This window comes from Heptranchias perlo, chromosome 38 (assembly GCF_035084215.1).
Source record: "Heptranchias perlo isolate sHepPer1 chromosome 38, sHepPer1.hap1, whole genome shotgun sequence".
In the NCBI taxonomy this organism is placed as follows: Eukaryota; Metazoa; Chordata; class Chondrichthyes; order Hexanchiformes; family Hexanchidae; genus Heptranchias; species Heptranchias perlo.
The window spans coordinates 14,772,233-15,925,665 of record NC_090362.1 but is presented as its reverse complement, the minus strand read 5'-3'; the positions used below and the strand labels follow the sequence as shown (position 1 = coordinate 15,925,665).

Sequence of the window (1,153,433 nt, the reverse complement as noted above, 5' to 3'; positions counted from 1 at the left end):
AATAAGTAGCAGAATGTCTATTTTTCTCTAATTACAAGCCCATCAACAAAGTTGCATCAGAAGTTGCCCATTTCAAAGCCATATACTCTTGTGATTTCGCTCGCAGGTTGTTAATTGTTGGAGAAAAGAGTCATTCTCCTGGTTCATTATTAGATTCTGGCCCACTTGGACTCAGCTTTTATTTTTCCTCCAATTTACAAATTCTACAGAATTAATGCCTAAAAAGAGAAGGAAAGCATTTCATTATAAATGATTATCATCTGTACGTTAGTGACTGATCAAGCAGGTAACTTGAACCGCAGGCGCCTGCCATCTTTTTGTTTTGTGAATTTTATGCTGATTGAGGAGGGATGTTGGTGAAGAGGAATGGGATGTTCAATTTCAGGAAAGCCAGGGTTACCATTAAACACTTTGAAGTTAGGTATGAAGCATTTAGATGTAGAGAGTTCACTCTACTCTCCCCAAACAATGTGCCTCAGCTTCAACCTCAAAAGAGCACCACTTGTTTCACCAGCAGACATTTTCCATTAAGGGTGATTTTGTGTTGTGAACTTAATTCTAGTCACAAATGGATTGAGATTTTCTGAACTCATTTTAAGTTGGAACTTTGCAGCCAGCAGACACAAGAGACTTGCGTCCCCTCAGCCTGGGTTGGATTTTAACCCTAGTCTAATCCACTGCAGTAGCTTCTTTGCACAGTATTTCTTTAGAAATGCCTTTTCCTGCTAGCCTTTTCTTGGAACACAAAGCGAAGTGTGAGCATTTTCTCCTTGTAAAACTGCTGTTCTTCTCCATGCATTAAGGAACGAGCGTTAATTTTATTCTGTTTCTTCAAAAACGCATGCGTTTGGCCCCCTGGAGACAGTCCGACCGAGCTTTCATGATCCGTGTTTTACTTTTATCCCTCCCCCTTTCTAGTGTTGATGTCCGGAACATGTACGGCTTTGTTGGCTTGTCATTGAGTGGAAAATCGATCCAGGCGGCGTCCATTCTCCTGGACGAGGACGTAGAGACGCCCAAAAGCGCAGAAGCGGCGATGCAGCGTCTCAAAGCGGCCAACATTCCCGAGAGCAACACGTTGGGCTTCATGTTTGCCTGCATCGGGCGGGGTCAAAACTACTACTCCAGGAAGGAGAACGTGGAAGCCGATGCCTTCAGGAAACAGTTTCCTGCCGTTCCGTTATTTGGGTTTTTTGGTAACGGAGAAATCGGCTGTGATCGCATCGTGACGGAAAGCTTCTCGCTGAGGGAGTGCTGTAATTCTTCAGATTACGATGAATTACTTCATGGTTATACTACAGTGATGGCACTTATTCACCTGGGGCCAGTTAAATAATAACAAGACCCTTCGTTAGGCTCACCGGGGTATTAACGATTGGGCCGATACCATATTAGGATACGCGCAAGTTGTGGATCAGTCTTCATCTGTTTGAAAATATTTGCACAAAGTGCTGCAAATTGTTTGCACAGAGCAAGAACATTAACAGCGTAGGCCCATAAAATGGTTGAGTTTAGTAATCTGCTCATACAACCCTCTGTTAAAATGTCAAGAGTTTTTAGCTTTTAGGTGCTGTCAATTCAATCGATTCTGTGGATTTTGAGTTTTGATTTTAATTTTTATTACATTTTGAATGTAGAAGTAATCATGGATAAATACCTGGTATTTCTTGTGATTTTTTTTTTAAATTTAAAAAAAATTGTGATCTTGTAATTTAACCCAGAATATTCTGCAGGATTTAAACAGCTGTGATGGTTAACACCTGGAAAGGGCTTCTTGATAATGCTAACTAGGTGCCCTTCACTCCCCCACTATCCCAATAAAATCCTCTGGCTGAGACTCTGTTATTGTCATTAAGGGTTCAGTAAAGAGTAATAGCGGTGAAAGTTTTGTCCTGTGTCCACTTGAATTCTGGAAAACACCCAGCAGTGCAATTACAGATTTAACCCTTTTTTGGGATGTGTCCAGAGAGAGTATTTTGAGCTGTGTGAGAAATACTGATGGTTAGAGCTGTCACTGGTGGTGAAGCAAGCAATTTGAGGTGACAAATTTAAGCAGCATCACACAAAACATATTGGCTCAAGTGTGATTTTTTTTTTTGCCACACATTAAACAAGGCCTGGCAGTGAGGGTGGACTCTGTGGGAAGTGGCAGATTGTGAGCAGGAGGATGGATAACTGCAGCAGAGCCTGTAATGTATAAACAGGCAAGTCGTGTAACCTGAAGTAAATAACCTGGACCAAAGGGATTTATCTATTTTCAACCTTAAGTACCTGATTTTCAATGAAAAGTACAAATATCTGCCAGCCTTACATGTTACGTAGGTGTGTTAGTGCTCGGGTTACTAACCCGCCAGGATTGCCTTGCGGCCCCCAGAAATTGAAAACTCTTTTACGCTGCTGTGAGCAAACCTGGGAGAAAATTCATAGGGACATTTAAAAAAAAAAATTTGTTCTTTTCATTTTCTTTGAACACTTTTGTTTGTTAGTTATAGAAATAGTGGAAATGGGGGATAAAAGAGGCTCTTTGACTATGCAGGGCCGTTGGAGGTGGGAGGTCTTGTGGAAGCCTCCAGGAATACATCCAACCAGAGTTGGCATCCCTGGTTTGTCCTGTCGTTCCTTACAATTGCTGATCTGAGACTGTAGCCCTTGTGTGAGTGGGATGTGGTGCGATGGGATAGCTGCAGCTCTTGGAGCAGGTGTGTCCTGTTTGTTGTTAGATCAGAGATCATTATCTGAATTGGAAACACTTTTGTTACTATAATTAAAATTGCTAATTACACTCATTAACTTTCTTTTTATAATAGAGGAAGGTTTTAAAATAAATGCATGCAATTAGACCACATTATCACTGCCTTTTTCTCTGTTTAAAATTGCACACCGATGTCAACACAGGGTGACTACTGCCTGACAATAAGACTATAAAATCAGATTCATTGGTTGAATTATCTTGTATTACTGATCAGCCCTATGATTTGCAACTGGGATTGGGAACAAAATACCCAGAAGGCCAGTCTAGATAGTTCTAACAGGCTGTTGATTCAAAGTGGGAAATGGAGTGTGATTTTATTCTGTAAATTTTGTAACGGAGCTGATTTACCAATGGAGGAATCTTGGATTAAGAGTGCCCCTTCCTAAGATTTCCCCCCCCCCCCACGGTGATTCAGCGAGCTTATTCATTGAGCGTCTGAGCCATACAGACTGGCGTGGTCTCAGGTTTCATCGCTGATCTAAGCCGAGAGTCGACTGTATCGTAGAGGGTAGCCCGGTTATTTTAAACTAGCCGACCTCTCGTACTGTTGCACATGGGGAAGTCAAGACCAAGTGTAGTCTTCAGGTGAAGAGGGATAATTGCTAAAATAAGTAAAAAGCCAGCACTTACGTGGCAGTGAATGTCAGCAGGCTCTTTTACCATGAGGGGCATTACAGTCTAGCCTGATTCTGTCCAATTCCAGCAGGTATCACTGACCAGTTTGCAGGAAGCAGGAACCCTGGCTAAGTCTTTCCTCTTTAACCCAGGAGCGCTGAGGTCAACTAGTAGTGCCTCAAAGTGACCCCCGGGGCTGAGCTCAATTAAGTCTACACAGATTGGGGATCGAATCTGGAAGCTTCCTCGCTCATAAAGCGCGTTGGGATGTCCTGAGGCCGTGAAATGCGCTGTATAAAAGCAAGTCTTTTTAGATAGTGGGGGTAATTTTGTGAGGCGCTACTCCTGATGTGAAGCCTCGCTAGCAGCAAGTGTGGTAATAGAGATAAGGTCACAACACTGTAATCTTGATGTTTCTGACCCATGCTCACCGCTAGTAAGGCTTTGCACCAGGAGAGGAGCGTCACTGAATTACCCCCCTCCCCGACCTGTGTCATTACACCTGGAGTACGACAAGTGAACACAATTAGAAGCTTTACTGAGTACAAATATGCACGCATCAGAAGTCACTCGATTGCAATAGCTTTTATTACATTTGTGCAAGAAATACCAGTGAAAATAACAAGAAATATACAAAGCACTTTCACTCACTCAATTTCCTTTTATTTTCTCCTGTTGAAAAGTGAAATAAGTAGAATATACATGGCCCTTATAGTGTGATGACAAGATTGGCAATAAGCTAATTGTCCTCCTGGGGAGTCATATATCAGATTGTACTGCTGACCAGGGGGGTGTCTGTGTTATGTATTTGAACTGTCCCAAGTCCAGGAGTTGGTATAGTACCTGCTTCACAATAATTCCAGCTGCAAACGTTCTGAGTTTAAGAAGTTTCATCTCTGGTAAAACAACTTGAGTTTCTTAACCGAGATGGAATGGCTGATGTGCGTAGAGGGATATGGATGGAAGCCCAGAGACAGTTGGAACATGAAGATCCCTACTACTAACGGTCTGGGAAAGGAGGTCATAGGAACAAATAGGTCAATGATCTTGTGTTGTTTCTGCCTGACACTTGTATCGTCAAACCTTTCCACTCATTCATTTGAAGTGAGGCTCGCTCACACTGCAGTTTAAGAACGTCACCTATTTCGACGTATGTCGCTTAAAACAAGCCTGCCTCGAGTGTGTTTAAATGGGTCTGCAGTCCATCTCCCGCTTTTTGCTGATGAATCTGACTCCTAACATTTCCCTGATGTTGACAGCTCTGTGTGTCGTCACTGTGCGGTACAGGCTGCTGTTCTGCTGATTACTTCTCTTCTGTCTCCGTTTTCTGAAAGTGCAAGAAACTGAATAATTCATGGGCCAAAAACTTGTCTCCTGCACTCTACTGCAAGCTGTGCAATAGAGCAATTTTGCGAAGAGTAATTTATATGTCTTGTGTGTTTGGGGGGGGGTGGGGCAATCACTTGAGCTCATCCAAAACGCTGCTGCTCGTATCCTAACTCGCATCAAGTCCTGTTCACCCATCACCCCTGCGTTCGCTGACGCTCAATAACTTTAACATTCTCATCCTTTTCAAATCCCTCCATAGCCTCACCCCTCCCTATCTCTGTAACCTCTTCCAGCCCTACAATCCTCCGAAATCTCTGTAGTCCTCTAATTCTGGATTTTTGCGCATCCCTGATTTCCATCGCCCCACCATTGGCGCCCGTACCTAGGCTCTGAGCTGTGGAATTCCCTCCCTAAACCTCTCCGCGCCTCTACCTCTCGCTCCTTCTTTAAGACGCTCCTTAAAACCTGTCTCTTTGATCAAGATCCTGTCCTAATATCTCCTTATGTGGCTCAGGTATCAAATTTTGTCTGATAATGCCCGTGTGAAGCGCCGTGGGACGTTTTACTATGTTAAAGGTGCTATATAAATGCAAGTTGTTGGTCTTCATACTCGAAAGAGCACTGTTCTTGTACTTCTGTGAGCTGGTAACAGAGTGTGGGTGTGGCTTTTAAAGAGATTGCAGGGAGGAGAAAGTGATCACTGCTAGCAACTGTCCAGATGCTAGGAGAGGACATGATTTAGTTTGCCTATGATGCCTCCTCCCCACCATGGCCAAACACCCTGCTGACACTGTCAGTTGTGGCCCAGTGCTAGCCCTCTCGCCTTTGAGTTAGAAGGTTGTGGGCTCAGGTCCCAGTCCAGAGAACTGAGCACAAAATCTAGGCTGACACTGTCAGAGGTGCCATCTTTCAGATAAGACGTTAAACCGAGGCCCCGTCTGCCCTCTCGGGTGGACATTAAAGATCCCATGGCACTATTTCGAAGAAGAGCAGGGGAGTTCTGGTGTCCTGGCCAACATTTGTCCCTCACCCAACACCTAAAACAGGTGTCATCTAGTCATTTATTTAATTGCTGCTTGCGGGAACTTGCTGTGAGCATATTGGCTGCCGCGTTTCCTACATTACAACAGTGACTACACTTCAAAAAAAAAAGCATTTCATCGGCTGTAAAGCGCTTTGGGACATCATGAGATCGTGAAAGGCGCTGTATAAATGCAAGTCTATTTTTTTCTGTCCAGTCTGTCTCACAAACATATGGAGAGGTACCAGAGGACTGGCGGCGTCTTTAGGATCAACCCCAGCCTATGTTCTCACCATCAGAAGAGATTGGGGGAGGGGGGAGCAGGTCCTTTTGCCTTGTCTTAGGACACAAGATGGAAAAATGTCATTAGGACTCTATATGAGCAGAGGACAACCAAGTTCCCCCCCTTCTCCCTCGCACCCCGCCCCCCCAAACCCAGCTTGGCTGGTGCATTCCTATGGACAAATCAAATCGATTGCAATTACTCAGGGCGTACTTACTTGCAGTAGACGTAGGTTGCGCCCATGATTACAAGTAACGCAAAGAGCAGGGTCACCACGATAATGATCAGCGGTGGACTTACAGTCCTATCTGGCTGCTGGCTCAGGAGCAGGAACTCCTCACATCGGCTTCCTTTGAAGCTGTCATTACACCTACAGAAGATATCAATCTGAATTAGGCCATACAACAGGAGGACTGGGTTGGGGCAAGCTGGCATGTTTCCAATGAGGAAAAAATGTTTGATTTCTGGGGACCAGAATCAGTGACACGTTCTTGACCAGCGTAGGCAGCAGATCTGTTTGTTGTGCCAGCAAGCATACTTTTGGTTGCTACCGTTCAACAAGGACGTGCCTGATTTGGTGAGGATGCAGAGAAGAGCAACAAGAAACATCTCAAAGGTAAAGCAGATTTGTTTTGGACAAAGGCTGGAGAAGGTGAAGCTCTGTACTCTGGAAGGAAGATGGTTAAAGGGGGGAATCTTCACATAAACTGCTGAAAGGTTTATTACTTCAAGGTAAGTCAGGCCAAAAGTCAGAGACATAGGGGGTAATTTTGACTTTGGGTGATAGTGTAAAACGGGTGATTTTGATTCAGCTGCCCGTTGTACATCACCATTGACTTCAATAGAAATGAAAATCAAGAGAGGTGTACAACGGGTGGCTGGTCTGATTTTGCCCAAAGTCAAAATGACCCCCATGCATTGAAGTTGGTGAAAACAGATCTCAGAAAAAAATTTACTGAAAGGGTGATAAATGTTTGGATTCATCTACGTAGCGGAGTCAAATACTTTGGAGGAATTCAAAATGTCATTGAACGCTAGGCTAGGTGAGTTGGAGTACTGGAGGGACAAGACTTGATGGACTGAACATCCTCTCTCAGTGAGATTTCCAATAGGGTTAGATGAAGAGGGGTGGGAGGAGGCTTGTGTAGAGTATAAATGCCGGCATAGACCAGTTGGGCTGAATGGCCTGTTCCTGTGCTGTACATTCTATGTAAATGCCTATTAGTGCTGTTAATTATGTGCTGTGAACATGGATACTTTAGCAACTGAGCTGAGACGACTGATTTGATTCCTGTCCCTTTCAATCAGCAGGAGTAGGCTCTAATCCTGTCGATTGGAGCTGGGTTTGAACCCTGGTCCCAATTCCCCAAGAGGAGACCCCGATGCAGCACCTTTGAATCTACATGGAGCCACGCATCAACTGTATGTGCGTGACTCGGTGGGGCCGACCGTGATTCATTTCACGCTGAGGACTGCATTTGACTTACCAGCAGAATGGACTGGATGATGTTAGAATGTAGCAGGTGCCTCCGTTCAGACAGTAGGAACTGTACATAATTGGGCAGAGCTCCCCGTGTGCTAACAAATTAAAAGACAAAACCCAAAGGTAGGGATTAGCATACAAAATCTTTTTAAGAACAAACTATATAATGAGGCAGATATTTTACCTTTTACACCGGTATTGTATTTGCTATTCCACAAAGGCTGGAGTAGTTTACCACTTGTACACTGCACCAGTACTGAGCACTGATGAAGTTGATCTTATGCATGGTGCACATTTAATTCAATTACTGAGAAACTGGTGTCCATGGTCCTCGAGTTTACACTACGAAATCCAGTTTTCTTATCCGGAGGCAGAAACAGACCCACGAAAATGATTCAGCCACAGGGGATGAGGATACTGGATTTAAGCAGTGCCGACACCAGGGACTGGACAGCAGTCTCCTGGAGTGCAATCCAAACAAGTGCCAACCTTTATAAATCACTGGATAGGCCTCAGCTGGAGTATTGCGTCCAATTCTGAGTACCGCACTTTAGGAAGGATGTCAAGGCCTTGGAGAGGGTGCAGAGGAGATTTACTAGAATGTTATCAGGGATGAGGGACTTCAGTTATGTGGAGAGACCGGAGAAGTGGGGATTGTTCTCCTTAGAGCAGAGAATTTTAAGGGGAGATTTAATAGAGGTGTTCAAAATTATGAAGGGTTTTAATATTGTAAATAAGGAGAAACTGTTTCCACTGTCAGGAGGGTCGGTAACGAGAGGGCACAGCTTTAAGGTAATTGGCAAAAGTACCACGGGGGGGGATGAGGAGAATTTTTTTTACGCGAGTTGTTGTGATCTGGAATGCACTGCCTGGTGGAAGCAGATTCAATAGAATCTTTCAAAAGGGAATTGGATATATACTAGAAAATGAAACATTTGCAAGGCTATAGGGAAAGAGCAGGGGAGTTGGACTAATTGAATAGCTCTTTCAAAGAGCTGGCACAGGCACGATGGGCCGAATAGCCTCCTTCTGTGCTGTATGATTCTAGGTTGGGTACCATGAAAGTCACCTTCCCTTCCCAATGAGAATGTAATTGCACAACATGTAGAAACATTCCCAATTTATTTTTACTGGCGAATTGGCCGTGGCTTTGCCCGCGGTCCGTTGACGAATAGAACCTTTTTCATACACAAGATGGCAACGAAGACGGGAGCAAGACTTCAGAAACTTGCTCCGCAGTGCAACTTTATGGCTGCAGCCTGCAATTACACTGTGACAGTTGACGTGGCAAAGCTGAATGGGGAATCTTCACAAAGCATGACCAAAAATTGCGACAGGCTGACGCAGCTGTGCAGTACCGAGGGCGTGCTGCATCGTCAGAGGTGCCATCCTTCGGATAAGGCCAGCAGTTGAGGATACTCTCTTGGCACTATTTGAAGAGCAAGGAGTTCTCCCTGCATCCTGGCTGACATTCTTCCCTCAATGAACAACTCCATAAGTATATTAACTGGTCATTCATCTCACTGCAGGGCAAAACTGATCAAGTCAGTTGCTTTGACAATTAGATTGAATCTGGTTGATAAGTGTCAATATTCAGTATTCTGTATAATGATGCTATACAGAACACTGAATGTTGACATGTGCTGTATGCAAAATGTCTGATGCATTTGCCTTCATAACAAGTCACTACACTTCAAAGTTTGTGGTTTGTCAAGTGCTTTGAGATGATTCTGAGACATGGCAAGGATAAGATGCTATATAATGCAAGACTTGGTATGAGGGAAAAGTTCCTTTCAATAACACAACTACAACTTGCATTTATATAGCAGGTTTCACAACCTCAGGATGTCCCAAAGTGCTTTACAGTACTTTTGAAGTGCAGTCCCTGTTGTAATGTGGGAAATGGAGGAGAGAGAGATGGAGAGGTTTCAGGGAGGGAATTTCAGAGCTTAGGGTCTAAACGGCAGAAGGCACGGCTGCAAATGGTGGGGGCGAAGGAAGGGGGCTTGGTCAAGAGGCCCGGATTGGAGGAACGCAGAGTTCTCAGAGGGTTGTAGGTCTGGAAGAGGTTCCAGAGATAGGGAGGGATGAGGCTATGGAGAGATTTGAACACGAGGATGAGAATTTTAAAATGCAGACCGGGCGCCAAAGTAGGTCAGCGAGCACAAGGGTGATGGGTTAATGGGACTTAGTGTGAGTTAGGATACGGGCAATAGAGTTTTGGATGAGCTTAAATGTATGGAGGGTGGAAGATGGGAGGCCAGCCAGGGGAATATTGGAATAGCTGAGTCTTTCATCAATCATGCTCAAACGATCCCATCATGAACTCTACCTCATCCACCTCTTAACTCCTTGATTCCCCAAAGATGGATTGGACTCAGTCTTTAAGATTTGTTACAAGTAATGGATGTTTGTACTTACCTGCCATTGGAGACTGCTTGCTAAACTGATCTCATTTGTGGCGGAGGTGGTTCATTAGATTGACAAAGAGGCCAGTTGGGAAATTCCAGAAATGGTTACTGTGATGGGGGTTCTTATCTTTGGATGACACCGAACTAGTTGATAAAATGTCAGTTATGTAGAATATCGGATGTTGACACTTATCAACCAGATTCAATCTAGTTGTCAAAGCAACTGATGTGATCAGTTTCATATAAATATTACGCCATCGGCAGCAATAAAATCACACTCAGAATTTCCGAGCTTCATTGAGGATAGTACAGGAGTTTGGGAATTCCTGGCTAGAATGCGTTTAAACTATGCAAAAGTAGGAATAGGCTGGATATTAGGCAGCTCTTCTTTCCCCAGAGATTAGTGAGCCTCTGGAATGCTTTGCTGGCTGGTGTGGTCGGTGCCGACTCTCTGCCTTCAAGAGGGAGCCGGATCAGTTCTTGACTGGGGCAGAGATCACATCATATAGAAGGTAAGTGGATTAACAGATAACATACACGTGGTCAATCTGATCTCCTGGACTGGTTTCGATTGCCTGAGGGGCTTGAAGAGGAATTTTCCAGTGGTTTTTTTCCCTTTATTGGCTCTGGGTTTTCCTCCTCTCCCAGGAGATTAGATGGCTGCGAGGGGAGCGGGGGTGGGGTTTGCAGGAGAGTGTGCAGCAAGTATCTAGTCACGATGCTCTGGCCATCATGATGTGGGGCAGGCTTGATGAAGCAGCTGCTCTTTATCTGCCCATCATTTTCCTATGTTCGAAATTAAATAAGACCAAAAAAAAGAATATGCAAGGATGGGGGTAGGTAGACAGTCTCCTGGTGAAAGAATTTGCACAATCTCAGTACTTCACCTTGTCATTAAATTGTTAGGCCCATTCAGGATTGCTGACGTAAGAAGTGGAAATATCACACTGATGCAATAGGGAGTGTGGTATCCAACCACATTATAGATGAACCGTGAGTGCTTGATGCTGACACTGGGTGTGAAGAACAGAAAAAATGTTCCATTGCCTGGCATTGACGTGCTTCACCTTATGGACTCATTATGTGTCAAAACCAGAAATTGTGGGAGGACCTTAAAGGGAATAGAAAATCCCAATTTTTAGCTATAAAAGAAAAACTTGCATTTATATAGCACTGTTTCACACCTTCAGAGACAATGCAGCCAATTTGCGCACAGCAAGATCCCACAAACAGCAAACGAGATGAATTACCAGTTAATCGATTTTCGGTGGTGTTGGTCAAAGGAGGAATGTTGGCCAGGACACCGGGAGAACTCCCTGCTCTTCTTCAAGAAGTGCCACAGGATCTTTTACATCCACAGACAAGGTCTCAGTTTCACATGTCATCTGAAATACGGCACCTCTGGCAGTGCAGCACTCCCTCAGTACTGCAGTGAAGTATCAGCCTAGATTATGCGCTCAAATCCTAGAGTTGGGCTTGAGCCCACGTCCTTTTGACTCTTGTGCTACCAACTGAGCCAAGCTGACACCATCTATGTCTTTACTTAGATTATCTAGTTCTTACATGTCAGCCTAACATATATTACCAGTTCCTTTAGGGTGACATTTACTGTCTAGTTTTATGTAACCAATAGGTAAACGTGTTCATGTTTTTTGTAGGAGGAAGGAGAGGGAGTCAGAACTTATAACTACAGACAATCATAAATCAAAAGATGAAGAAATAAAGATCTGCATTTATATCACACCTTTCTCAACCTTAGGACATCCCAAAGTGCTTTACAGTTAATTAAGTATTTTTGAAGTGTAGTCACTGTTGTAATGTAGGAAACGCAACAGCCAATTTGTGCACAGCAAGGTCCCACAAGCAGCATTGAGATAAATGACTAGATAATCTATTTCTTAGCAATGTTGGTTGAGGGATAAATATTGGCCAGGACACTGGGGAGAACTCTCCTGCTCTTCTTCGAAATACTGCCGTGGGATCTTTTACATCCACCTGAGAGGGCAGGCGGGGCCTCAGTTTAATGTCTCAACTGAAAGGCAGGAAGAGGTGTTAGAAATCAAAGATTCAACATGCCAGCCAGTATTGAAGTCTCTGTACAGAAGTAACAGGGAGCACTGACTTACTTCTCTCCCTGCCCCACTGTATCCCTGTGGCAATGTGTGAGCATTGCTTGAGGACAGGAGTAGGGATGGGGGAGGATGGGCTGTGATTCACCACATTGAGTGGGGTAGGCTGCCAACACTCACCGCTTAGGCTTGCATACAATGACTGGTCGCTCGGGCGAGCTATCAGAGGAGCTTCTGCCCTGTGAATCCATGACCCAGTGAGGGGTCAGCACCTTGACGGAAGGTGAGGGGGGGGGTGGAAGGAATTGTTTAAAAAAAAGACGAATCTGTTGCTTGACTCTAAGTCAGACTCATCCTTATAAACAATATCTTCCGATAATATGGCCAAAGTTATGAATTCCTATGGAGTTGGAATTCCCTTGCGTTTCCCGGGGAGCGATGCACAGGCTCATCCCACTAATAACTTCCCATTTGCATTCCTTACCTGGCGCCACCATGTCACTTTGATACTGCTGATCTGTGATACTCTTCCTACAAAACAAATAAGAGATCGTTTTAGAAGATGCTGGAAGGAATGGCTAATCCGGTTTCAATCGGCATTGCTGCCGTTTTGTCAAACCACAGCAGTGAAAGCAGTCCGCATCGGAGAGGGAGAAGACAAGAGCTATGTTCTGGGTGGCAGGAAGAGTCTCCATCATCATGCATACTTTCAGCATTTTCTGTTTATTGTTTCATTACCATAGCAGTTGACAATATTAGAATCAGTAAATGGAACCTATTAAGGACAGAACACCAACAACTTGCATTTATATAGTGCCTTTAACATAGCAAAATATCCCAAGGTGCTTCACGTGAGCGTTATCGAACAAAAATTTGACACTGAGCCACGTAAGGAGATGTTAGGTCAGGTTGGTCAAAGAGGTAGGTTTGAAGGAGCATCTTAATGGAGGAGCGAGAGGTAGAGATGCGGAGAGAGTTAGGGAGGGGATTCCAGAGCTTAGGGCCTCGGCAGCTGAAGGCACGGCTGCCAATGGTGGAGCGATGAAAATCGGGGATGCTCAAGAGGCCAGAATTGGAGGAGCGCAGAGATCTCGGAGGGTTGTAGGGCTGGAAGAGGTTACAGAGATATGGAAGGGTGAGGCCAAGGAGGGACATGTCCCCTTGAGACTCCAGAACCAAGGCAGGTGTCTGACCGCTATTATTGAATGGTGCCTGACCGCTGTTATTAATTCGTGCTTTTTCCCTGGGCACATGAGATATTATGGAGTCCATGTGGATGGCTATATTGGATCAGTCCTATGATCTCAGCATTCTCTTGTGGACACATCTCTGACCTGGAGTATTTGTGCTCTTAAAAAAAAAATTTGGGCTGCAAACGGAAAAGGAATGACGATTAAGCAATGCCCTTTATCAAAAGAGACCAGCCCATGAGAACCTTAAGGCAGCACTTCCTCCTCTTCCAATTTCCTTCCCTTCCTGCGAGGAATACACTTGACCTCTGTTGAGTCCCTCTACTATGAATCATAGCCAAGACCAGGAGCTCACCATCCCATAACACGGCTCCCTTTCTCTCTCAACAGTTCTCCCCTTCTCTCATCTCCTGAAGTCATTGACTCCTTCCATGCACACCCTTAACCTAGTGATGAGCCGTGAGGGTGAGTGTCAGCGGCCTATTCGATGAAGCAGGTTGTCCCACCTGAGCCTGATCCTGTCCCCACCAACATCCATGCATACTCGTTGTAGCAAAGGCCATAAAAGTCTGTACAGAGTGGGAGTTCTGGCTGACTGTGGGTGAGCGAGTCACTGGACAAACCATTGAGAAGCCCCCCCACCCATGACACTGCATGTGCTCCAATGACATTTGTGGTTCAATTCCTCAATAAAAAAGAGCAGATTTTTTCCCAACAGTTTACAACAGGTGGAGCAGAGGAAGACGATGATGAGCCAAAAGGGATTTCTGAAACATCGGCACAGGAAGATGTTCCATTCAATTTAAGTGCAATTCCCCCGAAGTTTACTTGGTGACTAGACTTCTACAAGTGTATTAGACTTTATTAAAAGTATTAGCCATTTTTGTTCCTTTTTCCATTTCTCTCCTATCACCGGAGTACGGTTCCAGTCCCAAGTCCTTTTTCTCCTATGTGAGCTTAGTGTTGCCAGCAAATTAATGAAAAGTAGGGATAATCATCGCTAAACCCTGTTCTCTTCCCAACACTTTCCAGCCGGAGTCACTGGATAACAATCAAGAGCAAGATCCCCGGCTGATTTTTCCCTCCCTAGCCTGTGACACAGGTCAAATGCAGCAAATCAAATCCTGCCCTGGCTGAGAGCATTGAGATTGAGAATTGAACTGGAGACCCCCTGGACTGTGTGGCTCGGGACTACATTGAATGAAGCCTTTCCCCATTAGACTATTGGGGGAGCTCCACACAGACTGTAGATAGCGGTCACCTTTCTCACTACTCCTGTCACAAATAGTGTAAGCACCTCACAAGCATCAGCTATCACAAGGAGATCAGTTTGCCCATTTCACAGTGACAGAAATAAAGAAAAAATTTGCATTTATATAGCGCCTTTCAAGACCTCAGGGCGTCCTTTTACTCCCAATGGAGTACTTATTGAAGTTTAGTCACTGTTGTAATGTAGGAAACAGAGCAGTCAATTTGCACACAGCAAGGTCCCACAAACATCAATGTGATAAAGGCCAGATAATCTGTTTTTAGAGATGTTGGTTGAGGGATAAATATTGGCCAGGGCACGGGGGAGATCTCCACTGCTCTTCTTCGAAATAGTGCTGTGGGGTCTTTTACATCCACCTGAGAGGGCAGATGGGGCCTCGGTTTAACATCTCATCCAAAAAACAGCATCTCCGACAGTGCTGAGCTACCTCAGTATTACACTGGGGTGTCAGCCTAGATTTTGTGCTCAAGTCTGTGGAGTGGGACTTGAGGCGAGAGTGCTAGCCACTGAGCCACGGCTGACACCTAACTTAGCTCAGATTGAGAATTCAATCGGAGACCTCCTGGGCTATATGGCTTAGGGCTGCACTGAATGGAGCCTCTCCCCACTAGACAATTGGGGGAGCTCCATATAGCGGTCCCCTTTCTCACCACTCCTGTCACAGGTAGGGTAGGCACTTTACAACCCACAGCTGCCACATGGAGATCATTTCACTGTGACAGAAATTGGGGCAGACACCATTGTGTAAGTTGCACCTTCGAAAGTTCGACCAAACGTAAAATACAACAAAAAGGCAAACGTTCTGTACTCACTTTTAATGCAGTCCGCAGTCAGTGATTGCGCCTCTGCAGATTCTTTGACATCAGCTCACGATATAATCAGTTCTTGGTTGTGTCATTACTGCTTGGGAGGTGTGTGTGAAACCTGAGTTCAGTTTCCCCCCAAGGGGATTATTTGCTGAAAGAAATCTTCCACACCTTCAGTCAAAGAATGCAGGAAAGAGCTGGGCACCAAACCACACATGGGGTTTCTCAGTCACGGAGCCAGGTATAACCCAACAGCAAGATCTAGAAAACGACAACTTGGATAATTTTGTTTCGTTGACTTTGTTAGCTCTAAAAGTTACAGCTTGTTCTAGAAAGACCTGGTCTTCCTTGTTTTCAGTAATACTTCCTTGTTCCTACATTCTTTAGCTTGGCTGATGGCCAGATCAGATCACTCAAATCTTTTTTCTTTTCGACTGTTTTTTTTTTGAGGGGGGGTTTGGGAGGGCAAGGGTGAATTTGAGAAATTTTAATAGCAAACACAAAGGACGGGCGGCGTTGAAATGTGAAGAGAACTTTCCCACGGGAGACTTTTACCCGAGGCAGTTGTGCTTTGGAAACCACCTTTACAACATCGTACATGGACCTTTCATTAAGAAATGCAAACATGTAACTAGTTAGTACATGTAACAGCAGCCTGCGTTCGGTAGGTTTGTGCGGTGACCACAGTTAAACTTGTTTCCCCCCCCACAAAGTTACAGCATAAGATTTATAAGTAACAGGAAAAGGCCTTTAGGCCCGGAAAATGCACCTCCTTCCCATAGATCGCAACCCCCAACTTCCAACTTCTCACTGTGTTCCTCAATCCTTTCTTCTTTCTCCGGAAACGTTCCTAATTGTCTTTCGAACCCATTTACTGGAGGGGGTAATTTTAACCCCCAAGAACGTGTGGGATGGGAGGTTTAAAATAACAGCTTTTTGGAGCGGGGCTGCATCCCAGCTCCAACGTGCCCACTTCTGGGATCAACCCAGGCAGGTTTGTATGGGTGTGTTCAACAGACATCAGGAAGTTCCTCCCCCACTTAAAGCCGGCGGGCGGATACTTAAAGGGGCAATGTACCTCATTGAAATACTTGTAGTACTTAATTCCTTGTGTAATGGAAAACTTAAATGAATTTAACCATACTTGTTTGGGTTTCCCATTGCTTCCGATTCACATCAGGTAAAAACAGGCGGGAGGGGTCGGATCCACAAGGCAAGTACCTTTATTGCACAACTTGTGGGCCCAGAGGAGCAGGAGTGCTTCATCCAGGCCCAACAAGCTCACCTGGCCTACAGGACCCCCGCGATCGGCCGACAGCCCCCTCCCCCCACCGCTGTTGGACCCCCCCACCCCCATGGTGGCCCCCCCAACCTACCTCTGACTCTTCACCCAACCTCCAACGACCTCCGATCTCCAAGTCCCAGCATCACCTCCTGACCCACAATATTCCACCCTCACAATACTCCACCCTCACAATACTCCACTCTCATAATACTCAACCCTCACAATACTCCACTCTCATAATACTCCACCCTCACAATACTCCACTCACATAATACTCCACCCTCACAATACACCACCCTCACAATACTCCACCTTCACAATATTCCACCCCACATGCTTTTACCCAAGGCTGGCTAAAGCCAATTAGCATTCTTGATTATCTGGTCACTTATCTCATTGCTGTTTGTGGGACCTTGCTGTGCGCAAATTGGCTGCCGCGTTTCCTACATTACAACAGTGACTACACTTCAAAAGTACTTTGTTGGTTATAAAGTGCTATGAGATGTTCTGAGGTTGTGAAAGGCGCTATAAAAATGCAAGTCATTTATTTTCTTATGGCTCCCTCCATGGCTCACTTGGCGAAGTCAGCTGGTGAGACATACGGATTACAGGGCTCTGGGTTACACCAGATTCTATCCAGTGAAACTCCACTGGACGTGAATGTGTGCACGATAGGACCGGACTGCGCTATGATCCCACCTCCTCTCCCAATGGTCAAATACTCTGCTGTCACTCCCTGTCTGGGCGGACACACAAAGAACAGTCACTTGCCTGAGGTACTGAATGGTGCCCAATGCCTGTGCCACGGGATACCAGCTGCTTCACGGGAGAAGGGGGAGAAAATTGGCCAGATGTTAAGGGGCAGGGCCCAAAGATGCAGTTGAACACTTTTGCACTCACCTGAACTCCTCTCTATGACCACCTGTCAAAATGCAAATTGCCTTTCCTCTTCCCCAGCTGCTTTCAAAAGCCTGCCGAAGAGTATTTATCTCTGGGCCTTGGTCCTTAACTCCATGCTACCCATCCTTTCCCCTCCCACTCAGTGACCATTTCAATCTCCAATCCCTAAAGCACTCTAGCACTTCTCACCAACATGAGGAGCGCTACAGAAATGCAAGTTGTTACTGTTGGAGATTATCTCATTTTCATTCTATTGATTTCCCTTCCCAGTTGAAGCCGCTGTTTCAGCTCTCCCCTTCTGCAGGGAGCTGTTCTGCTGAGATCAGCTGTATGTCAATGAGGAGCTCTGCAGGGAGTCCCACGGGTCGGCATCCTTTTCACCCTGACTGTTGGTCAGGCGGCAGCCAAACTGGGACAGATTCGATACCGAGCGAGAATTTGTCGCGTAACCAGCCAGTGCTGAAATTTCCTGGGGCCGGGACAACTCCTGGTAAAAGACCAAGAATTGAAAGGGAAAGTGAGAAAACAAACAGAAATCAGTGGCTGCCTGCACTGGGCAGGTGAAGGGAGAGATGAACGTGCGAGTTATCATAAAGTTTGGGGGGGGTTGGGTGGTGAATTAGGGCATCGTCAAACTTTGAAAGCAAAAAAAAAATTCAATCCATGGCTATTAACCCCATCGGAGCTGCTCTTTGAGTTGGTATTTCTCATCCTTCTTTTCAAATCCCCTCCCTCGCCCCTCCCTATCTCTGTAACCTCCTCCAGCCCTACAACCCTCCGAGATCTCTGCGCTGCTCCAATTCTGACCTCTTGCGCATCCCTGATTTTCATCGCTCCATCATTGGCGGCCGTGCCTTCAGCTGCCCAGGACCTAAGCTCTGGAATTCCCTCCCTAAACCTCTCTACCTCTGTCTCCTCCTTTAAGACGCTCCTTAAAACCTACCTCTTTGACCAAGCTTTTGGTCCTAACATCTTCTTATGTGGCTCAGTGTCAATTTTTGTTTGATAATCGCTCCTGTGAAGTGCCTTGGGACGCTTTACTATGTTAAAGGCGCTATATAAATGCCTGTTGTTGTGTTTAGTATATTTGATCCAGGGCCTTGGTCTGTTATTCTCCCCTCTGCATTTCAGCCAGTCGTTAAAGGGCCTTTTAATTCAGACTCGGGGAAAACCTGGTGTCCGCGAGGCAGCTCCCGATATTTTTGCTGCTAAATCCCTTTTCCATAGCGGCAGACTTCTGCCTCTGGTCTACCGAAACCAGATTTACCAGAATAAATGAGAGAAGCCAGGTGCCCAGAATCCGAATGAAAAGACCACTGTATGTTTGGATGTTGACTAGGGATAGGATTCAATGATACCATCGACAGTCAAATGATAAGAGCTAGTTCCTGTAAGAATGTTGGGCCCCACTGTGCAATGCAGAGACCCAGAGTGCAGATATAAAATATCCCCCCCTCAAGCTTCATTTCATGGAACAGCCAACTTTAGCCAATGGCGTATTTTTGTGGGTCACAATGCCGTTGGTTCCCTGGATACCCCACTGCTTGTATTGGAGGACCAGGAGCCTGAGTGGGTTGCACACCTCCAATGTAAAAGTGCCGTCATTTGAAGTTACCCAGAAACAGCAAGGAAAAGAAAGACTTGCATTTATATAGCGCCTGTCACAACATCCCAAAGTCACTGTTGTAATGTAGGAAACACGGCAGCCAATTTGCACACAGCAAGGTCCCACAAACAGCATTGAGATAACGACCAGATAATCTGTTTTAGCAATCTTGGTTGAGGGATAAATATCCGCCAAGACTCCCCCGCTCTTCTTCAAAATAGTGCCACGGGATTTTTTACAAGAGGGCAGACGGGGGGGCCTCAGTTTAGCATCTCATCCGAAAGTCGGCACCTCCAACAGTGCAGCACCCTCTCAGTTCTGCACTGGAGCGGTAGCCTAGGTTTTGTGCTCAATTCTCTGAAGTGGGACTTCAGAGGCAAGAGTGCTACCCACTAAACCACAACTCACACCTAAGGAACTGATTCTGGAGCGGGAATTCTCTATTTAACAGCCCATTTTTACTGCCTCTTCCTGTTAGGCCAAATTTGCCTAATTGACACTATGGAAGACACCGCCTCTTACTGTCGGACAGTTCCACGTACGTCCTCTAGTACCTCGCCCCAGTTGTTCATTTTTCATGTGACTGTGAGCAATTGTAGGCTATTTAACCAAGGGTGGCATCACTCAATCCTTTCCTAAGCCAATGGACGCACTTTCAGCCATAGGTCATTGTATAACCATCAGGAGCAGAAACCCTGGTTGAGTTTACCCCTCTCTAACACAGGGACACCAAGGTCAATTGCATTACGTTGAATTACTTAGAATTTACAGCACAGAAACAGGGCAATCAGCCCAATTGGTCTGTGCTGGTGTTTACGCTATTCACCTCAACTACTCCTTGTGGTAGCGAGTTCCATATTCTAACCACTCTCTGGGTAAAGAAGTTTCCCTTGAATATAATCCTCAATTGTAGCGCCCCCCTAATCCAACCAAAGCTGCGAGCAGCTAATTCAGTATCGACAAGTCACCAGATCTGGGAGCTTCCAGCTCTGACTGGCTCAGCAGTCCACTGGGCATTGCATTTACACACTGAGCCATCAAGGGGAACCTCAGTCTGTTTCTTTCCTTCTGAAATTCCAGATCGAGATGGTCTCTTTATTTAATGCAGTATTATAATAAGCTTGGGCTTGCTGAATCACCATTTGACACACTACCTGTAATCTGCTAAACTGATGTTTAAAATCTGGCAGCAATCATCTGTTGACATGAGCTTTGGAGAAATTATGTTCTGCTTCAGTGAAACATGGAGCAGGATAGATGTATAAATGATTTGGATCATAGCTTGAGACAGAATGCACAGCCAACCACTGAATTACCTGATTTAGAGCTGATCGAGCTCGGCCTTATATCGACTCCCAGAAGAATCATTTTGCGGAATGGACTCCCCCCTCCAGCCCCCTCCCCGCCCCCCCAAATAAGGAGAAACTGTTTCCACTGGCAGGTGGGTCGGTAACCAGAGGACACAGATTTAAGATAATTGGCAAAAGAGCCAGAGGGGAGACGAGGAGACATTTTTTTTACGCAGCGAGTTGTTACGATCTGGAATGCACCGCCTGAAAGGGCGGTGGAAGCAGATTCACTAGTAACTTTCAAAAGGAAATTGGATAAATACTTGAAAAGGGAAAAAAATTGCAGGTCTATGGGGAAAGGGCAGGGGAGTGGGACTAATTAGATAGCTCGTTCAAAGAGCCGGCACAGGTGCCATGGGCCGAATGGCCTCCTTCTGTGCTGTAAGATTCTATGATTCTATAAGTATACTGTTATGGTTCGCAGAACAAATGTGTAACTAGTGTCGGATGTTAGAGAATCTTTCAATCTGATGCCCTTGGAATGGATGTTTAAAGCATAATTTTTCAAACTGGGGTCCGGGGACCCTAAGAGGTCCATGAGGGAATCCCATGGGATTGGCAAGGTCCTCAGATTCCTGTTTCTTGGACCTGGGTTGAACCCCAAACAGAATATCTCAGGAATTCCCCATTCTAAATTTGTTGTGGGTCCAATGAAGCCAATTGTCCCATTAGTTCCTTACAATCGGAAGCAATCAGGAGGAATACAGGCAGTGATGTAATTTACAGCCCACTCGTGGATGCATGGAGCTCTAATGCTCAACTCTCCTCCCCTGCCTATAATGGTGTGAGCAACCCAGTATAACTCAGTAAGTCAGTACTGCCTGTTTGCAGCAATACACAGAGCGTGTACTGTACTCGAACACAATTAAATGGGAGTGTTACAGTTCAGGCTTAATCCCAACGCTTTTAACCATAAATCAAAACTTCTTCCTTATGTGTGCCATGAATGGGACAATGTGCTGCTTGACAAACATTATCATAGAATCATAGATTCATAGAAAGTTACGGCACAGAAGGAGGCTGTTTGGCCCATTGTGTCTGTGCAGGCCAAAAAAGTGCTATCCAGCTTAATCCCACTTTCCAGCACAGTCCGTAGCCCTGTAGGTTACGGCACTTCAAGTGCACATCCAAGTACTTTTTAAATGTTAGTGTTTATTGCTGTATAAGACACTGGAGACCATGTGGGATGCCCACTATACATTCCTCTGCTCTCCAAAAGCCAGTAAATATCATAATGTCAGACAGATGTATTCAGGCTAAAATTAACAGTCAGATTTACTTACAAGTAAGACAATTACAAAGAAACAGAAATACACTGCAACATACTGATTTTACAAATACTTGGAAAACAGTAACGATAGAACCAATCCACAAGAATTTAAAATATCTTTTCAGAATATATTTCTTACACGGTATTATAAACAGTAATGCTTTTGGAGGTAATGGTCTTTTGTAGATCTCTCGATATCACGTTTGTACGAGTGACTCAATTTTAGTCAGCCCACAGAGTCAAATACCAGAAACTGAACACTGAACATGAACATTGAACTATGAGTGATTAACTATGGATGTATTTTTACACCAAAAGAAGCCACTTATGTCATAGATGTTAATCTTGAGATATTAATAACGTTGCTTCCTGTCCAGATACCCTAAATAGGTCAATCATTAAAGATAATGAATTGGATACTTCTCTCAGTCTGGAAACTCAACATTTCCAACAAAAAAAAATGTCCCAGTCAATAAACAGACTTAACCTAATTAGCATCTGAGCAGAGACAGTCACTAAATAAGTGAGCAACTCTCACCGGAACTGTGGGTATCTCTGGACGGTTTTATGTATTGGCCTCCTCCCTTCCCACTCACAGAAACAAAGAACTTGCCCCCACCCAACCCACCCACCCAGCTACATGTACTTGAAGCCAATCTTCAGGTCACAATGTACCTGGACTAGCTAAAATCAGGGAGAGAGGGAATTGGTGCAGGATGGAAATTCTGCTTCTGTTACAAGGAGGACCACTGGTAAGTATCTGTTTTTATTCTTTTCTCCTTCAAAAATAACTGTTTTAAAAAGTGCTCAGACATACAATATTTATTGTGTAAATCATGCAATTTTTCACCAGAGCCTTCTGTAACTAATTTTAGTCACCCAGACAGATCCTTCAAAAGAGTTATAGCCTCAATAAAACAGTGCCACCACATAAAGTATTTTTTGTAATAACTTTTATTCAATAACCGTGAGTTCTCCTTTCTCGTCACACAATCTTTATGGGCAGACGTTACCTTGGTGCCTGCTACACTGTGTGACTTAATGGCACAATATGCCTCAACACTATAGCTAAACAATGCACTGTTGGTAATGAAAAATTAAAAAAAACATTTTCTACTGAGTGTCCTCTTTAATGGATGAAGATTTTTGTTGCGGTTCATGTTTACAATAGAATCTTGCTAGAACACTGTATTGGTATCCGACAAATGGGAGTCATAAGCTCGTTGTGTTATTTCTTTCCCCAATTTTCCAGTTTCCTCCTCTCCTCCGCTGAAGACTCATCGCCAGGTTACAATTTCATGGATACTGGCAGTTCTTCAGCAATCCCTTCCCCACCCACCCACCCATTCTTCATAACATGGCGGTGCAGGGCCTCATAACCATCTGCGAACCTGGTCCTCATTTGATGAACGCTCATACACACTTTCCAACAGGAACTACTAGACAGTGATCAAGGATTAGGAACCTTGGCTAAATATTTATCCCCTAATTAACACTTAAAACAGATTATCTGGTCATTATCACATTGCTGTTTGTGGGTCCTTGCTGTGTGCAAATTGGTTTCCTACTAGGCTCAACTATTCCAATGCTCTCTTGGCCAGAGGTCCACCTTGCACCCTCCGTAAACTTGAGCTCATCCAAAACTCTGCTGCCCATATCCTAACTCTCACCAAGTCCCGTTCACCCATCACCCCTGTGCTCACTGACCTACATCGGCTCCCGGTCTGGCAACGCCTTGATATTAAAATTATCATCCTTGTTTACAAATCCCTCTATGGCCTCCCCTCTCCCTTTCTCTGCAACCTCCTCCAGCCCTACAACCCTCCGAGATCTCTGCGCTCCTCCAATTCTGGCCTTTTCAGCAGCACCGATTTCCATCCCTTCACCATTGGCGGCCGTGCCTTCAGCTGCCTGGGCCCTAAGCTCTGAAATTTCCTCCCTGAACCTCTCCACCTCTCTCTCCTCCTTTAAGACGCTCCTTAAAACCTACCTCATTGACGAAGTTTTTGGTCACCTGTCCTAATAGCTCCTTATGTGGCTCGGTGTCAAAATTTGTTTGATAATCGCTCCTGTGAAGCGCCTCGGGACATTTTACTAAGTTAAAGGCGCTATATAAATGCAAGTCTTTCTCTCTATTTTTGTTGTAGTTACAGTGAGAATATCAGCGAACTATTCTTATTACCAGTTGAATCCATTAATTACAGATATTATTGAATTTTGTTGCTTATTGTTAATTCTTATTAGTTGCCATGAATATTGCATTTCTTGGAAACTAATGACTTTTAATTTTAAAATATTGATTCATGAGATTTGTCTTGTCAACTCTATTCAACAAAATGTGTGCTGTAAGTTGCATTGAAAATATCAATAAGATTATGTGACTAGGGACATATTTTAATTCAGGGCATTTTTATTATAATGGAGTGCTATGGGCTGCAAATGCGCAGTTGTTTTGAAAATTAATGACTATGTAGGGCTGACAGCAGAAACCCATTTTAGGCCTGAACACTTGACAGCCCTTTGCTAAATAGAATTTGGTTTTGACTCTTTAGTTCTGGACAATCGGCTGCCCCAGGCTTAGTAATATAATGGGTGATACCCAAACCTACTGACTTCGTAACATATTGGGTAATGCCTTTACCTACGAGGGTCTTGACAGGGTAGATGCTCAGAGGTTGTGCCCCTGGTTGGAAAGTCTAGAACTAGGGGGCATAGTCTCAGGATAAGGGGTCGGCCATTTAAGACTGAGATGAGGAGGAATTTCTTCACTCAGAGAGTTGTGAATCTTTGGAATTCTCTACCCCAGAGGGCTGTGGATGCTGAGTCATTGAGTATATTCAAGGCTGAGATAGATAGATTTTTGGACTCTAGGGGAATCAAGGGATAATCAGCCATGATCTTATTGACTGGTGGAGCAAGCTCGAGGGGTCGTATGGCCTAAGCCTACTCCTGTTTCTTATGTTTTTTCTTATGTTCTACTAGGCTATTGGAGAAACCAACAAACTACTGAAGAGCCTGAGCTTATCTGATAGAAAATTCTTCCCTCACCTCAGATCTCTGCATCTTTCCATCTAACCTTTATCGACTCTCTTTATGCCAGTATGGTCAAAGCTCCTCTGAACAGTGAGGCACTGGAGGGTTAGCAGTGCACATGGAACTGTACCCCAGTAAGAACCAGTACCCTCAACAAGGGAGGAGAGAAAATTGGACATAAAAAATAACAGGGGGAAGAACATCCACTCTCTACCATGCTAATAGAATGGAAAGCCCATGGTTATCTCAAAATCAGTTCTTGGAAAGGAGTGGCATGTCTGTTTGTTTTATGTAACACTGTGGCCTTAAATTAGATATGCTGAACAATATGGGAGGTACCACTGCTTAAAAAATGGTTTCCCTTCTCTAAGTGTCCACCCCTTGCTATGTGGTGGCTGACAGGATAATAGCTTCTATGAAAAGATGAGCTAGATGGGCTGAAGGGCCACCCTTATCTGTACTTACCACCGTCCTAAGCAGTTGGCTCACTGCCAGTCTTTAACTGCCTGCAAGGTGAGGGTGACTCACTCTCTGATTTTTTTTTTCTTTCCCTCTCTCTCACTTCCGTTTGAGACCTCCCGTGGGAAACCGCAAGACTAACCCTGCAGCTCTGTAGTAAAGCAGAGCGTCTGGAGTTTACGTGCAGTTAAAATTAATTGAGCTGTACAGCAAAAAAATGAAAGAACAAGGAAAACTTCGATTTTGCTCGTTTCAAAAAAAAAACACTCTCTGTAGAAAAGTAAAATGGATTACTGCCTCATTTAAACAAAATTCAATAAACTCTTATTCCCAAATTAATTTATTACCCAAAGTTTTGTTAATGAGGTAGAAATAAAGGCCTATGGCATCTCCAAGTAGCAAACTAGGAAATATGTTCAGCTTTTGGCTGATTGTCAATCACTTTAATCCAAAATAGAAATGTTAAAAAATGGCATGAAACAACAACTTGCATCTCTAAAAAGCTCTTCATGTACTCAATGAGTTTCAAAACACTTTATATTGAGGAGAAAACAGTGAACGCTGAACAGGAGGTAAAATGGAGAGAGTTAGGATGGGGAGAGGGCTGGAATGAGAAGGGGCCTGGGATGGGGAGATGGATGGGATAGGGAGAGGGCTGGGATGGAGAGAGGGCTGGGAATGGCAGAGGGTTGGGATGGGGAGAGGGCTGGGATTGGGGGAAGACTGGGATAGGGAGAGGGTTGGGATGGGGAGAAGACTGGGATAGGGAGAGTGTTGGGATGGGGAGAGAGCTGGGATAGGGAGAGGACTGGAATAGGGAGAGGGTTGGGATAGGGAGAGATCTGGGATGGGGAGAGGGCTGGGATAGGGAGAGGACTGGGATAGGGAGAGGGTTGGGGTAGGGAGAGGGCTGAGATGAGGATAGGGAGAAGACTGGGCTAAGGAGAGGGACTGGGATGGGAGAAGGCTGGGATAGGGAGAGGGCTGAGATAGGGAGAGGGCTGGGATAGTGTGAAGGCTGGGATTGGGAGAGGGTTGGGATTGGTAGAAGACTGGGATAAGGAGAGTACTGGGATGGGTAGAAGACTGGGATAAGGAGAGGACTGGGATGGGGAGGAGTCTGGAATGGGGAGATGGTTGGGATGGAAAAAGGGTTGGGATAGGGAGAAGACTGGGATAGGGAGAGGGTTGGGACTGGTAGAAGACTGGGATAAGGAGAGTACTGGGATGGGAGAGGGCTGGGATAGGGAGAGGGCTGAGATGGGGGAGACGGTTGGGATGGGGAGAGGTTTGGGATAGGGTGAGGGCTGGGATAGGGAGGGGGTTGGGATGGGGAGAGGCCTGGAATGGGGAGAAGGCTTAGATGGGGGAGGGTTGGGTTGGGGAGAGGGCTGAAGGCATGGTCCAGCTGAAGGGCTTTGAGAAGAGAGAGAGGCAGTTGACATAAGCGGAGGGAACTAAAGAAGGGGTTCCAGAGGAGAAGTGGCAAAAAAGTCCAGAAGGCCCCAAGTTCAACAACAACAACTTACATTTATATAGCACCTTTAACGTAGTAAAACGTCCCAAGGCACTTCACAGGCGCGTTATCAAACAAAATTTAATGCCAAGACACATAAAGAAATATTAGGACAGGTGATCAAAAAAAAGAGGTAGGTTTTAAGAAGCGTCATAAAGGAAGAGAGAGAGTTAGAGAAGCAGAGAGGTTTAGAGAGGGAATTCCAGAGCTTAGAGCCTAGGCAGCTGAAGACACGACCACCAATGATGAAACGATGAAAATCGGGGATGCGCAATGTTAATTGTATCCATATGATTTAAATCAATTAGTATTAATTGTATTCAGGTGGTGAGTATCAATCCGGGACTCTTGTGTCCATTTATAAGAGGGTGTTGATCTCTGTGAATAAAGGCTTGGAAGCAACTGAAGACCAGGTTCTAATATTCTATTCTTCACCACCTGGTATTTAAAAAGATATTTTATGACTCCACAAAAATATATTCCTGTTAGGAGGAAAGACTCCACAAAAAGGGTGAACCAACCATGGCTAACTAAGGAAGTAAAGGATGGTATCAGGTTAAAAGAAAAAGCATACAACATGGCAAAGATTACTGGTAAGCCCGAAGATTGGGAAAACTTTAAAAACCAGCAAAGGATGACTAAAAGAAAATAAAGAGGGAGAAAATAAATTACGAGAGTAAACAAGAAATATAAAAACTGACAGTAAAAGCTTCTACAAGTATATAAAAAGGAAGAGGGTAGCTAAAGTAAACATTGGTCCTTTAGAGGATGAGACTGGGGAAATAATAATGGAAAACAAGGAAATGGCAGAGGAATTGAACAGATATTTTGTATCTGTCTTCACAGTAGAAGACACTAATAATATACCAATAATAGTAGAAAATCAAGGGGCAAAGGGGAAGGAGGAACTAAAAACAATCACTGTCACTAGAGAAAAAGTACTAGGTAAACTAATGAAGGCTAACAAGTCCCCTGGACCTGATGGCTTGCATTCGAGGGTCTTAAAAGAAGTGGCTACAGAGATAGTGGATGCATTGGTTGTAATCTTTCAGAATTCACTAGATTCTGGAAAGGTCCCAGCGGATTGGAAAACCGCAAATGTAACACCCCTATTCAAGAAGGGAGTGAGACAGAAAGCAGGTGACTATAGACCAGTTAGCCTAACATCTGACATTGGGAAAATGCTAGAATCCATTATTAAGGAAGTAGTAGCAGGACATTTGGAGACTCATAATACAATCAAGGAGAGTCAACATGGTTTTATGAAGGGGAAATTGTGTCTGACAAATTTATTAGAGTTCTTTGAGGAAGTAACGGGCAGGGTGGATAAAGGGGAACCAATGGATGCAGTATATTTGGATTTCTAAGGTGCCACATAAAGGATTACTGCACAAGATAAGAGCTCATGGTGTTGGGGGTAATATACTGACTTGGATAGAGGATTGGCTAACTAACAGAAAACAAAGAGTCGGGATAAAAGGGTCATTTTCAAAATGGCAATCTGTAACTAGTGGGGTGCCACAGGGCTCAGTGCTGGGGCCTCAACTATTTACAATATATATCAATGACTTGGATGAAGGAACAGAGTGTCTTGTGGCCAAATTTGCTGATGATACAAAGATAGGTGGAAAAGCAAGTTGCGATGAGGACACAAAGTGTCTGCGAAGGGATATTGACAGGTTAAGCGAATGGGCAAAAATTTGGCAGATGGAATATAATGTGGGAAAATGTGAAGTTACCCACTTTGGGAGGAAGAATAAAAAAGCAAAATATTATTTGAATGGAGAAATACTACAAAATGCCGTGGTACAGAGGGATCTGGGTGTCCTCGTACATGAAACACAAAAAGTCAACATACAGGTGCAGCAGGTAATCCGGAAGGCAAACGGAATATTGGCCTTTATTTCTAGGGGATGGAGTATAAAAGCAGGGAAGTCATGCTACAACTGTACCGGGTGCTGGTGAGACCACACCTGGAGTACTGCATACAGTTCTGGTGCCCTTATTTAAGGAAGGACGTACTTGCACTGGAGGCAGTTCAGAGAAGGTTCACTAGGTTGATTCCGGGTATGGAAGGGTTGTCATATGAGGAAAGATTGAACAGTTTGGGTCTATACTCATTGGAGTTTAGAAGAATGAGAGGAGACCTTATTAAAATATACAAGATTCTGAGGGGACTCGACAGGGTAGATGCTGAGAGGATGTTACCCCTCATGGGGATATCTAAAACTAGGGGGCATAGTCTCAGAATAAGGGGTCGCCCGTTTAAGACGGAAATGAGGAGGAATTTCTTCTCCCAGAGAGTCGTGAATCTTTGGAATTCTTTACCCCAAAAAGCTATGGAGGCTGAGTTATTGAATACGTTCAAGGCTGAGTTAGACAAATTTTTGATCAGCAAGGGAGTCAAAGGATATGGGGAAAAGGCGGGAAAGTGGAGTTGAAGTAAAAATCAGATCAGCCATGATCTCATTGAATGGCGGAGCAGGCTCGAGGGGCCGAATGGCCTACTCCTGCTTCTATCTCTAATGGTCTTATGGTCTTATGGCTATCCAGTTTATAACCCACAAGAGGCTAGAATCGGAGAAGCGCAGAGATCTCGGAGGGTTGTAGGGCTGGAGGAGGTTACAGAGGTAGGGAGGGGCGAGGCCATGGAGGGATTTGAACACAAGGATGAGAATTTTAAAATCGAGGCATTGCCGGACCAGGAGCCAATGTAGGTCAGCGAGCACAGGGGTGATGGGTGTATTGAGTTAGCTAATCTCAGCTAGGGGCAGCAATTGGGTGCCTACATCTTAGCTTTAGTGCCCTGGGCTACAGAGGGGAGAATTCGGCCAAGGTTCTGAACAGTCTCCGGCGACCCCTACAGGAAGGTGCGCATGTGTGAATGTCAAATGAGGAAGGGACCTGGCTCAGCTTTGATATCCTCCATGCTTGACTAGCCTGTTGACATTCACTCTCTTGGCTCAGACATGATTAGCCACTTGGATGAGGTACTGGAAGGCTCCTGGTGCCTGTGTGTCCCAGCAACAGTTAGTGCCTTTAAGGAGAGGAGGGGAGAAAATGGCAATATGAGCAAGTGTCTGTGTGCAAAACGAACTGGAGTTTTTGCCAATTCATAGACATGGCCTGTCTCTGTAGCCTTCAGTCTCCCTCAATCTATATAAAGAAGCCATGATGTGGAGATGCCGGTGATGGACTGGGTTGGACAAATGTAAGGAATCTTACAACACCAGGTTATAGTCCAACAAATTTATTTTAAAATCACAAGCTTTCGGAGATTATCTCCTTCGTCAGACCCATCTGACGAAGGAGATAATCTCCGAAAGCTTGTGATTTTAAAATAAATTTGTTGGACTATAACCTGGTGTTGTAAGATTCCTTACATATATAAAGAAGCTTCTCAGTCCATATAGAAGCTTATCTTTGCAGGCCTAAACATGCTCTCTGCCTATAACAAGCGAGAGTGGCACCACTTCATAGCCAGACGTTCTCTGTGGTAAGAAGTTGGAATAACACCAACCATAGAGAAGCCTGTTTCTGTAGGCCCAGTTACACATTCTCTGGAGTACTGCCAGTCCACAATGGCCTGTCCCTGCAGGTCTCAGTCACATTCTCTCTATAATAAGCTACAGTAGCAGCGATCCATAATCTCTAGAGTCCTGGTAACTCAATAATTCTGTTTAAACAAGCTGGAATCAGTCTATAGAGAATCCTGCCTCTTATGGTTCCCAGTCGCATTCTGCCTCTGTAATGATCCAGATCAGTATCCGCCGTCCATAAAAAAAAGTCTGTCTACGGTGCCTGTGTCTTTCCTCCCCCTGACTGTATAGGGGAGCTGGCATGCTGCCAGGCCACAGCGTGGCTAGTCTCTGTACGTCAGTCACACTTGCTTTCCATATAATAAGGAAACAGAGGTAACACCAATCCCACACAGAGGCAAGTCTGTACCCATGGGCACACATTCTGGGGTTGATCTCAACTTTGTGCGACAGTGTATAATGGGGGGTAGCGAGTCGGCAGCCTGTTTTACAGCTCTCCCCATTTTCATTTCCAATGGAATTGCTTTCACCCGTTTCCCACGATCGCACAAAGTCAAAGATCTTCCCCTCTCTCTTTCCCAAATGGCATTTAACCGTGCTTCCCAACTCTGGCTTCCTACAAGTGACTTCAGTTAGGCTCTTCCATGACTTGCTTAGGATGCAAATTGAACCTTCCCTATCTTGCCTGTCATCAGGAGCCCCGTATCCAGTAGGCATTGTCATTAACCCCATCGTTGCCAGTACAATGTCACATCAATTTTTGCTGTTACATAGAATTGCATAGCATTTACAGTGCAGAAACAGGCCATTTGGCCCAACCGGTCTATGATAAGCTGGAGTTTTAACAGCGCAATAAGTCTTAATGACTTCCAAACAACTAAAAATTAACTTTTTAAAAAGTGGAGTCTCATTACTCCTTATTTTAATAGTTTTTGGTCACTAAAAAAAAATGTTTTAAATTAAAAAATTTTATTAAATTCAATTATTTCTTACCGTCTCTTTCTTTCGCTGTCTATAACTTTTTACATTGATTTTATTGTTGTGCCTTTCACTTCCTGGTTTCCAAGCCTCCAGAAAGAGTTGACGCAGCGGGTCAAAAATGTTGCGATCTGATTGGTCGAGGGGACAGATCGCTCCTCCCGCTTCTCCCAGGGTCCTAGCTTCACTTGAACTGACGCTGGGATCTTCTCCGCTTCCTATTCGAGGAAGTGCCTGAAGAAAAGACAGCTGTAAGTTAGTGGGTTAGTATAAATCTATGGAGCGGCGAGCAGTGCTGGTTCACTGCTCCGAGCAATTTCTGCCCCAGTTATGTAATTTCCTTGCAACATCTCCCCTTGATTTGCGCAACCTATTTGTTTGCCAAAGCCTATAATCTTGATTCACAAATTTCTGCTGTAATTTTCTATATGCAAATAACTTGCTTAATTGAATAGGTGATTTGCATAAATGGCTAATTTGCATACAAATATGCTCTCGGCCAGATTCTGATTCGCTGTTTTGTGCGTGACTTTTGTGCTCATCAAGGTGATGGGTGTCAATGCTGGGACATGCAACATTTCTATTTTAGGCACCCAGTGTCAGTATCAGGCACGCCAAGGTCAAATAGAGCATTGTGGAGTTAAGGTCCCTCCACTCCTTCAACACTGCAACCCAAAAGAGTTAGAAGGAAATAACTTGCATTTATATAGCGCCTTTCATGACATCCCAAATCACTTTTCAGCTAATTAAGTGTTGTAATATAGGAAACGCAGCAGCCAATATCGCACACAGTGAAGTCCCACAAACAACAACCATATCATCTGTTTTTTAGTCATCTTGGTTGAGGGTTAGGGTTAGGGTTTGGCCAGGACACCAGCGGAGAACTCCCCTGCTCTTCTTGGAAATAGTGCCATGGGATCCTTTACGTCCACCTGTAAAGGGCAGACGGGGCCTTAGTTCAGCATCTCATCTGAATGACGGCAGCACACCTTCAGTACGGCACTGGAGCGTCTGCTGAGATTTTGTGCTCAAGTCTCCGGAGTGGGACTTGAACCCACAACCTTCTGACCTAGAAGCGAGAGTGCTACCCACTGAACCACAGCTGACATCTACCAAGTACACCCTGTTTCCACTTGCCACACCAGCCATCTTGTCTGTTGTCTGGGTGAGATTGCCAGTTTAGTGTTGCATTTTGTGTTGTAAGCCCATGTCCAGTAGGAACTGGTTGAAGCTCCTCAAACTCAGTTCACTTGGGACTCCTGACTACATACTTGCTCACAATTTGTTCTCCGGTTTCACTGCCAATAATAGAAATTCCCAATAGTTCAACAGTCTGCAGATTAGAATACATTGTCCTGTGAGAAGAAGAAAAAAATGACAAAATGATAAAATGTTCATTGCTTCAGAACTTAGTTTCCATTATATTCTTCAGGAATAGCCACTTAAATAAGAGATGAACTCCCCTGATGGTCTAGTAGATAAACACACCACATACAGCACTAAGCCATACAGATCAGGACGGTTTTGTTTGATACCAGTGTAAGATAAGTTAGCACTGGAATTAGCTTCAGTGGCCCCTGGCTAAAATGCAGGAAAGGTCATTGAATGTTGCAGCATGGAAACAGGCCACTAAACCCATCAAGTCCCTGCCGCAGTTTTTTTCTACACGAACCACCTCGTCTAATCCCTCATTCCTGCCCATGCCTTTTGATATTCCACTTTTTTGAGCAACTATCCAATTCCCTTTTCAAAGCATTCATGGAATCTGCTTTAGCAATGGTTTGTGGCAGAGAATTCCACATTCTAACCAACCCCTTTGTAAAGAATCTTTCCTTACATATTTTTGCCTCTGTCACATCACCCTCTACCCCTAGCCCCACCAAGCCAAACTGCCCCCAAGGTCTCCCCCCCCCCCCCCACCCCTGCCCTAGCCCTGAAACTGCATTGTTTTCTAATTTCTCTTCCATCTCCCCATATGCCCTCTTCGAACTCATCTTGTCCATGAGACCCACCTCCTGTTCTCAACCCCGTTCCCACCAAAATGCTGAACACCCAACTTCCCTTCCTGGCCCCCCATGCTAGCTGACATTTTAAATGATTCCCTCTCCTCTGGTGCTGTCCGTCTCACTTTCAAAACTACCATCACCAGCCACCTGCACAGAAAACCTACTCTCTACCGCCGTCCCATCCCCAACCTCCTTTTCCACTCTAAAGTCCGTTGTCGCCTCCCTTCCCTTCATCTTCCCCGCAACTCCATGTTTGAATCTCTCCAATCAGGTTTCCGCCCCTGCCACAGCACTGGAAGGGTCCAAATCGAAGTCACAAGTGACATCCTCTCGGACCATGGTACCCTATCCCTCTCCATCCTTCTCGACGTCTCTGCGGCCTTTGACACAGTTGAACACACCATTCTCCTCTAATGCCCCTTCTCCACTGTCCAGCTGAGTGGGACTTCTCTCACTTGGTTTCACTCTTATCTATCCAACTGTAGCCAGAGCATCTCCAGCATTGACCTCTTCCCATCCCTGCACAGTTAACTGTGGAGGTAAGGATCTATCCTTGGCCCTGTTCTCGTCCTCATCTGCACGCTGCCCCTCGGTGACATAATTCGAAGACGCGACGTCAGGTTCCACACGTACGCAGACAACAACCAGCTCTATATTTCCACCACCTCTGTCGATCCCTCCATTGTCTCTGTGTTGTCAGACTGCTCGTCCAACATCCACTCCTGGATGAGCCGCAATTTCCTCCAGTTAGACACTGAGAAGACCAAAGTCATCATCTTGAGTCCCCACCACAAACTCCGTATACCTGCCAATGATTCCATCCCCCTCCCCGGCCACTGTCTCAGGTTGACCCAGACTGTTCGCAACCTTGGCGTCCTATTTGACCCCAAGCTGAGTTTCTGACCCCATATCACCTCCATCAAAAAGATCACCTACTTCCACCTCCATAATATCACCCATCTCCGCCGATGCCTTAACCCATCTGCTGCTGAAACCCTCAATCGTGCTTTGTTACCTCCAGACTCGACTATTCCAATGCTGTCTTGGCCAGCCTCCCATCTCCCACCCTCCATACACTTCAGCTCATCCAAAACTCTGCTGCCCATCACCTATTCTACACCAGGTCCCACTCACTCATCACCCCTGTGCTCGCTGACCTACATTGGCTCCCGGTCCCCGAATGCCTAAATTCTCATCATTGAATCTCAATTCCCTCCATGGCCTCTCCCCTCCCTATCTCTGTAACATTGTCCAGCCCTACATCCCACCAAGAACTCTGCGTTCCTCCAACTTTGGCCTTTTGTATATCCTCTCAGGGGGATGCAAAAGATCCCATGGCACTATTTGAAGAAGAGCAGGGGAGTTCTCCTAGTGTCCTGGCCAACAATTTATCCCTCAACCAACACCTAAAGAACAGATGATCTGGTCACTTATTTCATTGCTGTTTGTGGGGACCTTGCTGCGTGCAAATTGGCTGCCGCGTTTCCTACATTACGACAGTGACTACACATCAAAAAAGTACTTCACTGGCTGAAAAGCGCTTTGGGATGTCCTGAGGCCGTGAAAGGTGCTATATGAGCCAAGGTCTTTCTTTTTAAAGTACAGTGTAAGTTTAATTGACATCAGTATCATTTTAAGACTTTTTAAAAACCTTTTAAAAAAAGATCTTAGTGAGATTGTGGTGTTGCTGTGCAGCATCTGGTGCGCCGCCTGATACCTTTCGATGGGTTGCTCGTGGTATTTCATAAATTGGGTGTGAAAATGTTCAGCAACACGGAACCATCTGTAGTGATAATGTACATAGAGGTAAGACTCCAGTGAACAGGGAGACGGCTAATAGGGTCATTAACTGAAGACACCAATTAATAAGTGTTTTGTAAATTGAAAGAACATAGGAACAGGGGTAGGCCATTCAGCCCCTCGAGCCTGTTCCGCCATTCAATGAGATCATGGCTGATCTATATCCTAACTGCATCACCCGCCTCGGCTCCATATCCCTTGGCTAGCAAAAATCTATCGATCTCAGATTTAAAATTAACAATCGAGCTAGCATCTGCTGTTTTTTTTTGTGGGAGAGAGTTCCACACTTCTACCACCCTTTGTGTGAAGAAGTGTTTCCTGACTTCTCTCCTGAATGGCCTGGCTCTGATTTTAAGGTTATATCCCCATGTGCTAGACTCCCCCACCAGCGGAAAAAGTTTCTCTCTATCTACCCTATCAATTCCTTTCAAAATCCTAAAAACCTCAATCAAATCACCCCTTAACCTTCGATAGTCCAGAGAATACAAGCCTAGTTTATGTAATCTCTCATAATCTAAACCCTTGGAGCCCTGGTAATATTTTGGTGAATCTGCACTACAGTCCTTCCAAGGCCAATATATCCTTTCTATGGTGCTATATATCTATCTAAGAACCTAGAGTTTTCAGAAAGCAGTGTCTTCACAAGTCGGACAATTAAACTATAAGCCACGCAGTGGGGAAAGGTTATAAATAAAACAAGATAAGCATAATCAAAGTAATATTGTTGTTTAATATAAAAGCAAAATACTGCGGATGCTGGAAATCTGAAATAAAACAGAAAATGCTGGAAACACTCAGCAGGTCAGGCAGCATCTGTGGAGAGAGAAACAGAGTTACCGTTTCAGGTCGATGACCTTTCATCAGAACTTGAGATTGTTGTATAATATGTTGTGTATAGAATTTCTAAGAATCAGCAAAGGGTTAAATCTTGAGGACGGGTTGCATAAACTTGGTTTGTATTCCCTTGTGTTTAGAAGGTTAAGGGGTGATCAATTCGAGGTCTTTAAAATGAAGAGATTCGATAGGGTAGATACAGAGAAATTATTTCCTGTCATGGGGGATTCAAAGACAAGGGGGCATAATCTTAAAATTGGAGCTAGGCCATTAGGGAGTGAAATGAGGGAGCACTTTTTCACACAAAGGGTGGTGGAAATCTGGAACTCATTCCGCCAAAAGGCTGTGGATTCTGGATCAGTTGAAATTTTCATCGATAGATTTTTCTTAGGTAAGGGTATCAGGGAATATGGAGCAAAGGCGGGTAAATGGAGTTGAAGTGCAGATCAGCCATTACCTAATTGAATGACAGACAGGCTCGAGGGGCTGAATGGCCTACTCCTATTACTATGTTCCTATTCAAGCTACTGTTTCTCCCTGCTCCTCTCCTGAAGATGTCGGCGTAGAAATGTGATCAAGCTGCGCCCATTTTACAGAGTTCAATGTGGCGGGCGGCGTGCATGTGTTCGTCCCGCGCCAGAAGTGCGTCACCTGCCATTTTGGATCAGGCACATGCCAGAAATATTGAAAATGCTCATATTAATGTAGGACCCTTTTGTGAAATTGGCCTACCCCACTTGACGCATGATAAACTCGCTCAGCAAATCATGACACTAACAGTGTGTAGGCTGAGATCGAAGTAAGAAGGGAAGAAGAGGATAAGGTCTGAAGAAAATCTCTGTGTTGCTCTTTGGCCAGGGAACATTGAGATATATTAACGCAAGGTGGCACGGATGTGCAGAGCTTCACTCACCAGCATCCGAACGTCCCATCAGTTCTCTCTGTTGACAGTAAAATGATTAAAATTGCATTTCAATAGATGCTAAGAACCATTGGGATTTTTTTTTTTAAGTTAGTTTTCCACTGGCAGCAGTTGTATTGCAGCGGGTGTGGAGCCGAAGGGGTTTGAAATCACTTCTTGGAAGTGTCTCGCACCTCTTGACCATATACCATTTGGATGACTTCACACCTGAACAGCACAACTTCTATTCGTTTGTCCTTTGATATCAAAGAAGGCAGCCAGAATATCATCTCATTTTCTACAGTGAGTTCTTCGATGACTGACGAGACCAATTTTTTCTTGGAATGAGACCCACTGATTGAACAGTGGATCCTGGATACACCAGGTTGTAGATCTTGATATTACAGGCGAGACTTCTTCAGCTGGCATTTACATTCAGCATCAACAATGTGATGGGCCTTATGGTAGGAGGTGGATGGTTTTTTCACCTTGCTTTTCTTATCTTGTATTGATGTGACACTGCAATCACTTTGTACAGATGTAAACTGTATAAGTTTACTGCAGAGCAAGCTTGAGGGGCCGTATGGCCTACTCCTGCTCCTATTTCTTATGTTCTTATGTTCTTATAAGTGAGATTGCTTATAGAACAGTTTCGCCTATGTTATGTAGCTAGGGTAATAATTGTCTCCACTGTGGCCTCCTGTTTGGTAGAGCCCATCATTATCATGGAATGAGAAAGAACTTGCATTTATATAGCACTTTATCACATCCTCAGAAGGTGCTTTACAACGAAAAAGATTGCTTTTGAAGTGCAGTCACCATTGTTATGTAGGCAAATGCAGCGGCCAGTCTGAGCAGAGCAAGATCCTGCAAACAGCAAATAAATACGGCCACATAATTTGCTTTTGGTGGTGTTGGTTGAGGGAGATATATTGGCCAGGACACTGAAAGAACTCCGTCCAATAGTGCCTTGGAATCTTTCATAACCATCATAAAGAATATGTCGTGGTTAGTGATGAGCTATATAGCATATCCATGTAGGTTATATATGTTTATCATATATGCCAATAGTATCCTGGACCTAAGTAAGCATATACATGTACTCTTGTGTAATCTATATTGGCAAATATCAAAATTTAAAGTCCCATAGTGGAAGTGGATGATACCTTTGTCCCCAACACCCCTGGTGACCCGAGTCTGATTCCAGTGAGTTTGATCAAAGCATTTTCTTCTGAATTTCTAGAAACATCAGAGGAACAGGGTCCGGTTACAGTCCCCCTTCTTGTACAGTCTGATGGGTCTATCAAGGAACCTATTAAATTCAACTGGGACACCAGTGCACAGACTAGCTATTGACACACACCAGATGAACTACAGTAGGTAGTGACTGACAACAGACGAAATCCCTGCAATTTGCACCCATGGTCCAATATTTTGTGTATTTGCACCACTAAATGCAGGAAAATGAATGCAACGTTAATTGAATAGGATAAGATAGTATAATCATATTTATAGATAAACACAGCGAGGACAACGGAAGATAGTTTCTCCCTTTTAAAAAAAATCACATGTGGGCTGGACGGAATCTGCGGCTATTCTTCCAGTAGCCAAACCTTTGCCACAGCCTCGGGGCAGAATAAACACATACAAAAGCAGAGCGTCCTTAATAAAGGATTTTTTTTTTACAAAAAGAGTCTGAATAACATTATTGCCTCTATTTTAAGATCTTCCCCATGTTTCTGGACACATTTCTATAACGCGGAGTCCACTTCTGTCGCTGACGAATTCAGCACCCTGGGCAGCTCCAGTCCCAGTGTGATCGAACAGTGTCTTTCCCCATCACAAGGAAACCTCTCGCCTCATTTGGCTTTAAAGAGGAGGGGGGGGGGGGGGGGGTGGAGAGAGAGGAAGGAGGCTCAGGTTGTTTTTGTGCATCATTGTTGATTATTATTGTGTGTGTGTGTGTGTGTGTTTTTTTGTACCGTTGTTTGTTCTGTGGATGAATGTGTGTGTGTGTGCGTTTGTAAACGTTAAAACAAGTCCTGGTTCTGTTTGGGTCTGGGATGGGTTCATCATCTCAACACTCCGGTGGTGATGACGCTAGCGTTTTTATTCCACTCCTTGTTCCGGAGCAAGAGCGGCAGTAGCCGGGGTGTAAGGCAAATCTGCTAAAGGAGAGAGACAGAGAGAGCCTCCTCCGCCGACCGTGCGAGACCAGCTCACCTACGAGAAGCTCCCACCGTCAATCTCATCAACCCAGACATAGGAGCCACGCTCGCTGGGTTTCCAGGATGTGACTTGCAGAAGGTAAACGGTGCAATTTCTAACCATCTCGAACCTTTACACACAAAAATAAATAAATAACTGGCTTCCATCCCTTCCTCTGTAGAGCAAATGCATTGCTTGTAAAATGCAGTGTTCTAAATATATATACATTATATAATGCCTTACTTCTGAGTTGGTGTAAATAGCCCCGAGGAAGGGATTTCAGAGGTCTGGGGAAAGCCTTGTTTGTATTTTCACACTGGAATGTTTCAGTTAATTGTTTTGTTCATGATTTACGTTTAGAACCAATGCATTATGTCTGTGTGTGTGTGTGTGTGTGTATTTTACCTACCTAAGACTATAGGTCAAATCATCGAGGCCTTGTAACTTAAAACACCCAGACAGATAATACAGATTTGAAGGGATCAGCAGTATGGAAAGTGACCACAGAACGGTGTAGTGTTAGGCGCTGTTACCAGCCAGCAGTAACCGGGATCCATGAAACATCTTAAAGCTACATTGGCGGAGATAGATTAGAGACCAGCCTCCGATCTTGGGATCTCAATGCCACGTCCTCGGGGGAATAGTGCAATCTTTAAATATGCATTCATAAATATTCAGGGGAACCCGTGAGAGAAAACAGTTTCTGTTCTGCCCATATATTTATTATTTGAAAATCAGGGTTAAAGCTTTAATTCGTTTGATGGCTACACTGTTTTAACTTAAGCTTTAGTGAATGAGGCCTAACATGCCAATTTAGAAAGGCAATATAACATCAATTTGATGATAATCCTACACTCGATCACAGGTTAAGATGGTTAGGAGTAATCTAATCTTTTCCGAAATGTCACTAACCATGCTCTCCCTGTAGTAGCATTGAATGGGGACTGTATAGGTGTGAGGACAAGTGTGAAAAGCGGACAGGGGATTACTTGAATTGGTTTATTTTACAGGATGGGACCTGGTACATGATGACCCCTGGTTAACTGGCGGAATAGTACATGATATGTAGGGCACATGGGAAACGAAACATTCGTTATCTTATTAAAGTTCTCATTAGTGTACCACAGTAATACCAAACCAAACCATTCTAAACAGTGAAACCTACGAGATGAGATTCAAATGCGGGTAAAGACCGATGTTATTTAACATAAACTTTTAGTCTGTTATATATACTAGGTCACATTCTTTCTCCCACCCCCCTCCTTTAGCTCCCTTTCTCCGTCCTCTCTTCCCCCTTTTCGTTCTCTACCTTTCGCCTTCTCCTTGGCTAACGCTCCATTTCCCACAGTTTCACCTCTGAATATAATTAGCAAGATTAAAGGCAAAGCAATGTAATTTATTCCACATTCGAAAGTCCTATGATAAACAATATTAATTAATTAATGGAAATGGCAAGTGATATAATGACTGGTGCATCAGCAGGCGTGATACCTGTGGATGATGGATGGTTGTGTCTGGAAAGAATTCACTGTTCCCCGGATACTTTCTGTTGGTGTAGTTTATTTTTAACTAACATTTCCCAAGTTTACACACACAGCTATACAATTATGAAGACAATGTACATTTTGTCCATTCCCTCACTTCCTTTGCTCCACGATTGGCGGCCGTGCCTTCAGCCGTCTTGGCCCTAAGGTAGTCATTAGTAAATCCAATAAGAAATTTCTTTACCCAGAGAGTGGTGAGAATGTGGAACTCGCTACCACAAGGAATTTATGAGGGAATAGCATAGATGCATTTAAGGGGAAGCTAGAGAAGTACATGAGGGAGAAAGGAACAGAAGGATATGCTGATAGGGTGAGATGAAGTAGGGTGGGAGGTGGCTAGTGTGGAGCATTAGCACTGGCATAGATCAGTTGGGCCGAATGGCCTGTTTCAGTGCTGTAAATTCTATGCGAGCTCTGGAATTCCCTCCTTAAAACTCTCTGCCTTGCACCTCTCAAGACACTGCTTAAAACCTACCTTTTTGACCGAGCGTTTGGTCCCCTGTCCTAATGTCTCCTTCTTTGGCTTGGTGTCAGTTTTTGTCTGATAATGCTCCTGTGAAGCGTGTTGGGACATTTTACTGTGTTAAAGGCACTATATAAATGCATTATATATTAATGTCTTATCCTAAAGACGGCACCTCTGACAGTGCAGTACTCTCTCTGTGCTGCACTGATGTGTTACCTTGGATTAGGGGCTCAAGTCTCCAGAATGGGATTTAAACCCACAACCTTCTGACTCAGAGGCAGGAGTGCTGCCCACTGAGCCACAGCTGACACCTTAGTAGAAACTGCAAGGACAATGCTTTACATGTAATAAATTTGCAACCAATAATTTAAGTGTTGCTCGTGAGATTCCACTAAAGACCGAGTGCCTGTAGATTAAACTCAAAATCTCAACATCTGGATGCTTTCTATCCTGTCTGAAAGCCCGCAGATCATGTAACTTAGAGTTTCTAAGCGTGATATTGTACATAAGTCTTAGACCGTGACCTATACGATGCAAGGCATAGCTAGCGGATCTGAGTTATACTGCCGGCTTCACCTTGTTCTCTGCCCGGCAACAAAGGAAACCTCTGTCAGATTTGCTTGGTGAGATGTTGAATTTTAACATCAGAAGAAAGCAGACAAGAGATTGGGATCTATTCTAGCATCAGAAAGTGAAGTGAACTTGGCTTTGCACCCACTACACAAGCCCAAGTGGTGTGAGATGGTCTTTTGGAGCTGGACTCATTCCTCTTGACTTTAGTGTGCTCAGGAGTTAGATCAACAAGCCACTTTCACAGGCACTGAAATCTTTTCTCCTCAACGCAGTATTGGGTGGTATAATCAGGCAGTGAACAAACCGTTGTAATTCTCTGTCGCTGATGAGTTATTCTCTGGTAACCTTCCTTTGTGGATGTTATGTAGTTTTCCTACTGTACTGATCTGAGCTGTCACTACACCTGTAACTGCCAAGGCCACTGATTGGTTTTTCTCATGGAAAAATGGATGGAATTATAGCAGGCAATTCGCAAAATGCCTATTAAAATCCCAGATAATCCCATGAAACAGAACCAGTAAATTTTCTTAATCTGTCACGATAAACTAGAGGTCTTAATTAGTGAAAAACAGATTACCTGGTTATTATCACATTGCTGTTTGTGGGATCTTGCTGTGCGCATTATTGGTTGCCGTGTTTCCTACATCACAACAGCGACTAGACTTCAAAATTACTTCATTGTCTGTAAAGCGCTTTGGGTCATCCTGAGGTCGCGATATAAATGCAAGGCTTTTTTTCTTTCTTTAATTATGTCATCCCAAAACACCAGTAAAAATCTTTCAATCCCGTATCACAAAAATGGAATTTTCCTTGTTTAATGATTAGAAACCAATGCCTTGGACCCTCTCCTGTTTGGTATGTGTTGCGATTAGTGATGAGGGATTTTTTTTTTGGATTTAGAGTTGTTCTAGAAATGTAGTGCAGCTGTCAGATAATAATTTAATGCAGTCAATTATCATTTTTGATTTCACTACACATCAGGGGGTAGTGAAATTATCATCACCGTGCAATAAATAAAATACATTTCGTGGATAGGTTTAAACTGCATCTCGTAAAGAGCTGCACAGTGAATGCCAAGTCCCAAACGGTTTTTTTAACTTACAGTTTTACTAAGTTAATTTAGGGTAAATTTTCCGACTGCACACTTCAAGTGTGGAGCCTTGTCGGCCGGGAGCTCGATAAGCACATGAGGGAGAAAGGAATAGAAGGCTATGCTGATAGGGTTAGATGAAGGGGGGTGGGAGGAGGCTCGTGTGGAGCAGAAATGCCGGCATAGACCAGTTGGGCCGAATGGCCTGTTTCTGTGCTATAGGCTTCATGTAATGTTGGAAAATTGTGTGTCGCAGCCCAGTCCAGAGGATGGAAAATCACAGGCAGCGCTTGTGAAGTTTCCCGAGACGCCACGCAATTGGAAACTGTATCCTTTTGTTCCCTCTTTAGGCTCCTCCCCTCAGCCCACATTATGTACCTTTCCCTCAGAAAATGGGCAGGCCAACTGTTTCTGAGACTCTCTCTCTCACAGTTAACACTTCTGTAGTTGGAGGTGGAGGGAATCTGACGACCATGCACCACCTCCATGCGTGTACATTGTTGCAACCATCTCTCTTATCCCAAAGGCAGAATCGTAGAACCATAGGTCTAGATTTTCTTCCTGTCCAGCCTTACAGCCCTCCAAGATCTCTGCGCTCCTCCAATTCTGGCCTCTTGTGTATCCCTGATTTTCATCACCCCACCATCGGCGGCCGTGCCTTCAGCTGCTCTGGAATTCTCTCCGTAAACCTCTCCGCCTCTCTCCCTCTCCCTCCTCCTTGAAGTTGCTCCTTAAAAATCTACCTCTTTGACCAGACTTTTGGTCACCTGTCCTAATATCTCTTTATGTGGCTCGGTGTTAAATTTTGTCTGAAAACGCTCCTGTAAAGCACTTGGGATGTTTTTACTACGTTAAAGACACTGTATATATGCAAGTAGTTGTTGTTGTTATTGTTCTTTCTCTCTCTCTCTTGCCTTATGTACCCTCTTCTGCACGGGGCTGGAAGGAGCTACAACTCCACCTTCCAACAGTGCAGCCCCTCAGAACTGTCACGGCAGCAATGCAATTATTTGGAGCGACTTAAAGGAGGAGACATGTAGAGAGGTGGAGAAGTTTAGGGAGGTACTCGCCTGGTTCCATTCTTATCTATCCAGTTGTAGCCAGAAAATCACCTGCAATGGCTTCCCTTCCCGCTCCCACATCGTTACTTCTGAGTCCCCCAAGAATCTATCCTTGGCCCCCTCCTATTTCTCATCTATATGCTGCCCCTCGGCAACATCATCCGAAAACACGTCAGATTCCACATGTATGCTGACGACACACAGCTCTACCTCACAGCCACCTTCCTCGACCCCTCCACTATCTCTCATTTGTCACATTGCTTGTCCTACATCCAGTACTGGATGAGCAAATATTTCCTCCAACTAAATATTGGGAAGACCAAAGGCATTGTCTTTGGTCCCGCTGCAAACTCCATTCCCTAGCCACCGACTCCTTCCCTCTCCCTGGCCACTCTCTGAGGCTGAACCAGACCGTTCACAACCTTGGCGTCCTATTTGACCCTGAGATGAGCTTCCGACCACATATCCGCTCCATCACCAAGACCGCCTATTTCAAACTCCATAACAACGCCTCTCTCCGCCCTGCCTCCGCTCATCTGCTGCTGAAACCTTCAACTATGCCTTTGTTACTTCCAGATTGGACGATTCCAGTGGTCTCCTGGCTGGCCTCCCACCTTCCACCCTCTATAAACTTGAGCTCATCCAAAGCTCTGCTGCCCATATCCCAACTCGCACCAAGTCCCGTTCTCCCATCACCCCTGTGCTTGCTGATCTACATCGGCTCCCGGTCCGGGAATTCCTTGATTTTAAAATTCTCATCCTTGTTTTCAAATCTCTCCACGGCCTCACCCCTCCCTATCTCTGTACCCTCCTCCAGCCATTCAACCCTCCGAGATCTCTGCGCCCCTCCAATTCTTGCCTCTTGCGCTTCCCCGATTTTAATCACTCCTCCATTGGCGGCCGTGCCTTCAGCTGCCTAGGCCCTAAGCTCTGGAATTCCCTCCCTAAACCTCTCCGCCTCTCTACCTCTCCTCCTTTAAGACACTCCTTAAAATCTACTATTTTGACCAAGCTTTTGGTCATCTGTCCTAATACCTCCTTATGTGGCTCGGTGTCAAATTCTGTTTGATAATCGATCCTGTGAAGCGCCTTGGGACATTTTACTACTTTAAAGGCAGTATATAAATGCAAGTTGTTGTTGTTGTTGAATTCCAGAGCTTAGGGTCGAGGCAGCTGAAGGCACGGCCGCCAACGGTGGAATGATTAAAATCGGGGATGCGCAAGAGGCAAGAATTGGAGGAACGCAGAGATCTCAGAGAGTTGTAGGGCTGGAGGAGGTTACAGAGATAGGGAGGGGTGAGGCCATGGAGGGATTTGAAAACAAGGATGAAAAACTAAATGCTGTTGTGTCGCATGACCTGGACCACAGTCATTGTGTATTATTAAACACACTCTGCTCTGTGTCCTGAATTTGCTTGGAAGGAGTGGAAGACCCAAGCATAAAAATCCTGCGGACCCTTTTGAGAAGGTAGACGTGCAATGTGATTGCTTAAATTTTTGAGGTGGGTGCAACATAAATAACGTTAAAATAACAAATTAAGGAATTTCAAGCAACTTGTTAAGGATACAGTCTCAGCATAAAGAGGGCATCAAGTGATCAGGACTCCTTTCAAAGAGAATGCCTCCATTAAAACCCCCTTTAAACTTGTAGTGTCACCCTTAGCACTCCTGTTAAAGAGGGGATCTCCCTATTAAGTCCCCTTTTAAATAGGGAGTCTCACCATCAGGACCCCTTTTAAAGAAAGAGTCCCACTATCAGGAGATTTTTAAAGAGAGCATAGTTTGAATAGGATGCCGTTGAAGGATGGAATCCCCATCAGGACCCCCTTTAAAAGCGAGTTTCACCATAAGAACCCTTAACGTCTCCCTCAGGACCCCTGTTAAAGAGGCAGCCACTCTATCAGGACCCTTTTAAAGTGGGAGTCTCATTACTGAGACTCCTTTTAAATCATGAGTAATGGTTCATGTAACGTTATATACAGTTTTGAGAAGTAGGTTGATAGGGGGATGAGTAATCATCGCTGATGCGATGCTCTCTTATGCCATTGTTATTTTTGATGGATATTCCGGTTAATATTACAAACACTCCTTAGAGATTACTAAGTCTAGATTTTTCTGACCTTTAGGACCTATCCTTTTTTCCCTGTTGTATTGACTTCAGTAGCCTCCAAGATAGGCTGCTGCAGTGACCTTCAGAGAAATACCTTTTCATTAAGATTCTCCCTTCAGGGGCAGTCTGTTGGTAGCAGCGTGTATGGGTGATATGCCACAAAGCGAGTTAGATTGCGGGCTGGGCCTGTCCTTCCCACCGTACTCCCTGTAATCAATCCCAAATCCGTCCTTTATACAATTATTCAGGATTTTTCTACAGCCGGTGCACAGGGGAACTCTGCACAGTGGGTTCTACACCCAGAGTGAGCAATCGGGGATAGGCTGGGAGCAGGGGAGATCTCCTATAGGAAGGGAGAGAGTAAAAAGAAAGAAAGACGTGCATTTATATAGCACCTCTCACAACCTCAGGGCTTTATAGCCAATGAAGTACTGTTGAAGTGTAATCATTATTGTAAAGTAGGACATGCAGCAACCAGTTTGCGCATAGCAAGATCCCACAAACAGCAATGTGATAATGACCTGATATTTTGTTTTTGATGGTGTTGGTTGAAGGATAAATATTGGTCATGGGATCTTTTACGACCACCTGAGAGGGCAGACGGGGCCCTGGTTTAACGTCTCATCCGAAAGTCAGCACCTCCGACAGTGCAGCACTCCCTCAGTACTGCACTGGAGTGTCAGCCTAGATTTTGTGCTCAAGTCCCTGGACTGGTGGGTAAGCTCGTGGCTGGTCTGAGCAGAGGCCCTAAAGCCAATCATTCACCTGTCCTCTCAGCCAGGCAATGACGCACAGGGTGAAGAGGAAAACATTATTTTTAAACTTGGGAGGGCAGGTTTAATAAATAAATGCTGGTTGCATCAGCATTCTGTTGACACTTGTTTGGTACAGTACATTCCTTTCAAGACTCCACTGGCTAACTGGAGACTAATGCGGGAATTGCACTTGGACTCCCTGTTTCTTTAATTTGTCTGACTGAAGCCAGTCTTGTACCCCTGTCCTCACCACTCGAGCTGAGATCAGCTAACTCAGCACAGAGCGGGAATAAAACCTGACTCAGTACTACACTCAATGATGCCTTTACCCATTAAACCATTGGGAGAGCATGTTGCTTTCTTAATAATAATTAATATATATATAAAGAATGCAAGAGTCATTATATATATATAATATATATTAGAAAAGTATCTGTTTATAACTAATAATAGGACTACCATATTAATAGTTTATTAATATGATCAGTTTATCATTAATAATGCTGTCCGTATACAGTAAAAAGAAAGACTTGCATTTCTATCATGACTGGATCCACAGGATCTTTTGCGTCCCCCTGAGAGGGCAGACCGGGCCTTGGTTTAACATCTCATCCAAAAGACAGCACCCCCGACAGTGCAGCAGTCCCTCAGTACTGTATTGTCCCAAAGTGCTTTACAGCCAATGAAGTACTTTTGAAATGTAGTTGCTGTTGCAATGTAGGGAAGGTATAGTATATTAGTTTATAGTATATTAATACGGTAGTGTAGTAGTCATTATATATTAATAGGATGAATACAATTAAATATCTATTATTAATACAGTCAGTACATTATATTAATAGGTTCAATACAGATGAAAAGTAATACTATCAGTACTGGTAAGTTCAGTGCCTAACGTGGAACTGAGCCATACAGACCAGGAAGGCACAAGGATTGATCCCCAATTTGTGCTAAAATTAGGGGTGTTAGAATTGGCCTCAGCATCTTTGGCCTAGTGAAGGGATTAAATGGCCAGGTTGCTTGTGCAGTGAATTCCTGTGCGTCCTGAGTGGCCGACCCACCCATTGTTCAGCTGGCTGCGGGAAGTCGCTGCCTTGGCTTACACATGGAACAATGATCGTTTGAGCAAGGTACCGGGGGTGCTGGCAGAGCCCGTGGAACCATACTCCAGGAAGAGTCAGCACCTTCAGGAGAGAAGGGGGGAAAACAAATAGGACGAATAGAGCCATGATTAATATTGATTCCGAGATGGCCCTTTTCCTGGAGAGCTGCTCATCAATTCTCAAAGCGGTTTCATCAAGTTAAATTAGGCTGCATGCACTCAGTGCCCTTGTGCCAGCTTGTCAATAAATAGTGCTCGACTTTATTTCTGTTAATTTTGTGAATCCTGGTCATGACTTTAATTTCATTCTTTTAATGGACTTTAATGACATTGAATCTCAGTAAAATAAAAGCCTGGAAACTACTGTTAGAAGGAGAAGGATCACCTTGCATTTATATAACGACTTTCACCTCCTCAGGATGTCCCAAAGTCCTTCACAACCAATGAATTACTTTTGAAGTGTTGTCACCGTTTTAATGTTGGCGAACGTGGCAGCTGATTTGCGCACAGCAAGATCCCACAATCAGATAATGACTCGTTAATTGGTTTTGATGGTGTTGGTTGAGGGATAAATGTTAAAAGAAAAAAGATTCACACTCTCAGGACGTCCCAAAGCGCTTTACAGCCAATGAAGTATTTTTGAAGTGTAGTCACTGTTGTAATGTAGGAAACGTAGCAGCCAATATGCACATAGCAAGATCCCACAAACAGCAATGAAATAAATGACCAGATAATCTGTTTTAGTGATGTTGTTCGAAGGATAAATATTGGCCAGGACACTGGGGAGAACTCTCCTGCTCTTCTTCAAAGAACGCCACAGGATCTTTTGCGTCCCCCTGAGAGGGCAGACTTGGTTTAACATCTCATCCAAAAGACAGCACCCCCGACAGTGCAGCACTCCCTCAGTACTGTATTGAAGTGCCAGTCTTGATTATGTGCTCATGTCTCTGGAGTGGGGTTTGAACCCGCAACCTTCTGACTCTGAGGCTAGAGTGCTACTCACTGTTGGTCAGGGCACCAGGAGAACTCCCACACTCTTCTTCAAGTAATGCCATGAGATCTTTGACACCAACCTGAAAGGGCAGACGGGGCCTCGGTTTAACATCTCATCCGAAAGACAGCACATCGGACAATTCAGCTCTTCCTCAGTACTACACTGAATTATGGATTATGTGCTCTAGTCCTGGAGTGGGGCTTAAAACTATAGCCTTCTGACACAGAGGAGAGAGTGCGACCAACTGAGCCAAGCTGACACTTGGTAATATTAACAGATGAATGCTTAACACAATTGTATGACGATCTTATATCTGCTATCTTAGTGGCGGTGTTAACCTGTTTAAAGTAAACAGGTTAACACCTGTTACCTTAAAGTAAACAGGTTAAATCCTGAGTTAAAATAGTGAACAGAGGAAATTCATCTTACATTGTTTGTAACATGACACATTGAGTGTTTGGTCGTTAATGTTACAGCAATAATTTCTAAGTTAAAATGTTTATTGGGCTGGATATTAAGATAAAATTGAAATGTATTGTTTTTGATTTCTATTTTTAATAACTTAACGTTAGCGCCGGGGAACTGAATGTTGTCCATTTCGGAACCCTGTATCAGCATTATTTTGTTTTAGCGAGATTTAATTTCAGTACTGCTGATGCTCCCAGATCTGGTATAGCACAGTATGAGGCCGAATTAAATCCCTCTGCTCTGCCACAACTCTACTGTACCAGTGTGACATTTTTTTTATTTCCTACACCAGCCATCCTGTGGCCTCCCTGAATGAGACTGCCAGTTTAGTGGCAAATTAGGAGCAGTTTTCTGCTGTAAACCCTATGTCCACAAGGAACTGGATTAAGAAAGCCCAAACTCATTTCGCATAGGACTTTCATAGCCCGCAGACAGAGAAGACTTTCATCCTATAAATCTAAGCTGGATTTGAACCCTGGTCCCAGAGATGAAAAGCTTGAAATGTATTTTAAATAGGCCACAAATTACGGAAAAATAATGAAAGGGGGAGCATGCAGGAAGCCTTGTACTGAACCTTAAATATTCTGCAGTGGTCTCTTTAGGCCTGACATAGAAGATGCTTGATAAAGGGATATCATTTTGTGAATTATTATATTGATAACATACTAAAACCTTAATTATGCAACACCATTAGAAGAACTATCACCTCTAGAACTGGAGCCAGCCTTTCCTCAGTGGCTGCATTCCCGCCAGTGAGTCAGAAGGTGTGGGGTTTGAACCCTCATTCCAGACAGTCCCAGCGAGCGGAGACCGGGGCTCCAGACAGTCCCGGCGAGCGGAGACCGGGGCTCCAGACAGTCCCGGTGAGCAGAGACCGGGGTCCCAGACAGTCCCGGCGAGCGGAGACCGGGGTCCCAGACAGTCCCGGCGAGCGGAGACCGGGGCTCCAGACAGTCCCGGTGAGCGGAGACCGGGGCTCCAGACAGTCCCGGCGAGCGGAGACCGGTGCTCCAGACAGTCCCGGCGAGCGGAGACCGGGGTCCCAGACAGTCCCGGCGAGCGGAGACCGGTGCTCCAGACAGTCCCGGCGAGCGGAGACCGGGGCTCCAGACAGTCCCGGCGAGCAGAGACCGGGGCCCCAGACAGTCCCGGCGAGCGGAGACCGGGGCTCCAGACAGTCCCGGCGAGCGGAGACCGGGGCTTCAGACAGTCCCGGCGAGTGGAGACCGGGGCTCCAGACGGTCCCGGCGAGCGGAGACTGGGGCTCCAGACGGTCCCGGCGAGTGGAGACCAGAGTTCCAGAAAGTCCCGGTGAGCGAAGACCGGAGCTCCAGAAGGTCCCGGCGAGCGGAGACCGGAGCTCCAGACAGTCCCGGTGAGCAGAGACCGAAGCTGCAGCTCTCAATTCTGGGTTGACATCCAGCGGGACACCATCATATGGGGTGTAGGAGCCTGTAAAACCCTCCGGCCGTATGGGACGAATCACCCTATCGGCTGGTACAAAGATGGTTATGGCCATGGAAGGAACCTTCATGTCATGGCCCGTCAGACTGTTAATCTGCGAATCCTTCCACCATACGTCACACTGTTCTCCAAAGGAAAGAATGTGAAGATGCTAAAATAACAACAAGCTCTTAAACCTGGGCTTGAAACTGAAAAGACAAAATGCAATTTCAACTTGTGGATATGGGCATTAATGTCCAATAATTAGAACTGAAAAGCAACTTCCCCTCCCATTCCATAGTTATTCTTGTCCAAAGCACACCCCACGCCACCCCACTAATTCTGTACTTATTGACGTGAAAGTTGGCAGTCTCAAACAGGTAACATCAATGGTTAGCGTGGGAAAGGGAAATGTCACTCTTAAGGAAGGTTATGGGTTCAATTCCCATTACAGACTTGTTCATATAATCTAGGCTGACAGCCCAGCGAGTACCGAAGGAGCGCTGCACTCTCGGAGGTGATGAGATGATCAACTCGATGTCTACTGGTTCAGGTGAACATAAGATCTAATGGCAGTATTCGAATAAGAGCAGGGAAGTTCTCCCAGTGCCCTGGCCAACATTCTTCCCTTAAAAAACATGACAAAAAAGCAGATTATCTGGTCATTTATCTCATTTCTGTTTGTGGGAACCTGTTGTGCACAAATTGACTGCCATGTTGCCTACATTACGATTGTGACTGCACTTTTTTACTTTCTTTCTTCTAAAGGGTAACTTGAGGTTGGTGTTAAGGAACTGCCTGCTATTGTAACAGTATAGAGAGAGCTTTACTCTAAATCTAATCTGTGCTTAGAACTGACCTGGGAGTGCTTGCTACTGACTCTAGTGAGCTTAATATCCTCTGTGTGCTATTTTTAGTTCACTGATTAATGCATTCACAGAAATTCCTGTCAGTGCTATTTTAACGCAGATGTGAATCGATTTAAAATAAACGGCTTAGTGACTCTGTGAAAATACACATTAATTGTTGTGCTAAAAATAGCTCACAGAGGAAATTAAACCTACAGGTGTCAAATGTGGCAATATGCTCCATTCTCCAGCACTGCCATGCCTCAGCAGGAGAAGCACAAAATCCACCCGGATAAGTTGGGGAGTGGGAGGGGAACTACTCATGAATTTTTCAGTGGCAAATGTGTGCTTGGATTCCAGTTTTTCTTGGTTTAAAAGCGGGTGTTGGCAGCTGAGATCAGACTCTGCAATCACAGGGTTTCCTCACTGCCGCCCCTGATCAATGCTCTGGGCCCAATGTAATCCACACCAGATTCTTAACGTGGGGTTCAGGGATTCTCTGGGATCCCGTCAGACTGCTGTATAGGTAATCAACCTGGTTTCACGGCGGAATCCGGGGTTTCCGTGGATCTGCAATGGCATCGGTTTTTAGAACCTTACATAGAATGTACAGCACAGAAACAGGCCATTCGGCCCAACTGGTCTATGCTCCACACGAGCCTCCTCCCACCCTACTTCTTCCAACCCGATCAGCATCTCCTTCTATTCCTTTCTCCTTCATGTGATTATCTAGCTTTCACTGAAATGCATCGATGCCAGGCGCCTCAATTACCCCATGTGGTGGTGAGTTCCACATTCTCAACACTCTCTGGGTAAAGAAGTTTGTCCTGAATTCCCTATTGGATTTATTAGTGACTATCTTATATTTACGGCCCCCCCCCCCCCACACAAGTGGAAACATCTTCTCCACGTCTACCTTATCGAACCTTTTCATAATCTTAAAGACCTCTTATCAGGTCAAAGATGGGCTTTGCCCGACTTATGGCAAGCAGCTGATGAAAGAAACCCACTCATTTGCCTTGTTGTTGTGCAAAAGCACGAGAAACACACTGGGATCCAGACTCTCTCGCCTGCTGTAGGAGGAAGTGATAACTTCGGGGGAACTTAATGGAGGGAAATCAAAATCAGTAACTGCGGCAGTATTAGCAATGGGGTTGCACCCGTCCGATTCTGGACTGCATGGGCCAGTTTTCAGTGGGCTGTCTGAAAAATTTCTCAAGTGTAAAGCAGGGGTCTGGCTACAAACCTATCAGTTTCAATCAATTCTGGTTTACCAAATCATCTAGATCCAACTCAAGCCTGAAACTGATTTTCTTTTCTTTGTATTTTTTTTGTGTAGAAACACATTTATTGTTGTACAAACGTGGACCTGATGATTGTGGAATTATCACTTTTAATTTGTATTTTACTGCTATCCATTATGTTTCAAAAATGGGTTTGGAATCTGTCTCTCTTTTTTTGTTCTAAAATTACCTCCGAACTACCACGTAGGTAGATCGGAGTTTCTCACAGGACCTCTGGGTACCTTCGACAGCACCTCCCAAACCCGCGACCTCCACCACCTAGAAGGACAAGGGCAGCAGGTGCATGGAAACACCATCACCTCCAAGTTCCCCTTCAAGTCACACACCAGCCCGACTAGGACATATATCGTTGTTCCTTCATTGTTGCTGGGTTAAAATCCTGGAACTCCCGACCTAACAGGACGGCAGCGGTTCAACAAGAAGGCTCACCACCACCTTCTCAAGGTGCAACCAAGGATGGGCAAAAAATGCCAGCCTTGCCAGTGGCACCCACATCCCGAGAATGAATATAAAAAAACCTCTGGAGTCTGGAGCACATTTAGTTGCTAAGATGGAGTTATATTTAATCTGACCTGTCCCTTTAACACCACTGTTCAGATACCTGTGCATCCTGAGGTGAATTAGAGGCTAAATGTTGAGGGAAGTTTCTGTAGGTTGGCAGCTACTGGTAAACCCAGTAACTGTCCTTTGAGGAGAGGCCAGGCGACCAAGATCAGAAAGAAAAGCAACAGCAGATGTTTGACCTCTTAATTTATACATTTCCTTTTGAGATTACTTTTGTATTTGTAACAAAGCTAGTCACAAGACTTTCTTTCCCTCTCTCTCTCTCTCTCTCTATATATATATATATATATATATAATCTCATAGACTTAAACTCAGTGGTCATCTATCTTGTCATTAACTGGACAGTGACCAGTTTGGGAAGGGAGGGGGTGGATTGGCTGGTACTTTGCTACATTTTAAAGACTGCTCTGCACATGCTCAGGTAGGCCAGTCTGTGGCTCCGCCCACCATCTGGTAAAATGAGACAAGCCTTGTTGGGGTTGCAGTGTCAGCGATAGGGTTGCCAACCCTGGTTGGTCGTATTCCTGGAGGTTTCATCACATGTCCTCCCACCTCCAACCACCCCGCCCAGTCAAACAGCCTTTCCCCCCCCACCCCAACTCCAATATTTTTTTATAACTAATAAACAAAAGTGTTCAAAGAGAATGGAAAAAATACACAATTTCTTGACTGCCCCAATGATTTTTTTTCTCCCGGGTTTCTTGCAACAGTGTCCAGCGGATTAATCTTTAATTCCTGTAGAGTCCAGGGCAATCCTGGAGGATTGACACCCCTAGTCAGCAACAGTATCGCCAGTGCACCTGGCTCTGTAATCCTCTGGGACCTGCGCGCTGTTTATTTTGCTGTGACAGCTCAGTAAATGGAGAGCGTAAAGCAGGGCCATGTGTCATAGCTGGTGACAGGAAGGTGACTCTGTGCGTGATGGGTGGGAAAGAGGAGACAAGTTTGTTCTCCAGAACGAATTACTTTTCACTATCTTGCTGGGTTCAGAGGTTTATGGCTTTTGGAAGACAACCTTTATCTCTGATAAAACTTGCAATTTCTGTCTTTAAAAAAAAAATCTGACCACTTGAATCAAACATGGCTCATGTTTAAAAAGTTGCATGTGGTGTAGAACTCTGATATTGTATCAAAAATTAAGTTAAAAATGATGTGAAATCACACAATATATGACACATTGCCATTTGAAAAATGCACAGATCTATATTACACAGAAAGTAGAAGCTCTGGAGTTTAACAGAATCATTGTTAATTGATTATGTGCTGAAGAACTGATTTATTTATTTTTAATTTCCCATCTGTTGCTGGGGTTAAATTCCTGTGGGAAACCTAGGTGAAGATTGTGGGTTCACAGTGCAGGACATGAACAAGATTGGGTTGGGTTTTAAAAGCCAGTAGATTGTATTTTTTTATCATTCTTCGGGATGTGGGCATCACTGGCAAGGCCGGCATTTATTGCCCATCCCTAGTTGTCCCTTGAGAAGGTGGCGGTGAGCTGCCTTCTTGAACAGCTGCAGTCCGTGTGTTGAAGGTACTCCCACAGTACTGTTAGCTCGGGAGTTCCAAGATTTTGACCCAGCGACGGCAAAGGAACGGCCACATATGTCCAAGTCGGGATGGTGTGTGACTTGGAGGGGAACTTGGAGGTGATGGTGTTCCCATGCACCTGCTGCCCTTGTCCTTCTAGGTCAGTTGTTTTAACCTTGGCCTGCTGCATATCTTGAGAGATTGGTTGTGAGGTCGAGGGCATCAGGGCTGGCAGTCAATCATATGGGAAGAATGACCCAATTGGGTGTGGTAGAATAAATTTACCTAGTAATCTTGCCCATGTTAAAATAAATTTGCCCATGACTAAGAGTGACATAGAATTATTATGCAAAAGTGTTACAGGAAGTGTCTGACACCAAACACTAACTAGAATATATTATAAATGTTGCATCTGCACGCGATTACTTCCTGTTGTCATGTTTTTGTCTCACTTTTGTGTCAATATTTTTTCCATTACAGATTCTTATGTCCACATTTATAATGCAAAAGTCCTGTGTAAACTTGTCACGCTGTATTTGCACCATCCCGCCAGTGGTTGCACTGTTGCACCTCAGCTTTGTGTCTGCCTCTACCCCAATGCTCCAATCGACCATACTTTCTACTCCCCAAATTGCCATCAGTTTAATAATTAACTGTAAATGATAATGTAAAATCAAAGCATTGTATAAAAATAAGGACAAAATGTATGACTGAATTACATCTCTGTGCCTTTATCTGATTATGCCCTCTGCCCCTCTAACCCTGCTTCACCTGAACACTGCCCCTGAGGTATTGGTGTTGAACCACTGCAGTCCTTGTGGTGATGGTGTTCCCACAATGGAGCCTCGTCTCTTTACAGCCTGGTCTTGACTCCCTGTGGGTAATTTTAACTTTGGGTGATATTGAATTGATTGCCCGTTATACACCTTCCCCGATTTGCCCTGCCACTGCCTTCAGTAGAATCGGGCGTGGTGTATACCGGCGGCTACTTCGACAGCGCCCATTGTACATTATCGTCCACAGTTAAAATTATCCCCACACCCCTACGTGCAATGCCATAGGACATTGACCAGTATGTAAGACTTTTAATATATCATAGATATATGGTAATCTTTCACACTTAAACAAAAGTTTAATACTACACAAACTGTCCTACTGATAGCCCAGAGAATTTAATAACATTTCACACTAATGTGCACAGGTTGTTCTATTCTTTTATAACAGGCAGTGGCATAAAATCCACTATCACCAGATTATGTGAGTCATTCGTGGGGACCTTATATTCCTCTATTTCTGTACTGTGTTATCTGTCATTGCCAATATAAAATTGCTCCCACAACCTCCACTTTATGTTACATTATAAATGATACTACAAAGGATTATAGATTTAATTGTTGAGGGTAACACTGAGCTGCTAAACGCACAGGACATGATGGTCTCAACTTCAACCCCTCGTCCGTGCTGAGTTAGCTCACCACCACCTTCTCAAGGGCAATTAGGGATGGGCAATAAATGCTGGCCTCGCCAGCGACGCCCACATCCCATGAACGAATTAAAAAAATGTAGTGATACTGACATTACCATTAGCGACAGAGTTAGGAAGGCGAAACACCGGCCGAGGTTCCTGCTCCTTATCACTGCCCAGCACTCCTGCTGAGAAGTGCACATGTCTAGACATCTGTCAAGGAGTGGTTGGGTTTTGACCTTCCCCCCATGGGGGAATAGCCTGCCGCCACTCACAGCCTAGTCTCGCGTGTGAAGAATGTGGCGGCACTGGCTGCCGTGGGACCAACGGTGGGGGAATGAGTGCAGAAATCGGAGCGTCCTTCAAAGGAATCTCAGAGCTGACAGGCAGCTCAAGCTTTGACAACTGCCTTGTGTCACCCTTCAGTCTGAGTGCCGTCCCCTGAGTAGCATTCTCAGACTGCTGTGCTGAAGTGTGATTGCTAACGAGCAATAATTACATCACATCACCGCAACCTGGTCCCATCCTCTTCGGAACAAATTGCAAGAGTAAATGAAGTGCCGTGGAGTCCTCTTCACGGATATTAGAATGCAGCCCGTGTAAGGGAGGGATGCAACCGTCAGAGCGTACGTTCCAATTACACTCATTAAAGCGTTATTAAAGATGGGTAATTATCTCTGAACAGTTTTAATCACACTAGGGTCAGTTACAGTAAAGCCTGGTGCACTGGTTAACTTCAGACTGTCTTCCAGCAAAGAATTCCAACAGTTAGCACTTTCTTGTTTATTCCCATTGGCTTTGAAATTACGGTATGCGACAACAGTGTAAAACACTTAGTGCGTTTAGCCTGATATCCCTTTAAAGTACGGGTACAGTGGTGTTGAGTTCAAATCCCGCTATGGGAAGTTCTGAAACTGAATTGAACAAATCTGGTCATCTGCGGGCATGCACTAGGGGAAAAAAAAGTGCCTCGCAAGACACACTCAACGTGTTCTCCTGAGAATAGCTGATGATAAGTGAGAATCTCACCGTTATAAAAACACTTCAGTCTATCGCGGGCTCAGTGGGTAAATGTACCGCCCAGTGCGATACTGAGCCACCAAGACCCAACTTCAATCCCGGTGTCCTGGCCAATATTTATCCCTCGACCCACAAAATCAGATGATCTGGTTATTCCTCTCATTGCTGCTTGTGGGACCTTGCTGTGCGCAATTTGGCTGGCGTTTTTATCTAATTGGCAACAGTGACCACAATTCAAAAGTACTTAATTTGGCTCTGAAGCACTTTGGGAACTTCTTTCTTTTGCTGGGAGAAAGTCTCAAAATATAAAGACTAAGAATCAATTCCTAAATAGCAAAAAGAGTAGTTTTCAACAAATTTAAACAAATATCCCTTACTTTAAGATTTTTTAAAAATTAAATGTTCCAAAATGCTGGAAACTGCACCAAATTTTGTTGGGAGGAGTGCATGCTCTCAGACACCCATAAATGTTATATCTTGCTTTGGGCTTTCTTGTGCTTCATTTCATCTTGAGATAAGTGAGGAAATGTCAGTATTAGTTTCGCTGCATCACCAGTTATCAGCCGAGCTCCCACTGCAGTTGCAGGTTTATTATTCCTTTCCACACGTCATAGCCTCTTTTGAAGTTGTTGGCCAATTTTCCTAGTCTACTTTGGCCTGTATGTGGAAGAGGGTATTTCGGGACATATTTGGTGTCCTAGGAGGAGCGACAATGGGAGAGATCAGAGAAGCAACGACCACAGTAATATCGGTAAAATAAAGTCAAAGGCGACTACCACAGAGAGAAGGAGGGGGTGTGTGAGGAGATTGGGGAAGGACCCGCCTACCAGATGACAGGCTTTCTTCTTGTACCCTGGTTGGAGTTGAAGCTAGTTTGTCAAAGCAATGGACTGCATCGCAGACAGAATGAAAGGTGCTAACGATGTGACTGCCAAGCATATTTGCTTGCACTCAGTTGCCAAGCCGTATATTTATTTTTTGTTGTCGAACCCCATGAGATTTCTGCTTGACTGGTCAGTATTTTCAGCCTCCAACCTCACTGCATAATCCCACACAGCGTGTGATTTCCTGCAGTAGGCGTTCACATTGAGTCTGTGGGTTATTTTTAACCTGATTCTCCCCCCCAACCCCAACCTTGATCTCCTTTGTTTCTCTTTCCGTGGCCCTCATCCTGAAGGTTCCAAGCCTCAGTTTCAGAGATAGCCAAAGCAGATGGATATCTCCTTTGATGTGGGTGCCAAGAGGGCCCAGTCAATAGAATGCGTGCTCCTTATGCCAGTATTTCCTCTCCTGAAATAGAAGCTTACATTGCAAGGAGGCAAAGTTCCTCGGCTAAGAAGCAACATTGATATTTGGCAGACGGAGTTTCTGTGTTTCAAAGGATTGGAATGGGTGGGAGTGTATTCTCAATCTGACTTCTCTTTGAGGTGGGGGTAAGTTTGCCCACCTTGGTGTTGCCTCCTTTGATGCAGGGGGGTGACATCTAAATGTGATTTACCCGGCATTGATATGGCTCTTTCCTATCCATCACTTGTAGTGCTGACTGACTGATACCAGAAACTGCGACTTCCTGTGGCTTGCTTGAGATGCCAACACTTGTATTTGAGGGGTTCGTGATGCAACTTGTGTCCAACACAGGAGACCTGGAAGACCAACTAATACACATGCCTGCTGGTTGCCAGTATCCTCTGATGCTGGTACCTGAAGTCCTGATTGCCTGCACATCGCTTTTTTTTTTGCAAGATCCAGTGCCTGGGGACACCTGGTTAGTGTAATGGTTATGGTACTGGACTAGCAAATTAGAGGTCATGAGCACTCAATAAATCTGGTACTCTGTGGACTGGTACCAGAAAAAAAAGACAACGAAAGCTGTCGGATTGTTGTGGCTCAGTGGGTAGCACTCTTGTCTCTGGAATCAGAAGGTTGTGGGTTCAAGCCCCACTCCAGAGACTTGAGCACTATAAGCTGGGTTGACACTTCAGTGCAGTGCTGAGGGAGTGCTGCATTGTCAGCACTATTTGACAACAAGCAGGTGAGTTATCTGGTGTTCTGGCCAACAATTCTCCCTCAAGTGGCACCACTAAAACAGATTATGTGGACATTTATCTCATTGTCGCTAGTGGGACCTTACTGTGTGCAAATTGGCTGCTGCATTCCATATATTACAATCCATGATCGGTTGTGAAAGGTGCTATATTGTAATTTTTTTTCTCCCACCTTTTGCATCCTCGGGACATCCCGAAGTGCTACACAACCACTCAATTACTTTTGAAGTGTTTTAACTGCATTGTCGGAAGTGGTCTCCTCTGAATGAGATGTTAAACTGAAGGCCTGTCCTCTGGTTGGGGTTAGGGTTGCCAACTCTGGTGGAACTGGATAAGTACTTGAAACGAAAAAATGTGCAAGGCCATGGGGATAGGGCGGGGCAGTGGGACTAGCTGGATTGCTCATGCATAGAGCCGGCACAGACTCGACGGGCTGAATGGCCTCCTTCCGTGTTGTGACCTTTCTATGATTCTATGACATATTCCTGGAGGTTTCATCACATGACCTCCTGCCTCCAACCGCCCCGCCCCTACATTCCTGCCATTGGTCACCCAACATATCCATCTTCACGGAGCACCGCCTTCCCACGGCCAATTGGATAGCGAATAGACTCTTCATTACCCGATTGGATGATTCTTGACTTGTCAGTCAAACAGCCTTTTTTCCCATTTCCGACATGTTTATAACTAATGAAGGAAGACATTTTTTTTAGACACTGTTTTTTAATGCCGCTACGATCGTTTCTCCTGATTTTGCTCGCAGCAGTGTCCTGGAGATTAACCTTTAATTCCTGGAGACTCCAGGGCAATCCTGGAGGGTTGGTAACCCTAGTTGAGGCGCATCTTAAAAATCCCTTGGGGCATTTTTGCGCACAACCAGATCCACCAAACAGCACTGAGCTGAATTAAGTAGTTCACCTGATTTTGGTGGTGGTGGTGAAAGGGGGAATGTTGGCTCGGGCCCCCGGTGTCCTAGCCAGTATTCCCCCTTTCACCAACACCATCAAAATCAGGTGAACTACTTAATTCAGCTCAGGGCCGTTTGGTGGATCTTGTTGTGCACAAAAATGGCTGTTGCATTGACTGCAACAGTCACTATGGTTCAAAATAATTCATTGTACATGCAGGAGTTTGAGATGATTCTGAGAGGTGTGATAAAGTGCTGTCTAAATGCAAGCCCTTTTTCCTCCAAGGTGGATGGTTTGAAGGGAGCAAAGGAATAAAAAAAACTTAGAAAAAGTATGAAAAATAAATGTAAAACAAGTCGAATAGATTATATTAGAAAAGGAGTAAAACTAAATCTAAAATAGACAATAGGACAGAGATAGAATGGGGAAAAAAGTGAAAAAGGAACAGCAGAACGAACATGAACGAAATGTTTAACTTTTAAATGTTTTATTTAAAATTGTTTAATGTAATAGTTTATGGTGAATATTACAATCATAAAGCTATTCCTTGTGTATGAGTAGACTAATCATTGTAATAATACCAATAGAGGTCTTTAAAATTATGAAGGGGTTCAATAGGGTAGACGTGGAGGAGATGTTTCCACTTGTGGGGGGGCGTCCCAAACTTGGGGCCATAAATATAAAATAGTCACTAATAAATCCAATAAGGAATTCAGGAGAAACTTCTTTGCCCAGAGAGTGGTAACAATGTGGAGCTCACTACCACAAGGAGTCGTTGAGGCAAATAGCATCGATGCATTTAAGGGGAAGCGAGATAAGTACATGAGGGAGAAAGGAATAGGTTGATGGGGTTTGATGAAGCAAGGTGGGAGGAGGCTAGTGTGGAGCATAAACACCAACATGGATCTGTTGGGCCGAATGGCCTGTTTCTGTGCTGTACATTCTATGTAATTCTATGAAATATGTAATATTAGTGCTTGTTTCAAAGACACAGTGAGTGAGCTGAAAACAAGCAAAACTGGTTGGCCTAAGAAGAGTGTAAGAGTTAATTGAAATTGCCTCCAAACTATTTGCTTCTGCTGGGTCTGTTGGGAATGGATTCTGCCCGGCCAGTGTTCCCGTCGAACACTTACGAATGTCACTTCTGGTGCAAGCTGCCCAATATCCGCACTCAACGACACAGGCTAATTCTGGGGAAAGAACAGCTTTGTCACATGGTGCACCTTCTGTCTCAGTAACAGTCAGCAGGCGATCCAGGTCCCATGGGAATAGCCAGGAACATCAGGTTACATTAAGAACTTAAAAGGGAGGGGCCTTTCTATCCTGATAATACACTTGGAAATTTTAGAAAGTCAGACTGATGGTCACCTAGCTCTGAAAAACATTCTCTTGCTGCATTTATGCTGGCTATCACCATATAGAAACTATCAACAACAACAACTTGCATTTATATAGCGCCTTTCCTGACCTCAGGACGTGTCAAAGCACATTACAGCCAATTAAGTATTTTTGAAGTGTAGTCAAATGTTGTAATGTAGGAAGCACAACAGCCAATTTGCACACAGCAAGATCCCACAAACAGCAGTGTGTGTTGGTTGAGGGATAAGTATTGGCCAGGACTCCAGGGAGAACTCCCCTGCTCTTCCATTGAAATGGTGCCATGGGATCTCTTACATCCACCTGAGAGGACAGATGGGGCCTCGATTTAACGTTTCATCCACAAGACGGCACCTCCGACAGTGCAGCACTCCCTCAGTACTGGCACTGGAGTGTTAGTCTAGAATTTGTGCTTAAGTCTCTGGAGTGGAATTGAACCCATGACCTTCTGAGTCTAAGGCAAGAGAGTTACCTACTGAGCCACAGCGGATGAGATCTGCTCAGAGATAGTTTTTTTTTGATTGGTTCCTAGATAGTGTTTTCCTTATATCTACTTTTTAGTGAAGCCCATAAAATATAAAAGATTAAATTGATTTGTTTCATTCCTTCTTTACGAAATACTTCTGTCACACTAATTAATGTCACTAAATGTTCTGCTGAAATAAATTGTTTAAATTCAAGATTTTAAATCATAACTTCCCTACATTCTTTCCAGAGATTGTTAATCATTTTAATTTTGCTGATTGAGTTCTCTCCCAAACACATCTCAATAAATGAATTGCAGCAGCTATAACCATTAAGAATATACTAAGACTACATAAATAAAAATTTCAAAAGTCCAAAGTTTCATTTGGCACTCATGTTTGTATTTATTAAATAAACGGGGTGAATTTCCTTGCAGTTTTTAGTGGTGTACGAATGGTGCAGGAAATTTTTGTAGGCAGGAAAATCAGGTGAAAGCAATCTCTGGCTAATTAGGATTAGGAGAAGAGTTAGGAGAGGTGGTGGGAAGCCCGGTCAAAGAGATGGGCTTTGAGGAGGCTTTTGATGTTGGGTGGAAATGCAATGAAGCAGAAGGGTTTAGCGAATGAGTTCCAGAGAACAGGGGGCGGAACAGCGGGAAGCTGTGCTGGTGGTGGTCCAGGGAGGGGTGGGGATGTACAATAGGCTAGAATCAGAGGAGCAGAGGGTGCAAAATGGCATGTGGTGGGACCAAGACCTTGAAGAGATGTGTAAATGTGGGCAAGGGTTTTGAAGTATAGTGCGATTAAACTAGGACCTCATGGAGAGAAAAACTATGGTACAGACTTGATGGGCCAAATGGCCTGTTACTGTACTGCAACATTATATAATTGTGTATTCAGCTCCAGGCTGCATACAGACCTGAACGATCCCGTGCGAGGTAAAAATCTGACACTTTTTTTTAAAAAAGGATCATTTTATGATTTCCTTCCTCCAATCCCAGCCTGTTAATTCAATCCATTATTGCACTCACAAAACGCAGAGCGAAAACGTATGTTTAAAGCTCTTCTGATCGGCAGTGCTCTGTGGGAGAGGTTTGTCTATTGATTATTTTAAACTGTAGACACATCATTTAATAAGAATCGCTAACTGCCATAAAGAAATTTAGATTACGCGAATTAATGGCCAATATGTGTGTCGGACAGTTCTGGATAGTCCGATGGGATTAACCATCAGGATACTTGGCTTGCAGTAATGAGCATTAATAAAAATTGAAATTGGGTTCAACAAGATCATTCTTTCTCAGGACCTGGGAGTCGCTGGCAAGACTGGCATTTATTGACCCTCCCTAGTTGCTCTGAGAAGGTGGGGATACAACTGAATGACTTCCTAGGCCACTTCAGAGTCAAGTTAGGTTCAAGAGTCAACCACATTGGTATAGGACTGGAGTCACATATGGGGTAAGGATAGCAGCTTTGCTTCCCTAAAGGACATTAGTGAACCAATTGGGTTTTTATGACTATCTGACAACTTCATAGTCACTTTTACTGGTACAAGATTTTTTTTTTTAACTGAATTCAAACTTCTCTGTTGGGATTTGAACTCACGTTCTACTGGTTATTAGTCCTGCCTCAATGGAATACTAGTCTAGTAATATAACGAGGACGCCACCATAACCCACATGAACAGCAATGACTTGCCGTGACAGTGCTGTCATATATAGCATAGGATGAAGGCAATTGAAGGCTCTGTCGCCAATGGTGGAAGGAAGGTTGGGGGGGGGTGGGTGCGCAGTAGGGTCAGAGTTGGAGGAGCTGAAGGTGATGAGCTGGGTTGCAAGGCTGGAGGAGATTACAGAGATAGGCTGGATTTGAATCCCCAAGATCCCTAAAGGTTTGCGGTATTTTACAAGTTATTTTATAAATTGTTTCCAAATGAGATGTGATGCCTTCCATGGTGGAATATCCACTTGACATTCTCTGCCTGGGCTCGAACACAGAGGATGGCTTTTGGTGCATGGTGCTAGAGGGTAATCATGTCCCAGGAGGAAGGAAGCGCCTCTAGGGAAGAAAGTCGGAAAAATGCAAAGAAAACCATTGCCAAGCAAGTCGGCCATTGCAGTCAGACTTTAGATGGTTTTATCTTCTGGTCGCTAGCCTATTTCTGAAGTTCTTTGCGCCGCACCAACACAGCTCTTAGCAAGTAACAGCTATTCACAGTTAATGAGAGCCACTAACGTTTATTGTCCTCGTGGGACTGAGAATTGATATATCATGCATGATGTCACCTGTCGAGCGTATGGGTACTAAATAATCAGAGAGGGGAGTTGGGAATAGATAGGTCATATGTAAAGGACAAGACTGCAGAGCGGGTGGAAGTGAATGGAACCCTCCTCCTGCGTGTCCTTGCAAGTCAATGTGCGTTCATTTAACCCCCCAGCTCAGCACAACAAGCTTCACTGGCATTCTTTTCTGCCCCCCCCCCCTTAAGCGATGTTCTCATTTGCTTGAGTACAGGCTTCCAGTAACCCCCTCAACTGGCCATTGTTCATATCTCAACCTCAGTTGGCTACTCAACTGCAGAAGCATCGCACAGTTGTCCTCGACCAACTGTGTGCACGCTCTTCCAGGAGCAAGCACCCAGGCTATGAATGATGCTGGGAGATGTCATGTGGGGCCTGGTGGACAACTCCTCTCCCTTCTCTTGATGAAGATTTAACAGTTAAGGTAGAAGAAAGAACCTGCATTTATATAGCGCCTTTTCCGGCCTTAGGACATCCCAAAGCGCTTTACAGTCAATTAAGTGCTTCTGAAGTTTAGTCATTGCTGTAATGTAGGAAACGCAGCAGTCAATTTGCGCACAGCAAGGTCCCACAAACAGCAAAGAGGTAAATGACCAGATTATCTGTTTTTGGTGATGTTGGTTGAGGGATAAATTCTCACTGGGAGAACTCCTCTGCTCTTCTTCGAAAAATGCCGTGGGATCTTTTACGTCCACTTAAGAGGACTGACATGGTCAGGGTTTAATGTCTCATCCAAAAGACGGCACCACTGACAGTGCAGCACTCCCTCTGCACAGCACTGAAATGTCAGCCTGGATTTTATGCTCAGGTCTCTGGAGTGGGACTCAAACCCACAGCCTTCTGATTCAGAGGCTCCCAGTGAACCAAGTCTGACGATTGTTCTATCAGGGAAAGAGGGAGATTCATTCTGCCACCTATTACTTGCGATTTCAGGGTTTTTACTAGTGTTTTGAGGATTGCATTTCCTGATTCCATCAGTTTATAATGAGGCCCCAGTGGTTTGCAGCGATCGAACTAGTCAAATTACGTGACATTACACGGGATTGTTACGGTGATTTAGAGACCACGGGGAAGAAAATTGGATAGGGCCTATTATTGGCTGAGGATAGCATGATCCGCTATTACCCCACACCCAATGGCCCCTGCGCAGGCAGGACGAGAACTTCAACCTGCCTCAGTACTCACCTGCAAACTGTGTTCAAATCCAGGCCTTGCACGTTGATTCCATGCAATTTGCACTTTCCACCAGCAGGGGGAGCTCCACTCTCTTAAAGGCAGGCTGCCTCTTAAAAATCTCTTAAAGGTGGCTGGTACGTGTTATTTGTTGAAAATAACAGCCTGCTGTCCGCACGGAGTTTGAACGGAGTTCAGATGTCGCACATGTAAAACACAGATGCAAGTCCCGTCCCTATGTTTACAAACTGATGAGTTATGTTAAAGCATTGAATAAAGGTTGCGCACCACTAAATCCCATATCCTCCAATCTGCATGCCACACCTCACCAATCTGCCGACCTGAGTTGGTACCAGGCCTGCGAGAGTGCGTGCACCAAGGTTCTCTGCTGATGCACTAGAGGCCTTGGTGCAAGAGGTGGACAGAAGGAGGGACATCCTATATCCGCAGGAGGGGGGGGGGGTGCAAGGGGCCCCCCAGACATTTTCCCAAAAGGCAGTGGGAGGCAGTGGGGGATGAATCAATGCCAGGAGCACAGCATCATGAACATGGATGCAGTGCAGGAAGAAGTTCAATGCTTTGACACGAGTGGTCAAGGTGAGTGAGGTCAACTGTCAAGTGGTGTCTCCTACCAACTACACCACTAGCTGCATCCATTGCTCCAAACACTACACCCCCATCACCCACATACCAACAAACTCTTTCCATCAGTACTCAATTTTTCCAATCAGATGCTTCCTCTCACCCTTACACATTACCACTGTTGCAAGCCACCCACCCACAATTTACAAGCCACATACACTGGCAGCTATTCAACTGTGACAGGAACATCACCCAGACACACGTCCCGCTTTCTTGCAGAAGGTGGCGCATATCAGGAGGCAACAAGTGGCGGAGGTATGTAGCCCCTCGAGCCTGTTCCACCATTCAATGAGATCATGGTGGACCTGTGACCTAACTCCATATACCCGCCTTAGCCCCATATCCCTTAATACCCTTGGTTCATAGAAATCTATCAATCTTAGATTTAGAATTCACAATTGACTTGCATTGACTGCCATTTGCAGAAGAGCATTCCAAACTTCTCCCATCGTTTGCAAGTAGAAGCATTTCCTAACTTCACTCCTGCACGTCCTGGCTCTAAATGTTAGGCTATGTCCCCTAGTCCTTGTATTCAAGTATAGGAGATCTCCAAAAACAGTTACAAATGTCTCGGCAGCCAGAAGCAATAATCCGGCCACTAACCTGTAAATCCTGCATGGTTCCTTTAAATAACGTTGGTGGGGGTCCTCCAGGCACCCTAAGACACGTTCAGATAGTCGTGGTTAAGACTGTGTGTTGAGTTGAGTGTTAAGTGCTAAAATGGTGTCTATCACTTTAAATCAGCGTTGCACACTGATTGCATCCATTTTCTCCTCACTTTACATGCTTCCGGCGTTCGATATTTGCGCATGCTCTAACTCCTATACCAAGATGGCGTCCGGTGCACATCACGTTGGAAACATGCAAGCGCAGCCAAGACGCCATCTTGGCACTTTGGGAGGCCGCGTAGCGCCAGAACAACGGGCGCCACACGGCCCAATTTAGCGCCCCATATTCCACAATTCCATCCATTTTGCCACGAACACTGCAGCTAACTGGCCTTGAGCAGACCCCAGCAACAGTCAAGGCTTGCCCAAGTTGAGAGGGGGAAAAAAAAATCAATATATTGGAAGGTGCCCAAACACTTTGGAAAATACACATAGAAGTAGACATCCGTAACTCATTCCTGCCTGTAGTTAATATACCAGCAAATAATTAAGAATCCAACAAATGGAATCAATAGTTCAGAACAAAACATTACAGTAACAGATCCCTCTGTGAAGTCCGGCAGAGATTTAGAATGCCATCTCAAAAACATGACAATGCAATTTTTGTGATATTGATTTTGTTTTTTAAATTTGGTTTTGTAGCAGGTCGTTCATTCACCAGTGTACTGACAGTAGGCCTTGTCTATCGGACAGAAAGGATGAAGTTTGAGTTCTACATGAATAAGGAGAGTCCTAAATTTAGAATTGTCTCCGCCCCTGCCTCAGCTCATCTGCTGCTGAATCCCTCAGCCATGCTTCTTTTTACCTTCAGACTGGACTATTCCAGTGCCCCCCTGGCCGGCCTCGCCTTTTCCACCCTCCATAAGCTTGAGCTCATCCTAAACTCTGTTGCCCGTATGCTAACTCGCACCAAGTCCCGTTCACCCATCACCCCTGAGCTCGCTGACCTACATTGGCTCCTGGTCCCCAAACGCCTTGATTTTAAAATTCTCATCCTCGTGTTCATATCCCTCCTTGGCCCTCTCCCCTCCCTATCTCTGTGACCTCGTCCAGCCCTACAACCCTCCGAGATCTCTGTGTTCCTCCAATTCTGTCCCCCTGTCCATCCCCGACTTCTTTAGCCCCATCATTAGTGGCCGTGCCTTCAGCTCCCTGGGCCCAAAGCTCTGGAATTCCCTCCCTAAACCTCTCCGCCTCTCTACCTCACTCTCCCCCTTTAAGACCCTCCTTAAAACCTATTTCTGACCAAGCTTTTGGTCACCTGTCCTAATGTCTCCTTTGGCTCGGTGGTTAATTTTTTGTCTAATTACGCTCCTGTGAAGCACCTTGGGGTGTTTTATGATAAAGGTGCTATATAAATGCAAATTATTGTTGTCTGGTGTAAATGGTGACACCAGTATTGGTAAGCAGCTTGTGCTACTGGATGTTTTTTTAAGTATAACTTGGCTGACTTTTGTGCTCATTGAAGTAGGAAATATTTTTTACTGTGAAACGAGTCAAGAATCAAAGCCACCATCAAAGTTCATAAGAGCAGATGAGATAAATCAAGAAGTAGTAATCAGTTGACACCAAGCTCGGGTTTGAAAGGCCTATAGGTTGTACGAGGAAACGAAGGCGGAGGGAGGTGTTGTGAATCACTTTGGGACGTCTTGAGGACGTGAATGGCTAGCTAAAGGCAGGCTCTATCATTCTTTCTCTTCTTTCCCATGCCAAAATCCTAGAATTGTCCTTCCCCTTTCCCTTCCCTCCCCAAACTTCTCTCCTACCTCCTGCTGGGGGTCCACTGCTCCCTCGGGAAAGCTGTTGCCGTTGACAACGGTGGCATGTGTGCCCAGAGCGACACCTCGTCATGGAGTCCAGAGGGTAAAACTCAATTTTGAAAGTGCTGAATTAAACATCCTCTTCGGTTTATCTCTTTCCTAAATGCTTATTTTTCTTGGCCTAAAATACTGTCGATATACAAATCTTACGGCTTCTTTCTGTCATGCCTTGCAATTAAATGGTTGCACATTGAAAAGTCTGGCTTTGCCTTCTTGGCAAATAGAACTGACTCTTAAAGGAGTGCTTCATGCCATTGTGTTAAATTTCAAATTCATTTAAAAATGATTTCACTAGCCCATTCTCAATCTGGTTAGGGGCAGGCCAGGTACAGTGGCAGTCATGCACATGAGCCTATTGTACTGCCCCTGTACCACATGTTGCCCGGAGAAAGTGGGTTGGAGCAGGGCTTAGAAAATGGTGGGTAACAGGAGTGTTTTTGCTTTAAATTGTAACTAAACTATTTGAGAACAATGGATTTTCTTTTTCTTTTTGCTGGAGGAAATTGTTAGCAGGGGAAGAGCAATACTGGTCATTGTATCACAATTGTCACCATCATAGTGAGAGATACAACTCCTTTAACAGTATAGTGCACAAACCCTTTAACAGGAATCAACTGTATACATGTATCGTATACCATATCAATACACATGTACCATATACAGGCACTATATATATGTACCGTATATATGCATCATATATGGACCACATGTGTACTATATATATGCACCACATATGTGTACCATATATATGCACTGTATGTGTGTACCATGTGTGTGTACCATAAATATGCACCATATGTGTGTACCATATACATGCACCATATGTGTATACCATATGTGTGCACCATTTCCAAACAATTTAAAATGAATAATTATTTTCTTTAAACTTTTACATTTTATCCCCCAATTCTCTCTCCTCCTGACCTGAGGGTTTGGCTCCTTGCTGGGGTACAGGAGGATGTACTGCCTCCGCATTGGCCCTGGCTGAGATCACCTAATGCAGCACAGACTAGGGACCTTCCTATTCTGCATGGCTCAGCACCACCATATTGGGGTAGGCCATGGAGTATTGTATATAATTCTTCTGTAGCTCAGTGGGTAGCACTCTCGCCTCTGAAATTGGAAGGTTGTGAGTTTAAGTCCCACTCCAAAGACTTGAGTACATAATCCAGGCTGATACTTTAGTGCAGTACTGAGGGAGTGCTGCACTGTCGGAGGTGCCATCTTTCAGATGAGATGTTGGACTGAGGCCCCGTCAGGTGGCTGTAAAAGATCCCACAGCCACTATTTCGAAGAAGAGCAGGGGAGTTCTCCCCGATGTCCTGGTCAAGACTTTCATTTAACAAGAATAAAGTCTTAACACACTAAATGTATTTTGCTTTCTTTGTTTCTTACTAATAGGAATGAGAAGTCCAGACGATGAGATGAGACTCCGAAAGACCCTGCTGGAGATTTAAGACACTACAGCTGAGGCTGCATCTCTCCACATGGCGAACACTCAGTAAGTGTGACCGATAGTCGTCTCGACCTTGATAAGGTCCTGCTGCACATCTACCTCTAGAATGCTGAATAATTATCAGAAAGTCATTAACTTCTATTAACTTGTGCGCACAACTCTGAAGGAGCCGTTAATAACATTTGGTAATTGCTCAACGATTTCACATTGAGCTGCCTGCACTATTGCATAGGGAGCCACTAACCTGAGCATTTCTGATTGAGCAAGAGATCTATAGGAGATAGATTGATTGATTGATTGAGGGCAATTGGAGTCAGCCAAGCAAAGAGTTGGTACTGACAGCGCTACCCTGATAAGCTCCGAATTGGACTGGTGTGGGTATCCATCAATGCCTATTAGATGCTGAAAAAGGACTTTCAGTTTCGTGCTGGGTGTAATTACTAGCCCACTTATAAAACACTCAGATGTTCAATAATTACACTACGTTAAGGCAGAGGGACTAAACTATAGGTTATAACAGGAAAAACATTGCATTGGAATTTTAGTAACATTAGTGGGCCTCCTATGTTGTTGCTCAGGTGATACACTGTTTATAACAGGAGTGTTAGAGCCCACTTCCAGTCTCTTTTTAAAAGAAATATATATACTTTTTCAAAATATGTTCAGTCGTAATCTGTTGCTGCTTTATAAATCTGGTATTTGAGCTGAGCGGGTGTGAGTGTGACACACACTTTAAGTGTGTGACATTTTCCAGTGTGACACATTCCAGTGTGACGCTTTAAAGTGTGATGGACATCTATTAAATGGCAGAAATTGTGAGACTTCACAGCTGGTGTGACATGAACAATATTGCAGGCTTATCTCTGACCTATGCTTGGAATTCCTGCTCTTATATTCCCTTGTATGTACAGATAAGCGACTACAGAACACTCCAGTTTGAGCTTGCACAAGAGCATGAAGGGGCAGAGCAATGGTAGATAAAATTTAATGTGGACAGTACTGCACATGGGAGGAAAAAAAATGGGCAACATAAGCTGCATTTATATTGCGTTAAGACCCTGTGGCACTGGCTCCCAATGCCTGCGTCTCACGGAAGCTAACTGTAACCTGAAGAATTTGTTGGTAGGAGTCGTTAAGACCACCAGAAGCTGAGAAAACCAGCCTTAGTGAACCCTAGCAAGTTTCAGAAAAAGGCATTTATACAGCACCTTTCAGGAGGTCAGGATGTCCGAAAGTGTTTTACAGCCATTGAAGTACAGTCACTGTAGGAAACATGGCAGCCAAATTTATACACAGCGAGCTCCCACAAACAGCAATGTGATAATGACCAGATCATCTGTTTTAGTGATGTTGGTTGAGAGATAAATGTTGGCTAGGACACCTCCCCTGCTCTTCTTCAAATAAGTGCCATGGGATCTTTTACATCTAGCTGAGAGGGCAGACAGGGCCTCAATTTAAGTCTCACCTCTCACACCCTCAGTACTGCACTGGAGTGTCAGCATAGATTTTATGTCCAAGTCTCTGGAGTGGGGCTTGAACCTACAACCTTCTGATTTGAAGTCAAGCGTGCTACCCACTGAGCCACAACTACTACCTATGTTTGGGTTGTAGCTGGATACATGAGACCTGAGTGTCAGCACAACTCGCACAGATGTTAGATTTAATAAATGACCAGAAATGCAGCCTCTGATTAAAGTTACAATTAACTAGTCATGCTCTCCAAAACCGCTAATAAGTTCGGAGGGGGGGGGGAACAGCTGGTAACTGTGGGATTTCCAAGGATGCAGTTTTCTGAGGAGAAGCCCTGCAGTAGTTAGACGTGTTGAGGACATCACCTACCTTGTAGCAATTCCATCTCAGACATGGATTTCCAGCCCTGTAATAATTGGATACCCTGGGACATTGCTTAGTTTACAGTAAATTTGCACCCTGGAGAGTTTAGCCAGCTGTGCATTAATTGTATACCCCCAGCTGGAGACCCTGTCCGACAGTAATTGTATGTCCTGGAGAGATTGCTTACCTTGGGTGGATTTCCTGGCCTGTAATAGTCTTGTGAACAGACAAGAGCAAGGCCATGGACGTTTGTGCCGTCCAATTAGCTGAGCTGGTAGTGCGTGTTGTCATGTTCCTCGGGCTGCTCAGGCCCCCGTCGCACATCGGAGCAGATGGCCAGATGGAGTCACTGGAGTATGGCGTATGGAGTGGACAGGTGTTGGTGCACTCATCAGGATACCCAGCTCAAGCCTGACGTACACTGCTAATGAGGGCAATGATTAATTTGGTCGAATGTCATTGTGTTCCCTGGCTCTGAGAAAAGTGCTGCACTCAGGAATATGCACATCAGAGTCGTGTTCAAGGCATTTCTGCATTGCAACATTCCTGCATTACAACATTACAACATTCCCGCATTACAACATTTACAACATTCCTGCGGTTACAGCATTCCTGCATTACAACATTCCTGCATTCCTGTATTATATCATTCCTGCATTCCTGCATTACATCATTCCTGCATTACAACAGTGACTACACCTCAAAAGTACTTCATTGGCTGTAAAGCGCTTTGGGATGTCCTGAGGGCATGAAAGGCATGATATAAATGCAAGTCTTTCTTCTTCACTGACTCTTATTAAATTGACCCCTTTGGGTGAATGTGATGGTCGCCTGTGACAGTGACATTGCTCAACGGTTTTGCGCCCAGCACCATTTTGGCACGCGCAACTATGGGGACGAAACTGGACATGGGCAGGGACCCAAAACAGGCGGAGTCACATTTGCCGCCTGTTACACTACACACCTGATACTCGGTTCTAATCAAGTTGATGGAACTGAAGGATTTAACAGGCGGTCGATGCGATTCCACCTGTTTTGTGTTCCCGCTCATGTCCAATTTCATCCCCCTGAGCTCTTGGGGGAGCTCATACCAACAGTACTATCGATGGGTGTGATTAGTTGTGGAGGGGATAGATCATCATCAGGCTAACTACCAGGCATTTCCTAATGACTAGTTCAAAGTGCACTGACAGAGCTCTGATGGTAGGCCACTTACTCTCTTCAGCTGCCTCAGACTCACTGTCCTGGGCTCTCTCCCTAGACCTCTAGGCTTCTCCACCTTGCTGTCCACCATTACAAATCTCCTCAAAACCCATCTGTTCAGCCAAGTTTTCCATCACATCTCACAACCTCTCTCTTCCCAGCTCGGCATCCGTTCCCAATGTGAAGCTCTTCTTGGGCATCTTACGTCCCGTATATAAATTCAAGTTGTTGTTGTTGAAGTTGGGGAAGTCTGGGAATCCATGTGAAAAGGAGAGGAGATGAATGGAAGAGGAAGAGGGTTTTGTAGCGTCACGAAGTCGGATTCAAAATGAATGGATAAATAAAATGCCTCCCAGAATTATTTTCATGCATGTTCCACAATCCCTCACAGGAACAACATTACCTCCGAGTTCCCCTCCAAGTCACACACGATCCCGACTTGGATATACATCGGCCGTTCCTTCATGGTCGCTGGGTCAAAATCCCGTAACTTCCTACCTAACAGCACCTTCACCACAGGTTCTGCAGCGGTTCAAGAAGAAGGCCCACCACCTCCTTCTCAAGGGCAATTAGGGATGGGCAATAAATGCCGGCCTGGCCAGCGATGCTCATATCCCCAGAATGAATTTTTTTAAAAAGGCTCAGAATTTCATAGACAGAACTCCCCGATATTGGAGGTTTCTGAGAATTACTTTGAGCAGAGAATTTCTGGCTCTGTAACTCTATTATTTTCTCTCCTACTTGAAACACACAGTGCAAAATGGCAGCAGCTGGCTCCCAGTATGGACACCTGTCTCCCAGCCAAGCTTCCTCCCAACTGCCAGATTCCTTGATCACATGCTTTTTTTTTCTGCACTAAAGCAATAAAAACCACTGAAAGACCCCACATGATCAATTCACTAGAACCCATGCGACAGATGTCACTCTCTACGCCTCTCCATCCCTATATTTACTCGGGCTAACAAAAACAGTCACTGGAAATAATAGAATCTTAATCTCCAATGGGAACAAACCCAAGAAATGTCACTAACAAGAGCCTTACTTGAACAGAAGAGGCTTCAGACTCTTCCCCAAATCTTTCACTAGAAATTCACACACAAAGTCAGCAATAAATAATAATATTTGCATTTATACAGCGCCTTATCATATCAAAATGTCCCATTCACTTCACCCAATGAATTACTTTTCAAATGCAGTGATTTTTCTTTTGGGCAATTGTGGCAGCCATTTTCCAATAGCGAGCTCCAACAAACAACGATCAATTCATTTGTATTTTTGAAGTTATTGATTAAGGGCGGACTGTTGGCCAGGACACCAGGAGAACTTCTGTCGTTCTTCAAAGAGTGCGATGTGATCTTTAACATCCACCCAAACAGACAGGATCTCAGTTTAACATTGAAGGAAGGTGCCTCCCACAATGCAGCATTCCCTTAGTCCTGCATTAGAGCATAAGCCTAAATTATGTGGGTCATTGTCCGAGTGTGCAACATTATAGGGTGATGATCTATACTGTGCTACATTATAGGGTGCTAGTCTATACTGTGCTACATTATAGGGTGATGATCTATACTGTGCTACATTATAGGGTGCTAGTCTATACTGTGCTACATTATAGAGTGCTGATCTATACTGTGCTACATTATAGAGTGCTGATCTATACTGTGCTACATTATAGGGTGATGATCTATACTGTGCTACATTATAGAGTGCTGATCTATACTGTGCTACATTATAGGGTGATGATCTATACTGTGCTACATTATAGGGTGCTGATCTATACTGTGCTACATTATAGGGTGATGATCTATACTGTGCTACATTATAGGGTGCTAGTCTATACTGTGCTACATTATAGGGTGCTAGTCTATACTGTGCTACATTATAGAGTGCTGATCTATACTGTGCTACATCATAGGGTGCTAGTCTATACTGTGCTACATTATAGAGTGCTGATCTATACTGTGCTACATTATAGGGTGATGATCTATACTGTGCTACATTATAGGGTGCTAGTCTATACTGTGCTACATTATAGGGTGCTAGTCTATACTGTGCTACATTATAGAGTGCTGATCTATACTGTGCTACATTATAGGGTGATGATCTATACTGTGCTACATTATAGAGTGCTGATCTATACTGTGCTACATTATAGGGTGATGATCTATACTGTGCTACATTATAGGGTGCTGATCTATACTGTGCTACATTATAGGGTGCTGATCTATACTGTGCTACATTATAGGGTGCTGATCTATACTGTGCTACATTATAGGGTGCTAGTCTATACTGTGCTACATTATAGGGTGCTAGTCTATACTGTGCTACATTATAGGGTGCTAGTCTATACTGTGCTGCATTATATGGTTCTAATCTATACTGTGCTACATTATAGGGTGCTGATCTATACTGTGCTACATTATAGGGTGCTGATCTATACTGTGCTACATTATAGGGTGCTGATCTATACTGTGCTACATTATAGGGTGCTAGTCTATACTGTGCTACATTATAGGGTGCTAGTCTATACTGTGCTACATTATAGGGTGCTAGTCTATACTGTGCTGCATTATATGGTTCTAATCTATACTGTGCTACATTATAGGGTGCTAGTCTATACTGTGCTACATTATAGGGTGCTGGTCTATACTGTGCTACATTATATAGTGCTAGACTATACTGTGCTACATTATAGAGTGCTAGTCTATACCGTGCTACATTATAGGTGCTAGTCTATACTGTGCTACACGATATGGTTCTAATCTATACTGTTACATTATACAGTGCTAGACTATACTGTGCTACATTATACAGTGCTAGACTATACTGTGCAATGTTGCCAAAAGGAGCAACTGATTGGATTAGTTTATGCCACTTATGTAGAAAATATATTAACGCTATTAAGCTATTGTTCTGATTGGACCCTTTTGGCTCATTATACCCTGAGGCTGTAATCACTTTGCATGTTCATATTAAAGGAAAGTGGGCCATCTGTCAGCACTCACCATAGGCCGAGCAGGAAGCAGACAGAATTGCCTCTCGCTCACTATTTGATCTCCACCATTAAAGGGAGGCAGTACTTTCTCAGGTAGTTTCCTTTACATTCCATAATCATCCATAGTTGAGCAGCAGTACAAGGTGTGCCCTCTGCCATCGTCACACCAAAACTCATACTCAGAACACCACCAGGTCCTGGGCTGACTCTCACTCCAATGTTTTGATGTTGGGGTAGATTTGAACGTTTTACTTTCAAATATAGTCAACTGCGAAACCTGACATAAAATAAAGTTCTGGTTGTGTCGTAGTATTGATCCTTTCTTAGCTGATTTACCACCTTTTTCACCTGAAGGTACCGACTCATGCTGGGGAATAGACCCATGGGTGTCAGCAGTCCCCTGGTACCTCACTCATGGCGCCATTCTTTGCATGTGGATCTTGACAGTGAGTGTAGGTGGGCTAGTCAGGGATTGGGGAAAGAAGTCCAAGGAGAAACCAAGCCTAATTCTGTCCTTGACTGATGTCCACCCCCAAGCACTTACCAGTGGGAAGTCACTGACTGGTCAATTGTAGGAGCCACATACCCAGTGGGAGGTCACTGACTGGTCAATTGTAGGAGCCACATACCCAGTGGGAGGTCACTGACTGGTCAATTGTAGGAGCCACATACCCCTTAAACTGAGACCAGCTAACTCAACACAGACCAGCGACCAATCCTGGTCTGTATGACTCAGGTCCACATTAGGTGGTCCATCAATATAATTGGTGCTCTATTTCACTACAAATCATGTTACAGACATCTAGTGGTATTAATAGGCAACAACACGACCTCACCGGTGACTGCGTTTCCCTGAATTGTTTTGAGCTTTTCTCATCCAGCATTTGTAACTTGTCCAAGGATTTGCAAAGGAACCTTTTGCCTTTCCAATGCAGTCTCCAATAATCTGCAACACGTGCAAATGTTTATTTGCTTCTCTAAGGCATCCCAAAGCCAAAAGAATAAAGCTTAACGTTTCATGAATTTATCAATACACTTTCATTAACATCTGTGTTTGCTTTGAAACAAGCTAAGGGAGAAGAATTTCAATTCCAAAGGCAGATTCCACCTACCTGCCTTCTCACCAAATCCTTCAGTCCTTCCTCTCTGCTGAAAAACATCTAATTGTTTCTTTAACCCATTTGCATTGGCTTGTTTCGGTGTCCTATTTCTTATGTTCTTATAATTTAGATTTGAGGTTAGGATCAGATCAGCCATGATCTTATTGAATGGCGGAGCAGGCTCGAGGGGCCGATTGGCTTACTCCTGCTCCTATTTCTTATGTTCTTATGTCCTTCCTTGGTGATTTATTCCACAATTCTACTAATCAATAGGTTCCCTTCTTATTACTAACTTCTTAATTTTTAACTTGTGTTCCCTGCTATTGGACCCTTTCGCTACTGTGAAAAATTTGCCCTTCTTAATCCCGAAAACTTCAATTCAAAAGAAAGAAAGAACTTGCATTTATATAGCGCCTTACACAACCTCAGAACGTCCGAAAGTGCTTTACAGCCAATGAAGTACTTTTGAAGTAGAGTCACTGTTGTAATGTAGGAAACGTGGCAGCCAATTTGCGCACAGCAAGATCCCACAATCAGCAATGTGACCTGATAGTCTGTTTTGTGGTGATATTGGTTGAGGGATAAATATAAGGGAGAACTCCCCTGCCCTTCTTAAAAATAGGATCTATTATGTCCACCTGAAAGGGCAAACGGGGCTTTGGTTTAACGTCTCATCCAAAAGACAGCACCTGCAACAGTGCAGCACTCCCTCAGTACTGCACTGAAGTGTCCGTCTAGATTCTGTGCTCAAGTCTCTGGAATGGGACTTGAACCCACAACCTTCTGACTCAGAGGCGAGAGTGCTACCCACTGAACCATAGCTGACCTCGTCAATCATCTTGAAGTCTCCTCTTTCCCGAAGAAAACGAGCCCGGCTTCCTTTGTTTTTTTCCTCACGAACTATACCCGATATGAAAGCTTTAAAAAGCAATTGTCTCCGTTATTATTTTAAACTTCCTTCGTGTCATGAATGCAATGCACACGGTAAGTGTTTGCTGGGAGGAAAAGAAAATCATCGTCTACAGCCAAAGCAAGTGACAAGGACCAAGAATTTACATAATTGTGAATATAACGATGAATTAATTATAATAGTTTTTTTTCTTTGTGTGCATTTGTGAAATTTTCCTGTCACAGTGGATGATGTTGTAATTTGTATTTGCTCAAGGAACTATTCTGCATAAATAGGGTTTTAATTCTATTTTATCCGTGGCTAAGTGGGGTGGAACATGTGTCACTCAATCTGAGCACTGGTGGTGAAGGTGAGCTTCAGTTTTCTGGTGGTCTTTGCCAGTATTGAGATACCCAGGTGAAAGGCCAAGTCCCAAGGTGAAAGGCCAAGTCCCAAGGTGCAAGACAACACTGAGGTTGAAAGAGAGTAGACACGATGGCCTAGAAATCCGATCGCGGCCAAAAACGGCCGCATTCATAGGCCAATGAATCAAGAACTGGTGGTGAGGTGTCACCAAATTTGAACTTGAAAAGCCTGTAGGTTGTAGGAAGAGGGAATGATCTTGGGGGGGTGGGGGGGGGAAGAATATGTGAAATGGGGGAGAATTCCCAAGTGACCCCACCCCCACCGTGAATGGATCCATTTCGCGGTATTATTGGCACCCTGGCCCCTCCCCCAAACCCCGACCACATCTATCTGGGAGAATCCCGTGCCCTTTCTGGGGAAACCAGCCCGTGCCCCCCAGGTGAGGTAATCCACAGTATTGAGAACCTGGGAAAGAATAAATTGGAATAAGAGGCAACCAATGCGTCATGATTTCAACACGGTGAGAATGCAGGTAGGAGAGTGTAGGAGGGAAAGGAGGAAAACTCAGAGAGCAGTGACCTCAGTAACGCTGATAGAATAGAGTAACAAGAGATATGAAGCAATGGTTGCCCTCTCTCATGTGAATTCACAGACCCCCCCTGTCCTCTCTAAACCTCTCCCTCCATATAAACCCTCGTACCACCCCCTCGACCGTGCCAACTCCTATGGCCTTGCTAATCCCATGGTCTCAATCACCGACAAAAAACATCCTTGACCACCCACCTCCTCCTCACCCCTTTCAACACCCACTTCCTTCTGTGTCTGTCCCTGGGAGAAAAAAAATCCTCTCCCCTAAATCACTTACCATTGCACTTTCTAGATCCCCACTGCCCATCCTTTGGCCCTCCATTCTGCAGCCATCGATTTGCTTAACCACTCCGTCATAGCCACCTTTGATATACAAGGAACTCGGGGGCTTGCGCGTCATTCGGTCGGGTTCCTCAGTTAGGTAAACATCACATCCAGCAGGTGCCAACATGTACCCACAACCTATTGTGTAGCAGGTCCCATATGAGCCAAACAGATGCTCGTTTGCATTTTTGCAAGAAGCTTTGCTTCCGTTTGACGTTAATGGGAGGCAGAGGTTCATCAGTTTTGGGCGCACACAGAGCGTGATAACACAGATCGGATGCCAAAGACAAGCTCCAGACTCCACAGTCACAGCTTTTCCTCTCACGGCAGGCTTATTATGCACTCCGATAGTGCTCTGCAGTTTATACTTTCCCCAGCTGCTGCAAGTGTTTTAAGACATTTTAATGCTAATCAGCTTTCACACACACAAAAAATAAATTCTAATTTGGTTGGTTTTGCTAGATTAGTCATTCTGGCTATTTACAAGACACCAACATATGTGAGTGTTGAACGATATCACAATATTAATGATACGTGTTAAAGAACAGTCAGTGTATGATGTAAGTTTTCAAATGGGGATCCCAGATGTTAGCGAGTCCAATAGGTGATCCCAGGAGGTCTCCAAGATCTTATTTCTATCCATCTGTCGTAGGTTTCTCTACTTCTTGCCTTATTGACATGTTATTTCTGTTGCTGTACACTAATAAACAAATGTTTCCTGCAGTGAAAGCCTTTTTACCATCATCACTGTCTTTCAGAAGTTAGGATAAAGGGTCGCCCAGAGGCATGTCGGTGTTTGCAGGCAGGGCGCTGGGTGTGCGTCAGGGTGCGCAGGGAGCTCCCCGTGATGTCTCTTAGTAATATTTCAATATTTGCAAGGGATTCCTTCACATAGAAGGGGACGCCCACACAGAAGGGAACCTCCAACACAGACCCCCACATAAAAGAGGACCCCCACATAAAGGGAACCCCCACACAGAGGGGGACCTCCAACACAGACCTCCATACAAAAGGGGATCCCCACACAAGAGGGGACCCTCACACAGTAGAGTCTGTAAACCATTGACGTGTAATATTTCAGTGACAGGGTGGTTAATTCAACAAGTCTTTGGTAGCACTCTGTCAATACTTTGGCACACATTCCGTCAAATAGGGTCAATGGCAGCTACCTACACGCAATGTTGAGGTCTGTCAGAGTATCCTAAAGGGGGTGCTGTTTTAGATTTATCAATGACAGCAATTAATTTTTCTATATACTGTGTCTGCCATGGCTCAGTGGGTGGCACTCTCTCCTCTTGTAGTTGGAAGATTGTGGGTTCAAGTCCCACTCCAGAGTCTTAAGCACAAAATCCAGGCTGACGCTCCCAGTGTAGTACCGAGGGAATGCTGCACTGGCAGATGGTGCCGTCTTTCGGATGAGACGTTAAATTGAATCTGTACCCCACCAAGAGTCGGCACCTTCAGGAGTGAATGTTTGAGGGCAGCTAGGTTTCAAAGGAGAGCAATAGGGATGGGTCTGGGTTTTTTGTCCCATGTAGAGAAGCTAAATGAGCTCAGCCTGCTTTAATTGGAAAAAAGAATGAACTTACATTTATTATGTCCTCAGAACATCTGAAAGCACTTCATATGAAGTGAATTGTCTTTTTCATTGGAGTGTAATCACTGTTGTTATGTAGGCAAATGCAGCAGCTGATTTGTACACAAGATCCAGCAAACGACCAGTGAAATTGGTTGAGGGAGGAATGTTAGTCAAGACACCAGGAGAAGTCCCCACTCTTCTTTGAACAGTGCAGTGGGATCTTTCACCTTCATCCGAGGCCTCAGTTTAACGTCTCATCTGAAAGACAGCACAGCGCTTCCTCTGCACTGCAATGAAGTGTCAGCCTAAATCTCACGCTTAAGTCTCTGGAGTTGGACTCAAACCCACGACCATCTGACTCCGAGGCGAGAGTGCTGCCCACTGAGCCACGGCTGACACCTTATGCCGTCCACTCTAGGCTTCAATTTCTATTTGTTTTATTAATCACCATCTTTCACTGCAAATATCCTTTCAGAGATCGGGCTACACCTGCTGAAAAAGCATTTACCTCGTACTTTAAAAAGAGTGTCCATTTATCATGTAACCAAAGCTAATTTTTATTCATGCCTACATACAGTATGGTCTTGTCTGCAGTGATTGGCATTTACCAAACAGAACACACAGAGAACTCTCCAAATCCCTTTGAACCATTTTTTTGCTACGAGTACACACATGTACCGCACAAAAGGATACATAAGAACGGTGATCTGTTGGGTAGGAAGGACAAAGTGAAAGTGAGGCAGACATAAGTACGCAGTCTGTTTAATTAACAAATATCTACTTGTATATTCCCTTATCGATTGGCTGGTGAGCCACTGCCCAGAGTGGTGCTTTCAGCCTACATCAAGGGAACCTAAATTTAAAATTCAAATACCCGCTCCCTTGAGACAAACCTAAACACAGAACAAAATTCTGTTAAACTGGCTCTCTGGACCATCACTTTTTATTATACTGGCAGATCTCCTGTGGCACTGTTCATGGTAAGATGCACGATATGCTGATTTAGAATGGCAGGAGGGTTATACCACGTGATGCACTATGTGTTATTTTGCTGCCAAGGACGAACCTGTCTCTTTAAAGCCGTTAGCCGTGGCTCGGTGGGAATCGCTCTCGACTCTGAGGCAGAAGATTGTAGGTTCACTGTCCCACTCTAGAGACTTGTGCACAAATTCCAGGCTGACACTCCAGCGCTGCACTGTCGGAGGTGCCGTCTTTCGGATGAGACGTTAAACCGAGGCCCTGTCTGCCCTCTCAGGTGGACATAAAAAATCCCACGGCCACTATTTTGAAGAAAACATGGGTAGTTTTGCCCGGTATCCCTCAACCAACATCACTAATAACAGGTTATCTGGTCATTATCACGTTGCTGTTTGTGGGAGCTTGCTGTGTGCAAATATTCTGTTCCCTACATTGCAACAGTAACAACACTTCAAAAGTAAAGCGCTTTGGGACGTCCTGATGTCGTGAAAGGTGCTATAGAAATGCAAGTCTTTCTTTTAAATCTAATGCTGAGGTCAACTAGAAGTTAATTGTTGTTGGTGTGAGAAGTTAGCAGATTAAAAAGTTCTTGTAAGGATCTGGTTCCAGGTCAGATGAAGCCAGTTTAAAATGAATGTCACTTTTTAAAAAAATATATACTTTTGATGTTTTGAAGGGTGACACCTCAAGTGTGACAAGTGCAAGATAGATATGAGAGCGAGAGAGATTATGGAATTAGGGAAGAGAGTTTGGACAATTAGTATATTCAGGGACAGCAAACCTTTCTCTGCTAAACATTATTACTGTTTGACGGGATATTCCAGTGAATTTCTCGAAACAGTTATTAATTATCTGCAAATTCTTCCCGGCCACCCACCAATTTTCTTCACTATTCTCCTCTCCTTTCCTGAGGGAATTGTCTCTGGCTGGAGTGCAGTACCACAGATACCAGAAGCCCTTTGCGGGCTATTTGACTTCAGGGGGCATCACAGCCAAACACAATCATGTCCTCACTCACATTCCACACGTGCACACTCCATCAGGTGGTCAGGTAGTGATCAGGAGCAATGCAGAATGTTAAAGGGCCCTCAGCACTTACCATAGTCACCATTAAAACGACATTTAATAGACCTATTAAAGTAAATTGATTATTAAGTTGACTTCTATTTCAGCTGTGCAAACATAATAAAGGAAAAAAAGGAAAGACTTGCATTTATATAGCGCCTTTCACAGCCTCAGGACATCCCAAAACGCTTTATATCCACTGAAGTACTTTTGACGTGTAGTCACTGTTGCAATGTAGCAAGCACAATAATACACAATAGGGAAGAGGACCCAGTTTCCTCATTCATAGAATCATATAGCACAGAAGGAGGCCATTCGGCCCATTGCGCCTGTGCCGACTCTTTGAAAGAGCTATCCAATTAGTCCCATTCCTCTGCTCTTTCCCCATGGTCGTGTAATTTTTTCCCCTTTAAGTATCTAATTCTCTTTTGAACGTTACCATTGAATCTGCTTCCACCACCTATTCAGGCAGCGCGTTCCAGATCATTACAACTCGCTGCGTAAAAAAAAATTCTCCGCTGGTTCTTTAGCCAATTACTTTAAATCTGCATCCTCTGGTTATTGACCCTCCTGCCAGTGGAAACAGTTTCTCCTTATTTGCTCTCATCAAAATCCCTCATAATTTTCAACACCTCTATTAAATCTCCTATTAAAATTAAATCTATTAAAATTCCATCTGTGGAACAATCCAAGTGTTCCTCCTGTTCCCTCACTGCGTGTCCTTCATTTCCCATGTTCTGTCTTGCCCCCTTTGAGTGAAATATCCAGGTTAGTGCCAATCAGTGCTGCTTTTGGCTGTCATTGTCTGCTGGGAGCTGGATCATAACTGCTCTGGTTCACTTCACTCACGATCCTTAGCAACCTAAGTGGGAGGCGGGGGGAGTCTACTCATGGCCAGAATGTGCCTGCATTCCCTTGTGGGTGAAGTGCATCTCTGGCTCAAAGCAGCAGCAGCAGACAAACCAGCCAAACAAGACCTTTCACCCTTTTACTGAGAAAAAACAAGTCTTCAGCCTATGCCCACAATCCCAGTCTCTCCCCCACCCCACTTCAAACCTTCCCATTGTCTCTTTTACTGCACACACCACTGATCAAAGGCGTGTGTTGTGTGAGTGGGTACCTCAGAAGGTAGTGCTGAGTTCTTTAATGAACTGGAGGCAGGCTTCCTCGTAATGCAGCAGCTTTCAATCACTAGAGTGTTTGCTTAAAGTGTATTTAGAAGCTATCTGAAAATGACTCTGCCAGTTAAGGCAGGACTCCGTCTACATGCAAAGTAATCCACGTTCTAGGGCATTACAGGATTAGATACGAGCATATTGTTCCCGCTGGTAAGAGTTCCCCAATTTTAGCCAAGGTAGAGTTTTCAAAATTACTTCAGAAAATAAATACATTTATGGAGAATTTTGGTGCTATTCAGGGTGGTCAGTTCTGGGGAATTAAACATTTTTCATACTCAGTCCTCACTTGCTCCTGCAATCTATGGATATCTAAAACCCAAGCTTGGCGCCAACTTGGAACTACTGGATTTGCCTAGTCTTCTCTCTCAATCGTTTCCACCTTGATGTTGTCCTGCAATTTGGGCCTAGGCCCTTCACCAAGGTTTCTCAATAATAGAAAGAAGGAAAGAAAGAACTTGCATTTTTATAATGTTTTTCACGACCTCAGGACATCCCAAATCGCTTCACAGCCAATCAAGTACTCTTGAAGTGTAGTCACTGTTGCTGGCAGCCAATTTGTGCACAGCAAGATCCCACAAACAGCAATGAGTTAATGACAAGATAATCTGTGCTGGTTGAGGGATAAATATTTGCCGGCACACCGGGGTGAACGCCCCTCCTCGTCTTCAAATAGTCCCATGGGATCTTTTACTTCTACCTGAGAGGGCAGACAAGTTTAACGTCTCATCTGAAAAATGGCACCTCCGACAGAGCAGCACTCCCTCAGTACTGCACTGAAGTGTCAGTTTAGTTAATGTACGTTTGATAATCTTATGGTAACCAATGTCAGTATCAAGCAGTCCTCGATCGGGAATAACTTGGCAGAGTAAAACTCTCTTTGCTCAGCCCTAACCATAACCGCAAAAGAACAACCAGCCCTGCACCACATCCACTTCCCACATCAGCCACTACTGTGGCTTTTCAGGAATGAGTGGTTAGAGTTATGATGAAAGGTTCCAAATTTGGGGCATTTTTCACTGCAACAGAGAATGATAAAAGGGGATTTAATTGAGGTTTTCCTGCTTCTGAAAGGTTGGAGAGAGCAAACAGTTGTTTCCACTGGTTGGTGAATTGATAACAAGGGGCGGCTTAGGGTGATCATTATTAGATCAAAGGGGCAAATGAGAAGAAATTCATTCATGCAGAGGGTTATTGGAACATGGAATGCTTTACCACGAATGATTACTGAGGCAAAGACTATCACATCATTTAAAAGAGAATTGGGCAAGAACTTGAACATGAAGAATCTAAAAGGATACAGAGAAAGGGCAGAGAAAATGGAATAAGATTAGACACCCCCAGTTGTGATCTAACACCGGCACAGACCTGATGGACTATATGACATCCTTCTGGGCTGTAATTTCTACAGTTCCGTGAAACTACCGCATTAATCCCAAATCATGGACAGCACTCATCTGTAGATTCATGATCCATAGGATCTGTACTGGGACTGCTACACACATCTCACTTATAGTCCTCAGCAAGAGGAGACTCTCAAACGCTGAGTCTGGACTAGTTTTGAACCCAGGACCCACCAGTCTAACCACCCTATCCGATTAGAGAACAGATCTGTAAGATCAATTTCAAAGTGTTAGAGGAAAAAATTGGTTTTAAGTGGAATTTCATCCTAATGGATATGATTCTATGATTATGCAAAGAAGGGGCCACATAATTCTGACTTTCTGGCTTTAGTTGAAGCTAATGACTGTTACATTCTGTAATATTTACATCATGTGCTTGTGACCTCTAAAGGCAGGATAAGAGTATTGATGAATTACCTTCACTCACTCAGGGATTTCACTTCTTAGAACACTGCAATAATTGATCAACCAATTCCCTTGGGGGGTATTTTAATACAGCTGTTAACCCATTCAAAACAAATGAAAGAAGGAAAGAATTTGCATTTATATAGCGCCTTTCACAACCTCAGGACGTCCCAAAGCACTTTACAGCCAACTAAGTATTTTTTGAAGTGCAGTCACTGTTGTAATGTAGGGAAACACGGCAGCCAATCTGCGCACAGCAAGATCCCACAAACAGCAATAAAATAATGACCAGATTATCTGCTTTAGTGGTGTTGGTTGAGGGATAAATATTGGCTCGGACACTGGGGAGAACTCCCCTGCCTCGTCTTCGAAAGAGTGCCATGGGATCTTTTATGTCCACCTGAGAGGGCAGACTCTGAGTCAGAAGGTTGTGGGTTTATGTACCACTGCAAAGACTTGAACACAAAATCTAGGCTGACACTCCAGTGCGGTATTGAGGCTGCACTCTCGGAGGTTTCATCTTTCGGATGAGATGTTAAACCAAGGCCTCGTTTGCTGTGTGAAAGATCCCACGGCGCTATTTCGAAGGAGAGCAGGGGAGTTCTCCCCTAGTGTCCTGGTCGATATTTATCCCTTAACCAACATCACTTAATCAGATTATCCGGTCTTTATCACATTGCTGCTTGTGGGATCTTGCTGTGCGCAAATTGGCTGCCGTGTTTCCTACATTACAACAGTGACTACACTTCAAAAGTACTTCATTGTCTGTCAAGCACTTTGGGACATCCTGAGGTCGTGAAAGGCACTAAATAAATGCAAGTTCTTTCTTTCTTCCTTCTGAGTGCTTGAACATTTTCTTCGTGTCTCGGTGACCGGAACAGATGTGCACAGTCAGCAGATGTGTTTGCATTTGTAACATCTGCCCTGTGAAGTTGAAACCTACCTTCCCACTGATTCGCATGCTTCAAGCTGCTGAAACCAACAGATCTCGGTGTTCTGATATTGATTCATTCCCCGCAGTGAGACAACAGAGCTGAGAACAGCTCTTCCCAAACCTCCAGACCCCACGAAAACCAGCGAGTAAGAAACATAAGAGTGAACGGGACCGCGTTGCCAGGGTAACCAGAGCTGAGTCTGTGCCCCACGGGGCCATGGTTTGGACATCCTTCCTGTAGTGGCTTTAACCAGCCCCGATAATCTGTCAGTGATTCCTAGCTTTGCTGCTCAGGAGTAAGCAGAAAGAACTTGCATTTATATAGCGCCTTTCGCAACCTCAGAATGTCCCAAAGCGCTTCACAGCCAATTAATTACTTTTTGAAGTGTAGTCATTGTTGTAATGCAGGGAATCGCAGCAACCAATTTGTGCACAGCAAGATCCCACAAAATGTGATAATGACCAGATAACCTGGGGGGGGGTTTTTATAACGATGTGGGTTGGGGAATAAACATTGGCCCAGGACACCCGGGAGAGAACTCCCCTGCTGTTCCTTGAAAAAGAGCTACGTGATCTTTTACATCCACCCGAGAGGTTTAACATCTCTTCCGAAAGCTGGCACCTCCGACAGTGCAGCACTCCCTCAGCGCTGCACTGGGAGCGTCAGCCTTGATCTTTATGCTCAACTTCTCTGGAGCAGGATTCGAACCAACAACCTTCGGGGGCGAGAGCGCTACCCACTGAGCCAGGGCTGACACATTAACATAAGTAAACAAAAGCAGGAGGAAACCATTAAAAAAAAAATGACCTAACAAGCTTAGCTTGTTTTCTCCTTGTCCTGACTGTGATGGTGGAGCTGCTCCCAGGGAGACAGCTTATGGTCGTGCGGGGGAGGGGCTCAAGCGGGAAGCCGCAGCAGCTGCGAGCGTCAGATGGAGGAGGCAGGGAGGGAGTCACAAGTGCCGCGGCTGTCGCCAGTGGCCGTCCTGAAAGGTTGGAGCGAGTGGGCAGGAAACATGATGGAATAATTCTTTCTTTGCCCGGGCGCAGTTAATGCTGCGATTGCCGTTCGTTCTGGGCCAGTGCTGGAACAGGCAGCTGAGAGACTGGCAGCCGTCCCCAGGCTGAGCAGGAGGTGAGGCCTGAGCAGCAAGGGACAGTCGGAGCCGCAGATGGTACGATGTGGCTGTGGGTTCTGAGCATTTGTCGCTATCTTTCAGCACTCCAGGTTGCCTCAGCCAAAAATAAAATGCTCCACCATTCCCAAATTTAAACGTTCAAAATCCCAGCCACCGACTTTCAGACTTTTTGCCCAGTACAAAAAAACAACAGACAAACTTCAGCTGCTCAACAGCAACAACTTGCATTTATATAGCGCCCTTAACGTAGTAAAACGTTCAGAGGAGCGTAATCAGACAAAATTTAACACCGAGCCACATAAGAAGTCATTAGGACAGGTGACCGAAAGCTTGGTCAAAGAGGTAGGTTTTAAGGAGCGTCTTAAAGGAGGAGAGAGAGGCAGAGATGCAGAGGGGTTTAGGGAGAGAATTCCTGAGCTTAGGGCCGAGGCAGCTGAAGGCACGTCCGCCATTGGTGAGGTGAAGGAAATTGGGGTTCACAAGAGGCCAGAATTGGAGGAGCGCAGAGATCTCAGTGGGTTGTGGGGCTGGAGGAGGTTACGGAGATAGGGAGGGAGGGGCGAGGCCATGGAGGGATTTGAACACTAGGATGAGAATTTTAAAATCGAGGTGTTGCCAGACCGGAAGCCAATGTAGGCTTGCAAACACAGGGGTGATGGGTGAACGGGACTTGGTACGAGTTAGGATACGGGCAGCAGAGTTTTGGATGAACTGAGGTTTATGGAGGGTGGAAGATGGGAGGCTGACCAGGAGAGCACTGGAATAGTCAAGTCTAGGCTGAGAAAAGCACAGACAATGGATCTGCAGCTTCACAGGGGAGTCATCGAAGTAGGGTGTAGGGCCCCCCCAAAAGGCTCAGCAGTGATGAGCTGAGGAATACAGGTTTGATACCCGGTCTATACTGAGATTACTGATCTTAGCTGAGGTAGTAATAGAAGTGATAAATTGGCCTTAGTGCCCTTGTGTTAAGGAGGCAAAGATTGATCAGCGTTCTCACAATTACAAATTTCACTCTCACTTACACTATATTTCACTCTCTCAGTTTCATTCTCACTCTTTCTTGCCCTATTTTGCTCTTCTACTCTCACTCTCTCTCTCCCTCACACTCTCCCACTCTTTCTCCCTGCAGCTAGAGCCAAAAGATCTTCTCTCCTTCGCAGATAATGTCCAACTTACCCATTTTCATTATTGCTAAATAGGCCCTGGAGCACATCATTCCGGAGTTCCTGGCAAGCCTCCAGGAGACAGGCTCAGATTGTGTTTGCACAGCAAGAACAAATCAACTACTTGAATAATAATCAGCCAAAGAATTTCTCATTTATATCCCATAATGAGAGAAATTAGGCACACTCAATGTGCCTGGTGAGGATAGCTGATAATAAAGAGAGTCTAGTGGAGAATCTCAGCGTTATGAAAACACTTCAGTGCTCTGCGGTGGGCTCAGTAGGGCCATGATACCGCCCAACGTGTGATACCGAGTCACGACGATCCAGGACTCCAAAGTTCAATCCCCATTCCGAGCAAAGTTAGTTGATCTCAATCAGGATGGTGCTCCAATTGGCCTGACCGAGCTACCATGGGGATAAATTGGAGGGTGTGGTAGTGTGGTGGTTATGTCACTGGGACCCCGTAATCCTAAAGGCCTGGGCTAATAATCCAGATGCAACAGGAGTTCAAATCCCACTGTGGTAGTTTGAGAATTTGAATTCAGTTTTTATTAAAAAAAAATCTGGAAATATAAAGCTGGTATCAGTAAAAGTGATCAAGAAGCTGTCGGATTGTCCTAAAAGCCCAACTGGTCCATTACCCGGCCTGGCCTATACGTGACTCCAGTCTCTTACCAACGTGCTTGACTCTTAGCTGCCCTCCGAAATGCTACAAGAAGACCCACCACCACTTGCTCAGGGCAACTCAGAATGGCCAATAAATGCCGGCCTTGCCAGCAACGCCCACATCCCGAGAATGAACGATAATTTACAAAATCAGTCAGGGTCCGACATTTCAGGACATTTGGTCGGTGAAACGCGCGTGTGGATGTCAGATGAGGACAAGATTTGGCGCGGTTGTTATGCCTGCTGATTCCTTGGCTGTTCAAGCTCACACTTGGAGAATGGGCACTTGGGTGAAATACCAGCGTGCAGAGGACATCTGTGGAACTATACCCCAGGAGGAGAGGAGGGGCACATTTAAAAACAAATATCTCAACCACATTCCTCCCAGAAAAAAATTAAATCTAAGTTGAGCCTATCAGGAGGGGACAAACGTCTTCTGCATCCAGCAAGATAATGTAGTCCTACATAAGTAAAGTTGATGGTCAATAGACATTTCTGTATTCATCCAGTTCTCCTGATACCTGGGTCATGCACAGCTGGGGGCAGTGCCAACGTAAACCTTACCAGGTCCGCGGAGACTCATTTTGTTTCGGGGTCTTCCTCGGGCGCCAACCGTAGCAAAACTGGCGAGTTTACCTTGAATAAAAACAGAAAACGTTTGGAACACTCAGCAGGTCGGGCATCATCTGTGGAGAGAGAAACTGGAGCTAACATTGGGGTCAGTTTTAACCTAATCCGCCCATCGGCAAACTGATGAGACCGGGGACAACGCTGGTTTTACACCCGGCCCGATTTCGCTCTCCGTTGAAGTCAGCGGAGAGTAATATCGGGCGGGGGTGTAAAGCAGGCATTGCACCCGATCCCGAGGGTTTCCTGCCCAGCAGGTTAGGTTAAAATTGCTCCGGAACGTTTCAGGTCGATGACCTTTCATCAGTTGTAAACAATTTTACAACACCAAGTTATAGTCCAGCAATTTTATTTTAAATTCACAAGCTTTCGGAGGCTACCTCCTTCCTCAGGTGAACGATGTGGAGTTCACCTGAGGAAGGAGGTCGCCTCCGAAGGTAACCTCCTTCATCAGAGTTTACTTTGACATTGCCATCGACTGCGCAAGAGTCAGAAATAGCACCTCACAAAACCAAAACATAAGCAGCTAATGGTCTCTCAGGGACGGGGTGGGTGTGATTGGTAAGTTCACTTGCTGAACACCCAGGCTCTTAGTTGTGCTTGTCCCTTTAAAGAGCTTCGGAACTTATTGGTGTGTGTGATTGCAGTGTATATACTACAGGGGATAATCTAATGTGCTGATTAACTAATGATCCATTAACACTTCTGGATCAGTGCTTCAAATGAGGATAACTTGTTCCAGAGGTGTTAATGGTATTTACCTCACAAGTGGAAAGAGACTGTTAGCCTAAAGCACCAGTATTATAGCACCATTCGGCCCACCTAGTCTCTACTGGTGTTTATACTCCACTTGAGCCTCCTCCCATTCTAATTACCTCTTTCCAACCCTGCCCCCCCCCATAGACCTCTATCCCTTCTCCCTCATGTATGCATCAAGCCTCCCCTTTAAATATATCATTGCTCATTGCTTCAACCATCTGAGTTTCACATTCTCACCACTCTCTGTGTAAGGAATATCCTCCTAAATCCTTTATTTGATTTGTTAGTGGCTGTCTTATACTTATGCCCCAAGTGTAGAATTACTTTCTTTCAGTACTTTCCAGAATAAACAGAGAGCTGACTAGAGTCCAGATCAAGGGGGCATAACCTTAAAATTAGAGCTAGGCCGTTCTGGGGTGATGTCAGGAAGCACTTCTTCACACAAAGGGGAGTGGAAATCTGGAACTCTCTCCCCCACAAAGCTGTTGAGGCTGGGGGGGTCAATTGAAAATTTCAAAACTGAGATTGATAGATTTTTGTTCGGCAAGGGTATTAAAGGTTACAGAACCAATGGAATTACGATACAGATTAGCTGTGATCTAATTGAATGGCGGAACAGGCTTGAGGGGCTGAATGGCCTCTTCCTGTTCCTATATTCCTAGAGTGGAACTTAGCGAACTCACACCCTCATATACAGTGCCACCAAGAATTGTCTCTTCAGGTTTCGAGAGAATGACCTCTACACACCGCTCTCCCCTCATTAGATTTGTCGATAGGTGCCTGAGGTCCCTTTTAAGCTTGTTGAGCTCGGCTGTGTAATATAGTGACCCAACTGCAGAAGAGTGAAGCCCCACAGGACCAGCTGCCCCCTCCCATTTAACTTGCATGACCAACGACACTTGATCCAATGGCGGATGCATGGACACGGTTTTGTGGATCTACGATACCATGAGTTCGCTCTAGGTTGGGTCATTTATACCTAGGAGTGCAACTGACAGGAGAAGCTATTAAGCACAGTTGATAAACGACTTGTAATGCGCCTGGTAAAATGGTATCTTACAGGTGGGCAGTAGCCTTGGGCACCCTCCACTTCATTATTAGAGAGATGATACTGAAAAAGAGTGTGTCTAATTTCATGTTTATAATTGAATCTTTTAGATCACGTATCAAACTGAGACCCTATCTGCCTATTTTTTTAATCCATTCTCAGGATGTGGGCATCGCTGGCAAGGCCGGCATTTATTGCCCATCTCTAGTTCATCTTGAGAAGGTGGTGGTGAGCCGCCTTTTTGAACCACTGCAGTCCTTGTGGTGAAGGTCCTCCCACAGTGCTGTTAGGAAGGGAGTTCCAGGATTTTGACCCAGAGGCAATGAAGGAATGACCGATATATTTCCAAGTTGGGATGGTGTGTGACTTGGAGGGGAACGTGGAGGTGGTGTTGTTCCCATGCACCTGCTGCTCATATCCTTCTAGGTGGTAGAGGACGTGGGTTTGGGAGGTGATGTTGAAGAAGCCTTGGCGAGTTGCTGCAGTGCATCCTGTGGATGGTGCACACTGCAGCCACAGTGCGCCGGTGGTGGAGGGAGTGAATGTTTAAGCTGGTGGATGGACTCCCGATCAAGCGGGCTGCTTTGTCCTGGATGGTGTTGAGCTTCTTGAGTGTTGTTGGAGCTGCACTCATCCAGGCAAGTGGAGAGTATTCCATCACACTCCTGACTTGTGCCTTGTAGATGGTGGAAAGGCTTTGGGGAGTCAGGAGGTGAGTCACTCGCCGCAGAATACCCAGCCTCTGACCTGCGCTAATAGCCACAACATTTATGTGGCTGGTCCAGTTAAGTTTCTGATCAATGGCAATCGCCAGGATGTTGATGGTCGGGGATTTGGTGATGGTAATACCATTGAATGTCAGGGGCAGTCAGCCTGGGCTAATCAGGGACAGTCAGCCTGGGCTAATCAGGGACAGTCAGCCTGGGCTAATCAGGGACAGTCAGCCTGGGCTAATCAGGGACAGTCAGCCTGGGCTAATCAGGATCAGTTAGCACAGGCTAAACAGGGACAGTTAACACAGGCTAATCAGTGACAGTTAGCACAGGCTAATCAGGGACAGTTAGCACAGGCTAATCAGTGACAGTTAGCACAGGCTAAACAGGGACAGTTAGCACAGGCTAATCAGTGACAGTTAGCACAGGCTAATCAGTGACAGTTAGCACAGGCTAATCAGTGACAGTTAGCACAGGCTAATCAGTGACAGTTAGCACAGGCTAATCAGTGACAGTTAGCACAGGCTAATCAGTGACAGTTAGCACAGGCTAATCAGTGACAGTTAGCACAGGCTAATCAGTGACAGTTAGCACAGGCTAATCAGTGACAGTTAGCACAGGCTAATCAGGGACAGTCAATCTGGGCTAGTCAGAGGCCAGTTAGCACAGGCTAATCAGTGACAGTTAGCACAGGCTAATCAGTGACAGTTAGCACAGGCTAATCAGGGACAGTTAGCACAGGCGAATCAGGGACAGTTAGCACAGGTTAATCAGGGACAGTTAGCACAGGCTAATCAGGGACCGTTAGCACAGGCTAATCAGGGACAGTCAATCTGGGCTAGTCAGAGGCCACACGGATTTATAAAGGGCAGGTCATGCTTAACCAATTTAATTTTCTGAGCAAATCACAGAGTGTGCAGATAAAGAGACTGCAATGGATAATGTACATATCGATTTTCAGAAGACATTAATAAGATATGACATACATGATTTAAATTTTAACGGCCCAGCAGGGAATTTGAGTCAACCACAGGCGATCAATTCGACTCCTCAGCCCCACAACATTACATTTTTATAATAAAAAATAAAAGGTCCACTTCAGGCCCCCCGAGGCCTGAGCAGCAATTTCACTCCCTCTCCCGAGGTGGATTCACCGGGGGAGGCTGGAATCCCACCAGAAGCAAGCCTAAAAATGTAAATGAGGCCGACCCCACAAGATCAGGCCGTGGACAGGGGTGGCACTTTGGGGCATGAGGGACTCTCCCCTCACCTTGCACCTGGCTTCCGCCAGGTGGGGAAAATCCCCCCCCCCCCCCCCCCCCGCCCCGAGCAAGTGTCAGCCGTGGCTCAGTGATAGCACTCTTTCCCGCCTCTGAGTCTGAATGTTGTGGGTTCAAGCCCCACTCCAGAGACTTGAGCACAAAATCTAGGCTGACACTTCCCAATGCCAGTACTGAGGGAGTGCTGCACTGTCGGACGTGCCGTTTTCGGATGAGAGATTAAACCGAGGCCCCGTCTGCCCTCTCAGGTGGACATAAAAGATCCCTATTGACACTATTTCGAAGAAGAGCAGGGGAGCTCTTCCTGGTGTCCTGGCCAATGTTTATCCCTCAACCAACGTCACTAAAACAGATTATCTGGTCATTATCACATTGCTGTTTGCGGGAGCTTGCTGTGTGCAAATTGGCTGCCGCATTTCCCTACATTACAACAATGACTGCACTTCAAAAGTACTTCATTGGTTGTAAAGCGCTTTGGGACGTCCTGAGGCTGGGAAAGGCACATTATAAATGCAAATTCTTTCTTTTTTCTTCTTTTTTTCCCCTTGGAATCTTGTTCGGCGTGAGGGAGAGGTGCCAGGGAAGGCTCCCCTCCCATCCCCCCCTCCCCCACCAGGTGTGGGAGCTATGTTCAAGACGGGTCTTGTAGAATTAAGAGTTGCAGAAGGGAAAAGAATTACTCGTCGTTGAAGCTTTGTGATCGCAGCGAACTACAGAGCAACCTGCGACTGTCAGCTCCCTGCTGGTGACAGAGGCTCCGACCAGCTGCTGCGTACATCTCGGGCAGAGCCAAACGATTATCTTTATAAATTAAATATTCCACTAAGTGTGGAAACGATGTAAGCAATAATAGACAAGCAGGAGTGTGGTAGGTTGTAATTGATTTCAAGCTGCCTGTCATCAATTATAACCCACTACACCATTACAAGTCTGTTACTGCTATTGAATCACATCATCTAGCTTTGTGCTAGGTGAGTATTCTATGTTTGTGTCACTGCTGCAGACTTCTACATTATTTAAATCACACAGGAGTAGTGATTAGGCCAGCAGACTCTCAAACTTTCTCAGCCAGGCCCAATTAATAAATTCTCATCGCCCTCTTATAAAGAGAGAAAGAACTTGCATTTATATAGCGCCTTTCACGACCTCAGGACGTCCCAAAGCGCTTTACAGCCAATTAAGTATTTTTTGGAATGAAGTCCCTGTTGTGATGTAGGAAAAGCGGCAGCCAATTTGTCCACAGCAAGCTCCCACAAACAGCAATCTGATAACGACCAGAGCATCTTGGTGATGTTGGTTGAGGGATAAATATTGGCCCAGGACACCAGGGAGAACTCCCCGGCTCTTCTTTGAAATAGTGGCCATGGGATCTTTTCCGTCCTCCTGAGAGGGCAGACAGGGGCCTCGGTTTGACGTCTCATCCGAGAAACGGCACCTCCGACAGTGCAGCACTCCCTCAGTACTGCACTGGATTTTGTGCTCAAGTCTCTAGAGCGGGACTTTGAACCCATGACCTCCTGACTCAGAGTCAAGAGTACGACCACTGCTGCTTATGTGAGTCTTTGCAGCAAATCCCTTTCTGTTGCACACATTTCTCTGTAGATAGCACCTTTCCTCTGTGACTTGTAGGTAAGGATTTTATTTCCTGTAACACACAGCAATTCTGGGAGACATGGGAGCACCATCTGTCCTTAGGATAAACAACAACAAAAACGACAAGAGCTTGCATTAATATAGCGCCTTTAATGTAGTAAAATGTTCCACGGCACTTCACAGGAGCGTTATCAGACAAAATTTGACACCAAGCCACATAAGAACATAAGAAACATAAGAAATAGGAGCAGGAGTAGGTCATACGGCCCCTCGAGTCTGCTCCGCCATTCAATAAAATCATGGCTGATCTTCAACCTCAACTCCACTTTCCCGCCCGATCCACATATCCCTTGATTCCCCTAGAGTCCAAAAATCTATTGATCTCAGCCAAGAATATACTCAATGACTCAGCATCCACAGCCCTCTGGGGTAGAGAATTCCAAAGAGTCACAACCTTCCGAGTGAAGAAATTCCTCCTCATCTCAGTCTTAAATGGCCGACCCCATATCCTGAGACTATGCCCCCAGCCAGGGGAAACAGTTTCTCAGCATCTACCCTGTCAAGCCCCTTCAGAATTTTGGATGTTTCAATGAGATCACCTCTCATTCTTCTAAACTCCAGAGAGTATAGGCCCATTCTACTCAAGGAGATATTAGGACAGGTGACCAAAAGCTTGGTGAAAGAGATAGCTTTTAAGGAGCGACTTTAAGGAGGAGAGAGAGGCAGAGAGGTTTAGGGAGGGAATTCCAGAGATTAGGGCCATGGCAGCTGAAGGCACGGCCGCCAATGGTGGAGCGCTGAAAATCGGGGATGCTCAAGAGGCAAGAATTGGAGGGGCGCAGAGATCTCGGAGGGTTGTAGGGCTGGAGGAGGTTACAGAGATAGGGAGGAGCGACACCATGGTGGGATTTGAAAACAAGGATGAGAATTTTAAAATCGAGGCATTGTCGGACCGGGAGCCAATGTGGAATGGCGAGCTTGACATAACCGTGCACGTTTTTGTATTATTGTTGGGACAAAAAGAGAAATGAAAGACGACAGAAACCTTTTCTGAGACGACTGAAAGGTTTGAGAAAGGTTTGCATTACCTAATGCCTGTGTTTTAAATCCTGCCCGGCCTAGCGCAAAGGGGAGCCTCTACCTCCAAAGAGCAGTGCAGGAGTCCCGACGTTGTCACGCGCCGTGTTTACATTTCTCTCTGGTCTCCGGCAGGCTCGGTCGGGAAGGGGGCATGCCGGACCTCGAGGTCATCTCCCAGCAGGTGGAGGACGAGAGCCAGTGCGTCGCTCCCGTGCAGCTGGTCAGTTTCGCATACCGCGACCTACCTCTGGCGGCCCTTGACCTCTCGCTGGCCGGGTCACAGCTGCTCTCCAACATGGACGACGATGACCAGAGAGAGAGGTGAGCGAGTCTTTCCTGCATTTATTCGCCATCGCGACCTGTTTTAGAAATCACGGTGAGAAGAATGCTGATTAATTTAATATCTTTCTGCTGATATCATTGAATGGACTTATTTGCTGGTCTGGGAAGTGGGAGAGGGGGAATGAGAGTTCTGAATTAACGCACAATAACTGAACACGTTTCAGCAGTTAATACATTCCAGCTGTTTGTGTTAGTTCACCGTTTATGTTAGCACCATGATAAATTGCTGGCCTTTTATATGCTGCCAACTATGGTTCAGTTGGTATCACCCTCACCTTGAGTCATAAGCGTGTGGGTTCAAGTCCCACTCCAGAGACTTGAGTAGGTAATCTAGGCTGACACTCTCAGTGCAGTACTGAGGGAGTGCTGCACTGCTGGAGGAGATGTTAAATTGAGGCCCCGTCTGCCCTCTCAGGGTGGATGTAAAAGATCCCACAGCCCTATTTTGAAGAAGAACAGGGGAGTTCTCCCCTGATCAATAGTTATCCCTTAAACAGATTATCTGGTCATTATTTCATTGCTGTTTGTGGGACCTTGCTGTGCGCAAATTGGCTGCCATGTTTCCTACATTACAACACTTCAAAAAGTTCTTCATTGGCTGTGAAGAGCTTTGGGGCATCCTGAGGTTGTGAAAGGTGCTATGTAAATGCTTTTTTCTTTACTCGCCATCAGTCCTTATTTTTTTTATTCATTCGTGGGATGTGGGCGTCGCTGGCGAGGCCGGCATTTATTGCCCATCCCTAATTGCCCTTGAGAAGTTGGCGGTGAGCCGCCTTCTTGAACCGCTGCAGTCCGTGTGGTGAAGGTTCTCCCACAGTGCTGTTAGGAAGGGAGATCCAGGATTTTGACCCAGCGACGATGAAGGAACGACGATATATTTCCAAGTTGGAATGGTGTGTGACATGGAGGGGAACGTGCAGGTGGTGTTATTCCCATGTGCCTGCTGCTCTTGTCCTTCTAGGTGGTAGAGGTCACAGGTTTGGGAGGTGTTGTCGAAGAAGCCTTGGCGAGTTGCTGCAGTGCATCCTGTGGATGGTACACACTGCAGCCACTGTGCGCCGGTGGTGAAGGGAGTGAATGTTCAAGGTGGTGGATAGGGTGCCAATCAAGCGGGCTGCTTTGTCCTGGATGGTGTCGAGCTTCTTGAGTGTTGTTGCAGCTGCACTCATCCAGGCAAGTGGAGAGTATTCCATCACACTCCTGACTTGTGCCTTGTAGATGGTGGAAAGGCTATAGGGAGTCAGGAGGTGAGTCACTCGCCACAGAATACCCAGCCTCTGACCTGCTCTTGTAGCCACAGTATTTATGTGACTGGTCCAGTTTAGTTTCTGGTCAGTGGTGACCCCCAGGATTTTTGATGGTGGGGGATTTGGCGATGGTAATGCCGTTGAATGTCAAGGGGAGGTAATTAGACTCTCACTTGTTGGAGATGGTCATTGCCTGGCACTTGTCTGGCATGAATGTTAATTGCCACTTATCAGCCGAAGCCTGGATGTTGTCCAGATCTTGCTGCATGTGGGCATGGACTGCTTGATTATCTGAGGGGTTGCGAATGGAACTGAACACTGTGCAATCATCAGCAAACATCCCCACTTTTGACCTTATGATGGATGGAAGGTCATTGATGAAGCAGCTGAAGATGGTTGAGCCTAGGACACTGCCCTGAGGAACTCCTGCAGCAATATCCTGGGGCTGAGATGATTGGCCTCCAACACCCACTACCATCTTTCTTTGTGCTCGGTATGTCTCCATCCACTGGAGAGTTTTCCCCCTGATTCCCATGGACTTGAATTTTACTAGGGCTCCTTGGTGCCACACTCAGTCAAATATTGCCATGATGTCAAGGGCAGTCATTCTCACCTCACCTCTGGAATTCAGCTCTTTTGTCCATGTTTGGATCAAGGCTTTAATGAGGTCTGGAGCCGAGTGGTCCTGGCGGAACCCAAACTGAGCATCGATGAGCAGGTTATTCATGAGTAAGTGCCGCTTGATAGCACTGTCGACGACACCTTCCATCACTTTGCTGATGATTGAGAGTAGACTGATGGGGCGGTAATTGTCCTGATTGGATTTGTCCTGCTTTTTGTGGACAGGACATACCTGGGCAATTTTCCACTTTGTCGGTAGATGCCAGTGTTGTAGCTGTACTGGAACAGCTATTTGTTTATTTGTTTTCCTCCTTCCTGTCATGAAGATGCTGACACTCACAGGGGTACGGGTTCCATGGGCACTGACTCTCACTGGGGTACAGGTTCCACGAGCACTGACTCTCACTGGGGTACGGGTTCCATGGACACTGACCCTCACTGGGGTACGAGTTGTACAGGCACTGACTCTCAATGGGGTCGGGGTTCCACAGGCACTGACTCTCACTGGGGTACGGGTTCCACAGGCACTAATTCTCACTGGGGTACGGGTTCCACAGGCACTGATTCTCACTGGGGTACGGGTTCCACAGGCACTGACTCTCACTGGGGTACGGGTTCCACAGGCACTAATTCTCACTGGGGTACGGGTTCCACAGGCACTGATTCTCACTGGGGTACGGGTTCCACAGGCACTGACTCTCACTGGGGTACGGGTTCCACAGGCACTGACTCTCACTGGGGTACGGGTTCCACAGGCACTAATTCTCACTGGGGTACGGGTTCCACAGGCACTGATTCTCACTGGGGTACGGGTTCCACAGGCACTGACTCTCACTGGGGTACGGGTTCCACAGGCACTAATTCTCACTGGGGTACGGGTTCCACAGGCACTGATTCTCACTGGGGTACGGGTTCCACAGGCACTGACTCTCACTGGGGTACGGGTTCCACAGGCACTGATTCTCACTGGGGTAGGGGTTCCATGGGCACTAATTCTCACTGGGGTACGGGTTCCACAGGCACTGATTCTCACTGGGGTACGAGTTCCATAAGCACTGACTCTCACTGGGGTAGGGGTTCCACAGGCACTGACTCTCACTGGGGTACGGGTTCCACAGGCACTGACTCTCACTGGGGTACGGGTTCCATGGGCACCGATTCTCTCTGGGACATGGGTTCCATGGTCACTGAATCTCACTGGGGTATGGCTTTCAGAGACACTGACTCTCACTAGGGTACGGGTTCCAGAGACACTGATTCTCACGGGGTTACGGGTTCCATGGTCACTGACTCTTACTGGGTTACAGATTCCATAAGTTCTGGCAGCACCTCCACTCCCTCGTGCAAATGCCCATTTAAAAAAGAATTGTCCCACCAGATGTGGGCAACGCTGGCAATGCCGGCATTTATTGCCAATCCTTATTGTTCTATAATCCTATGTTAAGTAAGGGTATTAAGGGACCTGGAACCAAAGCAGGTAAATGGAACTGAGGTGCAGATCAGCCATGATCTAATTGATTGGCGGATCAGGCTCAAGGGGCTGAATGGCCTCCTCCTGTTCCTATGTTCTGAGAAGGTGTTGGTGATGGGCCTTCTCCTCTAACCGCTGCCTGTCCTTGTGGCATTCGTGCTCCCATTACGGTGCTGGGAAGGTAAGTCCAGGATTTGGTCCCAGCAACGATGAAGGACAGATGTCGAAGTCAGGATGGTGTGTGAGTTTGAGGTGGTGGTGTTCCCCATGATATTGCTGCTCTTGTCCATCTAGGCGACAGAGATTGCAGAGCCAAGAGATGATGTCCAAGGAAACTTGCTGAGTTGCTGCAGTGCATCCCATAGATAGCACACACTGTAAGTGTAGTGCACTTGTGGTGGAGGGGATGGATACTGAATCCAATTGTGCACGGTGAGCCTAGGAAGTCAGTGCTGTTTGACCATGGTGGGGTATCACAGCTGAACATGATCCCCACCTCATGTTCACACACTTGTATTTTTCCGGCACAGATCACTGGATAGTGATCAGGAGCAGAAACCCTGGCTGATTTTCTTTTATTCCCCCTCCCTTAGGATGATGGACCATTTTGGGGGCCTTAATGGGCGATTCCCATCGAAGATCAGCTAGCTCAGTGCTGAGACCTTTTTTGGTCTGTACGTACCACAATGAGCAGTGCATTTAGCAACTGAGTTCCCGTAGCATCCAGCCATGGCTGATTGTAGTTCTAGGTAATGTAGGACCAGAGAGGATATCAGGTTTATGAGATAAAGATCTCATGAGAAATAGGAAAGACAAAGTACTTGCCTTTATGAACTGCCTTGTCAAGTCTCAGCGATGTCTCCCAGAGTACTTCACACACAATGAATGAAATTGTGGAGTTAGTGATGTTCAAGGCCTGGTAACTCAGCGGGTTGAGTGACGGACACTGTGCCAGAAGGTCTTGGGGTCCAGTCCCAGCAGAGTCTAAGTCCATTCAGCCTTTCATCCCTTCAAGGCGGAGAAAATTAGGGCTGAGGATGTGGGGGGAAAGCAGGAGGCCTCAGGCCCAGGGCAGGCCTAACAGAAGCATCTCATGGAGCCCAACTCCTGGAGTTATGAAGAAAGAAAGGAAGAACTTGCATTTATATAGCATCTTTCACGACCTCAGGTCGTCCCAAAGCGCTTTACAGCCAATTTGAAGTGTAGTCACTGTTGTAATATGGGAAACATGGCACAACAAACGTCAAGTGAACACTCCTTCCATGGCCATACTAGCTGACAGGGGGGTTATTCCTAACCAGCAGGAGGGTTTTTATAGTCTCCCAGAACCCATACAACAAGGGAAGGCCACCCAGACCCATTAAACACAAGTATCCCACTGGACGGCATCCCAGAATTCGGAGCTGGAGCCCCGGTCTCCGCGACTCTCTGGAACGGGGTTCGAACCCTATATCTTCTGACTCAGAGGCGGGAACTCTACCACTAATCCAATGGCTCACTCCACCAGGGCAGAGGTAGAGCACGTAAGTTGATTTATTCGGAGCTTAGGGATGGCTGAGAGAGGAAACTGCACAGGGGCACTGACCCTATAATGTCAATAAAACAGAGTGAGGTAAGGAAAGTTGCAATGAAGAAAGAGGTTAGAGGTCAGCAGTGAAAGACAGATCGCCTATCGAACGGACGAACCAGGTGTGTGAAGGTCGTGTTGGAAGAGACGCCCCACATATGGTGTTGACGTTATCTGTAAGCTGCTCAAGCTGTACTATATTTCAGTCTGGCCAACACCTCCCAGGGTGTTAGACTCAGCTGTGAGAAGAATTGGCACTTTGTTCCCTTACTTTCCGGTACTAGCTGAGGTGGGTGGAACCGACCGTAATTCCTTTTTTTGCTTTTCACTGGCTCTCAGCCCCTGCAGCCGCCTCACTCAGGGGAAACTGTAATAACAAACACACATTTCCTTGTGCAATAGTTACTGTGTTGATGTGTTGCAACTTCCAAATTGAGTTATTGCACCTCTTGAGTTACAGTCTCCAGGCATCTCCTTCCCAAGCCAAAAAGGAAGTCTTGTAAAAGATTCCTGGCACAGCCAACACCCCCCAAAGGAGCTAAGGAAAGATGACGGTGAGATAGATCTTCAAATGGCAGAAAACCGCACTACCCTAAATATGTTTCTCCGTTATGTTTGTAAGCCGACTCTGGAGGTCAGGAGGGTTCGGAGAGCAATTTGTAGCGTTGGAAGAATTTACTAAGTTCTATTATTACAAAGTTGGGAGAGTTTCCCTCTCAGGCTTCACTGAACGGCCTGAGAGAAAACCCTTTCTGATAGAGAGAAACTCTTCCCATTGGCAGAGGGGTCGGGAACCAGAGGACACAGATTTAAGGTGATTGGCAAAAGAACCAAAGGCGACATGAGGAAAATCTTTTTTACGCAGCAAGTGGTTATGATCTGGAACACGCTGCCCGAAAGGGTGGTGGAATCAGATTCAATCATGGCTTTCAAAAGGGAATTGGATAAGTACTTGAAGGGAAAAAATTTGCAGGGCTACGGGGAAAGGGCGGGGGAGTGCGGCTAACTGGGTCGCTCTTACAAAGAGCCAGCACAGGCTCGACGGGTCGAATGTCCTCCTTCTGTGCTGTAACGATTCTATGATATATACATTCAACATCTCACCTGAAACCATGTGATCTGGGAGGGGCGAAAAATCAGATAAAAACCCCGGGCCAATTTAGTGGGGGGGGGGGGGGATTCTGGGAAATTCCTCTCCCACCCCCTTAAGCAATCGAAATTAGTCCAGGAGATCACTTTGGCCCTGATAATTAAAATTAGAGTTAAGCAGGATAATTGTTATTCTTCATACAAGAGGTTCTAAACCAGCCGTTATTCTCCGACTAATTGCAATTTGATTAATTGCAATTTAAATTGTTGTTGAGCAATTACATCTGTGATTAATATTTAAAAAGAAGCCGTGTACATTTGTGATAAATTTTCCCGTCAACAACAAACCCCCATATGAAGTTGGGCTGCCATTTGCTAGTTACATAGAATTACATAGAAGTTAATTAATTAGAAGTTATGCTGCAGCAATAATTAATGAAATCAAATCAATTGATCATAATTGATGTCGGATGTGAGCACAGTAATTTAGTGCAGCTCGTCCCTTTTCCAAACATGTCAAACAGTTAAGCCAAGTGGAAGCTTTTGGAAAAGTAGCTTCAGTGTACAAGGAAAAAGAAAGACCGTGCATTTATATAGCCCCTTTGGTGACCTCAGGACGTCCCAAAGTTCATTCACAGGCAATTAAGTACTGATTTTGAAGTGTAGTCGCTGTTGTAACGCAGGCAAAAGTGGCAGCCATTTTGGTGCACAGCAAGATCCCGCAGGCGGCAATGAAACAAATGACCAGATAATCTGCTTTTAGTGAAATAAAAACAGAAAATGCTGGAAAACACTCAGTAGTTCAGGCAGCAGCTGTGGAGAGAGGAAAACAGAGTTACCGTTTCAGGTCGATGACCTCTCATCGGAGCTGGAAGATGTTAGAGAGGAACAGCTCTTAAAGTAAGTACAGAGCCAGGGAAAAGGGGGGGGTGCAGAGAAAGAACAAAATTGTGATAAGGTGGAGGGCATGAGTGATTAAATGACAAAAGAGATGAAGGTGCAAGACAAAAGGAAGTGATAATGGGACAAGTATCAGAACAAGTGATGTAAATGGTTACTGCAGAATAGCAGAGGAGATGTTGGTTTAGGGATAAATATTGCTGGGACACCAGGGAGAACTCCCCTGCTCTTCTTTGAAATAGTGCCACAGGATCTTTTACATCCACCTGAGAGGGCCGACGGAGCCTCAGTTTAACGTCTCATCTGAAATACGGCCCACTCCGACAGTGCAGCGCTCCTTCAGTACAGCACTGCAGTGTGAGCCTAGGTTTTATGCTCAAGTCTCTGGAGTGGGACTTGAACCCACAACCTTCAGACTCCGAAGCAAGAGTGCTACCCACTGAGCCAAGTCAGACAAAAGATTAAGGAACTTGTTGCACGGGATGGCCTGATAGCTCCCACCTTGGTGTCTCCTAAAGAGACCAATCTACTCTCCTCCACCTGAGATCATGATCAAAAGCAAAATACTGCGGATGCTGGAAATCTGAAATAAAAGCAGAAAACGCTGGAGAAGCTCAGCAAGTGAGGCAGCATCTGTGGAGAAAGAAACAGAGTTAACGTTTCAGGTCGAAGACCTTTCGTCAGAACTGGAAAATGTTAAAAGGGTTAAAGTTTTTGAGCAAGTACAGAGCCAGGGAAAGGGAGGGTGGGAGGAAAGAACAAAAGGGAAGGTCTCTGATAGGGTGAAGGGCAGGAATGATTAAATGACAGAAGGGATGATGGTGCAAGGCAAGGAGGGGGGTAGTGGGACTGGTTAAGAAACAAAAGATTGATCAGGAGTAACTGTAAATGGCAGCAGCAGAACCATTACCAGCACTTGCTGTCCGAAAAAATGGGAGCAGTGTTTATGATCTGAATGTAAACAATCTTACAACACCAAGTTATAGTCCAACAATTTTATTTGAAAATCACAAGCTTTCGGAGGCTTCCTCCTTCGTCAGGTGAATGTCAGGAAATCCTTGAACCTTTCGCATTTATATTCAGAGAACAATACCTGGTGATTACAGATAATCATTCCAACTGCCCGTTGTCAAGGCAATCAAAGTGTTCAGACAGAGAGGTGTTACCTACAGGACCACCGAATATACAAACGGCCAGAACACAAAACAGAGAGAGGGAGAAACATCTGAAAGGAAGAGAAAGACTGAAAATGACCCGTTGAATTAAAAACAGATAACTTTTATTCGCTGGTGGGGTTACGTGTAGCGCGACATGAACCCAAGATCCCGGTTGAGGCCGTCCTCATGGGGGCGGAACTTGGCTATCAATTTCTGCTTGACGATTTTGCGTTGTCGTGTGTCTCGAAGTTATTTATGATCTGAAAAAAAAAGTTATTGAAATCAGTGTTGAGTCCGGAAGGTTGTAAAGTGCCTAAACAAAAGATGAGGTGCTGTTCCTCGAGCTTCTGTTGAGCTTCATTGGAACAGTGTAAGAGGCCGAGGACAGAGAGGTCAGAGTAGGAGTGGGACGGGGAATTAAAGTGGCAAACGACCGGCAGGTCAGGGTCACGCTTGCGAACAGAGCGGAGGTGTTCAGCAAAGCGATCACCCAGTCTGAGTTTGGTCTCCCCAATGTAGAGGAGACCGCATTGTGAGCAGCGGATACAGTATAGTAAATTGAAAAAAGTACATGTAAACCGCTGTTTCACCTGGAAGGAGTGTTTGGGGCCCTGGACGGTGGGAAGGGAGGAGGTGAAGGGGCAGGTGTTGCATCTCCTGCGTTCGCACGGGAAGGTGCCGTGGGGAGGAGAGCGGGTGTTGGGGGTGATGGAAGAGTGGACCAGGGTATCGCAGAAGGAGCAGTCCCTTCAGAATGCTGAAAGGGGAGGGGAAGATGTGTTTGGTGGTGGGATCACGCTGGAGGTGGCAGAAATGGCGGAGGATGATACGTTGAATGTGGAGGCTGGTGGGGTGGAAGGTGAGGACAAGGGGGACCCTATCATGGTTCTAAGAGAGAAGGGAAGGGGTGAGGGCAAAAGTGTGAGAAATAGGACGGACATGGTCGAGGGCCCTGTCAACTACAGTGGAGGGGAAAGATCATGATCATCTGCATTGTATTCTCACAACCCTTATCTCATATGTATTGCATAAAATCACCATCAGTACATTATGTACAACACAATCGGTATATTATATATAGAAAAGTCAGTATATCATAAAACACACAGTATATTATGTATAACAGTATGTAGCAAAGTCATGTATATAACATGGTCAGTACATTATACACAGCACATTCAGTGTATGGTATATAACAGTCATATATATATCATGATCAGTATATGGTATATAGCATTGTCATATATATAAAACGGTGTCAGTATATTATACATAGCACACTCAGTATATGGCATATAGCAGTCTTACATATAATATGGTCAGTATATTAAATATAGCACAGTCTATATATTATGTACAACACGGTCAGTATATTGTATATAATGCAGTCAGTATATTACATACAAAGATACGAAAAGAAGGTAAGAGTGGGCTATCAATACTCATTCCATCTGATAGTGCTCATCACCCTCCCCTATGTGCATCACAGTCAGTCTATATTATGCAGTGTTAGTTACTTATTCTGTCTGTGTATCTGTATACAAAGCTTCCACCTCTGCTGTGAGACTACCTGGGGAAATATTGTCAGAGGTCTGAATATTCATGAAGTTTAGAGCAGTAATTGACTTTTCTTCACAGGTTATTGAGAGGGAGGTAATAATGACCTCTGGGTGGAGCCTATATCACAATTTTGCAGCCTGGCTCCCAAACAATGACAGGCCAGCTTTAAAAATCGATGCTCATGTTTTATTGTCTAGTTGTTACACATTGAACAAAAATGACTTTCACAGAAGCGAAGAGGGAAGATGATTATCTTGAGTCATAATAAAAGAAGCCACGCTCGAAAGGGATAGAATTAAAGGGAGTAGATTGTGTTGAAAGACACAGGGAGGGAGCTTCAGAAGTGCGAGCATCTTGCGAGTGCTGAACACACACACCCACACACACACCCACACACACGCACACACACCCACACACACGCACACACACACACACACACACACACACCCACACACACACACACTCCCCCCCCCCTCTACAGAATACAAAGCTCTCTGCCCGTTTATTCCCTCTCCGGGGACCAGAGGAGGCTGCAGCAATTCCTGCTTGTTTAATTAAAGTGTAGTGTAACCCGTCTCGAAGGGGCAGGCAGAAGAGGCCGAGAGGCATCTTGTTATCTGACAGGTCACACATTCCCGTCCACCGCAGGAGTGACTCGAAGCAGTGGTGAGGTCAGGCACTTCAGCTTAATCCGTCCAATGATTTTTTTTTTTTAGGATTCGATTTAACATCTTGAGAGAGATAAAAAAAAAAATGATTTTGATGGGTGTTTTGCTTGTGTGGTCTCGACTGGCATTTCTGCATTAACTCCAAGGCCACTGATATACTAGGCTCAAGCATCTTTGTTATTGGAATACTGATTGCTTATTTTACTCCTTCCTATTTCTCGCTTCTCTCCTGAAGCCCCTAATTCATATTGGGGTTCAGTTCCAGCATATCCAGGGTTACCAACTCAGGTTGGACGCATTCCAGGAGGTTTCATCACATGACCTCCTGACTCCTACTGCCCCTCCCAGTAAAACAGCCTTCCCCCCCCCCCCCCGCCCCCTCCCCCATCTTCAATATTTTTACAACTAATAAATGGAAGTTATTGAGAAATTAAAATAGTAAAAGAAATTGAAATAAAGTCATAATATTTTTAATGCTCCTATAATTTTTTCCTGGGTTTTGCTCGTGGCAGTGTCCAGGAGATTAATATGCAATCCCTGGAGACTCCAGGGCAATCCCGGAGAGTTGGCAACTCAACCGTATCCAGTATGTATTAAATAAAATACACTCAGTATATTATATATAACGCACTCAGTACGTTGTACATAGCAGTCATATATATAACATGGTCAGTATATTATATACCACAGAGTCAGTGTATTATATATAGCACAGTCAGTATACATGACATGCTTGGTTTATCTCGAGGCCCCGTCTGCCCTCTCAGGTGGACGTAAAAGATCCCATGGCACTATTTTGAAGAAGAGCAGGGGAGTTCTCCCCGGTGTCCTGGGGCCAATATTTATCCCTCAACCAACATCACTAAAAACAGATTATCTGGTCTTTAACACATTACTGCATGTGGGAGCTTGCTGTGTGTAAATTGGCTGCCGCATTTCCTACATTACAACAGGCCCCCTCCCCTATCTGTCCAATCCCCTCCCCCCACCATTCATTCTCCTCTCTCCTCCCCACCCCCCCCCCCCCCTGTCTAGTTTGGGGCTTGTCCAAAGGTGGGAACCCTACACCGCAACACGGCTGCTGAGGTGGCCAAATTATTTGCCTGTCGAGCAATGCCTGATTCCGAGTTATCGGAGGCGAAGCAAAGGTCTAGACGACTCTCAAGGGGGTAAGGATGTTGCTGCTTGTGCTCGCACATTGAGGCCTCCCCACTGTTGCCGCCTCAAACGCAACCGCAAAGCGACCGCGCGTACGCTTGGCCGGCGCGACCCGAGTATCGCGGCCCCTCCAGCTCATTTGCGCGACGGGGGTTGCGTCTCCTCTTCACTCTTGCTCTTGGGTTGCCCTGCGGTGTAAGCGGGATTTTGACAGGATGCCACACACACACACGCTGATGTGACTAATTAGGAATGTTTTACACTCTGTACTAATTGTTGCACGTGTTTTGAAAGAGCGGTTAGCTAATTAAAACCCACAGAAAATCCAATCTGTCATGCCTTTCAAATATTTTCCTTACGGTTGATAATTAATGGAATGGCATTGGAGCATCAGATCTAAACGGAGACGGGACAGTATTAGTTAACTGAACGACCTGCTCGTCTCCACCCCCTTCTTTTTCTTCCAGTTTTCGCCCTCCGCTCTTGTCCTGAAGGGGTTAAATCCTCACTGTTCTGTGGAACTGGTTGCCCTCCAGTGCCTCACCAGGGTGCCCATTCTTCATGTGTGAGCCCAGACAGTAAGGCCCTCATTTTAATCCCCCCCGCCGCTGTCCAGCGGGAATGATGCACGGGAGGGGTTAAAATTTAATAATTCTACCACCCGGCTCCAACCTTCCCGGCTGTTTAAATTTTTACAGCCCCAAATCAGACCATCGACGAGGCGCCTGCAAAAAGGCAGGAGGGGGCCCTAGTTAACATGCGAAGGTCGCGGCTCGATGACATCATCGGCGACGCGAACTAGGATGAACTGAATGTTGGGGAGTCTCGCGGTGTCGGTTGCCCGGCAACAGATCTGAGGCAGGAGGTGCCCACCGCCCAAGGTAAGTATTAAACATCTGGTCATTTTAGAACTCCTTCTGGACCAGGAGGAGCAAGAGTGCTTCCCCTCCCAGGCCGCTCAACGATCCCTTGGGCCTCCCCCCCTCCCCCTCCCCCCCCAATCGATCCCCGATCTCATGCACAGCCCCCCTTCCACTGGTTGCCGGGGGAACTGTTCCCACGGGTCCCCCGGCTGCGGCCTCCTGCCTCTAAATCACCACTCCCGCCAGCCGGCCAGGCGGTCAATCTGGCCGGGGGGTCGGGCAAGAGTCAGCGGAGAGTTATTTAAGTAAGGCCCTGCTGTTAAAATCGTCAGGGCCTCCATGTCCCCAGCCTTGCCTGGGCTCGTCGCCCACTAACGAGCTTCCCCCCGCACATTCCCTGTCAATATCGAGGGCCTAAGTGTCGGGGCCAGGCTGTTGAAGAATGGAGGTGTCACAGCCAAACCTGATCCTCTTTTCCCGGAGCAGGGTCATTGGATTGTGATGAGGAGTGGCCGATTCGCCCCTCTCTCGCCCAGGAGCGAACTACTTCCACACCTGGGCTCAGATCAGCTAACACAGCACGGACCGGACCTTCTTGTACTGACCCATTGAGGGAGCCCTCCATTTCCGGTCCGTCAGTCCATCTTCCCCCCCCCTGCACTGCATGGCCCTCTCCTGCTAACTTTACAATCAACATACCTCCCCCAACAGGGCAGGATCCACTTGGAGTTTGCACAGCGCACGCTCCAAACAGTTCCCACCTAAAATGCCGATCGGGGTCTGAGGAATCCCCGAATTGCCTATCAAAAGGGGCCAACCGCCTGCAACAGGCAGACATTCCGGGCACCAAGCGGTAGGCTCCGGTGTTATTGGGGCGGAAAGGCTACGGAGCCCATTTTGAGGCCGTTACCATCCCCGTTATTACCGGGCCAATCCAGTGAAAACTGACCCCAGTGTTCCAAATACAGCTCCACTGGGAATTGGTGCAGAGTTACAGTCATTGCTTTTGTGCAGCTTCTCTCCACTTCCAACACATTGCAGCTTTATCCATCTTCATTTAGGCCTCTGCTACATAGGAACAGGAGTAGGCCATTCAGCCCCTCAAGCCTGTTCCGCCATTCAGTTATATCATGGCTGTTCTGTATCTTAACTCCATCTACCCGCCTTGGTTCCGTAACCCTTAATGCCTTTTGTCTAAGAAAAATATGCATTTGTTGTGCTGCGATTGGATTCCGGAGCATTGGCGTAGTGTCACCGTGTCTCGGCACTGACTCTGTGCCCCTCTCTGTCCTGCCACCCTAGCTCGAACTGGCTGAAGCCGTGCTGCGGGAGGCGGACGGCAGTCTGGCAGGTGTTCCTACTCAGCGCTGGTCTCAACTGCTTCCTGGTGGCATCTGTGGTCCTGGTCGTCCTCCTCCTGACTCTGGAGCTCCTCATCGATACGAAGTTACTTCAGTGTGAGTACTAAACCCCATTGTGCAAAGTTACTTTTGTGTGAGTACTGACACCATTGGGCTAAGTTACTTCAGTGTGAGTACTAAACCCCATTGAGAAAAGTTACTTCCGTGTGAGTACTAAACCCCACTGTGCAAAGGTACTTCAGTGTGAGTACTAAACCCCATTGTGAAAAGTTACTTCAGTGTGAGTACTAAACCCCATTGAGAAAAGTTACTTCCGTGTGAGTACTAAACCCCACTGTGCAAAGTTACTTTTGTGTGAGTAGACACCATTGGGCTAAGTTACTTCAGTGTGAGTACTAAACCCCATTGAGAAAAGTTACTTCAGTGTGAGTACTAAACCCCATTGTGCAGTTACTTCAGTGTGAGTACTAAACCCCACTGTGCAAAGTTACTTCTGTGTGAGTACTAAACCCCACTGTGCAAAGTTATTTCAGTGTGAGTACTGAACCGACTGTGCAAAGTTACTTCAGTGTGAGTACTAAATCTCACTGTGAAAAGTTACTTCAGTGTGAGTACTAAACCTCACTGTGAAAAGTTACTTCAGTGTGAGTGCTAAACCCCATTGTGAAAAGTTACTTCAGTGTGAGTACTAAACCCAATTGTGCAAAGTTACTTCAGTGTGAGTACTGTACCCCATTGTGCAAATTTACTTCAGTGGGAGTACTAAGCCACAATGTGCAAAGTTACTTCAGTGTGAGTATGGTGTGAGGTCACCCCTCAACCTTCTCTTTTCTAGAGAAAATAGCTCCAGCCTGTCCAGCCTTTCCTAATAGTTACCATCCTTTCTTTTCCCTTGTTGAAGTTACCAGCGCATTCCAGTTTGCCGGGATCATTCACTGGATAAGCCTTGTCATCCTCTCTGTCTTCTTCACGGAGGTAAGTGGCACTGCAAGCCTTCGAGTTATTGGTCGGTTGTTAAAAAGAGATTCTTGTTGCTGTTGATTGCTGTGTTTGGTGCAGCAGTGTTATTTACTAGACGAGTAGCTCTCCTGTGTCACAGCTCGTAGTAGGCCAGAAGATGCACAATGAGAACTGGTCAGGGTTATCAATAATGGTTGGAGATTTCATCAAGTCCATCCTCGTGTTTTACCGTTTTCCACGGCCAACTGGAAGACAAACAAACTCTCCATTAGCCGATTGGATGATACTTGACTGTCTGTCAACTGCCTTTTTTTCCCATCTTCAATATACTGATAATTAATAAATGAAAGTGTTCCAAGAAAATGAAGATAAAAACACTTTATTTTTGATGCCCCTATGATTTTTCTCCTCGCAGCAGTGTCCTGGAGATTAATCTTTAATTCCTTGAGACTTTAGGGCAATCCTGGAGGGTTGGCAACCCCAGGACTGGTGCATTAAGCCATGTAACGCACAATGTATTATTGTGCTGCTAAGTGCCATTGGTTCAAACTGACTTGTCCCTTTAAGGCCTCAAAATTTTTTCCTCGGGTCAACAGCTCTTAAGCAGATCCTAAGGTCAAAATAGGAGTCACTCTATTTTTGTATATTTTTCTAAGCATGGGACAGATATTTGCATATTGACACTTGAACTATGTGGCTGTCCCTTCAATGGTGGAGCAGAGGAGGGGTAGGAAGCGATGGACAGAAGCTCAGACTCGGGGAGAAGGTGGGAGCCAGGACGTTAGGTCTGGAGGTGGGTTTGAGGAGGGCCATAGAGAGGGAGTTGTAAAAGAGGACAAGGAATTTCAATCCAATGCGCAGGGGGGAATTAGGACCCAGTGGGGATTGGCAAAGACTGAGATGAGGGGTGAACAGAACTTGGGGTCTGGGCAATTCGAGAGTGGCAGTGTGGGAGTGTGCAGTGCTTGCAGGATCTGCTTTGTTTTGCCATGGCTCAATGGATAACATTCTCGCCTCTGAGTCGTCCCACTCCAGATAATCAGGCTGACACTCCAGTGCAGTAATGATGGAATGATGCACTGTTAGAAGGTGCTGTCTTTTGGATGAGACATTAAACCAAGCCTGCCCTCTCAGGTGGACAGAAATGACCCCACGGCACTATTTCGGAGAAGGGCAGGGGAGTTATCCCCAGTGTCCTGGTCAATATTTATCCCTCAGCCAACATCACTAAAAACAGATTATCTGCTTGTGGGACCTTGCCGTCTGCAAATCGGCTGCCGCGTTTCCTACATTACAACAGTGACTACGCTTCAAAAACTACTTCATTGGCTGTAAAGCACTTTGGGACGTCCCTGTGGTCTTGAAAGGAGCTATATAAATGCAAGTCTTTTAGGTTTTTACTTGTTCTTGTTCATCCCAACCGGTAGCTTAAACATTCTTCATTTGTTTGATTGCCCATTAAAGTCCTAATCAAGCCCATCAGACCAGCTGGATTTATACCACCCAAGAACTTTGCTTATCCCTCCCAAGAGATACTTCCCAATTCTAAATTACTAGTGGCATCTGCTGGGTGCGTTGGTTTGACTAGTCATCTGTAACAATCTGACATACAAGACTGTGCATCTGATCCTTGCCCAGAATAAATACACATCACCAGCATTTTTCAACGGTAATTTGGTTATAATTCAAGATTAGATCATTCAAAGTGACAGAAAGAAACTTGGAATTAATTGAAAGCTTCTTGCTGGCTGAACAGCGCTGCTCATCTCGAATTCCATTCACTCGTGGTTCTTCCCATTTATTCAAGGACACGGCATCCAGCCACGTGGCACTGGGCTCTTTCATTCCCCTTTAGCACCCTTATCCACCACTCGTTTCCTTCGTGACTCGCCAAGGGGCGAGGGACGTTGATTTTGGAGAGTGGAACAGCTTTCTATTTCAGGTCACAGGTGGCAGCATCAAGCGGTCCTGGGTCAGGGCAGATGCCGACTGACGCCCCCTCTACTCTGCTCCAGTAACGTAACTCAGCCACAACCCCAGCCCTCAGAACAGCATTCCCTACTGCACCACTGCAACACTTTTATCCCCCTATTTCCCGCACCTATGGCATCTCTGAGTGAGAGTGCCAATTTGCGCCAAATTAGGGAGAGTTTTGTGCAGTGGGCCCATGCCAGCTAGGCAGTGGATTGAGATTGTCATTGTCATAGGACTCGTACAGCAATCGGAGAGAGGAGATTCCTGCTCCATCCTGGCCTGGTGATACCATGATCAGAGTGCTGGGAGCCAGGCCATCCCTTTGTGGTGAGCAATTGATTTTGGCTGTACTGTCGTACTCAAATCCCTCCATGGCCTCGCTCGTCCCCATCTCTGTAACGTCCTCCAGCCCTACAACCCTCCGTGAACTCTGCGTTCCTTCAACTCTGGGCTCTTGTGCATCCCCTGCTTCCTTCTCCCCACCATTGGCGGCCGTGCCTTCAGCTGCCTAGGCCCTAAACTCTAGAATTTCTTCCCCAAAAGCTCTGCCTCTCTACCTCTCTCTGCCTTTAAGATGCTCCTTAAAACCTACCTCTATGACCAAGCTTTTGGTGACCTGTCCTAATGACTCCTTCTTTGGCTCGGTGTCAATTTTTGCTGCTGTGAAACCCCTTGGGACGTTTTACTACATTAAAGGCGCTACATAAATGCAAGTTGTTGTTGTTGTTGGTGTTGATGGGAGGCCAAGCGCATGTGGAAAAAAATCTATGGGAGGATCATTGATTGAATGGCTGTCACACACGTCCTGTCACACGCGTCCTGTCACACACGTCCTGTCACACACGTCCTGTCACACGCGTCCTGTCACACACGTCCTGTCACACTCGTCTTGTCACACACGTCCTGTCACACACGTCCTGTCAGACAGTTACAGAGCAATAATGGCAGACGCCTGGGGCTGATCAGATCATCTCTGGAGTGTGGCACGGGGCAATCGAGAGGTTAAATTTGGGCTATGCTACATTAGTAACAAGCACATTAACACATCACTAACATAGCAGAGTGTGATTTCACAGTGAATTTCATGTAAAATCCTTTTGCTATTTTAAAACAAAAGTATTAACCTGTTCGGGTTAATGAATTCAACCCACTAGAAAGTCCAAGAAACAGGGAGAAAAGGAAGAAATGTCCTTACAATAAACAACACGCAATTTCCTGGAGCTATATCCGGCTGAGCAGAGATGTGTACGGTGAATAGGAGACAGCTAAGGTGACTGATTTGTTTTTCTCCCTCTTTCAGGGAAGTAACTTCCCAGATGGCTTGAGCTGAGAGTAGGAGTCACTGTGTGGGAAAATTGCAAGACTCAATGCCAGTCCCAGTGAAGCTTAGTTGGCATATTTTCTGACATGGTTCCTAATGGGCATGAGCCCACCACCCAAAGTTGGAACAAAATTTGGGACAACTTAGCAGCCTCAGCTGGCTGGGAATAGAAATACCATACACTGGGGCAGGAAAATATAGCCCTTTAGGCCACAGTAGAGGGAGTTTTAGTCTGCATCCAGCTCATTCTATACCTGACCTGGAAATGCTTTGGTGTCAACATGAGCTAATCTCCACAGTAACCACCTGACGCATAATGACACCGCTCATCACCATTGGATAGCATTCCATTTCAGGAGAACATTGTTATTGAACATATTGGGGAATGTCAGAACTTTGATACAAGTGCATCAGGGAACTGCTTGATATTGGAGAGTCCCAGCTTGTAATCTGATAGACACACAGCGCATGTATACTTCGGAACTGAATAGTTGAAGTTTCGGTCCTGCTGGAAAGGCTAAATCCTTGTTGTGTTTTCTCTCTCTATCAGACTGCCTTCAGGATCGTGGTTCTTGGCATATGGGACTACATTGAGAACAAAGTAGAGGTGAGCTGTGCGTTTACCTCAGTGCGAGATGTTTCCATTGCCTGGAGATACTTCCCAGAGATAGCTGCGTCCAGGGCGTTGTACTTACTGACCAGATCGAGTCCAGACATTACTCTTGATTCACATTCTTACCCCAGCTTCCCCAGAGGTCAATGTTCACTAGTTACGGTTGTGTCATCTGTGAGGAGGGGAAGAGTTCCCGACATGCTGAGAGGTTGTTTCCCCTGGCTGGAGAGTCTAGAACTAGGAGACATAGTCTCAGGATAAAGGATCGGACATTTAGTACTGAAATGAGGAGGAATTTCTTCACTCAGAGGGTCGTGAATATTTGGAATTCTCTACCCCAGAGGACTGTGAATGCTCAGTCGTTGAGTACATTCAAGGCTGAGATCGATAGATTTTTGGACTCCAAGGGAATCAAGGGATATGGGGATCGGGCGGGAAAGTGGAGTTGAGGTCGAAGATCAGCCATGATCTTATTGAATGGCGGAGCAGGCTCGAGGGGCCGTACGGCCTACTCCTGCTCCTATTTCTTATGAAAGAAGGCTTTTCTGCACCACTCAACAAGACTGCCTCCATTGCCAAGTACAGTGTCAGAGGCAATTTCATACTGTCAATGGCCCAATGCTAAATGCCATCAGAGGCACCAAAGATAGGAACAGGAGGAGGCCATTCAGCCCCTCAAGCCCGTTCCACCATTCAATTAGATCATGGCTAATCTGTACCTCAACTCCATTTACCCGCCTTTGCTCCATATCCCTTGATACCCTTACCTGTTCAAAAACCTTCCACAAGTGTGGGTTTGGCTGGGTGTGCCTCCAATTGGAAGTGCTTGTGGTGACAGAGATGGAACAGCTTTTGCCTTCAAGGGGGAGCTGGACCGGTTCTTGACTGGGATAGAGATGTCATCATATAGAAGGTAAGTGTCTTTACAGGTAACATTTGGTCCATGTGGTCTCCTGGACTGGTTTCAATCGAACTGAAGAGCTCGGAGAGGAATTTTCCAGAATACTTTTTCCCTTATTGGCCCTGGTTTTTTTTTTGGCTTCTCCCAGGAGATTACATGGCTGCGGAGGTGGGGGTGAGGAAGGAGAGGAAGTTTTTAGTCACGATGTTCCGGCCATCATGGTGTGGGGCAGGCTTGATGGACCAGCTGGTCTTTTCCTGCCCGTCAATTTTGTATGTTCGTGTGTTCGTAGCTCTCGCCGGTGGAACCTGTCACTGGGCCAAAGTATCTGGAGTTGAACCGAGATTGAGGGAGGTCTCAGGGCAGATCACTAAAGACGTAGCTGTGACTTTGCGCAAACTGCTCTTAAGCAAGGTTTGCATGGGTGCAACTGCTTTATTGCCTCATTAGTGCAGCTTGAACAGGGCAGATTCGGTAACAACGAAGAACCAGTTCAATCATGGAACCAATTCCATCGGAAAAGGAGCATCAGATACATCGCCATTGGGCCGAGCTGCCAGTTGGGCACTGAGTGTTGGTTCTTCAGTGGTTCCATGTCAAATTTTGTCTGATAACACTCCTGTGAAGCGCCTTGGGACGTTTTACTACATTAAAGGTGCTAAATAAAAGTTGTTGTTAACTTATTTTAATGGAGGCATTAATCCATTTAAAATAAACCTGCGTTAAAATATAGGCAGGGGAATGTCAAACAAGTATTAAATTAATCCATTCATATGACCAACAGTAATTTCTACACTTAGGTTCTGAGTCAATTTAAGTGTAACATAAGAAAAGATGAGTGAATGTTACCAGTAGGGGAACCAAGACAGGCTGGTGGGACTGATCACAGGGAGAACACACCAGGCTGGGGCAGACAGGGGGAAAGTGTGAGAGAGGCACCTTGGAATAAATCAGATCTCTACTGATAGACCTCAAATACAACAGGAGCCTTTCATCGGGCTGGCCTGATTTATCTCTGAATGAGCCATTTTCTTGGTTTGGCGGCAATCGATGAATCACACAGCACAGCAGGCCTTTCGGCCCATCGTGCCTGTGCTGGCCCTTTGATAGAGCTATCCAATTGGTCCCACTCCCCCTGCTCTTTCCCTGTGGCCCTGCAAATTTTTCCTTTTTAAGTAAATGTCCAATTCCCTTTTGAAAGTTTTTATTGAATCTGCTTCCACCATCCAGATCATAACAACTCACCGCGTTAAAAAAAAATTCTCCTCATCTTTCCCCTGGATTTTTTACCAATGCCTTAAATCTGTGTCCTCTGGTCACCGACCCTCCTGCCAGTGGAAACAATTTCTCCCTATCTACTCTATCAAAACCCCTTCATAATTTTGAACACCTCTATTAAGTTTCACCTTCTCTGCTCTAAGGAGAACAATCCCGGCATCTTCAGTTTGAGTTAGAGTCAAACCCTGTCCCTAGTTGTAAATGGACAGCAGGCTAACCCAGTGTGGTGCCTGTTATCAAAATAAGTCAGTAGAAACCATTAATGCTAATCAGCTCCTGCTACAGTAGTAAATTGTATTCAGCACTAAGTCCAGAGTTTCAATTCTTAGTTAAGTGAGGCTCGCTTGCTGGACTCGGCTTGAAGTGGTGCAGGGGGATAATTATACATCGCATGATGTTAAACTGATTGGGTCTGTTCATTCTTCTCTGCCCAAATACGTCTCACCATTAACAACCTAAACATTTTATCTTAATAATGGAAAGAAAAAATGAAAATGTCAGAAATCTTAAAACGAGAAAATGTTGTAAACACATGGCCGGTCAGTCAGAATCTGAAAGGGAAAGCTGACACTTTGTGTGGGAGTTGTAGATTTCTCTGGTTAGGGTCTAGCATTTACTGTTGGTCATTTTAGTGGACGGGTGTTTCCCATGTTCGTTTAACACTCTGTCTTTACGATTTTCTCAATTTTAAAATTCTCATCCTCGTGTTCAAATCCCCCAATGGCCTCGCCCCTTTCTGTAACCTCCTCCAGCCCGACCAACCTTCGAGATCTCTGCGTTCTTTCCGATTCTTGCCCCTTGCGCATCCCCGATTTCCATCGCTCCACCATTGGAGGCCATGCCTTCAGCTGCCTAGACCCTAAGCTCTGGAATTCCCTCCCTAAACCTCTCTCTCTCCTTCTTTTAGATGCTCCTTAAAACCTACCTCTTTGACCAAGCTTTTGGTCACCTGTCCTAATATTTCCTTATGTGGTTCCATGTCAAATTTTGTCTGATAACACTCCTGTGAAGCGCCTTGGGACGTTTTACTACATTAAAGGTGCTAAATAAAAGTTGTTGTTAACTTATTTTAATGGAGGCATTAATCCATTTAAAATAAACCTGCGTTAAAATATAGGCAGGGGAATGTCAAACAAGTATTAAATTAATCCATTCATATGACCAACAGTAATTTCTACACTTAGGTTCTGAGTCAATTTAAGTGTAACATAAGAAAAGATGAGTGAATGTTACCAGTAGGGGAACCAAGACAGGCTGGTGGGACTGATCACAGGGAGAACACACCAGGCTGGGGCAGACAGGGGGAAAGTGTGAGAGAGGCACCTTGGAATAAATCAGATCTCTACTGATAGACCTCAAATACAACAGGAGCCTTTCATCGGGCTGGCCTGATTTATCTCTGAATGAGCCATTTTCTTGGTTTGGCGGCAATCGATGAATCACACAGCACAGCAGGCCTTTCGGCCCATCGTGCCTGTGCTGGCCCTTTGATAGAGCTATCCAATTGGTCCCACTCCCCCTGCTCTTTCCCTGTGGCCCTGCAAATTTTTCCTTTTTAAGTAAATGTCCAATTCCCTTTTGAAAGTTTTTATTGAATCTGCTTCCACCATCCAGATCATAACAACTCACCGCGTTAAAAAAAAATTCTCCTCATCTTTCCCCTGGATTTTTTACCAATGCCTTAAATCTGTGTCCTCTGGTCACCGACCCTCCTGCCAGTGGAAACAATTTCTCCCTATCTACTCTATCAAAACCCCTTCATAATTTTGAACACCTCTATTAAGTTTCACCTTCTCTGCTCTAAGGAGAACAATCCCGGCATCTCCAGTCTCTCCACATAACTGAAATCCCTCATCCCTGATTCCATTCTGGTAAATCTTCTCTGCACCCTAAGGCCTTGATATCCTTCCTAATGTATGGGATCATGTGAGACATTGAGGAACAGCTGGACAATGGAAGGTCATTAAGAGGCATCACAGCTGGGTGCCATCATTGACAGCTGTACGAAGGTGTCTCATTACATTTTAACCCTTAGGTTGCGAGGAGCACAGAAAGACTTGGAGATATTGTCCTGGGCAACCAATGGGCAGGTCACGGATTTCCCCTCGTTCTACGATGCGATTTGAAGTTCCGATTCTACCTTCATTCCTGACCCTCAACCATCTGCCCTGATCTCAGTTCCCCAGTGTATAACACACCCTTGTACGTTATTACGTAGGAACGTTTTAACATTTTCTGGGCCAGTCAGGTCTACATGTTTGTTTGCGGCCATTGACCGTAGCCTGTTACGAGACCAACTTTATTCCAGGACAAGACGGATGAAGGAAAGGCCCAGAGATGTTGAATAAATTGACCTGAAGTTCTATTAAAAAGAAAAAAAAAACTAAAAAGTGATTACAGAAACTGCAGCAAAATGTAACGCTGAGGACCTGAGACTTTGTACATTTTGTGATCGAGGGGAAAATGTCTTCAAAGGGAATATTTTCCCCCCTGGCCCCACTCAGTGGACCCGCCATGTTCCCCAACCATGGTACCACAACCCTCACCCCCAGTTTTTGCTGCCTTCCTGTGTTTAATATCGCAAAGAACTGCCTGGCTGAGATTGGGAGGTGGGACCTTGCTGTCTTCAGCCCAAGTGCGACCATTTTTATGTTGGGAATCCCAGTTCATGCAAACCTGGCTCTTGTTTAATTGTCAATGAACACTGCAGCTTTGGTAACCATTACATGTATGGCTGGTAAATCTAATTTTTTTTTTGATAAACCTACTTGAAGGCCAAGTTTGAAAAGGTAGGATAGAAGCTGAGGTCAACGACAATGTAGTGATTAGGTGAACACCAAGCGTGGGTTTTAAAAAGCCTGTAGATTGTAGGAGGAAAAGGGAAAACTGATGGAAGGTGAGAAATTCCACAACTTAGATATTCCTGGAAAGAATCAGTTAGAGTAGGAAACAGTGTAATGAGTCTTGGTTCCAACACAGTGAGGATGCAGAGGAGGAAGAGTGTGTAAAATTCTACACTGGGAGCCCGGGAGGAAAAAGAGCTGAAAGATTAGAGAAGCAGTGACCACAGTGACATCAACAGAAGTTGGAGGCGAGTATTTAGGTACGTTTTGATTCCGGAGTGGAGACATTTTGCTGTGGACTTCTCTGGGGGCCATTGTCCAACAGATGGGAGCTCCTCGTCAATATAAAGTTTGTAGAAAAGGGGCCGCAAGTTAATAAGCCTGGGAACTCAAAACTTTACGGACTCGGGGGGAGAAAAACAATCTGAGGACACAACACAATCGGCAGAACTGTTTCTTTCCTATATAGTGAACATGGGAAGAAGGAGTAGGCCATTCAGCCCCTCGAGCTTGTTCCGCCATTCAATTAGATCATGGCTGATCTTAACTCCACCTACCCACTTTGGTTCCATATCCCTTAATACCCGTGCCTAACAAAAATCTATCAATCTCAGTTTTGTACTTTTTTTCAATTGACCCCCAGCCTCAACAGCTTTCTGGGAGAGAGAGTTCCAGATTTCCACTGCCCTTTGTGTGAAGAAGTGCTTCCTGACATCACCCCTGAACGGCCTAGCTCTAATTTTAAGGTTATGCCCCCACCTTGTTCAGGACTCCCCCCACCAGAGGAAATAGTTTATCTCCATCTACCCTGTCAACTCCTTTAATCATCTTAAACACTTCAATTAGATCATCCCCTGCTGCGACATTGCTTCTTTTGTCTTCTCGCCTGCTGCAGCTGTTTAATGATGTGGTGATCACCACTGGGATTGTCCGTTGCAGGTGTTTGATGGAGCAGTAATCGTCCTTTCCTTGGCCCCTATGGTGGCTTCGACCGTAGCAAATGGACCTAGCAGCCCCTGGGACGCCATCAGCCTGATCATTACCCTCCGCATCTGGAAGGTCAAACGCATCATTGACGGTGAGTATGAGGCGTTAACATAATGTTGCTGCTTGGCTTTTTTTTCTGTTGCCCGGGGTGGGGGGGGGGTCTCTGCTATTAGCTCTGCCAAAGAGCCAGCACAGCATGATGGGCTGGGTGGCCTCCTTCTGTGCTGTAAGAGTCTATGATTCCATCACAGTCAAAAAAGCAAAGAAAGAACAAACTTGCATTTATATAGCGCCTTTCACGACCTCAGGACGTCCCAAAGCGCTTTACAGCCAATGAAGTACTTTTTGAAGTGTAGTCACTGTTGTAATGTAGGAAACGCGGCAACCAATTTACGCACAGCAAGATCCCACAAACAGCAATGAGATAAATGACCAGATAATCTGGGTTTTTTTTTAAGTGACGTTGGTTGTGGGATAAATATTGGCCAGGACACCGGGGAGAACTCCCCTGTTCTTCTTCGAAATAATGCCATGGGATCTTGTTACGTCCACCTGAGAGGGCAGATGCGGCCTCGGTTTAACGTCTCATCCGAAAGACGGCACCTCCGACAGTGCAGCGCTCCCTCAGTACTGCACTGGAGTGTCAGCCTGGATTATGTGCTCAAGTCTCTGGAGTGGGGCTCGAACCCATGACTCAGAGATGAGAGTGCTACTAACTGAGCCCCCCTTGGTTGAAGTGCCGCAGGGCAGGCAAGAGCCATGGAACTGTGGTTCAGTAAGGGTCAACATTTTGAGTCAACATTTTCAGGAGAGAAGCAGTGGCTAAATTAGCAAATAAAAAAAAAAGCCTTTACCCGGCTCCAGGCAGCAGATGAAAACTTAGCAACGCTTGGTTAACATCCCCTGGATAAAATGCTAATATTAACCCAGTTGCAAAGACAGCCTGTCACTGTTGCACTCTGCAAGTTAAGAACTAGTTCCAGAATTAAACAAATACAGAAAGTGCTGTGACAGCAAAATATATTGGGCAGAAGTGACTGTAATCTCACAGTCCAGTTCCAATCCCAATTAAGTGGCAGCTTTCCAATGACAAATCTCACAGTCGTGTTTTTCTGGACTGGATAATCAATTCATCAATAACGCACACAGTTCTTAATTTTACACTGGACAATGACACTGTTTTAATAGGATTCCTGCACTCAATGTCAGCAGTCTACAAGCAATGCTCAAATGGTTAGCAGTGGACCTTATGTCTAATCACCAGAGGTGCTGTCTTTTGCTGGGTGTGTGGTCCCACTGTGTTGACTGCCACGTGGCAACTCACCCAGGTGGCCTTTAGTCATATGGGAGCCTTGGCAGTGAGTGTTGGCAGGGTGCTCGACCACGGTGGGCATCACGGCCGTGCCCAATTCTGTCCTCACCCAAACATCCACACACACATGTGTTTCCCAGCAGGGCCCATGGGACAGCAGGAACCCTAGCTCTTGTTGGGGTTTTTTTTTTTAACCTCTTCCTAGCCCAGTGGCACTGAGGCCAAACCCCAACAGTCTGTGCAAGCAACTGTGATCCCACACAGCTAATTCAGCACTGCCCTGGGGTCAAAGCTGGGAAAATCGATCAATCTCAGTTTTCAAATTATCAATTGACCCCCCAGCCTCAACACCATTTTGGGGGGGAGAGTTCCAGATTTCCACTACCCTTTGTGTGAAGAAGTGCTTCCTGACATCACCCCTGAACGGCCTAGCTCTATTTTTAAGGTTATGCCCCCTTGTTCTGGACTCCCCCACCAGAGGAAATAGTTTCTCTCTACCTACCCTACTATCCACCTACCCTACTATCGGAAAGACAGCATCGCTGACAGTGCAGCACTCCCTCAGTATTGCAGTGGAATGTCAGCCTTGATTATGTGCTCAAGTCTCCAGATTGGGGTTTGAACCCACAACCTTCTGACTCAGAGGCTGAGACTGACAGGAGGTAAGGGGGGGAGGAGGAACGAGCAAGGGAAACCCCTGGTGCGAGGAATCTCCCCTCTGAGTCAGAAGGGCACGGATCCAAGTCCCACTCTAGGGACTTGAGCACAAACACTAGGCTGATACTCCCAGTGCAGTACTGAGGGAGTGCTGCACTGTCAGAGGCCCCGTCTGCCCTTTCGGGTGGACGTAAGAGATCCCATGGCACTATTCGAAGAACAGCAGGGGAGTTCTCCCCAATATCCTGTCCAATGTTTATCCCTCAACTAACACGTAAAACAGATTATCTGGTTAATTATTTCATTGCTCTTTGTGGGATCTTGCTGTATGCAAATTGGCTGCCGTATTTCCTACATTACAACAGTGACTACACTTCATAAAGTACTTCATTGGCTGTAAAGCGCTTTGGGACATTCAGAGGTTGTGAAAGGCGCTATATAAATGCAAGTTTCTTCCTTATTTTCTCGTTTAAGATGCAGACAGATTGACGGACGGATAAGATCCTCCACCGTGCCTCATTCCAGGATCAAAAATATCGCCTTTAATCCCTTTTGATTGCATTAATGCAGATTATACTGCATTCCCATTGCAGACTGTTTCCCCAAACTGTTCATCAGCGGAATTGGTATTTATGAGCACATGTCTGCTAATCAGCATTTGGACCTGTTCATTAGGAGCAAGTGGAATATCATTAACATTTACTGAATCTAGATTAAGGATTAATCAATGAAGATGACAAATTTAAATTTAATTTTTTTTAAAGAGTAATTTAAAATTGAACAATCAGCCTTTAAAGGAGAAACACTTTGTGTTAAGGGGTCATGTAGGTCCAAATGTTGTAAAGGGAGCCATCTCTTAACTTGTTAAGGGTCCTCAGCTGTCTTGTGTTACTGTACGTAGGAGTAGGAGTAGGCCATTCAGCCCATCGAGCCTGTTCCGCCATCCAATTAGATCAAGGCTGATCTGTATATTGACTCCATTTACCTGCTTCGGCTCCATGTGCCTTAATACCATTCGCTGACAAAAATCGATCAATCTCAGTTTTCAAATTATCAATTGACCCCCCAGCCTCAACACCATTTTGGGGGAGAGAGTTCCAGATTTCCACTCCCCTTTGTGTGAAGAAGTGCTTCCTGACATCACCCCTGAACAGCCTAGCTCTATTTTTAAGGTTATGCCCCCTTGTTCTGGACTCCCCCACCGGAGGAAATAGTTTCTCTCTACCTACCCTACCATCCACCTACCCTACTATCGGAAAGACAGCATCGCTGACAGTGCAGCACTCCCTCAGTATTGCAGTGGAATGTCAGCCTTGATTATGTGCCCAAGTCTCCAGAGTGGGGTTTGAACCCACAACCTTCTGACTCAGAGGCTGAGACTGACGGGGGGTAGGGGGGAGGAGGAGGAATGAGCAAGGGAAACCCCTGGTGCGAGGAATATCCTCCGCCAGCTGTAGCCCTTGGGAATCTTTGTTCAGTGGACTGAATAAATCTGAAGTGATGTTACAGATAGAAACCCACTGGGAATGACATTGCTGTGAATTACATGTTAGTTTGTAGGCTGAATATAGTGACCCCACTATTCCCGGCCAGAATGGAGATGATTGGGTAATTCCCCCATCAATCACGCCTGGAGACCGCACTGCTGTAAGTGACTGGGATTAATTTTACACACATAGTTTGTATTATATAACTATCCTCCACTCAGTGCATTTTGCTGGAGAAATCACCATGCTTTTATCGGGAGGAGTTGCTGTAGTTTCGGTCACAAGTTCTGTTTCCTCTAGTTTGTAGGGACTCTTTTGAAATAGACTCTGTAGACTGTTTGGTGTAGTGCACTGTTTAAACAGACTATAAAATAGCCTGTTTGCTGTGAGTCCTGCCGTAAGTCCCGCCCCGTCTCCAACTCAGTGGCTGACACAGTGGTGTCAACAGACACTCTGCAGACGGTGCCACAGCAGGAGCTGTCCACGGTGCTGAATTGTGTAGTGAAATGTATCAGACAGCTGCTGCAATTGACATTGACATTCGCAGTTGCTGTTCCCAGTAATTGCAAGACGCTCATCATGCCTAAAAATACCGTCTTGGATGCCTCTCCCTCCAGCCCAGCCCCCACCCTCCCACTCCTCAGTGACACACTCTATAAATAGGAGCTGTTATATCAGTGGCCCTTGCTGCAATGAGGACAATGCAAGCAGTAAAGGGACTGAGCACTCTGTGCATTAAGGAGCGCCTCTTTTTTGGGGGATGGGGGAGGGTTGGGGTCAAGGCGAGGCTGAGGCCCCAGTACTTCTATTTTCTTTGCTGCCAATCGAAATTCATCGAAAACCTTCAGAACAAATGGCTCCGTATCATAAGTCAAGAAAGAAAGGGGTCCCCGAGAGTGTTTCAGTATTTACTTGCATTTATATAGCGCCTTTCACGACCTCAGGATGTCCCAAAGTGCTTCACAGCCAATGAAGTACTTTTGAAGTGTAGTCACTGTTGTGATGTAGCAAACGCGGCAACCAATTTGCGCACAGCAAGATCCCACAAACAGCAATGTGGTAAAGACCAGATAATCTGTTAAGTAAATAAATTAAGTTTTTTGAAAAACTGACTTTCAGAGTCCAGTTTCTATTTTAGATATTTCCAAATAGTCCGTTTAAAAACAGACTGGTCCAAAATCGGATGGGAGCGACCAAAATCAGATGGACCCTCCCATCCGATTTTGGACCAGTCTGTTGGGCAATGTTGCTATGGTGAAAATTAAGTTAGGATGTTAAAGGGTAAAGGTAAGAGGTCTCATGATATTGAAGCATTATTAAATTCTGTAGTCGCACCAATAATTCACTCATTTCCGACATTCACAGCCTGCAGTGCTTGTCTCTTAATCCTGCTCTTTTGGTGTTTTATGAGAAGTGTGTTCTACTCCAACTGTGTTTGGTCCGGAGAGTTGGGTCAATGGGACTAATTGCTCCTGCTCAAACCAGTTGTGCTAAAGGGCTGATTCTGCAATGGGACGCTCCCAGTGAGGAGCACCAGGGAGCACTATTTGGGAGATCATTAACTGCTGAGCATGTAAGGGCCGTATGTGCTCGACTCAAGGAGACAATTCCCTGAGTTCTTGTGCTGTGGCTCCCTCCGGTGGCACAACCCACAAATAACAGGTCTGCCACACTTTAGCTGGGCTCAAACCAGCAGTTAAATTGCTTGTGTTTGGTTCTTTTTTTTCAGTTTTATTCTTTCACTCTACATTTGGTGTCGATAATAGGACAATAAGAAAAGTGAACGAGTAAAGGGCCATCAGCCCATCCCTCTTGTCTCTTAACTCTGCCACTATACTGTCCAGCCACGTCCGAAAGTCCATAATGGTTCAAACTCTACTATCCCACCTGACAGATTATTCTGAATATTTACTATGTTTTGAGTAAAGACGTTCTTCCCAATATCTGCTCCAATTTTAATTTATGTCCTCTGGCCCTATAAGGCTGCAAAACCCCTGTACTCCCAGGCATTTATCGTCCATCCCTAGTTGCCCCTTGAGAAGGCGGTGGTGGGCCTTCTTCTTGAACCTCTGCAGTCCGTGTGGTGAATGTGCTGTCAGGTTGGGAATTCCAGGATTTTGAGCCAGCGACGATGACGGAGCGGCTGATATATGTCCAAGTCGGGATGGTGTGTGACTTGGAAGGGAAAGTGCAGGTGGTGGAGCTCCCATGTGCCTGCTGCCCTTGACCTTCTAGTTGGTGGATGGTCTAAAATAATGAGACTCCCGCCAGTGGAAACAGTTTCTCCTTATTTACTCTATCAAAACTCCTCATGATTTTGAGCACCTCTATTAAATCTCCCCTTAACCTTCTCCGCTCTGAGGAGAACAATCCCAGTATACGACAAGTATAAGAGAAAATGGTTGTCCCTGAGCTCCCGCGATCTGTACCGTTCCTCAGTCTGTGATTCAGGTCTGATCAGCCCCTGCCCTGTGCCTTTGACTTTTTCAGCTTACGTCCTGCCAGTTAAGGTGGAGATGGAGATGGTCATCCAACAGTACGAGAGGGCTAAACAGGTTCGTGAGGAACAACTGGAGCGACTCACGCAGATCTGTCAGGAGCAAGCAGTAAGTGAGCCGACAGAAAGACTTGCATTTATATAGCGCCTATCACGACCCCAGGACAGCCCAAAGCGCTTTACAGCCAGAATTACAGTATGAATTACTTTTTTTGAAGTATAATCACTGTTGCAATGTAGGAACCGCAGGCAGTTAACTTGCGCACAGATAGCTTCCACAAACAGCAATAAGATAATGAGCAGATAATCTGTTTTTAGATGTCGGTTGAGGGATAAATATTGGTCAGGACACCAGGGAGAACTCCCCTGCTCTTCTTGTAATAGTTCCATGGAATCTTTTACATCTACCTGAGAGGGCAGACGGGGCCTCGGTTTAACGTCTCATTCGAAAGACGGCACCCCCGACAGTGCAGCACTCCCTCAGTACTGGCACTGGGAGCGTCAGCCTAGATTTTGTGCTCACACCTCTGGAGTGGGACTTGAACCTACAACCTTCTGACTCAGAGGCGTGAGTGCTGCCCACTGAGCCCCGTGGACTGACACCGTACAGTGTAGATTGTAGGAGGAAGCAAAGACCAAGAAAGAGTTTCACAGTCTTGAGGTTCCGGGAAAGGCTGAGATAGAATCAGAGCCTTGAATTAGACGCAGCGGTGTGACAGGGAGCAGGATGGATAATCTATTTAGGGCAGGAATTTGAAGCTCTCTGCCCTGATGTGACAGGATAAGTGAACTGCCAGTAGGCAGTAATGCAAAGTGACAGCATGCTGATAAGCCATCCCATCTGATATCCCATTTGCTATTCAGAAGAAGCTGAGAGCATGTGGGTCCCGTGTCTGTTAAATATGCGGCCTGTCAAAATGCTTCACCACACAAGCCTGATGTACCATAATGCTTCACTTCACATCACTGGACATGACTTGATGTTGTTAGGTTTTTTCTCACATTAATATGTCCCAAATTGTGAAATCCCCCCCAAAAAAATTGGGTTTGCAGATCCTGGGACCTCATCTGGCTCCACACTGGTGTATGTTACTCAAAGGTAGCAACTAAAACTTTCAGAAGATTAAACGGCAGAAAATAATAAATAAATAATTGTGCACCAGTTAGTGTCAGCTTGGTGTAATTGTGCACAAGTTACTGTCAGTCTGGTGTAATTGTTAACCAGTTAGTATCAGTCTGGCATAATCATGGACCTCTTAGTGTCAGCCTGGTATAATAGTGCACCTGTTAGTGTCAGCCTGGTATAGTTGTGCACCTGTTAGTGTCAGCCTGGTATAATTGTGCTCTTGTTAGTGTCAGCCTGGTATAATTGTGCACCCGTTAATGTCAGCCTGGTATAATAGTGCACCTGTTAGTGTCAGCCTGGTATATTTGTGCACCTGTTAGTGTCAGCCTGGTATTTTTGTGCACCTGTTAGTGTCAGCCTGGTATAATTGTGCACCTGTTAGTGTCAGCCTGGTATAATTGTGCACCTGTTAGTGTCAGCTTGGTATAATTGTGCACCCATTAGTGTCAGGCTGATGAAGTAACATTGCTGTTTGTGGGATCTTGCTGTGCACAAATTGGCTGCCGTGTTTCTGACATTACAACAGTGACTACATTTCAAAAGTACTTCATTGGCTCTAAAGCACTTTGGGGAGTCCTTTGGGACCGTTGCAAGGTCCCACAAACAGCAATGTGATAACGACCAGATAATATGTTTTTTTTAAGTAATGTTAGTTGAGGGATAAATATTGACCAGGACACCGGGGAGAATTCCCCTGCTCTTCGTCGAATATAATTCCATGGGATCTTTTACGTCCACCTGGGAGGGCAGTCGGGGGCCTCGGTTTAACATCTCATCCAGAAGACGGCACCTCCTACAGTGCAGCACTCCCTCAGTATTGCACTGGAAGTGTCAGCCTAGATTTTGTGCTCAAATGTCTGGAGTGGGACTTGAGCTCTCCATCACAAGAGGGCTCCTAGCTGTGCCAAGCTGATGCGTTGCCTTCCGTACAGTGAGTGTAATTAGGAAGTGGTCTGGTTACAATAGAAGTGAACAGGAAATAAAATAAGAAAATATGAGAAAAGCACAGAAAGTCAATCAGCATCTGAAAGAGAAAAAAAGGACTCATCAAGGGATTAAGGGGTGATCTGATCGAGGTGTTTAAGATAATTAAAGGATTTGATAGGGTAAATAGGGAGATACTATATCTCCCTCTGGTGGGAGAGTCCAGAACAAATGGGTATAACCTTAAAATTAGAGCTAGGCCTTTCAGGGGTGATGTCAGGAAGCACTTCAACACAAAGGGGAGTGGAAATCTGGAACTCTCTCCCCCCACAAAGCTATTGAGGCTGGGGGTCAATTGAAAATTTCAAAACTGGCATTGATAGATTTTTGTTAGGCAAGGGTATTAAAGGTTATGGAACCAAGGTGGGTAAACGGAGTTAAGATACAGATCAGCCATGATTTAATTGAATGGCGGAACAGACTCGAGGGGCTGAATGGCCTACTCCTGTTCCTATGCTCCTATGCCAAACTCCACTTTCATCTGTTGAACTGCCGAACAATGAGAAACGGAATCCGATTGAATGGATCGGTGCATTGAAGTTCTATTTCTGAATTAACGTAGGAAATATCTCAGGCCCCTTTAAATGTGAGCATCAGGAATGCGTTCAGACGTACATCTGAGAAGGCTGCGTCTTTTAGAATTGACTGGGTTCATTTCAGCCGAATTAACTGCGGGCTCTGTGTTATCAGATCAAAGGAAAGAAACACCCTTGTTTGGTGAAAGGCACAAACTTCGACTTCAAACGTGTTTGACCTGCTAATTGGTCCCTCAGAAAATTTTGCAAAGCAATTAGTGACCCAGCGCGACTATAAAACCACACTTAACTGATGTTACTGCCACAACACGTGAGCTTGCTTCCTCTAGGCCGACAGTCAATTGGAGCACTTGTACAGACACTTAGGGACAAGTCTAACCATCTAGCTCCTTACTGTATCTGTTTTGTTCCGATGAATATACTTGACTGTGTTTACTGTAGAAGCTGCTCTACGGGTAGGACAGAGAGAATTTTACTCTACGTTGAACCTGTGCTCTACCTGACCCGGAAGTCCACAATACTGGGACAAAATTAAGCGTTAGAAAGAACTTGCATTTATATAGCGCCTTTCACAACCTCAGGATGTCCCAGAGCTCTTTCCAGTACCTTTGAGGTGTAGCCACTGTTGTAATATAGCGGAAACACGGCAGCCAATTTGCACACAGCAAGGTCCCACAAACAGCAGTAAGATAATGACCAGATAATCTGTTTTTAGTGATGTTGGTTGAGGGATAAATATTGGCCCAGGGTAGGATAGTGAGAAAAGAGAACAGTTCAAGAAACAGTTAGATGATGTGGTGGGGGAGGGAGCTGGACAGGTCATCTGGATACATGAGCTACGATGGACTAAATGGCCTTCCTCATCCCAATGTGATCTTGTGATTTCAAAGCAAACATTAGATTTAAAAACACATGGAGCCTGAAGCTTATTCTGGATATAATTACATACGTTTTCATATTACAGTCACACTAAGTAACAGGATTGGCTTATTATTGACCAGAAATCTTTAAAATCAGCTTAGGAAGATTGTAAAGTCATAAAAATCCATTATAAAGAAATATAAATCCCACTAGTCTTTTTGACCATGAGTTCTCTCATTTCATACAACAGATAAGCACGGTGCAGTTGCTGCACTACCGCTGCCTAACACCAGAGGGCAATGAGCTCTCACCAGCCGATTAATACCAGACTCCAACCCATGCAGAGCCTCTATCTTTGTGTACAATTTGTGCGCCCTGTTCGATCCCATTACAGTCTAGAATTTGATTTTTGATCAGCCTTGTGTCTGACATACGCAGGAGTCCGTTACTACAGCCCCAATATAAAGTGCACACTCTCTCCCCATGTGACTAAGCCCAGAGGACTGAGGTGCATTTTGCCATTGACTGAGGTTCAGGGACCCCTCCCCCCTCCACATGCGTGCACAGGGGTACTGCTGAAGTTTAACTAACTAAAACCGCACAGAGCACTGGTAAACTACCCACTGCTTGTCCAGCATGGACCACCCTATCAGCTGTGGCCATTAGCTTGCCAGCTCATCTGGAGCCAAGTGGGAACAATGTCCTCCTTGATCAATAACTCTGACAATGTAAATATAAACGGGCCACAGTGGAAAGAACGATACATGGTTAAAATCCCGATACTGATCGCCACTTAAAATTAAACTGTGACAGTGAGACACGGGGCACGGGTTCAAACTAGTAAAAGGGAAGTTTAGGACTAACACTGAAACGTTAGATGTTAAACCGAGGCCCCGTCTGCCCTCTCAGGTGGACGTAAAAGAGCAGGGGAGTTCTCCCCGGTGTCCTGGCCAATATTTATCCCTCAACCAACATCACTAAAACAGATTATCTGGTCATTTATCACATTGCTGTTTGTGGGAGCTTGCTGTGCTGTGACTACACTTCAAAAGTACTTCATTGGCTGTAAAGCGCTTTGGGACGTCCTGAGGTCATGAAAAGCACTATATAAATACGATCCTTTCTTTCTTTCAGTGATAGAGCAAGCGTCACCCGTGGTAATGTGTCTTTGCATCTGTTTCTGATTTGCAGTTCGAGGTCAGGCAGCTGCGAGCCCACCTTGCCCAACAGGACCTGGACCTTGCTGCCGAGAGGGAGGCTGCCATGCAGATGCACCATGTCTGGAACAAGCAGAGCAGCAAGTTCCAAGTGGTCGATGGGTCAGCAACAGGGGCGTCCGACGACGAGAGCCCCGACAGCATCATCAAACCGCGCCAAACACAAAGTAAGGACCCGGCAAAGTCTGTTCAAGTCATTCTTTCCTTTTTTAAAATCCAAACAGTAAGAAACCAAGCACTTTCCAGGACATCATCAAGGCTGAAAGTTGGGGGGCGAGGGGGAAGAGAAGATGAGGTAAATCAGGACAGAGTGATTTATCTTCCACCTGCAATCCTTCGGCTTTTAAAACCCAACTTGGATTTTAGAAACCTGAAGATTGTAGTAGGAATGGAAGACTGAGGATAGTGAATGTTAATCGTATGATTTATATCAATGAGTGTTAATTGTATTCAGGTGGCGGGTATCAATTGGGGACTCTCTCGTATCCTTTTTATAGGAGAGCTTACCTAGGGTGTGGTGTGTGTGTAAGGGGAATCTCTGTGAATAAAGGCTTGGAAGCAACTGAAGACCAGGCTCTAGTGTTCCATCCTTCACCACCTGGTTATACAATTTTAGCAGTGAGGAGTTCCACAATTTTGAAGTTTGAAGTAACCAATTGGAGTAGGAGATGATTCCTGATCTACAGATTACTTGTATTTTACAGAGCTAGTGAACCAAGTTGTTACAAGTTGCAACATTACAGGCCATCTCACCATTGGGAATATTACAGACCATCTCATCAGTGGGAATATTACAAACTATCTCACCATTGGGAATATTACAAACCATCTCACCATTGGGGACATTACAGGCCATCTAACACTGGGAACATTACAGACCATCTCACCATTGGGAATATTACAAACCATCTCACCATTGGGGACATTACAGACCATCTCACCATTGGGAATATTACAGACCATCTCACCATTGGGAATATTACAAACCATCTCACCATTGGGGACATTACAAGCACCACTAGAAATATCACTGATAATCTCACCACTAGGAATATTACAGTCCTTCTTACCACTATAAATATTTCCAATCTTTTTTTTCCATTGGCAACATTACAGCCCATCTCACCACTGTAAATATTACAGTCCAGTGTATACTAGTGTACCTCAAAATCCTGCATCATCTCATTCATTACTGATATTAAAATTAACATTTTTAGAAATGTCCAAAACTTTAATTAGAATGACAATGTGTCACACCAGTAAAGTGTTGAACTGTAATACAAAGGGGTGCTGGGGAGACAATAAACATTCATTTTGAGTGTGTGTAAGCAGAACTTTTACACAACTGATAGCCAAGTGACAAAAGCAAAATACTGCGGATGCTGAAATTAAAAGCAGAAAATGCTGGCAACACTCAGCAGGTCAGGCAGCATCTGTGGAGAGAGAAACAGAGTTAACGTTTCAGGTCCTTTCGTCACCCGGAGTTCTGACGAAAGGTCATCGACCTGAAACGTTAACTCTGTTTCTTTCTCCACGGTTACTGCCTCACTTGCTGAGTATTTCCAGCACTTTCTGTTTTGATAGCCAAGAGATCTGTTTTGCTGTTAAACCTACTAGTGTGTCTTTAAACTCTGTGAGGTTGAACCCAAAAATTGATACCTAGGGCTAGATTTACTGGCGATGGGGTCATCAGACACCAGCAACGTACCTCGGAAGGTCGCAATCCAACTGCCCATTGAATCAATGGATGGAAATTTGTGGGCAATGGACTTGAGAATTTTTCCAATGTACGTTCTATGGCATGAGACACCTTGGAAAACCAACCCTCGGTCCCTTACTGTGTGCCAGACACAGCCACTGTTTCAGCGTCAGGAGCACAGTGTGTAGGCTACACTGTAGGAATTGAACACAGCTGCAGTCATTCATCTGGGCCGATAAAGCTATGTATTCAGGACCTTGGACAGTGAACAACCACCTGCCTCGTGCTGCAGTTACCTTGAATGCCTGGAGTGAGAGCCAGCTTCCTTATGTGTCAAGCTGATGCCAGGCATGCAGTATATCAGTGGCCATTGTTAGATTTGGATTGCGGTTAAACAGTCAACAGAAGATTGGGAGTAAATTACTGCACAGTGCACCATCCAGCAAGTTATATAAATGTAAAGAATCTTACACCAGGTTATAGTCCAACAGTTTTATTTTTTTTTCAAATAAAACTGTTGGACTATAACCTGGTGTTGTAAGATTCTTTACATTTGTCAACCCCAGTCCATCATCAGCATCTCCACATAATGTTATCTAGAGTTATATAAAGTTCTGGTTAGACCCTATTTAGAGGACTGCGTTCAGTCCTGGGCACCAAACTTCAGGAAGGATATATTGCCCTTGGAGGGGGTGCAGCACAGATTCACCAGAATGATTCCGGGGCTAAAAGGGTTAAATTATGAGGAGTAGGTTGCATAGACTGGAGTATAGAAGATTAAGGGGTGATCTAATTGAGGTTTTTAAGATGATTAAAGGATTTGATAGGGTAGATAGAGAGAACCTATTTTCTCTGATGGGCAAGTCCAGAACAAGGGGGCATTACCTTAGAAATAGAGTGAGGCCGTTCAGGGGTGATGTCGGGAAGCACTTCTTCACACAAAGGGGAGTGGAAATCTGGAACTCTCTCCCCCAAAAAGCTGTTGAGGCTGGGGGTCAATTGAAAATGTCAAAACTGCGATTGAGAGATATATGTTAGGCAAGGGTATTAAGGGTTACGGAACCAAGACGGGTAAATGGAGTTAAGATACAGATCAACCATGAACTCACTGGATGGTGGAACAAGCTCGAGGGGCTGAATGGTCTCCTCCTGTTCCTATGTCCCTATTCTGTTTGTGAATGGTGTAAGTGTGTATGTATGGGATTCCTGAGTCCAAGAGTTTCACCTCTCTGAAGCAATATTTTTTGACAGTATAACTCTTTGTTGCCTGCCCGCATTGGCTCAAAAATGGTATCCATTTTGTAACTGTGGAATTGGCTAGTAACAACTGGAATCTGTTGATTAAACTAACTCTGATTAAGTTCCTTTCTCTTCTCTCTTTCATTTGCTTGACCTCAATAGGCTGCTGTTTCTACTGCTGTATCCTAGATTGAGGAGTTTGTATTTTTGTATTTGTAACTCATGAATTGGATAGAGTTCCCGGCAACACAAGGTGAAAATTATGTTGCTTCAACACGCTGTTTCAGATAATTCGTTGCATTGGAGTTCTACTGGGGGAGCATTTTGCTTTGAATGGAGCTCCTCCCTCTCACCAATCGACCCTTTTCTTTCTGACCCACACTGGCTCCCAGTCCCCCAACACCTCATATTTAAGATTCTCGTCCTTGCGTTTAAATCCCTTCATGGCCTCATCCCTCCCTATCTCTGTAACCTCCTTTCTCTCCTTCCCCGAACTCTTCGCTCCTCTGACTCTGGCTTCCTGTATATCCCCCCCCCCCGCCCCCCCCCCCCCGTTTCACCCCACCATTGCAGTCGTGCATCTAGCTTTGGAATTCCCTCCCTAAACACCCCGGTCTCTCCACTTCCCTCTCCTTCTTTAAGACCCTCCCTAAAACACACTTCTTCGACCAAAGTTTTGCTCAGCTCTCCTAATATCTCCTTCTTTGAGTTTGTGTCCATTTTTGTTTGACTATGCCTCTGTGAAATGCCATGAGACTTTTGTTTTACACATTAAAGGCACTATATAAATGCAAATTATTGCTGTTGTTGTACTCAAGATTGCTCTTCACCACTCTTTGTTCCTCTCATTCCCAGGTTTCTTATGAATTTCCCAACAATGCTCAGCCAAGTTCTCAATACCCAGCTCCTTTGTGTAACCTCACACATCCACCCCGCAAACACAGACTGGAATGTGTTTCTCGATCGTTCACCTCATTGTCATGATTCAAGACGTCAACTAAGCTTCTGAATGATTTTGTAGCAAACTCCCCCCCTATGTATTATTCTATTGGGTTTCTTCTTACTGAGAAATCCAAGTGAAGGACCCATTGTGTAGGGCACCAATGTTGAAAAAGAATAGGGGAGAAAATGAGATAAATCAAAGAGGATTGGATAGGTAGTTTTGGGTTCTAAAAACCTGTGGCAGTAAAGATTGAGGGAGGTAGTGTAGTGGTTATATTACTGGACTGGTAATCCAGAGAGTGTTAGTTCATAATCCCACCGTGGCCATTTGAGAATTTGAATTCAGTTTTAAAATTCACCTGGTACCAGTAAAAGTGACCATGAAGCTGTCGGATTGTTGTAAAAACCCAACTGGTTCACTAAAGTCCTTACCCAGTCTGGGCCTATATGTGAGTCCAGTCCCCACACCAACGTGGTTGACTCTTAACGGCCCTCTGAAGTGGCCTAGCAAACCACTCAATTGTATCAAATCCAACCTGCAGTTCAAAAAGGCCTGCTAAGGACGGGCAATAAATGCCAGCCTTGCCAGCGATCCCGAGAATTAATTTTTTTAAAAACGTTTTGTAGGAAATGGTGTATTAAGTCTTGATCTCAGCACATTGTAGATTGCAAATCTGCATCTTAAGAGCAAGGTTTAGAAGAGCAACGATTTACCCCTAAAAGAATAGAAGGTTTTGCCGATAGGGTTAGATGAAGAGAGTGGGAGGAGGCTTGTGTGGAGCAATTATATTGACAATCCAGTCTGTCTAGAGCAGCAGAAGGGATAGTCTTTTTATTCATGACTTCCCATCAATAATGTAGCAGCATAGGATGCACAGCATAATTGATTCAATCTGGCTTTTTGAAACAAATTCTTAGATTCAAAATAATTACCAACAACAGGATGTTTGGTTGACTCTATAAAGGCAAACGCAATGGTTGGAGACCCTGAATAGTGACTTCGCTTGCTGTCCCCATAGAAAGATGTTGCCAGCCTACTGTAGAGAAACCTTTCTTGTTCTGTTTAGTGAGACTGTGCTAGCATTGAGAGTTAGGCAGCATGTAAATTATGAATCATGAATGAGAGGAATATGGAGACTTTTTACATCGCAGATCCAGTGCAGCTCCAGTCTGCCTTGTGTATCCACATCTAGTCCCGAGGAGTTGCCTTAGGCTGCATCAAGGCCTCTCTCCAAAACTCCCAACATTAGCACAGTGCACACCTCTGACTGGAGGCATTTAAAGGGAAACGGAGGCCAGAAAAGCTTTTAAGGGCCTATGAAACCCAGGAAAACAATTATGCTCTCTTTGTATGTCAGGTTAGATTGCCATCTCTAGAGTGCAGCTATTTCAGGTACAGAGAGCTTAGTGGTTTGGGCCTTGTAGTGAGGAGAAAGTGGTCCACAGAAAACATCTGTTTCTTTCACCTGCAGACGGCAAGCTACTGTGAAAAAGGCAAGGTCTGCAGCCACAGACACCCCAGGGACTGGTTGTGAATCCAGCTCACAGGGACTGGCTAGGCTCCTGACATACTACATCAATGTAAGAGTACTTAACTGGGACAGTAATACCCAGAAGGAAGATTGCATCTGAAGTGATTCTCTTTGAAGGGGTCCTTCTCCCCACCGTTACATTGTTGAACGAAAATGTGCTAAGTGGCATTTGTTTTCTTTGAGTTAAGATGAATAAGAAATCATAAATGACTGGTTATATCACCCATGTCTAGGTTAGGGATTTCCCAATTTATCTTCACACCCAAACCCCAAGATAATGATAGCACTTCTGTTTTTTTTTTCCTTCCTGTGATGATTTGGTTTCCTTCCAATTTTATCCCCTCCTCTCCTGAAGGCACTTGCTCTCTCTTGGAGTGCAATGTCAAAGGCACCCGTCCCCTTCCAATACCCTGCCTAGGTGGCCATTCCGAATGTATCGGTGAGTGCTGCCGAGCCCTTCGAATGTGGAGGGGTATCACAATTGAGAAGTATCCTGTCCTCATTTAGTGCTCATGGACTTTCAATAACAACTATAACAATTGGCATTTACATAGTGCCTTTGATGTAGTAAAAGGTCTCAAGGCGCTTCACATGGGACATTCTGAGGTTGTGAAAGGCGCTATATCAATGCAAGCCTTCCTTTCTTTCTTTTAAATTGGCCTAGGGTTTTTTTTATCCTCTCCCAAAAGATTACATGGCTGCTGGTGGATGGGTGGGTGGAATGGATGGGTGGGTGGGTAATTGGGTGGGTGGATTGGATGGGTGGGCGGGTGGGCGGATGGGTGGGTGGATGGGTGGGTGGGTGGGTGAGTGGGTGGGTGGAAGAGTGGGTGGGTGGAAGAGTGGGTGGGTGAGCGGGTGGATGGGTGGGTGGGTGGATGGGTGGGCGAGTGGATTGGATGGGCGAGTGGATTGGATGGGTGGGTGGATGGTGGGTGGATGTGGGTGGATGAGTGGGCGGGTGAGTGGGTGGGTGGGTGAGTGGGTGGGTGGAAGAGTGGGTGGGTGGAAGAGTGGGTGGGTGAGCGGGTGGATGGGTGGGTGGGTGGATGGGTGGGCGAGTGGATTGGATGGGCGAGTGGATTGGATGGGTGGGTGGATGGTGGGTGGATGTGGGTGGATGAGTGGGCGGGTGAGTGGGTGGGCAGGTGAGTGGATGGGTGGGTGGGGAGCATTGAAGGTCATGTTGCTTATTTGCAACAAGAATGAGTAGGAGAGACTCAATGACCTGTTGGTCTATTTCTGTCCATCTGTTGGTCTGTGAGGGGAAGGGGGAAGGCCAGAGAAATGGTGCAGCATCAACAATATTGATGTGAACCAATGATGGGTCAACTATAGGAGCAAGAAAAAAGGCTGACAGAGATGATGGGAAGAGTCAATAAAATAACAATGGGGAAAGGCCCAGGGCAATGGCCAGGTGAATATGGAGTTCCCTAGAATCTTTGCTTGTCTCATGGGTTATTGATAAAGGCAGTGGGGGTAGGGGGAGGAACACACTGTGAGTTTTGCTTTGAATGGAAGTGAGAAGACAGGAAGTCAGTGGTGGATCTGTGAATGCTCAGCAGATAAGTGATAAAGAAGCCAAAACAGCTCTTAGTGTGAACAGGAGATAGCGGGAGGGGCGATGGTACAAGAGCAGGATCCAGTCGGTCACTCGACCTCTCAGCACAGGCCTGGGGACCAGGAGGTCAATTTTAACAGGGAGTCGGACGTACGGGTTACCCGAACGTCCTTACGATTTTGATGTACGGACATCTTTCAATTCTTTTCTGTAGGTTTCCCGCCCGACAGCCAGCCAGATTGACAGGCTGGGAGTCGGACGGGAGAGCAGCCAGGGAGTGGATGCCAACAGGTAAGTCTTAGATTGGGGGGAGGGAGGGGGGGACGGTCACGGGGAGGGGGTCGGCTATCGTGGGGGGTGGTGGGTCATCGGTGGGGGGGTCGGATATCGAGAGCTCAGTCATATGGGGGTTTGGAAATCATGGGTGGGGGTGGAGATCGTGGGGGGGTCACTCATGGGGGTGTAGGACATGGGGGGTCAGAGATCGTGGGGGAGGACGATCGGACATGGGGGGGGGTCGGACATGGGGGGGGCAGAGATCATGGGGGGTGTCAGAGCTCATGGGGGTGTAGGACATGGGGGCGTCAGAGATCGTGGGCAAGGAGGGTCGGACATGGGGGGGGGGGGTGTTGGAGACCGTGTGGGAGGGGAGTTGGTCAGTTGCGTGTGAGGGAAGGTGAGCTTGTTGGGCCTGGAGGAAACACTCCTGCTCCTCCTGGCCCACAAGCAGTGCAATAAATGCACTTACCTGCTGATCCGGCCCTTCCTGCCTCCTCTTATGTGGCGTGAAGCAGAAGGCCCGGGAATCCCGGCCCCCAGGGGTAAAAATAAAAAACCTGTCAAAATGGAAGCCCGCAGCCTTCACTCACCCTTTGACCCGCCTCCGTTAAAACCGGAAGTCAGCGGGTTGGAGGCGGGTTTTACATTCTTACGATTTTTACCTCCCCACCTGCCCCCAGCCGGCCCATTCGTGGGGTTCAAATTTACCCCCAGGAGTCGGTCAAACCCTACTGGGGCAGAGAAAGGTTCATCAGGGCTGTATGGGCAGCCTATGTCCAGGTCCCTGCCCAAAAGGATGTTCAGTAATGGACTGTCTCACCCAGCTAGTTTTTTAAAAATGGACAGAGGCTCTCAGATGTCAGTTTCATTACAGTGCTTATATCTGAGCAGAAAATAACCCTGTCTGTTTTGCTAAAAGGCAGGGAAAGAGGGTGAACTGGTTTCCAATTTGCAAATGTCTCAATTATTCATTGGTGCCTTAAAGAGGAAATCTTGCCTTAAGGACCCTTTTAAAGAGGGAATCTCACTGTCAGGACCCCTTTTAAAGAGCAAATCTCACCACTAGGAATCTCACTGCGTGTCCCTTTAAGAGGAAATCGCAGTCAAGGCCCCTTTTAAAGTGAGAATTCCCTCTTCAGGGGCCCTTTCAAAGAATTAAGAATCATTTTTCATTCTGTGGATTTGTTCTTATATTTTTAATTATGACAGATGTCAGGCTGATAATACAAGTGAGAACCAGGCTGAATATGGGAAGTTCAGAGGGGAAGTGAAAAAGGAAATAAGAGGGGCAAAGAGAGAGTATGAGAATAGACTGGCGGCTAACATAAAAGGGAATCCAAAAGTCTTCTATAGGCATGTAAAAAGTAAACGGGTAGTAAGAGGAGGGGTGGGACTGATCAGGGACCAAAAAGGAGGCAGAGGACATGGCTGAGGTACTAAATGAGTACTTTGCATCTGTCTTTACCAAGGAAGAAGATACTGCCAGGGTCACAGTAAAGGAGGAGGTAGTTGAGATACTGGATGGGCTAAAAATTGATAAAGAGGAGGTACTAGAAAGGCTGGCTGTACTTAAAGTAGATAAGTCACCCGGTCTGGATGGGATGCATCCTAGTTTGCTGAGGGAAGTAAGGGTGGAAGTTGTGGAGGTACTGGCCATAATCTTCCAATCATCCTTAAATACAGGAGTGGTGCCAGAGGACTGGAGAATTGCAAATGTTACACCCTTGTTCAAAAAAGGGTGTAAGGATAAACCCAGCAACTACAGGCCAGTCAGTTTAACCTCGGCGTGGGGAAACTTTTAGAAACAATAATCTGGGACAAAATTAACAGTCACTTGGACAAGTGTGGATTAATTAAGGAAAGGATTTGTTAAAGGCAAATCGTGTTTAACTAACTTGACTGAGTTTTTTTGATTAGGTAACAGAGAGGATTGATGAGGGTAATGTGGTTGATGAGGTATATATGGACTTCCAAAAGGCATTTGATAAAGTGCCACATAATAGGCTTGTCATCAAAGTTGAAGCCCATGGAATAAAAGGGGCAGTGGCAGCATTGGATACGAAATTGGCTAAATAATAGGACACAGAGAGTAAAGATGAACGGTTGTTTTTCAGACTGGAGGGAGGTACACAGTGGTGATCCCCAGGGGTCAGTATTGGGACCTCTGCTTTTCTTGATATATATTAATGACTCGGACTTGGCTGTACAGGGCACAATTTCAAAATTTGCAGATGACACAAAATTTGGAAGGGTAATGAACAGTGAGGAGGATAGTGATAGACTTCAAGAGGACATAGACAGAATGGGCGGACACGTGGCAGATTAAATTTAATGCAGAAAAGTGTGCAGTGATACACTTCGGTAGGAAGAACGAGGCGAGGTAATATAAACTAAAGGGTACAATTCTAAAAGGGGTGCAGGAACAGAGAGATCTGGGGGTATATGTGCACAAATCGTTGAAGGTAGCAGGGCAAGTTGAGAAAGCAGTTAAGAAAGCATGTGGGATCTGGGCTTTATAAATAGAGGCATAGAGTACAAAATCAAGGAGGTTATGATGAACCCCCTTTATAAAACACTGGTTCGGCCATAGCTAGAGTATTGTGTCCAATTCTGGGCACCGCACTTTAGGAAGGATGTGAAGGCCTTAGAGAGGGTGCAGAAGAGATTTACTAGAATGATTCCAGGGGTGAGGGAGTTCAGTTACGTGGATAGACTGGAGAAGCTGGGATTGTTCTCCTTAGAGCAGAGAAGGCTGAGAGGAGATTTGATAGAGGTGTTCAAAATCATGAAGGGTCTAGACAGAGTAGATAGAGAGAAACTGTTCCCATTGGCGGAAGGGTCAAGAACCAGAGGAAATAGATTTATGGTGATTGGCAAAAGAACCAAAAGCGACATGGGAAAAATCTTTTTCACACAGCGAGTGATTATGATCTGGAATGCACTGCCTGAGGGGGTGGTGGAGGCAGACTCAATTGTGGTTTTCAAAAGGGAATTGGACAAGTACTTGAAGGAAAAAAAATTGCAGGGCTACAGGGATAGAGTGGGGGAGTGGGACTAGCTGGATTGCTCTTGCATAGAGCCGGAATGGGCTCGATGGGCTGAATGGCCTCCTGCCGGGCTGTAACCATTCGATGATTCTATAATTCAACATTGAGTGTTTGAGGAACTGGTTTTAGCAACTTACTGAGCACATCTGCAAGGAGGTGGAGCCAAGTTTTAGACCACAGCTGGCCATTAAAGTCACTGGATGTGCCAGCCCTACACTGCATGGTAAATGAGGTTGACCTTGCAGCAGACAGCACAACTCTGCTTCTGGCTGTCTCCTGATTCCGATCCTGTGAAGACAGCTCCCCAACACTCATTGCTAAATAGGTGTTCCGGAGGCAGCAGAAATGGTTGTTGGTATCTTGGCAGGTTGTTCACCCATCACCCCAGTGCTCACTGACCTACATTGGCTCCCGGTCTGGGAACGCCTCAATTTTAAAATTCTCATCCTTGTTTTCAATTCCCTCCATGGCCTCGCCCCTCCCTATCGCTGTAACCTCCTCCAGCCCTACAACCCTTTGAGATCTCTGCGCTCCTCCAATTCTGGCCTCTTGCGCATCCCCGATATTAATCGCTCCACCATTGGTGGCCGTGCCTTCAGCTGCCTCGGCCCTAAACTTTGGAATTCCCTCCCTAAACCTCTCCGCCTCTCTTCTTTAAGACGCTCCGTAAAACCTACCCCTTTGACCAAGCTTTTGGTCACCTCTCCTAATATCTCCTTACGTGGCTCGGTGTCGAATTTTGTTTGATAATCACTCCTGTGAAGCGCCTTGGGATGTTTTATTACATTAAAGGCACTATATAAATGCAAGTTGCTGTTGTTGGCAACTATAGCCGATCAGGATACCCTGGCTGTTGGCCACCTACACAGGCTTTCTTTCATGCCTTGCGACAGAAAGCATGGCATCCTGTGATTGGGGTGGGTTCCAAGAAAGCATCCAACAAAACCGTTGGTCAGGTTGTGACATATCTTGGCGATGCTATAGGGTCTGCTGACCCAGTGTCTCTTGCATCCCCGCCTTTGTTTGTCAAAGTGCAGTCTGGCCGGCTCCATCCCCAGATGTGGGTGTGAAGATTGCAGCAGCTGGGCAGCGTGCACCTCTTGTACCACCTGACCTGCCAGACGTCCCTCTATGGGTCACATCTTTTTGCAAACAGCTCAGGTAGGGGGAAAACCTTTGGTGCCGGTAATGTTGCATGATGGGGACGGGTGGGGAGGGGGAACTCATTGAACCACTGGCACAAAGGCTCTTGAGAACCCCGGTGGCAGTGGAAAAAACAAACAGCAAAATGCGTCAAGCATTGGCTGAAATTTAGCAGAATCCGTGTACTTACCTGTGCCCTTTCAGTCAGCTCCTGTCGCAGCCGATTCCCTAAAAACTCAAGAGGCCCAGTTGGGACCATGAAATTTAAGGTAACCGTTAAATATCGAGGAAAGATGTCTGTTGGTGAGTTCTCAGTCAGGTTATCAGTTCAATGTTGTACAGCAGTGTTGCAGGGAAAATGATCCTGATAATATCGGACAGGAGGTGAAAGCAGTGTTTACCAGAATAGACTCGATGATATGATTTCCAAATTAACAGTTCTGTTAATGGCAGAGCTCCACAATGTGTTTCACCTGTCACATTTTATTTTCCAGAACCAGCCACGAGGGACGATATGAACAATTACATCAGCCAGTACTACAGTGAGCCCAGCAGCGGTGGGTATAATGCATTCCCCAACCACCCCCCCCCCCAGTCTCCTGAATGCACCAGAAACACTGCTTATCTTTGTCTAAATAAGGACACTTCAACCCTCCCCAACTCACAACACCTTGGCTCTGTTGACCAAAAATTGAACGATAGCTCCATATAAAATGAGCACAGTATATTATGTAGATCATAGCAAATGGAAAACATAAGGAAAGCTGAAGTCCGAAGTGAGGAAAGGCCATTTGGCCCATCAAGCCTGAACCATCCAGTGTCCATGACTGATTATTCCATCATGGTCTCCCCACCACCCTAATTTAGAGAACACCAAGTTCCTTGTCCCCTCAAAAATGAATCAAGCAACGCCATTAATATCTCTACAACCCTGAACATATATCGAACCAGCTCGCTTTTAAAGGTGTCAGTTAACCCAAAGCAACTACCTTCACTGGGAGGTGTATAATCGGCTGAGGTGACTGATTTCAAGGCTGTAATCTAATCTCTGGATTTAAATGACAGTTATGGACTTTCTGCTCACAGATTCTGACAATGTCTGAATCCCTTGACTGGATTACTGTTATGTAATCACTTCCAGGTATCTATTATTCTAAATATAAATCATCTGAGTCCCTTGATTAGATCACTTTTTTTTTAATCACCCCCAGCATCCATTATTGTGTTTTTAAATCATTTGAATCCTTTGGTTAGATACTGCATGTAAACCTAGGCTGACACTCCAGTGCAGTACAGAGGGAGTGCTGCACTGTCAGAGGTGCCGTCTTTCGGATGAGACGTTAAACCGAGGCCCCGTCTGCCCCCTCAGGTGGACGTAAAACGTTTCATGGCACTATTTTGAAGAAGAGCAGGGACGTTTCTCTTGGTGTCCTGGCCAATTGACATCTGCTGATTGCTCCCTCAAGCAACAGATGATCTGGTCATTTATCTCATTTATGGGATTTTGCTGTGTGCAAATTGGCTACATTACAACAGTGACTACACTTCAAAAGTACTTCATTGGCTGTAAAGCGCTTTGGGACATCCTGAGGTTGTGAAAGGCGCTATGTAAATGCAAGTCGTTCTTTGTTTTATTGTGCATTCACACTCCACAAGTTTAATGGCCATGTGAAGTCAAAACAGCTTTGTACCATTGCTAAATTTGGAGTGTAAATTGGATCTTCAGGTCTGAGCTGACTGTAAAGCTAAGCAGAGTGGGACTCCCTCCTCCAGGGAGTCCCACTCTGCTTCATTCCAGGGTTAAATTAGGCGTCGACACTGGTTTCAGGCTGCATTTACACTTATAATTGTAGCATTGGTGCGAAGCAAAACTGCCTTGATGTGACACCACAGTAGAAGCATAAACGAACCCTTGGTGATATTTCTGTGGCAATAACTTTGTTTATTTTTTCTTAGAAATGGGAATTCCTGAAGGTGCCTCTCATGTCATCACAACAGCTGCCATTGACGTCCACCTTCCCAGCATGCCTCACAACGCATCATCCGATCTTTTGACAGTGGAGGTGCCGACAAGGATCAAGAGGATTGGAAGTTCTGCAAGTGATACTTCGGGGAGTGCTTCCAGATCTATCGACAGCACCACCACACAAGCCCAGAGCATGAGCAGTCAAACCCTGGGCTCCTCCACAGACTGCAGCACAACCAGGGAGTTGTCCTCCGAAAGCTACCCGCCAGAAAGGTCCGAGAATCAGCAATGTGGCAACGTGGAGCCTGTAGTGCACAAAGACACAAGCGTGGTGGTGCAGGAACTCCTGTCTACGTTGTCGGAGGATACCTGCCTCACTCAGAAAGGACTAGACCCAGTCAACCTCAAACTGCCGAGTCCACCTGGGTCCACCAATGCCAGCCCAGAGCTGGAACACCGAGTTAACATTTATAACAAGAAGAACCAGGACAATCTCCGCGTCTATCAAACAAAGCCGGCCATCCAGATCCAAGGCAACGACATCTCGCTTGAGGAAAAGTACAGGTTCCTGGAGTCTACAGAACCAACAGTAAATAGACTACCAGAGTCCTAGTTCTCATCGGCCTCAGAGCAGCACTCCCTATTCTTCAGGACTTACTCTTCTCGAAAGCCAAGAATCAGCAGTGGAAGTTCTTCTGATCCTGGTGGTCCTGGATCCAACATCGGATAAAATTCAGGAAGTGCGGTTTCTGTGTCTCCCACATCTGGTTGTGGTAGAGGACGTCTTGTCATCAGCACTCTCTCAGATACCGAGTAGAGGCGAAACATTACAGATGGACTCTTAACATTTTTTTGATTTTATTTTATATGTGCGGTTTTCTCTGTGTCTTGAAGTGCTGAACATGACATCGTTGGGAGAACGAGTTGGAAGGAGTTGCACTCAACAGCGTAAGGGAGCTGAATTTAACAGACACAGTGAAAGCGACATGATCACTGACGCACCATAAGTCAATGAATGTACCTCTAGTGAAATTAAATAAACTCTGCTGCATTATTGAGCTCAGAGAGTGGACTAAGCCTGCTTCTGCTGATGGTGATGTTATTGGCACTTAAGCCTAGAAATTGCTGTTTGCGATATTAGTCGACAAACGCTTAACAAGTTTGTGTGACATTCCTTGTCTGCTATTTTAATAAGGCATTAACCCATAACGCCTCCATAAAATAGTTGACATGGGAACCTCACACGAAAGCATTGAGTTTAGTATTGGAAACATTCAATAATCCAGACCCTTACTGTTTAAACTTAAGGTTTTAGATATGCCGTCAGAGAGGTAGAATAAACTGAAGGGATGTTCATGCGAGTTAGAAATTAAAAACTGGAAATGCACATCAGTTAAACAGCATCAGACAGAGAGATGAAAGAAAGAGACAGGGAGAGAAAGAAAAAGACAGGGAGAGAAAGAAAGAGAGAGAGAGATAAACAGAATGAAAAAATAGAGAAAGGAGAGAGAATCATCATTTCTGGTGTGATCCGTTGTCTCGTTCCGATGGCAAACGGACCTTTTGTGCATTTCCAGAATTTTTTGTTTTAATTTTGAGATTTTCAGCAATCCTGGGTTTTTCTTTTCTTATCTTAAAAGCAAATCATAGGTTGGGGTGCCGGGGGGGTGGGGAACGGTAGTGGAGGAAGGATGTGGGGGGGGGCGGTAGAGGAAGGATGTTGGGGGGAGGGTGGTTGAGGAAGGATGTGGGGGGGGTAGAGGAAGGATGTGGGGGGGGGCAGTAGAGGAGGGATGTGGGGGGGGTAGAGGAAGGATGTGGGGGGGGGCAGTAGAGGAAGGATGTGGGGGGGGGCAGTAGAGGAGGGATGTGGGGGGGGTAGAGGAAGGATGTGGGGGGGGGCAGTAGAGGAGGGATGTGGGGGGGGCAGTAGAGGAGGGATGTGGGGGGGGCAGTAGAGGAAGGATGTGGGGGGGGCAGTAGAGGAAGGATGTGGGGGGGGCAGTAGAGGAAGGATGTGGGGGGGGCAGTAGAGGAAGGATGTGGGGGGGGCAGTAGAGGAAGGATGTGGGGGGGGCAGTAGAGGAGGGATGTGGGGGGGGCAGTAGAGGAGGGATGTGGGGGGGGCAGTAGAGGAAGGATGTGGGGGGGGCAGTAGAGGAAGGATGTGGGGGGGGTAGTAGAGGAGGGATGTGGGGGGGGTAGAGGAAGGATGTGGGGGGGGGCAGTAGAGGAGGGATGTGGGGGGGGCAGTAGAGGAGGGATGTGGGGGGGGCAGTAGAGGAAGGATGTGGGGGGGGCAGTAGAGGAAGGATGTGGGGGGGGGTAGTAGAGGAGGGATGTGGGGGGGGTAGAGGAAGGATGTGGGGGGGGGCGGTAGAGGAAGGATGTGGGGGGGGGCGGTAGAGGAAGGATGTGGGGGGGGGCGGTAGAGGAAGGATGTGGGGGGGGGGCAGTAGAGGAAGGATGTGGGGGGGGGGGCAGTAGAGGAAGGATGTGGGGGGGGGGGCAGTAGAGGAAGGATGTGGGGAGGGGGGCAGTAGAGGAAGGATGTGGGGGGGGGGCAGTAGAGGAAGGATGTGGGGGGGGGGGCAGTAGAGGAAGGATGTGGGGGGGGGGCAGTAGAGGAAGGATGTGGGGGGGGGGGCAGTAGAGGAAGGATGTGGGGAGGGGGGCAGTAGAGGAAGGATGTGGGGGGGGGAGGGTAGTAGAGGAAGGATGTGGGGGGGGGCAGTAGAGGAAGGATGTGGGGGGGGGCAGTAGAGGAAGGATGTGGGGGGGGGCAGTAGAGGAAGGATGTGGGGGGGGGGGCAGTAGAGGAAGGATGTGGGGAGGGGGGCAGTAGAGGAAGGATGTGGGGGGGGGGAGGGTAGTAGAGGAAGGATGTGGGGGGGGGGCAGTAGAGGAAGGATGTGGGGGGGGGGAGGGTAGTAGAGGAAGGATGTGGGGGGGGGGAGGGTAGTAGAGGAAGGATGTGGGGGGGGGCGGTAGAGGAAGGATGTGGGGGGGGGAGGGTAGTAGAGGAAGGATGTGGGGGGGGGAGGGTAGTAGAGGAAGGATGTGGGGGGGGGAGGGTAGTAGAGGAAGGATGTGGGGGGGGGCGGTAGAGGAAGGATGTGGGGGGGGGGGGCGGTAGAGGAAGGATGTGGGGGGGGGGTAGTAGAGGAAGGATGTGGGGGGGGGCGGTAGAGGAAGGATGTGGGGGGGGGCGGTAGAGGAAGGATGTGGGGGGGGGCGGTAGAGGAAGGATGTGGGGGGGGGGGTAGTAGAGGAAGGATGTGGGGGGGGGGCGGTAGAGGAAGGATGTGGGGGGGGGGAAGGAAGGATGTGGGGGAGGGGGGGGAGGGGGGGGAGGACCAATTGCAAACGTTCCCTCTTTAAAGTCGATGGGATTCCAGTTCCAATCAGCGTTCAGCAGTCACCAGATCCGGGGCTGCTCTAAAACCAGCAGGGAACAATCTTCAGCATTTAAGAGAAATGGATCTCAGAGGCTTCGAGCTTTCTTCACAAAACTAAGTGAAGCACCTAGTCTTCAGAGTAGTTTTATATTTATTGATTTGATTTGATTTTAATGAAGTTCAACACTGAGTTCACTGGGTCTCTGCAGGTATCTGTGCAAGAATAACATTCCCAGATGTAGCATGTTCTAAGGCTGTCTGTACCACTGTCAAGATAATTCTTGCTGGTTGCCAATAACTACTTGCCATTCAGATACTGGTTTGCAATGATATTAACCCTCTGATCACAATAGTGCCAATATATAATCGCAAAATTAGAATGGACAAATAAATACAATTCAGAGACTTTATAAGAGTCCACGGTTCGAATAGCCCCGCCCTCCTCCCCCCGGCTATTTCCCATAAAAACATGTTTAATTCATTTTTTCTTTGCGTGAGCTCCTTCATTCCACTGACTAGGGATTTACTGCTCATCTGCTTTTGGGTTGGACAGTCCGGTTTTTTTGAGTGGACCGTCCAGAACTTTCTAAAATGCAAACTGGGCATCAAAACCGGGATTTTCCGTTTCTGTCTTTGCCAGCCCGTGATTTCCCACTCCTTCATTTTACTGGGTGTTAAATCCTGGGCTGGTGAATGCAGAAGTAGGTCGCCTTGGCCCAAAAGTCTTTTTATTGAGTTTCTCCCCCCTTCTCCTCCTTATCTTATGATGCAATGGCATTATTAGTTAGTACAGTTGTTATTGAAATCAGCAGCAACACAAAACTCAAACCACAATCACACCCCTTGCCCCTGTACTGCCGCACCAATACTGGTGCTTTTGGGTGTGGCGAATGAAGAATCATCGAATGATATAGCACAGAAGGAGGCCATTCAGCCCATCGTGCCTGTACTGGCTCTTTGGTAGAGCTATCCAATTAGTCCTGCTCTTTCCCCATAGCCCTGCAAATTTTTTCCCTTCAAGTATTTATCTAATTCCCTTTCGAAAGTTATTATTGAATCTGCTTCCACCGCCCTTTCAGGCAGCGCATTCCAGATCAGAACAACTCACTGCGTAAAAAATGTTTTCCTCATGTCGCCTCTGGATCTTTTGCCAATCACCTTAAATCTGTGCCCTCTGGTTCCTGTCCCTTCTGCCACTGGAAACAGTTTCTCCTTATTTACTCTTATCAAAACCGTTCATGATTTTGAACACCTCTATCAAATCTCCTCTTAACCTTCTCTGCTCTCAGGAGAACAACCCCAACTTCTCTAGTCTATCCACATAACTGAAGTCCTTCAACCCTATTCTGGCTTTCAGATTGTCCACTTTTGTTTCATTTGCTCCAACACCATTTGGACACAGGGTCCACTCTCACCACCAAATTAAAATGCTCACTGTCTAGGACAGTAGAACGTAGCATTTTAGGAAACTGAAAATGGGCAGTTAAAAATAAAATCAATTGGAAACGAAAGTGCCTCATTGTTTCATTAATTTGGAAAAAACAAACCAAATACAGAGACTGAAACTTTTATAGTTAATAACATTTTGGGATACAGTATATAAGTAATTTGAGACTTGACATGCTTGGGAGAATAAAGGTAACTTTGGACCTATGGTTCCCAAAGCTCTCCACCACTGGAGTTTCCTTCTGTGTCCTGGGTCTAATTGATAGAAATGTGGAGGAGATAAAGATCCAAATAGTGTGTGGGAGGTGAATGAAGATATTCCCAGTTGACCCTCACACATTGCTGGGTTTCTGGCTGTTTCGAGGTCATTTCAGAGGTTCGATGCCATGAAGCTCAGTAACTCCTTAGCGTTATCAGACATCACTTTTTAGAAAAGAAATTTGAACAATAACAAAAAATACTCTAAAGAATGTTAAAGTGCACTCTACCTCTGCATTCTCCTCCAGCCTCGTGTCCCATCTCACACCTATCATTCTTTCAACACACATCCATTGATTCTCCCCCCGTCCTCCCCTTCCCCATGCTTCACTGTCAGTGTAGGATTCTCTTCCTGAACTTCTTGCTCCCCATCTTCAAAAAAAATCTTCCTCTTCGACCGTGCTTTTGGTCAACCTCTTCTTCAAACGGGTGTTGCACAGTCAGAGGTGCCGTCCTTCGGATGGGACGTTAAACTGAGGTCCCGTTTGCCTTCTCAGATGGATGTAAAAGATCCCACGGAATTACTCGAAGCAGAGCAGGGGAGTTCTCCCCGGTGTCCTAGGGCCAATATTTATCCCTCAGCCAACATCACTAAAACAGCAGATTATGTGGTCATAAGCACATTGCTGTTTGTGGGATCTTGCTGTGCGCAAATTGGCTGCCGTGTTTCCTGCCTTACAACAGTGACTACACTTCAAAAAGTACTTCATTGGCTGTAAAGCGCTTTGGGACTCCTGAAGTTGTGAAAGGCACGATATAAATGCAAGTTCTTTCTTTAAATGCTCTCCTAATTGCTGTTTGGTGTCACTGTTCCTTCCTGCAAAACTCCTCCTGTGAAAAGCTTTATATATATATATAAGTTGGTGTAAAGTGAATCATAATTCTTTGTAACTGATGTTCTGTGAAAAGAGCTCTCTTATACAAAAAAGGTTCTCTTTCAAACGGTGCACACAGCAAGGCTCAACTTGTCGTAACCAGAGAATGTACCTTATAGCAGGGAAACGTTTGGACCTTGTTATGCAACTAATGAAATTTGAATCTTGTTAGTGAGTAAATGCATCTCTCAGTGTGGGACTGAGCCACACGGACCAGGTCAGTTCGATACCCAATCCGTGCTGAGTTAGCTGATCACAGCTGAAATGGCCTCGGTGTACCCGGGCTAGAGAGGGGAAACTGAGCCAGAGTTCTCCATCACTATCCAGTGACTTCTTCTGGAAAGCACACGTATGTGGACGTGGGGTGAGCGCAGGGTTGGACTTGTGCGCGACGCCCTCCAAGGTCGAGCAGCCTGCCGACGCTCACAGGCGGTGGTGGGGGGTCAAACATGATAAATGGCCACTCTTTGAACCATAACTCAGAAGAGACAGGAAATAGGAGAACATTGGGAATATATATATATGTTAAAATGAACTCGAATCTCAAAGATAATAGTTAAACATAATAAAAAGGGGCATCACGTTCGAGAACATTCTAAATCTGGCAGCTCTGCACTTGCATTGAGAAAGCCTGTGAAAAAAAAAATCACACTGTCTCCTTAAACCGAATCTTAATTTAATGGTCAGGAACGGCAAGACCGTTTGAATTACGTTTGCCGTTCGCAGAACGCTGAACTCAATAGTTTTCTGGCGACAACACTGACCAGAAAAGGGGGGTGGTGGGGAGGGGGGAATATCGTGCTTTTAAACACGGGAGCAGGGGGATAATCAAAATGCAAGGACTGTTCCAGCAAGACCCCCCCTGTACTGACCTGCTGCATTGCTCTCTAACTGTCAGAGAAGAACTGTTATCTACGTGATTTAATTTAAGATGCTGAATCTATAGGAGGTTAGAGGGTTAATTATGGGGACAGAGATAGGAATTGATACTTGCGCCCTGCATGTGAACTATATGCAGTACACACAACTCTGCGTTTGTAATATTGCAATGCTTCATTTATAAGGTCTGAATTCTGTAAAAAAAAATAATTTATATTGCAACGAGCAATTGTGGAGAATATTATTAAATCTCTTTTAAATAAAAAAAATACAATCTTTTTAATTGATTTAAGCGATCTTGTCAATTCTCTTTCTGTTCTTACCGGTTTCCACCTCTCCTCTCTTCGGAGGTTCATAGAATCATTGAATGATACAGCACAGAAGGAGGCCATTTGGCCCATCGTGCCTGTGCCGGCTCTTTGAAAGAGCTATCCAATTAGTCCCATTCCCCTGCTCTTTCCTCATAGCCCTGCAAATGTTTCCCCTTCAAATATTTATCCAATACCCTTTTGAAGGTTACTATTGAATCTGCTTCCACCGCCCTATCAGGCAGTGCATTCCAGACCATAACAACTCGCTGCGTAAAAAAATTTCTCCTCATCTCGCCTCTGGTTCTTTTGCCAATTACCTTAAATCTGTGCCCGCTGATTACCGACCCTTCTGCCACTGGAAGTGGTTTCTCATTATTTACTCTATCAAAACCCTTCATGATTTTGAACACCTCTATTAAATCTCCCCTTAACCTGCTCTGCTCTAAGGAGAACAATCCCAGTTTCTCTAGTTTCTCCATGTTACTGAAATCTCGCATCTCTGGGACCATTCTAGTAAATAATCTCTAAACCCTCTCCAAGGCCTTGACATCCTTCCTAAAGTGTGGTGCCCAGAATTGGACACAATTCTCCAGCTGGGGCCTAACCAGTGATTTATAAAGTTTTAGCATAACTTTCTTGCTTTGATTGTGGACATAAAGCTCCAGATGGTCCTCCAGTACCTCACCCAAGTAACCATTCTTCAGGCATGAGCTGGCTAGTGAGCAGCAGACTATTCTACAGTGGGGGGAATCACAACCAAGCCCAATCCTGTTCTCATTTGATGTCCACACTTCCTGGTAGGACTCACTCGCTAGTAATCAAGAGTGGGAATCCTGGCTGATTTTCCACCTGTAGTCATGAGTACTCCACCCAATTGTATCTCCGCCAACTACTGTCCTATCAGCTATCTCAGCAGTGACCAGGAACTGAACGTGGGATCTTCTAAGAACATAAGAACATAAGAAATAGGAGCAGGAGTAGGCCAATCGGCCCCTCGAGCCTGCTCCGCCATTCAATAAGATCATGGCTGATCTGATCCTAACCTCAAATCTAAATTCATGTCCAATTTCCTGCCCGCTCCCCGTAACCCCTAATTCCCTTTACTTCTAGGAAACTGTCTATTTCTGTTTTAAATTTATTTAATGATGTAGCTTCCACAGCTTCCTGGGGCAGCAAATTCCACAGACCCACTACCCTCTGAGTGAAGAAGTTTCTCCTCATCTCAGTTTTGAAAGAGCAGCCTCTTATTCTAAGATTATGCCCCCTAGTTCTAGTTTCACCCATCCTTGGGAACATCCTTACCGCATCCACCCGATCAAGCCCCTTCACAATCTTATATGTTTCAATAAGATCGTCTCTCATTCTTCTGAACTCCAATGAGTAGAGTCCCAATCTACTCAACCTCTCCTCATATGTCCGCCCCCTCATCCCAGTTATTCACCTCTATCAGTTCGTGCTATCACGTATAGTGCTGTAGTTCCTGACTACAACTACCATCTCCAGTTATATAGTGCCTTTAATATGGAAAAACATCCCAAGGCACTTCACAGAGGCATGAGCCAAAGAAGGAGTGATTAAGATGTGTGGCGAAAGCTTGGTCAAAGAGGTGGCTTTTAAAGAGGTTCTCAAATGAGAAGAGGGAGTTGGAGAAGCAGAAGGGTTTAGGGAGGGAATTCCAGAGAGTGGAACCTAGGTGGCTGAAGGCACGGCCATCAATAGTGAAGCAAAGGGAAGGGGATACACAAAACGTTGGAGACAGAGGAACGGAAGAGCTCAGAGAGGGGGGTCGGTTGTAGGGGGGAAGGTTATAGAGATAGGGAGAGGTGAGGAAGTGGAGGGATTTAAACACAAGGATAAGAATACGAACAAAGCTGATATTATCGATCTCAAATAGAGCCAATTAGGCACTTTTTTTTAAAACAGCCAGCTGTGTTGTGTAGTACAGTCAATACCTTTCCTTTATGTAATGCCATATTTATGCTGAGATTGTCCAAAAAACACTTACTGTTTATGGATATAATGGAAGGTCACTCGAGGATACTTCACTTGGAAGATTGACAGCCATCCAAGAGTGTTTGGAAAGGCTTTGCAAGGTTTGAGATTCAAACCCAATAAGAAATGGACAACAACTGAAATCTCCAAATTAATGTTCTATATTATATAAGATGATCTATTCCTTGTTACTCTGCTGCACAAAACTGACGTTAATTGTTCAACAGATCATTTGAAATTGCCCACAAAATAATGGCTGCTTGTGTTTACAGGATGTACAACAAAACATGGTCATAATACGATTGTGTCCAGCTTTGGCGCAGTGGTAGCACTGTTGTCTCTGAGTGAGAAGATCAAGGGTTCAAGCCCCACTCTAGCGACTTAAGCACCTAACCTAGTCTGACACTCCAGTGCAGTGCTGAGGGAGTGCTGCACGAGACATTAAACTGAGGCCCCTTCTGTCCTCTCAAGTCGGCATAAAAGATCCAATGGCACTATTTGAAGATGATAAGGAAAAAAACAAAACTTACAGCAATTTAAGAAATATAATTCATCTCCCCTCTGGGTCTTTTGCCAATTACCTTAAATCTGTGTCCTCTGGTTGCCGACCCTCCTGCCAGTGGAAACAGTTTCTCCCTATTTCCTCTATCAACACCCCTGGGTATTTTTTAAAAATTATAACATGGTTCAGTTTTCCTACCTGCAATGATCACAGCTGCCTAATTTTGTCCTTTAGCTTTGCAACACATGAAGAAAGTTAACATGAGAAAAAATATATAATTTCATAACAGTAAAAGATTTTCATTGAAAAATAATAGAAATAATTTATATTTATTCAGCCCTTTATTACATCCTAAAGCATTTAACGACCACTGGATTATTTTTGAAGTGCAGTCACTGTTGTTATGTATGCAAATGTGGCAGCAAGGTCCTACAAACAGCAAGAGGTGAATAACTGGTTAAGCTGCTTTGGTAGTCTTGGTTGAGGAAGGAATTGTCAACCAGACACCAGAAGTCCCTACTCTTCTTTGAAAAGTGCCATGGACCTTTTACATCCGCCTGAACAGAGAGATCAGGCCTTAGTTTAGCATCTCATCTGAAGGACGGTACCTCTGACAATGCAGCACTCCCTCACTACTGCACGGAAGTGTCAGCCTAAATTGGATTCAAATTCTGGAGTGTGACTTCAACCCACCACCTTTTAATTTGTCTCTCAAGATAGTTTGATCTTAAAACCTAAGGCCAGGTTTAAAGTTAGCTGCAGAACAGCAGGTAGCTAAGCAATCCCACTGAGAAGCAAGACTGTGGAATGAGATAGGGAGGTGTGTTAAAATACCTCATGTAACCAGTACATCAGGGTTTTCCTTATAACGTTTATAGTGATTGCATTGGGCTCAATTAATAGTAAACTAACATTGTAGTAAACCTCAGAAGATACCAAAAGCTCAACAACATCCCACCAGGCCTAATTACATTTCCACCTGTGTCCCAACGTACAGTCGAGCTACATTCCCCATCAGCTCATTACAAAGGACCAACAGTGCATCACTGGTTCATCTGCAACCAAGCCTGGTCAATAACATGAGCAAATCGGCCTTCTAATCCAGTTTCTAGCAGTCGTTATTTCATTGACTAATTCTGGAATTTTATGACAATTGGCGTATAAACAAAGCCATTGAACTCAACGATTAAAGTCTGCTGCAGGCAAAGTAAGCCAATTGCTTTAGAAAATAGTTGATGCAATTCGTCAAAATAGTGTACACACAAGCTGCCACTTCTTTGCCAACAAGTTACATTAACTTTTACCAACTGGTTTTCAGAATTTGAAAGCAAATTCCCTGATATTGACAACTGAAATCTCTGCCTGAGTAACTTAGAATTAGTTACAAAAACTATTGTAAACAATTTTACAACACCAAGTTATAGTCCAACAATTTTATTTTTAATCCCACAAGCTTTCGGGGGCTTTCCCCTTCCTCAGGCGGTGTGGAAGGGGAAAGCCCCCGAAAGCTTGTGGGATTAAAAATAAAATTGTTGGACTATAACTTGGTGTTGTAAAATTGTTTACAATTGTCAACCCCAGTCCATCACCGGCATCTCCACATCATTACAAAAACTAGTCAGCACTCAGCGTCTCTGGGCTATGAAGGCAAGACACAAGTCAAGTTCCTATTCCAATTGCTATCCAGCGACTCCTGCTGGAAAATGTGCTGGTGTAGACTTACGAACATGCCAGTTTCCCCTGGCTGGAGAGTCTAGAACTAGGGGTCACAATCTCAAGATAAGGGGGTGGCTATTTAGGACTGAGACGAGGAAAAATTTCTTCACTCAGAAGGTTGTGAATCTTTGGAGTTCTCTACCCCAGAGGGCTGTGGATGCTCAGTCGTTGAATATAGTCAAGACTGAGATCGACAGATTTTTGGACTCTAAGGGAATCAAGGGATAATGGGGATCAGGTGGGAAAGTGGAGTTGAGGTAGAAGATCAGCCATGATCTTATTGAATGACGGAGCAGGCTCGAGGCGCTGTTTGGCCTACTCCTGCTCCTATTTCTTATGTTCTTATACGAAATTGACGAGCTGGGAAAGATCAGCTGGTCCATCAAGCCTGCCCCACCCGATGATGGCCGGATTATCATGACTAAACACTTCTTCCCACCATCCCTGCAGTCATCTACTGGGAGACGCAAAAAAATCAGAGGAAAAACCCAGGGCCAATAAGGAAAAAAATAGTCTGGAAAACTCTTCAGGCGATCAAAACCAGTGCAGGAGATGGGATGGACTGAGTGTTATCTCTAAAGACACTTACCTTCTATATGATGCGATCTCTGCCCAAGTCAAGAACAAGTCCAGCTCCCTCTTGAAGGCAGAGAGTCATGGCCCACCACACTAGCTGGGAACACATTCCAGAGGCTCACTACTCTCTGGGGAAAGAAGAATTGCCTAATATCCAATCTATTCCTACTCTTACCTTGTTTAAACAATTAAAAGGCAAGGTTAAGCTTGACTGTGATGCCTTCCATGGAAATCTAGTGGATGAACATTCAAAGTCTAGGCTCACACATGAAGAATGACCGCGGTATGGGTGTCTATGGAACTTTATCTCGGCATGAGTTAGCAGAACAGAAGGAGAGAAAACTGGGGAAGGAATTGAATAGAAAGCAACATCAAATCTGACATTGTACAATGGCTTCACAGAGAGAGGAATTGTAAAATACAAAGTAGATTTGAAGAATCCTTTGGGGAAAAGCAAACCAAAGCTTTGTACATATTACTAATGTTACAGTAATTGTGAGTAATAGGTTAGTCAAGCACTGCGAGGAGACATTAACTCACTCTTAGGCTTAAGCACTAAAAACATAAGGTAATAGCGGTGCGATACTTTGTTACAAAATTAATGAAAGGCACTTGGAAAGATTAAAGTTTAATGGTGCCATTCAAAGCATTCAGAAGTGGCTGAAGTAGCTGTTACGTTGTACAATGATATTTTCACACTGGTTGCGTAAAGAGACTAATCGTGATTGCGCCACAGTCTGCAGCACGTGAGCTCAAAGGGGGAACTGCAATCGTCCCACTTAGCAACACGCTCCTCAATGTTATAGAAACAATCGTATCTGTACACTTACTGGTGCCTCTCGGACCTCCTTTTCTATTGCATTTCCTGCTTTAAAGCTGATCAGAGATGGCGGGGGAAGACGACATTTTGTACAGGGTTTACATCATGAAGTTTCATTCCAGTAACATCAAGAACGTTTTATTACATTTTGTTCACGGCAGGAGGTTTGTTATAAGAAGAAAGATTTGCATTTATATAGCACCTTTCATGACCTCAGGACATCCCAAAGCGCTATACAGCTAATGAAGTACTTTCGAAGTGCAGTCACTGTTGTAAGAAACGTGGCAGCTAATTTGAGCACAGCAAGGTCCCACAAACAGCAATGTGATAATGACCAGATAATCTGTTTCAGTGATGTTGGTTGAGGGCTAAATATTGGCCAGAACTCTGGGAACTCCCTAGCTGTTCTTTGAAATAGTGCCATGGGATCTTTTAGGTCCAACTCGGTTTAACGTCTTATCCAAAAGAAAGCAGCTCCGGCAGTGCAGCACTCTCTCAGTAACGCATTGGAGTGTCGGCCTGGATTTTGTGCACAAGTCTCTGGAGTAGAACTTGACCTTTTATATTTTTGTTTTCAGGGTCTTAACTCCTGGACCTAAGATAAATAAGAAGCAAAAAGTAATCCAAAGTGGGACGTCACCAAGGAAGAGGTAAGTGATTGGTTGGTATTTTCCTACTAAATTTGTCTAAGGTTAGAGTTTGTGGATTCTCAGGTCTCTGTTGTGTCGTGGGGGACTGCTGTTCAGCAAGGGCCCTTGAGTATACCTTTTAATTGAAGTGAAATTGGTGGGATTCATTTAATTTGAATTACTTAGTTAAAGGGTAAGTCATGTCAGGACAGCCCAGCCTCGTGTTATGCTCTTCCTGCTCTATGTGGGAAATCAGGGACCCTTCCGGTGTCCCTGACGACCATGTGTGCGGGAAATGTATCCAGCTGCAGCTACTGACAAACCGCATTGCGGCACTGGAGCTGCGGATGGATTCATTATGGAGCATTCGCGATGCTGAAAACGTCGTGGATAGCATGTTTCGTGAGATGGTCACACCGCAGGTAAAGGTAAAGTGGGTGACCTCCAGGCAGAGTAAGAGGAGCAGGCAGGCAGTGCAGGGGTCCCCTGTGGCCGTCCCCCTCTCAAACAAATATACCGCTTTGGATATTGTTGAGGGGGATGACTTATCAGGGGAGGGCAGCAGCAGCCAACTTCCTGGCACCAGAGGTAGCTCTGCTGCACAGGCTGGGAGGAAAAAGAGTGGAAGAGCTATAGTGGTAGGGGATTCTATCGTAAGGGGAACAGACAGGCGTTTCTGTGGCCGTAAACGTGACTCCAGGATGGTTTGTTGCCTCCCTGGTGCCAGGGTCATGGATGTCACTGAGCGGCTTCAGGGCATTCTCAAGGGGGAGGGTGAGCAGGCAGAGGTCATGGTCCACATTGGGACCAACGACATAGGTAGGAAGGGAGATGACGTCCTGCATCAAGAATTTAGGGAGCTAGGTAGCAGATTAAAGAGCAGGACCTCAAAGGTTGTAATCTCTGGATTACTCCCAGTGCCACGGGCTAGTGAGTATAGAAATAGGAGGATAGAACAGATGAATGCGTGGCTAAAGAGTTGGTGCAGGAGGGAGGGTTTCAGTTTCCTGGATCACTGGGCCTGCTTCTGGGGAAGGTGGGACTTGTACAAGTCGGACGGGTTGCATCTGAACCAGAGCGGGACAAATATCCTTGCGGGGAGGTTTGCTAGCACTGTTGGGGGGGGGTTTAAACTAACTTGGCAGGGGGATGGGATACAGAGTGGAGCTACAATAGGGGGTGATGTGCAGCCAAATATTGAGAAAAAAACAAGTCAGCTTGGAAGACAGGGCAAATATGTGAGGCCAAGGCTGGATGGCATCTATTTTAATGCAAGGAGTCTTGCAAATAAGGTGGATGAACTGAAGGTGTTGATAAACACATGGGAGTATGATATTGTTGCTGTCACAGAGACATGGTTGAGGGAGGGGCAAGACTGGCAGCTCAATATTCCGGGGTACAGAATCTTCAGGCGAGACAGAGGGGGAGGTATAAGAGGAGGGGGGGTCGCAATATTAATTAAAGAATCAATTACTGCCATAAGGAGGGATGATATATTAGCAGGTTCCTCAAATGAGGCCATATGGGTGGAGCTTAAAAACAAAAAGGGGGCAAGCACTTTGATGGGAGTGTACTATAGACCCCCAAACAGTCAGGGGGAGATAGAGGAACAGATATGTAGGCAAATCTCAGAAAATTGTGCAAATAATAGGGTAATAATAGTGGGGGATTTCAACTTCCCCAATATTAACTGGGATACTCAGAGTGTAAAATGCTTAGAGGGTACAAAATTCTTAACGTGCATCCAGGAGAGCTTTTTGAGCCAGCATGTAGAAAGTCCCACAAGAGGGGGGGGCGGTACTGGACCTAATTCTAGGGAATGTGGCCGGCCAAGTGGAAGAAGTGCTAGTAGGTGAGCACTTTGGTGACAGTGACCATAATTCAGTGAGATTTAAGGTGGTCATGGAAAAGGACGGGGAGGGGCCGGAAATAAAGGTTCTAAATTGGGGGAAGGCCGATTTTAATAGGATAAGGCAGGATCTGGCCAAAATGGACTGGGATCAGCTGCTTGTAGGAAAATCCGCATCGGAGCAATGGGAGTCTTTCAGAAGGGAGATTGAGACCATACAATGGCAACATGTTCCCGTAAAGGTCAAGGGTGGTTCCAAGAACTCCAGGGAACCTTGGATGTCAGGGGATATACGAGAATGGATTAGGAAAAAAAGGAGGGCTTTTGGCAGATACAAAAGGCTAAGGACGGAGGAAGCCCTAGAGGAGTACAAAAAGTGCAGGGGGATACTTAAAAAGGAAATTAGGAGATCAAGGAGGGGCCATGAAAAAACACTGGCGAGCAAAATAAAGGAAAATCCTAAGATGTTTTATAAGTATATTAAGGGTAAGAGGATGACTAGGGAAAAAATAGGGCCCATTAGGGACAAAAATGGCAATCTGTGTGTGGAGCCGGAAGATGTAGGAGGGGTTCTAAATGAATTTTTTGCATCTGTTTTCACTATGGAGAAGGACGACGTAGACATAGAAATACGACAGGGGGACTGTGATATACTCGAACATATTAACATCGAGCGGGAGGAGGTATTGGCGGTTTTAGCAGGCCTAAAAATGGATAAATCCCCAGGCCCGGACGGAATGTATCCCAGGGTACTGTGTGAGGCAAAGGTGGAGATTGCGGGGGCTCTAACACATATATTCAGAACCTCTCTGGCCACAGGGGATGTGCCAGAGGACTGGAGAACCGCTAATGTAGTACCATTATTCAAGAAGGGGAGTAGGGAAAAACCGGGGAACTACAGGCCAGTGAGCCTAACATCAGTGGTAGGAAAATTATTGGAAAAAATTCTGAAGGACAAAATTAGTCTCCACTTGGAGAAGCAAGGATTAATCAGGGATAGTCAACATGGCTTTGTCAAGGGAAGATCATGTCTGACTAATTTGATTGAATTTTTTGAGGGGGTGACTAGGCGTGTGGATGAGGGTAACGCAGTGGATGTGGTATACATGGATTTCAGTAAGGCCTTCGATAAAGTCCCGCACAGGAGACTGGTCAAGAAGGTACGAGCCCATGGAGTCCAGGGTGCCTTGGCACTTTGGATACAAAACTGGCTTAGTGGCAGAAGGCAGAGGGTGATGGTCGAAGGTTGTTTCTGTGACTGGGAGCCTGTGGCCAGTGGGGTACCACAGGGATCTGTGCTGGGGCCCTTGCTGTTTGTGGTCTACATTAACGACTTGGATATGAATGTAAAAGGTATGATCAGTAAGTTCGCTGATGATACAAAAATTGGTAGGGTGGTAAATAGCGAGGAGGATAGCCTCAGTCTGCAGGACGATATAGATGGGTTGGTCAGATGGGCGGAACAGTGGCAAATGGAATTTAACCCGGAAAAGTGCGAGGTGATGCACTTTGGAGGGACTAACAAGGCAAGGGAATACACAATGAATGGGAAGACCCTAGGCAAGACAGAGGGTCAGAGGGATCTTGGTGTGCAAGTTCACAGATCCCTGAAGGCGGCGGAACAGGTAGATAAGGTGGTAAAGAAGGCATATGGGATACTTGCCTTTATTAGCCGAGGCATAGAATATAAGAGCAAGGAGGTTATGATGGAGCTGTATAAAACACTGGTCAGGCCACAGCTGGAGTACTGTGTGCAGTTCTGGTCGCCGCACTACAGGAAGGATGTGATCGCTTTGGAGAGGGTGCAGAGGAGATTCACCAGGATGTTACCAGGGCTGGAGCGCTTCAGCTATGAAGAGAGACTGGGAAGATTGGGTTTGTTTTCCTTGGAGCAGAGGAGGCTGAGGGGGGACATGATTGAGGTGTACAAAATTATGAGGGGCACAGATAGGATGGATACTAAGGAGCTTTTTCCCTTCGTTGAGGGTTCTATAACAAGGGGGCATAGATTCAAGGTAAAAGGCGGGAGGTTTAGAGGGGATTTGAGAAAGAACTTTTTCACCCAGAGGGTGGTTGGAGTCTGGAACTCACTGCCTGAGAAGGTTGTGGAGGCAGGAACCCTCACAACATTCAAGAAGCATTTGGATGAGCACTTGAAATGCCATAGCATACAAGGCTACGGACCAAATGCTGGTATATGGGATTAGATTAGACTGGGCTTGATGGCCGGCGCGGACACGATGGGCCGAAGGGCCTCTATCCGTGCTGTATAACTCTATGACTCTATGATTCTGACTCAGAGTGCCACCCACTGAGCCATGGCTGACTCCACCCAAATTAACAGCAATAATTTACATCTGTATAGAGACTGCTATGTAGGAGACTATTTCATAGAACTTAATGAGCAAAAAGATGACACCAAGTAGAGATGAGAGAAATTAAGCTGGGCAGGGCCATTTGTAGCTCTCATTGGAACAGAAGTAAGCTATTCAGCCCCACGAGCCTGTTCCGCCATTCAATTAGATCATGGCTGATCTGTATCTGAACTCCATCGACCCACCTTCATTCCATAACCCTTAATACCCTTGCCTAACAAAAACCTATCAATCTCAGTTTTGAAATCTTCAATTGACCCCCAGCCTCAACAGCTTTTTGAGGGAGATAGTTCCAGATTGCCACTCCCCTTTGTGTGAAGAAGTGCTTCCTGACATCACTCCTGAACGGCCTAGCTCTAATTTTAAGGTTATGTCCCCTTGTTCTGGACTCCCCCCACCAGAGGAAAATAATTTCTATCTACCTTATCAACTCCTTTAGATCACCCCTCGATCTTCAGTAGACAAGGGAATACAAGCCTAGTCTGTGCAACCTGTCCTCATAATTTAACCCTTTTTGCCCCAGTATCAATCTTGGGAATCTGCGCTGCACCACCTCCAAGGCCAATATATCCTTCCTGAGGTGCGGTGCCCATAACTGAACGCAGTACTCTAAATGGGGTCTATTATATATTAGAACTCTCCTAAAGATTAACTGATTCAGCATGGGCTGGGATTTTCTGGTCTAAATGGCTGAGTTACCCAGTGCTTTAACTAGTTGAGCCATCAAGGGGACCAAGTACTACTGTTATATTAACACACATATCAATGGTTCACAGGACAGTGCCTTTAATTATACATTTTGTACATAAATCAGCAAACCTGACATGCGAGAACTCTGTAAAAACTAGACCTGTGTTTTTAAAAAAGAAATTAAAATTGCCACATTTACTTTCACCCCGTGGATTTGGCCATTTGAAATGTTTCTTGCTAAGCTTGGATCTCTCTGCATGGAGTGCTATTGTCAACACTAATTCATTTATCTCTGTTCCCATTAATACAAACCTCCCATTTCAAGGAATTCTATAACTTCAGATCTATCAAAATCGGTTTTGCTGCCTAATTGAGTTACTAATTAGGGCAAACAAGGGGAATTGAATATCTGTTGTTAAAATGTTTGAAGCTGCCCCCAAGCACTTTACCCTCAGTGCTGACTGATGTCATGAGCATTATCTTCATTCAGAAAAATGCAATTTGTAATTGAAACCTTTTTCTTGTTTAAAATTCCTACAGCAAGGGTTAGTAGGAAAACGTAATTCTTTCAAAACTGGGTGTGTCCATTGAATTAAAGTGTGAGGAATAATAGAAGAGCAATAGGAGGCAGTAATGGCTTTTGATTTAACCCTTACAGCACCGTGCTGCTACAAAAGGCCTCAACAATCGCACTGATTAGTATTTTTGTCAGTTTTACATCAACTTATTGGAAGTTCAAGGTCTTTTTTTCTTGTAAAATTGCTCTGCTTTCCTCACCCTCTCTTTTACTGAAGGTGTATCAAGACACCATGAGGCCTTGTTCGGCCTATCCTGGCCTCAACTGACCATCACACACCTGCTTCTTGGCAGGGATTAGTGTATAACAATTAAGGAGTGGAGACTGGCTGAGTTTTTCCGTCCCCAGCCCAGGGGCATGAGGTTAACTGCAACAACCTAACCCCTGCCCTAACTGAGATCAATTGACTCAATACAGACTGAGAAAGTCAATATGGGACCTTCTTGCCTGTTTGGCGCAGTAGCATGCTATCTTATCCAATCAAGCCATTAGGAGAGCTCATCTTGTTCATTAATCCTTCTCAGTCTAGTCGTAGGATTGCAAAGAGGAGGATGGGAGACTGGCATTGAGAGATGTATAAACAGGGTGACAGGTGTTACACAAGCAAGGTGACGAGCATTGAACGGCATCTTCACGAGGATAGAGGGATGTGATAACCTTTCCAATGCTCTGTTTCCGCCAAATTCTGGAAAAAGCACCAAAGAGATGAGGAGAATTTTTAAAAAAAAAACGCAGCAAGTTGCTACGATCTGGTATGCACTGCCTGAAAGGTTGGTGGAAGCAGATTCAATAGTAACTTTCAAAAAGCAATTGGATACATAGTTAAGAAGGAAAAAATTGCAGGGCTACGGGGAAAGAGCTGGGGAAGTGGGACTAATTGGATAGCTCTTTCAAAGAGCTGGCACGGGCACGATGGACCGAATGGCCTCCTTCTGTGCTGTAAGATTCTATGATTCTTTGCAATGCTCCTCAGGATATCAGTCTTTTTATATAACTTTTCAGTTTTAATCTATCTGTCCCCCATCATATTACCTGTAAGATTATTTAGGCAACTGGCCAATTGGTTGATGCCAACTAAATTTTTCCAGAGTATTTCTCAGCTGAACTGACACTACTGACTAGTGAAATACCAAACAGAAACAATAAAGGACGTGAAAACACAGAATTCTCTCCAAGCAAAGTGTCTGAGGGACAAAATAAACTCGCTGCTGCTTTTGCAAGTTCAGATGTGCAGCAATGTCGCACCTGACTTCTCAGTTTGATATTTGTGACATCTGCTGGTGCCTGCCCCAGCTCTCATTCTGTTAAACTCACAGGCTGACAAAATATTTCTCTTCAACAAACAAGCAGAAGCAGAAGAATTATAAATGAAAAAGAGAGATTAGATTTCAAATATAATGAGATTTATAAATCAGGTCATTACACTGCATTATTGACAGTGATAGGGAATCATTGTTAGAGTCCAATAGAAACACAAATCACAACATCTGTTCAAATTAACAAACCTCTAGTACAACTCCTGAAATTAGTTTGGATGAAGGAGGCCCTTTTGATTTTATCCTGCTACACCAACCCTACTTTCCCATTGCAACATCACTGTTCCTTATCTTAGTCCAATGCCCTAGCCTCAACCACCCAACCCTGGCAATTCTGTCCAGCTTTCGATCGGCCTGTGTTTAATAAAAAAAACTTCCAGACTTCAGTCCTAAATTTGACCCTCACGATCCTGAATCTCGGCCCTCTTGTGCTTTGGTGCATCGAACTACTTCTTTAGGTTTTCATACCCCTTTACGGTCTCTTTGAGCCGCCACAGGTTAAATTTTCTCCCTCTCCCTAAACAAATGTATGGGACAGACTCCCAAGGAAAAAAGTTGATAGGCGCTATTTTCTTCAAAGAGAAAGGATAAATACATGGAACGTACAACAAGCCATTCGGCCCAACAGGTCCATGTCCAGTGTTTATGCTCCACGCGAGCCTCCTCACACCCTACTTCATCTAATTCCATAGCTTTCCCTTAAATGTAGCTATGCTATTCGCCTCAACTACTCCTTGAGCTAGTGAGTTCTACATTCTAACCAATCTCTGGGTAAAGAAGTTTCTCCTGAATTCCCTGTTGGATTTATTAGTGACCATCTTATATTTATGGTCCCTAGTTCTGGTCTCCCCCACAAGAGGAAACATCACCTTTATGTCTACCCTATCAAACCCTTTCATAATCTTAAAGGCCTCTATCAGGTCACCCCTCAGTCTTTTTACAAGAGAAAAGAACCCTGGCCTGTTCAATCTTTCCTGATAGGTATAACCTTTCAGTTCTGGTATCATCATAATAAATCTTTTTTGCACCTTCTATATCCTTTTTATAATAGGGAGGCCAGAACTGTTCACAGTACTCAAAGTGTGGTCCAGCCAAGATTCTATACAAGTTTAACATAGCTTCCCTGCTTTTCAATTCTACCCCCCTAGAAATGAACCCCAGTGCTTTGTTCGTTTTTTTTTAATGGCCTTATTAACCTGCATCGCTACTTTTGTGATTTGTGTATCTGTACCCTCAGATCCCTCTGCTCCTCTACCCCATATAGATGCTTATTTTCTAAGGAGTATGTGATGTTGGTTGAAGGATAAATATTGGCCAGGACACCGGGGAAGATCTCCCCTGCTGTTATCGAAATAGTGCCATGGGATCTTTTGCGTCCACCTGCGAGGGGGCCTCGGTTTAACGTCTTATCTGACAGACGGCAGCTTCGACAGTGCAGCACTTCCTCAGTACTGCACTGGAGTATTAGCCTAGATTTTGCACTCAAATGACTGGAGTGGGACTTGAGCCCACGACCTTCTGTCTCAGAGGCAAGAGTGCTACCACTGAGCCACGGCTGACACCTGCGGCAGCAGGTCTTCACTTGTGCATAAGCAAAGTATTTTGCCCACTGGGAAAAATTAGAGCACATCTCCCAAGCTGCCCTTGCATACATCCCCCCTAGGCTCTGACTGCCTGCTGGCCCAATCACGAGAGAAACCATATAGAGATGATTGGTGTAAAAGTTGCTAAATTTACAGGGAGCAAGCAGAAGGTGCTGGAGGTCAGCATTTCCCCTCTGATGTCAATAGGACTTACTGTTCAAACAAATTCCATCACATTTGACAACAGTTCAGTAAACAGGTTCCTTCTTTTGCAGAGTAATCCTTGGTCGATGGGTTCCTCAACCCAAACGAGACGATTCGATGGGAGTGACAGGCACAAGCAATGCTAGCATCACAGAGGGAGGGGGCAGGATTCTTGAGGTCAAACGGTTTATCACCAGCATCTGAACTCCACGCGCTGATCACCGACTCCAACTTGCTCCCTGCATTTTCTCCTCTTAAATGATGTACACAACTTTTAATTTTCTACAGAAGGTTTGGTCCATTTTGGGTCCCTTTTTGCGTGTCAGTGGTGCTGTCGGTGCTCCTGATGTGCAAGGACACGGATACAGGAGGATGGTCACACGGTTTATTACAAAATATTCTCCAGTTGATTACCACAAAATTTGTCACTTAGTGTACAAATCGCAATTCAATAAAATGCTTGCAAATAAATTGTTTACCAATCTAACAATTACTCAGCTACATTTTGATACTGTATTTCCTTCCAGAATTCCAGCCCTACCACCTTCCTCTTACAACATCACTGCGTCACACACAATTCCCCAACAGAGATGTGTCTTGGCCCAAGCTTCCTCCATATCCAGGTACGAGTGTACGTGTCTGCAGTCACATCTCTCTCCTCCACTGGAGAGGTGTTTGATAGCCAGTTGCCGTGACCATTCACAGACTGGAGAACTGTGGAGGCCGATCTGTGTCCTTCCACTGCATATTGCGATGCGTTAGAATCTTAAATTAAAAATACCTTTTATGGAGTTTTTTTTTTTTGAGGACTTTTTAAACTGCAATGGGGAAAGAGTTGCTCTAGTTGCCAAGGGTAGTGAAATCATAAATATGCTGAGCAGCAATCAGAGCCAATTGCACCCCCCTCCCCAATATTATTTGGGTAAGAAATGCAGTGGCACATCACAGCTGTGATATGAAGCTAGAGAAAACATTGCCCAGCAATCCCACTGCAAAACGCATCGTAACAATCCTGCTGCTTAGAGTCTCCTCCAAAAAACAGTTAAGATGCTTGGAAACAACCCTTCATACCTGCAAATCTCTCCATGAGTTCGCTAGGAAGGTTGCAAGTGGGATCCAGAAGGAAGAGAGATTTTAGAGAATAGTCATCCGGGGCAACTCACATATACCCAGTCAGCTGTGGAGTAGGGCTGGAAGAGTCCTGGGGGCAGGGAATAAAGTCACCTACCTCCTCTCTAAGCTCAGGTTGTTACATATACAGATAGCATTCAAATTCTGGAACCACAATCCAACAGACAACAAAACAGGTCTTCTAGCGTAATCAATTAGCTGTATCGATAGTTAGAGACAAACAATGGGTGCATCAAAGATAATGTTCAGCGTTGATGTACATATTATCTGTACATAATATTCAAATTGTACAAGTCCAATTAGCAAATCAGCATCAGATTATTGACCAAACTGCAGGACCTTGGCATCATTTCTCCAATAAAGCCGTCATCTCTGGGACTGCCTGCAGAGGGAAACAACAAGTATAGTCAGGACTGAACCCATCGTTTATTAGACAGATTCTACTGGAACCCATTCAATGCATTTTTTAAGTGTTTTTTTTTAATGTGCACCAGTCAATTTTAATTCCTTACGCTACAATTTTTGTTCAAACTTTTACTCTCTTTAAAAAACGAAAATCAGACCGTACACAATAACTTAACTACAGTACAGATAGTGGGAAAAAAAGAACCAGGAAGGGAGATAAGGAAAAATTATTTTACGGAGCAAGTTATGACCTGGAATGCACTGCCTGGAGGAAGCAGATTCAACAGTAACTTTCAAAAGGGAATTGGATATAAACTGGAAAAGGAAAACATTTGCAGGGCTATGGGAAAAGAGCAGGGGAAGTGGGACTAATTAGATAGCTCTTTCAGAGAGCCGGCATAGGAACGATGGGCCGAAAGGCCTCCTTCCGTGTTGTATAATTCTATGATTCTATCCTGATTCAGATATTAGACAGTTCTGTGAAGAATTAATTGGGCTTGTGCTTCATATCTGGCTGTATGAATACATAGGTCCCCCGAAAAGCCAGTGCTGATGATAGAGTTTATCATCTGTAAGTGTAATGTTGTAGTACTCAGATCAAATTTTCCAGAGTTCGTGACAAAAGGTATACATTACTTCAGCCGGGCTGTGTTATAAAAACTTGGAACCAAAGCACATGAAACAGCAAAAATAAAGAAATTTTAAATGTTTGAAAGTTACTTTCATCATTGCCACTGCTGTGCCAGCCCCACATGCCATTTTAACTTAAGTTTCCATAATCATGTAACTTGTGCAATAAAATATGCCCAGAAAAGCCCTAGGTATGCTCCTATTGCTACACAGAAGAAAGGAAAAATGCACTCCACTCTGGGACTGGAGATCATAATTTTGTACATGAGTACAAGATGATGCCTGTGACCTAAAACTTCTATAAAAAAAAGGGGGGGCGGGGAACTCGGGAGGCTTAAAGAAACAACAGAGTACCTGATGCAGGATTTAGAAACCAAGAGCACAGCAAAAAAAATTCAAACTCTGACTGATGGGATGAAAGTCTCCTCTTTCTCTTGGCTGTAAGGCTCCAGTGTGAAATGAGCTTGGACAGTCTCAATCCAATTCACAGTGAGCAGGGGCCAACAATGTAGAACTATTATAGAAACAGAAAATGCTGGCAACACTGAGCAGGTCAGACAGCATCTGCGGAGAGAGAAACAGAGTTAACGTTTCAGGTCAATGACTTTTCATCAGAACACTGACCTGAAACGTTAACTCTGTTTCTCTCTCCGCTCATGCGGCCTGACCTGCTGAGAGTTTCCAGCATATTCTCTTTTTATTTCAGATTTCCAGCAGCCGCAGTACTTTGTTCTTTTATTTAAAAGTAAAACTATTGCTAATTTACACTAAAGTGACACCTTCACTCACGGGAGACCACAGTGCAGCTCGTCTAGAAACTGAAAAATGTCACACTAGCACTGTAGCTGGCACTCTTCAGAGACAGAGTCCGATGAAGCTTAATGTGCATCTAACTATGCTATCTCAGACCTGGGAGTGCATAATGAGAAAATGTTCCATTTCCCAGCAGTAACAATCACCACTTTGAACACAAAATTGATTTATTCTTTTTTTTTATAAAAAAGAATTTTAGTGGAAAGAGCATTCATGTAGTGAAAGCATCGCCTTCCCCACATAGGTATGGTTCCCCTTTAAAGAGATGATGGCTCACACTGGGAGCATGTTCCATTGATTTATGTACGATCCAATTGATTCAATAATTGCTCACTGATCACTTAACCCTGTGTTGCGGTCATAATGGCAGCAAACGGCTTAATTCAGGGTCCAGTTTAATTTTAATAAAAACTCTAAAAATTGATTATTAAAGACAGACGGTTATTTAATGAAAAGGGCAGGTTTGACTATAAAAGACATAAGAACATAAGAAATAGAAGCAGGAGTAGGCCATACGGCCCCTCGAGCCTGCTCCGCCATTCAATAAGATCATGGCTGATCTTCGACCTCAACTCCACTTTCCCGCCTGATCCCTATATCCCTTGATTCCCCTAGAGTCCAAAAATCTATCAATCTCAGTCTTGAACATATTCAACGACTCAGCATCCACAGCCCTCTGGGGTAGAGAATTCCAAAGATTCACAACCCCCGGAGTGAAGAAATTCCTCCTCATCTCAGTCTTAAATGGCCGACCCTTTATACTGAGACTATGCCCCCTAGTTCTAGACTCTCCAGCCAGGAGAAACAACCTCTCATTATGTACCCTGTCAAGATCCCTCAGAATCTTATGTTTCAATGAGATCACCTCTCATTCTTCTAAACTCCAGAAAGTATAGGCCCATTCTACACAATCTCTCCTCATAAGACAACCCTCTCATCCCAGGAATTAATCTAGAGAACCTTTGTTGCATCGTCTCCAAGGCAAGTATATCCTTCCTTAGATAAGGAGACCAAAATTGTACACAGTACTCCAGGTGTAGTCTCACCAAAGTAGTGTACAATTGTAGCAAGACTTCCTTTCTCTTGTACTCCAACCCCCTTGCAATAAAGGCCATTTGCCTTCCTAATTGCTAGCTGTACCTGCATGTTAACTTTTTGTGCTTCTCATACGAGGACACCCAAATCTCTCAACACCAACATTTAATAGTTGCTCACCATTTTAAAAATATTCTGTTTTTCTATTCGTCCTACCAACGTGAATAACCTCACATTTCCCCACATTATACTCCATCTGCCACATTCTTGCCCAATCACTTAACCTGTCTATATCGCTTTGCAGACTCTTTGTGTTCTCCTCACAGCTTACTTTCCTACCTAGCTTTGTATCATCAGCAAACTTGGATACATTAAACTCGGTCCCTTCATCTAAGTCATTAATATAGATTGTAAATAGCTGAGGCCCAAGCACTGATCCTTGCGGCACCTCACTATTTACAGCCTGCCAGCCTGAAAATGACCCCTTTATCCCTACTGTCTGCTTTCTGTCCTTTAACCAATCCTCTATCCATGCTAATACGTTACTCCCAACCCTATGAGCCCTTATCTTGCGTAACAACCTTTTATGTGGCACCTTATTGAATGCCTTTTAAAAATCCAAATATACTACATCCACTGGTTCCCTTTTGTCTATCCTGCTAGTTTCAGCCTTAAAAACCTCTAATAAATTTGTCAAATACGATTTCCCTTTCATAAAACCACACTGAATCTGCCTAATCATATTATTGGCAAAGGCACCACCTTTTAAAAAAAAATTAATTCTTGGGATATGGGCATTGTTGGCATTTATTGCCCATCCCTTAATTGCCCTTGAGAAGGTGGTGGTGGGCCTTCTTCTTGAACCGCTGCAGTCCGTGTGGTGAAGGTGCTCCCACGGTGCTGATAGGTCGGGAGCTCCAAGATTTTGACCCAGCGACGATGAAGGAACAGCGATGTATATCTAACTGATCCACGTGGACCAGAAGTTTTCAGGTTTAATTCCAAGTTTGTGCTGAGTTATCTGATCTCAGTCAGGGCAACAGTGGAGCCACCACACTGACACTATTGGCTTCAGGACTGAGAGAGGGGAAAATCAGTCGCGGTTTCCACTCCTGACTGCTAGCCACTGAGCCCTGCTGAAAAGTGCACACATGTGGATATCGGGTGAGAACAGGATTGGATTTAGATGGGATGCCAACACTCCGTCACAGGAGCAGGGCCATGCCGGAGGGAGAGAAAGGAAGAAAAAACTCAATGCACAAGTGCGCATGTAAACATAGGGTATAAATACCATTCAATTTGTCTCCAAAACTTGCAGTTTCATCTGTTAAACTGACTCTTAAGCAGAAGGCAGACAGTGGACTGATCGTAGATAAGTGAGACACAGCTAAGATCTGAAGTCACGTGACTATGATTACCCATTGTTTATTACAGGGAATTTACTAAAACACTGCTGCCGCCAGTTATGCTTCGGAGAGTTGGTCAATAATTAATGAGCAAAAAAAAGCCAAATGAAAAATAAACCTCAAGCCGTTTCAGGCACAGTAAACAAAGGCCGCATTTATCGAGACGTCATCTACCAGGAATCTGGCAGTCAGTCCAGCTCCCGCCACAGTTATCACTGTTAACTACTGCCGCGTGCTCATCGCAGGTATTTGAAAAAGAAAAAAAAATAAGAATCAGCTAGGCATGTAAATGTTTGTTTAGAAGGTAAAGTAAAACCAGCCTGAAAACTAAATCCAGTCACTTGTGTTAAATATCAGTTACCGCTCCTGATGAAAGGCCCTCTGGTCGTCGCTGTGCTCGAGGATCCCTGCTGAACTCGCCAATGATGAATGCAGCCTCTCAATTATTCAAGAGATCTGCATTTCCATTAGCTGGAAATAATGCCGTCGTACAAAATTTATTAGGGAAATTGTCTACATGTTGTTTCTACCTCCCGTCACTTTGTCCCTGGATTATTAAAAGCCGCATGTTTACTGCCCAGCCAGCAGGCATTAGTTAGAGCAAACTATTAAACTTTGGCAGGCGTTCTTCCAACTTGCCTTTTGGGGATGCTACTGCCCTGTGGCATCTCGCACACAGACACAGAACCCTGTGCATAACAAGAGTGGCAAACAAGAGCAACTTCCCCAAGGGAAACTGTACACGGCTACCTCAATGGCTCAGACGGCTAAGGCAGAGAGTCACTGAGCCATGAAGTTTCTAGGTTCGGTCCCTGGGCTCTTCAGAGCTAGCTCATCTCAACTGTGCAGCGCTAGAGGTGCTACAGGTACCTGGAGTTAGGGAGGAAAAGGAGGGAAAAGAAACAGCTAGATTCTTGGTTATCCAATGAACCCTATTGAAAATGATGCGCATTTGGTTGGGATAAAGAATCAGTTAGCCTGAGTGGTATCATTTTTACTGAGTCTGTCATTTCCTAGTTTATTTAATGTTACGACACCTTACACTTCAATTCTATTCAGGAAAATATGGTTGGCAAATTTTTAATTATATATAACATCATAGGTGAAGTTGTAAAATTTCATTAACTCGACACAAAGGCAAATGAAACCTTTTTTTTTCTTTTCATCATTAATCAAGTGCAAGAGCTCCAAGACATCATACAACGATCATTATGACAATATGCATTACTGCTAAATAACTTACTGGAGAATTAAGCCCCCCTAAATACACATTAAAGACATGAATGCACAGAATATTAGAGCTGCACAAACACACATTTATATACTTGGATAAATACTTGAAAAGGAAAAATTTACAGGGCTATGGGGAAAAAACAGGGGAATGGGGCTAATTGGATAGCTCTTTCAAAGAGCCGGCACAATGGGCTGAAGGGCCTCCATCTGCGTTGTATGATTCTATGATTTAGGCGCAACGTAAGGACGTTCCACTTACTTTTGTTGTTTTTATTCCGTGCAGTGCTACTTTTATGTAAATTGCTTCTCCTGCTTATCCAAAAACAGTTTTTTTTAATAAGATAACCAAAAGGGGGAAACATGTTAACAGAATTACACTGAACAGGTATTTACACCAAAGGGACACTTTTACTTTTTACGCATCATAAAGATACAAAGTAACTTGGCATATTAAGGACACTAATTTGAAATATTAAGGACAGCGAAAATAGAGGAATAGTCCCAGTTTCTTGTGGAAAGAGAATTTCACCCCCAGTAAATCCTTGACACTACATCTATCAGGTTTGCTATTATCTTTCAAACATTCACAATAAATTGGACTCACTTTGAAGAGATCTGCCACCAAGCCGTAGTCCGCTACCTGAAAGATGGGAGCCTCGGGATCTTTGTTAATGGCCACAATTGTCTGCAAGGAAAGCAGCACACCCATTAACGATTTTCCAATCTATCAACAATAAAGCTCGTTCATTCAAAAATATAACTTGTATAAGCGAAGAAAATTTGCATCACTAAAATCAGCCGTTTTAAACAATGCCTCCAATCTCTCAGGGATCCCTCTCCTGTATCTGAAACCAAACATCCTCCAAAGAGGTCGCCATACAAGTTAGTAAATATAAACAAGCTATTCTTCAGAATTCCACGGGCTTGTGCTACTGGTTTTAATGCTCCACTGCCAAAAGTTACATGACTCATCTCCTGAAGCAAGCAACTCGGTCTATCTAGCTGCAGAACAGATGCCAACATTTCTCGGAAGTCGACCAATATCCACATAGTTCATTTGCAGCTGGCGCCTCTAGATTGGGAACGAGGAACTTGAGCACATAATCCAGGCTGACATACCCAGTGCAGTACCGAGGGAGTGCTGCGTTGTCTGAGATGCCGTCTTTTGGATGAGACGTTAGGGCAGAAGGGGCCTCGGAATTTCAGGTGGATGTAAAATATCCCATTGCAATATTTCAAACAGCAGGGGAGTGCTTCCTGGTGTCCTGGCCAATATTTATCCTTCAATCAACACCACTAAAACAGATAACCTGGTCATTTATCTCACTGTTGTTTGTGGGACCTTGCTGTGTGTAAATTGGTTGCTGCGTTTCCTACATTACAACAGTGATTACACTTCAAAAGTACTTCATTGGCTGTAAAGCGCTTTGGGACAGCCTGAGGGTATGAAAGGCGCTATATAAATGCAAGTCCAATGATATTTCCGGGAAGCAAGCACCTAGGGTTTTAAATAGTTTCAAAGCAAATTATAGCAAAAACAAAATCAACCCACAAAGAAATGTTCCTTAGATTTCATTAAAAAGTACCTTACACAAAAAAATATAAATTATAGATTGCAAGGATAAAAGCTTTTCCGGCTGCTTTTAGAACATCTTAGTGCACAAGATTGAGATGTAGCTAATGCACATGGTAGTAAAACTTACTCCAGAGGTAGTCACCATGGTTTCCAGAACTAAAATATACTGGTTGACCTTCTGTGACATTGTACACAGGGATTTAAGACCAAGTGTAGTCTTCAGATGAAGTGGAATTAGAGGGGGTGGAGAATAATTGGACCAGAGTGGGCAGATGTACTTCATTCCTCATTTCCATTATAAATTTTTATGTCCACATTTATATGAAAACTGCCAATGTAAACTTGTCACACTGTTAATTATACCCTCCTGCCGGTGGTGGCGCTACAACACCTCCACTGGCAGGGGGATGTAATTACAATGTGACAAGTCTACCCGGGCAGTACCATTATAAATGTCAACGTAGGAATTTATAACGGGGATAAAGTTTACAGGAAACCCACACAGAAGAAAGAATTTTAACACATGATGGATGAACATTTTAGTCGATAGAACATTTTCATACAGGTTTACGGTGGATAAAATGGTAAACAGCTCAAAAGAATGTGGAAGTGAAGAATAAATTAGGTCATGACTACAACTGGCAATGGGAAATGTTTCAACAGAACTAGAAAGGCAATTGAAATTACTGTGCCACACTCCAAACTGCAATAACCAAAACAGCTTTTTCCATTTGGAAAATTGGCTCCTGTTCTCCTGAATTTTAGAACAACATTTTAGCACTTAACTTGCAGGCTGGAATATTTTGTAGTACAGCTACAGCTGGTCATTGCTTGGAAAGCATCCTTCCAGGACAACTTATGAAATAGTTTTATAAAATTATAATAGATTTGAACTGATAGTAGTTGCGGATTAACCTCAGTAAATAACAAAATGACAACTTCAAAACTTGCTGTTTGAAACATTCTTGCCTTTAACTACCTAACACTTTTTTTTTTGGACTTTCCCCACACGACCAGAATTCAAGCCCAGCACACTATCGCCCGAGTGACTGGCTGCCTCAGCCACTGACTGCCAAGTCTCTGTCAACACTTGCCTCTAGGAGGTATGCAAGGGCAGTTCCAACGTGAGCTTCACTCCGTCCCTGCAACATTCAAGGTAGCTGGGCACCATCAAGGTTGGGAATTCAACGTGTGGGGAAAAACACATGAAAAAGTAAGAACTTGGTTTTATGTTGCGCCTTTCACATCCTCAGGACATCCCCAAGTGCTTTGCAGCCCATGAAGTGCTTCTGAAGTGTAGTCACTGTTGTAAAAAAACGTGGCAGCCAATTTGCACACATGGAAAGGATACATTTCCAACCCCCTCTCCCCCAATGGATAATAGAAAATAGTGGATAATTGACAGCCCCAAATGTGTTCTGTTGCTGCATTAGCCTAGGCTCAGGAACAAAGGTAATAATAAAACAAATAAAAGGAATATTATGTAGTTTGTCACCAGGAGAGATGAAATACAATACAAAAGAAACATTAGTGGCCTGTGCAATGAGGTGATGTCTCGTGCAAGGTTTGTAACGCCAAGATTCCGGCTTATAATTGGGAAGGCGACTTATTGGGAGGTTCCACTGTATCTGGACAAATAATGACCACATCCAGCTAACTGGTATTATGGGAACATTTTCATTTTTGGGGCTGCATGTTATATGCCAGAGCAAATTTCAAATACACACCCAAAAGTGAGAAGCTGGCCTTTAGAAGGGCACATCATTAGAACTCTCTCCTTTGGGACCGATAAAGTACAGGCACATTTTGTGTACTGTCAACTTTCCTTTTTGTCTTAATGCAGAGCTACTTACAAATGGCTATAGACACATCAGTTACAACACAGGTTATGAAACTAATGGCACTGACTAAGGTTTTAAATACGAGTTTTCTTCAAACTGAAGCCATTATTTTACTACCATTTATACAGCACGATTAATAAAAGAAAACAGGTTTAAAATTAAATGGAAGGGGATCAATTCCTTTGCCTATTTGCTAACAAAATGAAATGAAAATGCCATTTTCACCAGCAATTATTTACAGTAGTACAGCTTTCTAATACGTAATGGGGCAGAGCTTCTATGTTCAGGTTATTTATTCTGTGGGACACCCAATCTTAAGAATAACTACTCTAAGAGACAATGGAACCAGTCAAAAACACATATATCATCTGGGAGATATCATGGGAACCAGGTGGTTTGACTTAAGAATGCCTGCACTGAAAGATGGTGGTGTATCTGGTGCTAAAACGAGTCTTAAAAGAAAAAAGCACAAACAAATTTGCATTCATACAGCACCTTTCACAACTTTGGGATGTCTCAAAGTGCTTCACAATCGATTAAGTACTTTGAGGGTAGTCACTGTTGTAATGTAGGAAGATGCAACTGCCAATTTGCACTCAAGGTACAACAAACAGCAATGAGATCAGTGACTAGTTAATCTGTTTCAGTGATGTTGCCGGAGGGATAAATGTTGGTCAGGACACCAGGAGAACTCCCCTGCTCTTCTTTGAATAGTAGGGACCACCTGAGGGGTCAGACGGGGCCTCAGTTTAATGTCTTATCCTATAGGCATCATCACTGACAGTACAGCACTCCCTCAGTACCATACCGAAATGTCAGCCTGGATTATGTGCTCAAGTCTCTGGGGCGGAGTTTGAACCCATGACCTTCTGACTCAGATGAGAATGATACCACTACTGAGCCAAAGGTGACACTTGAGAACACAGTGCTAGGAGTACATGGTTGAGGATTGAAAGTACTTGCTACAACTTTGGGGAAGGGACTGGGAAGAGACTATATTTTCATAAGGTTACTTTTAACTGATTCTTTGCAAAGTAACTGAAGGAGGAGAAAAACTGAAAATGCACAGCCAGTCAACTAACATCTGAAAAGAGGAAAGAAACACTTCGGGCAGGGCCTGGATTCCAATGAAGCGTCTTATCCAAAATGTTAACTCATCTTCCTCTTTCAAATGCAGTCAGAAAGCTGCAAAACACCACTGCACTGTGACAGCCTTATTCTTTCTACCATTCAGCTCCCTTGTTTTGGCAATGTTAAATTCTGGCTCTTTTCACTGAACTAAGCCTGGCCAGTTGCATATAATGGTATTCGCTGCCATGGAAACAGTGGGATTCCTCCACAAATACTGCTGGCTGAAGCCACTTATAAAATCAGATTTACCCAATCCATCTCAAATCCTACAAAATAAAATGGAAAAAATTCTCTATTTTGTCATAAAATGATGAACTGAAACTTTCACAGTCCAAATACACAATGAGGGAAGATTTCCTCTGTGTAACAAAATCATAAACCAGTTCTTCATAAATGGCTTTATGATTTTATTATAGATAGTGCAGAGGAATACTTCCCCCAATATGGTTATTTTTAAATAATGCATCTAGTTTAATTCCTGCAGTTTGTTTCTTTGGTTGCAGAATTTGGTGGAGGCTCAAGTCGATACTATTAATCTCCCAATAAGAATTTTTTGTGCCCCATTGGACCTGCTGGTAGAGATAAGTTTTCATTCCACTACATAATTAACAGAAAGCTGCATCATGTTAATATCTGCATGAAAATTTCTCGACCCGTTAATAGTTTTGCAGAATATTTTAGTTTTAGCTTTTAACCAAGTGCAAGTGCTTAAAAAAAAATACATATTTTAAAAACCTCTACGCTCTCTTCATAACGGGTCAAAGCTGTTTTTTAGTACATTTCCAACTAAGTGCGTTAAAGGGTTCAAGTAAGTAGAAAGCAACTTTCACTGTGTGGAAGATTCGGTGCACCGTTTATATTGTACATTGTTATGTCTGAGCTCATGTGACAGATCTCTAAATTCAATCCATTTTAAATATAAAAACTGGAAGCACTACTTAAATAGCAAGGACATCAGATGTAGAATTCACACAAAATCATTATACGGTAAAGAGATCACGCATTAATAATGCAACAACATTTGGAATGCAAATGTAGTCACACGAAATAGGAGACCGCAAGAAACAGTAAATAAACACACTAATTATGAACTACATTATTAAACAGGAGGGAGGGGGAAAAATATTTAACCCCTGGTCAAAAATTGCTTTGGTTTAAAAAGATTTTGTTGGCTCTCGATACCTCAGTACCACAAGAAGTAAAAACACTTCACCTGCAAAATAATAGATCTGGAACTCGCTCCCCCAAAAGGCTGTTGAGGCTGGGTCAACTGAAATCTTCAAGGCTAAGATCGATAGATTTTTGTTAGGTAAGGGTATCAAGGGATATGAAACAAAGGCGGGGAAATGGAGTTGAAGTACAGATCAGTCATGATCTAATTGAGAGGCTGACTGGCCTATTCTTGTTCCTATGTTACATTACAGTTTTAAGTTTTATCAAATACAAAAACTGTAACTTAGATAGCATTTGATAGCCACCTGCATTCAAACTGCCCTTGCAGATTAGGATTTATCTTATGCAGCAACAGTAGGTGAAGACAAGGGAAGGATTGAGCTTCTGCAGATCACTGTGTTAGTGACTAGTCCTCAGTACGACAGTTTAACAAGACAGAAAATGGATCATAAGGAGAGATAAATATATTTAACCCAATAAATGGTATCAGGATTTTCACAATCCACAAATGCAAACTAGTCCAAAATCAAGGCAATTTCTTAAAAACCACAGCGCAAACGGAGGACTGGAAGTAAAAGGCTGGTCATTAGGCACAACAAAAGCATTTTGTAACAATCATAAAATGATACAGAACAGAAGGAGGCCATTCGGCCCATCCTGCCTATGTCGGCTCCTTGAAACAATTAGCTCCCACTCCCCTGCCCTTTCTCCATAGCCTAGCAAATCTTTCCCCTTCCAATTCTCTTTTGAAAGTTATTATTGAATCGGCTTCCACCACCCTTTCAGGCAGTGCATTCCAGATCATCATAACTTGCTGCACTAAAAAAAATTCTCCCCATCTCGCCTTCATAAGTGAAGACAGTGACTTCATCTGTGAAAACAGATACAAATATTTTGTATCTGTCTTCACAATAGAAGACACAAAATGCATACCAGAAAGAGTGGAGAACCAAGGGGCTAATGAGAGTGAGGAACTTAAAGTAATTAGTATCAGTAGAGAAAAAATACTGGAGAAACTAAAGGGACAAAAAGCTGATAAATCCCCTACATCCTAGGGTTCTAAAAGAGGTGGCTGCAGAGATAGTGGATGCATTGGTTATGATTTTCCAAAATTCCCTCGATTCTAGAACGGTCCCAGCAGATTGGAAAGTAGCAAATATAACCACGCTATTCAAGAAAAGAGAGAGAGAGAAAACAGGGAACTACAGGCCAGTTAGCCTGACATCAGTGGTCGGGAAAATGCTGGAATTCATTATTAAGGAAGTGGTAACAGCGCATTTAGAAAATCATAACATGATTAGACAGAATCAACATGGTTTTATGAAAGGAAAATCATGTCTGACAAATTTATTGGAGTTTTTTGGGGATGTAACTAGCAGGGTAGATAAAGGGGAGCCAGTGGATGTAGTACATTTGGATTTTCAAAAGGCATTCAATAAGGTGCCACATAAAAGGTTGTTACGCAAGATAAGGGCTCACATGGGGTTGGGCTTAATATATTAGCCTGGATAGAGGATTGGTTAACGAACAGAAAAGAGAGAGTAGGGATAAACGGGTCATTTTCAGGTTGGCGGGCTGTAAATAGTGGGGTACCGATGAAGGATCAGAGCTTGGGCCTCAGCTATTTATAATCTATATTAAAGACTTAGCTGAAGGGACCGAGTGTAATGTGTCCAAGTTTGCTGACGATAAAAAGGTAGGTGGGAAAGTAAGCTGTGAGGAGAACACAAAGAGTCTCCAAAGGGATATAGGCAGATTAGGTGAGTGGGCAAGAAGGGGTCGGCCATTTAAGACTGAGATGAGGAAGAATTTCTTCATTCAGAGGGTTGTGAATCTTTGGAATTCTCTACCCCAGAGGGCTGTGGATGCTGAGTCGTTTAATATGTTCAAGGCTGAGATAGATAGATTTTTGGACTCTAGTATTCTCTTAGAATCAAGGGATATGGGGATCGGGCGGGAAAGTGGAGTTGAGGTCGAAGATCAGCCATGATCTTATTGAATGGTGGAGCAGGCACGAGAGGCCGAATGGCCTACACCTGCTCTTATTTCTTATGTTCATAAACAGAATGAAAAATTGCTCTGTGCAAAATTAGCAGCAACAGGTGGACATGAAATTCTGGTTTCTTTTTTAGCCACGGCGAACAAAGAAATTTCATAACAGCACATCAACTTGTTTGTACATAAATGTCGTCAAGTGTAATATCACCTCAGAAGTGAATAAGAACAATTCCAACATGAAATAAAAATAATTAACAACTTGGTTTTCGTTCCTCCCATTTCTGAAAATTTTTGACGAGCTTTGATCATCACTGGGGAAATGGCCGGGATAATATATTGAGCCCCACAGTGCAAGGGAGCTGAATTATTCAGAGTTGAAATAACAGGCCATGCTGCTATATCTGCTTTACACCATTAAAATCAGCAGTTCCTCCCTGCTGGGATCTCAATTAGGTCATCAGTTTAAGCAAAAATGTTCAATAAATAAAATCTTCGGGAAAAAAACAAAGTCTGATTTTAAGGCTAATTTTTAAAGTTATTTTTACTGTTCGATCTGTAGTAAGAGTTTTAAAAAAAAAATACATTCAATCTCAGGATGTGGGTGTGGCTGGCAAGGCTGGCATTTATTGCCCATTCTTAGTTGCCCTTGAGGGCTTTCTTCATGAACTGCTGCAGTCTACATGGTTTGATACAACTGAGTGCCTTGCTAGGCCACTCCATAGGGCAATTAAGAGTCAACCACGTTGGTGTAGGACTGAAGTCACTTAAAGGCCAGACTGGGTAAGGGCGGCAGGTTTCCTTCCCTAAAGGACATTAGTGAACCAGTTGGGTTTTTACAACAATCAGACAGTTTCATGGACACTTTTTACTGATACCAGCTTCTTATTTCCAGATTTTTTTTTTTTAAAAACTGAATTCAAATTCTGAAACTGCCATGATGGGATTTCAACTCTCATTCTCTGGACTTTTTTTAATTTTTTTTAATTTTTTATTCGTTCACGGGATGTGGGCGTCGCTGGCAAGGCCGGCATTTATTGCCCATCCCTAATTGCCCTCGAGAAGGTGGTGGTGAGCCGCCTTCTTGAACCGCTGCAGTCCGTGTGGTGACGGTTCTCCCACAGTGCTGTTAGGAAGGGAGTTCCAGGATTTTGACCAGTAACATAACTGTTACACTGCGGGCCCCTAACCAGTGACAAGACACAGCCCCAAACCAGTGACAAGACACAGCCCCCCTTTTGAACGTGCCAGCCTAGAACGGCTATTAAAAGTGCACAAGTTCTGTTTAAAATACCTTGCTGTCCTTCATTCCTGCCAGGTGCTGTATTGCTCCCGAAATTCCAACAGCAATATAGAGCTCCTAAAAATTTTAAAAATGAAAGAAAATATTTGTTATAGAGTAAAATACAAAGCAAGTGTCAGAGACATCAACTCTTGTTCTTTACATAGAACCACAGAAAAGATACAGCACAGAAGGGGGCCATTCGGCCCATCGTGTCCGCGCCAGCTCGAAGAACAACCAGGTGCCCATTCTAATCCCACCGTCCAGCACCCGGTCCGTAGCCCTGCAGCTTACAGCACTTTAGGTGCAGATCCAGGTACTTTTTAAAGAAGAGTTGAGGGTCCTTGCCTCTACCACCAATTCGGGCAGCGAATTCCATACACCCACCACCCTCTGGATAAAAAAGTTTTCCTCATGTCCCCTCTAATCCTTCTGCCAATCAGCTTAAATCTATGTTCTCTAGTTCTTAAACTCTCCACTAGGGGAAACAGGTACTTCCTGTCTACTCTATCTAGGCCCCTCATAATTTTGTACACCTCAATCAAGTCTCCCCTCAGCCACCTCTGCTCCAAGGAAAACAACCCCAGCCTATCCAATCTCTTTCTATAATCACTATGTATAGGATATAGGTTTTACATCACAGAACAGGTTACCCGGGATCTTTGCACTCTGGCCTCTTCGCATCCTCGATTTCCTTCGCTCCACCATTGGCGGCTGTGCCTTCAGCTGCCTAGGCCCTGAGCTCTGGAATTCCTTCCCTAAACCTCTCCACCTCTCTCTCCTCCTTTAAGACGCTCCTTAAAACCCACCATCTGTCTTAATATCTCCTTATGTGGCTCAGCGTCAAATTTTATCTGATAACGCTCCTGTGAAGTGCCTTGGGATGTTTTACTATGTTAAAGGTGCTATATAAATGCAAACTGTTGTTAAATGATTTCCTATCTTGTCAATCAAATTTGAGTTTCAAACAGTTATTAAAATCCACCAATAATTTCAGTATCTACCCGTCAACTTGCCTTCTCAGTGAAACTGCACAAAGCTAAAAGTACTTTACACAAAATAGAGCAGCTTTCCAATAATGGCAAAAAAAAAATACTGCTTTAAAAAAATTACAAAGTTCAGACTTGCATTGCCTTAGTCAACAGAATGGGATATTTAAATCAGGTGTAGAGGTCTCAGTATTCACATAATGTCTCACCCCTTGGACTTTTAAAGTTAAATGGTTTTGTTTGGAGACCAAGGTAAATGAAAATTTTCTACTGAACGTGCATGAGAATTCTGGCCCAAATATCACAAACATCAACTCTAAAGACATAGAATTTCAGTTAAGAATACAAGATGTAATGCTTATAAATATAGAAAAGAAATGTTAGGGTTTGCTGACTTAACAGGAGCTTTGTTAAACCACATATTAATTCATAGAATTACAGAATCATATAGCACAGAAGGAGGCCATTAGTTCCACCGTGCCTGTGCCGGGAAGAGCTACCAATTAGTCTCACTCCCCCGCTCTTTCCCCATAGCCCTGCAAATTTTTGCTTCTTAAAAAAAAAATCGAGATCCAATTCCCTTCTAAAAGTCACTATTGAATCAGGCAGTGCATTCCAGATCATCATAACTCGATGAGTAAAAACAAATTCTCATCCACAACCCACCCCCACCCTGGCTTTCTTGTTAATTATTTTAAATCTGTGTCCTTTGGTTACTGACTCTCCTGCCAGTGGCAACAGTTTCTCCCTATCTACTCTAGAAAAAACCCTCAGAACAAACATCATTAAGTGCACCACATGGCACTTCTCTGCTGAGGTCATCATATTCCACTGTAAAAAATAAACTTAAAATGAAGCAAACAGCAAGCAAGGCTTATGCTCTGAAATGGACTGTAAAGGATAAAGACAAGTTATTTGAGCAGGCTTTGGAACAATTCAAAGTAGGATCTGGAGTTGATAATGTAATGAAATTAGAATTTTGCATCAATAATGAAATACATAATGCAGAAAATCTTGTTCTAATCAGGTGTATAAAACTTTCTTATTCTGCATTTTCCCCCTTAAAAAAGTGTCCAAAATAATAAATGGAAATAGTCAAAACAATTAGATTATGTTAAGTTCTTTTAAATTAAAAGTAAACATACTGTGGTCTACATAACAAATCTGTCCAATTGGAAACAATGTCGCATTATCTGACAACCAGCTTATAACCATCAGAAAACATGCAGAGATACAAAAAATAAAATCCCATAGTAAACAGGTCTTCTGGCTTGTACAAGTACCCCTAATGTTTCATCTCTCCACTTTGTTTTAGATTCTCTTAGAACTGCTTGCTTGAAGATTCAGTGTTCCGTCTTCATCTATCCCTAGACACCCATCCTAGCTACTCCATTAAGTATCAATGTTCTGTGCTCCTCCAAAAGCTTAAGTGAGTTTATCCATTGAGTATCTGAGTCATTCAGACCAGCATGGTTGCAGATCAAGTCGCTGACTTGTGCCGAGTTGGCGAATCTTATTCTGAGCAGAGGGAGGGGGTGATAAAATTGGCCTCAGCAGTCCAGATTAGGGTGGGAAGGGGAATGGCCAGGGGTCCTGCTCGCTATCCAGCGACTCCTGCCGCAAGCACACGCACATGTGGACACTGGGATCAGGATTGGCCATGAGGCTGAATTCCCTGCCGACATTCTCGTGCATTATAATGGGTAAGGTACTGGAGGGAGCAGGTACCTGTGCAGCTGTGCCCCAGCAAGCGGTCGGTGTTGTCCTACTCCTTTTGTGGCTTGATCTCAAGTTTTATAGACATCATTCGTGTATAAGGGTAAACCAAAGAAACAATCCACTGAGTGTAGTACTAAATCACACAGGCCAGAAGGCTCAGTGTACAATTCCTGGTTTCAGATGGATAGCAGTAGTGCTGTTGCAATTGACTCAATACCCCAGGCAGCATATGGAGAGAAGGGGAGGGGGTGGGAAATAGAAAATACAGCCAGGGTGACGATCACTTTACAATGCCACCGATGAGAAGTACATATGGGTATTGCTTGAGGACAGGACAGGATTGGATTGGTCTGGTCTATGAAACTACTGGGCCCCCACCCCACCCTGCAGTCAAATAGCCTGCTGGCATTCACTGTCTTGGTTCATACATGAAAAGAGCCACCTCGGTGAGACGGCACATGACTGTGGATGAGTGAGTACCTTCAGGGGGTGAAGGGAAAATGGTAGAAATTTAGAGAAAGGGTAAGGAGACCTTTATTATACCTCCATTTCACAGACCTTGCCTTTTCTGTCATTCAGGACATTTCAGTAAATACCCATTTTCAACATACTCAGTTTGAACATAGGAACAGGAGTAGGCCATTTAGCCCCTCAAGCCTGTTCCGCCATTCAATGAGATCATGGCTGATCTGTGACTTAACTCCATATACCCACCTTAACCCTAAATCCCTTAATACCTTTGGTTAGCAAAAATCTATCAATCTCAGATTTAAAATTAACAATTGAGCTAGCACGACTGCCGTTTGCGGAAGAGAGTTCCAAACTTCCACTACCCTTTGCGTGTAGAAGTGTTTCCTAACTTCACTCCTGAAAACCCTGGCTCTAATTTTTAGGCGATGTCCCCTATGTTCCATAAGGATTCTTACATTTGCCATGTGTAGAGTTATTGAGAACTATGAAACACAATCAGAAATGGGTCACTTTAGAAGGCAGATGCAAAGGTCAGCCATCCACACTTGTTTTAATTTGCAACTATCTAATCACAAATACCTTAAATCCCACATGAACTGGACAATTTAAACTTAGCAGATTACATTGCAAACCAGATACTTTATATATTGTTATAGGAAGATCAAATAAGTTTTGTTAATCATTACTTTAGACTTGTGATTTAATTATACGATAGTACAGGAGTGCCTAGGGGGGCCTTACAGCAACTACATGAACACGCAGAGTTGTGAGGGAAGTTACTGCAAGTACGTTTTTATTCAAACTTCAGCTTGATCATATTGTAAACACACAAACTATAGAAGCAAAAAAAGGTCAAACTACCCAGTAGGAAAGCCAGTTAGTAAAGCATGTAACTCAAACTGGAAGACCCCACCATTTCAGCTGCATGACTACTTGCCAATCAAGGCTACCAGTCTATGCTTTGGGAGTTTCCTCACTTGAGCCAGGCTATCAAGTGAAGGCCAATGAAACCAAGGCTATATAGAAATCTGTTAGAGCACTAACCAGTCCTGGGTAGCAGAATGATGCGCAATACTGAAAAGCACTTTTTGGGGGAGGGAGGAGTAGACGGGGAAGGCAAGATGGGGGAACGAGGTGTTCCCAGCACCAGTGTACAGTAAGGCCCCAAAGCCTGTAGTGCTATTTAGCATATTACATTAGCGTATATGCAGAGAATATAATGCATTCGTTGATTCTATGTTGGTTGGCAAAGTAGGTCATAATAGCCATTTAGTTGAAAATGATTATCCCACCAGTGGCATCAGAATTCTCCAAAGGTGTTACCTCAATTTTCTTTTTACTCTATTAGGACAACCTGAGCGCTAAATTGGACCACGCTGCGCCCGTTGTTTCGGCGCTACACAGCCTCTTCAGCGTGACTTGCGCGAGACGCCATCTTGGTATAGGAGTTAGCGCATGTGCAAATACTGAATGCTGGAAGCATGTAGTGAGGAGAAAATGGATACAATCATTGTGCAAAGCTGATTTAAAGTGATAGACACCATTTTAGCACTTAACGCTCAACTCAACGCACAGTCTTAACCACAACCATCCAAACGTGTCTTAGAGTGCCTGGAGGACCCCCACCAGCGTTATTTAAAGGGACCATGTAAGGATATACAGGTTAGTGGCTGGATTATTGCTTCTGACTGCCGAGACATTTGTAACTGTTTCTGGAGGTCTCCTAGACTTGAATATTAGGCCTATTAGGATATAGCCTAACATTTAGAGCACGGACGTGCAGGAGCGAAGTTAGGAAACACTTCTACACGCAAAGGGTGGGAGATGTTTGGAACGCTCATCTGCAAACGGCAGTTGATGCTAACTCAATTGTGAATTCTAAATCTGAGATTGATAGATTTCTGTGAACCGAGGGTATTAAGGGATATGGGGCTAAGGCGGGTATATGGAGTTAGGTCACAGGTCCGCCATAATCTCACTGAATGGCAGAACAGGCTCGAGGGGCTAAATGCTACTGCCACTTACTGCCTCCTGATATGTGCCACCTTCTCCTGCAAGAAAGTAGGACGTGTGTCGGGGTGATGTGCCTGTCATGGTTGAATAGCTGCCGGTGTGTGTGGCCTGTGAGTTGTGGGTGGGCGGCTTGCAACAGTGGTAATGTGTAAGGGTGAAAAGAAGCATCCGATTGGAAGAATTGAGTACTGATGGAAAGAGTTTGTTGGTACTTGGGTGATGGGGGTGTAGTGCGTGGAGCAATGGATGCAGCTAGTGTTGTAGTTGGTAGGAGACGCCACTTGACAGTTGACCTCACTCACCTTGACCACTCGTGTCAAAGCACTGAACTGCTTCCTGCACTGCATCCATGTTCATGATGCTGTGCACCTGGCATTAACTTTGTCCCCCGCTGCCTCCCACTGTCTTTTGGGCACATGTCTGGAGGGCCTCTTGCGCCCGCCCCCGCTGCGGATATAGGATGTCCCTCCGTCTGTCCTCTCCTTTCACCAAGGCCTCTAGTGCACCAGCAAAGAACCTTGGTTCATGCACTCTCGCAGGCCTGGTACAAACTCAGATCGGCAGATTGGTGAGGTCAGGCATGCAGATTGGAGAATGTGGGATTTAGTAGTGCGCAACCTTTATTCAATGTTTTAACATAACTCATCAGTTTGTAAACATAGGGATGGGAGTTCCATCTGTGTTTTGCATGTGCGATGACTGATCTCTGTTCAGACTCCGTGCGGACAGCAGACAGTTACTTTCAGCAAAGAACAGGTACCAGCCACCTTTAAGAGATTTTTAAGGAACAGCCAGCCTTTAAGAGATTGGGGCTCCCCCTGCTGGTGGAAAGTGCAAATTGCATTGAATCCTCCTGACAATGCTGATTCGGAACGCTGCTTGAAGGTACGTCCTCAGGCCGCACGAAAGTCTCATCCAGCCTGCGCAGGGACCATTGGGTGCGGGGTAATAGCAGATTGCGCTACCCGCGCCCAATCACAGGCCCTATCCAATTTTTTTTTCCCCTCCCCATTTCCAAACTTCACCATTGTTGGTTCGGTTATTATGAGAGTTGTAACAAGGCAGATGTTTTACGGTCTGTGTGCTACATGTGCAGGCAAGATTCGAGGCATTTATTTATTACAAGCACATTCCCAGGCAAACACACTATTTTTATATTCCAGAATCACATTGAAAGAAAGCTCAAAGTACCATATGAAGCTTAGTAGCCAGTCCTTTCATGTAAAAAAGGACAAAATGGCAAGGATAAAGAGATTTAAAAAAAAAGAGATGTACTTTAGTCAATCTGTCCAAGCTACTGTTTACATGAAACATGATACATTGAACATATGCTTTGGTAGATAGGGTGGGGTGTGGAAGACATACATGGTGACACATGATAATTAATGTAGACTCAAAGGCTATACACCAGCTACCTCCCTTTATGATGACTTTAAATAAAGATGGTCTTTTAACACGAGAAACATTAAATCGACTTCCTAAAGAGCTCTTTTATGACTATTTACATGGGAGTGCTTCTGTCCCTTACCGTATCATAAAAGAACTGTCACTAAGACAATTGTTGTGATTCACAATTCAAATTTACCTTCCACAAGGGAAGTTTTCCCAAAATTTTACTAAACGATACGGGAGAGGATAGGCCAACTTCTGAATCGGAGAATTAGAGAGCGAAAAAAAAGAAAATTGAGTTAAACGCATCAAAGTATCATAATACTAAGTTGCACTAATAAGCTTTCTATTGTTGTTTGAACAAGTTGTTAGACATATTTATATTCAGTTAGATGAAAGTAGATGGAGAATATTGAGCGCGAGCCACGCCAGATCAGCACTTATCCCTTCTTATTCTTAAGAAGATTTTCTCCAGCTTTGATCAGAGAGGCCATGTAATTACCCTTAAGATGAGCGCTATGGGTGTCTGCTGGAGTGAGAGGCCCCGCACTAGTTTCCTTCTGGCCTCCAGGGAGCAGCACATCAATTGCTCTCAGCTAAATGCACTCGCACATGAATATTTCAGTACGATTTAATGTTTCTGCTCAAATCCCACAGGAGCAGAGCATCAATTTGTGAACAGAGCTCTCGTAGAGTTAAAAGCTCGACCAGATATTGCAGCATCAAAAAGTCTGTCAATCTGGTGGGGATGTTTTTTTAAAACCAGGAGGCAGTGGAGGAGCTAGCCATTCACAGTCCCAGCTGCGTACAAATACACACTCAGAAGTTTGCAGCGGAACAACTCCTGGGCACGACTGAGTAATTTTATTTTTAATAAAAACATAACGCAGACAGCAAAACGATTTGCCAAGCTTGGCCAGTAACCCCAAAGCTACCTGCACTTGCCAGCGATTCCACTTTCTTTATTCAACTGTTCACAGTACCACACACACGCCCTACTGTCCTGTGAATGAAAGACCCAAAAGTGTTGCAAAAACTAACATGGCCCTCCAATGAGCACTTCTTCAGGTGTTAGAACGCAAGCAACTTACTAGTTACTCAGGCTGGAGTAAAAACGTTAACTTAATCAGACATGTTCACACTTTGTGGAGGCATGGCAATACATAAACCAGTGCACTGTGCCACACTCACTTACATTTACAGTCCACCATGCTCTATGTTTTATTAAGCCACACAATGCAGAAAGTTCAATGTGAAACTCCAATTTGCGCACAGCAAGCTCCCACTTGGATCTCAAATACCCAAAAGTACAAAAATGGGACTCATTTTAAAGGCTTGTATTAGTTAGATGAATTGCAATCACTTTATATGACCCTGAGGTATAAATTTCTGATGTTCTACTAATGTATTTATTGTTTAAGTTAACATGTTGGGGTGGGGGGGGGGTGGGAGAAGGGGGAAACTGGCATGTTGAAATCTGTAGTAGTTGTAGAAAGTGCGAATGGATTTTGTTGGCACTTTCTGCTTAAAGACAGCTTGTTCACAGAGTTGTGAGCTCTCAAATATTTGGGAGTGGGATGATGACAGAGGAAATATAGACTTCTGTCTGATGAAGAACCCTTAGCAGGAGTTCTTGGAAATGTTCAAGTCCTGGAGTGGAACTTGAGCCCACAAGCTGTGACACAGATGCAAGAATACTACGAACAGAGTCAAGCTGATACTATTTAACTAGGGCTGGAAAGTATAAGCAATTTCATCCTAATGTAGTGCAAAGGGTTTTGCGGTCTGGAAGTTCAAAAACACATTTTCAGAGAATCAATCACCACGGACAGATCTTAGCAACCATTAAAAAAAAGTTAGCGTTTCAAGTGGGACCCTTCAGCATTTCCGGCATATTCATTTTAGCCAGTGCAGTTCTAAGAATTTGTACATGACCAGAGGTCCCAGATGTAAAGACTGCGTCCTGAGATTCGATTTCTCAAGATTCAAAAGAAAACCTTGCATGCACAGGATGATGTAATTTCAGAGATGCAAGGGAGTGTTTTCTAATGTGCTATTATGCTGTCAGCAGAAGGTAAGTTACCATTGTCTTTATTCCTGTATATGCTTTAATTGTTAAAAAGGACTCTAAACAAGATCTTAAAAAGGTTTACTTTTTCTATAAGAGTCTATAATGATGTTTCTCAAGGTGCTAGGTCAAGCACTGGTCAGTCCGCCTATTCTTAGCAACACATTACATGCTATTCATTCTAAACAGCAATACATCCTATAAGCAGTGGTATCTAATTTAATCTATTGTTATGAAATATTACACAAGTAGTGGTTTAAAGTTGTAAGAATATTAGTGGATTTTATTATATGGGAAGCACTGTAACCATTGCTCAGTTACAGTAAATATAATGTCCATGGCTCCAATTAACAGTATACTGCAACACTTTCTAGAATTGATTCATATGCTATTGCTGCACTATTGCTTTAAAGGGAGTATATACCTTTGGGCACATTCCCATTGTTGGAGCAACATCTTTCACAGTGGTGGTGGCAAGGGACTCAAAGGAGCAAAATACACAAAAAAGTATGTAGTTAAAAAAAAACACCCATGAAAGTAGGTTGCTGAATATTTTTGTGAAGTTTTGCGCTCAAAGACTGGGATGCTAAAACTGCATATCAAGCATTTTGGCTGTGTTATAAAGCTGCTTCATCCAGACTTTCATGAGATTCAGCAAAACGCTAATCAATGAGGCTCAATTCTCAAGCATTAACCAATACACAGCTTGTAAAAAAAAAATTTCAATTGCTCTAGTTATGCCGCCAACTAAATGCAGTGTGAATGCACAAAGGAAAATGTGGTGGTACACTTTAAACAGGTAAACATTGTTCAAATCCATTCTCTTTTTTTAAATATGAGGACAGCAAGGAGGGGAAGGAGAACTTTAAATGCAATGCTGCCTAAATATGTTCCATTCTGATAAGATCAAATCCCACTTCCTACCAATTAGTATCCATGTGCAAGAGCATTTCCAGTCATTGTTATCCATCAGATCAACTGTACAAGATCAAATCCCCTTCTAGATCAATAAACTGATTTCTAACAAGCAGCGGTCTTTTAGGGTTAATCTGAGAGGGAAAGTTAAGCGACCCACCACAGAAAGTGTAGGTAGGGGTTGGAGGATGAGGAAGCCCTCTCACTTTGGAGTCAACTATATTTGTTTAATTAATCTCTTTTCATCCCACCAGGGGGCAAACAGTGAAAATATTCTGATTGATCAATGCAAAGATCGCCTTCCTATGATGAAATCATATATTTGGGAAGCCGCACACTCAACTAATTTGCATTTATTGAAAATAGAATGTTTCTCTTCACATGAACCAACCAGTGTAGATACCAGTGATGGCCAGAACATTAGCCACTAGCCACACGTGGCTAATTGGAAATCCAGATGTGGCTAATTAAATTTCTAATTATTAAATAAATGAGAAATAGACACCGTCGTGTGATCTAAATACTCATATTCGCAAAGCATATGCATGTGAACCGTAGCCTTTTAGTGCGTTTGTTGGTAAAATGGCATGGTGAAGAGCAGAGTTTGCGAGTATTTTTGGTTGTCGTGAGTGTTTTACTTCCTTGGTTACTGAATGTTTGACAATTCAGAAAAGGAAAAGGAAGCATTCACCTACAGTACATGCTCCCACTTCTGATTTGATATTAAGATAGCAGCATCACTGCCGTTTTTACATTGTTCTGGGATACAAGGATGTGATGGCCCCAGCCCTAGGGGAGACCATGGCACACCATTCCGGCTCAACAATGCAGGGGGTGTAACTCTATTGCACATTTAAGGGGAAGCTAAATAAGCACACGAGGGAGAAAGGAATAGAAGAATATGCTGATAGGGTTAGATAAAGTAGGGTGGGAAGAGGCTTGTGTGGAGCATAGACCAGTTGGGCCGAATGGCCCGTTTCTGTGCTGTAAATTCCATGTAATTCTAACTTCAATAGAGTTTAAAAAGTGCTTGGAGGTTAAGATGTTGGACCGTATAGGCACTTTGTAAACTTAAGCAGCACTTATTGAATGGTCTGAGAAAGGAGGAGTCTCTCAATACGTTTCCAGCGGGGCGAGGAAGCCTATGTATCAACTATCCTTCATGATTTTGAACACCTCTAGCAAATCTCCCCTTAACCTTCTCTGCTCTAAGGAGAACAACCCAGTAAAGGACAACTGCTGGGTTTTCCTTTTAAAAAGAGCAGTGTAACAGAAGACATTTTATTAAAATAAACTGGCAACCCATTCTGTGGACTAATTCAACTCATGAACTACAATCGTATGGGGCTTTACCTCACTTTGCTGGTTAAACACGTGGCATGCGTTGGGCTAGGCAAAGGGAAATCAACAGAATCATAGGGAAATTACACATACACAAAAAGTATATCCAGAGAGCAGCATAATTGCACTTATGCTATGCTTTGCGGAGCACTTCTGTGTTTAGAGGCCGTGTCTATTCTCAGGGCACATTATTTATGTGCACTTATGGGTCTCGCTAACCATTGAGAGCTTTAGCTGAGCTGCACAGAACATGTGCAGGTCTCTTTAGTCAAACTTTGTAATGTCCAACATCCTTTAATGGAAGCTTAAATGAAAGATTCAAAAAAAAAGCAGAGGCAGCAGAATGCTAAACAATTAACCCTTTTGAATGCATGCACCATTTTGCGACTAGTAGAAAAGGACCAGAATCTGCATTAAATGTTTCTTTTACACTAAAATGCAAACTGCTGCCATGAGCAACGTTACCAAGTACCAACAGTTATTGCATTAATGAAAATGGTACTAATCACCACAATATTACACATTGATAAACCCCCACCCAACTACATTATTTCCAGCATGGAATTCACTCTTTCACGATGCGTTGAAGTACTTTATATTGTTTGTCGTCAATTTAGAATAAATTTTGTTGTCATATCCCTCCAAAAATCTTCAAATCTAGCGGTCTAGCAAACAAAAATGCAATTATTTTGTTTCTGAACTCATTGCAAAATAAATGCTTCCATATTCTTTCCTGGCTGCCGATCACAACACATCAAGCAGCTGTGTTAAAAAAAAATCACATTATTTGAGCAATAATATTCAAATTCAATTTCTAAATTAAGGTAAATTGATCCTTTATCTCCAGGTTAACTATATACCTCAAATTGACTTGCAACACCCCAGTTCTCTCAATATCTAAGTTCCCTTGGTTTTGTCCATTTTTTAAAAGCCCAATTTTCCCATATTGTGCGCTCAACATCTCTTTTAAATGAACACAAAGAAAATTGAATCAATCAATCTCAATAAATAAAATGCAATAGAGCAAGAATCTGATTGTTCTACTCATTTTAAAAAAAATAGCTAGTATGGGAATCAAGGCTCAAATATTCAGGTTTGTGCACACCATGCTTTTGGGGATTAAATACCTATAATTAAAATTGTGATCAACATTCCAGTCTACAGCACAGAAACAGGCCATTCGGTCCAACAGGTCTATGCTCCACATAAGTCTTCTCCCACCCTACTTAATCTAACCCTATCAGCATATCCTTATATTCCTTTCTCCCTCATGTACTTATCTAGCTTCCCCTTAAATGCATCGATGCTATTCGCCTCAACTACTCTTTGTGGTAGCGAATTCCACATTCTTACTACTCTCTAGGTAAAGAAGTTTCTCCTGAATTGCCTATTGGATTTATTGGTGACTATCTTATCTTTATGGCCTTAGTTTTGGTTGCCTCCACAAGTGGAAACATCTTCTCTACGTCTGCCCTATCAAACCCTTTGATAATGTTAAAGACCTCTATCAGTTCACCCTACAGCCTTCTCTTTTCCAGAGAAGTGAGCTCCAGCCTGTTCAGCCTTTCCTGATAAGTATATCCTCAGTTCTGGTATCATCCTTGTGAATCTTTTTTTGCACTTTCTCCAGTGCCTCGAAATCCCTTTTATAATATGGAGACCAGAACTGTGCACAGTTCTCCAAGTGCGGTCTAATCGAGGTTCTGTACGTGTTTAACATAACATTAGTTTACATGCAGCATATATTTGGCAAACAGCAGGAAAAAAGGAAATCCAAATCTGGAAAAATATATTAGCACAGATATATAGAGCTGCTGCTTCATGTTTACATTTTGACAAGATTAGAAACTGCACAAAAACACCACGAAACAAAGAGGATTTCAAAGGAAGAACCCAGCCTGGTAGCCAATCTGTTAAATTTGAAAGAGTCTTTGATTCAAACTGGAAGCCTCATGACCCTGAATCCTGCATTAATGGAACCTCAGCATCCTAGTCATGCTTGGAGCACACTTGAGTGAAACATTTTACCATCAACCTTTAGGGAATTAAAATCCCAACTCAAAACACCCAAGCGCATATATGCACAATTTGCTTGTGCATTAAACTCTTTCCAGTGTGTACATTTATCATTAAATTAGCAACTGACGGCAGAATCCACACAACTAATTAGCTTTATACCCCCAAGGCAAATGCTTGATTTTGTATACACAGAAATTTGTTTAGCTCATTCCCTTAAATCATTCATGTTTAATTGTGTATGTTGGTTGCAAATAAATTTATAATTTAACATATTGAAGAAACACAAGTTAAAAATCAGTAAATGCTGCACAGCTATTGTAATGTTAATATAGAAAGATGTAAAACAGATACTGGAAAAACCTGGGTGATAGTATTAACTTAGCAATGACTAGGGACGACTAAATTAAGCAATCGTATTTAAGGCACGGTTTAAGTTACTTTTATACTGCCTGCATGGATCCTTGGAGAGCAATGCCCAAACTGAATCCAGGGATCACTGCATAACTGCTGTCACCTGTTTAGTTTACCCAATGTTGTCACTCCTTTCAAGTCCTGCCAGAAGTCAGAGAGCCACAAATCCCAGCGGCAAAAGGGAGGGAATCCACCAGCTTTATATTTAAGCACAAACCTGACAGCAGCTCGAGATCCACAAAGGGGTTGTTTCCTACACAAGTCAAGACTCCAGAGTTTATAGTGCCCTTTGTATCACAGAGTGTCTCTTAATGTGCAAGACTACGGGGAAAAGGGCAGGGGGTGTGGGACTAATTGGATAGCACTTTCAAAGAGCCGGCACAGGCACGATGGGTCGAATGGCCTCCTTCTGTGCTGTAAAACTTTATGATTCTACTTCCTTTGTATCGAATCACCATACCAACAGCTAAAATGGTTTACTGGATGGAGCAACTCTAGCCCAAGTACTGTACTTACCGGTGCTACAATCTTTCCAGTCTGTCCAACTTGCAAATCATTGGGTACAAATCCTGCATCCACTGCAGCTCGAGAAGCACCAACTGCGACAAATGTTAATAAATATTAACTAGGTATTTCATCGTGGACCTTGCAAAAGATTTTAAAACTGAGAACGGATGATTAAAATACATGCAAAATTCATTAGTCTCAAAAAAAATCTTTATAAATGACAAATCGAAGCTTAAAACTGTAGCAGCAACAACAAAACCACAACAACATAATTCAACAAAAACTAGATTTGAACTCAAAGCACACTAAAATTCAAAGTTCATTTTTAAAAAGCTGGCTTATTATTTTAGTGATATTAAATATTCAGGTTTGGTAGCATCCTCTTAAAAGTGTTAACTTTGGGCTCAAAGCATAACATGTATTACAGTATTCCTGTAACTCAGATGACTGAACATCTCAGCAATATTTTTTTAAATATAAACAAAAAAGTCAATTGCCCAATGGTGTCGCACATGGAGGAGTCAAGACGAAGCGTTATTTTCAGGTGAAACAGGATTAGAGAGCGGGTGATAATTGGATCAGAGTGTGCAGATATAATTCAGTCCCAGTTGTCAAGTCATACCTTCTATCCATGTGTATTTCCATTATAAATTCCTACGTCCACATTTATAATTGAAATTGTCCAAATTAGACATGCTGCGGTTATGCCTTCTCACCAGAGGTGGAGCTGCAGGACCTCTATTGGCAGGAGAATGTAATAAAATAGTGACAAATTTACACCAGTGGTTCCCGTTATAAATGTGGAAATAAGAGCGTATAATGGAAAGAATTGACAGACAGTATGCAGGGACACAAGATTTTTAATTCATTTTTAGCTAGATATATTAAATTAGATCATTTCCAAAACCAAAAACTAAGAAAAGGGGCAAGCCTCTTGGTGCAGCAATTTGCACTCCAATATCAGGTACCACCACAGGTCTCAGGCTGTGTTTACTACCAGAGGAAGTTACTCTTGTGCCCCCTTTTTCAGGCAAACTAAGTAGCCATGTTGGTACAGCCCTAGAAGCAGTCAGTGGCTCATCCTCTCAACCCAGGAGTGATGCAAAATACTGCTGCAAGAAGGGGACAATTAGTCTTCATCTAGGTATGACCAATAACTGTGATCAGGAGCACATCATAGAAGGGATTATCGGAGCATCACCCCAATTATATTTATTTCAATCGAGAGAAAAACAAGTGACAAACAAATATGGTACAACTTTGCCCCATAATTTCAAAATGTTCTATTTTGGATCATCAGCAACTACCATGAACAACAAATTACATTCACCTCACAAAATGAGAATGAAAGGACCATCAAACAAAGCACCTACCAGCAGCATGCAATTTATCCGCCAGGTCATACAACAACTTGAAGTTGTCTCCACTCTTCAGTCCACGGCCTAGTAAACATTAAAGCAATAATACTAACTATTTACAGTGAATATAAACAGTCTAAACTAACTGAGAATTGCTATTAGGTTTGCAATGGTGCAAGATGGACTAGCAACCCAGAGAGCATGAATTCAAATCTCACAACGGCAAGATTGAAAAAATTATTTTTGGGCAACACTGGCGAGGTGGCATTTATTGTCCACTCCTAGGTGTCCTGAGAGCATTAAGGATGAACTGCATAGCATGAGGCTGGAGTCATATACAGGCCAAACTGGATAGTGGTGATCATTTCTCTTCCCTGAAGGAGGTTACTGAACCAGTTTGGGGTTTCACATCAATCCAGCAGCTTTCACGGTAATTTTCTTTCTGGTGCTAGCCCATAAATTACTAGATTTATTGAATTCAGTTTCACAACTTTCCATAGTGAACACGTGACCTCTAGATGCTTGTCCAGAACCAGAACCAATAGGCTGAAATTCCCTTACCACTGTGAAACTGAATTCAGGTAATCTGGCAGTTTGTGGGCCAGTACAAACAATAATAATGACCGCGAAAGATATCGGATTGTCATAAAACCCAATTGATTCACCAATACCCTTTAGGGAAGGGAAACTGCCACCCCTGCCTAGTCAGACCTACAGATGACTCTCGTCCCACACTATGTGGTTGACTCTTAATCCCTATGAAGCGGCCTAGTAAGCCACTCAAGTTGTCAAAAGAATTAGAGATGGGCAGTAATTGTGGCCACAACAAATAAAAGAACACACAGTATATCACAACTGATAGAAATGAAAAACACATTTAACCCCAAAGAAATTTTGTGCCAAATTAATTTCAACCCAATTATTCACTGGTTATTTTGCACAGAAATTAATGAATGAAGAGCAGTAACAGTTATAGGTTATATTTAAATGCTCTCTTTTGTTCATATTCATTTCTTTAAATAAAATTGCTTTCCTGATAACACATCTTCATTCTCTGTGATTTGAGCCCGTACAAGAGTTAGTATCAAATCAATGACTCTCATTAGAAGCGGTCAATGCAAGAATTAAGAAACTGAAGTCAGGTAATAGGGGGCAGGGGGGGAAGCAGAAAAATCTACGATGACAGAAAAGACCAGCATCCAAGACAATGGCTTCCCAATTTTCATTGAGGTTTATAGATTGCAAAAGATCACTGTGGATTCGTTACAACTTGTAACACAAAACCAATGTTTGCTCTTGTACCTTTGTGTTACCAGAAACCCTGGACTGCATTTCAAGGTTGTAACTCACACTGACCCATCCTCTATTTGGGTAATAAATACAAATAATAAAGTTTAAAATATTAGGCACTACATCAGCTACTTACCCCCAGATATAACAATTTTGGCACTGGTCAGCTCTGGACGGTCACTTTTAGACAGACTTTGTCCAATCCACTCGGACAGACCAGCTCCAGATGGAGATGAAACTAACCACAAAAAAGAGTGAGACGACAAAGATAACTTTTAGAAAGGAGAGCAGTGGATGCATTATATATATCTTAAGAACTCATCTTTAAAGGAAAACTACTTTGTTGGGAAAAAATCTAGCCAAAGCATACAGAAGACAACTGTGATTTACCCAAAATAAACATTGTGCATTGATACAGTGCCTTTCATGTCCTTAGCACATCCTAAAGCTTTTTACAACCAATTAATTACTTTTGAAGTGTAGTCATTATTGTTGTGTAGGTAAACACAGCAGCCAATTTGCGCACAGCAAAATTCCACAAACAGCAAATGAGATAAATGCCCAGATAATGTGTTTTGTTGGTGTCGGTTGAGGGATTGCTGTTGGTCAGGAGAAATCCCTGGTCTTCTTCGAACAATGGCACGGGATCTTCTGAGTCCTCCTGAACAGGCAGGCATGGCCTCGGTTTAACATCTCCTCCAAAAAACCCAACCTCCAATGATGCAGCACTCCCTCAGTACTGCAGTAAAGTGTCAGCCCGGATTCTGTGCTCAAATCCTGGAGTGGGGTTTGTATCCACGACCTTCTGACTCGTAGGCGAGAGTGGCATCACTGAACCAAGCTGCTACTTAGAAGGGTATAATGGCAGAACAAGTAAATACTGCAATTGTTTTCTCCCAAATGCACTGATTTTCACCATATAAAAAAGGTTACCTGGTCATTCATCTTATTTGCAGTTTGTGAGACCTTGGCAATTGGCTGCTGAGCTTGCCCACATAACAGGTTTTGACAATGCATGTTCTCATTGCATGCATTTCATTTACAAATATCTATACAACTAAGGAATATTGTTGGCCCAGAAATTGCTGCAGCAGTGCATTTCGTGGCGAGCGCCGTGAATTTTTTTTACCTCACACTCCAGATCATATGATTTTTGCGCCGCAAATTGCTGGAAGTGCAAATTGATAAGGGAGAGGTCAACAGGGCATCTGGGACCTCCTGAACGTCGGGTCCAATGGTCTATCTCCTTAACCGATTAAATTTAAGGATAAAGAAACAGAGCGAATGACTGAGAAGGAAATAGGGTGAATTAGAGTCAAATTAGTTACAGAAAGAGAAATAAAGGAGAGGGAAAGAAAAAGTGTGGATTAAGAGAGCGAGAAAAAAGAAACAAAAGTAAAAATTAAAATTTTAAAATTTAAAAAATATCTAGGAACAACTGTACATCGTACCTGCGGGAGTGATACTCCACAGTTTCACTGTTCCCTTTCTGGGCCTCCAAGGTTGAGTGGCACATCAGGACCATAAATCAAGTCATTAACAGCATCCTTACGACACGAATTACCAGCCTTAAATGGCTGCGGCGAGACTGATTCGCATTAACGGCGCAAATCCAACAATTTTGTGATACATACTCACGGCAAGATGGTAATTCTTTCAGTTTTGGCGAGGCTAACGGCAGAGTGGTGCAAATCGAAACTCATGGTGTATTTCTTCTTCGCCACAAATTGCTGAGGGTTTTTTTTTTAACGCAGTAACAATGGCTGGCGTCGTGAACTCACTTATTTGTTCAGCAATTTCTGGACCATTGTTTAAACAAAATAATGGCAACGCTAATAGAAATCTAGAGTAACGCTGGCCAGGAAAACGATTTACTCCAACCTAAAAGGTAGGTTTGTGCCCAGAAAAAGTATGAGTACAGTTTAGAGTTTAGGAGCATTTACCTTCCTCGGAACTTGCATCTCCTCCATTCACAGAAGCAGCTTCGAAAGATGTGCCTCGTACGGAGAACACTTTCACTTCATCACCAGACTTGACAGTGCACAAAGCATTTCCTATGAAAAGCCAAGAATTAAGAATTGAAAAATTAAAAATCGACTGAACAAAAAACAAAATGCTCAGACTTCAAGGTGCCCCCTTTGCCGGCAAAGGCAGGATGGGCCGAATGGCCTACTACTGTGCTGTAATTTTCTATGACTCTATAAGGTGGACTTCTAAAACTCCCATTAACAGCTTTTTAATTACCACTAATCTGAAGCACAACTTTAGGAATGCATCGTTGGAAGAAACGGCTTCTCAATAGGATCGAGTCTACGTTCGAAACCCCGAACAGTACTGGACAATAATCGACTGTACAAGTTAAAAACAGGCCAGTCTAACCCACGAGGAAGTGACACAGATAAACATTTTTCTTTCCACAACCAGGTGACATGACTGCGTAACGCAGTAAGCAAAGCAACAGTGCCGTGCATTGTATCTGTTGGGTTAAAAGAGTAGCCACCTGTATGTATTAGTCACCGCACTTACAAAACTACTCAGAATTGTCCTCACCGTGCAGTGTCTTGGGACGTTTCATTGCATTAAAGACATTGCCGGTGGACGTTGTTGCAGTAAATGAGGTATGAAGCACATCAGCCTACTGTTAACAGCGGAAGTAAGTGCTGATAGCAGCTATCGTGTCCTATACAAGGTATCGCTACAATCAAAGGTAAATAAAAGATTCAGTGTAACAGATGGAAGGAATGCAGCAATATAACCTCAAGCAGATGTTTCTTTGGTTCCATGCCAGATTCCTTTCTATAATACACTCGAACACAATTGGCTCTGGCAGCACTTTTTAAAAAAAGTTATATTTTACATTCAGTAAAAAGGCATATTAACTAATTACAAGTCATTTATACCCTTGAGACATCATGTCAGTGACAGGCTTCACCTTTTTCCTACCTGCATAGATAGTTCTGACAAATGTGTCCGGGGATTTAATTTCAATGATGTCAGAGATGGGGGCAACATCAAGTTTAGCAGCTATTCTAGGTACAAGATTCTGTAAACAAATGAAAAGCTGTAAATTTACTCTTGTGCATTAAGTACAGCAGCCAAAGTTGTTAATTTTTTTTTAAGAAGTCAAACTTATTTTTTTTTTACACACACACACACAAGGACAAGCTTGAAGAAATCTTTAGTACAACTGCTTGCCCTTTTTTGTTGGTTATATTTGGGTCCTCTTTTAGGTTCTTCCATGTCATGCACTATTTCCCAGGTGCCCAGGTGGCAAAACAACCTGTTCCAGGCCTGTGTCAATACCAGTATTTAACAGGCCACTCAGGCATTGGAGGGCAGCAAATCATTAACCGATTCCTCTTTGCATCCCTAGGCAACATGCCTCCCTCAACCAATACCACCGAAAATAGATTTGCTGGAGATGCACCACATTGCTGTTTATGGGATCTTTTTGTGCGCAAAATGGCTGCCACCTCAGCCTTCATAACAGTGTTCAAGTCTTTCTTTCTCTAATTGACAGTGTTAGGTTGCTTCTTACTACTCAGCAGACCTTTAACAAGAAGCTGTTAACAGATTATTTCTACTTTCAATGAGTGCTCTTTGAAATTCTGAAGCAGAATTGTGCTGTTATGTGCATACAATATAAACAAGTGCATCTTTGTTTACATTTACTAAATTCACAAAAGATTGCACTTCATTTTGTTCCTGATGTCCATATATCCTTTGTATTACATAAAAAAATGTAATCTTATCTTACCTCCACTTACTCAGTGTTATATTAGGAATATTATGTTGAAAACCAGGGCATAAAGTAATGTTCAAGTATGAAAGGACAGTTAATTAGAATATTGCTGGGAAACATGGAAAATGGTAGCATGCAGCACAGGGAAAAGAGCAGAACTAATTCAATAAAATATAACTTATGATATATAATGCACTGTAATTCAATTGAGATGCCATTAAGCCATTGAGCTGACAGCTCCAAAACAATATGACGTATTGCAGGAAGTGTTGTAGCAATTCAAGGGGCTCTGTTAAAGAACTAGAGGGTCTAATCAACCATTTACAAAATTAAACTTCTCCTGTATAAGCAAACAGGCATTTTTCTTTTCTTTGGACTCCGATCTGACACATGATGTTGTACCATATAATCTGGTTATTTGGGGATCAAACCTGGTGACCTGTGTGGAATAAACTGTCACTCTATAAAGGATAGCTAGTTTTAATCTCATTGTTCAAAAGAGCAAGTCACGAAGCATGGAACTATGGAGTAATTGGTCCAACATCCGCAGTGGGGAAACAGCTCAAGAGTATTTGATGGCACATTACTAATGTTTGCATAAAGATCATAAGGCATAGTCAATTTGGTTTTAGAACCAACAAATCAAACTAGACAAATCTACTGGATTTTGAGGTTAACTAAATAAACATCATCCAATGCACATTTTAGGTCCAAATACTGGGATGTAACATTATAAAACCAGACTTTCTGGTAAGTATATCAGTTTTTTTAGGCAGCAAGGATGTTTTTTTAAAACTTGGGAAGGAGTATTTTTCTTGGCACAATTAAGAGTAAATCAATGTATTCTCACGCAAAACAAAATCTTGTCCAAAGTATATATTATAATGCTTCGCTGACAAGCTAGTTTGAATTGAAATTCTGAGGAGAATGAAGTGGTTTTAAAAGAACTGCCTGATGTCTCACCCAGAGAGCGGCTAGAAGGTGGAACTTGCTATCACATGGAGTAGTTGAGGCAAATTAACATAGATGCCTTTAAGGAGATGCTAGGTAAGTATATTAGGGAGAAAGGAATAGAAGGTTATGCTGACAGGGCGAGATGAAGTAGGGTAGGAGGAGGCTCATGTGGAACATAAACATGGCACAGACCAGTTGGGCTGAATGACCTGTTTCTGTGCTGTAAATTCTATGCAATGTTTTGCTGCCAGCATTCAACTCACCTTTCCAAAGGCAGAAGCCCCTGCACATATATGTGTAAATTTAAATTGCTTTTGTGTAGCCAGCACCAGTGGCGTCAGCTCCTCTGTGAACGATACAGAAAACGAAACATTAAGGACACAAATGAGCAGACAGAAAACATGCATATTACAAAGAATAAGAAAAAGTGGTGTTCAGAGGGCACTGAAAACCATCCAGTGAAGCAAGAAATGTTCACATAGGCAGAAGTGGAGGCTAGCACATGTTTATACATCTTAAATAGCTTATGAGTCTTCTATTAATTTGGTTTCTATCCTTTTCTTCTAGAGCTTTGCCAAACACCTGCTATCTAATGCTTAGCAAATGATAGGAAATACTTTACTGAAACACGCAGTATGTGTTATCACTAGGTTATCCATTACGTGTTATGACGTCCAATAATAAATTTCAGGCAGGGAATTTTAAACTACGAAAACACATGCTAGTGATGCTGGCACAAATATTCTACAGCATAAGGTGGCAATAAAGCGACAAAAGGTCATCTGACCACTCAAGCCTGCAACTTCTAAAGACCGAGTACAATCTACCTCAACAGTGAAACTCTGACCCAAATGCTTCGATCTCCTGGATAGAATTCTTCATAATTAACCCCGGCTAAAGGTTATAAGCAAAGCTCTAGTATACTTAACCAGCCTCACATTTCCACCACTCAGACCTAGTCGACTACCCTCCTTAGACTATACCCCTCTTATAACCCCAGCAGCAGCACACCACATCGAGAATTAGTCACTTTAGTCTGTACTTAGCTCTAAAACCTTCAAGTCCATTCCCAACCAGACATTTATTGGGCTCTTAAGAGCTATTCTACACAGCAATAACAGCTTTTTCTGCCTTACATGTTAACCATTATGTGTCCGGTGGGGGAGAAATGAGTGGTTAAGAAAAAACACTCTTGTAATCTCTAGTCTTGGGGCCGGTTAATTTTGGACCTGCATGTTCTAGTTGCACACAAACAGCCAGTTGTTTAGATATACATCTGAGTTTTAAAGACTTTTACTGTGCTGCCCCTCAAACCCCATTTTTCCAATAAAAACCATCTCCTTGTAACTTAGAGTCCAATTAAAAAGCAGCACTTTTGAAAAAAAATCCAATTATTCCATTCCCCCCTCAATTATACTCAAACCTATGTTAGCAGCTCATTCCAATGGGAACTAAATTTGATAAATGAAAGCAAAAAAGAGACACAATATACTTACAATGTAACTAATGGTAGATAAGGACCTACTTACAAGCAGCATTTCCAATGCTGTACAAACTCTAGAGCACAGGCTTTCATTGTTACACTATTTCTGCTCCTGGATAGTTCATGTGCTCTAAGACGACTGAACTTTGGGGGTTGACAGAAAGTGTGTTCGGGGTTACCCTCAATGACAAGCCAGTTAGTGATAAGATGACCACGGTCGACATCCTATTACAGCACAAAGCCCAGTGCACAGAGGATGAGATTCCATAACATGAGGTTATGTGCAGACCAATCTAAAGTCTATTGTAGAATATGGGCTGTCCACTGCATGGCAACTGAGGATCTCTTGTAGCACAAAAGTATATAGTGATTCTATTGCAGTATGTGACTCGCCAAATATTACAATCCTATCTTGATCTCAAAGCAGGTTACTGACTTACACTTTTAAAGATCAAACTTAACTGGGAAATATATTTTAGTACAATTTTGAGCCAAGTTTATAGAGATGTTTAGTAGAGTAGTTCAATCATCTGGTATTTCAGAACCTGGCATTAGTTGCTACTTCAGAAGTTAAACCAGTTTCAGAAAAAGTACATTATATATAATTTTACTCAACACAACTGTTTTCTATAAGTCCTACATGTGGCATGTTGAAGTAGTCTAACCATTTAGATTTAGGATTGACACCAAAGAAAAAAAAGTCACAAACTCATCTTATTTTCATTATGGTTCAAGATACTGCAAATGATATATCACCAAATCACAGAGGACATAGTAGGCAGATTTCCTAACAGTTATGCAACTCATTTTTTAATCAAAAGCTAATGTAGTTTCCATGCCCACCTGGTAGAAAACCTTTGAATGTGTCATTCTGGGCCACCAAAATCTTCGTCACACCTTGTACTTTACTGACCTCTTCCACCACCTGAAACCAATAAGCAAACATCAATTTTGAATAGAGAAACAAGGCAAGAACTGGCAAGAGAAGCAGCTAAAGGGAAGATGAGCTGCAAATGATCCCTGGGTCATACTAGGAGCACCACTGTGGTATATAAATACTCTCCGTCTCTTCACCTCTCTCTTAAGCACTTACTTGACCTCGTCCTCACCAATCTACCTGTCGCAAATGCATCTGTCCATGACAGTATTGGTAGGAGTGACCATCGCACAGTCCTCGTGGCGATGAAGTCCCGTCTTCACTCTGAGGATACCATCCAACATGTTGTGTGGCACTACCACCGTGCTAAATGGGATAGATTCAGAACAGATCTAGCAGCTCAAAACTGGGCATCCATGAGGTGCTGTGGGCCATCAGCAGAACTGTATGCCAGCCCAATCTGTAACCTCATGGCCCGGCATATTCCTCACTCTACCATTACCAACAAGCCAGGGGATCAACCTTGGTTCAATGAGGAATGTAGAAGAGCATGCCAGGAGCAGCACCAGGCATACCTAAAAATGAGGTGCCAACCTGGTGAAGCTACAACTCAGGACTACATGCATGCGAAACAGCGGAAGCAACATGCTATACATAGAGCTAAGCGATTCCACAACCAACGGATCAGATCAAAGCTCTGCAGTCCTGCCACATCCAGTCGTGAATGTTGGTGGACAATTAAACAACTAACGGGAGGAGGAGACTCTGTAAACATCCCCAACCTCAATGATGGCAGAGCCCAGCACGTGAGTGCAAAAGACAAGGCTGAAGTGTTTGCAACCATCTTCAGCCAGAAGTGTTGAGTGGATGATCCATTTCGGCCTCCTCCCGATATCCCCACCATCACAGAAGTCAGTCTTCAGCCAATTCGATTCACTCCACGTAATATCAAGAAACGGCAGAGTGCACTGGATACAGCAAAGACTACAGGCCCCAGGCCCCAACAACAGCCCGGCTGTAGTGCTGAAGACTTGTGCTCCAGAACTAGCCGCGCCTCTAGCCAAGCTGTTCCAGTACAGCTACAACACTGGCATCTACCTGACAATGTGGAAAATTGCCCAGGTATGTCCTGTCCACAAAAAGCAGGACAAATCCAATCCGGCCAAATACCGCCCCATCAGTCTACTCTCAATCGTCAGCAAAGTGATGGAAGGTGTCGTCGACAGTGCTATCAAGTGGCACTTACTCACCAATAACCTGCTTACCGATGCTCAGTTTGGGTTCCACCAGGACCACTCAGCTCCAGACCTCATTACAGCCTTGGTCCAAACATGGACAAAAGAGCTGAATTCCAGAGGTGAGGTGAGAGTGACTGCCCTTGACATCAAGGCAGCATTTGACAGAGTGTGGCATCAAGGAGCCCTGGTAAAATTGAAGTCAATGGGAATCAGGGGGAAAACTCTCCAGTGGCTGGAGTCATACCTAGCACAAAGGAAGATGGTAGTGGTTGTTGGTCGCCAATCATCTCAGCCCCGGGACATTGCTGCAGGAGTTCCTCAGGGCCGTGTCCTAGGCCCAACCATCTTCAGCTGCTTCATCAATGACCTTCCCTCCATCATAAGGTCAGAAATGGGGATGTTTGCTGATGATTGCACAGTGTTCAGTTCCATTCGCAACCCCTCAGATAACGAAGCAGTCCGAGCCCGCATGCAGCAAGACCTGGACAACATCCAGGCTTGGACTGATAAGTGGCAAGTAACCTTCGCACCAGACAAGTGCCAGGCAATGACCATCTCCAACAAATGTAAGGAATCTTACAACACCAGGTTATAGTCCAACAAATTTATTTTAAAATCACAAGCTTTCGGAGATTATCTCCTTCTGACGAAGGAGATAATCTCCGAAAGCTTGTGATTTTAAAATAAATTTGTTGGACTATAACCTGGTGTTGTAAGATTCCTTACATTTGTCCACCCCAGTCCATCACCGGCATCTCCACATCATCTCCAACAAGAGAGAGTCTAACCACCTCCCCTTAACATTCAACGGCATTACCATTGCCGAATCCCCCACCATCAACATCCTGGGGGTCACCATTGACCAGAAAGTTAATTGGACTAGCCATATAAATACAGTGGCTACAAGAGCAGGTCAGAGGCTGGGTATTCTGCGGCGAGTGACTCACCTCCTGACTCCACAAAGCCTTTCCACCAATGACAAGGCACAAGTCAGGAGTGTGAGGGAATACTCTCCACTTGCCTGGATGAGTGCAGCTCCAACAACACTCAAGAAGCTCGACAACATCCAGGACAAAGCAGCCCACTTGATTGGCACCCCATCCACCACCCTAAACATTCACTCCCTTCACCACTGGCGCACCGTGGCTGCAGTGTGTACCATCCACAGGATGCACTGCAGCAACTCGCCAAGGCTTCTTCGACAGCATCTCCCAAACCCACGACCTCTATCACCTAGAAGGACAAGGGCAGCAGGCACATGGGAACAAAACCACCTGCACGTTCCCCTCCAAGTCACACCCCGTCCCGACTTGGAAATATATCGCCGTTCCTTCATCGTCGCTGGGTCAAAACCCTGGAACTCCCTGGCTAACAGCACTGTGGGAGAACCTTCACCACACCGACTGCAGCGGATCAAGAAGGCGGCTCACCACCACCTTCTCAAGGGGCAATTAGGGATGGGCAATATATGCTGGCCTCACCAGCGACACCCACATCCCATGAACAAATATTAAAAAAAACCTACAACTTTGACCAAGCTTTTGGTCACCTGTCCTAACATCTTTTTTGGCTCGGTGTCAATTTTTTGGTCTGATTACGCTCCTGTGAAGTGCCTTGGGACGATTTACTCCGTTAACGACGCTGTATAAATGCAAGTTGTTGTTGTTGTCAATAAAGTCCTGGAGGTATGGTGCATGATACAATATTGTGATTTTAAAACTGCAAGTATCTTTGAAACATAAATAAATAACTTCTTACCTTGCCACAATTTGTGCCGGCAACCAAGCAGCATACATCTCCGCCCAGCTGTTTGGCAGCTGTGATGGCATTAAGAGTAATGGGAGTCAGCTTCTCATTATTGTGCTCGGCTAGTACGAGGGTGCTCTGTAATCGTTGCAGATACCAGACCTGCAAAAGAAAAGAAGAATGTCTTATGAACTCTTGACGCTTCTTGTTTCTTTACACTTCTTAGCTTTTTTAAAATTAAAATAAATCATGCAGAGTTAGAAGACAGAAGTGCAGAAGAATTAAATTCATGATATTACTATTACTTTCATATATCTGAGGTTTAATATGATGGAACTTTGCAAAGTGTTGCCACCAGGCTTATTTAATGTATTGGTACCAATACTTGGAGGCAAAAAAAATGGGCAATTAAGTTAATGCAATTTAATGTTGAATGATATTCTCATGTGACTTTTAATTCATCACCTCAACTGTTATATAGCTCAAAATGCTCTCTCCAAACACAACCCAGATTTGAAGAGACAAAATTTATAATCCTACAGCTTTTCACAATGGACACAATGAAACTTCACATACTCATTACTATGTTTAACTGATTTTGAAAGATAAATATTGGCCAGGACTCCTCTGCCCTTCTCCAAATAGTGCCATTGGATCTTTTACGTCCACCTGATAGGGCCTCGGTTTAACGTCTCATCCGAAAGACGAAAAACTCAAGGTCAATACTTGAGCTAACACTAGCTCTCGCTGTTCACATCAAATTTCAGTGTTGTTGAGCCAATAGTTGCTGTCATTGCCAAGACCAAGTCTCAGTGTTGCAGATACACAAGGACATTCAGGCTAAATGATTAATGACAGCAGCATCATTACTGCAGACATGTAAAATAACCTCCAGTTAATTAGTGCAGCATTTTCTGATAATTATATAAATGTATATTCCTTCCCAATTGATACATTGTGTGCAATTATCCCGTAACATGCAATCGCATACGCGTAATATCACTGCAGTTCAAATCACATGATATAATAACATCAGTTCAAGCGATACGATTTCATTCTGGGACTCTGCAGTCCATTACTGTCCCACAATGCCATAAAATAAGTAGTGTTTAAAAGGTAACAAAGGGAGAAGGATAATCTAGAGGTTGAATTCCCCATTTTTAAATAGAAGCGAATAGTCTCAGCATAAATTTATTTGACACTTTTTTTTTTTTAGAAACAGTTGTTATGTCCAGTGCTGGAGACCCTCAAGTAAGAACTCCGACCCTGAAACGGTTATGGAATCTTACAACACAGAAGGCGGCCGTTCAGCCCATCATGCCTCTGCCGGCTCTTTGAAAGAACTTTTCAATTCGTCCCAGTCCCCTGCTCTTTCCCCATGGCCCTGCAATTTTTTTCCTTTTCAATTATTTATCCAATTCCCTTTTTAAAGTTATTATTGAATCTGCTTCCACCACCCTTTCAGGCAGGGCATTCCAGATCATAACAACTCGCTGTGTAAAAAAAATTCTCCTCATCTCCCCTCTGGTTCTTTTGCCAATTACCTTAAATCTGTGTCCTCTGGTTACCAACCCTCCTGCTGGTGGAAACAGTTTCTCCTTATTTACTCTATCAAAACCATTCATAATTTTGAACACCTCTATTAAATCCTTCGCCCCTGCCTCAGCTCATCTGCTTCTGAAACCCTCATCCATGCTTTATTTTAAACCTTCAGACTGGACTATTCTAATGCTTTCTTGGCTGCCCTCCCATCTTCCACTCTCCATAAACTTGAGCTCATCCAAAACTCTGCTGCCTGTATCCTAACTCGCACCAAGTCCTGTTCTCCCATCACCCCTGTGCTCGCTGACCTACATCGGCTCCAGGTCCGGGAACGCCTCGATTTTAAAATTCTCATCCTTGTTTTCAAATCCATCCATGGCCTCGCCCTTCCCAAGCTCTATAACCTCCACCAGCCCTAAAACCCTCGAGATCTCTGCGCTCCTCCAATTCTTGCCTCTTGCGTGTCCCCAATTTTAATGCTCCACCATTGGCGGCCGTGCCTTCAGCTGCCTAGGCCCTAATGGAATTCCCTCCCTAAACCTCTCCACCTCTCTCTCCTCCTTTAAGCTGCTCCTTAAAACCTATCTCTTTGACCAAGCTTTTGGTCACCTGTCCTAATATCTCCTTATGTGGCTTGGTGTCAAATTTTGTTTGATAACACTCCTGTGAAGCGCCTTGGGTCATTTTACGTTAAAAGTACTATATAAATGTAAGTTGTTGTTGTTATAAATCTCCCCTGAAATGTCTCAACCCTGATATCATTCTAGTAAATTTCCTCTCCATCGTCTTGACATCCTTCCTAAAGTGTGGTGCCCAGAATTGAACTCAATACTCCAGCTGAGGCCTAACCAGTGATTTATAAAGGTTTAGCAATAACATAAAGGTCATGTCAAGTACAGTAAGCATCCCAGAGTAACTCCATTGAAAACAAATCTGCCTGATTCTGGGCACCACTCTACAAGCCGGCAAATCCAAATGTCTGTCCTGTAGCTTGGTATCCGTGAGCTCAGGCAGCTCTCGAGCGGTTCTCTGGTCAGCATGAAGTCACAGGCTCTGATGTTTGTAGTGAAGCTGCTTTTCTGGGACACACCCCATAAATACTATCATCTGATGGCTACTGATGTCTATAGAACAATTCCCCAGCCGAATCTGCATCATGAAGAGTGGAGCGAACTTGACCTTGAGCTTCACTCTTGCATTTCATGATGATTTCTGAACTCCTTAATATGTTTTTTTCAAAATATGTTAGGTGACATAACAAAATCCAATCAGCGACAAGAGGCTCAGAAAATTGACTGTTTTTGTTGGAACAGAGATTACGGGGAGATATGAAGACTTGAAGAAATCGTATTGAGTATTAAAAGGCAAATTACTATTACCTATAGGCACAATATTCCTTAGAAAGTATTATTCCAGATGTGGTAATTGATCAAGAACACCATTGAGCATTAATCTATGATTTTTTTTTAAAACTAGTTCTCAGCATTTGTTGCCTTAGCAAGGCCACTTCAGAGGCCCTAAGAGTCAACCAGCGAATGTGGGACATGAGTCACATGTAGGTCAGACCAGGTAGGGTTGGCCAATTCTTTTCTTTGAAGGACATTAGTGAAACCAGTTGAGTTTTTTTGCAACAATCCAGCAGTTTTCAAGATCATGTTTTCTAGTGTTACCTCACAAATCATCGGGTTCCTTCGATCATTTTCACAACTTGCCATGTCAGGACTTTAACTCTCAGCCTCTGGGTTGCCTGTCCAGTGCTATAATCACTGTGCTACTGTACTCATGTTACGCAAACAAAAAATCTATCAAGTCTTACATATTTGCAATGACGCTTATAAAAGTGAAAAGTCATAACCTCTGCACATCTCTCCATGTAATCCAGCTTTATTCATGTCAATAGGTTTGCAATTACGTCATTTGTTTTTCTTCTAACCAGTCCGACCTTGGGAATATTGATAACATTCCTCTCCACTTGTCATCAGACAAGGTTTTTTGATTTGGTCTCAATAATTTTGAATGGGGGTGGGGGAAGAGAAGAGAAAAATCACATAATGCAGTTACCCACTTTTTATTAAGGGTCATAATCCCTATATATATATCACTCACTCACTCACTCTCTATATACCAGCTCCAGCACCATCCTAGATCTTGTAACACTCTCCAAAATAAAAGTTAAGACAACTGAATTTCTTCATAAGTTGACATTATTTGTTTGAACAAAATTCTGGAGTTACCTGTTACAGCTCGAATGTCACCCTCACCCTCCCCCTCCCCCCTATTTAAAGGGGCACTGTCCAGAAAAGTGTTGTGTTATACAATTCAACTGGGAGGGATCCTGGATCACGTGTGCCACGTCCGACTGTACTGCTTCGAAGTGAGCAATGGAGTTGAGGTCCTGCGGCTTGTCTGCAAAATCAGGAGTCAAAAGCCAGGACAGAAGATCCAGGATCTTGTTAGGTAGGCCACCTTGTCACATGCAAGAGACATCAGCGTTCTCACGAGGGCGACTGAGCATATTGGTACCGGCGTACCAAAAAGTATCATGCAGCTCAAAGTGCTCGCTCCAGACAATGCACGTTTAGAAAGACAAATTCTGTAATTGTTTCCTACATGTGGCATGAAAATTTCACTTTGCTCAAACCCCACTGGGAGAAAAATACTCCCGCAGTGAAAACACATGAAATATTCACAAATCCACTGTTGCACTCTTCTGAAATCTATAAAGCATCTTGGTGCAATGTGAATTTAGAAAAACATTTAATACACCAAAAAAAACACAACGATTTAGCTGAAGTTACACTCACGACAACATGAAACACATTGATGCAACAGAGATAAAATCAGGTCCCAATTGGATTCCACATTGCATGAAGGGGTTTCACTGGACTTGGAGGCACATCACGTGCAGCCAGAATTCCGGTGCAATGTGATGCCAGGTTTAAAAAAGATCAGCAATCCATTTACCATCCTGGGCACATGATGAACTCATTGAACCATCTTCAACATTAGGTGTGAGAGAAAGCAGACACTCTCACTCATCCTCTGAAAACACGCACAGAACTCTCACCAACCCTAATAAAACTCTGAAGAAGGATCTCTACCTGAATCAGACTCTTAACTGGCAGCTTGGCTCAGATGGTAGACTCACACCTCAAGAGTTGTACGGTTCGGAGTCCAATCCTCTCTACGGACTTCAACTCATAACCTAGACCGATACTTTAGTAAGGAAGTACTTATTTTCAGAGGTGATACCTTTCTGATCATCTGCCTACTCAGGAGGATGTTAAAGATCCCACTGACCAATATTCCTCCCATAACCATCACCAGCAAAGAAAATATTATACGGTCATTTGTTTGCTGCACGCGGGATCTTGCTGTGCACAAATGGCTGCCACTTTCGCTCAAAACAGTGACTGCAATTCAAAAAAGTTATATGGGTGTAGAGCACTTTGGGAAATCCTGAGGATGTGATGAGGCATAGTCGGAGGTGCCGTCTTTTGGATGAGATGTTAAACCGAGACCCCATCTCAGGTGGACGTAAAAGATCCCATAGCACTATTCAAAGTTACACTCACGGCAACATGAAACACATTGATGCAACAGAGATAAAATCAGGTCCCAATTGGACTCCACATTGCATGAAGGGGTTTCACTGGACTTGGAGGCACATCACGTGCAGCCAGAATTCCGGTGCAATGTGATGCCAGGTTTATGACGCTCGACTCATCGATCGACAGTTCCGACGGGCCACAGCGAAAAATCGCATAGACCTCCTCAGAAGACTAACACGGGACGCAACCAACAGAGTACCCTTCGTCGTCCAGTACTTCCCCGGAGCGGAGAAACTACGCCATGTTCTCCGCAGCCTTCAACATGTCATCGATGACGACGAACACCTCGCTATGGCCATCCCCACACCTCCACAACTCGCCTTTAAACAGCCACCCAACCTCAAACAAACCATCGTTCGCAGCAAATTACCCAGCCTTCAGAACAGCATCCACGACACCACACAACCCTGCCACGGTAACCTCTGCAAGACATGCCAGATCATCGACACAGATACCACCATCACACGAGAGGCCACCACCCACCAGGTGCACGGTTCATACTCCTGTGACTCGGCCAACGTTGTCTACCTCATACGTTGCAGGAAAGGATGCCCCAGAGCATGGTACATTGGCGAGACCATGCAGACGCTGCAACAACGGATGAACGGACACCGCGCAACAATCGCCAGACAGGAGGGTTCCCTCCCAGTCGGGGAACACTTCAGCAGTCAAGGACATTCAGCCACTGAGCTTCGGGTAAGCGTTCTCCAAGGCGGCCTTCGAGACACACGACAACGCAAAATCGTCGAGCAGAAATTGATAGCCAAGTTCCGCACCCATGAGGACGGCCTCAACCAGGATCTTGGGTTCATGTCACGCTACACGTAACCCCACCAGCGAACAAATGTTATCTGTTTTTAATATAACGGGTCATTTGCTGTCTTCCTTCCGGATGTCTCTAGGTCTCTGCCTCTCTCTTTTTTTTGGGGGGGTTTGTATATTCGATGGCCTTGTAGGTGACACCTCTCTGTCTGCTCACTGTGATTGCCTTGGCAACGGGCAGTAATCACCAGGCATTGTTCTGTGATTTATAAATGCGTAGGATTCGAAGATTTCATTTCCACAACATTCACCTGAGGAAGGAGGAAGCCTCCGAAAGCTTGTGAAATTTAAAATAAATTTGTTGGACTATAACTTGGTGTTGTAAAATTGTTTACAATTGTCAACCCCAGTCCATCACCGGCATCTTCACATCACTATTCAAAGAAGAGCAGGGGAGTTCTCCTAGCCTACATTTATCCCTTAATCAGCATCTAAAATGGAACATCTGGTCATTATCGCATTGCTGTTTGTGGGACCTTGCTGTGCGCAAATTGGCTGCCGTGTTTGCCTACATTACAACAGTGACTACCCTTCAAAGGCACTTCATTGGCTGTAAAGCGCTTTGGAGGCGTCCTGAGTATGTGAAAGGCGCTATATAAATATAAATCCTTTCTTTCTATGTGAATGCACGCTTTTTTTCTTTCTCGCTTCAGGTGCTTTTCTGTTTTAATTCACATTTCCAGCAGTTTTAACCTTTGACCTCTGTGGTGTTGCTGGGCACTCCACAGCTGTCAGGTCATAGGGCGCACCCACAGCCGAACTAAACGGCTCAGGCTGGAGGCCCGGCCCCCCCTCCCCTCCCCTCTGATCGTGGCTCCAGAATATTCACCATGCCCGGGGAGGGGGGCACAGTAACCTCGATCGCTGTCACCGCTCGGATTAGCGCTCAACAGTAAACCCCGAGGCCGGGCTGAGGCCTCCTCAGCTTCCAGCCTCGCGCTGCTTTGTCCCCGGCATCTTGCCTGACTCCTCCGCCTCCGCCCCCCCCGGAGTAACCCCAACCACCACCACGGCCCCCCCCCGGTCTCCCCGCTCCCACTCACCGCCGCTGAAGCCCGGCCTCCGCGCTGCGAAAAGATTCGGAACATCTTCCACCGCCAACGACGAAGGCTGCCTCCAACGAACTATCGCGAGGGCTCCGCCCACACCGCGAGAGCGCTCTGATTGGTGCGCGCAGGCCCCGCCTCCCAAACAAAACTTTATTAGCACGCTGTACCTGAACAAAAAGGCAGCAAACTTGCTCACCACTTGATGCTCTCACTGGCATCTGTTCATATTTTGTACAACGTTTTGCACTAATTTGGAACTTTAGAACACTAATTCTAGAATTTCACTGTGACCTATCCTTGGCTACTAGGGTTGAGTTTTTTTTTTGTAAACTGACCTGAGTGGGTCAATAAAGAGATGAATTACAAAAAAAAAGAATGCACTGGGCAATCAACAGGATTGAGATTTATGATCTAAATAGAGTGAGGCGGATTGCAAACCCATTTGAACACAAGGAACAATAAAAAGAAAACCTGAAAGAAATGCTGGAAAAGACAGCAGGTCCAGCACATCTGTTAATGATTTGAGTTCCAATGAAGAGTCCTTACCCAAATTATTGACCTGTGTTTTTTTTTTCTCTTTTCAGATACTGGTCTACCTGTTGTGTCTTCCCATTATTTTCTGTTTTTAAGTGCATTGGGGGAATACTCATTTTGGTTGCTACATGCAATGAAACCGCAAACATATTCTTTTTGAATGCCTTTGTGATGTCAATACACAGCAACCTGAACATTCCTCTCCACCTGCCCCCATCGATTTTAAAAGTAAGATGCATTAAACTAATATATTTAAACCAAAATGAGTGAGCCTAGCCCCAAATAAATGAGTTGACAGATCTGTAACATATACAAACCATCCATATACCACATTCACCTTCATTTGAAAGGTGACCACATTTTTGGACATCATTCCCATTGGATGTCACTGGCATATTTAACATACACTTACCTCATTCCTTAATTTATTGGTACATTTTGTTTCAAACATAGGAAATGAAATGCTTTTGAGGACTTTCATTTCATTTAGTGCCAGTACAGCTGAGAGCGCAAATCACAAGTCGTAACAACAACTTGCATTTATATAGCGCCTTTTACGTAGTAAGTCACCTGCACAAGTTTTTTTTCTGTTCTCCCTCTGCCTCCCCTCCTTGTCCTCACCTGTTGCATTATCATAAACACACCAAACACAACAGAGCAGAGAGTACAGGACATAGACACTCAACTTGCCAGTTTGCACACAAGAAAGATCACATAGCAGTGGAATGATTTGGCCAATAAGGGAAGATTTGAACTTGGAGGCCATCGAACACACAAGGTTTTAATGTAAAGAGTGAAAAGGAGTGATGCATCTCAGAGTTCCAGATATGCTTCGCACCATACATAAGGTCATCTAGACCCCCATGGTTCTGGGGCCCTATAGCAGTCCCTGAATGAATATCTAACTGATACTTCACAAGAAATTTCCACACATTAGAAGTTCTGCACATTTATCCATACATAAACATTAAATATAGGGTTGCCATCTTTTGCAAAGTCCAAAACTGGACAGACCATTACTCGAATTCTGATGCTTGCTTTTCTAATGATGAAAGTTCTTGGCAAACTTTACCAGTCTTAATGACTAATGGCTGTGCAGTATCGGGCATAAACTAATTGGAAAATTGCTTTCAATTTATATTATAGGAGTTTCCAGACAACCCTACTAAAACAACACTGTCTGGTTCAAAGCCACATGGACGTCATCTCTAATTAGGAAAGGTATGATATATATTATTCTACCTTATGATACACATGTCTTCCCTTCCTGCTACAATCTGCAGGCTTTGAAAGCTCTTACTTGCTCCAACCTAATCACAATTTCTTGATTTATTCCATCTGCTCTCATTATTTTCAACTTTGGTGGTGTTCTGCACTATGGCCCTTCACCTGGGTTTTTCATATAAGATTTTTTTTAAATCAAGCCTCGCTCATTTGGTTCTAAAATGTAGCCTGTCCTCGTTCATCTCACTCTGAAAAATAAAACCAGGCTTACCAAATGTCACACAATAGGAGTAGCAATTAATCATTTTGGTTTCAAAATGTGATTTCTTTTGATGTATTTTACTCTTAAAAATAAACAAAGCTCCATATGTTTAAATGGATTTTCAAATCGTGTCGCTGTAGCTGATCGTAAATGTCACTCCTAACATTTCCCTGATGTTGACACCTCTGAAAGAACCCAACTCCATATGTTTAAATGGCTTAAGAATCTCTCTTTCTCTCTCTTTGATCATAAATCTCACTTTCCTGATGTTTGACGGTTCTGCATATATTCACTCAAACCATAGGTAGACCATAGGTATTTGCATTAGGATCCACTGATACCAAGGAGTCTGCAAGGTTATCAGATTCCTGTCAATCTGGAGCTGGGCATATTAAGAGCACAGGATCTGGAGAATTCTGCAATCTGCAATTATGGATTTATTGGAACATCATTTATGTTGCTGTGTAGTAATAAAAAAAATCTTTGCTGCAATAGCACTATGTTTCTTTGGGTAGATGATATTGTCTTTTAGAAGTAAGGAGGGAGTCTTTGTCAATATTTCACCTAGGAGCGTGTTAGTAATTGCGGGGCATACACAGCAGTATACCTAGGAGATTCTGGGGGTATGTGAGTATTTACAGAGTCCATGAGAGTGTATCATAGAATCATAGACTGGTTACAGCATGGAAGGAGACCATTCGGCCCATCAAGTCCATGCCAGCTCTATGCAAGAGCAATCCAGCTAGTCCCACTTCTCTACCTTATCCTCATAGCCCTGCAAATGTTTTTCTTTCAAGTACTTATCAAGTTCCCTTTTGAAGGTCATGATTGAATCTGCCTCCACCACCCCCTCGGGCAGTGCATTCCAGATCCTAACCACTCGCTGTGTAAAAAGGTTTTTCCTCATGTCACCTTTGGTTCTTTTGCCAGTCACCTTAAATCTATGTCCTCTGGTTCTTGACCCTTCTGCCAATGGGAACAGCTTCTCTCTATCTACTCTGTCCAGACCTCTTCATGATTTTGAATACCTCCATCAAATCTCCTCCCAACAGTCTCTGTTCCAAGGAGAACAACCCCAGCTTCTCCAGTCTATCCACGTAACTAAAGTCCCTTATCCCAGTATCAGTGTTTGCAAAGGGTCCAAAAAGAAAAGTGTGAAAATCACTGACCTAGACGATAAACCATCCATTTACTTTTTAAAACTATACATGTTTACAAGATATTATCCTATCCTGCGGCCTCACTTTAACATTTAATTAATCGAATGACAAGTAACAACTTGGTTACATTTAGTCATTGATACATTATAATAGTGCCTGTAGATGAGATTAAAAACAGATACATACTTTTAAACATATCCCTGGCCATAGCAGAAAAACTCTCGTTAAAATTCATAGCACTTTTAATTCTAACTTCAATGTCCCGGTTGACTTTTTTCTGTTGTAAACGGTGATCTACCGCAGGGCTTGGCTCTGGGGCTAAAGCATCTTCTTACCCGCGCTTGTCTCAGGACTCCCGGGGTCCTTTTGTGTTTTACCTCTAAGCAAGTGCAGAAACACCTGATGGGTGCGTTTTGGGAGCGTTTGTCTGTATGTGTTTCGCAATCAGAAATATTACCAGCGATATTTTAACAATAATCAGTTCAAGCAGCCTTTTGTGGTTATGGCGCCCTGAAGATCGGTGCAATATCTTTGTCAGTTTCAACGTGATCTCCGTGGAATTGCGATGATATCACTGACAATTGGAATTGAGGATTGAAACAGGAACAGGGCCAGTCCTTGTGAAATCTACCAACGCCTTGCCTTGTAGGATTATTTCACTCTTATGGTTTTTGACTCTTTTTGGCCTTTTTTTCCCAATTTCAATATTTTGGTTTAGCTTCCACATTAGGCAACGAACTTTGAGTTAAATTGTGACAATAGCACAAGAGCGCAGGGGTCCCAACTGGTGAAAGGAGAATTTAGGACCGAAGCTGGGAAGTTCTGCACAAAAAGAATGATCCATGTTTAGAATAGTTTCCACAGTGGGAATGCTGGAGGAAACGTCGTTTTTCAAAAGTGGATATTGACATCACCGCCTTTTCAGGAACCTCAGCGTTAGGGTTAGATTTGGGGAGAAAGAAACGACTTGGATCAAAGATCGCATAAATGCTATTGTGAACAGAAACGGTAGCTTCCTCCTGGGGTTGAGTTTGAGTTAAACGAAGGACAGACCGTTTTGTGCTACATTAAGGGTAGCTGGAAATGGTTAGGTGTGGTTTAATGTTAGTATTAGATAGTTAGCCGTGGCTCAGTGGGTGGCACTCTGGCCTTTGAGTCAGAAGGTTGCACGTTTAAATCCCACTCCAGAGACTTGAGCCCAAAATCTAGGCTCACACTCCAATGCAGTACTGAGGGAGTGTGGCACTGTTGGAGATGCCGTCTTTCGGATGAGACATTAAACCGAGGCCCGGCCTGCCCTCTCAGGTAGCACTGTGGGAGAACCTTCACCACACAGACTGCAGCGGTTCAAGAAGGCGGCTCACCACCACCTTCTCAAGGGCAATTAGGGATGGGCAATAAATGCCAGCCTCGCCAGCGACGCCCACATCCCATGAACGAATAAAAAAAGATCTGATGGGACTATTTTGAATAAGAGCAGGGGAGTTCTGGTCAATATATATGCTCAACCAACATCACTAAAACAGATTATCCGGTCATTATCGCATTGCTGTTTGTGGGATCTTGCTCTGCGCATTTTGGCTACTGCGTTTCCTATGTTACAACAGTACTTCAAAAGTCCTTCATTGGCTGTAAAGCATTTTGGGACGTCCTGAGGTGGTGAAAGGCGCTATAGAAATGCAAATTCTTTCTTTCATTTGCAAGGGGTCTTGAAGTTCATATTAATGAAACGATAAACCTTGTTCCTTAACACAACCTGCTGCATTGCTCCAAACTCTAGCCCCATCTATAATCCCAAACCACTTTAACATAGAGGGGGAAAATCAAAGTGCACCGTCTATGTTCCTTAAAGAACCCTTGTTCTATTCCCCGGCCGCCTAACACAACTAACGCCCACTTCCCCTTCAGACTTCCCTCTAGTCTACATAATGCCGCTATAGAAGCTCTGCCAACGATTAAAGGCTTCTTTCAGAATCAACACAAATCGATTAATTGTCTGGAGAGAACTAAGTATAGAACTCGAGCATGTGGTGGCGCGAAGGAGTCAGAATCTTAGAACCAGCCCCTGTCCTGGGAGTATATTAAGGTGAACATTAAAACAGAGGAAAAATTTGCAAGACATCGGGCGTGGCAGATACAGAGATATTTCAGAAGAAATACAGAGACAAGATTATCGAATAAAACATCCCATCGCTGAGGCTGAGGTCCAGGAGCTATTAGTCTTGAGACAGAGGCTTCCCCTTGTGTCCCGCACTCACCAGATCCATGTACCGTATAGTAATAATGGTAACGTAATGATAATGAAGGGAGTATTGGGGTGGGGGGACTCCTGGCTTTGTCCTATTGAAGCGGAGGGCTCGAATCCTTATCGCCCAGTCCAGCAAAGGCAGCCGCAATATCATGAACGTCTTTATAGCAGGGAAGAAATACAAAGAGTTAACAGTTAGTTCCATTCTGTGTTTTATCCCAAAATTCGGAATCAAAGAATGTTACAGTGGAGAAGTAGGCCATTCGGCCCATGCCGTTTGTGCCAGCTTTCTGTAAGAGTTACTCACTCCGTCCTGTCCCCCACCCCTTGCCAGTAACTTCTTAATTTTTCTTTTTCAAATATTTATCCACTTCCCGTTTAAAAGCTGCTATGGTTCCTGTCTCCACTATTGTTTCTGATGGGGCTTTTCAAGTCCTAACTCTTCATTGGCTCCTTTTGGCCATGATCGTAAATTTCTGTCCTGGTGTTATGGACCAGTGGGAGTAACATTTTCCCTGATTTATCAAAAGCCGTCAAAATTTTGATCACCTCGATCAGATCTTCCCTCAAGTATAAAAGATTAAGGAGTGATCTAATTGAGTTGTTTGATGATTGAAGGATTTGATAGGGTAGATAGAGAGAAACTATTTCCTCTGGTGGGGGAGTCCAGAACAAGGGGGCATAACCTTAAAATTAGAGCCAGGCCGTTCAGGGGTGATGTCAGGAAGCACTTCTTCACACAAAGGGGAGTGGAAATCTGGAACTCTCCCCCCCCCAAAATGTTGTTGAGGCTGGGGGTCAATTGAAAATTGCAAAACTGAGATTGATCGATTTTTGTCAGGCATGGGTATTAAGGGTTAAGGAACCAAGGTGGGTAAATGGAGTTAAGATACAGATCAGCCGTGGAGCAGGATCGAGGGGCTGAATGGTCTACTCGTGTTCCTATGTTCCTTCCTATCTCCATCAACCCTCTTTGTTCCAATGAGACCATCCCCAACTTCACAAATTCCGATGACTTGACACGTCCTGAAGGGATCCTTAATTCCCCGAGTACTTTCGGAAATCCATTCTGAATAAGAATAGTCCTCAATGAACAACCAATATTGAGAGACTACCAATACAGAGAGCGCCGCCAGGGGAGGTCAGATGTCCGGAACTCTCAGTGTGGGTGAGACAAATGCCGCAAATTTACATAGAAAGATAGAATGAACCCTGCTTTCTGGCATTGCCCTTACAATATCACAAGGAAAAACTTCTTTACTCAAAGAGTGCGCAGAGCTCGACAAATAGAACCATGGAAATCCCAGCCCAGAAGGACCCACTCCCCAGTGAATCTACCTGCTCTAATCCCACTCCCCCGCTCCTCCAGAACATTTAATATTTGTTTTCCTCTTTCTGGGTTTGTCCCAATTTTCTCTTTGATGTGATGATTGACTGAGCCTCACTGTAATCTATTTCTTCCTATAATAAACCCTCACGTGAAAAAAACTTCTAAACTCATATAAAAAGAAAAAGAACTTGCATTTATATAGCGTCTTTCACGATCTCAGGATGTCCCAAAGTGCTTTACAGCCAATGAAGTACCTTTGAAGTGTCGTCACCATTGTAATTAGCCTGCGCGGACACGATGGGCCGAACGGCCCCCTTCTGCGCTGTACCTTTTCTATGGTTCTATGGTAATGTCCTAATATTTACCAATTAGACTAATCAGAACCAAAATATTGGAACAATCCCAAATACAAGTTAGATGCCATAAAGAGGCAGCTAATATGTTAGATTTGTACCGGTCCAGTGACATTTTCTTCCGACTTAAACTGTTCTTATGTGTGGTGAACAATGAACTGGGAGTCCAACTGGGTCACTTTTAGCCGGTCTGTCGAGGGTGAATAATCTTTTATTTAAGAGTTGCTTTCGATTACTTGAAAGTCTCTTGACTATTGGCGATAAGGCTGAAATAGTGTCGTAAATTACAGTCAAGCCCCTTTAAACACAGGAGCTCCCTTGGGTGGAAAAAAAATCGTTACCAGGTTCAGGGAAAAGTGCATTTGATGTCACAATTTGGGGAATTAGAACAGAAATTGCAGCGAGTGAATAAGTCGAGCAAAAGATCATTTAGTCAAAATTGAAGTCGTATAATTATTTTGATTAATTTGAGAATATTTTCCTCCTTAATTTGCCAGTAATTTTAATAGTTTCGCTGCTCGTCATAACAACGGTTTTGCTCTTGTGTGTATAGTAATTTACAGACCTGGAGGGACTCAATCTCATTCAATGCGATTTAACACACTTTACACCGAAATTCTTTGTAAACTGCGCCGCTCGTCTCCCTTTCCTCCAGGACAAGCGATCAGTGTCTTGCTGTAGGTTGAATGCTAAATACATCTCAAAAAATGTGGCTCGGAGTATTAAAACCGAGTGTCATTTCCCATCAAACGCAGACCGACAGAATCACCTACAACCAAAGACAAACATGTACTTTATAACATTTTATAATTCGAATCGTTCGGGCGACAGAAATGGAGTCCATTCTAAAACAGGACTGAGAGGTGTTAAAACAACGATAGATTCATTTATTTGAGATGTACATCTTGGTCCTGGTTCTTGAAACAACTAGTCGGACTTCGATTGCTCCTAAAAACAAGTTTTCAGGCCAGTCTGCTGCTGGGGTTAATGTGAAATTCTTTGTGTTAGTTCATGCTCCTACCTAGTCCTTGGTCACAGTGAATACGTTCATGGCTGCTTTTTATCTGTATATTTGTGTGCGAGTGCCAATTGTTTGTTAGTGTGAATTTGTGGGTGCAAATTGTGTTAGCATGGGTGTGTTTCTCCCTATTTTATTGTGAGTTTATGCGTGCGTGTTATTGTGTGGTTGTACCTGTGTTGTGCGTGTGTTAGTGTAAATTAATGTGACTTCGTGTGAGTTTGTATGTGTAAATTGGGTTTCTGTGAGTGTGTTAGTGTGCGTGTTTTAGTGTGTGTTGCTGTATAGTCGTGCATGTATTAGTGTGAGTTAGTATGCCGTATGTCGGTGTTGCTGTGCGTTTGGCCTTTATTCCCAGTTTGGGGAATTGTTACAATTTCCGTGGACCCCAGTTGAACCCGGCTCTAAAATAAATTCCAAATGTGAAATCTGAAACTATGGAACTTGATACAAATTCGCAGAGAAATTGGAGGGAATCCGCGGCCACTAACGGCCCATTTATTTCACCGTGAGACACAGCTTAAAAATAATCAAATACGCTCACTGGCGCGGCGTCCTTTAGAGAATCAGACCTGTTGATGGATAAATCTCCATATTATTGTGTAAACAAACTAAAATTGCGTCGTTCAATCTCATTTTAATGGATATTATAAAATAGACACAAAACAGCTTACAAGGAAACTCTAGATATCAATTGACGGAAGACATCGCTTCAATAATTAATAACGTGAAATGTATTACCAAAACCCATCCAATATTCATATACACGGAATAAACGTGTCTCGTGGAGAAACGTTCCCGGGGGAAGGGGATTGTGCTTTTATTAATATATCACGAAGCTAAAAAGCGAAGTATCTCGTAACCCATTGGCGAATAACAGAAGTTTTTTTTACTTATTCCGAATAGAAATCTTGTCTCTGAACTTCAGACTCGATTGTCCAATGAAAGTGTTATTTTGTTGAGTGTCTCTGCCCGTTTGGGTTCAGTCCCGAGTATTCCACAAATCAGCCCACTAGGGATTGTCCGGGAGACTGTGATAGTTGCTACTCATCTAATCATTCCCCTTGATTTCCTTGGGTCTTTGTGTTTACTTTGTGCAACGCAGGATATTATAAAACTGCATTTAATTTTTCATACACTGTGCTTTGATAAAACTCGGTTAGCAAACTTGTTTAAAACCGGTCCCATCTTAATTTATAAAGGCTTTCTCTATTACTGGACCTGTTTCTGGCTGGGGCGGAGATCACCTGGTACAAGGGGGTAGTTACTGTACAACATTAATCAGGGCCGGGGGGGGGTCTCCTGGACTAGTTTCCGTTGACTAAAGTGGGGGGGTCGGAGAGGAATTTTCCAGATTTTGTCCCTAATTGGCCCGGGTTTTCATCTGGTTTCACGGGTTTCCCATGGCTCTAGAGTGCGGTGGGGAGTGCACACATTAATATGATGCTCAAGGCATCGTAGCTGTGTGGGGTAGGTTGGATGGACCAAAGGGTCTTTTCCTGTCCCTCACTGTTCGTACATAGACATTTGGAAGACAAATTTGGATCATTATCTATATGAATAAACTGGGGATTCCGATCATGCGTTTTCTGTATTCAGAAACCTCGACGAGGGGGGCCAAAAGAGCTTATGGTTATAGACATATCAGAGCTACTAGACTCATAGCTGTGCCTTTTCAGCGCGGTAGACAGACCGGAGTTATAATGCTGACCGCATGTTGTACTGTTAGCCGTAAAGCAACGTGCCTGATTCGGAGGCCTGCTTCTCAGATGGCAAATCCTAATGCTATGGGAGCGGGAATGGGAGTATCAGCATGCCCCAACATTAAGAACATTATAAAGTAAGTTTATAAAGTTCCAGGAACTCTAACAGATCATCCGGACACCCTAAAGATGCAGCTTGGCGTGGAACTGGAATAAATACCGCACGCTGTGCAAACTCAACCCAGAGTGAAATGGTCTTTAGTGGAGGGAAAAGTCAAATCGAGCTCTGAGCTTGTTTTAGACAAAACTCCCAGTAAACTGCTCCCCGAGATAAAACATGGGTTAATTCAAGAAACGATGTTGGGTGACTGCCAGACTTGGGGGTTTAAAAGCCTGTAGATTGCAACAGGGAGGGAAGTTTGAGAGAAACATATAAGGAAATAACTCGACACTGCCAAAGTTGACCCAAGAAGGATATTCTGTGAGAATGCTTGGTTACATGGTAGGGATATGTTACTCCGACTGTCGTGTGTTAGTGACAGGCGATTCCCGCTTCAAATCAGGAGAAAGGATAGTTTCTAATGTCATCCAGGAAACAGTGACACAGCGAAGTAAGTGACAAGTTGTTCCGTGACATTCGGGTGTCAGAGAAACAGCAGATTTCTCAGTTCACATGTGAATTTCAACACATTTACATGCTCACGGTCACTGTTTGTGTTTGGTTGCAGTTGATCTGACCCTAATTTCTAAAGGCGCTGTAATGTATAGTTCCTGCTGTTTGTCAGATCTGCTTATTGTTCCTTAAAATGTTTGGCAGGTCGCTTTCGCCGTTTATCACTCCTGACAGCTTATATACACGGCCTAATCTTTCTGGACCAGGGTCTAGAGTAACACTGTTAACGCTTCTAGCTCCGCACCTTTCCTATTAATATTTCTGTTGTGCGGTGCCAACTCCACTTAAACACACTCCTGATAAGTCTACTCCCCTCTTCCCATACAGGCAAGATCCCGGACCTTGCTTTAAATTCAATTTCATCCCTTGGGGGGGGGGAGACGAAAAGCTTTTCTGGTCGCTGTGCGTAGTGATATAATTTACTGCGTCGTTACAAATAGCGACCGGAGCAGTTCATCCCTTTCGTTAGTAAATTTATCATTGGGAAATAGCGTGAAATGAAGAAGGAAAATACTGAAACAAACTCCTAAATATCTAGAGAGAAATATTAGTGTAATTAAATGTCTTAGACTAAAAGTGTCAGTTATCATGACATATGCTTCTTTCCTCTATAAGACTCTTGACCCAGAATCAAACAACATTTCAGCACTAAACTAACTGTCTTGTTAGTCCTTCCCCAGCCTACAAATGATCATCTTTAAATGTAGTTTCTCAAAACTTGAATGGCAACTGTCTGCCTGAAAGACTTTATCTCACTTATATCAACAACATCCGCATCTACGCTTCTGAAGACAGATTTGGTTCGTTAGAAATTCGCACGGATCTTACGAGTGTTTACAAGCAATAGCGTAAATACCCACATCCGCTCTGATTTTCCACACGCCGAGAATGGCACTGATTCAGGAAATACCAGCAAATTAGCTTCATTGGGCAAAATAAATTTAAACTAAACAGGAAATTAATTATGACAAGCAAAGCCAATCTGCAACACCTTATTATTTATAAATTATACAGGCAGAAATCAGTCAGAAATCATATGAAATCGTATACCATTCCTTTAAATAGTTGATTATAAAATGCTTTGTTGGAGAGATAGAATTGTTTGTTCTTTTTTTACGCTAGGCGGCGCTCCAGCACGCCTGACCGCAACAGCTTCTCATGTGTTCTGTTCAGATCACTTCAGCAGACCGAAGCTAAAAAAAACTTACTGTGCTATATTTTTAAAATGGTGTTAAGTTACACTGGTTCCTATTAACAAGGTAGACCACGTGTTATAGCATTTTTAACTATAATTAAAAGACTATTGTAAACTTGATTTGGTGTGGCGTTGCAATTGCTTGCTGTCCCTTTTTGTAGGTTCCAAATCCAATCCCATAAAACAGGACGCCCTGCAGAATCTGTTGCATGAAAACTATTGTTTGTATTAAAAATTCAAACCCTATTAAGTCTATTTTTTGGCAAATGAATTCAAACTGCAAGTGCCTTCATTTCAGCTCCACCGCACAAAGCTTTTTGCCTATCTATAGGCGGTAAATATTTTATAAGAATCGTAAGATGAATAGATTTTAATAGCATTTTGGTCCTAATTAGGATCGACTTCATTATAAGTTTCTCAGACGGAGATTAGGTAAAGTAGCAAGCAAAGGGCAGCTTTAGAAAATGTAAAGTCTAAACAACAACAAAAAATAAAAAATATGGACAGTTTTAAGGGCACAAATAAGATAAATGATATAAGAACGATATTCATTTGTCTTCAAGTTTATTTTTGACCGTGTCATTATTAGAAGAGATTTTCCCTTGTAGCAAAGTACCTTAAACCAAATACAGTGTACCTGTGAAGTCCTGAATTAAAATTGTACAGCACATTCTAATCATTCGTTTTGTTGCCCAGAATAATTGCAAACTGGTTAGTGTGTATCCTTGTTTTAAAACAATTTAAAAATAGGCTTTTTTCAGATAGGTAAATTCAGACATTAAAACTGAAAGAACGACAAGAGCTAAGTTTAAGGTATCAAACAAATACAGTCGATAAGAAACTGATGCATATTACAGACAATTTGTATAATTTGATTAAGTGCAAAGCTAAGAGGCTACAACCACTGTTTTAGATTCTTTAAAAATCTTACTTAAATTTTCTTGCTACTCACACAGCTGCCAGATTACCGAAATAATTCCCAGTGAGATTATTGGACAGAGGTGAAACAACCCTTAACTCCAGCCCCTCTTCCACGACGTCATTTTCACCCCACAAAAATGCTGATGTTAATTGTTTTTAATACTAAATCAGTGGTTTATTAGGGGTGGGCCTGTAGTGAGATTGCTGATTGTTATATATTTATAGGAAATGCAGAAGTAAGACTTTTAAAAAATCATAAACGCTGAACAGCTCTGGTCCTAAACGAATCGACCCAATACATCTTTAAGGAAGAATGCAATCGAGTGCATCCTTGTTAATTTAAAAAGGAAATTTCTTTGCATATTTTCTATTTGGACAAGTTTTATTGCCTGTGATTGAATTTATCCTTTATAAATAATTTATCCTTTAAGGCACTCCTCACTTTCTCTCATGCACGTAACACTATTGTGATAGTTTCAATCAAATGTTGCATTTTAAGTATTTTTACTACTATCATTGCTCCTGAGTGAGTGACAAAATGTATTTAAATATAGTCCACACATTGAAGACAATAGTCTCAGGGATTTATATATAAATATCCCAACTGAAGTGACTCACGTGGGTTCGCTTTTTCTTTAGGGAAGCAATCAAATAATAATCACAAAAATGACCATTAGTCCGCTAGTCGCAGTCGCCTAACACAAAACGCTGCAGACAGTCGCAAATAAACCCTTAGCCTTACAGCCCTTTTTGTTTTGGCAAGATTCTTTGCCATGCAATTCTGAATTTCTAAATTTACAAAGATTTTTTCCTGCTGATTTTAATGCAACAGACATCCGCAACATATATAGTTATAAATTACGTGGTCTCTTATTTGCAAGGATCGGAATACTTGCGCGATATTTTAGTAATTGTTGGTTGTAAAAAAAAATGCGTGTAAATTCTCATGCAATAACCCTTGTGGAGGGCAGAATCCGACCGGCTGCAAAAACGGTTACAACCTCTTGTCAATTTCGCTGGGCGAATTGATACTTTTTTCCCCCCCCCACCTCGCTACTTTTTTTTCCCTCGCTACTTTTTTTTTCCCTCCCGTTCCAACCAATCGGCGCGCGCCGCTCGGTCCGGCCCCCTCATTGTGACGTCACGAACCCGGTCCGTCACGTCCTGCGGAGGCTCCGTGCGTCGTGACGCCGAGGCGGGACGTCGGGGGGGGGGGGAGGAGGGAACCACAACGTGCGGGACAGTAGTTAACCCCAAATATTTGTTATCAGACATCCCGACAGCTTGTAGCTGATCTTTCACCGCAGTTTTAACACTTATGGTTGTTGGGATCGGTTTTTTTTTCGTTCTGTATGGTGGATATTATTTTTAACTCACCTTTCCTTGGTGCTATGGGGGATCATTGCAAAAGTAAGTAAATTGCTTGCAAATAACAATATTTTTCCATTTGAGTGTTTATATTCATTAGTTTATCCCACAAATAAAAATATTAATAAGTACTAGCGCGTTCTTGTGCTGGCTGTATGTGTTCATCGCCTTTAGGATGCCCGCTGTTCACATTTTAAACCTCATTGTTTAGATGCAAGTCTAGCGTGAAGCATAAAGTGCAAACGATTTGTTTCCAAGGTAATTTTCAGTGAATGTTTTGTCCTGTCAGAGAAGCACGGAATTGCCATGTGTGTAGGGTGTGGGAGCCAGATCCATGACCAGTACATCCTACGAGTCTCCCCGGATCTCGAGTGGCACGCCGCGTGCCTCAAGTGCGCCGAGTGCAATCAGTACCTGGATGAAACTTGCACTTGTTTTGTGAAAGACGGCAAGACTTACTGCAAAAGGGATTACATTAGGTGAGGAAAATAACAATTTAAAAAAAAAACAAAGTTTGCATGCGTGTTTGCAACAAAAAAACTAACGAGAAATCCAGGATGACATTGCAACAGCGTTAAAAAGACACTTGTGATAGGAAGGTCTTTTTCGGATTTGTTTGTAGCATAGTCCAGCCTTTGAATATGCGAGCGACCGCGCAGTAAGTATCTGAGCTACTCTATATTAATCTCAACTAATTAAATCATTGCCGCTTCACAAATTAGATCAAAACTTTTTTCTCTGGCAAAGATGTATTCGATAACAGTTGAAATGTTTTCCAAAATTTCCTTTAATTTTTTTTTTAACAGCGGTTTAGCTGGCTTGGGTGTAAATCACTTATTTATAATACCTCGAAAAAAACAGGAGACATATATGCTGCGGAGTGTTTCAGTCACAACGAAGCAGAAAAACTAAATGCAATTTCTTTTCTTTCAGATTGTTTGGGACCAAGTGTGCAAAGTGTAATCTGACTTTCAGCAAGAGTGATTTTGTAATGAGGGCCCGAAGCCGCGTCTATCACATTGAGTGTTTCCGCTGTGTGGCGTGTAGCCGGCAGCTCATCCCCGGAGATGAGTTCGCTCTCAGGGACGATGAGCTTTTCTGCCGGGCCGATCACGACGTGGTGGAGAGAGCGTCGGTCGGGGGAGACCCTCTGAGCCCAGTCCCGGCCAGCAGACCTCTCCAGATGGCAGGTAAAAAAAAATGTCAGATGCAGACAGGCAACCCAGTCGCTGCGTGACCTTCAACCCAAATCTAATAAGCACATTTTTCAATTAGCAAATAGGGATATTGGGAGGGGGAAAGTGTATGGGAAGTCACACAATGCTTTAGTCCAAATAAATCCACCTAATGTCGTTCAATCTGCTACAGCTGTATACACTGTTAATGTTAAATATATTCTGGGTTTGAAACAATATGTAATTTAAAACATTTGAAATCTAGCATTTATAAATCGAAACAGTTGTATCGGAGGTTGTAATCTCCCATTCTAATATTTGTATCCATTCCTTAATTTTCACGACACGTTTTTATCAAATATATTTAAAGGAATCTTTTAAATATTGTAGCCACGTGGAAATAGCCGTGTAGAGAGGATTTAATAAAAAATAGGATGCAAAAAAAAGGAAGTATTTTATTCTCTAGACTTAAGGAGCATTTAATAAAAAATGAACAGACCCTGCTCAATCATTTTCAGCAGCAACTGTCCTGTAAATCCGAACAAAAGTAAAATAGAGGCGGAAAATTAACTAAATTCGCAAATCAAATATTCAAACTAAGCATTTTGCAATATCTGGATAATTGTGAGAGATTTATACTCGCGTTTAAAGAAATTTAGAGCTAGCTAAGCTTTAAAAATACCACATATATACTGTATTTATCAGGTGTGAATATAAAGATGTAATTGTGCGGAATTCGCTAAGATTGGGGTTAACAAAGAGATGATTACACCATTCTCCGTAGTTTATACCAATATTAACATATTTCGATGGAGGTTTATATTAATGCTTCTATATTCTCGGTAATTTAATGTATCTCTAAGTATAGATAAGTACCATTATATATGAGTGAGCAAACTGATAATATACAGACATAGACTCGTACACTGTGCAATAACTTCAGTCTGATTTCTTCATGTGCATAAAAAAAGAATCTAGGTCGGTTTGTAAATCGAGATAACAAGGCGTGAAAATGAAATTGTAAAATATATCCTGTGGTTCGGGCATATTTTGAAAGTTGTTTGTCCTTATAACTGAAGTCTAAGATCGCTACCAGCTTTTAAATTGCTGGACAATTTACAGTATCCGAATTAAAACAAATGTAAAACAAAATGTTGTGTAATTAAGATCATCTTTCTCCATATATTGGCAAATCCGAGTGACTCCAATTTCGAGGGGTGTTTTTTTTTGTATGATTTTCTGCGTGTGCCTTACCTCTCTATTTTTTTGGGGGGGGGTTTCATTTGCTGCTTTGCAGCAGAACCTGTCTCGGCCCGGCAGCCGCCTCTGAGGCCTCACGTTCACAAGCAGCAAGAGAAGACAACCCGGGTGCGGACGGTGCTGAACGAGAAGCAACTTCACACGTTACGGACTTGCTACGCAGCCAACCCCAGGCCGGACGCACTGATGAAGGAGCAGCTGGTGGAAATGACCGGCCTTAGCCCCCGGGTCATTCGGGTCTGGTTTCAAAACAAACGCTGTAAGGACAAAAAGAGAACCATGCTCATGAAACAAATTCAACAGCAGCAGCACAGTGACAAAACTGTGAGTAGCGGGGCGCCACGAATTAAATGGCTTTTAAACTGATGAGAATAGGATTTGTGTTTTCAATTTTTAAGTGTTAAACAACATTTACAGAAATTAAACTTCTTTAGAAATTGCAAGATCAGAAGGGGTGGTGATGCACCAATGTAGTTACGGAAGAAATATAATTTTTTTTAGATGATACTGCGTCGGTTTTGTTTCTCTTTATGTCTGACAGCAGCCTGTAAATGGAGCAGTGAAACAGAACAGGGCAGAGTTTAAAGTCCTACTGAATCTGGTGGACCTAAATAGCATTGAATTGAAACAGTCAGTAGAACGATAAGATCTAAACCGTGGAACCTCGCCGCTCTGATTTCAGTTGGTCGTGATTCTGTTGTGGGGAACTATTTTTTAAAAATTAAAATGTTTAAAATTGCTGAAAATGTCCCAGGAAAAGCTTCAAAAATTTGAGATGATTTGGACGGTAGAACCGGAAGTGAGTTCAGACAGTTATTTATACAAAATGTTACATTTCTTAATCTAATAAAACGCTGGGTTCAGTCGGGTTCCTATTTTAAAATGAGCCCACAACAGCAACGTCGTAAGTTGCACTTGTTTATTTAAAGAGAGAAAAAAAAAACAATCTAGACTGGGACACGTCTGGTCCAAGTAAAAAGGCAATGATATGTCCATCACAATAGGCGAACTGTAGACACAGATGTCACACACATTCAAGAGTGATGGGGCCTGGGGGGGGGGGGGTAATGTACAGCAATATGGAAAAAAAAGTTACTTGTGTGAATAGCTCACAGATTTCTTTACTGTTCATGGTTTGCCTACGGTAATCCCAGAGCCCTTACGGCGGAGATTACACCGTCTCGTACAGGCAGAGAGTTGGTTTGGCAATGGGGAGATTCAAGAATTCCTTATCGGGGGTGTTTCGCTTTTTAATGATAAATGAAGAGTGGAAGCAAAGCAACATTCCAGACATCAAAACTTGAACTGAGGAATCTGCTGAAGGAATAGTTAATTGTTAAACGGGATTCGGTTTAGATTTTGCTACAAGTATATTTTACGTCGGTAGTACGTTTTAATTTACTAATTCATATGGACCTTACATCAGAGGATAAAAATAAGTAACAATAATAATACAATAGACAGCGACGATTCGGTTAAGAATCCGGTTTGTCCGGACCCATGGCCAGGAACAGGAAATGTCTCGGCGGGGTCAAAGCCACGGGAATGACATTTTGTTGTAAATATGTGGCAGGGCTGTCTGAGTTCGGAGGGAGGCGAGAAGAAAAAAGCAGTCTGTCTCTCTTGTTCTCTGTCTCTGTCTACCTCTCCCTCTCTCTCTCTCTCTGTGTTCCTACAGTCCATTAAAGGCAGCGGCATGCGTTTAGTGCGGGAGAGACGGTTTTATTAGAAATAAATAGTTTATTTAGACTGGCCACACACACAGGAGGGAAAGAGCTGAGTTTGTTATACTCCCTTAAACGTTATGTAAACACCATTTATTGGCTTCGCTTTCTATCAGTCTGCGGAACCGTTGTCGTGAACTGGCTGATCTAATTTTTCATGAAACTAGAAAAAATGTGTGCCTGTGAACTATATATGTTTAAATTGTGTATTTATAGGGCAGTAATTATATAAGCCTTTGTCTCTGCACCGATAGTCACCTCTATTTCTACAGAGGTAAATGTATATAAAGATATAACGTGTTAATCGAATTCGCTATATGTTTATTTACCAGTTCAATCAATGCTATATTTAGCAGATTATGCCGTGAGGTGTTTATTGCATACTGTTTTTATTTCAGTTTGTTTTACAAGATAAACAAATGCAAGTATGACATAAGTGTCTAAGGAGACGGTTTGTTTAGAAAACACATTACAAGCCTGTAGCTATTTTCAAAGCAACTGATTTGTGGTTTATACTAGGGGGGAAAGTAGACGAAATTGTGGAATTCGATCCCCAAAACAGTGATACAAATCCCTGAATCCCGTGTAATTAAAAAATGGAATTTGACTTAGTCTCTGTAAACCAGTGGCCAGATCAGGGGTGGTTTCCCTGTATTTCAGCCCCGGGTTTGGTGAGACGCTCTAGACTTTCTGTTTACTGCTGGAATTGGGGGTAATGGAGAGTTCACACTTGCTCTTGTCTCTACACAGAGTCTGCAGGGTCTGACGGGCACACCGATGGTGGCGGGCAGCCCGATCCGGCATGATGGCTCCGTCCAGGGGAACACCGTGGAGGTTCAGTCGTACCAGCCGCCCTGGAAAGCGCTCAGTGAGTTCGCACTTCAGAGCGACCTGGATCAGCCCGCCTTCCAGCAACTGGTGAGTGCCCGTGAGGCGGGGGACGGGTGCCACCGAGTGAGGCACCTTTGACAGTAACTAGGGAACTTGGACAACGCTGTATTTTAAGGGTTGCATTCAGTTTTAGGATTGGGAGATTCCATTAGATCAATGGCGGCAACTGTCAAACAACAAATAGGAAAGTTTGATTTGTGCGCTATATGGAGCGAAATCGTAGATTGGTTAAGCTGCAAATACAGTCATCACCGCCCCTAACTGGTGAAGGTAACTGGCTTAGAACGGGAATTTAGTGAAAATAAAGTCTTTAACTTTAGTACACATTTGGGAAATTAACACGCCTGCCTTGAAAAGGAGCAATATTTTAAATATTCAAGGATTAAACGCCCATTAAACGCTCCATGTCTGACGCTTTCTAACAATATGCGCGGACGGAATTAGTTGGTGTCTGATGCTAGACCCGCTTCTGCCGTTAATGATGTTTTATTTCTGAGCTACTCCGCCCTGGGGCTAATTCTGTGTTTGGAAACTTCTTTGGAAACTGGGTCTTGTTCTGATTTGGTTTTGATATCAACATGGAGACGGTTTGGGGGTAAAATTGTCTCGGCATCTGGTGCCCATGAAAACTTAAGACTCTCCCGCAGGATGTAAACAGGCTCGGTGCACATTGACATCCACCGAAATAGTACTCCCCCACCCCACCTGCATGCAATGTTGCCAAACACAAGTTCACAGTCCCCGAGCCCCAAGCATTGCAGAACAGCACAGTTCTGATTTACATAATCATGTCATAGGCTATATATATATGACTAATAGTACACCTCTCAACACGCAGCCCTCTAGAATCACTCAGCAAAAAGGGCCATATCACCAGCAGCACAGATTAGCCGTGCCCGTGTACTCTCTGTACACTCAGGGCACGAAGATGCACACCAGTACTCAACCGCTGCACCGCATTAGACACGACCATTTAGTGGTATTTAGTGGCCTGAATGCATGACAGGATGTCAAGTGCCCATCAACACACAGCATCAGAATGTGCTAGCGAGGTGCTCTATTGCAGTACACTGACATCTACTGCCCAGCAATCCCATCTCCACCCCCCCTCCCCGATTTACCGTGTCCCTTCGTTCCTGTGCCTTATCACAATTCTAACAGTCACCAATCAGAAATTGCCTTTCAGTTAGCCCTGTGCAATAAAACGTTTAGATAAATAAAATTGGATATTTAGGATGTTAATGTACAATACCTACAGTCTGTGCAGTATAGTATATATCTCTGAACAACATATATTCATATAGTCAATATTTGTGTATAATATATATAATTCTGCAATATATATATTTGTATACAGTATATACCCATGTGCACTATATATAAATTCTGCAGTATATAGTTATGTACAGTATATATTGTGTACGGTATATAAAATGTCTATACAGTATATTTGTGTACAGTAATCTAAAATGTCTGCAGTATATATTTGTATACAGTGTGCATGTACGGCATAATTGTGTACAGTATACATTTCCGAATAGCATTTATGATTTCAAACATGCACCAACGAACGGTCTTGCATTTATAAAGCGTTTCTCAAGTCCTCGGGACCTCGCAAAGCTCTTTACAGCCAGTGAAGTTTAGTCGTCCTTGTTTTACCACAGTCAAATTACACACAGCAAGGTCCCACAAATATTAAAAAAAACAGTCAATCTGTTTTTTAGTGGTGTTAGTTATTGGCCAGGACAGGGAGAGAATCCCTCTGCTCTTCTTCAGATCGATCCATGTGAGCACACGGACAAGGCCTCATCCGAAAGTCGGCACCTCCGACAGTGCAGCATTCCCTCAGTTAGTGCCGGTCTAGATAATGTGCTCGCAAGTCCTGGAGTGAGGCTTGAACCCATCACTTTTTGACTCTGAGTAAATACGTTTTTTGTCGCTTCTGAGAGTGATACTTGTTTGGAATAATCTAGCAAAGAAAGGTAGTGGAAAAGGGAATCGGCGTTAATCCAGTTTCATTCAGATTCCGTGTTGGGAGACGTTAGTAATATAGGGATGAGGGATGAGCTTAGATGGAGCTGAATGGTCTTTTCCCATCACTTATATTCCTATAAATTTACACATACATAGCGGATTACTTAATGCATAAGGGAATTTTCTCTACATACTTATTTAATTAGAATATTTCCCACCTGCCTGTACATATTTGTTCCAGTTCTTTGTGCCGATGCGAACTACCAGTTTGGAAGCATAACCGATTATCCAGATCTGCCTATCGATATTAGCTACATACTGTTAAATGGTTACACGCTGCGTTTATTGTGTAGCCTAATGAGTGTTAACTGTATAAGTTGTGAATTTGAAATAATCCAATATAACAAAGGGAAACGGTCTGTTAATAATGAATTTTAACACTGCTCAATATTCCGTGGTCCCCTTGTTAAACCTGTGAACATTCCGGCGTTTTATTGCGGCACATGTTGTGTGATTTACAAGCCACAGGCTACAATTTATAATGGAGGACTCGTCTGGTTTTTTTTTTGGGGGCTCCGCAGGTAACTTTTTCGGAATCGGGATCCCTGCCTAACTCCTCTGGAAGTGACGTGACCTCCCTGTCCTCGCAATTACCGGATACCCCGAACAGCATGGTGCCGAGCCCCGTGGAGACGTGAGGTGCGAGCTTGAGACTCTGCTGTTCCCCAAAGACACGGCCACCGCATGTCCCCCTAAACCCCGCATGATCAGAGCGCAGCTACAAGCAAAAAAAAAACTCTCCTTACTCTCAGTTTTTTTATATATTATATTAAAGAGACTCGCAATGACTGCCAAAAAAAATATGCACATGGATTTTTTAAAAAACTGCCACAACAGAACTTGTCATTGAATCTACGAGTTGTAAATACATTTCCATCGACGCCAAATTAGGTATTCAGGAGACAGAGACACAGAAGGCGAACGCCAGGAGCTAATGTTCAAGCTAGGAGGGAAAATGGTTGTTTTTTTAAATGCACAGGACTTCTAGAAACTTATTCTTCCCGAAGTCAGCTTGAAAATGTCGCATCTCATACAGCGTTGTGATTACGAGCCATTTCTCATCGTCAACTTTCGCCCCTTCACCCCCTCTTTCGAAATGTGTGAGATTCATTTTATATTTTCACTCCACCGACTCGTAAAGAGAAACAATACCGTCCACGTTCTGTTTTCTTTTTGTTGGTTGTTTCAAAAAAAAATCGGCATGATCACTGGAAAATATTACAGTATCGAAGCTTTTTTAAAAAAAATAACACAAGTTGTAAAGTATATATGTACCAATATCGGCGGAGGACAAACTATGTGAACCTCTTAAAGGAACAAAGTAAGTTATTGCTATTTATTGTAAGAGCCGCAGTTGATACTGGGATTAAATATTTGATCTTAATAAAGAAAATAAGTATCAACCCTTCAATGTATCGGTTCTGCTCAGGTTTAGTTACAGTGACTTTTTTGATAATCGGAATAGCACCTCACAGCACACAGATCCTGGTTTTGATGTGGGGAGGGAGTGACAGACCTCGTTAAGATTCGATTTCAAATCGTTCCAAGGCACTTCAAACTTCAAGCTTAAAGTTACAGAAGGGAAGGGGCCGCGGGAGGCGGGGGGGGGGGGGGTCGAAAAGCAAAAACGTGTCAGTTTCAGGTCAGTTTCCATCGCCCCAGCGGCTCTCGTGTAGCTCGTTCTGGGCATCCAGTAATGAACAGCTTTGCTGCAATCCAACGTTATCAACCAGAGGGTACAAGAAATCGACCGGGAATCACACAATTAGATGACAGAGGCCGTGCTATCTGGTGTATGATCCCAACGCGATTGCTAAAAGCTTTAGAATTTTTTTTAAAAACATCAATTGCAATTTCATATTCGGCGACGTTAGAAATGTCAAATATTACTTTTCTGCGGTAAATCTGACGAGCAGCTATTTAAAAAAAAAATCACCGAGCAGTTTTTAAAACCAAGTTTCAGACGTGATAAACACATATAAAGGGATTTGGAAATCCAGCTCAGGGCTGTGATCAGAACCTCATACTGTGCACACAGCTCTCGGGGTACGAACTAACTTCCTAAACTACATAATGTCCATTTATTAATACATAGCGCTGTGGTGCTTTACACCTTATCAATGAACTCTGGCATCAATTACTTAAAAATAACACCCGAAACCCCAGCGATGAAATAACAGGCGCAGATAATAGTGAATGATAATTCTTGTTACGTGGTGTTTAAGTGGAAATTTTTAAGATCCAAATTGTGTACAGATTATATTCTTAAAGGGACAGCGCGAAATGACAGACAACTGACACATCCAAGAGATTGAGAAATGGAACTGTGAATTTCCAGTAAATGTATTTCTGGTGCGTTAGATATAGAGTCATAAATTACCGGGACATGAACATGAGTGACAGCTGGACCGGGTCAATGCGATATTGCAGACTTGGAGCAACACGTGTTATCACCCTTCAGTATCAGTATATGGTAATTAATATATTAAGATTAATGAAGGGGAAGGGGGGGGGGATAAGAGGACCCAAATATCCCGGTGGGGAATATCAATCATATCAATTCACATTCAGCTACCAGGATGAAAGTATGTATTTATAGACACCCGATTGAACAGATGTTTGCTGATATTTAAAAAAAATTATGTATATAATAGAGACGGTGTAAATTCTTCAGATCTTGATGTTGATCCAGATAGGGCATTTGTGAAGGAATGTTCCGCTTAGCTGGATCAGAATGTTCCCAGCGGTGGCAGTGATTGGGAATGGGATATTTGGAATGCTATGCTTGGATGAGAAGTAAGCTGGGGTCAGGTATCCCCTTTACCCAGATCTCACGTTCATTGAAAACAGACCTGTTTATCAGTGAGTGCCTTGGGGGGAAAAACATAGATTTACTTAATTTCCCTCAAAAAAAATGTTGGGTTTGATTTCACTTTCAGCCCCAAGGCCTTGGATAAACAAAACAAGAAACAAGGATTCGATAGCAATTGAGCTATTTTCAGATTCATTAGTTATCTCCTTATATCAACTTGAAACATATAATACGAAACTTTGGATTTAGTTTACAACAGTCCCGGCATTTTACAATATCATTTTCTAGCATTAAACACTCGTTGGTTTGTTTACGCGTTTCCTTCAGATTACGGGCAATTAACTTCAGTCTCGCCAGCCCCTGTAATTAGAATTTGAAGAACTTATGTGTTTTTTTATTATTATTTAGAAAAAAATACGATATATTATATGACGAGCTGTTTATTAAGAGTTAAATGCACAACTAGTTTCTGAAATAACATCCACCTAAAATAGACACAATCACATAACTTCCAAAGTAACTGAGACAGGAGGTACATTGACACTTGAAAAAAAAGTCACAATTAACCCTTTGATAGCTCACACGACAATCGAAATGCTTTGATTTTGGGCTAAATATTTCATGTTTAGAAATTGCCTTTCAAATTTTGTAGAACAACCAAAATAGTTACAAAGAAAAACTGCCTGGTTTATATTTTGAAATCCAAGCCATCTTCTCCCATTTTTGGAACACATCACAGATGGCATCATGTTTGCTGAGAAATTCCGTCACCTACAGATTACAGTTTAAGCACTGCATATGTTGATAATCCTTGTACACTTATTATTGTTTGGAGTTTTTAAATGATTCACACTCCTCAAACATTTGTGAAACAAAAACTGGAGACAATTTGAAACGAGATTGGCGCATTGACTCGTTTATTACACGTTACAGAAAATCAAATGTCACGGAGGAGGGAGGGACTGCTTCATTTAAAATCTTTCGACCTTCAGGAGTTAAAGGATGCCAAAGTGAAATTTAGGTTAACCCCCCATCCCCACTAAAATAACACAGTGGAACTCTAAATGCCGCTGCTTCTATACTGGGACCCGCTTAGAGCTGGACGGATGCTATCACCTGAGTACCTATTAGTAAGTCGAGGTTTTCTCAGCATTAATTATTATGGGTCACCATTATTCCAGATAACGCGGAGAATCTTTCAGAAATCAGACTGGTCAGAATTTACCGACTGGCTCCTTGACTTCGTGTATCAGGCAAAGGGCAAGAGCGAGTCTGAAAAAGGGCTCTTAACATCGCCAGGAAACAAACCTTAGCAGAAAGCAAACATAAAATGTTTGAGGAGATTTGAGGAAGATATTGTGATCTCTTTAATTGTGGCCTCTGGCTACATAAACTGCTCAAACTTGGCAATAACTTCGTATAGAAAATAACATTGTTTGAGAATAGTTTGTAATGTTCTGGGATCCTCCATAACTACCGCCTTTTAACTATTAACTCGCCCCCCCCCCCCCAGATGACACAGTCTGCGTTTAAAGATTTTTAATGAAAAGGAACTTAAAAAAATATATAGATTTGTAATAAAAACGATCGCACATACGCTTGTGGGGTCCGGTAACATTTGCAATAAAATGTAAAACGGAACTCTCCTGCCTCTTCTAGATTGAGCATAGACTTCTTGCGGGCACTGGCCTGTGTTGAGTGGTCGATGGAAGATTGGGAATCAATGCATGGACTCTCTGAGATTTGGGTCTTTGCATAAATCGGTGATGCCCGATATGCAGCAGATTTAAAGTCTCACTGTAACTTTCCGTGTATATAATTTAGCTGAACAGCGAAGGCCTGTTTATATCTTAAATTCAATCTACTACATGCCTTTAACATACTCATGCCCATTTTCAAAAAAAGACTTTTGGCGGTGACGTCTCAAAGTGGTGATGTCGAATTAAACTGATTCAGTCGACACCGCTCATGGATTAGAACATAGTCCCGATGAACCACACACATACACACGATTAATGCGATTCAGAGCAACTGCTAATATGTAGCAGAAGTAACACAGATTGTGATACAATTCTGCTTGAATAATGCTACATTTTTAATTATTGTATATATTGTGATAACTGATATATTGCCTGTTACAAATCTATAAATCGCGAAAAGGCGGCAATCAGAACAAATAACCAGCAGCCCCCCTCATTGAAAAGAATGATTCTTTCCAAACATGCAGAGAAGGTTTATGAGCAATTAAAACTGCGCGGCGTCTCTGGTTCGCTGTGCAAGTTACAAGTAACATAGTGAGGAATATTTAGGGAGATAACGGAGTGCAGGCCGTGTTCACGAAACACCGTTCCTATAAAGACCTACACAGACTTGTGCATCAGAACTTTAAACTCAGATTGTTTTCGCTCTCGTTTGCCTTCAAGCAATTCACGGGAAATAAACTAAAAGCAGTGAAATGTCTGTGTCACTGACATGCGTCCGACCCAAAACACAGTCCTCACCATTATGTTACGATATTGCACCACAGGAAACTTTACAATGCAGAAAATAAGATCTATTTTAAAAATAATATCTTTACGGATAAATTGAAAGACATTTTGTAGACATTTGAATATTAAAACAAATTAACTTCAACTGTCAGTGGGCTGAAAGGGGGGTGGTATTAGTTTAGAATGTGTTTTGTGTCTCTCAGTACTCAGTGTTTTGTACTTCTGATTCCCTCTCTGTATGCCTGTCTGTGTATATATCTTTGTGTCTGTGTACTTGTGAGTCCCTCTGTATGTGTCTCTGTATGTGTGTATCTATGTGTGTGTCTGTCCGTGTGTGTCTCTGTCTCTGCATGTGTGTATCTATCTATGTGTGTGTCTGACACTGTGACTCTGTATGTGTGTATCTACGTGTGTGTCTGTCTGTGTGTATCTATCTACGTGAGTGTCTCTGTCCTTCTGACTTCCCTTTTATTTGCCTGTGTCGCTGTGTACTTGTGAATCCCATTTCGTATATGAATGTGTGCGTGCATCTCTGTACAAATGCGTTGTACAAATTTCTGTACTTGTCCTCAGCAATGGCGTATGTATATATATGTGCGTGTGTTTATGTGTATGTACGTGTGTGTATGTATATATGAGTGTGTGTATGTATGTTTTGTACATACATAGATGTGTCTGTGACTTCCACTTCATTGGTATATATGTATCATGTATGTATGTGTATGCATATATATGTGTGTATGTATATATGTGTATATGTACCTATGTGTATGTATATATGTGTATATGTACCTGTGTATGTGTGTATGTATATATGTGTATGTATTTTGTGTGTGTTTGAGAGAGTCTCTGTACTTGTAACTTCCTCGTCTGCTGAGTTTCACTTGTTAAGTGTAAGTCTAGACAAAGTAGAACAATTGGCGGCTTCTTATCTCTTTCTGGCATCACCTGCAAACGATACATTGAATCAGAACCACAACAAAACACCGTCTGTTAGCAGAGGGTCCCATTCGAGCCAGCCTAGCGTGTCCTGGTTTATTTTGCTTTGAGAGAGAGAGAGAAAGAGCTCCGCAGATCCACTTCTTTTCGGGAAAGGCACACTCTTGATGGTGATGTTGACCGCTGGAGAACTCGAGCAGGCGGTCGCCGCTGGACATGAGCTGACCCGGTCAGCCTGTCAAAGCTTCAGACTGACATCTTAAACTTTAGCAATTTGTTATCCAGGATCGGGCAAAGATGAGAAAATGAGAAAACTGTTAAGGCACCTGAGCCAGTGATGTATCTGTCAGCCTGGAGGACACCGTCTGTTGCACCTTCACGCCTTTCACGGGCTGGGCGTTAAATCCGTAACAAATTAAGAGCTACATTTACCGTGTCTGCAAGCCCTTAATTCCTTCTACAGTGTCTATTTTTTTAAATGCATAAATATATATTTACTGCAATACTATACCCGTGTTGATTGTCAGTTTCTTAAACTCGCCCGAGGTAACTCACCGCTTAGCTGATTTTGAAGATACTAAAGGTGACTTGAAACTGACAAGCACTTCTCTCGATAAGAACTGGTGCCAAACACACAACCCTGTGTTGTATAACTCCCCTCCCTGTTTGATTTAACACCATTCTGCAGAGGTATTGGAATGCTATGGCCTCTCTATATGGATTAAACTCCACACAGCTTAAACAAAAGAAACCTAGACACTTTCTAGCGTTTATTCAAGTCAATCATGCTATACCTTGTGACTTATCTGCTTGGAAGCCTCTCTCCTGTGAATTTAATGGTGCCGGCGTTTTAATGACGATTATCCCAAGCATAGTGAAGAAACAATTCATTTGTAAATGCATTTAATCAAACAACGGAATATTTGAGGCGGATGAATTTTGCGAAGGTGGTGCTGTCTGAATCCTAATGCGTTGTAAATGGAAATAGCTTAACCATCCTGACATGTTTATTTAAATAATTACATAGAATTTACAGAGTAGAAACAAGCCATTCGGCCTCTCCCACCCTACTTCATCTCACCCTAAAAGCATATCCTTCTATTCCTTTCTCCCTCATCTGTTTATCTAGCTTGCCCTCAAATGCATCTATGCTATTTGCCTCAACTACTCAATGTGGTAGCGAGATCCACATTCTGACCATTCTCTGGTTAAAGAAGTTTCTCCTAAATTCCTTATTGGTGTTCCTTAAGAGTATCACATAAATCGTACGGTCCAACACAGCTTCCATCACAACGAATATCCCCAACACACGACGGTCAGTGCGGGTTGCAGGAGTCCCAATATATATTTCTAATGAAACCTTGCAGAACAAGATTACCAAAAAATACCCGACCGGCCGCAATAGGTCGCAAGGAGGGATATCCTATTAGCTGTAGGTTGCCATTCAGTCAGGTTCAAAATATTTGTTTTATACATAATAGAAGCTATGAGTTTGCTCAATTACAATTGTAAATCGTTTTAAAACCATACAAATTGGGAGAGACTGGGTTTTAAGGATATTTGAAAATCAGTACAGACAGCGCGGTTTCTCAGATTAAATATGAAACATTAATTACAGAAAACAGAGTTATGGTCCAATCTCTATAATGTTACTGATCATTTCTTGACACTTTAAACACGGAGCGTAAACACTCCCAGAACCTGAGGTTAATACATGAAATATAATCATGTATGCATGTTCTATCTTTTATATAGACGGTGAAAACCGCATTAAATATGGATTACTTAGAATAATCTCAATGCAAATGAAATATGAACGTGTTAATGGAGTAAAGCAGCAACCTCCGATTGATTGCTGAAACCGTAATCAATTGTTATTTTACTACTTTCTCGTGTTAAAACTCAAGGGCTCAACCCCTTAATATCTTTTCACACGAAATTGTAAAAACAACTCCAGATCCAATATATGTGCGCGTGTGGAATAAATAGAGATAATTGTGTGTTTATATAAATATGACAACAACCACTTGCATTTAAATAGCGCTTTTAAGGTAATAAAATGTCCCAAGGCGCTTCGCAAGAGCGATTATCAGACAAAATTTGACACCAAGCTACATAAGGAGATGTTAGGACAGGTGACCAAAAGCTTGGTCAAAGAGGTAGGTTTTAAGGAGCATCTTAAAGGAGGGTAGAGAGGTAGAGAGGCGGAGAGGTTTAGAGAGGGAATTCCAGACACAATATATGTTTCTATATATGAAATGTAATCTTTTTATAATGTAAGTCTGTATTACCTTATGTTCCTTTGCAGCACACACATATTGCAAGCTCACGCCGATAATAAACACATACACAACATTCTCAAAGCACACATATGTGTAATTTATGGATCTGTATCACATATATAATCCATGTTAGATAGTTACATTTATTCCAAACAAGCACACACGTGATATACACACTCCAATAAGTACAGAGATGTACGGTACAGTATTTACCTCTTCAATATAGTTCACACAGTTTTACACAATTAGCTCGTCCGATGGATTCCAGTTTCAAATGAAATTTAATTATACCGTAAGATAGGGACTATAAAGTCCTGGCGTTTTGATAACATTTCAAACACAGGACTTGAATACTTTAGGTGAAATTATTGCTGAATTCTGGGATCTATAAAACTGTCTGGGGTTTTCTAATATTGGTTTCTAGACGTGGAAATCCCAAACTTCACTGGAGAAAATCAGTACACGTGCTCGTTCTTCTGATTGTTTTTTAAAAATCACGCCATAAAAGCATTGGGGACATTTGAGTCACCGCAACTTATTGTTTCGGAAATAGCCGGAGGGTGGAGTCTATTTTAAAAGGAAAACACTAGATCAAATATAGCGTGGAACCAACTCAAAATGCTTAAAGCGCCCCCCTTTGCTCAGAATAAAGGGAAATCTCCCGAACGAACTGAAGTCAAATTGCGGAGAAATGGGCACATTCCAGCACTTCGAAAACATTCCAGGGTTTTTAGGAAATTACCCTGAATGTGCAGATAACAGGCAGCGCGGGGGTTACCGGTCTTATCGAAGTACAAAGGCCACACCTGTCGCCTATAACGGGACTGCTAGTCAACTTTGTCCGGTCCCTTTGTCGCTGTGTGCCCCGACCAATGGAACATTCATCATCCTTTGATCTGTTACTGTAAATGTAGCCGTGTTTATTACTCTTAGAAACGGTTATTTTCTACCCCGAACTCTTCTCCATTTAACCAATTATATCTTTAAATGTTATAACAATAAACATTTAATAAAGGCGAGGGTTATTTTTGAAGCCATTGATAAACCAAAGACTTCCCCACCCCCAGCACCGGGCGGTACAGTGCAGACAGACCTTGTGTTTGAATTTCGCTCACTGAGCCGCACAGGTTTAAAGGAGACCCGCAGCTAGGAGAAAGAACTTGCAATTATATAGTGCCTTTTACGACCCCAGGACGCCCCAAAGTGCTTTACAGCCAATGAAGTACAGCTGTAATTAAAGTTATAGAATCACGTATAAAACCAGCACTTTGCAAACGGAGAGCCTCGGCTCTGGAGTGAGTTTGTGTAACTTTTCCTTTGATCACATCTTATTGCAATTATTTTATTAACTAGGGCGGTCCCGCCACGATCTTTTAACCATGTATAACCTATATTTTAAAAATCCAGTCGATAATTGAAGACGAGCGATCACATAAACCAACATAATAACAAGGAAGCAACTGATGAACTCCTTAATTGTGAATGAAATAGTAAAGGGCAAGAAAACTCGACGAGGGCCGAAAAGGAAAAGTTACTGAATCTAAATCAGATTCTACCAGGAAAAATGAACAGCACAGGACGACTGAAATTTCATACCACCTTCTCTTTGTGCTCATTTCCCCCTGAATATAAAGTTGAAGAAAATGAATTTTACTACCTCGTTGCAAAAGAAAAGACTTGCATTTATATAGCGCCTTTCACAGCTCAGGACGTCCCAAAGCGCTTTACAGCCAGTGAAGTACTTTAGTAGTGTAGACATTGTTGCAATGTAGGAATCCAGTAGCAGTTTAGTAAACGAATTTTCTTTTAACTTTACTCAGCGCAAAATACTCGCATTTGTAACCCCCCATCCTAAGTGAAATATCAACATCGATTGCTTATTCATGTATTTTCTCTAGTTTTTCACATTCGCCCACCAGTCACTCCGGTATGAATCTACCACAAAACAAAAAGTTGCAACAAACTAACACTTTGCACGTCTGGGAACATTCCCCTTCAGAAACTGTATCACGAGCTCTTTTTACTATTATGTCACTGATCCTTCAGTTTTGTAAATGATAATTATTTGTTTATAATAAATTATTATATCCTGTTATATTCAGCTTCTCAAAACATACGAAAATGCAGCATTGACCGGGCGGTGTAAAATATCAGAACCTCTTACATTCAGTCAGCACTCCGCAACAAAGTTCGAGGAAATTCAATTTTCGCCAGCCATACGTAACGGGGCTCCATTTTACACATAAATACGGTAAAAATTCATCAATACCAGTATAAATTAAAAGGGGAGGGGAGATTTGCGCTCGGTGTGTGTGGCGAATCCCTAGACGCGTTTTTCATTAAGTGGTTTAGGATTTCGTTACGTGTAAGGCGGTGAGGAAAATTCCCTCAGTGCATCTGAAGGAAAAACATCCCCTGCATCTCACCTTCTGCTAAAAGCTCCCACTCTCACAGGCTGTTGATTTTTTATGTCCTTTTCCCGGTTTAATGTTAAAGGGACACTTTGCAAAGCATGCGTGGCAGAATCTCAAGATCCGACAGATCCAATAATTAGAGATAATAATGACCTGATTTAAGCAGAAACGTTTTCCGAAGCAACTTGATCTGAGAATAGACGTCAATATAAAATTGTTAGGGAATTATGATTCAACCAACTGAAGCGGGAATGAACCGTTTTGAATATGCAATGATAAAGTACAATGCACCATTAGATCAGACGGATGGCTGGTCCTAGTTCGGATGCAATATGGACAAGATGCGCCGTGATCATTTTGATTCTGTTATATGTGGAGAGAGAAAGAAAAATTTGCATTTATATAGCGCTTTTCGCGACGTTGGGGTGCCCCCAGCGCTATACAGCCAATGAAGTACATTTATAAGTTGTAGTCACTGTTGTACTGTAGGGATGGAGGAGAGAGCGCTCTTTTCGAATGCGTTTACCATTTCGCTAGAAATAGCGCCAGTGGGAATCTAGCGACACTAAGGCTTCAGACATGAGGATTTGGGGTGTTAATGTACAAACTGTTACTTGGGGATTGTGTGTAGGGCACACTGAAACGTGTCAAGATTTTCCCTGTTTCACATTTCCAGCGAAATGATAAACGCATTGCTCGAAAGGGTTTGTTCTGTCATTCTAGCGAAATTCTACAGGAAATCTCCATGAAAACATTTGCTATGAAGCTACATAAAGCCCCCAGAGGAAGCCTAACCCCCCTCCCCCCGGTGCAGTATTACAGACACACCACTCACAGCCCCCTTTCCAAAGCAGATAACTCAACGTCCAAGAATGGGAACGACCTGTCAGTTCTTCCTATGTTGCCGCTTGTCCCATGCCCCTATCGGATACATTAATGTCACCAAGTTTCACCTCCCCACTTTCAATAAAGTTTTTTTAAAAATTATACATTTTAAAAAGCCAGTCGTCGAGGGATGTCTCATTTGAAACCAACTAAGATCAGAAATGGTCCAATCTTCAATTCGAAGACTCCTGTTGCGTTTCGACCTTTATTTTGTTTTGACGAGGTCTGAAGGTCGGAGTTTATCTGCAATTTACTCCACTCGGAAACAACCAAAAGCGGGTTCGGACAGCCTTGGAACGGATGGGCAGGATTGGATCAGCTTTCTTGCAGTTTATATCAGGTGTCATTTGTATCAAACTAGTGCAGAACTGCAACATAATTTGCAATTAAAGTCTTATTTAACGGAAGTTGCTGGGGCACAAACTGCATATTTTAAATCCTTTTAAATCTGCATATCTTTCACCTGTTTGCGGGACCCGCTGAGAGGTATAAAGTTCCCCATATTTTGAATGGAAAGTTTGATAACTGGAACACTTCAGCCCCACCGAACCCGTACGAGCCCAAAGTAACTACAACCACCGGTTTCATTCATTAATTAAAAACACAACTGAGACACACCAAGGAATCTGAAATAAAAAACAGAAAAATACAAAACAAGTCCGTCAGCATCTGAATTGAAAAAGTAACTCTACTGAAGAATTCCGCCTGCACTACTCTCTGCGTTACATGTTTCTGAGTCAGGATCATGAGCAGAATCTCAGCAGTTGTTTCTGTAAAAGTTCATTTGCTATCTGATCCTATTTTGTATTCATGTTTCTAAATTGCACATAAGCGAGGGTCTCCTCACTCCCCGCAGAGCCAGCCCCGAGATCCTTCTTGCTTTACGGATTCCCTCTGGACCGGAATCCGTCATTTCCTTTTGAGCATCGAGCTCCCCGGATGCCCTGTACATTTGGACTCGCTCTCCCCCTAATAATTCATTTTGTTCCGATTACCCATTGTTGGCAAAGAAGCGTTGACATAAATCTGGATCCGTCGAAACGATCGTTCCAATTGGAAGTGTCCCGCTGACCAACATTAACAGCCTCTCATCAGCATCTTCTGTCGAATTAATACATTTACTCCCTTTCATAAGTTAAAAATACTACTGCACCTAAGATTTAATTATTATTAACGTCTGTTTAAAGGACTTTAATCGTCTTTTAATCGAAATCAGCAATGAATTTTCAAGCCACTCACGTCTTAGATTTACACAATGTCAAAGAACGCGACTTGGTCTCCGCGGGTCACTGCGGCGGGTTACCGGAGCAGGTGCTTAAACTCGTGCTTGGGAACTCAGAGTTTTTACAGTTTTAAGCCTGTCCCTTTTCAGATTCAATGTGAAAGTGGGTCTTTATCATGCAATGTGAATAATGAAACACGACAAATTTAAATGGTGATCCCGCGGACTTTTAAAGAATGGATCCTTTGGAAAGTGGGAACATAATTAATGTTCTTTTGGGACGGATTTTCTATGAGACAAATCTTACTATATCAGAACACATCCCGCTAGGCTCTCGATCTTAACCCGTCTCTTGAAGTCCATCTCCTTCATACAGAACAAAAGCAAATCCCAGGCTGCTCACAAGAATCTCCGCGTATTTAATATTGCCCCGGGTGAAACTGGCAAATTTTCTGGCAGTCTTTCAATTTTAACGTCGCCTTTTCCTCCCCTTGATAATTCTGCAGATGACTTCAGTACACGCGTTCCTCAGAGGGACTGGACTTCCCCAAGACTGTCCTTTGATATTTTTAGGTTGTTTAGACTTGTAGATACATTGACTGTATCAAAACGGTCGATTCCTGTGCACCCCGCGGGACCCTGATATTTGTGTTACAAACACTCGACCAAATAACAGCCTTGAAGAACTCAGCGCGTCTCAAACTATTCAACCGATTTATTTATCTGAAACGGATTGTTTAGTACGGGAGTTACTGTTGTGTTTCTCACAGTGCTTTTAAAGTCAAAACCCAAGTACTTTATATGGGAATGTATACAGCCTATTTGCAAAATGGAAATTTATCAAGTCACTTTCCCTTTTCAGGCAGGATTAGGATTTAAATTAGTGCAGCGGAGATTTTAAAACATTCACTCGGCGCTAGGACCCGGAGGAGGCTAATCTGTTGCAGTGGCCCCTCCTCACGCCTCCGATCAGTTCATCAGTTTCTCATCGTTGGGAACTTTGTCGACAACAGAGGGGTCGAGCGTTCACTGAAATTTATCGGTGTAAAACACTCCAGCTAACCTTGCAGTTCACGCAAGTACTTTAAGGGTTTACCGCAGGGAAGATAGAGCAGCTCAGAGTCAAGGAAGAAAGGTAATAAAATGATAGCTGTGTAAGAGTATCTCGAAGAATGTGAAATCATTAAACAATGACCTCTCCCCAAACACACACACACACACACACCTTTCAGGTTAAGCCAGTGGAGCTTGAAGTCACAATAGTGACGTGCAGATGGTTTGTTCCCTCAATTGCCCATTGGCATTTTCACTGTCTGGTTTAAGGAGTGAACCCTAGGGATCCCTCAATGGCTGGAAACAGAACAGTCACAATCCGACGTGGGCTTTTATTTAACTGCAGGTCTGAACAAAAAAACACTTCCAAAGCTCGGCAAAAGAGGAAGTGAAACTTTTGAAAACGCTAAATCAGAAGTGGTCATACTATTAGTCACAATGCCGTTTAATAAAGAGACCGATTACATTCACTTCCAATTTACACAAATTCTTACATCATGCCAACACGTTTTCAGGAAGAAACTATAAACCAGGAAGGTTGCAATAAAAATGTTGCACATTTACAATAAACCAGAAGAGTTCTTCCATTGCCATTCGGCAGCGATTAAGCCACAAATTTGATCTTTAATTGGAAACCTTTCACATCTCAAACGAATGGAGTGTTTTGCTGTTTGTGGGTTTTTGAGAAACCGCCCATGCCCCACTTATGTAGTTCAGAGCGTCATCTGATCCGCCCTTCACCCGAGGGATTATTTCGTGTAATCATTCCCGCCCAGTTATTTTGTCCCTCTCTTGTTCCCCTTAAACTGCAAACGCTGCATCCCACAGGGTCCTAGACCTTCCTCCTCGCATTCTCATTGTGCTGAAACGTAGAAGCCTTGTACAGACTCCAATTCAAATGCAAGCTCAAACTGTCCAGGGACTCAACATTTTGGAACCCCTTCAGTCTTTCCTCCTGCAACCTTCAGGCTTTAAAACCCCAAGCTTGGCGTCACCTAAACCACCGCTACTCAATTTTTCTTACCTTCTGTTTTCAACCGCGGTGATATCTTGCACGTGGACCCCAGCTCTTCCCATAAACTGATCAGTCACTGGTAATATCGGTCACATCACGGAGAATGTGCACCCTCAGGTGTAACATCCCTCTCTCTTGTTCACGCAGCTTCAACCTATCAACCACCCGAGGCACCTAATGGAAGGATAACAAACCGAGAAAAAAAATCCATGGAACTATTACTGCTGTAAAACGCCACAGTCATCAATTGTAAATTATTTCTTCATAAGTTTGATACAATTGCAGCCTGTTCATTAAGGGGGAGGCAACTTCACAGTTAAGTGCCATCCATCACTGAGAGTTGAGCTCCTAAATCGCAGTTCCCCTCAGGCTTCTAATAAACACTTCGTTGTTTCCCACTTTAAAAAAAGTTGTCCTTATTCACTGTACTTCTCCATTGACAATGCCAAACCACATTTCCGACAGACGGAAGGGAGGATGGGGATTGCTCTGATGTCAGTGTGGAGAAGATTCCCTCCAGCATACCCACTATAGAGCAGGAGTCTCTCTCTGCCAGTCTTGCAGTGAGTTATCCTGCTCTCTTCTGAAGTCTACACCAACATAGTTACACTACAACTAAAAGAAAGATAGGTGCTGGAGTGAGTTACATGGGTAAGCCTCCAAGATCTCTGCGCCCCTCCAATTCTGGCCTCTTGCGCATCCCCGATTTCCTTCGCTCCCCCATTGGCGGCTGTGCCTTCAGGTACCTGGGCCCTAAGCTCTGGAATTCCCTCCCTAAACCTCTCCGCCTCTCTCCTCCTTTAAGACTCTCCTTAAAGCCTACCTCTTTGACCCACCTTTTGGTCACCTATCCCAATATGTCCTTATGTGGCTCTGTGTCAAATGTTATTTGATAACAGCTCCTGTGAAGCGCCCTGGGACGTTTTACTATCTTAAAGGCGCTATATAAATGCAAGTTGTTGTTGCCATGGTCCTTAGCACACTTCTCCACCTGCAACTTCTGCCTCCCTTTCCAGAATTTGCTGACTCACACTGGCAACAGTTCTACAGACACCAGGAGCCTTCCAGCCATTTTCATGTGCGAGCCAAGACGATGTCAGCAGACTATTTGGCTGTGGGGTGCACAATTGTCAAGTCTGATCTTGTCGTCATCTGCCCTTCTCACATGTCTTAAAGCAGGGGCCAGGCGCAGGAACCCTGTCTGATTCCCCTCCAATATGGGAGCACTGAGACCAATTGTAGCACGTGATCAGTGCCCCATCTGAGGTCAGCTAATTCAGTACAGATCAGAAACTGAAGGGGAGTCATTATTTACCGACAGGGCTCAGCTAAACACAAAGCAGCACACTTACCAATGAGCTACTGAGGGGGCTCTGCCTTTCATTTAATTATTCAACATGAACGTCACCTGCCTCACGGATAAGGAGCACACTGGTAAGCAACACTCAACACTCAGAGTCACTGTTCCTTGAAGAACAGACCCTACGTTCATTCTCATCCATTCCACAAAATTTCAGTATACTGGTAAACTACCCAATGCGTTGTCCACGGTATATACAAGATAGTGACCGAGTTGGGAGAGACTTCAAAACGTCACTCCACTGCACCGCCTAATGGCCAAAGACTGCAACATAATCACGGGATTTCCATTCTAAATGTTTACATAGGCAATTTGAATGTTAAATATTGACATAAAGGTGTGACTAAAGCTCATGACAACAGGAAGTGTGTACAGACACAACATTTTTAGTAATATGTAGTTAACACACAATCATAAGATATATCCTGGAGTTATTACAAGGCTTCACTCAAGCAGATCAAAACATCTGAACCCTTATAATCACTCACAGGTATATCTTACACTCTCCATTATTAAACAGAAAAGTTGATTAAACAAAGTAAAAAGACTCACCTATTCGAGAGGTTCATAGGAGATTCACAAACCACTTGAATTATGGTTGAAAACCCTGCATGAATATTACAATTGGATTATAGCCTTGTAACTTCCTCCCACATATCTAAACTCTTCTGTCACATTTGTGTGGTGCTTCCATTAGTAATATTCCATTAAAAAAAATTCCCACCAATTTTCTCCCATCCTCTCCCAGAGGCAGGAAGTTTTGCTGGTTGCAGTTCAACAGACAATGTATCCTCACTCATTGACCCTCCTTCATCATATCTGAGCCTGGTCAGTGGACACCAGTAAGGTATTTGACTGTGTCAGCATTCCAGCCAAGCCTAGGTACTGCCCTCATTCAATATGCACACCTGTGTTTTCCAGCACGGCTCCATAGGTAGTGACTAACTTTCCCTTTCTCTGCCTCAAGGGCAAAAGACCAATTTTATTGTCATGCCCCCCCCCTTCCCGCCACTTTGGCCCAGCCTGAGATCAGCCAATTTAGCACAGACCAGAGATCAAACCAACAAATTGCTTTGTCTGTATGGTTCAGAGTCACCTCATCTAGTGCATGACATCTCTGAGCCGGGGTGAAAAACCTATTGCTCATTAGTGAGCAGCTAGGCACAGAGAGAAACCTAAAGTATTTTTTCTTCCATTTTATGTTTCAAACATGAAGATTTTTTTTCCATTTCGGTGCATTTTAATCTCCTCACTTAACCTGCACACAAAATTCTTGCTCTTCTTTACTCAGTCACTAGCCCTAGTTGACAGCCTCTCCCTTCTGTCTGGTATAGGGTTCAACAATCAAAAATAGCCAGGCTTGTTGGGGGCAAATGGGGTTTTTCACTGTTCCTAAAAATTCTTGGGCTAGATTTTTCTGCCCATTTATAGTTAAAATCTAGCTCAATTTATGTTGTACTATCTTCTGCTTCCTAACTTTGGGGAAATCTGATCTGTGCTTCCTGCTTGCAGTGGCAACGTAGCTGAGATTGGGAACTCTGCCATTGGCAGACTGTAGGAACAAACCCACAGCGGCACATCACCAGGATCCATGGCTTTGTCCCACCAAATACGAGGGGAATCTGATTTCAGTCCCAATAAATACATCAACCTCGTTGGCGCATTTTCTTTCATTGAGAAAACCGGGTGAAGGGCTAAGGCCCAAATGGAGAACACATTTGAGGTTGGAAATAGTAGGACGAAAAAAATGACTTTCTTTCGGGAGAAAGAATTCAGAGTTTGGTACTAACAGTTGTGGATAATTCAGAATACTAAATGTATTACATGATCATTAAAGATCAAGGCCACTGGTTTGTGGAAAATGGATGGAATCATGGAATATAATCCTCCAAATACCAAAAGCACTAGTAAAAATCCTGGAATTCCATGTAACAAGAATGAAATGTGACTTATTCAGTCACTATAAACCAATGGCCCTGGTAATGATCCGAAGAACATTGTATTATGGTGGTTTACAGGACCAAAAACCCAGAGGTCATGAGTTCAAATCCCACCATGTGAAAGCTTCTGGACTGTTAAAACCCAATTGGTTCACAAATGTCCTTCAAGGAAAGGACCTGCCACCCCTACCCAGTCTGACCTACATGTGAATCCAGTTCCACACTATGTGGTTGACAATTATTGCCCTCTGAAGTGGCCTAGCAAGCCACTCAGTTGCAAACCCCACCTCCGCCTACTCAGGGATGGGCAAATAATGTGCATTGCCCAGCGTCTCCCACATCCCAATAAAAAAATACATTAAGATCAGTACGCTTCATCTATGTTTGGGGAATAATGCACATGGAGACAATTAGTCTGAAGTTATCATTCAGAACATATTCAACACTTCATATGGATGAAGATGAAAATAAATAATTTTATTGTGTCGTCAGGGTATTTGAGCCACCAATATACTTCTAATAAATAAAATTAATTGACACATCCCACAAGGGACTGCTGTATCGTCCTAAACAACCAGAACAAAATGGATAATTCTATATGCACATACAATAGAAAGGTTCACATTAAAAAATTGTCAAAAAGTGATTACAATGAAGATCATATGTACAACAGGTACTATATACAATTTGTGCAAATCATATATATAAGAACATTCTAGAACATAATGTCAGTGAATGAGTTACAAGGCTAGTTTTTAAAATCAAAGATTTTTTTTGTGGTGTTTTGAGTCTTTCCCCCTTTTGTTTTATCTTTAGCAATTTGCCTCTTTCTTCAAGAAGAACTTCCGAGCATCCTCCCACATCTCACGGGGGAACCTGTTGGCGAATTCAAGGTGGTCTTGAGCTCCAGGAACTCCCTCTGAAATGAGAGCACAACATTAAATTGTTAAAGCAGGAGTTTATTGCAGTGTCATTTGGGACAACTGTACACAGAACAATTCTGTGATACTCACCCTTCTGTTGAGAAGGCTTATTGTCAGATTGACTCAAACTCTGTGCGAAATCCTAAGTAACAAAAAAAAACAACACACGTGTATTTAGTCATTTGATCCATTTTGTGTTTTTACATTAATCTTTTACTGTTCAGTTTGTTTCTGTCTACTTTTCCCCCTCTGTCTTATTGTCCATTTTTGATACCCCTGACCACACACTTCCTGTGTCCAAGAAATAGCATACTGTTTCAGATCAACATGATATCATGCAGTTACATATTTAGAACAACATGGCGCAATGTAGCAAGCCATTGTTCTAGATCATTGTGGCCAGAAAAGTGTCACATGCTGTCCTTGATTAACATATCACAGGACAGTGTAATGTGCTTTTCTAGATCAATGTATAATTTTGCTATGTAACATGTTGTAATAGTTTAAGGGAATTTAAAATGTAAAGAACATATTTAGAATAAAAATGAGCTGGTGATGCCACTGACATGGGTGCTTATGTCTGATACCAACTTTCATATGCTGGTGTAACCTGCACACTGGTCAGTTGTCCTGGTTTTTTTTTTAAAAGGCAATTCTTGTAGAACCATAAAATCTGAAGGCTGTAATAAATTTAATTTTTTTTCGTATCTGCATTAAAAGCAGAAGGCGGCTGAACGTAAGTCCCCTAGTTTATTCTCACCAATTACTCTCCTTCTACTTATGTTGAAGAAATAACATATGCAGTAAAATGGACAAGTGAATAAAGGTGTCAAAGTCTTTAAATTCTTTTTAACTTTCTTTGTTATTCCTACTGCCATGGCCTCACCTCGGCCCTCATAGGAACACAGGAACAGGAGTAGGCCATTCAGCCCCTCGTGCCAGCTCTGCCATTTGATAAGATCATGGCTGATCTGTGATCTAACTCCATATACCTGCCTTTGGCCCATATCCCTTAATACCTTTGGTTGCCAAAAAGCTATCTATCTCACATTTAAATTTAGCAGTTGAGCTAGTATCAATTGCTGTTTGCGGAAGAGAGTTCCAAACTTCTACCACCCTTTGTGTGTAGAAATGTTTTCTAATCTCGCTCCTGAAAGGTCTGGCTCTAATTTTTAGACTGTGCCCCTTACTCCTAAAATCCCCAACCAGCGGAAATAGTTTCTCTCTATCCACCCTATCTGTTCCCCTTAATATCTTATAAACTTCGATCAGATCACCCCTTAACCTTCGAAACTCTAGAGAATACAACCCCAATTTGTGTAATCTCTCCTCGTAACTTAACCCTTGAAGTCCGGGTATCATTCTAGTAAACCTACGCTGCACTCCCTCCAAGGCCAATATGTCCTTCCGAAGGTGCGGTGCCCAGAACTGCTCTCAGTACTCCAGGTGCGGTCTAACCAGGGTTTTGTATAGCTGCAGCATAACTTCTGCCCCCTTGTACTCTAGTCCTCTAGATTTAAAGGCCAGCATTCCATTTGCCTTCTTGATTATTTTCTGCACCTGTTCATGACACTTCAATGATCTATGAACCTGAACCCCTAAGTCCCTTTGGACATCCACTGTTTTTAACTTTTTACCATTTAGAAAGTACCCTGTTCTATCCTTTTTTGATCCAAAGTGGATGACCTCACATTTGTCTGCATTGAATTCCATTTGCCACAGTTTTGCCCATTCACCTAATCTATCAATATCGCTTTGTAATTTTATGTTTTCATCGACACTGCTTACAATGCCACCAATCTTTGTGTCATCAGCAAACTTAGATATGAGACTTTCTATGCCTTCATCTAAGTCGTTAATAAATATTGTGAACAATTGAAGCCCCAAGACTGATCCCTGCGGGACTCCACTAGTCACATCCTGCCAATGTGAGTACTTACCCATTATCCCTACTCTCTGTCGCCTTTCGCTCAGCCAACTTCCTAACCAAGTCTGTACTTTTCCCTTGATTTCATGGGCTTCTATCTTAGCTAACAGTCTCTTATGTGGGACCCTATCAAATGCCTTCTGGAAGTCCATATAAATAACATCCATTGACATTCCCCTGTCCACTACTTTAGTCACCTCTTCAAAAAATTCAATCAGGTTTGTCAGGTACGACCTACCTTTCACAAATCCATGCTGGGTCTCTCTGATTAACTGAAAATTCTCGAGGTGTTCAGTCACCCTATCCTTAATTATAGACTCCAGCATTTTCCCCACAACAGATGTTAGGCTAACTGGTCTATAATTCCCCGGTTTCCCTCTCTCTCCTTTCTTAAAAAGCGGAGTGACACGTGCAATTTTCCAATCTAAAGGGACAGTTCCTGAATCTAGAGAACTTTGAAAGATTATAGTTAGGGCATCCGCAATGTGCTCACCTACTTCCTTTAAAACCCTGGGATGGAAACCATCTGGTCCTGGGGATTTGTCACTCTTTAGTGCTGTTATTTTCTTCATTACTGTTGCTTTACTTATGCTAATTTTATCGAGTCCCTGACCCCAATTCAATATTAGTTTTCTTGGGATTTCCGGCATGCAATCCTCTTTTTCGACTGTAAATACTGACGCAAAGTAATTGTTCAACATGTCCGCCATTTCCCCATTGTCAATGACAATATCCCCACTTTCAGTTTTTAAGGGGCCAACACTGCTCCTGACCACCCTCTTTTTCCTAATATAACTATAAAAGTTCTTTGTATTGGTTTTGATATCCCTTGCGAGTTTCTTTTCATACTCTCTTTTTGTAGCTCTTATCCAATCTGAACTTTCTTTTTATTTAAATAGAAACAGAAAAGGAACCCAAAAGGCACCACTGGCACACCGTGGCTGCAGTGTGTACCATCCACAGGATGCACTGCAGCAACTCGCCAAGACTTCTTCGATAGCACCTCCCAAACCTGCGACCTTTACCACCTAGAAGGACAAGGGCAGCAGGCACATGGGAACAAAACCACCTGCACGTTCCCCTCCAAGTCACACACCATCCCGACTTGGAAATATATCGCCGTTCCTTCATCGTCACTGGGTCAAAATCCTGGAACTCCCTTCCTAACAGCACTGTGGAAGAACCTTCACCACACGGACTGCAGCGGTTCAAGAAGGCGGCTCATCACCACCTTCTCAAGGGCAATTAGCGTTGGGCAATAAATGCTGGCCTCACCAGCGACGCCCACATCCCATGAACAAATAAAAAAAAAACTTGTAACTGCGAGGGGGTCAGAGAGAAAACTTTTGCAGGATGTAACTCATTAAAGACACTTCTGGAAAACCCTGAATAAGTGGTTACACCAACCTATATTGGGACGTTTTACTATGTTAAAGGCGCTATATAATTGCAAGTTGTTGTTCTTATATGACACATCCAGACTGCAGCAGCATGTACAAGGCCATATTCAGTCCAGACTGAAAGCATTCCTGCAACGTTCTCTTCACTCGACTTTCCACATTTTATCAAGTCCAGAATCGGACAAAGAGGCAGAGATTGGGACAATGGCTGGAGTTCTGAGGTTTGCTTTGCTGCTGGTGAAAATTCATTGAAAAACCTCAGTAACATTGATTACTGCTCCCTCCACATCAAGAGGCTCCGAAGGTTGTTGTCCACTTATTACTAGATTTTTTTTTAAAGCAGGCTTTTAGATGTCTGATTTTCATTTTAGAAATTTCCAGATGTTGGGGACCCCCTACCTCCCCTGACATGGTTCCCCTGCTGCATTATTAAAAACACAGGCCAGTCCGACTGGATGGACTGTGTTCACCCACACTCGTAAAATGGAATTCCATAAGATTGACAGTCAGATTTCAAGTTGCCTCCCAGACATGGAAATTTTCACTTCAGAGACTAGGGCAGTGGTTTGCTCTGCACATTTACGTGAGAAAGGCTTTCCCTCAGTCGGTAAGTTCAACGCTCAGTGTGCAGCTGAGCCATGCAGATTAGGAGAGTCCCAGTTCAGTCTCTGGTCTGTGCTGGGTTAGTTGATCTCAGTAGGAATGGCACTAGAGATACTACAAATGGTTTTAGCGCCCCTGGGGTAGGGGTGGGAAGCGAGGGTGGGGGGGGGGGGGGGGGAGAGCAGTCACTGTTTCTATTCCTGATCGCTATCCAGTGACCATTGTTGGAAAGTGCACGTGTGGATGTCAGGCAAGGACAGGATCAGGTTTGGTTTTAATGGTCTTCATGGTCGATAGCCTGTCAACAATTTCTACTGTCTATGCTCACATGTGCAGAATGGGCACTTGGGCAAGTCACTGTAAGTCAGCCAGTACCAGTGGAACCATAATGCAGCAACCAAAGTGCGCACAATTCAGAAGACAATCGGATGATGGTGGTGGGGTGAGAAAAGAAATGACAGAAGAAACGATCCCTTCCACTCTCATCTTTTTTGTGGGTTTGTGTGCTGCTGACATTATTCACCAGCTGAGGGCAGAGAGGGCACCTGCTCTCAGGACTCTGCCCTTTGTAATCTTGTGCTAATATTAAAGTGTGGCTCAGAGAGCCTCCCCTCCACTCACTGCCGCTCCTCCACCCACTGCCTCCCCTCCACTCACTGCCGCTCCTCCACCCACTGCCTCCCCTCCACTCCATCCACTGGGATCAACAACAATTTGGATAGTGGAGTTTCCAGGCATAAATCTGCATCTACGGTTGTCGCGACAACGCACCAATGTGGTTTTACTGGCTATTTACACCACACATTTTTCGCAAAGAGGCAAAGTGTGTGGCATAAGTTGGTTGTGAGGTTGCCCGCATCTAATTTTGGCAAGCAGTGTGAAGATGCCTTGAGGAAGGAGGCTCAAGTCGCTTTGGCTTTTCACCAGGCTGTGTGTAACTCTCTCAAAAGGAACTTTAATAACTTCATGACCATCACTGACATAAGCAAAGAGCCAGCTGTCCACCTGGCTATTTGGTAACATTAAAATGTAACCAGTAATTTGGACGCTGATGAAAGCCACGCATGTGAAGAACTTTAATTTGCCTGTGCAGAAAGGTATGTGGCGCCAGCAATATAAGTTAGTGATAAGCTGCATGGTGACAATGCCACTAAAAGTATTCTCTGCCAAAGTACTGCCGGACTAGTACAGACAAGAATCATACAAGTTCCAGGGAAAGACGTGCACATCCCGAAAAGCATCTGTGGGAACACCAACTGCAGTGAGAATACTGTCAGGCTACATGTTATGATCAAAACAATGGGCACTGTAATTAAAAAAATTATTTGATTTGAACATTTAGCACTTCTCAGTTTACCTCAAATATTTAAAAAGTTTTGCACTCCCAAATTGTGATAAATGTCAGATGATGAACAGTTCCACCTGTACCCCAGGGGGTAGATAAATCATACACACAATCAATCATAGATTAAAACCTTGATCTTAATCACACTGAACTTCTAGTCTCTGAATTTTAAATCTGTTAAAAGGTGGTTAGGCAAATAAAATGATACTAAACTCAAAATAAAGGATTATACATGACTGGCAGTTTAAAGGGTACGTGCTCCTCTTTCTGCAGGCCATTCATCTCACCCCAAACCTCCACAGCCAAAGGCACCCCTAAGACGACCTCTGAACAAACTGAACCCCGTCTCCATCAAGCTCAGTGCTCGAGGCCAGTCACTCCCTCTCCCGTGTGACCTAAACCTCCTGTCAGGGAAAGACCTTAACCTCAAAAACACCCCTTCCCCACGTGTGAAGAACTACAGAACTGTAGAAGACTCTTGATATATGTAACTATGTGCAGAATCCAGAATAACACAGCACATGAAAACAGATGGATTACATTGTAATGTTTGCTTCGGGGGTTGTAATTTTAGTTAACCTGTGCTTCCCTTACAAGATATCATGGCTGATATGACTAGAACTCACATGATTTATTTTTTAAAACATCATTTTTGAGTGTTCATTCTGCTCATCAGGGTGAAGGAACAATTTTTCACTTTCTAACCAGAGATTCCACATCAAACACAGCGCTGGTTTGATGCAGGTTAAAACTCCTTTAACCACAGCCTCTGGAAAAAAAAGCCTATATATGCCAGTGTGTAGTCACAGGCATGTGGATGTTTAGCATTGTGCTGTGAGATAGAACCACAGATATTAACAGGCTCATTAATGACTATCACAAGATTAACTACCATGACACAGCAGCTCTAGAATAATGCAGTCATAATACTCCAAACAGCACAAGGAATTATTCTGCACTTCTCCCCTCCTCCTCTGCTGGTGTGTAGTTCCGCAGATGCCGGTTACCCAAGTACCTTGCTGAAATGACCATTATTCATTTGTGAGCCTAGACAGCGAGAGTTAGTGGGTTGTCTACCACGAAGAGCATTACAGCCAAACTCGTTCTTGTCCTCATCTGATGTCCACAGGTGTGCACTTTCCAGCAAGGGTCATAGGATAGTGATCAGGAAGTGGAACTGTAACTAACTTTTCGTTCAGTTTGAGGATGTTGAGAGGACAATTGTGGCACCCCTGCTGCAACCCTGGCTGGAATCAGCTAACGTCGCAGCTGCCAGCTCTTTACTGACATCAAAAACGTAACCGGCAATGGGGACGGCACTGAGTGGATCTGTGTATGTGAATGTGAACGTATACGAGCAGAGCTCTGCCTCACCACAGTGCTATGCGGAGCAGACCCAGCTGTGCTCAGCAGTCAACTGAGCACAGCTGGGTCACCCTGCTCTAAAGCAGCCACCAGTCTCCAACCAGTACGTGCAGTATAATTTCACATTTATTTACCTGGATAAAGGTAGCCAGCAGGATGCAGCTCATCTCCTGCTCTAAGATGACCTTGTTCTGTGGGTTGTTGTAACAAGCTGTGATTAGTGTTGGGAACAGGACTTTGATCAAGCGCTGATCACTGAAGTACTGAAAAGGCAGCTGGCACAGCTTCTGAAGGACTGTGGGGTGGCGACCTGACTGCACCGTTACCTAAAAAAACAAAGGAGATATTATCTTCATAAAATAGGTATAAAAACCAGCCAGAGTGTATTATATACAAATCTATAATATGTTAAAAATTGTGCGTTTGTGTACATTTCCTGTCCATAAAGCCTTACATTCTGGTTAGTTTCTGTCACACTTTTGTATCAACATTCCTCATTATAAATTCCTATGTACACATCTATAATGTAAACATGTCACGCTGTAATTACACCCTCCCACCAGTGGTGTTGCTGTAGCACCTCAGTTTTCTCTCTCCCAGCCCCTCAGCCTGTACTGGAGAGAAACTCTAACCAACGCTACTTCTCTGCTTCTCAAATTGCCTTGCTTTTCAACAATAAATAATAACATGAGGTCAAAGTATTATTCAGCTTTAAGTAAATAATGTAAGTCTTTAAAATAGGGAGTTATTAAGTCTGCATGCCCCCTGGTCCAATTATCCCCGACTGCAATTCACCTGAAGACTACACTTGGTCTTCACTGCCTGTGTAGGGTTGCTAACTCTGGTTGAATGCATTCCTGGCGGTTTCATCACATGACCTCCTGCCTCCAACTGCCCCGCCCCCACGCTCTTGCCATTGGTCGCCCAACACATCCATCCTCACGGCGCATCGCCTTCCCAGGCTAATTGGAGAGCGAAATGGCTCCTCATTACCCAATTGGATGATTATTGACTGTCAGTCAAACAGCCTTTTTTCCCATCTCCAATATTTTTATAACTAATAAACGGAAGTGTTCAAAGAAAATGAAAAAAACCCACAATTTTAAAAAATGCTCCTCTGATTTTTCTCTCGGGTTGCTCGCAGCAGTGTCCTGGAGATTAATCTTCAATTCCTGGAGACTTCAGGCTAATCCTGGAGGGTTGGCAACCCTATGCTTGTGTGGAACACCACAGGGGATTAACAACAACAACTTGCATTTATATAGCACCTTTAACGCAGTAAAACGTCCCAAGGCGCTTCACAGGAGCATTATCAAAGAAAATTTGACACCGAGCCACATGAGGAGATATTTGGACAGGTGACCAAACCTCGGTCAAAGAGGTAGGTTTTAAGGAGTGTCTTAAAGGAGAGATAAGAGATGCGGAGAGGATTAGGGAGGGAATTCCAGAGCTTCGGGTCTGGGCAGCTGAGGGCCGACCGCCAATGGTGGAGTGATTAAAATCAGGAATGCGCAAGAGGCCAGAATTGGAGGAGCGCAGCGATCTCGGAGGGTTGTAGGAGGTTACAGAGATAGGGAGGGGCGAGGCCATGGAAGGATTTGAAAACAAGGATAAGAATTTTAAAATTGAGGTGTTGCCGGACCGGGAACCAATGAAGTTCAACGAGCACAGGAGTGATGGGTGAATCGGACTTGGTGCAAGCTAGGATATGGGCAGCAGAGTTTATGGAGGATAGAAGATGGGAGGCCGGCCAGGAGAGAATTGAAATAGTCAAGTCTAGAGGTAACAAAGGCATGGACAAGGATTTCAGCAGCAGATGAGCTAAACTGGTGAAAAGGAAAACAAAGCAAATGCAGGTACAGTAACAGAAAATAAAAACAGAAAATGATGAAAACACGCAGCTGGTTCGTTAGCGCCTGAAGCAGAAAGATGGGTTAATGTTTCAGGCATGAGCTTTCAAATTCTCTTTCGAATGCAATTCGAACATCTGTGCATTTCCAGCAGCTTCTATTTTTATATCAGATTTCCAGTTTTTCTTTTCAGCTCAAGCTTAATTCATGGGCTGTATGACGCCACCCAATCCCTTTGAGCGCGCTGGTGTTATGTGTAAACCTTTTAAAATTTTTGCATTACGAGACTGGACTAACAGAAAATGGCATAAGACAGATTAGTTAAATACACATCCATGAGTAGGTGTGTAATCGTTTTATACTGTTTAGCACTGTGTCAGAGACAACTGAAATGGGATACGAGACAACACAGATGTCAGAGTAGGGGAGAAGTGGTTACTTCCAAGTGACCGCTTCAACCTAGGAAGGTCAGAGGTCATGCATGACATGGCAGAGGAAACAGCTCTGGAATGTCCCATTCTGCATTACAATAACCCTTAAAGAGCCCCGGGCTATGATTGTATTTCTAGTAGTAGTTCCACTAGTAGTTGCAAAATAAGAGTTTAATCGGAAACTTCCAGGTTCGATCCCCTATCCATGTTGAGTTAGGTATCATCAGCTGTGCCAGTAGTTGGGCCATTAGAATTGGCCTCAGTGCCCCTGGGTCGGGGTGGGGTGTGGAAAATCAGTCAGGGTTTCTAATCTTGATTGCTATCCAACAACGTGCTGGAATGTGCACCTGTGTGGATGGTCAGGTGAGAACAAGGTTGGACTCAGCTGCGATGCTCTCCATGGTCAAATATCAGAGGATCACTTATTTTCTAGGCTCATACATAAAGAGTGGCTACTTCGGTGGGGTATTGGAGGGCTGCTAACGCCTCTGGAACCTGTACCCCAACAAGAGGAGGTCCCCCTTCAGGACAGTGGGGAGAACAATGGACAAAAATGAGTACATTAGTTGTGCTGCACCCATAGTTATTCCAGGCTCAGAATTCTTATTGTACTGTATGACTCTCATAAAATCTCTCCAAGGAAATTGGGAGCAGTACTAAGCAAATCAGTCACTAATTGCATCACCAAGTTATAGTCCAGCAATTTTATTTGCTGGACTATAACTTGGTGTTGTAAAATTGTTTACAATTGTCAACCCCAGTCCATCACTGGCATCTCCACATCATGACTAATTGCATCAGCATCATGTGTACTCTGCACAAGAGCACAAATTGTAGATTTCAATGTAAAAAAAAATGTTGAATGCACTTACCATCTATACCAAAATCACAACACATCAGCATGGGGACTGGACTGAGATTTCATGATTTTCAGATATGTGATCCCAATTTCCATATTGGAATGATTTAATTAATTCCCCTAGTTCTCCACAATAATTAGGGTCAGTTGAGTTACTTTTTGTGTCAAGTATGACACTCTGTTTTGCTTTTTCCCCAGCCAGGGAGATAGACGAGCAACTTGCTCCCATTTCTCAGCCAGTGCTACTCGGTAACTGTGCTTGAGAGCAGCTAAGGTGACTGAATCCTATCTGCCCTTCTAGTGTGGGATGCAATAAGCAAACCCTTATAAGTAGGGGTACAAGTTTATTGACCTATAAAAGCAGGACTGCACGTGGAAAAAGCAATAAAATGGGAAAATGGGATTGAGGATTTTGTGTATTGGGGTATTGAATACAAAAGGGGGTGATGATGAATCTGTATAAGACATTGATTAGGTTGCAGTTAGAGTACTGAGTAGTTTGTGCACATTCCATCAATGTACAGTTCCAGGGCCTCAACACAGAACCTGTGGTACTGGTCAGATGGTTTCATGGTAAAGCCTTCAAAACGATCATTCCTCTTGCATTATTTCATCGGCATTTTATGGTTTCTTTCAGAAAAGCAACCTATTTGAACACAAGAAATGTTTCAGCGAGTAAACCCCTCTCTCAACAAAATGTTTACACACATTAAGGTAAAGTGACCCATTTCTGGCTCCTAGGAGGGAATTGTATGCAAAGGGAGGGCATGGCGGAGAGAGGGCTACAACACTGTGGTGCCAATTCTGTGACCCATGCTCTCTACAAGTGTGATTCCCCACTGGTAGGTTGGGATCGGTGAATTTAGCCTAATATTTTTCCTTAAATGGACAGAAACTTGAAATCCAAAACCCACTTTCGATCAACACCCATTGTTATTCATTGCTATTAATTCAACCACTGAGTTAACAGTTCTCAGCTCCTGTTAAGTGACTCGTGTTTTTGCTCAGATATCCATATTTTTTTAAAGAAAGACTTGCATTTATATAACGCCTTTCACAACCTCAGGATGTCCCAAAGCGCTTTACAGCAAATGAAGTACTTTTGAAGTGTAATCACTGTTGTAATGTAGGAAACGCGGCAGCCAACTTGCACACAGCAAGGTCCCACAAACAGCAATGTGATAATGACCAGATAATCTGTTTTTTTTAATAATGCTAGTTGAGGGATAAATATTAATACATGTTGAAGTTACACACTGTCAACGTCTTTTCAATTTTTGTCCTAGAGACAATGACCTATGCTACACTAGAGGAGCTCTCCGGTCCCTCGCCCAAATAGTTGACCTAGTCAGTGAGGCCAAGGTTTTCTGCCTCTGCGTCGCAGCTAGCGATCAGAAGTAGGAACCTTGGCTGATTCTCCCCATCCCTAGCCCAGGGTCACTCAGACCAAACTCCTGCCTCAACCGTCGACCTGACTGAGAAGCAGCTAACTCTGCACAGGCTGGGGATCAAACCTGGGACCTTGCTGTCTGCAGGGCTCAGTACCACAGAAAAGAGCTAAATTGGAACTTTCTAATCCCGACCGTCAACTTACTGCAGAGCACGGTATGTGGCTGGGCTGGTATAAAATCCCATCAAGTGAAAAATAAATGCAACAAAACGTTCACAGTTTATGAAACCTATTACAATCGAAAATATACAAGAAATAATGCAACAAGAATATTTTCATTAGCATTTCATTACAAACTCCTGTTAAGGGAATATATTTAGAGGACAAAAAATATTCACTTAAGATGAACAGGCTATTAGAATTCTCCATTTCCCCCCTCCCCCCAACCTTTTAGCAGCCAAGTTGACTGAGCCTATCGATGCATGAATAGACTTGGTCTCCAAAGGCACAGAGGTACCAATTAACCCCCTCCCCCCCAACCTCGGAATACAGCATCAATTTGCTGCATGAGAGATGCAGGGCACAGCCGTCCCTTGAATCTACGATTTGAAGAGATTTTATAGCAGCACATGTTAAAAAGCAAGCTGCCTGGGAAAGGAGGCGGTGGGAGGGGGAAGGGAAAGGAGGCTTGAAGACACTTAAAAAAAATTCCAGTGATGTCGCCATTCGTTTTTCTTATCACTGCTCTCATCAGCTTAGTCGAGTCCAAGAGTAAGACTGTTTAGACTAATGGGACTTGTCATAAAGCAGGCCAAGTTTACAGAGAGCCTTGTGCACATTAAGAAATGAAGCAATACCACTAATGGAACCTTGCTGTGCCCACATCCTGTTAGCTCCACAGAACCTTTTCAATCAAGTCATTAAATTCAACTAACTGATATTAAAATCAAATCACTCCCAGGTTAGGTTGATTACCAATGAACAATAAGGAAACATAAATTCCCTCAGAACCGTCTTTCTTCAGCCTGGGAGGTAGGCCGGGGGAGGCCTCGAGGAGTTGTAAAACTGCAGCTCGGGATTATAAATTGTGGATTGACAAAACACAAACTTTCCAGGTGCAAGCACTCACCTCGACTAGCACCCAAATTAAAGCCAGAGGTGCTGGATGAAACAGAGAAGCCTGCGACAACATAAATTTCAGGGCTTTACAAGATTTCTTTCAAAGGATTTTTAACAGCTGCTGCAGAATATACGGCCCCACTGACGATGTACTTGAGTTGTAAGAATGCAAGTAAACAAATCCAAGTTTTAGGCACGAGGGTGAGAGACCTGCTGCCAAGGGCTGTAATATATTGCGAGCAGCAATATGTGACACACAACTTATCACTGCACACTGGGCAAGACACTGAAGATCATGCAGTGATTTACTCAGAGAGGAAAAAAAAACCTGCAAATATTGGAAATCTGAATGAAGTAAGTACAGAAAATGACAAGGGAAAGATGAAAAATAAAATCAGGCAGGCGTACTGCTCCCAATCGTTATCCAGTGATTCCTGCTGGAAAATGTGCACGTGTGGATATTGGGTGGGGGCAGGATCAGGTTCTTAGCTGTGATGCCCTCCATGTTCAAATAGCTGGCGAACACTCATTGCCAAGGCTCATACGTGAAAAATTGGCCACTTTGGAGAGATCCCTGGTGAGAGTCCTGTGATACCAGCACGAGTCAGCGACCGTCACATTTGGAGGGGGGAGAAAAAAATACCTGCGGAAAATGCTGGCAATACACAGAGCGGTCAGCATTCGAGAATAAAAAAATAGGTTAACGTTTCAGCAGGGATCCTTCAAAAGATCTGGTTGAAAGGCTCTACCTGAAACACGAGCCAGTCTTCTCTCTTTTAGATACTCAATGACATGCTGTGTATTTCCGGTACTTTCCATTCTTATATCCCGTGGACGTAAACAATTCCACGGCACTATTCGAAGAAGTCCAGGGGAGCTCTCCCTGGTGTCCTGGCCAATATTTATCACTCAACCAACACCATTAAAGCAGATTATCTGGTCATTATCACATTGCTGTTTGTGGGATCTTGCTGTGCAAAAATTGGCTGCCATGTTTCCTACATTACAACAGTGAGTACATTTCAAAAGTACTTCATTGGCTGTAAAGCACCTTGGGACGTCCTGAAGTTGTGAAAGTGCTATATAAATGTAAGTCTTCCTTTTATTCTTTTTATCAGTGTTTTATTCAGTCTCTTATGGAATATACAGAAAGGGGGAGAAAATTGAAAAAAACACAAAGGTGCATAATGGTAGCCCATTAAATGCACAGTATTGCACTGCAGTCCATAAAATATGACACTTTTTCACCAAACTATGAAACATAAGGGTATTTTCAATACTAGGTTTCAGAATGTGCCAGAAAGACATGATAAATGGAATATGACGTAGCTTCAGTGTTGAGCAAACACAATTATTGAAACCTGTCAGCTTGTTCTTGTATAACAGTATGTTCCCATCTGAAGGGATAGTTATTGCTCTTCTGAAAAATGAGCTGGGTACAAATGATACAAACTTAATATGGATTTATCAAATGAAACTAGGCTAACATCATCACTATCAGGAGTCAGCCATCGGTTGGTAGCACTCTCGCCCAAGGTCTGGAATTCCCTCCCTAAGCCTCTCCATCTCTTTACCTCTCTCCTCCTTTAAGACGCTCCTTAAAACCTACCTCTTTGATCAAGCCTTTGGTCACCTATGCCAATATCTCCTTATGTGGTTCGGTGTCAAAATTTTGTTTGATAACCCTCCTGTAAAATGGCTTGGGACGTTTTCCTACGCTAAAGGCGCTATATAAATGCAGGTTGTTGTTGTTGTATGGTACCCGCATACAGCACTTGAGTAATATAAAAGCAGCTTACGGTAACACCAGCCCATAAACCACCAAACTACATGCCTGGGTTCCAGCTGACACAGAATCAAAAGAAATTTCATATGAATGCCTTAAATGTTCATGCACTAATATGGACTCCTGGACGTAAGTTGAATGTGTGAAAAACACCAGGTCTAGAACCCCTCACTTCACTCCACTCCAGTCTACAAAGGTTTGCTCAACATAGCAACTTCTTTTCTCCTTCCAAAAGCACAGACTGAGGGAAATCCTGCAGCATGCGCCATTAAACACAGCTACATTTTCACTGCAAACTTTTGAGTCTGTACGAGTATTTACGTAGAACCACTTAAAACATTGGTGTGAAATTCTTTTTTTCACTAATTTAATGGAGATGTGAAATTAAATGAGTTAATACCTGTTATAATTGCAACTTCACACAAACTCGTGTATTGCATGCGGTTTTGCCCAGGGAAAGTCAGAAGAAAGCAAATTTCCCTGAGCGCATGGGTGATGCTGTGGATATGGATCTACAACCTCTGGAGTTTATGAAGCCCCATCTAATCATAGGATCATGGAAAGGTTACAGCACAGAAGGAGGCCATTCGTGCCCGCTCTCTGCAAGAGCAATCCAGCTAGTCCCACTCCCTGTCCTTTCTTCATTGCCCTGCAAATCTTTTTCTTCCAAGTACTTATCCAATTACCTTTTGAAAGCCACAATTGAATCAGCCTCCACCATCCTTTCAGGCAGCGCATTCCAGATCATAACCACTCGCTGCGTAAAAAAGTTTTTCCTCCTGTCGCCTTTGGTTCTTTTGCCAATCTGGAGGAAGGTTCTTGACCCTTCCGCCAATGGGAACAGTTTCCCTCTATCCACTCTGTCTAGACCCCTCATGATTTTGAATACCTCTATCAAATTTCCTCTCAATCTTCTCTGTTCTAAGGAGAACAACCCCAGCTTCTCCAGTCTATCCACGTAACTGAAATCAAGTTGATGAGTGTAATAAGAGGAATTCAATAGCTGCCTGTGAGGTGGAAACCACTAATAATGTGCTGAATGACTTATGGCAGGAACTGGCAGCTGGTGGGACTGAGAGGGGTAAGAGGGGGAGGGACTGGTGGTACTGGGGGGAGGGGATGGTGGTACTGTGGGGGGGGGGGGGGGGGAAGGGTGGGGGTGGTACTGGGGGGGGGGGGGGGGAAGGGGCTGGTGGTACTTGGTGGGGGGGGGGGGGGGGGAAGGGGCTGGTGGTATGGCCGGGGGGAAGTGGTATGGGCAGAGAAAGGGCAGCGGGCAGATGGGAGGAGGTCGAGCGGTGGGAACACAGTTGGGGACCAGGCACCTGATGGTTTCAGGGTGGCCAAAGGCAGCCCATTCTCCTGGCCCCTAACCCCCATACTGCCCGATCTCAGCCCACAATGTCCCGCTCCCGGGTTCTTGCAATTCCCATCCCAGTGCTCCCTGACCCTGGGAGCGGCCCCAGTGCTCCCCCTCCCAGTGTGCCATGAACCCAGGATCACCTCCAGTCCGTTCAGACCCAAGGACACTCCTCTCCACAATGCTCTGAGATTCCAGGGCCCCTCTCCCATTCATCCCAGACACCAGGGGCTCAATTTTACAATGGTGGCGGGTTGACAGCGGGGTGGGGGTGGGGGTTGTGAAGGTGTGCGTGGCAAACCCGCAAGAACAAAACTTACCGTTTCCAACACGATCACATGTTGATTGGTTTCACCAGGTGTGAATCAGAAGTGGTGGGCAAGCTGCCCAGGGTAAGTTAAAAATCGTTCTAATTACTTCATCTGTCACAGCTAAAGTGCCTTAAATACCTCAATTTGGCTCTTTAACTGTCATCCCGCCAGTTTTAATTGCCGGCGGGACTTCCGCTTTCAGGTCGCCCGCGCACACAGGTGGGTCCCTGGGAAACTCAGAAGTCAGCGGGTTGGAGCTGGCTTCCGAACCCAAACGGGATTTCCGCATCATTTGGAGCCCCCCCCCGCCCCCAAAACTGCCACCTAAAATCACCCCCCAGGTCTCACCACAATGCTTCCAGAAACAGTCAACCTCCCAGAGCTCCCAGGCCCCAAGATCTCCCGAGAAACACCGCAAAATCCTGAGCATCTAATCGGCCTCTCTTCAGTGTGAACTCGCTGGTGTTCCAGTAAGTGGTAGAAGAGTGCAGCTGCAGGAAAGGTGGAATGCAGGTCAGCTTCGGGAGAGCGAACGCTGACTTCAATGTAATTTTATAGGAAGGAGCTGAGGGCGGGGGCAGAGGACAGTTAGCTGAGCTCTTCCTGCCACAGCCAGCAACCTATGACACAGCAGCAGTGGGCCTGGGAGCAGGTTGCCTGCCTCACGTTTGAACTAGGAACATGTGATGTGGGGGTGGTCAGGAGGGGAGGAAAGAAAACGCATCTGTAAATTCTATAGGATTTCTTAGGACAGTTCAAACTTGGAAAAGAAGCCCGCAATTTCCATTAAATACTGAAAGGCAGTGTGTGGTATTTGTTAATATTTAGAGCTGTCAGTTAACCATCTGGCCTTGCCTAGGATCAGAGGCTCCAGTCTGTTAATGCCCAGTCAGTTGACTGACATGTCTAATGGCAAACAAATATAGGAGACCTAGTTTTACTGTAATAGCTTTAATATTGGGCTACTGCTGCTGGCTTCGGATGTGCGAGTCTCGTGGAGCCAGTGGTAACATCAAAATAAAATGACTTTGTTTGCTGCGGACGGTAACCATCTGGGTGGACCTTATTTTCTACTGCTGCTGGTGTTCGGAGATCCATCAACAGCCTTGATCTGGATTGAGCGTATGCCCTTGGTGTGATGTCATGAGCACAGTAGCGGTTGCCAACCCTCCCAGGAATTAAAGATGAATCGCCTGGACACTGCTGCGAGCAGACCCCGGGAGAAAAATCATAGGTGCATTAAAAAAAAAGTTTTAAAAAATTTCCTTTTAACACTTTTATTTATTAGTTGTAAAAATATCGGAGATGGGAAAAAACGGCCGATTGACTGGGCGGCTCGGTAGGAGGTGGGTCGTCGTGTGATTAAAACCTCTAGGAATACATCCAACAAGAGTTGACAACCCTATGTGCACAGGCGCACATTCCCTGGACATGCAATTAGGTTGCTCTCCCTCAACCTGACCTTTGGGAACCACAAAAGGTAAAAGCAGCTCGAAGGTCATTTTGGGACGTGTGTCTGCTCAGAGGAAGCCACTATGGTCATTAAGAAAGCCCCCGAGTGAAGATCTTCAACGAAACTGAACCTCCCAATGGCCTCATCATTACCACAATACTGTTCGTTCACTTTTATTACTGGCAATGTTTTTCTTAGCTGTTCCTCACTCCTCTGGTTACACATTCTGTGCTCACTCATTAAGGTCAAGTGACTGGATGCAGAATATTTCTCCCTGCCAACAATTGTGGGGAAATCACACCACTGCATTTCCTGTGCAAACCCACTGCTGTAACATCATCTCATTTAAACAACTGTCTGTGGCTGATTTTTAATAGAGATCCGTTGGAACATTTGAAGGTCCACTATTGGGTGCCACAGATGCAGAAAGATCGCTCTGGCTCTCAGTTAACTGATTAAAGCATCTGATTGTGACCGAGTGATTTTCAGGATTTTAACGCGGATCCAACCCATTAATCACGTCACTTGTGGCTTCACGAAATAAACGAGGGGGATTTCACCCATAACGCATAGCCGTGGCAACATCTAGGAAGCCCAAATAAGGAAGCACAGTGTGCTCTGATCGGAGGAATGGAAAATTGCTGAGAATCATTTCATTGGATAGAAGGAAGAGCAAGTGATATAACAGCAGATGTTGAGATCCCCTTAATACAAATTGCCATCCATCTGGTTTTGGATCAGAAATTTCTACAATGTAAACCAGATACCAAAAATAAAAACTCCCCTTTCCTGCCGCATAAAGTGGAGGCATTAATTAATGTAGTTTTCTGTGAATTTTCATAATCACCAAACGACAAAACTCCAGCCATGATCCTAACCCCTTCCTACATCCATCTAGTTTACAACTTGGTAAAAAGTCCCATCCTACCATAAAATGATATATAAATGACAGTTCCTTCAGTACAATGAAAAGGCTTTGTATGAGTGTGTAAAAGGCAGCAGCACTTTCCGGCGTGTCACATGTTTATCAAAGTGCAGCCAAAAAAATTACATTAAAGCATTCTCGTTTCATGAGCTGACAGTAAACTAAAATCTCAACCGGTTCACTCTCAAAGTGGGCACAAAAGGGTATTGAAAGTACATCTTGAAAATATGGAAGAAATCCAAAGTGTGTTCCTTGTGGCACACTCCAATCTAAATTATACAGCTGCACAGTTAAAGAGAGGCTCTTTTAATTCCAGCATTTTTAGCAAGTGATAAAGTGCATTTTTTTTTGTGGGTGGGGGTTTGGTGATGGTGGGAAAAGGCAGTCTGATATATTTCTGTCAAACTGCAACAAATCTATAGTTTGGCCTATGGACTTGAGATTTAAACAAAGCATCTCACCGATTTATAATGACGCAAAATAATCAAGTTGGAGATATATGATCAACAGCGAAAATATCAGGCAGTAGCACAGGACTCCCCCATATACAAGCCATTCTCTCGTATATTATATATATATATATATATATATAGGTTGGCCGGGATTTCTTTTGCCTCTTTTGCCTGTCTTCAGGCGGTCCAGGGTGTAAAACTGAGGGAAATTGGGCAGGGAGGCCTTCTGAAGAATTCCCGCCCCTGGAAACGGTCAGACTCATTTCTTCCCACCCCCTTGAGAGAGGGTGGTGCCGGCCACCCTGTTAATGAAGGCAAGTAGTTGGTCTCTACTGGATTTCCCCCTCCGTTTCTGCCTCTGCTCAGCCGATTGGAGGGAATGCCTGGAAGGAAAGGGAATTAAGGTTTCTGTGTTGGTGAGGGGCAGGCAGAATAAACTCGAGGGCAGCTCATGGAACTGCTGGAGGCTCCTGATTCTTCCCACCGCTCCAACTGTTCCTGGTGTGCGGCTGAGCTCATGCACAGCCAGTTTGGTACTGCCCATTTCAGCTGCTGCAGCACCATGCGACTCCCCACCCTGCAGTGGTGGACTCCCAATGCAAGACAGAGATACTGCTGGAAGCCCGCCCTGCATGCTCAATTAACCTCAACCCAGGAAAATGTGACAGGGTCACAGTGGGGCCAATGCCATGGCTTGAAGTCTCGCCCGTTGTCCAGCGAGAACCCTGCCAATGAATAAATTACAGGCTTCGGACTTTACAGACTTGAAAACAGGTATCTGAGAGGGGACTTGAAAGAGATATATAAGATAGTAAATAGTACAGAAAGGGTAAATCCGAACACTACTACCAGTTAAACCATCACTTTAGGACAAGGTGACACAGGTTCAAACTAGTAAAAGGAAAATTTGGGCCTGATGTCAGGAAGTTCTTCACACAAAGAGTGGAATGGGCTTCCAGGTAGGGCAGTTATGGCAAAATACCCTAGTATCATTTAGGTAACAGTTGAATGGTGTGATGAGGGACTGTAGAGTCTTTCTGGATGAATGAGCTAGGATGGGTCAAATGATCTGTATCTAATAAATTATATCAAAGTATCAACAAAGGCGGAAAGGTTCAAAGATGAAATGTGTCTTTTTTTTAATAAATCAGAACAGGAGAGACTTTATTCTGGCCAGAATTTTAAAGATATGTGAAACTGCTATTATAGTTAGAGTAGAGTCTACGTTGTTACCCCTTGCAGCTTGTTATTGGCATGATGGCCTTGCCCTGTTATCACAGTGTCTGTTAATGCTGTAATGAAACAACAGCCTGAAAGATTTAAAGGAAGTGAAATAATTTGAGATTGGGTAGCGGATCTCTATGCCTACACCAAAATATTACATTTTATTTTAGCTTCCTCCCCAATATCTGAAGAACAACCCAATACTACACTTGCCAATCTCAAATTTAAGCTACTTTATCCAGTGTTTCTGAATCTTTATAACTTCAGAACATTGCCCTGCGGTCATGTTATAGGCCTGTGGGTAGATGGCAGCACTTTGGGTTCTGTAGAGGGTTCCTTTAGCCCAGTATTACTCACTAATCTTCTGCTGTTGCAACCAATGTCTTGGTCTAGGCCACTCAACGCACCGCACCACAGAGTGATAGGACACAGGTCTGCAACAAAGATTCCTCACACAATGAGCTTCCGATTTTAATCAATCCACTGTGCACAGTTGTCAAGTGGAGACCATAGGAAGAAATAAAAAACTATGGAACCAACAGACCTATTAAATAGTTATATTATTAACGGGGCCCCTTTTATTTGCTGTACGAAAGCACACATAATCTTACATCCTAATAGCATTCCTTTGCCTTCTTTTCCTGAAGAGTAAGAAATATGGAGAGAGATTAGCTCTGAATCTCAGCTCAAATCAATAGTTCAGCTAGAGTATTTGTGAATCAGGAGGCCCAGAGTGAAGAGTAACCACCCGTGCTGTTTTAAACCAGTCTGGTTTCAAAGATGGTCAGCTAATAATTATAAATGATTGAACAGAAAAATCAGGTTTTCCAATGCTAGATTTAAAAAAGAAATAGTATGCGTGCACAAAATGACCCACTCGCGTAGCACAAATGTTAAGTGGGCCAGCTTTGGACTGAGCAAAAGGAAAGGGGAGGGGGGGGGGGGTCTGTCACCCCACCAGAGGTACACAGAGCAGCAAGTAGCGAAGTACCACTGCTTAAGCCCAACCTGCAGGATCTCTATGACTGTAACTTGTGATTTATTACAACCTCCCCTCTCCTTTTGTAAACTGGCTCAGCAGCTCAACCCTTCAGTTACGGAGTTAGTGAAAGGAGGGAGCCTGTTAGTAGTCAACAGTCTTTTGCAGGTCCTATTTTACTTTTGTACTTATTCTCTACTTTCTCTAAACCTCCCTTACACAACACACTAACATCTTGCCAAGAAACTGGGCAGGCAATCTGTTCCAATTCTTCTGTATAGGCTGCCTATAATGATGCTGGAAGATGTTCTCTCCCCCTCGCTCAGGGCCGGTTGCTTGGCCTTTACATAGTTCCACAACCCCCACCCGAGATTGTAAATTTGCTGTGTAGGCAATTATGGGCACAATCCCATGTCCAAACACTCTGTGAAGCAGTGCCTTGGTACAACACTGCTGTATCTTTCTATGTAGCTTTTACCCACTTTTCTATCGAAAAGCATTTGCAAAAATCCATGTCTAATATATAATAATATTAAATTGATCAGAGAAACTAAAAAGGGTGCAGTTGGAAATTATTCCGTTATTCCTTTGGGAATAATTGGATTTGATTTTTGACAAGTTGTATTATTTTTCAACACTACTGCAGCCTGCAAAAGCTTCTCTCCGCTGCACATACAAAGCAACACATAATTGATGCAAAGTATAAAGCAATACATTAATGCTCAGAATTTCTTTGAAGACAAAGGACAGAAGGGGTTAATGTCAAATCGGAAGGATTTTTCATACTTGCTGGTGGACAGTTCTGCTTTAAAGATGCAAGATCTGCATTATTTCCTCCCGTACATGCATAAACAGAACCCAGGGCAGAGGCACTGAATCAGCAGAATGTGTCACAAATTGGGCCCTTTTCCTGCTCTTAGGTCAATTCCACATTGCTTTATTGTTCCGCCAGTGCTTACATTAGCATTGAGATGCAAAGGCTGTTCCAGGGCTTCTAAATAGTAAGCTTTATGTAACCTTTTGAAACTCGCACGAATATTTCTCCAGCATGTGACTGACAAGATAAAGTCCTTTTAGTGGGGGTGGAGAGCGGAGAGAAAGACTCTACCCAAGTTTGCAAAGAGAACTACATTTATGTATTTACAGGAGCTGTAATATTCTCCAGTAGTAAAATATTCAACATGGCTCAAGGATCAATATGGAGAACTGGGTAAATGCATTGTATGGTGTGGTACAGATATATAGACCAGGATGGTCTCACATTTGATCCTGGATCTGAGCTGAGTTAGATGAGACAACAGGAGGGGGTGGTTACAAATATCCTTCAGCTAGAGAGGGGAAGTAAATTAGCCAGGGTGCGCGCTCCTGATCGCTATGCAGTAACCCCTGGAAAGTGAGCACAAGGATATCGGGAGAGGCCAGGATTGTGTTTAGCTGTGATGCGTTCCGTGGAAAATTAGCCTGCTGACACTTAACTTGCATATGAAGAATGGCTACTAGGGTGACATACCAGAGGGTTCCCAGCACCTGTGGACCACACCCCAGCAGAAGTCAGCTGTTTCATAGAAACATAGAAACCTAGAAAATAGGAGCAGGAATAGGCCATTCGGCCCTTCGAGCCTGCTCCGCCATTCAGTATGATGATGGCTGATCCTCTATCTCAATACCATACTCCCGCTCTCTCCCCATACCCCTTGATGTCTTGTGTCTAGAAATCTATCTAGCTCCTTCTTAAATATATTCAGTGACTTGGCCTCCACAGCCTTCTGTGGTAGAGAATTCCACAGGTTCACCACCCTCTGAGTGAAGAAATTTCTCCTCATCTCAGTCCTAAAAGTCCTACCCCGTATTCTGAAACTGTGACCCTTCGTTTCAAGAGAGGTGGAGGGAAAAATTGGACCCTCGACCCCTAAATATTGGATCATGATATAGTGCAGGCGTCAGTACTTATCAGCACTGAATGCAAAATACGTCATTCTAAAAATTCTATTTCCTCTTTAATTCTGCTACTTTTTAGTACACACAAGCCAGCTGTACAGAAGCATGGTCAGTTTTCAATTAATTTATTTTTACACTTTTAAAGCTTATTATTCCAAACTTTGAAGAAGGTACCTTTTGAAGAAGGCAGTCAGACAATCTAGCTTTGTAACTGGCGGCTTTAGTTCCCTCATAATCTTGCTTGTCTCCCACTTGACGTCCTCTGCTCTTGCCTGTAAAGCACTCCGATGCATTCCCCTACGATTGTGCTTTAAAAATACAAGTTGCTGTAGGCGGCGGACGAGAGTGGTTGGTGGACAGGAGGAGGAGGGAAGTGTAGTCTGATAATTGACTAGTGGAGAGTCAGCGCAGTGCCTCACCTCTATAGCTTCACTGCCCAGGACAGAAATACAGTACCTGGAGAGAATATCAGTGCATTGTGGTACTGTATGGGTCAATTTTGGCAGGGGGGGGGGGGATGGATATCACACCTGTATATCCACCTTTGTTGCTCAATAGATTCAAAGTGAATTTTGTTCAACAAAACAAGTAAAATGGAGGCAAATATTTATTTGCTCTGCATGTTAAAATTTTAAACCAAATGTGAAATAATATAATTGCATTTCCTTTGTACAATAGCTACATTTTATCTGAACTGGATCTGTACAGGTCATTTGGAATGACAGCTTGAGGTGCCGTCCATAAATAAAACTGAAACCTAGTCATTTGGAGCTGCTAGATGGCAAGTTTATTTGTTTTAAAAATCCCACATTTAAAGGACGATAATCCAACTAGATTTACAAAGCTTCAACCTTTTGTCGTGAAATGCATCTTACTTTGCGTGCTGACTTAGAAATGTTCAGTGGTTAATGTGGAAGACATCTGCACTCAATGTTTGTACAAAGTTGATTCATCTCCATGTCTAAAGGTCAGTTAAAATCGAGACTTTCAAACAACATAGATTTATATGTAAAATAAGTGTCTCTCCATCACCTTAATGATGATCTTTTGTATTCTCTCCCCTTCATCCCATTTTCTCTCCATTTTTTTTCTAACATTACTAAACTGTTTATCATTCAGTCTTCAGTTCTACTGACGGGTACACACCTGAAATGCCACAGTCTGTTTTGTGTCTTCACATATGTTGAATAACCTGCTGTGTGTTCCCAACATTTTCTGATTTTATATTATACATTTATATACAGTGCTTTTCATGTAATAAGAGTGTCCCAAGGTGCCATACAGGAGAAACAATGTAAACTGAGTGTGAAGTACGACAGAAGTTAAGAGATGACCAAAACTGTTTATACAGACAGCTGCATATAGTGACATCACAAGTCCCGGTCAGAATGGAGATGATTGTGTAATTCCCCCATCAATTACACCTGAAGACCACACTGCTGTAAATGACTGGAGTTGATTTTACGCACATAATTTGTATATTGTAACAATATACTGCATTTTGCTGGATAAATAATCCTGCTTTTATTGGGAGAATTTGCTGTAGTTTCAATCATGAGTTCTGTTTGCTGTAGTTCATAGAGACTCTTTAAATAGGCTCTGTTTGCTGTAGTTCGTGGAGACTTTGTATAATTAGACTGTTTGCTGTAAGTCCTGCCCCGCCTCTAATTCATTGGAGCAGTGTCAATACTCACTCTGTTAAACAAATTAAAAACACTGAAGAAACAAAGGGTGTATAAGTGGTGAAAGCAGTGTGAGGCTTAAGACAAAGGTGACAAATCAGGAGAGATGGAAAGCCTGGGGACCAAGTGTAAAATGAGAACAGGTTTAAAATTAAAAGAGATGCTGGCAAAGTACAGTGGGTCCACCAGCACCAAAGAGAGAAAAAAAACAGATCAACAGAGAGGGCACAGCCACTGCCCCTCCCTCCAGCCAGCATTGTGTTTAGATTAGGTCAATCAAAAGAGCTATTACATATTGAAGAAATCAAAGAAAACAGAACATGGTGTAATCTAATGTGATTGAAACTGACTGTAAGCAGCATCGCAATTCCTGCCATATTGTTTAGCATTAGATACCCTGCAATTCTGACTTCAAATATGAATTAGAGCAGCCAAAGCCATTTAAATTGCCAAAGTTGTACATTTTTCTGCTCTGCATTGCTTCAGCTTTATATTGGTTGTTTTATGCTGATAAAAGCAAAGTGAAATTATCTATTTCCACCTAAATTTAAAAAAGTGAAATTCTCCAAATTGTTCGGGTCTGTGTCATTGAGCTCGTTTCACTGTTTCTTCTCAGTGGAGGTGCCGACTCTTGCTGGGGTATGGTCCCATGGGTGCCAGCAGCTGTTCAGTATCTTGGCCAAGTGGCCTTCATGTGTAAGCCAATGCTGTGAGCATCAGGAGGCTAATCAACCACGGCGGCACTACAGTTGGGCCTGGCGTACACAGCCCAGCGGGGGTCACCGCAATGAGAGCCCTGGTCAATGTTTCGTCTTGCTAGCTGAAGAGCGTTGGTATCTGTGTCGTCCCAACTGCTTGTCCTTGCTGAGATCAACTAATCTAGACGACGAATTGACCTGTGGCTCATACCCCCACTGGGCAGTGCATTCACCAACAATCAGAGGCGCTATCTTTTCTTTGCATTCTGTTGGTTTATCGTTGCTTAGCTCTGTAATGTCTATGCATGAAACTCATCAGTTTCCAAAATTTGAAAAATGAGGTAGCCACATTATTCTTTAATAAATGGATACAGCAGGGATATGAAAAAATGCTGCTCTTGTTGCCAGCTGAGTTCATGGGCTATGCAACCAGTACCCATGCAACACTTATACAAATTAACAATATGTATTTTTTTTCTTAATGAATATGCAAAGGACACCAATTCCCACCGTGGTCATTCTTACAAACTTAATTCCTGTCTTGAACAAAAGCTGATTCATCTGTCATTCCAGTAATTTAATCATTTCAGCTTCATCCAATTATCCAATATAATATGCAAATGAAATGAACAATTGCTGTTGCATACTAATTGCGTTCATCAGAATAATTAAATCAGAGCAGAGTGGAAAGTGTAACTGAACTATCATAAAACCCAAGCAGATTCTTTAATTAAGGCTACAAAAATTTAATTAGGAACCGTAATCTGCTCTTAAAGTGCTGAAAAACTCCAGCATGATAAGGGACATTACTCTTATTATAAAGTTTTCCCTTCTGAGTCCACACTCAGCATCATGGGACCTCTTGCACTTAGCTAAAAAACGACCAACTGTGGCAGATTGCAGCCAACTGCCAGGTCAGTGGAGCATGCTTACAAGCTAATTATGCAGTGCTCCAAACCTGCTGGCACAATAATCCTTGGGCTACTGTGTGATTTCAGGCTCTGCTACCTTACAACAAACCAGTCACAAGTTGCACGCTCAAGGAGAAATAAAGGAATGCTTTGAGACATATCTTGGGCCCATTTGTTGTGTTACTAGGGGTGTGAATTCCAAGTCATTCAAAAAAATTCAGCAAGTAGAGCGTCACTGAGAAGAAAAAAAGCCTTTTCATCTTACTTACTTATTCATCTTGTGCAGAAATCTGAGTTCCACTGTAAAATATTACTGAACATCTTGATGTGATTATAGAAGTGTAATCAATTCTAGATATAATTTATTCATTAAGTAATTCACTAAGCATCGCCAACGTCCCCTTCGTCTCCAAAGTCCTTGAACATGTTTGTCACTTCCCAAATCCATGCCCACATCACCCACAGCTCCCTGTTTGAATCTCTTGAATTAGGTTTCCACCCCTCCCACAGCATTGAAACCAGTCACAAATGACATTCTCCATGACTGTGACCGTGTTGCATTGTCCCTCTTTGTCCTTTTGGCGGCCTTTGACATGGTCGGTCACACCATCCTCCTCCATGCCTCTCCTCCATTATCCAGCTCGGTGGGATTTCCCTCACTAGGCTTTAATCATGTGTTTACAATCAAAGCATTGTTATCTCTGTCGTCCCTTAAGGACCTATCCTTGACCCCCTCCTCTTCCTCATCTACATACTGTCTCTTGGTGACAACATTCTCAGACATATTGTCAGCTTCCATAAGTATGCTATTGACACCCAGCTCTAACTCTCCACTACCTCTGATGTCAGACTGCTTGTCCAATATCCAAGTCTTGGATGAACCACAGTTTAATCCAGCTAAACACCGAGAAGATCAAAGTCATCGTCTTCAGCCCTAGCCACAAAATCCATATCCTTGACAACGACCCCATCCCTCTCCCCAGCCACTGTGTTAGACTGAACCAGGCTGTCTGCATCCTCAGCATCACATTCGACCCTGAGTTGAGCTTCCAACCACAAAGTCCTCTCCATCGCAAATACTGCTTACTTCCACCTCCAAAACAATGGCCTATGAACTTGCCTTAGCCCAATTATTGCTGAAATGCTCATCCATGCCTTTGTCACGTCCAGATTCGACTATTCCAATGCTCTCCTGGTCAGTCACCTATTCCTCAACCTTCCATAAACTTCAGATCATCCAAAACACTTGCCCGTATTCTATCACGCACCAAGTCCCACTTGCTCATCACCCCTATCACCTCTGACCTACATTGGCTCTTGGTCCCCCAGTGCCTCAAATTTAAAATTCTCATCCTTGCGTTTGAATCCCTTCACGTCCTTGCCCCTCCCCTCTGTAACCTCCTCCACAGCCCTACAATTCCTCCCCCCCCCCACCCTCCGGAAAACTCTCCATTCCTTTGACTCTGGCCTCTTGTACATCTCCCTCCCTTCACCCCACCACTGGCTTCAGCTGCCTAGGCCCTATGGAATTTCCTCGCTAGCTGAAACCTGACAGCAAGATGTCACCTCTAGTGACTTCTGTTGTCATCAAGGACAGTAAAAGTGCCCGACAAAAACCCCAGAGAATATCTAAAGCACACCTGAAACTTGTAACACTGATAAAGATCCTATGCAAGATATAGTTAAAATAAAATATCTTTTCTCATGTACAGAACTTAACTAAAACCACTTTTAACTTTTTAAAAATCTGATACCTTGGTGTCAAATTAATTTACACTACTGGAACAACTGCTTATTGTGGCTTGATAAAAATTAATTCTGGGATGTGGGCATCACTGGCAAGGCTGGCATTTATTGCCCATCCCTAGTTGTCCTTGAGAAGGTGGCAGTGAGCCTTCTTCTTGAACTGCTGCAGTCTGTGTCATGAAGGAGCTCCCGCAATGCTGTTAGGTAGGGAGTTCCAGGATTTTGACCCAGCAAACTGCAGTAACTAAAGAATGCACTGTAATAACGCAGCAAGTTCACTTCAACAGCATCTCCCAGTCTATAGGCTCTACCACCAAGAAGGACAAGAACAGAAAATATCATGGGAACTGCACGTTACATATCATCCTGTCTTGGACATATTTAATTCTTCTTTCATCATCACCGGGTCAAAATCCTAGAATTCCCTATCTAACACCATCATGAGAGCACCATCACCACAGGGACTGCAATGGTTCAAGAGAAGGCCTATTACTTTCTCACGACAGCTAGGGACGGTCAAGAAGTATGGCCTTGCGAGTGTCACCCACACGCCATAAATAAATACAAAAACACAATTGCGACGAGATGCGTTCATGACATTTAACATTCTGGCTGCCAACTGTCAACAAGCAGGCCAGCATCACACATTTACCTTTGCTCTTGGTGGCACTTTGTCTCTGGAGGAAAGGAACAAAATTTGTTTTGCAAGACTGCATGTTCCCTGTCTCCAGAGATATACATCCTGTCTCATTTGCACTACAGTTTTGCCACAAAGGCAGCGTTGTAATATAATTGTTGTATTAGTAGAAAACTCTATTGGGACTGGTGTAATGGTGCTCAACTCACCAATGTTACCTTGGCTTTGTGCTGGATAACTAAAAATAAAGCATTCTACCTGAAGTATTTTGCTAACTTCCCTTGTAGTTTCCAGCAAACAGATGGTTTTCTATTGCATACCATCTTCAAGAATACAGTTACCGCACCAACAAATACACATTTCACAGAGAACTGAGTTAATACAACCCACACAGCCATTACACAGAAATGATTACATTTCAGCACTGAAATGTAAATTACAGCACAACTGTATTCATATCAATACACAAATTCCATATCAATAAACAAGTTGGTGTAGGCAGCTGGTAATAATAGGATATGGATTTAATCTCAAGATTTCCCACATGGCAAACTCCTATTTGGGATGAATTATACGGGTGTGAGGATATTCCTGACTGGACAATCAAAAGGGGAAAATCAATGAAAAAACTCTATCTATTTTCTGGCAAAAGATGTAGTTGGGCAATGCTTGCTGGGGGAAAAAAATGAAACTTAACCAGACGAAGCTGAACAAATTATTCCCTTTTCATTTGAATACATTTTCAGGTTTCCTTCTCTGCTGCCTGTCATCAGACAATCTCCATTGAGCAAGAGCTGAAGGGTTCAGGCAAGGTTGTCCTTCACAGACACGCTGTGATCAGCTAACCTAAAGAAGGGTATTATAACCTATTTCCTGATCTCATTTTCAAAATATATAGGCAAGGTATGGGGGTAAGGGGGACAAAGCTCTACCTATCCACTAAATAAGGCAACATGATTAGCTCCATGGATTAGAAGTTCAACATCTTACTTATCCGACGCCCCTAGGTTTTCCATACCCCATTATAAGTCTAGCATGAGTTCCTGATGACCCGTAAGGGTAAAGTCTATGCCCAGTGTAGTATTTAACCACACATACTAATGGTTGCTAGGTTTATTTCTCTCTCTGTGCACAGTTGGGAGTGCTAAAATTGGTTTCAGTACCCCTGGGCCAGGGAGAGTTCCCATTCCTGATCTCTATGCAGCGATCCCTGCTGGAACGTTTTTGCTTGGATGCTGGGTGAGGACAAGATATGGCTTGACAATGATGCCCTCCATGATAAACCTGCCTGCCAATACTCAATGTTTAGGTTTACACTTGGTCACTTGGGTGAGGTACCAGAAGTTGCCAGCACCTGTGCTCCAGCAAGAATGAATGCCTTCAGAAGGTTGGAGGAGAGTTTGAGAAAGAAAATATTAGCATTCCAACATACTTACTTGGCTCTCCTACCAGTTTTGGATGACTTACTTTAAGGAGGATGTCAAGGCCATGGAGAAGGTCCCAAAGAGATTTACTAAGATGATCCCAGGGAAGAGAGGCTTTAGTTATGAGGAGAAACTAGAGAAAGTGTGGTTCTTTTCATTAGAACAAATAAGGTTAAAAGGAGATCTGATGGAATTGTTCAAATTATGAGGGGTTTTGATAAGGTAAATCAAGAAAAACTATTTCCACAGGTTGGTGAGTTGGTAACTGGAGGGCATGAATTTAAGATCAAAACCAAAAGAAAGGGAGCGATTAAGATAATTTTTTTTTATGCAGAGGGTGGTTAGAAATGTTCGACTAGAAACAGTGGTCATGATGTGGAGATGCCGGTGATGGACTGGGGTTGACAAATGTAAGGAATCTTACAACACCAGGTTATAGTCCAACTGTTTTATTTGAAAATCACAAGCTTTCGGAGGCTTTCTCCTTCGTCAGGTGAGCGAGTGTGGGATTCCATGGAAGGTTACCGCATTTATATTCAGAGAACAATACCTGGTGATTACAGATAATCTTTCCAACTGCCCGTTGTCAAGGCAATCAAAGTGTTCAGACAGAGTGATGTTACCTACAGGACCACCGAATACACAAACGGCCAGAACACAAAACAGAGTGAGAGAGGGAGAGAAACATCCGAAAGGAAGAGAAAGACAGAGAATGACCCGTTGTGCTAAAAACAGATAACTTTTTATCGCTGGTGGGGTTACGTGTAGCGTGACATGAACCCAAGATCCCGATTGAGGCCGTCCTCATGGGTGCGGAACTTGGCTATCAATTTCTGTTCGACGATTTTGCGTTGTTGTGTGTCTCGAAGGCCGCCTCGGAGAACGCTTACCCGAAGATCGGTGGCTGAATGTCCTTGACTGCTGAAGTGTTCCCCGACTGGGAGGGAACCCTCCTGTCTGGCGATTATTGCGCGGTGTCCGTTCATCCGTTGTCGCAGTGTCTGCATGGTCTCGCCAATGTACCATGCTCCGGGGCATCCTTTCCTGCAACGTATGAGGTAGACAACGTTGGCCGAGTCACAGGAGTATGAACCATGTACCTAGTGGGTGGTGTCCTCTCGTGTGATGGTGGTGTCTGTGTCGATGATCTGGCATGTCTTGCAGAGGTTGCCGTGGCAGGGTTGTGTGGTGCCGTGGACGCTGTTCTCCTGAAAGCTGGGTAATTTGCTGCGAACGATGGTCTGTTTGAGGTTGGGTGGCTGTTTGAAGGCGAGTAGTGGAGGTGTGGGGATGGCCTTAGCGAGGTGTTCGTCGTCATCGATGACATGTTGAAGGCTGCGGAGAACATGGCGTAGTTTCTCCGCTCCGGGGAAGTACTGGACGACGAAGGGTACTCTGTTGGTTGCGTCCCGTGTTAGTCTTCTGAGGAGGTCTATGCGATTTTTCGCTGTGGTCCGTCGGAACTGTCGATCGACGAGTCGAGCGTCATATCCCGTTCTTACGAGGGCGTCTTTCAGCGTCTGTAGGTGTCCATCGCGTTCCTCCTCGTCTGAGCAGATCCTGTGTATTCGTGGGGCCTGTCCATAGGGGATGGCCTCTTTGACGTGGTTAGGGTGGGAGCTGGAAAAGTGGAGCATCGTGAGGTTGCCCGTGGGCTTGCAGTAGAGTGAGGTGCTGAGGTGCCCGTCTTTGATGGAGATTCGTGTGTCCAAGAAAGAAACCGATTCTGAGGAGTAGTCCATGGTGAGCTCGATGGTGGGATGGAACTTGTTGATGTTATCATGTAGTCTCTTCAGTGATTCTTCGCCATGGGTCCATAGGAAGAAAATGTCGTCGATGTATCTGGTGTATAGCGTTGGTTGGAGGTTCTGTGCAGTGAAGAAGTCCTGCTCGAACTTGTGCATGAAAATGTTGGCATATTGGGGTGTGAATTTGGTCCCCATGGCTGTTCCGTGTGTTTGGGTAAAGAACTGGTTGTCAAAAGTGAAGACATTGTGATTCAGGATGAAGCGGATGAGTTGTAGGATGGCGTCTGGAGATTGGCTGTTGGTGTTGAGTACTGAGGCTGTTGCAGCGATGCCGTCATCGTGGGGGATACTGGTGTAGAGTGCTGAGACGTCCATCGTGGTGAGAAGTGTTCCTGGTTCAACTGGTCCGTGGGTGCTGAGTTTTTGTAGGAAGTCTGTAATGTCGCGACAGAAGCTGGGGGTTCCCTGTACGATGGGTTTCAGGATGCCCTCGACGTATCCAGAGAGGTTCTCACACAGGGTTCCGTTGCCTGATACGATAGGACGTCCGGGTGTGTTGGCTTTGTGTATCTTTGGGAGGCAGTAGAAGTCTCCCACGCGGGGAGTACGTGGGATGAGAGCGCGTAGGATGCTTTGAAGGTCTGGATCGAAGGTCTTGATCAGTGGTGGCAGCAGAATCCATAATAGTTTTTAAAAGGGAAGTGGATAAATATTTAAAAACAAAAAGAATTAAGAGAGAACAGAGCAGGAGAATGGGACCAAGGGGCTAACTCTTTCAGAAAGCCAGCACAGGTGCGGTGGACTGAATGGCCTCTTTCTATGCTGTAAAATTCTATAATTGTAGGTATTTGAAACAGGGAAATGGGTCTACATAGCTCTACATATCAGTAGAGACTGGTCCACTGGTCAATTACAAGTTTTATTAATTCGCAGCTGGGCTTTTTAGTTAGGGTTGCCACCTCTGGTTGGATGTATTCCTGGAAGTTTCATCACATGACCTCTTGCCTTAAACTGCTCTGCCTCCACACTCCCGCTATTGGTCGCCCTACACATCCATCCTCGTGCACACGGCCTTCTCCCGCCAATTGAAAAGCAAAAGACACTTTGTTACCTGAATGGATCATTCTTGACTGTCAGTCAAGCAGCCTTTTTTTTCCCCCAGTCCAATATTTTTATAACTAATAAATGAAACTGTTTAAACATTTTTTTTTAATATCCCTATGATTTTTCTCCTGGTTGCTTGCAGATGTGTCCAGGAAATTAGTCTTTAATTCCTGAAGACTCCAGGAATATCTTGGAGGATTGGCAACCCTGTGTTTAAGTGCCATTTCCGACCCAATTTGTGCCTCACTTCTGGCACAGCCTGCTGTTTCCTCTGAGCCTGTGCAGCTACAATGTAGTTGGAGGAGAGTGCATGGAGAGGAGCCAGTGTAAAAGTGAGATGATAAAAGAGGGAGAAAAAAAAATCACTCTCGGGACAAGACAGCTTGAAATTAAAGCACTAGTAGCAGAACTCGGAAGTAAAGGTTGGCACGGGTTGAAAGACAAAATACAAAAAAGCTGCTTAAAAAGTAAAAACGTACTTGTTATACTTAATATACACAGGTGTTTGTTGGAAGTGGTTCGCAAGAATGGCACAGCAAGCATCAAATGGCTTTAGAATGGGATCACTGATCCACAGCTCACACACACTTCCATTGGTCTCTTGCAAAAGGTACTGTGGTCGATATCAAACTCTTGTTGCAATACACTGTTTGTTATTGGCATGCTGATGCACCGCTGGATTATTTAACACTTCTGAAGTAACAATGTCATAAAGGGCTCCTTTTATTTTTTAGGCTCTTCTTTGCTGATGCACCTATATTGCTGGAAACCACAGGAAGTTCCTCATTAAACAGCTTAATAGTCTATTTTGATACTGCACTTAGAATGCTCTGAAATATGAACCTGGCTTTTGCTTCAAACATACCCTGAGTTTAAAGTAAGAACAGAAAATGCTAGAAATGCACAGCGAAAGGAGGAGGATTTGATGAAGAAAAGTTTACTTGTCTGTCCATTCGATACAGACTTTTTCAATATTGCTTGAAGATGGACTCTCCTGTTACCTCAGCTGATAAATACACTGCCCAATGGTGCAGGACTCAGCTATACAAACTAAGAAGGTGCCAGACTTGATTTCTGGTCTGTGTTGAGTAAGTGGATCTTAACTGAGAGCTATGATTGACTTTGTACTGGGACTGGGAAAAAAAAGTTAATGTTTGCACTCCTGATCACAACCCAATGACTCTTGTTGGAAAGTACTCAGGTGTGGGCATCAAGTGAGAACAGGATTGGGCTTGTGATGCAATGGAATAGTTTTATAACCTCCTCACCAAAAGATGCCTACTCATGCTGGGTTACAGTTCCATGGGCTCTGGCTGTCCTGCTGTACCCTCACCCAAGTGGTCATTATTCTTCGTGTGGCAGTCTAGGCATTGATAGCTATTTGACCACGGAAGGCACCAGGAGTCATGCCCAATCCTCACCCGATGTTCAAACCTGAACACTATCCAGCAGGGGTCTTTAGATAGCACCCTATCCACCATGGGTCTTTAGATAGCACCCTATCCACCATGGGTCTTTAGATAGCACCCTATCCACCATGGGTCTTTAGATACCACCCTATCCACCATGAGTCTTCAGATAGCACCCTATCCACCATGGGTCTTTAGATAGCACCCCATCTACCAGGGGACTTTCGATAGCACCCTATCTACCAGAGGACTTTAGATAGCACCCTATCTACCAGGGGTCTTTAGATAGCACCCTATCTACTAGGGGTCTTTAGATAGCACCCTATCTACCAGGGGACTTTAGACAGCACCCTATCCACCACGGGTCTTTAGATAGCACCCTATCCAGCAGGGGTCTTTAGATAGCACCCTATCTACCAGAGGACTTTAGATAGCACCCTATCCAGCAGGGGTCTTTAGATAGCACTCTATCTACCATGGGTCTTTAGATAGCACCCTATCCTCCAGGGGTCTTTAGATAGCACCCTATCCCCAACGGGTCTTTAGATAGCACCCTATCCACCAGGGGACTTTAGATAGCACCCTATCCACCAGGGGACTTTAGATAGCACCCTATCCACCAGGGGACTTTAGACTGCATCCTATCCACCACGGGTCTTTAAATAGCACCCTATCCATCAGGGGGTCTTTAGATAGCACCCTATCCACCAGGGGTCTTTAGATAGCACCCTATCTACCAGGGGTCTTTAGATAGCACCCTATCCACCAGGAGACTTTAGATAGCAACCTATCCACCAGGGGTCTTTAGATAGCACTCTATCTACCATGGGACTTTAGATAGCACCCTATCCACCAGGGGACTTTAGACTGCATCCTATCCACCACGGGTCTTTAAATAGCACCCTATCCATCAGGGGGTCTTTAGATACCACCCTATCCACCACAGGTCTTTAGATAGCACCCTATCCACCAGGGGTCTTTAGATAGCACCCTATCTACCAGGGGTCTTTAGATAGCACCCTATCCACCAGGAGACTTTAGATAGCAACCTATCCACCAGGGGTCTTTAGATAGCACCCTATCCACCAGGGGACTTTAGACTGCATCCTATCCACCACGGGTCTTTAAATAGCACCCTATCCATCAGGGGGTCTTTAGATACCACCCTATCCACCACAGGTCTTTAGATAGCACCCTATCCACCAGGGGTCTTTAGATAGCACCCTATCTACCAGGGATCTTTAGATAGCACCCTATCTACCAGAGGACTTTAGATAGCACCCTATCCAGCAGGAGTCTTTAGATAGCACCCTATCTACCAGAGGACTTTAGATAGCACCCTATCCAGCAGGGGTCTTTAGATAGCACCCTATCTACTAGGGGTCTTTAGATAGCACCCTATCTACCAGGGGACTTTAGACAGCACCCTATCCACCACGGGTCTTTAAATAGCACCCTATCCATCAGGGGGTCTTCAGATACCACCCTATCCACCACAGGTCTTTAGATAGCACCCTATCCACCAGGAGACTTTAGATAGCAACCTATCCACCAGGGGTCTTTAGATAGCACCCTATCTACCAGGGGTCTTTAGATAGCACCCTATCTACCAGAGGACTTTAGATAGCACCCTATCCAGCAGGGGTCTTTAGATAGCACCCTATCTACCAGAGGACTTTAGATAGCACCCTATCCAGCAGGGGTCTTTAGATAGCACCCTATCTACCATGGGTCTTTAGATAGCACCCTATCTACTAGGGGACTTTTGATAGCACCCTATCCATCAGGGGTCTTTAGATACCACCCTATCCACCATGGGTCTTTAGATAGCACCCTATCCACCATGGGTCTTTAGATACCACCCTATCCACCATGAGTCTTTAGATAGCACCCTATCCACCATGGGTCTTTAGATACCACCCTATCTACTAGGGGTCTTTCGATAGCACCCTATCCAGCAGGGGTCTTTAGATAGCACCCTATCTACCAGAGCACTTTAGATAGCACCCTATCTACCAGAGCACTTTAGATAGCACCCTATCCAGCAGGGGTCTTTAGATAGCACCCCATCTACCATGGGTCTTTAGATAGCACCCTATCCACAAGGGGACTTTAGACTGCATCCTATCCCCAACGGGTCTTTAGATAGCACCCTATCTACCAGGGGTCTTTAGATAGCACCCTATCCACCGGGGGACTTTAGATAGCACCCTATCTACCAGAGGACTTTAGTTAGCACCCTATCTACCATGGGTATTTAGATAGCACCCTATCTACTAGGGGACTTTCGATAGCACCCTATCCATCAGGGGTCTTTAGATACCACCCTATCCACCACGGGTCTTTAAATAGCACCCTATCCCATCAGGGGGTCTTTAGATACCACCCTATCCACCACGGGTCTTTAGATAGCACCCTATCCACCAGGGGACTTTAGACTGCATCCTATCCCCAACGGGTCTTTAGATAGCACACTATTCACCAGGGGTCTTTAGATAGCACCCTATCCACCAAGGGACTTTAGATAGCACCTTATCCACTAGGGGACTTTAGACTGCATCCTATCCCCAACGGGTCTTTAGATAGCACACTATTCACCAGGGGTCTTTAGATAGCACCCTATCCACCAAGGGACTTTAGATAGCACCTTATCCACTAGGGGACTTTAGACTGCATCCTATCCACCACGGGTCTTTAGATAGCACACTATTCACCAGGGGTCTTTAGATAGCACCCTATCTACCATGAGACTTTAGATAGCACCCTATCCACCAGGGGACTTTAGATAGCACCCTATCCACCATGGGTCTTTAGATAGCCTCCTATCCACCAGGGGACTTCAGATAGCCCCCTATCCACCAGGGGACTTCAGATAGCATCCTATCCACCATGGGTCTTTAGATACCACCCTATCCACCACGGGACTTTAGATAGCACCCTATCCAGCAGGGGTCTTTCGATAACATCCTATCCAGCAGGGGTCTTTAGATAGCACCCTATGCACCACGGGTCTTTAGATAGCACCCTATCCAGCAGGAGTCTTTAGATAGCACCCTATGCACCACGGGTCTTTAGATAGCACCCTATCCAGCAGGAGTCTTTAGATCACACACTTTCCACAGGGTTCGTTGGATAGTGATCAGGAGTGGGAATCCTGGCTAACTTTCTTAGTCCATGACCACTGGGACCAACTGTAGAGCCCTAACTGCTGACCCAGACCAGCTAACTCAACATAGAAGGCCATGGGGGGCATATATCCCATGAAACCGTTGGGATAACTCAGAAGCAAGATTGTATAATTTCTGAAAAGCTTTGGAGCAGATACCTTTAATGTTTCAAAACAAGTAGTGGCTGGTAAATATACATCAGAAAAGAAACCATGCATCTGCCAATGTCTTAATTCATGTTGCAAAAGTAAATCTGTGAAATGAATAGAATTAATCAAACCCGGAAATTTCTGGGCCAACTATACATACTTATTCAACATAAATTAACAGGTTTATAAGACATGGCATAAAGATTGCTAACTTTTAAGTGTAATCTGCCTCATAATGTCCTTTGATCTTTTCTTTTACACTGTTGAAAATTCTCCAGAACAGACATGCTAACCTGGGGCAGGAACACAGTGTGGTCTATTGTCATACGCTAAAATTACAGGACTCCACTTCTCAGTGTTTCCGATAATTCATTATGTTGAAACAGCCCATTGATTAATTAATCCAGTCAGAAACCATGACATATTTAAAAAAAACTGAACATCAAAGAACGCAAGTGTACCGTAAAAGAGGTCACGTCAGACCTGCCTCCCCATCCAAAAAAAAGGTTTGATGAAAACCAAGACAAAGGCAAATGGATAGAACATAATCCATGAAAGGAGGGAGTTGGAAAAGAAAAAAACTTATTGCATCCGTCTCATCTCTCTTGTTTATCTAACCCAAGACAATGGTCATGGAAACTGGACTGTAGCCTAGCTCATGGATTGAGGAGGACATGTGATACTGACAGGTCCAGAAGGGAGGGGAAGAGAGGTGGAAAAAAAGCATTGTATAGTGTTGACATCAACGTACATTTATATAGCGCCTTTAACATAGCAAACACCCGAAGGCTCCTCAAAGCTGAATGAGTCAAACACACAGAACCTGCAGAAGGGAAATTAAGAGGGGGCTGATGGCACTATGGAACATGTCGGTTCAAAGGAGATTTTTGAAAGTGGGGAGAGATGTAGCAAGAGGGAGGGGTTTAGCGAAAGAGTTCCAGAGTGTGGGAGCAAGATGGCTGGAGACTCTGACACTGATGGTAGAACAGGGGATGGACAAATGCAGGTAGACCAGAGTTGGAAGAGCAGAGGGGTAAGCATGTGCAGAAGGCTGGAGGAGGTTGCAGAGTTAGGGAGCGGCGAAGCCACAGAGGGGATTGTAGATGAGGCGTTGAAGTTGATGCACTGAGGTATGGAGACAATAGAAGACAGGGGTGATAAATGAGTGCGCAGAACAGGACTGTGGATGGATATATTAGGTAATTAGGGAAAAAAATAACAGGTTTGCTAATGCTCCTTTGTGATGATGAATTGGGTATCAATCACTCATTGAAAAAGAAAAAGTTGTCCAATGAACTGACAAAACAGGGAAAAAAAGTCCTTGTAATTGTTGATCCCAGAACTCAATCTCAGCTCACTGCATGTGGGGTGAAATTCACCAAGCATAACTTTCTACAGTGGATCATTACTTTGAAGTGAAAAAATTAAAAACACCATCTCCATTTCACCTGTGATTCGTTCTACTTGTTTATTAAAATGGAACTATTAATAAATTATTTGCATTATGATGGTATGGAAAAGGTAAATCCAGGGCATTACATCAAGGTAAGTCTCGACAGCAGGATAAGGTGGCCCAGGTTTATATTGGTAAAAGGAACTGTAGGAAAGAAACAGGGAAAATCCAGGAATTCATTTCTATACAGTCAGCAGGAAAAGTCTGATTGTGATCTGGGAGTTCTGCTATGAAGAATCACATGTTGCAACTTTTTCCTTACCCTTGAACTGGGTGGTGAAGTACTGACACAGCTGATAATTAACAAAGTCTAAAGCAAACAAGATGAAAAGGAAACAAAAAGGCGAGGGGGAAATTAAGGCTGCTATCTGAAAGATCAAGAGAAACATATTACCAATGGAGTTGTAATAGATGTAGAACCTATCCAAGGCAGATCTAAACTATCTGTTAGCCTGGCAAAGCAGCCAGTAAGTGAAGCAATATAAAACCTAAAGTTAAAAAAGCCAAACAAGGGAACAGCTGCGAGTATTTCATATGCTTATGCTTTGCTCCCCACTCCCCTATAATTTTCTTTCTTTCTCTTCTGAAGGTGCGTGTGGGATACATTTACATAGAATTACCTAGAATTTACAACACAGAAGCTATTAGTTGATAGGATATGCTAATCCTATCAGCATATCCTTCAATTCCTTTCTCCCTCATGTACTTATCTAACTTAAATGCATCTATGCTATTCGCCTCAACTACTCTGTGTGGTAGCAAGTTCCACATTCTAACCACTCTCTGGATAAAGAAGTTTCTCCTGAATTCCTTATTGGATTTATTAGTGACAATCTTATATTTATGGCCCCTAGTTTGGATTCCCCCATAAGTAGAAACATCTTCTCTACATCTACCCTATCAAACCTCTTCAAAATTTTAAAGACCTCTATTAGGTCGCACCTCAGTCTTTTTTCTAGAGAAAACAGCCCCAGCCTGCTCAGACTTTTCTGATAGTTTCAACAAGCAACATCTGGTGTCTCACCTAAGGGCCATGTGTGAGCACAGACACTATCACTAGGCTACTTAATTGTGGACGGCAACAAAGTCAAGTCTGATCTCACTCTCACCTGATACTACGCACACTTTCCAGCTGGGGTCATTGGATAGCAAAGAACCCTAGCTCAATATTCCATTTCCTAGCCTAAAGACAGAAGCCAACTGTAGCATCCCAACTAGAGCCCTAGCTGAGATCGGCTAACGTAGCACAGACCAGGCAGGGAACTGGAGACATTTGGGGCTCAATTTTAAAATGAAAGTCCGGGTGCGTTGGGGGCAAAGAAAATCGAGAAATCCGGAGCGGGCAGGATTCCCGGCTCCAACCCGCTGAAGAACGCGCACGACCCACAGTCATCTGGGCGTGCGCGCCGTTCCTGAACCCGGAAGTCCCGCCAGCTTCAACTGCCGGCGGGACGATATTTAAATAAGCAAATGTACCTCATTGAGGTACTTAAGGTAGTTTATCTTTGGCATATTGAATAGTTTAAAAAATTTTGACCGTACCTGGGCGGCTTTCCCACGGCTTCCGATTCACGCCTGGTAAAACCAGGCAGGATGGGCCAGATCAGTCAAAATTAAACTAAATACATTTTTAAAAATTACATTTCCTATTCTAAAAAAATAAACATACCTTACAAACGATGTCACCTGCACCCCCCCGCTCTGATATCCTCCCCGGCCCCCCTTCTGATGTCCGATGTCTTCTGCACACCCCCCCCCCCAGCTTCCGATGTCCGGTGTCATCTGCACACACCCACACCAATGTCCGATGTCTACTGCACGTTCCCCCCGCTTCCGATGTCCAATGTCTTCTCCCCCCCGCTTCTGTTGTCCGATGTCTTCTGCACCCCCCGCTTCCGACATCTTCTGCATCCACCCCCTTCCGATGTCTTCTGCACCCACCCCCTTCCGATGTCTTCTGCACCCACCCCCTTCCGATGTCTTCTGCACCCACCCCCTTCCGATGTCTTCTGCACCCAACCCCTTCCATTATCCGATGTCTTCTCTCCCCCCTTCTGTTTTCCGATGTCTTCTGCACCCCCCCCCCGATGTCTGATGTCTTCTCCCCCCCTCCCGATGTCTTCTCCCCCCCCCCATCCGATCTTTGTCTCCCTTCACCCCCCCACTCTCTCTCTCGCAACGGCCGATGAGGTCTCTCTCTCTCTTTCTCTTTCGCCATCCCGCCGCCCTTTTAAAACTGAGCCCTTGGTCTCTGTAGCACCACCATGTCTCTTCCAACTTTCAATTTTATTTCTATATAACCAACAGGAAGAGTCTCATCCTGGTCTGCTACAGTTAAATGCAGTAGTTGAAAAACACAACTCAATACAACAGAACTGAAATCAATTATCTACAAGCAGAATAAGATGTTGCCATGACAATGGCAATGAAAGAGATGTTCAATGTGGGAACAAGCTGGTAGTTACAAATAGATGCAAATGTGTACAGCTGCACAGTTCAATTATTTTTCCCCCCAAGAAGCGTGCCAAAAAAAACAATTAACAACTATCAAGCAACCAAGAGCAAGAACTCAGTTTTCAAACTAGACATGTTGAAAGTTGACTGAATGTGTCTGCAGGTCATAGTGTGAGGATTAAAGTCAGGTTCTCCGCTGCACCCACCACCTCCACTTCCTTCCTTATTCTGTGTAACTTTCACCTCTACCCTGCAGCTGTCCAATTGATGTCTAACAATTAGGTTAAAATCAAAAACTTATTTGCAGTTATGGTTATAAGTGGACGTCTTCCCCTCCCTCCCTGGGAATTAGTGCTTTTGATATCAATGTATAAATCAGCATGAATCAGGGCCATGGGTCCGAGAGGCCAGCAGGAATCAGGGCTTGGGCTGGGGAGATCAGTGAGAATCAAGACTTCGCGTATGAGACCAGGAGGAATGAGGGCTTTGGGTTTGGGAAAACAGTAGGAATCAGGTTATTGGCAATTTTTGAAGATTTCATTGTTAAAATAGAATAGCTTGGGTCTTATCTGCACATGCCAGAAACATGATCAGGCAATCTAAATGGAAGTAATCAGATGCTAAAACCTCACTAAATATGAGATGGAGGCGCTGAATTAGATGCCAATTTCCATTATCTGTGTTTGGGGTGGGGTGGGGTCTCCTCTATTATAGAGAATAATCAAAGTTCCACTGTAAACAGAAAAGTGTATGATTTTTGGAGTTTAACCTCATGTAGCAGGAATAGTTCTGCCTGTGGAGATTTGACTTTAGTTCTCTTGTGTTAATGTTTCTTCTGCCAAGTACTGGATTTTACTGTAGCACGTGTAGAATTTCTTAAGCTGCCACCGCTTTCATTGAAAGCCATTTCAATACCAGAACTTGGGCATGATCATTAAACCTGAGTTTTCTCTGGCTCCCAATTTCCATATTGTACTGAGGCTCCACTGTATTAATATGTTACTATTCATCCGGTCAGGTGAAGTTAACACTTTATTTTTTGGTATTTTTTTTAACAGGCATTTCTATCAATTTGCTGTTGGTGATACCCCTTATGGTACTCCTGCTGCTGATGGGTGCTCTTAAGTATAAACAACATGAATTCCTTGCTTCTGATGGAGCCCTAGATGTACATTTTCTATCTGAAAACTGCCACCGAAGGCAGAGCAAAACATGGGCCTCCACTCCTTTGGGCCATCAACTACCCACCTCAGGACCGGTGATCTGATACAAAATAAAATGGAGAGAGTAGCACTTATATACCACAAGCTTCCACTTCAATGCCACTCTCCCTAAGCCATAAGAGCAACATAAAATCTCCATTAGAGCTCGACCAGTATAAAAGATGTATTCAAACTCTTTAAGCAGTTTGGCCCTGTTGTGGTCTTCCACCCACCTATATCTCTGTCATACAAAGAATTTATTTAGTGTTCAAGTCTGGCATGAGACAGGGCGAGCACCAGATTTTACACGGGAAGAGTAAAAATGTGGAAAAACATTACATTCTGAAAGGGATACACCATTCTAGTGTCCTTTCGTTTTTAGCCAGAACAGCATAAAGATTTGTGTTAATCATCGATGTCAATGGATGACTTGAACCACTTGAGGGGAAATGGACTAAACACTCAGATTACAAAGCCCACTGACCCATGCAAACTGGGATTGGCATCCAGAGTCAGTCTGCTGGCTTGAATGTTTATGAATGTTCTCATTCATTAGCAGCCAGAAAAATACAAAGCCACTATTGGGCACTTATATAGTACAGGCAACGACATGTTTGTCCTGGGTGGGTTGGAGCTAATTAAAAGTTGCATGTCATTGTTAAAACACTGTCTTTTTTTTTGTAACTTTAATCCGGATTGTGCAAAAGCACAGTGCACAGTGTATGAATGTTTGGTTAACTGAAAAGAAATACCATGAGTCTAGCACAATTTTTCACTCAATCTACATTACATCCAACATAATGCAATATAGTTACCGATGAAGTCGGCCATTCGGTCCATCTTAATTTATCCATCCAGAAAGATCCTAAAGTCCACCTATTTCAGCATCCAATTTTCTTAAAAAGATTCCAGGATTTTCACCTCAGCTCCTGCTCCTGGAAGTCTGTTCCATGAATTGATCACCCATTGTGTGAAGAAGAATTTTCTCACAATGTTCTAAATTTAGCTTTTTACTAGTTTGAACCTATTCTCCTTGTCCTGCTTTTGCAATCTAATTTAAAGTAATATAGTAGATTCATCTAGTCCCTCAAAACCATTTTAAAACAAAAAAATCCTACTAAAATACATCAGGTAGAAACATAAAATATAAAGTAGTTTATATCATAGGCTGTGCCAATCAGCCCATAAAATAACACCCACTGTGAATAAGTTTTCAAGAATTACTTTTGTTCTTTATATGGCTATCAGGACTCCATTAAATTACAATTGTTTCATAGCAAGTAAATGCTTGCCCCCTCAAACAGACCAAGAAAGTACCAGATTTAATTCCCGGTCTGCATTGAACTAGCTGATCTTAGCCACGAGCCACAACTGAAAGTAGCGCCCTGGGCTAGGGGGTTAGGTTAGATGCAGAGTAAAACTCCCTCTATCTTTCAACCTCCTATCGCAGCATTAGAAGCAGTGTAAGTACAGCTTTACGCTGCGTCCCACTTGAGCTGTGTCTTGGAGGCGCTTGATGTTCACATTGAATGCAAACACGGAAATTTTTCTTCTCTATACCTTCTTCCACCTTCATAAGCAAGAAAACCAAATCACACTTTTTTTGTCTTCAAAGTTATGACCCTAACTGGGTCTTTCCGTCCTACACAGCGTTTCTAACCAAGGATCTGCCTGTGACCAAGCCACCTCTCACGGTTTGAACTGGAGCTGAAGAGAGACCAGGATAATCAAATAGATAGGAAGTTCGTTCAGCAGAAGACCTAAATAGTTTTGGTTTTGAATGTTGGCTTGCCTGCAATCTGCCACTATAATTCTCTATATTTAATGAAGCATTCCGTGCACATTTTATAAAATATATAATTTATTTGTTTTTGTCATGGCTTCACTTTTATTTTTAAGTGAATTAATAATTCAATTAAATAAGGAGTCTTACCATCAGTATATATGTTAAAAAAAGACTGAAACAGTTTAAAGGAATTGTGATAAATTTTGACATATGTTTTTCCTGTCAGTTTTTGCTTTTGACTATCTGTGTGTGCTGACAACCTATTGGGAAGAACCAGTTTGGAGAGGTGGTGAGCCCGACAGAGTGTCAGGAGGCTAAATAAATATCGGTGATAATGGGCCCGATGTTAGGAGGGAGGCGGGTTGGCAGCAGGGGGTCGACTGGGCACGTGGGTAACGTGCCCAGTGAATTCGGGGTGCTCCGCACGCGATCGCAGCCTAATTGAAGGCACTTACCATGGCTTCTGGGTTTCCCGTTACAAACCTGCGCAGCAGGCGCACTGCGCACCCGCATCACAGGTTGTCAGCAGGAGGAGCCCTATTTAAAGGGGCAGTCCTCCAATGCTCCTCCTGCAGCAAAGAGACAATTTTGGATCATGGTGCAGGCCAGAGGCAAGGCTGCTCCAAGGTTCTCTGACTCCTCACTCCAGGTGCTGCTCAATGGGGTGAGGAGGAGGAGAGAAATTTTTTCCCCATAGGATGGGAGGAGGTGTCCTCCCTCCACCACCAAGAAGGCCTGGCTGGAGGTGGCAGAGGAGGTCACCAGCAGCGGCAATGTGTCCAGAACCTGGGTCCAGTGCAGGAAGCGATTTAATGACCTAACCAGGTCAGCCAAAGTGAGTATACTTATACATTCTCCCACACTCCGTTTTCCACATCACCTCCACCACCACACAACTCCTTCTGCACTGCCACCACAACGCTCCCGCATCACTCCTCACATCCACTCAACCATCATCCTCACCTTGCCTGCACTTACTCACCGCCCCAGTTCCCATTCGAACATTACCACGCAACCCAATCCTCATACAATCTCATGGTTATGTCTCACACGCACCCACCCATGCATCTCCCTCACGGTCACCCCCACTGACACCAATGCATGCAGCAGGTCACCATGCAAACATCACTCAATCACGCCTCTGTGTTTTGCCTTGATAGGAGAAGAGATGCCAGAATGCCCAGGAGAGGGCAAGGACCGGAGGGGGCCCGCCAACCAGGTGGTCTTAACAGATGCGGAGCAGCAGGCACTCGAAATAAGCCGGACGCTGGAGTGCCTGTCCGTGGCGGACGCCGAGACTGGGAGTGCACAAGCGGCTGGTGACAGAAATCTAACACTCAGCACTCATGATAGATAATGATCTTAGCATCACTTGGCATCTGCAGCACCTTAACATCTGTCCACATGCTTAATATTGCTTTCTGTTTTCTTGCAGAGCCATCTGCGAACGCCGTGACGGCGGAGGGCAATTCCTCAGAGGACCTGCTGGCCTCTGATGGGGCATCGTCACATCTGAGCCAGCCATCCACCAGCGCAGATACACACACCTGGGTGGGTCCCCGTCCTCACTTAGTTGGGCTTGCACATGGTGAGTCACCACGCACACGTGAGCAGGAGCAGACCCTGGTGGCAGGGGCAGCTGTGGAGAGTCCGCGTCGGTGGGAGCACTCTTCTCCAGGCTCTGCTCAGCTGGACCCTGGGGCCCAGCCATGAAAAGGAGAGTCATCGAGGGGCAGCATCACATTGCCGAGGTACTGGAACAGTTGCCACATGCACTCTCCACAATCGCACAGAGGATGGAGGAGTCCAACTCCTGCATGAGTGGAATACTGTCACAGTGACGTGAAGGCATCTCTGAAATAGTGTCGCGGGTAGGTGCGGGAATGTCTGCAATGGAGGAAAGGCTAGCCTCCATCGAGCTTCAAGCACAGCTCAACAATGAGTCCATTCAGGCCCTGACAAAGGCCATTCGGATTCAGGGTGAGCAACATTCTGCCGCCTTAAACAGGCTGACAGATACCTTACAACTGGCCTTCCAAGGCTTCACACAAGTCCTCCAAACTGTCATCCAGCAGGGTGGAAGGAGTGATGTGCGCCTGGGCCAGAGAGGGATGATTGTGAAAGGGGACATGGAAGTGGGACGCCACTCAAAGCGCTCCCACGTCTCACCCATTGCCCCCCTCTCAACCAGTACCTGGAATGCTGCCTCCTCTCCAGGTGGCCGAGTCTGCCCCTGCACAGGTGCAGGTGGAGCAGTCTTTGGAGGGGCCCTCACGGGCACCGAAACCCAGAGGGCATCCGTGCAAAGCATCTCATCGGTCAAGGCATGGACAAGAACAACCTGCCACTACCTCTGCTAAAGCCACAGGGGTAGCACCACGTAGGGGTTCCCGTGAACATAAGGCGAAGGTTTTGTGAGCACAAAGGGGATGCACAAGGGTGTAAGACAAAATGTCATGTTTTTGATTTACTTTTGTTTGTTTTGCAAAAAATCATAAAAAATTGTTATCACCACTACTGCCACGTCTTTGCAAATCCTGTCCGGTTTGTGCAATAATGCCCTTTCCTGAGGATCACCATGAAGACCCATAACTGATGCCACCTATTGTGTCACTGCAGAGTGGGTGTAGGTGTATTTGCAGGGCTCTTTTGTGCAGACGACTGAGAGATGCTGGCGATGTCCCCGGTGGCACACTGGAAGGATGCGGAGGAGAAGTTGTTGAGGGCAGTGGTGACTTTGACAGCAACAGGTAAGAAGATGGTGCTTGGGCCAGCCGGGAGCAGCTCGGCATCAAGGTCGCTGCAGATGTTCACGACTACATGTCGAGTGAATCGGAGCCTCCATGTGCACTGCTGCTCAGAGAGGACCAGGAAGCTGAGCCTCGGTCTGTGGACCCTGTGGCGAGGGTAGTGCCTTCTGCGACGCAACTCTCTCTGTGGTTGCCCTCCCTCCTGCTGTGCAGGTGGATGTGTCACAGCACTGTGTTGTGGAGCTCCACGTGTCAGAGGTGGAAGAGGTGGCCAGCGAGGCTGGTGATGCTGTTCGTCCTCCGAGGAGGTCATGACTGCAGCTACGGCGGCCCCCTATCCGGAAGATGTACATTTGAGGGGGTCCGCAAGGTAGGTAAATGTGTCTGCACACCGGGGTTGAGGTTGCAAGTTGGTGAATTTTAGTGTTAGGAGGAGGGTGGTGGAGGCCAAACTTTGTCCAAAGTGACAGAGTGGCCTCCTGCAATGAGTGAGGGTCTCCCCCCACCTGTCAAATAGACCTTTGTAGCTGCCACAGACTGGTGGCTGCAACACGTCCATTTCAACTGGGAGTGTTTCCCCCAGTACGGGAAACACTCTCAGTTTAGATGAAAATCCCACCCCTCCTAAAATATCTTACAAATCAGGTCTCCTTATGACCTGAAGTATCCAATTAATTGATTTAAGTGGGATTCCGCCGACTTTAATTGCCGGCAGGAGTCCCGCATGCGGGGGCTGCGCGAGCATCTAAGTGCATCATTGGGGAACCTGGAAGTGGGCGGGTTGGAGCCAGGCTCCGCACCCGCCCCGGGAATCCCCAATTTTCGGAGCCCCCCCGCCACGAACGCACCCGCTGGGACATCGGAAAATCAAGCCCAATATAGTCATTGGCTCAGGGCAGTTGTGTTACTGGAGCTCTTGGTACTAATCAAGTTCCGTCATTTGGTCAGGTCGTGATGTCATTCGCCCGTAACTTTTTAACCAAAAAAAAAGAATTGCATTTAAATTACATCAACTAAAAATGACATACAACGAATCACTCTGAAGTACAGTGACTGTAATGTAGGCAAACACATCAGCCATTATGTGTGCAGTAGGAGGCTGCAAACAGCAACAAGATGAATGACCAGCTAATTTGTTTTTGGTGGTCAAAAGCAAAATACTGCAGATGCTGGGAATCTGAAATAAAAACAGAAAATGCTGGAAACTCTCAGTATTTCCAGCAGTTATTGTTTTTGGTGGTAATGGCTGAGAGAGGAATGTTAACGAGGACACCAGGAAGACACTCTGCTCTTCTTCAAATAGTGCCTTTGGATCTTTACCGTCCACCTCAACAGGTAGAGGGGACTTCAGCATAACAACCCAACCAGTACTGCATTGAAGTGTCAGCGTAGATTATGAACTTGAAATCCTGTCATGGGGCTTGAAATGGGATTGGGGGGGGGGAGTGGGGGGGGAGGAGGGAGAAAGATAACCTGAAATCTCTTTAATGGTTTGATTTTAGGAGGGGTACAAACGATAAACACTTTGCCCTTGTGACCATCTCTAAATCATTAATATTTGTGGGTTTGCCTTAATTTTGTGTGAACCGGATATAACCTGGCAACTTAATCTAATGCGGGATCATTATACCTAAAGACCTGATAGGGGAGCTTTTTGATGGCTCACTTTGTAAATGTACTTCTAATGCGGGTCCGGACCAGACAGACAGGAAGCTCCCAGGTCTGATCCCAAGTGTGTGCTGAGTTAGCTGATCTGAGGTGCTACAACTCTCCTCTGAGGGGGTGGAGAGGGGGCCGGGGTTGGGGCGGAGGAAGTCGACCAGGATTCACACTCCTGATCGCTATCAAATGGCTCGCTGTGTTTTATGTGGATTTCGGATGAGATTTAAGATGAGAGCATTTTGGGCTCAGTTGTGACTTCCTCTGTGGTTGAATATCCATTGACACGCAGTATCTTAGGTCATACATGAAGAATAGCCACTTGGGCAAAGTACTGATAGGTAGCCTATGGCAGTGGAACTGTGCCTCAGCAGGGGGTCAACATCTTCAGGAGTGAAGATTTTCTCTTTTTTTCCCTACTTACTTTCAGGATGTGGGTGACACTGGCCGTATTTATTGCCTGGTGGTTGTCGTCTTTCTTAAGCAGGCACTTCAGAGGGCACTAAGAGTCAGTAGCATAGTGTGGAACTGGAATCATGTGTGGAGGCCAGACCAAGTAAGGGTGTGGCAGGTTCCCATCCCTTAAGGACATTAGTGAACCAGTTGGGTTTTGGCGACAATCCATTAGCTACCATGTCACAAAGGAGATTCAGGGGACCAGTGGAGAAAATTGAAGGGAAGATAGAAGCTTGGTACGACTTCACTACAAATCTGCACAAACTCACAAGACATCCTGGTGGCTACTCGGAACATGGTAACCCTGGAGAAGTAATGACCTCCACCTCTGTGATTTATTCCAAAGTTCCTGGGAAGAGTTAAGAATTTCTTTCACCCTCACTTAAAACACTAACAACAAAAAAAAAGGCTTGTGTAAGGAAAGAAAGTGAAAATTATGAATATTTAAATAAGTGTCAGGGGAAATGATACCAAAACAATTACTTCATTGAAGCAAATCAGTAAATAATGCCATGGTAATCTTTCAGAAATGCTTAGACTAAAATTGCAGCTGGTATTTTGTTATCATTTGATTGGAGGAAAGCTGTCCATATTTTTTGCGCTCTTGAATTATTGCTTACCTGATTGTCAGGGTGATTTACGGTAAAATACCCCACGCAGACGATGACCTCATGGAGCAGGTCCTCACAGGTATGATGGTAACAGTACCACAGCAGCGAACTGACAATGTGGCGGAATGCCAGAGAGAGGCCCTCAGCGCCACACACAGCCTATCGGAAAGAAAAGGATGGAGAAAGAGTAAATCAAGCACAGCCCCAAGCTGAATAAAGAAGCTCGTGTCTGTGTTTGCGAGTAGGTTATAAATAGCTCAATCCACACAAATTGCAGATTGACAAGACTAATCTTCCATTGGAATTTGGGGAAACTCCATTGTTATTCACCTATTTGGCTGATTTTTCATTCATCACCATCAGTTTCTTTTCTCCCCCCTCACCTAATTTTCTCTCCCCCCACCGAAGTCACTAACTCTTGCTTGGGACTTAAGACTGGAGGACGACGCTGAAATAGGGTGGGATATGTGGAGGGATTTGTAAATGGGTTATGGGGAGTCAATAAGAGGTAGTACACATTTTGCAGAGTTTCCTGCATTGCCGTTCAATCAGGAACACTGTACCTAATCCCGCAAAACTACTGAATCAATTTAGAAAATCTGGGTGCAGAAATGTAATCCTGAACAGGCCAGATATTATCTGTACAGCCTTCCCCACCTCTGCTACCTCCTCTAGCCCTAAGTGCTAGTATGTACCCTCACATTGGCGCCATCATGTGTGCTTCCCGCCAGATTCGCGGCCAGAGTTAAAATCGGCCCTCAAGTGTCTCCCACTCAATGGGAATGTGATTTAGAAGCTCTGGCAGAATATCCAAAACCCAGCACTGCTGACACAGTTGGCGAACATAGCAGTATATACTAGCACCACTGCCATTGGTCTACATGTCATCCATAATCCAAAGTGCTCAGTGAAGGTTACTACAGAGTGTACCATTTGTATTATACCATGCACACACTACTTTAATTGTAGTGCAAGAGAATTTTCTGTAACTAAGAACAATTGAAATAGAGAGAAATAAATAGATCAAATTTTCCAATTAGGTGATTAAGTGTGATGGGCTGGCAGTCACTGGGTTTTTGGGGTTGTGGCTGGTGCTCATCTTATTATGACTGCAAGCCATCTATCCATTTCATTTTTAAATTACAAAGTTCATTTGTTTAGTATTTTTATATTGCGCCAGTTCCCGAAGTACAGGTCCTGTGCATTTGGAGTCCAGCTGGGACTCACCAAGACTGGAAACTTCTTTGTTGAAAACCTACTAGAACCAAGCCTTCCTGTCAGCCCATCTTAAGTGAGTGCCAGCAGTCTTACATTTGCCTGACAGCAGATTGCATGGGGCCCAAGTTTTGGGAATCCAGTGGAGCTAGTGCAGTTCTCACCCAATATAAAGTGCCTGAAGAAGCATCTTAGAGCACTTAACAAGAAGGAGAAAGCAATAAAGGGAGGGCATTTAGGAGGGCGGACAGGAAACAGACCAAAGGCACAGTCGAAGAAGGGGTTTTATGAGGTTTCTGAAGGCAGGGAGGGAAGTAACAGGCCAGAGTGGTATGGGGGCAGAATTCCAGAGGGCAGGAACGTTGTGGCTGAAAGACTGGGCAACGATGTGGAATGGAGACCGGGGAGAGGGGGAGGGGGGCGGCAGAGTGTGAACAAGCAGCAATCTGGAGTCAGAGATCTGGGGAATCAGAGAAACTGATGGTGCAGGCAGTGATGTATAAAACTGAAGATCGCTCATATAGTTTGCATCAAGGCCTTAGGGGATTTGAGGAGGAGGATAAAATCCTTTTAAATTGAATTCTGGGGCGCAGTGAGCCAGCGGAACTTAGCAAAGATAGGTCTACTGCCATCATACTGGGGCTTCAGAAACCTGGTCAAGGGATAGGCATTTAGTTATGCACCATAAGCCAAGCATTTTATTCATAGGGAATAATGGCCTTATGCCACTATTTTTTGGGTTGACTAATTAAATATATTTTTTAAAAAAGGGTTTTAAGAAATACTGCAATTCATCATGTCTTGGACATCTTAATAATGAAACAACTGTTTTACCAATGTTTAGTGTTAGGGATTGCGTCTCCATTACTCACTCAAAGTATGCTTGGCACTGGCTCCCATTTTAATTGCTGCTGTCCACCCTGTGCTTTGACCCAGTGCCCCAAGTCTAACCCTTAATGATAGCAGGAAGGCAGAGGTCCTGAATGTTTGTGTACAAGAGGACAACTACTTATTGATGACCCCGTGCTTCCTTGGGGCTCCACAGTGCAACGGGAAAATCTGGAGCTTGTTTATTATCCATTGGTATGAGAGAGGGAACACCAGCAGTATTCTCAAATCTCCACAGTAATATTTACAGAAATAGGTGATATTACGAGATATCGGTGTTGTCAATAGGATTTCAGTGAAGCGTAATTAATTTTTTTTTAGTACTTACTTGAATGGGTAAGGATATCAAGGAATATGGAACAAAGGTGAGTATATAGAGTTAAGATACAGATCAGCCATGATTTCACTGAAGGGCAGAACAGGCTCGAGGGGCTGAATGTACTACATGCGCACTTTCCAGCAGGAGTCATTGGATAGCAATCAGCTGCAGGTACACTGGTTGCTTTTCCCCTCCCTGGTCCAGGGGGTGGGGGAGGCCAATTATAGCATCGCAGCCACCAATCCAGTCGAGGTCAGCTATTGTAGCACAGACCAAGGTATGAATCTGGGACATTTCCGATCAGTACAACACTGTACCACAACTAATGGTTTATACACCCAGATTCACCTATCTAATTTTTAAAACTTACCATAACAATTAACTCACTCCATTCTGGATATACACATGGTTTTAATAACGAGGAAATATTACAGCTCCAGAAATAGTCATAGTTTCAGGTTTTTAATTAGCATTTTTCTCAATCTGCATTTCGCAGATAACAAAGCTTATCTCACCTGAAAAGTGGGAAGATCCAAAAATGCAAAACTGTTCAGGAAGCGAAGACTCTGGATCGCAATGTGAATGGTGTTCTGCGGGTAGGTTTCTCCAGGTGTGGAGGTGTTGTGGTCCGGGACTGTACCATGAAGGAGGATGCAGTAAAGCATGTTGAGAACACCCACCAGCTCAGTAGACTGCAGTGCTGTGGTTAGACCCGTGGGGTCCTGCTTTTTGTTCTCAAATATACCGTGTGATCTGCCAAAAGAACATAACAACAGATTAACTGACCAGGATAAAAGTAATGGTGTACCAGGGAGTTAAAATGCACCAGAAATAATGAAGTTTGACTAGTCAAGCAACAATTTATTTCATGTAGGGGGGTCATAGAATCATGCAGCACAGAAATAAGCCATTCAGCCCATCATGCCTGTGCTGGGTCTTTGAAAGAGCTATCCAATTAGTCCCACTCCCCCTGCTCTTTCCCCATAGCCCCGCAAATTTTTCCTTTTTAAGTATGTATCCAATTCCCTTTTGAAAGTTACTATTGAATCTGCTTCCACCGCCCTTTCAGGCATTGAATTCCAGATCATAATAACTCATTGTGTAAAAACAATTCTCCTCATCTCCCCTCTGGTCATGACTGCATCAGTTATATTGGACAGTTTGTGAAGCGGCTTTAGCTTCCTATCAACACAATCTACATGATGTAGTTTAGTTGTGGAGTTATTTGAAGCACACTTAATCAAGAGATGTGATACCACCTCCACCAGATAGTCTCACGCTGCTCTGCCATTACATCTGCTGCAGCATAACTAGAACCTAGTGCAAAGCAAAGATAAAGAAGTTTTTAAAACTTCATTTTGACACTTCTTAATTTTAAACAGGCAGCTAAAGGGATATTAAAATTCAACCAACATTTGGAAGCTGGTGAGCAGAGAAATAACGAGTGTAACTTGGGCATGCCAGCCCCCTGTCATTGTCATAGGCTAAATTACAACAGTTCCATGTCTAAACCATTAACTGTAGTATAATGACGCCATAATGAGGCATTTTGTTACAAGCAGATGTTAGGATGAGGCAGAGGATATCTTTACTGTACCTGGTTGAACATAAAATAACTTAGCTTGAAATAGTGTCTTCAATGTGGCAAAACATGCTAAGGTGTTTCAGATAGTTGGGGGAAGGAAGTGAGAGAGATTCTCATCAAGTATGAGTTTGGAGGACAGTTAGGGGAGGTGACCGAGGTTAGAAGAGGTATGTTTTAAGGAGGCTTTTGAAGCAGGGGAGAGATGAAGCCTGGAGGAGAATTCTAAAGTGCAGAGGCATGTTGCGTGAAGGTTTTGCCACCGATGGAGGAGCAGATGGGGGACACACAGTAAGTCCACGATCGGAGGGTGATTACTGGGACATGGGGCTGGAGGAGGTTGCAGGAGTAGGGTTCAGTGAAGCCACAGAGGGATTTGTGAAGGGAGTATGAGGAAAGAGAGAACAGACAGGCCAGCGTTCCTGCAGTGTGACCCTGTTTCTCAGGCTGTGAGTCACACAGCAACAGATGCAATAAATTGGATCACTACCACAACTGTCAATCCAATTGACCTGGAGACGGGGAGAAATGGTTTCCAAATTTAAAAAAACTGTGCTGGTTCCTAAACAATGAGGGTGTGTTACATTTCCTCTTTCTTTATCTGTTGTCTCCCCATCTCTCCTGAAGGTACTGATGTGTGCTGGTGCCCTGTTTCATCAACACTAGCAGTCCAGTGGTACTTCATCCAACTGACCATCTTTCACGTGTGACGCTAGACAATGAGCATCAACAGCCTATTCTCCTGTGAAGAGTGTTACAGCCAGGCCCAACCTTGTCCTCAGCTGATGTGCACACACATCACGTGTGCACACACCTTAATACAGGAATTACATGACATTACAACGTGGAAACAAGCCATTCGGCCCGAACAGTCCGTATTGGTGTTTATCCTCTGCACGGGCAATAGTCTTAATCCCATGTCCTTTTATTCCCCTTTCCTTCAATTACCAATCCAGTCTACTCCTAAATGTTGACATGGTCTCTGCTTCAATCACTAACTCTGGGAGTGCTTTTCACTGGAGTCACTGGATAGCGACCAGGAGTAGGAACCCTGGGGCACTAAGGCAAACTATAGTGTCTTAACTACTGCCCAACTTGAACATTTCCCCATTAAGACGAAAAACCCTTTAAACCATAGATCAAGTGTACCAAATAAATCAAATCTTCAAGTTTTTTTCAAATGTTGCATTGGCAACTTTTTTTTAATAGCCCTTGTAAACGTACAAGGAGCAAAACCTGCGAACACTGCTCCTTAAGGTAAACAGACCGAATAAGTCAAATTCCCTGCCCCCACCCAACATCACCTATTGTGTCACTCGCAATGTCAGTCGGCACTCAGCTGTTTCCACTGGAGCCACGAAGGATCAGGGGTTAACACTTGATGCCACTCACACAGATTTTGCTTCAGACTAATGGGCCTGAGCTTGTTTGATGAGTTTCAAATGAGGATTTATGTTTGTTTAACACCAGTTTGCTGTAGTAACAGGGTGGGAGTGATGTGGATCCACTGCAGAATCAGCTTTGAAAACAACATCAAATAAAAAGATTTGCATTTCTACAGCGCCTTTCATGACCTCAGGACGTCCTAAAGTGCTTTGCAGCCAATGAAGTACTTTTGAAGTGTAGGCACTGTTGTAATGTAGGAAACGCGACAGCCAATTTGCACACAGCAAGATCCCACAAACAGCAAGGTGATAATGACCAGATAATTTTTTTTTAAAGTGATGTTGGTTGAGGGATAAATATTGGCCAGGACACCAGGGAGAACTCCCCTGCTCTTTGAAATAGTGCCCTGGGATCTTTAACGTTCACCTGAGAGGGCAGATGGGGCCTCGGTTTAATGTCTCATCCGAAAGACAGCACCTCCGACAATGCAGCACTGCCTCAGTACTGCCCTGGAGTGTCAGCCTGGATTTGTGCTCAAGCCTGTCAACACTCACTGTCTAGGCTCACACTTGAAGAATGGCTGCTCAGGTGAGGCACTGGAGTGCTGCTGGTGCCCAGGAACTGTACCCCAGCAAGAATTATACCTTCAGGAAAGGAGGGGAGAAAACTAGAAAGTATGGACCTTCATGCTGAAGACTGGCTACTGAGATAAGGCAGATGAAACTGATGAGCGACCATCACTGGGAATGAAAACAGGCTGATAATTATTAATTTGTTAATATTTCAACATTTCAGTTCTGGGAACATCCAACAGCTGGGTGGGTCATGAATGAAGAAATATAGGTGCACTGAGGGCCACAGAAGAAGGGATGTAGGCCACAAACAGTCCTTGGGTCATATTATGAGGACTACCAAGTTTTAGCAGGGGGATTAATGTGGTAATCGTTGTAAAAAATCAACGATGAGATGAATGGACAAGTGGGAAAGTCAACCTCTTGCAGGATAATGGACTCCTTATGCCTCTAACTGATAATTTTTACTAGATTTCTTTACTTTTATTTCACAAATTCTCTTCTCTTCATTCAACACTCTGCAGCAATCAATGAAGTCTGCAGATTGAAATCTTACCTGCTTGTGACACTCTCAAACACTGCTGTAACCTATAACTCTAACCCTAGTATGCAGAAGCTCAAAAGAAGAGTTAACTATCATTTTCTGCATTGCTCAATAACTGATGAGAAATTTGTGACTTGCTTCTTGGTCCTCGATTACATTCTCTCCAAATTTCTGTGCTCCCATCAGTGGACAGAAGCAAATTCATTTGACCTCAGTCCCAGTTACAATTATAATAATTTAACACATTTTATACTCATATTGATCAGTCAAGTGCAGTCAATTCCTTTTAATTCAAAATTGTTCAATTCAAATTGAATGTTAATTCATTTTTTTCCAAACAAAAATGCCTCCTATGCTGTTTTATTTCAATTGCTCAATTCGAACTACGCAATAATTCAAACAAAAACAACTTCTAATTAATGAAGTTCCAAAATTCCAGAGTTGGTAGATTGTTAAAAGTCTCAGGATGTCTTTGTTTAAGCGCTTCCAGTTCTGCCCCCCAAATGCTCCTTAGCTTTCACACTTTAGGCCCCCTATAATTCCCACAAGTGTTCTCAATTTGTCTGCTTACTCATAAAACCTAGCCTCAGCCCACTGTGCCCTGCAAGGGTTTGGTTCCCCCACCCAGCCCTGACCTCTATCTGCTCTCTACTGGCCCTAGACCCTGGACATCATCTCTCTCTCATCCATAAGTCGCAACAGGTGCTTGCCTCAATGCTTGCTTTTAAACTGTTTGGCACCTTGGAGCAGGCAGGTCAGCAAGGGAGTTGTTGGGACTAAGACCAGGATTGAGATGGATATTGTTTCTCTTTCTAGTCTTCTGCAAACCCTGTTTTTGGAATCTACCTGGATTCATCTTCAGTTATCTCTCCCTCTCCCACATGTTATACAGAAGCTGGCTGGAATCAAAAATTGGTATTTGCGTAACTGGAGTGAAGAGTTGAAATGGCTTAATGGCTGCATTAATGGGATTGAATGCGATGATTGTTGATTGAAAATATCAAATTATTTTCTATTTCTATTTAAAGGAATTGCTACATGAAGAAAGCCCATTTAGTTTGCCTTCTACCAGCCTGGTAGTTGCATGATACAACAATAATGGAATTGTTGACTAAACATGGTAATCAATCTCTATTAATTAGTCTACAACAGGCAAGGAAAATCCCCAGTAGTGGAGAGCTTTGGAAACCATAGGTCCAAAGTCACCTGTTCCTCCCAAGCATGATACACTTACCACATATCATGTCCCAAATTACTCATGTACCATTTCCCAAAATGTTATTTTCGGCGTTCACTTAACGGAAAAATTCACTTAGGTAGAATTGACAATAAATGTTCTCGCTTCTGTTGTGAATATCAAGTGTGTCAACATCCCTGTGGACCTGAAGTCATGCAGTGTGATACTACTGTATCAATACTTAATATGTTCATCTGAAATTCTTCTCTCCATTATTTTAGGGAAGGCACTAACCTGTTTTAAAAAAGTGGTCAGACAAATTTTAGATGGACGCATTAAGTGTTCAGACCAAAGAATCCCATGGCATAATTTCAGGGCCGAACTAGTTTTTTCTATTTTTAGCATTCATCAATTATATTGTGTCAAACCCTTCTCGCTGATCACATCCTAGCTCAAAACAAATCTATCCATTCAAATTCCAGCAAAACAATTCTCCAAGATACAGCCACCATGACAGTTCTTCAACTCGCCCCACCCCATTACCCATAAGGTAACATTTATACAAAACAAACGTATAACAAATTGACAAAAAAAAAAATCACAAACTGAGCTTGTCGACAATAACTTCCCCAACCCTCCACAAAATGCGCAACACACTCCGTCAGACCCCCCTAAACTCCAGGCACTTCCTCCGCCCCCGTACTTCATGGCCAGCTGACTCTCTCTGTTCACAGTTCCCCGAGTCTGTCTCTGATGTGAGACTACAGTTCCCAGGAGCCACTGCATATAACAAGGACAGCACCAATATGTGCATGCGGAGGACTCCATCTCTGATGAATAAATTACAGAATTTATTTATTTATTTCAGTAGTTCTGTGGCCCAGGTAAGGGGAAAGGAAGAGAGGGAGAGGGCGGCAGGGAGGGTGAGAGGCTGTTGGCAAGGAAGGGAAATGGAGTCTGTTGAAAGTACCAAGAAGGACAAGTGGGTTGGGGAGGGGGGGTGGAGAGAAGGGAGACAGGCACAGAATGGAACTATTCAGAGGGGATAGGAAAAGAGAGAAAAGAAAAACCTAGTTGTACCAGGAACAAGAGAGAGAGAGAGGAAGTCCCTATTATATGCGTGGAAAAGAGAGAAGAGGAAGACAGATAAGGTGGGGGGGGGAAGAGAGAGAGAAGGATATAGAAAGAGAGAATAGGAAGAGACAAGAGAAGGGAATAAGAGAAAAAGTATGAAGAGAGAGAGAAAACAGGGGGTGACGATGGGGGAGAGAGAGAGAAGAGGGAGTGGGAGAGATGTAGAAACCCTGTTGAGCTGTGATGCCCTCCATTATCAAATAGCCTACTGACACTTCTGTCCTTGCTCACACATGAAGAATGATCTTGGCTGCCGATTCCAGTTGAACCATATTCTGGTGAGACTCAGTGCCTTCAGTAAAGAATGGAAGAAAACTGGGGTAAAAAGCTTTGCAGTATAGATGCATATATTAAAAAAAGAGAATCCCATGGAATTATTTCGACAGGGAGTAATCTAATCTTGGGGTTCAAACGATGGTTATAATCCACTCAAAATTGGTTTTTATTGTTTACATGGTTTAAACCTGAGATTACATTACATTGCACTGAATTCCAGGTATATTTTATCCTCCATACAAAATCACCAGAGTCTGAGAAATACAGGGGCCTGTCAGTGCGGACTGCACGGTGTGCGGATATACACAGTGTGCTGAGAGTTCGGTAAGTGTGGGAGTTTGGTGAAGTGGGGGAAGGAGGTGCTGCTTTGCCTTGCTTTTCCAAACTTTTCCTGCAGAGCGGTAGTGGACCTGAGAGTAGAAGACTGAGATTGTGGAATAAAAGCAGCAGCAGACCTGCACCAAGAGACAACTACTGTGCGACATCACAGGGACTTAACTCCTGGACCTAAGATAAATAAGAAGCAAAAAGTAATCCAAGTGGGACGTCACCAAGGAAGAGGTAAGTGATTGGCTGGTGAGTATTTTCCTGCTGAATTTGTCTAAGGTTAGAGTTTGTGGATTCTCGGGTCTCTGTTGTGTCGTGGGGGACTGCTGTTCAGCAAGGGCCCTTGAGTATACCTTTTAATTGAAGTGAAATTGGTGGGATTCATTTAATTTGAATTAATTAGTTAAAGGGTAAGTCATGTCAGGACAGCCCAGCCCCGTGTTATGCTCTTCCTGCTCTATGTGGGAAATCAGGGACCCTTCCGGTGTCCCTGACGACCATGAGTGCGGGAAATGTATCCAGCTGCAGCTACTGACAAACCGCATTGCGGCACTGGAGCTGTGGATGGATTCATTATGGAGCATTCGCGATGCTGAGAACGTCGTGGATAGCACGTTTAGTGAGATGGTCACACCGCAGGTAAAGGTTGTACAGGCAGGAAGTAATTGGGTGACCACCAGGCAGAGTAAGAGGAGCAGGCAGGCAGTGCAGGGGTCCCCTGTGGCCGTCCCCCTCTCAAACAAATATACCGCTTTGGATATTGTTGAGGGGGATGACTTATCAGGGGAAGGCAGCAGCAGCCAACTTCCTGGCACCAGGGGTAGCTCTGCTGCACAGGCTGGGAGGAAAAAGAGTGGAAGAGCTATAGTGGTAGGGGATTCTATCGTAAGGGGAACAGACAGGCGTTTCTGTGGCTGTAAACGTGACTCCAGGATGGTTTGTTGCCTCCCTGGTGCCAGGGTCATGGATGTCACTGAGCGGCTACAGGGCATTCTCAAGGGGGAGGGTGAGCAGGCAGAGGTCGTGGTCCACATTGGGACCAACGACATAGGTAGGAAGGGAGATGAGAACCTGCATCAAGAATTTAGGGAGCTAGGTAGCAGATTAAAGAGCAGGACCTCAAAGGTTGTAATCTCTGGATTACTCCCAGTGCCACGGGCTAGTGAGTATAGAAATAGGAGGATAGAACAGATGAATGCGTGGCTGAAGAGTTGGTGCAGGAGGGAGGGTTTCAGTTTCCTGGATCACTGGGCCTGCTTCTGGGGAAGGTGGGACTTGTACAAGTCGGACGGGTTGCACCTGAACCAGAGCGGGACAAATATCCTTGTGGGGAGGTTTGCTAGCACTGTTGGGGGGTGTTTAAACTAACTTGGCAGGGGGATGGGATACAGAGTGGAGCTACAATAGGGGGTGATGTGCAGCCAAATATAGAGAAAAAAACAAGTCAGCTTGGAAGACAGGGCAAATATGTGAGGGCAAGGCTGGATGGCATCTATTTTAATGCAAGGAGTCTTGCGAATAAGGTGGATGAACTGAAGGTGTTGATAAACACATGGGAGTATGATATTGTTGCTATCACAGAGACATGGTTGAGGGAGGGGCAAGACTGGCAGCTCAATATTCCGGGGTACAGAATCTTCAGGCGAGACAGAGGGGGAGATATAAGAGGAGGGGGGGTCGCAATATTAATTAAGGAATCAATTACTGCCATAAGGAGGGATGATATATTATCAGGTTCCTCTAATGAGGCCATATGGGTGGAGCTTAAAAACAAAAAGGGGGCAAGCACTTTGATGGGAGTGTACTATAGGCCCCCAAACAGTCAGGGGGAGATAGAGGAACAGATATGTAGGCAAATCTCAGAAAATTGTGCAAATAATAGGGTAATAATAGTGGGGGATTTCAACTTCCCCAATATTAACTGGGATACTCAGAGTGTAAAATGCTTAGAGGGTACAAAATTCTTAACGTGCATCCAGGAGAGCTTTTTGAGCCAGCATGTAGAAGAGGGGGCGGTACTGGACCTAATTCTAGGGAATGTGGCCGGCCAAGTGGAAGAAGTGCTAGTAGGTGAGCACTTTGGTGACAGTGACCATAATTCGGTGAGATTTAAGGTGGTCATGGAAAAGGACAGGGAGGGGCCTGAAGGCGGCGGAACAGGTAGATAAGGTGGTAAAGAAGGCATATGGGATACTTGCCTTTATTAGCCGAGGCATAGAATATAAGAGCAAGGAGGTTATGATGGAGCTGTATAAAACACTGGTTAGGCCACAGCTGGAGTACTGTGTGCAGTTCTGGTCGCCACACTACAGGAAGGATGTGATCGCTTTGAAGAGGGTGCAGAGGAGATTCACCAGGATGTTACCAGGGCTGGAGCGCTTCAGCTATGAAGAGAGACTGGGAAGATTGGGTTTGTTTTCCTTGGAGCAGAGGAGGCTGAGGGGGGACATGATTGAGGTGTACAAAATTATGAGGGGCACAGATAGGATGGATACTAAGGAGCTTTTTCCCTTCGTTGAGGGTTCTATAACAAGGGGGCATAGATTCAAGGTAAAAGGCGGGAGGTTTAGAGGGGATTTGAGAAAGAACTTTTTCACCCAGAGGGTGGTTGGAGTCTGGAACTCACTACCTGAAAGGGTTGTGGAGGCAGGAACCCTCACAACATTCAAGAAGCATTTGGATGAGCACTTGAAATGCCATAGCATACAAGGCTACGGACCAAATGCTGGAATATGGGATTAGAGTAGACAGGGCTTGATGGCCGGCGCGGACACGATGGGCCGAAGGGCCTCTATCTGTGCTGTATAACTCTATGACTCTATTACTGCCTTGCAATCATTCCAGGTATCCATTTATTCCCTGTATATAAATCATGTGAACCCCTCAATCAGTAATCGCTTCCACATATTCAATATTCTCCATGTAATCTCAGCTACTCAAAACAAACAGAACACCAGTTGATATAAAACATACAATTACAGTAACAATTGCCCCCAGGGATTTCAATCTATATACTGGAATGGATATGTAAGTAGAGGTAAGATAAGCCTTGACTTATCAAGACTTCAGCTTAAGGCAAACTTCACTGGCTGTTGGAATGTGGAATAACAACAATTACTGTATTAACTACCACATTTAAAGAGAAAAAAAGTTACAGAAGAATTTTTTAAAACCTTTTTCCAATTTTCTCCCTCCGTGATAGTTCTGATGCTTGCTTTGATATGCTTTTAAGGACATTGGCCGTCCTTTGCTACCTTGCTCATCTTTTAGTACATCAAATGCCCTTTGGTACTTTGCCTGTGGTCATTTTCTTTTTATGCATGAGCCCAGTCAGCGAGTGTCAGCAAGCTATTTGATCATAAAGGCCACCACAATCACGCCTGATCCTGTCATTGCCCAACGCTCACACAGCAATTTACAGCAGGCATGGCCAGATAACTAATTTCTCCCTCCTAAATCCAGGGGAAATGAGACTAATAGTTGGGTCTCTACTGCTGCCCAGGCTGAGAATAGCTAACTCAGTAAAGTCTGATGATTGAATCAATCCAAGGGTCCTCTGATCTGTTTGGCTCAGTTACACACCAGCTGTACCTGCTGGGCCATCAGAACAGCCAGTTCTGTACTGTTTATCGCAGCTCAAGTTGATGTGTGAGTGACGTGAAGTACGATCCCCAATGTGATAATAGCAGTGTTGGTAAAAGATTGACAAGAAACTAGCTACTTATAATGTCATCTGTGGAAGTCAAGTCATAACTACAAATAAACAAAAAAGGCAATAGCTGTAATATTGCGTGTATTAATAGCTCTCCACCTGCAGTGTGTCGAAAGGGTGGAATTCAGATTAATGCTTGGGGTGGGAGTGTTGCTTTCTGTGGAACCGGAGTCAAAAAATGATTTTGGCTGCTTGGGAGTCTTGTGTGCTGCTGCTATTTTTCCCTGCAGCATTTTTAATATCAAGATGGCCCAATTAAAACAGGACAATCGAGAGACAAATACATATGTGATACTCGTTAAAGAGTGGATAACTGTGAGTAGATATTTATATCTGTAGATAATCTTTATATCTTTTTAAAAAATTTTTAAATGTACATATACTTCAAGGGGGCCTTCTGTCAAGCAACCCATACATCTATTTTATTCAGTGAACAGCGGATGAGAGGCATTGGGGTAGTGTTAGCCAAAGGAATCCACTGAAGAATATTTGCTCCATGATACTGTGAGTAGTGTTCCCAGTTGGGGTTTCACCAACTCACAAAGCTGACTTCAACAGCACCTCCTAGCCCCATGGCTTCCACCACCAAGAAGGACAAGAGTCGCAACATCATGGGAACACCATCAACTCCAAGTTGCACACCATCTTGATATGGACATATATTGCGTTTTTTTTCATTTCCACTGGGTCCATATCCTGGAATCCCCTGCCTAACACTACTGTGGGAGCACCAACACCACAAAGACTGCAGCGATTCTAGAAGGAGGCCCAGTACCACTTCTTGAGGGCAACGAGTGAGCTCTAAATGTGACCATGCCAGTATCATCCACATCTGGGGAACACATTTGAAAGAAGGACAGATTCTATAGCTGGCCTCAGCACCCCTGGGATAGGGAGGGGAAAAGTCAGCTGAGGTTCCTGATGCTGATCATAATCCAATGTTTCAATGTGCTTGTGCGTGTGTGCATGGACTTTAAGTGAGGACAGGATTGGGTTTGGTTGCGATGTCCTTTGTGGTTGAACTGCCTGCCAACTCTCACTGTCTAGGCTTATACATAGAGCATGGCTACTTGGGTGAAGTACCAGACTGTGACCAGTGCCCATGGAATTGTAGTTTCTAATGAGTTACCTCCTTCAGGACAGAAGGGGAGAGGGGGACAAAACTGGCAAATAATTAAAAAAAAGCACTTAAAAAGGCAAATAGCACTAAGCAGAACACGGGATGCACAGCAAGCATTTAAAGCACTAAGCACTCAGTATTGTGACTGCTCGTTTATCTATTACTATCTGTCACTGGGCTTAAAATCTAGAGAGTAAATATTTTTCTACAAATGACTGTTTGGAATGTGATCTTTGTTCTTAGTCCGTCCGTTACTTATAAACATGACAATATCATTGAAAGAAGCCGCTGTGTTGATCATATTTTTACCTACGCAAAGCAACAATTGCAATAGTTGATGCATAATCTTTTGCTATTTCATAATCAACTGTTAGAGTTGTTTTAAACAAAATACTTCAAAATGCCTGAAAATAGCTACAGTTATGCCTCATTTAATCATGGGGCAAACTGACCGATAGGTGACTAAATAACTCACTACTTCATTGAGATAATATGGTCTTGGCTGTTTAATTTCAATGCAGAAATGATGATAATCACAAAAACAAAACATTTCCTATTCTCTCCCAATTGCCTAGTGGATAAAGACACTATCCAATATAGCACAACAGAACTTCTCGGGTTCAATTTCTGGTCTGTGCTGAGTTGGTTGATCTTAATCAGGTCAGATGTAGGAACATGACAATCAGCCTCAGTGATGCTAGGACTAGTGATAAGGAAAAACAAGTGTTTGGCAAAAAATAGTGCAAATCAAGCTTCTTGGAAGTAGCCTTGGCAATGGAGGAGATGTGGGAATTCTATTTGAGGTCAAAATAGTGAGGCAAAAGAGGGCAATAGATGAAGAAGGACTAAGACACTGAAGTGGTAGCTGTGAGTTAGACTTGGACAAGACATAAAGAAATTTTCATCTTGAAGAATTAGAATTTGAAAGCTGCTATGCATTTGGAGAACAGTTCCAGCAATTGTTAAATCACCCAGTCACTTACCGATTGACAATAGCAAAGCAAAGCCGGCACATGCTGTGCAGCAGGGCTGTAACATTTTGCAGAAAGGAGGCAGTCTTAGGTTGCTCATCAACGGGCCCTTGTATGGAGAGGAAACAGCCATGCAGCTTATCGGTGAGTCCAGTATATACCACATAGCTAAGAATAAATAGAAAGAACTACATTAGGGTAGGCCAGAACAGTTAAATGCATATCTAAGTAATATATTAAAAATTTTAAGTCTGTGCACACCCTTGTTATCGTTTTTCATTATAAATTCCCTATGCCCATACTTAGAATGGAAACAGCCTATGTAAATTTGGGAGGGTGTAATTAGAGTGTGACAAGTTTACATAGGTATTTTCCCTTATAAATGTGGACATAGGAATTTATAAGGGAAATATAAAATTAAGGACAGAACATATCACTTTAAAATGGAGACTGAATTACATCCGTGCATCCCAGTCCAATTATTCCCCCATGCTTTAAACCTACTTTACCTGAAGACTATACCTGGTCTTGACTCCCCATGTGTATCACCACAGAAGATCGACTAATTGAATATAATTTTAAGATGTTTTATAAGTATATTAAGGGTAAGAGGATGACTAGGGAAAAAATAGGGCCCATTAGGGACAAAAATGGCAATCTGTGTGTGGAGCCGGCAGATGTAGGAGGGGTTCTAAATGAATTTTTTGCATCTGTTTTCACTATGGAGAAGGACGATGTAGACATAGAAATACGGCAGGGGGACTGTGATATACTCGAACATATTAACATCGAGCGGGAGGAGGTATTGGCGGTTTTAGCAGGCCTAAAAATGGATAAATCCCCAGGCCCGGACGAAATGTATCCCAGGCTACTGTGTGAGGCAAAGGAGGAGATTGCGGGGGCTCTGACACATATATTCAGAACCTCTCTGGCCACAGGGGATGTGCCAGAGGACTGGAGAACCGCTAATGTAATACCATTATTCAAGAAGGGGAGTAGGGAAAAACCAGGGAACTACAGGCCAGTGAGCCTAACATCAGTGGTAGGAAAATTATTGGAAAAAATTCTGAAGGACAAAATTAGTCTCCACTTGGTGAAGCAAGGATTAATCAGGGATAGTCAACGTGGCTTTGTCAAGGGAAGATCATGTCTGACTAATTTGATTGAATTTTTTGAGGGGGTGACTAGGCGTGTGGATGAGGGTAACGCAGTGGATGTGGTATACATGGATTTCAGTAAGGCCTTCGATAAAGTCCCCCACAGGAGACTGGTCAAGAAGGTACTAGCCCATGGAATCCAGGGTGCTGTGGCACTTTGGATACAAAACTGGCTTAGTGGCAGAAGGCAGAGGGTGATGGTCGAAGGTTGTTTTTGTGACTGGAAGCCTGTGGCCAGTGGGGTACCACAGGTATCGGTGCTGGGTCCCTTGCTGTTTGTGGTCTACATTAATGACTTGGATATGAATGTAAAAGGTATGATCAGTAAGTTCGCTGATGATACAAAAATTGGTAGGGTGGTAAATAGCGAGGAGGATAGCCTCAGTCTGCAGGACGATATAGATGGGTTGGTCAGATGGGCGGAACAGTGGCAAATGGAATTTAACCCGGAAAAGTGCGAGGTGATGCACTTTGGAGGGACTAACAAGGCAAGGGAATACACAATGAATGGGAGGACCCTAGGCAAGACAGAGGGTCAGAGGGATCTTGGTGTGCAAGTTCACAGATCCCTGAAGGCGGTGGAACAGGTAGATAAGGTGGTAAAGAAGGCATATGGGATACTTGCCTTTATTAGCCGAGGCATAGAATATAAGAGCAAGGAGGTTATGATGGAGCTGTATAAAACACTGGTTAGGCCACAGCTGGAGTACTGTGTGCAGTTCTGGTCGCCACACTACAGGAAGGATGTGATCGCTTTGGAGAGGGTGCAGAGGAGATTCACCAGGATGTTACCAGGGCTGGAGCGCTTCAGCTATGAAGAGAGACTGGGAAGATTGGGTTTGTTTTCCTTGGAGCAGAGGAGGCTGAGGGGGGACATGATTGAGGTGTACAAAATTATGAGGGGCACAGATAGGATGGATACTAAGGAGCTTTTTCCCTTCGTTGAGGGTACTATAACAAGGGGACATAGATTCAAGGTAAAAGGCGGGAGGTTTAGAGGGGATTTGAGAAAGAACTTTTTCACCCAGAGGGTGGTTGGAGTCTGGAACTCACTGCCTGAAAGGGTTGTGGAGGCAGGAACCCTCACAACATTCAAGAAGCATTTGGATGAGCACTTGAAATGCCATAGCATACAAGGCTACGGACCAAATGCTGGAATATGGGATTAGAGTAGACAGGGCTGATGGCCGGCGCGGACACGATGGGCCGAAGGGCCTCTATCCGTGCTGTATAACTCTATGACTCTATGACTCCTCAAAGTTTAGAAATTGTGGAAAAATGCTATCACAGTACTTGAAAGGTTAGAAATTAATCATTTTATTTTTTGCATTATAATTTCTAAAGTTGACAAACAACTACTAGTCAGCTCATCAAAATCAGTATCATACCTTGTAGAGCTACAGTGGTTGTTCTTAGAAAATTTGTTAGGGAACCAGAAGGTTTTAAGTTTGATTTCTCACCTGTGCCAAGTTAGCTGATGTCAGCTGCAGGAGCAGGTAGGACGTTACAATTCTGGACTAGGAAAGGGGAGAAGAGAAAAGCAGCCATTGTTCAGGCTATGGATGCTATCCAGTGATTTCTTCAGGAAAGTGTGCTGGTAAATGGTGGTAAAGGATTGGGTTTGGCTGTGATGTCCACTGTGGCTAACTAGGTTCACTGCCTTCTCACACTTTAAAGAATGGCCACTTGGGCAAGAGAAAAAGGATAGCTGGAAAAAAAAGCATTCCAGCACAAGTCAGGAAAAAGGGGGAATTGCATCCATGGAACTGTCCCACATTGTGAGTCAGGAAAAAGAGGGAATTGCATCCATGGAACTATCCCACAGTGTAAGTCAGGAAAAAGGGGGAATTGCATCCATGGAACTGTCCCACAGTGTGAGTCAGGAAAAAGGGGGAATTGCATCCATGGAACTGTCCCACAGTGTGAGTCAGGAAAAAGGGGGAAATTGCATCCATGGAACTGTCCCACAGTGTGAGTCAGGAAAAAGGGGGAATTGCATCCATGGAACTGTCCCACAGTGTGAGTCAGGAAAAAGGGGGAATTGCATCCATGGAACTGTCCCACAGTGTGAGTCAGGAAAAAGGGGGAATTGCATCCATGGAACTGTCCCACAGTGAGAGTCAGGAAAAAGGGGGAATTGCATCCATGGAACTGTCCCACAGTGTGAGTCAGGAAAAAGGGGGAATTGCATCCATGGAACTGTCCCACAGTGTGAGTCAGGAAAAAGGGGGAATTGCATCCATGGAACTGTCCCCACTGTATGAGTCAGGAAAAAGGGGGAATTGCATCCATGGAACTGTCCCACATTGAGAGTCAGGAAAAAGGGGGAATTGCACCTGTGGAACTGTTATCTGACATAAATCAATGCTTCTCGTAGAGAAAATTAGATTTTAAAAAACTGCTTCCCCACACCTGACACACACACAGTCAATTCTTGGCCAGAGTATTTGATGAAGAGTTTTGAGACAGAACGTCTATTGCAGTTTGAAGGAGAAATCGAGATGGCCTGTTTATTCAGGATATACGCTCAGCTCCCCTCACCACTTGTAACGCACTGTGAGAATTTGTGGCAGTTCAGCTCCCCTCCCCTCCCACCCCCCAAAAGAGGCTGCAATTGCATGACAAACTTTCAAAGCAAGTAAGCAGAGGGCACTTGGACTGGAGGAACAAAAAAACAGATGAAACTTCAAAGTGTTTAAAATAAGAGAGATATATGTGAACTAATGAAAGGTCTGAGGTCAATGCTTGGCTTTAATTCCATTCCAAACTCAGTCATCGTCACAAAACAGCAGCTAGTTCTTTATCCAACTACCTCTGTCATTTATCTCTCTTATCTCTCATTGTCTCCACCTTCTACTGGTAGTGGCATTTATTTTTAAGAAAGACTTATATTTGTATTTCTCAGAAACAACAGTAATTTGCTGTTATATAGTGCCTTTAATGTAGAAAATATCCCAATGTGCTTTAGGGAGGGGGAAGGGAAGAAAAAGAATACTTCACAAACAATGAAATGCAATGACTTGTTATTTAGGCAAATGCAGCAGCCACTTTGCATACAGCAAGATACCGCAAACAGTAATGTGATGAATGAGGGTGTTGGTTTAAGGAGGAACGGAGGCCTGGACACTAGGATCATAGGATCAGTAGGATCTTTAATATCCACCTGAACCACTGGAATAGGCACTTTGGCTTTGTTATGATATCTCAACAGAGGACAGCAATTCTAAAATGCACCACCTTCCTCACCGCCCCCCTTCTACAGCAGAGTGCAATAGTGTAACATTTTTCAATTTCCGACACTAGCCATCCTGTGGCCTCCCAGAATGAAACTGTCACTTAGTGCACTCGCTCCACTGAGACCCAGTGGAAAAGGTGTCATGAACTGGAGCAATGTGGTGTTGATTCCAGTATAACAGCTGGAGATGACAACGCCCTACAATACCAATGCAAGTCATGGGGAGCATCGAGACTGCTCTACCTACCAGTACGAGTCCAATGTGTAAACATTTTCAACTAATCAAGAAATGATGATTAGATCTGGAATTTTATTGAATATGGCGTGTATACAAAGCCGGAAAAGATAATGGATATCGTTTGCTATCAGCAACATCCAGTGATTATTTTACAGTGTCATTTGTGGACAAACTCAACTGCCTTGCAAATGAAGGTGAAGAAACCATCCTTTGCTTTCACATCTATCGAACTAGCCATTGAAACAGCAAACGGAATTCATAGACTTATCCGTGACAAATGTATTGCTGCATACAACTTAAAGACAAAAAGGGTTAGCGACACCAAATTTTCATTCTTTTAGCTTGTGTTGAGTGGGGAGGAGTTGTGAAAACGTGCCCCTGAGCCAGCAAGGGGAAAATAAATCAGCCAGGGTGCCCGTTGCTGGTTGCCATCCAGTGACCTTCTGCAGGACAGTGTGCATTTGGGGATGTCTACTAAGGAGAGGTTTGAGTTGGCTGAGATGCCCTCCAACTGTTGAATAGCTTGTTGACACTCAATGTCAAGACTCACACTTGAAGAGTCACCATTTAGCCAAAATATCCCAGGGGGTCAGCCTCGGTAGCACAGTGGTAGCACTCTCGCCTCCGAGTCAGAAAGTTATGGGTTCAAGTCCCACTCCAGAGACTTGAACACAGGAGTGCTACACTACTGGAGGTGCCATCTTTCGGATGAGATGTTAAACCAAGGTCCCGTCTGCCCTATCAGGAGGATGTAAAAGATCCCATGGCATTATTTCGCAAAAGAGCAGGGGAGTTCTCCTCGGTGTCCTGGCCAATATTTATCCCTCAACCAACATCACTATAACAGATTATCTGGTCGTTATCAAATAGCTGTTTGTGGGACCCTGCTCTGTTTAAATTGGCTGCTGCATTTCCTACATTACAACAGTGACAACATTTCAAAAATACTTCATTGGCTGTAAAGCGCTTTGGGACAGCCTGAGGTTGTGAAAGGTGCTATATAAATGCAAGTCTTTCTTTTCTTTTGCTAGTGATACCTATGGAACTGTACCCCAGCGATTTCTGAAGTGGGGTGGGGGAGAGGAGGAGGGAGAAAGTTTTTAGTAGAGTGGGACTTGAACTAATGCTGTGTTTCAACAGGCCAAGGAGTTGTTTTTTTTTTCATCCTCTGGGAAAAAACTCACATTAAAAAACAGCTTGGTCAACAAAGGAGGCAATTCGATTTTGAGACAGTTGAAAGAACAGTTTATCTCTCTCCAAGGACAAAAGCTTTTTTTTAAAAGCCAAAAGCCTGGTCATTTAATGCAAAACGTTATCCTGTAATTTGTACCCAAAACACCCAAAAGGAAACCCAATACTTTTCCTAGTAGGTAGCCTTTCCAGACAGACTTGTCATTATACCATTTCTAATTTGTCTATTTGTGACTGAGTCAAACTGCATTCTCTCACCGCCCAAAGCCTACAACAAATCACTTCTAATTGCATCTTCACTCTGTCACAGTTTCTATGGCAGTTCTATGTCCTGCCCATCCGCTGCAATGCCGCAGGTATTAGACAGTTCACCCGACACCTTCACAGTACAGACCCATTAATCAGCAGACCTCCCACCTTTATTCTGCATATTTCTTTCGCATTCATCCAATTATTTTCCACAACTACATTACATGGTAGTTCTTTTCTTGTTGACATCTTCATTTTTTGCTCCAATTTTCATCCCATCTCTTCTGAAAGTGTTGACTCCGGCTGGGGTATTGTTCCACTGCTCTGGCAACTTGTTGGTGCCTCGTTCAAATGGTTATTCTTAATTTGGGGCAATCACAGCCAAGCCTGTCCCTCTCCTGACATCCACAAACATATTGGGCCCGATTTTACCAGGCCTCCGGGTTTCCGGCGGGTTGGGTTTCGGGAGCGTGGTCAACACGCTCGGTGAAATTAGTGGGTTGCCCGCACGATCGTAGCAGGCAACGCACTAATTGGATCCAATTACCTGCTCCTCCGGGCTCCGCGCTGCTGGTCTGCGCGTCGGGCGGGCTGCGCATGCGCAGTACGATCTGTCAGCTGGAGGCTCTCCAGTTAAAGGGGCAGTCCTCCACTGACAGATGCTACAACCAATAGAACACATTACAGCATGGAGCAGCCCAGGGGGAAGGCTGCTCCCAGTTTAATGATGCCTCACCCCAGGTATCATCAGATGGGGTGAGGAGGAGGGGGTGGACAGAGCTCTTCCACCCGGTGGGCGGGAGGAAGCGGCCTGCCTCTGCCACCAAGAAGGCCTGGCTCGAGGTGGCAGAGGATCTCACCTGCACCACCAACATATCGCTCACCTGCATACAGTGCAGGAGGCGCTCCAATGACCGCAGTAGGTCAGCCACAGTGAGAACACGTAGTCTTTCCCCTACACTCCGTCTGCCACAACACTGCCCCCACCCCACATCTCCTTCGGCACCGCCTACACCACTCTGTCACATCACCCCTCATACCCACTCAAACCTCATCCTCATCTTACCTGCACCTACTCACCTCGCGAGTACTCACCCCGCCACTAACACGCAACCCAATCCTCATATAATCTCATGGCTCTATCCCATACTCACCCTCTCGTGCATCTCCCTCACGGCCAGCCTCACTCAACCTGCCACCACCTGTGCTGCAGCCACAGGGCATGCATCACATATGTGCAGTAGGCAGCGTAAGGCAAACGTGTCGTGAGCATGAAGGGGATGCACAAGAGTGTTTGAGGGTTTGTCATGGGTGTTACCTATATTGAATTTCAGAACAACTCACATCACACATTATATTGGCACCACCACTGCTATGTCTCCGCGAATCCTGTCTGTTTTGTGCAATAATGCCCGCTCCTGGGTATCACTATGAGGACCCACCACTGATGCCACCCATTGTGTTACTGCAGAGTAGGTGCAGGTGTATTTGCAGGGCTCTTCCGCGCAGACGACTGAGAGACATCGGCGGTGTACCCGGCTGCACCCTGGAAGGATGCGGAGGAGAAGTTGTGGAGGGCAGTGGTGACTTTGGCAGCGACAGGTAAGCAGATGGTGCTGGGGCCAGCCAGGAGCAGCTCGGCATGAAAGAGGCTGCAGATCTCCATGACTACATGTCGAGTGAATCTGCGCCTCCGTGTGCACTGCTGCTCGGAGAGGTCCGGGGAGCTGCGCCTCGGTCTGTGGACCCTGTGGCGAGGGTAGTGCCCTCTGCGACGCGTCTCTCTCTGCGGTAGCCCTCCCTCCTGCTGTACAGGTGGATGTGTCACAGCACTCTGTTGTGGAGCTCCACGTGTCAGAGGTGGTCGGCGTGGATGGCGAGGCTGGCGATGTTGTGCGCCCTCCGAGGAGGTCATGACTGCAGCTACGGCGGCCCCCATCCGCGATATGTACATCTGAGGGGGTCCGCAAGGTAGGCACATGTCTCCGGACCCCGGGGTGAGTGTGCAGGTTGGTGACTTTGACCGTCAGGAGGGGGGTGGTGGAGGCCACACTTTGTCCCAAGTGACAGAGCGGCCTCCTGCAATGGGTGAGGGTCTCCCCCCCACCCCCCCACCCCTGTCAAATGGACCTTTGCAACTGCCACAGGCTGACGGCTGCAACACGTCCAGTTCAACTAGGACTGTTTCCCCCAGTGTGTGAAACAGTCCCATGTTTCTCCAAAATCACACACAGTCCCTTAATCAGGTCAGTTAATGACCTGAACAAGCGAAATAAATACACTCAAGTGGCATCCCGCTGGCTTTAATTGCCTGCGGGATTCCCACCAGCGGGGGCTACGCACGCACCCCCGCACGTCATCGGGGAACCCGGAAGTGGGCGGGATCGTGGCGCGATCCGGTCACGTGCCTGGATATCGGGATTTTCGGGGCCCCCCCGCTGGAAACGCACACGAAACCCGCTGGTAAAATCGAGCCCATTATTTCCAGTCGTGGTCACAGGATTAGGAATGGGTAACTTGTCTGATTTTTCCTCCCTTTCTAGCCTTGGTTCACCAAGGCCAATGGTACCCACTAACCAGTATTACCCCACCTTCCAAAAGCTGCCCTGATTGAAATTAGCTAAGGGTGCGTTTATACTACAACTTTAGTGTTGCTTGCTAAATAGTGATAGTCTTACTCTGCTTCAGTATGGCAGTGGATCGAGAGGAACTTAAGTGTGGTGTCAAATCGGATTTAAACATGAGCAGGAGGTTTACTGGACCTCCTGGGTACTTTTTAAACATACCTGCAGTTGATTTAAATGTTTAGGCAGCGTGGATGTTGCTGTCATACTCTCTAAACATCTCAATTTTAAATGTTTGAAGTGAAGCTCTCTACATATGCCTGGAGCCAAGCACATGGATGTAAGAACTGGAGTTCCGGCCAAGCAGTGTAAACAGCTCCTGGTCTGACAATTCAACATAATTGAGTGTGCACAGACCAAGTCTTGGTATATTAACCCACTTAATAAAATGCTAATTTATCCAACCAAACATTTTTGCAGAGAGGAATGGGAAATCTCTCTCTGCAGCTCTTTTCCTGATCTGCTCCCAGTTACTTTTCTCCCCCTTATTTTGTCTTTCTTTGTTGCACGGGGAGTATTAGTCACATAGAAAATTGTAGTTAATTGATGCACAACGGCTAGGAACTGCCTTCAGGTTTACCTCTAAGAAAGCTAATTTATTTTCTCCCGACTTTTTTTTTGAAAGACACCAGAAAGCAATCATAAATATTACATTCCACTTTCTCCTGGTTTCAAAAAAAAATTAAATTAAAAATGTTGATGGGGTGGTTTCCCACTTGTGTACTCACCAGCCCATGATTTGCCTATCCTTCATTTTATTGGAGCGGGAATTGGAGATGGGTGAGTTCAGAAGCGGAAAACTCCAGCCCTTATATTGGTGGAGCTGGGGAAGGCGATTATTTGCCAGGAGTAGTGTTATTATCTTTTGCAAGCAAAAAAAACTGGAGGGTGGCAGAATAGGGGGTGTGATTATGACTTGAGGTCTGATGTTTGCTTCTCTCTATTAACACTGATTTGTACCACTAGGATTTACACCAATACTGGTCTTGTTTCGGTCATTTTAATATTTTAAGTTTTCAGTGAGGAAGAGGTCACATCTTTTTGCACAGGCTTCCCTCACATCTGTACTTAAAGAATGTTCCTGTACTGGATCCTGGATAGAGTTGTTGTCACTGTATGTTTCCACTACTGCTGATGAAAATCCATTAAAACATAGAGTCCTAATAATCAACTGCCTCCATATTTAAGGGCAAATTCATCAATTCCACACTCCCAGTAGGCAGTTGTGCTGAATGGGAGCATAGATCGGAGAAAGGGCTACAACACTTCAGCACTGATTCTCTGATCCAGGTTCCTTTCAAGCTTGGCTCCTTACTGGGAGTGTGGCACCAGTGACTTTATCCTTATAAGAAAAACAAATAGAAGAAAAATAGGAGAAATATATTTTTGGTGTCTGATTTATATTTTAGATATTTCTATTTAGCGCACTCAAAAATAGGACTGACCAGTCCGAAACAGTTGAATGGCAATAGGCTACCCACGATTCAGTATGGAAGCACTTTTTAAAAGTAGAAATGTGAGGGAAGCCTTTATCCTCCCCCAACTCAATGAGAACTTGAAATATTCAATTGACTGTTACCAAACAATGCTCGTAATTGTGTAAAACCCAATGGTGCAAATTAACACTAACAGAGAGAGCTTCAACAATGTCTGAATGGGACTGGATTTGTCACTTCAAATATTGTTTCGGGCCTCGGATGTTTCACTCACTTCCTTCCCTCAGGCTACCCAAGTCTGCTTTAGTCATTTCTCACCTTACTATAGAATCAGTTGCTTACACTGCATGAACTCTGACCTCAGCCTTCCTGAATGCTCCTGGCTACGGCTGCCATGCGTTACTTCGAACTACCTGCACAGGATACACTGAACAATATTGAGCAAAGACCACAATGGAGACTTGAGGGGGGGGGGGGATAATTACTGTCCATTTCATTCTTTTGTCCACAATTCAAAGACTATCTCATTCAGCCTGAAATTACCTTCACAGCTCAGGTAAGAAACAAAAGTTAGGAAAGTTTGTGTGGCTTTTTTTGAAAGAAAAAAAAATCCGATTTAAAAATTCATTCTTCAGAAACTTGGGAGAATTAAACGGTCTAGGTGGCTTAAATACATAAATGGGGTCTATCAAAATTGTACATTAAATTGACAGTCTGTATATCAGATACTGTACAGACTGAATCTCTTTGTCTTGTTGAGATATAAATATTAACAATACTTTATATTGATAAGTTGTCATATGATTATATTCCACATTTTTAAAACTGGAGCAGGATGGGATTGCATGATATATGATCAATCACTTTCATTTTTCTATCTGTTTTTTTCCCCCTCCTCTCTAAACTGGGGAATGGGACTAAGTGGAGAGTATTCCTAAGTGTTTAGAGAGCCAGTGCAGCTGTGATGGGCCAAATGGTCTCCTTCTTTGCTTCAAAATTCTGTTATTCTAATGCTTACCTTTCTATTCTCCTAAATATGGCGACACATGGTGCAACACAGTTCAACAGGTACCAGTACCCAAGTGTGAGTGAGGTCCTTTTAGGATCGAAGTGGCTCCAAGATGAAGGATGGAAATAATACAAACTTCTTTGGTAGACTTAGTGATCCAATACCTGAGCCAAGAAGTACTCCAGGGCACTTTTGATGATTGACCAGCCAGCTTGGCTTAGTGATGGGCCCAAGAGAGGTAGACCTGTTTGGCTGGGATTATTCCCTGTTGGCTCCAGATATCCCCACAAGCAAATGCCCTACTGAGTAGGCTGATCCTGCCTGGACATGCAGCAGGAAGCTTACCAGTTGTCTGTACTGGTGAGCGGCACAGTTTTAGTTGGTTGAACTCCAGAAGTACTCTTGCGCACACTTGGAGGTCGCTAAAGCCTGGTCTTAGCCAATCTGCGCTTAAACTCTCTAGACAGATAAGTGGGGTGTGTCTGTGGGGAGTGTGCACTCCACATTGGGCAAAGAGAAATGTTACTTGTAGTTTGATACGAGGACTCTTAATCATAGTGGTGGGACATCTGGTTGATTGAAAAAAAATACATAATGTGGTCAGTCTTTACGCGTGAGCCTGGCAACTGAGTTGTTGATAGGCTATTTGACTAAGTGGGAGAGTTAAAATCATAACCAAGTTTGGACCTATAATCTGATGTCCCCAAATGCACACTTCCAGGAGGCGTCACAGGGATCGGGATTAGGAACCCTGGCTGATTTTTCTTTCCCTAGCCATGAGACACAATTTGTCACATTCTCTCCCTGCTCACTGCCAGCAGTGTTCGGCTGATTTAGTACAGACAAAGGGTCATACCAGAACACAGTGCACTTGTCCACTGAGCTGGCAGCTCAGTGGACAAGTAGGGGAGACTAACCCCCTGCCCCCCCACTTCGAAGTGGAGGAGGGAAAGAAGTAATCAAAATTCAACATCAAAATTCTGTAACAATTTACACTTACACAGTGGAAGAAAAAGGAGGAATGTGGGGGGAGAAGAAAATCAAGACACAGCCAAAGAGATGGTTTTTAGGGGGCTTCTGAAGGCAAGGAGGGAGGTAGCAAAGCAAATTGGTTTTGGTAGAGAATCCCAGAGAGCAAGGATGTAATGACTGAAAGATGACTCATGGTAAATTAGGGAATAAACAGAAGTACTGAATATAAAATTATAAAATACTGTAGAAGGTGCAAAAATGATTTACAAGGATGATACCAGAAGTGAAAGCGTACAACTATCAGGAAAGACTCAACAGGCTGGAGCTTTTTTCTCTAGAAAAGAGGAGGCTGAGGGGTGACCTAATAGAGGTCTTTAAAATTATGAAGGGGTTTGACAGGATAAACATAGAGAAGATGTTTCCACTTGTGGGAAATCCAAAACTAGGGGTCATAAATATAAGATAGTCACTAATAAATCCAAAAAGGAATTCAGGAGAAATTTCTTTACCCAGAGAGTGGTTAGAATGTGGAACTTGCTACCACGTGGAGTAATTGAGGCGAATAGCATGGATGCGTTTACGGGTAAGCCAGATAAGTGCACGAGGGAGAAAGGAATAGAAGGATATGGTGATAGGGTTAGATGAAGTAGGGTGGGAGGAGGCTTGAGTGGAGCATAAACACTGGCATAGACCAGTTGGGCCGAATGGCCTGTTTCTGTGCTGTGCATTCTACGTAAAATATGAAAGCAGTGGAGCGGAGAGTGCAAGCTGGGACTTTACATTGTATGAGATTGGTCAGATAGATAAATAGTGTATAAGATGTTAATTGTATCCATGTGATTTATATCAATTAGTGTTAATGGTATTCAGGTGGTGGGCATCAATTGGGGTCTCTCTTGTATCCATTTATAGGAGGGAGCTTATGTAGGGGGTGCTGGGTGTGTAATGAGGATCTGAGAATAAAGGCTTGGAAGCAACTGAAGACTAGGCTCCAGTATTCTATCCTTCACCACCTGGTTATACAATTTATTACATACACAAAAAGCATACCAAAAATAGTGAGGAACCAGGGGCAAATGAGAGTGAGGAACTTAAAACAATTAATATCAGTAGAGAAAAAGTACTAGATAAACTAATGGGACTAAAAGCCGACAAATCCCGTGGACCTGATGGCCTACATCCTAGGATTCTAAAAGAGGTGGCTGCAGAGATAGTGGATGCATTGTTTATGATCTTCCAAAATCCCCTAGATTCTAGAACGGTCCCAGCGGATTGGAAGGTAGCAAAGGTAACACCGCTATTCAAGAAAGTTTGGAGAGAGAAATCAGGGAACTACAGGCCAGTTAGCCAGACATCAGTTGCCGGGAAAATGCTGGAATCCATTTTTATGGAAGTTGTAACAGGGCACTTAGAAAATCATAATATGATTAGGCAGAGTCAACATGGTTCTATGAACGGGAAATCGTGTTTAACAAATTTATTAGAGTTCTTTGAGGATGTAACTAGCAGGGTAGATAAAGGGGAACCAGTGGATGTAGTTTATTTGGATTTCCAAAAGGCATTCGATAAGGTGCCACATCAAAGGTTGCTGCGCAAAATAAGGGCTCATGGTGTTGTGGGTAATATATTAACATGGATAGAGGATTGGTTAACGGACAGAAAACAGAGAGTAGGGATAAACGGGTCATTTTCAGGTTGGCATGCTGTAACTAGTGGAGTGCGGCAAGGATCAGTGCTGGGGCCTCAGTTATTTACAATCTATATTAATGACTTAGATGAAGGGACAGAGTGTAATGTATCCAAGTTTGCTGACGACACAAAGCTAGGTGGGAATGTAAGCTGTGAGGAGAACACAAAGAGTCTGCAAAGGGATATAGACAGGTTAAGTGAGTGGGCAAGAAGGTGGCAGATGGAGTATGATGTGAGGAAATGTGAGGTTATTCACTTTAGTAGGATGCATAGAAAAGCAGAATATTTTTTAAATGGTGAGAAACTATTAAATGTTGGGTGTTCAGAGGGATCTGGATGTCCTCGTACAAGAAACACAGAAAGTTAGCATGCAGGTACAGCAAGCAATTAGGAAGGCAAATTGTTCAGGGCTTTGGTGAGACCACACCTGGAGTACTGCGTACAGTTTTGGTCTCCTTACCTAAAGAAGGATATACTTGCCTGAGAGGCGGTGCAGCGAAGGTTCACTAGATTGATTCCTGGGATGACAGGGTTGTCCTATGAGGAGAAATTAAGTAGAATCGGCCTATACTGTCTGGAGTTTAGAAGAATGAGAGATGATCTCATTGAAACATATAAGCTTCTGAGGGGGCTTGACAAGGTAGATACTGAGAGGTTGTTTCCTCTGGCTGGCGAGTCGAGAACTAGGGGGCAGACTCAGGATAAGGGGTCGGCCATTTAAGACTGAGACGAGGAGGAATTTCTTCACGCAGAGAGTTGTGAATGTTTGGAATTCTCTACCCCAGAGGGCTGTGGATGCTGAGTCATAGAATATGTTCAAGACTGAGATATAGATTTTTGGACTCAAGGGGATTCAAGGGATATGGGGATCAGGTGGGAAAGTGGAGTTGAGGCCAAAGATCAGACATGATCTTATTGAATGGCAGAGCAGGCTCGAGGGGCCATATGGCCTACTTCTGCTTCTATTTCTTATGTTCTTATGAGATGATAAAACGCTTAAATTTACTACTGTGCTTATTCCACTCCCCCTTCTCTACAACAGCTACTGCCCTCACCTGATGAGATCCTGTATCCTGCTGTTGTAGAGTTCACTCTGTGAAAGGTTATTTTTGGTTTCTTGCCCTGATGTCTTCAGTGTGCCCGCCTGGCTGTTGGCCGTGGGGAGATTGCTGGCTAAGCACCCAAGCACAGTGGCGCAGGTCTGCAGGAGTCCTGTGGTCAGCCCTTCGAACACCTGTTTGTTCACACTTTTTCCAAAGATGGCTTCGTCTTCAGCAGGTACGAAAAGCTACAAAATAAAAAAAAAGTTAGAAAAGAAAGACTTGCATTTATATAGTGCCTTTCACAATCTCAGGACATTCCAAAGTGCTTTACAGACAATGAAGTACTTTTGAAGCGTAGTCACTGTTGTGATGTAGGAAATGCGGCAGCCAATTTATGCACAGCAAGTTCCCACAAATAGCAATGTGATAATGATCAGATAATCTGTTTTAGTGATGTTGGTTCAGGGATAAATATTGGGCAAGACACCCACTCTTGTTCGAAAAACAGCGCTGTGGGATCTTTTACATTCACCTGAGAGGGTAGAAGGGGCTTCAGTTTAACATCTCATCCGAAAGCCAGCACCTCTGACAGTGCAGCACTCCTTCAGTACTGCACTGGAGTATCAACCTGGATTATGGAACGATTTGCTCCAAACCCAACAAGAGCTGCCAGCCGTCAAGCCGCCTTGAAATTTTTTAAAATGTAAAAGCACTTTTACACTTTATTGGAGTTTTGACCCTGATTTGACAGCGTGAACTTGTCTGCCTCTCGCCCTCTCTGACACTTGGGAGCAGTGCTCTGTAGCGCCGCTGGGCTCTGCTGTACAATACAGACGTCCAAAGTGCAAATGCGTGGGACCAGCCCGTGTTTACTGGCCTTTCTGTGTTTCTGTGATTCCTTTACACTGTGGAGTACAGCAGATGGAGAGAGAACTGCTTGTTTGCTGTTGATTCCACCCCTCTAATATAAAAACACTTCAAATCTAATACCAAAAAATCTAAAAGTTTTTAAAAACAGAATTTTATTTTCCTCTTACTTCTGTGTCTTGCAATATGAAGGCACTGAATATCTAGGTTTTCAATGCATTGTCAGAACCAGCAAAGCCAATATTAGAACTGGAACAATAATCCATCCCTACCCTCACCCTCCTTCTGGTTTTGGAGCTGGTAAAAGATGGCAAGACTAAACTCAAAAGTTCCTAGCTTACCAGTCCAATGAAAGCACATCACATTGTGTCAGCTTGGCTCTGTGATAGCACTCTCGCCTGAATCAGTAGGTCGCAGGTTCAAAGCTCCACTCCAGAGATTTGAGTGCATAATCTAGCCTGACTAGGACATGTTGCATTGTCAGAAGTGTTATCTTTTAGATGAGTCATTGTGGATGTACAAGATCTCTGAGCACCATTTGGAGAGGAACAGGGAGTTCTCCCAGTGTCTTGGGCGACATTCATCACTTAGCTAACGCCCAAAATCAGATTCATTGGTCATTTAGCTCATTTGTTGTTTGTAGGACCTTGCTGCGCACAAACTGTTTGCCTATATTAACAAATAATTTATAAAAAATAATTGTTTGTGAAGCACTTTGGGATGCCTTGAGAATGTGAAAGGCTCTCTCTATATGCAAGCTCTTACCTTCTAGTGTGACAAATTTAACAGGAGCATTTACACTGTATTTGCCGTGTAGTGCTGCTGCCAGTGTACACACAGTTTATCTTGCTGCAAGTGCTCAGGAATCTGCTCCACAACATAAATGGGGCAGAATCTAGAACCAGCAGCCAAGAAAAAACAGAACCATCTTTATTTAAAGTAGTTCTGTATATTCTAAAGATGTGGGTGTAAGCATTTACCGCTGAAGGGGCTTTTATATAGCTATGGTGGGACTGTGCCGTCTAGCACATTCGACAGCCCTTCCACAATCTAAACTGCCTGACCTACCCTGTCGTGGATCCCTCTGCCGACACCTTTCCCTGGGCCCCTGGAACCACTGTCGGAACTGCCTGCTCCATAGATCCAACCAACCTGCAGATGAATGGGGGCAGATTTCAAACTTAAAAATGGGAGGGCAATACATGGAAGTCCTTCCAGTGTTACCCCATCCCAGGAGCGAGCCATAATGCAAAAAGGGCCTCTGACCTACCTCTTAACATCAGGCTTTCAAAATCTGATAGTTTAATGGATGAACCTCTGCTGAATAGCAGAGCCAGCCGTAAGATTTTGCAGGGCCTCCTGCAAAGCTGTTTATGGATTCCTCCTTCTAGCCTACCCCTTTACACTCTGCCAAACATATAATTTTTACACGCTGTGTCCTTTATGTTTAAAGCATGTTATTTTTGAGCTTGATTAGTTATTCAGAGGCATCTGTGATTTTTTGCTTACATGTCTTAAATACTGCCTCACTAGAAATGTATGATAATGGGTATTAATATCAAAACCCTCCAAAGTACTTGCCCATAATAAAACTGTGATGAAAATGGCACCAAGTTCTTCCCCTTTCCCTAAACAACCTTCCATGGGGACAGTGCTTCTTCATGCTTTCCTTCAATGTTTCCATTTTGTTGATATGTACTTTAGTTCCATCCCATGACAGCTGCTTTGACATAATGTCCCTTTATTTCTTCTGCAGCTTTTCTGTTTGTCTTCACTAACTATATCATCTTAAAACTTTTTTTCCTCCTTTAACAGCTTCTCTTATTTCTCTTTCAAACATGGAACCTTTTTTGTGTGCTTCTTTTCCCCTGGTATCAATAAAGGCCATCTTGACTTTCCTTAATCTCAGTTAATCTTTATTCAGTCTTGTTTTGATCTTTCTTGATTTCCCTTGCAGTTTTACTACTCTCATTTGCAAGTTCACTTGGCTCTTCTCTAAATGAGCTGCTCTGCCAACATCCTCTGGACAGGGATAGAACTATTAAATCTAATAAAGTGCAGCACAAACAACAGAAAACTATATTGTGCAAGTACCTTGAATTGTAAATTGACACAGTATTGGCCATAGAATCATACAGCACAGAAGGAGGCCATTTGGCCCATCGTGCCTGTTCCGGCTCTTTGAAAGAGCTATCCAATTAGTCCCACTCCCCTGAAAATGTTACCGTTTCAAGTATATACCCAATTCCCTTCTGAAAGTTACTATTGAATCTACTTCCACCACCCTTTCAGACGGTGCATTCTAGATCATAACAACGCGCTGCGTAAAAAAAAATCTCCTCACCTTCCCTCGGGTTTTTTTTTCCAATTATCTAAAATCTGTGTCCTCTGGTTACTGACTCATCCTCCAGTGAAAACAGTTTCTCCCTATCTACTCTATCAAAATCCTTCATAATTTTGAGCACCTCTATTAAATCTCCCATTAACCTTCTTCGCTGTAAGGAGAATAATCCCATCCTTGCAGAAAGGCCACCACCATGAAGCTTAAGGGATCGAACCTATGGGTTCGGTTCATATTTTTTGACAAAACCCTAAAATGCCTATTTAGGCCTAAATTATGTAAAGCAGCTTCTTTAAGTTCATCTACTACTGCCTGAAGTTCATTTGGCATTTCTTTAAGTCTGTTTTTCCGTTCCTTGATTTTAATTAGCTGTCGGCTGCCTATTTCCAGTGCTCACATCTAAAGGTGTTTCTCTTTTCATCCTCCAATATTCTCTCCTCCTCTCCTGAAATCTCTGATCCTGACATGGTGTATTCCAATTCCTTGCCTAGAACAGATCTGTCCGCCATATTCAAAGAATAGTTTTACTTAAGGCCAGATTTCTTTGTTTCTTAGGCTATCATTTGTAATCAATTATCTACATGGCTGGTTGTCTGATTTTGTTAAATCTGAGCACCGATAGACTCGTTGGCCCTGGGGAGCGTCATATCGCAGTCCAATCCTGTCCTCACTAGACGTCCACAAGCACACTTTCCAGCAGCAGCCACTTCATAGTAATCGAGAGCAAGTATCTGAGCTGTGTTCTTTCTATCTCTAGTCCAGGATTATTGAGGCCAACTTTAGAAATATGTACTACTGCCCTGGTTAAGTTATGATGTGGAGATGCCGGTGATGGACTGGGGTGGACAAATGTAAGGAATCTTACAACACCAGGTTATAGTCCAACAAATTTATTTTAAAATCACAAGCTTTCGGAGATTATCTCCTTCGTCAGATGATTGAATGAAAAGGTTCTCAAATCGCATATCTTATACGATGTTGGGACAGCATCACACCAATCAAAAGGTGTCGTTGTTATTCAAACAGGCCAGTCACGGAGAACAGCACGTCCCAGTACACTCGATATACATTGTGTCTTTTACACAGGCAGGCAGAAAGAAACTTAAAATGGCAGAGAGAGAGAGAGAGAGAATTTTAAAAAACATATAAATTTTTTCCCCCTTTTTGCTGGTGGGGTTACGTGTAGCGTGACATGAACCCAAGATCCCGGTTGAGGCCGTCCTCATGGGTGCGGAACTTGGCTATCAACTTCTGCTCGACGATTTTGCGTTGTCGTGTGTCTCGAAGGCCGCCTTGGAGAACGCTTACCCGAAGATCGCAAGTTACCCAGTTTTCAGGAGAACAGCGTCCACGACACCACACAACCCTGCCACGGCAACCTCTGCAAGACATGCCAGATCATCGACACGGATACCACCATCACACGAGAGGACACCACCCACCAGGTACATGGTTCATACTCCTGTGACTCGGCCAACGTTGTTTACCTCATACGTTGCAGGAAAGGATGCCCCGGAGCATGGTACATTGGCGAGACCATGCAGACGCTGCGACAACGGATGAACGGACACCGCGCAACAATCGCCAAACAGGAGGGTTCCCTCCCAGTCGGGGAACACTTTAGCAGTCAAGGACATTCAGCCACCGATCTTCGGGTAAGCGTTCTCCAAGGCGGCCTTCGAGACACACGACAACGCAAAATCGTCGAGCAGAAGTTGATAGCCAAGTTCCGCACCCATGAGGACGGCCTCAACCGGGATCTTGGGTTCATGTCACGCTACACGTAACCCCACCAGCAAAAAGGGGGAAAAAATTTATATGTTTTTTAAAATTCTCTCTCTCTCTCTCTCTGCCATTTTAAGTTTCTTTCTGCCTGCCTGTGTAAAAGACACAATGTATATCGAGTGTACTGGGACGTGCTGTTCTCCGTGACTGGCCTGTTTGAATAACAACGACACCTTTTGATTGGTGTGATGCTGTCCCAACATCGTATAAGATATGCGATTTGAGAACCTTTTCATTCAATCATCTGACGAAGGAGATAATCTCCGAAAGCTTGTGATTTTAAAATAAATTTGTTGGACTATAACCTGGTGTTGTAAGATTCCTTACACTGGTTAAGTTCAGCTAACTTAGCACAGACCAAAGATGAAAGCTAGGACCTTCATCAGTACAGCGCAGCTTCACAATGAGAAGTCCATTTGCCAAATGAGCCATCAGAGGAATATCTGAAGCTGTTTAAAGTTGTTTCTCTGTCCCTATTAACATGTCCTTCTGAACACGGTTTAAGCCCTCCTACCATTAAGGCATTTCCAGTGGGTTCTCTCTAAGCCCCCCCTAATTGTGTGTTAAATATGCTGAAAAAGTTTCAATCCCATATTACTTGTCAGTTCATTTCGATTGAGCGTCTTTCAAATCAGTGGCTAGTTGGCTTTGCAATCGTCAATCATTGACCAAATTACAAATGTGAACCATTTAACAATCCGTTACCATGGCAATATAACCAACAGATAGTATAATGTACATCAAGATTGTCCAGCTGGTTTTCACTGTTCTTTAGACTGGCTCGCAAGACCTATCACTTAAGATGCCTGATTCTTTCTCTCAGACACCTTAACATAATTTCTCCCCATTCCTCTTTTATGACCTTAATAAGGTAGAGACTTGTCTCTTTCGTATACAATGAGAAGCATCTGTTCCAAAAACATGCAGATCCTTTATGTTTGGGATGATAATCCAGCTGCAAGCCCTCCTTTAACATTTTATGATCTGTGCTTCATCTTAATGGTTTCACTCTTTAGCTTAAAGGGGGTGGGGAATAAAAGGTATCTTAAAAAGGAGATGCTAGAATGTAGGGTGAAGTACTTGAATTGCCAAGTACTTATCCCTTATGTACTTGCTAGTAAGACTTGAAAGGAGAAATTTAAAAAAAATGTACAGACTCCAAACAATGCAGAACGCATCAGTTACTTGAGGATCCCACTGCATTAGTGAAACACATATTTGTGAAACACATGTATGTGCTTTAATGAAAGATTGATTTTCACAACTTTATGGGACAACTCAACTGCTGACTGCTTTTGTAAAGACATTAAGTAATGCTACAGGACACATTTGCCCTTAGTGATGCTCCTCTTCAAATATTGACAGAAGGATTACTTAAGAGTTCAATCCTTGCTATTAAATGGAAACAAAAACACAGTTTTCAACATGACTTTTGATGAGTAGAATGTTATTGTATTTTTTTTTACAAAGTACTCTCCAATTATCTATTTGAAAATATATAATTGTAAGATATATAAATAAATCTCTCAACTCTGGCCCTCTACCTTTCATGACACTTTTGTTGTGTGGGCCTACTTTACGGTTCTCCTCTGCCTTTAACGCCTTTGTTCTCACTAAATCTCTTGTCGTCTCCCAGCCCAGGCTATTCCCTCAGTGCAGTCCCCAATTTCGTTCCCTCAAATCAGAGGGCCACAAACCTGAGCACATATTTTAATGATTTGGACGTAAATGTAGGGGGCATGATTAAGGAGTTTGCAGATGACACAAAAATTGGCCGTGTGATTGATAGTGAGGAGGAAAGCTGTAGACCGCAGGAAAATATCAATGAACTGGTCAGATTGGCAGAAAAGAGGCAAATGGAATTCAATCCGGAGAAGTGTGAGGTAATGCATTTGGGGAGGGCAAACAAGGCAAGGGAGTACACAATAAATGGGAGGATACTGAAAAATGTAGAGGAAGTGAGGGACCTTGGATTGTCTGTCCACAGATCCCTTAAGGTAGCAGGACAGGTAGATAAGGTGGTTAAGAAGGCATATGGAATACTTTCCTTTATTAGCCGAGGCAAAGGATATAAGAGCAGGGAGGTTATGCGGGAACTGTATAAAACGCTGGTTAGGCCACAGCTTGAGTACTGTGTACAGTTCTGGTCACCACATTACAGGAACGATGTAATTGCACCAGGGAGGGTACAGAAGAGATTTACGAGGATGTTGCCAGGACTTCAGAATTTTAGCTATGAGGAAAGAGTGGATAGGCTAGGGTTATTCTCTTTGCAACAGAGGAGGCTGAGGGGTGATTTAATTGAGGTGTACAAAATTATGAGGGGCCTAGATAGAGTGGATAGGAAGGACCTATTTCCCTTAGCAGGGAGGTCAATAACCAGGGGACATAGATTTGAAGTAATTGGTAGAAGGATTCGAGGGGAGCTGAGGAAAAATGTTTTCACCCAGAGGGTGGTAGGGGTCTGGAAATCACTGCCTGAAAGGGTGGTAGAGCAGAAATCCCCAACTCATTTAAAAAGTACCTGGATGTGCACCTGAAGTGCCGTGACCTACAAGGCTACAGACCAAGTGCTGGAAAGTGGGATTAGGCCAGTGTGGACACAATGGGCTGAATGGCCTCCTTCTGTGCTGTAAATTTTCTATGATTCTATGATTCACATCTGGCATACACCTTGTCAAGCACATCAAGTTTTACCACGGCTTCGCTCTCATCATTCAAAACCTTGTACTACTCCAGGATCATCGTGGACTGCATCATTTCTCCATCTATTCTGCCATTGCCATTTTTCTTAAAACATAAACATTTTTTATGTCAATTAAGTCCTGTCATATTGTGCGTCCTTGCTGCTAGGTCAGTTCAGTGATATCACAGATCCACGCCCCATTGATTTCAATGGAAGTTGAGACTTTTGCTAGCTTGAGGGCAGACCTAGAGCCATTTCCTCCAGTTAAATACTGGGAAGACCGAAGGTATTATCTTAAACCCACACCTTCGCTATCGATTCCATCACTCTCCCCAGCCACTGTCTCAGTTTGAACCGGATTGTTTGCAACCTTGACATCCTATTCGACCCCACATCTTCTCCAACACACATACTGCCTACTTTCACCTCTGTAACACTGCCCGCCTCCACCCTACCTCAGCCCTTCTGCTGCGGAAACACTCATCCAAACCTCTGTCACCTCGAGACTCAACTGTTCCAATGCTCTCCGGGACAGCCTTTCATCCTCCACATTCTTTAAACTTCAGCTCATCCAGAACTCTGTGCCTGTATTATATCCCACAGCAAATCCTGCTCATTCATCACTGCTGTCCTCGCTGACGTACATTGGCTCTCGGTCTCCCAATACCACCAATTTAAAATTCTCATCATCGTGTTTAAAGCCTTCATGACCTTGCCCTTCCCTATCTCTGTTACCTCCTCCAGCCATGCAATCACCACCAGAACTCTCCATCCCTGGCCTCATGTGATTCCCTGCCTCCCTTTGCTCCACCATTGGCCGAGCCTTTAGTTGTCTAGGCCCTGTGCTCTCTCCCTAAAAGAGAGCATTGCAGCAACTCGCCAAGGCTTCTTCGACAGCACCTCCCAAACCTGCGACCTCTACCACCTAGAAGGACAAGGGCAGCAGGCAAATGGGAACAACACCACCTGCACGTTCCCCTCCAAGTCACACACCATCCCTTCTTGGAAACATATCGCCGTTCCTTCATCGTCACTGGGTCAAAATCCTGGAACTCCCTACCTAACAGCACTGTGGGAGAACCTTCACCACACGGACTGCAGCGGTTCAAGAAGGCGGCTTACCACCACCTTCTCAAGGGCAATTAGGGATGGGCAATAAATGTTGGCCTTGCCAGAGATGCCCACATCCCATGAACGAATTTTTTAAAAAATCCATCTTTCCACATCGCTCTCCTCTTTTAACACCCTCTGTAAAAACCATCTCTTTGACCAAGCTTATGAAGACCCCTCTGAATATCTTCTTTTTTGGCTCAGCATTCATTTTTGTCTGATTACGCCTCTATGAACACCTTGGGATATATTTCTATGTTATAAGGTGTTGTATAAATGAAAGTTGTTGCGTCTGACCACCTGTTGGGCTGGGGAATGCAGTGGGCCTCTGCTGAGGTTAAAAAAGACATATTCCCATAATAAATCTATATTTTGAATATTTCCTTAGACTTTCCTTCCCTTTTAAGTACATTATTACACACTTCTTTGGTTAGGGCCGGACAGCTGTATATTTGGCAGGCAGCCAACTGCCTGAGTTTAAAGGATAGTTTTATTTAAGGCCAGATTTCATTGTCCCTTAGTCTATCATTTGTAACCAGTTAGCCACAATGTTAGTTGGCAAATTTCTTTTAAAGGAAGAATTAAAAAAAGTAAAACAAGAAATTAATTAAATATATGTGGGGAGAAGAAGCTGAGCGCACTCTATTTCTTGGACAGGTGTCAGCATTAATAACAGCTGTAGAATTCCAATGATATTGCTGCTTTCAGAACTAATAGTACTGCAGGTTAGCTGGAGGGAGCTGGGGTCCAAATATCTCCCACCCTTAGGTAACAGCGAAATTGAAGGCTATTAAAAGATGTAGAAAAGCTGTAATTAAAATTAATATAGCCATTCCACAGAATAAAAAGGAATTCATGTTGCTCTAAACATATGATACTATAATAATTAGTATATGAAGAGTCATGAGTTCATCATGACTCAGTCTAAATGTGTCCATCATGCCTTTCTTACTGGTCCCTGAAAAATCTGAGCCAAATCAAAGAAAACATTTTACCACTATCCACTAACTTTACTTGTCTCTCACAAACTTCTTCCGACTCACCATATGCTGCATGCATCAAGGCAGAGCCACTAACATGACACAATATATTACATTTGTCTATGTAACAGTCACTACACTTCAAAGTAGCCCATCGCACTGCTGATACTCAGTGTAAACGCCAGATGAGGAAGTCTCGCTTGATAAATCAAAATTCCTAATCTGGTGTATCTGGGATCCACTGTTCAATCTGCAGACGCTCATTCAGGGAAAAAAAGGTCTCGTCAGTCATCAAAGAAACTCACTGCAAAAAATGAGATGATATTCTGGTTGCCTTCTTCGCTATTGAAGGACGAATGACTACGACACTTCAAAGTAATTAATTTTGAGACAGTTTTCACGATAAGGCGCTATATAAATGTACTGGTAGCAGCTTTCCAGCTTACATTTCCTAATAATGTAGAAGTAATAATGTACAGATGAAAACATTATCACCAACTGCAATTCAGTTTGGATCTTTCAACACAACTGATGTTTACTCTGCTCTTCTGATTTGTTGTTGCTTGTCATGCCTTGGGGAAAGATAGTTTCTTTAAAAATAACTCTAAAGAGACTTCATTTATTACTGCACATTGAAGGTTGTGTACAACATCTACCCAACAATGCTTTAAACACCCTTGATTAGATCTGTCAGGCTTACAAATATCAGTGGAATCCGCCAACACTTGAAAGCAGAGAACATGAATCGAAATACATTATTCACAACCTGTGATCGTGTGTTGATGGGCAAAATTCACTGTGGCAAGCCCTTTTTCCTGTTGGACAGCCAATATTAAGTGAGAAAACTATTTCATTGACTTGTGATACATAAGATATGTTAACATTCCATTCAGACAGCATGTCTGGATACTTTGTTGGACCAATACAATACTTGATCCTAAAGACTATTACCCTCCTCTTAAAATTCACATCGTTAGTTCACAGGTCAGAGCAATACCAAAAATTTTGGGGAGTGAATTTCTGTAGGAGTCTCCTGGTCGTCCGCCGTAACTTTGGTGGAAGAGCTGTGGAAACCTCGGAAAAATGGTGCAAACAGAAATTTACCCCCAGTTGTCAGATGGCCATCCAGCTCAATGGCTTAGCCACCTGGCTATAAACTTTTAACGGACTCATAAATATTGCAATTACATTTGTGAATTGTTCAATTCACACTATCATCAACAAATTAAGGGATCTAATGATCACACACTTTGGCTATATAACTAAAATTTAATTCTAAGTACTGTTAAAGAGAGAGTCTCTATCACCCTACGACACCCTCCAAGGGAATTTGAGTTCTGAGGTCAAATTCGCACTGTCACGGATTTCTGCAATTGATGACTCACTAGCACATTGTTTTTGATACCATGTACTAATAAAGAAACATTTTCTGCAATAATAGCTGATGAAGATTGGCTACTAGATGGTAGGATATATCGGCGGACCCATATTCCAACACAAGTAATTGCTTTCAGGAGAGGAAGTGGCAAAATTGGAGAGGGTGGAAAATGAGGACAAAAATAGGAAAGTTTCATTCACGATAACTCTAAATATTCTCACTGCAACTTTTTAAACCTCAGAGCATGATGTGACTTCAAAGTAAACGGATAATATTGTGTGTGTTCTTTGATTAAGTTCATATGCACCAGCCAGCACCAATAATATTGTTGTCTGCAATCTTTAGTCCTCCGTCTCAGTTTCACCCAAATTGTTTCTTTTATAAAAGGACCAAGTCACAGTGTATTAAAACTGAACTAAAAAGATGCAGAAGAACAAGAATGTCTTCCACTTTTATAGTCCTATAAATAAATTCCTAAGATGCTTTACAAGGCAGTTAGGGGAAGAGAAAAAATCCTTTCATTTATGATTGTGTTTTTGGTGATATGTTGGCCAGGATATTGACATCAGAAAAGGCAAATGTGACTTCAGGTAATGTCACATTTAAAGGAAAGAACTTCCAGCATGTAGGACTGCTTTAGTACTGTACTGGATTGTCAGCCTGGAATACACACTCAAACTGTGGTGTAGGACTTGCATTTGCCGCCTTCTGACCCAGAGTTGAAGAGAGTTTCCAGATGAAACAAGCTGACTTTAATGTCACCTCTCTATTTACAGACCAGTTACAAGGAGATTCTTACGTGGATGGTGATCATTTATAAGCACTGCCTAATTCAACATGTAACTAGGTAAGATATACCAGTGATTGCCCATTTGCAATCCAGGCCCATTAATACATGGAGGCAAATAAGTCAAGAGTGGAATTCAAGGCTGTTTGCTGAGGACTCCAAAGGTTTGCTGAAGTGATTAACCATGGCGTCTGGGAACTGAAGGTATAAATAGCATCAACAAAATAAATTCACTAACTCTCAGAAAAAAGATCATTCCAACTACATTCAAAGAGGTGAATACAAATAAAGCAGGAGCAACTGGTTATATATTCTAGATAAACAAACAAAGAACATTTTTGTTTCTTTGCAATCATTAAACCTTTATATAATTTAAATAAATAATAACAACTTGCATTCATATAATGTAGTAAAACGTCCCAAGGCGCTTTACAGGAGCGTTATCAAATAAAACTTGACACTGAGCCACATAAGGAGATATTAGGACAGGTGACCGAAAGCTTGGTCAAAGAGGTAGGTTTCAAGGAGCACCTTAAAGGAGGAGAGAGGGGTAGAGAGGCGGAGAGATTTAGGGAGGGAATTCCAGAGCTTAGGACCTAGGCAGCTAAAGGCATGGCCGCTAATGGTGGAGCAATGAAAATCAGTGATGCGCAAGAGGCCAGAATTGGAGGAGTGCAGAGATCCTCCAATTGGAGTTGGAGGAGGTTAGAGATAGGGAGGTGCCAGGCCATGGAGGGATTTGAAAACAAGGATGAGAATTTTAAAATAAATTTGGTTGCAGAAGACTGATACAGCACTTCAGGACTCAACTTTCTCCTTAAAACAGCTAACCTGCAAAATGGTTGTCATAGCTGAAGTGTGACAGTCATCTTCAGGAAGAATTTTAATAAAATCTGTATTGTTTGGTGAGGCAAAATGCACTGATAAGTCACTATCAAACTCCTCCTATGGCAGAGTCTTTCAGAGATGCATGTGGGATGACACAGCCTTCTCCCTCATATATCCCAGGGAACCAGGGCCCATGGTTTCTTAAGTATCTCAAAAACAAACATTAAAAGTCTATCCTATCTGAGTTTATGGAATCAATTGTGTAGGACCTACAGACAGTCAGTGGGAAGTATTCAAAGAAGCATTTGGTATGATACAAAACCAGCACCTACCCCTAAAAGATAAATGCTCCACTTGAATAGTTAAGCAACTATGGTCAACAAAGGCGGTAAAAGACAGTATCAAGCTAAATGAAAAGGCTTACACATATGCAAGAAAAAGTGGAAATCCAGCGGATTGGGAGAGCTATAAAAAGCAACCAAGGGCTACAAAGAAAGTAATAAGAGGTGCACAAAGGGAATATGAAAAAAATTGCAAGGGATATCAAAGCTAACAGCAAACATTTTTATAAATATATTAAGAGATAGACAATGGTTAAGGGGAATGTGGGCCCATTAGAGACGGATGTAGGCGAGACAATAATGGATAATAAGAAAATGGCAGACTTGTTAAATGAATACTTTGCATCCGTTTTCACAGTGGAAGAAGAGGACAAAATACCAGTGGTACAAGGGAACCTAAAAATAAGTCACAGGAAGGAACTTAGTGGATTTAATATGAGTAAAAAAAAAATGGTAATGAAGAAAAAATATGGGACATAAGACAAAACTCCAGGACCTGATGGACCTCAGGGTACTAAAAGAAATGTGAGAAAATTGCAGATGCGTTAGTCATAATTTTCCAAAGCTCTCTAGATTCAGGAATTGTGTCTTTGGATTGGAAAATTGCAAAAGTCACTTCTTTATTTAAGAAAGGAGGGAGAGAGAAACCAGTTAACTACATCAATTGTGGGGAAGTTACTGGAATCTATCAGAGTGACTGAGCACTTGGACTCAACTAAGTGAGAGAGCAAAACTATGGTGGATGGAGTTCAATGTGGAGAAGCATGTCATTCACTTTGGATCTGAGAAAGACAAATCGGAATATTTTCTTAATGGTGAGGGACTAGGAGCTGTGGTGAAGCAAAGGGATTTAGGTGCCCATCTACACCAAAAACTCGTGCACAGATACAAAAATAAATCAAAAGGCTATGGAATGTTGGCCTTTATATCATGGGGATTGGAATTCAAAAGTGAGGAAGTGATGCTTCAGTTGCCTTAGTCAGACCCCATCTGGAGTACTGTGTACAGGTTTGGGCACCGAACCTCAGGAAAGATATGTTGGCGTTGGAAGGGGTTCAGCGCAGATTCTACAGAATGTTACAGGGGCTTAAAGGGTTACATTACGAGGAGAGGTTGCATAAACCTGGCTTGTATTTCCTTGAGTTTAGAAGGTTGAAGGGTGAACTAATTGAGATATTTAAAATGATTAAGGGATGCAATAGGGTAGATACAGAGAGACTATTTCCTCCGATGGGGCAATCCAGAACAAGAGGGCATAATCCTAAAATTAGAGCTAGGCTAATTAGGAGTGAAATCAGGAAGCATTTTTTCACACAATGGCTACTGGAATTCTGGAACTCTTTCTCCTCCAAAAGGTTGCAGATGCGGTCCAATTGAAACTTTCAAGCCTGAAATTGAAAGATTTTTGTTGGGTAAGGGTATCAACGGATATGGAACAAAGGCAGATAAATGGAGTTGAGGTACAGATCAGCCATAATCTAATTGAATGGCAGAACAGGCTCGAGGGGCTGAAAGGCCTGCTCCAGTTCCTATGTTTCTATGACCTGTGAAACAAGCTTTGGCTGTCGCAAACCTGTTTGAGTGGTTGCCAGTGAATACCACAAAACTGCTCATACTTTCGTGAAAATTGGTACTAAATTGGCGATCTCACTTGTCCATAAAAATGGTAAGTGAGAGATGGAAATGTCATACTAATGCTCTTCTGAAATTGCAGGTTGACGCACACTGTCAAGACTGTACCTGGTTCATGCTGTACCCGAGTTAGGGGTGCTCAATGCTGACATTGGGTGGCAAAAATGGAAGTGTTCCACTCTCCAGCACAGGCATCTTTCACCTCCATGAACACAAATATTTAAGGTTAAAGCATTTTATCACCTCAAGGATCGACTTCGCCAACTGTCTAATTGGCCTCTGCTTCGACTCATTCAAAATACTGCTGATTGCATTTTCATCCATATATACTTGTGTTCCCATGGCCGTCATCCTCTTCAAGCTCCTTGTGCCCAATTCAAGATTCTCGTTCACTTTCAAATCCCTCCTTAGCCTTGCCTTGTCCTAACTTAGAGATCTGCTTATGACTTGAGACTTGATTTTAGGATGGCCGAGCGGGTGCGTTCGTGGAAGGGGGCTCTGAAAATTTGGGATTCCTGGGGCGGGTCCAGAGCCCGGCTCCAACCGGACCACTTCCGGGTTCCCCAATGACGCGCTTAGATGCGTGTGCAGCCCCCGCATGTGGGACTCCCGCCGGCAATTAAAGTCGGCGGGATCCCAATTAAACCAATTATTTTGATACTTCAGGTCGTTAGCAGACTAAATTTCACCAACTTGCAACCTCAACCCCGGTGTGCAGACACATTTACCTACCTTGTGGACCCCCTCAAACGTACATCTTCTGGATGGGGGCCGCTGTAGCTGCAGTCATGACCTCCTTGGAGGACGAACAGCATCACCAGCCTCGCCGTCTACCTCTGACACGTGGAGCTCCACAACACAGTGCTGTGACACATCCACCTGCACAGCAGGAGGGAGGGCAACCGCAGAGAGATGCGTTGCAGAAGGCACTACCCTCGCCACAGGGTCTACAGACCGAGACTCAGCTTCCTGGACCTATCTGAGGAGCAGTGCATACGGAGGCCCAGAGTCACTCGACATGTAGTCGTGGACATCTGCAGCCTCCTTGATGCCGAGCTGCTCCCGCTGGCCCGAGCACCATCTTCCTACCTGTCTCTGTCAAAGTCACCACTGCCCTCAACAACTTCTCCTCCGGATCCTTCCAGGGTGCCACCGGGGAAATCGCCAGCGTCTCTTAGTCGTCTGCACAAAAGAGCCCTGCAAATACACCTACACCCACTCTGCAGTGACACAATGGGTGGCATCAGGTGTGGGTCTTCATGGTGATCCTCAGGAAAGGGAATTATTGCACAAACCGGACAAGATTTGCAAAGTCGTGGCAGTAGTGGTGATAACAAATTTTAGTGTGCTTTGCAAAACAAACGAAAGCAAATCAAAAACATGACATTCTGTCACACACCCTTGTGCATCGCCTTTGTGCTCACAAAACCTTCGCCGTACGTTTACGGGAACCCCTACGTGGTGCTACTCCTGTGGCTTCAGCAAAGGTGGTGGCAGGTTGCTTTTGTCCATGCCCTGACCGTTGAGATGCTTTGCGCGAACGCCCTCTGGGCCCCTCCAAAGACTGCTCCACCTGCACCTGTGCAGGGGCAGACTCGGCCACCTGGAGAGGAGGCATCATTGCAGGTACTGGTTGAGAGGGGGGCAACAGGTGAGACGTGGGAGCGCTTTGAGTGGCGTCCCCACTTCCATGTCCCCTTTCGCCATCATCCCTCTCCTGGACCTTCTGGCATCTCTTCTCCTATCAAGGCAAAACACAGAGAGGCGTGATTGAGTGATGGTTGCATAGTGACCCGCTGCATGCATTGGTGTGGGCGGGGGTAACCGTGAGGGAGATGCATGGGAGGGTGCGTGTGAGACATAGCCATGAGATTGTATGAGGATCGAGTTGCGTGGTAGTGTTCGAATGGGAACTGGGGCGGTGAGTAAGTGCAGGCAAGGTGTGGATGATGGTTGAGTGGATGTGAGGAGTGATGCGAGAGCATTGTGGTGGCAGTGCAGAAGGAGTTGTGTGGTGGTGGAGGTAATGTGGAAGACGGAGTGTGGGAGAATGCGTAAGTATACTCACTTTGGCTGACCTGGTTAGATCATTAATGTGCTTCCTGCACAGGACCCAGGTTCGGCACACATTGCTGCTGCTGGTGACCTCCTCTCATCAGATGGGAAAAAAATTTCCCTCCTCCTCACCCCATCGAGCAGCACCTGGAGTGAGGAGTCAGAGAACCTTGGAGCAGCCTTGTCTCTGGCCTGCTCCATACTCCAAAATGGTTCTTTGCTGCAGGAGGAGCATTGGAGGGCTGCCCCTTTAAATGGGGCTCCTCCTGTTGACAATCTGTGATACGGGTACGCTGTGCGCCCGCTGCGCAGGTCTGGAACGGGAAACCTGGAAGCACGCGTAAGTACCTTCAATCAGGCTGCAATCGCGTGCAGTGTACCCAGATTTCACTGGGTGCGTTACCCACTGCTCTCTCCATTCATCAATAGTGGTTGCTTGTTCAACCACTAAGCTCCTGTCCTCTTGAATTCTCTGCCCTCTCCATTTTTCACTTTTGCTCTTCTGCTCAGACTGAGTTACCTGAGCTGCAAGGGCAGGTTGCCAGATCTAAGGGGCAGCGCGTGGCTGTAGGACTGCAAGTTAGACTTTCCGATTACATCTGACCTGCGTGTGCTTGATGCTGTCTTGGGTTACTCAAAAACAGAAAGTGTCCTTTTCCTCAACACTGACATTCTTCACAAAAAAGAAAAGATTTCATTCAGGATTTGGCTGTTTCCTAATAGGCAGAGGTTATAACTATCAGGAAAGACCGAACAAGCTGGGGCTCTTTTCTCTAGAAAAGAGAAAGCTAAGGGGTGCCTAATAGAGGTATTTAAAATTATGAAGTGGTTTGATAGGATCAACGTAGAGAAAATGTTTCTGTTGTGGGGGAATCCAAAACTAGAGGTCATAAATATAAGATAGTCACTAATAAATCCAATAAGGAATTCAGAAGAAACTTCTTTACCCAGAGAGTGGTTAGACTGTGGAACTTGCTACCACATGGAGTACTTGAGGCGAATAGCATAGATGCCTTTAAGGGGAAGCCAGATAAGTACATGAGGAAGAAAGGAATATAAGGTTATGCTGATAGGGTGAGATGAAGTAGAGTGGGAGGGAACCCGTGTGGAGCATGGACCAGTTGGGCTGAATGGCCTGTTTCTGTGCTGTAATTTCCTAGGTAATTCTATGTAAAGAATAGCTATTTGGAGCATGATGCTCAGCTATTTGGCATTCGTGCGAGTTCTATCGACGATGAAGTGCTGAAGGATAGCCTCCTCATGTGTAATTAGGCATTAGTATGTGTACTGGTCCCATTCACTGGGGAAAAGTGTTTTGGCTGAACTACCGGCAGGTCCGTAGTTTTCAATCCATTTAATTAAAAGTCTAATGCTTGAAATAGTTCTGGTCAGGATGAGTGATCTTGGTGGTGAACTAAATAAGAAGATTCCAGACTGAGCTGAAATTCCTTCCTTTCTGTATCAGCTAACCATCTTTGAAGTTACCATTCAATTTACTCAGCATGTATCAAAGTGAAAGTACGTTGTTTACTTTTTGGTACCAGCTTTTCTTGTTAATTATTCAATGCATGGACATAGTTTTTCAATTAACTACAGCTCAATCCTGGAAATTACACACAAAGCTTTCAAGTGGAGTTTCTTTTTAATTTAAACTCTCCAAACTAAATACATTCTGATGTTGCTTAAAAGTGATAGCAAATATTATTTCTATATTTTATTTACAGGGTTGTTAGGGCCTAGGACAACTGAATTAAACTCTCTCTCTTCCCCTTCCGATTCCAATTCTCCCAATGTCATCATTATTCACAATATTCAACTAACAGACATAAATTAAAATTAATCCTAATTATCTACAATTGCTTGACTTAAAACATACATTCTTCAAATTTCTCTCCTTCCCCTCAAGCCACTGATCTTGCTGCAGTATGATTCCATGAGTGGCAGCTACCTTCCATATCTTGCCCAAGTAGTCTTTCTCCACATGTGAGCATAGACAAGAAGTATTGGGAGGCTATTCAACTGTATAGAGACCACAACTGAATCCTATTCTGTCCTTATCTCAGGTCCACACACGTACACTTTCTAGGATGGGTCACTGAGCAGCAAATGAGCGCAGGCTACCTGTTTTTTTTCACTCTTCTTAGCCCTCCAAGGTCATCTAGTTGCCCAATTGAGATCAACTAAATGAACCATAGACTGCTGGCACCCATGGAACTGTACCCTAGCATAAGCCAGTGACTTCAGCAAAGGAGTAAATAAATATAATTTTTGAGCTTCTGTTGAACTAATTTCCTGTTTCTGATGCAGTCCACTGGAAAATGTTCAAAGTGCCTTGTGTACAATAAAACAGAGGTATTAATTCCGGTAGAGAGGGAATGGAAAAACTGGGCTTTTCACAGTCAGAGACGAAAAGCTACATCTTCTGTGTCAAACCATCCCACCTCTTACACACAGGGAGAGGAATCACCATGTACAGTAGGTTATAATTATCACAAACATAAAATCCACCTGTCCTGTCTAAAGGTATTAAACAAATGGCAGAGCACATACTTTCTTGCATCAGGAAAAGAAACCCTTTAGTTGGCCGCAGCATTTCATCCCTGCAGTCAAAACCATCACCACCTGGTTTAGCATGTTGGGTATACTGACCAGGAACATGGAATCATTGGTTCAAGTATGTTTCCAGGAATGGAAATCTTACATGGTTGAAATAAACAATAGCACTCCCTCCACCACCGGCGCACTGCGGCTGCAGTGTGTCCTAGCTACAGGATGCACTGCAGCAACTTGCCAAGGCTTCTTTGGCAGTACCTCCCAAACCCACGGCCTCTACCACCAAGAAGGACAAGGGCAGCAGGCGCATGGGAGAACAATCACCTCCAAGTCACACACCTTCCTGACTTGGGCATATATCGCCATTCCTTCATTGTCACTGGGTCAAAAATCCCAGAACTCCCTACCTAACAGCACTGTGGGAGAACCTTCACCACAAGGACTGCAGCGGTTCAAGAAGGCGGCTCACCACCACCTTCTCAAGGGCAACTAGGGATCAGCAATAAATGCTGGCCTTGTTAGCCACGCCCATATGCTAATGAATTTTAAAAAACTTAAAATGCGTCAGCCAGCTCCAACAATGCCCATCGTAGCACTAAGCCATACAGAGCAGAAAATCCCAGGTTCAATTCCCAGTCTTTGCTCCGTTAACTGCTTTCAGCCATGCCAGGAGTAGGGGGTAGTACAACTGGCCTCAGCATTCCTGGGCTAAGGAAGGGAAAATTCAGCTCGGGCTCTTGTTTCTGATCTCTATACAGTGACTTACGCTGAAAGGCTCAGCTGTCAGACTTCCGTGTTTGATCAGCCTACTGACACAATGTCCAGGCTCACTCATAAAAAATGGCCATTTGGGAGGGCTGATGGCACCTTTAAGACTGCACCCCATCAATAAGAAAAGAGAAGACAATCGGGGAAAGAAAATAACAGCAACAAAGTAAACAGACTCTGATGTTTAAAAATGGAGCGAGTTTCGATAATAAAGGAACATTTCAGACCACGTGAAATCAGTCCCAAAGGCGGCAGGTGGAAACAGGTTCTACTGGAGAAAAATAAAATATGCAGAAGTTTGGTGGTCTTATTGTGCAAATGTTTCATTGCATGCTAAGTTAATTTTACTACTCCAAGTGGAAAATAGTGTTTATTTTTCAACTACAATTTTTAAGCTACAAATAATTGAATATTTTGGTCATCACTTATTGCCCATTTATGTAATTTTGACATCTTTGTAAAACAAGCAACCTTATTGAAAAACATGGCGGCAAATTTTTAACAGCACCTGATCCTCGCCCCCAGCTCCTTCAAACAGCGTAAGCAGTGAAAGGTTATTTCCGCCGACTGGTGAATTAGTATCAAGGGACCTAAATTTAGAATTAGTGCTAAAAGTATAAAGGGGGAGGCTAGGATATTTTTAAAAGTAGGTTACTAGGTATTGAATGCTTTACCACAAATTACCTTTGAAGCCAATATAATTATGGCATTTTAGAGGTAATTATATAAACACACAAAGAAGAAAAATATTGGAGAGATAGGGAAATGCGATTAGAGTAGACAGCTCCAAAGTGGAGTTAGCAGGCAAAATGGGCTGAATGGTCTTCTTCTATGCTGAAATTTCTACCATTCTACACTTAATATAATTTTGTCTGCAAGCGAATCTATAATCAAAGCAGTGGAGGTAATTTTAACCTAACCCGCCCGATGGGAAATTGATAGTATCGGACTACCTGCCTGTTTTACAGCCCATCCGATTTTACTTTCCACCGACCTGATCCGTTAGTTTCCAGCTGGGTGGGTTAGATTAAAATTACCCCATGAGATATACAGTATGCATGAATGGCAAAAGTAAGCAAAGTCTGGGCAATGAGTTTGGACAGTCTCAATGCAATACCTGGCAGGCAGGTATACTTACCACAAAAATGCTCTAATTGGCAATCTCTGCCAGAGAGACCACAGGTGTGTAGGAAATGGAAAAAGATCACACTGGTGCAACAAGGAGTCCTCTCCTAATGTTGCACTGAGGCACATCTTTGCGACACAGTAGAGGGAACTTTAGTCTACTTCTAACTGTGCTTTACCTGACCTGGGAGTGCTTAATACAGAGGCTGAGTGTCTGGAGTGTTAGGATCACTCACCTCGATGAGCACAAAATTTACATTTAAAAAAAATGAAGCAGGCACCTCCACGGACCAAGCTCACTAATGCTTATGTAAGTGAAGAGAAACCAATCAAAAGTTTTGAAAACAAATAGTCTCCCTGTCCCCCAATGCATTGAATTCAAAATCCTCATTCTCGTGGATAAATCCCCCTCCCCCCACCCATGAACTTGCCTCTCTCTGCCTCTGCAACCTCTTCCAGCCATATGTATCACCACATGATCTCTGGTCTTCGGACTCCTCCGCTCCATCTTCATTGCAGGGCATTCAGCCATTTTGGCCCTACATTCTGTAACACTCTCCCTAAACCCCATCTGTGTTGCTACTTCTCTCCTCCACTTCAAAAGCCTTAAGACCTACTTCCTTAACCATGCCTTCACTCATCTCTCCTCACTCTTCTTCTCCTGCTGCTGCTCAGTGTCCTTTTATCACCTCTGTGAAGCCCCATGAGGCGTTTTACTATGTTAAAGGTGCTATATAATTACAAGCAGTTCTTAAAGTTATATTGTTTTTAATGAGATACACATTGTACATTTTCAACAGGAGCATAACGTGTGACGAGGTTGGCAGGAAAGTCAAAAGGCATCACGTTATCTGGGACTATGACTTTCAAGTTATTTCTCCCCCCCTCAAATTCAAATACCTGGAACTTTTTTTGAAGACTGGAATAAGTTTGAAATTTTTGCAGAAATAACCGAGATATGTTAATATGAAAATAAAAGTTATGCTCTCGGTAAAGCAGTCGTCATTTTTCCAACTTTCCCGTTCACAGTACACGGGTTAAACCTATACCTTTTAATCAACTTTACAAGCATCCATAAAAGTACATCAATGGCAGGCAGTTGCAGGTACTGACTCCTACCATCAACTGATGCATCAGCAGCTCCATTAAGAAGGTGATCTTGTTACTGAACAGAACATAGAAGCAGTTGTCATAGCAGCCACTGCAGGCAAAGCAGTACGCATTAATCACATTGCACAGGGATCTGGAAAATGACAAATAAAAAGAGAGATGTGAGCTTGTATTTACTTAAACACACTTTTATTTGTCACCCCCCCTCCCCGAATCCAATAATCTTCCCTTCTCTCATGAAGAGGCTTACTTCTACCGGGATGAAGTCCCATGGGCACCTGCTGTCTCTGGCATCTTGCTCAAGGGACCATTCCTGAAGTGTGAATTTAGACAACGGGTGTTGGCGGGACATTTGACTGTGGACGGCATCACACCCAAACCTAATCCCATCCCGATGTCCAGAAATGTATCCATTTCAGTGGGGGTTGCTGGATGGTGATCAAGAGTGGCAATTCTGGCCAATCTTTCTCTTCCTAGCCCAGGAGCATGCAAGTCAATTGTCGTGACACTACAGCCACTCCAGCTGAGATCAGCTAACCAGTGCAGATAACGAATGAAATCCGAGGCCTTCTGGTCTGGATGGCTCAGTTACATGCCTGTCAGGGAACCTCAAAAGTATACTTTCTAAAGACAAACTAAAACATCTGGTAATAGAATTGTCTTCATAAACTCTGTCTCTCCCAGCAATTATAAATTCAACAGTTGTAATCACCTTTTATATATACTTAACAGATCAAGTCATACACTGTGCCATACTATTTTAGTTTAGTACTTTAAAAGAACAGGATTCAGATTGTCTGTAGGCTGTATATTCAAACCCGCACACATTTCTCTAACATTCAAAGGGAGTCAGCCAGCCACTCTGTCAGTGTAGTAACAGCAATGGAAGGAAAAGTAAAGAAAAGGACTTACATTTATATAGCGCCTTTTACGACCTTAGGAGGTCCCAAAGGGCGTTACTGACAATTAAGTACTTTTTGAAGTGTAGTCACTGTTGTAATGTACAGAAACACGGCAGCCAAAATGTGCAGAGGAAGGTCCCACAAATAAAAATGACCAGATAATCTGTTTTTAGCGATGTTGGTTTAGGGATAAATATTGGCCAGGAAACCTGGAGAAGCTCCCCCGATCTTCTTCGAAAAATGCCATGGGATCTTTTACACCCACCCAAGTGGGCAGACGGGGCCTTGGTTTAACGTCTCATCCAAAATACAGCACCGATGGTGCAGCACTCCCTCAGTACTGTACTGGAATGTGAGCCTCGATTATGTGCTCAAGCCTCTGCGGTGGAGCCTGAGCCCACGACCCTCTGACTTAGAGGTGAAAGTGCTGCCCACTGAGCCAAGGCTAATATATAATGAAAGGGTCTCCGTTATGGCCTGAACTCAACTACCTACTTCTTGAAAGATGGAAAAGGACCAGAAAATGAGATTAGTGTCTGAAGTATTGCAGAAACTATGATTGAACAACAATAGTATCATAGTCAGGAATTAAGGTTAATAGCAGTAATCGTTCTATGGTCTCATCTTTCGGATCAAGATGATAGTCCTCAACTCTGTTGTAAAATATCAATACCCATCCCTAATGTATTCAAAAATATAATTTAGCTCCCACCATTGGTGGGTAAAGTCATACAGACCAAGTTTGAGCACCAGGGCATGGTGAGTAAACTGACTTAACCAGGTGGCGGGGGGGGGGGGGGGGGATCTTGAAAAAAAAAATTAGCGACAGTGTCTGCTCCTGATCACTATCCGGTGAGTCTTGCTGGAAAGTACTTATGTGAGGACAGGAACAGACTCAGCTGCGATGCCATTCATGGTTGAATGGCCTGCAGATTGTTTTGGGCAATATTGCTGGATGGGCGGCATTGCATCAGATATCTGTTTTACGCCCGCTCGATATTTAGCTCTACTGCAGTCATTGGGACGGAATATCGGACCGTTCGACACCGGGAGTACAACGGGCGGACCGTTCGACACCGGGAGTACAACGGGCGGACCGTTCGACACCGGGAGTACAACGGGCGGACCGTTCGACACCGGGAGTACAACGGGCGGACCGTTCGACACCGGGAGTACAACGGGCGGACCGTTCGTCACCGGGAGTACAACGGGCGGACCGTTCGACACCGGGAGTACAACGGGCGGACCGTTCGACAGTGCCTATTTAGCCCTACTGTTCAAAACGAATTTCTACGCCTATTTTCTAGGTTCACACAAGGATGAGCACTTTGGAAGATATCAGAGGGCTGGTTGTACTCAGGAATAATATTCCAACAGTAGTTAGTGCCTTCAGAAGGGGAGGCAAGAAAATATATCCGTTTCATTCAGTGGTAGCCCTCTTGCCTCAGAATGTCATGGGTTCAAGCCCTATTCCAGGTCTTGAGCACATAAACTAGGCTGACATTTCAGTGCAGTACTGAGGGAGTGCTGCATTGTCGAAGGTGTTACCTTTCAGATGAAGCGTTAACCTGAGGCTATATCTGCCCAGTCGGGAAAATGTAAACAATCTCACCCCACTATTCAAAAAAGGGCAGAGAGTTCTCTTGGTGTCCTTGTCGACATTTATCCCTCAATCACCATTATCAGGTCATTTATCTAATTTACTTGGTGTGGGATCCTGTTGTCTACAAATTGGCTGCTGTGTTTGCCTACATAATAACAGTGACTACTGTTATAAGTAACGAATTGGCTAAGTGCTTTGGGACATACCAAGGACATGAAAGGCACTATATAAATGCAATTTCATTAACTTGTCCTTTTTTTCTAATGTAAAAAGATACATGCTGTACAGAACTCCTTTCCCTCTCACATTTGTACTCTTGAAAATTCAGGATTCTTCAACAGAAGCAGTAAATAATTTCTATATCAACCCGTTGCTTGGTTTACTATCGATACAGATTAAAATGGTTATATTTTTGGAAGATTCCTGCGCTGGCTTTGTATTAAATAGCAAAGGCTGCATTACTAAATAGGTACCAAAAATTTAGGAATAGACCAGCAGTACACATATGACTTCCAGCTTCGCAATGGTGATAAGATGAATGAAATAGACGAGTGAATACAATGGATGACAGCTATCTCTGACCATTTTGAAGTGGATCTTTTCTGTGAAAACGTCTTGCAATAGGAAGGTAAAACTGTAAATGTCTCAAGATGCAAACAGCTATGATAAATATTTCAACAGGGATTAATAAGCAATGCACAGTGAAGCCCAAATAAAAGCTCTGATATATGCAAATGTGCACCGTGGCCTGATTCCTTTAAAGCAATGCCTATTTAGGCTTCTTGTATACAAGTCCAACCAGATTTTTCATTACTGTATAAAAAGCACTCCAACATTAATGTATTTAGCTATTAAATGGCTCTGTAACTCTTAAGAATGATAGTAATAGTATGTAGTTTGCACTTTACCAGTGGGGTGCAGAGTTGGCTTATTTAAACAAAATTCACACTAATGACTCTCATTCTGTTTAAATAAGTCAGGTTGGCATCAAACTGGCAGAATGCAAACTACGTCACGCAACAGATGGAGCGTTCTATTGGTTACTAATCCCAGGTTATGTATACAGTTAAACTTGGCAAAGATTTTAGAGATCAGTCACCAGCTCTAGAAAACCCACTTCACTAAAGACACTTCTGAATCGTATATTAAGGTGCCCACAAGAGACTGCAGCGCAGACCTCCGAGTGCTGCTCTCCCCTTTTTATTCCACCAGTGTGACATGGTTGATTTTGCACCCGTTAGAGAACCAATGGGAAAGAGATGCTTATTTTCCATGCCCCTGTCAGCCACTCTTGAGACCCTTGTGTTACATTGGAACATATGAACAGGAGTAGGCCATTCAGCCCCTCGAACCTGTTCCACCATTCAATTAGATCATGGCTGATCTATATGCTAATTCCATCTACCCCATGGATCCGTAACCTTTAATACCCTTGCCCAGCATTATTTTCATAATCATCCTAGCATTCAGGTAGACACTTAATTGCATTCCTTATTTTAGTCTTGTGTTTTGTTTTTTAGCCTCTTTATTTACTACAGCCAAATTTATTTCCTGCTGTATCTCATCTCCTTCTGAGACCACCTTCTAAGTTCTGCTGTTTCTCACTTACACTCTGACGCCCATCCCATCCATATTTAGCTTTTGCCCTCTATATTATTAGCTAATCTCCCTGTTACTATCATATTCAGATACAGTCTTTCTGTCCTGTGCCAACTAAGTTTACCACAAAGATAGTACCCCTTATTTATAAAACCAACACCATTTAACCTACCATAACTAGCCAGCCACACAATGCTACTCATAGATTTATTATCGCTGCCAATGACTGGCAATAGCCCATAAATCATAACTTTACAACTTTTATCCTTCAATTTATAGACACTACTCTCACTTTTGAGCATCTCTGACTCTTCCTGCCTCACGTCACATATTTCTGCAAGGACAACTACCACCAGTTCCTCTCCTGCATCCTATCATCTGCTGATAGTGGGAGATGAAGTAAGGGAGAAGGAGGCTCTTATGCAGCATAAACGCCGAAATAGACTAGTTGGGCCAAATGGCCCATTTCTGTGCTGTAGACTTAACATAATACCTTGACTGAATTTTATCAACCCCCCTCTCTCCTTGTCATGAAATGTCTTCAGATAATCACTATGTTAAAGGCGCTATAGAAATGCAAGTTTCTGTTAATAATCCTGTTTAATTTATAGTGACAAGTTTGAGAAATGACACTTTGGACTTCAGCGGTGAACCTTTTGTAAATACAAGAGTACTTTGGGCTTGTATGCAAACGGTGACAGCTGACAGCTGTTGTCACTCTAATAAGATTAATCCAGTAAAAGTCCATTTGCAAACTTTGCAGTTAGTTCATGTAAAGGATTGGAGCAAGAGGGATACTACAATTGGCCTCAGCAGCCTGTACTAGGCAGGAGAAAAGCAGCCAGGATCATCATCCAGTGGTCTCTGCTGTTAAGTATGTCATGATGTGGAGATGCCGGTGATGGACTGGGGTTGACAATTGTAAACAATTTTACAACACCAAGTTATAGTCCAGCAATTTTATTTTAAATTCACAAGCTTTCGGAGGCTACCTCCTTTTTCCATATTGTTCACCTGAGGAAGGAGGTAGCCTCCGAAAGCTTGTGAATTTAAAATAAAATTGCTGGACTATAACTTGGTGTTGTAAAATTGTTTACAATTGTTAAGTATGTGCACATACATGAATATGGGTGAGAATGAGATTGGGCTCGACTGTACTGTCTCCCCACAGGTGGGCGTATATCACTGCTTCTTCATCATGGCTGGGTCAAAATACTGGCAGTCCCCACCTAACACCATTGTGGGAGCATCATCACCACAAGAACTGAAGTGGTTCAAGTGGAGGGCTCAACACCACATTCTTAGGACAACTAGGGATGGGCAATAAATGGACCCACATCATGACAACAAATTTTTAAAGAGTGTCCTGCCAATGCTCACTGCCAAGGCTCACACATAAAATGTGGCTGCTTGGGCGCCCATGGAACCATACCCGAGAAAAGGCTCAGGACCTTCAGAAGAGCAGGGGGGAAAATTGGAGCGCAAAAACTAAAATTGGAGGAAAAACAAATAAGATGTAATTCAATTAGCAAAATGTAGCATTTGGAAGAGTCAGGTTTTCGTCAGCTAATGGAGGCAAGCAGGCGTCTTATTCCTTGGTGGATACAGAGTATAAAGCTAACGTGGAGATGCTGCACGAACAGGATAAAGCACGCCCCAGGTGGTTTTCAGTGTTAAATGGTAGATTAAAGTCAGTAAAACTAAATTTCTTTACTTTAATCTTATTAGAGTAACAACAGCTGTCAGCTGTCACCATTTACACACAAGCTCTAAATGACGAGCCCAAAGTACTCTTGTATTTAAAAAAGGTTCACTGCTGAAGTCCAAAGTGTCATTTTTCAAATTTGTCACTATAAATCAAACAGGATTATTATGGATTTTTTCATTAAAATATTAAAAGAAATAAAGTGGTTTCCTGAAACAGTAACACTATAAGGTTTCTCTCAGTTCATACTTACATTTACATCCTCCACCAAATTCCCTCCCCTCCTTTCCATTGTGCCAGTTTGGCTCAGTAGGTGGTACTTTTGCCTTTAAGTCAAAGTTATGGGCTCAAGGTGGATCAAGGCAGCAAAAACGCATTTAATGTAGGAGTCTTACACCCGACACAGTAGTGACTTTAATTCCATTAGTCTTCCATTAGACGTGGCAGTTTGGCTCAACTGGTATCCCTACCCTCTCAGAGCCAGGAGACTGTAGGCTCAAGCTCCACTTCAGAGCCCACACTTCAGTGCAGTTTTCAGGGAGTGTTACATTGTCAGAGGTATCATCCTTTCCATGGAATGTTAAATTAAACCCATCTGACAGTTCAGGTGGACGTTAAAAATCTCATGGCACTGTTTGAATAAGAGCAGGGAATTTTCCCAAGGTCCTGGCCAATAGTCTTCCCTGGGGCGACACCATCAAAAAAGAAATTAACAGGTCATTCATCTCATTGCTGTTTATGGGAGCCTGTTTTATGCAAAATGGCTGCCTAAATAATAAAAGCACTTCAAAGTAATTCTTTGTATGTGAATTGCTTTGAGGTGTTTCTGAGAAATGATATGCGTTGTATCTATTTTACTTTAGGCTGGAGTCAAATCCAGATCCCGGAGATGCAAGGTCAGTTTGCTGGCCCAGAGCACCTCTAATCACTCTTCTGTTTCCTCTTACAAAGTTTCAAATTTGCATAGCTTATATTGTACAGTGATCACCCTTTGTACTGGCAAGCATAGTTGCACTTCTTGGTGGTATGAGCCCAACTGCTCCCCACTGAAATCACTGAATCAGAACAACTTTTGTCTTGCTTCTGGCATCATTTGCAGATAATACCAAAGTAGAAGGTATAGTTAATTCTTTAGGAGACCAAAGGAAACTGCAAAGGGATGTTGATAAGGATGGGAGAATGGGTTAAAGAGTGACAGATGGAATTAAATATCAGCAAGTGTGAGGTGATGCATTTTCATAAAAAAGTAACAGCAGTAATTATACTCTGAATTGAAGTAGGCTCAGTGCTGTGAAAGAGCAGAGGGACTTGGGGGTACAGGTTCACAGAACATTAAAGGCAGCACTTCAGGTTAATAAGGCTGTAAAAAAAAAATAGAATTCTAGGTTTTATCTCAAGAGGTATATAATCTAAAAGCCAAGAGATAATGACGAAACTATATAAAACCGTAATAAGACCTCAGTTAGGATACTGTATGCATTATTGGGCTACATGCTACAGGAAGGATATTGAGGTTTTAGAGAGGGTACAACACAGATTATCTAGGATGCTGCCTGGCATGAGGAAATACTAACAGGAAGAAAGACTTGAAAAACTGTTTTTTTCCATTAGAACAGCGCAAACTACAGGGCTATATAATAGAAGTGTTTAAAATGATGAAATGATGGACAGGGTAGATAGAAGCCCACTGTTTCCAGTAGTAACTCAGCACAGAATAGAATCATAGAAGTTTACAACATGGAAACAGGCCCTTCGGCCCAACATGTCCATGTTGCCCAGTTTATACCACTAAGCAAGTCCCAATTGCCTGCACTTGGCCCATATCCCTCTATATCTATCTTACCCATGTAACTGTCCAAATGCTTTTTAAAAGACAAAATTGTACCCGCCTCTACTACTGCCTCTGGCAGCTCGGTCCAGACACTCACCACCCTTTGAGTGAAAAAATTGCCCCTCTGGACCCTTTTGTATCTCTCTCCTCTCACCTTAAATCTATGTCCCCTCGTTATAGACTCCCCTACCTTTCAGAAAAGATTTTGACTATCTACCGTATCTATGCCCCTCATTATTTTATAGACTTCTATAAGATCACCCCGAAACCTCCTACTCTCCAGGGAAAAAAGTCTCAGTCTATCCAACCTCTCCCTATAAGTCAAACCATCAAGTCCCGGTAGCATCCTAGTAAATCTTTTCTGCACTCTTTCTAGTTTAATAATATCCTTTCTATAATAGGGTGACCAGAACTGTACACAGTATTCCAAGTGTGGCCTTACTAATGTCTTGTACAACTTCAACAAGACATCCCAACTCCTGTATTCAATGTTCTGACCAATGAAACCAAGCATGCTGAATGCCTTCTTCACCACCCTATCCACCTGTGACTCCACTTTCAAGGAGCTATGAACCTGTACTCCTAGATCTCTTTGTTCTATAACTCTCCCCAACGCCCTACCATTAACGGAGTAGGTCCTGGCCCGATTCGATCTACCAAAATGCATCACCTCACATTTATCTAAATTAAACTCCATCTGCCATTCATCGGCCCGCTGGCCCAATTTACCAAGATCCCGTTGCAATCCCAGATAACCTTCTTCACTGTCCACAATGCCACCAATCTTGGTGTCATCTGCAAACTTACTAACCATGCCTCCTAAATTCTCATCCAAATCATTAATATAAATAACAAATAACAGCGGACCCAGCACCGATCCCTGAGGCACACCGCTGGTCACAGGCCTCCAGTTTGAAAAACAACCCTCTACAACCACCCTCTGTCTCTGTTGTCAATCCAATTTTGTATCCAATTGGCTACCTCACCTTGGATCCCGTGAGATTTAACCTTATGTAACAACCTACCATGCGGTACCTTGTCAAAGGCTTTGCTAAAGTCCATGTAGACCACGTCTACTGCACAGCCCTCATCTATCTTCTTGGTTACCCCTTCAAAAAACTCAATCAAATTCGTGAGACATGATTTTCCTCTCACAAAACCATGCTGACTGTTCCTAATCAGTCCCTGCCTCTCCAAATGCCTGTGGATCCTGTCTCTCAGAATACCCTCTAACAACTTACCCACTACAGATGTCAGGCTCACCGGTCTGTAGTTCCCAGGCTTTTCCCTGCCGCCCTTCTTAAACAAAGGCACAACATTTGCTACCCTCCAATCTTCAGGCACCTCACCTGTAGCTGTCGATGATTCAAATATCTCTGCTAGGGGACCCGCAATTTCCTCCCTAACCTCCCATAATGTCCTGGGATACATTTCATCAGGTCCTGGAGATTTATCTACCTTGATGCGCGTTAAGACTTCCAGCACCTCCCTCTCTGTAATATGTACACTTCTCAAGACATCACTATTTATTTCCCCAAGTTCCCTAACATCCATGCCTTTCTCAACCGTAAATACCGATGTGAAATATTCGTTCAGGATCTCACCCATCTCTTGTGACCTTGTTGATCCTTAAGAGGCCCTACTCTCTCCCTAGTTACTCTTTTGCCCTTTATGTATTTGTAGAAGCTCTTTGGATTCTCCTTTGCCTTATCTGCCAAAGCAATTTCATGTCCCCTTTTTGCCCTCCTGATTTCTCTCTTAACTCTACTCCAGCAATCTCTATACTCTTCAAGGGATCCACTTGATCCCAGCTGTCTATGCATGTCATATGCCTCCTTCTTCTTTTTGACTAGGGCCACAATCTCCCGAGTCATCCAAGGTTCCCTACTTCTACCAGCCTTGCCCTTCACTTTATAAGGAATGTGCTTACCCTGAACCCTGGTTAACACACTTTTGAAAGCCTCCCACTTACCAGACGTCCCTTTGCCTGCCAACAGACTCTCCCAATCAACTTCTGAAAGTTCCTGTCTAATACCATCAAAATTGGCCTTTCCCCAATTTAGAATTTTAACTTTTGGGCCAGACCTATCTTAAAACTAATGGAATTATGATCACTGGTCCCAAAGTGATCCCTCACTAACACTTCTGTCACCTGCCCTTCCTTATTTCCCAAGAGGAGGTCAAGTTTTGCCCCCTCTCTAGTCGGGCCATCCACATACTGAATGAGAAATTCCTCCTGAATACACTCAACAAATTTCTCTCCATCCAAGCCCCTAATGCTATGGCTGTCCCAGTCAATGTTGGGAAAGTTAAAGTCCCCTACTATTACCACCCTATTTTTCTTGCAGCTGTCTGTAATCTCCTTACATATTTGCTCCTCAATTTCCCGTTGACTATTTGGGGGTCTGTAGTTCAATCCTATCAAAGTGATTTCTCCCTTCTTATTTTTCAGTTCTACCCATATAGACTCAGTGGGCGAACCCTCGGATATATCCCCTCTCACTACTGCCGTGATGTTCTCCCTAATCAAGAACGCAACTCCCCCTCCTCTCTTACCTCCTGCTCTATCTTTCCTATAGCATCTGTACCCTGGAACATTGAGCTGCCACTCCTGCCCCTCCCTTAGCAATGTTTCAGTAATAGCTATAACATCCCAGTCCCATGTACCCATCCATGCCCTGAGTTCATCTGCCTTGCCCATCAGACTTGTTGCATTGAAATAAATGCAGTTTAATCTAGACTTCCCTTGGTCTTTGCCCTGCTTTCTCAGACCATCTGTCCGGTCATGTTTTGTACACTCTCCCTTACTACCTTTTGTTTCTGTCACCCACTGACTTCCTGCATCGGTTCCCATCCCCCTGCCACATTAGTTTAAACCCTCCCCAACAGCACTAGCAAACACTCCCCCAAGGACATTGGTTCCAGTCCTGCCCAGATGCAGACCGTCCAATTTGTACTGGTTCCACCTCCCCCAGAACTGGTTCCAATGGCCCAGGAATTTGAATCCCTCCCTCTTGCACCATCTCTCAAGCCACGTATTCATCCTAGCTATCCTGTCATTCCTACTCTGACTAGCCCGTGGCACTGGTAGCAATCCTGAGATTACTACCTTTGAGGTCCTACTTTTTAGTTTAACTCCTAACTCCCTAAATTCAGCTTGTAGGACCTCATCCCGTTTTTTACCTATATCGTTGGTACCTATATGCACCACGACAACTGGCTGTTCACCCTCCCCCTCCAGAATGTCCTGCAGCCGCTCCGAGACATCCCTGACCCTTGCACCAGGGAGGCAACATACCATCCTGGAGTCTCGGTTGCGTCCACAGAAACGCCTGTCTATTCCCCTTACAATCGAGTCCCCTATCACTATATCTCTGCCACTCTTTTTCCTGCCCTCCTGTGCAGCAGAGCCAGCCACAGTGCCATGAACCTGGCCACTGTCACCTTCCCCTGGTGAGCCATCTCCCCCAACAGCATCCAAAACGGTATACCTGTTTGAGAGGGGGATGGCCACAGGGGACCCCTGCACTACCTGCCTGCACCTCTTACTCTGCCTGGTGGTCACCCATTCACTTCCTGCCTGTACACCCTTTACCTGCGGTGTGACCAACTCGCTAAACGTGCTATCCACGAGTTTCTCTGCATCGCGGATACTCCACAGTGAATCCACCCGCAGCTTCAGCTCCGAGATACGATCGGTCAGTAGCTGCAAGTGGACACACTTCCTGCACACATGGTCGGCAGGGACACTGGTAGTGTCCATGACTTCCCACATCTTGCAGGAGGGGCATATCACGGGTGCTTAGTTACCCCTTTTAAATTATGTTGAAATTAGAAAATGTTAACTATACTAGGGACCTAGGTTCACTGAAAAAAAACACTACCTGCTATAAAACCTGCAGACCTTAAGTTTAGTTAATTAGTTAATTAAAAATGTGGTTATGTTACCTGGTTTTATTGTAACTGAGCCCACAGTTCTAAGAAAAAGAAATACTCACTACCAACCGCCCACCTGCTTTACCTGTGACGTCACTCTTTGATTTTTTTTTGATCAGAACCCGGTTGGTCCGCTCTCGCTCTACGCTGTTTAACACCGCGAAATATTAAGGGGTTCGTCCGCAGCTGTCACCATCACTTAAGAGGCTTGTTTCCACATTCCCAGTGTGTCCTCAGCTGACTGTAAACTGGTAAATACTGGTTGTATCCAGAGGGACCAATCCTGTCTATTATTGACCGCTGTGTTTCCTGTCTCTCACCAAACGTACTAGAGCCATTGGGAAAAATGAGTAAGCTCTGTTCAGGTACAGTTACGGCTTCACAGTCAAGAAAGCGAGTTCGTTTGGAATTGCCAATGTCTATATATTTACATACATCACTCACAGTTGCTCCAAAATTTGGAAAAGAGAGTACAGTTGAACAGGTTTGGCACCGCCTCAGTTCCAAGCTAGGATCAAACAAAATCCACAGTTGGCTGCTGTCCTGGAGTTGGACCCAATTACAGGCAACACCTGGAGTATTGTGTGCAGTTTTGGTCTCCTTACCTAAGAAAGGATATACTGGCCATAGGGGGAGTGCAGCGAAGGTTCACCAGGCTGATTCCTGGGATGGCAGGACTGTCGTATGAGGAGAGATTGGGTCGACTCGGCCTGCATTCGCTCGAGTTAAGAAGAATGAGAGGGGATCTCATTGAAACATATAAAATTCTGACAGGGCTGGACAGACTGGATGCAGGGAGGATGTTTTCCCAGGCTGGGGGGGCGGGGTCCAGAACGAGGGGTCACAGTCTCAGGATACGGGTAGGACATTTAGGACTGAGATGAGGAGAAATTTCTTCACTCAGAGGGTGGTGAACCTGTGGAATTCTCTACTACAGAAGGCTGTGGAGGCCAAGTCACTGAACATATTTAAGAAGGAGCTAGATAGATTTCTAGACACAAAAGGCATCAAGCGTTATGGGGAGAGAGCGGGAATATGGTGTTGAGATAGAGGATCAGCCATGATCATATTGAATGGCGGAGAAGGCTCCTATTTTCTATGTTTCTACACATGAAGACCATACCTCACTGAGAGCTAAGTGAACATAGGAATCCCACAGGGCAACATCCATCAGTCTACAGCCATTATTTCTATCAGTGATATTACAGTACTCGGAAAGCACAGTGACATTCATTGCACTTTCAAATTCAGCAATGTTTATAAAACGGTGGTCTTCAAACCTTCCTGTCTTGGGAAGACCCCCTGCAGATATTAAGACACTTCCAGGGACCCCCTGCAAATATTGACATACTGTGATACGCCTGGAAAAAATATAGAACAGAGAATCCTTGAGACAATGTGCTCACATTGCATAGGCAGACAGAAATCTAATGACCTGCAGGCCTTCTGGAATCCCCCTGTGCAACCCAGTTTAAAAATCTATATCCTGAAATGTACTCTGATAAGGTGAAATCGCAATTACATGTCAACATTTTATCTGTTTTTCTTTTTGTTCTAAGGCAAACACAATATAAATAACATGAACTGAATAGGGCTGTGGGGTTGATTGATGTTAAGGTGAGAAGGGATTGATGTTCACAGATACATCCTCCTCAACATTCCTCCCTCAAACAAGACCACCTAGACGCAGAATGTCTGGCCATTTATCTCTTGGTTGTTTGCAGGACTTTGCTGTTATATAATGGCTGCCATGTTTGCTTAAATAACTGCAGTCACTTTACTTCAAGAAAGGAATTCATTGCATGAACCACTAAGAATTTTCAACTCGATAAGGCATTACTTAAAAGTGTTATTTATTATTTTTCCATGTTTTCTTCTTCCTTTAAGCAGTTCTGGTCCAACGGGATGCCGATCCCATTTCTGGAATACGTTACGCACCATTATTCTTGTAGCTACAGTAGACTGATCCCCTTTCGTGAGGCTCTGTCTGGAACTTTGAAGTAAGACTGGCTCCAAGTTAAGTTATTGAAACTTATTTGCAGTAACAACACATAAATCCACGTAACTACAGCAAACAAGAGCATGCAATTTTGACTTTCAGTAAAGACAATGAACTTTGGCCCCTGTTCAAATGGACGTCAAAGATCCCGTGGCACTCGATGAAGAAGAAAAGGGAGTTTTCCTGGTGTCTGGGCCAACGTATGTCCCTCAACCAATACCGCCAGTAAAACATGTTAATCGATCATTCATTTTGTTTGTGCAAAAGTCATCGGCCTGTCCTCTCAATCAAGGAAAAGTTCTGGCGCAGAGACCTAAATCAGTGTTAATGGAAGTATAAAATTACACTGAAAACTTGTACACTGCTCAGCATCAATGTGTGTTACATTATTAAGGCTATCACAACTAGTCCTACTGTTTGGTAAATAGCTCCTTATGCATTAAATGATGTTATTAACTCAAATCTTATATGATTGTCAAAAATCCCTTGCTGTGTCTGCTTTCTTGACTTTGGTGGGCCACCAATGTAATACAAATGAACAAGCATATTGTAAATCTTTTTGTAATAAGGACTTATCCTTTTAAGGTGCAGACACAGGATTATTCTGAGCTGCACCATGCTTCTGGGATTTTAGACGAGAGATGTGGATAATAAACCGTGTAATCTCCTCGTCCTGTTTGCACAGCTTAACCTCGTCAGAGGCTGCAGACGGACTCCCACAGTGCAGAAATGAATCCATGGTCTGCAATGGGTTAACAAGTGTGACCAATGATATTTCATCCAGTCATGAAAGGGGCAACTTTTCTGACAATAGACCTTCAACTTAGCTACTGCCCCCCAAAAGAATTCCCTGATTCCTAGAACATATTAAGAGCTTAGTGCAGGGTCACATCGCTGTCAACACTAACAAGGCTACAAGTTGGAGAAGAAACAGTCTACATCAAGGCCTGTAATATGCTGAAGTAGCATCATGTATGGTAGGTGGAGCTTAAGCACACAAAACGTGTGTACAATTTCTATATAGTGTGCACGCGTAGCAACACCACCAGGATCCTTTTTAAAAATCTGTTGTGGAGAATTGGCAGCCTTTCGTTTGCTTTGTTCTGTACATTTATATTTTGGAATATTTTAGATTTAAGCAGACTATGCTGAAAGATATCAAGGCTCCTGAATTACTGAGCAGGAGAGCATTACGGGTTTGAACCGACACGTATGAGTTCGATCTGAAACACCTAGATTGGCATTCACATTTCTACTGATTGTGATTGTTGGCCAAGAATTGTTTGCAAATTTTGTAATGAATAAATTCTGCTCATTAAGAATATCTTAGTAACCCAATGGGGTAGAAATTGGTATGTGTTGCGCCCATTGTTCGGGTGTAAAATGGCGCAACACTCACCAATTTAGCAGTGGGACAGCCTGCACCCAATCTATGCAAGCATTTGGCCCATGCTAAATTCCTCGGGCCTATGCTTTAGGCGTCCTGAGCAGCTGCCTAAAACAGGCGATAGGCCCCCTTTCCATATCTCCTGTTGAAGGATCTCGCTGCAAAATTTGTTTCCAATGAGCTCCCTCAGGAAGTTTCAGTCCCTGAGGCTGCCAACTAAAGGTTAAGTTTAAAAATTTTTTTTTAAAACTTCACCTGGAGCCCGGAGGACCAGAAGTGCTCCCTCGACTCCACTTACTGTGATTGTCCCCCCCCCACCATAGCCTGCTCCAATGCCCCCCAACTCTGGAACTTACCTGTGGGCCACTGCCGGTGAGGCAAGTGGCCCGACAATCGTGATTCGCAATGCACGAGCTCCCTGAAAATGGGCCCAATCGAAATTCTACCCAGATATGTTTTGGTTAGATACACAGGATTATACTTAGCAAAGGAAAGAATTTCAGTCATAAATACTATTTGTAGTGACACGTTACCCAAGTGAAGATTGAATTTTGATGAAGAAACCGTTTATATGGTCAGACCGATGGTTCATTTCCTGTGGCTTACTTTTCACTTAAGTCTATTTTAACATCCCTAGCACAAGTCCCCAGTGGTGTAGCACGTAAAAAGACTTGCATTTATATAGCGCTAATCACTTCTCTCAGAAACGTCTCACGTAAAATGAATTTTGAAATGGCGTGACTGCTATTATTAGGCAAACACAGCAGCTATTTAGTACAAAGCAAGATCCTACAAACAGCACAGGGATGAATGACTGTTTTAGCGGCGTTGGTTGAGGGAATATTGGCCATGGCACCTAAACTCTCTGCTCTTCAAATACTGCAGTGGGATCTTTGCCATCCACATAAGACTACAATCACTGGTCTTCTGACCATCCCACCTTGACTCCTGAACTGACGTAGCACTCATCCAAGGAATGAAATAAAAATAAGAAAATACTGGAAATACACAAGAAGACCATCAATATCTGAGCGAGAAAAGACAATTTAACATTTCGAGTGGTGACCCCTTATCAGAACCAGAGAACTGATGGATCTCCAACTGAAATATTAATCTATCTTTTCTCTTTTCAGATGCTGATTGACCTGCTCTGAATTTCCAGCACTTGGTTTTTATTTAAGATTTCCAACACTTGCTGTTTTAAAAAAAATCTCATTCAAGGCTGACAGCCTTTCACCCTCGATTCAAGTTTCCAACAATATGTTTTTGCCACGACCTACAGCTGGAGTCTCTGTGATGTTAACCACACAACACTCTTTACCCAGAAGATAGAAGTTCTTCTCACTGGGGGGGGGGGTCATATCACCTTTTGAATAAATAAATCTGTTCTCAAAAACTAAAGAGGAAAAAAAGATTAACTGCTAATAAATCAGGTGCACAATTTAATCTTGTGGTTTAATGAAAAATAAACCACCCACCATCAGCCAGACCTCATGACTCACTCAAGCTTTCAGTCTTGAGTTTCATGGCATGATGTTAGTTTTGGTGAATTACAAGCCCCCTGTTGTGCAGTCAATATTTGTGGTGCTCTTTCCCTCTTCTGTGTATAACAACAACTTGCATTTGTATAGCGCCTTTAACACAGTAAAACGTCCCAAGGTGTTTCACAGGAACTTTATTAAACAAAATCTGGCACCAAGCCACGTAAGGAGATATTAGGACAGATGACCATTGGTTGATTAAAGAGGTAGGTTTTAAGGAGTGTCTTAAAGGAGTAGAGAGTTGGAGAGGTTAAGGGAGGGAATTCCAGAGCTTAGGGCCTAGGCAGCTGAAGGCACGGCTACCGATGGTGGAGCGATTAAAATCGGGGATGCGCAAGAGGCCAGATTTGAAGGAGCACAGAGATCTCAAAGGGTTGTAGGGCTGGAGGAATCTACAGAGATAGGGAGAGGTGAGGCCATGGAAAATTAAACATAACATTAGCTGCTTTTTAAAAAAAAAAGTTTTGTGCAGTTCCAGTGCTGCTGGTTCCTGATGTGCGAGTCTCATAAAGCCGGGGTGATCCCTAAGTAAATTTGCTGGATATGTTAAGGCTGTTAGCTGGGAAGACCTGATAAAAAAAAAACAAAAGGGTCTTCCCAGCTGCTGGCCTTAGCAAATCTCGCAACTTCACTGGCTGAGTGAAACCTGTGCGTAAGGAGCCAGCTGCACTAACAAGGCATGAAGCCAATATAAAAGCAGCTACTGATGCAATATTTCAGGAATTAAGAAGCACACCACTTACGTTGATTAATAAAGTCGCTTTAAGACATTTAGTGAAGTACATAATAGGGAAAAGCAAACTCCAGAAGTACTTCCCCATCTATTAGTATTAAGAGCCATAGGGGAGGCTCTCAGCAGCTGCAACTGCAGCCTGTGGAGTCCAGAAGAGGTTAAGAGAAGTGTGCCAATCATTATTTGCAATTCCCCGTTGCTTTGCAATGCAACAAAAACAGGTACCTAGTCCCATTTTATGCCCGTCAACATTTCAAGGAAGAAATCAAATCAGTTGAGGAAGCGACATCACAGGCACCTCAAACTGCTACTGCTTTTTGGGGGCAGGGAAGGAGAAGTTCAGTGGAGCTCATATTCATCATAAGACTAGAAAAAGGGAGTTTTCTCAGTTATCTTCTGTTTTGCTGAGACCCATAACCCACACGCACTTCTCTAGTGTGGTGTCTGTCCCTAACGGGCCCACATGAGGCCAGTTCTACTGCCTCTGATATCTGCTCTTGTAACGCACTAAGAGTCACATGGGCAGTGGAGGTACTGTCCACTTGCCTCTGATGGCTCATTATCGATGTAAATCATAACAAGAAGAAAACCCAAGAACGTACCAATAAAATGGGAACCCGCCAACAAGTTAGAGATCTTCTGACGTCTACTGTGGTTCCTTTATTTGTACTGCAATTAGAGTTAACTGCACATCTCAGTGCAAAAAGGAGAAAGGACGATATTTATTTCACATGAATAATGGGACTGAAATGAAAGGGGAAAAGTCTCCTTCCAGGAATATGCTAGCACTATACACACCATATGTGAAAAGACAGTAGTTTCAAAGGATCAAACTGATCAGTCTGCACATTTCTCACTGTAAGAATGACCAGTCAAGGTTTGCTAGTTACAACATGAAGGAACAGTTTTGATCCCCTGTTGAAGAATACAGCCCCTGGAAACATGGACCCCTGCCAGCATGCCAAGCTTGTCCTGTTTGATTGCTGACAGAGTGTACTGCAGCTTAAGAGATTTTTTTTCTTTCTTTGTTAATAAACTGAGCTGAAGTCCATATTTTCATAAGTTATTTTGAGACTTCTACCTTATATTCCCCGCCTGCACTTATACACTCTGCCAGTTTTCCATATAGGTCAGTGCTGAAAATGGGGTGGGGGGAAGAATTTTAGTTGTTGAGGGTTTGATCTAGGAAACTGAAAATAGAAACAGAAATAGTTCTGATGAAGGCTTGACACCGAAAACATTAACCTGTCTTTTCTCTTTCATGTGCTGTTGGACCTGCTTTATAATTCCAGCATTTTCTATTTTTATTTCAGATTTTCAGCTTATTTCTTTTATCTAGGTGGAAATGCTTTCAAACTTAAAAAAAGTTTTAAAAAGGCATTTGCAACAAGTTTTAAAAGGACATTTGCAACAAGAGTTTAAATGAGTATTTATTAGCTCTGTACGATAGATTATGGTCATGCACGGATGAAGCATAGGCTGACTAGGAAATTCTTGTCACTCTGACATCTTTTATTCAAGGACAAAGAGTTGCTCTGAGTAAATATAGCTCACATGACTAAGCAAGAAGCCCACTCATTAATCTCCCTCCGTTTACACTATTGCTGTCAAAATGAAAATACAAATTGTTAATTTGACAGCAGCAAAAGTAAACCAGTTAGTTACGCAACCAATTCATGGAATCAGTTACTCAATTATGGAATCAATTCATTTCAAAGCCAGAATGTTGACCAGCACATTTTCTAAAGGGTAGTGGAGGTAAAAATTCTGGAATAAATCCAATAGGGAATTCAGGACAAACTTCTTTACCCAGAGAGTAGTTAGAATGTGCAACTTGCTACCACAAGTAGTTGAGGTGAATAGCATGGATGCATTTAAGGGGGAGCTAGATAAACACACGAGGGAGAAAGGAATAGATGGTTTTGCTGACAGGGTTAGAAAAGGAGGGGTGGGACGAGGCTCGTGTGGAGCATAAACAATGGCATGTTTCTGTGCTGTACATTCTATGTAAAATTACCTGCACCCTCCCAACTCTGTGGCACTTAGCTTCATTACTAGAATGCTTAGTACTATCAGACTGCACCGAGCAGCAATTTTAAATTGAGACACGAGTTTTGTCCACTGTGTACAGGATGAACTCTGAAGAAACACAGTGCACACACTGTGATGTAGGCTGTATGTTTTTAAAAATTTACAATGAAGGAGGGAATAATGCCTCAAGACCTATACATTTACATCTATACAATCCAGCAACATGCTGGTGAGATGAAAAAAAATCAATAGAAGTACCAAACCTGATTTCTCTAATTGAAGGTCTTTTAAGTATTATTTCAGTTTTACTGCTGTAATCTATTACATTTATACTTTTTCCTCATTGTTCATCAAACGATTTTTTCCAGTGCTTTCTTACCTTTCATTTCCCATCCCAAATATTGTGGACCATTCCCTATCCAAATATTACACACCATTCCCTGGTTGAGATACAGTACATTTATCCAGGGGACATGGGCTACGCCGGGTATAAGGAGTTGGGTCACAGGTCAGTCATGATCTCACTGAATGGCAGTGCAGGCTCGAGGGGCTAAATTGCCTACTCCTGTTCCTATGTTCCAGATGCTTTATATTGCACCTTATTGCATATTAGGGTTTTTCACACTGAAATAGCCACTGCCCTCCACCAGGTCATGCCATCCCCTCCCCTAGACATCAATCACTTCAGGTCTCTGTACACAGCAGACGCCAGTCTAATGATGAGAAAGAAAGAACTTGGAAGTACCAAAACTGCTTGGACTTGTTCCCAAAACATGTACACAATCTGTGTCGTGTATTTTACCTAAGATACTGATAGGAAGTGGAATGTGCTGTGGGCACCATGCCACTGAAGAAAATGGGAGAAACTGGACATCTCATTAATTTTTGAAGTAATGGTTAATGAGATTTATGAGTAGCACTTGCATGTTAATTACACATCAAAAACTGCTACCTGCAAATTTTAAATTTTTATAACTCAACATTTGAGAAAAATTCAGAAACATTAGGGCTAAATTTTCCTCTCTGCGAATTCTACCAGAAAGAGTAGATATGAGTAAGTGGTGCAATGTTGGCAGAAAGTGCTAAGGCTATTCGCTTGTGCTTTGCACTGCTCTGAGGACTCCTATCCAGCCAAAAATGGATCAAAGAACATAAGTAAAAACCTATGGGAAACAAGCCAATTTTTGCTTGTTTAGGCCTTGGTAACATCATTAATAAGGAACTTTCATCAGTTGGAAAATCAAATCATAAAGCAAGCATTTTGCTACAGGTCTGATCTGGTATAAATGAACTTATTTTGAAGTGTCACTACAGAAGTGATGACTATGAACTTGTATGGAGGGTGGGAGTGGGGGTTCAAATAAACCTCCTAAATAGAGTTGTAACAATCAGTAATTTCTGTACTGGCTCAATTTCCACCAGTTAAATGGAGGCTGAGCTACAATATTCTACTGTGACGTTACATGCTGGTTTAGTGCTGGATATATTAGCGCTAAAAACTTATAGCATAAAATTTATAAATTTATAAAATCCATTGTTTCATGAAGCCAGACTCCGAAACCTAGTAAATCTGCACTTTATTATTGCAAATTGGTATGAAATATTTGGTTATGACTCCTCAAAGTGTGTGCACAGGATTTGGGAGCTATTTTTACATGTAGGAGAGAGAGAAACTGGAGCCTTGGGTTGGGGGGGGTGGAGGTGAAGGGAGAGAGGGGAAAAAAAAAAATCAGACATGAACAGACGGTGGGCAGGGCTGGGGTCTGGGTTGGGAGTCACTGGGAGGGATGGAGCCTGATCTGGGAAGGAATGGAGAGAAGAAGCAGCATCATGACCTGTTTTGGCATAGATGTCCACAGCGGGTCCGACGGTCTTTCTGCTGCTTTCTGGAGTCACTGTGCTAAATGATACTGGGCATGATCCAGGAGCTGCTAGGATGTGCGTAGGTGAGAGAGAAACTTGTGATGGGATAGGATGGGGGTTAACTTGGCTGCTGCTCAAAGTTTGAACTTACACATATGTCTTATTAGTTTGATGAAACATTTTCTTTACATTATGGATTCATTTATTTCAAACAATCAAATCAGAAACCAACAGGTTTATTCAAGTCAAGCAGAATTTCCCCCTCATTTTCCACCAATGCTTTCTCCTGGTAGGCAAAGCTAATAGGTCTCCAGTTAATGTCAGTTCTAATGATATTCAATATTATCATGATATAGACTGAGAATGTGATTTCAATAGCAGCAGCAAAAAAATAACAGCCAATCATGACCCATCAGTAATAACCTTTTAATGCTTCTTAAGACAAACCACTTAAACCAGATACATTTTGAAAAGTTCATTAATTCAGCTGTGAAGCGCACAATATTTCTGTTAAATGATTCAATAATAATCGAGAAAACCACAATTTACCAGCAAAGCCCTTGCATGTGCTGATGTTCGACCTTTTTGTTTCCCCATAAGCACGGAAATGGACATGGAAAAAAGTGTACTATTAGCCTGTAACAAGGAACCCATCACCACTCGGCTCCAGACCTCATTATAGCCTTGGTCCAAACATGGACAAAAGAGCTGAATTCCAGAGGTGAGGTGAGAGTGACTGCCCTTGACATCAAGGCAACATTTGACCGAGTGTGGCACCAAGGAGCCCTAGTAAAGTTGAAGTCAATGGGAATCAGGGGGAAAACTCTCCAGTGGCTAGAGTCATACCTAGCACAAAGGAAGATGGTAGTGGTTGTTGGTCGCCAATCATCTCAGCCCCAGGACATTGCTGCAGGAGTTCCTCAAGGCAGTGTCCTCGGCCCAACCATCTTCAGCTGCTTCATCAATGACCTTCCCTCCATCATAAGGTCAGAAATGGGGATGTTCGCTGATGATTACACAGTGTTCAGTTCCATTTGCAACCCCTCAGATAATGAAGCAGTCCGAGCCCGCATGCAGCAAGACCTGGACAACAACCAGGCTTGGGCTGATAAGTGGCAAGTAACATTCGCGCCAGACAAGTGCCAGGCAATGACCACCTCCCCTTAACATTCAACGGCATTACCATCGCCGAATCCCCCACCATCAACATCCTGGGGGTCACCATTGACCAGAAACTTAACTGGACCAGCCATATAAATACTGTGGCTACAAGAGCAAGTCAGAGGCTGGGTATTCTGCGGCGAGTGACTCACCTCCTGACTCCACAAAGCCTTTCCACCATCTACAAAGCACAAGTCAGGAGTGTGATGGAATACTCTCCACTTGCCTGGATGAGTGCAGCTCCAACAACACTCAAGAAGCTCGACACCATCCAGGACAAAGCAGCCCGCTTGATTGGCACCCCATCCACCACCCTAAACATTCACTCCCTTCACCACCGGCGCACTGTGGCTGCAGTGTGTACCATCCACAGGATGCACTGCAGCAACTCGCCAAGGCTTCTTCGACAGCACCTCCCAAACCTGCGACCTCTACCACCTAGGACAAGAGCAGCAAGTACATGGGAACAAAGCCACCTGCACGTTCCCCTCCAAGTCACACACCATCCTGACTTGGAAATATATCAGCGTTCCTTCATCGTCGCTGGGTCAAAATCCTGGAACTCCCTTCCTAACAGCACTGTGGGAGAACCTTCACCACACGGACTGCAGCGGTTCAAGAAGGCAGCTCACCACCACCTTCTCAAGGGCAATTAGGGATGGGCAATAAATGCCGGCCTCGCCAGCGATGCCTACATCCCATGAACGAGTAAAAAAAAGTCTTTAAGGATAGTGCATTATAGTGCAGCTTGGCAATTAATTTAGCATCCAGAGTAATGATTTGCTGATCTTTTGCTGATGGAGCTGTGCTCCAATGAACAATGCACTCTCCAAGCAGAAACCTCCCTCTTAAACTTTCATGATAATAGAATGTGATGATTTCAGGCTGGATAGCAACAATTGATTTGCCTGTAACAGAGTTCCCTCTGACACCTGCTGCGCACGCGTCAGCATAAGCCAAACAAAATTCTGTGCACTCTCAATACCAAGTCTGTTTATTGGAGTAGTTTCCCACGTATCTATGGAGAGCATACAGCAAAGTAGATCATGGAACTCCCTTGACAAAATGTAATGTAAGGGCCTGAGGACGTGTAGGGTTTGTTGGCAAATCAGGATTTTCTCAACTGTTCTTGAGTCATTTAACAGAAATATTGGGCACTTCACAGTTGAATTAATAAGCTTTCCAACATTCATCATGATACATTAGCCTGTTAGCTACTAACGAAGCATTAAAGGATTATGGCAGATGGGTCAGGATTGGCTGTTACTTTATCGTGACTGCTAACAAAATCGCAATCTCGGGAAACCCATATTTCAAACAAGCATTTCACCTGTCTTTTGGGAAGAGGAAAAAAGTTGGCAAGATTTAAAAATATATATATATTTAAAGTTTAGTTTTGAGTACTGAAAGGGTTAAGCAGTTCACTGGCTCTTTTCTGCAGAACCTTAGCAAAACAACCAGTTTTGTCTATTTGCCTTCTGATCAGCAGCAGAAACTTTAAAAGGCAGAAAAGAGCTATTCACTTAATCTTTCACCGATGGAGCACAGCAAACCTTTTGAAGTGCAGCGTTGCAATATAAGAAGGAATCCATGCCAGGAATCCAACTTTAGGGAGATTTCGTACCTACTAATTATATAAAACAAACCACTGTATATCAGTCAGTGAAGATAAAGATTTCACCGTATGTTAAACTCTTATGATTAATGACAAACTGCAGCTGGAATGGCAGAGCTCCATGGTTGACTGATACCTCTCTCTCTCACACACAGTTTGCCATACTGTTGGAGCACAGGTCCTGGGGATTGAAGTCTGCTAAGAATGGAATGAGGCATAGAACAGAAGCTAGAAGACAAGGATTTTGTTATATTAGTTTGTATGATCGGAGGCAAATAATTTAAAAAGCACACTGCATACATAGTTTCTACGGAAAATAAAGGGCATGCTCTCTGCAAGGAAATAAGCATTTTTAAGTTGAAGCCTGAAAAGGCTGGTCACTAAACTGAAATAAAGAGGAAAGAATTGAGAGTGCTGGAAGTGTGAAATAAAAATGGAAAATACTGGAAATGCACAGTAACTCTGTTAGCATTTCAAAAGTGAAAGGGCAGGTCTTAACTTATCTTTTCTCCTTTCAGATGCTGATGGACCTACTGTACAGTAGGTTTAATGGAATGAATACACATACAGAACACTGCAAAGTCAGCGACAATAAAGAGCCATTCAGTCCCGTGAAACTGCAGAATTCTAATTCTCCCATCCTAGTTATGTTTTAAACGCATCTACAGTCTGCATCTCTTATCCTGTCTCTCAGATTATTCCAGACATTCACCACCCATGGCTTGAAGAAGTTCTTTCTGATATCTCTTCAAAATGTACTTTTCACACGTTTTTATTTACAAACATGCCCACCTGTAGGTGCTGGAAAATTAAAGTCAGGTTATTTTACTTGACGAAGAAGCAAACCTCACTCTATAAACAGCTCTATGAGTATCCTGGGGTGATCTGCCCACCGATTTTCTTTTACAGCCATTGGGAATTTACTTCTCTAATGACTCAGCCAAGATCAAGAATCCACTGGAGAATGGCGGATAGCTGCCTGAGTCCTATCAAACTGATGGTGCAATACAATGGTAAACTAACTTGAACCTTTTATTTTCAATCCTTTTTGAAAATTATTTGAAGATTTTAATTCTGTGTAAAATGACACTGTAGCAGTAGTAAACAATTTTATAACACCAAGTTATAGTCCAACAAATTTATTTTAAATTCCACAAGCTTTCGGAGGCTTCCTCCTTCCTCAGGTGAACGGTACCGTTCACCTGAGGAAGGAGGAAGCCTCCGAAAGCTTGTGGAATTTAAAATAAATTTGTTGGACTATAACTTGGTGTTATAAAATTGTTTACAATTGTCAACCCCAGTCCATCACCGGCATCTCCACATCACACTGTAGCAGTAGTTAGCTTGATGGTAAATTGGATGGGATAGGGGTAGAGAAGTAGCACAAAGAGATGGACATCAGTTTGGACTGATGCAACTCAACTTAATTGAAGGTAAGTGATGTAAAACCATAGTCTGACACTGGTACAGGATGCTGGCGCTCCAATTTGTTGTACCACAGAACTGCAGGTTTGCACCAACCACTGCTCACATGTCAAGTTCCTAATGACTGTGGTACAAAGTCAAAGGAAGGTGACAAGTGGTACTTGTATATTTCCTATAGGGAAAGGAGCAAAAAAGATATTGAGCTTCTTTCATGCACCTAGCAACCAGATCAAGAGAACTGGGAACATGAAGCTAATTGAACAATGATGCATACAGCAGGACAGTCTATAGAAATCCCTTGTTCCTTAAGAGACTAAGTAGCACAGTATAAGAACATAAGAACATAAGAAATTGGAGCAGGAGTAGGCCAATCGGCCCCTCGAGCCTGCTCCGCCATTCAATAAGATCATGGCTGATCTGATCCCAACCACAAATCTAAAGAACACAAGAAGTCGGAGCAGGACCCGGCCACATAGCCCCTGGGCCCTCTCCGCCACCCACAGGGCATTGACCGATCCGAACTCAGCTTCATGTCCAATTTCCTGCCCGCTCCCCATAACCCCTAATTCCCTTTACTTCTAGGAAACTGTCTATTTCTGTTTTAAATTTATCTAATGATGTAGCTTCCACAGCTTCCTGGGGCAGCAAATTCCACAGACCGACCACCCTCTGAGTGAAGAAGTTTCTCCTCATCTCAGTTTTGAAAGAGCAGCCCCTTATTCTAAGATTATGCCCCCTAGTTCTAGTTTCACCCATCTTTGGGAACATCCTTACTGCATCCACCCGATCAAGACCCTTCACAATCTTATATGTTTCAATAAGATCGCCTCTCATTCTTCTGAACTCCAATGAGTAGAGTCCCAATCTACTCAACCTCTCCTCATATGTCCGCCCCCTCATCCCCGGGATTAACCGAGTGAACCTTCTTTGTACTGCCTCGAGAGCAAGTATGTCTTTTCTTAAGTATGGAGACCAAAACTGTATGCAGTATTCCAGGTGCGGTCTCACCAATACCTTATATAACTGCAGCAATACCTCCTTGTTTTTATATTCTATCCCCCTAGCAATAAAAGCCAACATTCCGTTGGCTTTCTTGATCACCTGCTGCACCTGCATACCAACTTTTTGATTTTCTTGCACTAGGACCCCCAGATCCCTTTGTACTGCAGTACTTTCCAGTCTCTCGCCATTAAGAAAATAACTTGCTCTCTGATTTTTCCTGCCAAAGTGCATAACCTCACATTTTCCAATATTATATTGCATCTGCCAAATCTCCGCCCACTCACCCAGCCTGTCGATATCCCCTTGCAGGTTTTTTATGTCCTCCTCACTCTCTACTTTCCCTCCCATCTTTGTATCATCTGCAAATTTTGATATGTTGCACTCGGTCCCCTCCTCCAAATCGTTAATATAGATTGTAAAGAGTTGGGGACCCAGCACCGACCCCTGTGGAACACCACTGGTTACTGGTTGCCAGTCCGAAAATGAACCATTTATCCCAACTCTCTGCTTCCTGTTCGATAACCAATCCTCCACCCATGCCAGAATATTACCCCCAATCCCGTGATTTTTTATCTTAAGTAATAATCTTTTATGTGGCACCTTGTCGAATGCCTTCTGGAAGTCTAAATACACTACGTCCACTGGTTCCCCTTTATCCACCCTATACGTTATATCCTCGAAGAACTCAAGCAAATTTGTGAGACATGACTTCCCCTTCATAAAGCCATGCTGACTTTGTCCTATTAAATTATGCTTATCTAAATGTTCCGTTACTGTCTCCTTAATAATAGACTCCAAAATTTTACCCACCACAGATGTTAAGCTAACTGGCCTATAATTTCCAGCCTTCTGCCTACTACCCTTTTTAAATAACGGTGTTACATTAGCAGTTTTCCAATCTGCCGGGACCTCTCCTGAGTCCAGGGAATTTTGGAAAACTATCACCAAAGCATCCACAATCCCTACTGCCACTTCCCTCAAGACCCTAGGATGGAAGCCATCAGGTCCAGGGGATTTATCCGCCTTGAGTCCCATTATTTTACTGAGTACCATCTCCTGAGTGATTTTAATCGTATTTAGCTCCTCCCCCCCGAGAGTCCCCTGTTTGTCCAGTGTTGGGATATTCTTAGTGTCCTCTACTGTAAAGACTGAAACAAAATATTTGTTCAGCATTTTTGCCATCTCCATGTTTCCCACCATTAATTTCCCGGTCTCATCCTCTAAGGGACCTATGTTTGCCTTAGCCACCCTTTTTCTTTTTATATAACTATAGAAACTCTTGCTATCTGTTTTTATATTTTTTGCTAATTTCTTTTCATAATCTAACTTCCCTTTCTTAATCAATCCTTTAGTTACTTTTTGCTGTCTTTTGAAGAATTCCCAATCTTCTATCCTCCCACTAAGTTTGGCTACCTTATATGTCCTTGTTTTTAGTCGGATACTATCCTTGATTTCTTTACTTAGCCACGGGTGGCTGTCATTTCTTTTACACCCTTTTTTCCTCAGTGGAATATATTTATTTTGAAAGTTGTAAAATAACTCCCTAAATGAACACCACTGCTCATGTACCGTCTTACCCTTTAATCTATTTTCCCAGTCCACTTTAATCAATTCCGCTCTCATACCATCATAGTCTCCTTTATTCAAGCTCAGTACGCTTGTTTGAGAATCAACCTTCTCACCCTCTAATTGGATATGGAATTCAACCATGTTGTGGTCGCTCGTTCCAAGGGGATCCTTAACTAGGACATTATTAATTAATCCTGACTCATTACACAGGACCAGGTCCAAGGTTGCCTGCCCCCTTGTAGGATCAGTTACATACTGCTCAAGAAATCCATCCCTGATGCACTCAATGAACTCGTCCTCAAGGCTGCTCTGCCCAATTTGATTTGTCCAGTTAATATGATAATTAAAATCCCCCATAATTATGGCTGTTCCCTTATTACATGCCCCGACTATCTCCTGATTAATACTTCTTCCAGCAGAGTTGCAACTATTAGGAGGCCTATATACTACTATTTCACTTTTTCAGAACTGACTGCAGATCAAAGGACTGAAAGCCTCTTCTCCCTATTGCTCACCTAAAGTAGCAGAAGAAAGAACTTGCATTTATATAGTGCTTTATCACGTCCTTAGGATGTTTCAAAATGCTTCACATCCAATGAATTATGTTTTTAAGTGTAGTCGCTGCTATGTAGGAAAACTCAGCAGCCAATTTGCACATAGCAGGTTCCACAGAGAACAAATGAGATGATTGACCAGTTAATCCATTTCTGGTGGTGTTGATCAATGGAAGAATATTGGCTAGGACAATGGAATAACTCCCTGCTCTTCTTTGGATAGTGTGATGGGATCTTTTACTTCCATCTTAAACAGCAGAGTGGGCCTTGGTTTAATAACTCATCCAAAGGATGACGCCCCATCTGCCCGTTTCTTTCCATCTAGAAGAAAATAAGCAATGTAGAACTTCTCATTCTTAAAAGTAAGTAAGTTGTTTTGGAAGAAAATACTAACTTGACTGGAATCCGAGGAGCAATGTTAGGGCTGGAAACAGCATTAACAACATGAAGGATCTGCTCAAGGGCAGTTAGACCTCCACCGACCTGGAATCCGATCTGATCTGCATTGTTCTGCAAGAAAAGAACAGGAAAATCAGTCAGTTACTCCCAATAGTTAGGTACCCAGCTCCATTCACAGGTGAAGCCTCTTCTCTTTCAAATGTGTTTTATTTGACAGTGGTCTACAGGAGAGCTGAGGGTCCTGCTGAAATAAGAAATCAGTTAAGTGACTCAAAAAGAAGAACAAGGCCACCTGACCAGCCATACTGAATTTGCTGACCCCTTGTGTTAGTTTGCAAAAAACAGCATGATTTACCATTTGGAGTTCATAGTCCTTTTGGCTTTATGTGCAAAGACGTGCAGAACACTTTAGGAGAATCCAAACATACATGCATTAAACATGGCCATGAAGTCACCTGTTGCTTAAGGCACAGTGGATGATTATTTTCATCCTCAGACCTGGAAGACTTAATACAGACTTTCCTGCCTGTTGGCGGTAAAGATCCTGCATGAAATAAATTTGGACGAGTCTCAACCTGGTTCCAAATGGGCGCAAGTCTGAAGCAGAAAGATAACGATCATTGAGCACTAATTGGTACTAATTTAGCAGTGAGACCCTCAGAGGCCAGAGGAAAATTTAAATGATGCATCAGTACAGCAAGCAGAGTTAAAGCATATTGATAGGCCAATACGGGAAGATTTCCCTTACAGGTAACCAGTGTGACACATTTGACTCCCGAGTGCCTGATGCGGCATGCTTATCATTGCAAAACATTCTACTACCGAGCCCAATACCTCTGTTCTTCATGAACCCAAAATTTATTGGAAAAAAATAATTGAAATAATCTGTTTTTGAAAGTGACAGTGTTACTGAAGGATAGGAACAGTACCTTAGCCTCAGATCAACACAAAATCCTTTTTGGCATATGGTGTCATTTTTACAAGGTGAAAAGTGTTATGTTCTTTGTTGATTTATAATTTTAGACACTTTCAACCTTGCGGCTGTACAACGAGAGACAAAAACACTTAGCTGTTACCGGGTACAAAGGAAACTCAATATGTAAAAAAATGCTTGGTTTTCAAAGCTTGTGGGAATTTATTACCATCATCTAGAACTCATCAAATAAATTACTTTGATGCTTGCGAATACAGTGTGTGCAGCGTATAGCATTCCACCGAAGCTTGAGAGAGACTATACGCATAGAAGAGTGCAAATGGCATCTTTGGATCTTGGTATCCGAGCGTGAATGACAATACTGGCACCCTTGATGGTCTGGTGAGTAAAGACAGCATCTGGTATAGCACTAAGCCCCTCTGACATAGGGAAGGGAAAAAAAAAATCAGCCAGGGTTCACACTCCTGATTGCTATTCAGAAACTCCTGCTGGAAAGTTTGTGTGGATGTCAAGTGAGGAGAGGATCACAGTTGCCTATGATGCCTTCCATGGACTAATAGCCAGATTGACTCAGAAGTCCCAGAGGGCTGTGGACACCTGTGGAATTAGGCCCAAGCAAGAGTCAAAAGAACAAATGATGTGGAGATGCCGGTGATGGACTGGGGTGGACAAATGTAAGGAATCTTACAACACCAGGTTATAGTCCAACAATTTTATTTTAAAATCACAAGCTTTCGGAGATTATCTCCTTCGTCTCACTCACCTGACGAAGGAGATAATCTCCGAAAGCTTGTGATTTTAAAATAAAAGTGTTGGACTATAACCTGGTGTTGTAAGATTCCTTACAAAAGAACAAAAACTGTAAAACTAACTGATGTTAATTATATATGAGTGCCCTATCCCCCTGTTTTTTCTATATGCTATTTTAGAAAAAAAAGAAGCATTTCCAAAAGTAAGATACTATTGAAACTTAGTTGTATAACTAGTGTCCATTGACAATAACCATTCATACTGGTGGCAATTTGGAATTAAAATGGAGACTCTTCACTCTTACATGTTGCGGGATATATGCTACAGGAGTACACTACAAAAGGTCAGATGTGCTGTCAGCAATTTTATAGCTCATTTATAAAATAGACCTAAAGTGCCTCTTGCAGACTATCATCCTCAAAACAAGTAACCTCCGCAAAGCAACAATAGCAGGGTCTAGCCCTACTCAGCCAGCTGCACTGCCTGGTGCTCCTGGCCTCTTGGGATGGCAAGTCACCAGCTGCCACATGTCTGGGAATATAGGACAGACAATATGTGCACAGCTTTATGACAGGAGTCAGGCAAGACAGGTGTATCAAACGTAGAAATACATAGAAGTTACAAGAAGGAAACAGGCCATTCGGCCCAACTGGTCCAGATCGGCATTTGCCCTCCACACAAGTATACAGTTCTAATCACATTTACCCACCCTGTTCCCATATCCCTTTAATCCTTATTCTTTCATCCATCTATCCAATCTAATCTTGAATGCTGACATAGTTTCTGCCTCAACCACTAACCCTGGAATTGAATTGCATAGCCTCCCAACTCTCTGTGTAAAGAAGTTTCTCCTGTTCTCAGTTGTAAATCTCTTACATTTAATCTTGTATCTGTGGCCCCTCATTCTTGGCCACTCAACTACTGGAAACAGTTTTAAGAAGCTTTTATGTTATAAAAAGGCAGCTGATGACACTCATTCAGTCCTCCCAAGGGCCAATTTCTCTCAGTGCAGAGGCAGCAGAGACCTAGTTTATGGTGGGAATTGCCAAGGGAATCATTGGCTCCATTTCCGGCTGCATCTGATGGAGATTGGCAGAGGGTGGGAGTGGTAAAAAGATGAAAGTGGTGCTGTGATGCTAGTATTGTACGACTCCCCTGGAACGTCAATGATAAAATACCTACATATACAGTTATCACCAGCCCCATTTTTGGACTGGACAGTTTGGTTTTTGAGTGGCCTGTTTGGAAATATGTAAACTTGACACTAAAGTCTGATTTTTAAAAACAAGTCCATTTCCCCCCATTTATCTTGAATTTTCTAACGTGGAAGCATTTGTGATTAAGGTTATTCAGCTTTTCATTGAAGTTTCACCAACAAAGCAAATATACTCACGGCATGAGTCTACCCCCTGCTCCACTCCAGCAGCAAAGCTAAATGTCAAACTCCAAAAAGAACAATTCATACAGCACATAAATCATAACAGGGAACAAAAAGATATATAGCCAAAGAAATTAGAATAAATGAATAGTTTTACTATATTTTCACTAATTTAAAATTAACTTTTGCTAGGCTGTCAAACCCACCTCCTCCAAAATAAAATCACCAAGAGGACAGAATTACATAACTCACTTTATTCTCTACATCTTTTTTGTGTATTTGCATACTTTTCCTTGCATAAACTTGTAACAGTCCTTTTGTGTGATTGTCATGCATCAGTGGGGCTAGTGATTTGCTATTGTTCACCTTGGCACTGCCTTCAGGACTTCTGATGTAAAATTGTGGCACTTGGGCCTCATTACATGCAGTGAGTGTAGAAAGTTCTGGGATTTGTTGCAGATGTCGGATGGCACCAAATCACTTGCCCTATGTCAAGGACATCTAACACATTGACAAACGTTATTTGCACACTCACTTGCTGCCAGCACAAAAACAGAAAGAAGAAAGAGAAAGAACTTTAATTGATAAAGCACCTTATACATCCTCACATCTCAAAATGAATCACTTTTGTTTTTGAAATGTTCACTGTTGTTGTGTAGGCAAACGTGACAACCAATTTGCACACAAACACCAAATGAAATAATTGACCAGTTAAGCTGTTTTGCTGATGTTGGTTGAAGGATAAAAGTTAGCCAGGACACTGGGAGAACTCTTTGAATAGTGTGAGGGATCTTGTACATCCACCCAAGCAGGGCCTTGGTTTAACGTCTCATTCAGAAAACAGCATCTCTGCCAGTGCAGCACTCCCTCAGCATTGCCTAGGTTAGATACTCAAATCCTGGAGTGCGGTTTGAACCCAGCACCTTCTAACTCAGAGGTGAGAGTGTTACCACTGAGCCAAGCCGTCACTCACTGAAATTGAAAATCAATTATACACAGTGACAGGCAGCGGGGAAAAGATTTCAAGGTTGTAATCCCTTCTTGAGATTTAGATAACTGTTAAAATTGGTCAAACGCCACTCCCTGGTTTGCGAGACGTCAGCCAGTGAGAAGTGCACAAGTGGCAACTGGGACAACTCTTCCTCTCTGGAAGAGTCTGGGCCTCTACACACTGCCACTTAACGATCGAACAGATGAAGATATACTGCAGCCACAAGTGTGTATCCTACTACTCTACGGTACACAGAATTTGAACTTTTTCAATGATTGGAATGAGACAAATTCAGAGAAACAAACTTGAAAAATACAGTAGGAGAGCAACTATAATACACAAAATTTTTAAAAAGCCTTGAACTTAAAAAAGATGAACAAATTTGCTGATCAATCAGAAATGTCATTTCATTTTGGTTTAGCAGGTAGACTCATTCCTGATGCTCAACTGCAGTCCAATTCTATTTTTACATCAGTCTCCTTATTGTGTTTGGCATTGTATCTAATCCCAAGAGACAGCAGAGGCCATGGGGGCTGGCAATCCTATCTAGAACCAGATTTCAGTTAGAAAAAGAAAGGTAGGTAAATAATTTTATAAAGATTTCAACAACAAACAAAAGTAGGTGTTAGGGGAATGCGATCAAATCCCTGTAATTACTGAACTTTAAAAAGACTAATGTTAATATTTGAAATATGTAATCTAAGAGACTCAAGTTACACTGCCATCTCCTGATGAGATGAACAGTCTTTGTCAACATTAAACTGTTTAAAAGTTCCCATATTATAGCCAGTTTGAAGCCAAAGCAGCATGAAACTTCCTCCTCAGAACAGGTTACACAACAGAGTTTGAATAAAAAACGCCCTGCATCAACATGAACAGTGCAATATAACTGACTTATTAAATTATACAAGAAAATGGCTTTTGGATGTACAGCATTTTGTTTTGGTTTGTTAGTTATAGCTGTACTCCATGAAAGAGAGTTTACATTTTTTTGCCTACATTCCTGCTTTGAAAACTGAGCTGCTCTTTCATCAGCATTTGAAATTACATAAAGAAACACCACCCTTTCGACCAACCCACCAGTACGACAGTAATAGACTACATTGCACGACAAACAAGTATTTTTTTTGTCGGGAGGGGAGAAGAAATGTGAGTAATTGTTTCTATGAATTGGTTTTGAGGAAATATACGACAGAGAATAATGGATACTGAGGTACAGTTATGTCATAAACCTTGAAATCGCAGCTCAGTCAGTTCTTTCACTGTAATCTGAAACTGAGATGAGATTAATATCTGGAAACCATCCTCATGTCATCTTATAATGCTTGAAAATCACACTTTTTACAATAATTATGCATACTGTAGAGCTAGTGGGAATAGTTTGAATTCCTTTCTAGACAAGGATAAGGATTTTGAACCTAATGTTTTGCAGACGGAAAGCAAGTGTAGGTCAGTGACGACGGAGCCGATGGGGCGAAGGGGCTTAGTGCTAGACAGGGTACGTCTGACAGAGTTTTGGACAAGTCGGAGTTTATGGAAGAGGTGAGGCCAGCAAGGAGTAGTTGAATCTGGAGGAGACAAAGGCGAGGATAAAGGTTTTAGCAGCGGAGGATCTAAGGTAGGGGATGGAGACAGTTTCAGAGGTGAAAGTATGAAATCTGATGATTGACAGGATGTGGAGTTTAAAGCTCACCAAGATTTTTTAAAATTATGTATTCTCAGGATGTGGATGACATTAGCACGGTTGTATTTATTGCCTATCTCTAGTTGTCCTGAGGTGGTGGGCCTTCTTAACCACTGCAGTCCTTGTGGTGATGGTGTTACTACAATGGTGTTAGGGAATTCCAAGATATTGACCCAGCAACGATGAAAGAATGGTAATATATGTCCAAGTCAGGATGGTGTGTATCCATGAGACACTTCTGCTCTTGTCCTTCTTGGTGGTAAAGGGCGTGTAGCAGTGAGGTGCTGTTGAAGTTAGCTTGCAATCAGTCCGGTTCAGCCTGAGAGTCTCAGGAGGGGGATGGAGTCAGTGGTAAGGGAGCAGAGTTTGTGGTGGAGGCCAATGTTGAACTGGAGAAAGCTGTGATTTATCCAGGTCCATGCCATGAAAGAGACACAAAAATATTCAGGTCATCTAGCAATAAATACATGGACATAAAATAATACAGAGCTTCATAAAGATATTAAATTACTATTGAGATGCAGAGAAAAAAGGACAGAAAGAAACAGAAGTGAAGGAGAAGACAGATCAGCAGACATTTTTTTTTGCAGACTTACCAGTGCTAGTATCTATAGCTTGAGGGTTTGAGAGAATGAGAACTCGGTGGACTTCATCTGTAAAGTTTCAATTGGTGGCCCAGTTGGAAAATGGAGAGTCAAGACAGTGACAGATACTGTTGGGGAGGGAGTAGGGGGGAAGGGAGCGAAATTCCCTTAAGGGGAACACATGGGAAAAGAGGGAGGGAGGGAAGAAAGCAGGAGGGATGGAAAGAGCAGGAGAGAGGGATAGAGAGAGAAAAGCACCCTGGAACCAAAGCCCAGCAAGGTGTCAGTTCCTTCAGCAGGATAGAGGATTTGGGGAAAATAATTAATGGAATGTTTAAAAGCAATTGCAAAAAGAAGTGATCATGGCTACAAAAGCTAGTGTTACTCTTATCTATTGGGCTGGTCCATTTTAGGATTAAAAGAAAGATATCCCTCAGTTAAAATGAGAGAATGTTTTCTGAGAAAAAACTTGCATTGAGATAGAGCCTTGCACAGGATGCCTCAAAGCACTTCACAGTCAATAAAGTCACTGTTGTAATATAGGGAAACGTAGCAGCCAATTTGTGCAGAGGAAGGTCCCACAAATTGAGATAAATGATGAGATAATCTATTTTGGCGATGTAGGTTGAGGGATAAATATTGGTTAGGACACCGGGAGAACGCCCCTGCTTTTTTGTGAATAGTGTCAAAGGATGTTTCATGTCCACCTGAGAGGGCAGACAGGACCTCGGTTTAACGTATCATCTGAAAGATGGCACCTCCGACAATGCAACACTCCCTCAGCACTGCACTGGAGTGTCAGCCTCAGTTACTCAGTGTTCAAGTTTCTGGAGTGGGACTTGAATCTTTGACCTACTGAATCATAAGCGAGCCACTGAGCCACGGCTGACAAAAGACCCAATAGAGATGGTGTGGAAAAAGGGACAGAGAGACACACAGTCCCCGTTGAGCCTAAGGTGGGTGGAGAAGGAGGAATGAGAAATCCTGCTTTGTCGGGGCAGGAGGAGGGGTTTAGCAGAAGAGGCAGTTGCTGTCAGGGCTTTTTATTAAAAAAATGAATTTGGCACTTTCTTAAACCTGTTTTCCATATTCAGTTGCTGATTTCTTTTGGAGCAAAAAAATCTAAAAGAAGCAAACACAAAACAAACACAGCTGCCAAGCAGAAAGCCTGTAATAACAAGGTTCTCTCCCCACCCCCCCCACTTCACCCCCGGCCCCCCCTCCACCCTTCCAATGATGTCAACCTACCTGTTATTACTGGTGAGGCAGGATGTGAGATTGTGCTGCAAAACAACTTGAGAACCCCTCCTCCAACACCATCCTGACAGCTGACTAATGGGATTACAGGCTCTGCTTCAATAATGCATCTCAAATACAGGCCAGCAAAAATGACACCCTGTACCCGAATTACATGGACAGGGATTCATATCCAATTATTAACTAAAGTAACTATTACACAATCCAATCAAAGAGAAAACAGCTGTTAATCTTCAGTGGGCCGCTGTGTATTAGTGGCTTGGCAGGCCGGACTGGCTTTGTACTGGCTTCCACTTATGGACTGTAATTATGTCCTTGTGAGCTATTGGGTGGGTATTGCCAGTCCCTCAGACTCAGGCAGCAGATGGGGAACAACCAGTTCAAGGTTCATTAGGACATTTATTAGGATAGGGTTTCATAGTGTACAGCATCTTTGACACACACCTTCACAGTTACTATTTATGGTATCAATTGGCTTGACAGATCAGACTATCTGCACAGTTATGGTAAGATAAAAAAAACTTTATTACTAAAATTGGTGTAATTAAAATCAATTACACTGATGGCTTAGTGTAAGTGCATTATCCAGTAACCGTAACCTGTCCCACACAAAGTCCTGTTCGACTATCACTCCCAATGGGGGGGTCATTTTTACTTTCACCATTTGGGGCAGTTTAACTGCAGTCGCAGAAATAAAGTGCAAATGTTTGGAGTATTTAGCCACTAAGCATGTTGTTATACTACAGATAGAGATCTCAGACCAGTACCGGTAGAACACAATGCGCAGCTGGCAGTGTAACTCAAGTCTTCCGGCTACGGAACGCACTCTACAGGTAGCAGTCTGAGACCGGTACGTGTACTACAACATCTTTAGGGGCTACATTTTCCAAATACTTACGGTTAATACTAAAATTTGTCACAACTCCCATGTGAATCTGGTTTGGTGCTAGCTTATTGGACTGCAGCAACAACACACTTGCTTGAAAAGGAACAGAGTAGGAGGCCTGCAAAATGGAACTCGCGTTGAACTACCAAAAAATCACAGGCATACAAGCCATCTTTATCCTGCTAAATGAGTGGATCATTATAGAAATTCATTGTTTCTAGACTCTTTCAGAATACTGGCCCTTCAGAACTGAAGAAGCTCATACAATTCTGCAAGCACCCACATTCTGCTAGCACCCACATTCTCTTGGAATAAAGAGAACATCATACTTGGCTCCAGACCTCATTACAGCCTTGGTCCAAACATGGACAAAAGAGCTGAATTCCAGAGGTGAGGTGAGAGTGACTGCCCTTGACATCAAGGCAACATTTGACCGAGTGTGGCATCAAGGAGCCCTAGTAAAATTGAAGTCAATGGGAATCAGGGGGAAAACTCTTCAGTGGCTGGAGTCATACCTAGCACAAAGGAAGATGGTAGTGGTTGTTGGAGGCCAATCATCTCAGCCCCAGGACATTGCTGCAGGAGTTCCTCAGGGCAGTGTCCTAGGCCCAACCATCTTCAGCTGCTTCATCAATGACCTTCCCTCCATCATAAGGTCAGAAATGGGGATGTTCGCTGATGACTGCACAGTGTTCAGTTCCATTCGCAACCCCTCAAATAATGAAGCAGTCCGAGCCCGCATGCAGCAAGACCTGGACAACATCAAGGCTTGGGCTCATAAGTGGCAAGTAACATTCGTGCCAGACAAGTGCCAGGCAATGACCATCTCCAACAAGAGAGAGTCTAACCACCTCCCCTTGACATTCAACGGCATTACCATCGCCAAATCCCCCACCATCAACATCCTGGGGGTCACCATTGACCAGAAACTTAACTGGACCAGCCATATAAATACTGTGGCTACGAGAGCAGGTCAGAGGCTGGGCATTCTGCGGCGAGTGACTCACCTCCTGACTCCCCAAAGCCTTTCCACCATCTACAAGGCACAAGTCAGGAGCGTGATGGATGAGTGCAGCTCCAACAACATTCAAGAAGCTCGACACCATCCAAGATAAAGCAGCCCGCTTGATTGGCACCCCATCCACCACCCTAAACATTCACTCCCTTCACCACCGGCGCACTGTGGCTGCAGTGTGCACCATCCACAGGATGCACTGCAGCAACTCGCCAAGGCTTCTTCGACAGCACCTCCCAAACCCGCGACCTCTACCACCTAGAAGGACAAGAGCAGCAGGCACATGGGAACAACACCACCTGCACATTCCCCTCCAAGTCACACACGATCCCGACTTGGAAATATATCGCCGTTCCTTCATTGTCACTGGGTCAAAATCCTGGAACTCCCTTCCTAACAGCACTGTGGGAGAACCGTCACCACACGGACTGCAGCGGTTCAAGAAGGCGGCTCACCACCACTTTCTCGAGGGCAATTAGGGATGGGCAATAAATGCTGGCCTCGCCAGCGACGCCTACATCCCGTGAACGAATAAAAAAAAAATATGCTGGCCTTTATATCTAGAGGACTAGAGTACAAGGGGGCAGAAGTTATGCTGCAGCTATACAAAACCCTGGTTAGACCGCACCTGGAGTACTGTGAGCAGATCTGGGCACCGCACCTTCGGAAGGACATATTGGCCTTGGAGGGAGTGCAGCGTAGGTTTACTAGAATGATACCCGCTCGGACTTCAAGGGTTAAGTTCCGAGGAGAGATTACACAAATTGGGGTTGTATTCTCTAGAGTTTCGAAGGTTAAGGGGTGATCTGATCGAAGTTTATAAGATATTAAGGGGAATAGATAGGGTGGATAGAGAGAAACTATTTCCGCTGGTTGGGGATTTTAGGAGTAGGGGGCACAGTCTAAAAATTAGAGCCAGACCTTTCAGGAGCGAGATTAGAAAACATTTCTACACACAAAGGGTGGTAGAAGTTTGGAACTCTCTTCCGCAAACAGCAATTGATACTAGCTCAATTGCTAAATTTAAATGTGAGATAGATAGCTTTTTGGCAACCAAAGGTATTAAGGGATATGGGCCAAAGGCAGGTATATGGAGTTAGATCACAGATCAGCCATGATCTTATCAAATGGCGGAGCAGGCACGAGGGGCTGAATGGCCTACTCCTGTTCCTATGTTCCTAAAGCATTCTTACACAGTTATGAAAATTGCTACAACTCAACTTTACCACTAAGGTCTCTGTACAACTAAGATTCATTTGCATCATAAGTAATTAAACAAAGCACAAATAAAACAGATTGGGATTCCTTATAGCAAAGTCTTGTGGAAATCCTGATTCAAGTCATGGTGCCTGGTGACCTAGTTATGTGTTTATCACAACTGAGCCATATCTAGGCAAGGTTTACCCCACCCTCCCAAAACAGCAGTTTTAGAACAGCAATGGTCAAAAGAATTGGTCACCAGGTGAACAAACCTGTTAATTTGTGCATGTTCTTCATCACCTAACAGAGAGACAGCGAGACACAGTGAGAGAGAGAGAGAGGACAGAAAAGTCAGGCAGGCAAGAGAAAGGGAGGGGTGGCAGCTCATAGTATAAATAGTCATTCAAGCAGGGTTAACTCAAAATATTTGTATATTGTGCTTCCTCCTCTTTAGTTAACCAATAATCAGGCAAACAAGTCATACTATTGTGAATGTTTTAAAATACAACTTTAAATGTAGCAGAGAAAGGTCTGTGTCTTATGGGGTTTTATACAACACATGTAGCATCTGGACCAATGGTTTATAGTCAATGGGTTATGCTTCTAATCAGCAACCGGAAATTTTTTGGCACATCATTGCACAACTTAAGCCATCAAATCTGTTGAACCATGCATTAAAATGTGATGACAACAAACACACTTGATAAAACTAAGCAAACATCTTTGTCAGTCAACGGTTGATTTTCCTTTTGCTTTGCTCAACATTCCCCGCACCCCCCCACCCCCCAAGGCTTAGACCGCATGATCTGACTGTACTACAGTATCAGTCCAGGTACAACATTTAGTGCATCTCAATCTCCAAATGGAAGCAAATAAAAAGCAAAAAACTTTTGATCCACTTCAGCAATTCAATAAACCTTTTTACACTGTGCGCACCTATGTCAACAGCAGGCAAGCTGAGCATACGTAAGAGTTACACATGTGCCCTAGCTTGGAAGCTACAAATGCAGCTTTAAAGCAAGGGCCTTGCTTTTGGTGATTCCGCCCACAATTAAGGCGAAGTTAGACGTGCAATTTTGCCAGTGTGGTCGAGCTCCCACAACGCCAGGAGGAAGATCGGAGGTGGCCAACATTGTGGAAAACCCACCCATAAAAGTCAGACCCAAATGGAGGATCCGATGCCATATGCCACCATTTAGCTTTGCCACCCACGGCACTTTCAGTTGAAAGGCATCCACTGAAACTCTGGGCTCGATTTTACCACCTGCTATCGGGTGCGTTCTCGGCGGGGGGCCCCGAAAATCTGGAAATCCAGGAGCGGGACTGGATCCCGCCCACTTCCGGGTTCCCCGCTGACGCGCCGGCGTGCGCGCGCAGCCCCCGCTGGTGGGAATCCCGCAGGCAATTAAAGCCAGCGGGATGCCACTTGACAATATTTAGTTAGGTATTTCAGGTCATTAACTGACCTGATTAAGGGACTATGTGGGATTTTTGAACAACATGGGACTGTTTCCCACACTGGGGGAAACACTCCCAGCTCGAATGGACGTGTTGCAGCTGTCAGCCTGTGGCAGCTGCAAAGGTCCATTTGACTGGGGGGGGGGGGCGGGGGGGAGATCCTCACCGATTGCAGGAGGCCACTCTGTCACTTGGGACAAAGTTTGGCCTCCACCACCCTCCTCCTGACGGTCAAAGTCACCAGCCTGCACACTTACCCCGGGGTCCGGAGACATGTACCTACCTTGCGGACCCCCTCAGATGTACATCTTGTGGATGGGGGCCGCCGTAGCTGCAGTCATGACCTCCTCGGAGGGCGATCAGCATCACCAGCCTCGCCATCCACCTCTGACACGTGGAGCTCCACAACAGAGTGCTGTGACACATCCACCTGTACAGCAGGAGGGAGGGCTACCACAGAGAGAGACGCGTCGCAGAGGGCACTACCCTCGCCACAGGTTCCACAGACCAAGGCTCAGCTTCCTGGACCTCTCTGAGCAGCAGTGCACACGGAGGCTCAGAGTCACTCGACATGTAGCCATGGACATCTGCAGCCTCTTTCATGCCGAGCTGCTCCTGGCTGGCCCATGCACCATCTTCCTACCTGTCGCTGTCAAAGTCACCACTGCCCTCCCGAACTTCTCCTCCGCAGCCTTCCAGGGTGCAACCGGGGACATCGCCGGTGTCTCTCAGTCGTCTGCGCAGAAGAGCCCTGCAAATACACCTACACCCACTCTGCAGTGACACAATGGGTGGCACAGTGGTGGGTCCTCATAGTGATACCCAGGAGCGGGCATTATTGCACAAACCGGACAGGATTCGCGAAGACATGGCAGTAGTGGTGCCAATATAATGTGTGATGTGAGTTGTTCTGAAATTTAATAGAAGTAAAAACCATGACAAACCCTCAAACATCCTTGTGCATTTCCTTCATGCTCACAACACGTTTGCCTTACGCTGCCTACTGCACATATGTGATGCATGCCCTGCGGCTGCAGCACAGGTGGTGGCAGGTTGAGTGAGGCTGGCCGTGAGAGAGATGCACGAGAGGGTGAGTATGGGATAGAGTCATGAGATTGTATGAGGATTGGGTTGCGTGGTAGTGGCGGGGTGAGTACTGGCGAGGTGAGTAGGTGCAGGTAAGATGAGGATGGGGTTTGAGTGGGTATGAGGGGTGATGTGACAGAGTAGTGTTGGCGGTGCCGAAGGAGATGTGGGGTGGGGGCAGTGATGTGGCAGACGGAGTGTAGGGGAAAGACTACGTGTACTCACTGTGGCTGACCTACTGAGGTCATTGGACCGCCTCCTGCACTGTGTGCAGGTGGGTGATATGTTGGTGGCGCAGGTGACCCCCTCTGCCACCTCGAGCCAGGCCTTCCTGGTGGCGGAGGCGGGCCGCTTCCTCCCGCCTGCCGGGTGGAAGATCTCTGTCCTCCCCCTCCTCCTCACCCCATGTATTGATACCTGGGGTGAGGCATCATTAAACTGGGAGCAGCCTTCCCCCTGGGCTGCTCCATGCAGTCATCTTTGCTATTGGTTGCAGCATCTGTCAGTGGAGGACTACCCCTTTAAATAGAGCGCCTCCAGCTGACAGAACTTACTGCGCATGTGCAGCCCGCCCGACGCGCAGATCAGCAGCGGGGAACCCGGAGGAGCAGGTAAGTGGATCCAATTAGTGGTTTGCCTGCTACGATCGCGCGGGAAACCCACTAATTTCACCGGGCGCGCTAGCCCATCCGCCGAGAACCCGCAGGCCTGCTAAAATCGGGCCCTCTGTGTCTGAGGGAGTTTGGGAGCCTTCAACAGCATTTACATTGCGGGTTGCCTCAAACAGCATGCTAATAAAGCAACCCTGTTGTATAAAGGTGGCACATATGCACCTTAATACATTTTAAACTGCTTTAAAGTAGGTGGATTGGTATGGGACAGTGCTTTAGTACAACATGCATAATCTCTTTATAAAAAAAAGAGAAAGATTTGGTATGCAATAAACAGACTGCTATAGAAAGTCAAATTATCCATTTATCCATAGCTTTTAAGAACCCTTTCTCAAACATGTCTCCAAAGTGACCGACTACATACTTCTGACACCCATTCGATTCAATGGATCCACGAACCATATAAATCAGAAATTAATGGGCCATTGTTCTGTAGCAATGTTGCATTCTTTACAGTTGTCAAGAGCAAGCAGCCCCAGACACCGACATGTACGCTGATAGAAGAAAATGAGACAAGTCAAGGCAATGCACCATTCAATAAATGGTTAAAAGAGATGGATGCATACCAGATCTGTCAAGTCTCAATTACTTCTGATGACAATGACTGATTATTTTTCTAACCAGAAATAGCAGAGTTGCATTGATTTCAATGGGTTTTCAATGGTGTGCCGTTGACAATCTGGTGCTGGGATTGGAAATCATCCCCACAACGGGACAACAAGCACGGTGAACGTTAGAGGGTATTAAACGATTAACAAGCTCAGCTGTTTTTACTGCTCTAAAGGAGTGGTAAGCACTAGAATAAAGGTGGATTTTAGAACAGGCTTTGGTCTGAGACAAGTTCAGCCAGTTTAGAGTTATCCATAAACCTTCCAGATCAAAGTTAATTGTTATGGCTGTAGTAAGAAGACAGTTTACAACCAATTAGTTAGTTTTGAATCTTCCTCTGACTGCACGCAGGGGGGATTTCTCTCGAATCTGACTGCTGTAGGAGTTAGTCTAATATCTGAATCATTTCAAGTGAGCACAAGATTGACAGTCCAGCCTAAATCATAAACAAGTTTAAATTGCTTAAGGAATTGAAATAAACTGGATTGTTATCTAAAAATTACAGACAGAATCTCTTACCTTGCATTTATCAGTTATTAAGGGAGGGCACAAAAAAGGGAAGACATTGAAAAGTAGGTAACAAGAATTATTATAAACAGAAAAAGGCCACCAGGCCAAACAAGTCTGTCACTTTTTCATTGGGCAAACCCACCTTATCATACACCTCAATGTATTTTCTCTCCAGAAATGCATTTCTTAAAGCCATTTATACTAAGCATATATATTGGCCTTCCCTGGCAACATAATTCTTTTATTCCCTTGGGTGAAGAAAATTCCCTTATTAGAAAGAATTTGCATTTATACAGTGGAATTTCGCAACAGTCAATTTAAGACAGTCACTGTTATGTAGACAAATGCAACAGCCAAAATGCACACAGCAAGGCCCCACAAACAGGAAATAAGACAAATGACCAGTTAATCTATTTTTGATGCTGGCTGAGGGATGAGTGTTGGCCAGGTCACTGGGAGAACTCCCTGCTCAAATGCTAACTTTGTTCAGTTGGTAGTACTCTCGCCTCTCAGTCAGAAGTTTGTGGGTTCAAACCCCACTCTGGGACTTGAGCATGTGGTTTAGGCTGACACTTAAGTGCAGCAATGAGGGAGAGCCGCATTGTGGGGAGTTGATATTGTTCGGATATGATGTTAAATTGAAGCCCAGTTTGTTTGTTCAGGTGAGGGTAAAAGATTCCATGACACTATTCGAAGTGGAGCAGGGAGTTCTCTCCTGGTGTCCTGGCCAACATTCCTCCCTTAACCAACACCACCAAAAACAGATCAACTGGTCATTGGTGTTTGTGGGACCTGCTATACACAAGTTGGATGTTTTCTTTACCTATGTAATAGCAATCACACTTTAACTACACTTTGGGATGTCCTGAGAATGTAAAAGGTACTGTATAAATAAATGCAAGTTCTTTCTTTCTACCAAAAAGTGCCATGGGATCTTTTATGTCCATTTGAACAGCCAGATGGTGCCATGATTTAACATATTATTGAAATATGTCTTGAATAACTCCTAACGTCCTAATTTTTATACATCATAGATGATTATATGTTCATGTTGTAAACTAGTCTCCCTTTTGCCTTCCATTTCCATTGTATTTGTTTGTTCTTTAATAACTATTTCTGCTAGTCTGACTAAGTAATGTTTGGAATGTGACATGCCAAGTACAGCAATATCTTGTGTCAATGTAATCAAACAAGGATGAAACCAACCATCAAGAAAGAACTTGCTACCACATTGAGTAGTTGAGGCAAATAGCATAGATGCATTTAAGGGGAAACTAAATAAGTACATGAGGGAGAAAGGAGCAGAAGGATATGCTGATAGGGTTAGATGAAGTAGGGTGGGAGGAGGCTCATGTGAAGCATAAACACAGGCATTGACCAGTTGGGCCGAATGGCCTATTTTTATGCTGTAAATTCTATGTAGTAGCCTATTTGACAGTCATAATTTAGTTAAATATGATTATTTCCCTTTACAGGCTTTCATGTTATTAAACAATGGGATAGTTTTCTCTTTCCTTCTGTCAGGTTTTCTTGCACCGTTCCATACTCACAACAACCTGCATCGAGGCCTCTGCCAACCCGTAAGCCACTCACTTGCAAGTATGCAAGAATGACCTTGGGTAACTCACTGCAATGTTCCCTCCCTGAGGGAAAGCCCCTATATTTCCTCCCTTGCAAGTCCCATCAGCTCAAGAGTACATTAATAAAAATACTAACTGCAATTTCTCAGCAACAACATTATAACACTTTCCCTTGGATTGCAAAAGCAGGCAGCTAGCAATGCAATACACAGCGCTGCAACAAATCTTTCCAGTTGAATGGTGTCATCCAATTTTCACAAAAGATGAACATAGCACTGTTGCTACTGTTTTTTTTCATAGCAAGTCTTCTTTGTAATAAATTGGATAGCCAGGTGGTGAAGGATAGAATACTAGAGCCTGGTCTTCAGTTGCTTCCAAGCCTTTATTCACAGAGATCCACATTACCCGCTGCGCACACCCTAGATAAGCTCTCATATAAATGGATATGAGAGTTCCCAATTGATACGCACCAACTGAATACAATTAACACTAATTGATATAAATCATATGGATACAATTAACATTCTTATTGGTTCTCCTAATACAGTGTTGTATCAGACAATTTGGATTTCCAACAAAATTAGTGTGGGACCAAACATAAACAAGAACATAGTCAATTAACAAGGTACATTCCTTTGCAAGCTCAGATGAAAATTCCACATTTTTTTGTTACAGATTGTAAATACTGCTTAAAGCCTAACACTTATCAATCTCTCTTAAAATACCATGAATAAATTATGTGCTTAGTTCATTGAAAATTAGTGAATGGAGCACACCCATCATTCATTAATAAGATGTCAAGCATCCCTCGCTGTCTGTATAGATGGGCTTGCCTCCACAAAAATCAACAAATTAAACTTTCTCCAGAGAGAACGTGTGCATCAGCAGGTATGGCTTTAGCATTCCCATCTTCTGAAATAGCGAAACTCAGAAATAATTTTAGTCAAAAATGTTGGATAGAGTCCTGGGAATATCCCATTCCAAGAACCAAATGCAACAGAGCGGATCAACCACCAAAGCATGAAATTCACTGACTGGCAAGAACAAAGTGTGGCAGCTTTCAAAGTAAAGGACTAATGATTACACAAAATCATGCGTTCAAAATGCGTTACAAGAACAGGCTCAGGTTATCAAGGTTGCCATTACTGGACAAACGAGAGGTTTAAGATTCCTGGCAGCTCTCATAAGCCTGGCTAGCACTAGATGTGCTCCCACTGAACTTCCTGTTGAAGGAAGGTAGGAACTATGTGGATCCTTAATGAATTAGGTGATCAATCTTGAGTAAGCAAAAGTAGCAAATAAAATGGATAGCTGGGATGTCAATTCTCAGAGAACTGAAGGAATTATCCTAGCACTGAAAGACAAACCATTACCAACCAGATACTTGGTAGGTAATTGCACCACATGGTGCAGCAGAACAGAAAAGTCCTTACTGTATGCTGTTAGCTCAGCTTAACCAACACAACAATATGAGGGAGCCAATATTAACCAACAGAGCAGTATGGGGGGAGCCATTATTTAACAAACACGGCAGTATAGGGGGAGCCAATCTTAGCCAACGCAGCAGAACAGGCGGGTGGGGGAGGTTGCAAGAATTGGCTTCAGCACCCCTGGCATAAGGTAATAGATTTTTTTTTTAAAAAGCTAGTTCCTGCTGATTGCATCATACGACCCCTGCCGCAAGTGCTCAAGTGTGAATTCTGAGCTAGGGTCGCCAGTGATCAAATCTTCTGCTGACCGTCACTGTCCACACTCTCACATTTAAAAAAAATCGGTGAGCTAGCGTAGGGATAGCGCCACCCACTGAACCATACCACACCTTGAGTGGCAATCCAATTTGGAGGGAGACAAGGGGAGAAAATCTCTCGTCGGAATTTAACTTGATTGATGAGGAATTTTAGCTTCTCAAGCATCCTCAGAACCTATCGACCTGCTGCCTTTGCAGAGCATTAAGAGAGAGCTCAGCTGTGCCAATCATCTAAGTAAAAGTGAAGGTTTTGCAGTAGAAAGAAGATTGCCGCTTGAGCACTCTGGGAGCTGGTAACTAGCTCAATGGGAGTATTTTGTATGTAGTTTATTCCCTTTACATTCCTCCATAACTTACTGAATATAAATGCGAACATTACGGGTTTTCCCGCTAAGTGCAGGGTCAAGTACTGAAGTGAGGTAATACATTTGATATCAGTTATGCCACAATGTTAAATGCTACTTTTGTAAATAATAATCTTATTGCCTCACAGAAATAAAATATTTACACTAGCATTGACATAACCACGTTTTTAGAGCTGTGAATTTAAAATTGCAGAAACAAGATTCAGTGGATTAGCCCTGTTCATGTACCTGAGTAACTAAAGAATGGAGAAGGTTTGGAACAACATAAATTTGCTCTCACCTCACATACCCAACATTGGTGGGACAATTGAAACATACCTACACAATTCCCATTTGCGTAGTCCAATTTAAAAGTGTCATGGTAATTTTGTTATATGTTGGGTTAGTAAGGGCTGTGAGAGAAGAGCTTGCACTAAATCGGAAAGTGATGCCCTCAGGAGTTTTGTTTAATATTGCCAGATATTTTAATCGAGATGAGGCAATTCAACTGACGTCTGTAAGGGCAATTATCACATTTGTCTCTCTTCATCCTCCATTCCTCCACAGGTAGATACCAGGCTGAGTTTTAAAAGAAACCACAAACACCTCAACTTCTAATGGCAAGAAAATAGGAATGCGCAGATTCCGCTCTGAAAGAAAGCGTCCTTGAGCCAATCGAAGGCTCCTATTGCAGTGCACAACATTTCCTGGGGTTTTACCAATTTTTTTGCACCATCCTTCCCGGCTCTCTAAGGAACTGGCTCTGGCTGAACTACGGTGCCACAGTTGCTGGCAGTTTTCCAGTACCTCACTCGCGTGGCTAACTTTCAGTTGCAAGCTAAGTCGATGCGTGTTGGCAGGCAACTTGATCATGGAGAGCGTCACTGCTGTGCCTAAATCTGTTCTCACCCAATGCCTATACGGCTACACTTTCCTTCAATAGTCATTGCATCACAATCGGAAGGGATAAATCTGTCTATTCTCTGTGCCCCCCGCTACCCCCGCATCGGCTCAGGGGTGCTGAGGTCAATTGTAACATCCTAGCTGTTCTCCCAGTTAACCCAGTACAGACTAGGGGGATCAGAGAAATATATTTGCCGATGTTTTGTGAAAATCGAATGCCTCTTTAAATATGCAAATACAAGCTGAATGTGGATATAGTATAGTAAAATCAGGGCAGATATTCTCAAACAATAAACAATAAGGTCTCGCACTGTTCTCTGAATAAACATTACCATTTTTAAATGCTTGGCGCTGTGTGTAAAATCTAACAGTTAGAGCAGAAAACTGTCTCGGTTTCAGCTGCAATTCTTGCCAAGCAAAAATAAAAGGACTTAAAAATAATAAATTATTTCATCTGCGCTATTAGTGACGTTTCCTAGAATGAAATGACAATGCAGCCTAACCATTAAAAGACCAATAAAGACATAAAACTAATCCTCCTTCCACCAATTAGAACCTTGCAGATAGTTTTACAAGTAAATCCACAATGAGTACTTTGTTCAGTGCTGCCCGGGCAAGGCCACTCCCAACTTATTGAACTGTGGCACAATTTTAAAAAAATGCAACTCCCACAAAGGCATCCTAGAAACCCACAGGGACGACATGTAGGACACAGCTTGTTAACTCTCTCACAACTGAGTCTATTACTGCAGTACGTAATAAATTTTAAACATGGCATTTTGTTGAGCTGTGTCACTGGCCACGTGGACCGCGATGGCTTTTTTTTGGCTGTTGTATATTCCTAGGTTTCTAAATTTGCTTTTGAAACAAAAAAATCCCCAGCAATTTTCATTCTCTTTTCATGAAGGTGTTGACTTGTGCTAAAGTTCACTGGTTGATGGTTTTCCCGAGGGGTGGGGGGGGGGGGGTGGTTAAGGGGGTGATTAGCAGGAGGTGGGAGCAAGGGTAGAACTTAAACTTTTTGTGCAGGGATTAGTGCATATTACAATACATCACGGGCTCATTTGAGCAGAAGCAACATTAAGCTCCACAGTAAAGTGGTAATGGGAGACTGCAGATTGTGGAGAGCAAATACCTTAGGCACTCTGAATTTTGAATCCTGGCATAAAACTACATACAAAATTTACTCCGTTCTTTTACTGACAAACTATCAATAAGGAACATTAAAAATTAACTAATATTGCCATTTCTTCAAAACCCATTTTGTGAATCAAAGGGGATTCAAGGGGCATTACATCCCAACTCCATCCAAAGTAATTTTTTTTCCAGTGGAGTACATTTAATGATCACATTCCTGGTTTTCAGAGTCCTGTACTCAAAATTGAAAGTGCTTTAAGATTATTATTTTTTTTTTAAAAAGAAAATTTATTTAAGGCTGCACATCATTAATTCACCAGGCTCCATACATACTAAAAAAAAAGACTTGCATTTATATAGCATCTTTCATGACCTCAGGATGTCCCAAAGCACTTTACAGCCAATGAAGTACTTATAAAGTGTAGTCACTGTTGTAATGCAGAGAAAGATGCAGCAGCAAAAGACTACTCCTTCCTTAGATAAGCATGCATCCCCAGCTCACTAAGTGAAAGCCAAGAGCTATTGCACAGCTGACTAGATATGGTTACAAATAATTTCATGTTACACCTCACTTCTTCAAGTAAAACATCAGACTTGACAGCAGATAGAAACAGACTACTGTGACCAGGGCAGATACCTCATGAAATTGACTTTAGTGATTTCAGGGCTCCCAATTCCTCATGAGTCTTTTACTAAGACATTCCCACGTAGATTGAGCTTAGTTATGATGCCTTCTATGGTTGAAATGCCTGCCAATGCACACGGGCAGGCTCTCTCTCTCTCCCTCTGAGTTTGACTGGGGGAGGAAAAATCTTTTGCATCGCTTTAAAAATAACCACAGCCAAAGAAAGTACTGAAACATTACAATTGTGGGGCTTTGAGATAACAAATCTTTTACTGTCACATAAATACATTATTCATAGTTATTTTATATTATAAATAGAAAGTAAAGAACAAAGATTTAGAACAAAGTACAAATAAAAACGTTAGTAGTTCTCAGGCCCTTCCATTTCTGAAGCCAACTATAAGCTTTAATGAGTGATTTATATATGCTTTAGTGAATTTTTTTTAAAGTGCAACTTGACTGCGATAATCTGGTTGTGAAACTTTTGATTATATTGTGGGGCTCCTAGGTTTTGCTTGGATCATTGTTTGTTTGCATGGGACTCACACAATCAAGTTTGCCATCCAGGGGGAGAAAAATACATATATAAAAATGGCATTCAGCTGGAGGGGGGGTGGGGTTGAAGAGATTACAATTTCTTGGACACAAGAAGACCTGGATAACTTGGGAAGAATTAGACTGCAAGGCTTCCTTAATGATTAGTAGAATGGAATGCAGTATTCCAGGCTATCCATTCTGCCATCTAGTGGTTAGGTATAGACATTACCACTGTTAAGTCAAATGAATATGAAGTGGATACATGTAACAAGACTATGAATTTATTTCCTTTTGATTTGTAAGTTAAGGAAGTGTTAGGAGAACATCTACGCACTTTTTAAATAAAATATAACACTACTAGTGGAATATATTTCCCTGATGGTGCAATTTCTCCTCACCCCACCTTCATATCTTGTATCTTCTCTCTCCAGGTCCTATATCACTCAGCATTGTTACTATTTTAAGGGCATAATTTTTGGGGTGAAAATGTGCTGTGATATGAAATAGCTATTCTAACGAAACTGTTAACCTGTTTATTTTTTTTAAAAAAGGTTAACGACTGTTAAATAGTGGGTAAAGACTTTCCATATGCACACATTAATGTGTCTGTTACTAATATCACACATGCAAAATACTCTTTATAGGTATAAATTCCCTACTCTTTATACGTATAAAGAGTAAACAACCAGCAGTACACTGAGGCAGTAATTAAATCTGGAGCTCTGGTGATGTTCACAGAACAATCAAGGTTTGCTGTGGTGGTTTAGGATGCCATCACAGCAGCTCGATTGAATCAGTGCCTTGTAAACTCACTGTCAGCTGTTTGTTATCTTACATATTACCCCCTGTTTGAACACCAGCCACACACATTCTACACTTCGATTCAGTTTACAAGACCTTCTGTCAACTTGTTGCATTGCAGAATAAATCTTTAATGTTCATAGACTTTGAATGCCCAAGCACTCAGGATAAAAGTAACAAGTGATGAGAGTGTAATTCAGAACTATAAAAAGGTGGAAACTTGAAATACAACAGAAAATCCAAGAACTACGCAGTAGGCCCATCGGCATCTGAAAAAAGAAAACAATCTGACTAAGGTTCTACACCTGAAATATTAGCCTGCTTTTACCTTTACGGGTACTCTCTGTATCTCCAGCACTGTGTTTTTATTTTAGTTTTAATTCAAGCTGCATGTTGCATTCCTCAGCTCTCCCTTCAAACTGTTGCAATCATAATTTCCAATAATCACGCAGAAGCAGTTGGAATTATCTACTGAAGAACTGATTATTTTACCAAAAAAAAGCTTTGTTCATTACTCCCATTAAATATTTTACTTTTGCAAAACAAACACATACATGGTCCAAAAATGGACATTCTGTACCTGTCTTAAATGCTTTAAAATGTTCAAAATGTTCTTTTGAAATATGTTACACTATTGATTTTCCTTCATAAGGTCATCAGGTGTACCTAGTTTCCTTTAACATCTTCAAAGCATATTCTATTTCTGCATCATCCCCTCCTGTGAATCTGTCTGCAAACTGTTTTATTGGACTCTCCCTTAAATACACACTGGCTGGAAGAGCTTGTATTTCTGAGCTTCGCTTACTTTAAAGCTGGTTTTTCAAAGCCACATGTATTAGATATCTCCAAACATCTTTTGACAGGGATGTCAATCAATGGGGTATTTATTCCCCTAAGATAAGAGCATTTTATAAAACACTTACTGAAAGTGCCCCATTAACCGACAGTCACATTGGCATGCTATTGTTGGGAATTTTTGAAGTACATACAAAAATACTGCACACACTTTCAATTGTAAAAGAATGTCAATCTCTAAAAATCAATTGCTTTTTAAAATGTAACAAGAAAAATGCAAGTCAAATGTCACTGGATTCCTCCAGAAAAATTATGCAACCAGGAAGTAAAACTGGTGACATCAATCACTACTGGCCAACAAATTATGCAAAAATGAAAAGCAGGGGGTAATAATAAAGCCACTCATGACACCAAAGATACTGTAAGTGGTCACTGTGGGACCATCCCAAAGGTCAACAAAGTATCACAATGGCGGTGGTGTTTATACTCACCGTCTGTCAGAATTTCTGATCCGAGGTCGACAACCACTTCAGACATGTTTTAAATGTTTTTAAAAATCAATTTGGCTGGAGGTCAGGGGAAAATCTTACGAGACAAATCATCAAACTACTCCAAACTACTTTCCTGAGGCAACATTGGCTTTGTCTACAAATATCTATAATTCAATTTCATAAATATATTGAATTTTTCATTAAAATTTTACTAAGCCACTTATGTCATTCCACATTTATACAAATATACTGATTGCTTTGTGAAGGAGTATTTTGTCATTGTTTTTTTTAAAAGAATCATTTTAACAGTACAATGTTGTTGTTCACACATACCCATTTCCCTGAAGACACTAATGTTGATATCACATGACAGATAAGGTGTGAGGAAGGCCATTCAGTCCATCTAAGTTCATCCATCCACAAAGAGCCTATAGTCACCAACATCATAGTATCTGTTTCTTAAATGATGCTCGGCTTTTTGCCTCCAGTACCCTACTAGAAAGTCCATTAGATTTGTTGGTCACTTTTTGTATGATGACAACCTGTGCCTCCTTGTCCACTAGCATGATTTAGTTTGAAGTAGTGTTCCAGATTTACCTTTACTACTACAAATACCTCTATTAGGTATCTGTTTAAGCACCTCCTTTTGACGCTGAAAGGTTCAAATTTGATTAGTTTAAAGAAAAATGTGTGAAAATTGTTACAATTAGAACTTGATTTAAACAAAAGCTGATATGCTGTGGGACAGGTTAGCTACTCTCAGAATGTGACCCGAGTCCTGCATATTGTTAAATTCAAATCTTCAGCAAGGTGAAAAAGTGTGTCTTCATCTAAGAGATTTAATGTACGTTAAAAATAATAATGAATAAGTTCAAAGACAGAAGCAAAACCAAAAATGGCTGGAAATGTTCTGCAGTATTTGAAAACAGTTCTGATGAAGGACACGTACCCAAAATGTTAATGTTTTTTCTTTCAGATCGGAACGTCCTGGCCAATATTTATCCCTCAACCAACATGGCTATAATAGTTTATCTGGTCATTTATCACATTGCTGTTTGTGTGACATTGCTGTTCGCAAATTGGCTGCCACGTTTCCTACATTACAACAGTGACTACACTTCAAAAGTACTTAATTGGCTGTAAAGCGATTTGGGACATCCCGAGGTCATGAAAGGCGCGATAGAAATGGAATCTTTCTTTTATACTCACAGAGCTGCAGCATTTTCTGTCTTTATTTCAGATTTCCAGGATTCACAGTATTTTTTTAATCTCAAGTTTGGACAGTGAATAGCACAGTGCACTGGTAGCCTATCAAACTGCACCACAGAGTGGTAGAACATAAATTTACATCTGCAGCTCTCCACACAGCAAGTACCCAATTTCAATAAGGCTGAGGGGGATGGGGAGGAGGGAAAGAGACTCCAAGTGAGACACTGAGCACTTCCACGGCTGAGGGGAAAGGAGAAATTGGACCTAGGATACCATCTTTATATCTGCCATTGCAGAAAAAGATCCTCAATTTTCCTACATGTGGTGTAAATTAGTTTAGAGTTAAAACAAAGTTCATTCCAATCTGGTAATTATTTTAATTTATGTTTCCCCTGTATATGGGTAGGAATTAGTTACTGATGTCTGGGGAGAGGGATGTGCTTTGTGTCATTCTTTTTGAAGTTATATATTTGCAGCAATGACTGAAATCAGTGGCACAGTTTGTCTACTAAATCTTCTAGGTTCCCATCAATCACAGAGCCATAACTTGAGAAGGACGGGGGGGGGGGGGGGGGAAGGAGAGTAGGTCATTAGTAAGGGTATACAAAACTCAATCTCCACTGCATAAATATAAATCATTTTAAAACAAATGGTACGAGGTGCACATTTTTTCAGTATCTTCACCTCCTACCCACTCATGAGGAGTTTAATTATGGAAAATATGCAGGGAGGTGGAATATTTTTCGCCTCCTTATTTCTGTCAACTTTCTTCCCTCACTCTCTCCTGAGGGTACTCACTTTATTTGATTCCAATATCCTTGTCCTTGCCTTCAAGTCCTTCCATAGCCTTGCCCTTCCCAACCTCAGTGATCTCCTTCAATCATATGTCCCTGCACACACCTTCTGCTCCTCCAAAACTGGCCTAGTCCTTGTTCCCCATTTGCACCACTCCACAATCAGCTGCTTCTTTGGCCACTCCTGCCCGCTGGAATTCTCAGCACCAGCACCTTTTCTCCCTCTGAGACACTTCTCCTTGATTGTGCTTTTGCCCCATCGTCCCCTTCTTTTTCCCTCAGCTCATTGTTCACTGACTGTAACATGGTTTGACATGTCTCTTTGTGTGTGAGGAACACTATGGAGATTCTGGTCTATCGTTCCTTTTTCCCTAGTTGCCCTCTGGTGCCTAGCCCAAGTGGCCATTCTTGCTGAGTGAGCCCATACAGTGAGTATCAGCAGGCAATTCGGTTGTAGGGTTAGGGTTAGGGTTAGGCAATACAGCTGAGCCCGATCCGGTCTGCATCTTACATCCTAGCAGGAGTAACTGAAAAGCATTTAGGAGTGGGAACCCTGGTGATTTCCCTCTCCCAGTCCTGAGGCCAACAGTAGCACCCCAACTTCTGGTGCACTCAGATACAGATTTTGTTTAATCGTGACCTAAGCCATCATAAAGTTACTTTAATCAATATGATCAAACTTGAATTTGCGAGACATTTTGGTAATCTTCACAAAGGGAATAGCTGTAGTTTGATGTCAATACACAGAATTAGCATTTCTACAGTGCTCCTCACATGAAGAGACATGCCTTATAATATGGCGGATAAAGATTAGACACTAGGCAAACGGTGGAACAAGAAAAGGGCTTGGGTGTGGTGAACGCACGGTCAAAGAGAAGGTTCTTACAAGGCTTTTAGAGGCAGGGAGGAAGGTGGCACAGTGGAGGTGGTGGGCCAGGGTTCCAGAGGGAAAGGGCATAGCGACTAAAGGAGAGGCCACTGATGGTCGAGTGGAGAACAAGGAATAGGCCAGTGCCAGAGGAGAAGTTGCTTGTAGGGAGGTACAGCTGGAAGAGAGCACTGAGAAAGAGAGAGTGAGGCGAGGACGTAGGGCGATTTGAAGGTAAGGATGAGGATGTTTAAGTCAATTAGCAGAGGGACAGGGAGTCAGTGAAGCGCAATGAAAAAAGGGGTGATGGGGTGCGGGCAGGGGTGGTGGGGTGCGGGCAGGGGTGGTGGGACTGGTGCCGCTGATGACACAGACCTTTGGATGAGTTGTAGTTTGTGGAAATGGGGAAGCAGGCAAGGAGAGCATTGGATAAATCAGAAATACAGGTTCCAAGATCCGTCTGTACCCTAATACAATCTGATTTTCTGATTAGTTATTCTGTTGATTCACTGTTAATTGTTGAAACCATTTATATTCTTGCCTTGCTTTTAAATGCATGAACTTGTAAATGAACAAGAGATGCCATCTATTCTGCTCTCCCTTAGGCCAATATCCTGAAACCAGTGAGTTATTAGCAAATGTACATCTGTGTAACAAGCTCTCACACAATTTGACAGCTTTGATGGATATCAGCTTCTCAAAGGCTCCACCCTCTCCATCTCCATCTCCATCTCCATTTCCCCAGGGAAATTCAATTAAGAGTGTCTGTTCCCGCCCATCAGTCAATGATTGACACCATCAGGATTCTATCCGCAGCTCATTGACATGTGAGATGTGTCTGGGTCTACAAGTTAGCAAGGGAATTATGGCCTGCTTGTTTGAAGATGCTAATTTTTCTTCTTCAGAACTGTAGGTATCTGAATCAACCGTTGCTGCCTGTACTGATTAGAACTTGCAGGCTATTGAAAACTTTGCCAATGGCAGATTAGTTTTGTTTGCTTTCAGGGTCAAAAGAAGTCAACAGGCTAGGTTATATAGTGCTGTTTGCATTGATGTTAAACTATTTTGGTTTCACATCAAAGTAAGCTGTGTAATCTAATTTGGGCATGAAGTTGCCTATATTGTAAGATGCACAAGACTACCTCCAAGATGTAATATCTGGCTGTTTCCTCTAACTGAACACTGGGACAAGTGAAGCCACCTTCTTCAGACCCTGCTATAAATTTTGCTCCCTTACCGCCGACTCCATCTCCCTCCCTGGTTACTCACTCAGGCTGAAACCTTGGCATTATGTTTGACCCAGAGCTGAGCTTCAAATCCCAAACCTATCCATCACCAAACCGCCTATTTCTACCTGTGTAACATTCTCCACCCCTGCCCCTTCCTCTACTGGAGCCACTTTCCATTCTTCTGACACCTCTACATTCAGCTATTGCCCTCCTTGCTAGCCTGCTATCCTCACCATCCATAATCTCCAACTTGTCCACAATGCAGCCGTCCATATGCTGCCATACACTATACATTGCTTGCCCATCAACTCCCCCGTCCTCACTGACCTGCATTGGCTTCCTGTCCCCCAATGTATTAAATGTAAACTTTTCATCCTCACCTTCAAATTCCTCCACGGCTTTGCACAACTGCAACCCCCTCCAGCCTTAAATGCCCTCCTGCACGCTTTGTTCTTCTAACTCTGGCCTTTTGTGTATCCCCTCCTCCTTTGCTCACTATTGGTAGCACAGCTTTCAGCCTCCTCGGCCCCAGTCCCTTCTTAAAAACCTTCACCTCTCCACTTCGATTTCCTCCTTTAAAAACCCTCAAAAAATATTTTTTCAAGCAAGCTTTCAGTTACCCCTCTTAATCTTTCCCACGGGCTGCAGTACAATATAAGATTACCAGAGACTTATTTAAACAGTTTTTAGCAGGTACCAGTCTCAAATCAGTACCTATGAGGTAACAATATCCTAAGAGTAATCCCAGCACAATCAATTGGCCCCATGCAATATTTTTGGTTTATTTTTCCCTGGGTGGATGTTACGATAGTAGTGATGGGTGTACATTTAAAATGGGGATGCAGTGCCAAATTATGTGAGGCAATCCAGCTATCTACATTTCTGTGCTCTACTAAGATGTTATCTATAATAGTTGTAATTTTCACAAGAGTACAAAGAGCACCTGAGGTGAGAAGAGAGTGTTAACATCCTTATATACTGTTCATATTTATAGAGAGCAGTTTTACTCATTAACATTTTATCGAGGGCCATAACCTCAACCAATATCTTGCTTGAGGGTCACTCTGGAATATTGCTATGTTATACCATGGGTCTGTGCATATGATTCCCCCACATGGTGAGGTCTTGATTTCAAATGTGTCACTGTGGGCAGTTTTTAACTACCAGATTCATTTTTCCTATTGTGCACAAAACGAAAAGATAGAGAAAAGAGGTTTGGTATGTACTATCCATAATTATCAGATACGCTGCAATCACTCGAATAGTAATTCAAAGAAAAATAATATATAAAGTCTTGCATATATCACATGTCCGTCACTATTTGACTGTCACACTTAAAAGTTGTAAAGGTATATAAAAAAAAGAGAAAGAAAGGCACTCATTTCATGCCAGTTTCTTCTGACCTGAAGCTGGAAATTTACAAACACCTGCAAACCTGCAAATGTGCTTATTTACAGCAATTAGATTTTGTGGCCTTAATGGAACAGCTATCTTAAGCGGCAGTATTGTGTAGACACATCTATTTCTATAAAATAACCCATCATCGATTTACTATGAGCAATTCCGCAGGCATCCTGCACATTTTCACACCCGTTACTTTACATGACACAGAAAAATTGTCAAAAACTCACTCAAATGATAAATGATCTTCCAGTCTCTTGATAAATATAAATGTACGGAGTTGTCTCCAAAAGGTTATTTATCTCTATTCTATAAATCACCAAAGCACCGTAACAAGTGCCAGTACCTGTTTTTCCAGAATACGGTTGATCTCTCCCAGTGTCCTGTCGAGAGAAGACACCTTGTTGTTTGCCCATGGCCCGCTATCCTGTCCTTGTTGCTGCTTCAGGAGATCTTTCACTAATCTCTGTAATCTGCATGCAAAGAATAAAGTGTTGGATTAAATAACTTCTATCTTTGGTTATTTACAGTAAGTATCAAAACAGATAAAGAGAAACATCCATTAAAGAGTATTTGCTCTTGGGATGTGGCAACAATGGCAAAGTCACATGTATTATCTGTTCCTCGTTGCCCTAAGAAAATGGTAGTGGGCCTTCTTAGTAGCATTTTTTTCTTTTACAATTGAGTAGTTTGTTAGGCTACTTCAGAGGATATTAAAAATAAACCATGTAACATGGGATTAGAATTACGTGTAGGCCTGACCAGGTAAGGATGGCAGAATTCGTGCCCTGAAGGATTTCAGTGAACCAATTGGGTTTTTGATGACAATCAATGGTCATGGTCCTTTTTCTTTCTCTGTTGCCATCCCACAAATTACCAGATTTATTGAATTCAGTTTCACAACTTGCTATGATGGGGTTTGAACTCAACCTTTGAACTGCTAGTTCAGTACCACTATACCACCAAACCAAAACAAAAGTTCACATATCATCCATTGCTTTCAGTTCCTAATCACTACTCTACCATCAGGAAGCAGCACAAAAAGATAAACCTTGCAGTGTTTTCCTTCATTCTTTGAATGGTATATATTCTCTGCACACCATAAAGTAGCTTGATAAATTCTGAGTATTCATATATTCAGCATGCATATGAAGATGTTGTCATGATGCTAAAGATAGTGCTGCATGCCTTCTTCAACTGTGCTGATTTGCTTTGGCTTCAAGCTAAACTTAATTAACAAAGCACTTAAAACTATTGCCCCCTCCCACCACTCCAGAATTATGCCTCTACAGTGTGCTCTATGAATGATGCATATAATTTGAAGAATCAGGAAGACACTACAAAATACATCACGTGTCTATCTTTTTCATTCCAAATCCTCCTCACATTTTAGGTACATACCAAAGTAGTATACTTTTAAGACAGTGAAGCTACTACATAAGAGTATGATGTCAACTGTTAGGTCTGATCTGCAAAAGGCACCGTCATGGTACTGGCAGTTAAATCTAGACAGTTTAGTAAATGTGAGAGGATTGCTCAGGCAGCTTTGCAAAGGCGATGATTTGTATCCTGAACAAGAAATGTCCAGGAAGCAAACCAAGGAACAGGCAGAATGACCTCTAACCTGCCCCTGGCCTTCATCCTTGCAAGATGGTTAACAATGTAGCATACACTCAACTACCCACTTGGCCAAACACTGCTTAGTCACTGCTATGGCTTGGATTCTTGTACAAGTAACTGTGTGAGAATTATGATATAGAGGGATATGGGCCAAGTGCAGGCAATTGGGACTAGCTTAGTGGTATAAACTGGGCGACATGGACATGTTGGGCCGAAGGGCCTGTTTCCATGTTGTAAACTTCTATGATTCTATAACTCGGGGTTCCATAAGCACCTACATATTGGAAACAGCATTCCAATTCTGACCTGTCTGATTAAACAACGAGGCAACAATTTCTTGACCCAAATAAAAATGGGGATGTGACCTTAGATTAAAAACTCTGGTTGAATCCCAAGGACTGTGCTATAAATATGACAAATTAAGGATGGCTGATCAAAAATAATGGCTTGCAGTGCACTAGTGATGAGAACTGAAACTAATCCTAACAGTGCAGTTTTTCCATGTAAGAAATTCACACATTCAAAGTGATTTGAAAGGTGGTACACTAACTTGTTAAGAGCTAAATTAAGGTTTCAACTGGGGACTACTGAAGGTTTAACTGCGTGCAATTTCCAAATAACTTGCAAAAAACAGTAGACGAAATGGTGTTTCCCTCGTGATCCAAATGCAAATAGTCATACAAGACCGCAACACGAACCTAAATGGAAAAGTTGCGGTCAAACGAAAATGATTTTTTCTATCCTTGTTTGTATATGCAGATTGTGATCCTCACTGCACATGCAAGTCTTGGTAATACACTGTTCAATGCACACAGTTACCTGCAGCAAAAAAGATATTTTTGGTAATTTTATGCGCATATGTGGATTTCAGACCTTCCTGCATAATGGCAACTGACAGCAACTTTATATTTTGTGCTTGCATGATGCTGGCTGCAAAAGTTTCCAGTGATGATCTTTAAGGGGTTAGTACACATATGCCACTAGTGGCATTATTATTTATTTATTAGAATGGGTGAGGGGGAGGAATTGCCTTCGCCAATTTTACATCTCTATCATGGCATTTAAATAACTTATTTGTGTTGCTGATTTAATTGCAATCCTGTCTAAAGATTATTTTTTATAATGTTTACAGGTGTAGAAAGGTCTGCAATAGTGTATCGTTGTGGTATGCTTATTGTTGGTGTCCTGTGAAGCCCGAGTGCTGATTTTGTCTGGGGTGGATATGCTGTGGTGAAATGTTCATGCTCACCATTTGTTGAGTGAGAAGTGATGCATTTAGTGTGTGTTGTTTTGTCTGAGTTGAGTTTTCCTGCAGAGGATGTATTTCAAGCAAAAACTACAACACACTATTCAATAATTTCTGTTTTGTTACGTTTTCATCTCCATGTCATATTAGTGGCAGCTTCTGTCATGCACTACTTTAAGCTGTGATGGTATCACATTTTTGAGGAACATCAAGATGAGACATTTCAACCCTGCACAAGCCTCAACTTTCCATGTGCAACACCATGTGAGATCAACTCATTTTTTTTTACATACACAGATATAGTAAATGTTTAAGATGGTCATTACCTGACACTTATGTGATGCCACATGTCAGCCCAAGTCTGGGTGTTTGTAGGCTGGCATGGGCTGCTTCAATATCAAGAGGAATTGTGAATGGAGCTGAGTACGGGGGAATCATCAATGAACAGCCCTACTTCTGACAAAGATGGAAGATCATTGATGAAGCGTCTGATGATGATTGGACTGAGGACTTTTCCCTGAGGAACTACTGCAGTGATAACCTGGGGCTGTGACGAGTGGCCTCTGGCAACCAAAACCATTTTCCTTTGCGTCAGGTATGACTTCAGCCACTGGAGGGTTTTTCCTTTGACCCCCACTGACCAGATTTGCTAGGGCTCCTAGGTACCATACTCAGTTGAATGCTGCCTTGATGCTGGAGGCAGCTATTCTCAGCTCTCCTCTGGCATTCAGCTCTTGCATCCAAGTCTGGAACAAGGCCGTGATGGGGTCTGGAGAAGAGTGGTTTTGGCAGAACCCAAACTGAGCATCGGTGAGCAGGTTATTGGTGAGTAGATGTTGCTTGATGGCACCATTGATGACTCCTTCCACCACTTTACTGTTGATTGGGAGGAGGCTGATGGGGCAGGAATTGGCCGGGTTAGATTTGTCCTGTTTTTTGTGGCTAGGATATATCATCTCGGCACTCTTCCACATTGTTGTTTAAATAGTGTCATAGCTATACTGGAACAGCTTAGCTAGGGGAATGACAAGTGCTGGTCTTCAGCACTACCACCAGAATGTTGTAGAAGTCCATAGCCATTGCTGTCTAGTGCACTCAGTCTCTTCTTAATGTGACATGGAGTACACTGAAGTGGGACTAAAACTGTTGACGCTGCTTATAATGTTCCTCAAACAGCTTTTTTACAAAGGGGAGAGCTAATAATCCATTTTGGAATTCAGGTAGAAATCCAGGGGCCCCGATTTTAACAGATGAGTTTTGATGTCAGCTCAAAACTCAACCGCTGCAGCATAAAAGAGACCAGGGGTATTTTAACTCCCGGACCTCATTTACATGCCGCAGGCTGACTTCCCACCCTTCCAGCTAATGTACTGTATCGTTCATTAGCTCTTCTTGCTATTGATGCTGCCTGCATTAAATGGTATTTGGGCAGCTCCTGTATCACCATGACCGTATAAATTGGAGAAGAGTGTCTCACAAAAAAAACACACTGAAATGGGTTGCATGTATGGGTCTTCATACTTCACAAATTTTAGTTCTAAGTTTTAATTTAAAAATGTAGGTGTATTTTTTGATAAAATATTCTAAGGTTGAATATAAAATATTAAAGAATGAGCTAATCTGAAACCACAAAGAAGGTGGTGAGGGGAGTTTGATAATGAACCATTTACCATCACAACGAACTTCCCAGCTGTTGACTTTTTTTTTTATTCGTTCATGGGATGTGGGCATCGCTGGCGAGGCCAGTATTTATTGCCCATCCCTAATTGCCCTCGAGAAGGTGGTGGTGAGCCGCCTTCTTGAACCGCTGCAGTCTGTGTGGTGAAGGTTCTCCCACAGTGCTGTTTGGAAGGGAGTTCCAGGATTTTGACCCAGCGACGACGAAGGAACGGCGATATATTTCCAAGGCGGGATGGTATGTGACTTGGAGGGGAACGTGCAGGTGGTGCTGTTCCCACGTGCCTGCGGCTCTTGTCCTTCTAGGTGGTAGAGGTTGGGGGTTTGGGAGGTGCTGTCGAAGAAGCCTTGGCGAGTTGCTGCAGTGCATCTTGTGAATGGTACACACTGTAGCCACTGTGAGTCGGTGGTGAAGGGAGTGAATGTTTAGGGTGGTGGATGGGGTGCCAATCAAGCGGGCTGCTTTGTCCTGGATGATGTCGAGCTTCTTGAGTGTTGTTGGAGCTGCACTCATCCAGGCAAGTGGAGAGTATTCCATCACACTCCTGACTTGTGCCTTGTAGATGGTGGAAAGGCTTTGGGGAGTTAGGAGGTGAGTCACTCGCCGCAGAATACCCAGCCTCTGACCTGCTCGTGTAGCCACAGTATTTATATGGCTGGTCCAGTTAAGTTTCTGGTCAATGGTGACCCCCAGGATGTTGATGGTGGGGGATTTGGCGATGGTAATGCCGTTGAATGTTAAGGGGAGGTGGTTAGAGACTCTCTCTTGTTGGAGATGGTCATTGCCTGGCACTTGTCTGGCACGAATGTTACTTGCCACTTATCAGCCCAAGCCTGGATGTTGTCCAGGTCTTGCTGCACGCGGGCTCGGACTGCTTCATTATTTGGGGGGTTGCGAATGGAACTGAACACTGTGCAATCATCAGCGAACATCCCCATTTCTGACCTTATGATGGAGGGAAGGTCATTGATGAAGCAGCTGAAGATAGTTGGGCCAAGGCCCTGAGGAACTCCTGCAGCAATGTCCTGGGGCTGAGATGATTGGCCTCCAACAACTGCTACCATCTTCCTTTGTGCTAGATATGACTGCAGCCACTGGAGAGTTTTCCCCGATTGCCATTGACTTCAATTTTACTAGAGCTCCTTGGTGCCACACTCGGTCAAATGCTGCCTTCATGTCAAGGGCAGTCACTCTCACCTCACCTCTGGAATTCAGCTCTTTTGTCCATGTTTGAACCAAGGCTGTAATGAGGTCTGGAGCCAAGTGGTCCTGGCGGAACCCAAACTGAGCATTGGTGAGCAGGTTATTGGTGAGTAAGTGCCGCTTGATAGCACTGTCGACGACACCTTCCATCACTTTGCTGATGATTGAGAGTAGACTGATGGGGCGGTAATTGGCCGGATTGGATTTGTCCTGTTTTTTGTGGACAGGACATACATGGGCAATTTTCCACATTGTCGGGTAGATGCCAGTGTTGTAGCTGTACTGGAACAGCTTGGCTAGAGGCGCAGCTAGTTCTGGAGCACAAGTCTTCAGCACTACAGCCGGGATGTTGTCGGGGCCCATAGCCTTTGCTGTATCCAGTGCACTCAGCCATTTCTTGATATCACGTGGAGTGAATCGAATTGGCTGAAGACTGGCTTCTGTGATGGTGGGGATATCGGGAGGAGGCCGAGATGGATCATCCACTCGGCACTTCTGGCTGAAGATGGTTGCAACCGCTTCAGCTTTGTCTTTTGTCTAAAGGTTTAAATATGATAAGATGAGGAATGACCTCTTAATTCATAAGATGATTTCTACCATGGCTTGGTTTGAAGTTTAAATGAAATGTTAAAGAGATAAGACATTTTGGGACTGAACAAAATCTACACGTCAGCACTGTACAGGCAGAATGTATAAAACTAAATGTTGGACATTATTACAAAATTATTGCTGACTCTATTTCCAAAGCCCCTTCACCTCCCACCAGCGCTTCTCTTTGTTTTTGCATCTCCTCTACTGAACACATTACTTTTTAAAAACTTTTGGAAGGTACAATTTAATGACAGTTTCCACCCAACGGTTGTACTCAGCATAACATCCAGGCATCTCAAGAACTGACGGCTAATCCTAGGCTTAGCATTGGTCTGCCCACTCCAATGGCTCTGCCTCGTTCACATGAGCAAACCAGTTAGATGCTTTTTTGGCTCAGGAACCAAAAAGAAGATTTGTTGAATTGGCCGTGTGTCAGTTACAGATAATCATTGGAGCCAAGTCTTCATCGTCCATTGAGTTCAAGGTTGAAATCACTTAGCCAACTTATGCAAATTAACTCAACTCTTCCAATGATAAATAAGCAGTGACAAGAGTTTTGCAATCGATTCAACTGTCTGAGGTGGGCTACTCACAGGAACACACTTTGGAGCCAGAACAGTACATTTGAACAGCTCTGAATTGGCTCAACAGTCAATTGTAGAACCAAAGTCAATTATCTGGTTGGTTAGCTATAGATTTGTTGAGCCATATGGAGTTGAGACACTGCTGCCACTTAAATCCAAGATGCTAATATAATACTCCTTTTGCATGTTAATATTAGAAAGTTTCATGCTTCCAGTAACTAACCAATCTGAGTGGACTCAACAGAAGATAAATAGCAACCCATAGAATTCTGAAATCGCCTCTGGTAAGGATTCAGGATAGAAATGAAGAACTGTTCCAATTTCAGTCATGGGTATGATTGGTCTATGACTAAGATTTCAGGTGTGTTAAGCCTGCCCCAAGGGAAAACTACTTTCCATGATGGAAACTGCACTTCTTTTGCAGTCTCAGATTATGTAGCACAACTATGTATATGCACTTGTGTGATTGAGTGCAGGAGAGAGATGATAGCCCTCCATTTAAAAAAAATGATTGATAGTTACTTTCTCCTTTTCCCCAATTGTGTCCATGTTTCACACCAACCATGCCTGAAACAGTAGTCAGGTGATCTTTCCTCATTCTTACTCTTGTGCTTCCAAGGATGACTTTCTTTCACATTTTCCCTTTCTCCCTATGGAGAAGAAGCCAGACTTCACTCAGAACTTCCTTATAGTGACATGGATGAGATTGAGAATCAGCGATTTGTACTCATGGAGCTATGCTCCATTAGTTCTCCAATGGTTTTTGCTGTGCACCCACCATCCATTATAGCACATTAAACTATCAATGAGGGACTAATGATTGCTCAAAATGGAGAGCATCTTGCAAAGGTCACTGAACTTGATTTTATTCTTTACTGTTGTTTGAGTGTTGCAATCAAATATTAATTGCACCATGCTGCCAAATCCTATCGTCCTTGCTGGCATTTAGTGCGCTCATGTCAATGTCAGCTTGGCTCAGTTGTTGGCACTCTTATCTGAGTCAAATTCCTGGTGCTGAACATATAATCTAGGCTGACACTTCACTGCAGTACTGAGGGAGTGCTCCATTCTTGAAAGTACTGTCCTTTGAATAAGATATTAAACTGAGGCTCCATCTGCTTGTTCTGATGGATGAGGTTGATGTCAAAGATCCCGTGGAGCCTCTAGTGCCATGGCAAATATTGCTCCCTCAATCAGCATCATCAAAAAACAATTAAGTGGTCATTCATCTCATTGCTATTTGTGGGATCTTGCTGTGTACAAAATGGATGCCTTGTTTGCCTACATAACAGTCACTGCACTTCAAAATAATTTATGGTATATGAAACATGTTGAGATGGTTTTTCAGTGGTGTGTTAAAGCACTATGTAAAAGGAAGTCTTTGGGTTGAATTATTCAACTAGGATGTTGCTGGTTTTAATACTCCTCACTGCCAAAAGTTCCTTGATGAGTAATTCCCCATCAATGGGCTCCAGCATACCTAAATGGGATCAAAATTGTCAGGAACTCAATAGGAATCTTGAGTAAATGCCTAATCTCTGTCTGCAGCAATTACATACTCGTGGCCCCAAGCCAGCACTCCCCCTGTGGCATTTCTTACTATATTAAGGCTGGAAGAAACTTTGACTTTTGATTGGGATCCACAAACTTCCTTCCCTCCTCTCCAATAATTTTCACAACAGCACAGAGAGCATCATTTGAGGGAGGATGGAGGTAAAGTTATGTCACTTGGTTAAGCATCTGACAACTCCAGTTTCTACAAGATGTAGATGGTTTGAGAACATTTCACCTTAACATTCCGAGTTTTTACCTATTGTAGCCAAAAGAATAGCAAAGCACTCTACCAGCATCAACTAGTTTAACATGTCAATTCTAATGTTGTGCTGAGTGTTCAATTAATGTATAAGTTAAGCCAAAATTAGGACCCTCAAATTTTAATAAAACCGTGTGGTTGAATTATGGTCTCTCCTGTCAGGGTTTCATAGCCCTTTTTGTGAAAGTATGCTTTTGATTGAGGCAGTGAGCAAAGAGAACTCTTTGTACTCTTGTGCAAATGATAATAATTATGAGCTGCCCCTCAGGCTTTCATGTATATCTTTTTATTTTAAATGACAGCTACCACCATGCCTATAGCAGGAAGAATAATATCAGATGCACCAAGATTAAAAATACAGTGGCCCTTCATTCTGACAGTTTCTTTCAGCAGTATCTCAGGCTATTTTTATGCCGACGGATTTTCATTCTGAAGATCTACCAAACGAGCACGTTGTATAGTACTACTGAAATTGCAGGTTTTGGTTAAGAATGAATTCAGAGCGCATCACCTGCAGAAGAATCAACACAAACCTAAGACTTCAATATCAATTGTGGGGAAGTTGCTGGAATCTATGATCAGAGAGAGCGACTGAGCACTCGGACAGGTATCAATTGATCAAAGAGAGTGATCATGGATTTGTGAAGGGAAGGTCATGTCTGACCAAGCTAGTTGAATTTTTTTTTGAGGAGGTCATTAGCATGGTAGTAAGGGGAGAATGGGTATAGGGGAATATGGAAGTTGTCTATATGGATTTCCAGAAGGCATTTCATAAGGTTCCGCATAAGAGATTATTAGCAAAAACGAGAGCGCATGGGATTACAGGTAACCTTGTGACATGGTTGGTAATTGGTTGGGAGGTAGGAGACAGAGAGTAGGGATAAAGGAATTGTTCTCTGATTGGTGGGGTAAGACAAGTGGTCTTCCCCAGGGATCTGTACTGGGGCCTCAGATTTTCACCATACATAGTAATGACTTCGATGAAGGAATAGAGAGTTGAATATCTAAGTTTGCAGATGACACTATGTTAGGGGGCAAAGTAAGTTGTGTGGATGGGAGGAGGAAGTTACAAAGGGACATAGACAGACTAAGTGAATGGGTAAAACTATGACAGATGGAGTTCAACGAGGGGAAGTGAGAGTTCATACATTTAGGATCGGAGAAAGATAAATCGGAATATTTTCTTAATGGTGAGACTACAAGCTGTGGAGGAGCAAATGGTTTAGGTGCCCATGCACACAGATCACTAAAAGAAAGTGAACAGGTACACAAAGTAATCAAAAAAGATAATGGAATTATGTCCTTTATCTCAAAGGGATTGGAATTCAAAAGTGAGGAAGTGATGCTTCAATTGTACAGAGCCTTGGTCAGACTCCATCCAAAGTAGCGCATTCAGTTTTGGGCCCAAACCACAAGAAAGATATACTGGCCTTGGAAAGGGTACAGCTCAGATTCTCCAGAATGATACGAGGGCATAAGGTGTTAAATTATGAGGGAAGGTTGCATAAACCTATACTCCCATGAGTTTGGAAGGTTGAGGGGTGATCTAATCGAGATATTTAAAATGATTAATGGATTCGATAGGGTAGATGAAGAGGAAAGAGAAATTATTTGCTGTGGCGGGGGAATCCAGAACAAGGGGGCACAATCTTAAAGTTAGAGCTTGACCACTTGGGAGTGTAATGTAGGAAACAATAGTGACTTCACTTCAAAAATGCTTCATTGGTTGCAAAGAGCTTTGGGACGTCCTGAGGTCGTGATAGGCATAGAAACATAGAAAATAGGAGCAGGAATAGGCCATTCGGCCCTTCGAGCCTGCTCCGCCATTCAATGTGATCACGGCTGTTCCTCTATCTCAATGCCATATTCCCGCTCTCTCCCCATACCCCTTGACGCCTTTTGTGTCTAGAAATCTATCTACTCCTTCTTAAATATATTCAGTGACTTGGCCTCCACAGCCTTCTGTGGTAGAGAATTCCACAGGTTCACCACCCTCTGAGTGAATAAATTTCTCCTCATCTCAGTCCTAAATGTCTTGCCCCGTATCCTAAGACTGTGACCCCTCGTTCTGGATCCCCCCATCCAGTCTGTCTAGCCCTGTCAGAAGTTTATATGGTTCAAAGAGGTCCCCTCTCATTCTTCTAAACTCGAGTGAAAGCGCAATGTAAATGCAAGTCTTTCTTTTTTTAAAAGGCCAATAGACTTACCCAATCAGTCAGCACCTAGTGAATTATTAGCCGTTTTAAAATTGCTGTACTGCTGGTTGGCACACGCAGGTCTCACACAGCTGGCAGAAAATTTTAGACTTCCAAATGTGACAGTGCCAGAAAGGAAATTGTAATGGAGATCGAGAAGTATCATACAGCATGAGAATGTGCTTGAAGCATTTACATTTTGGTACTGTGAAACTTAAGAAGGCTGATTTATCCGTCTGAATTGCACGTCCCGAGGGTGGGATTGTGATCCCTGATTAACTGTCTGCTGCATGTGGTGGAAAACAAAAAGAATGAAAAAGGCACACATAAACCACCAACCCCCCTCCCCATCCTCTTAAAAAAAAGTGGTGTATTATTTTCCGGGTTAACACAGGCACAAAAGGATCATTGTAAGCGAAAAATATCTGTGCATTGCAAACTGCCTTCAATGAAAATTTCTTGGGGTTCTGTTTATGACACATGGGACTGACTATATGAAAATTTCTTAATCTTCAAAATTCTATGATGTGGAGATGCCGGTGATGGACTGGGGTGGACAAATATAAGGAATCTTACAACACCAGGTTATAGTCCAACAGTCCAACACCTGACGAAGGAGGAAAGCTCTGAAAGCTTGTGATTTTCAAATAAAACTGTTGGACTATAACCTGGTGTTGTAAGATTCCTTACATTCAAAATTCTAAACATGCACTAATGCAGCCCAATGGTGCAAATGTCTTTGTGTTCACTCGCCGTGCCATAAGTGGTAAAACAAAGCTTCACTCCCATGATGCCTGACCTCACCATGAAAGGCAGGAGAGAGAAAAAGACACGTCAGCAAAGCACATCAATTGGACTTCCAGGTAAAGTACGGGAGGCAAAAAAGTCATTTAAGAAACAGTTGGTTGCTATGATGTGGGGGGGGATGTAGGTTTTTCTGGAGGGATGTACTAAGGTGGGCTGAAGTCCTTCCTCATCTGCACCTATTTTGGGATCATGCAGCTGTAAAATACTGTCCAACAGCAAGTTCAATGGGGTATTGGCAAAAGCCTAGGAAGAGGCCAAAAAATGGTGCATGGCAATTGGGGGAGGTGGGGGGGAAAAAAAAGAGGTTGGATCTCTCATAGTTAACAACTCACAAGGAGAGGGGCAACATGAACTTGGCAGCTGCTTGAATAGTCGATGGATAATATGCATTTTTAATCAAATGCCCATGTGTTCATCAGATTAATCTTCCTAATGATTAGCTTGTCCAGTGACGAACAAAACTTTGTCAGTACACATCCTTGATAACATTACAGTCCTTGCACAATAAATTAAAAATAATGAAAATGTACTAAACAATGGGGAGTGTATTTTCCTCTCGTAACTTCCCATCCTCCTCAGCTGAAAGTGAGGATTCATGTTGACACTTCTATGAGTATTGCAACCCTCCACTACCTCACCCAAGTCAACATTCTTCATCTATGTGCCTAGACAGCGCTCTTCAACTGGGTGAAAGGCATCAGAGCAGAGCTCAATCCTGTCCATAAACCTGCACTTTCTAATGGGAGTCACTGGTACCCATAAGAAGCAGGAACCCTACTTGATTTTTTTCTCCATCCTAGTCCAGAGGTACAAAAACGACTTTAGATGCCCACTGCCCTAGCTGAAGCCAGGTAACTCAACGTTGATCAGATGGAACCATGGACCTTCCTCGTCTGCATGGTTCAATACCACACCATGTGGTGCATTTACTCACTGAGCCATCAAAAGTGCTCCTAAGATAACCATTTGCTTTATAGTTGTTCATACCATTTTCAAAAAGCAGTTACAAAGGGTTTCTGTCAGTTTTATACTTTTTTCTTTTAGGTCTCGAGCTTTGATGATACAACTGGAGAAATTAGCCTGAAGGAGTTACAGAGCCTGACAGCTTGAGGGGGTTGAATTACCGTACACCGCTGAAATAACACATTCACTGGAGGAGTCGGGTAATATTAATCGTCTCTCTGATGTTAATTGGACTCCCTCACATTACTGGGTTCAGCTATGCCTCCAACCCAGTTCCTCTTGATAAGGACATAGAACTCATGGTTCAGATTAAAATATTTTTCAGAAAGGATGCAAAATTAGTTATAATTATAGTGAGTGTTTAATTTTTTTTAAAAAACAAGTACAGAAGGCGAGATTGCCTTTAAGATCAGGTTGCTTTGTTGCACTTTGCTGTTCCTATTATTTTTTGTTGTTGCTACTGTTTAAATTTCTATATAACATATACATACCAACAGAGAGCGTTTTCCTTTTCTCCCACCTCTCCTGAGGCCACTGACTCACGCGGGGTTATGGTTCCACAGGTGCCAGCAATCCTCTTATGCCTCACTCAAGTGGCCGTATAAGTACAGACCGTGAATGTTCTGACTATTCTGCATGGGAGGCATCACAGCCATGTGCAATACTGCCCTCACCTAAGGACCGCCATGCACGGTTTTATAGCAGGGACCACTTAATAGTGATCGGAAGCAGGAGCCCCAACTGATTTCAGCCCTCCTTAACCAGGGAGGCAGAGGTCAAATGTAACAGCCCAACTACAATCAACTTAATTCAGCTTGGACTACAGATCAAACCTGAGACTTCCTTGCTCTTTGTGGCTCAGAACCACATTAGACAGGATATTTAACCATTAAACCATCAGGAGAGATTCCTGAGAATAAATGCAAAATTAAGATGCTAAACCAATTAATGCTGCTGTTTTGTTCTACCCCTTCAGCTACATACACAGCACTTAAGCAAAGGAGAAGCAGAAACACAAGTTCCTACCTACAATCCTCAGCACTCCGAGAAATTCTTAACATTAACGACATAATGCACTTTTATAGGAACTGGCAGCCAGTGTTCTGTTAACCATATAGCAGATAGCATCTTGTCCCTTTACCTTTGTGTTTGTATGATGCTTTTAGTTTGTGTTTTTATATCCTGTTCCCTTTTTGTTTGTTACATTTTTCATCTCTTTCCAGTTATTTCTTTAAAAAAATGTTTGCAGCCCATTAAACCCATAAGGTGCCAATCTAACAGTTTTCATTGCTATTCTCGTGACCTTCACCTGTTCTTCACCCATCCCTCTTTGTTTTGGTTACTCCAATAAAGGCGCTCACCTATCTTTTTCTGAGGTAGGGCCTCTACCCAAAATATTAACCTTTTTTTTTCTCTTTGATGCAAATAGACCTGTGGTGTATTTCCAGCATTATCTGTTTTTATTACAGCACATAACCCCCAAATTAAACCTTAGCATTAATCAATGGCTGCTTCCAAATGTATGAACTAGCTACGATGCAACCGCTATTCACAATTGCTTAATTGTTGTTTACACATTAAACGAGCCTTATCCGTTTATACAGCACTTACTTGGCTTTGAAGGGTGAGTCTGGGATCTGAGCTTTGGCTTCCAGTGAGCTTTCATACTCTTTACCCCTGCATATAGTGAACAGAAGAAAGCCATTAAATCATTAACTGCTGTTTCTCATACTAATATAAAATGGTCAGTATATATTATTCATTGTTGCAACTCAGAATAGACGATTTTTCCTCGTCACCTCTCTCTCTTCCTTCAAAAAAGTCTTAAATTCCTATGATTTCGACTGCGCTTTCAGGCCAAACTCTCCTTTCTGTCCCCTTTCCGGACTTCATTCACTCAACTGTGAAGTGCTCAAAAATGCTCTTCTACTGATGCTAGTGACATCTACTGACAATCAATGCTGCAAGAATTTTTATTTTTAATATGTTATCAGGGCTGTCCAATTTGACCCTTTTTCTGTCCACTTGTATCATTGGATGTAGGAGTCTCTCTCTATCCATTAGCTTTCTATCCCCACTGCATATTATCATACTTGGTCTTACAGTAAGTCTGTAACAGTTATATATAGGCACACCTGAAGAAAGAATATTTTCCAGATAACAATAAAGACATTGCTGATATCTAAATTCACTTTACTGGAATGCATGTTTTGTGGGAGTGAAACAAGTCCCAATTTTTTTTAACATTAAAATCCTACGGTGATGGGCACATGCCCATAGTGCAAGACAGCACCAAGACTGAAAAGAGTAGGAAAGGATAACATAAATCAAGTAAGAATGGTTAAATGACACCTATTTCTGTAGCATCAACTTATATCATTGGATGTAGGGGTCTACCTATCCATTAGCTTCCTATCCCCACTGCATATTATCATACTTAGTCTCACAGTAAGCAAGTCTGTAAGAGTTATATATATAGGCACATCTGAAGAGAGAATACTGATTTTGGTATTAAAATCCTATGGATTGTAGGAGAAGAGATGACCAAGAGAGGGGACTCATTGCATAGGTCAGACTCCTGAAAAAGAATGACTGAGAGTAGCAGTGTGTTAAGTCTTAAATTTGCAAACTTGTGAAGTAAGTATCTATTACAGAGCCACACTTGGGCATTAGAATTTTGCTGTGACTGTTTGAAGATGTTGTCTTGTAATTTTTCAACTTCCTTTCCATCCATATTTTGTCTTATTTAAATTATTAAGCTTCTTACTGCAGATGCCAAGTATAATCATTGCATTTGTTAGAGATATTAAAGTGTGATTTGTCTTGCTCGTTATGAGAACTCATTCATAAGACATGACAAGAGAAGTTAGAAACTAATCATTTTCTGAATTAGTTTCCGACTAATAACGGAAATAATTCAGTTTCAAATAATAGCCCGATGGCGGTCCCAATCCAGAATGAGGTCATAAATTCAAAGTGGAGCCTTGATTTACGTTCTTTCACCTCCCCCATCTCTCCTGAAGGCGGTGATTCACTTTGGGGTACAGTTTCATTGGTGCAAGCTCCTGCCCAGTACTTTGCTCAATTGGCCAATCTTCATGTGTGAGCCTATAAAGTAAGTGTTGACAGCTGTTCAACTAAGGAAGGGCATCACAGTCCAATTCTATCTGATGTCCGCTTCTCAGCCAGAGTCACAACCAGAAGCAGGAACCTTGGCTGACTTTTTGTCCCCCTCCTTAGCCCCAGGGTACTGAGGACTAATGTAATAATCTCAGCACTGTGAGGCATTTTTTCTGAGGATAAGTCAGGCCACAACTTGACTGTTCAGAGAGCAGTTTGAGTACAGGTCTAGGGACAGATTTACACATCATCAGTCAGGGAAGGGTGCAAAGCAGCTCCAGGGTAGAAGAACTTATAGAACCTTGCAGAGATGGAACAAAAATGGGGGGAGGGTTGCGGTGAGAAAGAGCAAATGAGCTGATTAAAACTAACCACTGTCAAACTAGGTAATAACTTGAACTCAAACATTTCCAAAATAATTTGGATACATAATTACAGCTGAAAGGCAACTAAAAAAACTACTAGTTATTTGCCTTGGGCAATTGCACCGATGCCAACAAATTGATGAATAACTTTCTAGAAGAGAAACTGCCAAATAAGCAGAAGAAAACTTTTGAAATTTGCCCGTTAAATTTGCAGCTGGATATCCATTGTCTATAAATCCACATATTTATATATCATATAAGTACTGCTCAAAAGTAAAGGGAGATAAAGAATCTTTCTATAGACATGTACCATTTTAAACAGAATGGCTTCACTTCACTGTGTAGGTATTGTGATAGATAATTTGTCACCAGCATTTTTTTTTTGCCGACCTATCTTGATCTTCATTTTAACGGTCATCTTTTCAAAAAAATGTACCTTTACCAAATAAAATTAACATAAAGCTTGGCTCCCTTGGTATCACACATTACCCGAAGGTTGTGGGCTCAAACCCAATTCGAGGACTTGAGCACATAATCTAGGCTGACACTTCAGTGTGGTAACGAGGGAATGCTTCATTGTCCAAGGTGCTGTCCTTTGACGAGAAATGGCCGCTACATCTGCCCACATAACAGTTACTGCACTTCAAACTAATTCATTGCATATGAAGCGCATCGATATGCTTTTGAGAGATGTGATAACGTGCTAAATGAATGCAAGTATTTTCTTTGTACAGCATTCCACAAGAAGACATATTGAAACATATAAATGTGTTTCTGACAAGTTCAGGTTCCATAAAAATCTAAGTTATTTGAAGAGGAGTTTGGCTAGTGTATAAAAGGACTCAATGGTCTCGTAAAAAATGTTTTCACGTCACTCCCAAAGTGCTTCTTCACCAATGGCCATTGGATAACTCCTAACAAGCATCAGAATTAAAATAAAAAACTTTCAGAGACTGATTTGCTAATAAACAGTGCAACAGTATTCCAAACAATTATCTGAATTCTGAAGGCACAAAGATTTTGAACCATTTGTTTACTCACAAACATATGAATTAACCCCATAGGCTGGTGTGTGGTTTCGGATGTGTAAAACAAAATGATATTCTTTACAAGATGCAGTCACTGTTGCTTAACAAAATGTTCTGAACTGCCTCCATCTATTTTGTTTACATTGGCTAACAGCCATAGCTCCCAGAGATAAGAGGCACCGCTGCTCTGATACTGCCTAGTTTGGCTCCAGCATGCCTAGCTTAACAGGTGAAAGCTGTCACCCAACCATCAGCCTTCACAAGGCCTTGTGCTGGAGGTATCCGACAGTACTACAAGTATAATTTGGTACCAACTCATTCAGACCAGCAATGCAGAAGGCAGCTCATGTGGAATCACTGCACAAATATGTAGACAAAGGGGAGTCCTACAGGAAGCTAGCAGGGCATTGCGACTCATCGCTTCACAGCAGCCATAAGTAACCAGGCTTTTTCTTTTTGAAATATAAACTTTAAAAATAAAAGTTTCAGAAGGACTATATTTTAAAGAAAAAAAATTCTGAGACACGGATGATTTTACTGAGTTGAAAAATTGACAAAACAGTGAGAAAAAAAACCTCATAAACCTAAACATTTATAAAAAGATTGCAAATAATAAGATTGACACAATAAATGTTCAAGGATTAACAAAGCAGCAAAGATTTATTTTTACCCCATTTTATTGACATTAGGATAAACTGCTGCCAACAACAGGAAATAAAGAATTGAAGTATGCTGCCAGAACAAGGCTCTCCATACAGTGGCAAACGAGGGAGACGAGAGGATTAGTATGATTCCTGTATGGTGCTAAATTTTTACAACTTGCATTTATATAGCACCTTTGAAGTAGAGAAATATCCTAAGACATGTTCAGACAAAAATTATTTACCAAATAGGCAGTGTCCCAATTGTCTTTCCACCATTTTGATGATGGTTGAAGCATTCATAAGTGTGAGCGGAATGAATGAAGAACAAATTAATCCTATACTTCCTCCTTTTTTTGCAATGAAATTAATTTTACCCAATTTTACAGTTTTCCTGGTACTGTGTTTCCCACCAGAGTAGGTTCATCCAGTCATGGAAACTTCACCATGACTGTCATCAATCAGGGTTTAATAGGGTTAACTTAGATTTTATCTCCACACCTTGTGTTAAAAAAACGTGAATACATAAACAATCCAAAAATTCAGCAGTGTTAAATAGAGTCGAAAAGGTAGCACCCAAATGGTCTGCAAACAGGTCATATCCAAAAGTAGCAATGCTACAAGGCAAACATGGATTCCCTTTAGCTGACATCACCAAGGATACAGACAAGAGGTCCTTGGGGAAAATGAAAACTTATATATGGCATGTAATAGCTTACATTCAAAGCATTTTCTCCAGCTTTCTGCTGCCTTTTCAATTGCTATTTTAATTCTTTGAGTGTGAAAAGACTAACGTGATATGAAAATAAAAATCCAAAACATTTAAGAAAAAAATCTTCAGTATATACAGGAGATATTGGTAATTACAAAATAATCTATTCTATTTATGTAATATAAACTATAATACTTTAAGTTGTACAAAACATTTTCTGTATATGTACTACCAGTCAGCATAGCATTCAAAAGTCAGATGTAACAAAGTTCTCCAGATGTTCTATGTAGAACAGGAAGGTGGGAGATAGTTACAAGCTTATAACCTCTCTGGAAGATTTCAGATAACATCAAACTGCAAAATTATAAGCAACCTGTGAACTCAGAAATCCAATTACAGCCATCAAAGAGGGAGCCTCACCAACAGAAACACTTAAAAAAAATCAGTTACAAAGAATTAGGATTAATCTCTTTTTTACCTGTTTCTTTTGTAGAAACTATGAACAGTGATGGCATCTTTGAGGGATAGAAGAGATCTGGCACTGGATGAGTCAGTGAGCTGAACAGCATAAAAGGAGCTGAATTAACATTAGTAGAGATGTTAACTCAGGGGCTTTGGGCAATCACGTTATTCTAGCTGTACATATTAATCCAGTTTTCTTGTACTGTTGGGCTCAGTAACTGCTCCGTGCAGTTCCCTCATGTTAACACTGCTGGCTGTTTAAGCCAAAATATTCAAGCAAACACAACAAAAACTGATAGAAAAAAATAGGCAGGATTTTAAGAGTTAATCATGAGCATTTATGATGGTTTCATTTGTTGAGAAAGTTATGCCTGTGACACTGCACTGTAGAGCATCAATATGCAGTGCCACAGATCAGTGTGAAGCAGAATTAATTTGCCCCACTCTACTGAGTCTCGTTGCTGCAAGAAAGCAGTAAGTGAATCCCCAAGAACTCTTACACTTCAGGAGTTCACCTGATGACAGACACGTGGTTTGTGCTTAGCATAAGCAACCCAACCTGTAGGGAACCAAGAAGATTGGCAAATTCAAGAAAATGAGGGTCAAAGAATCTGTCATAGAAGTAAAGCCTCTGTTGCAGCAGATCCGTTACTCTCTCCTTAATTTGCATTAAAAGCGAGCGGGCATAGAAAGACCGTCACTTCCATGAAAAAATAAATGGGGGAGACGTATGTGGAGGTCGTTCTCCTCAGACAAGAAAGAAAAAAGGTAAACTAAAAGCTCTTTTGGATTTCTTCCTACAAGAAAGGAAGACATTGCAAGCAGAGTTATTTCTCATATGGGCACCCTGGCCTGAAATCAGGACTGCTCAAGACACTCTAAAGAGTAGCAGATTTATGGAATTGACTACCAGTAAAAAGCTAGTTCTTTTAAAACAGAGTTGGATAACTATCCGTTCGAGGACAGGATTGAAGATTATAATGGCAGTCAGAAATAATCAAATACTTTAAAGATCATGAGAGTTCATTTGCTGCTGAGACCATTTGAAACTCAGGTTTGTAAGCATGAGTTGTACAGTTCATTTAATATTAAGTTCTGCCTCTTTGTTCTTGGGGGTTGTAGAATCATAGAATGGTTACTGCACAGAAGGAGGCCATTTGGCCTGTCGAGCTTGTGCCGGCTCTCTGCAAGAGCAATCCAGCTAGTCCCACTCCCCCGCCCTTTCCCCATAGCCCTGCAAATTTTTTCCCTTCAAGTACTTGTCCAATTCCCTTCTGAAAGCCACGATTGAGTCTGCCTCCACCACTCCCTCAGGCAGTGCATTCCAGATAATAACCACTCGCTGTGTAAAAAAGTTTTTCCTCATGTCGTCCTTGGTTCTTTTGCCAATTACTTTAAATCTATGTCCTCTGGTTCTTGACCCTTCCGCCAATGGGAGCAGTTTCTCTCTATCTACTCTGTCTATTTGCTGAGAAATTTCAGAATGTTATCATCTTAGAAGTTTTCTTGTGGTTGGTTGGTTGCTTGCCTCCCTCAACGAATCAGCCAAATTGTACACGGCAACTTGAAGGGAACAGGTTTTTCCAGCCTATTCTCATTCCATGTTTTCCTTTGTTGTAACTCGTTCCTGCTATTTTATACATTCAGTGAAAATTCCAGGCTTTCTTGGCATTTTCACAAATTTTCTAGGACCTAAAGACATTCAAACTTCTTTCACATACTTTACAGGAAAATGCAATATACAATACGCTAAAGGATAAAATACAAACAGGTAGGCTCCTCTGACAGCAGCACAGGGAGTGCTGAATAGTCTGGAGCAGCTGTCTTTAGGATGAGACTTTAAACCAAAGCCTATTTAGATGGATGTTAAAGATCTCATGGCACTACTTGACATAGAGTAGGGCCAATATTCCTCTCTCGACCAATACTATTAAAAAGTGAGAAACTGAGCCATACAGATAGAAAGGGCCCACAGGTTCGATATCTATTCTGTGCTGATCTCAGCTAGGGTGGGTGTATGGGCTTTATAATTCATTGCTGTTAGGGAGGGGAAAATCAGCAAGGTTCCACCCTTGATCACTACCTTCTGGATGTGGGTGAGGACAGCATTTATTCTTTGTTATACCCTGTCGACCAATAGCCAGTCAACATTCACTGTTTAAACTCATGCATTCAAAACAGTCACTTTCACAAGGTGCTAGAGGTGCCTATGGAACTGTACCCATCAAGGGGTCAATGGAGATAAAGAGGAAAGAAAATTGGGAAGAAAAGATGGGGGAGAAGGGAAGAAAAAAAATTGTTAAAATGTGCAGCAGCTATTCAGTATACAGTGGGTTAAACTAGAGGAAGTAAATCCCGACTTGGTCTGCACAGTTTCTACTGCCCTCTCAGTTGTCAAGACCTCTGATTAAGGTTAATACAGTGGCATCTGTATGTGTTTGCCAAATGGCCATCAGCCAGAAAGATTAGTTAGGTTGTACGCACCATACTGTTCCTGTCAGGCTGCCCTCACTTAAAAGATGCATAGTTATGCATCACTACACCAGGCTTGTTTACATTAAGAGTTCAAGTCTATTACAAACAAAAGGCTTGTGCCCCCTATATGAATCCCCATGATTAGACTAAATGTGTTTTTTTTCAACAGGACGTATGTCTCAAAGTTAAGGTACGAATCAGTCACACATTTTGTTTCCAGTGGTTTCTGCCCCCGCCCCACCAACTCCCCTGACTAGGGTAACAGTTCTATGGGCACAGGCAGTTCTCTGACTCCTTGCCCAAGTGGCCATTCATCACGTGTTAGTCTACGCAACATGTAAGAGCAGACTATTCGACCATGAAGGGAAATACCACCAGATCATCTACATTTGTGCACTTTAAGGGCCCTTGATCATTAGCGGTCACCTCTGCTGAAAGCCGAGTGTTGTACAGTGATCAGGAGCAGGAGTCCTACCTGGGTCCACAGGCGCCAAGGTGATTATAGCACTCAATCCAGTTCCCAGTTGAGATAAGCCAACCTGGCACAAACCAGGAATATATCTGAATGGCTTAGTGCTTCTCTAGGCATTACCTTTTCCCACTAGGCCACTGGCAGTCCCAACTTGTAGCTATCAATCAACCTGTACATTTTCAGTGTCACTGATTGCAGGATTAAGTTTTTTTTTCCACGTGGAAATGGAGCAAGAAATCCAACAATTGAAGAAAATATCAAGCTGCCACTGGTCAATACTATTCAATACAGAACTAAAAAAAACACTATAGGTTAATTGTATCTGTGATTTATATCAATTAGTGTTAATTGTATTCAGGTGATGTCAATTATGTTCTCTCGTATCCATTTATAGGAGGGAGTTTACCTCGGGGATGCACGATGAGCAATGGTGTTCTCTGTGAATAAAGGCTTGGAAGCAACTGAAGACCAGGCTCTAGTATTCTATCCTTTATCACCTGGCTATTTAATTTATAACAACTATTGCAATTCGCACTAAAACAAGTAGCATGCCCTACAAAATCTCATTCTTTGGTGTGTTCAATACTTAGATACTGACAGGGTAAGCTTCCTGCTAAGAAATATCCAAGTTTTATCTGCAGTCTTATACTTCACTGGAGTGGATGAATGAGAAATAACTACGGGTGCAGTTTAGAACAAGGCTTTATATTCAGTGGAGCGGGAGATCGCCCCCTGATCAAAGTAGCAACACAAGTTTCTTAAAGGGATAGCATTCTCAGATGATTTCTCTACATTGCCTGTCCCAACCCAATTTGTATAGTACTCTAGAGAAAGCTTTTCAGCCACAACATAGATACAGATGGGAAAGGCTATTCGACTCATTTTAGCTTATCTATCCAGAAAAACCCTACTCCCAAAATGGATTCCAACTGTTTTTTAAATGATTCCTGGAAGAGAGAGAGAGAGAGAGAGAGAGAGAGAGACTTCCATTTAAACAAAGCCTTATCATGTCTGCCAAAAATACACATACAAGGAATTACTTTGAAGTATGGTGACTGTTGTTGGCCAGGCCATGGGATCTTATATATCCACCTGAATCACAGGAGCAAGATGACACCTGTGATAATGTAGCACTCCCTCAGTACTGCACGGCAACACTACACATTACTCTTTCTAGAACTTCTGAGTATTAGTCGTGGTAATGCAATTATATATAGATTTATTACATATGCAGTGAGTTTTCATGTATTTTATGGTTTATACAAAAAAAAACACCATGCTAATACTATAGTGACTCCATCATAAAATCAATATGATTTTCAGCATCAGAATACAGCAATAGAAAAAATGTAAAGTAAATTCAATACTATATATGTTATATTTACTACTTTAAGTGAATTTAACACAATATCAGAGGGGTAACAAACCACTCATGCTTTTCCCTTGTAGCTTATGACGTAATCTGAACCCCATGATTGAATCATTACCTTGTAATTCACTGAAAGGTATCCTCAATGTATCACTCACACTTTACAGTATTGATTAGTGAAAAACAGGGGGCAAACACAGCAAGGCACTGAAAAGCGTGGTAGTATGTCACAAAGCTAATGACCGGTGTCAGCTTTAACAGCTCTTTTTAATAAGGTGACAGAAGGATCACGCCCTTCTAGTGACCCTGCGAGACCACGACCCCTGTCACCAGACTGAGTTTAACTACAGACTGGGACACATCGAATCACCAAGTACGTCTAGTTCATCTCATTAATTCCAGAATAAAGACAAATGAGAACCTGAAGCATGAGGCACAAATCCATGGTCAAGATTTAAGAGTTACCATGTATTTGTCCTTTTAGGATTTACAGGAAAAAGCAATCAGGTGGTCGAGGGGAGTGGGAGTGGGAGTGGAAGAGAAGGGAAAAAAGAAAAGCATATTTTTATAACATGTTCATATTGGGGAAAGACACCCAGTGGCAGTGGCTTTGCAATGTGGTGAGATTACTGGTGCTCTGAATTCGTCCTACTCATGCTGTGCATTCACAACATCAATGTCAACACAAACAGCCGCACAGGTGCAAGATCGTGAATATACAGTTGCTAAAAAGTTGTCTTCTGGTCATAAACTTTGTCTGATGTTAGAGGGAGGTCCATACAGGACAGCAATGTAAAAACCGAATTGCTGTGTATGCGGGCTGAGAATTATGGAGAGAAAGAATGGCTACCCCATAGCATCCAGAATTCCTTTGCCTCTGGAGGTCTATTGGAAGCACATCTCCCAAAGTGGATTTTTGTGGTTTCAAAGACACTGTTGCTGCCTTGTCTATATTCAGCATTGCTCTCTGAATTTACATAAATAAATACCACATTAGCCTTGTCTTAGTTGAGAACAACCATGAAACCTAAACTTTAAGGAACCCTGAACATTATGTTTTTCAAAGAATCCTTTTAAACCTAAGTGTTTAAATTTCACAAAGTAATAATTTTCCAATAACAACCAATCCGAACATAACTGTAATTCAAATCTAGAACATGCTGCATTTAAATCACCTTGAGTAGCTGAACTACAGTCCCAATTTAATCCTGTTAGCTCTTACAATATGAACATGCCAGAATGCAGACCTACCATTTAAAATCTTTATCTACCATTACAGAGTATAACTCAAAGAAGTCATTGTCAGGATAAGTGGTGCAACAGCCTGTAAATTTTTACACTTACTACGTGCAATGTGATTCACTGCATCAATTTTCACAAGCAGTGAAAATGCTGTTCTTTTTGCCGTAAATGTAAATTTTTAAATTTAAAAATGGATATTGTAATGTAATGAATGTATAACCAAGTTTTTGTGAATGGTTTTACAGTCTACTTAATCTGTTAATTCAAGGTTGTTTTTGGCGCAATTCTAATTACCTTGTCGTTTGAATTAAGCAATTTAAATAAAACAGCACAGAAGGCATTTTTTGTACAATTTCAATCATATTAAAGGATAACTCAAACGTAGCAATTTTGAATTAAGAGTAGACTTTATTTCAATTTTTTTTTGCCGGGGAGCAGGGGGACAGGGATGATGCTTCAAGGGGCTAATAATCCAGTATCATTTAATTTGTTTGTGATTTAACAGTTCAGCTGCCATGTCAGTCATTATTGTAATCAGGCTGGCCAGAGACACCACAAAAGTCTCGCCATAATGTTCTCTCTCCTATCATTCCCTGATTCTCTCCGCTCATTGCGAGTCTCTTTACGTACACAGTCTGTCAAATCAGCTTTCCACATGGTCTTTTCTCAGCTGGGAGCAATTCTCCAGCCCTCCTATTTGCTTATACAGTACTACAGATACAATTCAGACTGATCTGAGAGGTAGCCCTATTCAAAGCCACATAACAGAAATGTAACAACATGCTGTGAATAAGAGATCATTCAGATGGTCCATATTAGTGAGGATCAGGTTGGCTCAGTTGGTACCACTCATGCCTCCGAGTCAGAAGGCTGTCGATTCAAGAAGGGGGTGCTGGACTCCGCCATTATTTTCTTAATGGACTTGATCTTCCCAAGGATCGTAATCCGATACTGTTCAACCAGCAAAGCCCCCTAAAATGAGGACAAGGTCACCGACTTCTCTGAATCTGTCCAGTACATATCTGGCACCTTAACATTTCAACAGTGAAAACTTTGGTAAACCCAATAAAATATTTTGAGCTGCCCTTCACACAGGCAATTACTTTTGGAAATCCTGCTGATAAAATGAACTCAATGACCAGACCCATCCTGCATGCCCTCTTCAGATGACTAGTGCTCACCAGTTCCAAATTTTTTTTAAAGAAAATTTTTTAATAATAAGCCAGTCCCAATCATATTCATGGCCTGCGGGTCATTTGCATCCTGCCTCTCCTTCATCTATTGCGCTTGGCTAATTTGTTGCTCCACTTGTCTCAGGGACATCACTTGTACCCTGTCTGGCTGTGGGATAATGCTAGAATTGGATTTTGATGCTGTTTCATCTCTTCTTGCCATCCAAGAAAGAAGGGAATGCTATTCGGAGGTGGCATCCATAGAGTGCAAGAAAAGGTTCTATGAAATCATAGAACTAATAGCAGTTACTTTAGCAAGGGAGTGTTAAATTTCAGGCTCTCTCTCAACACCTTTAATTGTGTAAACAGCTAGACGACAGTTTTCAGAAGCAAACAAAGTCTCTGCCATGTTTGGGTTAGCGTACTCTGGGTCTAACAGTATGCTCTTACTGCAGTAAACTGCTCATTGGAGAGAATACAGTGTATCCACCATGCTCTGCTGTCACTTCAACAGCAGAAAATATTGCACTATTAAACTACTGCACACAGGTCAAAACTACTCTCCAGATTTATTTAAAAGTAAAAAGTTATATAGAAACAGAAAGACACAGGCAAGATATAATGCATCAAAATTATCAAAGTGGGTTGACTTCTTAAAAGGGAGAGTCCAAGATTCTTCTAGCTAGTCCCAGCAAGTTCTGAGAAAGACAATCATAGTCTCTAGTTACATATACACAAGATTCTTCTTATGGAGTTCTATCCACCCATCCTGTGTGGTGGCGTGATAAATAGAATACTGAAGAATAGTAAATTTCCAGTACATGAAGAATTTTTTTTCCTTTGAAGTTCAAATAATTCCTTTCCAGCAGTCAGGCAATTAAAAGGTTAACAGTTTTCATGCCTTAGTCAGTCATGGGAGAACGGCTTATAATAATTGTATTTTCTCTTCTGCATTTTAACCAGACTGTATTCATGCACAGAGCACACCAGAAATTACATCTTTAGTCAAGCTACACACATTGCCCCAGTGATCTGAGGGAATCCTTTTATCAGTTGTTTTCCACAGAGTGCCTATCTTCCATTCTGTATCCTGCAAAGAGTGAGCAGCCTCCATTTTAACCCTAGCTACTTCAAACCATATAAAATAAAGGCAGGGATTCCAATTTTCATCACACGAGTCTTCAGTTCCTGTGGGAAAATTTCTGGCTTCCACTTGATGACTGTTCTGGGCACATGTTTAAAACAGGAGCTCAACACGTGGGCAACTGCAATCATAAACCTGGGTCCCATCTATCTGTGTTGCAGCATGGTAGTGGCTCTCGAGAATGTCACTGCTTGGGATTGCGGCTCTCGACAAAAAGTCAGAAGGTTAACACCGTGCAATGGACCAACATTTTCATGCTATTCTTGTTCCTCCACTAGTCATCATTACGGATTATTATTACTCAATAAATATTGAGAACTAGAATATACCTTGGTACACAGTGACAATATACTTAAAACATGCTGGGTTTCTCCCCGATTTTATACCCTTGTGATTCTTTCTCTTCCTTTTGTTCTGTATACAGGCTCCGTCAGTGGTTCATCAGTTTATATCTGAGAATCAGACGCTGACAGTTTTATAAAGACAGGGGTTAAACTTGGTGCAATTGCTGGGCAATATATTACTCTTCAAACAGCTCTGGCTAAATGGTTTCTGGTTATAAATATTAGCGGTCAGTGAGATCACAAAGCTGCCAAGCAGAGCTGATAATATTCAATTCATCATGACTTGTCCCTTCATTTACCCCCTACCTACGATGCAACAGAATATCCACTGAGGTGTTTGGCTATCTCGTCAAAATCAGGGGTCTCAGTCTGCCAGCAGAACAGCATATGGGACCGCTCACAAGCAAGGCTGCTCTTTGAAATATCAAGGCAACACTCCCCCAATAACACACAGGCACAAACTGAACACTATACACATTGAAACTATATTACAACAAATTTTTTAAAATTGCTTTATAGGCAGCTGAAGGAGAAAGAGCACATTGGGTGTACTAACATTCTGGTAGGGCCTGTGTTTGTGCCAGATGGGTGCTTTTGGCCAGTGGGAAGTTCCAAGCTGAAACAATTCCCTTCGGGGAACTTTTAAAAATAAAATTTTCTTGATTACATAATTGATCATCCCAGATGCTGTGGCACATCTCTTAACATTTGATTACAGACTAGTACTAGGGGCACAGACATGGGATCAGATGTCCTGAGCGCTTTCTGAGCCAGAGGCTGGTATTCAGGGTAGTGCAACTAAGAGAGACAAAAAGTAATTAAAAAAGAGAAACACATTTAAAGAAATATATATGTTGAGGACTTTTTTTATTGGTATGTTTATTTCAGTGTGCTAAAATCACTGTTTTTTTCAAGTTAAATTCATTGAATGGAACACGAGAGGGTCACCAGTTAAGATGGTTGAATGCTCAAGAGAATCACAGTCTTGCCCCAAGAACAGTACCGCAGGCACAAATACAGGTCTTTTCAGTGCACTGTTACATCCGATGTGCTGCTTCACTTAGCTGCCTATATAATATTTTTAAAATTCATTTGAATATGGTTTAGATTTGTTCTGTGGGTTTTGATATTGATATTTCAAAGAGCAACCTTGCTTCTGAATCATCCCCAGATGCTGTTGTACTAGTCAACTGAGACCTCGGTTTTTCATGTAATAGCCACAGCCAGATAAAGCAGCTATCAGCATGCAGTGTAATTAGGAGTGCCTCTTTTCTCAGAGACTGGAAAGAAGGTTTTCTTACCACTTTATAGGATTCACTTGCTCTTTAGTCCGGAGACAATTATATTCAAAGAGGTACCAGCGGCGGCAGAACGGAATGGATCTGAGTGGCAGCAGGCCCCATAAAGAGCGGGGGAAGAGGCCTCGAGACCTGAGGTACCGGCGGAGGCAGAGCGCAGCGGACCTGAGCAGCGACAGAGAGGCAGCGGGCCCATAAAGAGTGGGGGAAGAGGCCGAGACCAGAGGTATCAGCGGAGGTGGAGCGGAGCAGACTGAGCGGTAGGGGCCAATAAAGAGAGGGGGAAGAGGCCTCGAGACCAGAGGTACCGGCAGAGGGCAAAATTGTAATTGAACAATGGGCGGCCTTCAAAGAGGAGATGGTTTGGGTACAGTCTAGGTGCTTTCCCACGAGGGAGAAAGGTAGGGCAACTAAAGCCAGAGTTCCCTGGATGACAAAAGAGATAGAGAGTAAGATGAAGCAGAAAAAAGGGGCATATGACAGATGTCAGGTTAATAATACAAGTGAGAACCAGGCTGAATATAGAAAGTTCAGAGGGGAAGTGAAAAAGGAAATAAGAGGGGCAAAGAGAGAGTATGAGAATAGACTGGCGGCTAACATAAAAGGGAATCCAAAAGTCTTCTACAGGCATGTAAAAAGTGAATGGGTAGTAAGAGCAGGGGTGGGACTGATTCGGAACCAAAAAGATCTACGCTTGGAGGCAGAGGGCATGGCTGAGGTACTAAATAAGTACTTTGCAACTGTCTTTACCAAGGAAGAAGATGCTGCCAAAGTCACAGTAAAAGAGGAGGTACTTGAGATACTGGTTGGGTCTAAAATTGATAGAGGAGGTACTAGAAAGGCTAGCTGTACTTAAAGTAGATAAGTCTCCCGGTCTGGATGGGATGCATCTTAGTTTGCTGAGGGAAGTAAGGGTGGAAATTGCAGAGGTACTGGCTATAATCTTCCAATCATCCTTAAATACAGTGGTGGTGCCAGAGGACTGGAGAATTGCAAATGTTACACCCTTGTTCAAAAAAGGGTGTAAGGATAAACCTAGCGACTACAGGCCAGTCAGTTTAACCTTGGTAGTGGGGAAACTTTTAGAAACGTTAATCCGGTACAAAATTAACAGTCACTTGGACAAGTGTGCATTAATTAAGGAAAGCCAGCACGGATTTGTTAAAGGCAAATCGTGTTTAACTAACTTAATTGAGCATTTTGATGAGGTAACAGAGAGGGTCGATGAGAGCAATGTGGTTGATGTTGTGTATATGGACTTCCAAAAGGCTTTTGATAAAGTGCTGCATAACATGCTTGTCATCAAAGTTGAAGCTGATGGAATAAAAGGGGCAGTGGCAGCATGGATACGAAATTGGCTAAGTAATAGGAAACAGAGAGTAGTGGCGAATGGTTATTTTTTGGGCCAGAGGGTGTTCTCCAGGGGTCGGTACTAGGATCATTGCTTTTCTTGATGTATGTTAATGACTTGGACTTGGGTATCTGGGCACAATTTCAAAATTTGCAGATGACACAAAACTTCGAAGGGTAGTGAACAGTGAGGAGGATAGTGATAGATTTCAAGAGGACATAGATAGGCTAGTGGAATGGGCGGACATGTGGCAGATGAAATTTAACGCAGAAAAGAGTGAAGTGATACATTTCAGTCGGAAGAACGAGGAGGTGCAATACAAACTAAACGGTACAATTCTAAAAGTGGTGCAGGAACAGAGAGATCTGGGGGTATATGTGCATAAATCGCTGAAGGTTGCAGGGCAGGTTGAGAAAGCGGTTAAGAAAGCATATGGGATCCTGGGCTTTATAAATAGAGGTATAGAGTACAAAAGCAAGGAGGTTATGATGAACTTTTACAAAACACTGGTTCGGCCACAACTGGAATATTGTGTCCAGTTCTGGGCACTGCACTTTAGGAAGGATGTGAAGGCCTTAGAGTGGGTGCAGAAGAGATTTATTAGAATGATTCCAGGGGTGAGGGACTTCAGTTATGTGGATAGACTAGAGAAGTTGGGGTTGTTCTCCTTAGAGCAGAGAAGGTTGAGAGGAGATTTGATAGAGGTTTTCAAAATCATGAAGGGTCTAGACAGAGTAGATAAAGAGAAACTGTTCTCATTGGCAGAAGAGTCAAGAACCAGAGGACATAGATTTAAGGTGATTGGCAAAAGAACCAAAGGCGACATGAGGAAAATCTTTTTTTTTTACACAGCAAGTGGTTGTGATCTGGAATGCACTGCCTGAGGGGCTGGTGGAGGCAGATTCAATTGTGACTTTCAAAAGGGAATTGGACAAGTACTTGAAGGGAAAAAATTTGCAGGGCTACGGGGACAGGGTGGGGGAGTGGGACTAGTTGGATTGCTCTTGCATAAAGCCGGCACAGACTCGATGGGCCAAATGGCCTCCTTCCGTTCTGTAACCATTCTATGATTCTATGAACAATGCCATTCACTTCTGTCCAGGAGCAGTATGACACTTCTGCTTAAGTCACATCAGTTGGTTCACCATTCGACAGCAGGGAACTATAAACTCTCAGACCTCCGAGCCCAGTACGCAACGATGCGCTTTAATACTTAAAAACGAAAATAAAATTTTACACTGAATACAGTTGCCAATATATTGAGGTAAGAGACACTCAAAACAGTAATACAGTCTAAGGATTCAATTCACTGCATTTTGCAGCTGCGGCCCCATCTCTCCTCAAGCTACTCAGAAGTACTGGACACTCTCTGGAACCCTACCCTTCTGGCCACTCTGCAGGTGTGAGCCTCCACGGTGAGTTTTAGCAGGCAATTCAATTTGCAGGACAATTGCAACGAACCCAGATCCTGTCTTCGTTCAACATCCACAAATATGCACTTTCCACTAGGACTCATTGGATAGCAATTAGGAGGAGGAGGAATCCTGGCTGATAGTTTCTTCTTGCTGGCCAAGCTTCACTTTTGAGCTTGTGATTTCATTGGAATCACCATGGCTGTATTACATACAAGCCTTGTAAATACTCCAAAGGTTTCAGTACTCTCCTTGCCAATAGCAACTTGAACACAAATACCAAGTGTAAAAACATCATGGTACAACTCACCAGAGTTAGAAACAAACATCCAAGATGCTAAAGGCACTGAAAAGCATATGGATTTGGCATTCTAAGACCAGGTTTCGCATTTTCAACTTATTCAACTCTGCAATTGAGGTAAGAAAACCGACACAACATTCAACCAAACATCACTCAATGCCTTCAATTGGATTGACATACTGTGCATTGTGGAAATTCAGAAGAGCCTGCTTCTTTCAGTGAATTTCAATAGTGGTAGATTTTGTGGGCAGTGCACTGTTGTATACATCACGCAACAGGAGACTGCCAGTTTATGCCTGCAACCCTAAACATTGATTATAGTGCTCCTCACATAAAAAAAGACGTTTCAAAAAGGGTGAGGGGACAAAGAGGGAAGAAGAAGTTAAAGGGAAGATGGAAGCAATGTCAAAGAAAAGGGATTTTAGGAGGCTTCTGGGAGCGGGAAGGGAAGCGACAAGATGGAAAGAATGGCTACTGATGGCGGAGCAGAAGGAATAGGGAACAATGAAAAGTACTGTATCAGAGGATGAGGACCACAAGGTGTTTTGAATCTTGGCTGTAACATCAAAGGTACACAACAAGCAGACGCTAACCTCCTGTTCAGAAGAAAGGATGAGGAAAATCCCTACCAGCCACTCACACCACACAAGCACATCAACAGCACTCAAGCAGATTGCCTGCCTTCCACTCTTGGTTGATGTGGCCTAAAGAAAGCAATTTTTTTTTAAATGGGAAGAAAAAACTGCAATTCAAAAAAATGAATATGGTGATTTTGCATGCTGTTCCTGTTCAATCAGTCAGTCTTTACCAGTCACCAGCACAATGCTTTGCTGGTTTTTCTTGCAAACAGCTGATGCATTCAAAACATTTATTCACCATGAATGCATTTCATTCACTCAATCGTTTACAAAAGGTGCCAGTTAATGAAGAGACCCAAGTTCAGCTCGAAAGACAAACCTAATCTCATAAGAAAAATCTATGGCGTGCTTTTTTTCATTTGCTGGCCCATGAGATAGTTCCTGCAGGACTGAAGGTCAAGACATGACCCTCTAAATCTTCCGATGGTCTCTCGGTTTTAGGAGCAAGGGGTCAAAATGACCTACATTTTTCATAAACTAATGTAAACACCAAAAAGCACATAAAGCAAGCCATCAATGAGCCACATCTGATCTCTGGCTGCCTCTCTGAGCTAATTTTATTAGTGTTTATCTTAATGGCAACAGAGGCTTTGTTCTCAGAGCAAGGTTTTGTGGAATTATTTTATATTATAATCATTTTGTGTTTGCATTTCCCATTTTATAATAATTCAAGATTCATTTTTTATTTTAAAAAAAACTTTTTCTATTTGGTGATGCAGCAAATAAATAGGTGAATCAGGTAGCTGAGGTAACCCTACAGTTGGAAGGGATATCGACATTGATAGGTGCACCATTTGAAAGGAGAATGACTCCTAAAATGGGAAACATGAATCTGGACATGGGATGAACTCATTAAAGGAATGCTTTGGGCCAAGACCCTAAATATACTGAAGTGCTCCTTATATAAAATATATTCCATAAATTTCTCCCGAGAATGCTGATTGCCGCAAATGTTAATTTCCATGGGCGCTGGTGGCACTCTGATACCTCACCCAAGTGTTCAATCTTTATGTGTGAGCTTAGTTAGTAATTGTCAGAAGGCTATTTGAATGTGGAAAACCCAATCCTGTTTTCACTCAACCTCTCGGACACAAACATTCCAGAATGGGTCACTGAATGTTGCATCACAGAAACAAGCCATTCAGCCCATCAAATCTATGCTGGTTAGTGATTAGGAGCCAATTCTTCCCTGCACAGCTCAGAGGCCCTGAGCCAATTGTAGCCCCTTGGGTGAGATCAGCTAACAGCACAGACTGGGATTCAAACCTGGGGTCTTTTGGCTTATATGGATCAGTGCTACATTGAGTGGTGTCTTTACCATTACGTCATTGGTAGAACAAACTTATAGAAAAACTGTTTTAATGAATTGACATACAGATAACTAGCCTCCAGGCAGGAGCCACGTTTTTGAGGTCGAGGAGCTCTGAAGCAATTTTTAATGTCGAGTTTCAGCCCCATAGACCTCCCACCTTATTTTTTCTTTCTGACTAATAATCTTTCAACAGTTGCATGTTGCTGATTTAATTAAACTATGCCACATGTAAACTAGCCAGAGAATCCCTTAACATTGACACAGTAGAACCTCCATTATCCACCATAACAGAGAATGCCTCAGGGTGGATAATGCAAAATAGTGGACAATCACAAGTCCTCAAAATATGGTCTTGGTAGGGCAATACCCCAAGTACAGGTATGAAGATGAGTAAATAAAAAGCACAGAAATATTTCTTAGTTGTGAGGTTGATTGATGTCAAACTGGAGAATATTGGTGTTACTGGGCTGTGCAATAAGGCAGTACCTCAGTTAAGGCTCTGTCTGGCAAAACTTCTGGCAGATAATCAGGGAGAGAGTAAACTGGAACTTGGATAATGAAAGAAAAAATCTTGCTTTTATATAGCACATCACATCTCTCGGGATGTCCCAAAGTCTTTCCATCCAATGAGTTACATTTGAAGTGCAGTTACTGTTGGTTATGTAAGCAAATCCTTAGCCATTTTGCATACAGGAAGGTCCAAAAACAGCAAAGAAACGCACGACTAGTTAATCTGTTTTTGGTTTTGTTGGTTGAGGTGGGAATGTTGGACACCAAGAGAAATCCCTGCTTTTCTATGAATAATGCCATTGGATCTTTTACGTTCACCTGAACAGGCCAATGGAGGCTCAGCTTAATCCAAAGGATGTTATCTCTAACAAGGCAGCACTGAAGTGTTAGCCTTGAATACGTGCTCAAGTCCTAGACCCACAATCTTCTGATTCAGATGCAACAGTTCTACCAACTGAGCCAAGCTCATACAAGATACTTAAATTCAACTTTTTTTTTGGAAATGTAGTCCTCAGTAAGATGCTGAGGAATGGAATATTTTCAATTTTGGGTACCAAGTGTCAACTTCAAGCATTCCCAGGTGAGGGGCAGCACAGTTAGATGCAAAGTAAAGCTCCCACCACTCTACCCCAACAAGGTGCACGAGAGCTCTAATCTCAGAAAAGCACTTGCTACTGCACCAAAGTGACACTTGTGAGTGAGATTGCCAACTTAGTGCCAATTCCTGATACGTTCAACTCATCAGTCTGGGTTGTATGCACCAGACTCTCTCAAGCATTTACTTTGAAGTGCATGAACTAACACAAAATCCAACATACAAGTCAAAACTTAGTGTATCAGTGTAATCCTTTGGGTTTTAACTATAATACCAATTGCAAAACAACCTATACAGTACAGCAACTTATACACCAGATTTTACAGTACATTAAATTTACTTAATGCCTAGATTAAACTTTCGACTCTGTTTGTCTTTGATAGTTGTTGTGTTGTAATGACTCTTATTGCTGAATAATTATTTTGTTTAGAACAACTTTTGCAAGCTGCGGCAAAGAAGCTCGACTAACTCGATTTCACAACCGTGACTGCCCACGCAGAGTATTCCAAGGTCTAGAGTGATGTTTAAAAAGACCTGGAACAGGAGAAAATAGAGAAAAAAAGTCAAAGAATTCCATTCGCTTCACCTCCTACCAACTGCATCAATACTGAAGGAGGCAGATGCTTGTGCCTAGGAGCAGGTCATCAGAATGATAGCGGGGCTGAAAGGGTTAAATTATGAGGGCAGGTTGTATAGACTAGGCTTGTATTCACTTAAATATAGAAGGTTAAGAGGTGATCTATTAAGTGTTCAAGATGATTAAAAGATTTGATAAGATAGAGAGAAACTATTTCCTCTGGTGGGAGAGTCCAAAACAAGGGGACATAACCTTAAAATTAGAGCTAGGCCATTCAGGGGTGATGTCAGAAAGCACTTCTTCACACAAAGGGTAGTGGAAATATAGAACTCTCGCCCCCAAAAAGGTGTTGAGGCTGGGGGTCAATTGATAATTTGAAAACTGAGATTTTTGTTAGGCAAGGGTATTAAGGGTTATGGAACCAAGGCAGGTAGATGAAGTTAAGATACAGATCAGTCATGATCTAAATGAATGGTGGAACAGGCTCGAGGGGCTGAATGGCCTCCTCCTGTTCCTATGTTACCTGCCGGCCTACTCTCTCAGCCAGAATGATGCAGAGAAACACTTGACAAGGGCAAGAAAGCAAATCTAAAACAGAATGCAAAAACAAATAAGACAATGTATACTGAATAAACCACAATATCATAAGTTTATATACCAAAAACAGTAAGGCTCAGAAAGCCCAGTTTCATTTGTCAATGCTTAAATACAGAGTATGGCAGTGATGTATGATTCTGAACGAGTCAACACAAAAAGAAACTGACAAGCTTTAAGTGTGGTGCATGTGTTGCCATTCACTCTGAAATTCACTTAGCACTTCATGTCGAGGATCTGCTTCTGTCAGTCCACGGGTAACATAATACAAAGTCATTTGCTACTGTAATGTCTCGAACCAAAATAACTACAGCAGGTGACACCCTATCTACAAGGCAAGGGGGATGGTGACAGCTAATGATAAAACAAAGCACTGTGCACCACTCTGATCCACAGATGTCACTATCCAGCCTCATGACAAACTACAGGTCTGACAACTCGCTTTGCATTTCAGGACATTTCCAACTTTTTCCCCTTGTTGTGACAGGCAACAAAATTGATTAAACCCCAGACCTGGGATCTGACACTCCTGCATATTGCTTTCTATTTGTTGATTACTATTGATTTTCTTTGATACTTCATTTAAAAATCAATAGCTGGAAAGAAAAATAGGCATGGTTTACACATACTTAAACATACGACTGCACGCTGGAAGGAGCTGTAGTTTTGGCCAAGGCACTGGCAGCCAATTATGAGAAAAGCTCTTAACAGGTGAAAGCAAGGGCTCCAGATCGATTTTCAGTTTTCTTTTCCAATCACAGAAAGTGGCTATAAATTAGGCTCATCAGTGTATTTTTAAGATAACCCATGAAGCAAATAACTTCATGCTTTTAAAAAAAAAATCCTGAGTTTTTTTTAAGGATAAAGGAGTCATATCGAGAGGATGTCGAATGTTACCTGGAGTTCATGCGTGCTCGAAGTTTCTTGGCCTTCTTCCTAACTTTTTGCTTCTCTTCTGCATCCTTTGACGTCTCTGGGAGCACACAGGTCTCGGTCACAATGTCCATAATGTATTTCTTGCAGGACAGATGTTCCTGATGAAACAAGGTTTAAATAATCAATTGCTGAGACAAACTTTCCCTTTCAGTGGAACTCAAAGTTCCATCGTGTATAGCTCTGGACCAGTCATTCATGCCCTGGTTACTTACAAAGGCCTATAAGAGCTCCTGTGATGGCCTAATGAGTGAAGGCATTGTGTAGCCCTGGGCCACAGATAAAAGGAGGTTCCAGGCTCAATTCCCAGTGCATGCTGAATTAGCTGGTCTTAACCCGAGCAACAGTTACAATTGTTCGCAATGCCTCAGAGAGGAAATCAGTCAAAGCTCCCAGTTCGTAAACACAAACTAGTCATCCCTGCTGGAACAAGATGGACAAGGACAAGATCAGGCTGCACTCTGATGACCTTCACTATTGAGTACCTGGCTGTTACTCGCCCTCTGGGCTCACATGTGAAGAATGGTCACTTGGGTGAGATACCCATGAAGTTGCATCTTAGCACGAATCAGTGTCTTTTAAACCTTAAACATGCCTTTGGTACAATTTCCCATCTGAAATTTCCACATATATGATAAACATGCAGCAAGACCTGGACAACATCTAGGCTTGGGCTGATAAGTGGCAAGTAACATTCGCACCAGACAAGTGCTAGGCAATGACCATCTCCAACAAGAGAGAGTCTAACCACCTCCTCATGACATTCAATGGCATTACCATTGCCGAATTCCCCCCCCCCATCAACATCCTGGGGGTCACCATTGACCAGAAATTTAACTGGACCAGCCACATAAATACTGTGGCTACAAGAGCAGGTCAGAGGCTGGGTATTCTGCAGCGAGTGACTCACCACCTGACTCCCCAAAGCCTTTCCACCATCTACAAGGCACAAGTCAGGAGTGTGATGGAATACTCTCCACTTGCCTGGATGGGTGCAGCTCCAACAACACTCAAAAAGCTCAACACCATCCAGGACAAAGCAGCCCGCTTGATTGGCACCCCATCCACCACCCTAAACATTCACTCCCTTCACCACCGGCGCACCGTGGCTGCAGCGTGTACCATCCACAGGATGCGTTGCAGCAACTCGCCACGGCTTCTTCGACAGCACCTCCCAAACCCGCAACCTCTACCACCTAGAAGGACAAGGGCAGCAGGCACATGAGAACAACACCACCTGCACGTTCCCCTCCAAGTCACACACCACCCTGACATGGAAATATATCGCCGTTCCTTCATCGTCGCTGGGTCAAAATCCTGGAACTCCCTACCTAACGGCACTGTGGGAGAACCTTCACCTCACGGACTGCAGCGGTTCAAAGCGGCGGCTCACCACCACCTTCTCAAGGGCAATTAAGGGTGGGCAATAAATGCTGGCCTTGCCAGCGACACCCACATCCCATGAACGAATAAAAAAAATATTAGTTAGCAGAAATTCTATGCATAGCATGTTATATCTGGCACTACATGGCTCAGTTTGGTATCCTAACGCTGTTAAAATTGGATAGCCATGTGGTGAAGGATAGAATACTAGAGCCTGGTCTTTAATTGCTTCCAAGCCTTTATTCATAGAGATTCCCCTTACACACGCCACACCATAGCTAAGCTCTCCTATAAAAAGGATACAAGAGTTCCCAATTGGTACCATCACCTGAATACAATTAACACTAATTAATATAAATCATATAATTAACAACACAAGAGGTTAAAATCAGTTCTGTTCATTCAGGTAGCTGCTCAACCTTCAGTAATTTTGTAGCTGCACAGTAGGGAACCTAAAACATGTAAATACATTTACACAAGCACACAACATTGGGAAATGATGTTTCTGTGACCAGGAAAGAAAACAATTTCATATTCATGTACACTCAGCTAACTCAGTTGATTACCAGAGTCGAAACTGAGACAACCCTGCGTTTTATGACCCAGTGTCACATCACATGGTGATCTTATCCACTGAGGCACTATACAGCCTGAATGCCATGCTTATTTGATTTTGCTTCAGGTCTCTGGAGCTATGTGCTGCTTTCAGCGTGCTGAGTCACTGGCTGCTCAGCAAGTGCACGATGATTTTATGACACAGTGTTGTGTTACTTAGGCTTCCTTCAGGACTCTTGTGACCTATATTTCTGATCGGAGTTATTTGAACATCAACATTACCCATTTTGAACTATTAACCCTGGTGTTAAAAAAAAACAGATCAGAAAATTTAGGCTTTATGTTATTGCAGTCACTGACAGCTCCACTACCTCTTTTGCATTCTCCTACACTGTGTTTTCTCAGCACTGACATTGTAGAAACCCTTGTATAGACAGTACCAGAGTATTTAATTTATCTATATATTTTAAAACTGAATTTCTGTGCTTTTCTATGATCGATATCAGTGTTGAGAACCAGTGTTGGTATCATGAACTAGTCAGGCAGAGCCCAGCCAGATTGAAAGCAAACTTCTATCTACCAAATAAGGCATCATAACCCCAGTTCAGAAAAACATCCCTTGCTGCACCAATGTCAATTCTTCTATTTAAAACATTAGCCAATCTTAAGGTCTCTTTGGGTGAGATTGCTGATTTAGCACTTTCTTGTGCCATAGACTGAATCTACCCAAACTCATCTCACAAAGGATCCTTATAGCCTGCAGAGAGAAAGATTTTTTTATTCCTTCTTCTGAGCTAAATTCAAACCCATGTCTGAGAGATGAAAGGGCAGTGTTTAAATTAACACTTCACCCTCACTTCCCATGTGCCAGAGTATTTAAAAGTGCTTTTGCTGCTGGATAGGGAACGTTATGACACTGAGACACTGTTAGACTGGAGAAGAGCAAAGACAGTAAGACTTAAAGACAGTAAGACTTAAAGATAGTAGACAAGAATTAAAAATAAAAGGATTAACAGAAGGAGAAAAATGGGCTGGATATCAAACCATGGGATATAGTTCTATTACCATTTTCAGCAATCTGCCATCACAAAGTGTCAGCCTTGGCTCAGTGGTAGCATTCTCGCCTGAGTCAGAAGGTTGTGAGTTCCAAGTTCCACGCCCGGACTGAGCACATAATCTAGGCTGGCACTTCAGTGCAGTACTGAGGGAGTGCTACACTGCCGGAGTTGCCGTCTTTCAGATGAGATGTTAAACTGAGGCCTCATCTGCCTCGCAGGTGGATGTAAAAGAACCCATGGCACTATTCAGAAGAAGAGTAGGGGAATTCTCCTGGTGTCCTGGCCAATATTTATCCCTCAACCAACATAACTAAAACAGACTATCTGGTCATTATCTCATTGCTGTTTGTCGGGCCTTGCTGTGCACAAATTGGCTGCCACGTTTCCCATATCACAACTGTGACTATCTTTCAAAAATACTTCAATGGCTGTAAAGCACTTTGGGGCATCCTGAGGTTATGAGCAAGTTCATAAGTGCAGGTTCTTTCCTTTTTTTCTAACTCTCGAACTCACAATTCTTCTGTTAATTTTTCAAGTTTTCAATAGTTTACCTGTTACAATGGCACATGTAATGTAATTCTGCACTCGCTGATATATGATTTTTAGTTGGATAAAGTACACATGATTGAGAATGCTGTCAATTTTTGGGAGATGTTTCCAGGTCAAGCAAAAGGGGGGGAGGGGTGAAATCGGGGTACATTATTCATGAGTACAAGTTACGGGTTGAGGGGTACTTAAGTGACCAAATTGCAATGGAAGAATCCAGAGTAAGAGAGAGCATTAGATATAACATAATAATATTTGTAGAAAATCAGGCAAGGGCAATATTCTCCTTTATCACTGGGATCATTAGTAAGAGTCTCCAGTACCTTACAATGACAGCCAGGTCATTGTACAACTAAATTTGAAACACAGTGTATATGGAGCAAATTCTGCAGTCCAAATTGAACCTAGCAATTCTATGAATGTGTTTGTTCAATTAGCCATAATGTCAACTCATTCCACTCTATATAAATTGAACATTTTATTTTTTAAAAATACACATGCAAACTTGTTGTTTCTGAAGTACTAACACAAGAGGCACCAATTAAGAACTAGGTTCAGTATAAGCAGGGTATTAGTTATTGGTGGAGGAGGCCACTGAATTAATGCCTGGGGTTAGGAATCCCAAATGAATCTAATCCTCTGTTGTTGAAGTCCTTTGGCGTATTGGCTCTAGGTTCTGTTTATGGGTCATTTAGGCAGATCAGAATGCTCAACAGCTTCTATGCAAATGGATTATCAAGTAAGCCGCTCCATTAAGTTTCAAGAGTTGTTAGAACTGCGATTAGGGATGGATCAATTGTCACTGCAGCCAGAGAACTGAAAATATGGTGTAATATTACGTTTGGAGTAAGATGATTAGAGGTCAATATCAAAAGGTCCACTCGAAACAATACAATGTTCACTGCTGGTGAAAACGACTTTAAAGAGCACCAGAATGACAGTAGGTAGAAAGCAGTAAGTGTGGCTTTTGCAACATTATATATACTAGGTGCAGCACTGCCCTGTATGTAACTGTTGACTATTTCTTGATAATCTTACTCTGATTATGAAACAATCATTAATCCTTGAGCGGACACCATCATGCATCAATGACTTGCTATGAACTGATCATAAAAGTTCACACTGAGAGTAGCTGTCAGTTTAAAAAAAAACAACTAACCTGAATAAAATCATCATAATTAATTTCAGAGTTTAAAAAAAGCACTATATACCCAAAGAAAGAGAACCACAATGGTGTCATAAGAGACACAATGCACTTACTGGACAGTCAATGACTAAACACAATGCTATATTCACTGGGGCAATTGCAAGGCTGTCTGGACAAGTTGGCAAGCTCCATTCTCCATTACTGCCACATCCTTACATTTTTGTTTTTTCTGTTTATCTGTCTTCAGGTGTCTCTGTTACATGGGACCAATGCCAGGCATGCGGAAAGGTAAACAATTAGGCAACCTGCTTCCAGGCTTCTACTGCCATCACTGCTCGGCAGTCAGATATTAAGATGAGCGTGAGAGTGGTCCACGATGACTGGTACATTGATCATCATGCACTCCTTGGCGTTTCCGCTCAGCCCTTCCCAGGAAACTGGTCAAGATCCACAACTCAATGTGTGGTGAACTCTGATGTATATGCACGTTCTAGACCTTTATACTATCTGTAGTGGTACACAAACCTACCGAGCTACCGCTTAACACACCCATATCAACCATTACAATTTAATAAATTGTTACTTAGCCAGATCAACAATTTCAGATGCCTATTTTGTTAACCCATTGCTTACAGGAGTGCACACTGAGTTTCTTGGCTAGGCTGTGCATGCCTTGGGAACAATGTGTGTTTAAGGATTGAGGCTATTTATTTGGTTTTGGTCCTAAGGATGGCTTGTGCAACAAGGGATCTTGTCTAACCAGTGGTTCAAAGTTGCTATTGCTAGCCTATTTCCCCTCCCCCACCAAGCTGAAATGTATTCTTCTCTCTCAAGGGAAGTGAGTGAGTGTTTGGCAACAGCTTGTGCAGAGCGAGTCTCCAGATATTTACACAGTCTACAGAGGCACATAAGAAAATAGAGATACCAGAAAATGCCATTTAGCTCACCCCATCATTTAGGTCCATGTACTTCTCAGAGCAACTTCATCTCTACTTTAGAACCACACCCATATCCCTCTACTCCCTGTTAACTTAGAGATTTGTCCCATTTGATGGGTAGCATCTCTCCTTTCTCGTTGAAAATTGCATTTTGGGGGATAGGCATGGAGGGAAAAACTTTTAACTTTTCAAGATTTCTGTTCCGTAGAGGTTCTTCTTAAATCAGTTCTATGTGTGCATACTCTAGTGAAGAACTGGACTGTTGGAAGTGCCAACTTTTGGATGAGACACAAATGGAGGCTTAAGCTGCCCATTTCAATGGTAAGGATTCCTATGGCACTATTCGAAGAGGAGTACAAAGTTCTTCTGATATCCTGGCTGACATTCTTTTCTCAAATGACACCATCAAAAAAAAGATTACGAGGTTATTTCATCTCACTGGGACAATGCTGGTGCAGAATGGCTGACATGTTTGCTTATATAAAACGTCACTGCAAGCCCAAATTAATTCACTGAATGAGGCACTTTTAGACTTTACTACTTGATAAGGGGCGACTGAAATTCAAGTGCTTCTTTCTTTTAAAATGATGATTGCCCTAATATTGGACGCCTATCACTGCCACTCCAAGCTGGTTACTACAACACTGACGCACTAATGGCTGATTTCCTTTCATTTCTGTGGGAATCGATGTTGCTCTGTTTGCCACATTCCCACAGTGATGCAGCCGAAATCTGGAACTCAACAGTGGAGGGAGGGGGGTCAGATGAGCAGACGACCAGACAACATCACTGTATGGTGGTAGTCCAATAACTATTAATTTTTATCCGTTCCATATGTATATATAGATTTGCAGACTAATGCACTTACACATCTTATAGGAGAGCATGGTATCTCATCATCAGTTGTGCAAATGTTGAGATGTGAATGTAAGCCAGAATACAAACATTTGTCATTTCACTAGAAGCTAGATGTGCTGGCGTTACAATTGTTGCGACGGTGCTGATTTTGCAAGAATACTCCGCAAAGTAACAAAATTGCATTGCATAAATTCACAGTGTTTAATAGTTTCTCTCACCCTCACACAAAAGGTCACAATTTTTTACAGACTCAAAATAATTAGAACTCTGAAATTTGCCAAATAAATTGGCAGGCATTAAATGGAGAGGCAATATTTTTTGTTCAACTAGCAGGGCTTGACTTATTGCATTTACGAGTTTTGTTTGATAGGATACTACAAAATGTAAAATGGATTCTGAGGAAAGCCTGCAGCAGAATGATTTAATGCAGATTTGATGGAGAAAAGCAGTCAAAGTAAAAAAAAGAGCACTGATACATTATTTTATTATACGTCTGTCTTATTGCCAGTCCTCAGCACTATATAAACCAGCATAAATATAATACGCAATGCTGTAAGCATTGAACGTATTGTACAACTAACTCATGTTAAAAAGCATCCAACCACAACTGTGTGATTTATAAGAACATAGAAATAACAATGAAAGGAGAGATCCTGGAACCTAATCACCACAACGTCTGGTGTAATAGCAGGGGGAGAAAATGAAATGCAACAAGTTGTATTTTTTTTAACTTGCAATTTTTAAAAATCTTTTTTATCCCTCCAGTTTTCGCCTCTCCAAATTCATAGTTTCACAATATGTTACAGGATAAGCTGTGGTTAGACCACAGCTTGAGTTCTGTACAGTTCTGGTCACCACATTACAGGAAGGATGTAATTGCGCGAGGGAGAGTACAGGGGGGATTTACGAAGATGTTGCCAGGACTGGAGAATTTTAGCTATGAGGAAAGAGTAGATAGGCTGGGGTTGTTCTCTTTGAAACAGAGGAGGTTGAGGGGTGATTTAATTGCGATGTACAAAATTATGAGGGGCCTAGATAGAGTGGATAGGAGGGACCTATTTCCCTTAGCAGAGAGGTCAATAACCAGGGGGCATAGATTTAAAGTGACCGGTAGAAGGAGTAGAGGGGAGCTGAAGAACATTTTTTTCACCCAGAGGGTGGTGGGGGTCTGGAACTCACTGCCTGAAAGGGTGGTAGAGGCAGAAACCCTCAGTTCATTTAAAAAGTACCTGGATGTGTACGTGAAGTGCCGTGACCTACAAGGCTATGAACCAAGTGCTGGAAAGTGGGATTAGGCTGGGTGACTCATTTTCGGCCGGTGCGGACATGATGGGCCAAATGGCCTCCTTTTGTGCTGTAAATTTTCTATGATTCTACGACAGATGGAGCCCATTCGGCCCATCGTGCCCATGCTGGCTCTTTGAAAGAGCTATCCAATTAGTCCCACTCCCATGCTTTTTCCCCATAGCCCTGCAAATTTTTTTCCTTCAAGTATTTATCTAATCCCCTTTTGAAAGTTATTATTGAATCTGCTTCCATGAATCATGATCAAACTTGTGAAACAAATCCTGTACTCTAACGCTGTCTGTCCAATATCCTCGATTTTGTGGCGATTAAAATTCTATATGACAAATTTTTATGCAATCATAAAATAATGTATTTGCAATCCATAAACCGAAGAATTACATTAACATGCAAGATCTGCATCATAACATTGCATCACAGCCTCATGATAGGGTAGAGATATACCCAACCTTCAGCATTCAACTGCTTGCACAGATCTAAAAGCAACTTTTCAATTCCTACAAAACAAGTATTTAAAAATGAAGTCACTTGTGTGTACTATAGACACAGGGTCTGCTGGTGCTGGGTCTGGCAATCACCAGATCCTGTGTATATTATCGTAAGGTGCCATAATGACACAATACTGCTACAGTTCAAATCAGGTAATTTGATTGCAACAATAATCAATGGCAAAAATACTCGATAGAACCAGAACAGGACCACCTAATAAAACTCCACCACATTTGTGTTATAGAACACAGGCTAGAATATGTATGATGATGTATCATATGCTGCAGTCCAGATTATACTGATAAGCCAGGGACATTTGATTTCGCTGTGAACCCCAAGATGTACTACTGTCTTGTAATACACTGCTGGCTACATGTTATTCCATGTGAAGGTGACCGGCAGCGAGTAACAACACAGCAATTTAAGCAAGTTGTTCCAATGATACTGAACCATCAGAGCAAAGCTTAAACAATTTATAAATGTCAACTGAAGATTTTAGTTTTCTACCCATATCCAGATCAACGCAGCAAAGGCAGCAGGCTATAAGGGAAAGGCTTAGTGTCAGAACATCTAAAGGGTAGAGCTATCAAAAATGATTGGTATTATAGTCATTTTCCACTTAGACAGTGGAACAATAAACATACTGCACAATATACACACAGAGATTATTGCTCCCTGTCTGCCAACTCAGGCTAAATCCAATGGTGTGCAACTTTGCTGCTCCGTTGAACCCTGGGCTGAAGTTTAAAACCAATGTGTCCTCCACTGCCATGACCATCTTCTTCCACCTCGAGAGCATTGGCTACTCTATCGCACCCCTCCTATACTGAAATCTTTATCCATGCTTCGTGACTTTAAAGCACAATCTTTCAAACACTTTCCTTGGCAGTCTCCCCACCTCCACTGATCACAAACGAAGGTAATCCAGACATCTCTGGTGTGAAATCTCTCCTGCACAATGTCGCGCAGGCCCATCACCTCCTCCCCTGTCTTTGCAAAAATTCTATTTGCTCCCTGTGTCCCAGATTGTAAAATCTTCATGTTCAAACCCCTTCATAGTGAGGAAGTCTTTTTCAACCCTGCGTGCTGGCCCAAAGCAACTGTTCTTGAATACTGCTTGTTTCCAGCTCCCCCCACTCTACCATCAGAGGCCAATCTTTCAGCAACTACCTGCCTCTGGAATTCTTTTTCAAAATCACTTCACTTTGCTACCTTTCTCCTCGTCTTCTAAAGCTTCTTAATTACTTTTCATCTGTGACTTTTGGTCTTTTCCCCCCAAACCCCCTACCATCCAATCCCAGTTGGTATCTCTCCTGCTCCTTCTAAAGTGCTCCAAGATGTTGTCTCCGTGAGGGGCACTATGTAAACATAGGAACAGGAGTATGCCATTCAGCCCCTCGTGCCTGCTCCGCCATTTGATAAGATCATGGCTGATCTGTGATCTAACTCCATATACCTGCCTTTGGCCCATATCCCTTAATACCATATCCCTTAACGCCCGTTAGTCCTTGGTGTCAGTCACTGATGAACTGCAATCTCTTCCTTGTTTATTTTTATTTGTAATCTATCAATTTATTACTGTAACTTAATTAATAATCAATTAATTAAGTTTTGGTGCATTCATTTGCTTGGTGTGTGTTCTTATTTCCAAAATAGAAAACCCATGAACAAATTCTCCAGCATATATTTTTATCCCAGGAACTGTTCGGGCCATGAACAAAAACGTCCTTAAATTGAACTAAGTAAAAGGTGTGAATTCTAGCTGCTAACATCAAGACAGCAGCAAATTAAAAACAAAAAAAATGGTATTTCAATGGTCATATCATTTTTAAGAAACAAGAAGGCAACCTAGAACTTGTGATTTGCCTGCTCCCCCTCCCGTGACACGACTTGGGCAGATGGTTTGACAAAGAAGTTTAACTGTGTCAGCTATATCACCTGTATAACAGGTGATATAGCACAGAATCCCAGGAGATATAGCCATTGCCCATCTTGTATCCTGGAAATACCCAACTGGACTACTAATTATATCAGCCTAGAAATTAGTGTTGGCGGTAGCAGTGGACAAACGTATAATGTGTTCATGACATTCCTCTGCCCGCTATTTTAACAGATGCACTTAATAATTTTTTTAAAAATTGGTTAACACTACCATTCAAATAGTGGACAAAGGAATGTCAGACAAATGTATTTAACGTTCATTCATGAATATCACCTACAGTCATTTCGTATATGGGGCTAGGAGCATAATCGCTTCCTCCAAAACACACACATGTGCTGTTCTTAGTCTTAGGAAACTGGAGTGCTGATGTCAAGAGTAAATAGCATCATTTAATGCCTCTCCCTTATACCACCTTTGCTAATGTAACCTAGGGAAATAAGCTTCCACCCTCTTCTCAGAACAGCACCCTTTATTGCAACAGTGTGAATGCATACACTATCACATCAGCCATCCCTATGGTTTCTTTGACAGAGACTAGCAATTTAATAATGAATTATGGTCAGTTTGGTGCATTGGAAGTGAAATCGGATTGGCTAAACTCACTTCACATAGATTATTGGTAATCAGCAGAGAGAGGAAACTTTCAACCCAACAGTCTGGACAGAATTCAAATCCTGAGAAGAAAGAAGTGTACCAGGTCCCTAAAAAGAAATATTCATATAAGAAGAAAAAAAGTCAAATTTTATACATTTCATTTGAAGCAATTACCTTTGCTTCAAAAATCCTTTACAATTGCTCTTTCTCTGGGTCAAATTTATTTTTGTTTACAATAATTGAAACATAGCACCATGTATATAATTAAATCCAAAAGCAATAACGCTTACAAAAATTGGTACACATGACATAGATAAACCCAATTCTGGTGTTCCATCCAAATATAGCACTGCAAAAGAAATAAACATTTTAAATCTGCCTGCCACAGCATCAGACTGGGGAGATGAAACACAACCATCCTGTCCACCTGCAGCTGTGGAACAGATTCAAGGAGTTATCACTGATATAATCTATTCACTCACTGACACTCCTGTCTAAAGCGGTAACTGAACAAAACAAACCTAATCCCAGTCTCTGAAACCGACACCCATCAGTAACAGACCTTCGCATATAAAATGACAAATCAGCCAGCTGTCCCACTGCCACTGTATGACAATTACAAGCAGTCCGTCAAAGCAGGAGGATGGGTGTGACAATGAATAAGGGCAGAAGCCAGTGTCCCTGGTGCTTGCACCGATATGCATTTTCTGATTATAATGTGCCCTCTAATACATGACTCATGCAGCATCAGAAGTTCAACAAGTATTCATTTGTCATTCAATAGTTGCCCGTACTGCTGGGAGCTGACAATAATGGAAAGAGAAAGAGAGGGAAGAGAAAAAACAAACCGTATCTTCTGCACCACCAAACTAATGCCACACGGTTGCAGGCGTTTCTCAGAGTTCTCACCTTTCAGGTTGTGCAGCTTGGACAAATATCAGAATTCATCCCTAAGAATTCATTAGGAGAACAATGAAGTAATGACACCTCATTTCAGACATGAGTGTCATATCTCAAAGGTTTAGATCAAAGTACCGGATTATCACATTAGACAGATTAAACACCATTAAGTCTAAACTTGCAGCTTTGACTTTTTAACTAATGGGAAATGCTTCCATTAAACTTCTTCACTCAACAGCAAGTTAATAAGCCAACTAGCTTTGACATTTTAAAATGCATTTTAAATGGCTTATAGAAAACAGACAAATTAAAGTGATAATTTGCTATCATTTGCAACAGCTTAATATCACTCAGCATTGGTGCAACTCCAAAAGTTCAAACTTATCTGTTGAAACCCTCATTCATGCTCTTGTTACCTCCAGGCTCCACTATTCCAATGCTCTCCTGGCCAGCCTTCCGTCTTCCACCCTCCATAAACTTGAACTCATTCAAGACTCTGCTGCTCTTATCCTAACCCACACCAAGTCCCGCTCACCCTTCAACCCTGTACTCACTGATCTACATTGGTGAACTGGGAGCCAACGCCTCTATTTTAAAATTCTCATCCCAATGTCGTCATGGAACTGGATGCTAAGCTTGTGGTCCAGCCTCCAATTTTTCCTCTTAGTTCTACCCCCCTTCCCCACCTGAGATCATGAACTCAAATTGTAGGAGAGTGCATGTCCATCTATGTCATGCTAATCTATGGTGCAGAGCATTGGAGCTTGCCCTCATTTACAGTCCCTTTTCTAGAGAATATGGGCTCGATTTTAGGAGGGAGGCGGGTTGGCAGCGGGGGGTCGATTGGGCGCGTGGGTAATGCGCCCAGTGAATTCGGGGTTCTCCGCACGCGATTGCAGCCCAATTGAAGGCACTTGCCTTGGCTTCCGGGTTTCGTGCTGGAAAGCTGCGCAGCAGGCTGACTGTGCAGCCGCAGCATAGGCTGTCAGCTGGAGGAGCCCTATTTAAAGGGGCAGTTCTCCACTGACTGATGCTGCAGAAAGGAGCCAAAATTACAGAATGGAGCAGCCCAGGGGGAAGGCTGCTCCCAGGTTTAATGATGCCTCACTCCAGGGTCCTACTGGATGGAGTGAGGAAGAGGAGGACAGAGATCCGGCGGACGGGAGGAAGTGGCCTGCCTCTGCCACCAAGAAGGCCTGGCTCGAGGTGGCAGAGGTCACCAGCACCACCAACATATCACGCACCTGCGTACAGTGCAGGAGGCGCTTCAAAGACCTAAGTAAGTCAGCCGAAGTGAGTACACTTACTCATTTCCCTACATTCCGTCTGCCACATCACCGCCCCCACCCCACATCTCCTTCTGCACTTCCAACACCACTCTATCACATCACTCCTCACACCCACTCAAAGCTCATTCTCATCTTACCTGCACTTACCTCGCCAGTACACATCCCGCCCCTACCACTCAACCCAATCATCATACAATCTCATGGCTCCGTCTCATACTCACCCTCTCATGCATCTCTTTCACGGTCAGCCTCACCAAACCTGCCACTACCTGTGCTGCAGCCACAGGGCATGCATCACATATGTGCAGTAGGCAGCGTAAGGCAAACGTGTTGTGAGCATGAAGGGGATGCACAAGGGTGTTTGAGGGTTTGTCATGGTTTTTACTTATATTTGATTTCTGATCAACTCACATTACATATTATATTGTCACCACTACTGCCACGTCTTTGCAAATCTTGCCTGGTTTGTGGAATAATGTCCTTTCCTGAGGATCACCATGAAGACCCACACCTGATGCCACCCATTGTGTCACTGCAGAGTGGTGTAGGTGTATTTGCAGGGCCCTTTTGTGCAGACGACCGAGAGACGTCGGTGATCTCCTCCGTATCCTTCCAGGGTGCCACCGGGGACAAGTTGTTGAGGGCAGTGGTGACTTTGACAGCGACAGGATAGAAGATGTTGCTCGGGCCAGCCGGGAGCAGCTCGCCATGAAGGAGGCTGCAGATGTCCACGACTACATGTCGAGTGACTCTGAGCCTCCGTGTGCACTGCTGCTCAGAGAGGTCCAGGAAGCTGAGCCTCAGTCTGTAGATCCTGTGGCGAGGGTAGTGCCTTCTGCGACGCATCTCTCTCTGCGGTTGCCCTCCCTCCTGCTGTGCAGGTGGATGCGTCACAGCACTGTGTTGTGGAGCTCCACGTGTCAGAGGCGGACGGTGTGGCTGGCGAGGCTGGTGATGCTGTTCGTCCTCCGAGGAGGTCATGACTGAAGCTATGGCGGCCCCCATCCACAAGATGTACGTTTGAGGGGGTCCGCATGGTAGGTAAATGTGTCTGCACACCGGGGTTGAGGTTGCAAGTTTGTGAATTTTATTGTTAGGAGGAGGGTGGTGGAGGCCAAACTTTGTCCAAAGTGACAGAGTGGCCTCCTGCAATGAGTGAGGGTCTCCTCCCCCACCTGCCAAATGGGCTTTTGCAGCTGCCACAGGCTGGTGGCTGCAACACGTCCATTTCCACTGGGAGTGTTTCCCCCAGTACGGGAAACACGCTCAGTTGAGTTGAAAATCCCACCCCTCCTAAAATATCCTACAAATCAGGTTTGCAAATGACCTGAACTATCTAATTAATTGGTTTAAGTGGGATCCCGTCGGATTTAATTGCCGGCGGAAGTCCCGCATGCGGGGGCTGCGCACGCATCTAAGCGTGTCACTGGGGAACCCGGAAGCGGACGGGTTGGAGCCGGGCTCCGGACCCGCCCCGGGAATCCCCGATTTTCGGAGCCCCCCCGCCACGAACCCGCCATCTCGGACGTCCGAAAATTGAGCCCTATGTATTCATATTTCACATAAATTAGATAACTGCACTGTGACAAATAAGGAGCTTCAGTCAGAGTTCTAATCATAAGTAACTATATATTTTTAATATCCATACATAAGAAACTGGCAAACACTTCGAATTTTGGTTACTGCCACAGTCAGTATTCAGGATGAAACACAGAATCCATTGCAGACAAGATCCATGGCTTTCATATTCAAATGAAGAGACTCGACATCCTTCCATACAAATACATTTTGTCTGCAAAACTTGCTAAGAATAGATGTACTTCAACTGAAAACCAGCAGCTTCCTTTGATCTACAACAACAACGAGCATTTATATAGTGCCTTTAATGTAGGAAAACATCACAATCCGTTTCACTGCAGCATAATAAGACAAAAATTGACATCAAACCAAAGGAGGAGATATTAGGGCACGTGACTAAAAGCTTGGTCAAAGAGGTTAAGTTTTGAGGAGGGACTTGAAGGAGGAAAGAGAGGTGGAGAGGTTTAGGAAGAGAATTCTACTGCCTGGGGCCTAGATGGCTGTCGGTGATGAGGCGAAGGGAGTAGGGGTTGCACAAGAGTCCAGATTTGGAGGGGTGTAGGGCTGGAGGAGGTTACAGAGAGGAGGAGGCACGAAGACATGGAGGGATTTAAACATGAGGATGAGAATTTTAAAATTGAGGCATCAGTGGAAATCAACAATTTCCTCTGGTGGGGGAATCAGGAACAAGGAGACATAATTTTAAAATTACAGCTGGGCCATTCAGGAGCGAAACCAGGAAGGCATTTTTTCACACAAAGGGTGGTAGAAATTTGGAACTCTCTCCTCCAAAAGGTTGTGCATGCTCGGACAACTGGAGCTTTTAAGACCGAGATACAAAGATTTTAGTTAGGTAAGGCCATCGGGGGATATGGAGCAAAGGTGAGAAAATGGAGTTGAGGTGCAGATCATTCACGATCTAATTAAATGACAGAGCAGGCTCGAGGGGCTGAACGGCCTACTCCTGTTCCTAATGTTCTTGTGCAGTTTTTTTCTTTTTGTTTGTACAGAACTGCAATGATGGACGGGCAGAAATATGATGACCTTTGAGATCCCCTGGTATCCAGGACCCCAGTTTGAAAAAGAATATTCCTTAAGGAAGAGGAGTATGGTGTGGTTCAATAATTGACAGAAATTTTTCTTCGGCTTGTTTAAACCAACACTATTATGTTAGTAGCTTGGATTTTAGACTGCACAATCATAAATTCAGTCTATTTAAAACAAGGATAATCTTTATCCTTTATTTTTTAATATTGTAGGAGATGAACTATGTCAGTTTTATGCATTGAAACTTAGAATTTATTGTTGTTTGAGACACTAAATGATCTCCATCAGCAAGTTTTTACAATAGGACTATAAAAGAATGGTATTTGATAATTAAAACTGATGCAGAGGATGAATGAGATCGTTTATAAAAGAAAGAGAAATATAACATCCGCCCGAATAGGCAGATGGGTCCTCGGTTTAACCATTCATCCAAAGAATAGCACCTCTGACAATGCAGCACTTCCTCAGTACTGCTCTGCAGTGTCATCCCAGATTATGTACTCAAATTCTGCAGCAGGGCATGAAGCCATAACCTTTTGACACAGTAGGTTATCAGTGATGTTATTTTAGTAAGGAAGAATGCTGTCAGTTTTTCCTACAGATGGACAGGGTTCATTCAGGCATCCTGTGTTTAGTTTGTACTCTCCTAGCCATATTCTCCAATACTGAGCTGTGTTGTTGGTTTACCCCCAGTCGCAGCTTGCACATAATAGTACGTAAGATTGATTATCCCGGAAAACCTATCCCCAAAAGAGATCAAAGAAGAAGATATGGACTTATGGCAGTGTCTGACTTCCCTCATCTGCAACTCTGCAGGAAACAAGCATAGGACTTCAAGAGTAAGACCACCTGCTCATCCTTTTATAGTGATGACAATCAATCGGATCCAAATAGACTGTTAAGTTTCTTTCCATCCCAGATTCAATCCACTATTTAACCTGATTGTGCCTGTATGGGGTTTTCCCAAGCCATTGTGGTGCATGCTGGCCAAAAACAAATACATGAATCACAACTTTAAAACTACTGCGTTTGCACGGGCTTCCACGCATTGTTGTTCCATTGTTACGGAATTCATCACAATATGAATTGGGCAGATTCCACAGCAATCCAGGACCCTCAGACAATATTGGAGAACTGCTGGAGGAAGCTGCCTTGTAATATAAATGGGCCATAAGATGGATGCTAGGACATCTTTTTATCTGGTTGAGTATGAACACAATTCCAATAGGCTGAAACAGGGCCAAATTTCTGGCTTCCATCCTGGGAAGTATTAGTGATACAAGTTAATGATGCATACTGAGCACAACAGAAGGTTGCCAAAAAAGTTTTGAAAGGTTACCTAGAGTAACAACTACCCTGGGAGATGGGGGGAGTCAAGTACCAAGTGTTAATGGGTCAAAGTTAAAGGTCAAATCACCATCTCACTCTGCTATAGGAATCTGAAGGGCTCCTACATCCTTGTCAGGCACTTATACTTCCGATCAAATACATATCCTCCATGCCTCCCAAAGCTTTTATTTCAACACCAAGCCTTCAAATCAAGGTCTCAAATAGCATAAGACTTCTCAACATGTCGGGCTTCCCCTGTAACCTCTTCCACACCACAGTAATAATGTGATTGATTTTAATCCATATAAATAGATAAGATAATAAAAATAAAAAGAGTTTCACATTTTATGTATTATGTTATGCACACACATGCAGAAATATGCAATGTAAACTCCATGTCACAGTTCTTAACTTTCTAGGAAATTACATTACCGTCTCCAGCATTGTTAAAAATATTTCATTTTAAAAAATAGTCGATAATTAACTTAATTGGAAACTTAACTGGACCAGCCACATAAATAATGTGGCTACAAGAGCAGGTCAGAGGCTGGGTATTCTGCGGCGAGTGACTCACCTCCTGACTCCCCAAAGCCTTTCTGCCATCTACAAGGCACAAGTCACGAGTGTGATGGAATACTCTCCACTTGCCTGGACGAGTGCAGCTCCAACAACTCTCAAGAAGCTCGACACCATTCAGGACAAAGCAGCCCACTTGATTGGCACCCCATCCACCACCCTAAACATTCACTCCCTTCACCACCGGCGCACGGTGGTTGCAGTGCGTACCATCCACAGGATGCACTGCAGCAACTCGCCAAAGCTTCTTCCACAGCACCTCCCAAACCCACGACCTCTACCACCTAGAAGGACAAGGGCAGCAGGCACATGGGAACAACACCACCTGCACGTTCTCCTCCAAGTCACACACCATCCCAACTTGGAAATATATCGCCGTTCTTTCATTGTCGCTGGGTCAAAATCCTGGAACTCCCTACCTAACAGCACTGTGGGAGAACCTTCACCACACGGACTGCAGCGGTTCAAGAAGGCGGCTCACCACCACCTTCTCAAGGGCAATTAGGGATGGGCAATAAATGCTGGCCTTGCCAGTGACGCCCACATCCCATGAACGAATAAAAAAAAGATAATTAAGTCAACATCATCTGCTTTCAGATGGAGAATGGGAAAAGTAACATATCTGTACCTGATCCGCAATGTTACATAGCACTCAATTATACACATTTAATAAAATAATTACCCTTGAAATTCCTTATGTAGCAATTTTAGATTATATATAAAGAGAATACTTTATGAGGAATTGAGATAAAATTATACTCCTCTGTGCAATAACGAATAAATTTTAAAAATCTTGCATTCGTATAGTACCTTATCATGCCACATCTCAAAGTGCTTCAGACAATTAATTACTTTTGCAGTGACTGAATATACATCTTTTCATATTTTATGTCTCGTATAATATACACACATACAGTCAGCATCGCATGTTGGATATAATTCATTTAATTTGGTCTAAATTGTACAATAAATTATGTTTTATAAACTAGGAAAGCAAAAGATTTCCATTAATTTAGTTAGGTCAGTTTTTAAAAAATTCACGCACAGATATATATGCGCATTAAGATGTTGACAAGGAATCCTTTATCTGCTGGTGTTAACGTTTTATAAATAAATATTGGAAATAATCAAATGCACCTAATTTCCATTTCCCACTATCTGAGTTCCCCAAAGATTTTTAAACATTTTTTCTGTCCCCAACTCTCCTCGGGAACAGATTTCTAGATAGACTGTGGTTTCATGGTCACTGGCCGCTATCCTGTACCTTATCAGGGTCTTCATTCACCACGTATGAGCCTAGACAGTGTTAGCATGCTATAGTGGGGGGGGGGGGGGGGGGTGAGCTGGTGGGGTGGGGGGACCGTAGCTGAGCTCATTCCTGCCCTCACCCAAAGTCCACACACACACTCTCACTTCTCCTCAGGTGCCACTGGATAGCAATCAGGTGCAAAAACCCCCGATTGATTTTTCCTCTCCCTAGCCAGGCAACCTGATGTCATTATAGCACCTCTACTGTCACCTTGGCTAAGATTATTTAACTTAGTGCAGATCTGAGAACAAACCTGGTGCTTTCTTTTCAGCTGTCCTTAAAAAGTATTCACAGCCTATTAAACTCATTAGGTGCCTCTTTGTTATATTAGCTATCATTTCTGCACTTCACTTTATCTGTTTATTTTGGTCAGTCCTAATTATCTAACGTTCTTTAATATGGCAAGAGTATTAAGGGTTATGGAACCAAGGCGAGTAGATGGAGTTAAGGTACAGATCAGCCATGATCTAACCAAATGACAGAATAGGCTCGAGGGGCTGAATGGCCTACTCCTGGTTCTACGTTCCTATGTTTTATCAAAGGATCTCAATCCGAAGCATTAACCTGGCTTTTCTCTTTCTAGATGCCGACAGACCTGCCTCGTGCTTCCAGCATTTTATTTCACCTTCCCGGTCTGGATGGGTTCAGCTCCACACCAGTGCATTTACCAATTGAAGCATATGAGGAGTCTCGAGTTCCTTATCTTAATGGGTGGAATTGGCCAACTTGAAGAAACTGGCCCACGTTTAATGAGTTAACGGTTAGAATTCTTGAAGTGGTTGAACATAAAGGCACCACCACATTTCTGCACATTATAGTGAAATGAGAACAAAGATCTAGCTATCAACATTTGCAACAAATTTCAGGCTAAATGGGAAAACTGCTGAATAGATTGAAGTAGCTTTTTGTCTTCAATATCTTATATCACCCTGACTGATGCTACACAAACACTGACTCACTGCTACATTTCCTGGGATGCAGTGATGCATTTGAGTGGGTTGGGAGAATCACCTCACGCATTTTTTTTTTGGCACAGCAGTAGGCATCCTTAAAATTATTTATACAGTTCATCTTTGGATATATTTCTACAAGTTTTGACAGTTATCAGCTTATGGAGCTTGTGGCTGCTCTGCAATATGACAACTTCAAACCTCATATTTATGAAAGTTATTGTACAAAATTTTAACAGCAAATGCCATGAAGAGGGAATAGAAATAATCTAAAATATATATTTGGTAGGGTGCTGTGGTATTATACCAACGTGCTGTGCCGCAGAATGGTTACAACTCCCTACACACAAGTTGTACAACTCAACTATCCCAGACGGGGGCAGCAAACAATGAGGAAATAATCAGAGGACAAGTCACCTTTGGGGGGTACTCTCATCCGCTTCCTACTGGGTGATAAAAGGACCAGCAATAGCAGGAGCTGGGAGACAGCCACGTACTCACCTCCCAGCACAGAATGGTCCATTACATAGGGGAACCATAAAAAGGAAAGGACGAGATGAAAATTATAAACCAATCCTAAATGGAAGCATTCTTACGGTTGACAAAGTGCTCGAAAGTGGCTAAAACTGAATATTTACCAATAAACAGTAAGCTGTTCATAAAGCTAAAATGATCCAAGTGCCAAATATCAGAGACATGAAGTGTAAGAGGTCAGAAGTGAAAGGTACAACATGCTGAAGCCAAGTTAGAAGGGTTGTAGCTTAGAACTGAAGTAGGCACAGCTGTCAGGAGTAACAAATGTTTTATGAAACTACTTTTTAGTAAAACTTACCACTTCCTCATCTGACAGTTCCCGCCCCTGGATGCTGCTGTTCTCCCGTACAGCCTGCTGGTGTTTTCTTCCCTTAATGTGGCTGAACAGATGGACCTCAGAAGTGATCTTTGGAAGAGAAAGTGGCAACAGATCAAGTTCACTGAATCTTCTGGGCTTCCAACAGCACATAACAGATGTAGGATTTTCACACATGACCATTATCATGGTCCTGCAAACTAACCAACCCATGTTCTTTGAAAACTTTTCCCATTTCTACACCCATTAAAATTAATGGGCCCTTGTTTTGCAGGTGTAAGGATTTTTAGAAACAGAAAAAAGGTCATTCGTCCCAACAATCTCATCCCTTTGTCAGCAATCAATCCCCAACCACCTGCCTTCTCACCACATCTCTCGATCCTTTCTCTCCAGAAATACTCTAATTGTCTCTTGAGCCCATTGATATTGTTCTTTTCAAAGCACTTCCTTGGCAAGTTATTCTCAAACATTATTGGCCTTTAATTCCAACCCCTTCTTATCCCTAACTTTGTAACACATGTTCCCTTCAACACTGTGTGCAATTTGAGATCAATTTTGTCAATTCCCCATAAACTCTTGAAAATATAGGTCACCTCAAGCATTCCTTGTTTTACAGAGGAAACAAGCCCAATTTCTTTCATCTTTGCCTGCCAGTCAGGGAGTACTCATATAACCCGTTTACATTATTTCTCCACACAGATTTTTTAAAATTGGAAGCAATAGCAAATATTTGAACCTACCAACACATTGCACAAGGAACAATGCTTTTTGCGTTCATATGGAGTAAGTTTGGGAGCATAGTCAGTGTTAGCGTGTCTCCCGCTGCTAAGCTCAGCTGCTTTCTCTTTCCGTTGTTCGATCTGTTCCATGTGCCTCCGACTGCTCTCATCATGCTGAATAAAAGACAAAACAGGTGGAGAAGTCACTATTTACAAACGCCAACAGCGTTTCTTGCTCTAGCTCTCTGCTCAAGTTATATTTAAAATCCGGTATTTTCCTCAAAGCTATTTGTTTGTTGTATTAACTTTTTTTGTCCTGCTTTTACATGTGATTTCCTGACTGCACAGACCCATCTCTGTGCGACTCCTGTCAAACTCTGATCTGTACCAGCACAAGATCAGAAGTACTGCAAATAGACCCTTCCAATTTGATCGTGAAACTCCTTTGCATGAATAACCTCTATGAAGGTATTTTATTGGAAGTTTTTTTTAAAATGATATTAAGGGATACATTATGTATAAAAAAATAGTTGTGTGCCAGGTGATATTTACAGATTCTTGGAACTATTTTTGTTTAAGTATTACAGTTTTCACCTGGTAATGAATGGACTCCCAATTGGAGTTGGCCTTTCCAAACTGCTTCGGAGATTGGGCACTGATCTTCCGATTATAATAGCGACAGTAATCCAGTCATTTTAAATGCATGACCAACAGCATTACAGTCAGAAAATTTTGGCTCTGCTGCTCCAATGCCTTCCTCCCAACTTTTGCTTCACAATATTACGCCATTCCCCTAGATGGTAAACTTGCCAGTCTTCACTGTAATGTTAGGGGAGGAGAGAGAAAGAGAAAGAGAGGTAAAGGACAAAAAGAGAGCTGAATGGAGACGAATGTTGTCCACCATCACTCATTTAGACTCCCTCGCATATCAACCAAGGATCGGCATTGACTGCAAATGTGGTTCTGTCCTCCCACTCTACTGAACAGGTGGCATGGTGTGAAAGTAGCTTTTTTCAGTGGGGAGCAATAGGTGAAGATTATAAAACAAGTGTATGGGTATATAAAATACGAAATGGAGTTTAACTATGTCTTACATGTCTCTAAGCAGGATCTCTGATCAACTCTATCAGCCCAGACCAGTGGTAAAATTCCAAGACCATAACACTCCAGACAGAGCAAAACAGCAGTAGTCAGGAGGCCCAATCCAATAGGTGATCTGATACTCTCCCAGGTAGATCGGGAGACGTGCAAGGTATTTAATAAAATGCAAATAAAATAACATCCTGTGCTCTCTGTCCCACTTCATCCTCTTCAATCTCTCAGTCACCTTCAGTACTATTGGTCACTCCATTTCCCTCATCTTTCTACCTCTGTGGGACCAGGTTCTCGAGGTTTCGCTCCCATCTGTCCAAACATAATCCCTATATCCCCTCAAAACATTTCTCCTCTATGTCCTCACTGCCACCTTCAGTTTGCCCGTGGGCTTCATCCCTGCTGCCTTCCTATTTAATATTTCTAAGAGTGGCATCAGTTTCACATATATATGCCAACAGCAACCAATGTTACTCTCCACCATCAACTTCAATTCCAGGATTGTTGCTGTATTTACGGACTGCCTGTCCATCCTTCTTTTCAGAATCCGACACAGCCTTGCTCCAGCCTTACTGGGAAATATTTCCAGCCATAAATCCCAGCTCTCCTTGGACCATTGATAACTTTCTCCAACATATTTTGTTGTTTTTCATCTTGTTTTCTTTTCACCTTGTCCGTGTCCTGCACTAAAGGTCTTGGCCCTTTACCCAGTTTGACAATTAAAAGAAAAAGTAATACTAGATGTACGAAGATTTTAATATTCCATACTCTTATCTATAATATTGATCTACTTTTACAGAATCAGTGTTCCATGCAGCCAGTTTCTATTAACCTTTATCTATCTGCCATCTTATCGCTATGACTGAAACTAAATGTGACAATGTGTGCCGATAATCTTGGTTTGAAGTTACCTCCAGTTTCTACAGCTTGATAATATCATTAGGAAGTGGGGTGACTGGCTTTATGTGGTTGACCAAAGCCTCAGGTACCAGACGATGGTGCATCTTTTCACCTGTTTAATGTAGGAGGCTGATTGTTCAGTGTAACAATAGAATTGGCGGATACAAGAAATATGAAGGCTTACAAATAAATTGTCTGACTGGTGGAACCAGATGATGTGGTTCCATAGGATTAAAATTCATATGAAGTTATATAATAATTCATAATTTTTGAAGTTATGCAGGACTATTTATAGCAACACAAGTTCTAGTACATTCAGAATTTCTGACAGTGGAGTCAAATATTCTGAATAATGAGCATCTGATTCTGGCAGCTCCTTAAAGCCTCAGGTTTCCTCATTTATTCTGGTTGCTATTTCAAAAGTTGGATTCCTTGTTCAGGTTTTAAAAAATATTTGTTATGCTGCATAGTATTCCATTTTTCTGCTGCTATTTCCATATATTTTCTGCAGCTGATACACTGCACCTTTCTTTCTCATTTTTTCCTCCATTCCTTGAAAAAAAAAGTCGGCTAGTAAAAGTGTTCAAATTAATGTCATAGTTGGATTTTTTTTTATTCGTTCATGGGATGTGGGCCTCGCTGGCAAGGCCAGCATTTATTGCCCATCCCTAATTACCCTTGAGAAGGTGGTGGTGAGCCGCCTTCTTGAACCGCTGCAGTCCGTGTGGTGAAGGTTCTCCCACAGTGCTGTTAGGAAGGGAGTTCCAGGATTTTGACCCAGCAACAATGAAGGAAAAGCGATATATTTCCAAGTCAGGATGGTGTGTGACTTGGAGGAGAACGTACAGGTGGTGTTGTTCTCATGTACCTGCTGCCCTTGTCCTTCTAGGTGGTAGAGGTCGCAGGTTTGGGAGGTGTTGTCCAAGAAGCCTTGGCGAGTTTCTGCAGTGCATCTTGTAGATGGTACACACTGCAGCCATGGTGCACCGATAGTGAAGGTGGTGAATGTTTAGAGTGGTGGATGGGGTGCCAATCAAGTGGACTGGATGGTGTCGAGCTTCTTGAGTGTTGTTGGAGCTGCACTCATCCAGGCAAGTGGAGAGTATTCCATCACACTCCTGACTTGTGCCTTGTAGATGGTGGAAAGGCTTTGGGGAGTCAGGAGGTGAGTTGCTCGCTGCAGAATACCCAGCCTCTGACCTGCTCTTGTGGCCACAGTATTTATGTGGCTGGTCCAGTTAAGTTTCTGTTCAATGGTGACCCCCAGGATGTTGATGGTGGGGGATTCGGCGATGGTAATGCCGTTGAATGTCAAGGGGAGGTGGTTAGACTCTCTCTTGTTGGAGATGGTCATTGCCTGGCACGAATGTTACTTGCCACTTATCAGCCCAAGCCTGGATGTTGTCCAGGTCTTGCTGCATGAGGGCATGGACTGCTTCATTATCTGAAGGGTTGCGAATGGAACTGAACACTGTGCAATCATCAGCAAACATCTCCATTTTTGACCTTATGATGGAGGGAAGGTCATTGATGAAGCAGCTGAAGATGGGTGGCACTGTTGACTTTAGCAGATTTGTTTGAAATGTTGTACTTGGCCAGTGCCAGTTTGGATATCTCCCGATTGGCTTCCTTTCCTACCCTTGATGACAATCAGCCTTTTATCCTTCAGCTAAGTGGTTCCTCACTGGTTGTCGGAGACCTGGCATGGTGAGTGTCTGTGGGCTGGGAATTAGCTAAAACATCAAGTAACTCCCAACACCGCAAGATATTTCTTTTAAATTATATTTTAACCTTGCAGGGAGAACTTACCTTCTCTCTCAAGAGTAGAAATGTAAGGAATCTTACAACACCAGGTTATAGTCCAACAGTTTTATTTGAAAATCACAAGCTTTCGGAGGCTTTCTCCTTCGTCAGGTGTAGTGTGGGATTCCTTGAAGGTTACCGCATTTTATGACTATACGTTTTACATTTTAAAAGTGTGACATTGGTCGGAGTTGGTTAGGGCTCTCTCAATGACCATCCTCAAAGCTAATCTACTTGCCTGCTCTACTATGACTCTCCCACATATAATTTTACTTCAAGGCTTTAAAGGGGAATGAGCAATACCTATGTCACATGCAAAGGTATACAAGGACAAATGGGAGTCTCTCACAAGAATTACCTGAACTAACAGAAATTCACAATTGGGATGCTTGAGTCCCAGTCTTAAAAATAGAACAAACAAACTCATTAAGAACTCCACAAGAGTCATTTGGTATCCTCTCCAATGTAGTTCCTGGTCTGGGAAAGGTACCAGATGGCATAATTGTTGCAGCGATGTAAAGTGGATTGGTTCTGTACCAGGTGGTACCATGGTGCCAAGTAATGCATGTATTCAGTTGTATCCAATTTCAGGACTGCCACTGAAAGGATGTTTCCCCTGGCTGGGGAGTCCAGAACCAGGGGTCACAGTCTCAGGATACGGGGTATGCCATTTAGAACCGAGATGAGGAGAAATTTCTTCACTCAGAGGATGGTGAACCTGTGGAATTCGCTACCACAGAAGGCAGTGGAGACCAAGTCATTAGATGTATTCAAGAAGGAGATAGATATATTTCTTAATGCTAAAGGGATCAAGGGATATGGGGAAAAAGCGGGAACAGGGTACTGAGTTAGACGATTCAGCCATGATCATTTTGAATGGCAGAGCACGCCCGAAGGGCCGAATGGCCTACTCTTGCTCCTATTTTCTATGTTTCTATGTATGAAAGGCCAAGATCCCAAACTAGCATTGTCATCAATACCCATTGGCCCTTGCATACTAATCAAACAAGAACTGCAACAACAATGAGTGCTTGCGAGGATCAGCAATGAATGCTGTTATATCATACCTTCTGCTGTATTTTTTTCTGCAGTTCCTCCATTGCTTCTTGTTGTGCTGCACTAAGCGCAGCCAGCCTCTCCTCTCGTTCCCTGCCAATGGAGTTACAGTCATTAAGAAATGAACCCAGAAAAAAATGGCATGATAGACGGAAGATGTGCAGTGAAGATGCTTGGATTTTTCTAACTAATCTCTACCATGGGAGTACGTGGGAGGGTTACAGATGGGAGGAGCCAGGTTGAAACAAATCAGTTTACAGGGTGAGAAATTACGTCTCCTGGCATGTACTTTCCAGGATGTGTAACTGAATAGCAATCAGGACCAGGAAACATGGGCGATATTTTCCATCCCTAGCCCAGGAATATCAAGGAACATTCTAAAGACCCAAATGCTGCTGCCAATGAGATCAACTAACTCAAATCTGGGGCCTTGTGGTTGGTATGCCTCACTTGTCTCTAGGGAGCTGCACAGAAATCAGCTTAACAAAGGCCACAAACCTGGCTCTTTCACGTGCTGCGTCTTCCCTGGCTTTCTCTTTCTCTTGTCGCTGTTGCTCAATTCGTGCCTCCTGTTCTCTCCTTTTCAACATCAGTTCCTCCACACGGGCCTGACGCTCTGCCTCCAGTGCTCGTTTGCGTTCCTGCATTCAGCCACACACTTTTTACATAAGTAAGGAGGTTTTTTTATGTTGTAAGAAAGAAGATCAGAAATAATTTAATACTTGTCTAAATTTCCCTTCTTTTCTCACTGATTCCTAATGGGTACATTCCACAATGCCAGTTTATCTCCAGTACCTCAATCAAATGGATATCATTCATGTGTGACCCTAGACAGTGTCTATTCAAACTGGGAGAACACTGCAGTCAAACCCAATCCTGTCTATACACATGCTTTTCCAGAGGGGTCATTTGATAAAGATCAGGAGTAGCAACCGTGACCAATTTTGCCCTCAATAACCATAGAGCACTCAAGTCAACTTTAGCACTGCTCCACCCGAAATCAGATAACTCTGCACGAAGCAGGCATTGAAGCTGAGTTATTCTGGGTCTTTGGCTCAGTTACTCATGGGCTAAACTCATACAACCACCGAAGGAGCTGTATAAAATTGGTGTAATCTAATTCTGAAGTTTCAGGTTAAATGCTTAATTCATAAGTGCTTTAAGCACTGCATCATTTCCAGTTTCTAGTAAAATAAATCGTAAATATTTTTACAACTTCATATGTAGAACAAGATTGATGTTTATAGGATTGGTAATAGAGTGAGGAGTCCACAAACTCCATGGTACATGATGATTGATGCTGAACTAGTGGGGCTGGAGGGACGAGAGACTTGTACTTACATAGTGTTTTATCATATCTTTATTAAAGATCTTAAAGCTGCAGTGTTTTCACACATAACAACAGTAATGTGCTTTGGGACATTTCTGAGAAATATGATACGGCCCTATAAAAATATAAGTTTTATTTCTTTTTGTCTTTCTTGTTTTATGGGCAGGCCACCAGGAGGACTCCCTCTCTTCTTCAAATAGTATCATGGGGATCTTTAATTTCCACCTGAACCACCAGTAAAGCAGGGGCCATTAGTTTAACATCTCATGCAAAGGTCTGCATCTTCAACAATACAGCAATTCCTCAGTCTTCCACTAGAGAGGGAGGGGAGGGGGGCGCTATTTGTGAAGGGCAGTTAGCCACAGTTCAATAGTCGAGATGTAGGGATGGCTGAATATTTTGCAGTTTTATTTGATTATCTCTGAGGATCAGCAAAAGGTTTTAAAATTATATTATGTTAGCTTTGAGTTTCAAGGACTTTTTTCTGATTAAAATTTAATGGAAACTAAGGTATTGACTCATTGTGATTTACATCTAGGTTCCTTTTGTGTCCTTTCTCTACCTGATGGCACTCCTTGAACTCCTCCGTCTACCCACCCTGCAGAGCACTGCAGACTGCAAACACCTTCACCACCAGCAATATTACACTATGAACCGATAGGAACACACTTCACGTCACAACTTGCATTTATATCACGCTTGTAATGTAGTAAAACATCCCAAGGCACTTCACAAGAGCATTATCAGACAAAATTTGACATCAAGCCACATAAGGAGGTATTAGGACAGGTGAGAGGTAGGTTTTAAGGAGCATCTTGAAGGAGGAGAGAGGTGGAGAGATTTAGGGAGGGAATTCCAGAGCTTAGGACCTAGACAACTGAAGGCACGGCTGCCAAATGATGGGGCGAAGGAAATCCAGGAAGCACAAGAGGCCAGAATTGGAGGAACTCAAAGTTCTCAGAGAGTTGTAGGACTGGAGGAGATTACAGATAGGGAGGGGTGAGGCCATGGAACACAAGGATGAGACTTTTTAATTTGAGACTTTGCTGGACCGGGAGCCAATGTAGGTCAGCGAGCACAGGGGTGATACCAAAGTGTAATTTATCCCTCTATTCTACATTTTACCGTCCCAATCCCTTCCCACCAAAGAAAACTCCATGGTTGACCAATCCTGTATTAAAATGCTCACCACCTATTGGCCAGAACTAACAAAAGTTACAGCACCTGTGATTGGTGGGTTGAACAGTCAAACAGTCTTGCTACTCCTCAATTAAACAAATCTACTGTTCAACCATTATTCTACCCAGAAGCAAAAAGAATTTGGCTTTTTTTATTGGATCAAAGGTTATAAGTAGACTAATTTACAACATCAGTTGTATTATGCAGTTCTTGAGATATTTTGCAACATGAACTTTTTTTTTAAAAGGAATTATTGCCATTTGTTATATGGGTGTAAGAAGGTCCTTAATGTCCAATTTGTAACAGCTGCTTTCCTTTTTGGCCACATCATACAGAGTGCTCATTAAACATTCTCTTAGCAACCATACCACACCAATGAACAAGAGACAGAACTCAACTATTAAAATGGCCATTGAACTCACAGCCATGTCAACGATTATGGAACCAATTATTTGTTTCAATACACTGAGAAGGCATCATGTTTTCTATAATGTAATGATATAACTGTCGCATTTCCTTAATTCTTGACAAATCTACTTCCTTTATTGATATTTTAATATCTATTTGCTTTCAGGCTGCATTTACACTACAATTGTAGAGTGTACAATGTGGTTTTGATTAACACCGATACTAAGTAAAGCCGAAATCAGGAACTAACCTGACTCTAGAGCAAAGTGGAGCGAGACTCTGTCTGGAGTAAGTGCAAAGGGAAAGCAATTCACAGGCATTACAGTTGTAGAGTAAATGCAGCCTAAGCTACTAAATTATTTATAATGTTTATTTCAATTTATACTCATAGTAAACACAGAAACCCAATGGGTAGGCATCAGACACGGTGTTTATCCAGCGTGTACCTACTCCTAAATGAATGTTGGAAAATGACTCTTTCAGTAAGAACAAACCATTGGCCTTGTGTTTAAAATGCAGCACAGTTCTTTGGCTGGCAATGACTCTGAATCAGACCCAATATACTTTTTCTTTCTCTGCATGGTTCTAACCTGCACAGCCTCATCCCGTGCTTGCTTCTCCTCTTGCCGGCGATGTCGTTCTTCTTGCAATTCATTTAGTCGCTGCTCATACTCTTTCAATTTTGCAAGAACATCGTGACGCTTGTTTTGAGCTTCCAATGTGTTGATGAAAGCAATTTCATTAACCTGAAGGGATAGAAAAGATAAACAGGTTACCACTTTCATTACGATATTAAGGGTGACATTTGAAAACCAGGCTGTTTATTGTTCAAAATCAGGCTATTTATTTAGTTCCCAAAAGGCCTATGGACTAGTACATCCCAAGCTCACTTCACTGTTTGTGCTGTTAGCTGATCTCAGCTGGGCAGCAACTAGGGTGCTGTAATTCAAGTAGCACTAGGCTAAAGAGGGAAAATCACCAAGGCATTCTAATCTTGACCATTGGCCAGTGACCTCCTGCTGGAGTGTGCACATGTGGACATGAGGTAAGGACACGATTGGGCTTGACTGTGATACCCGCGACGATCGAATATCCTACAGGTGCTCACTGCCTGGGTTCATACATGAAGAAGGGTCATTTGGGTGAGGTAGCAGAAAGCTGTTGATGTTCACGGAACAATACCCAAAAAGAGAAGAGGGAAGAAAAGGGGAGAGAATTAGAGGGAAAATGTTTAAAAAAGCTAGTTTACATCTTTGATTATATTTCAAGATTATTTTCTCTTTTTAAAAATTTATAATTTTTCTTCGATTTTTTTTTCAAATTCTGACAGAGATCGAACACACCTCGGGCTCTCCACGGCAATGATAAATCACATGAGCTTTGTTCTCACGGTTCATCACGTTAGCCAAAGCCAACAATGTAGTATACTGGCTACTCCAGCCCATGGGTTATCCTATATGTAAACAATCTTTGTTAGGGTACTGCCGAGATATGTGTGACAAATCCAAAGCTTACACTTCCAAATTAAAACAGCGGTCTCTTTAGGACCCGTTGACAGACACTGACATCATGTAACCTCGACTGATATTTCCCTTCTGCCCAAGTGTATGCTGAAACAATATACAGTGTGCCGGGCTCTTTATCCCTGATTAATTCTATATCAGAAATGCAAAAATTAAACCCTTCACTGGATGATAAGGGAATCTCACAATTGATAACGTGTTTGTGAACAAACTGGTGACCTTTTTGCAGAGTTGTCCAGATAACTTTCGTTCTATATTCTACATTCTGAACTGTTAGGCTGTGGAAAGCAGAGTGGAGTAAAAAAAAAATCTGCAATCATGAGATGTCCCTTATAGTGATAAAATAGGGCTAATTGTTAACGAGCAACTTTTAAATTTAACTCAAAAATCAAATAAAGATCTGGCTGATAGATTGTATATTGGGCCACTTGAACAAGGGCAGTTATCAGGGTTGGGCCAAAACCTAGCCTTTCAGCCACATCAGCCCCGTAAATGCTCTGATATCAATTCAAGTACTAATAGAGGATTCGTTACAGCCACTACTTTTATTGGGGCTCCCAGCAATCACCAGGGTTCACTTCAGGAGACATCTATACTTCCTTACAGTGTTTCCAGCTGCATCCAGTGGCTATGTTACTGAACACATGAAAACAAAAATTTGTGGAAATATGATTTTCTTTTGTGCTAATTTTCTCCCTCCTCACAAGGCATTGCTGAGAAATAATTCCAAATACACCAGGAGTCTTGGTTACCTTGCCTTCGGGACCATTATTTAGGTGTGAGCCTAGACTGTGAGTATCAGTATTTGACCACAGAGCAAATCACAGCCAAACCCAATAACCAGATATCCACACACACACACACACACACACACACCTTCCAGCAGAGTTCACTGGATAACAGAAACCCTGGCTGATTTTCCTCTCCCTAACTCAGGATCACAGAGGCCAACTGCAGTGCTCCTACCAACACTCTGGCTAAGGTCAGCTAGGGATTGAACCTAGGATCCTCCTGATCTGTGTGGCTTAGCCAATCTCTCGATAAATTCACTGAGCAAGCAAAGGAAATATGATAATTATTTCTGCTAGTATTTCACAACGAAAGTGTTGTAATGATGTTTAATGTGACCTCTGTGAATCACACAACTATAGCCTGTAATTATATTGCAATAAAATTCCACTTTTAAAGCTATTAACTTTGATTTTATTTGTTAAAGCTATTAAGGCATATTAAAAAATTACAGATAATGACAAGTTTAAGATTGATATGTATGCTGTAGGCTAATAGGCACATTTGTGATGACTGTCTGACAACACTAATGCAACATTCTCTCCACCCAGGCTATATTACCAACAGATGCAAACTAACTATTGCACCCCTAGAGTGGGAGATAGACACTTCTACCCCCCAAACACACCAATTGCCCACCAACACTGCCAGAAAAACATACATGTACAAACCTCCCCAACAGACCATCAGGAAATCAACGTACATTAAGTTGCTTACCAATTCCTCTCCCTATATTACACAGCCAATCACTTGTTGAAGGAAAAAAAAATTGTAAAAAGCCTTTAGGTCCAGCTACAGGCAGCAGCTTGTCATCTGTCTTTACAGCAAAGGAAACTTTACAGCAAGAAAGGACAAACGGTAACGTGTAAGATCAAAGGAACATTTCGTGCCTATTCACCACAATTTTTAAATAGACAGGTCAGCCCTTGTCTTCATCTGGCATCTGTATGTGCACTTTCCAGCAGGAATCACAAGACAGCGATCGGGAGCAGCAACTTCCTAATTCGGTTCCCAGCGGATGCTAGTCTAATTGTAGAGCACCAGCCACCATGCTGGGGCCGAGATCTGTTAGCTCATTTCAGGCCAAGAATTGAGCCTGGCCCTCCTGGTGTGCGTAACTAAGTATCCCACTTTCTTACTTTCTTTTAAACTTTTGATGATCTTTCTGATACTAGTGTTGTTCTGCCTTGAGATACATAATTCCCAAGTGCTCAATTTAAAAATAAAATTTGCCTTGAGTTGGGTAGAATAGCAAAAAGGAGCACCAGGAGTGCCAGGCCACAGAATAACACAACACACACTTGATACCACTTCCTGGTGAGTTACCAAAAATCTGTTGTGTTGCTCTGGAAAGGAACTAAGTGGATACCAGGTGCCTCCCTACAGAAAGCATGGGGAAACTGGATAGAGAGCTACTTTTATGTGCATCCTGGCTCCCCTGGCTCAAGAGCTGCACAAGCAGAGGCCTAGGAACAGATCTCTTATCTGTCTTTTCGTGCTGCTTTTTATTGATAATGTGCTGCTGGTGGCAGGCACACAATACACCCACTGTTAATTACACACCAACAATATAAAGATGAACTCTGCACCTTCAAGTGCATCCAAGGTCCAGTATGTCCATTGGCCATTCAACAGGGTTTAGAGGGAGCAGCCTAACACATGGGTCTGCCTGAAAGGGTGGTGGAAGCAGATTCAATAGCAATTTTCTCATTGTTGTTTGTGGGACCTTGCTGTGCGCAAATTGGCTACCGCATTTCCTACATTACAGCAATGACTATACTTCAAAAGTACTTCATTGGCTGTAAAGCACTTTGGGGCGTCCTAAGGCTGTGAAAGACGCTATATAAACGCACGTCTTTCATTTTCTTCTTTTCTTTTTCAACGGCCCCACTCCATCCCTTGTTTATCTTTTTCTCTTAATATAACTAAAAAACTTTTTATTATTATCCTTTACATCTCTTACCATATTCAATTCGAAATTTGTCTTTACCATTTTGATGCCCTTTCTACACTCCAGACATGTCTTTTTATATTGAATCCATCTTAATTCTGTGCCATTTTTCTTCATGGCCTTAAATGCTTTTTTTTTCTTCTTTATGAGTTGCTTGGTAGTCCCATTCAACCCGGCAGGAGTGCCTTTGAGCTCGGCACCTTTGCCTTGCATGGGTACACGCTTGTCCATTGCATTCTGAATCAACTCCTTGAAGGAACTCCAGTCTTCAACTCTCCTAGCCGTGTTCAAACATTCCACTCCCACTCTGACAAGACTTCCCAAGCACATAATGTTGGTCCTCCCAAAATTTGGCAGTTTTGTTTGGGTTTTAGTAACCTCTCCAATTTTTGTAATGTCAAATGTGATCACATTATGATCACTGGTACTTAAAGCTTCACCCACCTTTGTGTTGGAGATTTGATTGTCTCTATTATTCAATCAAATCCAGGATGTTTTCTCCCCTTGTTGGCTCTTTTACAAAAAGTCATAAAACAGTCTTCCATTAACTCTATAAATCCCTACCCTGTCTTACCAGTACAGACATTATTGTCCCAGTTAATTTCTGGTAAGTTGAAATCTCCAACTACTATAGTTTGTCTCTTACTAATCGCCTTCCTTATCTCATCCCACAGTTCCAGATCAAGGCATTCATCCTGGTCTGGGTGTCTATAGCATACCCCCAGTAACAGTTTACCTCTGTTACCATCTATTAATTGTACCCGAAGTGATTCTGTGTCTGTCCTTTCTTTTTTCTATATCCTCTCTCATTTGTGCCTCAATACTGGAGTTTATATATATTGTCAACCACCTTTTCTCTTGATATGGTCTCTTCCAAACAATTTATATCCTTCCAGATATAAATCCCATTGATTGGAATCATTCCATCATGTCTATGTGATGCTAATGACCTCCAATCTATCAACCCTGGCAAAACCTTCCAGATCACACATCTTGCATCACACTTCTTACATTAATGCAAGTACAATTCCATTGCTTTTTAACCTTTCCCATTTACTTTATTACTTTGTGATAATTTAGTAAACATTTTTACTTTGTTTTTTTCCCACCATTGGAATTAGACTTATTAAACTTTGATTTGTGTTTTCACTAGTACATCTCAAGGTTTCCTCCAATAGGAACAGTGCTCTCTTACACTTACTGCAACCACCCCTGCATCTAATTTATAAACACTCCCCCACCATTCTATCTAAGGCAGATTTCCAACCTACTAACCCTGACCTTCAAGAATTCTACTGCCACGAGAAGCACAACTGTAGTTTATACTTATGCCATCAGCCGTGCAATAAACACCTGTTGGAGTTACAGATAAACTGAGACTAATATTTGGTAAAATACATTATGTATGCACAGTGCAATATATAACAATGAATTATAATCACATACAATTACATTAATTAAAAAATGGAAAATATTCTTTTTATATAATTAGATCATAACACACCCTGTAGTTTGTTTCAATCACTGATACATTTTGGCTTCAAATGAGGATGATAAAACCTCTCAATCCTCTCCCTTATGACCTAACCAGAAACATTCAACACATTACTGCTTTGAAACACTTACCTGCACCCATTTACCTGTCCATTAAGTTAACTTTCTTAGTTCTACTACAGCTCAGTTCATGCTTGCTATTGTGAAGCACTTTGGGATGTTTTATTATGTTAAAGGCACTGTACTAATGCAAGGTTTTGTTGTCATCCCTCATTGCAAGCAAGCTTTAAGAAAGGATCAAAATAAAACTGATTTTTATGTTTCAACTAACTTTGGATTGTTAGGTTTTGTATGCAATGGTTTAAAACAAAAATCAGCAGTCTAAGCCCATGTTCCCTTCTCCACAGGCACACGGTCAGCATATCAGGAAACTCTAAGACCACTCTAAGTTCATGGCCCCCCAGAGACACTAGGATAGTTCAGGCTCAACACCAGAAGAATGACCACTAACATGGTTAATGTGCAGGGTTATGGGGATAGGACGGGGGAACTAGCTGGATTGCTCTGCCATAGAGCAGACATGGACTCAATGGGCCGAATGGCCTCCTTCCGTGCTGCAACCTTTCTATGATTCTATGAACATTCTAGGACCTCTGCCTCAGACACTGCATCAGAATCTTATAGCTACCACCTCAGCATCTCCCCCCTCCAGCTTAAACAGTTGTTCCATAACTACTGTCCAGAGATTCAAGAACGTCCTAAAGTTAGCAACTCCAGAACGGTACCAGACCTTGGCTTCTTCCTCCTGTGCCTTTTTCACTATTGCTTGCAGTTGCAGCTCCCGTTTAAGCTCTGCGTGGAGCAGCTTTTCCTCCATCATCCTCCTCCTCTGCTCCAGCAGCTCTTCCTTCCATTTCCGCACTTCCTTCTCCTAAAGACATTCAGGATACAAGTCAGGAAATTCTACACTTACAACACTATATTTTTTACTGCATAATTACCAGCAGTAAGATCTAAAGCCTCACTCCACTTTGCTTCAGTCAGGTCAAGCCCTAACTCTGGATCTACACTACATATTTAGCATTGGTACTATACAAAACTATTTTGCAACAATGCTATAGTTACAGTGTAAATAAAGCCTAAATGTGGTGTGCATGGACCAGCTGTAAATCCTGGGCTCCAGCAGTAAAAATGAAAATGAGAATGTTCTTTCTGGGATTGAATTTACAGGTTCAGTTAGCCTTTTTATTTGTTAAAACAATTAGCAAGTTGAAACTCAGGTCAAGTAGCCTGTCAGAGAAACGTTGCTGGCAAAATGTTTTTAGAACTTCAGTGAACTTTGCGCTCATGATGCTGAAGGATGTTAGTGGGACATTCTAGCCTATTGTCACCTACTGTCAGCATTAAGCACTCCCAGGTCAGGCATATTGCTGGCAACCGCAGAAAGCTCCTTTTACTATGCCTCAGTCTCAATCCCAGAAGATCATTCTTACACCATCAGTGTGACATTTTTCTACTTTACATGCCAGTCATCATATGGCCTCTCTGACTGGAATTGTCATACTAGAGCTATGTTAGCAGTAGTTTTGCGACGTTCTTTACACTCAACTGAGAACTGGATTGAGACTGCCCAAACTCGTCATATAGGACCCCTACCGCCAGCAGACAGAGGAAACTTTCAGCCCATCACTCTGGGCGGCATTCAAACCACACCCCATAGGCGAGAGGTCAGTGTCTAATCCACTGCGCTAACCACTCCCCCAGCTGAACGTTTTTAACTCTCACTGGTGTGAACAGATGTTGTCTTACTTACCCGCTCCAACAATTTCTGCAATTTCAGCGTTTGCTCCTCTCGTAGTTTTTCACGGAGTTGCTGGGCTTTTAGCTGCTTTTCCTCGTGTTTCTTTTTTGATTCTGCAATTGTCCTGTCAGGAAATTTTAAATGGAATTTAAAAATTACTGTAAAGACCAAATGCTTTTACATACAATAAACATTCCAGCTTAAAATCTCATAAAATCTTAAGATCAGTTTACTCTGCAGATGACTACACCCAATGCAAAATTATAGCTCATTCCAGAATTTTGTGCTGCAGCGAACAACAGGTTTAAATGGTAATTTTAATCACATTTTCCGTGACGGTGAGGAAAGCTTTTCATGTATCTGAATGGCGTGTCCAGGTGGTCGTGCTGGCTCTTCTTCCACAATATCTCCCCATGAGGTGCTCTGGCGCCATGGTTCGCGTGCTACAGAGAATAAGACAATTAAGAATAAAAAGAAATTAAATTCTAAAGCAGGCAATTAACCTGTTGTAAAGTTATCTCAGATGAAGGGTCCCACTTGAAACTTTAACCTGTCTTTTCCTTTCAGAAGCTGATGGGCCCTGCTGTGTATTTTCTGTTTTTACTTAACGTTATGTGTATTACATTGCACTTCAACAAGGGAGAAGAAGCTCCTAGTCTGTTCAACCCAAATCCATTGAGAACACGATTTGAGAATTACATATCACTTATGTTAAGAACAGTCAATCTCTAAGATTGCAAAATTGTAATCAGGAGTAAAGCACTACGGTTGCCTTCTTTCCAAAGTCTAAACATGATCAGAATCCTAGCACACGGTCCTGAAGAATAATTTTCATCAGAAACTTGCATAATTATACCAAGGCTGAAACTGGTCCTCACGATGCAACTCCAGTTATGCCAGGGGAGAACATTTTTAAGTAAAATGTGCAGAGCAGCGAAGCCGATCTTTTTTCGTTTATCTGCTCTGAAAAGCCAGGCTTCAGGAGAAAGATACAATTTACATCAATCCTTCCTCAACTGGCACAATCTGCTCATGTAGCATAGGCCTAAGACTGTCTAGGTGAGCGTTTATCAGGCAGGGGTACAGTGAATTCATTGAAAAAATTAGACTGTGCACTACCATCCATCAAACAATCCAATACAAAAACAAAACTCATTAAACGATGAATACTGAGTCTGGATGGCCATCAAGATTAGGATTAAAAAGCTTTTACATTACAGCCCAGGCCTTGGGAGAAAAAGCTAACAGTCATGCTCTCTGGCATTTATTTGTGGACAGATATTGCAAACAAACAACAGTGTATACAGAACAGCTGATGTCTCAACTTCAGTCGAAGTGCAGAATCCTCATATATTAGTTACATAGCACATACCTTCATATTCTGCCAGAACATCATTCCAGTCCAGGTTTTGGGATTGTGAGGAAAGACCATAGAGAGACAAGCTGCCGCTGCTCATGCTGGCCTACACAGTAAAAGAACATCACTTTGATACACTGAACTCAATGCTTTGTGTGGCAACTGCAATCCAAAAGTTGGACCATTTTACTACAAAATGACATGTAACCTGCCAGCACAGAAAGAGGACACAGCAAGAAGACATGTCCCTCCTTAAGAGTGATGAGCAAACAACGTAAGGATCAAGCTGTTCTATCCCATAGAAGTACCTGAGCAGCATTATTCTCATGTTCAGAAGATACTTATTAAATCCTTTAAGCTTCTTGTGAACTACGCATCTTTAAAAAATCCTCCATTTATCTACTGTCTATGGAAGGAAGCTTATTGAAATTGTTAATTGTTAGACCAGAAGAAAGTACACAGGGGTTGCATCTTTCTTATGAGGTATAAGTTTGTTTCATTGAAAAAAAACTCAATACTAATAATATCATTGCCAGTCCTGCTAACTGTAAAAAGTTCTGCGGTAAAGTGGGCTGATTTTTTTCTTTATTTCAGAAAAATCTCAATTCCAGATTGGGGCTATTTATGCCAAAACAATGATCTCCAGCTGCAATCTCAAACAGAATATAAATCACTGCAGATCAAAATTAACCGTAATAGGCAGAGGAAAGTCTAAGACAAGTACTTTTGGCGCACTACTCCCCAAAGTGTCTAAAAATATTTACTGATCTGGCTATATTATTAAAAAATGTTGAGTTTGGGGCCCTCCACCAGCTTTGTGATTGGTCAATATCAATGACGTAAACCATGTCTCTATTATTCTTTACTAGCCTGTGGAAATCAGGTGAACAATACTCTTCTAATGCCTTAGGAAAAGGATTTAGAAACCACCTGATCCTTTCCTCCAATTAGCTACTTACAGTTCACTCAAGGCCACCAGAACGTCGAAAGCCATTAATGACTACTGGTTGTTTTTTTTGCAGGCTTCATCTATTACATTTATCTTGCAGGTATTTTCATTTTTAAGTTCTTAATTTGTCTTCCACTTCTCCCACCATCTTTTTAAAAAATGATTTTGGTGCCACTGGGTTAAAGTTCAACCACTGTTATTTTTATACCATCTTTTTACTGATACAGCCATTCTGAGCGAACTTTAACTTATCAGGCTTTTTTTTTAGCTCCATTTGTTTGGAATCTCTTTTTCTCCCCATTTTCCTCGCGCTACATTTAAAATCTTTGCAGCCTTTCCATGGATATTTATTTAATCTTGATACTCCTACACCAACTCCCTGTACACCATGAAATTCAAAATTAATTCATTCACTAAGCATACAATTCCTTGGCAACATTCACAAAGCCTACAGTGTAACCCCCTTTCAGTGCATTACACTAGAACCTCCATCACATAGGAAACCCCAAGATGGATAATGGAAATTGGCACAGTAATCAACGGTTCACAAAATATGGTTTCACACATATGGTACAGCAATACTCTAGACATGGGAATGAAGATAAGTATAATACCAATAACAAACAAAACATTATGTAGTTTTATTCAACTAAAAAGCAATAAAATACAATCAAAAGAAAGATTAGCAGACTGTGCAATGAGGCAATGTTTCATGCACAAAAAATTCAGGAAGAAAGAAGAGAACTTGCATTTATATATCGTCTTAATATGTCCTTGGAACTTCTCAAAGTGCCTAAAAGGCAGATAATTGGAGTGCAGGTAAGAGATTTGGCTGTATTTGAAAATATTACACTGAACAGTATTAGCCTTCTATTAAGCCAAAATCATACTGGAAATATTACAACGTGCTCCCCTGCTGGACTACCTGGTGTGAAACTAGGTAGCTAATCCCAACTGGGCCAGCAGTAGGATTATTATAATTGGCCTCTGACAACTTTGTTGTTCCTGATCACTATCCAGCAATGCCTGATGAAAAATGCCCATTTGTAGGTGTCAGACTTGACTGTGAGGCAATGCACAGTCAAACAGCCAACAGACACTCACCGTTTGGTTATACAGCAAGAATCTACGCTTAGGTGAGGTACTGGAGAGTTACCAACACAAGCGGAACTGTACCTCAGCATCTTTATGGAAGAGAAAAATGAGTAAAAAAACTAAGTGCATTATGGGGGGATACAACCAAGAATGATGTAACTGCAATAGTTCCTTGGGAAGGTCCCAGGCCATACTCACCGAGAACTCGCTTTCAGCATCTGTCTCTAGGTTTATGTCATTGTTTTCCTCTGCCTGGATTTCTCTTGTTAATTGCTCTTCCTCAGCGATGGCATTAGCGATTGCTTCTTCATTCTCCTTTTCCAGACGATTCGCCAGCTCCTCCCCTTTGGCAAGAACTGCTGCCATAGATTGCTGAGGGCAGAAAACAAGTAAACATTTTGCAACAGGTTATGATAATGATCTAAAAAAAATACAAGAGTACCAGTCTGAACTGTAACTTTTTTGTACTTGAATATTACTGTTACTAGATAAGACGAATATAAAGCTACAAAAACTGTTGCAACGAATGAAAAGCACAATGTTCATCTTACAATTTAATCTAATAAACAGTGCATGAGCCAGTCACACTACAGCAATCTAACTGTGGTTGTTCAATCAGAGTTAACCCCAAAAGATCAAACTATGGACCATGTGCTTCCCAACCAGAAGACCCAAGTTTGAATCCCAAAGGCAGGCATCGCTCAAATTCAAACCCTGACTTGCTACTTTTTAATTTTATATATTTTTCTGATGAATTTTTGTGCTCAACACTAATGGAGCACTTTACCACTCTTGGCACCCAGTACCAATGACTTTCAAGGCAGGTACAGCATAAAGAATCGGTGTATAGCTCCCATCCTTTCCCTTTACTCAGCCCCAAACAATGCCTTTGTCATACAGGGATTTGCACAGTGCATTTATTCCCAAAATAGTATACACATAGTGTGAAAATCCCAATACAGAGCTGCCAAATCCAAACCAGCCCTAGCTATGTTGACTCCACAGAGATGTACCTATGGTGATACTCTTGTAGTGCAGTAACATTACTGGCACAATGCTCCAAATCATCAACATCACGATATGTGGGAGCTGCCATTTATATGAACCTACAGGCTCCTTGGGTTGGTAGATGTTGTTGTGCTAGGTATATTGCACGTCAGGTCAGGTTATACTGAATTTGCTTCCTTCAAAACTCAAAACAACACAAGTGTGCACAAGATGTGTAACCACATATTTGCACGGATGTCTATAGTGGTGCACCCATGTTCCAGAAGAAGCCACAGCAGTACAGCTTGTACTGCACAAATGATGTGACATTAATCAGTAACCCTCACTCATGTTGACAGAGTAGAAGAATCAAACTTCAATAAACCACCCTCTACAGCACTAGAATGAAATTTTCTATTTATTCACGATTCATCTTTGTGCCTCTTCGAATGAGATTGAGAATTTATTATTTTGTGCTAAACTGTGGACCATTCTGTTCAGTTGACTCATAAACACAAATGGATTGAGACTGCCCAACCTAATTTTACATACAGCCATCAAACAGAAGAATCTTTCATCCAATCAGCTGGGATGCATTTGAACCTAATTTCTAGAGCTAATCCATTGTGCTCCCCAATTCACTTAGATGATTTGATATCAATTCCGTCAACTGCATCAGTACAAAAGAAAGGAAGAACTGGCATTTATATGGTCCCTTTCACGACCTCAGGTCTTCCCAAAGTGCTTTACAGCCAATGAAGTGCTTTTGAAGTGTAGTCAAGGTTGTAATGTAGGAAAACACAGCAAGAAATTTGCACACAGCACTGTCCCACATACAGCAGTAAGATGACCAGATAATGTTTTAGTGACGGTGGTTAAGGGATAAATATTGGCCAAGACAGCTCACCTGCTGTTCTTCAAATAGCACCATGGGATCTTTTAAACCGCACGAGAGGGCAAATGGCGCCTCAGTTTAATGTGTCATCCAAAAGAAAGCATCTCTGACAGTGCAGCACTCCCTCAGTGAGGTGAAAGAGAGATTAGGGTTGATTGTCTGCTAGACAAAAAACTATCAGCTCCAATCCTTCTTGAGTATTTCACATATTGCCAGATATCGAAATTTTCACAACATTACAAAAATGTAGGAAAAAAATGGAACAGAAAGTACTAAAAGGAGACCAAATCACCTTGGCTGCTCAACAGACTTCTCCACAGTGTTAGGGCATGGCTTGAAACCTGCCACAGTTCCCACACGGTGAGATCCTCATCTTTGTATTCCCATTATGCAATCCCCAACTAGGAGGGGAGTATACCCACTCTAGATGGTTTTTTCATGCCTCCTAGGATCTAATCATAAAGGACATTTGACAGTTTACCTGCCCACCCGCCGAAGAATGAAATTGAGTGAAAGGATTATGGCAATTTTTTTCCAATTCACAGCAGGGAAGAAACCTCTCTCATGTTTGATACAAGAGTTCTTTTTTTGCCTCATTGCCTTGCAATTATTTGAGTACTTTTGCATTTTATTTTCAAATCCATACACATTATGTATCACAACCTCTGCAAAAAATATTTTGCTGAGCACTGCAAGAATCATTTGATGTTGGGAATTCCTTCTCCTTGCTCAATTTTTTTTATTTCTTATTATTCTTTCTTTGTGTCCATTTGAGACACACACTAAGGGTTGGGAAGTGGCCTATTCCCAAACATGAACCACTGCAAGGTTACAAGACAGGACTCAGCAGGCATACTCTCCAATTTTCCTTTCCTCTCTGTCACATTTGGTACAGATTTCCTCAACTGGGCTAGGACAAGTTAAGATTAAGGTTGACTGGCTGAACCACATTTGCTCTCCTTGAATTGTGCCTTCTGCTAGGCAACCATGTTCACTGGTCACAAAGGTCATCAGGTCCAATCCTCCATGACCATGTCATGTGGACCCACTCAGGACCTTCCCTTGATGACCTGGCTGAGACGGAGCTCAAAATGATGGAAATTTCCAGCACAAGTTAATCTACTTACCACTCTATGGTACATCATGGTGACACACCAATGCACTGCATCTTACATCTTGTATAAAAATATTAACTCTGAGATCTAAGTATACATTATACATGTTTTGGTTTGTGCATCTGAAGAGACTGCATTCCAAAAGGGAATATAAACCGACCTCAGAACCTAATCGGACCTTCCAACTTCCCCCAGCAACATTAATTTTTGAACAATCACATCAGCATGTGCAGAAATACAGGTGAGAAGGAGAGTTTGCCTTCTGCTGCACCAAAGTGACATCTTCATCTTTCAAACTTGTCAGATGGACCAGGATAACTGAATTAGTGCCAATTAGAGTGGAATTTTCATGGTTCTAGACTTGTATCCACTGGAACTGGAATGAGACTGCATGGCTTTCAGAGACAAGTCCATCATCACTTCTTTTATCAGGTAACAGATGAAAGAACTGAACTCTAATACACTACACCATTCGATTCCTCCAGAAGGAAATTTAATCTTAATGACAGAATGTAGAAAGAACAACAGGTTCCAAAATAAATATGATGGAGATTAAGGGGAGTAGGAGTGACTTATGAAGAAGGGTGACAAATATACAAAACTGCCAGAAAAATAGTCTCTCTGTTCCTGAAATCCATGCAGTCCAATCCAAGTTTCATATGAAAAGTCACATTTTCCCTCATTTAAAAATTGAGCATTAAGCAATTTCATAATCTCAATAAATCAATAAAAATGTCCTTTTTGTGCTTTTCTTACATTCAAGGGGCCACTATTTCCTATTCATGCAAGCTTGAAACATTCCAGCGTTGTGATGCAGTTCTGGATTTAGCAACTCATCGTGATAGATTATGATATTTAACCCAAAAACAAGGAAAAAGGTTTAATTCATTCCAGTATAACTAGACAAAAGAACAGTTATTCTTTGTGTTTAATTCACAAGACTTTTTAAAATAAAAAATGCTGTAATTTTCTTCCCTCTGCTTCTGAAAACGTTACTTATTGCTGGGGTGTAGTTCCAAGGGCACCTGCAGCCCTAGAGTAACCTACCGAAGTGGTCATCTTTATGCGTGAACTAAGTCAAAGTATTCTGGTGGAGAGGGCATCACAGCCCAGTTTGATCCTCTATTCACACATTGTTCTCGGATCACTGCATAGTGATCTCCCCAGCCCAGGTACACTGAGGAAAAATGGAACACCCTCAACTGTTCACCCAACTGAGTTAGCAGAGAGCAGGAATGCACCTGAGATCTATGAGTCAATGGCTTAGTGCTACATCTCAGGGGAGCTTTACCCATTTTGTCACCAGGGAGCTAGTTACAAGATTTTTTATCGTAACCAACGCAGAGCTATAATGCAGTACTCTTTGTGCCTGAATTATTGACAAGCTTAAGCCAAGCCCTCAAATTCTGATTTAGCAACTGTAAAATTGACCATCACCACAGAAATGCAAGAGGTACAAATCTGTACTTAACCCTTTGTTCACTGTCCCAGACTTTAAATAACAGTCACCCATTATTAAAAATCAAATGTATAAGTTAAACCAAGTCAAGATAATTTACCAGTGATTGCATTTGGTCCAGTGGACAGTGATGCAATCTGAAACCAACACGTTTTCCCTGAGATACTTGCGCAGGCCATTTAAAAAAAAACCATGTTATTAAAAAATTTTTTTTTTTTGCAGATGAGCGCAGTTTTGTCAATAGGATTTTAGTAAAGCACAGTGGTGAAATGCATGAAACTCCCATACTATGCCTGGGTGATCTGTTAAAAAAAAAACACCCAGCAGGGCAATTTCAGGTTTTGCCCATCAAAACTTGGGTTCTGCATAGAGAGAACATTTTGAGCTGTATAACACAAGGATGAAGTTCTGAAAGTTAGAAGTCTGCCACTGGAAGTGGGAGAAATTGGAGATGCTAAACTAAGAGCATCATATAAGAAGCAAGTCACAGAACATTAAAGCATGTTGGAACAAGTGTGGTATTTCTTTTAGTATACTGGTATTGTGTCAGCTTTGCGCACTCTCACCTTTTCAGTCAGAAATTCATGCCCCACACTAGGGTTTGAGCTCATAATCTCGGCTGACCACAACAACAACAAGCCTTTAAAAAAAAGCACCGTTAACATCGCAAAACGTCCCGAGGCGCTACACAGGAGCAATTATCAAACAAAATTTGACACCGAGCCTCATAAGGAGATATTAGGACAGCTGCTTGGTCAAAGGGATAGGTTTTAAGGAGCATCTTAAAGGAGGAGAGGTAGAGGGGCGGAGAGATTTAGGGAGGGAATTCCAGAGCTTAGGGCATAGGCAGCTGAAGGCATGGCTGCCAATGGAGGAGCAATTAAAATTGGGGATGCGCAAGAGGCCAGAATTGGAGGAGCGCAGAGATCTCAGAGGGTTGTAGGGCTGGAGGAGGTTACAGAGATAGGGAGGGGCGAGGCCAAGGAGGGATTTGAAAACAAGGATGAGAATTTTAAAATCGAGGCGTTGCCGAACCGGGAACCAATATAGGTCAGCGAGCACAGGAGTGATGGGTGAGCGTGTTCAATGTAGCAATGACTGTATTGTCAGAGGTGTCATTTTTCAGATGAGGCGATAAGTTAAGGCCTAACTGGTCTGTTGAGATGGGCATTAAAAAAATCCCACAGCACCATTGAAAGAGGAGCGAGTTCTCATTGTCCTCACTAACATTTCTCTCTCAACCAATACTACCACAAACAGATTAACTAGTCATACATCTCATTTGCAGGGACTGCATCTCAAAAGTAATTCATTAGATATGAAATGTGTTGGGACATCTTGATGACGCGTATAAGGCATGATGTGAATGCAGGTTCTTTTTTTTTCTTACCAATATACTAAGTAAGCCTAGTGAACACTACAGTGACTTTTGTCAACTGCCTGAATTTCAAGCTCTAGAACAGGCAGAAGTGAAAGCGGAAAAAACAGCTCAATAGTTCTCAAGATATTTAATTTCATTTTACAACAGAGATCAATAAAAATACGGCTTACTCAATATAATTATATCTTAAGCTAATTCCTTTCCTCCCATAATCTGTAGACTTTTATAATGCAGTCTTGGCATCACCGCTTCACTACTTGGAAGATCTTGTCTTTTCTCCTACTTTATGTCCAACCTTGCTGGTGTTACGTACAATGACACTTGACCCTTTACCTTGGTTTTTCAATTTTAAAAAATACTCTTTCCTTGATTTCTAGTGATGTGATTGGCAAGAAAACAAATTTAAGAGCAATATGTATGGAAAATATGTTTTACAGATATCTACCATCACTGAAGAAAGTTAAGTACTTTCAAAAATGATAGTGTGGCTCTCACAATTAGGCTTCATCAGTTTATAACTATACAAAGGAAAAAATAATTGAAGGGCTTGACAACTGAATTTCAATGTCACTGATCTTGCCAGTGGGAGGTGGGGGGAAAACAAAAAATCAGCCAAGGTCCCACTCCTAATTGGTGTTCAATGACCGCTGCTGCAATGCACCAGTGTGGACATTGGTTGTGGACAGGATCAAGTTCAGCTCATATACCCTCCATAGATGAATACTGACACTCACTGCTTAGGCTCATACGTGAAGAATAGCCACAAAGGTGAGGTACTGGAGTACTGCTGGTGCCAGTGAAACCATAGCCCTGGTAAACGTCAGCACCTTTAGGAGAGATGGGGAGTAAAGGACAGAAAATTGGGGGGAGGGAACATGGTAGTGTTCAATCTTTGTATAACTTATCTTTTTTTGTTTAATCATATGTGGCATATTAATCATTACATACTTCTACATTTTGCAACACCAATTGTCTTTGGAACAATAGAATTTAATATTGTATACAAGTATACTTAATTCCATTGGGTAAAATTGGATTCTCATAACCTTAAGATAATGTCAGTTCTGCACAGCTTAAAAGCGATCATTCTATTTGTGTTATCTTGAACTCTGAACTCTTGCTGTCAACAGTAACCTTGTGCTATTACCCTGACTGCCAACATTGTTTACATAGACCTAGATCCTTTATTCAATTGGTGTTTTGACCAAACAGCCAAGAGATGACAGACATGTTCCTTTTCCTAATTGTGTGAATTGTGCCCACCCAATATTTAGATACGTTGGGAAGTAGAAGGGGTGTGCCTCTTATTAAAGAAGGATGATACCAGGTCGTCATATTGCACAAAAGGTTCAAAGTTAACTCTTTAAGAGCTATGGGAGAATTTTACACCACATTAAAGATACATTTTGATTATAACATTTTAAGGCTTCCACAAAATTGTGAACTTTTCAAAAACAAAAAATGTATTTATTTTTCCCATCGATGTGGAAAGTTGTCAATCTTCCCTTCCCCCTTCAATCTACAGGCTTTTAAAGCCCAAGCTTGACATCACATAATCACTAGTTTTGAATTTACATCACCTTGTATCCTACTATTTTCAACCTTGGTGGAGCCCTCCACTATGGACCTTGGGCCTTCATGCAAATTCCTCAATAAAAAAAAAATTGAGATTTGATTTGTCACTATAAAGATCTGAATCTTCCATTTAAAATCACTTCAAGCCTGAGTACATCATAGTAGGTATAGCACGGGAGAAGGCCTTTCAGCCTATCATGCCTGTGCCAGCTCTTTGAAAGTGCTATTCAATTAGTCCTCATTCCCCTGCTCTTTCCCCATAACCCTGTAATTTTTTTCCCTTCAAGTATTTATCCAATTCCCTTTTGAAAGTTACTATTGAATCTGCTTTCACCACCCTTTCAGGCAGTGCATTCCAGATCATTACGACTCGTTGCGTAAAAAAATGTTTCCTCATGTCGTCTCCGGCTCTTTTGCCAATCACCTTAAATCTGTGCCCTCTGGTTACCGACCCTTCTGCCACTGGAAGCAGTTTCTCCTTATTTACTCTATCAAAACCGTACACGACCTTGAACACCTCTATCAAATCTCCCCTCAACCTTCTCTGTTCGAAGAAGAACAACCCCAGCTTCTCCAGTCTCTCCACATAACTGAAGACCCTCATCCCTGGTACCATTCTAGTAAATCTCTTCTGCACCCTCTCTAAGGCCTTGACATCTTTCCTAAAGTGTGGTGCCCAGAACTGAATACAATACTCCAGCTAACCAGTGTTTTATAAAGGCTTAGCATAACTTCCTTGCTTTTGTACTCTATGCCTCTATTAATGAAGCCCAGGATCCCATATGCTTTTTTTTCAACACCCTTCTGAACTTGTCCCGCCACCTTCAAAGATTTGTGTACATACACCCCCAGGTGTCTCTGTTCCTGCACTCCCTTTAAAATTGTACCATTTAGTTTATATTGCCTCTCCTCATTCTTCCTACTAAAATGTATCACTTCACACTTCTCTACATTAAATTTCATTTGCCATGTGACTGCACATTTCACCAGTCTGTCTATGTCCTCCTGAAGTCTGTTAATATCCTCCACATTGTTTACTACATTTCCGAGTTTCATGTCACCTGCAAACTTTGAAATTATACCCTCTCTCCCAAGTACAGGTCATTAACATATATCAAAAAGAGCAACGGTCCTAATATTGACCCCTGGGGAACACATGTTCAAAGGGACAATGCGTAGATCATGTAAAAATACTGTTCTATTGGAATTACATATTACCTGTGCTAAGTGGGATAGTTGAGCTCCACCTCCTATAGTACAACTCAAGCTCTCCTGAAGATGAGTAGGAAGAAGCCAAGAAAGCAGCAGGCAGAGATCAGGAAAAGAGGGCTATTTTAAATGGGAGCAATAAATCCACATATTCCTGACAACTTAAAATGTTATAATCAGGTATATATTTTGACACAATTTTCTATCAGAACACAAAGCCAACCTTCTGCCAAAGAAAATGTTATGGAAATATCAATGGATTTGTTCATGACATACACTGCCCTCAGGTTTTGTTTTAGTCCTTCAACAATTTGACATATAGGAATGTTCCCACGATTGACTCAAAGTCAGATACATTACATTCAGTAATGTCGTGTAAATAGTTTCAATGTGTTTCAACAGAAATCCAAAATGTTTTCACAGCAAATGCAGGATGATCTCATCACTGATGGTGTTACAGGAATCTTCCCAAAGAAACTGTAAGCTGAAAGGACCACGGGGAAGAACAGCTTATACCAGTATTTAGTCTTGGAGTTTAGAAGAAACAAGAGAGGTCCAACGACTAAACAAAAGAGAGAGAAGAAAGGTTGAGACTGAAGAAGAGAAAGGTTGGAAACTAGAGGTGGGTGAAGGATCACCTTTCTGACTAAAAGCAGCTACTTGCATGCTGTCCAGGAATTATTATTCCCTGGCACTTCCAGTGTTGTTAATTTATCTGTTGTGTCATGCCTGCATATGAAATACCGCAAATTAAAGCATTGCAGCCTGGGACTCCGGAGAATGAGATAACTGAGCTGTTCTCCCACTTTTAATTTTGTGATGTTTGACTGCAGTGTGAAGCCCAAGATTCTGTCCATGGGCAGGCTGGCTGTGACACTTTGCATACACGGATTAATGATATTATGGCATCGCTACAAGATAATGGTAAAGTTTCTGAATGATGACATTGTGACATGCTACAGAAGCATGTTTACTAGCCCCAATAAGACCAGTGGCAGCCAGGAAGACCCAGTGAAAAATGTGCCTGTCTCGTTATCGGTTTTTAAAAATCCAGCTTGTGCTGATGTGGCTGCTGGTTATGGAAGACCCATACTAGGGAACCATTGGCTGAAGAGTAATAAAAAAAAGCAGCTTAACATACCATTTGCAATATCATCTGGTTCTGTTAATATAGCAGCTTGCGTTGCTGGTGTTTGACTGAAAAGCCAAGTTACAATGTAAACTACAGCAAATTCAGAACACCCAGGATCAGCTTAAATCTGCAAGTGACAAATGCACATGTTCAGCGTACTTGAAAACTTCACAGAAATGTACAGTCACCACAGGCAAAGAGTTACAGCATACCGTGTAATGTGGAGGGAGAGATGCCCTGTCTCTAGCCCCAGCTTTACCTGACCTAAGAGCACTGGATGCTGACTGACATAGGGCAAATAAAGTAACAAAAATATTCCCTTTCCCAACATTGATATTCCTCACCTCAATGGGCCTGAAATTCACCAAAAATTATAGTTCATACTTCTTTATTGAATTGCCTATTTATCACAATTTTAAAATCAAGATTTGAACCTGAGTAAAATATTAATAACTTTCTTCTATGTTTTAATTGTAATGAATGATTTCTCACAAGTCGAAGTGATTTTCACTTTGCTTTGGGAAAATGTTACAACAAAAGTTATACAACCAATAGACACCTCCAATCTCTGCCATGCACACCTCATCTTCCACACCTATCACCCCAATCCTTGCCGAACTTTACTGGTTCTCATCCCACAGCACATTGACCTCAAACTCCTCATCCTTGCCTAAAAATCCATCCACTGCCTTAAATGTATAGTTCAGACTAGGCAAGGAATGAATACAAACAGAATAAAATTAAACTGAATTTAATCTTTCTTTGGCCATGATAAACATCGGGCAGGAGGAGATTGATGTTAGCAGCTGTGCAACAGGATGACGTCTTGCATAACGTTTTGTCTAGGGAAAATTCTGGTGGGTAATCAGGAAGAAAGGTAATGGAAGTTCAATGTATAAGGGGGAAAAAAAGTGTTCACTGAATAGAAATAAACAGTTAAAATATTGAGTAAAACTGGCTGTGTGAGGCACCCTTTGAAAATATTGACAGGCTCCCAGGGACTACAAGTACTGACACACTTACAAAATGTAGTGCAAAACAATTGAAATATTTTTCTTATAGACTTTTGGGTAAAATGTACAGTATGCAACAGGTTGATTGATAAATTAGTCAACAAAACAAAAAAGGAACAGCAGTTGTTTAAAAATGACATTAAATATATTTTTCTCCTTATTAGGTTTGCCCTCGCACTCTAAATAAAGTAATCAACTGATCTGGGCAAGCAACTTTGTGTGCAAGAGGAACCCAAAGTAATTTGCTTGCTCTTTTTCTCATTTTCTGTTCCCTTTATTCCCTATATCATTCCCTTTATTCTCCGAACAGCTCAGCTAAGATAGAGAACTCACTACATTATGCAATCATCCACGGGCTAACTTTGCCACAGAATAAAGGATTTTTAAAAATTCATTCCTGAAATGTGGGATGGCAAGGCCGGCATCTAATGCCCATCCCTAGTCACCCTGCAAAGGTGGTTTTGGCCTTCTTTTTGAACCGTTGAGTAGCAGTTCGATATAACAGAGCGAGTGCCTTGCAAAACCACTTCAGAGGGCAGTTAAGAGTCAACTACGTTGGTGTGGGAATGGAGCCACATATAGGCCCGGACCAGGTAAGGGCAGCAGGTTTCCTTCCCTAAAGGACATTAGTGAACCGGTTGGATTTTTACGACAATCCGACAGCTTCAAGGTCACTTTTACTCATACAAGCTTTTTATTTCCAGATTTTTTTTAAAAACTGAATTCAAATGGTGGAATTTGAACTCATGTTCTCTGGATTATAAATCCAGGCGTTTGGATTACTAGTCTAGTAATATAACCATTACATTTCTGTACCTGATTTCCTAAAGACCTCTCAGAGACACAACAGGCAATTGCATTTTTAATAGTTATTTTGTTTAAAACTATATAAAACCAGAAAAATACATTTCTATTTTTCCTCATATTTCCGATCCAATGCTACGTGTTCTAATGGACTTTCTTCCTCAGATGCTGACCAACTTGCTGTGCCTTTCTAGAATTTTTCATTCCAACATTTTCTTATGAATACCTTTCCCATAATGGTTTACCCTGTTCCTTAAATATTATGAGATCATTAACAGCTCATAATCATTGTTGTCATCAAGGGTAATATCCCACAGTAAACACAGGAAAAGGAGAAGGCCATTCAGCCCCTTGAACCTGTTCCGCCATTCAATTAGATCATGGCTGATCTCTTTTAAAACTGAGATGAGGAGAAACTTCTTCACTCAGAGGGTAGTAGGTCTGTGGAATTTGCTGCCCCAGGAAGCTGTGGAAGCTACATCATTAAATAAATTTAAAACAGAAATAGACAGTTTCCTAGAAGTAAAGGGAATTAGGGGTTACGGGGAGCGGGCAGGAAATTGGACATGAATTTAAATTTGAGGTTAGGATCAGATCAGCCATGATCTTATTGAATGGCGGAGCAGGCTCGAGGGGCCGATTGGCCTACTCCTGCTCCTATTTCTTATGTTCTTATCTTAACTCCGTTTATCCGCTTGGTTCCCTAACCCTTTTTTTTCCACATCGTTCACCTGAGGAAGGAGGTAGCCTCCGAAAGCTTGTGAATTTAAAATAAAATTGCTGGACTATAACTTGGTGTTGTAAAATTGTTTACAATTGTCAACCCCAGTCCATCACCGGCATCTCCACATCTTGATATCCTTAACTAACAAAAATCGATCAACCTTAGTTTTGAAATTTTCAATTAACCTAGCCTCAACAGCTTTTCGGGGGAAGACAGTTCCAGATTTCAACTACCCTTTGTGTGACGAAGTGCTTCCTGACATCACCCCTGAACAAACATCGGCAAAGCTGCACTTCACTTATCACATTTCTCAGATAGGTCCCAATGAGATGAACGACCAGTCAACCTAATGGTTGAGGGAATAGTGCTTGCTGGGATACCAGAAGAACACCCTGTTCTTTTTTTTGACTGGTCCCTGGGATCTTTAACCTCCGCGTGAACCAGGGAGTAGGCAAACAGGGCCTTAGTTTAACATCTCACCCAAGGCGTGGCACCTCTGAAAATGCAGCACTCCATTAGTACTGCACTGAAGTGTCAGTTTAGATTATGAGTTTTAACTTCTGATATGGGGCTCAGGCCTTCTGACCCAGAAGTGAATGCATGACCAAATGAGCCAGATGATAACATATGATGTCAATTTTTTTTTAACCTGAGTTGTTAGTTACAAGAATTTAAAACTATCTTAATACTCCCAATCTTCTGTGTTAATAAATCTGAAGATTATATACACATTTATAAAGGGAGAGGAGAGATAAAATAAGCCGACTGGAAGCTACCGAACACACTTTGGGGAACAATGCAACATCATTTTTGGATCTCCTGATAGCTAGCTAATTTAGAGAAATGGGAGAAAGTGTCTTCTGTCATCAGGGCAGCAGTCAGTCTGTCATGTGTCCGCAGAAAGTCTAAACACAAAGCTTATTATCTGAAGCCACCCAAAAGGTTTTTTCTGCTTTCATAACAGAGACAGCCCACAGCCTTTTTGATCTGTGCTTCAGCAGCAGTTTCATGTAACAATTAAATGGCAATTAATCTTTATATTTTAAACAGGCCGTCACATTTTAGCACAGGTATTGGCAATCCCGTTTTGAAGAGAACGGGAGACAAAAGTATTGGTACTTAGCTCTCATTAACCCATTAATTGACAATCCTCTGAAGAGCCAATTATGTACAAAAGGCAGCACCAACAATTACAGACCTTAAAAAATACAAATCAATGTCAAATGCGACACAGTAATATTCAAAGGTTGCTATTTTAAATTCAGCACAGCTTCTATTTGAATTAGTCCTCAGGAACTTGGCTCAATTCAAAGTATGTTACAATAGTTCAGCAATAAAATACATGAATCCCCTACAAGGCAATAAACCACCCATGTCCACTGAACAGAGGCCTGAAGATGAGGTAGTCTATTAATAACCGGGAGGCTTTCTTTGTGCCAAGTATCGGAGAGCTTCTAAATATTTTTTAAAACTGTCTCCATCTTTTCCTGCAATGGTCCCTTGACTTCTTAACGACTAATTCTTTCCGTCTCCCCCGTGAATATGTTTGTCACCCCATTCTTTCTGTGCATCTCTCTCTCTCTCTCTCTGTATGCCTCAGTTTTTGTTTTCCACTCTTTCCGTTGCTCACACTTTTTGTTTTAACCAATTTAATCAATTTGTATCTTTAACGTTTTTAAAGCTCAAGATATGTAGGAAGATGTACTGAGTCGAAAGTGAGTACCAGGCCTGGGTAGGGAGGGGCCACTATACCCAGTTCCAGACTTCACAAAGTTGAGCATGGTTCTGTACTCATCTGTGCGCCTTAACATTGCTGGGGGTGTGGGTAGAAACAGTTTAAAATTAAAATAAATTTGCCCCTCTGGCAATAAGAGGGTGTGTGTCTGTCTCGATCTCTCCCTCCCCCATGGCCTCAAAAGTTACCAGGTTATTAACTAGCACTGCGGATTCTGGACCCTTTATTATCTTTTCAAACCTCAGGTTGATATTTCGATACGTCAAAGATACATTTGACATTTCTCATGTTAATTAGTTGACCAGTCGTTCAATCGACAAAGAAAATCAGCCTTTGTTCTTTGAAAGGTCATAGACCTGAAACGTTAACTCTATTTCTCTCTTCACAGATGCTGCCTGACCTGCAGAGTGTTTCCAGCATTTTCTGTTTTTGTTTCAGCCTTTGTTCCGATTGGTGATAAGTATAACCAGTTATCGTCTCATGTACTAAACAGCAACTTGAAATATATACATGGATGTGTGGTATTGCCTTTATTCTGTTTAATGAGCATTTTTTGTAATGCATTTCTAACTTGTTCAAGTATATTTTTATATATTCATGACAGTAAATTTACCACTTTGTCAATTCAGATGAAAGGCCACACCCAAAACGTTATCCTAGCTTTCTCTTTCAGGGATTTAATAGATGGCTGTTGGTTTCCAGCGGGTTCCATTTTTACTTCAGTTTTCTTTTTATTTTACCACTTTAACTTTTCTTACCTGAATACAACCCCTAAACTGCTTTCAATTGGTGCGTTGTGATCCTGTTCATTGTTTGATGTCAATTATACCCATTTCCTGTTCCTTTCCACTGTCTCCTATCTAATGCCTCATACTTTTATCTCTCTCTACACCATTGCAGGAATTTTAATGAAAGACACTTACATTTTACTGTTCGATTTTTGAGTTTGGTTTTGGGAGGGTGATCTATATATGCCATTCTCCCCCATTTATATCATTCATCTGGTATTATTTTTATTCGTTCATGGGATGTGGGCTTCGCTGGCGAGGCCAGCATTTATTACCCATCCCTAATTGCCCTTGAGAAGGTGGTGGTGAGACGCCTTCTTGAACCGCTGCAGTCCGTGTGGTGAAGGTTCTCCCACAGTGCTGTTTGGAAGGGAGTTCCAGGATTTTGACCCAGCGACAATGAAGGAACGGCGATATATTTCCAAGTCGGGATGGTGTGTGACTTGGAGGGAACGTGTAGGTGGTGTTGTTCCCACGTGCCTGCTGCCCTTGTCCTTCTAGGTGGTAGAGGTCGCGGGTTTGGGAGGTGCTGTCGAAGAAGCCTTGGCGAGTTGCTACAGTGCATCCTGTGGATGGTACACAATGCAGCCACTGTGCGCCAGTGGTGAAGGGACTGAATGTTTAGGGTGGATGGGGTGCCAATCAAGCGGGCTACTTTGTCCTGGATGGTGTCGAGCTTCTTGAGTGTTGTTAGAGCTGAACTCATCCAGGCAAGTGGAGGGTATTCCATCACACTCCTGACTTGTGCCTTGTAGATGGTGGAAAGGCTTTGTGGAGTCAGGTGAGTCACTTGCCGCAGAATACCCAGCCTCTGACCTGCTCTTGTGGCCACAGTATTTATGTGGCTGGTCCAGTTAAGTTTCTGGTCAATGGTGACCCCCAGGATGTTGATGGTGGGGGATTCGGCGATGGTAATGCCGTTAAATGTCAAGGGGAGGTGGTTAGACTCTCTCTTGTTGGAGATGGTCATTGCCTGGCACTTGTCTGGCACGAATGTTACATGCCACTTATCAGCCCAAGCCTGGATGTTGTCCAGGTCTTGCTGCACGCGGGCTCGGACTGCTTCATTATTTGAGGGGTTGTGAATGGAACTGAACACTGTGCAATCATCAGCGAACATCCCCATTTCTGACCTTATGATGGAGGGAAGGTCATTGATGAAGCAGCTGAAGATGGTTGGGCCTAGGACACTGCCCTGAGGAACTCCTGCAGCAATGTCCTGGGGCTGAGATGGTTGGCCTCCAATAATCACTACCATCTTCCTTTGTGCTAGGTATGACTCCAGCCACTGGAGAGTTTTCCCCCCTGATCCCCATTGACTACATAGGCCTATGGAGGTCACTGTGAAATGTGCATGCATAAAGGGTTAGGATACCATTGCGTACAAACGTCACGATTGATAGATTTCTGGACACTAAGGGAATCAAGGGATATGAGGATGAGGCGGGAAAGAAGAGTTGAGGTAGAAGATCAGCCATGATCTGATTGAATGGTGGAACAGGCTCGAGGGGCCGTATGGCCTACTCCTGCTCCTATTTCTTATGTTCTTATGATGTACAGCTTCAGGTTGCTTAAATTCAGAGCAGTGTAAGCCTGGGAATCAACAAGTTGAGAAGCAATTACATTTCTCGGCCTCAAGTAAGATTTGGAAAGGTATTTACAGTAAAGTAGCCCATGAAAGAGTTTGACGCTGAGAAAGAGATTCCTGTTGATTTCAATGCAGACCCGGTTCTGTTCATCTGCGTGACACAAGGATTTATCATTGCCCCTCCCTATTTCTTTTTCATCGACGTTACCCTCGGCTACATCATCTGCAGGCACAGGGTTAGACACCATGGGTACGCTGTTGGCACCCAGCTCTCGCTCCACCACTTCCATCTTCTAAGTGTTAGCTCAGCTCGGTAGTTGTATCTCTGTCTCGAGTCAGAAGATTGTAGATTCAAGCTCCTCTCCAAGCTCTGAATACACAATCAAATGTCCCCCTACATTTGATTTCTCCAATGTCATCCTTACCAACCTCCTACCTTCCACCCTTCACAAACTCCCACTTACCCATCACCTCCGACCTTGATAATCTGCACTGGGTTTCTGACTGCCACTGCAACAAATTTAAAATCCTCCCCCAGTTTTACGGTTTACATTCACAGAAAGCTTACAGATGAAAGGAGCCAAGAGATATGTTTCTTCTATTTTTGCCTTATCTTGAATTTCACATATTCCTATGTGAGTCAGGCATCCATATTCCTTTCAGTCTGTGACACCCCCCATTTATTTAGGAGACACTTTCTCAAGCTAACAGGTCAGAAGAAAATGTACTGCTTTGCTCCGACTGCTCTCTTCCTCCTGTGGAAGGGATGTACCACTCTACAAGAATCTTTTCTCCGACTTACCTTGGCTATTGCCAAGGAGGACTGTCTCAAAAACATTTTGAAGAAGAGATTGAAAGAAATTATTGTGCAAGCAAGTGGCAGGTACATCTACTTCTAGTATAAACGGGGTGAACTCATGAGAAAAAGAAAAAATACACAATTCAGAAATAGTCTGATCTCTTTTCATCTATGATACTAAATGAAGCTAAAAAATATGACAAAAGTGGAAAAATCACAATAGCTCCACGGATTGCCCCGGGGGCAAATGCATCAAATGGTGTTGTACTAGCTATACAGAGCAGAAAAACTCCCAATCTATGCCAAGTTAGCAGATCGCCGCCAGGGCTGCAGTTGAGGTCCTACAGCTGGCCTCAGCACACCAGGGCAGAAAGTAGTGGGGTGAGGGTGGTTAGAAAATTAGCCAGGGTTTCCAATCCCAATTGCTATCCAGTGAGCCCTGTTGGAAAAAGCACATGTGAAAACATTGGGTGAAAACAGAGATGTGGCCCTCCATGTTGAGTAGCCTACTGATACATACTTTCTAGACTTACATATCACAATTGGCCAGTTGGACAAGAGAGCAGCTGGTTGCCATGGAAACACATATCAACATGAATCTTCTGAAGAGGAGAGAAAACTGAAAAAAAGTGTTTTTCTGTAGCCTGCAATTTTGCACTGAAGAGAAATACTTAGAACTGTAGAATTTTGTAAACACATGCATTTCGAGAACTAGAAATCAGTTGTCTTGATCAATGCTGCTCCATACAAACAGCATACTTCAACTTAATCTTTTACTACTCACGTTTGAAAGTTCATTGGAGAGGTCCATATCAGACCCCAGCCTGGGAGTGTCTGACTGAGTTGGTTCTTGCACAGAAACGACAGGTATTACTTCCACCTTCACATCCTCTGACAGGCAGGCTACATCTCCTTCCCTCTCAATAGTGTCTGTATCTTGCTGCCAAGGCTTGTCTTGCAAAGGTACATCACTAGGCTGTACTGGATCCGCCGACATGTTTGCTGTGTGCTAATGTAACATAATGCTTATTAACGAGATGTTTCAATGGCTCTGCAATTATTCAAAACACCGCTATTGATTAAAATACAAAGCTCTTTTGGCCCAACTCTCCCGAGTTAAAGCTGTACAAAGACAATTTGGATTTGCTTCCAATTAAATACTAATTAGATTAGAAGCTCCTTGTAAGTGGGGAGATTTTGTTGCAGGCTGTAAAAGAGAAGGCAGCTGTAGAGGAAAGTGCTTACATGTAAAATAATACCCCTTCATATTACAGAACCATTTATAGTTGAATTGGAACACCCTGGCTGCGGAATACACCCCATTTACATTGCAGGGTGGATTTGAAAGTTCTTGTGGCAGCATACAACTAACCACTGGTGCATTGACCTTCTCTGACAGCTGAGGAAGGTAAATACAGACCAGCTGAAGGAAAATCACATACGACAACAACTTGCATTTATACAGCGCCTTTAACGTGAAACAGCCCAAAGCATGATCAAAACAAAATGGATGCTGAGCCATAGGAGAGATTGGGAGGGGTGGCCAAAAGCTTGGTCAAAGCTCTGGGTTTTAAGGAGGGTGTTGAGGAAGGTGAAGAGGCAGAGGGGTTTCAGGAGGGAATTCCAGAGCTTGGGCTGCTAATTATTGGGCAGGGCGAGGGCTCAGCCTTCCTGCCTACAGCCAGCAAACCAAAATCCCCTCTCTTTCACAGGAAGCCCTAGAACTGGGGTGTCCAAACTGTGACCTACAATGCACACGCTGCCCACGAGTCCTGGCAATCCAGCTTTTCAAGCCCTAGCAATTCCATACTATATGTGCTTATATTTCTTATTTGCCGGTTTGTCCTGTTTCAGTTTTTTGGGCATGAGTGCTTGGCAGAGTGCTCTCAGCGCTGTTGCATCATTGTAAAATCAGAACACCAAAACCAAAATTAGAATTTGCAAATTAATGGGAACATGGATTTAAACTTTATATGTGGCCCTGAGGCTCTATGGTATACATCTAAATGGTCCAAGAAGACAAAAAGCTGAATGCACAATGGTATCTAGGAAGTAACTGGTTAAATGGGAACTTTTCTTTTGCAGGTGTATCCCGTTTATCAGGCTTTCACTGTACCAGAATGCCAAGCATTAGAGGTACAAAAATTTTGTTACAACAATAAACCTGAGGACTAAAGGTAACCAACCATGTGTTATAAGGCATGAAGTCAAAGGTATGAAGTCAAAGGCAATATTGCACACTTGAGAATACTTCTCAAATCTGAGCAGTACCTTTATAGCCTGACAACTACAGTCAATATTAAATTCAGTTCAAGAATATTAAATGTAAAAAAAAATTCCTCTTTCTCTTCCCCCAAACTGCTTTATGTTTTTTTTATATCTATAATTGTTCACTGATATCCACCGGTAAAGACTATTAACCACTGAATTAGCATGAAATATTGCAATCTGGTGTTTTGTTAATTTTGTATGCATCAAGGTGAGGTACATCAGCACTGAGGAATGCAACAATTTCCATTTCGAGCACCCAGTGTCAGCATCGCAGCGCTCTCGGGTCATTATTTTCTCAAACGCATTTAAAATTTTAGGCCCAAGAGTGTAATACAAATAAAATCATTGTGTCACCCAAACATTCAGTAGCTAATGGTTGGGTGCCAACACATGCACTAACCCTGGAAACAAACTGTCCTCTGAAGCAATTCAATGAAAAGGGGAAACTTTAAGAGCCAAGAATTTAAACATTTATAATACCCTACATAAAATGTCAATTTAATACAAATGTGTAGTCTCTTGGGCTCTTGAAATGTTCCCCATTTCTGAGTGAATTACTGATTTATGATATATACCAGACATAGAATTTCCCATCAGTGCAGGCTTTTTCTTCATAAACCTGCAGTAATCACATCACAGTCGACAATTCTTTTCTGTAAATGCCACCACACATTAAGGACATGAAGCAAACGGACAAATGATGATGGGACACTGATGAAAATCAGAGTAAACCTGCTGCCCCTGAGGCAACTGGAACAATACACAATGTATTCAGATACCAAGGACTTAGATGCACTGCTCAGTGTAGAACTGAGCTATACAGACAAGTAAAGGTGGTAAAATCCCTTCCCTGAAGGACTGTATTGAACCCGACATTTTTTTTTACATGGTCATTTTTTTGTGGGGCCAGCCTGGATATGAGAAGGGATGCCTAATCAAAGGGAGAAATTAAATTGGGCAGTTGGAGAAACACGGTATCTTTAAAAAAAGTCAGTGCAAAGTTTGAAATCCGACAGCTTAACAATGTAATTATGTCATTAGGTAGGTCATTTTTTACAAGTAACAAGGGTTACAACACTGTTGGAACTAGGAGCCATCTCGTAAATATGTGAAGGATGAATGCAGTCACATTCAACTAGAAAACAGCCAATCCTACTTAAACTAGACTGATGTATCTTCTGGTGCATTCCATTACACCCAAGTCATGTCTCCTTGCCTCGCCGTCTCCTCCTGGAGGAGCGTTTTGTTTCTGTCCACTTTCCTTCTCCATGCCTGTCTACTGAGTCACGGTCCAATTTCTCCATCCTTCCGAGGCTCCTCACTTTGCTTCCTGATCCAAAAGTTTACTTTTGCTTCTCCCCTCTCCAGTCACAGCACCAAATGAAAGTTTGCTTCTCTAATTCATAATACAGCTTTTCCCTACCCCATGCTCTCCTGAGCCTGGGCCCAAATTTCTCTCTCCCTCTGAGGCTCCCCATTATGCTTCCAAAGCTGTCCTTCCCAAATTTATCTTTGCTCCCTTCCAGCATTTGTTCCCACTGATGACTCTCCTGAAACTGGGCCCCAACTTCTCTCTTCCTTCATTTAAATCCCACTTCAACAGAAGGCAAGAAGTCTGACTTTATTTAATTAATTTTACCTGATTCTTCATTCTCTACGGTTGCTTATTCATTTAATTAATTAATTGCCATGCAGATTCTCCACCCATTCCTCCATCTCCAAGGCCTCTTTTAATTTATTTCTTTGATACTAGCCTGTTTATTTAATTTAATTAATTAACCAACCATTCGACTTTAATTGCTGTGCAGACTTGATTTCCCACCAGAAGGAGTCACGTCATCACAGTTGCAAGCAATATGCAGATGACACATTGTAAACCAGCAGAGATTTCGACTGTACAATGTGTGTGCAATGTCAAAGGAGGTCAACTCATATAAACATAAAATGATAATTTTAAAAAGTTGTGGTACTACTCAAACCTTTCTATTAAAATTCAATGTAATTATTGTAATTCACAATCATATTACAAATGGAAAATGAAGTCTTGAAGCAGAATGAAGGTGTGGGAATCAAGCACTTTCACAAATAAATATCCACCTATTGTTGGTCTTTTCCTTTAAAGAAAATTGTATATTCACTTTATAACCTTAATTAATTTAATTAGATGATGTCTCTATGATTATATGAAAGCAGGTGCAATACAACTTGCTAAAATTGTGCTAATAATTAGCTGTCTCTAGCTTTTTTTTTAGTTTTAAACAGCTCACTGTCAACATGAATATTGCTAAAATAAGTTTTTACAAGTTTGTTTATTTTTATGTAGCTGGTACATACCTTAATGCTTTCCACAGAGGAGTCTTCATTGTGGTTGATTAACTTTTCTGGTGTGTCTGCCACACTCTCAGAACTGGGGCTGGTTTGTTCAAATTCTATTTTTCCATTCTGCGAGACTAAGAGTCCATTCTCCTTATCACTGTCATCCTTAAGGCTCAGGTATACAGTTCCCGAAGTCTTAACATTGGCATTAGCAGCCATTGTGGCAGAACGCGATCGAGTAGCTCTTCCGCGCTGCACCGTCTCCCACCCTTCAGAATCTTTGCTCTCTGTCGAAAAATGAACAAAGAGATCATGTTGGCAAATTGTCATGTTAACCTAAAGCTGTGTGAGAGGAAAAACAGTCAACACCATAGAATGGCAAGGAGTAAGTTTGCACCAGTGAATGTCATAAGTTCCCAGTCTCAGCTGTACAATGGACAGAACAGTCCAAATAAAACTCAGATATTTATTCACGGAGATCAAAAAAAAATTACCGAGGCTTTTCTCAAGCCCCTCATTGTTGCTTACACTCTCAGCTACCTATGATACAAGTGATCTAAAGAAAGGTGGAAAAATAATAAGGATATACAAAAAATTAAGACAATTGGTTGTCATGAACCAATCTGCCTTCTTGTCTATGACTGTGTCAATCAAAAACTTTCTGGCAAGGCTTTGTTGATGACTCCATTGGTAAGTACACTCACACAAAAAAGATAAATTGACAATTAAATTGGTGTTGCTACTCAAACTTTCCTAACCTGAAAATTTGCCAATTCAATTCAGTGATAATTGTTTATTATTGAAAAAGGGGTAATTTACCAAAATGGTACTGTTGCACATTGTTAGTGATTAGTTAACTGGTTAACCGTCTGCTGGTCTAATGGATAAAGGCAGCAGCCTATGTAGCGCCAGAAGATCCCAGGTTTGATTACCACTTTCTGCTGAGTTAGCTCTCAGCCAGGCAGGAAAAGAAATATCCTAACTGGCCTCATTGTTCATGGCTGGGGGACAGGATCAGGCTCAGCTGTGATGGTCCCCATGATTAAATAGCTTGGTGTTAAAGGGCAAGAATTGGAAGGCTTTATTTGAAGCCTCAATAGACACAGATGCAGGATGCAGAATCAGGGCCAGTATGTCTTATCTCTGACCAATGTTCACATGTAACAAGGCAGTGCACTGGCAGTGAAGCCTCACAATTTTTGCCCTCAATTGTCTAGGCTTACATATGAAGAACAATCGACTGTGTTGGTGCCGGAGGGCTACAAGTGCTCAGGGAACAAGAGTCAGTGCCTAAAGGGGACAAGGGAAAAAAAGTGTCAAAAATAAAATTAACTGGTTAACATACCAAAACGGCACATATCATGCAGAAGCTGTAGTTCTGCAAAGGAGATTGTGCTATTTCTACAGCTGCTGCATCTATCAGAGATGCTAAACAAAAGAATATCAGCTTTCATCATCACCCACAAAGCTTGTCTTTGCTCTCAAATATCAGATGCTCTGCTATGGTGGGCCTATAACTTTCCCAGCTTCCTTGTATACTTATACAGTACTCATGCACAAGCTATGCACAACTGTAGACATAGCAGATGTTTGTGAAGTGCCAGCTTTTACCCAGTATGTACTATAAACACATGGAGACCACCCAATATGAAGATGGAGCTCATCTCAGCATTAAGTTTCTGTACAATATTGATAGTTATACTGTGTTGCCTTTAAATGATGATTTTTTTTTTAAATTGGAAGGTTTGCAACAGCCTGGAGGTAATAATGGAGGGTGAATCATCCAGAGTCATTCTTGTGCACCCAAGAGTGACAACAGAGGCTGGGTGCAGGTCAACCTAAAGGTAGTGAGAAAAACAATTTAGAAAGAAGACCAGAGGTAGACATTTGCACATATGTTTCCACTACAGAAATGTATACGTTTTTGGTGAGTCAGGCAGGAAAGTAGAGGATTCGGAGACTGGATTGATGAGTTGACCACAAGGTGATAGTGGATATTGATGGCAGCAGACAAAGCAGTGGGATAGACCATGCCCCCTGACCAACCAGGCAGAATAGTGTAGATGGAGAGCTCGCTGGGGGTGGGGGGGACGGGGGAAACAGCGTGAATTTAAGGAGGGTCTCAATCTGCAACGTGTTAAAAGGGTGGAATTTAGATTGGTGCTTGGGACAGTAGCAGATTCCTCTAGACTCAGCGGGGTGGCTGATTTTGCCGGTTTGGAAGTCTTGTGTTCTGCTGTAGCTTTTGTCAGCAGCACTGCTTAATGTCAGGCCATTCCCAATTAAAAAGGACAGTTGGGCAATTTGGTATAAACTATAAACAGCTATCAATCTATGAACAGTTGTACTCCAGCTGGAAGATTTTCCATTAAATTACAATTTTGTGGTTTTTTAAATGTTAAGGGAAAAATTGATTAGTTGGAAAGAAATATTCCAGATTGAGGTTTAAGAACCACACAGGAGGGAAGGAATTCCAGCCCTCTCCAATTGGAAACCTGATGCAAGCCCTTCATTCAATACTTCATGGCTCACGTTTCCAATGCAATTGGTTTACCCGAAGCAAAGGAACATACGTACACTCGGGAGAAATGTTTCAGGGAATTCATCAAGGAAGCAAGTCCCATATGGCAACATATGATCTTGGTCTTTTGTAGCCAACTATAACGTCTCCTTAAAATATATTAGAGTCCAAATCAATACTTTACATATGACCAGTTCTGTTACATATTGTTGGAATTTCCAAAACATCTCTTGAAATATCCAGACATTTCTGTGGGGATTAAATGCATCTTTAGCATGAAACGTAATTTTAATCTTTCTCAGTCACCACTGAGTTTAACTAAATGTAAAGACAAAAACCACCCTTCTGCTCCGAGTGCCCTCTTTAGGTTTTGCTATCATTTCACTTTAAGCTGTGAGGAGGGAGATCTCAGAATTAGAGAAGTGAACACTCATCTCCAGCAATCAGTATTGGCTATTTCATTTCAGAGCTGTTGCTTAAGCACCAAATTTCCTTTACAACTTTCAGTACAGATATATTTTTTAAGTAAGTTAGAATGTTATTTTTCCACCCATTTCAAAGATTTCGCCAAAAAAAAATGTAACAGTAATCAGATAAGAAATTGTAATCTTTGTTGGTAAAATGTTGCTACAGTCCTCAAAAAGACATCTTCCTACAGTAACCACAATAACGTGAAAGCATCTTCATTACATCCAAAAATATGGACATCATTAAGATATCAAACTGGCAACCAACACTCCTGATGGTATAGCAGGTCACTATAATAACGCAGCAGGAAGTAGCAGAATATGCATCAGAGTCCAACTCACATTATATAACAATATACCTTTCATTTTGTAATTTTTTATATTTTTAGAACCAGTTATATCGACCCTGTTTCCAGCAGTCTGTTAATCTCTGAATATTATCTCTTTTCTTGGAATACTTTGATTTCCTACACATAGGAACTGAAGTGGGCCCATCAAGCCTGCTCCTACATTTTGTTAGCCGTATCAGCTGTATTATTTTAATTCCGATATCCTTCATTTCTCTATACCCCTCAATACCCACCCACCCTCCCTCCCTCCTTCCCTCCACCCATCCATCTATCTCCCTTTTAAATGCCTCAATTGATTTTGCATTTATAGTCTTCTGGGTCAGTGCGTTCCACCATCTCATGACCCTTAGCGTGAAGAATTTTATCTGGTTTTGCTTGTAACCAGTTTTTCTCAAATTCTAAGATTATGTCCCCTTGTTCTGGATTCCCCTTCTAAAGTGAAGTGTTTTTTTTATTCATTCATGGGATGTAGGCGTCGCTGGCAAGGCCAGCATTTATTGCCCATCCTTAATTGCCCTTGAGAAGGTGGTGGTGAGCCGCCTTCTTGAACCGCTGCAGTCCATGAAGTGAAGGTTCTCACACAGTGCCGTTAGGTAGGGAGTTCCAGGATTTTGACCCAGCGACGATGAAGGAACGGTGATATATTTCCAAGTCAGGATGGTGTGTGACTTGGAGGGGAACGTGCAGGTGCTGGTGTTCCCATGTACCTGCTGCCCTTGTCCTCCTAGGTGGTAGAGGTCGCGGGTTTGGGAGGTGCTGTCGAAGAAGCCTTGGCGAGTTGCTGCAGTGCATCTTGTAGATGGTACACACTGCAGCCACAGTGCGCCAGTGGTGGAGGGAGTGAATGTTTGGTGAAGGTGGTGGATGGGGTGCCAATCAAGCAGGCTGCTTTATACTGGATGATGTCGAGCTTCTTGTGTTGTTGGAGCTGCACTCATCCAGGCAAGTGGAGAGTATTCCATCACACTCCTGACTTGTGCCTTGTAGATGGTGGAAAGGTTTTGGGGAGTTAGGAGGTGAGTCACTCGTCATTGCCTATCTACCCTGTCAATTCCCTCATTATCTTAGACATCCAAACCAGATCACCCCTCAACCTCCTCATCGCCAGGGAATACAACCAAAAGGCTTCCCAGTCTTTCCTCATAGCTCAGTCATGGTGATTCATCACTAGACTTTCTCCAAGGCAAGTGTATCCTTCTTAAGGTGAGGCACCCAAAACTGAACACAATATTCCAGCATTTCATTAGCCTTTTTGATTGTTTTTTGAATCCAAGAGCTAGCTTTTAATGACTCATATATGTGGAACCCTAAATCTTTAAGTTCATTTCCCCACCCACACTCCAGCAATTCCCAGTTTAGGATGTATTCCCATTTGCCATTCTTATGTCCAAAGTGTACTACTTTGCACTTTATGTTAGATCTGTTGCCAATGTGGCTTTTATCCCAGCTATCTGCCTCCTATCGATGCCACTAAACTATATCCCCCTAGTGCCGCTCCCAGCTTCTCCCCTCTTCCCTCCAAAAAATGCTGTTCCCAGCTTCTCATGAGCTTCCCACCACAAGGTACAAATGTGAAGCATACTTTTCATGTCAAGTGTGATGTCCACAAGCATAAGCATACATATGGATAGATGGTGAACAGCAGAGATCCCATGATTGACCCCTTGTATACTCCATTCACTAAGAAATACATCCAAAATTATTCTGACTGAGGACAAAATGAAAACATACCTGAAAACCCAAATCTAGGTTCATACTGTGTTGGGGACACTTTGTCAGGGCAAATTAAAGTGAAGCTCTGTCCTACTTCCCCAAGAGAAATGTTCATCCAAGTCAGATACGCAGTAATAGGCACAATATTTTTCAATGCCATAAGTCAAATACAACTTCACATTGCCGGCAGCTAACTCGTACAAAACCCAATTACTGCTGACTGAACAACAATGTACTGTACTGAATCCATCCTAGACTGCTGAGTTGAAAACCTTTATCCTCTGATGGCTGTTTAGCTGTCCTAAAGAAAATGAATTTTTCTGGGCATTTTCCCACAGCACAAAATTGCTCATAATTCAGCAATTAATCAATTTCAAAGAGGAATAGAAACTTTGCTCTGTTGTAGTCACTCTCTACTGAGGTGAAGCTTGAGGCAGAGGAGTGGGGGCTATGACTTACAAATATTCCATTCCCTTGCACAGGCATCCCTTACCTTCATTAGTATAAGCCTTATAATGGTAAGTAAATATTGTTGGAATATAAATAATTTACTTGTGCTAATACAATCACTGAATGATTCTCAGCATGATGTAAACGAGAGTTGTAGGGTTGAAGTCAACACACCAAAGATTTTAGGTAGATTCAATTCCCAGACAGCACCCTGAACACATTGCCTTAAGTCTGCCAGGGTGCCTGCATGGTATGTTTGTGCTGCAGCAGACACCATGGCATGTGATCTTTTTGCATTGTAATTTTCACCTATTTTGTTTTTACTGAAATGTTTTATTGAAATATTTGTGACATTCACCAATCCCATCACCATCGATTCCTCGTCTGTCAAACCTAGTACAGTGACTTGCAGAATGTGGTAATGTTCTTTTGAGATTGGGACTTTGTGTTGTCACTAGGATTTGACTGAAAAGGAGTGATATTTCTGTACCGTGGCCACTTATACTGTAAAAACACCCAGCAGTACAAAAATAGATAACATCCAAGAATAGTTGTGGCTGGAGGGAGCATTTTCAGCAATATAAGTGAAGTACTAGTGATTACAGATCTGTTACTGAAATTTAAGGTGATGAGAGCATCAAGCTGGAAGACTTTCACACAATGTTAAAATGTATTGTCTTAAGTATGATTTCTCCTTGTCATATTGGTACCAATACACGAAACAAGCCTAATCACAACACTGTGGAAGTTAGGTCAAAGACACCATCAAGTGATAATCCCCTTTTAAAATCAACAGAAAAGAGATGGTTGAAAAAGCTCTGAGTCGCTTTGCCTTATCATTCGACTGCCTTATGTATTCAAAGACCTCACACAAACTTCCCAAAGTCTTGCTAAAAATTGAAACTATTCTTATTTTAAACTGAGATAACAAAAATAATATAAATAAATACAATGATGTATTAGTTGCTTACATAACATTTGTAACATACAAACAGAAATGCAATGCATCTAATAAACCAGCAGTCAGTGGGAAGGTTTTTTGTTAAAAAGGGATGATTGTGAAGGGATGTTAAGTCAGGCTACCTTCCATATTCTGACATCACAAGTGTCTACTGTCTGCAGTTCTAAGATCAAGTTTCTCCAGAAAAGCTGCTGTAAAAACATTATTTTACTCTTAGCTATCCTGTGCCTTTGAGCCACGCACAATCTCCAAGCAGCTGTCACTCACTCATTTCACTTCATAATTTTTGCAACTTCTCTTAAAATAGGTGAAAATATCCAAGTTTGAAAAAAGCTACTTTAGAACTTTATCACAGTATTTCCTATGCTCGCCTGATAAATTTCAGTGGTGCACAAAGGAAAGAACCCTTAATCCTAGCTAGCCTGGAGTGTTTTCTGGCATAAACAGGATTATTCACATTTGTGTTGCAGACATGTGTCTGATTCTGGGTAGCTCTATAGCGTGTAGCAGCTATACTTATGGTTAATTCAAAAATTAGTAAAGTTCAAAAAACTATTAAAGGAGTTCGACTCCCTATCTAATAACCATTAAAAATATTCTTATTTATTTATCTTAGTTTTTTTTTGGACCGCAGGCAGCGGGGATTGTACAATTTGTCATCCGTCCTGAAGCGAATATACACAGTTCCTGATATATCTCAACAAGTATAGCAATGGAATCTGGTGCCTTGCCACTGGAGAGACTTAATTGCCTTAATAATCTCAGTTCCTGAAGACATAAGTAAGTATAGAAGCAAACAAGGTACTAGAACACAACCCTGTTTGACTCCATTGGAGACAGGGATGGGGCTGGAAACTTCACTGGCTTCCGGACATCATGCCGTCATGGAACTGGCGGATCATCTGGATAAACTTTTCGGGACAATCAACTTTGGCCAGTAGTTTCCAGATGCCCTCCTAGCTGACTGTATCAAAGGCCTTCGTGAGATTAACAAAGACACAGCAATGGACCAAGCTTTGTTGTCAACACTTTCCCTGAGTTGTCTGGCAGTAAAGACCATATCAGTAGTACCTCTGCCTTTTCTGAATCCACACTAGCTATTAGACAAGAATTTTTCAGCCGTATGCGCGATGTAACGAATTAGGATAATCCTAGCAAGAATTTTCCCTGCGGTGACACTTAGGGAAATTCCTCAATGATTATCATATACATAACTACTGCCTTCGTGTTTGAATAGATGGATAATGGATGCATCTCTATACTCTTGCAGGATGATTTTTTTTCGCCACATCAGGTGGAAAAGCCCAGTCAGAGACCGAGATAGTTGGGTGTCCTCCAGCTTGATATATCTCAGCAAGTATAGCATTGGAATCTGGTGCCTTGCCACTGGAAAGACTTGCCTTAATAATCTCAGGCAATGAAGGTCCTTCAGCAAGAGACCCTACAATCGGACTTTGAAATAGTTGATCCATGACCAAATTTTCTATGCTGGATTCAGTTGCTGATGACTGTGCTTTTGTTTCCCATACAGAAGAGAACCTCCAATCATCATGGGCCATTTCTTGGATGCTTGTAAGAAATTTGGTCTCTATCAGTTTGAAGAAGACAGAAGTCCCCGCTCTCTGTCTCTTACCTCCCAACCAAAGTCAAATGGCTATCTCCAATTTATCTGAGAGAACATCTAAGGCACACCCAAAATTTAGAAAATTAATACTGTATACTGAAATTACATTGTTATGGCTATGAGACTATTGTAATATTATCTCTGTTATCTCCTTAGTCCCTTGGAGTCTCCAGGTCACACACCACATGTGTTTGTGAAGACACATGGGCCACCTGTTCCAAGATTCCACCAATTTAGTACTAATAGCTGCTAAGAGCTGAGCCAGAACAGACATGGGGGAGGGGGGCAACTCGCCCTCTAATTTCTCCCTCCCCTTGCTCTAGTGCCCCAATGCAGCTGAAATTAGCAACTCAGAAGAACATGGGGTTCAATCTGTGTGCTGCCAGTTTGTGGTGGTTCCAACAAGCTTAGTTAGAAGTAACACTCCTCATACAAAATCTTCTATTTCTGATTTCCTCTCTCTGTTAAAACAACACAGGCATATGTTCAAACATATGAATGGTCAGTGCTTTATTTTTCAAAACAGCAGTGAGAGTAATACTGCCAGTGGTGAATTAGCAGCAGGAATTCTGGAACTGTCTACCTGCCCGTTTAACCTGGTATAGATCTAGGCACAGGTATCCAAAACTAAAATCCTCAGACCCTTGAGTGTGTGCTGAGAGATCCCAGGGGATTCATAAGCTTGTTAGATTTCTGTCTGTCATCAGATTTCTGTATTTTTCTATATTTGTTGTTTCTAGTGCTGCATACTGATAATTTCTGAAATGAAAGCACGGTTTTCCTTTAGGTAACTGACCTGTTTTTTTACAAGTTAGGACAAGGGCTCCCCAGAGTGTGTCAATATTTGCAAAAGGTCCCCCACACAGAAAAGTATGAAATCAGTTGGCTGGGTGGCCATTGGGAGGAACTAAGTCTGCTTACAGTGACAAAATAAGTAGAGTTCCTGGACAAAAATGGACTCCTTTTGTTACCATAAATGTAATACTTGATTGAACTATCCATTTAATGAGAACTTACTCCTGTATCTAACTGGTGCTGACAGAAAATGGTAATAAGGATCTACACATGTACATGAAACATTGACACCAATTAGTATATTCCTGGAAAAAGTGAGTGAGGACCTAGTGAAGAGAACTGGCTAAATATGAGGTCACACTATAAAGAGTTACAAATAACTGCAGTCTACTGTACAAGCAGGGGGAGGACTTTCAGTTTATTGACAAATCACATCTCTTCTTTCCTCAGCCGTCGAACAGTTTGGTCAACAAACCAAAGTGCAGGGGCTCCCACGGAGGTGCAAAACCAAAGCCAGCAATAAAAGTTATTTCACTTTACATTCAACCTCAATTTGTATCTCTTTATCACTCTACAAAAAACTCTATCTATGGATTCTATCAGTATAAAATATGACTGGTTCTGATGAAAGGTCATCGACCTGAAATGTTAACTCTGTTTCTCTCCCCACAGATGCTTCCAGCATTTTCTGTTTTTATTTTGTATTATAATAAAATATGACTCACCGTTTGGGTGCAATCTCATCCGCTGTGAAGACTTCTGACAGTTGTTTCTGCTGTGTTTTGGAGCCACAATAACAGGTGTATTCGTCCGATTAGCTTTTACTTTGTCCGCCCAACTGACACCAGTTGGGGCAAGGCGAGCTACCAAGGCAGGAGGGGGTGCCCTAAACAGAAAATTAATTGGATTGAGATTCAAACCATGAGGAGAAACAGTCACCAAAAAGGAAACAACTAGTGCAGATAAGAAGGATCTGGGCATTATGGGTTCCCAGCTGAAGTCTATAAAGCCCAATTCCCCAATTGTCAATACTCCTCAGACTCTTCATACAATGCACAAGCACTTCATACTACATACAATGCACAAGCACTTTCTCAGGCACACTCAAGGCAAGTATACCCACACTAATCCACAAGAAATTCATACACCCCTCAATAACTGACCAAATATTTATCCCTCAATCATCACCACTAAAAAACAGATTATTGCCTTGCTGTTTCTGCAGCCTTGATGTGCACAAACTGGATGCTATGTTTGGCTACATTACAACAGTGACTATACCTCATTAAAGTACACTTCAAAAGTACTTCATTTGCTGCGACGCACTTTGCTAAGTCTCAAGGACATGAAAGTAGTTGTATAAATTCATGTTCCATCTTTCCTTCTTTAAATACAGATCAATGTCCTGGCCTCTAGACTGATTACAGTAGCCCCTTAACTAGTCAACAGACAAAATAGACTTTATCCATGGGTGTCTATCAGGGGATAACACCAGGCAGCCATGTGACTTGGTCCAAAACTGCATTAGTATCAAAACTCCTGCTCTAATAATATCACTTGATGCAGAGACGGCTTTAATTTGATAGACTGAGACTTGTTCAAAAGAATCGCCTCTGGAGAGACATTTGGAATGACATTTGGAACTATATGAGAATCCCTTTACTTATACCCCAGTTCCTCAAAGTACACCCATGGCCACAACTCTCCCACATCCTCTGCAACTAGGTACCAGACAGGATTACTCCATTTCCTTCCATTTTGTCCTGGACAAAACCATTTGGCAACACCACTGATACCTGTGGAGTGCAGATTGGAGAAAAAGAAATATAACTGTACATTGACTACAAATGCAACCATTACACTGCCACATTACCTGTCATTTTCTAAACTATCCAAGACATTGGCCAGGTCTCAGAACTTAACTACTCCGAAACTGAGAGCATGTCTCTTGCCCATGCACAAATGGAAATCTTACCTCTTTGACTGGTCAGAGAAGAACCTCAGATACTTGGGTCCAATTCAGGCCTCTTACACACCCCAGACTTTCATCGCTCCACCAATGGCAGCCGTGCCTTCAGCTGCCTAGGCCCTAAGCTCTGGAATTCCCTCCCTAAACCTCTCCGCCTCTCTATCCCCTCTCTCCTCCTTTAAGACGATCCTTAAAACTTACCTCTTTGTTTAAGCTTTTGGTCACTTGTCCTAATATCTCCTTATGTGGCTCGGTGTCAAATTTCATTTGATAACACACCTGTGAACTGTCTTGGGACGTTTTACTATGTTAAAGGTACTATATAAATGTAAGTTGTTGTTATAATAGTAACCCCCTATACTTCGAACTCTGAACAAAAGCAATTATCTGACATTCCTGGGAAATATATACACTGCCCATATCATGCATGGGGATTGCAAACACAACAAAGGTTAATGTACTGCCCCGAATCCTTTACCTGTTGCAAATGCTAGTTTTCCCAGTGCCTCAATAGTGCTGGAGCCACAATGAAATGCCGCCATTGGTGGCACCAATTGCCATTTTTTTTCTGACTATAGATGTACAAGCCAGCTCTGTGGTGTTCCCATTGTTGGCCTGTATAGACCTTCCCCAAATATCAGAGAAACTCCTCCAGCCAATAATAAAAGCTACACTTCACAAATTTCAAATAACTGTGCACACAGGTTTGTCTGTTGCAGCTGGTGCTATGCATCTGCCCTAAAATATGTATAAACCGAGCGATTCCACAGCACTGATAGCCAAGGATATTACAGAATTTCTTCTACTTGAAGTGGTTCTAGAATATAAATTAAACCCCAGATGGAACTCCAGCTAAAAACTATTTACTTTTACATTTAGACAATGTTTAAGATGTGTATTATAGTCAGAGGTTGAGACTTTTTCTTAAAATGCATTCTATTTTAAATATGTGAACAGGTTACAAGATCTAATGGCAAATATGAAGACATGAGGTTTTAATATGTCAATGTTTTTAACATTGCATTTCAACAATAAACTACACTTTAAAAAAATACTTCATTGGCTGTAAAGTGCTTTGGGATGTCCTGAGGTTGTGAAAGGCGCTGCGTAAATGCAAGTATTTCTTTATTTCTTTGCTTATTGACTCTATCCTGCGCTAAGTCTTGTGTGCTAAAACTAGTGATATGTGCATCTTTGCTATTCATTAGTGCCCAAATAATTTTACTTTTGGACTCTTATGCTGTCCATTAACAATGAGCCCAGTGAGGCAGAACACATAAAGCATAACACATTAACATATTATTTTTCTTTACCTCAGCTGTTCTGTGGCTCTGGATGCTGAGTTCAGCTACTATTTGAACTCCATGTAAATGTGCATGTCAATATCAGTCAACATTTACAGTCCTCTTTGATAATCAATAGTCATTTCCTGAGGTATTCCCATTACAAAATAACACATGTATTGAACCAACTCTTCAGCAGTCTTCAACCACAATTAGATGTGAACATCCTTCAGTGGCAATGTATTTAATAAACTAAAAGGAGCCCCATGTAAGTGACATTAAACAAAGGATCAAGCTGCCTGCTTTAATCTCACTCTTACCTCTGGATTAATTTAATACAACTCAAAAGAATGACATTTATTACCAGGATAAAGGTAAACTAATCATATTTTAGTACTGTATAACACACTACATTCGGCATTTTGGGCAGATAAATGGAATTTAATGAGTTTTCTTGTGAAGATCATTTTATTGTGCAACCTGAGGACCAATTGAGTATCTTTTGACACAAACATTTTGCTCATTCAAAAAGCAGATATACCATTTAAGTTGAAATGAAAGGGTAGTTCAAAAATGTGCTTTAAAACAGCCTGTGACGCTACATTTTTCCACCAATAATTCTCCTTCCTGCATTGGCCTGCTTCTGCTCAATCATTACAGCTTTCCATAAAATATGGCTTTTTAAAAAAAAAAGCCTAATTTGGTTGAAATACAATGTCCCCTCTGGCCACCAAAATAGCAGATCTAGTACATTCAAATCACCAGAACATGCCGACTGCAACATATCTGTACTCTTGACTTTTATCTGTTCTCCTCTATTCTTCCTCATTGTTTTGAAAGGGGCTCTCCAACTTGTATATTTCAGCTGACAAAAGTTTTCCCCAAAAACATTATTTTTTCCTTTCACTTTTTGCAACATTTTTTGTTTTTGTTTCAGGTTTCCAGCATTTTCCCTTTTTCTTTTCCTCAAAACATGTTGCTAAAATATTTATAACGGGTAGACCAATGAAAAACCTAACTTTGACTTGTATAAAGTTGTATTTGTTTCAGAGCGTGGTTCTCTGCCACAACAAAAAGTTCAGGAACCATCTTATTGGGATTTTTTTTCCTGCTTTTTATTGGCTGGAAACACATAAGAGAATAAAGGCTAGTTTTATTTTTTTTCAAGAGTAATTTGTATTGCGTCAATAACTGTTTGGCATTCATGTCCAGAGGAGCAAAATTTCATACCAATATTTGGGAGAACTTGGTGAAATCAATGGCTCTAGGTCTGTTCCTAATTCATTTCTACATTAGACAATATTCACTTGGCCAGAATACTGTCAGAGAAGATGCTTAGAATCAACATGCAGAACAACACAATTACATAACATAATTAGCTTGCTCAATTGGTAGCATTCTTGTCTTGGAGTCAGAAGATTGGAGGTTCAAGCCCCACTCCAAGACTTGAGCATACAATCTAAATTGCAGTCTTTTGGGTGAGACTTGAAGCAAAGCGCCGTCTGTCTGTTCAGAGGGACATCAAAATTCCATGGCACTATTCGAAGAGGAGCAGGGACTTCTCCCAGTGACCTGGCTGACATTCCTTCCTCAACCAATAGCAGCATAAACAGATTAGCTGGTCATTCATCTCATTTGTTGTTTGTGGGATCTTGTTATGCATAAATTGTCTGCTGCGTTTGCCTACATAACATTACTTATATTTCAAAAGTAATATATTGGGTGTGAAGCATTTTAGGACCTCCTAAGGACATGATACGGTGTTATATAGCTGCAGGTTCTTTATTTACCAGTAGAACGTACAGAATTACACCATGAAATGCAAACTAGTTTCCTTGAAGATTTCAGCACACTGGTCTCAATCATTGGGCCAGTGAAAACATCTAGCTTGTGTTGCACAAACATGACCACATGAAGGATGTATATTTTCTTCGGTTATCAACTTGCAAAAAAGCAAAACTCAAGTTAGAAACAACTCTTACATGGTATTGGGAGCCCCAAAGTTTAAGCTCCTTCGAGCACTCGATGTGGTGCAAATTCTGTCTGCAGGTGGACTTGGCATAACATGTCGTCCTGGGGACATTTTCCTCACTTCCCAAGCCAGTGATGTGGGTCTGCAACAGACAGATGACAAAAGTTAAGACTTGAAGGCATGCAGTACGTATAACACAAATACACACTTAAGAGTACTGTGCTCAGTCCTGGTTGCCATATTACAAAAAGGATATAGAGACACTGGGAGTACGTGCAAAAAAGATTTACAATGATGATGCCAGAACTGAGTGGTTATAACTATGATAACGATCAAAAGAGGGCAGGACTGGGTACTAAATATCCCTGGATACAAGGCGTTCAGGAAACATAGGGAAGGGAAGAAAAGGGGGGGCGGTGGCAGTATTGATTAAGGAGAATATTGCAGTGCTGGAGAGAGGGTGTCCTGGAGGGGTCAAGAACAGAATCTATTTAGTTAGAGTTAAGAAACAATAGAGGTGCCATTACACTACTGGGTGTATTCTATAGGCCACCAACTAGTGGGAAGGAGGTAGAGGAGCAAATTTGCAGGGAAATTAGGGAGGTGCAAAAGCTATAGTGATAATGGGGGACTTCAACTATCCTAATGTAGACTGGGATAGTAATAATCAAAGAAGCGGAGGAATTTTTGAAGCGTGTTCAGAAGAACATTCTTGACCAGTACATTTCCGGCCCAACAGGGATGGAGGCATTGCTGGACTTGGCTCTGGGGAATGAGGCGGGCCAAGTGGAGCAAGTCACAGAATCATAGAATCATTGAAAGGTTGCAGCACAGAAAGAGACCATTCGGCCCATCAAGTCCGCACTGGCTCAATACAAGGGCAATCCAACTAGTCCCACTCCCCCACCCTATCCCCGTAGCCCTGCAAATTTTTGCCTTTCAAGTACTTATCCAGTTCCCTTTTGAAGGCCATGATTGAATCTACCTCCATCTACCCATCGGGCAGTGCATTCCAGATCCTAACCACTCGCTGTGTAAAAAAGTTTTTCCTCATGTCTCCTTTGGTTCTTTTGCCAATCACCTTAAATCTATGTCCTCTGGTGCTTGACCCTTCCGCCAAAGGAAACAGTTTCTCTCTACCTACTCTGTCTAGATCCTTCATGATTTTGAAAACCTCTATCAAATCTCCTCTCAACCTTCTCTGTTCCAAGGAGAACAACCCCAGCTTCTCCAGTGTATCCACGTAACTGAAGTCCCTCATCCCTGGAATCAATCCATTAAATCTCTTCTGCACCCTATCTAAGGCCTTCAGATCCTTCCTAAAGTGCAGTGCCCAGAACTGGACACAATACTCCAGTTGTGGTCGAACCAGTGTTTTAGAAAGGTTCATCATGACTTCCCTACTTTTGTACTCTATGCCTCTATTTATAAAGCCCAGGATCCCGTATGCTTTTTTAACCGCTTTCTGAACCTACCTTGCCACTTTCAACGATTTGTGTACATATACCCCCAGATCTCTCTGTTCCTGCACCCTTTAGAATTGTGTCCTCTAGTTTATATTGCCTCTCCTCAGTTTTCCCACCGAAATGCATCACCTCGCATTTTTCTGCATTAAATTTCATCTCTCACCTGTCTGCCCATGCCACCAGCCTGTCTATATCCTCTTGAAGTCTATCACTATCCTCCTCACTGTTCACTACTCTTCCAAGTTTTGTGTCATCTGCAAATTTTGAAATTGTGCCCTGTACACCCAAATCCAAGTCATTAATATATATCAAGAAAAGCAGTGGCTCCAGCACCGACCCCTGGGGAACACCACTGTACACCTTCCTCCAGTCTGAAAAACAACCATTCACCACTACTCTCTGTTTCCTGTCACTTAGCCAATTCTGTATCCATGTTGCTACTGCCCCCTTTATTCCATGGGCCACAATCTTGATGACAAGCCTACCATGTGGCACTTTATCAAACGCCTTTTGAAAGTCCATATACACGACATCAACTGCATTGCCCTCATCTACCCTCTCTGTTACCTCATCAAAAAATTCTATCAGGTTAGTTAAACACGATTTGCCTTTAACAAATCCATGTTGGCTTTCCCTAATCAATCCACACTCGTCCAAGTGACTGTTAATTCTGTCCCGGATTATCGTTTCTAAAAGTTTCCCCACCACTGAGGTTAAACTGACTGGCCTATAGTTGCTGGGTTTATCTTTACACCCTTTTTTGAACAAGGGTGTAACATTTGCAATTCTCCAGTCTTCTGGCACCACCCGCACATCTAAGAATGTTTGGAAGATTATGGCCAGTACCTCCATAATTTCCACCCTTACTTCCCTCAGCAACCTAGGGTGCATCCTAGGTTGCTGAGGGAAGTATCTACTTTAAGTACAGCTAGCCTTTCTAGTATCTCTTCTTCATCAATTTTTAGCCCATCTAGTATCTCAACTATATCTTCCTTTACTGTGACCCTGGCAGCATCTTCTTCCTTGGTAAAGACAGATGCAAAGTACTCATTTAGTACCTCGGCTATGCCCTCTGCCTCAATGAGTAGATCTCCTTTATGGTCCCTAATCGGCCCCACACTTCCTCTTACTACTTGTTTACTGTTTACATGCCTGTAGCAGACTTTTGGATTCCCTTTTATGTTGGCCGCCAGTCTACTCTCATACTCTCTCTTTGCCCCTCTTATTTCCTTTTTCACTTCCCCTCTGAATTTTCTATATTCTGCCCGGTTCTCACTTGTGTTATCAATCAGACATCGATCATATGCTCTTTTTTTCCGCTTCATCTTACTCTCCGTCTCTTTTGTCATCCAGGGAGCTCTTGGCTTTAGTTGCCCTACCTTTCTCCCTCATGGGAAGTACCTAGACTCTACCCAAACCATCTCCTCTTTAAAGGCTGCCCACTGTTAAATTACAGTTTTGCCTGCCAATCTTTGATTCCAATTTACCCGGGACAGATCAGTTCTCATCCCACTGAAATTGGTCCTCCTCCAATTGAGTATTTTTACTTTACAGTGGTCCATGTCCTTTTCCATAGCTATTCTAAACCTTATGATACTATGATCGCTGTTCCTTAAATGTTCCCGCACTGACACTCTTCCACCCCCCTCCCCACCACAGGGACACAAAGGATCGGGAGAGAAAGATAGTACTAGAGCAAGTAATCGTATGTTATTAGGTGGGATCAGACTAAGAGAGAGTACAAGAAAGTCTAAGACTGGTCTGCAGTGCATGTGTGTAAACGCACGAAGCTTAGTAAACAAGGTTGGTGAGCTGCAGGCGCAAATAGCCACAAGGGAATATGATGTCGTGGTGATAATGGAGACCTGGCTCAAAAAGGGGCAGGATTGGGTATTAAATATTCCTGGATACAAGGTGTTCAGGAAAGATAGGAAAGGAAAAAAGGAGGGGGGGATGTGGCAGTATTGATTAAGGAGAATATTGCAGTGCTGGAGAGAGAGGATGTCCTGGAGGGGTCAAGGACAGAATCTATTTGATTAGAGTTAAGAAACAATGGACATGCCATTACACTACTGGGTGTATTCTATAGGCCACCAACTAGTAAGAAGGATATAGAGGAGCTGGTCAATAAGGGCAATGCGGTTGATGTGGTGTATATGGACTTTCAAAATGCGTTTGATAAAGTGCCACATAATAGACTTGTCATCAAGATTGAAGCCCAAGGAATAAAGGGGACAGTAGCAGCATGGATACAAAATTATCTAAGCACCGCACTTTAGGAAAGATGTGAAGGCCTTAGAGAGGGTGCAGAAAAGATTTACTGGAATGATTCCAGGGATGAGGGACTTTAGTTACGTGGCCAGACTGCAGAAGCTAGGGCTGTTCTTCTTTGAAAAGAGAAGGTTGAGAGGAGATTTGATAGAGGTATTTAAAATCATGAAGGGTCTAGACCGAATAGATGGAGAGAAACTGTTCCTATTGGCGGAAGGGTCAAGAACCAGAGGACATAGATTTAAGGTGATTGGCAAAAGAACCAAAGGTGACATGAGGAGAAACTTTTTTTACGCAGCTAGTGGTTAGGATCTGGAATAGAATTGCCAGGAGGGGTAGTGGAGGCAGATTCAATCATGGCTTTCAAAAGGGAACTGGACAAGTACTTGAAAGGAAAAAATTTGCAGGGCTACGGGACTAGCTGGATTGCTCTTGCATAGAGCCGGCATGAACTCGATGGGCCGAATGGCCTCCTTCCGTGCTATAACCTTTCTATGATTCTATGAAAGACGGAACAGGCTAGGGCTCTTTTCTCCAGAAAAGAGAAGGCTGAGAGGTGACCTAATAGAGGTCTTTAAAATTATGAAGCAGTTGCATGAAGATGTAGATAAGATGTTTCCACTTGTGGGGGAGTCCCAAACCAGGGGCCATAAATATAAGATAGTCACTAATAAATCCAATAAGGAATTCAGGAGAAACTTTACCCAGAGACTGATGAGTATGTGGAACTTGCCACCACATGGAGTAGTTGAGGCGAATAGAATAGATGCACTTAAGGAGAAGCTAGATAAGTACATGAGGGAGAAAGGAATATTGATAGGGTGGGATGAAGTATGGCAGGAGGAGGCTCGTGTGGAGCATAAACACTGGCATAGACCAGTATGGCCAAATGCCTGTTTCTGTGCTGTAAATACCTTGTATGCAATTTCATATGGCGACAATTCCACTCCAAGAGAGTGTCAGGGGAACAGGTAATACTGACAGCAACAATGAGCCGGATCTGCTGATGTAAATTTTTGCTGACAAGGACAACAATTATGAGGATGTTCCACTACAGCTTTTCAAAGTCCAAAAACTGACGTGTATAAGAAATAAAATAATTTATCCATGTCTTCATTTTTTTAACCATTTTAATTTTCTGTTCAAATATTTTTTATTTCAAAAAACATACAAGCAATGAGGAGTACATTTTCTTCCATGCTGTCTGAACTCCCCTTTATTTGAACCTAACTCAAAATGTAGCCTATGACAAGTAAAGATGCAAATTCCGAGTACACCAATTGATCTAGATCTGAAAAAGGGAACTAAATAACCTTCTACCTCAAAACACCACAATTGGGTGCATATCAAGACTCAGAACAGTGAATCTGTACAAGGGGAATTAGTAAATTGGAGATCATCTCCTACCAAATTGCAGGTACATTCATTTTAATACATACATATATGCAATGTGCCCAAAAGTACTCTCTTCATTCTTTAATGCTTAACTGTAGTCATCTGAAAGGCTACATAATCCTAAATACTGCCAAGTGTCTGCTGAATTGCCTCTCAGTCTGCCTATCTTCCAATACTTTATGTTTTAAAATTGCTTACAACAGGTTGCCTAGGATCAGATATCTTGCTGGAACCATGAAGAAGTTCCTCTCCAATGCCTCCATCCCCATGCAGGTTGTCACTGTGCATCCTTCTTTAGAACATTTAGGATTAGGTGTCAGTTCAATAGAACACAGATCTACCATTCAATAATTAAGTTCTTTAAAGTGTCTAATGTCCACTGTAGTGCACTACCTGTTCTGTGCATCGGTCTTCTCCAACTTTTCCTGCAGCTGTAGCCAATCTATCAATGCCTTGAAGTCTCGCACGTAGTTATCCAGCATCATCAGCACCTCCTAAGGAAAGAAATTAATCACAGTTGGGTTGCAAGTAATGCTCCCTGCATGCTCCTCCTCTCCCAAAAAACATAAATGGTGCTGGTTTATGATACGAGAGCAGCTCCCTCTACTCTGCCACAAGAATGTGGTTAGTTTACCAATGAGGGCCCAAACAATTGCCAGACTATTGAAAATTTCACTCTCAACACCTGATAAGTAATTAATTGACTAACATGCAATAAGAAAATAGGTCCAAAGGAAATGGTTGGAAAGTCCTACAGCTCCAGTACCCAGACAACAGTGTTGTTTTGAAACTGTGCAGACACAAGGCTGATGCCTTTTCACTTATGCATTTTTTTTATCATACATTTTAAATTCACGCCAAAATATTTCTGTTTCATAGTTTGAATTTCTTTTGTAATTCCTTTCTTAAAAAAAGTTTATTTTTAAAAGTTTGTCAGGCTGAAAATTTTCATGCTATGTCCATTTGAACTGTGAAACGTGCCAAACAGTACGGTTACAGATTTTGTATTTACCTCTCCTTAAACCCCTCTCCACCCTCACCTTCAACAAGTGTAAGAAGCTCATGGACTTCTTTGTCAGTAAGAATGAGACCATCCATTCAGCTGCCTCTGCTGCATCCCTCCCTTCTCCTTGCCCAACAAGCCGTGCTTCTCCCAATGTTCCCCCCTGCCCTAGCCCTTAACCCGCATCTTTTTCTAGTTTCCCTCCCAACTCCCATCATGCCCTCTCATCTTGTCCATGAGATGCTCCTCCTGCTCTCTTGACCCTATTCCCACTAAACTGCTGATCATCCAAATTCCCTTCCTGGCTCTCATGCTAGTTAATATTGTAAACAGTTGCCCCTCATTGGGTACTATCCCTCTGCCGTCATCAACCCCTCCTCTTAAAAACCCACCCTTGGCCCCTCTGTCCTTGCAAACTACTGCCCCATCTCCAACCTTCCTTTCCTCTCCAAAGTCCTTCAACATGTTGCTGCCTCCCAAATCCACGCCCAACTTTCTGTAACTCCATGTTTGAACCTCTCCATTCAGGTCTCTGCCACTGGAACAGCCCTTATCAAAGTCACAAATGACATCCTATGTGACTGTGACTATGACCTCTCTGCAGCCGTTGACATGCTTGACCAAAACATCGGCCACCAATGCCTGTCCTCCGTTGTCCAGCTGAGTGGGACTGCCCTCGCCTGGTTCCACTCTTACCCTTTTCAGTTGTAGCCAGAGAATCTCCTGCAATGGCTTATCCAGGACACCCAGCTCCACCTCACCAATACCTCTCTCGACCCCTCCATTGACTCTGTGTTGCCAGACTGCTTGTCTAACATCCAATCCTGGATAAGCCACAGTTTCTTCCAATTAAACAAGACTGAAGTTATTGTCTTTGGCCCCTACCACAAACTCCGTTCCTTCGCCACCGATTCCATTCACCTCCCTGGCCACTGTCTTAGGCTGAACCAGACTGTTTGCAACCTCGGCCTCCTATTTGATCTCTGTAACATCACCTGTTTCTACCCCTGCCTCCAGACATGACTATTCAAATGCTCTCCTGCTCAGCCTCCTATCTTCCACCCTCCACAAACTTGAGCTCATCCAAGACTCTGCTGCCCGTATCCTAAACCACACCAAATCCCGTTCACCCATCGCCCCTGAGCTCACTGACCTACACTGGCTTCCAGTCCATCAACGCCTTGATTTTAAAATTCTCATCCTCGTGTTCAAATCACTCTATGGCCTCGCCCTTCCCTATTTCTGTAACGTCCTCCAGTCCTACGACCATTCGAGAACTTTGCGCTCCTCCAACTCTCGCCTCTTGTACATCTCCCACTCCCTTCGCCCCACCATTAGTGGCTGTGCTTTCAGCCATCTAGGCCCTAAGCTCTGGAATTTTCTCCCTAAAGCTCCTCCTCTCCAACTCTCTTTCAAGACCCTCCTTAAAACCTACCTCTTAAGACAAAGCTTTTTTTTGTCTATTATGCTCCTGTGAAGCGCTTTGGATGTTTTCCTATGTTAAAGGCTCTATATAAATGCAAACTGTTGTTGTTACGGTTCTGCTTTTTCCAATACCATTTCCTCTCTCAAATGGCCTTATGACTGGCCCTGAGAGGACACCAAATCCCTGACGATCTGAAACCTATATCTCTCCCTCCCTACTGTACTGAGTCAGTATAATCCTAGTCCAAAAATGAACTCTGATCATGGTAAATTGCTTGTTGGTATTCACGTAGGATGCCTTCTACATCTCATGCCAATCCAGGAAGCAGAAAATATCAAACATTAAACCCATTTTGTACTGGCTAAAACTACTGATTGAAACAATTAGATGATTTACAGCAGCTGTACTATACAGCACGAACAGTAACTTACGATACATACAACTATGATGAATGTTTAAGAGTCCATTGCTCTACCTGCTCCTTTTGACAAGCTCTTGAAATGACGCAGTCTTTTGTCATATGCAAGTGATTGCTTAGTTTTATGTGCCCCAAATGTATATTGGCCAAATACAGAATTAAGCCAGCCCTTGGATCTTTATCCATTTTATCTCCTTTGATGTAGAAGCCATCTCTTTGAAGATTGTCTTCAGCACCCAACTTTGACAAGTATCCAAAATACACACAACTGACAAGGCCACAATGGTCCGATGAAATCAAACAATGAGCTATATTTTGGAAGGCTATCACAAGACAATGGTTGGAAACAACCTTCCCATACAATATCAAATCTTAAATGTCCTATAAACAAATTATTAACTGTGACAGGATATAATATTTTACATTGCTAAGAACAATTTGTTACCTTTCAAAGAGAGTTAACTCATTGTGCTAATTTGGAGAGGAGTGCCTGATCCCCATGAAGTACAAACAACCCACTCTACTGAATGCTGCTGGTGGGTTTCTTTAAAAATAAACTAACACAAATTTCAAAATTTAAGACACTTACAAACATGGTGGTGTGTCTGGACAGAGCATCTTGCGGTGTATAACAGGGTTGGGGGGGGGGGGGGGGGGGGGGAGAAGTGGTAGTGGTTATAGGCCTGTCACTGGTGGTGGCAACAATTTGAAGTTATGAATTAAGGACATCACACAAGAAGCATATTAGCACAACACTAAGAGGTATTGCTTTAAGAGTAGCTTGTCCATTAGTATTTTAGTACTCAGTTCTGGGCACCGCACCTTATGAAGGATATATTGGTCTTGGAGGAAATGCAGCGTAGATTTACTAGAATGATACCTGGACTCCAAGGGTTAAATTACGAGGCGAGATTACACAAACTAGGGTTGTATTCCCTGGAATTTAGAAGATTAAGAGGTGATTTGATCTAAGTTTTCAAGCTATTAAGGGGAAACCGATAGGGTAGATAGAGAGAAACTATTTCCGCTGGTTGGGGAGTCTAGGACTTAGAGCCAGAACTTCCAGGCACTTAGGAAACACTTCTACGTGCAAAGGGTGGTAGAAGTTTGGAACTCTCTTCCACAAACGGCAGTTGATGCTAGCTCAATTGTAAATTTCAAATCTGAGATTGATAGATTTTTGTTAACCAAAGGTATTAAGGGATATAGGGCTACGGCGGGTATACGGAGTTAGGTCAAAGTTTAGCCATGATCTCACTGAATGGCAGATCAGGCTCGAGGGGCTAAATGGCCTACTCCTGTTCCTACGTTCCTATGTTCCTATATGTTAACCATCCCAGCGGCAACACTGTTTTAAAGTACCTTCAACTTTAACAGAGATCCCAGTATCCGAACATACACCCTACTGTATGTTTACTTTTGATACCAACCTGCGTTCTGATATTTACAATCAGCGATTGATGCCCCCAGTGGCAGCCATCTGGATTTCCTCTGTGTGATTTGTTTATAACTGGCACATCTCTTAAGACAAAACTGTGGCTGCTGACAAACATGACAACTGTTAGCTTAAACTCAGGTTCAACAGGTTGAATGACAGCCAAAAAAGAAATCTCAAAATAGACCATTAGTGATACCCTTCTGAATGACAAGGCAATTTTCACACACACGCATACACAGTACAATCTAAGAAGGCAAACCAAACAGCCCAAAAAAAACATAATTTGAATTGGCGTTCACTTTTCTGCATACAGTTTCTTCATTACTGCATTATAGAACTGTCAGATTTAGAGACCACGACGGCCAAGGTTGTTGCTGTTCACAAACCACCTAAAAGTCTAATAGCTTTGGTGCAAACCTATCCAGCTGCAACTTTATCCTGCTATTGTTCTGATGCTAGTCTTCAAATAACCCAACATAATGAAATACATATCACTTTTGCTATTCACAAAGCTTTTTCATTTTTGCTAAATCTTCTTAGAGACACTTCAGACACATTTTCCAACCGCTATCCTTGCTTTAAGGTCTGCTGTCCTGTGCCACGGCCGAGAGGACAGGGCCCAACTTACTCCCAGGCCTCTGTCCCCAATCTGTTAAACTCAACAAGTAACGCTGCAACAGTAAGAGGAATGGCTGCTTTTCTTATTTCCTCCAGAGATGATGCAGCAACCTAAAAAAAGCAATACTCCAAGAACATCACATCTGCCATTTAAACATCTCCTGTTCGCCACTTAAAGCACTTTACAGCTTTACAGGTGTGTGTGTGTGTGTGTGTGTGTGTGTGTGTGTGTGTGTGTGTGTGTCTTTTGTATTTTGTGTTTTTCTGCTTGTGTTTGTGTGCGCGGATGTGTTTTAATATCTTCCAGTTCTAAGGAAGCATCTACACCTGAAATGTTCACTTGTCTGTCCTCTCCACAGATGCGGCCTGACCTGCTGAATGTTTACAGCATTTTCTGTTTTTGTTTTCAATATTACAAGAATGCCTGTTATTCTCACTTGCTCCAGAGGTGGCACTGTAACTTCTCTAATCCTGTTACAACAAACTCTGACCAACTGTGTGCAGGCTACGGAAGATTCACTAGTAAACCATAATAATCATGGCAAGTAATAAATCTGGACAATCTAATTTCAAGGAAAAACTATAAACTGAAAAATATTCGTAAGTTATTGTTTTTATCAATTAATACCTATACCTTGGAGAATGGCTAAATGGATGACTTACCTGACTTTAAGCTAACAGTTGCAACTGTTTGTCAGCAGCCATGTTTTTGCTTTAAGAGACGTGCCAGTTATAAACAAATCACACAGGGGAAATCCAATGGGGATATCAGTGACTTTCCCTTCCTATTAAAGGTATACTTTAGGTTAGCATCTTATAACCTTTTATATTGCAGAATTGAATCACACCTAGTAAAACCTATTCCGTAATAGTCTGAGTGCTAAAGGGAAATTGTCCCATTTACATTATGGGGTGAATTGCACAGCACCAATGGCAACACAAAAAACAATTACGCATATTTCTGGCTGTGGACCTTCAATGTCTGGAGAAGCCACATTGATGACCTGCATGGTACGCCTGCAGATAGAATAAAAAACTACAGGCAGCCTTACTGGCAGCAGAGTTCATATCTGCCTTCTTGTTTAGATTATAGCATAGCCACTAAAGTCCCCAGTTTCATCAGCAGCAACATAGTAAAGAGTCTGCTGGGTACTGTCTGAAAGAAAGACTTGCAATTATATATCCCCTTTTATGTGCTCAGGACATCCCTAACCCACTTTACAGACAATAATTTACTTTTGTTTTGTAGGGAAACACAACAGCCAAGTTGTGCACAGCAAGGTGCCACAACCAGCAATGAAATGAGACTGTTTTTGGTGGTGTTGGTTGGGGGATGAATGTTGTCCAGGACACTGGAAGAACTCCCTGCTCTTATTCAAAAAAAGTGCAATGGAATCTTTTACATCCACAGGTAGATGGAGCCTCAGTTTAACATATCGTCTGAAAGATGGCATCTTTGGAAATGCAACACTCCCTCACTGCTGCACTGGAGTGCCAGCCTAGATATATGTTCAAGTCCTGGGATATGGCTTCAGCCCACAGCCTTCTGAGTGCTACCACTGAGCCAACTGATACTTCGCAATGTAATGTAATGAGGGCATTCATACAGTGTTATATTAGTGAGAAAAATACTTCTGTGCCCAAATAATTTTTTGTACAAGCACATTGACTGGTTTCCCAATTAGGGTTCCATGTTAGCAAGGTCTGAGAGATGGTGTTTCTTTGCTTAACCTTGGCTTCCAGAAAACCTCTTCCATCCCCAGCTGCTCAATCTTTTAAACCAGTGTTGAGAGCTAAGAAGAAGTGAAGAAAGTCACATTTCAGCACCTAGCTGTAAAAATATCATGAAGGCAGGAACACTATCAGGGGTGTGATATATATGTGTATGTATGTATGTATGTATGTGTGTATATAAATAAAATACAGATGGGGTATTTTTCTCCCAAAAATGCTCAAGGAAAAAGCCATTGTCCAACCTTACCATGAAGCATTCTTTAACATGTATAAAAACGGCTAGCTGATTAACTACATCCTAGCAGCCTTGTAGTATTTGATTCAGCTCCGTGTTATCTGCTCTAATCAGAGCAGCTCCAAGCACCCGTAACCTGAGGCTTGTTTTGTGAACAAGGGAACACAAACAAGACAAGCAGCTGGAGTGGCCCCCGTACTCGTTGGTGCGCATCTTTCCTCTTGCAGCGATGAAGGCCATTTTGTCAGGCAGGAGAGAGGAGAACAAAAGTGGCTCTGAAAACACCATTACAGACAGGCAGATAACAAAGTATAGATGTACAGCTAAAATTACCAATTAGTTTACCAATTGGCTGCAACGGATTCGATTGGTTTGTAATTAATTCTAGTTACTGGCGCATACAGCAGGATGGTTGGCGCCAACCCTTTGTCCTGCTGACACACAATACCAGTGCACAGGACCCAAGGGTCCTGGACATCAATACCTCTCACTGCCTCACCTACAGCAGCCGGTGCAGAAGATATACCCTGTGGTGCTGAAACAGTGGAAAGTCCTGCTGCTTGAGAAGGCGCTGACAAGAAAGGAACCTTTATGGACTAAGCTGTGTAAGAGCAAGCTTCATGCTAAAATAAACTCCACTGGATTGTGAGACAGGTTTTCTTGTGTATGAAGGGGATTTATTTTCTGAAGGTCAAGCCTGCCACACAGAAGCAACACTGAAATACAACTTTCAGACAAATTATCATCAACTAGGACATTCTTTTACCTAGAAAATTGAGCATTCTTTTCATTTCTTTCATTGGAAATGTACTGTGACTACAAGACAAACAGCAGCTTCATTCATAACAAAATGTACAGCACAAGTAACACACACCAAGGTTGTTTTGAGATGGTACAAGTGTCCATTGCAGGTACAGTTCCTTTGCAAAGTACAGTACCGAGTTGTAGAAGCACGTTTGCTTTGACAATGACGTCTTTGCAAAAAGACAAGATAATTACATATTATTGCTTATTATTTCTGAACAGTTTCCTAATCTAGTTCAGAGACAGTTTATTAAAGGGATGGATGTGCGCTATATTATATAGCAAAGAATTAATTCAAAGTTTCACTTTATGATACTATAATTTTTTTTTAAAAGGCACTTTCATTGAGGTTATAGGATTTGAAGTGGACCAATATATTCTTTCACCCTTTACTGCATATATATTTGAAGAATCTTTGTAGAATTGTTACTCAAGGTATTCTCAGGAATCTTATATTCAATGTTTCTCTTGGCTTCGCATTATTCTTTTTAACCTGATTTTGGCTGTCTGCATAACTTACCTCATCCTCCTGGAATTACATAGAAATTACAACATGGAAACAGGCCATTCGGCCCAACCACTCTGTGTGGGTGATTATCCTCCACACAAGCAGCAGTCCTAATACCATTTGCTCGTCTCGTTCCTATATCCCTTTATCCCCTTTCCCTTCAACCAACTATTCTTAAATGTTGACATGATCTCTACTTTAATCACTAACACGTGTAGTGCCTCTCAACCCTCTGTGTAAAAATGTTTCTCCTATTCGCTGTCCTAAATCCCCTACTTGCAATCTTGTATCTATGTCTCCTTATTCTGGGTCCTTCAATCACTGGAGACAGATTGTTTCTAACTACTCTGTCCCATCCATTCATAATTTTAAACATCTCGACCAAATCATCCCTTAATCTTCTCTTTTCTAATAAAAAAAACCTAGTAGATGTTTCAAAGGTTTTCTGTTTACCCCCAATACTACTCTTCGCATCTTGATTCAATCATATGCTTTTGATATGAGTTAGTAATTGGTTGGGAGGTAGGAACAGAGAGTAAGGATAAAGGATTTGTTCACTGATTGACAGGATGTGACAAATGGTGTTCTCGAGGGATCTGTGCTGGGAATGCAGCTTTTCACCAATATTTCATGAGGTGAATGAAGGAATAGGAAGTTGTATATCCAAGTTTGCAGATGACATGAAATTAGGAGGCACAGTAAGTTGTGTGGATGGGAGCAGGAAGTTACAAAGGGACATAGACAGACTAAGTGAGTAGACAAAAATATGGTAGATGGAGTTGAAAGTGGGAAAGTGTGAGATCATCCACTTTGGATCTGAGAAAGTCAAATTTTCTTAATGGTGAGAGACTAGGAGCTGTGGAGGAGTAAAAGGATTTAGGTATCCAGGTACACAAAAATCACTAAAAGCTAGTGCACAGGTCTTTATGCTGCCAATACTTCATCTGGAGTGCTGTGCTCAGTTTTGGGAACCAAACCACAGGAAAAATATTTTGGCTTGGAAGGGGAATTGCGCAGATTCACTGGAATGACCGGCTTAAAGGGTTAAATTATGAGGACAGGTTGCATAAACTTGGTTTGTATTCCCCTGAATTTAGAAGGATGCAGGGTGATCTAATCGAAGTATTTAAAATGATTAAGGGATTCGGTAGGCTAGATACAGAGAAACTATTTCCTCTAGTGGGGGAGTCCAGAACAAGAAAGAGTAATCTCAAAATTAGAGCTAGGCCATTTAAGAGTGAAATCAGGAAGCACTTATTCACACAAAGGATAGTGGAAACTTGTAACTTGTTCCTCCAAAAGTCTGTGAATGCTGGGCCAATTAAAATTTCCAAGACTGAGATTGATAGATTTTTGTTAGCCTGTTTGGGGCAGGCTTGATGGACCAATTGGTCTTTTCCTGCCCGTCAATTTCGTATGTTCGCAAGGGTATTGGGATATGGAACACAGGCTAGTGAATGGAATTGAGGTACAGATCAGCCATGATCTAAATGAAAGGCAGAAAAGACTCGAGGGGCTGAATGGCCTATATTCCTGTTCCTATGTTTAAATTGTCCATTAATCATTTTTCATTTAGCCAGAATTGTAGCCTCACCAACAGTTTACGTTCCTCACATTTTCTACTGTAGATCTGCCAATTATCATTATGTTTCAGTTAACCTTTTAACTCATCTCACATTCCCTTGTAGGTTTGATCTTTTAAAGTGGACCGGTGAATGTATCAGTTGAAAGCAGAGGACTATATTAATTGCATATATTTATCTAGTATTTTAACCAATTATTCTTCTTTGTGTATTTAGGCAAAATCTTGGAAATAATTCTTTTAAATACTCCATTATACTATTCGAGGAAACATTCAATGTACATCATCACAGAAGAACAATGTACATCATCACAGAAGAAGCCTTCACAATCAGGATTAATCTTTCTTTCATCTTTATTTGGTAACCTCCAGCCGTCATAGAGTCTAAGGCAGATTTGAACATAGCATGCCAAACTGCAACCCTTTCTGAGCAGTTAGGTAGCTTAGTGATGACATCTGAGTTACTCTAAGTAACTGCCCTGGGGTGACACTTGTTGGAGAACAGCACTCAGATAGTAGTTTATAGAATCACAGAATCTTACAGCACAGAAGGAATCCATTCGGCCCATCATGCCTGTGCCAGCTTTGAAAGAGATGTTCAATTTAGTCCCACATCCCAGATTTCTCCTCGTAACCTTGTAAATTAATCCTCTTCAAGTACAAATTCAATCGCCTTTTGGAAGTTCCTATGGAGTTGGTTTCCATCACCCTTTCAGGTAGTGCATTCCAGATCTAAACAACCCTCTGTGCAAAAAATTCTCCTTACTTCCCCTCTAGTTCTTTTGCCAATTATTTTAAATCTATGACATCTGGTTACCAACCACTTGCCAGAGGAAACAGTTTCTCCATACTTGCTCTATCAAAACTCCTCATAATTTTGAATACCTCTATTAAATCTTCCCTTAACCTTCTCTGATCTAAGGAGAACAATCCCAGCTTCTCCAATCCCTCCACTTAACTGAAGTCCCTCATCCCTGGTATCATCCTGGTAAACCACCTCTGTACAGCTACTCTAGAATGCTTCTCCCAATCCCATTAGGGGTTTTGCACCCTGTTTGTTAGCCAATAGCAACACACGATGCAGCCAACATGTTAATGAGCTAATGATTGCACATTGGAGTCTTCGAAATTTCATCCTCATCAGTATACAATTAACACTGTTGTTTGCTCATTTTAACCCTGTCAACTAGAGGGCATCTAGAACTAGAGGGCATAGTCACAGGATAAGGAATTGGCTATTTAAGACTGAGATGAGGAGACATTTCTTCTCTCAGAGGGTTGTGAATCTTTGGAATTCTCTATCCCAAAGGGCTGTGGGGATGCTGAGTCGTTAAGTATATTCAAGGCAGAGATAGATACATTTTTGGACTGTAGGGGAATCAAGGGATATGGCGATCGGGCAGGAAAGTGGAGTTGAGGTTGAAGATCAGCCATGATCTGATTGAATGGCGGAGCAGGCTCAAGGGGCCGTATGGCCTACTCCTGCACCTATTTCTTATGTTCTTATAACACAGAACTCAGTCTGTGAGCAACTAGGCAGCACTGCACAAACTTCCTGAACGCGATGAAGCTCATCCATCGCTTTAGGCAAGAAATGTGGTTGAACTATTCCATCTTCATGCCAAAAAAGATAGGATGGTTCAACCACCAAGATATGCAGTTCACGGAGTTAGAGCAGAACATGATGCCTTCAGCAATAGGTTTGGTTGGAGTCCTGAAGCAGGTAGCCACCCGAGTAAGATAACAGAAGGACCAAACAATTCTGTATCTCAGTTTAGAGATGCTGTGATGACAGCCATACTACACTGAGCTCCCATAAATTTACATGGCAGTTAACTATTATCAGAACAGAATTCAGTGAATCCATCTGCTCTGCAAATCAGCCCCCAGCTCCTGAAAGAAGATTAAGTAATACTAGTCATAGACTAAGGAGAAGACTGTAAGAATACTTCCACAAGACGATTTCTCAAATTCCTTTCGCTGACAGGAAGCTAAAGAAGCACAGTCATCCTCATTAGCTGAAGTTTGGGACAGCAAATGTACCAACCTGTTGAACTGAAGGGGCCTCATGAAGAAATTTGTGTCTGGAATGACAAAGATGGTACTAGCCATTAATTCTAGAATTCTGAGGTAGGCTTGCACCTTGACCTTGCTGCAGTGGTTTTAGATATCCAGGAATCAATTAGAAGAACTTTGCTGGGTACTGACTGAAATTTGTTCAGATTTCAGGGCTTCAAAATAAGAACAAAACCTTCCTGTATTATTGTGACAGAAACGCATCAGGAATAGAATCCATCGTTGTGCTGGTTGAATGGATCCTTATGACATATTGGAAATGTAATAAATTTTCCACCTCACATTGGAGGAAAGACACCAACAATGCCATTACTCAGTCAACCAAAAATAAACCATTTCAAGAAAGGATCCCTTTTGTCCCCAAAAGTTAATTCTTCCTCCGTCTCACCCCTGCAAGCAGATTAACAACCCCCTTCCTCATCCCTTCCCCCAAGTGAGGAAGCCAGATGACAAATATTAGTCAAGACTAGGATTTAATTCATGGATACCAATTTTTATTTGGAGACCCCACTGCAAACTTGAGACCAAGCATGAGTCATGGTGACTCGTCAATATGATCAGTAAGACAGAGCACCAAAATTTTCAGCCTAACTTGGACAGTTTATAACATTCTTTTTTTGCAATAGTTCACATCAGTTTATATTACAAAGATGTATTTTAGTAATTAATAAATAGAAGTTTCTTCTTCTTTACTGAAGCATAGTAACTTGCTTATTTGCATGGAAAACATCATTCTCCTATAATATATGATAGAACTAAATATTTTGAGCTATACATCACTTTATCTGATAATCCCTTTGCAAAGCAACTTTATTTGGTTGGAATAGGGTTTTAATAATTGGGATTGTAGGTCAATAAAGTGGATTGGCAAGAACTTCAAATTACAATTTTACAGATTTTAAATACGTAGAAGATCTGTGCAGCTCTAAGTGACATCACATGCACACATTACTAATGAGTCTAACAACCTCTTAGTATTCATGGTATTAATCAGTGCTGTCATTTGGAGCATTTAGAGTGCACCAACACAATACAGGAAAATCACATTTAAGCCAATACACTTTAACACTGTGCAACACCCTTTTTGCATGATGCTCATAATTCTTCACCTCAAATTGCTCCCATCATACTGACAGGCCTGTAACCAGCAGTACTTCAACTCTAGTGTTGTGTAACTCAAAGTGCTGTCTCCAGACATAAGACAGGTTTGGAAGGACAAAAGGTATAATTGCATTGCTGAGTGTTTTGCAGAATTCAAGTGGATGTAGTAGAAAAAATTCACATACCAACTACTACACTTTAGTGAAATAGTAGAAAAAATGCTATAACATGGCTGCAAGAAGATTGTACATGTCCACAATTAGGTTTTAATGAAATACTAATGACAACATTGTTAATACTTCGCATTAGTCACTTATGATTATTTGTATCATCAAAGGTACCTTTTAGCCGGAGGAAGGATTTCAGATGTCAAGACAGCTATGGCAGGACAGTATAAAACTTTCAATCAGAAGACCCAAGTTTGAATCCCAGCTCAACTCAGCAGCCTTTACTGAGTTCCACTGGTTCTCAGGCAAGACCAGAAGCGCACCACCTCTCAGCAGATTAATGAGCTACGTTGGTAGCCACAGAGAGGTTTGAGTCCAAGAACATCCTCTCCATACTCAACCCCAACTAAAGGACAAAGCGCATCGGCAGAACTGCAGACTTTAAACCTTCAATTAAAACTAAAGGTTTTAGCTTTAGCTTTTGTTCAAAGTACAGTTGTTTAAAAATGCATGACAACACCCTTTCAATTACATATCCTGATAATTAGCTTAGTCACTAAATGCTGCCTTCTCATCGTGAGGTACACTACAGAAATCAATAAATTCAATGCAGTTTCATTTTGTTCTACTTTTGTAAAAAAGTACATTGTACATTATTCCATAACTTGTGGCTATACAGATGTGTATTTTCCACTACTTCAAACTGATGACTGTGGTTTGGCCAAATACTTTAAGGCTTGCATTTCTGTCCCGTTCTTAGACATTTTACTTTACAGCTCCAGACTGATTAATTGGTGGTGTACAGCAAGCAAAATGTAATCACAACACTAATACTCATCATTCCTTATTGGTCTATATACAGACGGAATGGCCAGGAGCAGCAAGGAGAACTGCTGGCAGCATAAAGGCCTGTTTGACATCAAACACTCCACGTGTAGTACTGCTACAGTAGAGTGTGTTTATGAAACCTTCAGGGTAACCTGGCCATGTGAAAGAAACTGGTCTGCCTCCCAAAAGGCTACTATTGTCATTTATCATCAGATCCATTAGCCTGGAGCATCAAGCTACTCACAGTGGATGCATTTTGTGGTTTAAATACGTGAATTTTGAGCCATTAATAGCAACTGCTTTTGTACAGCCTAAGGCACTGTCCAGAGCTGGGAAGGAAGAATGTACAAAACGGCTAATCTTCTTACACAGCTAACTGTCTACATCCTAACCACAATCCTCCCATCTGCACTTTCAACCACAACCAGGCACCAGAGCCCCTGTCAACTGAGCATATGACATTATACTGATTGACAGAATTACACTGCAATCAATAATAAAACAGGCCTTCTATTAAAGAGTAAAATGTACCATGTATATATCTACCCAAATAAAACAAAAACACAAAAGGATCATTGTTACCTCTCAGAATACTTTCAAATCCTCTGAACAGATTTATATTCTGTAACAAAATAACTAGAATATTTGCAGATACCAGTTGAATTTTAATAATCTCCATCCATTATTCAGACAGTTGTTGTTTTCATATAACGGAAGGATTTGCAGGCTGAATAACAATTTGACAGGCCACGCATGAACGCTCCTTCCATGGCCGTAACCATCTTTATACCAACTGATAAGGTGGCTGGTCCTCAAGACGGTTTTATGTTCTCACACAATCCATACAATGGCCGGGGGGTGGGGGAACTCACATACACCGGACACAATTATCCTGCTGGATGTCAACCCAGTTGAGAGCCAAAGCTCCGGTCTCCGTTCGCTGGGACTGTCTGGAGCAGGGTTCGAACCCTGCACCTTCTGACTCAGAAGCGGGAACTCTACCACTAATCCAATGGTTTGCTCAACTCAAGACAGTTGAAGCAATTCAAATATCTAGCTTCTCTCACAGTCAACAAGAGCTAACCAATGTAGCCCTCAAACTGCAATATAGTGAAAGAATGAAATTCAAGGAAATGCTTGGGACAAAAGTGCAGTTTTCTGTAGTAACAGCCACCACATTACCCACTCTAGCTAAAACAGAACAATTCTGAGCCAATGAATACTCCCTGCAATGGCTTTAATGATTTATTTCAATTTACCAACAGCATCTTTGACGGTAATGTGGTGAACCAACCAGCAGATTTTTCACTACTTTCCCCTCGAAAAGTATCCCAACTCCACCAGTGTCTTACAATTTAAAAAATACACATGACCTGTTTCCAGCAACCAATTCATGTTTGTGAATGGTCCGCAAGGAAAGAAAGAGAAAGTGCATGTATATAGCCTCTTAGCATGTTCTCAGAACATCCTAAAGCACTTCACAAACCAATAAATTACTTTTGAATTAGTCACTGTTATTCTGTAGGTAAACATGCCAGCCAAATTTGCACACAGCAAGATCCAACAAACAGCAAGTTAGATGAATGACCAGCTCAACTGTTTTTGCTAATGTTGGTTGAGGGAGGAATGTTGACAAGGACAGCAGGAGAACTCCCTGCTCTTCTTCAAACCATGCCCTGGAATCTTTTATTCCCACCAGAATCAATGAACAGGCAGACAGGGACTCAGTTTAACAGTTCATCCAAAAGATGGCAGCTCCGACAATGAACTTCTCTGCACTGCACTGAAATGTCAGCCTAGATAATGTGCTCAAATCGAGGAGTAGGGCTTGAATTTACAACCTCCTGATTCTGAGGCAAGAGTGCTACCAACTGAGCCAAGTTGACACTAGTTTGGAATTATAAACAGTGCATACTCTTTAAAGCTATGTTTACAGCAACTGTGCAGCAAATTATTTTTTCGAGCCCTGCATAATTGAGGTCTTAGATCAGAACAACAAAATCTCTATTAGAAAATTATTTTATCTTATGCAACACAAGTACTGCACAGTTCAAAATTGCTCAGTGACAGGTGTAACAAAACTTAGATCAGAAAATCCTTCTGGTTGGCAGTTTAGAATAAGATGAATAAAAGCAGAGTCTGAAAATAGTTTATAATGAGAACAAAGTTATCAAAAACTGTGCAGAAAATGCACCAAGAAATGACATGCCACCCATGCACTGGTTTAAAATTGGTCATCAATCTCACTTTATAATCAGACATAGTTGCAGGAATGTTGTGATATGTCACTTATTAGGAAGGGTTAAAAGCCCAATTCAGACATTAAGCAGGAAACCCAAGAATGTCCAAAGAATGCTAAGCCTCAATACTGCCATCTACTGTAAACAAACAATGCATTCACAGTCAGCAACATTTTGCCAGCCAACAGCTACTGCTGTTTGGAGATTAAATGGATAAAAACTCATACAACCTAAATTAATCAAAAAAGGGCCAAACGTTGAATCAAATCCCAACCCAAATAGAGGGAAAAATGATCATCTGGTGCCCTCGTACCTAGGCATTAGCACAACAACTGGAGGAGAACCATGTCACATCTCCTCCAGGATACAAAGCTAAGGAGCTCAGCTAATGTACAATTCACCTAAGCTAATATACAATTTAGCTCAGTGACATAGGATTTAAAATGCTATGCTAATCAAACAATCATGGAAAAATATGGTTTGCCGTGCTACTGGGATCACAGAAATATCTTTTGTTGAAAGTAGCTGCCAGGCGTATGGATGCGTAAGTCTAGGATAGTTTTGCTCAATCTTTGGGAAAGGGACGGGTGCAGGAACTACATTTTGTGGAAATGTTCCTCAGGAGATTAATTATATGGGTTTGAATCAACAATAAGGCAGATTGTATATGGTCTGTGGAACAAGGGGATTTGTGAGGCCAAATTGCCTTTCCTCATTCCATGCTTAAGTCTCTCCTAATATATATTGATAATTATACACACAAATATATACATAGAAATAAAATATATTTTTAAAAAATCAATATTAAGGCTTTGAACTCCTAACTCTTACACATTATACTTTGATTGAAACAGTCTGCCAAACTTTCATCAATAGATTTTTTTTTAAAAGGGTGCATTTGTTTTAAGAATCTATTTATATTGCAAATTCCATACTGCACATCATATATACACTTCTCAATTTTGTTGGAAGACCGGAACAGCCCCACCCACAGGCTTCTGTAGATAGTAACATTGCTCCTTTGTGACCTAATCAAGCATACTTCATTCTACTGAGGTACTTTAACCTGAATCAAACATTTCCTAAGTAACCCAGTTAAACCCAGCTTTAGCCCGATAAGCGACTGCAGAAGGCAAAATTATCCAATGCAAACAACTAGCTCAATACAGAAAAAAAAATCATACCTTACATTCCACCACACTCTGGTCTGACTCGCATGTGACATATATTTCATCCACTGCTCGTCTAAGATTGTCGAAGAGAAATGCCCAATAACGTGCTCGTAAGTCAATCTTTCGGGGCTGTCGGCCCTTTGTTGGACTCTTCTCCACTGTGTTCTTCTCCCCAACAGTGCTCAATGAGGATTTTTCTGTTGAAGCAGTCTGCAATAGAAATGGAGACGGCAGTTCCATGATACAGTGCGTATAGCACTAGCTCACACTATTGCACAGAAATAGTCGTCAAACTTATAATCCAATACAAGAAGTGACTGGAAAATGACCAATACATTTAAGGGATTCCTCAGAAAACCACAAACTAATCACTTTGCTTTGAACATTTAGAAACGTATGTGGCATGTTGGTGTAGCAATGGATTCTCTAACATTCTTTTCAGCGTGCAACATTAGGAAGGCACTGATTCTCATCAAAGATTTCCCACTCCACAAATCCCACATCTTAGCTGCGCCAGGCACTGTCACACAAGGAGGAACAGTAAAATCAGAGGGCAAGTAGTCCCCAAACTGTTCCTGCGCACGTTCCAAGAGCAGTCAGCATTGGCAGAAGCCAATGAACATATTGCCTGCCCACCTTATCAGCCAGAAATGGTGTGCTGTGTGGAGAGATCGATGAGAGGGGAGAAAAATATAAACTTATAAATGGAGACTCCATAAAATAATAATGTTGCAGCATTAACTGCCAAGGATATAATTTACCTTAACAAACAAGTTTGTAAAGAACTTGTGTAATACGTTAGGCCTGAGAGTTTCTGCTAAGTTACAGTTTAAAGAATATGTCACTACTTTATATATCATTTTTATAGAAGTATTCAATTTTGGATAAAAACTGTGGGCTATTTTGAGAACTTTTTCCCCACAATCATTGAATCTAAAGAACGACTTGCATTTGTATAGCGCCTTATCAAGTATCCCAGAAATGTCTCAAAGCTCTTCACATACAATTAACTATCTTGAAATGCAGTCACTGTGTAGGCAGAATCAGCTATAACCTGGTAATTTGTTTTTATTGGCATACATTGAGGAAGGAATGTTTGCCAGGATACTGGGAGAATTTCCTGATCATCACAAATTAGTGCCATGGGGTTTTTAAAATACACCTGAACAGACAGACATAACTTCAGTTTAACATCTCATCCAAATATGGCACCTCCAACAAAGCATCGCTCTCTGTACTACACTTCCTCAGTACTGCACACAATTCCTGGATTGCTGCTTGAACCAGCAACTTTTGATTCAGAGGCAAGAGTACTACTAACTGAGCCAAGCTGAGACTTGCAGGCAACAGTTGGGCAAGATTTCAACTTCCAAAGATTTAGTGAAATAAATGACCAAAAAACAATCTTAAACTATGAAATGCACGTATGTACACAGAACTAACCACACTTCGATGGTCAATCAGCCTGATAACACTCTCAGCTCAACAATGAAGAATGGCCACTTGGATGAGGTACTAGAAGACCACCAACACCCACAGAACTGTACCCCAAGCATAACTAGCCAGCTTCAGCAGAGGACAGGAAAAAAGGAAAGATTTGGATAAGGGAATGCATAAACAAAATGCCAGTCTTGCAAATGTTTACTGCACAACAAAATTCTAAGAAAATGGCCACCTTTTAGAAGTTGTTCCCCTGGTTCAAAACACTTGACAAGACTTTACTTTGTGAATAAACAACTGAAATTTACAATGTTAATATATGGTTATTGTCCCTTGTGTTTAAAAGCAAGTCTCTGGTAGACACAATGAACTTGTTAGAATGGCACTTGTATCTTTTTTCCTCCATGCTTACTCAAGCATTTCAAATACTGTTAAACTAACTTTCATCAAGTTACCAACCATAATACTCTGTGGTTTTCTACATCTGAGGATCACACAGATAAGCATCACTGTAAATGAGCATAAAGAAAATTCACTTCAAAGCGGTGTACCAGGGAGTTAAAGGGCATTGGAGAAAGGGTTGCAGTGAAATGTTTTAAATCAAAACTATTCACTAAATCATCAGAAACTGGAGACTTTGATGGTAGAATGGATAACACAGTCTCCTGAAGGACATTCACCTGGTTTGAAAAGGGAGGGGGGGTGGGTTGAGAAAGTCCACATGTTCCGAGAGGTACGTCATAGATGCCTGTATCGCTGGAGCTAATCTGATGTGGACAGAAACTTCATGAGCACAAAATGTTAATGCAATACTCCATTATAGGATGGAAGAATACTGTAGCTCAATTTATATAGTGCTATGTCACATTTCTCAGGATGTCCAAAAGCATTTCACATGCAATAAATTACTTTGAAATTCAGTCACTGTTGCTGGGTCATCACCTGCAATTTTATCCTTCTGACCAACCTGTCGATCCTTAACTCTTTGGTACATTATACAGGTAGAGCCCATTATTAATATTCGGTCAGTTTCAACTAATGTTTGAGCCACTCCCTAGTTCTTCTCAATCTTTTCTGCCTAGGCTCAAATTATAAGCTCTCTCTTGCCACTAATATGCTGGGAGTCAGGGCAGATGGTGTGAATTATTAACAAGAAAATCTCATGAAACTGTAGGTGCAAGCCTGAAAAAGATTGCAGAAGGGAGCAGGTTACATACCAGTCATTCCAGTGGCATTGTCATGTAAATTATTACCATACTCTGAAGTTGGCGTTCCAACCCTCATAATGATATACCAATTTGATTACGTGAATTGAGACATTCCTTGGCATCACTAAGTAAATGTTACGATTAGGCAACCAGTTACATCTAGACAGGAGTAAGTTAGTTTACAATCTCCCATCCTGCAGACTAATAGTAAGCAGCTGAGTTCTGCTCTCCAACAACAATATAAATACAAACAACACAAGGACAGCAGGCATTAAAGTAGGGGCACCATTTAAGATGATGTTCTGCTGCTGCTGGAGTCCAACCATCATCTTCGGTACCCTGACATCAAATGCATATGCTCATGGGCATAACTCTCTTAACTGTAAAATGAGCAATGGCAATGTGCTACTCTAAATATTGTCACTATTGATTCAACACATAAAGTTTAATAACTTAACAGTCTATTTTAATGTTTTTCAAAAACTAGCATCTTACAACGTGTGATTTTTTGCAACGAAAGGGAAGTTTTACCATCAAAACCTTTTCCAAATCAACATGTAAAATTATCCGCTTCATCTAAACCATCAATTCATATCAGAACAACCGAAAATTGTCATACTTCAACTTATTGTGGGTAGACTAGGCCACCCCCTTTTGAATCCCTACATAAAGAGTTCCTGATATGAACCAAGCTTTCAGGGGAGCACAGAGCAGAGCACAGACTATGACTTCCTCTAAAGGAGAGTAAACAGAAAATACAAAACATATGGGGGGTGATTTTAAATCCCAAGAACAGGTGAGTTGGGGGAGGGTGGGAGTTGAAAACAGTTGTTTTTTTGGGTCGCGACCGCAAAATTTTTGGACTTGGCGTTCCCAGTGGGAAGCCTGTACTTTTCCGCGCCCACGTTAAACCTGGAAATAAAGCCGGGTTGCGGTCGCGACCCAAAAAACAACTGTTTTCAACTCCTACCCGCCCCCAACCCACCAGTTTTTGGGGTTTAAAGTCATCCCCATGATCTTGAACTCTGGGGCCAAGCAGATGGGCCAAAATGATCTTTTCCAATCCTGTAGATTCCTATGTTTTTATGTCACCTCTTATGTATGCAGAAGTAGGTTCAAATGCAGGTCATCTGCCCACCCTTGCATTACCTTACATTATGGACAGAAAGACACACAAGTCATAGATTTATTTTGCAAACCCGTTCAAATTTTGTACAGTTGGCTTAGTGAACTACTGTAATCTTTACAGCTGTAAATCTTTCTACTATTGCGTCTACACGAGACTGCTGCTATTATAGTTTCTTCCAGGGCTTATTTTGAAGTGGCAGAGTTAGAATTGTAAGAAATTATATTTTTGATTAGACAAGAGATTTAATTCTGTAATCATTTGTTGAAATGTGCTGGGATGAAGAGCTGACCCAATGGCTCGTTGATAAAGACACCGTCCAAGAGGAAAATATGGAAAAAATAAAAAAGGATTTACCCGTCACATTTTATCATTTTCATTCCTTGCACACCAGAAGTACAGCTGCATTTTTATGAAATCACTGGGAGGAAACAGGCTCAGACAATGCTGGAAACTTAAAGAGCAGTTTGCTTACTGGTATTGGCATCAAGGCTAGTGAGTGGCAGAGACTCTTTGAAATTCATCATCTCCAGTTGTGGTCACCACCACAGAATTCCCACACTGCTGCTAACTGGGAGGGGAGAAATTAGAAATACAAGACATAGCTTTTGCACTGCTGAATAATGTTAACTCATCAATGGTTCCCAAGCATTTAGACATTTGTTGGGAAATGTTTTCTGAAGCTAAATTCAGATCAGATCTTACAAATATAATCCTTCAGGTCATAGATTCTTGGATGTAGATGAAATGATCAAAAGGTCTTTGAGGTTAGCCCATGACCTTCATGCTTCATTTAACCTTTTTAAGAAAAAACAAGATCTTCATGTTAAGCTGAATTACCTATTCAGGACATTTACCAATCAGCACTTAGAAGCTAACATACCTTCTACTTTAACTCAATTCTTTTCAGCATGAAAAGTTCAGCGAATCTGTTTTTGGGGAGGGGGTGGTGAATTTTTGTGCTCATCAAGCTGAGGTAAGTTAGTCCTGGGAAATGGAATGTTTTTTCATTTGAGTTACCCAGCGTCAACACAGGATAGTCAAATGCAGTAACTACCACTACACCACCCCAACAATGCATTCTCACAAACCCAAAAAGAACAACCCTGTGGTGACATTTTTAGTTTCCTACACCAGTCATCCTTGTGGCCTCGCCAAGCGAGACTGCCATTTAGTGCCAAATATCAGTCAGCTTTATGCTTTTAACCCACAACCACCAGGAGCAGGATTGAGAACTCAAACATATTTCACATAGGGCCTTTGATGCCATTAGATAGAGGGAAAAATGCTTCAGGGGCTGTCATTCTGGAGGCAGTGCTGTGTTAACCACTGCAGTTCCTACTCTAGAAGCCACCTCTTCTGTATCCCAGCAGACTTTAACATGGGGACATCACTTTAATGATGTCCAGCTGCAGGAATCAATCATGCATTTTTAGCACCCTGGCATCAACTGTGTATGCAGATAAGTTTGATAAGTGAAAAGAACAATGAAAATAGGATTACTACAAATTATATCTGATCATTTCTCCAAGGAATTTTAGGTTACAACTGAGGTACCAGTATGAATAGTGTAAAACAGTGATTAACTATGGAAAGGACGAGGACATCTTCTGCTGACTTGTCTATGAATTATGTACTGCTCTAGGTGAGGGATGTTAGTATTGGGGAAGTGGAAAACGTTCCATTTGGATACCTAGGGGGTTATTTTAAATTTGGGCAATGGTTTAAAACGGACAATATCGGGTAGGGTGGAAAATGAAAGATCATCCAAGAATTTAGACCAAAGCATTTGGAAAAACAGATCATTTCATAATGGATACAGCTTAAATCAAAATGTTTCCTAAATCAAAATGTAAAATTGCCCAAATTTATCCAAGTCGTCAATTCAAACTTTAACAAAAAATTACATACAATCACTCATTAACTGGTGTGATCAGAGTGATAGACACACACTTATGAATCTCCAAATGTGGAATGCTATGCAGTCCAGGAATATCTTTTTTTTCCCCAAAAAAAACTGTCAGGTGTGGACAGAATTTTGCTTCTCTGCGATGCCCTTATAGACAAATAGACTCTTGACATTCACTGCCAGGGCTGACACATGAACAATGGCCAGATGGTCAAGGTAGTCAAGGTAACTCGAGAGCGATCAATAACCATGACATCGTACCCATGCAAGATTCGGCACTTTCAGGAGGAGGGGGAAAAAGACAGACAAATAAAAATAAATGAGAATGAAATTTGATGAACACATGCATATTAATCTCAAATGAAATGTGATGAGATCCAATAATTGTATAATGAATTATCACCCAATGATCCAATATGCCATTGGGTAAATTCAGGGTTTTCTTTCGTAGTTTTCTTAAATATGTGTCACCATTTGATTTTTTTTTCCTCTTTATTTCTTCCCTCTCTGTTCTCTCCAGACACATGCCTCCTGCAACCAAGAAGTCAGGCAGGCTTCCTGCTCCCAGGCCCCCATCAATGCCATTCTTTTGCCACATTGGGCTGAATGAAAAGATCTTTCAGAGAGCCAGCAGAGGTGCTTTGGGCTGAATGGCCTCATTCTGTGCTGTTGAGTTCTCCGATTACCAACCTTATCTTCAGGGTAATTACAGGTTAAAACAACGGAATCTTTCTCTGTTCTGCAGTTATTCTTGAATTTCTGAAGGCTGGTTCAAACTGTAGACTTCAGGGAATGTTTGTAGTGCTTGTGAATTCTTCTAGGTGAGGAGCATGGCAAGAAACTGTCAAGAGTCCATGATAAAAACTGCAAGAGCAACTGATCTTTTAAGTGGACATTTTAGATGTATTGTTAATTCCCCTGTGCTGTACAGAATATCTTTATTACTGTAAATTATTTAATTGTAAATAAATTTGACTGATTGATTTACCATTAACAAACCTGCCTCAGTGTGCAATATCTTCCATCATACAAGTGACTGAGGACATTGTGGGCATCCTACATGAATTCCAGTCAGCAAGTTACTACAATCAGGATTAACTGTTATGTCCTAAGGGATCCAGTCTGCTTTTGGAAACCGTTGGGCCACTTGAATGAGAAAATGTGTGAAATGCCCAACCTGTAACACGGGCTTTTCATGGTTGATTTAGGAGTGGCTCCAATGACAGTCTAATACACTTCCAGTTCAACATGTAAAGCTGAAAGTTTTGCATCCAATCATTTGCATTTATTCACTCCTATTCACTCCTTCAGTTTTTAATTTTTATTATATATGTTAACAGCCTTGTATATCAGAATACTTTATGAAAGGTTGCAAAATATCAGACAAGACTCCCGTCTATATGTCATTTCTCTTATTTTACAGGAATTTCTTGTTCACGTAATGCATACAGGTAAGATATGAAAATAGTCCCTAAACTTACAGGCTTTTGTTGAGGCATCTCTGGGAAAGAAATGGTAGCCATACAAAATGGTGGAACCATCAGCCAAACCAATTCAAAATTATTACCCAAAGAAGAAGGTACGTCTACTTCCTTTTCCACCTTTGACAATGGCCATCTATCCATGGTACGCATACATTTCATGAGTCCTATACCAATGTGTATTGCCTTACATTTATCCACATTAAAATCTGCCATTCCTTAGACCACCTACTTAATTTGTCCAAATCTGTTAGAATGCTATGAATTGCTCCTACGCTGATAAATTAGTTGCTTTTGTGTATCACACAGTTGCTATACTTTTCAGCCCAGTCAAGAGTCATGTGAAATAATTGTTGAGGTTAATGCTGATTATTGCAAAGTCCAGTGTTTGTTGACCTCAACACCTAGGGGTAGCCTAATCATGTCATCAGAAACACACAATTTCAAGAGTCTTAACTATTTCATACAGCAATTCAAATGGTTGTTTGCTTGCCTTCTCATCAACACCCCCACAAAGTAATAGGTCGCAAGCTTAAAACTCAGTGCTACAACTCAAGACTGCCTGCATCCGTTGAGGGAAAGCCAGTTGTTAGCTGGGTCACTACTGAAAATGGGCTACCATGGTATAACGCAACATTCTGATGAGAGAGGATAAAATGATATTCTCCCTCTTGCCCCATTCCTGAGGAAGATTAACTGCTGATGCCTGGGATAGAGTGTCTCAATCTCTGAATGAAAGGGTGCATCTGGTGTATGGGACTTCAAAAGAGAATTTAAAAATTGCTCCTCCCACAAAGCCTTTGTCAGATGATGAAATCACTACTGTACAATAGTTGAAAATTAGTGCTTGAAGTTTGCAAAGATATGCGTTCAATAATAAAAATCAGTTTATCAAGAGGAAATCAGCCAGAAAATCGTTTTGTGAGTGTAATCCTATCCAACTGCACAGACTGAGGTACCAGTTGGCTAATGGAAAGGTCATCTTCAGTCCCCCAGCCACCAGCTAGCCCTGACACCACTCGTTTGTCACAGTTCGATAACTGCCACTCAAGGGACAGGCAGTCTACCTCAGGGAGAAGGTTCTGGCTATGCAGCTAAATCTTGGCATTTTACCCTCCATTAGCTGCATGCAAGGGTCACAGTGAACCAGCTGCAGGACAGTTGCAGTAATGGCAGTGCAATGCTAGGATTCACCTCCAGCCAGGGTGGAGACGACTCTTTATCCAGGACTGGAAACATGCATTTAGGAATATACTGAAAATTCTTGTTGCCATTACTAGACAGTAGACAACACAAAAATCTACTGTCTAAGTGATCAAAGCACTGACCACAAAGAGAACATAGCAGCTATCAGCATCCATAAAACTCAAATAGTACGATTATATATTAGAAAAACACATGGGGAAACAGAGAACTTCAATGATTAATTTTATACTGCAATTCTGGAGCTAGATGGTATGGTATCTTACATACCTTTTACTTGCAACCACCTACAAAATACACATTACCCAGCTCCTGCAGTGCTGCCTTCCCAGTCTCCACACTGACATTCTTAGCACTAATCAATAGTCCCAGCAATCTGCTCAGCCGTGCATTACTTGAAGCCTGACCTCACACGTGCCTTATCGATTTTAACGCCAAGTACAAAATCCCTGCAATTTGGGAAACAAAACAATGATTTTGTCTTTTTTCTTTGCTGTTAGTCAAAAGCTAATTGAAATCCACGGGGTATCAATGGTCTACAGATCAACTTCAGGTGCAAAGCGCAACTCTGTCCTCACTTCCGACAGCTCAGCTCCGCTTCCTTTATCGAGAACAAGATTATGAGACAGCTTTGTATTGGGCTGGTTATGTACATTCACCATAAAGTACTCAATAATTCACAAGAAGAGCAAATGATATAAAATATTTTGCCATTACAGCAGCAAGCCCACATTTAGTGGGGAAAATGTAGATACACATTTAGAAACAAATTTTGTTCCAATATTGTATTGAATTTCATGTAAGGAATATGAAGCAAGTCACATGAAATTGTTTATTATGACATGTAATATGAAATCATATTCTATCCATAAATTTAACTTTGCAGGGTTTTTTTTTTAAACATAAATTATTAAAAGAGATTAGAATATAATATTCTATAGTCAAAAATCAATAGGCAGTCAAGTACACAGCAAGGGTTTACAAACTATCAACCCAATACATTCATTATTGTCATGTTACAACCAGACCTGCTACAAAGGTGTATTAACCAGCATTGCCCTCATGATCTTGTGGGAAGTCACTGTTGGATAATAGCAGCTTGTGGGAATAATTTTCAATTATCATCTGCTTTTTAAAATGTGTTGAGCCCAATATATGTAAACATAAGTCAAAGATGATAAAAGAGCATTGAAACTCATCTCACCAGTAAATTAACTCTCCCATCACCTAGCGGTATTTCAAGCAACCCCCAATATTTTTCCTCTATTAACTTTCTTTGTAGATTATTCCAAACATCTATCACTATTGTCCTGTAGTGAAGATAGTCGGTGGCCCAATAGGTTTTAAATGTGGGTCTCTTCAAGTCTTGTGACAGCTTCACACTGCAACTTAGAGTCCTCAAAAACGAGAACTTCAGGGCAATACTGCAATTTTTCCCCCCATTCCTGCACTTTGTTTTAGATTCTATCTCTAGTTCTCTCCCCTTCCTGGCCTTAATTTCTAATTTGGGTCATTTCTCCCTTTCCATTTTGGATACAAGCTGCAATTCTACACTTCTGCCAACTGTTTCAGGTCCTACTCTCTGAACAAATTTGCTTTTGCATACCAATGACAGAAAGAGTTTCCAGTAACAGGAAGAATTATGTGTTCCAGGTGAGGCCACGGTGTCCACTTGCAACCTACTTGATGCCCAAGTATACACCAAGGATAGTGTACGATATCAGGCAGTCACACACTCTGGGTGAGAACCCTTTTTACTCCTAATTCATCATCTCAGATCATTCCCATCACTACCACCAGTATGTGACTTGTAACCATCGGTACTTCACTTGTATTGCATTATATGGCTGAACTACTCTCTCTAGAAACAAATCCAAATTTTGAAAAACAAAAGCTACAATCTTCCAGTGGGTGTTTTTCCACAGTTGAAGTGGTCAAATTATGAAAATTTCACACTCCGACCATTATCCTTTCCTGAAACTTTAGTGGCAAACCTCATACAAGAAGCATATTGGCACAACATTAAAATATTTTGTGATTAAATGCCATTTTTTTCCTATCATGTATTGGTACAATTACACGAAATAAGCCTAGTCACAACACTGCACTAAAAGTGATTCTGAAGCCTCGATGCAAGAAAAAATTGATTTGCTGGCATGAAGTGGACTTGAGCACCCACTGAGCATTAAAAAAGGAATATATTCATGTCACTTCCCAAACAACTTATTAGAGGTTTATATACTACTCAATAGCACAACTGTGGAAAGTCTACAGCTATTAATCTGGAAGGAGACAAAATTAAACTCTGACGCTTTGGTACAGATGGCTTTAGAACCAATTCTTGCTCTCCCCATGGCTATCCGTTAAGACAGGGAATAGCCGAGCCATACATACCAGGGAGGTCCCAGGTTCAATCCCTGGTCTGTGCTTAACTGATCTCAGCCAGGCAGCAGTAGAGATGCTACAATTGGTCTTGGTGTCCTGGGTTAGGAAAGAGAAAAAAATAAACGGGCCAGAGCTCCTGATTGCTATCCAGCGACTTTCACTGGAAGTACATATAAGGCTTTGAGTGGGGATAGAAGACACTCAGATGCTACAGCCAAAGGTCAAATACCTTGCCAACTCTCATTCCCTAGCCACATGCATTAAAGAATGGCAACTTGAGTGAGATACTGGAAAGAGATTGGTGCCTGTTGAACCATACTCCAGCAAGTAGTCAGCACCTTCAAGAGACGAATGAAGAAAATTAGCACAAGAGGGATTATTTTTTAAAACCACCTCTTATCACAAGAAAGCTGTTCGACAGGCAGTACACTTGTGATAATTCTGATTCTACATTTTTAATCTTGGAGTGTTTTGTTGCGCACAAAACAATCAATATGTATTGATTTTTAACTAAAACACATCTCAATTTAATATGAAATGTCCATATTTAATCATTTTATTATGTGAGAGAGTGAGAGACAGAGACCCAAATGACCCCAAGTCAAATTAAATTGTTTTAATATAAATAGTTTTATGCAGTAAAGGAAATATGAGACAGTATAGAATACAATGTATTATTGTATTTTTCACGTCCAATCAATTATGAAAATGTTGAGTTGAGGGTCAAGTAACAAATAATAAGCAGTGTTCTGTCTGTTTTGAGAGCAGAATTACACAACATCTAAATGTTTAATGCTGTTTATCTGTGAGCAATGCAATATAAGGAGTGGGTTAATGGTGCAATACTGTCAACACCAAACCTATCCCATGCCAGCACTTGGAGGAAACGCCTCAACAGAACAGTAAAAATATTAGAATGTCAAGGCATGGTCCAGTGGGTAAAGACACTGCCTGCGTAAACCAGTCGGTCGCAAGTTCAATCCCCAAATTGTCCAGAGTTAATCGACCTCAGCAGAGTCAGCAGATGGGCACTATAATTTGCCTCAGTCTCTCTATCTGTGATGCCTGAAGTGTTACAGATATGTTTCAAAACATTTAAATATGTAGATTATAAAAGTGCAATATAAAACTCTGTTGTCTGGGAAAGGCCAGTAGATTAGTCACTTTTTGACAAAGGGAAACCAGTATTTATAAATGTCTTGGATGATGTTCTGCTGTGTAACGCTATACATTAAGCTTCAATGTTATTGAGCATGGTTCACCATCCTTGATTATGCCAGATAGCAAGGACCACTGTTATTTAAGATGGAGCTAGCAAACAAAAGTGAAACTGTATCCTCAGCTTGTACCTGATCACTCAATGGTAATCGTTCCCAATACATTCTGTAACAAATAATTAAAGCAAGAAAAATCAACTACAAAATTCAGTTCGCAAGTCTGTTACTGACATTTACACTATCTTTGCTTAGAAAAAAATCTCATCTTCCATCAATATGCTCATTGCTTCTAAAGCATGTGGGTAGAAAACAAGAGCACCCTCCAGTGTCCATATGCAAGAACAGTCAGCAGTAAGCAGGATTCATGGTAGCCACTTTCATTTCAAATTCTTAAAGCGGAAACGTCTATTAAACATTGCACTGTTAATTCTTAAATATAAAATACCTCATTATAAAAAACACACATCACAAAGCTTACTGATACCAATATATTGCTGCCAAAATGAAAAAGCTTCTTGGGTGATACTCTTAATTATTCCCCTCAAATTGCCCCCACCACTACTACTGCCAATGAGAGAGACTCTTCTCAGCCCAAGGGCTAAGATGCCAAATATAGCACTCAAAAATGACCCCAGTTGAGATGAGCTATTTCAGCCCAAACGATGGGACCCTCTGGTCTGCATAGCTCAGTGCCATCCCACACAGTGCATTTAACAAAAGGACCGTTGGAATCTAAAATTGGCAAGTAAAATTCATTTGCAGTATCAAGTTTGTTCCTATGCTGTCCAGTATCTATGATGGCTAGCTCATGGCAGCAGAGGTCTAATACATATGTATCATGTTCTGCTCCAACTTCCAGAACAAAATTTGTAACGTTTTTCATAACGTCATCATGGTATCATAGTAGGTACAGCACAGGAGGAGGCCGTTCGGCCCATCATGCCTGTACCGGCTCTTTGAAAGAGTTATCCAATTGGTCCCATTCCCCTGCTCTTTCCCCATAGCCCTGTAATTTTTTTCCCTTAAGTAGTCATCCAATTTCCTTTTGAAATTTACTATTGAATCTGCTTCCAACACCCTTTCAGGCAGTGCATTCCAGATCATCACAACTAGACTTGGCTCTAGCAAATCCAATCAAATGTATGAACATGCAAATTAGGGTTCAGTATACTGCACATACTGAGTGGAAAAGGATTGCCAGACCCAATGCAGGCTTGCACATCACAGTCTACCCAGGAACAACAGATCTGCATATACAAATGATGATAAAAATTTAGTGTTAGGAGGGAGTCTTCTGTATATTAAAAGCATTGAAAATGAAGATACCATCTGGAAACCTCTTAGTCTCAGTTTTGCACCTGCAGCTGGTCTCACATCATCTGTATTACTGCAGACATAAATTACACTACTCAGTTTGCATCAAAGAGAAGGGGAAACTGCTTCATATTTAATCAGTCTATCAATTCAACAATATTTAATTCTATTATCCATTCCAAGTTAGTCCAAAAAATTAGTTCCCAATTCTGTGCTGACAGATAAAGTATAGTCCTAAAGAAAAGAAAATCTGGCAGGAAGGATTGCACGCACCTTACAGATTCCAATGGTGGGCTTGGGTACTGGTGTGGACTTCACCCAGGTGATGTTTAATGCCGAGCGGTAAAAAGGAAAATCTATCCCTGCATGTCTCCACTTAGGCACCATTCTCCCAGAGCCCCAGCTACAGAGGCCTTAATTATGCCTTAAATTAAAATCATTCATGGCATAGTCACAAATTACATTCATCTATGTACATTAAAAAATTGAGCTGTCTGTTCTGTATGCCCTGTTTGTCCAGTTTCTCATTAGTCCATTGCAACCATGTACTGGCCATGTGGTTACCAGGTACCAATTCCTGTGGTCTTGGCCCACGTCCCACTGTACAGCTAGCTAGATTCCTCCCAGATTTGCCACTGCCACCTCATCTTTCTTTAAAGATCTTTAAAGATGGGAGTGCAGATAGAATACACAGAGGAATTGAATATAAAAGCAAGGAAGTTGCATTTGTACAAGACATTGGTTAGGCCACAGTTGGAATATTACGTGGAATTCTGGATGCCCCTTATAGGAAGGATATTAGAACCATGGAAATTAAGATTCATTAGAATGATACAAGGAGTGAGAGATTATAATTATGGGAAAAGGGTAGAAAAACTACAGCTTTATTCGTTCAAACACAGGTGAGAAATCTATTAACCTTTTCAAGATTATCAGAAGCAAACAGTAACAAGGGAGCATAGACAGGATTATCATTGTATCAACTTTGGCTCAGTGGTAGCACTCTCGCCTCAGAAGGTTGTGAGTTCAAGTCCCACTCCATAGAGTTGAGCACAAAATCTAGGCTGCAACTTCAATGCGGTACTGACGGAGTACTGCTTTTCGGATGAGATATTAAACCGAGGCCCCGTCAGCCCTCTCAGGTGGACGTAAAAGATCCCATGGCACTATTTGAAGAGCCTGGTGTCCTGGCCAATATTTATTCCTCAACCAACACTTAAAAAATAGATTATCTAGTCATTATCTCATTGCTGTTTGTGGTACATTATGGTGCTCAAATTGGCTGCCGCGATTCCTACATTACAAAAGTGACTACATGTCAAAAGTACTTACTTGGCTGTACGTGCTTTAGGACGTACGGAGTTCGATAAAGGCACTATATAAATGAAAATTCTTTCTTTTTTTCTTTAGAAGAATGAAGGGTGAAGAGGGGTATTAGAACCTGGAATACTTTACTACAAGTGGATTTTGAGGTCGATGCTATAACATCATTTAAAAGGAAATTAGATAAGTACTTGAAAAGAACGAATATAAATTATATGGGGAAAGGGCAGGAGTAGGTAGCTCCAGTCTAAGAGCCAGCACTGGCACAGACATGATGGGCCAAATGGCCTCCTTCTGCATTCCATTCTATAAGCATTATTGTATTATTTTGTCCACAGAACCAATCGTTCGCTACTCTACCACAGACAAAAATCCCAATTCAGGAATTCTGTATTATGTCTACTGAAAATAATATACAGTGAATGAGAGTTCTTGTGGTTAAGTGTTCAAATAAGAGATCCCTGGTTAAAATATCCTACTGCCAAAAAGTTCCTACAACAGTTAAAAAAGGAACACACTCTATGCAGGATCCAGTCCACCCAACTGTTAAATGGATCAATAGGGAACAAGGAGTAGACCAATGTCAAAACAACAAAGCTTGTGAACTGCGACATCAAGCTGAAAGAGATTATTGAGGTAGGGCGGGGCAAATCCATGGACGCAATTAAACATGAAGAAAGATGAGGATAAGCAAAAAGAGTCCTATGTCAATGCTTAGCTCCATTCACAAGAATTGCACACCCCTGGTCTGGGCCTACAAGAATGGGTTGGGCATTCCCCTATGACTAGTCAATTACAAGAAACTGATTTTTTTAAAAATATACTAGTCGATCACTTGTGGCATTGCACACGGGGAGCCAAGAGCAAGTGCAGCCTTCAGGTGAAGTAGGGTTAGAGAGCAGAGGAAATTTGGTCCAGAGCTCACAGATGTCATTCAGTTCCAACTTTAAAGTTATACATTCTGTCCTTATTATAACATTTCTATTATAAATTCCAATGTCCACATTTATAATGGAAACTGCCTCTGTAAACTTGTCACACTGTAATTATTCCCTTTTGCTACATCACCACTGATGGGAAGGTGTAATTACAGTGTGACAAGTTTACATCGGCAGTTCCCATTATAAATGTGGACATGGTCATTTATAATGGAAAGTCAACAGAAAGTGTGCACAGACTTAAGACTTTTATGATATAGATTATTAAAAACAGCTATTACTGTTAAATTCCCTATCAGTGTTCTAAAGAGGTAATGGAATCAAAGCAGTGTTTTATTATACCTGTTTTATGACCCTCTGTGAACCCAAGGAAGATCGCTGCGACCTCACTGCCTCCCGTGTTTTTCCACTGATGTGTGTCTTGGATTTTCCTGGAAAGGTTTTGTAAGAAAAAAAAGTCATTGGAAAAAGTGCACAATAATTTATAATTAATATTGCTCTGAAGCAAGAAGAGGTTCCTTGCTTGAACAATGACCAAGCCTCCTAAAAATGAAAGACAGAATGTTTTAACAAACAGCCTTTAATTTGAAGTAAATCTGAGGTGGCGCTGTAAAAATTATTTTGAAAATATTTAGCATTTTTCCAGCTCCCATTGCCCCAGGCAACCAATTGGTTTCCAATTATCAGCATTGTTTTCCATGAACTATTGAATATTAGAACATGCTGTACTTTGACTGTTTGCCATTTATATTTCAGCTGTGCAGTGTGTATATTACTTGTACAGCAGAACTGCACAGTGGCACTTTAGTGAGGTGCAGCAGGCTAAAGGGAATTTTATTTAATGCTTCTAAGTTGACATTTCAGTGCAGTATTGAGGGAATGCTGCATTATCTAAGGTAACCTCTATTTGATGAGATGTTAAACCAAGGCTCCATCTGCCTGTAACAGTGGTTCAGGTGTACTTTAAAGACCCAACGACAGTTCTCCTGGAGTTTTGGCCACCATTCTTTTCCTCAACTAATACTGCCAATAATAGATTAACTGGTTGCACATCTCAGTGCTGTTTGCGGGATCTTGTTGTGTGCAGCATGGCTCATAGATTTGCCTACAAACAAAAGCCACCCCACTTCAAAGATATTCATTGCACGACTGCAATCCTTGGTGCAAATGAGCCCACAGGGTCATAGACCCATGAAAACGTGGGTCTACAAACATCTCGTCAGATCAGCAAAGTAAACACGGGGAGCCAGGCCCTGCGTTCACACTCCGGGTGTTTGCATTACAGAGCAGTGCCCAGCTGTGCTATGGGAACTGATTTCCGACTCAGCCTAAAAGCAGGACAGCAGCCCCAAGGAGATCTCTCTTCCGAAACAGAGTCCCAGAACAAGAACAAAAGCAGCTTGTGAGGCACAAGAAGGCACTGCATAAAATGCAAGTCTTTCCTTTCTTAAACCCTTAATCAGTGATGAAAATACATTTTAAAACAGAGAAGAATGTCTGGCATTAAATGTGATCAGCACTTTTTAGCCATCAGACCCTTCTGAAATCCAAGAAAAAAATTGATTTTTGGTTATGGATCCCTCTCTGTCACATGTATTGTTAAAGTATTTGAAGGAATGTTGTGGAGTAACATTAAAAAAAAGGTTCAGAACTCAGTAAAGAAATGCACTCGGCATGTGCATAGCCCCAAGTCAACTCACAATTTTTACTTTTGGCATATTTAAGCCAAGTAAGAAAACAAACAGGTCTGAAAAGCACTTTCAAAAATCACTGATACTTTTTCTCCTCTTCCTTATTTGCCCTCTCCCCTCAGTAAAATGAGAAAAAGCCCTAAAAAAAACTGCTCCAAAGACATGACAACACTGAAGTAAATAACCTAATATCTTTTGTTGTCAATCCAGTTTATCTCCTGCAGTGCTTAATGCTTTATCTACTTCTACCATGGCTTGTTATCCCATACCCACTTTAGGATTGAGACTTTCCAAATAAACATAACAGATGTGACAAATAAAATTTGATGTGTAGCCATTATCTACAAAATGAGTTAGCGAGGCAGCCTGTCATTATGAGCCATTTTAAACCTGTAATTGTGCTGAATTTACAAACGACAAACCCCAGCTCCCTTTTATTGATACTCTTGTGGTACTAAAAACATTGATCGTTTCAAGCACTAGCCCATCTTGCCTATCGATTTTCTACTGTTTGACCATGTAACCTGACCACTGACAGCCCATTCCAAGGATCCTCTTTCCCAATAATCAATACCCACGTCCTCGTTTCGACTGGGGAAAGTTTAGCAGTGCCGTAGCTGCTTAGTCCTTGGATGCAGAGGTAAAACATCCAAGGTAAGTTGTAGCTAGCAGTGGAAAATTACCCTGCAAGACAAAACATTACAGTGCAACATACTGAAGGCCAGTGGGGTACAATTGCGTAAGTCGCAGGTTTTCAAACTGGGGTCTGCCAACCTTTGATCCCAGGAGGGTCAGCAGATTTCTGTCCATCTGGAGCTGTCTTTAACAATTCACTTTTCTATATTTTTCTGTATTTGTTGACTTATTGCATGTCATTTCTGCTGCTGTGTATTAATAAAACATATTTCCTGAATTGATGGGACACCCGAGAAAAATGATGCTGACATTGTCTTTCAGAAGTTAGGGCAGGGGTTTCCGGGGCTGTGACAATATTTGCAGCAGGCTCCCCACGTAGAAATGTTTGGTAACCACCGGCATAAGTAGCACACTCTCCTAAAAATGTCCCATTTCATAAAATTATTGAAGATTGAGGGAAATGTCATGTGGGTTAGAATCCTGTGCTCACAGGATGATGCGACGGTTGAATTTCTTTCTTCTCATCTTCAATTTCATTTTAAAAAAGCTTTGTAGAACACTCCACAACAAAGGGCTTCCCAAAATACCCATATCTATGTAAATATCTGAAAAACTTTTAAAAAATCAAATCTAAGTATCACTTGAATTAAAAAGACACATATAAGAATACTTATTGGGAAAAATGCCACTTTCTAAGTACTTAGGATGCTCCTCCTTGATCAGAGTGTTGCTCCATAGATTTTAAGCTGTACCATTATATAATAATGTTTTAAATATAAAAATCACATATAGTTAAATATGCCCGATGTGGGGTTGGCATGATGGCATTGCAAGGATGGTATGCACCTACTATCTGCACATTGCGAGTTCCTAATCTCACAGACTTTCTTGGGTGAGGGGCCCTGAGCAGAGACTAGATGTTTCCTCATGGGAAAACAGGAAAGGAAAACCTGCTGAGTCACTGCAAGTTGCTCCCGTGCACTACACTGTATAGATTGGCACCAGTAGGAGTCTAAGAGTAAGACACATCTTACTGCCCTGATCAGTAAATTGGGCAGGCTGGCAGCGGGATGGGGGAGAAACAAGAACAAAATTAATATAAAGTTTGCGGAGGGAGAGGAGGAGAAGGGTGCAGTGGGTTAGATGCTGATCTTCATATGTCTGAGACTTGGGTTTCTTTCTTGCCCACATTATTAAGATGAAAGTCTCCCCTCTCTGATGGCTTGAAATTACTTTGGACAGTCTCAGTCCAGTTCCTGTTCTTACTTCAACACTGTTGTTTGGCAATCTCACTCAAAGAGGCTGCAGAATGGGTGGTAAGGAAAACAGAAAAACCTTGCATCAGTGGGTGCTTTTCTAAGATTGAGGCTGAGACATGTTGGGGCAGAGTACAGTCAGCATTTCTCACACCTCAATTAGATGGATTAACACCTCACTGCGTCTTGATAATACTGCTCATTGTATTTTGATGGTACATTCTTAAACTATGCAATTGCAAATTAAATTAATGTTAATCCAGCTGACTAAAACAAACAAACTAAGCACACTGCCTTTATTGTCCAATTCCACTAACTCCAAAAAGGCATCGGAAAACCAACAGTCTCAGGCTTGAAAGTAATTTTAATATTTGGGAATGACATTCCAAAGTCAGAACTAGCAGGATAGGACTATAACTGAACTACAAAAGCCACACATCCTGATTAAAACCGGTATGGTGACTGGTTTTAGAAATGGAAGATCACACTGATGCAGAAGGGAGTGCTCGTCTGAGACTGGGGATAAAACACATCTTTGGGGCAGAGTAGATGGAGCAGGAGCACTACTCTGCCTTAGAGAGCCCAATGTGCTGATTTAGTCCCCATGTAGTAAATGCAAACCTAAATTTAAAAATCAAATACTCAAATTATAGACCTTTCACTTCTGAAAGTGTTGCAACATAGGTTCACTCAAAGCAGAAAAATTAAAAGGAAATAAATTGACTGTATGTAACTGGTCGCAAGTGTTTTGCCAACACCAGCCACGTCAGGTTAGTTTTAATGGCTCTTGTGCACCACCTACTGGAAAAGTTTAGTACTACACTATTCTCACTCATTCTGCTGAAAAGCTCTGAAACACCAATGATTAAATCATTAATGTCGGTGTTACCTAACAACAACCTGCATTTATATAGCACCTTTAATGTAGCAAAAGGTCCCAAGGCACTTAAGATTCTTATACTTTCAAAGAATATTTTTCAATAACTCATCTTCCTCCCCCAAAAAAGTCTAGCAAATGTACAAGTACATAACTATCTATATACACTGTAGCAGTGAACACATTTCAAAAAGTACTTAATTGCCTATGAAGCACTTTGGGATGTACCGAGTTCATGAAAGATGCTATATAAATGCAAATTCTTTCTTATAAAACAAATTTTGTATCCGTTGTGATTGCCCATCAATTTTATTTTTCCATATTGGTTACGTCTTATTTTTCCCTTTCTAAAATAATTATCTTGACAATCGCACCATGACAAAAATATTCGGATCAATCACACTGTGCCATAACATCTGTCTAATCAAAAATGAAGGAACCTTGGGAGGGGGGAGACACAATCACAAATGTTAAAATACGTTTTAAAACGTAAGCTTGTTGTTCAATTGCTTGTTTTCAGTTTTATGAATGGATATGTGTATTTAAAATTAGCTGATGTGACACAGTGGAAGCCCTATTTGTTGTAATAACTAGCAAAAGAGCTAACCACACCTTTAAAGCTGCTATGTGAAGCCCCTTTGGTTGTCGAACATTACTAAAGGCAAGTGGCCATGTCTATGAACATAGTTGGGATATAGAAGATAAACAGAAAGTCAAATCATTTAACGCTTACCATCATCATCTTTATTTTCCAAAGGAACGCTCCACGCAATCAGGTTTCTGGCTGCCCGCCCTTCTTGAGCAACTATTTTTCGGACTTTGTCATGACTGTTGGATCTCTGGAACGAGGCCTAAAAGGAAAAAGAATCCAGTGTGTATTAATACTGCATGGCTCAAAATAAGTTACTTCCCCTAACTTCTTTTCTATTAGTGTCAAACATTCTTGCTCCAAAATGCCATGGGTTTCTTTGTTATAGTAAAGGTACTGTATAAATGTAATTTGTATTAATGTTTTAGCTCACAGTCCTCCGCTACTCCAGTGTCTTGATTTCTTCTTGATTATATGTTCAGTGCACGAAAAGAAACATGCTTATAGGAAAGTTTATAAGAAAAGTTAGCAAAAAGATAAATTCTAAAGCAGAGTAATCATTACTCTTCAAACTACACAGAAATGTTTTATTCATACCATTAATACACATGATCTAGATTGACACTCCAGTGCAGTAGTGAGGAATGCTGCATTGTTAGCGATGCTGACTTTCAGATGATACCTCTGCCTATTCTAGTGAATGTTAAAGATCCACGTCATTACTTGAAGAAGAGAGAATCCGCTAGATGTCCTGACCAACAATCTTTGCTCAACGAACACCAAATAAAAACAGATTAATTGGTCATTTGCTCTATTGCTGGGACCTTGCTGTGCTAAAATGGCTACGTTTGCCAACATAACAAGAGTGACTGCCCTTCAAAGTAATTCAAGTTATGGACAATTCTGGACATGATGAGCATGATGTAAATTCAAGGCTCTTTCGTTCTACTAAAGTCCTCAGAAATGTCAGCACTTTCTTTGTGTAACAAAATCTCATTCAGTTTCTCCAGTTACAATTTGTGTGGACTCTTGAGTTTACAAAGACAAAGTACTACTCAGCACATCACTCAACTTCTACTGTGATCTTTTCTCCCCTCCCCAACTCAAGCTGAGGAATGGCTCCACGAGTGCCCGTACCTCAACCATGTGGCCAGACTTTGTGCAAGAGCTCAAAAAGTTAGCAGCAGCAAGCTATCGACCACAAGGGATGCCGCAGCCGAGTCTGATCCTGTTCTCATCTGACATCCGCACATGCACAATTTGGAAAATGGGCCACAGAACAGTAATTGAGAGTGAAAACTCTGGCGGATATTTTTTCTTATCAAACAGATGATAGTGTGCCTAATGAGAGCGTAAATCAACTAAAAATGGGGTGAAGGGGGAAATCAAACCTAGAACTTTCCTAGCGTGAAGCTCAGAACCATATTTGGGCAGTGCATTTACCTGCTAAGCTATCAGGCAAGCTTATATATTTAAGGCAAATGATTTGATGTGATTCAATATCCAGTGACAAATCCCACAAATTTATACTTATTATTGGTAGCACAATTTGTCCAGAAGCAGTTTCTGAGTAGATCTGAATGATAACAAGTCACTTGTCCTCCAAATCATTTCCTCCATTGATATCCTACTTTAATTTAGAACACTGAAACTGTACAATACAAAGCACAATGCAAGCTCTGATAAAACAAATCAACATAAAATTTCTTTGCTCTCTGTCAGAGAAATGAAGCTTCTCCAAGCTAAACAAACCCCCATCATTTATGATGAAAACTGCGCATGTGAACTTGTCAGGCTGTAATACCCATCTTCCAGTGGTAATGCTGCAGCCGAACAAGGTTTACATATGTAAGGAATCTTACAACACCAGGTTACAGTCCAACAAATTTATTTTAAAATCACAAGCTTTCGGAGATTATCCCCTTCGTCAGGTGAATGAGTGAAAGGTTCTCAAATCGCATATCTTATATTAGGCTGGGACACCATCACACCAATCAAAAGGTGTCATTGGTGTTCAGACAGATTAGCCACGGAGAACAGTACGTCCCAGTACACTGAATATACATTGTGTCAAATTACACAGACAGAGAGAAAGAGACCCAAATGGCAGAGAGAGAGAGGGAGAGAATATTAAAAACAGATAACTTTTTTTCCCCTTGCTGGTGGGGTTACGTGTAGCATGACATGAACTGGTTGAGGCCGTCCTCATGGGTGCGGAACTTGGCTATCAATTTCTGCTCGACGATTTTGCGTTGTCGTGTGTCTCGAAGGCCACCTTGGAGAACGCTTACCCGAAGATCGGTGGCTGAATGTCCTTGACTGCTAAAGTGTTCCCCGACTGGGAGGGAACCCTCCTGTCTGGCGATTGTTGCGCGGTGTCCGTTCATCCGTTGTCGCAGTGTCTGCATGGTCTCGCCAATGTACCATGCTCCGGGGCATCCTTTCCTGCAACGTATGAGGTAGACAACGTTGGCCGAGTCACAGGAGTATGAACCATGTACCTGGTGGGTGGTGTCCTCTCGTGTGATGGTGGTATCCGTGTCGATGATCTGGCATGTCTTGCAGAGGTTGCCGTGGCAGGGTTGTGTGGTGTCGTGGACGCTGTTCTCCTGAAAGCTGGGTAATTTGCTGCAAACGATGGTCTGTATGAGGTTGGGTGGCTGTTTGAAGGCGAGTAGTGGAGGCGTGGGGATGGCCTTAGCGAGGTGTTCGTCGTCATCGATGACATGTTGAAGGCTGCGGAGAACATGGCATAGTTTCTCCGCTCCAGGGAAGTACTGGACGACGAAGGGTACTCTGTTGGTTGCGTCCCGTGTTTGTCTTCTGAGGAGGTCTATGCGATTCTTCGCTGTGGCCCGTCGGAACTGTCGATCGACAAGTCGAGCGTCATATCCCGTTCTATATCCCGTCCGTAAGACATGCCAGATCATCGACACGGATACCACCATCACACGAGAGGACACCACCCACCAGGTACATGGTTCATACTCCTGTGACTCGGCCAACGTTGTCTACCTCATACGTTGCAGGAAAGGATGCCCCGGAGCATGGTACATTGGCGAGACCATGCAGACACTGCGACAACGGATGAACGGACACCGCGCAACAATCGCCAGACAGGAGGGTTCCCTCCCAGTCGGGGAACACTTTAGCAGTCAAGGACATTCAGCCACCGATCTTCGGGTAAGCGTTCTCCAAGGCGGCCTTCGAGACACACGACAACGCAAAATCGTCGAGCAGAAATTGATAGCCAAGTTCCGCACCATGAGGACGGCCTCAACCGGGATCTTGGGTTCATGTCACGCTACACGTAACCCCACCAGCAAGGGGAAAAAAAGTTATCTGTTTTTAATATTCTCTCCCTCTCTCTCTCTGCCATTTGGGTCTCTTTCTCTCTGTCTGTGTAATTTGACACAATGTATATTCAGTGTACTGGGACGTACTGTTCTCCGTGGCTAATCTGTCTGAACACCAACGACACCTTTTGATTGGTGTGATGGTGTCCCAGCCTAATATAAGATATGCAATTTGAGAACCTTTCACTCATTCACCTGACGAAGGGGATAATCTCCGAAAGCTTGTGATTTTAAAATAAATTTGTTGGACTATAACCTGGTGTTGTAAGATTCCTTACATTTGTCCACCCAGTCCATCACCGGCATCTCCTCTTCAAGGTTTACATAGGCAGTTTCCATCATAAATGTGGAGAGGGGGGAGGTAAGAAGGAGAAGGTGTAGGTGAGAAAAGGGGGGGGGGGGGGGCGGGGAGAGAGATACAGCATGTGAGAACGTACAAGAGAGAACGAGCAAACATCTAGTGAACAGGGGATAAGGCACGGTCATTCAAGGGATTTAATTTTTATTTGTAACCTGTATAAACAGCATTGATCATTGGATATGCTGTGGTGTCTGGAAAATTACATTCTCTCTCCTGCCCAACACAACTGGCAACCTCAACCAGATGCAACACGCTCACAACTTTGAATTTTTTTAAAAATGCAACTGCTGAATATCTGAAATAAAATTAGGAAATGATGGAAATAAACAGATCTGTTCGACAAAAGCAAAATACTGCAGATGCTGTAAATCTGAAGATCTGTCAGCATCCGCAAACAGAAAAGGCAAGTTAGCGTTTCAGCTGGAGACCCTTCAACAGAACACAGGGTCTCCACTTGAAACATTATCCTGTCTTTTTTCACAATGCTGACGGACCTGCTGTGTATTTCCATCTTTTTATACTTTTATTTTATGCTCAAAACTTTGCCTTTTTCCACTCTGCCAAGTCATCAGTATTAATAAGTAAAAAATGTTGTCCATCTGTTATTCTGTATATAAACATCGCTAATGTAGATACCTTATTATTTTCTGGGACATTTTTCTGATTGCACTTCGAATATACCAGGCTACTGTGAGCAATGGGGCTTGCTGCAGTGGTACATTATTTTTCATTCTGATGGAAAGTCACTGGCTCTGAAAATAAGGTCTGCCGTCAAATAAAACGGGACAATCAAAGTGGATCACACACCTCAGGCAAAGAGAATATTCTCACACTTGATTGCATCGAACAATTCTGACACAGACAGAAACAAAAGGATCACTGAAGAACGCACCTACACAAAGCACACATGGGAAGAATGTTCCTATGGTGATTTAGCATCCTAGCAGAAATCCCAAGGCACTGCTGATGTTAAGTCAGAGGATAAACCATTTACAAGGGCTGGATGATTATGTTGGGTAAAACACAATGTATTAATCTATTGCTGAAGTGTAGCTGTGTATGTTCTTTTATGGCCATAAGGTGCAATTGTTGTGCCTTTTTGAGATTAATGAAAAGATGATTCCTCTTAGCAGAACCTTAGGTCAATAAGATATCAACTAGCTTTTGACACCATATGATATACGAAATTTAAGTTTCTACACTGTGTCAGAATAATTTTTTTTACAATATGTGTCAACACTGGCGATTGGAGACTGGTATGGGCTCAACACCAATTTCATTTCAGAATTGAAAATATAAAATGCAGTATGATTAATAGTTCTTCCTTTTTCTCAATTCCAATCCTAACAATGCTTTTAAAATGACTGAAAAGGTTCCCACTCCTGCTAAGTAACTCCTGCTCAGTGGCCCCTGCTGGAAAGTATGGGTGTATGAATATTGGATGAGAACAGGATAGGACTCTGCTGTGATGTCCTACATCAGGAATGTCCAAGTTTTTTGTCTTTGTGGGCCACTTAGGAGCATATGATAGTCCCTTGCGAGCCACAAATAAAATTTAAATCAATGCTACCATCGATTTGCACATATCTCAAGCTGCGAATGTTGACAGATCTTGATGTTCTGATCTGTGACATTTCCAGCACTAAGCATACCCCTTTCAAAACCTCCACTACCAAGAAATTTAAACACTGCAAACCAGCAAGCAAGAAATATGAGCACTAATACAATGGAGTTAGCAGGATTTTGTAGGGTAGACTTCCCGAGCTTGCAGACTGAATATGGCCCACAGTCTGTAGTGTGGATAGCAAGAACCACATGGTTGAATAGCCTGCAACACTCAGTGTCTAAGCTCACATTTAAAGAATGGCTAGTTAGAGAAGGTACTAGAGTGTGACTATATCCCAAGAACAGTACACCAGCAACTTCGAGTGCCTGCAGGAGAGAGGGGGAGGAAATTGGAGGGGAGGGGTGGGGGGGAGTAAGTAAAACTTTTGCAAACAGAACCCAAGACACAGGAAAAACTGTCAGTAAGGTTTTAAAGAGACTTTGATCCTGTGTGATATATCCTAACCCAAATACATTCAGGCCTCCAGAACATTCACAATGTCAGCTGCAAAAATAGTTTCTTTACTATAACTTTAAGCTGTAGGCCTGATCACCTGTTCTGCATCGATCAGACAGATAACCTGCTCTTTATTTCTGCATTAAGAGTCACAACATACCCATCCTCCAATTCTGGAACAATATAAAACTGCAAATATTTGTTGTCTGTGGTAAGAGATCAAGGGGGTCACCTGCAGCAAAGCAGCGATGCGGTCAGCTGATGATTGTCTAATACGCTCTTATAAGAGAGAGCTTGATCTTTCTAGCGTGGAGTACATAGACAAAAAAGTACGTACAGAAAAAAAGTAGAGCCTGTAAGTGGTTTCTTCAGCATTCTCTTCCACCGACATACTTCAGTACTGTCACAAGCTACAGTAACGGACACATCTCTGTACCAATACTAAAATATACCGAGCTTAATGACACGATCATCTGACTGAGAACATAAATAGACCCCTTTCCGCCCCTCCAACTTGTCCAAATACGTCTGCTTCCTCCTAATGGTACAAACAGAAGTTCTTCTGGAAAGACACAGAGACAATGTGACCTTCAACCCTGCATGCTTCTTGAATTATAATTGCTCTGCCAGCTCTCTGCAGATTTGGTCACCACAAGGTCTGTTTGACACTGTAGAGAGGAATTATTCCAGCTCTGTTGCATGGTTACGGGAATCATCCAATCATAGTAGTATGAACTACCCCCGACATTACAAAGGGTTATCTTTTAACAAACTAATTTCACATTCCCCTGTTTGCATGGGAAAATGGTTAATTAACGAATCTAACCAAGTTGAATCAGCTGCTTTCAGCTACATTATTAGAAATCAGCACAAATCAAACACTTAGAAAAGTAATAGCAGAACCACTGCTTAATAAGAGCTTCTGGTAGTCTACAAGAACTGGTTTATGAGTATGAACCTCTGGCCCAAAATGTTAATATCCTTAAAGATATTTGGGAGTCTACACTATCAAGAGAACTTTCTGAAGTGAATGTGTACAATTCTGCAGTAAAGGATTCAATTCTTAGGTACCCTTTGATACCATCCTCCCATTAAAATATCAAGTAAAATGAGCTTAAAGTCTAGAGTTTTACCATTGACGCACTATATAGCTATCCTCCAAAACACCAAGTTACTGGATTCTCCATACTGCAACAATATACAACTACAAATGTGGTCGGAGCTCAAGGGGAATCTGCAGCAAAGCAGAGATTCTGCCAGCCCACTAACATCTGACAACGTTTTTTTTTAATTAAAAAAAAAAGTTTCATTTTTCCAGTGCACAATATACAAAATAGTGTTGGGACAATGCCACTTTACACAATGTAGAACATACTGGCCTGGTGATCACCAGCTCATCAGAGCCCTGGCTAAGGAACAAGTCCTAGGTCACCTGGTTTAGCAGAGGTTCCAGTGACTAATACTAAATTCATGCACAGTACATTTAACACGAGGGAAGGGGGCATCTAAACTGTCAACGTTATCGCAGGTGTACAAAGTTTTTCTTTCAGGTTTGCCTCTCCAGCTTCCACAAAACATAATTTTAAAAATACTTTCCATTCCCTCTAATTTTCTGTATTATTCTATTTCTCTCTTATTCGTATTCTGCTACTAGTTTTTCCTCCTCTTAAACTGAAGCTGCCTAACATTGACTGCTAAATTTAGTCACTTTATTACCTCCCAACTCCCCCCCGCTTCTTCATGGTCTTTAGTTTTCCAATCATTCACTCCCCTCAGCTCCTGCCTTCCATTCTCTCATTGTTAGTTAATTTCTGTCACTGGAGATCTAGCGACCATTCTTCAATATCGCCCCATGTCATGTTCTTGATTTCACGCTTCTTTGACTATCTACCTCCTGTGTTGTTTTTCTCTACTTTTAGTGCCAACTTTTATAAAACACAGCCCCACGAGACATCAATCCCAATCAAATTAAACACTACTTCAGATGCCTCAGTGAAAAGAAACAAACAGCCAAGGACATCGCCAATGATACAAATGAACTAATTCTGAATAATATGCTCAGGAAGCTTCATGGGCAGAAACCTACTTGCAAGAGACACGCCTAACTTTGTGTTCTTTATTATTTGTGCATCTGAAGTTTTCACTGCAGCCTTTTAGCAGCTATTTCTCCATCAACTACTTTAACTGTAAACCCTGCCTAAGAACTTAATTTTTTTTAAGTTTCTGTGATCAAAGTGAGGGATGTCAGTGTTGCAATTGAGGCACCCAGTGTTCGCATCTTATTCTTGGTGCTGGCATCATTGCCTGAAAAAAAAAGCAGGCACTGGACGGTGGGTTAGACATTGGCCTTTCACTTCGAGACCTGGTCAGGTAATGCACAGCAAAGCTCCTGCCATCCTGTCCTAAGAGCATCCCTTACTGTATCAGTATGATTTTTTTTCCATTTTCCACACCAACCATCTTTAGATCTGTATGAAAGACACTGCAAGTCAGTACCACATTAGGGGCAATTTTGCACGCTGATCCTGCCCACTAGGAACTGCAGTGATGTTCTCCAAAGTCATTTCTCATAGGATCCTTACAGCCAGCAGGCAGGGAAATCTTTCATCAGTCTGGGCTGGATTTGAACCCAGGTCTAGAAGCGAAAGGCCAACGTCTAACCCACCATCCAGTGCCTGCTCTTTTTTTTCAGGCAACGATGCCAGCACCAAGAATAAGGTGCAAACTGAATATTTCTTCCCCCTCCTCAAATTAATCCATCTCACAGCCAAATGCACTTTGACTGCATCCCTCGCAATTCAAGGTAAGTGCAAGCACCAGGCGCTATAACTGATTACAGCAGGACAAATCTAATCCGGCCAATTACTGCCCCATCAGTCTACTCTCAATCATCAGCAAAGTGATGGAAGGTGTCATCAACAATGCTATCAAGCGGCACTTACTCACCAATAATCTGCTCACCGATGCTCAGTTGGGGTTCTGCCAGGACCACTCGGCTCCAGACCTCATCACAGCCTTGGTCCAAACATGGACAAAACAGCTAAATTCCAGAGGTGAGGTGAGAGTGACTGCCCTTGACATCAAGGTAGCATTTGACCGAGTGTGGTACCAAGGAGCCCTAATAAAATTGAAGTCAATAGGAATCGGGGGAAAACTCTCCAGTGGCTGAAGTCATACCTAGCACAAAGGAAGATGGTAGTGGTTGTTGGAGGCCAATCATCTCAGCCCCAGGACATTGCTGTAAGAGTTCCTCAGGGCAGTGTCCTTGGCCCAACCATCTTCAGCTGCTTCATCAATGACCTTCCCTCCATCATAAAGTCAGAAATGGGGATGTTCGCTGATGATTGCACGGTGTTAAGTTCAAATTGCAACCTCTCAGATAATGAAGCAGTCCGAGCCTGCATGCAGCAAGACTTGGACAACATCCAGGCTTGGGCTCATAAGTGGCAAGTAACATTCGCACCACATAAGTGCCAGGCAATGACCATCTCCATCAAGAGAGAGTCTAACCACCTCCCCTTGACATTCAATGGCATTACCATCGCCGAATCTCCCACCATCAATATCCTGGGGGTCACCATTGACCAGAAACTTAACTGGACTAGCCACACAAATACTGTGGCTACAAGAGCAGGTCAGAGGCTGGGTATTCTGCAGCGAGTGACTCACCTCCTGACTCCCCAAAGCCTTTCCACCATCTAAAAGGCACAAGTCAGGAGTGTGATGGAATATTCTCCACTTGCCTGGATGAGTGCAGCTCCAACAACACTCAAGAAGCTTGACACCATCCAGGACAAAGCAGCACGCTTGATTGGCACCCCATCCACCACCCTAAACATTCACTCCCTTCATCACCGGCGCACAGTGGCTGCAGTATGTACCATCTACAGGATGCACTGCAGCAAACCGCCAAGGCTTCTTCGACAGCACCTCCCAAACCAGCGACCTCTACCACCTAGAAGGACAAGAGCAGCAGGCACATGGGAGCAACACCACCTGCACGTTCCCCTCCAAGTCACACACCATCCCGACTTGGAAATATATCGCCGTTCCTTCATCGTCGCTGGGTCAAAATCCTGGAACTCCCTTCCTAACAGCACTGTGGGAGAACCTTCACCACACGGACTGCAGCAGTTCAAGATGGCGGCTCACCACCACCTTCTCAAGGGCAATTAGGGATGGGCAATAAATGCTGGCCGTGCCAGCAACACCCACATCCCATGAACGAATAAAAAGAAAGCTCAGATTGAAGCTGCATACAGAAAGCAACAGAAATCCAAATCCAAGCTTGAGATTTAGAGATCGGAAAATCAGGTTCCCTAAATATATTGGCTCACGATTTTCTGCAAATCTTTGGAGAGAAAAACAATTCTTCAGTCCCATCAAATTAAAGTTTCTTTCAACTTGTTAGCATGCATGCATGAGTTTTCATAGTCACCTGCTCCTGTCTACAGATTGAGCATCACATTTTGGTTAGATAGTCTGCGTTTGTTTTTAAGCATCAAGTTAGGAAAAAAAAGACTTGCATTTATATAGCGCCTTTCACGATCTCAGGATGTCCCAAAGTACTTTACAGCCAATGAAGTACTTTTGAAGGGTAGTCACTGTTATAATGTAGGAAACACAGCAGCCAATTTGCACACAGCGAGATCCCACAAACAGCAATGTGATAATGACCAGATAATCAGGTTTTTTTAAAGTGATGTTGGTTGAGGAATAAATGTTGGCCAGGACACCGGGGAGAACTCCACTGCTCTTCTTCGAAATAGTACCATGGGATCTTTTACATCCATCTGAGAGGGCAGATGGTGCCTCGGTTTAACGTCTCATGCGAAAGACGGCACCTCTAATAGTGCAGCATTCCCTCAGTCCTGCACTGGAGTGTCAGCCTGGATTTTGCGCTCAAGTCTCTGGAGTGGGGCTTGAACCCACAGCCTTCAGAGGCAAGAGTGCTACCACTGAACAAGGCTGATACTGGGACTGGGTACGTATCACATCTAAGCAGTCGTTAGTAACGTATGAGCCTTGACAGTAAGCACTACCAGGCTACTCAGCTCATACACAATGAAGGGCACCCGAAAGAAACAATATTGGAGTCACTGAACTACAGAAGTGCCGTTTCAGTGAAACCATTAACGCAAGGTCGCATCCGTCATAGTGGATGATGAAAATCGCTACTCACCAAGGGTTGTCCTATCCAAGGAAAAACTCTCCCAGTATTCCACCACTTTCTCAGTAATTCACAAGTGCCAGCCTCAGCTCAGTGATAGCAATCTTGCCTCCGAGTCAGAAGGTCATGGGTTCAAGCCCCAATCCAGAGATTTGAACACATAATTCAGTGCAGTACTGTCGGAGCTACTGTCTTTCAGGTGAGACGTTAAACCGAGGCCCCATCTGCCCTCTCAGGTGGATGTAAACAATCCCATAGTTCTATTCAAACAAGAGTGGGGGAGTTTTCCTGGTGTCCTGGCCAACAATTATCCCTCAACAAACACAGGCGCAGATTATCTTGTCATTTATATCATTGCTGCATTACATCAGTGACTATACATCAGAAGTACTTCAGTGGCTGAGGTTGTGAAAGGTGCTACGTTTATGCAAGTTGTTTCTTTCACCCTTGGGCCAAATATTAAAAATGTCTATTGAGCTACCTTGTTAAATCATAGTATCATAGTGGGTACAGCACTGGAGGAGGCCATTCGGCCCATCATGCCTGTGCTGGCTCTTTGAAAGAGCTATCCATTTGTCCCATTCCCCTGCTCTTTCCCCATAGCCCTGTAAATTTTTTCCTTTCAAGTATTTATCTAATTCCCTTTTGAAAGTTGTTATTAAATCTGCTTCCACCACCCTTTCAGGCAGTGCATTCCAGATCATAACAACTCACTGCGTAAAAAAATGTTCCCTCATGTCGCCTCTGGCTCTTTTGCCGATCACCTTAAATGTGTGCCTCTGGATGACCCTTCTGCCACTGGATACAGTTTCTCCTTACTTACGCTATCAAAACCGTTAATGATCTCGAACACCTCTATCAAATCTCCCCTTAACTTTCTATGTTCTAAGGAGAACAACCCCAGCTTCTCCAATCTCTCCACATAAATGTCTTCAAAATAAAATACGACTCTGAGTTTAAACACCAGATATCCCTACTGACCTTGTCACTTGGCTCCATCTTTTCTCTCAGGATGTGGGCATCGCTGGCAAGGCCAGCATTTATTGCCCCAAGGTGGTGTCGGCCTTCTTCAAGGCCAATGCAGTTGTAGCGGTTTTGACACAACTGAGTGGCTTGCTTGTATTTCCTCACACTAGGCAGCATCTGTACTATACCATGTCTATTGCCTAAACAGTCTAAGCAGTTGTAACTTTTTAATCCTATCTGTTTTGCATTTCTGTGCCTTATCCTTGGCAATCTCTACCTTTAGATTGGGTTATTCTCCTGTCCAAACATCCTCGGGAGTGGTTGATTGCTATTTCCATCCTGTGGTTTACTTTTAGGGATACTGTGTGTGAATTTCCCATTCATCCAAAAATGCCCACTACCACCCAAGTGAGCAACAGTGAAGTGAATGTAAACGGATGGAAAGTGAATTGAGATGCAAACCATATTCCAATTTCTGAATATTGGGTTTGCACTGACCTAAGAAATGGTAGTGTATGTGTACAGAGGCACAAAATACCCCACATTCAGTCTCTCTAACCTACCATAAGGTTTCAGTTAGTGATTTTTTTTCAATCATGGAATGTGAGCATCACTGGCAAGGCCAGCATTCATTGTCCATCTCTAGTTGCCTTGAGAAGGTGGTGGTGGGCAAATTCAGAGAACATTTAAGAGTCAGGACTTCAGATTTCCATCCCTAAAGGACATTGGAGAAGCAGTTGGGTTGTTACGATAATCTGACAGCTTCTGTCACTTTTACTTTTTATTTCCAGAATTTTTTCAAACTGAATTCAAATTCTCACACTGGCATGGTGGGATTTGAACTCACATTGTCTGGATTATTGGTCCAGGCCTCAGGATTACTAGTCCAGTAACATAACTGTACTACTCCTGCTGGTAAGTCCAATTACGTGGACAATAGCTTATATTTATATATAGTGACTTGGCAAAATGGCAAAAAGCACTTCACAAGGGGACGGGGGTAAATTCAAATACCATGCAGCAATAGGCAAAAGAATTAGAGGACATCAAAAAGATAACTTTAAATAGGATTTTGCATGTGGGTAAAGATAAAGACAAGCGGATGAGTTTGTGGTAAAAATCCAGAGGGATGGAGCATGATGGTGAAAGGCTTTGGCACCAATAGCGATGCAAAAGGATAGGAGAATGGAAGGTGGCCCAGAGACAGCCGAGAGGAACAGGTGCCAGATTAGATGTAAGTCTGGGGGAGGCTGTAGAGGCCATGTGGAGCAAAGCTGCAGGATTCGGGGTAAAAATAATGAAGTCTATACAGATGTTGGGTGAGTACAGATCAGGCTGTGAAGCTCCTCGCAGAATCGCTTGCCAGCGCTCACCGTCAAGGCTGGCACATGAAGAATGGCCACTTGACTGAAGTACCCAGCTAGAGGAACAGGTGACTTTGGACCTATGGTTCCCAAAGCTTTCCACCGCTGGGGGCTTCCTCGCCTCATGTCTGGATCTGTTGTAGATGAATTGATAGAGATTGATTGCCATGATTAGTGAACAACTCCGTTATGGTTGTATTATGCCAGTACAAGGATGGCAGACCTAGATGGACCGTGGTCTTTTGTCGACTAGCAATTTCTTTTGTTCTGAAGAATCAGTGGCTGCAGGAGAGGAGGGAATTAATAAAATATGAGCATCTGCAATGATTTCTATCGCACGGTCTCCACTCCGAGCCAGTGAGGAACGTTATTCTGAAAAGGGTCGCAACCAGCAAGAGAAGCACAATTCCCCCCCACCCGCCCGCCCCCGACTTGCCGCACCTTAGAATTGCCGCTACACGCCAGGCTCTTGCCTTTGCCCCCGTACGAGGATCCCGAGCTGCTGCTGCTGCCCGATCTTTCCCGTTCATCTCCTCTAGGCCCCATTTTCTGCCCCGGCCTGTCCCGAGGGTCCGAGCCGGCTCCGAGCTTGTGCTGCCCGCTCCTCTCGCGCCCATCGCCGCCGCCGAGAAAAGCCGTTTTGTTGTTATTAACCCCGGCCGCCGCGTACTCCCGCCGCCTGCGGCCCTCGCTCCTCGACTCCTTGGACATTTCCCGTCAGAGCTCCGTTTATTTCTTTTACTTTATTTACATCGATTTTAAAAATGTGAAAATAAATAAATATATATATATATATATATAATTTTAAAATCGCCTCAGTTTATAATAACAAACAGCATTCGGCCATTGACAGCTGTGCAACCAAACTCTACGCCGGAAGCACCCCAACATCAGGTCTCTGACTGACAACCGCGTTGACTAATGACAGTTGAGCGATTCGGTCGTCAGGACGGATCACCCGCCCATCGCGACCAATCAGCCCCGCCGAGATGGGCGGGGCTTACGCGCGCAGCAGGTTTGGTTGGCCCCGCAGCATCGCCCGCTGTCAAGCAACACGGCTCGCCCCGGCGAACGGAGGCCGCTCTCCGATTGGTCGGATCGGCAACCCTACCCGACGGCCCCTGCGGGCTGACCCGCTCAAACTGGAGGCGGGAAAGGGCTGGAAACCAACCTGGCCGGGGCGGCAGCGCTAAAGGCAGGGAGGCGGAGCAAATTCAATGCATGCTGTTGGGGAACATTTCTGGAAATGCACAGCAGCATAGTCAACATCTGCAAAGAAAAATAAATTAATGTCAGTCTGTCTGTTTTTATGATTGTAAACAATTTTACAACACCAAGTTATAGTCCAGCAATTTTATTTTAAATTCACAAGCTTTCGGAGGCTTCCTCCTTCCTCAGGTGAATGTGGTAGGAAGGAGGAAGCCTCCTGAAAGCTTGTGAATTTCAAATAAAATTGCTGGACTATAACTTGGTGTTGTAAAATTGTTTACAATTGTCTGTTTTTAGATGTGGATTAACCTGTTGCGCATTTCCAGCATTCTCTATTTTGTTTCAGATTTCCAGGTTGCAGTTTTTTTTTAATTGATAAAATTAAGTCAGATGAAATAAAAATGTTACAATCTACAAGCTTTTAAGCCCCAAAAACTTGTATAGCATTATAATCAGAAACAAAATAGAAAATGCTAGAAATACACAACAGGTACTTGACTATTGATTTTAACTTATTTCTTACTTTATTCAATCTCGATGGTATAGATTTCTCGCTTGAAAAAAATGTTCCTTTAAAGCACCAATGGTGGACGTAGTCTCCAAAAATCATGAATAAATAATCAAAATCAGCCAAACAGAAAAGGGCTTCAAAATAGAGTAAATCCTTAACTCTTTCCTGCTCCTACCTAAGCTTTGTAGGGAAAATACCTGAATTGTGTTCTCAGAATGGAGTTTCAGTAAAAGTGGCCACAGTATGGAGTCAGTAGTTGAACTGAATGCTGGGAAATGACTGGGAAAACCAAACTAATTAAGACCATAGATGTTAAACATGACATTCCTCACCAGTGATAAGACAGCCAACATTAAAACTGAGCTCAGGAACAACTTTAGTGGCACATAAATAATGGCATGCCCTATCTGATCCTGTGTAGGACTCTTTGTTAAAGAAAAATTGGAAGTTAAGGGAGTAAAACGTAGAACTTGGCACGCCTAGGTATCTGTGCCTCATTAATTTTGACATCTTCCAGAATCTTTGTGTCTGTTAGAAATGATTGAAACCAAAAGAGGTGACCCCTTTGGCCGCAAGTGTCGCTCATATTGTATGGAAAAGGGTTTTTCTTTGAATATAGGATATATTATGGGGTGCTTGGCATGCCTCTGTTCAGTTTCTCTGAATTCCTTAAATGTAGATTCTCTTTGTAGTTAGAAAATTGTCTTTGTCTTCTTCTGTAGTAGTCTTTACCAAGCAGATATGAAAGGGTACTTTTACAAGTACAAAATATAACCAGGACAGAGAGTAAGTGGTTATAATTCTCAGATTATATGACTACACTAGCCAGTTACTGGCAGAGATAAGTATGTCACTTAACTGTAAAAGGTGAGAGTCAAGCCAGCTAGCAGATACCATCACTTGTGCGTAAGGTGGATTCATTTGTAATAGAGGATCTGAGTAGAATAGATAACACCGTCACAAAGGGGTTGATCAACCCGGTGATCCATCCCAAGGGAGGAAGGTGATCAACTCGACCATGCATAAGGACAAGTCGTATAAGCTCTGGAAGCTAACTACCAGCACATGGACTTTAATCTATCCAATAGAATGGTTATCCAATGCTGTTAACTTGTCAGCTATTTCCTAGAGTAGTCTCACCAATTTGAAGTAGTCTCAGACACTGATCTCAACTATAATTTGATAATCAGCAATCCAGTTAATGCTGTAATAGTAATACACTGAATTGCCTTTACAATCTTTGGTATGCATTCCATTTTGTAACTCTGTCTATTAATTGTTTGTTCTTCAATATGCTAGGTATCCCTATCTATAACTATGTATATGTATTGTTTGTATGCTCCATAGTTAATTTTAAGAACTGATAATTGTGAGTTTGTAGTTGTTAGTGCATGACTTGTTGTCTGACTTCTTATTTGATGGTTTGGCAAATTGAGGGGGGTAAGATGAACTCAAATTCAATTCTAACTAGGTGATGGGTTTGTTCCACTCCATTTTCAAAATTAAAAAAAATCATCTGACAAGTAATTTCTTCCGATCCTCAAAGAAGTTGCACTCTTTAATTTGGCATTAATAGTAATTGAATCTAATTGCTAATATGATTCTACTGAGGACAACACAAGTACAAATTAAATATTGTATATTTATATATGGAAGTCATCTTGTTAAAATTCTAAATGAAGCATTTAGGTGAACAAATCAGTATTTGAAAAGAGAAATATTGAATACCAATGATAACATTTATAGAAAAAATGTGTACAAACATGGCCATGCTTATGGTAATTGGGATGTGATAATTCAGGATTACCGACTGCAAAGTAGAAAAAGTCAGTACATCATAGTAATATTAAAGGAACTTAGACTAATCTGCAAAAGGAAAAAAATACAAAAGTTTTTTTTGTTGTCCAAATTGACTATTGTCTCCATCGTTCCCTCCAGCTGCTGCGCCCCCTACGGGTCTCCAGAACCAATCGCCGGCCTGTTGCGGCCGGATGTGACGGGTGGAAGCTCGCGGTTGGGGTCCCGACAACGGTCGGTTGGAGGCGAGAGGCGAGGCGAGTGAGTGGAGTGGAGTGGATGAGGTAAGGCGGGGAGGGACCGCGGGGCCCGGGGTTCACCTCAAACCCCGAGCTCGGGGAAGGCCCTGCCACCTCTGTAGGTAATATTCCCGGCAGAGGGGGGGGGTTGAAAGATCAGGGTACCGCGTCGAACAGCATCTGTGCCCCCCCCCCCCGGGTCGAAGAAGGGGAATGGTTTTTTTGAAAAGTTATTTTGTCTTTTTTTTAAAAAAGTTTTAAAATTTTGTCCTGTTAAAAAATCTTCAATTACGTTTTTTTGTCAATAAATTGTTAATAATTGTATTTTTTCTCATTAAGTTTCTATTATTCCTGTAAATTTTAAAAATTGCTAATTTCCGCGCCGATTCCTAAAATAACATTTAATACAGAGTTGTAATCCAATCTTCAGGATCAGTAAGCTGTTACTGAACCTGTTGATTATTGTATAGTAACCTCTGGCAGATCTCCATTCTGTATCGGTATAGCGTGAAACATGTATCATATGCTATTATAGTGTAACTATAATGCATCTGCAGTAAAGAACGTATGTACAATACTTGTTCTGTACAAGTATAGTTAGTTACACTAATATCTATGTATACTGACAAATGGGAAAGTTCTGCCTTTCCACTGATTTGTTCTGCAGTTTTCAGTAAATGTTCCTCAGGGTTGCCCGGTCAGAAATTGGAGCAGATTTTCACCTGGTGAAACAATAACATTTACTGAATAGTTTATTTTTAGATAATGTTTTTAAAGCATAACAAATATCTGGCAGTGAGTTTAAGACCATTTCAACCTCCATATTCAGCTGACATTCAGTTTATGATGATTTCAATACCTGCATTTATATAAAGCCTTGTCTCAGTGCTTCTCACAATGAATTGCTTAAATACAGATACTGTTATGTAAGTGTATAAAGAAGATGGGTAAGTTTTGGAGATGTCTGCATACTTCAGGTATCATACATGCTTGTGTTAAAAATAAATGTTTTAAAAATAAGTGTTTTGAATTCCTCCCCGAGGTTAGGAGAAACTAGTTGGTTTCTTCTAATGTCGGGGAGGAATTCAAAATTTACAGGCAGCTACCAATTTGCAGAGAAACTTTCCTAACCACCAGCCTCTAATTGACCTCAGGGTGTGCCTATTTATATCAGTTAGATTAAGTGGTCTTAAAAGAACATGTCAGGTTACACACAGCTCCATCTAAAAAGACAGCAGGTCCTCCAATTACTGTGAGCAATGCCATGGGAGATCTGCTGAATATTGTATTTTCTGTTGAAGAAAAGTGGGCTGACACTCGCTGAGGAATGACCAATTGTCGCTGTCAGTGCCTGTGGAATTTTATCCCAGCAGGAGTCAGCCTTCAAATGAGGGGAAGGGGGGGTAAAAATCTAAGGTGACCAGTTTGGGTCACGTGATATATACTAATGTTAGTCACTACTCGGCTACTGTGCATCCAAATTTCTTCCTCCAATAAATATTTTGAGCTTGTCCATGTTTTGAAGAATAAAAATTACTCAGAAGTCTGTCTCAAGGCAAAAATATATCTGTTAAGGCACTTTGAGCTATACAATGAGAAGCAGTAAGTTATGTAATTTATTAACACAAGTGTACTGGGACTGATAAATTTCTAACACTGTAGACATGAGTTGAGTTATGGTATGGCTTACAGTAAAAATAAATTTCATACCCTTCTGCCTCTCATCAAGTGTCCTATTCATAATACTCATTTTCTGTTTTTCTTTTGGCAGTAAGCATTGACTTGTGTAGTTTTTAACCAAATGTGTCTAGTGGGATTGTGCAGCTGTTGAACTGACTGTATGCCCCATAACAAAAAGTGAGCTTCCACAAGCAAGCTTTCATTTTTTTTTACTCAAAATTTGACTTTGTGTTTGAAATTTATGACCTAGCAATGCCTCAGGGCAAACGACAAATCTTTATACCATTGAAGTATACACCAGAAATGGTACAGCTTGAAATGTCCTCCAGATCTCTCCAAACCACTGTAAAATAGTACATTGACAGACCATACAGCTGAGGATAAGACCTACTAAATGAGTTTATTGTAAGAAGTAAAACTGTACAAAAGCAAGAATAAACTCAGCAGATAACATAACAAACAAATACACTACACCATCTGTTACCCAAAACAAAAGTTTCAAATCCTTAGCCGTTCTCTTCAGTAACTTGTGAAGACTGCCAGATGTGAAACTCACAGAGCCCCGGTAAATTCCTGATTCTTATAGCAGCACAGCAAAATAGGAAACTGAGGAACATAAGGGATTCAATTCAACTATATCTCTTTGATTCGATGTGTAATCTGGTACAAAGGAAGGTTGAAAAAGGTATCCTTCCCAAATAATCTGAAACTATCCCGCTTTAAAATACTTCCTGCCATGAAAAATCGGATGAAAAGAATTGCAGATCTAACTAAACTGAACTATTACAGTCTATTCAAACAGGATCACACTTAAATAGATCCGGGTTCCAAAAAAATTTCTGTGTATATGCTGCAGAAATCAATCACATTTTAACAATGCAAAGTAAATTTGTTTTCAACATAAACAATTGTTAGGTGTTTATTTAACTTTCCCTGTCCGTTCTTGAACTAAATCAGAGGCGTTCTTAATAGTAGCAGCCATGGAATTCTCTTTAAACATTCCAGTTCCTAAATCAAGCTACAAATTCATGTCAAAGACTATAGAAATTCTTATAACTTGAAACTGGCTAGCTTCTGCAATCCATCACACTGACCTCTTGGAGTTGTGTAGGAGCAGCCCAGAGAGTCTTGCCTTGTATTTTTTCACCTTTTCCTTTGGAAAAGGATCTAACCTTTGTCACCTTGCCCTGACGACTGATGAATTATGAGTGTGAATCCTATCATTTGAACTCCCATTGGTCCATTCACCAATTGACTGGCCTGGTAACAGCAAAGTTTGTTTTCAAGCCCTGTTGTGGTAATGGACAACACTTTTCACAACCTTTGTAATTGTTGATAGTGTTGAGGTTGTTGTAACGTATACCTTGTATTGCTTGGTTTTATTCATTTTGTTACTGCTCTTAAGTATTTTGTGAGCCAAGTAGTTAGTGATTTTTGTTTTATTAGTAACAACGTTGGCTTGCTGAACATTAATTTTGAATGTGCCATAAGATTTTCTTAATTCTTTCAGGCTGTGCTTTATACTAGTCTCAGTTTAGGCTGGGGTATGGCTATTCAGTATTGACATTAGCCCTGGAAGGAGGTTGTCTGCCTGTCCTCTTGATCATTGATAACGTATTGCTCAGAAAGACCCAACTTGGGAAACGGGAGAGGTTAACTTAAAAAGGAATTTTGCCTTCCCAAAAAGTAATCGTATAGAGGTGAATAAGAAAAATAAGTTTGAAATAACACAACCCTTTAATTTTTCTGCAGCCACTTACGATATTGAAGCCTACTTGACAGAAGATGCAGTTCCAAGTGCTTGTGGGCTGTACCTTTATTGTGATGTGCTTTGCACACATTCATCATAAACATGAGCCAGTTGTTGATGAGGACCACTATGTGAATGGTGAACACAACCCAGACTTCGATAGGGAGGTCCTATTCGGCGGAGAGGTAGGAAATTTTATTCAGTCCTATTGACTCATTAAAATGGAAAGGGAGAATGTTAGAAATTTAATTATTTAAAAATGTGAGCCCCTGTTAAATCTTTGCTGTCTGAAGTGGCTTTTTATTTTTAAGAATCTAACCTATTCTTTCTCTCAATCTTATCCAAATTTTTCCTTATTTCTTCCCTCTTAATGACATCTTGATAGTTTACATATGCAAAAAATATAATTTTTGAAAAATATAGTGAAAGGATTGTTTGGAAACATAGCTAAAATAATTGAAGGGCAAAATCTGAAAAATTGACCTCCCTTTATTAGTTTAGTGATTAACCGCTGCAGAGGGGAACAAACTCTGGGAAAGGGTTTTACAACTTTCAGATGCTTTAAATAGATCGTGGCATCAAATGCATTTGTTTTCTCTGTTTGGCTTGAATATGGCAATCAATGGGGAATTGAAAATAAGTATTTTTGCATGCAGTGCAGTCATTTAGAAAGATAGCCCTCTATCCTGATCCCGTCATGTTAATAAGACTTTAGTAAACATCTGATTGGTTTGCATCAAAATAGAGGTAGATGTATGTCGCAACGATAAGTGCAACATAATAAATAACTGCACAAGTGAACAGCATGATCTTGGAAGCTAAGCAGAGTTAGGCTGGGTTAGTACTTGGATGGGAGACCTCTTGGGAATACCAGATGCAGTAGGCTTCTTCCGCGACCGGTGGGCACCACAGGGTATAGAGTGTCTCCTAGATGCTGATAATATTGCTTCATTAAGCAAGTTAGTTTAATTGAATCTTGTTTTTTTAATTATATTAGTGGTGCCCTAGGACACGTTGCAATGATTTAACGTTTTTGTTTGGTGATACTGGGACAACTCAGCATCATTCCTATTAGTTCGATTTTTTTTTTAAAAAGGCCCAGAGAAAAGTAACAACGAGAGCTGCTGGATTGTTGTAAAAACCCAACTGTTGCCCTTCAGGAAAGGGAATCTGCTCTCCCTACCCAGTCTAGCCTACACACAGTCTCCAGTCCCACACTATATGTTGATTCTTAATGCCCTCTGAAGTGGCCTAGCAAGCCAAGGCTACTAGGTATGGCCAATAAATGTGGCCTTGTCAGCATTATCCACGTTTCTAAGAACAAACAAAACAGAAAATAGTCAATTTTAGTGGGACAATTCTGTTGTTTTTGTGGTATACCAGTCACCAATATTACTATGCTGCTGGGCTGCCCAAAATAACCAGTTTTTCTGCCATAAGGAAAACAATCCAGAATTACTACCAATGAACCAGTCTGGGGTGTTTTCCAATTTGTAGTCTGTACCTAAACAGTTTTGTTCGATTTTGAGTTTCATTTTTCTATACCATATACACAACAGTTACTGGTACTGATAACCAACCTAATGTCAACCCCAATCTGACAAAAGACACACATGTCCTGTATAAATTATAAGTTATTTGTGTAACCTCATGGGATTTTGAGGGGACTTCATTCTTTCTTCTGCTCATAGATGATTAGCTAAAATTAAAGCTCATGGAATTGAAGGGAAATTATTGACCTGGTAGGAGATTGGTAAGGCAATAGACAACAGAGACTAGAGATAGTGGGTATGTACTCAAATTGGAAGGAAGTGACTAGTGGTGTCCCACAAGGATCTGTGCTAGGGCTTCAACTAGTCACTATATTTATTAATGACTTAGATAACACAATAGAGAGCCATATATCCAAGTTTGTTGATGACACAAAGATTGATGGCGTAGTAAGTAGTGTAGACGGGAGCATAAAATTACGAAGAGACATTGCTAGATTAAGTGAGCAGGCAAAACTGTGGCAGATGGATTTTAACGTAGGTAAGTCTGAGGTCATCCATTTTGGACCAAAAAAGGATAGATTTGAGTGTTTTTTAAATGATGAAAAGCTAGGAACAGTAGAGGTCCATATACACAGATCACTACAATATAGTGATCAGGTACAAAAAAAATCAAAAAGACAAATGGAATGTTAGTCTTCATAACTAGAGGACTAGATTATGTGATTTTTCATTTAATTTCTCAGAAAGAAGCTGGGGAATTTGCCAAGCTGAGTCCTGAGGAGCAACAAGCCAGGCTCAAATCCCTTATCAAGAAGATGGATGCAAATGCAGACGGCTTTATAACCAAAGGTGAGAAACTGTTCAGTTGCCAATCCTATAATGAGTGCTGAAATGACTGACATTTGACGTAATTTTCTCTGCAGAAACAAGTTTATGTTGGAAGTAGATGTCTTGCTGCAATTATTATTTAATTGTCCTTTATATCACAGAACCCCTGCTTGAAGTGATTCTGTAATAGCCAGGAACTGCTGCTGTGGAATCCGTTTTGTTCACGTGATATTCCGTAGTACCACAGGCAACAGACAAATGACTGTATGCATGCACAGTTTTGCACATACAGTGATGTTTGAAATCAGTGATTCACAACTGTACTTTCCAGCTAGTGGACATTCTAAGTTTTAATTAAATCAATAGTGCACGAGCATTGTGTTCATTATACATATTTGTGAACTTTTCACATCTTGCTAGTCCTTTATCACTATAGAACTAGGGTCTAACATGTTGTAATTATAAATAAATGATAATTATGCTGCCAGGTATGACTCTACCTTTTATAAAGCATATAAACCCAATTGCACAACACAAAAGTGGGTCGCTCCATTATTGTGAAATGGTGAACAAATATTTTTTTAAAATGGTAATTGGCTTCCTATCTTGCAGTGAGAGGACTAGTCCATTCGGACTGCTGGGATATAGAGGGTAGTGCACGCAAAAAAAAATATGTACAGCAGGTTGCTGTTTACAGATGTAATTCATCTCAACAAACTTTTACTACTCACTGGAAATAGGAAGACTGCACCTTCTTTACAAGTCACTCTTGTTTGCTGCAGATGAGCTCAGTGCATGGATCCAGCAGTCATTCAGACATTACGCCACAGAGGAGAGCAAAGAGCAGTTTCCAGAGCATGACCTAGATGGCAATGGAGTTGTTACATGGGAAGAGTACAACATTCATAGTTATGACCGAGTACTGGATTATGATGAGAACACTCCGCAGGATGATGAAGAGGAGGAATCCCTCAGACAAGTGAGAGAAGGAAGCTTATCCAATTCAGGCTTCTTACTCCCTGCAATTTTTTTAAAAAGTGGAACTAAACATGAAGATAATTTTTAATTATCAACGAAACACACAAAAAAAAATTGCTCTGTCTTTCCATAGATTTTTCAGAGGTGTACTTAATGTTTGGATTTCAATATTCCAGGTTGTTGAGATTTGGAGTATGCATTTTTCCTTTAATGCTGTAGTGCAGGATTATTCTCAAACTCTTCAAGAGTCCCCACAATCCCGTACAGTGTCTTTCCTTAGGGCCATTCTCAGCACTGCTCCAACAAGTGTGTCACTGTTGTTTAGTTGGTAGAACTCTCATCTCTGGACAGAAAGTTATGGAGTTATGCCCCATATCACGAGTCTGATCTCGTAATCTAAGCTGGTGCTCCAGTGCAGTACTGAAGGAGGGCTGCTTTGTCAGATGTGTTAAATTATTCAGATAAGACATCAAACAGAACTGCCTGTTCAGGTAAGATCTCATTTAAAGAAGAACAGGATGTTCTTCTGGGGTGCTGGCCAACATTCCTCCCTCAACCAAAAATAGATTCACTTGTCATTTATCTCGTTGCTGTTTGTGACATCACCATGCTGTGTTGAAAATAGCTGCTGAGTTTGCTTACATAGTCACTGAACTTCAAAGTAATTCATTGTATGTAAAGCATTTTGAGATGTTTCTGAGACGTTATACGGTGCTTCAAAAATGCAAGATTTCTTTTAAGAACATAAGAACATAAGAAATTGGAGCAGGAGTAGGCCAATCGGCCCCTCGAGCCTGCTCCGCCATTCAATAAGATCATGGCTGATCTGATCCCAACCACAAATCTAAAGAACACAAGAAGTCGGAGCAGGACCCGGCCACATCGCCCCTGGGCCCTCTCCGCCACCCACAGGGCATTGACCGATCCGAACTCAGCTTCATGTCCAATTTCCTGCCCGCTCCCCATAACCCCTAATTCCCTTTACTTCTAGGAAACTGTCTATTTCTGTTTTAAATTTATCTAATGATGTAGCTTCCACAGCTTCCTGGGGCAGCAAATTCCACAGACCTACCACCCTCTGAGTGAAGAAGTTTCTCCTCATCTCAGTTTTGAAAGAGCAGCCCCTTATTCTAAGATTATGCCCCCTAGTTCTAGTTTCACCCATCTTTGGGAACATCCTTACTGCATCCACCCGATCAAGACCCTTCACAATCTTATATGTTTCAATAAGATCGCCTCTCATTCTTCTGAACTCCAATGAGTAGAGTCCCAATCTACTCAACCTCTCCTCATATGTCCGCCCCCTCATCCCCGGGATTAACCGAGTGAACCTTCTTTGTACTGCCTCGAGAGCAAGTATGTCTTTTCTTAAGTATGGAGACCAAAACTGTATGCAGTATTCCAGGTGCGGTCTCACCAATACCTTATATAACTGCAGCAATACCTCCTTGTTTTTATATTCTATCCCCCTAGCAATAAAAGCCAACATTCCGTTGGCTTTCTTGATCACCTGCTGCACCTGCATACCAACTTTTTGATTTTCTTGCACTAGGACCCCCAGATCCCTTTGTACTGCAGTACTTTCCAGTCTCTCGCCATTAAGAAAATAACTTGCTCTCTGATTTTTCCTGCCAAAGTGCATAACCTCACATTTTCCAATATTATATTGCATCTGCCAAATCTCCGCCCACTCGCCCAGCCTGTCTATATCCCCTTGCAGGTTTTTTATGTCCTCCTCACTCTCTACTTTCCCTCCCATCTTTGTATCATCTGCAAATTTTGATATGTTGCACTCGGTCCCCTCCTCCAAATCGTTAATATAGATTGTAAAGAGTTGGGGACCCAGCACCGACCCCTGTGGAACACCACTGGTTACTGGTTGCCAGTCCGAAAATGAACCATTTATCCCAACTCTCTGCTTCCTGTTTGATAACCAATCCTCCACCCATGCCAGAATATTACCCCCAATCCCGTGATTTTTTATCTTAAGTAATAATCTTTTATGTGGCACCTTGTCGAATGCCTTCTGGAAGTCTAAATACACTACGTCCACTGGTTCCCCTTTATCCACCCTATACGTTATATCCTCGAAGAACTCAAGCAAATTTGTCAGACATGACTTCCCCTTCATAAAGCCATGCTGACTTTGTCCTATTAAATTATGCTTATCTAAATGTTCCGTTACTGTCTCCTTAATAATAGACTCCAAAATTTTACCCACCACAGATGTTAAGCTAACTGGCCTATAATTTCCAGCCTTCTGCCTACTACCCTTTTTAAATAACGGTGTTACATTAGCAGTTTTCCAATCTGCCGGGACCTCTCCTGAGTCCAGGGAATTTTGGAAAACTATCACCAAAGCATCCACAATCCCTACTGCCACTTCCCTCAAGACCCTAGGATGGAAGCCATCAGGTCCAGGGGATTTATCCGCCTTGAGTCCCATTATTTTACTGAGTACCATCTCTTGAGTGATTTTAATCGTATTTAGCTCCTCCCCCCCGAGAGTCCCCTGTTTGTCCAGTGTTGGGATATTCTTAGTGTCCTCTACTGTAAAGACTGAAACAAAATATTTGTTCAGCATTTTTGCCATCTCCATGTTTCCCACCATTAATTTCCCGGTCTCATCCTCTAAGGGACCTATGTTTGCCTTAGCCACCCTTTTTCTTTTTATATAACTATAGAAACTCTTGCTATCTGTTTTTATATTTTTTGCTAATTTCTTTTCATAATCTAACTTCCCTTTCTTAATCAATCCTTTAGTTACTTTTTGCTGTCTTTTGAAGAATTCCCAATCTTCTATCCTCCCACTAAGTTTGGCTACCTTATATGTCCTTGTTTTTAGTCGGATACTATCCTTGATTTCTTTACTTAGCCACGGGTGGCTGTCATTTCTTTTACACCCTTTTTTCCTCAGTGGAATATATTTATTTTGAAAGTTGTAAAATAACTCCCTAAATGAACACCACTGCTCATTTTGCACTAGTACAGAGAGTTAAATGCAGGACTGCTGTGATTTCTCAGTGAGCTCCTGATTTTAAGTATGCCACTCTGGGCATTTGAAAGTTGAAGGCAGGGCTGTTTTCCATAGGAAGTCAGGAAGAAAATCCTACAGCACTAATGGTTCTACTAAAACTGTGGGTTTGGAGAGGGAATAGTGCTGAATTCCAGCTACGACAACATCTCACATTACATGGGCTAAGGATGGAGGACCAGAAACAAATAGGGCATCAGCCCATTGCCACTGCTTTAGTGGCTTTCCTATATCATCATGGCTGAGAAGAAGCCAAGAACAGTGTAGAAAAAAAGAAACGTTTAGGATGTTTAGTTCTCTGAGGGGTGGATTTTTCTGTTTTGCTTGCTGCACCCATGGAACGTGCATATGGCTTCCTAGGCAGGAAGTGTCACTTATTGTATATCACAGACAGCCCATCTGCTGTTTTAGTAGTTCATTTGGAAGCTGGGCAATGAAGCAGGAATGGAGAGGTTGGTCTAAGAAAGAAAAAACACAATTACAGTTTTTGTGCTTTCTCAAGTACTTTCCCAGCTGAGATCAGTTAACCCGGCGTCGATGTGGAATTTAGCCTAAGATTTGTCTGGTGCGTGTGACTGTCGCGCACACTGCCTTTTCCATCTGAGACAATGGGAAGCTGGAATATGCTCTCTATAGGGAGCAGGACTATCATTAAGATTGGCATCAAAGAAGATTTTATATTGAGTATGTAACAGTGTATTGGAGCACCAGTTTTCTTAAGAGTGGTAGGATGCAGGCTTGTGTCTGTGATTGATTCATAAGAATAGTTCTCTCACTCTCACTCAGACGCGCGTGGGCACACACCTTTATTACATTTCTCATTAACATTTTATGTTCCTATGTTCTACCTTTTTTTCATAATTATAATCTCCAATTCCTTGTAGCATTCTAGTGAATCTTTATTTCCATGGTTCTAATATCCTACCTATATATTCTTCCGTATGTAATTCGGTGTGAAATTTTGTTTCATAATGCTCCTGTGAAGCGTCTTGGGACATTGTTAAAGGCACTATATAAATGCAAGTTGTTCTAAGTGGTGTCTAGAATGCTACACATACTCCAATTGGCCTAACCAATGTCTTGCACAAATTGAACATTGCTTGTATATTCAATTCCTCTGTAAAAATAGCACAGCATCCCATTTGCCTTTTTTTATTGCCTATCCTATCTGCTCTCCCACCTTTTAAGCTGTGTATATCTGCACCTTTATATCTCCCTGTTCCTCCATTCTGTTAAGAATCTCATCACTTATGGTGTTATTCCTTTTGGTGTTGATTTTCACAATGTACTATTTCACTGCATTGAACATATGCAGTCTCTGGAGTGAGACTTGAATCCATAACCTTCTGACTCTGAGGCAAGTCAGCTACCACTAAGCCAAGGCTGAACACCTAATTAAGGATAAAAATCAATTTGAACAAACATTCCACAAGTTGCTGTGGGGTGAGGATAACCTGTTTTACTGGCTTTATTAAAACCCAGAAACTGCAATGATAAATGGATCATTTATCCAGTTTGTCTGGTATCAGAGCAAGATGTTGTTCAAGCTTATCAAACAACAAGCTGAATTACAAAAAAAAAGTACATTAACTTTCTTGGTCTCTTCTCTAGATTTTTTTGAAGGATAAAAAGCGCTTTGAGAAAGCAAACATTGATGGGTTACCAGGACTGACTCTAACAGAATTTATAGCATTTGAACACCCAGAGGAAGCTGATTATATGACGGTGAGATACAGTAAACCACTTCTGGTGTAAGTTATATTAAGTAATGGTTACTATCTAGATGTGAATGGAGATTTTGTTTTTTGTTCCGACAGATAAGACCAGTCTGTTCAGCAGAACCTTGCACTCCATTTGTGAATACTGCTGCTGCCTCATTTTAGCTGTTCTGTACATACTCCTCAAAGGAGTACGCCTGGGTAACTGAGGGGGCAAATCACCCAGTTAAGACTCTTCCCCTTTATCTTATAGCTTATGCTGGAGCACCGGCAGCCCCCCAGGACCTTGCTCAATGAGTGATGACGGGCTATTCAATTGTGGTGACATCACAACTGAGATTGATCATATGTTCACCTAATGTCCATACAAATGCTTTGACTTTCAAATTGCAGGAATATGTCATACAAGAAGCCTTAGATGAGCATGACCGCGATAAAGATGGGTTTATCAGCTTAGAGGAATTCCTTGGTGACTACAGGAAAGACCCAGGTTAGTTAAATTGTTGTTATAACTTTTCACTGAAATATACAGTTTTTGTGTTTAATATCTCAAGCAATCAACTGTAGACTATTTCCCTATAAATATGTAACACTATTTTCTCAGTAAATTAATGTAACAGTAAATGTAGAAATGATTTGAGGTGTGGCCGATCTTGTTTATTTTATTGATATTACTGAGATCATTTCTTCTCTGAACTTTCCTCCTGTTCCTCCCAAAATGAAAATACGCCATTCTACACACACTCCCTCCTCTCAAATACTGAACTGCAATCAAGTCTCCTTGCTCCATCTTCTCTAACTCATTCTTTCTTAGAGCCTCAAAACTATGGAACTCTCTATCTCTCTCTTTCCCTCTCTCTCTCTTTCCCTTCCTCTAACAATCTTTAGGCTTTGAAAACTCAAGCTGGGTTTCACCTAATTAATCATTTTTAATTAACGCCTTTCCATTCCTTTTCAAAATTGGTGGTGTCCTGCACTCTGGGCCTTGGGTCCTTTTACCTTAGTTGAAAAACAAAGTAGGGCAGAATGTTAAAGCTATGTAGAACATAGGTTGGAGCCTGTAATTCCCTGAAATTATTAGTTCCCAATCTTGGGCATGGTGATGTGGAAAAGCATAGAGCAGAGGCTTATCTTTACCCCATAGGGAAGAAAGGAACATCAGACGGAGAATCCCTGTGCTACTGTTGGCTATCACCCAGTTATATTGAGGCATTAGCAGAAATTGGAAAGATGGCACCGAACCACGTATCATTCCCCAGCTGAGTGGGTGCATGGGCATCCAGTTGGCTATCTAAAACTGGTGCTGATCGGTATCATCAGAAGTACATAATCAACTCCCCAGATGTCTTAACGTGTCCGATGTAGTACCAAGCCATGTATACCGGAAGAACTTTGAACCTTCTCATGCCCCCTTCCCCAAAAAACTAGATATGAACAGGTCACAATATGCAATCTTTCAACTGTGCAAGCGCATGTCTGGTTAGGATTTATCTAATTTGAGCATTTTGTAGATATGGAGTTTTCTACCCCTTGAAAATAGGTGCAGAGGAAGATCCAGAATGGGTAAATGTAGAGCATGATCGCTTTGAAAATGATTACGACAAGGACAAGGATGGCAAACTTAATCGACAGGAACTCTTGTTGTGGATTATTCCCAACAACCAGGACATTGCACATGACGAGGTAAAGCTGCTGTGTTTAAATATCAGGGCTGTGTTAATAGGTTTTTTGGTAATTGAAAAGTTGGTAAATCTTTACACACTAGAAAAGGTTTTAAGCTTGTGCAGTTCCAATACAGTGCCTTGTGGGTGTGTTCACAGTATGGAAACTAGCACTCTTTGTCACTAATTGTCACTATTTCACAGAGAGGTCACAGGGTGGCTGGTGAAGGTAATTTAAAAATGTAGCTCTGCTACAGTAGGGGTTGCTTTTCTGCGGTTGGGCTGAGGCACATTGTTGGAAGAAGACTAGAGGGAGCCTTACTCTGCATCTAACGCTGCCATACCTTACTTGGAAGTACTTGATCTGACACTGGGTGCCTGAAATGGAAGTGTGTTCTGTTCACTAGACCAACATTCCTCACCTTCAGTGCACAAAAAATTTAGTGGGTGAATAAAGTATTCTTTTCAAAAGAAGTAGTAGCTCCATTTAGAAATGAATTATAACAATATCTAGGAAAAGAAAAAGGTTTGTTTTGCAATTGATCCTAATTTAAGAGCCTTGTATGAATATGAAAGAGTCCCATTTAGAATTAATATCAAGAATTACCCTCATGTAAAATACCACTTTGGAAACATTCCTTCTAGGAAGGGGACTCCTTCTACAAAGCTTGTGAGGTTTCACCATAAATCTCTTTGAAAAATCATGTCTGTGGTACTATCTTGGGGAGAAAAAAATTGCAATATGAATTTGGAGGGGGGAGCAGGGAACTGCAGCATAAACTCCCTATTTTTCAACCAATTTTCTCCTCTAACTTTTCTCTGCTGTAGTAGGCCACCCCACTCTCACCCACCACAAACACACACACACACACACACACACACACACACGGGGCATCATTTTAGCACCCGCTATCGGGTGCGTTCCAGGCGGGGGTGGCTCCGAAAATCGGAGAATCCCGGAGCCCGGCTCCAACCCGCCCACTTCCGGGTTCCCCACTGATGCGCCGGCGTGCGCGCGCAGCCCCCGCTGGTGGGAATCCCGCAGGCAGTTAAAGCCAGCGGGATGCCACTTAAAAGTATTTATCTTGCTTGTTCAGGTCATTAACTGACCTGATTAAGGGAGTATGTGAGGAGGGGTGGAATTTTATAGAAAACTGGGACTGTTTCCCATACTGGGGGAAACACTCCCAGTTCAAATGGACCTGTTGCAGCTGCAAAGGTCCATTTGACAGGTGGGGGGTGGGGGGAGACCCTCACTCATTGCAGGAGGCCACTCTGTCACTTGGGACAAAGTTTGGCCTCCACCACCCTCCTCCTGACAAGAAAATTCACCAACTTTGCACACTTACCCCGGGGTCCAGAGACATGTACCCACCTTGCGGACCTCCTCAGATGTACATCTTCCGGATGGGGGCCGCCGTAGCTGCAGTCATGACCTCCTCGGAGGGCGAACAGCATCACCAGCCTCGCCGTCCACACCATCCACCTCTGACACGTGGAGCTTCACAACAGAGTGCTGTGACACATCCACCTGTACAGCAGGAGGGAGGGCTACCGCAGAGAGAGATGCGTCGCAGAGGGCACTACCCTCGCCACAGGGTCCACAGACCGAGGCTCAGCTTCCTGGACCTCTCTGAGCAGCTGTGCGCACGGAGGCTCAGAGTCACTCGACATGTAGTCGTGGACGTCTGCAGCCTCCTTCATGCCGAGCTGCTCCCGGCTGGCCCGAGCACCATCTTCTTACCTGTGGCTGTCAAAGTCACCACTGCCCTCAACGTCACCACTGCCCTCAACAACTTCTCCTCCGCATCCTTCCAGGGTGCCACCGGGGACATCGCCGACGTCTCTCAGTCGTCTGCACAAAAGGGCCCTGCAAATACACCTACACCCACTCTGCAGTGACACAATGGGTGGCATCAGTTGTGGGTCTTCATAGTGATCCTCGGGAAAGGGCATTATTGCACAAACCGGACAAGATTCGCAAAGACATGGCAGTAGTGGTGCCAATATAATATGTAATGTGAGTTAGTCAGAAATTCAATATAAGTAACAACCATGACAAACCCTCAAACACCCTTGTGCATCCCCTTCATGCTCACGACACATTTGCCTTATGCTGCCTACTGCACATGTGATGCATGCCCTGTGGCTGCAGCACAGGTAATGGTAGGTTGAGTGAGGCTGACCGTGAAAGAGATGCACGAGAGGGTGAGTATGAGATAGAGCCATGAGATTGTATGAGGATTGGGTTGAGTGGCAGTGGCGGGATGTGTACTGGCGAGGTGAGTAAGTGCAGGTAAGATGAGGATGAGGTTTGAGTGGGTATGAGGGGTGATGTGACAGAGTAGTGTTGGCAGTGCAGAAGGAGGTGTGGGCGGTGATGTGGCATACGGAGTGTAGGGGAATGAGTAAGTGTACTCACTTTGGCTGACCTACTGAGGTCATTGGAGCGCCTCCTGCACTGTATGCAGGTGCGTGATATGTTGGTGGTGCAGGTGACCTCCTCTGCCACCTCGAGTCAGGCCTTCCTGGTGGCAGAGGCAGGCCGCTTCCGCCCGCCCGCCGGGGGGAAGATCTCTGTCCTCCCCCTCCTCCTCACCCCATCTATTGATACCTGGAGTGAGGCATCATTAAACTGGGAGCAGCCTTCCCCCTGGGCTGTTCCATGCTGTAATTTTTTCTATTTGTTGCAGCATCTGTCGGTGGAGGACTGCCCCTTTAAATAGAGCTCCTCCACCTGACAGATCTTACTGCGCATGCGCAGCCCGCCCGACGCGCAGATCAGCAGTGGGGAACCCGGAAGACAAGGTAAGTGGATCCAATTGGGCTACGATCCCGCGGGTGGCTGACTAATTTCACCGGGCACGTTACCCACGTGCCCAATAGCCCCCCCACCGCGAACCTGCAGCCCTGCTAACATCGAGCCCAAGGTTTTTGGCAGTGCTGCTCGAGTCTGGAGCATGAATTACATAAGACATCAGATGGCAGTCTCACTCAGGGCAGGCAATAAGGATAGGTGTAAGAATTGAAAATTACAATGGTAGCGGGTTCTCTCCTGAGGTTGGAATTAAAGTTAATTGTTGGGCAGTGCCAGAGGGAGCTTTTCCCTGCATTTGAGCCATGCTTTATGCTCTGTACTTCTGAGCTAACCACCAGGGGGCAAGCAAGAGCCAAGTTTCTGCTGAAATACATCCACGTGTTTTGGGGCAAATCCAGTTTTTGCTATAGCTATCAGAGATTAACGTTGAGAGTTTCTGTTCTGTGACAGGCTGAGCATCTTGTCAAAGAAATCGATACAAATGGAGATGGAAAACTTACAGAAGCAGAAATACTTAGGAGTCAGGACCTCTTCCTCAACAGCGAAGCGACTGACTATGGTAGTCAACTACACGATGAGAAATTCTACCATGATGAACTTTAGTGCCAGTAGTTCTCTAGTGTTGGGTTTTGTTTCTATAAACAACTAAACTTCTTCAACCACTTTTGAGCGAATCCACTGGCTGGAAAAGTGCTGACCAATAATTGGTATAAGTAGAATAAATAAAATGGTCAGTTCAATAGATTTTAACAACGGTATTACTGTTATAAAAGCCTCCGTTCCTAATATCCTATTTACGTTTACCGGTAATGTTGTCCATTCCTAGCTGTCTTTTGCTGTCATAAAGAGACTGAGAATTCCCAAAGTTATTACATTCACTATTGCCTCAGAAATTGTGTAGAATACACTACATATTTGTACCACCTTTTAAAACCAATTTAATGTTTTGTTTTTTTATATAAGAAGTGGACCTATTGATTAGTCATCTTTCACTGCTATAAGACAATTTAGTAAATTTCAAGATAAATTCTAAGTAATGAACCTTTATCGGCTGAGTAGTTTTCAATTTTGAAGTACAGTACCTGTAAATTAGGAGAAATAACAATTCTATTTGGAACACAGGGATGATTTCCTCTGCTTGTTAACTTTAATGTAATAAATGCATTTTTATATATGTATTTGATTTTTCTACAAATAAAAATTGAGGAATCTCCCTTATAAACAGGAAATCTTTCCCCATATGTTGTAATTACTGGTATCGGTGGTTCTTAAACTCCCAAATTTGGCACTAAATCTGCAGTTTCACTCAGCGGAGGTAGGAAATGGGAAAGTGTCACATACTGTGCAGTAGACGGTGCTCCTCTGGGGTTTAAGCTGAGACACGTTGGGGCAAAACAGCCTCACTCTGCACTTAACTGTGCTATACCTGACCAGGGAGTACTTGAGGCTGACACTGGACACGAAGGATCCTCACCTTGATGAGCACAAAATTCACAAAAACAAGTCTTTTTAGAAATTCACAAAAACATTTGTAGTCTTTTAGAATGAAAGTGGTGCTTGAAGCTTGTCTCGGGCTGTATAACCTAGACCAGCCTCTCTGCAGGTCAATTCTTTTAGTTGTAACTTTCCACTCAAATTGTTTAAAAGGCAAACACTACATTTAAATAAATGGCCAAATAGTTGCTCATTTTGATGTTTTCTATGTTTTAATTGTTTGAAGTTAACAAAAAAAAGTCGTCCTGTAGGGTTTCTAAAAATGTACCTAACTTATTGATTTTACTGTGCTTTGTAATTTTGCATTTAAGGTAGTTTGTATAACAATTGAGTCACATGTGACGATCCACTGAAATCTGCTCAGTGCTACTGGTGTAATTATTCTAGAGCCTAAATTATTTGGTTTCATTTGTCTCAAAACTATATAATCCTTTCACGGTGCAAAGTCTACATGAATAACACCTCACAATTGTCACTTTTGGATTCGTATAGTTAACTGGATTGTTACCGATGCAGTACCCGCATATGAAAATATCAACTCACCATCCCTACTGGCTTTAATGCTCATGAAACTGATGGCTGTGCTAATCATCAGGGCTCTTCATTCTTGAAAACTGGAGTTGCTGTTCTCTTTCAGTACAGAAATTTTTAATGGCATTGCACTTTAAAATGTGCACGACTTTGTCTTTTATATCTCGATGTTTATAGAATAAATAGCACCATGCCAATCTGTTACTGAATTTATGTCACTTTTAAAACCTCAGAATTCATTTGCACCAGCTGTTGGGTCTTTTATAAGTGAAACATCCCACTATCTGCAATTTTATCCTTCACTCCAGATAGGCACATAATTTCTGATAACGTAACTGCTTAATCAACTTCTGGGCACAATCGAATCTGCAATTGCAGAAGTTGCTGTAAATTCAGATAATAGCCTGGTTTATTCTGTAATTTTAAAAAAATAGGAAAATCCTGGAAATACATTGCAGGTCCATTAATATCAGACAGAAAAAAGACCAGTTAATGTTTCAGGTGGAGGTCCTTTGGGTTTTAGATTGTAGCTGGCCTGCTGTGTATTTCCTGCATTTGTATATTTTTATTTTAGATTTCTGGTATTTGCAATTTCTCCTCTTGTCTTTCTTTTTCAATCTTCCGAAAAGTTTCCACTTTGATCAAGGCGGCTTCTAGGAAAGTAACCCGTTAATATTCCAAACACATTTTATAGTGGCCAGCACTGCAGTTAAAATGGAATCGTACAAAAGGCTAAGCCAGCAGAAGGATTCAGATAGACTTACTGTTACACTAATTCAAGTAATATTTAACCTGTGTGGGACTTTGATGTATTACAAAGCTACAGAAACGGTCAATGCTGCTTCATTATCAAATTGCATGTGGGGAAAAGGCTGAAAAATGTTTTGAAAGGCGGGTCACATTTCAAAGTAAATCTGTTTAATCTACTGAGAGAATGTCAATACTTCGTGACAGTAGCATCTGTTTGTTTAAGCTATAAATTTAATGTGAGATCTTCGAAGTAATTAATACCTCAAAGTTCTCTTTCGGTTAATGCTTTGTTAGGTTTGTTTTAATTGTAAAGTTAAGGAAATGTATCCTTTGCAATGTTGTAGATACATTTGGTTTACGTTGTTCCTATTGAGCCTTGTATCTTATGGGTGGTGCACTGTTCCAGTTTGTAACTAAGGTGACAACCTGACTTTCACTTAAACTAATACCACTACACCCTCGATTTTAAGATTAGACTTTTGATTCAATTAAAAACTTGATGTTTAAATTAGTTGTCTTTGGGATTTTTCTTCCTGCACATACCATGCATTAGAAATATTTGCGTTTTGGTAGATTGATTGTTGTCCAAATATGCTTTTTTTAAAATTACCATTTTCTTTATATGGTAAAGGATCACACCCAAAAAGTTAACCTGTCTTTCTCTAAACGGCTGTTCATTTCAAGCATTTTGTGTTTTTATTTTAAATTTCCAGCATTTAAATCTTGGTCTATACATCTCTTCCATTTGCTTTTTATTTTTCTCCTGTCATGGAGCAGATGTTGACTATAAGAGACTGATAGCAGTCAAACCAATTTGGGGCAAAATGCATGGGCTCAAGAATAAAAGATGGGTTTCAATGTATGGATATGTTATTTGGAGCAAGAAATATGTATATGATGATGGACCTTCCATTAGCTAAAGTGGAAAAGAAAAGTATGATTATTAACCATTGAAAGTACCCAACCTGAAATTATCAGCTAGACTGATAAGGCAACAGGGTGCATTTCAAGACCATATACATGAGGCCTTTTTAATGGTAGTGTAAGTTCAGCCTGAATGTAGTATCAAGGCCTGATCAGATACCTGACAGAAGCTGAGGAAGACTCCTTAGAGGCAGTAGTCTAACTGCACTTTGTCAGTTGTGAAGAGAAATGTAATCACTCATATTTCATACCATATATGTTCTTACAAACTACATAGAATGTACAGCACTGAAACAGGCCATTCAGCCCAACAGATCCATGCCAGTGTTTATGCTCCATGTGAGCCTCCTCCCACCCTTCTTCATCTAACCCTATCGACATATCCTTCTATTCCCTTTTCCCTCGTGTTTATCTAGCTTCTACTTAAATATGCCAGTCCCTCAACTACTCCTTGTGGTAGTGAGTTCCACATTCTTACCACTCTCTGGGTGAAGCAGTTTCTCCTGTATTCCCTATTGGATTTGTTAGTGACTATCTTACATTTATGGTCCCTAATTCTGGTCTCCCCTGTAAGTGGAAACATCTTCTCCACATCTATCAATAATCTTAAAGACCCTCTATAAGGCCACCCCTCAATCTTTTTTCTAGAGAAAAGAGCCCTGGCCTATTCAATTATTCTGGTAGTGTTGTTTCTCTAGGACAAATTGGGCACTCATCATTTACTAGCCAGCTAGGCTGAGTAATACAACAAGGAGGGAGAGACTGGTCATTGGGTACTGGATTTTTTTTTTCTTTGCTTTCTCGTACTATTGCGTGTAGGTGATGTTTCATTGCTACAGTGTGATGGGTAGGGAGATACTAAGTGGACAAGCATTGAAGCATACTACCTGCAATGTCTATAACTCTGCTTGTAGCTGTTTCAAAGCCAGAAGTGTTGGTGGGAAAGAGAGGATTCTTGGGTTCAGCTAACTACAGTTAAATGGTGTGGAATGGGATAAGCCCCACATGTGGGTTTAACTCCCTCATTATTGATTTCGAGTACACTAACAACTCATTCAGAGATTATGCAGAATAAAAATCCACATTATCAACCTCATTTCATTGAACATTATTTGTTGGTCTACCAAACCAAAGTTGACATCAACGTTAGGAAAATGGTAATCCTACAAATTTGTACAAATGTTTGTGCATTTAGACTGCTTGATTCATGACCAGGACAGCTGCCTGATGGAAATAAATCTTCACTCTTCCTGCTTTATCTTCCTTTCATTCCACATTCTTTACAAGTGGTAGAATTGTGGCAAATTTGGTGTAATATTTTCAAAAATTCAGCTCAATCATCCTGTTACCTCTGCCCCATTCACAGAGCCACTGGGGGAAGTGGAGAATACTCATCTGGTACATCTGTCACTAAGCCAAGATAACACTTTAAATGGGCTGGAATTGAGTAAATGTAAACAGCAATAAATGGGAAATAATTATTCTATAATGCTAGATTTAACAAAGAGCAGTACCACTGGCTGAGGAATTAGAGCTCTTAGTTTAGTATATGCCAGGTACCTCAATTTTATTTTTTTGCAATAATACAACTCCTGAACACTGGCTTGGGAAAAAAATTGTATCCGCATTTACAAGTAAAATTGCTACTGTCTGGTTAATAAAAACATACGGTTAAACAGAAAGTCCCATTGAGTTTAGAACATTGGCACTATCAAATCCAGATACAGTAGTGAAAGAGAAACCCAATTCTGTGGTAGTGATGTCATTCAAGCAAAATAATACTTCCCTAGAATGCAAAGTCCAAAAGAGAGCATCTATTAGCATTTGCCATAAGATGGCAAAGGGTAAAGAGCCTTAAATATGAAATAAGCACTTTGTAATAGTGGATTTTCTGATGTTCAAAACCATTACTGGAGTGACAAAGGGCTGTGTGTATAGAATAGGCCTTGATTATTTTTGTGATCAAGCAATCCTTAGATAACTAGTGTAAAAAGCTAATTGGATTGGCTTTTAAAAAGAAAAATTGGAACTTCAGTCCACATAAATTGAGAACCAAGATTCATGCATACCACCCGCAATATATTAATTATCCACACGAGGGCAGCTATGAGCACAGACCATAGTAGCAGCAGATGGGAATGTTATGAGGAAGGGTGGTAAGATCTGAAAAGTTAACCCAACCTTCTTCTGCACAGATGAAGCCTGACCTGCTGAGTGTTATTTCTGTAATTTTAAGAAACGGCCAGCAGATGACATCGGCAGTCCAAATTAACCAGAAAGGGACACGATCTATTTGAATTATGAAACCAGTATGGAGCTCATTTCTACTGTGAAAGTATGCTTTAACAAGTTAAACAAATCAATTATTGAACCTGCTGTCCCTCCTTTTGATCTTTCTCTTTTTGTGCAGTATTCTTAAATACCAGAGAGAATGGTGAGGGGGGGGGGGGATTAGAGGTTTTAAATTATAAAGCAAGACTCACAGAACTTAGCTGGTTGTTATTGCAGATAAGAACATAAGAAATAGGTGCAGGAGTAGGCAATACGGCCCCTCGAGCCTGCTCTGTCATTCAATAAGATCATGGCTGATCTTCTACCTCAAATCCACTTTCCTGCCCTATCCCCATATCCCTTGATTCCCTTAGTGTCCAAAAATCCATCGATCTCAATCTGAGATAAGTTGGGAAAGGACATGATCAAGCTCTTTTAAAACGATGCATGGCAATGATTACGTAGTTCAAAGCAAATTAAATTTGTGTTGTGATTAGAGGACACACGTACAAAATTAGTTATCCTTAAATGAGACAAAAGAAAAGTCTTGCATTTTTATAGCATAGCATCTCATCACATCACATCTCTAGGACCTCACAACCAAGGACTTACTTTAAGTGCAGTCACTTATGTAGGCAAACGTAAAGGCCAATTTGTGCACAGCAAAGTCCCACAAACTAGTGAATGAATGACCAATTAATCTGATTTTCAATGGTATTGGTTAAGGGGAGAATGTTGGCCAGAACACCTGGAGACTCCCTGCTCTTTAAATAGTGCCATTGGATCTTTTATGTCCACCTGTGCACACAATAGGGGCCTTCGTTTAACATCTTATTTGAAAGATGGTACCTCTAATAATTCAACAATCCCCCAGTGCTGCACTGGAGTGGAGCCTAAATTATGTTCTCAAGTCCTGGAGTGTGGCTTGAACTCAGAATCTTCTGACTTGGAGAGGAGTGTGCTACTAACGGAGCCAAACTGACCTAGATTAGAAGAGAATTTCTTCCTACAGAATAATGGATATGTGGAATAGACTCACAACAAATGCCATTATTTCTTGACTCAGCTCAGGCTGGGTTAGGTATTTTGAGTTTCTACAGTGAAATTGGTTCTACAGGCACTGGTGAGTTTGACGGGAGATGACTCTTGGGGCAATTCCTTACATTTTCCTAACCCAGTAGTCCTAGAAATTCGATGGGTTGTATAAGTCTCACGGAGCTGCTGGGCACCATATATTTTGTATAAAACATTAAAAAGTTTTTTTTTAAAGTTGACGCTCGTGGCTTAGGGAGGTGAAAATAAGCCCGAATTCCTATTCCTCGATCACATCCCAGTGATACCATCTATAAGTTCACCTGTATGGGTACGCATGACTTTGGTTGTGATACCTCCAATGGTGGAATAGCCCACGATTATTACGCCTGATCCCTAAACCTTGGATCTTTCCTACCTGTGCCCATGTTCTTGGGTAACTGGGGTGGGTGTCTATAGGGAGAAAGTGCACATTCTATCTCAGGATAATTAAGTCGCCTGTGGATTTCTCGATAATTTGATTTGAATACTTTTCAGCATTTTGATTGCTTACCCTCTGAGTCAGGCACCCAGCTGACCCAAAAAACAAACTTACTGCATTGTGATTGCCCAACTTCACCATTACTTGCACTGTCCAATGCCAGAGGCTGGGGTCCATTCAAATCACAGGTCTGGAATAAACTGAGCATGTCATTAGTTATGTTTTCTATTATGCTCCCAGCACTGATCAAAATCAGAAAACATTTATATTTATCAGGAAAGACTGAACAGGCTGGGGCTCTTTTCTCTAGAAAAGAGAAGGCTGAGAGGTGACTTGATAGAGGTCCATAAGATTATGAAAGGGTTTGATAGGGTAGACATAGAGAAGATGTCTCTACTTATGGGGGAGACCAAAAGTAGGGGCCATAAATATATGCTAGTCATTAATAAATCCAATAGGGAAATCAGGAGATACTTCTTTATCCAGAGAGTGGTTAGAATGTGGAACTTGCTACCACAAGGAGAAATTGAGGTGAATAGCATAGATGCATTTAAGGGGAAGCTAGATAATTACATGAGGAAGAAAGGAATAGAAGGATATGCTGATAGGATTAGATGAAGTAAGATGGGAGAAGGCTCGTGTGGAGCATAAACACCAACATGAACCAGTTGAGTTGAATGGCCTGCTTTGTGCTGTACATTCTAACTATTGTAATTTTTTTTGCCAGCTGCAGTCTCAAGGGGCCCTTCCTTCTTTGGGATGGCATTCTTTAAAAAGGTAGCAGGAGTACAAAGAATAGGTCCAACCGTCTGTGTCCACTGGAGAGCAAGCTGACATGTTCTGCGTAGAAAGAGGCTCCACATTTTAACCCCGACAACCCACACTTCAATTTTGCAATCAGGCTCTCAAACCTTTATCAAATCTCCAACCTCCAGGCTGGCCCACAATCTCTGATCTGGTCCCAGATTGCAGCATTCAGAAAAGCCCTGATCCCTGTGCTGTAAGCAGGCTTGTACTCAGCCCCACAGGTAGGCCCTGTTACCGCTCTTCAGAAGTATCACTGAAGCAAAGGCTGCTCCAACCAATTTCCTCACCTCAAGACGCACAAACTTATGTCTCATGGTGATATTTTCAGACATATGCTATGCTCGTTATTTCCCAGAACCAAACAATCTAGGTTTTACTCCAGAAATGCATGAGGATCATCAAATGAAGAATCTTGCTAGTGTCAGCTTGGCTCAGTTGGTAGCACTTGACCGAGTCATAAGTCTGTGGGTTCAAGTCCCACTCTAAAACTTATACCACATAATACAGGCTGACACTCGATGCAGCACTGAGGGAGTGCTGCACTGTCACTGGTGCTGCCTTTCAGATAGGATGTTAAACCGAGACCTCAGCCTGTCTGTCCAGACGGGTGTGAAAGATCAAGATGGCATAACCTGGGGGGAAAAAAGTAGGTAGTTCTCCTGGTATTCTTGCCAACATTCCTGTCTCGATCACCACCAAAAACAACAGCAACTTACATTTATACAGCACCTTTAACATAGTAAAACACTTCAAGGTGCTTCACAGGAGCATTATCAAACAAAATTTGACACCGAGCTACATATTAGGACAGGCGTACAAAAGCTTGGTTAAAGAGGTAAAAATTTATATATCGCCTTTCACAACCTCAGGACATCTCTAAGCACTTTATAGCCAATGAAGTACTTTTTTTTGAAGTGTAGCCATTGTTGTAATGTAGGAAAGTCCTAAGGAGCGTCTTAAAGGAAGAGAGAGAAGTAGAGGGGCGGAGAGGTTTAGGGAGGGAATTCCAGAACTTAGGGCAGTAACTGTCATTCATCTCATCTGCAGTTTGTGGGTCCTAGCTGTGTAAAAATTAGCTGCCACATTTACCCACTTAACAGCAGACTACACTCAAAAAAATAATTCTCTAGTGTTAGGTGTTGAAGATGTGAAAGGTGTTATTTAAACGCTTGTTCTTTCTTACTCTCGATACTGTCTTTTTCTTCAACCAAGTTGTCAATAATTAAACTGTGAGTCCGAGAACCACAGACCATTTTGTAGAAGCGATGTTATTTATGCAGGACTACAGGCCAGGCTTCCTGTTTGAAAACAGAAAATCAAGATGCACCAAGTGTTTCAGCTCAATTTATTACAAGTGACTGCCGGTTCTAAAATGAGCAGTTCTGCGTTTTTTTTTTTGCAAACGCTCCTGCGACAGTTAACCAGAGCAGCTCAAACTTGTACTCAGAGAGTGGGTGTGAAATGGAGAGAAGGTCTGCAATACGATGAAGGGCTCTCGGTAACTTTTGTTCCAAGGATATGGGTGACACGGGCAAGGTTGCATTTATTGCCAATCCCTAGCTGTCCTGAGAAGGTGGTGGTGGTGGGACTTGTCCCTGAACCACTGCGGTCTTTATGGCGATGCTGCTCCCACAATGGAGTTAGGGAAGCAATTTCAGGATGTTGGCTCAGCGATGATGAACGAATGACCAAGTCAGGATGGCGTGTAACAGGGCAGGGAACTTCAAGGAGAAGAATTTCTGCCAAGAATTGTGGCTCTTGCCCTTCTCAGAGTAGAAAGACACAGGGGAGAGAATGTTGCCTACCATTTGCTTGGGTGTTATCCAGGTCCTGCTGTTAAGTTGGCATGGGCTGCTTCATTATTGGAGGAGTTGTAAATGGAGCTGAATACTGGAATCGTCAGTGACACTTTTGACCTTATGATGAAGGGAAAGTTATTGATAAAGTAGCTGAAGGTGATTGGGCTGGGGATGCTTCCCTGAGAAACTCCTGAAAAAACGTCCTGGGGTTGTAATGACTGGCTTTCGACAATCAGAGCCATCTTTTGAAACAGATATGACCCCTGCCAGTTGAGGGTTTTCCCTTTGGCCCCCATTGACTTCAATTTTGCTAGGGCTCCTTGACGTGTCAAGGCCAGTTACTCTCTCCTCTACTCTGGCATTCAGCTCTTGCATTCATTTTTTGGATCAACGCAGTGATGATGTCTGCAGCCAAGTGGTTCTGGTAGAACCTGAACTAAGTGTTGATGAGCAGGTTATTATTGAATCATACAGTACAGAAAGAGGCCATTCAGCCCATCATCCTGTGCCAGCTCTTTGAAAGAGCTACCCAATTAGTCCCAATGATGGCATCATTGTTGATACTTTCTATCACATTACTGATGTTTGGGAGAAGGCTGATAGGGTAGTAATTGGCCAGCTGTGATTTATCCTGTATGGCACGGAGGCCCACCTGAAGTGGTTTCTCCTTTCCAACACAGAAGACAAAGTACCCCCTCCCCCACCCCCCACCCCAGCAGCAAACATAAGTAGCTGCTGCATGCTGCAGGTTATTCTATTGCTGGGCCCAGCTCTCAGCACACCCATACAGGCCAACAGTGCACTTTTTGCAATGGACTTCCTGCAAGTTTTCTAACTTCACTTGACACCAGTTATATTGTAGCTGGTATAAAGTCAAAGATTAGCTCCTCAAGGTTATCTCATACTGATTGCCAGAATTCCGTTACGGCAACTTCAAGTTATAGAAACACAATTTACAGCAATGTGAAGTCAAAACTGCTTTGCACTGACTGGAATGTTGAATGTTGAATGCACTGTGGTATTGGTGGAGGGAGAATGAATTGCCTTGAATGAATTCTGGCAAGCAGCAGGAGATCACCTTGATGAAAGAGACCAAGCCACTCTGGCCTTGCACTGCCTGAGATACAACTTGTGCCAACCAAACTTTGAAAACTTCTGGATGGATAAGCTAGGATGTGGCTTTTGGCTTTCTTCATTGGTATCTTATCTTGTGATCTCACAACATGCGAAATAAAAAGGAATGCAGAAAGGCTAGCATCAGCAGCAATAAAACTGTTGAAAATAACTAATAAAGCTGTTTTGATACCATGAGCTTAGCTTCCAAATCAATATCCCCTTCATCACAAAAATAGCCTACTTCCACCTCCTCCCCTCTGCCCCTACCTCAGCCCATCTGTCACTGAAACTCTCATCTGTGCTTATTGCACTACAGGAAAATATAATTATAGGTGAGGTGTTTACTTCAGCTGTGTTGACAGCTGTTTGCACCTTACTTCTTCTTACACACCTTTTTATAAATTTGTTGCGGCACATTATTTTTTGCACCCTTCACTTGAAGAATCCTGACATAAAATCTATGTAATTCTCTACCTAAAAATTGCCTCTTGCTGTGCTTTTGTCAGTTTACAACAGTCTTGGCATGCCGTCTTGCCATTCGGTGGGTGCAGGGGGTCCCCGATGGAGGACTCACTACGCGGGAGTCCTCCCCTGAACCATTGGAGATCTAGGGTCGAGAGTGTTGCACAGAGCGGTCCCTTCACAGACTCGCGGGCCGCCTGTATCTTTTGCAGCCTGGATGGAGTCCGTCTTCCATGAGTGTGTGGAGTGAGAGGTTGCAGTCCCTGTTTCTTTATTTGAATGGGCTGCTGCTCAATTTCTGGTTGCACTTCAGTCCCACACTTCCTGATTTTTGGACACCCACCGTGGTGCGAAGGGGGGCAGGCGAGTCGGAGGACCTCCTGGTGGGTCTGCTCCTGGGCCTGACCAAGGTGGCCATCCACACCTCCTGGTCGGACACGGCCCATGGGGGCGGTCGCTCTGGCTGCCTGTCTCTCTTTCACGGCTCTCTCTGCGCCCAGGTGCCCTGGAGAAGGGTGTCTGGCGGTACGCTTGAGACCTTCCGCGACCAGTGGGCACCGCAGGGACTGGAGTGCATAGTACACTCTGATAATATGATATTTTAAATTGCCAATTGATCCATAAAGATGACATGGGTTCTTCCGGTGTCATCAACATAGAAACAAATTTACACCTGACACCCCGCCCCCTTTTTAAGGGGAATAACTTAAAAAAAATGTGTTGCAGAAAACCCACGTGTTAATTGTGGTTACTTCTGACATCACTTTGGCAGAACAAAAGCTTCTTCCTCCTTCTTCTGGGAGGTTGCTACCAACAGAGTGAAGAGAACATCGCGTTCGAGAGGCAGTATAGACCGTAGGAACCCCAGCAGCATATGTAAAAAAAAAATATATATACCCAACCGGATTATCGCCCAAAACTACTACTGCCACCGTTCTACAGACATACTGCCAGTTAAGTTCTTAGCTATATTGCAGAATCAAACTTTATAGAGGGTTATACATTTTTTCCCCCATTCGCTATGACTCGACTCCGGTTTAAGGACGCTTTTTGGGTGAGTAGATTTCACTTTAAGTGGATTGAAGTGTGTTCTCCGTATTGGTGTAAAGATTCGCGATGGAGTTGATGCAAATGGTTCCCAGTTACTGGGATTGCAGATATTTGTCATCAAATATCTTATCTTCCTGCTAATTTCGTTTCAGACAAAACCAAATCTAACTTGGGTTATGAAGCAGATTATTTTCCGCTTTCAAATATGGAAATGTGTTGGGTCTTATTTTCGAGTTAAGTTTTGGTCAATCGATACTAGAAAGTAACTAATCTCAGGGGCTTTGGTCGCACTTGTCCCGTTTGGCAAAATATCGCCGTTTCCGCTATAGTTTCCCCCCCATATTTAATGTCTAAGGTCGCATAGCTTTCTATTGCATTCAATGCTACCAAGTAGATTCTCCTACTTGTTTAGGGGACTCCCTCTGGTAATAAACATGATGTGGTGATGGACTGGGGCGGACAAATGTAAGAGCTCCGAAAGCTTGTGATTTCAAATAAAGCTGTTGGACTATAACCTGGTGTTGTGCGACTCCTTACATTGGTAATAAACACGATGCGATCAATAACGAAGGTTAGTTGATCTGGCTGAAACCGAATCATTGGGTGCTTGTACTGCAAACCACACTCCGCGGCTTCAACTGGGTGTAATAGATGTAATTGCTCTTTGAGCACTGAATAAATACCCTTTCTATAAGTCCCTGATCTATCGCTTGGGTATAATTGCACTTGATTTATGCAGTGTCACTCAAATTTGGTGCTGGGAGTAATGAGGCGCGGATCATATGGCAGAAATGCAATGCATTCCTGTTAGCAGATGGTTATTAGGAGTGAGTTTTTTGAGGGGGGGGAGAGAGAGAGAGAGAGAGGAGTGAGTGTGTGTTGGACAACCGTCACCTTGTTCGAGTGCAATTAATTTCTGTTGCCTGATGAGGAGGGCAGACTATCTTGTAACAGCATATATCATTTAAGATCACAAAATGGTTTGTAAGAGCCAAAGATTTGACGCACACCCACACCGTGTGCGCAAATTGCCCAATTCAACCAACTAAACCAGCATAACTCCCGGTAAACTTAGAATCACAGAAAGTTGCGGCACAAGAGGAGGCCATTTGGCCCATCGTGTCTGTGCTGGCCAAAAAAAAAAGAGCTATCTAGCTTAATCCCACTTTCCAGCACTTGGTCCATAGTCCTGTGAGTTACAGCACTGCAAGTGCACATCCAAATACTTTTTAAATGAGTTGAGGGTTTCTGCCTCTACCACCCTTTCAGGCAGTGAGTTCCAGACCCTCACCACCCTCTGGGTGAAAAAATTTCTCCTCCGCTCCCCTCTAATCCTCCTACCAATTACTTTAAATCTATGTCCCATGGTCACTGACCCCTCTGCTAGGGGAAATAGATCCTCCCTGTCCACTCTATCTGTCCTGTCATAATTTTATGTACCTCAATTAAATCTCTCCTTAGCCTCCTTTGTTCCAAAGAAAATAACCCTAGCTTATCCAATCTTTTCTCATAGCTAAAATTCTCCAGCCCTGGCAATATCCTCGTAAATCTCCTCTGAAACCTCTCTAGTGCAATCATATCTTTCCTGTAATGTGACCAGAATTGTACGCAGTACTCAAGCTGTGACCTAAGCAATGTTTTATACAGTTCTAGCATAACCTCCCTGCTCTTATATTCTATGCCTCTGCTAATAAAGGAAAGTATCCCGTATGCCTTTTTAACCACCTGATCTACCTGTCCTGCTACCTTCAGGGATTTGTGGACATGCACTCCAAGGTCCCTTTGTTCCTCTACACCTTTCGGTATCCTCCCATTTATTGTGTATTCCCTTGCCTTGTTTACCCTCCTCAAATGCATTACCTCACACTTCTCCGGATTGAATTCCATTTGCCACTTTTCTGCCCACCTGACCAGTCCATTGATATCTTCCTGCAAACTAGTTTTCCTCCTCACTATCAACCACATGGCCAATTTTTGTATCATCTGCAAACTTCCTGATCAAGCCTCCAACAGTCAAGTCCAAATCATTAATATATACCACAAAAAGCAAGGGACCCAGTACTGAGCCTTGTGGAATCCCACTGGAAACAGCCTTCCAGTTGCAAAAACACCCGTCGACCATTACCCTTTGCTTCCTGCCACTTAGTCAATTTTGGATCCAACTAGCCACTTTCCTTTGACTTCCATGGGCTTTTACTTTTTTGACCAATCTGCCATGAGGGACCTTGTCAAAAGCCTTGCTAAAATCCATGTACACTACATCAAAATGTGTTACCCTCATTGACCCTCGTTACCTCCTCAAAAAAATCAATGAATTTAGTCAGACAAGACCTTCGCTTAACAAATCCATGCTGAATGTCCTCGATTAAATGACGATTTATGCTGTCCCTCAGAATTAATTCTAATAATTTGCCCACCACCGAGGTTAGACTGACTGGCCTATAATTACTCGGTCTATCTTCTATTGTTTTATCATCTCTTTCGGGACATTTACACTAAAGTTTAATTGATGTGAAATGGTTTCCGCTTTGTACTGACACTAAACTTGTGTAGTTTACGTCGGCTGTTAAAGCTAGACTGACTGAAGCAAAGCAGAGTCTTGTCCAAAGAGTTTCACTGCACTCTGCTCCAGTGTCGCGCCAGGCCCTAACTCTGGATTCAGGCTGCATTTATGCTTTCATTGAACCCAAAGAGAGACAGATATTGCAAATCCATCCAAACATATAGGGCCATGATTTACTGTAACAGGGCATCTAATGACGTCTCCTGTTAGTTAGACTTGCCCTAACGTTTAGGTTTTTAAATTTTTTTTTTTTGCGTGGCAAGTTGCTGAAAGTGTGAGCTGATAACGTCACAGTGAGAGAAACCGGGCTTCTGGGACCTGAGTGTACAGGGCAAGCAACTGTATATCTCCTTAATCAATCAGATTGAAGGATTGTGGAATTAACAAGGATTGAGAAGGAAGTGTAAATTAGAGTGCGTTTAGTTAGTATCTACTGTGGTGAACTCGGTGACAAATCAGGTACAGAAAGAGAGGAAAAGAAAGACTAGATTAAGAGTGAAAAAACATTTTTAAAAATCTCCAACAACAATTAAAAAGGAATGAGATTCCACACTTGTAATAGTTAATTTTCAGTGCCAGAGAGGTTGACTAGCAGCAATTAACAGTTATCATGTCGTTAAAAGGGTACTTAGTCTGAAATGGACAAGACTTTCTGTGGTGAGTTTAGTTTGTATCTACCGCGCAAATACAGCAACTTCACCCCATTCAATGCATTTCAGTGGTGAGGCAGATAGCGAGTTGCCGTTTTTGCAGAGCTAACGGTGGAGCAGTGTATTTTGGACAGCAACTTTTGGATTTCCGCATTTGACCTCTCATCTGCCCCTTGCCTGAAGTTGCTGTAGCATTTGCATGTAAATAACGGTGAGTGCCATTAGTCTCACCGTTATTTTGACAGCAAATTCTGGCCCAACGTGTTTGTTTTTTAAGAGCAAATACAGGAGGTTATGTTCAAACCGAAACAGTCTCAGTCTTTGCACTTTGACAAGTCTGGATAAGAGACTGGAAGCTGCCCAGAGTTGGTGGGTACGTACTGTAATATAACTTCTGCTGAAGCTATGAGTCATTTGGAACAACTTCTTATTCTGTAGCATTTCATTATTCAGATATTCCACTGTATAGAATACCAGCAATCAATTTACTTTAGAGTTAGACTTATCGAGAAGATTAACTTTAAATAATTGTTTAATTTACACCAGGATGCAAAAATAGAGCTAACTATATGGGAAAGGATGGTATATTGAACTTTTTTTTTGGTGCATTTATAGGAAATGGAAGTCTTTTCCATTTCAGCCACCTGAAATCGGCACCAAGCTCTCAAGGTCACGTACAAAAAAAAAACAGCTCTAAAGTAAAGCCCCTCCACTCTACCCCAACAAGGTGCTTCAAACTTAATCGTAAAAGCATCTGCACTTTGCTCCAATGTCAGGTCAAACCTTAACTCTAGATTCAGGCTGCATTTATGCTTTAACCTCTTTGCACTAACACAGCAGTTGTAGTTTTAATTAACCCAAACAGTGAGGCAGATGTTACTAATCCATCCAAACATAGAGTGCTTATTTCTTTTAATAGCAAATAGGCTAAGTTCAAACCAAATGTGAATTTTCCATTTCCTACAGCAACCATTCTGAGGCTGCCAATTAGTGCCAAAGTAGGGTAAGTTTTGAACTGTGATCTATGTCCATTATGAATTCACTTGCTGCTGATCAAGCTCAATTTATACAAAACCCTTGCTGCCAGTAGATTATAAACTGATCGTTTTTGGCTAGGTTCATGCCCAGGTCCCAGAGTTGAACATGCATTGTTCTAAAGGGAATGGTAAATGTTGCTGGAGGATATTCCATTGAGTGGGTAGATGTTTTATTAAGACTCTTTACTTTATTTGAAATCTCACCAGTGGCAAAGTGTTGCACCTTTTTTGTCATTAGTGGGATATACTGAATTGCGTGCTTACTGCAGATGCAGACGTTTGAAAGTTATAATGTGCTTTCATTTTCTATTTTCTATTTGGATATTGCTTGTGAGTTTTGAAATTCTTAAGAAGCATATCCTTTGGGTTGGCTGTTAAATCTTTGGATCAAATTGCATTTCACTGACAAAATTATCCCATCACTGGATAGGATGAGATTGACCTATTTACACAACACTTGCTCCCACATTGATGGTTTTCACTGAATAGTATAAGCTTCCCATGGCTGATCTCCAATGCCACTCACTCATATCAATTGAAGATGGCATTCCAAATATGATACGAGAAGAGAAAAGAACATCTGGCCTATCAAAGCTGCTCTTTCCACAGCCCAGGGACACTCTGCTATCCATTTACCCTGCTGAGGATAGCACAGTATAAATATTCTCCAATACTCAAAGGGATTAAACCAACATTCCGGACTACTCATTCATCCTCACATTTCCACTGTTCAAACCTGGCCAGCTACCAGATACAAACAACACCCAAGACCCCTGGTTTCAGCAGCACAGGAACCATCAAGAACTACAAAATTCTTTATTCAATGTATAATCAATGAATCAATTTGTGTGTGTGTCTGTGTTTCTTCTAATCCCTAGTCTTTAAGTTTGACGGTCAAGCACTTTGAAGCGTTGCGAGGGCTAAGATTGGAAACTCGCTATGTAGGAAAGCCCGCACAGAATTAGCTCATGCAAACTCAATTATTTACAACATTTTTGGAGGAGAAGGGGTTTTGAACCTGTTACTTAGTACAATTTATAAAACTTGAATTCACTGTGTAAACCATTACAAAGAAGACTTCTAATCTTCAGTCTACAGTTTGTATATATACTGCATGCTGGTGAGTTTGGGTAGAATTGGTTATTTTGCATCACATCAAGATTAGTTGGTGTAAACCTGAGGGTCAGAATTACATTGTCAAAACCATTGAATACAAGCCACAGGAAGTCATAATCAAACTCTACAGTGCTCTGATCATCCTGAGTTCTGATCACCGAGACATGAGGGAGACAGTTAACACTGGCTGTAGTGCAGAGAAGAGCCACAAGGTTGATCTCCAGTGTCAACTGTTTAGATTATGAGGAAAGATTGGACAAGCTTGAGCTTTTCAACCTTGAAAAGAGACGTCTGCAAGGTGATCTTTTGGGGTATATGAAATAGTGAGTGGTATGGAAAAGGTAAATGAGGAAAATTACTTTAAACTAAATTGCAAGAGTAGGACAAGGTTCAAACTAGCAAAAGACAAATTTAGGACTGATGTCAGCAAATTCTTCAAAGAGTAATCAGTCTATGGGATGAGCTCCCGGACAGGGCAGTGAAGTCAAAAAACCCTGAAATCATGTAAGAAACAATTGGCTATTGCAGTGGGGAACTTTAGGGTCACTCTGGATCTATGGGTTTTCTCATTTATTTGGCTTGCCTGACTCTAACCTTTTGTTAAGTCAAAGTTTAGCACTTTATAAAGTTCTGTGAAAATACAACAAAATGGTGAGCTATCAGCTGCAGACTACTTTTGTCATCGTTCACAGATACTGATTCCAAGACAGATATGGATGAGAGTCCCTTTGCTCTATTTACAGTTCCCCATCACAATGTCCAACTGCTTAAATAATTCTGAAGTTTTTGCCTCCACTATCCCACCAAAAGTTCATTCCATGTGTTGATTACTCTTTGTGTAAAGAACTTCCTGACATTAGTGTTAAATTTGCCCTTTTATCAAATTGATTTTATGCCCTTTGTCCCACTGTCAAGGTTTAACTTGAAGTAGTGTTCCAGATTCCTTTTTGTATTGTGTTTGCTATCTTTTATACAATTGAGGTCACTTCCTTTCAAGGCTGGAAAACCGAAGATTCCCTAGTGTCTCCTCATAATGATCCCACTTCGTTGCTTCACCCCCATTTTGTCTCTGATCCTTTTGGAATTGGCAAAAGGTGTGAATCCTGTTTTTAGTCTTCTCACCTAGTATAGTAAATGTTAGTGTGCTCTATGCACTAATAAACTAATGATACACAAGGAGATTAACATGCTCCAATTCCCTATTTCAATGTATGATTTACTAATGCCTAGGTTCTAAGAGGACAAAAGTCAAACATGTCTGTACTTGTCAAATAATGGGAGAGGGGAAATAGTGGATGACGTGAGGAAAATGGCAGTTGCACCTGTGCATAACAGATGCATGTCACTAGCAACCAGTGGAAAACTTCATCCAAGTTTAAGATCAACTCATCACTACAGAATAGATTTCTGTTATTAACTTTACAATACTGTGTTGTATGGTAGCACTAGGCAATTGTGTAACACAGTGGGACAAATCTGTGTCCTGATGCACGTACATTTCTATACCATGGTAGTTTTTTTTAAATCTAGAGAGGAAAAGAAAACTCTCAAATTCTGAAAATCTAAATTTAAAAAATGCTGCAATACACAGGTCAGTCAAGATATGAAACAGAAATATAAGTTCATGTTTCAGGTGTGACCCTTCAGGTCTGATGAATTGATCCTTCTGATGAAGGGCCCCACTTAAAAGGTTAAAAATATGTTTCTGTTTCAGATACTAAATAACCTGCTATGCATTTCCAGCATTTTCTGTTTTCATATATTTTTAAAATATTTAATTGAACATTCATATTTACTATTTTTTTAATTAAATTCCCCACGATTAGTATATTTGAATTGTATAATGAAAGTAAAATAGTGCACCCGAGGGAAAGGTAATTAAAAAGAGGTACGAAGAGCGCAAATATACCGAACTCGGTTAGAAGCAAGGAGCACTGGGCAGCTCGGTTTTGGTCAGACAGAGTGATTCCTGAGGAAACTGTTTGAGTCTTGGGCAGAGATGTGTATGATCCTGAGGGAATTTAATTAATGCAGGTAGTTAAAAATAACTAAATAATTATAGCATCACTCTTTTATTTAAGCTCTCTCACATTATCGAGCCCACTAACCTGCAAGCTAGCTCTCCAATCGCGTCGCCACATTTAATATATAATACATGATGAAAGGAATAGTCATAATGTCAGCTTAGCTCAGTTGGTGACATTCTTAACTCCGAGTCAGAAAGTTAATGGATATGAGCCCCACTCCAGGAGCTGAGCACGTAATCTAGGTTAACAGTGTATTAGAGAGGAAATTGTACATTGTTGGAAATGTTATTATTTGAATATGACTATCTGTTGGCTTAGGTGCGATGTTAAAAAATCTCTTGGCAGTTAACTGGCCACTCACCTCCTTGTTGTTTGTGCGATCTTGCGTGTGTTTGCCTATATAGCGACACTTCAAAAGTAACTCACTGTAAGTTAAGGTGCTTTGAAATATTCCTGAGATGTGATGAATAAGTTAATGTAAGATGTTAATGCAAGATTTTTTTTTTAGTACTGATGTAATTTGTCTTACTTCAACTGTGATCATGAGACTAGAGGACATATAAACAAAATAGCCAAACCTGATGCATGGTTAATGATTGATTTAAAAAATATATATATTTTCCCACTGAGTGGTTGTGTGGAATAGACTCCTATCATAGTAAACTTATTGCTAAACTAATGAATGCTTTAAGGAGTTGGATAATTATCTACCTAATAAAGGGGAATGAAGAATGTTAGGATAAATTTAGATATTAATGATTAAATAATTCCGCCACTTCTCACTGACATCCTGCACAGAACAGGCGTGAAGTCAGCCGACGGGATTCAAATGAGGCCCAGGAGTTAAAATAGCCAGGTCTCAAGTAGTGGGCTGGTTCCCTTTATAATTGTGTCATTGATGTGTTTGAGCCGCCTATTCCCAATGTGCTGGTGTCACTCTTCCAATGGCAACCCTAATGTAAACCTGCGGGGTTCATTAAAACTGGCCATCAGGAAGGCCTACTTTTTCCCAGGTCATCCCATTGACTAGATTTAGTAAATCTACATTGGTGTCGCCAATGGCTGAACAAGACCCATACTTCGGGAAACGCTGGTGCAAACAGCCCGTTAGCACCAATCTAAAAGGGCCTTGAGATTGCCAATTTAGAAGTTGGCAGATAAAGGAGACTTCATCCCATGAAGCCAGGCTGGATTCAAGCCCAGGCCTCAGTGGTGTGTGTGAGTGTTCTCAGTGCCCTCCTCACAGTTTATAACGCTTGCACAAAACTAGAATCTGAATTCTGTGAAGCCTACCTTCAATTTGCATGTTGCGCAAGTTGTTTGTGAAGCACATGTATGTTTACATTGCCATGCTCTGTACTATATAGACACTTTCTCCAAATGCAACCTGTAGGGAGTTGTGACAAAGTTCCAATAAAACAATAGATATACAGTATTAATTTGATTTCCAACCATCCTGATGATTCTGAAAGTTTTGTAGGGTAATTTACACAGATTGTAATGACTTCCTGTTATGAAAGAGTGTTATTCAAATAGATCTGACACATAAGTATTTTTCCTATGTGTGATTTTTTTTTTGTTATGAAAAAGTGTTTGCTGACTGATGTGAGTTCTGGCTTTAAGGGAGGTAAAAAGTTGTTCATTACCCACATAGAGCTCTCATTACAGGAAACATTTCATTTTTTTTCCCCTTGTTTGTCATCTAGCTCTTCATTTTGTTATTTTATTCTACCTTAGGTTCCTCTCCCTCTGCACCACACACCTGTTACTGGCATAGTCAGTGGGCCAACCCTTTAAAATGAGGCAGAAAGGAAAATTAGATGGACATTTCAGGACTTTTATGGGGTGAAGTCACACTGCAATATTACTTTACAAACATTTTAATATGTTCGTTTAAAATTAGTTTGTCCAGAATTTTAACACGTTAACTCAATTAAAATAATGAAATTTCATCCCATTGACTCTTTTCTCTACTGATGTGTCAAGAAATTAGTTAAATCATTTTAATTTTGGCTGGTTGCCTTTAGAAGGTGATGGTGGACCTTCTCCTGAGAGGCTTGCTGGGCCACATCAGACGGCAGTTAAGAGTCAGTCACGTTGGTGTGGGACTGATTTGGATCTAAGTTTTGGATATTCAGAAATTGGAATTTGGTTTGCATCTCAATCCACTTTCCATCTGTTTATATTAATTTCACTGGGGTGAGGGTGGGCCATTTTGGATGAATGGGAAATTCACCCACTGAATTATACATCCCTAAAAGTAAATCGCTGGATGGAAATAGCAATCCACCGTTTCCTGAATGTGACTGGACAGGAGAATAACCCACTCCAAAGGTAACAACTACTAAAGATAAGGCACAGAAATGCAAGGAAAACAGGATTTAAAAAGTTACAACTGATTTTTGTGGCCTGCTTAGAATGTTGAGGCAACAGAGATGGCATAGTGCAGATGCTGCTTGTATGATGAAATACAAAGAAAGACTTGAAAAAATAGGGCTGTTTTCATTAGAACAGAGAAGATTAAGGGATGATTTGACAGAGGTGTTTTAATTATGAAGGGGTGGGACAGAGTAGATAGTAACACAGTTTCCAGTGTTTGAGGGGTCTAGAACAAAGAGACATAGATATAAGATTACATCTAAGAAATTTAGGACAGAGAGCAGGATACATTTTTTTTTTAACTTAATGCATTGTGCTGCCTCACAACCCTTTATCAGAGTTAGTGATTGAAGCAGAGAGCATGTCTTTGGCAGCACAATTCGGGAGCACAGGCCTGCATCCCCATACGCTATTGACGTCCAGTTTCACCCCTCCCCTGCCTCCACTGTCGACTGGAAGGCTATTGCTGCACACTCAAATTGCCAGCCTAGCATTATAGATTTGGATGAGCCAAAATTTTCTCCAATCTATTGTTGGCAAAATGAAAGCCTCTGGCTTGCACTCTTATCAAACTCCCCAGGAAGAGTTGCCATCTCAGGCTAAGTAACCTGCATTGGGCTGGCTTCCAGTTCTATTAAAGGTGGTACTCCGTTCTGGGAAAGTGGGGTTGAGGTAAAAATCAGATCAGCCATGATCTCATTAAATGGCAGAGCGGGTTCGAAGGGCCAAATGGCCTACTCCTTCTCCTATCTCTTATGGTCTTATGGTATCCCTTCAAGGCTTGAATGTGATTCGGCTATTTCCATTTTTAGCAGTAATGATATTTTAAACTTCACTGACCTTCCGATGACCTGTGCTGAATTTAATTAAAACAGGCCAGTAGATTTGACCTCCGTTCCAAATCATTACAATTCCTCAGTTGCTTATCACTATATCTGTCCTTGATTTACATATCACTGTCAACAGTAGAAGGTCAAGTCTACTGGCCTGTTTTAATTAAATTCAGCACAGGTCATCGGAAGGTCAGTGAAGTTTAAAATATTATTACTGCTAAAAATGGAAATAGCCGAATCACATGAGGAAGTTCAAGCCTTGAAGGGATACCATAAGACCATAAGAGATAGGAGCAGGAGTCGGCCATTTGGCCCTTCGAACCTGCTCCGCCATTTAATGAGATCATGGCTGATCTGATTTTTACCTCAACCCCACTTTCCTGCCTTTTCTCCATATCCTCTGACTCCCTTGCTGATCAAAAATTTGTCTAACTCAGCCTTGAATGTATTCAATGACTCAGCCTCCACAGCTTTTTGGGGTAAAGAATTCCAAAGATTCACGACCCTCTGGGAGAAGAAATTCCTCCTCATTTCCGTCTTAAACGGGCGACCCCTTATTCTGAGACTCTGCCCCCTAGTTTTAGATTCCCCCATGAGGGGTAACATCCTCTCAGCATCTACCCTATCGAGTCCCCTCAGAATCTTGTATGTTTCAATAAGATCTCCTCTCATTCTTCTAAACTCCAATAAGTGGACCCAACCTGTTCAATCTTTCCCGAAAAGACAACCCTTCCATACCCGGAATCAACCTAGTGAACCTTCTGTGAACTGCCTCCAATTCAAGTATGTCCTTCCTTAAATAAGGGCAGCAGAACTGTATGCAGTTCTCCAGGTGTGGTCTCACCAGCACCCTGTACAGTTGTAGCATGACTTCCCTGCTTTTAAACTCCATTCCCCATAGAAATAACGGCCAATATTCTGTTTGCATCCAGATTACCTGCTGCACCTGTATGTTGACTTTTTGTGTTTCATGTACAAAGACACCCAGATCCCTCTGTACCGCAGCATTTTGTAATATTTCTCCAATCAAATAATATTTTGCTTTTTTATTTTTCCTCCCAAAGTGGGTAACTTCACATTTTCCCACATTATATTCCATCTGCCAAATTTTTGCCCATTCGCTTAACCTGTCAATATCCCTTTGCAGACACTGTGTCCTCATCGCAACTTGCTTTTCCACCTATCTTTGTATCATCAGCAAATTTGGCCACAATACACTCTGTTCCTTCATCCAAGTCATTGATATATATTATAAATAGTTGAGGCCCCAGCACTGATCCCTGCGGCACCCCACTAGTTACAGATTGCCATTTTGAAAATGACCCTTTTATCCTGACTTTGTTTTCTGTTAGTTAGCCAATCCTCTATCCATGCCAGTATTAACCCCAACACCATAATCTCTTATCTTGTCCAGTAACCTTTTATGTGGCACCTTATCGAATGTCTTTTGGAAATCCAAATATACTGCATCCATTGGTTCCCCTTTATCCACCCTGCCCGTTACTTTCTCAAAGAACTCTAATAAATTTGTCAGACGTGATTTCCCCTTCATAAAACCATGTTGCCTCTCCTTGATTTATATTATGAGTCTCCAAATGTCCTGCTACTACTTCCTTAATAATGGATTCTAGCATTTTCCCAATGTCAAATGTTAGACTAACTGGTCTATAGTCACCTGCTTTCTGTCTCACTCCCTTCTTGAATAGGGGTGTTGCGTTTGCGGTTTTCCAATCCGCTGGGACCTTTCCAGAATCTAGTGAATTCTGGAAGATTATAACCAATGCATCCACTATCTCTGTAGCCACTTCCTTTAAGACCCTCGGATGCAAGCCATCAGGTCCAGGAGACTTGTCAGCCTTTAGACCCATTAGTTTACCTAGTACTTTTTCTCTAGTGATTGTTTTTACTTCCTCCCTCCCCTTTGCCCTTTGATTTTCTACTATTTTTAGTGTGTTATTTGTGTCTTTTACTATGAAGACAGATACAAAATATCTGTTCAATTCCTCTGCCATTTCCTCGTTTTCCATTATTATTTCCCCAGTCTCGTCCTCTAAAGGACCAATGTTTACTTTAGCTACCCTCTTCCTTTTTATATACTTGTAGAAGTTTTACTGTCAGTTTTTATATTTCTTGCTAGTTTACTCCCTCTTTATTATTCTTTTAGACATCCTTTGCTGGTTTTTAAAGTTTTCCCAATTTGTGGGCTTACCAGTAATCTTTGCCACGTTGTATGCTTTTTCTTTTAACCTGATACCATCCTCGACTTCCTTAGTTAGCCATGGTTGGTTTTGTGGAGTCTTTCCTCCTCACAGGGATATATTTTTGTTGCAAGTCATAAAATATCTTTTTAAATGTTTGCCACTGTTAATTCACCATCATACCATCTAATCTGTTTACCCAGTCCACTTTAGCCAATTCTGCCCTCATTCCTTTGTAATTGCCCTTATTTAATTTTATACAGTAGTTTTAGACCCAAGATCCTTGCTCTCAAACTGGATGTGAAATTCTATCATGTTATGATCACTGCTTCCCAAGGGATCTTTTACTTTGAGATCACTAATTAATCCTGTTTAGTTACCCATTACCAGATCCAAAATGGCCTGTTCCCTAGTTGGTTCCCTGAAGTATTGGTCTAAAACAGTCCTGAATACACTTTATGAACTCCTCCTCAGGGCTACTTTTGCCAATTTGATTTGTCCAATCTATGTGAAAGTTAAAATCATCCATGATTATTGCATTACCATTTTTACAAGCCCCCCTTATTTCCTGATTTATATTTAGCTCTACAGTGTAGCTACTGTTAGGGGGCCTATATACTACTCCCACCAGTGATTTCTTTCCCTTGCTATTTCTTACGTCCACCCAAATTGATTCGACATCTTGATCTTCTGAGCCAAGATCATTTCTCACTATTATACCAATTTCATTCTTTATTAACAGAGCTACCCCACCACCTTTACCTTTTTTCCTATCATTCTTAAATGTTAAATAACTCTGAATATTTAGCTCTCAACCTTGGTCACCTTGCAACCATGTCTCTGTAATGGCCACGAGATCATTCCCATTTGTTTCTATTTGTGCCATCAATTCATCTATCTTATCTGAATGCGTACAGCATTCGTAATAAAGAACCTTTAATTTTGTCTTTTTACCATTCTTTCCTACCCCGGCCCCATTTGCTAGTGCACTCTTATGTTTGTACGCTCTGTCCCTTCCTGACACACTCTGTTTATCATTACTCCCTTGACTTTCCTGTACTACTTCCTTGTCTTTTCTCTTTATCAATCTAAACTTCGCTCCACCTGAACCCTTTCTTCCCCCCCGCCCCCCCAAATTTAGTTTAAAGCCTTCTCTACCGCCCTAGTTATTCAGTTCGCCAGAACACTAGTCCCAGCATGGTTCAGGTGAAGCCCATCCCAACGGAACAGCTCCCTCTTTCCCCAGTACCGGTGCCAGAACCCCATGAATCGAAACCCACTTCTCCCACGCAAATCTTTGAGCCATGCATTCACCTCTCTGATCTGATTTACTCTGTGCCAATTTGCTCGTGGCTCGGATAATAATCTGGAGATTATTACCTTTGTGCTTCTGCTTTTTAATTTAGTCCCTAGCTGCTCAAACTCCCTCAGCAGAAACTCTTTCTTAGTCCTACCTATGTTGTTGGTTCCTATGTGGACCACGACAACTGGATCCTCCCCCTCCTACTCCAAGTTCTTCTCCAGCTCGGAGGAGATGCTTTTAACCCTGGCACTGGGTAGGCAACACAGCCTTCGGGACTCTCTCTCCTGGCTGCAGCTAAGTGTCTATCCCTCTAACTATACTGTCGCCTGCTACAACCACATTCTTTTTACTCCCCCCACTTGAATGGTCCACTGAATCACGGTGCTGTGGCCAGTTTGCTCATCTTCCCTGCAGTCCCTGCACTTGTCCACAAGGGCTGCAAGAACCTCGTGTCTATTGGACAAGTGCAGAGGTTGATGCTCCTGCCATGCTACCTCCTGGATCCCTGTACCTGCCTCACTCGCAGTCACACCCTCCTGTCCCTGACCACGTGCCAATTCTACAGTATTTAGTCCAAGGGGTGTGACTGCCTCCTGGATCCAAGTGTCTAGGTAACTTTCCCCCTCCCTGATGCATTGCAATGTCTGCAGCTCAGACTCCAGCTCCTCAACTTGGAGCCGAAGTTCCTCGAGCTGCAGACACTTACCGCAGATGTTGTCGCCCTGGACAAAACTGTCCGGTAGCTCCCACATATTGCAGCTGCAACGCATCTCCTGCACTGTCATAACTATTATTTATTTAATTGATTACTACAATGCCAATCAAATTATTTTTAGATTGAACCAAGTACTGGCCTTGATTAATTTATTAAATTGTTTAGTTTTTAAAAAAAATTAGTTTTATGCTATAAGTTACTTAGCCCACAGTCCTAAGAAAGAAAAGAAGAAAATAGAAGAGATACTCACTACCCATCACCTACCTGCCTTACCTGTGACGTCAGACTGCAGTTTTGTTTTGTTGCTGTGACCCACTCTTGGTACGCTCCTCTCCGCTCTGCTGACTAATCAAATGCACCTCATCCCTTACTGCACCGAATCCCCTCACTCACCAAATTTCCAATTATAGACTCTGTCGAAACCAGACTCCTTCGATAGCTGCTACTCCGTGCTCCCTTACTTCTGTCTTTTCAAAAAAGTATTTGGCAAACCTTTCATCTGTGTCAAAAACATGCATCATGTCACTTGTAGGTGACATAATCAATATAAAAATAGGGAAAGTTATTTTGTGCTGTACAACATCTAGCAAATTTCTGCACTTGTCTGCCTGAGTACTGCAATCTAGTATAGGAACACTAAAATACTTGACTGTTGCTTGAATACTTCCTACTGTAGATTTCTCATTTTTGGTTTCCAGTCAACTTCCCTTAACATTCCTTCTCTCATGCTTCCCTCTTTTAATGTCCAATATTTTTGTATCCCTGACCTTTCTAAGTACGTTTGAGTACTTTGAATCTGATAATACGATCACTGAACTCAAGATGTTCCTCCACGTCCTAGAGTCTATTGTAAAGGATGGGTTAACGGGACACTTAGAAAATATCCACGGGATTAGAAAAGTCAACATGGACTTATGAAAGGGAAATCGTGTTTGACAAACCTACTGGAGTTTTTTGAGGATGTAACCAGTAGGATAGATAAGGGAGAACCAGTGGATGTGGTGTATTTGGATTTTCAGAAGGCTTTCGATAAGGTCCCACACAGGAGGTTGGTGAACAAAGTTGGAGCACATGGAATTGGGGGTAATGTACTGGCATAGATTGAGAATTGGTTAACAGACAGGAAACCGAGAGTAGGAATAAATGGGTCTTTTTCAGGGTGGCAGGCAGTGATTAGTGGGGTACCGCAGGATCAGTGCTTGGGCCCCAGCTATTCACGATATATATCAATGATTTGGATGGGGGAACCAAATGTATTATTTACAAGTTTGCTGACGACACAAAACTAGGTGGGATTCTGAATTGTGAGGAGAATGTAAAGAGGCTTCATGGCGATTTGGACAAGTTGAGTGAGTGGGCAAATACATGGCAGATGCAGTATAACGTGGATAAATGTGAAGTTATTCACTTGGGAAGGAAAAACGGAAAGGCAGAGAATTATTTAAATGGTGATAGATTGGGAAATGTTGATGTACAAAGGAACCTGGGTGTCCTTGTACACCAGTGACTGAAAGCAAACATGCAGGTGCAGCAAGCAGTTAGGAAGGCAAATGGTATGTTGGCCTTCATTGCAAGAGGATTTGTGTAAAGGAGCAAGGAGCTATACCGGGCCTTGGTGAGACCATACCTGGAGCATTGTGTGCAGTTTTGGTCTCCTTACCTAAGAAAGGATAGACTTGCCATAGAGGGAGTGCAGCGAAGGTTCACCAGACTGATTCCTGGGATGGCAGGACTGTCGTATGAGGAAAGATTGGGTCGACTAGGCCTGTATTCACTAGAGTTTAGAAGAATGAGAGGGGATCTCATTGAAACGTATAAAATTCTGACCGGGCTAGTCAGACTGGATGTAGGGAGGGTGTTTCCCCTGGCTGGGGGGTCTAGAACGAGAGGTCACAGTCTCAGGATATAGGGTAGGGCATTTAGGACTCAGATGAGGAGAAATTTCTTCACTCAGAGGGTGGTGAGCCTGTGGAATTCTCTACCATAGAAGGCTGTGGAGGCCAAGTCACTGAATATATTTAAGAAGGAGATAGATTTCTAGACACAGAAGGCACCAAGGGGTATGGGGAGAGAGCAGGAATATGGTATTAAGATAGAGGATCAGCCATGAGCATATTGAATGGCGGAGCAGACTCTAAGGGCCGAATGGCCTACTCCTGCTCCTATTTTCTATGTTACACCAAATCTCCTACTACCAATATCCTACTGTTATCTACTAGCTGAAACCCACTTGCCCATGTTCTTTCCTTCTTTCTCCCCTCTTCTCTTACAGCCTCTTTGTACTGTTATCCGGTTACTGTTCCCTCGGTCAATCTCTCTCTCTCTCTCTCTCTCTCTCTCTCTTTCCCCTCCACCATGCTCATGATGCAACTCCCTCAGTTGATCCTCCTTCTCTGACAATGGGTCCTCCATGACCAGCTGTATATAAAGCTAATAGAAAAAGCGGTGCGTTTACTCAGAAGCAAATAATGTCTCCTGCATGGTGACATAGTGCTGCAGGAGCTCAAAATGTCTACAAACCTCTCTCCCTCTTGAATATACTGAAACTTGTGATTCCAAAACCTCTGCTATTCTGTCAACCGATTAGGTCCCCTCCTATCCCTTGGCAGACACAATTACAACTATTCCCATGGTGGGAAGGCCAAAGAGCAGTGCATACAAGGAAACCCATTCATATTAGATTGGAGTGTCAGCCCCCAAACTGTCCAATTTTCTTACCACAATGTCCCAAGACTGAATTATGAACTGATACATAATGTGTTCTGGAGAAGTCTGGAACAAATTAATAATGCATTTTGTAAAAGAAATAGAAAGTCATAAAGAAACCATTGTTGAATATATACTTAATATCCTGCTAAAATATCTACTGGATGTTTGTATTTTTTTAAAAATTAAAACTGAAGATTGGATCTCTAGATCTGTCAGATAACATTCATTGGTATAATTTTTGGCACTATTAATTCAATCCAAATACAGGCATGAGACGAATGGAAATGTGGTCTGGTAGACCTAGGTTTGAATTTAGATCAGTCCATCTCTCTGCTGGCTCTACATTAAAATTAGCTTGGTCAATAGCACAAGTTTCTTAGTAGGCTGGGTGCACTGCCCAAAATGCCCACAAATTGGCACTAAGTTGGTAGCCTTACTCAAAACCCATAAGGCTGGTTAGTGTGGGAAATATAAATTCAGTGAGGGTTCCTCTTCAGAGATTGAAATTAAAACTGAGGGATGGATTGCAGTTTTCACTTTATGCATCAAATGTGAGCATCCAGCCATTCAGATTAGGTACAAGATAAACCCTTTTCTACTCTGCCCCAATAAGGTGTATGATGCACAGACTTGGAAAAGCACCCTTTCTACTGCACCAATGAGGTGCTTGCATTTTCTACACCAGCCATCCTTATAGGCTCCTTATACCTTGCGTGGACTCACCCTTGAGGAACTAACTTGGCTTCTTATGGTCAGCAAAGAGTGGAGGCTTCTTCATACTGGCTGAATTCAGACCAAAGTCTCCAAGGGAAGAAGATAGTGCCCTAACCCATTGTGCGAATCAATCTCAATAGAAGTATTTAAAAATAAAAGCGTGAATAAATCAGAACCTAAGAAGTGTTCTCAATGTTGTACCATGTGATTTTCTTGTCTTATTGCACCATATTCGCTGTTCACTGTCGTATAGCTCCCCCAGTGACTTCCTGATGTAGTACTAGGCCATACAGACCAGAAGGTCCTGGATTTAATTCATGGTCTGTGTTGAGTTATCTGATCTCAGCCAGGGCAGCAGTTGAGAATGGTACAATTGGCATCAGAATCCTTCAGCTAGGTTGAGGGAAAAGATCATGCAGCATTCTCACTCCTGATTGCCATCCAGTGACTTCTGGACATCTGGAGAGAACAGGATCAGGCTTAACTGTGATGCCTTCTATGGTTGATTAACCCGATGACATGAATAATAGCTATATAGGCAAAGTACTCGGGTATGTCCAATGTCCATGTAACCATACTCTAGGAAGGAGCCAATGCCTTCAAGAGAATGGGGAGAAACAAAACTAATGTGGACATCAACTGTATAGATATCAAATTGTTTATGTTCTATTGAATCCTAGAGAAATTTAGCACTCCAAGGGTTAAAGAGCACAGTGCTAATTTCTCCAGCAGAGTTGCCCATGTTTCTTTTCACTGATTCTATTTACACTATCTTGGAAATCTCTCCTTGACTAGGTTTGATGGGTAAACGAGTCAGGGTGCTAGAATTTTATTTCAATCTGGTTTGCACTCTAGCCAAGTCAGCTAACCTCAAACAAACCAAATCCACTATCTAAAGAGTATTGTGAATGAATTTCTTCCTGTATTTCTGAATCTGTGTAACCCTTCCTGAATCTCTGACTTTCTATAGTGACATCTACAAAACTGTTTGAACCCAAGAGGGGTGATTTTCACTTTCACTGCCAGAGCAGATCACCCGGCTATTGTAAAACCTGCCTGATTTTCATCCCATAATGAAATCGGTAGTGTCTCTGCACAATCCAAAATATAGCTTAAAAAGGAACAAGCTTGTTGGACTTAAGAGTCTTTTGTGTTTTTTTATTTTCTTCTGTTGCCTGAACACCCAATCTTAGAGACCCCCCACCCTCCCAACTGCACCATTATGAGATTGCTATTTCCCAAAATAGCTTGTGCTCTTTTCAAAATTGAGATTGGCAATTTAGTACCCATTACTTCCAATTTAGCGGCAGTTTTGTGCTGTAGATTCGCACCTCCAGGAACTGGGTAGAGATGACCTAAACGTATTTCATGCATTATCCATACAACCAGCAAAGAAAGGAGACCTTCATTGTATATGTTTGGACTAGATTAGAACCCAGATTTCAGAGGCAAGGTCACAATGTTCTAACTCCGTGTCATCTAGGCTACTTGAGTGTGCATTTATTGCTTTATATAGAGAGAAGATGCATTCTACGAGGACATGTAATGTCTTTTCTCCATTTTATCCTCACCGGTTCCCCCTTCACCCTGGGTCATGCACCTTCTGTTGTGATTAGCTGTCAAAAGTAAACATGGCTCTCCATGTTTTTGACTGCAAGTTGACCAGGCAGGGTTCTTGCTCTGGACCACCAGCTCGTGACTCCAACTGGAAAATATGTGTGTGAACATTGCGGGGAGGAGAGGATAAAGCTCGGTTGTGATGCTCTATTGATGCAATTTGTGTTGGCAGGCTACTCCCAACACATGCAAATGGAGAATTGCCACTTGGGCAAAGCGCGGGAGGGACTGTTGCTGCAGATGGAACCATATCTCACTAGAAGCTGGCATCTGCTGGGGGGAGGGAAGAAGAGAAGAATGACTTGTGAAGTTGCTGGAGGTTGGATTGTGCTGCTGTTGAATGCCAAGGGTCAGTGATTCCTTCAGTTAAACCATCATTAGGCTTTATTTATAGAGTGGAACTCCATTTCTGGGCTTAGGTAGCCTCGTTTTAAGCTTTGAGATGCCAGTCCCCAGTTAAAAGGTGGTAGGGTGTCTCTGGCAATTTTCTCTTGATGGCGTAGCTGGACAAACACTTAATTGTTCAGTGTAAGACTATTTGTTGCTCGTTTAGCTGTGGTATTGTGTGTCGTCGTTTTCCTGCCCTTTCTGCTCTCTTGAGTAGCCCTTGTGCAACTGATACAAAAAAAGCTTATGCTGATGCAATTTCAAAACCACAGTTGCAAGAAAAAGTGAGATGAATTTCTGTGACACTGGACCTTGCTGCAGTGATCTTCCTGTAAATTTCTACACTGCTGTACTTTCCAAATTGAAAGCACTTTACATCATTTGGCATGATATTACATTCGTGGATCTTCACAATCCCACAAGAATGCAGAGAAAAACGCCCTCCCTCCCTCATCTCAGAGAATTTAGTCACAGGAGGGACCCTTTTGATCATTTTCCTCTCTCTGATTTTCAGAGGTTTTCCCCAATGGCTTGGTGGTTGAATACACCACCTAAAATGCTACTGAGCCGCACAGACCAGGAAGGCCTCAAGCTTAATCCCCATTCTGAGTTACCCTGAGTTCCTGCTGCTGATTAATAGCCCATTGACCTCTAGTGGAAAGTAGGCATGTGTGGACAGCCGTTGAGGGCAAACATGGACTCTGCAGTCATGCAGCACTTAGTTGAATAGCCTGCTTTTGCAGAGGATTACCAGCATTCATAGAGCTGTACCCCAACATGCGCCATCACCTTCAGGAAAGGAGGGGGAGAAATTGGGAGGAAAAATTAATTCTGGTTAACTTCAACATTTTTTTTTCTTTGGTCTGTTTATATTGATGACCGAAATGCGTTGGTGTAAACATGAGTGCTGATATCATAGGGTTAACAAGTTGGGGGAGATCTGGAGAAAGCATTGTCCCTTTGGGGGTCAGTAAGGCATTTTTGATGGTTATTGCGCAAAAATAACTAATTGATCATGCACACAATATTCTACTTATCACTGGTTGTAACTTAATGGTAAGTTAGATGAAACTGTGCTAAATATGCTATTGTCAGTGCCATCTTTATGGTGAGGTGTTAAACCAAGGTCCCATTTGCTTCAAAAGCATTTCACTATATGAAGTATTTTGAGATGTTTCTAATCAGTTTTTTAGCCACCCACACAACAGAAGTGAAGCACTTGGCCATTATGACTCTAGGTTAGATCTCACTGGTGGTTATGAAGCGGAAAGTGTTTCGCTGGACCAGACTGGTGGTATTGAAAGGAGAACCTCAAGTACATCTATCTGATGTGTGACTTCCCTATTTCTCCTTTCCCTTCCCCCTTCCAAGAGCAGATAGATGGGATGCCTAATGTGGAACTGAACCATATGGAGCTGAAGCAGGCAGATCCCAGGTTTGATAGCTGTTCTGTGCTGAGTTACCTGGTCTCAGCCAGGATGGTGGTGGGTTTTATAAGTGGCCTCTGCACACCTGGCCTAGGAAAGGGAAAGGAGAAGGGACAAACAAACTTGCATTTTTTAATAGCACCTCACCGTCACGCTCAGGACATCCCCAAAGTACTTCACGTTCGCTGAATTATTTTGAAGTGCAATGACTGTTGCCATGTAGGCAAACACAGTAGCCATCTTGCACACAGCAAGATCCAACAAACTGCATTGAGATCAATTTTAATCTGGGCCAAGCAAAAATTCCTTGCTTTTTTTTTTATTTTTAACAATGCCGTGCCATTAATTCAGACTTTGTTTTAGCATTTCATTCAAAATATGGTACCTCTGACAATGTGTGCTAATCCCAGCATTGCAATCCAGCCCGAAGATCATCAGTGTTGTCTAGCTTGCCTGGCAGAGGGAAGGAAGCTGGTCCTGAGGGAATCCTTACCTCTTGCACTTAGGATCTGCACAGGGTGGATCGACTGACAAACAGTGTGGATGCGAGGCTGGATTGCACTGCTCTCCAAGTATGGATGTGGGGCGTGGTGACTTTGAGGAGCACATAAGTGGGGAAATGAACTTTTGGAAGTGTTGTAAGTCTTATTCTTTGAATTGCTTTCACAGTGTCCAGAGTTTACTAGTGATGTTGGGCATGAGGTCTTACTAGAGCGATTACAGGAAGGCCGAAAAATGTGCAAGGACATGGAGGAACTGCTAAAATTGAGGTAAGATTCAACAGAGTTCCTGAATTTTATGAGGCAACCATTTTAATCAGGCAAGTGTTACGAACGAACAGCTGCAGCATAGAGGAACTGGAACCTTCCATTGTGTTCCCCTGACTCTATATGTATCTATGTACGTACTTCAAAATAAAATTTTTCCATACTCAAGGTATTGATTTCTGATGGGTGCAGTTCCCCAGGTGCTAACAGCCGTGCATTAACGTTATCTCATCCTGGTACCTATTCAATCTGAGCCTAAACGGAGAATGTCAGCGGGCTATTTGACCATGAAGCACATCATAGCCAAGCTTAATCTTGTCCCCACCTGAAATCCATCCGTATAGTTACCAAAAGTGGTCACTGGATAGTGATGACGAGAAAGAATCCAGGTGGTTGTTTTTTTTCTCTCACTCTGTTAGTTGCCCTTGATTCAGCCCACATGTTCACTCCCTTAAGTCCAAGGGAAGCAGATTTGAATGTTTATGGCACACAACTGGTTCAGCCATTCATCGCCAGGTCTGGCTGGACCACATCAAGCACTATTGGACCCAGATCTCCTCTGCCTAAACTGCCCACTACTCTAGGATCATCCTGGAATACAAAGACAACCCTTGGTTTCTTTTCTTCACTACCAACCATTTCTGTAAACCTCTGCCACATCCCTTCCCCTTGCCCGCCAAGGTTTCCCCCCCTTGCTCCAGCTTGGCACTCTCCTCTTTCTCTAGTTTCTCTCTTATTTCCATTCATGCCCTCTCCAAGCTTATTTAGTCAGTGAAACCCCCCCCCCTCCTGTTCTCTCTACCCTAATCCCACTAAACTGCTTCCCTTCCTGGCCCTCCTGCTGGCTGATATAAATGGTTCGCTTTCCTCAGGTACTATTTTCTCCCCCTCCTTTTCAAATCTGATGTCATCATCCCCCTCCTTAAAGAAACCACCCTTCATCCTTCTGTCCTTGCAAACTACCGGCCCATCGCCAACCTCCCTTTCCTCTTCAAATCCTTTTCCAGCTGAGTAGGACTGCCCTCACCTGGTTCCATTTTTGCCTATTCAGTCACAGCCAGAGAATCTCCTGCAACGACTTCTCTTCCCGCTCCCACACTATTGCCTATGGAGCCTGCCACAGATCTGTCCTGGGCCCACTGCTATTTCTCATCTACACGCTGCCCCTCGGCGCATCATCTGAAAACAGGTTAGGTTCCACAAATGTGCTACTGGCACCCAGTTCTACCTCACCACCACCTTTCTCGACCCCCTCCACTACCTCTGTGCTGTCAAACTGCTTGTCCGGCATCCAGTCTTGGATGAGCTGAAATTTTCTCCAATTAAACATTGGGAAGACTGAAGCTATTGCCTTTGGTCCTTACGACAAACTCTGTCCCCTAGATAGATTCCATCCCCTTCCCTGGCCATTGTCTTCGGCTGAACCAAACTGTTCACAACCTCAGTGTCCTATTTGACCCTGAGCTGAGCTTCCGATCCCATATCCTCTTCATCACAAAACCCGCCTACTTCCACCTCTGTGATATCGCCCGTCTCTGCCCCTGCCTCAGCCCATCTGCTTCTGAAACACTTATCAATGCTTTTGTTACCTCCAGTCTCGACTATTCCAGTGCTCTCCTGGCCGGTCTCCCATCTTCCACCCTTATAACTGTAAGCTCATCCAAAACTCTGCTGCCCATATTCTAACTCACACCACATCCTATTCACCCTTTACCCCTGTGGTCACTGACCTACATTTGGCTCCCGGTCTAGCAACAACTCAATTTTAAAGCACTCACTTTTCTGTTCCATTCTCTCCATGGCCTCGCTCCTCCCTATTTTTGTAACCTCCTCCAGCCCTACAACACTCCAAGTATTCTTCGTTCCTCTAACTTTGGCCTCTTGTGCATCCCCCACTTCCTTCAGCTGTCAAGCCCTAAGCTCTGGAATTCCCTCCCTAAACCTCTCCACCTCTCTCTCTCCTTTTAAGATGCTCCTTAAAACCTACCTCTTTGAGCAAGCTTTTGATCACCTGCCCTAATGTCTCCCTCTTTGGCTCAGTGTCAACTGTTGTCTGATTACGCTCATGTGAACCGTCTTGAGACAATTTACTACATTAAAGCATTATATAAATGCAAGTTGTTATTGTTATGGATTGCTGGAAGTGAGTGAAATATTTTCTGTGTTTGTGCAGGGCATTGGCAGAAGAAAAATATGGGAAGGAGCTGGTGCATATTGCACGCAAGGCTGGTGGCCAAATGGAGATCAAGTAAGTGGCATTTAAAGATCTATACGAGTTGACACACTATCCTAAATGGGAAATATCTGTGTACTTATTGGCGTCTCTCCGCTATCCCTTGTCTGCCATTTTATGCTTCAAAGCTGTTACTGAAGAGATTTCCCCTACGGTGATATCATGGAAGTTCTGCTTTTGTAATCTTGGAGTTGCATTCACCATTGAGAATTGGGCAACAACCACTTCAACTTATGATGTCATTGGAGGGGAACTTCATGATGTCAGCAGAGCGATGATGCACTGAATGATTCACTGGAGAAGAATTGCGGGGTTTGGAAGGCAAAGACTGGCAACATGGAGGATTTTAGTTAGTTCAAATTGAACTATGTGATATAAGGCTAACATGGTTTTATGAAAATCCTTTCATAATACAGTAAATATTGTAGATGCTAGAAATTTGAAATAAAAAGACCAAGATAAAACGGTGGACCTGCATCAAGTCAGTCAGCAGTGCAGAAGATTAATGTTTCGTGAAACTCCATCAGATCTGGCCAGACAGTTGGAGGTTGCACCAGATCTGATGTTCCAGCTCATTTTGTAACAATTAGTCACTTTGTCTCAAGACAGGTGACTGAGTCTAGGGCCGAGCTATTTAATACAAACATTCTGTGTGATATGTTCAAATATGTTAGATTGATAGCTCTTTTTGAATTTAACACAGTTATTTAAGTTCTGCTTGGTCCCTGTCCATTTTTTTGAAGATATTTAGCCTATCTTTTTCAAATTAGTAAGTTGGTCTGAATCTGAACACTTCAAAGGGACAATCAAGCCAGTTAATTTCCACAAATGGTAAGAAAAAGAAAGGAGCCATTAATAAGCAATATTGTATTTATCATCATTTAGTGCAACAGTCACAAAGTATTATTTTCTACTACTCGAGGAGCTAGTGAAACAGCTGTAAAAAAATACATTTTTACTGTTACTATTCAATTGTTCTATTTTAGTTTTTAACCATTTTGACAGTTAAAGTCAAAGTCTAGTGTAGTGTTATTCTACTGCCTTCCAAAGACCAGGAAGATCTCATGAGGGAAACATGATAAAACTAGTAACAGAAATAAACTGAAGAAAATTTTCTGTTCATTCGCTGGGCAAGATACAAGTTTTCTCTAGACATCTGGACAAGTGAAAACATTCTCTAGGATGTAATGAGTGAGGGCTCCCCAAGAGCCTAATTTGATTCATGGAAGCCAAAAAATATCTAGAGTAAAGAAACATCAAAAACATAATAATACTGTCCAAGATAACGCAGGTTCACTGCAACAGAAGGGCTTTAAAATGTGGTCTTTATATAGTTGTTGCCTGGTACCATTATAATTAATGAACAGTTTATTAATGCCTCAGTTATCTGTTCACACCCCTCCACAAGTTTGAGTGCATGTCTTCAAATTGATCCAGTTTCAACCTTGTTCACAGTGCCTATAATTTGGCACTATTTGAATGAAAACAAGCAATTTTACTGGCAATAGCCCCAAGGATGATCTGTGTGAGAAATGGAAATATCTGTCACACTAGAACAGTGGAGGCAGCTCCTCTGCAGTCAGGATTAAGGCACGGTGTTGCAGTTGAACTCAGGAAGTGCTTGATACTGGTGTCTGAAGTGGAAAAATCTTTGATTCTTCAGCAGTGAAATCCCTCATGTTGAACGACACCATCTTTTTGAAAAGATTGAAAACTAACATTTTATGCCACAGAGATGGTTGATGGTCAAAGCCTGGACATTTTATAATGGGGGTGGGGGGGAATAATTTTAGAAAGAAAAGTAAATGACCATTTGATTGAGATACTGGAATGACGCCAACTCAGAGAGTGTACACCACAGGGGTCAGTGCTTTCAAGCGAGAAAACCGGGGAGGGTAAAAAGGAGTGATAGCATGTCATAATACACCTTTTGTGGAGTAGGGGGGAGCAGAGACGAGCATTAGCAAAACTCAGCCAACTGTGGATTTCCAGCACAAAGTCCAGATGTTAACATTTAGCAGCTCTTGATGGGTAACTGGCGAGTAATTGTTTTTGCTTAATGCTTAGAATGGGCAGTCTATTTCATGCACTTGTAAACCTCTCCACGCATGTGATGGAAATCATGTACAGAATCTGCCATGCATTAAACAGGGCCCCAGTGACCAATTGGTTCATTTCATCAAATACAGTTGCTCAGTCTGTCTGCATCCACCTCTTAATTACGATGTGTAGTGTACCTGGGGTCCACTTCTTACAAGACAGCAAACATTTAGAAAGACGCAAGTCAATTTGTATTACAGGATGTTCAAATGATGCATTTCAGCTGTGCTTCAACAAGCTGGTGCCTGGGCAAGTCTAATCTTAGCACATATCTAGATACATTGCCACATGCAAAGTTGTGTTATGAGGCAAAAATACAAGGGATTTTCAAGACTCTGGTGGCCCACAGTGCAGTTAAATATTAAGTTTCTAGGTGTAGCGGGTGGAAAGGGAAGAGCTGCTCTGGTTGCAATGTGTAGCAACGTCTCAAAACTATTGAAAAAGAATATATTTATGACGGTACACACAGCAACAAATCTTCCCCCATTTTAAAAATGATTTGTCTAGCAGACTCCAGATGTCACACTTTATTGCAGATGCACAATTTTTAAATGTTGGGTGCTTCTGAGATGTAGCCTGAAACTGGTGAGCGTATTCCAATCTGCAAAGTTTCCTAACAATAGTACGTTGTGTATTACCCTCCTGTCCTTTATAAAGTCATAGTAAGACTTGCCATGATTAATGCTGTGAGAGATCTGCTCGTTTAGTAATGAAAGATGAGAAATTCTAACACTGCAACAAATTGAAAATATTTCTAATGTAAGGCTTTAATTATCTTTGTATATGCACATGTTCATATCAGCAGAAGATGTATTAAAGCAAATTTTTGGTTCAAATCCCTCCCACCAAGCAATTAAGAGGCTTGATATGATGTGTTGATCATTGCGAAGCTAAAAGTTGACTCATTTGCAGCAGAACATTTCTCCAGCAGGGTATGTGCTCATTTCCTGCCCTATGTGCTATAAAAACGACTGATAAAATAGCTTGTGGTTATTGCTGCAGCAAAATAGGAAGTGACAGCATTGATGAGAGAATGGGCTTGTTAGCATCAAAGTTGTTTCAATATATACTATAGGTACTGTGACAAATCTGGGGCACAGCTCTTGCACCCCAACCCCACTTTTTCTCTGTTGCTCTTGACAGCTTCTTCAATTCTGTCCTTTTTTTCTCATGTCTAATCATTGCAGAACAGCAAATAACAATTCAAACAGAATTTGGAACTATATTGCTAAATCAAAGAGTTCAAGTCTGAGGGCATTGCACTGAAACTGTATGCTCTGGTTAGGCTGCACTTTGAATACTGCATAAGTTCTGGTCACTGGGGTACAAGATCACACATTCAAAATATGGAACGAATGTGTATAACTGCACTAAAACCCTTGCGGCAGGTTATGTTTCAGCACGAGATTGGGCAGGCAAAATGCCCCCATTTCAATAGCATTCAGCAATATCAATCTTGAGCCAGGAAGTGTTTGAAGACTACCCCCACCCCCAAACCAAACACCAATATTTTTAATTTCTCTTATTTCTGCAAGAAAATTCCCAGTCTCTGCTCAACACCCGCTCCTGATAACAAGAAAAAGACTTGCATTTATATAGCATTTTATCACATCTTTCAGACACCTTTCGAAGTACCTCATGTACAGTGAGTCACTTTGAAGTGCAGTGACTGTTGCCAGCCATTTTGCACGCAGCAAGAACCCACAAACAGCAATGAGGTGAATGACCAATTGATCCGGTTTTTGCTGGTGTTGGTTGGGGGAGGAATGTTGGCCAGAACACTTGGCGAACACCCTGAACTTCAAAAGTTCCATGAGAACTTCAGTATCTACCAGAACAGGCAGAGAGGGCCTTGGTTTAACATCTCATTCCAAAGGATAGTAACTTCAGTGCAACACCCCCTCAGTACTGCATCGAAGTGTCAGCCAAGGTTGCGTGGTCAAGTCCTGGCTTAAATCCACAGCCTTCAGAAGCAACAGTATTAACAACTAGCCACGGTAACACTTCAGCTAGTCAAGATTAGTTTACTTCTGTAGGCCATTCTTCTTTTGTAAATTGTGCCTTTTCCTTTTTTTTTTAAATGTTGTATTCTTCCCGTTTCCTGTTAACTAGTAGATGCGCTGACATATGGTGGTAGAAATTGCCATTCGTTGTGCCCTTTTTTTTTTCTCCAAGCGTTAAACGAGCACAAGATCATGAAGGGTCTAGATGGAGAGAAACTCATCCCATTGGCGGAAGAGTCAAGAACAAGAGGACATAGATTTAAGGTGATTGGCAAAAGAACCAAAGGTGACATGAGGAAAAACTTTTTTACACGGCGAGTGGTTAGGATCTGGAATGCACTGACCGAGGGGGTGGTGGAGGTAGAGTCAATCATGGCCTTCAAAAGGGAACTGGATAAGTACTTGAAAGGAAAAAATTTGCAGGGCTAAGGGGATAGGGCAGGGGAATGGGACTAGCTGGATTGCTCTTGCATAGAGCCGGCGCGGACTCGATGGGCCGAATAGCCTCCTTCCATGTAAACTTTTAACCTTTCTATGCTTCTATTCTATGAACAGTAACAAATTTAGCAGTGGGGCGGCAGCGCACGATCTGCTCTTACGTTCAGGCCACTGCTCGATTCGTGGGGCACTTTTTTTGGGTGTCCCTGGCGGCTGCTTATAACAAAAGTTAGGTCCTTGCATATGTTAATGAGGAGTCTGAGTGGAGCAGGTGTCTGTTTTCTTTGCGTGGATGCCACCCAGCAACTGGCAGCCACCAAATTCGCTTGATGTGGAGCCAGGAGGAGCAGGAGTGTTCTTCCTGGCTCGACAGCACCCCTGAGAGCTCCTGCCGGCTCACAATCATCCCCCTCTCCTCCTCCTTCCCCGCCCCACCATCCAGTACTTACCTGAGGACCGCTGCCGGTGAGACAGCTGAAATAAGCGAGCTGCCTCTAGAGGCACAATATGTGACGATAGCTCAGGCAAATTATGAAAATGAGGCCCAAGGCCCAATTTTGGGCCACCTGGTTGGGGCAAGCGCTCTGTGTGCATGTTGATTTATGTGCCCTAAAATGAGCCATAACCAATTTTTACCCCATGATCTCCAACTAAAGTCAGCAGGAGATTTTTCAGTTTATACCATTCTGGCATGTTGGTTAGCAGATGTTTTTGGATTGACACTGAATACTGAGCTGTAGCAGTTCTCATCTTCCTGTTATAAAGACAACAGCCTTTCTTAAACCATTGTTAGCTCTTGTGGGGGGTGCTTTGGTAATAGTCTTTAGAATACTGATATTTAGAATCTCTGGTGTTTGAGGTTGAATCCTGGCATAGAATAGCATACTCCATCAAGTCCACTTGTCTGCTTGGCTAGGTGCAAGAGAAGGGTTTTCCCTGGGCCCTGCCAAACAGGGGACAGTGTTCCATTACTAAATACTAGTAGAATCTCAGTTGGCAACAAGTAAAATAGGGTTATCTCATCCTTCTAGCAGCTTTTCCAGCCACTTTAGAGTCATAGAGTTATACAGCACGGATAGAGGCCCTTCGGCCCATCGTGTCCACGCCGGCCATCAAGCCCTGTCTACTCTAATCCCATATTCCAGCATTTGGTCCGTAGCCTTGTATGCTATGGCATTTCAAGTGCTCATCCAAATGCTTCTTGAATGTTGTGAGGGTTCCTGCCTCCACAACCCTCTCAGGCAGTGAGTTCCAGACTCCAACCACCCTCTGGGTGAAAAAGTTCTTTCTCAAATCCCCTCTAAACCTCCCGCCTTTTACCTTGAATCTATGTCCCCTTGTTATAGAACCCTCAACGAAGGGAAAAAGCTCCTTAGTATCCATCCTATCTGTGCCCCTCATAATTTTGTACACCTCAATCATGTCCCCCCTCAGCCTCCTCTGCTCCAAGGAAAACAAACCCAATCTTCCCAGTCTCTCTTCATAGCTGAAGCGCTCCAGCCCTGGTAACATCCTGGTGAATCTCCTCTGCACCCTCTCCAAAGCGATCACATCCTTCCTGTAGTGTGGCGACCAGAACTGCACACAGCACTCCAGCTGCGGCCCAACCAGTGCCCTATACAGCTCCATCACAACCTCCTTGCTCTTATATTCTATGCCTCGGCCAATAAAGGCAAGCATCCCATATGCCTTCCTTACCACCCTATCTACCTGTTCCGCCGCCTTCAGGGATCTGTGAACTTGCACACCAAGATCCCTCTGACCCTCTGTCTTGCCTAGGGTCCTCCCATTCATTGTGTATTCCCTTGCCTTGTTAGTCCCTCCAAAGTGCATCACCTCGCACTTTTCCGGGTTAAATTCCATTTGCCACTGTTCCGCCCATCTGACCAACCCATCTATATCGTCCTGCAGACTGAGGCTATCCTCCTCGCTATTTACCACCCTACCAATTTTTGTATCATCAGCGAACTTACTGATCATACCTTTTACATTCATATCCAAGTCATTAATGTAGACAGATGTGATTACTGGGGCAAGAATCTAAAATGTTTGCAACTCAAAAGAATTTACAATCCTTCATTGTAACAGCAGACATTTAAAATTCAAGAGCTACAAAAGAAATTGTGCACTGACAAAAATCTACAATTTCTAAACATAGTGAACTTGCTGATCGTCTCAATAAAGTACAAGCAACCATGCAAGAAATTTTGAAACCTAGCTCACCATTGTGACCTTTATCTTGCTCTATGTCTTTCTTCAACTCTCCTGTCACTACTTTCTCATTCACTTTGTCATTTTCTCCATCTCTCAATATTTCTGCCAATTGCTCTTCCCTTGTCTCTCACATCCTCTCTTCTGGTTAATTTTCCATTCCTTATCTCCTTCTACTCCACTCTCTTCCCTGCTGTTTCTCATTTCTTGTCTTTCATACCTTGCTTTCATTCTGTCTCCTTTTTCTCACTTTTTTTTAATAGAAAAATAACTAATATTCGGAGAGGGGACCTTTGGTTTAAAAAAAGTGTAATTCTTAAAAATCTATCTTTAATCATAAAACAAAAGCTTCAATTTCTATCAAAGGGCAAGCCAAAGATTAGGATCATATCTCCATTAGTGTTGCAACATAGATGAGAAGGACACTAGTTCTTGCTGCACATCTAGAAGTAATTACGATTAATTCAAAAGATATAGATGGGCTGAGTCAGAACGGAAGTTGGCTACCTGTTCTTTTCCCCCTCATATTGTAACTAGTATATGGGCAGGGCAGCTAAGCAAAACATTTAAAGAGCCATGTTTCAGCCACTGAAGAACTGCGTGTTCATAAGATGCAGGTTGTCCACCCGTTTCAGTAGAGTAATGGTGAATAAAAAGCATCACAATCAATCTTTGTGAACAGAATTATTGTCTTGGTCGTCTCACCACTAGAGATGACACGTAACTTGTCCACCCACATTTCAGTTCAGTCTATATCTGCCTGTAGTGCATTGGTCACCACCAGTCTTTCAGAATGGAATAAACCACCATATCCTCAGCAAAGAAAACATCATTTTTAATGCGATGCATCAGGTCACCTGATGAAGACAAGAAACAGACTGGGACTAAGTGTGCAAAGAAGAGCAACAAGTATAATCCCATATGTAAAGGGGATGAGATATGAGGAAAGATTTGAGACAATCTAGCTCTACAGTTGAAAGAGAAGGTTAACAGGGCATGTAGCCAGTTTAGGAGCTCAGTTTACATCACGAGGATAGTTTGTTGATGAAACCGAATGTGTCCTAAAGGGCTAATCACACGGGTAGTGAAACTTTCAAAATGAAACTTTCCCAATTCAAAATAACATTTAAATTACACCTCAATGATTCACTCATAAAAGGTATCTCATCGTTTATGATCAATGTCAGAGCCTGGAGAGCCATATAACTAGCAAACTCTACTGAATGAGGAATGACCAAGTGGATGGGGTACTGAAGGACGGGTGGCACCTTAGGACCTGTACTCCCGCCTGAGTCAGTGCCTTTTGAAGGGTGGGATTGAAATGCACAAAGCTACTAAATAATCCTGTGTTTGACAACCAGAGAATCACTGGACCTTAAGTCTGAGAACAGTACAAGTCAATAGAATTTCTTCTAAGCCACAATGGAACCAGGTACCAAATCCTGGCAACTCGCCAAGGCTTCTTTGACAGCACCTCCCAAACCTGCGACCTCCACTCCCTAGAAGGACAAGGGCAGCAGGCTCATGGGAACACCACCACCTGCACGTTCCCTTCCAAGCCACACACCAACGTGACTTAGAAATATATCGCCGTTCCTTCGTCGCTGGGTCAAAATCCTGGAAATCCCTACCTAACAGCACTGTGGGAGAACCTTCACCACACGGACTGCAGCGATTCAAGAAGGCGGCTCACCACCACCTTCTCGAGGGCAATTAAGGATGGGCAATAAATGCTGGCCTTGCCAGCGACGCCCACATCCCATGAATTAATTTTTTAAAAAATTATAATTTTGATCTTTCAGCAGTTTCTCATTCACTATGGCTTCCACAAGCTTTGACGCAACTAACATTAGGGTTACTAATTTGTAGTTAACAAGGTCTGATTTAATTAAAGGCACCAACTCTTGCTGTGATATAGTTCTGTGGGTGCTTGCAGCCCTCTGGTATCTGATCACAGTGGCCATTGCTCACCTGTGAGGCTAGGCAGTGAATTGTTGGTAGACTGTTCAACTGTGGGGTGCATCACAGCCAAGCCTTTTCCTATCCTCACCTGATGGCAGTACGTGTTCTTTCCATCACAGGTCAATGCTGGGCGATCAATAATCCTGACTAATTTTTCCATCTGCATAATAGGGGCACTGAGGCCAGTAGTAATATTCCCAACCAGCACCATGATGAGATCAGATAATTCATCTCAGACCAACAATCAAACATGGAATCTTCTTTGTCCATATGGTTTAGTATCAGTTCACATTATCAAGTAGGCCATCAGGGAACCTCACCTTGTACTTTTTTGAGAATAAATGTAACTCATATGAGTAAAATAATGGAATGTATTTTGTTTTTCCTCATTTTCTTCACTCCTATCCTGAAGCCATTGGCTTGTGCATTCCTCACCTGGAAGCCAGTGACCCAGTGACACCTGCTGGAAAGTCTGTGTGAATGTCAAGTGACAGCAGGATTAGGCTTGTCTTAGCTGTGATGCCCCCATGGGTAAATAGACAGCTGCCACTCACCATCTAGATTCCTACATAAGAACATAAGAAATAGGAGCAGGAGTAGGCCAATTGGCCCCTCGAGCCTGCTCCGCCATTCAATAAGATCATAGCTGATCTGATCCTAACCTCAAATCTAAATTAATGTCCAATTTCCTGCCCGCCCTCCGTAACCCCTAATTCCCTTTACTTCTAGGAAACTGTCTATTTCTGTTTTAAATTTATTTAATGATGTAGCTTCCACAGTTTCCTGGGGCAGCAAATTCCACAGACCTACCACCCTCTGAGTGAAGAAGTTTCTCCTCATCTCAGTTTTGAAAGAGCAACCCCTTATTCTAAGATTATGCCCCCTAGTTCTAGTTTCACCCATCCTTGGGAACATCCTTACCGCATCCACCCGATCAAGCCCCTTCACGATCTTATGTTTCAATAAGGGCAAGAATGCCCTGTAATTTTAGACCATCTATTATGCTCAAAGGGTTTCACATGCAAAGAATTGAAGAGCTCTGATTGTTATGTAGTTATATCCCACAAACAGCAATTAGTTGAACTACCAGTTATATATCTTGGTGATGCCGATTGGGGAAGGAATGTGGGCCTGGGAGAACTACCTGCTGCTTTTTGAGTACAACATAGGATCTTTAACATCCATCTGAACCAATGGAACTGGTAGAAATGGCCTCAGTTTAACATTTCACCAACTCCAAAAGGCAACACCTCTGACAGTGCTGCACTAAGTGTCAGCCTAGATTATGTACAGAGGCCCTGGAGTGGGTTTTGAAACCACAACCTTGTAACTCGGGAAATTGCTACCACTACGGCAACCTGACACTCTAATGGCCACAGATTGCTGGTGCCGATAGAACTGTACCTTAGTGAGAGTCAGCACCCTCAGGAGAGGGGGAAGGAAAATTGTTGAAAAAGATGAATATGCTAGAAATGTGCAGCTGGTTGAACAGGATCTGAGGAAAAAAAGATAGATTCATATGTCAAGTGGAACTCTTTATCAGAACTCATGTTAAAACAAATGTAGGTTAATGAGGTCCAGATGCCTTTTATTCCAGTGTAAATGTAGATTTTGAACTGGGAGATGAGTTAAATCAGTACAGGAATCCCAAGTGGGAGATTCTTGTGTTACAACATCAGGTAAAAGTCTGCAAAAAACCCAGTGGCAGGAGACTGTAGATACTGGAAATTAGACCTGACCAGGCCTACAGTGTAGCACTGGGTGGGTTTACCAGAAGATCTCTGGTAGGCTAATAGCAGGAAAGTTTCTCCCTGGGCGGGGTATTTGACAAAGCAACTTTTTCCTCCCCCCTCCTCACCTAAGTCCACCCTCTGATACTGTCTAATGTGCAAAACAAAGGAAACCCAGGGACCAGCTTTGTAGTTGGCTGCATTATAATCCATGCAAACTGAATCACAAGATCAAACATGTCTAGCCTGGAATATCTTAGGTGTGCCGCGCAAGCTAATCTCAGGTGGGACAGAGGAAGGGGTGCTACAACTAGTCACAGTCTCTCCTGGGCTAGGGATGGGAAAAATTTAACAAGATTCCTGTTCCTGATCCCTGCTGAAAAGTGTGGATGTCGGGTGAGGACAGAAGAACACGCACATGAAGAATGGCCAATTGTCGAGGTTCATGCATGAAGAATGGCCAATTGGATGAGTTAATAGAGGTCTGTTGGTGCCCTTGGAGCTGTATCCCAGCAACAGTCAGTGAAGTAAATGGTAGTTTCTCGTGGACGAGTCGGGTCAGGTACGATCGTACCATGCAGTGGTAGAATGTAGGCTTGCGCACACTTGCAATTACTGATCTCAGCCTTGCCATGAGGGGAAGCATTGAGCTGAGGCCAGTCACTCCTCACAAGGAAGAAGAACAGCTCAACTTGAGCTGCGCGTATACACTCAGTGGTTGCTTCAAAAGCACCATTAATGGATCCTTGGCAACAGGTCAGCTGCCTAGTCCTTGATCTGGAGGATGTTATGGGAACACCTGAACAGAATGAACATTTTTGAAAAATGGAATGTGTTATTCTTAATGGATTTTGAGTATCTAATATAATAGGAATGGGGAGGAGTGGTGTAGGGGATCAGACACTGGCTTTGCACCTCTGGGGCCTGCATCCAAATCCAGCTCAGGTGGACGGGATGAAGTCTTCTTGCTGACTGTAAGGGTCCTATGTGAAATGAGTCTGGATAGTTTAAATCCACTTTTTAGTGGGTATGAGCATGCAGCCTATAACTACTCATAATTGGCATTAATTCACACTATGCTAATTACAAAATAGAGAGGCCACAGGATAACTGGCGTGGGAAATGGAAAAATGTCATACTGGTGCCACAGGTGGCACCCTTCTGAGGCACATTATTGGAGCAGAGTAGAGCGAAGATAAGGGGAAACTAGATAAGTACATGAGTTATAAAGGAATAGAAGATTATGCTGATGGGGTTAGATGAAGTAGGGTGGGAGGAGGCTCATGTGGAGCATAAACATCGGCAGAGACCAGTTAGGTCGAATGGCCTGTTTCTCTGCTGTACGTTCTATATCATTTTTCTTTGCATCTAATCCGTACTGTACTTAAACTTTGAGTGTTTGTGGAGATGCCGGTGATGGACTGGGGTTGACAATTGTAAACAATTTTACAACACCAAGTTATAGCCCAAAGATTTTTATTTGAAATCTACAAGCTTTTGGAGGCTTCCTCCTTCCTCAGGTAAATGTCAGGAGCTCCTTGAAGCCTACGCATTTATACATCATAGAACAATACATGGTGTTTACAGACTGCCCCTGCAACTGCCCGTTGCCAAGGCAATCACCGTGTTCAGACAGAGAGGTGTCACCTACAGAACCCCCGAATACACATTCAACAAAAAAACAAACAGGAAAAAAAAGAGAGAGAGAGAGAGGCAGAAACATCCGGAAGGCAGAGAAAGCCAGCAAATGACCCATTATATTAAAAACAGATAGCTTTTGTTCGCTGGTGGGGTAACGTGTAGCGTGACATGAACCCAAGATCCCAGTTGAGGCCGTCCTCATTGCCGTCCACGGCGAAGAATCACTAAAGAGACTACGCGATAACATCAACAAGTTCCATCCCACAATCAAGCTCACCATGGACTACTCCTCAGAACCAGTTTCTTTCTTGGACACACGAATCTCCATCAAAGACGGGCACCTCAGCACCTCACTCTACCGCAAGCCCACGGACAACCTCACGATGCTCCACTTTTCCAGCTTCCACCCTAACCACGTCAAAGAGGCCATCCCCTATGGACAGGCCCTGCGAATACACAGGATCTGCTCAGACGAGGAGGAACGGGATGGACACCTACAGACTCTGAAAGACGCCCTGGTAAGAACGGGATATGACGCTCGACTCATCGATCGACAGTTCCGACGGGCCACAGCGAAAAATCGCATAGACCTCCTCAGAAGACTAACACGGGACGCAACCAACAGAGTACCCTTCGTCGTCCAGTACTTCCCCGGAGCGGAGAAACTACGCCATGTTCTCTGCAGCCTTCAACATGTCATCAATGACGATGAACACCTCGCTATGGCCTTCCCCACACCTCCACTACTCGCCTTTAAACAGCCACCCAACCTCAAACAGACTATCGTTCGCAGCAAATTACCCAGCTTTCAGGAGAACAGCGTCCACGACACCACACAACCCTGCCACGGTAACCTCTGCAAGACATGCCAGATCATCGACACGGATACCACCATCACACGAGAGGACACCACTCACCAGGTGCATGGTTCATACTCCTGTGACTCGGCCAACGTTGTCCACCTCATACGCTGCAGGAAAGGATGCCCCGGAGCATGGTACATTGGCGAGACCATGCAGACACTGCGACAACGGATGAACGGACACTGCGCAACAATCGCCAGACAGGAGGGTTCCCTCCCAGTCGGGGAACACTTCAGCAGTCAGGGACATTCAGCCACCGATCTTCGGGTAAGCGTTCTCCAAGGCGGCCTTCGAGACACACGACAACGCAAAATCGTCGAGCAGAAATTGATAGCCAAGTTCCGCACCCATGAGGACGGCCTCAACCGGGATCTTGGGTTCATGTCACGCTACACGTTACCCCACCAGCGAACAAAAGCTATCTGTTTTTAATATAATGGGTCATTTGCTGGCTTTCTCTGCCTTCCGGATGTTTCTGCCTCTCTCTCTCTTTTTTTTCCTGTTTGTTTTTTTGTTGAATGTGTATTCGGGGGTTCTGTCGGTGACACCTCTCTGTCTGAACACGGTGATTGCCTTGGCAACGGGCAGTTGCAGGGGCAGTCTGTAAACACCATGTATTGTTCTATGATGTATAAATGCGTAGGCTTCAAGGAGCTCCTGACATTTACCTGAGGAAGGAGGAAGCCTCCGAAAGCTTGTAGATTTCAAATAAAAATCGTTGGACTATAACTTGGTGTTGTAAAATTGTTTACATTTGAGTGTTTGGGCAGAATAGATGGATCTTTACTCTGCATCCAACATGTACTGTATCTGACCTGAGAGTGTTTGATGGCACAGAGTAGAAGGAGCTTTGCTCTGCATTAACCATGCTATATCTGACTTGGGAATGATTGTGGTTGACTCTGGGTACGTAAATTGAAACTGTTCTACTTCCCTCACTGACATTCCTCATCTTGATGAACACAAAAGAAAGTAAAATTTAAAATAATAGGAACTGGGGAAAGGGGAGAAATAATGCCAACTTTTTTGTTAGATGCTGGTACAATCCCTTAGCAAGAATATTGCCAAGACCAAGTGATTGTTCAGCACTTATAACCTTCAGACAATTGACATACAGATATATGGAATAGAAAGTTGAAAATAAGATGCTGAGTGATCAATTTATTCACCTGTGGTGCCTCGTTCACTGCCCACCCCAACTACTAGCAGTGTTAACTCATGGGGGAAACCAAGACAAAAACAGAGACAAATGGCTTTGGTCAATTTCAGGAAAAATTCTGGGAAATGTATAAAATAAAAATATCCTTTATAACAGGGCAAACTCAGGTTAATGGAAAAACGTAATAAAAAGAGAACTAACACTGTCCTAATCACTTCCTTCTATCTCCCCGATGAGGCACACTCAATGGAAATTTCACTGTCTTTGAGCCTGTATTTAAATGACTAGTTGTTTCCAACTTTGTTTGTGGTTATGTAAATATGATGTAAATCCCTTCTCAGAAAAACACATTCACTATTGAGAGTTAAAGCTGTTAATACATACTAAGGATAGTGACCTAACATTACTTTGTTACACTTGGAATAAATACACTGTAGGTCTGTCAGCATCTTCACAAGGAAAGGGTAGATCAACATACTGGATAAAGATCCTTTGTTGACCCGTCCATTAAATGTTGGTGTTCAGAGAGATTTGGGTTTCCTTACACACGAAAGACAGGAAGGTAACATGCACGTACAGCAAGCAAGTAGGAAGGCAAATGGTATGCTGGCCTTCATTGCAAGGGGGTTGGAGTACAAGACTAAGGAAGTCTTGTGGCAATTGTACAGGGCTGTGGTGAGACCACACCTGGAGTACTGTGTACAGTTTTGGTCTCCTTACCTATGGAAGGATATACTTGCCTTAGAGGCAGTGCAATGAAGGTTCACTAGATTGATTCCTGGATGAGAAGAGAGGAGAGATTGAGTAGAATGGGCCTATACTCTCTGGAGATTAGAAGAATGAGAGGTGATCTAATTAAAACATATAAGATTCTGAGAGGGCTTGACAGGATAAATGCTGAGAGGCTGTTTCCCCTGGCTGGAGAGTCTAGAAGTAGGGGCACAGACTCAGGATAAGCGGTCGGCTATTTAGAACATTAGGAGCAGGAGCAGGAGTGGGCCATATGGCCCCTCGAGCCAGCTCCGCCATTCAATCAAATCATGGCTGATCTTTTACCTCAACTCCACTTTCCTGCCCAATCCCTATATCGCTTAATTCCCCCTAGAGTCCAAAAATCTATTCATCTCAGCCTTGAATAAATTCAATGGCTCAGCATCCACAGCCCTCTGAGGTAGAGAATTCCAAAGATTCACAACCCTCTGCGTGAAGAAATTCCTCCTCATCTCAGTCTCGAATGGCTGACCCCTTATCCTGTGACTATGCCACCTACTTCTAGACTTTCTAGCCAGGGGAAACAATCTCTCAGCATCTACCCTGTCAAGCCCCCTAATAATCTTAAAAGTTTCAATGAGATCACCTCTCATTCTTCTAAACTCCAGAGAGTATAGGCCTATTCTACTCAACCTCTCCTCATAGGACAACCCTCTCACCCCAGGAATTAATCTAGTGAACCTTCATTGTACCGCCTAAGGCAAGTATATCCTACCTTAAATAAGGAGACCAAAACTGTACACAGTACTCCAGGTGAGGTCTCTCTAAAGCCCTGTACAACTGTAGTAAGACTTCCTTACTTTTGTACTTCAACCCCTTGCAATAAAGGCCAACGTGCCATTTGCTTTCCTAATTGCCTGTTGTACCTGCCTACTATCTTTTTGTGTTTCTCGTATGAGGTCACCAACATTTAATAGTTTCTCACCATTTTAAAAATATTCTGTTTTTCTAATCTTCCTACCAAAGTGAATAACCTTATATTTCCCCACATTATACTCCATCTGCCACCTTCTTGCACACTCACTTAATCTGTTTATATCCCTTTGCAGACTCTTTATGTCCTCCTCACAGCTTACTTTCCCACCTAGCTTTGTATCATCAGCAAACTTGGATACATTACACTCAGTCCCTTCATCTAAGTCATTCATATAGATTGTAAATAGTTGAGACCCAAGCACTGATCCTTGCGGCACCTCACTAGTTACAGCTTGCCAACCTGAGAATGACCAGTTTATCCCTAGTCTCTGCTTTCTGTCCTTTAACCAATCCTCTTTCCATGCTAATATATTACCCCCAATCCCATGAGCCCTTATCTTGTGTAACAACCTTTTATGTTGCCTGAGGAAGGAGAAAATCTCCGAAAGCTTGTGAATTTAAAATAAAATTGCTGGACTATAACTTGGTGTTGTAAAATTGTTTACAATTGTCAACCTTTTATGTGGCACCTTATCAAATGTCTTTTGAAAATTCAAATATACTACATCCATTGGCTCCCCTTTATCTACCCTGCTAGTTACATCCTCAAAAAACTTTAATAGATTTGTCAAATGTGATTTCCCTTTCATAAAACCATATTGACTCTACCTAATCAAAATTATGATTTTCTAAGTGCCCTATTACCACTTCCTTAATAATGGATTCCAGTACTTTCCCAATGACCGATGTCAGACTAACTGGCCTGTAGTTCCCTGTTTTCTCTCTCCCTCCCTTCTTGAATAGCAGGGTGACATTTGCTACCTTCCAGTTCACTGGGATCGTTCCAGAATGTAGAGAATTTTGGAAGATCATAACCAATGTATCCACTATCTCTGCAGCCACCTCTTTTAGAACCCTAGGATGTAGGCCATCAGGTCTAGGGGATTTGTCAGCTTTTAGTCCCATTAGTTAGTCCAGTGCTTTTTCTCTAGTGATATTAATTGTTTTAAGTTCCTCAATCTCATTTACCCCTTGGTTCCCCACTATTTTTGGTATGCTTTTTGTGTCTTCTACTGTGAAGACAGATAAAAAATATTTGTTTAATGCATCTGCCATTTCCTGATTTCCCCATTATAATTTCTCCTGTCTCAGGCTCTAAGGGACTAACGTTTACTTTTGCTACTCTTTTCCTTTTTACATACTTGCAGAAGTTCTTACAATCCGTTTTTATATTTCTTGCTAGTTTACTTTCGTATTCTGGACTGAGATGAGGAGAAATTTCTTCACTCAGAGGGTGGTGAATCTTTGGACATCACTATTCCAGAGGGCTGTAGATGCTGAGTCGTTGAGTATATTCAAGGCTGAGATCGATAGATTTTTGAACTCTAAGGGAATCAAGGAATATGAGGATCAGGCAAGAAAGTGGAGTTGAGGTAGAAAATCAGCCATGATCTTACTGAATGGCGGAGCAGGCTCGAGGGGCTATATGGCATCCTCCTGCTCCTATTTCTTATGTCTTTTTTTTTTCTTTTTTCAAATGTTGGCAGATCTACTCTGCATAGCCAGCATTTCTGCATTTATTTGAGTTAGCATTTATAGTTTTTTTTCCATCTCTATTGTTTGTGCCATGCAAAGTGGGCATTAAAGCAGTGGTTAGTGAGTAGGGTGGTGTACTGCTATTGTACCCCATTGTTGGAACAATTGTTTTATAACTGAATTTTCAGGTGTTGATACAGATACCTATCTTGTGATGTCATTGTAAATTTTGACCGCACAGTACCTGAGGGAGGGGCACTTTGACACTTGAAGGTTTCTTGGTATGGTTGTGTCTGCACATTTTAGGATTAAGCTAGTTTATTTAATTAGGGAGCGGGAGATGGGGAATTCTGCCCAGCTAGTGGTCCTGTTGGATGGTGTTATTGTCCGTGCCTTGTCTTGGGTGGGCGGCTGTTGACAATTTACTGTGGGAAGTGATTTGGGTTAATACTAAATTTGTCGCACGAAGCCTTCTCCTGCTGTCCCTCAGTACAAGTTTAACTGCTAACTGTCCCTGCTTACTCCTATCTCTGGCTTTCCCCTCAATTTACTTTTAGGTTTCCGTTCTCCATCTTGAAATAGATTGTAAACAATTTTACAACACCAAGTTATAGTCCAGCAATTTTATTTTAAATTCACAAGCTTTCGGAGATTTTCTCCTTCCTCAGGTAAATGTTTCAAGATCTCCTTGAAGCCTACGCATTTATACATATTGAATAATACATGGTGTTTACAGACTGCCCCTGCAACTGCCCGTTGCCAAGGCAATCACCGTGTTCAGACAGAGAGGTGTCATCTGCAGAACCCCCGAATACACATTCAACAAAAAAACAAACAGGGAAAAAAAACAGAGAAAAAAAAAACACAGAGAGAGGCAGAAACATCCGGAAGGCAGAGAGAGCCAGCAAATGACCCATTATATTAAAAACAGATAACATTTGTTCGCTGGTGGGGTAACGTGTAGCGTGACATGAACCCAAGATCCCGGTTGAGGCCGTCCTCATGGGTGCGGAACTTGGCTATCAATTTCTGCTCGACGATTTTGCGTTGTCGTGTGTCTCGAAGGCCGCCTTGGAGTACGCTTACCCGAAGGTCGGTGGATGAATGTCCATGACTGCTGAAGTGTTCCCCGACTGGGAGGGAACCCTCCTGTTTGGCGATTGTTGCGCGGTGTCCGTTCATCCGTTGTCGTAGCGTCTGCATGGTCTCGCCAATGTACCATGCTCTGGGGCATCCTTTCCTGCAACGTATGAGGTAGACAACGTTGGCCGAGTCACAGGAGTATGAACCATGCACCTGGTGGGTGGTGTCATCTCGTGTGATGGTGGTATCTGTGTCGATGATCTGGCATGTCTTGCAGAGGTTACCGTGGCAGGGTTGTGTGGCGTCGTGGACGCTGTTCTCTTGAAAGCTGGGTAGTTTGCTGCGAACTACCTTCGAACTACCATGTTCAAGACCTTCGATCCAGACCTTCAAAGCATCCTACGCATTCTCATCCCACGTAATCCCCGCGTGGGAGACTTCTACTGCCTCCCAAAGATACACAAAGCCAACACACCCGGACGTCCCATCGTATCAGGCAACGGAACCCTGTGTGAGAACCTCTCTGGATACATCGAGGGCATCCTGAAACCCATCGTACAGGGAACCCCCAGCTTCTGTCGCGACACTACAGACTTCCTACAAAAACTCAGTACCCACGGACCAGTTGAACCAGGAACACTTCTCACCACGATGGACGTCTCGGCACTATACACCAGTATCCCCCACGATGACGGCATCGCTGCGACAGCATCAATACTCAACACCAACAACAGCCAATCTCCGGAAGCCATCCTACAACTCATCCGCTTCATCCTGGATCACAATGTCTTCACCTTCGATAACCAGTTCTTTACCCAAACACACGGAACAGCCATGGGGACCAAATTCGCACCCCAATACGCCAACATTTTTATGCACAAGTTCGAGCAGGACTTCTTCACTGCACAAGACCTCCAACCAACACTATACACCAGATACATTGACGACATTTTCTTTCTATGGACCCACGGCAAGGAATCACTAAAGAGACTACACGATAACATCAACAAGTTCCATCCCACCATCAAGCTCACCATGGACTACTCCTCAGAATCAGTTTCTTTCTTGGACACACGAATCTCCATCAAAGACGGGCACCTCAGCACCTCACTCTACCGCAAGCCCACGGACAACCTCACGATGCTCCACTTTTCCAGCTTCCACCCTAACCACGTCAAAGAGGCCATCCCCTATGGACAGGCCCTGCGAATACACAGGGTCTGCTCAGACGAGGAGGAACGCGATGGACACCTACAGACGCTGAAAGACGCCCTAGTAAGAACGGGATATGACGCTCGACACATCGATCGACAGTTCCGACGGGCCACAGCAAAAAATCGCATAGACCTCCTCAGGAGACTAACACGGGACGCAACCAACAGAGTACCCTTTGTCGTCCAGTACTTCCCCGGAGCGGAGAAACTACGCCATGTTCTCCGCAGCCTTCAACATGTCATCAATGAGGACAAACACCTCGCTATGGCCATCCCCACACCTCCACTACTCGCCTTTAAACAGCCACCCAACCTCAAACAGACCATCGTTCGCAGCAAACTACCCAGCTTTCCAGAGAACAGCGTCCACGACGCCACACAACCCTGCCACGGTAACCTCTGCAAGACATGCCAGATCATCGACACAGATACCACCATCACACGAGATGACACCACCCACCAGGTGCATGGTTCATACTCCTGTGACTCGGCCAACGTTGTCTACCTCATACGTTGCAGGAAAGGATGCCCCAGAGCATGGTACATTGGCGAGACCATGCAGACGCTACGACAACGGATGAACGGACACCGCGCAACAATCGCCAAACAGGAGGGTTCCCTCCCAGTCGGGGAACACTTCAGCAGTCATGGACATTCATCCACCGACCTTCGGGTAAGCGTACTCCAAGGCGGCCTTCGAGACACACGACAACGCAAAATCGTCGAGCAGAAATTGATAGCCAAGTTCCGCACCCATGAGGACGGCCTCAACCGGGATCTTGGGTTCATGTCACGCTACACGTTACCCCACCAGCGAACAAATGTTATCTGTTTTTAATATAATGGGTCATTTGCTGGCTCTCTCTGCCTTCCGGATGTTTCTGCCTCTCTCTGTTTTTTTTTCTCTGTTTTTTTTCCCTGTTTGTTTTTTTGTTGAATGTGTATTCGGGGGTTCTGCAGATGACACCTCTCTGTCTGAACACGGTGATTGCCTTGGCAACGGGCAGTTGCAGGGGCAGTCTGTAAACACCATGTATTATTCAATATGTATAAATGCGTAGGCTTCAAGGAGATCTTGAAACATTTACCTGAGGAAGGAGAAAATCTCCGAAAGCTTGTGAATTTAAAATAAAATTGCTGGACTATAACTTGGTGTTGTAAAATTGTTTACAATTGTCAACCCCAGTCCATCACCGGCATCTCCACATCTTGAAATAGATTGGCATTGTAGTGTATTAATCCATTCTGTATTTTGCATCTAACATAATCACAGACTGATCAAAGACTCCTATGACAGGCTAAAAACACAAGTTGCCAAACTAGGGTCCCCAGACATTACAGTGAATCCCCAAGGACATGAAATTTCCTTCCACCTTTTATCAAATTTCTGTATTACTTGACTTAACAGCTCATTGCTTCAGTTGCTGTACACTAATAAAACTGTTTTTTTTCAATGATGCCACTGTTTATTGTGGATCGTTGATACCCTCTTTTGGAATTTAAGACAGAGTCCCCGATAATGCATCAATATTTGGAGGGATCCCTGAGAGAAGGTCAATATTTGGAGGAGGCCCCTGAGAGTGCATCAATATTTGGAAGAGATCCCTCTCACAGGAAAGTTTGAAAAGTACTGGGCTGGAGACAGCAGGAAAGCAAATACGTCCACAAGATCAAAAGTCAGAAATAAGGAAGTTCTGCAGGATCTGGTTGAGTGCTGGCTGTGCTGCAAGGGCTGTTTTTATTTCAGAATGACATTACTAGCAATCTTTAAAAAAAATCTGTTAAATTGAAACCAGCTATCTGTCCCTCAGCTCCAACAGAATGATTAGTTAACTCTCCTACTGATAATTGAGGCTAACAAAACAATCCAAGCTTCATTCCTCCTTACTGCTTCAGATTTTCTTAACCAGAATTCGAAACCTGCACAATTGTGGTGCTCCAATACACGATATCTGGCCCTAGTTGTATTAAATGTAGGGCAAAACTCCCTTTATGATCTCCTAGCAACATGCCTTGAGCCTAATTGGAGGCAAACATAGCAGCCCTTACTGTACTAAAGTTGATTTTTTTTTTTCCATACCAATCGTCCTTCTGGCTTCTCTGAATGAAACTGTTGATTCGACTGGTGCAATATTATTGGTAGTTTAGAGTAGTGGTCTTGTGTCCACTTGGCAATGTTTTGGGCTGCCCAAAACTAATTTAATTTAGAACCCTATTGCCATCAGCGAAGGAGAGATGGTAAAATTTCATCCTTATCCCAGAGGTGTCACAAGATGGGTTGAGATGAAGAAGGCCCTTCAGCTGATTAGATCTCACCATTCTGGAACACCAACCATCTTCTCATTACAGCTTTAATGTCCACTGGAACAGGCAGATAGGAGCTCACTTTAACATCTCCTCTGAAGGACAACACTTCGAACAAAGCAGCACTACCTCAGTCCTGCTGAGCCAATCTTACACTACATTGTAGTATTAAACACGATGCATGAACCATGTTTAATCTCCATGCACAATCTAGTTCCCAAAAAGAGAAATTCTCTGTAAGGAGAAAGGTTCCCTCATTAGGGGAAAAAGTACATAAGTTTTTATGGTGAAAATTCATTGAAAAGCTTGCTAAATACATACATTTATTGTTGATGTCTACTCTGATTTCTTTTTCAGTACTCTGCGAATAGCCTTTGACAGCCTAAAGCAACGTAAGTAGCAAATATCTGAATGCAAAACTAAATTTCATCTTGTTTTCATTTTTGATTGTTTGTATGTTTATGAGCCAGTCCATATACTTTTGAGGATTCTCCTGATGGTATTCCCTTCTTCGTGTCTAATTCATATATAAAAATAATAGTATTTGGATTTATATATCACAGCATCTCAAAGCAGTTCACACAACAAATCACTTCTGGACTGCAGGGATTGTTGTCATGAAAGCAAACGAGAAGCATCCAGTTTAGCTTTTGTTTGGTTGTATTGGTTGAGGAAGGAGTGCTGGCCACAACACTCTACCTCAAATAGTGCCATGCAATCTTTAACACCCATCTGAACAGGCAGATGGAACATCAGTTTAACATCTCATCTGCAGAACTGCACTTACAATGCAGCACTACCTCAATATAGTATTGGAGTCTTAGCGACCCAAGTCCTGAGGTGGGACTTGAACCCACAACTTTCTGACCCTGAAGCAAGATAACTATCAAGTGAGCCAAGCTGTGTACAGTTCTGGTCACCCTATTATAGAAAGGATATTATTAAACTAGAAAGAGTGCAGAAAAGATTTACTAGGATGCTACCGGGACTTGATGGTTTGACTTATAGGAAGAGGTTAGATAGACTGGGACTTTTTTACCTGGAGAGTAGGAGGTTTAGGGGTGATCTTATAGAAGTCTATAAAATAATGAGGGGCATAGATAAGGTAGATAGTCAAAATCTTTTCCCAAAGGTAGGGGAGTCTATAACGAGGGGACATAGATTTAAGGTGAGAGGGGAGAGATACAAAAGGGTCCAGAGGGGCAATTTTTTCACTCAAAGGGTGGTGAGTGTCTGGAACGAGCTGCCAGAGGCAGTAGTAGAGGCAGGTACAATTTTGTCTTTTAAAAAGCATTTGGACAGTTACATGGGTAAGATGGGTATAGAGAGATATGGGCCAAGTGCAGGCAATTGGGACTAGCTTAGTGGTATAAACTGGGCGACATGGACATGTTGGGCCGAAGGGCCTGTTTCCATGTTGTAACTTCTATGATCCTTATAAACCTTATAAACCAGAAGATCCCAAATTTATTTTGCAGTCTCTATTTAATTAGTTGGTCTCTGCCGAGGCGTGTAGTTGGAGTGATCATATTGGCCTCTAAACCCTGGGCCAGGAAGGGGAGGAAAAAAAAATCAGCTGTGGCTCCCGCTGTTCATCGCTTTCCAATGACGCTGACTAGAAACTGCGTGTGTGTGGACTTACGATCTGCTGACATTCACTGTCTAGATTCATACATGAAAAATGGTCTCTTGGGTGAAGGAAAGAAAGAATGGCTGGGTAATAAAACTGTAATTCTTAACTTGAGGCATTCAGAAGATACAAATCACGAGCTCAGCTCGACTGGATTATGGGTGTCACCTGAACCTTAAGACTAAATTAAGAACAAAAGAGACTTTAGGAACTGGAAAAGGCTGTCCAGTCCGACAAGTCCATCTCTTTTCAATAGATCTCAAACCCATTTACCCACCTTCTCACCACTTTCCTTGATCCTTCTCTCTTCAAAAATGCTAATTGTTTTCCGAAGCCGGTTATCCTGTCCGCTTTAATGGCCGCCTCTAGTAACAATCCACAATTCTATTGCCCTTTTTGTAAAAGCAAGGTTCCACCCAGCTTCACTGTTACTCCTAGGAGTCCCCTGGTTCAAATTACATCTTTTTTTCCTCTTAATTTTCTGTCAGTGGGGTCTCTTTGGGATCAAGGTGACTCCTAATGGAAATGTGGAATTAAGTCAAACCTCTGTGGTGAACGCAGTGATCCAATAGCAGAACCAGGCAGGTCTGCGCTACTCCAAGACATTGTCTGACTCACTAATGAAACCTGAAGACTAGAGGCTGGGATTTTTTCCAATCTGCACCAAATAACACTTTTTAAGCAATTGCACTAGTACATACAGTGGTCCTAGCTGGATAAATAGCTATTCAACTGTGGAAAACAGAGTCCCAACCTGCTGTGACCTGATTTCCACACGTGGGGTTCTCAGGAGGGGTCACTGGACAGCAATGAGGGTATGAATCCTGGCTGACTTTTTTTTCTTTCCAACTCCCTAAGTCAAAGGGCACTGAGGCAACTGCTGCTCTGGTTAAACTCAGCACAGACAAGGGATCAAACTTGGGCCCTTATGGTCTGCATGGCTTAGTCTGACACTGGACAGTAATTTTCCACGGAAGCATCAAATATACGCACACACACAATCTACGTAGGAAACCTCTGTAAGTTAGTATTTTTTATTGGATATTTTGTTTTGAGATAAATTGGTAGGTTACCTACCTCACAATGTGGCAGAAATTTACATGGACAGAATAGATTACATAAAGTGCATTTTTGACTGTTTCAGAATTGGAAAACATAGGAAACCTACACATTCAGCTGGCAGGCATGTTAAAAGAGGAGGTAAAACGCCTGGAAGATTTCAGGGAGAGGCAGAAGGAAACGAGGAAGAAGGTAAGAACGATAAGTGGGTGATAATTCAGAGACTACATAACAACACTGCTCCTTTAATGACAGCCTGAATTGCATAGAGTGCAACCTGTTTAATATTGACAGATGGTGCTATGTTAGGAATTAAAGAACATTCACTTGTTCCAACAGTTTTTAAGTATTGCAAGAATAATTTTTTTCTTTTAAATCTGCAGCGCCTTCCCCAAACCAAGTGTTCATTTAAATTTCTGTTGGTCAGTGCAATGGGGGAAGAAATTGAACTGTACAATGTGTCTCTGTTCTTGCAGGAAAGTAACATTTGTAAAACTATTTAAGTTTCAGATTATGCAACTTGTTAACCTTTTGAGGCCTGATGCCTGTATTGAAAGCCTGACCTGTTTCGGAGTGGTGAAAGTTAAAGCCAATTTTTCTGCTGCACTGGGAATGTGTCTTAATTCTATTTTGTCTATTTTCATGTTTTTCATATTCTTGTGTTTTTAAACTTGCATCTCCTCTCTCTTGCTGGGATTCAGTTCCGCAGGCTTTAATGATCTTCTGGTACCTTTCCCAAACAGGCCTAGACAATGAGTGTCAGCAGTCTGTTCAGGAGGGCAGCAGAGCTGAGCCCCCTCCTGTTCTTCCTGGAAATGGATGAGTGCGCACACATATTTTGCAGCAGAAATCACTGGGTAATGATCAAGTGCTCTCTCCCTCCCTATTTGGGCTCCGCTCTGATGCCCAATACAGTAGAATATACTGTTGACGCTTTCTGGGCTCATAAATGGTGAATGGCCGAGGTCTCGGAGGTGACTGGCGCCCACTGGGACTCCAGCGCGAGTCAGCACCTCCAAGAAAATTGTGTGGAAGGAAAAATAAAACATTCCCAGTTGGAAAATGATTACAACAAATTTAATAATTTGCACTTGAGTGGGAAACATGCCCTGATTTTGAAAGCAGCTGAGGATATTCAGTATTTGAAGTGTTAATAAGAGCAGCTCATGTGTGGAAACCACACAGGAACTACAATGGGCATTGAGTCGATATGTACTATGGTCTCTAATCTGCCACTGTGGATGGTTCTGTCAAAAAGGACAGACCAAAGAATGTTTCTTCTGCGTTTCTATAAATATACAAGCATAAGGCAGTGGTAGGACTAAGATTTGGGATGGATCTGGTTGGTGACTCTTTAAAACGCTCAGTTAATTTGCAATTAGTGGACACTGGATGTATCAGCTGCACCCAGCTAAGGCTCAGAATCTGTCTATTAACAGCAGTTGTCTCAGAAAATGCTTTCCACTTCCTCTAAAGATCACTACTGGGTAAGTTAGAAAATGATCTTGTGTTTTAGAAAGGTTCTTGACGTTCACTATTTTTTAGGGCACATTTACACTGCATCGTGTTGCTGTGAAGTGGCTTCTACTTCACAGACACTAAAGCTGCAGTATAACTTTAGTAAACAATTTTACAACACCAAGTTATAGTCCAGCAATTTTATTTTAAATTCACAAGCTTTCGGAGGCTATCTCCTTCCTCAGGTGAACAAGCTTTTGGAGGCTATCTCCTTCCACATCGTTCACCTGAGGAAGGAGATAGCCTCCGAAAGCTTGTGAATTTAAAATAAAATTGCTGGACTATAACTTGGTGTTGTAAAATTGTTTACAATTGTCAACCCCAGTCCATCACCGGCATCTCCACAGTATAACTTTAGAGCAGGGGTCCAAGCCAGCTTTGGAGAGACCTTCTGGCAACATTTTGGATTTGACTCCACATGGTATGTAACTCCATTGCTTTGTTAAACCTGGTTTAAGAAGTATTCTGGGGGAGGGCGTTCATCAGACACCCTCAACAGTTTTCGTAAAGTTACTTGGAGTTGATTTAAATATTTATGGAGTGCAAAGATTCCCACATGCACTGCCTAAAATTTAAATTTGAACTGTTGGAGGAGAAACTCTGCACGCATCTCTTCATCCTAAAAAAATAACCAGGTTTGGTGGGCAGCTTGTAAAGCAATACCTGCACTCACCGACATGAATTTCCAAAGTAGAGCCTGGGGTGGTTTAGAATCTGTCTCAAAAAAAAATTGTCATTCAGACATTTTTTTTCCCCCAACAATTAAAAGAATAAAAGAAAACGGTCTGAATGGCAGTTAAAATGGGAAAAGGACGGGTTCATATTGACCTGAGTCCTCTAATAATTTGCTGGGTGAAGAGTAATTGATTCTATTTAAGGCCAGCGTACTGGCAAGGTGGTGTATTTTATTTTATACAAGCTGTACTAACATTGGCACATTTTTCTCAACAGTATGAAAGTGCCATGGAACGCATTCAGAAGAGCAAGGTGGCATTATACAAGAAGACTCTTGATGTAAGCAAAGAATTGTGGGATTACTGACAAAAAGCACCCCCCCGCCCCGCCCCATAGACAACGAACAGCAAACTCAAGGCCTCGTTCGTTAGTGTCTATAGCTTTAAATTTTTAAAAAATGACAAAGTATTTCAAGAGAATGACTCAGAAGTAATGACTCAGTAACTTTCAAAAGGGAATTGGATAAATACTTGAAGGGGAGAAAATTGCAATGCTATTGAGAAAAAGCAGGGGAGTGGGACTAATTGGATAGCTCTTTCAAAGAGCCAGCATGGGCACGATGGGCCGAATGGCCTCCTTTTGTGCTGTAAGATTCTATAAGAAAGTGAATAACTCGTGTACCCAGACTATTCTCTTTTAAAAAAAATTTAGAAGCTAATAGCCTATCCTACGGTACCAGCCACCTTACATTGCCCAAGCAGCCATTCTTTAACTTTGACCTTGACCATGAGTGCCAGCAAGCTATTTGGCCACAGGGAACATCGCGGTTGAACTTGATCCTGTCCTCACCCAACAGCCACACAACGGCAATTTCAGTGGGGACTGGTGGATAGCGATCAGGAATTGGAGCTCTGGTCTACTTCCTCCACAATCCCTAGCCCAAAGGTTAAATCCCAACCAAACTGATATCCACTAATAGCACAGACTGGGATCAAACCTGGATTCATCCTGGTCTATACAGCTCACTACTCACTGGATAAACTTGCTGAGCCATTGGGGGTGCCTGCTCCAGTATTAAAGTTTAATGTCAAACTGAATTGTGGAACGGGTATTTTCAACCTCTCTGTTTATGCCAAGTGGTCTGATGTAGTGTCTGTTAATTTGCATTGTCATTTTCCAGTCAAAGAAGAGTTATGAACAGAAGTGTAAAGAAGCAGATGAGGCCGAACAGAGCTCAGAACGTACAAACTGCACAGGAAATCAGAAGCAAATCGAAAAGGTATGAGTCACTGTAGAGAATAAGGCAAGGCCCCATTTGGAAAGGACATTGAAGTCAGTATGATCCACTGATGGTTAAAGTTTTCCCCTGAATCAGAATAAATGGTGCTGGCCAGATAGTAAAGCATAGCTATCTTAGACCAATAAGAATAAACCAAACCTTTGATTTTCTCACATTGTCATCCTACACTTGTATCCCAGGACTAAATGTTGCTGGTTTTTCACACTATATATATATATATATATATATATATATAATATAAACATTAAAGCATTTATTACAAACCTGGTATGGAGATGAGGCCACAAATAGTGTTGCCAGCTCTCCAGTTTTCATCTGGCCAGTTCTGCATTTGATTGGATTGTCCACAAATATCTAAGAGGTGAAGTGAACTAGTCCTCTTTTGCCTCCCCCCTCCCCCCCCCCCCATTTACTCCTGTTTCTCATGATGTGAAAGCATGTTAGTAAGGTCGTAAACAAATATTCTTTAATCAAAGCAAACATAAGAACTCAAGCCAAGATGCCAACTTTCTACCCTGCCCTGTACCCATCTTTGGACTTGGCAAAGGGTTACTATTCTAGGCAATGCCCAGAAGTCTAATCCAAACAGGTCCAAATTTAGCATCTTCTACTGAAATTGAACAAAAATCTGAATTCATAAATGTCACAAGGTAATTAAATACTGCATGATTTTTAATTGGAGCAGGACTGGGTGAGACTATTGTAGTCCATTTGGCCAGTCCTAAGGTTTGAAAAATTCCATGCACTTCCTCATCGCTCATATAACTCAAGTCACTTTCTGTGTCAATTATCTATCCAGCTCCCTCTTTATTGGCTCTGTCTGTCCTCTCTTACAGGTGGAGGTGAAATTCCTCATTGAATTTTTCACTAAAATCATCAATGAGAACAAATCATGATTATCGAATTTCACTGTGTCTCTTCCTCTCTGAACAGCTCCTCTGTTCTTATTCAGTCTTTATCTTTCATATATCTCATTCTATTCTTTACCACTTAAACTTTATTTTTTCATCTTCTCACTCCCTATATTTATTTTTCCATAAATTTCCCTTTCTACTTTAAGTTTCCTTTTTTTTATTTTGTTTTCCCTTTTACATATTTTAATTTTTTCCCCTTCCATTTTCAGTGTTTGAATTTACTTTTCCTAAAATGTCTCCCTCGTTGTGTAATTTTCACTGTGTAATTTTATCCTCTTGTTATCCCAGTGTCCTTACCTGGCAGTTCTCTGTTCTATGTATTTGTTTTGGTCTCCTGTCTTACATTTTGTTATCTGTTTGGGCTTTTAATTCTGTCTTGCTGGGTATCTTTACTCTGTTCTCTTCAGGAAACTGTGCTGAAGGCACAGTTTATCGGCTTTACTCTGGTCTTCTTTCACTCTTTGTTCACCTGCTCTGGTCTTCTCTCTCATTGTCCTCCTTCTACTCCTGAAGAAGAAAGACACATGGAAAAATCCAACCGAGGCACTAACTGAACGGAAGGATGCAATTGCAACATGTATTAGCCCAGTTTTCTCTCCTGAAGGCACTGACTCCTTACTGGCATATGGTTCCATGGGAACCGGCAGGACTCTGGTAGCTCACCCATGTGGACATTCTTTGCGTACGCCTAAACAGTTACTTTTGGCAGGCTATTCTACCGTGGAGAGCATCACAGCTGAGCCTGATGCTGTTCTCATCCGATGTCCACACTTATACACGTTCCAGCAGGGATTAGTGGAAGTTCTGAGAATGGGATCCTTTGTTGATTATAACCCTCCCTAGCCCCAAGGCATTCAGACCAATTGTAGCCCTGCTGATGCTTCCTGAGCTGAGATCAGCTGATTTGGCACAGACCAGGAATCAAACATGTGAATTACTGGCCTTCATAATGAAGTACCATGCTCGGCCAAAGCGTAACTGAATTAGTTGTTCTTTAATTGACACATTTCTACAATAAACATTCTGGGGGAGTGGACAGTGCAGTGTATTAGTACAGTGTCTTTTCAGCTCTGGTACAAGGGCTTGAATTCAAAGTAGTCTGATGTAATGAAAATCTCATCTTTCCTGTCTGTCTGTCTCTTTCTCTGTGCCTCTCGTTCAGTCTCTGCCTCTCTTCTCATAGTCTGTCTGTCTCTCCTATCTCTATCTCATGCCTAAGAGGTTAATGTTTCACTGTGGGCTATTTTAAATTAAAAAGGTAAATGACTTCTGTTAAAATTCCAATCAAGGAAATTTCTAGATTCAAGAGCTGTAAATAATATAAATTTGGGCAGTCCCAACCTGATATAATAGTCATGAGTCCAATGCACAAAACCACCCATAGTTTAGCACCACTATCCAAGAAAATTGATGACTATTTTGTATCAAATTAAATTATTGGGTAGGAGATAGAATGCAAACAAATGGATTAAAAAGGCCTTGTTTAGCTGAATATTAAAGGAAGGCAGGGATTAATCTGTGCAGCCATGCAGTTTTTAATACAAGCTCAGATCTACAGATTTTGTGTGGCATCAGAGGCCAGAGTCTGAAAAACTGTTACTGCGTAAACCCCAGACATAACAACATCCAAGCATCAGACCCTGGGGCTCTGGGTGTCTCTATTTATATTAAACACTGTTTGTGCACAGACTTGCATCCCAGCGGGTCTGCCTTCCCTGTTTTTCGTGCCCCATGAGCCGTTCAGTGCCATCTGGAAATGTTATTTTTAATTTGTAATCCCTGTGTACTGCTGATTTCAGCCCACACAAAGATATAAAGATGTCAAACCTGGAGCTGTGCAGAGTCTGTAGCGATGCACACAGCTGAGTTGTCGTGATCTCCCTCGATGGCTCAGCTGGTATGTGCATTGCTCAGTTTGAACATGAGCCACACAGACCAAGAAGGTCCCAGGCTCAATCCCCAGTCTTTCCTGTTTTGGATTATTTTAGCTGAGCTGTCAATTGACCCTGAGTGAGGAAGGAGAAAAGTTAGACAGAATTCCCCTTCTCCTGATTGCAATCAAGTGATTCCAGTAAGAAAATGTGCCTGTATGGATGTTGGGTGAGGACCGAAGCGAATTTGGCTGTGCTGCCCCCTGCAGTTGAACAGCTTGCTGACAAATGAGGAGAAAATCGGGAGCAGATGGGGAGCCTTGCTGGTCTTACTGTAAATTTATCAAGAAGCCCTGACTGCTATTAAGTGATATTTGTGTCTGCTCCACAGAGTCAAAATAAGGCCAGACAGTCCCGAGACGCAGTGAATAATGCAGGTATGTACCATCAAATCAGCCTTGCATGAGATTTTTACAGTGTACATACAGTGGATCGGCTTGGTATTCTGCTTGCTGAAAACTCAGCTTTATACCCCACCCCAAACCACTTTCTTCCACCTCCACAGCCGCCTCTACCCATCTGTCTCTCCCTCTATCGCCAAAACCTAGTCTATGCCTCCAACACCTCATGGTTTGACTAAATGTGGGGCCTTCTAGTTTTGTGCTACACCAGACTAGTTGTCTATCCACTAGCCTCCCAATTTTTAATTCATTATTAAAATGTCCATTTATAAATTCCAGCTTCTAACATTTGTTTCTAAAAAGTTATAATTATTTTATGTGAAAGAACTTAAGGTTATGTTGAAAAGCAGAAATGGTCTTTTAATTGATTTATATGGTCTTTAAGTAATTAATACGAATGAAGAAAACTGGCCTGAGAAAGAGAAGTTTTTCTTCACAATTAAATGGCTTGCATTTGAAGCCCGTCTGCACCTTGACTGCAGTGGAGGATAGCCAAGGTATGTGTAAGGTCTTGTAGAATAGCTATTCTTCTGTAACTCCCCAACAATGGTACGAAATGCGCTGTAATAATATTGTGTGGCCTAACTTTTATTTCCATTAGTGATTTCTGAGATATCATATGACCATAGGTCCTTCAGACCTCCAGCAGTGGCAGTTTAATCTTCATAGCATTTTGTACCTTTGTTCTTAAACCACACATAATTTGCAGAGTTAAGGAAGCAGGTTAGAGAAGAACCTTCCTGAAAAAAGAAATTCTGCACTTCCCTCACTCCCTACAGGAAAAGAACACCAGCAACACAGAAGCTTAAGCACCAGACATACTTGTCACTCTTTGGGGTTTTTGTAGTTAACCAGCACTCCCTTGCAGAACTGACAACATTGGAGAAATCTTAAGTGCAATATTTTCCATCACAAGTCATATATCTGAAAGAAAGGCTTGCGTTTATTTAGCAACTTATCTCATCAACATCCCAAAATGCTTAGCAAAGAACGAATTGCTTTGAATTGTAACCACTGTTGTTAATTAACCGAACAACTAGCCAGTTTTGCACACAGCAGGATCCAAACATCAACTGGATAAATGACCAGTTTGTGTGTTTTTGGTGGTTTTAGTTGAGGGAGGAATGTTGGCCAGAATACCAGGAGAACTCCCTGCTCTTTTTGAAATAGTGCTATGGGGTCTTTTACATCCACCTGAACCACCAGAACAAATGGGACTATGGATTAATGTCTCATCTGAAAACCGGCACCTTTGACAATGCAACACTCCCTCAGTACTGCACTCGACTGTCAGCCAAGGTTATGTGCTCAAGTCCTGGAGTGGCGCTGGAACCTTCAGTTTTTGGAGACAACTGAACCACGCTGATACTGAAGGCATACACTTACACCACACATAGGCTAGCCAAGTCATACTAAAATACTCTTCTATCCTCCCTATAATCATTTTTCCTTTTTTTTTTCTCTTTTCCTTTTCTCTCTTTTTCTATACTTGTCTCTCTCAGCTGAGGAGGAAGCAAAGTGTGAGGCTTTTAAAAAAAAAAGTGTGAGACTTCTGCCAAATGCAAAACAGTTTATTGGCCCGATTCCCTGTCATTTGCCAATGATGCAATTTTTGGTGTTTTAAACTGGTGCCATCTGTGCACACTCACTTTCCGGTAGGGGTCAGTGGATTGCAGTCGTAAGTGAGAATTTCTTCTTTGTAGCCGCAAGACAATTAAGCCAACCATAGCATCCCAACCACCATCCTGGCTGAGATCAATTAACTCAGCACAGACTTGGGGTGGGGGTGGGGGTTGAACCTGGGACCTTCTTGTCTCAGTAGTGTATTTGCAAACTGAGCCAAGGAGGAACATCCCCCAACTCTTATTATTATTATTATTAAAGGTGTTAATTGACACAGAACTAATTGTTTGAAAGTCTGCTCCACATAATACATTAATAAAATATTGAATAAAAATTATTTTAATATAAAATTGTTTATAAACTCTTATTACAGTAAGTCATTTTATTATCTTATTACTATAAATGTGTTTGTTTCAGCCTCATACAAAGATAACTTTTTAACAATGGCCCAGGGAGACACCAATTTCCCTGGATCTGCTAGCACCTATGAACGACATTGCTAACGGTGCCAAATTATGGTCAGTTTTGTGCTGTCAGCTTGCACCACTTGGAGCTGGGCTGCCTGAGATTGCCCAGTCTCATTCCATTTAGGTCCCTGAGAGAAGAAGCCATACTTCCCATCCGTCTCAACTGAACTAAAACCCGTGGACGCCAACTTGCGTGCAACATTGGGGGAGCAGGACTGAATTTTGCATGTGCTGTTGACCCAATATTCTGGTGATTTATTAACGTCCCTCCTTTCCTAATAGCAGCTGTGGGTTAAAATCACACTTTGCAATATAAATACTAGGTATACTGCACTTTGCAAGAAATTCCTCTGCTGCTTTAAAGCAGTTAAAATGAGATTAGTAGCTTTGTTAAAATAGGAGAATGGAGTTTCCGTTACTAAAATGCACAGTGTGACTTCAATTAAGTTTTCACAGATGTAGCTTTGGCTAGTTACTTAACTGTCTGAACAGTGCATACAGTATTTCACGTTACAAATATAGCATCCAGATGGTGTTAAACCCATGTTAATTATTCAGTGATAACTATAAGCTGAAATATTCTTTTGATACCCAAGACAGGAGCTAAAATTATACGCATATTTGGGGACCACACTCTTCCCCAAATAACTAGGTATTTTCTCTTGCACACTTTTATTACTAAATGATTATTGCTTACACAGTTTAACTTGAAGTCATTAATTTCTCAGTGCCCTCTACCTGCCTTGTAGGCCTCGTTGTTAGGTAGGTAGGTTCATGGTTGCTATGGCATCTTTTTCTCCTTCTACATCGCCAGGCGGACTCTTGTCTGTCGGGTCAGTGGAGTTTTTCTTTAAACCATAATGACTAGATGTCACCTGAAGCTCGAGCCGCTTGGAGAGCCAGCTACCTGAAGCTCGCGGGACTTGGTTGGCGCGCGAGTGTTTGGCGCCCTGCTCGCGCGCAAACAACCACCTTCCCGCACGAGCTTGGATGATGATCCCGCCAAATGCCCCCCCCCCCCAAAAAAAAAACCGTTGATCGGCTCCAGGTTCCTCGTCGTTCGTCAGGGTGATGTATTCCTTGCCGTGTTTTAGGACCGTTAAATCGGTTCAATGAGACCCAGAGTCAAAAACTATTGCTGTGGAAAAAGCAACTTCATGAGCCATATGGCCAGCAATGAGCCCCAGCCAGGCGCAATCATCAGGTCTGCAAGTTAATTTCGTTTGGGGGGTGGGAGGAAGAGATGCATTATACACCCTCCAGGATACTACCAGAGAGTAGGGTTCCCAACTCTGGTTGGACGTATTCCTGGAGGTGTCATCACATGTCCTTCTGCCTCCAACTGCCCTTCCCCACTCCTGCCATTGGTCACCCAACATGTCCATCATCGTGGCCCATCTAGGGTTGCCAACTTGCCTCCGGGAATTAAAGACTAATCTCCGGGACACTGCTGTGAGCAACCAGAGAGAAAAACCATAGGAGCAATTTTTTTTTAAATTGTGTTTTAAAAAAAAAAATCTTTGAACACTTGTTTATTAGTTATAAAAATATTGGAGATGGGATAGAATCATCCAATTGGGTAGTTAAGAGTCTGTTCGCTTACAGATTGGTCGTGGGAAGGCAGCGCACCACAAGTATGGGCGTGTTGAGCAGCCAATGCCGCGAGTGTTAGGGTGGGAGGTCATGTGATACCTCCAGGAATATGTCTGACCAGAGTTGGCAACCCTAGGCGCACCATGTCCAATATTTTATAACCAGTAAACAAAACTGTACAAAGAAAATGTTTTTTTAAAAAAACACTTTTTTATTGCCCCAATGATTTTTCACCTGGGTGTGCTCGCAGCAGTGTCCTGGAGATTAGTGTTTAATTCCTGGAGAATCCAGGGCAACCCTGGAGGCTTGGCAACCCCAACAGAGTGTGAGTGGATATGGTAGTGCTTATGGTACTGGTCTAGCATAAGTTTGTGGCAGGTTGTGAAACTGAATTCAATAAAGCTGGTAATTTGTGGACTGGCACCAGAGGGTGGGTGGGGGAAACATGAAAGCTGCCAGATTATCATTAAAAACCCAAATGGATCGATCATTAATCTCCTTCAGGGAAGAGAACCTGCCAAGTCTGTCCTACATATGACTCCAGTCCACACTACATGGTTTATTCTAAAGGCCCTCTGAAGTGACCTAGCAAGCCCCTCAGTGGTAAAAACAATTGCTACCCAATAAGCTGGCCTTGCACTACTTTCTCAGCAACTAGGGACAGACAATAAATCTCAATGTCACCCATAACCCAATTTAAAAAAAAAAATTACCCCCCATCTTCAGTCAGCAATTATATTTAAACTCAGGAGTTAGAAGTGAAATGACAAGAGGATATGACAAATGTATTAATTAGATTGGATTAAATTCCACAGTTTTGGATTAGAATAGCGGAAGGACGTCATACTAACACTCTTACTGCTAATATCACACCGTGCAGCTTATTCGTCAGTGCATTAATATGCTGTTTCCATTATTAGGTAACTGACACACGAAAGTGTAAACCATCTGCTCCAGTCACAAATAATCCTTGTTGCTGATACCTATTTACATCCTTGTGTTTTTAAAATAGCCAACCTGGTCACATTAGTCTGTGCAGTGGTATGCTGGCCTTTATTGCAAGGGGGTTGGAGTACAAGGGTAAGGAAGTCTTGCTGCAATTGTACAGGGCTTTGGGGAAACCATATGTGGAGTACTATGGACAGTTTTGGCCTCCTTACCGAAGGAAGGATATACTTGCCTTAGAGGCAGTGCAACAAAGGTTCACTAGATTGATTCCTTAGATGAGAGAGTTGTCCTATGAGGAAAGATTGAGTAGAATAGGCCTATATTCTCGAGTATAGAAGGATGAGAGGTGATCTCATTGAAACATATAAGATTCTGAGGGGACTTGACCGGGTAGATGCTGAGAGGCTCTTTCCCCTGGCTAGAGAGTCTAGAACAAGGGGGCATAGCCTCAGGATAAGGGATCGGCCATTTTGGGACTGAGATGAGGAGAAATTTCTTCACTCAGAGGATGGTGAATCTTTGGAATTCCCTACCCCGGATGGCTGCGGATGCTCAGTCGTTGAGTATGTTCAAGAATGAGAGAGATTGATTTTTGGACTCTAAGGGAATGAGGGATATTGGGATCGGGGGGGTGGGGGGGGTGGGAAAAGTGGAGTTGAGGTTGAAGATGAGCCATGGTCTTATTGAATGGCGGAGCAGGTTTGAGGGGCTATATGGCCTACTCCTGCTCCTATTTCTTATGTTAAGCAACACTTTCACCTTGCATTGTGGATACACGACCACATGAAATGTAGATGCATGAAATTTTACACAGCCATAGAACCACAGAAGGGGGCCGTTCGGCCCGTCGTGTCCGTGTCGGCTCGAAGAATAACCAGGTGCCCATTCTAATCCCACCTTCCAGCACCCGGTCCGTAGCCCTGCAGCTTACAGTACTTTAGGTGCAGGTCCAGGTAATTTTAAAGAGTTGAGGGTCCCTGCCTCTACCACCAATTCGGGCAGCAAATTCCATACACCCACCACCCTCTGGGTAAAAAAGTTTTTCTTCATGTCCCCTCTAATCTTTCAGCCAATCATCTTAAATCTATGTCCTCTAGTTCTTGAACTCTCTGCTAGGGGAAAACAGGTACTTCCTGTCTACTCTATCTGGGCCCCTCATAATTTTGTACACCTCAATCAAGTCTCCCCTCAGCCTCCTCTGCTCCAAGGAAAATAACCCCAGCCTATCCAATCTCTCCTCGTAGCTGCAATTTTCAAGTCCGGGCAACATTCTTGTAAATCTTCTCTGCACACTCTCCAGAGCAATTACGTCCTTCCTGTAATGTAGCCAGAACTGCGCACAATACTCCAGCTGTGGCCTTACCAGCATTTTATACAGTTCCATCATTACATCCCTGCTTTTGTATTCTATACCTCGGCTAATAATGGAGAGCATTCCGTATGACTTCTTCACAACCTTATCTACCTGTACTGCCACCTTCAGGGACCTGTGCACATGCACTCCAAGGTCTCTCACTTCCTCTACCCCTCTCAATATATTCCCTTTTACTGTTTGCCCTCCCTAAGTGCATTACCTCACACTTCTCCGGGTTGAACTCCATTTGCCACTTTTCCACCCATTCCACCAACCCAATGATATCTTCTTGGAGTCTACAGCTATCCTCTTCACTATCAGCTACACGGCCAATTTTTGTGTCGTCTGCAAATTTGTCAATCATGCCCCCTACATTCAAGTCCAAATCATTAATATATACCACAAACAGCAAGGGACCCAACACTGAGCCCTGTGGCACACCATTGGAAACTGATTTCCATTTGCAAAGACATCCATCGACTTACCCTTTGTTTCCTTTACTGAGCCAATTTTGGATCCAATTCGCCACATTTCCCTGTATCCCATGGGCTTTTACCTTTCTGACCAATCTGCCATGTGGGACCTTGTCAAATGCCTTACTAAAATTCATGTAGACAACATCCACTGCACTACCCTCATCAATCCTCCTTGTCACTTCCTCAAATAATTCAATCAGATTTGTAAGGCATAACCTTCCCTGAACAAATCCATGCTGACTATCCCTGATTTAAACCATGCCTTTCCAAGTGACAGTTTATCCTATCTCTCAGTATTGATTCTAATAGTTTGCCAACCACCATGGTAAGACTGATCGGCCTATAATTGTTCGGCATTTCCCTCGTACCCTGTTTAAACAATGGTACTACCTTTGCAGTCTTCCAGTCCTCCAGTACCTCCCCTGTGTCTGGTGAGGATTGGAAAATGATCCTCAGAGCATCCGTTATTTCCTCCCTGGCTTCCTTTAATAGCCTAGGAAACAATCCATCCGGCTCTGGTGACTTATCAACTTTCAAGGATTCCACTCTCTCTCTCTCTCTCGAAAGAGGTACTTCCTCTCTCGTTATGTTTACCTTATCCAATATTTCACACCTCTCCTCTTTAACTACTACGTCCGTTTTTGTTTTATTCGTTCACGGGATGTGGGCGTCGCTGGCGAGGCCAGCATTTATTGCCCATCCCTAATTGCCGTCGAGAAGGTGGTGGTGAGCCGCCTTCTTGAACCGCTGCAGTCATGCACTGGCTTAAAAAAGTTCTCCTGGACACCGATCAAGAATTTTGTGCCCTCTGTGCCCCTCACACTGTTTGAATCCCAGTTGATGTTAGGGTAGTTGAAGTCCCCTACTATTATTGCCCTCTTATTTTTGCACTCAGAAATTTGCATACATATTTGTTCTTCTATCTTCCTTTCGCTATTCGGGGGTGTATAGTACACTCCCAGTAGTGTGACTGCCCCTTTTTTTATTTCTTAGCTCAACCCATATGGCCTCAATTGATGATCCATTTAGCGTATCATCCCTTCTCACAAATGTAATTGATTCTTTAACCAATAATGTTACCCCCCTCCTTTTTTATCACCCACTCTATCCTGCCTGAAAACTCTATATCCAGGGATATTGAGCTGCCAATTACCCCCCTCTTTAGCCAGGTTTCCATTATAGTAATGATATCATGCTGCCATTTGTCTATCTGTGCCTTTAGCTCATCTGCTTTGTTTGTAATACTCCTTGCATTGAAGTATATCCCCTTTAACCCCGTCAAATTCCTGTGCTGAACACTATTTAACCTTTGCTTCTTTTGCCTTTGAGTCGCGAACTACATCACTAACTACTTTTCTACTTCCCGTTTCCTGGTCTGAATTTGTCCTATCTGTACCTGCCCTTTGGTTCCCATCCCCCTGCCATACTAGTTTAAACCCTCTCCAACAGAACTCTCAAATGCCCCATGAGGATATTGGTCCCAGTTCTGCTTGGGTGCAACCCGTCCAGCTTGTACAGGTCCCGCCTTTCCCAGAATCAGTCCCAATGCCTCAGGAATTTAAACCCCTCCATCCTACACCATCTCTCAAGCCATGCATTCATCTGGTCTATTCTCCTATTTCTGCTCTCACTAGCACGTGGCACTGGGAGTAATCCTGAGATTACTACCTTAGAGGTCCTGCTTTTTATTTTATTTCCTAACTCTCCCTATATTCTGCTTGCAGGACCTCATCCCTTTTTTTACCGAAGTCGTTGGTACCGATATGAACCACGACCTCTGGCTGTTCACCCTCCCCCTTCAGAATGTTCTGCAGCCGTTCCGTGACATCCTTGACCCTAGCACCAGGGAGGCAACATACCATCCTGGAGTCACGTCTGCGGCTGCAGAAACGCCTATCTGTTCCCTTTACGATGGAATCCCCTATCACTATTGCTCTCCCATTCTTTCTCCTCCCCTCCTGTGCAGCTGAGTCACTCTTGGTGCCACGGTCTTGGCTCTTGCTGCATTCCTCTGATAAGCCATCTCGCCCAGCAATATCTGTTTGAGAGGGAGATGGCCCCAGGGGACTCCTACTCTACCTGCCTAGTCCTTTTACTCTGCCTGGCGGTCATCCATTTCCTTTCCGCCTGCAAAATCTTTACCTGCGGTGTGACCACCTCACTGAACGTGCTATCCGCAATAATCGCAGCATCGCGGATAGCTGTCGGAATTTGCTCATCAGGTTGTTCTTTGCAGCATGTGTTTCCTGTTGGGGTGTGTGTGGGTGGTCAGTGTCAAGCCAAGGAAGCATAATTTGCACTGCAGAGGTAGAAATCTTCCTGAGCTACTTTTATATTTGACAATGTGTAACCAGCACCACCGGAACCCGACACGTGGATCTTGTGCAGCCAGCAGCAAGAAACTCGCTGTGGCCAGGAAAGCACGTTTTTTGATCATTTCTTCCTGGAGGCACAAAGTGAACCTGACAGGTTTACTCTGGGGATGCTGTTGTCTGTGCTAGACCCAGCATCGGGGGCTGGTGGCACTAACGTGAGTCTTGAGTAGGGTTGTTAACCCTCCCGGATTGTACAGGAGTATCTTGAAAAGGAACTTGAATCTCCCGAGCATTGCTGCTAGAAACCCAGGAGAGAAGTGTCTTTGTTATCTATGTACCTATCTCTGTAACCTCCTCCAGCCTTACAACCCTCTGAGATCTCTGCGCTCCTCCAATTCTTGCCTCTTGCGCATCCCCGATTTTAATCGCTCCACCATTGGCGGCCGTGCCTTCAGCTGCCTAGGCCCTAAACTCTGGAATTCCCTCCCTAAACCTCTCCGCCTCTACCTCTCTCTCCTCCTTTTAAGATGCCCCTTAAAACCTACCTCTTTGACTAAGCTTTTGGTCACCTGTCCTAATATCTCCTTGCGTGACTCGGTGTCAAATTTTGTTTGATAACGCTCCTGCGAAGCGCCTTGGGATGTTTTACTACATTAAAGGTGCTATATAAATGCAAGTTGTTTTTGTTGTTGTTAAATATCTTTGCGGATTAGATACTGGTCTATGATTTTTGAAACCTGGATTCAAATCCAGTCTAGACGCATGGGATGAGTCTGTTGGCTGGAAGGGATTGAATTTGGACTGTCTCAATCCAGTTTCTACTGGGTTTGGACTAACACAACAAAAATTGGTAATTTCCCTCAGAGGTCACAGATTGGCAGATAAAGGATGTGTAAAAATTTACAGTGAGGGTGCCTTTCTGGTGGCAAAGCATATTATTAGGGTAGAGTAAATGGAGCTTTATTGTTTAACCATACAAGGTGAGATGCAGAGTAAAGTCTCTTTGCAATCGGAATTGGAATGTCAATGTTTATATTAAGTATATCATCAGTTGGCTTTAGAAAGCTGTTGGCTGAATTTGGAACACTATTGTTTGATCTTGGAATTATAATCTCTTCCCAACTTTCTACAGCACAGTTTTGATGTTGCTTAGCAACTCCTTCATACTGGAATTGCATGTAAATCCACGAGTGTGCTGTCAAAATCCCAACATTGTATGAGTTTGGAAAGAAACGTGATAACCACACCTGGATAAATATGGATTCATAAATAGCCTCAGCTGTCAACAAATGTCTCCGAAGTAATTGACAGCATTTCGCGTATAATGATATATATCGAAGTGCAGTGAATGTTTTTAAGTTGGCAAATGTGGCAACCATTTTGCTTTCAATTTGGGGTGTCTGAGTTTCCTGGTGATGCAGTGGGGTGGGCGGGGCCTTGCACTGTTGTTTAGCCTGGTGGATTAAAGGAGGGTCTCATCTCTTGTTATACAGTCAATGGTTTATTGATGACCAAACCAGATAATTGCAGGAAAAATACTTTTTAAAAAAAAAAAATTTGCTTGGGAAAAACCCACTGAAGTCATATCTAACGATGATGTGGAGATGCCGGTGATGGACTGGGGTTGACAAATGTAAAGAATCTTACAACACCAGGTTATAGTCCAACAATTTTATTTGAAAATCACAAGCTTTCGGAGATTATCTCCTTCATCAGGTGAGTGTGGGATTCCTTGAACGTTTCGCATTTATAGTCAAAGAACAATACCTGGTGATTACAGATAATCTTTCCAACTGCCCGTTGTCAAGGCAATCAAAGTGTTCAGACAGAGAGGTGTTACCTACAGGACCACCGAATATACAAACGGCCAGAACAAAAGACAGACAGACAGAGAGAGAGAGGGAGAAACATCCGAAAGGAAGAGAAAGACAGCGAATGACCCGTTGTATTAAAAACAGATAACTTTTATTCGCTGGTGGGGTTACGTGTAGCGTGACATGAACCCAAGATCCCGGTTGAGGCCGTCCTCATGGGTGCGGAACTTGGCTATCAATTTCTGCTCGACGATTTTGCGTTGTTGTGTGTCTCGAAGGCCGCCTTGGAGAACGCTTACCCGATCGGTGGCTGAATGTCCTTGACTGCTGAAGTGTTCCCCGACTGGGAGGGAACCCTCCTGTCTGGCGATTGTTGCGCGGTGTCCGTTCATCCGTTGTCGCAGTGTCTGCATGGTCTCGCCAATGTACCATGCTCCGGGGCATCCTTTCCTGCAACGTATGAGGTAGACAACGTTGGCCGAGTCACAGGAGTATGAACCATGTACCTGGTGGGTGGTGTCCTCTCGTGTGATGGTGGTATCTGTGTCGATGATCTGGCATGTCTTGCAGAGGTTGCCGTGGCAGGGTTATGTGGTGTCGTGGACGCTGTTCTCCTGAAAGTTGGGTAATTTGCTGCGAACGATGGTCTGTTTGAGGTTGGGTGGCTGTTTGAAGGCGAGTAGTGGAGGTGTGGGGATGGCCTTAGCGAGGTGTTCGTCGTCATCGATGACATGTTGAAGGCTGCGGAGAACATGGCGTAGTTTCTCCGCTCCGGGGAAGTACTGGACAACGAAGGGTACTCTGTTGGTTGCGTCCCGTGTTAGTCTTCTGAGGAGGTCTATGCGATTTTTCGCTGTGGCCCGTCGGAACTGTCGATCGACGAGTCGAGCATCATATCCCGTTCTTACGAGGGCGTCTTTCAGCGTCTGTAGGTGTCCATCGCGTTCCTCCTCGTCTGAGCAGATCCTGTGTATTCGCAGGGCCTGTCCATAGGGGATGGCCTCTTTTTTTATTCGTTCACGGGATGTGGGCGTCGCTGGCGAGGCCAGCATTTATTGCCCATCCCTAATTGCCCTCGAGAAGGTGGTGGTGAGCCGCCTTCTTGAACCGCTGCAGTCCGTGTGGTGACGGTTCTCCCACAGTGCTGTTAGGAAGGGAGTTCCAGGATTTTGACCCAGCGACAATGAAGGAACGGCGATATATTTCCAAGTCGGGATGGTGTGTGACTTGGAGGGGAATGTGCAGGTGGTGTTGTTCCCATGCGCCTGCTGCTCTTGTCCTTCTAGGTGGTAGAGGTCGCGGGTTTGGGAGGTGCTGTCGAAGAAGCCTTGGCGAGTTACTGCAGTGCATCCTGTGGATGGTGCACACTGCAGCCACAGTGCGCCGGTGGTGAAGGGAGTGAATGTTTAGGGTGGTGGATGGGGTGCCAATCAAGCGGGCTGCTTTATCTTGGATGGTGTCGAGCTTCTTGAGTGTTGTTGGAGCTGCACTCATCCAGGCAAGTGGAGAATATTCCATCACACTCGTGACTTGTGCCTTGTAGGTGGTGGAAAGGCTTTGGGGAGTCAGGAGGTGAGTCACTCGCCGCAGAATACCCAGCCTCTGACCTGCTCTCGTAGCCACAGTATTTATATGGCTTGTCCAGTTAAGTTTCTGGTCAATGGTGACCCCCAGGATGTTGATGGTGGGGGATTCGGCGATGGTAATGCCGTTGAATGTCAAGGGGAGGTGGTTAGACTCTCTCTTGTTGGAGATGGTCATTGCCTGGCACTTATCTGGCGCGAATGTTACTTGCCACTTATGAGCCCAAGCCTGGATGTTGTCCAGGTCTTGCTGCATGCGGGCTCGGACTGCTTCATTATCTGAGGGGTTGCGAATGGAACTGAACACTGTGCAGTCATCAGCGAACATCCCCATTTCTGACCTTATGATGGAGGGAAGGTCATTGATGAAGCAGCTGAAGATGGTTGGGCCTAGGACACTGCCCTGAGGAACTCCTGCGGCAATGCCCTGGGGCTGAGATGATTGGCCTCCAACAACCACTACCATCTTCCTTTGTGCTAGGTATGACTCCAGCCACTGGAGAGTCTCTTTGACGTGGTTAGGGTGGAAGCTGGAAAAGTGGAGCATCGTGAGGTTGTCCGTGGGCTTGCGGTAGAGTTAGGTGCTGAGGTGCCCGTCTTTGATGGAGATTCGTGTGTCCAAGAAAGAAACTGATTCTGAGGAGTAGTCCATGGTGAGCTTGATGGTGGGATGGAACTTGTTGATGTTATCGTGTAGTCTCTTCAGTGATTCTTCGCCGTGGGTCCATAGAAAGAAAATGTCGTCGATGTATCTGGTGTATAGTGTTGGTTGGAGGTCCTGTGCAGTGAAGAAATCCTGCTCGAACTTGTGCATGTAAATGTTGGCGTATTGGGGTGCGAATATGGTCCCCATGGCTGTTCCGTGTGTTTGGGTAAAGAACTGGTTATCGAAGGTGAAGACATTGTGATCCAGGATGAAGTGGATGAGTTGTAGGATGGCATCTGGAGATTGGCTGTTGTTGGTGTTGAGTATTGATGCTGTTGCAGCGATGCCGTCATAGTGGGGGATACTGGTGTAGAGTGCCGAGACGTCCATCGTGGTGAGAAGTGTTCCTGGTTCAACTGGTCCGTGGGTACTGAGTTTTTGTAGGAAGTCTGTAGTGTCGCGACAGAAGCTGGGGGTTCCCTGTACGATGGGTTTCAGGATGCCCTCGACGTATCCAGAGAGGTTCTCACACAGGGTTCCGTTGCCTGATACGATAGGACGTCCGGGTGTGTTGGCTTTGTGTATCTTTGGGAGGCAGTAGAAGTCTCCCACGCGGGGAGTATGTGGGATGAGAGCGCGTAGGATGCTTTGAAGGTCTGGATCGAAGGTCTTGATCAGTTTGTTGAGCTGGTGGGTGTGTTCTTTGGTCGGATCTGAGGGTAACCGTCTGTAGTGTTCCTGGTTGTCCAGTTGTCGGTATGCTTCTTTGCAATAGTCCGTTCTATTCTGTATGACAATGGCTCCTCCTTTGTCCACTGGTTTGATGACTATGTTGCGGTTGGTCTTGAGAGCGTTGATGGCGTTGCCTTGTGCTCGGGTGACATTCTGGACTGTCATATCTAACGTAATGGGTTCCACTGGCCTCGTCTTGCCTTGTGGCAAATATGTGTCCGTTTTCTCTGGCAGTCTAATGAGGGAAACATCTAATCATTGGTACCTCAGACAAGAATGTTGCAAGTTCAATCTCAGTCTGTGCCAATTTGGGTGCTACAATTGGCCTCAACTCCTTGGGCTAAGGTGGAAGGAAAGAAAAATCAGCCAAGCCTCCCACTCCTGCTCATTCTCAAGTAACCCCTCCACTTTGTGCCTGCGTATATATGTATGTTGGATGAGGACAGGATCAGGTTTGGCTGTGATGCCCCTGTCTAGTTGACACTTGACGTCTGACACAAGGGGAATGGGTTTCAGGATGCCCTCGATGTATCCAGAGAGGTTCTCACACAGGGTTCCGTTGCCTGATACGATAGGACGTCCGGGTGTGTTGGCTTTGTGTATCTTTGGGAGGCAGTAGAAGTCTCCCACGCGGGGAGTACTTGGTTGAGCTAACAAAGATCGGCCAGTGCCCATGGAACAATACTCACAGATGTCAGAATATTCAGCAAAGAGGGGGAGAAAATGGGAATAAAAAGACACTGGTGGAAACCATGTTAGTTTTCTATGGCGCTAATAAGCTGATGAGTCTTTGAAGCACTATTGTATTGATTTGGGCTAGATTATTAAATATGAACGTACAGGACCAGAAAAGACCATTGATCCATCCGACCAGCCAGTATACAGAAACAAAATACAGAGTTCACTACCTCTATCCCTCAACTGATTTTCTCACCAAACACTCTTAAGCTCTTACTGATGTTAATATTCTTCACTGCTTCCCTGGGCAGTTCATTCCAAACATTCACTCTCTCTCTGAAGTAGTTTTCTCTAAGTCACATTTCAAATAGAACCCTGACCTCAAGTCTTTTGGTGGCATTTTACCTAGAAACCTGTCTCAGATTAAAAGGAGCTCTTTTTTGTTTTTCAGAGCGTGTTTATCAGCAGAATGTGGACCAGCTGGACAAGATTCGAGAAGAGTGGGAACAAGAACATATCAATACCTGTGAGGTACCTATAAATATTTGCCTCTCCTTAACTCAATGGCATTGACGCCAATTGTAATGTCCCTAAGCCAATAAGATCTTCAAACAGCATAGACAAGGATAAAAGGGTGGACTTTACTATTCTGTGTGGCTCATCTACTCATTGAATAAACCCGCTGAGCTATTAGGGTGGAGTGTCCTCAATGCCTCTTTAAAAGGAGAGTTGCACTGTTGGTGTGTCATTTGAAGAGGGAGTTTCACTACTGGTGAACTGAGTCAAGATCTTTAGAGGTCATCATTATGACCCAAGAGTTCAAACTAATCTCACCAGCATTTGTAACTAATGTTAACCTTGAAATACTGTTTGAGAAATATGTCTCTTATCCAAAAACACACTGTAATGAGTAGGGCAAGTGATTTGTTATGAAAGATATTGCTGAAAATTGTGACGGCAGTTCCAGTGTCTGTTGAGCCAGATCTGGCTGTGTTGGTGTCTCCCTTCCCCTCGTATCACTTGCTGTCTCGCGCAGTCAATGCTGTTCTTTGTCTGCTGTCCCTGCTCATTCTGACACTGCCCATTTACCATGCTGATTCTGCACTCACTCTAATTCAGTGAGTACTAACTGCCTCTGGGAGTTTTGAACCTAAATTATGCTGATCAGGTAGTAAATCACACTATGTTGAGATACTCACATGATGTTGTACTGTGACAGTTCACTAGCGATGAGCTAGCTCATTCCTGTCGGTAAGTTTTGGCTTTCCCCTTTTTTAATTCTTTTGGCATCAGGTCTTTCACCAGCAGGAGTGTGACCGAATCAACAACCTGAGGAACTCGTTGTGGATGCACTGCAACCAGCTCTCACTGCAGTGCGTGAAGGATGATGAGGTATTGTACTTATTGATGAGTATGCCATCTGGCTCTGACCCATAATTATAGTTTCTTCAAACTAATCCCTGGGCCTATTCTAGTTGTTTTTTTTCTCCTCCAAATTTGCACCCTTACATCTTCTATCCTGTGGCTGATGTTTCCAAAGATGCCAGAAGCTCTCTGGTACCTTGGCCAAGTGATTGTTCTTTGTTCTTTGTAGGGTTTTTTTTTTTAAATTCTCTCCATTTTCTGTGAAGGTACTGAGTACTGGGACAGGGCTCCAAGACACCAGAGGCTCTCTGCTACTTGGTGACCTTCTTTGTTACATCTGGACAATCTGTATTAGTAGCAATTCGACTGTGGGAGGCTGCCATAGCGAAACCCAATCCTGTCTTACATAGAATTACATAGGATTTACAGCACAGAAACTGGGCCCAACGTGTCTGTGCTGGTGTTTATGCTTCACGAGCCTCCTCCCACCTTACTTCATCTTATTCTATCAACCTATTCCTTTCTCCCTCATGTACTTATCTAGCTTCCCCTTAAATCAGGTCTTCACCTGATGTACAGGCCACATCCTACACACACACCCTGGCTGATATTCCCCTCTTTAAATCATGTCACTGAAACAGGTTGTAGAAAGAAAGACTTGCATTTATACGGTAGAGCACCTGTAACTGCCCTGGCTGAGCCCAGCTACTTTCACACAGATTGGGACCTTTCTATTCTAAGTGACCCAGTACCACACAGTGGCTATTTACTCACGAATGCCACTGGTGCAAGCTGTTATTTCTGATATGTGAGATGATGTTGCACACTGATGGATGAGTGAACGCTCCTGGTTTGTTGAGAAACCATCTGCAATTGATTACCATGAAATGTCCAATATGTGTTCCTCAGTGCGAATGCCCACATGTTCTAGCTTGAGCTTATACAACCTTTTAATATTTCTACAGCTCTACGAGGAGACTCGGAAGGTTTTGGAACTGTGTGACATTGATGCGGATATCGATTGCTTCATTCAGAAGAAAATGACAGGACTGAATCCACCCGGTAAGACTCTGCTGTCTGTGTCTCTCTCTCCCTTCAACCCAAGCACATCTGATGTGATTTTAGAGAGGTTAATGGATATCCAAGAGGGATTTCAAGGCAGTAATCTGATTGATTTGAGGGAATTTGATAAGAGTTACAAACCAAAGGAGGACTTATTCAGAGAATTTTTCTTTCCACTTTTCCTTCTCTCCTCCCTTCTCCCGAAGACGCTGACTCTTGCTGGTGAGCTGCTTGCCCCTTTCTACTTCTCACAAATGGCCATGTGTGCGTTAGCCAGCTATTTGATTATAGGGTGCATCACAGAAAACCCGATGCTGTTGTTACCTGATATCTGCACCTGTGCACTTACTGGCTGAATTGTCTGGATCTTCCCCCATGGCTTACAGAGTTTATCCAATGAGTAGCTGGATCATACAGACCAAGAAAATCCCAGACTTGATCCTCAATATGAGCTAATTTAGCCAGGGGGGAGGGGGGTACAGTAGAAACATTACAATCGTCCTCACCACCTCCCAGTTACTGAAAGGAAACTGTCCAAGAGCCCTATTCCTGATGGTTGCCAAGTAACCCCTGCTGAATGTGTGGGTGAGTATGAGTGGACAAATAGCCTATTAATGCTCCCTATCAAGGGTTACACATGAAGAATGGCCACTTGGCCAGGCTATTGGAGGGTGCTTGGCCCCCCTGAAGCTATCCCCCAGGCAGGGACTCCACACCAAGGAGAAAAGAGGAAGGGTGATAATTGGCATTGGGAAAAAAGGCCCAGGATTTTTTGTTTTCTTCTCCTTAACCTGGGGCACTGAAGCCAATTGTAGCAGACCCTCTACCTCCTTTTGACCAGATCAGCTCACTCAGCAATGGTAGGGGGTGGAACCTGAGAATTTCTTGCTCTGTATGCCTCAGTACCACATTGGGAAGTGCATTTAGTCACCGAGCCATTGAGAGCACGCTCAGGTATCAATTATTTTGATATACTGTGAGCATCACAAGTTTATTCAGGAAGTATTTAAGGTTGATTCCTGATTGGGCACTCCCAATTGGGAGTGGCGCTCAAAGGAAGTGCTGGTCAGGAAATTGTGGGCCCACAGCCTTTTGACTTTCCAATTATGTAAATTAATGGATGGAAAAACCAGAGGTTCTGGCCCACACTTTGCCAACCAATGCTTCCTGCATGTACCATTGCGCCCAGGAGAGCACCGTCAGGGACTCAGCCCTTTGAATTGGACTTTCTGGGGCATAATATTACCAGCATGTATAGGTTGAAATTGCATCAAATCGCCAATGATCATATTTGCTTTCTAATGTTGCACCGTGCGATTTATGTTTTAAGAGTTTAACAAATGGGTTTCCCATTCTGAATTTTGCTCTTGAAAGCAAGTAATCAAGCCCTGTGTTCTCCTCACAGCTCCCATTGTGTATGAGAATTACTACGACAAGTTTTCTGCTGCGGAAAACAACACTGTGGCTTCTTCCAGGAATGGAGGGATGATGAAAAGGTAAAGAGTGCAAATCTGTATTAAAATTTCTCCAACCCTGTCTATTATATTTTGCTCTTTAGATCAGAACGTGTAGTGTCCATGAATCCAGTGGGGATTAGCAGGAAATCCAGAGTACTCCAATTTGAGTGTACTAGAGCTCAATTTTGGCCTTAGATTTGACCTGTGTATTTATTAATGGTGAAGACAGATAGTTGGAGCTGAAACAAATTTCTTAATCGGTGGAAATGCAGCGGAAGTGGACCCATTCTTGGTTCAATAGGAATTCAGTTGAGTTGAACCAATGCTGTCGCATTCATCCCAAATATCAGGATAAGTGTTGGTCAGGAATGAAGAGGTGTGTAAAGGCTTCGAGCCTCTGATACCAGCAAGAGTTAGGGCTTGAGGTCCGAGAGTCCGGAGGAATCAGAGCTTTGAGTCTAGGAGACTAGGGGGAATTGGGCTACTGGCAATTTTTTGAATATCTCACTTTTAAAATGGAAAGGATAGGTCCTCTCCGCACATACTGGGGACAGGATCAGGCAATCTAAGCAGAATAATCAGATGCTAAAAACTCACTGGAGCAGATCTTGATTCTGTGTGATAGTGTAAAACGGGTGATAGCGAGTTGGCAGCCAGTATTATATCTTGCTGATTTTTTAAAAAATTTCTATTGACTGTTAAAGGTGCAAGTTGTTATTATGCAAAAGGAATCAATGTGGTGCAGTGTGATTATGGGGGGGAAAAAAAGACACAAGTTCCCTTTTTAACAAGTGTAGCATTCACTTTAACTGCCTTGGTCCCTAAGTGGATACATGTAGGGTGAATGTTCCCATTGAATGTACAGAGCCTTTAACAGAGTACCCATCACCTCCACGAGCAAATTCATGGAGGCCTTTAAAATGCCAAACAGGATTTGTTAATATTGACCTCTGTGTTGCCATTAGTGATCATGTCCATGCTTCTAGCAGTGTTTGACATTAACCTTCATGTTTCAATATTTTGTGTTTCAGATTCTTTCCTAATTTTTCATATTTACCCAACAGGTATACCAATAAAATGACTCTTCGCTGATGCATTTATGTGTATATCTAGTACTATGACAATCAGTGTGCACAGATTGCACCTCTTAATAACAGGCACTTGTTCACCAACAATTAACACTCTCGCTTCGCAATGTCTGATTAATTAACACTTAAACACTAATAGATCAAACCTTCATGGATATTATCACAGGACATTTTATATTGTAGGCCATTTATATTGGCGTTAGTGTTTCCGGCATCAGTTCTAGAAGCACAGGTCCCACACACCCAACAACAACCTTAATGTGAACCTGTTGGATTTGCCAGATCTGGATTCCGAGAAGAGCCAGAATTTTCAATCACTAACAAAAGGGCACTGGACTAACCTCTACTGGCTGAGATCAGCTAAAACAGCACAGACTGGTGTTCCCAGTGTCCTGATTTACCGAAACCCAGTAGTTTGCACTAAACCCATGCTCCAGGAACCAGCGGTGCAAATACCTAAATGACCTTGTAAGCTAAACTTGCGGCTACCTTTCACAAGCCCTGGTTAAGGGAAGCAAAAAAAAAAATCAGCCAACGCTCCTGCTTGTGGTTGATATCATGTAGCTCCTGGAAAGTGGGTGCATGTGAATGTCACGAGAATAGGACCAGAACAAAAAGCGAAATATTGCAGATGATGGAAATCTGAAATTAAAGCAGAAAATGCTGGAAACACTCAGCAGGTCAGGCAGCACCTGTGGAGGATGGGGTCAGGGTTTCACCATGCCTGAGCTGCTTTTATGTTGCTTTAGTGTCGCGCTACAGCCGACAGTCCATGACGCATAAGCTTTGTGCAGCCTGCAACAGCATCAAAGCCAGACTCGCTAAGAACAGTGGTTGGGAAATGCCTTAACTGGGCACCACTGACCACCTGCTTCAGAGAATCTGACAAGTTTACTCAGGTACCGCCACCACCTTTGGGAGACTCGGGAGCCGATGGCCCTAAAATCTGCCTCAGTGGTCTTCAGATTCCATGTTTAAAACTATATAAAATTTGTCCTGCTCACTATTGGGCGAGAACAGAACCGTGCTTGGTTGTGATGCACTGTTCTATACTGAAGGATCATGGAGCAGTCCAGTAGCAGATGGCCCCTATCTTTATTTAATTGTAGCTACATTCATAAAATAATTTAGGCAAAGCTTATTCCAGAGAAGGAGTCATTTTCCCTGTTGTGTTTCTGCTAATTCCATCAGGATAAATTTGCAGCTCCTTGTAGATCTATGCCCCAGGCCAGAGTCCGAGCCTTCAGGAGAGAAGGGGAGAGCGGCAAATTTCAAACACACATTTAAAACAAAACAAAGGGACTGCTCACCCGAAGCAACGGAATAATTTATTAATAAGAAAATCAGTAAATATACTTTTCAGTAGATCATAGAAGTAACCAGACAATCAGGGATGAATTCCAAAGGTGTGTAAACGTTGGGCCAGTGGGAGGAGGGGGCAATCTCACTGTTTCAGGCATACAACCATACATGTTTATAATGACTGTTCGTTGTTCTATACGAGTTCCCAGCTGGTGTTACCTGTGAATAAACCCATTGATGACCTTTCTTCCTTGCCATTTAGAATTACCAATCTATTACCTGGCCATAATTCCAAATCAAATAGCAGTAATTCGATCGGTGCGACGGTGACACCTCCAGGTAAGAAACAGTATTACAATCCATTCTGCTTCAAAAGACCCAGGAAAGAATATTAATATTTTGTGTGTATAGATTAAATCTTTGGTTCTCTACGGTGTACAGTGGATAATTGTACATTTCTGTATGGCACTGAGCCATACAGACCAGAAACATCCCCATTCAATCAGATTTAGTTGATCTCAACTTGGGGCTGTGTTAGGCCCTGGGGTACCTTGATTGAGGGAAGCAAAAAAACAATCAGCTGAGGCTCCTGCTCTTGTTTCTGGTCGTTATCTAGTGATCATTGCTAGAAAGTGCGTGCATATGAATGTCAGCTGAGGATTGGGTCAGATTTGGCTGTGATGCCATTTCACAAGCCTGTTGAGTAACCCCCCAATATAAATCCCAGCCGCTCCAAAAAGTAGTTATTGACTCTCCTCACTGCCGTTGTCATTTCGTAGCAATCCTGCTGTCCTCTACAGCAAATTCTCAGTACTAACCTGATCCTCTGCTTCTGCTTCAGTTAGTGTGAAAGGACAAATCTGTCCTGTACATAAACTTTTAGCTGAAACTTCGTCCACCAGTTCAGATTCCACCAATGCATCAGCTTGAAATAAAAACAGAAAATGCTGGAAAACACTTAGCAGGTCAGGCAGCCTCTGCGGAGAGAGAAACTGAGTTAACGTTTCAGCTCGATGGCCTTTCATCGGAACTGGAGGAAGTTGGAGACATAACGGTTTTTAAGCAAGTACAGAGCCAGGGAAAAAAGCCGGTGGTGGGAGGGGGTTGGGAAGGGAAGGGGAGGGGAGAAAAGAACAAAAGGGAAGGTCTCTGACAGGCAATGCATCAGCTTGGCTTAGTTGGCTGCACTCTCACCTCCATCAGGTCCATCAGCAGCTGTAAAGAGAAAAGAAAGGTTAATATTTTGAGTGTATCAGAGGTCCTGAGGAAAGGTACCAGATTTGCTTTCTGTTGTGAGTTGGGTGCTGGACAGGTTTTGCTAGTTCTTAGTTGTGCCACTAGATGGCATTGGTACTCTGTTATAACAATAAACTCCACAATTGGCAGCTCCAATCTTTCTCATCAATACCCATCTCGTATAATGTAAGGAATCTTACAACACCAGGTTATAGTCCAACTGTTTTATTTGAAAATCACAAGCTTTCGGAGGGTTTCTCCTTCGTCAGGTGAGCGAGTGTGGGATTCCATGGAAGGTTACCGTCAAGGAAACAGTTACAGCTCCGACAATGATGCAAAGGTCATTTCATTTCTTGCTAGCAAATTTAAAATAAAATAGACATCAGAGATTCAGCAATGCCCTTTTATGGCCACTTCCCGTTGGAACAAAAATCCAGGGTGATCTGGGTAGCACCCGTTCTAAACCGCTTAAAAGAAAGAACTTGCATTTATATAGCGCCTTTCGTGACCTCAGGATGTCCCAAAGCGCTTTACGCCAATGAAGTACTTTTTGACGTGTAGTCACTATTGTAATGTAGGGAAACGCAGCAGCCATTTTGCACACAGCAAGGCCCCCCACAAACAGCAATGAGATACATTACCAGGTGGTTTTAGTGATGCTGGTTGAGGGATAAATATTCGCCAGGACACTGGGAGAACTCCCCTGCTATAAACCCTCAAAATAAATAGGGGAAAAAGTGTAAAAGCTATGGCTAGTAGCCTGTTGACTACAATCCTAACACAATAGATCTGGGAACTACAACCTCTAGAGTTATTGCAATGCTTATTCAGTTGGTTTTCTGTGTTTGTTAGCAGAGGATTTGTATGCCAGTGTTGCTGTTGCACAACATGAAAATCCGAACAACTACAGAGTGCTTTACGACTACAGTGCTCAGGTAAGGATGCAAAGTGGGACTCTTCGCTGTTCTCTTTTTGCAACCCACAGAAGGCAGTCTTTTTTTAGTATTTTTTTCTTGGAATGTGGGCGAATCTGGCAAGGCCTTATTTATTGGCCATCCCTTGTTGTCCTGGGAATGTGTTAGTGGGCTGTCTTTTCCAAGAGCTGGCAGTGATTATACAACTGAATCGTTTCTTTTTCTGTTTTTTTTTGACTCTCCCAGGAGATTACGTGGCTGCTGTATGGGGTTGGGGGGAGGGAGGGAGGGTAGGAAGTGTCTCGTTACGATGCTCCAGGCATCATGACTATGGGGCAGACTTGATGGACCAGCTGGTCTTTTCCTGCCCATCATTTTCATATGTTTGTACTTCAGAGGGTATTGAGAGTTAACCACATGGTGTGGACTAAAGTCACGTGTAGGCCAGACAGGGTAGAGGTGGCAGATTCCGTTAGTGATTAAAACAATCAAGATGCTTTCAGCTAATATAACATTGGGATTAAATCTGGATCCTTCCTGGTTTCTATGGATAGGCTATTAAACTACACAGTGGATCAATTAAAATACTTTTTAATATTTTTTGTTTATCAGATTGAGGGATATTAGTGCTGGGGAACAAAACACTTTTCCCATTTCGAGCCCCCAGTGTAAGCATCGAGCGTTCCCAGGTCAGATATAGCACTGTTATATGCAGAGTTAAGCTGCTTTTACTCTTGCCCGACAGTGCGTCTCAGCCCCATCCTCAGCAGATTGCATTTGATTGCACCATTGAGCCATTTTTCCATTTACCACTTAAGACATTCTTTGGTAGCTCTTGAATGAGATTGCCAATGGGTGTAGAATTAGTGGCAGTTTTGTGCTCTGGAGCCCTGGCTACGAGTAACTGGATTGGGAATCCCAACTCATTTAATGTAGTAGCCTCAGCCAAGAATGAGGTGATCTCATCGAAACATATAAAATTCTAACTGGACTAGACAGACTGGATGCAGGGAGGATGTTCCCGATGGCTGGGGAGTCCAGAACCAGAGGTCACCGTCTCAGGATACGGGGTATGCCATTTAGAACCGAGATGAGGAGAAACTTCTTCACTCAGAGGGTGGTGAACCCGTGGAATTCTCTACCACAGAAGGCAGTGGAGGCCAAGTCATTCAAGGAGGAGATAGATATATTTCTTAATGCTAAAAGGATCAAGGGATATGGGGAAAAAGCAGGAACAGGGCACTGAGTTAGACGATCAGCCATGATCATTTTGAATGGCGGGGCAGGCCCAAAGGGCTGAATGGCCTACTCTTGCTCCTATTTTCTATGTTTAATAGACGGAGGATATCTAATATTTTTTCAGAGGTGAGCTGATATTTTTTACTTTTTCTGTCTCATTGTCAGAACAACGATGAACTGGATATAACAGCCAACGACATCATCCAAATCACAAACGAGGGTGAGGATGGGTGGTGGACAGCGAATAGGAATGGAAGGAGCGGTTTAGTCCCTAGCACTTACCTGGAGAAAGCCTGAGAGAACCAAACATCAGCCAACGATGTGAATCCAGCTACACATTCCTTGGAGTAAATTGACGAACAGTAACACTGATAGTAGTTGGGAATGTCCAGCAAGCTGCTTAACTTTAAAGTTTACGTGAAGTCGTTGGGTGGGGACCTACACAGTTTAATGAAGTATTTGCTGTTAATTTGATGTTCAATTGTCACACCTGTGGCCTTCATCTGTATAATGTAACCTCAGTTATTGACCAGTTGCTGTGGTAAATTCATGTGAAATGATGCTACAGAAGTCTATATTAAGCTCTGCTCATAGGTTGCTACATGAATAATTTGTTTCTACTGTCCAAAAAATTTACTTTTTGCACTAATGAATCCCCTGCCCCGATTTTAAGGTATCTAATTTTGTTTTAGCGTTCCATCAAGGTAAGCGTTATGAGTATTGTGGTGAGGAATATAGCATTTAGCACTCCCAGTACAGGTACAATCAGATGCAGAGTAAAACTTGCATTACTCTGCCCCAACAGTGTGCCTCAGCTCAAATAGTCCCTACTGCAGCATTATTCCATTTCCCACAGCAACCATCCAGTGGCCTATGTTGGTTAAATTACAAACTTGGGTGAGTCTTGTAATCTTGAATGAGATAAAGGAAGAAGACTTTCATCTGGGCTGGATTTGAACTCTGGTACCAGAAGTAAAAGGCCAGTTGTAGACACTCTCCGCACCACTTTTTATTATGGTACGGTATTTTATTATTTACTCCTCTTCCTATCTGTTCCTCTCCTTCCTTCCCCTTCCTCCACTATCCTTGCTGAGTTTGTGGGGAGAAGAACCAGACCTCTGCCAACGCCCCATTGTAACGAGTTGCTCAGGAAACTTGAGTATGGCCTCGGTGATCTACCCTCTTTTTTTTCCCGCCCCCCCCCCTCCAGTTTTGACCTCTCCTCTCCTGGTACCAACTCCTTGCTGGGGTTTGGTTATGGAGGCAGCTCACTCGAACGGTCATTATTCATGGCTCAGCCTCGACGTTGAGTTCCAGCTAATCAATCACAGGAGGCATCACAGTCAAGCTCCATTCTGTCCTCACCCCAACGTCCACACACAAGCACGTTCAGAAAGTTTTTCTGGATAGCAGCTTGGAGCAGGAACCCGAGGGAGTTTTTTTTTTCCTTCCCTAACCTTGGGGTGCCGGGGACAGCTGTAGCTGACTGACCTGCTGTGTATTTCCAGTATTTTCTATTTCTATCCCTGGGCTGTGCGAGTACCTTTTTTTTAATACAGTAAATGTTTAGTTTTAGATAATTAGCGTTGTTTTAAGTGATTTGGAGCAGTTGTTTCATGTAACAAAAGCTAAAGTCTGGACGCACTTCCTGTCTACCTTCGTGTTGTCACACTTAGATGTCAACATTTAACATTGAAACTGCCTATGGAGACATTTAGACTGGAAATCCTGTATGTAAAAGCTGCCTGTAGAGATGTAGCTGGAAGTTTTTGGTCAGTAGGCGGTGCTATGGATTGAGTCTTTCTCCTAACTCCCTTGCATGTTAATATATTTAAAAACTTGTATTCATCAACTGATAGCAAATTGCCTGTGATGTTGTTCACTAATACATCTTATATAAAAGTGTAATTGAACTACTTTCAATTTAAATACTTTGAACTCTGCACAGTCTTGCTGTGTATATGTCAGGTAACAAGTGCAGTATGGTGATCATGTTTTTTTTTTAAAAGTTCCATATAATTATATCTATATATCGTCATAGTGTTCAAGTGAGCGGGCCAGAAAAATGTCTGCACAGTAATAGATTACTAGAGATTTTAAAATATTAACCATGTAAATAGTTAAGGAACCAAACTAATATATAGCCACAAGGCTCATTAATGTAACTGTGGCTTTTTCAGATCTGTGTAGACTTGTCTCATACAAAATTCTAAATAAAGTTGGTTTATAAATAAGCTGGGTTTTTTTGTCATGAATTATTTTTGTTTCTTTCCCCAGTTTCTCCCCTCCTCTGGAAAGTGCTGACTCTTACTGGTGGATAGTCGTACGGGTACCAGGGACCCTCTGCCACCTCACCCAACAGCCCTGGCTAATTGACTGTAGTGCTGGAAATTACAGCCTCCACATTCCATAAGAGGTCACTGGATAGGAATGGGGAAGCTGGTCAATTTATTTTTTCTTCCCCCGGCCCAGGTCTCACTCTGGCTGAGATCAGCCAACTCAACATGAGCTAGGGATCGAATTTGGGGCCCTGCTAGTCTGTATGACTCGGTATCCCACTAGATGGTGTACTTACCCACTGAGCATGTTGGTTAACTCCAGACGACACTTTCATGCCATCACTTTGGGATGGAATCAAGCCCAGGTACTAGAGGTAAAAGGTCAGTCTACCGAGCCACTTCCTCCAGCTTCTTTCCTGTGTTTTTGTTTTAAACTTACCACACAAGAAACCTTGCAATAAATATTTGTCAATTGACATGCACACATGGTCAAAGTCGTAAGTTCATGTGCTACCCGATATCATTAATGACGGGTACAGTACTATCGTTTCTCAGGAATACCATTGGGTGGGGTTGAAACACCCAAGTGAAAACCTCGTACTTACACTTCATTCAGTCACAGTGACCACGTGATTAAGCCTTCACAACAACATTGAACAAGGGCAGGGCTTGAAATATTTTAAAACATTTGTGTTTCCTGGTTGGTGATACCGAACCATTGAGTGTGGGGAAAGGACTGATATTTTCCATTTTAAAAAAAAACTTTGAAGTCCTATTTGATCTCAAAAGTGGACACAATCGTTCCTACTAGGAAATCACTGGGACCTTTTAACTGGTACAACCAGAGGGGAAATGAGGAATTTTTTTACGCAGCGAGCTATTACAATTTGGAATGCACCGCCTGAAAATTGCAGGGCTCTGGGGAAAGAGAAGGGAAGCGGGACTAATTGGATAGCTCTTTCAAAGAGCCGGCACACGCACATTGGGCCGAATGGCCTCCTTCTGTGCTGTATGATCCTAGCCCTTATTTGACCAATGAGGACTCTTTGTGGACAGACTGAGGAGGCTGTGTAGTATAGGGACACAGAGCTCGAGTGACCCATGATTCTGGTGTACTTTGTATTTGCGAATCTCACCAACACACGTAATGCAACAAAGCAGTTCGACAAACCTTCTGTTGAATGATTTGAGATATTCACGCGCTGACCTTGGGGTGGCCTCCATTTTCTCAGTTATAGTTCAAAATGATGTTTCAGTTGATATTTGCAAAATTGGGGCAGAGGCACAGTCACTTTTTCCAAGTGTTTAAGACCTGCAAGGATAGAAGGAGCTTGCGGTGAAAAAGAGGGAATCTGATGAAGATGGCTGCAATTTGGTAAAGAGGAGCAGCCTCCTGCAGTGACTAAAGGAAAGCATCTATAAAACAAGATGTAGCAAAATTCTTGTGCAGACTTTAGAAGTAGCCATAGAAACATTGTCCACCCATAGATGGTGCCACAGAGCTACTAGCTGTCACTATTCCTGGCAGAACCACCAGCAAACAGTTGGAATTACACCACTTGCTGTTCTCTGGTTTTCCTTTCTCTGCATTTTCTCCCTTTAATCTTCCACTCCTGAAGGAAATAGAGGCAGTGGAGAAGGTGCAAAAAAAATTTACATAGATGAAACCAGAACTGAGAGATTATAACTATCAAGAAAGATTGAGCAGGCTGGCGCTCTTTTCTCTAAATAAGAGAAGGCTGAGGGGGTGGCCTGATAGAGGTCTTTAAGATTATGAAGAGATTTTCACTCATAGAGGGGGGGGGGGGTATACCAAAACCAGGGGCCATAAATATAAGAGTCACTAATAACTCTAGTAGGGAATTTAGGAGCTATTTCTTCACCCAGAAAGTGGTTAGAATGTCAAACTCACTACCTCAAGGAGCAGTTGAGGCAAATAGCCTAGATGCATTTAAGGGGAAACTAGATAAACATATGAGGGGAAAAGGAAATAGTAGGTTGTACTGATGGGGGTTAGATGAAGAGGGGTGGGAGGTGGCTCATGTGGAACATAAACACTGGTATGGACCAGTTGGGCCAAATGGCCTGTTTGTGCTATACATTCTATATAATTCTCAAATAATTCATGCTAGGCTTGAGTTCAATAGATGCCTGCCATACCTCACTCAACGGCCATTCTTCATGCAGAACCTGGACATCAAGGCCAGTAGGCTACTTGGCTGTGAGGAACATTACAGGCAAGTCTGATCTTAGCCTCACTCTTCCAGCAGAAGTTATTGGCTAAGGATAGAGATCAGGATGAGGACAAAAATAAGGAGTGAGGACCCTGACATCATTTCCTAAAATGAGGCCAGGAGGTCACTGAGGTCAATTGTAGCAATCCTGCAATCACCCAACTGAGTTTGCTGATCTCAGCCAGGGCCACAGTAGGGGCACTACAATTGATCCAAGCATCTTGGTCTAGTAAGGGGGGGGGAACAACAATCAACTAGAGTTCCTGCTCCTGACTGCTTTTAGGACCTGGGCATAGCCTCACTTAGTGCTTTTCTTTAGTTGATATAGCTGAGTGGTATTAAGAATCAACCACATAGTGTGGGACTGAAGAGGCACTAAAGAGTGTCTCCCAGACAGTTAGGAGTGACAGTTTCCCTTTCCTGAAGGTCATAAATTCTACTGTACCTTCAGCAGCAGTGAAGTAGTTGGGTTTTTAAACAGTAGCTTTCATGGCCATTTTCCTGACACTGGCCCATAAATTGCCAGAATTATTGAATTTGATTTCACATGGTGAGATTAGAATTCACAACCTCTTTAGCTGTAGTCCATTACCATAACCACCAGGCTACTGTACCTTCAGAAACACTCCTGTGAAGTGCTTTGGGACGTTTTACTACGTTAAAGACACTATATAAATGTAAGTTGTTGAAACGGATGAGAAAAATAGAAGAAAATAATGTTCATTTTTTTTGAACAAAAATATTTGCTTTAAATTGGCAAAGAACAGTAACATTTCTAAATCTTTACAACTAATTTTTAAAATGGATCCCGCTGGTGAACCTCACTGGTTTCAGCTCACACTCTGTATTAATGTTTCCTGTGTGAACTCTCCTGGTGATGCTCAGCTTGTTTATTTTTTTTAAAAAAGATTAATTTTTGTGACTGTGAAAGCGAATTGTGAGTCCTCTGTTTCACGCTTAATCCTGGGAAACTCTTGAACATTAACCTTTCTGGGTCATGGGATGACAATGATCCTGCCCTCAAGGTCAGCACTAATTAGAATAATTATCATGGAGTTCCTACAAAACAGACATTCCCATGGAACATTCTATGCTCACTCACAACATAAGGCTCCAGCACAGTAACCCGCTCCCTTTTCCTTTACTGTGCTGTGCAGTATTACAAGCTGTACAGGAGCCTCCCAGACTCTTGGTAAAGGTGACCCCAGTCTTTCTTCTTTGAAAGGCAGATCAATCCATTTTCATGGTAACTAAATCTTCCAGCCGTAGAAGAGTAATAGATTATTCTTCACTGGGAAGCATCAAGTTTCTCTTCAACTAATGTTCTGGAATTAAGCCATAATTCCCAAACAATGCCAGTTATTAAAGAATTCCTAAATATTGGATAATTGTTGTATATGGCAGTTTTTTTTATACTTTAATATTTTCTTCTTGAAGCACACGAGGCCTGATATCAAATAGCTCAGTGGGTAAATGATGGGGAAGGGCCCAGGTTCGATCACCAATATATACTGAGTTATAAGAACAGGAGGTCATTCAGCCCCTCGAGCCTGTTCCGCCATTCAATTAGATCACGGCTGATCTCTTAACTCTCTCTATCCACCTTGGTTCTGTAACCCTTAATACCCTTACCTAACTTAAATCTATCAAGTGCAGTTTTGAAGTTTTTAAATTGAACCCTAGCCTCAACAGCTTTGTATGAAGAAGTGCTTCTTGGCATCACCCCTGAACGCCCGAGCTCTAATTTTAAGGTTGTACCCTCTTGTTCTGGACTACCCCACCATAAGAACATAAGAAATTGGAACAGGAGCAGGCCATACAAGCCCTCAAGCCCCGCTCTGCCATTCAATAAGATCATAGCTGATCTATGACCTCAACTCTACTTTCCCACCCGCTCCCCATAATCCCTTGATTCTCTTCGAGTCCAAAAATCTATCAATCGGTCTTTCCAGAGGAAATAGTTTCTTGCTTTCTCTACCCTATCAAATCCTGTAATCATCTAATCTCACCTGGAGCAGCAGTAAGTATGCTGCAGTTGCCCACTGCATGCCCGGTGCTAGGAAGGATTGTTAAAAAAAAGTTCCCACTGCTGATCACTGTCCAGTGACCTACCCAAGAATGTGCACAGGAATGGGTTCAGCCATCAAAACCCCTCCCCCCCCAAATAGCCTGGCACCTTTCACTGGTTAGGTTCATGCAACTTGCTTTTGTATAGTGTCTTTAATGCAGTAAAATGTCCCAAAGTGCTTTAGCAGAGGCACAAGTACTGACACCAAGTAGTACTGAGGGAAGAATTGAGGAGATACAGGAGGCCAGGTTTTCTGGAGGCTTTTGAAGGTGTGTGGGGAGGTGGGGGAAGGTAGGGAAGTTTATAGAGGTGTTCCAGAATGAGGGGACAACACAGATGAAGACTGCCACTGAAGGTGAAGTGGGAAGAAGGGGTGCAGGGGGAATCTAGAGTCAGGAATGGAGTGTACTTGCTGGCATGTACAACTGGAGAACGTTGCAGGGGAAGGGAAAGGAAATGACGACAGAGACTTGCAAACTAGGAGAATAATTTCAAATTTGATGTGGGGTAGTATGGGAATTGGAACTGGAACAGGCAGGAGGAGCAAGACTTGCTGCAGTCCATTTGGGAACCGTATGTAACTCAGGAGTCAGCACATACACGAAGAGAGCACAGAAAACTGGGGTCAAAATAGAAGAGAATTAGTATTTCTGGCACCATGATAACAAATTTGAGACTTGAAGGTGCCAGTATGAGGTCATAGTGTGTGTACACAATAGGGAGTGTTACAGGTCATCGTGGGGTATTTCCATGACTACTTGCAAGAAACGACTTCTGAGGCAGTTACACAATCAGCCAGAATACAGCACCCTAACAGCAGTGAGCTGTTTACTGGCATCAACTCACATTGTAAATGGGACAATCAATTGCACCAGAAACTGCTTCTTAAACAAATAAAGAGGTTAATAGCTCTGAGGACAAAAAAAAACTTGTCAGTATTAATATATTCTGCAGTGTTTGTACACTTTCACAGGCATAATAAAAGCTAGGTATGAACAGTATGTTTATAATAAAACAAGGGAATGAATTGCCTCAGGCTGACTATTGTACAAGACATCTGTTATTTTATAATGCAACAATATCTTGTTTCGGGTTGCTGCAGTGACATAAAAGTGTCTTAAGGGATTCTTGAAAGTTCTTATTCTGGCACCAAATGTAGAATGTTGCACACTGTGGGTGCAAACTGTGATTCTACTTTTTTCCCTCCTGCCTCATTTTCTCCCATGACTACAAAGATGCTTGGCACAGATCCACTGGCACCAGTCATCCTCCATTACCTCACTCAAGTCATTCTTCCAGTGTGAGCCTATTGACAGGCTATTTGACCAAGCAGTGCATCACAGCAGAGCACAATAATCACCTCACTTTTCCAGCAAAATTCAATGGCTAGGGAACATTAACAGAAACTGTGGCTGATTTTCTCCCCCCCCCCCCCCCCCCCCATCCCCATCCCTTATTCCAACAGCCCTGTTGTAGCTCCCCTACTACTGGCCCAGATAAGATCAATTAACTCAGCACAGTATTGAGTAGAATAGGCCTATATTCTCTGGAGTTTAGAAGAATGAGAGGTGATCTCATTGAAATGTATAAAATTCTTAGAGGGCTTGACTGTAGATGCTGAAAGGCTGTTGCATCTGGCTGGAGAGTCTAGAACCAGGGGACCTGGTCTCAGGATAAGGGGTTGGCCTTTAAGACAGACAAGGAAAAATTTCTTCAGAGGGTTGTGAATCTTTGGAATTCTCTACCCAAGGGCTGTGGATGTTCAGTCGTTGAATATAGTCAAGGCAGAGATAGATTGATTTTTGGACTCCAGGTGAATCAAGGGTGGGAAAGTGGAGTTGAGGTCGAAGATCAGCCATGATCCTATTGTAAAATTGTTTACAACACCAAGTTATAGTCCAACAAATTTATTTTAAATTCCACAAGCTTTCAGAGGCTTCCTCCTTCCTCAGGTGAACAGGTCAATGACCTGTAACACTCCCTATTGTGCACACACACTATGACCTCATACTGGCACCTTCAAGTCTCAAATTTGTTATCATGGTGCCAGAAATACTAATTCTTCTATTTTGACCCCAGTTTTCTGTGCTCTCTGTGTATGTGCTGACTCCTGAGTTACATACAGTTCCACATATGCTGATACTTTGCCCAAATGGACTGCAGCAAGTCTTGCTCCTCCTGCCTGTTCCAATTCCCATACTACCCCACATCAAATTTGAAATTATTCTCCTAGTTTGCAAGTCTCTGTAGTCTTTTCCTTCCCCTTCCTCTGCAACTTTCTCAAGTTGTACATGCCAGCAAGTACACTCCACTCCTGACTCTAGATTCCCCCTGCACCCCTTCTTCCTACTTCACCTTCAGTGGCAGTCTTCATCTGTGTTGTCCCCTCATTCTGGAACACCTCTATAAACTTCCCTACCTTCCCCCACCTCCCTACACACCTTCAAAAGCCTCCAGAAAACCTGGCCTCCTGTATCTCCTCAATTCTTCCCTCAGTACTACTTGGTGTCAGTACTTGTGCCTCTGCTGAAGCACTTTGGGACATTTTACTGCATTAAAGACACTATACAAAAGCAAGTTGCATGAACCTAACCAGTGAAACTTGGTGTTGTAAAATTGTTTACAATTGTCAACCCCAGTCCATCACCAGCATCTCCACATCATGATCCTATTGAATGGTGGAGCAGGCTCGAGGGGCTGTATGGCCTACTCCTATGTATGTTCTTTAATAGTAATCCAACCAAGAAGCTTCCTAGTCTGTTTTGACCAGTATCCCACATCAAGTGTACATTTAAACTATTTAGGAAGTTACCAATTAAGTGCAGAATTAGGTCAACAGTGATAGAATCAAATTGCATGAGATTGAAGGGGTGTTTTTTTTTTGGGGGGGGGGGGTGTGGGGTGAGGGGGTTGGCAGGGAAACATTTGATTAAACACTTTGGGAAAGTGTGAGAATGAGAGATGAGCCCTAAAGTAAAAATGTACCAAAATTTATTTTGAATGTGAAAGATTAACACAGCTGCTGAAAATCATTAACTTGCCTGAGGCTCAAACATCAGAGAAATACTAAACACAGTAATCATAGCTAGTGACTGTGGCTCATTAATAATGATATGGGATTATTTTATATCACAATGCACTACTGTTCTTTGGAAATCATTTATTTAGGACCTTGGCAGCACCATGTCTACAAATACCAAGAATACCAGAGACAAGTGGAATAAGCAGCAAGTCCCTAATGGACTGGTTGGGCTAGCCACCAGCAGTTGTACAACTAAAATGAAGACTTGCATTTATATAGAACATTGCACAACCTCAGGATGTCCCAAGGCACAGCTTTTGTTCACCTAATCACATTTAATTAAAAAAAAACAAAATTTCAGTTTCAACAATCTTTATTTTCATTAATTCAGTTCAGCTTCACATACCCTATCCTTGCTACAAGGCTGCATTATTTCAAGAGACAACTTAAAACTTCTCATCAGAACTCACTACACATAGCAAACTGGGAAAAAACTATACAATGTAAAATACCTTAATAGTACAGAGTACAACTAAAACAAAATTCAGTTTATAGGTTAAGAACAGTACAGTTAATGCTTAAATCTTGGAAGATCAGGCTCTCAAAATGCTTGTCAGTTACTAGTGATTACAGTTTTCTTGATTGCTACAGTATTAGTCATTTTTGTACAGTTTAATCTACTAGTTATACAGAGCCTCAGGTACACCCATCAAGTGTATACTTACGTGCGACTAACCCCAGCAGTTCAGACTGTGTAAGATGTGCTTTAAATTTACTTTATATACAAAAAGAACCACTTCAGTGTCATAGACTTGGTCTCAGCTTTCCAGTAATGAAAATGACAGACCGATTTGAGGTGGGGAGTAAAGAAAAACAACACCCAGGAAGCTTTTATGCGTAGATTCCTCCAGTGATGAGGGGCTCGTAGGCAGGGTCTCCACTCCTCTTGCACAGCACAACCAAGGCACACAGCATGCCCAGCAACTAGGAAGAAAACAGTAAACAATACTGGGGTAAGCCAAACTTAAAAGCACCCTGTGCTTAAGGGACACTCAAATTCATCAAGCTCAGTAACCATTACACCTTTCTTTCCATTATAGTGACATGCTGCTTAAAAGTACACACAAGTCAGTATCGGGTCATTTCCACGAGGTTTACATTTTTGCAAGAGCAAGATGAGCAAAAGCATGGCTTAATTTCACACCTTAATGAACAAGGTCACAAATAATTAGAGATTAAGGCAGCCATTCGGCACATCTTAGTTCATCCATCCTAAAGACCCTAAGTTCTTCGACTGCAGCATCTAATTGGTTCTCGAATGGGTGCAGCATTTTCGCCTCTACTAGTCTATCCATTCCACGTGCTGATCCCAATCGCTGTGTGAAGACTGTCCCAATATAAATTTGCCTTTCTCGACAAACACTGCAACAATTCAGTTTTCCCAATAAAGGAGATGCAAAATTCACAAAAATAAGGCCCAGGTGAAAATTTCCTGATGTACACTGTTGTTTCCAGCAGATTGATGTGAATGAACTGGCCTGTGTGGGCCAGAATAATTCTCACCCCTAACAGCATGACCCGAGAGACTGGGCTGATTTAACTGGGTGAAGTAATCATCTGTCAATTAAGCAAACAGGCACTCCATCCAGCTTGGCATTGCTTGCAGAGGAGGGAAAAGATCAATTTTACATTTCAAACACTATTGCTTTTTAAAAAATGTAAAACCACTTAGGGTAATGGAATATTGCAGAAAAAAGTTTTTAGTAACAGACATTATTTGTATTACTGGAGTTTCCTTTTAATTTTTGCAATCCTTCTGTACAAGGTCTGGAGAGCTCATCATCAAATGGCACAATGCAATATGACAGGGTTTCAGAGTGTTAAATAAATTATAAACATTACACATGGGAGTGTTCAACAGAATGTAATAAAGTGTTGGCTACTAATTAAGCAAAAGCTATTATACAACTGGGTCCATTATGTACTGAACTGGGGGATGGCCAATAAAAGCAGGAGGCACATTAGAACATAAGAAATAGGAGCAGGAGTAGGCCATACAGCCCCTCAAGCCTGCTCTGCCATTCAATCAGATCATGGCTGATCTTTGACCTCAACGCCACTTTCCCCACCCGATCCCCATATGCCTCGATTTCCCCTAGAGTCAAAAACTTTATCTATCGCAGTCTTGAATACATTCAATGACTAAGCATCCACAGCCCTCTGGGGTAGAGAATTCTAAAGATTCACAACCCTGAGTGAAGAAATTCTTCCTCATCAGTCTTAAATGTCTGACCCCTTATCCTGCGACTATGCCTAGTTCTGGACTCTCCAGCCACAGGAAACAATCTCAGCATCTATCCTGTCAAGCCCCCTCGGAACCTTATATGCTTCAGTGAGACCACCTCTCATTCTTCTAAACTCGAGTATAGGCTCATTCTACTCAACCTCTCTTCATAGGACAACCCTCTTGCTCCAGGAATCAATCTAGTGAATCTTCATTGCACTCTCTAAAGCAAGTATATCCTTCCTTAGATAAACAGACCAAAACTGTACACCGTACTCTAGGTGAGGTCTCAAAGCCTTGTACAATAGTAAGACTTCCTTACTCTTGTACTCCAACCCTCTTGCAATAAAGGCCAACATGCCATTTGCCTTCCTAATTGTTTGCTGTACCTGCATGCTGAATGTGTTTCTTGTACAAGGACTCCCAAGTCTCTGAAGACCAGCATTTACTAGTTACTCACCATTTAAAAAAAATTCTATTCTTACCAGTGAATAACATTACATTTCACACCATCTGCCACTTTCTTACCCACTCACTTAACCCGTCTACATCCCTTTGCAGACTGTCCTCCTCACAGCTTAATTTCCCACCTAGCCTTCTATTGTCAGCAAACTTGGATACATTACACTCAGTCCCTTCATTTAAGTCATTAATATAGATTGTAAATAGCTGAGGCTCAAGCACCGATCCTTGCAACACCCCACTAGTTACAGCCTGCCAGCCTGAAAATGACCTGTTTATCCCTCTGTTTTCTATCCATTAACCAATCCTCTATCCATTAACCAATCCTCTATCCATGTTAATACGTTACCCCCAACCCTGTATCTTGTGTAACAACCTTTTACGTGGCATCTTATCCAATGCCTTTTGAAAATCCAAATATACTACATCCACCGACCCCTTTATCTACCCTGCTAGTTACATCCTCAAAAAAATGTCAAACACTATTTCCCTTTCATAAAGCCACCTTACCTCTGCCTGATCATATGATGTTCTAAGTGCCCTTTTACCACTTAATAATGATGAATTCCAGCATTTTCCCAATGTCTGATGTCAAGCTAACCAGCCTGTAGTTCTGTTTTCTCTCCCTCCTTTCTTGAATAGCAGAGTCACATTTGCTACCTTCCAATCTGGTGGGACTGTTCTAGAATCTAGGGAGTTTTGGAAGATCACAACTAACGCATCCACTATCTCTGCAGCCACCTCTTTTAGAACGCTCAGATGTAGGCCATCAGGTCCAGGGGATTTATCAGCTTTTAGTCCCATTAGTTTTTCAAGTACTTTTTCTCTACCGATATTAATTACTTTAAATTCCTCACTCATTAGACCCTTGGTTCCCCACTATTTCTGGTATGCTTTTTGTGTCTTCTACTGTGAAGTCAGATAAAAAATTTGTTGTGTCTCTGCCATTTCCTGATTCCCATTATAATTTCTCCTCTAAGGGAGGAATGTTTACTTTTGCTACTCTCTTCCTTTTACATGTATGTCATAGCTCTTACAATCCGTTCTTATATTTGCTAGTTTACTTTCATATTCTATTTTCTCCCTTAACAACTTTTGGTCATCCTTTGCTGGTTTCTAAAACTTTCCCAATCTTCAGGCTTACTGCTGCTCTTGGCATTATAGGCTTCTTCTTTGAATCTAATACTATCCTTAACTTCAGTTAGCCATGGATGGATCACTTTTCCCATGGAGTTTTTATTTCTCAATGGAATGTGTATTTATTGAGAATATTGAACTATTTCTTTAAATGTTTGCCATTGTTCATCAACTGTCACACCCTTTAATCTAATTTCCCAATCTACCTTAGCCAGCTGGCCCCTCATTGGCTTTAAGTTTAAGACTCTAGTTTCTGACAAGCACATCACTCAAACTCAATGTGAAATTCTCATACAATCACTCCTCCCCAGAGGATCCTTTGCCGTGAGATTACTAGTTAACCCTGTCTTATTACACAATACAAGATCTAAAATAGCCTATTCCCTAAATGGTTCCATGACATTGTTCTGGGAAACCATCTCAAATGCAGCCCATGGATTCAGCCTCCATGGTCCTTGCCCCCTTCTCCAGGTTGAAATCAAAAAAGGTAAAATTATGAAATTGAGAAAAGGCTGTTCAACCCATCAACCTCCTCCTCTGAAATGATCATGTAGAATTTGCACCACCAGACTCAGCTACACAATCCTTAGAATGTGATGCAATGCCAAAGTTTGGCTTTAAAAATCACTTCAAAAATGTAAGGCACAACAACTTGCATTTATATAGCACCTTTAATGAAGTAAATCGTCCAGAGGTGCTTCACAGGAGCATTAAACAAAATTTGACACCAAGCACAAGAGGTATGACAGGTCAAAGAGGTAGGTTTTAGGGAGAATCTTAAAGGGAGAGGGGTGGAAAGCTTTAGGGAGGGAATTCCATAGCTTAAGACCTAGACTACTGAAGTCACAACCGCCAATGATGGGGCGAAGGAAATCGGGGATGTGGAAGAGGCCAGAATTGGAGGAACGCACAGGAGTTATTTACATTAATAGTATAATTGAGATTTTATCAATACAAGAGTCAAATCCTAATCACATTTTGTTTTTGCCTTTCAAATTAGGGGAGGGGAAAGCAGGAAGAGAAAAAGCAAAAGGGAAAGACAGCAAGTGAAGGAGACAACAGGGGTCGGGGAGGAAAGAAAAAACAGGCACATATGGAGACAGAGAATTATGCTTGGCTGTGATACCCTCTATGATCAAGTCTGCCTACAGTCACAACAATGACAGTCAGGAGATGGGAACCAGATAGAACCTGGCACCCAGAAAAGTCAGCAACTTCTGAACATTGGAGAAAAATCAAAACAGACTTGTTTTTAAAAAAAGACGTTCAACACAGCATTAAATGTATTTGATGGGTGCCTGATCTTGCTTGCATGAAGCAAATATGTACTTCTGTCATCTAGTTTTGAGGACAGTTTGGAGTTAAATAACTATCTGGCTTAAGTCTACAGTATCCAGTGCCTTTCAGCATTTTAAACAGCACGTCCCTCTCTTTCTCCCCTCCCCAGATCATCTTCAGCCTCCAAAGAAAAAAAGTGTCTCAAAAACACCCTTCAGTCGACTCCAATTCATCAATGCACTTTAAGGTTGGGCACATTCCAAACGAGGGATGTTTCAACTGAGATTCTAGAGGATGTAACAATTCAACAGCTTATACCCAGTATGAGTCAGTATGAAACAGCATCACCTCTATAGATGCAGCTTGGAAAACTCTAGGTCAGAGCTCCTGAAATTCCCACATTAACGGGAACTTGGGATTCTGAATCGCTTGAAATCTTCCAAATGAAGCAAGATGACTCGAACCATATAATCTCCACATTCAATTGCGAGATTCACTGAGTTTTAAACATAACGGGATTGTACACCACTAAAGCTATTATGGAGTCTAATTTTTTAATGTCCTCATTCTATATAACTTAAAGAGCATCAGAGGATTAGGCAAACAAGAACCTTAGATGTTTGAGAAATCTTGACTGCCTGGCAATGCCCAGTTAACCTCGCTACAGGATCGTGCATCAAGCACACAGCTATGCTGACAGTTAGCATCCTTACTGGCAGCAGCTGTTGGCACAAACACAAAACCGATACTAAATTGAAAACATTAACTGCTGGGAGTGGATCAAGACTGTAATTGAATAGAGGGGTTCAGATAGCAATCAACCTGATCCAGCTTCACTCTTGCGACTTGTGAAGTAACAAGACCCTTACATTACTGCCTTGTCATCATTTCTAGCCAACCAGAATTCTATATTACTCCACTCACTTCCTCCAAATAAAAAGGTGTCATTATGGGAACCTGTATGGGTCCTAGCTATGCCTGCCTTTTTGTGGGATAGGTGGAACATTTTGTTCCAGTCTTAAATCAGGTCCCCTCCCTCACCTCTCTTTCCAGTATATTGATTACTATTGTTTTCTGCTCTCATCCTGAAATGGAAAATTTCAGGAACTTTGCCCCCAATTTCCACCCTTCCCTCACCTTCACATGATCCATCTGACTCTTCCCTTCCTCAACTTCTGTCTCCATTTCTGTGGATGAGCTGTCAACCAATATCTACGATAAGCCCACAAACTCCCAGTTACCTTGATTACATTTCCTCCCACCCAGCTTCCTGTAAGGAAGCTGTTCCATTCTCCCAATTTCTGTCACATCTGTTCAGACAATGCCACCTTCCATACCAGTGCTTCCAATATGTCTTCCTTTTTCCTCAACCAAGGATTCCCCTCCTCTGTAGTTGGCAGGGCCTTTGACCATGTCCGTCCCATTTCTCACTTCTGCCCTCGCCTCTTCCCTTTCCTCCCAGAACCATGACAGGGTCTGCCTTGTCCTCACCACCTACCCCACCAGCCTCCATATTCATCATCCTCTGCCATTTCCACCACCAAACATCTTCCCCTCCACTGCCCTCCCCTCAGCATTCCAAAGGGACCATCCCACCAGCCAGGGCCCCAAACACTCCTTCCAGGTAAAACAGCAATTTATTTGTACCTCTTTCAATTTAGTATACCTGTATTCAGCACTCACTATGCAGTCTCCTCTACACCGGGGAGACCAAACGCAGACTGGGCGATTGCTTTGCAGAACACCTCCGCTCAGTCCACAAGAGTGGCCCTGACCACCTGATCCCATGCCATTTTAATTCTCTGTCCCACTCCCACCTCTGGGACAGTGTTGGAGGCCAAGGACAACGAAGCTTGAGGAATAACACCTCATCTTTCGATTAGGCACTTTACAACCTTCTGGACACACCGATTTCAACAACTTCAAATGCTCCCATTTTTTCCAGACAGCAAGTGCTGGTAATGGTTCTGCTACTGTCATTTACAGCTCCAGACCCATCTTTTCTCTTTCCTTGTCCCATTATCACCCTCCTTGCCTTGCACCATCACCCCTCGTCATTTAATCACTCCTGCCCTCCTGAGAAGTTCCATTTTGTTCTTGCCTCTCCTCCCTTTACTCCCCATCCACCACCACCCCCTCTTTTTGCCAGGCTCTGTACTTGCTTAAAAACTGTTAAATCTTCAACTGCTTCCAGTTCTGACAAAAGATCATCCTGAAACAGTAACTTTTTCTCCATAGATGCTGCCCGACTAGTATTTCCAGCATTTTGTTTTTATTCTATATTTCAGTAATGTTGAAGCAGGCCAGATGCCATGGCTTATCTCTTCAGTAATGCAACGACAGAATGATTCACTCATTAAGGGTTTTTAAAAAAAAACAAAAGTTTTATAGCTTTAAAAACAAAACTAGTCACGCATAAAAAATGGCAAAAGAAATGTCACTTCGTGTATTAATAGGTCTCCACATCAAAAAAAAACTTTATTTTTAAAAAAATGACAAGTGTCAATGTTTGTCTAGTCAATAAATGGCTGGAATGTCAACTTTTGTATGGGAGGGGAAGGGGGTCAAATTTATCATTAGTAAAACCTAGTCTGGGGAGAGTTACATCCAGCTACAAAGCAGAGACTAAAAAAAACCAGACCGCAAAATGAAACTGCAAGTTAAGACGAGTTTGACAAACATGCAGAGCAACTAAAAAGTAACCTTTGCTCCACTTTAGAATGTTAGCACTTGTACAACATCTTGCCTTGAGCTGGTTTAACCTCCCACGCACAACTTGTCAAAGTTAGGAAAGATTGCGATTTTAAAGTCACGTGCATTGGTTTGTACCCAGCTTTAAAATCAAGCAAAATACTGTGCACACAGTACACTTCCTACACCAAACCCAAAATTCTATTTTTGTTCAAAACATCAAAAGCACAATGTGCCCTTCTAGTTAATCATAGCTAGCTTCTCTCCAGCATCCCCACTCACAGGCGGCTTGGGGAGAAAAGAGAAACCCTCCTTCTGCATACAGCTTCTGCACACAAACACCAGCGGCTTCTGTCACATGCCCCTGCATTTTAAAACGTGGAAGAAGCTGAATGTAGCAGTGAAGGCAAAACATCAACTATGGCAAATGCCAACTACTGAGGCCCTGTCTGCCTGTTCAAGTCAACATTCCTGCCCCAGCCACCACCACCAAAACACAGGTTATCTAGTCATTCATTGAATATAGCAAGATCCTAGAAACAAACTACGTAACAGTGCCTGCAATTCAAATGTAATCTTTTGGTTTTTTTTTAAAAAGTACTTTGCGATGCCCCGAGAACATGAAAAGATGCAATAAATGCAGTTTCTTTTCCCTTATTGCATAAATCTACAAGTGAAGCCACAAAAGGAGATTCCTCAACAAGGGGTGGGGGGGGGGGGGGGGGGGGGGAAGTTGAGTTTGGAGATTGGTGGGGGGAGGGTGGTGCAAATACACAAAACCACCCGAAAGAACCCCCGATTGTTACATGCTGAGTTATTCACTAGCCTTACGGTTAGTCGCACAACACAAATCAAATTGGTAAACAATGTGGAGTAGATTACAATGAGTAAAGGGATACCCTTTATGCCTTCTAGTTACAATCTTTCCCACACCCTGAATCAAATTCCAAAGCAAAAACTACTGCAGGCCAGCTGCCCGTCAGCAAAGCAGTCACTAGAACAAGAGGTCCAGCCTTTGAAGCCCAATGGAAAATTGACAAGTTTATTGCGACAAAAACATCTTTTGATGTTGACCCAGGAACACCTCAAAAGTTCAGTTTGATCTTACAGCTCCAGAAGAGAAACCACCTTTTCAGTAGTAAATACAAGGCACTTTAAACCAGTATGGATTTTGGGATTCTAGCATTTGTGAATCAGCTTGCTGTGTTTGCGATCAAGATAAGGTAGCTGGGTGGAGATCAAAGCAGGAGGGCACTGTACAGGGATGCTCGATGTTAAAATATCCCCCTCAAAATCTCTTTGCAGCAGATTCCTTTTAACAGAGGCAGGCTGGAGACCCTGTCCCAGGCTCCTATCAATGATGGGCCCCCAGAGGTGGGCGATAAGAGGTGTACAGCCTTGGGTAATTAGCTGGAAAGAGTAAAATCTTACCCACTGGTTCTTCCTCCTTCTGAGGAGAACCTGGACCCCAACAGCCACCAACTGACAAAAGCATAACTAAGTAAGACAAATTTGTGTCAGAGGGCAAGTGATCTGGTGCAGCACAACATCGTAAATTTCTACACTATGTATAGCACCAGTTGTTGTTGCAATACATTGAGACATGGAGGCAGTTAAAAAAATGTTACTGAGCAGATCCGGTGATAAAATCACTTTGTCCAGTCACTCCGCAAGTACTAATATTCCCAATGTGCTCTCCCAACATTCCTGATTTTAGGTTCAGGATATTCTGTAGGATGCATTCGTTATTTTGAAGAGAGGAGAAAAAAAAATCAGCGGGGTTCCGAGGCATAGCGGACATTTGCCACTGTACGAGCACAAAGTCCCTTTTAATTACAGGTTTAGTGCAGTTTGTACACTGGTAAACTCTCCCTCATCCCCTCCCCCCCCCCCAATCCGAAGAGCATCTCCAAGTAGCAACTGTATGTTGTGATCACTTCTGGAAATACTTGCAATTCAAGAGATTCTAGAGTTTCTGTACACATGTCTGGGCAATATTGACAAATGCAAACAGAATTTAATTTTTCTAAAAATTATTTTGAACTGGAAGAACTCAATCTCTTATGACTGCTTTATAGGGTCTGAATGCAGCACTGCTCTGAAAAATAACCCAGAGGTAAACAGTAATTTCAATCCAAGTTATTTCTTTCTATAGCTGCCTGGCTTGAGTAAAGTTGCCACAGGATACTGTGTATTGTGTGGACGTGACACAATGGGGTCAGTGTGCACGCTCAAAGGCTTGCTTCAAAAAAGAAATCTCTACCCAGTCTGGCACTACTGCTGTTCCACTGATGCACAAGGTCAAAACAGAGCATCCAATGTTTCAGAATTTTTTGTTCATAAAAGTTGAAACCTTTTAAACAGGAAAGGTGTTCAGCATTTTATTTATTTTTTTCTTCAAAAAAGACAGGTGGTGCTTTTACATGAGCAGCTGAACCAAGAGGATAGATTCAGATTTGTGCTCGAGCTTCATTTCTCCAGCCACCCCCCAACACACATACACTGTCCACTTAATTTTCAGCAAGGCAGAAGGGTGTTTTCTCACCAGGGAGGGAAAAGGTAAAGCATCCAGTCTGCAATCACATACATTTAGTGCAGAAATAAAGCTGCACTCAGCTACACTGCTGCCTAGGGAATACTGGGTGATGTGGGGGAGGGGTAGATTAACATAAGGATTTTTTTTAAATATAAAAGACACCCTTCCAAGCACCATTTGTCACTACAAAATGCAGTGTGAAAAAAACAGCAAGAGATTTTTTTAAAACTGAGCTGTTGAATGTATAAGCCTGGAGAAACTGGAGTCATAGTCTGCGATTTTACAGACAGATGGATTAGTGTTTTAATAAAACTAACAGCATATAGGAGCAGCCCAGCAATGCGTGTACAGCTGCAGGACCAAACCTACCACTATAAAGCAGCCCTTTTCATATATGAAAGCCATGGTGTGGAGATGCCAGTGATGGACTGGGGTGGACAAATGTAAGGAATCTTACAACACCAGGTTATAGTCCAACAGTTTTATTTGAAACTAAAACTGTTGGACTATAACCTGGTGTTGTAAGATTCCTTACATATATGAAAGAGCTAGGCAGTTTTCAGACTGAAGATAGTGATTCTGTAGGGCAAATAGTGGGATGGGAGTTACATGCTGGAGTATAAGATGGAGGGTGCCCATCTGAAACATGGACCCATCTTCTCTTTTGGAAGCTGATGGGTCTGCAATATAGTGCAAACATTTTCAGTTTACTTTTAATCTGTATAGATTTTGCATTGTCAGGATGTGTAATTGATTAGGCATTTTCTTCCTAGAATGGGAAGTCCCTCATCTCAGGAGAAATGAGCTGATGCTTCAAAGAACCTTGGCATAGCCAAGCAGTTTGGTTCTGACTATCAGTGCATCTACTGAGGAACTGGATAATAGTGGGTCAGACTCATACCTTTCACCACTGGGACTGACAGGATGAAAGCTTGCTGGCTGTCAAGCCCTATGGGAAATCCTATTGGGCAGTCTCAAACCAGTTCCTGGTGGGTATAGACCTATAGCATAAATCCATCTCTAATTCAGCACTAATTGCCAATGTGGAAAAAGTGCCACATGGATACAGTAGGAATGTCCTTGAGGTCAGAACTGAGACAAGTTGGGGCTGATTAGCAGGAGCTTTGCATCTTACTGTGCTGTACCTGGGAACACTCAATGCAAACACAGGTGTCGGAAATGGAAAATGTTCCATTCCTCAGCACCTACATTCTCTCACTTGGAGAAAATAAAGTGCATCTCCTAAACAAGAGATGGAATGATTGCAGTCGGCAGCATAATCTATTTATACATTCACCATTTCTCAGTTACCCACAAATTGTTGTTTCTAGCATCCAATTTAAGACTCAAACTTTATGAATTAAATATCACATCCACTGTACAGGCTGTAAATGAACTATGCAGAGATATACAAAAGTAAGCTTTTTCAAAAATTTCCCAGGAGAGCTTGTCTGATAAAACTGTAAAATTCCCCCACTGACAGGTCAGTAAATAATTCCCCCCCCCAGCTCCCCCAACAAATAACATTTCAAGACAATCCAGCTCTGTACTTTCTCCACATGGATCTTCACAACATCTCCTCTATTGCTTTCTTGTGGCTTTAACTCTTGCAGTTGGTTTCTAGTGCTTGTATAACAACTTGCATTTATACAGCATCTAACTTTGAAAAGTTGCTTCTTGGATGTTATTGGAGGCATGATAGAGATACATATCCTGTGAAACGACCTTGGATGTTTTTCTTAGGTCCCAAGAGCTGCTGTGGGAAGCAACAGCCTCAAATCAGGCATCATAAGAACCAGCAACACACTGGTAAAGAAAGAATAATGCTTTGAGGTCATTAGTTTCTACTTCTGTATCACTCCAGCAATGCTGCTCAAGGTGCAGGGTGAGTTAACAGCTCATTCCCTACCTGCTCTATTGGCTGGTGATGCTGTAGCATGGGGTCATAACAGGTAGAAGCAAGCAAAATAGAGTAGCTCCCAATCTAGTCCAATACATTGGGTGTTTAGCTAGGTTTTATGGGAGAGTTTTACTATTTATATTGTGACCAATTTGACAATCCCACCCACATCCTACAATAAAATGAGGGAGAGAAAAAATCCTCAGCAATTTGGGCATTACATAGGTCTCTAATAAGAATGAATTTGCAACAAACATACTAATTAGTTAGTTCAGGATCAAACCTGCATACCCATAACATTGTTTAGTACAAGGGCAGTAAGAGACCCAAGATAACTGAGGTACCTCCACCTTCTTTCCAAGAAAGAGACAAGACAGTTCCTTGCTCAATGCCATCTCAGTAAATGTGGCAAACCAATTTGCTACACCCAATAAAACATCTAACAAAAAATAACCAAAACCCAAACCCAGACGCATATTGCTTGGAAGGAAGTGCTTGTGATTTGAATGCACAATAGTTTAATGTCTACAGTATTCGAAAGATTTGATAATGTTATAAGAGCAGGGGAATGGGACTAACTGGATTGCTCTTAAAGAGCCTGCATGGGCTTGGTGGGCCAAATGGCCTCCTTCTGTGCTGTAACCATTCTATGATTCTACGTTACAGATGAGAACATGTAGTTCCTCAACTTAAGAGCAAAGCCCACCCAGGAGCTGCTTTTAGCGACTGGCAAGTTTCCTCTGGGGTTGGCACTGACTGTGCGATACCCAAGTGTAGGGAGTCAGTGGCTCCAAGTGAAAAATACAAGCAGCTTATAACTAGTCAATCCCAAAATGGAAGTGTAGACTTTTAAAAAACTTCACAGCAACTCACTCAATGTACACAGGTCAATATTGACACTTGCAGGTGGCGCTGCAGGGACATTCACAAGAAGGAATAACTTGCAATGAAGCAAATCAAGTAATTCATAGGGAGGGAAACAGGTTTTTGTTCTACAGTGTTCACACAGCAATTCTGTAGATGGTATTTGCTAGTTTTATTGATAATAATCATGGATTTCTAAAATCAGTTTATTATCTCCAATGACACAATGTTGTGTTACTTACATGTCAACCACAGAACAGTTTCTGCCCAATGTACCTCACTAGTCAATTTCCTCCTTTCTTGAAAGTGCTGATTCATGCATGCCAGCTGCCCCCCTTCATGTGTGAGCCCAGATAGCCAATGTCAGCAGACCAGTGATGCGGACATGTTAGAATCAGATTCTGTCTTCGTCCAAATTCCGCACATGGGCAACTTTTAGCCTGAATCGCTAGATAGTGAGGGGAAAGGATTCTCTTTCCCCCACCCCAGCTTAGACTCCCAAGGCCAATTTCACAGCTCCACTGCTGCTCTAGATGAGACCACCGGAGAATGAAGCTTTCAACCACAACAGCTCCAATGTGCTGCATTACTGAATAATAAGACATGGGTCTGTGCATCATAGGGTACGGTAGCATAGTGGTTATGTTACTGGGCTAGTAATCCAGAGGCCTGGACTAAAATCCAGAGTCATGAGTTCAAATCCTGCCACGGCAGCTGGCGAATTTAAATTCAATTAATTAAATTCAATTAATTAAATAAAAATCTGGAATTAAAATACTAGTATCAGTAATGATGGCCATGAAACTACCGGATTGTCGTAAAAACCCATCTGGTTCACTAATGTCCTTTAGGGAAGGAAGCCTGCCGCCCTTACCCGGTCTGGCCTATATGTGACTCCAGACCCACAGCAATGTGGTTGATTCTTAATTGCCCTCTGAAATGGCCCAGCAAGCCACTCAGTTGTAAAATCTCGCTACGAAAAGTCACAATAAGAATAAAACCGGACGGACCACCCGGCATCGGACCACTAGGCACCGGACACGACAACGGCAAAACACCAAGCCCAGTCGACCCTGCAAGGTCCTCCTTACGAACATCTGGGGACTTGTGCCAAAATTGGGAGAGCTGTCCCACAGACTAGTCAAGCAACAGCCTGACATAGCCATACTCAGAATCATATCTTTCAGCCAACGTCCCAGACTCTTCCATCACCATCCCTGGGTATGTCCTGTCCCACCGGCAGGACAGACCCACCAGAGGTGGCGGTACAGTGATATACAGTCAGGAGGGAGTGGCCCTGGGAGTCCTCAACATTGACTCTGGACCCCATGAAATCTCATGGCATCAGGTCAAACATGGGCAAGGAAACCTCCTGCTGATTACCACCGACTGCCCTCCCTCAGCTGATGAATCAGTCATCCTCCATGTTGAACACCACTTGGAGGAAGCACTGAGGGTAGCAAGGGCACAAAATGTACTCTGGGTGGGGGACTTCAATGTCCATCACAAAGAGCGGCTCGGTAGCACCACCACTGACCGAGCTGGCCGAGTCCTGAAGGACATAGCTGCAAGACTGGGCCTGCGGCAGGTGGTGAGCGAACCAACACGAGGGAAAAACTTACTTGACCTCATCCTCACCAATCTACCTGTCGCAAATGCATCTGTCCATGACAGTATTGGTAGGAGTGACCACCGCACAGTCCTCGTGGAGATGAAATCCTGTCTTCGCACTGAGGACACCATCCAACGTGTTGTGTGGCACTACCACCGTGCTAAATGGGATAGATTCAGAACAGATCTAGCAGCTCAAAACTGGGCATCCATGAGGCGCTGTGGGCCATCAGCAGCAGCAGAATTGTATTCCAGCACAATCTGTAACCTCATGGCCCGGCATATTCCTCACTACCATTACCAACAAGCCAGGGGATCAACCCTGGTTCAATGAGGAGTGTAGAAGAGCATGCCAGGAGCAGCACCAGGCGTACCTAAAAATGAGGTGCCAACCTGGTGAAGCTACAACTCAGTACTACATGCATGCGAAACAGCGGAAGCAACATGCTATAGACAGAGCTAAGCGATTCCACAACCAACGGATCAGATCAAAGCTCTGCAGTCCTGCCACATCCAGTCGTGAATGGTGGTGGACAATTAAACAACTAACGGGAGGAGGAGGCTCTGCAAACATCCCCATTCTCAATGATGGCGGAGTCCAGCACGTGAGTGCAAAAGACAAGGCTGAAGCGTTTGCAACCATCTTCAGCCAGAAGTGCCGAGTGGATAATCCATCTCAGCCTCCTCCCGATATCCCCACCATCACGGAAGCCAGTCTTCGGCCAATTCGATTCACTCCACGTGATATCAAGAAACGGCTGAGTGCACTGGATACAGCAAAGGCTATGGGCCCCCGACAACATCCCAGCTGTAGTGCTGAAGACTTGTGCTCCAGAACTAGCTGCGCCTCTAGCCAAGCTGTTCCAGTACAGCTACAACACTGGCATCCACCCGACAATGTGGAAAATTGCCCAGGTATGTCCTGTCCACAAAAAGCAGGACAAATCCAATCCGGCCAATTACCGCCCCATCAGTCTACTCTCAATCATCAGCAAAGTGATGGAAGGTGTCGTCGACAGTGCTATCAAGCGGCACTTACTCACCAATAACCTGCTCACCGATGCTCAGTTTGGGTTCCGCCAGGACCACTCGGCTCCAGACCTCATTACAGCCTTGGTCCAAACATGGACAAAAGAGCTGAATTCCAGAGGAGAGGTGAGAGTGACTGCCCTTGACATCAAGGCAGCATTTGACCGAGTGTGGCACCAAGGAGCCCTAGTAAAATTGAAGTCCATGGGAATCAGGGGGAAAACTCTCCAGTGGCTGGAGTCATACCTGGCACAAAGGAAGATGGTGGTGGTTGTTGGAGGCCAGTCATCTCAGCCCCAGGGCATTGCTGCAGGAGTTCCTCAGGGCAGTGCCCTTGGCCCAACCATCTTCAGCTGCTTCATCAATGACCTTCCCTCCAACATAAGGTCAGAAATGGGGATGTTCGCTGATGACTGCACAGTGTTCAGCTCCATTCGCAACCCCTCAGATAATGAAGCAGTCCGAGCCTGCATGCAGCAAGACCTGGACAACATCCAGGCTTGGGCTCATAAGTGGCAAGTAACATTCACGCCAGATAAGTGCCAGGCAATGACCATCTCCAACAAGAGAGAGTCTAACCACCTCCCCTTGACATTCAACGGCATTATCATCGCGGAATCCACCATCATCAACATCCTGGGGGTCACCATTGACCAGAAACTTAACTGGACCAGCCATATAAATACTGTGGCTACGAGAGCAGGTCAGAGGTTGGGTATTCTGCGGCGAGTGACTCACCTCCCGACTCCCCAAAGCCTTTCCACCATCTACAAGGCACAAGTCAGGAGTGTGATGGAATACTCTCCACTTGCCTGGATGAGTGCAGCTCCAACAACACTCAAGAAGCTCGACACCATCCAAGATAAAGCAGCCCGCTTGATTGGCACCCCATCCACCACCCTAAACATTCACTCCCTTCACCACCGGCGCACTGTGGCTGCAGTGTGCACCATCCACAGGATGCACTGCAGCAACTCGCCAAGGCTTCTTCGACAGCACCTCCCAAACCGGCGACCTCTACCACCTAGAAGGACAAGGGCAGCAGGCGCATGGGAACACCACCACCTGCACGTTCCCCTCCAAGTCACACACCATCCCGACTTGGAAATATATCGCCGTTCCTTCATTGTCGCTGGGTCAAAATCCTGGAACTCCCTTCCTAACAGCATTGTGGGAGAACCGTCACCACACGGACTGCAGCAGTTCAAGAAGGCGGCTCACCACCACCTTCGAGGGCAATTAGGGATGGGCAATAAATGCCGGCCTTGCCAGCGACGCCCACATCCCGTGAACGAATAAAAAAAAAAGGTCCCCACATGGCTGGTGATCCCAGCCATCACACATTTTCAGCTCGGGTTAATGGATAGCTATCATAAAAATGTTTTTATTGAATATGACGACTGACATTTGGGTCAGTGATTGTGTTTTGTGCTGTGCTAAAACGTGACAAGATTAATCTCTCCTTAACCCAGGAACAGAGCGCCATTGTGGTACCTATACTGCTACCCAGGCTGAACTCAGCTGACTTTGCACAGATGGAAGACGGCCCTTGTACAGCTACTCTGCTGTCAGCTAAGGAGGCACTGCAAAAAAAAGCCCCTTGCAGGTTAATGTATTATGAACTGACTGGTATCAGTTTCAAAGGTGGTGCATCTTTATCACTTGTGGTGCAACAAGTACCTAGTGTTTTGAGAATGGGGTCTTCATCTTCAATAGCAGCACAATAATCCTAACATTTTGATTGAAAGAAAATAACTAGGACATTAAAGTAGAAAATAAATCATTCTGAAATGGAGCTTGAAAAGGTGCAGTCACATGATCTTCACAGGTCACCCAAACCAAGGGTGATATACAAGGCCTGGTGGCAGTTTAGTGATATGCCACAAGTCAGATCCCATCAACAGACTGAGCACAAGGACAGATTACAGAAACTTGCACTCTTAGCTTTGAAAGGCAGCAAATGAGAAGTGGGGGAGGGAATCTTACAGAAGTAGTGCACATTAAAAAACAGTGGAGAAAAGCTAAACCCGGACCATTATTTAAAGGTAAACCAAAATAAGGAGGCACAGATACAAATTGGTGAAGGGCAAATTTAGGACAATCAGGAAGAAAATGCTCAACACAGAATGCAAGAATAGTGAAGCTGAAAATTTAGATCTTAATGGATGGTGTGACTTGTGGGGCATGAAAGATGGGCTGAATGGCCCTCATTTGTAGTCGTGTTGCGATGTGACAAGTTCAATGAGAGCGCGCACGGCCCTGCCTCCTCCTCTATATACTATCCCCCTATTGGAACTCAAATTCCCTGTAGCAGCAACCTCAAATGGGATGGCATCTTAATAGATGTGAACATGTCAGCCATCATATATAATCCATCTACAAAAAGGAGTAAAAGATGAAAGCAGTTTACCACAAGTTCCATTGATGGTAACACCCATGCATGTTATGACCTATAAAACAAGAGCGAAACCTAGCACTAGATCAAACGCTTACCAGATGACATAAAAGACACAGGTGTGGTTTACAACTAGTGAAGGCAAGTCAACAATTATATGCCAGTTGAAAGCAAGCCTGAATGGCTATCACTGAAGCTCCAATTCTCACAGGTGTGTAAGACCCACACAGCAAGTGTGATGCTGTTTTTAATCTTGCAAAACAATCCAACATATTGCTACTGTTTCCGTATGCTCTCTTTCCACAGTAGGCCACCATAATCAATATATAAAGAGCAGGGGAGTGGGATTAATTGGATAGCTCTTTCAAAGCCGGCACAGGCACAATGGGCCAAATAGCCTCCTGTGCTTTAAGATTCGATACCAACTCAGTCTTCAGCCTTCAGCCTTACCTGAATAATTGCAAATGCCAGAGCAGCCGTAATAACATACATCATGATTTCTTGTAGCTTCTTCACCACCAGAACTTTGCATCCCTGTGCGTGGTTAAAAGATTTTTAAAAATGAAAATTATGCCCAGTTTTTTTGTTTCTTCTCTCCTCCACCCCACATGCACATTTCTCCCTTGAACTTCAAAAGACATCAGCAATCGTCCTGTATCTCAGCCACATGGTCACTCATTGTGAGCCAGTGAGCATCGTAGCTGATCCTACCCTCACATTTTTGTTGCAGGGGCCATTGGATATTAAATCAGGAACCTGGGTTGATTTTTTTCCCTCCTCCCCAGTCCAGCGTACTATCAGTAGCAGCACTACAACAGCCCTGGATAAGAACAGCTAACAGCACAGATCAGCAATCAAGTATAACTTAATAGTACATCAGATTGCACCTTGATCCACTAGGTTATCTGGGGAGTTCCTGTTCAAGAATGGGAAACTCTGCTCTTGCACAGCAATTCTGGTATTGGTGCCACATCAGTAAAATGGTGAAAGAGTTGCAGGTTGTTCGAGAAACTTGGGAGATTAACCACGGAGTAATATACTGGCATGGATAGAGGATTGGCTAACTAACAGAAAACAGAGTCAGGATAAAAAGGTCATTTTCAAAATGGTAATCTGTAACTTGTGGGGTGCTGCAGGGATCTCAACTATTTACAATATACATCAATGACTTGGATGAAGGAACAGTGTCTTGTGGCCAAATTTGTTGAAGATACAAAGATAGGTGGAAAAGCAAGCTGCGATGAGGACAGTGTCTGCAAAGGGATATTGAAAGGTTAAGTGGCTGGGCAAAAATTTGGCAGATGGAATATAATGTGGGAAAATGTGAAGTCTTCCACTTTGGGAGGAAAAATTAAAAAAGCAAAATATTATTTGAATGGAGAAATACTACAAAATGCTGCAGTACAGAGGGATCTGGGTGTCCTTGTACATGAAACACAGTCAACATACAGGTGCAGCTGGTAATCCAGAAGGCAAACGGAATATTGGCCTTTATTTCTAGGGGGATGGAGTATAAAAGCAGGGAGGTCGTGCTACAACTGTACAGGGTGCTGGTGAGACCACACCTGGAGTACTGCATTAGGTTCTGGTGCCCTTATTTAAGGAAGGACATACTTGCATTGGAGGCAGTTCAGAGAAGGTTCACTAGGTTGATTCCAGGTATGGAAGAGTTGTCTAATGAGGAAAGATTGAACAGGTTGGGTCTATACTCATTGGAGTTTAGAAGAATGAGAGGAGATCTTATTGAAACATACAAGATTGAGGGGACTCAATAGGGTAGATGCTGAGAGGATGTTACCCCTCACAGGGGAATCTAAAACTAGGGGGCATAGTCTCAGAATAAGGGGTTGCCCGTTTAAGACGAAAGTGAGGAGGAATTTCTTCTCCCAGAGGGTCATGAATCTTTGGAATTCTTTACCCCAAAAAGCTGTGGAGGCTGAGTCATTGAATACATTCAAGGCTGAGTTAGACAAATTTTTGATCAGCACAGGAGTCAAAGGATATGGGGAAGAGGGAGGAAAGTGGAGTTGAGGTAAAAATCAGATCAGCCATGATCTCATTGAATGGCAGGGCAGGCTCAAGGGGCTGAATGGCCTGCTCCTATCTCTTCTGGTCAACTACATCATATCAGGATAGTGACAAACAAATCAGAGCCCATTATTGCACATCTAGCAGCAAGCTCACAGGTGCACTGAACAAACTAGTCGAACTAGTCAGTTGTCTTTTCCACTGAATGGCTCAGGGAAACGGATACGGAATCTTACCTACTTTGCTTCTATAAAAGCAATATACAGGTTTAACATTATGAAAGTCAAATTAAATAAGTTAAATTATATTGTGACAAATGTCATTTCAGGCACACTGTTCTCAACAGCAAATAGCAATCTTTTTCAGCTAAACTAAAATTTAAAAACACCCTTTTTAAAAAAAGTTATTGAGAGAGAACATTCATGTAAAGCTCCTCTGGTTTAGATGCAACTGGCTTAAAAAGTGAAGCACAGAATTATACACTTTTTACCATAATAACTACATCAGTTTTATTTTTAAAATTTCCTTTTGGGATATGAGTGACACTGGCAGGGCCACATTTATTGCTCATCCCTAGTTGCCCTGAAGATGGTGGTGGGCCTCCATCTTGAGCAATTGTTTTTTCAACAGCTAAGTCTTCCAGGCCACTTCAGGGGACAATAGGAGTTAAACACAGTAAGACTTCAGATATATGTAGGCCAGACCAGATAAGAGTGGCAGGTTCCTTTCCTGAAGGGCATTAGTGAACCAGTTGGTGTCATTCTTTTTTAAAAAAAGAAAAACACAGCAGCTTTCATGGACTTATTTTTCTGGTGGCAGCCCACAAGTTACAAGATTTACTCAATACAATTACACAACTTGACACAGTAGGCCTACCTGTATTCTAATTCTGGGCCACAACCTGCCATTGCTCCCTAGCCTGCAGGGATGTTGAAATGCATCAAGTCAGCAGTTTGTTGGGCCCAACTTAGCTTACTTCGGTGAGGTTGGAAATAATGTCAAACTTAAACTTGTGACTGTACACATTTCAGATTGTTTTCAAGGGGGTGTATCAAAAAGGAGAGACTGTTTGGGGAGGGATGGGACAGGCTTAAATGGAGGCAGAAGAGAGTGCACACAGGAGAGAAAAACTGTTCAAAAAAGACACACTTGGGTTTTAAAAAGACTGCAGAAGGAAGAGAGTAAGGAAAGGAGTTCCAGAGTTTTGGAAGAGTTTAAAGTAGGAGATGCTGCAATGCAAGGTGCACTGTGGGAGAACTTCACCACACGGACTGCAGTGGTTCAAGGCGGCAGCTCACCACCACCTTCTCAAGGGCAATTAGGGATGGGCAATAAATGCTGGTCTTGCCAGTGACGCCCACATCACATGAACGAATAAAAAAAAATGTAAAGAACATCATGTAGGACGATGTAATATATACTGAAAGACTGAATACTTTCAAAAATGCTGATTAATAACCCACTGCTATGGAACAAACCTACCCACTTCATTTTAAAAAGTAGATATTTGGAATTTTTCAGCCAGTTTATCCACATACTGGAATTTGAGCCCAACGAGAATTTTCAAATTACAACTGAAGTAAATTTTTCCTTCTGCAATAGTGGTCACTTGTTCTCAGCCTTACCTCTGAATACAGGTCCGAAGGACGGTTCATGCTGCCTGTGCAGTTGCTGATGTCAGATTTGCAGCAGCTGATCGGCACACTATTGTTTTTCGTTTGTTTGAACCATGGTGTATTTTCCCAATCAGAGTAATTGTGGATGCCACAACAGCGCAGCTATAAGACAGAAGTACATAGTTAGTTAAAACTTGCATAGATGGCACTCATCATACCACAGTTTTTCAAACTGGGGTTCCTAAATCCTTGGAGCAACCAAAATCAGGTTTCCGAATGTTTCTTTATTTGTTGACTTGCAGGCACAATTTCTGTCATACACTAATAAAAATGCTATTGTGGCAGAAAGCATGTGTGTTCTTTTGGATAGGTAACACAGCCTTTCAGACATCAGGACAGTGGTGGGGGGATCCTGTGGACTACATCAATAGTTGCCTCACCACCACCCCAACAAAACAATGGCACCCCAGTGCACCAAACTACTTCGCCTCTGCCCCCCTCCCAGAGTTAACTCCATATCTCTGCGTGTGCGCATGTGACATTATATATGCACATACACGGACTTGCCACTGGGGACACTAACTAGCGACTAAGAAACCCTGCTGATTTTGTCTAAGCCCACGGTCTTAGGAAGTAAATTGTAGCATCCCAACTGCTCCCACAGCTGAGGTTACTTAACTCTGCAGAGTCCACATCAAAAAGATTTTTTTTTAATAAATGAGTTGTGACAATTCTCCACTCACCCCACACTTGAAGCTGCAATAAAATATTTCAAATATAATTTAAACTGGATCAATAGGTGAGTTTAGTATTTTCATTTACAACAAATGAAAAAGGATTATATTGCAAGGCTGTACAGTAACACTAGAGGGGTTTGAATCTCAAGCCACAAGAGCAGCCAGTCATCTAAAACCTTTTAAGTACAATACTGTGTTGCACATTTTTGGACAATCTGTATATAGCTGATTCTTCAACTCAAGAAGCAGAGTTCATATCTTTTGCTATCAATTACAAATATCAAGCTTTTTGTAGCTTTAAGATGAGAGCAATTACAACACATGTAATTGCAAAAAAAGTAGGAAAGTGCAATGCCCACTGTGCCAAGGCAGTAGCTGCACTGCAATTAAACAACTAGCTTCAAAGCTACTAGGCTGGAGGCAGATGGAAACATCAGGGAAGGCTTCCCACTCCTGACTGCGACCTATCCTTCAATTGAGACATTAAACAGTCTGCCCCACCAGATGAATACTAAAGATTCCATGGCATTAGTTGGAGAAGGGAGTTCTCCCAGTGTCCTGACCAACATTCCTATCAAATAACCATAAGAACAAAGTTATCTGGATATGCATCTAATTGCTTTTTGGCTGCTGCTTTTGCCTATACAACAGTCAATACACTTTGAAAAAGTAATTCACAGTGATGTGCTTTAAGATAAGGTGATAAGACATCATCCTTGCTAGAACATGCATTTGTGTAAACAGAATTAGACTTGGCTGCAATGCCTCTCCATCACTGAACAGCCCTACTGATGCTACAGCCATATAAACGATGGGCTGATTACTGAGCACTGGACGGGACATAAGTGCAATTGTTCAAAAATAATGAATGTGATTAAATATTCTGGCTACCACTCTGTTCAGGCCAACAATGCAAACAACAGCACTGCCAGCATGTGCAAGTGGGCCAAATGCTCAGTGTAACTATGGCCAGAAAACAGTGACCTGCGATACCCACACCACTTACGTTTGCTAGCAGCACTATCTCTCCAGTGGCGTGGGAGCAAGACGCCTCTCAAGGTGATGCACCTCGTAGCTGGGAGAACTGGTCAGGAGTACTATAATACCAATGGGAAATAGAGCAAGAAAAATGGCCACCAGACACACTGTTCTAATGATGTAATGATCTGATGTCCTTGGATGCAGCCTACAGCTTTCACTGCAGCATGGAATAACCAGGGGATGGGGGTAGGGGGAAAAGAGTCTTCAACATCCAAACAGTATTATCGAAAAGGTATCTACTGAAGAACACGCAAACTGATTGCATCCCAATGGTGAAGCACAAACTGAACGGGTGCGTTGTTTAGTTACTCTCACCTGTCTCTGTACGTAATCAATAGCACGGCTGGCAGCATCTGGGTATGTTCCATTGTATTCATTGTACACTTTCTGAATACTGTTATCAACCTCATCCTCCACCTGCACAGAATAAAACAAGTTTTAGACTCCTGTGCTGCAAGGCTGACTAATGTCACAGCACCAGAGAAAGGGCAAAGCATGTTAGTTAAATGGTTACTAAACTTTACTCTTTTTTAGTTAGGAAACACAACTATGAGCATTTACTACATTTAAGATTTCTTCACACTTTCTTTTTTTAAAAAAAACAGGAAGTAACAATATGTAGCTAGTTACAGCCCAGAGTTTGTCAGGTAATGAATCCTGGAAATGAACCCAAATACTTTATACACCAAGTTCACTTGACAGCACTATATAAAAAGGACAATGCTGCTACACAGGCATGCAACATGACTCTACCCAGAGCAGCCTTACTTTACAGAAGGATTTCACTAGTCTGTGTGCAAGATTGCCACTACAACAAATCCTGCAATTTTTGGAATTAAATGAAGTTTCTCTTTTAACTGAATCCAATTCATTCTGAAATTACCCCCGGCCTATCATTGAGGAATAAATTACCAAATCAGACTAGTTTGCATATAAGCAGCCTCTTTGCCTTACTTGCAGTGTAAACAATTATTCACTTGATTTCAACCATCTATTTATGAGCCCCTCTTAAAGCTTGCAGGGTGTGGTACTGCAGAAAGTAAAACTCAGAAGAGTTTAGGCAGCATGAGGCAGTCAGCTTGTAACACCAGAACTCAGTGCGACTCAAAGCTCAATGTTGAACCAAGAAGGACAATGCAGATGCACACGTTTAACTGAAGCAAAGCAGCCAAAATTTACAAACTAAGCCAGTAATGCTGGCAGCCCATGTTACCAGCAACCTAATGAATCCATAGCTTGTTCTTTCAATTCCCGAATCTATTCACCTCCAAATTTTCCTTCAGCTACATCACCAGCATGGGTCACCTCAGGACATGGAATACCATACTTTGGAGCAGGGGTTATAAAGATTTCTGATCTTCCTCCCACATCAGAATAACTTTTTGGTTGAGCACAAGATACAGGGTAGGGAGGTCAATTCCAGCTCATCCATCCAGAATGATCCTATAGCCCTCATCACAGCATCTAACTTTTTTTTAATAAAAGTTGATTTCAAAGTTTCGCCACCACTACCCTACCCAACAGTCCATGCCATGTGTTAATCACTGACGTACTCCCTGATATCAAGCATAAACTTGTTTTTTTTCTAGTTTGAACTTGTCCAACTGGCACAGCTTTATTTGTGTATCTTTTCTATACCAGTCTCTATAAAGCTACCCTTCCAATTGCCTTTCAAAGCTGAAAAGTCCATGTTTCTTCAGTCACAACTACTACAGCTAGCATTTATAAAAAGCACCTTTAACGTAGTAAAACATCCCAAGGCGGTTCACAGGAGCGATCAAACAAAATTTGACACCAAGCCAGAGATATTACGACAGGTGACCAAAAGCTTGGTCAAAGAGGTTAGTTTTAAAAGAGTGCCTTAAAGCAGGAGGGATGGACGTGCAGAGGGAGGGAATTCCAGAGCTTAGGGACTTAGCAGCTGAAGGCATGGCTGCCAATGGTGGAGCAAAGAGATCTCAGCGGGTTGTAGGTTACAGAGATAGAGAGGGCCGAAGCCATGAGGGATTTGAAAACAAGGATGAGAATTTTAAAATTCACATTAATCCTATGACCCTAGGGATCAATCTTCTGGCTCTTCTCTGCACACAATCTCCAGGGCTCGAATATCTCCCCCTTTGTCTGACAAGAAATGGATACAACACAAAGTATAGTCTGACCACAACACTGCATGACTTATTCAGAGATTTGTAACTCTTGATTGCTGCACAAAGTTTAAAGAAAGGCTGGGGTCTGAACCTACATGCCCAGGGTGAGAACAGGATGCACGCTACTAGAGGCTACTGAACTATAGGGCCACCCCACCTTATATTTACAGAATGTATTAGAAAATACATTTTTAAAAATTCTAACATAATGTATACAATCTGTACTGTATTCCTTTGAACTGCTGTGTTGCATTTTGTGCCCTATATTTGAAGTGTGTAAACTGTATCTTTAAGTTATGAAAGTACATTTTGAAATTAAAAATTTACACAAACTAGAAGCATTTTATCTAATGGCATTATACTATAATTGGCATCTATAATCATTACATCAATGGCATTTCTTTTCCCTACTGCTGTGCAGTAGTGGATGGCAGTCATGTTTTGCTTTTTACATGAAATGAATTTCAGCAACCAGCCCCCACCACCACCCAACTAATAGGGAATTAAAGCACGTCAGTCTGCATGTAGGGGGATATCCTGCATTTACCTTTGCTCTGTAGATATAGCCAAGTACCACGACAACTCCCTCTGTGATGAAAACTAACAGCAGGATCAGCACAAACTTTTGGGGAAAGAAATAAAGAGAACATTTCAGTTTCTGCAGATTAAATATCACATTGTTAACCTGTGCTACAAATAGTCCTTTGTGCAGGCTTTTTGTGACCTATAAATATACGAGCAACAAAAAATGATTTGAAAAGCCAAATGGGACTTGCTATTTATCACCTACTACGAGAACCATCTCAAGGCTTTAACGCTGTGTGCTGTCACCCACCCTGTAGACACTTTTTATGGCCTTTTTCTATATCAGGGGGTGCTTTTGCATTAAGTACCATCACCTCCCAATCCATGGGTCTCAGTCTGCATCACTCGAGTAAATCAACCAATCTTACCTTCGGCACGAGTCACAGGGGAGAAAATGGGAGGGAAAAAATTGAGTTAACACCCTTTTAAAAAGGGCAATCAGATGGTGTCATTCATGATTTAGATTTCATTCCACAAACACATGATCATGCATACAAGGGGCAGCATCTTAAGCTTTTCAGGCTAAACATAGTGGTTTCTCCTTGGCTCATTTATCACCATTTCATCCACACAACAAATTCTCTTTTCCCAGTCCATTAAAAAGTAAATTGGTTCCTTCAGATTGCTGAAGTCCATTAACATAGGGCCCAGAAACTAAAACTCCAAGCCAACAATGATATCCAAACCAGCTTTTGAGCTAACAAGGAGTTTAATTTTAAAATCTTTTTTCTTGAAACGAGATTTAAATGTTGCATTTCCAACATTTCAATTATTTAAAGCTGCAGTATGGGTTAAGACAGCACATTTTAGTTTAAATTAACTTATTTGTTCAGATACTGCATTACTCGCCCAACTTACAGTTGCCAGGCCACAGTGGCTTTCACGGATAGTGGCACAGCAGCCGATCAAGCCGATGATAAACAGGAGCGTCCCAACCCCAATGATGACAACTGCAGGAATCAGAGTGTACACATCTTCAAAGAAGTGATCGTAGTCATCGTATGTAATGAAGACGTAGGCTCCCACGTAACACAGGATCCCTGCTGCCGCCTGTATGAAAACATTTTTAAAAAAATGAATAATTTGCAATTCCATATGCCTGCAATAGCCAAATTTGAGACACACCATTCTGATCAACTAGCTGTTTTTATATTGATCTTTGGCTACCAGCTCCAGTTTTCTTAGGATCTGGGTGCTGGCAAGTCTGCATTTATTGTCTATTAGTTACCCCTTTGTGATTGTTTTTACAACCAAGCAGTTTCCTAGGCCACTTCAGAGCCAGTAAGAGCCATCCAGTGTGGGACTGGTGGCACGTTTGCCAGACTAGGTGGCGATAGTAGGTTGCCTTCTGAGCAGCTGGGTTTTTAAACAATCCAGCAGCTTTCAGTTATTTCGTTCTAGTGCCAGCCCACAATTACCAGACTTCATAGAATCATAGATAGGTTACAGCACGGAAGGAGGCCATTCGGCCCATCGAGTCCGCACCAGCTCTAAGCAAGAGCAATCCAGCTAGTCTCACTCCCCCACCCTTTCCCACAGCCCTGCAATTTCTCTCCCCCCCCCCCTTTTAAGTACTTATCCAATTCTCTTTTGAAGGCCACGATTGAATCTACTTCCACCACCCCCTTGGGCAGTGCATTCCAAATACTAACCACTCGCTGTGTAAAAAAGTTTCTCCTCATGTCACCTTTGGTTCTTAGTGAAACCAATTTCACAACTTACTAGTCCAGTACCAGAGTGCACTAAACTGTAGCCCGAGTGATCTGCAGCTGGTAGTCAAATAAGCCCATGAGTTTAACTTTGGCCACTAAATATGCTGCATCAGGGGCAGCATGACCAGCAAGGATTTTCATAATTTTCTGATGCCATGACTTTACATTACAATCCCATTAGGTACATGCCCCCTCCCTACAATGTAGTGATAAGAAGAAAGCCTGGGCTGTTTTAAGTGATACAATGTCATGTTAACATCATGGCACACTTCGCCACCAGTTCCAAGGAACGCTACCAGCAATTAACTTTGAGCTGCATTCATGCACTGATTGCCAAAGACCCAGTTTGTAGCATAACAGGAAAACAGGACAGGAAAAGACTCCGCAGTCCATCTGACTGTCCCAAAATCTAATACCACAGTTGGCTAAACACTCAAATATCTACCCAATTGTCCCTTAAATGTTCCACTATCAGCCTCTACTGTCAGTCTCTTCCACACATTCACCATCATCTGCATAGTTAAATCTAAACTATATGCACAACTACCCTTTTCCGACCTTGATTCCATATTCTCTGGGTTGTGGCAATCTCAAAACAAATTATTGGGGATTTAATTATCTATTCCCTTAAGAGTCTTGAAGGCTTAAAAAGACTTCCCTCAAGCATTCTTTTCCCCAGATTAAACAATCTGTTCAACCTCTCTTCATTGCTCAGAGATGCCTCAAATTAGGTGCCATTTGGTGGACTTTATCTGCACTGCTTCCCACACCTGGACAGGTTATTAGAGGTTATTCCACTGTCTGATCCACAGTTTTGACACATTGGTAAGGTTGGCTGAACTAAAAACACACCATTTTATTTCAATACAAAGTGAAGAATTTCTAGAATGGCACTAGCTTGAATCTGTTACTGAAATCAGTGGTGCCCAAGCTTTCTCTTTGCAGGCCCTATATGCATGTACAATGGGATGCACTCAGGGACTAAAAAACAATTTAAATCAATGTTTCCAATAACATATCAAGCTGCTGACACTGATAGATTTGAGTGTTGTCTCATTGGATAAATTGGAACACCAAGGACAGCCCTTTGCAAACCTCATGATCCACAAAATTCAAACAGGACAACCCAGTGAATAAGAAATCCAAGCACAAATATGATCGAGTTGCTGGACTCAGTGACAGATTACCAGAGCTCAGGGGCACAATTGGCCCATATGCTGCAGCTTGGATGATCTTGGCCTAAATTATAAGGGTGCACAGAATCTGTAGCAAACCATTCCTGATGAGTTGGCATCAAAGACATTTAAAAACCATTTAAATGGCACTGACGATAACTCTTCTGGAATAGACAAATACAATGCCTCATTAAAATGGAAAATTAAGCACTGTGAAATGCAAAATGCTGGAGGTATAATGCTACCAACATTTCAAGAGCACCCTGGCAATAAGAATGCTTTCCGTTGTTTATATTTCACAGAATCATGACCAGAAAAAACATGGCAGCTGGTGGCACCTCATTTACCTTGCAGCCTGCTGCATGATTAATGGAGGTCTGACTGCTAGGCACATTAAAGGTGCGTAGACATGCAGGACTGGCTCCATGCCTTTAGCCTGAAGCAACAGAAGCCAATTAATCCGATGCCAGATTCACAGACCCACATTTTCACGGCTCTAGGATGCCATTGATTCCCCTGTAGAATCGGCAATTTATATTTACGAGACAGAGATGGCTGAAGAACTACATGCTTGAAGGTGGCTGCGCATATAGATGCTTTAGCAATTTAGAGCTACTCTATCGTGCATTCCATTTACAGTCTTAAGAGTCAACACCATTCAATAGATTCCTCATTTTTTGGGTCCAAGGGTTTCAAACCAAAACATTTTCCCACTGACATTTGTTGTGTTCAAAATTTTCTACTTATTTCACAATTTAAGCAGTTTTTTTCCCCTTTGCTGTCTCCAAACAGATCAAACCATGGGATCATCTTTTAATCCCTCCTGAAGATTACAATTAGTCTTCAGATTGCTCTCTTCCACCTCAAAAAATAAGGCTTTAGCTACAACTCAAACTGAGCCTTAAACTTGTGCATTTAACCCTCCAATTTTTAAAACTTGTGTTGGTAAATCTGAGGGGAACTCAAACAATTGACCAGATTTCCTGACTCAAAACCAGGAGCAAACCTTGTAACATTTCCAGTTTTCCCCAGTTTTGCTTTTACAATATGAACCTATTCTCATTTCTGTCAATTTGTTTATTTTAATTGATCATTTTCTACTTTTCTAGATTTAGAAAGCTACTTCGATTTTGTCATTTATCAAACAGTGCTTCCAGATCAGCTAGGCTGCCACAGCAATTTTACAGTCACTACCATAGTGGAGTTTCAGCTTTGCTCTACTTTTAGTACAAAAAGTACCAAATTATTATTGGCTGAGCTCAAATTAGGCATTCTACGAGCCTGCATAAGCTTCACTAAAAGCTGAAGGAACAGTCCCATTGCCCCGACTCAATTTCCCTCCCTAGCTGTTCACACTTGAGGCTGCATACTTCCTGGCTCAGTGTCCTGTTCAACTAGGAACCAAGTTTTGAATCCCAAGATTGTTTCCTTTCACCTCGATCACCCATTTCCAGCCAACTTCATAACTACTGGACCACATTTTTGTTACCTTCAGACTCAACTTCAACACTCCCGAGCACCATTCGATGAAAACTTCAATCGCCAAAAAACGTGGCTGCCCGAATCCTGTTCGGCACCGTCCTGCTCTATCAATCCCATTCACACTGACCTCTGTTGGCTCCATAACTACATAATGGTAAGTTGGTCAGAAATGCACCGTACCAGGCTCTATCAAAGCTTTGGAGATGAACAAAGCAATGACAAATGATCCAAAGTGTTCAACAAGAGATCCAGAGGTGCATAACATTAACAGTATGGTGAGAAAGGAGGGAAGGCAAAGTGCTGTGCAAAAGGGACAGACCTTTTTCTGGTCTTTTCCTCATCCTAAAAATTCCTAGAATTAAGATCTTGCAGCACAAGAGGTGGCCATTTGGCCCATCATGCCAGTCCCAGCTCTTTGAAACAGCCATCCACTTAGCCTCATTCCCCTATCCTTTTAAAGACACCCATTTCTCAAAATTCTTATGAATCATTTACACTATGCATTTTAAATTGCATTAGGAAACACTTAAGTGTTCATAGATAAAACCTCAAATCAATAAGCCTAAGGTAGGATCCAGCACAAATCACCAATGACATGGGCACAAAGCCGGTCAGACTCAATTCTCAACAGAATGTAATATTGTGAACAGGGCACTTTTTCTGGTACAACTTGCTTACCAAGTACCAGGATCCTTCAGTACAGCAATCCTGAAAGAAAGAAAGGGACTTGCTACACAATGAACAGACAATGCTATCACCCGCTGATTCATAAGCCACAAACTTATATCTTTAAAGCACTCAAGATATGCGGGTTTGAAGGTCGAACGGAGTGCAAATATGACAACTATAATCCCTTTCTATGTTTGTTGATCTAACCATGAGTATATGGTTGGAGATGCCAGACCGTTCTGTTTTTAAAAACAGGACAAATGTTATCCATCTTCCTTCTCCCATCATAAAAATACCACAGGTTAAAAAGGGACAAAGGAGAAAAACGATTCCCAAACCAGTGATCCTTGTTGGAAAGCATTTATGGGTAAACATCAGGCAAGAGGGGGTGCTAGGTGTTAAATCTGAGTGTGTTATGGGTAAAGTGTTAATATTTTAACCCAGCTCAAAATGCAAACACCAGGATTCAATTAAGAAAACAGTAAAGCAAAAGAAATTTTAAATCTGAAACTAGATAATTTTAGTAAGATTTCTGGATCAGTCAGGAAGTTTCTTCGTTGCTAATTTTCTCCTTTCCTCTCCTGAAAAGAACCAACTCTGAGGTACAGATCTATAGTGCCAGCAGCCCTCTGGTATCTCACCCAAATGAGATTTCTTTGTGTGCATGTGTAAATAATGAGTGTCTGTTCAATGTTTGAGTGGGTCACAGCATAGCCCAATTCAGTCCATACCCAACATTTCACCAAGAGTCACTGGAGAACAATAAGATGGAATGCTGACTGATACTTCCTGTCTCTCCCCAACCTAGGGGAGTTGAAGCAAAACATAGCACCCCAACTAGTCAGATCAGCGCAGACGATAAATGGAACCTGGAACCTTCTGTGTGTTTGGCTTGTTTCAGGGCATGCCTTTCTTTATCCACTAGGTTCTAAGTCACAGGAGGAGCCGTGTCACAATACTTTTAAACTAATCCATAATGACATGTGTAGATCAAGTGAGAAAAACCAAAGACAATTTCACAAACTAAAATGATATCAGCATGTGACACCCTGTATGAAATTAGTTTGTGTAGTTTGAATCCCAAACTGCATCAACCTGCCCACAATTTAATACTTCACAATCTTAAGGTCTGGAAACTGAAAATTCAGTGGTGCAGAGATGCTCAAGGTTCAAATTTAAAAGGAATAGGAAATTTTGGGCTCAAGACAAGAATCTCAATGCTAGGGTCAGGAATATTCTTCCACCTTTAGACATCAGCATCAAGTATATTGGACCTGGCTCCCAGGTTCAATATACCAGTTGAAGAGTTTGCCAATACTTACTATTTATGCACACATGGGAAAAATGGTCATTTGAGAGCAGCCAACAATCATGAAACTATACATCAGCAAGCAGCAACTTGTTCAAAAAAAGAGAAAAAACATCTGCAATCCAAAATGGAGGGAAGTCCAATGGCTGTGCGTAAATGCACAACTGACGGGGCCTCAGTTTAACATCTCGTCTGAAAGAGGTCACCTTGGACAGTGCAGCACTCCACGTCGACCTAGATCATGGGCTCAAGTCTCTGGAATGGAACTTGAACCCACAACCTTATGACTGAGGCAACACTACCCACTGCACCACAACTGACATATAGACCACTATCAAACACTCTTTGGGACCAGATACAAACAACTGCGTGGGTGATGCCAACTGAAACACAGCATTGAGCTGTTCAGGCCAAGAACACCACCTCAAAAGGAGCAATGGTTACCTCAAGGGAGTGAAAACAAACATCATGGTTCCTGGACATCCAGCAGCCCCTTCCTTTGTTCACTAGAAGTTGGCAATGCTGCATTGCCTGGGGGGGGGGGGGGGGGGGGGAAAGAGATGGTAGGCTGCCTTTTTGAACTGCTGCAGTCCTTGAGGATGGTATTCCCATAATAGTAAGGGGTAGGGATTTCAGGCCCTGCTGAAGCCTTGCACATGACAATTAAAACTAAAGATAGAACCAGCTGCAACAGTCCTCCAAAAAGAGACTTAATTTATCTAGCACCTTTCAACCTCAGGATGTCCCTTTACAACCAATTAAGTACTTTTGAAATATAGTCACTGTTGTAATATAGGAAACAGCAGCCAATTACCAGATAATCTGTACTCAGGGATGTTGGTTGAGGGATAAATATGGCCAGGACACAGAGAACTCCCCTGCTCTTCAAAATAGTGCCACGGGATCTTAAGTCCAAACTGACGGGGGCCTCGGTTTAATGTCTCAGCTGAAAGAGGTCGCCTCGGACTCCCTCAACACTGCATGTCAACCTAGATCATGGGCTCAAGTCTCTGGAGTGGAATGTGAACCCACAAACCTTATGACTGAGGCAAGAACACTACCCACTGAGCCACAACTGACATAGATCACTATCAAACACTGATTGGGACCAGATGCAAACAACTGCACTGGTGATGCCAATGGAAACATACTACAGTATTAGTGGTCGTCGTTAGGAAAAATTACAAACTGGAAAAAAGATAATATACCCATTCAAGTAGCTCTTTTGGAACAATGGATGGTATTGTACTTAGTTTTAAATGATTCTTAATTTGTAATAAATAATTTAGTTGGAGTGACCATCATTGGCACAAGTGTACAGCTAACAGCACTCCAATTTAGAACTAAATTAATTCAGTTTACAGAAGACAGTCCAAAATACACATTAGTATTTCTTAACCACAAAGTCCATGAGTTGAACACACTCTGTTGCAATGAAGCTCAATACAGATGTACTATTAACAAGACAGTCAAGTTTCATAACCACCAAAGGCTCTAAATATTTCCATCAAATGGAGCCATTTCTTCCAGTTCTGCAAGAACTGCATAGCTATAGACACATTCAGACAAGCATGAGGAAGACTGCAGTACAAACACCTTGACTCAAATATGTCACAAAGTCACTTAGAATTTTAAACCTTATTCCTGGGTGGTAAAATACTGAGAAATTTACTGTATTTGTGCAACAACACAATTCTGATTTAAAGTCATTCTTTGTATTATGTTGACACCAACACACTACACTTCATAAATGACTGCCTTCCCATTCCTTTGGAGTAGAAAGGCAGCATAGACTTCATCCTTTCAGTTTTACTAAGCAAAGCAGCGTTTATCAGGGCCATTAGTTTACATAGAAGTTAAATTCTGTTTTTATTACTGTGGAGCCCAGAATTTTCCCTGCTTTTTTGAGGGGTTACATTCCACAATTCTGTTTCCCTCCCACCCCATGGAATCAAAAAAACAATGGCTTTGCTGAAAATATACAAAGGGGCTGCTATTTCTGATAATCAAGGTCAAATGCTTTATTGAGACATGCCATTCCAGGATTTTCACTGGCATTTTGGGGAAATGGCATTCTGCAAATCTGTCCATTCCCCTCACTATGAAAACTGAAAAACAATAGCCTTAATGAAGTGAATAAAAAGTTGCCCACCCAAAAAAAGAGCTTAATGTACTTTAATAAAGGGTTTGAACTACTTTGTAATCTTTTTTTCGAAGCAGTGAACTCGAAAGCAGCCTCGATGGATCAGCAATTTTATCCAGTGAGGTGTGCAGAACAGGAAAGTGCCAAGCTTTCTCCCCAGATTGTGTTGCATTAACTGATCTCAGACAGATCTATGGCTGCCAAGGTAGGGGAGGGAGACAAGTCAGTTTTGGAGTTTCTACTACAACAGAGATCAGTTAACTCAACAGACCAGGATTTTAATGCAGGACCTTACAAGTCTATGCACCTTGGGCAGTGCACTGGGGAAACAGTTGTAAATCAATTTTTACCCCAACAGCCTGGATACTTCCAGTCTGCTGCAACATCAGATTTGTATAAATGTTTCAGTGAAACAGATCACTTACCCGCCTCGATATATTCTCTCAATTACACCACAAAAACAGTGTGGCCCTTCACTGGAAAATGTAAAGCCTTAAAATGCAACATCAATTGGGGGAGGAAAGGAATAAAGAGAAAAAAATTGTGGATATGTCTGTGAAACTAATCAGCCTAGTGCAGAGCTTTGATCAGAAAATTACTCTGCAGGAGATTAGCATACTAACTTCTAACATGTTAGTTTGATATTTTTCGGTCTATCAACAGAGGCTTTTATGCATTTAATATCAGTGATTCCCAGCTTTGATTGTATGCTATTTTTACTTTTTAACACCATCAGTCCCATAATTTCATGTGCAATTATATTTACCAGTAAATATAACATATAATCACTTCACCAACGACATGCAAGTCAGTTGTTCTCACTTGGCTTAATTTTACCATTTACATTGAAAAAGTTACCCTAGAACTACATGAGTATAGAGACTTCATGAAATCTACGTCAAATGTTTTGCGCAAGTATTGAGGGTGTGCTATTAACCATGGATAAATATCTAACGTGAATATTAACCCACATCTATTAACGTAGAAGGAAGTCCAGAGCTATGCGGAACTCCTGATTTTTGATACGACTAATACTTGCTATTTTGTGAGCGAAAAGTTTAAGTGCAGAGTTCTGGCATACAAAAATTAATGTGCAGAATGTACTGTCATTAGACATATTGATATCTAAACTTCTAGTACACACGTGGGACAAGTGCAAATCTCATTTCATTCCTCCTTTTGCCCACTACCACTGTACTATTTCCTAACCAGTCAAGAAAATCTCATTTGATCCCATTCAACTGACTAGTCTTCATAACCTGATTACTCAATTGGTTCTACAGTTGAGGTCAGTACCTTGGTGGGAGAAAAATAAATCAAGTCTCCTGCTCACTATCCAGCAAACCTCACTGACCATCAGGTGAGGGTAGGATTGAACTCAGCTGTACGGACAACACTTGCAATCAAAGCTCACATGAACAAAATGGACTTAGACAAGGTACCAGAAAGTGATTGTGGAAATGTACCCAGAGTCAACACCTTCAGGACGGGAAAAAGAGGGGGAAAATTGATAATGAAAAACATCACCAAGATGTAGTGTTAGTACCTTGAGGAAGGGATACCTCCACCTGTCAAACATCAAAATGATAAAATGTCAATAAATGCTTTAATTCTGTACGTTAGAGATATGGACAGTTTTAAGAACAGCGTTTTCGAATGGTCAACTGTTATTGTTATTCTCTGAAAATACATTTTAGCAGACTTCTGCAACACAATCATGTTGCATTGCAGGGTGTTTGGACATAGGAAGACTTGTGTAGTGGAGTGCTAGCCTAACAGCTGGGTAAAGACAGGAAGGGCTGAGCACAAAGCAAAGTGCATTTTTTGGGGGTGGATGGGAAAAAGGAACAAAAGTCTTACAAAGACATTGTTGGTCTGCTCCAGATCACCCAACAGCTTGACACATGGCTGAGCAGGACAATCTTCTGTCTTTGACTGGATCAATGCATGTGGCACAGGAGGGGAAGGGGAGAAATAACCATTTCATACTAGTGCTATGCATACTGAGAAGTTTATGTATTTATATCTCCAATCACAGAACAGTCTGTACATTCAGTTGCAATGCTTCAACTCCAGAACTTAAACAAGAAGTCTTCTCAAAAATGCTATCATTCATCTTACCAAAACAGGAATTGTGTGGGAGAGAAGGGGAGGGAGGATATTCCAGGTTTTATTTTGCACTGCAAGTAGAAAATTCATATGAAATATCTAACAGATTTCATTCACATTTTAACTACCAATTCTGGTTCCAATTAAATATCAGAACCAAGACAACCAGCTTATATTCCAAATTTGAACAAGAGAAACTTCACTTTCCTGTTTACAGCAATACAATGCATTGCAAGGTTTATATAACCCCAAACACACTATTAGTGTCATGACAGGAAATCCAACTTTCCAAGAACTTTTCCACACATCCTTTTCTTGGATAAGGGAGCCTGTTACCAGGATTTACAGAAAACACATAGTAAAGAGTTGATCCTCATTAACTGTAAATTTTAATCAATGATTTGCATCCCAAAAAATGTTTAAAGCAGGACTGCGCAAGGTTTTTGTCTTTGTGGACAACTTAGGTACATATAATGAAGCCTTGTGCGTCACAATGTTCCTATTAATTTCCATACATTTCTAACAAAGCTAGATGTTCTGATTTAGGATGTGCACCAATAAGGCAACAATACTAAGATCAGCCCTTTCCAAACGTTCAGGCACATAAAATCCAAACAGCATAAACCAGCGAGTAAGAAATACAAGTGCAAGTTGAACTGTCGCCTGGACTTGAGCGCTAAATTGCCAGGCCTCCAAGGGCTGAAAATGGCCCACAGGCAAGGACTTAAGCTTTAAAGGGAACTGGCTCAATAATTTCCAATACATTCTGAATAAGATTGCAGTTTTATGGGGGCACTCACATAGGTTATTGCTAACATTGGCATTTTTAAAATCAGTGCAGTCTATTGATGAACATGTCGAAGTACCTATTAACAGCAAGTTTCATTTATATGTCGCTACAGAAAACTGAGCCCTTTGCTCAGATTAATATTTTCATGGATCAGCAAAGCAGCAACCATGATTAGGACAAACAGGTATTAACAGACCAAGAGGAACTAAATGGGCAAATTTCCCACTTATTTTAACTGCCTCAAAAGCAACTGCTGGAGAAGTCAGAATAACTAATGGACATATATAGCATGCATTACTAAAAAGGGAAAGCCTAACAATGAACCTCAAGTCGTATGGCCTCCTCCTGTGCTGCATCATTCTATGATTCGTTTTGGGCTGTCACTTAATAACAGAGCAGCACCAATGCACAAAGTCCTTTGATCGTACATACTGTCATTCTGCATATTCAACCATTATGGTTAATCTGTGGCTGGAGCCAGTAACAAAAGGAAATGCCTCGAGAAAGTTTAAATTCAGCTCAACAAGTTGATCTGATGAATAATTGTGCAATACAGGCTCCAGAGAAGCCAGAGGTATGATTGCCAGTCTGGGCTGAGTTATTTTTCAGCTAAGGCAGCAGCAGGAAGGAGAAAGGGAAATTACAGTTGTTCTCCCAGGGTTAGGGCAAAAATATCAGCCAAGCTTTTAGTTGTTGATTACTATCCACCAATCCCTGCTAGAAGTGCAGGTATGATTGTCATGTAAGGCTGCTACAGCCCTATGCAAATAGCCTGTGGAAACTCACCCTCAAGGCTCAAATGAATAATGATCAACTGGGCGAGGTATCAATGCCAGAAGATAACATGTACCCAGCAAGCAGTCTCATGGAATGGTATATGATCAATATATAGAAATCCAAAAAGCCACCATGTCAGATGGAGCAAGGCCTTAACCAAGAAAACTTTATAGAAGTATAATGATACTAAATGAAATCTGAAACAACTTTCATTTATACACCACCTTAAACATACAAACACACCCTAAAGCACTTTGCAGAGACACAAGGAAAAGTTTATCCTGACCATTATTTCAAGTTTAAAACAACTGCAAGGTATAAAGCATGTTTCACATCAGAAACAATCAAAACCTGGAATGGTCTTCTGGGTAGGTCGTGGAGACAAAAACCTCAAGTCATTCAATAGGCAGTCAGATGCTGCAGTGCAGGAGTGGGAAAGGATAGATCATAGATTTCTACAGGTGGATGGGCCAAAGAAGGAACCATTTTTGGCACGTGGCAATTCTAAATTTGCTTACTTCAGCAGACCTTCATTTAGACCCTACAAAATTCTACCTTTACTACTGCAACAACATAACAATCTAGATAAAAGAACTTATTTTTGCTAATGGACAGTTCCATTTCTCGTTTATTGCATGAACAAACCACAGCCTTGGACACAAATTTATCTGTTCGAAGCTCAAGAGTTCACTCATGGAGAAAAGAATCACCCCCTAAAGACACAGTTGGCAAATGCACTACATGGTATTGTTCAAAGACATTTAAACCAGGAAGGTTTCAGATTTAATCCCTGGTCACTAAATTAGCTTATCTCAACTAGTACATTTGAGAACCAGGGCTGTACTCACTACTAGTCTCACAGCATAATCTGCTGAAATCCTAAGAATATGCATATTTGCAATACTTCCACACAGAGGCCAACTTTTTAAAGTTCCAGGGAGTGATTAGATACAAACCAAAGCCATTGCAAGACTGAAGCTCCAGCCTACAAACAGTCTGAATTTACATTCTTTCAAAGAAAATTCTAAATAGCAAGAATTTAACCAAAACTTCACATTCAATTAAATTCTATGCTTTCAAGGTTGCCACATGCTTCAGCCAGAGACAAAACCAGGAAGGGAATCAGCCCAAATCAGACAGTGAAGCATACCCCAGTTGGTTTACATTGCAAACTAAATGCAAGCATTAAATGCTTAGAACTCAAAAAAGTTTTCGTTTAACCACAATGTTCATTCACTGAGATTGAACAAACTGGATAAACAATCTCAGTCAACATACCCTTCCAACAGCTTTCCCTTTACACAATTATTAGTGCACAAATTATATAATGCAAAGATTGTGGTAAATAGGGAACAAATGCAGCTATTAGCACATTTAGGAGCATCAGTTGCAACAGATAAATGTACTGAATCTACTATATGCAATTAAGCAGTTTAAAATTTCAAAAGCTGTATTTAAACAAATTAAATTGTCTACAAGATATTTAAATTCAGTCCAAAAGACACCGAAGGCTAGGCTGACACTGCATGCGTATGGGTGCTCTCTCCTCCATTATTTTTCAATCATACTGTAGCATGCTATTTTGTTTAGAAGTTAAATATTCAGCTTGGTAATGTTTTAGAATTTTTAATCTAATTTCCAATCTATGCTTCTTTAGTTTGAAAAGAGCCTCTGCATTATTGAAGCCTCTCTAGAGGCACTGAATACAGTAGGACACTGTACGGAATTAACCAGTAACTGTATCTAACTTGGCAAATGAATCGTTTAAGATGGAGCTGGCCAAAGAGTTATTTTCATCCTATTTTCACAGCCTCCCTTCTCCCCAAAAGATGGCTTGGCTACAGGAATTTTTCCAGGGAAAGCAGGCTATGGTGTATTTTTCAGTTCATGGCAGGAAAAATAAACTTTTCCTTCAGGTAAAATAGATGAACTACACATTTCCTCTGGCCATACTTGGCTTTTTTTAATTCATCATCAAAAATTGCAACACCGATACCAGAAAAACTAGGGATGTTAGAAACCAGAAATTAAGACATTTACAACAATATTAAAAAAGTTGGGATTTTAGACCCTGTCAAAAAAGGACATGGCAATATTTACAGGCATCCACACGAAAAATGCAAGGTTCACACAAATCAAACAAGAATGTTGCTAAAATTTAAATTTTCAAGAAATTTAAAATAAAATTCGAGGCCATCTGATAAAACCTGATTTCATTAGGATCTAGCCTTCCTTTACTCCACCGTGTGGCAGCTCCTGACAACCAGCCACAGCTGCAATGCAACAGCTTTCTGGAGACACCCTAACCTCACGCCGCGAGGTCCCACCACCCCTTCTAGCCCATTGGCTAGCGACGGCATTCACGGCCAATCAGGCTGCCAATCGCCACATCAATCAACCCAGTCCCATTTCCGGTCATCAGGTTAGGTTGCACTAGCAGGCGACCATGGAGACGGCGCAATTCCATCGTCAACGGTAAGCCCTTCCTGACCTACTTACCCAGAATATCAGGTTTAAGAACACCAGGACGGTTTTAGACGACGTTATCCCGCACTGTCCCATCGCTACAGTGCGATTTTATTCTACTCTTCCTCCGCCGCCGCCGCCGCCGCCTCCACTCGACAACCCTCCCCCCGCCGGTGTCGGTTACTCCTCCGAACCGCGGCCTTCAGTGAGCAACGACTCCTGACAAGTGCAGAGGACGGCAGCCAAAGCCGGGAACGAGCCAACGCACCACGTGACTGACGCGTCACCAAAGCATTACGTCACCGATGGTTACACGCTGGCGTCCCACCTGATTGTCATCAGTGAAGTGCTACACGTGATCCCTTCTAGTGTCAAAATTGGTACAACCTGCATTTGCCTAACAAGTTCCCATGCTTTTGATTTTTTTTGTTATTGTTTCAACATGTTTCCCTTCCTCTCCTGAGGTGCTGACTTAAGAATTACCACCTGACCATTTTTATTTGATCAGTCAGTGTTTTTTTTAAAAAATCATATAAAATGGGCCACAAATATCTGTTATTTATCTGGTTTTCTTTGCCCTGTTTTGTTGGCTGAGGTCTACATTTAGGTCCAGTCACACTACCTTGGTGCGAACCAGTTCGGCTTTGGACCAGCAATGCAATTCAAGTGTAAATGCAGCCTGAAACCAGCATCAGGGTCTAAGCTAACACCGGAATCAAGATGAGCAAGACACCCTGGAGGAGGCTTTGGCTTTGCAGTCGCTTGAGACTCAGCATTCATTTTACAGTCCAGGTTTAGCATTAGTGCAGATCAGTTTCGGCTTCGCACCGACACTAAACTTGTGAAATCTAAATGCTCCCCAGAATATCAAATCCACTTTAAACTGTTCCTTGCAGCTGTAAAACTAGAGGCTGGAAATTAAGTTCACTGCTACCCTCAGGCAAAGCAATTAGCATTTGAATAAACATTTCCCCCATACCAGTTAAATGGCATAGCCATGCAATTCAGGCAAAATTATTTGCCTTAATACAATTTTTTAAAATAGTGCTATTCCTAAGCTATGCCAGTCCAGCCTTCTGCCTGGTTTGGACTTCCTGACTTATGCTTACCGAAGAATCCACATTACAATTTTAAAGATGACTTTACATTAACAGAGTGCAGTCGACCCCAGATGAGAACTATTTCTGGAATCAAAAGCATTCTTTAATGTGTCAACTTTTGGTTGCCATCTTGGTTTCTCCACTAAGCTGAGGATTAATACCACAAATAAGGCTTGTAGTATAATAAAGAGATACAAAATTTACAAGACAGTGATTAAACTTAGCTACATCAGCTTGCCTCTGAGTCAGAGATTGAAGGGTCAAGCCCCACTATGGATTTGAACATATAAACTGGGCTGATACTTCACTAAAGTACTGAGGGAGTGCTCAAATGTCGGAGGTTCTGTCTTTCGGACAGGATGTTAAACTGAGGCACCATCTGCCTGTTCAGGTGGGCAAGGGGTTTTCCCAATATCCTGACCCCATTTCTTCCTCAACCAACATTCATTCATTTGCTGTTTGTGGGACCTTGCTGTGCACAAATTGGTTACCATGTTTGTCATTATATAACAATCTTTACTACACTTTAAAAGTAATCCATTGGTTGTAAAGTACTTTGGAATGTCTCGAAGGCACAATAACGTGCTATAGAAATGCAAGTTCTGTCTTTTAAACCTTTATCTATCTATCTATAACATATCAACAGACTTATGTATGGCACACAATTCCTGTAAGTGTCACACTGAAGGGAGGGTCGGTAACTGGAGGATACAGATTTAAGATAATTGGCAAAAGAACCAGAGGGGAGATGAGGAGAATTTTTTTTTTACCAAGCGAGTTGGTATGATCTGAAATTCACTGCCCGATTCAGCAAAAGTGGACTGGAAACAGCTACTTGAAGGTAAATCAGTGACAGAGCAGTGGGAGGCATACAAGGGGAATTTCAAGGGGTTCAGAGTAAATATGTTCCCACAAAGAGAAAGGGTGGGACTGCCAAATCTAGAGCCCCCTGGATGACAAGGAGCATACAGGGTAAGATAAGGCAAAAAGGGAAGCTTATGTCAGATACCGAGAGCTCAATTCTGCAGAATGCCTAGAGGAATATAGAACGTGCAGGGGTGAAATTAAAAAGGAAATTAGGAAAGCAAAGAGAGGGCATGAGAAAATACTGGCAAGTAAAATTAAGGAAAACCAAAAAAATGTTTTATAAATACATAAAGTGCAAGAGGATAACTAAGGAAAGAGTAGGGCCTATTAGAAATCAAAAAGGTAATCTATGTGTGGAGGTGGAAGATGTGGGTATGGTTCTTAATGAATACTTTGCATCTGTCCTCACAAATGATGCAGAGATTGAAGTTGAGGAGGAGTGTGGAATATTGGATGGGGATAAGCACAGTGAGAGAGGAAGTATTCAGGGGTTTAGCATCTCTGAAAGTAGATAAATCGCCAGGCCCAGATGAAATGTATACCAGGCTGTTAAAAGAGACAGGGGAGGAAATAACAGGGGCTCTGACCATCATTTTCCAATCCTCCCTGGCTACAGGCATGGTGCCAGAGGATTGGAGGACTGCTAACATTGTACCGTTGTTTAAAAAGGAAGAAAACGATAGACCTAGTAATTACAGGCCAGTCAGTCTAACCTTAGTGGTGGGCAAATTATTGGAATCAATTCTGAGGGACAGTATAAACCGTCATTTAGAAAGGCACGGGTTAATCAAGGACATTCGGCATGGATTTGTTAAGGGAAGGTCGTGTCTGACTAACTTGATTGAATTTTTTGAGGAGGTAACAAGGAGGGTCGATGAGGGTAGCGTGTTTGATGTAGTCTGCATGGATTATAGCAAGTCTTTTGACAAGATCCCACATGGCAGACTGGTCAAAAGTAGGATCCAAGGGAAAGTGGCAAATTGGATCCAAAATTGGCTCAGTGGCAGGAAGCAAAGGGTAATGGTCGACTGGTGTTTTGTGACTGGAAGGCTGTTTCCAGTGGGGTTCCGCAGGGCTCAGTACTAGTTCCCTTGCTTTTTGTGATATATATTAATGATTTAGACTTAAATGTAGGGGGCATGATTAAGAAGTTTGCAGATGATACAAAAATTAGCCATGTGGTTGATAGTGAGGAGGAAAGCTGCAGACTGCAGGAAGATATCAATGGACTGGTCAGGTGGGCAGAAAAGTGGCAAGTAATGCATTTGGGGAGGTCAAACAAGGCAAGGGAATACACAATAAATGGGAGGATACTGAGAGGTGCAGAGGAAGAGAGGGACCTTGGAGTGCATGTCCACAGATCCCTGAAGGTAGCAGGACAGGTAGATATGGTGGTTAAGCAGTCATTTGGGATACTTTCCTTTATTAGCCTAGGCATAGGATATAAGAGCAGGGAGGTTATGCTAGAACTGTATAAAACACCAGTTAGGCCACAGCTTGAGTACTGCGAACAGTTCTGATCACCACATTACAAAAAAGATGTGATTGAACTAGAGTGGGTACAGAGGAGATTTACAAGGATGTTGCCAGGACTGGAGAATTTTAGCTATGAGGAAAGATTGGACAGGCTGGGTTGTTTTCTTTAGAACAGAGGAGGCTGTATGGTGATTTAATTGAGGTATATACAATTATGAGGGGCCTAGATAGAGTGGACAGGAAGGACCTATTTCCCTTAGCAGAGAGGTCAATAACCAGGGGGCATAGATTTAAAGTAATTGGTAGAAGGATTAGAGGGGAGCTGAAGAAAAATGTTTTCATCCAGAGGGTGGTGGGGGTCTGGAACTCACTACCTGAAAGGGTGATAGAGGCAGAAACCCTCATCACATTTAAAAATTACTTGGATATGCACTTGATGTTTCATAACCTAGTGCTGGAAAGTGGGATTAGGCTGGGTAGCTCTTTTTCGACCGGCACAGACACAATGGGCCGAATGGCCTCCTTCTATGTTTCTAAAGGAAGTAGATTCAATAGTAACTTTAAAAAGGGAATTGGATGAATACTTCAAAAGGACAAATTTGCAGAGCTATGGGGAAAGAGCAGGGGGAGTGGGACTAATTGGATAGCTCTTTCAAAGAGCCGGCACAGGCACGATGGGCCGAATGGCCTCCTTCTGTGCTGTAAGATTCAATGACCTATCCTCCAACTTTCCCCAAGTTTTGAGAAGTTGAATCATGCTCTGGATGCTACACTTCAAAGTGTCACGGTTTGTTACCGATGCAAAACAATCTTAAAAAAAAACAAGAACGAAAGAAAGCCAGGCTTTCATGCTGAACTTCTTCCAATCTGGAGCCTAAAATGTGCGTTCTAATCTGAAAACTTCCCTCACCAACATGAATTAAACTTTAATTGTCCTCAAACTTCTATTTCTTTACAGGAATAAGACTTTTGAGTCAAACACAGTTCCACTCTAGTCGCAGACTAAAAGCATTGTGCGTTACATGCTCTGACGCTTCCGTCATTATAAAACAGCATGTTATCCGATTTACTGTAAGCAATCCCACGGGACATCTGCTAGTATTTTTTAATTAGGCTGTTTTTTTTTTGTTTTGCTTCATTGTCACTGCACTCTGCCGGTCATATTTTTGTACTGCACTTTGTTAAGTGGAATGAAAACCTTTTGAAGTTTAATTTTCTGCCGTAGCAATAGCATAAAATTCCTTCATGCAACGTTTTAATGCCGTTATTAATCCCCTTTAAACGTGTTTGGCAGTCCGCTACCAGAAATTAAACCCCATTGTCTTCAGCATTCTGTTGTATTTTTACACACTTCAAACGCGTCCGATATTTATTTCCCTCATTCGACTGCGGAGAGGATTCCAACTGTTTCAAACCTTTGTCTCAAAAGGGATAAAAAAAAAAGAAAATGCATGAAGTTTAAAAAAGAAATTTTCAGGAAACTGAACTCTTAGCTTTCAAGTTGTGATCCAAGATTTAGCAGCAGCGTGAGGGGGAATGTGTGAAGCAGCTGTCACTAACACAGGAAAGAGAAAGAAATCCGTGAGGAAGAGGAACCAGGCAAATTGCTTTGATCATTGGCAGCCTGTCACAATGTAGCATCCTCCCAGTGCCTGGTTGCAGGTGAGCTTTCGAGACAAACCCTTTTTATTTCCTTTTTGTGGTCAAGAAAGTTGAAATCATCAGATACAATTCGAGGCCCCGAAAGTTTCAGAGAAGTAAATGCAGATCTCGGTTGTTTTTCAGCAAGGGATGAAGTGGGGGCAGGGGAGGAGGGGCAGGGGGGTGCGGCTGGGGCTTTTTTCATTGAAGGAAGACACAGCAGACGCCCCTCCACCAGCTGCACCCAAAGGGTTAACGGCCCAACCTGTCTGGAACCAACGGCTTTATAGACCGACAAAAAAATGTGCCTCTGTGAATCTGTCAGATCCGGCACAGGCACGATAGGCCGAGTGGCCTCCTTCTGTGCTGTATCATTCTCTGATTCTTTGATTAAGACACCCGTTCCAGCAAAGTAAATGTGGGGACACCATCCCTTCCCAGTACTTGCAGTCTGAACAATCGGATCTCTGCATCTTACATTGGAGCCCAGCAGTGCTACACACAATGTACCATGGTCGATCTCCCAAAACTGGAGCACCTTACATAGAACCTGCCCCATATAAGCTGTCAGGCCTAACCAGTCCGTGTTGGTGTTTATCTTCCACATCAGCAGTGGTCCTAATGCCTTGTGCCTGCCCTGTTCAATATCCCCTTATACTCCTTTCCTTCAACTACCCATCTAACCTATTCTGAAATGTTGACATGGTCTCTGTTTCAATCACAAACTCCTGTCAGGGACTCGAGCACATAATCTAGGCCGACACCTCAGTGCAGTGCTGAGGGAGTGCTGCATTGTCAGAGGTGCCGTCTTTTGGATGGGACATTAAACCGAGGCCCCGTCTGCCCTCTCAGGCAGACGTAAAAGATGCCATGCACTATTCGTAGAAGAGCAGGGGACTTTCCCTCGGTGTCCTGGCCAATATTTATCCTTCAAACAACATCACTAAAAAACAGATTATCTGATCACTATCTCATTGCTGTTTGTGAGACCTTGCTGTGCGTAAGATTTCCTACATTACAACAGTGACTACACTTCAAAAGTATTCAATTGGCTGTAAAGTGCTTTGGGACATTGTGAAGTCATGAAAGGCACTATATAAATGCTAGTTCTTTTAGTCTATTTCACAGCCTCACAACCCTCTGTAAAAAAAAGATTCTTCTGCTCTCTGTCCTAAATTTTTTACATTTAACTTCATGTCAATGTCCCTTTGTTTTAGTCCCCTCAGAGCATTTGTTTGTCAAATGTCTTAATAAAGGAGTGGTACAGGGTGTTCAAGGGAAACCATTAATAGGATTAAAAAAAGCCAAATTGATGGGGTCCCCTTAGCTTGGTGAGTTTATACAATGAATGAGCTCAGCCGTACAGACCACATTCAATCCCCAGGCTGTGCTGAGTTTGCTGATCTCACCTGACGTAGTGATAGGAGTGCTCAAATTGATCTTAGTGCACGTCAAAATACAGAGGGAAAAATCAGACAAAGATCCAACGTCTGTCCACTATCCAGTTAACCCTGTTGGCAGTGAGCATGTGCGGACGTAGCCCAAGGTCAGTGATGTCTTCTGCAGTCGAATAGCGTGCCACCACTCACTTGTCAATGCTCACCCGTGCCCGTTTAAACCATATTCTTTTTTTTTATTCGTTCACGGGATGTGGGCGTCGCTGGCAAGGCCGGCATTTATTGCCCATCCCTAATTGCCCTCGAGAAGGTGGTGGTGAGCCGCCTTCTTGAACCGCTGCAGTCCGTGTGGTGACGGTTCTCCCACAGTGCTGTTAGGAAGGGAGTTCCAGGATTTTGACCCAGCGACAATGAAGGAACGGCGATATATTTCCAAGTCGGGATGGTGTGTGACTTGGAGGGGAACGTGCAGGTGGTGTTGTTCCCATGCGCCTGCTGCCCTTGTCCTTCTAGGTGGTAGAGGTCGCGGGTTTGGGAGGTGCTGTCGAAGAAGCCTTGGCGAGTTGCTGCAGTGCATCCTGTGGATGGTACACACTGCAGCCACAGTGCGCCGGTGGTGAAGGGAGTGAATGTTTAGGGTGGTGGATGGGGTGCCAATCAAATGGGCTGCTTTCTCTTGGATGGTATTAAGCTTCTTGAGTGTTGTTGGAGCTGCACTCATCCAGGCAAGTGGAGAGTATTCCATCACACTCCTGACTTGTGCCTTGTAGATGGTGGAAAGGCTTTGGGGAGTCAGGAGGTGAGTCACTCGCCGCAGAATACCCAGCCTCTGACCTGCTCTCGTAGCCACAGTATTTATATGGCTGGTCCAGTTAAGTTTCTGGTCAATGGTGACCCCCAGGATGTTGATGGTGGGGGATTCGGCGATGGTAATACCGTTGAATGTTAAGGGGAGGTGGTTAGACTCTCTCTTGTTGGAGATGGTCATTGCCTGGCACTTGTTCAGTTAAGTCTTAGATTGTATGGATGGGGATGGGCATAGGGGTATCGGCGGGCATGCGGGTCATCGGTGGGGGGAAGTCAGTCATCGGGAAGGGGGGGTCAGTCATTGGAGGGGTCAGTCATCGGGGGGTCAGTCATTTGGGGGGATTGGGGGTCCTGGGAGGGGTCAGTCATCAGGGGTGCGATCGGGTGTCAGTCATGGGGGGTCAATCACCGAGATTGGGGGGGGGAGTCAGCGATCACTGGGGGGCATTGGCGATCATGGTGGGAGTGGGGGGGTCGCTGCTGGTAGGCTTGTTGGGCTTGGGGGAAGCACTCCTGCTGCTCCAGGCCCACAAGCTGTGCTATAAAGGCACTCACCTGCAGCTTCCGGCCTTCTCGCCTCCTCACACGTGGTGTGAAGGAGAAGGCCCGGGAATCCTGGCCCCCAGAGGTTGAAATCGCAAAACCTTTCAAAATGGAGGCCCGCAGCCGCCTTGAAAGCTTTTAGTGACCAACCTGCATCCTGAGAGCGGCTTGGTCGCCTGCCCCTCGTCCCGCCGCGGTGAAAACCGGAAATGGGTGGGTTGAGGGCGGGTCTGAAATTGTTGAAATTTTCAATGCCCCCGCCCCTAACCCACCCCTTTTTCCCATTCAAAATCCTGCCCACTATTTTTTTTAAATGCCCCTCTGATTTTTCTCCTGGGTTGCTCGCAGCAGTTTTATGGAGATTTATCTCTAATTCCTGGAGACTCCAGGACAGTCTTGGAGGGCTGGCAACCCTAGGTGGAGTTCCAAAAGAATCTCTGCCCGCATGGCAAGCTGCTGCAGCATTTCCAGAAGTCACCACGAGAGGTCCCCATAAGACCTTAGAGGGACGGAAGACTCAGTCGTAATGATCATAGTGAAGATTATACATAATGGAAGAGATGAAGGAGAACAGCAGAGTCAAGCCAGAAAGTAATAAAGCAATAACAACAAATGTAACGATTGTACAGCAGAATTGATTAGATGCAGAATAACGTTTGCTTTTTTTATCTCGCCCACCCCTTCCCACTTTCTGTGAAGTGTTTGGAGACTTTTTCCACATTTAAGGCACTATATAAATGCAAATTGTTGATGATAGGACACAGGATCCAGCATGATTCTTCAGCAAACATTCCTGGTCTCAACTGTACTGTTTGTTAGAAGGAGATTTTCATCATTGGGAAACCAATCCAAAGGGCCCAGGACATCATCCAAAGATTTGGAGAAAAGACAAGATAAGTTGTGGTTATGTGATTAAACTTGGGTTTTAAAAACTTGTAGATTTTAGGAGGAAGACCGAGGGAGGAAAGGAGTTCCAGTTTTGAAGTCCTAGGAAAGAAATCAGTGATCATTAGAGATGGTCCAATGTGTTAATTTCAACACAGTGACTAAGGAACTGAGCCGCACAGACCAGATGGTTCAACAAGTCGAGAAATGGCCTCAGCACCCCCCTGAACAAGGGATGGGAAAACCAGCCTGTGGTCCTCCTCACGATCATTGCCCATATTGGAAAGTGTGAACATGTGCCAACATCTGGTAAGGACAGGAGTGGGCTTGGCTGAGATGACTGAGGGCGCCAATGGAACAATAACCCCAGTAAGAGCACATAGCGGAAAATTGTCCCCTCCGCACCCCCCCCCCCACCCCCCCCCGGATCACATATCTCAAGCAGCTGCCTGCTGGTAAAGAATGCCAGTGCTAAGTATCATAACAAAATCCTTGGAAGACTGCTTATGGATGGAAGGCACTCATTGAACCAAGGATGCAGGCAACAGATGGTTCATTGTGCAAACCCAACAAGGTGTTTTGTAAAGAGGGAAGGGTGACGGTGGTCGATGCGACAGTTCATTTTGAAAATAGCAAGCAATCCTCTGAGAAGGTTTATAAGAATAACATTTAGGGGATGAATTTTGAAACCCTGACTAATGATGCTGAAATAAACTTCTGACGAAAGATCTTTGACCTGAAACGTTAGCTCTGTTTCTTCCTCCACAGATGCTGCCTCACTTGCTGAGCTCCTCCAGCATTTTCTGTTTTTATTTCAGATTTCCAGCATCCGCAGTATTTTGCTTCTGAAATAAACTTCTTCGGTTTTAGAGATGAATGGTTTATGAAGAACGATTTGTCAGTGAGATTTTTAAACATTAGATGTGTTTCCAGATTGACATTACTTTAATACTGGACATTTATTAATTTGACTTGTATCAGTTTTAACAAATAGGAGACGGGACATTCAAATACCTGGAATAAGCGCAGTTGGAGTGTTATTAAATCCCTTCATTGCAAAGTAGCAATTAAGAAAGGTAACATAATACTGACTATAGGGGTAAAATCACCGGTATAAAGCCGTGCTGGAAGGGAGTTTTTTTAATTCATTCTCGAGATATGGGCAAGGCCGGCATTTATTGCCCATCCCTAGTTGCCCTTGAGAAGGTGGTGGTGAGCCGCCTTCTTGAACCGCTGCAGTCCCTGTGGTGAAGGTGCTCCCGCAGTGCTGTTAGGTAGTGAGTTCCAGGATTTTGATCCCGTGATGATGAAGTGTGGGTCAGAGAATCGGCAGTACCGTGTTGTAGCCCTCTGTATGACCCACATTGCTGCGCAAGGCTCCCCATCGGGAGTGCGGGATCAGTGAATTTACTGCATATCTCCAAATCAGTAGAGTTTAAGTCTGAGGGTATCATGCTGAACCATGCTCTGTTCAGGATGCATCTTGAATACTGCGGTGCTCACCGAAGCACAAGAAAAGCATCCTAGTATTGGAAGCAGGGCAGAGAAGGGCCAAGTGTTCACCAGTGTCAGAGACCAGAGATACAGGGAAAGGTTCAAAAAAATTTGGACCCTTCAGCCTTGAAAGGAGGCAAATGATAGGAAACCTAGTACATAAGATACTACATGGACTCGAAAAGGTTAATCCTGAGCACTGTTTCAAGTTAAACTGCGACTGCAAGACAAGGGGGATGTAAATTCAAACTGGCAAAGGTACATTTAGGAATGATGTCAGGAAGGGGTGATCAATACCTGGAATGGTCTTTGGGTAGAGTAGTGAAGGCAAAAACTCTGGAGTCATTCAAGGGGCAATTGGATGCTGTGATGGGGGAATTGTAGACTTCTGTGGAAAGGTGAGCTAGACGGGCCAAATGGTCTCCCTCACTTGTACTTCTAGGTGTCTCACCTCTGAGTCAGAAGATTGTAGGTTCAAGCCCCACTCCAGAGACTTGAGTATATAATCCAGGCTGACATCAGTGCAGGACTGAGGGAGTGCTACACCGTCGGAGGTGCCGTCTTTCGGATGAGATGTTAAACTGAGGCCCCGTCTGCCCTATCACGCGGACATAAAAAATCTCATGGCACAATTTCGAAGAAGTCATGGGGAATTCTCCCCAGTGTCCTGACCAATACTTATCTCTCAACCAACATTACTAAAATCAAACAGATTATCTGGGCATTATCACATTGCTGTTTGTGTGATCTTGCTGTGCGCAAATTGGCTGCCGCATTTCCTACATTACAACAGTGATGACACTTCAAAAGTAATTGGCTGTAAAGCGCTTTGGGACATTCTGAGGTCATGAAAGGTACTATATAAATGCAGATTCTTTTTTTATGGAAACACCATCATCTCCAAGTTGCCCTCCAAGTTACACATCATTCCGATGGACATATAATGGCCTTCATCATCACTGGGTCAAAATCCTGGAATCCTCTACCTAACACCATTGAGCACCATCGGCACAAGGACTGCAGTGATTCAAGGAGAAGGCCAAACCGCCACCTTCTCAGGGCAGTGAGGGATGCGACCTTGCCAATGTGGGCCACATTCAGCAGAAAGATGGTCAAGAATGGACATTCAGGTGAAGTACTGGAGGAGCTGCCAGCGCCTGTGGAACCGAACCCCAGCAAGAGTCGGCGCCTTTGGGGCCAGTGAAGATAAAGTTGCAGTGGAAATTAGTGTGTTTGCTCCAACAGTGAAGCAATTTAATTTAACCCATAATTGATTAACAGAGACTATTAATCCTTTGTCTCGGCTCACAAAGGAAGAGGGATCTCTTGGGCTAGATGCTGGAAGGCTGCCAGTGCCCGTAGAACTACACCCCAGCAAGAGTCATACCTGCAGGATAGGAGGGGAGAAAATTGGAGAGGCAAGGAAATCAAATTTAGCAAGAAGCCAGAGTTGGTATCAGCCCAACACCTGGATTCTTTAAAACCGAGATTCAAACCTAGATTTTAACAGGCGGGAATCAGGGGGGCAGGTGGCAAACTTTCCCGACCTCGGCAGCGTGAGGCCTGGGAGATTCTATCTCATCTCAGTCGGTCCCCAGGCCCGAAACCGGCGGGGAGAAGCAGCTGGTGGGTGGGCGAGAGGGCAATTTTGGGCGGGCAGGAGGCAGAAGGAACGTTCCCTGGCACTCAGGTAAGTCACAGGGAGGGTTTTCTTAGGAGGGCCTCGCAATCCGGATCGGGGGAGGGGGTTGGGGTTGGGGTTGGGGGGGAAGCTCAGGGCGAGGGAGGCCTAAACTAACCCTGTGGGGCCCAGAGGAGCACTCCGCTCCTCCTGGTACCACAAGGAAAGTCAAACAAGTAAAAAAAACCTTACCCTTTACGAGCCTCTTCTTCCCGCTCGGTCGGCCTGGTGGGGAAAAAAACCACAAGCCATTGACATCATCGGGGTCTGATCTGCATATTTAAAGAGGGATGTCCCCAGAAAATCGGGACCCGCAGGATCGGGGCGGAATGTCAGTGGCTGATTTTCACCGCCCCCTCCCGCCCGGTTTCCGCCAAGCAGGCAGGGTTAGATTCGCCCCTTCAATTCCCAGTGCTAGGACCTCCATCGCCTTGGACCGGCAGACAGCTGTAGTGCCTGGTGCACTTCTCATTTTGTGGCTCCTGTGTTCTGACTGACAGTGTTCCCAATGCACTGAGCATTTAACTAAGATGGAGACAGACAGCCATTCACACTGTTGTGGCCAATGGTTTATTTTCATTTCCAAGCCATTTACAGCCGAGTCTAATCCTGACTGACAATACATTCAGATTCAAATGTCTGCACCTTTAGCCTTGTGAGCCTATTTTTGAGAATCTTGGCACTTTTATCTACAAAAAAAAATAAAGTCCTTTTTGAGCTCATTCTCAGCAGGGCCTTTTCTACTCTGACTGAAACTCGCAAGGTTAACTATATAATTTATTGGACTGTGTTCCAGTTCATTTGTATACCTATGAAATGGAACCCGGCCCAGAAAGAAAGAAGAAGAAAAAAGAGTTAATTGAATTATTGATGTCTGCACCAGTGAAATCAACAGTCCCATTCCAAGCTCTGACCTTCGACCTTTTCCCATAATAATTTCAAGCAAATTAAACAAATCAGCTCTCAGTTTCCCCACCGCAGACTTTCAGCCGACTCCCCAGCTAAATCCCCAAAGGGTTTTTTAGTCAACAATTCAGCGGGCTGGAGGAATTCCATCAGAGGCCTGTGATCAGCAGGCCCCTGCGATAAGAATGCGTCGCTAGGGGCAACGACAGGAGGACGTCTAGCAGAGAGAACCCGGTGGGAAACTTCCAACAACAAGCATGTACCACTGAACTTCAGCTGATCTTTGAACTTAAGGCTTTGAGCCCTCTCTGGTCTTTTGAGTGTTTGAAATTCTTGACCAAACGAAAAGTAGGAGACTGCTTGCTTTTTTGCCATAACTAACAAAATACCACCCAACAACAGCAACAACTTGCATTTATACTGGTACAAACCAGGACCTGCAAATGAACATTGGTAAATGCTGGACCTTCTGGTTAATAATGGTTAGTACCGGACCTGTAGATTAATACAGGTGAATACTGGACCTGCAGGTGGTTATTACCAGTAAATACCTGAGGATTACTGACATGCCATTTTTAATGTAGAGATATAGCTAGGTGGATGGACATCATAATTATGATACAGCCCATCCATCTCTTTCGTAAGACTTTGTAAGGAATCTTACAACACCAGGTTATAGTCCAACAGTTTTATCTGAAAATCACAAGCTTTCGGAGGCTTTCTCCTTCGTCAGGTGAGTGACGAAGAGACACTCACCTGACGAAGGAGAAAGCCTCCGAAAGCTTGTGATTTTCAAATAAAACTGTTGGACTATAACCTGGTGTTGTAAGATTCCTTACATTTGTACACCCCAGTCCATCACCGGCATCTCCACATCATGGGATTGGGACTCTACTCATTGGAGTTCAGAAGAATGAGAGGCGATCTTATTGAAACATATAAGATTGTGAAGGGGCTTGATCGGGTGGATGCGGTAAGGATGTTCCCAAGGATGGGTGAAACTAGAACTAGGGGGCATAATCTTAGAATAAGGGGCTGCTCTTTCAAAACTGAGATGAGGAGAAACTTCTTCACTCAGAGGGTAGTAGGTCTGTGGAATTTGCTGCCCCAGGAAGCTGTGGAAGCTACATCATTAAATAAATTTAAAACAGAAATAGACAGTTTCCTAGAAGTAAAGGGAATTAGGGGTTAGGGGGAGCGGGCAGGAAATTGGACATGAATTTAGATTTGAGGTTAGGATCAGATCAGCCATGATCTTATTGAATGGCGGAGTAGGCTCGAGGGGCCGATTGGCCTACTCCTGCTCCTATTTCTTATGTTCTTATGTCTTCTACACAGCCTGTTTTCCACACTACAATAGATATTATTTGGCATTTAAACATGGTGTTTAATGGTGGCGATGTGTCTGGTACTTTCAGTAGTCTGAGCATACTGGCACATGTGGCAGCTGTAAATCCTTGGAGTCCCGATTTGTTTAATATATACGTGTATAAATTAGGTTTTTCTGCGCCTAATTGTTTGTTCAAAAATGTTGCACAGTGGGAAATATCAGATTGTATTGCTATAATATGGACTAAATGGCCTTTTAAGTCTTCACTTTTCCAACGATCTTATTATAATTTGCCCATTTAAGTCAAATGTTTCATGTAATGAAGACGAAATTGTAATTTTTAACGGATTAACCATTGATTAAAGTTACTAATGCATCATAATGAGGCTTAAAAGGCTCTCCAACCTGAATGACTCACAGCAGATTCATGTTTAGTCAAAAAGATAATCCAAGGCATATTTTTCATTTCTCATAACTTAGCTCAAAATCCTCTCACCTTTGTATCAGAAGATTGTGGATTCAAGCCCCTCTCCCGGACCTGAGCGCATAATCTAAGGCAGAGACTTTAGTGCAGTGTTGAGGGAGTGCTGCGTTGTTGGCGGTCCCGTCCTTCCATTGAGATGTTAAACTGAGGTCCCATCTGCCCATTCGGTTGTCCATCCAGGCCAAACCGACTGACTGACCATCCATCTCATTTTCTATCTGTGGGACCTTGCTGTGCACACATTGGGAGCCGCATTTGCCTAAAAAAAAGCGACAATACTTCAAAAAGTAATTAATTCACTGGCTGTGAAGTGCTTTGATGTCCTGAGGACAATGATAAGGTGCTGTATGAATGTAAACGACTTTCTTGTCACCACACCTGTCCACTTCACTCAGTATCTTGTGCTGGTTGTTGCCATGGAAACTGTGAAGTATCATATTTTCTGATGTTTGCTATTAAACTGTATAAATTATAGTGACGTGAAAAGGAAATTACTTTATTTTCTCCCCATCTCTCCTGGAACTCTCTACCTAACAGCACTGTGGGAGTACCTGCACCACACGGACTGCAGCGGTTCAAGAAGGCGGCTCACCACCACCTTCTCGAGGGCAACTAGGGACGGGCAATAAATGCCGGCCTCGCCAGCGACGCCCACATCCCGAGAAAGAATTTTAAAAAAAATAACATAAGGGGCTCGATTTTCGCACCCGCGATCGGGTGCGTTCGTGGCGGGGGGTCTGCGAAAATCCGGGATTCCCGGGGCGGGTCTGGAGCCCGGCTCCAACCTGCCCACTTCCGGGTTCCCCAGTGACGCGCTGACATGAGCGCGCAGCCCACGCATGTGGGACTCCCGCCGGTAATTAAAGCCAGCGGGGTGCCACTTAAAGTACTTGAACAGGTACTTCAGGTTGTTTACAGACCTGATTGACCTGATATTTTAGGAGGGATGGGATTTTGAAATGAACTGAGACTGTTTCCCATACTGGGGGAAACACTCCCAGTTCAAATGAACGTGTTGCAGCCATCAGCCTGTGGCAGCTGCAAAGGTCCATTTGACAGGTGTGGGGGGGAGACCGTCACTCATTGCAGGAGGCCACTCTGTCACTTTGGACAAAGTTTGGCCTCCACCACCCTCCTCCTAACAATAAAATTCACCAACTTGCACACTTACCCCGGTGTCCAGACACATTTACCTACCTTGCGGACCCCCTCAAATGTACATCTTCTGGATGGGGGCCGTCGTAGCTGCAGTCATGACCTCCTCGGAGGACGAACAGCATCACCAGCCTCGCCGGCCACACCATCCACCTCTGACACGTGGAGCTCCACAACACAGTGCTGTGACACATCCACCTGCACAGCAGGAGGGAGGGCAACCACAGAGAGAGATGCGTCACAGAGGGCACTACCCTCGTCACAGGGTCTACAGACTGAGGCTCAGCTTCCTGGACCTCTCTGAGCAGCAGTGAACACGGAGGCTCAGAGTCACTCGATATGTAGTCGTGGACATCTGCAGCCTCCTTCATGCCGAGCTGCTCCCGGCTGGCCCGAGCACCATCTTCTTACCTGTCACTGTCAAAGTCACCACTGCCCTCAACAACTTCTCCTCCACATCCTTCCAGGGTGCCACCAGGGACATCGCCGACGTCTCTCAGTCATCTGCACAAAAGAGCCCTGCAAATACACCTACACCCACTCTGCAGTGACACAATGGGTGTCATCAGTTGTGGGTCTTCATGGTGATCCTCAGGAAAGGGCATTATTGCACAAACCAGACAAAATTCACAAAGACGTGGCAGTAGTGGTGACAATATAATATGTTATGTGAGTTGATCAGAAATTAAATATAGGTAAACACCATGACAAACCCGCAAACACCCTTCATGCTCACGACACGTTTGCCTTACACTTCCTACTGCACATATGTGATGCATGCCCTGTGGCTGCAGCACAGGTAGTGGCAGGTTGAGTGAGGCTGACCGTGAAAGAGATGCATGAGAGGGTGAGTATGAGATAGAGCCATGAGATTGTATGAGGATTGGGTTGAGTGGTAGTGGCGGGATGAGTACTGGCGAGGTGAGTAAGTGCAGGTAAGATGAGGATGAGCCTTGAGTGGGTGTGAGGGATGATGTGATACAGTAGTGTTGGCAGTGCAGAAGGAGATGTGGGGTGGGGGCAGTGATGTGGCATACGGAGTGTAGGGGAATGAGTAAGTGTACTCACTTTGGCTGACCTACTTAGGTCATTGAAGCGCCTCCTGCACTGTATGCAGGTGTGCGATATGTTAGTGGTGCAGGTGACCTCCTCTGCCACCTCGAGCCAGGCCTTCTTGGTGGCAGAGGCAAGCCGCTTCCTCCCGCCCGCCGGGGGGAGGATCTCTGTCCTCCCCCTCCTCCTCACCCCATCCAATGATACCTGGAGTGAGGCATCATTAAAGCTGGGAGCAGCCTTCCCCCTGGGGAACTTTTCCTATTTTCTGCAGCATCAGTCAGTGGAGGACTGCCCCTTTAAATAGGGCTCCTCCAGCTGACAGACCTTGCTGCGCATGCGCAGTCCGCCCGCCGCGCAGCTTAGCAGCGGGAAACCCGGAAGCACAGGTAAGTGGCTTCTATTAGCCTGCGATTCCGTGCGGAGCACACTGATTTCACCGGGCGCGTTACCCACGCGCCCAGTCGACCCCCCGCTGAGAACCCGCCGCCCTGCTAATATCGAGCCCAACAAGTCTATGGAAAAGAGGTTTGTGAACCCCTGCCCAAAAATCGCACGTTGTCAAACGCGGTACACAGCAATCCAAGCGGGAAAGGTCAGGGGCTTGAACTTCCAATCCGCACCTTCCGCCAATGAGGCCCTGGGCCTCTGTTGGTGCCTCATAAAATTTACCATTAAGAGTTCACAATGCTCGGTTTTTAAATCTGTAGGGAATTAACTATTGCAAGCTCTGTACAGTGTGTATTTTTTAACATGCTTACAACGGTTGTTCCGATGTGTTTTGTCCAGGATCAGGGGACAGAGAGTTGATAAAATCAAGCACTTGAGACAGCTCAAAGAGCCCAATTCTAGTACAGAACATGCTGGAGCCTATTTTTTATTTTGTACTCATCGGAGTGAGAGGGATGTTAGTGCTGGGGAAAGGAACACTTTCCCTCGTCAGACTCCCAGTGTCAGCATCAAACACTCAGAGGTCGTAGAAGGTACAGTTGGATGCAGAGTAAAGCTCGCTCTACTCTGTCCCAAAAATGTGACTCTCAGCCCCAAATTCAAAACCGCACTTCTATTGCACCTTTAGATCCCATCCCGTGGTCTCTTTGAGTGAACCTAACAATTTAGTGCCAAATTAGGGATAGTTTTGTATTGTCGGCCCATGCCCACTAGGAGATTGGTTGAGACTGCCCACCTTATTTCATGTAGTGGATATATTCATCCCATCGGTCTGGACTGGATTTGAACCCAAATCCCAGAGGCTAATGTCTAACCCACTGCAACACCCACTCCAGCTAAGTATAATCTAACTTTCATTATCATTGAATCACAGAATGATACATCACAGAAGGAGGCCTTTCGGCCCTTCATGCCTATGTCGGCTCTTTGAACGAGCTATCCAATTAGTCCCACTCCCCCCTGCTCTTTCCCCATAGCCCTGCAAACCTTTCCCTTTCAAGTATTTATCCAATTCCCTTTTGAAAGTTACTATTGAGTCTGCTTCCACCACCCTTTCAGGCAATGCATTCCAGATCAAAACAACTCGCTCCGTAAATGTCACCTCTGGTTCTGTTGCCAATCACCTTAAATCCGTGTCCTCTGATTACCAACCCTTCCGCTACTGGAAACAGTTTCTCCTTATTTACTCTATCAAAACCCTTCATGATTTTGAATAACTCTATCAAATCTCCCCTTAACCTTCCCTGCTCCAATAAGAACAACCCCCGTTTCTCTGGTCTCTCCGTGTAACTGACGTCTTTCATCCCTGGTACCGTTCTAGTAAATCTCCTCTGCACCCTCTCTAAGGCCTTGACATCCTTCTGAAAGTGTGGTACCCAGAAATGGCCACAATACTCCAGTTGAGGCCTAACCAGTGTTTTATAAAGGTTTAGCATAACGTCCCTGCTTTTGTACTCAATGCCTCTATTTATAAAGCCAAGGATCCCGTCTGCCTTTGTAACAACCTTCTTAACTTGTCCTGCCACCTTCAAAGACTTGTGCACGTACACCCCCAGGCCTCTCTGTTCCTGCACCCACTTTGAAATTGTACCATTTAGTTTATATTGCCTCACTTCATTCTTCCTACCAAAATGAAGCACTTCACACTTCTCTGTGTTAAATTTTATCTGCCATGTGTCTGCCCATTTCACCAATTTACTTATTAGCATTAGTAAATAGCTAATTTTACAACTACTGAGCCAGTGCAGGGCTTTCAGAGCTCAATAAACTAGTTGATAACATGCATTACAAAATGTTATATGATTCAGTATAATTCCCTCGTTCTAATTCTAATTCATTTAGATGGATTTATTGATTTTTTTTTTAAAAGAGTGAAAATAATTTTCTGCAGTCGTTGCATAAAGAAAATGTATCTTTAGTAGCTCTCTTGATGGCTTTGTTGGTGAATGGGTTGCTTCATGTCAAACTGGCCCATACAGAGTAGGAATATCCCACCGCCTGTGCTTTGTAAGCTGATCTGAGCCTGACCAGCAATTGGGAGTTACAACTGGCCTTGGCAAGCCATGAGGTAGGGAGGGTGAAAATCAGCCACTTCTCCCTCTCACTGTCCCATGACTTCACGCTGGAAAGCATGCATGTGGCATAGACTAGGCTCGTTTTCCCTTGAGTATAGGAGATTAAAGGGTGATCTAATTGAAATGTTCAAGATGATTAAAGAATTTTATAGGGTAGAGAGAGAGAAACGATTTCCTCTGATGGGGAGTCCAGAACAAGGGGGCATAACCTTAAAATTAGAACTAGGTTTTCAGGGGTGTTGTCAGGAAGCACTTCTTCACACAAAGGGTAGTGGAAATCTGAAACTCTCTCCCCCAAAAAGCTGTTGAGGCTGGGGGGTCAATTGTAAACTTTAAAATTAAGATGGATAGATTTTTGTATGTAAGGGTATTAAGGGATATGGTGGGTAAATGGAGTTAAGGTACAGATCAGCCATGATCTAATTGAATGGCGGAACAGGCTCGAGGGGCTGAATGGCCTCCTCCTGTTCCTATCTTCCTATGTTCCAATGTGTGTGGACTGTTGGATGACAACAGGATCAGGCTGCCTTGTGATGCTTCCTCATAGTCAAATAACCCGACCACAGAACCGTGTTGCAGCAAGAGTCAGCACTTTTGGGAGGAGAGAGGAGAGAGCTGGCAGGGGAAACAGGAAAAAAATGATTCAGTGAAAGCTGCAAAAAGATATTAGTTTCTGGAACGACTGAAAGGAACAATAACAAAGCAGATGAATTTCAGCGTTAATGGACACAAAGTGAAAATGAAATGAAATTGAAAAAATGATCAATCGTGAATGTAAGGCAATTTTACACTCATGGTTTTACTCTGAACTCATGTGCGGTGAAATGCTTAACACAGCTTGATATCAGATTTTAGTTGTATAAGGTTTTCCTTGAAATCAGAGCCCGTATTTGTGACTGAGAATCTGACAACTGGGTCTGGCTGATGGATACAGTGGAGGTCTTCTGTCTGCTCATTCAGTTTTTTACCTTAATTGTACCTCTCTGCACAATGCTCTGTGGAATTCCAATCCATTAGGCCTTTTTCTGTCTGCATCTAATCACATGTATATCCTGAACCAGTTTGAAAATACACAATCTCTTGCTAAACACCATCTACAAAATTATTTGCTCAATATTTCAGGATTTACTTGGGATTGCGGGGGGGGGGACACTAAACAGACTGAAGACCTGATTTTTAATTTGAAGCAGAGGAGGAGAATTAATTATGCTCTTTTCATCTCCCTATCTTTTTTCACTCCCTAATTTTCTTGAGCATACAAATCTAGGCTGACACTCCAGTGCAGTGCTGAGGGAGTGCTGCACTGTTGGAGGTGCCATCTTTCGGATGAGACATTAAACCAAGACTCTCAGGTGGATGTAAAAGATCCCATGGCACTATTTCGAAGAAGAGCAGGGGAGTTCTCCCCAGTGTCCCGGCCAATATTTATCCCTCAACCAATACCTAAAACAGATGATCTGGTCATTTATTTCATTGCTATTTATGGGGCCTTGCTGTTTGCAAATTGGCTGCCGCGTTTCCCTACACTTCAAAAGTACTTAATTGGTTGTAAAGCACTTTGGGACATCCTGAGGTTGTGAAAGGCGCTATATAAATCCAAATCTTTCTTTCCTACAATCACCTGTCATCCATGCAGGTGCACTTTCCAATAGTGCTCACTTGGTAGTGACCCGAAGTGGGAATTTTGGCTGATTTTTTCTTCCCTACTCTGCAGGCTTTGGAGCTAATTATTACATATTAATAATTATTATGTCTGTATATTACAAAAATGATATAGAGGCACTGGAGAAGGTGCAAAAACAATTTATAAGGAAGATACCAGTACTGAGAGGTTATAATTATCAGGAAAGACTGAACAGGCTGGGACTCTGTTAGGCCGAGGGGTGACCTAATAGAGGTCTTTAAAATTATGAAGGAGTTCGATAGGGTAGACATAGAAAAGATGTTTCCACTTGTGGGGGAGTCCAATATTAGGGGACATAAATATAAGATAATCACTTATAAATCCAATAGGAGAAACTTCTTCACCCAGAGAGTAATTAGAATTTGGAACTTGCTGCCACAAGAAGTGGTTGAGGCAAATTGCATAGATACATTTAAGGGAAAGCTAGATAAACACATGAGGGAGAAAGGAATAGAAGGATAAGCTGATAGGGTTAGATGAAGCAGGGTGGGAGGAGGCTCATGTGGAGCATAAACACCAGCATAGACATGTTGGGCCGAATGGCCTGTTTCGGTGCTGTAAATTCTATGTATATGTAGCACCCTAAATGCTTTCCTGGCTGAGACGACCTAATTCAGCACAGATAGGGAGTAGAACTGGGACCTCCTGGTCTTTATGGATTAAACCACCAGGCAATGCTTTTACACATCACCCACACTACAATCAAATCTGCTGTTTGGATTCACTGCATGAGGGGGAAGGCAGAGGGAGGCTGCCATTTCATAGAGGTGCTCAGAATTTATTTAACGCCCGAGCTGCAAAAGCTTTAGACGTCCACCTGTGGCCAATTAGTGAAGGTACTGCAGGTAAAAGTGACTCTGTGACTCCGCCTTATCCGCTTCAGTCCTCCATCATCACCCTGGGCCAAGCTGTTCCAAATTAGGGCGCAGGGTCCTGCTGAGAACAGTTACACAGTCTTCAGCTTCCACTGAAAGTAGCCAGCACGACAGACAGATCGGCATCAAAATCAGACTTAAACAAAACCAGACATTGCTGAAAATGCACAGCGTGTCAGTCAGCATCTGATAGCACCTCATGAGCCCAGGTCCCACCCACGTTAACGTGCCTTTCTCTCTGAGGTGCCGCGCGTTCGCCGCTTTTTCTGGCTTTATTCAAATTTGCAGCGTTTTTTTGGTTTTTAATCACAAAAGGGTTAAGTTACGAGGAGAGATTACACAAATTGGGGTTGTATTCTCTAGAGTTTCGAAGGTTAAGGGGTGATCTGATCGAAGTTTATAAGATATTAAGGGGAACGGATAGGGTGGATAGAGAGAAACTATTTCCGCTGGTTGGGGATTTTAGGAGTAGGGGGCACAGTCTAAAAATTAGAGCCAGACCTTTCAGGAGCGAGATTAGAAAACATTTCTACACACAAAGGGTGGTAGAAGTTTGGAACTCTCTCCCGCAAACGGCAATTGATACCAGCTCAATTGCTAAATTTAAATGTGAGATAGATAGCTTTTTGGCAACCAAAGGTATTAAGGGATATGGGCCAAAGGCAGGTATATGGAGCTAGATCACAGATCAGCCATGATCTTATCAAATGGCGGAGCAGGCACGAGGGGCTGAATGGCCTGCTCCTGTTCCTATGTTCCTATTAGACTTGCCGTTGGGAACGACGAGCTCCTGCGCCTCCATCCCTTTTCACATCGCCTCACCCAACTTAACAGGGGACGCACTCCCACTTTGCGCTTCCAGTAACTGTCAGCACGCATCGTAAATTTGGGCGCGTGCAAAAGATGAAAATTCCAGCCTCGGCGTGAGCCGGCTATTCCACCACAGGAGGCATCGCAGCCCATCCCATCCCATCCCTGTTCTCAGCCGATGCTCACACCTTTTTGCGCTTTCAAGAATAACTCACCAGATGGCAATCAGGAGCGGGAACCTTGTTGGATTCCCCCCCCCCCTCCTACCTCGGGGTACTGAGCGCAATGGTGGTGTCGCAACTGAGTTAAGCACAACTCAGGAATCAAACATGGGACCTTCCTGATCTGCACAGCTCAGCCACTCACTGTCACCAACCACTGAGCTACTTGGGCAGCATTACTGAGCCTCCCACTTCCTTCATGATGTTTCACAAATTGCTTAAAGCATATTTATACGATAGGAATGGGAGGGAAAGAGAGGATGCTGACTTGAGATAAAAAGAAACATTAATCGCAATGCTGCTCAACAAAGCACTGAGTCTAACTATCAAGAATTTACTGAGACAGGAATTCAGTTCCATGGCCTCCTCTCAATGACCCAAGTATAAAATACCAAGTTCTCTGAAAAGTGCTCTGTAAAAAATGCAGGAATTCTATAATGGACAACAGCTTTTTTCAATAAGGAACGATCATTTATTCATCTGTATATAACTTCACTCAGTAAGCTGATAGCTCTCTCAATACTTAAAAGTTGACTTTATGGTTTTTTTAAAAATTGAGAATCCAAATTGAAGGGCCAGAAAAAAAGACCTTGTATTTATATAGCACCCTTACCACTTTCTCAAAAACACCTCAAAGCAATGAATTTACTCTGAGGTGCAGTCACGATTCTTATGTAGGCAAATGCAGCAGTCATTTCGTGCACAACAAGATCCAGAAATGAGTGACCAGTTGTCAGTTTTTGATGGTGTTGGTTGAGGGAGGAATTTTGGCCAGGGCACTGGGAGAACCTCCTGCTTTACTTTTAATAGTGCCATGGGGTCTTTAACATCCACTTGAACAAAAGGAACAAGCAGACAAGACTTTGTTTGGACAGCACTGTCATGTTTTGGGGTCTACGAATCTCAGAGACTACATTCACTCGCTCAATGACATCTACCCAGGCAGCTTACACCTCTGCTTTCACAGCAAAGTGCTCTTCTGCTCCAAAGATGGGCACAGTCCTTTGCTGCACCTCCTGCAGCGGGATCATCGTAATCAAGAGGGAGAGATTTACTCACTCCTCTGCTTCTCCAAACTGTTTACACAGCAATCACTACTCAGGTGGTTCGCAGGAAATTCTTCCTATATATATAAAAAAAATTCCTTTGCCGGTACGCAGCAGCTCTTTAAGAGATGCTGCCTCATTAGATTTCCCATCCATCCGCCATTTGTGCATCCTCCTGGGCCCCCTGTACTCTCTGCACGCATGCGAGAAGCCAACTAAATTGAGTCGGAGGGTCTGCCCTCATAATATTGGTGAGACCAGGCCTCTGCTCTCCTGGCCAAGCCTGGCAATGTTCACAGTGGAGTTAAGATACAGATCAATCATGATCTAATTGAATGGCGGAACAGACTTGAGGGGCTGAGTGGCCTACTCCTGTTCCTATGATGTCCTATGATGCCTGTAGCCTAGAGAGCAGGTGCACAGCCTGCTCCTAATCCACTGCCAATGTTCCTCTATCCAGGAAACAGTGGCCACCCAGACTTTCCCATCCAATTTTTCTTCTTCCCTGCAGGGAATCTTTACTTGATGCTCCTCACATAATGTGGCTTGGATAAGAAACTAAGTGGTGGTCTGTGTCTGTCCATACAACTCATAAAAATTATAGATGCTTATTTAGCTTATTTATACATTGAAAGATGGTCATTTGAAAGCGAAATGTAAGTAAACCCTCAATGTAATTCCCTCCAGCACAAATGTAGTCAAAACATCCCTTTTGAGAACAGCCTTAAAACCAGAGCCCATCTGTAGAAATATGCAACATACTCTATTCCCAAACACTATCCAGTGTCCTCTTTCTTTGCTGGAAACTATATATAGGTGGATGTCAGGTAAGGACAGACTGGACTCAGCTGTGGGACCCATCCCCCGCCCCTCAGAGTCAAATAGCCCATTGGTCGTCGCAGCCCAGGCTCAAGTATTAACAATGTCTACTTGGGTGATGTACAAGACCATTTTCCAGCATGACTCAGCATCTGATAAGTCATCAGAGGACTCCAAATTGAGATTTTTAAAGAGACATTACCATAAGAAGATGTGAAACTATTGAGAACATCAACCTTGGTGCTTCCAATAAGCCATGTATTTCAGTTGCACTATCCTAGACTCCTCTGGGGGAGGCGTATAACCGTAGGGAATAGCACTGAGCTCTGAGAAAACTCTGTGGAATTTGTCCCTGACGCCACGCGCCCCCCCACCCCCACCCCACCCAGCCCAAAGAAAACTGAGTGATAACTTCCAGGACATCAATCTGACATTACAGTCTACATTATTCAACCATGATTAATTGCATTCCACACATTACAGCTGCATTCCACATATTCCCACGCTCTGTGCAAAGTCGGTGTCACTTCCTGGAATCTATGCTCTGTCCCTCTAATGATGCATCCTGTTGCTGTAGAGTTTGTGACCCAACAATACTGAAGCCATGGGTATGGTAGTGTTGTGGTGATGGTAGTGCTCTAGTAACCCAGAGGTTATGAGTTCAAATTCCACCACACTAAGTTGTGTGTTTGAATTCAATAAATCTGACACCAGGAAAAAATATGACGATTAAAGCTGCTGAACCGTTGTAAAGCTCAAATGATCCAACGAAATCCTTCAGAGAAGGGAACCTGCCATTCCTACTTGGACTGGCCTACACAGGACTCCAGTCCCACACGATGTACTTGAGTCTTAATGCCCTCTATTGGCTTGGCTCAGTTGGTAGCACTCTTGCCTCTGCATCAGAACCCTCACTCCATGACTTGAGCACATAATCTTGGCTAACACTTTAGTTCAGTCGTGAGGGAGTGCTACATTGTCCGATGAGACATTAAAAATCCCATGGCCCTGTTTGAAGAAGAGGGAGAGCGGGGGTTGGGGGGGAGGGTTCACAGTGCTGTGGGCAACATTTATCCCTTAACCAAAATCGTAACAATATCAATTACCTCCACTAGAGCTTAAAACAACGCGATCTCTAATGTGACATAAAACCACCACTGGCAGGAAAAACAGAAATCAGAACATGAAGTGCAGCCACTGGCTACTGACTCCAAAAGCATCAATGTTCCATTCCTAAAAAAATGTTTTTTTTAATTGGCATCTCCACATCATCTGTTTTTTTAGTTCTGGCCATTTGTACATTCGGTGGGCCTGTAGGTAACACCTATCTGTCTGAACACTTTGGTTGCCTTGGCAACGGGCAGTTGAAAAGACTCTCTGTAATCACCAGGCATTGTTCTGTGATTTATAAATGCGAAAGGTTCGAGGATTTCAGTTCCACATTCACCTGAGGAAGGAGGAAGCCTCCGAAAGCTTGTGGATTTTAAAATAAAATTGTTGGACTATAACTTGGTGTTGTAAAATTGTTTACAATAAAAAAATGTAGGTTCATGTTAAGTGGATTCTTTGTTCTGCTATGTATTTACTTAAAACAGCAAGAGACAAGAGAAAGATAGAAAGAGGGACAGACAGAGAGATTGACAAAGAGAGAAAGACAGAAATGGATAGAGGTAGAGGAGAGACAGAGAAGGAAAGAAACAGAGAGACAGGCACAAAGAGAGAAACAGAGAGAGAATAGTCAGAGAGAAACAAAGGGAATAATAGAAGAAAAGACAAGTAGAGAGACAAAGACGAGGTGGGAGACATATAGAGATAGATGAAAAGGAGCAGAGAGAGGCAGAGGTAGAAGGAGAGAGGGACAGAAGGAGAAAATAAAGATTCAACTGAAGGCATATTTTTCTGACTTTGTACTCCCAGTGGGGAGTTCCGTCTTCCAGGAGCACCCATCGTCAATTCAGGCACATGCTGCACAGGATATTCCAATCAATTAAACTAACTGTTGAAAAACCATGCACAATATGCACCTGAATTTCAGATAGATGCTTTCAACAGGCAAGGCTCCCCCTCCGGGAGCACAATGTCGGAAAAATTACTCCATTATATGCCTGGAATTTCAATGTTAGGAGTAAATTGGTCCTTTATCAAATATTAAATTTAAATGACACTCAACCTCATACTGGAAAAAAGTGATTGATTTTGGAAAGGGGCACTCACAATATTCATAGAAACATAGAAAATAGGAGCAAGAGTAGGCCATTCGGCCCTTTGGGCCTGCTCCACCATTCAAAATGATCATGGCTGATCATCTAACTCAGTACCCTTTTCCTGCTTTTTCCCCATTTCCCTTGATCCCTTCAGCATTAAGAAATATATCTATCCCCTTCTTGAATACATCTAATAACTTGGCCTCCACTGCCTTCTGTGGTAGAGAATTCCACAGGTTCACCACCCTCTGAGTGAAGAAATTTCTCCTCATCTCAGTTCTAAATGGCATACCCCGTACCCTGAGACTGTGACCCCTGGTTCTGGACTCCCCAGCCATCGGCAACATCCTCCCTGCATCTAGTCTGTCTAGTCCTGTTAGAATTTTATAAGTTTCGATGAGATCACCACTCATTCTTCTAAACTCTAGTGAATATAGGCCTTGTCGACCCAATCTCTCCTCATACGTCAGTCCTCCCATCCCAGGAATCAGTCTGGTAAACCTTCGTTGCACTCCCTCCATGGCAAGGACATCCTTCCTCAGATAAGGAGACCAAAACTGCACACAATACTCCAGATGTGGTCTCACCAAGGTCCTGTATAACTGCAGTAAGACATCCCTGCTCCTGTACTCAAATCCTCTTGCAATGAAGGCCAACATACCATCCACCTTCCTAACTGCTTGCTGCACCTGAATGCTCGCTTTCAGCGACTGGTGTACAAGGACACCCAGGTCACGTTGCACCTCCCCTTTTCCCAATCTCTCACCATTCAGATAATAATCTACCTTTCTGTTTTTACAACCAAAGTGGATAATCTCACATTTATCCATGTTATACTGCATCTGCCATGTTCTTGCCCACTCACTCAACTTGTCTAAATCACATTGGAGCCTCTTTGCATCCTCCTCACAGCTCACATTCCACCCCAGCTTTGTGTCATCTGCAAGATTCACCAGATTGACTGTGGTATTACTGAGCTAATCATCCAGTGAGGTGTATCTTTGGCATCATTTTTGAGTTACTGCCTCTGCCCATTGAGTGCAGCTCCTCATGATGGAGTAGAATTCTTTACAGCTGTGTTAATCCACCTTGTTTTCATGATTTAAAATGTGAGCACAGTGGGCTCTTGTACAATAAACTTACTTTAAAGGATTAAGAATAATTATTTGAACTTATAAATTAAAAACAAAACAAGTTTTTTTTTAAAGGGTAATTCTCAGCATGCCATGAACCGATCAATCTATTTTCTTACAAAAATATTCTCTTAATTTTACACCAGCTTCTGAAACACAGAGAAAATCAGTGGTTGTTGCTTCTTGACAAAAGGAGAGAATGCAGATTTTCAAAGCTGCAAAAAAAAGTCCTGTGGTGATGAACACTCGGTTGCCCCAGCCAATGCTCAATTGGGTCACCCTGATTTTCTGACACCAGCCCTTCTCTCAACCCTACGCAGCAGCCACAGCAGTACAAGGTGAATAGACACTCAGCAGCATGCAAGCCGCCCACGTAGGCTCTTGGTGCCTGTTAATCACACTGTAATTGCAGGTTACATAAGTCACAGATTGGAGCTGAGCCTATAGATCCTATTAGTGCCTAACTCAGTCTTTTAAGGTCACCAGTAGTGCCAACACACTTCAGAAAACTCAACTCGCAACCGATACTTACATTGAAAAAATGAGGCCAATTAGGCTTATTAGTGAAACTCTGGAGTCTGATTGTAGAATCTGGGACCAGCAACAGTTCACTCAAACAGCTAGCAACCAAATATCTTCGATTTTCTTGTGACTGCTACACAAAAGAATGGTTCAAAAGAGCAGCCTTTAATCGCTCTGTACCAGACACAACGGGAAATGAAGACCAAAGCCATTGTGCTCTTGTATTCTTAAATAAGGCAGAAATAGACAGTAACAACTGAATTAATTAGATGTTTTTTTGAGAAACCATGCTGAAGAGCCGAGGCCCATCATATAGAACGGCGTTAAGTTGAAAAAAACAGGAAAGAAATTAAGATGACTTAAGAAATAAAGGTTTGAAAAGCCTCTTGATTATAGAAGGAATGGGAGAACTGAGGGAGTCATTGTCAGGAGGAAGTCCTGGGAAACAATGAGCTAGAGCAGGATGCTGAGGGAAGTCCAAGAAGGACAGTCAGAGTTGGGCCATGCAGAGTTGAGGGACGGGTGGAAGTGAATGAATTGCTCCAGGTCACAGCAAGAAGTGTCATCAGTGTAGAGAGGACGAGGGCTTTGAGGAGGGATGGATGAAAGAGTGTTCCACATATCTTATAAGATGAAGATAATTCCGTTTTATACACACTAGCTCAGATTTTCAATTGTAAATATTTTCAATTAACTCAGCATCTCCTTATACCTCAGATACCTAATCCTAGGTGCCAATTTACTCATCCCTTGCTATATCTAAAATAAATCAGAAAATGCTGGAAATAATCAGCAAGTCAGGCAGCATCTGTGGAGAAAGAAACAGAGTTAACGTTTCAGGTCGAAGACCTTTCATCAGAACTGGGAGAAGTTGAAGATTAAACAGTTTTTAAGCAAGTACAGAGCCAGGGAATGTGGGGATGGGGGGGGGGGGGGTGCGGGGAGGAAGGGAAGGGAAGGAAAGAACAAAAGGGAAGGTCTCTGATAGGGTGGAGGGCAGGAGAAATTAAATGACTCCTATATCTACTTGGTACAGCAAGCAGAATTACGCACAGTGTGTGCCCTGACCAATGCCCTGTCCAAATTCAGCATCACTTCCTGAAACCTATGCTGTAGCCCTCCAATAAAGGACCGTACACCCCAAGATCTTGTTTGGTCCCATTACTGCAGCAATCCCTCCACCAGTACCTCTCTCCTGCGTTATGTCCTGTCCACTACTACCATTTAATTTACATTCCTACTTCTATTTCCTTTCCCCAATTTTACGACTCTGCATTTAATCACATTAAATGACATTTGTCACTTGTCAACTTAACTTCCGAATCTATCAAAGTTACTCAGTATTTTGCCCACTTGTTATTTGCAACCCCCACCCAAGTTGTAAATAATTTGTGAACTCAGCTTTATTCATGTTATCATTTCCAAATCATTGATGTTGGTTGTAAACAGCAACAGCCCTGACATTTCTCCCTGAGTAATCCTACTGGTTCTTGAGGGAAGTGGCAGTAGGGATTGTGGATGCTTTGGTGATAGTTTTCCAAAATTCCCTGGACTCAGGAGAGGTCCCGGCAGATTGGAAAACTGCTAATGTAACACCGTTATTTAAAAAGGGTAGTAGGCAGAAGGCTGGAAATTATAGGCCAGTTAGCTTAACATCTGTGGTGGGTAAAATTTTGGAGTCTATTATTAAGGAGACAGTAACGGAACATTTAGATAAGCATAATTTAATAGGACAAAGTCAGCATGGCTTCATGAAGGGGAAGTCATGTCTGACAAATTTGCTTGAGTTCTTCGAGGATATAACGTATAGGGTGGATAAAGGGGAACCAGTGGACGTAGTGTATTTAGACTTCCAGAAGGCATTCGACAAGGTGCCACATGAAAGATTATTACTTAAGATAAAAAATCACGGGATTGGGGGTAATATTCTGGCATGGGTGGAGGATTGGTTATCAAACAGGAAGCAGAGAGTTGGGATAAATGGTTCATTTTCGGACTGGCAACCAGTAACCAGTGGTGTTCCGCAGGGGTCGGTGCTGGGTCCCCAACTCTTTACAATCTATATTAACGATTTGGAGGAGGGGACCGAGTGCAACATATCAAAATTTGCAGATGATACAAAGATGGGAGGGAAAGTAGAGAGTGAGGAGGACATAAAAAACCTGCAAGGGGATATAGACAGGCTGGGTGAGTGGGCGGAGATTTGGCAGATGCAATATAATATTGGAAAATGTGAGGTTATGCACTTTGGCAGGAAAAATCAGAGAGCAAGTTATTTTCTTAATGGCGAGAGACTGGAAAGTACTGCAGTACAAAGGGATCTGGGGGTCCTAGTGCAAGAAAATCAAAAAGTTGGTATGCAGGTGCAGCAGGTGATCAAGAAGGCCAACGGAATGTTGGCTTTTATTGCGAGGGGGATAGAATATAAAAACAAGGAGGTATTGCTGCAGTTATATAAGGTATTGGTGAGACCGCACCTGGAATACTGCATACAGTTTTGGTCTCCATACTTAAGAAAAGACATACTTGCTCTCGAGGCAGTACAAAGAAGGTTCACTCGGTTAATCCCGGGGATGAGGGGGCGCACATATGAGGAGAGGTTGAGTAGATTGGGACTCTACTCATTGGAGTTCAGAAGAATGAGAGGCGATCTTATTGAAACATATAAGATTGTGAAGGGTCTTGATCGGGTGGATGCAGTAAGGATGTTCCCAAAGATGGGTGAAACTAGAACTAGGGGGCATAATCTTAGAATAAGGGGCTGCTCTTTCAAAACTGAGATGAGGAGAAACTTCTTCACTCAGAGGGTGGTCGGTCTGTGGAATATGCTGCCCCAGGAAGCTGTGGAAGCTACATCATTAGATAAATTTAAAACAGAAATAGACAGTTTCCTAGAAGTAAAGGGAATTAGGGGTTATGGGGAGCGGGCAGGAAATTGGACATGAAGCTGAGTTCGGATCGGTCAATGCCCTGTGGGTGGCGGAGAGGGCCCAGGGGCTATGTGGCCGGGTCCTGCTCCGACTTCTTGTGTTCTTTAGATTTGTGGTTGGGATCAGATCAGCCATGATCTTATTGAATGGCGGAGCAGGCTCGAGGGGCCGATTGGCCTACTCCTGCTCCAATTTCTTATGTTCTTATGTTCTTATGTTCTATCTATACTATCACTATACAAGCTCCAGCCTGAAACTATGCCTTCGGCCTAAAAATCAATCACCTTCTTTTAATACTTGATTCCTCCAAGATTTATGACTTGTTCTCTCTTCCTGATTCTACAGATGTGGAATCAGGAAGAGAGAACAAGTCAGAAATCTTGGAGGAAAAGAATGAGCTTTCCAAAATCTAACCAAATTCAATCAGTTTTTCATTCCAACAATGGCTTTTCTCCCAGTCAACTATTCCAAATATCTTCACCATGGTGACAGTGGTGGGAAGTCAGGACAAGAAGTTCTGAATTGGGGCTCTACCAAAGTCATGGGAAGCTACTTGATACGCTATCGAGCACTAATGACGCAGTTTGATACTTTTGATCAATTATAAATAAAAACAGAAAGTGCTGGAAAAGCTCAGCAAGTCAGGCAGCATCTGTGGAGAAAGAAACAGAGTTAACGTTTCAGGTCAAAGACCTTTCATCAGAACTTTCATCTTTGACCTGAAACGTTAACTCTGTTTCTTTCTCCACAGATGCTGCCTCACTTGCTGAGCTTCTCCAGCATTTTCTGTTTTTATTTCAGATTTCCAGCATCCGCAGTATTTTGCTTTTGACTTTTGATTAATTGTTGTGTAAAGTATGTTGTTACACTCTGCACCTCGATCTGTGAGATTCAACTTTTAACTTTTTATCAAACACTGAATTTGGAAAATATTCTGTTACTTATACTCTTAACTTTACAAAGCAGAAAAATCAGTTTCATCAAAAGTTGAGTAGGTCATTGATCCAGAAGATAGTGAGGGTAAAAGTCTTGGACTTAGTTTACAACATCTGTTTATGCCATCAATGGAGACCAAACCAAATCATGAAGGACATACTTCTTCAATTTCAATAACTCAATGAGTTTTTCCCATGAGTAACTAACTCGTACAGACCAGGAGGGGAAGAGGTGTGATCCTTGGTTGATGTTGAGTTAGCTGGAGCGAAAGGCAGGATGTAATACAGGCACTACAACTGGTCTTGGTACCCCATGTCTAAGAGGGGAAAAATCAGTCAGTTTTCCCACTAATTTGACCCCTGCTGGAAGGGCATGTGTATGTAGAGTCAGGTGAGGACTGATACCACTGTGTCAGTCAATGAGTTGGGGCAGGACTTACGGCAGGACTCACAGCAAACAGTCTATTTTACAGCAAACAAAGTCTATTTACTCAGCAAACAGAGTCTGTTTAAACAGAGCACTACAGCAAACAGTCTACAGAGTCTATTCAAAAAGAATCTCTCCAAACTATAGCGAATACAACTCATGACCGAAACTGCACCAACATCTCCCGATAAAAGCAGGGTGATTTCTCCAGCAAAATGAAGGATAGTTACATATTACAAATTATGGCATAGAACTAATCCCAGTCACTTACAGCAATTCAGTCTCCAGTCGCAATTGACGGGGGAATTACCCAATCATTTCCATTCTGGCTGGGAATAGTGGTGTCACTGTATGCAGCCGTGATACCCTGCAATTGACTAACCTGCTGCCAATCACTGTTAAGGCAGATAGATAAATAATGGCCACATGGGCAAGGTACCAAAGACTGCTTAACTGTCGAAGCAGAGTCAATAATTATAGGTGGGAGGGGAGTTGAAATAAATGGACCCTCAATAACACATCCAACCTTCCCCTGACCATGGCCTCTGCTCCACCAGGGTCATGCTTGACCCTTTGATTATTGGCGGCCAGAGGAAACAAACACGACTAAAGTAAAACCCCTGGCTGCTGGAGCCCTGAGGTTACTATGGCAATAGCACGTACCCCCTACCACAAATGGTCTTAAGAAACTGTGGCAAACAATTAACAACTTATTAAGACTACTGTAATTAACCCATCTGCTTTGAGAGCATGTGTTTTGTACTGAACATAAGAATAGCTGCTTCCCCTTGCAGTTCAAAAATACTGATATAAATTCAGTCCATGTCCCATGTTACTGAAAGGAGATAACAGCTGTGTTAATGAAAGGCCTGGAGATGATGACAGCACTGTGTTGGTGCAGGGTCGGTGTAATGAGTCATAGATCATATGCTCTTTACTGGAATGAGGAGAGGGGCTTTGTACAAGCAGCACTTTAAAGCAATATTCATGAACAGTACAGCCATGGAGCAAACAATTGTTTCTTTTTTCAGAGCAATGCCAGGTGACCAGGGCTGATTAACCTATTTCCAATTCCTTGGCACAGTACACACAACTTGCATTTATATAGCGCCTTTACGATACTAAAACGTCCCAAGGCGCTTCACAGGAGCATTATCAAACAAAATTTGACACCAAGCCACATAAGGAGATATTAGGACAGGTGACCAAAAGTTTAGTCAAAGAGGTAGGTTTTTAAGGAGCGTCTTAAAGGTGGAGAGTGAAGTAGAGAGGTGGAGAGGTTTAGGGAAGGAATTCCAGAGCTTAGGGTCTAGGTGGCAGAAGGAACGGCAGCCAATGGTGAAGCAATTAAAATCAAGGATGTGCAAGAGGCCAGAATTGGAGGAGCGCAGAGATCTCGGAGGGTTGTAGGGATGGACCCAATGCCAAGCACCAATGCTCTTAGTGAAACGTGCATTGTAGCAGAGATGTTTCATGCTGCTATCTCCCCGATCTGCCTGGCAATTTTCTTCCTTCTTCACAAGAAGCTGATGGATGCTGGAGTATAGTTCCATGGGCACTGCATCAATGGAAGGGGCCTCCCAGTAATAACTGCAGTTCTTTGGTGCAGGGTAGGTGGCCATTCATCACGGGTGACTCTAGATAGTGAGTGTTGTCAGGCTACCTCACCATGGGGCCAGCACAGCTGAGCGTGAACCTCTCCTCACCCTATCTGCACATCTTCCAGCAGGGGTCACTGCCAGCCAATATATCCATCCCAAATGTAACAATGAACCCAGATTACAGCCCAGGTCTCAGCATAAACAAGGTATTTAGAGGGGCCTCAAAAATCAAATTATAAAATGCAAATAAAAAATACAGAGCAGGCCTCCCCCACCACCTATGGGCAAATGGATAAACATACCATGGAGTAGGATACTGAGTCACTCAAACCAGAAGGTCTAGGTTGGATCCCTAGTTTGTGCAAAGTTACCTCAATCAGGTCAGCAGTTGAGGTGCTCCCATTGCCCTCGGCACCCCTAGGCTTGCGACAGGAAACAATAAGCCAGGATTCCTGCCCCTGATTGCTTTCCAGTCGCCCCTTCTGAAAAACACACAAGTGTGGCTGTCAGGTGAGGACAAGGATGACCTTGCCTCTGACGCCCTCCATGAATGAGTAGCCTGCCCACGTTCACCGTCTAGGCTTATGAAGGAAGAATGGGCACAAGGGTGAGGAATCAAAGGGTTACTGAGCTTCCAGTGAGGAGTCAGAAATGTTGGTGGGATGGGGTGGGGGTGGGGGTGGGGGTGGGGATAAATACAAAACAACTGCAAAGCCCAGAGATAGTTTTCTATTATCCACAAATGATAGGGCTAGCCCTTCCACCTGAACACAATGCTCAGTCAGTTGTCTCATAATGCTGCAACCTTCAGCTCCATTCAAACAAATTTTCAAAGCAATTTAATGTAAATGGAGCATCGATTCTGCCAACAGCAGAGTAAAAAAAATGTATCCTGTAATTAGAATTTCCTGAGGCTTTCAAGAGCTTGGACTTTGGGATATGCAATTGGATTGAAGCCAGTGGGAGGTCAAAATCTTATTAAAAGTTAAAAGACATTTAATTCCCTTCACATGTAATCCTTTTCTAACCCACTGGCATCAGCCCTTTTCATGAAAGACAGCGTGGCTTTTATGTTGCATTATTAGGTCATTAGGGCAAGAATTTGAGAGGTTGGTTTTCAGTCGGAAAGTCCTGAGTTCATGTCCACGAGCTGCCAGATACCCCAACTTGCTTGCATCAGATGAGTTTTGTCAGTTCTTGAATGACATTGCTTGCCACAGTGCCACAAAGCATTCCAAGTCAGGGATGAGGAACTATCAGATCCCAATTAATCCCTGTTTGAAGTGTACTGGCTGTAGCAGTGTAGCACTGTCCTTTCTCAAAGCAGCATCCTTCTAGCCTCTCTGAGGGGGAGTGCCAATTAAGCCTGAAGCAGTGATGGTTTTGTCTGCTAGAGTTGAAGCAGGGGCTCGGTCTTCCATCAGTTGTCTTTACCACATGATCTCCTTCCCCTTCTGTGCCTGAGGTTTGATCTCAGTGAACACCGTTATCATGGCTCTGATACACAATCATTACCTCTACTGGTGGTCGGGGTGGGGGGCGCTATGTATCCCAAATCTTCAAACCTTTCTGTGTTGCCTTTTTTCAGTGTGCGTGCTTTGTATCCGTAGACAGCTACTGCCGATATCATAGGGATAAAGATTTTGATGTGTCCAATGGATGAAAAATCCCAGGCTATGAGTGCAATTTTGCAATATGTGCTCCCAGAAATAGCCAGGTGTGGTAGCTTCCAACAGTCTCTTTACAGTATGTCGCTATCCTTATAGAATGTAAGCAGTAGAAAAGAAAGACTTTCATTTATATGGCGCCTTTCACAACCACAGAACGTCCCAAAGCGCTGTAGAGCCAATTAAGTACTTTTGGAGGGCAGTTACTGTTGTAACTGGTACCCTGGCTGAGATCAGTTAACTCATCACAGATCAGGGATCAAAGCGGGGACCCTCTGGTCTGTACAGCTTAGTACCACAACCCTGGTGCATTTCCTCACTAAGCCATTCGGGAAACCTTTCCTCCTACTGATCCCGAACTTTTCCTCTTGAACCCTCCCTATTTTTTCTTGTGTGGCCCACAGAATGGGACATTTTCTCAACATTTTGACTTCCAGTCATTGTATACTTCCAGGTCAATGTGTACAGGTCATGTACATTGCGGAGTTAGGGTAACACTGTCCTAACTGCTGCCTCTACCTCAACCCTTATAAAGCTCCTCTCTGAACTGCTGTGGCTCAGTGGTAGTATTCTCACCTTTTGAACTTAGGAAAAGTTGTGGGTTCAAGACCCATTCTAGAGACTTGACCACAAAATCTAAGCCGATACTCCAGTGCAGTACTGTGGGGGGTGCTGTCTTTCGGATGAGAAGTTAAACCGAGGCCCCGTCTGCCCTCTCAGGTGGATGTTAAAGATCCCATGGTACTATTTCAAAGAAGAACAGGTGAGTTCTCCCCTGGGGAGTCCTCCTGGCCAATATTTAACCCTCAACCAACATCACCAAAAAAACAGATTATCTGTTCAATTTCACTTTGCTGCTTGTGGGCGAATTGTATGCCGCGTTTCAAGGCATTGCTTGCCACAGTGTCACCAGTAGAGGGGCCCTATAATTGACTTCAGTGGTGCTAGGCTTGGGATGGGAAAAATTGGCCACTCCTGATCGCTGTTTGGTCACCCCTGCTAGAAGGTGCTCACATGTGTGCATTGAATGGCCACAGCTGTGATGCCCTTCACAGTAGAACAGCCTGCCGAAACTCACTGTCCAGGGCCACTGGGGCGAGATACAGGAACCATATTCCAGCGTGCATTAGCACCTTCAGGAAAAAATGGGAGAAAGATCTGAACATTCTTGTCCTGAGCGCTTTCTATTGCAGCGAAAAGCTTGAATGGAAAATACTTCACTTTCCAGACCTCCCTGAGGAGCTGGGTCAGCTCCTGTCACATTCAATCTGAGCTGAATGAATTCTGATTTATGACTCAAGCAAACTGCAAAAACTATTTGGTGATTTGGTTCCAAATCTTTTGCCAGAAAATCTGTTACTAATTGGTGTTGAGTGATTGAGATACCCTACAGAAAAGCAACGTCTATATAAAACACAAGTAAAGTCTATGAATCCTATGTAATTAAAACAGTATAAATACTGCACAGATGTACTGGGAGGTACCAATAAATGGAGCCAGTCCAATGCCCTTGGGATATAAGTTACGACCTTAAGGTGTTATTGCTGTATGATGTCTCTCATTTTTATTTATTAGCTGTTTCTGATGGCTTGGTTGGTAACCAGCATGGTCAGTCAACTTGTCTGAGTTCAAAGCACTCAGAGCACGGGGGTTGTGGGCTCAAGCCTTACTCTGGGACATGAGTGCATAATCTAGGCTGACAGTCCAGTGCAGTACTGAGGGAGTGCTGCACTGTCGCAATAACCATCCTTTAGATGAAATGTATAACCAAGGTCCCGTCTGTCTGTTCAGGTGATAACGATCCTGCATTGTTTGAAATAGAGGAGGGAGTATACCCAATAACCCAACCTAAATCCCTCCATCAATCAACACCCATCAAAACAGATTAACTGGCCATTCATATCATTGCTGTTTATGCAACCTTGCTGTGCGGGAGATGGTTACATTATAGTCTCCACACTTCAAAGTAATTCATTGTCTGAAATGCTTTGAGGTGTTTCTGAGAGATGTGGTAAGGTGCTATATTAATATAAATCTTTCTTTCAAAGTGGAATTGAGTCATAAGAGATCTGAAGGACTCAGTTGGAAGTAGTCTCGCTTCTGAGACAGAAGAATGTGAATTCAAAGCCCCACTACAGACTGGATTACATAGAATCATAGAAAGGTTACAACACGGAAGAAGGTCATTCGGCCCATCGAGTCCGTGCCGGCTCTATGCAAGAGCAATTCAGCTGGTCCCACTCCCCCTCCATATCCCTGTAACCCTGCACATTTTTTCCTATCAAGTACTTATCCAGTTCCCTTTTGAAGGTCATGATTGAATCTGCCTCCACCACCCCCTCAGGCAGTGCATTCCAGATCATAACCACTCCCTGTGTAAAAAAGTTTTTCCTCATGTCACCTTTGGTTCTTTTGCCAGTCACCTTAAATCTATGTCCTCTGGTTCTTGACCCTTCCGCCAATGGGAATAGTTTCTCTCTATCTACTCTGTCTCGACCCTTCATGATTTTGAACACCTCTATCAAATCTCCTCTCAACCTTCTCTGTTCCAAGGTGAACAACCCCAGCTTCTCCAGTCTATTCGCGTAACTAAAGTCCCTCATTCCTGGAATCATTCTACTAATGATCTAATAATGACATAATCTAGATTAACACTTCAATTCAATACTCAGGGGTTGCTGCGTTGTAGGGGCACCTGCTTTCAAATGAAAGGCCCTGTCTGCCAACTCAGGTGGACATAAAAGAGATTGAATAAGGACAGGTTGGATTTGGTTGTGATGTCATGCACAGTCAAATAGCCTTCTGTTTAGGCTCACGTTTGAAGAATAGAAACTTGGGCGAGGTACAAGAAGGCTGTTGATGCCTCTGGAACTGTATCCCAGCAAGAGTCAGACCTTCAAGAGAGATGGGGAGAAAACTGCAAAGAAGATTCTTTGATGGGTGACCCAACGTATTTTAGTTCAAACGCACTGTAGCACGGAATGGTTGGACATGCCCGTACAGTGAGTCACCAATGAAGGGAGAGTCAGGATTGTAACATCATAAGAAAAAGTCAAGCACAAGAAAAGACCATTTGACTATCAAGCTCGTCCCTCTAATATCCCAACACTTGCCTAGCATCTATATTTTAAACTCCCTCAATGCTTTGACTCTACTACCTGCCTAGTAGATTATACAAATTGTTTACCCCGCTTTGAGCAAAGAAATTTTTTAAAGATTTGTTTTAAACTTACTTTAATCTAATTAAAAAATTTTACCTTTAAGTAATGTTCTGGGTTCGCCATTTAATGTTTTATACACCTCGATGTGATCGCTCCTTAACCTTCTTCACTGGACTACAGAGCTTGAAATTCTCTAATATTTCCTCATAGTTCACCCACTTTGTGCTTGGGATCATTCGTGTTGCTCTTCTCTTCCCCCCTTTGCAATATATGTCCCCTTTTGAAGCATCACTGGAGGGGTCCTGTCTATCTCCTAGCAGTCGGTCACATTGAGAGACAGCGGGGAGCAGGCTTCAGCAAGGCTGGAGACAAAATAATGCAGGAGGCTAGGAAGGGGAAATTATTTAAATCAACTAAGTTTCGGGAATTATCTTTCTAAAGGGTTTTGCCAAATTAGAAGTAAATCTGTTTTCAAAAAGTGACCCACCTTGGCAGGAGTTTCTGCACACGAAAGGGTGACAGAAAAAAATTACAATTCAGATATAAGGAGCTTTGGTTTCACTAAAAATTACTCTAATACGGCCAATTTGGCAAAATGAATCCCGTTCACCCATCACCCCCTTACTCGCTGACCCAAATTGGCTCCTGGTCCCCGAACGGTTTTAAAATTCTCATCCTTGTGTTCAAATCCTTCCATGGTCTCGCCCCTCCAGCCCTACAACCCTCCGAGACCTCTGCGTTTCTCCAACTCTGGCCTCTTGCGCATCCCTGGCTTCCTTCGTCCCATCATTGGCGGCCGTGCCTTCAGCTGCCTGGGCCCGAAGCTCTGGAATTCCCTCCCTAAACCTCTCCACCTCTCTCTCCTCCTTTAAGACGCTTCTTAAAACCTACCTCTTTGACCAACCTTTTGGTCACCTGTCCTAATATCTCCTTATGTGGCTTTGTAGCAAATTTTGTCTGATAACATTCCTGTGAAGTGTATTGGTACTACATTAAAGGTGCTATATAAATGTAGCTATTGAAAGAGCATGCGATAACAAAAACATTTCAAATATTGTACCTAAACGGTTGCAGGGGGCGAGCTGATTAATCCAGATTCATTAATAATGGTCCTTACAACATTTATATGATGCCTTTGACGTCTCAGGCACTTAGGAGAGCTTTGAAGAAAAATCAGACACTGAGCCAAAGAAGGAGAGAATAGGAGGGGTGACCAAAAGCTTGATCAAAGAGGTGGGTTTTAAAGGAGGAGAGGGAAGTAGAGAGACAAAGAGATTTAGGGATAGAATTCCAGAGAGTAGGACTCAAGCAACTGAAGGCACAGCCTACAATGGTAGGGCAAAGGGAGAGGAGGTGCCAAAGAAGCTGAAGTCAGAGGAGTAGGGAGTTTGGAAGGAGGTAACAGATATAGGGAATGGTGAGGCCATTGAAAGTTTCCACTGACTTGCAATTAAATGGCTCAAGTTACAACATATTGGTAAATCACCAGCTAGGAGCCAGGACGATACGTATTGCTGCAATGTTATTTAAGACTGTTTGGCATAAAACTGCAAATTGCTTTATGTAAATCATATGGGATGTTTCTTTAGGAAGCTCTGGCTGGTAGGGGAAATATCAGATTAGTCATCTGGGTTGTGTCGTTTCCTGCTCCTGTGGGCTGCTTGCAAAACAGCTATTAAATATTTGCACATAGCTCCCTTGATGGGCTTAGTGGGAAAATCCATTGTGGTACTGAGCCACACAAACCAGAAGTAGCCAGACTCGATTTCCAATCTTTACTAATTTGGCTTATCTGAGCCAGAGCAACAGTTGAGGCGCTATGTTGACCTATATTATTGGGTGTGAGTGACTCTGGCAAGGCTGCATTTCATTGCCCAGCCCTTGTCGCCCTCAGAAGGTGGTGGGGGGCCTTCTTCTGGTACTCCTTGTGGTCATGGTGCTCCCTGGATGGTGTTGGGTGGGGAATTCCAGGATATTGACCCAGTGACGATGAAGGAATGGAGGGGAACTTGGAGGTGATGGTGTTCCCAGGATATTGCTACTCTTGTCATTTTCAGTGGTGGAGGTTATGGGACTGGGCGCTGCTTGGTTTGGGAGGGAAAAAATTAACCATGGTTCCTACTCCTGATTACTTTCCAGTGATCCCTGCTGAAAAGTGCATGTTTGGATGTCAGGGGAAGACAGGATCAGTCAGGATGCTTTCCACACAGCCCACTGTCAAAGATAGACATATGAACAATGGGCGCTTGGATAAGGTGTAGATCTCATTAACACAGTTCAGTGATGCAAATTACTGTTAACCAGATAAATGAGATGGTCTTTAATTGCTGATAATTAGAGGCTGGGATGATGGCAAAGCACCTTTAATATATGCAAATATAAATTGGTAGATTTGAGCACAAAACCACCCTCATTTTCCAGACTTAATATTATATCAGATAAAATTACCTAACAGATTATTGGGCTGTTAAATTCTAAAAGAAACTGCAGGATTAAAACTTAATCCTGTTTACACAAAGCCATTGTGTCATTGTTAACTATATTATGCAAGTTGTTTTGGTATTCTAATGTCAAGTTCATTAGGTCATCTGATGCAATGGTTCATACACTGTTTAATTGTCAAGATTGGAGAATTTGTCAACAAGTTCTGAAAATAAGTTGATAAACTGGTTATTCTCATTTGTTTGTTTCCACTATTCCTCTCCTGAAGACTTGATACAAACTAGGCATCAAACCTGGGGCTTGTGTGACTGTTACACACTGGGTAGTGCTTTAATACACTGTAAAATAAGTTATGATGTGGAGATGCCGGTGATGGACTGGGGTTGTGAATTTAAAATAAAATTGCTGGACTATAACTTGGTGTTGTAAAATTGTTTACAATAAGTTAGGTCTAGTTGATAAAAATGCTTGATCCTATGTACATGGTGTTGACAGATCACAGAAACTAGTTACTAAGCTTAGTGGTAGACTTTTGTTTCCGGTAGATGTTAGTTATTGGGTTCATATACAACCCTGGAAATAGTTATTTCTGGAAAGAAACTTTCGATTCTATAAATATATATCGCCAATGACTCACAAACAGGATGGAAACAACCACTTGACCCATTTTAATGACTCAAACTCAGTGACTAAATAAACAGCATTTAAATACGAGCTGAAGTTGCTGAATTAATAAGCACAACTGAAAGTGCACAAGTTCCCCTGGCTGGAGAGTCTGGAACTAGGGGGCATAGTCTCAGGATATGGGGTCGGCCATTTAAGACTGAGATGAGGAGGAATTTCTTCACTCAGAGGATTTGTGAATCTTTGGAATTCTCTATCCCAGAGGGCTGTGGATGCTGAGTCATTGAATATGTTCAAGGCTGAGATCGATAGATTTTTGGACTCTAGGGGAATCAAGGGATATGGGGATCAGGTGGGAAAGTGGAGTTGAGGCCAAAGATCAGCCATGATCTTATCGAATGGCGGAGCAGGCTCGAGGGGCTGTATGACCTACTCCGGCACCTATTTCTTATGATTTAATTGAGGTGTATAAAATTATGAGGGGCCTAGATAGAGTGGCTAAGCAGGACCTATTTCCCTTAGCAGAGGGGTCAATAACCAGGGGGCATAGATGTAAAGTAATTGGTCGAAGGATTAGAGGGGAGCTGAGGAAAAATGTTTTCACTCAGAGGGTGGTGGGGGTCTGGAACTCACTGCCTGAAAGGGTGGTAGAGGCAGAAACCCTCATCGCATTTAAAAGGTGCTTGGATGTGCACTTGAAGCGCCGTAACCTACAAGGCCATGGACCAAGAGCTGGAAAGTGGGATTAGGCTGGATGGCTCTTTTTCGGCCGGCACAGACACGATGGGCCAAATGGCCTCTTTCTGTGCCGTACATTTCTACTAGTTGTTGTTGCCTGTCTACAGGTGGTTGATTTTTTTGATCTCCTTTCAGCTCCTGGAGAGTGGCTTGGGGTTGGGAAATCGATATCGTTACTAAGTGAATAAATAGAACTATTCTAAAATATGAACAGAAGTTGACATATTACTGAGTGACAAACTGGGGCGCTGCATTTGTTGAGGGCAGAAAGCAGATTTGAGATTCCCCATGTGGTAAGGTGCAGATCACAGTCGTGTCACTGTAGCCTCACTATAACTGTACATCAGTTCGAATATTAGAATTAAGATGGTCCCTTAATGCCAATAGGTGCAATGAGACAACCACTTAGGTTCAGACTGGAGTCAGTCAGACTGTAAGCTGGAGTTGGGAAACTGCTGAATACTGATCTAAGGAAAGTTGTTTTCAACCTGAAAAAATCTTGTAATTTATCACAAAGAGGGAAAATTCGAGAGGATTATTTTCAGTTTCTCTCAGAGTACAACTGGAAGACACCAAGAAGCAGGTCACCCAAATGCTCCCTCATCTGTAGATAGGGCTGCCAACTCTGATTGGATGTGTTCCTGGAAGTCTTATCACATGACCTCCCACCTCCAACCGCCCCACCCAGTCAAACAGCCTTTTTATCCACCTCCAATATTTTTTTATAACTAATAAACAAAAGTGTTCAAAGGAAATTTTAAAAACACACTATTTTGTTTTCAATGCCCCTATGATTTTTGTCCTGAATTGCTCGAAGCAGTGTCCTGGAGATTAATCTTTAATTCCTGGAGACTCCAGGACAATCCTGGAGGGTTGGCAACCCCCTATCTATAGATGGCTGATGGGAGTTTCTCTGAATGTCTCGGCAGTCTAAATTATATTTCCAAAACCTTCTCATCTTTTTGCAAGGTTTCAGACGATTAAATTGAATCGCTTTAATGTCTCTACATTTGGTCAGGAAAGACACAGAAGTTGTAAAACTTCAAAGAGCACAACACGTACTTAAAAACATTAAGTATTCATGAATCTGTCACCCTGTATATTATCCAAGTAACTGATGGTTCACAGATCTGAAAACTAATGCTCTGTCTTTAAGAGTTTTGTATACTTTTCTAGTTAAACGTCTGAGCATTTTACTGTTTCTATATTTTATTACTTCGAGTTATGTCGCAGTATAATATCGCTCTTGAGTCTGATCCAATGGTTAAACTCCTCCCATTCACACTCCAGCATCCTTGGCACAGCCTTCAGCCAACGTGCTCCACATTCTTGATTTCCCATACTAAACCTCTCCATCTCGTTACCTCACTCTCCATCTTCAAAAGTACCTCAAAACCTATGTCTTCGGAGAGAGAAGAAAAACTTGTATTTATATAGCGCCTTTCACAACCTCAGAATGTCCCAAATGAAGTACTTTTGCAACGTAGGGAAACGCAGCAGCCAATTTGCACACAGCAAGCTCCCACAAACAGAAATGAGATAATGACGGGGTCATCCGCATTTTTGGTGTTGGTTGAGGGATAAGTATTGGCCAAGATATCCAAGAGAACTCCCGTGCTCTTCTTCCAATAGTGCCAAGAGACCTTTTAGTTCCACTTGCGAGTGCAGATGGGGCCTCGGTTTTACGTCTCATCTGAAAGACGGCACCTCCGGCAGTGTAGCATTCCCTCGGTACTGCGCTGATTAGAGTAGATTATGTGCTCAAGTAAGATGAAGAGAGCAGCAAAAGTAAACGTTGGTCCCTTAGAGGCTGAGACAGGAGAAATTATAATGGGGAATCAGGAAATGGCAGAGACATTAAACAAATATTTTGTATCTGTCTTCACAGTAAAAGACACAAAAAACACCAGAAAAAGTGGTAAACCAAGGGTCTGATGAGAGTGAGGAACTTAAAGTAATTAATATCAGTAGAGAAAAAGTACTTGAGAAACTAATGGGACTAAAAGCCATTAAATCCCCTGGACCTGATGGCCTACATCTAAGGGTTCTAAAAGAGGTGGCTGCAGAGATAGTGAATGCATTGGTTATGATCTTCCAAAATTCCCTAGATTCTGGAACGGTCCCAGTGGATTGGAAGGTAGCAAATGTGACCCCGCTATTCAAGAAAGGAAGGAGAAAGAAAACAGGGAACTACAGACCAGTTAGCCTGACATCAGTCGCCGGGAAAATGCTGGAATCCATTATTAAAGAAGTGGCAACAGGGCACTTAGAAAATCATAATATGATTAGGCAGAGTCAACATGGTTTTATGAAAGGGACATCATGTTTGACAAACCTATTACAGTTTTTTGAGGATGTAATTAGTAGGGTAGATAAAGGGGAACCAGTGGATGTAGTATATTTGGATTTTCAAAAGACATTCGATAAGGTGCTACATAAAAGGTTGTTACACAAGATAAGGGCTCATGGAGTTGGGGGTAATATATTAGCATGGATAGAGGATTGGTTAACGGACAGAAAACAGAGAGTAGGGATAACGGGTCATTCTCAGGTTGGCAGGCTGTAAATAGTGAGGTGCCGCAAGGATCAGTGCTTGGGCCTCAGCTATTTACAATCTATATTAATGACTTGGATGAAGGGACCGAGTGTAATGTATCCAAGTTTGCTGACGATACAAAGCTAGGTGGGAAAGTAAGCTGTGAGGAGGACACAGAGTCTGCAAAGGGATATGGACAGGTTAAGTGAGTGGGCAAGAAGGTGGCAGATGGAATATAATGTGGGGAAATGTGAGGTTATTCACTTTGGTAGGAAGAACAGAAAAACAGAATATTTTTTAAATGGTGAGAAACTATTAAATGTTGGTGTTCAGAGAGACTTGGGTGTCCTGGTACAAGAAACACAAAAAGTTAGTATGCAAGTGCGGCAGGCAATTAGGAAAGCAAATGGAATGTTGGCCTTTATTGCAAGGGGGTTGGAGTACAAGAGTAAGGAAGTCTTACTACAATTGTACAGGGTTTTGGTGAGACCTCACCTGGAATACTGCGTACAGTTTTGGTCTCCTTATCTACGGAAGGATATACTTGCCTTAGAGGCAGTGCAGCGAAGGTTTGCTAGATTAATTCCTGGGATGAGAGAGTTGTCCTGTGAGTTGAGGTTGAGTAGAATGGGCCTATGCCCTGTGGAGTTTAGAAGAATGAGAGGTGATCTCATTGAAACATATAAGATTATGAGGGGGCTTGGCAGGGTAGATGCTGAGAGGTTGTTTCCCATGGCTGGCGAGTCTAGAACTAGGGGTCATAGTCTCAGGATAAGGGGTCAGCCATTTAAGACTGAGATGAGGAGGAATTTCTTCATTCAGAGAGTTGTGAATCTTCGGAATTCTCTACTCCAGAGGGCTGTGGATGCTGAGTCGTTAAATATATTCAGGACGGATTTCTGGACTCTAGGGGAATCAAGGGATATGGGGTTCGGGCGGGAAAGTGGAGTTGAGGTCGAAGATCAGCCATGATCTTATTGAATGGCGGAGCTGGCTGGAGGGGCCATGTGGCCTACTCCTGCTCCTATTTCTTATGTTCTTGTGTTCAAGTCTCTGGAGTGGGATTATGAACCCACAACCTTCTGACTCAGAAGCGAGTGTGCTACCACTGAGGCAAGAGAGAGCAGGACGGTGGGATTATAGTCTTGGATTGTTCTAGCCAAGATATGGCACAGAAACAATGGGTCAAATGGCCTCCTTCTGCACTCCAAACCTCACCTTCAATCAGCTCTCTTTATTCCCCACCACTTCCTGTTCAAAATCCACCGCTCCTCCTGGAAATTCCCTTGGTATGTTTCATTATGCAAATCACACTATATTTAAAAGGATGTTTTGTTGTTTATTGATAATGAGTTTCCCATTTACAATCAAGGACTGATTTCTAAAAGGAGAAGTGCTGCGTTATTTTTTAATTGAGCAAAGGCTAAGCTGCTTCCTAAGGGAACAGATCGTAATTTTTTTCACCTTGATTGAAAGCCCAGAAACATAAAAAACCTGATACCAAACATGTTGAAGTTTATCTCCAGAGTGAGGCAACTGGGAATCAGATTGCGATGATTGTTTATTTTGCAGTGGAATGTTATTTTCCCATTTCCTGATCGGATAATCTCTCTTCTGGGTCTAATTGAATACGCATAGTTTTCTGTGTTATTTCACAAAGCTCAGGAAATTGTTCTCAAAGGGAACATTCTTATGAAAATGTGATTATCAGCTTTCTGCAGTCATTAAACACCGAAAACAAGCAGAAGGTTCACATTTGGTGGATCTCCTAAGGATGGCTCCTCCTTAAATGATCATGATTTAATAGGCTGCCCGATCGCAAGTGGATTCTCTCCCTCCAAACCTTCCTCAAAACTGGCTCTTCATATGCATGGGGCCTGAGCGTGTCATCAAGGCTGACACTCCACTGCAGTTCTGAGGGAGTCTGCATCGTTGGAGGTGCTATCCTTCAGGTGGGATATTTAACCACGGTCCCCTTTGCCTATTCAGGTGGATGTTAAAGATCCCACAGTGATATGGCATTTCTACCAATATCCTAGCCAATATTGCTCCCTCAACTAATACTATATAATAAACACAGATTAACTGATTCACTGTTGTTTGTGAGATTTTGCTGTACACAAAAACATATGGCTATTTAACATTTTAAAGTAATTCCTTGTACGTGAAATGCTTTGAGACGTTTCTGAGAGGCAGCATTAGGTGTTATATAAATGCGAGTCTTTCTTTCACCTCTGGGACCTGCATTCAAATCCAACAACAACAACAACAACAACAACTTGCATTTATATAGCGCCTTTAACGTAGTAAAACGTCCCAAGGTGCTTCACAGGAGCGTAATCAGACAAAATTTGACACCGAGTCACGTTAAAAGATATTAGGACAGATGACCATAAGATTGGCCGAAGAGGTAGGTATTAAGGAGTGACTTAAAGGACAGCAAAGCAGAGGGGTTTAGGGAGGCAATTCCAGAGCTTAGGACCTAGGCAGCTGAAGGCACGGCCGCCAATGGTGGAGCGATGGAAATCGGGGGATGCGCAAGAGGCCAGAATTGGAGGAGCGCAGGTTGCAGGAGGAGGTCGCAGAGATAGGGAGTGGCGAGGCCATGGAGGGAATTGAACACAAGGATGAGAATTTTAAAATTGAGGTGTTCCGGACCGGGAGCCAACGCAGGTCAGCGAGCACAAGGGGTGATGGGTGAATGAGACTTGGTGCGAGTTAGGATGTGGGCAGCAGAGTTTTGGATGAGCTCAAGTTTATGGAGGGTGATGGGATGAAAGTCTCACCTGATGGTTCTTTTATGAAATGAGTTTGGGGCATTCTCAATCCGGTACCTCGTGGGCTTGGGCCTGCAGCACAAAAACTGCCCCTAATTCTGCATCGATAAGCACTAAATCTGCAATCTCACTCTGGGAGGTCGTAAGATGGCTGGTGCAGTAAAGGCTGCCCTTTGAAGCTGGGACTGAGGCACATTATTAGGTCAGAGCACAGGGAGCTTTACTTTGCATTTAACTGTGCTGTGCCTGACCCCTGAGAGTTCTCGATGCTGACTCGAGAAATGGAAAGTGTTCTGATCTCCAGAATTAACAACTCCTTTTTTTTTATTATTTGTTCATGGGATGTGGGTCCGCTGACAAGTTCAGCATTTATTGCCCATCCCTAATTGCCCTTGAGAAGGTGGTGGTGAGCCGCCTTCTTGAACCGCTGCAGTCCGTGTGGTGAAGGTTCTCCCACAGTGTTCCAGGATGTTGACCCAGCGACGATGAAGGAACGGCGATATATTTCCAAGTCGGGATGGTGTGTGTGACTTGGAGGGAACGTGCAGGTGGTGTTGTTCCCATGCGCCTGCTGCCCTTGTCCTTCTAGGTGGTGGAGGTCGCGGGATTGAGAGGTGCTGTCGAAGGAGCCTTGGCGAGTTGCTGCAGTGCATCCTGTGGATGGTACACACTGCAGCCACGGTGCGCTGGTGGTGAAGGGAGTAATTCACACAAGAAAAATATACCAGGAAGGCTTAGTCCCTGGTTTGTGTCGAGTTAGCTGATCTCAGCTTGTATAGCAGTTGGGGAACTAATAATTTGCCTCAGCAACCCTGGGCTGGGGAGGAGAAAAATCAGCCAGGATTCCTGCTCCTGATCACTATCCAATGACTCCAGGTGGTGGGTGTGTGTTGGTAGGGCCATCAGAATCAGCTATGATGTCCCGGCTCTGCACATATCTCAAGATGAGTCAATGCATGCAGGAGAGGAAGGGGAAAAAGAGTAGTGCAAAAAAAATCAGTGAGCTGGAGAGGGTTAAAAAAAAAATGACCAGCAAGCAACTTGATGAAGGAATTCCTCTCTGTTGGTTAAATGGCCTGTTTCCATTTCTAGCCGTGCAAAGTTCCAAACAAAGTCTTTAGATACTGTTGCTATTAAAGTTAATTAGATAATTCAACTGAGGAATTTTTCCCAGATTTAGGGTTTGGTGCTCCAGACTGTTGACCTTCTGCTGTGTCTGTCAGTTCACTTTGCAGACGGGGCACTCATTGCCTTAAAGCCCAGATGGTAGCCCCTGCAAAAGAACTTCTTCTGGGAAAATCTTGTATTGTTAGTCTATTAATCGCAACCATTTTCAACTAATACAGACACTTGGCCAAGGCCCAAGAACGCTAAAATCACATAAACAGCCTCAATGTGTAATCTTTACCTTGTGCGTTGCCCAGACTCATTATTAAGAAATATTTGTATTGGAGTCCCAGGAAACTGATAAGGAAGCTTGAAAAAGTCAAGTGGAGTTAAATGGAGCACATAAGAACATAAGAAATAGGAGCAGGAGTAGGCCATACGGCCCCTCGAGCCTGCTCCGCCATTCAATAAGATCATGGCTGATTTTCGATCCTAATTCCACTTTCCCCCCTATCCCCATATCCCTTGATTTCCTTTGTGTCCAAAAATCTATCGATCTCATCTTGAATATACTCGATGACTGAGCATTGGGGTAGAAAATTCCAAAGATTCACAACCCTCTGGGTGAAGAAATTTTTCCTCAACTCGGTCTGAAATGGCTGACCCCTTATCTTGAGAATATGACTCCTAGTTCTAGACTTTCCAGCCAGGGGAAGCAGCCTCTCAGCATCCACCCTGTCAAGCCCTTTAAGAATTTTATACCTTTCAGTGCAATCACCTCTCATTCTTCGAAACTCCAGAGAATATAAGCCCAATCTACTCAATCGCTCCTCATAGGACAGCCCTCTCATCCCAGCACAGCGAGGAGATGGATAGAATGGAGGGATGGGATGAATGGGATGGGATGAGCGGATCGATGGGATGGAGGGAGGGGTTGGATAGGAAGGAGGTAGCGGATGGTTAAGGTGATGGGATGGATAGGATGGAGGAAAAGGATGGATAGAATGGAGGGAGGAGATGCCTAAGACAGAGGAATGGGATGGATCGGACGGAGGGAGTCGTTATCTAGTGAACCTTGTTGAAAGCACGTGTGCATGCAGCAGGTGCGGACAGGATCTGGCTTAGCTGGTGCCTCCATAGTTGGATTGCCCACCAACACCAGGCTCACACTGGAAAAAGTAGCCACTGCAGCTCCCAGTCATTGTTGGACCTGAACCCCACACACCACTCTAGGACTCATAACCCCCCAAATATCTATCCAGTTCCCTCTTGAATTCACCAACACTATCTGGGTGTAACTTTCAACTTTGGTTGAGGGGGGGGCATAAAATGGGTGATATTGAATTATCACCGTTACATACCCGGATGATTTTCCTTTCCATCAAGCCGATCCGTCACCACCTGTTTTACACTCCCACCGAAGGTGAAAGTTCTGCCTACTCTTCCCATATACTGTGCATTCCTTCCTTGGTGTATGTGGTGCGAGTGTATCTGTTGGATTCAAATATTATAACAGAATAATTGCTTCCATCCCATACTTTTCTTGGGTGTGAATCGGAAACAAAAAGGCGGAAAAAAAATCAGAAAAACACAAAGGCAAAGCAAGTGGTTGTCTCCAAGAAAAGTCTAATCATCATGATTTGGAACATTGTGTCATGTTGCTTAGCAACCCACAAGGACTGTCAGCATCTTTAAGCACAAGATGAAACCCTTTCTCTTTATTTTCCCATTTTCTCCCCCCTTCTCTCAAAGGCACTGATGCTTACTGAGATACTGTTGCATGCGTATTTCAGTGGAATGTATTGTGTTAACATTAGGTAGAGGGACAGACAAAAAGGACTTGTTGTCCCTTCACTCACCTCTCGTAACTCCCCCACAAAGGCTCGAGGCCCACTCCTTTCTTCCTCTGTGAAACACTTTGGGATGTTTTTCTACATTGAAGCAAGAGTCAGCACCTTCAGGAGGTGAGGGAGAAAAATGGAAGGTCCGGGGGGAGGTGGAGGTGGGGGAAGAATCTTGTTTTGTATTTTTATTGCTTTCAAAAACAGTGTACGGCCCTTTCCAAAGAGATTGCCCTTTGCTGTTTGGGTGCTTCAGAAACCACATCATTGCAGGAACCAACTAATCCCCAATTGGATGTGGCCGGCCAGTGAAAATCCCTCCTTAATGAGTTCTTACAATGAAAAAACTACTTTCTGAGGCATTCCATCAAGGACACAGTGTTATTGCTGCAATGAAGCAAAGATTAAGTCAACAATTTGCATGTTATTGAAGTGAATGAAATCCCTCATATGACTATATTATGGTCTTAATTATGTTAGTTTTAATTATGTTAAGTAGAAGAATCTTTTTACTTTTTCACTAAATCTTGCCAAAGCTTTTCCTTGTACAGAAGTGTATTTAGGGGCTCCCGAATGGCTTGGTGGGTAAATGCACTAGCCTGGTGTGGCACTGAATCTTGCAGTCTCGCAGCTCTGAGGTCTGATCCTTGCAGTGTGCTGAGCTAACTAATGCCAACTGAGGCATCAGCCGGGTTGCTGCAACCGGCCTCTTGTGTCCGTGGGCCGGGGCAGCAGAAAAATGACCAGAGGGGGTTGCAGCTGCTGACAGTTTATCCAGTCATTGGATGAGGACACGGCCAGACTCGGTTGCGATCCCGCTGTGGTCGAATAGTGTGCCGATACTCTGGGCTCACACAAGAACGTTGGGCGCTTTGGGTGAGCTGCTGGAGGGCAGCCGGTGTCCAGGGAATTGTACCCCAACATGAGACAGCTACTTCAGGAGAAAATCAGGGCAAGTGAGGGGGAAAACTCGTGGTGTTTTTTTAAAATCGCAACCAGGAGAATATTGAACAGAACATTGTGCAGAGTGTGTTTTGGCAGGGAGCCTGTCCCACTATACATTGGCAGGGCCGGATGTAGTTAGACTGCTGCCACTTCCTGTGACACACAATGGTGTCAAACAGTTGTATGGGTGGAGAGGAGAATAGGAACACTGTGCTAATTCCAGTCAGGAAAAACAAAGGATTGTTATCCATTTACATGCAGTTGTGTCCTTTGTATTTATTTACACTTTTCTAGAACTTTATATATTTTTATCAATTTTCTTGGATTTTTCACATTTTTTTTAAGTTCGGTGTTTTAAAAATTTCTGACAATCTTTTTTTTTCCAGAGATTTGATTTTTTTTGTGGGGGAGGGGGGTTCATTTCTGTCTTCTTTTTGAATTTCTTTTTGTCCTGTGTATACATTCATTTGACCATGTGCAAAGAATTTCAAGGTGGAACAATATACCCTAGTGCCTCAGTGCGTCATGTCCCACCTAGGGCAGTGCAGAGCTGCACAGAATCAGACGTCTCTGATCCCGTCCCAGATACCTGGTGGTGTATTTGGATTAAAATATAAAACATGTTCTTTTGCCCTCTGTTTTCTCTGCCCTTGCTGGATTATGGTTCAATAGACACCAGGTGCCCTCTGATACCTTGCTAAGCGGCCATCCTTAATGTCTGAGCCCAGTCAATAAGCATCAGCAGGCTATTTGACTGTGGTGGGCGTCCCACTCAAGCCCAATCCTGGCCTTGCACCACATCCAAAAACACCGGGTTATCAATCAGGAAGAAGAATGATGTCTGATTTTATCCACTTTCTAGCTTAAGGGGAGAAATTGTAATATCCAAACTGCTGCTCCATTTTTTTTTATTCGCTCATGGGATGTGGGCGTCGCTGGCGAGGTCAGCATTTATTGCCCATCCCTAATTGCCCTTGAGAAGGTGGTGGTGAGCCTCCTTCTTGAACCGTTGCAGTCCGTGTGGTGAAGGTTCTCCCAGAGTGCTGTTAGGAAGGGAGTTCCAGGATTTTGACCCAGCGACGATGAAGGAACGGCGATATATTTCCAAGTCAGGAAGGCGTGTGACTTGGAGGGGAACCTGCAGGTGGTGTTGTTCCCATGTGCCTGCTGCTCTTGTCCTTCTAGGTGGTAGAGATCGCGGGTTTGGGAGGTGCTGTGGAAGAAGCCTTGGCGAGTTGCTGCAGTGCATCCTGTGGATGGTACACAATGCAGCCACAGTGCGCCGGTGGTGAAGGGAGTGAATGTTTGGGGTGGTGGATGGTGTACCAATCAAGCGGGCTGCTTTGTCCTGGATGGTGTTGAGCTTCATGAGTGTTGTTGGAGCTGCACTCATCCAGGCAAGTGGAGAGTATTCCATCACACTCCTGACTTGTGCCTTGTAGATGGTGGAAAGGCTTTGGGGAGTCAGGAGGTGAGTCACTCGCCGCAGAATACCCAGCCTCTGACCTGCTCTTGTAGCCACAATATTTATATGGCTGGTCCAGTTGAGTTTCTGGTCAATGGTGACCCCCAGGATGTTGATGGTGGGGGATTCGGCGATGGTAATGCCATTGAATGTCAAGGGAAGGTGGTTAGACTCTCTCTTGTTAGAGATGGTCATTGCCTGGCACTTGTCTGGCACGAATGTTGCTTGCCACTTATGAGCCCAAGCCTAGACGTTATCCAGGTCTTGCTGCATGCGGGCTTGGACTGCTTCATTATTTGAGGGGTTGCGAATGGAACTGAACACTGTGCAATCATCTGCGAACATCCCCATTCTGACCTTATGATGGAAGAAAGGTCATTGATGAAGCAGCTGAAGATGGTTGGGCCTAGGACACTGCCCTGAGGAACTCCTGCAGCAATGTCCTGGGGCTGAGATGATTGGCCTCCAACAACCAGTACCATCTCACGGTAATTCAGCACAGCCCTAGAATTGAATCTGGAACCTTCTAATCTGTGTGGCTTTTTACTGCACTTTTGGAGCTTTATCCCACCTGGCCATTGGTGGAGGAGTGGGGGAAGCTTTCATTTTTATTTAGAGTTTCCCGGCTATTATGTAGACATTTGAAGCTCAAGAAACTGATTTAAATTGCTTTAACGTGGGAGCACTGCGCAGGCGGATGGAAGTGCTGTGACCCCGAGAGCACGCTGTCATCCTGATTGGATTGTCTCAATGTTTTGAAAAGGAAAACATAAAGTGGGTGTGATAGTGTGTGCAAAAGTAACATTTCCTCAAGCTCTCCTGATGGTGTAGCAGGTAAAGGCACCGCCTTCGGTAGCACCAAGCCATACGGGCTGATTGCCGACATTTGAAACCATTTTCACTGTGCAACAAAGTCAAAATTACTGCATTAATCCGGAGTCAGGTCCTGGTCTGCTTTCAGGGGATGAGATGTTTCACAGCGGGTGGAGTGTGACTCCATTGCAGCATGAAGCCAGGTTTAACAAATACTCAGACTGTCTGTTGCGCCTCTTGGATGTTTTACAGCAGGGTTTCGTCTTGATGTTTTGAGAGAGTGGATGTTCCGCCCCTTACTCACAAAATTGGTAAAAATTTATCAGCTGGCGAGCGCAGTTCTTTTGCGTGTAAACAGAGCTCTCTCAACAGGCAAAGTGTGATTCACAGCCAGGCAATATAACAGAGGCCTTTCTAGCTGCATTCTGCAGATATGGTTCTCAGACTGGTAGTGCTGTACAACTGGAGCTATGGTCGTGAGTACGTGTTTTTTGGCCTATTTCTCAAACTTGACAATCAAAGTGCTGGACAATGAACAAATTGGATTTGCACAGTGTAAGCAGAGACTATACCGACCATCTCTCTGGGGGCAGTAACCCAAGTGCAAATGGAACCACTCAAAGGAATAATGCTGTTTGTTGTTTCAAACGTTCCTGTCCAGTGTGTTTTGGGGGTGGTTGTACCAAATGTGAGAAAGAACTTGCATTTATATAGCGCCTTTCATGACCTCAGGACATCCCAATCCTTTCTGCCAATGAAGTGTGTTGTAATGTAGGAAACACGGCAGCCAATTTGCACACAGCAGGCTCCCACAAACCACAATGAGATCAATGACTAGATAATCTGTTTTAGTGATGTTGGCTGAGAGATAAATATTGGCCAGGACACTGGGGAGAACTCAGAGGCGACAGTGCTACCAACTGAGCCACGCCTGAAACTGTACGTTGAAACCAATGGTAACAATGGGCGGTAGGTCATTAGCACTGCATTCGAAAATTCAATGTAATTCAACCTCCTTGTGCTGCTGTCACAGCTTCAGGAATCTTCTGTCACACACACATTTATGCCCTGGCTTCTCATTTCATTAATAAATTCACGTCTCAGACATCTTGCGTTAATTAGGTGACTCAAAATATTTAAGTTAATTTTTTAGAAAAAATCTTGTAATAAATGCTTTAGTAAAGGTGTCCATTGAGAATTGTGCAATGACCGTGTAACAGGTTCATCCTGCTGATCACACAATGATAAAAGATCTGAGCATTTGATTTAAATCACATCAGAAATATTCACAAGGCATCATTACTGAACTTAAAACTCTCTACATACTCATATTTCATTCAAGGCAAAAGCACTTTATGACTGTACTCTATTAACCCTGAGGCAGGTATTTAATTATTTAAAAAAAAATAGACTGATCTTGTTTCTGGAGTAAATGCTTTGAAGTGTAAAGTTGCAGTTTGCCCAGTGCAAATGATACACATCGCGGTTTTGATTCTCGTGCTGTGCAGAGTTACCTGATCTCTGGGGTGGCTGTTGGGGAACTATAGTTTGTGCCAATACCTCCCATGCAATGGAGGGCAGAAAGAAACAGCCAGGGTTCCCGCTCCTTTGTGTTTGTGGACATTGGGTGAAGACAAGATTGGGCTTGGCTGTGATTTTCTCCACAGTTGAATAGCCTGCAAACACTCACTGTATTGGGTTACCCAGAGTACGGTAGCGGAGGGCTACCAGTCGGTGCGTGTTGAACTGTATCCCAGCGAGAGTCAGAGCCTGGAGGAGAGGAGGAAGAAAAGCCCAAGGACACCAACAAAAAGAAAATAGGACTCAGAAGGCACAAGGGGCTGCTCTTCAAATCCCAAGAGCTGAAAAGAGCAGACTGCCCTTCTCGATCAGAAGATCCCAAACTATAATGCAGTGGGTGACAGGCAGTACTCTATGCAATAGGAAGGGACACTACAATCAAGACTGACCACTCACATGTTGCTAAAGCAGCAATAGATGACAAAATTAGATTTGTTTCTTCATTTTGTTTTTATGGGGATATTTTGGTGTGTTGTTTCTCTGCTTGTATTTTTTTAAAATCCCTTTTACTTGATTTAACGCCTATGGCTGAGATGGTGAGGGTCACAGCCTGCACTCAGGCTGCCGTCATTGCCCCCTTTCAGGCAGCATTTAGGGACTACCCATTCTTTGCTTTCCCCTTTCCCTGCCTCCAAACGCTGCAGCCTATGATCAGCCTATGACTAGACATACTGGGTACTAACGTCCAGCATCTCTCTCCTCACCTCCCCCTTACTTTTTAAATAAAATGCTATAATTTTTTTTTAAAAATTAAAACTTAAAACTTTGCATTTATTTTACAATAGAATGCAGCAAGATGTGAAACTCCCCAGGCAGTTTATTCTGGTTTTGTGGTATTTAGGGGATGTTCTGCTGTGTTAACCCTGGGTTATAACAAAACTTCATGGAATTTGCAATTGTCGAGCCAGCAGACACTATGTCCTTCAGTATTTACATAATTCTCACTAAAAGGTATTTATTGCACTTAGTGACAACCCTTCAAGCACTCCCTGGTCAAGGGTTCAGTACAGTGCAAACCTACCTCTAAGCTGCCCCAATAATGTGCCTCAGCTCCCAACTTCAGAAGGCTGCCCTTCACTACCACAGCACTGACATTCCCATTTCCACACCATCTATTTTTATGGCCTAAAGAGATGACTCAATTCATGTCAAGTTATATGTCACTTTGTGCTGCGGTTCACAGCTCACTGGGAACAGGTTTTGAGACTGCCCAACCTTAATACACATAATAGACCTCCTCAGGAGACTAACACGGGACGCAACCAACAGAGTACCCTTTGTCATCCAGTACTTCCCCGGAGCGGAGAAACTACGCCATGTTCTCCGCAGCCTTCAACATGTCATCAATGAGGACAAACACCTCGCTATGGCCATCCCCACACCTCCACTACTCGCCTTTAAACAGCCACCCAACCTCAAACAGACCATCGTTCGCAGCAAATTACCTAGCTTTCAAGAGAACAGCGTCCACGACACCACACAACCCTGCCACGGTAACCTCTGCAAGACATGCCAGATCATCGACACAGATACCACCATCACACGAGAGGACACCACCCACCAGGTGCATGGTTCATACTCCTGTGACTCGGCCAACGTTGTCTACCTCATACGTTGCAGGAAAGGATGCCCCAGAGCATGGTACATTGGCGAGACCATGCAGACGCTGCGACAACGGATGAACGGACACCGCGCAACAATCGCCAAACAGGAGGGTTCCCTCCCAGTCGGGGAACACTTCAGCAGTCATGGACATTCATCCACCGACCTTCGGGTAAGCGTTCTCCAAGGCGGCCTTCGAGACACACGACAACGCAAAATCGTCGAGCAGAAATTGATAGCCAAATTCCGCACCCATGAGGACGGCCTCAACCGGGATCTTGGGTTCATGTCACGCTACACGTTACCCCACCAGCGAACAAATGTTATCTGTTTTTAATATAACGGGTCAGTTGCTGTCTTTTCTATGTTTCTACCTCTCTATCTCTGTTTTTTTTTGTTTGTTTTTTTTTGGTGATTTGTATATTCTGTGAGACCTGGCAGGTAACACCTGTCTGTCTGCACACTGATTGCCTTGGCAACGGGCAGTTGAAAAAACTGTCTGTACTCACCAAGCATTGTTCTGTGAATTATAAATGCGATTTCATTTCGAGGATCTCATTTCACATCGTTCACCTGACGAAGGGGGAAGCCTCCGAAAGCTTGTGAATTTAAAATAAAATTGCTGGACTATAACTTGGTGTTGTAAAATTGTTTACAATTAATACACATAGGAAGGAGTCTTAACGGTGATTAGAGAGGGGAAACTTTCTGCTTCTTGCTCTGGGCTGGTTTCCAACTCAACTCCCAGAGATGAAATGGAATGACAACATTATGACGCACTACAGGAGCTATTCCTCTAACAGAGACTTTCATCTCAATGCTCAGCGCAGATCCCAGAGGTTTTCTGACTTTCAGTTCCCTGTCTGGGCTAAGGTGAACAAATGTAAGGAATCTTACAACACCAGGTTATAGTCCAACAGTTTTATTTGAAAATAAAATTTGTGATTTTCAAATAAAACTGTTGGACTATAACCTGGTGTTGTAAGATTCCTTACATTTGTCCACCCCAGTCCATCACCGGCATCTCCACATCTGGGCTAAGGTGAGGTGAGGGAGTGGTGCTGACGAGCTGTTTCCTGACACTCCACTAGCTAGTACCCCACCAGAGATGGGAGATTTGCATTCCGTCAGTCTGAACTAGATTCAAACCCAGTACCCATGGACATCCTTATTCCAGATTATCCCCTGCAAATCTAATTTATTAATAAATACGTACTATAGTCCCAGGAAAGGAAATCTGTATAAACTCTTAAAATGAGACAAAATTGTGCACATGTGCTGAAGAAAATGCTGAACCTCTATGTGAAGTTAGAAGTGATTACTTAAGAAAGAAGAACTTGCATTTATATAGCGCCTTGCACGACCTCAGGACGTCCAAAAGTGCTTTACAGCCAATGATTATTTTTGAAGAACATTTTTGGAGAATTCCTCTGCTCTTCTTCAAAATAATGCCATGGGATCTTTTAAGTCCACCTGAGAGGACAGAGGGGGCTTTGGTTTTACGTCTTATCCAAAAGGCGGCACCTCCAACATTGCAGCACTCCTCAGTACTGCACTAGAGTGTTAGCCTGGATTAGCTTGGAAGGCATTAACAGGTTTGGATAAAGTCAGCATGGGTTTCTGAAAAGGAAATCATGCTTAACAAATCTACTGGAGTTTTTTGAGGATGTAACTAGTAGAATAGATAGGGGAGAACCAGTGGATGTGGTGTATTTGGATTTTCAGAAGGCTTTTGATAAGGTCCCACACAAGAGGTTAGTGTGCAAAATTAAAGCACATAGGATTGCGGGGAATATACTGGCATGGATTGAGAATTGGTTGACAGACAGGAAACAGAGAGTAGGAATAAACAGGTCTTTTTCCGGGTAGCAGGCAGTGACTAGTGGGGTACCGTGGGAATCAGTGCTTGGGCCCCAGCTATTCACAATATATATCAATGATTTGGATGAGGGAACTAAATGTAACATTTCCAAGTTTGCAGACGACACAAAGCTGGGGTGGAATGTGAGCTGTGAGGAGGATGCAAAGAGGCTCCAATGTGATTTAGACAAGTTGGGTGAGTGGGCAAGAACATGGCCGATGCAGTATAACATAGATAAATGTGAGGTTATCCACTTTGGTTGTAAAAACAGAAAGGCAGATTATTATCTGAATGGTGATAGATTGGGAAAAGGGGAGGTGCAACGTGACCTGGGTGTCCTTGTACACCAATCGCTGAAAGCGAGCATTCAGGTGCAGCAAGCAGTTAGGAAGGCGAATGGTATGTTGGCCTTCATTGCAAGAGGATTTGAGTACAGGAACAGGGATGTCTTACTGCAGTTATACACGGCCTTGGTGAGACCACATCTGGAGTATTGTGTGCAGTTTTGGTCTCCTTATCTGAGGAAGGATGTCCTTGCCATGGAGGGAGTGCAACGAAGGTTTACCAGACTGATTCCTGGGATGGCAGGACTGACGTATGAGGAGAGATTGGGTCGACTAGGCCTATATTCACTAGAGTTTAGAAGAATGAGAGGTGATCTCATTGAAACATACAAAATTCTAACAGGACTAGACAGACTAGATGCAGGGAGGATGTTCCCGATGGCTGGGGAGTCCAGAGCCAGGGGTCACAGTCTCAGGATACGGGGTATGCCATTTAGAACCGAGATGAGGAGAAATTTCTTCACTGACAGGGTGGTGAACCTGCGGAATTCTCTACCACAGAAGGCAGTGGAGGCCAAGTCATTAGATGTAGTCAAGAAGGAGATAGATATATTTCTGAATGCTAAAGAGATCAAAGGATATGGGGAAAAAGCAGGAACAGGGTACTGAGTTAGACGATCAGCCATGATCATTTTGAATGGCGGAGCAGGCCCGAAGGGCCGAATGGCTGACTCTTGCTCCTATTTTCTATGTTTATGTGCTCAAGTCTTTGAAATGGGGTTTGAACCCACGACCTTCTGACGCAGAGGTGAGGGAGCTACCACAGAGCCAAGGCTGACAAGATAAAAGTTACTGAGCTCCCCTGATTTACATGGACTGCTGGTTGGAGCAGTGTACCAAATAGAGCACTGCACTTCTCTCCTCTTTCCAGAAGGCGCTGTCTCTTGCCAGTGTGTGGAGTCACAGCTGACGGCAGACCTTCCGGTACCTCACCCAAGTGGCCTTTCTTCATGTGTGAGCCTCAGAAGCGAGTGTCAGCCGGATATCTGGGAGGGCAATCTTAGCCAAGTTTGATGCTGTTCTCAATCGCTGTCCACAGATGTACACATCCCAGCTGGATGACCAATGTCTTGGATCACACACTGTGAATGACCATTTGGGAGAGATTCGAAGGCAGTTGGCAGTATAGAGAGAAGATTTTAGAAAGACACACAATTCCATTCATCTTTTCAGACCACCTCTCAAATAGCTTTGCAGGGGTTCCACGCGATCCTGAGGACAGTCAGTGACTCAACGGGTTATGAATCACACACACGAAAATAAAAAATAACTTCTTGCTGATCATGCAGGGTTATTTTTGCATGCGGATACAGGCCCTGCTGAAACCACGGAGCATGTCCGCATGGAATGACTTGAACATCCTCAAGTGCAGTAAGGAAGTGTCGGACCTGTGACACATGCGTCCTGAGAGGTTTCCTGCAGCTCGGCTTTATTCTCCCCCGCCATTAAAACATATTTCAGGCTTCCTGGCAACGGAAAATGTGACTTAAATAATTTCAATGCAGTATGACTGCAGGAAACAACTGCAGCAGAACAGGAACTAGGTGCAGTCAATTACTTACACTTAGCTCCAAGATGCTCAGCATAATTTAACTCCTTGTCCAAAACTGAAGTCTCATCTGAAAACCATCCATTTTATGTTCTTTTCACCCCCTCGGTTTCTGTTTTATTCAATAATTTATACACTACTGAAAATGCCACACCCTTTCACTAGGGTTGCCAACCCTCCAGGATTGTCCTGGAGTCTCCAGGAGTTAAATATTAATCTCCTGGAAACTGCCGTGAGTGACCCCAGGAAAAAGTTATCGGGGCTTTGAGCAGTTTTGTTTCTTAGTTATAAAAATATTGGAGATGATGGGGTGGTGGGAGGCTGTTTTATTGGGTGAGGCGGTTGGAGGCGGGAGGTCTCGTGATGAAACTGCCAGGAACATGTCCAACCCTACCTTTCTCAGAGAAATAAAACAGGTGACGTGGAATACATTGCTAGCTGATATTCAGACCACTTTAAAACAAGTGTATGCTATTTCTATATATAAAAAAAAATCACTTCTTCCTGTCAGCTGAAACATTATTTCCTGATCCCTCTCCTCATGACATATGTAAAGCTGTGAGACAAAACTTGCCAGCCTTTCACTTCTAGGTACTATATTGCCAGAGCGAATGTATTTTAAGGGTAAGCTTCTTTACACCAAACAGCATTTTCTCATCCCTAACTTTTCTTAAGTAAATGTGAGGCAGTTATAAAAGATAGGACCAAAATTAAAACTCAAACTTAGACGCTTTCAAAAAGCTAAAAAAAAAACTATCATTCCAAGGCTCAGGCAAGTGCAGAAACCTTTCCATCTGTCATTGGGAATCTGGATGGAGAGCCAAGGCCCATAGTGTAGGATACCATCCAAGGTTGAACAGAGTAGAAGATAAAATTAAGCATTAATTTTAGGTGATGATGATTTTATATTTTAAGTGCCTGTAAAATATGGAAGGAAAAGAAGACCAAGGAGAAAGAATGAGTTAGAATAGGAGATGGGGTGATGAACATTGATTTTAATATAGCAAAGATGCAGGGAAGAACATGTAGGTTGCCATGCTGAGAGAAACAATAACCATAAAACAAATGATAAAGGCTGTGACAGAGAGGGAGGGAGAGCGAGAGAGGGAGGGGGAGCAGGAGAAGGAGGGCTGGCAGCTTGAGGCAACTGGAACATCTATCAGCCATCACCATGTGTTACTGAAAGATGAAGCCTTGTAACTCTCAACCATTGCTTTATCTTTCTACAACACACTCAGGAGTGAAAGTCGGAGATTGATTAATTGCCTTATAATCACTCCCTTGTATCACCCCCTTATTAAATCAATTTTATTTGGGGGAACTTTTACTTTTCTTTTTGTTAGTAGATTCCAACTCCTTTCTGTGTGCTGATCACATCAGACGATTAACAATTGGAATGTCATTACTGCAGATATATGGAGAAATCATCTAGTTTCTTACCACAAAATTGTATGCCTGGAATATATTAGTAATACATAAAATTCCCGGTTTTATTCTCATTACTCCATGTGCCCTGAAGTTGTATAAAATTATGAAAATCCATTCATGCATGAAAAAATACACTCACCAATGATTCTTTGGTTCAGAGGAGGCATTTTAACAGTTCAGAAATGAGCAGTGTGCTATGATGTAATTGTTAAGACAATTAAATCTTGATTATGTGAACAAGTTACTGAGAGCTTGCTGAATGGCTCAGTTGGTGAAGACTGTATATCTGAGCTACACAGAGACCAGAAGGTCCCATGTTCAGGATGCTGAGTTAGCTGACCTCAACTGCAGTGTCAGAACCTGAAAAAATTCCCAAAAAGCCAGCACTGCTCCTTAAAGATATGCACTAAGTCCCAAAGAATCAAACATAGCCAAACTTTGCTAGTTTAATTGACACTCAGTCAACAATTGGCCTTCAGTTGGGTCTACCTTGAATTTCTTGCAAAACATTGGATTTCTCAGATCTTCAAGAATTCTGAATCCAAATCGGTGAAAGAAACCTAGAAGAAATGTGGAGCTTATTACCTGTAACACCCAGTGCGACTCAGCAACGTCAGTGGCTGGAGCCGATTCCAAGTTTGATGGACTCAAACATTTTGGGTCAACATCTGACACAAACATCCAAAGATCAGTTCACTCATCCCTAGTGTGTCCTAGCACTCACTGGAAGGAACTCCCAGATAGTACTTCCCATGGGCTGAGAATCATTCCCTTCTATTCGATCAATGGTTTAAGAATACTGTTTGGGGGCCACTTTGAGCAAACTTTCTCTCTCCTGTGTGATTTGCTGATTGATATGTTTCTAGGTCTCCATTCATGACTCTCTTGGCTAAAATATAAGTGGTGATGGGATTCAGTGCTGTTCCCTCTCCTCTTGCTGTCCAGTAATATTTGGGGTGGGGGATTTCCCTACTTGCAGGTTGAATTTAGGATCCATCCCATCGCTCAATGCTACAGGTCAGGGGAACATTCCTAAGAGCACCTTTCGAGCAAGTCTCTGCTGGGATTGTAGCCCTCAACAAAAGTCAATATCACTCCATCACATGGCACACCTGATTTCTTTAAATGGAATGATGGAAAAGGCTACACATGCCTGAATGGAAATTCACTGCACCCAAGTGCCACATTCTGTACTAAATTTATTGCTTGGCATTGAGCTTCCTTAAGAATCCGAAAATATAATTTTCCAATTCAATGCAGCCTTGCCTGGTGAAGCGCAGGCAGCTGTACTATCTGCTGGGGATTAACACAGATTTTATTCACTGTTGGGAAGCTGGTCCCTTCTTCATGTTAAAATGCTTCAGCTCAATAAAGCTGGTTTCTGTACATTCGGATCTTGTGGTCAACGAGTTTCCTGAACTATGATCATTGAAGCAAGAAACAAAATGTGGTTATGGCTACATCATGACTTTGGAATGATTCAGCAAGTGGTCTCCAGTACTATTATTTTCTGCTGGCAGCGATAAAGGACCTATTTAAATATCTGAGTTTTCCCCTTGCTGTATTCGGCCGTTTTTCTACTTGCTTGAAATATGGAACATTGCTGGCCAGGAAGAATCATTGGGCTCGACCCAACTGGCTGGAGGCCATTTGCAAAGAATACCCATAGCCACTCTGATAGCCTAGTGCCAAAGGCACTGTCTATAGTACAGTGCTTAGTCTGCACCAGGCCATACGGACCAGAAGGTGCCAAGTTTCATTTCCAGTCTATAATAAATTAGCTGATCTCAACCAAAGCAGTAGTTGGGATGCTACAAATGGCCTCTGTGCCTTGAAGTGGGAGGGAAGAAAGTGGGGGCGCGGGGGGGGGAGGGGATATCAGCCCGAGTTCCCACTCCTGATCATTATCCAATGACTTCTTCTGGAAACTACATGTGTAAAGACAGGATTAGACTCAGTTGTAATGTTCTCCATGGTCAAGATGTGTGTAGAGACAGTATAGGTTTTAGCTGTGATGCTCTCCATGGTTGAGTAGCCTGACAATACTCACCATCTAAGATTCACACATGAAGAATAGTGACATGGACAAGATACCAGTGGAGTGCTGGTGCCTGTGGAAATATACCCCAGCAAGAGTCAATGCCTTTAGGAGAGGTGGGGAATAAATTATTAACACAAAACAAGGAAAATACCCTCAGGATTCTCCCCCTACCCCACTATTTGCAATTGTCATGTATTAACCAGATGGGGTCCTTATTCTGCATGGGACAGAACTCAATACATCCATTGGCCATCTCATCTACACAGGTCTAGCAGGGTCCAAAAAAACACGGAGATGTGTGAGGGAGCGAGCCCTGCACTGGAGGACTTCGCAATAAACCAATTTGTAACACCAAACGCCATTCATGTAGTAATAATATTGTGTTGCCAATTGTGCCTTTGTGCTCTCCTTGCATTCACTCACTTGATAAATTGTCTCGTGAAGCAATTTACCAGATGACGAAGCCCCTTTAATTACATTGTCATGCAGCAGCAATTAATCTCCTGCGTGTAGTCATTAGCATCTTGTAATGTCGGTTTTCCAGAAGCCAAGAATGGAAAAAACAGAGGTGGTGATCGAATTTCAACAAAGGGGAACAGACGAACATGAGCAGGAAGCAAAGAGGGATGCGCCAAATAAGAGCAAAGGCACATAGAGGGGATGAACCAATATAGATGGCTCCCCACATGTTTTTGAAAGTTCTCACTTGGTTGTGCTGGGGATGTACGGTTCCATGGGCTCCAACCGTTTGCATTATGTCACCCAGGTGGACATTCTTCCACCTGGAAAGCGAGTGTCTGCAGGTGATTCAACTGTGGCGACTGCCACAGCAAACCCCAATCTTGTCCTCACTTCATAGCCACACAGGTACTCGTTCAGCACAAGCCACCCAATGGTAATCAGGAGTGGGAACTCGGCCTAATTCTTTAACCGGTGAACCTGGTAGTCGAAATATGTTCACACATGAACTATAACCACTTCAGGCAAGGTATTGCAGGGTGGGTTGAAATAATATCCCAGCAAGCTCAGGGGAGGAGGGGGAGCAATTTGAGCAGACAGAAGAAAAAAATAAATAAAAGAACTGCAAAGACTGGAAATAGCAGGTCAATCAGAATCTGAAAGGGAAAGACAGGCTAACATTTTGAAGACCTGTCATTAGAACTGATAAAGGAAGGCACAAGATCCCCGTCCTGAAACTGACCAAAGCCCTCTTATTCCTGACCAATCAGGCACCCAATTAATTTTGATTTGTGCATTTCATTAAATTCCAAATCAGAGACAGATTGGAAAGATTAAGGCATTATAAAACAAACACACCAAAAAAATTTTCCCTTCATTCTGTCCAGATAATTTCGTTCTCTGCACGATTTGCTGTTAGTAGTATCAAATGTAGGACAGCTGTGCCTGTGTGGGATCCGGTCTCTGTGGGCAGGCTCCACCTCCACATTATCCACACAAATTGACTCAAAAACCTACCGGCAATCCATCAAAGGTAGAGTCTCGGTCTGCATTGTTTTGATTAAAGATTTTTTTTTAATATAAAAAGGCTTTTAGTTTTCTCCCTTCCTCTCCTGAAGGCACTAACTCATGCTGAGGTACGGTTCCCATGGGTACAGACAACCTCCTGCCACCTCACTCAAAATGGCCATTCTTCATATGCGAGTCTAGCTAGTATCAATAGGTTATTTGACTGTGGAAAGCTTCACAGCCAAACTTGAGCCTATTCTCACCTTATCCACACATGCACGGGGCAGCGGAAGTCATTGGACAGCAGTCAGAAGTGGGAACCCTGGCTAATTTGTCCCACCCCTGAACCCAGAGCTACTGAGGCCAAAGGTAGCACCACTGCTGACGCCCCGGTTGAGATCAGCTAACTCAGCACAGATTAGTAGTGGAGTAGCTTAGTGCTTCACCGGACAGGTGTGTGAACCCACTGGAGCGCTGAGGCCACAGACAACACTTGAGGAAAAAGGCACCAAATACAGATTCTAACACTAATGATGAATACTGAATAACTCACAAATAACTCAGGCACGAAGGAGTTGCCTAGGCCCTAATCAAAAGGAGAACAAAACCTGCACAGCATACCTAGCCAAGGTCAGCACTTTTGATGCAGGTGGTTCAGCAGACTTTATGCTTTGCTGCCAGCCTGTGGTTGGAGTCTTATTTCATGGACAGTTTCCAACACAGTGATGGACACGAGTGGTGCAATGACGTAAAAAACATGGATGTCTTGTTACACATTTCGTGTTGTTCAGTGGGCAGAGTATGGTAAGTCACTGAATTATGGTTTTTGCTGAGTCAGCTGATCTCAGTTGGGGTGGTGATGGAGCATTACCATCTTTGGGCTAGACAAGGGGAAAAATGCCCTGGGTCTCTCGCTCTGATCGTTATTCAGTAGTCCCCCACTGCATGAAGTATGTACATCTGGAATTTGGGAAAGGACAGGATGAAGCTTGGCTCTAAATATAGCCAAATAGCTCAGCATCGCTTACTGTTTAGGCTCACAGAGAGAACAGTCACTTAGTTGACCTACTGGAAGTCTGTTGACATCCAAACTATAATCCAGCATGAGTCACTCCTTTAAGATTAGAGGGAGCAACGGGAGTAAAATCAGAGAGAAAAAGAAGCTGTGTATTTGAGTATCACTAGCACAGCAATCAGTAGGGAAAGGAGGAGGAAATGATGTATAAACAGATCAAGTAGTTAAAAGACCTCAAAACAAAGCTGTACCCTGGCCAATACACAAGAGTATATGGTAAAACCGGAAAATAGTCTCACAAAGTGTATTTCCTACAACCTGTGGCCGTCGGTGATTTCATACAATATTGTTTCGCTTCAGACATATTTTGGTCATCATATAGGCGGTTATTGTAGTCTAGCACCATTTACCTCACACAGCACAATAGGAGCAGGTCTGTTTAGGTTTGCGTTTTAAACATTGAACTCAAAACCTTACAGGGCAATAGCTGGGAACTAGATCACATCTTCTGTTCATTGGCTCAATATAAAGCTATAAATACAATTTAGACCATGAATCCAAAGAGAAACAGATGGGCAAGTGCAATGACTTTCACTGGAAGGCAGTGCTAACCAATGAATGATTTTCCAATTCTCTTCACTCCTGGCAGTAGTTTGCTTTTCTGAGGGGTTTCTGGAAGCAAATATTGCTCTGGGCTGAGTGATGCATAAAAGAAACCTCTACATCCCCTTCTAGGTGTCTGTTATCCAGCTGTTCTATATAACAGGAAATGGTTGGCCATTTTTAAGTTGTGTTCTCAGTATCTTATACATAGCCTGCAGCATCGAAAGACCAGGTTACACCTGTAATTAGCACCTGACATTGCAGGGGAAATGACATGCAGTGGAGCAGGAATCCCTCCCCTGCCCCCAGCTGCACTGAATTCACGTGAATAAAGTGACATGGGCGTAGATTCTTCGTCCCTGTACAGTATAAGAAAGATTTGCATTTATATATAAGAAATAGGAGCAGGAGTAGGCCATACGGCCCCTTGAGCCTGCTCCGCCATTCAATCAGAGCATGGCTAATCTTCAACCTCAACTCCACTTTCCCGCCCGATCCCCATAACCCTCGATACCCCTAGAGTCCAACAGTTTATCTATCTCAGCCTTGAGTATACTCAACGACTCAGCATCCACAGCCTTCTGGGGAGAATTCCAAAGATTCACAACCCTTTGAGTGAAGAAATTCTTCTTCATCTCAGTCTTAAATGGCCCACCCCTTATCCTGAGACTATGCTCCCTAGTTCTAGAATTTCCAGCCATGGGAAACAACACCTCAGCCTCGACACTGTCAAGCTCCCACATAATCTTATATGTTTCAATGAGATCACCTCTCATTCTTCTAAACTCGATGTGGAGATGCCGATGTAGAGATGATCTTCTAAACTCCACAGAGTATAGGCCCATTCTACTCAATCTCTCCTCATAGCTCATCCCTCTCATCCCAGGAATTAATCTAGTGAACCTTTGTTGCACTGCCACTAAAGCAAGTATATCCTTCCTTAGATAAGCAGAACAAAACTGTATGCAGTACTCTAGGTCAGGTCTCACCAATGCCCTGTATAACTGTAGTAAGACTTCCTTCCCCCTGTACTCCAACCCCCCTGCAATAAAGGCCAACATGCCATATGCCTTCCTAATCACTTGCTGTACCTGCATGCTAACTTTTTGTGTTTCTTGTATGAGGACACCCAAGTTCTCTCAGAACACCAACATTTAATAGTTACTCACCATTTAAAAAATATTCTGTTTTTCTATTATTCCTACCAAAGTGAATAACCTCACATTTCCCCACATTATATTCCATCTGCCACCTTCTTGCCCACTCACTTAACCTGTCTATATCCCTTTGCAGATTCTTTGTGTCCTCCTCACAGCTTACTTTCCCACCTAACTTTGCATTGTCAGCAAACATGGATACACTACACTCGGTCCCTTCATCCAAATCATTATTATAGATTGTAAATAGCTGATGCCCAAGCACCGAATCTTGCGGTACCCCACTAGTTACAGCCTGCCAACCTAAAAATGATCCATTTATCCCTACTCTGTTTTCTGTCCGTTAACCAATCCTCTACCTATGCTAATATGTTACCCCTAACCCCATGAGCCCTTATCTTGTGTAACAACCTTTTATGTGGCACCTTATCAAATGCCTTTTGAAAATCCAAATATACTACATCCACTGGTTCCCCTTTATCTATACTGCTAGTTACATCCTCAAAAAACGAATAGGTTTTTCAAACACAATTTCCCTTTCATAAAACCATGTTGACTCTGCCTAATCATATTATGATGTTCTAAGTGCCCTGTTACCACTTCCTTAATAATGCATTCCAGCATTTTCCAGACGACTGATGTCAGGTTAACTGGCCTGTAGTTCCCTGTTTTCTCTCTCCCTCCTTTCTTGAATAGCAGGGTAACATTTGCTACCTTCCAATCCACTGGGACTGTTCTACAATCTAGGGAATTTTGGAAGATCATAACCAATGCATCCACTCTCTTTGCAGCCACCTCTTTTAGAACCCTTGGATGTAGGCCATCAGGTCCAGGGGATTTAATGGCTTTTAGTCCCATTAGTTTCTCAAGTACTTTTTCTCTACTGATAACAATTACTTTAAGTTCCTCACTCTCATTAGCCCCTTGGTTCCCCACTATTTCTGGTATGCTTTTTTTTGTCTTCTACTGTAACAACAGTGCCTTTTACGACCTCAGGATGTCCCAAACCACTTTACAGCCAATTAAATACTTTTTTGAAGTGTAGTCACTGTTCTAATGTAGGAAACGCAGCAGCCTTTTTGTGCACAGCAAGCTCCCACAAACAGCAATGAGATAATGACCAGATAATTTTTTTTAGGGTGTTGGTTGAGGGATAAATATTGGCCAGGACAACAGAGAAATTTGAGCAGACTGCAAAATTAGGTAAGAATGAAATTTTGACAAACTTTGTCCTGCCCATTTGGGAAGCCTGTTTGACTCTAAAATGGGCCTTAATGCTCTTCTCTTCTGCTGAATCAACTGAGATCATCTAACTCACATTGACCAGATACAAAACCTAGGACTTTCCTGGCCAATATGGTTCAGTAACACGTCAAGGGATGGATTTACCTACTCAACCATCAGGGGAATTCTGGAAAAATGACTTGGAATAAGACAACATTCCAAAACAAAAGCACAATCATATAAACATACCTGGAAAAGTCACAAGATGGGTTCAGATGAAGAAAGCTCTTCAACTCATTTGATCTCATCCTTCAAGAATATCAACCTAACCATCTTCCCATTACAGCATCCAGCTGCTTTTAAAGGAGTCCAGTGTCCTGGCATTGACCATTCTTCTTGGCAACCTATTCCAGCCATGTATAAAGAAATACTTCCTGCCATCTGTTCCAAACTTGTCTTTTACAAGCTGAACCAATGCACTTTGTTTCCTGCTGCCTTAGCGTATTTGAAAGTATTTTTCCAAGTTTACTTACTCTACCCCATTAAAGGAGGGATATTAGTACCATGGATGGGTACAGCTGAGATCCAGTGGAATGATACCAGGACAAAAACTTGTGTTTTTCCCCCCCCCCCCCATTGGAATAGGGATTAAGGAGGGGGTCGAATAGAGGTTTTCAAAATTATGAAAAGTTCTGAGAGCGTAAATAATGAAAGATTGTTTCCGCTGGTTGGATAATTGGTAACAAGGCATAAACTCAGGATTGGCACTGGACAAATGTAGGACAAAGCAAGAAGAATTTTTTCCTGCAACTATTACGCTTTACCACAAGTGGCCTTTGAGGCAGAGATTATAACATAATTTAAAATGGGGCTAGACACGTGTTTGAAAAGACTATGAAAAGATACAAGGAAACAACCAGAAAATGGAATTAAGAGCATAGAACTCCAGTCAATGAGCTAGCATGAGTACGATGGACCAAATGGCCTCCTACGTCGTAATTTCTATAATTTCGATCCCATTAAAGTTCCTGGAGGGAAGTATCTGCCATTGCAGATTGGTTTTCTGCCACAGACCATTTTCTTCAACAAAATTAACCTAAAGGTGGCACAAGATCATTATATACACAGCTTGCAAAACAAGAGAATCATCTTCCTCTTACAAGATGACAAAGCAACTTAAAATTTATTACTAGACTCCGGACTGACGACGACAACAACAAAGGGGACAGACAGGGGTAAAAGGGAAAAAAACAGCAGTTGAATAAACTCAATATGAAGAGATAAAGGGCTTGCAAACTAAAAACTGCACATTGGAAAACAGGCATGAAACTTCGACTGGAGGGATTTATCGCAACAACTTATGTTTGTACAGCACCGTCTCAGGGCATTTAATGAGGATAAAGAGAACACTGAGTGGGGACAGGATAAATTAAAGGGGTGGAGGGAAGAAACTAATATAATTGTTGAAAGGATAGATTTTTAAAGAAGCTTTCAAGAGAAGAAGTGATGTGAGGTGGTTTAGGGAGAGCATTCTAAAGGGTAGTGGTGTTAAGACTCAATGTGGAGCACAAGCTGTAAGGTAGAATCGAGGAGTGGCTTCAATGCGCTAGAGTCAGATCACCAATCTGACTCCTGAGCTATACCAGAACCCCAGTAATAACCACTTCGCTTCGATGCAAAAGGCGCAGTATAGCTGCACTCCAAATCCCTATAGAAAAGGACTATTAGAGAAAAAACACTGTACAGGAACACACTCAGATAAAGAAAACCCTTAAGAAAACTGAAATAGTTCCAGTGCGGCGATTAAAAATAGCCGCTTGTACTTAAAGCTCCATTTAAAATGAAGAGAGAGATTTGTGAACAAGACTGAAGCTGCTTTCACATGGCAGTCACAGGATATTGTTGATTGGGACTGAGTGACTAACACTGCAGAAATGCTCAGGCCCTGTTGTGAATGTTGTACTTGTGCAAGCTAAATGTTGTTCCTTTTTGAGTGCTCTGGTTGTCTGGGAGAAGCTAGTGAAGACAAAAAATGCGTTTCAAACACGTCAATAAGGCTTTGTGTAAAGCAATTTGGCAGCGAGACACTCGGATGGGGCCTTGCGACAGTGTCTACATGAAGTATTTCAAGTTTCCTGATCATAGTAGGTACAGTATCACAGTCGGTAGGGCACAGGAAGTGGCCATTCGGCCCATCGTGTCTGTGCCTTATGATCAGAACTACATTAAAAAGGTTCAGCCAATAGTCCAGTTCCACCATGGGCTGAAGTTACCCACATGCCAGTTTGAACAGTCTATTTTCCTTATAAGGGAGTACACTGGGGCCCCAGTTATATTATATTTGAGATACTTCTACCATTTTAACCTGAGTGACATCCCAACTGTGGATGAAATGGAATACATTATTTGTAGGTCTTCCTGCATTTATTCTCCCTTGAACTTTCTCCTTTACTCTGTGTAAGAGATAAGATATTTTTCCGCAGTGTGCTTTCTGGTACCTAGCCCAAGTACCCATTCTTCATGTGGGAGCCGAGGCAACAAATGTTGGCAGGCTATTCAACTGTAAGTATTGTCACAACTGAAGCTGATCCTGTCCTCACTGACGTCCACACATGCATACTTTCCAGCAGGAGTCCTTTGTATGGTGATCAGCATAGCAACACCGGGCCAGGTGCACTGAGGCCAAACCGAACAGGCCAGGATTGAAACCTAGGACTTTCCCGGTCTGGATGCCTCCGTGCCACAACAGGCCGTCTATTTACCAACTAAGCCAGCAGAGAGAAACTCTTCCCATAGTTGTTTAATTCAAACTCCTAATACAACAAGCAGCAATTTCTTTTTTAAAAAAAACTAACAAAAAGTGAGTTATCCTCTGTGGAACTGGCTGAAACTCCTGCTAAAAATCCTTGAAGCTGTTCTTAAGTTATTCCACTTGTTTATTTTTCACAGGGACAGAAATGTCCATCATCAACTCTCTCTGGTGGGGAGGATTATGAGAATTAGCAAGATTCCTAAAAAATAGAAATAGATTTCTTGTGACCTTATCTTGTCCTTGGAGTGACATGGACATTTTAAAAAAACACGCACAAAAAGACGTGATCAACTTTCATAAATATTTAATACAGTTTTCATTTTTAACTGCAGTTACACTGTAACTCCTTCAAAACGCAATCTGTATACATAAATTGTTCTATCAGTTAACAGCTTGAAAGAACATCTGTACTGCTGCCGCAGAACATTCCGGAATATTCTCCTTATTAGCATCATGTCTACTGGCAGTGGTTTAGATCAGACTGTGTTCCCTAACAACCTTCAGGAAACAGTTTATCAAAACAGTAAGAGATCACAGTGTTTCTGCAAATGGAAATTTTGTAGCTTGACCCCTAAAAGTTTGTAGTTTCTAAGACTACAAATTAATCTGTATTCAAACAAAATATAAAACCCAGTATTCAGAGGATTGAACAGTCCCTAAACAAGAAAAGATCAAGTTGCAGAACAAGACCAGAAATTGTTAAGGAAATTGTGCGAGACTGACATACTTACTCTTCTCATTTGGTGTACAGTACTGCACTCTCAAATGTGTATGCAATAGAGGACAATTGGAGTTTTGTAAGGGGAGAGTTAAGTTTCTGTACATATTTGTACTTAAGAAGGGGTGAAATATTAGGTGGAGAAGACGTCAGATTTTCAGGAATGCGATGCATCAGTAAACTTGCCAGCAAATCTTAAGTTGATTTGTTCTCCCTTACCTAAGCAATGACTCGTCCTAGGATATGATTCCATAGGTAGCAATGGCTGTCCAATGCTGCATGCAAAATATTATTCTTCACATGAAAGCATACATAATGAGCATCAGTGGGCTATCAGGCTGTAGAGGCCATCAGAATCAAGTCCAACCCTACCCTCAGTCAGTAGAAATATTTCCAGCAAGTGTTGCTGGATAGCGATGAGGAAATGGGAACCCTAGCCAATTTTCCTTGTTGCACCTGTGAAGTCAGCCAGGGTTTCTACTCCTGATCTCTGTCCAGTGTCTCCTGTTGGAAGTGTGCATATGTAGACGGTGGGGGAGGTCAGCATTGGGCTCATCTGTGATGCCCTGCATAGTATGCCGGCAATCACTGAAGAATGGCCACTTGTGAGAGATTCCGGAGGGGAACCAGACACCTGTGGAACTGCACCCAGCATAAGTCTGTGTGTTTAAGGAAGATAAAACTAGCCAAAAAATTATAAAATTGTAAATGACTGCCCAAACCGCATCTCTCATACCCTTTTGGCGACTGTGATCTAATCTTATAATGATGATCACCGTACACTGGAGTAGGTTAGAATATCCATTTGTTGATACTTTCTACTTCCATGACTTAAGCATTAAATAGTATCAAGTGTTAAGGAACGTTAGCTTTCACTCCTTTACTTGACTATGGAAGGGACCACATTTCACGAATCCAATCCTATCCTCACTTGATGTCCACATGTGCATTTTCCAATGGGGGAGATCACTGGATAGCACTTAAGAATAGGATACCTCCTCCCTAGTTCAGGGGAGAGGAGGGCCCCTGCTGTCAACCTAACCAAGATCAGTTAACTCAGCAGACCCTTCAGGCTTACTGATTTGTATAGCTCAGTTGTATGCTGCCTTTACTTACTGTGCCATCAGGGAATCACAGGAACATCCCAACTTGATGCAATGGGGACACAAGCATTCAAAACCAAGTGTCTTGTATTGCTTTGGGTCATGTCTTCCCGTCCCAAATGATTTTTTTTGAACGGTACATGGATACCTCACAAGGGAGTTGAAGACTGTAATTTAATTAGAGCATTCGGGTAACATTTAGAGACCACTCTCACACCATTCTTGGTGTTCATGTATGATTTGGACTCTCTCTGCATCTTTCACCGAACCCCCACTGCAATTAAATTACAAATCATTGGTTTAATTCCATTTCATAAAAGTCAATGCAAAAAATTTATAATCAGCTTTAAATATGTTATATGGAATTACAGCAAATATTTAGGGCATCCAGCTCATCTCCACCTCCCCATATCCCTCAATGATTTCTCGCTCCAAAAACAAATTGTACCTGAACTCATTTACACTGTCTGCCTCCATGTTCTTCCCCGATGACTTATTTCACTCTATTACTCTTTGGGGGTAAAAGTTTCACCTGAGGTGCTCAATTACTCGAAGAACTTCTGGTACTCAAGGAGTTAATATCACAGTTATACTACACATCAGAGGTTGGTGTGATTCCAAAAACAGCCACAACCGGAGATACAATATAACCCACCTGACCCACTGGGGCCGAGTAAACCAGATCCATCTGGGAATCAGAATCCACTTGCTCTGATTGCTCGGACACAACTGAAGCAGCCCAAGGATATTATTTCAGCCCTTCCATTCAGTAAATCCAGATTAGAACATTAGTCCCAATTCAATATATGCAATAGAATTCACTGCCTCTCACCCTGAAACTCAAGAACATGAACAATAAACCAGCCTCACTTGAAATGACAGACAAATCTAGGAGTGTATTCTCTGGGATTCGTATGTTCCAGTCACAACACTGATGTGTCAGTGCACCACAAAACGAATGCGTTCCCTGGGTCATTTAACTGTAATTCATGATTCAGATACTCTAACATTCTTTGCATCAATTCAGTCTTATTTTGGGCCACAGAGTTTAGTAGACTGCAAGGAATATAAGTTGTTTTCAATTTTCTCTCCTCTTCTGAAGGTGCTGCCTCCTGCTGGGGCATGGGTTCCATGGGCCCTCTGTTATCTTGCTCTAGTTCCCATTCTTCATATGTGAGCTTACACAGTGAGTTTTGGCAAACTATTTGACTGTGGGGGCATCACGATCGAGTTGAATTCAGTCCTCACCAACTGTGCACTTTCCAGCAACAGTCGCCAGCTATCTTACTGTGAGAGGCATCAAAGCTGATTTAGATCCTTTCCCTTACCAAACATGTACTTTCAAGCAGGAATGATTGGATAACAATCAGGAGTGGGAACCCCGGACAATTTCTCCCCTCCCTAGTTTAGGAGAGCTGAGGCCAATTTTAGCATCCCTACTGCTGTCCTGATTGAGATCAGTGAAGTCAGCACAGAGCAGGGCTTGATTCTGGGATCTCCCTGGGCTGTGTGACGCAGTTCTAAGCTGGGCAAAGCTCTTACCAATGCAACCATGGGGGCACTCTTTTTTTAAAAAAAGTCATAGTCTTGGCAATTCAGTCAGTATTTCTGAAAGCCACCTGTTAAAATCCTTTTTTATATATATATATATATATATATACGTTGCCACTTTCATGGTAGAAGGGGGAAAACAAAGAGTCCACCTTTTTAAAAAGCTATGAAATAGATGAATTTTTGATGATTAAGCACCTAAGGCCTCTAGAAGAGGATGCATCACACAAGTAATACAGTAAAAATTTGGCTTTAGTCACCATTGAAGGAATTAGAAAACATCAACGCTTCCAGCTAACAAGAGGCAACAACAGTCCCCTGTAGGACGGCAGACTTTCAGCCAATAAAAACGAAAGGGGACCTGCGGTTAGGAACAATTCTTCTCCAGGACAGACTGGACTCCAAGGCCTCAGACTGTAGCTGCCATTTTATTCCCATTGCAAATCTAAGTGGCGCCTTCCATTTCATACTGCTCCAGCTGTGTGAACAGATGTTGATGCGCCCAGAATCAATCACCATTTCAACTGGATATGGGGGCAAGGGGAAAGAGGAGATTAAAAAGGCAATTTTAAATTTAAAAAGACCATTTTGTTCCATTAAGAATTATAACCTGACAAAGCTTTTATAATTCAGCCAGAATGGGAATATTGATGTTAAAATCTTTGTTTAATCATTGAACATATTTTTTCCTTTATATCTGGTTTAAGCCTCCATCTGGCAACATCTTTAAAAACAGATGTTAAAATCTAAAATAATTCTATGTTGCTGTGCTTAAGAGTCAAATAATCATGACTCTCTTTCCCCCCCCCCCTCCCAACTCTGCAAACCAACCAATTCTCTCCTTTTCTACCCTCCTCCCACGATGGAATCTTGCAGGGAGCAGGTTCCATGGATGTCACGAGCCCTGCTGTGCCTCATCCAGGACCAGTGCGGACATGGAGATTTTTGAAGCGCCCGTGCTTTTAATAAATATATTTTTAATAAAATGCAAGTAGAAATCAGCCATGTTATAGTTGCATTACAAAAAAAACCCTGCAAACCTCCATTTTGTTGCTTGTTCCTATGCTTGATTTTGCCCAGAGATTGCCAATCACTTTACACCAACATACTGGCCAACTGGAATCCACCAGACAGCCAGCAGCGTGCTCTGCATTTCTCTTATTGTCATTGTCCTGTGCCGTTCTGGTAAGTGTGCAATGCTTCATGTTTACAAAAATGCTGCTGCTGGCTCTTATGTTAAATGTTGTTTTTGCTTGATGGCCAGCAATAAAACTGTAAACTCTGTTACAATTTAAAAAAATCTGCATGCAGTAAAACTACTTTCATCAGACCTCCCAGCAGCTCTGTAGCTCTGCAGATTTCAGGACTGGAAAGACCGGAGTCCCAGGACTCAAGCTTGCAGCCTTCTAAAAGTTACAGTCAAGTGGTTGCACTCTGAGTTATTAGGCAATTATCAAATTAGGGGTGAGGTGGAAATTGAAATATCAAGGAGATTGTTGTTAAAAAAAAGTTTTATAGGCTTTTATGTCTCGTGTCTGTTGGGGGGTTTTAGCTTGTAGGCACTGTGTGTCCTTGATTTCTGCCCATTGATCCGTGATGCACTTTATGGTGATAATCACCTTTTGATGAAACCATGTTATATCTGTAATATAATTGTCATCCTAAGTTGCACCACATTGCCCCACAGCCCACAATCACTATACAAACAATACCCCTGCAAATACATCAGTTTTTCATGTGGATAGTTTTGAATATCCAGTTAGGACTCAAATTAATTGTCAAATAGAGGTTCCCCACTAACTGCCAGTACTCTCACAAAGCATACAAGGGTCAGCATGAAGTGATGTTTGATATTGAGTATCTGCCTCCTCACCTGTCAAGTCGGCTTACTAAGTCACGCACTGTGGCAATGAGATTCTCATTATTTTGGGGGTTGGATAGAATAATACCGTGTAGTTTCCTCATGTAGGAATCAATGGTATCCAGGGTGGGTGTCTCCCCAGAACCTGTAAAACAAATAGAAAACTTCTACTTACAGGATTACAACAGTATTAGAAACATGTGTTTTTTTGACAATTGTCTATGCATTCCTCTTTCTGAAAGCATCAGTTCTTGCTGGGATACCCGCTGGTACCTCCCCCAAGTGGTCATTTGTCATACGTGAGCCTTGACAAGGAGTATTTGTAGGATATTCAGCCATGAGAGGGCTTAACATCCAAGCCATTTCCTGTTTCCTCCCAACGTTCACTCAGTCCCAGTAGGAAAGTGAACGTGCAAGGATACCTGATGGGAACAGGGTCTGGTTTTGCCGTGATGCACTCTAAGGTTGAATAGCTTGTTGACACTTACCGCTTAGGTTCACACCTGAAATGTCCATGTTGGCTGCTTCGTTCCATAAGCAGCGACAACCTTTTGTTATCTTGCCCAAGTGGCTATTCCACATGCGCAAGCCTAGACAAGCGTGCCCAATCCTGACCTTGTCTGATGTCCATATACAGGCACATTCCAGCAGGAGTCTCTGGTTAGCAATCAGGAGTGACAACCTGCCTGATTTTCTTACCCCTTTCACTAGCACAGGGACACAGAGGCCAACTGTAGTGCCATTATCTGTGTCTGGCTTCAGACTGGAGATTGAACTGGGAGACTTTCCCAGTCTGTATGGCTTGGTACCACTACTGAGCTGTCAGATTAGATTTCTTATTTCACCAAAAAAGTAACGGTGGTCTTCAATGAGTCCTAGGCCTGTAGCAGCATCTTCAATCAAGGAGGACATCCTCCGCACACTGCTGGAGTTGAGCTGGCAACAGATCAGTCTGGGGAATCCACATAATGGGATTGCCCCCAATCCTATACAGGATATATAAACTGCACACGTGACAGAGCTTGCTCGTTTTGCCTCACTCCCAGGTGCGACCCGGTTCGAGCTACTTTTTGGTAGCAATCAGAGCATCCTTCATGCCTGATCGATGTTTGTCACCACATTTATTTTCTATTTTTGAAAAAGTCTGACTTGGGAAATTTTTCACCTTTCCACCTTAAAAGGCTGCTGTCCTAAATCCCCGAAGTTTCAAGTACCTGGCAGTGGTACTGTGGCAAAACTGGATGTCAGTGCTTGCCGCAGAGTATCCAAGTGCTGCTGAAGGACAATGTTCCTGTTTCGTTCTTGCATCACATCAATCTCTAGCTTCTCAACCGCTGTTTTCATGCTCTCCACGTGTTTCTGCAAGGCTGCGTTTCTTTCTTCATACTCTATATTGGACTTCCTCAGCTGCCGAAGCTCCCTTTCCCGAGCTGCAATTTAAAGAAAAATAAAATGATTAAACTTTAAATTGGGGATTCAAACTACTATTGGGCACACAAAGTAATGAAAACTAGCAGATCTCCCACGAGAGTTTAAAAATAACTCGCAGTAATTGTGGTAATTGAAGTAGGCTCGGTGGTGTGGAAGAGTAGAGGGACTTGGGGGTACAGGTTCACAGAACATTAAAGCCACTGGAATTCTAGGTTTTATCTCAAGAGGTATAAGCCAAGATGTAATGATGAGCCGATATAAAACCTTAAAATCTCAGCTAGAGTACTGTGTGGAGTATTCGTAAGGATACTGAGGCTTTCGAGGGGTACAATGCAGAATCACTAGGATGTTGCCCGGTATTAGGAAATACAAATACAAAGAAAGACTTGAAAAATTGGGTCTTTTTTCTTAGAACAATGCAGATTATGGGGCGATATTATGGAAGTGTTCAAAATTATGAAAGATGGGATAGGTTAGATAGAAGCAGAGTGTTTCCAGTAGTTGAGGGGTCAAGAATGAGGGGCCACAGATACAAGATTAAATGCAAGTGAACTAGAACCGAGGGCAGGAGAAACCTCTTCACACAGAGAGTTGTGAGACTGTAGAATTCACTCCCAGGGTTAGTGGTTGAGGCAGAAACTAGGTCAACATTCAAGATTAGATTGGATAGGTCGATGAAAGAAAAGGAGTTGAAGGGATACGGGGACAGAGTGGGTAAATGTGATTAGAACTACTTTTTTGCCAATATGGACTGGTTGGGCCGAATGGCCTGTTTCCATGTTGTAACTTCCATGTATTTTTAAAGAAATCTTTGATGTTATTTTTCCCATAGTTGAATGCCTTGTGCTATAATATTTACACTGGCTCTTCCTACCTTTGCTGTGGTCTAAAAATTCCTCAGAGAAAATAGGAATGTCCAACACAGATCGATCCTTCAGCTCACCCTGCTTCTGTAAAAAAAAATACAGAATCACCATCCGTTTTCTATGTGACTAGAAAAATTGACTGCTCTTCCCTCCTTTTGTAGGTTATCAAGAAGCCAACAACTTACTGTCGTCAGGCAGAAACCAAATCAAACAGCTTTCTGCAAAAATACATTGGAACAAATTCCACAGATATTCTGGTAAAGATACTTGCCACATTTTTGAGATAAATTGTTTTCTCTGCCCCATGCCTCTCCCCCACCATGTGCTGGGACTAGGAGGCCTGTCTGGAGACAGTCTCCCAGGCTCTGCTTATGTTGGTCAGCTACCAGGAAGTATGCAAGAGTGGCCTGCATACTGCTCAGGAAGTCCTTGACATCCCATTTGCCAGCGTCCCACAACACAGGTCAGGAACATTGCTGGGGACTCACAGCCGTGAACTACATTAGGGCTCCAATATTCTGCATAGTCACACCCGCTGGCTTTTGGTGGTTTCTTTACTTTCATCACATCTCTCAGTGAAAGTACATTTTACTCTTACGTGCCCCACAGATAATTTATAAGACCAGAGGAACACAATAGGAACATCAACTGTTTTATAATGGAGATGAATCAAAACATCGATTTAAAAGCAAAGATAAGGGAGATACAGATTTGTCTGGAGAAAGAGAGCATGTTGTGTTTTCAAGCATTCTCTTCCCCTCTCACCAAAAAAAAATTGCTGCAGTGGACTGTCTCCGGTATTTTTGTTGAAGGCAACACAAATGATGGCTATTAGCAAGTTGTCAGAGTAACAAGACAGTGAGCTCCAACAACAATATTTATATTTAAACATCAACCTGAAAGGGTGAGCTAGTGATTTTTTTTTTATTCGTTCATGGGATGTGGGCGTCCCTGGCAAGGCCAGCATTTATTGCCCATCCCAAATAGCCCTTGAGAAGGTGGTGGTGAGCCGCCTTCTTGAACGGCTGCAGTCCGTGTGATGAAGGTTCTCCCACAGTGCTGTTAGGTAGGGAGTTCCAGGATTTTGACCCAGAGACAATGAAGGAACGGCAATATATTTCCAAGTCGGAATGGTGTGAATCTTGGAGGGGAACGTGCAGGTGGTGTTGTTCCCATGTGCCTGCTACTCTTGTCCTAGGTGGTAGAGGTTGTGGATTTGGGGGATGCTGTCAAAGAAGTCTTGGTGAGTTGCTGCAGTGCATCCTGTGGATGGTACACACTGCAGCCACAGTGCGCCGGTGGTGAAGGAAGTGAATGTTTAGGGTGGTGGATGGCTTGCCAATCAAGCAGGCTGCTTTGTCCTGGATGGTATCGAGCTTCTCAAGTGCTGCACTCATCCAGGCAAGTGGAGAGTATTCCATCACACTCCTGACTTGTAGATGGTGGAAAGGCTTTGGAGAGTCAGGAGGTGAGTCACTCGCCGCAGAATACCCAGCCTCTGACCTGCTCTTGTAGACACAGTATTTTTGTGGCTGGTCCAGTTAAGTTTCTAGTCAATGGTGACCCCCAGGATGTTGATGGTTGGGGAATTGCCGATGGTAATGCCGTTGAATGTCAAGGGGAGGTGGTTAGACTCTCTCTTGTTGGAGATTGTCATTGCCTGGCACTTGTCTGGCATGAATATTACTTGCCACTTATCAGCCCAAGCCTGAATGTTGTCCAGGTCTTCCTGCACGTGGGCACGGACTGCTTCATTATCTGAGGGGTTGCGAATGGAACTGAACACTCTGCATGCAGAAATCCTCTTCACTTGACACCTCTCCCTGATCACTCTTCTAGATAAGAGACACTGGGTGATAACCTGGAACTGAACACTGTGCAATCATCAGCGAACATCCCCATTTCTGACCGTTTGATGGAGGGAAGTTCATTGATGAAGCAGCTGAAGATGGTTGGGCCTAGGACACTGCCCTGAGGAACTCCTGCAGCCACGTCCTGGGGCTGAGATGATTAGCCTCCAACAACCACTACCATCTTCGTTTGTGCTCGGTATGACTCCAGCCGCTGGAGAGTTTTCTCCCCTGATTCCCATAGATTTGTTCCTAGCCTCTGTTGCCAAAATTCTGTCACCTTGTCCTGATATGCTTCGACTAATGTTCATGTTCCCAAGGGCTGACCCAGTTAAGGTTATCACCCAGTGTCTCTTATCTATAACAGTGATCAGGGAGAGGTGTCAAGTGGAGAGGATTTCTGCGTGCACTCTAACAGATGGTTACAGAATGGACTGACAAAGGTTTGGCTGCAGGTTACTGTCTGCTAGGCTTCCCCCTCCCGCTACCTAAAAGAGGCAGTTAGGGAAAAAAATGACCACATGAAGCAACAAGCCTCGACCAGAAACAGACCAATATTTCTCCCCTAACCCCATAATTGTTTGTGCTGATTTTCTCCTCTTCTGCAGGCACTGACTCGTGCTGCAGTATGCTTCCAGTTGCTAGTAGTCCTTTGTTACTTTGACCATTGAGTGCCAGTAGGCTAAATCATGGAGGGCATGGCAGCTAAACCTGATTCAGTCCTTAGCCAACATTCTTTCCAGCAGCAGTCATTGGATAGTGATCAGAAGTGGAACTCCTCTCCCTAGCCCATGGGAACTGAGGTAATTGTTGCATACCTACTGCTGCCCTCAGCTAACTAAGCACACACCCGGAGTCTCAGCGCCACCGCGCGCTGTCCCTGAGGAGGCTGCAGTGGAGACGAAACTGTCACCCATCTCCTTCGCAAAGAAGGTCTGGAGAGAGTTGCAGTGGTATCTGTCCAGGTTCGTCACGAGCAGTTCCGTAACACAGGACTCTGTGCTCCACGGACTGTTCCTGGGGACGCACACCGAGACGGACATCAACTGCTGCTGGAAGACCATCAACTCGGTGAGAGATGCCGTTTGGTCTGCCCGAATCTTGCTGGTCTTCCAGTGCAAGGAGCTGTCCTCGACAGAGTGTTGCAGACTGGCACATTCCAAGGTCCAGGACTACGTGCTCAGGGATGCACTGAAGCTAGGTGCGGCCGCCGCAAAAGCTCTGTGGGGAAAGGCAACCGTTTAGAGCCTTCCCGCCATTGTATACCGAGGGGCTGCAATCAGGGAAAAACCCCACTCGGGCAGAATGTAAAATTCAATTTGATGTAATGTACCTGTAATTAATCTGTAATCAATAATCTGTATTGATTGTGATGCATTGAGGCACCCTCGAGTGCCATGAACTGTAATTATGTACAATGTGTTCAATGAACTGTACTTGATGTAACCTGCAAATTGTATAATCTGTATTGTGTATGTTTGGAATGTGATATGACAACTGTATTGTATGTATTGTTGCAAATTTTATGAATAAAGTAAATTTTTTGAAAAAAAAACTAAGCACAGACTGGGGATGGAATCTAGGATTTTCCCGGTTTGTATGGCGCAACTACTCAATGGATAAGCTTACTGAGCCATCAGGGGAATTACCGGACAAAAAGTATTGAATGAGTAATAAGACTTCCATCACTTGGTTTCAGAGCTGGTTATCAAGAGCAGCATTTGCCTTGTGGGGGTTCAGTTTGGGGCCCCTACATTTTACTAGACAGTGATACTAAATACTATCAAATTCGCACACGTACGATCGTGAAAAGGCAAGTAGGTAACGTGAAAATAATTGACAAAATGATCAGGGATCAGCTATTACCATTGTGCAGGTGTCCTTTCACTGGATCCACTTGGGGCTGCGTGTAATTGCACGGGTTGCATGGACCTAATGCCGTTCCTACTGGGTATGAATTTACTGATAAAGCTAGCCTTGACCCAAGTGCAAAAACACAAGAAACCCGCAAGTTTAATCTATGGGGAAATTGAGTGGGTCTGTGAATAACTGTTTCACGTAAAGACTGTTAACTGGCACACATTCTATTGTTTACTTCGGCAACATGGATTCTGGCAAAAAGCAGCATTCAATGAACTTCAGTCCAGAACATCATTCCAAGATGTCATTATAATGAACAGAAAGAAATGCCTTTTGCTTATTTCACGGAAATAGCACATCCCTCTGTGGAGATGCTGTCATTTCCAAGTCAGTGAAAGTTAATCTTTCAATCCGTAGGGCTTTCTTTGAACCACTATCCACATCATTCTAGGAAATGCAGATTCTCTTCTGATCCGTTGTGCAAACATTTTCTAATAAATTAAGGAAAATTCAGTGGAATAAATGTAGCAGCTATTGGTAAACACACAAGTCATTTGTACAAGTCACTTTTTGTCAAAAATCCAAAGTTTTTTTTCCCTTTATAATTTGGCTACACTTCCCTCTTTTTTTTTCTCAACATTGAATTTCTATCTCCCACATTCCCCAGTGATTCTTCACCCACCAGCTGGGACTGTGCAGCATCCTCCGCAGCATGCACCAGGGATATAACATTTCATCAAACCTTACTGCTTAAAAGACTTTAGTGGAAAGATCCTGTGAACCACTGGGTCTGTTCCTAAGATTGGTACCTGTCTGTTTTTTATTTTGAGTGCACTGCTGGAAAAATAAGCTGACATGCAAAATATACATTAAAAAATAAAATCCACGTTTTCTGATTAACTTCTCTGCTTATGGTGTGAAGACCTTCCTTATGAATGGTAATCAATTAATTTTTAACAGCAATAAAGCAGCATTAAAACTGAAGCCATGATAACACCAATCATTCTTCCTCTGCCCCTTCTGGTTTTGGGAAAAGGTGGCGTTCTCAACTACCTCTCATAGGCCAATACAAATTCACATTTATTCATTACATTGTTGTAGAGCAACTCCATCTGTAATATTTATGTCATACCATTACCTCATTCTTCAGGAGTGGGTAGGGTCAAATGAGCAGTATTGCTAACACTTCATGATTCGCTCATGCTCACAACTCTCACTGGAAATTTAAAGATTATATCCTGGGCTTGAATTAGTACCATTTAAAAAAACTTGAGCAGATCATGGGACTGTGGTGTTGGGAAAGCTGAATGAGGATACGGCTAATTATTCAAAAAGGTGTTTGGTGGGCAGTGACTGACTTTTCAAAGGCACTAACTGAATTAACTTTGATCAATAATCTTTAATTGAGCTGCACTTACAACAACAACTACTTGCATTTATATAGCCTTTAACTTAAGAAAACGTCCCAAGACGTTTCACAAAAGTGTAGCCAGATAAAAATTGACACCGACCCAAAGGACATATTGGGAGGGGTGACGAAAAGCTCGGTCAAAGAGGTAGGTTTTAAGGAGGGTCTTAAAGAATGAGAGAGAGGTGGAGAGGCAGAGTGGTTTAGGGAGGGAATTTCAGACCTTAGAGCCTAGACAGCTGAAGGCACGGTCGCCAATGGTGAGGCGAAGGAGGTGGGTGATACGCAAGAGGCCAGAATCGGAGGAGGGTTGTAGGAGGTTACAGAATAAAAGGCAAATGCATTACAATAAAGGCAAATCCATTCTGTTTTCCAGGTGTATTTTTAAAAAAAATATTCATAGTTTCTTAGCAGTTGTGCTGGTAAAAAGAATAGATTCGCAGTCCTACCTCAGTAACAGGAATGTTATTGGCTCGGGATCCTTCATCTAAAGGACAGGGGAGATATAAAAAAGATAAAATTCCATGTGTGTTAGTACTTGGATGAAACAACCCATTCACAATACTAGACTGTGATCTCAGTTTGGTCACTGGTTTAAGTCACAGGACAACATGAACACAACATTTTCTTTTGGTTAATTTTATCCTTCTCTCCTGAACAGATGATGTTGGTTCCCTGAACCTGATGTTCTTTATATTTTGGGATGCAGCCAATGGAGGGAGAGTTGTGTGTATGCAGTTGGCTGCACTCCTTTAATGTAAAAATGCCTTCAGATTGCCACTTGCAGAGGCCTGGGATGAGGAAACTCAACAAAGGGAGGAAAAAGAATCTGAATTTCAGATTGTACCCATGATGAAACTGCTGACAATATTTCAGTTAACACCAAGCCTCCCGATCTTTACCTTGGTTAAGCCCTTTTGTGTGCCGTTTGTCATCTGTTTTTTGGCTGAACCGTTTGTAAGCCTCGGTCTGTTGGTACTGCCCCAGCTCCTTCATGTAACGCTCTTTGTCTCTCTCCGCCTCATCTAAATAATGCTGCATAGACAGAACAGACGGATTAGAAACACAAAGGGTCACAGGGACGGGGTGCATTAAGAACTCATAGGGATGGTGCCAAGCAGAGAACACAAACTGATCAAGTATGTTTAATTTGTAACAGTGCAGTGCATGTGGGCAGGTCAAATGCTCAACATACATATACACCCTTTAGGGAAAAGCTTTAAAGCAGGTGGAGAAAGAGATCTGGATGTTCTAGTGCATAGAACTCTAAAGGTTCACGAGCAATGCAGTGAAGCGATAGCGAGAGCGAATAGGTTTGGGGTGCATTTATAGGACAACTGATTATAAGACAAAGCATACTATTTTCAGTCAGCTAGTGCTGGTAATGGTTCTGCTGCTGCCATTTACAGCTACTCCTGATCAATCTTTTGTTTCTTAACCAGTCCCATTACCACCTTCCTTGACTTGCACCATCATCCCTTTTGTCAGTTAATCGCTCGTACCCTCCACCCTATCACAGACCTTCCCTTTTGTTCTTTCCTCCCCCCACCACCTTTCCTTGGCTCTGTACTTGCTCAAAAACTTCAACTCTTCTAACATCTAGTTCTGACGAAAGGTCTTCAACCTGAAACGTTAATTCTGTTTCTTTCTCCACAGATGCTGCCTCACTTGCTGAACTTCTCCAGCATTTTTTGTTCTTATTTCAGGTTTCCAGCATCCGCAGTATTTTGCTTTTGACATACTATTTTGTCCTTGTACAAGACCTTGGTTAGGCCTCAGTTGGAATACTGTGTCCAGTTTTGGTCTCCTCACATGGTGGGTGATATCGAGGCTTTGGAAAGGGTGCAGAGGAAGGCCACTAGACTAATTCCCAGTTTAAAGCATCGTAGTTATCAAGGTAGGCTAAAAGAGCTGGGACGCTACACTTTTGAGAAGCGCAGATTTAGGGGTGATCTGATCGAGATTTATAAGATGATGAAGGGAATAGATTGTGTTCGAGTTGACAGTTTGTTCCAACTAAACAGGTTTTAAGTTGTATAAGGCCAGATCGAGGTTAGACGTCAGGAGGTGGTTCTTTTCCTAGAGAATAGTGAACCTCTGGAACAGGCTGCCGGCTCGTGCGGTGGACACCAATTCGCTGAATTCCTTCAAGCGAGAGCGGAACCTGTTTCCGGCTGGGGCAGAAATCACTGCTTATAAAAAGGTAGGTGCTGCATAGAAATCAGGGCCAGAGTGATCTCCTAAACTAGTTTTGATCACCTAAGGGGTTGGAGAGGAATTTCCCAGATTTCCCCACCCCCCCAAATCAGCCTGGATTTTTCTCTGGTTTTTCGCCTCTCCCAGGAGATCGCCTGGTGTTGGGTGGGGTGGGGAGTGTATATATTGAGATACCACAATTGTGAGGGACAGGCTGGGTGGACCAAAGGTTCTTTTCCTGTCTGTCATTGTTTGTGAGTTTGTAAATATTCACAGGGCGCTACAGGCAGATAAATTGGGTATTCACAGGGACACACACAAACTGATTAAGAATCTATGCACAGAGTGCTGGGCACGCAGAGCACTCGTAGCAATGTCTGCGCAGTCCATGCAAGATTTCTACAAGTAACAACACCTGACTGCAGATAACACATCCCTGTTGACCCAAGCGAAAATGTGACTCCAGCAAGGAATTATAATGAACCAAATCAATTCCCATGTCACTTCCATTACTACATAGGCGGCTTTATTGTTAATGCAAGCAGACAGGCCATCTTGCGGGTGTAGTGCGTCCTTGTACCAACACGTTAGCTGCTGCAGATCAATGATTCCCACAAGGAGACGTCTTGATTTCATTCCAGCTGCTGCAAAGGACAAGCTAACCCCTGTCTTTTTTCTCACTACTCGCCACCCTTGAAGCTTTCAAAACCCCAGTTTGGTATCATCTAATTGTGACTTTCCAATTTATTTCATCTTCTTACTCTTGATGCTGTCCCCCAATGTGGGGCCTGGCCCCTTACCCAGGGCCTTCAATTTTTTTTTGAGAAAAGAAACAGCTTCTGAGATTCGTGAAAAAAATCGAAGGTCAAATCAACCTCCCCTACTGCACACCTGCATAAAGATTAGACTGGCTTACAATGAGAAATTACCATGTAGGGGAAATCAAGCCTGCAGACCTTTTTCCCACCTAGATGTGGCCCAGCACACCATTCCACCAATGAATTACATGTCCAGGCCACCCATCCCACATGTTCATGCAAGCTCTGTAGATCACGTCAAATGGAAGCTCTGGTACTACAAATAACTATTACAAGATCGTATCCACATTCAGAGGCGGTCTGCAGTTCCTGATCAGATGCTACTTGGTGTTCAACCCACCCTTTCAGTACCTGTTTATCATCTGCAGGCAGTTTACTCCATTCATTTCCTAACATTCTGGTGATTTCAGAAAAGGGAACATCCGGCCGCTGTGCTCGAAGCTGCTCCCGACGCTCGTTGAGAAATCTCACATACCCAGTGAGTGGGGCTTTTGGTGCATTGCTGTCCTTGGTTGCTTTTTTCCTTTTCCTTCCTTTGGGCCAGCCCCCCTTCTTGGCAATTTTCTGCTTAACAATACAAAGCAAGCCTGTTTTACAATGTCAAAGACGCTGATCTACAGAAGGAGCCCAACAAGGGATCGCTCTGTGGCAGCAAAAGTTCTGAACACCATACACCATATTGCAAACTGTAGCTCAACATTCCCACCCCACTAACAAAGAAACAAACCAACCCGTGTGCATCTTGGATAGGACTCGTTCTTCACCAGCTGGATCACCCCTACTTTTCTATTCAGTTGCCCAGCTTGCTGTTCCATTCAAGCGGCAGCTTAACTTATTTCAAGTCAAGTCTACTGTGACCACTGGAAGATTACTGCAGCTGGAATAAACCAAAGCAACCTGGTATGCAAAGACGATCAGTTACTTACCAGATTAAACATATTTAATCTTTGGAGTTACAAAGCTTAGTTGCCTAGCTTAGTTTCAGAGCAAACTACAGAGTAGATAAAAATGTTAACACATAAAGCCTCTTAATAAGGCATTGGGTAAAGACCCTGCCTGGTATAGCACCAAGTCATACAGAGCACAGTGTCTCAAATTCATTTCCCAGTCTGTGCTGAGTTAGCTAATCTCAGTTGGGTTGTTGCAGGTAGTCTTGACATTCTAGGCCTGGGGGAGGAGGGGAGCTGGAGTTCCCATTCCTAATTGCTATGCACTGACTGTTCTGGAAATGATAAGTGAGAACAGTACTAGGCTTAGCGGTGATGTCACCCACAGCTCAATCGCATGGCATTTACACTGCCACACGGAGAATGACCAATTGGGCAAGATACTGGAAGGCTGCAGCGTGTGAAAGGAGCCACTACTTTAAAGGAGTGGAAATAACGGTGCAGTATTTAATGTTTTAATAGATAGTGAGTGCATTACAAAGATGTGAGTAGCTTTGGTATGCATATATAAACCCAAACTATGGCCAAAGTCCTAACTTGTGATTAATTCACTTTTGCACCTGTCTCTGTAATGGTATTTGAAATTTTCCCAATCTAATTCTAACCACAGAGATGACTATCATGTTACGCATAATAACGTTAGCAGGCAGCAAATATATTACCTTGTCTCTAGACATAAAAGAAAAGATAACCAGGGTGAAAAACATGAGGTCATCATTGTGATTTTTAACACAAAGACATGCACTGTTCTAAACAACAAAAGGCTTACACTGCACAATACTTGAAATGTTCATCACTGCTTTTCCCTGCTGAAGCGACTGCACTAAACACACAATGAACCTACGAGGCTTTTTTTGGTGTGAATTTTGTGTTCGTTAATGTAAAGGATATCAGTACTGGGAAACAGAAAAATATTCATTTCAGGCACCCAGTGTCAGCATCAAGTACTCTCAGATCAGGTAAAGCACAGTTAAATGCAGAGTAATGTGTCTCAGCTCCAATCTGATTGTACCAGGGTGACATTTTTCCCATATCCCAAACCAAACAGCCTTTGGCCTCTCTGAGAAGAGATTATTAATTTAGTGCCAAATTAGGTGGAGTATGTGTTGTGATCTTGATTGAGACTATCCTAACTCATGTCACATAGGACCTCACAGCCGGGAGGCAGCTACTTTCATCCCAGCAGTCTGGGTTGGATTTCAACAAGGGTCTCCGTGCCCAGTTCATTTTATTATCCAGTCCCCAAATAACTCATTTGAGTCACAGGAACATGAGTTCTCCATTCAGTTGAGCCAGAGGCAATTCACTTACATAGAGAGGGGAAATATTTGAAGGTAAATGAATCAGTAGCACTCATAGCTGCCAGAAGCTACTCATCCCATCTTGTTTGGGAAATTTTGGAAGAACATAAGAGATCAGGAGAAAAATGAGCTCCCATATTATAGGGTAATTACACCACAGTCCAGAAGGTTGCAGGTCTGATTTCTGGTCTGTGAGGTAGCTAATCACAACCAGGGCAGCAGTTAAAGCACTACAACTAGCCTCAGCATCACTGGGCTAGGTTGGAAATTAAAGAGAAAAAAAACACCACTCTGGGCACTGCATTCCTAAGCATTATGTAGTAACTTCAGGAGAGAATGGTAGAAAATTCGGGAAAGAAAATTCTGTGACACATCTAATAGGATTTAAAAACCTTCACTATTTCCCACTCAAAACTTGAAATATATCCTTCTTGGAAAAAATGCGATGAACCATTTTACAGAATTAAAGCTTCACATCGAGCCACAACTTCCTTGAATTTAAAAAGATGAATCTTCTCACACTTAACCAGTGAAAATGGACAGTTTCCCCAGTGTCTTAGTTGGTAAATGCACTGGCTGGTCCGATAACAAAGTGTACTCCAGTCCCAGTCCGGGAACGCCTCGATTTTAAAATTCTCATCCTCGTTTTCAAATCCCTCCATGGCCTCGCCCCTCCCAATCTCTGTCACCTTCTCCAGCCCTACAACCCTCCGAGACCTCTGCGCTCCTCCAATTCTTGCCTCTTGCACATCCCCAATTTTAATTGCTCCACCATTGGAGGCCGTGCCCTCAGCTGCCTAGGCCCTAAGCTCTAGAATTCCTTCCCTAAACTTCTCTGCCTCTCTCTCTCCTCCTTTAAGATGCTCCTTAAAACCTACCTCTTTGACCAAGCTTTTGGTCACCTGTCCTAATATCTCCTGATATCGAGTTACACTGAGTTACATTATGCGGTTCGGTGTCAAATTTTGTTTGATAACGGTCCTGTGAAGCACCTTAGGAAGTTTTACTACATTAAAGACGCTATATAATTGCAAGTTGTTGTTGTTGTACTAAAACCGTGCAGGCCCACTTGATTCCTAGCCTGTGCTGAGTTAGCTGATCGCAGCCAGAGCAGCAATGAGGGTGCTACTAATGGCCATAGCGTACCCAGGTAACAAAAAGACAAACAAACAGCCTGGGTTGCTGCAGCTGATCACTGTCCAGCCACTCCTGTTAGGGAGTGTGCATGTGTAGACATCAGGTCACAACTGAAACATGCCAATTTGGGTGAGGTACCAGCGGGCAGCTGGCACCGGTGGAACCATAATCTAAATATGAGGCAGCATTTCAGGGGGGTGGGGGACAGGGAGAAAACTGGAGGGAAGAAAAAGAGAATACAAATAAGACTAAGAAAACGGTCCAGTTATTAACCCATCAGTACGTTGGTATGTGGTTCTCCTGGAAAGTTGAGTTAATCTATTAGGTCTTTTCCACCTGTTATGTAATGCTATTTATCCATAAGCCTTTAATCTGCCTCCTTCCCACACAGAATCTTCCTTATTACTTTTATTTCCAGTTCATGTTCACCTCTCAACTCTTCAATTTGTTTTCATAAGCTATCTTAAATGGCATAAAAGACTCAACTTTAACCAGTCCAAATTAATTGCCAGAGAAATGTGAATTTTCTGTGAGAAAAAAAATCAAAGCAGGGTTGCTTGTGCTTGAGAACACAATGCTTTTACTGTGTGGTTTAACAACCAACGGATGAACACAGATGGTTTCCACACTCACCTCCTCCTCACTTCTTTGCTCATTGCTGTCTGCTGCCTGAGGGGATTCATTCTGCAATAACTGCACCTGGGACAGATCCTCCACAAACTCTGGATTGTTCAGAGACTGAGAGACCCCTGAACTGTACGAGCCCTCTGGGCCTGAAAATCTGCATTAGAAGGAAAATGTTTTAAAGTTTGTTGTGCAAAGAGGTCCCAAGTACAATACACTGATGTCACAAGGCCTGTTTAATGTATTAGTACAAATAAGCTGCAGCAAAAACTGTACTTGAATATGCTTCTCATGCAATACTCTTAGTTTCTCATCTCAAATTGTTCCCACCATCACCACCAGTGAGAGGTCTGTGACCACCATGACATCACCCTAGTATTAAGTACCCTCAAATGCTCTCTCAGACATAATCCACAACTCCGGAAGGACAAAATCTGTAATTGCATTGCTGGATGTTTTTAACAGTTCACAGTGATATAGCACAAACAATTCACACACCCACCAGTATCCTTTACTGAAATCCTAGATTAAAAAAAAACCTACAGCATGGTTGTGCAAATTTCAGATGCCATTTACCTTTCACTAAAATCCAATGGTAACGCTATTGTGCGTGTGCACGCAACACACACGCCTGTCTTTTTTTTTTGAGGCCTGACCATCATGAATATGCTGCAACAATTATCTAATCTTTGTGACTTTGCTGCCGACAGCTGTATTTTATCAGCATTTTGATAAATCAACTGCTTCTGCACAAACTAGAAATTGTTTGATACGATTGAGGAATGCATTTCAGGCAGGCGATTTCCCTAGTGGTACAGAGCATTGGAGAATTGACATGAGCTGCTACAAGTTTGGTGTAACACCCTCTAAGAACAATCTTACAGAAAATATATACTGCCAAAGTCTATTAAATACATTGATAAATTATCTTTTTTTCTACATACAGCACTGTCACTAGCATTTTCATACTATATCCACTTAAACCATGAAAAACACCTAACACTCCAATGATAGATTTTGTCTCTTCAAACTTTGATTGTGTCTGGAAAGAATATTTTCAACTTTATAACACTAGAGTGAAGTACTGTTGATTATAGGTTAGTCATCGGTAGTGGTAATGATGAGAGCAATTCGAAGTGGTGAATTACATGTATCACACACATTTGACAATATTGGTTTAAGTCCAATTCTTTCTACAGTGTATTCGTACCAATATACTAAATAACTCCAGTGACAGTACTGATTCTATTCAAGAAAGCAACAATTTTTCCCATTTGAACAAATGCTACCTTTTAGTAGAAATTAAGGTCAGATGCAGTGAAGGGTTCCCATCTATATGACCTGTCCCTTACAATATGGCTGTTCACAGGACATTGTTGAACACTGATGTTTAGAAATGCTGGTTTGTGTGCATGGGTATATTGTTGTCAATGCACACACTTCACTGGGATTCAATAAACAGAGTCTTTGGGCTAGACTATTTAAACAGAAGCCGAGGCCACCACAAAATCTTCAACGATCAAAAAAAAATAGTCTGATACATTTGTTACAATCACAAATGTAGACTAAATAGAGTGAGGTATCAAACTTTTGGCAAAAACATCAACATGTGCAAAATGTCAGAATAAGATCACTTTTTTTAAATTTACCTATTTCTACAAGTGAGAATATGTGGCATCTTTCCAAGCCAGCAGCTTGTACAGCAATTACTGACTGAGTAGTTTATATAACACAGTATCTATAATACCATGCACGTCCCAGGGATAGGGAAGGATTTTTAAAAATCTATTGCTTCTGCTGTTTTATCCTGCCTCTGTATGCTAACTGTGCACATGTTATGCAAGGACAGGATTGGCTTTTGTGGTGCTTCCACAGTTGAAAAGCGCACTAATGCTGATTGTCCAGGCTGACTTATAAAGAATGGCCAATTGGGTGAGGTTCTGAGAGCGGCTAGCTCCTGTGGAATCATACCTAGGAAGAGTCAGTGCTTTAAAGAGGGGCAATGAGAGGAAACAGACAAAATATTGTGTATGTTTTGTGCAGGAAGAAGCTGTCTATATAATCCTGTCCAACAGTAGAATGTCTTCCCGTCCTCCAATTCCCTTTCTTTTAAAAAAAGAAATTCTTGTCAATTTTCTTCCCTTATGTTCTGAAGGCATTTCGACTCCTTGCTGAGGTATTGTTCCATTGACAACAGGAACTCACAAATACGTCACCCAAGTTGCTAATATTGCTCTGTGAGCTTGGCAGTATTTGTCAGCAGGCTATGGGGAGCAACTCAACTGGACCTGGTCCCATCCTCACTTAACAAGAATCACTGGATAATGAGAAGATTTTCGTCTTCCGTATCCCAGCAGTGCCGGGACCAATTGTAGCCAATAGCTAACTCAAGACTTAAAGGGGCTTAGTTGTGAGGCCCTCCACAGTTGACTAGCCTGTCAACACACATACTGTATGGGGTCACACATAAAGAATGGTCATTTGGGCAAGGTAATGGGGGAATGCCGACATCCGTTGAACTATACCCCAGCAAGAGTCACCATCTACAGCAGAACAAATGAAAAAAAAAGGCAGTGCTTACCCAATTACCTTCCAGACCTTGGGTCCTCTCAGGTGCGAATTTATTAACTACAGTGCAATATTATAGTGCCTTTTGTTAAGAGCGTATATAACATACCCTGCATCGACTGTCAGATCTGCACTCTCCTTTGATACATCATCATCAGCAAAAAGTGGGGGTAATGCCGTATTTGACATGAGTCCATCCATCATTCTAAGAGGAAAAAATTACGCTTTAGTTTTTAAAAAAAAATAGAAGGGTACATCCATTATTGACTGCATAGGCACGATTTATTTTTTGGGAATTAATAATTTTATTGCTTATTTCAACAATTCATTATTCCATTAAGTTAACATACAATAGTGCTTTGCATGCCAAATAGTTTGGTTGGCACTTTTGTGCCATTCATAGGGCAGCTGCCTCCAGGATCAATAAAAGGTTTTAATCCATGTTTCAGCATTTCTGTCATCACAATGGGGTCTGTTTGTCAGCGGACTTCAGTTAAAAAGGATCTAAAAGACTGAATCCAGTACGCATAAAATGCTGTAACTGTGCCAGTATCATCTGGCTCAACAAGCACATTTGTAAATTACTAACTGGCAGTCCAGGATCGAACATTTTGACTGCTCGGTTATTTGCAATTAATAGCATGGGCTTCAGTGAGATTTATTGGCATTACAAATGACTGGGATACATTTTATAAATGGTGGGCCTCAAAAGGGTCTTTCATCTGCTGTTCATTCGTTATTCTGAAACTCATTTATATTCATGTTAAATTCAGAATTGCAGTGAAAAACTTTACCTTTAATTTGGCCTATCTTATAGCTTGCATAAATAACTGGGAAGTCACAAGTTTGATGCTCTGAATTGACTGATATTCTGGGGAGGAGTGTGAAAAAAAAAACACGTAACGCAAGATAGAAACACCCAGCAGGAAACCATTACCTTGTGAGAGCACCTCTTCATACAGCAGAGATATGAACCACACCTACCTGCTCTTGCGGGTGAAAACACAATGTGGTATTTGGACAGTTGATGGAACTATGAGATATTGGAACTATGCTGAACTATGACCCTAGCAATTTAGGGTAGCCAAGAATTTTTTTTGTTACTAAATTTGAGTCAGGATTGCAAAAATGATCTTTTACAAGAATATTCACAATAATGAGGCATGTCATTTGGGTCGGTGTGATATCCCACAACAAATCCCAGAATGCTCTACACTCACTGCGTGGAACTCATTTTGTTGCCAGAGTAACTCAGTTTTTCATAAAAAGTCACGGCGGTAGTGAAATGCTGGTTTTGGTGCAGACTTGAATATTCACTTGCTGTGGCTTTAGACAGCCCAGTGACACTGGCTGTTCCAAAACCTATTTTCAGCTCTTCATTGTGAAACTTAATCAACAGATTATGTAACAATGTCCTGACATTACAAGGCTGCACATGAAAACGGAAATAGGAGCTTGGAACCTGAACCTGCCCAAGATCACACTTGCGCCACAGTTGGGGTGCTGTAGTTTGGGTTTGAAGCCCTCAGTGTCCCCAGTGCGATGGGGAGTCAGATCGCTTCACAGGTCGTTCACACTCCAACTTTAGCATCATAGCAAAGCACCCAAAAATGCCACTTTAGAACTTAGATAATTATGTAGGAATTTAACAGTTCTATTCTGACTGTAGGTAAAGAAAAATAAGCAAACGGCAATTCTGCAAATAAATTTTAAAAAAAACTAAAGCAGTTATTATCCTAAATCAGAAGTTTGAAATTCCTGTGTAATTATCAGCACTCTGAAGAGGTCTCCATTGCTGCTCACTGTAACATGTCAGCAGGATGCTTTATGACTGTTTAACCCAGTGGCTGGAACAACTGAAAAATCAAGCCTCGCTTTTCAACACTAAATTTCCATGACATTTACAAACAATCAATGTCCCGTAAAAATAATTTGAACTTTATGTGCACTGTACTGCTTGACAAAATGATCAAACCATGGGAATGAGTTCACAATTTACAACACATCAGCAAATTGGGAGAAAATTAACACTCCACGCACTGTACCAAATATATCGAAGAAGGCTGCAGGGGCTGGTAGCCATACCTGCCAACATCTCCACTAGCTGGTGCCTCTGCCCATGTAGTGCTGTAAAGGCCTAAACTGCAACAATGCCGAGCAATGCCTGATGGTTTAAGAAGATTCAGTTTCTGTGATGTAGTGAAACTGTTTTTTCTTGTGAGATCAGAATCTGCATGCCAAAATTCAATGCCAAATTGGCAGCTGTTGGCAAGAGGAAAACTCAATAGTTAAACCATTAGAAGAGCTTTTCTTAGACAAAAAGGGCTCAGCTCACCGAACGACCGAGTGTGGTTCAGACAGTGCGGCCGGTTTCAACTTTCGATGGACGGTCCGATTGTGCCCGATGCCCTCAGCGAGAGGACCGAGCCATTTTAATAGCCAGGCCTCACTTGCATGGTATGGGTGAGCCACCCACACTGAACCAGTGCTTAAAGGCAGCTCGCCAATGAGGGTGGGGGGGAATCTGGCGGCTCCATCACGGAGCTGAGCTGGAAGTTAGAGGTTTGTTGCGGGGGGCGGGGGGGGGGGGGGGAAAGCAGGGAATCACAGGAGGCGGAACAGAGGGACTGGCTGCAGGTGGGATGATTTTTTTAATGGGGCCAGGACATTCACACACAAAAATCTTCAAAATAAAAACTTGTCGTTGCCATTTTTATGAGCAGCTCGCAGCTGTTCCTTTAAGGATGCTCAGCGCACGTTCCATTGATACTTGCAAATTGCGTCATGGTCCTACGTATGTCATACTACCCTGATTTGCATGCCTTAATGAGGTGCTCGTCTGAAACAGGCAGGTGCCCTGGCTACCCATTTCTAGGACCGGCTAGAAATGATGGTAGGGGCGGGAATCGGGTGTTAGGGTTTTGGAGCGTCACCGCCTCATTTGTTGGGGGGAGTGAAAATCGGCTCCAAGAAGTCCCTGAGCCATACAGACCAGGATCCCTGCTTTGTGCTATATTAACTGATTTCAGTTATGGTGGAAGTTGGAGTGCTACAATTGCCTTCAATCCCCTGGGTTATGAAGGGGAATATAAGACAGGGGAAAATCACACTCCTGGTCACTATTCAGTGACCGACGCTAGAAATCTGTAAGCATGAACTTCAGGAAATGACAGGGTCAGGCTTGGCTAGTTGCCCGTAGGGTTGAATTTCCTGCTAACATTCACCGTTAAAGCTGACACATTAAGAATGATTAATTGGGTGAGGTACCACAGATGGACCAGCACCATCGTAACTATAACTCAGGAAGGAGTCAATGCCATCACAAGGCAAAGGGAATATACCTCGGCCTGAGTAACGGCCTTCAGGAGAGGAGGGCAGAAACTGAAAGAGAGACTGCTGGAACTCTGTTACAGGCCATAATGACCATGTGAGCCACTCAAACTTCACTCCTGTTTTGTCTGTCATCAGAACCCTCAATTTAGAATCTATAACATTCTTCTTCCCATCTTTCATTCTCTTGTAATTATAGCACTTCCTGTAGCCATCAACAAAGCCGAATTTTATATTTAACAATAGACCACAATCTTCACCACCAATTCCAATTGCTCAGTGCACCCAACAAAATGAGAGGAGCAATTCAACTCAGGCTACACTGCTGCACCTTCATGTGCCAGTCTGTGGACTGGTGGAAGACCAGGATGCCTGGGGAATGATGCACAGTATTGTTTTGAAGTGTGTATGTTGGGTTTGGGACAAAGGGGAAGAAACTACTGAAATCAAGTAAGGTGCTAGGATGAGTACTTGGATAGAACTGTTGCTTAAAGGGTAATCTTTCCATCATGTTCCCAGACATTTTCTGGAAAGCAAATTAGGTCAACTGTACCACTATATAGCTGATCTTTAGATAATGCAAGCTTTGATGCAATGTCTTTATCAACTAACCAAGATTGGTACTATAATGACTGTTTCTTAGTCACTGAAATCAAATCATCCATTTATATAAGTTATCCAGAAGCTTTACTCTAGGAGCGCAAGTGGTGTACGTTGATGTGCATTTCGCTGGTTATCAGGGTTATGTGGCAGTATCAAGCAAAACTTTTTGGAACTTCCAATTTATTTGTTGGATTGTGTTGGCAGATGGTAGGTAACCATGGCAGCAAATTGAAGAAGCAAGACAAAATAGGAAATCTGAACTGTAGATTTTGTAGTATCAGCGTGGGTGCGGTGATGAAAGGATTTTGCTATAGTGATTTGACTACGTACATTTAATATATTCTACTGGCCAAATGGATCGGTAATATAGCAGATTAGAACACTGTCTTTTCACTTCTGTGGCCTGGATTCGAATCCATCCCAGGCTGATAGATTCAAGGTCTGCTATTCAAGGTCTGCTCTGCAACTCCTGCCAAATGAAAAAAGGACAGTCTCAATGAGGTCCGTACTGCATGTCAGCCCACGCTGCATAATTACCCATCACTTAGCATGAACGGAGACAATGTCACTCAGAATGGCATAGCAAATGTGATAATCACATTGATGAGGTTGGGACTGAGATACATGATTGCAACGGCACAAAGAACTTTACACTGTATTTAATGCTGAGTACACAACCAGAGTATGTTTAATAGGAACAAGGAGTTGGAAAAAAAGAAACAATGCCCATTTCCCAGGACGGATATTTGCATATATGTTGACCTGTTCTGGGCCTCCAGAAAAAATAACCAAAGATCCAAAATGTAAAACCCAGGGGAATGTTGCATTGCTGAGGTTTGGAACAGTAATGAGGTCAAAGTATTAGAACTTTATAAATAGATGATTTGATTTCAGTGACTGGGAAAAAGTACATCAAATTCTGCATTAAATGAGATATCTTTGTTACAGCTACTTACTGATACAATTAGACATGGATTGGGTAGGTGGGGTGGGGGCAGAAGTCTTTGATGCTATTCCTTATATGGAATAAATAGCTTGAAGAACAGAAAGAACATTTTTCTCATTCCCATGCTGAGCTCTTAATTCAGTTCCCATACAGTATCAACATCTGGCTGACCGACATCACCAAAGCAAACAGTCAGCCCAAGACCTACGAGGAAATGCTGGAAAAAGTTTGCAACAGAATAAAGCTAAATAAAGGACTATGTTACATGAACTGCACTTTGCGCAGCTGAGTAAACCGTTAGCTAGTTTTGACACTTAAATCATTCCCATTATGGGTTTTACAGCATTTAAGATGTGAAGGAAGGGGAAGTTAACATTTTGACAGATCACATACGGAACACAGTCCCTTCATTCACAAAAAAAACACAAACATTTGTACCTTTTGTTTCAAGGTCGTGTCTAGCGGCAGGACAATTCTAGAGGTTTGCTGAGCGATGTCATCAAAGGTATAAAGTAAGGGAAGAGCTTTATGAATTTGCTTACATTGTAACTCATTTTTTGAAGGTTAATATTCACCTAACTTCATTTTTTTTAAAAATGAGCTTCTGCAATATTCTCAGAATGGCTGGCAGGTAACTTGCTCCCTCAGGCCTCTGACCAAAATGGTTCTTGAATTAGGTGGTACTGAAATACAAACCATGTTGATCCCAGCCAAGCTAGAACAGATGATAATACAATTAGCTTCACTGCCCCAAAGTTAGAGGGGAGGAGTGAGCTCAAGTTCCTGCGCCTGATCGCGAGTGAAGCAGCATCGGGTCCCACTGCAATGCCCCACGCGGTTGAATAGTTTGTTAACTCACTGTCCAGGCTCACATGAGCAATAGCCACTTGGAACCACAAGGATGCCGGCACCTATGAAACCAGATCTCAACACGAGACAGCACCCTCAGGAGGGGAGAGGAGAATAGTGATAGGATGAAAATATAGTCGTGGAAAGTGAAAATATCACATTTTATTTGGGATTTACCAAGCTACTACAGACCTCAATGTATGCTGCCAGAGCAGCAAACTAAGACAGTCGGAAAAAAAACAGAGAAATGGCTTTCTGGAACTGAAAGGTCGTTATGTTGGATTTATAAGACTATTTTTCTGAAGTGCCAGTTCAATGTAAATGAGGTTAAAAAGGAGAATCTCTCCAAAGGAATACTAAAATATTTCTCAGTAAGAGCCTGGTTGAAGCCGAGAGCCAGCGAATCACAAGAGCACCTTGGCATGAGATTGAGCTAAATAGCCATATTTAGTAAAAGAGCCCAATGCTGACTCTATCAGTTGGGTATGTCTGTCTTAAATGATTGTTTATCTGGCACTACATTTAATTCTTTCCATCCCTACTTTCTGTGGAATTTGTTCCTTCAAAAAGCTGATTTATTAGCACAAACAAATAATGAATGGTCTGGTTTCATGGCCATTTTTAATTTTTTTAAAAAAGAATTAAATTGGAGGCAAGCAATATATAGTATTAAATTGTTAAATCTATCCCAATATGAAAAAGAAATATATTTCTAAGATTAGACTTGTGTGAGTAAAATGACTGTCAGCAGGGAACGGATAGACATTACTATAGAAATGACTGGTAACTCCATGTTAACAGCTACTGTAATTAACTACAGCATCAAATCTTGTTGGTTGCTTTTCACAGGACATGGAAAGGTAGCTCAGTTATTAAAAACTACACAAAGTGCAACAGAAAGCATGTGGCATTGTATTAAATTGCAGTTACAGAACCTCAAGAAAAATAACTTTTGGCAATCTCAAATGGCTTGCACTGCCCACTATGGAAGACTTTCACATTTCCACAAAATACAGATGTTTCGCCAACTGAGGTCTCAGTTACCCTACAGAACATGCCAGGGTCATTTTGCGCACACATTGCCAGAGGCAGCAGCAGACACTCTTCAGGTTCCAGAGTTAAAATTAAACTACAGTCAAAAATAAATACCTAGGGAGTGCACTGAACTGGGATCTATTTACTGTACTGCAATGTGGCAGTGGTATCTTACTAGCCATTCTTGGATAGGAGCCAATTGTAAACCAATACTCAACATCAAGAGGGATATAGGGATATACTACAGAAACAAAGATGTTCAAGAAGTCAACTTCCTCAGGATACCACAAAAAGCAATTCCATGATTTACCAGCATGACTAATCTCTGGGGGAAAAGTGTACATGTATGGATGTTAGACTAAGACAAGATCTGAATCAGCTGCGATGCTTCCAACTTTGACACTCATATGTGAAAAGCATCAACTGAGTAAGGTTCCTGTGGGCTGCCGTTGCCCTGGTAAACATAACTGATTATCTTCAAGGAAGAGGGAAGAAAACATGAGAAGGAATGTTCCAGGTTTGATCCCTACTCTGAGTTAGCTTATCGCAGCCAGAATGGAAATGGGGGTGTTACAATTTATCTCAGCATCTCTCGGCTAAGCATAAGAAAAAAAATCAGCCAGGGTTCCTGCTCCTGACCTCTATTGGGTGACTCTGCTGAAGTGCATGTAGGTGGACAACGCGATCAGCTGTGATCCTCCCTGCAGTCAAATAAACTTCCGACATTCACGGTCAAAGCCACGTACAAGAAATGGCCACTTAGGCACCGGTCAGCACCTTCAGCTTGGGGAGCGCGCAGAAGTTGAGAAAAAGAAAATGGCAAAAAAAAACAATTCATGGCAGTAATCGCAAATGCTTAGTAACAAACATTTGAAAGCAGTAATCACATCTCATGATTCCAAGTTATCTGAATTTTTCAATGAGATTACTGCCTCAAATTCATTCTGATGCATCAGTTATGCTCCATTTAGTCTATAATCTAAAGGGTCTGTAACAGGTACCAGCATTTTTTAACCACGTAGTTATGTGCTAGGTAATTGTGATCAAATGGAACTGCTTCAATAGCTTGTACTGAAACTGGTCAAAAGCACTGGAATACTCATTGCAAGAGAATGCCACAAAGAGAGACTGAACAGGACAAAAGGTTTCGCCACACAAGTAGTTTCAATACAGCAGCATTAAAGAATGAGCTGATTCTGCTGGCTCACAGCACTGGAATGCACTGCAGTACTATTTATGGCTGTTAAATATTTACCAATGGACATGCAGCAGCCGTGAACAGGTGCTCGGTGGTGGGAGTTCATATCAAGTATTTCACACACATAATGCTGGAATGGGGGGGGGGGGGGGGGGTTGTGGGGGAGAGAGAGGAGACATAGCTGGTTTGCTAAACAAGTATGGAACTGGGGCACCCTGGCTTTGAAGTTGGAGCAACTCGAAGGTGGTCTAACTACACATATGCTGGATGTAGAAATGTCATGTTACCACATACCACAATACATTAAACCTATACCATCTGCTCAATGCCAGCTGTGATTATCAACACCCACAATAATTAGGGAGGTGACAGATTAACAGAAAATTAGTTACAAAGTTCTTTGATACACGACACTCATTAACTAAGCTATTGCCCCAAATTATGAGCTGAAATTACCAATACTAATTTTAATGTGGACAGACCAACAAGATATATTAGTGGCACTCCCATTTGGGGGTGAGATTCTTGTAGGTGTTCTGGTGGGCTTGGAATGGCCATCAGTCTTTACACAACAGGACCCACAACAGCTTCCAAAAGAAAAAACATGACATTGACACCATTTAAAGCATTTTACAGTACTAAAATAATCAACATAGACAGGGTATCATACAAATTAGACAGTGTAAAGCAGTAACCCAAAGGGGGTCTGATGCCATGGAAGCAAAACTTGAATGACTTATCACTGTTCAACTCCGAGATGCATAACCCAGAAGCATATGCCTGCTTGTGTCATTTTACGTTATATACACACATAGGTGCCTTCGAGGATTGGTTTTACTTCATATACACTGCAAATATTTTTTTCAATTTGCTGATAGGAGGTATCACAGCAGAAAGCAACACACAGCAAGCTCCTGCATCCACAATTTGAACTGAAATGCTATTGTACCACAAGATTTCAACTGTATTCACATTGGGATTGATCGCCATGTATGAGAGGGGAATACATAGAATTTACAGCATAGAAACAGGCCATTTGGCCCAACTGGCCTATGCCAGTATTTTCCATCAATTCAAAATATTATTTAAATAAATAAATGTCAACAAAAAGATTTCTTGGAGAATAGAACCTAATTTTAGTTGCAGCAAAATCATTAAGTGCTTTACTGAAAGGGCTGGAATGATTGTTATTGGGTTTGGCATAGTTAGTGCTGTACTTTAACTGATATCTGAACATATGCAAGTTCAGCTCCACTGTTTGTTTATGTGTCTAAGGGCTGTGTCAAGAAATTGGAACCCAATGACAAGCTTTTAATTACAATCTTGTAGCCTTAGATCTTCTGGCTTACAATACAGTAAACTGCCTCAAACCTGAAAAAGCACACCATTTAATGCAACAAGATGATCTGTAAGACTACAGGCTCAAAGTTTTTGCCTAGTTTCTTCTCCTTTCCTCTCCTGAAAGCACCAACTCTTCCTTGGATACTGTTCCATAGGTGCCAGCCACTTCCAGTATCTCAACTAAGTGATCATTCTTTCATATTGAATGTCAGCAGGCTATTCAACTGTGAGGCCTCATAACCAAGTTGGATCTTGCCCACACCTGACATCCGTACAGGAGCGCTTTCCAGCAGTGACCAATGCTGGCTCGCTAGAGGTACAGGAACATTTGGGGTTCTCCCCCAGGCCTAGCCCAGGGATGTTGAAGCCAATTACAACTCTACTGCTTCCCAGGTGAGATCACCAGTTCAGCACAGGTCAGGGATTGAACCTAGGACCTTCGTGATCTGTACACTGGGGCAGGGGGGAGGAGGGGATTGCCATATTTTAACAGATCCATTATCAGATCCTTCTTTATATTATCCACACTGAAGTAGCAACAATTGCAGTGGACTAGCAAGTTTATTCCATAATTATTTAACAAACTGCTACGCTCAAGTGATGAAAGTGGCCATTATTTATTTGTGAGCCAAGATAATGAGCGTCAGCAGGCTGTTTGACCACAGCGGACACCATAGCCAAGACAAATCCTGGCCTCACCTGATGCTCACATACCTGCACTTCAAGCTGGCATTAGTGGAGAGTGATCAGGAACCCTGGGTTAGGTGCTAAAGGGAGACTGATGCCTGTGGAACAATACTCCACTGTGGGTCAGCGTCTTCAGGAGAGGAAATTGGTTTAAAAAAATGGACTAAATTGCAGCTTTTTGCTTCTTTCCAATCAGGTAATCCTAATTACATTTTCAATTCACATTGAATGGCACTCAAGAATAAGGATGCCCATCAATCACACAGCACATTAGCAAATCAGAAACAAGAACTATTTCTCCTTCAGGGATACTGATCTTATGAAATAGTAATAATTTAATGTACTGTAATATTTACAGAGTAATGGTATTTTAGAGGAACTTGTTTTAATGCACTTACATATTTTAAGTTAATCTCAGATCACTGTGTGTATTCCAAAGACTGGGATTTAAGATTAAGGGGCTAATTTTAACCTAACCCACCCAGTGGAAAACTGATGGGATCAGATCGGCTGCTCGTTTTTACTTGAAGTCAATGGAAACTGTACTCAGGCAGGGTGCTGAACGAGTGGCCGATCTGATCTAGTCAGTTTTCTGCTGGGCAGGTTAAGTTAAAATTACTCCCAAACACTTCAAGACTAGGGGAACATTTAGCTACAGATATTGTATGTTGGGTTTATTTGTAAATTATGTTTGATTCACTTTTTAAAAAAAACAGAAATATAATGGTCCCGGGATGTGTCTCTGCACCTCCTCCTTTCCCTCCTTCCTTGTTTTTTTCTCCCTCTGGACCGACTGCCTATCTTTCATCATCTCAGTCAGGCAGAATAGGGAGGGATACAATCGACCTTTGTGCACTTGAATAGCGGGGGTGGGGGGTGAACTTGCATTTATATAGTGCTTTTCATATCCTCAGGATGTCCCAAAGCACTTATTGCCAATGAATTATTTTTGAAGTGTAGTCACTGGTGTGTAGGCAAATGCTGCAGCCAACTGGCACACAGCAAGGTGCCACAAACAGCAATGTGATGAATGACCAAGTGTTCTGTTTTGGTGGTTTTTGTTGAGGGATAATTATTGGCTAGGACTCAGAACTCCCATACTCTCTATGAATAGTGCAATGAGATCTTTTAAATAGGAACAAGACTACACCAATCAGCCCATCAAGCCTGTTCAACCATTCTATTCAATCTTGACTGATCTGTACCTCAACTCCAATTATCTATCTTTTCTCCATATCCCTAATACCCTAACCTAACAAAAATCTATTGATCTCTATCTTGAAAATTTCAATTGGTTCAGCATCCACAGCCTTTTGGGAGAGAGTGTTCCAGATTTCCACCACCCTTCGTGTGAAAAAATGCTTCCCAATTTCACTCCTAACTGGCCTAGCTCTAATTTTAAAAGTTTGCCCTCTTTTCCCAGATTCCCCCACAAGAGGAAATAGTTTCTCTGTATCTACCCCATTGAATCCCTATATCATTTCCAACACCTTGATTAGATCACCCCTTAACCTTTTAAACTTCAGGGAATACAAACCAACTTTATGCAACCTGTACTCATAATTAAATCTTTAAGCCCCAGTATTATTCTGATGAATCTGCACTATACTGAGACCAATGTATTTTTCTCGAGGTCCACTGCCCAAAACTGAACACAGTTCTCCGGATGGGCTGACCATGGCTCTGTGCAACTGAAGCATCACTTCCTCACTTTGGTATTCCAACCACCTTGAGATAAAGGCCAACATGCCATTAGCCTTTTTTGATTACTTTTTGGACTATCTTTTAATGATTTGTGTACAAGGACACCTAAATCCCTTTGCTCCTCCACAACTCCTAGTCTCTCATCATTAAGAAAATATTCTGATTCGTTTCTCTTGGATACAAACCTCACATTTTCCCACATTGCACTCCATCAGTCAGTTTTTCCTACTCAGTCTGTCTATATTCCTTTGTAATTTCCTGCTCTCATCCACACAACTTACTATGCCTCCTAACTTAAGTGTTATCTGCAAACTTGGAGAAACAACTGTCTAATCCTTCATCTAATTAATATATGGTGAAAAGCTGAGGCTCCAGTACTGATCCTTGGGGAACACCACTTGTCACATCCCACCAATCAGAGAATGTTCCCTTTATCCCTATTCTGTGTCTCCTACCTCCCAACGAATTACCAACCCATGTCACAAGGTTACCTCCAATTCTGTGGGCTTTCATTTTTGATAATCTCTTGTACAGAACCTTATCAAATATTTTCTGGAAGTCCATACAGTCAACATCCACAGACACTCCCCTATCCATCATACCAGTGACCTCCTCAAAAAATTCAAATAGATTAGTCACACATGACCTAATCTTCACAAATCCATGCTAACTCTCTTTGATCAGCTCGTACTAAGTGCTCATTCATTCTGTCCCTGATGATAGCTTCCAGTAAAGTCCCCACAACTGATGTTAAACTGACTGCGGGAGGTTTTACACCCACCTGAGAAGACAAATGGAGCCTCGGTTTAATGTCTCATCCAAAAGACAGCATCTCGCAAAAAGCAGCACTCCATCAATACTGCACTGAAGTGTCAGGCTAGATTATGCGTTCAAGTCCTCGAGTGGGCCTTGGACCCACAACTTTCTGACTCAGAGACAAAAGTGCTACCACGAGCCAACACTGACAGAAATGTTCCTGTTCTTTATTGTAGTACAGTGCAAAACTGCAGAGTGTGTGTGTTTGTGTGGATAGGTGGTGAAAATAGAACAGGCTTGGCTGTGATACCCCCATGATTAAATAGTCTGCTGACATTTGCCATCTAAGCTCTCACATGAAGAACAGATGAGGTACTGGATCGTTGTTGTCACCCATGGAACAGTGAGCCCCTTCAGGAAATAATGAAAGAAAATTGATGGGGCCTGTAATCTTATTTTATGGTTCAGATGTTCATGTTAGTTTATAAAGTCAGACACTTTGTACGGGATCCTGCTTTATAGCTATCACCAGCTATCCATTATTCTATAACCTGTTTACATTTTTGATTTTAGTGCTGAATTTGTCTGTGGTCCTCAAAGGGTCTTAGGCTTTACTGTAAAAACATAGCATACTCAATCTGTGCACCATTTAGAGTCTGGTAAAACTGTTCATCAGGAAAGATTTTACCAGTCCCAGCATGGCTGCTCTGCAACAGTATAGCCTGAACTGCCTAATGGCAATTAGCAGCCCGTTGGATTGAACAATGAAGCTGTACTGGAAAACCTTTACACTGTAATTGCTTGCTGGACATCTTGTAATTACTCCACTATATCAGACAGTCACAGTGAAACAGGCTGATAATAAGCTTTGGGAAAAAGTGCAGTCAAGTTTGTAAATCTACCTCAGGAATGTTTCTGGTCACATTGAGGTTTTTTAAGCTCCTATTAGTGGCTATTTTGTTGCTTTCATCACAAGAGTCATTTTTTCTCCAGTTGTTTTTCATTAAATCTATTCCTGCAGCTCTTCCTCTTTTGTCATTGCTCTGGATAACTCATCCATTTAACTTTATGGTTCATACAACTCTTAGTTGTTCGGTGTGGGTGAACAGACTGCTGCTTATATCTCTGTTCCTACACGTGTGAATGAGCAACAATTTCAGAAAGAGACAGACTCGGGATGGTCCATCGAGATCCTCACTTCAAACAGGCTACTGGGGGAATGTGTTACACAATGGACAGAAAATATATATCACAAAAGGCAAGTTAGTGCTGTAGTGTCAAAGAAAGGAACTGATGAGCAAAGAAATAACTTAGAATACTGGGTATTATTTTGAAAAGTTTTAAAGTTCCTGATGGCCTAGTAGGTAAAGACATCTCCTGGTGTTATACTAAAGTATAAGGATGACAAAATCCCCGGTTTGTTCTCTGATCACAGCCACGGTAGCAATTGGGGTATGCTAAAGTAGCTGACTCAAGCTGAGGTATAGATGCACAGGCACCAGGCACATCTGATATTTCATCGTGCCCATTTTTTGCGTGAGAGTGTTGGCAGGCTAGCCAACTACAGAGGGCATCGTTCTGTTCTTATCCAAGGTCCACATATGCATCTCCTGCAAATGTCGCTGGTTGGTGATCAAGAATGGGAACTTCCAATTAGTTGTGCCGTGACCAATTGTTGCACACCAATGGCTACTCCAGCTCTGATCAGCTAATTCAGCTTCGATGAGGGATTGAATCTAGGATCTTCCTAGTTTGTAAGGCTCAGCTATTTGCGGTCTTAACAGGCTGAACCACTGGGGGAGCCCACACCATCTAGCTTTTGAAAGAATCTATAAAGGACATTAGATCCTGGACAGCAACTACATACATCTGGCCTTCAAGACTCAATGAAAGGGGTATCAGAAGGCTCAAAAAACAAAGAGCTACTTTTAATAGATGCTTTCATTTAATACTGCTTTTCAAATACAGTTAGGCCTATTCAGTTACTCACTACACATGGATATTGAACATCTCTCAAGTTGCAAGACAGTAATCCAATTGAGGGAGATGACTTTCAGACGTTATAAACCAAGAGTGAAATGCAAGCATTTTGTCATCATAATGTAAACCCCAAGTTTGAATTGTGGTCTTATAAATAATGCCAGATTCTGTTCAGTATTTTGCAACATACAGTAGATAATGAATGTGTATAAATTAACTGTGAAAAAAAAAATTATTGACATCAGCCAATTTATTTGAGATTGTGATTGGCTGTTCTCTTTGTGCCTCATGACATTGAAGCTTAACAGAGGAGTTAGGGTCCCCTCTCGTGGCTCAGCGAGCTTATCCAATGAGTAGCTGAGCGACATAGACCACGAAGCTTCCAGGTTGAATCCTGTGTCTTTTTTGAGTTGGTTACATAGGAAGAGATTTAGGCCATTCAGCCCCTCAAGCACGTTCTCAGGCTGATGGTAGGGGTGTTACAATTGATTTCAACACCTCCTGACCACTACCAGCAACCTTTCCTAGAAATACATGTGTGTGGATTTCGTGTTTGAAGGATATTGGACCCAGTTGTAAAACCTCCCACAGTCAAATAGCTTGCTGACACTCTCAAAGCTCCCGCATGAAAGATAACTACTTGGATGAGAGCGACCGAAGCCCATGAAACACGCCCTAATGAGGGAATTGGCTCCTTTGAGAGAGATGGGGAGATAGTGGTCAAGGAAAAAGTTTGTGGATTATTTATTACCAATACTTTGGATAGTGAGCTACAGAAAAATTCCCTTCCATCACTCATCTCCACTTGATAATTCAAAGTCATTTTCTTCACTAAAAAAGATTCAATTATCCAGTTATTTCAATTGAGCAATGTAAGTGACACAGGAAAATAGGAATTTAGTGCTAAAAGGGAATCAGATAATTTGAATTAAATGACTAAATTAAGACAAGTAGACTGCATTAGATCTACAAGGAGTATAAGTAGCATCCACGTATAAAATGCTCGTGCATTAACAATATTCTGTCCCCAAAAGGCCTTTAGAATTCTTTGTAAGTACTATTAAATTATATATATATATATATATATATATATATATACACACACATACACACACAAAATAGTTTTTTTTTAAAAATGATCTATATATACACTAACTCTACTAGTGCCATCTATTGGCAGATATCCTCTTTAAAAAAAACTACATTTGCAGATTGAACTTGTTCTCTCTCCCCTCCCAACTTTAATTCCTGAAGGTGCCATTTATTGATTCCACAAGCATGGTTGCTCTATAATATAGTCTAAGTGGCTATTTTTCATGTGTGAGTCAAGCAGTGTTGGTCTGTTATTTGATCATGGGCATCATCGCAGCAGGGTCTAATCCCGTCCTCACCCAATGTCCAAACACGCGCATTTTTGTTTCTCTTCCTAGCTAAGGACACCAAGGGCAACTGTAGCACTCAACCCACACCTCCACGTAAAGCTAACAAACTCAGCAAAGATTAGGAATTTAACCTGGAACCTCGCTGGTCTCTATTACTCACTACCCATACCAGGATGTACATTTACTCATTAAGCCACTGAGAAGCCCATAAGCTTTAAAAAAAATTGTAGTTAGGTACTGAGCAACTTCATTACACCACTGCTAATATTTATCAAAACAAGAAACAGGGCAAGTTCTTTGACTTAACACTGACAGTAAAATACCACTGACTACAGAAAGCTCACTGTATAGGTGTCAACTGTGGCTCAGTGGTAGCACTCTCACCCGAGTCAGAAGGTTGTGGGTTCCAGAGATTTGAGCACAAAATCTAGGCTGACACCACAGTGCCGTGCAGCACTGGGGGAGTGCTGCAAAGTCGGAGGTGCCGTCTTTCAGATGAGACATTAAACCAAGACCCTGCCTGCCCCCTCAGGTGGACGTAGAAGATCCCATGGCACTATTTTGAACAAGAGCAGGGGCGATCTCCCCGGTGCCCTGGCCAATATTTATCCCTCAACCAACACCACTAAAACAGATTATCTGGTCATTATCTCATTGCTGTTTGTGGAACCTCGCTGTGTGCAAACAGTGACCACACTTCAAGAGAACTTAATTGACTGTAAAGTGCTTTGGGACGTCCTGAGGTTGTGAAAGGCGCTATATAAATGCAAGTCTTTCTCCTTTAGATACCATGCTGAATTCAGGCCTGAATAATTTGACAGACACATTCCCAGAATGCATGCCAAAAGACATTGTCTTTAATATTGATAGTGCACCACTATCAGATATTCCTGCCCCTGACACACTAGGTCTTCCCTCGTGACCCCAGGAAGTTTATTTCAGGAGTTGGCAGCCCCAGTACTCATCTAAACCAGAAGAAAAGGAGTTTCTCAAAAAAACCACAGTACATGCCTCAAATAATGCCCAGAGTCCAATCTTTTCTGGGCTCCAAAAGTAGCTGCTGAAAGTGCAGAAAATATAGCGTTTCCTACTAGCTCTCCAATGGGCCCAATGGCAACTGCTAGTACAGTGCTCAAAGAGCATATGCCTCCACTTGCTCGCTGATTTCCCAGGGCCCTAGCACCAATATGAAAATGTCATAAATGGCTCGCTGCAATCGTATTTTTTAAACCATAACAACAGATTCCAGTCAACTTTGGTCACTCCAAGGCAGAAAATTACTAATGGCCTCTTCAAATAAAATGAAATGTGGCTTTGGTCTTTATTAGCTGGGCAACGCATGTACTCACTACTCAGAAATGTGATCTGACTGAGCTGCTGTTCATTCAGCAAGACATCAAGACAATGAACTGGCAATGAGCCAAAACTCGACTGCTTTTATAGATCTTAATGTTCAACCAACTGTACTCAACAATCAATAGACTGTTGAATCAGCAAATTAATTGGGTAAATTGCACCAGTTTTGGATACATTTTGAAATGCATAATTTTATTCACCAGTTCAAACCATAATTCTTTTCTTTTGCAGTCATTTTTTGACCTCTAATGAGACACCCCCCCCAGGCATAGCATGGGTTTCCACAGTTCTGTACTAATAACATCCCAAAACCCTCAACTTCAGAACACCGCACCCTACAGGATTTCTATTTCAGACAAAATAAGTCACCAAAGCAAGTGGCAGCAGTGGCAATTTTTATTATCGCCAGAGTTTTGTTCTCAGGTACAGGAAATTAAATCATCCTAGTAAAAGAGGAGGTAATTGAGATACTGGATAGACTAAAAATTGATAAAGAGGAGGTACTAGAAAGACTGGCTGTACTTAAAGTAGATAAATCACCCAGTCCGGATGGGATGCAGCCTAGATTGCTGAGAGAAGTAAGGGTGGAAATTGCAGGAGGTGCTGGCTATAATCTTCCAATCCTCCTTAGATATGGGGGGAGTGCCAGAGGACTGGAGGACTGCAAATGTTACACCCTTGTTCAAAAAAGGGTGCAAGGATAAACCTAGCAAAGCCTTTGACAAGGTACCGCATGGTAGGTTGTTACATGAGGTTAAATCTCACGGGATCCAAGGTGAGGTAGCCAATTGGATACAAAATTGGATTGACGGCAGAAGACAGAGGGTGGTTGTAGAGGGTTGTTTTTCAAACTGGAGGCCTGTGACCAGCGGTGTGCCTCAGGGATCGGTGCTGGGTCCACTGTTATTTGTTATTTATATTAATGATTTGGATGAGAATTTAGGAGGCATGGTTAGTAAGTTTGCAGATGACACCAAGATTGGTGGCATTGTGGACAGTGAAGGAGGTCATCTAGGATTGCAACGGGATCTTGATAAATTGGGCCTGTGGGCCGATGAATGGCAGATGGAATTTAATTTAGATAAATGTGAGGTGATGCAATGCATTTTGGTAGATCGAATCGGGCCAGGACCTACTCCGTTAATGGTAGGGCGTTGGGGAGAGTTATAGAACAAAGATCTAGGAGTACAGGTTCATAGCTCCTTGAAAGTGGAGTCACAGGTGGATAGGGTGGTGAAGAAGGCATTCAGCATGCTTGGTTTCATTCGTCAGAACATTGAATACAGGAGTTGGGATGTCTTGTTGAAGTTGTACAAGACATTAGTAAGGCCACACTTGGAATATTGTGTACAGTTCTGGTCACCCTATTATAGAAAGGATATTATTAAACTAGAAAGAGTGCAGAAAAGATTTACTAGGATGCTACCGGGACTTGATGGTTTGACTTATAGGGAGAGGTTGGATAGACTGAGACTTTTTTCCCTGGAGAGTAGGAGGTTTCGGGGTGATCTTATAGAAGTCTATAAAATAATGAGGGGCATAGATAAGGTCGATAGTCAAAATCTTTTCCCAAAGGTAGGGGAGTCTATAACGAGGGGGCATAGATTTAAGGTGAGAGGGGAGAGATACAAAAGGGTCCAGAGGGGCAATTTTTTCACTCAAAGGGTGGTGAGTGTCTGGAACGAGCTGCCAGAGGCAGTAGTAGAGGCGGGTACAATTTTGTCTTTTAAAAAGCATTTGGACAGTTACATGGATAAGATGGGTATAGAGGGATATGGGCCAAGTGCAGGCAATTGGGACTAGCTTAGTGGTATAAACTGGGCGACATGGACATGTTGGGCCGAAGGGCCTGTTTCCATGTTGTAAACTTCTATGATTCTACAGGTCAGTCAGTTTAATCTCAATGGTGGGGAAGCTTTTAGAAACGATAATCTGGGACAAAATTAATAGTCACTTTGACAAGTATGGATTAATTAAGGAAAGCAAGCACAGATTTGTTAAAGGCAAATCGTGTTTAACTAACTTGATTGAGTTTTTTGATAAGGGAACAGAGAGGGTTGATGAAGGCAATGTGGTTGATTATGTGTATCTGGACTTTCAAAAGGCATTTGATAAAGTGCCACATAATAGGCTTGTCAGCAAAATTGAAGCCCATGGAATAAAAGGGGCAGTGATAGCATGGATACGAAATTGGCTAAGTGACAGGAAACAGAATGGTGAATGGTTGGTTTTCGAACTGGAAGAAGATATAGAGTGGTGTTCCCCAGGGGTCGGTACTAGGACCACTGCTTTTTTTGATTTTTTTTTAATGACTTAGACTTTTCAATTTCAAAATTTGCAGATGACACAAAACTTGGAAGTGTAGTAAACAGTGAGGAGGATAGAAATAGACTTCGAGAAAATAGACAGGCTGGTGGAATGGGCAGACACATGGCAGATTAAATTTAATGCAGAGAAGTGTGAAGTGATACATTTTGGCAGAAAGAATGAAGAAAGGCAATATAAACTAAAGGGTACAATTCCAAAGGAGGTGCAGGAACAGAGAATCCTGAGGGTATACGTGCACAAATCTTTGAAGGTGGTAGGGCAGGTTGAGAAAACGGCTAAAAAAAAGCATACAGGATCCTGGGCATTATAAATAGATTGTAAACAATTTTACAACACCAAGTTATAGTCCAACGATATTATTTTTAATCCCACAAGCTTTCGGGGGCTTTCCCCTTCCTCAGGTGGTGTGGAAAGGGAAGCGGAAAGCCCCCGAAAGCTTGTGGGATTAAAAATAAAATCGTTGGACTATAACTTGGTGTTGTAAAATTGTTTACAATTGTTAACCCCAGTCCATCACCGGCATCTCCACATCATTATAAATAGAGGCATAGAGTACAAAAGCAAGGAAGTTATGTTGAATCTTTATAAAATACTGGTTCGGCCACAGCTGGAGTATTGTGTCCAATTCTGGGTACTGCACTTTAGGAAAGATGTGAAGGTCTTACTGAGGATGCAGAAAAGATTTACTAGAATGGTTCGAAGGGATGAGAGACTTCAGTTACGTGGATAGACTGGAGAAGTTGGGGTTGTTCTCATTAGAGCAGAGAAGGTTGAAAGGAGATTTGATAGAAGTGTTCAAATTCATTAAGGGTTTAGATAAAGTAAATAAAGAGAAACTATTCCCATTTTCGGAAGGGTCGGGAACCAGAGGACACAGGTTTAAGGTGATTGGCAAAAGAGGCAACATGAGGAAAAACTTTTATGCAGCGAGTAGTTATGATCTGGAATGCGCTGCCTGAAAGGCTGGTGGAAACAGATTCAATTGTAGCTTGGATAAATACTTGAAGGGAAAAAATTTGCAGGTCTACGGGGAAAGAGCGGGGTAATGGGACTAACTGGATTGCTGTTACTAAGAGCCGGCATGGGCTCGATGGGTCGAATGACCGCCTCCTGTGCTGTAATCATTCTATGATCCTGCAAGGTGTTGTTCCCGGCTTCTGGAGGCACTTAGATAGTCTCATTTTATATTACAGTATAGCATGGAAAAGCAACACTGCAAGCTAAATGGGGTATGAGGGTCAAGAACCCAGCAGTTCCAAAGAACATGGATGAAAAATATTAAGCCATAAGAGTATCTACTCAGGGACAATGAAATCTGTGGTTTTACTTTGATGCAGTGCAAATGGCAACTTGCAACATAATGTGAGCAGATCTACATAGCAGACAGAAAGATCTAGAAACCACTGCAGTCCTGATCAGTCACACTAGCTTTATTCCTTCCTCTTTGTTTCCAGCAATGCAATCTGCAGCATCAGAATTCTCTAACTATTATCCAAACAAGAGGAAGAGGCAAATATTTTTATTGTTCTAGAAGGAATACACAGACTTAAATCTTGATCTGTCCTGTGTCAACATAACTCCAACTGTTGCACACAACTGCCACAATGGCAGACATTGGCTAACCCAGCACAGAATTTGGTCTATGTGGCTCATACAGTGCATCCACCCAAAGAAACATCAAGCAAATAACGTAAAACCTTTCAATGGTAGCTCAAAATAAAGAATCACTGTAAAAACTTCCACCTCATTAGAAATGAAGTTGACAGGAACTGTAAAGTAGTTTTTAAAATAAAAATCACATTTTCTTTGGCAGCAGTGCCATGAGGGGATGGGAAACTCTGTACTCGCAATGAGCAAGTAAATTTACATTGTAACTTTCAGGCAGAAGACCGTTGATCCATCTAGCCACAGTATTCCCATGATGCATTTCTAATAACTCAATCCCATTTGTTGACAAGAATCTGTCTCATTCTTTCTTGAAACCCATTAAGATTTCTTGTTTCACCCACTGTGCTGATAACCTGTTCCAAATACTTAACACCCTTGTAAGTTTTTTTAAACAAAATTCCTCATGCATTTCCTACTTTCTTTTGTTGCCCTTAATTTGTAAATAATGACCACCTGTGCTTAAATTCTATCCATGGCAGAAAAGCTTACTTGAAGCCAATATGTCAAAACCTTCCATAATTTTGAACACTTCTATCATATCCCCTTTCAGTCTTCTCTTCTACACCCCCACCCTGAACTGAATCTGGGAAGCAGTAGACGTACATACACAAAATCATTTAATTGTACATTCTTATCTAAGCCAAGTGAGATTTCTGCATAGATGCAACATAAATTTAGATGTGTTTTGCCCAATAGAAATTGCTGACTAGCTACAATTGTGACTACATTTTAGCCACATGCACTAATTTTAGTAGAAATCATCTTACATACACTCACACAATACAGGTAAATGTACTTCACATGTATATTTACTTAACAAACATGCACCACCATTCAGTAACCAAGGAAGCAAAGCCCTCACAACAATCAAAAAACACTTGCACACTCTGCTTTTCACCTTACCACTTTGTCAACATACAAAAGGTTAAAGTGCACATGAATGAGTATTGAGATCACATGTCCAACAAGTGCCTATTTTTCATTTTTTTGTTCAATAAATCAGAAATGCAATTAGCCACATCTGGCTAATATACTGGACAACACTGGTTTAGCCAATGCTGCCATTTCTTACCCAGCCAATAGTATGTAGGTTTGCTGCAGATCCAGGCACACTGCCAGTCTACATTTGCTACCTTCTATAAAGTTCAGATCAGGAACCACTCTATGGAGGGCAATTCTAATGAGATTAAAACAGCAATCCAACACCAGACTTTCAGAAAGTTGAACTGCAAATAACAGAGCAACGTTCCAGAAAGCCACACCAAGCCAGACTTCAATACTATGAAGGTGAGACATTAGACTTCCACCCAGCTATTCACCTAGCAACCCTGTAGACTGATCCAAAAAAATTAACCAAAAGTGTGGATAGTAGAGCCAAGTGTCAAGCAGTTGTGGGGAATAAACCAACATAGGGTCATAGCATAATACAAGGTCATATTGAGGACAATACAATTTAATCAGCTTTTAGGCAAAAAAATCATTATTTTGAGGGGGAATTTGACAATTAATTGTTTTTTTTTTCAAACCTGCATCTTTTGTTGTACTGTAACTGATGAGTTTTTTTTTTAAAGCAGCTAAGATTATAATAATCAAATACAAATTAACAAGGACATTCCTCAGCAGCCCACTCCCCTTTCCTTCTTTACACACACTCACACTGACCTGAAAAGAGCCCGGCTCCAACTATTGGCTGCACTCTGATCCTTATAGGGGGGGTTCCACAAATGAACAAAATGGCGTGAATCCCTCTAGCACCGCTTCACCAAGACTACGGCAGATAAACCACTCCGCGCAATGAGGGACTACCTTCGACTTCGCCCTACAAATCAAAACAAAAACCCTTTCAAAGTTGTTCAGGTCCAATACGTTTTAATTAATCATTGATCATTTTAAATTGAGGCTGAAAGAATACACGCCGCGCTTTTAAAGTGTGGCCGGATTATTTGATGTTAGCGATAGAACCAAGAGTTGTTTTCCCGCGACTGTCGCAAAGCGTGCCGGGAGTTGTAGTTTGATTCAAACTTTGACCCCGATATTAAAACGTTGAAGAGGGCCGCCAAAAACTACACTCTCATGATGCATTGCGAGTCTCACGTAAGGGTGATAGAGGAGAGCACGCTCAGAGTTGGTGTTTGGATTTTTAATTTATATACAAATAGTACATGTATTTAGTAAAATTATGGAACAGTTAGAAATGGCCGAGAAAGCATTCCATTCTTTTGTTTAACGTGCTTTTTTTTCTCAAGTATTTTGTTTCACATAATTAACGGTAAAATAATCAGAGGGAGAGATTCGCATTGTTCCTTAAAATGTTTTACTGCAGTGATAAAGGCATTTGCATTGCTGAAGTCTTGTATGTAGTCTTGCAGTCTGTTTTTATGTTACATTTAGCAAGAGATAAACCGTTAACATCTAAATAGGACGAGTCAGTGATTGCTGAATATAATCATACCTTTGACACGATCTGTATTTCAAATTTGTAGCAGAATAATTATTACATATATTCCTGTTTCCACATAGTAAATGTCTTGGAGAACACAGTCTCTAAATATATGTGAAACACTTGGCCTTAATTATTCAGCAAGTGCTCCCATAATGGGGGTAGGTAAAAATTCCAGAATATTGACCCAGTAATGATGAAGGAATGGCCAAGTCAGGATAGTGTATGACTTGGAGGGGAACTTGCAGGTGATGGTATTCCCATGACATCACTACTCTTGTCTTTCTCTGTGAAGTTGTTCTAAAATTAATGGAGCAGCATAAACTCAAGCAGCATGTAGTATTTGTTTAATCCAAGCGGATTTCTTTGAAAGTTGGTCTACTGGTATCAAAGCTCTTGCTCCCTGTGAGCTTGGTCCCAGTTTCATGGTGGGTCCTGCTCAAGCAAAGATGACATGATAGCCCTGGGGTATTTCAAAGAATTTGATTTATACTTTCTTTTGCCACCTTTCCACTTTTAATATACTTTTACATTTTATTTTCTCTTTTTAAGTCTCTCTTGGCCATGCACTGTTTCACGAATGGGTAGGTGGAAAATTACTTTTGTTCGTAACAATAGGCTGTTTGTGGATTTATTGGTAAATGCACTGGGTGCGTGAAACTGAACCATATACACCAGGATGGTTTGAGATCTCTATTAAGCTGAGGCAGTTGTAGGAGCCTTAGTGCTCTATTTGCAATGCAGGGAGAGAAATTAGCCAGAGTTCCTGCCCTTGATTGTTACCCAGTGACCCCGGTTTTAAAAAATGCATGTTATAAAGAATAAAGTGTGATTCTGTCCTGAGGCATGTGAAGGATGCTATACAAATGCAGGTTCTTTATATTTTATTTATTGATGTGGCAAGTACAAAATTTTGACTAGGTAATTGGAAGAGACCATATGGTGCCCAGGTGCACCCTGATGTGATGGGAGATAACATTTGGAATTCAAGTTACCCCAAGCTGCTTTTGTACACCTTGCTCCCTGCCCCAGTGGTGTTGACTCATCCTGGGGTGTTGTTCAATAGATGTAATGGTCTTGGTACATCGTTCAGATGGCATCTCTTCATTGTCAGTGAATATTGGTTAATTGACCACCGGGATCACTGGATAATGGTACAAAATGGAAACAATAGTTTTATTCTGACTCCCCCCTCTCCCCCTCTCTCTAGCCCAGGAGAGTTACCCCTACTCCTGTACTTGCTGAGATCAGATAGCTAAACCATGGACTAAGAATTAAACCTTGGATCTTTTTGGTCTTTATGGTTGTGTTGTAGACAGTGGACCTATCAACAGTGGAAACTATGTATGGACACTTTTATCTAGTAGCGCTCATTATTCCTAATTTCTGAAATGACATTATCAGCATTCATTATCATTAATGAATAATAATTTCCCCATACAAACAGAAAATTCCTTAAGGCAATGAATACCAAAAAACTCTCCTGTGCTGTACAGCTCCTTCCTTTGATTCTGATTTCTTTAAATTTCAATATTTATGTCTGTCAAGTGCATCCTTTCTTAATGGGATTCCTTGAATACTTTGTCAATCTCTAGCCATGCCCTTTCCCTCACTGGCCAACACGAAGCTACTGAAGTTTCAAATTTAATGTGTACAAATTAGCTGCTGTGTTTCCCTACATTACAACAGTTACCAGTAATTGGCTGTGAAACACTTTAGGCTGTCCCGAGGTCGTTAAAAGTGCTATGTAAATGCACATTCGTTTTTAGTGAATGTTTCAGTTGTAGCTATAAAACGCTTAAAATAAAACACTGTATTTTAGTAACTGATTTACACAGTTCAAAATTTTTAATCAGCTCCTCCTCTCACCACCTGCAACTCCTTAATTGATACAAAAATGTAATATTATTTGGCACTGATCTATTTGACACTATATGGATTTTTGGGGTGGATACCTTTTCTCCCCTCCTTGAATGAAGGTGCTAACTATTGCTGAAATACCATTCTATGGGTACTGGCAACACTTTATCTCGTCTAAGCGCACATTCTTCATGTTTGAGCCGAGACAGAGTGTCATAATGCTTTTTAATCACTGGGACATCACAGCCCAGCCCTATCTGGCTTTAACGATTGTACACTTTCTCAGTGACCTGATCATAACCAGGGTACGGGCTCAATGGGCCAAATGGCCTCATTCTGTATTAAAAGTTCTACATATTAGCCTCAGTACTCCTGAGTTGGAAAGGGGCTGTGAATTTTCCATCAGAAACAGAAACCTTAGCTGTTTGCCTTTTACTTTTCCCTCTTCAGTCCTAGGGCAAACAATTAGAGCACCCATCTGCGATCAGCTATCTCAGCACAGACGGAATCAAACCTAGGACCTTTTCTTATGAATCCCCTCCTTTCTTTGCCCCACCATTAGTGGCTATGCCTTCAGCAGTCTAGGTCCTAAGTTCTGAAATTCCCTCCCCAAACCTCTTCACCTTGCTACACCTCTCTCCTCCTTTAAGATGCTGCTTAAAACCTACTTCTTTGGCCAAGATTTTTTGTCACCTGTCCTAATATCTCCTTCTTTGGCTTGGTGTCATTTTTTAAAATCTGATTACGCTCTTATGAAGCACCTTGGGACTTTTTTACTACGTTAGAGGTGCTATATAAATGCACAATTGTTGTATGGCCTACATTGAATGGTGCCTTTCCCATCGGACCTTTAGGGGAACTGATACTAATGTTAATACTAATACCATGGTGCCTTTCCCATCGGACCTTTAGGGGAACTGATACTAATGTTAATACTAATACCAATAAAAAGATACATTGAAACATGTGGTGAATTCAGCAAAAAATGTTGCAGAGAAGTGCCATGACTGCAAATAAATGACTTGGTGAACTGTCATAGGCCAGGTCGATAATGCAATACAAAAAATATTTTGCTGCATTTTTTGGGGACACTTGCCACAAAACCATCAATAGACTGAAATTAAACATTAGAACATACTTCATTGTGTTAGATGTGTATATACCATACATAATTAATATGTGCATGTCAATGAATTATTTGCAATTCTGTACTGCTCATAGGGAACCTTTGTTATTTAGTGATTGGATTCACAAAACAAGTCAGACATGTAATTAGAATGTCAATAATGCTGTGATGGCAATTTGGTTTTTTTCCCTTAAACTGCTTCATGTATGTTTTGATTTAATTAATTTCCTTTCTCAAAGGTTTTTTCATTTTATTTTGATTTACACAGTCTATTAGCACTGTATTAAACTGCATCACAGATCCAGCCAAACTGAATTGTGTGCTGTGAAGTTGCAGTAACATTAAAGTTTTGTGTTTTACTGTACAAAAAGCCACAATTTCCTGGAAGCAGCATGGTGATATTTTTTAAATTAATTTTTCATTTGCCCATTTTCTCCCTTCCACTCCTGAATGCACTGACTCATGCTGGTTTGATGAGCTATTGCCCTCTGAGTACCTTGCCCAAGTCTCCATTCTTTATATGAATCTATATGTTGGCAGGCTATTCAACTGTGGAGGAGAGCACAGCCAAGCCCAGTACTCATCATCCATATGTGCACTTTCAACAGGGGTCACTGGCTAGTAATCAGGAGTGGAACCTTAATGAATTTCCCTCCCTTGCTAATGTGAGGTGATGCCAATTGTGGTGCCCTGGTTGTGATTAGACATAGCCATTACCAACTGAGCCATTAGCAAAAGTAATTTATAATAAACTGTTAAAGCAGACGTAGATCATTATAACAACATCAACTCAGCAACTGATTGTTACCAATGTCTGGTATACTGAAAATGTCAGAATTTTAGTTGCTCTCTTCTTCCACTGTTATTTTTGATGTGGTGATGCCGGTGATGGACTGGGGTTGACAATTGTAAACAATTTTACAACACCAAGTTATAGTCCAGCAATTTTATTTTAAATTCACAAGCTTTCGGAGGCTACCTCCTTCCTCAGGTGAACGATGTGGAAAATCGTTCACCTGAGGAAGGAGGTAGCCTCCGAAAGCTTGTGAATTTAAAATAAAATTGCTGGACTATAACTTGGTGTTGTAAAATTGTTTACAATTGTTATTTTTGAAGCAGAGAATGATATTTTCTTGACTTGAAACAATGTAATAAGAACATAATCTGTAGAGCTAGTGGTCACAATTCAGATTCAACTTTGCCTCTATAATATGCCAAAAGTATCAATCAAGTGAACAGTTCAGTAACTTTTCTCAGAACTTTCAAAGTTGACCATTTCCTTTATCTAATATCTTATATATTCAGAGGCCTGTTGCACAATCCAGGCTCAGCAATTAAATTCATGCAGGTGGGAGGCTCCCATGCAGCTATTTGTTTGGCTTTCATACTAAATTGCATATGTGTGATGCATAGTTTGGCTCATATTCAGTTATTATCCAGAAAATACTTATAGAATTTTTTTTTCCTTCCTATCCTGAAAGTATGTTGAGAAATGGATCCACGCACATTCTCAGTCCTCTGATATATCATCCTAATTGTCATCTTTTGTACAATGAATGTTGGCAAGCAATTCAACAGTTAAAGAAAGAACTTGCAGGTTTATACCCATCACTCTCATAAATCTCTGTATGAATCTCTCCAATCAGGTTTTTGTGGCCCCACACCAAAGCTGCATGATTGACCGCACCATCTTCTCCTTCAACTCTTTTAAGATTTGATGGGCCAACCTGATTTGGAGACAGAACATATGTATGTGTGTGGACTCATTTATATGCATCGATGTTCAGATTTTGGGAGTGTAAAAAAAAATTGGAGAGCTATATGTCTGGGGGGAGAAAAAGTGCTTGTAAATTTCAATGGATTTGCAACTTTTTTTCCAAAGTAGGTCACCAATTCCAGTGGGAAAGGCTACATACAATGAAAAAACATATCTATTTTTAAAAACTTGGCACCTGGAATCATGCTGGAGTTATACTGCATTTCTTGCAAACTGGCCTCCTGGAGGGACTCCCACAACTAGGGATTTTAATGCACTCGGTAATCTTTAAGATATATATTCACTTTTCCATTGATATAACACCACTCTGGGAAAAAAATATACTTTTTAAAATGAATAAACATTTTTCTTCTACAGTCTTGAAATTGAGCCACGGGTTCTCATTTTTACCATCAGCAGACTTTTACTGTTAATATAACTGCCCGAAAGGGTGTTGGAAGTAAATTCAATCTTAACTTTCAAAAGGGAATTGGATAAATAATTGAAAGGGGGGAAAATTCAGGACTATGGGGAAAGAGCAGGGGAATGGGACTAATTGGATAGCACTTTCAAACAGCTGGCACGGTGGGCCGAATGGCCTCCTTCTGTGCGGTATGATTCTGTAACAAGCCATAATTGATACTAATAGAAGGGGAAAATGCTACCCTTTACTGCATTTAGCTATTTGTCAGGAGTTGTCATTCCCTTCCATTCCCCCCCCTTTCCATTTCTCCCCTCTCCCCCCCCCCTCCCCCCCCCCCTCCCCTCCCCCCTCTTCTCCCCCCTCCCCCCCCCTCCCCCCTCTTCCCCCCTCCCCCCCCCTCCCCCCTCTTCTCCCCCCTCCCCCCCCCTCCCCCCTCTTCTCCCCCCTCCCCCCCCCCCCCCCTCTTCTCCCCCCTCCCCCCCCCTCCCCCCTCTTCTCCCCCCTCCCCCCCCCCCTCCTCTTCTCCCCTCCCCCCCCCCCCCCTCTTCTCCCCTCCCCCCCCCCCCCCTCTTCTCCCCTCCCCCCCCCCCCCCCTCTTCTCCCCTCCCCCCCCCCCCAGGAATATCCGTTGGGGCGTTCTGGCTCGCGACGTCCAATTCAATTTTTCGAGTTGCGCGTGGGCGGTGGGAACGCTTTCGAGGGGGGAGAAAAAACAAACGATGCGCAGGCGTGCGCGCGAGTTGGAGGGGAACGCGCACGCGCGTTGCGTTCTCGCCGGAGCGCGACAACAGCGAGCGACTTGAGTGTTTTCAGTCGGAGGTTTTGAGCAGCAGCAGCAGCGCGAGAGCGCACTTCTTAAAAAAGGAAAATATATATATTTAAAAAAAAACTGCCTGCCTCTCAACAGCCACCTAAAAGAGGGGACATTTTACCGCATTTAATCCTGTCGCGAATCTCGAGGTAAGACTCGGATTTGTTATTTCCATCCTTAAATCGTTGACAAAATGACACTTGCATTTTGTTTTAAATTGAAGTTTTCAGCCAAGTCTCTTTGGGAAAACGTCGGTGCGAACGCTGACACAGTCCGTCCGTCAGTCAGTCAGTCCCTGTTCAGGGGTTGGGAATGTGGGAAACTCCGTGCAAATTACAAGATGCACTTTTTATTTAAAGAAAATAGAGATTGAAAATCGTGTTTCAAACAAAGTTTACAGTCTGCTAGCAGATTGCCTCGGGTTCCATTTCGATTTGCAAAGTTAAATCATTTCTGATAAACTTTTTAACCCTGAAAATGTCATTTATTTCTCTGTTGTAATCGTTCACTAAATATACCTCTTGTCAAGCAGTCCCACTCGCCGGAGAAGGTAATGAGATGAGATTCTGGGATATACTTTTCTTCAATCGATTAAAAATCAATTCTTTTCCTCTTCAAGTAAGGCGTTGATTAGCAGATAGGCACAACCTAGTTCTTAAAGGCAGCCTTGGAGTTGAAAGAAAGACGTCTTTTTTTCCGCCTTTACAGATTGTAAAGTAAAAATTGGCTGGCAGGAGGAAAGCGGCATTTTGTGAACATTGTGGCTGGGACAGAGTTCAGTTCCTTGGCCGTGTTCTTCCCCCTCAGGCTGATATATAAAAAAAACCTATGTAAAGATTTTTTATTTTATGGGTACGACCTGTGCAATCTATATTTAAATTAGTTTACATAAAGACATTTAGTTAGCGTCATTTTTTAAAACTGCATAAAAGAAATTGTGTGGATTCTATTAATCTTTTTGGGAAAACCCGGACGGAGAGAATTATATATTATCTTCCAAGGTTTAAGATTATTTATATCTCCCCCCCCCCCCCTCCTATATTTCTGTTGTGGTGCACGATTTGAGCTCGATATAATCCGTTCGATTGAGATGATGGAAATGTGGCATTAAATTATTGCCTCCCCTACAAGATTTTTTAAAAAATGACAAAAATGCAATTTAGAGTTTGCAATTACTATTGCAATCGACCTCAAGGATCCCAGTTTGGGAAGATTTTGTGTTAAACCGGTTGAACTGAGGAAAAATAGATCTGGGTGCTATCGGAATAATTGAAAGCTGGAATTTTATATTGGCAGATTTTAAAATAACAGAATACAATGATTTAAATTAAACCAATCTTTAAGGCAGATAATGTTTAACATATATTTATATTACAGTAATAATTACAGTTGTAGAAATAATATCGACCCGTTATCTGCAGACATGAAGAGCTGTGGGATATGATGTATATCATATGAGTGGGTGGACTTAGTAATTATGGTCAGTTCCACAAGTGGGATATAGAAATCAAGCCATTGCTTCTCCTTGTGCATTTAAAAAAAACAGAAAAATGACCTGTAATTTTTAAATGGTACTATTGTGTGTGTTTCTCTCACTGAATTTTGGAATAATTTTCGTACCTTGTAAAGGTTAACATTGCACATGGCATAAACGTTTTTAATGTATTTAGTGAAAAACTACCTTTTTTATGAGTGGAAAAAATCACCCCAGTGTTCTTGCATTCTACCTGGTAAAATCATTGTATAGGTTTGAAGACTCACGTTTTATTCTGAGAAAATGTCATCTACCTGCTAGTAGCTGTCAAGCAAATAGATTGACGGGATGGAAAGAGTATATCCTCCTGTTGAAGGACATCAGTCTGAAGTACTCTGCTTATTTTAGTATGCTAAGTAATTGGTGGCCTGTTTTTAGTGTAAAATTGAATGTTTAGTCTTCATTTAATTATTTGGAAAGTAAATAATTATGTCCCATTTCCCATGAGAAATTCTCTTCCCCTTCCACCGTTATTATCCCCATTCTCTGATATATAGATAGATCCGTACCTTGGAGCAGAAGTTAGTCTGTGGCATTTGACATAATGTTCTTATGTACTTGCTTTGCTGATGGATTTATTGCTCTAACTTTAAATTAAGTACTTTAGTAGTTTGTGCATATTCTACTTTCATTCAGTTGAATCTTGCTACCACCGCATGTGAAATCACGTGAATTAGGCTTGTTGCCCATTGCTATATATCGTGACAACTTATCTGTGAAGAAACAAGTTTAAAAAGGTAAGAAAGCCTTGAGTTCGATTATAAAGTGTAATTTTGTGGGGTAATATTTCATAATAATACATTGTAGGGTTCAGGCAACAATGATTATCCCACCTGTACACATTTTGTATGTTCTTCCACATGCATGCTTTCCATTGTGAATCGATGGACAGCAATCAGGAGCAAGAATACTTGCTGTTTAGTTTTACCCCTTCACTGGCTCAAGAATGTTGAGACTAGTTGTAATTCCTCACAATATATGGTAGGATTACCCATTGAAAAAGTGGGTGAGCTATGTCAAGTATTTATCCATTAAATTTTCAGGAAGCTCAAATTAATAAACATGTAATATATATATATTACAACATCTGACATGAAATTGACATTTTGATAGACATTAAGACAAGTAAAATAGATGGAGTATGCTGTGCTATCAATTTAAATATATTTGGCATGGCTTACTGCTTGTAAATGTTATGTATATCGATGGTTCATTTACATTAAATGCAGTATGCCTTGAGGGCTTTTGGCACTAACTGATGCACAGTAATTTGCATTAAGAGAATATTTTATAAATTCAGATTACACATGAGAAATTTTCAAACTGTAGTCTCTCCTGAAAAGTACATTATTTGGACCATATTGTAACATCAGATCATCTCTGCATTGCATACTTTATTTGCTACTCATTGAATACTTTGGGTTACAACAAAAGAGGAGGTTTCCAAAACCAAAGGGCACTGTTGCTAATTCAAACTCTTCCCTGTGAGTTCTAAAATGATTTTGCTAAACTTCCAATTGGTCATCTACCAATTTTTATCAAATGGCTGCAATGTAACTGCTGGTTAGTTTCAACAGAAATTACAATGCATTAAGGGTTGCATAATGTCTTGCGTATCTGTGATGTTGTTCCTGTGCATTCATTGGATATGCCAAAGGGCACATTATTTTCAAAAAGGCTATTTTCAGATACAAAGTTTCACAATTGAATAACATTTAATTTGCTTTGCTTGTTTAGTTTATTTCTAGTAGTTTTGCATTTATACAATTCTATTGAAACAAACTCCACTACATTATTCTAGTTCCTTGCCAGTAGTAGAGGTGATTCTTTTTAAAATGATAAGTCTTTACATCAGTGATGTCATTATATCATGCAGTAGATGTAAGGTATTGTTTTGTCAAAGCAGGACAATTCAAGCGATTCACTTGTTTAGAATATGACGAATGGGAGAATGAATGAGAAAAAGCCATTTGTCCCAATAACTGTTCCATTCACAAAACATCTGAGAGTATGGACTTTGCTGAATCTGGTTGTATAAATGCAAGGAATTGTTGACACCACTTGGTGTGGATTTGGGATTGAACAAAAATTACCACATGTTACTTGCTCATGGAGTAGGGGAGCCTGATAGTTTGCTCACAGCCAGTGACTCTCAACCCAGAATGGATGGATGCTGCTGCTCAACTGGGTCTTAAAATATTGTAATCCAAATTTATTTATCATAAATTTTCAGCACTGCAGAACCCCTTTATTCTTGCACAGTTAACTTTTTTTTTTGTATTTTTTTTCTTCAAAAAATAGAGGGCAGGGGTGGGCAGAATAAGGTACCGCCAATGTATTGATCATGGACAGGGAATTCATTGGTTAGGCTGCTAGGTTACAGCATCGTGTATAACCTGAAGGTGAAAAGGATCCTGGTTCAAGATGTTTTGCATAGCTGTTGCGAAGTGGAATGAGTTATTGCTTTCTGAATGGAGAAAATTTAACAGATGCTCCAAAAAGGAATAATGATATCTGAATCATAAGCAAAATACTGCAGATGCTGGAAATCTGAAATAAAAACAGAAAATGCTGGAAAAGCTCAGCAAGTGGGGCAGCATCTGTGGAGAAAGAAACAGAGTTACCGTTTTAGGTCAAAGACCTTTCCTCAGAACTGGAAGATGTTAAAGAGTCAAAGTTTTTAAGTAGGTTCAGTGCCAGGGAAAAGGGGGGAGGGGTGGGGAGTAAAGAACAAAAGGGAAGTCTGTGATAGGGTAGAGAGCAAGATTGATTTAAATGACAAAAGAGATAATAGTGCAAGGCACGGAGGGTGGTAATGGGACAGGTTAAGAAACAAAACATCGGTCTAAGGTAGCTATAAATGGCAACAGCAGAACCATTCCCAGCACTTGCTGTCTGAAAAAATGGGAGCATTGGTTATGATCTGAAGTTAGTGAAATCAGTGTTGAGTCCGGAAGGTTGTAAAGTGCCTAAACAAAAGATGAGGTGCTATTCCTCGAGCTTATGTTGAGCTTCATTGGAACAGGGTAAGAGGCTGAGGTCAGAGTGGGATGGGGATGGGGACGGGGAATTAAAATGGCAAGCAACTAGTAGGTCAGGGTCGTGCTTGCGGACAAAGTGACGATGTTCAGCAAAGCGATCACCCAACCTGCGTTTGGTCTCCCCAATGTAGAGGAGACTGCATTGTGAGTACACTAAATTGAAAGAGGTATACAAGTAAACTGCAGTTTCATCTGGAAGGAGTGTTTGGGCCCTGGATGGTGGGAAGGGAGGAGGTGAAGGGCAAGTGTTGCATCTCCTGCGCTCGTACGGGAGGGTGTTGGAAGAGTGGACCCGGGTGTCACGGAGGGTGCGGTCCCTTCGGAATATCTGAATCTTTGAATTCTTAGTTTGTCATTACAAAAATGTTATACTTGCAAGTTGCACTTCACTCTTGCACCTGATTGGCTCAAATTCACAAAATAGCAACAAATTGTAACTGAACGTCTAGGGCACTTACCAATGAGTTCGTAGCATCTTACAAAAATGCACTGTTTTAAAACAAACTTCTCTGACCAGCAATTAGCCTCTGATTGATATCAAGATGTGCCTATTTGCTGCAGTTTTTCATAGGATGTAACTGAGCAACTAGATTAGATTTCTGCTTAGGTCAGCTAGACTTTGTGGCCTTAAAGGGACACACCATTTAAATACAGAACCAACTTTACAGTGGATAGCTTTTCTCAAGGCAATCCCTTTACTTTTAATAAAGGACTATCGAGACCTAAACACTCCCCTGGTTATACAATAATTGTAAACAATTTTACAACACCAAGTTATAGTCCAGCAATTTTATTTTAAATTCACAAGCTTTCGGAGGCTTCCTCCTTCGTCAGGTAAATGTTTACCTGACGAAGGAGGAAGCCTCCGAAAGCTTGTGAATTTAAAATAAAATTGCTGGACTATAACTTGGTGTTGTAAAATTGTTTACAATTGTCAACCCCAGTCCATCACCGGCATCTCCACATCATGTATACAATAATTGTGTGTTACATGGTATAACACTCTTGTCATTCGGAAACAGTGTATTGTCTGATTTACCATGAGTAATGCTACAGCAGATCCACTAGTGAACTAAAAATATATTAATTTCAGTTATCTCTGGTAGGACTCATGCCATAATATTGTGCTGCTATCCTTGGGGATGGTTTAAAATATTTTTCAACAACAACTTGCATTTATATGGTGCTTTTAACATAGTAAAAAGTCCCACGGCGCTTCACAGGAGCATACTTAGTTGACAAAATTACCTCCTGAAGCAAAGAAACAGACATTAGGACAGGTGTCTAAATGCTTGGTCAAAGAGGTAGGTTTTAGGCAGCGTCTTAAAGGAGGAGAGAGGTGAAGAACTTTGTGGAGGGAATTTGAGATAAGGGACTAGATGGCAGAAGGCCCGTCACCACTGGTGTGGGGTGCACAAAAGACCAGAGTTGGAGGAATGCAGAGTTCTCGGAGGGTTGCAGGGCTGGAGGAGGTCACAGAGTTACAGTACTGAAGCGTTTTGCAGACATCAAAATATTTTATATTTTTAAAATAAAATTAGCTGCAAGTTATTACTATCAAATAATCTAAAAGTGTTAAAGCATATAAAACCCATAGAATACTTTTGCACAGTACTTGATCTTCCATTTCATGTTTCAGAACAGTGCAAGATGCAGACTAATAGATAAATTAGAGTACTTATCAGGCATTCAGCCAACTTGGAATGTTGATTATCCTATTATTTAAATAATTAATTTTAATCCTTATGGCTTGATTTCCTTCCTGATGCTGAATAGAAAAAAGGTGCCTAATTTTTTCTGTGACAACGACTGACAAAAGCAGTTTTAGAGATGAGGTAGCACCCCTGCTTTTGGTGGTGTTAGCTACTGAAGTATTTAATCCTCCTTTCAGACTAACTTGATAGTGTTTCCTATTCAGTTAGCACATATTTGAGTACAGAGACATCACACAGTCACCCAATGTTAATTGTGCTTAGTCCACTGATGGATTTTAGTATCGTCTGATTGTTGGGCTGGCTGGAATGTTACTGCAGATAATTATAGTCTACAACTAACCACGAGCATACCCCAAAGGCAGGCCCATCTTTTCCAGTCAGTGAAACATTTTGGAAGTACAATAAAGGTGGGTTTACCTTAATGCAGTAAAGTTGACATACGATTCTTGTAGTAGTCATGGCACTCCTAAACATAAATGACTCACCCTCCATATGCACCCAGCTCAGCATCAATTCCTAGGCATCTGCATCTATTGTATAACATACTGTTCATGATTTGAGTGCACGAACTAGGCTGACAATTCAGCAAAGTACTGAAGGAGTGCTGTATTGTCAGTTGTGTTGTCTTTTGGATGGGACATTAAACACTGGTCCAGTCTGCTTGTTCAGGTAAATGTAAAAGACTCACTGGTATTATTTGAAGAAGACCAGGGAATGTCCTGGCTGATATTCATCCTGCAACCAACACCACAAAATCAGATTAAGTGGTCACATCTCATTTGAGGTTTGTGGGGACCTTGTGCACAAATTGGCTGCTTCATGTGCCTATGTAACAGCAGTAACTACAGTTGAAAAGTAATTCATTGGCTGTGAAGTGCTGTATATGAAAGTCACTGTATAAATGCACATTCTTAATGTATGGATGCAATTCTCTAGATTAGTGATATTCACACATTCTGAAAATGGGAAATTCATGTCATAACTTTAAAATGAATTTACTTCTATTTTATGTTTCCACTTGTATTGTAATGCACTGTTGGCAGCAGGAGGCCAGTGCTCTTCATGCACGTTGATGTTGAGTATTATTACTTAACCTTTGTTCTATGCCATATTTTTGTCACTTTTAGTTTTAATACAGCACTTTGTTTATGCTAACAACTGGAAAATTATGTATCCCTTGAATAACTCAGTTGAGCAATATAAAAGTTTTGAAACATAAATCTGCCCAAATTTTAAAAGTAGGAAATCCTTCACCAGCTAGCTTCCTACCTCTGGTTCAGTTGGCTGCAGCTCACAGACATTGAAGGAATGCTATAAGGGATGGGTTTCCTGGCCCTGTGTTAAGGAGCAAATTGCACTTGGTGACTGGAATTTGGGTAGTCAGCAAAATTGTCTGCTATACCTAACTGACAGAAAACTTCACCCTCTGCGTGCCATGCAGGTATTTGTGCGGATACAAAATGCAAGAAAATGGGAAAATTTTCCATTGCTGGCTGATTATACATTTGTTTATGATTTCACCATAAAGTGTTCATTTATAGTTTTGCTATAAATAGCAAATAGTGGAAAACTTTTATTCACGCCCATCTTCCACCGCACCCCCCCCCCCCACCCCGAAAACAATCTCTCCCTTCTTGGCTTGGTGTCTATATTCCTTATGTCTATCTGTGAAGCGCCATGGGACATTTTTAATGTTAAAGACACTATATAAATGAATCGTTATCCTGTCCCTCCTCATTATCAGATTTCTTTTTAATGAGATGTATAGAACAAAAATGCTTTTTCCCCACAACAGCTATGAATAAGATTCTTTATACAACATGTAATAGGGTCGCAAATATGATGCAGTCAGTAAAAAAACCTGAATTTGGTCTGCTTTGAAAATGAATAATTTTCCATGATACACTATTTCTATTCTCTTTTCCTTCCTCCATTTTATCTCCTTTTCTCTGCTGCTCTCCTGAAGGCAGAGAATCAGGCTGGCGTGTGGTTCCACAGGCATCAGTTGCACTCTGGTAGTTCCAGAACTGAAAGAGTTGCACAGTGTGAGGAGTTACAAAGTTTCACTAACTTTTTTGTTATGGACTAAAATCTCAAGCAGTGACTTGCTACAGGAATGCTGCAGCCAGAGTGATGAGACCTCCCTTTTATTCATAGGATTGGTAGTTGGCCATTTGGCCCCTTGAGCCTGTTCCGCCATTCAGTTAGATCATGGCTGATCTGTACCTCAACTTCATTTACCTGTCTGCTCCATATCCCTTGATACTCTTACTTGACAAAAACCTGCCGATCTCAGTCTTGAAAATTTCAGCTGACTCAGCAACCATTGCCTTTTGGGCCAGCGAGTTACAGATTTCCACTACCCTTTGCATGGAAAAAGTGCTTCCCAATTCTCCTCTTAAATGTCCTAGCTCTAATTTTAAGATTGTGATATTAAAATTCAATCTGCATGTGCCAAGATGAAAGGTTGCCAAGTGGCCCTTTTACTTCTGCTATGGATGCTGGGATAACACCTCTCCAAAATGTGTTGGAGAGCAAAAGATGGAGAGGGAACAGCATCTTCTGAGTCAAAAAGTTATGAGTTTAAGCCTCTTTCCAGGACTTGAACACCTAAATCTAGGCTGACAGTTCATTGCAGTTATTAGGGAATGTTGCATTGTCAGTCATGCCATTCTTTGGTTCAGTGGAAGTTAATAAAAATAGGGAGTATGTCTGATGTTCTGTCTGATATTTCCCCCGCCCCACTCAACCAACACAATCAAAAACAATACAAATAAAAATTTTAAAAACTGCAACCATTGAAAATTTGAAACAAAAACAGAAAATGCTGGAAATACATTGTAGGCCTTTCAAACTCCAGATGCTGATAGACTTGCTGTGTATTTCTGTCTTCTGTTTTTTTAACATCATTCATCTCAGCTGTTTGTCTGACCTAGCTGTGCAAAAATGGTTGCACATTCACCTCAGTCACATCAGTGACTGCACTTCAAAGTAATTCATCGTATGTGAAGAACTTTGCAATATTTCTGGGAGATTGATAAGACACTACATAAATGCGAGTTCTTTGTTTTAATCTCAGCAACATTCTGCAGTCAGTTGGGTCATGAATGGAAACCCAGAAACATATTGAGCAGAAAATAAGCCAGAGGCAAGGGGAGTAGAGCAACAAGTAGCTACCAAGCCGTTGTACTAAGTACCACTGCAAGTGAAAGCTGGCCAATGTTGTAATCAGGACATGGGTGCTTTTTAACTGAAAGTGATTATATTAAAAGTTCAATTTATTTAAAAGCATGAAACATTTGTACAGGAAATCGTACCGCTGCACAGGTCCGTGGTAGTGAAGTGGGACAAAGTTGATGGATAGTGACTTGAGAGATGTGAAGAAATTGTCTTCAAAGAACCTATAATGAAATGCATGGAGAACAAGATGCAATGATTCCGCCATTGTACTCTGAGGAGTGAAGATTGCAGTCATTAGACGCCTGCAATTTGGAATAATTTGTTAAATGCAGAATTAAATCAGCAAAAGATGGATGATGGGTGGAAGGGACCACTGATGTGGAAAGAGAATAGAACCCTGGGGAAACCTCGAGTTGATGGAAAAAGAGTTACTTACTTTCAGGAGACAATTATGGGATAAAAACTAATTTTATGGAAAGGAAGCTCTGTTAAGTAACCACAGTTGAACTCTGTTTGTATGTGTAATTGGCAAAATGTGTGTTGAAGTGGTACAGTACATCATTAACTTGCATGTTTTTGTTCTTTCCTTTTCTGGAAAATTACCGCCCCCGGCTATTACGGACAGCTGCCTTTATTGGGCAAATGGCACTAGCCATTTGCCATTGCCATAGGTGTCAGTTACAAAGACATCGCTTGAACCATATTAAGCGTGCCAGCTATTTCGGGCACATTTTCAACCACGTTTTCAGTGACAAAGATCAAGAGTGGACTTGGCCAGTTTAACTCACTAACTGTAATTGGACCTACTTGTACTAATTAAAAATGCAACAGCAGTCACGCCACCTACAGTACCCTGGGACCTCTGGAACTCAGGCGAGCCCTTCTTGCCGGCTTGTTGAGCTCCTTGGACTTGTGAGGACTCCGGACCTGATGCTTTTACAAGGGCTTGAGGGCCCTGAGCCCAGCCCTGATGCTTTTATGTGGACTCCGGTTCTGATGCCTTCGTATGGGCTTTCTTGGTTACAGCGTTCACTGCATATAGCGGGTAAGTCATGTTGACATTAATGCGCCTGCTATAAGTGTGGGGACTGTACTTTTTCACTACCTCTTGAAGCCTTTGACTCCTTGATGTGGTACAGCTACACAGGGCCAGTTTTCCTCTGGAACCCTGTCCAAGTGATTAATCATTTGCGGGCCTCAGCAGTGATTGATGGTGGGCTATTTGACTGCAGGACGTTTCTGTCCTCATCCCATGCCTGCATGCAGTATCAGCAAGAGTCACTAGACAGCAATCGGGAGTGAGAATTGTGACATTCTTTCTCTTCCTAACTTGGTGCAGAGGCTAGTTGTAGTCTCCTGCTTTCCCAGCTGAGACTAGCTAACTCAGTACAGAACGGGGATCAAGTCTGGGACCTTCTCAGTCTGTGTGGTTCAGCTGTTCAATGGACAAATTTACATTTGGAAGAGTTTTCTAGTTTGCTTACTGCTTTTGAGCTTTTGATGCACCCAACTGTATTTCTGAGGAGAGATATACTCTCAAGTCTCTGATCTCCTCCCCCCACAATCTCTATACTTAATCAAAGCACCACCCACAAAACTGCACTTGGTTCTCAGTTTCTTTTCTTCAGTTGAAGTTAGTGATGCTGGATGCATCCTCACTGGATCACTCATTTAAATTTGAAAGTTCTGTGGCTGATGGCAACATTGAGCTTTGAATTTGGCAGCAGTGAGTGGACTAATATTTTGCAATAGTGTAAATTCAGCCAGGTGCCCACTTCTGATTGCTGTCCAGTGATCCCTGCTGGAAAATGCATGTAAATAGCCTGCTGATACTTGAGCCCTTAAATTATGTTGAGATACTAGTGGATGAATGCTTGACTTGTTTGCTTAAAAATTAATGAATTAATTTCTCCAGGAGAGGAGAGTGGATGAGAATCCCACCCACTCTTTTTATTACATAAGAGATCTCTAATCAAGGGGTTTGCAGCTCTTTAAGCGAAGGCATATTTCCTTTTGTGGGGGTGGTGGGTTGTTTAAACACATGCACACTAAGCTTGAAGCAAACCAGAATCAGAGATCAGCAAGAAACAGCTTATTTCTCTGGATTCCCTGCCATAGCATCGTGAATGGCCAGTGTTACTATCTGTCTACCGATCATCAAGGCTTTAGACTAACATCTTCTAAAGATATGAGACCTCGCGTGTCAAATTTAAGAGCAGGAACGATGAAATGAAATTTCTTTAGTTTAAAGGAAATATTTCTTTGAATCTGTGATAGAATCTGCTTAGGAAGTTATTTCTGTCTTTGAAATTGCTAGTTAATATTAGGCCAAGAAAGTTAAAGATCTTATTCCTGATATGACAAACCCATCTTGGACCTGTGAATGTTTTGCCTGAAATAGTCTCGGCATTCTGTCGTTCACCAATTTACGGTGTTATCATTTTTGTTCCATTGTCTCATTCTTTGGTGACACAGATTTCACTGGACTGGATGTTTTTAGATCTGTAGCACAACTATACCAATGGGTCTGAAGTTTTATATGTTTTGTTTGGGGATAAAACTTTGGTTAACCTATCAAAAAGGAATTTATTGATGGATAGTTTGTGGAACATATATCTTTATGAATTGGCAGCTTGACAACTGTTGGAAAAAGTGAAAGCTCATTCCACTCACATACGGATGCATTGAGCCAAAGAATCAGCATAGACTTTTGTTAGTCATATAGAATAATCTTCACACTTTTACTTAACACTATTTAAGGACTTGCCTTTAAAAGCAGATACTCTGTGTCCTTAAATAGGCCTCAATATCAAATCACATAGACCTTTTTTTTGACATCGTTAGTGTATAATCAAGATATGTGAAAGGGTTAACCATGAGGAATAAAACAGAAATACTTCAACATGTGTGTTTGGTAAATTCCATGGCTGAGCCATGTTCTGTACTGGATTACTGTGTTGTTGTTAATCAGTTTGTGTTATTTCAATGTTGAACTCTAGTTTTTTTTTGTGTAGTATAGCCATCCAGTTTTCATCTTTCTGCCAGTGTTGGATAACTAATTTTGTGTAAGTAAATGAGTATGACCTTTACAGGGCTCTGAGAATCTCATTATGTCTCCTCATTTCAGATTGGGATGATGATTTCAATAGAAATGCACAATATGGCTGAATTAAACATTTTTTAAGCAGGCTCTTTGACATAGTTAATTATTTATGTAGGTGTTTAGCTACACTTAATGGAAGGAACATTTAATGCTTTGGGGATCCAGAGAGCTACTATATTATAAATTATATTTTGTTGTATGCCTAAAGGTCAAGGTCTTCTCAATCTAAATTCCTGTACTATTCACCAAAATTGCCTCCTTTTCTGAGTCCATTAACAAAAACATCATGAAAGTTCTGTAAATCCTTAGACTCCTGCATTTCCAGCACTCAAAAATTACAGTTGTTCTGTACCCCTTTTGAAGTCTGCCTGGTTAAAGTTCAACGATTAGCATCAGCCTGGAATACAAGCTTGTTTATCAATATCGATTGTAGGAATGCTGTTTAAATACCAGTCTGCATAGTCCCAAAATTTGATTATATGCTGATATGTGCAGTGTTATTGTATTCCCCCTCAAGTTCTTTGAAGTAATGGAGGGAGTTGATGAGGGTAGTGCAGTATTTGTTGTGTATATGGACTTTCAAAAGGCGTTTGATAAAGTACCACATAATAGACTTGTTAGCAAAACTGAAGCCTAAGGGCTTAAAGGGGCAGTGGCTGCGTGGATATGAAATTGGTTAAGGGACAGAAAGCAGAGAGTCGTGGTGAACTGTTGTTTTTCAGACTGGAGGGAAGTGTGCAGTGGTGTCCCCCAGGGGTCGGTGTTGGGACCACTGCTCTTTTTGATCTATATTAATGACCTGGACTTGGATATACAGGGCACAATTTCAAAGTTTGCAGATGGCACGAAACTCGGACATGAAACTCGGAAATGTAGCAAGCAGTGAGGAGGACAGTAACAGACTTCAGGAGGACAAAGACTGATGAAATGGGCAGACTCATGGCAGATGACGTTTAATGCAGAGAAGTGTGAAGTGATTCATTTTGGTAGGAAGAATGAGGAGAGGTAATATAAACTAAATGGTACAATTTAAAATGTCTTCAAGCAGCATGAGTATCCAATTTTAGTTTTTACGATTTTGTTTTAAACATTTGATGAACTGCTGGGATATAGTTCCATGGGTATATATGCCCTAAATCTCTCCTAAGTGGCCATTGTTCATGTGTGAGCCTTGGCAGTAAGTATCATCAGGTTAGGGGGAGTGGTAGGCCTCAGAGTCAATTATGATCTTTCTTCATCAAAAGTCCACAGGCTTGCTTGTGCTTTCCAATGATCACAAATTAATGATCAGGTGCAGGAACTCAGGTTAATTCTTCTCCTTTGCTAATAAGGACACTGAGGCCAATTGTGGTGCCCTAGTTGCTACCTCGCTGAGTTCAGCTAACTTATCATGGGCCAGGGAATTTACTTATCTGTGTACCTCAGTTACTCAGTGGATAAATTTGCTGAGCCACAGGGAGGTCCAAGAGTTGTAGTTTATTGCATCTCATTCTATTGGTATAACCTATAGAATACATTATCCATTATAAAATGTCTTTCTACTTTACAAGTTGTAAAGAAAATGTAATGCATGTGCAGCTAACACTGATTTATTTTCCATTGTGAGGGCATTCTGCAATATTGAGTTCCAACAAGATGGGGACTACTTCAGTGTTTTGAGCACTCCCAGCTTGTGCATAAAAGCCACAAACAATAAGATTATAGGATTTGTTGGAATGTTATCTAATAGACTAGAGAGTTCCTTATTTGAAAAAAATGGGAAATAATATACTGAGGCTGAAACTCTATTTGGTTTTGATTCTTTGGCATACTCCCTATGCTGGAAGTTTGTGTTACTGGATGGATATTGTGCTGTACAGCACTTTTAAAGCTTGTAATTGGATCCTGTAATCCTGATAAGTGCTGCAGGCTCAGAGTACAGAATAAGCAAAGTATAGTTGGCATTCAGCATTTTTTTCGGTTTGGTTTTGAGGAAGCATGCAAAGACAGTCCTGCAAAAGTGATCCATTAGAATCTGCTTGTTGTTCACACCCAGAAAAATTGGGAAATTGCTGTGCTAGCATCAAAGATGAGAAAACTTGTCAGGAAATTTATGGGTCAGGATTTCAACATCCATCAGTAGTTGCCATATTTGGTTGAAGTGTTGTATCTTCTGACTTGTGATTCAGTACTAATTGGTTACGTTCACTACATTACTCTCGATCTCGAAGCTTGTAAAAGCAGTTTAATGCAGTACTGGAGTGCAGTTGATGCACAGTTTTTCTCTGTGAGCTGCAGTCTATAATGTATATTAGTTAACCTAAATTAAACTGTCATTGTAGAATGCCTCAGAATGTGGCATTGGGTTATGGTCACTGGATTTTAATGAGGCTAAATTGAGGGAGCTGGTAATGTGTGTTTGGACCCTGGGTCTCTATAGCAATGCTATGGGGACTGGCTCCCTGACATGGAATGTAAAATGGGAAAGTGATGCCTGGAGGTTGCTGTCCCAAAAAAAAAATCAAAAATCCTGTAAATATAAAATTGCCTTTAGTTCAGCTTTAAAGAAAGAACTTGCCTATATATGGAGCCTTTCATGACTGTAGGACGTCTCAAAGCACTTTACAACTAATGAAGAATTTTTGAAGTGTTGTCGCTGTTGTAAAGTAGGGACAGGTGGCAGCCAGTTTGTGCACAAGGTTCCACAAACAGCAATGAGATAATGACCAGATAATCTGTTTTAGTTGAGGGTTAAATTTTAGCTATGACACCAGGAGAACTACCTTGCTCTTCTTTGAATAGTGCCATGGGATAATTTACGTTAAACTGCCCCCTCAGGTGAACGATTCAGCTAAAAGACGGCGCCTCCGTCAATACAGCACTCCCTCAGTACTGCACAGAAGTGACAGCCTGGATAATGTGCTCAAGGCTCTGGAGTGGGACTTCATTTTTGAACTGGACTTTACATGCTGGTTTTTTGTTATGCTATTAAAAATGTGGAAGAATGTATATTCGAAGGTGGATTTTAGAAAAGTTCAGAGTACCTCAAAGTCTGATGAAGCAAATTATGAGTTTTGTACCCATATTTTGTAGCTTCCCTTTCCACCTTAAAAATCACTGATGGCATGATTCACTGGAAGTTAAATTTGCAACCATTTTGCCGCTTTTGTTTTTTTGCATTTGATAACAGGATGCCCAAGTGTTTTTTTAATGGCCTTGAACACTCCCTTTTACATTGTGCTGGTCTGCTAAAAGAAATTATCAAGTGCTGTCTTGAACTACATCATGTAAGGAACACAAACTACTTTGAGAGATAGAAATAATGTGAAATATAGTGAATGGTTAGAAGAAAATCGAATGGTCTACTTCAGCCAATGTATAACTCTAGTGAACTATCATAAAAGCATTACCATCCACACTATCATAAAAGCATTACCATCCACACTTTGTTCTCTTCTCTTCTGGAAGTTGAGGCTTCCTTCTTCACACACAACTTCAGTTGTTCCTTCTTAAGTCTCTGGCTTTCAATTAATGCTGATTAAAGCTTAGAATTGATTGCTTTTGATCAAACTGCTCATTGGTAAAAGAAGTAACCAAATGTGTCACAAAGCATTGGGAGATCCTGAGATCCAAAATGTTTGCTTTGTGCGGTCTCAGAAATTGTTAGATAAATTCCTGAATCACTTGACCAGTGGTGGAATTTGCATAGCTTTTTTTTTAAGTCAGTGATTTGCATGTATCTTTCATGGTGTATTGGTGTCACTTTTGTACCAATGCAAAAGGACGATAACAGGAGGAATGAAACTATCTCCAGTAGGTGGTTTTGCATCTATTTTGGTTGTGAGATCAAAGAACAAGAGCCTTGAAAAAACAATAGAAGTCTGTGTTCCCAGTTGCATTTTGGTGGAAAAACAGCATTGTTGAAATACCTTCTGGTGTTCAGAGCTGGTTCCTTCGATGTGGTAACTTTGTTGAAGTAGGAACATCTGCTAATGATTTCATCACAGCATCATGCCACATCTAACAATATTGTTCAGATTAGTGGGGAACACTGCAAATATAAATGCAAATTTGACATTTATTACAGTTTTTTGAGGATGTAACTAGCAGAGTAGATAAAGAGGAACCAGTGGATGTAGTATATTTGGATTTTCAAAAGGCATTTGATAAGGTGTACTTAAAAGGTTGATACACAAGATAAGGGCTCATGGGGTTGGGGGTAATATATTAGCATGGATAGAGGATTGGCTAAAGGACAGAAAACAGAGTGGGGATAAACTGGTCATTCTCAGGTTGGCAGGCTGTATGTAACTAGTTGGGTGCCGCAAGGATCGGTGCTTGGGCCTCAGCTATTTACAATCTATATTAATGACTTGGATGAAGGAACCGAGTGTAATGTATCCAAGTTTGCTGACGATACAAAGCTAGGTGCGAAAGTAAGCTGTGAGGAGGACACAAAGAGTCTGCAGGTTAAGTGAGTGGGCAAGAAGGTGGCAGATGGAATATAATGTGGGGAAGTGTGAGGTTATTCACTTTGATAGGAAGAATAGAAAAATGGCATTGTTTAAATGGTGAGAAACTAATAAATGTTGGTGTTCAGAGAGACTTGGGTGTCCTCGTACAAGAAACTCACAAAGTTAGTATGCAGTAGCCAATTAGGAAAGCAAATGGCATGTTGGCCTTTATTGCATGGTGGTTGGAGTACAAGAGTAGGGAAGTCTTACTACAGTTGTAGAGGGCTTTGTTGAGACCTCACCTGGAGTACTGCGTACAGCTTTGGTCTCCTTATCTAAGGAAGGATATACATGCTTTAGAGGCAGTGCAACAAAAATTCACTCGGTAATTCCTGGGATGAGCGGGTTGACCTATGAAGAGAGGTTGAGTAGAATGGGCCCATACTCGAGTTTAGAAGAATGAGAGGTGATCTCATTGAAACATAGAAGATTCTGAGGGGGCTTGACATGGTAGATGCTGAGAGATTGTTTCCCCTAGCCAGAGAGTCTAGAACTAGGGGACGTAGTCACTGGATATGGGGTCGGCTGTTCGAGACTGAGATGAGGAGGAATTTCTTCACTCAGAGGGTTGTGAATCTTTGGAATTCTCTACCCCAGAGGGCTGTGGATGCTGAGTCATTAAAAATATATTCAAGGCTGAGATGGATAGATTTTTGGACTCTAGGGGAATCATGGGATACCGGGATCAGACGGGAAAGTGGAGTTGAGATTGAAGATCAGCCTTGATTTGATTGAATGGCGGAGCAGGCCCGAGGGGCCGTACGGCCTACTCCTGCTTCTATTTCTTATGTTTTTAACTCATTGTTGTAGTAGTAGAACGAGGGCCTGGCCTGAAATGTTGACCTGTTCTCTTCACAGATACTGCCCGATCTGTTTGTTTTCAGCTTCTGAAAGTGGTGACTCTTGCAAGGGTATGTTTTTATTGTGGTCATGTGACCTTGGTATCCAATCCCCAAGTGGCTGTTTTCAGAACTTACTTTATTATACTGTTCTCCACTAATTTAGTGTCCAGATCGTGAGTGTCAGCACAATATTCTAGCATGCGGGGTGGGTGGGGGAGGGGGGGAGGCATGCACAGCCGAGCCTAATCCTGCCCTCAGCCAATATGCATGTGCAAGCAGTTTTCAGTAAGGGTCACTGAATAGCATTCGGGAGCAGAAACCCTGGCTGATTCCCCCCCGCCAAAGAAATTGTCCGGAGTGCAATTGTAGCACCCTTATTACCACCGTGGTTGATAATCTAACTCAGCACCGGCCAGCAATTTAACTCGAGATCTTCTGATACGAATGGCACTGTCTTTGCCAACAGAGCTATTGAGAGAGATTATCATTTTACATGCTCAACTGGAAATACGAAATTTAACATCTGCACTGCACTTAAAATGTATTTTGCAGCGGAATGATTTGTTATATTGAGTGCGTCATTAGATGTAATATGTGATGTGCTTTAGTTACAGTTCGTTTCCTAGCTTGTTACAGATCTTAAAAGACTAAAACTCTTCCAGGTGAACAGGGAAAGGCAGTTTTTTGTTGATTTGTACATGTTTTGTTTTATTGTTTTATTTTCTGAACAAAAATTCTATTTCCAACTTTTTGGAACATTTACTATTGAGTTTGGGAACTGAAGAGACAGTAGCACTGTTTATCTCTCTTCCTGTAGAATTGGCTAAGTGTCGTTATATTGAACTACAATTCCTAAACACGTTGCACTGTTTTTATTCATATGCCAATCTTCCTTAAAGGAATTCAATGAGATAAATTTTAGACATTTTTTTCTGCAAAACGCATCCCCATATCAAATTATTTTAAAAAAATAGAGTGGAGAATGGGAACGAAGGATAATGTTTTTGCAGAAATGCTGAAGGGTGACTGCCCCTGTTGGGACACCACATATCTGATGACTTTTTCATTTTTAAAGATGTATCCTCGAGCATTCTTATCATTTTATCTCTTGAGAATTGAAGCTGGCTAAAATAGAGAAGAATGTGGATGTTGTGTTCATGATTTTTAAATTCTCTTCCCCCTGTCTCTCTTCCCCACCCCCTTTTTAAAAAAAAACATTTTTTTTCCCTTATTTCTCCCCCACCGAAGGCAGTGCCTTAGCTGTATTATTGATCTATAGGTACTGGCAACTTTCCCAGAACTCCTCCTCCCACCCTCCAGTACTTTGCCCAAGTGGCTATTCATTTATGAATAGATTCTTTTTTCCATGGTGAGCATCACAGCTGAGTGATCCAGTCAGAGGTCACTGGATAATCATCAGGAGCAGGAATTCTGGCTGATTTTTTTTTGGTATCGGCCATTCAGGGAAAAACGTGAAGGACAAATGTCATTTTATGACACTTTCGACATCTGTGATGTCATGACATTGGATTGACACTCGCTTGAGCCACCTGTTCCTATTGGGCTGTGTAGCTTTGGGGAGCTATGAGGTTGAAGGCCGTGGGGGTGGGGAGAAAGATCACCAGAGGAAATGAGATCAGAAACTGTCTGGGAACTGAGGGTTTGGTGTTCAGTCGTGGGGTCGTGGTTCTGGTGGAGGTAGGAGGAGTTGTCAGTGAGTTGGTGTGCAGCATCATTAAGGCAGAGGTCCTTCTGCAACAACAGTGTCCCCTTTGTCAGCAGATTTAATAATGTTGGGGTTGGACCCAAGAGAATGGAACACTGCAAGTTTAGAAGGAGATAGATTGGAGTGAGTGAGTGAGTGGAGAAACTGACACAGCCGATACCACACTGGATGTTCTTAATAAAAATATCAGAGGGAGGTGTCCGGGCGGATCAGAAAGACTGAAGGCAGGAGAAAAGGTTGGATGTGCGGGGAGAAGCTTCCTGGCTTTAAAAAAGGAGGCATGGAGGCGAAGGTGGTGGAACAAGAGCTCAGCATCATGTCGAATTCAGAATTTGTCGAAGTGGAGACTTGGGGGATGAAGCTACGGCCCTTCCTGAGGATGGATCGTTTGGGCTCAGAAGTGAGAAGGTCAGAGGCGATAGTGGAAATACAGCAAGGGGTGAAATTGGGTCAGAGGTAAGTGAAGAGGGATCAGGAGAAAGGCTGGCAATCAAAAGTTGTTGAAGTTTAGAAAATCATGGCCTCTGCCTCAACAATGTGTTTCCGAACAGTGCCCAGTGGGACATCTTTTTCCTACATTAACGATTCCACTGAGAGTGATTGCTAATTAGTGCACAAGTACATTTCGTACAGGAACCTTCAGACAGCAATTGGAGGGGACTTTTCATCCTATCTGTCTGAGCCGGATTTGAATCCAGATTAAAGATGAAAGGCCATATTGTTGTGGATTGAACAATCTGAGGCATCTTTTATATCCTTGAATTGAAATTCACAATGATAGGCCAAAAAAGCCTGCGTTGATTTTTAAACTTTTATAGCTTTTCTCTCATCCCTTTCTCCATTTTCCTCTGGGAGTTGCCTACTACCTTGCTCTAGGGTCTATTAATATTTTGTGCCAGTTTACCAATTTTCTCTTCATCTGAAGATGTTGACTCTTGCAGGGCTATAATGGCCATTCTCTGCTCTCAACATTAGCTTGATTCTCCAACCTACACTTTGTGAACAGAATTTTGGAATTACTCCTTACTCCACTGTCCATCAGTGCATTTCTTGAGAGGTCAATCTTCATACATCAGCCTAGATAATAAATGTCAGCAAGCTATTCAACCTTGGAGGACATCACAGCTAATCATGATTGTATGCTCACTTCAAGTCCAGACACATGCACTTTCCAATATTGCTTGCTGACTTTTTTTTTACTCCTTCCTAGTCCAGATGTGTGAAGCCAGTTTTGGTGCCCCAGCTGAGTTTTACTAACTGAACACAGAATGAATTGAATCTGAGAGCTTCTGCTGTTTATGGTTTAGTACTGCACTAGCCAGTGGCATGCCTATGCTTAATTTTTGCTGCAATTCCCTAATGAAATGTAATGATGACTATTTCTTTTACTCCAAATATTGTTACTTAAATAATTTCAATGACAATGCAGTATGTTCCGGTCATAGATGAATAAAATAAGTGAAGCCTTTTGTGCAGTATGCCACTAACCTAATTGATTTTTTATTAATTAAAGTTTTATGCATGATTAATTAAAGTTTTACAGTTTTGCTTCTTAAAAAAAACTTCAAGGTGTTCATAGTGCTTACTTTCTGACCACTCCCTTCCTGCACCTAATGCATCCAGTTATAAAACTCAGCACTCCCATGTGTTTCTTTCCTGTGAATTTCCATGCACTGGGAATATGACACTGTAGATCTCCACACCTGCATTGCTCAAGAATAGGAGTAGTGCGGAGATGATGAATTAATATCCTTTTGACCGTGACCTTTTTGGGAAGGAAAGGAAATAATAATTGCCTACTTTTATTTGGGTCATTGGGAATTGGGCAGGATATATATTGTGGAGGTGCTTTACTAAATTATTGCACCTGCATAATTTTCAGGATGTAAAATTTAATTCTTAATTCTAAACAACATTAAGAAGAATTTCCAATACAGTATTTATATTCTGGTAACTAACAGCATGTAGTAAAATCTAGTACTGTAATTTTTGATTATACTATGCACCATCTTTGTTTGCAAAATGGAACACAGTACAACATTGCAAATCAGCAAATATTTAATTTAACATTTCCTTTTTTAAAAAGTGTACTCTCCCTTCCCTCCCCACTTCCTCTCCTGAAGCCATTGACTCTCTGCAGTAGGTCTGGTTCCACAGGTGCTTGGTGCTATCTCGTACCTCACCCAAATGGTCATTATTTATTTGTGAGCCTTGACTTTTGAGCCTCAACAGATTATTAGGCCGCTGGGTGCATCGTAGCCAAGCCTAATTCAGTCCTTGCCCAATGTCAATATATGTGCAATTTCAAAAGCTGTCACTGGATTGCAATCAGGCATAGGAACGCTGGTTTTTCTTTTTCCTTCCCTAATCCAGGGGAAGAACGGATGCCAATTATACTACTTCTGTATAATGCTAACTCTAGGTGAAATACTGAGGATCAAACCAGAGACTTTTCTGGTTTGTTATGGGTCAGCTGCTCATTGGATAAACTTGCTGAGTCAATGGGGAGCATTAATAATATTTTCAAACACAAGTTGCATTTCACAACCTGAAGGAAAGTCTGCTAACTATACTATCAAATGTGAAATATCACAGTAGAATAAAATGGGTATTCCAGGCACTCGTACAAAATGGGACAGACATTCAGAATCAAAATTAAACAGCTCTTTCATGTCAGCACCTTAATGGAAAAACTCAATCCAGTCCTCAACAAAAGACTCTTTTGTAGGACCCTCCTTTACATGAATCTCATATGATTCCTCAGAAGAGTCATCTTCACTGGCTTCAGAGTCCAGTTGAGTTAAATCTGGTAGTTTTTTTTGTGATCAAACCTTTCTAAATCCTTTGGATTGGGTTGTTGAGTGTCTATCCACTTGCATGCTTCATCTGTGGTGGCCCTCCTCATTGTCACTTGCAGTGAAATTATGCAAGCCTCCAAACAACAAGATTTCTGATCACTTTTGGCAGAAACTTTGAACGCCATTCTAACTGGCCTGAGAAACTTGGTTAGGCCTCCAGGTATCGCAGCTGGCCAAGGTTGTTAACTCATATGGGGAAATTGTAAGAATGCATCTGCATCTTACTGCTCAATGGTACAATGCTGGTATTGTTGGAGCACCAACATGTTGCTGCCTAGAACATTAGTTTTAATAAGTGACTGATTGTAATGTGTTTAGATTTATTAGAACTTTAGGCCTTTTAGCTTAGGGCTGTACTTTTAAGTTTGGAGTTGTAAGTTATAGAAGAGAGAAACTGTAAAACAGGAAAAAGAACCAACTATCATGCAATGTTTTTCAAAATTAGGGCAACTTAACTTAGCAAAACCAACTGAGAAAAAAGGATTCAACTCTTCAGACCTGCATTCTGAAAATTGACTTAAATCCTGTTGATAAACTAGTTTGTAAAGCTTTTATTCAAGTGGAGACCAAGGGCATACTTACAAACTACTTAAAGTACATGTTTAACTCTACAAGAGCAGTGGTCTATTTACAGTGCACTAGGTTTAATGGTGTTTGTGAACAGTGTGCAAATTTAATATTACTCCATTTCAGCAGTGAACCCAAATATCCAACTAAACTGTATTTATCTAGGTGCAATCTTTCAGAAAATGCCAGTATTTGGCAGAGATTGAATTCTCTTGTATTGTAATTAATCTTGATTTATCCAAAAAGACATAGGATTTATTATGTTACAAAATTTGTTGGATCTCAAGTTTTGTATAACCAGCCTAAAGGGGGGACAGGAGCATTCGTGTTTTGAAGTCAGTGCCATAAAATAGGATAATGTAGGTTAGATGCCCCAAGCTACTCAATTCCCAGTCTGAGCCATGTTATTCAGGGAAGCACCAAGCAATAACAATAACGTACATAGGAACAGGAGTAGGCTATTCAGCCCCTCGTGCCTGCTCCGCCATTTGATAAGATCATGGCTGATCTGTGATCTAACTCCATATACCTGCCTTTGGCCCATATCCCTTAATACCTTTGGTTGCCAAAAAGCTATCTATCTCAGATTTAAATTTAGCAGTTGAGCTAGTATCAATTGCCGTTTGCGGAAGAGAGTTCCAAACTTCTACCACCCTTTGTGTGTAGAAATGTTTTCTACTCTCGCTCCTGAAAGGTCTGGCTCTAATTTTTAGACTGTGCCCCCTACTCCTAAAATCCCCAACCAGCGGAAATAGTTTCTCTCTATCCACCCTATCTGTTCCCCTTAATATCTTATGAACTTCGATCAGATCACCCCTTAACCTTCGAAACTCCAGAGATTACAACCCCAATTTGTGTAACCTCTCCTCGTAACTTAACCTTTGAAGTCCGGGTATCATTCTAGTAAACCTACGCTGCACTCCCTCCAAGGCCAATATGTCCTTCCGAAGGTGCGGTGCCCAGAACTGCTCACAGTACTCCAGGTGTGGTCTAACCAGGGTTTTGTATAGCTGCAGCATAACTTCTGCCCCCTTGTACTCTGGTCCTCTAGATATAACGGCCAACATTCCATTTGCCTTCTTGATTATTTTCTGCACCTGTTCATGACACTTTAATGATCTATGAACCTGAACCCCTAAGTCCCTTTGGACATCCACAGTTTTTAACTTTTTACCATTTAGAAAGTACCCTGTTCTATCCTTTTTTGATCCAAAGTGGATGACCTCACATTTGTCTACATTGAATTCCATTTGCCACAGTTTTGCCCATTCACCTAATCTATCAATATCGCTTTGTAATTTTATGTTTTCATCGACACTGCTTACAATGCCACCAATCTTTGTGTCATCGGCAAACTTAGATATGAGACTTTCTATGCCTTCATCTAAGTCGTTAATAAATATTGTGAATAATTGAGGCCCCAAGACAGATCCCTGCGGGACTCCACTAGTCACATCCTGCCAATGTGAGTACCTTCCCATTATCCCTACTTTCTGTCGCCTTTCGCTCAGCCAACTTCCTAACCAAGTCCGTACTTTTCCCTCAATTCCATGGGCTTCTATCTTTGTGGGGCTAAGGAGCTAATTTTGGTAATATAAATGTGGAGAGCCTGTGCATGAATGTAGTTCTGCAATCCGAACTACATAGGCACTAAATCTAAAAGTGAATTAGGAAAGTGCCATCTACAAGGAGGTATGAAGAATTACCAGGAAATTTTTAACTACTATTTCACGCATATGTAGCTTTATAAAGAGTAAATTAGTTTTACAGCTTGTAGAGTTGTAATAGTTTCCTTATCTCCTGACATCTCCAAAAGTATGTTAAGTATTTATAACCTGGGGAGCAAGGTTGCAACCTGTATAAACCTGTTTTAAAGTAGCATTTCAAAACAATGGAAATCTTTTGGATGAAAACTTCCTATTGAAAGTTTATACTGCCTAATGGGATGGGTTCTGTAGAATTGCTATTTTGGTCCAATTGCAAATGAATGGGCAGCCAGACAGTGAAACATTCCTGCTTGAATACAATAGCTTTCATTCAAACCGTTAACATGGAAGTACATCTTACCAAATAGTTTTCTAATCCCGAATGTAATAAAGGGAGATTCCTATATGCACATCTTCATGTCTTGTGTCACATTTATATTAATACGGTGGAGCTTTTGTTGCTGTGGAATTCCTCATTTTACAATGGAGGGTGGATTCCACAGTCCTGGTGGCAACAAAAAAAATGCACACGTAACTCTTTGAAAGCAGGCTATTTCTTCCCCGTTGCCTGTGTAATGTTTTTACAGGCCAGTAATGAAAAGACTGATTTACTGGCAGAGCAAATTCAATTGCTCTGATTTTTGTATAAAATATGAGTTGTCCACCTTACTTATTATGTTGTCACTTTAAGGATGAGAATTTACAAGAGATTGCCCTGGAGTGCTTCTCCCTTTTTAATTTTTGGTCCCTCCTGCAGGAAGTGGCTAGCCTTTATTCAACATTACCCCACTGCAGTATGACTTGGATTAGGAATTTGACTTATTAGGTATCGTGAACCTACCACTGCATGGCTCAGTGTCTACCCTTATCTGTAGACACGGATCAGAAGAACCCCGCTTGTGTAAGATCTACGGTATGGGTATCTGTTGGATACCAAGCCTTATGGAAATTCATCATAAATCAAAGGAAAGGAATCCCATCTCCAGTAACTACATTAGCCATCTTTCATAATAGCATAGTTTGAGACCACTCAAGGTCTGGTTTCAGGCTAGTTTGGGCATATTTGGACTGGTGTGGTCTTAAGTGCCTCACATTTTTAAACCTGAATGCTCCCCATTCAGAGTGACCAGCAGGATTCAGGCTCAATGTTATATGCAAATCCCAAGGCTGATGGCTGTCACTGTATTTGTTGTACACAACACAAACCCCTTCACAAGGTTTGTTTAGCAGCAATGCACTTTCCATTATCCTAAGATATTGTGCAGCAGGAGTAAAGACTGCCAAGCGGTAGCTCTCCGTGGGGACAGGACTTGTTGACACAGCTGGAGGGCCAGATTTGATATAGTCATCTAAAGGCCAGTTTAATGAAGATTTTATTCAGATCCTACATAGCTGAATAACTCCTCGCATCTAGAAAACCTCGACCTTTTAAGATTTTCAGCACTAAATCGGTGAACTTCATCCATTTGGAGCTGCGGCCACAACTGGGACCTAATGGAGTGTAATATTTCAGCTAGCTTGTCATGCCTTCAAACATAACCAGATCATGAACCTTAATCTAGCTTACTGAGTCCATGAGGCAGATAATTTATTTGGTTTATCACTATTCCCACTAGTATCAGTATCAGTATCAGTACTAGCATCAGTAATGGTGGCCATGAAACTACCGGATTGTCGTAAAAACCCATCCGGTTCATTAATGTCCTTTAGGGAAGGAAACCTGCCGTCCTTACCCGGTCTGGCCTATATGTGACTCCAGACCTACAGCAATGTGGTTGATTCTTAATTGCCCTCTGAAATGGCCCAGCAAGCCACTCAGTTGTAAAATCTCGCTTAAAAAAAAGTCATAATAAAAGTAAAACCGGACGGACCACCCGGCATCGGACACGACAAAGGCAAACCAAGCCCAGTTGACCCTGCAAAGCCCTCCTCACTAACATCTGGGGACTTGTGCCAAAATTGGGAGAGCTGTCCCACAGACTCGTCAAGCAACAGCCTGACATAGCCATACTCACAGAATCATACCTTTCAGCCAATGTCCCAGACTCTTCCATCACTATCCCTGGGTATGTCCTGTCCCAGCAGCAGGACAGACCGACCAGAGGTGGTGGTACAGTGATATACAGTCAGGAGGGAGTGGCCCTGGAGTCCTCAACATTGTAGCTTCACCAGGTTGGCACCTCATTTTTAGGTACGCCTGGTGCTGCTCCTGGCATGCTCTTCTACACTCCTCATTGAACCAGGGTTCATCCTCTGGCTTATTGGTAATGGTAGAGTGAGGAATATGCCAGGCCATAAGGTTACAGATTGTGGTGGAATACAGTGCTGCTGCTGATGGCCCACAGCACCTCATGGCATCAGGTCAAACATGGGCAAGGAAACCGCCTGTTGATTACCACCTACCGCCCTCCCTCAGCTGATGAATCAGTCCTCCTCCATGTTGAACACCACTTGGAGGAAGCACTGAGGGTAGCGAGGACACAGAATGTACTCTGGGTGGGGGACGTCAATGTCCATCACCAAGAGTGGCTCGGTAGCACCACTACTGGCCGAGCTGGCCGAGTCCTGAAGGACATAGCTGCTAGACTGGGCCTGCAGCAGGTGGTGAGTGAAACAACACGAGGGAAAAACTTACTTGACCTCATCCTCACCAATCTACCTGTCGCAAATGCATCTGTCCATGACCGTATTGGTAGGAGTGACCACCGCACAGTCCTCGTGGAGACGAAGTCCCGTCTTCGCACTGAGGATACCATCCAACGTGTTGTGTGGCACTACCACCGTGCGAAATGGGATAGATTCAGAACAGATCTAGCCGCTCAAAACTGGGCATCCATGAGGTGCTGTGGGCCATCAGCAGCAGCAGAATTGTATTCCACCACAATCTGTAACCTCATGGCCCGGCATATTCCTCACTCTACCTTACCAATAAGCCAGGGGATCAACCCTGGTTCAATGAGGAGTGCAGAAGAGCATGCCAGGAGCAGCACCAGGCGTACCGAAAAATGAGGTGCCAACCTGATGAAGCTACAACTCCGGACTACATGCATGCTAAACAGCAGAAGCAACATGCTATAGACAGAGCTAAGCGATTCCACAACCAACGGATCAGATCAATTAAACAACGAACGGGAGGAGGAGGCTCTGCAAACATCCCCATCCTCAATGATGGCGGAGTCCAGCACGTGAGTGCAAAAGAGAAGGCTGAAGCATTTGCAACCATCTTCAGCCAGAAGTGCCGAGTGGACGATCCATCTCAGCCTCCTCCCGATATCCCCACCAGTCTTCAGCCAATTCGATTCACTCCACGTGATGTCAAGAAACGGCTGAGTGCATTGGATACAACAAAGGCTATGGGCCCTGACAACATCCCGGCTGTAGTGCTTAAGACTTGTGCTCCAGAACTAGCTGCGCCTCAAGCCAAGCTGTTCCAGTACAGCTACAACACTGGCATCTACCCGACAATGTGGAAAATTGCCCAGGTATGTCCTGTCCACAAAAAGCAGGACAAATCCAATCCGGCCAATTACCGCCCCATAAGTCTACTCTCGATCATCAGCAAAGTGATGGAAGGTGTCGTCGATAGTGCTATCAAGCGGTACTCACTCACCAATAACCTGCTCAGTTTGGGTTCCGCCAGAACCACTCGGCTCCAGACCTCATTACAGCCTTGGTCCAAACATAGACAGAAAAGCTGAATTACAGAGGTGAGGTGAGTGTGACTGCCCTTGACATCAAGGCAGAATTTGATCAAGTATGGCACCAAGAAGCCCTAGTAAAATGGGAATCGGGGGGAAAACTCCCCAGTGGCTGGAGTCATATCTAGCACAAAGGAAGATGATAGTGGCTGTTGGAGGCCAATCATCTCAGCCCCAGGACATTGCTGCAGGAGTTCCTCAGGGCAGTGTCCTAGGCCCAACCGTCTTCAGCTGCTTCATCAATGACCTTCCCTCCATCATAAAGTCAGAAATGGGGATGTTCACTGATGATTGCACAGTGTTCAGTTCCATTCGCAACTCCTCAAATAATGAAGCAGTCCGAGCCCGCATGCAGCAAGACCTGGACAATGTCCAGGCTTGGGCTGATAAGTGGCAAATAACATTTGCGCCAGACAAGTGCCAGGCAATGACCATTTCCAACAAGAGAGAGTCTAACCACCTCCCCTTGACATTCAATGGCATTACCATCGCCGAATCCCCGACCATCAACATCCTGGGGGTCACCATTGACCAGAAACTCAACTGGACCAGCCATATAAATACGTAGCTACAAGAGCAGGTCAGAGGCTGGGTATTCTGCGGCGAGTGACTCACCTCCTGACTCCCCAAAGCCTTTCCACCATCTACAAGGCACAAGTCAGGAGTGTGATGGACTACTCTCCACTTGCCTGGATGAGTGCATCTCCAACAACACTCATGAAGCTCGGCACCATCCAGGACAAAGCAGCCCGCTTGATTGGCACCCCATCCACCACCCTAAACATTCACTCCCTTCATCACCGGCGCACTGTGGCTGCAGTGTGTACCATCCACAGGATGCACTGCAGCAACTCGCCAACGAGACAGCACCTCCCAAACCCACGACCTCTACAACCTAGAAGGACAAGAGCAGCAGGGACATGGGAACAACACCGCCTGCATATTCCCCTCCAAGTCACACACCGTCCCGACTTGGAAATATATCGCCGTTCCTTCATCGTTGCTGGGTCAAAATCCTGGAACTCCCTTCCTAACAGCACTGTGGGAGAACCTTCACCACACGGATTGCAGTGGTTCAAGAAGGCGGCTCACCACCACTTTCTCAAGGGCAATTAGGGATGGGCAATAAATGCTGGCCCCGCCAGCGACGCTCACATCCCATGAACGAATAAAAAAAATGAGTTTGAAATATACCATATATAAAGTTCTCTAAAGCCAAAATGATCACTGGCAAAATTAAATTAGTAAAAATAGTTTCAAAATTATTGGGAAAAATCAGTTGTTGTTTTGCAAAAGGAATTATACACTGACCATATTAAACTTGTTCTGAATCAGAAAGATTTAAAGTTAAACCATGCTTCTCTGTGGAAATTAGAGTTCCCTCTAGTGATGGGAAGCTAGTAGTGCAGAATTTTAATTTGGTCCCCAGGATCCAACAGACTGAGATAACTCTGGAGTCTTGATCCCAAAAAAATAGCATCCTGGGTTCATATCTTAAGAATTAATTTAGTGTCTGTGACTAATAAGGGATGTGCATTGAATACAATGTTTTGTCAAATTTCCTAGTCTTTGGGCCATCAGACAAGTTAGATTTTGTGCAGCAAGCTAACTGTAATTTGCTGCTCAAAGTCAGAAGGAAAGCCCAAATTATGCTTATATGTACTCATACATATACTTGTGTGGGTATCAGGTGCACAACTGGTTTAGCCATCCATCACCAGATCTGGTTGGTCTACATCAAAGACTATTGGACTTCGCTCTCCTGCCAAAACTGCTCACTGCTCCAGGCTCATCCTGAAGAGCAAAGATAATCCTCTGCTTGTACTCCTAACCATCTCCTGAAACCCCTTTCTACTGCCACCTTCACCCTCACCTCCAACAGGAAGTGCAAGAAGCTCATGCACTTATTTGTCACTAAGATTGAGATGATTTGATCAGCTACCTCTGGTGCATTCTGCCCTCCCCTTGCCCACCAAGTCAAACCTCCCCTGAGAATCCTTTCCCCCACCCCCGAACACATGCCTTTCTCTAGTTTCGCTCCTATCTCCTCTCATATCCTTTCTGAACTCATCTTTTCCACGAGATCCACATCCTGCACCCTTGACCTCATTCCCTCTAAACTGCTGACCACTAATTTCCCTTCCTGGCCCCATATAGCTGACATTGTAGTTGGTTCCCTCTTGGATACTAGGAACATAGGAACAGGAGTAGGTCATTCAGCCCCTCGTGCCTGCTCCGCCATTTGATAAGATCATGGCTGATCTGTGATCTAATTCCATATACCTGCCTTTGGCCCATATCCCTTAATACCTTTGATTGCCAAAAAGCTATCTATCTCGGATTTAAATTTAGCAATTGAGCTGGTATCAATTGCCGTTTGCGGAAGAGAGTTCCAAACTTCTACAACCCTTTGTGTGTAGAAATGTTTTCTAATCTCGCTCCTGAAAGGTCTGGCTCTAATTTTTAGACTGTGCCCCCTACTCTTAAAATCCCCAACCAGCAGAAATAGTTTCTCTCTATCCACCCTATCTGTTCCCCTTAATATCTTATGAACTTCGATCAGATCACCCCTTAACCTTCGAAACTCCAGAGAATACAACCCCAATTTGTGTAATCTCTCCTCGTAACTTAACCTTTGAAGTCCGGGTATCATTCTAGTAAACCTACGCTGCACTCCCTCCAAGGCCAATATGTCCTTCCGAAGGTGCGGTGCCCAGAACTGCTCACAGTACTCCAGGTGTGGTCTAACCAGGGTTTTGTATAGCTGCAGCATAACTTCTGCCCCCTTGTACTCTGGTCCTCTAGATATAACGGCCAACATTCCATTTGCCTTCTTGATTATTTTCTGCACCTGTTCATGACACTTTAATGATCTATGAACCTGAACCCCTAAGTCCCTTTGGACATCCACAGTTTTTAACTTTTTACCATTTAGAAAGTACCCTGTTCTATCCTTTTTTGATCCAAAGTGGATGACCTCACATTTGTCTACATTGAATTCCATTTGCCACAGTTTTGCCCATTCACCTAATCTATCAATATCGCTTTGTAATTTTATGTTTTCATCGACACTGCTTACAATGCCACCAATCTTTGTGTCATCGGCAAACTTAGATATGAGACTTTCTATGCCTTCATCTAAGTCGTTAATAAATATTGTGAATAATTGAGGCCCCAAGACAGATCCCTGCGGGACTCCACTAGTCACATCCTGCCAATGTGAGTACCTTCCCATTATCCCTACTTTCTGTCGCCTTTCGCTCAGCCAACTTCCTAACCAAGTCCGTACTTTTCCCTTGATTTCATGGGCTTCTATCTTAGCTAACAGTCTCTTATGTGGGACCTTATCAAATGCCTTCTGGAAGTTCATATAAATAACATCCATTGACATTCCCCTGTCCACTACTTTAGTCACCTCTTCAAAAAATTCAATCCGGTTTGTCAGGCACGACCTACCTTTCACAAATCCATGCTGGCTTTCCCTGATTAACTGAAAATTCTTGAGGTGTTCAGTCACCCTATCCTTAATTATAGACTCCAGCATTTTCCCCACAACAGATGTTAGGCTAACTGGTCTATAATTCCCCGGTTTCCCTCTCTCTCCTTTCTTAAAAAGCGGAGTGACATGCGCAATTTTCCAATCTTGAGGGACAGTTCCTGAATCTAGAGAACTTTGAAAGATTCTAGTTCGGGCATCCGCAATGTGCTCACCTACTTCCTTTAAAACCCTGGGATGGAAACCATCTGGTCCTGGGGATTTGTCACTCTTTAGTGCTGTTATTTTCTTCATTACTGTTTGCTTTACTTATGTTAATTTTATCGAGTCCCTGTCCCCGATTCAGTATAAGTTTTCTTGGGATTTCCGGCATGCTATCCTCTTTTTTTCGACTGTAAATGCTGACGCAAAGTAATTGTTCAACATGTCCGCCATTTCCCCATTGTCAATGACAATATCCCCACTTTCAGTTTTTAAGGGGCCAACACTGCTCCTGACCACCCTCTTTTTCCTAATATAACTATAAAAGTTCTTTGTATTGGTTTTGATATCCCTTGCGAGTTTCTTTTCATACTCTCTCTTTTTGTAGCCTTTACTATCTGTTTTGTGACCCTTTGTTGATCTTTGTTTCTTTCCCATTCGCCAGGATCTGTGCCATTTTTTGCTTTTTTGTATGCCCTTTCCTTATGTCTTATACTGTCCCTTACCTCTTTAGTTGTCCATGGCTGTTTTTTTGGCAAGTAGAGTTCTTGCCCCTCAGGGGTATAAACCGATTCTGTATCACGTTAAATGTTTCTTTAAACATTTCCAACTGATCATCAGTCGTTTTACCCGTTAACAGATTTGCCCAGTTTACTGTGGACAGTCTCTGTCTCATCCCATTGAAGTCGGCCTTGCCCAAGTCTAGAATCTTAGCAGCTGATTCACTTTTTTCCCTTTCAAACTCTACATTGAACTCGATCATGTTATGATCACTATTGGATCGATGTTCACGCAGTTAAGCCGTTAACTAAATCTGGTTCATTACTCATTACTAAATCTAGTATGGCTTGCCCCCTTGTTGCCTCTAGGACATACTGCTGTAGAAAACTATCCCGGACACACTCAAGAAATTCACTACCTTTCTGACAGTTGCTAGTCTGCTTTTCCCAATCTATGTGAAGGTTAAAGTCCCCCATTAAGACCATTATGCCTTTCTTACACGCTTGTCTAATCTCTGCATTTATACAATCTAGCACTTCAGAGCTGCTGCCAGGGCTCCTATATACAACTCTCACTATAGTCTTAGATCCTTTCCTATTTCTCAATTCAACCCATAAGGTCTCTGTTGGCTGCTTACCTCTCGTTATATCCCTCTTTATCATTGAAGTGATTTCATCTCTAATCATTAAGGCTACTCCTCCCCCTCTTCCATTTTCCCCATCTCTCCTGAAGACCTTATAACCTGGTATAATTAGTTCCCAATCCTGACCATCCTGCAGCCAAGTCTCAGTAATAGCTATCATGTCATACCCTCCAATTTGAATTTGAACCTGTCGTTCATTTAATTTATTCCTTATACTCCGTGCATTTGTATATAGAACTCTTAGTTGGGCCACACACCCTAGCCTGACCTTCAGCTTTGACGCTGGGTTAATCGCCTTACGCCTTCTAGTTTTTATTTTATCTGTCGTGCCTAAAGTACATTTTCTTTCTGCTGCTCTACGTTTTTCCCTTTCACTTGTTCTTGAACAACTGTTTGTACTATTTGTATTGTAGATTTCCCCTGGGTCTTCCCCTCTCTTGTGCTCTCAACTTTATTCCCTTCTGACTCCCCGCTCAGGTTCCCATCCCCCTGCCACTCTAGTTTAAACCTTCCCCAACAGCACTAGCAAACACCCCCGCGAGGACATTGGCCCCGGTCCTGCTCGGGTGTAACCCGTCCCGCTTGTACAGGTCCCACCTTCCCCAGAACTGGTCCCAATGTCCCAGGAATCTAAATCCCTCCCTCCTACACCATCCCTGCAGCCACGCTTTCATCCTGTCTATTCTCCTGTTCCTATACTCACTAGCACGTGGCACCAGTAGTAATCCTGAGATCACGACCTTTGAAGTCCTGCTTTTTAATTTATCTCCTAACTCCTTAAATTCACCTTGCAGGACCTCATCCCTTTTTTCACCTATGTTGTTGGTACCAATATGGACCACGACTACTGGCTGTTCACCCTCCCCCTCCAGAATGCCCTGCAGCCGCTCCGTGACATCCTTGACCCTAGCACCAGGGAGGCAACATACCATCCTGGAGTCACGTTTGCGGCCGCAGAAACGCCTATCTGTTCCCCTTACAATTGAATCCCCTATCACTATAGCCCTGCCACTCTTCTTCCTCCCCTCCTGTGCAGCAGAGCCACCTGTGGTGCCCTGAACTTGGCTCTTGCTGCTTTCCCCTGATAAGCCATCTCCCCCAACATTATCCAAAGCAGAATATCTGTTTGAGAGGGAGATGGTCCCAGGGGACTCCTGCTCTACTTGCCTAGTCCTTTCACTCTGCCTGGCGGTCACCCATTTCCTTTCTGCCTGTGTAATCTTTACCTGCGGTGTGACCACCTCACTGAACGTGCTATCCACGATAGTCTCAGCATCGCGGTGCTCCACAGTGAATCCACCCGCAGCTCCAGCTCCGAAATACGGTTAGCCAGCAGCTGCAGCTGGACACACGTCCTGCACACGGTCGCCAGGGACACTGGTCGTGGCCATGACTTCCCACATAGAGCAGGAGGAGCATATCACGGGTGCGAGCTGCGCTGCCATGACTTGCCTTCAACTCTCAGACTCTCCTCCCGCTCTCGGGGTCTCCTTTTACACTGTGCTCACCTCTCGGACTCTCCTGCCTCACCTGTGACGTCGCACAGTAGTTTTCTCTTGTTGCAGGTCTGCTGCTGCTTTTATTCCCCAATCTCAGTCTTCTACGCTCAGGTCCACTGCTGCTCTGGGGAAAAAAATTAGGAAAAGCAAGGCAAAGCAGCACCTCCTTCCCCCACTTAACCAAACTCCCACACTTACCAAACTCTTAGCAGTTCACACTGTGTTGTCCGCACTCCGTGCTGTTGCACTGACAGGCCCCTGTATTTCTACAGTTTGTGACTCAGATGAGTCAGGCCTGCCCCACCTTCAGGTACCAGTTTAATCTAGCTAACCAATTATTATACTACAGCAGCTCTCTCTGCTGAAGCCTGACAGAAACTTAAATATTTAAACTTTAAAATTGAACTTAGAACAGTTGATAGCAATTGAACTTAAACAGTTGAAAGCAATATACACTAGATTTTAAAGAGATTAGCCCTTAAACTCCCACACTTACCAAACTCTCAGCAGTTCACTGTGTTGTTCCTTTCAAAACTGCCATCATCAACCCCTCCTCAAAAAAACTCATCTTGACCTCTGTCCTTGCAAACTACTGCCCCATCTCCAGCCTTTTCCTTGCCTATCTTTCCTGCAACTCCATGTTTGAATTTCTCTAATCAGGTTTCCGATCCTGCAATGGCAATGAAACTGCCCTAATCAAGTCACATGATATCCTCTGTGAGTGTGACGGTAGTACACTATACCTTCTCGACCTCTCTGCAGCCTTTGACACGATCAACCACACCATCCTCCTCCAACACTTCTCCGTTATCCAGCTGACTGGGACTGCTGTGGATTGGTTCCACTTTTATCTATTCATTCATAATCAAAGCATCTCCAGCAATGGCTTCTGTTCATGCCCTCCCACTGTTACCATTGGAGTCCCCCGAGTGTCTATCCTTGGCCCCCTCTTCCTTATCTCCGTGCTTCCCCTTGGTCATATTATCATAGTATGGGGTACGGTTCCACATTTATGCTGATGACACCCAGCTCTACATTACCACTTCCTCACTCAATCCTTCCACAGTACTGGATGAGCCGTAATTTCCTGCAGTTAAACATTGGTAAGACCGAAGCCATTGACTTTGGCATCTGCTACAAAATCCATACCCTTGTAACTGAATTTGCCCCCATCCCTGGCTACTGTCTCAGTTTGAACCAAACTCCTCACAATCTCAACGTCCTATTTGACTCCAAGCTGAGCTTCTGACCCAAGTCTGTCTCCATTAAAAAGACTGCCTACTTCCATCCCTGTAATATTGCCTACCTCTGCCTCTGTCTTAGCCCATCTGCTGCTGAGAACATCATCCGTATCTTTGTCATCTTCAGATTCAACTATTCCAATGTTCTCCGGGTCGGCCTCCCATCCGCCACCCTCCATAAATTTCAGTGCATCCAAAAGTCTGCTGCACATATCTTGAGCTGTATTTTTCCTAACTCGCACCAGGTCCTGCACACCCTTCTCTCCTTTGCTGACCAACATTGGCTCTCAGACCCCAACTCCTCAAATTTAAAGTTCTCATTCTCGTGTTAAAATCACTCCATGGCCTTGCCCCTTCCTATCTCCAACATACTCCAGCCCTACAACCCTCTGAGAATTCTGCATTCCTCTGATTCTGGCCTCTTGTGCATCTCCCATTCCCCTTTGGGATGTTTTTCTACATTAAAAGAGCTATATAAATGTAAGTTGTTGTTTTGACTGAATCAGGTGTATCTGTTCTCGCTATGGATTCGGGCGATCTTATTGGCAGTGAGATGCATGATTTACAAAGTCTCTGAATACAAAGTCAATGAATTCAGTGGTGAGTTTTCTCTAATTTTATACTTTCATGTAATATTAATTTTACAAGCCCTTTCTGATCACTCAGTGCATGCAACCTATGCAGACCCTGAAAAATGCACAGCCCTATTTTGCAGACTTGGTTGATCAAAAGTAGGGGGTAAACCTGACCCTCCTTTTGCACTAAGTCCACAAATGTACACTTGCAGAGGTTACTGAATCTGGCCGATTTATTTCCTCTTTCCTCCCAACCCCCCACCCAGGGAGACTAAGTACCAACTGCTAAGATTGGTTAACTTAGTACAAACCAACTATTGGATCCAGGGTCTTCCTGTTCGGTAGGGCTATGTAACAGGCATGTGGTATATTTTTATCCACTGAACTATTAGGAGAGCTTAAGTAACAGTTTAGCAAGCAGAACACAGTCATCACTAAATAATACAATTTTGAATGAAGGAAACCACTTGCCTACAAAGATCACTGAAGTTCTTACGGTCTTTTTAAATCAGTTTTTCTATATACTGAGAAAGATTGAAGCCTCTTTAACGTACAATTTTTTTTTAAAAAGAAAGATTTGCATTAATATAGCGCCTTTCACGACCTCAGGACGCCCCAAAGCGCTTTACAGACAATTTTGAAATGTAGATACTGTTGTAATGTAGGAAACGCGCCAGCCAATTTGCACACAGCAAGTTCCCTCAAACAGCAGTGTGATAATGACTAGTTAATCTCTTTTTTAATTGTGTTGGTCGAGGGATAGATTTTTTTAAAGATTGTTTTGGACTGTGGGTGTGATTTGAAAATTATTCTTTGGAATCTATCGAAAGTGTTTGAAATATTAAGGGCTTGTTTCTGAAGCAGGAATCTTCGTACTTTTTTTCCCCATTCCTGTTTGTGAAATCTGTTGAGCATGCTGATATTGATTGAAGTTGTTTTCTTCTGAAGACTAGAGAGAGGTGGGGGGAGGGAGAAAATAGCCTGGGAAAATCAACTGAGGAAAGTTTTGACATGAAGAAAACAGGGAGGCTGAATAATTGAATATTCATGAAGAAGAAAAGACATGCAGTAAAAGAATTAACACGGAAATCTAGACACCATGCAAACAAACTAAGGTAAATAAAAGTCATTTGGTTGAGAGTAAATTGGAAGTAAAAAGAGACATACAAAACACTGATCAGTTTTTAAAAAAGACATTTCAGACGACAAGCATGTGATCTACAGTGCAACCCATCTCTTGTTATATACTTCATTTAAAGTTATGTTCTAAACATTTTATGAAACACAGTATAGATGCCTTATATGCTGCTTATGGGGAAGAAATGAAATAAAAATGAAAGCAAGCAATGCAGAAAACTAAACTAATGGATGATTGTGAAAGAATAGGTCAGTGCAAATGGTAGATTGATGAGGATATGATTACAGGGTTGATTATGAATAATCCCAGGATAGGACTTGCTCTATAGAGTATTCCCAGTTTAAATTGAATGTTAAATTACTTTAACATTAATTGGAACACAATGGACTGTCAGTGCCATGTTTTCATTAAATTCATAAATGTTTGTATTATGTCAAAAAAAACAAGGGAGAACTATTAATTTTATGATTGTAAATTCTGGTGTCTAAGTTGAACAGGGCTTTTTTGTACGCATTTTAAGGATGGGTGGTGACTTGTACCCTGATATGTATTATAAAAAAAATTTATATATTTGATAAATATACAAAGGAGGTCAAACCGTGGTTAATATCAGTATAACTGCTTCACATTCTACTAAGATTGTAGATTTTCAGAGCAGGGCAGGTACTCACCAGAAAAATGAAGTATTGAGACTACTTGTAATAGTTGGAAGATCTGTCTTCATTCTTAAATCAGTGCTGACTGCAGTGCATAACTTTGGTGGTAGGGTCCATATATCTAATATATTTAGGAATTATACAAAAATATTTGTGTGTTTAAAGGTTATGTACATTATGGCAGTATGTAGATTACAGATGTACTCAGCAACTGTGGCCAAGGAGGCTGGGGTATAAGCTGGTTCTAGCTCTGATTTTACTTTATTTTCCTTTCCCTTTCCCCTTACCAGTGGAGAAATTCTCAGCCATATCTCAAAACTTGTCCACAGTGACAAAGCTGGATTGGCAGTACAACAATGTGCGAAGTCACACTTGTATTCAACCATTCTTGTGCCACTTTGCTGGTCTAATTATGGGTAACTTTATACAATCATTTGTGAGACTGTTGTTATGACTAGGAATGTACATATTTATTCAGTGCTTGGCTGTTAATATCACGTTGAAATGGAAAACAATATTCTGCTGTTCAACTTGGGCATGACATAACTCTTTCAAAAGAAATTCATACTGTAACATACAGGATTTTTGGAAGAAAACTTGCTTTGAGATGCTCGAGCTCTTTTATAGATTTGATTTTGATTTTTCATTTTAAATCCAAGTCTATATAGTGGGTTATGAAGAGAACAGTCTGTACAACATTGTGGTGGGATGGTGCTGACAACATTCTGGTCTGAGCACATTCATATTACTGAAATATATAATTTAAGTTGGTGAGTGCACATGCTATTCAACCTTTTTCAAATGCTGGCTTTCACTGCATGTTTTACAAATGTTTGCTACTTTTCTACAGAACACTTTTTTTTATAAAAGAACCACAATTGTCAACACGTAATTCCTGTTTCTTTTCACAGAAATTTGCTTTGTAAAAAAGAAACTGTTGACATAAATTGGTTAAAAACATATAAATGAATATTTAGTATTGTGTTGTATTTTGGATAGTATAATACCGTCTTAAAAACTGCAGCAACCAAATTTGTTCTTGATGAATGTAGCTTCAACATTTTATTTGTTAAAAAAAATGTATGTTCTCTTACATCACAAATTAGCACACTCTTGAAATAAATATATAACTGATTCTCTTTTTAAAAAAAAATGTATTTGGAGCTGCCAGTTCATATTTGCAATAATTGGGTGGTTACATATGAATGTAAGAGAGATGAAAGGGCTCCTGTACATCCCCCTCCCTCATTCCTCAGAGTGGAAGAGATTTCAGCTGTCTTAGTTCCACCCTCTTGGAATTCCCTTCCTAAACCTTTTTACATTACTACTGCCCTCCTCAAAATCTACCCTTTTGACTGTGCCTTTGGCCAATCTTCTTAAGTCCTCTGCTGCATGACAGTTTGTTTCTCTTCTCTGTGAAGCGCCTTGGGACATTTTATTATGTTAAAAGTGCTTTACAAGTGCAAGGTTGTGAAACCTCGTGTATCACCCTCCTCCGTCATTAATGTTAACTCCTGGGGAAGTAAAAAAAAAAGTTGTGGCAAATTTCTGGGAAATTCTTCACACCTCTCTTCCCAATTTCATTTGGTAACCAAATAAGCGTCAGGAGACTGTGGTTGCTCATGGAGCATCATTAGCTAAACTTAAATAACCCATACACCCTCATGTGGCCAGTGCCATCCTCCCTTAGTTGAGACGACAACTGCAACGGGCAGTTGCAGGGGCAGTCTGTAAACACCATGTATTGTTCTATGATGTATAAATGCGTAGGCTTCAAGGAGCTCCTGACAATTACCTGAGGAAGGAGGAAGCCTCCGAAAGCTTCTAGATTTCAAATAAAAATCGTTGGACTATAACTTGGTGTTGTAAAATTGTTTACAAGAATTATTTGAATAGCCTAGACTAGGATACCTAAACTGGCCAGGTTAACAGTTTAGCATTTTCAGTGATAAGAACAGGTTATAAATGGACCAAATCTCAGAATGTGGTCTCCCAAACAAGTGGAAAAAAAAATCCCTGGCTCCCATTCAATAGAAATGGAATTCAACTTATTCATTCTCTGTAAAGCACTGATCCTGATTATCACCCACAAAACTATCCATGTAACGTAATTTTACTCTAGGAACAAAGAGCTGCCTTTGAAAAACTTTTCTAAAATGAGCTACAGGTGGCTCCTCTTAATTCAAAGTTGCATAATTTGAATTATTAATTTGAATTGAAATTGTGCAGAAAATGCATTGAAAATTTGTTGCTTCATTCAAAATATTTAATTTGAATTCCCACCCAAATGGATCCTGACCAGTGAGATCTATTGATAATTGAAATTCAACCTGGTTATAGTGGCCACAGCTGGGCTATCCGACCTCATCTTCCTGCAAAACTTGAATGAATTTGCCAAAGAATTTAGAACCCAACTCCGTTTCTGCATCGTGGATCAGTTGCTTCAAAAACCACCATACAATTGAGCCCAGGTCCAAACATGGGGCAGCAAGTAGAGTTCTCACAGACCATCAAACTAATAAAATCTTTGAAATTTTATCTTGTTACAAGCCTGAAGACATCTCTAATGCAGATGAATGTGTTTTATTAAACAAGCTGCGCCGAGCAGAACACTGGCTTTCATCAATGCTCAGCAGCACATTACTATCATGGATTGGACTGGCATGTCTGGGGGGAAAAAGAAAGCTGCTGAAGATTATGATTTCCAAAAACTCCTCAATGTTTTAGTGATGCTATTACCTTGGCTGCAACCTACAGAAACAACAAAAATGAATACTGGTGGTTTTTTTTTGAGGAGTGGCTGTATCGCTTTGATCAAAGCATGGCATCATAAGGCAGAAAAACTGCCTTGGTTGTTGACAACTCTGGGGCTTGTGAAGTGCCTGCATCCAAAAGCAGAATCTATTGCCAATTGTTTTTGGCACTATAAATCCATCCCACCAGCAGAGGAAGCAGCTGAATCTGACACAGCAGGAACCCACACAGATACTGACAGCCAACTTTGAATTAGTGAACCTCTTTGAGTGTGCAAGTTCTCTGCTGTGACTACCAGTAGACATGATGTTTGAATCCATTGTTGGTTAAAGAGGAAGTCCTAACGTCCAGATTGCTAGCCAACAGAAATTGTCGATGCCACGTGGGAAGGTGCTGCTGCTGCTGGTGGGAGTAAGTGTGAAAAAAAGGTCCAAGCGAGTGGATCCATCAACCAGAGGGAGTTAGAGGAACCAGTCCTCACCATGCCGATGGCATCGACTTGTGTAAAATTTCTGTTGAAGTAGCTGACAATTAAGCAGATGTCCCTATGACACTTTTCTGCGCTAAGTACTATATGGACAAATGTGCTGCCGGCAGGAAGTAAACCACAATGGTAGAACTATTTGATACCAGTACTTCGCCCTAATTTCATAACTCGAATGTCTCCAGATACAACTCAAGTTTGGTAGGACAGAGTCTAGAGTTGTTCTTCAGGGTGTTTTTTTAAATTCATGGAAATGTCACCTGTCCAATGTTTGTGTTGTAGTGCAATTTTAGTGGGGGTGGGGGTAAGGAGAGAACACAACTAGATTGCAGTTCTGTGGCTACGTCGCATTCATCCATAAAACTTTACTGAAATCCTAATAATGCTGGATTCTAAACCACTCCAGAGTACAAAGATAATGTAACTGCTGTAAATTACACAATACTTGCATTGAGAGTGATTTACAAGCTTTAACTGATGTTGTTTCAAGTTCCAGATGACGTATTTCATTTAATCATATCATTTGCTACGATCCTATAAATATTTAAAACCAATTGGTTATGTTTTTAAAAAAAATAGTATGGCTCCAAAACTGAACATTTGTAATGGGATGGGAAGAATTCATAATCATACTTAATTCCTTTGAACTAATGCTTGTACACATGTGGGTTTGTATTTGGAGGGCAAAAAGATGTATGTACTTCAACTACCAAACATGTTTTCTAACAGTGTAACCTTAGTAGAACTAATGCAGCACAATACTATTGGTATTGTTATTTGGAAAAGTCAATTTTAAAAGCATACATCAGTGCACTGAGTGGCTTTAAATAACTTCTTAAAATTCTCTGTATTGAAAGGTCGGAAGACAGTTACATAAAAACAGTTAATATTTCTTTGTCAGCCATCCACTGTGCTGGTTAAAATAATTATTCAGCAGAAGATCTACAGAATTTCAACCATGTCCATCAGAATCCAGTCACTATTTACGTACACATGCTCTGAATTAATTTTATATTATTCTTCATAGACCATGCACCTCAAACCTCATCCGTTGTAATTCAATCTATTAAAAACTTCAAAGGTGGTTTGCGGAACTAATAAGAAATATAAATTTATGGATGACTTTGATATTACTGCAAGCTGTAAATTAATCATGTAAACATTAATATTACAGTAATTAGATTTTTTTGGCTGTCCTAAAGTCATTGCATTCACTGCTTTTTATGTGGTCTGTCTCCAATTACCTTTTGAATGCAGTATAAATCTTTTAATGATGTAAAAGCTGAAAGGCTTTACTTGTCTGTGTTTTAGCTCCTGTAACTGACTGGATACCTTATTCAAAATAAGTGTGGAGAATTTTGAACATTTGTGCACCATTTTTAAGCAATTTATATAGCTACTGAGGAAAATGTTTTGATTGAGAAATGAATTTGTACTGAAAAGATTACATGCTTTCTTGGGTGAAATGCTAACCTTCATATTGATTTGAATTTTCATTTGTTTTCCTAAGAGCCTTAATGGTCAGTTATTGAGAATAATGATCTTACTGTCACCATTTAGAACTGCACAGCTTCATAGCACACTCGACTAAAGGATTTTGTGTGAGGAAATGCAGGAGTGCAAGTTCTTTATTTGAATGCTCACAAAGATATGTAACCTGATCAGTTTTTCTGTCACAAGCATTGAGTGCAATGAAGTGCATGCCATTGTAATACTTATCAGTAATACTGCACCAAGAAGAACTAATTGCCAATAATGTTCATTTTTAGGGACAGCAAATACGCCTCAAGATTGTATTTGGCACTTTAATTGTTAGTGATATTGCTTTGATTTCCCTTTTTTTTAAACTATCCATTTAACTGTTTAATTCACTTTGTAGAGTGTTGTGACTGTATTCTGGAAAGAACTGGACCTGTAATTTGACATGAAAAGTGTGCCCTAGAAAAGGCTCCCACAACTAATGTATTTATTTTGAGGATGCCACCACTATATCTTAAAATTTTTAAATAATATACTCATGTGATTCCTGCTGGGCCATTATGTCTGCCTGAAATGAACAGGCGGGATGAGAATGCGTACATCCAGAATTTAATTATGCGAACAGTTCAGAGCAGAAAAAGAAAAGAATCATGCAACTGGTTTGTATTCAAAATGTAGTCAGAATTACAGGATTGATACTTTTAAAAATTGCAAGTTATTATATTCAAGTGCACATTTGCTGTTGAGAGCAGGTGGGCAACCTGTTTCCAGACCTCTGGCAATACTGCTCTTGACCTGCTGCTGGGACATGCGTGAAAACAACATAGCAGTAACTCACCTTCAAATTGTCTGTTTTCCTTCTTGGCTTTCACTTGGCAATTGTTTTACGTTGGTTTATTAATTTTTGGTAAGTTAGTTTTGGTGGACCAGACCCTCCTCACAAATACTAGTGGTGTTAAGAATCCCAGTCACTAGCCTACTTCAAAATAGGATCCCTCTACTGCTACAATAACAGCAACTACTTGTGTTTATATAGCTCCTTTTAGCGTAGATCACGTCACAAGATGCTTCACAGAGCGGAAATTGATAGTTTTGAGGAGGTTTTCAAAGGCTGGGAGAGAAGTAGCAAGGCAGAGGGTTTTAGGGAGAGAACTCCAGATACTCTTTCCATTATGAGTGAGATCAGAAATTCAGCAGAATATTTTGTGACCCCTACACCCTTCCATTCTGGAGCATTATGTTGGTGCTACAGCTCACAGTGTGTCTGTGCTGCCCTCTCATTTCCAATCTTTCAAAACATGATTCTTTTTGCTCTCTAATATTTTCCTCTTCCTGAAGGCAGTGCCTCCTGCTGGGATACTGATACACTTTCCAGGTATGCTCAAGGAGTACCAGGGGCCTGGTGGCAGGTTGCCCAACCATTTGCTCAGCCACAGTCGATGTGAAGAGAGAAACTAAAACATGCACAAAAAAAACCACTAATACATTTGAAGGAAAATTGAGATCGTAAACAATTACAATATGGGTCTGATATCAGAGTTAAATTATTGTGAAACTGGGAGACAGGAGGTCATGTAACCAGCAAGAATATTATGAAGAATTAACATGTCATGGACTGCTAGTCCAGTGAACCTTTATATGCATGACCCTCTTGTTCTGAATTATATGTGCTTAACATGCTAATGCAGCTTTAATTACTATGTGTGTATCATTGTTCAGTAAACATGTTCTCAATAAATTGTACTGTTAAAAGTGCCCTGTCTTGTGTAGAATTCTGGTGGACTTGTTTAGTTACCCAAGAGTACAGACTGTATCTGAAGTAACATCCCCCAATAGTTCAGTTGGTAAAAGCAATGTGTAAGTAAGCCAACCAGATCGGACGATCTCATTTCGATCGCTGGTCCTAACTGATGACTAATCTCTCCTGGGATTGCAATTTGATTTCAGTATCTCTAGGCTAAGAAGGGGAAAATCAGTCATGATCTTACTCCTGATTGCTATGAATTGACACCTTGTTGGAAAGTGTCAATACACTTCTGGTGAGAACAGGATTGGACTTTACTCCAATGATCTCCACACCTGCCTGTAGTCCCTGTCTAGCCTCATATGTGAAGAATGGCCGTTTAGGTCAGCTACCAGAGAGTACTCCCATGCCTATGAAATTGTACCCCAGTCGGTATTTTTCAAGAAAGGAGGAGGGAAGAAAAGCAAAAAAGACATGGTAGATAATCATTAACAAGTACATGAAGTGCAGTACATTTTTGTTTGGAAAATGCTATGTATATATGCCATAATAGAACTGATTCATCACATTTACGCTGGTTAAACTCTAGAGAACTACGGTGCTGAAGTGCTCCATTTGCTGTAGATAAACACTAACAGACCAGCGTTTTTGCTACTGTAAAGCTGGGACAATTAATTTCTCTCTAGTCTTAATGAGTCCTGTGTATGGAATCTTAAATTCTACATTTTAAGCATGAATTACCCATGCACATTAAACAAAATTGGCTTTATATAATCAAATGGGGTTGAGGGAATTTTGAGTCCATTAAAAACATTACACACTTAAATGTGCAATATATATTTGGAGTAGGCTATCCTGACTATGATGAATCTGTTCTTATATTTATTACAGATCTATTCTGTTACTATTGAGAAATCACTTTTTTTGGCCAATATATATAATTTTTTTATATCCATGTTGTGAATTGGGCAAAAAAAGCACAAAATTCATATTTTTTAAAACTTATTTTTTTCTTGACAGTTTTCTTACTTTTCCTCCTCTTCTGAGGATGGTGACTGCTCCCTAGGGTTATGGTTTTACAGGTGCCAGTCACCTTCCAGTATCTTGCCTAAATGACTAGTATTCATGTGTATGACTTGACAGTGAATGTTGACAGGCTATTCTACCATGAGAGGGGTATCACAGCCAATCCCGCTCCTATTTTTGATCAACGTCCGAATGTTTGTAGATGCTGGATAATGATAAGGTCAGAAAATCCTGATCATGTGCCTTCCCTTCTCCATCACCTCTGCCGCAGGATGCTGAGGCTGATTTTTACACTTTCACTATATTCCTGGCTGAGGTCAGCTTCCTTATTACAAACTGGGGAGCAAATCTAGGACCTTCTTGTTATGTATGCCTAAGCCAAGAAAATTCAAATTTTTTGATCAAGCTTCGTGAGGCTTTCGATGGTGTCTCTATCCACTTTGTCTCCTGCTGAAGTGAATGCGTTGTTTAGAAGGATTAATTATTGATGTTTAGCCTCTGGATTTAGTTGTGTGTTTTCAACGATTGACAATTCACCAAGTGCTGAATGGTCCTCCATGAATCTTGGATTAATGGTTATAGATAGTATGAAGCCATTAGCAGTAATCTGAGAGTACCACTGCATTATTTATGGTAAAAAGATCAATTTAAACATATGGTGCATAAGAAGTCTCCAAGACTGTTACAGGTTGTTCTAATTTAGCTTTGACGATTTGGATTAAATACACAACTGAAGTACCAACTAATAATCTGAAGTGTGTATGGTTTAGTATGTCCTAACATTACTGTAATGATTTCATAATTAATTTGTATTGATCTTACTGCCATATTGTTCTTAATGCTATTTGAACAAATTGTTTTCTGTGAGGGAACATTATTTGTCGAAAGAAGAAATACAAGACATTGCATTTTTTAATATTTCAATGAAGTAGATTCACTGAAATGTAAGGTGAAAAGTGCCTTAATATCATTTTGGGAGGGGGTGAACGACAGCATACAAAATATATGCAATTTGTATCCATTTATTGGAGAAGCTTTGCATTGTATCTCAATATGAAAAGGATTAAGGGCCTAGAAGAATATGAGGTGAACCTATTCTCAAGCAATTGTGTGATATAATATGGCACTTAAATTTTATAACATAGGCTAGGATTATGTTGTAGCATGCCAGCCTTGGGGAAAACAGGACCCAAGTGATTTCCCTATGCCCCCTTTTCCCCCAGTTTATTTTGGCATCTCACTTAATTTTGCCCGTGTACCCTTTCCCTAGCTCTTCCACTGTTTCTTGCCCACCAGCCTTATTGTTTATATTGTTTTGCTTTTTGAAACCAGTATTTCCAAGGACCCGAGGTATTTACTGAGGATTGTTAACCAAATTAATGATATCATGATGCTAATCAATTAATAAAAACGAATCTGTGCTCTACAAATAATTGTTTCTTGAAACTTAACTGGACTTGAAGCCTGAAATTCAGATGTTAATTTTGAATGTACATGTGGTGAATAAACTGAATACTGCATTTCCAAGGATTTGAAACAATTTTAACTGCATATGTTTTGAAGTTAATCTCACTCATAGAATGATTGTTGGACAGTAAGTGTTGCTGTTCACTAATGTACAGTACCTGGCTAAGCAGCTGCCTTGAAATTTCAACATATAGTTATTGTAACGATATAACCCTTACCGTGTATATTGAATTTACCTTACGGAACTATTTCTACTTGAAATGAGTCTTATATATGCTGGAGCTCTGGGTGCTGTGCAGTTTGTTCAACTGACATTGCAAGGCAGATTCCACAAAATCAGTGACAGCACAAAAACTAGTGAATTTGTTTGGAAGGCGCAATTGCCCATCGGCAAGGAAGGCCACTAAGCGGAAACAGCATTGTTGGCTTGTGACAGGCAGCCTGCTTGTGGCAAGAAAATGGCAAGTTGCACAGCAGCAGTCATTTACATTCTTGCTCCAACTTGGGGCATTTCAGAGGGGGGAAAAAGTTCTTAAGGTGGCCTGTTCCTCCAAAGACAGTAGCGTTGCCTTTAAAGTTAGGCTGGCCACTGGTCGCAGTACTATAAAGTAAATGCAGGGATCGGTCTATATTTAGATAACAATACCCCTAGCAGTAATCTGAAGACTTTGCTTATGTGGATTATTATTGTTTCAGTCCCAAGATGCACTAATGCCTGGAATTGTACGCATGGTTGTCTGTCTAAAGATGCTTTTATATTAAACACAAGATTCCAGGAGAGTATGCTCAAACAGAGATCCATGAAATCTGTGCGAGGCTTTGTCCTGTTTCAGTGCCAAAGGGCCGGGGTGGGGGGAGAATCATCCTTAGGAGATAAATGGATACCTGACAACCACCTGTGAAACCTACAAAAAATGTAGTCCTAATCAAGAGAGTACTTGTCACAATTTTTTAAACCTTTTTTGAAATCCGCAATGAAGCTTTTATGACTGAATAAAAACTGAAGCAAAGCTACATATTCAACCATCCAGTGCTGTTGTATAGAAATGATAGCGGATTCAATATGCATCTTTAATTATTTTGGATATTATTCCTTATTAGAGATGTACAGAAATAGAAACTTCAGCAAAAAATGTATATTTTCAAAATAAATATTTGTAGATAATGAATTGTACTCCTTGGAAGAATACAAAATAATTTTGAGATCTGGAGTACCAGTTCAAGAGTCTGTGGACTGATTGTACACAATGGAGGAACTGTTCGTTTGATGATAATAAGTGCTTCAAAAATGATAGAAAGCTGCCCTACTTTTCATGTCTACAATAAAGAGCTGATCCTGAAGAAATTATTATGGGATTGCAGTAAGTGTAGTGTCTGATTAAATGTTTTCAGTTATATTGTCACTAATAATTAGTTTTGTATCGTGGATTTTGTGAAATCTGAGTACAAGGTATGCTCAACATTTTGAGAAGGTTTTTTTAAACAATGGCCATAAATATTAGTAATGGGGCCATTTAAAGCTGCATTAAGTACAATATTAAATTGTAGCTTAAACCAGGACATTTGGTACAGTGAAATCTTTATTAATGTGTGATAGTTTCTGTGAAATTGTAATCTTTGTTGTGGATTATGCTATGGTTTGGACTTCTGTACACTTGCATTTTTTAAAAAAGAACCAGCTGGTATTTTTTAATATCTTGGTCCATTTAATCACTTGTTTTGAACAAAATCTTGAATATTAAACAATTTTATACAAAATTCTGTCATTTATAAGCATCATGTCTGTGGCACAGGCTGACAAGCTTTCTTTCCCAAGACCTCTTGGTAAAACTCATGTTATGTTAAATGACATAAAAAACATAAATAGGAGCTGGAGTAGGCCATACGGCCCCTCGAGCCTGCTCCGCCATTTAGTCAGATCATGGCTGATCTTTGGCCTCAACTCCGCTTTCCCACCCAATCCCCATATGCCTTGATTTCCCCTAGAGTCCAAAAACCAACTATCTCAGCCTTGAATAGACTCAAGGACTCAGCATCCACAGACCTCTGGGGTAGAGAATTCCAAAGATTCACAACCCTCTGAGTGAAGAAATTCCTCCTCATCTCAGTCTTAAATGGCCGACCCGTTATCCTGAGACTATGCCCCCTAGTTCTAGACTCGCCAGCCAGGGGAAACATCTCAGCATCTACCCTGTCAAGCCCCCTCAGAAGCTTATATGTTTCAATGATATCACCTCTCATTCTTCTAAACTCGAGAGAGTACAGGCCCATTCTACTTAATCTCTCCACATAGGGCAACCCTCTGATCCCAGGAATCAATCTAGTGCATCTTTGTTGCACTACCTCCTAAGGCAAATACATCCTTCCTTAGATAAGGAGACCAAAACTATACGAAGTCCTCCAGATGTGGTTTCACCAAAGCCCAAAGCTCTGTACAATTGTAGCAAGGCTTCCTTACTCTTGTACTCCCTTGCAATAAAGGCCAAAATGCTATTTGCCTTCCTAATTGCCTGCTGTGCCTGCATGCTACCTTTCTGTGTTTCTTGTACGAGGACACCCAGATCTCTCAACACCAAAATTTAATAGTTTTTCACTATTTAAAAAATATTCTGCTTTTCTATTCTTCCTACCAAAGTGAATAACCTCACATTCCCCATATTATACTCCATCTGCCTCCTTCTTGCCCACTCACTTAACTTGTCTATATCCCTTTGCAGACTCTGTGTCCTCCTCTAGCTTACTTTCCCACCTACCTTTGTATCATCAGCAAACTGGGATACATTACACTTGGTTCCTTCATCTAAGTTATTGATATAGATTGTAAATAGCTGATGCCCCAGCACTGATCCTTGCCCACCCCACTAGTTACAACCTTCCAACCTGAAAATGACCTCCTTATCCCTACTTTTTCTGTCCGTTAATCAATCCATGCTAATATATTACCACCCCCTCCCCTCCCCTCCCCTACGAGCTCTTATCTTGTGCAGCAACCTTTTATGTGGCACCTTATCAAATGCCATTTGGAAATCCAAATATACGACTTCCACTGATTTCCCCTTTACCTACTCTGCTGGTTAGATCCTCAAAGAACTCGAATAAATTTGTTAATTATCATTTCCCTTTGATAAAAGCATATTAACTCTGCCTAATCATATTGTGATTTTCTAAGTGCCCTGTTACTAATTCCTTAATAATGAATTCCAGCATTTTCCCAGTGACTGATGTCAGGCTAACTGGGCTGTAGTTCCCTGTTTTCTCTTTCCCTCCTTTCTTGAATAGCAGGGTTAAATTTGTCACCTTCCAATCCGCTGGGACAGTTCTAGAATCTAGGGAATTTTGGAAGGTCACAACCAATGCATCCACTATTTCTGCAGCTACGTCTTTTAGAACCCTAGGATGTAGGCCATCAGGTTCAGGGGATTTTTCGGCTTTCAGTCCCATTAGTTTGTCTAGTACTTTTTCTCAACTGGTATTAATTGTTTTAAGTTCCTCAATCTCATTTGCCCCTTGGTTCCCCACTATTTTTGGTATGCTTTTTGTGTCTTCTACTGTGAAGACAGATACAAAATATTTGTTTAACATCTCTGCCGTTTCCTGATTTCCCCATTATAATTTCTCCTGTCTCCGCCTCTAAGGGACCAATGTTTAAATTTGCTGCTCCCTTCCTTTTTACATACTTGTAGAAGCTCTTACAATCTGTTTTTATATTTCTTGCAAGTTTACTCTCATTCTATTTCCTCATCAATTTTTAGGTCATCCTTTTTGCTAGTTTCTAAAACTCTCCCAATCCTCGGGCTTGCTACAATTCTTGCAACATTGTAGGCCTCTTCTTTTAATTGAATACTATCCTTAACTTCTTTAGTTAGCCATGGGTGGGTCACTTTTTTTTCGTGGAGTTTTTATTTTTCAATGGAATGTATATTCATTGAGAATTCTGAAATATTTCTTTAAATGTCTGCCACTGCTTATCTACCGCCCTCCCTTTTAATATAATTTCCCAATCTACCATAGCCAACTCATCCCTCATAGCTATGTAATTGGCTTTAAGATTAAGACTAGTTTCAGACTTAAGTATGTCACTCTCAAACTCAATGTGAAATTCATCATATTATGATCACTCTTTTCCATTGGATCCTTTACTGAGATTACTAATTAACCCTGTCTCATATACAAGACCAGATCTAAAGTAGTCTGTTTCTTGGTTGGTTCGAGGGAACTGTCTCGAATGCATTCCATGAACTCCAGACTACCTTTGCCAGTTTGATTTGCCCAGTCTGTATGAAGATTAAAGTCCCCCGTGATTATTGCATTACCTCTTACTAGCTCCTGTTATTTCTTGATTAATACTCTGTCCAACAGTATAGCTACTGTTAGGGGGCCTATAAACTACTCCAACCAGTGTTTTCCGCCCCTTGTTATTTCTTATCTCCACCCATACAGATTCTACTCCCTGATCTTCCAGCCAAGATCCTTTCTCACCACTGTCCTTACGTCATCCTTTTATTATCAGGGCTACCCCTCCACTTCCATTTTGCCTGCCTTTCTGAAACATCAAGGCACATTTAGTTTCCAGTCTTGGTCACCTTGCAACCACGTCTCTAATGTCTATTAGATCAAACCCGTTTATCTCTATTTGTACTACTGATTCGTCTATCTTGCTGCTAATGCTTCGTGCATTCAGATAAAGAGCCTTTAATTTTAACCATTATTCCCTGCTTTGACCTTATTTGTTGATGCACTATTTCCATTAAGCTCTCTGTCCCTTCCTACCACAGTCTGCTTATTACCCAAATCACTACACTGCTCTGTTGCCTTGACTTTTTTTCTTTAGATTTCTAAATGTTCCTTCACCTGACACCCCCCCCTCCCTTTTTTTAAAAGTTTAAAGCCCTATCTACAGGCCTAGTTGACACCAAGGCAGCATTTGACCGAGTGTGGCACCAAGGAGCCCTAGTAAAATTGAAGTCAATGGGAATCGGGGGGAAAACTCTCCGGTGGCTTGAGTCATACCGAGCACAAAGGAAGATGGTAGTGGTTGTTGGAGGCCAATCATCTCAGCCACAGGACATTGCTGCAGGAGTTCCTCAGGGCAGTGTCCGAGGCCCAACCATCTTCAGCTGCTTCATCAATGACCTTCCCTCCATCATAAGGTCAGAAATGGGGATGTTCACTGATGATTGCACAGTGTTCAGTTCCATTCGCAACCCCTCAAATAATGAAGCAGTCCGAGTCCGCATGCAGCAAGACCTGGACAACATCCAGGCTTGGGCTGATAAGTGGCAAGTAACATTCGTGCCAGGCAATGACCATCTCCACCAAGAGAGAGTCTAACCATCTCCCCTTGACATTCAATAGCATTACCATCGCCGAATCCCCCACCATCAACATCCTGGGGGTCACCATTGACCAGAAACTTAACTGGACCAGCCACATAAATACTGTGGCTGCAAGAGCAAGTCAGAGGCTGGGTATTCTGCAGCGAGTGACTCACCTCCTGACTCCCCAAAGCCTTTCCACTATCTACAAGGCACAAGTCAGGAGTGTGATGGAATACTCTCCACTTGCCTGGATGAGTGCAGCTCCAACAACACTCAAGAAGCTCGACACCATCCAGGACAAAACAGCCTGCTTGATTGGCACCCCATCCACCACCCTAAACATTCACTCCCTTCACCATCGGTGCACTGTGGCTGCAGTGTGTACCATCCGCAGGATGCACTGCAGCAACTCGCCAAGGCTTCTTCAACAGCACCTCCCAAACCCACGAACTCTACCACCTAGAAGGACAAGGGCAGCAGGCGCATGGGAACAACACCACCTGCACGTTCCCCTCCAAGTCACACACCATCCCGACTTGGAAATATATCGCCGTTCCTTCGTCGTCGCTGGGTCAAAATCTTGGAACTCCCTTCCTAACAGTACTGTGGGAGAACCTTCACCACATGGACTGCAGCGGTTAAAGAAGGCGGCTCACCACCACCTTCTTAAGGGCAATTGGGGATGAGCAATAAATACTGGCCTCGCCAGCGACGCCCACATCCCATGAACGAATTTTTAAAAAAAAAGTTATTCGATTCGCCAGGACGCTGGTCCCAGCCTGGTTTAAGTGGAGCCCGTCCCAATGGAACAGCTCCCTCTTTCCCCAGTACTGGTGCCAGTGCCCCATGAATTGAAACCCCTTCCACACCACTCTTTGAGCCACACATTTAACTCTCTGATCTGCTTGACCTTATGCCAATTTGCATGTGGCTCAGGTGGTGTTCCAGAGATTATTGCCTTTGAGGTTCTGCTTATTATTTTAGATCCTAGCTCCTCTGTTACAAACAGATTTGTAAACTTTGAGAATTGACATGCTGGACAGCACAAGAAGTGATCATTGATTGTGCCTGCCACTAAAAATTTTCTTTGTTTAAAGTTTATTTAAACATTAATGCAAAAATTATACCTGAGTACATACTGCATCTGCTGCAATATTCCCTGAATTATGCATGTGGCTGATGCATGAGCTGTTAAGCAGTTCTCTCAAAGCAGGCTGTCTGGTTGTCCAAGAACAGTGATCTGTTTTAAAGAACTGATTTGGTTTGTATGCTTACCTCAATGGCACCATGGATAAATGCATTATTTGGTGTGGTGCTGAACCATACAGATCTGCAAAATTCTGTTTTCAATTGCTGGTGAGTTAGCCAGTCTCAGGATGATGAGGACATTGTTTTGGTCTCCATTTTCCTGGACTAGGGAGGGAGGGGAGAGGAATTAGCCACAGATCCTACTCCTGATCACTATTCAATGAAGTGTGTGTGTGTGTGTTTCCTGAATAGGATCGCTGTTTGAAAGAGCTATTTGATTTGTCCCACTCCCCTGTTCTTTCCTTATAGCTTTGCAAATTTTTCTTTTTCAAGTGTATATCCAATTCCCTTTTGAAAGTTACTATGCTTCCACTGCCCTTTCAGGCAGTGCATTCTAGATCATCATAACTCGCAGCATAAAAAAAGATCAACTCTTCTCCCCCTTTTAACAATTATCTTAAATCTGTGTCCTCTAGTTACCTCCTGCCAGTGGAAATAGTTTCTCCCTATCTGCTGTCAAAACATCTCATAATTTTGAACACTTCTTAGAGCAGAGAAGGTTAAGGGGAGATTTAATAGGAGAACAATCCCAGCTTCTCTAGTCTCTACGTAACTGAGGTTCTTCATCCCTGGTACCATTTTGGTAAATCTCCTCTGCATCCTCTCCAAGGCATACTTCCTAAATTGTGGTGCCCAGAATTGGACCCAATACTCCAGCTGAGGCCTAACCAGTGATTTATTAAGGTTTAGCATTACTTCCTTGCTTTTGTACTCTGCCTCTATTTGTTCGTATGTTTTTTTTAAACAGCTTTATCAATTTGTCCTGTCACCTTCAAAGACTTGTGTATGTGAACCCCCAGGTCTCTGTTTCTGCACCCCCTTTAAAATTGTGCCATTTAGTTTATATTTCCTCTCCTCATTCTTCCTCGCAAAATGCAATCCTGTGATTTAATGACTTGTAACTTCTTTGAATGATCTGCACTTTGCTGATAAGCTGGTTTTTGCTGTTGCCTAGTTTCTGCAGGCTTCCTAGTTAAATGGACAATAGGACTTTGATGCATCAATTATTCTGATAGAAAAATTGTTTTCATGTATCCTTGAGTTTTGCTGCACTGGATTTATGTACAATTGTGTGCAACATGGTAGATTGAACATTTTGAACAACATAGAGACATGACTCGTAAGCATAAGGCTGCCTGGCTCCAGCCGCTTAACAGTTTCTTTTTCTCTCTGTGAGACTGTTCTGTTATTTGAGGAAATCCGTTGGATTAGTCAAACGAATCATTGCTGATCCAATCAGTCTGGTTAGAATCTCTAATTGCTGCATGGTATTTCAGATCAGCCAATTTTAATATAGTAAAGCTGTGAATTCTGACACCAGTCTTGATCATCTGGTAAACTTGTCTAGATTTGTGCTACTTGTAATTGGAGTTTAAAAATCACATTTTATGTAAATTTCTTTCTTGATTTTTGTTTTAATATCTAAAATTATTTTTAATGGTCTGTAGAATTCCACACACATGAGCATCAGCATGATTCAAGAGAATAATTAAAAAAAATGTCCAACCTCTCATTGCATTATAACTCTTCTATAGCTGAAATATTTACTGTTTTAATTCCTATTGAAACATTTTCAGAAGTTATGGCTACTATTTCTGAAATTTTTGGATAGGGAATAAAATCCCTCATATGTTTAATAGAAAGATTCGTAGTGCAAAAAACTCAATTTAAAAGCACTTAGGGTTGAATATTAATGGAGCTTCAAAACTATTACTGTGGTGTTCTGTACCGTAAGATAGTGCATGCCTAAATTTTTGTCATTGATTTTGTTTCAGAACATCAATTCTACCTGCATGTGTATATCGATATATGCGCCTGATTAGAATACGTATGCTGGGATTGCCACTAGAAGTACAGTGCTATGAATTGTTCAAAACAGGCATCATCCCTCACTAGCTCGGGGTACTGAGGCTAATTTGAGCACCCCCCTACCACTTCCCTGCTGGGATTAGCTAGCTCAGTACAAATTGGAGATCAAACCTGAATTCTTGGGATCTTTATGGACTGTGTCATATATTTACCAACTAAGTTATTGAGGGAGCCATCCTCACTTCAATGACTAAAAATGGAGTGGTCAGATGTAAGGACTTGTTTATGACTCCCCCACATTGAATTCTTGTTTTCAGTCATGTCACTGGGTGGAAGCCAGGAATCTTCCCACAAAAAGGTAGGGAAATCAGAAGGCCAATCACTTTTCTCTGCCTTTGCTCACCTCCTGATATTTTTCCTCATTTTAATGCTGCTTGCTAGCTAATCCCAAATTAAAGTTGCCACCTCAATGAACAAATTCACATTAGTGTTAGGTGCCTAACCAGAAGTAATTTTTTTTGGTTCCCCAATGGCTCAGCAAGTTTATTAAGTGGTGAGCTGAGACATACAAGCCAGAAAGTCTAAAGTTTGATCCCAAATGTGTGCTGAGTTAACTGTGCTGGTTGGGCAGTGTCCTAGGCCCAACCATCTTCAGCTGCTTCATCAATGACCTTCCCTCCATCATAAGGTCAGAAATGGGGATGTTCGCTGATGACTGCACAGTGTTCAGTTCCATTCGCAACCCCTCAGATAATGAAGCAGTCCGAGCCTGCATGCAGCAAGACCTGGACAACATCCAGGCTTGGGCTCATAAGTGGCAAGTAACATTCGCGCCAGATAAGTGCCAGGCAATGACCATCTCCAACAAGAGAGAGTCTAACCACCTCCCCTTGACATTCAACAGCATTACCATCGCCGAATCCCCCACCATCAACATCCTGGGGGTCACCATAGACCAGAAACTTAACTGGACCAGCCATATAAATACTGTGGCTACGAGAGCAGGTCAGAGGCTGGGTATTCTGCGGCGAGTGACTCACCTCCTGACTCCCCAAAGCCTTTCCACCATCTACAAGGCACAAGTCAGGAGTGTGATGGAATACTCTCCACTTGCCTGGATGAGTGCAGCTCCAACAACACTCAAGAAGCTCGACACCATCCAAGATAAAGCAGCCCGCTTGATTGGCACCCCATCCACCACCCTAAACATTCACTCTCTTCACCACCGGCGCACTGTGGCTGCAGTGTGCACCATCCACAGGATGCACTGCAGCAACTCGCCAAGGCTTCTTCGACAGCACCTCCCAAACCCGCGACCTCTACCACCTAGAAGGACAAGGGCAGCAGGCACATGGGAACAACACCACCTGCACGTTCCCCTCCAAGTCACACACCATCCCGACTTGGAAATATATCGCTGTTCCTTCATTGTCGCTGGGTCAAAATCCTGGAACTCCCTTCCTAACAGCACTGTGGGAGAACCGTCACCACACGGACTGCAGCGGTTCAAGAAGGCGGCTCACCACCACCTTCTCGAGGGCAATTAGGGATGGGCAATAAATGCCGGCCTTGCCAGCGACGCCCACATCCCGTGAACGAATGAAAAAAAAAACTGGGGTGGTGATAGGGGTTATATCACTGGCCTTGGCTCCCTTGGGGTAGGGACAAGAAACAATTATTTCTCCAATAATTGGATATGCACTAGTATGGATGTTAAGTGAGGACATGTTTGGGCTCAGTTATGATGTTCCTTTTGACTGAATAGCCTTCTGACCCCTTCAATGAGTATGATAGGTTAGTGGTTATGGCACTGGACTAGCAACCCAGAGGCTGAGAGTTCAAATCGCACCATTGTGAAACTGAATTCAATAAATTGGGTAAGTTGTGGGCTGGCAGTGGAAAAGGTGACCAGAAAAACTGCCAGATTGTTGTAAAAATCCAAACGGGTCATTAATGTCCTTCAGGGATAGAATCTGGCCTAGTCTAGTCTTGTCCAGTCCGCATGTGACTCCAGTTCCACACTACAGGTTTACTCTTAATGCCCTCTGATTATTACTCAAGAAGGTGGCCCACCACCACTTTCTCAGGGCAACTAATTATTGGCAATAAATGTGGCCTTGCTAGTGTCACCCACATTCTGAGAGCAAAATTATTTTTTAAAAAAACCTCTGGCAAAGTTCGAAGTGAATATAGGCATTAGAGGGTGACCGGCACCCATGGAGCTTTGACCCAACAATAGTCAACATCTTCAATAGAGATGGGGAAGGTAGAAAAACAAAATGTTTTTAAAAGTTTTTTTTAATAAACAATAGAATAATGGACTTGACTAGATTTGGATGAAATATAAATTATAGAATAGAATCTTACAGCACAGCAGGAGGCCATTCGGCCCATTGTGCTTTTGCTGGCTCTTTGAAAGAACCATGCAATAAGTGTCACTCTCCTGCTCTTTCCCTATAGCCCTGTAATTTTCTTCCCTTCAAGTATTTATCCTTTTCCCTTTTGAAAGTTACAATTGAATCTGCTTCCAACACCCTTTCAGTAATTTCAGTAATTGTGTAACTTCCTGCATTTACTCAAAAGTATATTTTCACTCCATAGATTCCTTACTTGAGGTCTGTACAAGAAAAGATCTTCCTGTAAGAAGATTACAGTAAGTATATTAAATTTACTAGGAAGCTAAAAATGGAAAAAAAAATCCCATTATTATTTTTTTTCTGAAAAGCTTACAGAACCCTAAGCTTAGATACGTGATACTTTGTGATTTTAAAAATCTTTTACTTTTATGTAACTTGGTGCAATTGTGATTTTTAATTTCAGGTCTTTTTATTTTTCCGCCTTATTCTTTGTGGGGGGAAACACAAAATACAAAACCCAATTCATTATCTCAAATCATTAAAGGGCATTAAAAAGATTCTCAAATTTCATGTGACTGCACTATCGACTAGGGAATATGTTAACCCAAGTCCAGATAAAAGGAGTTTCATGTGGCACCTGACACCATCACATAACAGCATCCCTTAGTTTGACCCAATAGTTATAGAAATGTACGGAATCACACACATTTAGACATTTTAGCAAGTTCCATTCTTTTCAGTGAGAATTGATCAACTAGATGAGGCAGCTTCCGATGGGAAAAGGCATTGATTGACTTACTACTGCCTCTCTTCCATTAAACATCAGGGAAGCCACAGGATGCAATGCAGATCTTGACTTGGTAATCATAAGTGACTCAGACAACATACAGAAAATGGAAGTCATGATGTTCTTGGGAACAGTAATCACAGAATGATCAAATTTCATGTAACCTGGGATTCACAAATACTCAGGACCAGGAGCCAGGCATATAATTTTATAAGGGCTAACTTTAAAAAAAGAGGGACTAGCTTAAGTAAACTCATTTGTGGGGTTTGTGCAACAGTACTTTAAAAAAAAATGCAGGAACATTAAGTGTAGATTAAACAAGCATATGCTAAAATAGATGAACACTTTTTAATCAGTAGCAAAATAAGGAAGAACAATATCTGCAAGCCCTGCAGGGTGAAAGGTGAGGGAATTCTCTGGGATGAAAATAGGAAAGGCTGGTCACAAGGACAATGAGAGAGCTGGAAAAAAGCATAGCTGCAGCATAAAACATGAAGGGAAGAAATACTTTCAATCTTCTAACAGTAAGAGGGCAGTCAGAGAAGAGGTGAAAAACATAAAAAATGTAAATTACACTGAAACAGAGGAAAGACATCAATAGCATGCCATCTCTAACTCAACTTGATGACATCAATATAAATGAAATGGAAGTCATAGGCTAACAGAGCTCAAAACATGGTAGATGGTGCTTATTCCAGAATACTGAAAGACACAAAGGAGGATATTTGGGAGACAGTGACAATCATTGTGAGGGAGTCGAGGAACACTAGGGAGGTACCAATAGATTGGCAACAGGCGAATGTGGTGCCCATTTTCAAGAGCATGGCAGAGCAAATACAGACTCATTCATCTTGTTTCAATGTCATGTAAAATAATGGAATTGATAATCTGGTACAATAATACCCTAGTAAACAGCAGTCAACATGGATTGAGAAAGGGAAGATCCTGCATGAACAATCTCCTTGACTTTTTTGGGGCAGTGACATCCCAAGTAGACTCTGGAAAGCCTATGACATCGTGTGTACCTAGACTTCTAGGAAACATTTGACTAAGCTCAACAATTAGCCTTTTGTGTGGGAACTTTGAACTGGTGGGGATCCAAGGTAGATTTTGGGAATCGGTACAAAGTTGGCTGAAGTGTAGAAAAACTAGGTTATTTGTTAGAGGAGCTATGTTGGAGTTTGGGGGAAGTGCAGAGTGGCAGGTCCCAAGGAACAGTATTGGGACCACTACTGTTTCTGATTTACATCAGTTACTTGGATTAAGAAATTCATTGCAAATTGATCAAATTTGCGGGTGCAGGTCAGAAACTAGAGTCTTAAACTTAAATAAAGCCAATTACATAGGTGTGAGGGGTGAGTTGGCTAAGGTAGATTGGGAAATCAAAATGAAGGGTATGACAGTTGAAAAGCAATAGCAAACATCTAAAGAAATATTTCAATATTCTTAACAAATATACATTCAATTGAGAAATAAAAACTCCACGGGAAAAGTGATCCACCCGTGGCTAACGAAAGAAGTTAAGGATAGTATTCGATTAAAAGAAGAGGCCTATAATGTTGCCAAGTAGTAAGCCTAAGGATTGGGAGAGTTTTGAAACCAGCAAAGGACGACCAAAAAATTGACGATGAGAGAAAATAGAATATGAAAGTAAAGTAGCAAAAAAATATAAGAACGGATTGTAGGAGCTTCTACAAGTATGTAAAAAGGAAGGGGGTAGCAAAAGTTAACGTTGGTCCCTTAGAGGCTAAGACTGGAGAAATTATAATGGGAATCAGGAAATGGCTGATGCATTAAACAAATATTTTGTATCTGTCTCCACCGTAGAAGACACAAAAAACATACCAGAAATAGTGGGGAACCAAGGGTCTAATGAGAGTGAGGAATTTAAAGTAATTAACATCAGTAGAGGAAAAAATACTAGAGAAACTAATGAGACTAAAAGCTGATAAATCCCCTGGATCTGATGGCCTACATCTGAGGGCTCTAAAAGAGGTGGCTGCAGCGGTAGTGGATGCATTGACTATGATCTTCCAAAATTCCCTCGATTCTAGAACGGTCCCAGCGGATTGGAAGGCAGCAAATGTGACCCTGCTATTCAAGAAAGGAGGGAGAGAGAAATCAGGGAACGACAGGCCAGTTAGCCTGACATCAGTCGTCGGGAAAATGCTGGAATCCATTATTAAGCAAGTGGTAACAGAGTACTTAAAAAAAATCATATGATATGATTGGGCAGAGTCAACATGGTTTCATGAAAAGGAAATTGTGTTTGACAAATTTATTGAAATTTTTTGAGGATGTAACTGGCAGGGTAGATAAAGGGGAACCAGTGGATGTAGTATATTTGGATTTTCAAAAGGCATTTGATAACGTGCCACATAAAAGGTTGTTACACAAGATAAGGGCTCATGAGGTTGGGGTTAACATATTAGCATGGATAGAAGATTGGTTAATGGCCAGAAAACAGAGTAGGGATAAACAGGTCATTTTCAGGTTGGTAGGCTGTAACTAGTGGGGTGCTGCAAGGATCTATGCTTGGGCCTCAGCTATTTACAATCTATATTAATTAGGTGAAGGGACCGAGTGTAATGTATCCAAATTTGCTGACAATGCAAAGCTAGGTGGGAAAGTAAGCTGTGTGGAGGACACAGAGTCTGCAAAGGGGTATAGACAGGTTACGTGAGTGGGCAGGAAGGTGGCAGATGGAGTATAATGTGGGGAAATGTGAAGTTATTCACTTTGGTAGGAAGAATAGAAAAACAGTATATTTTAAATGGTGAGTAACTATTAAATGTTGGTGTTCAGAGAGACTTGGGTGTCCTCGTACAAGAAACACAAGAAGTGTTTTCTGTCCGTTAACCAATCCTGTATCCCTGCTAATGTGTTACTTCCAACCCCATGAGCCCTTACCTTGTGTAACAACCTTTTATGTGGCACATTATCAAGTGCAAGCAATTAGGAAAGCAAATGGCATGTTGGCCTTTATTGCAAAGGGGTTGGAGTACAAGAGTAAGGAAGTCTTACTACAGTTGTATAGGGCTTTGGTGAGACCTCACCTGGAGTACTGCGTACAGTTTTGGTCTCCTTATCTAAGGAAGGATGTACCTGCCTTAGAGGATGAGAGTGTTGTCCTATGAAGAGAGGTTGAGTAGAATGGGCCTATACTCTCTGGAGTATAAAAGAATGAGAGATGATCTCAATGAAGCATATAAGATTATGAGGGGGATTGATGGGGTAGATGCTGAGAGGCTGTTTCCCAGGGCTGGAGAGTCCAGAACGAGGGGGCATAGTCTCAGGATAACGGGGCAGCCAATGACTGAGATGAGGTGGAATTTCTTCACTCAGGGTTGTGAATATTTGGAATTCTCTAACCCAGAGGACTGTGGATGCTGAGTCATTGAATATATTCAAGACTGAGATAGATAGATTTTTGGACTCTAGGGGAATCAAGGAATGTGGGGATTGGGTGGGGAAGTGGAGTTGAGGTCAAAGATCAGCCATGATCTGATTGAATGGCGGAGCAGGCTTGAGGGGCCACGTGGCCTACTCCTGCTCCTATTTCTTATGTTCTTATATCAAATTAGGTTGGGAAATTGATTCTGAGGAGACAACTCGGAAAAGACCAAATTAGTTGGACAAAATATGTAAATGAGTGGACAATTGCAGATGAAATTTCATATGGACAGTGTAAATAACTGCACGTAGGAAGAAAAAATGATCAGTGCACTACATGAAGTGTTGAAATAGCATATAAAGTTGTAAAACATCTAGGGGTTACTTTAAATTCAAAGCTGAATATGTCCAATTACTGTAGAACAGCAATCAAGCAAGTAAATAGATTTCTGAGCCATATAACGTTAACAGAAGTGTATAAGTCAGAGGAAATTCTGCTTAAACTGTCTCGTGCCCTGTTCAGAACACACCATGAATACTGTTCAGTTCTTGCCACTGAGACACAAAGGATACATTTAAATACTGGAGACAGTTCAAAGAGACATGAGGCTAAACCCTAGTGTCTGAGGTAAAAGGAAAGACTGAAGAAACCTGTACTTTTCAGTATTAAAAGGAGGTGACTGAGAGGTAATCTTACAGAAGTACGCAAGATAGTAAATGGTATGAAAAAGGTAAATATGGGAAATCATGTCAAATTAAATTGCACAAGTAGACTAAGGGACACTGGTTTAAAATTAGCAAATTTCGGACTGGTCTCGAGGTTCTTCACACCCATGGAATGGATTTCTGGGTAGAGTAAAAAGTGGCAAAACCCCCAGAATTATTTAAGAAACAATTTAATAATGCAAAAGGAAGATGGTGGGGTCTTTCTGGATGGATGAACTACCATTGGCTGAATTGTTTTTCTCATCCTTATTTACCTTGTGATCATGTGAACTTTTTGTCAGATCACAAAATAAGATTGCATATAGTGCGTCCCGAGTCTCTTCTGGGCAACTATTTTTCTTGGTAGAGGGTAGAAGGACTGGAAATGAAAATCCTGAGCTAGGTGCAGGGAAAGTCATTCAAGTTAGTCTTGTGCATTACTGAGAGAGGTTATAAAGCACTGTTGCCAGATCAAGGAATTGATTACCCACTTGCTCTCTATGACCAAACTATTTCCACTGGTGGGTGAATCCAGAACAAGGGGGTATAATCTTAAAATTAGAGCTAGGTCATTTAGGAGTGAAACCAAGAAGTTCTTTTTCACACAAACAGTAGTGGGAATCTGGAACTTTCTCCCATAAAAAGGCTGTAGATTCTGGGTCAATTGAAATTTTCAAGACCAAGATTGATTTTTTTTTGTTAGGTAAGGGTATCAAGAGATATGGATCAAAGCTGGGTAAACGGAGTTAAGATACAGATCAGCCATGATCTAATTGAATGGCGGAACAGGCTTGAGGGGCTGAATGGCCTACCCCCATTCCTATGTTCCTAAGACCAGTTGGAACAAAAAAAAGTAGGAGGAAGGACTTCATATATGAATCATGGTTGGAAGAAATCCTTCATCTTTGTGATTTGAAAAGATGAAAAATGTTCTTGTTGCACCAGATAGCAACTGTATCCATCTGTCAACTTTTTGTAATGTTAACCATGATATACACTGGCTGCCAGGTATTTTGAAAGAATCAAACCACTAAAGACAGGACAGAGTTTCATACTTTATTTTTCTCACTCTTCTCTACCAGATTCTTCCTTTTTAAATATGTACATTCTGCAGAATGTACAGAGGTGCTCTATATGATTTATGAGAGTCCATTCAAAAATACCATCTTAAATTAAGGGATGAGACTGAGGATAAGCCTACAATAAGCCTTTTTAGTTAAGGCTTTTGAAAGATTTTTTTTTCTGGGTAACAATACCTGTGAATCTTAAAAAGGATGAATTATGTGCAATGAATTTTCAGTGATTGGTGAACACGGTGAGCTTCTCGGGCATTGTCTAGAAGTGTTGGAGCTAATGCTATATAGTATATTTGTCTTCTGTTGAGGTTATTGACATTGCAGTATACTTGCTGCATTGCATATATAAAACACATTTTTCATTTGATGTCTGCTAAGCAATTCATACAAAAGTATCCATTTAGTAACTGATCACTGTAGAGATTCTACAGTACTTGAAAATTGTGCATTTGAATTCAACAACCATGAATAATAAGTTTAAAGATTGAAAAACACAGGCAATGTTTTGAGAAATCATTGAAAAGCAAGAGTAACATTCTTTGAAAAGACATTGTTGCCATGGTGAATTGTTATGCAACAGTATAATTCATTTAGTACTTCACTTTTCTGCCCATAGAAAGCTACCATTTTGAGTATTCTCCTGCATTCTGAGCTACTGCATCGGTTGAAGTTACAGAGTGGGCCACATGTGTCCCAGAACATCTCCATTTGTTACTAGGCAAGTTGATAATTGGGCAACAGGAGAACGTTAGGCTTTAGGATAATCCTTATCCTTCCGTTATAATACTTGAAGTCAGCATAGATTATATGCTTAAACCTATAGTGGGGCTTGAACCAACAATCTTCTGACTCAACAGTAAGAATGCTATCTTTTTAAGTCAAGCTGTAGATGCTGGAGCAGGGAAAAATTAGCATAGCTTGGTTCTGTTATGAGCTTGATCAGTATTCATTTTTCCGGTTTCAGCCATTTCCAGGATCAAGTCCGGTCCAAAAGTCAACTTTCATGTAGGTGAAAGTAGTAGTTGCAGGAAAGCCTATGGACAAGCTCTGTAATTTATATCATCAGAATGAACCTGGATGTTAGTGGAGATCCAAAGTAACATGCCTCTATGGCAAAAGGGTGAGCACTAAATTGACAAGGGGTATAAATCAACAAAGAAAATGTTTATTTTTTTATACTGAAAGTGCCCCCCCCCCCCATAGCTTTCATTCTTCTAAATATTCATACATTCCCTTATTAACCCTAAACCTGCTATCAAATAACAGCATAGCAGATACTGCAGGTCCCACTTCCCCACGCCCCCCCCCCCCCCCCCCCATATCCTCCCACTCCTGAGCTGAAAAGCCAGCTGGTAATAACTGTCTGGGCTCACAGCATAAAGCTGCCAGTGCCTCGGGAATGTATCTCAGCAAGACTCACCATTCTCATGAGAGGAATGGTGAGGGGAGAACGTTGAGGGGAGGTGATATTTTCATTGCACTATTTAAATGTCATTTGCCTGAGACATTAGTGAATTTTCTATGACAATAAATAACACGATAGTGTCGCAGAAACAATGACTATAGATCAGATAATTACAGTATGTATTCTTCACGCAGAACTTGGTTTATTTTTGTCAGTTCACTAAAGCTAAGTCTGTTTGTCTGATACTGCCCCAGTACATAGAAACTGCACTTTTATTAGAATCATAGAAATTTGCAGCACAGAAGGAGGCCATTCGGTCCATCGTGTCTGTGCTGGCTGAAAAAGAGCTATCCAGCCAAATCACACTTTCTAGCTCTTGGTCCGTAGCCTTGTAGGTTGCAGAATTTCAAGTGTATATCCAAATACTTTTTAAATGTGATGAGGGTTTCTGCCAATACCATCCTTTCAGGCAGTGAGTTCCACACTCCCCTCTGGGTGACAAAATTTCTCCTCAACTCCCCTTCAATCTTTCTACCAATTACTTAAAATCTATGCCCCCTGATTTTTGACCTCTCTGCTAAGGGAAACGGGTCCTTCCTATCCACTCTAGCTAGGCCCCTCATAATTTTATACACCTCAATTAAATCTCCCCTCAGCCTCTTCTGATCCAAAGAAAACATCCCCAGCTGATCTAATCTTTCCTCATGGCTAAAATTCTTCGGTCCTGGCAACATCCTCATAAATCTCCTCTGTACCCTCTCTAGTGCAATCACATCTTTCCTGTAATGTGGTGACCAGAACTGTACGCAGTACTCTAGCTGTGGCCTAACTAGTGTTTTGTACAGTTCTAGCATGACCTCCCTGCTCTTATATTCTATGCCTCTGCTAATAAAGGAAAGTATCCCGTGTGCCTTTTTAACCACCTGATCTACCTGTCCTGCTACCTTCAGGGATCTGTGGACATGCACTCCAAGGTTCCTCTGTTCCTCTACACTTCTCCGTATCCTCCCATTTATTGGGTATTCCCTTGCTTTGTTTGCCCTCCCCAAATGCATTACCTCACACTTCTCTGGATTGAATTCCATTTGCCACTTTTCTGCCCACCTGACCAGTCCATTGATATCTTCTTGCAGTCTACAGCTTTCTTCTTCACTATCAACCACACAGCCAACTTTTGTATCATTTGCAAACTTCTTAATCATGCCCCCTACATTTAAGTCTAAATCATTGATATATACTACAAAAAGCAACAGACCTAGTACTGAGACCTCTGGAACCCCACTGGATACAGCCTTCCAGTCACAAAAACACCCATTAACCATTACCATTTGCTATCTGCCACTGAGCCAATTCTGGATCCAACTTGGTACTTTCCTTTAGATCCCATGGGCTTTTATTTTTTTGACCAATCTGCCATGTGGGACCTTGTCAAAAGCTTTGCTAAAATCCATTTAGACTACATCAAACGTGCTACCTTCATCGACCCTCCTTGTTACCTCCTCCAAAAATTCAGTCAGGTTAGTCAGACATGACCTTCCCTTAACAAATCCATGCTGACTGTCCTTGATTAATCCGTGCCTTTCTAAATGACGATTAATACTGTCCCTCAGAATTTTTTCCAGTAATTTGCCCACCACCGAGATTAGGCTGCCTGGTCTGTAATTACTCGGTCTATTCCTTTGTCCCTTTTTAAACAACTTCACAACGTTAGCAGTCCTACAATCCTCTGGCATCACACCTGTAGCCAGAGAGGATTGGAAAATGATGGTCAGAGCCTCCGCTATTTCCTCCCTTGCTTCTCTTAACAGCCTTCCCTTATGCTGACAGCACATCAACTAAATAATATCAGTTTAAGTTATTCTTCGATGGTGCATTGTCATTGAGGTTTCTATTACGGACAACCCAATTGAAAGTCGCAGTTTTAAATGTCAGATTTAGCACCAATTGAAAGTCATAGTGCAAATGCAACTCACCATCATATATGCAGAAACTTGCCTATTGTCATTGTACTAAATTTCAGTTACAGCAGAAACATAGACAATGGGCCCGATTTTAGCATCGGGTTTCGTGTGTGTTCTCGGCGGGGGGGCCTCGAAAATCCCGATCCCCAGGTGCGGGACCGGATCGCGCTGTGATCCCGGCCACTTCCGGGTTCCGCGCTGACGTGCGGGGCTGCGTGTGCAGCCCCCGCTGGTGGGAATCTCGCAGGCAATTAAAGCCAGCGGGATGCCACTTGAGTGTATTTACTTTGCTTGTTCAGGTCATTAAATGACCTGATTCAGCTGTCTTATTAGGAAGTGTGGGATTTTACCTTCAACTCAGACTGTTTCACATACTGGGGAAACAGTCTCACTCCAACCGAACGTGTTGCAGCCAGCAGCCTGTGGCAGCTGCCAAGGTGCACTCCACAGGGGGGGGGGAAGACCCCTCACCCACGCAGGAGGCCACTCCGTCACATAGGTCAACGCCTGCTCTCCACAACCCCCCTCCAAGCCAGAAGATACACCGACGTGGAACCACAGCCCCAGTGCGAGGATACACCTACCTACCGCGCACAACCCCTCAGACCTACACCTGCCAGATGGGGGCCGCTTCGACATCCTCGGAGGACGAACAGCCTCAGCAGCCTCGCAGTCCACGCCCTCCGCCTCAGCGACGTGGAGCCCCCCAACACGGTGCTGTGGCTCACCCACCTGCACAGCAGGAGGGAGGGCAACCGCAGAGAGAGATGCGTCGCAGGAGGCACTACCCTCCGCACAGGGTCTACAGACCGAGGCTCAGCTTCATGGACCTCTCCGAGGAGCAGTGCAAACGGAGGCTCAGAGTCACTCGCCAGGTCGTCGCCGACATCTGCAGCCTCCTTAATGACGAGCTGCTCCCGGATGGACCAAGCAGCATCTTCCTACCCGTCGCCGTCAAAGTCACCACTGCCCTCAACCTCTTCGCCTCCGGATCCTTCCAGGGTGCCACCGGGGACATCACCGGGGTCTGTCAGTCCTCCGCACACAAGTGCATAAGGCAGGTCACCAATGGGTTGTTCCACAGGGCCTCGCACTACATCAACTTCGCCATGGACGAGCGCAGCCAGATGGAGAGGGCGGTTGGATTCCATGCTATGGCTGACTTCCCACGGGTGCAGGGTGTAATCGACTGCACCCACATCACCATACGGGCACCTCCGCATGAGCCAGGGCTGTTCATCAACAGGAAGGGGTATCACTCCATGAACGCCCAGCTCATTTGTGACCACCGCCAGAGATTCCCACACGTGTGCGCCAGATACCCTGGCAGCTGCCACGATGCCTTCGTCCTTGGGGAGTCCACCGCCCCGCCCCTCTTCCACGCACCCAACACCGGCAACGGCTGGCTCCTCGGCGACAAGGGATATCCCCTGCACACGTGGCTTATGACACCTCTGAGGAACCCCATTACCGAGCCGCAGCGTCGATATAACGACAGCCACATTGCTACCAGGTCTACAATTGAGCAGGCTATAGGGCTGCTCAAGGTGCGCTGCAGGTGCCTTGATCGTTCCGGGGGGGTGCTCCAATACACGCCACTCCGAGTGGGACGAATTATAGTTGTCTGCTGTGCCCTGCACAACATGGCACTACAGAGAGGGGTGCCGCTGGAGGAGGCCCCATGCACACCCGCCACCCACATTGAGGACGACAATGAGGAAGAGGAGGAGTACGAGTGAGAGGAGGAGGAACGACCCATGGCCCGAACACCGGCTCACCTGCGTGCTCGTCAGGCCAGGGAGGCACTCCTATGCCAACGGTTCTCCTAACATCACACTGTGTGAGGTGTTCACATGTCATAACGTGCACAGACGAGGGTCCATACAGGCTCCCTCCACAGAAGAGTGGTGCCTGTACACCTGCACCCACTGTATTATGCCCAATGGATGGGACAGGGTGGTCGTCGTCATGATGAGGCGCACGGAAGGGACATATTGCACAAGCCGCAGTATTATGGACAAGAGGTTGCAGCATTGGTGAGAAAAAGTGAGTTTATTTCGTGTTGCCATTCAAAGACTGGAAATAAAAATATAACAAATAGACAAACACCCTGGTGCAATCCCTGTGTGCTCACGGAACTTTGGGTTTTCGTTTCCTGGTACCCCTACGTGGTGCTACCCTTGTGGCTCCAGCAGAGGTGGTGGCAGATTGCTCCTGTTCGTGCCCTGACCTGGTAGATGCTGGGCCGACGCCCCCTGGGTTTCGGTGCCCGTGAGGGCACCTCCACAGCCTTCCAGGCTGCAACTGGGGACATCCCCGGTGTCTCTCAGTCGTCTGCACAGATGAGCCCTGCAAATACACCTACACCCACTCTGCAGTGACACACTGGGTGGCATCAGTGGTGGGTCCTCATAGGGATACCCAGGAGCAGGCATTATTGTACAAACCGGACAGGATTCGCGAAGACATGGCAGTAGTGGAGCCAATAGAATGTGTGATGTAAGTTGTTCTTTAACAATAGAAGTATGAACCATGACAAACCCTCAAACACCCTTGTGCATCCCCTTCATGCTCACAACACGTTTGCCTTACGCTGCCTACTGCACATATGTGATGCATGCCCTGTGGCTGCAGCACAGGTGGTGGCAGGTTGAGTGAGGCTGGCCGTGAGAGAGATGCACGAGAGGGTGAGTATGGGATAAAGCCATGAGATTGTATGAGGATTGGGTTGCGTGGTAGTGGCGGGGTGAGTACTCGCGAGGTGAGTAGGTGCAGGTGAGATGAGGATGAGGTTTGAGTGGGTATGAGGGGTCATGTGACAGAGTAGTGTTGGCAGTGCAGAAGGAGATGTGGGGTGGGGGCAGTGTTGTGGCAGGCAGAGTGTAGGGGAAAGACTACGTGTTCTCACTGTGGCTGACCTACTGAGGTCATTGGTGCGCCTCCTGCACTGTATGCAGGTGGGCGATATGTTGGTGGCGCAGCTGACCCCCTCTGCCACCTCGAGCCAGGCCTTCTTGGTGGCAGAGGCAGTCCGCTTCCTCCCGGCCGCCGGGGAGAAGATCTCTGTCCTCCCCCTCCTCCTCACCCCATCTAATGATACCTGGGGTGAGGCATCATTAAACTAGGAGCAGCCTTCCCCCTGGGCTGCTCCATGCTGTAATTTTTTCAGTTTGTGGCAGCATCTGTCAGTGGAGGACTGCCCCTTTAAATAGAGCGCCTCCAGCTGACAGATCTTACTGCGCATGCGCAGCCCGCCCGACGCGCTGATCAGCAGCGCGGAACCCGGAGGAGCAGGTAAGTGGATCCAATTAGTGGGTTGCCTGCTACGATCGCGCAGGAAACCCACTAATTTCACCGGGCGTGTTTTCAACGCGCCCGCTGGCCTACCCCCCCGGGAACCCGCACCCCTGGTAAAATCGGGCCCAATGTTTCTGAAATGCCTTAATGCAATTTCTGCTACATTAATAGCCACAGTCTTTAATTAGAGCAAGCCCGATATAGGCTTTATTACACTGTAATTACTTAATTGCTATTCAAAGATTAGGTTATTAGATCTTGGCTAAATAAACAGAAGATAAATGAGGGAGCCTTAGGGTTAAACCTGATAAATCAGAAATTGCAATTTTGATGTGATGCATGTAGCTGTTTGATACAGGGAGCGCTTTGCGTTCTTTGTACCGATGGACATCGTTGACAAAGCACAGCTTCAGTTGCCTGTGTCACGTATGAGGCGGCTGAACAAAGTTCATGGTGTGACAATGCACCTTTTATAATGCATAATAATTTCCTTTTACCACACTTTTTATTACTTAATGTTTTACTTGTTCCTTCTAGACATGTTGCTGATTAATCCTAAGCTGTGTTACCGATCATTCAGTTTTATTTATGACCTAAAAAGCATGTATTTGCTGCAGCAGATTTCACTTGATTTTTTTAAACCCAAATTTAGGGGAAAATAAAGCCTATAAACAATTAACAATCCAACCAGAATTGTTGTATTTACGATTATAATGGACCATATAATGCTGCAGGTAGGAGACTAGTATAATAGCCAAGCCTCTTAAATCTTGGAATGAACTGCAGAATATGTGTGCGTTTTAAGACATTAGTTCAGTGAAGGCTTCACTCTGCTGTGATAAGCTCTTTTGCATTATCTTGCTCAGGTTACTGTTGGCGGTCCTGTCCTCCTCAGTTTTTTGCTCACCATCTCTTCAGTCAGATTCCAGACATTTCAACCGTAACAAATTTCAAATAAAACACATTGCTAAGTTTTGCTTATTCAGTGCTGTACATATTTTATTTGAAGGGTGTTGTGCAGTCTTAAGGTTTAGATCGGAAACTGCATGAACGTTGCTTGCATAATTCATGATTGCCTCTGATTCCTTTTAATTATTTTAAACCATTAAAACTTATTTCTGGGTATCTTTATTCTATCTTGATAAGTGAATGTTATTAATTTCAAATTGCCCAAAGTAGTATAAAGAAATATCCATATACATTCATCCAAGTTCAAAGATTGTATTTAAAGGGTATTGGGGGAGTAATTGGTTAGTACCCAATTTCGGGCATGAATGGGCGGTGTCACTGCGACACGCCGTAAGAGGTCAGCCCAAAGGTTGCCTGAAATTGGTCCTCTGTCTCATTACCATTAAACCAGCGAGCTGCGGGCGCCAATCAGGCATCCCAAGCAGAGCCCAGCACAAAATCGTTCAGCTCAGATACCGGCAGCGGCTGTCAGGTAGGTCCTGGGGTGGGGTGTGGAGGCGAGTGAGCATAGGCTGGTAGTGGTTCGCAGCATTGTTTCAGAGGAAGTAGGAGCACTCTTGCTCCTCCTGGCTCCACGTTAAGGTAAGTGGGGGAGGGGGGGTGGGGGAGTTTACTTACCTTATCTTTGCTGTTCTCCAGTGGCTCCTTTAAGGATCATTGATTGAGATACTGTAAACCTGTTTAAAAACTAGGTTTTGACTAATTTTAGATCGGGGTTCTAAAACAGGCATTAGGTCCCTGATTAGCATATGCAAGGTACCGAATGACTCTTCTAGGCAAGAGCCCGGGACGCCTAAATACTGTCCAATCCAATTTTGTGTTTGGCGCACTTCGGGAGTGAATCAGGCGCAGGTTGTAGGTGCTGCGTGTGTTTTTTGGGCATAAAATGGGCACAATGCCTACCTAGTTCTCCCCTATTTTGTAGAAGAGGAAGCAAAACCTCTTTAAGCCTTTCTTGGCATTTGTGACTCTTGTCTATTTCAGCAACACAATCTATTTTCGTACTACTAAAAATGTTGCTTCAGTTCTAATCGTGAAAGGTGGCATTGAATATGTTGTTGTCCATACCTATAATTGTTTCATTGCTGAACTTTCAAGGGATAATTTGCCTTAATATTACATATAGACAATGGTGGCTTATAGTGAGTTATAAGGGAGTGATCATTTAGAACGGTCTTGCCATCGTAAATTTACCACAGAACAGCTTGAGCCTGATGCAGGACCTATGAGGAAGCGGTTCTATAGTTAGGCAGAGTCTGTTGGTGCTGTGGAATCCAATATGTTTATATTGTAGAGTGAATTCTACAGCACCATTGCACCATAACAAAATGGGAGGGGAAGCAAGTGAGTGCTGGCTCAATGATGGTAGGCAGAAAAATGGCAGCTGGCACCTTCAGATGGAAAGTCTTTTTTAAAAAAAATTATCCCTGGGGTGCCTCTGGAAGTACGAGCAAGCACCACTTCTTTGGGTGGATCTCCATATTCTCCAATGCTGTATCAGTCAATTATCGCTCGTTTCCATTACAGAAGAACCTGGCCTCAGCAACAGCATAATTGGTCATTTGGGAGGAAATGTCGATGTGAACCTCCACCCTACTATTGTTTGGTGCAATAAAAACAGAAAATGCCAGAGAAGTTCAGCAAGTCAGGCAGCATCTGTGGAGAAAGAAACAGAGTTAACGTTTCAGGTCAAAGACCTTTCATCAGAACTGAACAGGGTTCTGACAAAAGGTCTTCGACCTGAAACGTTAACTCTGTTTCTTTCTTCACAGATGCTGCCTGACTTGCTGAGCTTCTCCAGCATTTTCTATTTTTATTTCAGATTTCCAGCATCTGCAGTATTTTGCTTTTGATTTATTGTTTGGTGCAGTTTAGTAGAGCTCTAACATGCTGAGTTACTTGTGTTAGTTATACATGGTTTACATCTTTATAATACTGTTTCAATTTAATGTTTTTTTAGGTTGCTACTATGTGTGGGTGTGGTGAGTACAACAGAGGCAGAATGACATTGGTTATAAAGACAGTGCCCTGCATTCTGAATTTATGCAAATGGTGATCTATACCTTCAGTTCTTGTGTTACCCTGTTTCCACTTTAATAGAAGTGTATTGGAGGGAAATTGAGTTTTTAAAGAATTTTAAAAAGTACAGCTAATTATTTCTAGCATACTCATTCACGAGGTGTAATGGAATACATGATAGATAAGATTTCATTTTTATCACATGCTGCAAACCTATTTATTGATAGTCATAGTTCATGCACAGCTTAAGTAGCCATACTTAAATGATGTTGTCCTGTTACTTAATTAAGCAGACTGATGAGTGATGGTGCTTCCAAAATAGTTGATTGGATGAATACCAATTTATCAAGTATAATGACAGAGGAGTACTATATTAACAACTTTGCTTAAAGTAACACATTAGTGGCTGTTCTTAATCTCATTTCATACTGGAAGGAGGTTGGGGTAAAATTTGCTTTTGTGCTGCTAATTTACTGCTGCTTAATGCTGCGCCTAGGCTTATAACTGGCACACGCAGTACAGTCTGCACCTGTTTGTAGGGAAGGATTTTCTAAATAGCAGTTATAATGAAGCCCTGTTAATAGCTAGGTTCTACGTTATGTCTCGTTCTGCCTTGGGCTCTGTTTCATGAATTGACATTTGCTATAAGGGCTGTAACTAAATATCGCTGAAGCTGAGACTGATGGAGACTGCAATGCTGTTTCTGAGCTCCAGCAACTCTGCTCACGTTACAGAAGGTGAAAAGATGATACGATTTCCTTCATTTCTTTGTCAAACCTAAAGTGCTTTCACTGATGTTTCCATCTGTATTCGAGAAGAGCTGTACACTGCTATTAAAATACTCATTAGTCATCCCTGCTTATTACAGAAGGCATTTTAACTCAAGGTGCCCAAAATGCTGCCCACCAATCCATTCAATTTGTGCTTGTTTTTAATTTGCTAGTTTCTCCTGTTTGAATTTTGGATCTGGAAGATTGGAAAGAGCTGTTCTTAGCACTGTTGCCTCATTGGTGGATTAATCATAAAAAATCAGAGCATTAAGTATTAGTATCATGAGATATGAGAATTAACAAGAACATGGATTTAAACTTTGTATGTGGTCCCCAAGCTCCATTGTATATGCGCCACATCTCCCTTGCAAAAAGGTTGGACACTTCTGATTTAAGTGATCAGGTTGGCTTTTATGTATGTAAGTCTGAGCATGAACTCTGGTTATAAAATTTAAATTCCTGTAATGTTTATTTTCTTTCCCTGGTCTTATCAAGCTCCCAGGTCATTCCTTTGAAACAAGATCATTAGGCAACCTACTTATGGTTCTCTGTGAATGTTCCACTGGCATTATTTGGAGATGTGTGTAAGAGTTAGACACTGTGTGACAGGCAGAGACCTCAAAAGAAACAAATACTCAGCTAAAATTGAAATATGCTAGGTCCAATTTTGGCAGTACCCAGCAAACTGGGTACTTCCAAAATTTCGACAGGATCATTTAATTTCTGACCACCTGTCATCTAGTTTCTGAAATTTTCTATATTTGTTGATTTCCTAACATGTTATTTTTGTTGCTGTGTACTTCTCTGCAATGGTGGCATTGTTTTCGTTGCTTAGCTGGCACTGTGTTTTGGAAGTTGGGACAAGGGTGGGAGTGGTCCCCGGTAGTATGTTAGTATTTGCAGGGGGTGTCCCACATAGAAAAAGTTTCAAAACCATTGATTTAGGATGTAGTTTGGTGAGTTTCAAGACCTAATGTTTGCTTTGTGTTGACTGTTAAATGTTTAAAAATTATACACATTAAATAAAAAATGCTTCCTTCAAAGGCTTGGTTATGATCGGGAGCTTTCCCTTTGGAGAATCAACCCAAGAGTTATGAACATCAGGGAAATGTAGAGCTAGATCAAAATAGTGAGATAGATCAAATCAATATCAACATATGAAATTGGGATTATTTTTAAGAGGAAAACACATCGAAGTAGGTTTGCATTTTTAATCCTAACCCAATAAATCCTGCTCCATCTGAGTGAGACCTAATGGGTCTGGGATTCACTGGGGAGAATCTGCTATCATTACATGATGCAGTATGTCCCTGCATTATGCAGAGACGATATGTTGTTTTGCAAGGACACACATAGGATTGTAGAAGATATGTTTATAATTATCTGCCATAACTTGTTTTAAATTTAAATTGAGAATTTAAAGTTTGCAAAATGGACACTGTTTAGTCAGTTACTGCTATCAATAAATTATAACCTGACCTGGTGTCACCAAAAAAATACTTTTTTAGTGACTTTGAGAAACCATAGATGTGATTCTGAAGTAAACAGAGCCTAGTCTTTAAAATGCTGAAGAATTCAGCTATCGTGTTTTGACTAATCACATTATTGTCTGGGACCATTACTTTGACTGACCATTTACATTCTGTTGTGCATTGTCAAATGAATTACAGCTCAGACTGTGGTTTTGATCACACATTACTAGGTCAAGGGCATCAGAACAAAAAAAACTGGGAGGCTTGGCTGACAGTGGTCAGTCAGTTTGCACTGTATGTGTGCATTGTATTTCAAACAAAACATTGTCTGTGCAAGAGCATTGAGCCTTTTGTACTGAGCGTCCTTTATGGTTTTAAAAATATACAACTGTACTTGCCTCTTCCCCTTCAGTCGTGGAAGGTAGAACTAAACAATGTCCATTTTGCAAACTTTAAATTCTCAATTTAAATTTAAAACAAGTTATGGCAGATAATTAGAATGTAGGTTTTTGTTTTATTCATTCTTGGAATGTGAGCATCGCTGGCAAGGTCAGCATTTGTTGCCCATCTTCCTTGTCTTTAAGTAGGTCATTCATGATGATCATTGATAAAAATCATCCCTGTTAAGACCAGCATATTTGAGTGGCTAGCTGGCCCCCAGGCGCTAAAGGTTTTCAGCCTAAGGGTTGTGTAATTGAGCCTAAGGCGAAGGTAACTAGCTGACCAAAACTATACTTTCATTTCCTGTCATATTCTGTACTCTGCCAATTTTTTTAGTGAATTCTAAAGTACAAATCATAGTTGTGTTGGAGAAATGAAAACAATACAGATGCTTTTACTTTATAGTATTTGTTGAATAAACTGTATAATCTTTCACTTCAATTTTTTAAAAACTGGTGCAGAAAGGCTGCTGTCGACCCAAAGGGTGAATTAATGTTATAAAGTTAAGGAGATTAAATTTTCTTTTTGCCTTGAAACATTAATGAATAAAGGCATAGCAGTATTGCATTTATGAAATCCAAAACAGTTTCCTTATGTTGGTGTAGGATAGTTTAATTTCTTATTTGATGGAAGTTCATCTACCTTTATACATGTTTATGGTTTGTAGAGCAATAGTATAACTCTGAACATGGCTCATTTCATCTCTTTCCATTTGTCTCTGGACAGCAAGAGAGGAAGCAGCAGTAATTTCACCTCTGGCAAGATCCCATGGCTGAGCAGTTCATGAATAGATGTAAAGAAGCATGCAGAGCAGTAGATCTGTTGAGGGCTGTAGCTGAAAGGGAGGTGGGTTAAAAATGGCACAAAGCTTTATTATGATTATCACTAGCTTTGATAAAGCTATTACTGAGATTAGTGAATTGGGTAGCAGAATCCATTGCCTTGTTTTGCTTCCTGGCAGGTTAAGGCAAGATGTAAGGTGAAGGACAAAGTTGGTCGAAGAGTTGGCCATTGCACCGTTGAAGCTTTTGGTAAGGGAGCCACCTAGAACGATTTATATACTTCTAACAGACATTACTGTCTTGATCTGACTAACTCAAGACTTCTGGTGCTTCTCGGTGACCTGAACATGTACATCTTCACAGTGCCACTGCCAGTTTCTGCACTGACCTAATATGTTCACATTTGAATGAAGGCGAAATCTATTACCACCTTAGTGGTCTTCATTCTTTGAAAGTTCAACATTCACCCACAACGCCCCTGCCATTTGTTGCCTTGCGTGGCTTCGAGCGATTTTACTGTTTTGTTTGACACTCTTACGTTACGTACTTGCATAGAACCTTTCCATTCATATACTAAGCCATAGCATTAGCCTTAATTATATTTCATAAAATCTCTGCTGTTGTATAGATCTCACCCAAGGTTCTTTAGAGGTCCTAAAAGACACAAACGATATCCATTCCATCTAATATTTACTCAATCTACTTCCTAAAAAGTACTTCATGTATGAGGCACTTACTGACAATTGAGGGCGTTTGACAGTGCTCTTCAGTGACCCTTATATGGGCGTGATACAGGACATGTATCCCCCCTCTGTTATAGAATTACACTAATACACCCATGGGGCTCTGGCAACAGGGAAAATCCTCTTAAGTAATAAAATTGTCATTAAAATTTAGACTAATGCATTTTTTGAAAAATAGTGCATTGTTAGAGGTTTTTGTTACGGCTATAATAGCATTGGCTTTAGAAAATGTGAATGTCTATTACATTTTCATCTTCATTCTTTTTGGCTGGAAAAGGCTAAGTATTTAAATATAGGAAGGGATGCAAGAAGTGAAAAAGGCAAAAAATATTCAGACAAAAGTTTGAAATTGGCAGTTATTTTTGGTTGGAGAGAAACTTCTCAGGCTAACTTGCGGAGGTTTTACTTTCTATGCCATCTGCAAGTCAGTGACCGAGATCAATTTGCTTGATATTACCAAGTATGACTGACTTAACAGCTGAGGACAGTAAGCACTGTGCTCTTCAGAATTGTATTGCCAAAAATTATATTACATTGGGATGCTCCTGTTTGATTGTCAATGTTGAATAAATGAGGCCTCAAATTATTGTCTCATCCGAAAGATGATACCTCTGACATGTAGTACTTCCTCACTACTGTACTGAGATCTTAGTCTAGATTAAGTACTCAAATCTTGGAATGGGGTGTGAATCTTAGAAGGGTATGGTAGCATAGTGGTTATGTTACTGGACTAGTAATTCAGAGGCCTGGACTAATAATCCAGAGTCATGAGTTCAAATCCTGGCACGATCGCTGGGGAGTTTAAATTCAATTAATTAAATAAAATCTGGCCATGAAACTACCGGATTGTTATAAAAACCCATCTGGTTCACTAATGTCCTTTAAGGAAGGAAACCTGCCATCCTTACCCAGTCTGGCCTATGCGACTCCAGACCCACAGCATTGTGATTGATTCTTAATCGCCCTCTGAAATGGCCTAGCAAGCCACTCAATTATAGAATCTCGCTACGAAAAGTCATAAGAATAAAACTGGATGGACCACTAGGCAAAGGCAAACCAAGCCCAGTCAACCCTGCAAAATCCTCCTCACTAACATCTGGGGACTTGTGCCAAAATTGGGAGAGCTGTCCCACAGACTAGTCAAACAACAGCCTGACATAGCCATACTCACAGAATCATACCTTTCAGCCAACGTCCCAGACTCTTCCATCACCATCCCTGGGTATGTCCTGTCCCACCGGCAGGACAGACCCACCAGAGGTGGCGGTACAGTGATATACAGTCAGGTTTCTTCTTGTGTGTCAGCCTGCTTCTAGAGCTGCTGTCCTTCCCTGTCGAACTGCTTTCCTTGTTGTCTGCTGGAAACTGCTCTTCTTTCCAGACACAGGCAGAACCAAGACAATTTCTTCTTGTGTGTCGGCCTGCTTCTAGAGCTGCTGATCTTCCTTGTCAAACTGCCTTCCCCTCGCCTTGTTGTTTGCTGGAAACTACAAACTGCTCTTCTTTCCAGACACAGGCAGAACCAACACAAGCAGCCCACCAGAGCCAGCAAGCCAGAGAGAGAGAGAGAGAGAGAGAGAGCTTTCGCCTTGTGGCTGTCTCTTCTACAATGGTCTGTTTAAACAGTTCTTACAAAGTTCTTTGATGGCCTTTTGATGGTCCCAATCATATTGCAAATTGCTTCTCCCAATGTGTCATTGTTTTTAATTCTGATTTAGAGCTTGTCACATAAGGCTTCCTCTTGTATCCAACGTCCTAGGTGTTGATAGGTTTTGCATTAAAACAAAAGCATGGCCCCACCAGTCTGGAAACAGTTATCTCTTTCAATGGGAGTGCTTATCGACCCCCTGCTGTCCGTTTTGCATTAAAACAGAGACATGTCTGAAGCAGTAATTCTCCCACCTTCCACGTGTGGGTTGTAGATTTCGTCTGGTGACCTCTCAACTATCCTTCCATTTTAGGATTATAGTCAATGGCCAAAGTTTTCCCATACTCAGGGTAAAGGTGAATTTCTTTAGGGTTTTTCTCTGAGTTTTTGGGGGATCTGTGAATTTTGAGAATCTTACATCTCCTATAATATTTTACATTACATAATATTTTTTAAAAAATGCAGTTTGATAAATTGACCTGGGGTTGCTTTAAATCTTTTTATATCTGTGACTTGTAATTCACTATTTGAAAATTACTTTTCATTATTTCAGTTGTGTTTTTTTAATTGAAGCGATAACTAGAATGACTGACTGACTATGGCATAGTTTGCATTTCCCTTGAGAGTTGGCAATAGCTCAGCAGACTAAATCCGATCACCTTACCAGTGATTCCTTATTGCATGTATATCCAAGCTCACAGCAAGCTAGTTTCATCATGCTACCATTTTTTTTATTCATCCATGCTACCAACCTTGATGATCAACAACAATACAATCAAATTCTAGCATTTAATCTAACTTGTAGTCTTATGATGAACTCAGTGGTTTTAGTTGTAAATTAGTTTCACTCTTTTTTAAAAAAACAATAATTAAACAAAAATGATCATGTTCAACTTATATTTTGGTGAATTTGCAGATTTTGAACACAATAGCTTCTATTTTTGTTTTCATTTCTTGTCAGAAAGGGGTACGTTTCAAAAGGTACGCTGAAAAAAATGTTAGGACAAAATTTTTCACCCCAATATTGCATCTAAGACCCATTTGATTTTTGTAATTTTGTGCTCAATTTACTTTCAGTGCTGCACTTGGTGACATGGTCTAGAATGGTTGAAACACCTATGTTTTTCTTTTATTTATTTTTCATTTAAAACAATAGTGATTTAGCCTGTGTGTGCAGGAAAGGAAAGGACTTGCATTTACTTGGGTGAGACCACATTGCCTATTTTAGAAATTTATAGCTGGAAGATATATTTAAGTTGAAAATCTTCTCTCACCATCTCAAGAACCACAATGTCCTGTGCATCCATGCCCAATGCAGCTTACTTTTCGCCTTGATCTCACGCATGGTTTACATATATCTGGTGAAAGTTGTAATTTGTCCGCATGTCTCCACAGAGCTGCTTTCATTCTGAAATAGAAACCTGCATCTCTATAATTCAGCTTTTGATTGGCTAAAAAACACTTCCTGGGGCCAATTTTCTAGCCAATCTGCAGATAAAATATCAAAGTTTAACTTGATTGCTTGATTGGAGTGACCAGATAAAATTTTCACATTGTTTAAGACTGCCCTTCAAAAGTGTTAAATGAAAAACAAAATGGCTCATCAGTGGCTTGGGAAGTGGCCCATTCAAATTAGTTTTTGTCTTCAGCAGCTGAACTGTTAAACACAGGAAATGTAGCAGAATTGGACGTAAAGAAAATGCTTCACCATGGCGACAAAACCAAGATGACTGAGACTTGTGAAAAATTCCAGCTTTTGGGGTAGAAGGAGCAAAGGTGGGATAGCTTGTTCTGATAGATAGTTAGCACCAAAGCTCCCAGTAGCTGCTTCTTTTTGCATTCCTGGCCTCCTTTCCCCATGTAGAAAAATCAGGACATCTTCATTGACATGATGGCTTTACAAACCTCAGGGCTCCAGCAAGCAGATTGAAAGGCTGGATTATAGTTGCCAGAGTTCGAAAGAATAAAGGAAGTGTTTTCCAGATGGTTTGAAAGTAACTGAGAAACAGCAGGAACTGTGTTGAAATTCAAGTCACAAGTGAATGTGCATAATATGTCAGCCAGGCTTCAGATTTATAACTAAAGGGCTGCTTTAAAAATGTTTACCCATACACCTGTCTCTGATCTGCCTGGAAAATACATTAGAACCAAATTGGTTTGGAGCCAGTATATACATGGGTGGCACATCTACAAGTTTACATAAAGGTCCCAGACAAGTGAGGGTATGGATCCACTTTAGTATTTCATCCCTCCCACAGATACTGTTCTGGCCTTTGACCAATGCTTTTTATAAAAAAAATTGCTTCCTTTTCTTTAGAAAAACAAAATCACTGTCTGGTGTTAGGAGTGAGCAGACTGCTCAGATATTTGAACAGTAGACAATTTGCTATGGACAAAAATATTGGCCCTGTGGTAGTTCTAAAATGAAATTTTAATACAGGTTATGATTTCATAATGCAATTACATTCATGCTCACAGACAAAAAGAAAAAAATTGCACGTCTGTATCTGTTTGTTTCTATTTATCTTTCACTCTTCCTGTCTGCCTCTTTCTCTGTCACTGTGACTGTGGGATACTTTTTCCTATTATCTTTGCATCTGAGTTTTCGTGTGTGTGTGTGTGTGTGTGTGTGTGTTTTAATAGAAGTTTACAACATGGAAACAGGCCCTTCGGCCCAACATGTCCATGTCGCCCAGTTTATACCACTAAGCTAGTCCCAGTTGCCTGCACTTGGCCCATATCCCTCTATACCCATCTTACCCATGTAACTGTCCAAATGCTTTTTAAAAGACAAAATTGTACCCGCCTCTACTACTGCCTCTGGCAGCTCGTTCCAGACACTCACCACCCTTTGAGTGAAAAAATTGCCCCTCTGGACCCTTTTGTATCTCTCCCCTCTCACCTTAAATCTATGTCCCCTCGTTATAGACTCCCCTACCTTTGGGAAAAGATTTTGACTATCTACCTTATCTATGCCCCTCATTATTTTATAGACTTCTATAAGATCACCCCTAAACCTCCTACTCTCCAGGGAAAAAAGTCTCAGTCTATCCAACCTCTCCCTATAAGTCAAACCATCAAGTCCCGGTAGCATCCTAGTAATTCTTTTCTGCACTCTTTCTAGTTTAATAATATCCTTTCTATAATAGGGTGACCAGAGCTGTACACAATATTCCAAGTGTGGCCTTACTAATGTCTTGTACAACTTCAACAAGACATCCCAACTCCCTGTATTCAATGTTCTGACCAATGAAACCAAGCATGCTGAATGCCTTCTTCACCACCCTATCCACCTGTGACTCCACTTTCAAGGAGCTATGAACCTGTACTCCTAGATCTCTTTGTTCTATAACTCTCCCCAACGCCCTACCATTAACGGAGTAGGTCCTGGCCCGATTTGATCTACCAAAATGCATCACCTCACATTTATCTAAATTAAACTCCATCAAAGTACTGGTGATTATAGGTTGGCCACTGGTGGTGCTGCTGAGGGGAGCAATTTGAAATATCAGCATCACTCAGTAAGTGCACCATCTATTAAATCAGTTTGGCTTAAGTAAAAATATTTCTAGAGTGTATCATAGCAACGCAATAAATAAGCCTGGTGACAACACCCACAACTGAGAAAGTAAGAAAAGTCTTTTGCTGTCATTGCATTACAAAGTGGGTATGCATCATCACCGATTGAATCATCAATGATTCAAAGTGTAAATGTGGGACAAAACAGAAAGGTGGAACTAAGACTGAATCCTTTCACTGTAAGATGTTCTTGACATAAATTTTGCTTTACACAACTTAGAGACTATAACAATTATGCTAATTAGATGTACTCTGCCAATTAGGCTAATTGTAAAATATGCTTCCGTCAGTGACTCAAAAGCTTCTGTCTTTATCATCCTTGTGTATTAATTACACTGAATAGGAAAGCCTGTGGCTATAATATCCCACTTTGAAACCGTTTTTACAGACTGGTGACATTAGCTGTAAAATTACTTCCCTAGTTCATACTGAAAAGAAACTAAGTTAAATACTTATTAATTGGGTGGCAGAACTGTATTTAGTGTAGTCTTTTAAGTTAATGATTTCTACTATAATATGATGTGAAATATAATTTGCGATTGCTATTTTAAAAATGCATTAGTTCTGAAAGGGAATAGGCAGAAGGGTTGATAGTCGGGCTCTTGCTGACCTTCAGCTGGGACGGAGTCTAATATGGCAAGATCACGGGAGAAGGAAGAATATTGTACTGTTGTGCTTTGCCAATAAAAAGTTGTTTTTTCAGGATTTTTTCAATCTTAAATTTCCCCTTTTATATTTTCGATCAATTTCTAATTTGAGATGATGCTGATTCATGGAAAGAAATAAAGTTCATTCAAATAATTCCACTTCTTGTTTCACAAAAATATGACCGTTCCATAGATTATATAGATAAAAGCTCCACAAAAGGGATAAATTAAAAAGATTCATGTTCATCTATTTTCCATATTACTCCTATTGTAACTACTGTATGTGAATGTAAAAATAAAATTGCAGAATGAGGTTACCAGAATTTTATTTACAAAATGTGAATGGTCCAGTCATTAGTCTTCAACTAAAAATACTGGTCTGGTTAACAGCAGATGAAACATGAGAGAAGACCCAGAAGGCATGAGGGATAGCTCCTCTGAAGCAAGTGTGTGATACCACAGAATGAGATGATGAATCACTGACTCCATGACAGTGTGACATCTATTTACATTTATCAGATGTAACTGCTCATTAAATTTGATGTAGAAACCTGCCATTGTCATTTTTTTTATGAATGGGGAGAGCAATTCATCTTTCATTTTATTCAAACAGACTTTTATCTTTCATCCATTTTGAAGTTTTTACTTGATGTTTTGGTCTCGTAAGCTGTGAAAAATGCTAGCTGCCAACCCATGGCCTTTGTGGAAGACTGCTGGATGTGAGATATAGCTTGAAAATTATGCAATTATTGCTTAAAAAGTGAATAATTTTTGGTGTGTATTCCAATTACTCCGAATAGAGGGACTGGGTTGTGCAATGGGTTAGACACTGGACTTTCACCTCAGGGACTTGGGCTTAAATCCAGTCAAACTGATTTGGTTGGAGGTGACTTTCATCCATAGCTGTCAGAGTGCTATGTCGAATAACTCTGGGAATTCTTGGCCTAATTCTACAGTGCAAAACATTTTGGCACTAAATTGGCATATGCATTCTGAGGCCACAGGATGGCTAGTGTTGGTATTGCCTTTGAGTCTAGGTCTGAAATGCATTGTTGAAGAGTAGAGAGAACTTTATGTTGCATCCAACTGCGTGTTGTACTTAACCTGGGATACCCCAAATACCCCACTTCTGTTCCCTTAAATTGACATGTTTAAGCACAAAATACCCCAAATATTAAATTGAGATTAAAATCCTTTCTTTTGTGGCAACCTAAATTGCTGGCTGGAGGGATAGGTCTTTAATAGGCTGTCTCAGAACAGCTGAACTTGACTTTCCTTGTTGTCAATGTATGTTCTTACAATTTTATGAATAAATATTGTTGCTAAGAAATAATTAATGTTCAAACAAGAGATCCAAAATCCTTTAAAAATAATCATGAATTGTTTGGGTGGATCTTTAGCTTGGCATTCATTTTTTGATTATGCCTCTATGAAGTGCTTTGAGAGGTTTTCCACATTAAAGGTGCTGCATAAATGCACTTTGGTGTTGTAATATTTGCAGGAAAAGTACAAACCCAGTAACAGATTAGAGGACCTACATTTAAGTTCTGTGATCTCACTTTTTACTTCCACCAGTGTGAACTTTACCTTTCTCTCACCCCAAAAGTGGAGGCACTTACTGTGAAGTTTTTACTATATATAGGTGTGTGTGTATATATATATATATATATATATATATATATATGTATATACTTTTCTCACAGGTGAGCTCTCAGTCTCCATCTTCAAGGGTATCTACACTTGCCCTGATAGCTGGGTTTGATAGCATGCTTAGGATAATGAACAAAGACCCCTTCTTTAGATTGCTTTAGCTACTAGTTGTGTCTGCTTCCGCAGGGGTTTCGTGAATTTATATACCTGCCTATCAAATTTAAGAGCTGCCAATCAGACACATCTCAACAAATCACACAGTATGTTTTGTTGAAATGCCTCCCTCGAGCATACTGCCAGGTGACAACTGACTCATTGTCAAAATGCTGTATTGAGTTAGACTGAGACTTGAATTTTGAGACTGCAGCTCGTTTTTAAGTACTTATTTACCATGGCAATTAAGAGCCAATAGCAAGTTAAAAGTTAGATAAAAATGCCTAACTTTTGTCACACTTGCCTTCATTGCCTAATTATCATCTTGGTAGCGATGTAATCTTTATACAGTTTGGAGGAGAGTTAGAACATTGTGAAATTAACAGCTAAAATATGTGATGTTTGGCTTCTATGATGGGTGAGTGGGCAAATTCTCTGCTGGTGTGGCACTAAGTCATACATACTAAGAAGGACACCAGTTTGATCTATGGTTTGTGCAGAGTTAGCTGATCTCAGCCAGGGCACTGCAGTTGACCTGTGTCCAATGGGTAAGAAAAGGAAATATCGGATCCCATTCTTAATCTTTTCCGAAGGATTCATCAGGGGGGGTGGTGTGTGTGTGTGTGTGTGTGTGTACTCCGTGAATGAGAACAGGAGTGGCCTCGGTGCAATGACTCTGCAGACAAGTGTACCGATGTTCACTGTTTAGGATCACTCAGGAGGAATTACCACTTAGTTGAGGAACCAGAGAGCTGCTTTAGTCCACCACGGGGCTGCTAGTGTGGAAACAATAGGCGGTCCATGTGCCAGCACCAAAACGAGCTGACCATGTAAAAGCTACTTATTTAAATATTTTAGTGATACTTCTGGCATGCTGTGTATGATGCTTTCAGATCGTTACTGGGTGGAGGTGAAATGTCAGGCATTAGCAGCCAGTGAAGGACTGCCTAAACATTGCCACCATGTTTTTTGTTGGAGACACAGAGGATTTAAGTTCCCTTGTTGCCACTGGATGTTGAAGGCTGAGAAAAAGGTCAAAATAAATGAAGAGAGAAAGGTCACCCCTGTAGTTCATGTTCAAAATGGACGCTTGCTCTTGTTTAAAACATTTTAGCAGGATTTTTACAATAGTCAAAGGGATAGGTTGGTTTCAAGTAAGAGGGGTTAAAATTTAAAAGTGCCCTTTTGTATTTTGGCAGTTGGGGCTGACACTCATTCAATCTCCTTTTCTGTTGCCGGCTGTACTTGGGAGGGAAAATCTTGGGCGACACCTTGGCCTGATGTTATGGATTTCCTTGTGGTTGGTTCCCAGTGGTATTGGAGACCCAAAATGGCAGGTGTTTATTCACACCTTCAGCTGCTCTGATTTTGTAAGCAGCAGGGATAGTCCACATGTATCCTGGAGTGGTCCCATTCACTTATAACAGAGTTTATTGTTTCGGCCAGTTACTGCTGAGTTCGACATGTCTTGAGATGGAAAAGTTAATACCAGTTAATACAATCTTTTCCCAGCTTGGACATGTCAGATTGGAATTTTAAAGCTGCTTTTTGTAATTTCTAATCAATAATTTTGCTTTATTGGTTGGTTTTCTGCTTCTGGAAACTTCACAAGAATAAACTTACTGTGGCAGAGAAGCAAAAACAAAGGTGGGGGAGGAAACATACTCAAAATGGGGAATGATCTATTATGTGATGTGATTGGCATAGCAACAACAAATGCATAACTGATGTTGCTGTTGAGTTGGCAACAGGTATCACTATAGAATGACAATAATCCGTCTGGACTGTGTACGCAGGCATGCTTAATAAGCTTTAAGCACGTTCTTGCCCGTCTAGACAGAAGTATTTTGGTGCTGAATACTTGTTGCCAAAACTGTTTTTTATTTATCACTTCCTAGGTATCTTGGATTTGAATTTCAGTCTCCATTGAATTATCTGTGGATGTGAGTCTGTAAATCAGGTTGAAATACTTTTGTCGTTAGACGGTCTATTTTATTAAGCCTTCAGAGATGGGCAAAAGTTGTACAAGATCTGAAATGTCCCATTTTAAAATATTTGTGGTATGTATATCAGATGGTAGATGCTTCTGCAGTGTTGTTATAAATATTGATGGTTGTAGCTAGCACTGTATGCTCTACATTAATAACATCGGGGCCTCGAGGGAATGGAAATTGTATTACTCCCAAGTTCCACTACTGTAATTAAATATCAATACTTCTGTTTAATGATGAATGTAGAAAAATGATTCTGTGCAGGAATATTGGGGATGTATAACACTTCATGTAGAAACACTGAGGGCAGTTTTCAGGGCCTCTGCTGGTTGGGAACGAGGCGGTAGTGCTCTGAAAATCACTGTGCAGCATTTACTGCCTTGTTCCACTCTGCTCTAGTTGCCTCCATTTTTGATCCGTCCTGGAACTGGGTGGCCAAAGCATCCGCCTGTGGAATCGTATGTCGTTTGTAGGATCCTGACTCAATTATTAGGTATTAATGGGCAGAGCAGTCCTACATATGTGCTGTCCACTGGTACCAGGAATTGAGTGGACCAACCAGCAGACCTTAAAGGGACAGTTGCAGGCCACTCTCAAAACATAGCATGAATGCCCCTCCTGGCCTCATAAGAATCCTGCCACCTACTGTCAGCCCACCACTGCCCTCCTGTGTCTGCAATCCCCCCCCCACAACCCATTACTTTCAACTCAGCTCCATGTTGGACCCGTGGGGATTTCCTGCCCACCCTGATTGATGAGCTGCCTGTGAGCACTGATTCAGAGCTTGCACCTCACCAACCAAATGGAAATGAGACCTGGCCCCCAAAATGGCTCGGGCTAATGCTCAGGACGTTGGCCGAACAGTGTTATTGCACCGCCCGCCCTTCATCCACTGTCTGCCCAAAGCGAATATCCCCCGACTGTAAATAAATACAAATATGTTTAAGAGCTAGTGTTTTTAAAACATGAATAAATATATGAAGGTGTTCTATGGTTGAGTACCTCCGTTTGAAAGCTTGCAGTTTTGACTAAGTTTAGTAGTAAATCCTAGAATACTTTCAAGTAGACATTTCTGTTGATCATAACACTAAAAGCCTCATATCAAAACCAAAATGGTCAAATGTTACAGGAATCAGAATTTTATTATCCAAGCATTATGCTATAGATTGAATATGTCTAGATTTTTCAAAAAAATCATGGCTTAAAAAGGAAGTAAAAAATACTTTCTGCTCAAAGTACTCTCCCAATATCTATCTCAAAATATGTTTTGACATGATTAAAATTTATTTCAACCTTTAGCCCAGCATTTTGGGTCTCCTTCCCTCCAGAGCTGCTACATGACATTGCTGACGGGAGTGGGTATTTGCTTCTTGGATAAACTTCATTAATTTTTTGGGAGGTCGGGGGAGGGTGCTGAACCAGTTACAGCTCCTATCTCTAGGAAAGCAAGCTACTAGCAGAGTATTCTGAAGATTTTCCTTCCCCTTTAAGGCACCATGTTTTGCCCTACCAGTTTGCTGATGTGCAAACTATAAATAGCTGTTTTAATACAGTATTAAAAGCTGTAAATCACATGATTGTATCCTTAGCAACCTTCTTGACTGTTGAATGCCAAGAAAAAGGAAAACAAATTTATTGTCCTGATCTTTCCCTAAAACCTGGCATGGTAGTCAGATTTATATGCACAAATATATTTCTATTATTTAGAGGCATTTAAAACTGGTCAATATTACACTTCCAGCATAGCAAATTGCTCTCCACTGAAGATGTTCATGAAGGACAACCTTTGAATTGAATGAAGGCTACACATTAGCCCAGCAAAATGACATTTATTGTTCCATTAGGAAGTTGATATTTTGTTATGGGACTTGCAGAGCTGCTTTTCTCAAGTCTATTGGGTGACAATAATGGATGGTAAATTATTAATGTTTGTATAAGAACCCACCTGCTTACAGTGATGTAAAATCAGTGGGTGAGTCAGTACTAATCAATGAATTCTGAGTTTATGTACTGTATTAAGGCTTAAACCTTAAAATGGAAGCTAAGATATCATCTGCAGATCAGATTGCCCTTAAAGTAAGTTTTTAAAAAAAAATCCTTTATCATTGTGCAGTTTTGAGAGTTATGTGAACACTGGCTTTGTGACAGACAAGACATTAACAAACCAGAGGTCTGTGAGACCAAGTAACATTGTATACAGCAAAGCTGAAAATGGAATGACTTGCAGCACATTTGCCAATGAGTTTCAAAATTTCTATTAAAGATTTTTAAGCATACTGAAGTCTTGCAAATTGTACACATGCACAATGTAGTTTCTTGCTGAGTAGCAGACAATTTCTTATAGAAGCAAATGATAAATACATTATATTAGCTAAAGTTGCCAGGGTTTAGAAATGAATGCAAATATTTTTAATGTAAGCTGATGAATGTAGAAAAATGAAATATTAGATTTGGGTTTATATTGGAGAGTTTTCAGATTGAACCAGAAAACGAGCAGGGAATATTGCAGTATTGTGCAAGAGTTAGAAATAAAATTCCTTTTCCTGAAATGCTAAAAAGAATCTGACTTTTTCTGGAATTTATAACTTTTTATGTACAGTTATGTAGTAAGTCATTTGAAATACAATCTCAGCTGTAATTATGTCTGTTCTCCACAATTTAATCAGTAGCTTCCTTACTGTCCAGTGTCTCTTACTTCTGCAATTCTCTTTTGACTGCTCAGAACCTAGATACAGTAACTGTCAAAACTGATTCTAACTGATTCATACCTGAAGTACGTGGCTAACTAATTTTACTAACTGGGCAGTACATAAAATTCCCAGAACATTGTGATCTTTATTCTATGCATTATACAGTTATACCAGTATTGCTACATCTGCAGCCCAAATTATATCTTGGATAGGAAACTTTTATAATTTTTGTAGCATTAATATTATTTAATGGAGATATGACTGGGCAAGCCAGAGTTTTGATCTACATATCTGATTCTGTTAATCATTACACATATTCAATCCTATTACACAATGTAAATAGCTTCTTGCCAATGTTCTGATGCGCTTTGTGCAAATCATTGCCAAAAGTCTCTCTTTATTGTATGTGACCTGACCACACTGTATATCAGAGCATTGTGAAACTTCTGGAGATACCTCATAGCATGTGAAGCATATTTTAACTCTCTGTCTCTCTCTATACTACAGTCAGACATATCCATTATAATCAGTTGGAAGAATTATTGCATTTGACTCGTGCTCACCATGTTATGGATGGCACCTTGTGTTCAGTGATAAAGTGGCTCATGGATGAAGTGGAATGCAACCAACTTCAAAATTAAATGGATTTTATTATTTCCTCATCCCACACCCAATCACTTGGAGAATATGGCTGACTTTCACAAAAAATCAGCCATCAGCCAGTAACTGTCAAAACTGATTCTAACTGGTTTGAACCTAAAGTATGTGGCTAACCAATTTTACCAGCTGGGCAGTACATAAAATTCCCAGAACATTGTGACCTTTTATTCTATGCATTATCAGTTATTATACTGTAATTATATCTCCATCTGTTGCTGAATTTTAAAAATAAGATATCAAACATCAGCTAGTTTGTCAGAGAACAATTGTTCAACCATAATTGTTTACAATTCTGCACAAATTTTGTTCTGGAATGGGACTGTTTTGCATCCCAGAATGCCAATAGCCTCGCTATCTGTTTGTTTATTTTGCATCTATAAAACATGTTATTGAGTTGAAGGGCAAGAGGGAAGTAAGGCACACTACTGTGCCCTTTTTTGTCATGTTAGTCCTTTGGGATTTCTTAGATGTTCATACGTAATCTGGCCTCCTTGTGCTTGTGTATTAAATAGGTCAAGTCACAAGTAGGAGAGCAGAATATTTCTGTATTGAGCAAATTAATGTTTGGCAACCCATTTAATACCAATAGGTGCTGGCAAATAATGACTTTGAACCATTTGTTTTAATTTTGTACACTGTAATTCTTTTGTGTTTAGAAAGCTACATGGAAATGGCTAACTATGCAATTAGACTTATTTCCCATTTCTTCCTCCTCCTCACCACCTGATGTGCCAAAAAATTGATCTGTTCACATTAAAACTAGTACCATGCCTGCAAAATCAAATTCTCATCAAGTGTCAGCACCAGTTCAGGCAGTAAGGTGAGGCCAAGTAGAGTTGCAGATGATCAGAGGAAAAATGTCTCAGGCCAGTTACTTGTTTGAAATGTGCCTCTAGTTGGCTGATGTTGGAGAAGGATGTTAGGGTCTTAAAGGGGGTGCAGAAGAGATTTACTAGAACGGTACCAGGGATCAGGGACGACTTCAGTTATGTGGAGAGACTGGAGAAGCTGGGGTTGTCCTCCTTAGGTTAAGGGGAGATTTGATAGAGGTGTCAAAATCATGAACGGTTAGAGTAAATAAGGAGAAATTGTTCCCAGTGGCAGAAGGGTCAGTAACCAGAGGACACAGATGTAAGATGATCAGCAAAAGAGCCAGAGGCAACATGAGAAAACATTTTTTTAAGCAGCGAGTTGTAATGATCTGGAATGCAGTGCCTGAAAGGGTGGTGGAAGCAGATTCAATGGTAACTTTCAAAAGAGAATTAGATACTTAAAGGGGAAAAAATTACACGACTATGGGGAAAGAGCAGGGGAATGGGACTAATTGGATAGCTCTTTCAAAGAGCTGGCACAGGCGCAATGAGCCAAATGGCCTCCTCCTGTGCTGTACCGACTTATGATATTGTGATAATGGCAGCCTTTTAGCCGTAACAGACAGATGCTGGTAATGGAGGTTGGCTGCACCAGAGCCACTGGAGGTGAAGGAGGTGTGGGCTGATGCTTGGGCTGGAGATCCCCTATTGGTACACAGCCAGTGGGGTGGTCCACACCGCTCTGAAATTCCCTCCCTAAATCTCTCTGCCCCTCTCCTTTTAAGATGCTCCTTAAAACCTACCTCTTTGACCAAGCTTTTGGTCACCTGTCCTAATATCTGCTTGTGGCTTGGTCAAATTTTGTTTGATAACATTCCTGAGAAGTGCCTTGGAACATTTCACTACATTAAAGGTAAATAAATGCAAGTTGTTGTTGATGGGGTCTACCTGCCTTTTTATTGCTACATTCATGAGCCGTAGGAGCCTTCTTGCCAGATTTTCCATGCTTCCCTCCTGCTGCTATTTTGCTAATATTTACACCTTTGGGCCCATCTTTTGTTTCTATACTTGTTTTATGATCACTTTTGTAATTTAATCACTCCTGCCCTCCATCCTATCACAGGATGTTCTTTTCCTGTCCCTCCCCCTCCTTTTCCCAGGCTCTCTCCTTGCTTAAAAGCGGTTCATCTTCAACATCTTCCAGTTCCGATGAAAGGTCATCGTCCTGAGTGGTTAACTCTTGCGTCCCTCTCCACAGACGATGTCTGACCTACTGAGTGTTCTTGCATTTTCTGTTTTAATTTCAGCATTTCTTGTTATATATTTACTGTATTCATTTTTGTCTGAGTCTTCATATCAAACTGCTTCAATGTTACAAAATAAACTTCCAAGCAATTTTCAGCCACTCTTCTACACAAAAGTGATGATTAAGATGAAAAGCTTAAAAAGAACTATTCAGATTAGGAGGTATTGTGATTTGTGACAGTTGATGAGATCAGGCGTAGCTAAGTAATTCCAGCATCCGCAGTAATTTGCTTTTGTGTTTAATTCACTGCCACTTCTCTTCCAGAAATGTCCACCTTGAAGAAGTTCTGCTCTTCTCTCCTGGATTTACAAAAGATCATTGTCCTGAAACCACCCAACTCTGCTGTCCATTTCCTAACTCGCACCAAGTCCCGTTCACCCATCACCCCTGCTCTCACTGACCTACATTGGCTCTCGGTCCAGCAACACCTCGATTTTAAAATTGTCGTCATTGTTTTCAAATCCCTCCATGGCCTCCTCCCTCCCTATATCTGTAACCTCCAGCCATTCAACCCACCGAGATCTCTGCGCCTCTCCAATTCTGGCCTCTTGCGCATCCCCGATTTTAATCACTCCAACATTGGCAACCGTACCTTCAACTGCCTAGACCCTAAGCGCTGGAATTCCCTCCCTAAACCCCTCTGCCTCTCTGCCTCTCTACCTCTCTCGCCTCCTTTAAGGTACTCTTTAAAACGTACCTCACCTGTCCTAATATCTCCTTTATATGGCTTGGTGTCAAATTTTGTTTGATATCGCTCCTATGAAGTGCCTTGGGACATTTTACTACGTTAAAGGCGCTATGTAAATGCAAGTTGTTGTGGTCAAAGACAGCAGTCAATTAGCAAACAACAATGAGATGAATGATCAGTTAATCTATGTTTTGGTGATGCTGGTTGAGGGAAGAGTGCTGAACAGGCCACCGGAAGGCTCCCTGCTCTTCAGATAGTGCTGAGGGAACTACCTGAACCAGCAGAACAGATACAGAGCCTCGGTTTAATGTATCCAAAGGATGGCACCCCTGACAATGTAGCACTCCCTTAGCCTAGATTATGTGTTTCAATTTTGGAGTGGAAATTTAAACCCACAACCAAGCTGAAGCTGATTATAGATGAGTTTCCCTCACATTGGACAGTATCGCCAGCTTTGTCTCCATTGGTATATATCTGATTCTTTCTTGCTAGTACTTATTGCCAAACAACTGTATCATTGACAGAGAATGTTGGGCTGCGTGTGATGTTGACCATAGCTTGTCACCCCAGACATACATAATAAGCCTAAAAGCTCTATCATCGCAAATTTAAGTGCAGGAGTGCAGAGTGACCCTTCGGCTTATGTTTTAAGGGTTTTTTATTGTTACACTTAGAACGCCACTCTCCTGAAGTTACTTTTAAATTATGTCACCAACAAATAAGTAATACTTGTGTAGACAGATCATCACAAATTGTCCACTGCACATATGCAATGTAATTGCATTTAGATGCCATCAGCAAGCGATGCCATGATGCACAAAAGATAGGGGAGGGGGGGAATATATATGATGAGATATCATGAAGGGGTGTGCCTAGATTGCGCCGTTGTCAATCTACTGTTTTTACTACGCACAGTTAGAGCAGCAGCAGGTACTAAGACCTGAGAAAAAAAATGGGTGCCCTCAGCCATCAGTCTAATAAATTTCATCAGTTTTAGTGTTATCTTCATTGCTTAATATTTTTAGCAACTGGCTATAGGCGACCTGGGCTATGGAAACTGGTGGCTAAAGAACAATATCAAAACTGATTCACTGTGTATGTAGTGATGACAGTATCGTTTCTTAAGGACCGCAGTAATATTTCAGAATGAAAACTAGAACTGGATTATTTTTTTAAAATTCATGAATACTGAATAGTTGCTGTCTCATAGTTGCCTCAGTCTAAAACTGGATTAGTAATCCACTCTTTGGGAGCTCAAACCAGTGTGAGACAATTCTTGGAGGTGGGCTGGTGCTTCAGAGCTTGGGTGCGCTTGGTATTCTTCAGAGTTGTACTGTCATTTTTGTGTTGATGCAGGGAAGCACTTTACATCGATGCAAAAATAGCAGTATGAATTAAGCCCTAAAGCAAAGAGGTGTGCAATGAATTGCAAAGTGGTTTGCATAGCAGCAAAGATATCCACTGGCCTGCAAATTTACCCAGTGCCCAAGAGAGTAAGCTTTGACCTGTTTCAGGAAGTCAGGTTGCTTAAATGCCACCCCACATCACCCTCCCCCCAATATAGTTCTTTCAAGAAATGTTCTTTGGCCTGCATAGTTACCTTATTCTGCTTTACATAAAAATCATAATTAGAAATTTATGGAAAATCATCCATACAAATATTACATGAAAGAAAATTATGCTTATTTTGAAGGATGAGTCCTACTCACAGGATAAGCAGCTGCAGGTACAGTAGCATATCTATTCACAATCAGCCTTTCAGTACATTACTGACCCTTACGTCACAGGAGCAATCTCTGCTGAATATCTGTTAGGCCGATTTGATGTTCTTAGATTCTCCCTCCCCCATTCCCCTCCCCTTTTAAAATTCTTAACTGTTTTTCAGATCTGCCTTACCATTCTGACCAGCTTCTAGGGCACTACTGGTGATTGTAACTGTTCATTGAAAGGTGTGAGGAAGCCGGCATAACTGGCACTTCGTTTTTTCCACCTCCTTCTCAGAAAGTGCCAATGCTCCGCTTAGCGAGATCATTCAAGAAACTCTTAAGCTCAAGAATTCACAGTGCAGGTACCTGTGGGCATTGGTCTGTAACCATCTACTCAGTCAATGCTTGTCAGCATGGTACCCTGCCTTCACATGCTTATATTGACTTGGTATCTTCAAGCCAGGACTTCCTGAAATAGGATGAAAAATGTTGGGGTTAAGTTTAATTTGTTTTAAATTAAAAGTAGAATTGTTGGCATGGAAACTAGGGTGAGACAGCCAGGATTCAATTAGGTTCATCAATTTAAATATCAAATTGCTGTCTTTTTATTTTCATAAAACGGTGTATACTATAAGTACTGCAACAAAAAGTCTATACAATTCCACCGCTGTATGTAGTGAGGTATCATTTTGAGATATTTGCAGTTTGGTTGCGGGGAAGAAACCCTGTATTTTTGCTGCAGAAATGTAGTGGTACCATAGTTCTCGGGCTCAATGACTCTCAGTTCCCAGTTGTAATGAAGTCTCTGTTCAGAAGGCAGACTCATTCTGATACTCCAAATCAGCAAAAGTAGATTGTGGAAATTTGGACCAGTTACACCAGCTGCAGACAGTGAGGTATCTAACACTGGTAACGTTTGTTGTGGCCCAGCTGTAGCTTTGGTTTAGGTCCGCTAACTCAAATTCTGTTCAAATGCTTTGAATGTTTCTTTTGCATGGTCAAACATCCTGTGTTGAGATAAACTGCTAAGGACTTTCTTTTCAAATTCTTTCACTTGATGTGTACCCTCGCTTCCCCCCACCTCGCCCAGTTCCACACCCAGTACCCATTCCACTTGAAACAGCATGACTCAAGTTCACCCTGTCTCATGTCTCCCTTGGACCTTCTGGGATCCTACTTCATCTCTTGCTTCTGTTATTTCTACATCAACTTTGCCTGATCCTGGTATCAACCTTCATCCTGATACATTTTGCCCACCATCTTACTGCAAAGCCAATCTTTTTAAAAACAGATAAATGATAAAACTTAAGTATATTTCAAGGAACATAGAATAAGGTTGTTGATTCACCATTTTGACAGAAAAATTAACAGAATTCAATCCCTAAAATACAGATTTAAAATCCCGGAATGCCATGCAATAAAAATGCAGTTTGACTTATTCAGTCACCGTCTGCCAGAGATCCTGATGATGCATTGTGTATTGTATGATGTAACACTTAAGTTGTTCTAAAAGAACATAGCCTGTAACTCACTTTGAAAATTATGGTTGCATTGAAATGTGTTGGGGTGTATGTATGTATGTTGCATCTTCCATCACACTTCTGTTACAAATGCAGAACAAACTTTTTTACAAAAAAGAGGTAGAAAACCAATCATTCAATTCTTGATGCTTCTGACCCAGAGCCTGAAACTTACAAGCATTTTCCAATCTGCAGAGTTTTTTCAGCAAACCACAATTAAACCCCGATTTCCCTGAGGCTGTGTTTAGACTTTGTGACTTTAAAGGGACACAGTTTAACATTACTGTCCTTATAAGATGGCATATCGTGTGATTTACCACAAGCAACACCATGTGGTATATGCTAATATAAATTAAAATTAAAAAAAACTAAATTCCCTGTAAGAACATAAGAAACCATGAAATGGGAAAAGGCCATTGAGCCCATTCCTTCCAATTTGTGAAATTTTCTAAAATATGATTGCTTTCTACTTGGATGTGTTAGAACACTTTTGCGGTGGGAAACCTCACATATACTAATGACTGAATTTAGTAACATGTAAAGTAACCTAACGCCTCCTCGTAACAGGCTGATATAATCAGAATTTCATTCAGGCCAGTGTTTTGTGCAAGTAAAACTATTATTTATATATGGCTCCCTTGTTAATTGAGAAGCCACATAAACATCTTCTCCCTACAGCACTTATTTTGGTGTAAGATACTTTTGCACAATTCCCAAAAAGAACAATATAGAGAGATTTGACTGTGACTGTTGGAAAATTAAGAATATTTTCCTTTCATGTTTTTTTACAAAATGGTATATAACTCTGTACATGGTTCTGTCTTCAGTTCTACAGCTCCTCATATAATTAAGTTAAGGAAATAAAAATCCTTCAATACAATCATAATTTTCTGTGAAGGCATGATTGGTTAATGCAGGGGAACTGTCTGAAAAATGTGGCCCAGTTAGTTGAGCTAAGGATCAGTAATTGATCTCCAGGTTATAGAAATGTATTTGCAAATACAGCATCTTTAAATGGCTAAAATACACATTTTTGGAGGGTTCACTTGCATGGAAACCTAGCTATTTTCAGGATCGTTACTTGAAGTAATTGCAGTAATTGCACCATATGGTGTCAACAGACATTGTAAGCTGAAAAGTCTAGTGGCCTTTAGCTGCATTCATCACTGTTCATCAGCAACTGTTGTCAGTTTAACTGAGCTAAAAATGCTTCTCCCTCTCTCCGGCAGTGTTAAATTGTTGGTTTTATTGAGAAGTAATGATCCATATTACTGTGCAGAACTGCACCTTTCTTAAATTTAATATGGTCCCTTAACTTGAAGTGATGAGATTCCTTAACATGGTTTGCCTTACCAGGATCTTGTTTTCATTTTTTTTGTGGTGCTGTTGCAGAATTTAAATATCTTGTCAACCTGCACTATAAAACAACAAGACCAATTTGCCAGAGTTTTGCAATCAAGAATGGGAGGAAAGATTATTCTTTAGCAGACAAGAGGCCACACACAGGGCTGCAAGGAACTTGTTCCAGCTATTTTGCACTGAGTGTTATGTTAGAAATCTTCCTGCGCAGTTTTTAAACACCAGCCTTCCCTGTTTGGTAAAAGATGTAAAGAATCTTACAACACCAAGTTATAGTCCAACAATTTTATTTGAAAATCACAAGCTTTCGGAGATTACCTCCTTCGTCGAGTGGCTGAGTGTGGAACTCCTTGAACTTTTCGCATTTATAGTCAGAGAACAATACCTGGTGATTACAGATAATCTTTCCAACTGCCCGTTGTCAAGGCAATCAAAGTGTTCAGACAGAGAGGTGTTACCTACAGGACCACCGAATACACAAACGGCCAGAACACAAGACAGAGAGAGAGAGAGAGAGGGAGAAACATCCGAAAGGAAGAGAAAGACAGAGAATGACCCGTTGTATTAAAAACAGATAACTTTTATTCGCTGGTGGGGTTACGTGTAGCGTGACATGAACCCAAGATCCCGGTTGAGGCCATCATCATGGGTGCGGAACTTGGCTATCAATTTCTGCTCGACGATTTTGCGTTGTCGTGTGTCTCGAAGGCCGCCTTGGAGAACGCTTACCCGCAGATCGGTGGCTGAATGTCCTTGACTGCTGAAGTGTTCCCCGACTGGGAGGGAACCCTCCTGTCTGGCAATTGTTGTGCGGTGTCCGTTCATCCGTTGTCGCAGTGTCTGCATGGTCTCGCCAATGTACCATGCTCCGGGGCATCCTTTCCTGCAACGTATGAGGTAGACAACGTTTGCCGAGTCACAGGAGTATGAACCATGCACCTGGTGGGTGGTGTCCTCTGGTGTGTTGGTGGTATCTGTGTCGATGATCTGGCATGTCTTGCAGAGGTTGCCGTGGCAGAGTTGTGTGGTGTCGTGGACGCTGTTCTCCTGAAAGTTGGGTAATTTGCTGCAAACGATGGTCTGTTTGAGGTTGGATGGCTGTTTGAAGGTGAGTAGTGGAGGCGTGGGGATGGCCTTAGCGAGGTGTTCGTCGTCATCGATGACACGTTGAAGGCTGCGGAGAACATGGCGTAGTTTCTCCGCTCCGGGGAAGTACTGGACGACGAAGGGTACTCTGTTGGTTGCGTCCCGTGTTAGTCTTCTGAGGAGGTCTTTGCGATTTTTCGCTGTGGCCCGTCGGAACTGTCGATCGACGAGTCGAGCGTCATATCCCGTTCTTACGAGGGCGTCTTTTAGCGTCTGTAGGTGTCCATCGCGTTCCTCCTCGTCTGAGCAGACCCTGTGTATTCGCAGGGCCTGTCCATAGGGGATGGCCTCTTTGACGTGGTTCGGGTGGAAGGTGTAATAGTGGAGCATTGTGAGGTTGTCCGTGGGCTTGCGGTAGAGTGAGGTGCTGAGGTGCCCGTCTTTGATGGAGATTCCTGTGTCCAAGAAAGAAACCGATTCTGAGGATCCGCAGATCCGACCAAAGAACACACCCACCAGCTCAACAAACTGATCAAGACCTTCGATCCAGACCTTCAAAGCATCCTACGCGCTCTCATCCCACGTCCTCCCCACGTGGGAGACTTCTACTGCCTCCCAAAGATACACAAAGCCAACACACTCAGACGTCCTATTGTATCAGGCAACGGAACCCTGTGTGAGAACCTCTCTGGATACGTCGAGGGCATCCTGAAACCCATCGTACAGGGAACCCCCAGCTTCTGTCGCGACACTACAGACTTCCTACAAAAACTCAGTACCCACGGACCAGTTGAACCAGGAACACTCCTCACCACGATGGATGTCTTGGCACTCTACACCAGTAACCCCCACGATGACGGCATCGCTGCAACAGCATCAATACTCAACACCAACAACAGCCAATCTCCAGACGCCATCTTACAACTCATCCGCTTCATCCTGGATCACAATGTCTTCACCTTCGATAACCAGTTCTTTACCCAAACACACGGAACAGCCATGGGGACCAAATTCGCACCCCAATACGCCAACATTTTCATGCACAAGTTCGAGCAGGACTTCTTCACTGCACAGGACCTCCAACCAACGCTATACACCAGATACATCGACAACATTTTCTTCCTATGGACTCACGGCGAAGAATCACTGAAGAGACTACACGATAACATCAACAAGTTCCATCCCACCATCAAGCTCATCATGGACTACTCCTCAGAATCGGTTTCTTTCTTGGACACACGAATCTCCATCAAAGACGGGCACCTCAGCACCTAACTCTGCCGCAAGCCCACGGACAACCTCACGATGCTCCACTTTTCCACCTTCCACCCTAACCACGTCAAAGAGGGCATCCCCTAAGGACAGGCCCTGCGAATACACAGGGTCTGCTCAGACGAGGAGGAACGCGATGGACACCTACAGACGCTGAAAGATGCCCTCGTAAGAACGGGATATGACGCTCGACTCGTTGATCGACAGTTCCGACGGGCCACAGCGAAAAATCGCATAGACCTCCTCAGAAGACTATCACGGGACGCAACCAACAGAGTACCCTTCGTTGTCCAGTACTTCCCCGGAGCGGAGAAACTACGCCATGTTCTCCGCAGCCTTCAACATGTCATCGATGACGACGAACATCTCGCTAAGGCCATCCCCACACCTCCACTACTCACCTTCAAACAGCCACCCAACCTCAAACAGACCATCGTTTGCAGCAAATTACCCAGCTTTCAGGAGAACAGCGTCCACGACACCACACAACCCTGCCACGGCAACCTCTGCAAGACATGCCAGATCATCGACACAGATACCACCATCACACGAGAGGACACCGCCCACCAGGTACATGGTTCATACTCCTGTGACTCGGCAAACGTTGTCTACCTCATACGTTGCAGGAAAGGATGCCCCGGAGCATGGTACATTGGCGAGACCATGCAGACACTGCGACAACGGATGAACGGACACCGCACAACAATTGCCAGACAGGAGGGTTCCCTCCCAGTCGGGGAACACTTCAGCAGTCAAGGACATTCAGCCACCGATCTGCGGGTAAGCGTTCTCCAAGGCGGCCTTCGAGACACACGACAACGCAAAATCGTCTAGCTTAAATTGATAGCCAAGTTCCGCACCCATGAGGATGGCCTCAACCGGGATCTTGGGTTCATGTCACGCTACACGTAACCCCACCAGCGAATAAAAGTTATCTGTTTTTAATACAACGGGTCATTCTCTGTCTTTCTCTTCCTTTCGGATGTTTCTCCCTCTCTCTCTCTCTGTCTTGTGTTCTGGCCGTTTGTGTATTCGGTGGTCCTGTAGATAACACCTCTCTGTCTGAACACTTTGATTGCCTTGACAACGGGCAGTTGGAAAGATTATCTGTAATCACCAGGTATTGTTCTCTGTCTATAAATGCGAAAAGTTCAAGGAGTCCCACACTCAGTCACCTGACGAAGGAGGTAATCTCCGAAAGCTTGTGATTTTCAAATAAAATTGTTGGACTATAACCTGGTGTTGTAAGATTCTTTACATTTGTCAACCCCAGTCCATCACCGCGCATCTCCACATCATGGTAAAAGATGGTTTGGTTGAGGGCATCTTAAGTTAGTAACAATCACTGTTGTTTCATAGCACCATTGAAGAGGGTATTGGGAAGCGAAAAGGATCCTCTTGAGAGAAACAGAATTCAGAACCATTGGATAGAATTTTGTGAAGCAGAGAGAAGCCTTTCTTGAATCTGTTTGAAAATTGTAATGGATGAAATCTGACTGAACAGACGTGTAAGTGGAGCCTTCATTTTACTGCATTTTTATTGTGCAGAGATTGTCACAGCCTGTAGCATAGTGGTAATAATGAATTAAAAATATCTACACATTTGATATCATTATGTGATTCAAATATGGTTAGGAATGACCAAATACTGAGCACAGAAATTTAATGCATGTGCAAATTAATTTTTGATGTATTTAACTGTTTAAACCCATAATTTATTATTGTAGCACAATGAATTGCAGCTTCTCATTGAGATTGGTATGCTGGGAGGGAAAAGCATCGCAAGACAATTTCTTTGCGAAATATTGGAGAATTATAAGAGAATTTCCCTGGTAATAACTGATGAAGCCAACCGACACCACAAACTTTGAAGGAGTACTGCAATAATATAAAATAGAAAATGCTAGAAATACATAACGGGTCAATCAGTATCTGGAGGACACCCTTCTTCAGAACTGAAAGCCACAATAATATATATGCATTAAAATAGCGTTCAGTATAAGTACATTGTACCATGAGAGCTTTACCCGATCTTAGCTGAGAAGTATGATTCTGCATCAAAGGGATGGGGGAAGCAAAATCTGAGGAGAACAATGTATATACACTGATCCAGCACCTTCTAATGACTGAACTGAGCGGCTGGAGTGTCTGGGTCAGGTCAGACCATGCAGGCTTTTTCGATTGGAGTAATGCTGTAGTTCACAGGATTGAGTTGTGGAGGGGGTTTAAAAGGGGCTAAAATATTCTTGATAATGGGCATTAAAATTTACAGAATTGAAGTTATGTCCTCTGAAAAAAATCATAGCTTGTATCCTGCAAAGTCCTTAAAATGTTTGAATGTTTGAAGTACTTCAGTATGATGTTATGGTTCTGTTAGGTACCACCAATCCAGTTATTTCTCCTAATAAAAGGCATCATTATGGTTTTTGATATGCAGGTAATGCAAATTATAGATTATTACAACAGGGAAAGAGTGCACCAATGGTATGACTAATAATAAGTTTTACATATTGAATTATATCCATATATAGAGAAGAATGAATGGGGGATGGCGGGGAGTTGCTGATGAGGTTGTAATCTAAGGGAATTGGGCAGTGTTCAGTGCCATAAAATATTAGAGCAGTTTATATCTGCCACCAAGCCCTGAGTTTATATAAGCTTTGTAATCCCTCCATGGTGTCTTTTGTTTATAATAGGTGAGGAATATATTCAGGTTCCTATGTGTATTTATGCCAGTGGCAGCTATTAATGGTGAAACAATGCTTTGTGTCTTGGTGTATATTGACATTTACAGATGACAGATAATTGTTACACCGCTCCTGAAAATGTATTGAAAATAATCTATTGATTTCAAGGTGAGTCTGTGCCTAGAATACCATGGACCAAGTTAATCAAATATTAAAATTTTGAAATTTTTTACTTACCCATTGAATACAGTGATACTGTAAGCTTTTAGCCGGATAAAAATGTAATTGGCCACACACATGCAGTATTGAATTGGCATGTTAACAAGTAGCTGGTTTAATTTCTGTATACAAAATTGTGATCTTCCCTTCCACATGTTTTGTTTTCATTGCACAGTGTACCTCAAATTGATCCTTGACTTGGTTGACTCTTGTGGATTAAATATAGTTTTTTTTTTGAATGAAGCTATTCATGGAATGGGGATGTTTTGGGCCTAGCTGCTGCTGCTTCATTGTTGCCTCACTGGAAGGTTATTGTTTGAATTATTTATATAATGTATATATGTGTGTTACCAATGGTAACACTCAATGACATATGCTTGGTACAAGCAATTACAGGATTTTTTTTCATGTTGCATCAATGTCAAGTGACTTCTTAAATTATATTACAATCGTTTTGTTTGCTGCCAGCGACCCAAATGAATCTACTTTGCACTTACTTGAAACGCTTGAATGATAAAACTCCTGGACAAAAACTACAACCAATCAAAAAATACATTTTCCAAAACTAAAGCTCTCCTCCCTCTCTCAAAATTAATACATATCTGACAGATTTAAATATTTTTACGATTAACAGGGTACAAAATACTATACACAGAACTGTCTATATCTGACCTGATGTGGAGATGCCGGTGATGGACTGGGGTTGACAATTGTAAACAATTTTACAACACCAAGTTATAGTCCAGCAATTTTATTTTAAATTCACAAGCTTTCGGAGGCTTCCTCCTTCCTCAGGTAAATGTGGAGCTCCTGAACATTTACCTGAGGAAGGAGGAAGCCTCCGAAAGCTTGTGAATTTAAAATAAAATTGCTGGACTATAACTTGGTGTTGTAAAATTGTTTACAATATATCTGACCTATTTGAATTACACACCAAACTCACCACAACTGTTCGAGTACACTAAATAAACCATAACAATGAAGAATGGGACTCAATGCAAAAAAAAGGAATAAAATGCGTGAGCATGCAACAACATAACCAGCATCCACACAAAACACTACTTCCTGAAGCTGTTCTTCCAACACCTGCTGTCACTCCTGCCACTGTAGAAACCACATCATTTATATTACAGGGCAGTTTCGACAGATGTTATATCCACTTCAAAACAATTAAGCATGTGCAAACCTGTTCCAAAATAAAACAGTACTGTGAATTAAGTGAGCAGTCCGTGCTGGTGATAACTGGCCAGGATTGGCATATATGGTTAACGACAATAAGTTGAAGCCTATGTTTACTTTAAACAGAAGGCTCCAGCATGTGAAAAATTATATTCCAGCATCACCATCAAGTTTAAAGACTTCATGTTTGGAGACCTGATGCTGGAATGGGTTAAGGAGGCCTGGCATGAGCACAAAGGGAGAGCTGTGTTTAATCCCAGAGTGCTCTTGGCACTTGAGTCTACACAAACCCACAGCCTGGACACTGTTAAGTGCCCCATGGTGAACAAGCACAGCACCACTTGTGGTACCTGGAGACCCTCAGTTGAGCTGCTTCAGCTGCTGAACATAGCAGTTAATAAGCCATTCACCGTTGCTGTCAACATGCTTTGGGAAACCTGGATGTTTGAAGGCCTGCATACCTTCACTGCAGGTGGCAGAATGGGAAAGACCACCATAGCTGAAACATGCAAGTTGGTGGCTCATCAATAATCCCTCAATAACTTGTGGAAGGGATTCAGAAAGGCTGGAATTACCACAATGGACCTGAATCTGGTTAAAAAAGAAATAACTGGACGAATTTATAGAATTCTACACAGGACTGTATTTGGTTCTGCTTGTTGGATAGTGATGATGAATAGTTATTTGGCTTTTGCCTGACTAATGAGAGTCATAACATATCCCTGTTGTGGCAATTGTTGCTTTGCATTTTACTTTTCTGGTTTTTCACTGGTGATTATAATGCCAGTTAAAATATCTTAAAGGTGATGCATTTATCAGAAATTGGGAGACGGTCAGTAGAAGTGACTGAAGGCATGATCAAAATAAGCAGATTTTGATGAGGCTTTTGAAGGTGGGGAAATACATTCAAGGGGAATGGGATTAGGAAGAGAATTTGAGTGCAGGGTGTAATGATTGTAAGCACTCTGGACTACTGTGCTCCCCCCTCCCCCAAACCATCCACAGGTAGTGGAACGGGGAGGCACATAGTTTCACATTCTCTTCGCTGAGAATGTTTTCTTTTCAAAACTGTAAAACCTGTTCAGTCGTAAAAGGGTAAGCAGCTTGTTGATTTTCATTGTGCTGTGCATGGCATTGTATTGCCATGTAGTGTATTGAAGTCTTTTGACAGAATCCCGAATGATTAATTTGTTCTGGGCATATTGCATTATGCTCTTCAATATTGCTTGCATTAAAAAATCTACACTTTCACAAATATAAAATGTGAATATTTCGCAAGTTCTTGCATGGGTAATTTAATTTTGCAGAACTGAAAAAAGATTGTAATGGTCTCTTTGGCCGCACTAATAATATGCTCTGACGTGCTGGTATATTTGTGCTTGGCAAATTATTTTAATTGTCATGAAAAGTGGAGTTCTTCAATCTGGTTTGATTTAAAGCTGCAAGAAATGTCTGTCTGTACAAACAATGATGCATCTGATATTTAAATAACCCTAGCTTTGGAATGTGACCTTCATCGTTTTACTACTATGGAATAGTAAAAAGCTAGATAGGTTTTAGTTGCGGCAGGCACACTTATTTCACAGTGCAACTATTTTCATGACCTCTTAATTCAGAGGACGTTCTTGAAAGTAAAAATGTAATTATGAATACAATACTACCATTTTATCCCCAGCTTTTAAGGAGAAGTGTCAATGCAGATTCAAACACAACAATTCGCCATTGTTGTTTAAAAATAGGACAAGTTGATAAAGCGGTTTTATAAATGGGGGCATAGAGTACTAAAGCAAAGAGATAATGTGACACCTGCACAAATCATCTGTTAGCCCACACTGAGAATATTGTGTCCGTTTTGGTTCCCTACTCTAGAAAGCGATGGAGAGAATACATTTACATAAATTATACTAGGGATAAGAGGGTTTAATGAGATGAAACCAGAGAAACTGGTGGGTGTGGGGTAGGGGTAGGGGTTAACTGAGAGGTTAAGGAGATCTAATAGAGGTGCTCAAAATATAAATAGGGAAAAACTATTTTCACCGATTGAGTCAATACTGTAAATGCCTGTAAATTTAAGGTCGTCGCCAAAAGAACAGAAGGTGTGGTTAGGAGAAACTTGTTCACATAGATGGCTATAAGGAAATGGAATGCCCCAACACATCCTATAATTCTGGAAGCAGAATCCATAATGGCTTTTAAAAAAACAATTGTAAACAATTTTACAACACCAAGTTATAGTCCAGCAATTTTATTTTAAATTCACAAGCTTTCGGAGGCTACCTCCTTCCTCAGGTGAACGATGTGGAAATGATCTTTAAAAAAATTTTTGAAAAAATTTTTAAAAATGTTTTTTAAAAAAACAAGTGGATAAATATTTGAAACTTGAAAAAATTTAGAAAAAGTATATCTCTAAAAGAGATCAGGTGCAGTGGGTTGAATGGCCCCCTCTATGCTGTAAAATTCTATATTTTATGACTACCTCTGGTTCATGTTGTCAGCATGTACAAAGCATCAACACATTTAACATAAGTTAATAAACTGGAATGCTAACCAGTAAGGTACCTGTTTAGTTTAGTTTTTTTTCTTAAACATGAAGTAAAACCTCAAAGGACTTACTCCTGAGCTGCTGCATCATCAATATGAATGTATAATGGTTGCAGTCTTTTTTTCCCCCTGCTTAATTTTCTCTCCTCTCAAGGCACTGATCTTTCCACATTTGCTGGCCTCTGGTACATTCTTCCTGTGTGAGCTTAGACAGTGAGTGTTGCCAGGCTCTTTGATCGTGAGATGCATCACAACAGAGCCCAATTTTCTACCACTTGGATGTCCAAATAGATACTTTCAGCAATGGTCAGTGATACTCTGGCTGATTTTTTTTTTGCCTTCCCATCCTAGGATCGTTGATCCTGGACTGTGGCACCCCTAGTGCTACACAGAATGAGAACAGCTAACTCAGCACAGACTGAGCAATGGAGGATAGCCCAGCAACGTGTTGCTTTTACCAACTGAGCATTCGGGTAGCTGTGGGTAGCAGTCCTAATGTGTTACCCACTTGAGGATAATGAAGTGAAATGTTAGGTGAATGGAAGGAAAACTCCAGTTTGTATTTTAGATTATTTTGATTTAGGAAGGAAGAGTTAAAATTTAAGCTGAAATTGTGTACATCGAATATTTTAAAGAACTTTCCTTTATGCTGCTGTGCAGAAACATTTATAGGGGAAGCATATTTGATATGTTATGTTTACAAACACAGATTAACTTCAGTAACAGCAGACTTATTTGTTTTTCTTTATGTTGGTGGCAGAAATCAGATATATGACAGCATGCTAAAGTACAGCTCGAATCTAACTGATTGAAAAGCTGACAAAAATGGACTTAATTAGTGTGGCTGATTAGAAAATGTTGTCCTGTTGACCATGGAAGTAGGTTTGATTTTAGCCTGGACAAATTTAAATTTGTCTCTTCACTGCTGGTAATTAAAGTGTCAAATGAAATTAGTTTAGTTAATGTTAATTGAGCCCCTGGTGGCACATTTCCAGGTACAAAACAGTTCTTGTTTTTGTTAAAAACAGAACAATTTAGAAGCCATAAGGCCAGACGTAAAGGTGGGAAAGCTCAGTGATTGTGGATGATTTTGATGTTTAACTGTACAATCAAATTTGCTGAGGGAGCTCTCAATTGTATATGTTAACTGCTGAACTGTTACTTTGTGCTTTAATCATCACAAAGGTTTTCCATTCAAAACAAGAAGCTGTATGTTATATTTTACTCATTAATAGATAGTTTGGCATGTGGTATTGATTTTTGAAGTTTAAACAATTTTTTTTGAATCATGACTAAGTGCTCCTGAAAGTTTAGTTGAGTAAATGCATCCTGTGATGTGATTTTAAGTCATGCAGACCGGAAGGTGCCTGGTTTGATTTGCAGTGTGTGAAGTTAGCTGATCTTAATTTGGAGCAACAGGTGGGTGGGCCTTGGTATTCCTACATTATGAAGTGAAAGAGTCAGTCTGCTTCCACTTGCTATCAAGTGACTAGTGACCCCTGCTGGAAAGTGCACATATGAATGTTGGGAGAGAACAGGATCAGACTTGTCGGTGGTGGCCTCCCTGGTCAAAACAGCTGCCAACACTCACTGTCTAGGCTCACACATGAAAGTCCCTTAGGCAAGAAACTATGGAGTTGTATTCCAGGAATTATCAGTGCTTTCAAGAGGTGAGAAAATTGGGGGTGAGGGGCAAGGAGAGATGGAAGTGATCGTGTAATGAATTATGTTGACTGTCCAGTAAATCCAAAACTCATAGAAATGTATAAACACTTCGGGCTGTAAAGTTAAAGTATTGGCTGAACCTTGATTTAAAACAACCAGTTGAGATTGGTTCCATGGGGCAACCTCCTCATAGTCATGAGACTGGTCTGTACTATAAGATAGCATGTGTAATAGGATGGGTAGAGTTTTTTTGTATCAGGTAAACCACATGTAAGGAACTGTATAAGAACTGTATCATTACTGTCTGAAATTAGTTATGAATATGGCAGGTAACAGCTGGCCATTGCCTGATGTGATTTATAGCTGAAACGATGTGCCTTCAAGCTTTTGCTTGTGGTTGCTTTAGTCTCTGGCATATGATCCCAATATTTTAGTTGTGTTGCTATGGCATCAATAGTAGGCTACAGCAAGGATCTTTTTACAGTACATTTTTTCCGTATGACTACTCTGTTTATCCCAAACCCACATATTCATTCAATCCAGAAACTGGGCAATTTCCATGCGAAGAATATAGTAGCCAAGCACATTGTGAAAGCTGTAATAAATTATATGAAAATGACAAATTTAAGTTACGTCCCATAATATTACTACATGTATAAGCTCACGAACAATGGAACCAAATAAGCTGTTGTCTACAGCAATACGAGAAATCAGGATAACATTACAATGTGTGGTAGGTCGCTTAATACTTAGAAGGATGCAAAGCTTAAAAATTGTAGACTAGGTATTGTTTCACATTTCAAAAGTGGCCTGAATTTTGAACAAGGCAATGTCTACACACACGTCGTATAAACTGCATATTGTCTGGATCCGTGATGTTGGTATGAGAACAGAATTATTGTTCCTTATATAATAGGCCGATGTTATGAGTTCTAAAATTTCAGTGGCTATGTGAGAAAATACACTATTAAATTTCCTTATTGGGAAGGAGCCATGATTTGTATATGAATAATTCTTCAGGTGATGTTTAAACTACTGCCCATCTGAATCACTTCATTGCAAAGATTGAAAACAGTGTTTCTTCCATCAAGTAGTCAAGGAATGATTATCAAGAGCTTTGTTATGTACATTAGACTGGACTAGTCATAAAATTAGTTTAGAAACCTTTCCACTAAAGCATTCCAGATTTCACATGTTAGTTTTGAAGTCACAAAATGGCAAATTCAGAACTTAAATGGGTAAAAGGTTTTATTTTGCTCAGCCAGATGCCTGACACAAAAACCCATCATGTTTAATCCATATGGGCAGTTTCTATTTGCCTGATATGGAATGCACACTCTCTCCCTGTAGGAACTCTATTTATCTAAGTCCAGAACGCTTAGGCACATGTTGGTAACAGCTCCAAGTGTGCACAGGCATATGTTGGAGTTTAGTGAGCTAAAACTGCACAGCTTGCCAGCATTGAGAACATAAACTTCATGCTGCTTGTCTGGCTAGGACAGCTCTACTCACTGAGGCATTGATTTGCAGGTTTATCTAGAGCTTAAGTGAGAAGAATCCCAGTCCTCAGTGATGGCTCGACCCCTAAAGGCACCATTAATGACTGGGGAGAGGCAGGGAGAAAGGGCAAAGATAAGCAGTGCCTCTTTGGGGTCAAGTTGGCTTGGGCACTGTTGAATCTAGGGGATGATGACTGAATAGTGGGAGGAATTGCGGCATGATTCAGAATGCTTGTCTGGAATAGTTTGCATCTAGGGGACATAAGATCATTACTACACCAAACTTAGATTCATTAAAGAGATGAAAAGTAAAAACTTGAAATCTGAAATAAAAACAGAAAACTTCTGATGAAGGGTCTCTACCAAAATAAATGTTGTGAATTTCAAGCATTTTCTGTTTATATTTTAGACTCTTAAAATACAATAATTGGATGCCTGAAAATGAGACTCTCAATTTAAGAATCCTGGATCTGACTTTGATATTCTGCATGTAGGTTGAAAGGTTTTCTCATCTGCATTGTATCAGAATAGTTTCATAACCCATTTTTGTGCACTTAAAATGTACAGAAATATTGCAGACAACCATTCTGAATCATGCTGCAATTCCTCTCACTGTTCAGTCTTCATCCCCTAGATACTCTGTTATGAAAATAAATTCTGAATTCCTGACTGCAGGACCACAACTTCAAATTATCCAGTTAATGGTTGAGAGGAACAGTGCACGTGTTTCAGGTATCACTGCACATTCCTATTTGTGCATAATCTATCCATGTATTGTGGACTCTGGTTATTAGTTTGAATGCAAAAATCATTGTGGAAGCACTGCAACTGTGGATCTGGTGAGAGTTCAACTTTAAAAATGGTTATGGATGGACCTTTGTTCCAGTTTAGAATTGGTTCAAACAACGAAGCTGCTTTCTGTCAGTCCTTTGACAAATGATTGGTTTTCTACTCCTGAGTTGAAGTCATGATACTTAGAGCATAAATGTGCTGCAGACTTCGGTCAACAAGTCCTTTAACTTTGTTTTTGTGACTGCATTTAGCAAAAAATATTCCCTTTTTGTGCTGCTTTGATCAGTAGAGAATACAATCATTTCTTGAGGTTTATTGTTTAAAGAAAATGTACATGCTCACATGAGCACCAATAGAAAAGGAAGATGACTGACATGCAACTAAAGGTTGTGGGTGACTCATCTCAAAATCTCAGCCATAAACCAAATGATCTGCTTTTCCTGTGCTGTAACGTTGGCACTAATAGTGTGCCATTTTGCCAGTCTTACAACAAAACTGTATTGTGGCTCCCAAGTTACTGTATTGGCAGCTGGTAGCAGCTGCATCTGCTTGGCTTATTGGCAGATCGGTGAGGCATTCACCAGAAAGTGGTGTGGATGTCACTCTGTTTGATTCTTTCCAGCTGATCCTTTGAACATCATTGGCACTTAAAACCATGATGGATGCTGTAACCCGCACACCTGCTGCTGTCCTGGCCAGAAGATCAAAGTGCAAATTAACATTTACAAATTAGATGAGTTTGACTATTATGCAAACTGTTCTGTAAAGTCAAATGGGTTAATTAACCAACCTTGAAACCAACCTTTATCTTCAGTAAAAACTGCTATGAATTCCTTGAAGATTTCAAATTTGAACCATTACTTTGTAAAAAAAAAGTCTGTTTTGTGGAAATCAAGAGAAATGAAGGGTTGAACCTGGCTATGAGTACTTTAGAAATTGTTGATTTTCCTAATATTCCTGTCTTTCTTTGATCTTAAACTAACCAATTCCCGAATACACTTGATGTGGCTTGGACTTGCTTTTATAGTGTTGAGCCAATTTTCTTTAGATTATAATGGGATTTTAATGAAAAAGAATACTTTGTTTTCATCCAATTTTATCTTCTTCAATCTAAATGGATCATTTTCCCCACAATTGATTTTAGTTGTAGAATGGCTGCTCAAGACTTGAATTAGTACACTAGGCATGAGGGGTAATAGTTATGAAGTTAGGACTTTTTTTCACTAGAGCTGGGAAGGTTAATGGTTGACCTGATCGAGGTCTTCAAAATTACCAACGATTATGATTAGGTAAATAGTGATCAATGGTTTCCACCTTTCGGCATGAGGGTAACAAAAGGGCACAGATTTAAGGTAATCATAAAAAGAATTAAAGGGTATGTTACAAAAAACTTACTTATGCAGAAGGTGGCTAGTATGTGGAATTCACTGCCACAGATCATTGTTGGACCAGAGCCCATAAGTTTTATTAAAAGAGAATTAGACAGTTGCTTGAAAAAGAGAAATATTAAAGGATATGGGGTGCGAGCAAGAGAATGGGATTAGACAAGGCAGCTAATGTGGAGAAAAACACTGACACAGACTTGATGGACTGAATGACCTGTTCCTGTGCTGTAACATTCTATAAATTTATGAGTAAGTTATTGGCATTTTTTGTGAAAAAGGGAAATTTAATGCTATGGGTAAATCTGAAATCTTAAAAAAAAATTTTTGCTCCTCGATTATAATACTTTTATTTTCACATTGAAGAGTAATCACTGGAACTTGAATTCTAATTTGATCATTTGAATTTCTTTATTCCTAATTTTACACTCCATTCTATAGCAAAGAAGATGCCCAGGCAGCATACCACTGGGTTCTACCAGTGCTGTTTTATAACTAGCCACAAACCACAACAAAACCTCAAAGGATTATTTTCTAAAAGTATATTTTATGAAAAAAAAATTTCTAAGGTAGAACTTGAAAGAATAGTTAAACACCCTTTGTAATGATCAGAAATGTCAATATATGCGTGATGAAGCAAAGTACCAACCTGCTTCAAACTGTACATTCTCTGTATTCTGTTTATTTATATAAAATTTTAGATTGATCAATATATTGTGAATCTAAAATGGATCTCGGGCAGCAGTATCGCGAGGGGAAGCTCATTGTAACTAGTATGAAGACCACAGCTAGGTTGCCTGGCCAAAGTCCTAGTAGCCTTTGAACTCGAGCAAATCAAGTTAGTGGTTTCTAGGAAGATAATAGGCATTTAATCTATAATCTCCAATGACTGTCCAACAGACATTAGGAATAGTTTAGTTTTGAGGCAAATGTTAATGTGTGCAAATTTGCAGAGTGGTGAAGTAGACAGTCATTATCCATAATGGCTGATCCATCAGGATATCTTGGAAGAAAGGAAGGTGTGAAGAATAGTACCTATGACACGAAAGGCTTCCTTTGTTACAAAAGTGCAGCTATAGCTATTCGTCTTTAGTTCAGTGTTCAGCACTTTCTCAGTACTACGCTGAAGTGTCAGCCTCGATTGTGTATAAATATTGTATTGGGAAGTATCTATACCTGAGAAATCTTGCCGATTTCAAAGTGTATTTCTTATACAATTGATAGAGTTTCTGAAGTCCTGTGGACTGATTCAGTCTTTTTGCTGTATTCATACCATCTGTATATTTCTCTATTCTTTTCCTTCTGTGCAATTACACATCTTGCAAATAAATTTGATAGTTTTTAACCTGAACAATACAGTCTCAATAGTGTAGTGTTTTCTGCTTTTTGGAGAAGAAAATCAGAAGGCATTCATGGTGAACCTCCAGTGCAAAACATAAATGTGTACATTTCAGATCATAAGGGACATTGGTTTGCTTACGGAAATGGCATCTTGCTGTAAAGTCAAAAAAAAAGAAAGTTGGAAAAAGCCTGAATTATAACAGTATGGTACTGGAGATGGAAGAAAGACACATCTTCCAAAAGCGCGATCAGCATGTTGGAACGCTGGTGAGAAAAAAAAAACCCTCCTGTATTCGTCTGGTAATTTTAAACCTGTGAGGTTATATACTCCAACAGTAGTTTGAGTAAAATCCAAACTTGAACTTGGGAGTTTGCCTGGATAATGAAGTAATTCCCATCAAGCTGATTTTGACACCTAATATGAATTTCCTACGGTATAGGAGAACTCGGTCATTGTGTTGGGCTGGTCATTCGGTACTATCTGATACATGTGCTGTGTCGGGGCAGCACTGAATTAGGTAATGCAAGCTCTGTTTCTGTACTCAGAGATGGGTGTAACGAAGGAACAGTAACAACAAATAAACTAAATAGTAAAGCAGTTGAGAATTTAAAAATGATAGTTTTTTTCCACGTTATTGCAGACAGTTAACTTTATTCTCAAGTAAAGCTAATGCTAAGCGAATCTGGATAGCTAAGAAGTCGAACAAAACTTGGGGGGTGGGGGAACTGTTTTCTGTTCCAACTGATTGTATTTAATCCTGATCTCTAGATTTTAATTATAAACTCTTGTTGATGTGTCATTTTGTCCACATTACAAGCTGCTTACCATTTTTGCAGCCCACAAAACTGGACATATAATTATGGTCTGCTTGGCTTCTCCACTGGTTAGTGGTGTCTCATAGTAACCAGGTCAAAAATACTGCAGTGAAACTACTAAAAAATATAAAATGTCAGACAAGGATCTAGAGATTTGATTTTAAAATATGCATGTTTTCTTAGTTTGCTTTGAAATCCAGGGCAAAAGTCACATCATTGTAACTGTTTTAACGTCTTATAAGGACATGTATAATATAACCTCTCTTCGTATTTTAAGCAAAATTTGCAACCATGAAAGGGGTCTCATTATTGCAGTATTCTCTTTTACAATATGTTTATGCTGTCTCTCTCTTTTCTCTGCCCGTCCACCCCACTCCCTTGAAGGTATTGAGTCCTTGCAGTGGTACAGTTGCATAGGCACTATGTGGGATATCAAGGTCAAACCCAATCTTGGCCTAATTGGACATCCACACCCTGGAAGTCATCAGGAGCAAGGACCTTGATTGTCTTTTATTTTCTTCTCCCTCCACCAACCCAGTGGCATTAAGGCCAATTTACAGCTTCTCTACTGTCACCCGAGCTGACGTCCACTAACGCAACAGATTGGGGACTGAAACCTCCTGGTCTGGTTGGCTCATCAATGCTCTAGATAAATCTGCTGAACTATTGAAGGAAGGACTGCTGTCTAAGAAGGACTGCTGTCTGTGTAGAACTGTAAGATGCATGTTGTACTCTCACACTAAACTTATTGCCTGGACTTACCATTGGATAGATATCAATGGGTGGGGAAAGGTGCAATTTGAAAGAATAAAAGATACAAAGATGATGTTTTGTGACAACACGACTTGAAGGCGATTCAGTTGTCAAGGTGAATTGCCTGAATTATTTTTACACCTCTACTGCACTGGAGTGGGTGATGCTCATCTCAGTTTGACAACAGGTGTTCCTTGATGCTTTTGTAAAGTTGGCAGGGTGAGAGGCGCCAACAGGGATCCGACTGTCCAATGATAGGTTGATCTAGTTCACATGTGCTGTGCGATGCATACCTTTCACTGCCAGCATGTTGCTTTGACCAAAAAACTTGTTAATGTTACTGTAAGATTTAGATTCTATAAGTCCAATGAAAAATGTGCTTTTATGTAATCTGTTTTTCCTTTTTAAAACGTTTGCATTTTTTTGATTTGTCACATAACTACCGTGTTACTATGTGCACAAACCATGTTAATCATGCAAGCCTAAGTGTGTAAATTTCCACGTGACATTAATTGAACTTCAAACGGTAATTTGTTGTTTGTAAAGCATTTTTTGATATTTGAGAGATAGGATTAGGTGTTATATAAATGCATGTTCCTGCAGCAAAACAGAACTCTTGCGTAAAATCAATCCCAGTCACTTACAGCAGTGCAGTCTCCAGGCGTGATTGATGGGGGAACTACCCTATCATCTCCATTCTGGCCGGGAATAGTGGTGTCATTATATGCAGCCTTATGTTGGTGAAAAGTTATGCAGAAATTTGAAAGTCCTACTGAAGTGCATTCTGGAGACATCAGAGCGCAGGCATTAACAACTCTAGTGGGGAATATCATGCAAATACGAGTTTGGGTATTGTAAATAGTTGATTCTCACTCCATCAATAGCCTTAAGGTTTCCTGGCAACATAAGTATCTCGATCTAGCAAATGTCACTCAAAGAATGATAGCCACTCTATTAGTTGACAATATCTGTTTTGACTGCTTTTAAAAATGTTGCTATTTTAAATGAATCTTCAATACTTGCTGATGATAAATTTCACTCCTAACATTTGCTGTATCGGTAATATCAGTGGCCCCTGACTTCATCTTATCAGTGCCCCCTTCCCACTTAACACAGACGTTGGTTCTCTGCCCTTGATGGCATCCCATGAGATGCAGTGTAAATAGGTTGGCTATAGTAGTTCCAGAATACGAAGCTCCAGCAGTCAGTTCGAGTGCATTTGTAAAAGGGCTTTTAGATAACTCTTGAACGTACAAGAGTGACACTCGGTGGTTTTATCCAGTGCTGTAACAGCGATAGTGTATTAATGAAAGCAGCTATAAATTATGCAAACTTGCAAGATTCTTCCTGGATATCAAATGCTGTATTAATCCAGTTAATTTTATAATCCACTTCTAGTTGGCAACGGTGGAAGTGTCTTAGAAAATGTTGCAAATTTCCCTGTAAATTTGCTTTCTACAATTAGTGAAATAATTTTGCATGCATTTTGAAATATTGCAATGAAACTTGAAAACTAGCTGATGCTTATCTTCTGGGTTTTCCATGTGTTGAGTAAAATGCAAACAGTAATGCAATTCCCTGAATTGAGTGAAATTTTAAATAATGTGGACCACAATATTTTCCTTTAATTTTCTTCTCTACTGTCCTGAATTCGCATGGTTCCACGGGTGCCTGCAGCCCTCTGATACATTCCCAGATAACCACTCTTAATGCATGTACCAAGATCGTGAATGCCGCCAGGGACAGAGCTAAGATTAGCTAACTCTTGCAGAGTGGTGATTGAACCTCGGACCCTCTATGTATGGTCCAGTACTCCGTTGGATGGTGCATTTATGCACTAAATTATCTGGAAAGCTGAGACTATAATTTAAATTGAATGTTATAAACAAAGTGGAATCCCAGAGTTGTCCTAACAAAAAATTCTGTTTTTGCAGACATGCAAAAGTAAAAGTATTTTTGCAGTCAATTGCAGAAAACAGTGAGGGCAGCATTAGTATGCCATATTGTGTTTTGGTGCCTCTGCCCAAAGTAGCAGATTATCACAATATTCTAGCCTAGTTAATAGTGCAGCAATTACTGTTTTGCATCTTTTATATAATACAGTGCAAGGTTTTACTACTGATTACTGCAAATAAGCATTTCTGGATTTCTCTTGTTACCAACAAAAAGGATTACATGGAGTTCCCTGTTCATCTTGAGAAATTGACAAACATTATTGGAGGCGAGTAGATTTCCCCTATGCACTATGTGCAGCAAAATTGTAAACCAGTTTAAATAGATCTTCTGTCATGATAATGGAAAAACTACCTGCAGAAACGACAAACCTGGAGAAAACAAGAAACCTGCTAAGAATATGGAGTGTTTCACAAAATGTGTTGCACTTGAGAGGAATGGGAACTGGCTTCAGTGCAGTCGAGGCCTAGTAGCAGATTGCCCAATAGCTTTCACCTATGTGGCGTGTGTAATCACGAGTGGCTATGTATTCCTCTGCTCACCGCTACTACTGAAACAGTTAGTGCAAGCATAAAAAAGCTTCCTTCCTTGTTTTATGCTGGCACTAATTTTTTTATTAACACGAGTGACAGGAGGAAAATATAAAGGGTAGGGGGAAATTATCTTGGTCACAATTTCAAAAGAATATGTTATGAATAATATTCTGCATCAGGATTTGTCAGTGTTAGTTAATGCTGATCAAAAATATTGCCCTCCAAAGAGCAACAATCTCACAAACAGCTATATGCTCATTTTAATATATACTCTATGGCAATTTTTTTAACACACTGTAGATGGTGTGTTGAAGAAAAACAGCTGAGTTGCAATCTAATGTAAGAACTTGGGGATGGTTCTAAACCACTTGAGCTTTGTTCTCATGACTTCTGAACTTCCTGCTTAGAGTAAAGTTTTAAACGTTTACCCAGGTATCCATTATTCTCTGTATAATTGCACAATGTGTTTCAGCTCATGGCCTTTTTCTCCTGACTCTCTTCTATTTTGTACTCATCCAGAGGGAAAAACATTACTCCACTTTGCATTTGCTGACAGATGAAAGAAGTTACAGAAACAGATATGATGCAATGCAGACATCACTATCCGATTAAAAAGTCTTATGTAATGTGATATTCATCGTCATTTGGAACTTGCTGCATGTGTGAGAAGTGTACTGAGGTTGCAAAGAATTTGATTATCTCAGCCCTGTAATGTTTTCAATTTAATTGAAAAACTGGTTTGAAAAAATAATAATCATAATGGTGTCCGAATTACAGCCACAGTGTCACTACTTCAGCAAATTTTGGTTCGGAACAGTGAGAATCAGATGTAGTATAGTGGGTCAAGTCTAGAAAATGCTATACAAAATGTGGTATTAGCTAGCTGGCTCTTTAAAAGATTCTAAAATGTCATAGGTCACTTCTCATTATAATCTCTGTCAGTCCAGCTGACCAGAAGAAATTTTGGATAGCTCACCTGGTCATTTGACAACTTCATATTCTATAGAGGTATACCTCGAGAAGTTGCTTTGATTACTACAAATCTCTCAAACTTGAATGTTTCCATTTTTGATTAGTTGCGTGAATGCATTGTCATGAAGACAAAAATAGCTTTAGAACTTTTCATCTAACGCAGGAGATGATTTAATGGAGCTATAGATTGTGTGAGGTTTTGAAAAAAGTGCAAAATGCCATCATCCCAATTTCTTAAAAACTGAAGTAAGCTATTTGTACTTAATGACAGAAGCAGCTGTGCTGACTGAGCATTGAACATAAATTACTCATCGTGTGCTTATTTACTTTTCAACTTATCCAGAGTTGTGGTTGCATGGAAATCCTGCCTTAATGGAAAGATGCAGGCGGAAAATACACCTGCATGCACGTGATGCCCTTAATATCTGTTCAGTGTGAGCGCTGAGTTACACAACCCCTGTAAATTTGTGTGGAAACAGTATCCAGTACGCTGCTTATTCTGTGCACTCGATGTCACATTGTTCTTGTCTCTCATGTGAAAGGAGCAGTGTGATCAGAGCTTTCCTTGTTTATATTACATTTTGCAGTGGGACACACTTCTCCTGACAGATTGTGCACAAATGTGGGGAGGGTCATTGATTGCAGATGTTCCATCATGTTGTATTTGCATAGAATGACAGAAACTAATCCTCTTGTTCAGCACACTGCTATTTCTTTTATGATTTTTAAAACTCTCATTGCTCCAACAGAGAGAAAGATATTTCTAAAAATTTTGATCAGGAAAAATATTCATTTTAGTTATACAGCACAAATGATTATATGGCCACACTGTGCCTGAATTTGCATAATTGCTCTGCATCCCAAATCTGTCCAATTTTGTCTCTCATTCAGTCTGCCTCCAATAGAATGTACTTCAAGCATGCACATGAACTTTGAAGTGCATGTAGATATGGAGCATTAGGCATGGTGCTGACAAGAGTAACAGTATGTTATATAAAGGGGGTTTTGCAGGATGAGATGGCTGCAAGTAAATATAGATTTGTGTTACCTGGCAGATTGGCATTGTCATAGTGCTTTCATTTATAACTGCCTGCATCCACTGCATTTCTGCATTGTCTAGCCAAAATGAGGAAACTTGGATATGTTTTTTTACAGGAATTTTGTGCTTTCTTTTCCTTTCATCGTTGCTTGAGCATAATACTGCAAGCAAAACACTGTTTGAAACTGTTAGTTCAGTATTAAGCAATGTCATGTGCTACTGCACAAGCACCACACCATATACAGGCAGCAAAACAGCATTAAAAAGATTTGGCAATGACATGCCATGACAAACCAGAACAAATCAAATTTTAAAAGATGTGTAATGATAAATTAAGAATGTCACATCCACAGTGACAAAAATACATTGCTGTAAACCTCTCCAAGCTTGAAACTCTCCCCACTACTGGTAAGTCTTCACTTTTTAAATTTTATAAATGGAAAATATGTTTGTGATCTAATAGAACCTGATAGAATTGCAATATTGTTACTTGTGTACTATTTGGTCAGGTCAGCTCAATTAATCTTTATATCTGGCAGGTCCCCCGGCTATCCTCTGTTTTCTGTAGTCTATGATTTTGAACTAATTTCTGGCTGTAAGCCATGTGGTGAACCGGTTCTCAATGAATGGTTGCCTAAAGTGAATGTACTCTTGACCTCAGGGTTACCAGAACAAGCTTATCAGGAACAGTAAAGGCTGGTATAGTTATCATTTTTACTTCAAAGTCAGAACTCCAGAAACTGATACCAGATGCCTTGTGAAATTTTTTGCTTTTGTAGATGAGGAATGTTGGCACTGGGAAGTGGAATGCTTTCCCATTTTAGGCACTGAGTGTTAGAATTAAGTACTAATTGGACAGGTAGAGCATGGATTAGATGTACAATAAAGTTCCCTGAACTGTGCTGCAACAATGTGCCTTCATCACAATCACTGCTGCATCAGACAATTTACCATGTCATAGCCAACCATCCTTGTGGCCTGTCTGAGTGAGACTACTATTGCCTGTTGCCAAATTAAGAGCAGCTTTATGCTATCTGGCTACACCTACTGAGAACTGGGTTGAAACTCTCATTCATTTCACATAGAGTTGTTGCAGATGAGATTTTTCCATCCCATTACTTCGAGCTTGATTTGAACATAAATTCCATAGATGGAAATGACTCATCTTTCCCCGTGCCTGGAATGAGATACAAATGAACACTAGATTTTAAATGATTTTATTCATTTGATGAGAAGAAGCAATGGTTTCTGACTTCATCACTCATGATTTATGCAGACCACCTCACTTTTGACTGTGAAAATTATATCCAATACCGCAGCATTTAAATTTGTTTAACAAATTTAAAAGTTTCAGAATATTGTAATGAAACTGAGCACTTACAAAATTCATCATTGATTTTGACAGTTCCATTACAATATCTTAAATCAGGAACTAGCATAAGTAGTTTTTGTCTGGAACAAATGTGTACTATTCAGACCCTAATCCTGAAAAAGTTATTTAAGCAGGAAAATCTTGAATTGGGATCATTAATTTTTTTCTGCAAATTAATTGCATGTTTGTTTGAAGCTATTTCATAACAATTGCATATTATATGAAGAATTGGTTTACTATGGTGGCTGCTTGCATGCACTAGCTAACTACCTTATCCTACCAATACTAGTAGTTCATATTTAACAAAACCTACAAGCCAATTATATTGTCCAAAAGCAGCAATTGTACAATTGTATTCTATTGAAGAAAGTAACTAATTGCTGGGAATTTCCTTGAAATTGCTCGTGCTCCACCACCGGAAGACCGTGTTCCGCTGCACTTCTGACGAAGTTACAGTGGTGGAGTGGGAGCAGCCCTGAGGAAATTCCCAGCCTATCTGTTCAAAATATTTTCAGTTTCGTTGCACAATAGTGAACATGTGATCTACTCTTGGTTTCATGTTGTGGTAGTGAGTCATGTTGATAAATGCCGATGTAGTGTTTTTACAGACTGGAAGCATTTTGGGATGTTTTTACTTTATTAGCCATGTTTAATTCCAATCAACAAAAAGATCTGAATGCAATATTTGCTGAACTGCATCTTCCTATATTGAAGTTTATATTGCTCTTCTCCTAATTGTACAGGGGAAGAGGTGAACATAGGAACAGTAGTCTGCCATTCGGGTTACCGAGCACACTCCGTTATTTTATTAGTCATGGCAGCTCTGTATTTTTAATTCTGATTTCCTGCCTTTTCTCCATCTTACTCGTCAAGTAAGTATCTATATCCCTTTTAAAATCTCAATTGGCTTTGTATCCTTGACTATCTGGGCAATGTGTTCCACAGTCTTGCAACCCTTTGTGTGAAGAAATTTTTCTTGGATTTGTTTTTAACCGCCTTAGTTTGAATTCTAAGATCATGCCCCTTTGTTCTGAATTTCCCCACTAGAGATACTATTCTTACTCCATCTACCCTGTAACTTCCTTAATTATATTAAATCCCTTGATTGGATCACTCCTTAACCTTCATATCTCCAATTGTAAACAATTTTACAACACCAAGTTATAGTCCAGCAATTTTATTTTAAATTCACAAGCTTTCGGAGATTTTCTCCTTCCTCAGGCAAATGTTCATATCTCCAGACAACTTTAGCTCCCAATCTTGCCCAGGCTGCAGCAAAGTCTCTGCAATTTCTGTTTACATCAAACCTCTCTATCTGGATTTGTGCTAATTTGTAATATCCCTAGCAATGGTATAAAGATAGTTTGATTGGTTGTCTGCTTTCCCACTAATTGGTTAACTTGCCATCTTGCTTAACTTCTGTAAAACTTTCCACTTCCACTATCCCAACTTTTCCCCTCTTCCTCCCCCTGTGCTATCAGTTTTCACATTTTGATTTGCTCTTCTCCCTCTTCTCCACCCCTATCTTGCTAGATTAAGTTGTCCACCACTGTTCTGTTTGCTCTCTGCAAGGGAATCGATGCTGGTTCAGTTTAGGTGAAGCGTGTACCGTCTGTACAGCTTCTCCCTATTCCAGAGCTGACCCAAATGGTCTATAAATCTGGCACCCTTGCTTCTACACCATCTCGAAAGTCGTGACCTCAACACGACTTCATTAGGCAACCATCTGAAGTTGGGAAGGATTCTAATTGAGTATTATGTGAATTCATGTAAATACAAATAGTCTGTTAGGAATGTGATGTGACCTCATGCCCTCTGTTGAATTATTACAAAGTAATGTTGCTTTTCTGTCGCAGTTGCATATTATAACTTAGAAGAATACATTATGTTACAGTGCGTCTGTCAGTTGCACAGCTGGGTTCAGTTGAATTCCCTAAAATGTGATCTAATTCACTTGAGAAACTAACATCCTGTTGGTAATAGGTGCATTGTCTTCATGGTTGATTAAAAGGATGAGTTACAGACAAATTTGATCAAAACCTCCATGGAACACGTGGATTCTTTGGTGCTGGAACAAAGAAAATGTGATTTGGACAGCAACCAGCCAAGGTTGTGGGGATGGATAGATACTTTGGAGTTTCACTTGATTACTGTTACAGTCAGGGAGAACTAATTCAGAACTTATCCATTGGGAGATTAAATGAGTAGGGTAGAATCCAAAATGATGTAAATTGTTTTGGGGTTCATAGGCTGAATGATCTTTTATTATTTCATGCCTTCTGATGTTGTTAGTAAGTATTTGGCAAACATTTTTTTCTTTGAGTGAAGAGCGCGAAAAGACCTGTATGTCACCTTTGTCACACTGATGTAGCATGCAATTGACTGTGGTGCATTTTGACTCTATTTACATCAATGTGTGTCCTTTTCTAAACAAATGTTTAAAGATTTACACAATGTTTTTCTTTACAAGTTGGATACAGAGGTTGATTGAAACACTGACAGTAACTCATTAAAATGAATAGATTTCCATCGACCATCAGAAAATTTAGGCCAGAATGTCCAGAAAAATGTGCAAAATGTTTTTCATTATAAATCTACTCAATGGGCTCTGTTTATATAAAATGTACAGGTTACTTTATAAAGCTACTAACCACAGTTGACTTTGATAACTAATGGTGGGGGGGGACATACTCGCCATAGCTGGTGCATTGATTTAGGCGCTGCCTTCCATCTCTAGATCCTGTGTTGGAAATATTCTGTCTACCAAATGTTAGGGTCCCACATGAAATTCATTTGGTCAGTATCAATCCAGTATGACCCCATGGCACTAAACTGCTATCCTGCTCAGAGGATGGCTAATGTGAGGAAGTGGAACTATGTCAAATTGGTTCATGGGCATTGATCTTTTGAGGTTGAGGCAAATAGAGTAGAGTAGAGAGAGCTTTTCTTGATGAGCACAAACATTTACGCAAGAATTTTTTAAATGAAAGGAGGTTGGGACAACAAACAGCAATATTAAACTTACTTAAAAATGAATGAAAATTAGATGTACTCCCAAATGAAAGATTCTTAAGGTAATGTTTTCAGCCATGCAGTAACAAGGCTACAGTTTATATAGATTGAGATCGTTACACATAATAACTAAAATAAACTATAGGTTCAAAATGCCTTCTATGATACTTGCAGTAAATCTAAGAAGGATCTAACCTGACACTGAATGAGACCCTTGTTGAAATTCAGTTTTCTAAAATTTAGAAACTTTACTCACTACCTTTTTAAGCTTTGCTAAATTAAGTTATTTTCATATTAACTGTTGCAGTGTCTAATGCCATAGCTAGAACAAATAATGAAAACAGGATAACTGAGATTCAACTCACAACAGGAATTGGTTAAGTAGGAGGAGCACTAACATAATTGGCAAAAAATATATTCTGGATTTTAAACAAATTGTATTTGTTTTAGTTAATTGCAAACATTTTTTAAAGATGTGAGGCAATAGATTATTTAATTCAGTATTGCTTCTCTCCACATCATACACAGCAATGAAAATTGGGTGAAGTTGCTAATGGGGGGGCAGGGATTGTAGTTGCAGTCTGCTGAGCAATTCCAACAGCAGTGAAGTCTTCAAGTTGCTGTCCTTCCTATTTTAAAAACACGTATTGTACATTTTTGCCACCAACAATCAGCCAAATGAAAGCATGCAGACTATTCAAAGTTAAGAGTGTTAGGGACCTGGGAACTGTTACATTTTAGCAAGTTTTGTGTTAGTAAGCTAGATTGAGGATTTATGGTGTGATATTCAAAGTTAGAAATGTACAGGATTAATTTTAAAGCAGTCTTGTATCCTTGGGTTGAAAACAGATTTCAATAAAATTAAGCACTTCCATACTTTTTATATGCATGTTCATTTTAAGCATGTATTCTATTACCAGTAATGTATACTTAACAGTCTTGGAACTGATTCGACATATGCCTTTGCTAGTAAAAGTTTCTTTTTTTTAACACCGAGAAATTGACTTTTTTTTCAGTACTCTGGAAAATAGTCTATTACATAGTTTTAAATGTGGTTTTCTTAAGTGGGGATGTGTCTGAGATGAAGAAAGTAGGTTGCATTACAAATTGTGCAGGTAACAGCAATCCATTAACTTGGACAGATAGGCAATGGCTCAGCTGATCATGAGTTTGAAACTCAGGGTGTGTGTATCTGTCTAATCTGCCAACCAGGTGCAGTTTGTGCAGTGTTTGGTCAAGCTTTTGGGTAGAATACCTTGTATTAATGGGGCATTCTACTTTTAAAAGAACGAAAACGCTAACATTGTTTGACTCCCAGTTTATGAAACCTCTCATGGTGAAGTAACCACTCTGAATTATCTCACATTCCCAGCCTGCAGGATTTTGGTTGGAGAGGAGAAACAAGTTGAAAAAAAATTGCTAGCTGTACTCTTAGGCAGAATTACACCTAATTTGAGGCGGGGCGGATAGAATGAAATCAGACTGGTAAATTTTAGTACCCATCTATATGTCAAAATCTGTGCATTCTTTCAATGCATTCTTAATGAAGTATTTTGTTTCATTTCCAGGTATGAGTTGACACAAAGCACCGATTTTAAGAACTTGGTGATGAATAAGAAGTGAGACTTATCAATGAATGTATTACAATGCAGTAAACAAGGGGCATCTCATGAGAAGCTCTATGAAAAATGTCCGCCTGCAACGCCTTCACTGAACACGTATGGAAGCCTGGTGAATGTAAGAACTGTTTTAAGCCCAAAAGTTTGCATTGTTTGACTACTGCCTCTGAAACACCCCCTCTTTCGTGTAACAATTTAAAAACTAATGCTAACCATAGCAACAACCACCGGGGTAGGTCAGGCACTAGTAACTTTCGACCTCCTGTTGCTAAGAAACCAACAATTGCTGTGAAGCCCACCATGATGGTCATGGATGGACAAACTGTGAGTGCAGAAATGGAGGTATTGGAAAGCTGTGAAAATAAGCATAAGTTTGTAGGATGGAATAGGAATGGAGTTCTAATCAACAGGAAACCAGTCAACAATAACAACAATGAAGAGAACAACAGCAATTCTCAGAGGGTTTGTGGCCCAGACAGTGTTGTTAATAATAGGATACCCAACAACAATAATAATGGATTAACTGATGTATTGAAGGAAATTGTTGGATTTGAGCCTGAGCCACACTTACAAGGCAAAGAATGTGACAGAGAGTCCTTTCTTGGAAGGATCAACAAATGTTATCAGCGTTCGCTGGAAAGGAAGCTTCCTCCAAGCTGCATTGTGGCAGGTATGAAAGAGAATGTGGGTAAGCATGTTATGCTCAGCAGCAGCTCGGACGTTATCAGCAGTGAGGGAGGACTCTTCTGCTATCCAGATTGCTCCTTCAGTGGTGATCGGAGAGTGGATAATGAGTCAAGTGAGAATGTGACAGAAGAGCGAGAAAGTTGGGATGAAAGTGATGAAGAGCTGTTGGCAATAGAAATACGTATGCGTGGTCAGCCACGTTTTGCTAACTTTAGGGCCAACACGCTGTCTCCTGTCAGGTTCTGCAGTGACAAAAAGTGGAACACAGTGCCATTACGAAAACAGTCCCTGCAGAGAATTTGTGCTGTTGACTACGATGATAGTTATGATGAAATTCTAAATGGATATGGTGATGAAGCCTTGATCCCATATGGCCAGGACAGTATGCCAAGCATATTATCTTCTGAATCCACATCTCCTGATTCCTCAATGACTGAGGGATCTCAAACTGGGACGACAAAAACTACACATCAACAACTTTGCAATGGTGATCTTACTCCAAGTGACTGCAAAAGCACCAAGTTTATTGAACCAGATTATGAAAGCATAAATGAAAATGAACAGGTTCCCCAAGTAAAGCAGGCTCCGTTTAAGCCAGCAAGAGGGACAGCAGTAAAATCTCTAGAAACTCATAAAGCTGTTCTTGCATTGAGGTTGGAAGAGAGGGATGGAAAGATAGCCCTACAAAGTGAGAAGCAGGAATTCACCATAAATTCCACAGACAGTCCTGGACAAACTGTGACAATTAACATTGTTCCAAAGGAAGAACAAGCAAAACCATACAGAGTTGTGGATTTAGAACCACCAGGTATGTGCAAACCGTACACTGTAGTCGATGTATCTGCAGCAATGAACAATAAAAAACCTGACAGTCCACCTGAATCTCTCCAAGGCACAAAGACTTCACCAGTGAGTACAAACCCACCCACACCACTCTCGAGCCAAATCAACAACCAGAAAAAGTCAAGTATCACCAGATATCAAGAAGTGTGGACTTCCAGTACTAGCCCACGACAAAAAATGCCCAGAGTGGCTTTAATATCAAGTAGTTCTGGGCCTACGCCTCCCCCAAGACAGATTAGTCACAAGTCTGCTCCTACTTCACCCACTGCTACAAATATTATTTCAAAAACTATTCCTGTGAAGTCTCCAAATCTGTCTGAGATCAAATTTAATAGTTACAACAATGCTGGGATGCCTCCTTTCCCTATCATCATACATGATGAACCAACTTATGCGCAGAGTTCAAAGCACAAGGCAATAAAAGTACCAATAGTAATTAATCCAAATGCTTATGATAACTTGGCCATTTATAAAAGCTTCTTGGGTCCTAGTGGATCACATTTGAAAAAGGAAACTTCAGAAAATGTAATGAGCCACACATATGAGGAAATAGGATCAACAGAAAGGAAATCCATAGATTTGCCCCAAGCAAAAGGAGTGAGTTCCAGCACAGAACGAAAGATGCTTGGTTCTGTTGCACAGAAAGTACAGGAATTCAACAATGCACAAAACAAAGCTCAAATCCTGTCACAGTCCTCAACCCACAAAAGCTTTGGATCCAATCAAAGTTCTCCTTCTAGAATTCAGAGATCTATTCAAGACTCGCCAGCCAGAAAAGAAGAAACACCAGAAAGGCAGATATCATCAGGAGGTAGAGAAAATGCCAGCACTGTACTTTCCCAAATTGTTGCATCTATTCAGCCTCCACAGCTGCCACCTGAAAATCCTCAGACACAATCAAAAGCCAGCAGTGCAGAAGAGCTTTACTCCCAGCCACCTGCCGTCTCAGAAGGCAACAGAGACATTCACACTCGCCCAAAGTCATTATTCTCCCCACAGGCAAATGGTGGAACAGAAGTGTCCAAAGTGATAGACAGCAGCCTTACAAAAGGAGAGAAAGAAAGTATTTTAACAAAGCAGGTCACTGTCCCCACATCTAAACAAGGTACAGTACAATCTCCTGGTGCAACTAGCCTAAGTCCTAAGAGTGAACAACTGCCTCCATTCCCACCACCACGTTCGACATCATCCCCTTACCATGCCAGCAACCTTTTGCACAAGCATTTTAGTAACTGGGGGAAGCCAACAAGCCCTATACGAACACCTGAGACTGAATCTCCGCTGCTAAACCCAGAGGGTCGCCAACGCCCACAAGAGGCTAAACCAAAACGATGGATCTCCTTCAAAAGCTTCTTTCGTCGCCGTAAGACTGAGGAAGAGGAGGAGAAAGAAAAAGACAAAGACAAGTTAATTGGACTGAATGGACGGGTGATACACATGTTGCCGCCACCACCCATACAGCGACACCACTTGTGCAGTGATCAGAAGATACTAGAACCATCTGAGAAGCTGACCACCATATTGAGTTACAAACAAGAGCTTGGACTAGATGATATAAAAGCTGAGACTGGTAAACTAGATGCCGCTACAATGGACACTGACATCCATTCTACCCCCAGTGAAACACAGGCCACGGTATCTGGCTTGAAAGATGATGGAAAACCTGTAATGGCTGTTCCTGAAAGTGAGAAAGAAATCTGCTGTCCAGACAGTCAAAATTCTCCCCCACCTCCCCCACCAAAGAAAGTTAACAAGTAAGTGTTGCCTTTATTTTCTTAATTTTTTGCATTTCTCAAATGTTGAAGTGAGTACTTTTTCCTATCCTCCTCCACCAAGTGTGTGAGTGTGTTTTAAACCATTCATTTTCATATTTATTACAATAGATTGTTCCTGAATAAAGATTTTTCACAAGGACTTCCCTGCTTCTCCTCCTTCTAGGGTTACTACTTGGTTAGTCTTCTGCAGTATGTAGAGGATTCTGAAAATGAAGAAAAATAGACCTTTTATAGATGGTCTTGATTGAATTGAGCTGTTCTCTATGCACAGAGTTCCCAACCAACCATCTCTTAGGTCTTTGCTTTGCAGTGCTTATGCTTTTTGTGAAGCCCCTACTTTTCCAGGGCACAACAAGTGACAGCTCCACCCTTGGATTCCATTTACACTGTATGGGAAGGGGAAAGTCACCAAGCCGATGTGCCTAAATTCTGAATGTCGATTTCTTAAAGACATTGCTCTTCCTGTTGTTTTCCCATCCACTGTGAACCTCCAGAGGGTTTGAACCTACTGCTATAATATGTAGGGATGCTTCAACTTAAAAGATGAAGACAACTCTGCAAGGTTGGCAACTTAACTTTTTAAACCAAATAACACATATATTTGAAACACATTTTAATTTGATATTCACCATCCTTTTGTCGAGAGCCACAATCCCAAGTATTGTCACTTGAGGCCCGTTCCTAGGAATGTTTAAACACACTGTATCATTGAGTGATGGACAGATCCTGCAGTTTTCCTCACGCTGCACTCCTATTTCAAATATGCCCATACGCAATTGCTGAGTGGAGGGTAGGCACTTTTCCCACAGGAAGACGGGGCAGGGGAAATCATAGCTCTGGGTTCAATTATAGCTCTGGGTTTTAATAGAGACTTGTCATTTGCTCTCTGCTGGAACATCTAATCACATTCCTCTGTTTCCTTTCCCTGGACAGCAAGAGAAAGAAAGAGGAGACAGTGCTGAATCCCATTCTGGGAATCTTGAGATTGATTTGCAATCTTTAACTCGCTTCCCAGTAGCTACAGTTTTATATATGTTCTGACAGTTAAAAAAGTAGTAATCATTGCACTACTAAGCTCATCAGTTATTTAATTATACTCTTCCCAATTGACAACATAAGGATGTAATCACTTGCTGTGACATGTGCAAAGGGGAAAAAAATCATATGATTCATGACAGGATATAACTGTAGTTCAGTTATTGCAAGGAAACTTAACATGTGATTTTGAAAAATATATTGTGTATTATGTTATACTATATATTATACATATAAAGTATGGTATTGAAATTACATATTTTTCAATGGGCAGTATAGAAACATCATTGTGTAATTATTGATTTTTGCAGATTATGAAACTGTATTAGGCATGCCTGTATTTGCTGCTAATATAACACAAGTTTTCAGCAGAGACTGTTTTGTAATGAATGATATTCTGCAGGAATGGATGGCATTTTCAGACACGTTAGAACTTATAGTACTTACATGAAAAATAAAAGCAGCAGTTCCCTGCAACAAATTAGCAGTGGTAGCCATGAATATCATTCCAGATGCTGCTTAAACCCTCATCCATGCTTTTGTTACCTTCAGACTAGATTATTCCAGTGCCCTTCTGGCTGGCCTCCCATCTTCCACCCTTCATAAACTTGAACTCATTCAAAGCTCTGTTGCCCGTATCTTAACTAGCACCAAGTCCCGTTCACCCATCACCCCTGTGCTCGCTGACCTACGAGCACCCGGTCCATGAATGCCTCAATTTTAAAATTCTTATCCTTGTGTTCAAATCCCTTCATGGCTTCGCCCCTCCCTATCTCTCTCACCTCCTCCAGCCCTACAACCTTCCGAGACCTCTGCATCCCTCCAGTTATGGCCTCTTGTGCATCCTCGACTTCCTTTACCCCTTCATTGGGGGCCATGCCTTCAGCTGTCCGGGCCCTAAGCTCTGGAGTTCCCTTCCCAAACCTCTCCACATCTCTCTTCTATTAAGACACTCCTTAAAACCTACCTCTTTGACCAAACTTTTGGATTGCATGAAAAAAACATGGCAGAAGAAACGTAGAATAAATTTGGGTTTTAAAGGCTATTTGTATATCATCTTTCATAGGAAAATATTGGACATCAAAGATTTCATTTTGATACCAGAAAGTTTGATAACATTTAGTGTGGATTCTCAGTGTCTTGTTCTGACCCTGGGTTGTTCTATAGCCATATCTATCATCAAGACTGCCTATTTCCACCTTCTTAGCAATGCCTGCTTTCACGCCTACCTCACTCTCCATGCCTTTGTGAACTCTATGCTCGATTTCTCAAATACTATGCCACATCCTACATAAACTTCAACTCATTCAAAACTCGGCCGCCCACCTCCTATCCTGCACTCCAACATTTCTGTCCTTGCCAATCTCCATTGGCTTCACTTCCTCCCAGTCTCCTAACCCAGTGAGTTCACATTTTGGCCAGGCACCAATTTTCCTGCTCAGAAGAAGAAAAACATTGGAAATGAGTTGTCCCAGGGCTACTGTTGTGTGCCTAGTATTGCCTGGTTAGATTGCAGTGTTGCCAAAAATCAAGGTTGTCTGCCAGTGTTCTTGGTTGGGGCAAGGTTCAGGGAGATCTTTGGAGAGCAACGTAAATTTTTTTTAGATTAAAATATACTCATAGTAGATAGAATAAACCATTTTCTCACGATAACTAGCTACTACTTGCACAGTCTATAGCATGGAGTTATGGAACTTTCACACAAGAAATACCGCTATACATATTTTATATCCCCAAAGGAAAAAAGGTTAGGTTGGTGCCGATCATGGGGGTTCATTACTTCTTTATTAACCTCTGAATTGTAAACAATAGTACTTCGATCAAAAGAGAAGTTTATTAATTGGCCTATATGTTAGTCCTAAATTGTATATAGGGAGATATCTTTATGCTTAGCAGCACGTCTCATCAACTGTTATTTCCTTGTTTTATTTTTTAAAACTGTCAAGTTTTGCTTGATCGCTCCTGTGAAGCTCCTTAGGATGTTTACTACATTAAAGGTGCTATGTAAATGCAAGTTGTTGTTGGCAGTCTGCAAGCAGATATTTCATGTATAGCTCCCCTCCCTGCGATATTGTGCAACTCTTCTCCAGTGACATCCTGAATGAGGATGGCTGACCACAGTTTTCATTTATGACGTTTCTAGAGCTGAACTTGACGGTATTCACTGCCCATTCATTAAGAGCACCAGATGGGCCTCTAAAATCTTGACTAATCTGATTATTGTTTCATTGACAAACTATCCTGGTTGTGAAAGGGATAATCAAATACCTCACTAACCAATATGGCTCTATGCCTATTCTGATTTTAGCAGCGACATCTGTGTAATACAGAAATTCAGGATTAAGTAATTTAAATTGATATCCTGGGGTATTCTGCTCTGTTATCTTCAGGGTCAAGAAGGAATCTCATAGATTCTCTCGGAAGTTTTGCTTACTTTTTTTGCTTCATTTAGGAAATCAGTTAGGGAAAGTTCAAAATACAAATTGTATATGCTCTGTTGGAGACAGTAAGCTTGATGGACTGAATGGCCTTTTGTCCTGTAAATTATATTATTAATTAGGATTATGTTTGGCAGAAGCAGACAGTCCCAAACTGTTGTTGCATTTTTTTAAACTTGCACTACCAGTAGTAGGAGCGCTGTATGAAAGGGCTACCAAAGGCCTGCGTAAACTTGGATACAGTATATGTTCTGTAATCTTGAACAAATTTGAGTTGTAATGGCCTGAGGTATTTTGGGGTGGGACGCAGCAAGCTGGGATGCATTCTTAACAACCTGCAAGTGTTTTAGAAATTATTTAGCATTTTTCAGCAGCACTGAGAAGAATGGTAAAAATTTCTCCTGTGACTTTTTCATGTTCTATTGAAATGTTTAGTTGAAAAGTTGAAATTCTTTTATGCGTGAAGCAGTATTGAGCCTGTAAGAAATGATGCCTTTATAAACTTAGCTCAAATTTCCCCTTGGCTGGCGCATGCCCAAACCTATTGAATCAGCAAAAGCTGATTCTACAGACCAGTGCACAAGTGTTCCAAGACTGCCAAAGAATGAGTGGAAACTGCAATGGGGATCGGATACGGTCACTGCTCCAGTATTCCTCCCCTCCCATCCACCTGAATTGCATAGGCTGCCAGGAGTTTAGATAATTACCACTAATCTAGCAGGGAATTGTATTGCTGGTAAATGTGGAGGAAACGAGGCAAAAGCAAGCTATATTTGTGGCAAGTCGAACTTCCTGTCTGATATTTATTGTATAAATGTATTATTGGTTGCACAATACAACCATAAATATACATTAATGGGAATGACACAATCCATATCATTTTACGCTCTTTTGAATTGAAAATCTGTTCATTCCTATTTCTTTTGCTGGCTGCCTCGATTTTAAAATTCTCAACCTTGTTTTCAAATACCTCCATAGCCTTGCCCCTCACTATCTCTAACGTCCTCCAGCCCTACAACCCTCCAAGATCTTTGCGTTCCTCCAATTCTGGCCTCTTGTGCATCCCCAATTTTTGTCGCTCCATCATTGGCGGCCGTGCCTTCAGCCGCCTAGGCCCTAAGCTCTGGAATTCCCTCCTTAAATATCTCCATCTCTCTACCCCTCTCTCCTCCTTTTAAGATGCTCCTTAAAACCTACTACTTTGACCATGCTATTCTAATGGTCTCCTTTGGCTCGGTGTCAATTTTTGTCTGATTACGCTCCTGTGAAGCGTCTTGGGATGTTTTACTATGTTAAAGGCGATGTAGAAATGCAAGTTGTTATTGAGCGGGAGTGCTTCTCCGGGCCCCCAGAAATAATCTGGACCACCGTTGCCCCGAGTTCTCTCTTCACCATCCCCCACCCCTCTCTGGCAATAGCAAAGCATCCTCCCAGGACTAAGCTTGCTGCCGGCCGATATTGCACCAGCCTAAATCCGCTGAACTGCGTTGGGACACCCGTTTGGGGTGGGCAGCTCGCCGGTTCTATTCAAATGAGGCCCAGGACTCTAAATAGATCCGTCCTCTTTGCTCCTGGTTTGGGGCAGTTGGCTGGTGTGTTGTGTTACACCGCTCTGCTCATGCTCTCTGCCCGTCTGCCGCCCAAGACTTAAAATCTACCCAATTGTTTTTTAAATTGTGTTTTATCTGCATGTGTTGTGTTTGGGGCATCAGGTGATGCAGAATGATTACATTGTGTAATTATTTGTCACTAGACTACCTTGAGTGAATTAGTGTTAAGTACATATGACTGGAGGCATGATGTGGATGATTTTAGCTGCAGGTGTGGGAAAATTAAAATTGTAGAATGAGGACAAACTAAGGATGTGGCAGTTTAGTGTTTCATATCGTTTAGCAGCTTAACCTGACAGTAAGTGTAGGAGTACCTGCTCATTTTATGTATCCAATTGAATGGAACAAAAATCTCAGTTGTCAGGTTGTAGATTTTAATTACAAACTTATCACCTTTCTTTACTCTGAAATTTAAAAAAACTCCACATACATGCATGCACATACAGCTTATTTTCTGTCTGTGTGATTTCCTATTGCTGATGTATGACCAATATCAATATGAACCTATTCTATATATTGTGAAATAGTTGCAAGGACAGGATCACAGTTTGTAGTTTGAATGAAGAGGTGACTGATATGTTAATCATCAGCTGTAATCACATTCATAGTGACTGGTTAGCTTCACACTGCTGTAAAATTGAACTAATTCTAGAAATGGATACATCACATATATATTGTGCATAGTTGGAAACTGCACAGCTTCATACATTTTGGTTAGAGTAATGGTAAACTGAAATCTCGATCGTGGCTATCAATTTTGTTGTGGAGATGCCGGTGATGGACTGGGGTTGACAATTGTAAACAATTTTACACAATTTTAAACAATTGTAAACAATTTTACAACACCAAGTTATAGTCCAGCAATTTTATTTTAAATTCACAAGCTTTCGGAGACTTCCTCCTTCCTCAGGTAAATGTTGATGGATAATTGCAAACAACTATTGGTCCAAATTCTTTTAGTAAATTACTTAAGCAATATATGCCCTACTGCTCAACTTCCCTGTTTCAGTTGGGATATCCTGACCTAGCACTGCTGAGAAAAGTGGCAGCAAAACAGAAGATGCCTAAATCAGGTGATTTGCCAGGTTACCAGAAAATCACATTCCCACACCAAGCATTGACCTGAGTTGCACCTTTTCAACATAGGTTGAGAAGTTAAAGGTTAATAAGTGTAGCATATGTAATGGTGATTCCTATATTCACAATATACATTGTATAGGTGTCAGTCTGGGCCCAGTGGGAGCACACTCGCCTTTGAGTCAGAAGGTCATGCATTCAAGCTCCACTCCAGAGATCACATAATCTAGGCTGTCACTTATGTGCAGTACTGAGGGAGTGAGGCACTGTCAAGGTGCCGTTTTTTTGGATAAGACGTTAAACCGAGGCCCCATCTGCCCTCTCAGGTGGACATAAAATATCCCGTGGCACTATTCAAAGAAGAGATGGGGAGTTCTTCCCGATGTCCTAGCCAATATTTATCCTTCAACCAGCATCGCTAAAACAGATGATCCAGTCATTTATCTCATTGCTGATGGTGGGACCTTGCTGTGCACAAATTGGCTGCCGCATTTCCATGTTATGACAGTGGTTACACTTCAAAAGTACTTCACTGGCTGTGAAGCGTTTTGGGATGTCCTGGGGTTGTGAAAGACACTGTCCATTTGCTCTATCTTTTGTAGCTTCTTTCCAACACTTTTTTGGTTCATTATTTCTGCTACAATACAGTTGGGCAGTCTCTGTTGCTTTGGCTATTCTGCCCTAATTATGTATTCAGGCTAATGTATGCTGTGAACTGTTGAACTGTAGAGCATAAAGTACTCTGCAGAACAAATACTTGTGCCTTTTGATGGGTAATCGGTATAATGGGAAGGTGAAGGTTTGTTTTTTGTTAGATTTGTGATACTGCAATGTAAGGTTATTTTGTCTCTTGCTTCCAAATTTTTTTGCCATCCAAATCTTTCCCTTCCCCTCCTAAAGGTGCTGCCTCTTCTTGGGATATCTTCTTGTGAGTTACAGCTCTGTCAGGTACGTGGCCAAAATGGCCATTCTTCATATATGAGTTTAGATAGTGACTATTGGCAAGCTATTTAACCGTGGGGATATCACGTGTATTTTCCAAGAGAGGCCACCAGATAACAGTCAGGAGTGGTAAATCTGACTGACTTTCCCCATCCTATTCTCTGCTGAGCTATTTGGAAAGGCACAAAGCAGAGGTGAAGTGTATAATCTACCCTCCCCACCTCTACCCCAAAAGGATCAAAATGTGAAATATCAATCACCCTGCTTAACAGATGGTTCTGGGCCATAAAACTAATAGCCTGTCTCTCTCTCTTTTACCTTACCCCACCCCACAACTGGGGGAAGTTTGTAGTGAGGGGAGGGAGAAAAGGCGTGCAATGGAGGGAGACATGGGTAGGTAAGAAAACAGCTTACAAAATAGAGAGGGAGTAAAAGAAAAGAAAATTAACATTTTTGTAGATGTTCTTTAATGCTTGCTTATTGGGAAAATTGAAAATGACATTTAATATTCAAATACAATTTATTTTGTACTAATGGGCACATTTGTTTTTGCACATGCTGGTTGCTGGCAAAAATATTTCCACAATAAGAATTCAAATTTAAAAGTAGAATTGTTGGTAATAGTTAAGAGTTTCCTAGTTAGGCACTAACTCATGCCTTTGTTTTATTCTCCAGCTGTACTGAATGTGAGTCATTGAAATTAAGTTGAGTGCAGCAGCTCTGTAAGTGTTAATAAATCTGACTCGATTTAGTGACCTCAGAATACTATAGGTAGTGAATGCTGGCAGATTTTCAGAAACTGAGCCCTAGGTAGGAAGGTCTGGCTGATATCACTGTGTATAGAGCTTTAGAGCTCTACAAGTTAATCAGCTGCTTTCACAACATGTTTATGAAGTTGAGAAGCTAATTCAGAACACTTATTTCAATGGGGAGTTGTGTGAGTGACTTTAGTAGGTAAGTTAACAGTTGAAACTTCTGCCTATCTGTTTTAATTGTAAACAATTTTACAACACCAAGTTATAGTCCAGCAATTTTATTTTAAATTCACAAGCTTTCGGAGGCTTCCTCCTTCCTCAGGTGAACGATGTGGAAAGGCAGTGAGACATGTAGTACAGTAACAAACATTGTGCCTTATGCAGTAGTTATGCTGACTTGAAACTGGGTTACAGTTGTAATTCAATTTGCACTGAACAATTTCAAAAATATTCCTAAATGAGCAATTGAAAAAAAGGGCGGATAAACTGCCTCAGGAAGGAGATAAAAAAAGTATTCTTCAGCGCTTAAGAGTACATTGAGAATTTTAGTTTAAAATGTTGTAGATTTCATTTGGCACTTTGACCAAATGTAGTGTAAACACCAAAGGTTTTTCATGATTATCAATTGGGACACACCTTGGTTAAGCATAAACCTTTGTTGCGGTATGGCGCCCTGCAGAAATTGTAATGAGTTATGGATTGCAAATTACACTTACCCTCTCTACTGCTATATAAGGGTAAACACACAAGATTTAAAAAAACCTGTTTTACTAGATCTTGCCTTGGAACAAGATTAATTGATGAAGCTAAAATTGCCCAGGGATCCTTGAACTAACAAGTTCTTGCAAGTCTTTACTTAATATGTTTCAACATATACTCAACTGTTCCTGAATTGTGCATTTTTTTCAAGCATTCTCGAGTTAGAGCTAAAGAATATTTACGGAGTGCACTATTAAGTATAAATGCCCCAGTTTTATTAGGCCAAGAATTATATGTGAATGTTTAATGAGCTGTGAACACTGAAGGAAAACCTTTTTTAATTCAAGCAACCTTCCGGGTGAGGTGACCGTTGAGGACATGCCACCACAAGTATCAGAAGTTCAAAGATCAGCATCGGCGAGCCAAGAGACACCTGGTACAATGACTTTGATGCTGGCCACCACAGGATCTCAAGACGAAAAAGACACAGGCAGCGAGTCTGCTGACGAAAGCATCGGCAGCGCTACCTACAGTAATTTAGGTAAGAGACTACAGCAGTTTGGGAGCAGGGTGTGGGTGGGGGAAGAGGATTTGATTTCTCCTTTCTCCTTGCTCTGGGCTTATTGTGACTTCCAAACCTGTTAAATTTATCAGTAAAGCCTCGGTAGACTGTTTGCTGTGTTCTATAGTATTTGTAAGGCAAATGTTTAATTGATGTGAGTGTCCCTGCTGGCTGCCAATAAGTATTGTAGGTTACAGAGTGAGGAATGCAGCTGTAATGTGGGCAATCCTGTTTAGGTAGAGCGAGCAGGAAGAGATTAGATTAAAGCTTAAACGCCCTATCAAATGCTAAACCGTGTAAAAAGGGCCAGCATGACGGCAGCTCTCACAGTCTCCTTCCTCGACAACTTTCGTGTTCAATTAAAGGTAGGACCGTAACATTTTAACTTTGTGAATATATTGCTTTAGACAATGTAGTTGAACAGTGTTCAACAAGCGAATGTAAAGAGACTGGGTGAGGAAAGAAAGGCTTTGGGTGAAATGGCAGGAATGCGCACTTTTAACACATTAACTGCTACAGTAGGAATACCTACCTTCATTGTTTCAGATTCGGTGTTAATTCATTGTGTTCCAGTTTTCAGAACTTGCTAAATAATCAGTATCTGACTTGCAGGCTATGGAGGCTGTCTTTTGTTTAAGAATTGTGGGTTTAAACTAATTTGCTTCTTAACCAAAAACATGAACGAGTACAGACACAGCACATGCTTACAAATTCTTTCTTCTCTCTCTCCGTGTATTGTGAAAAATTAACTTTTAAAAAATCAATCAAAATGTGCCTTTCAGTTTACTGATTTTCCGAGGTTAAAGGGTGATTTCTTTTTTCTTCAAGCTACACAAACTTACGTAAATTACATAGGGACACTTCAGATCTTTACCAAATTTCATAATTGTCCTACCCTAATCAGTGACATCTGTAGAATTTTTTTTTCTCTGTTCAGCTGGGTATCTGATACCCACAGAAACCTATAACCGTACTTAAAAATCTACAAACCCAGCTATTGAGAAAACCACACAGGTAGAGTTTCTGTTTATCTGATGGAGTGTGCATTCTTTTTCCCGTGGGGACATACCCCACTTACCTTAGTCTGGTGTGTTTAGGTACAAATTGGCAAGAGCCAATACTTACGGACCCTGAGTTTACTGGAGTATATCAAGTTAAAACTACACAGCTTACCTGGACAGATGTCGAGATGCCGGTGATGGACTGGGGTTGACAATTGTAAACAATTTTACAACACCAAGTTATAATCCAACAATTTTTATTTGAAATCTACAAACTTTCGGAGGCTTCCTCCTTCGTCAGGTAAACATTTACCTGACGAAGGAGGAAGCCTCCGAAAGCTTGTAGATTTCAAATAAAAATTGTTGGACTATAACTTGGTGTTGTAAAATTGTTTACAATTACCTGGACAGAGCACAGGTAAGAATTCTGCTTTGCTAGCTAGGACAATCCTACCTGTTAGAGTATTCACTTGCAGCCAAGTGAGAAAAATATCAGCCCTCAGTGACAGGTTTAGCCCTCCTGGTCCCTGTTAATGAGCCATGCTGACTGGTCAATCAACAACAGTTACCTGTGGACCTTGCTGGCTGAGGTATCCGATTACTGGGCCTACCACGGAAGATTGACTCCATTCCAAATTCCATTGTCAAGTATATCATTTTGGAGCCAACTTGATGCCAAAGAGATCCTATTTGTGACTTCCTTCTTCGTTCCCAAAGAGGGTAATTACTAGTTTGAAATCAACAAGTCTTAAGCTTCCAAATAAGATCACACTAACTGTTTTGGAATTATTTGACTACATCTTCATTTCTTTTCGTACTAACCCACCAAACTCAAAATGGCCATTAGCATATTTGGACTTACTGTTTCTGTTACATCATCATTCAGACAAAATGGTCACTGTTTGACAGTATCTGTGCAGTAAGATTGCCATGTACAAATGGAAGTAAGATGCATGGAGACCTTTATGACATCAACGCTGTGTTATAGATGGGTGATGGGATGAATAAAAGACCCATTTTTAATCCAATTGCTATTTTGAATGACTGTGTGCAATCATAGTTTGTGAAATTATGTTTAACTTCACCCTGGTCCTCGCTGACCTACGTGTGCTCCCTGTCACCCAGCAGGTTGAATTTAAAATCATTCTGGTCTTCAAACTCTCCACAGCCTATCCCTGTCTATATCCACAACTTCCTCTAGCCATATATCTCCTCTGGCACCCTTCAATCCTCCGACTCTGGCCTTTTGTGCATTTTGCCCTCCATTCCCCCATTGCTGGTGGCAGAGCCTTGAGCTGCCTCAGTTGTATTCTCTTGAACTCCCTCCGCCCCTTCACCTTTCCACTTCTCCTTCTACCTTTGAAAAACCTTTCTCAATCCAATATTTTGACCAAGTTTTTGGTCACGCTTCCTAACTCTCTCTCAATTGTTCAGTGACAGTCCCTTTATCTGTTTAATTTAATTTTCTCTGGCCCTTCTGTATGATACCATGGGATGTTTTCTATGTTAAATGTGCAATATAATTGCAAATTGTTGCTGTTCATTGATTTTAAAAAAAATGTGGGAAATATGCTTTCTGATAGAAAACCTTACAGTTCTTCACAAAACATACCAAATTTCTCTGTTGATTTCTACTGACCCTGCTAATCATTATGTTCATTTTCAAAATGAGCTCACTCCAAATTGTCCACCTTACCCATTCAGGTCTGTAAGAGGTGATGTCATTTTCTTTAAAATGCTAAACTGAGTTGAACAAACTTTAAGAATACTTTTCTCATAAGCACTGGGTTCCTTTTGAAAATAGCAAGCATACTTGAAACCATCTTGATAGACCAGTGGGTAATGTGGACTGAGCCATAAATCCAACTGGATTCTGTCCCCATTTAGACTACCCATTCATCGATCACCACGCATTACCTTGTGCCTCATTTCACTCAAACGGCTCCCGTGATGCACACCCCGGCCAATGAGATGTTAATAGTGTGTGCGTTGTAGAACATGAATGGAGATGGTGTATTTTCACAATTATTCACATGCTAGGCGGTGCCCAGACTGCAGTGATCTCTGCAGAAATACCAGGCAGAATCCAGCATTTTCACTGACAGTGACTTTCAGAAAGATCGTGCTAGATGATATAAATGCTAAGTTACTGCGGGGACTTTCCAGAAGGTAAGTCATACCAAGAGTCCGTCAGGAGTTGGTCTGCATACATGTGAATTAATTCCAGAATAATATCACCCAGTTACAGCCATTCCTGTGGATGTAATTCATTCCAGAATAATAGCTGGGTGCAATAATTCCTGGTGGATCGCTTGCATGTGAGTTTCTCGGTTTGTTCTGCAACAGCCCTGAGATTTTTGACATTTTTCACTGACAAATGAAATTTTCCCTGCTTTTTGAATGATTCCTACTGTCTATCAACAATTCTTTACTCAGAAATTTTTGTCAAAAGTTCACTTTGAGTAATTCACTGTTTGACCAAGTACTGATTCCTGCACTAATGCCGCAGCCCGATCACTAAGCCGCTTCTCTCAAATAAACAGCATTGAAACTATTGCATCATGAATATTAGTTTTAAGGTTATTGCTCAGGTCAGGATTTTAAAATAAAATTGTTTCTTGAGATACACTGGTACAGAAAGCGGCAATGCTGAGTGGTAAGATGTAACTGTGCAGTAATTTGTACATCAGAGTTACTAACTTTTTGTTAAGGGTCACAATCCCAATCTTGCTCTCTCTTTCTCTCTCCTCTATTTCTCTCTCTTTTTATATGTATGTAATCCTGGCTCCAGCAAAATCCCAGAGCTGGCAGGCTGTGGATGGAAGCTCAGAGACACATGGAGCAACACCTCTGCTGAGGGCCACAGGTGAGGAGCAGGAGGATGTGGGCTGTATGTGGCCCCAGGCTACATTCTAAGTACCTTTGCTCTGCATAGTAAGTTTCTATTCTCTGTCAAGGGAGGGAGGGAACATCTAAAGGAAGGTGCATGCATGTATTTGGTTACAGAGCATAATTGATAGAATCTGGAAACGCGGATGCTGCATCAATTATGAAATAGCGCATGATGCAGAGAGAAGAATAACTTGAATTGGCAAGCAATCTTTTGCAATACAGACCATAATTCCCTGTTGTAATTTTTTTCTCTCACTAAAATGTACCATCATATCCAGAAGAGTGGTACAGCAAACTGACCATAGAATAAACATAGAAAAGTATAAGATCAGAAAAGACACTGCAGTCTATTTGGCCAATTCCAAAAACTAATACCTATCAATTGCCCATTCTGTCCAATATCTATCCAATCCACCCGTAAATGTTTCCACACTATCTGTCTCGCTTCTTCCTTGGGTGGTCCTTTCCAAATGTTCTCTATCCTCTACAATCTAAACTGTTTGTGCACCTTCTCTTTCCTAAGCATGAACATGTGACACTGGTTCTAGAATCTGTGGCAATCTCAGATTATTGGCTTCAATTTATCAATTCCCTTAAGAATCTTAAATACTTGGAATATCTCTTTTCCCCAGAGTAAGCGATCCCAGGTTCGTCAACCTTTCGTCTTGGCTCAAATGCCTTAATCTAAGTATCATTCTGCCTTTTTTCTGCAATGCCCGGACATCTTGGCTGTAATATGGCGGAACTGGACACAAGAGTTCAGGGTGATGTCAGCAGTGCCTTGTACAGATTCATTATCATCTCGGATTTGTCCTTTGTCCCTCTGGCTATACATCCCAAGATCAGGTTATGTTTTCTAACTAACTGCCACACACTGCACTGTTGGTTTAAATGAATTATCTACCTGTAGCCCCAGATCCCTTTCCTGTATTGTGTCCTGTGTCTGACAAGCATTTACTTTCTATTTCTACTGTTTATTTGCCCTTCCTAATCTCATTACCTTGCATTTGTCCACATTAAATGCCATTTGCTACTCGTCTTCCTAACCTAGCCAGATCACTTTGTATTTGGTTTATGTGTCACAATTTGATGTCATCTGTTAACTTAGCTTTTTTTCTGTCCCTAGCTCCAAATGATTTTATGTACACTGTAAACACTAGTGGCCCTAGCACTGATCTCTGTGGCACCCTGCTAATGACCCCTTGTCATGTTGATGCAGCTTCATTCATAACCATCCTTTTGCTTCAAGTTCCAATCCACCTGAGAAGTTTGCCTGCTGTCTCGTGCTTTCCTACCATGTGGACTAGATGAATAAAGGACTGTCGTAGTTTAAATTGTTGGGTTGTGAACCACAAATGCGCATACAAGTGATGCAGACTAATTGTTCTTTCAGGTCTTTGTCAAGAAATGTAGTTTAAAACATAGTAATATATTTGGGCAGGAAAAGACAATTGATCCATCTAGCCAAAAGAACCATCTGTTTCCTTACTATGATTCTGGAACTAGTAGCCCCATATCCCCTTTCCAGTCCTTTTTTTGAAAACCTGCTGTAGCTTCTAATCCACCACTGTCAATGGTAATTTGTTCCACAATTCTATCACACTCTCAAAACAGTTTCCCCTGTTGAGGTGAGGGTCTGAGGTCAGCAATTTAAGGGTTCACTCCTGCCCCTCTTTTAAATAAGGGGGTCATAATTACTACTTTCCAAACCATTGGGGTGTTGCCTGACTCCAGTGAACTTTGAAGGTATCAGGGGATTTGCAATTTCTTCATCCATATCCACAAGCATCCTTGGATGGAGATTGTCAGAGCCTGGAGCCTTGTTTACTTTCAACTTTCTAAACCTTTCTACTATGCCTTCTTTTCCAGTCAGCTTTCCAGCTTTCTCCCCTATACTCCCCTCTCAACTCAGGCACTTCTTTCCCCCCCCACCCCTCCCTCCCATATTAAAAAGTCACAAAATAATGATCTAGTAATTACGCCACATCCATGTTTTCAAACACTACCTTCACAAGGCCACTGGTGAATGGCCCAACTTTCCTTTGTACCATTCTCTTGCTCCTGATGTACTTAAAGAACCCTTTGTTATTGTCCTTCATATTTTCTGCTATGAGATCATGTTCACTTTTTGCATCTCATCAGTTTCTTGGCCTTCCTCTGCTTGATTTTATAGTTCTCACTGTCCTTATTCCTCCTTTGTGCATTTCAGAGTTTTATATGCCCTTTCATTCTCCTGAATACTTTCCATAACTTCCCTTTTCATCGTTGTCAGCTTTACTCTCCATTCCTCAACTTATTTCTAGGATAAACTGCTTCTGCAATGTAAAAAAAATTGTCTTAAAGCACCCTAATTTTCCCTCACCTTCCTTCCCCTTAATAGTTCTCACCATTTTCTTCCTTTCATACAGCATTTAATTTCCTCAAAATCATGCTATCCTGAAATCCAATTTCTTAAGTTTCTATTATCTGTTCTGGCCTCATTCCCAAATTAAAACGAACAACTTTATTATCACTGGACCCCCAAATGTTCTCTTACTTCAGCTTGCTTATTACTCCCTCCTCATTAATTAGGACCAAATCCAATATTACCATCCCCCTTTTGGGTTTCCTCATCAGCTGTTTAAGTACTTCAATAATCTTCCACATATATACAGATTAACCCTGGTTTATATCAGGAAAGTCAAAATCCCTCATGAGTACAAATAAGCCCCTCGCACTAGTATTTCTTATGACTTCCCACAACAGTACATCCACCTCCATTTTTTTATTTTGTGGTGGCCTGTAACATAGTCCTACCGCTAACTCTTTCCCTTTACTGTCTTCCAGATCCACCCAAAGAGACTGTGCCAATTCCCAGTTCCTTCCTATATAAATTTCCCTGATAAACAGTGCCACTCCACCCCTTTTCTTCCCTATCCTTCCTGAAGCACACATAAGCCCTGCAGGTTTTTTCAACACCCGTTCTCATTAGTAATGCCTACAATATCTATTAGGCCCCTATTTACCATCACTTCCAACTCATACATTTTATTTCTCATTTTCCTGACATTCATGCAAATACATCTGTTCATTCATTGCTCTCTATGCTGTATTCACATGCCTCATTCCTAATAATTGCTCCACGCTGTTATCCTTGCCCCTGCTTCCCTAGTTTAAATCCTTTCTAACTGAATCAGTGAAGGTGAACATGCCTCCTCATTCAGATGAATGCTATCCCAATGGTAAAGCCTATTCTTCCCCAGAAATTGACCCAGTGGGCTAAGAATTTAAACCTGCTGCTCATTGACCTTCCCAATCTGTAGCTGGGGAGTAATCCTGAAGTTTGGGCAGAAATAATTTGGTTGAGCTAAATCTGCAGGATTGATGTATCTCAACCTGGGGAATGATTCCAGTGGGTGTAGTTCAGAAATGGTTTTGGCATCTTGATGACTATATGGAATTATGGACTCAAGTGCCAATTAAATATTTGAGGTTTTTGAAATGAGTTGTTGGATTATTAATCAAGCACAGAGATATCATGGACTTTTTTTTTAAAACCCTCCATTGAAAGTTTTTGCTTTGATCTGTCTGTGTTTGATGAGAGTACCTTGTTTCAGTGTCCAAATCAAGAGAAATCCACACGTGTAGAATTTCTGTTTGCCTGGTATGGAGAACACCAATAGGAGCACATCCCACTTACCTAATTCCAGAGAGCTTGGGAACAGGTTGGCAGGGCCAAGATTTAGAGAACCCCTAAATTTGTGCAGGGGTTCTGATGGAGTTTAACCAGGTAAAACTGGATCTTACCTATACAGAGCACTGTAAGCATCTCACTGCTTGTCCAGCTGGAACCACACTGCTTGCTAGGGCATGGTCTTGTAGGATTATCTGGAACTGAGTGGGAAGAATCCGAGATCTTAGTGAGACAGACTGGCTGATCATCAATCTTACCCTGTAGTTCAGAAGATCTGCCCGGTTCAGGTTCAGATTACCAAGTCTGCCGCAGAAGGGTTCCGAACTTTAATGTTGAGGTGGTTGTTGATGAAAGACCCCCTTTAAATTATATTCAATTTTTGTCATCATTAATGGTATTTTTTGTAAAGATCATCCAATTTATTTAGATATAAACTTTTTCCTGGTAAGTTAGATCCTCTGATTTCAGATTTTATCGAAGTTTTAATTTTTTTTTAAAAAGCAAACAAATTGCAGGTGCAGCTGAAATTGTTCTGTTCGGATTGTTGTCCCACAGTTGAAAATAGTTTGTCTTGAGCCCTGCAACGTGATGGCTATTGTGGCATTATACCACGGTCACATCTTGGTGTTTGCAGTGTCGAAAATAGGTGTTGCATCTATGTGTTGGCCATATATAATTGTCTAATTGGGAAAGCCTGTGAGAACATTGCCTGTGTTAATATAGATTGGCACCAGGTAAGACTTTTTTATTGCTGTCAGTAGCAATGTTGAATTTGAGGACAGTGCCTGTCTTCACTAAATGGCAACTGGAGTAGAGACATGTTAGGTACTCATATTCTACAGGAGGATGAAACATGACTTCAGAACTACATTCTATGCAGTAAAAAAACATCAGTTTTTAAATGCAGTCACATTAACTGTAAGCACAGTGAACCATGTATGCAGATCTCTATTTCTTAAATGTAGCTTTTCAGAGAGATTTTTATGAAAGTAATTTGAGTTTGTGGTTTTCTTGAAGCACTTTGAGGTTTCATTGTGACGCTTCTGTCTTCTTTTGAAGTTTGCCCAGAGCTTCAGTGTTTGAGTACAGCATTCGCTGACAGCATTATATTATTCTTGTTGCCTTCAATGACTCTTTAATTCCCCCAGCCCATGCTGGCTCTTCATCCCCCCCCCGTCCACTCCTATTCTCAAAACGTGCTTGATAATGTCTTTACAGCCACGCCTGCTCCATACCTGATACCATGATTAAAATCACCATTGATACATAACCCACTCATTAACTGGCTCCGTAACTAACCATTTCCATTCCACAGCTAGGTATGTAATCAGATAATCTTGAACTCTGTGATCACAACTGTAACCAAAACTGGTTCTTCCTGTCTCTATCTCTAGAACCAGTCTTACTGCTTTCTTGACACCTGCATGCATTGATTTCATTTTATTTTTTTAAAAAACTACTTTATGTTCTGCATTGAGGACTACTGCTGCTCGTGGAACCATACTCAGATCACTACCTGCAGAGAGAAGGTGGGAAAAAATTCAAATAAGCCCCAATGTAATTTAAGAGTTAGTATACTGTAGTTGATGTGTCTAACAGCAGTGTACAGTCTGCTAGTATAAAGATTTCCACTCACTTGGTGCTAATTTATGGATCAGTAAGACTATAAATCTGAAATGTAAAGGATTTCATACACTCGTGGCAGAGTAATGAACTATGACTGTACTATGGTTCCAGTGCGCTACAATTCTGTTCATCGTGCTTTGCTGATCAGAACTGCTGAATCTCCATCTTGTTATGGCTTGAAGGCTAAACACTTAAATTGATCTGTAAAATTCAAAAATTTATATTCAACACCGAGAAACAAATTTTCACAGGTGTCAGAAGTTAGCGGTCAGAAGCCATGTTCAATCCAAAGTGTGTTTTTATAAAACTGTAATATTGTTCACCAAAGTGCATATGTTGTCTAACTGTACTATGATGCTAAATAATGTTTTATGTGATTGCATAGGGCAATCGCGGGCCAACATGATACCTCTGAAGCAGCCAAGGCAGGTGAAAGGAGCTTCAGATGATGCCATTGCATTTGGGGGGTCCACAGAACAAGAAACCATGTCTGAGAGCCAGCCAACACCACCCCCTCTTCCAAAGAAGACCATAATCCGAGCAAACACTGATCCAGCATCAAAGGACTATGTCCACAAAATGATAGAAGTGAAAAGTTCTGGGCACAACGTAAATTTGGCAAACCCGCTATATGATGTAGAATATCTTGGGGACGGGAACTGGGATGCATCAAGTGCTTGTTCCTCAATTAGCTCAGATGCCAGAATATTTGATAATGAATCGGGAGATTCACTGGACAGAGCAGTGGGCAAGTCAATGACAAAGGCCAGTGCATCATCAACGGTCAACAGTACTTGCAGCCTCACCATGAGCAGCAGTAAGGAAAGGTGCTCAAATAGCTTGGATTCACTATCCGAGAAGAATCGTTTTCCTCAGAGACCTGGTAAAAGCATACAAAAGCCTCAAAGGCATGCACTGTACAAAGGGATTGAGAACAAAGAGGAGGTAGTTCTAAAGATTCGAAATCTCCATACTGACTCGCTGCGGAAACTCACAGCTAAATGTGAGGACAAGTTCATGGAGGGCCAAAAGAACCAGCTTCGCTTTGGATTGGACAACTGGTCAGACTTCAGACTGACGAGTGATAAACCTTGCTGTGAGGCAGGTGATGCCGTTTACTACACAGCTTCTTATGCCAAGGACCTCTATAACCAATATGCAATTAAGGTAAGCTCTTGGAATAATTCTCACTTTTCTTTAACATAGCAAAATTTAGTCATCAAAGAACCCATAACCAAGGCAGATTTGCGGTTTTGGACCGAATTGCAGAATTTGAAAATCACATAATTCCAAGTAATAAAATTGGAATTTGGCTCGTCCAGTCATCCTAAACTAGGGAGCCTAATTATAAATAATCAGAATGTGATCTCCAAAACATCTGGGTAAAAATCCCACCGTTCCACAGAATTTGACTTGCTCAGTCACTAAACGTCAGTGGCCCTGACAACAGTCTGTTCCATCTTCATATCACTTATTCATTGACATTTCCATTTATTTCTTGAATTCCAATGTAAGATTCAGCATAGAAAGCTTCACTGTAGCTTTATTACAGCTTTTCAAAAGAGAAAGCTGTTAAAGTGCCCAAAAGAGAATTAATTGGTTTTAGAAAACAAACATTTGCAGTGATCACTTGAATAAGGCCACCTAGGGCAAAAATCTACAATACAAATTAGGAATTTGCAAAGAAACCTATTTCAACATTTTTATACATCTGCAGTGACTGTTGTATTGCCTTGAGGTGAAGTCCAGTAGTTGCCTTTAATGCATTTGGTGACATTTTGCCACACTGTCTTCCAAGATAATTCTCAATTACGTCATTTTTTTGTCCTTTTGTCATCTTAAAATGCTCAATTAATTTCGTATCATAGTAGGTACAGCACAGGAGGAGGCCATTTAACCCATCGTGCCTGTGCCGGCTCTTTGAAAGAGCTATCCATTTATTACCATTCCCCTGCTCCTTCCCCATAGCCCTGTAAATTTATAAATAATACATTTAACCACACTTACATTGCTATCTGCATTGAAACTGTTGCAGCTCTTGTGTTAGGAGGGTAAAACAACCCTGCTGCTGCTCCTGATTGGTACCCACTAACCCTTGCTGGAAGTATGTGAGTGTGGCAATCAGATGAGAACAGGATTGGGCTTGGCTGTGATTTTCCCCACAGTTGAGAAGCGTAATAGAGGTCTTGAAAATTATGGTAGATGTAGAGAATTTTTTTTTTGCTTGCGGGGAACCAAAACTAGGGGTCATGAATATGAGATTGTCACTAATAAATCCAATAGGGAATTCAGGAGAAACTTCTTTACCCAGAGAGTGGTTAGAATGTGGAACTTGCTACCACATGGAGTTGTTGAGGGAATAGCATAGATGCATTTAAGGGGAAGCTAGATAAATATATTAAGAAGAAAGGAATAGAATGTTATGCTGATGGGGTGAGATGAAGTAGAGTTGGAGGAGGCTCATGTGGAGCATAAACACTGACGTGGACCTGTTGGGCCGAATGGCCTGTTTTTGTGCTGTAAATTCCATGTACCGGCACGTGCTGTCAAGGCTCATACATAAGTAATCACCACTTGGATGGTGCCCAAAGAAAGAGTTTCTAGTCTTTTCTGGTGGAGAGATGTTAATCATAGCTGTTCTACTTTTTTCTGCTCCTCCCAAGAGTGCAGGATAACTTTGTGCTCCTGTACAAAGGCGGAGGTCGTTGGATGGACTCAAACGAAGGAATATCAAGCCATATTCAAAATTTCTTTGGTGTTTGTAGCCAGCGACTATCTACTGGTTTAAGCTGGCAGAAGTATTTATAACCAGTTAAATGATCTGTGAGACCATTCATTCTTTTTCCTTGCACTTACATTTTGTCAGTAAAGCCAGTAATCTAAATTTGATGGGAAGTCAATATTTCACCACTCCTGGAGATCATTGTGTCAACAAAAATCCATACTGATTTCCTTATGAGAAGAATGTGGACAATGTTACTGTATATAGGGGCTTAGTTACTGCTGCAGCAAGTATGGTTTGGAATGTCCTACCCAGCTACCTGTGTTTATGTGATTAGTGATATCTTAGACTCACTGCTCAACAGATAAGTAAGTTCTAGGGATAAGAAAAAAAAAGCCATGGGTTTGATGTGTCCCTTTGGGAACGTGGCCACTCGAGCTTCAAACTTGTACATTTTAAGGAGAGTTTTCTTTTTCCTGTGTCATAAAATATCGTGAGAATTCACATGCTTTTTGAATTACTTAAAATAAGCAGTGGGGTGTCAAATTCCTGTTCTTTAAAGTTTAGGGATAATTAATAACACATGTCGTTGGATAAGTGCCTCTGAGTAAAGGAGCAAAAATGCAACTTTTTATTTAAAAATTTAGTCTCATTATCTGTGACTGTTGGTTACAGGATTTGGCAGCTTATATTAGGATCTCTGTCTTGGGTGGTCTTAAGTACTTATCTGTAGTTTCCACTTCCTTGGATGCTTGGCAACTGCTTACTGCTACAAGATTTTGCTTAGACAGTCTTCATTCTGTGCTCTCCTCAGACCGTCACTCCAAAAGTGCTTTAACTATAAGCATACAAATCCAAACTTCTTGAAAATTATACATTTCTGAATTTTACAAATGCTTTAGATGTCGAAGCCTCAGGTGATACCTCAACTCATTTTGCTATACCCAACCTGCACTACATCCATTCTGTTTCCTGCTGCATCTCTGCTGTGTTTGTGACTTTATGGATAGTTGCTGTTAATTTTTATTTCCATGCCAGTTTTATTCTTCATAACACGAGTTTAGTGTCTTGAGAATAATTTTTATACATTTAAGTAAACAAAAATATTCTACAAAAAAATTAACCTTTTGCCTTCTCAGTAGAAGTGTCACAACTATACCCTACCTCATTGCTGTTTTTCCTCCCAATCTTTGGTGTCTTCACTGCTGCACTTAGTTAGTGTCCAACGATTTTATTTGAAATCTACAAGCTTTCGGAGGCTTCCTCCTTCGTCAGGTAAATTGTTTACAATTGTCAACCCCAGTCCATCACCGGCATCTCCACATCATGGCACTTAGTTAGAGGCAGGTGGCAGTTCCCAAACTCCAATTTGCAGTACTCAATCTGCCCAGCAGGAGGAGCACGAGTGGCCCACAATAGTTTTCCCTCCAATTCTCCTTTCTTAACCAAAAAAAATTCTCCTTTCTTCACAATGGGGAAGGACCAAACATTGATGGTCAGAGATTTGTCAGGGTTCAAATGCACCAGTAAGTCAACAATTAAAGAAATCTGATTCATGGACGGTTGGAAATCTGATGAACTCAGGAACCTCTAGTATATGTGAGCTCCAGTTTTAAAACCTTTGCTGTACAAAATGGCAGTATGATTCCTACCATGCTCTCCAGTTCGATACCTTAATTCTTAGGCAGTTTTTGAGTCATTTTTATGCAATCTGGCATCCCTTGGATAATAAATTAGTTTGCACTTCTAACTATCAGGTCGCAAAGAGGAACCCACAATTTCCTGACTCTTAAGGTTGACAAAGTCCAACCACAGTGACATTATTCAGACAGACCTAACCCACTCCAAAGTAACAGATTGACCTGACTCCAGCTAATGAAATGATCAGTGATATGACATTTTCTGTGACTTATTGCTGCTGTTATTGTGTGGGAAAAAATATGTACAGAGGTTTATCACTATAAATGACAATGCAAATAATATACTGATAAGTGTTTATACCCTATTAGTTCTAATGGATGACCAGACACTGAGGCCAATTATAATCTTCCTACCATTGCCCCAGCTATCAGCTAACCCAACATGGCACCTTCCTGGACTTTATAGCTTAGTATCACACTGGATGGCAATGCACTTAACTCACCAAGCCACCAGTGATCTTTAGGACTATAATCTTCATTACAGTTCATTGCCTCTTCCTTGTTGAAATTGTTAATGCTGAGATCTGACTCCTAATTTTAGAAGAGCTCACAAACATAAGAATGTGGGAACGCACAAGTTAAGTCGGTTCACTCCACCAACGACTTCCAGCTGACCATTTGTTTTGTTATTTTTTCTCTCTAAATCCATATCCTTCAACTCCTTGCTTTATTAGGAATCAATCCAATTCCCTCAGCTTTAGCTGAGCCGTATTTATTGTGATTTTCCATAAGTCAATGACTGAAGTGTTAAATTATTCCTTAAACTAAGTCTCGCTTGTTGTTTCCTCAATTTATAGTCTTGTTTATTGGTTCTTTTATCTTGTACAGAATCCCTCTCTCTCATCACCATTATCAATTGGCTTCATTACTTCGAACAAATGGGTCCAATTCCCCCTTTTTTTTTCATCCCCATCGCCTCCCTTTGAAGCTCAATAATCTAAAACTTGGGATCATCTTTGTTGCCTTTCTCTGCCTTCATGGCCTGAAAATTAGAGTGAGCAATTTTATTATATGAATGCTTAATGTGCTCATATCAGAGTCCTCACTCTACTGTTTTAACACTAGCATTAACACATTTATGTTAAACCAGTTAATGGCTCCATTTAAAAACAGTTTGACATGTGTTTAGCATTTGTATATTAATATCATCAACAGTAAGTTCCACCCTGATGTCTTGTCTTAAATTGAGCACGTCATGTGCAATACTCCATTGGGTTTAACTCATGCTTCATGGAAACTGTTAGGTGCAAATGGAATTTCTAGTTTGAGTTGAACGCAACGGTTGGCTGATTCTGTTTTTTTTTTGTTTCACTCAATTACAACTGAAATTTATTAGATTGTAGTCTGATAATGAAATAAGATGGGTGAAATTGCAGCGATGCTTTTTATTTTAGCAAAAGAAGATTCTGTGAAGGAGGTGTGTATCCAAAGGCCACCACCCAGCATTATTTGTTTATTTTATTGAATCAATAATTTTATGGTGTTCGATTGTTTAAATAGATAAATGATCTGTGTCTTATGTGACAACTGGACAGATTTCCTGTCTTCAGAGGTTCCCACTGCTGATCGCTATCCAGCAATCTCAGCTGGAAAGTGCATGCTTGGCTATCCATGATGCTGTCCACTATCAAATAGCCCACCAACAGTCCACTAGCTAGACTCATAATAGAGCTATTGTTTTAGCACTGAAGATTTACAGAAAGCAAGATTGTGGATGTTTTCTTCTAATAGAAGATCTCTTCTGAAATGTAAATGTTACAAAGTCGTAACAGTTGAAATACAGAAAGTCTCCTATACTAGTATACTTATCACCTGTAATTACTCTGAGTATTTTATCTTCCCCCTCCCCCACCCTACCCAAATGTGCTGATTTATGCTGAGCTGGGATAGCATTCCACAGGCACCACCAGACCCCTCCTACCTCACCCAAATAACTAATTATTATATGAGTCTAGCCAGTGGATTGTTGGTAGGCTATTTGATAGTGGACAGCATCATGGATAGCCAAGCTGTACACACGTATGTACTTTCCAGCTGAGATTGCTGGATAGCGATCAGCAGTGGGAAATTCTGAGGAAAGAGACAGGAAGGAATAGAAAGGGAAGGAAATCTGTCCAGTTGTCATACAGTATTTGCAGTAATTGCATCTATAACAGTCTTGAGCAGGAAGATGAAGGTGCCAGACTAATATATAGTCATATAATTTTAACAAGTCTTCAGTGCCTGACAACTTCCTCTACACTTAAGTTTTTACGCAATTGCATGGAGTCTCGCTTGCATATAAGTGTTAACCCTTTGCTTTCATTTTTCAAAAATCTTCAATGATGGGAACTTTTTTATTAATTTATAAAATTAACGATTAAAAAAGTTATTGGGATTGAAAATTCTCCAAGTTACCACCTTTTTTAAAACATGTTTCTTATCAAATTTAGAAATTATGTTGGGAAGGTCTTCATTCAAAGAGCTCAACCCTTGCAGCTAGGCCAGTGAAGGCAAATATTTTGGAGTCATTTAAGGTCTTCAAATATGTGTCCCCAAAGTCATAGCAATTCAGCTGTCAAAACCCAGGCAACTTGGCTCTGCTTGCGTTTGTACAGCTTACTTGTCCTGTTTGAATTTTGTGGGCCTGGAGATTTGGAAAAGGCTGTTCTTGGTGCTGTTGCCTCGTTGGTGAATGGATTCTAAATCAGAACACTAAGATCTGTTAGTATCAGCAATTTGAGTTCTGTAAAAAAATAAATGAGAATATAGATTTAAACTTTTTATCTATGTGACCCTGAGGTTTAATGGTGCACAGACCATGGAAACAAACGCTTGGACATTTCTGACTTAAAAGATAGTTGGATGAGCTAAGAAGGGCCACGTATGGCCTTTTTCCACCTGTGCCTATCTTATGGTCAAGCTCTCATCTAAAAATTGTGCCCCTTTTACCAGGATCTGAGTTGTGTGTACTGTAACATGCCAAATTGGCGCATGCTGATAAAATTGATCAAATATTTAATTTCCTGTTAAGGTTTTGACATTTTTACTGAGTTAGTTAGCATAGTTCATGACTGTGTGATCAAAAGCATTTCTTGGGAAGCTATAACGGAGATTCAGCATTCGAAGATTAGCTAAAACTTCTACTTTAATGAACTCAAAGTCTTTGTTGCTTCCAGCATTGGTAATTTTGAGTGCTCTAATTAAGTTAGCTGGTAATTAATTTCACTATCTTTTAAATAAATTGGATAAAAAGAACTTACCGACCATCTAGCTTGCAGACCTTTCATTTCTGTCATTTCTTTTTGTGTTGTTTTCCTCTGTATGACTTTGATGGATTACAAATACCATCATATGAGTTCTCTATTAGGGTTTCATCTGGACTGCTTGAACTTTGAGACCCCAGAGGCTGTTTACAGTGAATTATAAAGCACTTTACTCCTTAGAGACCCGTTCAAACCGTTCCTCACTGACAATTCAGTCAGTTGGATTACAACTTTATTGCCTTGTTAACAGTTTTTTGGGACCAAGGGTGGATTTGATATCCTTATTGATCAATTCTATGGATAAATAAAGTTTTTTATGTTCATAGTGTTTTATATGGAAAGTTACCACATTGCATTTGTTAAGCAAAAAGCACCTAGTCTTAAATCAAAGATGCTTAATTCAAATGATTTAATAATTCAATTTTTAGCACTAAATTCCCACCTTGCTGTGTTATTTACTAAATTCACATGATTGGATAATGTACAATTTTTAGTGCACTAAACAAATTAAAATTATCAGCAGTAGACTGTATTGTTGTGTCTTCCCAAGAAAAAGACAGATTGAATGACTGAGGAATAAGCTACACAATCCAGTCTTTGTCTGACCTATCGTCAGTTTGGAAAATTGGTTCTTGCTATCAATCATGCCCCCACCCCACCACCATTTCCTATTTTCTCCCCTCTTCTTGAAGTAGTCACTCATGTCGGGTTATAGTTCCATGGGCATCACCCATAATTCGGTACCTTACTAAAGTAACCATTCTCCATATTTGAGCCTGGACAGTGAATATTGGCAAGCTTTTTGGTGTTGGAGGCATCACAGTCAAGCCTGATTGTGCCCTCACTCAATGTTCATGCTACCAACAGACATCCAATCGCAATCAAGGGTACTAACTCCCATCTCAACTGCGATCAGCTCATGCAGCACAGACTGGGGATCAAACCTGGGATTTTACTAATCGTTGTTCAATTTCACCATTGGGAATGCATTTTCTAACACCCATTTGGAAGTGTCTGGATGTTTTTCCCCTCCTCCCGCAATCCTTGCCAAGGAACGTAGGTTATTTGTGGCGTCTGTACTGATGCTTTTGCTGAATAAATGCTGTTTTTTCTTGCCTATTCAGCCAATTTTGTCTGTCACCTTCTGTTTTCCAGTATACCTAGTGGATTATTAACTATTTCAATGCTCTCTTGGCTGGCATACCGTCCTCCGTAAACTTCAGCTCATCCAAAACTGCTCCCATATCCTATCCTGTACCAGCCCACAGACCAATTAGCCCTGCCCTCACTGACCTACATTTGGTCTTGGTCCCCTGTGCATCAAATTTAAAATTCTCATCCTTGTGTTTAAATCTCTTCATGGCCTTGTCCCTCCCTATCTCTAAGGTACTCCTGCCCTACCACCAAATTCCCCGAATTCTGTACTCCTCTCACTCTTGCCTCTTCCCCATTCCCCACTCCCTTTGCCTCACCATTGGTGCCCAAGCCTTCAGCCGCTCTGGAATTCCCTCCCTAAACCCCTTCATCTCTCTCTCTCCTGCTTTAGCATCCTCCTTATAACCTACCTCTTTGACCAAATTTTTGGTTCGCGCCCATTTTTTTTATTGCACCTCTGTGCAGCGGCATGGGATTTTTTTCCATGTTAAAGGCACTAAGCAGTAGCGCTACTAGTAGACAAGTTATTGTAGCATAGCCATGGGAATCTGCACACTATGAAGCTCCATCTGGTGGTGGAAATGTGCAGCCACAGGAGTGACTGGCAGGCTGGTGATGCCCAAATAAGGAGAGTGGAACTTACATAAGCAAAACAAAATCAGATTACGTGCAGTGATCTCTTAATCTGTATAAACTATAGCCTTCTTCATGGCTGAACATGCTACCTTAAGGGTCAAGGATGGGTTGGTTGGGACTACATACATATATGAATTTTGCATTAATTTCTAGGCAAGTTTGATGTTGCACTTTATTCTCTCAATCGTCTTTCCTTTTTTTTGAAAAAACTTTTCTTATGTGAGTTTTTATGCTCATCAAGAAAAGTGCCCTCTATTCTGCTCTAGGTTTTAACTTTTAGCTTCTATCTTTCCTTTTCTAGATTTGTAAAAGTCAAGCAAAAGAATCTCAGCAAATGTATTACCACAGTCTGGCTGTAAGACAAAGCCTTGCCGTGCACTTCAACATTCAACAAGACTGCGGGCACTTCCTAGCTGAGGTCCCAGTCCGCATGGTTCCCTGGGAGGATCCCAATGCCCCAGTATTAGAAGAGGAGGAAGGTGAAGATAGATCAGATGTTCCAAATACCATAAAAAAGGAGAACTCCAGTACCAAGGGAACTTGCAACAAACACAGAAGCCGCGTGGTGGTCATCACTCGAGAGGTTCCATACCAGACCGTTGCTGACTTTGTGCGTGAATCAGCACCTCGGCACACGAAAAACCCAGATATCTACGAGCGGCAAGTGTGCTTACTCCTGCTCCAACTCTGTGCCGGTCTCAATCACTTAAAGCCACACCACGTTACACACTGTGACTTGAGGTTGGAGAATTTGCTCTTGGTGCGGTGTAGACACGGAACCCCAGGAAACTGTGAATCAGAAAATGCAAACCCAGCCACAGAGTTGGCACGACTGATCGTCAGTAACTTCTCCCAGGCCAAGCAGAAAAGTCAGGTGGTGGATCCAGAGGTCTTAAGAGATCAGTCCAGACTAGCGCCCGAGATCATCACCATAACCCAGTACAAAAAGTGTGATGAGTTTCAAACAGGAATACTCATTTATGAGATGTTGCACCTACCCAATCCATTTGAAGAAAACCCAGAATTGAAAGAGAAGGAATACACCCGAATAGACCTTCCTGCCATTCCGAAGCGCTCCATCTACTCCCAGGGGCTTCAGCAGCTGGCGGGTCTCCTTCTGCACCCCAATCCCTCAGAGCGCATCCTTATTTCAGATGCCAAAGTCTACTTGCAGTGCCTCCTTTGGGGACCACGAGACGACCTGCTCCAGACACTCAACTCGCGCAGCAGCACTGCCGAGAGAAATAACGTATTGCAGAACTGGCTGGACCTAAAACGGACGCTACTTATGATCAAATTTGCGGAGAAGGCCCTAGATGCTGAATGCAGTGTTAGCCTTGAGGTCTGGCTTTGCTGTCAGTACTTGGCCTTTGCCTCAGTAGAATCCCTCAGTCATATTGTGAAGCTCCTGCAGCTCCAGTAACCTGTGTGACTGCTGCTTGCTTTCTCCCCCTCCCCTCTCCCACCAAATTTGGATTAATGTGCAATTTTTGTAAATGTTCAGACTTTGTAAATGGCAGTATTTAAAGTGTATGTAATAGATTTCTACGTTTTTGAACGTGCGCCTACAATAAGCAACAAATATTTGTTTTTTTTCTTTCCTAGGCACATATGCAAGCTGTAACTTGATCTTAAAATGGATCCTCGGATGTTTGTTGTTGAAGCTATGACAATTTGTATGTTTACTATATCATGCCTTGAAAAAACTACAGCCACTTTGCTAAAATTGCATTAATGGGTCAGTTGCACGAAAACAGATTGACAAACAAATGTAATAATACATCAGATCTTGGCTGGGCTGGTGGATGAAAGAGGAAAAATCTGCTGTTGGCCAATTTGTTTTGCTTGAGTTGGCCTGTTTGCTGCTCCATCACAGAGTGGTGTTGATGGCAATTGCAGAGAACTTGGAGCCCCCAGATTGTCCTGTCTTGACTTTCCAACTGCAGCGAGTTGAATAAAGGCAGGCAAACCAGGGTGAACGATGGGAGTTCATGAGGAGGGGAGTGGAATTGGAGTCTGGTGGTACTGAGTATGTTGGTGATTAAGGAGGCAGTGTTAGAAGTGGAGCAAAGCTTTCTTCTAATCCTATGGTGATCATATCTTCAGAGGCCGTTCTGATAGTTACTCATTGTCATTTCATCGAACTTTGGTCAAACATAATAAAACACAACACACTGATCTTTATATGAGCATGAGTTACAGAATCTATAACTGGCTTTGCTTTTACAACTCTTGTCTCTACCAGTTTATTTTGATGTAACAAAAATATTTTAGTTAATCTTTAACAATAATAAAAGAACATCTATTAACAACAGTGGCAATGTTACAATGCCTCACTTTGCTTGTGATATCCAGCTATTTGACTGAATTGTTAAGGACAGACTTAATTGGTGGTTTTAGTTTCACTGGTATTTCTTTGGGAATTTTTCAGCTAGGTGTTCTCTCACATGAATGCTTCAGTGTACCATATGGAAAATTAGACTAATACCATGCAAATTGTAGCCAAAGGGCAAGAATGGTCCCGAAAGAATTATTCTTTCCATCCATAAAGGGTACCATACAACAAGAAATCAACCTGGATGTTGCCTGGACCCAGCATTACAAATGATCTGTTCAGAGTGCATTGAGTTGCCTGAAGCTTCATTCCAAGAGGCACATTATGCTGAATTGCAGCCCCAATTTTTCTTCTTTACGGCAGCCTGGTGACAGCACATTGCTGCCGGTCATTCCCACCAACCCTGTATTTTGAAGTGATTGTGTATGTGTGGGGAGATTTTTTTTTATCAAGTATATATTTTTTATTATACATTCACATTAAAAGGAACAATGACATTAATATATTGTTACGACGTGAAAAATCAGTATTAAATAGTGCAGCTAACTGATCAAGACATTTGTTATGTATGCTGCCATGCTATCATGTGCTGTGAAGTATTGATGTCTGGGGCAGTACGTGGCCTCGTGCTTGAGTATCATAATTCCAGCTAGCCCTGAGTGGGTAGGTCAGGGTATCTTTTTTTTCCCGATTTTTTTTTTTTATAATCAGTAAACCATCAGCTAAAACTGGATTTTACCCAGTTATGTGGCATAAATGGGAGCTGGATAATGTTGCTTCTGTTTTAATTGACTGCCCTGGGGAGGGAATAGTCGTACTTGGTCTTCGTCCTCTTCTGCTTCAAACTAGGCTCTTCACATATTAACGTACAAATACTTAAACTCATATTGCATGAAATTATTTTGGCCACTACTTTACAGGAAAGCAGTTACTAAAATAAACAGGTTAAAATTGCAAAGAAACGAGTTTTGTGCCGACTCATTGTGTTTGAATGCTAATACTTGGTGTAGTTTCAAGGTATACATGTCTAACTCTTAAAGAACATATTTAAGCTGTGGACAAAGCAGTTGGGTGTAGGAACAGTTTGTGGCTTTCTGTTGCCGTTCACTCCCTTTCACGCAATGAAATTTGGGTTTTATATATTTGACCTTCAAATGTTGAACTTTATTAATAGTTACACATTTTGTACATCAGTTTTGATTTCCAGATGCCAAATTGAATTTTGTAGGCCCCTACAAGTATTTTACGCTATTGTCGAAGTAGGGAATGTACAAACTTATAAAAAGGGCAGAAAAAGACAGTCTGGCTCATCGATGCTCACCATATCCCCTAGACATTGAAGCTTTGTGCACTGCCCTCCTCAGTCACTGGTAGTGCTCGCTCCTGGGGAGGCCGATTTCAGGAAAAATGCTGGGAAATTCCTCCCCAATTCCAAAAGGCAGTCCAGTAGGCACCAGGATGCATCATTAGATGAACTTAACTAATGGATACGCTTAGGATACATCCCAAAGCCTCCCTTCAAGGACTTGTCCCAGTCCCTTCTTAAGGAATGTAGCATACCCATAATTACCTGTTTGCAGAGTGCGACAACCCTCCGAGAAAATAAATACTTCCCGGCTTCCAACGTAACACTTTGCCGATGTATTTTGTAGGCATGCCCTTTAGTCCTATCATCACTATCCATTTCAAATATTTTAACCAAATCTACTAAGGCCAATCCTTTCAGAATTTTAACAACCCCAATCATATCTTCCCCAAGCCTATGTTATAAAGAATTCTAGAGTGTGTTTATACTAACCCCCCCTCCCCCATTGGAGCAAAGTTACACGTAAAATACAATTGACAAGGATAGTAATTTTAACGAGCCAAAAGAATGGGGATGTTTGTCAAGTTTAGCTATTCATGTTGAATTCCAACCTTTCTCTGCCAATATTATTATGACTAATCATGTCATGGAAATCCTAGGAGGATTATCAGTATTTTATAGATGGCCTGAACGTTTGTTTAAAACGTAAGTACTTACCTGTACAACAGCATGTCTTCTGTGTACAAACTATTGAGAGGAGTTTATTCAATGGAACATTAGCTACACGAGTTCCTCCTTTGTAAATGCTGTCTATTATATTGGGTGGGATCATGTTTTGGACAGGACAGTCCATTTTTTGAGTGGTGAGGTATGTTAAATTCTAAGATGCAAAACTAGACATTGCACGTTTTTTTTTCCCCCACTTCCTCCTCTGTCAATGATGTAAAAGTGTTAATTATTGTACTTTCAAATGAATTTCATCATAAGCAAAGCAAACAGAACTCGAGTCATGATGCTAACCCCTGCTCCCATCCCACCGCTTGTCCAAGCTATGGACTTGGGGAAAAGTTAGCAACCCAAATTCGGGGTGATAGTGAATGAAGTGCCTGATTATAGTTAGTATATAGACAACAGTATTAGACAAGAAATAGCACAATGTAACTCTTAAAATAAGTTTTATTTTTGGTATACAGAATGCCGGAGTGCATTAAGGTGCTTCTGTCAAAACTAGCCAAATTACTAATGTTTACATACATTTGTTTTTTCTACCACTTTTATGTATATTTTTGAAGTATCTAGCTCGTTTTGCTGAAAGACTTAGTTGAACATGCTCCTGTACAATCGGGGTTTCAGAATCACTGCTAACTGACAAACTGGTACTAAAATTAGACACTGGCAGTATTTCTCTATGATGTGGGAATGGGACAGTTTCAGTTTACTCTAAACACAAGAGGTTCTCTGCTGAAATTGGGGACAGGAAGCTGTTCCACATAAAGGTTTCAGTCCCCAAAAAAAATCTCCGTATTAGTATCGTGTTGAAATAGAAAATGCTGGTAATGCACATGCGTCACCATCTGAAACAGAAAGCAGATTAATATTTCAGGTGGGTACTTGTTGAAATTGATTGAACTGTTGGCTATTTTGCAGCATTGTCTGTTTTTCTAGCATTCATTGCTTTCTTTCTATAAATAGCACATTCCTGTGAGAGAGGTGAAGATTGCCTTATTTTCCATCATTAATTTTGTCTTAAGAAAGCGATTTGGGGGTTGGATAGTGGTGCCTTTTTGTAGCTGTCTTAGATAAACAATCAAACCTTTTTGTGCAACTGACCTAGTGACTGCACATAGCTTTCTGTATTCTGTACTGCTGATGACGGGACTGTGTTTCTCTGTGAAAATGCAAGCCATCAGTATCCATATCTGATATGTATAACCTAGTTTGGATCTACTGTATTAAAATATTCAGTGTACTTATTCTGCAGCACCCTACCCACCCCAGAACTTATATTCTGCTGCTTTGAGTGGTTAGCTGAAAACTGAGGGATGTGTGTGTGAATTGCAATATTTCAGAATGGGAGATGAAATTCTAATCTAGTGTGATTCTTGTAATCATTCAGTTGTGTAACAATCATGTAAATGGTTATGTTTTATTAAAAAAAAGTCTCAGCTGTTTGACATTTTATTTTAACAGAGAATTATGTTTTCAACAGCTACACAATTGCATTCCTTTCTAAATGGGGGCCGAAAGGCTTGCCTTTATATAACAATTATCACATCTCTTAAGCATTTCACGTACGTTGATTTGCCATGCACTGAGTGCCATTTTTGCACACAGCAATCAGTTAATCTGCTTTTGGCGATGGTGTTGTTTCGGGGAGGAATGTTGGCCAGGACATGGGGAGAACTTGCTGCACTTCAAATAGTTCCATGAGATTTTTAACACGAGGAATAAAATGCTCTAACAATACTCAAAGGCTTACCTTCCAAACACTGTGTGCACGTGCCTGATAGTGCTCCAAACAAGGAACGTTCAGGCAGGAAAGTATTCTGCAAGGATGGGATTAAGTGGGCCACATAGCCTTGTTCCCCATAGTCTTTGAAATCCGAGTCCTAGATATGTCTCTGTTTTTAGCTGAGTCAGAGTCCCACTGCACGCAGTCTACACCGGTGCCAAAGCCCGATTTAATGTCTTCAGCTGAACCTTCTCCCTCATAATATTTTCCTTAGGAGGGATTTGATGTCTGACTTTCTCTGCACAAACAACAGCCTCCAAAGGGGAGTGAGCTCTACTGACAGCAGTCCGTAACGTCGCCCGTCTCGCCCCTGCGTCAGCTCATCTGCTGCTGAAACCCTCATCCATGCCTTTGTTACCTCTAGACTGGACTATTCCAATGCTCTCCTGGCTGGCCTCCTAGATTCCACCCTCCATAAACTTGGGTTCATCCAAAACTCTGCTGCTCGCACCAAGTCCCGTTCTATCGCCGCTGTGCTCGCTGACCTACATCTGCTCCTGGTCCGGGAATGCTTCGATTTTAAAATTCTCACCTTTTTTTTCCAAATCTCTCCACGGCCTCGCCCCTTCCTATCTCTGTAACCTCCTACAACCCTCCGCAATCGCTGCGCTCCTCCAATTCTGGCCTCCTGCGCATCCCCGATTTTAATCGCTCCACCATTGGCGGCCGTCCTTCAGCTGCCTCGGCCCTAAGCTCTGGAATTCCCTCCCGAAACCTCGCCGCTTCCTCTAGGATGCTCCTTAACACCACCTACTTTCATCAAGCTTTTGGTCACCCGTCCTAATTCCTCCTCATGCTCCTGTGATGCACCTTGAGACGTTTTATAACGTTAAAGGGGCTATATAAATGCATGTTGTTGATGATGGGTGCCACCTGATGGAATGCAATTACAATGACAGAGTAACACTTATCCCAATCACCACAAATGATCTCTCAAACCAGTTAGAAAAATACTGAACTGGTTTTTGCCCCGAGCAATATCTACACCTTGTTTCAACACTGGTATTTTCACTCTTCTGCTTTCCTCTTCCACCTGTTCCTGTCTCTCTTCCTGTGGTTGCAGAGATAAGCAATGACCGCTGCATCTCTGGCTTGGTGCAAAGGGACAGGGTAGGGATGCCATTGCTGGGTGGACACAGTCCGAGAGGTGTCATCACAGAACCTCCCACCTGGCGGACTGCCTTCCCTGCCAATTGGAAAGCGAACAGGCTCTTCGTTGAATGATTCTTAACTATCAAACATCCCCATTTCCAATGTTTTTACAACTAAAACAAAAGGGTTCGAAGAAAATGAAAAGAATACAATTTTAAAATGACCCTCTAATTTTTCTCCGGGGTTGCTCGGAGCAGTGTCCTGGAGATTAATTTTCAATTCCTGGAGACCTGCTCACCGATGCTTAGCTTGAGTTCCGCCAGGATCACTCGGCTCCAGACCTCATTACAGCCTTGGACCAAACATGGACAAAAGAGCTGAATTCCAGAGGTGAGAATGACTGCCCTTGATATCAAGGAGACCTATTAAAATTGATGTGGAGATGCCGATGATGGACTGGGGTTGACAATTGTAAACAATTTTACAACACCAAGTTATAGTCCAACAACTATATTTGAAAATCACAAGCTTTCGGAGGCTTCCTCCTTCCTCAGGTGAATGTCAAGAAATCCTCGAACCTTTCGCATTTATAAATCACAGAACAATATCTGGTGATTACAGATAGTCTTTCCAACTGCCCGTTGCCAAGGCAATCAAAGTGTTCAGACAGAGAGGTGTTACCTACAGGACCACCGAATATACAAACAACCAAAAAAAAGAGAGAGGCAGAAACATAGAAACATCCGGAAGGAAGAGAAAGACAGCAAATGACCCGTTATATTAAAAACAGATAACTTTTGTTCGCTGGTGGGGTTACGTGTAGCATGACATGAACCCAAGATCCCGGTTGAGGCCGTCCTCGTGGGTGCGGAACTTGGCTATCAATTTCTGGCTCGACGATTTTGCGTTGTCGTGTGTCTCGAAGGCCACCTTGGAGTACGCTTACCCGAAGGTCGGTGGCTGAATGTCTTTGACTGCTGAAGTGTTCCCCAACTGGGAGGGAACCCTCCTGTCTGGCGATTGTTGCGCGGTGTCTGTTCATCCGTTGTCACAGCGTCTGCATGGTCTCGCCAATGTACCATGCTCTCGGGCATCCTTTCCTGCAACGTATGAGGTAGACAACATTGGCCGAGTCACAGGAGTATGAACCATGCACCTGGTGGGTGGTGTCCTCTTGTGTGATGGTGGTATCTGTGTCGATGATCTGGCATGTCTTGCAGAGGTTACCGTGGCAGGGTTGTGTGGTGTCGTGGACGCTGTTCTCCTGAAAGCTGGGTAATTTGCTGCAAACGATGGTCTGATTGAGGTTGGGTGGCTGTTTGAAGGCGAGTAGTGGAGGTGTGGGGATGGCCTTAGCGAGGTGTTCGTCGTCATCAATGACATGTTGAAGGCTGCGGAGAACATGGCGTAGTTTCTCCGCTCCGGGGAAGTACTGGACGACGAAGGGTACTCTGTTGGTTGCGTCCCGTGATAGTCTTCTGAGGAGGTCTATGCGATTTTTCGCTGTGGCCCGTCGGAACTGTCGATCGATGAGTCGAGCGTCATATCCCGTTCTTACGAGGGCGTCTTTCAGCGTCTGTAGGTGTCCATCGCGTTCCTCCTCGTCTGAGCAGATCCTGTGTATTCGCAGGGCCTGTCCATAGGGGATGGCCTCTTTGATGTGGTTAGGGTGGAAGCTGGAAAAGTGGAGCATCGTGAGGTTGTCCGTGGGCTTGCAGTAGAGTGAGGTGCTGAGGTGCCCGTCTTTGATGGAGATTCGTGTGTCCAAGAAAGAAACTGATTCTGAGGAGTAGTCCATGGTGAGCTTGATGGTGGGATGGAACTTGTTGATGTTATCGTGTAGTCTCTTTAGTGATTCTTCGCCGTGGGTCCATGGAAAGAAAATGTCGTCGATGTATCTGGTGTATAGTGTTGGTTGGAGGTCCTGTGCAGTGAAGAAGTCCTGCTTGAACTTGTGCATGAAAATGTTGGCGTATTGGGGTGCGAATTTGGTCCCCATGGCTGTTCCGTGTGTTTGGGTAAAGAACTGGTTATCGAAGGTGAAGACATTGTGATCCAGGATGAAGCGGATGAGTTGTAGGATGGCGTCTGGAGATTGGCTGTTGTTGGTGTTGAGTATTGATGCTGTTGCAGTGATGCCGTCATCGTGGGGGATACTGGTGTTGAGTGCCGAGACGTCCATCGTGGTGAGAAGTGTTCCTGGTTCAACTGGTCCGTGGGTACTGAGTTTTTGTAGGAAGTCTGTAGTGGCGCGACAGAAGCTGGGGGTTCCCTGTACGATGGGTTTCAGGATGCCCTCGATGTATCCAGAGAGGTTCTCACACAGGGTTCCGTGGCCTGATACGATAGGACGTCCGGGTGTGTTGGCTTTGTGTATCTTTGGGAGGCAGTAGAAGTCTCCCACGCGGGGAGTACGTGGGATGAGAGCGCGTAGGATGCTTTGAAGGTCTGGATCGAAGGTCTTGATCAGTTTGTTGAGCTGGTGGGTGTGTTCTTTGGTCGGATCTGCGGGTTAACCGTCTGTAGTGTTCCTGGTTGTCCAGTTGTCGGTGTGCTTCTTTGCAATAGTCCGTTCTGTTCTGTATGACGATGGCTCCTCCTTTGTCCGCTGGTTTGATGACTATGTTGCGGTTGGTCTTGAGAGCGTTGATGGCATTGCGTTGTGCTCGGGTGACATTCTGGACTGTCTTGAGTGTGGCTGATGAATCTGGCATTGACGCATTTCCTGACAGCTTGAGCATACATGTCAAGCTGAGGGCAGCGACCCTCCGGAGGAGTCCAGTTTGACTCTTTCCTCTTCGGTTGCTGTACCGCGGATCCCTTTGTCTGCTGTTCCGGATTGTTGATTGTCTCATTGGGTTCGCTGCTGAAATCTTGGGGTTTGTGGAAGAATTCCCGGAGCCTCATTCTCCTGATGAATTCCTCTGTGTCCGCCGCGAGACTAATGGGGTCCATTTTGGTAGTGGGGCAGAAATTGAGCCCTCGGCTGAGAACTTCAATTTCGTCTGGTTGAAGGGTGTGGTCGGACAAATTGACGATAGACTTCCCTGTGGTACCAGGGGAAGCTTGGTCGATGCTGGTGGTGATGCCGAGTTTCTCAAGCTTCCTGCTCTTGGTTTTCATGTCGTCAGCGTAGTTCCATTGCCTCGTCTGTTTGGCAGTATCTCGTAGCTGGTCTGCTGTGTCCTGAGTACAGGTTGAGAGTATGGACTCTATCTTAGTTTCGAGGTTGCGGTGTCTGCTGTAGAGTTGGTGTACGAGATGGTTGCGGAGTGTGCGAGAGGTACGACGGCAGAGTCTCTCAGCGTAATCCGAGTTGTATGTGGACTTGAGTGGGTTCGTGATCTGTAGTCCTTTCGGGATCTTGTCTGCTTTCTTGCAGCTCTGTAAAAACTTTTTTTTTTGGTTGTTTGTATATTCGGTGGCCCTGTAGGAAACACCTCTCTGTCTGAACACTTTGATTGCTTTGGCAACGGGCAGTTGGAAAGACCATCTGTAATCACCAGGTATTGTTCTGTGATTTATAAATGCGAAAGGTTCGAGGATTTCTTGACATTCACCTGAGGAAGGAGGAAGCCTCTGAAAGTTTGTGATTTTCAAATAAAATTGTTGGACTATAACTTGGTGTTGTAAAATTGTTTACAATTATTAAAATTGAAGTCAATGAGAATCAGGGAAAACTCTCTAATGGCTAGAGACACACCTAGCACAAAGGACGATGGTAGTGGTTGTTAGAGGCCAATCATCTCAGCCCCAGGACGTTGCTGCAGGAGTTCCTCAGGGCAGTGTCCTCAGCCCAACCGTCTTCAGCTGCTTCACCAATGGCCTACCCTCCATCATAAGATCGGAAGTAGGGATGATTGCATAGCGTTCAATTCCATTCACAATCCCTCATAATGACGCAGTCTGAGCCCGCATGCAGCAAGACCTGAACAACATCCAGGCTTCAGCTGATAAGTGGTAAGTAACATTCACACCAGACAAGTGTGTACCATCTACAAGATGCACTGCAGCAACTCGCCAAGGCTTCTTCGACAGCATCTCCCAAACCCACGACCTCTACCACCTAGAAGAACAAGGGCAGCAGGCATATGGGAACAACACCACCTGCACGTTCCCCTCCAAGTCACACACCACCTTGACTTGGAAGTATATCACCGTTCCTTCATTGTCGCTGGGTCAAAATCCTGGAACTCCCTACCTAACAGCAATGCGGGAGAACCTTCACCACACGGACTGCAGCGGTTCAAGACTGCGGCTCACCACCACCTTCTCAAGGGCAATTAGAGATGGGCAATAAATGCCAGCTATGCCCACATCCCATGAATGAATAAAAAAACTACAGGACAATCTTGAAGGGCTGGCAACCCTAGGACAGGATACCCGAGACTTTGAGTTGGTGATCTTTCATGAGTTTGGGGGGGGGGGGGGGGGTGGTGGTGGTAACGGGGATACTGGCTGCGAGTCTTAAGGGATGTTTTGAGTGAATCAACTTTTCTAAGCACGAGATGAAAAAGGTAGTTAAGAACAGCTCCCCTGCCAGTGCTGCGGGCTCTCCCAGAAGTCCCCAGGCTGACACCCTCCTCCTCCCACCAGTCAAGACCTGCTCCAGCAATCCACAATCCTGGGACGGGGGGGGCGGGCACGCGTGGGGGAAGGAACGAGAATGCACCATTCCTTCTCTTCTCCCCCACCCCCAAAAATTGAAGATAGGTGCATGATGTGCTCCCAAACCTCTGCTATTCCATGAAGAACTACTCGGTGGTAAATGCAAGAAGAGGAATTGCTTCCCATTTTTTTCCCCTCTGCACACTACAGGCTTCACACCAGGTGATCACTGGCAGACTCACATCCTGCCCTTCTCTGACAGCGTTGGAACTCTCCTGCTAATCTTGCTTTGTCAAGTGCCCGTGACAGGAGGGTTTGAAACTCAAGCCAATAATCCACGGCAAGATTCACTCGGTGGCGGAGAGGTTAAGTAAAGTGTTGCAGCACAGGTTTTAATGAAGTCTTGTATTAATACAGAATGTTAAAAAAATATTTATCTGAACAGAATTTTACATAAAAGCCAAACCAATTTTAAACTGTACAATCTTTGGAGAAAGAAGTTAGCATTTACAAACTGTTCACTGTTAATGTATGGTCACAAGGTCTCCTCCCAAAACCCATTAAAAAAAATTCTACTGTGGTTTGCTTTACAATTCGTCTCAGTAAAACTGAAGTATAATTCAATATATACACACAAAAAAAAATGAAGTAATCTGAATGCAACTCTATTCCATAATACAATTTCCGTAACATTCTCACTGCTTGTTAAACAGTAGACAAGGACATTTCTGCAGTGGATTCCACAGTAAAAAAAAGTGTCTCGTCCACTCAAATACTTTAGCAGTAGAGATTTGTGAAGTTCTGAAATAGTAAATCTCATCTTAAGATACGAACTGCTGCCAGTCTAGGACTGGACCATCTTGTGTATTCCACTGATTATATTGCAATTAAATATTTCAATGCAAAATGCAATGAAAATATACTTCTTGACTTGTTACTGAGGTTTCATTGTGATGTTGGAACATGAGCCACGAAAAACAGGCAGCAGTACAATTATAGATTCTATCCTTAGAAACTAGTTTGTTCTATTTTCTCAGGATGTGGGCGACGCTGGCAAGGCCGCATTAATTGCCCATCCCTAGTTACCCCGAGATGTTGGTGGGCTGCCTCATGGAACTGCTGCAGGCGTGTTTTGTTTCACAGCTCTGGTTTGCTAGGCCACTTCAGATGACGCGTCAACCACGTAGTATGGGACTGGAGTCACGTGTGCCAGGCCATGTAGGGATGGCAGGTTCCCTTCCCTACCAGAATGTTAGTGAACCAGTTGGGTTTTTGGGACATTCCGGCAGCTTTATGGTCACTTTTTGAGCCAGCCCATAAAGTACCAGATTTTATTGAATTCAATTTCACAACTTGTACGGTGCAATTTGAATTCTGAATCTCAGGGGGGAGTATTTTGAGCTATAAAACATGAGCAAAGTACTGGTGGTGGGAACTAACTTGGGGGGAAATGAATTAACAGCATTGCACAACATAACCACTTCTTGGCTTAAGTGCAATTTTCCTGGTGCATTGGTAGCAGTACGTTAAATAAAGCTACTGCACTGAACAGACACCATCTCACTTAGAATCACACCTCACCTAACAACAAAAGCTAAGCTGACAGCTACTGACCCAGAATAAACCTGCTGGATGTCCATGAGCAGTCCACTAATATCCACCCCAATTCTGGGCTGCTAATGTGCCCTCTCCTATGGGTCTTCCTCCAAAATTTGCAGCATTCAACTGAAAAAAAAAAGAACTCAATTTAAACTTCCTGGTTAAAGCCACGTATTATATAGGAGGCGTGAAGGGGACCAGCAGTGTGGAGTCAAACGTCTGGAGGGAACTGTTGCCGAAAGTGTTGTGCATTAGTTCTGTTCGGCTTTCTACGTTCAATTCATGGCAGCAAGAACCATCCACCGCCGCGTTAAAGAGAAACGATCCACAAAATCCATCGCACCCAGAGGCTGCTGAAACTCTGCAGGCAGTTGAACTCGAAAATCTCATTCACCATTCGGGTCGATATGATGCTGCCCAGCACGGCCTGGGAGAGTTAAACTATGGTCCAGTGGCCAGAGCAGTCCCGAGGCACAGGGATGCTGCTAAACATTATCTTTTAACAAGATGTCCTTTCACCTCCTCTTTGGTTATTTGTCCTTTCGTGATGTTTGTCACAAGCAGGGGATCCTCATCAGACATTTGCAAACTTGATGATCTGCATTTGTGACAGTGAACAGTTCAAATCCTTTTTTTTAAAAATAATAATTAGGCAGAAAATAAAAATTCAAACCCCCCCCCCATTCACAGACCAGGGGTTATTCGTGTCCTGGAGTTGAAAATTCAGCTTCACCCCCAAGTTCACAGCCTCCTGGCCGAGGACCAGTGCGAAATATCGGGGGGAGAATCCAACGTCCTTTCTGCCCAAATGGTTCAGGTTTATGGGGGTCCCCGGACCCCCTTTACCCGCAGGCGGGGGGTTTGCACCGAGGGAGGAGGCATTGGTGGTGGGAGAGGAGGAGGGGGGGAAGGTCCATCAGAGAGGCCGAGGCCCCCCCACCCATCCCCGGGGGGGGGGGAGGCTCAGCGCCGAATCCTTCAGCCGACGGTCACCTCGTTGCCCGGCACTTGCTCCACGGGCTCGCCGCTCTCCACCTGCGGCCCCGGCTCAGCCCCCGACCTCTCCCGGCAGCGGCACTGGCGCTGCAGCCGCTCCAGCTGGCGGGAGGTGGCCCCCAGCGCGGCCTCCAGCTGGCGGCTCCTCTGCCGCAGGTGGTCGTTCTCGCCCTTGAGGCAGGCGATGAGGGTGCGGGCCACCCGCTGGCTGGAGCTGCAGCGGAGCCGCATGATGGCCTGGACGGCGGCCTGCTCCCAGGAGCCGGGGGCGGGCCGGGGCACGGGGGCCCGCCAGGGCCTGGGGCTTTCGTGCCGCTTCTTCCTGGCCCTCGACGCCCTGGTCTCCCGGCCCGGCCGGTACTCGACGTCGTCGTCGGGGTCCCAGGCGGGCGAGTCGAGCAGCAGCAGCGCGGCCTGGTCGGCCCTCGGCTTCTTCCTCAGCCCCAGGCCCAGCAGCAGCGTCCCTTCCTCCAGGTGCTGCGAGCAGACAGCGGCCCCCGGCCCGGGGTCCGGCCCCGGCGCCACCCTCAGCCCCCGGCCTCTCAGGGCCTGCAGCCACCGGCCCCGCTCGTCGGCCCCGCTCGGGAAGCTGTAGAAGCAGAAGGGCTCCAGGCACGGGCACTCCCGGTGCCGCTGAGGCCGGTGCTGCTCGCACGCCGCCTCCCGCCACTCGCTCAGCCCGTCCCGGGTGTTGGTGCAGCCGCGAACCGCGCAGCTCCGGCCCTCGCCCTCCTCATAGGCCATAGCCGGAACCGGAAATGCGCCACCGTGACCCCCCCCTCCCGCCCAGGAACCGGAAGCGCCGCCGACCAAGCTCCAGAAACCGGAAATATGCATCCAACTGCTCTCAAGATATTTTTTAAAAATAATTAAAAGTCTCCTTTTTTTGTTCGGTTTTAATCATTTTCTTTAGTTCCGAATTCACGCTCCAAGTTTTAAATATGCGAAGTTGGGGTTGTCAACTTTGGTTGGATGTCTTCTTGACCCATGACCTCTCACCTCTTTTTTTCCCATCCCCAATATTTTTATAAACTAATAAATGAAAATGTTCAAAGGAAAGAGAATGAATCCACTAATGTTTTGATGCCCCTATGATTTTTTTCTCCAGGGTTGGTGACAGGAGTGTCCCGGAATTTAATCTTTAATTCCTGGAGGTTTGGCAACCCCCCCCCCTACCGTGACGTCAGTCGCCGTTTGCAGTGCATTGTGGAACTTGTAGTTCCAGAACAAATGCCGGAAAAATAAAGAATTGAAACGAAAATCATTTCACTTCAGAACAATTATTTCCGGTCATCGATCGTAGAACAAACGTGTTTTTATTCATTTTTAGTTTCTCTTTTTAAAAAATTTTCTGTTTTACCCTATTTCCCAGATGGCATTGCAACCGACTTCCGGTATGGTGACGCAGCAAAAAGCTGTAAACAGCCGCGACTTCCGATTTGTGTCCATAGCAACGGTATCTCGGGCCCCGGTATCCACGGTGACCGCCAGCCCTCCTCCCCCCGGTATCCACGGTGACCGCCCCTCCTCCCCCCGGTATCCACGGTGACCGCCCCCCTCCCCCGGGCCCCGGTATCCACGGTGACCGCCCTCCGCCTTCTCCTCCTCCTCCCCGGGCCTCCGCGGCGATGATGCGGCCCGACAGCATCGCGGTCAAACTGGCCGACCAGCCGCTGGCCCCGAAGGTTGCGCTCTATCTGCCCGAGGAGCTGCAGCAGGGCCCCGGCGGCGGGGTTCGGATATCCGCCCTCAAGGAGCTGATCGCGGACAAGCTGCCCGGGTCCGCAGCGGCTCCGGAATTAATCGGTAAGCGGTGGGAATAAAAGAGCCCGGGGACCAGAACCAGGGCTGGAAGGAAAAGGTTGCATTGAATGAGGAAAGATTTGAAAGAAAGATCTTGCATTTATTTTGTGGTTTTTATGGTCTCAGGACGTCCCAAAGAGCTTTACAGCCAATGGAGTTTTATTGAAGTGTAGTCACTGTTGTAATGTAGGAAAATACAGCAACTAATTTGTGCACAGCAAGATCCCACAAACAGCAATGTGATAATGACCAGATAATCTGTTTTTAGTGATGTTGGTTGAGGGATAAATTTTGGCCCCAGGACACCGGGGAGAACTCCCTCCCTCATCTTCAGATAGTGCCATGGGATCTTTTACATCCACCTAGGAGGGCAGACGGGACCTCGGTTTAACGTCTCGTCTGAAAGACGGCACCTCCCGACAGTGCGGCACTCCCTCAGTACTGCGCTGGGAGCGTCAGCCTGGATTATGTGCTCAAGCCCCTAGAGTGGGGCTCGAACCCACAACCCTCTAGACTCAGAGGCGAGAGACTACCCACTGAGCCAGGCAATAGTGAAAACATTGATGTGTGTGTTTTTTAGGCATAGTTTTAAAAAAAATAGGTTTATTTCCTCCCCTGGGGGTATTTGACTGAGTAAATTCTCTGCAGTGAGGCCTGACTCTCGGGCATTCCTTCCACAGTAATGGGTGAGAGGCTCTATATTCTTATCCCATAATCAACAAATAAGAGGGCAGACAGGGTATGGTTTAACTGATTGTGCAGCGCTCTCTCAGTATTGGATTATATGCTGAAGTCCCACAGAGCCAAGGCTGACACTGGGAGTGTTGGTATTCCTGCACCACTCCCATTGCACTCGCCCACTTTTGAAGTGAAGCAGCTGTTGACTTGTCGAACCGGTTGATTTTTTTTTTGCAGAGCTGGTGTACTGCGGGCGGAAGCTAAAAGACGAGCAGACGCTGGATTTCTACGGAATTCAAGCCGGATCCACAATCCACGTCCTGAAGAAGTCCTGGCCAGAGCCAGAGCAGAAAACCGGTTTGGAAAATTAATCGTGGCACTAATAAATCCAATAAAGAATTCAGGAGAAACTTCTTTACCCAGAGAGTTGTTAGAATGGTTGAGGCGAATAGCGTAGATGCATTTAAGGGGAAGCTAGATAAACAAATGAGGTAGAAAGGAATAGAAGGATATGCTGATAGGATGGGAGGAGGCTCGTGTGGAGCATAAACTCCGGCAGGGACCTGTTGGGCCGAATGGCCTGTTTTGTGTGCTGTACATTCTATGTAATTAAAGTGAAAACATAGTTGGATGGGAAAGAGGAGATTTCTGATTTTGTTATAAACCTCAAACCATTTGCATCGCCTCTAACGAAAATATTTATTTTACATTTAGATACCATGGCAGAGAATTGACAACTTTGATCCAGGCAAATCGTTCACTGTGGTGAAATCCCTGGGGACACGGGTTAAAATTTGGAAGTTAGGAGTAAGAAGGAAAGTCAGGCTAATAGGATTGTAATCATTGGGGGAGAAAGTGATGCTTCAGTTGCACAGAGCCTTGGTCAGACCCCATCTGGAATACTGCGTTCAGTTCTGGGCACTGCGCCTTGGGAAAGGTATAGTGGCCTTGGAGGGGTGCAGTGCAGATTCACCAGAAAGATACCGGGGCTTAGAGGGTTAAATTATGAGGCTAGATTGCGTAAACCTGGCATGTATTCCCTTGAGTTTACATGGCAGAGGGGTGACCTAGTCGAGGAGTTTAAAATGTTAATAGAGGATTCGATAGGTAGGTACAGCGAAACCATTTCCTCTGGTGGGGGATTCAAGAACGAGGAAACGTAATCTTTAAATTAGAGCTAGGCCGTTCAGGACGGAAATCAGGAAGCACTTTTTCTCACAAAGGGTAGTAGAAATCTGGAAAACTCTTCCCCCAAAAGGTTGTGGACGCTGGGGGACAATTGGTGCTTTCAAGACTGAGATCGATAGGTTTTTGTTGGGTAAGGGTATCAAGGGATTATGGAGCTCAGGTGGGCAAGTGGAGTTGTGATGCAGATGAGCCATGATCTAATTGAATGGCGGAGCAGGCTCGAGGGGCTGAATGGCCTCCTCCTGTTGTTATGTTCCTAATAAGCACTAGGTTAGGCCATTGAAATGGACAAGGTAAATGAGTTTGAGAGATGATTGGATGGAAGGGATTGAAGGGTATGGGGACAGGTGGGATTGAAATGACTCAGTTGGACGCTGTGCCTGGTGGAGTTAGTTGTTTGGAAGGACGAGGGCGAATGGGGTGAGGTGAAGAGCCTTCTGCACGTGCGCCCATCTTGCAAAGTTTTTCTCTTAAAAGTCCCCAGCGTGAGGGTGAGGAGAGCTCTGGCTTTTGGTCCGCTCTGGGAGCACTCGGCACGTTCCCTGGGCCCTAGGGGGAAAATTGTTAGACGCGAAGGCGCAGGAAGAATAAAAATCTTCTCAACGCGTCGTGCGTTTGAGCTCCGTGTTTCAGAATGTGGTGACGTGTTTCTCCCTTCCAGAGCCCGTGGACCAGGCAGCAGCAGCACGGGAGTTCCGCGTACTCCAGGCAGCGCTGCACGCCAGCCCCGCCTACAGGGAAGCGGTAAGTGCATCTCTCGGGAGTGTTTTCCCGGATTTATCTTTCCTAATTTTTCCCCTTTTCCCCCCTCCTCTCAAATAATGACTCCTGCCGGGGCCCGAGTTCTGATTGGCCTCCGGTGCCCCGTCTGACTGCCTAACTCTTCGTGGGTGAGTCTAGACAGTGAGGTCTGGCAGACTATTTGACTGTGGGAGCATCACAGCCGAGTCCAGTCTTATCCTACTTTCCACCAGAATCACTGGATAACGATGAATGGGTTATTTTTTTCTTTCTGCCCTCCGTCATTCTGGACCTCTGAGGCCAGTTGCTGCTGCTTCACCTGACATTAACTGGCTAAACACAGTCCGGAGAACAAACCCTTGCGGGCTGTGTGACTCAGCGCCGCACTGGATGAAGCATTGACCCACTGGAGGTTTGGGGCTTAATTCCCTTGCTGCTATTTTTAATGCACTTGTTAACCCTTCAAGGTAAATTCAGGCCTTTTGCTGTGTTGGAACGGTCGTTAACCTCTTTATTTTAGTGACTATGTGAGAGGAGAATAAACAGGAAGGCAACACTAAAAGCCTTAGTGCGCCAAAAAAAATAGCACACAGAGAAATGAAACGCCAGTCAATTTAAAAGCTTACCTAATGGCGCACAGCTAGCTGTAGATACAAACTACAGGCCAAAACTAATTTGCACCATTGATAGGATTTCACATCTGTGCTGTATTTCATGAATAAACCGTGCGTGAAATTGGAATCCAGTGAATTCCTCAAGGGGAAGATTTACTGCTCCAACAAGAGGGAATAAAAATGCTACTCGGCCTGCGTTGCTCACATCCCAAGAACAAATGAAGACGCTATAAATTTCTACTGGTTTGAGAGCAGATCGGAGGGATAACGAGTCACCTCCCCCCGGTGTGTTAAGATCAGTGATCTATCTGAACTAGCTTTACCGAATCTATTTCAGGTTTTCAAGATGTTGGGTAACAAGGAATCATTGGACCAGATTATTGTTGCCACCCCAGGTCTCAGCAATGACCCCATTGCTTTAGGTGAGTTAGAAAACCCTTTCTTCTTTGCAGTTAAGCTGGTTTCTTACCAGCAGTGATGCTGACAGTCGTTGCTTAGGGACCGTATGCACCACCATCCCCTTCCTGACTTGGACGAATATAACCATTCCTTCGCCGTCACTGGGTCAGTACCCTGGCACCCCCTACCTAACACCATCACCAAACGGACTGCAGGGGTTCAAGGAGAAGGCCCGCCACCATCTCCGGGCAACTCGGGACGGGCAATACACAGCACGATCCCACAGAAAGCTATGCTCAGACTTTGCATTTAGAGAAAACTTCGCAAATAGCAGGTTTTCAAGTAAATCGCACATGTTGGCAATGTTGATGATAAGGTCAGTGGAGACCTGGTACGCAATCGGTCACTCGAGATCCAGGGTGGGGGGCGGTTAGCGGAGGGGGGGGCGGTTAGCGGAGTGGGGGGGGTGGGTGGGGGCTCCAGCACCTCTGTAGACGTGATTCCCATTGAACCAAATACTAGTCTTGGATTTCATTGTTGATTATTTTTTTTGAACTAGGTGTGTTGCAAGACAAAGATCTGTTTGTCCTCTTCACCGACCCAAGCCTACTGGACACGTGAGTGCTGAATTTTTACAAACCTCAAACCCAGCGCCCATATTCTCCTCTCACATAGTCATTAAAATAAAGAGGTTAGCAACAGTTCCAACACAGCAAAAGGCCTGAATTTAACTTGAAGGGTTAACAAGTGCATTAAAAATAGCAGCAAGGGAATTAAGCCCCAAACCTCCAGTGAGTCAGTGCTTCATTCTGAGGGCCTGGGTCTGCAGCCCAGTCTCGACTATCGATTTCCCTCGACAGGCAAAGGAGGTCGGGGCAGGTGGACCGTGGCTTCCACAGTCCAGCAGGAGTCACTGGACAATGATCAAGAGCAGGAATCATTGGCCTACTTTTTTTTCCCCCCCCACCACTTCCCCCTGCCCAAGGATGCTGAGGCTCATCGTAACACAAATACAGCTGAGATCCACTGTCTCACAACAGGCCGTGTATCAAACCTGGGACCAAGCTCATCGGTGTGGTTGAGTTTCACCGCTGACAATGTATTAACCAACTGAACTATTACCACTTGCATAAATTTAGAGGAAAACGCTTGATATAGGGGTATAATAGTGTCGTGGTTATGTTAATAAACTAGTAAGTCAGAGGCCTGGACTAACAATCCAGAGAACATAAGTTAAAATCCCACCGTGAGCAGTTTGACAACTTGAATTTAAAAAAAATCTGGAAATAAAAATCAGGTCTCAGTAAAAGTGACCGTGAAGCTGTCGGATTGTTGTAAAAACCCAACTGGTTCACTGAAGTCCTTTAGGGAAGGAAACCTGCCGTCCTTACCCGGTCCAGGCCTATATGTGACTCCAGTCCCCACATCAACGTGGTTACATACGAATTAAGAGCAGGCCATTCGGCCCCTCGAGCCTGCTCCGTTGACTCTTAACTTCCCTCTGAAGTGATCGAGCAAGCCCCTCAAAAATCAGGGCAACCAGGGATGGGCAATAAATGCTTGGCCGTGCCAGCGACGCCCACATCCCAAGAATGAATATAAAAAATATATGGAAAATATTCCCGTTATCCGGCTTTAAATGTTCAGGATACATTCAACGGATTTATTTACTAATGTGATTAGTAAATGCTCCATAGAGAGATTGTGTGCAGAAGAGAATGATTAGGGATTTACAAGGAAAAGCTGTACAAGGTACAAGCAAAATCAAATCACGAGGAGAGTTAACGTGTCCCCAGCAGGGAGCACGAGTTGGAGATGGGGCTGCAGCAGTGCGGAGTCTGTCAGCCGCAGTCCTCTGAGCACTGTTCCCTCCCCCCCCCCCCCCCCCCCCCCCCCCAGGTAGTGTGGGACCAGTGAATTTACCCCAGAGCTTGGAAACATGGCTCCCCTGGGATCGAGGAAGCTGGGATCCACTGCTGCAGTGGATTTCATTCAGTGACAGTGTCGGTCCTGCTCATCCCCACGATTTAAAGAGCAGCACCTGCTCCTCTGTTACCTCCATACGACCATAAGAGATAGCAGCAGGAGTAGGCCATTCGGCCCCTCGAGCCTGCTCCCCCATTCAATGAGATCATGGCTGATCTGATTTTTACCTCAACTCCACTTTCCCGCCTTTTCCCCATATCCTGATCAAAAATTTGTCTAACTCAGCCTTGAATGTATTCAGTGACTCAGCCTCCACCAGCTTTTTGGGGTAAAGAATTCCAAAGATTCACGACCCTCTGGGAGAAGAAATTCCTCCTCATTTCCGTCTTAAACGGGCAACCCCTTTTTCTGAGACTATGCCCCCTAGTTTTAGATTCCCCTGTGAGGACTTTGCCAGTCCTGGACTTTGCCCTTTTTAGTCTGTGACAGCACATTGTGGACATTTCCTTCAATCTTTGGGCTTGCACTAAACGCATTTCATTGACAAAGGAAAATAATAATCCAACACTTGTATTTATGAGCACCTCATCAGGTCAAAACTGTCTCCAGGCACTTGACAGTTCTGAAGTGCAGCGACTGTGGGAAGCTGCAGTTACATTTCCCTGCATAAGAACAAGCAACAATTAAAAGTTTTAGTAGAGGGAGGAATCTCGGCCCAGACAGCGGGATCTTTAACATCCACCTGCACGACTAGAAATGGCAGATGGGGCATTGACATAGTGTAAGAAATGTACCAGGAATTAGGTCTGTGGAGTTTGCTGCCCCAGGAAGCTGTGGAAGCTACATCATTAAATAAATTTAAAACCGAAATAGACAGTTTTCTAGAAGTAAAGGGAATTAGGGGTTACGGGGAGCGGGCAGGAAATTGGACATGAAGCTGAGTTCGGATCGGCCAAGTCCCTGTGGGTGGCGGAGCGGGCCCAGGGGCTGCGTGGCCGGGTCCTGCTCCTACTTCTTGTGTTCTTTAGATTTGAGGTTAGGATCAGATCAGCCATGATCTTATTGAATGGCGGAGCAGGCTCGAGGGGCCGATTGGCCTACTCCTGCTCCTATTTCTTATGTTCTAATGAATGATACTCACGTGAAGGCGTGCCAATGCAGCACTCCCTCGGGCATCCTAGATTATGTGATGAAGTTGCAGAGTGGGTCATGAGTCCACAAGCTGACTCTGAGTGCTAGCCGTTGAGCCAAGGCTGGACTTGTATTGAGCAGTCAGTGAGCCCCTCTGTTAGCCTGTTGTTCTGTTGCCATGTTGATGTGTTGGTCTTTAATGTACCTGAACCCCTCTGCAGGTTGATTTCCTCGCACCCTGCACTGGTCAATGCGATGGTTTTGGTCCTGCACTCTGTGACTGGAGCGGCCCCTCTCCCGACTGCTGCCAGTAACTCGAGGAATATTCCGTCCAGGTCCTACAGCGAGGTCCCGGGTAAGTCCCACATCTCTGGAAAACTACAACAACTTGCATTTATATAGCGCCTTTAACGTAATAAAATGTCATCACGGCAGCGATTATCAACAAAAAAATTGACACCGAGCCAAAGAAGGACATGCGACCAAAAAGTTTGGTCAGAGAGGTAGGAGAGAATGACTTAGAGGAGGAGAGAGAGGCAGAGAGGTTTAGGGAGAGAGTTCCGGCCCAAGGCAGCTGAGGGCACGGCCTCCAAGAGTGGGGTAAAAGAAGTAGGGGATGCACAAGAGGCCAGAATTGGAGGAACACAGAGATCTTGGAAAGTTGTGGGGAACTGAACGAAGCTCTCACAACCACCAAGGGAGAGAAAACACCTGTCTCAGTCATTTCATTTTTCTCCTCTTGAACATCATCAATCTGTTAACCAAAAATGCTGGAAAACACGCAGAGAAAAGGGTAAGATAGTATTTTGGATGCGATCCTTCGTCAGATTGGCAGGGCCAGGTGTCATTTCTGATGAAGGATTGGAGCTAAAACTTTAACCTAGCTTTTCTCTTTTTTTTTCCAGATGCTGACTGGCCCTCTGTGTATTTCTAGCACTTTGTTTTATTACAGATTTTGCACACTTGTCTTCCTTTTTCTGTCACAGGAAGGAAGGTTGAATAAAGAGGGGGGAAAAAACAAAATGCTGAAAATGCGAAATAAAAACAGAAAATGCTGGAAGCCTCACGGCTGGTCCCTCAGCATCTAAAAGAGGAAAAAAAATAGGTTTGCATTTTGAGTGGGACTCGTCCTCGGAACCCTTCTTTGTTGCCCTTGCGGGGAAATTGCCTTGTCTGCTTGATGCCGGCACTGGTACATTTCTTAATCAGGTCACAATGCAGTGAGCAAAGTATTCCCTTCATTTGGCCGTTTGTGTAAGGCAAGTCTCCCTGCAACTAGCAATCTGTCCTTTAAGTGACGAGGGATTTCACTGATTGACCCCCTCCCTAATAATAGGTTTGGATTTGGTGGTAATTAGATAATTTATGTTCTGGATGTGTTGGGTGTTTTTATTTGGTTAGCTGGTTTGTCTGACACGTGCAGAAACTCGTCACCTTGTTTAAGAATCTCCAAACCAGGCTACTGAGAAATCCACAGGGGTAGAGTTTCTCAAAAGCGAAATCTGAAATAAAAACAAAAAAAAGTGCTGGAAACATTCAGGTCAAGCAGCATCGGGAGAGAGGGGGAGAGGGATAACGTTTCCAGGTCGATGACCTTTCATCAGAACTCCTGATGCTGCCTGAGCTGATGAGTCTGTCCAGCTATTGTCCAGTTGTAGTGTGGTTTGTAATTCCTTTCTGCTTCATGTTCCAGGGGGATTCCTCTTTGACGGGCTGTCCGACGACGAGGATGAGTTTCAGCAGGTAGTGATGAAGTCCCAACTAGTTACAGACAGAACTCACGTTTACATAGCACCGTACCACGTCTCCGAGAAACATCCTGAAGCGATTCAAATAGAACAAATTACTCTGAAGTGCCGTCCCCGTTGTTAGGTGGGAAAATGCAGCAGCCATTTTGAGCACAGCAAGATCCCACGGATACCAATGAGATGAATGACAGTTGTTCTGTTTTTTTTTATTGGTGGTGCTGGTTGATGGGAGAAATGTTGGCCAGGACATTGGGAGAACTCCCTCCTCTTCTCCCAGTAGTGCTGTGGGATCTTTAACACCCACCTGAATCTCTGGTACAAGTAGACGGTGCCTCGGTTTAAAGTCTCAGTTGAGGGTTTATAGCTATAGGTCGCTGCTTTATGCTGCAAGTTTTGTAATATGGTCAAAAAGAGAAACAATTTTGGTAAAAGTACGTAACTGTTATCAGAAAATCTTGCATAAGTAATTCGAAGTGTGACATAACTTGTTAAAAATTCAAAAGCACCTCCCCCTTCTTAAACATGTGATTTCAACTCTACCAGCAGAAAGTGTGCTTTGTTTAGTGGAATTAAATGGTACCTCCAAGTGCAGGTGTTTTCAGTTGTGGTTAGCAATAGAAAGAAAGAAAGACTTGCATTTAAATAGCACCTTTCACGACCTCAGGACGTCCCAGAGTGCTTCACAGCCAATAATTACTTTTGAAGCGAAGTCACTTTTAGGGCAACATAGCAGCCAATGTGCGCACAGCAAGATCCCACAAACAGCACTGTGATAATGACTAGATAATCTTTTTTTTAGTGATGTTGATTGAGGGATATATTGGCCAGGACACTGTGGAGATCTCTTCGAAAGAGTGCCGTGGGATCTTTTACGACCACCTTAGAGGACAAACGGGGCCTTAGTTTAAGGTCTCATCCGAAAGACGGCACTCCTGACAGTGCTGCACTCCCTCAGTACTACACTGGGGTGTCGGCCTGGATTATTTGTTCAAGTCTCTGGAGTGGGACTTGAACCCACAACTTCTGACTGAGAGGCAGGAGTGCTACCCAGTGAGCCACGGTATTGCTGCACCCACTACTGTTCTGGGAGCAGCGGGGGGCCCCCTCTATGGGACTTGTGAGCTTCCCGTGGATTCACTGCTCTCGTCCTGACGATGAACGGCACTGGGTGATGATGTAAATGGGTGCGTGGCGCTGGGGGTGTTGTATAACCACGCTGTCCTGACGCAGACGGACCAGCGCCTGCACTTGCCTTAAACACGGCAAAATTTTTCCCACTTTCTAATTCGTCCCCTGTAAGGGAGTCTGCTGAATGTCCTCGCCCACCACGGGGCAAAAAAAAAAAACCCTTCTTGTTGTCTTCACAGAACACCAGGCCCATCCCTTCCTCGAGCAACGCCTCCGGCTCCCGTCCCGCCACGCTGGGCTACAGCGGCTCAGTCGGACCTCGGCCGATCACGCAGAGCGAGCTGGCCACCGCGCTGGCCCTGGCCAGCACCCCGGAGAGCAGCGCAGCCACCCCGACCACTGGGGCGCAGGTGAGTCGCCTCGTGCACGCGCTTCCCAGTCTGCGACTGCGCCCTTCCCCCCCCCCTCCCCCGCGTCGCCACGTGACTTACCGCGGTCTCGGCTTCTCTCTTTTCCCCCCGCAGGGTACCTCGTCGGGTCTGTCTCCGGTGATGAGCTCGGGGATGCCGTCGGCTGCCCCCATCAGCCACGACATATTCAGCCAGGCGCTGCAGCAGGCTCTGCAAGCCTCCAACATCTCGGCACTTCAGGTTAGTGCCTTCGATACGGGCCTTTGACTGAGCTCCGTGCACTCCCGAAAGTAAAGGAGGTTTCAATAACTTCTGGTCGCTGTGCAGTATCGGGGGTTTCTAGGTCTCCCCGGATAAACGCCCTGCCTGGTGTGCAACTGTGTTCTACAGACCAGGAAGGTCCCGGGAGTGATCCCTGGTCTGTGCCGAGTGAGCTAACCTCAGCCGGGTCAGCGATTGGGGTGCTGCATTTGGCCTCAGTGCCATTGAACCAGGCCGGGCAAAATAAGCCAGGGCCCCCCCCCCTGCTCCTGATCTCTATCCAGTGACCCCGTGTGTGTGAGTGTGGGTATTGGGCCAGGACGGTATTGGACCCAACACTAGGGGTGAGGGGGGATAGATCTGGAAATAAAAAGCTGGGATCAGTAAAAGTGACCATGAAGCTGTCGGATTGTCGTAAAAAACCCAACTGGTTCAGGGAAGGAAACCTGCCGTCCTTACCCAGTCTAGGTCCATACGTGACTCCAGTCCTAAGGTTGACTCTTAATTGCCCTCTGAAGTGGCCTAGCAAGCACTCCAAGGCAACCCGTGATGGGCAATAAATGCCGGCCATTCCAGCGACAGACGTTCCGAGAATGAATTAAAAGATTTACCTGCTGAACCTCCTGCAGCTTTTAATTTTTGTCAAATTCAGTTCCTCTGCTTTGTGTGGTACACGAGCAGCGTTCACGTGTGTGTGTGTGTGTGGGGGGGATAGAACCTGACTCTGGCCGTGTTTTTGCCTCCTTCAGAACCAGTGGCAGCCTCAACTCCAGCAGCTGAGGGACATGGGGATTCAGGACGGGGAGCTGAGCCTGCGGGCGCTGCAGGCAACCGGAGGGGACATCCAGGCCGCGCTGGAACTCATATTTGCCGGAGGAGCCCCTTAGCTTCACCCGGCCTGCGTCTGCGGAGCTCCTACCCGACGGAGGAAGGAGCCGTGCGGCAGTGTGCATGGCAGACTGTTTTAACATCGTGGACTCGTGTATCTTAAAGGGAAATTTCATTGTGGGGCGAGTGCTGGCACTGGTAAGTACTTGGCCCCTACAGGATATTTTTATCCGGGGAGTGGGGCAACCAATTAATTTTTAAAAATATGCCCAATTCCAGAGCCTTCATGTCCAGCACTGGGTAACCTGTCTCTATTACCTATTACAGTCACAGGTCACGCCCTGTATCTTGTGGCCTATTTTCTGTGTTGGACGGTGAGCAGACTGTCCCAGGGGGCTGCCTGGCTCTGTTGTCATGATGAGCGATTTGCGCCAAGTCACCTGCCCTACTTATCGGCTGCCAGTCTTGTCAGTTTCGGATGGTTATTCGAGCCTTCTGTAAACGAGGATATATTTAAAACTGGATTTCCCCCCACCACAAAAAAGTGAAAATACCTGGAACTTACCCGAGTCAACACTTGGCATTCCTGATACCGACGCCTTACTCTAAAGTTCCCCTTTAAAATGCATAGATTTTAAAATACGTTGAGCATTTCTTGCCGGAGTGTTTGTTAATTTCAGACCTGCTCTTTCATGTTAGTAACTCATGTCATAGACCAGGACAAATGTGGTTTTGTTTTTGGGAGGGGCGGTGGCGCATGTCACCATCCGTTTTACGGTTCAATCTGCGTTGGAGAACTTGCATGTCTTTTGAAAATCCAGCGACGGTTTCCTTGCTGTTACCTCACGATGGTGCCGCGGGGCTCCCGGCGCAAACCCGGCAACTTCACTCGGATGTTGCCGGCGGACGGGTGGAGCCCCGCCATCAGCAGCCGATGGCACCAGCCCAGTACAACAGTGGCTGGTGCCCAAACACTGCTTCCCTGTGTGGGCCAGTGTTACACTGCGCGTAGGTTAGATACCCTGCGGCAGTACCTGTTTGCCCCAAAGAAAGTGAGCAGTGGTCATTGTGGGGACGTCACCCCGGGAACCTCGACAGCTAAGCTTCCCAAATAACTGCCTAGGGCAATATAACTGTTGTGCACTGTTACTTTGCAAGTACGTATAACATTAAAGTTTACACTGATACTTTTTTGGGTCCTGCATTTCACTTCTTCAAGCTGTTCATTTTTCACTTTTTCCTTTTCAAAATGCTGCGGGAATTTTGTTTGAGAATGAACTTGCATTTAAATAGCGCCTCATCCCATCTCAGGACAACCCAAAATGTTTTACATCAAATGAATTAAAGTGTATCTCACTGCTGTTAGACAGTAAATGTGTCCCAGACAGATCCAATAAACAGCAAATGGTAGTGTTGGTTGAGGGAGGAATGTTGGTCAGGACAGTGGAGGAACTCCCTGCTCTCCCAGCCATTGAAAGGATACAGAAGGAAGCAACCAGAATGATGGAGGGATTGGATTATGTGGAGCGATTACGTAAATTGGGCACATTCTCATTGGAAAAGAGAAGGTTGAGAGGTGAGCTGATTGCTGTTTTTAGGATTGTAAAGGGACTAGAAAATGTAGACCATAACAAGCTGTTTGACCTTGTCCAGAACAGTAGAACTAGAGGATGCAGCCTGTGCTTGAAGGGGGTAAATTCAAAACTAATCTGCAGAAACTATATTCCAGGAGCAAGTGGTCAATCCACTTAAAAATCCAAAGTAAGATTGTGCTTCCATGGCACATTAACTTGTGCAGCTTTTATAACAGTTAAACCAGTGCAGTTGTGTTTTAATTTTCCTTTATTAGATATCGCAGATCAAGCAGCAGCATTATGGTCATCAGCGACACTCCAAAAAACCAGTATACCAATTGTAGATTGCATAAGTGCTTTCACAAGCTACGAATAATGGAGCACGTCTCAACTGCTGGAAGGAAAAAGATCCCACTGTGAAAGTGCCTTTGCCACTCGTGCTGTAATAAGTGCCAGGCAAGGCAGGCGTATACACTCAATCAAACGCAGAGGCGTTTACACTCAATCAAACGCAGAGGCGTATACACTCAATCAAACGCAGAGGCGTATACACTCAATCAAACGCAGAGGCGTATACACTCAATCAAACGCAGAGGCGTTTACACTCAATCAAACGCAGAGGCGTATACACGTCGAATCGCACTATGCCTTTTGAGTAATGAACGTGCTCATAGCTTTATGTGAAATTCCTTTGCCCTGTATATGTGTTAATGTCTTTGCTGGAATAGCAGCCAGAGGTCTATCTCACCAGTTGATTAACGTGCTTGTCACACAGCAAGTTCACCTCATCAGTGCATCACACCGTTGCCTTCCCCCCCCCCCCCCCCCGTTCATTCTCGGGAATGTTGGGTATATCTGTCTCTAGAACTTGCTCCCTCTACCGATCCTCCCCCTCCAATTCCCCGAAGGTGCTGACTCTTGCTACGGTGCCGTTTCTCTGCACTGGTGTTCTGCATTGCCTTGTCCAATAGGTCTTTCTTCACCTGTGAGCTTAGACAGCGGGCCAGTCGACCACAAGGGGCTTCACAGATGGGTGCCACTTGCCCAATTACTGTCATTTTCGTTTTGCCATAATCCAAATTTTTACCCTTTGTCTCAATTTTTGAAGCATAGCCTTTTTATTTTCTAAATGGCCTGAAGTTTGGTAGATAATATTTCCCCAGGTTAAGCACTTTGTCAACGAGACAATCACTCCTCCATCTCGCTTTCTCCCCTTCTCTCCATCACCCAGTGAACCTGACCCATTTCTCCCATGTCCCCGATTAGTCTTCCTGACATGAGAAGTTTATAAGATATTAAGGGGAAGGGATAGGGTGGATAGAGAGAAACTATTTCCGCTGGTTGGGGATTCTAGGAGTAGGGGGCACAGTCTAAAAATTAGAGCCAGACCTTTCAGGAGTGAGATTAGAAAACATTTCTACACACAAAGGGTTGTAGAAGTTTGGAACTCTCTGCCGCAAACGGCAATTGATACTAGCTCAATTGCTAAATTTAAATCTGAGATAGATAGCTTTTTGGCAATCAAAGTTATTAAGGGATATGGGCCAAAGGCAGGTATATGGAGTTAGATCACAGATCAGCCATGATCTTATCAAATGGCGGAGCAGGCACGAGGGGCTGAATGGCCTACTCCTGTTCCTATGTTCTGAGGTTCTAGGCAGTCAAATTTGACGACCTATTTATCGCACCCAACTCGTTGTCACTGGTCCCTTCTAACATAGAACTTAAAATAAAAACAAGAAATACACATCGCTATCTGACAGAGAAAGATGGAGGAGTGTGTTCTCCAGAATTTGCAGTTTTTCTCCACGCCTGTTTTATAAGCTTGCTCTCCCCGCAAAACTCTCTCCATGCACAACATCTCCCGAGTTCTCCAACAGTCATAAAGGGATCGCTGGTATTGACGTTCAGATCTCATCTGCAGTCATCAATGGCTGCAGGAACAAGCCTGCCGTTCCCAGAATGCATATCAGGATGAAGATCCAGAGGAAGATCCGATCGATCACCATGGCAACGTACCTCCAATCATCCCGGATCTGAGAGATGTACCGTTAGAGAAAGGTCAGAGATTATATAAGACTGAAGTATAATTGTTTTAATGCAAGTTCTCATCAAACACTCCCAAGGGCAGGTACGGCATGGGTTTAGATACAAGAGTAAAGCTCCCTCTACACTGTCCCATCAAACACTCCCAGGGTAGGTACAGCACGGGTTAGATACAAGAGTAAAGCTCCCTCTACACTGTCCCATCAAACACTCCCAGGGCAGGTACAGCACGGGTTAGATACAGAGTAAAGCTCCCTCTACACTGCCCCATCAAACACTCCCAGGGCAGATACAGCACGGGTTAGATACAAGAGTAAAGCTCCCTCTACACTGTCCCATCAAACACTCCCAGGGCAGGTACAGCACGGGTTAGATACAGAGTAAAGCTCCCTCTACACTGCCCCATCAAACACTCCCAGGGTAGGTACAGCACGGGTTAGATACAGAGTAAAGCTCCTTCTACATACTTTCCAGCAGGAGTGACTGGATATCATTCAGGAGCAGGAGCCATGAATGATCACCCCTTCATCGCTACTGAGGCCAATTATAGTGCTAGTGCTGCTGCCAAACCCAGCACAGATCAGGAATCAAACCTGGCACCTTGTCTGTGTGGATCAGGACCACACCACTGAGCAGAGCTGTGAAACAGGGCAATTGAAGGATCCCTACGATTAGAGTTTAAATAAATGTTAATTAAGCTAAAAATGTTCCTGCTACACGCAGTGACCCAGTTCACTGATGATAAAAATAGGGACTTGAAGTGAAGATTTGCAAAGGCTGCTGAAAGTGCACTACAATCATCCACCACCAGAGGTCACTTTTACAATACCGTACCAAAGGTTCAACTTAACAGATCCAGGAAACTGGCCTGAATAGAAACATCTCAGTGCACCTCGGTTGAGAGGCTATCCCCCAGTCTGAACAAATCCTGCAGGGTGAATCAGGGGAAAATCTGGTCCCTGCACCCATCCTAAATATAAAAAACAATGAGGGATGTCACTGGGGTCAAATAGTGGGAAAGTTTTGTTGTGAAAATGCTCTGCCTGCCCCCATTTTCCCCAAGGTGTCTGGCTGCGGTTTTAAATAGTTCTATTGATTTTGCAATGAGAAACAGCAAAAAAAAAACGGACAGCGATGTCAGTTGTAGGAACAGACTGTTGTTCTCAGTAGCATTAAAAGAGAACTTGTAATTGTATATCACATATCTCAAACATCCCAAAGCATTTCACGTAAAATGCATTACTTTCAAATGCAGTAGACAAACGCAGTAAACAGTTGGTGATCAATGACCAGTTATTTATTTTTATTTGGTCTCGGGATGTAGGCAATAGTGGCAAGTATTTATTGCCCATTTCTAGTTGCCCTGTGGGCATTACGAGTTAACTACACAGTGTGGGCCTGGAGTCACATGTAGGCCAGACTAGGTAGGGTATTATGAACCAGTCGGGTCCTTCGAACATTTCAGGGTCATTGTCTGGTACCAGCCTGCAATTTACCATATTTGTTGAATTCAGATTCATTTGTTTGCTGTTAAGCTAATGCTCCCATTGAGGACACTGGAGCTTAGTGATGACATTGTACCTTCCGATTGGACCAGCAGAGGGATTAGGGGCACTGAGCTCCCACAGAGGTTTGTGAGTTGGATAATGAGCACGTCTTCTATATCTATAATGTATTAAAAAGCTTCATGTTGCACAGACTTCCTCAAAGTGTCTCGCTTACGTCTTGTAACATTTTCCTGCTCATACTTTGTTGATAACGCCTCTATTGTTATAATCCATTGCCTCACTATATTATATTAATATATTAAAAATATTGTACTTGCACATACTTTGTCAACTATTGCCATTATAAGTTCAGTCTCCACATTTATAATGAAAATTGCTATGTAAACTTGTGACACTATAATTACACCTTCCCTCACCCCCTCAAACCCCCCCCCCCCCCAGTGGAAAGCATCAACACCACCAGTGGAGGGAGGATGTAATTACAGTCTGTCAAGTTTACATAGGCAGTTTCCATTATAAACATGGACATAAGAATTTCTAATGCAAATATAAATAAGGACAGAATGTGTGACTTTAAAATCCTAAGCCTAAAGATCTCGACTCCATTGTGCATTTATCTATTGTATAATCTTTCTCTTATATAATTCTCACCTCCTTGGATTCATTCTGCAGCTTCATGTTTGCTGCAATGTATTTGATGCTCTCGATAGCTTCTCGAACTTCGGGGGACGGGACAGAGAGTGCAAGCAGGGCGTCCAGGGACTCTGCGCTGGAGCTCTGTGTCAAACTCACACCAGGTTCCGGGCGCTTCATCCTGCAGTGAATGCATCGTGGGCCCTGGCAGCAGAAACCTCTCCCGGAGCATTTGGTTTCTGAGCTGCTGCTTAAACGGTCGAGATTGGAGAGCTCGGTGGTGCCAGCGAGCGACTTGGGCGTTGGGTTTTCCTGAGCCTCCCAACCGGCCATGGGCCTCGTCATGAACATGACTCGAGGCAGCAGCTTCAGGAAGATGGTTATCACCCAGGCCGGCATGGTGTGGGTCGTGGGGGTTCTATAATGGACGTCAAGCACAAAAACGGTTATAACAATGGATAGAATCACAAAAACCATGGTGAAGAGCAGATATTCCCCAATTAGAGGGATCACCAAGGAAGTAGACGGTATGGTCTCGGTGATGACCAGGAGAAACACAGTGAGGGAAAGCAGGACTGAAATGCAAAGTGATATCTTTTCTCCGCAGTTAGAGGGCAGGTAAAAAACCAAAACGGTCAAAAAAGAGATCAACAGGCAGGGGATGATCATGTTGATGGTGTAGAATAGAGGCAGTCGTCGAATATAAATAGAATAGGTTATATCCGGGTAGATCTCTTCACAGCAATTGTACTTGATGTCGTGTTTGTACCCAGGTGCAGCAATGATTGCCCATTCACCGTTTTCCCAGTAGTCCTTCCGGTTTATCTCGGTGCCGATCAGGGCCAGGTCGATTTTGGCTTTGTCGTAGGTCCAGGAGCCAAACTTCATGCTGCAGTTCTGGTAGTCGAAGGGGAAGTAGGTCACGTCCATCCTGCAGGAGCTCTTGAATATGGCCGGTGGTATCCAGGTCACAGTGCCATTAAACCTCAACAGGGCTTTGGTCTTTTCATCCACTTGGAAATTGCCAACTGCACTGCGCTCATAAGCCAAAGGAATAGGATATCAGGAAGTGTTTTTACGTTCAACAAACTCCCGCCCAACCAAATCTTGACTTATTTCTGGTTCACAAGCTACAAATTCCTGACATGGAGAGATTACCCATTAGGCAGTGTCTGGTGGGCAGCAGATGGTGACTGTTAAACTTTGAAGGGTTTAAACAGTACGCTCTTTACAAGGGAGCATCCATCTCAAGACGGTGCTTTGTTTAAATTCTCTAAAATTGAGTTGCCGGAAAGATTATGAGCTCACCATCTGCTGCCTCGGTATCGGCAATCACCTAGGCTGCTCCAAACTGTTACCATAATCAATCTGCACCCTGTCCTCTCCAAATAACTCATCGAACTCCTAAATGAGATGACAGATCCTGCCCAGAAAGATTGCAATGTCCCCTCAAACAGATTTTGGTCAATCCATAGTTTAATAATATATTTAAATGATTGTCTGCAAAATTATTGAAAGTAATCACGTGCCTCAGGTTGTCTTGGTTGGCGGACTCTTGCCTCTTGAGTTAGAAGGTTGTGATTCAAGCCCCATAATCCAGGTTAATACTCAGTACCGAGAGAGTGCTGCATTGTCAGAGGTGCTGTGGATGAGACATTAAACTAAGGTCCTATCTGCTGTTCATATGGACAGTACAGCTAAAATGGGAAGCCGGAGAGACATCATTCTGCAAGGATGAGATTTAAAGGGCATGAAGTACAAAGAAGTAATAAATTTGTACAAAAGAAGAAAGAACTAGCATTTATACAGCTACTTTCGTGACCTCAGGACGTCCCAAAACACTTTGCAGCCAATAAAGTGCTTTTGAAGTGTAGTCACTGTTTGTAGGAAACGCGGCAGCCAAAATTGTGCACAGCAAGATCCCACATACAGCAATAAGTTAATGACCAGAAACATTTTTGACTGATGTTGATTAAGAGATAAATTTTGGCTAGGACACCGGGGAAAACTCCCCTGCTCTTCTTGGAATAGTGCCATGGATTCTTTTATATCCAGTTGAGAGGGCAGACCAGGTCTCCCCGTTTAACGTCTCATCCAAAAGACGGCCTCTCCGGCAGTGCAGCACTGAAGTGGCGTAGTGCTCAAACCCACAACCTTCATGACTCAAAGGGCAAGAGTGGCATTTAACCATACAAGGGAATGGATAGGTCACAGTTAGAATACTGTGTGGATTTCTGGCCTTCCATTATTGAAAGGACACTAAAGCCATAGAGAGCACTCAGTGTCGATTCACCAGGCTGCTGCTTGGAGTTGCAAAAATAGTCGCGGAGAGACTTGAGATACTGGAGCAGAGAAGGACAAGAGGAGATTTTTATTAGAGGTTTTTAAAGTTAGAAAAGGTTTGATAAAGTGAATAGGGAAGGACGATGCCCTCTGGTTGAGCAGTCAATCTCAAGGGATCAATTTAAAATTGTCACCAAGAGAGTGAGGAAACAGGTTAGGAGAAATCTCTTTATGCAGATGGTTGTTGGAGCATGGGACATGTTGCCAAAGGGAGTGATTGAGGCAGAGACCATTGCATCTTTTGTAGAAAAAAATTGATAAATATTTGAAGCAAAGGAAGATACAGGAGAGAGTGATGCAATAGGGTTAGTTTATGAATTGCTCAAGCAAAGAGCCAGCACAGACACAATGGGCTGAGTGGCCTCTTTCTGCGCTGTAAACTTCTATGGTTCTTCATCCAATCTTATCACGAAAGAACTTGAATCTATAATGCCTTTTACATCCTCAGGACACCCCAAAACTTTTTACAGCCAATGCGTTTGTCGGCAAACACAGCTGCCAATTTGCACACAGCAAGATCCCATAAACACCGATGAGACAAATGGCCAGTTAATCAGTTGCAGTTAAGGGATGAACGTTGGCCAGGATATTGGAAGAACTTCCTACTCTTTGAAAGAGTGCCATGGGAGTTTTTACACCCACCTGAAAAATGCAGGCAGGCCTCGGTTTAACATCACATCTGAAAGACAGCACCTCCGACAATGCAGCACTCCCTCGGACCTGCACTGAAGCGCCAGCCTAGCTATTATGCTGAAGACCTGGAGTGGGGCTTGAACCGCATGACTTACAGGCAAGAGTGCTACCAACTGAGCCAAACTGACACTTCAAAAGCCACAAGTTCACTTTAACTGAGAAAATCAATACGGTCAGCAGATTATATTTGCTTATTCATGAAGTAGGTGCCCAGTCTCATTAAATGTGCAGCTCATATGGAATAATTTATTGATTTTAATTTGAATTAATGTTCCCATAAATTTCATATCACTTCAATCCTACTCTGCAAGAATTTCTGCCTGGCTGATTTGAGCCATATAATATGCACTGATAAATTAAAGAACAGAAGAATGCCCACTAGTCTAATGCAATGGAAAATTGATAGAATCATGTGTAAACTACCAACAACCACCTTGTCTTAAATTAAATCTGAAAAATAAAACAGAGGAAATCCAGAGAGAATAACATCATGGTCTCCTTATTTTTCATTGCAGTGTTAATTTTATCCTATACAGTCAGTCCTACTTCATATCCTTTGGCACTGCTTTGATTTTGCCTTTCCTATGGGGTGAATGTGCCTGCTATACATCACAACCTGATTATAAAACTGTCCTTTGCTGGGGTACAGTTCCATGGGCACTGGGAGGCCTCTGGTATCTCAGCCAAATGGGCATTCTTCATCTGTATGTTTAAACAGTGAGTACCAGTAGGCTATTTGGCTGTGGGGAGCATCACACCCAATTCTGGCCTCATCTGACATCCACACACAGATAGCAGGAACCCTTATTATCCCCTCTCTCCGAGTCAGTAAGACTAATTGTAGTGCTCCTGTTTCAATAGCATAGCTGAGAACTCAGCCCACACCAGGGAATTCACTGGAGACTTTTCTGGTCTGTTTAACTCAGATCTGCACGGAACAGTGCTGTTTACTAATTAAGCCATTGCAGGACCACAGTTATGGTAACGTAAAGGTCAGGTGTGAACGGGGACAAAGATTACAGTTCATCTGTGCCAGTGACTGGTTAATTTAACATCACTTGCGCTGCTCCTTACTTGTTGTACAACACTATGTCTGGTTTCCAGATTTTCTCAGCAGGAACTCTAATAAACTCGACACCTCCGTATTCAGCAGGATCCCACCTTAACTTATAATCATTCCAAATCTGAGGATGGCAAAAAAAGAACAAAAAATAGGTTAAAGCCTTTGTACAAAGTAAACCTCTGCGATATACGAGATAAAATTATAGTCTGTGATATTTGTGTGGTGAAATTATCGTTTGTGATATTAATGGATAATGTATATCTTTTTTTGTATGAAATTTCCTTTTATTTAAGGACTGTCTTAATCTGATGCCCACTGTTTTAATTAGGCTGAAATAATAGAATCAAACAGCACAGAAGAAGGCCATTTGGCCCATCATGCCTGTGCTGGCTCTTTGAAAGAGCTATCCAATTAAGTCCCACTCCCCCCATTTTTCCCTCTTACCAATATTTTTTACGATCCGTGAAACAAAACCAGGACCCTATGAATAATTTTAAAAGATTAGTTCTACCCATTGACCCCGCCCCCCCATGGCATTGCTCACAGATAAAATTTACCCCAAGAAAGGAAGCAAATGGTAAATAGTTTTTTTCTCAGCCACAGATGAGGAAGGGCAGTGGACACAAAGAAAGAAACAGCGGGGGCGTTGGAAATAGGTTTTAAGGAGTCTTTTTAAAATGGGGAGAGGGGGAGCAAGGCAAAGAATTTTAGGAAGAGAATTCAAAGTGTGAGGTTATGTTTGGCTGAAGATGCTGCCGCTGATGATTGAGAAGAGTCGGGGGGGGTCACAAAGTATAGGCACGGGTATGGTAACCCAGTGGTTATAATAATCCAAAGATTCTGAGTTCAAATCCGGTCATAAATTTAATAAATCTGATAATTTGTCATAAAAACCCAACTGGTTCATTAACGCTTTTCAGGGAAGGGAACCTTCTATGTATGGGCCAAGTGCAGGCAATTGGGACTAGCTTAGTGGTATAAACTGGGCGACATGGACATGTTGGGCCGAAGGGCCTGCTTCCGTGTTGTAAACTTCTATGATTCTATGATTCTAACCTCTACCTGGTCTAATCTACATGTAACTCCAGTCCCACGCTATGTGGTTGACTCTTAATGCCCTGAGGGCAACTAGGGATGGGCAATTAATGCTTCCTTGCTCACAACTTAAGAACAACAAGAAAAGAGCAGACAGCAAACACTGGGATGCAGGGCTAGAGAGGGCTGTGGAAGAGGAGTCGTTAGGGTAAATTCACTGATTCCAAACTCCCGGTCAAGGAAGCTGGGTCAGAGAATTGATGCTGCCTTATGTCCAGCCCACGTTTCCTTTAAGGATGGCTCCCTGCTGGAATGAATTATTGTGCTATTCTAAGGTATGTCAAAATGTGAACCTTTAAGCCTGGAGAGAGCATCCAATCTTCCCACCGATAATATTATTCTTTTGTATCATGTCTCCCATTCGCATATGAACCGTACATTATCTGAAGCCTTTTTGTTAATGGGTTTACTTCAAACGTTCATGCTGGACTCATTATTTCTCTCAGCTCTCGGACCTGCATCAGGCCCAGAGCTGCTTTAAAGCATCCAGGTAAAAAGAAATCGGTGGAAGCCCAGAAATATGGAAACTTTAAACCCACGGCGGCCTCTGCACCATCGCTGCTCTGAGCTCTCAGACAGGCCTCAGCGGGAGTGAAGGAGTGGGGCCCATGGGGTGAGACCGAGAGGCAGGAAGAATCATCGGCTGGAGCACGAGGAGAGGGCCTCAGTGGAGTGAACTGAGCTGGAGCACCCAAGAGGTTAAGGGAGGGCGTGCCTCAATGGGAGGTAGGGAGTGGAACAGAACTGTAGGGGGGCTGTTAGAAAGAAGTTGGGTGGAGTGGGTAAAATGCCCAGGGTTGGGGATTAATGGATGAGGGAAACGGGAGACAAATCATGGCAACCTGATTGGTCCATAAGGTCACATGGATAGCATGGACCATTGTTGGACTCTGATTGGACTTTGGTGTCATGTGGCTAACGTGGACCAATCAACAATGTTTGAGGCTCATTATAATTTACCATTGCACAGCATTACATACACATTGAGTAAAGCGTTTTTAAATGCAGACTAGTAGATCACCCATGGTGTTATGCACGGGTAGTCTGGGAACAGTCGCGATGTTTAGCTGCTAACCTGGCCTGTCCCTTTAAGGCCACTGCTCAAATTCGGCAAATCCAACTGCTGGTAAGCAGCTGATGTTAATCAGAAAGCTGTTGTAAGCTTGTTAACGTCAGATCACCAATTTGCTTTTTTTTTAAGATTACTTGGCATCTGTAGCAAAGTGTGACTTCTGGTGTGTGACACTTGGTGTGTGACGGTTGTACACTAGGCACAAGACTTTTATATATTTAGAGTGGATCGCCTGTGATTGCTTGAGGTTAGTGTGATGCTATCCTGTCCTATAAGAAGACAATTGTTACATGTGTGATGGAGAATACATTATTCTGCTGTTCAGGTGAAACTGTCCTTTTTGGGACATTAAGACTAATTATTGTTAAGTAAGTCTCAGGTCAGTCAGAGCTTAATTGTTTGGTGAGGGAACTGTGCCTTTCTGGCCGCAAGACTGAACCTAGGATGAGATACCCGACATTCGTTCCTTTTTTTAAATGTGATTGCTAACAACAACATTTTGCATTTATATAGCGCCTTTAACGTAGTAAAATGTCCCAAGGTGCTTCACAGGGGCGTTATCAAACAAAATTTCAAACCGAACCACATAAGTAGATATTGGGACAGGTGACCAAAGGCTTGGTCAAAGAGGTAGGTTTTAAGCAGCATCTTAAAGAAGAGAGAGGCGGAGAGATTTAGGGAGGGAATTCCAGAGCTTAGGGCCCGGGCAGCTGAAGGCACGGCCGCCAATGGTGGGACGATTTAAAATCGGGGATCCGAAGAGGCCAGAATTGGAGGAGCGCAGAGATCTCGGAGGGTTGTGTGGCTGGAGGAGGTTACAGAGATAGGGAGGGGCGAGGCCATGGAGGGATTTGAAAACAAGGATGAGAGTTTTAAAATCGAGGCGTTGCTGAGAACCAATGTAGATCAACGAGCACAGGGGTGATGGGTGAACGGGACTAGGTGCGAGTTAGGAGTTAGGATACAGGCAGCCTAAGACATAGGTTACAGGCACTCTGACTCCTGCGTGAGGTAACTATTTTCTCTCAGACCGTCTCTGTATATTCCGGATAATGGGTTTTCTTTCTCTTTTTTTAAAAAAGATTATTGTAATAAATTTGCATATGAGCCAATCAGCTGCAGAAATAATTGCGCCTATATTTAAGTGTGATTGAGAAATGTGGCATGTTAGAAAGCAAATATTTGCAGCGGTGTGGTAAACAGATGGATGGACGAAACTGTTGTATGTTACACATCTGAAACAATAATATAGCCAGATTTTCAAAGCAGGTTAGTCACAATCTTGTGACGTGTAGGCACTGTTATAATGTAGGAAACACTGCAGCCAATTTTTGCACAGCAAATTTGATCCCAAAACCAGCGATATGATCCTCTGTTCTAGTGATGTTGGTTGAGGGATAAATATTGGTTAGGACACCAGGGAGAACTCCCCTGCTCTTCTTCAAGATAAATGCCGTGGGATCTTTTATATCCGCCTGAGAGGGCAGACGGGGCTTCAGCTACAGCGCAGCACTCGCCTAGAATTTGTACTTAAGTCTCTGGTGGGCCTTGAACCCACAACCTTGTGATTCAGAGGTAAGAGTACTACCCACTAAGCCATGATGGAAATAGCCTGCCAGGTGGCAGCTAAACAAGGTGTCCTCATTCTTGAAGACTCTTATTATAGTGGCTCTCCTATAGCGTTGCTCACAGTAAGAAAAAACGGCCTCTGTCTTGCCTAAATCTGTCACGTACATGTTGCTGTTATAGATATAGAGCTTCTCCAGCGATTTCTGTCAGAAATATTTATATATAAACAAGTATTGTTGAAAAATTGCTGAGAAATGGTTTGTTTGTGGTAGAGTGGCTTTGAATGATGTTATTATCACTTTGAATTAGAAATGTAAGTTTTACCTAATTATTTAAACATCACCGATAAATTGCAGCTATGGTGCATGAAATGAGCAGCCTCCAGTTCCATCGAAAAATCAATGTTATCTTCCTGCGTGCAATACAAAATTAATGAAATCCTGCCTGAGTGAGTAACAGATTTACAGCATTCTCATTTAGACTGCTGTCGTTTTTTAAAAAAGTTTGTTTCCCAAATTTTTGTCTTCCTCTCCAGAAGACGCTGACTCTCGCTGGGGAGAGGAGGCCCAAGGGTCCAGGCAGAACTCACTCAAAGGGCCATTTCTTTACGTTTGAGCTGAGTCCTTTTTTTTTTTTGTGTGTCTGTTCTCGGGATGTGGGGGTCGCTGGCAAGGCCGGCATTCATTGCCCGTCCCCAGTTGTCCTGACTGGATGGTGGTGGGCCTTTTTCCTTGAACCGCTGCAGCCCTTGCAGTGACGGTGCCCTCAAAATGGGGCAAGGCAGGGAATTCCAAGATATTAACGCGGCGGCGGCGGCAACAACAACAACAACTTGCATTTACATAGCGCCTTTAACATAGTAAAAATGTCCCACGGCGCTATTAGACCAGGTGCGTTATTAAACAAAATTTGACATGGAGCCCATAAGGAGACATCAGGACAGGTGACCGAAAGGTTGGTGAGGAACGGCATATGTCCAAGTCGGTGACTTGGAGGGGAATTTGGAGGTGATGGTGTTCTTATCTTTCTCAGTGGTAGCTCATGGGGCTGGGAGGTGCTGTCAGAGTAAGTACATTCTATCTCACTTTCTTTCCAAGTTCGCCCTAATTTTCTCTCCTTTATCCCGTTCCCCCCCCCCCCCCGGTGATTGAACCCTCCCTTTGCAGCTTGTAATCAAGATGTAAACTCACAGATTTCACTCGGTTGCTATCTCCCCCCTCACTCGTCATCCCCTCGTCCTCACCGAGCTTGGTCACAAGTGTCAAGGTAGAGGGACTTCACCAGACAGGAGACCTTCTCTCCTGAGTTCATCACCTTGTCCCTGTAATGCTCACAGCCCGTCGCTGGGAGTCACCCCAACATCTCGAATCCAATTGATTAATTTAACAAGTTCCATCTCAGTCCTGACTTAGGTTTTAGTAAAGTAGAGTTTTTAATATCAACAGCAATTATATACTTGGCAGATGCCCAAATATTCACCCACCCCCCTGTGCCCTGAAAATAACCTATAAACAAGAATGTCTGTGTTTAATCACTTGGTTTAGACTTGGTTTAGACCATCAATTTAACTGTTGGACACTCACATGCTTTAACCAAAGATTCGTCTCCATAATTTGATTGACTTCATCCTGTAAATGGAAATACTCAGATCAGGTGGGGTCGGGGACACTGAAGCGCTTCACACAACTGAACAAGTCAGAGCAGGGTGGGAGAGGGAGAGGGGAGAGGGGAGAGGTTACTGTACCACTTTGACCAGATGAGACAGGGACACCTCGAAGTGGACGATGACCGGGTCAGACGCGATCTCCACCGGCCGAATGTACCGACTGTAGTTGCCGAAGAGTTTTGCAAACAGCATTCTCTCTCCTTCTGACGACAGGGCACCTTTTTTTTTTGGGGGGGGGGGAGAGAGACAGTGTTTATTAGAATGACAAGTCTTTGGATTTCCAACTAAATGAAACTGTTGATGTCATGGTAACCCAGTGTAAACAGACACAGGGTGTGTGGAGAGTGAGAGCCCTGAGAAATCGACCTTATATCTGGGTCACAGAGTGCAAACAAAAAAAGGCTGGACAGAGTTCACATGCCTGTATAAACCGAATGGAGACAGAGATGCAGAAACTGGGCAGCCACACGAGTCAATGTAACAGACAGATCTTTCTGCCCGTTTCTCTCCTTTTGCAAAACCCAAATGTATTGGGAATGGTCCCGTTTGTATTTGACTAGGCACAAAAGGGCAGATCAGAAATAATCTCGCACAGTCTGGGTCCGAGCTGATTAAACTACACGTGCAGCAGATGTTAAAGTCGAACTTACCCCCAAGAAGCAGCAGAAAGGCGCAGCTGGCCAGCGCCAGAGTCCGGACTCTGGTTCTCATTGAGTGGCGGTGCTGAAAAGACAGCGACTGCAGGACCCGGGCTCAGGGAACACAAACAACCGAGCTTCAGCAACACAGTGAATCAGGGGGAAGAGGCATCGGGTCCCTAAAGGGTCTGAGACCGAGACCGCCCCGCCAGACACTTCACACACTCCCTGCCTCTCCCCGACAGACTTCTTATCTCACACACCGCATACTGTAAACGAACTCTCTCTCACACTTCACAAACCCTCTCTCTGTCTCTCTCTCTCTCACACTTCACAAACCCTCTCTCTGTCTCTCTCTCTCTCACACATTTCACAAACCCTCTCTCTGTCTCTCTCTCTCACATTTCACAAACCCTCTCTCTGTCTCTCTCTCTCTCACACACTTCACAAACCCTCTCTCTGTCTCTCTCTCTCTCACTTCACAAACCCTCTCTCTCTCTCTCTCTCTCACTTCACAAACCCTCTCTCTCTCTCTCTCTCTCACACTTCACAAACCCTCTCTCTGTCTCTCTCTCTCACATTTCACAAACCCTCTCTCTGTCTCTCTCTCTCTCACACTTCACAAACCCTCTCTCTGTCTCTCTCTCTCTCTCACACTTCACAAACCCTCTCTCTGTCTCTCTCTCTCACATTTCACAAACCCTCTCTCTGTCTCTCTCTCTCTCACACTTCACATACCCTCTCTCTCTCTCTCTCTCACACTTCACAAACCCTCTCTCTCTCTCTCTCTCTCACACTTCACAAACCCTCTCTCTGTCTCTCTCTCTCACATTTCACATACCCTCTCTCTCTCTCTCTCACACTTCACAAACCCTCTCTCTGTCTCTCTCTCTCTCTCACACTTCACATACCCTCTCTCTCTCTCTCTCTCACACTTCACAAACCCTCTCTCTGTCTCTCTCTCTCTCTCTCTCACACTTCACATACTCTCTCTCTCTCTCTCTCTCACACTTCACATACCCTCTCTCTCTCTCTCTTTCACACTTCACAAACCCTCTCTCTGTCTCTCTCTCTCTCTCACACTTCACATACCCTCTCTCTCTCTCTCTCTCTCACACTTCACAAACCCTCTCTCTGTCTCTCTCTCTCTCTCACACTTCACAAACCCTCTCTCTCTCTCTCTCTCACACTTCACATACCCTCTCTCTCTCTCTCACACTTCACATACCCTCTCTCTCTCTCTCTTTCACACTTCACAAACCCTCTCTCTGTCTCACACTTCACAAACCCTCTCTCTGTCTCTCTCTCTCTCTCTCACACTTCACATACCCTCTCTCTCTCTCTCTTTCACACTTCACAAACCCTCTCTCTGTCTCTCTCTCTCTCTCACACTTCACATACCCTCTCTCTCTCTCTCTCTCACATTTCACAAACCCTCTCTCTGTCTCTCTCTCTCTCTCACACTTAACAAATCCTTTGTCTGTCTCTCTCACATTTCACAAACTCTCTCTCCGTCTGTCTCTTTCTCACGCTTCACAAACCCTCTCTCTGTCTCTCTCTCACACACGCATCACATACCCTCTCTCTGCCTCTCTCTCTCACACTTCACAAACCCTCTGTCTCTCTCACACACACAATTCACACATGATCTCTCTCATATTTATACCTGCAGAATACATTGCTAAAATGCTATTGAATCCCAGTAAATTAGACAGATCACACTCCTCTGAGGTATGTTTATATCAACTCCAAGGTTGTGGATACAGAAAGTGCACTTTCTAAATATTGAACACTGATATCAAATATCAGATCTGTTGTTACACGGTGAGGTTTAGCTCAGGCCGATGATGCATCAGATCCTGGGGCACTGGGGTGCTCTAAGTCAGACAATATTTACGGTCTAGCAAATTGGTTGACATCTAGCTGATCCTTCAGGAAGGGGAGACCAGGATAAATGCATCTGAAATCTGGATTATTGATGCTTCTGTAAGATTTAAGAGCTTGATTCCCAAATGAATTTACAAAAAAACACAAAAAACATTGAAAAGATTGTGAACACGTAACAAAAATCTTTTTAAACCTGATATTTTGTTCTACTTTTTCCCAGGAGTCAGTATTTTGAAATTGAGTTATGGACACCTAGAATGGTTACAGCACAGAAGGAGGCTATTCGGCCCGTCGAGCCCGTGCCAGCTCTCTGCAAGAGCAATCCAGTTAGTCCCGCTCCCCCGCCCCATCCCCGTAGCCTGGCAATTCTTTTCCCTTCAAATATTTATCCAATTCCCTTTTGAAAGCCACGATTGAATCTGCCTCCACCACCCCCTCAGGCAGTGCATTCCAGATTACAACCACCTCCTTAATATTTAATAGCTGCCCTATTAAAGACTCCAATTTGAACAAATCTAATTTAAAACTACACATCATTTCCTTCAATCCTTTTAATATTAAAAAGCAGATCTCCATGGGGTTACTTGTGAGAGCTGTTTTATAAGGAAAGGAGCATTATATCATATCATGCCACTGTCAGCTGCAGCTCAATGGTAGCACTCTGGCCTCTCAGTCAGATGGTTGTGGGTTTAAGTCCCACTCTAGATACTTGAGCACAAAATCTCGGCTGACATTCCAGTGCAGTATTGAGGGAGAGCTGCACCATCATCAGAGGTGTTGCCCTTTGGATAAAATGTTAAACTGAGGCTCCGTCTGCCCTCTTGGGTGAACGTAAAAGATCCCATGGCTCTATTTCAAAGAAGAGCAGGGGAGTTCTCCCCGGTGTCCTGGCCAACATTTATCCCACAATCAACCCCTAAAACAGATTAACTGGCCTTCATCACATTGCAGTTTGTGGGATCTTGCTGTGTACAAAATGGCTGTTGTGTTTTCTACATTACAACAGGGACTAAATTCAAAAGTACTTCATTGACTGTGGAGCTCTTTGGGATGTCCTGAGGTGGTGAGATGCTATAAATGCAAGTTCTCTCTCTTTTTTTTGATAGCTGCTTGTAAATCCCCTGCTCCTCCCCAAGGTCAGAAGAAACCTACAGGAAATGACTGTCTTTTCTTTTTTCTAAAACCTCTTTAAAAGTGTGACACAGAAATGTATGTGTAACAAGTTATAATGTCTGAAGTGTCACAGGTGTATCACAAAACTCACATATACTAGCAGATCATTCATTGTTGCTTTTTGTAAGGATAGAAATATTACATCTGCGAAGTACAATATATTATATTTCTGCTAAAGTGCAAAACTGCAAGATCTAGTTGCTGTTAAGTAAACACTGCATGAGTTCATTCAGAGGTCAATTAAAAGGTTGTAGATGTCTTGACTTCACTATTCTGTGTTCCTGGAAAGTTGTTTCTTTATATCTTGATTTTAGGTGAGACATAGATATTTGAGCAGTGTGACAGACAGGTAATGCAGGCTCGATGTATCGGGTTTTATAAAATTATAAAGAAATGTTTTGTTTCTTTTAAGTATTTGAAAGAATTTCATAATTCTACTGAACGTATCTGTGTCTCCAGATGTGCAAAAGATTTTAAGTTGTATCAACTAGATAAACAGCAATTAGTAAAAATTAAATGTACAGTAGTTGATATTTACTATATATTTTCTGTGATATTTATGTATAAGGACACATGATCACACAGGACTGAATATAGTTGTGGTTTGTACCCAGGTTTTTCAGATGCCTGACGATATAATTTGACCAGGCTAGCTGCCAATCTCATCAAACCCAACTAAGTACCCAAGATACAAACCATTACCGGCTGAAATTAAATCTTTAAAAGCTAATGTTATCCTACAGAAATTCAGTCTAATACGCACCCTGTTGCTAATGATTTAATGGAATAAGCAATTTCTTAATCTATTTTCCCAACATATTCTCCTCTCCCGAAAGCACTGACTCTCAGTGGGGTCCAGACCCATGGGCGCCTATTATCCACACTCAAGTGGCCAGAGTGTCACCAGGCTGTTGGACCATGGAGGGCATTGTGGACAAGCCTGATCCTGTTTTCACTGCCCTCACACATGCACTTGCCAACAGGGGAGCCCTGGATAGTGATCATGAAGATTAACTTTTTTCCCCTGTCTCTTAGCCCAAGGGCACTGAGGTCCCCTGTAGCTCCCTAACTGTTGTGCCAGTGGAGATCAGCTAACCGAGCACAATAGAACCTGGGATAATCTGGTCTGTACATCTTCGTGCTCCTCAGGGCCATGTCCATACCCATCAGGTCATCGCCTGCTACCTCCCCCAGTCGTCGTGTTTGAACTTAGGCAGCTGAGCCCCGTCATTCTCAGCAGCAGTCACTGGGTAGCGGGAATCCTGGCCAATTATTCTTTCTCCACCCCCCCCCAACCAGGGTGAAAGATGCTGAAGCCAGTTGAGGTCGCCTCATGAACAGGCGGATAGGCAGCCTGTCCTGTAACACAGCCCCAGCTGTGATCAGCTAACTCGGCACAGACAGGGGATCAAAACTGGGACCTTGCAGTCCGCATTGCACCAGTGTAACACCAGAAAGTGTCAGCCTGGCTCAGTTGGTAGCATTCACCTGTGAGTCAGAAGGTTGCAGGTTCAAACCCTACTCCAGGATTTGAGTAATAATCCAGGCTGATGTTTCAGTGCAGTTCTCAGGGAGTGCTGTGTTGGTGGAGGTGCAATGAGGCCCTGTCTCCATGTTCTAGTTTTTCCGATGCATGTGAGGGATCCCAGGGCACTATTCAAACAAGAGCAAAGAGTTTTCCCTGTGTCCTGGTCAACATTCCTCCCTCAACCAAAACCATCACAAACAAAAACCATTATAGTTAATAGTGGTGTCGGTCATGGCTCAGTGGGTAGCACTCTCACATCTGAAGTCAGAAGGTCGCGGGTTCAAGTCTCACTCCAGAGACTTGAGCATAACATCTAGGCTGACACTCCCAGTGCAATACTGAGGGAGTGCTGCACTGTCAGAGGTACCGTCTTTCAGATATAGATGCTAAACCAAAAGACATCTGCCCTCTCAGGTGGATTTAAAATATCCCATGCCACTTTCTGAAGACGAGCAGGGGTGTTCCCCCAGTGTCCTGGCCAATATTCATCCCTCAACCAACAGATTATCTCATTGTTATTTGTAGGATCTTGCTGTGTGCAAATTGGCTGCTGCGTTTCCTACATTACAACAGTGACTACACTTCAAAAGTACTTAATCGGCTGTGAAACGCTTTGGGAGGTCCTGAATAGGAGCTATATAAATGCAAGTCCTTTTTTAAATACACTGCTGTTAATGGGAACTTGCTGTAAGTCCAATGCTGCTGTACTTCCAAATAAAACTTCATTGTCTGCAAAGTGTTTGGCGTTTGTCGGTCTATATGAATGCAAGTTCTTTCTTACTTATTTAAATTATCCACCTAAATCCCTGGATTTCACAATTGCAGGACTCCGGAATGAAAAATCACAAGTATTGGCAACATTGCAGAAGTGAAATCTGTACTATGAGCAGTACTGTGCTGAAATACTCTCTCAGATGAGTGCAAAACTCAAAACGCCTGGAATAATGAGGTTGTGATGTGGGACTGATTTCCATTCGGTTCAATGGAACCTTGCTCTCATGGCTCTTGTTTCCGGTACTGTGAGTTACTGGTCACACCTGGAGAGGTTAGTGACGGCGAGGGGAAGCTGGTCCCTCACCTTCCAGTGTTCTTTTCACAGTCTCTTACTCTCCAACAATGGTAGCTCGAGACAAACAGGCTGATAAACTTTTTGCAGTGTTTCGGTTTATTTAGAACAGTGCAGCTGTCAAAAAGTTGAAGAAAAATTTACAAAGTTAAATCATCAAAGGTATTTTGTATCAAACCAAAACCTCACTTGTTTAATAGAAGTTGGTTATTAAGGCAAAGTTATGCTACAATCCATATAATAATGCCTCTTGATATAGTGCAGCCATTTTGAAGATATATATATATATAGGGAGGCCATTTTGAAGGAAATCTGAAGCAGGTACATCACCATTAAATGATTCATCTTCCTTGTGCAAAACAGTCTGTGGTTTAAAAGTTCTGTGAACAATGATAGTCCATGTACCGAGCAGAGATCCATCAGGGCTCGGTGATGCTGTGATTCTGACAAAACGGTTGTATGAACAATCCGACTGTCCCCAAAACACAAACCACGATAAAAATCCAGAGGAACAAACGATCTACAACCATGGCCACGTATTTCCAGTCTTCAGTCACCTGGAAGACAAGACAATCGACACGTTTAATATATACTTAAGAAAAGACATACTTGCTCTCGAGGCAGTACAAAGAAGGTTCACTCGGTTAATCCCGGGGATGAGGGCGTGGACATATGAGGAGAGGTTGAGTAGATTGGGACTCTACTCATTGGAGTTCAGAAGAATGAGATTGCGATCTTATTGAAACATATAAGATTGTGAAGGGGCTTGATCGGGTGGATGTGGTAAGGATGTTCCCAAGGATGGGTGAAACTAGAACTAGGGGGCATAATCTTAGAATAAGGGGCTGCTCTTTCAAAACTGAGATGAGGAGAAACTTCTTCACTCAGAGGGTAGTAGGTCTGTGGAATTTGCTGCCCCAGGAAGCTGTGGATGCTACATCATTAAATAAATTTAAAACAGAAATAGACAGTTTCCTAGAAGTAAAGGGAATTAGGGGTTAGGGGGAGCGGGCAGGAAATTGGACATGAATTTAGATTTGAGGTTAGGATCAGATCAGCCATGATCTTATTGAATGGCGGAGCAGGCTCGAGGGGCCGATTGGCCTACTCCTGCTCCTATTTCTTATGTTCTTATATTTATGTATGTATATATATATATATATTTTTTACATTAGTCTTATTTTCCTCCCCTCCTCTCCTGAAGTGCTGCTGTACAGGCACCGACACCTCTCCAGTACCTCACCTAAGAAACCAATCTTCATGTGCCAGTTTAGCCAGTCAGTATTAGCAGGTGCTGTAACTGTGCAGGCAAGCTATTATCACCTGACATTCACCTATGTACATGCGTGTACACGCATTTCAGCAAAGGGCAACTGAACAGCAACCAGGAGTGGGAATTCTGGCTGATTTTTTTTCTTCCTCAGTCCATAGAATCATACAGCACAGAAGGAGGCCATTCGGCCCATTGTGCCTCTGCCGGCTCTTTGAAAGAGCTATCCAATTAGTCCCACTCCCCCTGCTCTTTCCCCACAGCCCTGCAAATTTTTTCTTTTTCAAGTATTTATCTAATTCCCTTTTGAAAGCTGATATTGAATCTGCTTCCATCGCCCTTTCAGGCAGTGTATTTCCAGGTCGTAACAACTCGCTGCATTAAAAAAAATTCTCCTCATCTCCCCCCTTGGTTCTTTTGCCAACTACCTTAAATCTGTGTCCTGTGGCTACTGACCCTTCTGCCAGTGGAAACAGTCCAAAGCTAATTGTAGCACTCTGACTGTCTCACAGACTGAGATCAGCCAGCCCAGCACAGAGCAGGGATTAAACCTGGGACCTTCTGGTAGGGACTGTTTACTATTATTCATGGTGCCTGTCTGAACTAAGCCATTGGCAGAGCTCACCGCACTGGTTAATGAAGCTCTTGTTTCCTTCAGGCTTTGATTTCAAAGTAATTTTGTTTTCTCCTTCTATAATGGTTCTCCGGCGTGAGTTTAATGGTTGTTTAGTGCTGTGGGGAAATCCTTCTGGGATGTTTTGACTCACTGCCCACGGTCATCTTCAGCTCTCTGCCTGCTTTCCGTGAGTCAAAACCTCTTGGAAGAGGCTCCCAACAGAACCAGAGACAGAAACACCATTCATCAGATCCAGCCCTCAGTTCACCAAATCACATGTAAGAAAGACAGACAGACGGGCAGGCACCTTTCACAACTTCAGGACGTCCCAAAGTGCTTTACGGCCAATGAGACATGAACCTCAGTTTTATCTGAAAGACGGCACCTCTGACAGTGCAGCACTCCCTCAGTACTCCCACTTCTAGCCTCCAACTTCTCCATAGCAACCTTGGGTCTTAATTGTGGCAAGTTATTTTATCAATGCTGCTACAAATGGTCCTCCTTTGAATCTCTCATATTCTTTCCCAGCACCACAAAACTCTGAAACTTCTCACCTCCCTTCAGTCTTCCTCCTACAAGTTTTTAAATTCCAAGCTTGGCGTCACCTAATCACGACTGCCTTCTCTCCTACTCGCTGCTTTGCTTCACTGCTCTCCTCGGCCCTTCACCTTGGCTTCTCAATGAAAAACAAACTCAGATTTAATAAAACAGGGAATTTCAACATCGGAATTTGGTGGGGAAACCCTCTTGGAGTTGGAGTGAGAGATGGACATGAACAACAAACATTAACAGGGCTTTAAGTAGCAGGTCAACAAAGTGACAAATTAAAGCCTAAAAAGAAAGCATTTCCATAACTTCAGGATGTCCCAAAGCACTTTACAGCCAACAAAGTACTTTTGAAGTGTAGTCTCTGTTGTAATGTAGGAAACGCCAATTTGCGCACAGCAAGATCCCACAAACAACAATGAGATAAATGACTAGATTATCTGCTTTAGTGATATTGGATGAGGGATGAATATTGGCCAGGACACCGGGGAGAACTCCTTTGCTGTTCTTCTAATGGTGCCATGGGATCTTTCACGTCCACCAGAGAGGGCAGACGGGGCCTCGGTTTAATGTCTCATCTGAAAAATGGCACCTTTGACACTGCAGCACTCCGTAAGTTCTGCACTGGAGCGTCAGCCTAGATTTTGTGCTCAAGTCTTTGGAGTGGAACTTGAACCCACAACTCTCTCAGTCAGAAGCGACAGTGCTACTACTGAGCCACAGTTAACACCACATGAGCCCAGATGGCCCTACTTTACCCAGTAAAGTCTCACTTACGCTTTGATTCTCATCATCATTCTTCATGTGGTCTGCTATGAATTTCACCCCGTCGATAGCTTCCTGCATTTCGGAGGAGTATTTCATGGAAGTTCTCAGCCTTAAGTCTTGGTGGCAGCTAAAGCCATCAGGTGTGTCCATTATGTTCAAATCATAAACTTTGGCAGATGTTGGGTTTATAAAGAAAGTGGAGTTCTTGCTGCTCTCTTCTGGACTCAAGTGGGAACTGCAGAGGTTGCTCTTCCTGCGTTGGTGCAACTTTTGTTTGGTGCAGTCGTTTTGAGGTCTCTTCATGAACAAGAGGGTAGGCAGTCTATCCAGGAAAACCGTCTTCACCCACTGGGGCATGGTGTGTGTGCTCGGGGAACGATGGTGAACGTTCAGCACGCAGACACTGGTCACTATAGAAAATGTCACCAGCACCATGGTGAACATGAGATACTTCCCAATCAGTGGGACGTCTAAGGACGTTGGAGGGACAATCTTGGAAATCAACAGGAGAAACACAGTCAAAGCTAGCAGAACGGAGATACACAGAGTCATCTTCTCACCACAGTCTGATGGGAGGTAAAACACCAGAATGGCCAGCGAGGTTATGAGAACACAGGGGATAATGAGATTGATGGTGTAGAACAAGGGCTTCCTTTTAATGATGAAGTCATATGTCACATCTACATAAGTTGGATCTAATAGATTTATGTTTCTTCTACCTGGGAGTGACACTATGTCCCACTCCCCGCTGGGAGTGAAATCATCCATGCTTGCACTATCAGTTTTGGGGATCAGGTCGATTTCTGTGTGGTCGTAGGTCCATGACCTGAATTTCATGGTACAGTTTTGCTGGTCAAAGGGGAAATGCTTCACTTCGATCTTGCAGGCGCTCTTGTAGATGGCAGGCGGCAACCAGTAGATGCTTCCGTTGCACCAGATGATGGCGTTGGAGTACAGAGAGACTTCGTAGGTCCCGTCAGCACTAAAGTGAGAGAGAAAGGTTTGGGGAGATAAACAGGGGGAAAGTGATAAGGAAGGCAAAGGGAAGGAAGAGAGCACGAGTGAAAGGTGGCGATGGGGACGAGGAGGAAGGTTGAAATTGCACAGTAATTAATGAGTTCACATGAAATCCCTCTGTCTGCTATTTAACAGAGACTTCAGCTTATTTAATTTAAATGATTTAGCACTCTCTTAAAACAGCAGACATGAGGATTTTATATGAACTGTTAATACATTGGCTGCTAATATCGCACAGCGAAGTTTCAACCCAGAATGTGCGAAATTCCTGCATCCATTATTTTACCTAAAGTGTTACTGAATTTACTTTAAATTAATTAATGACATTGTTATAATAGCGGACACAGGAATATATTAGCGCATTCCTTATTAATACCACACATTGTGACATCAATCCAACTACACTGACATAAGGGATTAGAAAGAACACAGTGGGCTGAATGGCCTCCTTCTGTGCTGTATCATTCTACGAACAGATGACATAGAAATTACAAAACAGACACAGGCTGTTTGGCCTAACCAATCTATGTTGGTGTTTATCCTGCACATCAGCACATCCTAATCCCATGTACCCGCCCTGTTCCCATATTCCCTTATCCCCCTTTCCTTCAACTACCTATCTAACCTATTCTGAAATGTTGACATGGTCTCTGCTTCAGCCACTAACTCCGACAGTGCATTCCACAGTCTCACAACCCTCTGTGTAAAGTAACGTCTTCTGCTCTCTGTCCTAAATCTCTTACATTTAATCTTGTGTCTATGTCCCCTTGTTCTAGACCCCTCAGCCACTGAAAACAATCTGTTTCTATTCTGTGCCATCCCGTCATAAATTTTAAACATCTCTACAAAATGTCCCCTTGATCTCTCCTGTCCGAACGAAAACAGCCCCAATTTTCCAAGGTATGAGTAGGAAGAGAGATACACAAAATGAAATAAGCCAGGAGGTTTAAGAAAGTGTTAAAAGGGTTGGTTTTCTGAATGCATGCTGACGGATTCTGATTTCCCCAATATGAGCAATCAGCGTGCAATGCTCTCTACAGGTAGTGCTCATTCGTAAAACCACTGCATTTTGGGCAACCCATCTGGGTCTCAATCGTGGGCAGTAGTTGGGGGGCTGCAATTGGAGTCAGCATCCCTTGGCTGGTGGGGGGGGGGGGTGGGGGGAATTCAGCCCAGGGTGCTGCTCCTGATCACTATCCAATGACTGCTGTTGGAAAGTGTGTGTTTATGGGTATCAGGTGGGAAAGTGATCCAGCTTGGCTGTGAGGTCACACTATGGTGAAATACCCCGACAACATTCGCTGCGTCAGCCCTGGCTCAGTGGGTAGCACTCTTGCCTCTAGGTCAGAAGGTTGTGGGTTCAAGTCCCACTCCAGAGACTTGAACCCATAATCCAGGCTGACACTCCCAGCGCAATACTGAGAGAGTGCTGCACTGTCGGAGGTGCCGTCTTTTGGAAGAGACATTAAAATCGAGGCCCCGTTTGCCCCCTCAGGTGGAGGTAAAAGATCCCACAGCATTATTTCCAAGAAGAGCAGGGGAGCCCTCCCTGGTGTCCTGGCCGATATTTATCCCTCACTAAAATGAGATTGTCTGGTCATTATCACATTGCTGCTTGTGGGATCTTGCTGTGCGCAAATTGGCTGCCGTGTTTCCCTTCATTACAACAATGCCCACATTTCAAAAAGTACTTCATTGGTCCTGAGCTCGCTGTGTAAGTGCAAGTCTTTCCTTTTTTTAATATGGGCTTTGAACTTACTTGTTGTATAATACAATGTCCGGGAGCCAGATTTGCTTGGAGTATAACCTTAGCTTGTTAATACCTTCAAACTCCTCAGGGTCCCAGGTCAGGCGATAATCCTTCCACTCCTGCAATGAAGAACACAAGCAGAAGTGATCCCGTCTCCGTGCTCAGAGTGGACGTTTCCAGTCATTTCCCAGATTCTAGAAAACACTGAGAGCCACTGACCTGTTTCAACCAGACGTTTGTCGTCATTATCTGTTCACGTTCATTCTAAACACAAGGGGGGGACATCAGAGAGTTAACATATATGAACAATATTTGTAAATGCCATGAAATGGTTTTAGACATGCCTGTGCCCCTCTAAAGTCTGTGTACAGTGGGGTATAGTCCCAGATTCCTACACTATTGTAATGCCAATATGGTCTGACTCCCACTTTGTGCTGCGTTGGCAGGTCTCAGCTAGGGCCAGCAGTTATCCAGTGACTCTCTGCATGGAGAGTGGGTGAAACCTGGGGACTGAATGGGGCAGGGAACATGGGAATATACAGGTCCAGGAATGATCTTCCTTGCTAATCCTCTCCCTTGATCAAATACCTTGCCGACACTCAGGGGTAAATTTTAACCGGGAGCCGGGAAGAGGGCCGGGTTGGGGGGGGGTCCTTATCATTTTGACGTAAGCACATCTTTCATGTTTTTTTTGTAGGTTTCCTGCCCGACAGGCTGGCCAGATTGATAGTCGGACGGGAGAACAGCCAGGGAGCGGATGCCAGCAGTAAGTCTTAGATGGATGGGGGGGTCAGTCATCGGGAGGGTGGTCGGGGGTCATCGGAAGATCGGTCATCGGGGGGAGTCATCAGGGTTGGGGGACATTGTGGGCATAGGTCATCCGGGGTCTGTCATCGATGGGTCGAGGGTCGTCGCGGGTCGACGGAGGTCATCGGGGGGTTGATCAGGGCGGGGGGGGGGGGTGTCAGAGTCCATCGGGGGGGGTTTGTCATTGGGAAGGATCCATGGGGGTCATCGGGGAGTCAGTCATTGGGGGGATCAGGTGTCATCAGGGACGACAGTCATCAGGGGGAGTCATTGGGATCAGGGGTCATTGGGGGGGGTCGGGAGTCATCGGGGGTTGAACATCAGTGGCGTTGAAAAGGTCGGAGATGGTGGGAGGGGGGTTGGGGATCGTAGGGGGATCGGAGATCGTGGGGGGGGGTCCGGAGATCGTGGGGGGGTCCGGAGATCGTGAGGGGGTTGGGGATTGTGGGGGGATCGGAGATCATGGGGGGGGTCCGGAGATTGTGGGGGGGGCAGAGATCGTGGGGGGGTGTCTGGAGATCGTGGTGGGGGGGGGCCCGGAAATCATAGGGGTGGATTCGGAGATCGTGAGGGGATTGGGGATTGTGGGGGGATCGGAGATCGTGGGGTGGGTCTGGAGATCGTGGTGGGGGGGTCCGGAAATCATAGGGGTGGATTCGGAGATCGTGAGGGGATTGGGGATTGTGGGGGGATCGGAGATCGTGGGGTGGGTCTGGAGATCTTGGGGGGGGGGGTCCAGAGATCATAGGGGTGGATTCGGAGATCGTGGGGGGGGGTTGGGGATCGTGGGGGGGTCCGGAGATCGTGGGGGTGGTCGGACATGGTGGGGGGGGAGTCGATCGATTGCGTGTGTAGGATGGCGACCAGTAGGCTTGTTGGGCCTGGGGAAAAGCACTCCTGCTCCTCCTGACCCACAAGCAATGCAGTAAAGGCATTTACCTGCTGATCCGAGCTTTCTCTCCTCCTCTCACGTGGCATCAAGCAGAATACCCGGGAATCCCGGCCCCCAGGAGTTAAAAATAAAGAAGCTGTGAAAATGGAGGTTCGCAGCCTCCTTAAAAGCTTTCACCGACCGACCCGCCTCCTGAGAGCGGCTTGTTCACCTGCCCCTCGACCCGCCTCCGTCAAAACCGGAAGTGGGCGGCTTGGGGTTGGGTTTTAGTTTTTTTTAACAATCTTTTCTTTCCCACCTGCCCCCAATCCACCCGTTTGTGGGGTTAACATTTCCCCCTCACTGTTTAGGCTCACACAAGAAGAACAGCCACTTGGGTGAGGTACTAGAGAGATGCCTTTGGAACCATAACTCCACATGGAGCAGCTCCTTCAGGAGAGATGGGGAGACCACTGGTGGGGGATGGAACACAGAAGACCCCTTGGCACACATGCACACACCATGCCATTCCTAATTATATCCTCAAACTATCATTTAGCTACATGGATATATAAAGTGTCAGCCTTGGCTCAGTGGTAGCACTCTTTTCTCTGAGTCGGACGTTGTGGATTCAGGCTTCACTCCAGATACTTGATTGCATAATCTAGGCTGACACTGAGGGAGTGCTGCACTGTCAGAGGTGCTGCCTTTTCAGGTAAGATGTTAAACCAAAACCCGTCTGCCCTGGTGGATGTAAAAGATTTCATGGCACTGTTTAAAGAAAAGCAGCTGAGTTCTCCCGGTGTCTTGGCCAACATTTATCCATCAACCAACGTCACAAAAGAAAATTGATCTGATTATTTATCTGACCGATGTTTGTGGGACCTTGCTGTACGTAAACTGGTTTTCCCGTTTCCCTGCATTACAACAGTGATGACATATCAAAAGTAATTAATTGGCTGTGAAATCCTTTGGGACATCCTGAGGTCGTGAAAGGTGCTATATAAATGCACGTTCTTTCTTTATAAGATAAAAATATGATGGGGGCATCTCATTGACTTGGGATTAGATTATCAGAACTACTCGATTATATTGCAGCCTCCGCCTCACCTCAACCTCCATTCTGTACAGAGCTAAAGCTCACACATTGTCAAAGGGAATGGAAAATCTGAGTTAGAAACATCAGAATTTAGAGGAGTGGAAAAGACCATTGAAACCCATCCGGCTGAATTCAAAAAACAGGCGTGAACCCATTTACAATAAAATAGCAGGTGGAGAATGTCACACAGCAGTTTGAGAATTAGAATTCAGTTTAAAACATCTGCGAACCAAAAGCTGGTATCAGTAAAAGTGACCATGAAGCCATCCGATTGTTGTCAAAACCCAACTGTTTCACTAATGCCCTTCAGGGAAGGAAACCTGCCGTCCTTACCCAGTCTGGGCCTATATGTGACTCCAGTCCCACGCCAATATGGATGACTCTTGACTGCCCACTGAAATGGCCAAGCAAGTCACTCAGTTGTGTCAAACTCAGGGCAGTTAGGGACGGGCAATAAATGCCAGCCTTGCCAGTGACGCCCACATCCTGAGAATGAATTTTTAAAAAAGCTATTGTCGCCAATAGTAATTTCAGACTACAGTCACTTTTTTTGCCAAAGTACTATCCAGTTTCCTCTTAAACCTGTTCTCCATTAACTCCCCGGATAATCTTCCATATAGTCCCCACTTCTGGTTAAATCTAGCCGGTCTATTCACTCCCTCCCTCTGAGCTGTAGTCTGTGCTCCTGGCACAACTTTGTGGTTGTGTCGAAGAATTTTTTGTAGTTCAGTTCATCTACATCCTTAGAACCATGAGAAGTTTGATAATTCCGGAGCCTTTTCTCCAGTGTAAACATACCCAGTTTCCCAGGTTTGGTTTAGTTTCCACCTGTGTAGCCCCTGCAAAGCCAGGATGTCCCCACCGCAGTGCGGTGCCCAGAAATGGACACAGTATCCCAGGTGCGGTTGGAGCAGTGGGTCTATATAAACTCACCATAACCTTCTGATCTTCATCGATTTTAATCACTCCACCATTGGTGGCCGTGCTCTGGAATTCCCTCCCTAAACCTCTCTACCTCTCTCTCATCCTTTAAGACGCTCCTTAAAACCTACCTCTTTGACCAAGCTTTTGGTCACCTGTCCTAATATCTCCTTATGTGGCTCGGTGTCAAATTTTGTTTGATAATCGCTTCTGTGCAGCGCCTTGGGATGTTAAAGGTGCTATATAAATTCAAGTTGTGGTTATTGATCTATACTCTGGCTGTGCATCCTAATGTCTTGTTGACTTACCACATTGATGAGCTGTGCCAGTGAGACCTGAAAGACAATGGAGACCAGCTCAGAGTTGTTGATAGATGGTCGGATCAGCTTGTTGTATCTCTCTGGGTTCAGGAGGTGTTTCATCAGCCTCTCCTCAACCTCTGCAGTGTAGCTTCCTGCGGAAAAGGAACAGCGTCGTAAGACCAGTCTCGAATTTATAAAAACTATTAATTTCCCCACATCTGTCAGGTCCTTCCTAGGCACAAACTACTCCCTGGTCAGGAACACAGGTAGAGAATCTTCCCTAGGCCCCACCTATGAAGATCCTGAGCTGGAGGTAAAAGTGGCTGAGCTGATCTGATACAAACTCACGCTCAGAGAAGGGAAGGTGAACAATGGAGATTTTGTTTTGTGTTTCCCCTCTCACTAGGGTTGCCAACTCTGGTTGGACGTATTCCTGGCGGTTTCATCACATCATCTCCCACCTTCAACCGCCCGGTCAAACAACCTATTTTCCCCCATCTCCAATATTTTTTTTCTAACTAATCAGCAAAAGTGTTCACAGAAAATTTAAAAACACATTTTTTTTAATGCCTTTATCATTTTTCTCCTGGGTGTTGCTCGCAGTGGTGACACACCCCATGAATGATAAATGACATTTGAGTAAGCTACCAAAGAGCTAGTGACCCCCCCCCATGGAACTGTACCCCAGCACCAATCAGTACCTTCAGGGGGAGGGGGCGGGGAAGAATTATTTTTAAGATGCTCTTTTTCTGGTTTTAAGGATAAATACTTCAAAGGGAAAAATTTGCAGGGCTATGGGGAAAGGGCAGGGGGAGTGGGACTGATTGGTAAGGTCTTTCAAAGAGCCGGCACAGGCACAATGGGCCGAATGGCCGCCTTCTGCGTTGTAAGATTCTATGTTACTTCTTTGGTTCTGAACGTTTTTTAAATGGAGTATCGGAGAGCAAAGGAAACAGAGCGGGGCACCAGACGTGAGCTGAGAGAAGCAGAAGCAAACCTCCTGGGACTCATAGAACCATGAGATGCGGGTTATGAAAACAATAAAAGCTGGTTAGGAATATTTTAAAAATTCAGATTTAAAATAGCCATTAAAAACTGAAATGCAGGACGCCCTTGTCTTTTTGACTGTATCACAACATAATTCTGGCAACATCTTGGAGCTACGTTTAACAGGACTGGGGGATAGGCAGTTAGCAGTCGAAGACATCAGTATGCTAGAAGTATCTTCATGTCAAAGTTGGCAGTTCCAAGGGGGTGTGTTATATGAGAACAGGGTTTGTAATGTGTGTAATATTAAACTGGCTAGTTCCTAGAGAAGAAAAAGCACAACATCTGTCTCTTTAATTCTCTCTCTCTCTCATACACACCTTCAATGCTTATTATTATTCACATTTCTTAGTTTTAATCAGCTGTGACCAAGGCCAACATTCAATCAATCAAGTGACCTGGTATCAAACATTCAAGCCAAGTAGCTGCCTCCTTTACACACAGACATAAAGAACGCATAGTGTTGGAAAGAGGATGGCAGTTTCTACCTCCTGATTGTTTTCCTTTTGCAAACCACAGATATGAGAAAGAGGGAGATTTCCAGAGTTCAGGGCTCACGTTGGATGCAATACATAGAACGTACAGCACAGAAACTGGCCATTCGGCCCAACTGGTCAATCCCACCCCTCCTCATCTCACCCTATCAACATATCCTTCTATTCCTTTCTCCCTCATGTGTTTATCTAGAGATAAGCAGACGAGGGAGATAGACATACAGGACATGTCAGTGCTGACCCGGTATGAATGGTGTAAACAGTGTTTTTTACATCATTACTCCCACCCCACACTGTTGCACTGAAACTGACAGAGAAACTCACTGGTATTTTATCTTACCCAATCTCTAATCTAAAAGTAAGGCATATTTCCAGCATATTTTCTTTTCAGTTTACAGGGAAGGGGGGCGACATTTTGGACATTGAGCTGTCCTGGCACCTTACCCCCCCCTTATTCTTCTATCGCTGTAAATCACATTTCCAAATGTCCCCAGCACGAACACATCAGTTTAACCCTCTCCAGGTTTCGGTACCGAGCACAGAGTCACACGTTCCGTTCGCTCTGAATTTTTTAATTCACTATTGACCCCCTAACTGCACAAAGATAAGGAGGCGGAAATTCTCCTATTGCAAAAGAATTTTTAAAAAAAATTGCAGTCCTAACAATGTGTGGGGAGAGACTTGCACGATTTGCAATGTTAATGTAAAACAGATGCAGCCTGCCGGTCTCTTTAATGTCAGCCTGTGCAGCTCCAGATCTGTTGTACATATTCTCCACCAGTTTAAATCTAACTTCTGCTAATAGGAGGAATAGATGTGACACTTACTTGTTGCAATAGTTAGAAGGCACAGGTACAGCCCGGAACCCATCTCCGCTGCAAACCTCCCACGCTGCTCTGTTTCTGGCTGGAGTCTTTAAAATGGGCTTTTTTTTTTGGGAGGGGGGTCTATTCGTTAATAACTCCGCTTTCTGATTAGACAAAACGGAGAGGGTTTATTTTTTTTAAAAAAGAGCTGGGAGGGGAGGGGCAAATTGAAGAGGATTTTGGCAGAGGTGAGAGGAAGGGGAGAAGGTCCAACTCTTGGGAGCTCTCCCTGGTGCTGAATAAGATTTCTGGTCGAGAAGGGGAAAAGCTGGAAAGTGAGCGAGGAGAGGCGTCACTCAACCGCAGGCTGCGGCACTCAGTCCTTTACATAACAGCAAGGCGGGATACACAGACCCAGCTCTCGATGGAGAACTATTCTAGCGTTATTGGGGAAATTCATCGACAGCCCGTGGTTAATAAAGATGTCCTGCTCCGTTTCAAGTTACATATCCTGTGTTGTTATGGCTCAAACCCTTGGACAAGGTCCAATAGCAAAAATGTACAACAGTAGTACCCTATGTGTGTGTGTGGCACTCACAGATATAGAACTAGTTCATTGAATCATACAGCACAGAAGGAGGCCATTCAGCCCATCGTGCCTGTGCCGGCTTTTTTGAAAGAGCTATCCAATTAGTCTCACTCCCCCCCACCCCCCCCCCCCCTTGCTCTTTCCCCATAGCCCTGCAAACATCTCCTTCAAGGTTGTTCTCTAACAATCACAGTCTACAAATCAGTGTTGAGAATTTCAGCAGAGATACACTTAACACATGAGCAGGACATCCCTCTGACCACTATTTCAGTGGAGACCCATTTAAAATAAAAAGCTTTATAAACTGCGTTAAAGTAGAGGAATTCCATACCAACGTGCGATGGGTTGTGGGGTTGCTGTTAACAAAGAACCAGCACAGACACGATGGGCCAAATGTCCCCCTTCTATGCTGGAAAGTTCACTTCACTATTATCGCCACCAGTAATCTCTAGGCTTATATCGTACTAAGGTTGGAATGAACTATTCCATTCATTTTTTCGTTGTCGAGCCAATGACCATTTATTGATTATTTGTAAAATAGGATCTAGAACTCAACCTCAAAATGTGATATTGACCAACAGCAGAATAAATAACCAAAGCTGGACTCTCCCCACCCCTCTCAGTGAAGATCTTAGGATCTGAATAAAACCAACCAGCGTGAAAGAGACACTGGTCTTCCCTCTTACGGCAGGAAGCACCTTCTGGATGTTTGGGCGGCCTACATTTCATTTGTATTTTTGGGAGACTGCTTCATACTGAATTGGCTCAAATTGTCGGTGATTATATGGAACTGGAATGTGTCATTGGCATTTGCGGGTTAATTCTGGTCACGTGGTATCTTCTGCAAGAATTTCCAATGGTCATAAATGAAACTTTTAAAGAGTGTTTCACAGAATCGAGCAGCGTCCACCCAAACTTATAAATACATGTAACAAATGCAATAGTTGGTGTTTATTTGAGAGGGAGCACTGCTATGTAAGTTTGCAAAAGGGAACAGCCAGCTTAGATAAGATTGATGCACTATATGACTCTTCCACTCTCCATGCCGCCAACCCAGGGCTAATACAGCAGAATAATGGACCCATTTGCATTGCAGATTAAATTTCATTGCAACTTTGCTCAGCCAGTCCAGACCTCACCACAAAATCACCATATCCTTCAGTAATTTACAATTATTCATCAAATAGATCCCAATTAGGATTTCAGCTGGTAAAGAGTAAGTCTTAACCTATTGTACAATGCAGTTGGTCATAAAAGCCGGAAAGAGATTTGATTCAAGTTTATATAAGCCTAGGTAGCAGGTGTTGGCAAGCTATGTGATCAGCAAGAGAATCAAGGCTGAGTCTCATTCTATTCTCAACTAATAGCCCCAATTTTTTGCAAGACTCGGAGGCGGCCTTAAACAAAAGTGTCAGCCGCGTCTCAGTGGTAACATTCTCATCTCCGAGTCAGAAGGTCGTGGGTTCAAATCCCAACCCAAAGCCTTGAGCACAACAGTGCAGCACTGTCAGAGGTGCCGTTTTTTCAGATGAGACCTTAAACCGATGGATGTCAAAGATTCCGTGGGCACTATTCAAAGAAGAGCAGGAGAGTCTTCCCTGTATCCTGGCCAATATTTATCCTTCAACCAGCACCACTAAAAACAGGTTATCTGGTCATTTATCTCATTGCTGTTTGTGGGATCTTGCTGTGCACAAATTGGCTGCCGCGTTTCCTACATTACAACAGTGGCTACACTTCAAAAGTAATGTTCTGGCTGTAAATTGCTTTGGGATGTCCTGAGGTCATGAAAGGCATTACACAAATGAAAGTTCTTTTGTGCTTTGAGCAGGAACCCTGGTTGGTTTCTCCCCTTTCTAACCTGGGGCCCAATAAAGTCAATTGCATCATCTCAAATGAGGGAAAAATAAAAGGAAATGGGACAGGCCCAATAGGCCAAAATAGCCTCCTTCTCTGCTGTGAAATTCTATGATTCTATAAATCCTCCCCCAGCTGAGATCAGCAAATTTAGAACGTACCAGCTGTCAGGTCGTAGAACCATGGAATGATACAGCACAGAAGGAGGCTATTCGGCCCATCATGCCTGGTCTGGCTCTTTGGAAGAGCTATCCAATTAGTCCCACTCCCCTGCCCTTTCACCATAGCCCTGCAAATTCTTCCCCTGGGCCTTGCTGGTTTTAATAGTACACCAAAAACGACTTTTAGCCACTGGGCCAGGGAAGAGATTTCTGTAATCTTGTCGGATGCTCTGGATATGATTCTTTTTCTGTGCAAACCCATTTTCTGTGGAGGGGGGGGGGGGGGTGGGAGGGGGGACGGGTGTGTGTTATTAATAACGGTGGGAGCAGTGATTGAAATGTCTTAAAAGCATCATCCCACTGGTAAATATATTGGCTTACCAGGCTACTGGCACTCAAATGAGATTGTAACCCTCATTTATCTCCTAGCTGATTGGATTGCTTAGGCATCTGGTTATTGTACAGTTTGGATGCTGGCTGCTAATTGTAATCCCCCAGTTTGTCCCAGTATTGTATCTTTCACCAAGTACAATTTATCTTCTGTCAGTATTTGACTTGCAGTAAAAAGGATTATTCCAAAAACATAAACACAGTACACACAACTCAATTCAAAATATATCTACAGATCTTAATTAAAAAGTCTTATGTCTGCATGCGCTGGCCACATTATCCCAAACCCTCTAACTCCACTTCAACTATAGACTATATTTCATCACAAAAGATGTGAAGGCCTTAGAGAGGATGCAGAAGAGATTTACTAGAATAATTCCAGGGATAGACTGGAGAAGCTGGGGTTGTTCTCCTTGGAACGGAGAAGGTTGAGAGGAGATTTGATAGAGGTATTCAAAATCATGAAGGGTCTAGACAGAGCAGATAGAGAGAAACTGTTCCCATTAGTGGAAGGGTCAAGAACCAGAGGACATAGATTTAAGGTGATTGACAAAAGAACCAAAGATGACATGAGGAAAAACTTTTTTACACAGCAAGTGGTTAGGATCTGAAATGCACTGCCTGAGGGGGTGGTGAAGGCAGATTCAATCATGGCCTTCAAAAGGGAACTGGATAAGTATTTGAAAGGAAAAGATTTGCAGGGCTATGGGGACAGGGTGGGGGAGTGGGACTAGCTGGATTGCTCTTGCATAGAGCCGGCACGGACTCGATGGGCCGAACGGCCTCCTTCCGGGCTGTAACCCTTCTATGATTCTATGACCTTGACTCACTGTGTGCAACAACACGAGAAATCAACTAGTACAATATATATATTTTATCAAATGAGTCACAGTTTGATGTAACATTAAATACTAGTCAATCCACCAAGACATTACACACGGGGAATCGAGACCAAATGTTGCTTTCAGGTGAAGGGGGAGATAGGGCCCAGGAAATAACTGGACCTGGGCTGGCAGATTTAATTCAGTCTCTATTTTAAAGTCATACATTCCATCCTTATTTTTATATTTCTATTATATATTTCTATGCCCACATTTATAATGGAAACTGCTTATGTAAACTGGTCATGTTTTAATTACAGCCTCCCATCAATGGCTCCACTGCAGCGCCTCCACTGGTAGAAGGGTGTAATTACAGTGTGAAAAGTTTACTCAGGCAATTTCCATTATAAATGTGACCATTGGAATTTATAATGGAAAAAGTTGACAGGAAATATGCACAGACATAAAATATAAGATAAAAGACATAATATATAAATTATTAACCCAGTTTTGACAAGCCAGTGCGATAACAGACAAGCTCTGAATTTACATCATGGGATATCAGTGTTTGAATGTTTATCATGTTTGTCTGAAGTCCCTCTCTGTAATTATAGTTGAGGCATTAACTTGATTAAAATAACTGGGTTAGTGCCCCCACCGAATAGCAGAAAGGAACTTTAGATGAATGCACCTGAGGGTTGATTTCAAGACCAGAGTAAAGTTCACTTTAAACTCACACAAAGACAGAAAGAGGTTTCTGGAATTCCATGAGCAGATTTTCCTGATCGTGATTCAGTTAGCATCATGCTGTTGAAAGTAATATTCAGCACCCGTTTCCAGACCTGCATTTGCTAATGATCTGCCTGTTACTCTGTCTGCAGGATGATGATCTGTTCTCACTGGGACTGTAGTTAACCCTATAAATCCATAACTTTGTGTTTTTACTGAGGAATCTGGGACCACTTCCAGAGGTGAAAGGTACAGTTGGAGAGTAAAAGGTTGTAAATCAGCAGTGGACAGGTGACATTAAGCTGGCATTTTAAGAGCCTGTAGATATTGTAAAGCATTTCACAGCCAACAAATTAGTTTTGAAGCTCAATAATTATTGCAATGTAGGCAAACGTTGCAGCTAATTTGCACACAGCAAAGTCCCATAAACGGCAATGATATAATAACCAGTTTTTAAAGGTGTTGGTTGAGGATTAAATGTTAGGCAGGATACCTCCCCTGCTCTTCTTTGAATAGTGTCATGAGATTTCTTACATCCAACTGAATAGGCAGGGTTTACAGGACCTCAGGGGTTTCACGTTACATCTGAAGGCCGGCCCCTTTGCCAGCACAGCTCCCTCGCAGTACTGCACTGACGTGTCAGCCTAGATTATGAGCTCATGCCCAGAAGTGGAGCTTGAAACCATGACCTTCTGACTCAGAAGGCAAGCATGCTACCACTGAGCCACACTAAGAAGTGTCTGGATCAGCCTTTTCAACACAGTGAGGGAGCAGGGAGAAGGGAGAGTGGGTAGGATGATCCATAGGAGGGACATGAGTTGATACTGAGAATAATGCAAGAAGTTTTTTATCCTCTCTGTGTGGATGGTGTGCAAGGATAAGGTTATGCCTGCTACAGTTGAAAAGGTGGGTAAAGCTCCAGCTTATCTTTAGAATTAGACAATTGTGCCAATTCATTAATTAGGCTAGGAAAGGTAAGTATTCATGCTAATAGAGCATATCTAAAAGGCATGAAGTGATGCTGAGACCCATAGATTATTACTCCCACATTTAGAAAACACTAATTTGTTCCGCTTTGATTTTTGTAGCTGTTATTTTTTAAGGTAATATATTTTGTACCCACTTTCTTCACTTCTTGCCTGGCTGTACGATCTGGAAGTGTTTTCACAGAGGCCGTTCACCACAGCTACAAATGCTGGGATTGCCTTAACTCCATAGCAAGGAATTGCTGACACTGTCAAGACAAGCACGGGATCACAATCCTGAGGCAAGTGGACAGGTGGTTGCGCTGTCCTGCGAGAGCCTCCTGCTGGATACGGGAGCACTGGCAGCTCTGCGACAGCTTTAGAGCCACCTTCTTGCAACCCAGTCGAAGAGACATGACAGTTTGTCCATCAGTATCCCATATGCCACTTTCATGTGGAATAGATGCAACGGAATGGATCTCTATACTTTGTTCTGTGGCTGTTTCCAATATGCAACCTGTCAGGGTATGAGAAGTGCTAGAAGTAAAAATAAAATCTAGAATATAAATCCCACCTTGGTGCAGGTTTTACCTTTTATTCATTCTCGGCATGTGTGTTGTCCCCATTGGGACGCCTTCTTCAGTAGCAATTATTGTACAGCTGAGTAGCTTTTTTGGGCTGGTGTCAGCCATGGGTCAGTGGGTCGCACTCTCGCCTCTGAGTCAGAAGGGTGTGGATTTAAGTCCCAGTTCAGAGACTTGAGCACAAAATCTGACACTTCAGTGCAGTACTGAGGGAGTGCTGCACTGTCGGAGGTGCCGTCTTTCAGAAGAGACATTAAACTGAGGACCTGCCTGCCCTCTCAGGTGGATAGAAAAGATCCCACAGTCCTATTTCAAAGAAGAGCAGGGGAGATCTCCCTGGTGTCCTGGCCAACATTTATCCCTCAAACAATATCACTAAAACAGTCATTATCTCATTGCTGTTTGTGGGATCTTGCTGTGCGCAAATTGGCTGCCACTTTTCCTAACATTACAACAGTGACTACACTTCAAAAGTACTTCATTGGCTGTAAAGCACTTTGGGACATGCTGAGGCCGTGTAAGGCGCTATATAAATGCAAATTCTTGCTTATCTTTATTATGAAAGATATTTTTTCTGTCCCTTACTGGTGGATTTGTAATTCTTGCTGATGCTGTCATTGGTGGAGAGCTGCCCGGGGAGGTTTTTCCCATTGTTGAGTCTGCAATGGTCAGCAGGTGGTCACTCCCTCTGGTCTGGGCCTTGCTGACTGACTCGAGCCATAATATCTAAGATCAACTTCAAGGTGTCTGATAAACATTTCCCTCTGGCCTTGGTGTGGAAATTTAACCCTCCTCAACGTCACAGCAAAATCCTAAATGCTGTTAGCTCAGATTTTTTGATGTAAACTGTATGAAAAGCTGAAAAAAATGAAATTGCTTTCTTTTTTCCCCCCTCGCGGTTATGTGTAATTTTCCTGCCTGGTTGTCATAACTCAGTCTGGATATTGTAGTTCCACAGGAGCAGGGTGAAAACTACAACTCCCATACCGCATCTCTCTCGAGGGTTGCCAACTCTGCTTGGACCTATTCCTCAGCTCTGACGAAAGGTCTTCGACCTGAAACGTTAACTCTGTTTCTTTCTCCACAGATGCTGCCTCACTTGCTGAGCTTCTCCAGCGTTTTCTGTTCTTATTTCATATTGCTGGAGGTGTCACCACATGACCGCCCACCTCCAACTGCCCCGCCCCCAGGCTCCCTCCAATGGTCGTCCAGCATGTCCATAATCGCGGCTCCCCCGCCCCTCCCCCCCATGCTCGCGCTATTGGCCGCCCAACATGTCCATCCTTGTGGTGCCCCGCCTTCCCACGGCCAATTGGAAAAGGAAAAGACTCTTTGTCACCTGATTGGATGATTCTTGACTGTCTGCCAAACAGCCTTTTATTGCCACCTCCAATATTTTTATAACTAATAAGCGAAAGTGTTCAAAGAAAATGAAAAACAAACACACCATTTTATTACTGCGCCTATGATATTTTTCCTGGGGTTGCTCACACTAGTGTCCTGGAGATTAATCTTTAATTCCTGGAGACTCCAGGACGATCCTGGAGGGTTGGCAACCCCCTATCTCCCTTTCTCCCACACATTGAATTTCCCCACATGAACTGGAACATCCTGTAAACAATTTTACAACACCAAGTTATAGTCCAGCAATTTTATTTTAACTTCACAAGCTTTCGGAGGCTTCCTCCTTCCTCAGGTAAATCTCCACATCATGGAACATCCTGGTCATTGTCTATCTGAATATCATGTGATATGGGTTGTGGTGGTGCACTGTGGGAGTTAGAGTTTCGCAGATGCCGGTGAAACTACAATTCCCACGATGCATCACGCTCTCACTTCCACAGAATTAGTTCCCAGGTGCTGGACATCTTCAGCGTCCAGCCACAGGTGAAATGTCCAACTCAAGCTTCAGGCTCCAGACAGCGGGGCAGGCCTCTCTGGATGAAACTTTGTGCAGCCATTTCTAACGTTAAGTAACCAATTTTACTACTTTGGATTAATTGGGGTAGGTTTTGACTTTGTGTGATAGTGAATCGGCAGCCTGTTTTACATCTCTCTCCATTTTTATTTCCATCAGTTGGATATATGATTGGTACCAATGGTTATTTGATCCAATCGCAATTTGTTTGCCCCATGAAAGCGTGACGCCCTGAGGTGTGACACTCTTTAACAATAACATAGGATTGGGCATAAGCCTTTCAGCCTCTGGAGCCTGTTCTATATCCCTTAATACCCTTGCCTAATAAAATCTATCAATCTCAGTTTTGAAATTTTCAATTGACCCCCGGCCTCAACATTTTGTGATGTGGAGATGCCGGTGATGGACTGGGGTTAACAATTGTAAACAATTTTACAACACCAAGTTATAGTCCAACGATTTTATTTTTAATCCCACAAGCTTTCGGGGGCTTTCCCCTTCCTCAGGCGGTGTGGAAATGACACCGCCTGAGGAAGGGGAAAGCCCCCGAAAGCTTGTGGGATTAAAAATAAAATCGTTGGACTATAACTTGGTGTTGTAAAATTGTTTACAATTGTCAACATTTTGTGGGGGAGAGAGTTCCAGATTTCCACTCCCCTTTGTGTGAAGAAGTGCTTCCTGACATCGCCCCTGAACGGCCTAGCTCTAATTTTAAGGTTATGCCCCCTTGCTCTGGACTCCCCCCACCAGAGAAAATAGTTTCTCTCTATCTACCCCAACAAATTCTTTAATCATCTTAAACACCTCAATTAGATTGCCCTTTAGTCTTCTATACGCAATGGAATATAAGCCTAGAGACTAGATAGATGGTGACGTCTACCTCTGTGATCCATAGAAAGGTATAAATCTGAAAGACTTGGGATGTGTTTTTGCTTTAGAGTACTTGAATTCAAAACAAATCAAAACTGTACCAAACTGTTCAAAGGAAGGGGGCCTTTAAATAGAAGGACATCTGCTCCGCCGAGAACTGATGGCCATCTGCAGGGATGGACCTTCCCTTAAAAACAGGGCCAACTATTCGACTGAGATAATGACTGTGCACAGCACTGATCGGTCCCTTAAAGGCATGGCCATCTGGTTGAGTGAAAGGCAACGCCATCTGTTGGACTGGGAGGAGTCCCAATGCATAAGGATGGTTTGCCTATTGATGTTTAAGCACCATAATGGTGCTGGCGTAGTTTTATTTTGTTCATAGAGGAAATTTCTACTCAACTCAAATTGGGAAACTGTAGAAAGTGTCTTCAGACGTCAACATCGTGTAAACCCGACTGGAAATCCTTCATGTCGATATGCTTGATGTTGTAACTGGGTCACAGAATTGAAAGGAACGGTCCCCTCCCTGTCAATGCCATCCATTACCTTGATGGGCACAAAATCTATTTCAAAAGAAGAGGATGTCCATGGTGTTCCTCCCATGGCCAACGTCATCACAAGGCGTGCAAACCTAAGGATCGCAGGGACAATAACAGATGAGAAAGGGTTTCCCGAGCTCATCCACTCAAAGAAATACCTACAGTTTTGCCTAAAATAGCATTGAACTGGCTCATGAATTACTTTAAGGCCTTGAGCTAGCCTACTCCAGAAATCCAAGTGTTGATCACTGTGTGTGTCAAGATATTTTTCCCTTCATCAGGCCTTTCAGCAACAACAACTTGCATTTATATAGCGCCTTTAACATAGTAAAACGTCCCCAAGGCGCTTCACAGAAGCGATTATCGAACAAAATTTGGCACCGAGCCACTCGAGGAGATATCAGGGCAGGCGACCAAATGCTTGGTCAAAGAGATAGGTCTTAAGGACCGTCTTTAAGGAGGAGAGAGATGTGGAAAGGCGGAGAGGTTTAGGGAGGGAATTCCAGAGCTTACGGCGATAAAAATCGGGGATGCGCAAGAGGCCAGAATTGGAGGAGCGCAGAGATCTTGGAGGTTTGAACATATGGTCCCTTGTTCTACTGTCATAGCCTTCCTTGAATTACAGTCCCCACCACTTATAACGGACGCGTTGATATTGATGTGATTTGCCTGCTGTAGGTGGTGGGCGGTAAAACAAGCAGAAGGCAGAAACAGCATATATTTAAAATTTTAAGAACATCCATCGCACTTTCACCACTGCGTTTCTGCTCCTTGAGCACATCAGCAGCAAAACTGATTTTAAAAACGGCTCGTCGATCCATGTGATGATGTGGGACCGTAGCGCTGACCTTTTGACCAGCGGGACGGGACAGCCCAGCAAGAAAGGAAAAGCGGGAGAAGAAGAAAAACAAACCCTTGAGCAGCTGCCGGAAGACGAGAGATGGAAAACCTGCAGTTATTGAAGCAGTAAAATCTGTTGAAAGAGGCGTCCCGTGGGAAAGTCTGCCCGAAATAGCCAGCGGCTTAATACGGTCTAAACCGCCCCCTTTGTAATTGACTTCAGTGGAAATGGCAAATGGTTAGCGCCATTTGTCCGTTATAGGCGACTGCTGTAAGAAGTCGGATAGCCAGGCGGTGAAGGATAGAACACGAGAGCCCGGTCTTCAGTTGCTTCCAAGCCTTTATTCACAGAGATTCCCCCTTACACATTGTGCAGCCCTTCGATAAGCTCCCTCCTATAAATGGATACGAGAGAGTCCCCAATTGATACCCACCACCTGAATACAATTAACACTCATTGATATAAATCACATGGATACAATTAACAACTGCCGGTGATAACCATGGACCGTGTAGCTGGTGGGCACTGCAGTGGTCCAGAAATACTCTTTAATACCTTAGAGTCAGTTTGGGGAGATTCTCCTGGGTCTGCACCTGGACACATTTGATTGCCTGAGCGAGGTGAGTATTGGAGATATGGGTGGGATCCTTTACAGGCGAGCAATGCGACCCACCTGACTGGGTATTCACTGTGCCTAGGCAGCTCGACACAGACCAAGGACGATCTACCCCCTCTGTCGCCTCCTCTCAGGCTGACTTGCCCCATTTGCTGCTGCCTTTCCTTCGCTTGTGTGTTGAGATGATGAGCATTCACTGTCATCTGTATTGTTATCTGATCTCAGCCAGGGCAGCAGCAGGGGGAGGAGTGGGGTATTGGGGGCACAATCGGCCGCAGTGCCCCAGGGCTAGTGAGGAGGGGGGAGAGAAATCACAGGGTTGCTATTCCTCATCATTAGCTGTGATTCTCTGCTGGAACGTTTGGAGGTTGGCTGAGGGGAGATTGGGCTCAGACCTACCTCAAGGTGAAAACAACCTGCTCACCGTGAACGTCTGGGCTCACACCTGGACTGAAGGATTACAGTCACCTTTAAAACGGCGCCACAGCGTCGGGGGTGGGAAGGGGACAATAACCAAATTTATTAAAAATATAAGTGTGCTTTAACAATCTATTAGCGCTGCAGAACATGGTGTTTGCTGAATCATTTCAGCTGCCGTGCAGAATTCTGTCCCAAGAGTTCAATAGCAGGATGTTCAATTCGTAAAACAACCGATTAAATTAGGGCTATAAAGTTGAACCCATCTGTATTTTAAAGTGAGGAAAATGTAGGGATAAAGTGCTTTGAATAAAACATTTGTTCACCTCACTGAGAGAAGCCACAAGAACAGCTGGCGTGGGAAGTGGAAATCTCCCACTGGTCGCAGTATTGGAGTTGTCAATGTGACGTTGAAGGTGGCAAGGTATGTTTTGGAGATGAGCAGGAAGATGGATCCACAAAATATGTTAAGCCACAAATAAAGGACAGGTTTAAACAAATTTTAACAACAGAATTAACTTCAAACTGTATTTCTTAACAAAGATTGTCGATATAGAACACAAAAAAACACATGCCTAACCACCTATTGCTCAATTTTATTTTTCCATTTAAAGCACTTGATAAAACTTGTACTTGTTTAGAGTAAACAAGCTTCATTTGAAATAAAATTCAGTTGGCATGACACCTTTGTACTTCAATATCAACATGTACCAAAATGGATCAAAGTGTGTCCTCTGTGGCTCAGTGAGTAGCGTCTGGAAGGTCGCGGGTTCAACTCCCGCTCCAGAGACTTGCGCACAAAATCTAGGCTGACACTCCCATTGCAGTACTGAAGGAGTGCTGCACTGTCAGAGGTGCCATCTTTTGGATGAGACGTTAAACCAAGGCTTCTTCTGCCCTCTCAGGTGGATGTAAAATGTCCCATGGTACCATTTAAGGAAGAGCAGGGGAGTTCTCCCCGGTATCCTGGCCAATATCTCTCAACTAACATCACGAAAGCTGATTATCTGGTTAAAGGCACTATATAAATACAAGTTCTTTTTATAGGAGATAAAACTGGGCAAATTATGATTTTTTTTTAATGCTAAATAAACTGCTATAATATCTGGTACATAATTCATAGCTTCTAAATTTAGGAAAATGACTTGGACTGATGCAACTTCTAAGTTTTCCAAAAGAACAAGCCTAAAAATGTGAGTGGGCTTTACAATTCTGACTTTTGCAATATTGACATGACAAGTGTTCACAGTCGACTTTTAAACAAAATGGATATCCTTTATTGTACTTTTTTCTAAAAATACTGTTGTGCACAAGCAGAGACATTCAACTACAGGGAACCCAACCTTTATAAGGTAAAGGCAAAAACATTTGCAAACTGCAGGCAAATGTCACGTGACCAATTGCCACGTGCTCGATTGTCATATGATCTAATCATCACATGATCTAATCGTCATGCGATCAAACCTCCAACCAGAATTGGCGACCCTAATTGTCAGGGCTGTCCTTTTACAAATGACATGTCTGCTTGTCCTGGTGGTTTAGATAGATAGTAAAGACCCCAGGGCATTAATCAAAGGAGTATTCCTTTCTCCATCTCTCCCCTCCTTTCTTCCCTCCTCTCCCCATTCCTTTACACACACCCTCCACTGGTTCTCCTCAGTTGGAGGGATACGGCCAGCCATTGGGCCTCTCAAACAGGACCCCGCCAACAACATTCTTTGTGGCTGCGATATTTACAAGTCCTGAGTGCAAATTGAATGAGGACCTGTCCTTGGCATTGCTCGCTGCTCTGCGTGTAATTCATTCCCAGCATTACTGTACAACAAATGGTCTTGATAACATCCATGTTAAAATTCATGTTAAGATAATGGCTTGAAAGCGATGATTCACTGTAATGGACGTTGACAGGTTCCCCTTCATGACAAATTGATAATGTAATCACACGGTGCTGTAATTCATAATAACCATCACTCCACCAGCATCGCTGACCTTGGCTGCTTAATGAGGCTACGTTTTACCTTCTTATTCAATCAGAAAAAAATCTGCAGCTCTTTTCTATGATTTCATTCTGTAATTATTTTTTAACAGAGCTGCGTAATTAAAGTATAGTGAAGAGGGGTAAATGGCCGGGTTTTGGTTCCCGGTTTTCCCCTAAAGGTTCTGGCCTTTTCTGGGGTGTTGATCTGTATCCGCCATCCCTTCTCTCATATCTCAGCCAAGTGTTGTCTCTATAGTGTGAGCCTAGACACTGTCGGCAAGCGATTTGCCCAGGAGCTGAGCCCAATTCTGTACCTCAGCAAGGCAAACACACGCACATATACACATTTCCAGCAAGGGTCATTGCAGTGAGATCAGAAGTGGGGTTCCCTGGCTGATTTTTCTCCCTTCGTTGCCCTGGGGAACTGAGCCCGATTGTAGGACGCCAACTTCAGCCGCAGCTGAGATCAGCAGACACAGCACAGACGAGGGACTGAAATGGGCAGTATGGCTGATCTCAGCCACGGTGGCGATAATTATGCCACATTGGCCTCAGCATCCCTAGGCCTGATACCTGCTCATGGGCGGTTGTTGGGCGAGAAGGAATCGGGGTGTACTGTGATGCCCTCACATGGTCAAATAGCCAAGTGGCACTCAAGTGAAGAATTGTAAGGTACCAGCGGGCTCCGACTGCCATTCGAGCTGTAAGAGTCACCACTTTCGAGGCCGGAATGGAGCAGAGAGAATGTTTCACACCTTGTGAAAACTCAGCTCCACGACTTACTGCTATAGAATAATTTACTCTTAATCTCCTTGAGAATGGATAATGTGTGTTCCTGGTATATCTAACGCTAGTCAAAGGTGCCATAGCTCCAGTCAGGCGAGTCTGAAAGCCAACACCTGCCGTTATCTCCTCAACAAGGTCAGGAGGCTGTCGCATCCTGAGTGAAGGGAATGGAGTCATCGCTGTGCGGAGGCCCAGCCAGAAGCGATAGATCTCCTTGGATCTCCTGAGATGGTGCTACAGCCATCTACAGCGATGATGTTACGTTCCACAAGAATGTTCTGGTGGTTGTCAGGCCCTTTGTGTTACTAACGAACGGGGAGGGGGGGCGCACAACACAACCCCCTCTACTTTGGACTAAATTGCTAGTCTCGCTCAGAGATGCCACATGATCGCTAATTTGGGAGATGGAAAGAATCCTATTGGGGCAGCCAGGGGTGCACTTCTGAAGTTGGGGCTGAGGCACATTGTTGAAGGAACTTTACTCTGTATCTAACCCGTGCTGTACCTGCCCTGGGAGTGTTTGATGGGACAGTGTAGAGGGAGCTTTACTCTGTATCTAACCCGTGCTGTACCTGCCCTGGGAGTGTTTGATGAGACAGTGTAGAGGGAGCTTTACTCTGTATCTGGCCTGTGCTGTACCTGAGCTAAGCGTGTTTGAAAGTATTGCAATCTCTAACCCTAAACTCCCTCACTTTGATAAGCACAGAATTAACAAAAATAGGAAAATCTTTGTTTCGAGACCCTCTACATATTGTCTCCTCCTGTGCAGTAATTTCACTTCGAAAAACTGGATACTGAACTTTCATGGACATCAATATTCCAGTAATACTTGTTCTGTAGATAATTTAATTAGATCATGGGCTGTGTGTAAATCATGTAGCTCCTTACACATTGTCTGACGGACCTTTGGTTCCTTTTGGATGATGAATCTCAGCTCTGTTACATTCACCATTTAAAGAAAAATGTCCGTAAGCATTTCTCCCAACGGAATAAAGGAACTAAACCACAGTTCAGAAATGCCATGACACCTCTTTTGTTTAACTCCTCTGGTTCTGAGCCATACAAACCAGGAAGGCTCCAGGTTCAGTTCTCGGTGTGTAAGCTGACCTCGACCAGGCTGACAGTAGGGGCACTGCAACTGATCTCAGGGCACCTGGGGAGGGGGAAACCATTGCAGGTTCCTTCTGCTGATTGCTAAACTGGTGACCAATATACCTCCCTCAACCAACGCCGCCAAAAGCAGATTAACTGGTCATTCATCTCGCAGCCGTTTGTGGGATCTTGCTGTGCGCAAAATGGCAGCTGCGCCTGCCTACATAACAGTCACCGCACTTCAAAACTAGTCATTGCGTGTCGAGTGCATTCATGCGATGGGATAAGACGCTGTTTAAATGCCCGCGCTTCTCAGTTTACTTTGTGTTTGTTGCCAGTTTGGCCTTTCATAAACTTCCTTCTTAAAATACTTCCAATTCTTTTCATTTCCACAATTCAAGCTTCTGACGGGCGCACAAGTAAGGGCGTCAGGCGAGGGCACGGCTGTGATGCCCCCCCCCGACGCTGTCTGGGGTCACACGTGGAGAATGGTCACTTGGATGGGGTATCAGCCCGTTGGCGCTCCCCGTGGAACTGTACCCCAACAAGGAGGTGGCATCTTCAGTTGGGGAAGGAGAAACTGGGCATGACCTAAAGGAAAGAACTTGCATTTATATAGCGCCTTTCACGGCCTCGGGACGTCCCAAAGCGCTTTACGGCCAATGAAGTATTTTTTGAAGCGTGGTCACTGTTGTGATCTAGGAAACGCGGCAGCCAGTTTGTGATAATGACCAGATAATCTGTTTTTTAGTGATGTTGGTTGAGGGATAAATGTTGGCCAGGACCCCGGGGAGAACTCCCCCCCCCCCCCCCCCACCCCCCCCCCTGCTCTTCTTCGAAATAGTGCCGTGGGATCTTGCCCATCCGAAAGATGGCACCTCCGACAGTGCAGCACTCCCTCAGTACTGCACTGGGAGCGTTGGCCTGGATTTTGTGCTCAAGTCTCTGAAGTGGAGCTTGAGCCCATGACCTTCTGACTCGGGCGAGAATTCCACCCACTGAGCTGACACTAGGTTGAACACTCTAGCTCGTGGGATGAGTAGACTTGTCCTTGTGTATTTTGGAAAGCTGCTGAGTGCAGCAATTGGTGGTGATAATAAAATTATTGAAAGCTAATTACGGTTCCAGCAACAGATATAAATCAGTTTTAAGCATCACAGCACTCGATGGAGCCAAGTGATTTTCACAAATTCAATTACCATGATACAGTTTGAGTCGGAGAGAGAATGGATGGGCAGTAGATGGGCAGAGAAAGGTCAAAAGGTTGACCTTCCAAATCAGAAGACCGTGTGTTTCAGGCTTCTGTGAATGAGAAGTACCATACAATTATTGTTATATTCCATGGGGACCTCTGCATGTACTGATACACTCCATGGGACCCTAGATACACTCCATGGGACCCCTACAAGTATTGATATGCTCCATGGGGACCCTAGATACACTCCATGGGATGCTTACCAGTACTGATACACTCCATGGGGACTCTAGATACACTCCCTGGGACCTCAGCATGTACTGATACACTCCATGGGACCCTAGATACACTCCATGAGACCCCTACAAGCACTGATACACTGTAAGGCAAACCTGCAAATATTGGTACACACCCAGTAATCCCCTGTTCTGAAAAGCAGTTACCAGCTACCCAATGGATAAACACTGCTATCAATGCAGAAACATTATTACAGCAACAGAACTAATGTGCCATGGAGTCAAATATGGAAACAGAAAGGGCCTCAGTTTAACGTCTCAACCGAAAGTGCAGCACTGGAGTGTCAGCCTGGATTTTGTGTTCAAAGTCTCTGGGGTGGGGCTTGATCCCATGTCCTTCTGACTCCAAGGCAAAAGTGCTACCCACTAAGCCACAGCTGATACATGGCTTCGTGCCCTTGGGCTAGTGAGGAGGGAAAGAAAAAATTAGTCAGGATCCCCACAGCTGATTACTACAGAAACAAATCCACAATCTTTACAAATGAGACTGGCCCTTGTTGTAGCCCAACAGAGAGAAGTGAAAAATACCAGCAAGGCAAAGAACATTTCATAAATGCTGATATTGTCTTGGTTGAATGAATATTTGCCTTCATTTTCTTTTTTAAAAACAGCTTCACGCCTCTCGAGCACCACGCTGCCTCGATTAAAATGTCAACTTTGGCTCGCACGGTTTCTAAGAAAAATAGAGTGTTTGGGTGAACTTCTGTGAGGCACTAAATGATTTGAAAAGGTCTGTCAAGGGCAATGCTTCTGTCGATGAATGCAATTGGAAGGGACAGGCATTTTCATATGGAGTACAGGGGGAGGGAGTTACAGGTCACACCTCAGACTCCAGTAATCCAGGGGAAACTAAAAGGCAATCAAAATAGACCAGTTACTAACCGGATTGCGAAACATTTTTTTTTGTTAAATTTAAATCTGAAATATTAAAAATATATTTTTTTAATACAGTGGTTTATTAGAACACGGATTGCCCTATCAGAAACTATGAGGGGGTGCAGAATCCATAAAGGGAAATGAATAAATATTTTTTTTTAAAATAAGAGGGTATGGGAATGGGATAAAGTGGATAGCTCTTTCAGAGAGGCAGCAGAGTTATGATGGGCTGAATGGCCTCCCCCGTGCTGTAAAATTCTGTGGTATATTTTAAGAGTTTATAGTCATGCTCCACTTTCCTCTAAACTCATTACGATTATCATTGTGTCCATAAGTCAATATGTCGGAAACTCAAAAATCTTTGTTTTTTTCCTTTTATTCTGTAAATGTCACCCGCCCCTCGCCTGAAAGCTTGGAAAGCTTGCAAGGTTTCCAAAAGAGCCAACAGTCTCTACCTCACTCGAGTGACTATTCTCCAGATGTGGGCCCAGACAGTGAGTGTGGGCTGGCTATTTTACCACAGACAGCTTCACAGCCAAACTCTATGCTGGCCTCTCCAAAACATACTTTCAAACAGATGTCACTGGGTTGGCACTCAGGAGCTATCGTCCATTTTCTCCATTTCTGGCCCAGGGACACTGAGGCACTGTTACTACCTCTGAGATCAGCGAACAACACAGTCCAGGGGTTTGATCTGAGGCCTTGCTTTATTTAATTCATTCTCGGGATGTGGGCATTGCTGGCATTTATTGCCCATCCCTAGTTGCCCTTGAGAAGGTGGTGGTGAGCCGCCTTCTTGAACCGCTGCAGTCCGTGTGGTGAAGGTGCTGTTAGGTAGAGAAGTTCCAGGATTTTGACCCAGTGATGATGAAGGAACGGCCGATATATGTCCAAGATAGGATGGTGTGTGACTCGGAGGTGATGGTGTTCCTGTGCACCTGCCGCTCCTTGTCCTTCTCGGTGGTGGAGCTGATGAGTTTGGGAGGTGCTGTCAAACCTCTGTCGATCCTGGTCTGCACGGCTCAGCTCCTCACTGCCCCAACCAGCTGAGCAACTGAAGTTCGAAAACCATTTGTTGTTTTTTTTGTCGTCCTCCCTGGCACAGGAGAGTCGCAACCCCGGAGGAAACGCCACCAAAAGGCGGAGGAGCTGACCCTCGAATTAGCCGATGGCGTCCACAACCTGCAAGGGATGAAACAGGCTGCCGTACACAACAAGTCAATGAAAGAGCGACTGTGGACAGTCCGAAACACAGCAGTGTGGCGGTCAGTCACAGGCGGTCCCACAGTCATCAACCGATGGTGAAGAACGGGCAAGGATGGCAGTGTTGAGAACTAGAGGCAACCTGGTCAAAAGGAGATTCAAGAATTGGCATGCATTCGGTGACCAGTGGGCTTTGGAGCACTGAATGTAGGAGGTTCCTCAGCACAAAGACCTAAAACTCGGACACCTGTTGATGAGTAGCTGGATCAAGTTGGTAGACCACTATGAATGATTGGCTACCTGAAGAACGGTACTGGAAGGACACTTAGAGTCGGCTTTTTGGACAGATGGAGCCCAGAGATGGTGAGCAAAAGTTCACCATCCTACAACTAACTGACATGAAGAGTCTTTCCTCTTGTAGTTTCTCCAATCAATGTTGTTAAATAAACCTAAACAGGACCATTTGTTTTGTTGCGAAGATTCGCTTACTTATCTACTGGGATATTGGATTGAGAATGAGATTTCTAATTAATCATGAAAGATTTCTATGTGGCTTTTTTAACCAGTGTGATTACCACTTTAACGCCCCATATTTATCTGACGTGAAGAAAGAGGAGGCATGGCTTGTACTTTGCAAGTCTCTCGATCTGTCCGAGTGGATCAACAACAACAACTTGTGTTTATACAGCGCCTGTAACGTAGTAAAAACATCCCAAGGTGCTTCATTGGAGCGCAATCAGACAAAATGTGACATCGAGCCACGTAAGGTGATATTAGGACAGGTGACCAAAAGCTTGGTCAAAGAGATAGGTTTTAAGGAGCGTCTTAAAGGAGGAGAGAGGTTTAGGGAGGGAATTCCAGAGCTTTGGGCCTGGCAGCTGAAGGCACGGCCGCCAATGGCGGAGCGATGGAAATCGTGGAGGTGCAAGAAGCCAGAATTGGAGGAACGCAGAGATCTCAAATGGTTATAGGAGGTTACAGAGTTAAGGAGGGGCGAGAGCCATGGAGGGATTGGAACACAAGGGCGAGAGTTTTAAAATCGAGGCATTGCCGGACCGGGAGCCAATGTAGCTCAGCGAGCACAGGGGTGATGGGTGAACGGGACATGGTGTGAGTTAGGGTACAGGCAGCAGAGTTTTGGAGGAGATCCCCTATTACCTGTTGCAGGAAAACCTCCTGACTGTCCTTGCCTCATTCCCCAGTCTGGAGCAGCATGTTTAGGAGATTTGTCTGTAGTTTCGGAAGTTGGGACCTGGAACAGGTGATGTAGAGACCTGTGAGGTATGACCTTCCATTCCTCAGCACTGATGTCCTTTACCCAGATGCAGACAAACATCACTTCTCTCTTTATAAATAACGACTAGTAGGAATAGATGCTACAATTTTCAGTGCTGCTTCAGGGTTTGATGGGTTTTACTGATTAATAAAAGTGCAGCAGGGGCAAAGAATCGTTCAGTCCTGCTGGCAGTCCATTTCTCTTGTAGTTTCTCCAATCAATGTTGTTAATTAAACCTAAACAGGACCATTTGTTTTGTTGCGAAGATTCGCTTACTTATCTACTGGGATATTGGATTGAGAATGAGATTTCTAATTAATCATGAAAGATTTCTATGTGGCTTTTTTAACCAGTGTGATTACCACTTTAACGCCCCATATTTATCTTATTGAACACTAATTTTCTGATTAATCTTGGATTTCACCCAAGAAAAAGGGGCGTTTTGTATCAAACGATGTTACTCTCTATAAAGCCAAGACATTTTCTTGCTAGGGGTGGAGGGGGTGGGTTTCAAAGTTTGTGCTTTTCAAGGTGTTAGTCCTGGAGATTGGATCATTTTCAATTTCAGGCATCCACTTTCAGCACCAAGCATTCTCAGGCCAGGCACAGCACGGGTTACACACAGAATAAAGCTCCCTCTACACTGCCCAGGAGAGATAATAGAACAGAAGGATTCGGGGACAGGGTGGGAAGAATTAGAATGTGAGGAGGCACGTGTGGAGAATAAACACCGGCATAAACCAGGTGGGCCGAATATCCCGTTGCTGTGCTGTAAATACTATGTCGTTCTGAGAACCCCTACGTGGTCAGTTTTCGGTAAAATATTAAAATGCCTACGTGGCAAAGAAGCAGAATGCAAAATGGTTAGAAAGGGTTAATTAGTTAGTTGTAAACAATTTTACAACACCAAGTTATAGTCCAGCAATTTTATTTTAAATTCACAAGCTTTCGGAGATTTTCTCCTTCCTCAGGCAAAATGAGGAAGGAGAAAATCTCCGAAAGCTTGTGAATTTAAAATAAAATTGCTGGACTATAACTTGGTGTTGTAAAATTCTTTACAATTGTCAACCCCAGTCCATCACCGGCATCTCCACATCATAATTAGTTAGTAACTGAGATTGGTACAGGTGGCCTGGCCTCCTGCTGGGCCATATGTTTGCGTAGTCAGCAGGGTTGCATGGTCTTATCAATGTAGAGTCTTTGATGTGATTCAAGGACTGGTCTGAATGTCTCCATGTTTATGGCAGATCAATATAGGTAACGAGCTTAGCCAAAGTTGAAAGACTTTGGGAGATAAGGAACAGAAGGAACAGGGAAGAACATTCCATGTTGGAAAGTGAGGAAGTATCCCCTTTGATGTCTAACAGCAACATGGTCAGCACATGATGATTTATGATTGGCCGGAAATAATGTAACCTCGCATGGCAACCTGTGCCCGGCTTATGATTGGTGTTGACCCTCGTTAAGTATGTTCCAACCCTATTGATTTGTATAAAAACGTGTGGATTTCTGTATGTTTCTTGTTCTTGCTCTGCCAGCATAGAGGGACTCTATCAGGAGTCCAAATCAATGCTGCAGACTAAGAACCCTGCTATTAAAGTTGTGAACTTTAAAATGTATTCGACTTCAGTTATTACTGAACCAGACTGAGGGGAAAGAATCCAGATCGTCAGTTCTACCCCATCAAACACAGGGCAGGTACAGCAAGGGTTAGCGACAGAGTAAAACTTTTTTTATATATGTTCATGGGATGTTGGCGTCGCTGGTGAGGCCGGCATTTATTGCCCATCCCTAATTGCCCTTGAGAAGGTGGTGGTGAGCCGCCTTCTTGAACCGCTGCAGTCCGTGTGGTGAAGGTTCTCCCACAGTGCTGTCAGGAAGGGAGTTCCAGGATTTTGACCCAGCGACGATGAAGGAACGGCGATATATTTCCAAGTCGGGATGGTGTGTGACTTGGAGGGGAACGTGCAGGTGGTGTTGTTCCCATGTGCATGCTGCTCTTGTCCTTCTAGGTGGTAGAGGTGGCGGGTTTGGGAGGTGCTGTCGAAGAAGCCTTGGCGAGTTGTTGCAGTGCATCCTGTGGATGGTACACACTGCAGCCACGGTGCTCCCTCTACACTGTCCCATCAAACACCCCCAGGGCAGGTACAGCATTGGTTAGATACAGAGTAAAGCTCCCTCTACACTGTCCCATCAAACACTCCCAGGGCAGGTACAGTGTGGGTTAGATACAGTGTAAAGCTCCCTCTACACTGTCCCATCAAACACTCCCAGGGCAGGTACAGCACGGGTTAGATACAGAGTAAAGCTCCCTCTACACTGTCCCATCAAACACTCCCGGGGCAGGTACAGTATGGGTTAGATACAGAGTAAAGCTCCCTCTACACTGTCCCATCAAACACTCCCAGGGCAGGTGCAGCACGGGTTAGATACAGAGTAAAGCTCCCTCTACACTGTCCCATCAAACACTCCCAGGGCAGGTACAGTATGGGTTAGATACAGTGTAAAGCTCTCTCCACACTGTCCCATCAAACACCCCCAGGGCAGGTACAGCATTGGTTAGATACAGAGTAAAGCTCCCTCTACACTGTCCCATCAAACACTCCCAGGGCAGGTACAGTATGGGTTAGATACAGTGTAAAGCTCTCTCCACACTGTCCCATCAAACACTCCCAGGGCAGGTACAGCACGGGTTAGATACAGTGTAAAGCTCCCTCTACACTGTCCCACCAATGTGCCTAAGCCCTAGCCCCAGAAGAGCGTCTCCTGCTGGACTGTGATGGTTTTTACGTCCCACACCAACCCACCCGTGGCCTCTCTGAACGTGATTGCTGTTTATTTTCCCCCCACTTTGTGCCAATTTAAACCCCTCCCCTCCTCTCGGAAGTTCAATAGTGAACATCCATCAGCTACCACTGGGCAGAATCTTGCAGTCTTCACTGATGACTTTGTTTGGACTGACACACCCCCTCCTTACAATAAAAGCTCCAACCTTGGTGGGTCTATCCATCTCACAGGTCAATAAATCCAGGGCAGCAGAATTAAATTATGGTCCCTTCAACCATCTAAAGAAGCTGCATCTACTAGGACTGAACTGCAAGGGATTAAATCCCAAACAGGTTCCAAAAATATAAATGTGCTTAATGTACATTTACGAACACATCGCTGTTCTTGAGACAGTTCTTTAAGTCTTTTGGTGGCTGTATTCTAAAGGTCCAGAAACAAAAGTTTGCTGTCAATCACTGCAGTATTGCTATCTAACTCTCTAATACAAGCTCCCCCATCACTGATTGCTCAGCCGTTAAACCCAATTCTATCGCTGGCTGTGCTGAGTGATCCCAATAATGATGCTACAATTTGGCCTGAGTCAGTGAAGGGGGAGAAAAACCAGACCAGGGTTCCTGCTCCCGACTGCTCTCCGATACCCTGCTCCGAACTTCTGCAAGATGGTTTCAGCTGCCCTAAGGAAACCAGTGCTTTTATTGCAGAAGATGATTTTTAAAAAAAAAATCTGTGCAAAGCAACAGGAATAGAACGTTGGTAAGAAAAGAATTTGCGTGGAAAATGAAAGAGATCTGGGGGTCCTGATTGACAATAACTTGAAGCTATCGCAACAATGCTCGCTCGGCAGTGAGAAAAGCAAATCAGACGTTGGGATGTATTAAAATGTCAGTACTGAGCCGAAATAGTGAGGTAATCCTTCCACTTTATAAATCATTGTTGCGACCGCACTTAGAATACTGTGTACAGTTCTGGTCGCTCCAGTACATGATACTGCCAGATAATGTAGACCATGACCAGCTGTTCCACCCTGTCCCGAACAGTAGAATCGGAGGACACGGCCTACACTTGAAGGGGGCGCAAAGTCAAAACTAATCTGCAGAAACAATATTTCAGTGAGCGAGTGGTCAATCTATGGAGCAGGCTCCCCGGGGAGACGGGGGAAGCAGTTAGTATTGATCCATTCAAACTCAACTTTCAGAAAAAAATATTTTGGGATACAGTGCACGAGTAATTTGGACGTGACATATGGTAAATGTAATATTCTTGGGAGGAACAGGTGACTTTGGACCTATGGTTCCCAAAGCTCTCCACCACTGGAGGTTTTCCTCACCTCCTGACTGGGTCTGTTGTAGACTAATTGATAGAGATTGATTACTGTGATTAGTCAACAACTCCATTATCGTTGTATCATGCGACTACCGGGATGGTAGACGGTGAACTGGATGGACCTTAGTCTTTCTTGGCCTAGCAATCCCTGTGTAACTATGTAAGTCAGCTAATCTAGAGAATACCAATCTCGAGACTCTGTGCTCAAGGTGTGCAGAGTGCCTGGCCTTAGACAGACAGAAATTGGATGATCCTGCAGCTCTCATAAGGAACCACCTAAGGTCCTAGGACCATAATTTGAGAGCCTATGATGTGTCCATATTCTCCTGACAGTGAATCCCTTGCACTCCAGACTCTGCGTGTGTGCCAAGATTGTAACAGAATGCGTTACAGCCTTAACCAATCTTTGGGATTGCATGAAATGTGCTTTTGATGTATGTTTGACCACCCAATTCACAGTAATTCATCACGCATTAAATGCATCTTGTGATTCATCTTAGGGAGGCAAATGCATATATTTAACAAAGCAATATATTTAACTTCAAGAAAATATTAATTGAAACAGAATTATTTATTAGAAGTCTAATTAATTCTAGATCTGATTCTCAGTTGGAGTTGAATTTAAGTCTGTTATACCATGAAATAGCAAATTGTGATCAGACTACCAATTGGTTAAATTTCTCTCTGCAATACAGGTAGTGAATACACTGATGTGTTTGTACGATAATGTTCCGAGTTTATACCTTGAAATAATGCTCTGTGTTTACTTTTTTTATACGATTTAATCTTAAAGTTCTACTCCCTCAGTCACCTTCTTCCAAGGCTAAGAACCTCCAGCATCTTTGCTGTGCCCTCGTAGCCCAGTCCTCTGATACTGGCGCATTAATTTCTGGGGTTGGGTGGCCGGAGGGGGCTTTCCCCTCATCGCCTGCCGGTGGAAGGCCCTTGGTGACCCCTGGAGAAGCGATGTAAATGATTGTTCTCCTTAGATTAGAGAAGGTTAAGAAGAGATTTGATAGAGGTGTTCAAAATCATGAAGGGTTTTGATTTTCCAGTGGCAGAAGGGCTGGTAACCAGATGACACAGATTTAAGGTGATCGGCAAAAGAACTGGAGGTGACATGAGGAAACATTTTTTTACGCAGCGAGTTGTTTTGATCTGGAATGCGCTGCCTGAAAGGGCGGTGGAAGCAGATTCAATAATAATTTTTCAAAAGGGAATTGGATAAATACTTGAAGGGAAAATATTTCCCGGGCTATGGGGAAAGGGCAGCGGAGAGGGACTAATTGAATAGCTCTACCAAAGAGCCGGCACAGGCGCAATGGGCTGAATGGCCTCCTTCTGTGCTGTATCACATGATACTATGTTTCCCTGGGCTTTCCGCAGATCTACATCGAAGTTACGGTGGATAATTGGGAGATCCCCAGGGAACTTTAGCCCCTGGCTTTTGTGGCCCTTCTCCGCAATGCGTCTTAGGGGCATGAAAGCTTCCCGGAGTCTTGGTGACTAGAACTGGACACAATAGTTGAGGTGCAGCCTGATCAGAGCAAACTACAGTCTAGGCATAACCTTCTCTGACTTTCACTCTACTGGTTTGGCTTATCGTTCAGCATTCTGCTTGTTTGTGCTGAGTTGCAGAGACCCGTGTGGAAGAATTATATCATTTTTGTTCCAAGACATAACTTCAGAGAAAGAAATGACTGAAATCCAATTTAAGTACTTTTCGATTGCAAGCAAAAAAAAAAAGACACCTGCAGAGAAAACATCATTTATCAATGCCCCTTACTTGATAAAGCACAATAAACATAAAACACCCTGAACGCACACCAAGCAAAATGTTAACTTGCGACGTGACTGAAAGGCTAAGGAGGCTTCACACCTCACAGTGCCAGTGTGTGCGTGTGTAAGTGCAGACGATTCAGGCAGTGATTTCTAACAAACAGGAGATAGAAGCCATTTGTTCATAAGGCTCGTCAGGCTGGGAGATACATGACTGATTCAAACACTGCTGTCAAGGCAATAAGTGATGGGAATCAATGCCTCTCTCTGTCTTGCTCGATCCAGCAGTTCACAGGGAATATATCACCAGGGACATCACATGTCCTGGAGCAACCTATGTGTTCGTCCCTCCACCCCTTCTCTCTTTCTCTCTGTCATACTCAAACTGCATTGATTGTTTCCCATTCCCTCTTAAGAATAAAAATCATTGGTGTTTTCCTGAAAGTTTTATAAGAGTGTGGGGGAGAGGTTGAGATTTTATAAGGACATAAGAAACGGGAGCAGGAGTAGGCCATTCGGCCCCTCGAACCTGCTCCGCCATTCAATCAGATCGTGGTTGATCTTTGACCTCAGCTCCACTTTCCCCTTGGTGTTCAACTTTGTGTTGAGAATTTTTTTTTACTGGAAAATTTACTCCCCAACTCCTGGGAGCCTCACTGAGCTATAGATTAAAAATAAAATATTAATTCAGAGATTTAAAAAAAACACAACAAAAATTCCAGCAAACTAAAATTAAAAACACGCAGAAAATGCTGGAAATACACGTCAGGTTTGTCAGCACCGGACAGGAGGATGAGTGGTTAATGATTGGGGTGGGACCCTACATCACAACTGTTTGTTTTTAAATATTAATTTATCATTATTCTTACTCAGCATCAAAATGAAGCCCTAATTTTAATTAAGAAAAAAAAATCATCAACTTCAATATAACAACCAGGTCGAAATGGACTAAATTTCTTCATTTCTTTGTTTCCTGCCAGAGGCTGTTTCAGATTCCAACTCACACAGAATCATTACACAGTACACGGTCCTGGGCCGTCATTACACAGTACACGGTCCTGGGCCGTCATTACACAGTACACGGTCCTGGGCCGTCATTACACAGTACACGGTCCTGGGCCGTCATTATACAAACAGTACACAGTCCTGGGCCGTCATTATACAGTACACGGTCCTGGGCCGTCATTATACAAACAGCACAGAGCCCTGAACATTTATCCCTCAACCAACATCACCATAAACAGAATATCTGGTCATTATCACATTGCCGTTTGTGGGATCTTGCTGTGCACAAATTGGCTGCCACATTTCCTGCATTACAACAGTGACTACACTTCAAAAGTACTTAATTGGCTGGAAAACGCTTTGGAATGTCCTGAGGTCATGAAAGGTGCTAAATAAATGCAAGTCTTTCTTTCCTTCTTTCTTTCTCCCCATGGCCCTGTATTAATCCCAAACTAATCCCACTGCCCCGCGCTCTCCCCATGGCCCTGTATTAATCCCAAACTAATCCCACTGCCCCGCACTCTCCCCATGGCCCTGTATTAATCCCAAACTAATCCCACTGCCCCGCGCTCTCCCCATAGCCCTGTATTAATCCCAAACTAATCCCACTGCCCTGCGCTCTCCCCATGGCCCTGTATTAATCCCAAACTAATCCCACTGCCCCACTCTCTCCCCATGGCCCTGTATTAATCCCAAACTAATCCCACTGCCCTGCGCTCTCCCCATGGCCCTGTATTAATCCCAAACTAATCCCACTGCCCCACTCTCTCCCCACGGCCCTGTATTAATCCCAAACTAATCCCACTGCCCCACTCTCTCCCCACGGCCCTGTATTAATCCCAAACTAATCCCACTGCCCCACTCTCTCCCCATGGCCCTGTATTAATCCCAAACTAATCCCACTGCCCCGCTCTCTCCCCATGGCCCTGTATTAATCCCAAACTAATCCCACTGCCCCGCGCTCTCCCCATGGCCCTGTATTAATCCCAAACTAATCCCACTGCCCCGCTCTCTCCCCATGGCCCTGTATTAATCCCAAACTAATCCCACTGCCCCGCTCTCTCCCCATGGCCCTGTATTAATCCCAAACTAATCCCACTGCCCCACTCTCTCCCCATGGCCCTGTATTAATCCCAAACTAATCCCACTGCCCCGCGCTCTCCCCATGGCCCTGTATTAATCCCAAACTAATCAACTCCGTTTACCTGTGATATCCTTTACCTAACAAAAATCTATCTATCTCAGTCCTGAAAGCTCTAATTGTCCCCCCAGTGTCCACAGCTTTTTGGGGGAAAGAATTCCAGATTTCACCGATCCCTTTAAGCTGTTACTGCAACAGACAGCCGAGCTGGAATATATTTGCAACCACCAAATGTTAACCATGGTCTTTTATCTCCATTCAAGAGCCGACTGGAAATAACAGTGTCGATTCGGGCTTATTTATAGTAACAAGGGTGCCTGTGCGACCCTTGGACAATGCTACATTGGCAGATATTGTGTGTAAAATGTCGCGCTCCAGTTCCTAGAGAGTGCTGGCTCACTTACAGGAGTGGTCCTTGACACTTGCGTACAATAAAAATATCCGGAGAAGCCCTAAAAATGTATCCGTCCCAAGGCAATTCACAGTTTGGGGCTGAGAGGAAATTAGAGGAGAGAGCTGTAGTTGAAGATTTTAGTTTTAAGGAAGATGGGGAAGAGATGTAGTGAGGTGTAGGGCTTTAAGGATTGAGTTCCAGAGAGAGGGAATGAGGTGACTGAAAACTCTGCTACCAATGGTAGGGTGTTTTTTTTTTGTTCGTTCATGGGATGTGGGCGTCGCTGGCGAGGCCGGCATTTATTGCCCATCCCTAATTGCCCTTGAGAAGGTGGTGGTGAGCCGCCTTCTGGAACCGCTGCAGTCCGTGTGGTGAAGGTTCTCCCACAGTGCTGTTAGGAAGGGAGTTCCAGGATTTTGTCCCAGCGACGGTGAAGGAACGGCCGATATATTTCCAAGTCGGGATGGTGTGTGACTTGGAGGGGAACGTGCAGGTGGTGTTGTTCCCATGTGCCTGCTGCCCTTGTCCTTCTAGGTGGTAGAGGTCGCGGGTTTGGGAGGTGCTGTCGAAGAAGCCTTGGCGAGTTGCTGCAGTACTAGCTTAACACAGTCATCATCATGTTTGAAATAAATGGGTTAATGACAGCATTAAAACACTTCACACGATCATGTTAGTGAACCACCAGAGGGAATAAAACTAATGGTGCTGCCAAATAAAAGGATAAAATTGGAACAATGGAGCTCATCAGGAATTCAGGACCCACTCAGGAAATTCACGGAATAAGGAAACTATTTCAGTCCGCACTTAACATGCTCGGAGTAAAAACAGAAAATGCTGGAAATACTCAGCAAGTCAGGAAGCATCTGCGGAGAAAGAAACAGAGTTAACATTTCAGGTCGAAGAACTTTCGTCAGAACTGGAAGAAGTGAAAGATTTAACAGTTTTTAAGCAAATACAGAGTCAGGGAAAGGGGAGAGGGAGAGGAAAAAATGAAAGGGAAGGTCTGTGAGAGGGTGGAGGGCAGGAGTGATTAAATGACAAAAGGGATGATGGTGCAAGGCGAGGAGGGTGGGAATGGGACAAGTGAAGAAACAAAAGATGGGTCTAGAGGAGCTGTAAATGGCAACAGCAGAACCATTACCAGCACCTGCCTTCTTAGAAAATGGGAGCAGTGGTTATGATCTGAAGTTATTGAAATCAATGTTGAGTCCGGAAGGTTGTAAAGTGCCTAATTGAAAGGTGAGGTGCTGTTCCTCGAGCTTCCGTTCAGCTTCATTGGAACAGGGTAAGAGGCCGAGGACAGAGATGTCAGAGTGGGAGTGAGACGGGGAATTAAAATGGCAAGTGACCAGCAGGTCAGGTTCAGTCCACATTTAACATGCTAAGTGTTTATTCCATAAATTAATAACTTAGTAATGTTGACTCTTAGATTTTGTCCTTTGCCAAATGCTGAGATGCTTCACTTTGTTAACCCTCTAATTATCCGTTGTGTTCTCTTCCTCCCCGAGTTCCGAAAAATTATAGGTTGAAGTAGTCTTGGGAATCAGGGTGGTATAGTTCTGGATGGTGTGACACCAAGTGCTGTGGCATTGGGTAGCATGGCATTGGGTGCTGTAGTATTGGATGGTACAGTATTGGGTGCTGTACAGTGTAGAGAGAGCTTTATTCTGTATCTAACCCGTGCTGTACCTGCCCTGGGAGTGTTTGATGGGACAGTGTAGAGGGAGCTTTACTCTGTATCTAACCCGTGCTGTACCTGCCCTGGGAGTGTTTGATGGGACAGTGTAGAGGGAGCTTTACTCTGTATCTAACCCGTGCTGTACCTGCCCTGGGAGTGTTTGATGGGGCAGTGTAGAGGGAGCTTTACTCTGTATCTAACCCGTGCTGTACCTGCCCTGGGAGTGTTTGATGGGACAGTGTAGAGGGAGCTTTACTCTGTATCTAACCCATGCTGTACCTGCCCTGGGAGTGTTTGATGGGACAGTGTAGAGGGAGCTTTACTCTGTATCTAACCCATGCTGTACCTGCCCTGGGAGTGTTTGATGGGACAGTGTAGAGGGAGCTTTACTCTGTATCTAACCCTGTACCTGCCCTGGGAGTGTTTGATGGGACAGTGTAGAGGGAGCTTTACTCTGTATCTAACCCGTGCTGTGCCTTCCCTGGGAGTGTTTGATGGGACAGTGTAGAGGGAGCTTTGCTCTATTTTTAACAAATGCTGTAGTTGCCCTGGAAGTATGTAATTCTGATACTGGGTGCCCAAAATGAGAGAGTTTTCTATTTTAATCCAGTAACTAATGCTTCATTCTTTGCATTCAGTTACAGTTTATTACCTTTTGAATTTACTCTCTTGAAAATAAAGCCACAATTTATCGGTTTAATTTTCCGAGGAAACCATTAAGTTAATGAAACTTTCAAAAGTACATTTTCTAAATTGGGAAATAATTCAACTTTAAATTGTAATTTACTAATCGTCTCTTACGAGCATATGTTGTGTATCACCGACAACAGCAGAGCAATTATCTGCAAAGTGTATTCAGAGTTCCGGTTGGTTTTCGATTTGATGGTGCAAAGTCTGGCATTGTGCCAAATATCAAAATTATATTTATATTTATATTTATATTTTGAGGGATGTGGGTGCTGAGAAATGGAAAAGGTTCTCGTTTCAGGAACCCGGTGTCAGTATCAAACACTCCCAGGGCAGGGAGAGCACGGGTTAGATACAGAGTAAAGCTCCCTCTACACTGTCCCATCAAACACTCCCAGGGCAGGGAGAGCACGGGTTAGATACAGAGTAAAGCTCCCTCTACACTGTCCCATCAAACACTCCCAGGACAGGTACAGCATGGATTAGATACAGAGTAAAGCTCCCTTTACAATGTCCCATCAAACTCTCCCAGGGCAGGTACAGCACGGGTTAGATACAGAGTAAAGCTCCCTCTACACTGTCCCATCAAACACTCCCAGGACAGGTACAGCATGGATTAGATACAGAGTAAAGCTCCCTCTACACTGTCCCATCAAACACTCCCAGGGCAGGTACAGCACGGGTTAGATACAGAGTAAAGCTCCCTCTACACTGTCCCATCAAACATTCCCAGGGCAGGGAGAGCACGGGTTAGATACAGAGTAAAGCTCCCTTTACAATGTCCCATCAAACTCTCCCAGGGCAGGTACAGCACGGGTTAGATACAGAGTAAAGCTCCCTCTACACTGTCCCATCAAACACTCCCAGGGCAGGTACAGCACGGGATAGATACAGAGTAAAGTTCCCTCTACACTGTCCCATCAAACACTCCCAGGGCAGGGAGAGCACGGGTTAGATACAGAGTAAAGCTCCCTCTACAATGTCCCATCAAACTCTCCCAGGGCAGGTACAGCACGGGTTAGATACAGAGTAAAGTTCCCTCTACAATGTCCCATCAAACTCTCCCAGGGCAGGTACAGCACGGGTTAGATACAGAGTAAAGCTCCCTCTAAACTGTCCCGTCAAACACTCCCAGGGCAGGGAGAGCACGGGTTAGATACAGAGTAAAGCTCCCTCTACAATGTCCCATCAAACTCTCCCAGGGCAGGTACAGCACGGGTTAGATACAGAGTAAAGTTCCCTCTACAATGTCCCATCAAACTCTCCCAGGGCAGGTACAGCACGGGATAATGATTAAGGTTCCTCCCCTTCTTCTCCAACATGATGCTTTAGCTCCACCCTCAGAAATTTACAACACAAAAGGAGGCTGTTCAGCCCATTGTGTCTGTACTAGCTGTTTGCTACAGCTATCCAAACCTTGTCCCACTGCCCAAAACTAATTGAAAGCTAATCCTACTCGATCTGGATGGCGGTTTTTCATTTCCTGCGCCTGCCAGCTCCTGGCCTCTCTGAATGAGGCTTTCAATTTAGTGCTGCCGTGGGAGCAGATTTGTGGAGTTTTGTGCCCGCTAAGGACTGGATTGGGATTGGCCAAACTGCCCACTGTACCCGTGAGACTTCTCCAATTTCCCACACCTGCCTTTCTGAGTAAAATCAGAGGCAGTTTTGTGCTGTGAGCCCATGGGACTGGGTTGAGGATGCTCAAACTCATTTCACTGAACCCCTACAGTCAGCAGACAAAGAAATCGTTGATTCCATCCATCGAGGGCCAGATTTGAACCCTGATTGCAGAGACGAAAGGCCAGTGTCAATACAATAATATGTGTGGAATATACTGGGTCCCAATTCTTTATGCCGTATGAAGTGTCAGCCGTGGCTCAGTGGGTAGCACTCTCGTCTCTGAGCCAGAAGGTCATGGGTTCAGAGACTTGAGCTCAAAATCCAGGCTGACACTCCCAGTGCAGTACTGAGGGAGTGCTGCACTGTCGGAGGTGCCGTCTTTCGGATGAGACGTTAAACCGAGGCCCCGTCTGCCCTCTCAGGCGGATGTAAAAGATCCCATGGCACTATTTCAAAGGAGAGCAGCGGAGTTCTCCCCGGTGTCCTGGCCAATTAATTATCCCTGGACCAACGTCACTCAAACAGATTGTCTGGTCATTACCTCGGTGCTGTTTGTGGGATCTTGCTGTGCACAAATTGGCTGTTGTGTTTCCTACATTACAACAGTGACTATACTTTGACAAAAAAGTACTTCATTGGCTGTAAAGCGCTTTGGAACATCCTGAGGTCATGAAAGGTGCTATATAAATGCAAGTCTTTCTTTTTATGAAAACTACCCTAGAATAAAGAAGCAGAAAGACTGTGGTATGTTGTAAATTTGGTGAAACATCCTTTATACGATGTAGCCAGGATCAATGAGCCGTGATAAGCACACAAACGATGTCTGAATAGTGAGTAAGCTACACATTTGTATAATTAAGCACTCCCCGTTTCTCCAAATGCAGCTCCCAGCTGATGTGCATTTTTCCAGTTTTCCCCCCTCGTCTCTTGAAGGCGTCAATCCCTTGCCTGGCTATGCTTCCACAGACGCTGGCCAGTTCTCAGTCTTTTGCCTCAAGTGGTCTGGATAGTGAGAGTCAGCAGGCTATTCGACTGCAAGTGGCTTTCCGACCGAGCCCCGATCCACACCCGTGAGAGAAATGAGGTTTCTGTGCACTGAGCATTTGATGTAGGATTTAGGTATAAATCTGTTAGATATTCTATATGAGAGTGACCAGCTTTATTTTAATATTCAGACGCACAGAAACAGATGTGCAATATTGGCTGTGACATTTTGGACTGTTACTCATTTTCTGCAAGGCTGTGAGCTGCTTTAATTGAATCATCCGTATGATTGTTGAGCTTGCTCGGGTGAGATGTGTCTACACTGATAGCCGTGCTATACAGGTGCTCTGACAGACTCTAATTGTGAAACCAGCTGGATTGTAAAGTAATTTGTATTTTATATGATGCATGAAAGATTGAAAAAGGCAACAAGGAGTCACAATACTATCATTTACCCGCTGAGTTGCAAGCTTTTAAAAACAAGGTTGATAAAGCTTATGATGTACCTCATTCTACCCGGTTTTACTCCCTGCGTGCAGTGTCATGGGAGATTGATCAGTAATATATTAAAAGCCTTGCATATAGCGTGCACTTCTTATAAGTGTCACACGTTACTCACTGTCACACTTTCCCTGTCACATCTTGTTGATAACACCTCTGGTTATAAAGCAGCAAATCCTCTAACTCATCAGGAATTATGTCAAGCAGATCTGCTAGTATCTTAAAAAATGTACAGTCTGCAATTCCCTGTCCATCACACATCACGTCACACCCTCAACTTTCAGTGTCACGCTATAATCAAAAGTATGAAGAAACGAGAACACTCTCCAGGACGCAAGGTCATCCAGAATGTCGGCAGCCTCTTAAATGATCTATGTATGAACCCAATATTTATTTATTTAACAAAAAATAGACTTTGTAGTTTTAAATTGATGCATTTTACATGGTATAATGTTCCTAGCCCTGTAAAAGCATCTTCTTCTCTGTCACGCTGTAAATTTCTGTTATACTTTCAAAACAAGTGTGATTAAAAAAAACATAGTCTGTCATTTACAATGTTCGCTGGGCCAAGGCCGACAGCTACTGCTTCTATTGCATTTCTATCACACTTCAAAGTGTCAAGAGTAGAAGGAAAAGAGAAAGAAATCCAGTCGTTTCATCCTGAGGTTTGTTACAAGTTATTTACTTTTGGTGTGTGAAATTTATAGATTGACCTGGAGCCAGAAATTTACAAGCACCCGCCAATCTACAAATTTCCCTCATCAATGGTGATTAGCCCCTCTAATTGATTTCAGGACCTTCCTATTAGACCACTTCCCCACAGGGTATACTTGAGCAATGCTCTTAAAGGGACAGGCCACACTTACAGCTAAACATCACAACTGTTCTGCTGACCCCAGAATGCACGAAATGCTGCCAGAGATCAGCTCGTTGCTAGCATGGTTCAAACATGTCCTTAATAAAGTAGCTAGGGAAGGGGTGGGTGGGGGAGGCAGGAAAGAACAAAAGGGAAGGTCTGTGATAGGGTGGAGGACAGGAGTGATTAAATGGCAAAAGGGATGATGGCGCAAGGCAAGGAGGGTGGTAATGGGACAGGTTAAGAAACCAGAGGAAGTGTAAAGAGTTATAGAATGTCCAAGAGAAAATGGAAGAGCTGGTTGAGATCTAAAGTTCTAAACTTTCCGTACTGTACAATGAAATAAATTTCTGGTCTTCTGTGTATGTGCTGTATAACTAGAATCTTGCACACAATATAAATGAGTACATTTATTTTTGTAATAAACTGTCTGTAAAGCGTGCTGTTCGACAGACAGTAGAACTAGCGCCCTGGAAACCTTTGTACAGACTGTGCTGTGTGTGAACAAGGCAGCTATTGCACATATCCCAGGGGATTCATGCGTGTAAAAACGCTTGTGTTTTACAAGAGTCGACTTTAGTAAAAATCGCTACGCTGCACAGCCGTGTGTAGTGACGTCTAAAAGATTACACGTCCAATTGCTCTCGGAATACCAAATAAAGGAAACCTTCACAATGCATTTACAATTGTGTTACACATAGTGACCAGAGAAATTCACACCTCTTTGCTGACTTGACTTTTACATCTTGATTCAGAGCCCTAACCTCTGGAATTCCCTCCCTAAACCTCTCCACACCTCTCTCTCCTCATTTAAGACCCTCCTTAAGACCTATCTCTTTGACCAAACTTTTGGTCACCGGTCCTAATAACTCCTTCAAAAGCAAAATGCTGCGGATGCCGGAAATCTGAAATAGAAACAGAAAATGCTGGAGAAGCTCAGCAAACGAGGCAGCATCTGTGGAGAAAGAAACAGAGTTAACGTTTCAGGTCGAAGACAAAAGGTTTATTTATTCTGACAAAAGGATGGGAGCAACACACAAGACTGGCAGTACAAATAGGGCCTGTACCACTTCCTGTCTCCTAGAATATTGCACCCATTTTGGACATATCTGTTTGTTTGTTTAAAAATGTAACTAAGAGGAAGATAGGACCCGTAGCAACTCCTGCATTACTTATACCAGGCCTGGGCTATCAGCACTATCAATGAGGGAGAGATACTGTAAAAGCACACAGTGTTAGCTCAAGGGTTGTGGCACTTAATAAGATTTAGGGAGCAATCAGGGCTTGCAAAAAGGCCATGGGTATCCTGAGGCAGTTCAGACAGTGATGCATGCGTCTCTCATTACTTTCTCACAACAAATCTGACATCAGTATCTGAACCAGACGGGCTTCAAAGAGGACAGATTGGATTAGAGGTTATTAACCCCTGGTAATGAACTTGTAGCACAGCGGTGCTGCACGGGGAGAGCAAGCCGCTGACCCAGGTTAATTACTTCTCGTGTAGGAACTAGTGCTGGATGTTCCACCGATGGCTTTGCTGGTAAGTGCTTCACCTCATGTGGAACTGAGCCTTGGTCCGAGGTTTGATCCCCGATCTCTGCCGAGTTAGCTGATCTAGACCAAGGTGGTGATAGCGGAGCAATTTTTGACCTCAGTACGCTTGGACTTGGGGTGGGGGGAGAAGAATCAGGCAGGGTTCCCACTCCTGATCACCGAGCAGTTACTCCTGCTGAAAATGACTAGTAGGGTCAGGATCTCATGAGTCCAGCGATCAGGAATAGGAACCATGGCAGGTTCCCCTCTTCCATCACCAAGGGGCAATTGTAGGAACATTTCTATCCCAGGCTGTGGTCAGTTAACTCAACCCAGACCGAGGATTGAACCTAAGACCTTCCAGGCCTGTACGACTCAGTTACAATTTAGAGTCATGTCTTAGTTATCCTCTCAGGTACGGTGGTGTTGGTCGCTCTCTTAAGGGGTCTGAGCATCTTACAATTGGGGTGCACCCATACTGCCCGACATGTAACTATACGATGGCGTAGCTCAGGGATGTAACAATAGTATCCTCTTTGTGATCCAAACTGGATATCGTGCACCCACACGCACACCTCTCCAATCTGTTTGAAGGGGGACTGAGAAAGAGAGGGGCCAGATACGAATCATTAAGCTGCTTCGTTTCGCCGACAGCAAGTGACCATACAGAGCAACAATTATGGTTGGACTCACTTAATTCATTCAGTGCCAATTGTCTTTGTGTAATAATACAAAATAATGCTCATGCTATGCTTCCCCACATCAGTGGGTCATTTTGCTGGACTTATGCACGCTAAACTTCTGAGTCTGGGTGAAAGCCGGCCCCATGAGCTGTCTGTTCAAAAACCTGGTTGTCAGTACGTCCTTTTTATCCCTATTTTATCTTCCTGTGTTCACAATCAGCAGAGTGGGCCTACACCAGACAACCCATACTGGGCACATGGGACCAGAGACTTCCCAACAACAATGGGTGTGAAGTGTTTATTGATTACCGACACAAGGTAACAAATTGTTTGTTGTCTTTGTGGAAACAACTTCAGTGTCCAGATCATTAGAGTTTTAATCACCTAACAGCTTACTGTGTTTTTTTATAAACTTGAGTGAATATGGTTTGCTTTAAAAACCCAACACTTAAAAATGTAACTTCTTTCTGTGAGAAATGGGCAATGTCGAAATGGGACAGGCTCAGTTCCACTCTGGGTAAGAAAGTTGCACTTAGTTTTTTTATTTGTTCGTGGGATGTGGGCGTCACTGGCGAGGCCGGCATTTATTGCCCATCCCTAATTGCCCTTGAGAAGGTGGTGGTGAGCCGCCTTCTTGAACCGCTGCAGTCCCTGTGGTGAAGGTTCTCCCACAGTGCTGTTAGGAAGGGAGTTCCAGGATTTTGTCCCAGCGACGATGAAGGAACGGCGATATATTTCCAAGTCGGGATGGTGTGTGACTTGGAGGGGAACGTGCAGGTGGTGTTGTTCCCATGTGCCTGCTGCCCTTGTCCTTCTAGGTGGTAGAGGTCGCGGGTTTGGGAGGTGCTGTTGAAGAAGCCTTGGCGAGTTGCTGCAGTGGCATCCTGTGGATGGTACACACTGCAGCCATGATGCACCGGTGGTGAAGGGAGTGAATGTTCAGGGTGGTGGATGGGGTGCCAATCAAGCGGGCTGCTTTATCTTGAACGGTGTCGAGCTTCTTGAGTGTTGTTGGAGCTGCACTCACCCAAGCAAGTGGAGAGTATTCCATCACACTCCTGACTTGTGCCTTGTAGATGATGGAAAGGCTTTGGGGAGTCAGGAGGTGAGTCACTCGCCGCAGAATACCCAGCCTCTGACCTGCTCTTGTAGCCACAGTATTTATGTAGCTGGTCCAGTTAAGTTTCTGGTCAATGGTGACCCCCAGGATGTTGATGGTGGGGATTCGGCGATGGTAATGCCATTAAATGTCAAGGGGAGGTGGTTAGACTCTCTCTTGTTGGAGATGGTCATTGCCTGGCACTTGTCTGTCGCGAATGTTATTTGCCACTTATCAGCCCAAGCCTGGATGTTGTCCAGGTCTTGCTGCATGCGGGCACGGACTGCTTCATTATCTGAGGGGTTGCGAATGTAATTGAACACTGTGCAATCATCAGCGAACATCCCCATTTCTGACCTTATGATGGAGGGAAGGTCATTGATGAAGTAGCTGAAGATGGTTGGGCCTAGGACACTGCCCTGAGGAACTCCTGCAGCCATGAACTGGGGCTGAGATGATTGGCTTCCAACAACCACTACTACTAGTGCATCCAAATATGATAGCAGTGGAGGTCACTGAGGGGCAGTGGTCATTTTTATTGTTTAAAAACTTATCAAGGTTTTGAATTCTTTACCTCAAAAGGCTGTGGAGGCCGAGTCATTGAATACATTCAAGGCTGAGATAGACGGATTTTTGATGAGCAAGGGAGTCAAAGGATATGGGGAAAGGGCGGGAAAGTGGAGTTGAGGTAAAAATCAGATCAGCCATGATCTCATTTAATGGTGGAACAGGTTCGAGGGGCTGAATGGCTTATTCCTGCTCCTATCTCTTACGGTCTTCAGGTGAGGGACGTCACTGCTGGACGATGGAACACTCTCCATTTCAAGCACCCAGAGTCAGCATCAAGGGCTACCAGATCAGCACAGCACCGTTAAATGTAGAGTAAACCTCCCTCTACTTTGCCCCAACAATGTGCCTGGGCTCCCACAACCTCAAAAGTGCAATCCCGACTGCAGCAGAGTGGGATTTTTCCAATTCCCACGGCTGCTATCTGCAATCTCACTGAGCGAGATTGGCCATTCAGTGCTAATCAGCCCTGAGTTAGGGGCAGTCCAGCGCTGTGGGCCAACGGAACTGGATTGAGACAGTCCCAACCCATTCCATTCGAGGCGGGTTGATGTTATTCCTTGACAGAATGAATCTGTGCTGGAGAAATACATGGAACGTTTCTCCGAGAGAGCTTAAATGATTAATTTGGTTTGAATATTTACTTTTACAGCGAGTGTGTCTCAAAGGATTCATTTTGTTGCCTTTAATGTCAGATGTGTAATACAATCCTGTAACTAGGGTAAGGATAACCTTTTAAGAAATGAAACATGTCCTGCTCCCTTCGTAGCCTGAAGCCTATAAATGTCATATTTAATCCCACACGCTATACAGGAAAAGTGAAGAGATTTGATTTATCGATTCATTCAGACTCGATTAAATGGACACGGGCTGAAATCAGACCGCACAATATTAGAAGCAAAAACATTCCTGAGTTTCTGTGATGTCCCTTTGCCCACAATATTAGTGGAGGAGATAAACACGTTAACATCGTGATTAAAACGGTCGATGAAGAAATGTCATTTGCTAACATTCAAACAGTAATCTCTGGGCTTCAATAAAGACTTTAACTCAGGTTGTGGGTTCAAGTCCCACTCCAGAGACTTGAGCACATAATCTAGGCTGACACTCCCAGTGCAGTACTGAGGGGGTGCTGCACTGTCGGAGGTGCCGTCTTTCGGATAAGACGTCATACTGAGTACCCCGTCTGCCCTTTCAGGCAGATCCCATGGAACTATTCGAAGAAGAGCAGGGGAGTTCTCCCGATGGTCTGGCCAACATTTATCCCTCAATCAACACCTGAAAAACAGATTATTTGGTCATTACTTCATTGCTGTTTGTGGGAGCTTGCTGTGCTCAAATTGGCCGCCACGTTTCCTACATTACAACAGTCACTACACTTCAAAAGTACTTCATTAGCTGTAAAGCACTTTGGGACTTCCTGAGGTTGTGAAAGACGCTATATAAATGCAAGTCTTTCTTTCTTCTTTCTTTCATGGGGTAATATTAGCACATTGGTTACTGAAATCACACAACATGATTTCGACCGCACAGGGAGTACCTCAGCCATCATGGTCATCTATGATTATCCCTTTCCACACACACACTGTGGTCCTGAAGGTTACAAAGCCTCACCACTAGTGGCTGAACACCTGATTTATTTTATCAGATTCATTGGGAAGCAATGTCATTGGGGAGCAACTCATTGCCCCCTTTACATTGCACAGGCATGTCTGATAGAAACTGTAGCTCTCTCGATCCATCCCACTGCAATGGAGAAACATGAATATCTGACCATGAATACATGCAAACATTGTGGTTCGTTTATTATTAGGTAATAATACTGACCGGAAGGTTCCTGCTGGGTTAAATGATTTTAGCTGGGTTTGTGATGGAAATGATCCAATTGACCTCAGCACCCCCGGGCTGGGGGGAGAGAAAAAATATTAACCTCTTATAAGGTTGGCGGTGGGATTCCACAGGTAGGCCCCGTTGCCATGGTAACACACTGGCTTGGATTGGCCTGGATAAGCTGTGCCTTTCCTGTCAAAAGGGTCCGGTATTAACGATAGCTGAAACCTCTAGCGTAGAGGTAACAATTCACCCGGGGCTGGACGCAGGCCCATTTCTCACCATTTGTCGCTCAGTTCGGCTTCAAAAGCCATTTGTCAAAGTTGAGTTCTGTATCTCACTTTGCCTCCTCAGTGCATGCAGTTTGGAAATCGCTTGAGGCCGCAGATATCCTGGAGCCTGTGGAGTAAACTGTAAGAAAATTAGCTTTCGCTGTAAAAGAAAATATTATTAAGGTCACAGCAAATCAGCAATTTGGAGCCAATCTGAATAGTAGGTTAGGTTGCTGTCATTTTTTCTTCCTGTAATTACTTTCAATTCAGTTTGAACTAAACAAATAAACAGACCGACGGACTCTGCTAAATACATTTCGGAAGTCTGCAGTCTTTAATTGAGTCAGACAGTATAATAGCTCTTCTGCCCATGTATACAATCTTATGCTACTGTGCCTTTTTATATGCAACCTTCAAGTGTTAACCGTGGCTCAGTTGGTAGCACTCTCGCCTCTCAGGCAAAGGTTTGTGGGTTCAAACCCCACTCCAGAGACTTGAGCACATAATCCAGGCTGATGCTCTAGTGCAGCACTGAGGGAGTGCTGCACTGTCGGAGGTGCCGTCTTTCAGATGAGCCCTGTCGGGTGGATGTAAAAGATCCCATGGAACTATTCGAAGAAGAGCAGGGGAGTTCTCCCCAGTGTCCTGGCCAGCAATTATCACTCAACCTACACCTGAAAAACAGATTATCTGGTCATTTATATAGAGTTACATAGGGCACAATTTTAATATGCCAGCTGGAAGAGTCCGGGGGGACGGGGAGATTTGCAGGCGCCAAACCCAGAAGGGAAGTAGGCGGGTTGCAATATCCGAGGTGAGGGGGTAGGGGGGGGGGAGAAAGAGTGAGACACCTCATCGGCAGTTAGGATAGAAATGGCGGGGGCAGCAAAGGTTAGAGGGCAGAAGTCGGGATCAGAGTGGGGGGAGGTCCAGGCAACATTGTTTTTAAGGTATGTTTATTTAATTTGTTTGCGATGGGAAATGTAATTTTATTTAATTTATTTAGTTTATTTTTCACTGGTCTGGCCCCTTCCCGCCTGGTTTGACCAGGCGTGAATGGGAAGCCGTGGGAAAGCCGCAGTCACACAGGTTTGCCTGAATCTCACTCAACAATGTGCGGGTTCCAGCCGGGATGTCTGCCCGCTTCCAAAAACAGTGATTTTGGTTCTCCCCACTCCCCCGACCCCAACAAACCCATTTTTCCCTTTTAAAATCATGCCCATGGAGTCTATTGCACAGAAAGAGGCCATTCGGCCCAACTGGTCTATGCCAGTGTTTATGCTCCGCACGAGCCTCCTCCCTCCCCATTTCATCTGACCCTATCAGCATATGATTTTTTATTTCATTGCTGTTTGTGGGAGCTTGCTGTGTGCATATTTGGCTGCTGTGATTCCTACATAACATAAGTGACTACACTTCAAAAGTACTTGATTGGTTATAAAGCACTTTGGGATGTCCCAAGGTCATGAAAAGCTTTCTTTCTCTCTCTCTCTATCTCTATCTCTTTTTTTCTCTTCACAAACGCTAAAAGAAGGACTTGCATTTACACATCACATCTCAGAAATATCCGCGGAACATCGAGGTTTACAGTACAGCCATTCGGCCCATCATGTACGTGCCGGCTCTTTGCGAGAGGGATCCAAAAACTAATCCGACTGCTCCACTCTCTCTCCACCGCCCTGTATCTTCTCTCTTAAATATTTTTCCAATTCTCCCTTAAAAGATGCAATGGTCTCTGTCCCAAAATGCTTCATGTGCATCCTCAGGATGTCCCAAAGTACTTTACAGGTCGCTCTTGTTTTGTAGACAAAAATGGTAGCCAATTTGCACACAGCAAGGTCCCACAGACAGCAATGAGATAAATGACCAGTTAATTCACTTTCAGTGGCGTTGCTCGTAATGTAGGGAAACAGGGCAGCCAATATCTAATGGTGTTGATTGAGGGATAAATGTTGGGGAGGACACCAGGAGAACTCCCCTACTCTTCTCTAGTGCCATGGGATCTTTTACATCCACCTGAGAGGAGAGAAGCGAAAAAAAATTAGAGGCCCATTATCACTAACTAAAGCCTACTTAGAAAAGAGTAATATTTCCCAAACTTCTGGGAGTTAATGCATTGGCCAGTGGTTATGTCAATTATCAAACTTTCTAAAATTCATGCCCCTGGATGTTTCCTGCACTCTTATATTTAAGTGCCTGTATTAACACGTACCCAGTGTCAGTTCGAAATATCGTCTTTGTAAATTGTTCAGTAATTTAAAGCATTTCGACAGATTTTAGTTGCATTAGACAGGATTCTCATTTGCAAAGTCTCACAACCATTAATGCATTTATCTCCGGAAATTCTTGCAAATCATTAATGAAGACATAAATCAGAACCAGAAGAGTGCTTTCAGTTTGATCTCAATCTTTTAATGTGAAGATTAGATGATGCACTGGCTTTCTTCCTCCTTGCATTTCTGCAAAAATTGCTCAGTTGTCACATGTCGGCGTTCGATGCAAAGTTGAATGTTCCTTTGGATGTCAGCAACGTAGATTGAAAATCTAGCCCTGTGTTTCCTCTGGGCTCAGGCTGTGTTTTCTCGAAGTACAGCGAGCCCCTTCCACAGGAGTCGTTTCTGTCAGAGAAATCTTTGAGGATTTGTTTGGCTCTGTCCTTCACAAACTCTTCATGGTTTAGCATGGAACCCCCCCGCCCTCCAAATACTCCTCAAAGATTGTAGCCCATGTCACATGGTGACGTAAGTGGGACGACCAGGTGCAATGTTAGCTTACGAGAGCAGGAGTCCTTGTTGCTGCTTTTATTGAGCACTGAGAATCTGACCAGGCTCAAATAGATGTGATGCTACAAGTAATATTTTACACATCCATTTCCACGCTGGGCTCCGCTCCCAAACACAGTAAATGCCAGAGGTCGCACATTATCCGACTCGGCCTAAAAGAAAGGTTAACTCCAAAATGCCGGGCCGGTAAGGAAAGGTTTGATGACATTTGCTTCCAGTTGATATGAGAGCTCAGATCGGCTCGACACCACCTCCTGCGTTGGCAGTTCCACGTGGATCTCCTCGATTTCCACTGCAGCTTTCATCTCACACGTTGACTCCTTGTGAAATATTGTTCAGTCCTGCGAGGGTCCAGGACACCAACATGGCCCAGGCCAAAGCAACTGAGGAGCATGCAACAGGCACCCAAACCAGCTGCTCGGTAGATCCCTGAACGTTTTCCAAAGTTTTCCAAAGAAGGCAGCCACGGTGACTTTCCGACTCGCTTGTGCTCCCGGGATTATGGCTGCGAGCTGCTGTACAACTCCAGTCAGTCCAAGGGCGGCATTATTGCCAAACACAGAGATTGAGATTCTACTTTGGCTTAGTCACAAAGCCAGACTTCTGCTTATCGTTTTGTGATCAAAAAGTTTTGGTATTGCTTGAAGTAAGAAAAACAATCTACAAAATTTAAACAATTAATAACATTGTACACCAAAAAAAAAGTGCATTTTTTTTTAGGCCATGCGACTTGCATTAAATGCATCGTTTGGGGATTGTGTTTTTAAAAAATAAATTGTACAATATTTATTTTGTAAACGTGGCAAAGTTGGATGTTTTGTGTGTTCTGTAAGGACTTTGCGAACGGCAATGGTTCAGCTGCCAGTTTTACACCTCGAACGATCTGCCTTCCCATTGAAGTCAACAGATAAGGAAAATCAGGCGAAGTGTACAATGAACGACCCATCCAATACACCCCCTCCCCCCCCACCACCCCCCCCACAAACCTGTTTTGTGGCTCCCGCCAAAGTTAAATCTCAGCTCCAGACGGTCAGACAGATGACCACCTTGTTGTATTTTCACGGAGCCCAGTTTAAGGGAATTTTCGGCTGGAATGTGTTTGATTTGTTTTCTCCCTTCAGATTTCCTTCCGCCTCCCCCCCCCTCCCCCCCCCCCCTCCAACAATAACTTACATTTATATCGTGCCTTTAACGTAGAAAAATGTCCAAAGATCCTTCACCGAGGCATGAGAAAAAACGGGTAACGAGCCAAAGAAGGAGAGGTGGCCAAAATCTGGTTAAAAGAGGTGATTTTTAAAGAAAGAATTAAAGAAGGGGAATGGGAGGTTGAGGGGTTTGGGGGGGTATTCTAGAACGTGAAGCCTAGGAAGCTGAGGGCTCGATCGCCAGTGGTGGGGAAAAGGGAGGGGGAGATGCACAAGAGGCTGGAATAAGATGAATTGGAAGGTCAGGCTTGGAGGAGGTTGCAGAGATGGGAAAGGGTGAGACCACGGAGTAATTTAAAGATAAGGGCAAGAATTATATATTTCAGGCATTGGGGGACTGGGATAATGGTTTAGTGGCACTTGGTATGGGATAAGATATAAACAGCAAGGTTTTGGACGAGCTGGGGTTTATGGAGGTTGGGAGGCTGCCAAGGAGAGCATTGGAATAATCAAGTCTGGAAATGATAAAGACATGCATACGGGTTTCATCAGCAGATGAACGAAGGTAGGAACAGAGATGGGCAAAATTACAGAGGTGGAAATAGGCCACATTTGTGATGGAGAGGATATGGGATCAGAAGTTCAGCTCAGGATTGAAGAGGAGGCTGAGGCTGCGAACAATCAGGCTCAACCTGAGACAATGACGGTGGCGGGGGTGGGGGTGGAGTTGGTGGGTAAAGGTACAGAGTTTATGGTGGGGATGAAAGGCGATGGCTTCATTCTTCCCAATGTTTAACTGGATGACTGGATCCAAGACTCAATGTCAAACAAGCAATCTGACAGGAAAGAGATGATGGAGGGGTTGAAAGGGGTGGCGGAGAGGTCAAAGTGGGTGCCATTGGCGTACATGTAGAAACCGACCTCTCTCTCTCTGGAGGATGTTGCTATGGGGTAGCATGTAGATGAGGAAGGGAAAGATGGCCAAGAATCAATCCCTGGGGGACTCTGGAGACAACGGTGCATTAGTATGCTAACTGTACCACCTCTGTCTTTTACTTTAAACAAAAAATAATATAGTTAAAACTCAGCCGGCCAATTCTGATTAAGTATTAGAGTCAATGATAATCCTGTTTTTTTTGAAGCTGTTCACCATGGTCCTGATTATTTCATACCCCGAGCTGTTTAACGGGCCAAATAAATTGAATTATGTTCATGGAAACATAAGGCAGAGGTTGAAAGTCCATCTCTTCGATTCCAACAAGCCCGAGGCGTTCAGTCTCACTTCAAGCCTACTTAACACTCTGACAAGGAAAATCTCTCTTGCTGTTTCTCCTCCCTCCATCAGCAATGGTAAACCCTGGGCAAGAGACGGCAAATGATCAAAGTCTCGATGCCCGCTGTGCCTGGCGCACCTCTGAACCATCTCCACACACAAAGCTCCATTTCATGCTCTGCAGGACACACACATCCTCTAATGCCCTTACCTAACAAATAGATAAAGGAGGGTCAGCACCCTGCAAAAAAACCAAACCGAAGGGATTCAAACAGAACGATGGAAGAGCAGCAAGGTTGAAAAGATTTGGAGAGATGAGGCAAAGGCCACAAGAAGGTCCTTTGGGGAATGCAGTGCGCAGCAGACAAAGTGACTGCAAGCATTTTGTAGAATTACAAATTTGCCAGATATGAAGTGGGGAAATAGTAGTGGCACTAAAACTGGCCGCAGCGGCCCTAGGCTGGGGAAGGGAGAGGAAGGAATCCCATTTGTCATCGCTATCCATTAACTGCTACTGGAAAGTGTGCAAGTGAAAACTTTGACTGGACTATGGGATCAGGCTCAGTTCCGACGCCTTCCACGGTAAAACAACGCGCCAACGCTCGGGTGGGGAGTGAAATTGGTCTGTGCTCGTAGCGCGCAACGGACGACAGCGATGACTTTTCCCGTCACTTCAAAGGAAAAGAAAACCAGCCGCGGTGTGAAATGGGCTGCCGATTCCCTGGCGCCCGTTTCGAGCTGCTGACGAAGACCGATTTCATCACCCCCCACCCCCCCTCCCGACTCAGTCTAAACCAATCCAAGAACAATGACCACTGGAGTGAGGTACTGCAGGGCAGCTCACACCCAATAGAACTCGACTCCAGTAAGAGTCAACTGGAAAAGAAGAGAGAAATTTGGGGGAAAGTCTGAAAAATTATATCCAAAGTGCTAATCCACCTCTTCTCTTTCTTGGCCGCTGTGTTTTGAATCGACTCTGTTTTTATTTTAGAGTTCCAGGATTTGTGATTTTCTTTCTCCCTCATTCCCATTAGCTCTCTTAAACTTAAAACGTTCCTGCTCACTCTTCTCTTAAATGCCCTGATGATGATGACTGGCACAATTCCAATGATTTCATCAACAGCTTGTTTTTGCACATTTAATGTTCTTAATACATTCTTAATGTTCTTAATAGTGTACAAAATTATGAGGGGCACAGATAGGATGGATACTAAGGAGCTTTTTCCCTTCGTTGAGGGTTCTATAACAAGGGGACATAGATTCAAGGTAAAAGGCGGGAGGTTTAGAGGGGATTTGAGAAAGAACTTTTTCACCCAGAGGGTGGTTGGAGTCTGGAACTCACTGTCTGAAAGGGTTGTGGAGGCAGGAACCCTCACAACATTCAAGAAGCATTTGGATGAGCACTTGAAATGCCATAGCATACAAGGCTACGGACCAAATGCTGGAATATGGGATTAGAGTAGACAGGGCTGATGGCCGGCGCGGACACGATGGGCCGAAGGGCCTCTATCCGTGCTGTATAACTCTATGACTAACTCTATGACTCTAATAGTTCTTGCAAAGTGCTGTGGTAATTTGTTTCTCTTTAAATTTCTCCTTGCTTTTTCTTTGCCACTTACACCTCATTCCGGATCATCCTGTCAGGAAGTTGGGACGAAGGCACAGTGTCATCGATGTCTTGTCTGGCAGTGGCCTTTTACTCTCTAATTCCTCTCTGAAGCTTCAAATTCATGGGCCCACTCTGCATCCTCAGCGTGTTGAAATTAGAATTATAGAAAGGTTACACCCGGAAGGAGGCCATTGGGCCCATCGAGTCCGTGCCGTCATCACACCGCCTCTTCCTCGAACTCATTTTTCCAGGACCTTCGACTTCTCACCTTTTCCCTCCTTCCTTCAACCAGAGGCCTTTTCCACCAAAGCTTGGCACCAACCAATAACTACTTCCTGATTTTCCTCATCTCTCCTAATCTTTTCAACCTTGGTGCTCGCCTCTCCCATCGTTCTGTTTGAGTCCCTTCAGTCTGGTTTCGTAAGGTGCTATCCCTCCTTATCTCCTTGATCTTTCCATGATGTTCCATGTGGTTGACCACTCTACTCTCTCCCACCCCGCACCGACTGCCCTCAATTGTAGTCAGTCCGCCATCGCAGGACCACCCCCGTGTGATCCCACTCCTACCCCTCCCCCTGCATTTCTAGCAATAGTTTTGCCCTCACATCACCGCACCTCTGGACTAACTGAGGTTACCTGACCATCTCGTCAGGACTCCCACCATCCTGCCCCGCCCAAAATGTCTAATACCTCAGAAGCTCCCACTAATAATTACTTCGACTGCCCCCCTAGCCCCTGCTCTTTATATACAGTAAATAACACAACCCAACACCATTCCCCTCCCCCATCCCCCAACTCAACACCCCCCCATCACTGCTCGGCTACAATTCCCGGCCAAAAGTTGACACCATTTTCATCCAGCTGTGCACGACCACCTATACACATCCTGTATGTATCCAGATGTCGTGTGCGTCATGACTCATCATAACATTTCAACTGATGGAAAGCTCTTTAAATTAGTATGCAGTTCCTTCAAGGGCCCAGTAGGTAAAGGCCCAGCCCAGTGGAGCAGAGTCACCCAGACCAGGGAGGCCCCAGATTCAACTGAGTTACAGAGGACAGCAATTGGGGTTCCCAAAAGTTGGTCCCAATGCCCCTGAAGTAGAGATGGGACAAATCCTACTCCGTCCCAGGGAGCCGATGTCCAGTGAGGACGTGATCTGGTTTGACTCTGATGCCCTCCACAGTTGAGTAGCCCATCTGGACTCGCCAGCGAAGGACGGCCACTTCGGTTGAGGTGCTTGAAGGGCTGCTGGTTCCTGAAGGACTGTATCCCAGCAAGAGTTAGTACCTTCAGGAGAGGAGGGACAAATATAGGGGGAAACGATAGAGAAAGAATGGGAAGGTTGTCCTTTGTGTATCCGGGATCTGTATTCTGTTTCTGGTACGTTCCCTGGTTTACACTCTCGTATCTTCGAGCAAATTAACCACTTCTTGGCTGAAAATGATGAGTGCAGAAGCCCACAGCATGTTGAGCAATCTGGGATCTGCACTGGGAGGGAGAAGTGTTCGAAAAGCAGCCCCTCCATCTTCCCCAGCTGCGTGTAAATACAGGGACAGTAACCTGCTGTGTTTTATTAAAAAAAGGGAGGTTGTCAACCAATATATATATATATATATATATATATGAAAATGGATGTGATGCTGTCATTTTAACGCAAGCAGCAAAGATCAGGTACATGAGTTGGTAACCAAGGACTCCTGCCAGTACATCTTGTACGCTGCAGTCATAAAACATGACAGCTGGTTCCCACAAGGGATATGTAAATGAAATCTTTCTTGGCTTGATAAATTCGACACTCGAGGAGATGGTTACCTGCCTATTTCCCGACTACAGGGAACACAAAGCAGCATAGTCTTGAGTTTGGTCCAAGACTATGTTTGACAATATCGAACTGATACTTTTTTGCCTTAGTGGCCTCTGCTTTTCCCCTTTTCCCGCAATCCCCCCGGAAGGCGCTGACTCCTGCTGGGATATGGCTCTGCAGGCACCAACTATTATCCTCTGGTACCTCATCCCAATGTTTGAAGGTGGCAGGGCAAGTTGAGAAGGCTGTTGAAAAGGCAAACGGGATCCTGGGCTTTATAAACAGAGGCATTTGTGCTCGATTTTACAATGGTGGCGGGTTGGCAGTGGGGGGGGGTGAAGGTGCGCGTGGCAAACCCGCATGAACAAAACTTACCGTTTCCGACCCGATCGCGTGTTGATTGATGATAATTAACGTCCTCTCCGGGTTTTGCGCCCGGCAACGACAGGCTGGCTGCCGTCAGGAGCTGCAACGTGAAGGGGGGGGGGGCAAGAAAGAGAGGGAGTGAGACGCCATCCGGTGCTGGACTGGAAGACGGGGTGGGGTGGGGGGAGAGGGGAAGATTGGGGGGAGAGGGGAAGATTGGGGGGAGAGGGGAAGATTGGTGGGGAGAGGGGAAGATTGGGGGGAGAGGGGAAGATTGGTGGGTAGAGGGGAAGATTGGTGGGGAGAGGGGAAGATTGGTGGGGAGAGGGGAAGATTGGGGGGAGAGGGGAAGATTGTGGGGAGAGGGGAAGATTGTGGGGAGAGGGGAAGATTGTGGGGAGAGGGGAAGATTGGGGGAGAGGGGAAGATTGGGGGGAGAGGGGAAGATTGGGGGGAGAGGGGAAGATTGGGGGGAGAGGGGAAGATTGGGGGGAGAGGGGAAGATTGGGGGGAGAGGGGAAGATTGGGGGGAGAGGGGAAGATTGGGGGGAGAGGGGAAGATTGGGGGGAGAGGGGAAGATTGGGGGGAGAGGGGAAGATTGGGGGGAGAGGGGAAGATTGGGGGGAGAGGGGAAGATTGGGGGGAGAGGGGAAGATTGGGGGGAGAGGGGAAGATTGGGGGGAGAGGGGAAGATTGGGGGGAGAGGGGAAGATTGGGGGGAGAGGGGAAGATTGGGGGGAGAGGGGAAGATTGGGGGGAGAGGGGAAGATTGGGGGGAGAGGGGAAGATTGGGGGGAGAGGGGAAGATTGGGGGGAGAGGGGAAGATTGGGGGGAGAGGGGAAGATTGGGGGGAGAGGGGAAGATTGGGGGGAGAGGGGAAGATTGGGGGGAGAGGGGAAGATTGGGGGGAGAGGGGAAGATTGGGGGGAGAGGGGAAGATTGGGGGGAGAGGGGAAGATTGGGGGGAGAGGGGAAGATTGGGGGGAGAGGGGAAGATTGGGGGGAGAGGGGAAGATTGGGGGGAGAGGGGAAGATTGGGGGGAGAGAGGAAGATTGGGGGGAGAGGGGAAGATTGGGGGGAGAGGGGAAGATTGGGGGGAGAGGGGAAGATTGGGGGGAGAGGGGAAGATTGGGGGGAGAGGGGAAGATTGGGGGGAGAGGGGAAGATTGGGGGGAGAGGGGAAGATCGGAGGGTGGGGGGAGAGGGGAAGATCGGGGGGTGGGGGGAGAGGGGAAGGGGGGAAGATCAGGAGGGGAGAGGGGGACATTGGAGCAGGAGACATCGGACATCAGGGCAGGGTGCAAAGTTAGGTTCATTTTATTTAGTTTCTTTTTCCCTGATCCGGCCCTTCATTCCTGGTTTCACCAGACGTGAATCAGAGGCGGTGGGCAAGCCGCCCGGGGTAAGTTTAAAAAATCATTCTGATTACTTCATCTGTCACAGGGAAAGTGCCTTAAATACCTCAACGAGGTACATTTGGCTCTTTAACTGTCAGCCCGCCGGCTTTAATTGCAGGCGGGACTTCCGTTTTCGGGTCACCCATGTGCACACAGGTGGGTCCCTGGGAAACTGGGAAGTCAGCAGGTTGGAGCCGGCTTCCGGACCCAAACAGGATTTCCGTGATTTTCGGAGCCCCTCCTGCCCCCAACGCAGGGGAATTGCCTCCTAAAATCACCCCCCTAGCGTACAAAAGCAAGGAAGTTATGCTAAACCTTCATAAATCACTCAGCAGGTTTATTGTGTCCAATTCTGGGCACCACACTTTAGGAAGGATGTCAAGGCCTTGGAGAGGATGCAGAAGAGATTTAGTAGAATGGTACCAGGGATGAGGGACTTCAGTTATGTGGAGAGACTGGAGAAGCTGGGATTGTTCTCCTTAGAGCAGAGAAGGTTAAGGGGAGATTTAATAGAGGTGTTCAAAATTATGAGCGGTTTTGATAGAGTAAATAAGGAGAAACTGTTTCCACTGGCAGGAGGGTCGGTAACCAGAGGACACGGATTTAAGGTAAGGGGGAGATGAGGAGAAAATTTTAGAGGCAGCGCGTTGTTATGATCTGGAATGTGCTGCCTGAAAGGGCGGTGGAAGCAGATTCAATAGTAACTTTCAAAAGGGAATTGGATAAATACTTGAAAAGGAAAAATTTGTAGGGGAAGTGGGACTAATTGGATAGCTCTTTCAAAGAGCCAGCACAGGCTCGATGGGCTGAACGGCCACCTCCTGTGCTGCCTCATTCTATGGTTATCCTTCAGGCTTGAACAATGAGGCCGGAGTTTCCTATTTCTGTGCTCGCCATTGTGCGTACGACAAAACGCCACGAACAGCAGTGGTTTTAACGAGCAGTTAATCGGTTTTTTAGTGGTGTTGGTTGAGGGAGGATTGTTGTCCTGGAGACCGGGAGAACCCTCTGCTCTTTGAACAGAGCCGTGGGATCTCTAACGTCCACCTGAACAAGCAGACGGGGAAATCATCCAAAGAACCAACGACTAAAGGACTCGTGTGAAAGAGAGGACGAGGTTGTAGAATGTGAACCATTCACATAAGAAGTGGCTTCTGTTTGGAATCTAATGATTTAGGGTTGTGCATAAGAATCAAACGAAAACTTCCAAATGTCATGTTTACCTATTGACCTTTGTTGTATTGGAGAATGCTAGATTCAGCTGCTGACTGCTTACCCCTGACTTGTGCAGCAACAGCTCAGAGTGCTAAGCTTCCCTGGAAAGCCTTGTGGCTCATATTTTATTGCTCCTGATACAATGATCTATGCAAAATCAAGTTCAGTATCAGTTTATCCTGAAGGAATCCTTACTGCAACAGACAGCATTACACTCGGGTACATTTTTCCCAATTGTTGCTCTTGTGTTGGATTGTCTCTCCCAGAATAGAAGATCTCAGGTTCGATGCCTGGTCCACATTGAGTTAGCCTTCTCTTGTAGTATTCTCTTGTCAGGACCAGGCAGCTCTACAGAAGGATGACTGTAAACCACTGTGATTAACGACCATTCCCCTGTGTTGCCTTGTGGAATGGAATTGGTATATTTCTCAGGGGAGTACAGTCTGTGTTGAAGTATTAGCGTCATGAGTTTTAGCTGCACAGACCTACACGGTGTCCTCAAGGGAGTGTCCTGCAATATTTGCTGTTGCGTGTTAGCTGGAGGTAATCGGGAACCAGGCACTGTGCGTGGAGATCGCAGTGTTTCCTTGTAACCACGTCATAAAGATCCACTCTGGTACCTTTATGAATGGAAATTCAGCCCTCAGCCTACTGCTACTGAGGATGTCACTGGTCTCGAAGGCCATGGTGTCACGTGACGGGAGTTCTGTAGAAAATGGCTGCCTCCTAATGAGCAGCCCTGAGGAATGAGTGAGATTGACAAGTGACAGCAACCGTAGGGTGAATTTTGCGAGGCGACGCTACACTGGAAAAGTGCGAGTGATGGTCACCTTTCACCCTGCTCTCGATTTTCCACACTGCGAATCGGGCCTCCGACCCCTGGCCCGGCCTCCGACCCCTGGCCCGGCCTCCGACCCCTGGCCCGGCCTCCGACCCCTGGCCCAGCCTCCGACCCACATGGCCATTGGACAAGGCTCTGTGCTGGGCGTGGGGCATTGCAATGTTTATACCCCTGTATCTTATGATATTTAGGATCATGGGACAATTCCAATTGGGAACAGTACTGTGTTGTTCTCTATGGAATATCCCTTTAGGCAATGATTTATTCTGAAAGGGTCAATAAGAATTGAAAACAAATAAAGAAAAAAGAAAGAATTTGCATTTATATAGCGCCTTTCACGACCTCAGGACGTCCCAAAGCGCTTTACAGCCAATGAAGTATTTTTGAAGTGTGGTCACTGTTGTAATGTAGGAAACGGGGCAGCCAATCTGCACACAGCTCCAATAAACCCTCTCCCCCTGCCCCCCCCCCCCGTCACTTGCTGCACGTGGGGTCGTTCTCGCCGCTCCCGCAGGGTTCACCGGGTGGTCCCAGGGAGAGGCGGGTTCAGTTGACGGGGTGGGGGGAATAAGCTGGGAATCCATGCCTTGCTCGCAGGGGCAGGAGTGGCCTGCGGCAGTCCCAGCAATAGGGGCCCAGGATCACAGGAGGCCCGGCCTACTTATGGAAACCACCTTTACACCACGACCAAAGTGTTGGGAGAAAACCCAAAGCATAACACGCATCCTGATTACGTTTATCCCTCAGCCTTCGGAGAGGGGGGGTGGGGGGGTCTTGTAGGGTCCATCTTTAACCTTCAGTAAAGGTCAACAATTCCAGCTCGCACTGGGCAGAGTGCAAGAGGTACAAAACCTGAAATGGCAATGCTTGATTTACAGTTTACATGATGATGATGTAATCCATTATGGATTTTACAGTTGGTATTTCTCCCGTATGTCACATTTCTGTATTTTCACAACTGAGAGAGAGGCCGTGATGAACCATATCTGGCAATCACTTGGCGGTGATGTCTGAGGTTATGACAGATTGTGTGGTACAAGCTAGCCTGCTGCAAACAAACACATCACAACAAAGTGACAGGGTTGCATTTATTGCTTGTGGTTTGTTCTGTAAACTCAAACCCGCTGGAAGCTAAACGTTGACTGCCCGCAGTTTGTTGGGATCTCGGTGTCCGGGGCAGGTGTCTGTCAGGATTCACTGCTGGGTTGTCTGTGCATATTTTATATCAGGACAACCACTGGAGGTTTCTCACCATACAAATCTCTCACCCGTTCCATCCAATGGTCACAGAATCATAGAGTGCAGAAGGAGGCAGTGTTTTGTTCCGTAACACAATGTTACGTATCTGAACCTAGAGATGGGAACAAAATGGGATACTTTGCCTATGTGTGCACCTGAAACCCAGAAAAACTGCTGGATTGATGACAATTCCAGCTGTTAACCACTATTTTTTTCGAAGCAGAGATTTTCAGATACGTTCAAATATACAATGGACAATTTTCCTGATTCTTTTCCTCTGGTTTTTCCCTAATTTTTTTTCTGTTTCTTCACCTCTCCCAGGAGATTACATACATGACTTTCGGGTGGGGAGCGAATATCTCGAGATGCACAAGGCATTGCGGATGTGTGGGAGAGGCTGGATGGACCACTGCGTCTTTGCACCGTCCATCAATGCTCTTAATGTCACATAGAAAGGGCTTTTAAAAACCCACATGCTGCAAGGGTGGAACTCAGCACATTTCAGATAGTCTAATAACATTAGACAATTGGTCATTAGACAATAGTCCAATGGCTTGTTGGCAGAAATGCAAATAAAACATTCTGATACAATCATCCATTAACAAGTCCCCATTAATCAATGAATCGGGAGAAACCACTCTGATGTTTTGATGTTGTCTGCTGTTTCATTAACTGTGTAACCTGCGGGTTGTCTCTTTGCCTGTTGGATTGTTCTCATGTCAAGGGTCAAACTGTCACCACTGCAGCCCCACGGTGTCCTGTTTGAGGAACTCTCTCTTCCCCCAAAAGACTGTGGATGCAGGGGGGGTCAATTGAAGCTTTCAAGACTGGGATGGATAGATTTTGTTTTATTCGGTAAGGGTGTCAAGGGATAATGAGCAAAGACTGGTAAATGGGGCTGAGGTATAGACCGGCCATGATCTGATTGAATGGCGGAAAAGGCTCGAGGGGCTGAATGGCCTACTCCTGTCCCTGTGACAATTTTGGGAGCGCACCAACATCTCGTACCAGGAAGTGAAGGGTGTTTGGGTTCACGGTCCACTGCATGAAATAGTCTAACCTCAAACGTGACGCCCTGAAAGCTTCTCGCATCCTGGTGTCAGCCGTGGCTCAGTGGTAGCACTCTCGCCTCTGAGTCACAAGGTGGTGGCTTCATGGTCCCACTGTCAAAGGTGCCGTCTTTCGGATGAGACGCTAAACCGAGGCCCCGACTGCTGTCTTAAGTGGACGTAAAAGATCCCACGGAGCTAGTTCGAGCACGGGAAATCTCCCCGGTGCCCTGGCCAATATTTATCCCTCAACCAACATCACTAAAACAGAATTATTTGGTCATTCTCACATTGCTGTTTGTGGGATCTTGCTGTGCGCAAATTGGCTGCTGCGTTTCCTACATTACAACAGTGACTACACTTCAAAAGTGCTTCATTGGCTGTAAAGCGCTTTGGGGCGTCCTGAGGTCGTGAAAGGCGCTATATAAATGCAAGTTCTTTCTTGTAGGTGGCGACTAGCAAAGAGATCGTGGGAAAATGCCATGTGCCCGTGGAGAATTGGAATTGGCATTCAGAGCTCGGCAAGTGCCACATCAAACAACATCTACCAGTTTGTAATCCTCTGCCAACTAATATTTTACATTACTCATGTCCACTGAAGTGCTACAAAATTGCACTCTCAGTAATTATTGATTACATTTTGCTGTCAGCAGTCGCCCTCTGGAGGGAGTGGAATTATGCAGGTTCAGAAAGGATTTGTATCACCACAGAAACACCCGACAATCGTGACTCCCTTTACGGGTTCACCCGTACCTGCCGCTCGCGATTTATCCCCGTGTAGCTTGCCCTAATCGCCAGAAGCTTACGGCTCCTTCGCCACTCACTATGAATATTACAAGAAATGCTCACCGATGGTTGTCAGTGAATTCTGCATCATACGAACTGGGTGAGGCCATTCAGCCCCTTCCAGCCTGCTCCGCCATTCAATTAGATCATGGCCGATCTGTATCTTAACTCCATTTACCCGTCTTTGCTCCATATCCCTTGACACCCTCACCCATCAAAAATCCATCGCTCTCAGTCTTGAAAGCTCCAATTGTCCCCCAGCATCCACAGCCTTTTGGAGGAGAGAGTTCCAGATTTCCCAGTTTCACTCCTCAATGGCCCAATGTGGAAAACCATAAAGACCACATTAATGTAGAAATACGTGAACAGTTACTTGACCATAAAAAAAGAAAAGCATGATGGGTATTTGACCAATTTTAACTCCTTGACTCCCATACATAGGGTAGTTACAATTTCACACACACACACAGAAAGACACAATTGTCCTTGGTACGTTGATAATTAAGTTGGCTGTCCAGGTGCTTGGTACTGTCTGGCCTCCCCCCACCCTCCCCCCATGCAGATAAGGGTATTGCTGGCTTATAATATAATGAGAATACAGTTTCTTGAGAGGCCATGTGGCCTTGATTCTGACTTCAGCCCTACTGATTAGCCAGCTTCGGAATTTTAGGGAGGTAGTGCTCTCAGGCCTACGAGGCCTACGTGCCAAAACAGGAATGAGCTATGGATGTCCAGAGGAGGCAGGCTCACTACTTGATTGACTAACCACTTGAACTAATAAAGAATGTACACGTACGCCCATATTCTATGATAGACAGACATTACTAACTAAACTGTATAAATGTGAACTGTTTAGTTTGTTCAGGGAAGTGGTAGTTCTGACCATTGTCAGAGCAGATCTTCCTTGAGCTCAAGTTTCTTTTAATTAAAATTCTTACTTGTCTGAAAATAAGTGTTTGGAGTTAATGCATTGTATATAAGAGGTAATTAAGTCTTCGACACCAGCTCTAATTTTAAGATTATGCCCTCTTGTCCTGGGTCCCTCCAATAAAGGAAATAGTTTCTCTGTATCTCCCCTATCGAATCCCTTAATCATTTTAAATACCTCGATTGGATCATTACTCAACCTTCTAAACTCAAGCCAAGTTTATTCAACCTGTCCTCATAATTTAACCCTCTAAGCCCCAGGTACCATTCTGGTGAACCTGCGCTGCACCCCCTCCGAGGCCAATGTATCCTTCCTGAGATGCGGTGCCCAAAACTGAACACAGTGCTCCAGATGGGGTCTGACCAAGGCTCTGTACAACTAAAGCATCACTTCCTCACTTTTGTATTCCAACTCCCTTTAGATAAAGGCCAACATTCCATTAGCCTTTTTGATTACTCTGAAAAAGAGACTTTTATATCGTGCCTTATCACACCTCAGCTTCACATACTTTGAACTGCTTTGGAACGTGGTGACTGTTGTTAATGAGTGCCATCAGTTTGCGCATGACGAGTTTAAAGTGTTCCCCTCATGTTATTAAGAAATATTTGAAACGTCTCTTATTGGCTCAGTGGGCAGCACTCTCGCCTCTGAGTCAGAAGGTCACGGGTTCAAAGCCCCACTTCCAGAGACTCGAGCACAAAATCCAGGCCGACGCTCCCAGTGCGACGCTGAGGGAGTGCTGCACTGTCAGAGGTGCCGCATCTCGGATGAGATGTTAAACCGAGGCCCCGTCTGCCCTCTCGGGTGGACGTAAAAGATCCCATGGTGCTATTTCAAAGAAGAGCAGGGGAGGTGTCCTGGCCAATAATTAGCCCTCGACCAACATCACTAAAAAAAAACAGATTATCCGGTCATTCATTTTGTTGTTTGTGGGATCTTGCTGGGTTGGCTTTGGGTGTGATGACCCCTCCTACCCCCACCCCGACTATGGTTTAATAGCCTGCCAACGCTCACCACCCAGGCCCACACATGAAGAAACAGCCACATGGGTGAGGTACAGGAACGCAAGCTGGCACCCTATAAAACCCGCACCCAGCGAGCGTCAGTGCCTCCAGGAGAGATGAGGGAGAAAACTGGAAATCGGCTGCTGCATTTCCTACATCACAACCGTGACTACACTTCAAAAGTAATTAATTGACCGCTTTGGGAGGTCCCGAAATCGCGAAAGGCACTATATAAATGCAAGTCTTTCTCTCTGGTCACTATGATCGTCATTTTGCCCCCAACAATTGTCTCCCAGTGACTTATTTTCCAGCAGGTTCTCATTTTGATTCAGAGCAATCAGAGATACAACAGCGTGCGTAAAACAGTCTTGGTGGCAGTAAGATGTTCTATTAGCTGCTCTGTGCCTTAAGGATCTAATCTACGATTCACAAATAATGATTGAGTCCGAATGGTAATGTGCTGTAATAAGTTCTCCATAGTTTGCAGGTTAAGTGTGTGCACCGCACATGATATAATCACAGCCGCTTTTACTGATGGAGAGCTTTCCCATAAAAATGTACTCTGCCAGTATTCCCCCGACAAATCCCTTACAAGGTTCAAGGCTGTTAACCCTGTCCATGTCTGGGGAAAACTTGCTCCCCGACATGTGTTCATGTCTTTAATTTTTATTCATTCTCAGGACGTGGCAAAGTTGGCATTTATTACCCATCCTGAGTGGTTTGCTAGGCCACTTCAGAGGGCAGTTAAGAGTCACCAAAGGCCCAGACCGGGTAAGGACGGCAGGTTTCCTTCCCTAAAGGATATGGGTGAACCAGTTGGGTTTTTAGGACAATTCCTGGTCACTTTTACTGGTACCAGCTTTTTATTCCCAGATTTTTCACCATCTCTGCATTACTAGTGCAGTAATATAGCATCTGCACAACCGTACCCATTGATTCGGTAGTTTTCAGGATGATGTAGGAGGTTTTGAAAGAAGCTGTGTAGCTCTACAGGGAGAAATGTCTATTTATTTGTTTAAGATTTCTTATTTCCTGTTCTCCTTCTCCACCCCCCACCTCCCCACCCTCCCGAGGGCACTGACTCTCGCTCGGGCGCGGATTTAGAGGGGTGCCAGCCGCCCTCCTGTGCCTCGCCCACGTGGCTATGCAACCATGGGTGGCGTCGCACCCAAAGCCACCATGTGGTGAATCTGTGCCCCGAGCCATGGAGGGGGCTCAGCGTCCGTCTCGCCTCTCAGTTACCCCCTCACTTCCCTGCAGAGCCCGGTTGCCCCCTCACCCGTGCAGAGCCCAGTTGCCCCCCCCCCCACTCCAGTTGCCCCCCCCCCCCTACTCTCCGTGCCATGGTGACGCTGGGAGTGATGTGCGCTGCCACTGAGCAGCAAACTGATAACACGTCCCCATCTCGACAAGCAGAGAAAGGAGGCCACAGAAAAATCACACTCCTGTATCATAGTAGGGACAGCACAGGGGGAGGCCATTCGGCCCATCGTGCCTGTGCCGGCTCTTTGAAAGAGCTGTCCAATTAGACCCACTCCCCCTGCTCTTTCCCCATAACCCTGCAAATTTTTTCCCTTCAAGTATT

General features: G+C 42.9%; 14 protein-coding genes across 27 annotated transcripts in view; 7 read left to right on the top strand and 7 right to left on the bottom strand.

The window, feature by feature from the left end:
• Positions 1 to 2,786, top strand: part of fbxo22 (F-box protein 22) — a 22,357-nt gene extending 19,571 nt beyond the window's left edge. Inside the window, exon 7 of the mRNA XM_067973529.1 lies at positions 919 to 2,786. Within this exon, the coding sequence (XP_067829630.1) occupies positions 919 to 1,336 (418 nt within the window). The 3' untranslated portion in view covers positions 1,337 to 2,786. The remainder of the gene's footprint in view (positions 1 to 918) is intronic.
• A 1,151-nt stretch (positions 2,787 to 3,937) lies between these two features.
• Positions 3,938 to 16,202, bottom strand: LOC137304804 (pro-neuregulin-4, membrane-bound isoform-like). Of its 2 annotated transcripts, XM_067973530.1 has the most exons (6): positions 15,999 to 16,202; positions 15,236 to 15,490; positions 12,448 to 12,494; positions 7,488 to 7,578; positions 6,218 to 6,370; positions 3,938 to 4,694 (listed from the first exon to the last, which is right to left on the bottom strand). In XM_067973530.1, the coding sequence occupies exons 3-6, from the start codon at positions 12,458 to 12,460 to the stop codon at positions 4,553 to 4,555; spliced, it is 399 nt and encodes a 132-aa protein (XP_067829631.1). In that variant the 5' UTR covers positions 12,461 to 12,494; positions 15,236 to 15,490; positions 15,999 to 16,202; the 3' UTR covers positions 3,938 to 4,552. The 2 variants fall into 2 exon arrangements, with proteins under 2 accessions (XP_067829631.1, XP_067829632.1); XM_067973531.1 differs by having other exon boundaries at positions 15,236 to 16,202.
• A 71,583-nt stretch (positions 16,203 to 87,785) lies between these two features.
• tmem266 (transmembrane protein 266) lies at positions 87,786 to 146,588 on the top strand. Its single transcript, XM_067973237.1, has 11 exons — positions 87,786 to 87,931; positions 95,029 to 95,175; positions 97,142 to 97,330; positions 110,955 to 111,109; positions 111,915 to 111,988; positions 115,819 to 115,875; positions 121,843 to 121,981; positions 127,837 to 127,952; positions 132,542 to 132,734; positions 144,504 to 144,566; positions 145,966 to 146,588. Exons 1-11 carry the CDS (start codon positions 87,786 to 87,788, stop codon positions 146,586 to 146,588), a joined length of 1,902 nt encoding a protein of 633 aa, XP_067829338.1.
• Positions 146,589 to 168,342: 21,754 nt separating this feature from the next.
• etfa (electron transfer flavoprotein subunit alpha) lies at positions 168,343 to 217,273 on the bottom strand. The gene is made up of 12 exons (XM_067973528.1): positions 217,171 to 217,273; positions 210,165 to 210,314; positions 207,135 to 207,216; positions 205,072 to 205,154; positions 203,056 to 203,155; positions 202,056 to 202,166; positions 200,249 to 200,350; positions 198,838 to 198,906; positions 197,474 to 197,556; positions 183,635 to 183,700; positions 175,229 to 175,309; positions 168,343 to 169,484 (listed from the first exon to the last, which is right to left on the bottom strand). Exons 1-12 carry the CDS (start codon positions 217,213 to 217,215, stop codon positions 169,449 to 169,451), a joined length of 1,008 nt encoding a protein of 335 aa, XP_067829629.1. The 5' UTR covers positions 217,216 to 217,273; the 3' UTR covers positions 168,343 to 169,448.
• A 13,809-nt stretch (positions 217,274 to 231,082) lies between these two features.
• LOC137304637 (insulin gene enhancer protein ISL-1-like) lies at positions 231,083 to 239,562 on the top strand. Its single transcript, XM_067973280.1, has 6 exons — positions 231,083 to 231,207; positions 231,455 to 231,644; positions 232,099 to 232,355; positions 233,638 to 233,924; positions 236,075 to 236,242; positions 238,771 to 239,562. The coding sequence occupies exons 1-6, from the start codon at positions 231,150 to 231,152 to the stop codon at positions 238,885 to 238,887; spliced, it is 1,077 nt and encodes a 358-aa protein (XP_067829381.1). The 5' UTR covers positions 231,083 to 231,149; the 3' UTR covers positions 238,888 to 239,562.
• A 17,554-nt stretch (positions 239,563 to 257,116) lies between these two features.
• Positions 257,117 to 588,057, bottom strand: scaper (S-phase cyclin A-associated protein in the ER). Of its 2 annotated transcripts, none has more exons than XM_067973526.1 (31): positions 587,635 to 588,057; positions 574,059 to 574,176; positions 569,208 to 569,296; positions 553,334 to 553,531; positions 536,365 to 536,465; positions 530,850 to 530,981; positions 526,341 to 526,501; positions 516,753 to 517,021; positions 512,932 to 513,156; positions 495,142 to 495,315; positions 492,915 to 493,005; positions 491,868 to 491,985; positions 491,555 to 491,666; positions 490,532 to 490,672; positions 484,575 to 484,730; positions 481,566 to 481,708; positions 481,079 to 481,160; positions 476,238 to 476,390; positions 475,480 to 475,587; positions 454,819 to 454,955; positions 432,399 to 432,464; positions 418,434 to 418,560; positions 388,609 to 388,724; positions 359,768 to 359,891; positions 337,425 to 337,657; positions 322,582 to 322,737; positions 310,284 to 310,521; positions 307,356 to 307,505; positions 264,358 to 264,549; positions 257,674 to 257,725; positions 257,117 to 257,579 (listed from the first exon to the last, which is right to left on the bottom strand). In XM_067973526.1, the coding sequence occupies exons 1-31, from the start codon at positions 587,902 to 587,904 to the stop codon at positions 257,473 to 257,475; spliced, it is 4,539 nt and encodes a 1,512-aa protein (XP_067829627.1). In that variant the 5' UTR covers positions 587,905 to 588,057; the 3' UTR covers positions 257,117 to 257,472. The 2 variants fall into 2 exon arrangements, with proteins under 2 accessions (XP_067829627.1, XP_067829628.1); XM_067973527.1 differs by lacking the exon at positions 587,635 to 588,057 and adding an exon at positions 580,031 to 580,120.
• Positions 588,058 to 590,892: 2,835 nt separating this feature from the next.
• On the top strand, positions 590,893 to 610,192 carry rcn2 (reticulocalbin 2). The gene is made up of 8 exons (XM_067973525.1): positions 590,893 to 590,994; positions 594,382 to 594,564; positions 596,616 to 596,721; positions 597,483 to 597,679; positions 602,324 to 602,437; positions 602,824 to 602,920; positions 603,971 to 604,113; positions 607,360 to 610,192. The coding sequence occupies exons 2-8, from the start codon at positions 594,415 to 594,417 to the stop codon at positions 607,510 to 607,512; spliced, it is 960 nt and encodes a 319-aa protein (XP_067829626.1). The 5' UTR covers positions 590,893 to 590,994; positions 594,382 to 594,414; the 3' UTR covers positions 607,513 to 610,192.
• Positions 610,193 to 619,394: 9,202 nt separating this feature from the next.
• Positions 619,395 to 701,785, top strand: LOC137304798 (proline-serine-threonine phosphatase-interacting protein 1-like). 3 transcript variants are annotated; one of them, XM_067973523.1, is made up of 16 exons: positions 619,395 to 619,630; positions 641,971 to 642,071; positions 644,242 to 644,316; positions 666,589 to 666,623; positions 669,006 to 669,112; positions 671,390 to 671,452; positions 672,294 to 672,392; positions 675,590 to 675,635; positions 690,340 to 690,419; positions 691,182 to 691,280; positions 692,219 to 692,315; positions 693,721 to 693,811; positions 694,804 to 694,836; positions 696,425 to 696,501; positions 698,254 to 698,333; positions 699,717 to 701,785. In XM_067973523.1, the coding sequence occupies exons 1-16, from the start codon at positions 619,598 to 619,600 to the stop codon at positions 699,846 to 699,848; spliced, it is 1,248 nt and encodes a 415-aa protein (XP_067829624.1). In that variant the 5' UTR covers positions 619,395 to 619,597; the 3' UTR covers positions 699,849 to 701,785. The 3 variants fall into 3 exon arrangements, with proteins under 3 accessions (XP_067829624.1, XP_067829623.1, XP_067829625.1); XM_067973522.1 differs by having other exon boundaries at positions 698,251 to 698,333; XM_067973524.1 differs by lacking the exon at positions 694,804 to 694,836 and having other exon boundaries at positions 698,251 to 698,333.
• Positions 701,786 to 709,509: 7,724 nt separating this feature from the next.
• Positions 709,510 to 750,397, bottom strand: LOC137304797 (tetraspanin-3-like). Its single transcript, XM_067973521.1, has 7 exons — positions 750,161 to 750,397; positions 736,354 to 736,545; positions 735,458 to 735,532; positions 733,079 to 733,180; positions 730,995 to 731,147; positions 727,792 to 727,875; positions 709,510 to 710,138 (listed from the first exon to the last, which is right to left on the bottom strand). Exons 1-7 carry the CDS (start codon positions 750,221 to 750,223, stop codon positions 710,046 to 710,048), a joined length of 762 nt encoding a protein of 253 aa, XP_067829622.1. The 5' UTR covers positions 750,224 to 750,397; the 3' UTR covers positions 709,510 to 710,045.
• Positions 750,398 to 823,767: 73,370 nt separating this feature from the next.
• Positions 823,768 to 868,625, bottom strand: hmg20a (high mobility group 20A). 8 transcript variants are annotated; one of them, XM_067973513.1, is made up of 10 exons: positions 868,543 to 868,625; positions 845,827 to 845,922; positions 843,159 to 843,306; positions 839,492 to 839,707; positions 837,029 to 837,161; positions 836,576 to 836,613; positions 831,017 to 831,092; positions 829,926 to 830,141; positions 828,724 to 828,856; positions 823,768 to 827,374 (listed from the first exon to the last, which is right to left on the bottom strand). In XM_067973513.1, exons 2-10 carry the CDS (start codon positions 845,919 to 845,921, stop codon positions 827,371 to 827,373), a joined length of 1,059 nt encoding a protein of 352 aa, XP_067829614.1. In that variant the 5' UTR covers position 845,922; positions 868,543 to 868,625; the 3' UTR covers positions 823,768 to 827,370. The 8 variants fall into 8 exon arrangements, with proteins under 8 accessions (XP_067829614.1, XP_067829618.1, XP_067829617.1 ...); XM_067973517.1 differs by having other exon boundaries at positions 831,017 to 831,089; XM_067973516.1 differs by having other exon boundaries at positions 839,492 to 839,704.
• Positions 868,626 to 875,310: 6,685 nt separating this feature from the next.
• peak1 (pseudopodium-enriched atypical kinase 1) lies at positions 875,311 to 1,038,312 on the top strand. Of its 2 annotated transcripts, XM_067973510.1 has the most exons (7): positions 875,311 to 875,446; positions 933,701 to 933,752; positions 1,001,367 to 1,004,701; positions 1,013,626 to 1,013,819; positions 1,017,633 to 1,017,707; positions 1,023,418 to 1,024,199; positions 1,032,792 to 1,038,312. In XM_067973510.1, exons 3-7 carry the CDS (start codon positions 1,001,487 to 1,001,489, stop codon positions 1,033,911 to 1,033,913), a joined length of 5,388 nt encoding a protein of 1,795 aa, XP_067829611.1. In that variant the 5' UTR covers positions 875,311 to 875,446; positions 933,701 to 933,752; positions 1,001,367 to 1,001,486; the 3' UTR covers positions 1,033,914 to 1,038,312. The 2 variants fall into 2 exon arrangements, with proteins under 2 accessions (XP_067829611.1, XP_067829613.1); XM_067973512.1 differs by lacking the exon at positions 1,017,633 to 1,017,707.
• A 10,018-nt stretch (positions 1,038,313 to 1,048,330) lies between these two features.
• On the top strand, positions 1,048,331 to 1,060,980 carry ubl7a (ubiquitin-like 7a (bone marrow stromal cell-derived)). Of its 2 annotated transcripts, XM_067973508.1 has the most exons (10): positions 1,048,331 to 1,048,744; positions 1,049,657 to 1,049,776; positions 1,051,269 to 1,051,351; positions 1,052,300 to 1,052,384; positions 1,052,921 to 1,052,978; positions 1,055,640 to 1,055,773; positions 1,057,112 to 1,057,161; positions 1,058,534 to 1,058,704; positions 1,058,819 to 1,058,944; positions 1,059,715 to 1,060,980. In XM_067973508.1, exons 1-10 carry the CDS (start codon positions 1,048,567 to 1,048,569, stop codon positions 1,059,850 to 1,059,852), a joined length of 1,143 nt encoding a protein of 380 aa, XP_067829609.1. In that variant the 5' UTR covers positions 1,048,331 to 1,048,566; the 3' UTR covers positions 1,059,853 to 1,060,980. The 2 variants fall into 2 exon arrangements, with proteins under 2 accessions (XP_067829609.1, XP_067829610.1); XM_067973509.1 differs by lacking the exon at positions 1,058,819 to 1,058,944.
• A 2,294-nt stretch (positions 1,060,981 to 1,063,274) lies between these two features.
• Positions 1,063,275 to 1,075,766, bottom strand: LOC137304592 (neuronal acetylcholine receptor subunit alpha-3-like). Its single transcript, XM_067973236.1, has 6 exons — positions 1,075,706 to 1,075,766; positions 1,075,134 to 1,075,273; positions 1,074,973 to 1,075,017; positions 1,069,665 to 1,069,774; positions 1,065,573 to 1,066,587; positions 1,063,275 to 1,063,403 (listed from the first exon to the last, which is right to left on the bottom strand). The coding sequence occupies exons 1-6, from the start codon at positions 1,075,764 to 1,075,766 to the stop codon at positions 1,063,275 to 1,063,277; spliced, it is 1,500 nt and encodes a 499-aa protein (XP_067829337.1).
• A 6,000-nt stretch (positions 1,075,767 to 1,081,766) lies between these two features.
• On the bottom strand, positions 1,081,767 to 1,093,725 carry LOC137304636 (neuronal acetylcholine receptor subunit beta-4-like). The gene is made up of 6 exons (XM_067973279.1): positions 1,093,683 to 1,093,725; positions 1,091,321 to 1,091,466; positions 1,087,534 to 1,087,578; positions 1,087,324 to 1,087,433; positions 1,084,557 to 1,085,529; positions 1,081,767 to 1,081,904 (listed from the first exon to the last, which is right to left on the bottom strand). Exons 1-6 carry the CDS (start codon positions 1,093,723 to 1,093,725, stop codon positions 1,081,767 to 1,081,769), a joined length of 1,455 nt encoding a protein of 484 aa, XP_067829380.1.
• Positions 1,093,726 to 1,153,433: the final 59,708 nt, after the last annotated feature.

Excerpts from the sequence above, each read along its gene's own strand:
- LOC137304804 (XM_067973531.1), bottom strand. Across the intron at positions 6,371-7,487 it reads TCATCCAGTCCATTCTGCTG|GTGTAATGACAGCTTCAAAG; the intron begins GTAAGTCAAATG and ends TATCTTCTGTAG. Across the intron at positions 4,695-6,217 it reads GCAACCTACGTCTACTGCAA|AAAACGGAGACAGAAGAGAA; the intron begins GTAAGTACGCCC and ends TTGCACTTTCAG.
- tmem266 (XM_067973237.1), top strand. The coding sequence starts at position 87,786 with ATGGTGGAGCTGCTCCCAGGGAGACAGCTTATGGTCGTGCGGGGGAGG. Across the intron at positions 132,735-144,503 it reads CAAACCGCGCCAAACACAAA|AACCAGCCACGAGGGACGAT; the intron begins GTAAGGACCCGG and ends TTTATTTTCCAG. Across the intron at positions 144,567-145,965 it reads CTACAGTGAGCCCAGCAGCG|AAATGGGAATTCCTGAAGGT; the intron begins GTGGGTATAATG and ends ATTTTTTCTTAG.
- etfa (XM_067973528.1), bottom strand. The coding sequence starts at position 217,215 with ATGTTCCGAATCTTTTCGCAGCGCGGAGGCCGGGCTTCAGCGGCG. Across the intron at positions 203,156-205,071 it reads GGGCTTCTGCCTTTGGAAAG|AATCTTGTACCTAGAATAGC; the intron begins GTGAGTTGAATG and ends ATTTGTTTACAG. Across the intron at positions 183,701-197,473 it reads CTGGAAAGATTGTAGCACCG|GAGCTCTATATTGCTGTTGG; the intron begins GTAAGTACAGTA and ends TAAAATTTTTAG.
- LOC137304637 (XM_067973280.1), top strand. The coding sequence starts at position 231,150 with ATGGTGGATATTATTTTTAACTCACCTTTCCTTGGTGCTATGGGGGAT. Across the intron at positions 231,208-231,454 it reads TATGGGGGATCATTGCAAAA|AGAAGCACGGAATTGCCATG; the intron begins GTAAGTAAATTG and ends TTGTCCTGTCAG. Across the intron at positions 232,356-233,637 it reads CAGACCTCTCCAGATGGCAG|CAGAACCTGTCTCGGCCCGG; the intron begins GTAAAAAAAAAT and ends GCTGCTTTGCAG.
- scaper (XM_067973526.1), bottom strand. The coding sequence starts at position 587,904 with ATGTCCAAGGAGTCGAGGAGCGAGGGCCGCAGGCGGCGGGAGTACGCG. Across the intron at positions 491,986-492,914 it reads TGTTCTGGCAGAATATGAAG|CACGCGAACCATGGCGCCAG; the intron begins GTATGTGCTATG and ends TATTCTCTGTAG. Across the intron at positions 491,667-491,867 it reads TCCTCACCGTCACGGAAAAT|GACAATTGCAGAATCAAAAA; the intron begins GTGATTAAAATT and ends ATTTCCTGACAG.
- rcn2 (XM_067973525.1), top strand. The coding sequence starts at position 594,415 with ATGCAGTTCCAAGTGCTTGTGGGCTGTACCTTTATTGTGATGTGCTTT. Across the intron at positions 594,565-596,615 it reads AGGTCCTATTCGGCGGAGAG|AAAGAAGCTGGGGAATTTGC; the intron begins GTAGGAAATTTT and ends TTAATTTCTCAG. Across the intron at positions 597,680-602,323 it reads AGGAGGAATCCCTCAGACAA|ATTTTTTTGAAGGATAAAAA; the intron begins GTGAGAGAAGGA and ends TCTCTTCTCTAG.
- LOC137304798 (XM_067973522.1), top strand. The coding sequence starts at position 619,598 with ATGACTCGACTCCGGTTTAAGGACGCTTTTTGG. Across the intron at positions 642,072-644,241 it reads GAGGAACTGCTAAAATTGAG|GGCATTGGCAGAAGAAAAAT; the intron begins GTAAGATTCAAC and ends GTGTTTGTGCAG. Across the intron at positions 666,624-669,005 it reads CTTTGACAGCCTAAAGCAAC|AATTGGAAAACATAGGAAAC; the intron begins GTAAGTAGCAAA and ends TGACTGTTTCAG.
- LOC137304797 (XM_067973521.1), bottom strand. The coding sequence starts at position 750,223 with ATGGGACAGTGCGGGATAACGTCGTCTAAAACCGTCCTGGTGTTCTTA. Across the intron at positions 733,181-735,457 it reads GCTATATCTACAGAGCAAAG|GTGGAGGATGAGGTTGATAA; the intron begins GTAAATGCAGGA and ends TATTCTGTGCAG. Across the intron at positions 731,148-733,078 it reads TTGATTACGTACAGAGACAG|CTGCGCTGTTGTGGCATCCA; the intron begins GTGAGAGTAACT and ends TCTGTCTTATAG.
- hmg20a (XM_067973513.1), bottom strand. The coding sequence starts at position 845,921 with ATGATGGATGGACTCATGTCAAATACGGCATTACCCCCACTTTTTGCT. Across the intron at positions 831,093-836,575 it reads ATAACATTCCTGTTACTGAG|AAGCAGGGTGAGCTGAAGGA; the intron begins GTAGGACTGCGA and ends TTTTTTTTACAG. Across the intron at positions 828,857-829,925 it reads TGCCACAGTACCACTGCCAG|GTTCTGGGGAGACACCCACC; the intron begins GTACTTGAAACT and ends TTTGTTTTACAG.
- peak1 (XM_067973510.1), top strand. The coding sequence starts at position 1,001,487 with ATGTCCGCCTGCAACGCCTTCACTGAACACGTATGGAAGCCTGGTGAA. Across the intron at positions 1,017,708-1,023,417 it reads ACCTCTGCTGAGGGCCACAG|GGCAATCGCGGGCCAACATG; the intron begins GTGAGGAGCAGG and ends GTGATTGCATAG. Across the intron at positions 1,024,200-1,032,791 it reads ATAACCAATATGCAATTAAG|ATTTGTAAAAGTCAAGCAAA; the intron begins GTAAGCTCTTGG and ends TTCCTTTTCTAG.
- ubl7a (XM_067973508.1), top strand. The coding sequence starts at position 1,048,567 with ATGATGCGGCCCGACAGCATCGCGGTCAAACTGGCCGACCAGCCGCTG. Across the intron at positions 1,051,352-1,052,299 it reads GCCCCGCCTACAGGGAAGCG|GTTTTCAAGATGTTGGGTAA; the intron begins GTAAGTGCATCT and ends AATCTATTTCAG. Across the intron at positions 1,057,162-1,058,533 it reads ACGAGGATGAGTTTCAGCAG|AACACCAGGCCCATCCCTTC; the intron begins GTAGTGATGAAG and ends TTGTCTTCACAG.
- LOC137304592 (XM_067973236.1), bottom strand. The coding sequence starts at position 1,075,766 with ATGAGAACCAGAGTCCGGACTCTGGCGCTGGCCAGCTGCGCCTTTCTG. Across the intron at positions 1,069,775-1,074,972 it reads CGAATCTTTGGTTAAAGCAT|ATTTGGAATGATTATAAGTT; the intron begins GTGAGTGTCCAA and ends TGCCATCCTCAG. Across the intron at positions 1,063,404-1,065,572 it reads TGCAGAATGAATCCAAGGAG|ATCCGGGATGATTGGAGGTA; the intron begins GTGAGAATTATA and ends TACATCTCTCAG.
- LOC137304636 (XM_067973279.1), bottom strand. The coding sequence starts at position 1,093,725 with ATGGGTTCCGGGCTGTACCTGTGCCTTCTAACTATTGCAACAA. Across the intron at positions 1,087,434-1,087,533 it reads CAAACGTCTGGTTGAAACAG|GAGTGGAAGGATTATCGCCT; the intron begins GTCAGTGGCTCT and ends TCTTCATTGCAG. Across the intron at positions 1,085,530-1,087,323 it reads GACATTGTATTATACAACAA|TGCTGACGGGACCTACGAAG; the intron begins GTAAGTTCAAAG and ends CTCTCACTTTAG.